Genomic DNA, 1153433 nt, shown 5'->3' on the forward strand with positions numbered 1-1153433 from the left:
ATGATGGTATATTATAACCACTAAAAAACTTCAAAAGCACAACGAGCACCTAAAGAAATTCTATTTCTCCCTAACTGCTCCATCCACCTAGCCATATAGCCAATTGGCACACCATCTATTACCATCCCATTTTCTTCATTGCCTCCATCCCCTTGGCCTGTTTCCAGAATCCTCTACCTTGACTTTTTTTTGCCAGACATTTAACATGAGGCCCTCAGAAAGAAACCAAGTTAAAGGGAGAACAAGATAAATCCTGCAATTTCATAACGGTGGTTGTTTTCTGCACTTAGCTAAAAAAATTATTTTTCTTTGTGCACCCACATCAGTGTTGTGTGCTTTAGCAGATAAGCTCCTTGGGAGCAGGGACCGTGTTTTCATTAATTAGGTACAGGGTTTTTCAAAGCTTTTCATCCCGGACCAAGGTCTCAAGGTCCCTATAGGTGCTCAATAAATATTAAACACCAGCGATTATTGTCTAATGGCATTTATTAAGAGTCCCTTTGCACACACTGCTGTTCAGAGAAAAGTTCAACAAAGTCCTGCCTGCTAGGAGTTTATGCTAAGAAATTAACAGCACTGACACAGCCTTGCACTAAACTGATAAAATTAATGAATCCTTTTACATTGTGTTCAAAGACACAAAGAATCTACATAGTGGTCTTAAATAAATGTTCACACTCTTTATTTTGGTTGGTTTTCATTCAAATTGGCTATCATTTATTGAATCCTGAGTCACCAGTCCTATGGCAACTTCAGAGAAATGTAGAGTATGCTCTTTACATAAAAGACCTCACAATTTATTCAAAGTTACTTAAATTTTAAGTTTTACAAATAAGGTAACTGCTTGCATAAACGCAACAGAGATGCATGAAGAAATGGTTTAAGTGGGGTTAGGACTGGAGTGGTCTTAGGTAAATGTTAAGCAGATTTCTACAATTATCCTTTATTAAAGTTACATAGATTATTTATTTATTTATTTATTTATTTATTTATTTTTAGTTTTTAAAATTTGTATAAATGTAAGGGGTAAAAAGTGCAGTTTTGTTACATGGATATATTGTGTACCGGTAAACTCTGGGCTTTTAGTGTAACCATCACTGAAATAATGTACATTGTACCCAAAATAACTTCTCATCTCTCACCCCCTCTCACCCTTCCACCCTTCTCAGTCTTACAGGTTTATCATCGCACACTCCATATCCACAAAGCTAAACATATTGCTTAAAAAATACAAATTATACTTCTTATAATCTGTAACTGAGGATGTCAATCATATACTCACCATCTCACCTCCACTAACTATCCACAACACCATTTTAAGCTGTAAAAATTAAATAAGGTAATTACTGATCATTTTCTTTCAAAGATAGAAAGTACAAATTCAAATGATCCAGAATAGCATTAGCTCCCAGGTGACTTTGGCACTTTTGGAATGGAAAAACCATCTACATGCTACCATAGCCTTTAAATAGGCAAAATGTCACTAATGATGATTCATGTGCAAAAAAAAAAAATTTCTTTAAGAAGATGATTCTACAGGTTTATATATATATGTGTGTGTATGTATATGGAAATTGAGGGCCCCTTACTTAGATGTTTTCCCAAGGTTTTAATGTGTTGATAGATTACTATACATTACCAAAAGCATTTATTCATCTTCATTCATCCATTCATTCACTCACTCACTCATTAAATTTTTCATTGAACACAGACTGTATGCCATTTAATGTCCTCTATACGATGTATAAATTATTGAACAAAACACACAATCTTTGCCTTCATGGAGCTTACACTCTAATTAGAAAAGGGAGATGGGGTGCTGGGAGCTAGGGCTGCAATTTTAGAGAAAGTGGTCAGAGAAGGCTTCCTTGACAAAGTGACACTGAAGCATTGATTTGAAGACAGTAAAAGATTAGGCACATGAACATTTGAGACAGCAACCTCCACGATGAAGCAAATGTGCATGATAGGGGAAGCTGCCTGGCACACGTAAAGAATTCACTGCAAGGAACCAGGGAGACCAGAGCATAGTGAGTAAACATCTAAGTAGCAGGAGTTAGTAGAGGAGGTTAGCAAAGGGAGTGGTGTGAGAAGGAGGGGAGGGCTATGGAAGGAAAGGCTAGGTACACACATCCTGTAGCCTGTGTAGGGCTTTCACTTTTACTCTGAGTGGAAAAGGAGCCTCTTGGAGGGCTTTGATTAGTGATAAGATAGATATATACTGACTTAGAGTTTAATACAATCACTCAGGCTATTGTGTCAAAAATAGACTTCAAAAAGACATAGGTAGAAATAGGGAGATGTGTTAGAGGCTACTGAAACTCTGTATATGATAGATGGTATTGACATGGACAAAGGAAAGAGGAGATGGTAAGAAGTATGGTTATAACTTTCTGTATCTATTCTGAAGGCAGAACTGATAGTATACACTGATGAGAGAGTTCAGGTCATCAAGGTTGATGCTAAAATTTTGGCCCAAGAAACTAGAAGAATCAATTGCCACTTACTGAAAGAGTAAAGATTGAGACCGAGGCTTTGGTGGAAAGGTCAAGGCCTCCATTTTAGATGTAATCAATTTGAAATGCCTAGTATATACCAAGAAGTTGCCGGGTAGGCAAGAGGAAAAATAAGTCTAGAGTTCAGAGAAGCGGTAACAGGCCAAAAATATGAACTTCGGTGCCAGTAGCACGCATATGATTTTTTTTTTTTTTTTTTTTTTTTTTTGAGACGGAGTCTCACTCTGTCGCCCAGGCTGGAGTGCAGTGACGCGATCTCGGCTCACTGCAAGCTCTGTCTCCTGGGTTCACGTCATTCTTCTGCCTCAGCCTCCTGCGTAGCTGGGACTACAGGCGCCCGCCATCACGCCTGGCTAATTTTTTGTATTTTTTAGTAGAGAGGAGGTTTCACCGTGTTAGCCAGGATGGTCTCGATCTCCTGACCTCATGATCCGCCCGCCTCGGCCTCCCAAAGTGCTAGGATTACAGGCATGAGCCACCACGCTCAGCCACGCATATGATTTTTAAAGCCATGAATCTTGATGGAATCACCAGAACAGTGAGTGTTTGACCAAAAACAAGTTCAACCTTAACAGGTATATACAGTTAGGTAAAAAATTACTTAGGCTTTCTGAGTCTTAATTTTCTCAACTGGTGGAAAAGAAGCTAGTCAAGATTATTTCTGCAAATTCTAGCATGTTATGGTTTGATCTATATTTTAATAATAGATAATTTACCGTTAAAATAATTTATATATAAAATTATTTTGTTTTGATGGCATGTTTGTCATTTGAGGAGAATTATACAATAATAAGCATTTTTATGTAAGCAAAAATATAGTTTTAGTCTAAAACAAAGAGAGATTATCATAACATTTCTGATGGAACACCAAAATTACAAAAGGCCTTTGTTGCATCCGGAAGGTTAGAAAAAATGGTTTATATAACTATAGCCTACATATCACCCTGAATTGCTAAGGTGTCTCTATGGAGTTTCGTCATTATTTGAATCATACAGTCCCTCTGTAGAGAGTCTTCTTAATTAAAAACCATTTTATTTAAGTAACTGGAGAGAGATCCTGGGAATAAAGGCAATAAAATTAAAATTCTTCTTTTATTACTTGTGTGTTTCTATAGGAAAGTAAATGTATGTATATCCAGCATTCTCTCATTAACATATGCAGATATTTTAGGCATGATAGCAGCCCATCTCTAAGATGGTAAAAGAAAATATTTGGCATCGACAACCTGCATTTTGGACACTTGCCTTTTTTGAGTCATTATGGATACAATTAATTATTTCCTAGACAAATCTTAGATTTCCTTGCTGGTAATCATTGTGTCTTATTTCTTTTTGTTTCGCTTTCTGAAACCAAGGCTGAAATGGCTTTTAAATGAGAAGTTGTGAAATTTCATGAGGAAAGGCTTACACATGTAATGTGAGCTCAGTAACAACCTGATTATCAGGCACAAATACTAGATCCTTTTCCATTTCCCAAGCTAAACATAGATAGAATTTTCTTTCAAACTGATACTGCTTTAGTAGGAACAGACTAAAGACAATGGTAAAATCAATAACATCCTTTGAAAAGTGGTAGTATATTGAATTAGTCCGTTCTGTGTTGCTGTAAAGGAATATCTAAGAAAAGAGACTTATTTTGGCTTATGGCTATACAGACTGTGCAAGGAGCATAGTGCCAGCATCTGCTTCTGGTGAGGGTTCAGGAAGCTTATAATCACAGCAAAGGCAAAGGGGAAGCAGGTGTGTCACATGGTGAGAGAGAGAAAGAGGGAGAAGGAGGTGCCAGTCTTTTTAACAATCAGAACTCATTATAGCAGAGAGGGTACCAAGCCACTCATGAAATCACCAAATCTGTTCTGGTGATTTCATCAAGACTCATGGTTTTAAATATCATATGCGTGCTACTGGCACCCAACTTTATATTTTTGGCCTGTTATCTCTTCCCTGAACTCTAGACTTGTTTTTCCTCTTGCCTACCAGGCAACTTCTTGATATATACTAGGCATGTCAAATTGATTACATCTAAAATGGAGACGATAACCTTTCCACCAAAGCCTTGGTCTTAGTCTTTCCTCTTTCAGTAAGTGGCAATTGATTTTTCTAGTTTCCTGGGCCAAAAAATTTAACATCATCCTTGATGATTTGAACTCTCTCATCAGTGAATACTATCAGCTCTACCTTCAGAATAGATTACAGAAAGTCATTCATGAAGAATCTGTCCCCATGACCCACACACATGCTTCTAGGCCCCGCCTCCAACACTGGAGATTACAGTTCAGTGTGAAATTTGGAGGAGACAAATATCCAGACTATACCATGTATGTTAGAATGAGCACAATATTTGGAGGAAAAAATGGGAGCTAAATTCTGAGTTGGTCTCTTACATTCTATGTACCTAAGCAAATTATTTAATCTTTGTCAGCATCACTCTCTCTATCTGAAACCTCAAAGGGCCATTGGTAAGTTTAGATAAAGCAATATATAAAAATGCTCCCTATAGAAGAGGTAATCGGTGTGTTACTTCCTCAATTTATAAAATATCTCATTCAAGTTTTAACTTTCTTAAGATCAGGATATCTTAAAATCTATATTAAAATCATTGATAACCCACCAATAAAATGTATACATTTTGATAAAATTGTTGTTGCTTATATTTATAAACTTAGACAAGAGTAGAAATTATCTACTTACCTTATTATCACTGTATCGTAGTATTTGAATAACAATACAAACATTCATTGAGTTTTACATGGATTTCTAAGTTTAGTTTAAATGAAAGTCATTATATATGCAGAAGAACAGAGGTAATGGTATATATGCATAATACTGAATGTATTTGACAGGACATAAAAAGAGAAGATACTCACAGGGAAGGAAAGTTACGTACTTCCTCATTGAGATATATGCAAAATGATTTCCTGATGTGCCAGGAAAATCAATTAGAACCTGTAGAAATCACCAAATATATTGAAGTACATCATAGAATTTTCAAAGTCCAGAGGGGTTATATGGACAGGTCATGATTTGTGAAAAATTATCACTCAACTGCTGAATGTCTACCTGCCAAACACTTTCCAACAGACTTTCAAGAGGGTCTGTTTACATACCATAGATATTTAATTTAATTAACTAACTAATTTGACACTAAGTCTTAAAAGTGTCCTGTAAGGACTAATGGTTGCCTGGAGGTCAAGGAATATGATTAAGAAATGCAAACTATCTTAGTGATACTTCACTTCTTTGCAGTGATTAAAAATTTAACTCTGAATATAAAGAGAACTCGGACAAAAAAATGTGTTGTGTCCTTCTGATAAAGTATAATTGCATTGATAAATGCCCACTATTTTTGTTGGCTAACTAAAAAAAAAATCAATATTTATTTTCTTCCCTACCCTCCAAAAATTTATCAAAAATAACATTCATAAATGATTTCTATAAGGAATTGTGAAAGTTTATCAGACGAGTTAGGGCATTCTTGTCATATTCAACTAAAACAGAGTCAAGAATGCAGGGGTAAAAAAGCATTCAAGGCACACAACATTGCTCTAAGAATATAATTTTCTGCAAACCTGGTTGCTGAAGCTGCCTGTTGTAACTTGAAACCAGTTTTACTTAATAGTTACTGAAACAACCTTCTGCAACTCTAAGACTAGTTTTACCCACCATCAGGCAGAGCTTTCCAGCTCCCCAGAACGTTACTTGTGCCAATGAATTTTCTGAAAAATCAATAAATAACATTTAATCCTTTTATAAAACCTCCAACCTCTATTTATTTATTTATTTTGAGACAGAGTCTTGCTCTGTGGCCCAGGCTGGAGTGCAATGGCGTGATCCTGGATCACTGCAACCTCCGCCTCCAGGGTTCCAGCTATTCTCGTGCCTTAGCCTCCCAAGTAGCTCTGATTACAGGCGCCCACCACCATGCCCAGCTAATTTTTTTTTTTTTTCCTGGTAGAGACGAGGTTTCACCACGTTGGTCAGGCTGGTCTCAAACTCCTGACCTCAGATGATCCACCCATCTCGGCCTCCCAAAGTGCTGGGATTACCACCACGCCTGGCCCCTCTTCATTCTTCAGACATACTAAAGACCACCCAGTCTGTGTGTATGCCCCAAATCACAATTCTTGTATCCCAAAAACTGTTAAACTTAGAGATTCATCTTTACATATTTTATTTGTATGATAAATGAGAGAGTGATCATAAAAATTTGGATTTAAGTAATATTTTTCTTCCTAAAATAGTCAGGTACTCCCAACGCCTATTATCATTGTATTCAATTTATAAACTATTTCTATGATGTAAGAATATATCATATTATTTTACAGGTGTGAAAGTAAACACAGAGAAGCTTCATAGCTTTATTCTTATATTGGCTCTCTGTTAGATAACAAATTGTCCCAAATGGGCCAGCTTAAAACAACAAACACTTATCATCTCACGGGACTTTCGACGGTCAGGAAACTGGGAGTGGCTTAACTACCTGATTCTGGTTCAGAGCTGCTGATGACATTGTAGCCAAGCTGTTGGCCCGGGCTGCAGTCTCTGAAGGCTTGACTGGGACTTGTACAGTTCACTTCCAAGCTCATGCAAAAGGCAACATGGCTGTTGGAAAGGGCGTCAGCTCCTCTCCATATTGGCCTCTCTGTAGACTTGCTTCCCCCAGGGCAAATGATGAGAGACAGAGAGAGAGAAACCAAAACAAAAGCTGAGGTAATGTCTTTTATAACCCCGGAAGGTACATACCATTGCTCTTTCCATGTTTTATGGGCCACACAGACCAAAGCTGGTAGAATGTGGGAGGGGCTTTAAACATAGGTCACTACCAAGAGGCAGGATCCCTTGGGACCATCTTGGAGAATGGTTACTATGGTTACTGCCCCACAACTGGGAGCACAACCAAAGCTAGTGCTGCCAATCCTACTCTAAGATTCAGGATGAAAAAGAAAACTGAGAAACTAAATGACTGCTTTTCTTCTGCATTCTCCATGAATAGGTAGCAATCATTCAAGATTTTATATGTCTTCTTAGGGTTTAGACCCCTTTATGAGATGTAAAAAACCTCTTCAGATTGCTGAGTCATCAAAGGAAAGACTGACCTAAGTTGCTTTGCATAAGAGAGTACTGTGAGTTTGGGACATGAAAGATAGCAGATGAAGTGAAAAGGAGAAGGTTCTCTAGGGAGAGAGAAGCTGATAGAAATAGTAGCATGCTGGCACCAAGGTGAGGGTATGATCATTGTCAGTTCTATGTGCCCCATAGGGAAGGATGATTAGTAGATTTTAGGCCTGTGAAGCTTACACGCCTTAGAGATGCTTAGGAAAAATGAAAAAGTAGACGTGGTGCACAGCAAGAGCCAAGATGTGCTGTGAAGATAAACCAGAAAAAGGACGTAGTTAGGATCAAATGACAAAAGTGAAGCAGGTTTGTCATAAGCTGATTTCACTGCCATGATCACAGCAATGCACACATATATGTATCCTTCCATTTAGATATTTTGAAGAGGGTCTTCTAGAAGGCTAAAAGGTTAGGAATTATCTGGCTTACTTGTTCTACCTTTCTTTTGTTTTGGTTGTAAAAATGTTTCTAATAACCAGATAACATCCAGTAGGTGTTTTCTGGAAAAACGATATGATAATTAAAATCACGTAGGTGTCTATGTACACACAAGTTAGAGGGAGGTTAAGTAATCTTTCCCACAACATGCTAAGCTGAAAGCATACTTACAGAGTGCTTTTAGGCTAGGAGTATGGAACAGAAGAAGGCAAAGAGGGGAGCACTAGTGTTTGCAAAGAGGATGCTAGATGAATTGGAGAAAGTCCATTTCTAGCTTGTGATGTTATTAGCTCCAAACCATATAACATATAATTTTTCTACAGAAAAATTTTGGTGGCCAGTTTTCTAATGTGAAAAGAAGCTGTCAGAATAATATGACTACCTAAAACTTGGAGTAAAAGATCCCAGTAGCACCAGCTACTGAAAATAGCAGTGTATTTATAGGAATCTTAATGGCATGGAGTTTCAAGTTAGAAGGCAATTCTGATTTCCAAGCCATTTTGGTTCCCTTGAGAACTACTCTCTGGCCCCTAAACCTCCTGGCATTATATTTTTGTCTCAATTTATTCAGAATCAATTTTCAAAGGATCCTTCTTCTATATCTCAAATTGTTTTAGTAGCTCACAATGAAAACAGAAGAACCTCTGTGCCTTAACTAATGAATAATAGCTATTAGGTTTGGCTAGAATATTTGAGTTTCATCAGTGGTACCAAATCATTCAGATTCTGAGTATCTAGATCAGAGAATCTTTGCCTGGTTTTAGCGGACTATTATGGGTTATTAAAAAGGTGCAGTGGGTCGATGCAGTGCCTGAAAGATGTGCATTCTCTCAGGTATTTTATATACCACCCACCCCTCCCCCATTGGAAATATCTTTCTATCAAGGGCTGAAAACCTTCCCACAAACAAGAGAGGTCCTCCTTATCTAGCAAGTCTCCATATGGATACACATTTCTAAAACCAATGGGATTAAAAAGATGAGCCTAGTCAAGGTGACCAACTATATGTGAAAGTGAGTTCTCTCTCTTAAAATTCCATTCAAAAGACAGAATAAATAAAAACCTATGAATAAACTTATGGTGAACATGGAAAATGAAAGAAGACTATCCCTAGACTGAACAGTGATTTCTGAAAGATATAAATAGACTATATTCAATGAACCCCAACAGAACAGAAGAACTTACACATGCAACTGAATGGAAGATTCTCCAACATAAATAAGGTGAGTCTTCTTAGCGGAAATTTATAATAAGAACTCAGTCAATGGAATGAAATTCAAAGAATGGGCCACAGGTTAGCAGGCTGGTGTATTAATTAGCTTTTGTTGTGACAACACCACACTCAATATCTTGTTGGCTTGCAACAAAGAACATTAATTTCCTACTCTTGTGTCTGAAAATCAGCTACAGAAGCTTCACTTCAAAAGTGATTTGGGTTCAGATCCTCTCCAAACATGTTTTTATCCCAGGACCCAGGTTAAAAAAGCATCTCCTACCTGGGGTGTTCTGTTTTCATGGTCAAAGGCTGGAGCACATACAGTGAGTATGTCTCCGCTGCCTGAGCTTGGAACTGGGATACAATATATTTGTCAAAGCAAGTCGCATAATCAAGCCCCAGATCAATGTGACAGGATGTATACTCCAATCCACAGACGATATGGGGAGAACAGTATAATTATTTGAATAACAAAATCTACCACAGTCCTTCTTTTTAGTCATAAATATCCACATAATTCAAAATATAAATTACATTCACCCTTTCTTCAATGAAGAAACCCTAAAGCTTTATTCCAATGTGGCATCTTGCTTGAAATCCAGGACCTCAGGATAATCCCTTTATCTGGTCTAGATATAGGTCCTCTTGATCCGGAGAACTCTGACCTAAAATGACAAGTTATCTGCTCTCAAAACATTCAGCATACAATGTGGGACCAGAAACAGGATAACTACAGCAAACACTTGTATCCAGAAAAGGTGAGTGTGGAAGACACAACAATTCTGAAATCCAGCTGGATGAACCGCAAGGCACCCTCCCTGAGATGGTAGAGAGCTCAGCTCATTAAACACAAGTTTTAATTCCTGGGAGTAACTCCATAATCCATCCTGTTCCATTGGCTCTTGACTCTACCTTAGAGAATTTCTTCCTGTTTCACTTTTTCTTTGGACACATCTGAAAAGGGCAATCAAAAATATTCCCTTTAGTGTGGCTGAGAAGCACTTTTACCATTTTCTGCCTGTCTAAATGTGGGTGCCTCCGGGTCATTTTACAACTCAGAGAACAGTACATTTTAGCCCAGCTTAGAAATGCACTTGTCAAAAATGTAGTGTTTTTTGTTTTTGTTTGATCTATTTTTATATATTTTATTCCATTAGCTCCATATGCCAATGTCTCCATCCACAATTTGTTGCAAGATATAACTCTTAGTTCTTAACTGTGAGCTTCTTGGACTTCAGTAGAAACATACACTTTCCCATTATGTCTATTATAAGGGTCATTCTGACCAGTTAAAAGGCTAATCTGGGGTCAGATTAATCAAACGGTGGATTTTAAAAAGGTGTCATGGTTGTACCCTTGTTAGGGCCTCAGTGCCTTTGCCTCGAGTTCCAGTCTTGAGCTCAATCTCACCAGGGTTTCCTCACTCAAAGCTGCTCTCCATTTTATCTTTGACTGTTTGTCAAGGAGACACAGATGCATCCTTCAATGCTGAAGTTGCCAGCATTTATGGATTATTTCTTTTTTCTTTCATTCCTGATTTATTATTTTGTTTTTCCTTGAACTAATATCTTTTTCTTATATAACCTTCTCAAACATAACCAATAACTATTAACTCAGCTACCAACATTCTTTCTACTGCATTAACCAAGGACATGAATTTATCAGATATCTTGACTACCTCCAAGACATTGCAGGACACAGTTTAGTCAACTGTTTTGCCCTTGCAATAGCATGGATTGTCTTTGTCCAGTTTTCTATAACAGTTTCTTGCAATTCACTGTCCTTCCCTAAAGGCAATAGTATATATTTTAGTTGATGTTTTTAAGAGTTGCTTTTGTTTTTATAACATTACTCTGTTTCTGGTACCAAATTCTGTACTAGTTAACTACTGCAGTAACAAACAGTCCTTAGATCTCAGTGGTTCATGATGTCAAACATTTATGTCATGCTTACAGATCTGCAGTGGCTGTGTTCTAGGTTTTGGGAGGGATTCAGGTCTATTATACATTTCTATTTTCCAGGATTCAGACTACAGAAGCCATAGTTACATGGAGCGTGTTCTGATGCTTGAATTCAGGAGTAAATGAGGATAAGCAAATGACACAGTACACTTAAAAGGCCTCTGTGTAAATGTGGCATATGATTCTGCAATGGCTAAGGTAAGACATGTGGCCAACCCCAGTATTAGTGGGGCAGGAAGTATAATCCTCCCACAGATAGAGGTAAAGCAGAAGTGAGTATGTGCTAAATAATAATGCAATTTGCCATATCTTGGCAGTAATTAATAACTGCTGTGGAAAAATTGTGTCAAGTATGCATTTTCATATCAGCAGGCACCAGTATTTGCCCTCAGGGTAAAACTACAAGTCAAGTTTACTTCTCACAAAATAATTAGGAATTCTGACATTGGAGACATCCAAACAGGGAGCTAGTGCTATAAAAGTAGGACAATGTCCTACATAAATTGTTTTTGCCAAAAGGGACAAGAAATTCCTATACCCAGAAGACAAGCTCCATGTGTAACACAAAATAGGATTCATTAATTTAAGTTAAGGGGGTCTTGCTCCTTATGAAGGCAGAAGATTTGTTTCATTTGGCAAAAAAAAAAAGTGTTTAAACTTTAAAAAAAAATCAAAGTAATGTAAACATGATACACTATCCAGTTCTCCATAGTAGTCAACACCTATATTGCTTTAAAACTCTATCAGCTTCAGATGTTTGCTTTACCTACATGGCTTCTAAAGGCAATGTATTACAATTTATCATGTTCCGGGAAGACAGCCCGCCTGGCCACAAATTCCCTTACCATGTCCTCCACTATGCCACAAGCCAAGGCCACATAATTGGAATCCTTATTAACTGCAAGGGAAACAATGGTTTTCTCCAAAGCTTAGGAAATACTCTCTAGCTACAAAAAATGGCCAAATTATAAAACCTCACTTGCAAAAAGGTTGAGAGAAAAAAAATTACGGAAATGATTCTTAGGAACAAACACACAACAATTAGTTGGTAAGAAAACAGAATAAACACAGAAACCTAAAATAAATAGAAACTAAACACAGTTTTAACTTTTAGATATGAGATAATGTAACAGGAAGGAAAATGAGAGAGAGAAAGAGAGTGAGAAAGAGAGTGAGGCAGGGAGGAAGACAAAGAGAAGAGAAGGAGAAAAAAGGATTGAAATATGAAAGCAGAGTGATCAAAGGAATTGGAAATCAAATTATGGAAATGATGGTTACAATAAAAGGATGATACAGCAGAATGTTTACAGACTATATACATTTAAATATGTAAATTAAACATAGTATACAGAAAGATCATGACAAATTATTCTTTCAGATTACCAAGTTATGAGTAAAGGAGACACGAATTCTGAGATTTAAAAAAGTGAGTTAGGGAGTACTTGTGTGGGACTGTTAATACCCCACTCAACAGGGAAGACAGTTGCAAATATTTGGCAAACTCTATAACCAAGGTGCCAGAAAATCATTATTAATACCAGGCCAATCAGAACAGTTGCCATCTTGTACACCATACTGATAAGTAGCTGATAATCAACATGGCTTTAGAAGAAATCTTAGAGTAGAAAACAGAAAGAACAAAGTGAGAAGTGTCTTCAAAGTGCTTGATAAATAACATTTTACTTTAGTTAACCAGGAAGGAATAAACTGGCTTCAGAATTCTAAACCATAAGATGCTTGCTCACAATAAATCAATGCTGTCAAAATTCTGATAAATAATAATCATAATGATCATTACTTCTCCTTTTAATTATATTCTTTACAATTATTTTATCTCTTAACTCTATACTCAGGAAATGCCTTTGGTAATGTCAGTGTTCAACTAGAAAGGAATTTTCCTCCCCTGTGACTAGGCTTCTAGCTTTCTAGATTCTTCCGTACCAATTCAAATCCTAACGCAGACTCACTTCACTACACTCTCTCAACTGTCTATATCCAAGCATCAAAGAATTAATTAGGGAAATATGAGAACTGTATTACAGTCAATCCTATGATTTTTATAAGAAAGCCCTCAGTGTTGCCTAATACTGAATTCTCTTTCTGTGTTACCCCTCAGGTAGATAGTGCTGGACTTCCTGCCTGGCTTTTGGTTTTGCTGTTGCATCTAAACATTGTCTTATATTACTCTATAGGCTGGCAGTCACATCCTTTTTCCCAAGCTTACCATGTCAAGCTTTCAGGATGTCACAATAGTTGAAGAATACTAAGTTGAAACTTGTGGCGGAGGGAAATTTGCTGTTTCTTTGAGATCAGAAGTTAAGACAGTTTCTCCCTAAGACACATTGTGACAAGTAATTCATAGTAAAGGATTAATTAACTCATGTTGAAAATAAATCATTAAATCAATTTTATCCCATCATAACCAGTAGAAAAGTTTTTTTTTTTTGGACTTCATATCTTTTTATTAGATTGGTGCAAAAGCAATTGCAGTGTTGCCATTACTTTTTTTTTTGTTGAGACGGAGTTTCGCTCTTGTTGCCCAGGCTGGAGTGCAGTGGTGCTATCTCGGTTCACTACAACCTCTGCCTCCTGGGTTCAAGCGATTCTCCTGCCTCAGCTTCTGGAGTAGCTGGAATTACAGGTGCCAGCCACCACGCCCGGCTAATTTTTTGTATTTTTAGTAGAGACAGGGTTTCACTATGTTGGCCAGGCTGATCTCGAACTTCTGACCTCAAGTGATCCACCCTCCTTGGCCTCCTAAAGTGCTGGGATTACAGGCGTGAGCCACTGAGCCTGGCACCATTACTTTTAATAGCAAAATTGGAAATTACTTTTGCACCAACCTAATACAATTTTGCTTTCAGAGTAGATGAGCTAACCATATGATTTAGTAGAAGGAAACTTCTCTTTCAAACAGGAAAGAACTAAATTTGAACACAGCTTTCTTAATGTATTAGTTGCATAACTTGGAAAGTGTGTTATACTTATGCCTAAGAATTTCAATTTCCTTCATATATACAATGAGAATAACTCCTAACTAGAAAACTTGTTGGATTGTTGGAAGACAGAGAATTATGAAAAATACCTGGTACTCAGAAAATTATGTATATATTTACTATCTTTATTATTGTTTTACTCTCAAAGGGGTCTAGATTTTCCATAAAATTAACAACGTTTAGAGGAAGATTTCTACAGAGGGGAACATTCTTCCTGTTTTGGCAGCCTGGTCCACAGGAAGATTTGTGAGCTGAGTGATGAGCCAATTTGTTGCCTGGATGAATTATATTCAAATAACCTCACCACATCTCTCCAGAGAACTGTTTATAAGGTTAGGAGCTCATCAAGCTCTTGCCCTGTGTAACAGAAGCTGATTGGATTTAAACGGTAACATGTTGAAGGAAAAACTAGGCTTCCAGAGACCTCACAAAGCTGATTGGAGTTCTGCCTTCCTTTGCCCTCTGCTTCTCTGTACTTTTGACAACTCAAGGTGATGGGGAAAGTTTCTGGGCAGCTAATCCTTTTGGGGTTATGATCAAGTCAAGGAAAGAGAGAAACTTCTTTGGTGGCAAGTTTCTCTCTTTTCCAGGAATTAGCATGCTCACTTTCCCCATAGAGCCATCTCAAATGTTTACAAAAAAAAAAATTTTTTTTTTTTTTTTTGAGGCAGGGTGTTGCTCTGTCTTCCAGGCTGGAGTGCAATGGTGAGATCATAGCTCACTATAGCCTTGGACTCCTGGGCTCAAGGAACCTTCCTGCCTCAGCCTCCTTAATATGCTGGGATTACAGATATAAGCCACCACACCTGCCCTCTATTTACAGAAATGTTACAGATGAGGATGAGGCCAAACTATCTCTTCTATGTAGTTTCTGCTAACTCTAACATTAAAATTTGGATCGGATGCCTATCAGAGTAGTTGCTTACTGTATTGGTAAATAAATGCTAATTAATAAAATACCACCCAGAAAAAAATGGGTGGCATATATCATGCTTATAAAATTACATAAATACTTTCTTCTTTGCTTCTTCATAAAATGGTGGGAAGCAATTGCTTCTGTTTTATCTTTTGGAAAAAAGATATATATTTCATATTGTGTATTTTTATCTGTCCCTTTGTGCAACCTCCATGTAAAGCATCTCTTCTTGGACTCAACTTTTCAGTGTGCCTTCTTCCTGTAAGTGATACAGGAGCAGCAAGGACTGCAGGAGCACACAACCTGCCCCACATGATCTGTCTCATGCAGCCTTGGGTTTCCAGAGGATTCATTTCTAATCTCATCTATTTTCTGTAAGCTCTTTAATCAGCCTTTAATCCTCTCTCCTTCCTTTGCCAGAGGTAATTAAATCGTATGTGTGAATGGGCAGTCTCCAGGAGGTCTGCAGGATGGGACCCTTGGGATGCCTGGGCTCCTGGGGTGGGGATGATCAGAGAGTCCAATACAAAAGCTGGTAAAGACTGGTTCACTCATACCAACAGGAGTGTAGAGTTACCATCATCTTTTCAAGAAGACAGAATTTCTCCCTCAAGGAAGAGGGTCTTTCTGACAGAGGATTTGATTCTGGGAAAGACACAGAAAGCAGGAAATGACTCCTGACTAGACTACAGACCTCTGAAATTATGCCGAGTGATAAAAGGGATACTGATGCTTTTGCAGCCAGACCGCTGTCATAGGCCTCGCCACAATCAGAGGTGTTAATGACACCAGCCTCTGCAAAAGGATGGGCAGGGCTTTGGTTCCTCTGTAAAGCCTTCCATGGAACAACCATCCACCCACTCTCTTATTCTTTAGACTTCTTGTATAACAGTTGTTCTTCCCCTAGCAATTAATCATGGGTTTCCTGATAGCATTTCTTAGTTTATTTTCCTGCAGTATTATTTAGTTATTGACATGTATCTGCAAATGTTTTAACCTCTCATTTCTCAGTAACAAGATCATAAAATTATTTATTTCCTTCTTCATACTGTTTTCTGAATCAATTATATGTAATTTTCAAGGACCTCTATAGGTGGAATGTTTCTCAACTAGAAAACCTCATGACTTGAAATATAGCATTGACAGGACATCAATTAGATTCCCCTGACAATTTACAAATCAGATGAACTTTGCTAAAGTAGGGTTATTATTATTATTTTTTACAAAGCACCTACCCTATGACTGTCTCAGGCAACAGGGATGTCCAAGAAAATGCTCCTGTTCACAAGGATTTGATTCTCTAGTAGAGCAGAACCATCCAATAGAACTTTCTGATGATGAAAATGTTCTATACTTTGCATTGTCCAATAAGATAGTCACTAGATACACGGGGTTATTGAGCACTTGAAATGTGGCCAGTGTGACTGAGAAACAGAAAGCCTCATTTTATTTAATTTTGATAAATGTGCATTTAAATATCCCTCGTGTATTGGCCCCTAAAGCCTATCATTAATTCTCCTCTAGCCTCCAAAAATAATAGTTGCAAAATGCAGTTTAATCTGCAAATAAAAATGAGGTAAGTCTCTACTCATTTTTTCCACTGATTGTTTACAGTACAACAGAAAAGCAAATCATGACAAGAATGAGGCCTGGACTCTGAGATTGTGGAGCTTGCGAGCAAAGGGGAGCCCTGACTAGAAACAGCTAATGAACCAGCACAGGAACTGCACAGAGTGAGAGAGCTGTGAAGACGAAAGAACATAGATTGAGTTGTTCAGTGATGTGGAGCGCCTGTCTAGAAAATAATTTATCCTTTGATAGTTCACTCTGGGGAATAGGCAAGAATGGATCTTACTTTGCAAAAAGAAGTGCTTTTTTATAATGGATCCCCATGTAGAAATGGATAAACTAGCTAGTAGCTTTTAACTAGATTGCAGATAAATGGCAATGATTATAGAAAGCCAAGCAAATTAGGCAGTAACTATGCCATCCCCACCGACTCCCCACAGACACCTTTGGAAATACATTACCATCTGAGACAGCTCTGCTCATTTATTTCCACCTTATTTGTATTCCTCTTCTTCCAGGATATGTCACACAGGATGCTTATATTTAAAAAGTGGGACAAGACAGTCTGGAGAACTTTTCAGCTCCTGCTGTTAACACACTAACACGAAACAGACACTCTGGTGGACTCCCTGTAAGTAGGCTGGGAGCAGCTGATGCTGAGGCTTGTCACAGCACTCAGAGAAGTTCCTGGGAGCCAGAATTGTTGAAGCTAAGTAAATTACTCTCCTGCTTAGGTGCTCCCCTTGCCTTACCTTTGTGCCTCTCTAGGGCTTGGGTTTTGCCCAGCTTGTGGCTGATGAACCAGAACCTAACTCTGTATGCTGAGCGATGGCAAAAATGAAGGCATTCATGGTGATGATGATTTAAATGGTAACCCCTGGAGACTTGGATTTGGAAGCAGCATAGTGAAACTGTCTATATTATTAAATGTGAAAAACACAAGTCAAACACAGCAATGAATTAAGTAGTACAAAAACCTACAGTTGTTTCCTGAATTAACGTGTAACGCTGAAGCTTCCCTAAGCACATCAAGAGAAGTACATTGCAGAAACTACTCGGGCTTCTGTTCTCAAAAGGCAGGCAGACTATTCCATGCTAAACCATCTAAATGTATTGTAACATAATTAGAGTTGTTCAGAGTTCTAGGGAACAGCCTGTCAATTCTTCCTGGATTTCCTTTTTAATTTGCCTCGGGAGCATAGAAGACACTTCAGAGCCTATTTAAATAGAGACAATCTTGCACAGGTAGAAATGTAAATATCCCCGCAAGGCTAAGTGATGATGCTAAAATAAGCTGTTGGAGATATTTGCCAACTGGTTTAAGCTACACATTTGAGGAAGCATGTCCTCTAGGGAGATCATTTTGAATCTTGCAATAGCCTAATAATTCTTCCCCATTCCTAAATATGGGGAATATATTTTAAAAACTGAGGATTTTGTTATTTTAAAATTTTTATAATTTTGGATCTTATGACTGAGCAATTCCAAGTATTTATTAAATGTGTGTGTGTGTGTGTGTGTGTGTGTGTGTATTCACCAAACAGCATGTCTAAGAATGTTTCAGCAGCACCATTTGGAAACAACCCGCATAACCTACCTGCAGTAGAATAGATAAATAAATTGTGGTATAAGGGAATACTATAAGGAATAGTGATATAAAGGAATACTATACAACAACAAAAAGAAACAATAATGACTACCAGCAAGATGGATAAGTACCACCAACATAATGTTGACAACGGAAGCAGATACAAAATAGTACATTGATACATATTCATGATTACACATATATTGCTCAAAACCAGGCAATTTTGAAGCTACAAGTGAAGATAGTAGTTAATAATAGATAAGGAAACAAGAAGCCGTTCAAGGTTCTGGGGTGCTGGAAGTATTTTCTCTCTTCATCCAGACATACATGGGGGTTTAGTCCAGAAAAATTAATTGGACTGTACACTTATGGCTTATATGCTATCCTGTTAGATATTGCACTCAGTGGAAATGTACTGAAACAAAATAAAATTGTTTCACATTTTAATTTTTACCTAAAGAAAAAAATTTAAAAAGCTAATTTTACATTCTCATTGTTTTACTAACAAACAATATAAAACAAGCTTATTTTGTATAATATTTTAATTCATTTTGTTAATATAAAACACAACATTGAACAAACTATAAAAAAGTTTAATGATTTTTCATAAATTATAAATTTGTATCCAAGTAACCAAAACCTAGATTCAAAAATAAAATAAATAAATATATTCCTAAATAAATATATAGACAACCATAAAGAAAAAATACCCTATTCTTATTTAAACATGGCTCTACTGATAACCTATGAATGAAGAGGTGCTTTTTTAAAATATTCATTGGTTCACAATATTTGGATAATTTACTTCTGTGTCTACATGAGAAGGTAGTCGAAATTAAAAAAAGAAACAAAATATAAATTTAGTTTTGCTCTTTGTAATTTGATACATGTCAATAACCAACTTAATAACATTTTAAACAATACATTTGATTTAAAAACTTTCAAGAGAAAAATTTGCTACCATGTTGACTCTCTGACTAGTTTTCTTTCCTTAGAGCTCTTTGTCGTATAACAAATCCCCCTGCCTCTGTCATCCACCAGATAGATGACTTAGCACATCACAAAGTCTTGGAATGCTTTGATTTCATGAAGCAAAATGATGCCTTCAGCCTCTTATTTTGGTCAATATTATAAGGCTTCTATCTCTCTTTTTATTCCCATTAATTCATTCATTCAATAATTTATTCTTAGTACAGTGATAACACAATTATATGACATTATAGTTTCTCCCAAAGAGTTTACATGAGTTAAAAGAAAAATACGCAAGTGACTTAAATATTAACTTACAAAAGAGTTCACAAGCAGTACATGAAGAGGTTATATAGAGAAGAGAGAAAAATCACAAGTTCCAAAGACAGGATGCCCAACTTTTTTACTTTAGCAACTAAAACACAGCTGAGGCAAAAAGAGCAAGATTTGCCACAAACTGAACTCTTCTTCAGTATTCTGTAGAGATATTTTACATAATTTGATAATGTTCACTTGTGTTTGGAACTAGTAATTATTTTAAAATAAGGTCCTTAACCCAAACAATGTATAAAGCCAAAGCAAAATAAAACACACAAGCAAAAACCAGTATTTTATGAAAATTAAAAATTAAGCCAATTTCAATTGTTTATTGCTTAACTGAGCCTGAATTGTATTTTCTTTGTATATTTTTGCACTGAACTTTATTCAGTTATTATGCATTTGGCTGCAGGAGAAATCAACTTTAACTATTTAAGAGAAAGAAAAGAAATTTTCTGGGAGAATCTAAATGGTTCAGAGAAACTTCCCAAGCCTAAGTAAGCACTGGTCTGGAAAATCAACAAAAATAAAGACAGCTACATGATCTTAGAAAGTAGGAAGTATAATCATAGACCTTTAGCAAGTACACACTGATCAGGACACTTCCACTGCCTTGATAGTACACAGCCACTAAAGTTGGGTATTCTGCCATTGAAGGACACTTGTGCCATCATTATGGTATACTGCTAGTAGCACAGCCATTAAGGTTTGCATCATTTGCTTAAAATTTAAAGTCCTAGATAAAAGTATCTTATCATCATCAAATAACCAACTCTTGGTTGCTGGAGTGAAAAGAGAGGCCAGCACTGCCTGCCACAAAGAAAAAAAAAAAAAATTCTTTACTAGGAAAGGCAAGTGAATGAATGATGAATGCCAAATAGAAAAAAAATTTACATCTGTTTAATGGCAAAATTATCCTGTCTACAACTGCTTGTCTCATTATTTTTCTCTGCTACAGGTCTGTATTCAACTTGACAGTAGAAACAGCAGCTTATTGCTATATCTCCCAGTGTCTATGAGAATGTTCGAGTTTGAACGTGTAATAGAAGCCTGATGAATAGTGGCTAAGTGGATGAATAAATTAAAACAACTAGTGAATCAGTTCAAATCAGAGCCAACCAGAATCAACACTTGTGTAATATTTTAAAACTCTCAGAATATTCTTATACTTGAATCTGGACCAAATCAGCATTTGGTTTGGCCTTAAAAATCAATTAAAAAAAGACTAATATCTCAATGCAATGATCAAAAAACATAAATGTAAAGTTTATAAAAGAAGAAATACAAATATATCGATATACATATGAAAATCTGTTAACATTGCTGGTTGCTTAGTTATTAAAATGCAAAATAAAGTAAATATAAGACACTATCAGAGTCCATGGAATCTAGTTCAAATCTGGGCACACAATGTTTATATAATAACCATTCCATATATTGAATATTCTCTTTATTGAATAAAAGAATGACAAAATTCCAATCTCAGCCATAAAAATGGCAGTGATTGAATAAATTATAAAAGGTAATATTTCAAGTATGTGGTGGGAGGGGAAATAGATACAACCTTTCTGGAAAACAATTTGGCAAAATGTAGTAAAAATCCTTAAGAAGTTAAAGTAATTCACCTGACTAGTTTATATATGAAATTGGTGCTTAAAAAACCCAAAGATGTGCATAGCTATTTACATACAAGAATATTCATTTCTCTGCTCTTGATAATAGTAATAAGTTGGAAGATAATTTAAATGTTGAAATGATGAAATTAATTAAATACACTCATGGGGTGGAATATTATGCAACCATTAAAACATGTTGTCAAATAATATTTTTCACAATATAATGATTAATGGAATAATATTTACAATATAACGTTCATCAGATACAATTCTGGATATAAAACAGTTTCTTATATAACATATACATAGATACATACTTAAAAATTACTAGAAAAAATATATCTAATGTTAAGTGGTGACAATTTATTAATAACGATATTAAAATCAGCTATTATTCCCCACTTTCTTATATTCTGTGTTCTATATTTTCAACAATGTGTACATATTACAAATTAATAATATATTTTACTTTATTCTGCTCTTTCTTTTAAATACCTTATCTCAATAAACTGACTCCATTGTTTTTTCTTTCACATTTTTCCCATCACACCCTTTGTTCCTGATGAACTGACATGTGTTTCTATTCTGTCCTTTATTTATTTTTTATATTTGTTTATTTATTTATTTTTGAGATGGGGTCTTACTCTGTCACCCAGGCTGGAGTGCAGTAGCATAATTTGGGCTCACTGCAACTTCCAACTCCCGAGCCCAAAGCGATCCTCCTACCTCAGCCTCTGAAATAGCTGAGACCACAGGCGCATGCCACCACACCCAGTTAATTTTTCTATTTTTGGTAGAGAGAGGGTTTCACTATGTTGCCTAGGCTGGTCTTGAACTCCTGAGCTAAAGCATTATGCCCACCTCGGCCTCCCAAAGTGCTGGGATTACAGGCGTGAGCCACTGCGCCTGGCTTATTCTGTCCTTTTAAAAAGGATTTAGGAGGTTCTAGTCTGACATTCTTTAAGACACAAAATAAGATTTCCTTGTCTCTATAACAGTTCTATTCCTGATCACCAGTTTCCATAACTGAGCTATGTCTTGCATCCTCAGCAACTGACTTCTCCAATAACAACTGTTTGTACCCTGTGGTCTCCATTTATCTGTCAACAGTTTCTGAGTTGCCATGCCTAGGACCTCACAAACACACTTCCGTAATGCTGATCATGCACCCACATCTGCTCAGAGTCAGCACACAAACTATCCAGAAAACATATTCCTCTTGCTGGAACAGCTGTTCCAACTCAGACTGTCTCTCAGCACATCTCCAACAGCAAATGCTAAAGAAAGCTCTAGATTCCCACTCTCCCAGGGGGCTCCATCTCACTACAATGGACAAAGCTCAAGATGAAGATTGCTTGAGATTTGAAAAAGCTCTAAAAAGCCACCATTTTTATTATTAAATTTGAACTTGGGTAAATAGAATTTCTTCTTTGAAGGCACTTAGAATTTTCTGTAGCAATGTGCTCCAGAGCCTTTTAAGAGGCAGCGTAACAACTAAGGACTCAGAATTCAGACTCCCTAGGTTTAAGTCACATCTTTGCCACTGGCTATTTGAATAATGTCTGGAGTAATTAACTTAATCATCCAGTGTTTCCACCTTACCATTTGTAACATGGGCATAATTAATACTTCATAAGATTGTTGCAAGGATAAAAGGTATTATTAAAAGTGCTTAGAAAAGTGCATACGTTGTAGTGAGTGCCACATAAGTTGTAGCTCTTCTACAGGTATAATTTCACAGCCCTGTTTTGTTACTACACTTCCAAAGCTTTAAATAATTACCTTCTGAGAAACGAAGGAGTAAAAGTGCTCTGAATTATATCAGGTATCAGAAAAGGACAGACTAGGAAGGTATCATTTGCAGAGGATCTAGAGCTCTTTGGCCAATATGGGTTGTAGACAGTCTTCAGAAAGACAAGAATAAAGGGAACTATTGTGGCTGTCCAAAATAGTAAATGAGGGTTTTTTCCTGTTTTATGATCTAATCCTAATTATAATAAAAAAGTCTCTTCAATACTCTTACCCCTCTAAGCCAGGCTGGGGGTGTTGAGGGAGTAGAGGGAAGCTATATCTCAAAATGGTGAAATCCCATCATATAAAATGGTAAATCATGTCTGTTTTCTTTCAGTTTAAGTATTGCTTCTCTAAACCATGAGGCAATTACTGAGACTCATTCGTAGCTCTCCTAACTTTTTATTTTTCCATTGCTTGTTCTGTAGACTATGAGCAACACACTTCTCAATTTCTGGCTTTCGTTAAATTTGTCATCCTTTCATTCAGTTTCTTTTACTCATCACCTGTCACAATATCACTAATGTTCAATGGTAATTTAAACAAATATCGAATAATTTCCTCTGCAAATTTCACCTGATAATATTAAATCAATAACAATTTTTTTCTCTTAGTTTCAGCCTACAGCACACTACTAGTTATGGCCTACTAGAGAGGAAAAAGGAAAATAAAGACTTTGATCTCTTAACAACTAAAACATCTAGTTATTCTAACATTTGTATAAATTATGTTAGCTTGCTTTTTTAAACTAAAAATACTATGTAATAGGGGAGAAATTCTTTGAATTTGTAAAGCAGTGGGGCTCACATACCAGTATTTGTAGGTCCTGAGCTCTATTAAAAATCAAACCATTCAGAAGGCAAGCTGGAAAAAAATGCTACTGTACCCCATATTTTCTGTTTCTTTTTGTAAAAAATTAAATTAGTCAGGAAATTAGAATGAATCTGCACATTCAGTCTCACAATCATCTCCAGTCATTCTTTCAAACAGTTCCTTTAAAGGAAAGCATTTTGTTGATTGATTGGTTGATTGAATTTATTACATTATTTTTACTTTAGACTCAGGGAGTACATGTGCTTGTACATTGTACATTGTTATATTACATCATGGCTTAGATTAGATTCCAATCACCCAAATACTGAACATTGTACCTAAGCTTGTATGTTACATGGGTATATTGCATTGCGGTGCAGATTGGATTCCCATCACCCAAATATTGAACATTGTACTCAATAGGCAATTTCTCAACCCTCCTACTTTTTGGAGTCCCCAGTGTCGATTATCTCCATCTTCATGTGTATAAGCACCAATTGTTTAGCTCCCACTTATGAGTGAAAACATGGGATAAGAAAAGCATTTTTTAAATATGAGAATTTGTGGTAGACAAAAGATGGCCTCATCTACTTTGTCAGCAGTCCCATAGAGAGAGACCAGACTTACTACTCTCCCTTTGAATCTGGGCTTCCTTGGTGACTTGCCCAACCAAAAAAAGGCAATTCCAAGCCCTCTGAAGTTAGGCCTAAAGAAGCCTTGCAGCTTCTGCCCAGGCCTATAGGAATACTCTCTCTTGACTTGTGAGCTACCATGCAAGAAGTCTAACCCTTAGCCACCATGCTAAAGAAACTGCATGGAAAGACACAACCGTTACACGCAGAGAGAGAGAAAGAGAGAGAAAGAAGAGAGAAAGAGAGAGGCATGCCTGTCCAGTAATCAGTTCCTCTGGCCTCCAGCCATGGTCAATCAACCTGAGGTCTCAGAGATGAGTCTGCAACACACACACTACACAAATTTCAAATTGGCAAGAAAAATAAATGGCTGTTGTTCTATCAACCCACTAAGCTTTGGAACTGCTTATTCTATACTAATGGATAACCAGAGCATAATTGATATGTGTGCAACCTGTTGGCCAAGAAACATGGGCACACTTGGGGCATAGAATGTACTCTAGTACCAATGACCTGAGGAGTATAAAGCACAGTAATTTTGCAGCCCAAAAGTGATGGGGACATTCCAGGTTAGGTCAAACACTCATTTATAAGGAAATTCTTTATTTGGAGCAGACTCCAAAGTAACAAGGGTTTGGATTGTATTTTGTCCAGCCTCATGCTAGATATATATTTCAAGAGATAATCTACAGTTATTCTACCAGAGGCTGGCGATGCAGCTCATAGCAATGCTAGTCTCTAAAGTGCTGCTAAAGGTTTAGTATCAACATTCTTCAACTACTCATTGAGTTATAGGATTTTCTTTTTTCTTTTTTCTTTTTTTTTTGAGACAGAGTCTCATTCTGTCATCCAGGCTGAAGTGCAGTTGCACAATCTTGGTTCACTGTAACCTCTGCCTTCCAGGTTCAAATGATTCTCCTGCCTCAGCCTCCCAAGTAGCTAGGATTACAGGCACCCACCACCACGTTCAGCTAATTTTTTTGTATTTTTAGTAGATACGGGGTTGGCCAGGCTGGTCTCATACTCCTGACCTCAAGTGATCTGCCCGCTCTGCCTCCCAAAGTGCTAGGATTACAGGTGTGAGCCACTGCACCTGGCGCTTTTTAAATAAGACTTTCTTTATATTTATTTTATTGTTTACAAAAAGCAAATATTCGAAACCTCAATGACTGATAAGACATATCAAATCTTTTTTTTCTATAATCTTTACTATGTAGTAAAAAGTTTTGTTTTATTCCTCCCTACACATTTTTTTAATTACCATATTGGCTTTTGCTTTGAATATATTTTTTCAACACTTTATTCACAGTTCTTGGCTGATGTAACAAAAATCCCAGCAGCTAGGAGTATGTACTTGCCAACAAATGATTTTAAAAATATTTTTCTTATAAAAGTTGCCAGTGATTTATTTTATTGGGAGTAAATCAATAATACTTCCTTTTCCCTCATTTAGAAATTTGATATTCAAGAATATGGGAAAATGCTAAGTGAAAGGGAAAAAAAAGTTGTTTTAATTACTGTCTGGAATATACTATATGATCTTATCTGAAATGCAGACATACATGGAAACACCCAGAGGAAATTTTTTCAACATCATCTTTTAACATTTTGGGTAGTAAGATTAATTACAACACTGAATTTTCTTTCAGCATACATATTAAAAGCAAAACTTTCAACAAATTAAATTTAACAGCTTATTTGAGCAAAGGAGTCACAAATTGGGCAGCCTTCAGAACTCTGTTTCAGAGGTTCAGAGAACTCCAGGTGACAAAGTGGGCTGGCAGTGATTTTATAGACAAAAAATGGAAGTGAGGTACAGAGAAAGCATGACTGGTTACAATTCAGTGATTGTCTTATTTGGAAGTGATCTGATCAGTTCCCAGTCTGTGATTGGCTGAAGCTCAGTTACTGTGATTGACTGACACCAAGCTATGTGTTACAAAATACATTTTTAGGGCCAGACACAGTGGCACACGCCCCTAATCCCAGCACTTTGGGAGGCCAAGGCGGGTGGATCACCTGAGGTCAGGAGTTTGAGACCTGCCTGGCCAACATGGTAAAATCCCATCTCTACTAAAAATACAAAAGTTAGCCAGGCGTGGTGGTGGGAACCTGTAATCCCAGCTACTAGGGAGGCTGAGGCACAATAATCACTTGAGCCCGGGAGGCAGAGGTTGCAGTGAGCTGAGTTCGTACCACCGCACTCCAGCCTGGGTGACAGAGTGAGACTCCACCCGCAACGCCCCCCCCAAAAAAAAAGAAAAAAGAAAAAAAAAGAATTTTCAGCCTGTTTACATACTAAGTTAGGTTGTAGTTCATTATTTAGGTACTGAGATATCCTTAGACCAAATTTAGTATAACACATATAATTTTTTAATTGCTACAACTTTTATTTCTTTCACAGTTTGAAAAAGACGCACTTTTCTTTCCATTTTATATGGCATGCATAAAACAATGAGTAATGTTCGTATAATGCCTTAGAGCAAGCTTCCCCACAGGTCCCAAGCGACCTCAGATGGCTCTAAATGTGGCCCAAAACGAATTTGTAAACTTTCTTAAAACATTATGAGACTGTTTGCAATTTTTTTTAAGCTCATCAGCTAATAGTTAGTGTTAATTTTTTTTTTTTTCAGAGTCGCCCTCTGTCACCCAGGCTGGAGTGGAGTGCAGTGGCGCAATCACAGCTCACTGCAACCTCCACCTCCTGGGTTCAAGCTATTCTCCTGCCTCATCCTCCAGAGTAGCTAAGACTACAGGTGCGCACCACCATGCCTGGCTAATTTTTGTATTTTTAGTAGAGACAGGATTTCACCATATTGGCCAGGCAGGTCTCGAATTCCTGACCTCGTGATCTGCCCACCTCGCCCTCCCAAAGTGCTGGGATTACAGGCATGAGCCACCACGCCCAGCCTAGTGTTAATGTATTTTATGTGTGGCCCAAGACAATTCTTTCAACATGGCCCAGGGAAGCCAAAAGATTGGACACCCCTGCCTTAGATTTTATAGAGCACTTTCACATAATTTTGCTCACTTAATCTTCACAAAAATCTTATGAGATAAAGTACTAGTGTCCCCATTCTTTGTTTTTTTAATTGACATAAAAATTGTATAGATTTATGGTATGCAACATAATTTTTGATATATGTGTTCATTGCAGAAAAACTAAATCAAGTTAATTAACATACCCATTCCCTCACAACTATCTTTGGATTTGTTTTTCTCTTACACTCACTTCAGCTCTCTGGCATAAATTTTAGATTAGCATTCCATCTTACAAAGAAAGGAAGCAGCACTCAGAAACACCCTCATAAAGTCCCACAGTTTGAAAGTGGCAGGCAACAAAAATGACTGCAGTCCTAAATCCAGAATCACAGTTGTAACTTTCCACTGCACTACCTCCCTCTCTGCAGCTCCAGTCTGTGTTCTCTGCAGCTGCCTTTCTTTCTCACTTTCAGGACATCTCAGGCTGTTCCCCTCTGAGGCAATAAGTTTTTCCAAACCAGTTGTACTTGACGTCATACGCTTTCAATGTTCACTTCTGGTTGCACTGCTGTCCTTCTGCAATGATCTGCACTCAGGCCCAAATTGGCAGTGGCCAAGTCTAGGTCTAGCTCTATCTCAAGTGGTTAAATCCGCAATACAGAAGACTGGCTCCGCTGCCTGAAAAGATTACTCATACTTCCGGAATTTGAGTTTTACCACATGTCAGATGAGAAGTATGGACATAGTCCCCATTATTTTTGTGAAAGCTTTATGGGCACTTTACCAGAAAACTCTAAATTATTGAGTAACACCTTGTTAATTCTATATTAAGGGAGCTATGGAAAAAAAAAGGACCTTAAGTATATATTATCTGATATTTTATTTAAGAGCAATAAGACATTTAAGTCAACTAGGGAGAAATAGCTACCTCAAATTCATGCTGTTTTGAATAAAACTATATCAATTTAACAAGATTTCACTGCACAAAGAAATACTATTATTACACTGCTGCACACATTAGGAGAGGTGCATGAAATCATAATGGTGCTGGCCAAATTTTCATCTCCGTGTTAATCAAGCGTTCTGTGGCAATTGCCATCATCATTTGATAAGTTTTTGGTGGTTGTTTCTTTTTCAAGTTAGGGCTCACTTAACTATATGTTTCCATTTTCTCTACAAGCTGCTAGCCCGATGACCCTTAAACCATCCAAACCAGATACACACTGAATACCACATCCCATAAGGCAGATTGCAAACATCTACTGAGATTTACAGCAATTACTGTGGGAAGCCCATGTCAATGAATTCTCCCACTGATGGGATACTCTGGAGCTCTGAAACCCTTGCTGATGATTCAGAGACAGCATGGTGGAATCTCCCAATCCTATGTGCTCCATGGCTTCAACTGTGAATGACTGCAGGTATTTGCCTCAGTCCAAAGCATTAAAGGCAGCCATTGATTTTGCTTGGCCAGAAGGGACAAGCAAGTATAAATCCTATGGTCTCAACAGTCCCAGTGGCTCAAGTCTGTCATCCCAGCACTTTGGGAGGATGAGGCTGGAGGACAGATTGAGGCCAGGGTGTCAAGACCAGCCTGGGCCACCTAGTGAGACCCCATCTATACAAAAAATAATTTAAAAAAAAATAGCCAGGCATCACGGGGCATGCCCTTAGTTCCAGCTACCCAGGAGGGTGAGCCCAGGAATTCAAGGCTGAGATGAGCTGTGACTCTGCCACTGCCCTCCAGCCTGGGCGACAGAGGGAGACCCTGCCTCTAAATAATAAATAAGTAAATAAATTCTACAGACTGGATTCATGGAAAGGTCCCTCTGGCCTGCCTTCTGGTGGAGATGTGGGCAGTCATAAACAGGGCTTGAAAGGTGGCTACAAGAGCAACCATAATGAGCAAAAGCCCTGGAATATTTACAGCCGAATAAGCCTTTTCCAGATGAGGATGAGCTGAGCAAACATACATTTAAAACTCTACATATCTACATGCATATCTCCTATACTATGAATCCATATGCCACAGAAGTTGGCAATATTTATATCCTTTTTTTCTGCGTTCAACCTACTGTGGTCTCGATTTGGTTGGTTTGGATGGCAATCATGCACATACAAGGGTCTGGGTTACTTTCACTATTTTATCCAAGAGCCGTAATATTTGTTTCTCCGTTTACTTTTGCTAGTAAAACTTCTCCAATTACTACAGGGATTTACTTTATTTTGTCCCACCTTTTGTTTCTTTCTTTATTCCCTCTATCCGGCCTGTTAGAATTGGCAGCTGCTTTGCCCATTCCCAGGAGAAAATCCTGCAAAACTAATGATGCTGGTAGGGGTTCCATTCATTGCAAGGAAATGTCAAACAAGGTACTTAAGAAGTGGAATTGGCTAGAGAATGGGGCTGTACATTATTATTTAGAGGGGAGGGAGAAGGTAGTTCTGTCACTTCTATGCATTTAAATGTCATTCTTGTCTGTTTCATGGAGTTTTATGTCAGGTTGACTATAACTGAGATTTGGCTAGTATGAGTTAATCCAGCTACTTCTGCTGCTAATTTTTTTTCTTGTTTCCAGAAGTATTGTGAAAATCTGAGTAGTCTGATTAAAAAATCAATCTGTTTTTATGCCTTACACACATGCACACACATACACATACACACACACCATGTAGCCTCTTATGCCACTAACCCTGTGATTTATATGGAAATCAAATTGCGGGTACTGTCTCACCAAGCTTACTCCACAGGTCTTTATCCAGAGGACATGTACTCTTCTCCCATATTATCTTACACACAATTAGCCTCTGACTTTTCTGTTTTCTCTTATTCCTCCTTGCTGTCTCCTTTTCTGTATAGAAAATCTCGACCACTATGCACACTGTCTCATTTTGCAGGTGAAGATAATGAATCCAGTTGGTACTCGTTATGAGCTGAATTTTGTCCTCCAAAAATGCATATGTTGAAGCCCTAAACACTACTCCCCCGTGTAACCCTGTTGGAAGATAGGGACTTTTGGAAGATAATTAAGGTTAAATGATGTCATATGGTTGGGGTCCTAATCTGATAGTACTGATGCCAGAAGAAGAGAAAGAGACACGAGATCTCTCTGTCTCTCCATGCATGCAGAGGAAAAGCCATATGAGAATACAGGGAGAAGGTGGGCATCTGCAAGCCAGGAAGAGCGGTCTCATCAGAAACCACTCCTTCTGGCCCCTTGACCATGGACCTTAAGCCTCCAGAACTATGACAAAATAAAAGTCTGGTGTTTATGGCCAGATGTTGTTGCTCACATCTGTAATCCCAGAGCTTTGGAAAACCAACGGAGGAGAATCATTTGAGATCAGGAGTTTGAGACCAACGCAACCAACATAGGGAAACCCTGCCTCAACAACAACAGCAAAAGTAATAATAATTCTGTTGTTTAGGCCCCTTAGTTTGTGGTATTCTGTTATGGTAGCCCAAGGAGACTAATATAGTGCTCAACTGAATGTGTGTTCTAAACTGTCTTCTCTCTTTCTGGAGATGAATATATTTCATATAGATTGTACTTTCTCATTATGCCCTTTCAGAATCATTTTCAAACGTTTTTGTATTTTTTAAACTTTATTTTCAAAACACTAGACTTAACAGAAAAATGGCAAAAATTAGACCCAGAATTCTCATATTTTCTTTATCCAGCCTCCCCTGATGTTAACATCAAACAAAACCATAGTAAAATTATGGAAACCAGAAAATTAACATTGATATTGATTAATAGCTTAAATAATCTGTAGGCTTTTTATTCTACTGTCACGAATTGTGCAAATAATATTCAGTTGGCAATCTTGTATCCAATGCAAGATCTCATATTGTATATAAATGTTAGGTGTCCTTTTTCTCCATTTTCTGACAGTTCCCTTCGTTATTTCTGTCTCAAGTACTTGACACGTTTGAAGAATACTGGTCAGCTATTTTGTACAGTGTTTGTCAATTTCAGTTTGTCTGATTCTCAGGATTAGGTGGAAGTTTTGCATTTTTGGCAAGAATCCCACAGAAGTGATGTGGTGCCACTCTCAGTGCATCACAATAGGGAACACATGGTGTTACACATCTTAGTATTGGTAACGTTAACTGCAATCACTTTGTTAACGTGATGGCTGGTAAGTATCTCCACTTTATGGGTTACTGTTTTCCCTGTGAAACAAATAAGTGCCTTGTGAGAAGACTCTTTACGATTACAAAAAAGTTTGTGTAAAAGTCTACTACTTTTAGCATCGATCAGCAAATCTGTTTGCAAGTATTATTAATGTAGTGTTTGCTTAGTGATAATTTTCCACTCCCATTATCCCTTCTACGTTAAAATTCTAATTGCAATTCTGTAAGAGTGAACTGTTTCTTCTTTCCATTTATTTATTTATATCAGTATAGTTGGTGGATATTTATTTTACCCTCTGGGTTATACTTTATTACATTCATTGTTTATTTTGATGCTCAAATTGTGACAGTAGCTCAAATCGCTACTGTTGGCGATTAAGAGCTCCTTCAGTGGGTGCCTGTGTTCATTGTTCATTCAGCATACTTCCTTTATGTGTTGCTATAAGATATTCCAGGATCACCTTGTATTTCTCCTGCCTCAGTCCTGTAACCAATCACTTCTCCAAGGAGCCTTACTTCCTTTTACTGAAGAATGGCATTTAGAAACCAAGATCTGGGCACTAAATGTGTTCATTGCTACTAGGGATGTCCTTGCTTTTGGTCCTCTCTTAAGGCAGAGAGAAGGAAATGTGAGCTTAGTTCCATACATGTAGATATAGCCTTATCCATTTTCTTATATGTAGCTTCTTTTTCTGACACTCAGAAATCTGAGTCTCAGTCCGTGACTACAGTAAAATATCATAAACTAGGTACTTTATAAACAACATATTTCCCAGTTCTAGAGACTGAAAAGTCCAAGGTCAAGGTGCTGGCAGATTTGGTGTCTGGTGAGGGCCCACTTTCTCATAGACGGCGCCTTTTCACTATGTCCTTACATGGTAGAAGAGACAAGGCAGCCCTCTGGGGCCTCTTGTATTAATATAAGGATACTAGTTCCATTTATGAGAGAGGGGCCAAATCACCTCCCATAAGGTCCCATCTCTTAATACCTTCTCCTTCAGGGTTGGAAGTTCAACATATGAATTTTGGGGGATACAGACATTTAGACCTTAGTGTCTGGCTGTCAATACTATACATTTACTTATTTTCTTAATCCTTATTAGGATTAAAATTATATATACATAATTTTATATAATTATATATAATTTTAATTACATATTATATATAATTTTAATTATGTATTTTATATAATTTAATTACATATTATATATAATTTTAATTATGTATTTTATATAATTTTAATTATATATTTTATATATAATTTTTAATATTATATATTTTATATATATAATTTTTAATATTATATATAAAAATTGTTTGAGAATTAATAGCCAAACCTTTATAAAAACCAAAATTGTTAACTAGAATGCCATATCAGTGTATAGCACTTTGTACTGTTGTTTTTACAAGATGTAATCAAAGCCATGGATTTCTAAAGTCATTTAGATCAGTTTTTTTTTTCACACTTCCTTCAGTGTGATTATTTTATCTGAGTTACTCAAGCATAGTGAGGTCAAGGTTATTTGTTAGAGTTTGAATTCAACTTAGAATTCCTGCAAGATACTGGTTGATTTTAATTATTCACTTATTTGGCAAGCACATAAAACTTTACCAAAGCTAAACACGAAGGTTTCTTTAAATAAGTGTTACCTCCTCCTCCTCCCTTCTACTTGGTTATGATTCCTCCATTCTTTCCCACTCGCTACTGTTAGGTAACCTATCACATTAGGTGCCGGTTTATCCTTCCCCCCATTTCCAAGTATCTATACAAATGAGCAGAAACTTGCATATTTTCTCAGATCACTTTCTTTCTTATATAAAGAGCAGTTGACTCTAGATGAACTTTTGTACCTAATTTGCAAGTATTTTGATGAGAAAAGAGTATACTCCCCCCACCCATGTAACTGACTATAGGTAATTAAGCTGGAGACTTATTACATGGACTTTGGGGCCAGAAGTACATCAGTTTGAACCTAGGCTCAATCAGGTATCAATTGTGTGATCTAGAGAAAAGTAATATTTCTAAATCTTAGGTTCTTTATCTATAAAAATGGAAATAATGTTAATATCTTTATCATATGTTTTCTTAAGGATTACATGAGCATTACATGGAAAGCCTTTAACATAGTACTTGACGTTTGGTTAAGTGGTCAAAAAATCTCGGAAGTACTAGTAATATTAAGTGTATTAGAACAGTAACTATGACTTTGTAATTAGCTAATTGACTATGGCTAATTCTTTTTCTGTCCTAATTTATCTCTTAAAATCATGAGGACAACTCAGTAACTTTTATTGCTCGTAGATAGTTTTCTCCCAGAGAATTAAAGATGAAACTGATAGTACTATTAATTTAAAAGAAAGGCCTAAACTCTGCCTTACTGAAATTGCAATTAACTGTGCATTATACGTACACCTTGTTTTATTGAACTTCTCTTTATTGTGTTTTGTTTTTTTGTTTTGTTTGGTTTTGTTTCATTTTACAAATTGAAGGTTGGTGGCAACCCTCCATCCGGCAAGTCTATTGCTGTCATTTTTCCAGCAGCACGTGCTCAGTTAATTTCTGTGTGTCACATTTTGGTAATTCCTGAAACATGTTAAATTTTACTATTATTATTATGTCTGTTATAGTGATCTGTGAAATGTGATCTTTGATATTACTATTGTAATTGTTTTGGGATGCTACAAACTATGCCCATATAAGACGGCTAACTTAATTAATAAATGTCATGTGTGTTCTGACTGCTCCGCTGACAGGCCATTTCCTTCTCTCTCCCTCTTTTCAGGCCTCTCCATTCCCTGAAACATGGCAATATTGAAATTAGGCCAATTAATAACTACACAATGACCTCTAAGTGTTCAAGTGAAAGGAAGATCCGCATATCTCTCACTTAAAATCAAAAGTTAGAAATGATTAAACTTAGTGAGGAAGGCATGTCAAAAGCCAAGATAGCCCAAAAGATAATCCTCTTGTACCAAACAATTAGCAATATTGTGAATGCAAAGAAATAGTTTTTGAAGAAAATTAACATTGCTATCCATTTAACACATAAGAAAAAGAAACCACCTTAATCACTGATATGGAGAAAGTTTTAGTGGTCTAGATCGAAGATCAAACCAGCCACAACTTTCCCTTAACCCAAATCCTAATCCGGAGCAAGGCTCTTTAACTCTCTTCATTTCCATGAAGGCTGAGAAAAGTAAGAAAGTTGCAGGAAAAAAAGTTTGAAGCTAGCAGAGGGTTCATAAACCTGCTTCACGAGGTTTAAGGGAAGAGGTCATTTCCATAATGCAAAGTGCAAGGTGAAGCAGCAAGTGCTGATGGAGAAACTGCAATAAGTTATCCAAAAGACTGAACTAAGATATTTGATAGGTGTCTGTTAGGTCTGCTTGGTCCAGAGCTGAGTTCAAGTCCTGAATCTCCTTGTTAATTTTCTGTCTCATTGATCTGTCTAATATTGGCAGTGAGGAGTTGAACAATGAGAACACACGGACACAAGGAGGGGAACATCACACACCGGGGCCTGTCAGGGGGTGGGGGGCTAGGGGAGGGATAGCATTAGGAGAAATACCTAATGTAGATGATGGGTTGATGGGTGCAGCAAACCACCATGGCATGTGTATACCTATGTAACAAACCTGCATATTCTGCACATGTATCCCAGAACTTAAAGTATAATAAAAAATAAATAAAAAGATATCTGATAAAGGTGGCTACACTAAATAACACTTTCAATGTTGTTGAAAGAGCCTTATTTTGGAAGATGCCATCTAAGATTTTCATAGCAAAAGAGACAAGATTAATGCCTAGTTTCAAAGCTTGAAAGGACAGGCTGACACTCTTGTTAGGGGCTAATGCAGCTGGTGACCTTAAGATGAAACCAGTGCTAATTTACCATTCTGGAAATCCGAAGGCCCTCAAGAATTATGCTAAATTTACCCTGACTGTGCTCTATAAATGGAATAACAAAGCTTGAATGACAGCACATCTGTTTACAGCATGGTTTGCTAAATATTTCAAGCCCACTGTTGAGATTTACTGCTGAGAAAAAAAGATCCCTTTCAAAATATTATTGCACATTAACAATGCACCTGGTCATCCAAGAGCTCTGCTGGAGATGTACAAATAGACGCAGCATATGGATCAAGGAGCAACTTTCAAGTCTTATTATTTGAGAAATATGTTTTGTAAGGCTATAGCTGCCATAAATAGTGAGTCCTCTGATGTAGTTTGGCAAAATCTTTGAAAAATCTTCTGGAAAGGATTCACCATTCTAGATGCCATTAAGAGCATTCATGATTCATGGGAGGAGGTCAAAATATCAACATTAACAGAGTTTGAAAGAAGTTGATTCCAAGACTCATGGATGAATTTGACTAATTCAAGACTTCAGTGGAGGAAGAAACTGCAGATGTGGTGGAACTAGCAAGAGAACTAGAATTAGAAGTGGAGCCTGAAGATGTGATCAAATTTCTGTAATCTCATGAAAAAATTCACAAAGGTGTAATTGTTTCTTATGAAAGAGCAAAGAAAGTGATTTGAGGTGGAATCTACTTCTGGTGAAGATGTTGTGAACATTGTTGAAATGACAACAAAGGATTTAGAGTGTTACATCAATTTAGTTGATAAAGCAGTGGTAGTGTTTGAGAGGATTGACTCTAATTTTGAAAGAAGTTCTATGGGTAAAATGCTATCAAACAACATCACAGGCTACAGAGAAATCTTTCATAAAAGAAAGGGTGAATTAACACATCAAACTTCATTGTTGTCTTATTTTAAGTGATTGCCATAGCCACCCTGAATTAGTCTGTTTTCATGCTGCTGATAAAGACATACCCAAGACTGAGTAATTTATACAGAAACAGAGGCTTAATGGACTCACAGTTCCACATGGCTGGGGAGGCCTCACAACATGGCGGAAGGCAAAAGCCATGTCTTACATGGTGGCAGTCAGGAAAGAATAATTTTGCCAAGCAAAAGCGGAAGCCTCTTATAAAACCATCAGATCTCATGAGACTTATTCACTACCAGGAGAACAGTATGGGGAAAACCACCCCAATGATTCAGTTATCTCCTACTGGGTCCCTCCCAAAACACATGGGAATTATGGGAGCTACAATTCAAGATGGTATTTGGGTGGGGACACAGCCAAACCATATCACACCCCAAATTTTAATTAATTGATTTCAGCAACCACTACCCTCATCAGTCAGTAGCCATCAACGTTGAGACAAGACCTTTACCAGCAAAAAGATTATGACTCACTGAAGGCTTGGATTTTTGTTAGCACTTTTTAGCAATAAGATATTTTTAAATTAACGTATGTACTTTTTTTTACATATAATGCTATTGCATACTAATTGACTACATTATAGTATAAACAAAACTTTTATATGGACTGGGAAATCAAACATTTAGTGTGACTTGCTTTATTGTGATATTGTGATTGTCTGTAAATGACCACTGATATCTCTGAGGTATGCTTGTATTTAAAAGTTCAAATATTCTGTTTGTACTAATCTTAATCTCTTTCACTTTTACTACAAGATTCATAGTCTCCTCTGCATCTACTTCATACATGATTTGTGACAGTGAATTTGTAAAAGACTACATCTTTATGGCTAATCTAACTTTTGTATCAGACAAGTTAATGGTAAAAAAAAATGTAGTTTGTTAATTGGTTGCAAGTATGCTGCTGGAGTAATTTTAATAGGTTCTAATATTTAATTATGAATTTAAAGTATGTGGATTTTGTTCAAACTAATCAGAATTGGTTTCACGAACCCTGTCCTGGCAAAAGTTCAATGTATAAACATTTATTAAATGCCTAATATGGGTAAGACTTATGTTAGATGCTGGAAGGAAAACAACGAGAAAGTGAAATCCCTTTATTCAAGGATCACAATCTAGTCAGTTCCCAGAAGTTATTTGAGTTGGTGGAAAGCCATGTGAAAACTGAGCTTCACAGCTGGAATCTTTGATCTAGCCAGGTCCTAAAAGCCAATGTCCTATCTGTGAAGCTATTGGAGGGTTTTGGGCAGATGAATTGGATGCCTGGTTTGTAGTTTAGAAGGATCTCTCTATGCTGAGAATAGGCTAGAAGGGCATGTGGGTGAAAGCAAGAAAATCAAGTGAAAAAAAAACAGGCAATGGATAATGGATTCTTGGATGAGAAAGGAAGCAATGAAGTGTTTCAGTGGTGGTTTTCTTGAAGTATTTTGATTGTAGAAACTACAGAAAATATGGTATGGGGTGTGGGAAAAAGAAAGGAGTTAAGGGTAAACCCAACATTTAGACCTCAGTTTTCCTAAAAATCAAGCTTGAATTATTTATTATCTCTTAAGGGTCCCAATATGAAGGTCATACTCTTCCTTATGAGAAAGCTTTACTCCATTTCCTAAGGTGAATAACAGAATTAATCTAAAATTAAAACATAGAGAAATGCATGATGTTTTAAAGGGATGGAAGCCCATCACCTGCACTGCTTTGGGCATAACCTTGCTAGGGAAATGGAGGAATTTGTAGTCTTACTCACTTGCATAGAATAGAGGCATCCAGAGCTACAGGGACATTTTCTGATCTTCCGCAATGGGAGAAAAAGCTGAGGCTCGTCCAGTCCTGTAAAGTCCAACACAAACCTGAGTCAGTGTGGTTCACCTCCACATGCTGTAATCTGACCCACGTCCTGTGTCTTCTGCGGGGTCAGAAATATGTTTTATCCTATACCACTTTAGGAATTTATTTTTTTGGACTACTTAGCTTGGGACTTATTGGCAGCTTAGGAGCACACTATGCTTGAAATTGCAGGGCCTTTGCTAGAAATTGAGCTTGGGTCCACTGTTGTTAAGGTTAGAGCATGTTCCTTAATTACAGAGCAGGACAGGACATTTTGCTGCCCAGATAATCCTCTAGGAGTTTAGAAAAATGAGATGTTTCTTTGCTATCAGACATATAATGTTCTGTCTTATTTCTGGATGTGAAGTTTTTCTGTACTTTTTCAATTTACGAAGGCCATGGTGGATTTATTTATTGTTAGGATTTGTCTATTTTTTTTTCTTCTGAAACATTGTGTTTTTCTTTTCCCTGTGATGTGTTAGGTTGCCTACATCTATCTAGTTTCTTAGAAATATATTAAGACTGACTTGAGGAAATAAATTTGTGTTGGGCAGACCCCTCCTGCTCTGCCATATGCATTTTAAATAACCCAGAGGAATTTTCTGTATTAATAAAAATGAATTATTAATAGTGTCTTATAATCTAATAGTTGAGGGCTGATTTCTTAAGTTTATTTTTAGAAAAAGGTTCCATTTAGAACTATAATGGGCACATTTAGATATACTAATCTTGGTTTCAAATCCTACTTTTGGGGAAAGCAGCTCCAGTTGCAAATCGCACTGCAAAAGCGAAGGAGGAAGCAATAGATTCAAAGGAGAAGTGGTCCAGGGATCTAATGAGACACTTGGGCTTTATTACCAGAAGCAGAGAGCAACCCTAACTCTTATTCTGGGGAGTTCTGGCAACACACACAGCTGTCGTAAACCCAATGAGCTTGTCAGGGTCTGGTGCCTCTTTACACATGGGCTCCATTTGTTCATTAAAGCTGGCAAGTAATGGGAGGTAAGCAGTGCTCCCATGAGGATTGGGGGCTGGATTCACTAGAGGCCGTGTCCACTACTGCTTCCCAGGCATGATTTAGCCAGCTCAATACAGTCGAATACAGTGGGGTCAGGCAAGAACACTGGAAAGAGCATGAGAGTTAGGATTTGGAAATATAAACTAAATGGTATGACAAGTGGCAAGCACATCAGGCTTCTGAGAATCAATTTTCTTATCTGGAAAAAACTAATAAGGGGATTTGAATAGGTAAATTTTGAAGCAGTTTGCGAATTTGAAATTTTTTAAAATATTATTTTCCTTCAGGAGGCCACCAATATTTTTAACGACTTTTTAGATTTTTTTCAACTTTTATTTTAGATACAAGGGGCACCTGTGCAGGTTTATTATATGGGTATCTTGCACCCAAGTAGTGAGCACAGTACCCAATAGGTAGTTTTTCCCTCCATGCCCCCATCCCTCATTCCCTTCAAGTAGTCCTCAGTGTCTATTTTTCCTATGTTTATGTCCACGTGTGCTCAAGTTTTAGCTTCCACTTGTAAGCAAAAACATGTGGTATTTGGTTTTCTGTTCCTGCATTAATTTGCTTAGGACGATGACCTCCAGCTCTGTCCATTTTACTGCAAAGGACATGATTTCATTCATTTTTCTGGATGCATAGTATTCCATGGTGTATATGTACCACATTTCCTTTAGCCAGTCCAGCACTGATGGCCATGTAGGTTGATTCCATGTCTTTGCTATTGTGAATAGCATGGCCATGAACATATAAATGCATGTACCTTTACGTTATACATTTTCCATATAATGATCTATTTTCCTTTGGGTATATATCCAGTAGTGGGGTTCCTGGGTCAAATGGTAGCTCTGTTTTAAGTTCTTTGAGACATCTCCAAACTGCTTTCCACAGTGGCTGTACTAATTTATACATTCCCATCAACAGTAGATAAATGTTCCCTTTTCTCCACAGCCTCACCAGCATCTGTTTTTTGGTGTGACATGGTATCTCACTGTGGCTTTGATTTGCATTTCTCTGATGATTGTGATGGTGAGCATTTTTTTCATATATTTGTTGGCTGCTTGTATGTCTTCTTTTGATAAGTAACTGTTCATGTCCTTTGCCCACTTCTTTATGGGGTTATTTGGTTTTTGCTTGTTGATTTGTTTAAGTTCCTTGTAGATTCTGGATATTAGACCTTTTTCAGATGCATAGTTTGAAAATATTTTCTCCAATTCTGTAGGTTGTTAAATGGCTTTTTTGATAGTAAAAAAACATGGTTATTCATAGACCAATGATAATACACACAACTATGGCCACGTTCTTCCTTCAGTGTCAAATGGGGAAGATACTGGAATGTGTTTGAATGTGTTCAGGACCAATATCAGTCCTCTAGCTACCTACCGCACTTGACCTAGGATGTGGTTAATGGCTGCCAGAGATCCAGCTCTCCTGTACTTACAGCAAAAGGTTGCTTAAATCTGATGGATTTATATTTGACCCAGGAGCAAATGCTTTTTAAATCTAGGCTCTAATAATTTAAAACAAGCTCTGAACTGAAAATTACTTGGGATAACACAAAAGTGCATAGCTAGAATATATCTGTGAATCTTCTTCTGGGAAGAAGACAATAATGAGAAAAAAAGTTTACCTCAAATCACATCATTTAAGAACAGAAATCCCAGATATAGGAGCCCTTTTGATCCTAAAAGATGTCTTTTGTAATTTTATTCCTGAGACTTTGTGGGGTTTGTAATAGTTTCATAATCATTTGGGACCCCTACCGTCAACTAATCTCAGTTATCACTGGGGTTCATCTATGGATACTAAGAAAGGCAAGGTGCTATGTATGTTATTGAACACCTAACCACACAGTAGGCATTGCCCTGGTTCTTCCACATAATTACTCCAGTGGTAACTATGTGCCAGGCACTGTGTGCTGTAATAATAACAGCAAACACACATGTGGTACTTTCTATGTGCAAGTGTAATAAGTCCTTTACATATTATATACATATACATATACATTTTAACCTTCGCAACAGCCCTGTAAGGAAGACACCATTATTATCACCATTTACAAATGAGAAAACTAAGACACAAAATAACTTTCCCAACGTCACACAACTAATGAGTGATTGTGCTAAGTTTTAAAACCAGTAGCTAGTACTGTAGTCCCTGCCTTTTACTATGCAAAGAGCACAAGCATTAGTTTCTTCAATCCTTATAGCATGTCATTTAGCAGGAATTATTGTTCTTGTTTTAATAGAAAGAAACAGAGAAAGAGAGGGGTTAAGTAATTTGGCTGAGGCTACGAATATAATCAGTGGTTTAGCAATGTCTGTAAGGTGCATGATTTTTTTTTTTTTACTATGGCATTAAAAAAAATCATATGTGTTTGCTTTTGAATTTGTTTTGGTCCCTGAAGCTTGATGGCTATAATTTGAGAGTATATGTTCCTACACAGAATTTCAAAGAGGGGGATAAATGAAAGTTATAAAGTTCTAAGCCTAAAAGACATGGCCAAAAACAGAAAAATCTGGCCAAAAACAAAAAAAGGTCATCATAACATTTAAGCTAATAGCCCAAAGCCAGGCACAGTGGCTCACACCTGTAAACCCAATGCATTGGGAGGCCAAGGCAGGAGGATCATTTGAGTCCAGGACTTTGATATCAGCCTGGACAACATAGTGAGACTCCATCTCTACAAAAAAATTTTAAAATTAGCCAGGAAGCTAAAATGGAAGAATAGCTTCAGCCCGGGTGTTACAGATTGCAACGAGCTATGATCTCACTACTGTACTCCAGCCTGGGCAACAGAGGGAGACCCTACCTCTAACATAAAAAATAAAATAACAGGTCATGTCCAAAAGTTAAAACTTTGAATATGAACTCAGCTCCATCACTTATGAGTATGGAATCTGTTCTGCATTCCTTCCACTATCTGAATTCCACAGATACTTGAGTACTGGGCAGGTTAGCAATTCTGGAATCCAGAATATGGAGACCCAATTACAGGAATCAGAGGATAACATGAGGATTTTGTCTGAAGTCCTTTTGAGAAGACCTGGCCTTTTGGGATCAGTAAAAAAGAAAGAGTAGATAAGAGTTAACGTCTGCTTGATGCTCAACTGAGTCACCTCAATTTCTCACTAGGGCTTCCTAAAACCATTCCTGACTTTGGGCACATTTGAATTGAGGGGGTAACAGTGAGTGACACTTGGTGTGAGAATTTCAGGGCCCAATTTTCAGAAGAGGGAGAGAGGACAGAACACTAGTTACATATCTGGTCCTGCCATAACAAAGAGGAAAAGTGGTGAGGTTGGTTTTTAAGTGGTGATTAGTTAACACTTATCTTTATGGGTCGTTTATCTGTTTACTAATACTTTTACTTTCCCAGATAGAAGACTGGGGCTGATGAAGAACTACCTGCCTTTCTCTCTGGAAACAGGTAATCACCAAAATTGGCATTGCCTTGTAAATTTCTTCTCATGTTAATTAGTCATACTGAGACCCACCAAACAGTTAGCTATTCATACATTGTCTCCCAGAGATGAATTTTTCTATCCCTATAACCAGATTAGGGAAGGTCTAGGTTAATAATAGAATATTGCATTACATATACACCATGGAATACTAAGCAGCCATAAAAAAGCATGAGTTCATGTCGTTTGCAGGGACAAAGATGAAGCTGGAAACCATCATAGTTTCTGGAAACTATCCAAGAAAAGAAAACCAAACACCTCATGTTCTCACTCATAAGAGGAAGGTGAACAATGAGAACACATGGACATAGGGAGGGGAACATCACACACTGGGGCCTGTCAGAGGGTGGGGGCTAGGGGAGGGACAACATTAGGAGAAATACCTAATGTAGGTGATGAGTTGATGGGTGCAGCAAACCACCACGGCACGTGTATACCTATGTAACAAAACTGCACGTGCTGCACATGTACCCCAGAACGTAAAGTATATTAATTAAAAAAAAAGAAAAAAAGACAAATAAAATTGGATTAAAGACAAAAAATAGGATACTGCATTAATCAAGGGCTCTGCTCATAGTAATATCACCATGATCATTTATTCTTTAGTTTAATTAGGATCTTCAACTTGCTGAGAGTTTCATGTAAACATTGGTGAAAGATAGGACAGCACCACCAGAAGAGAAAAAGCTAAATTATCTTATCATTATGAAATGTGAAAATATATCTCAATGACCAGCAAGTTAACAACTGTAGTTGAACAAATAAATCTGCATTTACACAAATTGGTAATGTTGAAAGGCAAATACAGAGAATGGGCTTGTTGCAACTCAAGGTGACTAACTTGCTTACCAATGTCAAGGCAGAAAATGATTCGTTTTCTCCTTTCCTAACTTCTCTAACCTGACTAAGGCCTGATTGTCAAATGTGATATGTCCAAGATGTGCCACAGCGAAGAAAAAAACTAATTTCACCACCCCGCCCCCCGACCCCCTGGAGCCCCCGTTGCCTTACTTCTACTCTTCTCTGAGGTTTGAGAGTTACCCATTCCAAACATTCAGCAGGAAACAGAAATGGTACACTGGCCATCTTGGGGCACTGAGGCACATCCAGACACAGAGGTACACCACGACCATCTCTCAACTTGCACAACATGACGATCAAAATGCTCAGAAATAAAGTCACTCAGGCTGCTCTAGAGTGTTTACTGGGAACAGAGACCCACTCGACATGAGAGCAACTTGAATGAACATAATAGAAGTCACAAAGTAATTAAATTCTTCCAGATCACATGTAAGTATAATGTGTTAATAAAAAAGTAACCGCACCTCCATTGTTTCTGCAGTTTCAGCTTAATTACATGGCAGTTAGAACTCTCTCTCTCCTTATTCATACTCAGCAAGGACTCCCTTTACCATCTGCTGATAGTTAATTAATATACATTAAACGCCCTGCTCTATTATTAAATGTAATTTAACAACTTCCTCTGTACTTTAAATTCAAGGCAACATGAATGGGAGACATAATGAAGGAAAACAGAGTCTACTCCCCTTATTAAAATATTATATACACATTTATCCACACATTACTTCATTTAATCCAATTCTGTTAAGATATTTTTCACCTCTTAAACATGGCACGACTATTGGAAGCTTCAAGAGTTCGCAGTTTACTGCGAGCCAAGAAAAAAATTTTCTTGCTTAGCAGAATAATCTGATTTGAAAATAGTCCCCTTTTTAACCCTTTTTCAAAAGCCTAGGAATTTGAAGAATCAGTAGGTGATTAGAAAGAAAACAGTGTGGGTTTTTTTCTTATTTAACATTTTCAATAAATGTTTAACACTAAAATGTTATAATGTATGGATGTCAGAGGTGAAAGAGAATAATAATAGGTTTAGAGAAAAGAGTTGTCCTTGTTACAGAAATTCAGATGATGTCAAAGTTTCCGGCTTAACTTTACTTAGCTTTCCAAACCAGAGTACTAACTCTGCAAGTTTCTGAATTTGTGAGTGCAAACACAGACTCAGATCAGCATTGTCATGCACCAGGTTATTTAGCTGGTTACCGCATGGCAAAAACAAGAACCCAAGCCAATGATCTAAGAACAGAGGAGATAGGAAAATGGTTCCCTGCCACAGGTGCAGACAGCAAGGAAGTAGAGCATTGTCTAAAGAGAAATTAAAAACAATTATAAAACCAATTAAAAGTCAGTCTGCTTTTTATTAGCACCAGGCAGTGGCAATTTCCATGATAAAATACTTCTTCCCAAGGGACAGACTGGGCCTCCAAAGTCCCCCTTACTTCCCATTGATATGGTACTGCCTAGAGCTCCTAACTCAACCATTCAATCCCAATTTACAACACCATGCCATCTAATTTCACCTCACTTTCTAAAAAATGATTTATTGTAGAAATGTTTCAAATAAGGTGTCTTCATGTAGGTAAAAATCTATTTTCAGTGTATCTGAGTTAACCCAAAAAATGCAGATACCAGATTCTGCTTTGAGGAATCCTGGCATGAGTCTACTCTCTGAAAATATAACTCTTAAAGAACTTCTATCTCTACTAAGTTGTTAAGAGGTAGGAAGGAAGAAGTGTCTCAGAAATCCACTGCTCTGAACTCTGCATTCCTAAAAATTCAAAAACTTTCTTTCACAGTAGCAACATAAAACATCCATTTTTGAACTTAATACATGCTGAAATATGAGTTCCGGGCATTTCTCCTGCATCCCATGCCTGCGCTCTCTAAAATCGGCAGACTTTGGTGTTTAAAAATGAAGTAGGCCAGGCACAGTGGCTCACACCTGTAATCCCAGTGCTTTGGGAGGCCAAGGTGAGGGGATCACTTGTGCCCAAGAGTTCCAGACCAGCCTGGGCAACATAGCATGACTCTGTTGCTACAAAAATTAAAATAGTCAGGCATGGTACACAAATAGTCCCAGATACTCAGGAGGCTGAGGCAGGAGGATCACTTGAACCTGGGAGGTGAAGGCTGTAGTGAGCTATGATTGCACCACTGTACCCTAGCTGGGGCAACAGAGTGAGAACCTGTCTCAAAAAACAAAAACAGACAAAAAATGAGGTCATGAGGGAATCTAAGAAAACACTGAAAACGTCTTCCAAAGTTTCCTATGTGAACTAGGCCTTTTCTATAAGGGACCTAAGTTTTCTCAGAAAGGGGAATTAACAAAACATAATGAAGAAGACCAGAGAATAATTTCTAGTCATGGAATTATAGAATGGGATTGCTGGATGAACCTAGATGTGCTTTCCTGTGGTTCCGTCATATCAAATGAGGAAATTGAGAATTATGGGTGATAAGTCTTTTTGTCTGTTGCCTTCTCCTTTATACTTTTCCTTCTTTTTTAAAAAATTTTACTTTAAATTCTGGGATACATGAGTGGAATATGCAGGTTTGTTACATAGGCATACACGTGCCATGGTGGTATACTTTTCCCTCTTTATGCAGCACGTAGGAGAGTGGGTGTAATCTTAGGAGCAATAGGAGTATGCAGAGTCAATGGAAAGTTCATTCTCATATTTAACAGTTGATACGCTGTGGATCTGAAGCAGGACTCAGGTCTTGCAACACCAGCACCCTCTCAGTGACAGTATGTTAGACTATTCCATTCCTGAGTTAAGTATTTGCTGTGTTCTCCTCTCTGCCCAAAACACCCCAATCAACCACCCTTACCCTACCCACTTCCACTTGCTGAGATGGCTTCAAACATGGGTATATATATATTCAGTGCTTAGTATGTGCTGGGCACTTTGCTAATTTAGGGGGATATAGTATTGAACATGATTTGTAATGTGGTAGGGAAGAAAGACATTAAACTAGAAATTACAATTCAAGTACAGTGCGTGATGTGACGTGGGTGTGAATTGCAGGTGCTCTGAGAACACGTAGCCCGTAAGACCTAGTTAGCTCTCAGGTCAAAGAATGTCTGGCCAAGAAAAAGATATTTAAGCTGAGCCCTAAAGGATCAGTAGAAGTTAGTCAAGATAAGAGAGTTCAGAAAAGAAGAAACACTTGCACGAAAGCCCTGCAGCCAAATTATGTGATCTGTTCAAAGAAGGACAAGGAAGAACAATTGGATGCTGCTGCTGGAATGCACAAAAGAGGGAGTGATGGCCTAGATGGGTTTGGTGACTGTGAGAATAAAAAGCATTCATCTGTGGAGGCAACAATGATATATGGGCATTGCTATCGTACAGTGGGTAATGCAGGGGAGAAAGAAAACCCTTGGGGTTGCCTGGGTCCTGGAAGTCTAGTTCTGTATGTCTTAGTCCCTGCCATTCTCCTTGACGCATGCAATGTTCCCTACAGTGCCTATGTTAAGGTTTGTTGTTTTCATGTTGAGCTCACAAGATGCTCAGGCTAGTATTCTTATTTATTTACTTATTTCTTTATTCATTTTTTGAGACAAAGTCTCACTCTGTCGCCCAGACTGGAGTGCAGTGGCACGATCTCTGCTCACTGCAACCTCTGCCTCCCTGGTTCAAGCGATTTTCCTGCCCCTGCCTCCCAAGTAACTGGGATTATAGGAGTCCTGCAACCACACCCAGCTAATTTTTGTATTTTTAGTAGAGACGGGGTTTCATCATGTTGGCCAGGCTGGTCTCGAACTCCTGACCTCAAGTGATCCACCGCATCGGCCTCTCAAAGTGCTGGGATTACAGGCATGAGCTACTGCACTCGGCATAGTATTCTTCTTTATACCCATAGTACCTTGCTCAGTGCCCTTCCTGTAAATAACTCTAAGGTAATGTTTATTAAAATGAAATTATTTTATCAGAATTCTTGTTCTATCAGGTGTTACAGAAAAAGTTAATTGGGATTAAATTATTCATTTAAAGTCACACGCCAAAACAGAAATATTCCTCATTTTCACCTCTGAGATTCTCTCCAAGGTTCAAACAGGATCTATCTTTCTACTTCAGGAAGGTTAAAGGTTCAACTTCATCCTCTCAGGGACTATCTTTCCAGAAACCCTCATCTCCCTTCTCCCCAGCAAAATCAAAATCCCTTTAGGATAAGTAATTTAAAAGTTATGAATGCCTGAAGTCTCAGTTGCCTCTGCAAAGATGGGAAGGAGAAAATGTTCTCCTCATCACTGTGGCTAAAGCAAACTGTCAATCATTGCTGACAAAAGAGCCAGGGAAAGCTATTGTTGAGATCAGCCTCTTCCTCCACTATTGCTGACTGCTTCATAGGAAATGATCAGTGAACTTTATGTCCTTTAGAGCCAACTCATTTTCAAAAGACATGCAAGTGCACAGCCAAGGTATCACTATCATTTCGGAGTTTGTGGTTTTTTTGTTTGTTTGCTTTTAATTCAATTATTTCTTAGAGAAAAAAAAAAGAAAGGGTCTGGAGAAATATAAAGGGAAAGAAACACCCAGTGGAAATATTTAACTGTAATTTCTGATACTAGATAACATCTCTGGGCTGCCTTCTTCTGTGCTTGATTTTACAAGTGTGAAATTGAATGCATTCACTCTGCCATCCTCAGAGGCCATCAGCAGTTTCACCCTGCTGGCTGCACAGTGTCATGTGTCCAGAACAGAAAGGAGAAGACACTGGTGTGGTCCACCCCACGATGCTCTCACTGTGATGACGCAATGGTTTTCTTTTTTCTTTTCTTTTCTTGTTTTTTTTTTTTTCCAGGCTTGGTATAGCTATTTTTTTTTTTTTTTTACCATTTGTTTTTCTACCTGCACATGTCTGACATCTAAAGAATAAAAACCCTGCTAACTTCTAAAGTTAACATTCTTTCATGTTTTAGTAGTATTTCTTATCCCTTTTACAGTAGCAATCAAACTTTTTTGAATACAACCCAGAGTAGGAAACACACTACATTCTAACCCTATAAATAAGCAATATGTTTTCTGTACTTACACATATATAACTCTGACAAATAGTTCACAAAACAATACTTTACCATATAGTGAGATACTTTCAATTTTCTTTTCTATTCCTTTTCCTTTTTTTGTTCTCTTTCTCTTTTGTCTTTGCTTCTTTCTTTCCATTCTTTTTTTGATTTTATTGTGTGGCAGGACCAACTAATAGGTAACACTTGTCAGTTTGAGAAATGCTGCCTTATGCCACATTAGCAAATATTATTCACAATGTAAATAATATTTACATTAGCAAATATTATTCCTGGATATCCATTTTATAGCTGAAACTGATTATCTATTCAATAAAGAAAATGAACCTTAGCCTCATTTTGGACTGTTTCCTAATGACTGATAGAATACAATTCTGTAGCCAAGAGACTAACACAGTTTTTTAGACCAGCCAAGAGTATGGGGCATAAAACAGGCAAAAGTGTTTATACAAAATGCTAGTTAGGTCACACTTGGACTAGTGTGTATAATTCTGGTTAAACTACTTCAAGAAAAAGATAATGAAACTGGAGTGATTCCTGGGAAGACAAAATGACTGGGTTGAAGTCAGCTTAGCTAACAGTCAAAGGAGAAGTGTGGGAAGAGAGGCTTCCCAGGAAAGACTTTGGTTCCCAACCCACCTGCCCTATGGTATCATCACATTTTGTCTCTGCATCCAACAGGGAGTCTGGGGTTCTTTTAATTGGACTTTTTAAGATTAATATCAAAGTGTTTATTTGGAAATCAGTGAGTTTTCTTTATTTTTGGATTGCAACAGCATGAAAACATCTATGTCCTCCACTAGGTCTTTCTTTGAGCCTCAAGAAATGGCTTCTCAATATTGTCTAGAGAATGGTGTCCTCAGCATGTTGTGATAGTGTCATGAGTGAAACTGCCTCACGGAGAGGTTCATTTCATACTTTATTAATTAAACACCTTTAGATATCTTGGGATGAAGGCAAAGACAGATCTATTCTTTAGACATGCAACTTTCCAGCCAAAAGCAATTTTAGAAATCCTGCAATCCTCCCTCATCATAACCCTTTCATCTTGTATGACTTGATCAAGGGTACAGAAGAAATTAGGTCAATATTAGTACACAAGTTTAATTTTCCTGATTCCTAAATCAGTTTGTTTTAAAATTTTTTAATGTTGTGTTCATTTCTTATTAAACTACTACATCTTATCCCTTAAATGTGATCAGAGAATTATTTAAGGGGAATACTACTTTAATTTAAGCTGTAGCTGGGGTGGGGGAAGCAAATCACTCCCCCTACCAAGTTTGTTTCCACTTCTTTGTCTTTTCCTATTTTTTAAATCCAATCTCTACAACTAAACACAAGCAAATGCAAGACCCTGAGTGTCAGCAAGTCCCCATGACCACTGTCATGCACAGGCCAGCTGGGGTAAAGGAGGAAAAGATTATATCTGAGATCTCTTTGTCACCTACCATCAGCAGAATAATTCTGGGCTTGAGCAAATATTTGTGCCAAGGTAATTGTCTGGAGAATTTATTAATTGCACTAGTTAATGAATAATGATCAGATCATACCCAGATGTTCTCTTCTTCCTTTTTTCCCCCACTGGTACACATAATATAGGAACAAATTTTCCATTTAATACTCCAATAGATTTGCCTTATCTTGTGTTTCACTGGGAATTTATTTAACCAAGACTTCACTGATATGAGCAGTTGTTTAAATTGAAAAATTGCAATGCTTTCCCCAACAACCTTGATACAAGTCTTATCTGTGTGTGAAAGTGACAAAAACATACCTTTTTGTTGAGACAGTGCTGGGATTAGCTAAGCGACATAAAGGTGTTATTTTATATCTAGGGCTAGAAATAAAGAGAAGTCTTTGTCCTTTCTTTGGGTTCACTTGGTTATCCTCACAAACCTGATGTGAGCCAATGACTCCGTCACCCCCTGGGGAACTGTCTCAGCAGCCTGAAGGGGGAGGTCATTGCATTTACGTAGAAAAAGGTGTGGATTCTTGAAATTTAGATTTACTAAGGGATGGGAGGATGGGATCTGGAGAATGTCTATCTAGCCTTCGTAAGTATTAATTATTTGTTGAATCAGCTAAATATTTTTATACGGACATCTCCAATGTACTAGTAGACTCTAATAGTCTAATAGACTCTTTCATGATGGCCATAGTTAAGCATCAAAATAATCAAGGTATATATTCAGAAGAGCTACTCCTGCTCAAATATACAGCCATTTTAAGCATTGAGATTATTATATGAAATAAATACACTTTAGACCCAAACATAGCACACAGAAGGATATTTGTTCTTAAGCATGAAACAATTGTTTGAGTTTAAGGAAATACCTGTGCATGACATGGTGCATTGAGCTTTCTTTTCATTTTCCTTTATAATTTTCTTTATTACATGTAAAGGTAGAAATGGTAGGGAACCATAGCATAGAAGGAAGGAAGAATGACTGTGTATGTGTGTGTGTATGTGTATGTGTATGTGTGTGTGTATGTGTGTGAGAGGAGAAAGAGTGAGAGATCAGAGAGAGTGAGTGATGGTATAACTAGATATTAAGGGTATAAATGGCCAGATTACTAGACCATAGGACGTCTAGAGTTAGATGAGAAATGCTCCTCAGAGAATCACAGCTGGTTTACAGGAATGACACTTGCTGATATACGCACCAGAAGCTTACCATTTCCAGATAAATCATTTCACAGCAATGATTCCCTAGGTGAGATAGTAGGAGCAGATTACTAGTATTAAATAAAAAAAAAGAACCAGGAAAAGATCATATGATATATTTTAGGGTCTTACACAGTCTCTCAGTTTTGTAAAGATACGAAATAAAAATAAGAAATAAAAAATGTTTCATCTCTCTGACTGAGGAAGAGATGGGACCAAACACAGTTTGCTGTATTCTCATGCACGGTTCCTGGGCTGGCAATAACAAATTCATCATTATGAGGCACTTTAAGATATCTTAAATCTGTATGCAACCACACACACACACACACACACACACACACACACACACACACACAGAGTATTGTTTTGTAGCACTCCTTTTCAGCAGGCAAATCATCCCCCAGTGGTTTGGCTCACTTATTTATTTCTACATACATAAATGAAATTTGCCTTTGCAAAACAGAATGTAGTCACTGGCCTTTACAGGGAGTGAGAAGCAACACTGCAGCCCTCACTTCCTAATCACGCACTCCTCAGCCAGTCCTCAGCCACAGACATTGGTAAAACATTAGCTGTCACGGAAAAATTTTTTAAAAGTCAGGAAAGAGAACAACACTAGCTAACAATACCCAGCCCCTTTTCATGAAGCTAAGGAATCCAAGAAGCTAAGGCTCCTTGTGGTGGCAGAATAAAATGCTTCTGAGCTTCTGAACTCTACCTTTGCTAAATTTTCTTCAATTTGCCTGCTAGGATTCAATGCATAGCCTGTCAGCATAACATTGTCTTTCTGATATCTGGAGACAAGTTTAAGCTCCTTTGAAGGGATCAGTATTGAAGAGGTAAGTCTTGACTCAGACTTACAGAATGATAGCAAGAATGTTCCACACATTTCCCCAGGGCTCAGGACTCAAGGAGATGCAGATATGACACTCTCAACTCTGGAGAAGCTCACAATCCTCATAACAGGGCTAACATTTCAGGGTGAAACAACCACATTAATCAAACATGTACTGTTTGTTCCACTTGTACTATCTTTAGTTCACGTAAGATTTTCTGTAGTTAATATGCTACCCATTTTGCAAATGGCTAAACTGAGGCTTAGAGAGGTTAATTTATTTTCTCAGGGTCACCTAGCTTGTGGATAATGGCAGAGTCAGAACTGGGTCACTGGTCTAATTGATGCTCAACCTTTGCCACAACTTCACCAAGACTCAAGGGTCAAGCTTGAGAGAGGAGAGCTCTTTTCATCCAAAATCACTTGGAAATAGCTTTCATCTGATACGCATGTCCTGACTCAATATGAGAAAGTCTGCTGAGTGTTATGGGGGTATAAAAAACCACCCATACAAACACAGTATTATGGAGGAGAGAAAAACAGACACAAGTACAAAGACATTGTAATGAGTACATAGTAAACACATACATGCAAACAGAGGGACAATAAAGAAACAGGAAAGAAATAGATTAACTCTGCTTTGGATGATTAAAGACACTCATGAAGAAGGTGGAAGTTAGTTATGCTCTCAGGGACAACTGCACAGATACAGGAAATGAAAACATTTCAGCTTAATGGAATAGTGAAGATAAGCTCTGAGTGAAAGTGTAGGGCAAGGTCTGGGAGGTTCATGATTTAGTAGGATTCAAGAGCACCTAGGTGTTAAAGTAGACTTCAAAACACAAGTTAGGAAATTTAAGCACATATAAAGAGGGTATGTGAAGTTTTGTAAAGATGAAAGTGTAATTGTTTTGCAAATTATGAAGGTTACTCTGGTCCCAGCATGCAGAAAGTAGAACTTAATGGACTTTAGGCTCTGGGGGAAGTATGTAGAGTCTAACAGAAATAATAATAATAATATCTGGAAAAAAATCTCTGGCTGAAACCACTGAAATTTGAAAAGAGAGTCTGAGAGTCTTACTAATGTGCCTGACCCTACGTACTAATAAATAGTGACCCCCAGACAGCACCAAGTCAATTAGCATTGCCTTCTGGGAACCCACTCCCTGCACTAAAAACAACTATACTTGTTTTCAGAGGAGTGAATTGAATGCATCTCCTCTAGAAAGTAAACAATAAACATTGTTTTCACCAATCAAGCTTTGGATAAGCTTTAAGGGCAGTGAATTTAAGGCCATGGACTTCCTGACAAGTATCTGGAGAGCAGTTAAGTGTGGAGCCTTATCTCTTACCTGCTAGCTAAGGTAAGCTTTGGGCTCATATCCTCTCACGAAAGTTCAGAATCTGGAAAAGACACATCTATGCATTTAAGCCCACTCTCTCTCTGAGATTGCCTAAATACACCTGGCAAAAAGGCCAATATTCTTTTGACAAAATAGCTTTCATTTGCTACAGTCAAGTATCAACAAACTGTACATTGCCTTCAAATCTTATAAGTACTATTATTTAGATCTGAAAATATTTAAAGCAGACAAACCTAAACACTGTATACCGTTATCTTTTTCAGTAATACTCCCAAGAACTCAGAAGTAGATTTACTGTGAAGTAAATGAGGTTTAAGTTTCAGCATCCCTGATTTCTGGGCTCCTTCTGAGACTCTAGGAAGGATTCTAGAAACTTGTGAAGTATGGTATGTGTTGGCTTTTTGAGTTGTAATTTGTTATTTTTTCTCATCTATATAAACATTCACATTTACAACTGATTTTTAATTCTGTTTTATAAAGCAGGTCTCCCCAAATTCTATAAGTAGCCTCTGCATAGCTTTCTACCTTGGGCCATATAACTTTATTATTCCTCAAGATAAATTGGTTGAAAAACCTATATAAAACCTAACTTACTAAATAAATTAACTCACTAAATATGATTATTGATTTTCAGTCACTTAAATATCAGGAGTTGTATACAGTCATTAAATTAGCTCTGCAATAGTTGTTTCGTAGCCACTCATGTTGTTAGTTGACAAAGGAGCCTATTGTCTATTAAGGTCAGTCCTTGTTCCTTACAAAAATCTATGTAATATGCATAAAAGAGAAGTCATTGGCTGGGCGTGGCAGCTCATGCCTGTAATCCCAGCACTTTGGGAGGCTGAGGCAGGTGGATCACGAGGTCAGGAGTTCGAGACCAGCCTGACCAACATGGTGAAACCTCGTCTCTACTAAAAATACAAAAATTAGCTGGGCGTGGTAGCATGCACCTCTAATCCCAGCTACTCAGGAGGCTGAGGCAGGAGAATTGCTTGAACATGGTAGGCGGAGGTTGCAGGGAGCCAAGATAGCACCATTGCACTCCAGCCTGGGTGACAGAGTGAGACTCCATCTCAAAACAAAAAAAAAAAAAAAAAGAGAAGTCTTCATCTTTCAGTTCTCTATGGCAAATGGCACATATGCATTTTATACAAGAATGATTTCAAGGTATTAAGGAATAAGTTAAAGTATAAAAGTGCAGAACAGATCTTCATTTTTTAAAATTTTATTTTTAATTTCTGTGGGTAAATAGTAGGTATATATATTTATGGGGTACCTGCAATACACAATAATCTCCATTTTGAAATGCTAAAAATTGAAATTGTCCAAAATAACTTCCTTTGTATTATCATGGCTTTCTGTGAACAATAATAACTCAGTAACTAGGGATTATCTTGAGCTCCAACAGTTTACCTGGCAACTAATCCATGTCCATAGAGTCAAAATAAGTGGAAAGGTCAAAAAACAGCTGTTAAAATAAATTTGGCCTTAGGATGTCTTCATACTTCGAGTCCTTATGTAACAAACTACAACCTAACTTAGTATTTAAAATAACTGAAAGCCTAATGTAAGAGTACACTTTTGTAATAAATATCTGAGTCAGCCAATTACAATAGCCATGATAATTAATCACAGGCACCAATTGATCAGACCATGTTCAAATGAGGCAAACACCAAGCTGTAACCCATCCAGCTGCTCCTGTATCTCATTTTTGTTTTCTGTCCATAAATATTGCTTGCCCACATTGTAGAGCAGAGCTCTCTGAATCTCTGTTGGTTCAATTCGTGAATCATTCTTTGCTCAATTACACCCTGTTAAATTCCATTTACTTAAAGTTTGTATTTTAACACAGTCATAACCTTGTATTCTTCTAGCTGATTTTTACCCATGGTGATAAGTAGTATCATTAATTGGGGTCAACAGCAACACAACTATATATGGAGCTTGTTTTCCTTGTGTAGAATATCCATCTTAGAATAAATAACATAATGATCAATATGAGAATTGGTAAATATGTCATATGGAATGTTTAGTGAGCTAATAGCTGCTAATTAGGGAAAATAAAGAATTGCTCTTTTTATTAAAAAATTTATAAATTCCACAATGGAGTCTGTCAAAGCAGATCATGTAGACACAGTTGATAAAGGTAAATAAATCGGCAAAGACAATGTCAGTCAACCATGAAGAGTGCTATTCGGACAGGTCTAAAGGCAGGAAATCAACCCCATTTATAAGTTTGTAAAATTTCCCTCCAATTATGCTGATCAACGAGTATCATCAGCACTTAGACAGAAAGGGGCTTTGGCTTTACAAAGTTCAGGGCAGTTGACCTGCTTTATGAAGCTAGAGGAAGCCAGCTCCTCAGTGCCCACTGGGGTCTGTACTTATATGTCTCTTCCATTCTAGATGTGTGGCCAACCAAGCTCATCAGCTTTTCCCACATATAATTATTAAACCTGAGGCTTTGTGCTTTTGAAATATATAATAGAATTTAAGTAGAATAAAAATCCTAAAGGAATGCTTAGTGCGTTGCAGTGTTGATATATTTGGTTTTATTTTTGTTACCTGCTAATCTTGTTAAACTTTTCTCTCTGTCTAGAGTGAGTCACCTGTTCACTGATGTGCTCCAAGGATAAAACTGATTTTAGAGCACCAGTAGTCAGCTGCTAATGAGTGGGAGGAGAAGTCCTCAAAGACCAGAAGGAAATTTTTACTTTAATAATATTCACTGCATTTTTTTCTAATTATAAAAGTAGGAACTTTTCCTTTGAAAACCAATATAATTTTTTTTACTGTAATTGTCCATATTCCTACTTTATGTTACTTGAGATTCTGAATCAATAGATCTGAGGTGGGACCAAGACATTTGTGATTTTGATAAATTCTCCAGGTGATTCTGAGGTACACCAATTTTGAGAACCGATTTTGAATTTTATATGCTTTCTGTTATATTAACAAATTTTAACAAAATATTTTATAAGTATATTATTAATTCATTAAAAACTCTTTGAAAGCATGATTTTCAATGGTCTCAGTTTCCCATCATAGGAATAGATCATAAAGCTTTTTATATTTTTTATTTATTATTATATATATTCATGTATTTTAATATGTAAGTTTATTTTAATTTTACTATTACAAACTATGTAGCACTAAACATTTCTCTATATAAATGTTTCTGCACGTCTGATAAATTTCTTAGATTTCTAAAAGTAATATTACCGAATCAAGAAAAAAATGCATTCTTTGTCTTTAAAGCATGTTGCTAAATTATTTTCTGGAAAAGTTTTAATAGTTTATACTAGCAGTTATAACATTGCTCTTCTGACCCCACTCCATGAGTTTTAAATGTTATAATTATTTTTGTGATTGCAAATTTGACAGCTGAATGCTGTTATCTCCTTGTATTCTCAATTTGCATGTATTTGAGTAAAAAGGTAACCTTTTTTTTTTTTCTGTTTACGGGCGCCTGATATTTTTTTCTTAGTGAACTGTCTGCTCATATTCTTTTTCAAGGCAGAGTTAAAGGTCTACATAACCACAGGTGGCCAAAAGATTTATTTTACTTTATTTCATTTATTTATTTATGTATTTGTTTATTTATAGTGACAGAGTCTTGCTCACTCTAAACCCAGGCTTGAGTGCAGTGGCAGGATCATAACTCAATACAGCCTCCAACTCCTGGAGTCAAGTGATCCTCCTGCCTCAACCTCCCAGAGTGCGAGACACAGGTGAGTATTTCAGATGCTGAATTTTGGGATTCAAAGTGCTCAACCTGTAAATGTGATTAAATGCAACTACCAACCTTAATCAGTGGCAGCAGCCACACAGCTGAATGAACATAGAAGGAAGCACACATCCATGTCAACTGGTTTCACTTCAAATTCACAGACATTGTTCTGCCCAGCCATTCCACTATATTTCTAATCCAACAATTCACCCCTTTCTTAGGACCAATTATAACTTCCCTCTTTCTACAAGCATTTAAAACATACTAATCAGTTCAGCTCATTAAGAGGTGGAGTATATTTCCCCACATTTTGACTTTGGATTTGCCACTGTGACTTGCTTTGCCAATAGAATGGAGCAAAAGTGACAATGTCAGTTCCAAGTTTAGTCCTCAAGTGAGGCTGGGCATGGTGGGTCATGTCTGTAATCCCAGCACTTTGGGAGACCAAGGTGGGAGGATCGCTTCAGCCCAGGAGTTTAAGACCAGTTTGGGCAACATGGTAAAATCCCATCTCTACAAAAATACAAAAAAAATTAGCCAGGCATAGTGGTGTGCACCTGTGGTCCCAGCTATTCAAGAGGCTGAGGTGGGAGGATTGCTTGAGCCTAGGAGGTGGAAATTTCTGTGAGCCGTGATTGAACAACTGCACTCCAGCCTGCGTGACAGAGTGAGACTGTCTCGAAAATAAAAAATGAAACAAAAAGGTCTCAAGTGGCTTTACGTTCCTTCACTGGCCTTCATGTGTTTTAGCCATTCCAGGAGCCTGGGCCTCAGAATGGGAGACATGTGGATTAGACCTGAGCCTAATCCCTGGAGACAAGCTGACCCAGCTGCTGGGCTTGAAAAAGAGCTGTACAGCTTCTCTAACCCAGCTTAGATGTGCTGACCCCTAATGCACCTGCAGGGTTACACAATGGTCACGGCTATGCGTCACTAAAATGGACTGGCATTTGCTGTCAGCCTTGTTGCATCCATAGCTTCCTGCTGCCTTATGATTAAGCTGTGTTACCTTAGGTCAGCCCCTCTATTGTACACATTAGATTCCAATTCAGAACCACTTAATGTTCCTAACAACTGTTGCCCCTCTCTCTCTTGAAATATCAAGTTTTCCTTCTCTCCTGAATCAATTCTATCATAAAAAAAAAATGAAATATCTAACTTCTTTTAAAATCCTTCCTGACTCATTACTTCTAGTAACAAACCAATTTATCTCTTTCTTTTTAAAGCAAATTTCTACATTTTCTCTGATTCTCTTCCAAATTTCTCTTGAACCAACTCTAATTAGGCTTTTATTTCTACCATTCCACCAAAACAGCCGTGCCAAGGCTAACAAAAACCTCCATGATGTGAAAAAAATAAAGGTCAATTTTCAATCATCAGCTTATGTAAATGACTAGGAGCTTTTGGGACAGCCGTTCACTCTTTGTTCGTTGAAACCATTTATTGACTTGGCTCTCAGGACATGAAGAGTAGGAGAACAGGCCACCCCAAAATATGCCACTTTGGACTATTGGTTATTTTGAGCTGAAGATAATTATCAAGCAGCAGACAAAAAACTGTTTACCAGGAATGATGGGAAGATTTTTTTTTCTTTTCTTTTTTTGAGACAGTTTTGCTCTTGTTGCCCAGGCTGGAGCGCAATGGCGTGATCTTGGCTCACTGCAACTTCTGCCTCCCGGCTTCCTGGGTTCAGCCTCCTGCCTCAGCCTCCAGAGTAGCTGGGATTACAGGCATTCACCACCACACCTGGCTAATTTTGTATTTTTAGTAGTGATGGGGTTTCTCCATATTGGTCAGGCTGGTCTCGAACTCCTAACGTCAGATGATCCACCCGCCTTGGCCTCCCAAAGTGTTGGGATTTCAGGCGTGCGCCACTGAGCCTGGCTGGAAGGATTCTTAATCAACAAAGACAACTCCAGAAGAAAGTACATAACATACCTTACCAACTAGCCTTCCTTTACCAATAGTTTCACCATATATTTGTCTTTCCACAATTTGCCACCTCTAGAAGCTCAAAGTCCTCTTCCTCTTACTTTTCACTTTGGCATAAAATTATTATTATTATTATTTTGCTAAGATGCCATATAAGATTAAATTCTAGTCCCTCCTTTGAATTACTCACCATAGAGTGCTTCCATATAGATGAGTGACGCCCATGTTAATAAAAATCTGTGTTTTCTTCTCTTGTTAATTTGTCTTTTGTCAGTCTAACTGTCAGGGTCCCAGCCAATGAACCTAAGATAGATAGAGAAAAATATTTTTTCCCTCCACTACAATTCTCATTCTTTTGGTTTTCCTCCAATCCTCACTGGTTCCTCCTCCCTATCTCATTTACTAGGCCCTTCTGTTCATCACAACCCCATAAACTGGGGATGCTCTAGTGCTCAGATTTTAGATTGCATCTCTCTTCATCTTTACCTTTGTATTAAGTGATCTCATTTGGTCTCTTGGCTTAAATACCATAAATATGTTATTGAACCCCAAATTATTTCTCCAGTCCAGGTATGTCATTCAAACATAGAATTTATATTTACAGCTTCCTAAGGGAACTTAGAATATGGAAAAAGCATCTCAGATTTATGGTTCGGATTCTCACGTATGCTACCTCACATACAGATTCCTCCTTGCCAATCATTATAAAAACAATTCTTCAAATAAGGATAAATATTAGAAAAGAAAGACTTTTATATTTTACTTTTTAAAAGTAATTACTCTATGGTAGACAGTTAAATGGAAAATAAAAATACTGAGAGTAAAGTAGAAGAGAAAATAAAATGTATCCTGTAAAAGCTAAAAATAGAAAAGTTGGCTGGGTGCAGTGGCTCACGCCTGTAATCCCAGCACTTTGGGAGGCCAAGGCGAGTGGATCACGAGGTCAGGAGTTCAAGACCAGCCTGGCCAAGATGGTGAAAACCCGTCTCTACTAAAAATACAAAAATTAGCTGGGCACAGCGCCTGTAATCCCAGCTACTTGGGAGGCTGAGGCAGGAGAATCACTTGAGCTCGGGCGGCAGAGGTTGCAGTGAGCCGAGATCATGCCACTGCACTGTAGCCTGGGCAAATGAGTGAGACTCCATCAAAAAAAAGAAAAAGAAAGAAAGAAAAGAAAAGTTAAAACTCCAAGAGAAGGTTAAAAGTTAAAAATAAAAAGATAAAAGAGATGAGATTTACAATAAAAGGTAAAGAGCAAGAAGCCAATGAGATAAAAGGTTAAACACATTAAAAAATAAAAAAGTTAGGATAAAAGGCTAAAACCTATGAGACAAAAATTTAAAAATGTAAAAGAAAAATGGATTAAAGATTAAAAATAGAATAAGGTACTTTAAACGTAAAGTTGAAAAATGTTAAACTGAATAAATAAAAAGCATTAGGAGAAAAATGTTTTTAAATAAAAATAAAAATGAAATGCCTGAATATTAGAGAAACAGATAGTCTTAAAAATATGGGAAAATCCTCCAGCAGTTGACTGGGAGCAAGAATTGCCTGTAGCACATTTCTTAGGTCTTTTTAAGTACCTGTGGCTTTCCTCTTCCTCCAGTGCAACTTGTCCTTTGAAGCAGAACTTTCCTTCCTGAGCGTCACATCTAGAAAGCCTTTCAGGGAAGTATCTTTTATCGAAGCTCTGGGTTCCATTTTTATATACTAACAGTGGGGCTGAGCTTCGGGTTGACATAAGCAACACCAATTTCAGCCTCTAGAATACTCTAGGAGAAAAGAAAAGAAAATATGTGATATAGAGACTCAATACCCATCACATACATTTATCTATTGAGTGTATTTGTAAAGCACTTTTTCATATATTATCTCCCTTTGACTTTTATTGGCAGAAATAGTTTGCACCTTCAAGAGGAAACAGGTTTTTAGAGCTTAGAAGCTTACAGAGCTGACAAGTGTGGAGTCAGATCATATACTATGAAGAAAGAGTGCTAAATATGAGCCTACTCCTTCTGAAGCTAAAGAAGAGAAAACCACATGTAAAAATTCATAAAATAAGAGGCAGAACTCAGAATGGAGAAGAGGAAGCCTTTTAGAATTTTTGCAATGAAGCTCATGAACTTAGCAGTGCTGGAGGACCTCTGTGAACTGCCTTAGCAAGAAGGAAATCTCTAGAAGGGCCTCTGTGCCATTTCAATATAACCCCTCTCCTGTTTTCTACTTGCCCTGCCATATGCAATCTATCCCCCGGCCATTTGTGCAGCCACCTAGTGACCTTGCCACTGCAGGTAAGAAATAAGAAATTTTGAGGACAGCTGCATTCCCTGGATTTTCATGGCCTTGGCATAAAATATTTAGTCCAGGTGCTTTCTGAGCTGTGAACTGGCGGGGAAGGTTTGCGGAGTGCTGTGAGCCACAAAATCACCTTTCTGCCCACAAAGGGTGGCCCCAGCCTCACAGGCCATGGTATTCTGTAAATACCAATGCCAGAAAAAGGAGGATCATTGCTTCCTGTGCTATCATTAGAGAATTCCCCCTTCTTCTAGGCTTTCCCAGACCTCGCTATAAAAAGAAGAGAACGGGCTTTCTGCTGATCTTTAAAAGATGCATTTTATAACCAAGGATTAACATAGATTTGGACGCCCCTTGGGTTTGAGAGAACATCATTCATTGACAAATCAAGGTGTTTGATGTTCACAAGGGTCTGGAAGGATAGGCGAGGACAATCATTGACTCTCCAGCCTCTGCATCCAGCAATTTTGGATCTCGTTAATATGCTGACTTGATTTTCATTGCTCTTGAGTTTTTGAAAGAGAGAAGCAAGAAGGCATGAAAAAGAAAAGTTAACAAGGGAAACAAAATAAAGATAGCAAGACATTATAGGTAATAAAGGAAGATTTATAAGGTATTTTTTATAAAGAGAGAGTCAAACTGTCTAAGAATAACAAGAAAGCCATGAATGTTATAGAGGAATCCAGAAAGGCTCTCCTTTAGCTTCTGTGTGGTGCATTCATGTTTATTCTCTGCTCTGACCTTCCGTTCCCTTTCTGTCTCTTTTATTTTTCTTTCTTTTTAAAAAGCTAACCTCATAGCTTCTTTCTAGCATCTTCACCCCCAGTAGCAACAGCACGACCATCTATCCATTCATTTTTCTTTTATTTAACAAATATGACTGTGTGACTGTTCTGTGCCAGGCACTATCTTAGGCACAGAGAATGCTAATGACAATAAATGCTTACATTGATATCTGCTGTTTGCAATAATCAAAGTTATAGAAAATGAGCCAAGAACCTTCCAAAAGAAATGCTGGCCCAGGCTTGCTTCACTAAGATAACATCTGAAGTCATCAATTGGCTGCAGAGTCACTACAGATGCCATCTTCCTTTCCTTTGCAGAAGAAAATAGTTCTCATTGATCAATTCTGTCAATTTCTTTTTTTTTTTAACTTTTAAGTTCAGGGGCACATATGCAGGAATGTTACTTAGGTAAACTTGTGTCATGGGGGCTTGTTGTACAGATTATTTCATCACCCAGGTATTAAGCCTAGTACCCATTAGTTATTTTTCCTGATCTTCTCCGTCCTCCCAGCCTTCATCCTTCAGTAGACCCCAGTGTGCGTAATTCCCCTCTATGCATCCATCATTTAGCTCCCACTTATAAGTGAGAATGTGCAATATTTGGTTTTCTGTTCCAATGTTAGTCTGCTAAAGATAGAGGCCTCCAGCTCCATCCATGTTCCTGCAAAGGACATGATCTCATTTTTGTTTATGGCTGTATAGTATTCAATGGTGAAGATGTCAAAAGCAATTGTAACAAAAGCAAACATTGACAAATGGGATCTAATTAAACTAAAGAACTTCTGCACAGGAAAAAAAAAGCTATCCATCAAGTAAACAGACAACCCACAGAATGGGAGAAAATTTTTGCAAACTATGCATCCAACAAAGGTCTAATATCCAGCATCTATAAGGAATTTTGACAATTTCTTATTTCCCTAAATTTTAGCTCTGTTGGCAGAAACATTATAACAGGTATCCTTCCTGTACCCAATGTCAAATTATAGATGACCTCTATATTTAAAGGAGAAAACAATATACTATATTTAAAGCAGAAGACAATAAATAGGAAGGAGTGACAATATCAGGCAGGTCAGAATAAAATAAAATAAATCAAATACACACATCAAATAAAATAATGTAACCAAAAATAATCTTTTGAAAAATCTTTACTTTTTAAATGAAACTCATTCTTCCAGTGAACCCCATTAAAGAAGCTTGGGATTAAGATCAGAAGGCATTATGTTATGAGGTTTTGACACCAGGAACTGTGTCATGGATGTCTGAGTCTGGACTAAGCTGCAGATGCTAACAAGAACCCAAAGGAGATGCTAACAAGGGAACTGAGGTGGGATCATCATGTCTCAGAAATCAGCAGAAACATCCTGGAATGCAGAGACCAGGAAAGATGAGAAATACCCCAGAAATGCCAGAGAAGACTGTGTGCGGGGCAGAAAACTAGTGGCTATTCTCCCCACAGCTTCCCCTGCACTCAGTTTTCATCCTGGGAAGAGATGTGGAGAGAAATCATCGTGATAGAAAATTTGAATTTCAAGTTACCTATCAGGAGATTTAGTTACTATCATTTGACAAGATTCTTTATTTTTCCTCGACAACAGGATGAGATGACATAAAATATAGAGGAAGTCACAATTTGAGGGAACATAAGAGTCATTGTGCTTCAAATGACTCTGTGGTACAGGCATGGATCTACTTGGGCTAAAACTAGAACTTTTTTAGGGAAGAGAGACACAAATATAGCTTGGGTGTCTGTTGAACTGTTGGCAGAATGCCAGAGGAGAAGACAGACCAATGAGTACTGTCAACTTTAGAATGAACCTGACCTTATTTGTTTAAAAGTGCTCAAAACCATGCCTTCTATGTGAGAACCTGGGCTCATACTGGTGAACACAAGTGTCTTAGTCCATCTATTGCTGTTATAAAAGGATACCGCAGACTGGGTAATTTATGATGAACAGGAATTTATTTGCTCACAGTTCTGGAGGCTGGGAAGTCCAAGATTGAAGGACTGGCATCTGGTAAGGGCCTTCTTGCTGTATCATCTCATGGTGGAAGACAGAAGGGGAAGAGGGCGTGAGAGAAGGAGAGGAAGGGGACTGAACCCATCCTTTTATCAGAAACCCACTCCCCCGATAATGACAATCCATTTAATGAGAACAGAGCCTTAATGACCTAATCACTTCTCATTAAGCCCTGCCTCCCAACTCTGTTGCATTGGGGATTAAGTTTCCAAAATATGAATTTTATGGCACATATTCAAACTTTAGCAATGTATAAAGAAAGCCAATGTTAAAAGGGCATAAGTATTTTTTTTCTAGGATAACTGAGAAAAAAGACTACTTGATCAAACACTTTCATATGTCACATATGCTTTTGTCACCTGAGACCAATTTCAGAAAGCACAAATAAAAGTAAAGAACTAATCAAGTAAATAAATTAGTTCTAATGAGTACAACACATTGTTTATACCATGTTTTGAAGCAAAGATAACTGACATATCACCTAGGAATTGAAAAAGGAAAGAAAAGGCCCATAATACTGTTTGTTTCTCACCAGTTTTATTATTTTTTTTTTAATGTAATGACATTGGAAACACAGTCTGGCCTAATCAGGAGATCTTTGCTGTTCTTTCATGATCTTCACTCAGGCATTGCAAAGACAGAATCTGAAGGTTCAATTGAAGGGAGGGCCTCAGCATGGAATATTTGTGTCTTCGTTGGATGCAAAATCTCCCCTAATTCCCAACATTGTTCAATAATAAATATTTAACAGGAAGCCAAGCAGAGATGGAAGGTATTCAACTCAGAAGAAGATGTAGCACACCAGGCCCATAGTTAAGCCAAATTACTACATTTTGCAATTGGAAGTAACAGAGTTATAAAGGAACTGATGGAAAAATTGAACCACCTTGTACAGAGCATTGACTCAGAAAAATATTAATCCATCTGCAGGCTTAAATTATTTTCATTTAAATATGTATAAAGTGCATTTTCATTTAAACAGGAATTTTTATTTAAACATGTATTAACACTTTATTTAAACATATCTCACATTTACACATAGGTAAACCTGTAAAACATTAAAGGGGGAAATTTGTAAGTCCAGGTAATAGGGATTAGACAAAGATGATCTTTAAAACAAGGGCTGTGGCTGTCATACCCTGACACAGGTAAAAGGCTCTGAAATGATTGTCTTGTCTGGTCTATTCTGTAAATCAGATGGAATAAACCCTTCATTAGGCACTAACGTGTTATTGGTGAGCCTTCTATTCTTTTTCAAAATCTTTCCCAATCCTGGTATTCTGATTTCCTCAATCTCACCACCATTGCTCATTCAAAAATTTGAAGAAGTTAAAGATATGGGATTTCACAGAGATTCCAGAGGCTCTAGTTATTATTAAGAAAAAGAGAAGCCGGGCGCAGAGGCTCATGCTTGTAATCCCAGCACTTTGGGAGACTGAGGCGGATCACTTGAGGTCAGGAGCTTGAGATCAGCCTGACCAACATGGTGAAACCCCCTCTCTACTAAAAATACAAAATTAGCCAGGTGTGGTGGCAGGCACCTGTAATCCCAGCTACTCGGGAGGCTGAGGCAAGAGAATTGCTTGAACCCGGGAGGCGGAGGTTGCAGTGAGCTGAGATCGTGCCACTGCACTCAAGCCTAGGCGACAGAGTGAGACTCCATCTCAAAAACAAAAACAAAAACAAAAACAAACAAAAAAAAAAGAGAGAGAGAAACATGCAAAAATAAAAAATAAATAAATAATTAAAGGAGGAATCTTCAGAAGTAGATTGCAAACCAATCTCTTTTAAATACATTAATGCAGCTTCTGTCTTTAAGGCAGTCCTGTCTTAAATCCCTTAAAGAGCAAGGATAGCCTTGTGTCTGTTTTGTATGTGGGATTCTGCCCATTGAATTCCCTGAAGCAAGGAAATAATAAATAAATACCAATTATGAACCCACTATGAAGATTTTAAATAATCCAAGCTATTCCTTTCCCTTCTAGCTTTCTTTCTTTCATCCTTTTGCCCTTGTTCTCTATACCTTCTCCATAAAAGGAGATTAAGTCTGACCCTTGGGGCCATTATTTTTTCTGAAGACAAAAGAAAAAGACAGCAGCATCCAGCCTCCTTCCCACCCTGTTTCCCACCTCCTTTCTGTTCATACCCCATGAGGGACCTAATTGTCCAACATGGGTCAGATATGAATATACTAAAGGAAGATTTATGGGAGGTTGCCTCTTTCCACTTAAAATTCTTCAGCTACACACATCTTCTGGCAGAGTCTTGTGAAATAGAAAAGCTTCAATTGATTTAAATTAGAATCCTTCTCTTTTCTTCCTGTAAAAAAGAGAAGAAACGTCACTGAATTCAAGTGACATTTTGCTAATAGTGATCATGTCATTCAGTGAATACTTAAACGTTTGTAGGCTACTGAAAGTATTCTTTTTAGTTTTAAACACTGATTCATTGAGTAGTATGTTTACACATTTTATATACATTAAAAGTTTTAATACATTTTGAAGCATCCAAATAATATAAAAGAAAATTAACATTTACAGTAATAACAAGGGTTCACATTTATTTAAAGAATACTACATGTCAGACACTTCTGAGTTTACCTAACTCATTTAATACTGCACACTACAATCCTATAAGACGAGTCATCTTATCCCCATTTAACACAGGAAGAACCTGAGACAGGTTAACTTACTCACACAAGGATCCATGAACTGGAAGTGACAAAATCAGCATTTGAACTCTGGCAAGCTGTCTCTGAAATCTGTGTTCTTAATGAAATGAGGAAAGGAAGAAATGAAGACATCTTTGAGAGAGAAAAGAAGAAATGTATGCAGCAGGTGGGGCAGTCATTGAAAGATTAAGAGACACACAAATGCCCACTGGAGAAGAGATGGCAGGAGATAAACATCATCCGGGACACAGGTGTGTCCCTCAAATCTCTTCCAGAGATGGAGAAGGGAGTAAAGTGGGTAGTTTCCTGTGGTGAAGATGAGCTTAGGCAGACAACAGCTGATTCAGGTTGAGAGTCGATCCATAGACAGCCTAGCAGAGCAGTCCAAGAGTAAATCCAAGGCTATGGATTTAGAAGATTCTAGAGAGAAAAAGAATGTGATGCCAGAGGATGTTCAAAATGCACCAATAAGTGAGAGAAAGGGCCTTTTCCATAGGGTACCTTAACAGGAGAGGTTGGGGAAAGGCGTTGTTAAGTGGAAGAGCCCATTTCAGCTGTGTTCACAACTGACCACGGTAAAGATGCAGCCTTAACTAGTCCCAGAGCACTCACAATAGGAAACTTCACTACCATCTATTCTCGACAGCATCCAGAGTCATCTTTGTAAAATGTAAATCAGGACATGTGACATCTCTGTTCCAACTCCTGAAAGAACAAAACTCAAACTTTCACCAGAGCCCATATGCCCTTCCACTCTGGCCCTCATTCACTGTGCTCCAACCACACTGGCCTCCCTGGTGCTCTGCCAGTCTACTAAGTGAACCATCTGCCTCAGGGCCTTCTCACCTTCTGTTCCACTTGCCTGGAATTCTATTTCCTGAAATACCAGCAACACTCACTCTCTTTCTTCTCTATGGTCTTTGTTCCAGAGGCTCCTTATATTGAGGCCTCTTTCGCAAGGCACTTTCTACCTCTATTGCCTGCTCTATATTGTTCAGAACCCATATCACCACCTGGAATATTATGTTTTTACGTAACTTCAACTTTTATTTTAGATTCAGGGGGTATATGTGCAGGTTTGTTACATGGGTATATCACTTGATATTGAGGTTTGGGGTATGATTGATCCTGTCACCACCAGGCAGTGAGCATAGTACCCAATATTTTTCAACTCTGGACCCTCCTCTCTCCCTCCTCCTTCTGGTAGTTCCCAGTGTCTATTGTTCCCATCTTATGTGGAAGAATACCCAATGTTTAGCTCCCACTAATAAGTGAAAACATGCAGTATTTGGTTTTTTGGTTTCTGCACTAATTTGCTTAGGATAATGGCCTCCAACTGCATCTATATTGCTGCAAAGGACATGATTTTGTTCTTTTTCATGACTGCATAGTATACCATCTGGAATATTATATATTTATTTATTTTCACTATCTCTTCCCACTGGAATGCAAGCTTCAGAGTGACAGACACTTTGTGCCTGTCATTGCTGTATGTCAAGCACTTAGCATAAAACCAGGCTTACAGTAGTCATTCCATAAGAGTTACTGAATCAGCAAATGCATTAGGCACTACTGAGACTTTTGAATAAAGGGAAATGGGATTAAAAGGTAGAAAAAAGCCTTATTATAATAGTCTTAAAAACCTGACTAACTGCCCTGAGGCTGAACTCAGCCCTCAGCTGTGTTATTTTTTACCTGCACAGCAATATTTCACCAATACAAATGAACATTTAAATATTGAGAGTTCACATAAAAATCCAGAAAATTGTTTTCAAAAAAACAGAAAAGATCTGGCAGCCACTGGACCCATATCCCCCTGTTTCAGCGATCATCTGTCCTTGAGCAGCAGCTGCCCTGCTAAGGCCAGGCCAACCTCCTCCACCTGGCACACACCCGCTATGCACTCCTCAACATCAAGGCTAAGTGTCTGTTGTCACTTATGATTGCTATTGCACTGTTGTGTAGATTAAGGCAGTAGAACATTTCTCTGTAGCCGTATCCCTATCAATGTCAGGAAAAGACTAACAGAACAACATGATTCAAGAAAAATGGGAGTGAGTAAATTTCTTTGTAGAAGTGAAGACATTTCTCTATGTTTAAAATGCCAATATTGGGCCTCCCATTTTATATATAAGACCTGTCTAGCCCTTGTAATCACTTGTGTATGCTCTACACAAACTGAGCAAGCCAAGAGAAAATGGTAAGCCAGGCTGGCAGGCTTCTTGTTGACTGGACTTCAGTAGTCTTAGGGTAAGAAACATTGACCGAATTCCTGTTTCTCCTTCTTTACTTTTGCATTCACTTCTTACTTGTTATTTTTTCCCTTCATTTTCTAGAAAAGTCTTCTTGAAAAGAACTCTGCATCTCAGTTGAACAGCAGGAAATCTGTAACTTAGTATTAAACACTATGTACTCTGAACATTGCTAAGTGTTATATATATATTAGCTTGCTCAATATTTTCAACACAGTTAAACAATAATAATTATTATGGTTCCATTTAATAGATAGAGAAATTGAGGCACAGATGGAAAAAAACTTATAAAAACCATCAGAGTTATGAAATGGCAGAGGCAGAATTGAAACCCAGGCCTCTCTGGCTCTAAAATCTGTTCTCATAACCATCTCACTGAAGCGCCTTCACTGTAACACTACAGCAGAGTCTCACCACCTCTACATTATTGACATTTGGACAGGAGGTGGGGAGGTGGATGAGTGGAGTAGAGACGTCCTATGCATTGTAGGATATTCAGCAGCTTCCTTAGCCTCTATCCACTACATGCCAGTAGCACCCTAACCCCACCCATTTTTGACAACAAAAAATTTCTCCAGATATAACTAAATGTTCCATCAAGGGCAACGTGGCCTTTGGTTGAGAACCACTGAACTAAGAGGAAATGAAGGCTTGTTTGTTCCTTCTTGGCCAATCAAAGTAGGATACTCGGAGGACCAAAAGGAAAGCAATATTTTGAACTTAAATTTTTTGTATATAAAGTTTTTTTAAAGAAATAAATCTAGGTACAGTATAAAAATGAGTTATACAGACAAAGAATGAACCTTGAGAAAAGCAGAAAAGACGGGAAGTAGTGATTGTCCTTCCATTCTCATCATGAATTTCCTCCTCTCCAGCAATCATGATGTAATTTAAAGCAAAGGCACTCACAGTACCGATTTTGGTTGATTTCAGTGTGAGGTATAGGCAAAGATGACTTGGAAAGTTAAAAGAAGCAAAAAAGCTAGAAATACTAAAGTAGCCTAACAATGTACTAGGCATCTCATTGGTTTTTTAAAACGTATGTACTAATTTTAAAACTGGTTGGTTTTATTTTTTGATAGAATTAAAGCAGACATTTAAAATTTTAACTGTATTGGCGGGGAGTGATGGCTCATGACTGTAGTCCCAGCACTTTGGGAGGCTGGGGTGGGGAGATTGCTTGAGCCCAGGAGTTTGAGACAACATTGGGCAACATAGTGAGAACTTGTCTCTATTTTTTAAAAAATCTGAATTGTTTGTAACACAAAGAAAGGATCAGTGCTTGAGGTGATGGATACCCCCTTTGCACTGATGTGATTATTGTGCATTGAATGCCTGTATCAAAATATCTCATGTGCCCCATAAATATATACATCTATTATGTACCTACAATAATTTAAAATTAAAACAAAGTAAAATAAAATGTTCACTTTACAAAATAAACATGTGTTTCTGACATCAAAACACTCACAAACAAAATAGTACCAGAGTGAAACGATGATCTATGCTGCCCAGCTGCACTTCCGTACTGTTCTCTACTCCCACTAAGAGTGAGTGCACCATGTTTTGGAAAGGTTTGGTTCAGTGATATCTCATGGCAATAAGTTGTTATTTTAGTATGTGCAATGATGGCTTCTGGATTTAATATTAGTTAGAAAATTTAGATTCAATAGTATATTTATATTTCATAAAATAAATGTTGGTTGAAACACCTAAAGGACATTTCTAGCTATAAAATGAGAATAAAACAGTAGAAAAGAGTGAGATATAGCTAATGCTCCTTTTCTGTATGCGTCTTTGAGTATTCCCTCCTTTTACTGAGGAAAGAATAATAGTACGTCTGTGGTTTAGCGAAATAATCTTTTTTTGAAAACTGTTTGACAGGTAGCCTGTGTGCACACAGTCCTAATGAGAGGGCACAGCAGCTTAGAGAAGACCTTTGCTTACAAGTAGGAGGGGCATTTCAAACTGGCTTCACCATAAAGGAAATTTATGAGAAACATTCTCAGGGGTCATGAAAAATCCAAGGCTGTTATTAATAACCGGGACTCAGGAAGACAGGAGAAGAGCAGCCTGAGGATCTTGACAGCAGGAGTTCAACACCTTCCCTGGAGTTGTACTGTTCACACAGTTCAGCCCTCTGTTCCCAGCTTTGAGAATCTTGTTGGCCCTTCCTAAGTCAGGTTCTAATACTTGGTGAAATCAGCTGTGTCCAAGAGGTCTGAATCCCTTGGTAGAAAGATAGCTATGGGGACTCATACAGTGCTGGGAGAGAGGGTAGTTCTCAGTGATTAAAGTGTAAGAGACAGTCCAATAGATATCTGGAAATATTATTTTGAGATAGAGGAAAACATAAATGCAATGTGGGGAGAAATAGGAATTCAAAAATCGCAAGAGTACAACATAGTGTTAAAGATTATAGTCTCTGAAACAAGTTTACCTGGGTTCAAATTCTAGCTCTGCCACGCATGAAGTGTGTGACTTTAAGCAAGTCACTTAATCTCTCTGTGCTCAGTTTCTCCATGTGAAAAAGGAAGCCAATAACAATACTTCACTTATATAGTTGCTGTGAGGAATAAATAAGTGAATATATTTAAAGTATTTAGATGGCATCTGATTCATAGCAACTGCTAGATAAGTCCTTGCTAGTATTAAAATGTTGAAGATGTGACCCAGATGTGGCTGGCTGCCTGCGGGGAGCCTTGGCTCTTGACACTGGCCCAACTGTAGGGCAAGGGTCTTACTAAGTTCAAATTTCGGATGTCCCTCCCAAGATTCCAAATTCCACAATGTATTAACAAGATAAATAAACAGATGGTAGGTAGATGATAGATAGATAGATAGATAGATAGATAGATAGATAGATAGATAGATAAGACAGATACATAAATAGATACATACACACATAGATGTTAAGCTTACCTAGGAAGGCAAAGAAAGGTTTACATATATAAAGGGCTACATACATACATATATAAAGGATTACATTTATATCAATTAAATGTAATAAAATCCTTACTAGGCACCTTTGATATTTCCTCAAACTCCTCTATTGCTCTGGGTTTCTCCTATTTTCCCATGCAGGCTTTGAAGACCCTTCTAATGTCTCTAGCAATTCAACCTGACTAAGTGTGCACTTTACTGAAGGGGTTTTAAAAAAGCTCAGCATTGAGGCAAACTGACACACCACTCCATGGGGCTGTCTAAGTCTCCATAGACAAATCAAACAGGCCTAGTATTGTGCTGGTGCAGAAAGAGGAAAAGGAGCAGGGAATGGGAAGAGGAGGGATTTTGTTGCTAAGAAAATCTAGACTTTTTTCCCAGATTATTTCATTTTATAGATATGTAAACCCTAAGTGAAGAAACCTAGTGGGGATATTTGGAGGACAACTGGGCTTAGAGTGAGAGTGGAAGAGAGGCAACAAGGGGTGTGACTGAGCTCTCAACCTTGGCTTCTCTGTTCTACTCAGTTCTTTTCAGCAGCCAAGCAGTTTCCTAAAGTTATTTGATCCCTTTCAATTCCAATCTTTTCATCTGTAAAATGAGGATAAAAATAACATATAACTCATAGCTTTATTTTGAGAATTAAGTAATGTAAAACATGTGCAGTGCTTAGAACAATGCTTGTACATCACAAGAACAAGCTATTATTTATAATGATGATGATTCATTATGATTATGGTTATGATTATGTTAGCTGGAATTAAAGTGTGTTTTCATAATGCAGAAGATGCTGGGGTCAAGGGGTAGAGCAGGATGGTGGGGAATCTGATAAAAAAGCCTGCTGAAATCTAAACTGGTTCACCAAATGAACATTTTTATTCCAAATTTACAGTTATGAAATTGTATACCTGTATACAGGTTTTTCTTTATTCAACAAAATGTAATAAAGTAATTTTTCAACCTAAGGGATGAGTAGATGAAAGAGAAGTAAAAGGAATATGTCATAATCCAATAAATGTGGTTTGAAGAATAGTCCCATCCCTCTACCCATTTATGCCCAGTGGCCTCAGGGTGTTGTGACTCCTGACCTCAAACTCTGCTCACAAAACCATTTGTGGACCCAGTGCAGGGTGAGTCATTGGTTCGAAACATATAATGCATCCCAAGTACAGCTATCAGTCTTGCAGTCATCACTATCATGACCCACTGCCTAGTTTGGTGCATAACGCATGTTGAGAGTCTTGGGAGTATTTATTTCCTAAAATATTAGATACCAGAGCCAGTATTTAATCCTCTAAACCTTTTAAAGCATGTATTATTATCCACATGCACTGACAATAAAACTGAAGTTCAGAGAGAGGTGTACTTTTCCAAGATCACACAACTGAGAGTAAAAACAGGGTTTAAACTCTGACCTTTCTTTCATCTTAATATTTTGCAACATTTGTTTGGAAGAAAACAAACAAAAGGAAAACCCTCCTACTGCTTCTCATTGCAGTAACAAGTGATTAGATTGACATTTCAATTCCTGCAAAGATCTCATACCCTCTACCTTTCAAATTTCCTTTCCTACTTGTTTCTTATACCTGTTATATCTCTGACCAAGTCAGAAACTCTTGCTGATTCACTGAAATTGCTACATGTTTTATTCTTGCTCTTGGCTCCACTGACTAGAATATCTCTTCCACCACCACACATCTCCTCTATTAAGCTTTTTCTGGCCTCCAAACTAGGAGAGAATTTGCCCCCTTCTTAATCACTATAGCGTATTCTTTGTGCCTATATTAAAGCATTTTTAATTTGCTAATTAAAAATTAACAATTGATGTGACTGCTGTATTATCCTTGAGAACTTAAGAGGAGGCAATCACATCTTAGACATCTCTATGATGGCTAAAATAAATAATTTCTGCAGCTTCTAATTGTCTTGAATGAAGGTATAGTAAAGAACTATTAACTGAGAGAATGAGCATAGGAGACCATTTCAGAGGTGGTCAGGTAGAAGAGTGAAATCTACTTTCAAGTACTCAGTCACTTATGGCATCACTTGGGTTCTAATACTTTTACACGGCCTGATAATGTCCTTCAGGTATGATATGTGATTTGAGCTAGCATGTAGGTGGGATATAGAAGTCTAGGAACCCAAGACTGGAAGCAAGAATGGCTCCTTTCACTAACCTAATAAACCGCTAGAAATTTTTGGCTTTTCATCATCAAAACTTTGGGTTCTGCTTTTCTAAAACAGAAAGGTGTTACAATAAGGGTTTCATTGACCTGAAAGTTGAGACTGACATCTGACCACTATGCGCTCCTCGTGTAGTGACCCACCAGCCAAAGAAGGAGTTTATGTATTGGCTGGGCAATTAATCTTGAGTATTAGGGGAAACAGGGGTACTATCACACAATGAGGCATAAAGGAGCATGACTGAGACCCAGGGGATTTTCCGGGGAACCTCTTAGTGCCTCCATATCTCAGAGTAAAAGTTAGTGAGCAACTATGATAACACAACACAAGCAAAAACATTAAAAGCACAGACTGCCAGAACTAGACCCATAACCATCTGGAGTGCTGGCTAAGAACAAAGGGAAAATGAAATGAACAGTGGACAAAGAAAGTTACCAATTGCAGTCACAGCCTCATAACCAGTTCCAAAAAAATGAGAACTAGAATGATTATGCACAATTTTATTCCTTTAATGTGTATTATTTATACATATCCAATATTTTTTCCATTCTCCAACTCACTTTCTATCTGATGTAAGTTGTGTTAATAGCAGTTAACTGCATAACTCAGTATTTAAATTGAAGGATAACAAGACAGTTGTGACCTCACTAGAAGAGTGAAAAATATCACACACTGGGGATAAAGCAGCATGAACAACTTAGTGTCTCCACTTTGTGAGAAGGTGAGGATGGTTTTGGTTTTAGTTAGAAGGCTGCATCTTATATTGTTCTGGTCTATATCAGAAGCTAAATAATATGGGTTAAAAGGGTGGTGTAGATGCTAAGTTGACAATAGAGTGGGCTGTAATAGACTGTTAGAATCCAGTCTTTCACTAGATCTTCCATGCAATGGCCATGTGAATATATTTCACAAACCTGCAACTACAAGGAAATGAGCAAGAGCCTCTGTTGTGTGCTCTGAAATCTGTTGCCAAATTTGCACTGAGACCATACTTCCTGTGAGCTGCTTCCAGCCAATTAAGGAGTGTGGTGGGAATATAAGGCAGACATCCTTCTGGGAGACCTGGGGTTCTTCCAAAGACTAAATCTGGCTTGAAGACTTTCTGACACCTTGGCAAATCATTAGATTGCAAGGTTATCTGTCCCATCTAGCTTTCTCTCCTTCTGATCCTAGCTTTGATCAGAAGAGGAACATGGTCTGACAGCTCTCTCAGCCTTCCCTAGAACCCTCTCTATTTTCCTCTTACAGTAATTTCCCCTAATAAAAACGATTTTTAACTCCAACATGGAGTCTACTTCTTAGAGGACCTGGACTAATACATCCCCATTCTAAGATCTCCTCTGTAATGCAGTGCGGAAGCTAGGAGGTACATTTTCAAGATACTTCTTTCCTGTATGGTTCTGGGTTAAAGTTTATTACAAAATTACTTGCATGGTGTCTAGAAGGCAGGATGAGGGAGAGGGCATTATATTTTTAAGCTATTGTGAGCAAAAATAGTGGCTTCATGGATATCGATGAGCTTTTTCTTTATTGCAGTAAATTGGGGAAATGATGGGATCCTTCCCAAAGACTTAAAATTCGCAGTGGTTTACCTGAATACTTTTGAAAATCAACCAATTTACTGTTTCAAGGATTGGAGAGGATGTTTACAAACACTTATCATATCTTTGCTTTACAAGAAAACAACTTCTTAATTGATCAAGAACCCAGATCATACAAGGTAGAGGGGAAAGTTGTTTTAAAAAGTAGGTTCATATACTTAAAGAACTGACCTCTATGTTATTTAGAAGAAAATATTTATGTTCACAAAATCAAATAAAGTTTAAAAATAAAGGGATAAAATTTGTAATCTGAATTGACCTTATTGTAGAATTTCAGTGAACATTATATATAAACAAGTTCTGATAAAACAATTTTATCTAGATTTATTTGTCTAGGGGCAGAAGTATAGGATCACCAGGCCCTCCAAATTACCCTCCATGTGTACACCTGCCTCCTTTTAATGACTTACCAAATAAGCATACATAGCTGTGCTTTAAGACAAGATTCTCTGTTTCCCACTTTGAGATAAATCTTATTCCAAAGAAAAATACAATACTATTCCATTACTAATTTCAGAAAAAGGCAGTATCTGAGAAAATAACAATAATTCTCGCTAGGCTGAAAATCTAAAGAAGCCAAAAGTCACCCTTGGAAACCTTCATTGCTAGTAAATGGATTGTATTTATGTTTCATGCTTCATCTTTTCCCCCTCAACTGAAACATTAAAAAATTTCACCAAACAACCTGGCCTATTTGTCTAACAGCACCCCAATGGTTATATATCATTCTTTGGACCTTGACCTCAGAAAAATCTTTTCTTTTTTTTTTTTTAACTTTTCCCTTCAAGGTTAGCAAGTAACACAAAGAATGGTTTAAAATAGGATCTAACAGGCATGGTGAGTCATATTATAGACAGTCCTGGGCATCTACTACTTTTAAAGAATAAAGTAAGAACTCAGAAGCCAAGGAAATTAGAAAATGCCACATTCTCACCCTCCAGTGCAGTAAACCAAAAGCATTATCCTTTCCCTGGGGGTGCTGCAGAGATTAGTGCCACCACCAAAAGCTGCAAGGTGCAAGAGTATGTGACTTCAGGCTCATTTAACTCACCTGCTTGCCTGGTTCAGGATCCATTCTGCTTAGAGAGTGAAGGTAGATTGTTGTAAATTTCATCAGGTGGTGGGGCCTATTGTGGCTATAGTTCTACAAGTGGGACCTACTGGCACAAATCAACACAGCTCCTGTTACTTGATACACAGATATTGGCTGAACACATGCTTTGTTTTCAGTCCACATCAACAAACATAATCCAAGGCAATTTGCTTTCAGGAAGCAGAGGCAGCAATTTATCTTTACTTTGTAAGCTCAGAGATTTGAGAGCTCCCCAGTTCACTGTCTGGAAAACGTTAAAAACTGGATATTGGGATGGGCATGGTGGCCCTTACCTGTAATCCCAACACTTTGGAAGACCAAGGTAGGAGGATCACTTGAGGCCAGAAAGTTTAAAAAGTAAAGGGATAAATAAAGTTTAAAAATAAAGGGATAAAATTTGTAATATGAGTTGACCTTATTACAAACTTTCAGAGGACATCACATATAGACAAGTTCTGATGAAACAATTTTACCTAGATTTATTTATCTGGAGGCAGCAGCACAAGATCTTCATCATGATGAAAGACCATGTTACCCAGACCAGCCTGGGTAACATAGCAAGACCCCATCTGTACAAAAATTAATTTTAAAATTAACTGGGCATGGTGGCACACACCTGTAGTCCCAGCTACTTGGGAGGCTGAGGTAGGAGGATTGCTTGGAGTTCTATGCTACAGTAAGCTATGATCACACCACTGCACTATAGCCTGGGTGACAGAGTGAAACCCCATCTCAAAACAAAACAAAACAAAAAAACAAAAACAAAAACAAACAAAAAACTGGATATCTCATAGGAGACCACATTAGTTCATTACATTAAGAACAATTATCCCAATTCATCCCGGTTATTTATTATTGTTACCGTATATTCCTATATAACACACATTCATGCCAGAAGATGAGACAGGAATTCCCAAAAGCCCAGGCCTGCTGCATTGCTGAAATTCTAGTGGCCCAGTGACAGGAGGTATGTTAAAACTCCCTTCTACAGTGGAAAACAAGTCTCTGCAGCTGTACCATCCATCTAACACACAGAGGGACACAATACAAAGCTGAGAAAATTCGATAAATCAGGAATTCACCAAAATCCAGCAGATACATTTGGATGCCTGTTAACTTATACTAATCAACAGGAAACTGAAGCCATCCAACAAAGTCAGGACCACCAAAGACCCAGCGGTTGTGAAAATTATGTTGTGGTTCATCCCATCTAATAAAGAACTCTATCCAAAGAAAGTGCTGACAGAGATCAAAGGGACCATGAAATCAGCGACAGAAAAGAAAACTTTGATTTTTAATTTAGACTTTAAGAGCAGCTACAAATGTGGGACTGTTACATCTGTGTTTTAGTTTAATCAATTTTTTTAATGATACCCCCTTTTCTCATTTTTATGTAATGCAGAGCATATTAATGAAGGCTCATATTTTGGTCTTTGTGGCTAAATATACCTGAAATTACACCACGTGGATAAACAGGCACATTGGAAATGTGAAGAGTTTATTTGAGCAGACAGTCATTCATGAATCAGGCAGCTACAGACGACAGGCATTTCAGGACTCCATCAAAAAGGGCACAAGGGGAAGGCTTTATAGGGTGAATACAGATGCAAGGCAAAGACACTATTGGATGGGTTAATGTGGAACAGTAGTCTTTTATAAATCATTCCAGTGGAAAGATCTTGATTGGAGGTTAGTTGGCAGTTTCCGGTTAAGTTTAAGTTTCTTTTACAGTTTACTCTGTGTTGGGTTTCAGTTTGTTTACATAGGAACCCAGGGAACTGAAGTGTCCTCAGTCTAATTGTTTCCCAATTCATTATTTTAACACATGATCCTTGAAAGGACGTAGTCCTTTCTGTAATGGAACTAAGCCATATAACCTCAATATAATCTCAGTTTGCCAACCCATCCCTGACAATTTCATTCTTCATCCTTTCTACCCTGCTAGAAAGTAGGCTAAACTCTACAGGCTGCCTGAACCCTCTTGCCTCTGATTAGGTTCAGCCAATCACGGGCAACCACAGGATATCCTAAGACAGATTTATGCCTCTGATCTTTTCCTGTCTGGCCAGCGATTGGCAGAAGCTGCATTTCTCAGCCCAGGGCCCACATTTCCTTCCCCCAGCATCCCTATTCTGCAGCCACAACTCTCCCCCAGTTTTCATAACCACTCCCATTACATCCTCCTTCAGGTTGGGAGATAACTACTTTATCAATGCCAACTATTTTAACAATTCCTGAGGGTTTCCATTAACCCTGCCAACATCTTTGCAAACAGTTTCTTCCTTAAATTATCTTCAATTATACCTTTTGAATGTGCCATTTATTTCCTGCTGTGATTTTGACTAGGACAAATTTCATCCTTTATCCATCCTGGAATTCTGTATTTCTTTTTAGTTCTTGCTTTCTCTTATCTCTAGGGTTTGCTCAGGCTTTTTCTCTTGCCTGGAAGATTCTCCTCCAAAGCATATCATTAAGTACACTGTATTATGTGTCTTCCCTATACTTAAGTTCTATATGCACAGTGAGTATATTTATCTTACCTGTCCTCATGTCCCCAACACCTCTCACATATTTTGGCATAAAATAGGCACTCAATCAATAGCTGGAATAAATGATGCCATGCTCCCAACTGCTCCATCCAGAAAATGTTACCTTACAACATTTTTTTTCATAAAAGGGTTTTGTACAGGGAAAGTGTTTACAGTTTATTTACATAATCTGTCCTGGTTTCATTTAGCATATTGTCAATTCAACTGAATGTCATCCTATTTGTTCCTGAGGTGAATGTTTCTCTGCTTCCAAGACCACCTGAAGTTTTCAGGACAAAAGGGAGATTGTGATGATGGATGGCAGACAGCTCAGAATCTGAAGAATCTGGATTCCCAAATGAGAGATTTCAAACGTCACAGATTGACTTCTGGTCTCAGCTCCCACATGTAAAGTGTTTGGGAGTTCATGCCTATTTTTATAACTATTAAAAACTGAATAGTTTTATAACTATTAAAAATGATCAAGCCCATTTTTATAACTATTAAAAACTGAAAAAAACTAAAAAGCAATGACTTTTCTTGGACCCATTAGAGAGCTGAGTTTGATGGAAAAAGTTACAGCCCCGAATCTGGAGAAACAGTCACATTAAGGTATTCACAGTAGTGATATGCTTACCTAGAGAAGAGGTTGCTGGAGCCCATTACTGGCAGGAACAATTAAAGTAAGAAATTCCTGAGGCCTGCAGTTTTAAGGGATCCCTCAGACTTTTGTGTTTTACCACATGGTGCAGATTTAAGAAAGATTATCTTGACATGTGAAGGCAAAGTAATCATTTTGAAATTCTGTACGCCCAAGGGTGCTCTCCACAACTACTCTCCAGGGATAAAGGCTTTCCTAAGCCCCTATTCTATGTGGGGAAAAGTACTGTTTTCACTGCAGGTGCTCCAGTTTTCCTGTAACACCTAAGGGGAAAATGAAGCTATAACAAAGGAGAAATATTCGTGAAGGTCACAGCCTGAAAACCCATGCCCATTGAAAAACTGAAATTAAATCATAAGATTATAGAACTCTTTCTCCCCCTTTCTTGCCACCACACCTATTCATGGTAAAAAACTCTCAGCAACCTGGAATAGAGGGGAACTTTCTCAACTCGATAAAGAACATCCACCAAAAAACCAAACAACTAGCATCATACTTAATGGTAAGGTACTGGATATCTCCCCAACTAAAATCAGTAGCAAAGGAATGATGTCCTCTCTTATCACTCCTATTCAACATAGTACTAGAAGGCTTGGTTACTTTCATCAAACAAGAAAAGGTACGTAGATTGACAAGGAAAAAATAAAACTGTCATTGTTCCAAGGTGACAGGATTATCTACTTTGAAAATTTCTAAGAATTGACAAGAATACTCCTGGAACTAATAAGTAAGTAAAGTAAGGTTGCAGGATACCATGTTAATATATTGAAGTGTATTGCTTTTCTATGTATCATCAATAAACAATTAGAATTTGAAATGAAAGAAAAATACAATTTATGAAGCACTCAAAAATTAGATACATAAGTACACATCTAACAAATTATGGAGATTTTGCATATAAAAATCTCCACAACTCTGATTATTTTATAAATCAGAGAGTATTTGAATAAATGGAGAGATATTTTGTGTTGATGCATTGGAAGATTCGATGTTACTAGGACATCAGTTCTTCCCAACTTTATCTAGAGATTTAACAAAATTCTAATCAAAATTCCTGGAAGATGTCTTGTAGATATTGACATAAACTGATTTTAAAGGTTATACGGAAAGACAAAATATCTAGAATAGCCAATTCAATACTAATAAAGAAAAACAAATTTGGAATACTCACACTATCCTGATTTCAATGCCTACTATAAAGTTATAGTAATCATCACAGCATGGTATTGATGAAAGAATAGACAAAAAGATCAATGGAACAGAATACAGACTCACAAAAAGGTAGTCAAGTAAAGTTGGATGATGTAGCAAAAGAAATTTGGTTGAGAAAGGGCAGTCTTTTCAAGAAACAGTGCTAGAACTATAGAATGCACATATGCCAAAGGGGAAAAAAGTTACAAAAATTAACTCAAAGTGGATCACAGACATTAATGAAATGTAAAATGCAGTACTATGTAACCTGTGGAAGAAAATATAGGAGAAAAATCTAGATGGCCATGGGGTTGATGATGAGTTTTTAGACACAACACCAAAAGCAAAATCCAAGAAAAAAGTAAGTTGGACTTTATTAAAATTAAGACTTTCTGCTGTGTAAAAAGACACTGCTAAAAGAACATAGGCACAGCCACAGCCTGGGAGAAAATGATTGCAAAATGTATATCTGACAAAAGACTTGTTTTCAAAATATACAAAAAACTCTTAAAACTCAACAATAAGAAAACAAACAATCCAATTTAAAAATGGGCAGAAATCCTGAGCAGACACATTACCAAAGAAGATACACAGATGGCAACTAAACATTTGAAAAGATGCTCATCTTCATTTTTTGTTAGAGAATTGCAAATTAAAGCAACAATGAGATGCCACTAACACCTATTAGAATGACAACAACAACAACAACAAAACAGAAAGTAAAATGAACAATACCCATTGCTGAGAAGGGTATGGAGTAATAGTAACTATCATCACATTCATTACTGGTGTAATGTAAAATTTTACAGTCACTTTGGAAGACAATTTGACAATTTTTTAAAAAGGTAAACATAATCTTACTATAAGATCCAGCAATCATGCTCCAAAATATTTGCCCAACTGATATAAACCCTTATGCCCACACTAAAACCTGCATGCAAATGTGTATAGCAGCTTTATTCATAATCACCAAACACGGGAAGCAACCAAAATGTGCTCCAATATATGAATAGATAACAAGATGTAATACATTTAAACAATTGAATGTTTTTCATCATTAAAAGGAAACAAGCTATCAAACCACAAGAAGACATGGATGCATCTTAAATGCATATTGTTAAGTGAATGAAGCCATTCTGAAAAGGCTGTATGTTGTATAATTCCAGTGAGATGAGATTCAGAAAAGAGCAAACCAATAAACAGAGACAATAATAATAATAATAAAAGACCAGTGGTTCCAGGAGTTTGGTGAAAGAAGAGAGAAGGTTGAGTAGGGGAAGCAAAGAGATTCTTTAGAGTAGTGGAACTATCCTGTATGATACTGTAATAGCTAATACATGACACTATGCATTTGGCAAAACTACAGAACTGTACAGCACTTAATGTATGCAAATAAAATAAGCATCGTTGAGGAGGACGGGAGAAGCCCAGGATAGAATACAGAATGTGACCCAAAAAACCAACTAACTGTATTACAAATGTATGAAACAACCTCGCTGTACAGGATGAGAAGAAACTGCTGACCTAAATAACCTGGAAATAAGTGAAATCTGTAAAACTAAAGGCAAAATTACCTATATACAAGAATTGTATTCTAGTTGATCAAATTGTCCCATATAAATACCGATTAATAATTCTTTTTTTTTTTTTGAAACAGAGTCTTGCTCTGTCACCAAGGCTGGAGCGTACAGTGGTGTGATCTAGGCTCACTGCAACCTCCGCCTCCTGGGTTCAAGTGATTTTCCTACCTCAGCCTCCTGAGTAGCTGGGATTACAGGCACCCTCCACCACACCTGGCTAATTTTTGTATTTTTAGTAGAGACAGGGTTTCTCCGTGTTGGCCAGGCTGGTCTCGAAATCCTGACCTCAGGTGATCCACCCGCCTCAGCCTCCCAAAGTGCTGGGATTACAGGCATGAGCCACTGTGCCCGGCCAAATACTAATGGCTAATGATTAATGATTCTAATGCTTCTACATGTATGCTATATTTGAACAATTAAATAAATGGATGATGAGCCAGGTTTCTTGCCATTTGATTTAGAAGTTACAGGTAAGTGAGGGAAGGAGACTAGAAGGATTCATGTGGTAATGGGTTAGAATTGGAAACAGCATGCACTCATGTTTAACTTAAATAAAGATACAGGTGGTTGCATGTAGCAATATGTGCAGACATGTATCCATATAGAGAAAATGTATGTCCACACACATCTATCCTCTTGCTCTGTCAGCTGAGGGGGCCTCAGAGGAAGAACACACCTGCAGCAAGATGTGCTTGTAGCACCCAGACATTGGTTCCTAATCCTTTTCTTCAATAAAAAGAGTGAGGTCAACCTTAACAAAGCACTGAATCTAGACCTAGGTTTGGAAATACACAAGATGAGCCTGGAGCATCTTGGAGTGCCCAGAAGTGAGGAATTGCAAAAAGAAAACAACAACAACAACAAAAAGAACAGTGAAAGGGGACAAGAAGTCAAAGTGGCACAGTAGCCAACAGAAAGTGCTTCCAATGGCCAAAGCTGGAACAATTTGAACAACAAAATAAAGTAGTATTGTATTATCACCCAAGGTATAAAATAAATAAATGTGAGTGCATACTGATATAAATGAATGATAGGATAAATAGATGAGGCAGAAGACTTTCAAATAATTCATATAGACACCCTGCCCTCAAAGAGGTGGGTTATAATTCCCTTTCCCTAATTGTGGGCTGTACATAGTGACTTCCTTCCAAAGAGTACAGTACGGAAAAAGGGGAGATAAGAGTAACTTTAAGGTGGAAAAAAGCTGACAAACCTTATTAGCTCAGCCAGTTGACCAAGGTTAGCATCAACAGTGATAAGTCATATTGTTTGTATGAACCCTTGGTAGGATGTGATGGCCATGGCACTTTAATCTCTGTAGTCTTCCTCTCAAGAACTCACACCCCACTCTAATCATGACAAAAGCATCAGGCAAATCCTATTTAAGGGTTGTTCCATAAATTACCTGTCCAATCTATCAAAACTATCAAGGTGCTAGAAAACAAGAGGTGTCTGAGGAACTCTTGCAGCCAAGAGGAACCTAAGGAGACATGATGACTAAATGGAATGTAGTATTCTGGATGAAATCCTGGCATAGAAAGGACTTAGGAAAAGACTAAAGAAATGTGAATAGGCTGGGCACAGTGGCTCATGCCTGTAATCCCAGCACTCTGGGAGGCCGATGCGGGTGGATCACCTGATGTCGGGAGTTCGAGACCAGCCTGACCAACATGGAGAAACCCCGTCTCAACTAAAAATACAAAATTAGCCGGGCGTGGTGGTGCATGCCTGTAATCCCAGCTACTCAGGAGGCTGAGGCAGGAAAATCGCTTGAACCCGGGAGGCGGAGGTTGCAGTGAGGCCAGATAGTGCCATTGCACTCCAGCCTGGGCAACAAGAGCAAAACTCTGTCTAAAAAAAAGAAAAAAAAACCATGAATAATGCACGGACTTCAGTTAGTTAATACAATATAAGCAAATGATTAATTTTATCAAAAAATGTCATAATAAATGGCACTTTCAAGTCTTTATTTATACTAATCTCCCAAGCTGAAATGCTATGACCTCCTCCTTCAGGATTTCTGAGGTGCATTCATTCTTCAAACTTAAGCTGGAAACCCACCTTTTTCACCAGTCGTAGCCCTACCACTCTAAACTCCAGTGATCTCTCATTCTGAGGACTCAGTGTTATAATAGATGTAACACCACTTAGTCACTACTTATATATTATAACTTTCCTCTCTGTTCTATTAGTGTCCATATCGTGGCTTCCTGAAATGGTCTCAAGGAAAGTGGCTATGTCTTTGTAAACTTACTTTTATATGGCAATCATTTTTTAATACAATTCAAGGTTGTGACAATTAAATTTTGTTGATTAATTCACAAAAACCATAAATAGTATGTCCCAAGATACCTTTTCAGGCTCAAGGGTATGTATGTCACTAGGTATCATTTTCCTGTGCATATGACCTATTGATTTTGAGATTTACAAGACTGGAAAAAAAATTAACTGATCTTTTCTTTCAAAGGACTCCAGAGAACTCTAATAACAATTATAACAGGTTAACGCTTCAGTCCCTTAACAAATCAAATTTTTCCGGAAGCTTCAGTCTTAACCCCTGATATTCTCCCACATTGACGATGTACTCCAAACAGAAGAAATAACTCAGTTTATTGGTGAGAGAGAGAGAAGATGAGTGAAGATTTCCATGCTCTTCTCTACCTCTGTGGATTCTGAAGTGAACTTCAGTCTGTCTAAACCACTTCCTCAATAAAGCCACCCCTAACCTTTTTTCTCCTTCACCTAGTAAAGCTTAGATACAACCCCTCACCATTCTTTGATAGTATTTTGAAGGTTGTATCACATTATTTTGAAGTGACTATTGTAATACATATTATGTTGATGTAATTATGTTTACCAACCTATTTCCTCAACTATATTGTGAGACTGTCAGTAACAAGAAATGTATATTCTTCATCTTTATAGCCCCTGTAACCCACACAGTAGTTTACATGTAATATGTCTTCAAATGAAGACTTTCTTATTGAGTAAATGAATTAATAATAATAAATGTAGCATGTCTAGAAAAGAATGTATTTAAGCATATATGAATCCCAGGGACCTAGAAATTCATAGAAAGTTGGCATTATTGATATAATTCCTACAACATTCCAGAAAATGCAACTTTTCCTAAGAAATGCTTTGTGGAAACACTCACTAACCTCAGTGAAGAAACTGTAGCTTTAAAGCACATGGTTTAGGCACGGTAAGCTGCAGATATGACCCTTCTTTGTTACTGTACATTGTATATTTCTTATTACTTTATACTTTATGTGAGTACTTTATATTCTATAATTGACCTGTACTGGCTATCATAAACCTGTCCTGTCCTCCACACAAATCTTGAAAGAAGCATCAATGTAAAGCAGAGATTACCTTTTTCAGTTCCAAGATCCCTTTGAAATTTCTCTATATTTTATAACAATTTGAACCAGCTGAGAAAGTGGCCCTATCTCCTATAAGCTTCCAACCCTACCAAATAAAACTTGTGTGCACTTTGATCAAGTGGTTGATGCCAGGACTAGACTGACACATAAGCAGATAATTGCATTCAAGGTGTGACTTAATATCACAGAAGGGTAAAGCTGGAAGTAATTTCCCATCACCCATTTGTCACACATTCAGAGAGCATGCCAGTTGTGTGCAGATGTGATGTTGGGCTCTGGGACCTGATAGCACAAGCCCAACAGTTCCACTGCATACAAGGAAGGACAGAGGTCCAAATGGGTAAATTGATTCTCCCCAGTCACCAAGCTAGTGATTGACAGAGGAAAGACTAGAAGCTGGGTCTGCAAGCTTTCTCATTCATTGTACTTTCTCAGTGAGAAGTGCCTGGCGAAGTTCTCTAAAAGGAAATGCCTACCCTTCCCAGAGAGGCCTCAGGACTGAAATTCAGCCATTCACTCCTTGGGTTAAGCTCTTCTCTCTCAAATTCTCCTATGAGAAGTAAGAAACTAAAATTAAAACTCGTAATTCCTTTGAATAAATTAATTCTTAAGTGTGGAAAAATAGTGCAACATAGAGATACTGAGCATACAACAGAGAAATAGATAATTAAAAGTCAGAATACAATGCAGGAAGGAAAGAAAATTAGACGAAGCACTGAGGCACAGATGCCAACTGTTTCATGGATTTGCCTCAGGTCAGCCCGACCTTTTTCACAATATAGTAATTAGCTTGCTAGAGTCTGAGCCCCTGGTTTCTCTGTGGGAAGATTTCCCTATGGTTTATTAAACTTCATTCTCCTGTCTATGAGTAGGTGGATTTAGTGAGAAATAACCTATGACATAAAGTTTGCTGATGATTAACAGAGTTACTTCAGGAGTGTAGACTCTGGAGCCCAAAGAACAAAATGTTACAAGTATTGATTGCAATGTTTTCCCTTGTTTTGGGTCAGAAACATCCACAGGAAGAAACGACATTTAAGAAAGTCATCTTTTTAAAATAATCAAGACCAGAAGTAATTATAGCAAAAGCACAAGCTTTCTGATAAGAGACAGCTAAAAAGTGGATTAGACTAGTGCCTGGATTTTTTGTTTTGTTTTGTTTTGTTTTTACCTATTAATTGATTAGGAAAACTAGGTAGACCCTAAGTGAAAGTAGAAAAGAACCATTCTGGACAAGCTGAAGGTATGTCTTAATAGAGCAGTGCTAATACAGGTGGTTAGGTATGTGAGTGCATGCCACTTAGAAAAGAATATGAAGGAGAAGGGACCAAGAAGGCAAATACATTGCCGCTGATAAAGAAGTGATTTTTCTCTCAACTTTACATGAATATCAGCCACTAAAAATCTAGGACCACAAATAATGAAAACCAACCCTGTTCTCTCTGTTTGTGGAAGGTCTCATGAGTACTGCAGTGTGCCCTGGTTGCTGCCAATGGCCCTCTGCTTGAAGCATTCAGCATTGGAATGTAGTGTCAGAAAAGGCAACTTCTGTGAAAGAATTATGACAAATTCATCCTCTGTGGGCCTTATCTGCCACATTTCACTTTGAGTCCCCGTTTCAGTGCTGGACAAAAGCCTCCTCAGAGTCCAGATACATTTGGAAGCTCAGTTTTGAAGGGGACAAGAAAGTGGATTGAATACTGTCTTAGTCTATTTTCTGTTGCTACAACTGAATATCGAAGACAGGGTAATGTATAAGGAAAAGAAATTTATTTATCACAGTTCTGGAGTCTGGGAAGTCCAAGGTAGTGGTGGGAGCATCTTGTAAGGACCTTCTTGCTGGTGGGGACAGTCTGCGGAGTCCCAAGTTGGCACAGGACATCACATAAAGAAGGGGCTGAATGTGCTAGCTTAGATCTTTCTTCCTTCTCTTATAAAACCACTAACGCCCCACCCTCATGACCTCATCTAATCCTGATTACATCTCAAATGTCCCACCTCTCAAATACCATAGTCAGATTTCCCACCCTCTTAATACTGTTATTACAATGGAAATCAGGTTACAATGTGAGATTTGGAGAGGACAAACATTCAAACCATAGCAGATACTCTTTGGTGCCAATTTATTTAGAAATGCAAACTTGTCTTCTAGGGAAGAATTTCTTGTCAAAGGGTAGAGAAGATTTATTCTTTGAATTGGAGCCTATGTATTTGCTGGGAGTTTTCATGAGAAGTATAACATTACACAACCCTAAATTACAAACAAACTGGAAGATGTTTGGTATTCTGCTGATGCTAAACCTATATATTTTTTCTTTTGCTTGTTTCTTTCTTTGGCTTTTAATTATGGGGGAATTTAACAAAAACATGTAGACAAAAGTACACATGGGTCTGTTCATGTACCCATCACTGAGATGCAGAATCATAATTGTTTGCCAACTTTGTTTCATCTCTTTTTTCCCACTTCTTTCTCTACTTCCAAGGGATTATTTTAAAGTAAACTTTAGACATAATATCATTTCATCATAATAAACTTGTCTTTGCATAACCTATATTTCTTTTTTCCTTTTTTCTCTTTCTTTCTCTTTCTTTCTTTCTTCTTTTTTTCTTTCTTTCTTTTCTTTTTCCTTTTTTTTTTTTTTTTGAGAGTGTCTCATTCTGTTGCTCAGGCTGGAGTGCAGTGGCATGATTATAGTTCAATGAAGCCTCGACCTCCCAGGCTCAAATGATTCTCCCACCTCAGCCTCCTGAGGAGCTGGGATTGCTGGCATGTGTCACTGCACCCAGCTATTTTTAGAATTTTTTTTGTAGAGACAGGTAGGTTGCCCAGGCTGGTCAAAATCCTGGTCACAAGCAATCCTCCCATCTCAGACTCTCAAAGTGCTGAGATTACAGGCATGAGTCATCACACCCAGCATAGCCTATATTTCTTAAGATATATCTAACTGGTATAGGGTAAGTTGGTTGGCTCTTCTGGGGATCAGGTGCTACATTCTTAGACAGAACACCCTCTTCTCTATGCCCAGAATTATTTCTTCTGTTGACAGTGATATGCCTAAGGGCTTACGACTTGGAAGTTCAGGAAGAAACAAGAAGAGAGATGGGATGACAACATAGGGCCTGTTTTCTGCCTGGCCCCTTAGACTGTAGAGTCTCTTTGGTTTGAGCAAGGGCAGACAGTGGATGGAACAATTTTCACGTTAGACTCACAATCAGTGTAGCACAGGCAATATTGCCTAGAGGTGTTATTTGGGGAAACATTGAAAACACTGATCAAAATAAATACAGTCAGTCCTCTGTATCCATGAGCTCTGCATTCATGGATTCAACCAGCCACAGATAAAAAACACTTGAGGGTAAAAAAACAAAAATAATAACAACACAACAATAAAAAATACAATTAAAAAACAATATAGTATAATGACTATTTACATAGCATTCACATTGTACTAGGTATTATAAAAAATCTAGAGATTATTTAAAGTAAAATGGAGGACATTCATAGGTTGTATGCAAATATTAGGCAATTTTATATCAGAAATTGAGCGTCCAAAGATTTTGGTTTCTGGGAGGGTTTCTGGAACAGATTCTCCACGGATCTGAGGGACGACTATACTGCTTTGGAACTGCTGTGTGACATTAAGCTTGGTTGAAAGTCACTTTTCTGACCTCTGCATGGAATTCAACAATACTCTGACACTCTGAGATTCATATAGTATCTGGAAATAACTTTATTGGTAGAGTCTTAAGAATTTATACAAAGGAAGCCGGGTGCAGTGGCTCATACCTGTAATCCCAGCACTTTGGGAGGCTGAGGCAGGCAGATCATGAGGTCAGGAGTTGGAGACCAGCCTGGCCAACATGGTGAAAACCCACCTCTACTAAAAATACAAAAATTATCTGAGTGTGGTAGTGTGTGCCTGTAATCCCAGCTACTCAGGGGGTGAGGCTGGAGAATCGTTTGAACCTGGGAGGCGGAGTTTGCAGTGAGCCAAGATTGAACCACTGCACTCTAGCCTTGGTGACAGAGTGAGACTCCAACTCAAAAAAAAAAAAAAAAAAAAAAAAAAATTTATACAATGGGCATTTTCAGCTCTGACAAAAGCATATCCAGGCAGTCATTTACAGATTATTTTATTTATTCAAAAAATGCATTATCTCCTACTGTGTGCCAGGTACGTTTTATGTTACCAGGGTCATAGCAGAGGTCAAGCTAAAAGGTTTTTTGGTTCCATTTTAGAAAAAAAAAAAAAAAGACAATATGCTTTAAATATATAATATGATGCCAGGTAGATAAATGCTATAAAACTGAGAGTAAACCAAATTAAAAAGAGAATAACTTCAGGCTGAGGATGGTCTTTAACACAAGGTGATCATGGAAGGCCTCTATGAGGAGGCTTTTTTTTTTTTTTTTTTTGACAGAGTCTTGCTCTGTCGCCCAGGCTGGAGTGCAGTGGGTGACCTCGGCTCACTGCAAACTCCTCCTCCTACGTTCAAGGGATTCTTCTCCCTCAGCCTCCCAAGTAGCTGGGACTACAGGCCCGTGACATTACACCTGGCTAATTTTTGTATTTTTTTTAGTAGAGACAGGGTTTCACCATGTTGGCCAGGCTGGTCTCGAACTCCTGACCTCATGATCCACCCGCCTCAGCCTCCCAAAGTGCTGGGATTACAGGCATGAGCCACCGTGCCCGGCCAAGGAGACAATTTCTAAAAAGAAACCTGAATGAAATGTGGGGGCAGGGCATACACAGGTGTGAGCAAAGAATATCAGGATTGAAGGAACAGCAAATACAAACTCCCTGAGATTTAGTTTGCTAAGCATGTCCAAGGCAAACGCAACTATTGCATAGTGATCAGCGGGTAGAACGGTAAGAGACAAGACCACAGAGGCAAGCAGGGTCCATCTTGTAGGACTCAGGGGGCCACAATAACAAATTTGTTTGTTTTCATGCTGTGCAGGGTCTCTAGGTGTATAATGACAAAGGTGCCATTCATTTTATAGTCCACACAGCTGGGCAATACATAATCTACATGGGCATGGGCTGTGGGCCTGAGACTAAAGGTTTGAACCATATCTGTTTAGATTTTAAAAAGAAGGCTCTGTTTTCTACGTAGTCAAGTGATTGCATAGCAATACAATGAAGGCAGAGAGGTGTTAGAAGAAGCCACTAGAAGATGGCAGGAGATGATAGGCCTAAGCCTAACCAGAAGATAGTGAAATGTGGTTGGATTGAAGCTACACTATCATGTGGAGCCAATAGGACATAGGACTTGCTGATGAATTAGACAGACATCAAGTGTGAGTGAAGAAAGAATTCTGTATGGGGTTCTGGGCAACTGGGCATGCAGTGGTGCCCTTTACTGAGGTGGAGAAGAGTAGGTTTGAGAGCAATGGAGACACCTTTAGTTGCTACCAAACCACCTGTCCTTCTTGCTTTCTTTCTTCTGCATCATCAATTTCTCTCTCTCTAATGATTATTCCTACAGGTAAACAAAGGTACAACAATATTGCCCCTGTCATATCTACCGCTGCCATGGCTTCTGTCTGGACCTCTCTGGCTCTGCAGAGTCTGGCCCCTGTAGGTTGCATTTCTCATGCCGAGGTTTCTGGTAGATCTGGAAAATAAGAGAAAATTGGGGGAGGTTGGAGGAAAAGAGCAATGAAAATATAAAATATTCCTTTCAGGCTCTTTGCCTTTGGTGGCATCTCTGGCAGAACCAAGACTGAGCCCTTTGGCAAGCAGACTCCATTTAGTTCAGGAAAAGCAGATGAGTCTCAAAAAGAGACTAAGATGGAGTCACCAGTAGAAAAGGAGGAAACAGCCAGTCTTGGTGGCTCACGCCTGTAATCCCAGCACTTTTGGAGGCTGAGGTGGGCGGATCACCTGAGGTCAGGAGTTCGAGACCAGCCTGGCCAACATGGTGAAACCCTGTCTCTACTAAAAATACAAAAATTAGCCAGGCGTGGTGGCACACGCCTGTAATCCCAGCTACTCAGGAGGCTGAGGCAGGAGAATCACTTGAACCTGGGAGGCGGAGTTTGCAGTGAGCCCAAATTGTGCCACTGTACCCCTGCCTGGGCAACAGAGCCAGACTGTGTCAAAAAAAAAAAAAAAGAAAGAAAGAAAAAGAAGAAAGAGAAAGAAAGAAAGAGGAAAGAAAGGAAGGAAGGAAGGAAAGGAGGGAGGAATCCCAGGAAAGTACATTGTTTCATAAACCAAGTGAGAAAAGCCTTTCAACAAGAGAGAATAATCAACTGTGCCAAATGCTGCTAAGTCAAGTTTGATAATGACTAAGAATTATCTACTATAATTCACAGTTAATCCCATGAAATGAGCAGCCTGGTTGGATTGGTACAGATGAAAGCCTGCAGGAAAGACTGGGCAGAATACAAGGAGAAGAAGCAGAAACAAATATTGGCAAATGTTAAGAAAACAGGGAAATGTGGCATAGCTTAAGAAGAATGTAGCATTTAAGACAGAGGTTTCCTAAAGACGGGAGATATATCAGAGTCTAACCATTAAAACAGAAATGTCTCCCAGCATTTAAAACCAAGGTAATTTAACCAGGTAATGGAAGAACTGAGACACCAGCTGAAGCAGATGAAGGAGCCCAGAGATTAGTACCTGCAGGCCACATCTTCCTTCCGGCTAAAGAGACAAAGAAAGAGATGTTATTAGAGCTCAAAGTTTGGGGTCATTTGCAGAAGCTGAAACTACAACAGTCATGTCTACTTGGGGCTGGAGCCCAGAAACTTCAGCTTCTACCAGAGATGGTCCACCATTCACGACTCTTCCTGCTGAGCTCAGCATCACCTTGGGTCACCTTAATGACCCAAGGCTCAGTGATTTCAACAATGTCTATACATAGGAATCATCTCAGGAGCCTTTAAAAAATGCCAGGCCGGGTGCGGTGGCTCATGCCTGTAATCCCAGCACTTTGGGAGGCCGAGGCGGGCAGATCACGAGGTCAGGAGTTGGAAACTAGCCTGGCCAACATGGTGAAACCCTGTCTCTACTAAAAATACAAAAAAAGTAGATGGACATGGTGGCGGGCAGATGTATCCTCAGTTACTTGGGACGCTGAGGCAGGAGAATCAGACTATACCCCAACTGATTAAATCAGAATATCTGACGTGAAGAAAAAAGCACTGGATTTTTTTTAAAGATTCCCCCAAAATTCTAATGTACAGCTAGGTTTGATAACCTCTGCTTGAAATTCTACATTGTAAAAGAGTACTGAATGCTTCCTTGTGCAAAACTGCCTCCAGTTCCTAAATCCAGACCGAAGATATGCATTACAGTAACAAATGGTAGAAACCTTTGAATTAATTTTCTTAATGAAATAGGCTGCCTGAAAGCTCCATCCCTTTAATGCTGTTTTGAGGTTATGAGAGCAAAAGATGAAAAGCCCAGACGCAATATTCTCTGAGTTTCTTCTCACAGTAAACAGAATAATTAAGTGGTGTGGTTACCCACATGGCACTGAGAGACACATCTTCCAGGATGCTGTAAGTCTTAACTGATAGTAGGAGAGAGAGGGAGCGTATGCTAGGTGCATAGGGTAAGAAATTAACACATCTGATCTCTTTTCAACCCCCTAAAATACCTTTCACAGAGCTCATGTTTGCCCTTCTCTAATTTGGAATATATCATGTGCCTTATAATTAGGGATTCTGTCTTTCTTGGTGCCTGAAACATTTGTCACTTTTAGGGAATTGCAATCTTAAGTCTGTGGATCAGAAATAAGCTCCTGGTCTTTTATTGAGAATCCTGCATTTCGAGTAAGTAATTTCCCGAAGCAGCTGGGATTTACTCAGTGTTCTTAGTTATAATTAAATGATAAATCTTCACATGGAAGGCATCCAACATCGAATATGTCAGTTCCATCGATGCGGAATAGAGCACAAGATACATTTACCTAGGAAAATGATTCCACTTTGGAAAACTCTATTCTCTTGTCAGAAGTCAGATGACAAGCAGTTGCCTATGAACAGTCAACAACAAAAGGCTCTTTAGTGGCTTATGATACATCTTTTACACCCTACATCTATGCAGTTTTCTGGAAATAATAAGTGGTTCCCTCCTTCCCTAACATTTCCTTATTGGCATCAACATCCCCCAGGTCTGAATAGGCTTGGCCCTCAGCATTGATTTAGGGATGGCTATCCCATAATGCTCAGCTGGAGTGCAGTGTGCTCCGATGCACACAGATCATTCTCCCTTTCATGACTGTCGCTTAAGCTCTTCACCAAACAAGCATTTTTTAAATACCTGTGATGGCCTGGGCTTGTACTAGGCAAGGCGGAAGGTACAACCTCCCATCTTGACATCTGTGATGCTTTTGGTTCACTTGTCCAGTCAGGCATTGAGAGTTCATTAAGATGGGGAAGGAGAGGAGTTAGAGTTGATGATTCCAATGGTCCTTTCCGAACTGAAAATTATATGGCTCCATGTATATGTGTGTGTGTGTGGGTGTGTGTGTATATTTATATTTAGTACTGTTTAATTCACTTTTGTGTCCCATGTGTCCTAGCAAAAGGCACTGTAGCTACTAAGATTCAATAAGTCTTGGCAGAAAATGCATTCAATGAATGAGATAATTATGATTATTGGAAATGCATAGCTTAAAATAAAAAATGGTAGCTGACATATTATTGCTTACTATGTACAGAACACCATTATAAATAATTTAATCCTCATAATAACTAAAAGTGGTAACGGTTATTGTTTTTATTTTTCAAATAATAAATTGAAGATACATAGAAATCAAGCAACCCACCCAAGCACACACAGCTGGGTGGGCAGAACTAGGGTGCATAGTTAGGCTTTCTAGTTTCATTGTTACACCCAAAAAAAAAAAAAAAAAAAAGCTACTGTCCAGACAGAGTTACCTAGAGTTTGAATTCTCCTAGGTTTTTCCGAATTAAGGGAACACAGGGGCCTGGAAAGAGCTTTATCTTTGGGATCCACCATGCCCAGATTCAACACTTAATAGCTGTGTGACCTTGGGCAAGTTCATGGATCTATCATGGAGCCTAAACTTTTGGATCAAAATTGTAGTTGGACCTATCTTGTAAGTGCACAAATAATTCTGGAGCCGGACTGCATCACTGAGCAAGATAGTTATCTTCTATGTTACTCAGTTTCCTTGTTTGTAAAGTATCGTACAGCATATAAAACTTAATTACCTCATAAGGTTGTAGATGAAAAATGTATCAACATAAATGAAATTCTTTGAATAATACCTGATGTACAATAAGTGCTACATCAGTGTTATTTATTACTTTGCTACAGATGCCACTATTTTTTTTATTAGGCTTTGCCAGAGAATAATTGTTTCTATTGCCACCTATGGTCAATTCTTCCACTCTGCAATACATTCCACCCTCTATTGCCTACTCTAGGGTCTTTTCCAAGATTTCCTTCTTCTTTTTCCTATATTAGTGTATTTTTCAGTTTTTGCACTGCTAATAAGACATACCCAAGACTGGGAAATTTACAAAAGAAAGACATTTATTGGACTTACAGTTCCACATGGCTAGAGAGGCCTATAGTCATGGCAGAAGATGAAAGGCACATCTCACATGGTGGCAGACAAGAGAGGACAGCTTGGGCAGGGAAACTCCCCGTTATAATACCATCAGATCTCCTGAGATTTATTTGCTATCACAAGAACAGCATGGGAAAGGCCTGCCACCACGATTCAACTACCTCGCACTGAGTGCCTCCCATAGCACATGGGGATTCAAGATGAAATTTGGGTGGGGACACAGCCAAACCATATCATACCACCCCTGACCCCTCCCAAATTTCATGTCTTCACATTTCAAAACCAGTCATGCCTTTCCAACAGTACCCCAAAGTCTTAACTCATTTCAGCATTAACTCAAAAGTCCACAGTTCAAAGTCTCATCTGAGACAAGGTAAGTATCCTCTGCTTATGAGCCTATAAAATCAAAAGCAAGTTAGTTACTTCCTAGATACAAAGAAAGTACAGGCATTGGGTAATACAGCCATTTCAAGTGGGAGAAATTGGCCACAACAAAGGGGCTACAAGCCCCATCCAAGCCTGAAATCCAGCAGGGCAGTCAAATCTCAAAGCTCCAAAATGATCTCCTTTGACTCCATGTCTCATATCCAGGTTATGCTGATGTAAGAGGTGGGCTCCCATGGCCTAAGGCAGCTCTTCCCCTGTGGCTTTGCAGGGTACAGCCTCCTTCCTTGCTGCTTTCACAGCCTGGTGTTGAGTGTCTGCAGCTTCTACAGGCACACGGTGCAAGCTTATGATGTGACTACATCATATAAAGAAAATTATACAATATTTGTCTTTTTATGACAGGTTTTTTTCCACATAGCATAATGATCTGAATATATATTTGTTATAGCATATGTCAGTATCATATATTTTGATGGTCTGTTATTAGGTGTGTAAATGTTTATAATTGTTATATTTTCTTGCTGTATTGAACATTTTATGAATATATAATGTTGTTTGTCTCTTGTAACTTTCCTTGATTAAGGCCTAATTTGTTTGATATTAACATACTCCTTTGGTTATTATTTGCATGGAATATCCTTTCCCATCCTTTTGAGAGGTGAAGCCAGCTGGACTTCCTGGGTCGAATGCGGACTTGGAGAACTTTTCTGTCTAGCTAAAGGATTGTAAACACACCAATCAGCGCTCTGTGTCTAGCTAAAAGTTTGTAAATGCACCAATCAACACTCTGTAAAAATGCACCAATCAGCACTCTGTGTCTAGCTAAAGGTTTGTAAATGCACCAGTCAGCACCCAGTAAAAGCGCACCAATCAGCACCCTGTGTCTAGCTAAAGGTTTGTAAATGCACCAATTAGTGCTCTGTGAAAGCAACCAATCTGCACTCTGTAAAATGGATCAATCAGCGCTCTGTAAAATGGACCAATCAGCAGGATGTGGGCGGAGCCAAATAAGAGAATAAAAGCTGGTCACCTGAGCCCACAGCGGCAACTCACTTGGGTCCCTTTCCACGCTGTGGAAGCTTTGTTCTTTCCCTGTAACTCTCACTGCGAGGGTCTGTAACTTCACTCCTGAAGTCAGCAAGACAACAAACCCACTGGGAGGAACAAACAACTCCAGACGCACCACCTTTAAGAGCTGTAACACTCACCACAAGGTCTGCAGCTTCATTCCTGAAGTCAGCGAGACCACGAACCCACCAGAAGGAAGAAACTCCGGACACATCTGAACATCCGAAGTAACAAACTCCAAACACATCATCTTGAAGAACTGTAACGCTCACTGCGAGGGTCCGCAGCTTCATTCTTAAAGTCAGCGAGACCAAGAACCCATCGGAAGGAACCAGTTCCGGACACACTTTCACTTTCAACCTATTAGTGTTTTTGGCTTTAAAGTGGATCACTTATAGACAGCATATAGTTGGACTGTGGGCCTTCCTTCCTCTCTCTCTCTCTTTCTTTCTCTCTCTCTCTCCTTCTTTCTCTCTCTCTCTCTTTTTCAGAAACATCTTGCTCTCCCACCCAGGCTGGAGGTGCAGTGATATGATTGATCAAGGCTTACTGCAGCCTCAATCTCCAAGGCTCAAGTGATCCTCCCACCTCAGCCTCCTGAGTGGCTGAGACTACAGGCACGTGCCTGGCTAATTTTTGTATTTTTTGTAAAGATGAGGTTTCACTGTGTCCACTGTGTCCAGGTTGGTGGTCCCAAAGGGAGTTCAAGTGATCTGCCCACCTTGGGGATCATGGTTTTGTAATATCCATTCTGTCAATTTTTGTCTTTTATTTGGAGAGTTTCATTTATATTTAAAGTAAATATCAATAAGGAGGAACTTCATTCTGTCATTTTGTTATTTATTTTCTATATGCCTTATATTATTTTGGTTCCTTATTTTCTGCATTACTGCCTTCTTTTGTATTAAGCTGACTTTTTTCAATGACTTCTCGTTTCTTTTGTGTATATTCTAAAACTATTTTCTTTGTGGTTACCATGGTGGTAACCATGTTTAAGGACACAGTTTAATAACTGATTTTTTCTTTCTTTTATTGTCCGTTTCAGCTACAGAATTTTGGAGGGATTCTGTTTGCTTTTCTATCTCTTTGTTAATATTTTCACTTTGTTCATGTATTGGGTTTTTTAAAATTTTCTCTGTGTCTTCCCTTAGTTCTTTGAGCATCTTTAAGACAGTTGTTTTAAAGTATTTAAAAAATCTGCCATCAGGTTTTTCTCAGAGATGGTTTCTGTTGTTTTATTTTTTCCTTGGAATGAAACATACTTTCTTGGTATTTTTTTCTAACTTTTATTTTAGGTACAGGGGACACATGTGAAAGTTGGTTACATGAGTATATTGTATGTCCCAGGGATTTGGTGTACAGACTATTTTTTCACCCAGGTAATAAGCATAGTATCTGAGGTAGTGTTTCAATCCTCACCCGCCTCCATCCTCCACCCTCAAGTAGGCTCTGGTGTCTATTGTTCCCTTCTTTGTGTCCATTTGTACTCAATGTTTAACTCCCACTCATAGATGAGAACATGCAGTATTTGGTTTTCTGTTCCTTCATTAATTCATTTAATGACTCTGGCTCCATCCATGTTGCTACAAAGGACATGATTTCATTTGTGTGTGTGTGTGTGTGTATAGTATTCTGTGGTGTATATGTGCCATATTTTCTTTATTCAATCCAGCATTAATGGGCACCTAGGTTGCTTCCATGCCTTTGCTATTGTGAATAGCACTGTGGTGAACATACACATGCATATGTCTCTATGGTGGAACAATTTCTACACTTTTGGGTGTATACCCAGTAATGGGATTGCTGGATTGAATGATAGTTCTGTTTTAAGTTATTTGAGAAGTCTCCACACTGCTTTCCGCAGTGGGTGAACTAATTTACGTTCCCACAAGCAGTGTATAAGCATTCTCTTTTCTCAGCAACCTCACCAGCATCTGTTATTTTCTGACTTTTTAATAATAGCCATTCTGACTGATGTGAGGTGATATCTCATTGTGGTTTTGATTTGCATTTCTCTAATAATTAGTGATGATGAGCATTTTTTCATAGGCTTGTAGGCCACGTGTATGTCTTTTTTAAGAAGTGTCAAAGTGTCTGTTCATGTCTTTTGCCCATTTTTTAATGGGGTTATTTGTTTTTTCATTTTTAAATTCAATTCCTTATGGAGTTTGAATATTAAACCTTTGTTTGATACATAGTTTGCAAATATTTTCTCCCATTCTGTAGGCTTTCTGTCTACTCTATTGATAATTTCTTTTGCTTTGCAAACATCTTTAGTTTAATTTGATCTCACTTGCCAATTTTTGTTTTTGCTGTAATTGCTTTTTTTTATGTTTTTTTGTACGCCTAGTAATTTTTTCTTGAAAACTAACCATTTGAATCTAGTCATGCTGTAACTCTGCAAATCAGATTCTCTTCCTTCCCAGGGTTTTCTGGGATTTTTTGTTTGTTTGTTTTAGTTTGTTTTGCCTTTTTCTTCTTGTTGTAGGCTGTCTCCATGCTGAGAATCATGCTAAGTGGTATACTTACGTCTTCCAAGGGGTTTTCTGAGCCTGCGCCTTTCGCTGGGCACTGTAGTGACTTTTTAATTTACTCTATATATGTTCTTGCTTTGGAATGTTGTAGTCTTTAATGTCTGGGTCCTAAAAGGAGAAAAAGAGAAAAATAAAGAGGGAATTTTTAAAAAGCATCAGCCCTTTAAACCTCCTATAAGTTGTTTTTGTTAGAGATCGGAGGAGCTTGCAACAATGAGGGGCAAAGTAACAATGGCTGGTCACATCTATGTCTACACTCTGGGATTAGAAGCAGCCATTGGCAATGGAAACATGGATCTCAAATATTTGGAGAACAAAGTTCTTACTTCCCACCACGGCTCCTGAAAGCTGTGTTCAATCTGCTCCATGAACGTGTACACAACTGCCTGCCACATGGCTGGAGGGTGGTGATGGGTGGCTGCTGATTAGCTGAGAACTGAAATTGACCACAGCTAACTGCAATTTACCATCCAAGTTTTTCCCTGGAAGTTGTAAACCTTCAATAAACTCCAGTTACAACAGATAGATTTTTCCAGGGCAATAGTTGTCTCTGTTTTTTTTTTTTCTGAAAGTCAGACTTTTTGATGTAAAATTTACTAACATAAAAATTTTACCCTTTTTATAATTCTATGAATTTTGACAAATACATAGTTGAGTGATGAATATCAATTCAAGGTATAAGAATAGACCTGTCATCAGGACTATTGTGTTTCCCCCTATGCTGTTTTAAATCAATCCCCTTGCAGACTCTTAGTTTCAGAAGACAACTAATTTTTTTCTGTCCCTTTAATTTTGCATTTTTCAGAATATTTTATACCTTAAAAAACACAGTATGTGACTTTTGTGTCTGACTTCTTCCAATTATAATAATGCATGTAAGATTGCTGAGTAATAATCTATTTTGATATTATATTACATAAATGTACTATACATTGCTTATCCATTCACAAGTTGATAGATAATCGGGTTATTTCCAGTTTGACAATTATGAATAACAATTGTTTAAACATTTATGTACAGGATTTTGTGTACACATAGGTTTTCATTTTTCTTGAGACTACGATTAGGATGCATAACGAATTAAGTATTTGATTAACTTTCTAGGAAACTGCCAAATAGTTTTACACAGTCCCTATTCCATTTTGCATACCCAAAAAGAACATGTGAGAGTTCCAGTTGCTCCATTCCCTTGTAGCATTTGAAATTGTCCAGTTTCTTTAAAGCCATTCTAAGAGAAAAGAAGTGGTATCACATTGTAGTTTAAATATCTATTTTCATAGTAATTAATAATGTTGGGTATCTTTCTTATGCTTATTTTTCTTTTGCATATCTTCTTTATTGAAATGTCTATTTTAATCATTTGTGCATTTATTATTGGGTTATTAGTTTATTATAAGATTTGAGTGTATAGTTTCATATTTGGGAAAACAGGCTTACAGTGGATAAGAATTTTGCAAAATATTTTCTCTAAGTCTATGACTTGTGGATTCATTTTTTATAACTTTTGAAAAGAAAAATAATTTATTCTGAGTCTAATTTATTGATTTTTTTCCTGTTATGATCCAAGCTGTTCCTATTTCATTGAAGATTCTTTTTCTAAACCAAGATAATAGAAATTTTCTCCTATGTTTTCTTCTAAAAATTTTGTAGTATTTTGGAACAGACCTCCAAGAATCATTACTTTGCATAAGGATGTTCAATCATTTCAGCACTAATGTTGCCATATGAAATTACATAACATTGGGAGTGATATCTCATGATACTTGGAGGTCTTTACCACACTCAAGATGTGAAGATTATACAGGGTTTAATGATTGGGAGATTTTCATAAAATTATGCCTCCCACTTTGCCAAACTCAGTGATAATATGGGTTTGGATCAATTTCTGGATCTAGTCTGTTTTATTAACCTATGTCTCTGTTTTTACCAATACCACATCAACTGAAACTTACCAGAAAGCCTTGATATCATGTAGTATATAAGTCCTCTAAATTTTTTCTTTAAAAAAAAAGTTATTTCAACTATTTTAGTTCCTTTGTTTTCCCGGAAACATTCTAGAATCAGTTTGTCACTGTATACAAAACATCTGGTGAGATTAAGTCTATAGATAAATCTAGGGAGAGTTGACATTATAATAGTATTGAATCTGCTAATCAATTAACGTAGTACATCTCTCCATTTATCTAGGCCTCATCTAACTCCTCTTAGCAATGTTTTATAGATTTGGCATACAAATCTTGCACATATTTTATTAGATTTACACCTTAGTTTTAGGGATATTATGGTATTTTATTGTTTTAATTTTTATTTTTTGGGTACAGATGGTTTTTGGTTACATGGATAATTTATTTAATGGTGATTTCTGAGATTCTGGTGCACCTGTCACCTGAGCAGTGTACACTATAACCAATATATAGTTTTCATTTCTCACCCCCATCTCAACATTTTCCCTGAGTCCCCAAAGTTTTTTATGTTGTTCTTATGCATTTGAGTTCTCATAGCTTAGCTCCTACTTATAAGTGAGAACGTACAATATTTGGTTTTCCATTCCTGAGTTACTTCACTTAGAATAATGGCCTCCAACTCCTTCCAAATTGCTGCAAAAGACATTATTTCATTATTTTCTATGGCCGAGTAGTATTTCATGGTGTACATATACCACATTTTCTTTATCCACTTGTTGGTTAATGGGCACTAAGGTTGGTTCCATATCTTTGCAATTGCAAATTGTGCTGCAATAACATGTGTGTTTATGTGTCTTGTACATATAATGACTTATTTTCCTTTGGGTAGACACACAGTAGTGGGATTGCTGGAACCAATGGTACTTCTATTTTAGTTTTTTAAGGAATCTCCATGCTGCTTTCCATAGTGGTTGTACTAGTTTACCTTACCACCAGCAGTGTAAAAGTGTTCCCTTTTCATCATATTCACACAAACATCTATTATTTTTTGACTTTTTAATTATGGCCATTCTTGCAGGAGTTAGGTGATACTTCATTGTGGTTTTAATTTGTATTTCTCTGATAATTAGTGATGTTGAGCATTTTTTCGTATGTTTCCTGGCTGTTTGTATATCTTCTTTTGAGAATGTCTATTCGTGTCCTTTGTCCACTTTTTGATGGGATTACTTTTTTCTTGCTGATTTGTTTGCATTCCTTATAGATTCTAGATATTTGTCAGATGCATAGTTTTACAAATATTTTCTCACACCCGGTAGGTTGTCTGTTTACTCTGCTGATTATTTCTTTTGCTATGCAGAAGCTTTTTAGTTTAATTAGGTCCCATTTATTTGTGTTTGTTGCATTTGCTTTTAAGGTCTTAGTCATGAATTCTTTGTGAAAGCCAATGTCACACACTTGGTGTGTGGGCAAGTTTACTGTCTCATATAGGGTTGGAATGGCAGGGATCTCTTGAAGCTTCTCTCATTCTCTCATAGCATAAACTTTATTTATTATTTTCCTCACTATTTTATTTACTGAGTTGATGATTCCAGCTTCAGTCCAATGGGGGAGCTACCAGTTGTAGCTAAGGCAGGTGGGTAGATGTAATACTCAGTGGTGAGCAGAGGTCCCAGCCTTGACGAAGGTAGATGGAGGCACTTTCAATTTGATGTGCTGAGGTTTTACCAGGGTGAAGAGTGGGAGCTTCCTCAGATCCCCTTCCAGGCCAGCAGGAAAGCTATTCACCTCACAGCCTCATGCCTCTCCCAGTGTTCCAGCTATTCAGATCAGACAGGCACCTCTTTTCATCTGTAGAAATGTTATGTTTCAAGTAGACAGGAATTGTGACTCTGCCTCTTGTGCAGGCCTGAATCTGGGGAGTGCTCCTCCTATGGGGCTGCAGTCACTCTGAATTATTCCAGGAAGGCTGTCCATAGGTGCACCCATGCTGCATTCCCATGGGACAAGTCCCAGCTGTGTTTGCAGTGGTATACCAGCGGGGACAAGGACCCCTTCTCCAAGGCCATTCACAATCACAGAGACTGTTGGGGTAGAGAAGCAGACTTTCCATACTGTGCTCAACACTGCAATTGTGCTCTGCCGTAGGAAACTTCCCACAAGCAGAAAGATCTGGGGCATCAGGCCTGCTGTTCAGATTCTTTTGTACGATGAGGTGTTCCCTTGATGTGGTGCTCTCCCCTTTCATATAAGAATGGGGCTTACTATGAACTGGACTGTAGTGATTGTGATTGCTCTTCTGGGTCTAGCCACCCAGTGGGGCTATATGATTCCAGGCTGAGAAATGTCTGCAAAAATCCAGTGATGTGACCTGTCTTCAGGTCTCCCGGAAGTGGATACCAGCAGATGCACTAATGGAGGTGGCAGGGAAGTGACATAGATTCTGTGAGATTCCTTGGGTGTAGATAGGCTTAGTGTGCTGGCTTTCTCGAATGCTATGCTATTAGTAAACTTGTCAGATGGACAGACCCAGGACCTCTGGTTAGCCAAGGTGTGCAACTAGTAGTGTTAGTTGAGATCCCACAGCTGTTTTCTCCTTCCTGGGTACAGTGTTATTCTGCCAAGAAGTGTTGTAATGGTCTGAGTTTCTTGACCTTTAGCCAGGAGATGGTGCTTGCAAGAGAGCACCAGCTGTGGTAGTAGCAGTGGGATTTGAACTTGCCCTGTGTTGTCCAGGGGGTGTACTCTACTTTCTCAAGTGGTGGACGGGGCCATAAGCTCCCAAAAGTTTATGACCATTTTGTTAAGAGTTTCTCTCCTGTATTATGGAATAGGCTGCAGCCTTCTACTTCTTTTGAAGGGTCTGTGAATTCTTTTAGTTTTCCTGGTAAGTTTCTGTCATGTTTCTTGGAAAACAAATTCATAGTGTGAATCTCTACCCGCTATTCTATCCTTCCAAGTGGGAAAGACACATTAACACTGCTTCTTATGTGCCATCTTGAAAAACAGTTGAAAAAATAAAAATAAAAAAAGATTAATGGTATTTTAAATGGTACTTTTTAAATTTCCAAATTTTTATTTGTAATATATAAAATGCAAATGATTATTATTGTGTGTTAACCTTGTATCCTACAACTTTGCAATACTCCAACTAGTTTAAGTTTTGGTGCATTATATGACTTTTTCTGTATCAACAATTATATTATTTGTAAACAGACAGGGGTGTTTTGTTTTGTTATTGAGACAAAACCTCGCTCTGTTGCCCAGGCTGGAGTGCAGTGGCACAATCTTGGCCCTCTGCCAACGTCTGCCACCCAGGTTCAAGTGATTCTCATGCCTCAGCCTCCTGAGTAGTTGGGACTATAGGTGCCTGCTACCATGCCTGGGTAATTTTTTTGTAGTTTTAGTAGAGATGGGGTTTTGCCGTGTTGGCCGGGCTGTTTTCAAACTCCTGACCTGAGGTGATCCACCTGCCTTGGCCTCCCAAAGTTCTGGGATTACAGGTGTGAGCCATCACGCCTGGCCAAATAGAAAGTTTTTTATTTCTTCATTTACAACCTCTTGTTGTACCTGGCCCTACAAAGCCAGTACTGTTTTTGTGTACCATTATCCCAGGATCCAGAGTCACCACTGCATGGTATCTTATTTCCCAGAGCCCAGGTTGCCACTGTGACCTGTTAGTTCCAGGTCTTGAACTGTAGCTGTGCCTTGCTCCCCAGGAGCAAAGCCTCCAAAGCACTCCTTCTTCCCCAGTGCCATGGCAATGCAACCCTGCTCCCAGTGGTCTGAATCACAATTACACCCCAGCCCTCAGGGTTGTAGTTGTTGGAATTTCCTTCAGAGAAACAGACACTAGCTTTATGAAAGAACTGCATCTAATCATGTCTTGGAAAGTTAACACACACCTTAGGTACTACAGTAGTTGTATAATCCAGAGCCCAGAAACTTGGCTCCACGGATGCTTTCAGAACCTGTTCCCTAGACCCCAGTTTTGCCGCGGCTGCTTGTGGGCTGACACCAAGAAAGATCTTCTTATCTAAAACTCCTACAATTGGGAAGACAAAAACAAGAAGATCCCTAAAGCCTTTTCTCCAGTAATAAGTGCAGCCACTGTCACTGCCACAAATTCCTGCAGCCTAGATCACTGAGGCACCACAGCCATTGTTGATGTTGATCAAAATGGAATAAACTATACAGAGACTACACATTGTCCTATATGGAACAAGGGTCAACACACCCTATCCAATCAGCATGCTTAGGCACATCTGCAGGTGAAAGTATTCCCCTACCAAAGGCACTCTGTAAAGTTCAGAAGAGATGACTGGACCCAGATGCACAGATATTAATGCAGGGACACAAGGAAAATGAAAAAGCAAAGAAATACGACACCAGCAAAGGAACACAAGCATTTTCCAATAACTGTCCACAAAGAAATACAAATTTATGAATTGTCTGAAAAGGAATTCAGAATAATGATCTGAAGGAAAGTCAGTCAGATGCAAGAGAATACAAACAGATAAGTTAACAAAATCAGGACAACAGTTTGCAATCTGAATGATAAATTCAACAAAGTGATATTATTTACATACACACAAAACCCACCAGAAATCTTAAAGCCAAAGAATTTAACCAATAAAGTAAAAAAATACAATAGAGACCATCAATCCCAGACTAGATCAAGCAGAAGAAAGAATTTGTCTCTTGAAGATAGGTATTTTGAAATGACTCAGTCAGAGGGAAAAAATGAAAAAGAGTGAAGACAGCCTATACAACTTATGGGACACCATTAAGCAAATAGTCACATTACGTGATTTCACACAGAAGAGAAATAGAAAGGGACAGAAAACTTACGTAATGAAATAATTGATAAAAACTTCCCAAGTTTTGGGAGATATTTGAACATTCATTTGTGATTTCACACAGTTGGAGAGACGAGAAAGGGACAGAAAACTTATTTAATGAAATAATTGTTAAAAACTTCTCAAGTCTTAGGAGAGATTTAAACATTCATAGCCACAAAACTTGAAGTCCCCAAACAGATACAACCCAAAGACATTTTCACCAAGGATGCTTGTAATCAGTTTCGAACATTAAAGAAAAGGAAAGAATTGCTAAAGCAGCAAGAGAAAACTCCCAGGGAAGTCTCATTAGATTATCAGCAGATTTCTCAGCAGGAACTTTGTAGGCCACTGGAGAATGATATTACATATTCAAAGTGCTGAAATTAAAAAAAAAAAAATCCACCAAGAATAGTACACCCAGCAAATTGTTCTTCAGATATAAAGAAAAAATAATGTCCCAGACAAGCAAAAGCTAAAGAAATTTATCTCCACTACATCTTCCCTACAAGAATGTGTAAGAGAGTTCTTCAAGCAGAAAAGAAAGGATGATAATTACTACCATGATTACATATAAAAGTATAAAACTCACTGGTAGAAGTAAATACATAGTCAAATTCACAATATGTCAATATGGTAATGGTGGTGTGTAAATCATACATATCTCTACTATGAAGGTTAAAAGTTAAAGCTGTCAAAAATTACTAAGGCCAAGGCCCAGTGCAGTGGCTCATGCCTGTAATCCCAGAACTTTAGGAGGCCAAGGCGGGTGGGTCACTTGAGGGTGGGAGTCAGACCAGCCTGGCCAACATGGTAAAACCCCATCTCTACTAAAAATATAAAAATTAGCTGGGCATGGTAGCACATGCCTGTAATCCCAGCTACTCAGGAGGCTGAGGCATGAGAATCATTTGGGCCTGGGAAGAGGAGGTTGCAGTGAGCTGAGATCACATCACTGCACTCCAGCTTGGGCAACAGAGTGAGACTTTGTCTCAAAAATAAAATACCTAAAAAATTAAAAAACAAAAATAATGAAAATCACTAAAGCCAAAATAAGTTAAGAAATACACAATATTAAAGAATGTAAATTGTCTCATCAAATACATAAATTTGAAGTGGGCAGTAAAAGTCTAGAGTTTTGCATGTGACAGAAGTTATCAGCTTAAAATAATTGATTATGAGACATTTTATGTGAGCCTCATGGTAACCACAAAGCAAAAACTATAGGAGATACATAAACAATGAAGTTGTAGGAATCAACACTTAACACTAGATAAAATTACCAAATTGCAAAGTAAACAAGAAAGCAAAAAAGAAACAAAAGAGCTACAAAACAATGAGAAAGCAATTGAAAATGGTAGGACTAAGTCCAGACCTATTAATAACAACCTTGAATGTAAATGGATTCAATTTTCCAATCAAAAGACAGAGTAGCTGAGTGGATTTACAAACAGGACCTAAGTATATGCTGCCAACAAGAGATTTAAGCTTACTGGCACATTTGCTGGAAGTAAAAGGAGAGAAAATATCCCATGCAAATGGTAACCACAAGAGAGCAGAAGTGGCTAATTTATATCTGATAATGTAGATTTCAAGCCAAAAACTTTCAGCAAAGACAAAGGAGGTAATTATTTAATGATAAAAAATCAATTAGACAATTTTAAATATATTAGCACCCAACATTGGAGCACCAAAATACACAAAGCAAACATTAGAGGGCATAAAGGAACAAATAGATAACAATAGAATAATACTAGGGGACTTCAATACCCCACTTTGAACAAAGAATAGATCAATAAAACAGAAAAATAATAAGGAAATATTGAACATGAATTGCATTTTTAACTAAATAGGCCAAACAGACATGTGTAATATTTTCATCCAATGGCAGCAGAGTACACATTTTTCTTTAATGGACAGGGAGCATTCTCCAGAATAGACCATATGTTAGGCCACAATAGAAGTCTTAACAAATTTAAGGAGACTGAAATCACATCTAGCATCATTTCAAACCACAGTGGCATGAAACTAGAAATATATAACAGAAGAAATAATGAAAATTTTACAAATATGTGGAAATTAGCAACATTCTTCTAAACAACCAATGGATCAAAGAAGAAATCAAAAAGGAAACTTACAAATATCTTGATACATCATGAGACACACAACAGCAGTAAATGCCTATATTAAAAATTAAAGAAATACCAAATCAATAGTCTGACATTACACTTCAAGGAAACAGAAAAAGAAGAACAAACTAAACCCAAAATCAGCAGAAAAAAGGTAAAAAAATAAAAGTCAGAACAGAAATAGAATAAAATGGAGAACAGAAAAGAAATCAATAACATTGAAAAAAACTAATGAAAATTGACAAACAGCTAGTCTAAGAAAAAAAAAGAGAAAGCTCAAATAAATAAAATAAAAAATAAAAGAATCATAAGGCAATATTTTGGACAAATACTTAGTAACAAATTGGATAACCTAGAGTGAATGGATAAATTCCTAGAAAAATTCAACACACCAAGATTGACTGAGGAAGAAATAGGAAACCTGAAAAGACAAATAACAAACAAAAAGATTGAAGAAGTATTCAAAAACTTACTGACAAAGAAAAGCTCAGGACAAGATGGTTTCACAGCTGAATTCCATCAAACATTCAAATAAGAATAATATCAATGCTTCTTAAGCTCTTCTAAATATACAGTTATAAGGAATACTTCCAGATGCATTTTATGAGGCCAGCATCACCTTCATACAGAAGACAGACAAGGATAATACAAGGAAAGCAAACTACAGGCCATTTTCTCTGAATATTGATGCAAAAATTCTCAAGAAAAGTTTACCAAACCAAATTTTAAAACACATCAAAAAGATTATATATCATGGCAAAAAGGATTGAACCCTGACATGAAAGCCAGGGTTAACGTATGCACATTAATCAATGTGACACATCACATTAACAAAATGAAAGATAAAAACAACATGATTATCTTAGTGGATGCAGAAAAAGCATTAGTCAAAATCTACTATCATTTTCATTACAAAAACTCTCAACAGTTTAGATATAGAAGAAAAGTTTTTCAACATAATAAAGACCATTTATGGAAAAACTCAGCATAATCAACAAGAAACATCTGAAAGTTTTTCCATTAAGATCCAGTACAAGACAAGGATGCCTCCTCTCATTGCTTCTATTCATCATAGTACTGGAAGTTCTATCAAGAGCAATCAGACAAGAAAAAAAAAAGACATTCAAATCAGAATGCAATGATTAAACCATCTCTATTTGCAAATGACATGATCCTCTATGTGAAAAATCCTAGGGATTTTGAAGAAAACCTGTTAGAATTAATAAATGAATTTAGTCAAGTTGCAGGACACAAAATCAACATGGAAAGATCAGCTGCACTTTTCCACACTAATAACAGCCTACTTGAAAAGGAAATTATTTCTTTTTGCCGTTTCCAAAGTTCTTTATTTCTTTTCTAGTTCAACAATTTTGTCTATGATGTTTTTCTTCTACCTGAAAATCTTCCTTATAAAACCTAAAGTATAATAATAATAATAATAATAATAATAATAAAAGAAAAAAAAATTAAAAAAAAAAATATTTCTTACAGTACACATCTCTTGGCAAGAAGTTGTCTCAGATTTTTTTCTGACAAAGTTTTTATTTACTCTCATTATGTAATGAGGTTTCTTTCTCTGGACATTCTTTTCTTTCTCAGCATCATCTGCTACTGCTGTGCCCCTCACTCCCTGAAATAAATAGCAAATTTAGTCTACTAAGAGAAAAGAAAATTAATTACAACTATATTTGACTCTTCACTTTTCTTCAAAAATGCCAGGCATATTCTCACCTCATGGCCTTTCCACTGGACATTCCCTCTGACTGAAACTCTTCCCCCAGCTATCTACACAGCATATTCCTTCAACTCCTTCAAATATTAACTCATATGTCATCTTTTCAAAACAATATCACACCCACCTCCAGAAAGCACTCTTTTTCCTTCTTGCACTGTTTAATATTCCCTCCTAAGATTTATCACCTTTTATCATAGTATATTATTTACTTATTTACTTATATTTACCTGTTTCCTTCCACTGAAATAGGAAATAATAACTTTTGTCTCTTTTTTTCACTGCTGCACTTAGAATAGTGTCTGGCAAACAGTAGACAATCACTAAATATTTATTGAATGAAATGCTAATTTGTGGTTGACTTCATGAATTAGATTAAGTAACATATGTAAAACACCTGACATTTAATGTGACCTCAGTAAACACTTTTTGTGTGTACAAGAAGCAGTGGTAGACACATATTATAAATATATTATAATAAACTGGTATATATTTTAAGTTTTAATTTCTCTATTATAAGTGGAAATAATAAGTAAGTATATATTTTTTAATTATATCCTCATATGAGGAGGTCCAGGTATTAAAAAACAATGCATATTTTAACATTGGTGTGGGGGGGTGTTTAAGTATGAATAGAGTTTTACTCTACAGACATAAAATCATGCTAATAGTAATTGTCTATGAACATGAAACTTGGATCTGAGGCGAGCCTATTTTCAGGGTAGGAGTGGAGATCAGTCTTCTAATTAAAACTGCAGAAAGGAATGGCCATGAATCCATGTGAACTGTAAATATATTTACCACCAATTTCCTACATTCCTATGAATGAAGTAAAAAGAGATTTCTGAATGTGTTCCTGATAATAATTGATAATTAGACTCTGCTCACTTAGACTAAGGTTTTTTTTTTTTTTCATGAGAATGAAAAGTATGTAAAGTATATAGTTATCTCGGATGATTCAGAGAAAAGAATAACATTCCATCAGAGTGACATAAACAGATAAAGAAAAAGTAGTTGTCTATGAAGGGGACCCTAGGGCACCAATGAGGTTTAGGATGATATAGAGACTTATTTTTCACTGAACACACTTTGTACCTGTTGATTTTTAAAATCATAGGCATTTATAGTATATAAACAGTAAATAAAAGGCAGTAATTTCATTTATGGATGTATTCATCTGAGTTCTTCAGATAAACAGAACAAAAAGTTTATGTATATAGAAAAACCTTTATTTTAAGGAATTGAGGGTGCAGAGTCCAAATCTGCATTGTGGACTAACAGGCTGGAAACCCAGAAGACCTGATGGTAAAGATGTACTCTGAAGACAGCATGATGGAAAATTCTCTGTTGCTCCGAAGGCCGATCTTTGGTCCAACTCAGACCTTCACTTGGTTGGATGAGGTCTACCCACATTATGAAGGGCAATCTGCTTCCTCAAATTTCACCAATCTAAATGTAAATTTCACCCAAAATTACTAGATTAAAAAAGCACAGATTAATCTCCAACATATTAAGCTGAAAGAAAGATGCCTTTCATAAGAGAGCACAGAAGGTATGATTTCACTTACATAAAGTTCCAGAACAGAAAAATCTAATCTATGGTGGAAAAAAATCAGATAAGTGGTTGCACCTGTTTAGGTATTGATAAGGAAGCAGCATGGAGAAACATTCCAGAGTAATGGAAATGTTCTATATCTGGAAAGGTATTTGGTTTCCAGAGTTGTATGCAGTTGTCACACCCATTGAATGGTACGCTAAAAATTGTGCATTTCATTATGTAAAAATTGTACCTGAAAAACTAAAAATAAATATTGAACACTAGCTAATGATATACATGCTTAAGTATTTATAGGTTGTTAACGTTTCAGCATGCATATCATTAACTAGAATTGAATATTTGTTTACTGTATACAACCTACTTTAAGATGCATTAATTCATTTAGGTGGATTTGTGGATAAACAGTGGGATAGATAGGTGAATAGTTATGTGAGAAAGTAAATATGGTAAAGTTAACTATGGAACCTATGTGGTGGGTATATGGGTATTCAGTGAACACGTTTGTATTTCTCTATGTTTGAAACTTTTTAAAATAAAATGTTAAGACAAAAAGAAAATGTAAATTAAAAAATTACTTTTACAAGTATCTCCCTGTATGCATTCAGCATAATTGGCCCTCTCTGGGTAAAATTAGAAATCCATTTTCCTATTTTACATTCAAATATATAATATCTACGAGGAAAAACTGCAATAAAATGTTCATGTACCTTTTTCAATTACATTTCTTGCTAGAGAGCAGATGCAAACTGCAGCAAAGACTACAGAACTACTTATGAAAAAATCCACATGATTATTGCCTTTAACAGGGCATGAAAGTGAGAATCTCAAAGAAGGGTTCAAAAGGCTCTAATCTCGCTGCCTAAAATGTATTCTTGTTGTTTTTGCAAACTATTAGAACTCTAGACCTACAGCCACGACATTTTATATTGAAATGTTGCTAACAAAACATCATTTGCATCACTAGAATTCTCCAGTTGAGAGCTCTGAGTTCTTCAGGTAAAAAGGGAATGATATCAGTCAACACTTTAGTCTGATTCCAGATTGCAAAATGAAGGATGGACTTGTATCACTTATTGGATTCCAATTTGCACAAACTGGTTAGTGATTAGGCAAAGTAAATCTTGGAAAAAAGAAATTTCTTCTGACTTACCAATGGCAATTTCAGGTATGAAATAAAACATTACCTATGTCACATAACTTACATTATGTCAATAACTCTGCACTAATGATGGTGAACTTCACTATAGGCACTCTATTATAATTTTAAAAAGGCTCAATTGGAAGTCTTCTGGATCCTCTTCCCATTTTTATTTCTCTTTTACCCCACTTCCAGTGTCCTTAGGGTAATATCCACACAGTAATCCATTCAGACAGAGTTTGATAATGTTGAAAAAGTAGTTTCCAGTAATAATGCATCAGTGCCCTTTCATTCACATAGCACTTTGCCATTTTAATATGCTTTGGAAATATCCACCTCACTAAGACTTGATAAGATGATGCTGCCTATAGCACTAGCTTTCAAACCGTTGTTCAAATGCAGCTGCATGAAAGTCACTTAGGTTGCTTATTTAAAAAGTAGGTTTATTGGACCTACCCCTTACCTACTCAAACAGAATTTTCTAAGAGGGCATCCAGAATCTTCTTTCTTTCTATCTATGTAGGTATCTAGATATCTGTATCTATCTATCTATCTATCTATCTATCTATCTATCTATCTAATCTGTCTATATATATGTATGTCTACTGATCTATCACTTTGTAAGTGATGCTTTCAATCAATAAAGCTTAAAAATTACATTTTTCTTACTAGTTCTGCCAATTCTTGGCATGAGAATCTTGTTGACAATTGTCACCTGAGGTTCAGCTGGTTGAGACAACCAACGATCCACAATATGTGAGGAACATTTGAACATTGGAACCGAAAGGAGACAAAAGCATTAATTCAAAATACATTAGTATCCATAATAGGATGGCTTCATTAGCATATGTGTATATAGAAAAGAGAAAAAGAGAGTGTAATTTGAGGTACAGTAATACCTACATGATTCTGGTTGTAAGGCCTAATTCTTTCTTCTTAGAAATTAGTAACAATACCTACCAAATGAGGCTAAGGCTATAACTTTGTTTGGCCAGGACCTTTAGTTTTTCTTTCTTTGTCATCCTGGGTCACTCTCTTTTTCTATCTCTGATTTTCAGTGAAACAGTGGCTTTATAATATCAGCTATGACAAACTAACACAGGAACAGAAAACCAAACACCAAGTGGGAGTTGAACAATGAAAACACATGGAAACAGGGAGGGAATATCACATACCAGGGCCTGTTGGGGGACAGGGGGCAAGGGGAGGGAGAGCATTAGGACAAATACCTAATGCATGCAGGGCTTAAAACTTAGATGACGGGTTGATAGGTGCAGCAAACCACTATGGCACATGTATACTACCTATGTAACAAACCTGTATGTTCTGCACATGTATCCCAGAACTTAAAGTAAAATTTTAAAAAAATCAGCTATGAGATTACAATGTTGAGAGACAACTCTCTATAAGTCTCTTTTATTCTGCATGCCTTGCAACAGAGGCACTAACTGCTTTTGTTCTGAGCTATATTTTCAAGAATATTTCTATAATAAACATCCTTGGAAGATAGAGATAATGTCTTCCTCCAGGCCAAAGAGCAGATTTTCTTAGTGTAAAAAATTCAGGTTTTCTGTGTGTTCCAGGTTTTATCTTCTGTGATGCAATCCATTACACGTACAGGTGTCACCTGGCCTTCTTCGCTTCACCCGGTGAGAATTGAGGATTAGGGTTCTAGTGCAAGAAAAGATTGGTTCTTTAGCTACTGCTAGTGCTGTGAGTAATTCACTGTCCTTTGTCTCTAACCCAGATGTCATGTGTCTTTGGCAGAATTCATGAATCTGTGGCAAGGTAATTGCTTACGTGCTTAAAAGTAGGATAAAATCTCAGATTTTTCAGTTTTTGACAGGCAATTGCATAACATTTTCAATTTATCTCTACTTTCTAAAAGTTCAGATGAAGCAATAAGCCCTTGGCAACTTTATTTTACAATTCTAATTATCTAGTTAGTAATATATAACATTCCAAGAAGCTCTTGCTCTTTCAAAGAAACAAACACTCTAGGCTAGGCATGGTGACTCGCACCTGTAATCCCAGCACATTGGGAGACCAAGGCAGGAGGATCACTTAAAGCTAGGAGCTCAAGATCAGCCTTGGTCAAAAAGTGAGAACCCCATCTCTACAAAAAAACAAAATAAAATAAATTAGCCAGTTGCAGTGACATGTACCTGCAGTTCCAGCTACTCAGAAGGCTGAGGCAGAGGATTCCTTGAGCCCAGGAGTTCAAAGTTGCCGTGAACTATGATCATGCCACTGCATGCCAGCCTGGGTGACAGAGCAAAACCCTGTCTCTACAAAAAAAGAAAGAAAAAAACATCTGAAAATCTCTTCTACAGGTAATTATAATCCCAAACATGGCATCTCTCCTTTAGCCAGGTCTACACTGTCATACATTATCTCTCCTGAAAGTTCTGATATGTGTTCTTCTGGAGGGAAAAGCTGGCATTTTATCTCTGTTAGGAATTCATTTTATCCCTATTGGCCTCTGCATGTGTAGCAACTTCCAGGTTGAAGCTAAACTGAAATATCTTCTTCCATTAATTTTATGAGTGACTTTCTGAATGTCTAAGAAGTTTGACCACAGCTGCCTATGCAACTAGAAAGGAAGTAGGAAGGTAGCAATTTCTTACCAGTTTCATTTCTAGGTTTATGTATAGACTTCCAAACACTTTTTTTTATTTTATTCTCTATTTTATGTAAACATATAGTCTCATCAACTTGAATAATTTTAAAGTTGAAAAAGATCTTAGAAGCCACCTATGTGCAACCTCCCACATTAAGCAGGCATGTGCTCTACTAACTATAAGCAGCCATTGTTTAGTAATCTACAGTGATGGGAGCTTATGGAATTCACACAACATTCTTATTGTGATTGAGTTAATTTAATAATTTAGCAGCACTTGCTTATACTAAGCATAAATCAGTTATCATAATCATCTCCAGTTGTTAGTCCTATGCCTGTCCTCAAGAGCCACCACTGAATTAATTTACTCCCTCTCAAGTATCATAAGCTATCAACCCCCAAACTAAACTTAACAAATCACAAAGATTTTTTAATGACATGGCTTCAAAATCTTTGGATATCTAGCAAAATCCATACTCAAATGCCCTTCATACGTGCTCAGCCCACAATAGCCTACTAGCAAAACTTAATACTGTATTAGCCTTTTCGTACAGATGTATGACATTGTTGATTTTTATTGTGTTCACAGTTAACTAGAAACATCAGATATTTTACACATGATTTTCTAACAGCCAGGTTCATCACATTTTAAATTCATGCAATTGATTTCTTTATCTACAAGCATTGTGCTAAGTTAGTTTGGTGGGTTTTAATCCATTTTTTCCATCCTCTTAAAATTCTTTTTGAATGTTATTGCTATAATCAAACTATTGATACCTTTTCCAAGTTTTCTCATTTAAAAATCTGAAACAAATGCCTTTTAAACCTTTACTCAAGTTATTGATTAAAACATCAGATAGAACAGAGCCAGAAATAAAAAAAGCCTTTGATCTTCAATTTTAAACTTCTTTCATGGTTGACATGATTTTAAACTCTGTATTTTTATGTGTGAATATTTTAAATGCTTCAAATTTACCTTATTTTTGTCAGCTAGGATTCATTTATTTATCTTATTCACAATGTTGCAATGACTTGAGATAATTTAATAAGTATCTTGCTGAAATTTGAGAAACTACTCGATTAAACATATTATAAAGTTTGTAAGTATTGGAGGGCGTGGTGGTTCATACCTGTAATCCCAGCACTTTGGGAGGCCAAGGTCAGAGTATCATTTGAGCTCATGAGTTCAAGACCAGGCTGGGCAACATGGTGAGACTCAGTCTCTACCAAAAAAGAAAAAAAAAAAAAAAAACCTATAAAAATTAGCCAGGTGTGATGGTGTGCACCTGTAGTCCCATTTACACAGGAGGCTGAGAAGGGAGGCTCCTTTGACCCCCAGTTCAAGGCAGCAGTGAGCTACGTTTATGCCATTGCACTCCAGGCTGGACAAAAACTTTGAAAACACTAAAAATATAGATAATGCCAGTTAACCCTATTATAAAGGTGGCTGTCTAAATTAGAAATGGTCCACATAGCCTGCATAATAACATACAGATGAACAAAGAAGTGCAAATAAAATTCACATAAAACACATAGCTTCAACATTATTACAAGTTAGAGAACACAAGCTTTAAATCACCTGTACATAGACAAATCAACATTAAATGTCAACAGAGATACCATTAGACTTCTCACTGTCACTTCAAGACATTGGATGTGGGGAACGGTGCTGAGTCTAAAGAGACTGCATGGAAAAGTGGAACAGAGAAAAAGAAATATATACACTGCAAACACAAAATCACCATGCAAAGAAAAATCCAACACTGAACACAGGTCAGAAACCTGATCGTTGAAAGTACAAGCTATAGTTAAAAGATTTGAAAATATATATGTCTGAGATGGCAGTCATGGGAAAACATCATATCTAGGGGGAGAAGAAGTAAGTAGGAAGGGGGAGACATCCTTTTAAGCTGTAGTAGTGAAGCCAAATCAGGAATTAAGAGGAAAAAAATAAGGTTCTTGAAAAAATAAAAGAAACAAGACACATAAATTCTTTTCCCTCACCATCACCACTAACATAAAAGTTATTCATTAAAAAAGTAACTTTATGAAACTAACAGAACAAAAAGTGGTTTTGAAACACAAACACAATTTATCAAAAGGATAGAATAAAATTAACCTATTTCTATATAATGATACTATATAAGAAAAACAGAAAATGATAAACAATGTATGTGATAAAAATCTCCCCCAAAAAACAATCTTAAAGTAGAAAAGAATTACAGCACAACACTCAAACTAAATAAAATATCCTACAAAAAATCATTTCAAGATCATGCTTATATAATTCAAAATTTAAAAACAAAAATAGATAAAACAGCAAAAAAGGAAATGAACTGACTGCAGTTACTAAAAGTTAAAGAAAAAGACATACATGAAAATTAAGGTGAAAGCCAATCAAGAATAGAGTTAAATGAAAACTGATAGGGAGAATTAAATAGGGACAGGTTAACAAAAGTAATGAAAAAAAAGAGGAGATAAAGGACAAAAAAAGAGTCAGAAAGAAAGGGATTAAAATGGTATACAGGCAAAGAAGATCTAACATAAGAGCAACTGGAGTCCCTGAAGAATATTATTAAACAATGTAACAAAGACTGTACATTTAATTGTAATCCAGAGTTCTACTTTTGGCCACAATGAATAAACAAGGCTCAAACTAGCAATCCTGCCTCAACAACACTGAAGAAAATGTAAACAAGAATTGTTTTCCAACATTGGAGATCAGGTAGTGAAGGACTGTGACCTGTGACCTATGAAGGAAAGAGAATACATGAGGTGAGCCTTATAATTATTCCCATTTGGGGTAGCAGAGTCCTGTGGGCTAAACTGAGTTGAGGAGGCAGAGCTTAGAGCTTGCCTAATTCCTTGGCTGACGACCAATTATGAAAACACACACAAGACCACTAAGTGTACGTAGCTTAAAAGCATTAGATGGAAATCCTAAGGGCAAAACTGAGATATCAACTTCTTCCTTTTGTGAGGGAGATAAATTTTCAGTTTGAGTCCATGCAAATTAACTACTGGAATAAAAAGCCAACACTCCCCCCAAAAAATAACAGCATTACTATATTATATTATCTACAATATTTACTTAACAATGAAAAATTATGAGACGTGAAAAAAATAAAAATAAAAAGTAAGTATGACCTATACAGAGGAGAAAGATCAGTCAATGAAAACATTCTGAACAAGAGCCACTGTGGGATATAGTAGATCAAAACTTCAAAGCTTATATTACAAATATATTCAAAGAATTAAATGATAAATATTCAAAGAATTAGAGGAAAAATGATAAAAGTGAGTCAGCAAATAAGGACCATCAGTAGATGAAATGCCATTATATAACTGAAAATCCTATAACATAAAGAAAGTAATAACTCGCTAGATAGGGAAGAACAGTTAATTGATAGACTACTTGATTTTGAGACATATTAAAGCAAGAGTAATAGAGTGAATTTTGGCCTAAGGAAAAAATATTTAGATTAGTGAAACAGAAAAGAGAGTCCAGAAATAGATCCACACATTTACGAGCAATTGATTTTTAACAAAGGCACCAAGGTAATTCCATGAGAGAAAGGATTAACTTTTCAGCCAGTAGTGCTTGAACAACTGGACATCCATCTGTAAAAATGTTCAATGAACTTCACATCATAGACAAAATTAATTCAAAATAATGTATAGATCTATTATAAAATTCAAACTATAAAAATTTTAGAAGATAACATAGGAGACAATCTTTCTGACCATGGGTTAGGTAAGCTCACATTCTCTAGACACAACCTACAAAACAAGAAGAATAAAATAAAAAATCGATAAAGTGAATTTTATCAAATTTTAAAATGCCTGCCTTTTGAAAGTTACTCCTAGGAAAATTGACAGGCTATCACAGATGAGGATAAAAATATTCACTATATATATATATCTGATAAAGAAGTTATTTTCAGAAAATATTATTTTAAAACTTTTATAGATTAATAATATTAAGACAAACAGGTTTTCCCAAAACTGGCAACAGAGTTAAACGGTAGCTTTGCCAAAGAAGCTATATGAAGTCAATAATCACATAAAAAGGTGTTCGACATCATTTATCATCAAGGAAATTCAAATGAAAATAACAATTAGCTACTACTACACAACTAGTACAATGGCTGAAGTAAAAAACACACAAACAAAAAAAATGAATATACAGTGTTGCAAGGAAGTAGAGCACACAAAACACTCATATGCTATTGTTGGTAATATAAAATGGTTCAAGAGCTTTGCAAAGCAGTTTGGCAGTTTCTCATAAAATTAAATGCACATGGCCGGGCGCAGTGGCTCACGCCTGTAATCCCAGCACTTTGGGAGGCCGAGGCGAGTGGATCACAAGGTCAGGAGATTGAGACCATCCTGGCTAACACGGTGAAACCCCGTCCCTACTAAAAACACAAAAAATTAGCCGGGAGTGGTGGCAGGCGCCTGTAGTCCCAGCTACTCGGGAGGCTGAGGCAGGAGAACGGCGTGAACCCGGGAGGCAGAGCTTGCAGTGAGCCGAGATCGCGCCACTGCACTCCAGGCTGGGAGACAGCGAGACTCCATCTCAAAAAAAAAAAAAAAATTAAATGCACATTTACCCCATGATCCAGCAATTCCTCTCTTATTTGTCCAAGAGAAACAAAAACATAGGTACACCAAAAAACTTGTTCACAAATGTTTACAGAAGGCTTGTTCCCAACAGCTAATATGTAAAACAACACGAGTATCTATCAATGGCTAAATTCTTAAATTTGTGGTATATACATAAAATGGAATACTACATGTCAGTAAAAAGGTATAAACTACGAACACATAAAAGAGTATGGATAAATTCCAAAATCATGCTGAGAAAGAGAAGCAAGATAAAACAGAAACTAGGCACAATACGTGAACCCTGTATGATATCACATACAATATGTTTATATTGTATGATTAATTTATATGAAATTCCAGAAAAGTCTAACCTGTAGTGATAGAAATCAAATCAGTGATTGCTTGGGGCTAGCGCATGGATGGTAAGATAGATGCTCGGGGAAAGGGATTAACTGAAATGGAGTGGAAGGTTATTTCCTTGAGGCATAAAAGTCCTATATCTTGATATGGTAGTGTTTACCTGGGTAACAAAACATATACATCTATCAAAAGTCATCAAACTCTCATTTTAAACAGTTGAATCTTAATGTATGTAAATTACTCCTAAATAGAATTGAGTTAGGAAAAAAAAAAAACTGTAATCAAAGAAAAGTTTCTTGAACTAAAAGACTTAACATCTACATACTAAAAGGTTCACTGGGTTCCTGGAATAATTGAGTTGGAATTTCCTGAATTTTGTGACATACCCTTGTAAAGCTATTATAATTTACAGACAAAGAAAAAAAATTCTCCAGTCTTGCTCACTGAAAGACCAAAGTAAGAAAATAACAATGGGATCAGATCTGTCAAAATCAACAAACAAGTCAATTTTGTAGCAGCATTTTTATTTTATTTTATTTATTTATTTTTTTTGAGATGGAGTTTCGTTCTTGTTGCCCAGGCTAGAGTGCAATGGCATAATCTCGGCTCACCACAACCTCCGCCTCCCAGGTTCAAGTGATTCTCCTGCCTCAGTCTCCCGAGTGGCTGAGATTACAGGTGTGCACCACCGCGCTAGGCTAATTTTGTATTTTTGGTAGAGATGGGGTTTCTCCATGTTAGTCAGCTGGTCTCAAACTCCCAACCTCAGGTGATTCGCCCACCTCGGCCTCCCAAACTGCTGGGATTACAGGTGTGAGCCACCATGCCCGGCCTGTAGCAGCATTTTTAAGGAACTCATGGAAAGAATGATCCAAAGATATTTTACTCAACTAAGCTTCTGTTCAAATGTTAATAAACTCACATAATGAGTTAATACCAGAAAGGACTCAGCCTGTTCACAATTGTCTTTCTAGAGGAAACTACGAGAGAATGATCTTTATCCAACCAAAAGATACTGTGAAATTTGGGGTGAAAGGACTGACAGTGAGCATTTAATATATGTAATTATAAATGTAAAATGAAAACAAGGATGATGAAAATGATGGAAAATATTGTATAGATATGATTTCACAAAGAATAAAGAATTCAACTTAAAAAATCAAAAAAGGAGTGAAAATTTAAAAATAAGTTAATTGATTGTTGGAGTGGAAATTAAGAGATAATCATTTAACGCTGACAAACCAACCATAGACACACATGACATGATGACATTTCAGTGAACAACATATCTCATATATAACAGTGGTCCTATAAGATTATATTACTGTATTTTTAAAGTATCTTTTCTATGTTTAGATTCACAAATACTTTCCATTGTGTTCAATCACCTACAGTATTCAGTACACTCACATGTTTTACAGGTTTTCGACCCAGGAGCAATAAGCTATACCGTATAGCCTAGGTGTGTAGCAGGCCACACCATGCAGGCTTGTGTGAGTCCACTCTATGATGTTCATGCAACAACTTAGTTGCCTGACAACACATTTATCAGACTGTATCCCCGTTATTAAACTATCCATGACTGTGACAAATGTAAGAAAAAGGGGAATTAAAGGTGCTGTAAAAGGTAAAAATAAAAAGATAATCACTAGAACAAATAAGACATAACATTTTCAATATACTAAAGGAAATTGTTTTAAAGTGCAAATAAATTTATATAACACTCATTTTAACTTCCCAGAAATAGCCAGTTAACTAGAATTATTTCTAGTATCTCCCTCTCTCTTCCAACCCTTTTTCTTTCTCTTTCTCTCATGCATTCTCTCTCTTTCTTCACGTGCATTATTACTATAAACTTGAATTGTTGAATTGTATTTTCATTTAATATTTTGTCATGAGCATTGTCCATGACATCAAATGTTCACTAAAACATGACTTTTAATAGATTCTTGTATATTCCATATAATGGATGAATTGATATATTTGTTCTAAAATCGTACTGGCTCATTGTGTTTTATAATCAAGAGTGTATTCATTTATTTATTCACTTAAAATGCCTTTATAAGATGCCACATGTTGTACATGATACATCTATGAGCAAGACAGAATTATCCTCTGCCCGTCTAGGAAGAAATTTAAACAAATAATAATGTGAACTGCACCTGGGAACAGGAGATTAAGACCATTCAATTATACTTCCTGAAGATCTCTATTTTAAAATCGTTTCTAAAAGTACCATTTCTCCTTGACATTTTTCTTTCTCCATAATTGGGAATACATGTACATTCACCTTTTATTCTACAAAATTTTAAGTTTATATAAAACATGTTGAACCTACTTTTTTCTTTAACTATCAGTAGCAGTGATGGTAATGGTATCTTAACTCTTAACATACAACATTAACTGTTCTTGTTTCCTCTTCTGTTCTCCCTCCATTATTAGTTTTGTTGTTATGAACTGGAACTTTGGATTCATATTTTATGAATAATCATGTATTATTCACCAAATATCATCTTTAAAGAAGTGTTTTAAACATTTGCCATATTTTATGAACATTGTAATGACTATTAATTCTATATGCATCTGCTATTGTTCATAACCTCAGTCATTTTATACCACAACTTGTTCATTTTTGAGTTTCTTTTGTCAACTGCTTTTTTGGTTGGCTGGAGTATTTTAAAATATTTTTTCTAGGAAAGCAGTATCTTTGTTGATATTTAAATATATTGTTTGTATAACATTTTAAAGGGCAATTACTGTAATTTAATCAAAAAAGAAGTCAGTATGTTTTGACAAAATGTATTCTTGAAAAATGAAATAATTATTAATAATCAGTTTAAATTCCTTTGATATGCAAATGTACATAATAGGTAAATCTACAGAGACAGAAATTAGATTATGCGCTGCTTGGGGCTGCAGGACTGAGCTGATGAGGGATGATGCCAAGGGATATGGTGTGGAGTTTCTTTGGGAAATAATGAAAATATTGCAAAATGCATTGTGGTGATGGCTGTACAAATCTATAAAAACACCAGAAGCCATTGAACTGTTCACTTTAAATGAGTGAATTGTATGGTTTGTGAATCATATCTCGATAAAGCTGTACAAAAGAATCAGCTTATTATTTTTACTGTTTAATAGTCAATTTGCTGAAATTTATCTTCCTGAAACCAGAGACATCATTTTGCTCATTTATCTCCAAGCTTTTGGCATCTCTTCTCTTCACCAGGGTTTCAGACTCAAAGTATAAACTAGATACAAATCACAGCATCAATACACATTTCACTCTGACTTGGCTTGATATAAAAATATAGATTTAAAAATCATTCCCAATATTTACTCTTATTTCTACTTTGCTTTTATCTGTGTCTCTGCTGTCTCATGTTATGCTCTCCTTACACTTTCAACTGATTAGCCAAATAAGCTGTAAGGAATGGATCTGACCTGGCCAACTAATTCATGTTTTTGTGTAAGGACCCATCCTGTGACCCTAGGAAATATCACATTCCACAAAACTCCATCACAATGGCCAAACCGTTATGCCAAATGCCAAAAGTTCTAACAGTGGAATTTAGGGCAACAGAAGAAATTGTAAAAGACATTTGGGAATGCAAAGAGATTTTCGAGGATCCTGAAATCAGGGCACAGGTGCAGCTGCCAGCCCTGCCTCCTGTTCATGCTGGCTCTTGAGTGTCCCTGGTTTGTAGTTCCACTTGTCTGCATTAAACTTTTGGGGACCATTAAGGCTGGTATTTCTCCAAGGAGCTCCTCTTCCCTAGCTTGGGTGGCTAAATGGCACCTTTATATTTAGTTTGGTTTTTATCCTCTCCTTCACGGTCCTCTCCCCTACAAATTATAGATGGAAGATGTTTAAGGCCAGTGTTATGAAGAAATTAATAAGTTCAAATACAGTATCTGAGGGGGATTGGTTCCAGAACCTCCTGCAGATATCCAAATCCAGGAATGCTCAAGTCCTGATATACAATAGTGCAGCATTTGCAATCTACACACATTCTCTTTATACTTTAAATCATTTCTAGATTAAATACCTAATAGAATGTAAATGAAACCACCCTCATAGGGTTAACAAGAACTAAATGCTGGGTTCTGGGTGGAACTACAGTAATAATTAGGCATTAATCAGGCTGTACTCTGGCCCACTTCCCTGTAACTGAAAGTCAGGTAGCACTAGATACCGACCATTTGCACCCCCATTGCTCCTGTAGATAGGATTTCGATGTTAGAATCCTAAGGCTTTTGTTTAAGAATTGATTTGCATCCTTGTTGTTCCTATAAATAGAAACATTGACATAAGAATCATACGGCATTTTGTTTAAGAACTGCTTAAGATGTTCTTTAGATCCTAAATTCCAGTGGAAAGGCTGATGCCAACCAATTTAAAGACTTCCACAGAGAAACCCAATCAGCAGGAGAGTGCAGTTTCCTCATCTCCCCATTCCATGACTTTACCTTGCACTCCTATCAATCAGTGATCCCCATACCTTGGGCTACTGCAAACTACTTAAAATCCCTAGACCCAAACTTTTTGGGGAGGTAGATTTGAGGTTTCCTCCCATCTCCTCGTTAGGCTGCTGTATAATGACCAAACTCTACCTCTGCTGCCATCTCCAGTGTCTCAATATATTGGCTTGCTGTGCATCATGCAAGCGAGCCTATTACATACATGCTATGTAAACAGTTGTTATACTGTATTGGTTTTTATTTTCATTTTTTATTGTATTGTTATTTTTTGTTGTTCTTTTTCTTGAATATTTTTGATCCATGGTTGGTTGAATCTGCAAATTTGAAATCCACAGATACAGAGGACCCACTGTAATTCCTTTTTTTTTTTGACGGGGTCTGGCTCTGTCACCCAGGCTGGAGTGCAGTGGTGCAATCTCAGATTACTGCAACCTCTGCCTACCTGGTTCAAGCAATTCTCCTGCCTCAACCTTTTGAGTAGCTGGGATTACAGGTGCTGACTACCATGCCCAGTTAATTTTTGTATTTTTAGTAGAGACAGGGTTTCACCATGTTGATCAGGCTGTCTGGAACTCCTGATCTCAAGTGATCTGCCCACTTTGGCCTCCCAAAGTGCTGGGATTACAAGCGTGAGCCACCGCAGCTGGCTTCCTTTTTCATTTATGTTACATTATTGAAACTTTTAATAAATTTTGGCATTTTTTTCTTCTCTTTGTCTAAAAGAATGATAAAAAGGATTAAAATTTCGTACAAGACATTTATGAAGCCTTAGGGGAAAAAATAAGAAAAATACAAATGGAAAAAGCATGCTTTTTGAGAAGGTTACCGGTATTCTTCTGGATACTTTTCTTAATAACTAGAAGAAGGAGGACAAAAAGCCATATGAAGATATTGTTACATTAAATCGGCACCACTTTCTAGTTTCTGGAAGTTTGTGGAAATGAAGTGAACATGGATGACACCTTACAGTGAGCATCAGCCAAGAAGGGAATTCTTGCCTCCTTGGGAGCTGAAAAAATGAAAGTGGACTCTGAGGCTTTGAAAGAGCCTTCCAATGCCCTGCCATTTACTACCACCCACTCTGTCCAGATCCAGTAATTATGGTAATTACTCTCATTGGTAATTATCAAATCATTCTTTGGGTGAAAATGGTACTATCATCCCTGGTAATCTGCTGCTGTTTAACCAAACTGCAAATGTAATCTTTAGCTAGCTTTGGTCTATCTTGGTACTCCTTTGCTTCAACATAGGCCCCATTCTTCCTCTAATGTCCTGTGGAAATGAATGCCTATCAGTTTTTCCTGGGTTTTGATGTTGTTTACTCTGGTTTTTCAATTTAAATAGTGCACCTTTTTGCTCCATTTATCTTTTGTTATTTTTCAGGTGGATCATTAGAAACTTCCCTAAGAGTTTTACTCCTAACTCAAACTGTAGAATCTAGAACTATATATCCTCTCCTAGTGCCCAATATTCTAATGGGGTCCTCTTGCAGCACTGCTGTGATCATATATTCTCATGTCATACTTACCATCTCAGGAAATGACTGCACTCCTGACTCACATCAAGCTCATAGTCCACCACGCGTCCCCTCTGGTCTTTCTCCCTCTCACTTGCATGTAACTCCTTCTGTCAATTGACAAAGTTGGGTTTGACTTTATAAGAAGAACCTTTTCTTTGTTTCCCTTGCCCTTTTGCAGCTTTCCAGGGAGGCACAAGTGTCAGCTGTCAAGGCAGTTTTTAATTATTGACTCATCAGGCTTGGCCTTCCCAGGGGAAAGGGAAACTGCTATTTCGCATTTGTGCTACTGAGGGCGATGACTAAGATATGATAAATAAATAACAGTGCATGATGTATATCTGATCCTCTGCAAGCCACAAGAGAACATTTCTGTCAAAGCAGCCATGCTTCTTTCTCCTTTTAACAAGGCATCGTCCTTTAGCAGCCACAGCTGCCGCTGTGGAACAATGAGCGTATGCTCAGAGCACCCATTTTTTTCTATGCTTAGAAAAAGAGGGTGGCAACCTTCATAAATCCTACATTGTAGGGCTTGTCTATTTCATCCTTCCTCTGCCCTGCTTTAAAGGAAGAAGAATGGAAATGAGATTTCCTCCCTGAAGACCTAGATGTATGACCTTGCTACATCATTGTAGGACTCTTAGCAATCCACTGTCTTTCCGTTCTTCAGTTTCCTTATCTACAAAATTGAGATATCACTTCACTCTGCCTATACTACATCATTACTCTGAGACCCTGTGGAAATAATATGTATAAAAATATAAAAAGAAGGGGGCCAGGGGCTGAAAACTTTCTATTGGGTACTATCTGGGTGATGGGATCAATAGAGGCCTGAACCTCCGCATCACACAGTATACCCTTGTAACAAACTTGCACATGTACCCACTGAATTTATAATAAAAATGGAAATTTAAACAATTAAAAATAAATATATATGTAATAATATACATTTTATTTGAATTATTGCTGTTTTCTTCTCTTTCCCTATTTCACTTTTTTTAAGCTCTGTGAAAGCTGAGGCTTTCTATTGCTCACTGCATGCCTGACACATGGTAAGCACTCATTCAATATTTGAGGAATAAATGCATTAGGCAATGAAGAAATGAGTTACGTATCTACCATGCAGCTGCTGTGGCTGCTATTGGGTCATAGGAAAGTACGTAAAATAGGCATAACCTCTGCCTTTGTGAGATTTATAATTTCACTGGAAACATAGAATGCTTCTAATAAAGACATCAACTTTCCCTTAAATTAGACAGGACTGGAAGAAACAGGGATGAAGAAAAAATATTAGGTCTAAAAATAAGTGAAAATTTGAAGGTGTCAACTTTATCTTTAGGATCCAGCTTTTTTCTTGTTGGTCTATATCTCCCTTCTGTTGACCTTCTTCTGCTCTACTCTCCTCATTCCGTTTGCCCCCTTACAGCCAATTCCAGTTTTCTCCTATTTGCAAACTCTTCTTATGAAAATATATAGGTGATTTTTATAACATTAATGCATCTCCCTTTGGGATTTTCTATGTAGATGATTATGTCATCTGAAAATTAAGAAATTTTTTTTCATTTTTAGTACATATGCCTTTTTTTTCTCCCTAGCTTGTCTTATTGCATTAGCTAAATAGCCAGTATAAAAGCTTTCTTCGATTCCTAGTTTTGCTAAGAGGTTTTCCTGCAATAGTGCTGGATTGTGCCAACTTTTATTCTTCATCTAATGAGATGCCCATATGATTTTTCTTTTCTGTTAATATGCCAAATTACATTGATTGTCTTTTTATTACTAAACCAAATTTGCTTTTCTAAAATATGTCCCACGACCTATAATATGACCTCATCTTTTATATATATATATGGCTAGATTTAACTTGCAATTTTTTAAATTTTGGCGACTATGTTCATGAGGGATATTTGTGTGCAGTGTATTTATTTTGGAAATATCTTTGTCCATCTTTGATATTAGTATTTTGATGATCTAATAAAACAACTTGGTGTTTTCTACTCTACTTTCTCAGTATTTATGTAAGATTGGTAGTTTAACATTCTTAGATATGCAGTAAAAGTCACCACTAAAGCAACCTGGACCTGGAATTTTCTTTATGGGAAGATTTTTGATAAATAATTGAATTATTTTAATGAACATATGAGTTTTTATATTTTGTTAATCTTTTTTCAGTTTTTGATAAGTTTTTAATTTCATGGAATTTAGTCATTTTGTCTGAGTTGCCAAATTTAGGGGCATATAATTGTTCATAACATTCCCTTAGTACATTTTAATATCTGTGCATCTATGCTGTCATGACAATAAAGGACAAAATTCTGTTATTTTCTCTATTATTTACTTATTATCTGTTTATTGTGACAGGGTCTCACCCTGTCACCTAAGGTGGGGGCAGTGGTGCAATCATGGCTCACTGCAGACTTAACCTCCTGGCTTCAGGCTATCCTCCCATCTCAGCCTCCCAAGCAGCTGGGACTACAGGTGTGCACCACCACGTCTGGCTAATATTTTATTTTTTGTAGAGATGAGGGTCTCACTACATTGCCCAGGATGGTCTTGAATGCCTGGCCTCACCCATCTTCCTGTCTCAGCCTCCCAATGTGCTTGAATTACAGGTATCATCCACTGTGCCGGAAGTTTTTTGTTTTTTATTTCATGGATATCTACTCCAATCTTTATTACTTCCTTATTTTTGATAACTTTGGTTTTACTTTGCTCTTCTTCTAACTTCGTCAAGTATACCTATGGATCTTTGATATTAGATATTTTCAGTTTTCAAATATAATAAACATTTAATGCTATAAAGTTTCCTGTAGATTTTATTCATTTTGATTTTTATCTTTTCATTATAATTTGGTAAAATTAATTTAAATATCCCTTGTAATTTATTCTTTGGTCTATTGAGGACTTACAGATATCTTATTGTTACTAATTTGTCATTTAATTTCATTGTGATCAGAAGATATAGTCTGCAAAATTTCGCTCTGTTAGCATATTGAAATATTCAAACATTTTTGCCATATTGAAACTTCTTTTATAACCTAGAACATGGTCTATTTTGGTAAGCATACTAAGTACACTCAAGTAGAACATGTATTCTGGTATAACGTTCTATAAATAATAATTAGTTAAAAGAAGTGCCTAGTGTTGTTCAGGGCACTTATGGCCTTACTGATTCTGTGTCCAGTTCTGTCAGTTACTGAGAGATGAATGTTAAAATTTCCAATGAAATACATGGATTTTTCTATTTCTTTTATCAGTTTAATCAATATTCCCAGAACTATTTTGAAACTCTGTTATTAGCCATATACGTATTTATGATTAGTATAGATTCCTGAAGGACTGAACATTTCATCATTATGAAGTGTCCTTTTTTTTAATCTCTTGTAAGTCTTTGTCTTAAGTCTATCTTATATTAAGATAGCCACTCCAGCTTTCTTATGGTTATTGCTAACATAGCATATATCTTCCATTCTTTATTTTAAACTCTCATTTTCTTCACATTTAAGTGTGTTGTGTGCTGTTGGTGGATTAGAATTGACATGATTCTTTTTCAACTCTAATAATATCGTCCTTTAATTACAATGTTTAGTCCATCTCCATGCAGTGTAATTACTGATAACAATTGAGATATAGCTACAAGTTTCTATTTGTTTTCTGTGTTTCCAATTTTTTTGTTCCCCATTCCTATTTCTTGCCCTTTTTTTTGTTAATTCAATATATTTTAGAATTCTACTTTAATTTATCTAATGACTTTTAATCTATCCTTTTTTCTATTGCTTTTAGTGAGCTTGATGTAGAGATTAAAATCCAAATCATTAACTTTTCAAACTACTTAGAGTTACAATTATCCAACTTCATATAAAAGAATCTTGCAGTTGTGCTTTGGTTCTTTTTAATGTAATTTTTCATGATTTACCTCAACTTACATTACAAACTCCCAAATAAAACTTATAAATTTTGCTTTAAGAAGCCATTTAAATTATATAAAGATAGTATAGAGAAATATGTCTTATAAAATTGTATATAAATTTTTATATAATCATACAGGAAGTAAGATAAAAATTAAGCTCATATTTATATGCATATTTATCATTGCCATATCCCTCATTTCTTTCTGAAGATTCAAATTTCCATCTAGAATTATTTCCCTCAGTCTAAATAATTGCTTTTACATTTCTTTTAGTACACATCAGTTTAGAAACAAGTCTTTTCATTTTTTATTTATCTAAAAATATCTATTTTTGGCCTTCATTCTTGACTTATACTTTCAAGATATAGAACTCAGAATTGGCAGGCCTGGGTTTTCCCCTTTCAACAGTTTATATATCATGTTTGCCTAGTTTCCAGGTTCCCTTGTTCTGATCAGAAGTCAATATTATTTATTTAATATAATGTGCCATTTTTTTTTTTTTTGCTTTCTAGATTTTTTCTTTTTCTTTTGTCCTCAGCAGTTTTACTATGATATACCTACGTGTGGTTCCTTTGTATTTATTCTGTGTGGAGCTATTTGTGCTTCTTAAATCTGTAAGATTATACCTTTCATTTATTTGTGGATTTTTCAGGCATTAGCTCTTCAAATGTGTTCTTTGCCTGTTCTCTTTCTTCTCTCCTTTTAGAATTATTACATTTTAAAGTTATTCCATTTTTTAAATTATATTTTTTGTAAGTCGTTTGGTATTGCCAAACATAATTCTGTCTTCAATTTTTTTTTATTTCTCTTCTTCACAATGAATATTATGTTAATCAGTTTTAAAGTTTTTTGGTTATTTCTTCCCTCACCTCTAGTCTTCTGTTGAAGCCATTCAATAAAATATTCTTTATTTTAAACATTTTAGTTTTCAGTTTTAAGATATTCATTTGACACTTGCTTATAATATTTATTTTTCTGTGGATATTTTATTATCTGTTCCTTCATTATAAGCATATATTTCTTTCATACTTTAATACAGTTAAAATAGCTGCTCTAAGACACTTGTATGCTAATTCCAGTACAAGGAGACCAACACCTCTAGGTAGTTTTCAATTAATTGTTTCTCCTCTTGACTACGGTTCAACTACGCTAGTTTCTTAATATGTCTAAATTTCTAAAAAATTTTTATTGATACATAATATTTGCACATATTTAATGAGTACATATGATATTTTGATACATGCATAAAATGTGTAGGAATCAAGTCAAGGTATTTAGGAATCCGTAACCTCAATGATTTATCATTTCTTTGTGTTTGGAACATTTCAATTCTTCTCTTCCAGCTGTTTTGAAATATAAACTATATTGTTGCTAACTCTACTGTGCTTTAGAACACTAGAACTTATTCCTTCTCTCTAACTGTATGTTTGTACCATTTACCCCCAGTAGGCACACATACACACACACACACACACACACACACACACATACCCTTCCCAGACTCTAATAACTATCATTCTATTCTCTATCTCCATGAGATAAACTTTTTTAGCTTGCACATATGAGTGAGAACATGCAATATTTGTCTTTCTGTGCCTGGCTTACTTTATTCAATGATCTCCAGTTCAATCCATGTTGCTGCAAATGATATTTCATTCTTTTTTATGGCCAGAGACTATTACTTTTTATTGCATACTTCACTTTGTTGAAAACACATTGTAGAGTCTGAATTCAGTTAATCTCCTCTGAACAGCAGTGGTTTATTCTAGCAGCGACTGAAATTACTGACTGATCACTTGGTTTTGGCATCTTGGTCTGTATTTGGGGCGGGGGAACCTATTTCAGCTTTGTCTTCCGTGTTAGCCATATGCTTAGTCCTAGGATGTAGTGATTACTTTTAAGGTATGATCTTCCTGGGCTTCCGTTAAGAAAACTAAAAACTAAAGTGTCCTTAACAAATCAAATCTTCTGACTTGATAGGATCCCAACATCAAATTCTGTCTCTCATGCAGAGGTCCTTAAGTGAAATCTCTTTTTAGACCTCCAGTTTGTTGCTTATTGGTGGGCGGTTTGGAGCCTCACACATATATTCACAGTTTGTGGGTCAAATACTTGAGGAGAATTTAGACACAAATTTGGGGACTCATCTCCTAATCAATTTATCTTTTCCAGAATCCTCACCCCTAATTTTCATTTGCTCTGACAGCTTTAAACTCAGTTTTCTCACTCCTCAAGATGACAGTCCTGAAGCTCTCAGCTTAGGTTCTAATTGTCCTGCACCAGCCCTACTGCAGAATGAGCAGGAACCTCAGGTTAGAAACAATGTGAACACAAAGATCACCTACTGTGTTTCTCTTTCTTTTTTTTTCTTTCTTTCTTTCTCTCTCTCTTTCTTTCTTTCATTTTTCTTTCCTCTTTCTTTCTTTCTCTCTTTCACTCTTTCTTTCTTTCTTTCCTTCTTCTTTTTTTTTTTTTTTTTTTTTTTTCTCGAAGACTTGCTCTGTCGTCCAGCCTGGGGTGCAGTGGAGCAATCTTGGCTCATTGCAACCTCCGCCTCACGGGTTCAAGCTATTCTCCTGCCTCAGCCTCCCAAGTAGCTAGGATTACAGATGTGTGCCACCACGTCCAGCGACTTTTTGTATTTTTAGTAGAGGGGGGTTTCACCATGTTGACCAGGCTGATGTTGAGTTCCTGACCTCGTTATCCACCCGCCTCAGCCTCCCAAAGTGCTGGGATTACAGGCGTGAGCCACCGCGCCCGGCCATGTTTCTCTTCTTTCAAGGGCTGAATCTTCTCAAATTCTGCTGGCTTTTGGTCATTCCTCAGTGTGATCAAATAATTGTATGTAACTGTGTAAGCACACGTGTGTGTGTGCGTGTGTGTGTGTAGATATATATATATGTGTGTGTATATATAGTTACATATAGTTTTTAATTGTTATAAACTGCTCCACACTTTCTGAAACTGGAATTGGGTGAGAGATTTTTGTTTGGTTGTTTTGTTTTGTTTTGTTTGAGTTCTCCCTCTACCTACCTGACCTATTCTATCCTATCACTAGGTTTTTCTTCATCTCTTCAAAAAACATTTCAGCTTTGTCATTATAACTAATCATTTGCAGCTATCTTTGCAAGTTTAAAACTGGACCTTTTCTGTGTCAATGAAGAGAAATAGGTTAAGACAATAAATTGAGTAAATATGAATCAAAAGTGTGATTGAATAGGACTTCGTATCTTTGTGTTCTCACAGACTGAGCATAACTCTAAAATAAACATGTTTATGAAGCATGAACAATTATATCCTCTGGTTTTAGGACTATAAAGGGATTTTTGCATCTATTAATTAAATATTATCGACACAAATATTAAAACACTCATGGGACAATAGACAATATCTTCCCTTGTGCATTTTTTTTCATATTTTTCTCCCTTCTGTAAATTAGTTTATCCAACGAAGTTTTGCTGAACATGTATATTTAGGTACTGGAGATTAAACATTTTTTTAAAAAATTTTGTCAGAGGTCAAAATGTAGCAGAAGAGAAAGATCTTTCTTTTTCTGGTTGTATTTTGCCTTATAACATCTATTTAATTTTTGTCTTGTCTGACAAGACAAGTGTTTCAGAATTGTTTGGGGGCTAGCTGGACTAATTTACAAATCGCCTATGCAATTCCTGTAGAGCGAAAGTACATGCTTCAGCCCAATTAAGTACTCTTAACACAAGATTTTTAAAACAAATAAGTAAAAGAAAAAAAAAAACACCACCTTGTTAGAGGCATTAGAATAAAGGAACAGTTGAAAGTCAAGATAATCATCCCCTAATTTTCTACTCTTGTACCAAGGGTAGAATAATCTCATGGTATGAACATTCTGCTCTTGTGAAGTATGTATCTTAGAGAAGATATGATGCTTGATAAAACTCCTGAATTTTACATGGTTCGGCCACGGGCAGATTTCGGTTTTCAGGGAAGCTTCTGTGTAGGGTGGAATTAATAATGCTCACACAAGCTCCAGTGAATAACGATGGCTTCACTGCTGTATATGCCCCTTAGAAGTCTCCACACACATGTATTCATCAAGTGCCTGTCTGTTAAAAAAGGGTCAGCTTATTCCTCCCCTCTAAGACACCTAAAAAACCAGACTCCCTGGTTTCTGTCCTCTGAAGTGGAGATTAATTTCACTAAGGATTAAATAAGTTTAATATATCAAATTTTTTTTTAGATTAATCTAGTTAGCTGGTAGAAATTTGTTTTCAGAACAATACATATGGATTGTTCTCTTCCTATTTATCTGGAGAAACCCCTTTTAAATACTGAAAATTATTATTAGAAGTCACTCATTTTTTATCTCTGGACACTAAGTTTATTCAAAGATTACTTCTCAAACCTCAAGGTGAAAAAATCAGCCCTTTAAATTTTTACTTGGTATTTCTTAGACATGATGTCATTTTTTCCCAGATCTTAATGAAGTTGTGAACTGCTTATAAAAATCTGGGGCTTTTATTGGGGTTCACCCCAAAGCCTCATCAAATTTTAACATCTAACAAATGCTCAATAAAAAGTCATTGTTTAATCCCAGAATAGAAAACTACTATCAAATATTATTGCCAACAAAATGATAAGCATTCACCAATAGCATTTTTCTCTATCTCTCCTTTTTTTTTCTTTTGGAGACAGAGTCACTCTGTTGCCCAGGCTGGAGTGCAATGGCACGATCTCAGCTCACTGCAACCTCCGCCTCCCACGTTCAAGCGATTCTCTTGCCTCAGCCTCCAGAGTAGCTGGGCTAACAGGTACACACCACCATGCCCGGCTAATTTTTGTATTTTTAGTACGGACAGGATTTCACCATGTTGGCCAGGCTGTCTCGAACTCCTTGCCTCAAGTTATCCCGCCACCTCGGCCTCTCAATGTGCTGGCATTACACGCCTGAGCCACTACGCCTGGCCTCTATATCTCTTTCTAAAAGGGCACAGCCCCTTGCTGGGAGTTTTTGTAAAGGTGAAGTGCTAGGTTCATGATGGAGATATGCTTCCTTCTTTAAGACAAATTTGAAAAAGAAACTTATCTGATTTTAGTAAAAGGATAAACCAACCAATTTGAGGTAGGAGGTGAAAGACTAATGATAACTCAATATGAATCCTAAAATTATATGTCGAGGAAGAAATAAGACATTTAAGGAGAAACGAGGCTACTGCACCTGGAAAGGGGCCCAGATGCTCCCTCTCAACTCGATCTTTGAACACTGACTCTGTGTATTTACTAAGCATCCCTTTAGAAGGGAAAACAAACAAGGCTGTCTTTTCTTGATTCTAGTTCGTCCATCAGGAGTGGACCTTCCTTGGGCTCTGGCTCACGACTGGGATTTCTATCCCAACAGAAGTCAACACCCCTCTAAACAGCATTTCATGTAATCTAGCTCATTAAGCATTCAAGGCAATCAGAAGGTTAAATTACACAGAACAAACACCAGTGACTTGTGTACATGTAGTAGGAGGAAGAGGTATCCCTGGAGGGCAGAGAGTGGCAGGGCTGATAATTTTGTGAATTGTATCGTTAACAAAATATATTTTATTCTATTTGATGCTGACTTTGGGAAGTTCCTGTGTGATGATTACATTTTTAAGCAGACAATTTTTTTATGGCTTTACCCAAGGCTAAAGGGAAATCTAATACAAAATTCAAAAAGACTTAGCTGAAATGCCCATTAAAATTTTAATTGTATCCTTTTAGGAGCTTTTAAGAGCTATAAATTCAAAGCTGCCCAAAACAGAAAAAGAGGTAACTTTAACTATTGTATAACTCAGAGTGGGAAACTTACAAACAAAAGTATGATGATTCTATATTTTTAATTTAAAAATTTTAGAAACTCTTATTTTCCTGGTTCTAATATTTAAAGAAAGTTTGTATATAGAGACAACCATCTTATTATTGACAACTGGAATTTTTTTCAAGTTAATGAAAGACAAGTTAATATCTTTTTTGATATCTTACAAACCTAGATGAGTGCTTTGCTCTAAGTTAATTAATTATGAAGTTTTAAATCTACATAATTACAGCTTTGTTGACATCAGTACCTTCTATTTTTCAGAACAGTGCAGAAAGGTGTATACTAAACAACATTTGGAAGAAGAAAAACTTGGTATCATTCTGAGAAAGTATTTTCTCTAACTCTGAGCATGCAGTTGACTCTATGGATAAACTGAAAGGAACAGGATTGATATTGGACAGCTTCCCTGCTTTTCTAGAATCAAATGCAAAACTATTATTTTAATTCAAATCAATTATCAAACTGTGCCACGTTATTCTTCTTATTTTTTAATCCAACATTTAAGGAGTACCTTCTGTGTGTAAGATCATTCTCTGGACATAAGGTATATTCAAAGATAACTAAGATAGTCTCTCTCTCTCTCTCTCTCTCTCAGAGAGCTTGTAATGTGTACAGGAAATAAATTACATTTGTTGACAAATACCTATAGCATCCCATGGAATAAAATGTGACACAGGCAAATTGCAAAACTCATGAAGTTCCTGGTAGAAAGACAAGTGTTAACATTAAGACTAAGAGTATAAGCTCTAGATTCAAAATGGCTGCGTTCAAATACTAACTCTGCCAACATGTTGTTTGACTTTGGGGAAACTATTTACCTTCTCTTGCTTTAATTTCTTTACCTGTAAAATTTGGGAAGAACCGTTTTACCTCAATGGACTGGTGTGAGGATTAAAGGAGATGGTAAATGTAAAACTCTTCATCTAGAGCCTGGCATGTTCTAAATCTTCAATAAATCATGTCTATTTTAATTTTTAAACACCTAAAATTGTCTCATTACTCACACTTCAGATCCATCTTCCATTAGTTAGAAAAATTAATAGGTGACTATAATGTATATTCATTCTAAATGTGTGAATAGAACAAGTAAAAATCTCTTCATGAATGGAATTTAGTGAGAGGGAGACGGAAAATAGATTAGATGGATCTCCAAGGTGGAAACAACACAGATAATTGCTCTAAGTATATTTAAAATGTTGAAGAAAACCAGCAAGAAGGTAAGTATGGCTGCAGCAGAATTGGTGATGAGAGGTAGTAAGAGATGAGATTTGAGAGGCAATGAATGAGGCTGATGGAATATGACTTTCTAGGCTCTTGAAAGGTCTTCAATTTTGCTTTGAATAGAATGGGAAGCCATTACAGGGTTTGCAGCCAAGAAGTGAGAAGATCAGACTTAGGTTACAACAGGGCCATTCTGGTTGCGTGTCAGAATCGATCCAGATTTGACAAAGATAGAAATACAAAGACAAATCATGACAAAATGGCGATCATTCAGGGAAGAGAAAATGATGGCTTGGCAGAGACTCTTAATATATTTTGTAGCAGAAGCAACAGGTTTTGCTAAAAGATTCCTTGTCAGAGTTCCCCAAGCAACTGAATGCATGCAGTTGCCACTAACTGAGATGGAGAAGACCGTGAGTGGAGCATGTTTAGGTGAGGGTCTCATACATTTGGTTTTGGGGCAGGTGTAAATTTGAAATGTCTGTTTCTGCATGGAGATTCTGGATATAAAAGAGTTGGGAGGTTTAAATATGTGGGTCTGGAATTCATAGAAGAGGGCCAATCTCAACATAGAAATTTGGGAGACATCAACATATAGATGCTATTTAAAGCCAGGTTACTGGATAAGATCACTAAACAATGAGTAGATACAAAAGATTATAGTTCCAAAAACTGAGTCATAGACCACCTAGAAGGAAAGGAGATGAGGAATAACCAGATAAGGAAACAGATAAGAAAAGAAGAGAGGGGGAAGCCCCAGAAGTCAAGCAAAGGATGTATTTCCAAGAGGAAGGAGTGATGAGTCATGTCAAATATCATATCAAGGAAGACAGCTAAATATCATATCAAGGAAGACTATCATATCAAGGAAGACAGTTAATAATTAATCATTAGATCTAGCAACATGGAGGACTTCCATAAATCTGATAAGAACAATTTCAGTTAAGTGTTACAGGCAAAAGCCCTATTGGAGTGGATCCAAGGGGAAATGGGAGGAGCCTAATTGAAGGCAGAGTATAAACTTCTTTCTACAGGTTTTCTTGTAAAGGAGAACAGAGAATTGATAGCTGAAAGGGATATTAAGAGAATGATAGCATGTTTGTATATACGAGTAGAAATAATGCATTAAAAAGAAAATTATTAATGATATACGGTGAGGGTAAACTACTTTAGTAATATACTGGGGTAGATGGGGTGAATTCTTTTTTTTTCTTTTCACTTTGGTTTTTTTTTTTTTTTTTTTTTTTTGGTGGAGTCTCACTCTGTCGTCCAGGCTGGAGCGCAGTGGTGCAATCTTGGCTCACTGCAACTTCTGCCTCCCGGCTTCAAGTGATTCTCCTACCTCAGTCTCCTGAGTAGCTGGGATTACAGGTGCCTGCCAATATGCCTGGCTAATTTTTGTATTTTTAATAGAAGGGGGCTTCACCATATTTGTCAGGCTGGTCTCAAACTCGTGACCTCAGGTGATCCACCAGCCTCGGCCTCCCAAAGTGCTGGGATTATAAGCATGAGCCACTGCGCCTGGCTGATGGAGTGAACTCTAATCCTAGGAGCACATAGGATGGTAAATGAGGTGGAAAGACATTGTGAAAGTTTTATTCTGATTATCTCTATTTTCTCAAAGAATTAGGAAATAAACCATAAACAAAGAGTGTTTAAAAAGAGGAGAAGTTTTGAAAGGTTTTCTAGGAGGGGGCTTCTTTTACCTAATCCTATAAGCAATGATAATGGGCTGTCTAGTATGCAGGGCCTATCTGTCAAGCAAGCTTGTGATCTGGATGTTTCAAGTTCACTTTTTCTCTTTTTGCTGAGATGGTTCAAAAAGTCAGTTTTGCCACTGTACCGTGTACTGAGAACTAAGATCATGTCTTTTTATCCCTGGTACAAATCTCAATGTCTAGCACACAATGGTCATTTATTCAATGTTTACAAAATTAGTAAATATTTTACAGCCATATTATATTGTTATATATTGCTGATTTTATAGGTATATAGGTGTTACAGGTAGTGTGTCATGTTAGTCCCTGAACCCCTCCCAGTACTAATTATCCAGCTATGTACAGAACACTCGGTCTTTCTCTTGAAATTAAAAAAGAAGTATGCTGCCTTTAAGGGAATATTTTAACAGTCCAGCCTCTGTGGATTTTCAGATTTAGAAATAGTCTTTTCGCCGATCTGTACCCTATGCCAGAGATTCCAACTGTCTCTAGTGCACTATCAGCATGAAGAATTCCGACACAGAAGAAAGACCATATTGTTTGAAGCCAGAGTGACTGTAATTAGAAATTACAGTCTTATTTGGTAAGTTATTTTACCAATCACATGGCCTGTGCCTACATACGAGGTTGCATATTAAATGAGATATTATGGACCAGATCAAAGTTAGTACATAGTGGGCATTCAATAAATTATAACTAAGTGACACAGTACTTGGATATATTTCTATTTTTTAATTATGTATTTATTTATTTATTTATTTTTGAGATGGAGTCTTGCTCTTGTCGCCCAGGCTGGAGTGCAATGGCATGATCTCGGCTCACTGAAACCTCTGCCTTGCGGGTTCAAGCGATTCTTCTGCCTCAGCCTCCTGAGTAGCTGGGATCACAGGCACCCACCACCTCGCCAGGACTAATTTTTTGCATTTTTCGTAGAGACGGAGTTTCACCATGTTGACCAGGTAGTCTCGAACTCCTGACCTCAGGTGATCCACCCACCTCGGCCTCCCAAAGTGCTGGGATTCCAGGCGTGAGCCACCGCACCCAGAAATATTTTTATTTTTAAGACAAGCTGTCACTGAAAATTATCCAGTTGGAGAGCACAAGTTATCTTTGACTATATTTTGATTAAGAAAAAGTCATATAAGTGGAAGCCCATTGTTATATAAATGTAAGACTCCTAGGTATCCAATGACCTAGGGGAAAATATTGTAATCAGACTTATTTTCATAGCCTGAAGAAGGCCAATCATATTCAACAGGTGACATTTGGACAAAGAGGCAAACTAAAGAACGTCAATGAGAGAATGGATCTTCCCCACTGAAAAACCACAGAGGCTTCTGTGAGTGTTTGGATCAGAAAGAACATCATCATTTCAGTGAACAAGACAACTTTACACTAGTTGGGCCAGTATTTTACTGATTGGCAAGAGTACAAGAAACAACAGTAGAGGAAGTCCTCTAGTGGAGACATGAAAGAGAATAGAATTATTCTATTCTTTTACCAAACACATTTGAGCAGACGAGCCTTCTTGGTTTCATGAACAATTCTGCCTAACTGTTCAGTGGAGACTCAAGTCAGTTTTAATTTGAAAATTGAGGCCAGGTGCAGTGGCTCACGCTTTTAATCCAAGCACTTTGGGAGGCCAAGGTGGTCGGATCACTTGAGGTTGGGAATTCAAGACCAGCCTGGTCAACATGGCAAAACCCCATCTCTACTAAAAATACAAAAACTAGCCAGGCGTGATGGCAGACACCTGTAATCCTAGCTACTCAGGAGGCTGAGGTAGGAGAAGCACTTGAACTCGGGAGGCGGAGGTTACAGTGAGCTGAGATTGCACCACTGCACTCCAGCCTGGGTGATAAAGTGAGACCCTGACTCCAAAAGAAAAAAAAAATTGAACAAAGAAGTAAACTTATTTGATATTAGCCAGTGAATTAGGTCATAACAATTACATGAATTCACTCATTATTAAGTGACATCTTCATAGAGTCGTGTCAACAGAGAAACAGAATGGCCCACTGTTTCTCTCTTGTCTGGTTTCTCTCTGTGTCAGATGTTTCTCTGAAGTTCTTTATCTCAGTCAGTCAACTAGGTCCAAGCTACTGAAACCAAGTTCTCTTTGATTTTCAGTTAACATTTCTACCCTGCTTGGTTTGCAGCACACTTCACAGATAGGAAAAATAAAAAAGCAACTGAATGCTTTTATTCCCTCCTTGGAGAAGTTGCCAGCATGGCTTGCCTTCCTAGAAAAGCCATAAGCTTTTAGTAGTAGGTACTATCTTATGCTTGATGTTTGCTTCTCCATAACAACCAGTGCAGTGAGCAGATGTATGACTGATGGGTTAGTGACTTGTGGAAATACTTTTCATAGTAGGTAGTGAACCCAGGAGCGAAGAAAACTCTCTGTCACAGATGAAATTTCCAATACCCCTGCAGTGCTAATCACGATTTTCTTGTTGCTTTACTTATTTGACATCGATTTCACATCAGCCTCCACCATGCACTACTCTACTGTTGATGTTTCATTGCTTTTACATTGTCTCTCTTTTGCCCACTACCAAAAATCTCTGGAGACGTTTTTTTTTTCTGTTGCTTTTTGGTGGAAAATGTCAAGTCTGTAAAAATTTAAAGTGTATGCAAAGACCAAAAAAAAGGCAGTTGGCAGAAAAACTTTACTTGACATCTTGACATGCCTTTTTCCTCCACCACTAACACCACCACTTTTGAGCCTTTTCATCTTGCTTTTGTTATTCTGCTCTATGACAGCAATTATATTTAGTACCATGGACTATCTCCATTCTTCAAAGCAAAGAAAATTTTAATTATGCTAAAGGCTAAGTATCATTTAATTACACTTTTTAAAGAATGCTGAAGGCACTAAGAATATATAACTGCCAGGTGAACTTAGTAAAGTAGCGAGATTAGGCAGCACAGTTCCAATTCAATGAGCAGCAGCCTGGATTTAAAGAATATAAATGAATAGAAGAGAAAATGTGATTAAAATGTCAGTCCTGCCAATGGTCAATTACCTTCCTCCAAAAATACACTAATAGACTTCCTCAAGCAGTTTATTGTGTCTCTTATCTGCACCATCACCTTTCTTTGTGGGCTGGTGAGGTCTCCAATATGGTTTCCCAAATAGTTTCTTACTACTGAAGCAGAGGTAAGCCTTCAAAAATTATATTATTATTATTTGACAACCAAGAGCTTGCATTTTCTGTTCTGGTTTATCTTCCTAAAAGGAATTGCCGCCTTAGGACTTTCAGTCATAGTATTCTCTGCCTCCAACTCACAAGAGACAAAACAAACAAACAAACAAAATGATATGGGTAATTGGGCAAACAGGATAGAAATGACTCAAAAGTATTGAAATTATAATTGGGTAAGGTAAAAAGTGGAGAGATTAAATCTAAGATCCAAAGAGCAGATGCTCATCACAACATCCCTCACTATGAAGAAGCTCCTCCGATATTAGGCTCCCCAGAATCACCCATCACCCACATCTACTCTGTTCCAGTTCACTCTCTCCAGGTTACTGTTTTTAAGACTTTGATTTTATTATCTATTCAGTTTGATCATTCAAATATATATATGTATAGTCTATGTAATATAAAATATATATTTATATAATAAATATAAGTATATATAACATATTTATACATTATAAAATATTAAATATATTATATATTTTATAATATATAAATAAAACATAATATATTTGTGTATAATATATTAATAAATGTATATTATATATTATATAAGTTATATATTAATATAATATATTATATTATATATTATATAAGTTATATATTGATATAATATATTATATTATATATTATATGTTATATATTGATATAATATATTATATTATATATTATATGTTATATATTGATATAATATATTATATTATATATTATATGTTATATATTGATATAATATATTATATTATATATTATATGTTATATATTGATATAATATATTATATTATATATTATATGTTATATATTGATATAATATATTATATTATATATTATATGTTATATATTGATATAATATATTATATTATATATTATATATGAATATATATTTATAATATGAATGAAAATATATAATATATATTTTATAGACATGTAAATATATATTATATGTTTATATATGTTTACTTAGTACCTCCTCTGAGCCTGTTATCATGTTACAGAAAAGGGATAGGGAAATAAAATAGCGTATGGTGCTTTTCCGTAAAGAACCACACAGTCTTTCACAAAAGCTTCCACCAAGTGCAATGGAGCATAGAAGAAAGACTAACCAACAATATCTGGGGACACCAGCAAAAGCATCACTGGTGCATAGAGCTCGAGCTTTGACATAAAAAGTAAGTGGTAGGGAAGACAACCCATTAGAGAGGACAGCAGGGACAAGAGCACAGTGGCTTAAAAGACAATGCTACATCCAAGGAAATGCATTTGTTGAAATGGCAGTCATGCAGGATGCATTGAGGGAAAACAGAGATTACAACAAATGAAGCTAAAAAATGTGGACTGGGCACAGACCATGATAAAAGATTACATCACTAATGGGAAGCTCCCAGAGAAGAATTTTTTGAAGAAAATAATGTGATCATTTATCCTTATGGGCAGTTAAAACTTGAGTCAAGGAAACCAACTAGAAAGTCATCAATATGTCCAAAAAGAGATAACATAGTCTGTGCAAAGGCAATAGCCATGGAGATGGAGAAGAGGAAAAAGATTGAAGATGTACTAGTAGTTAAAATTTACAGAATTGAGTTATACTGGAAGATAAGCAAGGAAACTGGAGAAGCTTCTTGTTTTCTGGCTCAGGCTTCTGGATGGCTTACAGTGCCCTTAATAAAACTGAGAATATAGGAGGAAAAGTAAGTTGAGCAAATAAGATACTGTTCAGATTTAAGCATGTTTGAGTTATTTGTGGAATCTCTCAGGCATCGATGCCTAGCAGGCACTTAAATATATATGCCTGTAATTCAGGAAAGAGTTCCAGGATGGAAACTTGAATGTCAGACTCCACAGCACACAGGTGCTAATGGAAGCTATGTCTTTATACGAGAAAGCTTTCAAAGTCCCTACCAACCAACCCGCTTCAACCTACAATTCTAGCATCATCTATAATTATTTTTCTAATCAATTTCTTCCCTACAGACACATATTCTTTTCACCAAATCAACACAAATGTCATGCATTTTTATCCTCATGCACTTGTTCATACTGTGACTCCCTCCTCTTCCTTCATTTTGACTCTCAACATGCTATTTTTCTTTAAAATAAATCTACGTTCCTTTCAGTTTGGGAACCCTTTCATGGCTAGGTCAATAACACCAATACTTATTGCTACTTCTTTTAAATCCCTATAGGATAACTGTCAATCTCGACCATGAACTACTTATCTTTTAGTATTAATTTATAATTTTATACTAATTTATGTTAACGTATAATTTTAGCTTACATGTTTATAATATTTGTGTAAGTAATTTACTGTTTTCAATTTTCTTGTATTTAAAGGTAATGAATTATACCTTACAAGATTGCATATAATATACTATGCCACATACAAAATAGGTATGTAACAAATATTTGCTGCCAGTTTTGTAATAGACATATTACGATACTTACAATATTGATAATGCTGACAAGGTCTCTTTAAAAAAAGTCAGGTTCAAATGAAATAATTTGTTAAAACCATATTATAATTATAAAGCATTTTATAAATTTAAGAAATATTACAATATCAAGTAAATGATAAGTTTATGAGAACGATCATACCCGCTATATACAATGAGTGATTATAAGAAATTTTAGGTCCAAAGGACTATAAATCATGCTGCTATAAAGACACACGCACACGTATGTTTATTGCGGCACTATTCACAATAGCAAAGACTTGGAACCAACCCAAATCTCCAACAATGATAGACTGGATTAAGAAAATGTGGCACATATACACCATGGAATACTATGCAGCCATAAAAAATGATGAGTTCATGTCCTTTGTAGGGACATGGATGAAATTGGAAATCATCATTCTCAGTAAACTATCACAAGGAGAAAAAACCAAACACCACATGTTCTCACTCATAGATGGGAATTGAACAATGAGAACACATGGACACAGGAAGGGGAACATCACACTCTGGAGACTGTTGTGGGGTGGTGGGAGGCGGGAGGGATAGCATTAGGAGATATACCTAATGCTAAATGGCGAGTTAATGGGTGCAGCACACCAGCATGGCACATGTATACATATGTAACTAACCTGCACATTGTGCACATGTACCCTAAAACTTAAAGTATAATAATAATAAATAAATAAATAAATAAATAAAAATAAAAATAAATTCAAAAAATAAAGAAATTTTAGGTCATCTGATGTAACATTACAGACCAGACCTTGGATAACACTGCTTCAGAGGCTTAGACGGTTGACCTTTAAGAGCAGGACCCCTATTTTAAGAAGTGACAGAAACATCTGTGTTATGAACTAAAAAAGCAAAAAGAAGAAAAACAATTTTAGAATTATAGTCATTCCAAAGAATGTCATGTCAATTCTTTTCTTCTTGTACTTCCTTAGAATTATGTTTTAAAAAATGATATCTGCTTGTAAACATTCTTTAGAAAGCAAAAATGACCATGGAAACCCACTTTGAAAAAGAAGAAGAAAGTTGGAAGCTTACACTACCTGAACTCTAAACTTAATTGCAAAATGTTAGTAATGAAGACAGTGGCACTATGACCAAAAAAAAGTAGACCAATGGAACTGAATAGACCATCCAAAACTATGCTCATACTCATAGGGTAAACTGTTTTGTGATTAAGATACCAAAACAATTTGTTATGAAGGATCAACAAATGGTGCTGCAAAGATTGGATACCATTTCTAAGAAATGAATTTTAATCTTTACCTCAGAGTTTATACAAAATTTAACTTAAAATTGATAATAGTCTTAAATGTAAAAACCAAAAATCTGAAAATTTTTAAAATTTTTTATTTCAATAGCTTTTGAGGTACAGGTGTTTTTTGTTACAGGGATGAACTGTGGAGTGGTGAATTCTGAGATTTGAGTGAACTCATATCCCAAGTAGTGTACATTGTACGTAATGTGTCGTTTTTTATCCTTGGCCTCCCTCTCACCCTCCTCCTTCTGAGGCTCTGAAGTCCATTATATCACTCCCTATGCCTTTGTGTACTCACAGCTTAGCCCCCACTTATAAGCAAGAACACATGGTTTTTGGTTTTCCACTCCTGCATTACCGCACTTAGAGTAATGGCCTGCAGCTCCACCTAAGTTGGTGCAAAGACATTCTTTCATCCCTTTTAATGGCTGAGTAGTATTCCATGATGTATATATAGCACAAAATTTCTAAAAGAAAATAGAGAAGAAAATCTTAATGACCTTGGGTTTGGCAACAAATTTTTAAATGGGACACAAAAAACATGAGCAATAAATGCAAAAATAAAAAATTCGGACTACATCAACATTTTTTTAAAATGTGTTCTTCTAAAGGCAATGCTATCAAATGACAAATCACAGACCTAAAGAAAATATCTGCCAAACATATGCTTGACAAAGGTCTTGACTCTAAAGCAGATAAAGAATACTTACAGTTCAGTATTTAGAAGACAAACAATTTTATCTAAAAACAAGCAAAACATTGAATAGATGCTTCACAAAGATATATGGATATCAAATAAGTCTAGGAAAAGATGTTCAATATCATTAGTCATTAAGAAAATACAAATTTTAATCACAATGAAATATTTCTTCACACCCACTAGAATGGCCAAAATTAAATAAAAATAACCTTACAAATTGCTGTTTAGAATGTCACTTGGACCTCACTTTCTTTGCAGATGAGAGTGTAAAATGGCACAGCCCGTTTGGAAAAAATGTTGTGCAGTTTCTTCAAAAATTAAGTGTAGATATAATATACAACCTAAACATCTCATTCTTATGTATTAACCCAAAAGAAATGAATAACTCTATGTCCAATGAAAGATTTGTACACACGTCTACAGAAGTTTTAGTTGTAATAGGAAAAGACTGAAAACCATCAGTATGTCCATCAGTATGTGAATGAATAAACAATTTATAACACACCCAGACAATGTAATACTATACAGCAATAAAAAGGAACAAAATATTGACTTGCACAACAACAAGAATTTATCTGAAAATGATTGGGCTGAGTAAGAGAAACCAGAGAACAAAGAGCTCATAGTGTATGTTTCCCTTTATGTAAGATTCTAGAAAAAGAAAACTAATCTATGGGGACAGAAAGCAGATCAGTTGTTGCCCCGGATCAGGGGAATGAGGGTAGGAGTAGGAAGAGAAAGAAAGGGATGACAAGAGGCATAAGAAAATTTTAGAGGTTTACAGATATGTCCATCATCTTGACTGCAATGTGTATACATATGTCAAAACTCATCACATTGTACACTTTAAGTACAGGCAATTTATCAAATGTCAGTTATACCTCAATAAAACTATAAAAATATACAAAAGACTAAATGTCCACTTGAAACATAAAACACAATGCCAATTGGTATACTTTCTTGAGAAAGGGAAAATCACCAGCTGAACTTCTATGTCCACCAAACCACCCACTTTGCTTCATATTTCTTTTATTGAGCCTCACAAAGTCTCACATTCATGAACCATATTGTGTCGGATCAATGGAGGAGGAGGAAACTCAATAATGTATCTAGAGACCAGTCAGTGCATGAATCCATCTCTTCAGCATCAAACACTGCTCAACACAAGATAGCCCTGTGTTTGGGTGAGGACTCTATGTCAGTAAAGCAGAAAGCTTTTCTGTCAGTATTAATGATGTTATTTCATTGACAAATTCCTTGTGCTTGGGACCAGGCTTTTACTGCCATATATTAGAAATCACCCTTCACCAGAGGACTTCTATGAGACACTTTTACCACCCTCTTTACAAAGTGAATCTTGAACTCTTTTCTGCCATTTGCAAATTCATTTTATGATATGTGTGTGTTTCTAGGTGCATCAATCGATTATAGGGATGTATCATATAGACCACAATAAGAGTTATGACTACAAATTACAAAGACAATCTGAGGTGTGTGAGTAATAAGCAATATCAGATGACTTCAGCTGAAAATAGAATATGCTATACATATACACCCAAGAATAAAGAAACTAAGTCTTCTGTGGGAGAAAAAGGAGCTTACTAAACGGGAGTGAGCACTGGCCTCTTGCCTTCACCAGACATTCTCAGCCTCATACACTAACAGCATCACTTGAAGCCTTAGCTGTGAGTCAGTCATGACCATGAGCGTTGGGTATGTATCAGGACATACTATCTACCAACAAGACACAGTGCCTGCAATTTCTCTTTCCACCATTAAAGTTGGTGTCAACTTTGAGAACTTGTATAGTCATTGAGTTGTTGAGTCCTAAGGTTTGATTTTTGGATTATCTAATTATATTTCACTGAACTCTGCTCTATACCTTAAATCAAGGGACTACATGGATAAATACTGACCAAAATTTTACAAGTTCATGAAAATAGAAATCTAAAAAACACATAGACCTTCATGAATTTATATGTAAAATGGGAGAATAACTACCAGCCTTCTTACTAATGCTGGTCACACACCTAGTTATTGTTTGATTCCAGGGCCAATTTCTGTTACTGCCCAAAATACTCTTGCTATCACACCAGAGACCATTTTGGATTTCCCTGGGCACTGGTCCACAATTTATGTTTTTTCCAAACATTTGAACATTGTGATTTGGCTGCTTGGTGACCCATCTTGGGGTCATCCCTTTCATTAATTGTTAGCCCTGACCATTCCTGCCTTATTTATCTTCCCTATCAGCTTGCCTTAAATGTTCCATAAATTTTTTACACCCAGTTGTCTACAGGCTATGACACTCTGGTCAATATTAGCTCCAAGTATCATATAGACCACTTTGATATTCAAATATTTTCCCTGACTTACTACAAATTCAAGGAGGACATCCAAAGTAAGGGTAAATATCAAGGACCAAGAGGTTGAATGCCAGACAGAGGTTTGAAAAAAAAGACTATAATTTTACTCAAATGTAAAATTAGAAAGAAATGATTTGGTCATTCTAGGAAGACAGTCACTAGGAAAAATAGTTTTTCTAGAATTGTAGAATAGAAATTTGCTCACTGACATAGGGAAAGAAGAAAAATTGTACATAGGAAGATTTTTAAAATACGAAAGGACAGAGTTAATCTATGGGAGCTGGTCCTACAGAAAGAGAAGAGGTTATAAACAGGTGCATAGGAGAAAACTGCAAAGATGAGGGATACAATTTTATGGGATGCTAGGATAGGCAAAGAGGGGGACAGGAAGACCTCTGATAAATTTTGAAATGTTGAAGAAAGTAGAAAAATTCAAATCAGAATTTTTTCATTTTAATCCTGCCCAGCATAATAGGTGTGGTTAGGACCTTCAGATGATATACGTAGGGGCAGGGAAGTGAGGATATTAATAATGTGGAGTAATGTAGAACGGCTGCTGTGTGGGAGACTTTCCTGCATCCCCCATAGATATAGAAATAGATAAATCAAAGGATTGCTGAGCAGCGGGGAAGTTCTGAGTTTACCCAGCTTGAAATGGCAGTGAGCCCAATTACCTTAGCTTTGTGACTTTCTTCAGCTCCTGCTAATAGTCCAGCAAGAAGAGCAGTGATAGGGCTTCACGGGGTTATCCAGGGTTAGGGATCTATAAAGTAGGCTTGGCAGAAGGTTGGGAGTGGCAGTGGCAGATTCTAGGATGCTGATGAGGTGTCACTGCCTTGTCTGAGCAGGAGTCCCAAACTTTGCAGGAAGGCAAGTGATCAAGACACAGTTGGTGGACTATAGAATGGGGAGAATTTCAGGGATTAGAGGCTGTGAAGACAGTAAAAGCATGTGGGCAAGAATTAGATATTAGAAGAAGGACCTGGTAAAAGGTAATATTTTTTTAAGAAAAAGAAAAAAAAGCATCACAGAGATTCCAAACGGAATGATAAAGAGGTCTTTCGGGCATCTTCACCATTATGTGGCTGAAAAGGAAGGAATGTAAAGGTGAAGATAATGGCAAAAACAAAACACAAAGCAAAATTGTAAGAAAAGTGCTGTATTCATTGAGGAAAACAGGAATGCCCTGGATGTAGAGATATATGTGGTGAACAAGGTCACTAAGGGATGCTAAAGCAAATGGCATGAACTTCAAAGCTAAACAAGTTATGGAGTGAAACACACTCTGGAAGTAGCTACAGTATGAGAGAGGTGTTTTTTTGTTGTTGTTTGTTTGTTTGTTTGACGGAGTCTAGCTCTGTCACCAGGCTGGAGTGCAGTGGCACAATTTTGGCTCACTGCAACCTCTGCCTTACGGGTTCAAGCAATTCTCCTGCCTCAGCCTCCTGAGTAGCTGGGATTACAGGCACATGCCGCCACACCCAGCTAATTTTTGTATTTTTAATAGAGACCGGGTTTCACCATGTTGGCCAGGCTGGTCTTGAGCTCCTGACCTCGTGATCCGCCCACCTCGGCCTCCCAAAGTGCTGGGATTACAGGCATGAGTCGCCACGTCCAGCCGAGAGAGGTTTTTAAAAAGTCTGATTTCATCAACTCATCTCAAGAGTTGTTAAGGAGAGGTAATATAGAAGCTTTATTGGTAAATAATTCAGGAAAAGTAATGTCACTGGGGAAATTCAGTTTTCAATTAAAGTGAGGAGAGGGAAACAGCATTAATAGAATATTTTCAAATCACAAGGAAATTTTCTTGCTTAAAATTTCCATATAAGACAATTAAAGCAGTAGCAGAAGAGAGAGAAAATGTGGGAAGCTCATAAAGCAGGAAAAGATTAACCTGAAAAAAAGTGGAAATGAAGAAGTCAGGAAAGAAAGGATTTGCTCCTAACATGGTAAGTGTTGACAATTGGCATCAAGGAAAGAAACCAACAGCACCTTAGAAAATGTATGCTAGAGACATTTAAGAATTAGATAGCTTAGCTCTACTCATCTTTGCTAAATTCCTACATTTTGGCACTACTATGTACAGATAAGAATTTAATATTAAAAAAGGTTAAAATCAGAGTGAGAAAGAAATTTAGAATTCAGTCAGTCCTTACAGTAAGAAAACTGAATCTAATGAAGTTAAATAACATCCTATCTTACTCGATTTGGGAATAGAATTTATGTCTTTTAACCGTACTGCCCCTAATTAACTGTCAATCAAAAGACTCATATTTTAGCCTAAGTTATATTATTGACTAGCGTTCTTCTCTTTATTCTTTATCACTTTGCTTATTTTTTTCTATTATTATTATTTTTTTTTGGTATAAGTCACACAAGAAGGCAGAGAGCTTGAATCTCCCTGTGTCTCCTGGTAGTAGGGTTGGCGGTAGGGTGGGTGGTAAGGTAAACTTAAGCTGGGACTGTGTGCTGGTAATATTGCATTAGACTTATTTCTTTTCTCAAGTAGAATAACAGGGTGAACCTTTGAATTTGAATTCAGGATACTCACATTTCCACTGGCAATTTTAATAAAAATGTTATTTTATTAAAATTGCAAACAGCTATGGAGTTTTCTTTGTAGCCTGTTTTTTTTTTTCATGCATTTCTCAAATTCTGTCCCTATGGAATTGTCTATAAAACATTAACAGACTTTGCTGCTGACAAAATATTTGAACTTGATCAAATCAGTCCCTCTTGGTGGGTCATAAGTCATTTGTATGTGAAATGAAGATATCATGCTACACTTATTCCTCAAGTCATGAAAGAAGATATGAGTTTGCTATGAAATTCATCTTTCCTAGTCTCTCTTTTTCCCACAAAACTTCAAAGGGTCAGGATTTCCCTAACCTCTATGGGTTCAGAAGTCTATTTAGTTCTGAAATGTGTGGCAGATGAAATCGAGATTGCAATTTATACCGAATAAAAGTTACTTATTCTCACAAAGTCCACTGTAAGCCTGAATGAATCTCAGGGTACCCTCTTCCATGTGAAACTTCAGCATTACAGGCTGCTCTGATCTCATAGTGTGTCCACATCAGCAGACTCTGTCAAGATCTTTAGGTGGACTAGAGTCAAGCACTGAAAATAAAATGCTTCACACACACACAAAAAAATGGCATGCAGTATTACTGCTCATGTTATGTAGGCTAAACAAATCCTATAGCCCTGCAGAATTTCAAGGGATGAGATAAGTGGAACCCTTCTATGTCCACTGATGCAAAAACTTGTTAATAATAAATAGATGAAATACTGCAGATGGAAACGTGGCATATAAATTCCATTTTTCCCACTTTAAGTGGAAAATCGTTACTGGCTATTAATAGCCAGTAATAGCCAGTAATAATTCAATTAGGCATTATTGTATTAACACAATATTACAATGTTTGCAATAACAGACAGTTACTCTTGTTTTGGCTTAAATTTTAACTAAGGAGAATCTGTTGCTTTTTAAATGGTTATAAACAAAGAATATTTAAGAGTCATGAACTTTAATTAGAGTATCCATGGATTTAATTCTCATTATATAATTTCAAATTCTGGGGGTTTTATTCTTTGTGGAGTTGAGTTTTTCTGTTGCTTTGTTTTTTTTTGTTTTTTTCTTTTATTCTGGTCTGGAAGCATATGTAGAGTCTAAAAGTCATTTATCCAATATGGAACTCTGTTGTATTAAATTATATATTATAAAACATTAAAATGTAATTCTTATCCAGCCTCTTGCTCCATGCTATATTTAAGAAAAGACTTCTAGCAGTGTTATTTCAAAAAGAGAATTAGGAAAAGACTGCAAAAATAAAATTCACATGCAAAAAGCTTGGATTTCTCATCCATCTATGTGACAAAATTACCCCAAATTTACTCAAAATTAGTAAGTCTGAGATAGTTGTTCGGGTCTATGCTTTAGGATGTTCCTGAAGATGCATCTTACTACTGATGTTTTCTGTTTTCTTTATTTGAACTTTATCTGTGGATAGAAGGAGATTTTCACTAGTAGCCTGCCAAGGCATCATGGGAATTTTTCCAGCATGGCTTCATGCTATGGCTAGCAGACAAAATAATCAATCTATACATTCTCTCTAGGCCCATTCACATTTTTCTCATATAGTATGTTCCCACAACAATTACTAAGTGAACAAGCAGAATTCATGATTTTGGACCTTTGGCCACAGTTAACTGGAGCAAATGCAGGGACCATGTGACCTCAAAGGAAGAGAGAGTATCTGCGTTAAAAATCCTCAGGGCTTACTGAGCTTTGACACAGATATACCCAGGAAACTAGCTGCACCTCCCTCTCTAAGGTCCATAGAATAGTGCTTTAACTTTAGAAAAATGTAATTTTTATGTGTTTGCTTTGCTTAAGGTATTTTCTATGGCTTTATATCCCTTTATAACCAAATATCCCTGATCGAGACCTTAGGAACATACCTGTATGATCATAATTACAATACAAAGTAACAGTTTTGAGCACTTACTATGTTTCAGACACTATTTTCAGTTCTCTCTCTCTCTCTTTTTATCTATATATATAGTGCTTGAAAGTATTTATATACATATATATGTATACATTTTTTCAGTTGTCACAATTGCTTAAGATATTATCCCCAATTTACAAATAAATAAACCAAGGCGCATAAAGGATAAATCACCTGCCAAAAATCACATAGCTAGTAAGTGGCACAGCAAGCATTCAAACCTATGAAGTCTAGCACTAGAGTGAGTGCTCTTGAAAGTGGACCATGGTAGGTATGAGGAATTTCAAAGCCAAAAACCCCCAGAGACGGAAGTCTGAGAAAGCATTGGGAATATGAGGGAGTATCAGGGATACCAGGGACTAGAGTACAGAGATCAGAATCTTGCACTAATTGCCTGAGAAGTTTGCTGAAATCCTTACTTAGAGCAATGTTGTGGAGAGGAATATGAAAGGTAAATATGGTGGAGGAGAAAGGGGTGCTTTTGCTTTTGCCTTTTGGCCCCTTAAGTGAGAGTTTATAAATTAAGACAACAGCTTATGTGCATTAATCATTTGCTGAGTGACTAGGTTCAGCAAGTTTCTATTTTCCCTGGGAGATAACAGATTTAGACGTTTTAAACTATAATTTTTTCCTACTGTTAATAAACTCTGAGTGCCATAGTGACTGGCAAAGATTAAATAATAAATAAATTGATGAGTTATTATAATTTTATAATCAGCTGTATCCAGCAATTGAATTAGTCTCTAGCACTTCATTACCAGAAATGGCACAGATTAAGCTTTCTGCTACCTGAACAGATTTCTATAAAGATACACCACAAGTCATGCTTCTAATTTCCTCCCCCTTGACAAGAGGCATTGGAGATATTGTGAAGTGTGGCTGATTTTTATCCACCGTGCTAAACAAGGCATCTTTTGTTATCTCCATCATACTCTGTTCCTTTGCGGGGAACACTTAGCGTGACTCACAGTACCTGCTGGTGTCTATTACCTTGGGCTATGTAAGAGGTAAAATAAAAATGACTGGATTTAAAGGGCCAAAGGTAATAAGGACGTAGAAAGAAAATCAACTGGAATAAATGGTTACACAAGGACATGGCAAATGTCTGGTAGCTACATGTTGAGGGTTGGCAGTGCTTCTGGGTCCCCATTTTTCATTAGGGTAAAACAAAATGTCCTACATTCTAGCCAGCAGGAAACAAATCAGCAGCCCTGCAGGGAGAAATGATTGCGATTGCTCTGGCACTTAGGTCTAGAAGTGATAGGTGGATGAGTCAAAATCATTGCAGGTTGTTGAGAGTACCTTACTATTAACAGGTGAACATAAAGTCTGGTATCCAGGTTGGGATAAAGGGGATAATGTTAAAGAATATGTCTGTACAAAATCTTCACAGATGAGGGCTACAAAGAAATAGGATTCATTTTTCCTTTTACCAGTGAAGTCAAAATGCTTTTTAAAAAAATTAGACACTGGAATTATGAACAAGCTACTTGTGCAACAATGTGTCACTTTCTTTGTATCTTAGAGGTCTAGCTCAAAGATCCATATAATTTGTACTCTAAATCTGGGAATTTTCTAAGTGCTGTGGCCCCTGTTGTGAAGCTTTAACTACTGCAGTAATGGTCCCTATTCATCAACTTGGCTTTTTTTTCTGGCAATTTTAGAGGATTGTCTGTCGATTTCACAGTTAGGGGAGCAGGTATATTATACCGAGCAATTTTATAATCTACAATTTTCTTATCTATTAGGTTCTTTTGTCGTCGACCTACGTGCAGTGAATTTAAGGATGACTTGGAAAGATAAAACTTGTATACAAATTTCTGGGATTGTTCTGGTAGTTCCGGGTGGGGTCTAGAAATCTAATTTTTGAGCAAATTTGACTCAAATCTAATTTTTGAGCAACTTTGACTCAGTTGATCCCTATGTAGCTGTTCCAAAGACCACACTTTGGGAAACGTTCCCCTAGAGTCACTAGGTTTGCAGGTCCCATTACTTAGGAATAACCTTGACCTGGGTTCTGCTTAATTACCAGTTTGGACTTAGGTTCAAAGAGCTGCAGAACAAAGGGTGGAGACAAAGCCCAGGAGAGTCCGCCACAGGCCCTTAATACATTCATCTCCATGCCTGGACTGGCTGTCCCTACACTGGGAAGCAAGGCTCATTTCCATGAGTAGAGAGAAAGTTAAGAACAAGTTTCTAGGAAAGTGAAGTTTCCTAACCTCTTAGATATGTCCATTCTAATGGTCAGAATATCACTCATTTCCTATGAGCTATTGAATATTATTAAGAAAGATAAGGTGATTAATATCCTGATTGGGATCTGCAGTCTCAAAAGAGTAGGTTTAATCTCTTTCTGTTACGGTTCAGAAATCCTAGAGTATCTTTGATTGATGCTATTCTTTAAGGCTGTTAGGCATACCAAAACAATTTGTATATTTTTGTTATTATTCCTATCAAGTCCCCTACAATCCCACTTTTAAGGAGCGCATGATATAAGTCCCAAGAAGAACCCTGTGATAGTTCAATCAATTGCCAAGCAACTGTATATAACGTGGCTGAATTTGCTTGCTACCAGCCATACTCTATTTGCGATCAAAATTTGCACCTTGGTGCACTTGAAAAAAATAGACATACTGCAAAAAATCAAATACAAAATTGGTCTTTTAAGTTTCTTGGTAAAATGGATGATGGGAACTATTACATTATGTGCAGCATTTCACTTAATGTATCTGTTTTCCAAAACGGTTTAATAAAATCCTCAATCTACTAAACAAAGCCCCCCCAGTATAGTATTTAGGGGAGCCAAACCATGTATGAAACTCACAACTACCCCAGTAAAGTGAGGAAGTTTCCTTTTAAAAATTGGGCCTTGTGTTTAGTTAAGCTTGCAAGTCATGACTGCTTCTGTGAATTAAGAGAGATTTTTCTCTCTTCATTAACCATTAGCTCCTATATGTTTCTTTCCTTTGGAATCTAAAATAAATCAAATCAGGAAATATTTTTAGCTTTTGAGTTGATTAACTGTTTTGCCAACATTTATAGCAGGTATTTTTTAGGACCTATGGGAGCAATTTCTTAAAATAAGTACTTACAAGTTGCCTGCTATTTGCCTAAAGTGATCCTTCACCTTAAAGCGTAGTGAGACGACTGAATGTCAGTGCTATTTCTTTGATGGCCAACAATGATCCTTTCTCTAAGGGCAGTAGCCTCACTCATTTTAGATGACATTCCACAGTAATAGATCATGTCTGACACTTAACCCTTTTAAAAGTCAGTAGAAATAGAGGCTCCTGTTGTGTTAATGTCTATAGGAGAATCAAATGTGCTCAGGGAGGCAATTGCTCCTTGTTAAGGAAAGTCTTAGTCTTCACGGAGCCTGGTTTTTAATGTTTTTCAAAAGTTCACTGGTCAGAGTGGATAAGCCTGTCAGTAAATTGCCCATATTAAAATTTAATTGTATTATTTTTGTAGAATTCTGGGCTACTTCATGCATTTGACTTTCTCTAACACCAAATGTAGAATATTAGAAACAAAAGTCAAAAAAGACAACAACAAAATCCTGAAATATGAAAGTATAATGGGTATTTAGAGATGAAGGCGTTTCATCTCTTCATTTTACAAATGAGGAAAATGGATTCCAGAGAGAAGTATCACTGCTCTCTAAATATACACTTTTTAATGACTCTGTTTTTCCTACCTTTACTTGGCCTTTCAACTCTTTTTTTCCACTTAAGCAGCCTCTATATACTCCAAAGCATTAATTCACAGACTGCAGGTCCATAGCAGTTTGTTCAGATAATACATATCTGTAGAAGAGTATCACGATTGTGTTAAATGATTGGTTGCATGTTCATCTCTCTAATGGTAGGCAGAAGCAGTCCCTTAATTATCTTTCTATTTTCAGTTCTAACTACAATTGGAAGATAGAAGTTATGAAACTCTGAGTGACTTGATCAATGACATATAAGTAGCCAAGAGAACCGCAGAATTTTTTTTCAACTCTCTCCAGCTAGCACTATTTAGACTTCACTCTGTTGACTCAGAAATGGTAGAAGAATTGGCATTGTCTCTTACTCTTCTCTTTTTGTCAAGATACATCTGGAAAAGGTACAAAGTGTTGAAAAGAGCAGACGCATTCTTTTTTTTTTTTTTTTAATGACACTGCATCTCATCTTTACGTAAAAGATAAAGGGCACTGGGATTTAAACAGCATAGGAGTAATGTGCTGGTCACTGTCTGCTTGAGAAATTACTCAGGTTATCTGAATCTCCTTTCCTAAAAGGGTTATTGTAAAACTTAAATGAGATTATATTTGTACAGCATGGGCAGACAGTAGGTGTTTTGTAAAGGTACTTCTCCCTTATCTTCTCCTATAATTTGACACTTTATAATTTCCAGTTTTTTAACACACATTATCTTATTTAGGTCTTATTACAGCCCTGTGAGATGGGCAAGAGAGGTATTATCCTTTAATTATAGACAAAGAAAATGACATGCTTAAGATATGGTTCTGAGAAAATAAAATCAGACATTTTGTGCTTCTATTAACACAGTACCCATCCAGTGGCAAGAATCGAAGCTAGCTATTTCCATGTCTAAAATATAGGATAAACAAAAGCTCCCTCTTCCATGGATACCAGAAATTCCCTTGCAAATTCCAAGAGAATCTAAGATGAACTGTGGAGGAGGTCTCAGAGGTAACCAGTGTCCAGCTGGACAAGGACTAGTTTGAGTCAGGCTATCGATGTGGAAGAATTATAATGAAATGCAACAGATTAACATAAATCAAACGGGGAGGTTATTATTACTAATTTGTAAGTGAAATATACAAGCAGATCTTTGTACATACCACGGAGACACCCCAGGTCACAAATGGCCAATATTTTCTCTGAGTAGGTCAATCCATTAATTTATAGTCCCAGTCTTAACCAATGGTCTCAAACACATGTGGATAGCTGATATCCCCAAGAAGTCCTATCATCCCTCATGTAACAGAGAAGGTGGAAGTCAGATTGCTGAGGTGCAATGTTACTGCGATTATTTTAAGCAAGGGTGGTGGTAGAGAGAATTTATATTCTTCTTTAAACAAGACGCAAAGCTAGTAAGTGACCACAGGTCTTTAATTGAACTGTTGTGGAAAAGGAACGTGAATAAATATGTGCTTAGCTAAAGCTGAGACAGGGCAGTGCCCACAGTTGCATGATCCAGTTGTTATGCCTTAATATGGTGCTCACGTAGAAGTGGTAGGCTCACATAGAGTGGATGTGGGTGAAGCCCTTTGTCCACAGCTGTCACTGTGTGCAGCCCCAGTTTTCAGACATTCTCATTTCACCTAGGTGTGATCAGTAAACACATGAAGGTGATTTTCAGTTTGACCAATAACAGTAGCACTCTGTCAGTGAAGCGAGGTATTTTATGATGTTTCTGACCTCCCATTATATCTGAGGATGTGCTAACTCTGACTTTACCTGGGCACTGCCAATAGGAAAAGCGGCCTGGTAGAATTTCTGTTCACCTTTAAAGACATACATATGGTTTCTCTTTTAATTTCTAGTTATCATTTCTCCTCCTTAACTTTATCATGCTTTGGACAACATCCTACGATTCTCCTTTCCAAGCCCTGAAATAAAATGCAATTGAAATTGAAGAATATATTTAGACCTAGAGTTGAAAAGACATGATAACATTCAAAAGGGTCCTGGAGCCCTAAAGTCTTCTCAAGTGTTAAGTTTCATAGGAGCCAGCTTTTAACCATTTTTCTTTCATTGTCATTCCTCCTACACCTGAACATTTTGGACATCTAGAATCAAGAAGGAAGGGTGGGTAGGACAGCATTAGACTATGGGGGTGCTTCTGGTCTTGGGAAGCAAGACATCCGATATTTAAAAATTGATCATGAAAATAAATCAATTTAGATGCACGAAAACCTCAGGTCATTTTTTAAAAAATAAACATAATAGTTTTAGATTTACAGAAAAATTATAAAGATAGGGCGGTGAGTTCCCATGTACCCCACACCCAGTTTTCCCTATTTTTAACACCTTACATTAGTAGGATATATTTGGCACAATTAATAAACTGATGTATATTATTAAAAAAAATTAATAGAAATGATACTAAATCAATAATTGATATTAATATAAATGAATATTCTCAAGTCTATACTTCATTCACATTTCCTCAGTTTTTTTCTAGTATCTTTTTTCTGTTCCAGTATTACTTCTAGGACAACACATTGCATATAGTAGTTGTGTCTCCTGAGGCTTCTTTTGGTTGGCACATACTTTTAGATTTGTTGTTGTTTTTGATTATCTTAACCACTTTGGGGAGCATTGGCCAGGTATTTTGTAGAATGTCTTTCAGCTGGAATTTGTCTCACATTTTTCTGATGGAGTTATGGGTTGGGAGAAGACCAAAGATGTACATTGACATTTCGATCATATCATATCAAGGGTAATACTATCAACATGACTTATTGTTATTGACTGCAGCCTCGATCACCTGACTGTGGTAGTATTTGTCATGTTTTCTATTGTAAAATAATTCTTTGTCATCCTTTCCATACAAAATCTTTGGAAGGAAGTCACTGCGTGCAGCCCATACTTAGAGAATAAGGAGTTTTACTCCTTTTCCTTGAGAGCAAAATATATGTATGGACTATGTGAAATTTTGTGTGAGAGATTTGTCCATTCTGCCCCATTAATTTATTTATTTGCTCATTTCTGTATAACTATGAAATTTCATGAATATTTATGAGATATTGGAATATGATACATGCTGTTATTTATTTTGTTGTCCTAATTTTTTCAGCTTTAGACATGTCTCATAGCTTAAAAGAAAGTTTTCCATAAACGTTATTTTAAAAATAGGTATTATATTTATATATATATATTTTTATTATACTTTAAATTCAGTCATAAAAGAATTATGAGTTCATGTCCTTTGTAGGAACATGGATGAAGCTGGAAACCATCATTCTCAGCAAACTATTGCAAGGACAAAAATAGGTATTTTATTTTATTTTATTTTATTTATTTATTTATTTTTAATTTATTTATTATTATTATACTTTAGGTTTTAGGGTACATGTGTGCAATGTGCAGGTTAGTTACATATGTATACATGTGCCATGCTGGTGCGCTGCACCCACTAACTCGTCATCTACCATTAGGTATATCTCCCAATGCTATCCCTCCCCCCTCCCCCTGCCCCACAACAGTCCCCAGAGTGTCATGTTCCCCTTCCTGTGTCCATGTGTTCTCATTGTTCAATTCCCACCTATGAGTGAGAATATGTGGTTTTTGGTTTTTTGTTCTTGTGATAGTTTACTGAGAATGGTGATTTCCAATTTCATCCATGTCCCTACAAAGGACATGAACTCATCATTTTTTATGGCTGCATAGTATTCCATGGTGTATATGTGCCACATTTTCTTAATCCAGTCTATCATTGTTGGAGATTTGGGTTGGTTCCAAGTCTTTCCTATTGTGAATAGTGCCGCAATAAACATACGTGTGCGTGTGTCTTTATAGCAGCATGATTTATAGTCCTTTGGGTATATACCCAGTAATGGGATGGCTGGGTCAAATAGAATTTCTAGTTCTAGATCCCTGAGGAATCGCCACACTGACTTCCACAAGGGTTGAACTAGTTTACAGTCCCACCAAAAGTGTAAAAGTGTTCCTATTTCTCCACATCCTCTCCGGCACCTGTTGTTTCCTGACTTTTTAATGATTGCCATTCTAACTGGTGTGAGATGGTATCTCATTGTGGTTTTGATTTGCATTTCTCTGATGGCCAGTGATGGTGAGCATTTTTTCATGAAACTACCATCAGAGTGAACAGGCAACCTACAAAATGGGAGAAAATTTTCACAACCTACTCATCTGACAAAGGGCTAATATCCAGAATCTACAATGAACTCAAACAAATTTACAACAAAAACACAAACAACCCCATCAAAAAGTGGGCAAAGGACATGAACAGACACTTCTCAAAAGAAGACATTTATGCAGCCAAAAATAGGTATTTTAAAAATAAATATTTATTGAACATGTACTATGCATAAAAATTATGCTAGGACAGAAGATATACAAATTGAATGAAGTATTGATATCACCATCAAGGAACTTGCAACTCTAGGAGACAGGGAATCTCAAATAAATAACCTTCATGCAAGCAAGATACAGGCAACCCCAAACCCAAATTCCAGATCCACAAATTAATAGCCTTGTGACACTGGGTAAGTCACTCCATCTTTCTCAGATTAAAAATATTCTGAAAAAAAATTACTTCATATAGTTATTTAGAAAATCAAATTAATATAATTTAAAGTGAAAAAAGGGTAGTAGATCACTGGTTAAGAATCTAGCCTTGGAACAGCTTTGGTTCACACCCTGCTTTTCCCAATACTAGGTCCATGACCAGCAGAGCTAATTTGGACTTGTTTACTAACCTCTCAGACCTTAGATTTCATTGCCTATGAAACAGGAAAATAGAAAAAGCAGAGGATGGGGCAGGCTTATGGGGTTATCAAGAGCTCTGATTTGTTTACTGCAAGTTTATTATTTATCTTAAAAGGCAGGTGATTATCCAGTGAGAATTTGTAACTGGATCTATAGGTAGAGGAAGCACAGGCCTATGTGTGATATTCCAAGTCACCATTAGAGGGAAGGCAAAGATCTGATGAGTAGGAGGGAACTCAACTATCTTTGTAAGGCTCTGTAGCAACTGCCAATGGTCTGGTGACTGCTTGAGCCCACCACAGAGCAGCTTCCGCTTGTTGCATGAAAACTTGCACTGAGACTCCAGAAATAAAAACACAGAAGCAGGAGACAGGTTGTAGGAAACTCTGTTCTTTGTCTGTTTTTATAATTTCAACTTTTATTTTACATTCAAGGGGTACATATGCAGGTATGTTACATGAGTGTACCACATGAGGCTGAGGTTTGGGATATGAAGGATCCCAGCACACAGAAAGTGAACATAGTATCCAATATCCCCTCCCTCTGCCCTCTAGTAGCCCTCAGTGTCTATTGCTCTCATCTTTATGTCCATGAGGACCTACTTCCACTTAAAAGTGAGAATACTGCTTATAAGCAGTATTTGGTTTTGTTTTTCCTGCTTTAATTTGCTTAGGATAACAGTCTTTCACTGCATCCGTGTTGCTGCAAAGAACATTAGTCCATTCTTTTTTTTATAGCTGCAGCTCCATGGTATACATGTACCACATTTTGTTTATCCAATCCATGTTTATAAGCACCGGGATTGATTCCATGTCTTTGCTATGATAAATAGTGCAGCAATAAACATACGAGTGAATGTGTCTTTTTGGTAGAATGATCTACTTTATTTCAGATACATACCCAGTAATGGGATTGCTGGGTTGAATGGTAGTTCTGTTTTAAGTTCTTTGAGAAGTCTCCACACTGCTTTCCACAATGACTGAACTAATTTAAATTCCCACCAACAGTGTATAAGTTTTCCCTTTTCTCCAAAGCCTAGCCAGCATCTGGTTTTTGTTTGTTTGTTTGTTTGTTTTTACTTAATAATAGTCATTTTGACTGATGTGAGATGGTGTGTCATTGTGGGTTTGATTTGCATGTCTCTGATGATTAGTGATGCTCAACATTTTTTCATATGTTTGTTGGCCACTGGCATGTCTACTTTTGAGAAACATCTGTTCATGTCATTTGCCCACTTTTTAATGGGGTTGCTTTTTCCTTGTTGAATTAAGTTTTTATGGATTCTAGATATTGGTCCTTTGCTGAATGCATAGTTTGCAAATATTTTCTTCCATTATAGCTCACTGCAGCCTACCTCCTGGGCTCAAGCAATCCTCCTGCCTCAGCCTCCAGAATAGTTGGGACCACATGTGCATGCCACCACACTTGGCCAACTTACTGTTGATTTAAATGTTGGTCTCTCCATTGGAATCTAAGCTTCTTCAGGGCAGGGTCCATATCATCATAGCCCTAGATCCTAGCATTGTGCAGATACTGAGTAAATATTCATTTAGAAAAGAATGATGAGGCTGGGCATGATGGCTTATGCCTGTAATCCCAGCACTTTGGGAGGCCAAGGCTGGAGGATTGTTTGAGCCCAGGAGTTTGAGACTAGCCTGGGCAATATAGTGAAACCCCAACTCTACAAAAACATTTAAAAATTAGCCACATGTGATGGCATGTACCTATAGTCACAGCTGTTCTGGAGCTGAGGCAGTGGGATCACTTGAGCCTAGGAGGTAGGCTGCAGTGAGCTACTATTACACCACTGCACTTCAACCTGGGCAACACAGTGAGACCCTGTCTTCCCTGCCCCAAAAAATGATGAATTCTGAAGATTTCATTATATAAATTATTAGGAAGCTTAGGTAGAGGATATAACAAAAGGAAACTGAACTTGGTAACCTCACTACAAACCCTCATTTCTGAGAGGTTGAGTGTGTGTCTGTGGCAATCGTGATATGAGGAATGACAAGACATGCAATTTCCTTTTTTATTGTTTTATAAGCCTGCTTTTTCTTTTAATTTCTCGTTTTCTCCCACAGGAATAAATGAAGTCCCAATGAGAAAAGCAAAGTCTATTTTTTTTCAGAGCTTGCTATGCCAAAGGAGTCAACAACCATCACTTGTGTTTAAGCAGCGACTCAAAGCAGACAAAGCAGTGGTGAAGCATCATGATGGGTGAGGGTAGGTAGGCTTCAGATGTGCCCTGATTGGAGGCTGTTAGCATGGGAGAGCTGTGGGTGGACTTATCAGAAACAGGGCATCCTATTTCATTGGTTAAGGGTGCATATTTGACTTTCTCTGGTTGGCCCTAGGTAGGAAGTAGAGACAAGAAGTAGGGAAACTGTCAGTTATTAATCAAGCCCTGGCCATCGTGGGTCAATTGTTACAGAAGTTACTGTGCAGCTTCCTGGATTGTTACTAGAGAGAGCAATCTGGCTTCCCGTAAATCTGACTTACAGCATGCTGGCTTGTTGGGCCATTCATTGGAGATAAGGAGGTTTCACTTCCTGATCAGGTTGCTTCAGGCCATTTTTTTACAGGACCTGGTCGTTACCCATTTCTACGTTCAGTCTCTCTCTCTTCTTGTCAACTTTTCATCTCCTTTTCTCCAAATCTTTTTCTCATTTTTTCTAAATCTTCTCTTTATATTTATGTATTTTCTCAGGGCCCAGTAAAAATTAGGGAAGGGGAATGTGAAATGTGGTGAAGATTCAACTTATAAGGCAACAGGTTTTGTTCATTCACATCAAGTTTTGAAAATCTCTCATCTTAAAGGGTGGAGAATTTGGGCAATTTAGTGATCCTAAATGTGCAATAAAGTTTGTTTTTATGAACAATTATTAAATGCCATGGTGTTATTTGGCTATGTTCAAACACAACATTGAATCATTTTCTGTACAAGTTTCCCAGAAAATAGAAAACTTAAAGTCTGCAAACATGATTCAGTATTTTCTGGATGTGAGATTGAACTGAGCACACTTCAGTTTCTCTTCTCTGGACCTGCCAACACATGGAACTATTTTGAGATGAGGCAGCAGAAAAAATTCATGTAGCCTCCAATATGTACTTATAAAATATTTTATCTTTTTCATTTTAGGGACTCGGAATGGAGCTTAAATGTGGCCATTTGGCCTAACAGTGTTTCCTATTTGAAGATGCATTCAGATCCAAAAATTAGACTTTAAAAAAAAAAAATGGGTGTTGGCGGTTGCGGTGGTTCACGCCTATGTAATCCCAGCACTGTGGTAGGTCGAAGTGGGCGGATCATTTGAGGCCAGAAGTTTGAGACCAGCCTGGTCAAAATGGTGAAATCCCATCTCTTCTAAAAATACAAAAATTAGCCAGGCATGATGTTGCATCCTGTAGTCCCAGCTACTTGGGGATACTGAGGCAGGAGAATCACTTAAACCCAGGAAGCAGAGGTTGCAGTGAGCCGATATCATGCCACTGCACTCCAGCCTGGGCAACAGAGACCTTGTTAAAAAAAAAAAAAAAAAAAAAAAAAAAAAAAAAAAAAAAGTGGGTGTTTTCTCTCTTTTTGGAAAATTGCCAACTGGAGCAGTAAACCAAAGTGAGCTAGTGAGCATCGAGAGAGAAAAACTTGTTTAGATTAAGAGGTAGAGCTAATTTTTTATAGTACCCCTGATCTTGTGTAAAGAAGATCTATAATCAAAGAAAATATTTTATATTTATTGTAGGTTTGCTAAATTTGTGGATCATACTTTATTATAATACATGAAATTTATTATTTTTGCACTTATTTTTATTTTCTTGAGACAAGGTCTTGCTCTTTCACTCAGGCTGGAATGCAGTGGTGCGATCACAGCTTACTGCAGCCTTGACCTCACAGGTTCAAGCGATCCTCTCACCACAGCCTCCCAAGTAGCTGGGACTACAGGTGTGACCCACCATGCCTGGCTAATTTTCTCATATATTTTGTAGAGATCTCATAGAGGTCTCACTATGTTGCCCAGGTTATCTTGAATTCCTGGGCTCAAGTGATCCTTGGCTTCCCAAAGTGCTGGGATTGTAGGCATGAGCCATCATACCCAGCCAAAATTTATTTTTAATGGCATTCTTCCTCTCTTCTGGAATTTTTTAAAGCCAATTAGGCATTGACACTGTTAGCTGTGAACACCTGCAGCATCTTCTCTGATCTGCTCTTTACCCAGCATAACACAGGATTTTTCCAAGGGAAGTGAGTATTGCCTTGGGTCTGTAAATCCAAGGAGGCGGGAGATAAGTTAGGCACCAGATCACAACAGTCTCCTACTGAACAAATGTACTTGAGAACAGCATTTTGGAAGGTGAACCAGCTGTGCAAGCTGAATCATTTTTCACAGCAATTTTACTAATGCTTCTCACCCCGAATTTTAAAAGCCTGATGAGTCACACTGAATGGCCAACTGCTTATATTATCAAGCAGAACAGAAAAGCATTTACATACATAGGCACAATACATTACTAGATCAACCAAATTAACTCCTACTTGTATAACCCTTCAAACTCCACACAGACAAAATAAATGGTCATTTAACCAGTAGGATCACTGGCAAATGTAACATTAAAATGTTGATTATTCTATTCCATCTCATTTTGTGCCTATGTTGTTCTTTCATGAAAGTAGTTAACCAACACCCATGAATCTGAAGGTGAGCAAAGGACTAAGTTAAGTTTCCTAATATGCTAAAATAATATCCGTATGAGATGAGACATCTTCCTGGCACAGTTTACAAAGAAAACATGCTTCCTTTAACTTAAAAGAGGAAGAGAGTGGACTAAATGCTCTATGGATGGTGCACTGAGTCTAGAAAATCTTCAGCCTTATGAGAACCAGGTTTGTATGAGGCAACTTAAAGTCCTTTATAAAGAAATAGCAATATTACTGTGTTTGAAAGGAGGAAGCAGCTTGTTCCTGCGGCCATTCCATACCATTAGGATCATCACTCATCAGTTATGGTACATGGTACTTTTTGTCTTCAGAACATTTGGTGCATTTTATCAAATTTTCCACACATCACTAGAAGGCACAGTGGCCTATAACATCCTGTTTGTCACACAGTACTTTTGAAAAGTGTCTAGGGATTCTATTTATTGGATCATCAATGATAGGAACAGAACATCTATATTTATCATCATCTCTAAAAGAACAGGGTCAGTTATTTGCCCAAGACTTGAAAGTATTTTTTATAATAATCTCCGATGAAAAGATGTGATCATTTTCCATATTCTACTTCCTATGGCCATGTAATACTTCATCACTGTGTCCTTTGCTCTGCACCCAAATCATGTTATGTGCTGTGTCGTCAAACACCTAGTATGGCGTCTGACCACCCATACTCCATGTTTCCAAATAACGATATCACAAAAACAGGACAATGGAAATGAAATGCTAGGTAATATTATTGCAGAATCTGATAATCTGAGAGTTAAAGGCATCTTGAGGAATCACACATTCTAATGATATACCCCTTATACCGATGCTTGAACATCTCCAGCAATAGGTAACTCACTACCCTAAGTAGCATGAGGAGATGTCAAGTTCTGAAGCTGTTCGGGAACTAGGATATGAACATGCATGAAAAGGTGAGAGACAAGTCTTGACCCTTTCAAGGCTGAGAAGTAAAACTGAAATTACCATATAAAATATGAACCTTTGTAGACCTATAGACTTAGCAAGTGGGTATACTAGGGAAACAAAATAGGCACAAGAATAGGAAGAGTCACAGAATTTTGGTTGGTTTTATATTCACTTGTGTTTGTGGTCTTCTATGGTTTGTTTATTTTATTTTGGCTTGGCTTGCATGTTGAAAAAAGCACCCCTTACTAAGAATTTACAAAAAATGCATTGGGGATTTAAATTTTTTATACCTGAATGGCTCAAGACCACCTATTTCCAAGCTAATAAAAAATATTGCTTGACGAATGACAATTCTGGGAAGCTTAGTATAAAATACAAAACCTCACAAACATCTCTAACGAAGCCACCTAAACAGCCTTGACAATCTCAACAACAAATCATTTCATAAACCAAAATTATAAAACACATAAGGAAATAATCTATTCTAAGTGAAAGAGAGCTATTAAAAATTGTTTTAAAGCTCTAAGATCTTTGTGTCTTTCTGGAGGAGGGAGCAGTATAAATTGTTTAATCTGAAAAGTCAAGCATACATGTTAAAAACTTAAGGGTTACTAAACCAACAGAAATAACAATATTTACTAAATTAGTATGGAGAGAATATATAACACTAAATCAGTGACAGTAAGTAAGAAAAAGAAGAAAACGCTAAAGGATAGAGAAAAGGGGAAACATGAAGCATCAAAAAGGAGGTTAAAAAAAAGCACAAATAAGATGGAAGACATAAATCCAAACATATTAAGAATCAGTATAGAAGATAACATTTCTGAGAAGATGAAGTGTTTTCTCTCTATTTTTACCACTATTTATAACTAAGAACTGGGGACGTTATATATAAAATAAATAAAAGAAAATTCTGAAAGATGGAGAGAAGAAGAAGATGTGCTGAAATCCTCAGCACATAAGGAACAACACAGTAGTGACTTCCCTGAGTCGTCTTTTTTTGCTGCATATATCCTTCACTTAGAAATGAGGTAGCTAGCAATCAAGAAACAGCAACAAGTGCGGAGAAAAAGAGCCCAAAAGAGCCTGCGCTGCCTTTAATCAAAGGACCAGGAAAGCAAGAACCTACAAAGACAGAAAACTTTCAAAAGATAATAACTCTACTCCAGTTGTAACCAGAACCAAGTTCAGCTACTCACCACTCAAAAGCCAAACATGAGAGGCAAGGGTTGATAGGAGGAAACTCAGGTTTAATACGAAAGTCAGCAGACCAAGAAGGTGGTGAGCTAGTGTTCTAAAGAACCATCTCAAATTTTAAAATTTATCATAGGGTTTTTAAAGGGAAACTTGGTATGGGAGACATGCAGGAGTAGTGCAGGATGCAGGGGCTGTATGACTTAGTTCTGTTGGCTATCTTGGATAATTACCCATCTGGAAGTCTGGTTGGCATTATCTTTTTTTTTTTTTTTTGAGACGGAGTCTCGCTCTGTCGCCCAGGCTGGAGTGCAGTGGCGCGATCTCGGCTCACTGCAAGCTCCGCCTCCCAGGTTCACGCCATTCTCCTGCCTCAACCTCCCGAGGAGCTGGGACTACAGGCGCCCGCCACCACGCCCGGCTAATTTTTTTTTTTTTTTGTATTTTTTAGTAGAGACGGGGTTTCACCGTGTTAGCTAGGATGGTCTCGATCTCCTGACCTTGTGATCTGCCCGCCTCGGCCTCTCAAAGTGCTGGGATTACAGGCGTGAGCCACCTCACCCGGCCTGGTTAGCATTATCTTTACTTCTACCCCACGGTGGTGAACTAATTGTGACTCTCCCTAAGCAAGTGGATTCAGCAGTCAGGGCTCCGTGCGTGATTTGTTTCAAGATTAGCCTCTAGAACTTCTTAAGCAAGAACATAATTAGATAAGCATGCATTGCCAAAGGGGAGTATCTAGAGAGGGAAGGAACAAAGGAGTGAAAGGGCAGGAAAGGAAGAAAAAGAAAGTAGGTGATTAAAATATATTTTTAAAACTGAGGTCCCCAGTTACACAGTCAAACATCACAGAAAACACTATAACCAAACTCCCATTCATATTAGCAAAGGTTGAGAGGGGAGCCTAGACTTCCACCCTCATGATGCTTTAGCAAGGTGTTCCAACACCCCTGTCAGTAATGCAAGAGATAGTCAAGTGGGAGCTGGGACTTTCAGCTCTGTGGACCAGTACCAAGACCTCCACCCATGAAGTATAGGAAGAGATTACGTGGAAAAACCTGGATTTCAATACTCACCCAAAACTAACAAGGAGCCCCAGTCCCTTTCTTTCCACTGGGGTGGCATCAAAGGAGGCCTACTGGAGAGTCAGGAGTTCCCCTATTGCCCACGAGGAGGCTCCTCTACCCACAAATGTCAATGGATGATGAGTGAGGACCCTGGACTACTACCTCCGCCTGGCAATAATGAGGCGGTGTCTTCCCTGCCCTGCCAAAGCAGTATTGGACAAAGCCAGCTGCAATAGAAGTTTAAAATAAGAAAAGGAGCCTTGTAACACAGTATGAAAATATCCAAGTTTAAATGGAAAATCACGAATCATACCGGAAAATCACGAATCATACCAAAAAATCACAAGAAACTCAGAGGAGAAAAAAAGGCAATTAATATATAACACCAAGATACCAAAAAATAGTAGAATTATCTAACAAGGATTTTAAAGCAGATATCATAAAAATGCTTCAATAAGCAATGAAAAAAATGCTGGAAACAATTGAAAAAAAATTGAGAGCCTCGGCAAAGAAATCAAAAGACTAAACAAAGTAATGGAAGATACATTTTTAAAAGAAGCGAAAGTTAAATTTTAGAACTGAAAATACAGTAACCAAAATAAAAATGACTGGGTTCAATAGGAGAATGGAGAGAACAGAGGGAAAAATCAGTGACCTGAAGACAGATCACTAGAAATTATCCAATCTGAGCCAGAGAGAGGAAATAAACTAAAAAAAGTAAATAAGCAAACAATCTGAAAGACATGTTGAACTATAACAAAAGAGTCTTCCTACGTTTGTTTTATATATAATGCCCAATGCGTCTAGTTGTACTTAGTGGGAGGCATCGGGAAAAGTATATCTACTCCATTTTCCTACCAGAGGAAGTTCTCTAGATTTCCTTGAGTCTTCTTATCTCCTGGAATAAAGTGTATATAACCGAGAGAAATTAACAGATACAGAGCAGCTTAGTATTCTTCCAAAGTCTGTTTACTAAATTTGAATTTCTTTTCTCCTATGTTTCTGATGCCTTACAAAGAGTAAATTGGAGGCCAGGCATGTGGCTCATGCCTGTAATCCCAGCACTTTGGGTGGCCAAGGCGGGCAGATCACCTGATGTCAGGAGTTTGAGACCAGCCTGGACAACTGTAGCCAACATGGCAAAACCCCGTCTATACTATAAATACAAAAATTAGCTCACCATGGTGGCAGGCGCCTGTAATCCCAGCTACTTGGGAGGCTGAGGCAGAAGAATCGCTCGAACCCGGGAGGCAGAGGTTGCAATGAGCCAAGATCATGCCACTGCACTCCAGCTTGGGTAACAGAGCAAGACTCTGTCTCAAACAACAACAAAAACAAGAGTAAATTGGAGAGTGTTCTAGGCAATGAAAGGCAAAAGAAAAAGTAGAATACATCATAAACTGACATCAAGATGTAGTGAATGGCCCCACAACATCCTAAAACTCCCTTCCAGAGACCATTTTTAGTTTGGCTTTCTTCAGCTTTTCAAGACGTTGCTTATATCTACCATCTGTTCAGGCAGAAGGGGGTCATACTTCCAGGACTTGGCAGTGTCAGTGGTCTCTGCTGGTGCACAAGCCTCTGGTCACTAGCTAACTACTCATTCCATTTGAATTCAGAAATCTTAAAACAATAACATTCTCTTGTTTACCCAGTCTTCAAAACACGGGGCACAAAGTAAGAAATTAAATGAAAAAGTGTGCTTTAATGAAGCAAGCACATACTAAGAACAGAATTCCAGAGTTCCAGTCCTAATTCTATTATGCCTCAACTTCTTATATGTAGAAGCTATTGTTTTTCCTTAAGAAATCATTTTTTTTTTCCTCCTGGGGAACATAAAAATCTTTGAGGTTGACAAAACCTTAGAGATTCAGTAGTGTAGCTCCTCAGCACAACCTAATATATCCCAATTTCTAGCTCCCAAACTCAATGAGTTACCACACTTCACTGCGGTTACACATAATATCTGCCTGTTTTAGGTCCCTGGAATTTAAACTAGAATAAATGCTAAGTAATCAGTTTATATGTGTGTATGTATATAGTATTTGTAAACATAATCTATATGCACTTTTTAAAAATGCAAGTATAAAATAGTTGTACAAGTGCTTTGATTTCTCAAAACCGCCATACATACCTGTGGAAATGGTAATGTTATGTAAGATGAAGCTGAGTAGTTACGGTTACAGTTTTTCACCTCAGTGTATACTCCTACCTCTGCTAAAGGCAGAGTTAACTAGGGATTGCTTCAGGAAAATGAGTCACAACATTTTCTTTTTTCAGAGGCTGCTGCTCACCTTTCCAGCAAAGAATAAGGCTAGACAAGAGGAAAAAGCATGGAAGGGATTTGTTTTTAAGTGATCCAAACTCCGACTGTCAGCCTCAAAGCAAAAATAATATGCAAGACATAAATAAAAACAAATGATGACTTATCAGGACATTATTAGAAAGGGCACTGACAATTTTAACTATACCACTTATAAATTTTTCCTCCTTCTTTCCAGAATCAAGGCATAATCTATGGCCAACCAAACATGTGTATCCAGCAAGAATTCAGATAGATTTTATGTTTCTGAGATTTTTGTAAAAATGTTTCTGCTTTGACCAGAAGTAATTTAAATAAACATAAATTCACTCCAGTGACACACTCCACTTTCTTAGCGTCTTAGTTGCCTCATGAGCCCATTTGACACCTCTCTCTCTCTCTTACTCTCTCTCTAGACTAACACACTTCACAGTATATTTTCACAGTATATTGTGTGGATTTAAAAGTTAAATATATGGCTCAGATTGCATGTTAAGTTAAATTTGAGAAATTTGGGGTGAAATAAAGCTACAGGTCCATCTTTCTTCTGAGCTTTTAACAAAATTTAAAAGCTGCATCTCCTCTTCCACCCCACCCCAACACATACACACTTGAGCAAGGAATACCTTCAGGTGTCAAGAATGATACTAGTGTTCCTTAAAACTTAACTGGGGAAACCAAAGCCCTAGGCACACAAGTCAAGCTTCAATATCTAGCCACATTCATGAAAACTTTGCGTGAAAATATATATATATTTCATTTCTCCTTTCATATTGGAAAAATGTTCCACAGGGTGTGAGTGTGATATTGTCTGCCACCTGTGGTGCACAGCTTGGTGCTCATAACTTTCAGAAGCAAGCACCACCTATCCATTTTTCTCTTTATCTGCCTCAAAGCTTGCATCCTACAACATCTAACCTAGCTTTTGCATAGCTTAGAGTAGATGTGAGAAATCTCATCCTCAATATTCTTCTCCTTATTTTTCTTTTTTTAAAAATATCATGTAGCTCTTCATAGTTATAGATAACAAAGTCATGCTCATTGTAGAAAATTCATCAAAACCTAATATGTAAATTAAAATCATCTAACTTGATATTGTATAAAATTATCATAAAGTTTATATTAAGTAATAAATGCTTAATAATAATCAAGAAAATCATGAAAGAGAAGAACATGAATAAAAGTGATCTAGGATCTGCATTAACAGATATCAGAATAACTAAAATTCCACTATGATATAATCAATGTGATAGTGCATAAGAATGGACATATAGATTATTGAAACCAAATAGAAAATTCCAAAATAGATCCAAGTAAAAGCAATAATTTAATATATAACAAGAAAATATTTGGATTCAGTGGGAAAAGATAATTTATTTAATAAAGGATGCACAGAAAATAGCTGTGCATTAAGAGAAAACTAAAATTATATCCCTTTATCACACCATACACAAAAATTAATTACAAATGGATTATACACTTAATTTTTTTATTGAAACAATTGAAACCCTTAACAGAAAATCTAGGAGATTGCATATTTAGAATCTAAGGAAAGGGAGAGAATTTTAACAAAAATAAGAAACCTATATAAAATTTACATATTTATATAATCAAATAAATATATAAATAAATATTTGAATACATAAATATGTAATTTTTATGTGCCAAAGTCTAAAATAAAAAAAAATAGGCAAATGATTGGCTTTGGAAAAATAATGTAGATGACAAACTATTATAAATGCTTATATTTGTAAAGACACAGGGATTCTTAAATGATACAGGAAAAATACAAACAACTCTATAAATAAACAAAAAAATAGCACAAACAATTCACTGAATAGAAAATTCTAGTGACAAAATTAATAGTAATTATGGAATTTATCTCAAAGTAACCATAAAGTATAACTTTATACCACTAAAATTAGCAAACATTTTTAAAAGCATTGTTTTTATTGTTGGCAGAGATATGCAATGGAAATGTAAATTGTTATCATCTTTGTAGAATATGGGAAAAAATCTGGCAAGAGTAATTAAAATCAAAAATACTTAAAATTAAAAATTAAAAACACGAAGTTTCTACTTTTAGTAGTATTTCCTACTGAAAAAATCTTCAGTGCATGTGAATATATGTACATAGATGATTACTGCAGAATTATTTATAATGCCAAAATAATGGAAATGAGTTTACTTCCACTAGGAATTACGAAGCTTGAAAAGGCATTTTTCTCACACCAACAATAAGAAAAATCTGGATAAACTAAATAAATCATAACTTCTCTTGAACTCATCAGGATAGTTTGACTAACCAAAGATGGGCAAGTCCCTTCCAGGAGAGATGAGACAAGTAGACTGACTTTTGTGGCAGAGCACAGGATGAGGATCACCATAGAAGCAGGTGAAAAGACATCAACTAAAATTGTAATAGATTACTGAAGACAGTGTCGTAGGATAACACAACAATATAGAACAAACAAAGGCCACGGACACAAGAGGTGACTGCATTCATTTGAAGGCTCTTTTCCACGGAATCTCATCAGGTGGTCAAAAGAAATATTCGTGTAAGGACAGGGGAGCAGAGGGATCCCACACACATATATCTACTTATTAGTGCAGATGGGCTGGAGGGGATGCAGTGCTCCTGTGGAAAAGGCTCAGAGCCTTACTGCCCTCAATCCCCTAGATATTATCTCGTTTGAAACTAAATCTTTAGGGTTCCTTAGAGGGGTAACAAATGCCGCCACCTTCAGGGCACATGCAAAGACCCATGATGGCTGGTGAGAAGATAAAAGGAAAAACAAAAGAAAGTAACACTTTGATGCTGGTGGAGAAGTCAAAAACAAAATCAAAAACAGTGTCTTAAACCCTATATCAATGCCATTCGAAGTTACTTACCACTAAGTGATGTACCAGCAAATCTCTCTATAGGAGATTTTTCTACAAATACAAAGAAGACCTTGGCTGCCATGGAGAGAAGAGACAGGAAGGCTGAGACAGCCTTACCCTCAATTCTCAGACACACAGGGCCTGACTCAGACTGAGGCTGGACCAAAGTCACCACCACCACCCTGACAAAGTACTGAATAAGAAGAACAATAGTTACTATGGGAAAGAGGAAAGAGCTTGGAGATCCACATTCTCTGTGTACATGTAGACAGGGACAAGTGGAACACAGCCACTAAGAAAAGCCCCCTGGGCCGGGTGCAGTGGCTCAGGGCTATAATCCCAGCACTCTGGGAAGCTGAAAAAGGCAGATTGCTTGAGGCCAGAAGTTTGAGACCAGCCTGGGCAACATGGGGGAAACCTTGTCTCTAGAAAAAATGCAAAATGAACCAGGCATGGTGGTGCACACTAGTGATCCCAGCTACTACTACTCGCGAGACTGATGTGGGAGAATTTCTTGAGCCCAGGAGGTGGAGGTTGCAGTGAGCCAAGATAGCACCATGCACTGAAGCCTGGTCAACGGAATGAGCCCTGCCTTAAAACAATAATAATAATAATAATAATAATAATAATAATAATAAACGAAAACCCCTCTGGTACCATAGCACCCTCCCTAAGCACAAGGCAACAGGTCTTTAACACTGGAGGATTGTTGTTGTTGTTTTGAGGGGTGGGTAACAGCTTTATTCAGCTGGTAACAGTTCATACAACATATAATTCACCAATTTAAAGTTCACCGTCCAATGACTGTAATCCATTCACAGAATTGGATTAACCATCATCACAATCAATTTTAGAATCTTTTTATCTACCCCCACAAAAAACCTGTATACCATTTAGATATTACCTCCAATCTTCTTACTTCTCTTTCCCTCTCCCACCCATCTCTTGACAATCATTAATTTATTTTCTGTCTCTACAGATTTGCACATACTGGACATTTCATATAAATAGAATTATACAGTATGTGGCCTTTTATGACTGATTTATTTCACTTAGCATATGGTTTTCGAGGTTTATACATAGTGCAGCATGTATAAATATTACATTACTATTTAGAGCCAAATAATATACACATTTTGCTTATTTATTCAATTGTTAGTGGACATGCGAGTTGTTTCCACTGTTAGGCTATTATGAATAAGATGCTATGAATATTCATGTAAAACCCTTTGTGTGGACACATATTTTCTTTTGTTGGGCGGTATATTAGGATTGAAATTGCTAGATCAAATGGTAACTTGATGATTAACTTTTTGAAGAACTACCACATGGTTTTCCAAAGTGGCTGCATTATTGTTATTCCCACCACCAGTGTACGAGCATTCAGATTTACCCACAACCTTGACAACACTTGGTTATCTGTATTTTTTATTACAGCCATCATAGTGGATGAGAAATGGCTATTCATTGTGTTTTTCATTTGCACTTCTCTAATGACTAATGATATTGACGTTTTTTCATACATTTATTGTCCAGTTGTATATCTTTAATGGGAAAATGTCTATATAGATACTATCCCCATTTTAAATTGGTCTGTCTTTTTATTATTAAGTTGTAAGAGTATTTTATATGTTATTTATACAAGACCCATGTTAGATATATAATTTGCATATGCCTTCTCCCATTCTATGAGTCATTTTTTCATTTTACTAATGGTATCCTCTGAGGCTCAGTTTTTATTGTGATGAAGACCAATGTATATATTTTTTTCTTTTGGTGATTGTGCTTTTGATATCATATCTATGAAACCAATGTCCAATGTCATGTTATATCCAAGATGATGTTTATGAACTATCCAATGTCATGAAGATTTTTTTGTATATTTTCTTCTGTATGTTACAGTTTTAGCTCTTAGATTTAGCTCTTTGATTCATTTGAGTTAATTCTTGTGTGTGGTGTGAGGAACAGCTCCAATCCCCCTTGCCCTTTTTTTAGCATTTGAATATCCAGCTTTCCCAGCTCCATTTTTTGAAAAGGTTTTCTCCACATTAACTTATTTACCATCATTTTTTAAAAAATCAATTGACCATAAATGGATAGGCTTATTTCTGATCTCTCAATTTTATTCCCTCAATCATAGTTTATAGTTTACTCATATACCAGTATCACACTGTCTAGAGCTAAATGATAGCACAGTCTAAAGCTACATGATAGCTTTCTAGTAAGTTATAAAATGCAGAAGTTTGAGTCCTGAAAATTTGTTTTTTGTTTTTTGATTTTCTTTTCAAAATTGTCTTGGCTATTCTGAGTCCTTTCATTTCCATACAGGTTTTAGGATCAACCTGTCAATTTCTACAAAGAAGCCACCTGGAATTCCTTTTTTTTTTTTTCGAGACAGTTTCTCTCTTGTTGCCCAGGCTGGGGTGCGATGATGCGATCTCTACTCACCGCAACCTCTGCCTCCCAGGTTCAAGAGATTTTCCTGCCTCAGCCTCCTGAGTAGCTGGGATTACAGGCATGTGCCAGCACACTTGGCTAATTTTGTATTTTTAGTAGAGACGGGGTTTCTCCATGTTGGTCAGGCTGGTCTCAAATTCCTGACCTCAGGTGATCCGGCCACCTCAGCCTCCCAAAGTGCTGGGATTACAGGCATGAGTCACCGCGCTAATTGCCATCTGGAATTCTAAAAGATACTGTGTTAAATCTCTAGATCACATTGGGGACTCTTGATGTCTTAACAATACTGTCTCCCCATCCGAGAGCATGTAATTTATTTAGTTATTTAGATATTGTTTCATTTCTTACAACAAGTTTTGTACTTCAAAGTACATGTTTTACACTAATTTTGTAAAATTTATTCCTGAGTATTTTTATTCTTTTTATGCTATTATAAATATAATTATTTCACTCATTTTATTTTCATTATGTTCATTGCATGTGTATAGATACAGAGCTGGATTTTGTATATTAGTCTTGTGTCTTGAAACATTTCTGAGCTCGTTTATTAGTTCTAAAAGATTTGTGGTGGATTCCTCAGAATATTCTATATACAAGACATGTTGTCTGTGAATAGAGATAGCTTTGTATTTCTTTCCAATCTGAATGTCTTTTATTGGTGTTTATTACGTGTTGCCCTGTGTAAAATCTCCATTACGATGTTAAACATACGTGATGAGAATAGACATCTTTGTCTTGTTTCTGATGTTAGGGGTAAAACATTTAGTCTTTTAACATTAACTATAAGGCTAGCTGTGAGTTTTTCACAGATGCCTTTTATCAGGTTAAGGAATAGTGTGTTGAGTGTTTTTATAATAAAAGGCCACTGAATTTTAGCAAATGCCTCTCTGAATTATTGAGATTAGAATGTGGGTTTTGTTTTTTATTCTGTTGCTATGGTATGTTACATTTATCAATTTTCAAATATTAAATCAACCTTGCATTTCTTGGATAAATCTCAGTCATGGTGTATAATTTTTATATGTTGCTTGATTCGATTTGCTGCTACCTTGTTGAGACTCTTTGCATCTATGTCCGTAAAAGGTATTGGTCTGTACTTTTCTTTCACATCTTGACCCGGTTTTAGTATCAGGGAATGGATTAAAAGTATCCTTCCTTTTCTATTTTTTGTTAACAGTTGGTGAAGAAATTCTGTTAATTCTTCTTTAAATGATTGATACAATTCTAGAAAATTTTTCAGCCATTTGATGGACTAAAGATAGTCATAACATACACAAACCCAAATTCAGAAGCTTAACTCGTGAGTATTTTTACAATGACATAGAGGTTTGCCTATTATCAGGTGTAAATATTATTGAACTGAATCTCTACTGTTCTCTACTGTTTAACCAAAACTACAAGCTGAAAAAAAAAAAACCCACAAAAATACAACCCGTTGTCAAGAGAAAAAGCAAACAAAAGAACCATATCCAGAGATACCCAGAGATTGCAACTATCAGACAGTGACTTCCAAAAAAACTATAAAAAATATGTAAAAGATAATTCTTTTTTTTTATTTTTTGAGACAGAGTCTTGCTCTGTCGCCCAGGCTGGAGGGCAGTGGCATGATCTTGGCTTACTGCAAGCTCCACCTCCTGGGTTCATGCATTCTCCTGCCTCAGCCTCCCGAGTAGCTGGGATGACAGGCGACCGCCATCACACCTGGCTAATTCTTTGTATTTTTAGTAGAGATGGGGTTTCACCATGTTAGCCAGGATGGTCTTGATCTCCTGACCTTGTGATCCGCCTGCCTCAGCCTCCCAAAGTGCTGGGATTACAGTGTGAGCCACTGCGCCCAGCCTAGGATAATTCTTAATAACATGAAACATACCTAAGTAAAGGGTGAATTTCAGATGAGAGAGGAAAATCGTAAGAAAGTGTAAGATGAAAATGCTATAAATCAAAAAGGAAAAGAATAGTGATAAAAGAGATAATGAATGCCATTGATGAACACAGTCAAGTGAATTATAATTGGATTTGAAAATGGGCCAATATAAATTTTCGAAACTAAAAGACAAAAAGAAAAATTATTTGAGTTTGAAAGTGAGGACAGAGTCTCTAAGAACAGTTAATTAATGACAAAAATTCTAATATCTATGTAATTGCAGACCTCAAAAGTAATGTTGAAGAAGTAATGTTTTAAAATACAAGAGCCAAGCATTTTTTTTTTTTAATTAATGATAGTTACTAAAACTCAGGCCCAAGAAGATAGGAAAACTCCAAACACATGAATAAATATTTAAAGAAGAAAACAAAACACGTAGAATTATTTTATTAAACTACTGAAACTTAAGTGTTTTTAAAAGCTAAATATTTTTTAAAAGATATAAAACATACAGAAGAAGAAAGGTAAGAATTGCAGTATACTTCTCACCAGAAACTGTGAAAACCAGGAAACATTGAATTGACACTCTTAAAGTATTACTTAAAAAAATTAACTCTCAATCAATAATTAAATATCCTGTAAAACATTTTTAAAAGGCTTTTTTACAAACATGTGATGAGAGAATGCATGACCAGAAGACATATGACATAAGAAATAATAGTTGAAGTACTTCAACCAGTAGAATATCATATCAGACAGAAATGTTGATCTACAAAAAACAGTTTTCCAAAAATGGCAATATCAGAGATAAATATATAATACTTAAATTGTTTTTAAAATTGTCTTAAATATTATGGATTTAAAAAGGTAATAATAATGCATGTTGGGAGTTATGATATACATAAAAATAAAATGTGTGATAATATCACATTCAATTTAAGAGGAAAATTGGAAGTATATTGTTGTAATGTTCTTGCACACCATGTGAAATATTATATTATTTGAAGGTAGGATGTGTGGAAAGTTAGAGGGTCTCCAAGATCACCTTCATGTTCAATAATTTTCTAGAACTCACAGAATTTACAAAAACAATTATATTCCCAGTTACAGTTTATTAGAGTAAAAGAATACTGATTCATAGCAACTAATGAAAGAGGCATACCAGGGACGGTCCAGGACTCAACAAGCATGAGATACCAGTTGTCTTTTCCTTATGTAGTTGTGCAGACAGTGCCTATTTCTCCCAGCAATGATGTGTGGCAACTGAAGGAGTTCAGTATTGCCAACTGAAGGAGTTCATCCAAACACTCAATGTCTAGTGTTTTTATTGGGGGTTGATTTCAGAGATATGGCTGATCAACCATACAGCTGACCTTAGTTTCCAGTTTCCCCAGAGGTTAAACTGATAACTGTCTGGCCCAAGGCCATAGATCACATGGGTAGAACAGGCTATCTAGAATGAACCAAGGACCTCATGTAAATAAAGACATTCTTATTAAGCAGGACATTCCAAGGATTTAGAGGTAACCTTCCAGAAGCCAGGGGGAAAGGGCAAAACCTTTATTTGGGCAAAATTAATCTTTTCTTCACACTGTAATAAATTGAAGAAGTATAATGCAAATGCTAGAACAGCACTAAAAATATTTTTGAAGGATTATTAATAAGGTAAGGGTAGAAAGTCAAATTATAAAATACACACAAGCCAAAATCAGACAAAAAAATTAAAATGGAAGAATGAACACTTGGAACAAATAGAGAACAACTAGCAAGATGGTAGATTTAAATCCAACCTCATCAATGATTGCTTTAAGTGTAAATGGTCTAAATTCCACAACAAAAAGACAGAGATTATCATATTAGTTAAGAAAAGAAGACCTAACTATATACTGTTCACAAGAAATCTGCTTTAAATAGAAAAACGTGTGTTAGTCTGCTTTCTGTTGCTTATAACAGAATACCTGAACCTGTATAATTTATAGAGAAAAACAATTTATTTCTCACAGTTGTGGAGGCTGAGCAGCTCAAGGTCAAGGGGCCACATCTGGTGAGAGCCTTCTTGCTGGTGAGGCCTCTCTGCAGAGTCCTGAGGCAGCACATGGCATTACATTGTGGGGGCCTAAGTGTGTTAGGACATTAGCTCAGGTCACTCTTCCTCTTATAAAGTAACTAGTTCCCTTCCCATAACAGCTCTTTAAACCATTAATCCATTAAGCCATAAATGTATTAATCCATTCATGAAGACAGAGCCCTCATGATTCAATCACATCCTAGAGGCCCCACTTCTCAATGCTGCCACACCGGGAATTAAATTTCACTAAGAGTTTTAGAAGGAACAAATACTCAAGCCATAGAAACATGGATAGGTTAAAATTTAATGGATGGCTATGTACACATATATGCTAGGCAAACACTACTCAAAAGCTAGAGAGTCTATATGAAATGCAGTCAAAGTAGACTTTAGAACAAGGAATGTTTACTGGGATAAGTGGGTTAATTCACTAGGAATATCTAAGAATATTCTTAATATTATAATGATCAAGGGTCGGTTGATAAATCGGGTCAATTCACCATGAATACCTAATAATTCTAAGTGTGTATTCATCAATATCAAGCTTTTCTAAATAGATGCAGCAAAGATAAATAGAACTGAAAGGGTAAATATAAAAATCCACAGATATATTTGGAAATTTTGGCATTCCTCTCTGGAGTCAATAGAACAAAAAAATCAGTTTAGTAAACAGAAGAGTTGAACAACATAATTAACAAGCTTGACCTAATGTACATGAATGAAAAACTCCACCAAACAATACAATTTATATTGCTTTCAAGCACCAATTGAACATTCATCAGAGACATCATAATTAATAGTGGAAAACTAAATATTGTTATCTCTAAGATCATGAAAAGATAAGGATATTCACATATACCAATCCTATTCAACCTCAGTGGATGGCCTAACCAGTGAAATGAGAAAAAATACATAAAAATTATGCAGTCCAAAAAAAAGAGAAATAAAACTGCTTCTATTCACAGAAGGCATAAATCTTTATATAGAAAATAGTTAAATACGCTTTCTTTTCTTTGAGACAGGGTCTTGCCCTGTTGCCTGAGCTGGAGTACAGTGGTACAATCATGGCTCACTGCTGCCTCAAACTCCTGGGCTCAAGCAATTCTTTGTCTCAGACTCCTGAGCAGCTGAGACTACAGGCATGCACCACCACATCTGGCTAATTGTTTTAGTTTTTTGTAAAGATGGGTTCTCACTATTTTGCCCAGGCTAAAAAACTATTAAAAAAAAAAAAAAAAAAAACTTCTACAACTAGTACATGAGTTTAGCAGGGCTCCTGGATATAAGATCACCACACAAAAATTATTTCTATTTTTATAAACTAATAATAAATGACAAAAAATAAATACTAATAAGAATTCTATCATAGCACCAAAAACACTAAATCTAAATCTTACAAAACATGGGCATAATTTGTGTTCTGAAAGCTACATAACTTTAATAAGACAAATCCCTAGGATAGCCAGTCAAAAGATTTAATCGGCTATGAGGGGAAAAAATGGTATCCAGCATGAGACTTCACTGAAGAAATATTGAAAGCTAGAAGACGGTAAAACAGACAGAAACATTGGTAGAAAAAGAAGTGTTTCATTCTCTCTATCATGCCAGATGAATTGGGGAAAAAATAAAATGAAGAAGATATAAAGCCCAAAATAACATAAATAATAAGTTGGATATAGTGGATACTAATTGAATTCTGTCATGAAAACAGAGAATATTCATAAAACCTTCACAAAATTGACCATATATTAGGCTATAAAGAAAACTGTGGTACAAGATTGAGAATAGAGGAAATACTAACTATATTATCTGAGTACATTGCAATAAAATTAGGTATTCCTAAGAAAGCCAGAAAACAGGAAACCCTATCACCTCTTCCTTTAAAAATTTTTGTGTTAAAGAGGAAAATAAAGAGGACATTTTAGAACATCCGAAAATAACATTACACATTAGATCATATAGGACATGACTCAAATAATTCTTTAAAAAAATCATGGTCTTAAATTTAAAATCACAAATATTAGTTGTCAAAATTGGGAGGGAAAAAATTGGTAGAATTAATAAATCAACCTAGGAGTCATTTTGGGGGTTGGGAGACAGATAAAACAATCTCAAAGACATTGTGTATAAAAAGCCAATTTCTGGAGGTTATGTATTATATGATTTCATTTATATAGCATTACACAAAATGTGGTATATACATTCAATAGAATATTATTCAGATATAAAAAGGAATAATGTTCTGATAAATGCTACAACATGGAGGAACCTTGAAAACATTATGCTAAGTGAAATAAACTAGCAAAAAAAGGGATACATATTGTATGTTTCCACTTCTGTGAGGACCTGGAATTGGAAAATTCATACAGACAGAGAAAGATCAGAGATTGCTATGGGCTGGGGGAACAAAAAAATGGGGCAGTCACTGCCTAATGAGTAGTTTCTGTTTGGGTGATAAAAAAGCTTTGGAAATTAATAGTGATGATGGAGACACAACATTGTGAATATAATTCATGCCACTGAATTGTACACTTAAAAACAGTTAAAACAGCAAAGTTTATGAGATCTATATTACAATGATCTTGTAGTATCAAAAACCATTGAATTGTACACCTTAAATAGATGAACTGTGTGGTAGGTAAATTACATCTTTATTACATCTTTATTACATCTTTATTACATCTTTATTGTATCTTTATTACATCTTTATTACAGCTTTATTAGCTGTCAAAAAATCAAAATGCTAAAATTTTATAGATGGGAACAGTTTAATGATATCCAAGGGATACTAATGGTGAGGGTGACTATAAAAAAAAGTAGAACAAGAGAGTCCTGTGCTAGAACAATTCTGTGTCTTGACTGTGATAATGATTTATGGAATAAAATTGTCCTGAGCAACACACACACACACACACACACACACACTAGTGCATATAAAACTATGAAAATCTGAATAATCTTTAGCCCAGCTACTATATTGAAATAATGTCAGTTTTCTGGTTTTCATACTTTACTACAGTTATTTTTTGTAATGTTACCATTGGAGAAAGCTGGGTGAAGAATACACAGGACTGCTATTTTTGCTATTTCCTGTGAGTCTGTAATTATTGAAGGTATTAGAAATGATAAGGTATTCTTTACTGAAAGCAGCAAAAAATAAAGAAATTAAAATATACAAAATACGCAGTGGTATAACAGAAATAAACATAGATTCAGAAAAATCTCAAATTTGAGAGTGGTTTTTCTCAATCTTAAGGAAGTGATTCTTTTGGAAGAGATTGGTCATTGGATCTGGGGTATAACTGACTCACCTTTCAAATCTTTGCATTTTCTCTCCACCAGAAGCTGGTAGCTTCATGTACAACACCATCACTTCTCATCTGCACTTTGCAATAGCCTTCCAGCTCATCTCTCTGATTCCATCTTATGTTTCCCAATCATTCTTCACACAATAGCCAGAGTAACTTTTTTAAAATGTCAATCCTATCAGGTCGCTGAAAGGGTCCCTTTCCTATATTAAAATATAAAAAGTAATTCTCTTCAGTTTTTTTCTATTATTCTGTAATTTTTTTCAAGTAATTTCTTTTTTAAATTTCATTTTGATGTAAGTTATGGGAGTCTATTTTTCTTCCAAACAGTTGACTATTTATACTAAATTTAGTTATTAAATAAGACTTTCTCAATGTATTTACCTGTGATGCTAGTTCTATTATACAATAAATCCAACATACCATTATCTATTTCTGAACTATTTACTGTGTTAAATTGGCCTGTCTGTTAATTTGTGGTTCGTTGTTACATTATTTTATTATTGTTTTACTTTTATTATCATTTATAGTGTATTGCAATACCTGATAATATAAATCCTCCTTTAAATATTTTAATATCTAAAATTTTTAATATTCATTTTTGAATATCTAACACAAATTTTTGCAGGACTCTCACCCATTTTATCTTTACAGAAGAATTATTTATTCATGCTTGAACATTCCAAAACAAGACCTTTTGAGATTTTCAATGTGTTTGCATTTAAACATATAAAATAAGTTGCCCTGATTAAAATATTCAATCATCTTACTGTGGAATTAAATGAGCCTACTGGATTAACTTCCGATCATTTCAATATCTACCCTGCTGATACTTCCAGTACAGTGGGTCTCAGTTTCTTGATGCTTTCTCCTCCAATGACCTTATCTTCCTCCCCACCTCAGTCATTTACTCTCATAGGCATAATCCCAGGTCTCATATACCAATAATTACATTTCTTCTATATCCTCAATTTCCAGCACTGCCTCCTAACTTTTCAGTTCACTGACTTTAGTACTCCGACTCCAGTGGTTCTTAGATCTTTAATTCTGTCATCTTTTCTCTTTCCTCCTACCATCTTTCATTGTCACTGTTTTCTTTACACAACTTGGATACTATGTTCCCATTATATTAATGATTATTCTCCTGTATAGATAAACTCAACTCAGTTGCTCCTCTGAATATTCTTTTTATTCACCTGGAAAACTTTAGCCCTAATAATTTCAATTCTCTTCCTCCTTATACCAGCACCAATGAAGCAGAATATGTTTGTAAGAAAATCATTATCTTCACTTTAAATTGATGGCCACCATCTTCCAAGGGCCCATAGTACCACATGGGAATCCTACTACATTTCCCCAGCCTATTCAATCTCCACATCTTCTAGTAACTATTTCATACACTCTTACAGTCTGCAATATATCTTCCCCATTCTTGCTTTCAACTGATAATTTTGCTTTCTTTTTCAGTAAGAAAATAGAAACAATTAAAAACAACTTTTGCATGCTCCTATCAGTATAACTTCCAACCCACCTGCATTTGTGCCCATAAAATCTACCTTCCATTCTGTTGCTAGAGTTAAATGGTTTATGTGACATTCTAAGACAAGGTTTTCTAACTATAAACTGAATTTCTTTCCTTTTGCCTACCCAAGGACATTTGGCCTAGCAATTATTCCCTCTTTATCCGGCATCATGAAATTTTTCATCTCAAGATTCATTCCAATCATCATGTGAACTTTTCTCCCATATTAAAAAAAATTTAGGTTGACATCTATATTCATTCATTTTCATGTTGCTGTAAGGACATACTTGTGACTGGGTAATTTTTAAAGAAAAAAGCTTTAATTGACTCTCAGTTCCATAGGACTGGGGAGGCCTCAAGAAACTTAGAATCATGGCTGAAGGGGAAGAAAACAAGGACTTCTTCATATGGTGGCAGCAAGAAGAAGTGCTGAGCAAAAGGGGAAAAGTCCCTTATAAAACCACCAGGTCTCCTGGACACTCACGCACTATCACAAGAACAGCATGGAGGTAACTGCCCTCATGATTCAATTACTTTCCACCAGGTACTTTCAATGACATGTGGGGATCATGGGAACTACAATTCAAGATGAGATTTGGGTGGGGAGACAGCCAAATCATATAAGCCTCAAATCCTCTTTCGCCAAACACCTCATTCATCTGGTCTTCCGCATGACAAATTTCTTAAAAGAGCTGTCCGTATGCATGATTGTCAATTTTCTTCTCATCTGTATTATTTGGAACTACTCAAATTATGCTTTAACCCCCGTACTCCACCAACACAAAATCTTACCAAAGTTACCAATGATCTCCATATTGTTAAATTTAATAATCAATTTTCATCTTACACAATCTATCACTGGCATGTGAATCAAGGATTACATCCTCCACTTTGATTCACTTTTTCAAGTTAGCTTCCTGGACAACACAGTTTTCTTTCCTTTCCTGTTTTCTCCTCATTTTTCTTCCAACTTCCTAATGTAGGGCTCTCTCAAGCTTCCATCCTTCATACCTATATTTCTATCTCCAAATCTTGGTAATCTGTTTCAGTTCTAAAGCTTTTTATAAGATTGTATCATATGAAATTGCTATTACTTTCAGTCCATAATCATCAAGTATTGTTAATTGTATGTTATCTGATCTATCTCTCGTCTACATGGTGCCAACTCGCAGCTCAGAAGCATCCTCTAAATCACAACCTATATGGTCAAATGGTAGATAACTCAACCTCAGCCACCTATAACTGAACTGCTCATTTCCACCAAACCCCTCATTCTGCAGCTTAGCCCAAGTAAATTCCTGGCAATTCCATCCTTTCCACTGCCCAAACCAAAAACCTACGAATTATCTCTGACTGGTCTCTTTCTCTTGCTCCCCATATCCAAGCTGCCAAAAGAGCCTATTGGTTCTAACTTCAAACTATGCCCAGAATCTGATCAACTTCTCACCTACTCCACGGCCGTCACCCTGGGGTAGGTCTCCAACATCTCTGTCTTGTGCAGTTCTCTCCTATATCTCCCTGCCTCCACCTTACCCTCTACAGTTTATTCTCAACACGTCAGCCAGGGTCATCTCTTTAGTAGATAAATTCGATTATTTCACTTCCTTTCTCCAACCCACTGATGGCTCCCTTTCTCACTCAGAATCAAAATCAAATTCAATGCATTGGCCTTGAGGACGTTCCTAATCCAGCTTCCTCTGACTTCATCTCACACTATTCCCCCTCCCTCATGAAGCTTCAGGCTCGCTCTCCCTTCTGCCTGGAGTATTCTTCCTCTGGTTAACCAAGTGGCAAACTCCAGCACCTACTTTAAATCCCTTCTCAAATGTCACCTTATCAGTGAGACCTATGTAAGCAACCAACCCTCCCCTCCAACTCCACCAAGGCACTGCCAATCTCTGCAATCTTGCTGAATTTTTTCATTATTTAACCCTACTAATTACCTTCTGGAACGCTGTACATCTTTCTTATACTTATGGTTCATTTCTTATTTACCTCTGCAAAAAGGAAAGCGCCAAGATTTTCTGCTTTATTGATTCTATTCTGAATACCTAGAATAGTATCTGGCATGTAGTAGGTAATATTAATGCAATAAATATATTTATTCTTTCATTTAAAATATTACCCAAATATTAGAAAAATCCATGCAGTCTTGCTTTCTGTATTGCTTGAACAGAACTACTTTTTATAGAAAATTGTTGCAGTTTTGTTTCTCCAATTGAAAGCACTCAGGATATTCTTATCTTAAACTACGGGCAATCCTAACATATCCATCACTTTTCATTCACTCTTCCTTGTTTTTTGCTTTAAACTTCACAATGGTAGTCCAAAATCTGAGCCACCAAGTGTGTTGACATCCAAATTTAAACTGAAATATCACCCTATTAACAGGCTTTAAAACCTCTATGACAATTCACAATATAAAGTTTCTTTAATAACTGCAGGTTCCCTAAACTCAGTTTTGACAGAGATAAAATTTCTTTAACTAATTTTTCCCCCTCTCCTTAAACTTTTTAGCTGACACACTAAGTTGATGCAAGTCATGTGATGCACTGGAATACGAATCTGCCACCCATCTTGCTACATCCCAATTCAATGAGCCAGCTGAATTCATTTTCAAAAGCCCTGCAGCTCCACAGAAATGCAGCTTTTTAAAGTCACATAAAAATAATAAAAGATTGCAGGTTGGAAGTTAACTTTCTAAAACACCGCAAGCAATAAAAGGCGCTCCTCAGCAGGAAGTGCTCCCTACGCATCCCGCGAAATAGCACACATCACTCTACAATGATATTCAGAATATGGTGTCCTTATCCTGGGCCTCTTCCAGGTTCTGTTTCTGCGGTAACCAAAAAATATTTATTGTAAAGTGATCTCATATAGTCAGCAATGACACACACAGATCTCAAGGCTGGCATAGAATGTACCATTCAAGTATGACCAGTAACTCTTTTTCTCTTCTACTTTGAGTACCAACATTCTCTCTAGACCCCCAAAATGAGAAATATGTAACTGACAGATATACTTTTGTATGTGTAATAGAAATAAATTGTAAATTCCAATTGCATATTAAGTGTGTATCTACTGGCTCTAGATTTTGATATCAAAGGTCAGCATCTCTTTGCAGAAAAAACAGTGTTTATAATTTTTTTTTTTTTTGATGTGACGGAAACTGTTTTGTGGCCATTTGGCTATGCTGTGGTACTCAGATATTTTGTCAAGCACTGCTGTTGATGTTGCAGTGAAGGTATTTTTTAGATGAGATTAACATTTAAATCAGTAGATGTGGAGTAAACAGATTACCCTCTAAATTGTGAGTGAGCCTTATCCAATTAGTTGAAGAAAAAAAATAGAGAATTCTGCCCACAGTCTGCCTTTGGACTTGAACTGCAATGTGAACTCTTCTCTGGGTCTCTAGCCTGCTGGACTACCCTGTCAATTTTGGATTTACCAGACTTGCCAGTGTCTATCATGACATGAGCCAGTCCTGAACCCAATCAATCTCTCTCTCTCTCTCTCTCTCTCTCTATCCCTCTCTTGGACATATATATCCTGTTGGTACTGTTTCTTTGGAGAACTCTGACTAATGCATGTGATATCACTAATAAAAAAAATTCAAATTAATGTGAAGAAAACTTAAATTGTACTGTTATTTTTTATTTCCTTCTTTTCTCAAAAGGAAGTAAATTTGGTACCAGTGAACTAGAAAGCTTAATTTATTTGGTTATTTTTAATAACCAATACTTCTAGGAAAGAAAATATTTCTTAATTTTAAACTTATGAAAGAACAGGATATGACACATTTCTTGTTATTATATTTCATAGATTTAAAAGGTTCCCTTTGCTAGTATAGATGATTAAGTATCCTTTTCAGAATGGCTATAGAGAGGACCACCCTTGGTTGACATTAGAAAATTGTTTTTTTAATCAAAATGTTTGAAATGTTAGGCTTAAGGTTTATTCTCAAAGAGTTTTTTTTAATAAGAGAAGTAACAAAAATAGTCTTATTTCAGAGTATGTTTAATCTGTTTGATCCTTAGGGATGAGGGAGAAGTGAATTATTTATTTGGTTTGGATGAATTTTATTTCTTACCATGGGGGAATAAAATTTGGCCATCTCCCGCTTTGGTTTCATTAAAACTATAAGAAAAATTACGCATAAAATGCTTCTAAATTTCTTTTTAAGCCACAGTTTAACATAAATCTACAAACCATCACTGTAGCATGGTGGTTGTGACTGTATCTGAGTTTGAATCCTAATTTTTCCATGTACTAGCCTTGGAATGCAGGGTGGGTTTTAATCTTTGGGCCTCTGTTTCCTGTCCATAAAGAGGGAAAATAATTGTACTTTTCCACATGTTATTGTGCTGCTTAAACGAATTTAATACGTATAAAATTCTTAGAATGTAAGAAACAATCCATTTGATGTACCAGTACTATTAGAGAGATTTTCATTTGTATTTCTGGTTGTAGATACAATGAAACTAGTTTAGATTAAGAGACACACCTGAGTTTATTTTAACAAATAGAAAGTGGCTACCACTTATCTGATTTCAAAAGTTTGTTATTACATTAATTTGAGCATTTTGACTAATTGAAATATGATCTCTGTGGATCCACCCAGTAGACCTCAGATTTTTTGTTATGATGGGAAGTAATCAGTTCTGCTAGATTGTCCATCTGAGAAATTTTCTGAAAAACATGTCCTTGGACTTTAGTCCCCTTTCCTGTCTTTCTTTTTTTTTATTATTTAGGTGGAGTTTTGCTCTTGTTGCCCAGTCTGGAGTGCAATGGCACGATCTCAGGTCACTGCAACCTCTGCCTCCTGGATTCAAGCGATTCTCCTGTCTCAGCCTCTCCAGTAGCTGGGACTACAGGTACATGCCACCATGCCTGGCTAACTTTTGTATTTTTAGTAGAGACAGGGTTTCATAATATTGGTCAGGCTGGTCTCGAACTCCTGACCTGAGGTGATCTGCCTGCCTTAGCCTCCCAAAGTGCTGGGATTACAGGCATGAACCACCATGCCTGGCCCTTTCCTTCCTTTTTAGCACCAACTTGTAAGTAAGTAATTTATCTCCTCTGCAAATTCATTTTGTAAAACTTTTCCACATAATCCTTGCCTATTTTTCTTTGTTCTTCCATCTTCCATTCCTTCTCCCTTGGCATATTTCTGATGGGTTTTATTCTTTCCTTGATTTTAGATTACATCTTTTTTTTTTTTAACTAATACTTTGGCATCATAATTTCCTCTTGTAGAATAATGGCCATTGACTGTTTTACTCTCATTTTGCTTTGGCTTCTCTTTAATTTTTCATTCTGTTGTGCTATTTTCTTGTTCTTTATTTAACCAATTAAAGAAGACAAAAGTAAAATCCACATTCAAATACTGTAATATGAATGCATAAAGCATAAAACATAAAACATCCATTAAACAATTTCCTCCTAAATAAACTAATTGAATCTCAGTATTTCAGTCTATATTTTCCCTACTGTCTCTTCAATGCATAAAATTAATAATGCATAAAACTTGTGTCCTTCCCCAACCACAAGGAAAAAATAAATCTTTACCTTCCCCCCCTCCCCAATTTCATTTTTAGGTAAGGTAGTTACCATATGGACATGTTAAAAATCACATCTAAAATTATATGCATGCAGATGTTCTGAAAATACTGTTTTTAGAGAAATATTTTTTTTCTGAAAATATGGAACATCAGACATGTTCCATCTTTATTTAATGGAACAGTCTAAACCTTGCTAAAATTATAACTTTCATGATTGATCACATCGTTGATCAAACCAAAGCTATTCTGGCATTAACATCTGTTAATCAGCCAGATGTTCTCTGTGGTCTCACTGACTGAAGAAAACTCTTTCCCTGCTGGTTAGGGACAAATAGAGAAGTGTTTGGGATTTGGTTTTGGTTTGGGGTTTTTTTGCAAGGAACTGTTCTCATTGCTGAAGAAAGAGAAGCAAAATAAATTATAAAAAGCAAAAACATATGATGAGTTTCTTTAGATTTGTGCAGTGGTCTATAGGAGTTGAACATATACAATCTGTGTCTTCTTTGGGTTAATAAATCTGAGCCATTTGTGACATCAATTCCAGTCTTATATTAAAAGAGCATATTTGGAGTTTCAGTGACACAACAAAATAAAAACTACTTGTAAACCACAGCTCTTCACATATTTTATAACTCAGTTTCTTATCAACTCTTGGCTTGTCCAAGTAAAATGTCAATATGTGAATTTACCTACCAGCAGTAATGGGAAATTCTCAGTGAGTGATTCATAACTAAAATATCTTTAGTGACATCCAGGCAGAATTATTTTTTTAAATGCTCCGACAAACTTAACCTTATACCCTTGATATAAAAGAGAAAAACTGTTGGGGAGAGAAAGGAAGGAAAGAAGGAAGGAAGGAAGGAAGATAATATTTGATTTACTTATTCATAAGAATGTCTCAAATCAACATCGGGCACCAAGTTATCTTTAGGAAGTATGAAGAAAATTTAATTTTTTTCAATCTTGCTTCAAATCACATTCCGTGCCTAATATTTACATATGTTATGCTTTAAATAAACCTAAAAGAGCATTAGAGTTATAAGCTAGAAAACATTTTAGCCTTAGAAGTCTAAAGGGAAAAAGATAATGGGCTATGTTAAAGATTGGCCTTGGGGTTGTGGAAAACTGAGGCGATATTTGCACGTTTTAGAGCCCTGACTTCTTGTAGCTGCAGTTAGCAGACCAGCCTCAAATCAACCTCCTCCCTCCTTTCCTTGCCCACTACTTGCATCTGAATCCCTGACCAGGTAAGCCTGCTACGGCAAGGGAAAAGGAGGACTGCGCATGCCTCCCTGAAGACACTGCTGTTAATATCACGACAGTCCTGCTTGATGCGATCACAATGCTCTTTTCCTTGCATTCTCTCATTTTCATCCTCACAACAAACCTGTAAGGTAAGCATTATAACACTGACTTCATAGCCAGGGGAACTAAGGCTCAGCGTAGCCAAGTGACCACCCCGGGAATACACATTTGGTGAGGGAGCTGTAATTCTAACCCAGGTCTTCAAATCTCAGGTTAGAGCAGTTCTTTCCCTATTCTCCAGAGTAAAGGAGGTGGTTCTCAGAAACAGTGGAAGGTCAGAAAGGATCAGGGCTGAAGAAGCTGGCATTTCTTCCTCTGTATCACAAACTCTCTTTTGGAATAACATAACATGGACTCACACCCCCACACTCTGTTATGCTCACAAATCCAAGATGCTGGGTGCCTAATCTGGGAGGAGGGGCAAGAGGGTGGATGTCTCCAAAGACAGTAGCCTGGCCATGTGATTATTGTTTGTCTCTTGTATCCATGGAGAATGGAGGAACAGTGAGGAATTTTTGCTCGCAAACAACCGTTGAAAAAAAAAAACAAAGAGCCAAAACAATTTATATTTGTGAGTGATCTTTGCCAGGTGAGACAATTACTGACCTTTTCTAAAGCCACTTGCAGTGTTGAACTGCATGCATCTGTGTTTCACCTTAGAAAATCACAATGAGAATTAGTAACAGATTTCTTCACAGTAGGAGGGCTAGAGAGACTTTGATTTTGGAGCAGGGACCCGGCAGGCTGTTACTAGTTCTGAGCTTCTTGTGCATTGTTCTAGTGACGCAATATTTCAGGGTTACAAAAAGCTGACTTTGAAGGTGAAGTACCCAGGGAGAAATTTGTTCCTTTCCCAGGTAAGTAAGTGTCCAGCTGCAGCCAAACCTGACTGGGCACATTTTTCCTTTATCTTTTCACAAGCTGACGTTAGACTCAGATGGTAATAAGGAAGAAAGGCACTCCATGAGATCATCTGACTCAAGTTTAATAGTTGTTTATTGTTGTTGTTGTTGTTTTGCCTTTTCTTTAAGTATCCTAATGTATGGTCCCTGGTAAGCTATGTAACCTTGTGATTATTAAGTGTCTTTGCCTGGAATATTAAGAGTTTTTGTTTAAATAACACCTATACTACTTATTAACCATATGTCTTTCATCTGTTAATGAGGATAATGATAACTCACTTTTAGGATGATAGTGAAGATTACAAGAGTAATATTTGTAAAGCACCTAGCACATTGTCTAGCACATAACAAGTGCTTAATAAATCATAACTCCACAGATAGCATAGGAATGTATGTATAACACAAAGAAATTGAATAAACCTCACATACTTAAAAAAGAAAGAAGAAAAAAAAATCCTCCTAAAAAAAGAATATCACAACTCTAATTCTTTCTGTAAAGTCCTCCTGAAAAACCGCAATCATGTTAGAAATAATAAATATAGCTATAATGTTACATTCCTAGTCCTATTTATTTCTCTTCAGTCTGATCAGCCCCCATCGCTGACCCTGATGTCAGCTCTCTTAATTGAACTTGTTAATACTATTGGCTTGAAGGAATAAGGTAGCAACCAATCAGGACATAGCAGGCAAAGGTCTCTTCACTCCTTCCTTACAATTTTAAGAACTTGAATGTCTTGTATACCCAATGGACAATTCAGAACAATGTGAGGTTGATTTCCCAAAGGATAGAATTTAATGGTATAATCATCGCACATACGGAATGCAGAGTCACATGAAAACGAGAGCAAAGCTAGAATGCATTCCTTGTTTGAAGTTAAAGTTGTAGTGAAACAGCACATAAAACACTGTCTGCAGCCAACTAATTCTTCAATCGCAAAGATGTTGATTTATCTTGCTTCTAGTGCATATATTTTTCAAGCGTATTTTTCTCCTCGAATTAAGAGAAAAAGGCCGGGAGCAGTGGCTCACGCCTGTAATCTCAGCACTTTGGAAAGCCGAGGCGGCTGATCACAATGTCAGTAGTTTGAGACCAGTCTGGCCAGTATAGTGAAACCCCATCTCTACTAAAAATACAAAAATTAGCTGGGCGTGGTGGCGGGCACCTGTAGTCCCAGCTACTCTGGAGGCTGAGGCAGGAGAATCGCTTGAACCTGGGAGGCAGAGGTTGCAGTGAGCCAAGAACACGCCACTGCACTCCAGCCTGAACAAGAGCAAAACTCTGACAAAAAACAAAAAGAATCAAAAAAAAAAAAAAAAAAAAAGAAACAAAACAGTTCTGCTACTCAAATAAACAAGACTGATTTTTTTTGTTTGAAAACTTACCATGGAGACTTAAAATTGGAAGTTTCAAGTACTTCCTGCTGGTCTTTGACACGGCATTCACTTCAGGCTGCAGATAAAAGGAATAAAACTTTTTTTCCTGTTTTATTTTCCCTCTCAATTTCAGTAAATTTTTTGCCATTAAATACTCCCTGCATCAAGAACAGAGTCTTATTGGCAATAATTCTGACTGTTTAGTGAATAAATACATAACATTCTATTTTTGCTTTCTAAATGGCTTATGCCCAGCTATGTTCTTTTTGTATGATCAGTAAGACTCAAGCAACAACTGGATGATCCAAACTGATACGTATATATATGAGATAGATATTTGTATTATATATAACTCTCTCATATATGACATGTATATATGTAACATACATATATGATATGCATACATATATGTGTATATGTGTATCTGGAAGGATAAAGTCCAAATTCTCTAAGGGTAAAGTCAATACTGTAAGGGTAAAGTCAAAATTCTCTAACACAGCCTTCAAGGTTCTATGGCAATTGTCTTCTCCATACTTTTGGTACTCCCAAACAATTAGCTTTTTACTCAAGCTATTCACTTTTATTTCTGTCACTTTATTTTTTCTATTTATAAGTTTATAATTATAAAGAATTATGATTTTTTTATCTGCTGTAAAAATTCTACTTATATTTCAAGCCCCAGAGTCATAGATGTCCTCTACAGTATGTTCTGTAATTCCAAGGTCAGAATTGATTCTTCTATCCATTGTACATGTAACACTCTGGCCATATGGTTAACCTTAGTTCTGAACATGCTTGTCTTCCCATTATTTTGAGAGATTCTTAAGCCAAGTAGCAATGTCTTTTTCCAGTGTTTATTTCTGGTTCTTTAGACCAGGCTTTATCCTTAAAAGAAGGACCCAATAAACATTCAGGAAATGATTGAGGAAATGAATGAATGTACAAAAGCAATGTCAAACATGTCTTCCATATGAAACATGTTGCTAGGCACTGATGTTTATGAAAATGGCTCATGGTATAATCTGTGCTTTCAAAACAGAGTCTAATGGTTTCTCTCTGTATATTCCAACTCATCAAAGATTTGTTGCTGTTTTTTGTACAGTTGTTCATTTATCTCAACTCTTTGAAGAGGTTGGAGTTCAAAGCTGCCTTTTACTTTTTTTCATATTTTATGATATATTTTAGGCTGTTCTTGAATTAAGATGCATAAAACCACTTACCCTAGAAAATGCATAAGAGATCAAAGTAAAATACCTCTGGAGAGTTCAGTTAAGAATTAGGAAAGGGTCGTCATTTTACCATATAATCGTTTCTATTATATCTTTCAAAGCCAAAAGAATCTTTCTTTGCTTTTCCAGACAATCATTGTCCACTCCTTCTTATAAACTCATATAGCATGGTGTATCACTCATTTGCTAATTAATCTCTGTCTCATATATATTCTGTATTACCACCTACTATTACTATGCATTCTTCTTTCATTTAATTTCAATATTACAGATACCTTATTTCCTCAGTAGAGTTTAAACTCTTTGAGTACAAAATCTCCTTCAGAAATTAGTGGTCTGCTTCATGTATTATTCAAATATTCAAATAATAATTCATTTTTGCTTTGTTTTAAACTTTAGAACATACAATGAAATATTCATGTTTGTTTTATTTGGGGGAGGGGTGTCATTTCTTTTGCTTAGTTTGGCTAATTTCGCTCTCTGTTATATGTTCGGCCTTTGCTGTTTTTTTTTTTTTTTTTTTTACTTTTGCAATAGTGATCAAGGCACTTAATTCCAGCAAGCTACACTTGATGTATTTTGATTGAACAGGAATTGTTTGGTGGGATGATACTAAGGGAAATCATCTTGTGATTCATATTATTTTGCTCAGGATTTGAATGATTAAGCATACATGGTTCTAGAATTGGTTCTGAGAAATAACAAGAAAGAAAAGATTCATGCTGCATTAATAATAATGGAGTTTAAATGTCAAGTCTGATTTTTAACTCACAATTTTTGCTACTCCGTGCCCTGGTGTAGTCTGCTATTATTTTACCCATTTTGCCGTTTGTCTTTACTATACATACTGGAAGGAAGAAAGTTGCTTCCTTCATGCCTGTCTATTTGTCTCAGGTTTTTAGATTTATATCTGATTTCAATGAAGAAGAACTGAAAGCAAATGAGGGGCTTCCATGGGATCCTTGAGGCTGTTTAATTATGAATAAATAAATGATGGTGAGAATCACGTTTAAATAGTGGCAGTAACCCTGTAGCAACCTGGGGTGGGAGAACATGTTAAGGAGAAGCGAAAGTAGTCTCTCTGCTTCTCACCATCAACCTTGACTGTAGCCTGCGTGGAATACCAAAATGACCCATAGCCTTTCCTTCTCCACTCACTTTGAATTTGGACTGGGCCAGGGGAGGAGGAAGTAGGCAGGTAATTAGGAGGAGCAGGTAGAATTAAAACTATCCATAAGAAAATTAGAACACAAATATTGTTAAGTATCTCTCTTTCTCTTCTCACCTGCCAAAAAAAAAAAAAAAAAAAAATCACAAGTGACTCCAGTTACATTTGGAATGAAAAGTTAAGGAAAGATTGGTAGTCAGTGTGTTTTTCTGAATTTTCTGCAAAGCAGCTCCATTCCAATGTCAACACTGCCATAATGCCTTGTCAAGCATCCACTAAAGAAACCATCTATCCAACTGTATCACCCTGCCTAAGACGTGGTGGGTGGACAGTTTTCTGCTGTGGAATGTCAGTATGCAACCTGCTTATCAAGCCCTCTGAAATCCCTAAGCCAGAAAGACTGCTACAGAATAGAACTCTTTATTTGAATGCTCAAAGCTCAGTACCTTTAAGGAGGTCCAAACTTCCTTCCCTGCAAACACCTGACAGATAGAAAACAGAGAAGGCTACTGATAGGGTTTCCCAAGGGTGAAAATCTTTGTTAATATTTGTTAGCAACATGAAACTGGGAATCCCCAGGCAGCATTTCTGTTCATTTAGCCTGCGAAATCCTCTCATTGTCCTTTAATGACACATATAATGAAGTTAATTCCCAGAGCCAGCACTAAACTAACACACGATGACAACTTCCTCAGCTGGACCTGGGGAGCTTGCAGTGTGAGGTTCAAGAGACGATGATCACCTGTCCCACTGTTTTCTAGCAGTGATGAACAATACAAACTTTTTGAAATCTGCCTTGAAGCCAATTTGCATTGGTCCGTCCCCTGCCGCTTGTTACCGATAGGTGGAGCTGCTGCAAAGCAGATCAATGTATATACACGAACAGCGCCTACAGGACTATGTTCAACAGATAGCCGCTGAGACATGCATGCATTCTGGCATATCCTGACAGCTATCAGAGAAACCAGCCTTAATTCTGTCACCAAAAATGGTATTTATTCACTACGTAGGGGACTCATCCACAAATTAAAAGAGTATATATTTGCCCAAGATCCAAATCTTGACCTTCACTTAAATAAACCTAGACTTTTCTTTAATCATTTTTGAGTTCTTTTCCTTAAATGAACTTAACTATAATTGACTTCATTAAAATATTTTAAAAATATTCTTTACACTACAATTTCCTCTGCAAGTCCTACTGTTAGAGCATTGTTGTGGTCTGTTTTAATATATGACAAATAAAACTTCATTTATTTTTCCTGCTTACCTGGCATAGTTCTTCTGGGCTTTGAGAACAACACTATTTAATGATGCCATGGACCCTAGGCAAGAACAGAAGTTCTGACTTCGGCAATCTGTCCAACAGAGAGAAGGAAAAAAATCAAAACCAGATCAAAGCACGTACACACACACGTACATACATAGACACATACATGTATATGAATGTATCTATCTTTCCTACAAAAATGTGCCCATGTGTTTTATTATATACCTTTTCATATCTTGACAGGAGAAATGTAGTCATTTTATTGAAATTGTGTGCATAAAGATAAAGCCAGCTTAAAAGAACAGCAAGGAGTTGAACATTACTCCAATTCATCTGAAATGAGTTGTTGATCAGCTAAAAAGAAGCTGTGAGGAAAGAAATGCTAAATAAAGCCAACTGCCCTGCCTTACCTATAGTTGTCTATTTCTCTTCTCCAATTATGGGGTTCATTAGCCAGTGAGTGATATTGGAGCTCAGCTTCCTGGAATTATGATTCCATGGGGAAAATAACATGGACCTGTACAAACTTCCAAGCCTGCAAGACGTCTCTGAATTGTCTCTGCCATACAAAAATGACCCAAAGCCTTCCAAAATTGGTCCTGAATAATTTTGCTTATAATTCTGGCAAGACATAATTTTCCAGTGACACCCAATGTAACTTTCCCTGAAATCATTCACTTCCTCAAGAAGCTACTAAACTATCTAAGTTTAGATAGATAAACTAAACTTAACTATCCAAAAGCCAGCCATATACTTTCTCCATAATTTAATGGGGTTAAGCAAATGTTAGCTTCACAAGCATGGAAGGCCTGGGCAGAACAATAGTAAGCAGAGTGCCAGGCAGATATCAAGAGCAATGGCCCACATGAAAGTTATTAGAACTCAGTTGGCCTCAACTCTAGTTTCATCACCAGTGGAGCTTGTTTATTCCTGCCAAGCTCAGCCTTTCTAAAAAAGAGCCATCTCCTCAGAAACCTAACATAGGAAAAGGCAGACTTCCTGAAACTAGATATTTTAAAATATTCATCATGGAACCTTGGTTAATGGAATACCTTAAGAATTCCCAGGAACCTACAATGCTTCCCAGCTTAGGTTTTGGATGCAGTGAACACTGAGCTGAGTTTGCCAACCCTGTTGCAAGGTTCCATGATTAATATTTTAAAATATCTAGTTTCAGGAAGTCTCCCTTTTCCTATGTTAGGTAAATAATGCATTTTCACATAAGAGAAATGTGATAGTATTGGGGAAACTGCTCCAATCCCATGACCTCCATCCCAATGGAAAATTATTGAACCATAAATTCAATATTGTGAAAATCAATTCTTAAACCTCCTACAGCTGAATGTTTATTCAGTACAGTCCTGTCTCCATGTTTGCTACTCTATGTTTCTCCAAATAATGTCTTTTAAACTAACTCCTAGTTTTCTTTTTTAAAAAAAATATGATTATCTTCCATTTCTAAAGACAAGGAATATTTGAAACCCAATTAAATTGTTTTTTTCTTGATAATGCAGACATTTTCTAAAAGTCACCTTTCAGTCAATGCAGGGTCTACCTTAGATAGCCATTGACAAATTCTATTTCTGATCTCTATTTCTCTCCCTTTGTTTCCCTACTCCTTATTCTCCACATTAGATTTAAAGGAAAATAAAACACAAAGATGCTTGGGCTCACTCCAAGATATTCTTGTTCACTTGCTGTGCAGGGAAGAGATTTTAGAATCAGAGATCCAGTAAAAGACTATAGTTTATTGAATTTTCTCTGAACAACACATTGTCAAAGCATCATTTCAGAAAACCTATGACACATTCATTGGTCTCATGAATTTTTATTAAGTTCTTAGTCAGTGGGGCAAATTAAATTTTAAGGTAGTGGTTATAAAGGCTATAATTCTTCAAATTGATTCATCTCAGTCACAGAAGAATATTCTTAATAGCACTCATCACCTTCTAAAAGTATCTAATTGTATCATGTTTATTTTCTCTCTCCTCCAACTGAATGAAATTTTACAAAGAACATTAGAATAGTACTTGATACATCACAGGGACTCAATAAGAAATTAGGATAAATAAATACATTAAACACTATCCCACAATTGTGGCATTACATATGGATGCCACATAGAAAGTTAATTAATCCTCATTCACTGGTGGTGGGAATGCAAAGTGGTACAGACAGTTTTGAAACTAGTTTACCAGTTTCCTATGAAATGAAACAAACACTGTATTACTCGGCAGTGAAACTCAGCTATCTCACTTCTGGGTATTTGGCCGGTGAATTGAAAACTTATGTTCACAAAAGAACCTGTACATAAACTTTATTCAGAATTACCCAAAACTGGAAACAACCAAGATATCTTCCAATAGGTAAACAGATAAGCAAACTCTGGTACATCCATGCAATGGAATATTACTCAGCAATAAAAAGGAATGAGCTATTAATGAAACATGAATTCATTTTTCTAACAAAGGAAATTTAGACCCAAAAAACTGTACATGGTGTGGTTCACTTAAGTAACAGTCTTGAGGAAGCAAAACCATGGAAGCAGAAAACAAATGAGCATTTGTTAGAGAGATTTGAGGAGGTTAGAAGCTGACCACATGGAAGCACATAGGGAATTTATAGGGTGATAGAACAATTCTGTATTTACTGCAGAGGCATATACATGACTCTAAAACCCATGGAACTATACGCCATAAAAACTGAAGGTCACTACATGCAAATTAAAACAAATGAATAAATAAAAACAGTAGGGCAATCCCAGATGGAATGCAGACTCTGATAAATGAAATAAACTATACTAGGATTAGGTGAGAAAACCTCACTGAAAGAAGTGGGACAAAAAATGAGCTGGCTTAAGTAACTTTGGTAAACAGTGTATTCACTGGAAAATACAGGACTTAAAGACAAGAAAAAAGATCTGTATGTAAGCACTACATTGTAGTGGGAATGTGTGTCTTTCAGGGGTATAGCCTAACAATTCTGAAATTACATGTGTTTAGAGTTTAACAAATAAGTAAATGAATTGTAAGTAATGGGGGAGCCAAGTTTCTCACTGTCAGCAAAAGAAGCTATAAGTAATCAAATGGAAGGTGGATTACAGTAAGAGATGTAGTATAAATTCATTTTATTTATTTATTTAGATAGAGATAGATAGATGTTTGTATACATGGGGTAGTATTCATACAGATATATTTCACAGTTCTGGGTGCTGAGAGAGCCTAAAAGCAGTGACAGCGCAATAGCAGCAAGTACCACTAACATTATATCTTGATTTCTAAATACAAGTTGAACTATCTCTTTTCACAGATGATATAATTCTGCATCTAGAAAATCCCATAGACTCCATCAAAAGGCTTCTAAAACTGATAAATGATTTCAGTAAAGTTCTGGGATAGAAAATCAATGTACAAAATTAGTAGCATTTCTGTACAACAATAACATCCAAGCTCAGAGCTGAATCAAAATGGCAATCCCATTTATAATAGCCACAAAAAGAATAAAATACCTAGGAATAGAGCTCACCAAGGAGATGAAAGATCTCTACAATAAGAATTACAAAACACTCTTGAAAGAATTCAGAGTTGACACAAACAAACAAACAAAAAATCCATGCTCATGGATAGGAAGAATCAGTATTGTTAAAATGGCCATACTGCCCAAAGCAATTTATAGATTCAATGTCATTACTGTTGAACTACCAAAGGCATTTTTTACATACCTACAAAAAACTATTCTAAAATTTATATGGAACCAAAAAAGAGCCTGAATTGCTAAAGCAATCCTAAGCAAAAAGAACAAACCCAGAGGCATCATACTACCCAAACTTCAAACTATCTTATAAGGCTACAGTAACCAAAACAGCATGGTACTGCTATAAAAACAGACACATAGACCAATAGAACAAAATAGAGAACCCAGAAATAAAGCCACATGCCTACAAATCATCTTATCTTCAATGAAGTCGATAATAACTAGCAATGAGGAAAGGATTCCCTATTCAATCAATGGTGCTGGGATAACTGGCTAGCCATATGCAGAAGATTGAAAGGTGGACCCCTTTCTTTCACCATATACAATAATGAACTCAAGATGGATTAGAGACTTAAATGAAAGACTTAAAGCAATAAGAATCCTAGAAGAAAACCTAGGAAATAATCATTCTGGATGTTAGCCTTGACAAAGAATATGACTGTGTAAGTCATCAAAAGCAATTGCAGGAAAAACAAAAATTGATGAGTGTGACCAATGAAAGAGCTTCTGCACAGCAAAAGAAACTATCATCAAAATAAACAGACAACCTATAGATGTGGGAAAATATTTACAAACTATGCATCCAACAAAGGTCTAATATCCAGAATCTAAAAGGACCTTAAACAAATAGCAAGCATAAAACAAATTACCCCATTAAAATGGGCAAAGGACATGAACAGGCACTTCTCAAAAGAAGACATATATGCAGACAACAAATTCATGAAAAATTGCTCATCATCGTGAAACATTAGAGAAACACAAATCAAAACCACCATGAGATAACTATCTTACACTAGTCAGAATGGCTACTATTAAAAAGTCAAAAAGCAACAAATGCTAGCAAATCTGTGTAGAAAAGGGGACACTTATATACTGTTAGTGGGAATGTAAATTAATCACTGTGGAAAGCTGTGCAGAGAATTCTCAAAGAACTTAAAGCAGAACTACATTTGATGCAGTAATCCCAATATTGGGTATCTATCCAAAGAAAATAAATCATTCTACCAAAAAGACACATGCACACATACATTCATGATAGCACTATACACAATAGCAAACATATGGAATTAACCAAGATGCCTATCAGGAGTAGACTAGATAAGAAAATGTGGTATATATACACCATAGAATATTATGCTCCATAAAAATGAATAAAATCCTGTCCTTTGCAACAACATGGATGGAGCTGAAGGCGGTTATCATTGGCCTCATTGTAGAACTAATGCAGAAACAGAAAGCCAAATATCACATGTTCTGACTTATAAGTGGGAGCTAAACATTGAATACGCATGAACACAAAGATGGGAAAAATAGACACTGGGGACTGCTTGAGGTGGGAGGGTGGGAAGGGAACATGGGTTGGAAGGCTACATATGGGGCACTGTGCTCAATACCTTGGTAGCGGGATTAATTTTACATCAAGCATCAGTGACACGCAATCGACTCATGTAACAAATGTGCACATGTATCCCCAAACCTAAAATAAAATTAGGAAGAAAAAACTGTGCCATTATGCTCCTCCCTTCCCTCATCCTTTAATAAACATCATCTGAACCTCTAAATGCCATTCTCCAATAATAGGAACCAAGGATCCTTGTAGAAATAGCTGACTCGGGCCGGGCGTGGCGGCTCACGCCTGTAATCCCAGCACTTTGGGAGGTGGAGGCGGGCGGATCACGAGGTCAGGAGATCGAGACCACGGTGAAACCCCGGCTCTACTAAAAATACAAAAAATTAGCCGGGCGCAGTGGCGGACGCCTGTAGTCCCAGCTACTCGGGAGGCTGAGGCAGGAGAATGGCGTGAACCCGGGAGGCGGAGCTTGCAGTGAGCCGTGATCGCGCCACTGCACTCCAGCCTGAGTGACAGAGCGAGATTCCGTCTGAAAAAAAAAAAAAAAAAAAAAAAAAAATAGCTGACTCTAGGGTAGGGTCCAGGAAAATATGAGATAATTCTGGAGCATCCTTAAGTGCCAGAAATTTTAAAAGTGCTTTAAAAAATGGGTGCATATCAAAAAGACATAAGAGCTCCCAAAGGACAATACTGGAACAAAATAAATAAAAGAAACATTGAATTACAACACTAATAATAAAATAAAGGTTCATGACATTGTGGTATAAATAAATAAATAGAAAAATTGGCAAATATTTTAATAGAAAAATCTTTAGGATTACAATGATAAACATAGGAAAAATGAAGGAAATTAAAAAACCATTATTAGACCATCACAGAAATAATTACTTCTTGCAAGATCCACAGATAGATGTTAAAATTAATGAGCAAAATGTTAAGGAGAAACTGAAAGTTCGAATAGCCTCAAAGTAATCTCTCCCACAACACTTATTAATTAATTGCCATCATGATTCTTAACATATGTCCACAAATTCTTTGGTACACCTTTCTGCAGGAAGCACACCTTAATTTCTCTTCTCTGTAGTGTAGGCTGGACTTAGTGATGAATTTCTAACGAATAAAATATGAAAAGGAAAAAATAATAACTTAGTAGAGAAACCTGGTAGACACTAATTTAACAAGTGTTTAATGTTGGCATCATCGATAATAAGCCATGATGACATCATGTACCTTCTAGTATGATGTATTAGTCTGTTTACACACTGCTATAAAGAACTTCCTGAGACCGGGTAATTTATAAAGGAAACAGGTTTAATTGAGTCACAGTTCCACATGGCTAGGGAAGCCTCGGGAAACTTACAATCATGGTGGAAGGTGGAGGAGAAATAAGCACCTTCTTCACATGGCAGCAGGAGAGGAAAGCAAGCCGAGGAATTGCCAGACACTTGTAAAACCATCAGATCTTGTAAGAACTTACTCACTATCACAAGAACAGCATTGAGGGAAACTGCCCACATGATCCAATTACCTCCACCTGGTCTCTCCCTTGACAGGTGGGGATTATGGAGAGATTATAGGGATTATAATTCAAGAGGACATTTGGGTGGGGACACGGAGCCTAACTATATCAGATGTTATGATGGGGGCATTTCATCTTTCCATTAGTTTCCCAAAAAATTCAGAACCTTCATCTAATCATGAGAAAACCTAAGGTAAATTCAAACTGAGGGACATTGTACAGAATATTTTCCCAGTGCTCCTCAAAGTGTCACAATCACACACACACATACACGTAAAAAACTGTCAGATATTGCAGGAGACTAAGGTGGCATGATGACTAAATGCAAAGTGGTATTCTGTATTTAATTCTGGAGCAGAAAAAGGTCATATTTGAAAAACTAAAGAAAACCAAATAAACTCTGTAGTGTAGTTGTACCGATGTTAATTTCTTAGTTCGGATAAATATACCATAGTGATATAAGATATTAACCTTAGGGGCAGCTGGATAAAAGATATACAGGAATTCCATATACTATCTTTGTAATACTTCTGTAAATCTAAAATCATTTCAAAATAAAAATTTTTAAAAGAAAAGCAAATAATACATGCCAAGTGAATAGTAAGAACCAAAACTGACCACGGATACTGCTGTGAAGCTGGACATTATCAAGGGACCAAGTTAGAAATTGAATGCTGAAGGGTGGTTGAGATTTGGAGACCTAGAAGGTAACAGAAAGGTGCAACATGAAGAGTTACTGCAACAGAAGTGCATGAAGTGGGTTAAGAGAGCAGTGAGTGAACCAGTCACTAAGTCAGGCTGGAAACTAAGTGAGGGGTAGAGTTAGGGCTCTTTCATGGCATTGCAATGTAGGAATTTGATTTAATTACTTGCAATATTTCTTTTTCTAAATGAAAATATCTTTACCCTTATTCCTAGATGAAAGGGTGAGTTCCTTACTACAATTCAGACTTTATCTTCTCAAATTGTGTGACTAACAAAGATACAGGATTTGTTTTGATTGAGTCCGAAGCTTTTGTTCCTCACTATCAATGACCATTACTGACCCAAATGGTTGGTAAAACATGTATTTAAGTCAGTGTCTTAGAGGGAAATTAGGTGGAGAAGTTTAAGTCAATGGGTTAGAAGAAATGATGTGAGCTTCCCTGGATCAGTATGTTTGTTTTGCAGTTGTGGTGGTTGTTTATAATTTTAGTCAAAGACTCAAGCAAGCACTCCAGAGCCAATGCCCTCCGTTATTGGTTATTTCTCCTCACAAGAAGGTACCTACCCAAAGGTCTCTCCTCTCTTGTCATCTTTGTGCATGGCTTCAGTGAAGCCATCTTTACTGAAAACATTCCTGGTTGTTTCTATATGATTTAACATTTATGCTAGTTAAGGAGACTGCTTGGAATGACTGTGGCATTGTGCATTTTCACATCCCCTTTTATTCCCATCTAGAAAGCTTCCTATGGCACTCAAGAGCTCTCTGTGGTGTTCTTTACTGTGCAACATCTTTTCCACATCGATGTTTTATGGGAGAAACGCAAAGCTAGTCCTCTAGGGGCCTAGCACGCTACTTAGTTGAAGTTACACTAACGATAGGAACTGCACATGAAGCATGGAAGCTAATTCTCTTCACTATCTTTATTTCATTGACAATCATTAAATTCTCCTGGCAAAGTGTTTCCAAGTATCAATCCCTCCATCCAAATGCAAACACACATTAAGCCTCCTCATTGCTGTCAGTCCTACACACACACACACACACACACAGATACACTTCACCTTCATTATTGGAGACTCAAGCCCAGAAACGATTGTCTGCTTTTGGAGAGGAAAATTATTTCTTTCCTGCAGGTAATGAAATGTGTAAAAATGTGCCCATGAAACCTCTATCTCCCAGGAATTCACAGCTGCTCAAGCCAGACTTTCTGCTGGTAACAAATTACTGAGTAGGGGGTCTGGGGGGTATTTTAAACAGCTTGAGGTGGGCCAAAAAGGTATTTTAATCACACTCCATGCTAACCTCTGGACAGTAGGTGGCAAAGTAATCCTGGAAATTATTTATTTTGTCCCCTAGTCCCAACAACAGGATCCAACGTGAGTAATTTTAATAAACCTACTTTTGTTCTTTAAATTAATTATGGACCAGTCCAGAGAGCACTAAAGATTAGCTCCTGCCTGACAAGAGTGTCTTATTGTAGATGTTGGCAGAAAAACATTTCCTGAAATATGGACCTAATTAAACTGAAAATATGGAATGTTAAAGTTCAGACCTTAGACTCATAGTGTGAGTTGATCCAGCAAAAAAAAAAAAAAAAAAAACTAAAAAGCCTTTTAATCCATGCAGAAATTAACATTGTGTAAGAATGTGAGTTTGGTACCAATGAGGGATTCCAGCCAGAAACCCAGAGACCAAGAGAAAGCCCAGGTAATTGTAACCAATAACTCTAACCATCTCCTCCCAGCTCCTGCCTGGAACCACAGCCCTGTCCCAGAGCTGCTCCATTCTTTATATAGAGTAGCATGAAGCCCCATTCAGACTTTTGCATTACTATGAAAATTCAAACAAAGGCTTGCTTATGGAAGTGGTTTTTGTCCTATGAATGCCTCGTATTTTGAAGGGAAAAGAATTATGTTTAATTCCAATTTTTTCTTGTTTTGCTGTGCTGGTCAATTTGCCTGCGGGAATTCTCTTAGATCTCACCATGCTCCCAAATCCTTTCCCCCTGGTGCACACATGCATGCATGTACACACACACACACACACACACACACATGAAAATCACTGGAACTGAGTCCCTAAGAAAACTGAGACACAAGACTCTTTTTTATGCACAGTGCCAAGCAGGAGCAAAAACTCCCTGTTCCTATTAATAAATTCTGTTTTATTTCAACAAGAAAGCCCTGCTCTTTCTCCATCTCTGCTTTGCACACACTCACATACATCTACGCACAGAAATATTCTTACTTTCAGCACATGATCAATAGGAGGGTACACTCCTTAGGAAACTTGTTGAGTGGGCTTCACGAATCTAGCAGGCAATAGAAACTCTGGCAAAGTTTTCCAGGAAGAATAAGCAGGGTAATCATCATGAAACCTGATTTTAGTCACCTGGAGAGAAAGTGAGTGAGCAATGGCCAGTATGGGTGGGACTCACACAGTCACTTCACCAGCTAGACCTGCCACAGGGTGTCCTGATGTGATAGCTTGACATTAGATAAATAGATAACCAGGATGAAAAAATCACTGGGGAACATAATTGCACCTGGCAGAGAGGGATAGTGCAACATTTCTGGATCCTCCAAACTCTTTTTGTAAGAAATCACTCTTTGCCATCAAAAAGCCTCATCGTTAAAGTCTGGTAATGTTAAGGGGTTTTATTATCTCTGAAGAAAAAAGAAACAGAACAGTCAAACAAAAAAATGTTTACTAGGAAAACAATACTGTGGGTTCTTTCACACTTCAGATGAAGAACTCAAAAATAAATTTACAAAGAAAATCTTGCTATTCCTGTTAATTAGGAACTCTGCAGATGAAAAAATCCCTTCTTTGACTTCAATTTCTGCTGTAAATTTGAGAAGCAGCTCAGCTGATGTTCTCGAAAGCTCCACCTGTTAAGGATATATCATGCCAAAGTTTTTTTTTATAAAATGAGCTTTTCCTTTTTTATGCATACAACTTTCAATTTCTCTTCTTCTATGCTTCAGCAAATACAAGCAATAAGCTGCATTCAAGCAGAATTTTTCACCTAGCTCATCCTAGACATCATGGCCAAGTCCAACCTGAATAATTTTGTATACTACTTAATGAAAATGTTTTCTTTGTTTAAAAGAAAAAGGTTTATCAAGCTTTGACATGTGATCATTCTATCTCAGCTCATTATAATTGCCCTTTAAATAATCAGTAATCATCCTCTTCTAACTTTTAGTTCTTTCTTGGGCTGTAGCTGAAGGATTCAAAAACGTCAGAGTAATGGGTACTCTTCCTCTCCAGGAAGCAATCAGTTTTAAAGCATTCTTTTTCATCCTTTCATCCTTCCCACTTTTTTTCCTTTACTTGGGTGACTTTCTCTTCACTACCACCCACATGTATAAAGAATGGTATTTGTCCTAAATAAAAAAATGATTTCCAGAATCTGATAGATATTACCTCTTTTTTTTTTCTTTTTGAGATGGAGTCTCACTCTGTCACCCAGGCTAGAGTGCAGTAGCGTGATCTCAGCTCAGTACAACCTCCACCTACTGGGTTCAAGTGAGTCTCCTTTCTCAGCCTCCCCTGTAGCTGGGATTATAATGCCCACCATCACGCCTGGCTAATTTTTGTATTTTTAGTAGGGACGGGGTTTCACCATGTTGGCCAGGCTGGTCTCAAACTCCTGACCTATAGTGATCTACCCATCTCGACCTCCCAAAGTGTTGGGATTACAGGTGATTACAGGCTGAAATAACATGCCCAGTGGACATTACCTCTTAAAACCAAGAGAAGAGATATGAACTGTACTTACACTCTGCAATACATCAATATGGTTTGGCTCTGTGTCCCTACCCAAATCTCATCTCAAATTGTAATCCCCATATGTGGAGGGAGTGACCTGGTGGGAGGCGACTGGAACATGTGGATGGTTCCCCCATGCTGTTCTCATGATAGTGAGTGTATTCTTATGAGTCTTATGATTTTATAAATATTTGGCATTTCCTCCTGCTCTTTCTCTTTCCTGCTGCCTTGTGAAGAAGGTACTTGCTCCTCCTTCGCTTTCTGCCATAATTGTAAGTTTCCTGAGGCCTCCCCAGCCACGCAAAACTGTGAATCAATTCAACCTCCTTCCTTTGTAAATTACCCATTTTCAAGTAGTATCTTTATAGCAGTGTGAGAATGAACTAATACATAAGTTAGTTTATTTTTCCTCATAATAAGCATGTGCCAGGCATCATTGATCTCCAGTGACTTAAGAAAACTGGGGTGCACAGAGTTTATATAACTTATGCACAACTGAGCTGAGAGATGGGATATCAATTCAAGCTTCTGTTACTGCCAAGCCTATCTTCCCTCTGCTACACTGTGTTACTTCCACAGGTCAAAAATGGGTGACAAAGAACTACCAAGTAAAATCTAGGAAAACAGAAACTGGGGATATTTTTGTTTGCTTTCTTTTTAAACGAAATATTAAATCATTAAAAATGGCATTCGCATTGTTTAAACTTCAGTATTAATATTGGTGTTATAAGTGTTTTGAATGAACACTAGTGGAAATCAGTTATTATGAAATAATTTTTAGAAAGCAATAAATGTGTCTTTTTAATTCCAAGAAAAATAGAAAGAATGTTACCCCTCTTTAAGCATCATCTGGATCTTTAATTTTAAAATGCCAACATAAGAAAAATGGCAGTGCTGAAAGCCAGAAATTTACCAAATGAAAATGAATCTGGCTATTCTGGCATATTACCTATGCTGAATAGAACTTCAAAAGCACACCATGAATGATGAAAAATCTTTTTCTGTTAGGAAAAGAAGCCCGTCATCTATTGGTAACAAGAGCAAGAAACATTTTTTGAAGTCTTAACTCTATCTTTGTGTATGGCATCTACAAATATACATAGATCAAAAGGCAAAGAATCATTTACCACCTACACGCATAAGTATAATCTCAGAATTTTACTTTTTAAAATTCAACTTATCTTAGCATCTTCCTCTTAAAATATAATCTCAGTATCTTACCCTTAAAAATCTAACTCATGCAACTCAATTATTTATAGTGTGAATTAAACTTGTGTCTACAAAGGAGGAAATTTAGAAATCTTTTGCAGTAATTAATACATAACATCTAACTAAATTCTCATTTATTTATTTTTTATTATAATATTTTTATTGGTAAGTATCAGGGTACTATTACAAAGACCAGCTGAATATTATACCAATGTTGTCAATAAGTTATATAAAAGGTAGAAAATATATAATTATATATTGCATATATATGGTTTCAAGGTATGTTATATACATGTTTGTGTTTATGTAGTGCTTCTTTGCCAGGAGTTGGCCAACTACCCTTAGGGCCAAATACTGCCCACTGCCTGTTTTTGTAAATAAAGTTTATTGGAACAAAGCCACATTCTTTTGTTTATGTATTATTTATGGCTGCTTTCATACACACACAATGGTGGAGTCAAATAATTGCAATGACACCTTCTGGCCTTCAAAGCCTAAAATATTTATTATCTGGCCCTTTACAGAAAATGCTTGCCAACGTCAGATCTGTATAAGACACAATACTATCAGTTTTTGTAGGACTGGGTTTCATTAAGGATCTTTCCTGGGTTTATTGCAGCAACAAATTCTGAAATTATTTCTGTAAATTAATGGGAGGATAACTTCATATAGTTGGATAAACTCTGCCATGATATTTCTGTTCAATATAACACAACTGAGAAATTAGTACATACTGATATATCTCTATATGGGTATATATATATATATAGATTAGACAGATAGGTAGATAATAGATGATAGAAAGACAGATAAATAGATAGATGATAGATAGATAGATAGATAGATAGATAGATAGATAGATAGATAGATAGATAGATAGATTAGAAATATGGTTTTGCTCTCTTTCGCAGGCCTGCGGGCAGTGGCATGATCATAGTCCACTGCAACCTCGAACTCCTGGGCTCAAGTGTTCTTCCCACCTCAGTCTCCCCAGTAGCTGGAACTTACAGGTGCCTAATATTACACCCAACTAATTTTTTTAGTTTTTATAAAAATGGGACTATGTTGTACAAGCTGGTCTCAAACATGCCTCAAGCAATTGTCCCACCTCAGCCTTCCAAAGTGCTAAGATTTCAGGGTTCAGCCCCTATGCTCAGCCCACATACCTGTATATAAGTCCTATATACCTCTTTCCAGCTCTGAGGGAAGTCATGATTATCTTTTATACAGGGAGACCTAAGACTCAGAATATTAGTTTCATCATCTGGACCACCAATATGCGAAGTAAATGGATGCTACCTTAACGATGTGCCAATAATTTGAACTGAAGATTCCTGTTAGAGCTTAGTCTAGAATACCTTGTCTGCAACTCATGTGAAAAAAAAAAACTCAAAATAATTACAATCTGCTACAAAGAGTGCTAATCATTATTCCTTCAGGATTTCTCTGGTTTATATTGCATCAATTTGCACAGAAAGAGAAGAAAAAATCTAGGTGGTGTTTATTTCTCTTCCCATCAATTTATCAGGAGCCAGAGAACACCTTTAGAGCATCAGAAACACTAGTCCAATCCTATAGAAAATTGCTTTAGACTGGGGGTTTTGTACACTCAATGACATTTGGAGTCTGCTTCTCTCTTGTACCTCTTTCTGTCATCAGCTCAACCTGGTTTTCTAGTTACTGATCTCAGGTGATCGTTTCTCGGTTCCAGCTCTGGTTTCTCTCTTATACAGCTTTTGTCATCTTCTCTATATTTCATTATCTCAGTGTTCAACTCTTTTTGTTTTTACTTCACTATAGGGGCTGAAAAAGATTAATTCTCTCTGCTTCTCCAGAAAGGCAGCTCACCACCAGCTCCTTCTGATCATAACCATTTTGCCATATCACATCAGACATAGTAAAATACTTTCGCTGAATTAAAATTTAACATTACATCCTTATTTTTCCTTAGGATCACTATAAGAAATGTCCTCATGAAGGAAGTTTTTGAATCTTCTTGAAAATTTCCTTTGAAGGAATCATTCATTATTAATCAGGAACCATAATAAAATAATTTCTGTTAGGTTGTGCTTGCAGAATTTAGTGCCAAAAACTGTTTGTCTCTTCAAAATAACTTATATGCATGCTTTTTTCAGATCATGAGTAAATAGAATCTTTCTTATTTATTTGATTGTTTTTGCTTTAATATCTGGGGACTCAAGACTAAATACACATTTAAGTGTAACTACTGCTAAGGCCAAATTTCTGAGAATTTTTACTCCCACTTTCTATGAAATCACAGATCTCTCTTTGGGACACAAAATAAATATGAAAACAACCAAATAATATCTATTTTATTGTGATATTTTGCTGGTATTTTTGTTCTTATGATTTATGGATAAATTGGACATAGTGTTGACATACCACAGGCTCTCAATAAATAATCACTATCTGTATAGATATATGATTACCACTCTTTACACATTTGGAAAAAGAGAGCCCATTTATGAAAATTTATGGAGAAAAAATCAAGTGCTTCAAGATTCACGTATTTTTACAGAGACTTACTGACATGGTATATTGCTATGTTAGTGTAGTAAAGACATAAAGAGAGAAAGTAGTCAGTCTACCTGTTAACAGTGATCGCTGCATAATGTAGGAATCTAGGTCTCGGGAAAGACAAAACACGCAATGAATAATACTTGCTTAAAGGAAATCACAATCTTTTTTTGTTGCTTAACACAACTCATTATTATTTCTCAAGGTTCTGGTAGTTGGCTGGGCCCACCTAGCTGGTTTTGCTTGGGGCCTCTCCCAACTTGTAGTGAGAAGGTTTTCCCTTTTGTGTGTGGTGCCTGGGCTGAGATGTCTGCAACAGTTGAGGATTATTGACTAGGTTTATCTCTTGCTCCCACTCTCTCTGTGCAGCCTTTCCATGTGAGCTACTTCACAGCATGGCAGTCTCAGAGTAGTTGAACTTTTCACATGGCAAATGGCTTTCTTTAAGCAAAAATTACAAGAACCTAAAAGCATTTTAAGAGATTTTTTTAAATGGTAGTAATAGTTAATGAGCACTTATTCCCATTTTAGTTACTATGAATATATCTTACTCCATTCTCATAATAACCCCACAAAATGGGTACCACTTTTCCTATTTTAATGATAAGGAAACCGAGACTCAGAATTGTTATGTGATTGTACAAGTCCGCCTCACTATAAAATGAGCAATCCAGGGTTTTTCCCTAAAACCCACATATTTTCTTCTATCAGAGCCACCTCTTATAAAACCATAAAATGTTGAACGGCAATACAATAGATAAATAAAATTCAATACATAATATAAGGGATGCTATAAATCCCATGTGATTAACAGCTAAATTAAAATGTAGACAATTACTCTAGGAATAGAGTAGAGGGAAAATTCCCTATGAACTGATATTTCTGAAGAGCCTTCTTAGAAGAGGGTAAGTGATCTAAGTGCTATAAAATTTTGTGCACAAAAACTGAAGATAATTTATCAAAGCATACATTTTAATATTTGTTTACCAGAAACTTTTGCTTACTTCAAAATTCTGTAACTGTATTTGCCCTACCTTTATATAGATATTAAAATCCCAGATCTGCGAAAGACAGAGTAGATACAATTTTCTTTAAGTGGCTTGGGTAATAACTCTTGGTCATCAAGATATTTTTGCTGATTTCCTTTTTACTGTATTAGATTATATGACCATTATGATATAATCCTAAAAGAGAGTATAATCAGCTGATTAAAGCCGGAAGAAGAGACTATTTCATTAGAAGAGGCAGTTGTCCTGTCCTTTATGGAGAGAATAATAATCATAATGCTAAATTGACTGAGTATTTTCTCTGCTGGTTGCAGACAGAGAGATGGGCCTTGTGCAACCCTAAAATACACTTCCAACTTTGTCTTATTCCTGCTGTATGTGTTATCACTGAGTTTAGAGCTCTATTCTTATGTTGCTTTTTACTGCAAATACATCCCTGGTGAGAGTTCCAATAAGGTAGAGGGCATGCAGTAGATTCATCTTTATGCTGGCAATTTAACCCAAATCCAGCAAGGTGGGCCCATGATAAGTTAGGCAGTAGAGCCCTGCAATAGGTTTGCAAGCTGGTATTTCATACAACCATCTATTGTTTCTAAAGCTAAAGCTAACATCCTTTGCCAGAGCCTAGAAGAATAAAGTTGCCTTGGTAAAATGTGCGTAAAAATGTTCAAACTTTTTTTCTTATTATGCTTTCTACCAGTAGGATTACAATTTTCTTAATATTTCTTTGGCACCAACCAGTCTTTTGGTTTGGTATATAAAGTTATTCAATGATTCTGGCAGGCACCTAGACTCTTAAGTTCCTGGGGGCAGGGATATAGTCACGACAGCAAAATCCTTCCAGGTTTCTAAGGTGGTGCTTGCCTACACTGTGGTTGCTTCATAAATAATACATTTTGAATGACTTCCTTCTGTACACGTCACTCTCTACTAATATCGAACTTGTGCATCTGGCTTCACACCCAGCCACTAATCTGTCCCTTGCTTATATGCTTTCCTCCATTATTCTTCACTCATCCTAGTCCTCCCTTCAAGGTTCAGCTCAGGTGTTTTCTTCTCCAGGAAACTTTCCTAAACTTCCCTTCCCTTCCATGCACACTTCTATCCTGTCACTGAAATAGTCTTTTGGAGGCATCTGTATATTATATCTGACTCCATGAGGTCATTGAAATTAAATATTATTTCTTTTTTATCTTTGAATCTCAGCCCCTTGCCCAGTGCTCGACTGGTAGTTTAAGCTCACTAGCATACGTTGAACTGATCTGAAGAGTGGGAATGGAGACAGAAAAATCATCAGGAAGATAAGGGGGTTGAACATTCCAGGAGCCACTAGTGTCTTTTGCATCCCTTAGGAAAGGCTCCTTGTATGGAAATTTTGTTCAAATTATCTTCATATTGCATCACAGAAGAATACTATTAATATGTTTTTTAACTCTCTAAAGTTCAAAATTGTTATAGAAAACACAACTGGAGGGTTCTAATAAATAATTGAATCTGTCTCACTCTCCTTATGAGTCATAAGGAAACAGATACAAGTCATACAATCAGAGGGGTCCCGTGGGCCTCAGGGCTGAAATGGGAGTTTCTTATTATCACCAGAAAAGCACCAAATCTGAGATTCCTGGTCCTATCTCAGAGGAGATCTTACAAAATCTGCTAGCTAACTCAGGTGGTGGTCACAGGTCCCACAGGAGACAGTGAACTTGCTCATATACTTAGCACATTGGTACAACAACCAGCATCTGAGAAAGCCATTGCACACAGATTCTGTATAACCAAGGAGCTCATACAGTGTCGTCAAAACTGAAAGCACCCAGAGCTGAAGCTAGGTGATGATAAACAATTAACTTCAAAGTTACAACCTCAAGGAAAAAAAACAAGAAATTTTAAAACTCAATTTCATACAAACTAATTAGAAAACATAGTCTACCCAAATGAAAAGGAACTGGAAAACCAATATTGGCAATATGAAAACACAGGGTTCTCTAACACCCCCCCAAAGATCACACAAACTCTCCAACAGTGGGTCCAAACCAAGATGAAATCTTTGAAATACCAGATAAATAATTTAAAAGTTTGATTATTAAATTATTCAAGGAGAAACAAAAGAAAGGTGAAAATCAACATAAAGATATTCTAAAAGCAATTCAGGATATGAATGAAAAAGTTTCTAAAGAGATAGTTATTTTAAAGAAAAACCAATCCAAACTTCTGGAAATGAAAGACACATTTAGAAAACTACAAAATGCAGTGCAAAGTTTTCACAATAAAGTAGACCAAGTGAAAGATAGAATTTCAGAGCTCAAAGTTTTATATTAACCTAATCAGAAATAAAATAAAGAAAAATAATTAAAAGAAATGAATAAATTATCCAAGAAATATAGGATTATGTAAAATAGCCAAGCCTAAGAATTATAGGCGTTCTTGAGGGAGAAGAAAAAACATGTTTGGAAAACCTATTTGAGGGAATAATTGGGGAAAACTTCACTGGCCTTGCTAGAGATTTAGACATCCAAATACAAGAAGTACAAAGAACTCCTGGAGACTCATTGCAGAAAGGACATCACCAAGACCTATGGTCATTAGACCAACTAAAGTCAACCTAAAGGAAAAAATTTCTAAAAGCAATGAGACAAAAACATCAAGTAACCTATAAATGAAAACCTATCAGACTAACAGTAGACTTCTCAGGAGAAAACTTCCAAACCAGAAGGATTTGGGGTCTTTTCTTTAGTCTCTTTAAACAGAATAATTGTCAGCCAGTAATTTTATATTCATAAAAACTAAGTTTCTATATATAAAATTTAGAAAGGAGAAATAAAATATTTCTCAGACAAGCAAATGCTGAGAGAACTTGTCAATGCTAGACTAGCTTTAAAAGAAATGCTAAAAAGAGTTCTAAATATTAAAACAGGCCAGGCGCAGTGGCTCACGCCTGTAATCCCAGCACTTTGGGAGGTAGAGGCGGGCAGATCATGAGGTCAGGAGGTCGAGACCATCCTGGCTAACACAGTGAAACCCCGCCTCTACTAAAAATACAAAAAATTAGCTGGGCGTGGTGGTGGGCGCCTGTAGTCCCAGCTACTCAGGAGGTTGAGGCAGAAGAATGGCGTGAACCCAGGAGGCGGAGCTTGCAGTGAGCCGAGATTGTGCCACTGCACTCCAGCCTGGGCAACAGAGCGAGACTCTGTCTCAAAAAAAAAAAAAAAAATTAAAACAAAAGGTTGATACACACCAGATTGGAAACTCCTGAAAGCATAAAATGCATAGGGCTTGTAAAACAATAGCACAATGAAGAAAATAAACTCACTAGGTAATAATCAACTGAATGATTGAAACAGTACCCCACATCTCAATATTATAGTTAAATGTAGATTGGTCTAACTTCTCTACTTAAAAGATACAAATTGGCAGCTTGAATTTAAAAAGTCACAAACCAAATATCTACTGTCTTCAGGAGACACACTTAACACATATTCTTATAGATTCAAAGTAAAGCAGTGGAAAAAGATATTTCCTGCAAATGGAAACCAAAAGCAAGCAGGACTAGCTGTTCTTACATCCTATGAAAAAGACTTTAAGTCAACAACAGTAAAATAGACAAAGAAGTTTGTTACATAATGATAAAAGGTTCAACACACACATAACAATCCTAAATATGTATGTACCTTATTTCAGAGCTCCTAGATTCATAAATCAATTAATAATAATAAGAAAAGAGATATATAGCAACACTCTAACTGAGAACACTAGACAGATCATCAAGGCAGACCATCAACACAGAAACATTGGATGAAAACTGTGCTTTACTAAAAGTGGATGTAACAGATACTTACAGAACATTCACCCCAAGAACTGAAGAATATACATTATTTTCATCAGCATATGAAACATTTGTCAATTTAGACCATATGACAGGCCACAAAACAAGTCTCAGAAATTGAAATTATGTCAAGTTTCTTCTCAGACCACAGTGGAATAAAACTAGAAACAAATTCCAAAAAGAGCCCTCAAAACTACACAAATACATGGAAACTAAAGAATCTGCTCCTGAATAATTTATGGGTTAACAATAAAATCAGGATGGAAATTTAAAACTTTTTCAAAATGAATGATAACAGTTACACAAGTTCTCACAACCTCTGGAATACAGAAAAAGTAGTGCTAACAGGAAAGTTTATAGTGCTAAATGCCTAAATCATAAAGTCTGAAAGTTCACAAATTGACTACCTAATGTTATACCTCAAAGAACTAGAGCAACAAGAACAGACCAAACCACAAACTAGCAGAAGAAAAGAAATAACAAAGATCAGAGCAGAACTAAATGCAACTGTAACAAAAAAGAAAAAAAAAAAAAAAGAAAAGAAAAAGTCAATGAAACAAAAAGCAAAAAGCTGGTTCTTTAAAAATATAAATAAATAAAATTGACATAGCACTACCTAGATTAACCAAGAAAAGAGAGAAGTTTCAAATAAACTGACTTAGAAAAATAATGGAGACATTATAGCTGATACCACAGAAATACAAAAGATCATTTAAGACTGCTAAGAACAACTCTATGTACACAAACTAGGAATTACAGAGGAAATGGATAAACTCCTGGAAACATATCACACCCTAGCTTGAATCAGGAAGAAATAGAAATCCTGAACAGAACAATAACAAGCAGTAAGATTGAATCGATAATAAGATAAATCTGCCAACAACAACAAAAAAGCCCAGAGATAGATGGATTCTACCAGATATTCAAAGGAGGATTGGTACCAATTCTACCGAAACTATTCCAAAAGATTATGAAGAAAAGACTCCTCCCTAATTCCTTCTACAAAGCCATTACACCCTGACACCAAAGTGAGGAAAGAACATAGACAAAAAAGAAAACTACAATTCAGTATCTTTGATTAATACAGATGAAAAATCCTCAACAAAATACTAGCAACTGGAATCCAACAGTACATCAAAAAATAATTTAGTGTGATCAACTGGATTTTACACCAGGGATGCAGGGATGGTTCAATGTAAGCAAGTCAATAAATGTAATTCATCACATAAACAGAATGAAAGACAAAAACCATATGATCGTCTCAATGGATGCAGAAAAGGCATTTGATAAAATCCAGGATCCCTTTGTGATAAAGTTACTCAACAAGCTAGGCGTAGAACAAACATACACAACTCAAAATAATACAAGCCATATATGAAAAACCCACAGCCAACCTTATAATGACAAGGGAAAAGTTCAAAACATTCCCCCCTAAGAATTTGAAAAAGACAAGGATGCCCACTTTCACTAGTCCAACATAGTACTGGAAGTCCTAGTCAGAGCAATTAGGAAAAAGAAGGAAATAAGAGGCATCCAAATTGGAAAAGAGGAAGACAAATGAACTCCTTTTGCTGATGATATCATCTTAAACCTAGGAAACGCTAAAGGCTCCTCCAAAAGACTTCTAGATCTGATAAATGAATTCAGTAAACTATCAGATTATAAAATCAATATATACAAATCAGTAGCACTGCTATAAACCAACAATAATCATGCTAAGAATCAAATCAAGAACTCAATCCCTTTTACAATAGCTACACTAAAAATTCTTAGGAATATACTTAATCAAGGAGGGGAAAGATCTCTACAAGGAGAACTACAAAACAGTGCTGAAATAAATCATAAGTGACACAAACAAATGGAAGTACATCCCACGTTCATGGATTGGAAGAATCAATATTGTGAAAACGGCCATACTGCCCAAAGCACTCTACAGATTCAGTGCAATTCCCTTCAAAATACCAACATCATTTTTCAGAGAATTAAAAAAAGGCTAAAATTCATATGGAACCAAAAATGAGCCAGAATTGCCAAAGCAATCCTAAGCAAAAAGAACAAATCTGGAGGCATCATATTACCTGACTTCAAATTATACTACTAGGATATAGTAACCAAAAGAGCATGGCGCTGGCATAAAAGTAGACACATATTCCAATGCAACAGAATAGAGAGCCCAGAAATAAACCCAAACACTTACAACCAATTGATCTTTGACAAAGCTTGCAAAAACATAAATTGGGGAAAAAAACGCCCTATTCAATAAACAGTGCTGGGAAAATTGGATAGTCACACACAGAACAATGAAACTGAATACCTATTTCTCACTATATACAAAAATTAACTCAAGATGTATTAAAGACTTAAATCTGAGACCTGAAAATGTAAAAAATACAGCAGAAACTCTTCTAGCATTGGCTTAGGCAAAAAAATTATCACTAAGACTCCAAAAGTAAAACAAAACTAAAAATAAATAAACGGAACCTAATTAAATTAAAAATCTCTGCAAAACAAAAGAAATAATCATCAGACTAATCAAACAACCTACAGAAGAAGAGAAAATATTTGCAAATTATGCATTTGACAAAAGACTAATATCCAGAATCTGCAAATAACTCAAACAAAATCAGCCAGAAAAAAAGACAAATAACCCCATTAAAAAGTGAGCAAAGGACATGAACATATATTTCTCAAAAGAAGATATACAAATGTCTAAGAAACATGAAAAAAATCTCCATATCTAATCATCAGGGAAATGCAAATTAATACCACAATGAGATACCACTTTACCCAGAATGACCATTATTAAAATGGCAAAAAAATAGATACTGGTGCGGATGTTACGAAAAATGAATGCATATACACTGTTGGTGGGAATGTAAATTAGTACAACCTCCATGAAAAACAATATGAGGATTTCTCAAAAACTAAAAGTAGATCTACCATTAGATCCAACAACCCCACTGCTGGGTATCTACCCAAAGAAAAATAAATCACTAGATCAAAAAGACACTTGCACACATGCACACATATGTTTATTGTAATGCAATTCACAATTGCAAAGATATGGAACCAACTTAAGTGTCTCTCTATCAGCCAATGAGTGGATAAAGAAAATATGGTGTATATACACTATGAAATACTGCTTGGACATTTAAAACTGAATTAATATCTTTCACAGCAACTTGGATGGAACCAGAGGCCATTATTCTATGTGAAGTAACTTGAGAATCAAAAACCAGATACTACATGTTCTCACTAATAAGCAGGAGCTAAGCTTATGGGGACACAAAGGCATACAGAGTGGTATAATGGACATTGCAGACTCAGAATGGGGGAGGACGGAAGGGGTGTGAGGGATGAAAAATTACCTATTGTGTACACTAGGTGATGAGTGCATTAAATCCTAGTCTTCACCACAATACACTTCATCCATATAACCAAAAACCACTGGTACCCCTAAAGCTATTGACATTCAATTGCTTAAAAAAATTCAAAAACGAAAATAAATTTTAAAAGAGGGAAGCAACAAATACAGGAAAGCTGAAAGATGGTAGGATACAAAACTGAAGGGTGTGTTGTCCTGGCCCAGGAGAAAAGAGAACAAGCCAAAAAGGTTAAGCGTAAGCAACAGAATCCAGGTTAATTTCCTAGTAGAACTGACAGTATTTGAGACTTGTTTGAGCATGCCAGACTTCAAATGGCCACAGGCTGAATGGGTAGTGAGGCTGACTGCCTTGCAGTGCTTTCCAAAGATACGCAGCACATCCAGGCCTGCTCCATGGCAGGTCAGAAATGAGGAAGCCCAAAATGCTGGCTGCTCCTGTAAACAATCCAAACACTGATCAGCAGATCACAAATTTATTTAAGGCCAGCAGGAAACAAAGTAGGCATGAAGACCCCACTAATGCTGTCTGATCAGCTCAGAAGGCAGGAAGGCAATGGGATGCAGTAGATAGTTCTCCAAAATGAGTGAACCGTTATTTGCATCTCATCGGGGAATAGGAGATGTTGCCAACATGAAAGGACAGGCAGGCATCTGTTTCACCATCATGCTGTGAAGCCCCTAGGAGCTTAGACCCAGCCTCACTGCTCTAATGATATTAGAATGAGATCTTCTGCAATGTGTGCCTTCTGCAAATGATGGTACGGATGTTTCCCGTTGAGCTTAAAGAAAAACAGTCAAAGAATTGCATCATCTTCCTTAGTTTCATTATCGGTAAATAGGATTCATGATCTTGGACTAAGGGGCTTTGGAGTTCTCCTGGTCAAATCCTGTTCATGAGCAAGATAGGTGGCTTGCTTGCCCTGAGCAATTGAGAGATGCTCCTGAACAGAGGAGAACAATGAATTGTGGTTCCCAACTGCATCGTGAATGTTTATCCTTTACAGTAAATCAACTTAACTCTCCATTACAATAGAGGGCAATAGTGCATTACTTGTCACCAACATGCTGCAATAATAAGGCTCTTTCAGACAGCCTCTCAAATACAGATAGTGATGTCTGTGAGGCAATAGAATGGCTGTTAAAATGATTATGAGCAGTAGCTTCCTAATAAGGCCAGATCCAGTATTTCAACAGGAAGGTCCCTGAATTTTCTTGCATGGCAAGAAATTTATTGAAAAGAGCATGATGAGAAGTCAATATTTAATTGGAAACTCTTTAAGAAATTGAGCCCCTATTAATTCAGTGAAATATAGCCTCCAAAATTTTTGAAGCTTACAGAAACTACAGATTGTCTGGTGGGCTCTGGAACCAGCAAGAATGCCTCAATTCAAAGCCTGTCTCTGCAGATTACCAGCAGTGGCATTGTAGGTGGGTTATTTAACCAACCACCTCTCAAATCTTCGTACGTGTAGTGGAAGCAATATTAGTGCTTTCTATATGGGATTGTAGGTTAAATGAAACAATGTCTGTAACATTCTTATAACAATGTCTGAACACAAGCATCTAATATATACCATTTGTTATTATCTTATGCCCAATAGTTTCAGTTTCTAACATTGAAAGGCCACAGCTTCATTTAATTTAGGGGACCCATGGGAATGTCTGCTCCTTATCTGTGCCCTTCCCCTCATGCCAACATAGATTTGAATTCTCAGAAAATATTCCAGGGGGATTGAATTTTGAGCTTCCCAAAGGAAGAAATAAAGAGACCAAAGTTAGCCTGTCCCCACCGGGGTTGGCATATGACAAAGATCTGAAGTGGCTCTGAGGCATCATGGAGAACAGTTGAAAATCACATTGTCAGCTCGAAATGCATCAAAGCTATTTGCTGGCCTAAACTACCCTAGGGAGAATTCCCATTCAGTTCAATCCACGCAAAATCATGCTTGTCCCTGGCAGGATGGGGACTAAGTTACCACCCCATATGGCACCAAGTTTGTGATAATCCCTCTATGAGAAAGTAATGACAGTAATAACCCCTCTTCACTCAAAAAAACTAATCAGTAAGGGACATCTGTCACCATTATCATCACTGAGACAAATTCTGATATTACTCTGTGCTGTGGAAAACCTGACAAAGCTCCTCACTCCATAGCTAATAAGGAGGATATCTTGCCTAAGCTGTAAACATTAAAGAAGTCCACCAATATTAACAAACACCCCTGCCCCGATCTCTGTTGGTGTGTTGCTAAACACAGAGAAAGAACTGATACATCCACTTAAAGTTATTTTTCTTGTGTTTAATTCCACTTCATTAGTCAGAATTTCTCCCGTACCTTAGTGTAATCTAGATTCAGTGACACTTATTTTTATTTGGATGGTTGATTAACATGTCCTTTCCACCAAAAAGGACTCTGCAACCTTCAAGAGGAAGTTCCAACTGCGAGAACTATGACCAGCCCAGACTTTCCTCATTCAGTGGTGACATTGAGCGCCTCCTGTCACACACATCCCATGAGTTTTAAATAATTTAGCTTCTTGGTGATCAGGGGTATACAGTGTTCCTGGGACTGTGGTTTGTAAAACATATACAGTTGCTTTCAGTTCTCTCATGGAATTAAGGCCATGTCAAAGTGCAGGCTATTTCTACACAGAAAGAAGCAGGTTAATGGCAGAAGGGGGCAGGTTACCAAACCCTTCAGAATTTGACAAAGATCAAAACAACATGAAGCCTTTTTTCTCATGATTTCTTAGCAGGTCTCAATATTCTGATTAGCTAGGAGGAAACAAAATTTCCATGCCTGATTACTCCAAAGAAATGAGCAACTCCAAGTCAACTAAAATGTCTTCAGTCAAGGCAAACAGACTTCACAATGTAAATGGTAAGTGCCAACCCCCTGCCTCTAGTTGGTAGAACTTGGTGACCATCACTACTTTGACACTCATACGGTTTTCCTCATATCCTTATCATTCTTGCAAGAAATGTTGGACCAATGGTAAATGGTTCTGAATCATAAACCAGCCATAAAATTTTCAAATTAGATCTTTCTGTTTGCCACTAAAGCCATTAACATGCACAAACCCAATTTCATAATGATCTGCCTGATATATCAATAATATATTATATATTACATATGTCCTAAATAAGTCTAAAGGTAAATGTTTTAAAGGCCTGAAAATAATAACTGAGACTTAGATGAATAGATAGTGTTGGTTGACCAGTAAGAGACCGAGTTCCATACTCTGTTCTGTCTGCTTGTTCTCAGCTGAGCACTTCCACCCATCCCTCAAATTACCTGTCCTCTGTAAGCCTGAATTTCTCATTTCTAAAATGAGAATAATATTTTCATCTCATAGAATTTCCATAATGATTAAATGAGCTGATCTGCAGATGACACTTATCCCAATGCCTACAACGCAATAAGCCCTTGGTGAGAATTATCCATGATGATGTTGATGATTACTACTTTACTTTGCATTTTATTAAGTTTTTCAATCTATGTAAAAACACTGGATTTTCTTTCCCATTTCACTTCTCTTTTTCCTCATCTCTAAAAGAAGAGGAGTGTTTGAGAGATGACACAATAGTGGCAAGAGCAACTTTCCATTGCCTCAAAAATGCTCCACTCGATAATTTAATGTTAAGTGAAAGAAACCAGGCTCACAAAGAAAAACATCACATGTTCTCACTTATTTGTGGGATCTAAAAATCAAAACAATTGAACTCATGGAGATAGAGAGTAGAACGATGGTTACCAGAGACTGGGAAGGATAGTGGGGGGCTGGCGTAAGGGAGGTAAGGATGGTTAATGAATACAAAACATAGTTAGAAAGAATTAATAAGATCTACCATTTGATAGCACAACAGGGTGACCATAGTCAATAATGACCTAATTGTACATTTTAAAATAGCTAAAAGCGTGTAATTCAATTGTTTGTAATGCAAAAGATAAATGCTTGCGGGATGGATGCCCAATTCTCTATGATGTGATTATTTCACATTACATACCTGTATTAGTCTGTTCTGATGATGCTAATAAAGACAAACCCAAGACTGGGTAATTTATAAAGGAAAGAGGCTTAATTGACTCACAGTTCAGCATAACTGGGGAGGCCTCAGGAAACTTGCAATCATGGCAGAAGGGGAAGAAAACACGTCCTTCTTCACATGGCAGCAAGGAGAAGTGAGTGCTCAGCGAAGGAGGAAGCCCCTTATAAAACCATCAGTTCTTGTGAGAACTCACTCACTATCATGAGAAGAGCATGGGAGAAATCACTCCCATGATTCGATTATCTCCACCTGAAAATAACTGAATCACGGTGGGCACCCCCATGACTCAATTATCTTCAGGTGGAAATAATCAAATGTGGGGGTGGGGGATGATTTCCCCCTTGGTCCTGCACTTGATACATGGGGATTATTACAATTCAAGGTGAGATTTGGGTGGGGACACAGAGCCAAACCATATCAATACCTGTTTCAAAACATCTCAGGAGCCACATAAATATACACACCTACCATATACCCACAAAAACTTTAAAATTAAAAAATGCTTAAAAAAAGCTCCACTCTAGGGGGAATGAATATCCAGTGCAAGAGATGAGAGTTCCCATAGCAGGTGAAAAAGAGAGAGATGAGGTGAGAACCTCACGGAAAGGAGTAGAAAAGGAGAAGGGCAGTCTCAACTGGGGGCAGAAGGAAGAGGAGTCAGGTGCACAGAGCTACCTTACTGTGAGCCTGTGGGAGCTGAACTTGTCACTGATTGAATGGAGACCCAAGGGAAATGATAAAAGATGACATTTACACCATTTCCTGGGCACAGAGTCTATTCCTAATTGGCTTCCAAGAAGAGCAGATTCTTTGGGCAATGAAACAATACAGTCCTTTCTGGATATTAAGGACAGAAAGGAAGAGTTACATAAGCTGTCTTAGCTGATTATCATCATCACTCTCTGAGCTAGTTAACATTATTATCCACCTTTAATAGATTAGACAGTGGTTGGTTCCTCACCTTTTTGAGGTCACACTCATTTCTGAGACTTGAATGAAAGGGCTGGTCTCTTCCTGAGAAAAGTTCTCATACATGTAAAATGTTGCATACAATTTCTGGGAGTTCGTCCGTTATATGAGGCCCATTCATAAAATTATTTTAGGATTAATGCAAAGAACCAACATTTCTCCCCAAAGTACAGAGTGAGCTCCCTTTGTACATGGACTGGGTCTTGCTTGTTCATTGTGCTGCCCCCACTGTCAGATAGATGTGTGAGAGGTGGTTTTTGGTAGAAACATAAAGAAGTAAACTAATATCTCCTCTGGCCATGTGTTTTACAAACATTATCTTAGCTGATCTTTTCAAGACCTTATAAAAAAGAGATTATGAGCTCCACTTTACAGATGAAGAAATAGATATAGAAGGGTTATGTGTCTTTTCCAAGGTCACAGGGGTTTTAAATTATAAACTCAGAATTTGAACCCCGGTCTATGTTCTCACTCCTTTAGTGTCTTAGTCAGTGTGGGTTTCCATAACAAAATGCCACAGACTGGGTGGCTAAAACTACAGGAATGTATTTCCCATAGTTCTAGAGACCAAAAATTCAAGATCAAAGTGCCGCCTGATTCAGTCCCTGGTGAGGGCTCTCTTCCTGGCTTGCAGAGAGCCACCTTCTTGCAGTGTCTTCACATGCTGCAGAGAGCTAACTCTGGTGTCTCTTTCTCTTTTTATAAGAACATCAGCCTTATTGGATCAGGACACTTCCCTAACGAACTCATTTAACCTTTATCACTCCCTCACAGGCCCTATCTCTACAAATACAGTCACACGGGGGTTGGGGCTTCAAAATGTGATTTTTGGGGTGACTCAAATCTTCAGACCATAACATGCACCATTCTGCATCTAGAGGAAGGTAATGAGATAGAAATAATTGGGTCTCTCGTTGCAGCATCATATCCAAGTTTGTACGTTTTTTATGTTGTTCAGCTGCTGAAAGGCATTTTCTCTGGGTAATTTTTGCAAGCTCAAATGGCTGATTTCCAATAGAAAGAAACCCCAGGCTAAGTTAGTGACATTTTCTGGAACTGCAAGAGTGATTTCCTGGCATTCTGTTAGCATGTGGCTTCTATAGAATGGATCTCCTCACATACCGCTAATCTTATGTCAATATCAATATCCCACAAGAGTTACAATATCTAGGTCTGATAGGACAAGTGAAGTCTTGCATTTCTATTTCCACTGGAAGGACTAGCTTTCACAGGCTGGTGGTTCAGAGTCTATGCTCATAGAACTTTAAAGTAACTTTTGATTGGAATAAGAGCAAGCTAAATCAGAGGCAGTAGGTGGAAGAAGCTGGATGCAGACCTATCATTTTATATTTACCCTTCCAACTTCATTCACCTAACTAGGTTTCAGTTGTCTAAGGAAAAGAAGATATTGTTTTCCTTTCCTCTTTTTACTTAATGTCCCCTGACATGTAATCTCAGGCATCATTAACATTCAAGAGTTTCCCTTCCTAAGCTCCACGGGCCACTTTTATCAGAACCATGGTGCCTCCTTCAGTGAATTCCCAGATGGTCATCAGCCCAACTCCTTTTCCCATGGTTGTTTTACTCTTAAGTGGTCAAGGGGACCCCCAAATAATCTCTATTTTGACCAACTTTTTAAAAACATAGAACATGTAAATGTACTTCTATCTTTATTATTTATTTTGCTCACATATTTTTATTATTTGTCTCCTGGGAGAGGTACAAATTAATGAAGTAGTTTAGGATTTACATGATTTTGAATTAATGAGGTATGAGGTGCTGCATCTAATGTAAGACAGCTTATTTCACCATAAGGTTTTGTTAATAATGTAATCATGAAAGTTAATATTTATTTTTGTCCTTATTATATGTCAATATTTTGCTAAGTACTTAAAACATGACTTATAACTTTAAATCTTTATAACAGCTGGATAAAGTAGATGGTATTGTTAGCTCCATTATGCAGATGAGGAAATCAAGGTTAAAAGAGCTTTCAGGACTTGCCTAGTGACAGAGAGCAAGAGGTGGTAAAATCAGGATTTGAACCTAGGTGGGTCCTAACTCCAGAGTCTATACTTGCAACCACCATGTTCAGGTGATACACTGATCTAACATCTTCCTTGTCATGCCTGTCTTCTTCCTTTTCTCTCTTTTTTTTTTTTTTTTTGAGACAGAGTCCCGCCCTGTCACCCAGGCTGGAGTGCAATGGCGCAATCTCGGCTCACTGCAATCTCTGCCTCTCAGGTTCAAGCGATTCTCCTGCCTCAGCCTCCTGAGTAGCTGGGATTACAGGTGCACACCACCATGCCTGGCTAATTTTTGTATTTTTAGTAGAGACAGGGTTTCACCATGTTGGTCAGCCTGGTCTCCAACTCCTGACCTCATGATCTGCCTGCCTCGGCCTCCCGAAATGCTGAGATTACAGGCGTGAGCCACCACGCCGGGCCTCTTCCATTTTTAAAAAATTATTTCTTTACATTGTAGAAGAGCTGGTGGTTTTGATTAAGGCATTCATTTATTGAATAGATATTTACTCTGGCTCATGAGTGTGTAAAAGCAATCTCAACTGGACGAGAAGTAAAAAGAAAGAAGAAAGTGGATACGTGAATAATTATTTTATAAATGTTCCCAGATTCTTTCTTTCTCCACATCTTATGTGTTTAAGTATAATTTCTGTATCCCACTTTCTCCTATAGAGGCTCTGTAGCTTTTCGTACTTAACAATCTCTATTTTAAACTATGCAGTGCTGTGTAAAATAGTGTATAAGATGTTTTAAAGACCACCTTGGGTAATTTTCCTGTAATGTTTGAATCTGAAATATTTTCCCCTAAACCCACAATTTCCCATACAGTCAAGCTGCTAAATTGCCTCTCTGAGAGGCAGAAATTACTGTTGATTTGATTTCCTTTGTTTTCTTAAGCAACTATAAAATATTACCGATTTCTTTTTAATCCTACCGCTTTTGCTACGTCTCCCTCCTCATTTCAAACATGCTAGACAATTTTCCACAATAAGTACTTGCAGAAATATTAACTTGTAAAGAATAAGAAGAAGTTATGTGCTCCGAAATTTAAATCTGAATTCTTACACTCTTTAAGAGTTTTCTAGCCAGGTTTAAGACAAGACAGCAATAACAAACAAAAATCAAAACAGCCAGGAGTCAGTAGCTTGTCTTTTTTTGTGTGCTTACGTGTCTATTACTTGTCAAGCATCTATTATAAGGTTTTCTTTAAAGTTTCTCTTAAGAACCAAAGGCTGATGTTTTTTGAAAACTTTTCTGTGTACTAATAAGTCAATATGAGTAAGGGCAGACCTTGTGTTATGAAAATTTGTCATAGAAGTGAACTCATTTGGGAAAAGATGGATTTGAACTCTTGCTTTCCATATGTCAGAGTTACTTAAAATTAGAAGTGAACAAGTAGTTAATGATCAGAGCTTCTTCCCCTGAACCTGGATCATGACACAATTAAGTCAAGGGGATATCAAACAGGGATAATTTCTCTCTTCCAGAACAAGTAAAGTATTATAAGGAATTATGCCACTTCTTTAAATAACTGAGTCCAATGATTGAAGAGCTTGAGTTTGATTATACCCTTATGACCAGAATTCCAGCTTTGTACCTACTGAAAATGCAACACCTGCTAATATTTTCTGCTTTGGTCGGAAGTCCTTCTCCGGGATTTTGTCTATTTTTCAATGTCTGTTCTGGTTTTTAAAATATTCCACTTATACATGCCCAGAGTTAGTTTATGATTTAGGCATATGTTGACATAGCTTTGTTTTGTTTGGGATACTTTAGGACCACAAAGCTAAAGCATTCATCCTAGTTTATGTGAGATATATATTATTGAATGAAGGCTGGTGCACTTTTGTGAATGAACAAAAAGGCTACTTTAGAAATTTCTGATATAAACACACATGCACATTCACATAGAGCTCACACACTCCCAACACAACCTAAACTTGAAATACAAACAAAATTCAGTGTCATAGAAAACTTTGGCCTTATTAATATTAAATGAGATTGAATTGCTTAAATTATAAAGGGCTAAAATATGCTTTTCAAATGAAGTGGTTTTTTTAATCTAAGATGTTTTCACTGGGTTTTACATACCTGAAAATATTTTCATATTGAGATAAATCAGAGTACTTGACTAAATAATGAATTGAATATTGTGGGCATGAAAGTTTATGAAGAATTTTAGACTTTAGATAATACCCAGGTGGATGGTTACAATTATGAAAAATAGCCAGGGAAATTCATCTGTCCTTACATTGTATAAAGCTTTCTTAATAATTCTGTGGGTATGTTTGAACAGAACCATGAATGACTTGTGGTTAATAGAGAATACTTTAGGTTAAAGCTCACATTCTAAGACAGCCACAGACCTCATGTTTAGCATTTCAGCATAATCTTTATGAGCACTGTAGAAACTTTCCACCCCATGAACTTCTGTCATTTCCATTATACAAATTCTAACCCTGACCCTTTCGTCCTTCCTATTGACCCAGATGTGTTAACTCCCAGCTGCTGAGCATGGGGAGAAAAGTCAAGAAAACTTGTTTTCTTTTCCCTTCCATTTATTTATTTATTTTGGAGACAGGGTCTCACTCTTTCACCCAGGGTGCAGTGCATTAATGCAATTATAGCTCACTACAGCCTCGATTTCCCAGGCTCAAGTAACCCTCTTTTCTCAGCCTCCAAGTAGCTAGGAGTAGAAGCACATACCACCAGACTGAGTTAATTTTTAAAATTTTTTTTGTAGAGATAAGGTTTCACTATGTTGCCTAGACTGGTCTCAAATTCCTGGGCTCAAGGGATCTTCCTGCCTTGGTCTCTCAAAGTTCTGGGATTACAGGTGTGAGCCGCCCCACTAGGCCTAGGACATTTGTTTTCTGTTGTCTCCTAAATTATGTACCCAAACTCAACTACACTGCCTAGAAAACTTTTATTTATCATTTTCTAACTCCTTTAATATCCCTTAGCAGATGACTCCAAATTTCTTTTGTAGCATTCACTGCTACCTCCAGATCTCTAACTTTCAAGGAGTGATTTTTATCTTCACCATGTAGAGAAATTCCAGTTCATCTAGCATTAATTCCTAATCTCATTTACCCTTCATCTGAAAACAAATGTTTCTCATCATCTTAGCATTCCCTTGTGTATTACCCTATTCTCTTTTCCTTTCTGTTTTGGAGGATGTGTATTATTGACACTACAGTCTTTTGCATCTCGCAAGAACGTGCTTCTTTTTCTTGCAGCTTTATTAAGGCATAGTTGACAAATAAAAAGTGGATATATTTATCATGTATGACATGGTGTTCTGATGTGTGTATATACACACACACACATACATTATATATATAGAGAGAGAGAGAGAGATGTTTAGCACAATCAAGCTAACATACGTATTGCTTCACATAGTTATCTTTGTGTGCGTACGTTTGGTAAGAACATGTAAGACCCACTCTCTTAGCAAATATCAAGTATATAATACAGTCTCATTAACTATAGTCACTATGCTGTACTTTAAATGAACATATTCATCCTGCCTAACTGAACCTTTTTACTCTTTGACCAACATCTCTCCATCATCCCCAGCTCTCAGTCTCTGGCAGACACTACTCTACTCTCTGCTTTCATGAGTTTGACTATATTAGATCGCACATTTTGTCTTTCTGTGCCTGGCTTATTTCACTTAGCATAATTCTTTCCAGGTTTATCCACGTTGCTGTAAACGACTTGATTTCCTTCTTTTTTAAAGGCTGAGTAATATTCCATTGTGTGTGTGTATGTGTGTGTGTGTGTGACATTTTCATTACTCATTTATTCATCAATGGGCATTTAGACTGAGCCCATGTCTTGGCTATTGTGAATAATGCTGCAATTAACATGGACATACGGATATCTCTTCAAGGTATTGATCTCATTTTCTTCACATATATACTCAGAAATGGGATTGCTGAATCATATGGTAGTTCTATTTTCATTTTTTGAGGAAACTACATAATGTTTTCCATAATGACTGTACTAATTTACATTCTCACTAACATTGTAGAAGGGCTTCCTTTTCTCAACATTCTTTCAACTCTTATCTTTTGTCTTTCTGATAATAGCCATTGTAACAGAAATGAAGTTATATCTCCTTGTGGTTCAATTTGCATTTTCCTGATGATTGGTGGTGCTGAATATCTTTTTGTCTTCCAATTGGCATTTGTATGTTTTCTTTGAAGAAATACGTATTCAGATCCTTTACCCATTTTTTCAATCAGAAATATATTCTCTTGCTATGGAGTTGTTTTGGTTCCCAATATATTTTGAATAAGAATCAATTATCAGATTATGGTTTGCAAATGTTTCCACCCATTCCATAGGTTGTCTCTTTACTCTTGTTTCTTTTGCTATGTAGAAGAATTTAGTGTGATGCAATCCCCTTTGTATGTTTTTGCTTTCATTGCCTGCGGTTTTGGGGTCATATCAAAAGAAATCATAGCCCAGACCAATGTCAAGAATATTTTTTTCTTTATTTTCTTCTAGTATTTTTTCAGCTTCAGGCCTTACTTTTAAGTCTGTAATACATTTTAAGTTTATTTTAGTATATAATATATGATAGGGATTCAGTTTCATTCTTCTGCATATGAATACCCAGTTTTTCCAACAGTTTTATTGAGGAGATTGCTTTTCCCCATTGTGTATTCTTGGCACCCTTATCAAAGATCAATTGATTATTAATGCATGGATTTATTTCTGGACTCTGTTATTCTTTTCCATTAGTCTGTACATCTACTTTTATGCTAGTACCATGTTGTCATGATTACTAGCTTTGGCGTATATTTTGAAAACAATTAGTGTGATAATTTATGCTTTATTATTTTTGCTCAAGATTGCGTTGGTTATTCAGAGTCTTTCATGGTTCTATACAAATGTTAGAATTGTTTTTTTTCTATTTTTGCAGAAAATGCCATTGGAACTTTTAGTAGGGATTATACTGAATCTATAAATTGCTTTGGGTAGTATGGACATTTTCACAATATTAATTATTCCAATCAATGAACCTGAGATATCTCTCCATTTATTTGCATCATATACAATTTCTTTTATAGGTGTGTTATAATTTTTAGTATATGGATCTTTCACTTCTTTGGTTAAACATATTCCTAAGAATTTTATTGTTTTGATGCTATTGTAAATAGCAGTGTTTGCTTAATTTGGGGGGTAGTTTTTTTGTTATTTTATAGAAATACGACAATCTTCTTATGTTAATTTTGTATACTGCAATTATACTGAATTCATTTATTAGTTCTAATGGCTTTTTGGTGGAGTCATTAGGGTTTTCTATATATAAGATCATGTCCTTTGCAAACAGAGACAATTTTACTCCTTCCTTTTCAGTTTGGTGCCTTCTATTTCTTTCTCTTGATTAATTGCTCTAGTTATGACTTCAGTACTATGTTGAATGAGTGGTGAGAGTGGCATCTTTGTCATGTTCCTAATCTTAGAGGAAAAGCCATTGACTATGATATTACCTGTGAGCTTGTCTTATATGGCCTTTATTATGTTAAGTTTCATACGGTCTCTATTTGACTGAATTTTGTCAAACATTTTTTCTGCATCTGTTGAGATGATTATATAATTTTTTTCTTCATTTTGTTCATATAATATATCACATTTATTGGTTTGTGTGTGTTGAACTATCCTTGCATCCCAGGAATAAATTCCACTTGAACATAATGTAATTTTAATGTGCTGTTAAATTTAGTTTGCTAGTATTTTCTCGACGGTTTTTTTTTATCAATGTACTTCAGGGATATTGGCTTGTAGTTTTTTTTTTCCTTACAGAGTCGTTGAATGGCTTTGGTATCAGAGTAATACTGGCTTAATAAAATGAATTTCAAAGTGTTCCCTGCCATTCAAGGATTGGTGTCAATTCTTCAAATGTTTGGTAGAACTCATCAGTGAAGCCATGAAGTCCCTGGCTTTTCGTTGATGAAAGACATCTTATTTAGTCTCCTTACCTGTTTTTGGTCTGTTCAGATTTTCTTTTTCTCTATGATTCAGTCATGGTAGGTTACGTATTTTTAGGAATTTATCCATTTTTTCTAGTTTATCCAATTTGTTGGTGTATAATTAAGGACTCACTTCTTAATATTTCTTCTTAATGTTTTTTCCTGGCTTTTCATTCGCTTTTTCCCTTCCGTTTTTTCACTTTGTTCAATTTTCACTTTAAGAAATAATAATTTTTAAAAAGCTAACAAAAATCATCCTAGTGTATAATAGCAAGAATTTAAATCAGGAATCTGCCCTCTTCCTGCGGGAAACATTAGAAATAAATAATGAGGTGGGTGTAGGTGCTTTCAAAAAGGCACAAACACTCCATTTAAAGTGGAACAAGAAAACAGAGAGCTGCTGGGCATGGGGCAGAGCTGTGAGGGCACTGGCCAGAGCAGCAGTGAGCAGTAGGCAAAACACTAAGGGATCTCAATGTGGGAGATCCCAGGAAGCACCGACAAAAATATATTTCCTGATGACAAAGGACAATCCTGAGGTACAAAAACCAAAATGGGAACTACTGAGAACAGAACTGAGATTATCCAGAAACCTCAGTGAACAGAGATGCCAAGAAAAGTGACAAGAGGGGATGGGGAGCACAGCTGATGTGAAAAAGTGATTTGTGAAATATCCATGAAATAAGCTTCATAGAAGTAGCCACCATGAGACCAGAACTGGTGGCAGAAACCCTCCTGGGCCAAGTTAATTTTGGAAAAAGGAGGAGGCCTGTTGAGAAGCCGTGTGGAGAAACACACAGAAGTGTCATACTTTCAGTGAATAGTCTATTTCTCTGGCAGCAGAAGATAGAATCCTTGAAGCTGTAAGTCCTTTTCCGTGCCCCATACATCCCCCATCCCACCTACCATGGAAAACTCCTGCAAATAGCTGGTCAGGAAAAATCTAATATATTTAACTTTGAATCATAAAAGAACAGTGGCACTGAGTCCACACAAAAGTACCATTAAAATGTGTACAAAAGCAATAAAACTTTCCAACAGGAGGAAAGAAGCAGAAAAATATTGCCAAGTTGTTGATGAAGATTTAGCCAAAGATCACACCATTAAAATGAGTTATGAAGCAATCACTGCAAGAAAGAAGACCACAAAGCAGAAAAATAACAGCTCAGAGGGAAAATGGTGGCACATTACAGAAATGTGAAACATGAGCTGACCAAACTCAGGAAAAGAGAAGGAAGGTGAAAGGATTGCAGAAATGAAGATTATTGGAAAGAGTACTAGGAGAATAGATGCTATGGCTACCAGTAACCACATGAAGAACAAAGTTGATAAAAGTGAGAAATACATAAGTAAAATATAAATAAAGGAAATATAAATAAAGGGCTAGAAAGATATAGAGAAAAGTGTAATCAGTAATCAATATATTCATACTTGGATTTCTTTTTTCTTTCTTTTTTGTTTTTTTGAACAGGGGTCTCACCATGTTGCCCAGGCTGGAGGGCAGTGATTATTCACAGGTGCCATCATAGAACACTACATCCTTGAACTCCTGGACTCAAGCAACCTTCATGCCTGAGCCTCCTGAGTAGCTGAGGCTACAGGTGTGCACCACCACACATGGCTCATATTTGGATTTCTTAAAAGCCCACAATAAAGACAAATATTTTAAAATATAATTCAAGAATTTTTTTCCTGAAAATAGAGAAGCTTTGAGCCTACATTTTGTCCCAGGGAAAGTTGACCAGAGCAGTCAACTTCATGATGCATTCTAGTAAAGTTGATGGATGTTAAATATAATGGAAGACTCTCCAGATATGGGATAAAAAAATTAAGTCACTTCTATGAAAACTAAATTCCATATGATCCAGCTAACATCAGACTCCATTCTCTACCACAATATCCAGTGCCAGAAGACAGTGAAGCAGCACCTAAGAAATACTATAGGTAAAAAGAATCTGAGTCAAGGATTTTCTATCTAGCCAAGCTATCCTTTAGGCATATAACATATAAAAATCCATTTATTAAAACTACAGAGAAATAGTTTAAAATGGAAAAATGCAGAGAAAACTTCTTCTCTACTTGAAGAAAGGGTTATCAGAATTCTGCCCAACTAAGAAATAACTGGGGAAAGTTTGGCAAAAAAAAAAAAAATGATGGTAAGCAATGGGTATATCTTGCTACACCTAAAATTTAAAAAAAAGTGGGGATAAGGTCACCAGAAGAATATGGAAATACAAGGTGGCTTGATGACATGGAAATAAAACAACTAACAAAATGAAGAGTGGGAGAAGACATGGGAGGCTACATGTAAAGTAAATATGCTTATTGATATGGTTTGACTGTGTCCCCACCCAAATCTCACCTTGAATTGCAATAATCCTCATGTGTCAAGGGCAGGGCCAGGTGAAGATAGTTGAATCATGGGGGTGATTTTCCCCATACTGTTTTTGTGGTAGCAAATAAGCCTCATGAGATTGTTTGATAAATGGGAGTTCCCCTGCACAAACCCTCTTGCCTGCCGCCATGTAAGACGTGACTTTGCTCCTCACTGGCCTTCAGCCATGATTGTGAGGCCTCCCTAGCCATGTGGAACTGTAAGTCAATTAAACCTCTTTCCTTTAAAAATTACCCAGTCTTGGATATGTCTTTATTAGCAGCATGAGAGCAGACTAATATACTTATGTCTCCTCTTAAGTAGCTAGAAGCTAAAAGAACAGTTAAAGCTGGCAAATCAAATCACATAGAAATATAAGCATATTTAAGAGTACAATGATAACCCCTAAGGAAAAATACCATTGAGTACATTTAAAAGGGAGGTATACTGGGTTGAGAGGGAAATGGATAAAGAATGTAAGAAGATATAAATTAATTTTTGAATGCTGATAGTGGGAAACTAATAGACACAAGTATGATTATAGTGGAAATCACCAGAAAATGTAAACTTTAAAAAATCAGGCATAAACAATTCTTCTAAAGTAAATGGTAAACATAGTGGATGGCATATATTCATATTTCCTTATATTTGCATAAAGAAATGCCAGGAAAGGTATACAAAAAATTGATATACATGTTTTCCTGTTGGAAGACAACAGACAAAAACCAGAGGAAATAGGGCTTGCCTTAAAGTATAACATTCCACTTTTATCTTTTTTTCCAAAATGAAAATATTACCCATAAAAATTTACTTTTATTGTTTAAAATTTTAAAAAACAAACTTTCAATTTTTATAACTAAAATAATTTCCATTCCAGTTACAAAAAATTTACCAGAAAACTGTCTTTTTATCTTGTATCTTCACATTACCATGCTACTTCTGTTCCACATACACTTAGACTTCTTAAAAGAGTAATAAATATTATTTTAATAAAAGCATCAGTAAATTACATCAGATTTCTCCACTTCTTCACCATCTTCTACTTATCACAGAAATATTTGCAATTGATTTCCCAAGGTCATCAGTGATCTCATGTGGAAAAAGCTATAAAAAGCATCATCATTAATATGTCCACTTATACTTAACAGCCATGTGTAATGCTGCAGCTAAAGAAAATATTGGTAAATTGACTAAATTTGGACAATATTAGGGAAGCTTAACACATTTTGTTCTGCATAACAGCATTTTGGTCAAAGACTGATCACATATACGATGATGGGTCCATAAAATTATAATGGACCTGAAAAATTCCTATCACTAAGTGACGTCATAACTGTCAAAGCACAACGCATTACCTTTCCTATGTTTAGATGTGTCTAGAAACACAAATGCTTACCATTGTGTTCCTGCTGCCTAGAGTGTTCATTTAGTACAGTAACATGTTGTACAGATTTGTAGCCTAGGAGCAATAGGCTAATCCATGTAGCCTGGGTGTGCAGTAGACCATACCATCTAGATTAGTAGAAGTACACTGTGTGATGTTCATACGACACATTTCTCAGAACATATCCCTGTTGTTAACTGATGCATGACTGTATTAAAGGAAGCCAGAAATGAATCTTTCTTAGTGAGTAGTGTTTGCCTCCTAATTTTTTTGTTTCTTATGTTTAAATTTTTGGTAGTTTGTTAAAGTAATGTTGAATTAAATGATTTTGATTTTTGAAATGGTATTTTAACAACAAAATTACTTTTTTATTCTAGTATTTTTAAAATGCTTATGTATGTAATTAGGTGTGTGTTTATCCAAGGCTTCATAAAGTATCCATGCTTCAATTCAAGTGTGGCAATTTACACATTGCAATTCAGCCACCCCAATTAAATACCGCATAGTGTCCACTCATGGAAGCTGCCTAAACCTCCATCCAAGGTTCTCTTCTTATGTCCTCACCATTCAAACATCCACCAGTTTTTAAAATGTTTATTGTTGAATCAAGTAAAGTTCATTGGCATGTACTAGCTTCCTTTGGTTAAAGCCAACTTCATTTCCCAAGCTGTGTAATAAAAAGAATCCAAAATTGTATTTTGTTTGAGGTGATAAGAGAGCACTAATTTTCATGACAGAATTGAAACATTGTGTGCTTCAAAAATAAAAAAGTACATACTATAACCTGTAAAATGGCCTTTGTTTTCCTTTCACTTCCAGATCTTACTTCATTATGTTAATTCCAGAGCACAGGCAAAAGAAAACTGACTTAAATTGAACAGTAATCTATAGTAAAATTGACTAATCCAGTTACACTTATTCCAGACTCTGTTAAATGCAAAAAGTAATATCTTAAATTGAAAATAACAAAAGAACAAAGTGTATTTCTAAATTGCTAATACATTGGGAAGCCAAGGTCTTCTTGGGTGAAGTGTGCATGTAGCACAAGGGATGTGTGTGCAAATGGAAATTTTGTAGCCTATTCTTATAACAACTTGTATGAAATGCTATCAGAATTCAGAAGAGTAATCTTTAACTCAGGCACATCAAAGAATCATTTTTATGTGGCAAAACCATCGACAAACAAAGAAGAGCAAGTAAATAGCAATTAAGAATTTCATTAGAAAAAGGCATGAGAAAGCACAAACATCCACTGTGCTGTGGTGAACTTCAGGTTTATGTTATCAGATACCACACATCCATATATTCCTGACTCTTACCCTACAGTAGCTTCTGGCATGACAGGTTGTATTCCTAGGTATTGTACCAAATATCAATGAGAAAAACATTCTCAAAAGTACTATCACCTATCTAAGGAGGAAAGAAATACAAATACAGACATATATATACACATTCACACACACATATCTGTTCATACATACATTTTTATGTATCTGCTTATATTGGTAAGGTTGCCTAGATCAGAATAAAGTAAAATGAAAAACATTTTAACCTAAAATTATTTGAATATATCTTGTTTTATAAATCAGATTTTTAAATCATGTACATATATAATTATAAAACAAAATTAACTTTTTAAAAATGTTCCTAGAAATAAAAAAATACAATTAAATAAATAGTGATAATTGTATAATTCAATTTTTAACATAATCCCCAGACACTAAATATTTCAAGGGACTTTAATACCTATTAACTCGGCTGCACATCCACAGCAGAATAGATCCTAAGGGGAGCAAAAAACTGTAAAACAAAAAACTGTAGCTGAGCTCAGTTATCATACCATTGTTGGTAATGTATTATTATCATTAGGCTCTTGTGTGTATAGTGTGAAACAAAGCAAATGAGGAATTGTATTGGTGTTATTTAGAACTAAGATTTGGGGCGTGGAATAAAAGAAATATTGATGTAAGATCTATGATGTTATGTAATATCTTTGTAGTCCTGATTTCTAATGGGAAGTGTCAGTATAAATTCATAATTCATTTTATTTTTTAAAAATGTATATCTTCTGGCTCTATCAGAAAGGCCTAATGACCGAGAAAGGCCTAATGACAATGCATGACCAAGTAGTAGAAAACTTCCCTAGTGCCCAGTTTAGTCCTGACATGCCAACATGAACAAAAAAAGAACCAGGGTTCCTTGAGAAAGTAGCTGTTACCAGTCTAGAAAATATGTCTTGGATGATTTCCAAAATAATCAAAGAGAGGGTATCTAGGAAAGTGGGTGGGGTCATAAGGAAACAAGATGAGCATTTCTATACCAGAACATAAGGAAACACTCAGAGATGACTACCCTGTGTCAAAAGAACCTGGGTGCTGGATGGGCTAGATGGCTCATGCCTGTAATCCTAGCACTTTGGGAGGCTGAGGCAGGTGGATCACTTGAGGTCAGGAGTTCAAGACCAGCCTGGTCAATATGGCAAAACCCCATCTCTAATAAAAATACAAAAATTAGCCAGGTGTGGTGGCATGCACCTGTAATCTCAGCTACTCTAGAGGCTGAGGCAGGAGAATCACTTGAATCCAGGAGGTGGAGGTTGCAGTGAGCTGAGATCATACCACTGCACTCCATCCTGGGGAACAGAGTGAGACTCTGTCTAAAAAAAAAAAAAGAAAAGGGCATGAGCATCAACTTGAACAGCTACTCAGTTACTCAGTTCAGATACTCAAAATAGGTTGAAAATGAGACAATGTGAGCACGAATGAGGATAAGAACTGTGTGCATTGAAAAATATTAAACTATTTAAGTCTAGGAGTTCATGATACACATATACAAAATCAGTCATCACCTTTGGAATATATTAAGACTAACTCATTATTTTGAAAACTCAAATATAAAAGAAAATAACCAAGCATTTAACCTCTAAGAACTGTACCTTGGAGCAACCAGATATTTGATGAAGGCAAGTTTCTCTTTACAGAAGTATTCACACTAATAATGGAAAAAAAGAATGATAGAATTAGGCTATTACCCTTCTGTAACCTCTAATGAATTAATGCATCTGCTCAGTGATTTTCAGTCACAGCTACTATCACAATGAGAAAATGGAAACTGGAAATTACATGCGTCCTGTTGGAAGAACATACCACTACCTACAAAGTCATCTGGCAAGAAAAAAATTAAACTTATATATGATAATTACCAATGTGCATGAAACACAGAAACCAACAAAACATGTTAAACAACATTATGGAGAGGAACTCCACTATACAGTCTGACAAATTCTACGGAAAAAAAAAGACTAGATTCTATAACAATAACTAAAAAATGCAAGAAAAAAGAGAATGGTAGGTAAATTTATAGGAGACATTTAAGAGACTTATTAATCAGCACAATTCCAGTTCATGGACCTTCTTTGGACCCCAATTCAATAAACAAAGAGTGAAAATAATATAGACTATGGGAAAAGTGAGTGATGTGTCAGATGCTGACTGTACCTCCTGAAAATTCCTTAGCCTATACCAGAGGTCAGAGGCAAACAGTTCTTGGGCCTGACAGGGTCTCCTGAGTCTTTCTGTCTGAGGGCATTTTCTGGCCCTAGGAACATAGTAGAAGACCCAGTGAGGTAGCTTTCAACCTCACTGCAACCTGTGAGGTGAAACAATCAGAGGATATTTCCATTTTCCTTGAACTTCTAGTATGTGTTCTATACAATGTTTCCAGTGATCTCCAGTGGAATTCAGTCCCACTTCTGCACAACAGAACCTCTCCCTTTGCACACCTCTTTGTTGACTTTCATTTCTCCACTGGCTCACTTTCTTCCACTCTTAAAGTGCTTCTTTGTATCACCTCCCAAAGTAAGGTATAATGACATTCAAACCTTCATTGTAGATAGGGTCTGCTTTTATGGGGATACAAGGGTAAAACGCTGTGAATTTTATAATAATGAACTTGCATTTTCTGGAGTGTGATCATGATGTTGATGTTATGTTTTAAAAGGGGGTCCTTGAGAAATGATTTCTAAAACATTTACAGATAAAATTTAAGATATCTGAAATTTATTTCAATGAAATTTATTACAGCATTGCTAAAAAAGTAGGTGGAGTTATAGAGGTGCAAAATTAGCACTAATTTGACAATTGGTGAAGTATGTGGTAGGTACATGGATGTTCATTATACTATTATCTTTACTTTTATGTATGTTAATATTGTCAGTAAGAAAAATGTTTTACAAAATGAAGTCCACAATGGTAGTACCTCTGGAAGGATGCCAAGATATTAGTAATACTGGTTGCTTCATACTAGGAGACCTAGAAGGTCAAAAGACATGGTGGAAGGAAAATTTGTACTGTACAATTTTTTAAAATCTTTTCAACTTTAACTAAGAGAAAGTGTTACATTTTTAAAAAATAGAAAAGAATTTATGTAATAATAATAATAATAAATTTACAGGGTTTGGAAGGGAACATGAAAACCAGTAGAACTGATCATGTCAGTTTCCTGCTTAGAATTCTTTAAATACAGCCTGTTGTTCTAAGGATAAAGATCAAAACCTTTAAAACATTCTAAAAGTCCCTTCAGGATCTGGTTCACATTCACCTCTCAAGTCTTGCTTCTTTATAACTTGGCTCAATATGCTCCAAACACAGTGTGTTTGTTGTGTTGTGTTGTCTATTATTTTGTTTTGTGGTCAAGCTCTTCCTTCTCAAAGCCTTTGCACAAGCAATTCCCTCTTCCTTAGGGAGTTAGAATTCCCATTCCTTAGGAAGGTATTTTCTAATCTCATACTAAGTCCTCATTTTATATACAATCACAGTACTCAATTTTAGTGATTATCATAACTGTGAATTCATTATTTTTATATAATAATATGCATAGCAGCTATAATCTTAGCCCACAAACACAGCTGTATGAGAAACATATCTTTCTACATGTGAGGCTGAGGCAGGAGGATTGCTTAAGCCCAGGAGTTTGAGACCAGCTTGGGCAATGTAATGAGATCCTGGCTCTAAAAAAATGGAAAAAAATAGTAGCCAGGAATAGTGGTGTGCACCTGTTCTCCCAGCTACTTAGGAGGCTAAGGTGGGAAAATTGCTTGAGCCCTGGAGTTTGAGGCTGCAGTGAGCTATGACTGAGCCAGTGTACTCCAACCTGGGCAACAGAACAAGATTCTATCTCTAAAAGAAAAAGAAAGAAAGAGAAAGAGAGAGAGAGAAAGAGAGAGAGAGAGAGAGAGAAACATAGCTTTATGTAATATCCCTTTGTCTCTTGCTAGAACTTTATCTTAGTAAGAATAGGTACTCTGTCTATGCTGTTCACTTTGGAAGTTCCAACATGTGATAGTTACTCACTCCATATTTATTAGATAGAAAATAATGGATGTATCACGGGATACTTAGGGTGTTGCTTCACCAGCCAGAAACCTCTGTGGCCAGCAATACCTCTGCTTGAGTTTTTTTCATGCCCACTGGGCTTGTTCTATCCACTCAGTCTGGCAGGCAGTGCTTGGTTGTCAGTACTGGCTCTGATCCCACACCTGCCAAGGGGGAGCCAAGTGTGGAGTGGTGAGGGGTGTGTGAATGAGCGAGCGTGGGGTCCAGCCACTGTGCACAGCCAGGCATGTGGGCTGCTGCAGTGGGGCAGGCAGCTCCATGCACTGCACAGACACCAGCTCCATCCAAGGCTGTGGCTGGATCAGATGTACCACAAGCAGCTTCCTCAGTGAGCACCTGCATCTGGACAAGGGGAATGCAGTGGCACCCGGAAGCATGAGACACCAGGAACCACAGAGCCCCAAAGAGGGTGTCACAGCCTTGGATCTGGAAGCCTCTAGGTCTGGGATCCCTGAAGGGCCTCAGCTCTTCTGTCCTTGTTGCCTGCAACATGATAACAGGATAGGGATGTGTTTTGACCCTGTTTGTGTTACAGCTCTTTCAGTCCCACCATTTGGTGGGTCCTGAGTTCTTGTCCCACATCCAGAAAGAATGAGGTATGTGGACAACTGGAGGATGAGCAAAGCAGAGAACAGCTTCATTGAGCAACAGAACAGCTCTCAGGAGACTCAAAGTGGGTAGCTCCTTTCCACAGGCAGGTCGTCCTGATGAGTGTCCAGCTCTCAGTGGAGAGGAGACATACAGTGGGTAGCTCTTTTCCACAGGCAGGTCATCTGGAAGAGTGTGCGAATCTGGCTGAGTCTATGGTTTTTATGGGCTCAGAAGTCAGGAAGTGTGTGCTGATTGGTCCATGGCCAGCCATGGGTGGGCCTGGAAAAAGCACCATAAGTTCTCATTCCACTTGGCGACTCAACCTAAAACTGGCAGCCCAGCCCCCAGGCTTCAGGCTCTCCCTGGCTTGAACTTGGGGCTTCACCAGGGACCCACCCCTTCCCACCTGTCTGCCTCTTGCCACCATCAACATGCCGTCCATGGCGTCTAGGTGTTCATGTTGAGGGAAGCCTACAGCTCTGTCTGGAGCCATGCTCAGCCCATGACCCCGCCTCCTTCCCTGAGCTCATCAGTGCCCAAAGTTTTGGAGGGGGCCAAAGCAGTGGTGCGGGCTGGTATGTCAGCATCACCCTAAGCATGCACATGGCTGGCTGGGTTGTGACAACACCAGGGCTTAGCTTCAACTTTGCTCCAAAATTGGATCAGACACCGGGAGCAGAGAGAGGCCAGCGAGTGGGAACAGGCACTTTCAAGCCTGTGGGTGGAGGGGGGCTTCCTAGGCCCCCAAGAATACAGGGATCTGGAACTGTGGCTGGGAGGCTGTAGCTGTGCCCAGCAGTGCGGGGCTCCTGCTCATCCAACTTGGTAGGGGGCGGGGTTCCCACCTGTTCCCGGCCCCTGCCAGCTCCTGGGAGTGTTCAGCCCCAGCTGTGCCTCCCCTGCTGTAGCTGGTGTCCTTGCAGCAGCTGCTGCAGATGGGCCACAGCTGTCACTGGATGGATGGATGGATGGATGGATGGATGGATGGATGGATGGATGGATGGACAGATGGATGGAACTATTGAATAATAAACAAGTAAATGAATGGATGAACAGAACCCTTCAAATTCTGATAATCGCTTTTGTTGCTCAGTGATTTGATTGAATGTAAACCAGATCTTTGTATTTGGTGTTTATAAACCAAATGAAAGCCTTAGTTTTACTGTATTCATAAGAAGAAAGGAAGAATACTCAAACTGAAGCAGATGACTCTAATTGAAGCCACCCATTTCCAAGTATCTTAATAAAAGTCACTGACACTCCTGCTGAACATCTCTTAATACAGTAGGCACTGTGGAAGAGATGCTATCTCCTCCATGACAATAGAGGAATGTTCAGGTTTCTTAATATGAGTGCCAGTAAGTAATAACATGTGTCTAAGTGGCTTATAAATATCAAGGATATTTAAAATCTAAGTTAGTCTGTACTTTAAATCAGGATAAAGTTAAAATAAATGTTGTAAAAAAACAAAAAATAAATGTTGAAGTCATTCTTGGACAAGAAAATTTGTCACAAAAGGCAAAATGCAGACTATGGAATATACAGAAGACGGCCATGCCAATTGTGGTTTTTCAGCAGACTTCATTCAGCAAATTAGTTCTTCTGGCTTGTTACATAACATGTCTTCAGGATCAGCTAGCCTCTGGAAACATTCCCTTCTCTGAGTCAAAGAGGAGATCTTCATTTAATTCCCCTCCTGCTTTCATGTTGTTAGTGCATTAATTCTGTACTCATTCAACACCGTATCATATTGCCAGGAACTTAGGCAATGCAGGTAGCTTATCTGAACTAACCTGGCTTTCAGAGGAAATATGTGTTCATACAAGGGAAAGATTGTAGGCACATAGATTTCCTCTGAAATCTTGTACCTGGAAGGAGGCAATTTTAGAACAAATAAAAATAGGTAGGTATAGGCTTCAGATCTGTATTTTTTGTGTGTGATCATAGACACCCACATTGCATATGTGCATCATTTCTTTTTTAAATTGTCATGCAAGATCAGGCCCATCTCACCAGGCAGGGTTAATTAAGAGAAGAAAAGTGACATGCTTCCCACCCTCATTATTCCACAATAAAGCATGCTGGGCATAGACAATTAAGTGGGTTGGCATTCCTGAGGAGGGTCTCCCTCTTCTATTGCCTTCTTTTTTTTTTTTTTTTTTTTTTTTTGAGACAGAGTCTCGCTCTGTTGCCCAGGCTGGAGTGCAGTGGCACAATCTCGGCTCACTGAAAGCTCCGCCTCCCAGGTTCACGCCATTCTCCTGCCTCAGCCTCCCGAGTAACTGGAACTACAGGCGCCCGCCACCACGCCCGGATGATTTTTTGTATTTTTAGTAGAGATGGGGTTTAACTGTGTTAGCCAGGATTGTCTTGATCTCCTGACCTCGTGATCCGCCCGCCTCTGCCTCCCAAATTGCTGGGATTACAGGCGTGAGCCACCGCGCCCGGCCTATTGCCTTCTTCTTTGCAGAGCAAGCAACATTATTACTGAGAAGACACACAAACATCTTGAACTCCAGGCAGAATAGATTTGGGTGCCAGCAGTTTGTAGGAATTGCTTGGAAACATATGCTGCCCAGAATCTTGGACTCCTGTGAAGTTGCAGTGCTCCTGAAAGGATTCCATGAACGTCATAGGAAGCTGACCTCGGATGCAGCCTCTCTGGCTTGGAAATTAACTGTCCATCCCTGCCTGCCCAAGCTAGACCCTTGTCCAGACCACCTGAAGGAAGCCTCCAGGGTTATTTCTAAATAATCTAGCTTCTTGTGTCACACGAGGCAACACTAATATACCTGTTCAAATTCACTCTAAATTACCAGGAACATCAAGCATATAAACTCAAAAGTGGGCCTGCCCACACTACCAGTTAAATGAAAAATGTAAGTTGATTGGAAAATATATAATCAGACTCTTCCCAGGCTTTTCCTACCCGTGGATTTAGTTAAAGAAATAGGTAACTGAAAATTCTCTAGTTTTTCTCAGGCTTATATAACTCAAGGCCATCTTTTCTCCATTTAAAAATATATAGCTGGGCACAGTGACTCACGCCTGTAATCCTGGTGCTTTGGGAGGCCAAGGAGGGAAGATCTCTTGAGGCAGTAAGTTCAAGACCAACCTGGGCAACATAACAAGACCCTGTCTCTGAAAAAAAATTAAATCAGCCAGTCATCGTAGCATGTGTCTGTAGTCCTACCTACTTGGGAGACCGAGGTAGGAGGATTGCTTCAGCCCAGGAGTTCGAGGCTACAGTGGGCTATGATCACAGCACTGTACTCTAGCCTGGATACAGGATGAGATCTTGTCTTTAAAAAATAGTTTTAAAACAATTTTTTAAATATGCATATTAGTCTGACCATGAAATAACCATCACTTCTATATGGAAAAAAAATGAGGCTTCTGCTCAAAAATAAAGGAAGATCTTCAAATAAAGCACACCAACGTAGAATAATAAAGAGAAACCTGTTACGTGCTGCTAGCAGGAGGATGTCAGAAAATAAGACTGTCCTACCTTCAGATAGTTAGAAGTATTATATGATAAAAATACAGACAGGTCAGGTGAAAGGTGGAGCGTGGAAAAAGGCATGCATTGTATGAAACAAGATAAATGTTTCACCATTAATTCAAAGTAGGAGGTATAATGACTTGCAGCTTAGGGTCAGCAAGGTAAATGGGTGCTTTACACTGGGAGCTTGTCACTCTTTCTCCTGTTGGTGTTGCAAAAGAGGCAGCTCTTGATCATGTAGGAGTTTCAGATAAAAATTTTATCCCTTTACAGAGGCAAAATTTTCACAAAAATTACAGAAGCATGAGCATTTTGATCATTGTCTGTGATACTATTTACACTGGAGGGAAAAGCCTTTTACCTTCCAGACAAAGTCTTTGTGAAAAGTTCTTGATGGTACAAGATACATGCTCATGAAAGCTATTTCTTTTAATATGGATTTAATATAATTTTTTTGCAGTACAGCAGGTGCAAATTGATTCCCATTTACCAGCTGTATTTTGTTTTAAAAAAGAAAAAACCTTTCTGATGAGACTGAATATGTTAATTCCCTTCTTAGCTAGTTGCAATGATTCACAGAACCATTCCTTCTCATTTTCTTATGGCACTAAAACATATACCTGACTCAGCTACCAAAATCAGTTGATTCATCAAGCTGAACTCCACTTTAAGAGCTATAAATGATGAAAGAAGTTGTCCATCATTTTACAATGTATCTTCAAAGTATCTAACTCCAGAACCTGTGTTTATGGTTTCACTAATGTTTTAATGTCTATAGTCATCCACTTTTACTTATTTATTCAAATAAGAATCTTATTCTTATTCATAAAATGTAGGCTTTTAAAAATTATATAACCTTCAAGTTACCAAATGTTCAATTCTTCAAGTTTCTGCTAAGATTAAACCATACTTGCTCGGGTTACAGGGTGTCAAATTATGTGTGGTTTAACTCCTTGCCTTTTGCTTAGTTGTTCAGGAAGCAACAGTGGTGTGAGATCAGTGTTTGAAAATTAAGAGTTGCACAGTGTCTGTTGTTAATTGAATTCTATTCACCTCCATTATACAATAGAGTCAGCATAGTTGTTACCATATTTTAGAGTCTTCAAAATTATACCACTCACATATACAAGATATATTTTCTGTGGCTATAACCTGTAACCAAAGCATTAACAGGAAGCTGTTAACTGAATTAAAGGCCCGGTCACTCCCACATCACTATGAATACTAGCTGGAGAATATCCCCACAATAGCCAAAAGGCACATCTTTTTAGCAGCGATGTCACCGTTCAGCTCAGTTCAAGTCTCCACCACATGTGGATCTTTTATCATCTTGACAAGTTTTTCACCAGCATTTGTGACTGTTCACCAGAGAGTCATGCACACTCGTGAATTACAGTATTTTGTCAGAGCTTTGCCCTCATGTCTTATTTAAGTCATAATAATGAGATCATGAAGGGAAATATGCCAAACATATCAGTTGGCACAAATGCAGAAATTCAGGGCTAAACGATGGTTTGGTTCAGTGTGGACATTTTTATACCTCTTGTTACGCTGAGGTCCTAACTCAAGGCATCACTCCAGTAAGGCGAAGCTTGTCTCTTTCCCCTGTGTCTAAAAGGTGTGGGAAGTCTAGATTTAGTTTAGGAGTCTAGATTTAGTTTTCTCTTTCTCTTGTGTGTGTGTATATATGTAAATTTCATATATATGGAAAGTTCTTGATGGTATAATATAGATGCTCATGAAAGCTATTTCTTTTAATATACTTACGTATAATGAATTTCAGATAGCCAAAGTCAGAAGACTTTTTGTTGAATTGTTTAATTTTGTAACTGAGCACCTTGGAATGTTTTGCATCATTTAATTACATGCTGGTAATTAAATGACTACACTCAGGGAGGAAAAAATGCCACCAAGCAGATGTCATATACTCAAGGAATGTCATATTTGCTTTACAGATAAAAACAACAGTATTCATTTAAAGTAGAAGATGTATGTTTAGCACTATCTTTCCCGTGCTTTTTTTCAAACACTACATTCTCTATGCACAACGTGCTTTCCTATTTCATTCATAAAAGCTTCTTTGAAGTTGTCAATAAATAATCACCTTTTTCCTTATGATGGCATGGTAACTGAAGATCTGAAATGAACAGGTATCTTTCACAGTCACCACCCAACCACCTTTCTGTCTCTTAGTTTGTGATTTGTAGTTCACACGTCTCAAAAATCGGAATCCTCTTACACAAATATTCATAATATAAAACCTTTGAATATAAAATGTTTGAATTATTTTTAATAGGTGGCTTTGCTGTGACTTGTTTCTCAGTACTTGAAATTCTGCCTTGTTTATATTTATTTTTGAGAGAGTGCCTTATTTGTGTCATGGTTATCATAACTCTTAGATGATAGCAACACTGCTTACCTTGCACTAAAATTTTTTTCTTTAATTGGTTAAATTTTAAAAAGTGATTTTCTATATTACAGCAATAGCAATGTTGATATGTAGGAATGGCTGGGCCAAGTTAAATGGTGCGATGCACAATTGTACTTAATCTTTGACAAAATACTTGAGCAATTACCAATCTAACTGCTTTAAGTTGTGAGGTGATAAACACATTCACTTAACACTTACAAAGGATCACACAAGTAGTTCATTGTTGAAATAAAAAGTTAAGTACATCATTATATTATAGAATTCTTTGGTATAAACCAAATTATATTTTACTTTAATGAGTATCCATTGATGCAGGCATATTTTTATATAAGTGATAAGTTATCTTAAGACTGTAGAAAAGGAATCCCCACTCCTTCTTAGAAATTTAGGGATAAAGTTGAAAAACATTCTGTCCTAACATGTTATCACAAAAGAGTTCACATATATTTTTGCCTAGCCATTATAATAAGTCCTTAAAAAGTAAATAGTTTAACTCTAATTGATGAGCTTTGGGCATCTTCAAAACCATTTTATATATACTTTATATGGTAGTGTCGAATACTAGGATTTTTGGATGACTCAGACAACAACAAAGAAAGGAAATCTCTGAATTAAAGGATTTGCCGATATGTTTTCATGTTCCAAAATATTCCAGGTAGAAGATGACCCTGTTGACCAGCCCTGTTTATGTAGAGGAAACATCCTAAAATGAAGAATGGAAATGTATTATGTTATGATAATGCATTAGATTTACTCCTCAAGGTCTTCCTCATCTTCAATTCTATGAATTCAAAACAACCACTGCCTACAGAATGAGGTCCAGAAATCAGAACTCTAACAGACACAGAACACACCACAATGTCACATTAGCAGGTAAGATTATTTAGCTATTCCTATTATTTCATTGTAATAATTAAGTATTCTTGTCTGTGAGTTTCATAGGGATTGGTATTACAAAGCAGCCGATTCTATTCAGTCAAACCAGCGAGAATAAATTCTTGCACACACCAAGCTAAAAGACAAGCATTTGATTAGCAGTGACAAAAATAATATACAGATTTTCCTTGTAGCCATGCCTTAAATTGAATGCCAGCTTCTTTCTGTCTAATTTAGTGAAATCATTATTGTCACATGTTACTTAGTAAGGAGTTAATAGAAATATTTATAAATAATATGGTTTTTACAAATCTAAAGCAGATTTTAGTTTCTGTGTCCTCAATTCATTTGTTCTAAAGTTGACTTAATATTCAGAAATTTCTCTATTACCATGTATTTCTTTATGATCATGATCATTATCAAAATTATCATCATCATATTTTTACAGATAATACAACCATCTCATGATCACACAGGAAAAGAGAGGACATGTCTGCAAAAGAGTAACTCCCTTTACAGCAATGGAATAAGGACACTTATCACTAAAAGAATGACCATTTAGCCAATGCCTAAGATAATTTACCCAATAAAACAGCTTCAAATTTTATTTTATTTTACTTTTGAGGAGCAATTAATTAATGTTATTTACATAAAAAGAAATAAAATACTATTTTACAAATGAGTTCTAGTCAAAGCTAAAATTATGCATCAGACATATTATTTATTATTTTGCATAGGGTGATCACTTCCACAGTCCAGGATTCTTTGTCAGCGAACTTTTGTGATATGATGTGTCCTGTGAATATTCATACTTTTTAAATACCTAAATAATTGGCTACATCAAAGCCTGAAGTACCCCTTTGCCCTATCAGGAAAGATGATAGTTGCTTCTTAGGCCTTGTTAGGAATATACCAGTTGTATTAAATATGTTAAAAAATCAGAAAGGTTTTGCCTCGATGTACTGAGCCGTGGGAAAACCATTTAGAAAAAGTGATCATTTAAAAGAAAAAATGTGTCTATTATTCAAATTCATAAATTCATAGGTTTTGGGAGCTAGAATCTAATAATTTTGTAATATTATTTGATATACAGTAATATCACTAATCTTTGAGAACCTGGAACATTGTACATATTATTAAAATACAAACTTGAATTATTTTCACTGGATAAGATGCAAGAAGCCATTGTAGAATCTGAAACCAGAAAGCAAAATTGTAATTGAGACCTGGAAAGATCTACCCCACAAAGAGTAGCACGGAGGAGAGCAGGGAGAGACTGTGAGAAAAATTATGAACTAATTTGGGAGCAAAATCATGCAAGCAAAACTAGTTGGGTCATCTATGAAAACAAGAATTCAAGAGACATCCATAAATAATTCTGCATCTTTTATTTAAAATCTAAAAGGAAATTTTTATTCAAAGTAAAAAATACGGAAATTTAAAGATGTGTAAAATTAAAACTTTTATATTGGATAATGATTAAGAATATGAGCTCTGAAGTCAAAGAAATACCTTACTATTATTTAAACCACTAGTGGGTTTTTAACTTTCAGTACTAAATTTAAATTTGTAGAAATTCAATTTAGTCCTTTTCATTTTATTTTTTGAGACAGGGCCTCTGTCGCCCAGGCTGGACTACAGTGGCATGATCACAGCTCACTGTAGCCTCAACCTCTTGGGCTCAGATGATCTTACCCCCTCAACCTTCCTCAGAAGGCCAGGACCACAGGCATGCACCACCATGCTCAGCTAATTTTTGCATTTTTTTGTCAAATGGGGTTTCGCCACATTGTCCAGGCTTGTCTCAAAATCCTGAGCTCAAGCAATTTGCCTACCTCAGCCTCCCAAAGCGCTGGGACTACAGGTGGGAGCCACCACCAAGCCTCTTTTCTTTATTGGTGTCTTCAATTTTTTTAGCAATATTTTGTAATTTTGAGTGCACAAATCTTTCACCTCCTTAGTTAACATATTCCTAGGTATTTTATTCCTTCTGAAGCTATTCTAAATTGTTTTATTAATTTCTCTTGTTACTTTCCATTTTTAGTGTATAGAAACCACTGATTTTTGTGTGTTGGTTTTTTATCTTGCAAATTTGCTGAATTTGTTTGTTAGTTCTAAAGGATTTTTGGGAGTCCTTAGAATTTTCCACGTATTAGATCACGTTATCTGTGAAAACTGATAATTTACTTCTTCCTTTCCAATTTGGCTACATTTTTAATTTTTCATGCCTCATTGCTTAGAAATTCTGATACTATGTTGAATTGAAGTAATGAAAATTAGCATCCTCGTCTTGTTTGTGATTTGGTAGGAAAAGCTTTCAGTTTTTCACCATTCATTGCATGTGATGTTAGCTGTAAGTGTTTCATTATAATGAGGTGGTTCCTTCTATTACTAGTTTGTTGAGTGTTTTTACCACAAAAGAATGTTAAATTTTGTCAAATGACTTTTCTGCATCAATTGAGATGATCACCTTTTGCCCCTTTATTCTATTAATCACATTTTGTATATGATGAACCATCCTTGAATAACGGGAATAAATTCCACTTGGTAAAGGTACATGATCTATTTAATATACCATTGAATTCAGGTTGCTAGTACTTTGTTGAGGATTCTTGCATCAATATTCTAAGGTATATTGGTCTGTAGTTTTCTTGTAGGAGCTTTGGCTTTGGTATCAGGTTAATGATGGGCTCAGGGACTGAGTTAGGAAGTATTTCCTCCTCTTTACTTTGTTTGGTGGTGTTGGAGAAGGGTTAGTCTTAATTCTCTAAATATTTCATAAAATGTACCAGTGAAGATACGTAGTCCTGGGCTTTTCTTTGTTGGGAAGTTTTAGATTTCTGAGTCAATCTTCTTACTAGTTACAGGTCTATTCAGATTTTCTATTTCTATGTAATTGAGTCACAGTAACTTGTGTTTCTAAGAATTTGTCCATTTCATCTAGGTTATTTAATTTGTTAGCATACAATTGTTCATAGTATTCTCTTGTAATTTTTTTTTAATTTCTGTAAAATCAGTAATAATGTTTTTACTTTTATTTCTGTTTTTAGTTGAGTCTTCCCTTTTTTTCCTTAGTCAATACAGCTAAAGGTTTTTCAATTTTGTTGATCTTTCGAAATAACCAGCTCTTGGTTTTACTGATATTTTCTTCATTGTTTGTCTATTGTTTATGTTGTTTGGCTATCATTAGCAGTGATACAACTATAAATTTCCCTTTCAGCAGTGTTTTTGCTTCATCTCTGAAGTTTTGGTACATTGTGTTTTTATTTATCTCAAGATATTTTCCAATTTTACTTGTGACTTTTTTCCCTTGATTTATTGTTTAGGAGTGAGTTGTTCAATTTCTACATATTCGTAATGTTTTAGTTTTACTTCCACTATTAATTTTTAATTTTATTCTATTGTAATTTAAAATGATGCTTTGTATGATTTCAATATTTTTACATTTACTAAACTTGTTTTGTGGCTTAGCATATCACTTTTCCAGGAGAATATTCCATGTTCACTTGAGAAAAATGTGTACTCTGCTGTTGCTGGGTGGAGTGTTCTGTATGTCTTTTACATCCAGTTGGTCTGTAGTGTTGTATAAGGCGTCTGTTTTTTTTTATTCATCTTCTATCTGGTTGTCCCTTTGTTACGGGACCTTTGGAGTGTCGCTTATCTGGCCAGAAAACTCTGTGGCCATTGGCACGTTTGCCCGAGTCTTGCTCAGGCCCGCTGGGCTCATTCCGCCCACTCAGCCTGGCAGGCTGTGCTCAATTCAGGCCACTGGCCTGAATCCCATGCCTGCCAAGGGAGACTGCGTGGAGTGGTGAGGGGTTTGTGAGTGAGCCTGGAGTCCGGGCACTGCGCAGTCAGACATGCCGGTTGCTACAGCGGGGTAGGAAGCTCTAGGTCGTACCCGGGCGTAGGCTCTCTATAAGGCTGCAGCTGGACCAGGCGCACTGCAAGCACTTCCACAGCTGGCACCGGGGAACACAGTGGCCCCCAGAAGCTTGGAGACGCCAGGAACTGCAGGGCCCCAAAGAGTGGGTCACAGCTCTGGCTCGGGGAGCTCCCAGGTCTGGGCCCCCTAAAAGGCCACAGCTCTTCTTTCCTTCCCTTCGCCTGCAACTTGGCGAGCAAGTAGCGTGTCTCAGCCCTGTTTGTGTTACAGCTTTTAGCCTTGCCATTCGTCCCGTCCTGAGTTCTAATCCTGTGACCAGGAAGAATGAGGTATGCAGATAAGTGGAGGATGAGCAAGATGAAGAGGAGCTTTATTGAGCAATATAACAGCTCAGAGGACACCAGCATTGGGTAGCTCCTTCCTGTAGCCAGGGTATGCCCACCAGTGTTCAACTCCTAGCAGGCAGGGTAGCTCCCCTCTTCAGGCAGGTCATCTCAACAAATGTTAGTTTCTCAGCAGAGAAGGTATCTCCTCTCTCTGCAAGGAGGCGCTACCGGCCGGGAGCAGTGGCTCACACCTGTAATCCCAGCAGTTTGGGAGGCCGAGATGGGTAGATCACAAGGTCAGGAGATCGAGACCACCCTGGTTAACACAGTGAAACCCCGTCTCTACTAAAAACACAAAAAATGAGCCGGGCATGGTGGCGTATGCCTGTAGTCCCAGGAGACTGCGACAGGAGAATGGCATGAACCCGGGAGGCGGAGCTTGCAGTGAGCCTAGATCATGCCACTGCACTCCAGCCTGGACCACTGAGCAAGATTCTGTCTAAAAAAAAAAAAAAAAAGGCACTACCTTCTTTGCTGAGAGCTGGAAACTATCGATTTTGCAAGTGGCATCTTAAAGTCTCTTACAATTATTCTAGAGCTGTTTCTTCCTTCAATTCTGTCAATGTGGCTTCATATATTTTGGAGCTCTGATGTTTGGTACATATATGTTTATAATTGCTATATATTCTTGGTGAGATCATCCTTTTATTAATATATAATGTCCTTTGTCTCTTATAACAGTATTAGACATAATGTCTATTTTGTCTACATTGGTATAACCACCTCTGCTCTCTTTTAGTTACTATTTGCATGAAATATCTTTTTCTATTTTAGCACTTTCAAGTTATATGAGCTCTTAGATCTAAAGCGAGTCTCTGTATACCACATGATGTTATATTCTATTTTTCTATCCATTCTGCCAACCTATGTCTTTTGGCTGAGAATTTTAATTCATTTACATTTACGGTAATTACTGACAGGGACTTATTTTTGCCATTGTGTTATTTATTTTTTGTATACCTTATAACTGTATTGTCCCAACTTTATTTCCAATGAGTTCTTTTTTAATTAGTAGTTTCTACTTCTCAACTGGCACTCGATTTTCTCTTTATTGAGTCAATTTACCATATTTTCATTCATACTTGTAAACATGATTACCTCACTTCTTTGATTAAGTTTGTAAACAACTTTAAATTCCAACCTCTGAGCTCAATTAGAGTAAGTTTCTATTGACTGTCTTTTTTCTGAGTATAGGTCACACATTCCTGTTTCTTTGCATGTTTCATAATTTTTGGCTAAGAATTTGATGTTTAAAATAACATATTTTAGCAACATCCCTGGGTTTTCTTTGACTGTTTTTTTTTTTTACTGTGTTTTGTTTTTAATATCTTGCCTTGAATTAAACTGTGAAATCTGTCCACCACAGGATGTTTCTGTTCAGTCTTTTTTTCAGTCTGGTTCCCTAGAGTTTGCCCTTATGTCTGCATAGCTATTAGTCAATGATCTGGGAAAAGATTATACTCAAATACCTTGAAGCCCCTAAGTCCTTCATCTGATACAAATAGAACTGATTGTGGTTTAGGTTGCACGTTCAAATTTGGTGTCAGTTTGCCTGTCTCCCTTGGGTTTTACTTTTTACTGGGTTCTTGCAAGTCTTTTTCTGCTCCTGTATGTAGATTCCTAGTCACCCAGTTATACGTAGAAAACTTATCTCAACACTTTTATGATTCTCACCATTCCACGATCTCCCATTAATTTCTGGCTGGTTGTCTGGTTGCCACAATGGTGACCTCAATCTCAGAATATCAAAGTTCCAGGAGTTTTCCTACTGAGTTTACCACAGGAAGCTGATAAAGCTACAAGACTTCACACCTGTCCCAAATTAACTTTGCCACTCTTGTGGCTTTGGTGCCAGAATTTTTGTTCAGAATTTTGTAGCTGGTAAAGCTACAAGTCTCACTAATCAAGCTGGGGAGGAGGAATAGAAGCATCTCTAGACAAAAAGTCCACAGGCTCCCACTGTGTTTGCCTCTAAGCTTCTCATTTTGTCTTCTTGCATTTCCTCACTTTTTCTCATTTTCAGAGCCTGCAATTCCTCTTTTTATCTAGTTTTATACTTTTGTTTAGGATTCATAGACATTCCATGCTTCCATAGGCAGAGGTTTGTCTTCTATATCAGTTGTTGAATACTCTGAAACACCTGCTAGATTTTACAGCCCACCAAAGTAAATTAGATAAAACAATATTTCTATGGACTAAATTCTGCTTTGTTTTTATTTCTGTTTTTAGGAAGTCTGTCATGCACCTTCTGATTCTATCTGTTTTGGGGCAACTCTGTCAACTACAAACACTTATGAAATAATTCCTGTCTACCAATTTTGTCCTGAATTATAGATACATGGGAAAGAATATGACATGCTATGTTATAGAATACCCTAATACAGAATATCCTGTAAACTTCCTGAAGGAAAAGATCCATTTAGTACTTTGTGTCTATTTAGCTTCTTGTTTCTTGTCCTTTTATTCATTATTTCAATTTTAAAATATTGTGCAAAGGCTTATTTAAATTTTATAAACAAATATTGCAATATCTGAAGTTCTCAGTAATGTCATTCTTCAGCTTGTTGATTCTGTTGATGCTTATTGTGGGTTAGTTGCTAGTATTTGTCATAGTTAATTATAAACTCATGTTTGTCTGGGTTTTATGTGTAAAATCCCAGAGTTCAAGCATTAGCACTCCAAAGAGGATATCGTTTTCCTACTGCTCTATATCCTGGGACACTGCACATCTAGCACGAGGTAATTTCAATTCTTGGATTTTTCTGTAACCAAGTAGGTAATATTTTGACCCCCGAATCTATATACAGGAAGGTTGCTTTCAAAATAGAAACTGTTTTTTAAAACCTAGATATCAGGATAAGAAAGACAAATCTTCTGATATTGTCCCTCTGTTGATAAGTGGACATTGCTGGTCCCCAATTTCAGTCATGTTGTATTACTTTATGGGTCCCCGGTTTCTATGCAGATCTGAAGTCCAATTCCTTTCCTTCTGAAGACCCAACATTTGCCTCAGGTCCCCAGAGTTAACAATCAAGTGCAAGTCTGTAGGTTTAAAACTTTGTTAAATTCCTCAGGACAACCAGTTTCAAAGTAAACTTATCATTCTGGTGTCCACATCTTTATTTTTGGCTTCAGCATTTTTCTCTCAATTTGAAGTTGCTGTGGTGTAAGTATTTTTCTCAAAAGTTCACAAGCATTGGAGATATAATTGCTGTGGTAATAATATTAAAAAGCTGTGGTCTATAAGAGATGATCAGGTTGTGAGGGCTCTGCCCTCATGAACAGATTAATGCCTTTATCTCAGGAGTGGGTTAGTGATGGCGGCAATGGGTTCCTGGTAAAAGCTAAATTAGGCCTCCATTTCCTCTTCCTCTTACATGCTCACTTGCCCTTCTGCCATGGGATGACACTTGCCAGATGATGGCTCCATGTTCTTGGCTTTTCAGCCTCCAGAACTGTGAGCCAAATAAACTTGTGTTCCTTATAAATTACCCAGTCTGTGGTGTTCTGTTATAGCAGCAGAAAACAGACTAAGACAGATGGGAACTTGACTATGCACTAAAAACAAGTTGGTAATATTTTATCTAGCATTTATATATATTTTTTCTTTATGTGCTATAAAATGAAGTGTTCATATTGAATTTAGTAATTTTTTAGAGTTCAGTTCTGGAGTTTTCTAAGTAAAAAATTATACATGTATAAATAACGTTTGTTCACTGGTCTCTCTGATAAGCATAATTTTTAAAATAGTGTTTTGTCATGGCTGAATCATCTAGAATATTGTCAAATAATTAGAGTGATCGCATTCTAGCTTATTCACAGTTTTAATGAGAACGACATGCATTTTGCTTTATAACTTTGGCTCTGGGTTTGGAATAGTTATCAATCATGAGTATGTACTACTTTTATAGCTTAGTAATTTTTAGTCACAAATAAATGCAAAATGTAGTGACTGTCTTCTTTTTAAATTGTCTTTTTTTTTGAGACAATGTCATCCAGGCTGGAGTGCAGTGGTGCAATCATCACTCCCTACAGCCTTGATCTCCCAGGCTCAAACAATCCTCCTACTTCAGCCTACCAACTATGTGCCACTACAGGCACATGCCATCATGCCTGGCTATATCTATATCTATATATATATTTAGTAGACACAGGGTGTTGCTATTTTGCCCATGCTAGTCTTGAACACCTGAGCTCAAGCAACCCTCCCACCTTGGTCTCTGCAACTGCTCTTTTAGCACTTATTGAGATTACTGCAAGGTTTCAGCTATTCAAAAGCTATAATGTTTCTGTTAAGTAACTGACACTTGTAATTACCTCTAGGGGAGAAGACCACTACACCATGGGTAGCATTCCCAGGATGACAACATGCTCCATGGTTTGGGGTCACCAAGTCAAATACAATTCATGTAGACACTGAGTGGAACAAGGCTTTACTCACATAGAGAAGAAACAGAGCAAGATTAGCTTCAGGGTGAGCATCAGTCACCCATGGCCTGCAGCTGATGCAGGGTGATCGTCTACATGTATGCCATCTCCTATTGCAGGCAAAGAATCCTGATCCCTCACTCTGGGATCTAAAATACAGAAAGCTGGAGTGTGTCTGAGGGCCATATAATGCACTTTTTTTTTCATACAGGGTCTTGTTCTATTGCTCACCATGGGGTGCAGTGATATGATCCTAGCTCACTGCACCCTCAGACTCCAGGGCTCAAGTGATCCTTCAGCTTCAGCCTCCCAAGTACCTGAAATTATAGGTGCATATCACCACGCCTGGCTAATGTTTTTAAAATTTTTTCTGTAGAAATAGAGTCTTCCTATTTTGCCCAGTATGATCTCAAACTCTTGGCCTCAAGCTATTCTCTTGCCTCGGCCTCCCAAAGTGCTGGGATTACAGGAATGAGCCACTGTCCTGGCCAAATGCACATCTTTAAGCAGAACAAAGAAACATACATCAAGTCTGTAACAAGGAAAGATACTCCCAAACAAAGCAGTATGCTCAGCACTGGTTGCAAGGGCTGGCTCTCTCTTTGTAAGGAAATGTTCCAAGTCCAAGTCTACTCTTGGGTAGCCATGTAGGGGTCAAAATACTGCACACACAAAACTGCCATTCCCAACAGTTTTCTAGTCTTAAACTCTTTTAATGAAATAAAAGGAGTTTTCTGAAAATTCCAACTTGGTCACAATATAGACATTTTATACATTGTTATGGATGTAATGTTTGTGTGTCTCCCATACCCAAATTCATATGTTGAAATTCCAGCCCCCAATGTGATAGTATTAGGGGGTGGGGTCTTTGGGAGGTAACTAGATAAAATGAGTTCATGAGGGTGGATCCCTTATAAGTGGAATAAGTGTCCTTATAAGAATCCTGAGACAATTTGCTTCTCTTTCTGCCATGTGAGGATGCAACAAGAAGGTGCCATGTATAAACGAGGAAATGGGCCCCCACCAGACCCTGAATCTGCTGGTGCCTTGACGTTGGATTTCCCAGCCTCCAGAACCGTGAGAAATGAATTGCTGTTGTTTATAAGTGATCCAGTCTGTGGTATTTTGTTAGAGTAACCTGAATGAAATAAGACACACACACACACACACACACACACATATATATACATACATATATACATATACATACACATATACAATGCATTTGTTTTCATTGAGAGCTTTGTGGTTATATTCATACAGGATTTATTTGGTATGTGTATTGTACATTTACATGTTTGAATTATGCTACTTTTACAACTGGAAATAATTTTTGGTTAAATTTCCATTGTGAAATTTTGAACCTAAAAAGAAATACATGCTCATTTTATCTAGTGGAATAATGTGAAGATGCACAAAATGAAGTTAGTCATCTCTTCCCACTCACAAACTTTTCCTACCTTGTTTCCACATTTTTCTATGCTTATAAAGATATAAAAATATTTTATATATTTAAATGTTTTGTGGTGGTTCTTTGTTTTTAATAAAATGTCATCACTCCACACTACTTAACTTTTTTGCATTAATAATATAACATGGATATTCCTTTAGGTCTATGTGTGAATTTATCACATGCTTTTTAATAGTTACATAATATTTCACCATATAAATGTACTGCAATTTATTCAAATTTTCCTTGAGCAGATGCATATTCATATGAGATTTACAAAGATTTTAGTTTAGTTTTGCTTTTGTTTGCCCCTACAAATAGTAAACAGCTTAGTATATGTAAATTATATACAACAATTTTCAGACTTCTAGAATAAATTTATCAATATGAGATTATAGTACAATATATACTGCCAAAAAAGTTTCCAAGAGAGTTATATTAATTAATACTCCAATCAATAAAATATGATAGTGACCATTTCTTTATATTATCACCATTTCTATATTATATCTAATTATGGATGAACAACATACATACATACAGTTAATTGGCATTTCCCAAACTATTAATGAAATTGATCACTTGTTTATTTTCCATTTTTTATGTGTTTATGTGTTTATTATTTTGTTTTTATTTTCCATTTCAATTTCTTTTTTGATAATTCTTTTTACTATAATTTATCAAATTATTTTACTTTTAGTTTACAGTATGTAGAAACATATCACTATTAGAAATGTTATCTGGCTTTGATCACATAGTTGCAAAAAATTCCCATTCTATCATTTGTTTTTTGCTGTTTTGATATCTCAATGTAATTTTTTAAAACAATAATTATTTTGTGGAAGTATAACTAATATAATGAATAGTAAAAACAATCATAATTTTACAGCTTGATGATTTATCATAAAATGAACATAACCATGAAGACATCACTCAAACAAGAAAAAAATAGGACAGCACCAGCAGCCACAAAATTCTCCTATTTACTTCCTTTATTCACTGTGCTCTCCCTCATTCCTAATGGTAGGCTCACTTTTAACCCCATGGGTTAGTTTTGCCCATTTTAAAATGTGATATATCTATTAATATTTTGAGCATATTATGATATTCATTGTTTTATACAATCAATGTTTGTTTTGGTAAATGTCATTTTTAAAAAATTTTCGTACATGGCTTTTCACATGGTATCATTCTCCTTCTGCCTGAAGATCTCCCCTTAAGTACTTCGATTAAGTTGGATCCTCTGATGATAGATTCCATCATATTTTGTTTATCTGAAATTGTTTACTTTGGCTTCATTTTGAAAGGTATTTTCATTACATGTGGAATTTTAATTGGCATTGCTTTCACTCTTTTGATGACAATGTTCCATTGCCATATAACTTCCATTATTTTGTTGAGATGTCAGTAGTCTATCATCATTAATTTATCATTCCTTTGTTTTTACTGCTTTCTTTTAATTTTTCTTTTGCAACTTATTTTATGAATTTTACTTGAGGTGCCTAGGTAAGTTATTATTTTGTATTCTGCTTCAGCTTTGTAGCAGTTCTTAAACCTTTGTCTTAATGAGTTCCATTGATTTTAGAAAAAAATCAGACATTATTTCTTCAAATATTGCACCGGCTCACTCTCTTTTCTTCTGATATTGAAATTCCAAATTTAGACCTTTCCAACATGTAATATATCTCTTGTGCTTCTTTCTCTCTTTCTTTTTGTTTATTCATTTCTCAGTGCTTCATTTCTGGATATTTCTTCTGGGCTATTACCAATATCACCAATTATCTGTTCATCTATATGTTATAATTTTAATCCATAATTTCAATTATTGTATTATTTAGTTGCAGAAAGTAGATCTAGGATTATTTTGATTTTCTAGTTAATTGCTGAAATATTTATATTTTTGTGTAATTTATTAAAATATTAATCATTTAAAAACATTATCTGTACTTGGCAAAGCATATCAATCTTTTATGTGTGAAAATTTGTTTGAACTGTTTTTACTATAGATTTAATTCACTATGTTTTACATTGATATGTGATTTCACCTGAAGATGCTGATGACAGTATTCCACTGTCTTTAGCCATCCACAGTGAAAGTTGTAAAATCTGTTGTCATCTGTTTCTTTCTAGGTTATATCCATTTTTTAAAAATAGCTGATAAATTTTAACAGGATTTAATCCTTGATTTTCTGTGACATCACTATGATGTGTAGCTGTGTGGATTTATTTATTTATTTATTTATTTAATAGTTTTTTTTAGATGGAGTCTTTCTCTGTCACCCAGGCTGGAGTGCAGTGGTGTGACCTCGGCTCACTGCAACCTCCACCTCCTAGGTTCAAGCAATCCTCCCACTTCAGTATCCCAAGTAGCTGAGATTACAAGCATGCACCACTATGCCCAGCTAATTTATAAATTTTTAGTAGAGATGAGGTTTCACCATGTTGGCCAGGCTGGTCAACTCCTGACCTTAAGTGATCTGCCTGCCTCGGCCTCCCAAAGTCCTGGGATAACTGTGCTCAGCGTGTATTTATTTGTATATATTGTACTTAATAATTGGAGTGTGCTTTTCAGTGAGTAGTTATTCCTGTCTGTAATCTTGAATTTTTTACTTCTATTTATTAAAAACCTACTTCACCATTCTCATGGTACTTTAACTCTTACTAAATGTTTATCGGAGTATCTCAATATAGTCTCAAAGTCTCTTAACTTCTTTTACAGGTTTGAAGCTGTACTAGCAATGTTTTTGTATTCTGACATTTCCCTGGGTTTTATTTTCAGTGTTATATTTCCTTAGTATTAACTAATTCTCTCTTCATTTTTGTCAGCCTTGAGCCTTGTGTTTTTTACTTTTCAGTGACCATATGATCCACTTCTAAGATTTCTACTTTTTAAAAATCCACCAATACTTGTTTTATTTCAGTTTGTTTGGTTTCGATTTTTAATTTACTTCTCATAATTATGCAATAAATGTTTCTTCTATTTATACTTAGAGCATCCCAAATAAATGTATTTTAAGGTCTATGATTTTTTTAATGAAGAGTGGATTGATATTCAAATGTTGATTTTATTTTTCTGCATTTTTAAGCATTATATTATATTCAAGTGTTTAGGATATTATTTAATATGGTCATCTGAAGATAGATAATTACTTTTCTGCCTCTCTCTCCCTACCATATCACCATATCATCTCTCTCCTTCTGTGATTACCATTCTTTAGATTGCCTCCCATCTAAACCCAGGGCCCCAAGTCTAAAAATAGGTCTTATAAAAGTCATTCACAACTTCTGAGCAGTAGTATTATTGTGAGAAATCATACTCCTTGAGCCAGTGTATGATTAGTTTCAGTTCCCAGTAAGGAAGTTGTGCCTTTGTAGTTCCTGCTTCCCTAAATAGCAGCCATAGATTGACTGCATTTCTTTCAGGCTGTCCTCTTGAGTTGAATCATTCCATCCCAATCTCTGCTTCAAGCTGTGCAACTGGCTGTGGTATCACATATGAGTTAGAGCTCTTAATTCCCTATTGCACTGCATTATTCAGACCCTCTACCCCAATGCCTCCTTCAAAAGCCAGATCCCAGAAAGTCCCTGGATTTATCCCAACTCACCATTTAGCAGTTCTGTTCTGTTGATGATCCATGCAGATATTTAGCTTGAAATTCAGCCAGGCTGTGTGTGTGTCGAGTTTCCTTTTTTATATGTTATCTGTTGTTCCTACATGTGTAAGTGGATAAAGATTAGTTAATGTATAAAATTACTAGGTCACCCTGGTCAGGAGTCATTTCTTTATTCAAAGAGTCTTAAAGAATACCTTCAAATATCTTACTTCTATTGTTTATCTCTCTCTCCTTCTCTCCCTCTCCTCTCTCTCTCTCTTTAGGTAGATGCACCAGTTCACATATACTCATATACATGCACACACAATACTATATGTATATAAACATATATGTATCTATAGCTCTATGGGAGAACTGGTGCATCTACCCAGAATGTGTGCATGTGTGTAATCTGCTTTCTCTTCTCAGTAGGGAAATATATTTTCAGTTGTTTGAGTGCAAGAGAATCTAAGGAACTTTACCATGACTTTCTGCTTGGATAGTTTCTTACTAAAGCACTAATAATGATCATGACCTTTTAGTGATCTCCACCATCTCTAGACCTAGATTGTTGGTCTCTAGGAAAGCAGGTACTTGAATTGGGATAAAGTCGTCCTTATACCTGAGAAGATAAGTGGAGTATTTGGTTGAATTAAATTGCAAATGGTACTCTCTTAAATTTTATTTTCAGTAAAATACTACTTAACATGTAAAGCAGATCTTTTCTCCTTCAGAATGCATGACAGTCATTTACTAATGAATGCTTTTAAATCTACTGGCTGAGCCTTAAGATATAACAAATTATAAATTCAATATTTTTGCTGTAAGATGGAGAAAAGGAAGCAGGTATAAGATTTGGGCCAGAAAAGTCAACGCTTTATTTAAAAATTAAAGAAGAGTCTGTTTGTTAAGCTAGCATCTTTTCTTTGCACATCTTCAATTGGAATCATGTAACAGCTACTTAAGTCCTGCTTTAAAGGACTGCTAAAGATGTCATCCTTATTTTAGTTACAGGGATTAATTTATAATATCTTATTCTGGAAGATAAGTCAACAGAAAAGAAGAAAAAAGGAAGGAAATGAAGACAAGCAGAAAATAAAAAATAAATAGAAAGACAACTTATATGCCTACTTCTTTTATTCCACCTTGCAGAGAAATCACATTTTTCTTTGCTTAGTGATTTCTAGATGTCATTTTTACAAGTGGCTTGTTATAAAGTCTGTTAGATTAATTCATAATAATATAGGCAACTTTGTGAATACATACTCCATTTGTAACATTTTGTTCAAGAGGCCAGATAGCTCTTTTTTCTTTTGGTTCTGGTACTCCAGACAGGCAATGTACTTTTTCCTGGGCTCCAACTTTGACATTCAGATATTCCCCAACTGCACCCATCCATTCCTAAGTCCTTAGTCTAAGGTAAGATGGATAGTTATCATGTAAAAATATATGGGCTGACCCTACTCATGTCTGCATTCTGGAAATTCTGCATCAAACTCACTTTCCCCTAACAATTTATTCTGCATGGATTTGCCAGTTACAGAGAAATCAAACATCCCTGGACCTCATATTAATGAGAGGATACAGATATTTGAATATGAGTTTGTTTCACTTGTCACATTTTTGACTTTTGATTCTGTTCCGGTCTGCAGGGCAATCATCTTCTCAGGCCTCCTTCAGCCTTGTTCTATTTGAAGAGCTGTTTGGCTTATCTGTGTGGTCTAGTGGAGGCCACATGGCAGTCATATGACTTTGAACCCTTCAAGAACTACAGATTCATTTTAGTTATCTTTGGCTGTCTCTTCATTCTCTCTATGCACCAAGAGGCATAGAGCTTACTAGAGTAGATAAAGAGAGGCAAATGAATGAATGATATTCAAAGGTGCAATGTGGAAAGAGTAAATAAAGACAAAACTAGGCTGTAAAAACTTGACACAAATACACACCCCATAAAGATATGGCAGCATCTCTATTTGACAATAAGAATTCTACTATTTTCTCTCAATATGGAAGGATATCAGGCTATTGCTGGGTTACCATAAAGACCTACAAGTGCTGGGATGTGTAATTGTCACATTTCTGATGCTAAATGCCAAGGTAAGGTAACTCAGGGGTTGCATGTCCTGCTGTCATCAGAGGCTACATCTTTTATGAGTTAACACATCTCATCTTTTCTCACCACAGTTTATTATTTTTAAAAGTACTAACACATTAATTTTACTGCCAAAGAATTGTGTTCCTTGTTATTATTTTTAAGTTCTTTCATTCGTCTGTGTCAGTAGCTGCAGCTGAACTCCAAGATGCCTGCTTCTAAGAAGAATTCCCAGTGTACAAAATGGTCAAGGCACACTTGCAGTGTCAGGAAAACCTTTTTAGTTAAAGTTGTATCTTGGTGCCCTGCTGCCCTTTTAAACAAATGTATTGGATTTTTGCACTTTATTGCTGCTTCATAGCCCAATCTCTAAAATAGACTTCTCTAATTTTGTGTGCGAGAGCGAGTTTACTTAACAAATGATCCCATATTGCCTTTAACAGGGAAGGTTGTTAACCTGGATTATTGTACACAGATAGAACATCACATGTGAAGCACTTGAAGCTCCCCAGCTTTTAACATCATTTTTCTCCTGTTTCCAGCAGGTTCATGAATCTTGAGCTGGGCTGTGAGCACATACAGTGGTGAATAAAATTCAGCATGCTCTCTGTAAGCCACATGCGCTTCTAAAATGTGCCACTTTTGAACAAGACCATCCTGGGAAAATGACTGGCATGGAGTATTCCCAATGGAAATATCACTTGTGGAATATCTTTTGAATTGCATTGCCAAGTTCACCAATTGAAGTTGCCAGCTGTTGTCCTTTTGTACAGTTAATCTTTTGTTTTCTTTTATTTATTATCATAATTATATGATTAATAGAGACAGGGGCTTTTATCAGAAACATCTGGAGGTCACAGAGCCAGAAATAAATTGTTAGTTGGGTCTTCAGAGATAGTCATCAGTTTCAAGGAAAGGAAAGCTACAGTGTTAGCATTCCAAATATGGAAAGATTGCCTCTGTTGCTCATGCCCAGGAGAGGAACTGTGTGCAACTTTAAAAGACCCCAGCAACATTAAGAAAGATTTTTACAGTACTCATAGCTAAAACTCCCCATTCAGTCCAGAAGGTTAGGTAAATTATGATGTACAAATGCATTGTGGAGTTATTTTCAATACTTCTTCCCCTAAGTCTTTTTTCAGTGTTCACATGTTCATCCTCTCTCCCTGTCAGGTATAGCTTTTATATTTTTTATTTTTTATTATACTTTAAGTACTGTGATACATGTGCAGAACATGCAGGTCTGTTACATAGGTATACACATGCCATGGTGGTGTGCTGCACCCATCAACCCATCATCTACGTTAGGTATTTCTCCTAATGCTATCCTTCCCTTAGCCCCCACCCCCTGACAGGCCCTGGTGTGTGATGTTCCCCTCCCTGTGTTCATGTGTTCTCTCCCACTTATTGTTCAACTCCCACATATGAGTGAGAACATGCAGTGTTTGGTTTTCTGTTCTTGTGTTAGTTTGCTGAAAATGATGATTTCCAGCTTAATCCATGTCCCTGCAAAGGACGTGAACTCATCTTTTTTATGGTTGCATAGTAATCCTTGGTGTATATGTGCCACATTTTCTTTATCCAGTCTATCATTGATGGGCATTTGGGTTGGTTCCAAGTCTTTGCTATTGTGAATTGTGCTGCAATAACCATACATGTTCATGTGTCTTTATAGTATAATGACTTATAATCCTTTGGGCATATACCCAGTAATGCGATTGCTGAGTCAAATGGTATTTCTGGTTCTAGATCCTTGAGGAATCACCACCCTGTCTTCCACAATGGTTGAACTAATTTTAACTCCCACCAACAGTGTAAAAGCATTCCTATTTCTCCACATCCTCTCCAGCATCTGTTGTTTCCTGACTTTTTAATGATTGCCATTCTAACTGTCATGTCATTGTGGTTTTGATTTGTATTTCTAATGACCAGTAAATCTGTTTTATTCCCAAAGGACTCAATTTCACTGACTTCTGACCTCTTGCTTTGATACATATTTTGAATGAAGGGCTTTCTGCTTCTAAAAGAATCTAGTCTATGATTTAGAGTAATCAAAAAGTTTCCCCATACTTTTTTAATGTTTTTATGTCTAAGGTATTTTTTGTCTTTTCTGAGTGTCTGTTTTATCTTCAGTAATCCAGACTCAAAATACAGGCATACCTCAAAGATATTGCAGGTTCAGTTCTAGATGACTGCAATAAAGCAAGTGACACTAACTTTTTTTTTGTTTCCCAGTACACATAAAGTTACGTTTATACTATATTGTAGTCTATTAAGTATAAAATAGCATTATGTCTAACATATCTTAATTTTAAATTTAAATTTAATTTTAAATTTTATTGCTAAAAATGTTAAGGATCATCCAAGCTGTCACTGAGTCATGATCGTTTTGCTGGTGGAGGGTCTTACCTCAGTGTTGATGGCAGCTGACTGATCAGGTGGTGGTGGCTGAAGGTTGGGGTGGCTGTGGCAATTTCTTAAAATAAGACAGAAATGAAGTCTTCCACATTGATCGACATGTTTTCATGAAAGATTTCTCCTTAGCTGTTTGATGGCATTTTTCTGACAGTAGAACTTCCCTCAGAATTGTCAGTCCCCTCAAACCCTGCTGGTGCTTTATCAACTAAGTTTATGGGATATTCTAAATCCTTTGTCATCATTTCAACAATGTTCACATCATCTTCAAGAAGACTAGAGTCCATCTCCAGAAACTACCTTCTTTGCTCTTACATAGGAAGCAACTCCTCATCAGTTCAAGTTTTATCACAAGATTGCAGCAATTCAGTCATGTCTTCAAGTTCTACTTCTAATTCTAGTTCTCTTGCTATTTTCACCACACTGCAGTGACCTCCTCCACAGAAATCTTGAACCCTTCAAAGTCACCCATGAGGGTTGGAATCAATTTCTTCCAAACTCCAGTTAATGTTGATATTTTAACCCCCTTACATGAATCATGAATATTCTTAATGATATCTAGAATGGTGAATCCTTTCCAGAGGGTTTTTAATTTTCTTTGCCTAGATCCAATAGAAGAATCATTGTATATGGCAGTCATAGTCTTAGAAAGTGTATTTCTTGAATGATAAGACTTAAAATTCAAAATTAGCCTTGATCTGTGGGCTGAAGATACTGTGTTAACAGGCATTAATCTCCTTGTACATCTCTATCAGAGCTCTTGGATGATCAGTTGTGTTGCCAGTTAGCAGTAATATTTTGAAAGGTATCTTCTATCTGAGCAGTAGGTCTCAACAGTGGGCTTAAAATATTTAGCAAACCATGCTGTATGGGGGGCCGAGGCAGGTGGATCACTTGAGGACAGGAGTTAGAGACCAGCCTAGCCAACATAGCAAAACCCCATCTCTACTAAAACTACAGAAAATTAGCTGGGTGTGGTGGTGCATGTGTGTAATCCCAGCTCCTCCAGAGGCTGAGGCATGAGAATCCCTTAAGCCAAGGAGGTGGAGCTTGCAGAGTCAAGATTGCACCTCTACACTCCAGCCTGGGTGACAGAGTAAGACTCTGTCTCAAAAAAAGAAATAAAAATAAACACACACACACACACAAAACATGCTGTAAACAGATGTGCTGCCACCTAGCTTTTGTTGTTCCATTTATAGAGCACAGGTAGAGAAAAATTAATGTAATTCTTAAGGGCCCTAAGATTTTTGGATGGTCAATGAACATTGGCTTCCACTTCAAGTCACCAGCTGCATTAGCCCCTAAAAAGAGAGTCAGCCTGTCCTTTGAAACTTTGAAGTCAAGTATGGACTTCTCCTCTCCAGCTATGAATGTCCTAGGTAGCATCTTCTTCTAATAGAAGGCTGTTTCACCTACATTGAAAACCTATTGTATAGCGTAGTCACCTTCATCAATGAGCCTTAGCTCATCTTCTGGATAACTTGCTGCACTTTCTACATCAGCACTTGTGGCTTCACCTTGCATTTTTATATCATGGAGATGGCTTCTTTCATTAAGCCTCATGAATCAACCTCTGCTGTCCTCCAACTTTTCTTCTGCAGCTTCCTCATCTCTCTCAGACTTCAGAGAGTTGAAGAGAGTTAGTGCTTTACTCTGGATTAGGCTTTAGCTTAAGAGAATGTCATGGTTTGTTTGATCTTCTATTTAGACTACTCAAACTTTCTCCATATCAGCAATAAGGCTGTTTTGCTTTCTTGTCACTTGTGTGTCAATTGGAGTAGAACTTTTAATTCCCTTCAATAATTTTTCCTTTGCATTGACAAGCTGGCTAACTGTTTGGCACAAGAAGCCTAGCTTTTGGCTTATCTTGGCTTCAACATGCAATCATCGCTATCTTAATTGTGTCTAACATTTGATTTGATTAATTTACCTATTTCAATGTTTTTGAGTCACAAGGAATCGGGAGGCCTAATGAGAAAGAGAGAAAAAGAGACAGAGAGAGAGAGAGAGAGAAAGGGCAGTGAGAGAAGGAGAGAGGCACAGGGGAATGGCTAGTCAGTGGAGCAGTCAGAAAACACACAGCATTGATAAATCAAGTTTGCTGTCTTATATGAGCATGGTTCATGGAGTCCCAAAACAATTACAACAACAGCAAAGATGACTGATCACAGATCACATTAACAGATATAATAATAATATAAAGATTGAATTATTGGGAGAATTGCTAAAAGGTGACACAGAGAAATGAAGTGAGCACATGTGCCTGGAAAAAAACGGCACTGATAGACTTTCTCAATGCAGCCTTGCTGTAAACCTTCAATTTGTAAAAAACACAGAATCTGCAAAGTGCCATAAAGTGAAGCCCCATGAAATGAGGTGTGCCTGTCCAATCCCTTCACCATCTCTCATAAGGATTTCTATCACCTTCAAACCTTAATGATGATTTGCAGCTGCAAGGAGGAAGGCCATATCTTAGCAGGCTTGGCTTTTCACCAATTACTTGGCTTTCCTCTGCCTTCCCCATCTCCTAGAACTAAAAATTCTTTCCCCTTAATCACAGAGAATATTTCTACATTCTTTAATGTCTCTTGAAGTTTTACACTCTTATATCATGTATGTTGGTAAAACAATGTGTTCCAGAATAACACAGAGCTCTTCCTAACGAATTATAATAAACCGCTTAAAAAATACTCATTATATGTGGAAGGGCTCATCTATCCATGCTCAATCTCTATGTCCCCTCCTCCAAGTTTGACTTAAACATTTTCTATTTTTTGGAACTTGCCGGGCTAGAGATGATCAAATGGCAATGGAAGTAGAAGCTTTCTACCTCTTTATCTTTATGGGTAGAGTGTTAGAAAATGGGTGTAGTCAATTCAAACTACAAATAATTGAGAAAAACACTTCATAAAGTCTATTCATTGAATCAATATTACCTGGTGCTATGGTTGAAATATTTGTCTCTCTCCAAAATTCATATGTTGAAACCTAATCACCAATGTGATGATATTAGGAGGCGAGGCCTTTTGGAGATGATTAGGTCATGGGGGCAGAATCATCATGAGTTGAGAATTTTGGGTATTCAAAATTATAACATGGTAGAGTTAAAATTGATGGCTTCTAAAATAGGAGTGATCTTAAAATCATCTAGTCAAACATTCTCATTTTATAGAAGAGGAAATAGGAGATCTTGACTTGGCCCAGGCTATCTAACCAGTCCCTGATAGTGTCAGGGCCTAGCCTCTGCCTGTCTTGAATCTCAGGAAAGTTCTATTACATCCTGTTGTTTCTTGGCCAGAGACAGTGATCCTGGGTAGCAACTATTCAACTTATTTCTCCAAATAGATATAAATGTTTCTCCATAATGGAATAAAGTACAATTCACACATGTTTAAAAACAGCCAGGATTAGATTAATATAGGGTATATTACTATCTGGAACGTAATAGTGATGTGCGATTAATACAGTGTGTATAATACTAAAGATCCAACTTCTGTCAACCCAGTATCTAAACAGTTCTGAGGAGGATGAGGTGGAAAGTCTATCTCTGGAAAACCTGATTGAATGGATGCTACCTCAGCCTTCATCTTGGGTTTAGAATTACACAAACTAGTGTATCATTCATAACATTCAGCCACTTACTAATGTGATCTTGGGCAAATCACCTTTAAACTCAATCTGACTTTCCTCACTTGCTAAATAGGAATAATAATGCCTACCTTGCAGGGTTTGGTTCTGCTTTAAAATAATAATCTGCATGAGAGACTCAATCCTTGAGCATGGTATACACTAAAATGTTATTAATTTCCCCCTTCACTCTCATTCGTCATTGCAATTTTACTTGAATTATTAACCTAAAATTAGCTTATCTATTACTTATATCCCATCTCAAAATAAAACTGATTTTATTTTTGCCCCCAGTGGGTCAGTAGAAAGACTTAAATAGTCTCTTGGACACATAGTAATTCTTTTTTCCTTTTTTGTTTTAAGAAAATCCTCATTTGTGACAGAAATGCCACATAGTCCTGAAGAATAAGGAAAGTCAGGCGATGAATGACTATTTTCCAGAAGACAGGTAAAGCATGTTTGGTAGATTAATTCTCAATTCACCTTCTGAGCAGAAAAGGACAAAACCCTCATTTACCAAGATTCTAAAGAGATTTCCAGGCAAGTCCCTAGCCAACCCCACATCAGTCTTTGTTTTGAAGCATCCATTCCCCAGAGCTTGGTTTTCTTGACTAGGTCCCAAACCTTTTATTGAGCCGCAAGGCGACCGGAGGAAACAATCGTCTTCTTGCACAGACATTCACGTGTCTGGTGGCACTCAGGAGAGGGCTGGCACATGTGCTTATCAGAGAATCAATCTTTTTTGCCTATTATCCTCCTTCTCCTCGGAAGAAAGTGAATTAGTGCAATTACCTCATCCAGAACAATTACCTCACCTTAAACTGTTTATTCTTCAGAGAAAGGCGTTTGGGAGCAGGTAGCCCTTTGGCGGGAGACATGGATTTTTGAAAAGTACTTGATATTGAACGTGGGCAGTGAGGAACTGCTAGGAAGGTTGCCTTTCAAACCAAGGCTCCCTTTTCTATGGGGGATTACCAAGCAAAAGGTGAGCTCTGCTGCCATTTTGAGGGCTCGATCCTGGCAGCGATAATGAGGTGGTCCAATTGGGGAGCCTGGGACTCCCCACCAACTTCTGGGTGTGCTCTGAAATTGAGTGACCTAGGACAAGCTCTCTAAAGTTACTCCTCCAGCAGAGGGAAGAGGCAACCGTGAGGTATTTTCAAAAGCAGTTAAATAAAAATTTGATAATCTATCTAAAACAAGCCACACTTTAAAAAAAAAAAAAAAAAAAGAGTCTTCTTTCCTTCTTCTTATAAAAGTCCAGCGCGTTTCAAAGTCCTTTTAATTGTCAGGCCCAGAGAGACATTAGAATGAGACCACAATCATGCCCTATTCCTTCCTTTAAACTATGTATTCATTTCTTAAAACTACATACTATTACTACAAATAGCTATAAATTAACCTAATAATACCACATCAAACAGTATAACCCACATACTATGACTTAACTATATATAACTAATCACTAATCGACATCATTTCAATAAACCAGTATAAATTCCTAACAAACAACGTTACATCAGTCCACTCCCCATCCCCCTTTTTTTGCCTTTAAGAATCCACTTATAACTACTACTAATCAAAATATATATTCAAAACAACTTAAATCTATACTCCTGAGTTACAATCCTCACACTCGGCCCAAATAAACTCTTATATTAATTTCGCCTCACCTTCTTCCTTAAGTCGACACTCCTTTCCCTGATACTTACCAGAAGGCAATTCCTTGGGCACAGATTAAAACAGACAAAAATAGGAGTCATTCGAAATGAGGGGGCTTCTGAAAAGTTTGGGGATTCCGGAGTGTTCAGGACAACAGAACAGGGAATTCGAAAAAAAAAAGAAAGCAAAAATAAAAATCGATCATACAAGCCTTAATGCACCCATGATTGTTATTCCCCACTTCTTTATTTATATGAATGCAGTTAGCACAGTTGCAGCAATGGAGTAACTCCATTATTATTTTTCCCCACTACGCATTTATTTTAAGTCTTTCTTTTTCTCAGGATGTTTTCCTGAGTGATGTCTGATCTAATGGGAAAAAGTGGAAGTAGGAGAAGCAGGACTTTGGAAGGGCTCAAAGTAGATGAACAAAACGGAGGTCTCCTGGAAGCAGGTGACTGAGTTAGGCAACCGAGATGCCCACATATCTGCGCGGCGTTTGCTCCAAGAGGCCAGCCGGCTCCGCTCAGCTCCCAGCGGCGTGGCCGCATCCCCGCCGCCCGACTCCCAGCCCTCTTCCTCTCTCCGCGAGCTGGGGCTGCAGGCGGGGCCCGAAGCGCCCCGGGGGCACGTGGAGCGGCCTCTGGCTCACCTGCGCCTCTCGGGCCCCAGCCCAGCGCGGCCGCTCCACCGCCCCGCCCTCCGCCCCGCCCCAGACCGGCTCATTGGCTGCCGCTCGGAGGGGAGGGGAAGGGGCGGCCGCGGGGGTCTCATTAGCGATGCGGACTCGCGCCTCCGCTCCGTAGTTCGGGGCCCGGCAGCGGCGCGAGGGCTGGGAACTGCGCGGCAGGGACTGCGGGTGACTCCGGCATCTGCGCTGGCGGCAGCGGTCGCCGCGCCGTGGGAAGCTATGGGGACGCGCCCTTTCTCGGGGTGCCCATTCAGCGGCGGCTCGGAGCTCCCTGCCCCGCTGATTTAGGAAGCGATCGTGGAGCAGAGTCACTCTCTGAGGACTCCCGAGACCCATTCGACTTGGGCCCCTCATCGCCGACCCTTTCCCGGGCTCCCGGAGCGTGAAGAAGAGCCGTCCTCCGGAACGCGGCGAGGAACATGGGGAGAGCGGCGGCCACCGGAGGCGGCGGCGGAGGGGCGCGCCGCTGGCTCCCGTGGCTGGGGCTGTGCTTCTGGGCGGCAGGGGCTGCGGCTGCCCGAGGTAAGCGCTGGGCAGAGCGGGCAGCTGGGGGCGAGGGCGCAGGGGCGCCAGCCTGAAGGAGCGGAACCCGCACCGATGGCGTTGGCTTCCCAAGTTGTGCCCTGCACCTCGGCGCTCCAAGCCCAACCGGGTGGGAGCCGAGTGGAGGACTCCGAGGGGACCACAGCCTTCCAACCCAAGTTTGCGATCTGCCGCAATCCTACAGGTGGCTGTGACCCAGGCCCCTACCGTTTTCCTTGACCCTCCTTGCCTGCTCTATTTTCGAAGCCCTCCCCAATTGCTGCAGACTGGAGTAGCCCGGTCTTCACTCCAATCTCGCTCTCCCCTCTCCTCTCCACTTCCTGTCAAGCCGAGCTTGGTCATGAGTTGGCGCCCATAGCGTTGTCGGAGAGTTCCTGGGGAGAGGGGCCAGGTGATGGGAGTGTCTGTAGGGTGGGCTTGAACAGAGAGGGTGTCCCTTCCTTTAGGGGAGGAACACCTATGCTGAAGTCCCTTCGCTCTGCGCCTAGCTTGGCACCCCTCGGGCGTCCTTAGCCCGAGGTCCCAGCCAGCCCTGGGCTTGGCTTGGCAGAGGCCGCGTGTGTGCGGGAGCTCGGGAGAGCGGCGTGCACCATCCCAGTTTAACCGCGCCTGCAGTGCCCAGCCGGGATGAGCACTTGGCCCGAGGCTGCTCACCAGGAGCCTCCTCTCCCTTCCGGGCGCTTGCTCTAGCTTGGAAGCGCGGGCCCCACCGAGCCGCAGGGAAACCTCTGCTTCTTTCAGACTTAGAAGCCTAGACCCCATTTTCTTGGATCCTCTGGACTCCAGCAGAGGGAAATTTCGCAACTGGTTTCAGCTCCACCTTGAGCGAGGACAGGCAGCATCAAGTTAAAGATAAATCCCAAGGACTTGTTTTGAAGATGATCAGAGGCAGTTTCAGACACAGCTGAAGTATCGGAGCTTTACCTTTGAAAAAAAATCGGAAGCTTTGCCTTCCCGCCCTTCTTTCCCTTTTTCCTTCTCTGTGTTCCATCCATTAGGCTTAGAATATGTGATACCGTTAAATGATTTGCCTTACACTTGCCTGGGGAGATGTGGAGCTGAGCTGACCACTTCACCTTCTGCTCTGTTCGGTCTCCTGAACATGCTCCGACCAGCCTGGAGAGTGAAAGGGTGGAAAGGGTTGAGGACGATCACAAAAGAACCAATGCTATCTCATTTTTATAAAAGCTTATGGTGTGTTAAAAGCAGTCCGGCTGCCTAGAAAGATTTTTTTTAAGAGGTTGATAGAGGCTTTCCATTGTATGATCCTATTCTGTGCCCATTTGCATTTCATTTCCTGAAAAGTTTTGTTTTTGTTTTTTTTGTTTTTGTTTTTTGTTTTTTAATGGAGCGGGCTTTTTAAGAATCAGGGGAGGTTTAAAAATGAGCCTCGGTGATTGTACACCCTGGGTTATGATGAACCACAGTTCTTTCTCGTGCTGGAAGAAGCACAAGCTTCAGCCATTTAATTTACTATGTACGGCAAATGCCTCATTGCAAAGTCAGCTCTCAGTTGTTTTTAATACACTCTTATGGGAAAAGTGGGTCTTTTCCAAATGTTGATCTAAATGTCTGAGTTTCCACTTACTATTCGTGTGGAATACCTCACAGTCACTAACTCCAGGTTCTCACCCTTGGAATTGGGTTGGTGACGTTGTCTTGAAGCCAGCTCGAAACAAGAGGTGGGGACATGCCAGCAGCCTCTTGGATGGAGTTTTGCTGGCTGCGAAACTAAGGCTAGCACCTCTTGTCTGCAAGCTGTTCTTTAAAGGTCTCCTGGAAAACATGCTGTACACTCTGCAGGCTTATTTACAACAAATGTCTTGCACAGATCATAGTAATATGCAAGACACATGGAGTGGAGCAGTAAATCTGACTGATATTTCCCATGTCATATTTTACATTCTGGGGCATGAAGCCCATTCCCCTTAGCAACTGTCAGAGAGTCCTCAAGAAATGAGCACTAGTCAGGCTGTGAAACCGCTGAAGCCACATGCACCTGGCTGTGCACAGTTGGGCATAATTGGAGTTTTCAGAATAGAGGGTGTGTTTCAGTGCTTATGAAGTTCTCCCATCCCAGAAAGGTGTCCATTCATTAAAACCAAGATAAGATGCACTGGTGTGGCATGCTTGCCTGACCACTAGTCTCACCATACTCTCTAGGATTAGCCCTAGGTTGTTCTTACCTATGCAATTAATAGTTTTTGTTCTTTAGGACTTTTCTTGTTGATTTGAAACAAGATACTTTACTTGCTCTAACCAACGGGGTATAGAATTATGCCATTTGCCTTGATGTTACGAGAATATTTAACAATTCAGTAGCGTTTTCTTTACCGTGTTTATCATTTATCTGTTTCCAAAATGATTGCACCGACTTTTTTTTTCTTTTCTTTCCCTCCATACTTATGTAGAAACCTCTGCAAATCAGAGGGAGATTTCAAATTGGTTTTGAATATACTCTAAGAGGAAGACCCTTGGGACAAGGAAATGTTGTAGAGCCCAGTAGTGGCCCAAGAAGCAATGTTCTGTTTCCCTCCTTTGTAAGCAAGACTTAGCTCTTCAGATGAACATCTCTGCCTGTCGGCATATTGTAAGGAAGGCACTCTGGTGCTATGATCACTGTATGTTTTTACACTTTCCAATTTAAAAGGAGGTTGTTTAAAAGTTATTCATGACCTGCCAAGTGCTAACTGAATCCACATCATGTTGTCATACTGATTTGTTTTTGTTCTTCAAGAAAAAAAGGGGGACTGCTGTTCATCTGCTTGTTATTTTTGCCTTACATACTGTACATAAGATACTGTAGTCATTAAAGGCAGAGAGGAAGATAATCTTAGACACGCTGAGCTTTCATACAATTTCTTGCTTTAAAACATTTCCTGGACAATGAAATGTTGATTGCAATAACTTGAATAATGCATTAATGGCAAGAGAAGTACACACTTATTACATAGGCATAATAATAGTCTTGTGATTTACACATACTTAAATCCATTTATCTGTCTAGCTCATACAGTTTAAAATCTATAGTCATTTCTTCCTTCATGAATGTTGTGAGGCCACCCTCTTCCTTCCCACTTTTCTTCTTCTGTTCCTTTTCCTCACAAATCTTTCTCTTCCTAGGACTATGAGAAAGAGTCTTTTTCCCCTATTTCCTGCCAGACTTATTTTTTCCTGATTCTTGGGTTGTGCTCTTATTTTGAGCAGCCCAGTGGCACCTTCTTAAGAGATCTTTTAAGCATCTCAGTTTTTAAGAAGAGATTAATTGTTCTGACCTGGCCCTATAATGATAGCACTTGTCACCCTTTGCATATTTTTTTTGCTCTCCAGATGACCTATCAGTGGGTCTGTGGTTCTTTAAGTAGTACCTCATAGGGGAGGGAAACATTTGGAGCTGTGGATCCTTTCTGAGCTCTCTCAGGACTGGATGACTGAATCCGTCAGGTAGCTCTACACTGTGCTGTCTTATTGGTTAGGAAATCACTTTTCTGTTTATTGTCTCAATGCTTCGTAAATTTGTTTCTATTGTCCTCTTCCTACCAAATGTAGTACCCAACTTAAAACACTGCCAGTGTTTATCAGGGAATTGGTTTATTGGGAGATAGTGCATGTTTGATATCCTTCCCTTCTGCTTTTTTTTTTTGTAATATCTAGGCTAGAGACTCAGACATGTATTAAAATTTAATCCCAAAGACAAGTGATTTATTCCATAGCATCCTCTTAAGGAAGCGGGTGGTGGTGGTGTGTGATGCCCTCATAATGGGAAGGCACATGTGTTCACAGTGAGCCCAGATGTGCCCTCCTTCTTGATTACACCTTTGCCATTAATGCTGATTGTCCCTTCATCCAGGCTGTTACTTGGCCAGCAACATCATTGTCTTCTCTTCCTTCCTCCTCCTTCTGATACCTTCATGAACTAACTGCTCAACAGAATAGATCAATGGAAACTTTCCCTATTTCTAGTTCATTCTTAGTCACATATTCTATGTAGAGACACTTATTTACTCCCTCCTTCTTTCTTTCTTTCCCTTTTCTTTTTTCCTTTCCTTTCCTTTTTCCTTTCTCTCTTTTCTTTTCTCTTTTCTTTTCTTTTTTGAGACAGGTTCTCACTCTGTCATCCAGGCTGGAGTGCAGTGGTACCATCATAGCTCACTGCAGTGGCGAACTCCTAGGCTCAAGTGATCCTCCCACCCCAGCCTCCTGAGTAGCTGGGACTGTAGGCATGCATCATCACACTCGGCTCAGTAATTTTTTGTGTGTGTTTGTTTGTTTGTAGAGATTAGCTGTACTATTTTGCCCAGGTTGGTCTTGAACTCCTGGGCTCAGGTGATCCTCCTGCCTTGGCCTCCCAAAGTGCTAGGATTACAGGTATGAACCACCACATCTGGCCTCACCCCTTTACTTTCTAAATGGCTACTGCTGGCATAAGACCATTATCATGTTGTTTGCACTCTTTTTGTATTGTACCTGTTCCTTAAAATAACACATTTCTGCAACTTTGTTTGAATATGAAATAATACTTACATGAAATAATAGTAATACTTATTAGTAATGCTTTCATACTTAGTTGAGTATGAAATAATACTCCTAATAATAGTACTTACTTCATGTGTGAGAGTCATAATTCTAAATGCTCTACAAACATTAACTGATGTAATCCTGAAGATAACTCTTTGAGGTGAGTACTGTGATTACCCCCATTTGTAAGATAGGAAAAGAGGGACATAGGATTGAAAGCTTGCCCAAGGCCATGGAGTTAGGACATAGTAGGGCCTAGATTTGTACCTACTCCATCTGACTCCAGGGCCCACAACAAAGACAATTTTCTAAACTATGCAGAAAAGAAAATGACCCTTGTATTTTGATGACAAAAGTACTCAAATGATATCTTTATTACTATCAAGAGGCATAGAGGAATTTAGAATACCTTAAATAAGTCTATAAATATGTTCAGATAGATCTAAAAGATTTGTGTTGTATGAAAATAACCACCCTCTCCCCATTCAGCTTACTATACTTTGGGATTGGATTCACACTTAAAATTCTGAGTGCCAGTTTCCAATATGATAGCTTGCTTTTGTTTTCAATTTTGAATTTCGACAGAAAATATGACTCTGATTGAATACGCCATCCATGGAACGGCAGATCCCATGAGACTATTTGTTGCATGTCTTGTATTTTTAGCCTTGTTTGCCAGGGAAATGTGGAGCATGAGATTTGAGAATAGATTGTTAACACCAGAGGCTGCTGTTTCTGCTGTTTTGGGTACTCCTGCTGCTGCTCTTGTGAGGCAGATGGCTAGATTCATTTATAGAAAATAGATATTCGTTCTATTTTGCATTTCCACTTTGAAAAGAACTTTTAATTGTTTATGCCACATTGCATCGTATGGCCTTATTGTGTGCATACACACGCTGTGCGTAGATAATTTTCAGAATTAGGTGGATGTTAATGTATTCATTTTGGATTGTGTTATCTGAAATCCACTGCTAATTCCTGTGCTTTTGGAATTTTCTCTTGAAAGTGAGTATGTTTTTGCTGTGTATTAAGTATTTTGTGCTCACCCTACCACCACTTCCCCTGCACCACTTCACTGAATTCAGTGATAGAAATATGGGGGTTGTGTTTATGGGGCTAAAGTAGAAACAATAACCAAGTAGTAACATTTCTCAGATGACATCAGGCCACTATAGAGCATAAAATATTTCTGAATATTGTTTCTATCAGGACAAGGATAAAATGAGGTCAGTATTCTTCTTATATGACCAGTCTCATTTTTTTTTTCAAACTTCAGAATAGCTTTTATTTTTTATTTTTAAATTTTAACACTTTTTAAAATTGATGCATCGTACATGTACTAGTTTTGGGGTACAAGTGATAATTTAATACATTAATATAATTTGTAAAGATCAAATCAGTGTACTTGGGTTATCTATCACCTTTTGATATTTATCTTTTCTTTATGCTAGAAACATTTGCATTATTCTCTTCCAGCTATTTTGGAATATGCAATAGATTATTATAAACTATAGTCACCCTACTGATCTATCAGACACTGGGTCTTATTCTATTAAGTGGTATATTGGTACCCATTTATCAACTTCTTTTCTTTTGATAGTTTATTTTATGAATGAGGACACTGAAAGAACTGAAAGTTGTCTTCCAAGAGAGGTCAATGTTGGCTTTATTTAATGCAAATATTGACTTTCTGCCCCCAAATTACTGGGTTCATAAGGTGCAAAAGAACCCTCATTCACAGAAAGATTGGTACAGGTACCCCCACCACTCCAGCCCACATTGTAAGGGTATTTTTCCACAGGTGGGAAAATATCACTGTAACCATGTGGTATTTGAATAAGAAACTTTACAGATGTTTTGTCGTTACATAAATTGAATGCCATGGTTTCCCAGTCGGGTAAGTCAGAGGGGAAATGACATCGCAGACATTTGGGAAGGTAAGTAACTGGTAGGCAGGGATAGGAAGGAGACGAAGCAAGAAGCCACAATGAAGAAACTGTCTGAAGTACTTCAAGGGACTCACCACCACTGGGATGACTATGCTTTGTGTGATACAATTCACGGACGTTGGCAACTTATTATTCTATTTATTTATTTATTTATTTTTGAGATGGAATCTCGCTCTGTTGCCAGGCTGGAGTGCAGTGGCAGGATCTTGGCTCACTGCAACCTCTGCCTCCTAGGTTCAAGCAGTTCTACTGCCTCAGCCTCCTGAGTAGCTGGGATTACAGGCATGTACCATTACACCTGGCTAATATTTGTATTTTTAGTAGAGACAGGGTTTCACCATGTTGGTCAGGCTGGTCTCAAACTCCTGACCTTGTGATCTGTCTGCCTCAGCCTCCCAAAGTGCTAGGATTACAGGCGTAAGCCACCGTGCCCGGCCCGCAACTTATTATTAAAGATAACGTATTTACTCAATAGTGGAGAAGATTTGCCTCTAAATAAATATGTGGTAGTTTAGGGTTGCTTAGAAGTCATTGGTGTCTTCTGTTAGCAACAGTACTTATTTAGTAGTTAACATCTTTATTTGAATTTAATGTAATAAACCTACCGGGAGAGAAAGGGAAGTCAAATGATCATGGGTTATGGAAGCTAAGCTGGTAATATTTGAAACTCACATATCAGTGCTTTTCAGATGTTAATGTGCATGTGAATTACTGCAGATCTTGTTAAAATGCACATTCTGATTTAATAAACGTGGGGAGGGGCCTGAGGTTCTGCATTTCTGACAAACTCCCAGATGACAACATCTATGGGCCATAGATGATAGTAATTCTTGTTTTCTATTTTCAATATTGTTTTCTCTTTTGCAAGCCAGTAAGAAGTGGAATTCCATGTAAGAATATTTTTAAAATACCAATTGAAGAATAAGAAAACACAAATGTCAATTTTAACTCAGACAAACAGCCACTTATAAAACAAATAGGCATTCTGAGGGCGCCGTCCTGATGCAGTGTAAAGCATTTATAAAGAAAGATGCTGCTCCAGTTTCACAATATTTTAAAAGTCTTGGATTTCCTTTTGAGCTAATTGGGGTCTTATATCTGCATCTAATTTATTTCTTGTCATAAAGAGGAAATTGACTCACCCAGAATTTTACCAGTTTGCCCAAAGTCAGATTTTTGTTAAATAAGAGGCTTTTCTAACTTTCTTTAGCACTCTTTCACTTTATTCTCTTGGCAGGAGCTACATACGCTTAAGAATGATCCGGAGTTCAGGATAATGAGGGGATGAGGCTATAGTTAAGCAAGAGATAGAATGAGAACAGTTGTTTTAACAAAAAAACAGAGCAGTGAGTCCATATGGGGTAGTAATGTTTCCCAAGTGGTTGGATCCTTGTCCCAACATGGTGTGGAGGTCGTGTCAGGCCACTCTGCCTTTGATGCAAGTTCTTTCTCATTCACTTTTACTTACCCAGTACCTGATAGGGCTTGTCCCATAGCACATGTTGAATAATGTGTGTTACTCAAACTTTATTAAGGCATAAATATTTAGAATAAAATTTCAAAAATCTACTCAATACTGTGATAAAACCCTCAGGAAACTTTATTCGCCAGAGGAAGAATAAAATAATTGTAAGAGGGTTTTACATTTGTTTTAGACAGATACTAAGGCCTACATTCCTAGATAGACTCTTCTAGAAAGATGATTAAGTGACATCTATCATGTGGTCCTATTATGCGTGGCTGTTTAATTCATGTGCATGCAACTTAACATTTTTAGGGGACTCACTTAATTTTGATTGCTTTGTATCTTTGCACCAACCCTGATATTGAACAGATGATGAAATTAAGGATGACTTTAGAGATTTTTTGACCAAAGCCAAACAAACCCAGATAGGTAGTGATAAACAGTGCTAGGACTAGAAGCGAAGCCTTCATGGTTTCAGGGCCTTTTCGATGATGTTACCATGTAATTCTATTTTATTAGCACATGGATTGATTATACTGAGGTGGGATGATACAGCACTTCACTCATATACCATTTGACAGAGATGTGGATGTATGAGCATCGGAGACAGAGAGAGAAATAAATGGATAAAAATTCATTTCACTACCTATTGTGCCTTCTTGGTCTGTAGAGTGGTATGTTTCTCATGGTTATAAACAGAAATGGCCCTGTCTGGGACAAAGGGCTGTCACAAATGTGTCAGGAATGATTGGAGGACAGTAACTTTATGAATTTATTGAAAATAACATGCTGTAGTATGGAGTAACTGATGTGTAGAATATTCTGAGGAACTTTTGAAAAATCAGGGGATTTAAAGTAGTTTATTAAAGTAAGTAAAATTACAAATTACAGTAGTTTTTCTCAGGTTTTGTTTTTAAAGATGTTATTACAGGCTGGTCACATTGGCTCATGCCTATAATCCCAGCACTGTGGGAGGCTGAGGTGGGAGGATGGCTTGAGGCCTGGAGTTTGAGACTAGCCTGGACAACATAGCCAGACTCTCTTCTCTACAAATTTTTTTTTTTAAAAGTTAGCTGGACGTGGTTGTTTGTGCCTGTAGTCCCAGCCACTCGGGAGGCTGAGGTCAGAGGACTGCATGAGCCCAGGAATTTGAGGTGACAGTGAGCCATAATCACTGCATTCCATTCCTGGAGACAGAGCAAGACCCTGTCCCTCCAAAAAAATTAATTAATTAAATAAATATACCATTAGAGACACCAATTTTTTCGAAGTACACTAGCTCCTCAATCTGCGTACTGTTCTAAATACCTTGTCTTTATTATTACTTTTGAGTGTATGTGCTTTATTTTTACTTTCTGTGTCCAGTTGTAAAGCTAAATTCTTCTGATTTGTGTTCGAAAGTAGTTTAGTGGCACAATACAATTGCACTTATAATAACAATTTCCATCAATATGTCATTAAGAAGTGCCTAGCCCGTTTTTTTAAGAAAGATGGAAAAAAAAATACAGAGCACAAAATACAGTTCTTTGCCAGAGTACTATAACTGTGTTGTAAGCCTTTTGAAACGAACTGGGAAAAGAAAGAATCTATCCTTCTTCTGAATAGACAACTCTTGTTTCTCCCTCAGTCTTGGGACCAGAAGCTGCAGTGATTACTAGCAGCTTGTATCAGGAGGTTTCCAAAGTTGTTTCTCTTAAAAACAGCAATCAGGATATTCACAGGTTTTGTCAGTGTGAGGTGTGTGGGAGGGATGTAAGGATTTGGGGGTTTGCTGTAAAGAAATAACAGGTTTGTTATTAATTTTATTTTTCACCTTAGAGCAAAAAATAAAAATATCCGTCTGTTGTTTTCTAAAGTTTAGCAGCTAACTTGCAATGCACATCAGTCTCCAGGATATCAATGTGAAAAGACAGCTCTAACCTACCACATTCTGCAGCGGAGAAGACCACTGTAGAGTCAATTATTAATAATTGTCAAGGTGATAAGGACTGTAATTCATGGATATCTGTGTGTATTATATATTAGTAGAATGTCATATATCATCATCATAGCAAACTTATATCATTAAAGTTATATGCCATTAATTTAAATGGCATTAGTAACACTTAAACTTGGGATGTAATCACAATTTTGACTCAAAAGTCAGCTGCTTAATTCTGCTAACCATCACTTCACTCTCCGTGGTGTCTCCCATCTAACCCCCTACGCTCGGTCTTTTCTTGTTTCCTTTCTCCTCTTCAAGTCAAAACTTCCTTTCCATTTAAGCAATGTGGGGGGCTGGAAAGTTCACAATTATGTGTACTTGAAACATCACTTTTTTCTCTAGTTCTTTTTATTTGTAGGAGAAGCAGTGACTAAATTGTCATTAAGGCTCCTTCCTGCTCTGACCTTCCGTGATGCCACCCTTTGTTTTCTGTACCGTTTATTCACATTATTTTTTATCATTTCAGGAAGCTTTTCTTGGCATTTTAAATATGCATCAAACCTTCAGTAAAGGGATAATACTCTGGAAATAGAAATTGCAGGACAAGTTAATGGGACTTCATAATGACGTTGGTAATCCTTGACTTAAGCATTTTCAAGAATATACCAACCATAAGAGAAATCTATTTTTTTGTTTTGATTTCTCTTAAATCAGTGGCTGTAGGTTAATGCATACATGTGTAACTAATGCAGAAGTGGGTTGGCAGGAGAAGACCTGGAGGAGTTAGGCACCCTCTGCCATAGCTCACCATTGCTCAGTTGGGTGTATGGGACCCCTCTTGCTAGATTGGCTTCTTTCTTTTTTTTAGTAGATACCAGATATATGAAATTTCATGTTAAACTTGCAGATCTGAAGTCTTATCAAATTGTTTTCACGAAGCACCATGACTCCAGCAAAACTCACAAGATATGGCACTTGGCCCTCCAGTTTGTCTCAAATCAATGACTTGGTCACATTTTGTTAAGAGATTTAAAGAATCAGGGAGCCAGTTGGTCCTCATTTTCAGTAATTATCTTTGCTTGAGCCGTGGGCATACAACACTTTTTCTAGATTTGTAGAATAGTGTTATGTCATGGCCCTTTATTGAACACTGATTTGATCACTGAGTTTCTGTTGCTCTCTGTTTCACATTTGCAAAGAAAAACAATCATAAAATTACATTGCTAAAAAGGGCCCTAAAATTTCCAGGCCAAAGTCCAAATTTGTACATGAGAAAACAAGGTGTCAAGGAGTGAAGTTGCTTGCTTGGCTTTTAGAGGTCATTTCAGTCCGTCCCTGCCCATGAATCCAGGTCTTCATTTTCTCAGTGTTGTCCTTGCCTCTTCCCTTTCAGGCTTATAATAACAAAAGTAATCAATAGAGGCACAAAGGAATTCAAAAGAATGATACCAGAAGACTGAAGACTAAAGACTATTGATCATTTTACCCTTCTGTTAAAGGATGTTTTCCTTTTATTTAAAATGTTTATATTTTTCTAAAATACCTTTGAAATTACAGAGATTTTTTTTTTCCTTTGGCTCACAGAATGCTGAGGTCATGATATGAGGGATGCAGTTTGGTGTAGCAGAAATAATATTGTAAAAAAGGTGTGCATTATAGATTTGTGTTTGGGTGAAAGTTAGGGTGTCTTAAGTCTTAATCTTAAGCTTTTGTTCCAGTTACTTAACATCTGGATCCTTAATAATAAATTTGTTCAGTATGAATCTACTAGGAGGTCCTAAATAACTTCTCTCTCTCTCTCTATATATATATATAAATACAAAAAAATTATACATATATACATAAATATATATATATAAAAAATATATATATTTTGAAGAAAGCTTTCCATGTTGGCAGTAATATGTCCATGATATCCTCAAAAAGCCATAAATCTACATCCAAAAAGAGTGACTGGATATACTTTTAAAAGCTTTGGTGGCCACGCGTGGTGGCTCATGCCTGTAATCCCAGCACTTTGGGAGGCCAAGGCAGATGGATCACCTGAGGTCAAGAATTTGAGACCAGAGTGGCCAACATGGCGAAACCCCGTCTCTACTGAAAATACAAAAATTAGCCAGGTGTGGTGACAGGTGCCTGTAATCCCAGCTACTCGGGAGGCTGAGGCAGGAGAATCGCTTGAACCCGGGAGGTGGAGGTTGCAGTGAACCGAGATTGCACCACTGCACTCCAGCCTGGGCAACGGAGTGAAACTCTGTCTCAAAATAATAATAATAATAATAATAAAATAAATAAATAAAAACTTTGGTTGCTTCTTCTCATGCAGTTCCGAGTTTCTTTTAAAGTGAATTCTGCATCTCTTGTGACCATAATAACGTGCAAAAAGCAATCCCTGTATAGAGCTTATGAAACTCTTGTGCCTCTATTATGATTATTCATGTTGAAGCCACCTTGCTGGAGAAGTGTTAGACACACAGGGTGTTGAAAACTCCTGATTCTTGGAGATTAGGTGTCAAAATATTCAAGGTTTGGCTATTTTTAGCAATTTATCAGTGAAGTGTCTTGCTGCTGGAAATAGTGGTCAGGCTTTGAATCTACAAATCCCTTGTCTTCACTGAAAGCCATTTTTTTTTTTTTCAAAATTGCAGAAAGGCAAACATCTGTAGTATTGTCACCTACGGTTAGGTGAGAACATCATAGGTGCTTTGAATGTGTGTGGGCATTTACTTTTTTTTTTTAAGTTATTTAAAAGTTTAAACGGTTTTATTGGAACACGTTAGATTAAAAGATGAGCACCAAATGTTTAATGTAACCCTTGTTTATAGAAACATCCATGTGTGTAATTGAAATTCTGAAGAGAAAGAGTTTAATTCTGAAGTTCTCAGTCAGCTGATGCCAAGGCCTTGATCTCAGAGCACTTAAGTCAGAATCTCAGTGGGAAGAACCCAGGGTTTTGTTTGTTGTTGTTTGCTTGTTTGTTTGTTTGTTTGTTTTAAGTTCCTCAGGTCGTTCCCAATTTGGGAACTTAAGACTGAGAGCCATGGATTTATTTATTTATTTCCAAATAATTTCAACTTATATTTTAGGTTCAGGGAGTACATGCGCAGGCTTGTTACCTGAGTATACTGCGTGATGCTGAGGTCTGAGAATGACTGATCCTGTCACCCAGATAGTGAGCATAGTACCCAATAGTTTGTTTTTCTTTTTTGAGATGGAGTCTCTCTCTGTTGCCTAGGCTGGAGTGCAGTGGCACGGTCTCGGCTCCCTGCAACCTCTGCCTCCCTGGTTCAAGCAAATCTCCTGCCTCAGCCTCCCAAGTAGCTGGGATTACAGGTGCACGCCACCACATCCGGCTAATTTTTTTCTATTTTTAGTAGAGACGGGGTTTCACCATGTTGGCCAGACTGGTCTTGAACTCCTGACCTCAGGCAATCCACCCGCCTCAGCCTCCCAAAGTGCAGGGATTACAGGCATGAGCCACCGCTCCTGGCCCCAGTAGTTGGTTTTTCATCCCTCCTTCCCGCACTCTAGTAGTCCCCAGTGTCTGTTGCCGCCATCTTTATGTCCATGTGCACCCAGTGTGTAGATCCCATTTATAAATGAGAACATGCAGTATTTGGTTTTCTGTTTCTGAATTAATTTCCTTAGGATAATGAGAGCCCTGGATTTAATGCGTGCATTGATTGTGTATAAACGTAGAAACTGTCCTTTCTTGAGAATTCAAGAAGATATTTGAAGATTCCTATCATGACAAATGCGTAAGATATGAAGATGACCGCCAATGGTTCACCTCTTCCTCCCTATTAGGCCTTATCTTTCCACCTTGCATCCTATACTCATCTGTTTTCATGTTGCTATAAGAACATACCTGAGACTGGGGAATTTATAAAGGAAAGATGTTTAATTGACTCACAGTTCAACATGGCTGGGTAGGCCCCAGGAAACTTACAATTATGGCAGAAGGGGAAGAAAACATGTCCTAATTCACATGGTGGCAGCAAGAAGTGCTGAGCAAAAGGGGGAAAGCCCTTTGTAAAACCATCAGATCTCATGAGAACTTTCATGAGAACCACCCCCATGATTCAATTATCTCCCACTGGATCCCTCCCACAACACGTGGGGATTATGGGAACTACAATTCAAGGTGAGATTTGAGTGGGGACACAGACAAACCGTATCACATCCTAAACCCTTTGCATGAGTGAAATTGAATGTTGGCACACAACGTTTCACCTTTTGGGAGCTAGACTTTTCTTGCTAGGGTAAAAGAATTGAGGTATTAATAAAAGGAATATGATTCTATGGAAAGATTATACAGTATGGAAGGAGCGTTTTAAGAACATGAGGTTAGAGATTGTGCCATGTTTCTCTTGTGGACAAGAACATAGGGGCCCATAAATGGAGATTCCTTGTTTTCCTTTAACCTTCATCTAATGTGTCTTAGATATTACATCTCAGGATGTAAATGATAAGAGGCCATATTTATGAAAGGACTAATATTTTTGTACTTATCTTAGTGTCTGAAGGATGTAGGCCTGGTAGTTCCTCATACGGTGTAGGGTGAGGTCCTAGTCACTATCTACTGTTAACCAAAGGAGGTGGGCAGGAACCCCTGGCCCACACACCTTTGCCATTGTAGGAAATATAGCATAGGCATTACTTCTAAAGCAAGCTTTCCTAATATTACTACCCTGTTCCTAACTACCAATGGTTCTTTTTTTTTTGAGACGGAGTCTCGCTGTCGCCCAGGCTGGAGTGCAGTGGCGCCATCTCGGCTCACTGCAGGCTCCGCCCCCCGGGGTTCACGCCATTCTCCTGCCTCAGCCTCCTGAGTAGCTGGGGTTACAGGCGCCAATGGTTCTTTATTTATGAAAAGCCCCTTGTAAAAAACCTGGTTCAAGTAAAACATTTTGTGATTTATTTAATTGTTGCATATGAATAAATATAGTTTTTAAAAAGTATCAGATGAAAATGTATATCTATGAACTTACCACTATACTTAGAAGTAAAGTTATCAACATCTTTCACTCCTTTATGTATTTCTCCTTTAACCCATTTTTCCGGTTCTTCTTAAAAGTAATCACTCTTAAATTTTGTGCTTATTCTGCTGTTTTAAAAAATAATTTAAACAAATATGTGTGTACTCCTAAACATAGGTTACTTTTGCTTCTCTTTGAGATATATTTAAATTTTATTGTGATCTACATATCCTTCAGCACTTTGTTTTTTTACCCAATATTATGTTTCATCTGTATTACTGCATTTACTATCCCTAGTTGATTCACTTCCCTGAAGTACAATATTCAGTTGTGTGGCTATACCATAATTTACTTATTCATTTTGTTGTCAGTAAAATTTGGGTGATTATCAGATTTTTTTCTGGTATGAAAAATGCTACTAGGAACATTTGTGTACGTGTCTAATGGTATACACTTTCAAGTGTTTTTTATGTATGTGAGAGTAGATTACTTGGACCTTGAAGATGAACATGCTATCTTTTCCAGATACTGCCAATTATTTTTCAGCAAGATATGAGTTCCCATCATTTTATATTTGTCAGCATTTGATATTTCCAGGCCTAGTGATTTCCACTCATTTACTGGATATAATATGATTATCTCTGTAGGGAGTTGATTTCCATCTCCTCAATTACTAATAAAGTTAAAAATCTTTTCATATGTTTTATTGCCATTTTTATTTCTTCTGTAAAGTACCTACTCATGACTTTTTCTCATTTTTTGTTGGTCATCATTGAATTATAGGAGTTTTGAGAGAGTGAGCAAGCTAGTCTGTGTGTGTGTGTGTGTGTGTGTGTGTGTGTATCTCCTTAATGTGTTATATGTGATTGGAACTTCTTCTCCCAGTTTGATGCTTCCTTTCTTCCCCACTTGTTTTAGGTATCTTCTGCTGAAGTGGAGTTATTTATGGTATGTTCTCAGGAGCTACAATTTTTAATTTCAATGTAATCAGTGTTTTTAATTATCTTATGTTTAGCTCTTTTGGGTCATGCTTAGGAAATTCTTCTTAAATTTCATTGATAACAGTCTTCCATACTTTCTTCTAAAGTCTTATATTTTGGCCTTTCATATTTATTCCTTTAATCCACCTGGAGTAGATTTTTTTTTCCCTCTGTAGAGTTTGTAGTAGGGATTTTATTTCCTTTTTTTTGAGACAGAGTCTTGCTCTGCTGCCCAGGCTGGAGTGCAGTGGCGCTATCTCAGTTCACTGCAACCTCCACCTCCTGGGTTCAAGCAATTCTCCTGCCTCAGCCTCCCGAGTAGCTGAGACTACAGGCGTGTGCCACCACGACTGGCTAATTTTTTGTATTTTTTTAGTAGAGGTGGGGTTCCACCATGTTAGCTAGGATGATTTCGATTTCCTGACCTTGTGATCCACCCGCCTCGGCCTCCCAAAATGCTGGGATTACAGGTGTGAGCCACCACGTGGCCTCATTTCATTCTTTCATGTGGATAGGCAATTGTTCCAGAAGTATATAGTGAGGAGCTTCTTCTTTCTCTAATGATCTGCAATGTCACCTTCATCATTTATGAAGGTTGCACATACACATGGGAATTTTTTAGTCTGGCATTAAATGTTCTTCAAAACAGTTCCTGCAAACGTTTTTGGTTTTATTTCCTACTGTTCCCTTCATGTACTCTCTACTGAACTAAACTCTGTGATGTGTCTCGAAACTGTCCCACAATTTTCCTTGTCTTAAGAGTTTAATGCTTTCATACACCTCTCGCATTCAGCCTTTTGCTATTGTCTTAGGTATATTTATTTCTCTTTTGCTCCCAATTATGTTGTAAGCTTTTGGAAGCAGGAAGGATATTTTGTTCATCTTTCGTAGCATTAAACAATGAATACAGTGTTTTTTACTTAATAGGTATTTGGTAAATCATTGAACTAAATTGGGGTTTGGAACTGAAGGTCTTAGAAATTACCTGACCACTCCCATTGTATTTGCCCATCCCTGATCACTGAGATTTATAGAGATTAAATGCAATGCCCAGTTTCACACATGTTTTTGCATCACTGTCTCTTTTTTTCTTGAGCTTATTCCAGAGTGTCTTTTAATATCCATTCCATGATCAAATGGCTGAACTATTCAAATGCTGTCCAGAAGGGTAAAGCAATATGAAGATGCTAGAAAACAGTTGAAGAGACACATATATGGTAGGTGCAAGACCATTACACTTATTGAATCCATTACTAAAAATGATGTTCACTTAACATCAAAACACTCAGCATTACCCAAGCACAATATACTGATTTGCACCTCTGCCTTTGTTCATGCCCCTTGTTCAGGAGAACTGCTTTCATGTGCTACTGTCCATAGATCTTCTCTATCCTTACAGATTAATTTCTTCCTGTTGAATGCTATGGTTCCATACTATGACATTCCTTCTGCACCATTCAGACCATATTTTAGTTCTTTTTTATGGTATCTCTCACTTTTGATTGTCACCCCTTAAGTCAAAGACAATTTTTTCATCTGTGTCTTCTCAACACCCAGCACAGGGCTATGTTTGGTAAAAATTAGGTATCCAAGATGTACTAAATGCAAAAATCAGAGAAGCAAAAATTTTTGAAACTTCAAATGAGCTTATAAATAAGCTCTATTATGTGCTTATTGTAAGAAGTTTGAAAATAGAGGAAAGTATTAAAGAGAACCGACATCTCTAAAAATCCCAAAATAACCACCTCAGGAGAGTTCTTAAGTTAGAAGCCACATCCCTCATGATACCCCTGTTGATCTGCAGGTCTCTGCTGGTTTCTCTTAGTTGCCACCATTTTGGAAGAGGAACATCCAGTCACTCAAGTGCTAAACTAACACTCTAGTGTTGCTCTTCTTATCATCTCAGAATGTTTGCTTCCTGGTAACTGGCGCTAAGTATCTTGTATGTTCTGTTACACATCTTCAATGCTTTAGATAATGTCAAAATATCACATAGTTGTTATTTTTAACAACTGGTCATCCCGAGTAGACACACCCATTCATCATAGTGACTCAAGGCCACCAGTAGCAAGCTCTTCATAAAAGTTATGGAGTAGTACTTTGTGTTAAAGGAGCTAATTAAGAGACACAAACCAACATCATTTTCTTTTTTAATCTCTCAGGATGAGGATGTTGTGTGGATAGATTACTACTCTGATATTTAGAACAGAGGTTTGTTTGTTTAAAAATTGTATTTATTTAATCTCCCAAAATAACTGTGAAGGCTGGTTTTTTACTCCTGGTATGCTACCATATACTAGATTTGTCTCAACATCAGATCTTGGCTAATATGAGCTCTTCTGACAACTGTAGACACAGAGAAATTGGGATGTGTTTAGTTAGTATATTTACCGTTCTTATGTGTGTTGAGACTATCTCAGTTGTGGTATAGCCTCCCCTGTAAGCAATGACATCATGACATATATTCAAATTATATTCTGCTTTTTTTGTCTTAGATAGAAATAAACAATTACATGGAATTTTCATAGGCAAATTAATTAAGATGAGAGCAATCAGTCTTTGCCTAGTCTCCTTCCCACCTTCTTCTTAAAGTGATTTATTAATAAACTGCATCTGAAGTAATTAAGAGGTAGAAAATAAAAATCTGAAGACCATATTTCAGAGCAGACTTCAATTTTATATGAAGGTCTCAATTTATTCATTCCTCCATCACCACCATCTTTCATAGCCAAAGTACTCATCTCTAAATGGAAGGTTTCTAAAATTCCTCATCTATAGAAGTGCCTTCCCCTATGTGTATACAAACATACATGGTGTTAATGTTTTGTAGCTAATGGTCCCCTATGCAGCACGTTGAATGTGTGTTTATATTTTTTCATAAAACACCTTGATGACAGGGACTCGTTATTTTCTAAATCTTTGTATACTTGTTTGGGACATTTTAGTCACTGAAGGAATAATAGATGAGTGGATGAATAGGTACCAACTACAATGAATATTTGTGGGTTAACTGAGCTCTGACTTCATACCTTTTTTTTATATACTTTAAATTCTGGGGTACCTGTGCAGAACGTGCAGGTTTTTTACACAGGTATACACGTGTCATGGTGGTTTGCTGCACCCGTTAACCCGTCATCTACATTAGGAATTTCTCCTAATGATATCCCTCCCATAGCCCCCAACGGCCCGACAGGGGACTTTTATGTGATAATATGAGTGTCTGCTATGGGCCATTCATTGTGCTAGATGCTTACCATAAAAATGTCTTCATTTGTATAATAACCTTATAAAATGAACATTATTATGTTCTTTACAAATAAAAAGAAATTAAAATTCAGATGTATACTTTCCTAAGTCCATGCTTCCAAGAAGTGGAGCAGGAAGAATTTGAACACAGGGCAGCCTAACTCCAACACATATATTCTTTCCTAGTATCATATCAAGGTGCTTCTAACTTCTTAATGAAGAGGATGGACATAGAATTGTCCAGGATTCTTTGGATATATTGGATATAATATGCCTTTTAGACCTAGCTGTAGTTTGTTTTCCAAAGTAGCTATTCCCAGCTACTCCTTAGCCACCAGATATGGTAGGGAGTTCCCTGAGCAAATACATATTGAAATCCATCTTTTTGGTTTTGTTTTTGGCTCTCTCGCTCTCTTTTCTTTTCTTTTTTTTTTTTTTTTTAGACCGAGTCTTACTCTGTTGCCAGGCTGGAGTACTGTGGCAAGATCTTGGCTCACTGCAACCTCCAATTCCCTGGTTCAAGCAATTCTCTTGCCTTAGCCTTCTGAGTAGCTGGGATTACAGGCACGTGCCACTGCGCCCAGCTAATTTTTTTATTTGTGGTAGAGACGGGGTTTCACCATGTTGGTCAGATGATCACAGTCTCCTGACCTTGTGATCCACCTGCCTCGGCCTCCCAAACTGTTGAGATTACAGGCGTCAGCCAATGCGCCCAGCCTAGCTATCTCTTATATTACCTGTTTATAGATCACAATTTTTCCTACTGTGTAACTGTCCTTGAGCACAGATTCTGTTTCCCCATTTGGTGCCTAACCGGCACAGAAATGATAGAGTCTGGCTCTCTGGGGTACTGGTCTGCTGGCAGGCACCCTTCTAGTGTTGTGCTGGCTGATGACTGGACCCTAACTCTCACGTTGCTTGCTGTTTCAGGGCCTGATGCTTTCTGTACATCCAGAGGACTAGGTTTAAAATTGCAATAGTAATACCTTTTCCATGGAGTCAGTGTTATGTATGACATGACCTTGCTTTGGGCAAAGATTATGCATGCATTGATATACAAACTAATAATAGTTGGTGGTATGAATTACACGCCAAATGGTCGCCTCAGGTGAAATTAGTAACCTGCATTTCTAACTGAGCTTTTATTGCCAGAGACTCACTAAGACTATTAACACCATTGGTCAGTATTACAGCAGTGGAATTAATACGTGTTTAACCCACCCATGCACCTTGCTAGCCAGATTGAAGATCCTATTTTATTAAGTTCTCAAAGGGAGAAAAGTGACATTGCAGAGAGGAAAATAAAAGTAGAAGTGATTAAGTAGCTTTCCTGAGTCATAACAAATTGTGAGCAATGGATCTAAATTTATTCATTTTCAATTCAATCCAAAACCATGTATGGAGTACATTTATTATATAAATATGTATCTTAATCCGTTCGTGGTACTATAACAAAATGCCTTAGACTTGGTAGTTTATACATAGTAGACATTTCTTGCTCATGGTTTTGGAGGCTGGCAAGTCCAAGATATCAATGTGCCTGAGATTTGATGTCTAGGAGGGCTGCTCTCTGCTTCCAAGATGACGCCTTCTTGCTGCATCGTCACATGGAGGAAGGGAGGAACAGTGTTCTCACATGGTAGAAGGGCAAAAAAAGGGACACACACCCATTTTATAAGGGCACCAATCCTGTTTCATCAGGGCAGAGCCCTCATGGCCTAATTACCTCCCAAAGGCTCCACCTCTTCATATGGTTGCATTGGGGATTAAATTTCAACATGATTTTTAGAGAGACACAAACATTCAAACCGTAGTAATTTGTTATTTTTAAAGGAGACAGTAGAGAGTAGTGGCAGAGCACACAGTGTGGGGGATCAGACTACTTGAGTTAGAATTCACTTTTTAGTACTTAGGAGCTGTGTGTCCTTAGGAAAAATAACTGAACCTTTCTGTGTTTCCGTCTCCTCATCTGTAAAATGGGGATAAATAATAGCACCTACCACATCAGGGTGTTGTGAGGATTAAGCAAATTAATATATGCAAAGTGTTTAAAATATTTATAATAGATAATATTTTATCTACATTTATTATTAATACTGCTGCTGCTGTATTTGAGACACTGTGCTGGAAACTGAGATCTAGAAATCAAAGCGACTATAGCTGCCATCAAAGATCTTTCAATTTAGCAAGGGAGATGCCAGAATAAACTCTATCAGGAAAAGTGGAAAATGCAGGGAGTGAAACATCTCAGAGTGCTGTGGCATCACAGCCAAGAGCCTCCCGAATCTTTCAAGTAGGAGTTTACCCAGAGGAAGTGATCACCGATCTGTGTGGTGAATTTTGAGTAGAAATCATGCAGAGAAATTTTGAGAGACAGGTGATTCAGAGCAGCACTAAGAAGACCAAAGCCCGTTATCTGGAGAAGTACTCTTCCCCCTGGCTGTTTAGGTCTGGGAATGTGCATTTAACAGAAAACAAAACCTTATATTCCATGGAAAAAGGAAAAAGATAAATGTCCTTGGGAGCAGTTAAGTGTTGGTTTGTTCTGTGGTGTTGAGTTCTAAAGTCCAGTCCTTTCGATAAGGTAATTCCTAACAGTGGGGTGGAGAAGGCAGAGAGAAGAAAAGCTAGTGCATTAAAGAAAAGGCTGTGGATTTCTGAAAGGAATGAGAATTCACACACCAAGGAAGAATCTTCAGAGAAGGGAGAGGAGGTGGTTGGCAGTGGCTGGCCAGTGGTTAGGATGGAAGGGGATTGGGGAGTGGACACAGATTTTACCCACATTGCAGTACTTCCCAGGGCAGAAGTGAATGCTGGCTGGACATGCGCTAGCATGATAGTTGTTTGGAAAATAGAATTGGTTCCATCAGAAGCAGACGCCATGCAGATTTGAGCTGAGGCTGATGCCTCGTGTTTTGTTTTCCAGCCGTGGACTCCAGGGTGCTATATATTATCACTCTAGATGCAGTAACTACTCCCCATCACGTTGGTGGTTCATTTTTACCTTTTCCAAGTGAACACTTTAGGCAGACTGATTTACTTTTTTCCTCCTCTCTGAAATACAGGAGTGCTCTTTAGCACTTTTACCCTTTGAAAATATAAAATCACTCAAGGGCTTTCATATTTTCAAAGGGCAGAAGCAACTTTAGCGAGAGAGAAGAGTGCAAAGAGCTGACTGATCTTTTTTTTTTTTTTTTTAAAGTGCTGTAATGAAAACATGTAGAAGACATATCCTGCAGGCCAGTGTATGCGGACGCTGGTAAAAAGATGGAGGAAGTGGGGAGGAGTAAGAGGGCAGGGAAGGGTACACATTTGGAAAGTGAAACTGTTCCGCTGTGGCTGGAATTTGATTTTTATTTTTTCCTTTTAAAGTCACTGGAGGAGAAATAGTCCTTATCATTTTTCCCCCCAGGTTCATGCTAGGATACAAATAAAAAAGTGTCTCTCAAGATTTTAATTGAGAAAATGACTGCCTCCTTCTTTGGCAATGATATGCCAAATCTCTAACCGCTGAGAATGAAATCACCGCACCATCAGGAACTTGCCAGTGTTATTCCTGAGTGAATTTTGCCTTCAGAGTGACAGGTATAGTTATGTCTTCTCGAAAATGCAGAGGGAACAGTTCACCTGTCAGGTGAGAAACAAATAACTTAGCCAGTAGCCAGCCCCATTATCTCAGCCTTGTACCACACCTGCCATACAGCAGACACCTCTGGAGCAGTCCATCATTCCAAAGCACCATATTTTACCCAGTGAGGTGCTTACTACAAGCAGCTATAGAAAAGATCTACTGACTCAGGCTTCACTGGCAATGCTCAATGGTGGCATTCCGAGGTGGATGGGCCATTTGCCTCGTCTGCAAAGTACATACGACAAAGTGTTATCTGCAGGAAGGGTTTTAGTTATGCTTATTATTATTATTGTTGTTTTTTGAGATGGAGTCTCACTCTATCACCCAGGCTGGAGTGCAGTGGGATGATCTCTGCTCATTGAAACCTCTGGGTTCAAGCAATTCTCCAGCCTCAGCCTCCCAAGTATCTGGAACTACAGTTGCATGCTGCCACGCCTGGCTAATTGTTTGTGTTTTAGTAGAGATGGGGTTTCACTGTGTTGCCCAGGCTGGTCTCAAACTCCTGAGCTCAGGGAATCCACCCACGTCTGCCTCGCAAAGTGCTAGCTATGCCTATTATTAAATATAAACTTGAACAGTGGCGTAGGGAGTGTGTAGCAGCTGTGACTCTTAAATCCCATTTGCCAAAAACGTCTTTTTTGGGTATCCCAGTGGTTGCAGCATTAATCTACAGGCTGAGGATTAGCTCCAGACCCTGGTTCCAAGAAGGCACTCAGGACACTGATGGCTGTTTCCAGAATGATCTGGGTTGGGATTTGCAGTATAGTCTGATAAAGAACACACTTTGCCATTTCAGTGACTCAGCGGTATCATAATTTCCCTCTCTCTCTATTTTTTTCTTAAGAAGCCTTCACTGCTACGGTCACACCAGAAAGAATATTCTGAGTGGTAGAGTTACATTCTACCCTGAGTTTACTGCAGAGAAGCAGTTAATTGTGAAACTATGTGAGTTTTTTGGCGCTGCTTCAGATGGACTTGCCCATCAAAGGGCTGCTTAAAATTCATGCACAGTAGCAACTGTGAAGGAATACCTCAGACTCATAAATAAGGCAAACCTATCTTAATTTATTGCCAGTACCTTCTATACCCATTGAGCTATTCAGAACCCTGCACAATTGATGTTTCTTTCCTCCAGTTATTTCAGTAAAAAATGAACTCTATTTTATGCCACACAAGCATACTAATAAACCAGGGTTTCGCTGCTTATAAAGGCACACTGTCACCTGTTAAAATATGTAACTGTCATAGAAAGATAAAAAAGGATCATTTAATAATGATGAACAATGTGCATGTGGCATAAATAGAATCCAAAAGGTAAACAGCAGTTTATTATGCTAGAGCCAGCCAGAGCTATTTCTCAATGGGAGACTCTCAGTGCTCATCTTTTGTGCTCTTCCTTTTAAGGGAACTACAACCTGGCTTCGAAATGATTTGTGTGTGGGGCGGGTGGGGGGGGGGCGTGTGTTTATTTCATGGAGGCTCATTACCGATTCAGGATATAGACCGTTGCCCTTATACTGAAAGCAAAAAATGGTTTTCAGGCATATGTTAACTCTGATGAGAACAATCTTAAGTGCACTATGTCACTGTTTTCTTGAGTTTTATAACAGGGACCATTCAGAGGTTTCGTTGTGTTAGTAAGTTTGAGAAGGAGATTGATTTTAATGAAGCTCCTCAGCTGCTTTTTCCACTGTTTGAAGCCAGATATATATCTCTAGCAAGAATACGTCTGATGCTACTAAATAAAGTCAGTGCTGGCAAAAAATAAAAGTGGGTTATTGTAGTTGTCTGGGTTTCTTGATCTCTTTTTATTGACCTGTGCAAATAATACCTCCGTGGTACAGCACTGGAAATTCTCCAGATTAAGAGGATGATTCTGGGCACTGGGACAATGTTAAATTTGTGTACATGCTCACTAAATTTTAACAGTCATATGGGGTTCCTTGCCTCTGGTGCAATGAGTAAGAGCTTATAATGAAACTTTTTTTATTAGTAGATACTTCAGTTATACTTTATTAAACTTTAGGGAATTAAAATGAAAACAGCTTCTCCAATAAGAGTTCCTTCTCCTCTAGAGTCATTTCTCCCTCTGTTTCCAGTTAGCATGTATTTACATTGACTAATGTCTTGGAAACTACAGTTATGGTCGGCTGAATAAATATTGACTGTTTCAAACATTGTGTGAATATTTGCCCAATAGGCAGCCCTGTTTTCTTAAATATTTGGCCTTTCATATTAGGTTCAATTTCAAATGATTTAAAAGCTTACTTAAGTATTGAACACAGCCAAACCAGCTTTAAAAAAACAAACAAACAAGCCTTTCCAGCACAGTTCAATGTAAGGCATTGTATTCAGTAGGAAACAGACTTTCACCCACACCTGAAGAGCAATGATTATACTGAAAGAATTTAGAAGGGCTTCAATGGAGAGCCAGAGGGAGCTAGTTTCTGGGATTGAGAATTACAATAACTTGGATCCCAGCTCCATTACAACCAAAATGTCCTGTTTCCAGGGAGGTTTCTTCTTTTGGAGACTTCATTTCTCAGCAAGATGCTTAAAATAATTAAAATAATTGTGTTGCTTGTTAAAGTGATTTATAGACAGATAAACAATCCCTTCCTAAGTTCAAGATGGAATCCTGTGATACTAAGTACTAGAGCAAGATTTGCCTACTTTCTCATATCCCATAGTACGATTAATCTTCAGTACCAGAAATCTATTTCTAAAAGCCTCTTGTTATTTTATCATTCCCCAAAAAACAACAGTAGTTCCTTATTGCCGTTAAGATAAGGTACAGACTTGGTAATGTGATTTATCCTCAGTCTACCATTCCAGTTTCATCTCTCACCACTGTTCACTCAGTACTTCATACTCCAACCACAAAACATATCATGAACTTTTCATAGCTCTGCACCTTCACATATTCTTTTCTAAGAGACAAAGTTGCTTCACCTCTCTATCAGGCTGACAAACTCCTATTTAACCCTCTAAGCCCATTTTAAAGGTGAAAACCACTGTAAATCCCTCTAATAGTTCCTCTGAATAGAATGAATCACTCCCCTCTGAGACCCGTTTCTTAAAATATGGCATTTAATTTATTAAATTACAATTAATAAATTGCTTATTTCTGTCCATTTGCGCTAAATTTTGAGAGACTGCGTTTTAGTCATCTGTGTGTAGCACATACTACTTAATAAATTGTTATTTTTCTTAATTAAAAGCAATTTTTTTTTAGAGACAGGGTCTTGCTCTGTTACCCAGACTGGAGTGCAGTCCAGCTCACTGCAGCCTTGAACTCCTGGGTTCATGTGAGCCTCACACCTCAGCCTGCTGAGTAGCTAGGACTACAGGCTCATGCCACTGCACCTGACTAAATAATTTTTGTTTCTAAGTCATAGTGGAATTTTTCCAGCCACCTAATAATGAAGCCACACATCTCTAGCTTTGTATCTGAACAATAAGACGTTAGTATTTAAAAGATGATTTGAATAGTAAGCCTTGATAATAGTAGAGTAGATGACAGAATACAAACTGAATAAATGACCTGACCTTAGGAATTAGAATTAGGTGGCTGATTTTTGCAATTTTTCAAATCCTCCTGGATGATCCTCAAGTGACAGCTGACTTGCCTTGTGGCAATAAAGCAAACTTCTAGCCTGTCACTTTCATTTGACAAGTGAGAGTAAATAATATTGTCTACCCCTCCTGTACTGGCTGCAAACTCCAATAGTACGAAATTGTCACAAGTTTATCAGAAAATAATGCACTCATGATTTTTTGCTGTAATTAATACCAGTATTTATTTAATAAATGTCTTAGAAAAGAAACCACTTTTATGTTTTGAGACTAAGCTGACAAATGGGTCATCCTTTGTTTGGTCTAGGCAAAAACATAATCAAATAAGGTTATGTGATTTATAAGATAAAGTAGCATTTTGGAGAGTGAAAGCATGGACTCATCTATATCTAGCTATCGCATATAAAGACTAAATTTCCAGCAAAAATTGTAGCTTATCAATTCATTAATCTATTTGCTCAGGCACTGCAGATGTTCTATGTGCAAATGAATAGAGTGGTTAAATTCTTCCACAAGCTTTCAAAGTGGGATTTGCAATACAGTCTCTTGGGGTGTAGGAGCAAAACGCCTTTTCATGTGAAATGTTTCAAGTATATAATAGGACATAGAGAACACTTCGTAATGATTATTCATGTGGCTGCACCAAGCTTTGGCCAACATCTTTTAATCTAGAAAATAGTTGACCGGGTGCAGTGGCTCATGCCTGTCATTCCAGCACTTTGGGAGGCCGATGTGGGTGGATCACCTGAGGCCAGGAGTTCGAGACCGACCTGACCAACAAGGTGAAACCCCATCTCTACTAAAAATACAAAAATTATAGCCAGGCGTGGTGACAGGTACCTGTAATCCCAGCTACTTGGGAGACTGAGACAGGAGAATTGCTTGAACCCCGGAGGCGGAGGTTGCAGTGTGCCGAGATCATGTCACTGCACTCCAGCCTGGGTGATGGAGCGAGACTCTGTCTCAAAAAAAAAAGTAAAAGGTGTTAAGCTTTTTTTATATATAAAGTACAAATTGCCTCTTGTGCCTACTCAGGCTATTGGCAGGGCCATCCTGTGGTACCTGAGATGTGTTAAGAGTAGAGTAGAGTTTGCACAGCACAGAAGGCTTGCAGAGGACAGCTGAGGGATCCTCTAGTCTTCACTGATCTGCATAAAATGGGCAGATGGTTCATAAATATTCCTGCAAACAAGTAGTACATCGAAAACAGTCATAATAACGCAAACCACAAATGAAACCAAAGAAAATGGAAGAGATGTGCTTCTCCAGGTCTCAGTGCATACTCTCTATCTTCTGTATTGTGAGGAAAAACAGTAACAGTCAAAGCAGGTTTAACAAGAAGTTAGGCAAATCACTTTAAAATGACCTTATTTAGACTACAGTTAACAATAAATTCTACTCTTAGGTTATATTAAGTCTGTGACCTTATCATAGTCTGATGCTATTACTTAATCATATTCTCTAAATATGGAGCTATAATGATTAGCAAGGCGTGTTATGCTAGGTCTTTTTTTTTCCCCATAAAGATTCTTTATCTTTAGAATAGGGATTGACAAGCTTTTTCTGTAAGAGAAGATAGATAGTAAAAATATTAAGCTTTTCAGCTCATAAGTTCTCTATTACCAGCATCTCAATTCTGCCTGGGAAAACAGCTATAGACAATCCATTAATGAATGAATGTCACTAGGTTCCAATAAAACTTTATTTATAAAAGCAGGAAGGAAGCAGGCTGGATTTGACCTACAGGCTATAGTTTGCTGACCCTTGCATTAGAGACACATATAGAAATGCTTATAAAAATAATATGATGGCTGGGCGCAGTGGCTCACGCCTGTAATCCCGGCACTTTGGGAGGCTGAGGCGGGCGGATCACGAGGTCAGGAGATGGAGACCATCCTGGGTAACATGGTGAAACCCCGTCTCTACTAAAAATACAAAAAAATTAGCCGGGCATGGTGGCGGGCGCCTGTAGTCCTAGCTGCTCGGGAGGCTGAGGCAGGAGAATGGTGTGAACCCAGGAGGCGGAGCTTGCAGTGAGCCGAGATCGCGCCACTGCACTCCTGCCTGGGCGACAGAGTGAGACTCGTCTCAATAATAATAACAATAATAATAATAATATGATACCTGGGATTAGCATCAAAATATGTTAGAAATGTTAGGGAGAGAGGATAGAGATATAAATGAGAAGAGATGGGCTATGTATTGATATTTGTTGAAGTAAGGTGATGGGTACATGACAGTATATTACATATTTCTGACTGTATATGTTTAACTTTTCAACAGTAAAAGTAAGCCTCCAGAACATTAGGGCAAACCTCTTAGTTTTTTCTTCAAAATCTTTAAAATCATCTTTCAGTTTAGTAAGTTGACCACCTTTCACTAAATTTGATAAATGCTTGGGAGCTTATTCGAGGTTTCTTTATAACAAAATATAATTATCCACATACCCCTGGAAGAAAAGTGTGTTTCTCTTTGCTTTGTAAAGGTGCCTGAAATAATATGTAGCCAACATTATAGCATTCAATTGAAATGTATTCCTTTGCTGACAAATACTGTTGGACCATATATAGTAAATACTGTTGAAGATTTGAAGGAACAAGTATTAGATCAAACTATTCATGGAAGGTTTGCCAAATGGTTAGGTAAAAGTGCAGATGTTCCAACATCTCAGAGCTTATGTGGTTTGTTAGATTATATTTCAGTTGTGAAGTACATAAAGATCTATTCCAGTAACTATTGTATGGGAAACCACCCCAAATTTAGTGGCATAAGGCATCCATTTTATTATGGTCTTGGATCCCATGGGTCAGGAATTCAGCAGAGTGCAATGGGGATGGCTTGTCTCCACTCCATGAACTCCGGGGCCTCAGTAGGGAAGAATTGAAGCCTGGAAGTGACCAGAATGGTTGGGGCTGGAATCAAATGGAAGTTTCTTCACTCATACATCTAATACCTTGGTGAAGGCTGGGCTCAGCTGGGATGGTTAACAGAGCACCTACACATGGCCTCTTTGTATAGTTTAGCTTCTCATGGCATGGCAGCTGGGAGGAAGCATCCCAAAATGGAGCCTCTGGAGAATGCCTATTCCAAGACAAGTAGACAGAAGACAGAATTTTAAGATGCAGTCTTGGAAGTCACTTCTGCCACACTATATAGATGGAAACTATCATGAGGCGACCAGATTGAAAGGTTGGAGACGTAGAACTCACCTCTAGTTGGAAATAATGTCAACATTTTTGGGACCATATATCACTGCCACAGGGACTGATTTTTTTTTTTTTTTTTTTATGAGCCGTTAAGGGAAAGTTAAACCAGAGAAGATATATACCCACTGTAAGCAATAAATAAATTTTGCAAGTGTAATCACTGATTAAGTAGTCATTTTGATGGGGGAAAAAGAATTTTTCCAGGGTAAATGACCATCTCACATGAAGTTTATTTATTTCTCCATCATATGTGATTGAGCTCTTTAAACATTAAAAACCTTAAACCACACAGGCACAAAGAATAGCATGTTGTATTGATATAGCTAATTTCATAAAAGAACAAGACTTTTAAATTAGTCTAGAATCTTGACAATATTTTGTGGTGAGTTGGGAAGTGACCATGAATATTTGTTGCTGTTGTTGTTGTTGTTTTGAGATGGAGTCTCACTCTGTCACCCAGGCTGGAGTGCAATGGTGCGATCTCGGCTCACTGCAACCTCCGCCTCCTGGATTCAAGCGATCCTCCTGACTCAGGCTCCCAAGTAGCTGGGATTACAGGTGCCCACTACCATGCCCAGCTAATTTTTCTATTTTCAGTAGAGACGGGGTTTCACCATGTTGGCCAGGCTGGTCTTGAACTCCTGACCTTGTGATCTGCCTGCCTTGGCCTCCCAAAGTGCTGGGATTACAGGCATGAGCCACTGCGCCCAGCCTGACCATGAATATTTTTTGAACCATATAGATGTTCTCTGGCTGTCCTAGGCAAAAGAACCTAAAGAACTGTGAAACATCAAAATGAATACGTATTTTTTTTTCAAAAAAGAAAATTGTTCCAGGTTTGCTGACCTTTTCTGTGGTGGCAAGTGAGTATCACTAGATTTCTAACTTGCAAAGATTTTGAAAAAATAAAAACAAAACTACATTTGATGTTTCTCATCATCATAAAAGTGAATGAAAACATAAATGATTCTAAAAATAAACTTATAGAATGTAGAGAATATTTAAAAGTTAGAGTTTGGAAGTGACTGCATAAATTTATGATTTTTTTGTGCCAAATACTCCTTGTTTCCTATAAATTCCCATATTCCCTTAGAAAACTTAGAAACATAATATTATAAACGTACTTTAATGTTTTCCAAATAACAAAATTTTCAGTGGTTTTCAACCTATTTGTTAAAAATATAAATTTCAGTATCTTCTGATTCTTTTTTAGAACAACTTAGTGACATCAGTGAAGACGAAAATTTATTAAATTAAACTAACAAAAAAACCCCTGAAAAACGTGGATGGAACTTAACAATGATTAAATTACTTAATAAGTGCACCCAGAAATGTAGTACTTTTGGTCTCGTAGATTCCTTACGATGCCTTTTTCCACTCTAAAAGCCATTACAACCTAGTACTATAGTGATAAACATAATTTAAAAACAGAGCCTTGAATTCCTTTATCACCAAGTAAACCAAAATAGTCAAAAGTACTAATGCATATTAAATCACGTTTGTCTGGCTAGGGTTATTAATAACTAATGTTTCTGTGGTCTCAAAACTTTTGTGCCCTTAATAACATCACACATTTAAAAAATATTTACTTCATATTTTCTCATTAATTAAATTTTCTGTTTGGGATATATTTTACAATATAATAATAATAGATTACTTATTTAGAACTTATTAGACTCTGGGCACTGTTCTAAATATATTGCTTATTAACTCTTCAAATGCTCATAACACCCCTATGAAAATGATACTGTTTATCTCTGCCTTAAGGATGAGGAATACAATCAGAGAAAGAAGTATCTTATGCAGGGTCCCTACATAGATAATAAGACATTACTGTATGTATTTTCTAAATAAATCTACATTTATTGAGGATCCAATAAAAATTATAACTGAACAAATTATTCAGTGACAAAAGTTTGGCTATCACTAACCTAGAGGATGAACCACAAATTCATGAAACAGTATGTGGGTGGGTAACCATAGTTTACAGTAATCTATTGTCTATTACAAAATAACTAGAAGAGAATATTTAAATGTTTCTGGCATAAAGAAAACACATATTTAAGGTAATGGATATCCCAGTTACACTAATTTGATCTTTACAAATTATATGAATGTAGTAAATTATCACGTGCACCCTGAAAATTGGTACATTTATTATGTACCAATAAAAATGACAAAACAAAACAAAAAATTATATCTGGACTATTCTCAGCCTAGCCCTAGTCCACAGTCATCCCATTTGCCAAGCGTGCTGTAGTCAGACCCCAGGTGGCCCTGAACACCCATCTTCCTTCCTGTCTCTATATCTGGGGTGTGCACCCTCCTCTTCTTATATTAGCCTTTCTAGTCTTACCTGTCTTGCTTACTCATTCTTTGAGATCCAGCTCAAATGCTCCCTTCTTCATGCTGCCCTCCTTGACTTACATCTGCAGAATTCACAGCTCCCACTGTCACCATTTCCACTTGCTTTATGATAGTGTCAATGTTTTCCTGTATTCGTTGATTCGTTTTTTCAAGTTTTCTCATTTATCTTTACCAGTAATATATAAACTTGCAAAGGCCATTAACCATATTGGGTTCAACTTATTAAAAAAAAAAAAAAACAAAAAAACAAAAAAAAAAAAACTCGTCTGTTTGGCACAATGCCAGACATAGTCTCTTCCAGTTTCTCCTACTGCTGTGCTGATATTCAGCCTCCCATCGCCGGTTTGGGTATGAGACGCTGTCGTCAGTACTTTAGTAGTCTATTTCATTTCATCTGAAGAATGACTCAGTGAGGCAGGTCCTTTAGGAGACTATGTTTACAGGGATTAAGCAGTGAGTCCAAGGTCACATAGATGGGTGTGGAGATTCAAACTCAGGTCAGTGACTCTGAAGGGCACGTCCATATCCATTCTGCTACATAAAATCCTGTGTTCAGTACAGCTTTGATGGCATCCCCCAGCCACTAAAGTATGAGAGATCTTTAATGGCACAGAGTAGGGTTTTACTGTTTGGAGTAGGATGAGAGAAGGTATTTATTCTACTACTTCCTTTTGAGTGTATCTCTTGTGGATAACAGAAGATAATTGAGAGAGAAGGACAAGAAATGAAACTGAGACAACCAGAGAGATGAACTTTTCTTTCCACCAGCCATGAAATTTAGCTCAGTGTCAATGCATAAGAAATTCTCCCAATTTTCCTCCTGTACTGTTCGTGTTTCATTTTTAAACAGTCACCTAGTGGATGCTTGAGTGTGGCCAGGTAAACTCATTATGTGGTAAGCAGTCGATTTCTTGGGCTTTCGATAGAAGATTGCATGTGGTTATAGCTGTTTGTAGAGTTTGGTGCGAGATATTGCTGCACCTACTACACTCATGTAGCTGATTTAATTCAACCAATGTCCATCTACTTTTCAGTGGAATCCTTCTCTCCCGATTGTCTCAGGAGACGAGCTTTATGAGAAACCATTTTCTGACTCTGATTATATTGAGTTAATTTTTAACCCTATTCACCCAGCTTCTGCCTTTTTCTTTTGAATAGTCTTGAAAAACAATAATGATAATACAATAGGCTTTCTTAATTAGTGATTATGACAAATTGATAGACTGTATGTGTCATTATCGTTATAGTCGTGTTTGGTGCAGTTTAGTATATTCTTCAAATTAAAACTAAAATCTTGTGTCCTGTCAGATCTTAAATGATAAGATCTAAGACACAGCGTCACTGCTCATTTATATTTTTATGAACCTTTTAGCTTTGTACAAGTGTCTAGCAGATACCTGCATCACGGCCATTTAAAATAGTGGCTCATAACATACAGTAAATTTATAGGCAGTCATTTTTTCCAGTTGCCAACTTATGTCACTGTACTTGTGGCTGCAATAAAAAAAAATCACTATTTATTTCTTTAACCTTTAACATTGAAATGTGCCCCTATGGTATATTATGGATATATTACTACATTACTGGGGTAGGTCTCCTGCCATTTCTCATCAGCAGAGCACATCTATTTGGGTGAGCTACATTTTAAAAATAAATACATGTCACAGTAATCATAAGTGATATTTTAAGAGAGATTAATGAATTCTGTCCTATGGCTATATTGCAGGAAAATAAGCATCCTTAACGGGAATGCAAAAATTTGATTTTGGAGATTTTGTCATTCAACAAATATATATGTATATACAAATTAAAATATACTTACATATAAATCTAAAAAAGTATACCTGTATAAATATAGGTATACCTATATGTATAGGTATACATATGTATACATACGTGTGTATGTATATGTGTACACATACACAGATATATGTGTGTGTATGTATACGTATACACATACACACATGTGTGTATGTGTATACGTATACACATACACACATGTGTGTATGTATATGTATACATACACACATACACACGTGTGTGTGTATATGCATACACATATACACACACATATGTGTGTGTATATGTATACACACACACATATGTGTGTGTATATGTATACACACATACACACATATGTGTGTGTATATGTATACACACATACACACACATATGTGTGTGTATACATATACGCATATACATATGTATACATACATGTATACCTATACATATAGGTATACCTATATTTATACAGGTACCTATAGTTAGGTCTACATATGTATACATATATGTGTACCTATATTTAGGTATACATATGTATACATATATGTATACAGGTATATATTTTTATATATGTGTACATATGTATATGTATAGTTATACAGGCATACATATATATTTATATTATACATGTATTATATATTATATTACATGTAACATATATTATGTATACCATATGTATACCTATATTTATTTATACAGGTATACATATATATTATACCTATATTTATACATGTATACATATATATTATACATATATTTATACATGTATACATATATATTATACATATATTTATACATGTATACATATATATTATACATATATGTATACATGTATACATTTATACATATATTTACATAGGCACTCTATCTATATAAGTGCCTATAATTTGCTGGCCATTGCTATAGGCAGGGGATAAGACAGACAAAGTTTTTCCCCTCATGGAGCTTCCATTTGAATAGATATGTTTGAAATAAATTGCAGCCCTGAGGTTAGCTTTTGAGAAGCCTTCATGTCACAGCTGTAGATAAGAATATCATGGCAAACACAGTATGGATGGGAGCTCTTTTTAGCTGCACGTGCTGTAGAGCCTTGGTTAGGTGTAACATATGGTCATTCTACCCACCACTAAAATAAAACTGGGAGAACACAGCATCTGTGGAATGGAATTAATGCTAGGCTGTTTTTGAAACTGTGGGATTTTCATGAAAAGAAAAAAAAAAAACATGAGGTTGAATTGCTGAGTGTTTATGGAACCCCAAACAAAACTGAAAAATGATGTTTAAAAAATAACTATTACTTGAAGTATATTTTCAGTTGACTAGCTGGAGAATGTAATGATTTCTTCCTTTTTTAAAAATTTTCTGTTTTAAATGACCATCCTTGGTTGGGTTCCCTGGGACGTGGGCTCTGAGGTGCAGACCAGCTTGCGGGAAGTTCACTGGTCACGCCCTGGGAATCAGCTCTGAGGGGAAGAGAAGACTCAGGGCTAGTAGAGGGAGAACTCCAAGGTCAATGTCCTTGCAGCAGAGGCCTCAGTGGATTCCACGGGCAGCTCTGGAACTACAGTGGCTCTTTAGAGTGTTCCAAACTCAGGCAGGTGCCTGGGACTTGAACACTGCTCTGCCCTGCTTTCATCCTCAATATCACCTAACATGGCCTGCTCCTGGGGAGAGGGTGGCTTAGAGTGAGCCAACCCTTTACAGCCCAGGACTGCTTTCTACACTGTGCACCAGCTGCCCCAGTGCTCCTTAGTGGACTCAGGGGTGCTGTAGGACTCAGTAGGAGCTACTAGCTCAAGACAGTTCGCCACTTCTACATAAGATTGCAGTTTTCCTTCCAAAACCAGGTTTTCAGTGGTCACTGTGATTAAAAAGCAAGTAACATGTGAAACTCAATGTAAAACAGAAAACGAGGGTGGTGATGTCCAGTCTTCCAGAGTTTGAAAAGTTACGTAGTGCCTAGTGGGACTTGAATACTTATTAAGCTGTTTGAGCTACTTATTAAACAGTATATTAGGTATCACTTTTAATTTAAGGAATGCCATGAGAGGCTCCAAAGACTGATATAGTTTGAGGAACTCTGGTCTAAGCAATTGCTCTAAGCAATTGTGGGTGAGGAGGGCTCATAAATGGGGAGGACAGCTGAAAGTTGTCAGCCACCAATACTCCCAGTAGGCAGGAGAATGAGTGCTTTTGTCCTAAAGATGGAATCTGGACTTAACCCACAGCATTCATTCATTTGGCTAAATATGGAGTATCTCAATAATCTTTTCAGATACAAGTTTTTGGAGTCCCAAGACACAACACCAAATAAAACAGCACTTCCTGAATTAATCAACTAGAGTCAATTAAAACAATTATGAGAGTTTGGCAATGCATGTATCTTATTGTTCTGTTGCTACACAACATGTTAACACACACATAAATAACTGTGAAGAAATAGATAGGTGTTTCAGGATGGTCAGTCAGCGTGATTTAAGTACTGAAGGTCCTTGCCCCAACTTTTCATTTTGAACTGCCACAGCGGATCTTATTAGGATGAAAAAGCTTACAGCAAGGCCTTTTTCAGACTTAAGGAATCAAAACTTCCCTCTGTGTGAGTCAATCTGAATTCTGCTGGGAAACACAGTGTTAAAGAGTTATCTTTATATTTAGAAAGCTCCCCAAAAGGTGGATTTCAGAAGTATTTTTCCCCAAGGAAATTAGGGAAAATTAATAGCTGAAACTCAGGAAAAAGATACTCATTTTAATTTCAGTGTTTTAGTCTCATATCATAACCACTCTAGGATGGTAATATTTGAAAATTCTTGCCACTTGACTGATGGGTGTTTTTTGGCTTGCATAAAATCAGTTGCTTTTCCAGTAAGCTTGGGTCAGAAAACTCTTACTAAGTGTCCACAAAGCCTGGAAAAGTTTGTTAACTATAAATTTAACATCCTCCTCCATACATTTTATTTATAACCCTGAGAGAAATACAGGCTTAACAACCCAAAGCATTTCATTTTCTCATAGGCTTCCCAGTATCATTTTTATGCCTTTTATGGAGTTTTTATATTAATGTCAATTTATCGTGGGTTTTTTTTTTTAAAACTTTCTCAGGAATGAGGATTCATTTGTCTACCTCAACTGACTGAGCATAATTATGGTTTGAATGGAGCTCATTTTAACCTTTAAGAATCTCAAATCTTGTCTTTGTAAAGTTCAAAAGAGCTTGCTGGTACCAGGTGGCATTTAGAGAGTAAAATCTTTTCTTAGTCATCAGAATATATAAGTTCCTCCTATTACGGTGTAAAAGCGAGTTTTTAAAGACACCACAGTGCAAAAGGGCTGCCAGGGTGAAAAGTCGAGAGTGAAATGGTTTCTTCAGATGATTTAGCAAATCTCTAGAGAAGGATTTGTCTTAAGAACTCATTGCTTAAGTTCAGCATAGCGGCACTCATGTTCTAAGAAACTAAACTGCCTCAAAAGGGAGAGAAAATGATTGTCTAGCCAGATTGTATTTGTAACCTGTTTATCCAGCAGATATTGGATGAAGTTCAGCACCTCTGGTGTGTGGCCTATGAGTGTGGTTGTGAGTGTGCACATGTTTCCAGCCTAGAAGACAACGGCCTGTGGATTGATGACAAGCGTTTATATCAGCCTGAAAAGAACCTCCAAATCTCATTGCTGTGTGATACGCCACGTTTTGTCCTTTGGTGGCAGACTTCGATAACAACATCAATTCATCATTTTATTTGTCTCCTAACACAGGTGGGCTGACCTGCAGCTTTATGATGTAAAAGTTTGTGTTTGTATTTGAAATATTGAAAATGTATTTGAATCATAGGCAACCACAACCCGAGAACATTTTTGTTGGCAAAATGATTTAATATATGCATAAAATATTTAAAAATTTTATCAATTCTAAAAATATATTTTTCTTTGGGAGGCCAAGGCAGATGGATCACTTGAGGTTGGGAGTTCGTGACCAGCCTGGCCAACATGGTGAAACCCCGTCTCTCCTAAAAATACAAAAAATTGGCCGGGCTTAGTGGTGGGTGCCTGTAATCCCAGCTACTCGGGAGGCTGAGGCAGGAGAATTGCTTGAACCTGGGAGGCGGAGGTTGTAGTGATCCAAGATCGTACCACTGCACTCTGGCCTGGGTGACAGAGCAAGACAACGTCTCAAAAAAACAAAACAAAACAATAACAACTCTCTCTCTCTCTATATATATATATTTATTTATTCTTTAAAACATAATGAAATAAGAAGACAAAGCTGCACTCTTCCCTTTTCACTTGCTCCCTCCTTTTGTGCTACCTATTTTGACCACATTTCATTCCCACCTATTTCCTATCTTTCCTACTACCCTTCCTCCCAAAGACCTTGGGTAGAAGAAATCTAATATTTTGAATCAAAATTTCATAACAGATGTCACCATCTGTTATAAATAAATTAATGTGTCCTAATGTCAGGCAAAGAGTGTTGAAAAAAATTCCATAAGTATAAATCAGTATCATTGTGACAAGTCAATGTGGCAAAATGTGTGTCTCATACAGAAGAACATGACCTGGTTTTCTTTTCTCTGGGGCAATATCATTGAAAACTTGTATTCATTTTCTTAGTTATTTTTGTTTTGTTTGTGCACATTTCAGCTCCATAAAGTTATGCTTATTTTAATTGTTTTCATTATTTGTGGAAGCCCGGTTGTATTTTGACAAGCATGGCTTGCCATCTGGCATACGTAGAATCTAATCTTGTCTTCACCATTTACTCTCTGTGTGACCTGGAGGAAATCGCTGTGGCAGTTTCTTCATCTGTAAAATGGGCATAGTCAAGTTTATCTCCTGGGGCTTGAAGTAACATATGTAAAGTGCCATTGATTTGCCTTTAACTGAAGTTTTGGTTGTGTGCCCTAACTTTTATACATCTATATTATAAGTAGTTTTTATTTATAATTACATTGTTTTTCTCATCACACCAAGACCTTTTGGAAACAGAATAGTTTAACATTTCTAAGGGATTAGGGACGTATGGCCAGATAAATGGGATATGTCCATGTACTGAGTCCATTGTTTGGAAGATGGGGTGGGTAGAGATAGAAGATTTCCTTGTGGTTTAATATGGGATCAATTTTTTTGTTAATGATTCATGGAAATTGAAGATACAACGTGTTTTTTTATTGGCAGGTTGTGAAGATTTCAGTGTACATCTATTTAATCACTCTTCTTAATAAATTTTTGAAATCCTCAGAATAAATTGTCAGTACAGAGGTTTATACTGATTTGTCCTGTAATAACATGATAACAGCAGTAAGCTTGCCCTCTGAGTGTTAAATTGAATATTGACATATAATAGATCAAAGCTTAGATATGTGGAAGTTGTTTTTTTTCTCCCCCCTAACATCAGAATTGCTTCTGGGCCAGCAAGAGTTGACTGGAAGTTAATTGGTTGAATTAGCACAGCTAATAAATAACCCATCAGAGTGTCAGACTCAGATTCGTAGACAACGGATGTCAAGGAGTCCCATGTGTCCCGTGCCAGCACTTTCCAACATAGGCTGAGCATTTGTCAGTGTACTTCAGGCACTTTTGAGCCATCAGCATGGCTGTACGTATTTTAAGATAGTTGCATGTAGCTACCGTAAGTTGATATCATTAAAGTTTTGATTTGTCCATCTCTTTTCACTTGTTTTGATTCCACATTCACTAAGCAATTTTCTGAGTTATGATATAATTTCCCATGTAGGTCTGTATACAAGAAGAAATCAGGGGAATTTTTGCATGATATAGTGTGGCAGACCAGGTCTCACTAGCCTCCATAGCAACTGTTTCAGTACTGACTGAGTGGTTAGGTGAAATATTAAAAGCCAGTGCCCTTATACAAAGGCTGTAATGTAACAAAAGCCCACAAAAAGTTTTGCCTAGGCCAATCTTGAACCTTAAGGCATGATTAAACAAGTTTATTGGGAGTCTGAAGGAACTCTCCAAACCTTTATGATTTAGCAGGAGACAAAATAAGGGTTATCACCCTAGCACCTGGACCCATTTGGATTAAGTAAACTTACTGAGGCTCCAGAAGAAGGTCTTCAGGACTCAGAACTTAGTTATAGATTAAAAGAAGTTAATCACTAATGTCTTTAGATGAATGCACACTTACACATAGACATATAGCTTAGAAGTTATATAAGCTCTGGAAAACTTTGTAATTTTGAGTTGGTCTAGCGATAATTTCCAGGCCTTCCCCCTGTAACCGGTTACAGAAATAAAAACTCTTTTCCTCTCCAGTTCATCTGCATCTCATTATTGGGACATGAGAAATAGCAGCCCAACCCCCAGTTTGATCTGGGAACAACTGTGCTTGGGACAGTTATCTATTGCTGTAAATTAATAAATTAGCATTGAAACTATTGCTGTGTCTGCTGGCAGGAATATATCCTTAGGGCAGTTTCTTAGAGGCTAGTACATGGATTGTGCATTTTTGGAGCATTTTCTCAATTGTGGAGAGTTTTTGATTACATTTCTTTGATAATTCTTTTTCTGTGTCCTCTCTGTTGCCTGCTTGGTGCTCCTATAATGCATATTGAATGTCCTGTACCTGCCTTCATTGTCATTTAGCTTTTCTTTTTTAATCTTCATCTCTTTATTCTTACCCCTGAGTGTTGGGTGACTTTTCTCAAGCTTTTACTTTACTGATTTGATTTTTTCCAAAATCCTGACTGCCGCTTATGGCCTTCATTGTTGTCTCTCATTACGTGAGCTGGGCTTTCTATTTTTCCTGCTCTTGACTGTTTCTTTTCATGACCTTCTACTCTCATGTCAGAGATTCAGTGTGCTATTGAGTTCTGCTAAAAGAATAAATTTAAAATAAGTACTTCCATCTCTTGTTGTCTTTCTTAGGAAGATGGTCAGTTTGCTTCTTCAAAATTTTGCTTATATATGGGGGAATACCTTTGCTTTTCAAAGAGTAGCAATTACAGTGGGTGCTTTCAGAGATGGTATTGAATGTTCTTCAAATCGTTCAGGCTTTAATGAAGGGAGGAGAGAAAATTTGAGAGTCAGCAGCTTGGGCAGGGGTGGCCAGAAGCAAACTCAGTACCCGAGGCTGCCAGACCTATTTGTTGCCTGTTTCTTTCTATAGTTAGTGTGCAGGGGTTAGTTAGCCTGACTAACTCCCCATTCCTTTCCTGGTCTGTGGCTTCTGATTTAACAGCCAGCCAGGACTGTGCTCCATCCTTCATCCCCGGTGAAAGCCAGCCTTCATCTAGCACTGAGTTCTGATGTCTGGTCCCTGCTCACAGTGCCCTCCAACTCCTGCCGTGCCTCCCAGATGCACTGGGAAAGTCACATGTGCTTCCAGCTGCCCCCTGGCCACACTCATCACCAGCCCTGACACTGTTACCTAATGGCCAGTAGCGAGCTGGGATCACTTCCACAACCTTCCCAGGTGCACGCTTTCTTCACATTTAAAATGTCTTCATTAGGGTGGTTTTCCTCAGTCTGACTCCATCTGCTTTGTATCTAGCAAAAAAAATCCTTGTTCTTTTTGTTGTGAAAAATATTAGCAGATTATTCCTTATTAAAAAAATAGTTGGTCATTTCAGTGGATATTTGAATCGGGGGATGGAAATAATTGTGTTTACAGCTGTACATTACCTACCGAACCAAATTTCATTTTTCTGTTGTTGTTAGGGATGTAAATTTATTTATCATTTATTATTTTTAAAATAAAAATTATATATATATGGTATACACATGTTTTGCTACAAGTATACATGGGGGAAAATTATTGCAGTCAAACAAATTAACATATTCATCTCCTCACATAGTAACTTTGTTTTTCTGGTGATGACAGCACCTGAAATCTACTCTCTTAGCAAATTTCCAGTACCCAGTACAACATTATTAACTATAGTCATCATGCTGTGCCTTAAATCTCTACACTTATTCATCCTATATTCATCTTACAAAGCTTGGTATCCTTTGATGAACATCTCCTCGTTTTCCCACCTCTCTGCCCCTGGCTATCAGATATCTTTAAAAAATAATCCACCATTAAATGTTAAGTTTTGTTTAGTATGGTGGGTGCCAGTTATCGTCACCAGTAGTGAGTGATTATCTACCCTAAGAAAGAGCCAGGATTTACAGCCTTGAAGAAATCCAATTTCTGTCCTGTCCCAGGCTCCCTGCTATGACCGCCAGCCTAGGAGGCTCTGTCGAACTCCAGCAGAAACTCTCATCCTACTGAGCTACTCAGAGGAGGCCACGGAGTATGCCGAATTCTAATGATGCTGGGTACACTCAATGCCTGTCTACTCAGTTGTTATGTAAATAGTGTCTGATGCTTACAGAGTTGAGTTAAGGCATCCTTCCTTCGGTGTTTCTGAAAGAAAAAGGTAAATAAACTCAAAAGGAATATTTGGTACTTCACTCAGTTGTCCACCTGTACCTTGGTGAGTTTGTATTTATAGTGCGGAGAGATGACATTGGGAATAAGAACCAGCTGTTTCTGAGATACAGTGATGAACTTGTACAATATCCAGACAACATAAAAATAATATAAATTCCATGTGGGTAGCAAATTGCTCCTAAGTGGACTGACCCTTTGCAATGAAGAGAAAACTTGTCAGCATTGTATTTTTGTTGTAGGTCACCATGGTGATTAATGAACACAGATCCCAAATGTAAAATGTGGTGAAATCATTTTCCATGGCTGGTTAATAACCAGGTCTATTACTCCCATAAACCTCAAGTCACGTTGGTGACTCTTCCCTTCTACCTTTAACCTGACTACCTCCACATATGTATAATGCTCTGAAGATGAACAGATAGGCAATGAACTCGCTTTGCTTCAGAAAGACATTGAGGTAGAGAAAGGCTCAGACTGCAGTTGCTGTTGGCTCTTCCGTTGGCAAAAGATCCCCAGCTTCCAATTAGCTAGAGCAAATTCGAACCAAAGTAGAAAATGGAATCTATAGACTTGGCCTTGTATAATCAAGAAAACTTCAGAATTCTGGCTACTCTTAATGGTGGAAATAGAACACACTCTCATCAATCATGCAGTTAAAGGTCCAAGCATATGAACATTATAAAGAACTACCTTTATTTTCTTTCTTTCTTTCTTTCTTTCTTTCTTTCTTTCTTTCTTTCTTTCTTTCTTTCTTTCTTTCTCTTTCTTTCTTTTTGAGACAGAGTCTCACTTTGTCACATAGGCTGGAATGCAATGGCATGATCTTGGCTCACTGAAACCTCCGCCTCCTAGGTTCAAACAATTCTCCTGCCTCAGCCTCCCAAATAGCTTGGAATACAGGTGCCCACCATCACACCTCGCTAATTTTTGTATTTTTAGTAGAGATGGGGTTTTACCATGTTGGTCTGGCTGGTCTTGAACTCCTGAACTCAAGTGATCTGCCTGCCTCGGCCTCCCAAATTGCTGGGATTACAAGCATGTCCTACCTTTTTTTTATTGAGGTGGATCTGTAATTTCTCCACTCACTCTGCAAAATACCTGTGATGAAGGGTCTTTTGGAGAAGACAGTAGTGAGATCCTGGTATTTAATCCTTTGATATTTAGTGAGAGAGTCCATTGTGTCTCACATTATGCATTAGATCCAGAGTTAAGTTTACAAATATTTATTTCTGCATTGGCATTGATTGTGAGATTCTGTGTGGGTATTGTTGTGCTTGTGCATTTGTGTGAGTGTTGTAGTTGTTATTGTTGGTGGGGTCGTTGATAATGAAAGGCAACACGTCCTCTCTTTGGTGATTCTCTTAACCCACTGTCAGCTGAAATAGAGTTCATATAGTCTTGGCAATATTTGAACACTCTGATACCTCTTAAAACAAATTATATCTTTAGATGTATTTACAGTCTAGCTTAATACTGCTGCCTCTTTTCATTTCTATTGCCACAAATTTTCTCTTGCCTGAAAGAGTGTATTTCAGTGGACTCCTCTATCACTGGTTACCTTCCCCATAGATTCATTCCATCCTCAGTTGCCAGATTAATCTTTCTAATGCTCAATTCTAATGATGTCTCTCCCATTCCCAAATTTTCTCAGTCTTTCCCATTGCCTAACAAAAATAGAATTCCAAAATGATATTTATTTCAAACATATGTGTGCCTGTCTCCCAACTCATTACATCTCTCAGCTTGATGCCTTTTCCCCGTCACTCTGGGCACAAAGCCTTCTTTTTCTGTTCCCGTTGCCGGAACTCACTCAGCTCTTCAGCACCTCACCAGGCCTTCGCTGTGCCTCAGATCTCGGTTCTGTGATCACATTTCTGTGTATCCGTCTCCCCGTGGGCAAACTCCTCTCTATAATGAAGCCCTTTTTTCAAATATTCTAACTCTTTGCCCTGATGAAAATTCACATCTTTTTACTGACAACGCTACATTTTCTCTTTGCCGTCTCCTGCCCTGGTTCAAGGAAAGAGAGACATTTTGATGGCTGTCTGCATACTAAGTCGACTATACGAGGGGCACCATTTATCAAAGAGCTACACCTATGTTACTGAGTGCAAGTGGTTTTTGCACCAAATGAGTAATTACAGCTCTTTCTCTTTTAATACCTTTTTTTTTTTTTTGCCAAACTCCTTTTTTTGAGATGGAGTCTCGCTCTGTCGCCCAGGCTGGAGTGCAGTGCAGTGGCGCTATCTTGGCTCACTGCAACCTCCGCCTCCTGGGTTCAAGTGATTCTCCTGCCTCAGCCTCTTGAGTAGCTGGGACTGCAGGCATGGACCACCACGCCCAGCCAACCCTCTTCTTTTTGAAAGGTTAACATTGCTATGCTACCTTCCCTGAAGAGCCTCTTATGGACTGTGTGACGGATTCCTGCAGAATGTTCCCCTATGAGCATGCCTTATAGCTAGGACAGCCCCATTGCACTGTTCTTGCATCTTCATTAGGATGGGAAATAAATCCTGCCATGCCTTTGATACTTCTAAGCAGATATTCTCTCCATTCCTAGCCTGCTTACTTCATTGGGTTTGGTGAATAGAGTTATGATGTAGCCTAAATCTAGATATCTTTTTTGCTTTTACATTTTCTGTGTATGGGTTACTTTTATATCACCTTTTGAATGTCCAGATTTAATGACCTATCCCTGCACATGTACTCGGTTATTCTTTTAGGCACTAAAATATTGTATTATTTTCCATCACTTAATAGCCAGCTAAGCCAGATTCAGCTGTAAAGAGCAGTTCTAAATCTCCAAAGGCTCAGAGCAATTTGCAGAAGCAGGAATTTGGTCTAACAAATTGTTTTTCTTATAATAAGTAACCTAGTCATAGTTTGTCTCTTTTTAATATGCCTCATGAAACAGCGGCCGCCCTCTGAATACTGCTGTCGATGCCACCATAGCATCGAAGGAGGACAGCATGTGCTGTCAGCTTGAGGGCTGCCAGCCCTTTTGAACAACTTCTTGTCCTCACTTTCCTTTCTTTGTACCTGTTTACTGCTAAAATTTGGTTGCAAATTATGTAAATTTAATATGGTAGCCTACATTCCTCTTGTAAGGAACAACAAGCCAAACTTATACTAAACAATCCCATGACCCTCCTGAATACCCTTTTGTAATTACTTCTATAATTGGATTATCAGAAATTATTGTCACATGTGAAGTCTCTTCAATAGGGCATAGGGAGTTGTCAGCAAGAGGGTAGGATTTTTATATTTTTGTCCCACATATATGACTTTGCATAAACAACTCTACGATACCAAAATTAATATAGAAGAGAGTTCATAAAACTTGATTCGGCACCATAATATCTGAGATGTAAATGCTTCCCGTGTTCTTTAAAATGTGTGATTTCTAAACTGAACTTATTTTGCTTAGCTAACAAGTTAATAAAAGACAAAAAAAAAAAAAAAAAAAGCAACCCAAAGCAACATATCCTTCTTTCCTTTCCTTCTTGTTATCCCATCCTGGAATAATAATATTCATCAGCTAACGGAAAGTCAGCTGCTTCAGATAGTACTAATGGAACTTGCTAAATATACTGATTAGGGCTTTTTACTTTTTAAAATTTGTAGTGAAGTACTTTATAAAGGATTCTCTCTTTTTTGGGGCAGCTCTTTTACTGAATGGAAGCATGCATATGTTTCTCTTAATAGACTTTCAGCCTTGACTAACACTTTCAATGTTTTATAACTCCCAGGTTGGCTAAAAGTAATAATACCAGTTGACATGTGATCGACACAAACATTATTTATTTGGTAATTTAATGATCTTGGGAAGCTATTTGGGGTAGTTTTCATTCTGGAGGTTGTCAGCGGTAGAGAAAAAGAAAGTTAAAGCAAAACTACATCATGTACAAAGGAGAACAATTTTTAATTTGAGAAAATTTGCTCATGTAATCTTTTTTTTAAATAGATCATTCTCTATCAGAATATTTCTGGTCACTTTTTCCCCAGCATACAAATACAAGGGTTGATTTCTAACTCTTCATGGTCAAGTCCGTGCCTGCAGCATCAATATTTAGCAGGCCACTTCCTCGAATTATATCTGTGATGGAAGGTGAAACATTAAAGAACCCTATTAGCAAGGCACGTCATGTCACATTACAAATTAGCAGAGGTCCTCAAATGTGGATCGGAATCACCTGCGGAGCTTTAAAAGTGCTCATACCCGGCCAGACATGGTGGCTCACACCTGTAATCCCAGCACTTTGGGAGACCAAGGTGGGCGGATCACGAGATCAAGAGATCGAGATCATCTTGGCCAACATGGTGAAACCCTGTCTCTACTAAAAATACAAAATTACAGAACCCTGTCTCTACTAAAAATACTAAAAAATACAAAAATTAGCTGGGCATGGTGGCACACACCTGTAGTCCCAGCTACTCGGGAGGCTGAGGCAGGAGAATCTCTTGAACCCAGAAGGTGGAGGTTGCAGTGAGCTGAGATGGTGCCACTACACTCCAACCTGGTGACAGAGTGAGACTCTGAATTAAAAAAAAATGCTCATACCCACGTCCTAACTTCAGAGATTCCTAAATTGTTTTAGAATGGGGCCCAGGCAACAGCATTTCTCTAAAGTTCCCCACATAATTCTAGCACAGCCAAGGTTGAGATCTATTTATATCTAGATTCATTCAATTACCTACAGTCTTCAAAATAAATCTTGAAAGTTTTAACAAGAGTAATTTCTCTAGGAAGTGTTTTTTGGAATGGATTCATTTTAAATTGCAGAAAGATTTAGTGAGAATATCAATAGAAAATCTTGGTCTTGGCCAGTTTTATGAATAAATAAAATAAGATAAAGACTGCATGAGACTATATTAAACTAGATTATGCTAGTGTATGCTTTTCTCTGAAAAAATCATAGAGTTTAAAAATTATGCATATTAAATAATTATGGACTCATAGGGGGCATAAGCAACTTTCATTAACTAATAGCAAGTGTTTATTTCTTTGAAACATACAGGTTAAAAAGCCATCTTTAAATTAAATGCTTAAAAAATTCACTACTTTTGGTGACAGAGATTTATTTGCACAAGAATGACAAAAATATTACCTTCTTTCACTACTCCTAGCACTGTCCATCTAAATCCCAGACTTAATGCAATGAGTTGGAGATATATTACCTCCTGACAATTTCACAGTTATCTTTATCTGTTATCACTGGCATATAAACCACATCTATTTTCTGATTTAGCAGTAGGAAAATCTGGGGAAATTAATTTAAAATATAATGTTTCTTTTCTTTTCTTTTCGACGGAGTCTCACTCTGTCGCCCAGGCTGCAGTACAGTGGCGCGATCTCAGCTCACTACAAGCTCCGCCTCCCAGGTTCACGCCATTCTCCTGCCTCAGCCTCCTGAATAGCTGGTACTACAGGCGCCCACCACCACACCCGGCTAATTTTTTTCTTGTATTTTTAGTGGAGACGGGGTTTCACCATGTTAGCCAGGATGATCTCGATCTCCTGACCTCGTGATCCGCCCGCCTTAGCTTCCCAAAGTGCTGGGATTATAGGTGTGAGCCACTGCACCTGGCCTATAATGTTTATTTTCTAGAAGCAAAATATTTCTCTCTCTGAGCTCTATACCATATAGTAAAGTTCTTTTAATCAATTTGCCTCTTTTGACGTGGGGTGTTTTTTTTTCCTATTTGATACTTTTATCACTGGTGATTTTAGAATAGACTCATTCTAGTTGGCTTTGAGATAGATACCAACACCTAAATGATACACTCACTAAATAGTAACACTCATGTTTTGGTGACTTTTTGAGTTTATGCTGTTATACAACACCGCAAATTGTATAATCATAAGACTTTCACCTCTGTGGCCTATCAACTCCAAATTGCAGCTAGGCAGATATGAAACTGCTTGACAGTGTGGTAGTGTCCTTGTTAGACTCATGGATGAGGAAAAGGCCTGCGTATTTTTCCAGCCTATTCTCTGCAGGACAAGGCTAACTTATCTTCCGGCAAACACCTTTCCCTGGGTCTGCCTAGAAGAATTATGCCATTCATGCTAGGACATTCTGTAGCATTTGGAAGATAACTGTTGTCCCGAATGTTTGGCTATAGTTTTGTTTAGAAGTAGTAATTGGTTTCAGATGAAGCTTTGCATAAGTTCAATTTCTAGTGTTCTATGAATATGTAAATAACGTTAAATTTTCTTCAAGAAGATGATAGATGAATCCAAGTAAGCTTCCTGGATAGCATTTAATTTGCTATCATATGAGATAAAGGGAAAAAATCAAGCTAATTGATCAATTATATTTATTCAGGGATCTAGAAAAAACAAGTTGTTTTTCTTAATCCAGAGCAAAGAATTGTAATCACTGCTGTATACAGGTTAAGCTTCTTATTGAAGAGGTCTTTCTGGGTGAGACCCAGTGAAGGGTGTTTTACCTGTCCCTTGGGGTAAGAAGTCAGCTTACCCCAAGAGATAGCCAGGGGAATCGACAGATTAATTCCCTTATGCATGAATCTGACAATGAGGCTATCAACATTATAAGCAGTTTTCTATCTAGCTACATTTTGGACTTTGCAGTCCACTGAGGTGAGAGTCCTGTGATTGTACAGTTAGCAAATTTTATATGACAGTATAATCTTAAAAAGTAACATAGAAACAGAAACATTAGAAACATAAGTCACAATTTAGTGAGTGTGTCATTTTTTAGGGAAAAATAAAAAAATAGTAACGATTTATGAGGCCCCAAAGTTTTATATAAAAATGAAAAAGCTGTTTGGCAGTTAGGAATGACTGTAGCCTTCTGTCAAATCAGTCTTGACAACTGTTAAAAGATGTTATTATCACAAATAGGGCTGCATTTCACTCTGTGTGTCAAATGCAATCAACATATATGACTTTAAGAAAGTGTGACCATTTTCCCAGAGTGACACCAACAAGATGGTGGAATAGGAATTTTTGTTTAACTTTACTCCCCTCACAGAAATCCAACTAGCAACTATCCACAGGCAAGAATACCATCCCAAATATTCAAGAACTTGGGAGTGAGTGCCACACCAGAGAAACTAGCCAACAGTGTCATGCTGTAGGAAACACCGCCCACAAGTCTTCTAGGCTTGAATTCCTAGCAAGTTTCCCCACATTTGCCAGGTGCTCCTAAGCCAATGATTATGGAGGGAGCATCTGGCCCTGCCTGACCCTAGCAGTGGAGAGGTAATCCAACTAAGTTCTGGTGCTCACATGAAATCTTCCCCAGATTGGGAGAGAAGCAACTGCATGTCAGTGATTACTCATGGACGTAATATCTGGTCCTGCCCAAGCCTAGCAGTGAAGAGATGATCCAACTCAGCCCTGATGCTCTCATTATGTCTTCCCCAAACCAGAAGGCAGTTGCAGGTCAGTGATTACCCATGGAAAGAGCATCTGGCCACCACCAAACCTTGGTGTTCTACTCTACCCTAGACCAGTAGGTAAGCCCAAGTCCACACATGTCTATAGGACATATCCTCTGGCCTTGTCCACTTTGTGTGGCTGAGCAACAACCACAAAAATCTCACCTAGCATGGGAGCCTGTCATACAGCCCTGCCCAACTAAGATTCCAAACAACAGAGCCAGGGAAGACAACTTGCAACTCTACCTAATCAGACATGGCTACAGAGCCCAACCAGCAGCCTCACCTGATGGCAAAGTTCAGCTAGTGGTTTCACTGATCACAGAGCACAGCCAGAAATACTATTTGATCTCAGAGCACAGGAAGCAACCCAGCCCAATTATAGAACCTGACACCAAGCAAAGGCTGCCAGCCGCCCATCCAGAATCTCAGGCTAGACTAAATGGTAAAGATCTATAACCACCAAAAAAAAACCTGCAAAGGCTGGAAAATGTGGCCTTCTCCTCAAATGCACAGGCAGGGACACAAAGATAATGAAAAATCAGGCAACATGACACCACCAAAAGAAACCAATAAAGCTTGTGTAATAGACCCAGAATAAATGGAGATCTATGAAATGACTGACAAAGAATTTAGAATAATCCTCTAAAAGAAGTTCAGGGAACTACAAGAAAATACAGATAGAGAATTAAGTGAAATTTAGAAAACAGTTTATAAACAAAATGAAAAGTTTGACAAAGAAATGGAAGAAACAAATAAAAAAATCAAATGGAAGTCATAGTGATAAAGGATATAATAACTGAACCCAAAATGTCAATAGAAAGCTTCAAAGAAGACTGGATATGGTGGCACATGCCTGAAGTCCCAGTACTTTGGGGGGCTGAGGCAGGCTAATCATTTGAGTCCAGGAGTTCAAGACCAGACTAAGCAATATGGAGAAAACCTGTCTCTATCAAAAAAAAAAAAAAAAATTGCAAAATTTAGTCAGGAATGATGATGTGTGCCTGTAGTCCCAGATATTCAGAGGCTGAGGTTGGAGGATTGCTTGAGCCCTGGAGGTTGAGGCTGTAGTGAGCTATGATTGTACCTTTGCAATCCAGCCTGGGTGACAGAGTGAGACCCTGTCTCAAAATAAATGAATAAATAAATAAATAAATAAATAAATAAATAAATATACTTTAAAGCAGACTTAAGCAGCAGAAAGAATCAGTGAGTTCAAATACAGGACATTTGAAATTATCCAATCAAAGCAGTAAAAATCAAAAACGTGAAAGAGTGAAGAAGGCCTATGAAAATTATAGAACACCAGTAAGTGGACTAACCTTTGCATAATACAAATTGCTGAAGGATGAGAGAGTGCAAAAGGCTTAGACAGCATATTTAAGAAAATAATGGCTGAAAAATTCCCAAATCTGGAAAAAGATAATCTCATCCAGGTACAGGATGCTCAGAGGTTGCCAATCAAATTCAACCCAAAGAGGAGTTTACTATACACATAATAATCAAATTATTAAAAATTAAGATGAAGAATACAGAAAGTAGCTAGAGAAAATAAGCATATCACATTCAAGGGAGCCCCAGTACATCTTTCAGCTTATTTCTCAACAGAAATCCCACAGGCCATGAGAGAGTGGAATGGTATACTCAAAATACTGGGGAAAAGAAAGACTATCAACCAAAAATACTTTACCTGGTAAAGCTGTTCTTCATAAATGAGGGACAAATAAAAACTTTCAAACAAATAAAAACAGACAAACAAAAGCTAAGGGAGTTTATCACCACTAGGCCTGCTTTACAGGAATTACTAAATGGTTTCTTTAAGCTGAAAGAAAAGCCTTTTAATAACAAAAGATATGTGAATGTAAACAACTCTTTGGTATAAGTAATGCCTGGTCATACTCTGAATTCTCTAATACTGTAAGGGTGGTGTATAAAACAATTGTATTCCTACTAGGAGGGTTAACACACACACAAAAAAAAACAATTGAAAACAACTATAGCTAGAATAAATTGTTGAGATAGAAATTACAAAAAAATATAAATTTGGACTTCAAAATCATAAAAGTTGTTGGGAGGATGAAAGTGTAGTTTTTATATGCAACTAAAGATAAGTTGTTATCAGCTTAAAGTAGCCTTTCATAAGGATGAGATATTTTATGTAAGCCTCATGACCACCACAAAAGTAGAAACCTATAGCAGTTTCACAAAATATAAGAAGAAAGGATTCAAAGCATATCACCACAGAAAACCATCAAACCACAAAGGAAGACAGCAGGAGAGGAAGAAAAAAAAGGGACCTAAAAAACGATCAGGAAACAAATTACAAAAAGACAGTAGCAGGTTCTTACCTATCAATAATTACCTTGAATATATGTGGTGTAAATTCTTCAATGAAATGATATAGAGTGGCTGAATGGATTAAAAAAGAAATAAGATCTAACCACATCCTACCTACAAGAGCCTCACCTTATCAGTAATGACACATGAACTGAAAGAGAAGGGGTGGAAAATGGTATTCCATGCAAATGGAAACTAAAAGGGAGCAATGATAACCAACTTACATTAGACAAAATATAATTTAAGTAAAAAACAATAAAAAGAGACAAAGAAGTTTATTACATGATGACAAAGGAGTTAATTCATCAAGCAGACATAAAAGTTGTAAATATATGTGCACTAAACATTGTAGCACTGAAATACATGTAGAAATTATTAAATGATCTGAAGGGACAGATAGATTGCAATACTGTAATAGCAGGGGAACCTGAACACCACACTTTAAACAACGGACAGATCATCTAGATGGAAAAGAAACACTGGAATTGAATTATAATTTAGATCAAATAGACCTAACAAATATGTACAGAACATTCCATCCAACAATGGTAAAATACACATTCTCCTCAAGTGCATATGGAGCATTCTCCAGATCACACATTAGTCCACAAAACAAATCTTAACAAATTTAAGAGAATAAAAATAATATGTGTGATAAGAGGTTGACATCCAAAATATATAATGAACTCAAACAATTCAATAGCAAGAAAACAACTCAAATTATATGTTGGCAAAGTACTTGAACAGTCATTTCTGAAAAGAAGACATATAAATGGCCAATAGGTACATGAACAAATGCTCAGCATTGCAAATCATTAGAAAAATTGAAACCACAATGAAAGAGCCAAGCATGGTGGTATCTGCCTGTAATTTCAGCCACTTGGAAGACTGAGACAGGAGGATCATTTGAGACCAGCCAGAGCAATATAGTGAGGCTCTGGCTCTGAAACAAAAAATGAAAAATAAAAATAAATTATATAATGGATATCACCTCATACCTGTTAGAATGTCTTTATCAAAATGATGAAAGGCAAGTGTTGGGAGAGGATATGGAGAAAAAGGAACTTCTGTATATTATTGGTGTGAATATAAATACTATGGAGGTTCCTCAAAAAACTAAAGATAGAAATATTGTATGACTCAGTAATTCCACTTCTGTATATATATTCAAAGGAATATATCAAACCTGATGTCGAAGGGATGTTCATTGCAGCATTATTCACAATCGCTGAGATATGGAAGCAACCTAAGTGTCCATCAGTGGATGAATGGCTAAAGAAAGATGGTGTATATACATAATAAAATACTCTTAGACCTTATAAAAGGAGAAAATCCTGTCACTTGTGACAACATGGATGAATCTAGAGGACATTATGCTAAGTGAAATAAGCTAGGAACAGAAAGACAAATACTGTATGATTGTACTTTGAACTCATAGAATTAGAGAGTAGAACAGTGGTTACCAGAGGCTGGGGTAAGGGTAAGGGGTTGGGGAGGGAGGGAATGAGAAGTTGTTAATCAAAAGTTACCAAGTTTCTAATAGACAGGAAGAGTAGGTTTTAATATCTATTGCACAACAAGGCATCTATAGTCAATAATAATGTATTCTATATTTCAAAGTAACTAAGAGAAATGTTTAAATATTAATTTTTAAAAAAGAAGTGTGGAGGCCAGGCACGGTGGTTCATGCCTGTAATCCCAACACTTTGGGAGGCCAAGGCAGGCGGATCACCTGAGGTCAGGAGTTGGAGACCAGCCTGACCAACATGGAAAAACCCCATATCTACTAAAAACACAAAATTAGCCAGGCGTGGTAGTGCATGCCTGTAATCCCAGCTACTCAGGAGGCTGAGGCAGGAGAATCGCTTGAACCTGGGAGGCAGAGTTTGCAGTGAGCTGAGATCCTGCCATTGCACTCCAGCCTGGGCGATAAGAGCAAGACTCCATCTCAAAAAAAAAAAAAAAAAAAGAAAAAAGAAAAAAAAAGAGGTGTGACTAGAAAGAGTGTCAGAAATTGGAAGGGTAACCAGAAATCAGCTACTTTTGGCTATCCTTGTGGGAGAGGGCTTTTAGAATTAAACCTCAGACCAGTGCCCAGTAAACCAAGTGGAAACTGAGTTTCTCAGAATTGCCTTGCTGGGAGCAAATTGTTTGATATAGAGTGGCTGAATGGGAAAAACAACAACAAAAACAACAACAAGATCTAACCACATGGTATCTACAAGAGACTCATATTACTAGTAAGGAAACAAACTGAAAGAGAAGGGATGGAGAAAGTTTTCCCATGCAAATGGGAACTGAAAGAGAGCCGGGATAATTAACTTACATCAGACAAAATAGAATTTAAGTAAAAAACAATAAAAAGAGACAATGAATTTGAAATCACTTATTTATTGTTGTATAAGTCAACCAGCAAACTATTCTAAGTACCATAAAGGATATGTCTCCATCAGGTTCACATGACATCCTTGGTGGTCTGACCATCACTTGCTTAGTAATTCAGCACATCCATGGGCCTCTGGAGCTGATGGTGGGAAAACGGGACTGATTTTGCAGTAGAAAAAAACTGAGCTGGAAAACTGAAGATTTCATTCTGGACTCAGCTTTCCCTGTATATAATGATTGGCTTTCAGACACTTCAGCAACTTCTTGGGGTTCTGTTTCTTTATGGTGTCATTGATTTGGGTGGTGGATTGTGTGCCTTTAAGGATATTCCACTTCTGATACTCCTTGATTCTAAATTCCATTTATTCTGTTCCATTCTTTCATTTCTCTCTTTTGTTGTTGAATTTCAAGTAACCAGTTATAGATGTAGCTCAGAGTGACACATTTTTTGTAAAGATAAGTTTCAGTTTGAAGTCTAACCAGGTGATTATTTTTTATATAAAACCAACTTATTCTTCATATACTGAAGACAAATGTGTACTTCTTTGGAATGATTGCTGTTAGTTATGAGAAGAGATTGTACAACCATGGAAAAAATATTCATTATCCATAAACATTCACCCGCTGATTTTCTTCTAGTTTTCTTCCCCCATTTTGGCAAGCTAATTGAAGTTAGGCTATTTCTAAATAAAGAGATCCACTAATTGCAAGTTGGCCAGTTTCTTGGGAGATTTTGGAAAGTCAAAATAGCTAGAAGGAATTCTAACAACTCTCAAGCCCCAAATCCCTTTGTGGTTGATACAGTTTGATTTTCCCATATTCTTTTCTTGATTTGTCTCATTTCTTCCCTTCACTAGTTTCCCATTTCTGAAGAAGGAAGTAAAGTGTCCGAATTGCATTCACGGCATTTAAAAAGAATTTGTTCTGCATCTCTAATTACCTTTATCTATTATGTGAGGATTTTACTCAGTTTGCCAAATTGCATTGCTACAAAGCCCATTAGGGATTTTTAAAACCAGGATTAGAGCACGCTGCATATTCAGAACTTCAGTTATTAATTCATTTCTAGCGGAAAAATTTTGTTCTAATTATTGTAGCATTGCGATGTTGGACATTGGTCAAAACTTTCAAAATTGGTAAAAAAAAGCAACTTGAATTTTCAGTTGACCTTTGAAAACCACAGGGCTTAGGAATACTGACCCACCAGTGGAGTCAAATATCTTCGTGTAATTTTGAATCCCGTGAAACTTAACTACTAATAGCCTACTGTTGATAGAAAGCCTTAACAATAACATAAATGATTTATACATATTTTGTATGTTATTTTGCTATATGCTGTATTCCCTCTTTTTTTTTTTTTTTTTTTTTTGAGACAGCGTCTCACTTCGTTGCCCAGGCTGGTGTGCAGTGACGCAATCTTGGCTCACTACAACCTCTGCCTCCTGGGTTCAAGCAAGCCTCCTGGGTTCAAGCAATTCTCCTGCCTCAGCTCCCTGAGTAGCTGGGATTACAGGCATGTGCCACCACATGCGGCTAATTTTTGATGATGGCCAGGGTGGTCTTGAACTCCTGACCTTAAGTGATCCACCCACCTCGGCCTTCCAAAGTGCTGGGATTACAGACGTGAGCCACCATGCCTGGCTGCTGTATTCTTACAATACAGTAACATAGAGAAAGAAAAATATTATTAAGAAAATCATAAGGAAAATAAAATATATTTACTATTCATTAAACAGAAGTGGACCATCATAAAAGTCTTCATCCTTGTTGTCTTCACTTTAACTAGGCTGAGGCAGATGAGGAAGATGAGGGTTTGCTCTCAGAGATAGCAAAGTGAAAGAGGTAGCGGAAGTAGAAGGGGAGGCAGGAGAGGCAGGCACATTTGATGTAGCTTTATGGGAATAAATTATAATTTATCTGAATTTTTGCTTTTTTATTTCCTCTGAAAATGTCTCCATAGGCTACTGATCTTCCTTCCACCATGTGGTTGTTTCAGTGCTTTTACCATGGAAGGGTTTATAGTGTAAAAGAAGTCGAAAGCAGTTCTGAATAATGGGAACCCTTCTTTCAGCTTGTCTAATGTCAATTTATTTTCTGGCACTACTTCTTTTATGTCTTCCTCATCATCTGGTGCTGATTTGGAAGCACTCATCTCCATCAAGTCATCTTCCATCAACTTCTCTGGTGTGGTATCTACTAGCTCTTGAATTTCTCCAAGGATCATATCTTGAAACCCTTTCCCCCAGCCTTTTTTGCCATGTCCACAATCTCTTTCATGATTTCCATGATTGGCTCTGTGGTAAATCCTGTAAAGTCATGTACAACATCTGGACATAATTTTGTCCAACAGGAATTTATTGTGTCAGGATTTGATGGCTTTCATAGCTTTTTCTGTAACAGTTATGACATCTTCAATAGTGTAATTTGTTCACACTTAAATGATGTCCTCTCAATTGGGGCTCTCCCAATAGTGTTGACAATTCTCTCCATAGGGTACCATGTGTAATGATCCTTAAATATCCTGATGGTTCCTGATCTAGAGACTGAATTAGAGACATTGTATTTGGAAGTACGTAGGCTACTTAGATACCTTTGTGTTGAGTACATGGGGTTCTGGGTGTTCAGGAGCATTGTCCAGTATTAAAAGAACTTTAAAAGATGTCTCTTACTGGCAGGGTACTTCCTGACTTCGGGGATAAAGTGTCAATGAAATAAATCCAAGAGGATTTTTGTTGTCCAGGCCTTCTTGTTGTGTAACCCAAAGACTGGCAGTTGATGTTTCCCTTTTCCTATCAAGGCTCAGGAGTTAGCAGCTTTAAAAATAAGGGCAGTCCAAATTTTAAACTCGACTGCCTTTGCACAAAACAGCACAGTTAGCCTATCCCTCCTGCCTTAAGTCCTGGTACTTTCTTCTCTTCTTTACTAATAAATGTCCTCGGTAGCACTTTCTCCTCCAGACTAGAGCATTTACATTTGCATTCAAAACCTGTTCAGGCAGATATCCTTTCTCAATAATTTTCTTAATGGCATCTAGATGCTTGTCTGCTGCCTCTTAGTTGGCAGAAGCTATTTCAGCTGTCATCTTGACATTTTTAAAGACAAATCACTTTCTAAAATTATCAAACCATCCTTTGCTGGCATTTAATTCTTTTTGCTCGAAGTATCATACAATGAATTTGCTTTGCTTTCTCTTGAATCTTGAATCTATAGGGATGCCTTTCTTATAACAATTCTGTACCCACATAAAAGCTGCATTTTCAACATGAAATAAAAAGGTGTTTCACAAAAACTGCAGTGTTGTTGCACCTATTGGTGTAGCTGCAGAGATGACCTCACAAATTTTCTTTTCTTCATTTTTTTTTTACAATTATCCTTACGCTGAATTCAGTTATTTTGAAATGGCTAGCAACCACAGCTGCAGACCTCAATCTACAGTATGTATTAAGCAGCTTAACTTTTTCTTGTAATGGCATGACTTTTCTCTGATTCTTGGGAACACTCAGCATCACTAGTGGTGCTTTGAAAGTGTATGTATCCTGTGGTGTTATTCGAAGTTTATGGCATTGTACTAAACACAATGAAAAATACGCAAGAACCATGGGAGGTCACTTTGTACTGTGATACCCAATTTACTGGAGAGATGAACTGCTCACACAAAGATGATTAGTTTCACATGGTATTTTAAGTGTATGCTTGCAACACTTGAGCTCACTACAATAGCAACAGGAGGTGGCTACAAAGTTATTACAGTAATACAGTGTGGACTACAGTTAAATTTATGCAGTTATGATTTAATACTGTACCTTTTAAGTTTGTTTACATTTCTCTCAACTGAAAATGGCTCCATGTGTTATCTGTGTTTGTGTGCATAAATTTTAATAAATGTTAACTTTTTACAATAGATTTTATGGTAGTAATTTCTAAAATGGATTAGTATCTCTATATACTTTGTGCATTAATGACACATCTTTTTCTTAATTTGTAAAATATTTCTTAATTTTTAAAATACATGGTTCATCTGCAAGTCTTTTTCAAATTGTTGCAAATCTTCAAACAAATTTTCCAACATATTTTTTGAAAAACATCTGCATATAAGTGGACTCACATAGCTCAGGCCTGTGTTGTTCAAGGGCCAACCATGTTTTATTTTATTTTTGCTTTTTTAAAAATGTTTCCCCAGCTTTGTTGAGATAATTGGCTAATAAAATAGTATATATTTCAGGAGCACAAAGTTATTTGCCATACATACACATTGTGAAGTGGTAACTATCCTACAATCAAGTCAATTAATACATCCATCACCTCGCATAGTCAGCTTTTTTTGTAGGTGTGGTGAGAACACTTAAGATCTACTCTTTTATACATTTTCAAGTACATAATATGGTATTATTAACTGTCATCCCCATGATGTACATTAGTTCTCCAGAACTTATTCATCTTATAGCTGAAAGTTTGCAGCCTTTCACCAGCATTCCCCATTTCCTCCACTCCTAAGCCTCTGACAATCACCATTCCTCTCTCTGTTTCTGAGTTTGACTCCTTTAGATTCTACATGTAAGTAGGATCATACAGAATTTGTGTTTCCCTGTCAGGCTTATTTTACTTAGCATAATTCCCTGCAGGTTCATCTATGTTGTCACAAATGGCAGGATTTCTTTCTTTTTTGTGGGTGAATAATATTTCATTGTAAATTTACACAATTGTTAATCCATTCATCAGTTGATGAACAGAGATTTTTCCATATATTGGCTATCATGAATGCTGCAATGATCATGGAAGTGCAGATACCACTTTGAGATATTCATTTTGTTTCCTTCAGATAAACAGAACAGGAATTGCTGGTTACATGGTAGCTTTATTTTTAGTTCTTTGAGGAGCTTCTATACTATTTTTCATAACGGCTCTACCAATTCACATTCCCACCAACAGTGTACAAGTTTCCCTTTTCTCTCCATCCTTTGACAACACTTGTTATCTTTTGTCCTTTTGATAGTAGCCATCCTAATAGGTGTGAGGCGTTATCTCATTGTGGTTTTGATTTACACTTCTCCCATGAGTAATTGTGTTAAGAATCTTTTTTTTGTTGTTGAGATGGAGTTTCGCTCTTGTTGCCTAGGCTGGAGTGCAGTGGCACGATCTCAGCTCACTGCAACCTCTGCCTCCCAGGTTCAAGCAATTCTCCTGCCTCAGCCTCCCGAGTAGTTGCGATTACAGGTGCCCATCCCCATGCCCAGCTAATATTTGTATTTTTAGTACAGACGGGGTCTCACCATGTTGGTCAGGCTGGTCTCGAACTCCTGACCTCAAATGGTCCACCTGCCTTGGCTTCCCAAAGTGCTGGGATTACAGGCGTGAGCCACCATGCCTGGCCATGTTAAGTACCTTTTCATGTATCTTTTGGCCATTCATGTATCTTCTTTGAATTTATTTTAAAATATATTGGTTGATTACATTCTGTGGCCAAAATAAATATATCACCCCTCTCCCTTATACACAACACCACTCATTGTACTGTGATACCCATATTTTTATCCTACATTCTAAGGGCAGTCAACGAATAATGTCATGCCAATTTGCAATATTTAAAGTCAGCCACATAATAATATTGATAGTAACAGATTTCTTAAAGTTGAAAATCCTAAATATAAAATCACTTCAGCTCAGAACATTTACACAAAACAAATTTTATAAGTCATGGGAGAAACAGATGTCTAGATGAAGCTCTTCAGTGGAAAACTTATGTTTGCCTTCATTGAGTACCACAGGGTTCACCTCAGCTAACGTGGTGAAGTGTGTTTATAAGCACTTCTATTTGGGCACTTTTTTCCTGACGCCTCCCTCAATCATAAGTGTTTTATATCTCTCACTTTCCTTTTCTGCTTAGAAAAAAATCCTCATAGCTAGTCACACAAAGAATTCTTGGTTATTGGATTAATTTTTAAAGACAACTGTTCTGAATTGTAGCCTGAAAAAGGCTTTCCTATTTTTTCAATAAATTACAGGCATCTACATATCAGAAAATATTTGAGTAGAAGGATGAAGAGGCCTCTGAAATGATGTCGTGACCAATTGCTTGGACCTTTATTTCCCATGATTTGAGTAACAGAGGATAGAAGTATTTAAATGATGGAATCACATCTATTGATTATATTGTTCCTGTTTGTAGGTTGGCTGAGGCTACATCAGGAAGCTAAGGAAACAATGGAAGCTAGAATTCACTTCAGCAGCTCTCTGGTCTTTACACTTAGGACACAGGCCCAGCCTTTTCTTTGCTACCTGTAATCTGAATCCCTTCCTAACTATGTTAGAGGACTTGTTGGTGAGGGTGTGTAGATAAAGTTCTAGTGTTTGCTGCCTTGGGATTTAATACATTATAAATGTGACAGGTGTGAATTGTGTTCCCTAACACTCAGATGTAAGATGTTATGATTTTTTTTTAATTTTGGCAAGCTTAATAAGGCTGCATATCTACAGTCAGCAGGATGTTAAAAATACTAAAACCCCAAACTCACTAATTTGACAGAGTTCCACGACTTCCATTAAGTGAGGCCACAAATTGGGAGGTTTCTTTGGTGTCTAGAACAGAGAACAGGATCTGGCCTTTAGTCAGTAGCATTCCTCTCTGTCTTCACAGTCAGTACTGGTGATCTTTCTGGTCAGTCTCAGGCTTCACATAGGGCTTCCTCTTGCAGGAGTCCTGTCTGCAGACTATGAGCTCTCCCTGCTCACCCACAGGGACTTCCTCTGCTGCTCTGAATATGCAAGTCCTGGGAGCAGCAGCTGAATGTATAGAACTCCGTCCCAATGATCTGGACTCTGCACACCAGTAAGATCCAGGACTCTGTTACTGACAGAAACACCCCCATAGTCCCCGGCTCTTTCCAAGTTTAAGAGAAGTCAACTTTTTCTCCTCAGTTTACCCACTCCAGTTTTCTCCCACTCTTAAGCATTCCCTATCCACTTCACCCCTAAACTTTGGCTCTGAGCCTCTTTGTGTGTTTTTATAAACAACTGTGTGTTAGTTCTACTTCAGAAAAGAGAAGGTCCATTTTTCTTGGATTCAGAGGCTTAGGTACTCTCTTGAATGTGTGTGTTGGAGATAGGGGATGGGCAAGGCTCCTTTGACACTTTAACAAAACACAATTTAATGTCTCAGTATATTGTACTGTCACCACCTGACTGTTTGTCAGAATAAAGATTGATTACTTAGGCTTTTAATATTTTTGATTGTTCTGTTTTTTTTTGATACTACAAGGAGGGGAGGAGGGCTGATAAAGTATGTGTATGTTGAGTAGGGCCCAAACATATGTGTTCAATAGCAGTAGGGTTGCACAATATCCTAAGAAAGTAAAGCACGGAAAATAGAGCAAAATTCCACATAATGTCAAGAGGAAAAGTGTTGGAAGGATATATACTTGGCAGTACTGAATTTAAGTATTGGCATTTGCCCTTTCAAAATGTGCTTATTAAGAGAAGTGGTACTTGAACATTAACAAAGTGATTAGGTTAGAAGAAATATGTGAAACAGAAGCATGCTTTTGAATAAAGGGTAATGTTATTTTTATGTATTGTTTATTCATTTTTTGTTTATTTCAAAATTGGTACACTTGCAGTACTGGAGCTTCAAAGACAATGTCTCCACTGTCAATGATTAACCACTTGTGCAAGGGAGCCAGATATGCCTGGTGCCAATAATACCACGGTGGGTTCAGTGCAGTAAGGATGGTATGAATGAAGAACTTCTAGAACACTAAGGAATATGTAAAATATACCCTTCTTCTGAGGAAGCAGAGTTGACATTTGAGCTTGAAGGACCAATTGGAATAAGGTTTCTGAAATATGTTATGATGGGTGGGAGTGTGGAATTGCAAGCAAAGCGAAGAGTGTGACCAAACTGGCAATGTTGGAAACTGATCATAGACTGTTTGAGGAATGGCAGGTCCCCTGATAAAAGCAGTGCCAGGAGAGAGTTGCTAAACCTTGAAAGAGCCTTGCAAGAGTATTCAAAGCATAAGGGCTTCATTTCACAGGCAGTGAGTGAGGAACTGTTGTCATCCTTAAGCTGGACAGTGATGTGTTCAGACTGCTGGGTCTATTCTTCCTCTGTTCTCTTCTTCCTTTCTTCCCTCTTGATGATTTCCATGCTTTGTGGAGGTTGTGTTAGAGTAAAAATAAAAAATACATAAAGTGTGGCACTATCATTCTTTGCTGGTGGAGATGCAAACTGGCACAGCTCTTCTGGAGGAAAAATTGGTGATACATAACAAGACCACCTTTTAACTCAGGATCTTACTTTCAGGAATTTATGCAAAAGATCTACCTGCAAGAATATGAAAAGACAAGCGGATAAGATTATTTACTGTAGTATTCTTGGTAATACCAAAATATTAGATATTTTGCTATTACCTAAATATTCACACCTAAGAGAATGGTTGAATAAATGATAGTGCAGCTACACAGTGGAGTACAATGCAACTGTAAAATAGAATGAGGAAAATTACTGTGAATTGATTGCTATTGAATAATTTCCAGGATATGCTGTAAAGTGGAAAGGCAAAGTGCAGAAGGGTTACTCTGGGATATTCCTTACTTAATAAAATAAAAAAGGATATATGAAAAATAAGCATGCACCTGCTAATTTGTACAAGAGAAATACTGGAAAGATAAATCAGAAACCAGTGAGATAAATTACCTATAGGAAGTGGATGAGGAAGGAGTAGAAAGAAGAGGACTGAGGTAGTAGAGATGAGGAAGAACAGCACTTCTCTTATACCTTAGTTTAACTTGGCCTTTAGGAAGTAGAGTAGACTGGGCATGGTGGTTCACGCCTGTAATCCCAGCACTTTGAGAAGCCAAGGTGGGCACATCACCTGAGATCAGGAGTTCGAGACCAGCCTGGCCAACATGGCAAAACCCCATCTCTACTAAAAATACAAAAATTAGCTGGTTTTGGTAGCACATGCCTGTAGTTCCAGCTACTCGGGAGGCTGAGGTAGGAGAATCACTTGAATCCGGGAGGTGGAGGTTGCAGTGAGCTGAGATTGTGCCACTGCACTCCAGCCTGGGCAACAGAGAGAGACTCCCTCTCAAAAAAAAAAAAAAAAAAAAAAAAGCAGAGTAATGTTTCATCTATTTAAAAATAAATAAAATTAACCAGGAAACCAAAAGAAATATGAGCAGGAATAAATGAACCTAACTGTATTATAAATGACTTCACCTGGAGGAAGAAGAAAAACTAACCTAAGTAACTTTGGAAAACAATATTCTGACTAGATATTATGAAACTAAAGCTTAGAAGAAGCATAAACAAATAGCAAATACTGTACTTCAGTTAGTAACTTTGTTTCCCACAGGGTGTGGATTAGTAATTGTGAAGTTACTTTTGATGTTCTGGGATTGAGGAAATAGTATTCTGTAGATAATGAGAGGTGGATTTCTTTGTATTGAAAAAATCAAGTTACAAATAAGGAGAGGGAGGAATATAGAATAAACCCTGTGGTGTTGGATTGGGATGAGAGTTATTAATATGAATGCATAGGTTTTAATGTATATATATAGATAGACACCGATAGGAATATAGATGTGTGTGTATGTTTATGTGTATACATCCACATATTTCCTAGCTCTGCCTATTGAGAGGGACTAGAAGCACTGAAGCTCCAGTAGCAACAAGCACACCTCACTCCTAGATCTTGGTTTCTAAATACAGTTTTTTAATGAAAGAAATTATCTCCTTCAAGAAATTACTGATTCCAGAGATGGAACAGGGAGAATGTAAGATGACCTTGAGATGTCTTGTGGTGCCAGAAAGTAAGAAAGTGTTCAAAAAGGATAAGGACATGTTGAAAGGATACAAGATTCAACCTGCAAGAGTTCCCAATGGTCAAAGATAGCACAGCTTGAGCAAATAAGTCAATAAATAACAATGGTATTCCGTTATAACCTATAGGGTAAATTAATATCCAGATGAGTCCTTATTGATACAAATGTTAAGAGCTTTAGACCAATTTCACAGAGGTTATCTGAGCAAAACCAATTCATGAATCAGGCAGCACTCAGAACCAGAAGAGGTTAAAGAGCTCCATCCAGTAACCTGAGTAGCAAGCTATTATAAGCTGAACGTGGAAGCAAGGTAGAGAAATCATCTGATTAGTTACAGCTAGGCATTTGCCTTACTTTGGCATGGTAGGCTGAGGTATTTCTGTTATTTAGCATGGCGTATTGAGTTGGCTGCCTCTGATTGGCTGAAATATGGCTGTTACAAAAACTATACTACCAAATTACGTTTTGGTTTGTTTGCATTCTTAGGTTAGGTTGCAGTTTGTTACATAGGAACGTTAAGTACAGAGGCAGCCTCAAACAAATGGCCTCCTTCTTATATAATTTACTGTAAATAAATACTTGAATAGAAGAATGGGGAGAGGGAACTCTTTTTTTGTTTTCACGGAATTTGATTTAAAAATGTAAAAAGAATGAAGGAAATGGAAAATCTCTTGGGTAAATAATACAGTAATTATTGAGCAGGTAGGATGTACAGGAACTCTTGATGCAATGTAAGTCTAAAATTATTTGACACAGACAGAGAGAGAGAACAAGAGAGAACAAATCTGGGAGATGAATTGTGAAATTTGGCAATGGCGAGGCCATGAGTTAGAGAGGTATAAAATTTTATGCCTGATTAAATGGGATTAGAGATGCTGGGGGAAGGAGGGAGGAAGAAGGGATAGAATTGGACTCTTGTTAATCCACTTTGGATAAATTCAACAGCTTACCCTTATATTTGAAATATTTATTTAGCATTGAGCAGCTCAGTGGTGCCAATGACTTTGAAGGAATGAGAGAAGCTCTGAATCTCCAAATGGAGATGGGCTGAGAGTCAAATCTGGAAAATCCTTTCATGGGATAAATTCAATCTCTCCACTACTTCCTTTTGTTATGATTCTGGATGTCTCCCTCGTTATAAAAGGAGAGGGCTAAACCAAATACAACTGAAAAATGATGCAACAAAATGACCTTATCACCAAATGAGAGCATCACAGGGCACTCCATGCTTTCTTTTCCTCAGATGCTGTGCTACACCAGGGCTTTTAGATGATTTTAGAAAGCTGTTTTAGAGAACCTTCTTTCTGTGACCAGATGTAATAAGGGTTGGGTTATGCACACAAGTGCACATGATAAACCAAAGAGAGTAGGGATTTTGACTGGATGCTATCTGAAGGCACGATAGAAAATGAGTTAAACTTCTTTTGAAAAAATCTTTTAATTTTTTGGAGAACACATTAAAACATTTGTGAAGATCTTGTATTGCAAAGTATTAAAGAGAAAAGAAAAACTTACGGTATAGGTAATAGACAGATTTGATATACATTTGGACTTTAAGGTATTAAATATTGCACAAGATAAGTATGCCAAGATACTTGTATGCACAAGATAAGTATCCTCTGTTAGATAATACAGTCTTAATAAAAGTGACCACTAATACTTTATATGTATACATTTTAATGTTTATAAAACCCTACAATGTAGTTAATATCCTTGCATTTTACAAATAAGGAATCAAACGTTTGGAGAAGCATTATCTGATAGAAACATGCAAGTCACAAATTTGAGTTATGTATATAAGTTAAGTTTTTTGCAGCCACAATAAAAAAGAGAAAAAGAAACAGGGGAAAGTAATTTTAAATATATATATTATTCAACTCAATTCATCCAATATAATATTATGTCAACATATAATCAATATCAAGCATTATTAATGAGGTATTTTTAATTTTTTTTACATACTAAGTCTTTGAAATCAGTGCCTATTTCTACATAGAGCACATCTCAATTTGGATGCTAAATTTTCACTGGAAATACTTATTTGATCTGCATTACAATTTTATAAAATGTTTAGTTGAAATAATAGGTTTACAGACCCAAAATATTCCAACATGCCTTAAAGTTTTTCCAATAATTAAAGGATCTACTTTTAAATTTAAATTTTAATTAATTAAAACAGAATAAAATTTATAATTCAGCTTCCCAGTCACAGTAGCCACATTTCAAGTGTTCAGTAGAATACATGGCTAATACATGGCTAATATTTAGTAGAATACATGGCTAAACAGTGTAAGTTTAGAGAATTAGAATTAATTACTCAAAGGCTCAGAGCTCATAAGTGCTGGAATCAACATTTAAATCTGAGTTAACACAACTCAGAATTGCATGATTTTAACTAACTTCTGGTATAAAAATTCTGTTGTGTAGCAGAAGTTGTGTAGTAATGAGAGTTTACTTAGCTGGATACATTCTCTCCTCTGCTTTTTGAGAATTGTACTGAAGTTAATGGGCTTGAATGCCTAAAATCAATTGTCCACTGTGAGGCAGCTTGTTTATGGGTTTTGAAGAGGAGGCAGGCCTTCTGAGAGCAGCAAGCAAGCACACTTCACAGGCAACAATGCTAATGTAGTTCTTAGTTAATCTTAGTCATTACTGCAACAAAATGAGGACATGTAAATGATCAGCTAAAGCCATTTTACTCAGGAGGCTTGTGCAGTTTACTCAGGTTCTCTAGTTGTATTTTATTAACAGTCTAAGTTGTTTGTCCTTGTCATGGTGCTTTTAATTTTGTTTTGTACATTTTGGAGCTCCTCCATGTTAAAAAAAAACAAATGCTATTAGACTGCATTTCTCAAAGGGACTCACATTGATCTCTCCATGAGATTTGACTTCTAAAACAAAGAAAGTCTTGACAGAATCCCTTGATTGACAGGAAAAATTGCCCTGGACTTGTTTTATTTTTCCTTAAGTGTCACAAGAGAATCATTTTCATATTTCACACATTTCACTAATAATAATATTCTAAACCCCACAAACACACTGGTTTGATTTCTCAATAATGGCCTCTCTGATACAGACATGGTTCTCAGGGAAGATATTTACTTGCTGTTGATTTGTATTGTAAAATGACAGCACATTTTACCCTACTTAGGAAAAAAACCTGTTAGGCAATATCTGTTGATGAAAGAAGAAAACCCGTTTCTTGACTTTGACCATTCTTTAGATGGCGGAATGTTGTTTTTGTATGGGGGGAGGAAAAGAGAAAAAAAATTGAATGACATGCCAGCAATTTTAGTTAATTTCATAATAACTTAATCTATGTCAGACAAAGTAAAATGAATCACAACCTAAAAGGAAATGACTTTTTAATGAAAATTGTTCAGGCGTGTCATTTATGCTGTAAGTGCACAAGCGTGTGTGTGAGCGCATGTGTGTGTTTTCCTATTCCAGACAGAAAAGCTGCTAAACAGAAAAAAAAAGAAGAGTGAATATTAAAAGACTGTAATAATTTTGTAAGCCAGTGTTATGTTTTTCTCTTTCGTTTTCTATATGAAATGTTGGATGCAAATTATATGGGATAAAATAATTGTTCTCTCTCTGAACTATAGTCGCAGTGTGACCTATTGGGTTTGCTCTATTTACTGTGTCTGCAGCATAATTATTAAGACTTAGCTGCTCTCCCAAATAGTTACAGATGTGGGAGAAAAATAAATTACTTTTGCATGCTAGCTCTGGAAGTCGTGCTGTTGTAATATAATGTAATCAGCTATGAACAAAAGGAAGCTATTATATTCATTTATATTAGTTTGAAAGCCTTAGAAATGTATTATATTATTTTAGGCTGGAGAATTGAAGCAGCGCCATTGATGATTTTTTTCCATGATCGTCCAGCTTTACTCTGAAGGTCATCCTCATGAAATTGCAATAATTTCAGCCTTATCATTTTAAGAAATAAGCAAATTATGATAGCTGTCATCAAATATTTGAAAACATACGAAAGAGGGGTTATATTTGTTCTGTGTGACTCCAGGTGAGAAGTAGGATGGATGGACGTAAGTGACAAGACAAATTTTAATTGAATATAAATGAAGAAATAACCACGGTCAGAACTATCTTAAAATAGCATGGAATTCTTTGAGAGTTGGCAAGTTCTCAGTGGCTTATGTCCCACCAGTAGGTCCCTTCCCTTTAAGTCCAGAGATTCTCTAAAATTAAATAGATGGGGTTCAAAAAACAGAGAGACCATCTAAAGTCCTTTATATTCCAACCCGGACACCCAGGAAATCACCCCTCTGGAGGAAGCCTGGGTTTTTAGCAAAATACCATAGAATTGTGTGTGAGCCACTTAGATACCAAGACTTTTGGGGGAAATTCCTTTCTTTTTTCTTCTCTTCCTTCTCTCTTTCTTTCTTTCTCTTTTTCTTTCTTTCTTTCTCTTTCTTTTCTTTCCCTCTTTCTTTTTTTCTTCCTCCCTCCCTGCCTGCCTCCCTCTCTTTCTTTCTTTCTCTTTTTTCTTTCTTTCTTCCTCCCTCCATCCCTCTCTCTTTCTTTCTCTCTTTTCTTTCTTTCTCTCTTTTTCTTTCTTTTTCTTTCTTCCTCCCTCCTTCCTCCCTCCCCCTCCCTCCCTCTCTCTTTCTTTCTTTTTTTCTCTCTCTCTCTCTGATGTTTTTTCTCCTTACCAATATATAAATGATACTTTTTCTGCTTACCACACAGAAATATGATTTGGATAATATGGCTTTCTGTGAGATAAATTAATCCATTTGCTAAACTTGATGTAAGTAAGCAACACTGGAATAGAAGGATAGCTAAGTGTTTTGTTCTTCACCTGAAATGTGAAAAGAATAAGAGGAACTTGTCTTAAACTATACAGAAGACTGAATAAATGATTTGAGGTAAATGAAAAAATGTAAAATTAAGAACATTGGAATGGGCGATGTGTGTGTGTGTGTGTGTGCGCGCGTGTGTGTGTCCTCTGATGAGATGGCTTCAATATGTTCTCACCTAATGGAATTTGCTTAAAAATATCCACTGAGGTTTTTTGTTTTTTTTTTTAACAGTTTCTCAGGATTATCAATTATATTTTTAGGTTAAAATATAATTTTATAAGCATAATTATAGTCATTTTTAAAGGGAGAGATGCTTTTAACTTGTTAGGACTTATAGCCAGTCCTAACATGTTAAAATTTTTCTATGGTTTTGCCTGAATACTATGAAGACTACTTATTTACAGAAAAAGAGAGTGAACAAGAGAGAGCAGTCTATAGTGTCTAAAAGTGATTATTTTGAGTGAACTTTATTTTTGTTTGAAAATCTTTAGTGAAATATTAGTAACTGTTGGTTACTAACCAGTTCATGTATTAGCTATTTCAGGAAGGAGATTACTTTAGATTTACATGGGGAATTAGAAAATAAAGGCCTTCTGTAATAAAATCATCACCATCATGAATTGTCTGCAAAATTTTACATTGAAGATGTTCATATGGAGTATCTCCTTAAGTTGGAATCCACTTCTTGGATGGCTAGACATTTTTCTATGCCTACATTTCCATTTCTGTTTGGAATAGTTCAGAATGGTTTAACTAAAAATTTGATCCATCATTGATAGATCAGATTCATGCTGTTTCATTGTTATTTTTCTTGTTGTATTTAGTTTGTCATTTGAGATTTCCATTTTGAGCTATTTGTCAAATCTCAAATTTCGCCAGTACAAATGTATTCACAATTGTGAAAATTACAATGATGGTCTATCCCACAGTATCCAATCTTTTGGCTTCGCTGGGCTACATTAGAAGAATTGTCTTGGGCCACACATGAAATACAATAACACTACCGATAGCTGATGAGCTAAAAAAGAAAAAAAAATCACAAAAAATCTCATGTTTTAAGAAAGTTTATGAATTTTTGTTGGGTTCTGTTCAAAGCTGTCCTGAGCTGCATGTGGTCCATGGGCCGCAGGTTGGACCAGCTTGGCCTATCCCATAAGATAACAGAATTCAAGAACAGAACTTACTTTGAGGTCAATAATGTCTTCGTAGTGACTCATTACTACTTTTTACTGATTACAGGTCATCTAGACAAGAGTCCTTATCTGCCTGATATTTTCTGATCTAGATTTTGCACTTTGTTGAGGGGCCTAGGTGAGGAGGCATTATTAGTCTAAGCAGCAGATATTCTTAAGTATTATACGACATGGTTCTGACAGCTGCTGTTTGACTGGTACTAGTTACTGATGGGACAGTGAGAAGACCTAAAAGTTTTTCTTTGGTTAAGTGAGGAGAGGCTCAAGAAAGAGTTAGCAGGGATGGATAGGGGAAAAGGGAAGCCTGAGTTAGTGGAAAATAATTTAAATTGCCTTAGATTTAATTGATAGAGTTTGCAATAGAAAGGAAAGGCAGGCAATGCATGGTCACTTGCAGTGAACCTGGTTTAATTAACCTTGCATTTCCACTAGTGCAGTCTTTTGGGTAGGTGAGGAGAAAATGCTGTGGGATAGAATTGACCTTGCCTTCCTACACATGCATATGGAAATGCCATGCAGGAACTTTACAATTAATATTGGTTCAATGTCAGAAGCACAACATTGATTGCAATGAAAAAGACTGTTGGGGGGAAACTTCTGAAATTTTCATTTGGAATGTGTGGAAGTGCAAGCCCTAATTATTGGCATATGTGGCGATATTGAGGGTATGCACTCAGACCTGCAATAATCGACTTCTCATTTGCTATAGAGGCAACTTTTTCATACCAGTTTGATTATGCTTTATATATTTCTTACTAAGAAGAAGGAAATTCTTGCTATATAACCAATAGAGATTCCTATTTTAAGCCTTTTCTGTGTCACAATGTATGTGTGTGTGTGTGTGTGTGTGTGTGTATCTGTAAATATAATCTTAGTGGTGGCAGCCTTTATTTTAACACATGATATTTGTGTACCATGGGTTTCTGTCAAGGAGGTATTCTGTCAGCAAGTAATTAACAAGGCCTCACATTGAGTAGGTATGACCAAATTCTCATTGGTTACTACAATGCTACAATCTCATCTGGGATTCCATTTTGTGCCTGGAATCCAAGGACACTCTTACCTTGAAACTATAGATATGAACAGGTTTCATGACCACAGTCCTGGGTTAACCACTACCCCAGGGAAGTCCAATTAACAAATTTATTCATTTGGGCCCTATTACACTTCTCCTGTCAACTCTAATTACTTATTTTTTAAATAAAAACTCTGGCCTTCACAATGGTCTCCAGTGCCGTTCAGTGAATGATAATCTGTTTGAATCTCTTCAGCTTTATTAGAATTTCACAGGTCTGCCATCTGGTAGTAGGAACCAAAGCTTGATCAATATTTATACATACAAAATGACACTTCCTGAGAAGAGATGGTTTCCATGCATGGTCCATGTTTATACTAGAATTACAAACACAGCCATGACTTGTGAATCAATAATGATTATTCCTTTATTAAGAAAACTGAGACTTTAAGCACCTGTAAGCCTTTTTGTTTCAACTGTTATTGACTATCTGTCAAAAATGCATTAATACATTTGCTTGCCATGGTAAATTTTGTAAAATGAAAAAAAAATTCTGATTATTCCATGCCATGGATGTTTTAGTCTTTAACAGGGAAGAATCATTATGCTATGAAACTTAGAGGACATGAAGCTTGTGTCAACTGGTAAAAGGAAGGAGAGAGCCAGGCTGGCTAGATAGGGGTGGTGATTTTAAGACCATTGCTTACCATTTGTCTTTTACCTGGTGCCTTCCAGAAAAACTGTTTTCCATAAAAACACTGGCTGAGGGTCTATCCCTAATCAGCTGGGCTCTCATTCTTCCTCATGAACAGTTCTGGGACCTTCAAACACTTGTGAAATTCCCCCACATTTTTTTGTTATCACCAAGCAATGATGATGCCTATTTCAACCTGTAGACTGGGAAACTGAAGTGTGACTCAGATTAATAACAGTGGTACCAAAAGTCGTATATTTGTAAAACAGAAGGCACTGCAGTGATTTCTAGCCCTACTTTCCCCCGTTGCAGGTGCAACACTGTGAGGTACAGGAGAGTTAAGCCCCGCATTAGTTGCCATAGTCACAGCATCATTTGCTCAGGGATAACGCCCAGAATCATTGTGTATCCTATGTCTCCCTCATGGCTCATGCAAGTTCTTCTCAGCATTTATGGGTCTTTGACTATGTTAACTGTGAAATATGTGTCTGGATGCCCTTGGTCAATATGAATATTAGTTAAGTGTAAGTCTCCTTTGAAACAAGCCAAGAACACTAAAAATAAATATTAATCCCAAAGGTTGTTTGTGGATAGTTGTTATTATTAGCTTTCAAACATTATTTGTTCTAGGCTGAAATACCAGAATTCCTATGAACCATTTCTCTCACATTTTTTTTCATTGCAAGTTACTGTTTATTACCTAATAATGTAGAGTCTTCTCAACCTTTAAAAGATGTAAGCCTCTCATAGGGAACTTATTTAAAATGCAGATTTCAAGGTTCTATCTCCCAGAAATTGCTATTCACTAGTTCTGGGGTAGGGCCCAAATAATTGCATGTTAAGCAAGAATTCCAGGCAATCCTGTTACAGATAATCAAAAGAATTGTGAGAATCTTCAACCTAGTATGCCAACTTTGAATTTTGATTAATTTTAAATTTAGTGATAGTTTTACTGATAAGTTATGAATTACAATATTGTTTTTAAATGAAATATACATAAGTGTTTCTGCAGTTTTGAAGCTATTCAAGATTCTTCATATCTTGACCTCTATTTTGATAATTTTATTTTTATATTTAGACACATTATTCAAATACCCTCGAAAGTTTCTAGTGTCTCTTTAAAAAGACTGCAATGCCATAGAAATTAATACCTAATTTTCTAATTTTGTTTATGTTTGAGTATATAATCCAGTGTGAAACTGATGTTCTGGTTGCTTTAATATCTTCTTTGCAAATCTCCTAATAAATGCATAAATGAAATACAAGGGATAGAGAGTAAACTCTGCATAAATTACCTGAAATTGTTAGGCTTTCAAGAATTTACAAGTAATTTAGGCTGGGAGCGGTGGCTCATGCCTGTAATCCCAGCACTTCGGGAGGCTGAGGCAGGCTGATCACTAGAGGTCAGGAGTTCAAGATCAACCTGGCCAACAAGGCGAAACCTCATCTCTGATAAAAATTCAAAAATCTGCTGGGTATGGTAACGCATCCCTGTAATCCCACCTACAGGGGTGACTGAAACAGGAGAATTGCTTGAACCCAGGAGGCTGAGGTTGCAGTGAGTTGAGATTGTGCCACTGCACTCCAGCCTGGGTGACTGAGATCCTGTCTCAAAAAAATAAATAAAAATAAAAAATAAAAATAAAAATAAAAAAAATTGCAAGTAACCTACAAAGCTCTATAAGGCAAAACACATTCTAGATAGTTTTTCTATCTTCTCCTGACCTTTCATCTGTGTGTCTCTTCATCTTCTTTTTAGGATACTAGTGCCGGTGGATCAGTGCTTCACTCTTATGATTTTATTTAACTTTAAATACCTCCTTAGAGGTCCTATCTCCAAATATGCTCATGTTGAGGGTTAGGGGTTCAATATATGAATATCTGGGGAACACAGTTGGGTCCATAATGATGGTAAATAGGTAAAAATAAGACATAATTAGTTTTCAGAGACACAATTTAGTGGGCAAGCAGGACTAGATACAGTGTCCACCCTAATTTGACAAATAATTGCATAAATCACAAAGCCTAGGAAAGCCTAGAGAATAAAGTCATCATAGGACTCAGTGCAGGAGGCCTCATGGAGGAGAGTGTACCTGAAACAGGTCTTGGAGCCGAATACAATTTCATAAAAGGAGAGGAGAGAAAGGGGGATTGGAGAAAGGACGCATGGCATAAGATTGCGTATTTGAGTGTCTACAAAACAAGCAGTGCAAGTGGGAATGTGTGCAGAGAAACGATGGGTTAAGAGGCTGAAAAGATTGTTTCAGAGAATATTTAGAAAGGCCTTGGACACTGTGCCAAAAAGTCTGGACCATGGAAGATGTTTTTTTACAGAGGAGCGATGTGATCTCTGGATTGCCCATTGTGAAGTAGTAGTCAAAAGTTCAGACTCAGATGCTGGACAGGCCTGGGTTTTGTACGATCTTGGTTGGGTAAGCAAATTAACCTCAGAAAACTTTTTTTTTTTTCTTATCTCTAAAATAGGGACAATAATAACCTCATCTTCTTAGGTCTTTTGTGAGGGCTAAATGAGATAATATATGTAAAGAGCTTGCTATGGAGCAAACACCCAGTATATGTCAGGGTGGAGATCATTTGTTTCATTTGGCAAATACTCAGAAAATACATATGCTGGGCATGGTGCATGAGCTATGGTTTGATGATGTTAAAATGAATTAAACTGTGCAGACTTTAAAATGCACGAAATCACATCCTTAGCAGCAACTTGCAAGGGAAGTAGTTTGATGAGTCGGATGGAGAAGGAATAGAGAAGGAAGACCCTAGAGACAAAGAGAACAGATCAAAGTTATTTTAAAAGTACAAGGAAGATAACCTTCTATCAGGACCTCCATGAGAATTACTGGGATGTGTTTTAACCTGTCGTATTTACAATCCTTGTATCAACGTTCCTGGACTCCATATTGGCATAATATATTTCCATCTGTTTCCTAGAATAACGGGGAAAAAAAAGAACACCTCCTACTGTTTTTTAAAAATTCCCTCATTCATTTGAAATCAGGGCTTTTATGCAAGTGCTGTACTCCATTCAATCAGTATTTCATCCTCGGAGGTAAAGTCATGTTTCCCAAACTAACATTGTTTTTCAATTAATTAAAATCAGCTAAGAACAATTAATTGAATGCTGTCACAAGCACCATAAATCATTGTGATGCCTCCTTGTCATCACCCAGCTTCTGAAAACACATCTTGTGGCAAGATCCGACATAGCTTACAATAATATCCAAAATGTCTAACCAGGATGACATAATTGTCAAATATGTAATTGTGCTTTTTACTGCCAGTAGCATTCACTACCATTTGAAAATGTCAGAAATTACTACTGTAGGCAAGTCAAACATTTAAATATATGTCCAGAATACATTCTCTGCCAAGATAAAACAGCATTGCTTCTCCTTGATGACTTTAAAGTTTAATGCTCTGTGTATCAGTAAGTGTCTTCTTGTATGTTCATACCACATTTCAAGTTGGAGAAGAATGCAAGGTAGTTTAGCTTCATCTGTCTATGTGACTAAGAGTTATTAGGTGTGGAAATTGGATACAAGGATCTTTTGAAGGCAGGAAGGATGGGCTTGTCACACAAGGTAATATTTTAAAATGAATTTTGACATATTCAATAGGCTTCATAACAACTGATTAGCATCTCAGAATATTTAGGAACCCCAGTGACACCAGCTGTCTTATAAGGGCCGTCAGATCATAGCACAGATGCACTGAAATCAAAGGAAGTGTTGAATTTATGTTGAATTTTCTCCTCTGTTTCAGAACTTCATGTTTCAATGTAGGATAGTATTCCGTAATATAAACTCTCACTAAATAATCACTGTTGTGTAACATTTATTTAATCTTTTGCTTTATAACCTAAATTGTCAAATTAATCTGTCCTTGCCAACTTCCTCCACTACCAGCGGAGAATTAGCTGCATTAGGATGCACTCACATGACCGTTCTGTATCAGATGGCGAGATAGTTCTGTCAGACAGCTGAGCAACCACATTGAAATAACGCAACAAGTTGTTTGAAAAGAACAATCAGTTCAAATTAATGAAATTTTTTACTTACAGGAAGTACAAGTCACCACTGGTGTAGATATTAGCCATATTTATTTTATTAGAGTTCACACACGATAGGTCATTAAGGTGAACTGTGCTTTTCTTAAAATACAAGGAGTGCAAGCTTACATAAATTGTAAATGTGATGCATCTATCTAAATATTTATCTTCAAGGAGATAGTTCATGGAAAATTTTCTTTAGTCATTTGGTGGAGTGTGTAATAATGTCCTTTAATATCATGATGCTTTGTTCCTCTGATACTGTATTTGATGGTCGAACTGTGCTACAGAAAGCATTTGAACATATTGTAGACTACTCATCAAGTTTTCTCTTCCATGAAATGGAATAGAACCATGTCCCACGTGAGAGAAAATGACTGTAATTATCCCATTCCATATGGAAGTTTGCGATTACTTGCAAAAAGAACAACCAACAACCTTTCAAGCCAGAGATAGGCAGACTCTTGATGGTCATCCACTGACATTTCTTCTAAATGGGATAATGCATGTGGGAGACCTGATTGATTACACTAGTTATCAAAGCAGTATTTCAGTTGTCTCTTTTTGTTGCTCCTGAGTAGTTAAAAGGATGGATCCAGAATAGGGCTGCCCAAGTGCAAATCCTGGCTCTGCCACGTGGGAGCTATGTGATGTTGGTAAGTTACAGCCCTTTAATACCATACCCCAGCTTCTTCATTTGTTACATGGACATAATAACAGTACAACCCTCATAGGATTATTTCAAAGATTGAATGAGTTTATTTACCTAATAAGCTTAGAGCAGTGTGTGACACATGGTAAGTGCTCCATAAAGGTAGCCCATTATTATTATTTTAACTTTTGTTAAGATGAATTGATGTGTTGAAGTTAAGTACTGTTAAATTTTTTTATGCTTCATTGAGCACAAGAAAGGTGTCAGGAGAATGGAAATGTTGTTCTAATTTTCTAAATTGATGGAACATTTGGATTCTGAAAATAATAGATTGTTACAATTTCTCTTTCAAAAAATTCTAGTCGAAATTACTAAACAGATGGCTTTTGAGCACTCAGAAAAAAATGCAGTGGTCACTAACCATCTTAATGTGTTAATTAAAAGCAAGTGATTTCAAACTGCCTAATCTTGTTTTTGGAAAGTGTTACTGGATTGTTGGTATAAGAGATGCTTTATCTGAGTATATGGGTTCTTTCCTTACGTATTTCAATCGAAACGAACATGAGTTTGATCAAGTGGAGTTACTGTTTCATGGGTAGAGCACCACAAAATTACTGTATTCTCAAGTATGGGGGGTCTTTCATACCCTATGAAAGTATAATTATTTTGCCTACTTCCATTCAATTTTTGTATCGTTGGTTTCTGCATGAAGACCTAGAAAACATACATATCATGTAAGAGACACACATTTTAGAGAGAAAGCTAATGTTGACAACAGCTCTATTTTAGAAAGAAAAGCAATTAGTAGGAATAGTGGTTGAAACAACTGAAGTAAAATTTAATAGGAATATATGTAAAAATCATCTAATTTATTTAAAAAATCTTATAATAGTGAAGTAGTCTTGGCATAACAGAAGTTTATTTAAAGACATTTTGAACCTTCAAACATAAATAACTTTGTTTTGGACAGTCAACTCTTGTTGGTTCTATGGGGTTGACTACAGCACTGTAATAAAGAGTTGCTGAAAATAAAACAGCTTCTAATACCCAATAGTGACATAGCTTCTAACCCTCAGGAGCTTGTAAAGTGGTGTAGGTGGCAAATCTATAGACAATGATAGTACAATATGGAAACACTACAGTGGGGTAAGCATGGAATTCTTGAGAATTCACAGAAGGGATATTAAACACCACGTAATGCTGTAAGGAAATGATCCACAAAAGAAGGTATAGTTAAGCTAAGAGAATTAGGAGTTTATCAGGTAGGTGAGAGTAAGGACAGCAGTATTCCAGGTTGATAAACTTTAGAAAGGCCTGGAGATTTCAGCACATACTAGGTTCTAGGATTATAAGTACTAGTGGTCTCAGTAAGAACAGAATGTTTTAGAGGCAACTGAGTTATAACTATAACAGCTTATATTCATATATATGCCTCATACTTTTAAAAATGATTCACATATATTAACTCATTCAATTGTATTATATCTGTTGGCTTTTCCTGCATTAAAAAAAATCCAACCCCATAACTTAGTAACTTAAGACAATCATTTACTATTGCTCTTGAGTCTAGGAATCTGTAGGGTGATTCTTCCCCTATGGGGCAGGCTTGGGTCATCTTGGCTGGATTTGCTCATTCATCTGCACTCAGCTGTTCATCTGGGATGGCCTCATTCACATGTTTGTTCGGCAATTGTTTTTCTTTTGGCTGGGGCAGTGGAGATGACTGGGACAGTGGAGATGACTGGGCCACGTGTCTCTGGTCATTGAGTGAAGAAGCCCAGCCTGGTTCACATGACAGCCAAGGGCTCTAAGATCAGCAAGAGGACACATCTTAGTTCTCAAGCGTATTCCAAGTCTCTGCTAACTCGTCTTTAGCCAGATCAAGTCACTTAGTTAACCCAGATTGAAATATGTGAGAAATGACTTCCATTTTAAGGGGAGCGAAAGCATGTGCGGCCAATTTTGTAGTTTATTGCAACTTAAAACATCTCAATGAGGCACGTGTTATGTTGTCAACCCCAGTTACCTCGGATGTACAGAGAGATTTGTGAACTTGTTCAAAGTCACATAGCCAGTAAGTGGCAGGACTGGCATTTTGCAACCAGGCAATGTGACTCTAGAGGCTGATTCTTACCCATTGTGCTCTGTGGGCTTTTTAGGGGAGAGGTCAAATAGATACAGACCATGAAGAACATCGTATGCTATTGTAAGAAATTGTGATTTTATCCTGAGGGCATTGGAGACCATTGAAAAATGATGATCAGAAGGCTGACATGATCAGCTTTATAGCTTAAAAAGATCAGTCGAGCTACGTGATGGAGAATGAATTATAGGGGGGCACGATTGGAAATAGGCTGACCAACCAACTAGGCAGTACATTAATTGAATAGTATATTGAAGGAAGCCTGATCTAAGGTAGTGGCAGTTGAATAGCTGTATTGTTTTATTTAAATTAAGGAAATATGTGAAAAAGCATTTGTATTAATGTGACAGTATTGACTGGGTGTGAGTTGCTTGGAAAAATTAAAATAGTGTGGATATATAAATAACACATTTAGGAAAGCACAATCACCTCATTACTTGTTAGTCAATAATGAATAATGAAGGGAGAAGATTTTAGTTGGTATAAATAAATGATTGGAGTTGACAATGGAGATGAGAAAGGGGCTTAATGAATATATTTGCTAATTGGTCCTGTAAAGATGCTAGTCCTCATTCTGTCTCTATGAGCTAAATGTATAGATGGTATTTATTCAGCGAACACAAAACTCCTTTGTGATTGTCCATCTGCCAAACTAACTTGCAAGGTGTGAACACACATTTTTACAGAAGACTGACTTAACGCAGCATCTTAGAAAAATCACATACATTGGCCTAACTATTCGGAAATGGAAGTGGGATTTTGTTATCTTACTTGACTTAGCAATTCCTGGCCTCTTGATTTTTGGGATGTTTCACGTGAGCCTGAATGAAAATGATTACAGATTTAATCGGGAGTATAATTATTTAGGCTAAATTTTTATTGAGACTGCATTTCTCTGTGATGAGTAATTAAAGTCACAGATAATTCAAAGACTGTGGAGTTCAGTTTTCTTCATTGCTTATATTACTTTGCATTTTCAGGAAATATGCTGTCCGATGGGTTAGCAATGTTAGGGACCACTAGAGGACATTTATTTAATCATCGAGAGCAACCATGACAGTAGCAAGCCAATATTTGAAAGAAGTGAAGTCATTTAAGCACAAAATAAATGTTCTGACTTTTAGAAGTAAGCTAACATCTCAACTTAAAATGAGCAAATGCTAGCATTTTGGAAGAAACGTAGACAGCATATATTTCAATTTCTCCATTTTATAGATAAAGATATTGAGGATCAAAACAGTTAAATGATTTTTCCAAGGTCCCATAGCTAATTAGCAGTGGAGTTTAGAAATAACTTTCTAGTTCCTGTCCAGTGCATCTTCCATCGACATTTTCTATTTCAATGTCCCATAAGTGTTGTGATTAATTTTTTCCAAATATTATATGTAATAAATAGATTGGTATACCTGTTCCTGCTAAAATAAAGAAGTCTGTCTGTTTGCTGATAGATAACACCTCTTCTCAAAGAGTTAAATTGGTTCTGTAAATGTTTGAAAGAAGGTACTTTGGGTCATCTGGTCACCAGCTAATAACTGGCTGACTTCACTGGCCACAATGGCTATTATGAAAATATCTTGATAAGTTTGTTATTGTCAAAGGTATAATTTTTAGCTGACCAGCCCCCAAATTTAATTATAACAGTTTATCAGGATGTGCTCAACTAAGGATGGTGAATCACATTAACTAAACTTGAAAGAGACTAACAGAAAGCGGAATGCCCATCAATTTTACAATGAGACATGTGACAATCAGTCGAAGTAGACATTCCTATTGAACTGTAGTGTACACTCTCTCTTGCCTCCATGGACCTGGGAAGCCAGATTGTTTGGCGAACTCAGAGTAAGACTAAGAGTAGGTATTGAGAATTGTCACTTATTTTATGTGACATAAATTATATGTGTATATAATTAACATTATATAATTGTATAATTATCATATTCCAGGCTAATATTGCCTTTTATGCCATTTTCACTGTAGGACTACCTTGTGCTTGGACAAGACAACTTAGTTGCCTTCTACTTAGACAAGACAACTTAGTTCTTGGTTGTGTCTTTTAGTCGGTATGAGGACAGGCACTGCCAACCCTTGTTCTAGTGACTATCTTTTCTTTAGTTCTGACTGTCCTTTCTTCTGATGGATAATTCACTCCCACCCCATGCGTTAATTCTTTTTCAAGTCTTATTGCATAAGAGATACTCTGTCTCTGAAAGGGGACTTTACATGTTTTTACTATTTAACTCTCAGCAGGCAACCTGATTGCCTTTATTTCCCAGTTCTTGGAAGATACTGTGTCACTTTCCTGTCATTTTCATGTGCTGCCTCCAACTCTCCCTAGGTTGGACTTCAAATTCTACATAAATGTAAAAAATATTATACTTTGTCAGGGATTTAGATGGACTGATATATAAGAGCAGTTGTCTTCCTGGTGCTCTGTTAAACTCCACAATACTAGTTCTCATTCACCCACCATTAACAATAATGAAGCTGACAGATCATGTCTATTGTAAGCAGCAAAAAAAAGTGAGCACATGCTAAATACATGAATTCCTAAGACACATACAATGAGGATCATCTTGGAAGTCAGACACAGCTGGGTTTGAAGCAGGCCTCACTTTTTGCTAACTATGTGACCTGAGGCAGATATCTTAGCATCTGATTCTGTTTTATTATCCATAACATTTTAATGATACATATTTTTTAGGGTTGTTTTAGGAATAAAAGCAGTTCTATCTATGTATTAACTGTTTATTGTCAATGTGACTACCACATAATAGGTCTTTAATAATCATGTCTTTTCTGCTGAGAACTATAGATAGATGACATTTAAAGATGGATAAAGTAACTTCCCATTGTATTACACTTTCTTTATTATCCTAAGCACAGCCAAAACAGCCTGAACACAACTAAGGCTGTGTTTCACTGAGCATATGGCATATGCTCAATAAGAATACAAATTTTGACCAGTGACCTTTGATAATGAAGCAAAAAATATGTGGTTTCTGGAATTAGCTGTAACCTATCCATTACGAGTGTCTTTAAGTGTATATCCTAAAAATACACAAAAATTAATACTAACTTAGGCGTTTCAAATAACAGAAAATCTGTCTGAATGCATAAAATCTTAGAGAAGGATCTCACCCATGTTCCACAAACAGTTATCACTTCTTCCCTCTGTCTTTAGAAAAAAGAAAGGATTCCTTGATTCCCCCGCAGTAGCATTCATTCCCATATGTTGTCTGTGTGAAGTGCATGGAGCTGACAAGGCATCTTTGAACTCAGCTGTGTAAGTATGGCAATGAAGTCTGGATTTTCCCCCTTTGTATGAGTTATAAAACTACATTCTAATTTCCTATTAAAATATACCCTTCAGGCAAACTTAATCTCATTTACAGAAACCTGAGCCTATCTTCCTTCTGCCCCCCACAGGCTCCACACTATTGGCTTGCTACAGTTTTCAGACCGCATTTTAAATGTATGCCTCTACTTGTTAGAAATAGACCACATTTTGCTTTTACTCTTGCATTAAGAACGGCCAAGATTCTTTAAGGGCTTCACAGAAGGCTGTCTGAATCCTTGATCTGATGTGCATTTGGGTAAAGGTCAGATTAATTTGTATTCCTTAATAAGATGGTCTCTTTCCTATGATATAATACGTTCTTGTCTCCCTGGATGTGTGTTTCAGTTAGAACTTCTCCTCCATCACTTACTTCCCATGAACTTCTGCCTTTCCCTCTTTTAAATTGGTGGTTAGCAAAGAGAATCACTAGACTGAGATAAATTGATTTCAGCTTACATATTGAGGAAGCCAGAAAGGAATAAGACTGTATTTTGGCCATTAGCTTCTGATGTGGTTGAAACTTTGAAAAGTAATCAAATACAATATGGTCTTCCAGAGTTGTCATGTTCTTTTTGGAACTATCAGCAGTATTCAGGGACCATAGGGAGGTAGAAATGGAGAGAAAACAAACCAAAACAAGCTTTTATTTGAGAATGTGAGCCTCTTTAAATTATCAGGCCCAGAGAGACATTTAAAATGTAATAGTCATATTTCATTCCCCCTTGAGCCAAAGAATCACCTCTTGAAGCCTTTTGCCATGTAGTCTCTAGACTAACCGACCCTAAGTAGCAGCAATGTGTTGACAAAAAGAGTCAAATTATGTAAAATATTTGAAGAGATTTATTCTAAGACAAATATGAGTGACCGGTGGCCCATGAAACAGCCCCAAGAGATCCTGAGAACATGTGCCCAAGGTGGTTGGGGTAGAGCTTGGTTTTACACACTTTAGGGTGACATAAGACATCAATCAGTATATGTAAGATGTATATTGGTTTGGTCCTGAAAGGCAGGACAATTCGAAGTGGGGGCGGGGGGAAGTTCCAGGTTATAGGTGGTTCAAAGATTTTTGGATGGGCATTTGGTTGAAAGAGTTAAGTTATTATCTAAAGACTCGGAATCAGTAGAAGGGAGTGTCTGGGTTAAGATATGGAGTTGTGGAGATCAAGGTTTTAATCATGCAGATGATGGCTTCAGGTTCTTCCAAGGAGCCTCCAGAGGCTTCCAAGCTCTTATCAGACATAAAAACATGCCACGCTCTTAGTTAATTTTCTCCTGGATCAAGGAAAAGACCTGGGAAAGGATGGGGATCTCTACAGAATGTGGATTTTCTCTGCAAGTAACAGGTTTGCATGGCCATTTCAAAACATGTCAAAGAAATATATTTTGGGCTAAAATACTTTCATTTCCTTCAGGGCCTGCTGTTATGTGATGCTGTACTAGTGTCAGGCTGGAATTTGGTGCCTTATTGCTACAAAGACTCTGTTTTGTCAGCCTTAAGATCTGTGTTTTATTATTAATGCTGGTCAGCTGTGCCTGGACATCCAAAGGGAGGAGGGTATAATGAGGCATGTCTGACAACCACTTCCAATCATGGCCTGAATTAGGTTTTCCTGTTAACTTTGGAATGCCCTTGGCTGAGGGGAAGGGTCCATTCAGTTGATTGGGGGGCTTGGAATTTTATTTTTGACCTACAAATATATAGCCAATGACTAACAAATGGTATTTCTGTAAACCAGTGAGAATTCTTGATGAACAAGTTTTGTAATCACTTTCTCTCCTGATTTGTCCTTTTTTTCTTCAAAAGCTTGGGTATCTCTTTTGTTCTTGGGAGCATTCCGTAAGGCAGCCTAGAAGTGTGTTCTTGTAGCAGTCCTCAACCTTGGCCCAAATAACCTCTCTATATTAATTTTGCATCAGCTTTATTGTTCTAGTTTGATAGGACTTTATAACCCTTGGACCACAATTTGCTTTTTGGTCACAGGTTATAATGATAGTAGGTTTTACACACACACATTTGTCAGCAAACAGACAAAAACTATCATACAGCCTGTTCTGTAAGCTCATTTAGGACCTGATTCTGTCCTTGATATTGTTTGGCTATGTCCCCACCAAAAATCTTATCTTGAATTGTAATCCCCATAATAGCCATGTATCAAGGGAGAGACCAGGTGGAGGTAATTGAATCATGGAGGCTGGTTTCCCCACTGCTGTTCTCATGGTAGTGAGTGAGTCTCACGAGATCTGATGGTTTTATAAATGGTAGTTCCTCCTGTGTTTATTCCTTCTGCTGCCTTGTGGAGGAGGTGTCTTGCTTCCGTTTCGCCTTCCACACTGATTGTAAGTTTCATGAGGCCTTCCCCAGCCATGTGGAACTGTGAGTCCATTAAACCTCTTTCCTTTCTAAATCACCCAGTCATGGGCATTTCTTTATAGCAGTGTGAGAATGGACTAATACAGTCCTCTTGAGTCCAACCAGCATTGGGCATGGCAGATAACTGGAGAAGATACAATGACATGCTGAAAACAGGACAAACAAACTATATAGGCAGATTAGGGGGCAGTCTTCCTTGAAGTTGGGGGTTCCTGGATCACTAGGGTTTCATGTTGCAAGCACTGCCTGTGAGGTATTATGAGGCCCCTGGCTTTCTTTCTCTGTCTCCATCACTTCTTACTTCACCTTCCCTTATGCTAATTAACAAACCATGTGGTGCAGATTTTAAGGTCTTTTGAGCTGTTAAGTGGATATCCTCATTCCTATTTTGTAGGCAGAAACTAAAACCCACAGTACCCATTTCATGGTTTGTTGTGAGAAATGCATTATGAATTTGTGTGTAAAATGCTCAGCCCAGTGACTTGAACATAGTAGATGGTCACTTTTATTATTGCGTACATAATCAAGAGTTGGTCATTGGAAGGAAAAGTGTTATGAGTGTTGTGAAAGAAGTCCACATTATCATTATGTAAGCAGATTATAGTGTTAAGAGGTAGTCTTATTGAAAGGGATATTTATTTCCTTGGTCATGGATTTCTCTTTTCAAAGGTGCACATATTTATTGCCTGCATCTCTCAGGCATTCTCAATTCCAAACATTTCATGGTTCTTATTCCTTCCTTCTATAAATAATTGAAAACAATGTTTTTTTCTCCCCCTTTTTTTTTTCTTTTTGGTTCCCTTTAGAAAGTAGTGTTTACTAGAGTATCTCCTAAGTTGACGAACACAAAACACTTGTAAGTCTTCATTTTACAAACTCACCTTTTTAGCTTCATTGGGATTAGCATGTGCTTTGAGTCCATCTCTTCTACCTATGGTCTCATGTTCCCTGTGTCAATCTGTCGTTTTCACGTAATACATTTTTTGCTTCCCCTAGGGGACTGAATGAAGCAGTGTGCTTTCAGCCCTGCTCTGACCCTGTCTTCTCAAGAGGATTTAATAATGATGTGAATAGAAGACATGTGTACATGAAATTTCCTCATTTGCAATGTATGTTGTGTCTGCCTCTTTAAAGAAAGTGAAGGTTAATATGTTGATTTCCTATTTATAGGTAACTTAATGCTTCTAATTTTTCCTAATCATGGCACAAGGTTTTGGCTCAGTACCTACAATTTCTTAAATGATCTTTCTAAATCATTAAAATGATTTGATGAGTTTACTACTCTCTGAAGAGGTTGGATTGACAGGTTTAAAGAGACAAATCATACAGTACTTTTTTGCCACGTAATATCTAGTTACAGCAGCAAGCCCTTCCGTTTACATGCTATATTTCTTGAGAATATATCTTACAGGCTTCTTTATTTTAGCGCAGGCATTTCTGCCTCTGCAATCCAGTCTTAGCAGTAGGACTAATATGACCTTCACATATATCAGAATGGAGTCAGGCAATATTTAGGCAAAAAGGTAAACTAGTACACCTACCAGAAAAGATAAATATTAATTTATTGTATCTCTGACATGAGAAAAAAAGCCTTTATGTTTTACTGTTTTTTTCCTATTTTTCTTTTTCTTTTTTTTTTTTTTTTTTTTTACATGAATGGAACTTGAAAAAGGCCTTTATTCAGCCATTGTGATACCTGGGACCATATAAAAGTAATCAGGATTAAGCTTTTGGAGAAAATGTGTTCTCTAAAAAGGAGTGGCTACCTAATTGGTGTCTTTATGTTTTAGATGTTTTTGTGGAGTCTAATTGACATAACCTTTACTCTGAGTCACTTGGCTTCTAAGGAAATGCAAAGTACCATTTTTAATGAGTTGCAAATTGCCTGGCTGCCCCACCCCCCTTTAGTCTGCACTTCACCATTTTAAGTAATTCTAGAAAATATAAACTATGAAAAATATACATTTCTTTCAAGTAGCTGCTATTTGCACCAAGCATTGTGATAGGCAATAGAAATATTGCTACTCCTAACTCCAAATACATATGTCACTTATAGTGTGTGGATTAATATTTTTACATACTTTAATCCAGTTTTCCTTAAAGCAACCATATGGGGCAGGCACTCTTCTTGTCTCCATTTTAGCGATAAAGTAAAGCGCAGAAAGTTAATTGCTCAAGGTGCTACTAAGCGGTGGAGCTGAATCTGCACCCAGACAGCATTACTCCATAATCTATGGAGTAATTAATCTATTATAATTAGTAGCAAAGTCATTGTCCTTGTTGGGCTTGCAGGTTGGTTATTCATTTTTGTTAGGAAAATCCCTGGTCAGTGCTCTTAAGAGCGTGTCCTGTGTAGATAGCTTCAGGACAAACATAAGAATGATGTTTGGGTATGATGGCTCATTCCTGTAATCCCAGCACTTTGGGAAGCCAAAGCAGGAAGATGGCTTGTGCCCAGGAGTTTGACACCAGCCTGGAAAACATAGTGAGACCCCATCTATACCAAAAAGTTAAAAATTAGCCAGGCATGGTGGCATCCCCCTATAAGTCCCAATACCTACTATAGAGGGGAGGCAGGAGTACCACTGGAGCCCAGGAAGTTGAGGCTGCAGTGAGCGATGATCACATCACCGTACTCCAGCCTAGGCAAGAGAGCAAGACCCTGTCTCCAAAAAAAAAAAAAAAAAAAAAGTGATGAGTCATTGATGAGTCATCCCATGATCTATTCATAATTTATTAAGTGGGCATTTATTGAGTACTTTCTATGTGCCAAGTATCATGCAAGACATTTGGAGACAAAAGGAGAAATAATAAAAATCCTTTCCCATTTTCTTTCCAGTTTGTTGTTCATTATGTCATTTCCATCTTTTGTGCTGTTTTTGGGTATTTAAAGTAGGTATTGTAGGTATTAAAAGCATTTCATAAATTATAAAATGTGGTGCAAATGTAGATTTTACATTTGTTATTGTTTTATTGAACAACTCTTATGTGCATTTCTCATAGGTAACTGCAGCCATTTGTTAATTCCATCTTAATGATTAAACTTGGTGTTTGCAGTTCCTGAATAAAAGCCATATAGTGAAGTAAAATCTCAAAACTAATATTTAGCATGAGATGACCACATTGCTAAATAAAAATGAATATTATATGATGAAGAGAAGCTGCAAATTTACTTGGATTTTTTGATCAAATTAGCAACTTGCTTGTTACAGAAAATGAATGCTAATTAGTTCTCTGTGCTGAAAAAGGCAGCCTGCACCTGTCCTAGGACAGGATTTTGTGAGGCAGGCTTATTTCTCTAAGGTCTATTCTTGGCCCCCTTTTTCTGGCATTGACATGGAAAAAGGCGTGAGGAGAGACTGGCAACATTGGTGTGTGCCAGGAATGGTGCTGAATGATATCACTCAGCACAACAGAATCTGGGATAGTCATATTTCTCAAAGTAGAAGCAACCTTGTAAAGACTGAAAGTCCCAAATAAAATGGGTTGCTCTCAGCCAACAAAAAAACTGAAATTGGAAATGGCCTCAAATGGGAGACCCTTGTAATCAGGGCTAAGCAGATAAGCAGAATTCAGAGGGAAATGACAAAGCATTCCATATCTATCAATAAAGAATTTGGGGCTTTGGGGTTAATGGTTAACCAGCTAACTTTTAAACGCTATTTTTAAAGCACATATATCAAGACACTAGGCATTAGGGATGAATAAAACATGCTAGCAATTATTTTTAAAAAGACTTAACTTGATAATGCTTAAGTGCTTCTAGGTTGAAAATCTCAAGACCACCAGTGAAAACTTAAGCTCATCAATGGTTTTGTAACAAAGGAAGATAGATCTCAGTGCATAGACAAGGCAGGCAGAAAAGTAAGATTGAAAAACCTAAGAATGACATGGCAGTGAGGTGGAGGTAAAAGGAGGGTTTGGCAGGAGGCTGTGTTAATGATCAGCTGTTGGCAGTGTGAGTCAAAGAGGGAAACTTGGAGTGCATTATTATACCTATAGTACTTAGCAGCAAAGGAAGTGATAGTTCTGCTGTACACTGACCTGAACACTCATGCAATGCGTTCTATTCTTGGTAACATGTTAAAAATATCAACTAGAACATGCTCAATGGAGAGTTGCCAGTTGCTTTAAGGAATTTGAAATCAAAAGACTTCAAGGAAGGCATGATAAACCCTCACACATCTGAGACTTGTTCTCAGGTGAAAGAAGGGGGAATGGAAAAGGATGGAACGTTTACTTAATGTCCCCTGTGCTAGGTACTAAAATACCACAATTAATGGTCACCAAAACATCATCCTATCATGGTACTCAGTATAAAGTTGGGAAAATGAGGATGATTGAGGCCGGGTATTATGCACAAGGTTACACAGCAAATACCAAGGTGTTACCATCATCCTAACTGGCATCTTTCGGTCCTCAAGTTCCATATTCTTTAAATTCTTTATTTTGTTCTGTCCTAAGAGATTAAAAATGGGACCAGTGAGTAGAAACTTCAGTGATCATTTAGACTCCATATAATGAATACTTTTCTACCAAATTCTCTTAATATAGAATAGCTTTTTGTATGGGGAAGGGAGTTTCTCATTGTGGAGTTATTCAGGCCTGAGCAGGCTGTCCCCTTGACTGGAATGTTCAGGGCCAGGTGCAGCAGATGTTGAAGTTCCCTCCAACCCTGGAAGTGTTACCCGATCCTGTGAATAAGCCTGTAGCGAGCACCATGGTGCAGTAGCCTCAGAAGCTGCACAGGGAAATTGAAAACAGGCAGAGAAGGGATAGGTCAAAGCACGTGGTTGGAAACCACGACACATTTTAGAAAGGATGGAAGGGGAAGGAAGGCCCAGCTGGCAGTAAAGAAGCTGAGAATTCACCAGAATCCCAAGAGCAGGTTTTCAAGTGAAAAAGAAATAATAGGCTGGGCACAGTGGCTCACGCCTGTCATCACAGCGCTTTGGGAGGCTGAGGTAGGAAAACTGCTTGAGGCCGGGAGTTAGAGACTAGCCTGGGCAGCATAGCAAGACCAGGTCTGTACCAAAATGAAAATAAAAGCCAAGCATGGAGGCACAAGCCTGTAGTGCCATATACTTGGGAAGCTGAGGCAGGAGCTCACTCACATGAGCCTAGGAGTCGGGGGCTGCAGTGAGCTGTGATTGTGCCATGCACTCCAACCTGGGTGACAGAGCAAGACTCTTTCTCTAAATAAAAAGTGAAGGTAAAAAAAAAAAGGCCCATATAAGGCATCAGCACCATGAGAAAACTGATACAAAGGAAAGTCCTGCAGGAATCACCACTGAGGGAGGCACTGCAGTGGTGCGTTCAGGGCCTCTAGATGTTGGCAAATACGTACGTGTATTGGATACAAAAAGAAAGAAGGGTCAATCCCTGAGGTAACGTCATATTTAATTTGTTTTAAGGTTTAGCGGTGGGGAGTTGTTATGAACATTGCCCCCACTGGATTGACCTGTTGGAGGGAAATTTGTCTGAATTAGTGGAAATGGTCAGATACATATTTCTACAAAATGCAAAGCACCGAGGGTACATTGCCTTAGTGCCTTGGCGGAAAGATGAACAGCAGGAATCTCCTGTTAAAATTAGATGCCCACTGAGTTCTGCAACATATAGCTGTAATGATATTTTCTAAGACATGTTTCCCAAAGGATATTTCAGTGATGAGCATACAGCTCACTCGCTTGCAACTATTAAATTATATCAGTTAATTTTTACATGGACTAAATGGCCTTTCCAAATGATTATAAAGATGCCATTGGCTCTGGAATGCATTTTCTGCATGCCTGCTTCCCACATTGCATGTTTGCTGATCCATCTCATGCCGATGACCCGTGCATACCACTGGTGTCAATTTACTCCGACATTTCAAGGTTTAAGAGAATTCTCAACTTATGGAAAATATCACATAGTCCATATTTGGCAGGAAGACCATTTCCCAGAGCCCAGATTTCTGTGAGTGCACGAGGTGCCTGAGTGGGCTCCTGTGCCAGGGGCATATTTGACCTCTCTCTTCTGCGTTTATTTTACAATGTCCCCTTTCAACAAGATACTTATCTGTTGTGGGGGGGGGGGGGAATCTGGAAAGTTGATCCCTAAATTGCTTAATTGACTGCAACTGCTCTTTCCGACCCTGGCACGGTCTGCAGTTGTAGAGCTGTGACTCCCTTCCAATCCAGGATGATGGATTGAAGGTGACAGCCTGAGTTAAAGTTCTAAGCTCCCAGCTGGTCAGTTGATTTCACAAGTACAATGTTGCAAGAGTCATTTATCAGAAGTGTGAACCTAGAGATTTGGATGTTTGAGGTGACAGCTGTTAGATACGCTACTTAGAGAAATAAGTCACAGAAGATTCGGGTAAGAGGATCTTTGATAGATGACAGTCAGTGGGTTCATTTGTTAATTTTTGGCCCGTATGATTGGGAAAATTGTGGTAAGGAAAGGTTTTCATGGACATTTCCACTATTTAAATGCTAGGATGTGTTTTTTTGTTTGTTTGTTTTGGCTGGACTAACACTGGCAAAGATCTGGGTGACCCCTCCACCTCCAAAACTCAGTTGATGCAACCCTTATATAATGTATATGTGTATTTGTTCCACAAAATAAAAAAAGCTTGAATAAAAGATACCGTAGAAATGCTTTTGACAAAGATTTACTTTACTTTTTTTTTTTTTTTTTTTTTTTTGCCTAATGCTGTATTAGAGATGTTTAATAATCCCTTCAAAAACTCATAGGTGGTATTGCTAAAATCTTTTTAATCACAGACTGTAAAGTCAGTGACAGTTTCTTTCCTCCATAGGAAGTAAAATCAAATCATTATTTCTGGTTCTATTGTATTTTTTTTGTTTTCTAATCTAAAGATTGGCTTTGAGAAGACTTTGGACATTCACTTCCTGGAAAGGACTTAGGTTCAGTTTTTCCTTTATGAACTAATAGTTCCCATCACGGCATAGACTAAAACTCTTTTTGTCTTCTCACTATAATAATTATCCAACTTGTGCTTCAATCATGTGTCTGTGGATCTCCCTTCTTATAAACTTTTGTTGGTATTGGGTCTCCTGAGGTAACATAGCAGTCTCTAAGGCAGAGAAGGCTTGAATTTGAGAGAAAATTTTAATACACCAGCTCAGACATCACATATAAACTTAATAAAGTTAGATTGGCCCAAGGTGTAAGCTTCTTCCAACGCAGTCAGTCTGCATCAGGAGCTGCATTTACTCTTGGAGGCCACAGGAGTATTGTTCCACGTATCACCGTTGAGGTGAACTGTTTCTTTCATGATGCGTTTTGGAAGTATTCTATTTTTGTTTCTTCCCCAGTCACACACATATATTCATTACTCTTGTGATGTGTCTTTTTCTCCTTCTCACATCTCTTTGCCCCAGTTCCCTGCTTTAAAACACATACTCCTGCATCAATCTCTACTCACAGTTGTATTTTCTGAGATACTGATGAGTGAGTTTGTAGAGTTCCTTCACTCATAAAGTCATGTTTTTCTCCAATTTAAAACAATGTTTTTAGCCACTGTGTCTCTTATATATCTAACTTCTTCTAATCATCACTGACACTCATAAAATAGATGTTATTTCTTCTCTCTTGTACAGGAAATTGTGCTCAGAGAGGTTAAATAACATGCTCAAAGTCAACCAAAATTTGATTTTGGAATTGTCCACTTCCCAAGTCCTATTTTTTACTGCCATGCTATCGTCTCCAGAGCTTCGGCTCTATTTTTGTCCTCTAGGAAGATTACATATTTCTGAATTAAGAAAAGATAGCTTTCAGCATATAAAACTAATGTAGGTAGAGAATATTCCCAATTTTCTGTTTTTTATTGGGTTGATATATATATATATATATATGGGGAAAAAAAGGATAGAAAAATTAGACATCAATCTTGAAAGCAACACATTAGATTGGGGTTCTAATGAGACTGGAGAATAGACAAGCACCAGAAAAATGCCGAGTGCTGTCAATTAGCTTGTGTTCCTAGCTAAAGTCTCACTCATCATTTTGTTTATGTATTTCCTCCTCTGACTCCTTTCCATGTATTAGGCCATGATCGGGTATGCTATAGAGCTAAACCAGTTTAAAAAAAATTAAGAAAAAACGATTTTAAAAAGTCTGTAACTGGGGCCTAGTGCAATTGCCCCAGGAGGCCCTCACCCTAATTAGAGTTTATGGCTTCACCCCCTTCCTTGCCCTTACCTCTATACATGAGGCTCTTATTGTACTGAACTAATTCTATTATTATTCATTGTTTCTCTGCTTGTCTCTGAACTTGGATCTTCTAGCACTTGAGCAAGTATGGGCAATGCTTTATTCAACTTGTAATAAAAATAATAGCTAACATTGAATGAACCCCCGATAAATCCCAGGCACCCTGCTGAGTGCTTCAGTGGCAATGCCTCATTTAATCCTCATAATGACCCTGTGAGGTGGGTGTGCTGATTGTTCACACTTAACAAAGGAGAAAACTAAATAATAATTGGAGAGGCAGTAACTTTTCTGATATTTCACAGCAGCTAAGTAATTTGTTCAAAGGCACAGAGATACTGAGTAGTAAAGCTGGATTCAAACTCTTAATTTCTCTGACTTCAGAGTCTAGGTCCTTAACCTTAGTACATATTATAGTTTCCTTGTCTAATGCAATATTTGTCACATATTAACTGCTCAATAAATGCCTCTTAGGTGGAAAAAAGACTGTATTTATTGAAACAGGCTTGTAATTGGAAGATAAAGGTTTGACTTACATTTATGCCTCTTTTAGCTCTCGTTACCTTTCGTTCATATCACCTTTCCAGACTCCATTTTCTTCATCTGTAAAATAAAGGGGAAAGGGTTCAACGAAGTCTAAGGTCTCTTTTAACCACTGGCTAATAAAACCAGAAGTGGTGGCTAGAAAAATAGTTCAAAATTGCTAGCTGATGCACTACAGTTATGGGGCAAATAGCTATTGCATTATTCCAGCTGATCTTCAGTTCAGCCGTCGTGGTATAATTCCATTTAGATCCAATCTAGATACGTTTTTGCAGGGCCTCTATCATTTTTCAGAATGTTTGAAAAACAAAATACATTTAGGCTTCTAACCTTGAGTTTGGAAATCTGAAATATACATAAGATGATATGAACAAGGCTGACTTTGATTACCATAGAGTGGCATAGCTGGGGGCTGCAATGAAAAAACCTATAAAATTTAACTCGAGATGAACCATGACAGTCCTCCTTAATGCACGGATGCTTTGGCTTTCGAGTGTATTCTTTCACTGTGTTATACAAAATGTGGATAAAGTGATAAGTGGGTTTAAAAATGATTGTATAAGTGAAGTGCACCATCTCACTGTAAAGTATTTGGCCCCAGGGAGACCACAAATGTGATGCAGCCTCATTTTCTTTCTTTTAAGTGCTTCCTGGGGCTGCTCAGGGTTGCTTTGGATGGGTTGGTTGGTTGGTTGTTTGCTAAGCTAAGATCATATTAAGTCTCGATTTGTTTTTTTTTGAGAAATTGTTATCCAAAGGGGAATTTTTGAGAAGCAGAAATAAAGGCAGAGAGATTAAGAGACAGGAAAAAGAGGAAGATGAGTGAGAGATGAGAGACTAATTCACAACCCTGTATAGATTATTCGAAACAGTTTAAAAGAACAGGAGAGTTATATTGGGGGGCCATTGGGCTTGCTTGAAGTCCAGTGGTTCAATAAAAATTAAAACACATGAGTTCATGAGTATGGTAGCCACCTTCTCTCGTAGTTATAGACCCCTGAGCACTGATGTCATTTCTCTCCTGGCCTCAGTGAAATTAATATTTGATACAGGTTTCTTTGCTCCCTGAATATGGTGGATTGCTCAAACCCTGCAGACAGCAGTAACCACGGAGCTTCAAGAGCACCCTCTGAAAACCAAAGGAGAAGGCCAGAGCTGTGTCTACTCATCTTAGCCTCCTTGCCTGTATCACTTGCCCTGCTTGTCCACTGGCTTAGTGGTTAGCCAATGAGAAAACAACTTCAGCCTGCGTCAGCAGTCAGTCTTGCTAATCTTTGAATATGGACCATCCTTGGAGGGGATGCTCTGACTCACACAGAAATCTTTTTAATGTTTCTTTTTCATCATGAACCAGTTCTCATGAAGAAGATTTGAAGGAGAATTGAACAGAATCACATCAAACCTCCTGATGGAGTAAAATAAGAATGGCCTTCGGGGTCAGCCTTGCATCCTGCCTCTATCACTACTGACTGTAGGACATCTGCCAAGTGCTTCTGCTTCTCTCTCTGCTGCATCTGAAGATGGGAAAACACATTTTCTTTGCCCAGATCTTGGGAGAGGTGGCAACAATACATATAAAGTATAGTTCCAGGCAGATAGCACATGTTCAATATTTGGTAGGCATCATTATGATTTTGATTTGCAGTTGTTTTCTCTTGCTGGAAGGTAGTAAACTCATCTTCTAATATAAGGATGCCTTACATTGAATCTTCATGTGTCAGAATCTTCTAATATAAGGATGCTTTACATTGACAGCTTCACATGTCAGAATGACTCAGCAAGGGCATTTTCTTGAGGGATACAACCATAAACTTTCTGATTCAGGCATAAACATGCTAAAATCAGGGTTAACATGATGCTAGGAGTATACATACCTAGCATGTTTTTAAAAATCATGTTTGATATAGGTTGAGCTTTCAATGTGTTCAGTCTGCAAATATTTTGGAGGCTTTTACTATTGTACTGTGATGTAGCAGAATGGGTTTATTAAAAGCTCACTTTCAAAGTTCTTGGTCTAATATTCTCAAATAGAAATATTCCAGGCTCCACTGAGGATAGTGGCAATAATAGCAGAGGCAGCAACAACAACAAGAAGCAAATATCTTTTCCTTATTCTGCAGTAATGTCTTGTGAATATTGTTGAAAATGAAAAGATTTCATGTGAACTCTTGTTGGATTTATACAGCTCTTTTGCTTTAGTTGCTACAGTTAAATATGTTGAGTTCTGATGGTCAGACCATGATAGTTTCAGGTGGTTTTTAAAGCATAAAACATAGGTAATTGAGCAATTTAATTGTATGCAACCGACTATCAATTATATAGGGGCAGACCAGACACACTTATGACAGAGCAAAGTTCTAGGCACTTCCTTTCTGGGCCAAGAAATTTGGTAATTGAGCCACAGCTGATTAGTGCTAAATGCGTGCTCGTCCCCACTCTTACATGAACTTCAATGGGCTTGGAAAGAGAAGATGGAGGCCTACTTTGAGGTATGGTAAACTGAGTGCTGGGGACAAAGAAGATAAAGTCTTGGTTTCCACTGCAGCTTTAACTGTGCAAACATAGCTGCCTCTAGGAGCTCTAAATATTGATTGCTCTTCTGAGTGGGGTGAACATACAGTTCTAATCAAGTACTTACATAATTTTGGGGAAGAACATGTCTCAGATCTCTGCCCTTATGAATAAGCTGCTCCAAAATCACAGGTGGATTTTGCACGTAGCTAAAGATGTTTAAGCTTTAGGCCAGGTGTGGTGGTTCATGCCTGCATTCCCAGCACTTTGGAAGGGTGAGGTGAGAGGACTGCCTGAGGCCAGCCTGAGCAACATAGCAAGACCCCCATCTCTACAAAAAAATTTTTAAAAAATTAGCTGGCTGTGTCCCAGCTACTCAGGAGGTTGAGGCAGGAGGATTGCTTGAGTCCAAGAGTTGGAGGCTGCAGTGAGCTCTGATCGTGCCACTGCATGCCACCCTGGTTGACAGAGTGAGACCCTGTCTCTAAAAAATAAAGGAAAAAAAAATTATATATAAGCTTTAGCCCTTTAAACTCCTTAATTAGATACGCCCCTTCCAAATCCTGATTTAATTTTGCATTTGTTATTTTGTAGTCTTTTCCTTAAGTGACCCCTTCAAATTGTACAATCTTTGGGTTTCTCGGAAGTTGAAGAATTAGTGTTTGTTTTTGAGAGGGAGTTTCGCTTCGGTGCCCAGGCTGGAGTGCAGTGGCGTGATCTTGGCTCACTGCAACCTCCACCTCCTGGGTTCAAGTGATTCTCCCACCTCAGCCTCCCGAGTAGCTAGGATTATAGGCACTTGCCCCCATGCCCGGCTAATTTTTGTATTTTTAGTAGAGACGGTGTTTCTCCATGTTGGCCAGGCTGGTCTCGAACTCCTGACCTCAGGTGATCCACTAGCCTCGGCCTCCCAAAGTGCTGGGATTACAGGCGTGAGCCACTGCACCAGGCCAGTGTTTGTTTTAATCATGATTTGAGGGTAAATCTGTTACTACAAGTTTAGAATACAGGGTACTTTACTACAGTATTTTAAGATGTTAAATTAATATTGTAGCTTGTATCAGTAAATTACCTATATTACTCAGTGTTCAAATTTTAGAAACTTTGGGAGAGCTTCAGATTCAGCTGTAAGTACTCTAAGTGAATAAACTATCAACATCAATAAAAATGACTCCAACAGAGCATTTTACTCTGTAGGAAATGTGGCAGAAAACCTCCTTCCACACAGAACCTTTTTGATAGTTTTTTAACTTTATATGCAGTGTATGCTCATTTTTATATAACTTTACAACCCAAGGGATTGAAACACAGTGAAGAAAGCAGATTAAAGAATAGATGAGAAACAGACCCACCTAGACAAGGAAAAACTAACTGCAGTGATCAGAGACAGCTGCGAAAAGGCAGAAGTAGCGTCAGTGAAAACATTCTGAGTAGGGACAAAATGATCAAAACTAAAACTGTCCCAAAAGATTTTACAGCAAGAAGGTAAGAAAATCACTAATTAGAACAACATTAATTAGCCCTTTATATCTTGGAGAGTAAAATAAGTGAGATGGAATTAAAGTCAATATACTTCCTTTTCTAAGTAGGACTTTTATCTGAGGCCATAGACTCTGGTGGTTAAGGGCATAAATTTTGGAGTTGGATTACTTAGAATTTTTTTTTTGTATAATTAACATACAATAAACTTTTTTTTTTTTTTTTTTTTTTTTTTGAGACAGAGTTTCGCTCTTGTCACCCAGGCTGGGGTGCAGTGGCACCATCTTGGCTCACTGTAACCTCCGTCTCCCAGGTTCAAGCAATTCTCCTGCCTCATCCTCCCAAGTAGCTGAGACTACAAGTACCTGCCACCATGCCCGGCTAATGTTTTGTATTTTTAGTAGAGACGGGGTTTCACCATGTTGGAAAGGATGGTCTCAAACTCCTCACCTCAGATGATCCACCTGCCTCAGCCTCCCAAAGTGCTGGGATTACAGGTGTGAGCCACCGTGCCCAGCCTAAACTGTACATTTTTAAAAGTGCCTGGTTTGATGAATTTTGACCGATATTGTCAGGTATGAAACCACCATAATTAAGATAATGAACATATGCCTCACCCCAGAAGTTTCCTCAAACCCCTGAGTTCCATCCTTCCCTAGTCTTTACTTCTTCCTGACAATCATTGATCTGCTTTGTATTGCTATAGATTAGTTTGCATTTTCTAGAAATTCATGTAAATAGAATAATAACATATGTGTTCTTCTTTTTGCCAAAATTTTTTCACTTTGTTTGAGGTTCTTCCATATTGTGTGTGTATCAGTAGTTTGTTGCTTTTTCTTGCTGAATAGTATTCTATTGTATGTGTATGCAACAATGTTTATCCATTCCCCATTGATGGGCACTGGGATTGTTTCCATCTTTCTGACTATTACAAATAAAACTATGATTCTTCATGTGCAAATCTTTGTGTGGCAATACTTTCAATCTCTTGGCTAAATAGCTAGAAATAGAACGGCTGGGTCATGTGCTAGATGCTTATTGACTGCCTGGCTTTAAATCTCTGTTCTATCTACTAGCTTATGACATTGTATTAGTCCTTTAACCTCTTAGATAATACCTAAAAGCACACATTTTTTAGAAGGATTAAATTATATGACTCATGTTAAGCACTTAGCACTCTGTCTAGCTTATAGTTAGGTTTTAAAATCTTAACTATGATTTTTTTTAAGTTTAACAGTTTGAAAACCTTAGAAAATTTTAGTGTTAAAATTTTTAAGCTTATATCTCAGGAAAATTTGTGCATTTGATAAATGATTATTTCAAGGCACTGCATGATAGTGGATCTAATAAATACTCTGTGTTTAAAAGATATATTTACTTGTAACATGAGATGTGAATAATAATTCGCTAATGAAATACATAGAATATTAAGCAGACAACCTTTGAAAGGATAGAATGAAATGAGAGATTTCAATTTTTTTTTTTTTTTTTTTTTTTTGAGACAGAGTGTCGCTCTGTCGCCCAGGCTGGAGTGCGGTGGCGCAATCTTGACTCACTGCAAGCTCCGCCTCCCGGGTTCACGCCATTCTCCTGCCTCAGCCTCCCGAGTAGCTGGGACTACAGGCGACCGCCACCACGCCTGGCTAATTTTTTTGTATTTTTAGTAGAGATGGGGTTTCACCATGTTAGCCAGGATGGTCTCGATCTCCTGACCTCATGATCCGCCCACCACGGCCTCCCAAGGTGCTGGGATTGCAGGTGTGAGCCACCGCGCCTGGCTGAGAGATTTCAATTCTAAAAGACTCTATTCACATATTAAAATGCACAGGATGTGTAATCAGTTTAATAAGAGTTAGTAAATGTCTATGTATATATGGAGAGTCAATGACAGAAGAGGTAATATAAAGAAAATGCAATTTTGAAGCTGCTGCTTTGGTTGGTGCATTGTAATCTCTAGATTGAAAGCTAGAACCACTTTCTTTATTAGCTGCGTTGCTTTGGGGACATCATTTAACCTCTCTGCCACTAAGACAATTGGCCTCTGGCTCAAAAGTTTTATGATTTTTGTGACAGATTACATGACGAGATGCTTCCTTAACCATTCTGGCACTCCCTACAACCGAAACATTGAGTGGAAATCATTGTTAATTATGCCCATGGAGAATTTTATGATTGCTGAAGGAGATGTGTGATTTTTTAAAAGTGCGTTGTGCAGAAGTCTTCAGCGTGTGACTGGATTCAATGCTGCTACTCTTTTGGTCTGAATACTGAACTAGCCAGGCATCACAGGAGACACAGCTGAGCTCCCAGGCCATCATGGGTGACAGAGGGTCAGAGCTGAGCTGCTCCCTCCGTCCAAGTCTGCTTGAAAGTAGCCTGCATAAGGATAGTATGCAGACATATACATTTTTTTCCTTTCAAATGTGGAATAATACTTAAAGAATCCTCCCTGGAAGAGATGATTTTTCAAACACAAAGCCCAGATAGACCGAAGGAAATAGTGTTTTTTTTTTTCTTTATTTTTAGTTTACTGTTTTGGATTTTCTTTTCTGCTCAGCACCATCTTATATGAAATTAACCGTAATGTTGCACTTAAATTGTCACCTGCTTTCAGTCTTTTCCACTAACAGCTGGATGCTGGATGAACGAACAGATGCCAGCGAGCAGTTGCTATCTTATAACCCCAAAATAATTTTGTCAGGACTATCATTTGTATTTTTCATATTTATTTATTTATACATATAGCTTCTTTTCCCTGAGTAATATTCAAAATGCTGACCCCATTATAGGAGAATAACGATTTAGAAATCTTGCAGTGGTTATAAATTCTGATATAATACATCACAGACTTCAACTACTGAAATATCTTAATTTTGTCTTTTTCAGATATACACTTGAGAAGACATGGACGTCTTCAATGTATTTGTGTCCCTCCCCCTCACTTCCTTCCCAATATCATTCCCTACTAGTATGCAAGACATTATTTTTTGATAAGAGTTTCCAAGATTGTTGCAAATATCTTTTCAATTAAAAATTGGTTATTTTCTTTGAGGATTCTTAGAGACAGAGGAAACTTACATCCAGTGTCTTATTTAGATCTTGCTTTTAAACAAAGTGGGGTTTTTTTTTTCCATTCTTATATAAAAAAGTAATGTTGGATCCCTAGTAACATTTTACTTACGCATTTGTGCTATTCAGTGGATCTGCCCGGGTGGTGCATATGTTGACTTCAGCTTGCAGTCATCAAGAAAGCAGTCAGCTTTTCCTACCGAGTTAAGAGCATATGCCCCGATTTGTGGGCAGTTCTTCTTAGCATTCTACTGTGGTATGAAGCACACGTTGAATTTTGGTCCTTTCAGTAAGTAGCTGGAATGTTTCCTCTCAAGCAAACTCAACTTCTCATTATCTATGTTAGAAAAACCATAAAAGCCTCTTTCTATGCAACTATAGATTGACTTTCGTTCTTTCTTTTTTCAAGAAAAAAAATCAGATAGCCAAGAAAGTCAATTGTTGGTTTAATTTCAACATTTCTAAAGTAGTAATCATATTTTTAGTTATTACCGTCAAAGTTATAAATTATGAAAGGTTTGTGTTTGGGACATTATTTCACTTCTGCATTATCCAAATTGATTGGCATACAGTAAAAATTTAATTTGCCTTTTGCCTTCTCATTGCTTTAAAATGTTTGCAGAATGCAAATGATTATATTAAAATTATTATACAGTATTCATAATCAGAGTCCTACTTCAAGGTTTGAAAAGGAAACTCAAAATGAAGCCTTGCAACTTTCATTCTTTGGTTGTCTTTAATGTCTGTGGTTTTTTTCAACCTAATTTCTGGAGAAGTAAGTGACCATTTAGGATGTAGAAATTGCACCAGAAATTCTTACAGCATAGGCTGTCCAATGCCAGTCTCTCTACAGGGAAATTTGTTGAGATCGTCAAATTTGCTATTCTTCAGGGTTTTTTTTTTTCTTTTATGTTGAACAACTAATAACAATTGAGAAGTGTGACTATGTGCTTAAAACTCAGTGATATTTTCAGCAATGTTCATTTAAGCCAATTTTGGTTTTTCTGGGGTGTGTGTAAAACAAGAGAAGCCAGAGAGTATGTTTGCCATAATGCTTGATTCATTTGATTCACTGAGATAGATTTGAGAACCAGCTCATCTGAGCCAAGGAGAAGTAGGTGTATACTTATACTGAGATTTTTCAGTGACCATGGAGATTTTCTGTTAGAGACCAGAGTACTGAATGCCCATTGCAGGACTGGCATCTGGCCAGTGGCACAGAGGAGGGTTTGTAGAGGGGAAGAGATTCTGCTCCCATCTCTGACTTCACTGCGCTTTTCTTCCTGGCTCACTTTTAGACACATTCCAGTTTGCTCACAGCTTTCACTCCTGCCGGTTTCCTTCTTCCTCGCCTTCTGGCTTCTGCCTCAGTCTATGTTTTCCATACACCAGCCCTGATTTGCCTTGTTAAATGCACCCTGACTGACTTCTGCCCTGAATTCCATTCCTCACTTTCATAGGATCAGGCCCTCGAAACCTACTGGATATTTAATTCCACTCTAGGTTCCTTTGATGTAAGCCTGTATGTACCTTGGGGCTGCTGTTTTCACTCATTTAGGGCATTGTAGTGAATATCACTTCATAGGAGATATCTGAATCTACTTTCTATAACATACTTTTATGCCTAAAATGGCTTTCTGATAACTTAGTTGGAAAAGAAAAGAAAGAGAACTTAGAGAACAGATCCATGTAATAGTTTGATGTAGTCCAAAGTATATTGGCATTGGGACCTAACTCTACCTTTGAATACAAAGTACAGTGCAAATACATAAAGGAATCTATCCATTCCTCCTTCCTTCCCTATTGAGAGCTAATTGAGTGGTTAATGGTATATAAGATCCAGGAATAAAAAGAAAACATTTATTTTCCCCATAGCAACCAATCCTACTTGTTAATAAAATGATGGAAAAGATAGAGAAATAAGCAAATAAGTCCTATGTGATGTGATTAATTTTAATACTTTGAGGTTGTGAACATGGTGGCATATCCAGTAAAATGTAAAATGTAGTGGGACTCATTTATTTCCTTTCCATCTATCTATTTATGCTCAAAGTGAAGTCTTTACAGAGAAAAGGATGTATGATTTAGGATTTGAAGGAAGACTAGTTCTCCAGGGCACCGAAAGTTGCAAGGGAATTTCAGGAATTAAAAATAGAATATACGGAGGCATGGAAACATGGATGTGTGTTGAGCATTTAGGAGACCTGAATTCCTTGTGTGCCGCTGCTGCACGGATAGTGTGTCGGAGTAGAAGAACATGTCTAGATTGGAAGACGGGGACTGTAACTGAATCCAGGTTCCAATGCTCACCTCTCAAAAGCAAGAACTCCAGAGACAGAGTTATTCGGAGGAAAAGCAGGTTTATTTGGGGAGCCAGCACACTGAGAAGATGGTGGACTATTGTTCTAAAGCACCATCTTGTGTCAGTATAATTTTAGGCTCTTTTTATGTTAAGGGCAGTAGGAAGAGGAAGGGGTTGAGATCAAAAAGTGACTGGGTGCCAGTGAGGGTCCCAGGAGCCTGGGAACTTTTGTCCTTGGTCAGGTCACAGTGCCTCTACAAATCTTTCACAAAACATTGTTGGTTTACACACGTCTCCTTTAATTCAGAGCTAGTTTTAAAAACTACATGATTGCTATTTTTGCATATTATCTCACTGCTCTAAAATTGTCCTAGTCTATGTTCAGGAATGGGTAAAGGCCCCTTAAACAAAAATGGAGTTAGTTATGTTCTTTTCCTGCTTCACTGTTACAGGACCAGACGATGGGAAGAGGATTTTCTCATGAACCCTTGTCTGCCCCCATTCCCATGAAAATACACAAAATCACTTGGTCACAATAGTCTAGAAAACTTCTCTCTCTGATAGCAGGAATACACGACTGTAAACAGACATATTCCTGGGAATGCCTTGATGCTGGACATCCAGTACGGACTCATGGAGGAACACTGTAAGCTGTTGAGGGCCAGATCCAGCAACATAGCACATGGCTGTGTGTAGACTAGAGTTATTACTCTATAGGTTTTTATTTGGGAACTAACTGCCTTACTTGGAATATGATTACTAGTTTGGTGTGCTTGAGGGTTCACAGGGAAGTTATAGAGTATGGATGAAAACCTTGGAGAAAGTATCTCTGGTTAAAGGGAAGGTTTGGAATCTTCCATTTGCAACTTACAGAAAAATCATCTCTCCCTTGTCTCTGGTACCCAGGTCCAGAATTCATTGTTCACTTCTTTGCAATTTATTTGGTCATTTGGGATATATGACTGGGAGAAGAAACTGAACATGTACCCACTGTGTGCAAAGCATGGTGAACAACAGGCACTCTTACTTGATGACCTTAAAGTTGAGATTTTCGTAATAGCCACAGAAACAAGGATATAAGGATTTGTTGGTTTATTTCCAGCCTTGAAGCTCAGGGGCCCAAACTTTCAAATCTAATGTTATATGGGTGAAACATATTTTGGTCAAAAATCTATTCTTCTGACATTCACTTACCTGAGAGTAAAATAAATTTTCAGAAATCTAATCTAAATTTTATCTTTCATACTTTAAAAGCAGTTAATTTTAAGGAATCTAAACTGAATTTAATCTTCCCTACTTTAAAAGTGGTTAATTTTAAGAACTAGGAACATACCCTGCCCTGTGACTATTGTAATAGCAGTTATCTATGATATTTACCTGCTTCAATAGCTGATGTTGACACAGCTAAATCACAAAGATATCATTCAATTTTGGTGAGATATAATACTCAGAGCAAAATCTCTGAACTCTTCTATTCATACTGGAATAATTCAGAATTTTTCCATTATAATCTAGAAATTTTTATAAATTCTCAAAACTAATTATATGCAATTTAGGACATTTGTCACTCATTTTTGATATCTATGGGGGAAAAAAGGCATGATCTTATTAAACAAAAATTCTTCTCGAGTTCCATGTAACATGGATTTTAATTCTTGGCTGACCTATCACTTGGATATCCTTTCACATTTACAGTAGTGATCAGAAAAGCCGAAACCAGAATGGGCGTATGAAGGAGCTTGTTTTTTTTTTCTTTCTGTTTTTTGTTTTTCGTTTTTCCAGTAGTGACAAACTTAAAGTTGATTGAACTGATCATTGGATATACTTGCAGTGATAGAATCTTCTCCCTCTTCTCTTTTGCCATTTTAAAATACTTTTTAGCCTGTCGTCTTGATATAACCTTTATGCAAGTACTTAGAAGAAAGTGGAGATGCTTAATAATCATGTAAATTAGGCAGAAAAGATACATCTTTGATAGGAGAAATAACTACTAGCAAAACATCTTATTAACAAGTGACCAGAGATGTGGCACATATTTTATGCAAATGGAATTAATAGTGAAACATGCAGCAACCAGCTAATTTTTTTAAAAATGAGATGATCATAGTTAATTCTGTTTCATAAGACACACTAAGGAAAAAGATATTGTATAGGTGGTTTATGCAATAACCATGCGGTTCTTTTTGCAACATTTTCATATTTGAGAAGAATAGGGCAAAATGTCAAATACTCAATTTCAGAGTAGTCTAAATGGCATGCTTCACAGTATCAATACCAATACTGTAGAATATAGGTCTTCTCTTTTTTTTTCCCCTTTGTTTAAGTTTCCTTGGTAACAATCTTATAACATCTGAAAAATATTTACCATGGATGCATTTAAGTAATTTCTCCCCCTGGTTATTTGCTATCTGAGCAAAGCCCTTTGTAGAATTCGTAGGGCCCAGTGTAGCTCACATGCAGGATCTTGTAAATAATATAAAACTCAGTGATCCAGGTCGATGAGTTTGGACCTTTCCCGTGACCCCAGAATCCCAGGTAGATCAGAATTTGCCTTGGGGACTGACAGAGAGAAGAATGCTTTCCTGCCTCCAGTGCTCATTCCTATTCATCCTATGGGATTTGATCCTCTACTGAGTGGTCACATAATATTATAGAATTGCTTGTCATGTTACCTTCTGATTTAAAAGATGCTGGGCATGGTCTTCTGTAATATGTGTGAGAAAACAGGATTCGTCAGGTAAGTTGTTGGGAATCCGCCATCGGCAGATAATGGGAGTACAGATAGAACCACCCACAGGTTTGGTCTGTCAAATCTTAGAAGTTGCTTATACATTTTGGGACAGATGTCTGCTAGGCCACGTCATCATTTACTAAGAAATACTCAAGACGTCTAGAGTGGTGTTTCTTAAATAACATTTGGTAAAGTGGTGTAAACCACACCAGACTAAAGGAAACCTGGGATATTTGATAAAAACCCAGATTCCTGGGCACAAACCTATCCTGGTCACAGATTCCTGGGTACACACCTACTACCTTACTAGCTCAGGGGAGACACTGTGTTCTATCACCTCCATTTAGATTCTATGCTAGTTAACAATTTGGCGAACATTCCCATCTCTACATATATCTAACATAGAGGGAGATCTTGTGCTATTTCAAAGAGTGCTACAGCCATTATGACATCGCATCTCTTAACTGCTAGAGTGCAGAGCATTTTAAACAAATACCTCTGCTACATTTTATACAAGCTATAGTCTTCTAAGCAGTGGTTTCTTAAGTTTAGTGTACATTAGAATCACGGGGAGGTCTTATTAGAGGACAAATTCTGGTCCTACTCCTAGAGTTTCTGATTCAGTAGTTCTGGGATGAGCCCTAAGGATCTGTGGTTCTGACAAGCTCCTAGGTGATACTGACGCTGCTGGTCTGGGGACTATACTTGGAGAATCAATGTTGTAGTGTATTAAGATACAAATTGTTTTTGGTGAGGATTCAAAAACTGTTTCTCCTCTGATCTGTTGAGCTCTCCTCTTTTTCTTTCCTGCCTCAGATTTGTATAATAGAATGAAAAGAATCATACTTTAAATTGTACCACCTGTGTATTTTTATGTCTTGTTCTTGCTGCTTGAGAAAAACGTTAGAGGTCATCATTCTATTTTAATCTTTGTTAACCTGATGGACAAATAAGAAATATCTTGTAAAACATCTGATTTCATTGATCACTGAATATTGAATACTTCCATTGTATGATACACAGTCCTCTTTTAATTTGGTTTATTGTTTATAGCTTATCTTTTTTATTGAGGTTTTAGTTTTTTTCTTGATGTTTTGTAAGAGGGCTTAATAGGTAAAATAAGTCATCCATTTATCTGGGAAATGTTTCCCCATTTGGCATTTTCTTTGTAACCCATTCAGCTTTTACATTTGCTACTTGAAGAAATCTAGCTTTAATGAAGAAACTGAAAATCTTTACTAAGTGATTCCCTTTCACTTTGTGGCTGCTACAGGCTTCTGTTCTTCCAGCCACAGGGCTTGTGGTATCCTCTCTTCTATGTTAGCCACCATTTGGTTTTCAGAGCCTCAGAAACAAAAGGATACTTTATGCAATTCTGCAGCCTTGCTGTTTTGAACATAAATGAATTTGTTTTAAAATTCTATTTAAGGACTGCTTTTATCATTCTTGCAGCTTAAAGTTATTAACCTATACAAGAATGTCTTGAAAGAGTCATCTGAAGGTTACATAAGACTACCTATCAAAATTGATGTGTCCTGTACTGATGAATGCTAGAGAATTTCAGAGAATACTATGACCAGTGTCACCTGGAGCAGCTGTTGCTTGTGGGAGGTAGTGGCTTGAAATGGTTCTGTTGAGATTTGAATGTACAGAAAGATAGGAAAAGACAATTCTGGGTTGGTTTCTGTTTTCTTGTAAGCAAGAGAGGCCTCTTGTAACACAAAGCATATAAAGAAAAATAAATGGCAATGCTGGAATGTGGGCCCACCTGCTCATCTGAAATTGATTTGCCGAGTAGTAAGATGCAACTGTACACATCAGACCCAGCTGACCTTCTGGGCTACTTTCCACACACAAAGGAATACAATGTCCTTAGTCCTGGATCAAATTTGGCAGTACAATTCCATGATCTCCATGATTCTGCTGGGAGAGAATTTTGCCCTCCTCTATATCTTTATTTCATGTTCACCTGCATTGGCTCAGGTGATCCTACTGTGTAACTACAGAAGACTGTAAATGATATCCTTAGATATGCTGAATGGCTGTGCAGGAGTATAAATGATATTTATGAGGAAGTTGGGAGTGCTTTAAATATTGTGAAAATGCTGACTTTGACACATCCAGGATAATGATGCAGAAACAGTAGGCTCTTTGTAAACTGTTTAATGGCAACAATTTTCTAAATCAAAGCAATCTACACTTCCCCATTTACAATTTCATCTCCAACTACTACAGTCTCGTAAAGAGGTTTACTACACTGAATCTTTTGCCTTTTTGAATGATTATCTTAGTACCCTGATGCTTCAGATCCTTTACATTTTATCTTTCAAAAGCATAGAAATGTTACATGGGGGATGAGGGGAACACCATTTTTGCCAAAACATAGTATTACTGATAGATACAAAATTTATTTAAGAAGCACACGTTTATAAAATCGTGAGATAACTTTCTTGTCATAATAGTGTTTAATACCCTAGATAAGTATTAATACTTAAGTGGGTTTGTGTGCTTGTATATAGAAAAAATATATTAGTAATCTAAACATGCATCTAGCCTATTGGTTAATGGGTTTGCTGTAGTAAATGCCAAAAGGATTATACAGTGCAACTCCATTACATTTAATGTTTCAAATGTGGCAAAGTTTAATCTATGTATTAACTTTTGTGTTTGCTAAATCATAGGCATTTACCTAAAAATACACTTTTCTCCATGTGTGAGCTGAAAAGAATGCTTGTAATCTAATTATATTTGATTGTAGCCAGTGCTGTTTACATTTTATAAAGCCTACATTTATTCCTGACCTGCTGTGTCTTGATTTAATGATTTTCTTCTAGAATTTTCCATGACCCGTTTTGCTTGCATTGGCAGAGAAAATAACACAAAATAGCAGAAATGTGGAAAAAAAAGTGCCTGCTAGAAAATACTTGAGCCTTTCCGAGGGAACCTGGAAAGAAAAAAGTGTCCTACTGTGTGGTTTGGTTTTGTCATATGGGGCATTTCTAGAAATAAAAATCCTGCTATACTCTGCTTCAAATACATTTGAATAACACATTTCTGTTAGTAAATTTTCTGATTCAATTTTCATTTTAATTTAAAAGAGGGATTTCTTTTATTCACTAAAGTGATTTTCGTCTTTGACAGCGTTGGGCATGGGAAGAAGAGTAAACGTAGCTATGTGCTCAGAAACACAATATGCCAACTTTATATTTCTGGGACTTTGCTATAAACCTTTATTTTAAATGTTCTGTGTGCTCACAAAAATTTAGAGGATATGAAACACATATTAGACTTTTTTTTTTTTTTTACCTCAAACACTGAATAAAAACTCATGCATGAAAGTGCCTAATAAAATGTAAAGTGCCCAAAGTAAGGAACAGAGATTTTATGATTCCAATACAGACCTGACAGAAAAAAAAAATTAAGGTAAAGCAGAGTCATGTCTTTGTAAAGAGCATCACCAACTGAAAGAAGATTTGCACACTCAATTACGGTGGCCTTTTGTGTCTGTGGATAGTCTATCCTGACACCTCAGGTCATGGAGTGTGTTTTCTTTGGAGGAATCTCAAGTCAGTTTTAACATGCTGAAATTCTTAAAAGAGAGAAAAGAATTCTCTGAGTTCAAAAATGCTTTGCTTTACCGATGATATGTTTCCAGTCTGTATATTCCCTGGGGTAAAAGGAAAATGAACTCTAGCTTTTGGGACAGCATAGGCAAGAACTGTGAGTGGAAGCCATGGTATCATGATTATTTAAACAGTAGGATTGGACCGAGGAAGTCTGTGGAAACAATCGATTTTCTTTGTGTAGGAATGCATGTCAGATTAGACTGTTTACGTGATAATGACTAGTATATATTTATGTAGAAAGTAATTAAAACTAAGATTCTAAAGGTTTTTTCCTTGAATATGTTTGAAGAGTCAATGTAAAAACATTGGTGATATATGGAACTTCAGAGTCTATTTTCATCTTTAGATATATGGGCTGTTTTCTTCCTTGTTTCAATACATGGTTGCACAGTCCATATGTGAACTATAATTGGAACAGGATTAAATGTCAAAAGAAAATGGAGGGGTAATATAGAAGAGAGGAATTTTCTTTGAATATTTTACTTTTTCAGAAACATAAAATCATGAAATTATATTTATGTATTGTTAATACATGTTATATTATTAAATATTGTATTACATCTCCATATAACCAAAATTTTTATGTTCAGCTATGTAATATTTGGTATAATCAAAAGTCAGAAAAATTGGTACCATGGCCTTGAGTATGCAATGGAATGAGTTGCTTATTTTGACTGTAGATAGTAGTGTGTCACTATTCCAAATATTAGTCTCATTGTTAGAATTATTACTGTGATCATTCTGATAAGGCAGTAAGTGTTCACTGCTCCTTAATATATACATCTTTTTTTTTTTCTAATGATTCTGTATTTCAGATGTTGGCATTCACGTAATGATTTTCCCTTTTTGTTTGGGTTTGTTTCTGAGAAGCCACATTGGACCTCTTCAGAGCAACACAATACATCAATGCAGACAGGACAGTTTATACATTAAAGCACAATGACCATTATTCTTTAGTATAGGTTAATTGAAGCTTGGCAAAAGTTGAACTAAAATATAAGGGAGGGGTGCTCACCACCATTGAAAAGATAGCAAAGAACAGCTTTATGTTTTGGAAAATGGCCTTTGCGTCTTGTAATGTGAATGTGGTCAACAGAACACGTTGATTGACCAGTTAGAATAATTGGTAGGTTTGGAGCAGAATTAGATTCTTTTTGGCAGTGTGCTGGAACAGACTCTGGCTCCACGAGCAGCAGCCGAGATGGCTCATGAGCCAATAATCTACCCAAGTGGTCAGTGGGCTTTGTAGGGTGTGTATTTAGTCATTCATGTTTAGAGGCTTTATAGCCCAACCAAACTTTCTTTGTCATATTTTGAGGATTTTGCTTACATGTGTGATGAACACATGGTATTCACCCTTCATCTTTTAGTCTATACTCAATCTGAAAAATGTGTGTCGTTATTTTCATTGCAGCCAGCATGGATTCTCTGGGATGAGATGAGAGTTCCTCTCAGAATATCAATGTAAAGATTTTGTTAAAATAGCCATAATTGCAAAACCATAATTGTCTCCCCCAGTATACATTGAACTGATTCTTGGTGATATGATTCCTTTAGGATTTGGTTGGAAGATATTTGAGTCTCATCATACCTTACTGCTCAAACTCCAACACTTCTCTCCTTGCTAAATTCACTTCTGTGAACCATAATCTAATCAGAGGCAGCAAAGAGAGAAAGAGGCCAGGTCTCAAGATCGGTGCTCTTTGTACTTCATGAGTGTATTCCTCATTTGTGATTTTTGTATGAGAATTTTAACTCTATTGAACTCTAGAATTCACTTGAAATATCACTTGAAATTTATGCTGCATAGCCCAAGAGGTCACCTGAAGAAAGACCAGAGAAGTTTACAAAAGATGAATGAAGATCTAACAGAAACACAGCTGAGAATAACCTGTGATTGGGAACTAAATGCAAAGGAGAAATATTCAGTTTTATTTCATATTTCTTTAATGGAAATTCTTCAAACTGCAGAAGTAATACCTCTTTGTTTTGTCAAGTGAAACAAGGCAATACAAAGATGTATAAAGGCAAAATTGGTTATCTGCCTTTTCTCCTGACCTTATCCACACCTCTCCATCTAATGCAGCTAACATTGGTAGCTTGGTATCCACTCTTCCACTTTTTCTATTGCCTATAAAAATGTATTAAAGTATATTTAAGTTCTCATGTCATTAGTGGTGTTGTTTTACCAAAAAAAATTATATATATATTGGTCTGTAATTTGCCTTTTCACTTAAATATATGTCATGGAATTAACAAGTTATGAATGCAAGACACAGAAGCAGAGGAGCAAGAGTAAAGGGGTATCTGGAATGTTCTTAGGCACAGTTGGGAAATTAACATTCAATAATTACAAAGTCTGTTGGGTAGTACAGGATAGGTGGATATTCTGAATATTAATGATTAGGTAGAAATTTACTTCTTTATTTCTTGTAATCAAATATGTAGAAATGCTATTTGGAGCTTTAGATTACCCTAGGAAAATCAATGTAGAATACACCAAGTTCTCCTCATCTAGTCAGGAGAAAAGGAACTTTAAGACTACAATGAAATATCATTTATTTGGTATTTCAAAGAATGACAATGAGAATGACAAACGTTAAAAATTCTAATTCTCAGAATGGAGTGGATACAGGAAAGAGGAATGATTTTTCCTACTATGATAAGTAAATTTGAAAACATGTTTTCATTATCTAATAAAGTTGAAGATGTATATATCCTGGACTTAATGCTTCCATACTAAGAATGTACCTTTGAACCAAGGTTCTCAAATAGTACTATCTCAGGACACCTTTAGAGTCTTAAAAATTATCAAGAACCCTAAAGATTTTTTCTTATGTAAGTTTTCATCTATTAATATTAGACATGAAATTTTAGTAAACTTTATTACATTTAGAAACAATAAAACCCATTATATGTTAACACAAACAGTATATTATCAAAAATAACTTTTTAAAAAATTTAGCAAATTTACATGACATTATTTAAAATTTTTGAAAATGTCTTTTCAAATGTTTGGCTTCATAGGAAGCTGATTCTCATATTTGGTTCTGCATTTACTGTGTGATATATTGTTTGGTTCCAGTATGTGAGGAAAATCTGGCCCCACAAGTATACTTGACAAAGGAAGGAGTTTTTTAACAGCCCTTTCAGATACTGATGGCATTCTTTTTGATGCTACACTAAAACTTCACAAGTGGTAGTTTTTTGAAGTTAAGTGACAATGTGGGAATCTGAAACCAAATTAAAGAATTTTTACACTTTGTTCTATTAGCCTGCATATCTTTACCCATAATTTTGTCACTTCAAACAATGATCAATTAGAAAATGTTGGTTCACTGAGTTATTTATATCTTCTGAATGTTGAGCCATTTCAGAATGTAATATCAAAACCATTTTCATTACTATTACCACTGATTTCATCAGAAAAGCCTTTGTATGTTAGAAAGCTATAAAGTTCAGAGTAGCAGTTAAGTTTTCCAAAATTCTAATTTTCAATCAAAAGCACAAATTTTGTCATTGGCAATGAATACTGTTAGTTTCTTAAAACAATTATAGTCTCATTATTTATTTTGGAGAAAATGTCTGCTTAAGTCTGAATAATTATAGCTTTTTCAGACATTCTTTCAAGTAACACATGGCACTTCATGAAATGAAAAGCCAGTTTAGTTTATAACTCAGTCACATGAGAGCTTTTTCTTAAGATTACCACTGTACTTCAATATGCTGCAGAATGGCTTTATGCATAATTTTTGTTATTAAAAGACATATACTCAAGGGTAGAGACCTAATAAAATTAGTGATTTTTAATGTCATCAAGGACTTGAAACTGGCACTTTTTCTGCTGCGAGTAAGTAGCAGTAAAGGATACAGTGATTAATAAAGATTGGTGCCACAGTTTCCATTGTGCTAACAGCACCAGCGGTTGTGTCCACATTGAATTGTCCACCATCTGTGCAATATCAGTGTAGTGAAAACAGCAAATAATATTCTTGTGTTATTATTAAATTAGTTTCTACTGCCTGGATCTCCCAAAAGAGTCTTGGGAACCCCCAGAGTTCTGGAAACCATGTTTTGAGAATAATTGCCTTCAAAGCTTGGACATGAGCAACAAATTATGTGTACAAGAATGTTTACAGTACAGTTCCATTTAACAGAAAAATATTTGGAAATAATTTAAGTGTTCATTAACTTAAGCATGGATAAACAAATTGTAGCATAGCCATTTAATGGGGTCCTATCTCAAAAACATAATGTTACCTGAAAAAAGAAGCGCAGGCGATTACAGCAATCTGACTCGCCTACTGAAGTGGGTCTCCCTTAGCATAGGTGTCTTTGTCTATTTCATTCATGTTGATGTGTTAAGTAAATAAGAGTGCCTAACATGTAGTAGGCATACAATAAGTATTTGTTTGATGTTTGAATAATTTTCATGAATAAAACTCAAAAGCATGTACTATTCAACGATATATCTAGAGAACACTACAGGAATCAATAATTCCCTCAACCCTCCCCACTTTTGATTTCAAAACCTCTAGCTTTAAAGTGGACTCCAAAAGTGATTTCATACTGGTGGTCCAAATGATTATTTTTAGCATAATAATTTAGAAACGGTTAAATTTCCTATCTTCCACCCTTTTTTTAAAGTCTCAATGGAAGTGATGTTTATAGTTTGTTTAATAAACCGGGGGAATGGGAAACGTTATGTTTAGAAAAATGTGTAAGAACATGCTGTCTTAATGTTTTTGAGTTTGTTTTGATTTCCAATCTGTGCACTCTCTTCTTTCATAGCCATCAAGTGCTTGCAGATTGTTGCAGTTTTTGTTGTTTTCAGCACAATCCCTTAAATTCATTAAGTAGATAATGTTTATATTTCATTTAATGGGAAAGGAAAGATTCCGAAAATATCTAAAAAGTTATTTCAAACAGACTGTGTCTTGAGACTGCGTGTCATTCTAGTGAGAATATTTCTTTCTGCTGACTTCAAACAGTTGAGTGTGTGTGTGAGAGAGAGGGTTGGTAATTAAACTTTATAAGCAGACAAGCTTAAAACAGTAGCATAAATATACTTAAGCCTGAGGCAGCTGAAAAGTAGCTGCAGGAATCCACGTGTGCAAATACTTTTAACAGAGGCCCCACTTGCACAGCCTCGAGACTCACTTTTTTTCCCCCAAAATGCCATTGAAAATCCTTTTCCTTTCTCCTACCCACATAATCCCCTACATGACTCATAGACCTTTAAAACTATTATATACCTTAAAAGTCAGAGGTGATCTTATCCAGGGATTTTTACATCCCTGACAGTAGTATTTAGAGCAACTGAACTCAGAATATAAAATATTTCTATACATTTAGATTGTATTTTATAAATTCAGGCTGGTAGAACAATGCAGTTTAAATAATTTGAAGTCTCAAGTATTATGGAAAGGCATACCATCACGGTTGTATCTTCCATGCCTCTGAATTGTATCCAGTGCCATCTTACCGATGGTGTTCTTGAAGAGTATAGACCCAAACAACTGTTCTTCTGTGCATAAAGACTGAGGATTATTGTCCCCTAGGAAGGAAGAAGTGTATAGCATTAAATATTTGCCACCTTAAAAAAGAAATGTTCTAATTTTACTCTCCCTAGCCTTAGGGATAGTCATTAGACCAACTGCCTACTATGAGAAAGTGTTTGCTTTAGTAGAATTGTAAATGATAAGAGTTTAATTTTATTTTTAAAATTATTGATAATAAATGCAAGGTAAAATATGAAGGTAATATTTTTCCCCTTTAATATTAACAAAGCATTAAAAGTTTGAAAATGACTAGTGCTGATATTGGCATGGATATAGAAGGTAGAAACATGCATACATTGGTTAACTGGTGGTACCAGTTTTCTTGGAGGGCAATTTATCAGTAAACAGCAAAATCTCTTGAAAGTGATTCACATATTTCAATTTTTAAAAAACATTCAAAGAGACAGAAGATAATCATGCAAGTACACATATAAGTATTTACATAAGGACACATTGAAGTGCTTTTTGGTATTTACAAAAATTAAATCAAGCTGATATTCCATTAAGAGATAAGAAAAATATATAAGTAAAGAGGGTATTAGATAACTAATCATTAACACAAAGGTATGGTTCTATATTTGTTGACACATAAGATGGTTATTATGTTAAATAATCAGGTTCAAATTATGATTAAAAATTACATATACATGTTCATCAAAACAAAACAGGAAAGACATACACATAAGTAATAGTTATGATCCTGTATGGAGGAATTTCCAATGATTTTTTGTTGGTTTGATTGGTCCTTATTCTCTTTACAAGATTTTCGTAACAATTATTTATTGCACGTGTGATTTTAAGAGTAAAGAAAAAGCTACCAACATAAATTATAAGTAAAATTCTGTTCTTTAGTGAAAAGAAGTTATTTCCCTTTTTATTGCACTATAATTGTATTGATTCAAATGTTGCTAAAAATAAATTATTCATTAATAAGGTCTTAGAAGACATTTTTGTTCTGTAAAGATTTTCTCAATGCTAGTATTTCTTTTTTGTTTGTTTGCTTTTGTTTTTGAGACAGTCTCACTCTGTCACCGAGGCTGGAGTACAGTGGCACAATCTCGGCTCATTGCAACCTCTGCCTCCTGGGTTCAAGTGATTCTCCTGCCTCAGCCTCCTGAGTAGCTGGGACTACAGGTGCATGCCACCACACCTGGCTAATTTTTGTATTTTTAGTAGAGACGGGGTTTCACCATGTTGGCCTGTCTCGTCTCAGACTCCTGATATCAAGTAATCCACCTGCCTCGTCCTCCCAAAGTGCTGGAATTATAGGCGTTAGCCACTAAGCCTGGCCAATGCTAGTATTTCTTAATAATGGCACCTGACCAATATGCTTTTGCTTTTTGTGGAGAAAAATAGTGGACACCTTATAACAAAATAAATGTAAAGTAGCCTTTACAAATATGGCCCTAAATGTAGAAGCCATTGAAGTAAAGTTTGATAAATTCAACTACATAAAAAACATGCTCATAACAAAAGCTACCCTAAGCAAATTCAAAAGACCAATGGAACTTAGGAAAATAATTTTTCAAATTCCTATTACAGCCAAAGGGCTAATATCTTTAAAATAAAGAACTTGTAGAAATCAATAGGGAAAAGACCAACAACTCAATACAGAAATAGCATAAGAATATGAGCCAAGCATTCACAGAGTCATGAATGGCTCCTAAACATAAATAACACTTACAATTGTAACAGTTAGTTTGAGAATTACAAAAGAAAACACTCTGAAATGCCAATTTGTCACCTGTCAAATTGGCAAAAGCCCAAACATTTCATAATACTGTTGTCGTGTCTGTGGATAAAATCAACTGTTGTCTTTGGGATTGTAACTTTATAGAATCTCCACGTACATAATATTGACAGTGATTATTTAAACTATGAACCCACATATCCTTTGATTTACAGCTCACATTTTTGAAATGCTAGATATATTGCATACTAGCATACTATGTATGGAAGAGGTAATTCATCACAGCATTGTTGGTAAAAAGCAAAGACTACAGGCATCTTAAAGTTCATCGATAGGGTTCCAGTTAAATGCAGAGCAGTATGCTATATATTATTCTTAAAAAGAAGAAGATACCCTCATGTGCATTAATATTGAAAAAAATCCAAAAAAGATAGTGGGAAAAAGAAAGTTCAGGACACTGGATAATGTGTGTGTATAAAAGGGTTCAGTTATCTCTACACATACACATGTGTATAAAATTTATAAAATGAGCATATAATTACATAAACATATGGTATTTACATAAGAGCAAAAAAATAATATTTGTTGCTTCCAGGGAAGAGTACTGACTGGCTAGAGACGTTGTGGAGAGGTTGACTTTTCACTCCATACTCTTTACAAAGCTTGGAGTTTGGATAGTTTAAGTAAATCACTTAGCTTGAAAATGAATTAAACATATACTTAAAATATAATATGAATAATATATTAATGTGACTGCCTACAGCAACTTGTTTTAGGTATGTTTAGTGATTTCGTGCAAGGGAGATTGTATCAAACACAGGAAAATTTACTGGAATCACAGAGTATTGCTATTTTTTTCTCCCGTCCCCAAGTGTTAATCTGGGGTTCCAGTACAAATAAGATGAAATAAGCAGGTAATGTCTCTGTATGCCATGTTTATTCTCTTTTCTTCCCCCTGCTCTTGCTTTGTTCTGTTGATATATTAAGCAAAGCAGAGACAAATATGGGTGACAGACTGTCATTGAGAAACCTCATGTGAGAATTTTTATGAGTTTATGACATCTTTGTTAATAAGCACTTAAAATTAACATCTTACAAGATGTTAACAGAGAAACGTTGTGAACTCCAGGGCAACTTGAGCTGTTTCATATGCATGTGTTTTCAAGGTAACTGAGCTTTTCCTTTTCGTTATGCATAATTTATTTTATTTTGCTTACTTTCTATAGTACCCACCATCATTGATCTGACCTCTTTCTTGTTGTTAATGTACCCTTACTAAGGTGAGGGAGAGGTTCTCTTAATACCAGAAAAGCAGGTTTTTACTTAAAACTCTAGAAAAGTGGCCTGGTTTTCTTAGTTTACTTATGATTTTGTCCAATATATCCTTTGCTGCATTAAAAAACTCAAAACCTAGTGGCCTCGAATAACTATGTAGCTCAGGATTTTCTGGGTCAGGATGTCAGGGAGGGCACAGCTGGATGGTTTGTTTTCCATACACAGCTGGGGCTGGAAGACCCACTTGTAAGATGTCATCTTCACTCACATGTGCAGCATCTTGATTCTCTGTGACCAGTCCCTCCACATGACATATTATCCTAAATGGTCTTTCCATGTGGCTTGGACTTCTCACAGCACAGTGCTATCAAGGTAGTCATGCTTCTTTTATGGCAGCTGATTTCCAAGAGCCAGTGTTTTATGAGACGGGAAAATGAGAACTGCCAGTCCCTTTAGGACTTGACTAGCGAATTGGCATGCAGTCCCTTCCTCCATATTCTATTGGTTAGTGCAGTTACAGAGTCTACTCAGATTCATTGTGGTAGAGCACAGACTTTACCTCTTAATAGGAAGAGTGCCAAAGAATTGATGACCAATTCAATTTTAATTTGCCCAAACTCCCCCTTTTTTTTGAACAACTTGAGCAAGATCCTAAAGACTGTATTGAGAAGTTTTTGAAAGTCATCAATCAGCTCAAACCTCAAAGTGAACCTTCCTTCCTTGTTATCAATTAACCTGTGCTTCTGTGCTAAGCCCAAAACTTAATTTTCTTTACTTTGTTAGGAAATTCCTGCCCAGGAGGGAACTCTCTGAATATCCAGTGCAGCCTCTGTTCTTCATTTTCCCCCTAGCAGCCTATTATAATCTAACCATCATTCCCCAAAGTTCTGCTTATCCTTTCTTCCATAAAAGCCTTTTGAAAGTAGCTTCCTTAGTCTTCCATCTTGGTGCACATCAAGCAGAGTGAAGTATCCTCCAAGAACATTGTTATGCAGTGCCACTATTAACATTGGGTCTTATTTCTAATTCTTTGGCCCTCTTACTGATGTGGTCTGAATGTATCCCCTGAAATTCATATGTTGAAAAACAATCGCCAATGTGGTAATCTTTACAGGCAGGGCTCTTAGGAAGTGATTAAGTCATAAGGATGGAGCCCTCATGAATGAGATTATAAAAGGTCATGTGTGACCTTATAAAAGGGCTGGATGGAACTAGCTAGGCCCCTTTTGCTCTTCCATCCCTTCCACCAAATGAGAAAGCAGAGTTTTCTCCTCTTCAGATTGGCTTACAAGGTGTTGCCTTGAAAGCAGAGATGGGGCCCTCACCAGACACTAAACCTGGGGAGTCTTGATCTTGGACTTCCCAGCCTTCAGACTGGAGTGCAGTGGCATGACCTTAGCTCACTGCAACCTCCACCTCTCTGATACAAACAATTCTCCTGCCTCAGACTCCCAAGTAGCTGGGTTTATAGGAGTGGGCTACCACGCCCGGTTATCTTTTCTTTATAAAGTACCCAGTCCCAGGTATTTTGTTATAGTGGCACAAATGGACTAAGACACTTATTCTATCAGTGTAGGAGAGCATGCTTTGCCTCGTTTGCCTGTTTCCCCCACACCAAGCTACTCCAGGAATGTGATTAGTGCTCCATATATTAGCTACGTAATGAATTGTGATAAAAATTCTCTTTAAACACTTATGAGCTTACTCACATCTTTTTCTACTCGCTTTACTACTACAGTACTCCCTCCATATCTTTTGGGGATACATTCTACCATCCCCATTGGATGCCTTTGGGCATCCAACTGTGGATAGTACTGAACCCTGTTGTCACCAGTTGGAACACATTTTTGTTCACGACTTCCACTGACAAATTTAATACCTTTTCTATCTTAACTGAGCACTTACCATGGTCTGTGGCCAATCATATTTCAGTTTGAGGCATGACAGCAAAAGTAGCATGAATTTCTTTTTCCTTGAAAATTTCATGGATGGAAGATGTATTCTTATATAGATCTTACTGTAGCAACATCAACAAAGTTTTTTTTTTTTTTTTCCCTCTCCTTATTCAACTGGGAACTTTAGCCCTTTCACTTAAAGGAAGAACTTAACAGCTTTTCTATGGCCAATCCAAATTGCCTGCATGACTATTTTTGCACTTTCAGGCCATTAAGAAGTAAAGTAAGGGTGACTTGAACGCAAGCTCTGTGATACTGCGACGGTTGGTCTGAGAACTGAGATGGTTCCTAAGTGACTAATGGTTGGGGAGCATCAACAGCATGGATCCACTGGACAAAGAGATGATTAGTGTCCTGGGTGGGACAGACTGGGATGGCATGAGATTTCACCATCTACCCAGAGTACCATACTTCTTTGAAATATAAATTTTTTTATTTCTAGAAGTTTTCATTTAACATTTTCAGACCAAGATTGACCAGGAGTAACTGAACTGTGGAAAAAGAAACCACAGATGAGGGGGGCTACTGTGTTTCTCTTTTGGCTGCCATCATCTCTTGTTCATCTACAGTCTCTTAATTGAGTTCCCTGTTAACCAGTTTTATCTCCCTCCTCTCTGCACTGCATCTGAAAGGATCATCCTAATGTAAAAATCTAATGATATGATTTCTCGGCTTAAATTCCTTTAATTCTGGTGGCTTTGTTACCACCAGAAAAAAGTCATATACCTGACAAGCCTCTGAATGACAGCTGCTGCTTTCCTCTGGCTTTATTCTGACCTGTTTCCTTTTCTCACTTGATGTCACAACAGTGGGGATTACATTTGTCCCCCTGACAAGCTTTGCTCATTAACCCCAGACTGCTGGGCATGATGAACATTGGGTTGCAACACTTTTCCCTTTGCTTTGCTTCTCTCTTGCCTCTACCACATCTTAGGTCTCAGATTGGATGATGGGGCCTCCCCTGACCCACCAAAGCAGGTTAATTCTAATTTTGTGCAGTCTCATTTTACCCTTTTATTTCCCCCAGGATAGATGTATTGAATATTACTGTGTTGGCTTTGCTTGTTTCTTAGTCTATATCTCCTCTTAGATTACAAGTTTGAGGGAGTAGAAACTTGAGTTATTTGAATGCTCTATTGCTAAAACCTAGAACGGTGCCTGGTAAATCCAACCCTCCAGCCCCCACCATGAAGAATCAGTTGTGGGAATAAGTAAAGCCAATTGTATATATGCTTTGGCTGATGGTATGATCCTCTGAGTCAAGAAATTTTCACTGAAATTTTCATTGAAAACATGCTTTTGCTGACTAGAAGCTATCTAGCTTCCTTCCTTCCATCCTTCCACCCTCCCTTCCTTCTTTCCTTTCTTGTTTCTTTGCTTATTACCTTCTTGGTAGTGAAAAAAAAGCAGGTAAGATTCCCATATGAGTGACTTCCACATCAATGGGAAGTTACTGCCATTTCCAACAACATCTTCCCATATTTATATCAAATTTGGAGCACTGGGAAAATTTTCTCCTGCCCCCAGATCTTTCCTTACTATCTAGATTTTTAGAACAAGTTCCCTGTTTCCAGAAATACCATTTGACCTAGCAATCCCATTACTGGGTATATACTCAAAGGAATGTAATTTATTCTGTTATAAAGATACATACATGCATATGTTCATTGCAGCACTGTTCACAATAGCAAAGACATGGAATCAACCCAAATGCCCATCAACGATAGACTGGATAAAGAAAATGTGATACATATACACCATGGGATACTATGCAGCCCTAAAAAGGAATGAGATCATGTCCTTTGCAAGGACATGGATGAGCTGGAAGCTATTATCCTCAGCAAACTAATGGAAACACAAAACCAAACACCGCAAGTTTTCATTTAAAAGTGGGAGCTGAACAATGAGAACACAGGGAGGGGAATAATGCATGCTGAGGCCTGTTTAGTGGTGAGGGTCAGGGGAAGCAGAACATTAGGAAAAAATAGCTAATGTGTGCTGGGCTTCACACCTAGGTGATGGGTTGATAGGTACAGCAAACCACCATGGCACATGTTTACCTATTTAACAAATCTACATATCCTGCACATGTACCCTGGAACTTAAAAAAATAGTTCCCCCTTCCTGTCTGCTGTATCATGTATTTAAATCATAGTCCAATATTCATCCCTCCTTCAAGGAGTGTTCTAGTCATTCTATTCCAACTCTTTCCTTATGAGACATTCTTGTATTTCTGAGATACACAATTATGTCCATTGACTGAAATTTATGTTTTCCTATTTATAAAATTATAGAAACTAGTACTGCATTTTTTGGTATTTGTGTGGAGCCAATATCATAGTAAGCTTTTATTGGCACTAGGTTTTTATATGAATGAGTTAAGAATTGGTATATTTAAAAATTATGATTCCCATGAATAGATAAGGTACAGATAGAAAATGGCCATAGGGACTATAAGCCTTGGGCCAGGCCTGGTGGCTCACACCTGTCGTCCCATCTATTCAGGAGGCTGAGGCAGGAGGATCACTTGAGCCCAGGAGTTCGACGCTGCAATCAGCTGTGATTGCACCACTGCACTCTGCCTGGATGGCCAAGCGAGACTCTGTCTTTAAAAAACAGACAAAAACAGATTATAACACTCTTCAAGAAAAAGGTAGTATATTTGTTTTTGAATGCAAATATTTTTGTTTTGCTGTGTGTTCTTGTTTTAACACTTAGCAAAGATCTGGCCAGTGTGACCGTGTGGCTTCTTTTCTTCCTCAAACATGGACTGTGAAGTCTCTCAAAACAAATTCTTCACCCATCTACCAGCTTCTATGTGATTGCCAAACCATGGGATGCAATGACTTCATCACCCCTTCAGAATACAAGTCTCTTTGAATGTATCTTTATTCGTGGACCATCACAATGTTATCAAAGTTTCTGTGTGAGGGGATTGTGGGTCTTGTGACAATCATGTATGTGAACACCAATGTTCTTTGACATGGGACATCCTGATTAATTGAATAACCCGATTACTAAAGTTTCCACTTATACCATACATGGATTACTTAGTTTTGCAAAATATAGTGAAATAAGGTTTCTCTTTTCTTTGAATACCTGTATTATGTCTTATATATTCTCTAGCCCCTCAGCAATGAGTATAGTAGTTTATTCAAACTATATTCTACATCACGTTCATTAAAAAGATGTATGTCTGAATCCCATTTTTATATGAGGATTCAAAATTTTAGGGTCTAAAATTATGAATATTGATTATCATTATACCATAAAAGCCTGGAAGAGGGGCTTGATTTGCCCTACCTCCAGATCTTTGCTTACTATCTAGATTTTTAGATAATGAAGACCTGAACTTTAATGCAGTGAGCCAAATTACTGGACCATTCTGACAATGGAAATAATTAGGCTCTCAGGTATGGATGCTTTTTAAATTCTTCATTTTGAATTATTCTCAGACTTACAAAACAGTTGCAAAAACAGAAGAGTTTCAGAGTTTTTTTTTTCCAAATTACTTGAAATTATTCTGGTTTGCAAACTCAAATAATAATGCACTAGAAAATTAGTTTCTTCTAGAGGGTTTTTTCATGTCCCTGTGCCATTTAACATTTCCTTTCCCTGTCCTTGAGAGCTCTGTCTGCAGCTCATTTATCAAGCTCTGATCAGATGCTGTGCATATGTCATCATGTCCCAACATCAGTGTTGTCTCTGATTTCCTTTTACATACAAATGTGAATCACCTTTCCAGAAGGTTGTAACATATTGAATTCCTATAATTCGTACTAGAAGCTTTCACTTTTTCAGGGAGGTCTTTCGTTAGAGAATCTCTCTATCCTAAATTTTGTCAAATCCTTCCTTCCTTTAAAGCAGCTTTTGCGAACTTCATTAAATCAGAGTTATGGAAGATGTGGGCTCTGGTCTTGGGCTTTGCTGAGCTGCTGATTGGCTTGATGCACAGCTCGACATATTCTCTGGAATGCTAAGTGTGTTCCAGAATTCTATAATCTGTCTTGTTTAGTGCATTGTCTATAGGTTACCAGTCATTACTTGGAAGGAAAATTGTCTTCTATGTTCTGTGTGTCCACATTTCAAATACAGCTGTGTTGTAAGTCAAGTATGTGCATCTTTGAATTCAATCTATTAATTTCTGCTGGGTGAGTACATATTTTAGGAGTCTGGGAAACTGTATGGGCATGGTGGCAGAGGCAAACTGTGGCTATATCCATATGAATGTATGTTCCAAGAACTGATGTGAAATTGGCAATATATTTTTTTTTAAACACACATTGCAGCTACTGACAATGTGTAGTTTAAAACTCCTACTGTGTTTTCTGCTTGGTTTCCCCAGATGGGAGAACTGTGATTGGAACACTATTGCAAAATTACTCTTGCTTTAGATAGCTTTATTTTTATTCAAGTTGCTTTTTAAAAGATTTTTTAAAATATATATACTCTCAAACATCAAAAGCACATTTGGGCTCATTTTTGAAGAAGGAAAATAAATTTAATGGATGCCAAAATGTCTGAAAACTAGCATGCTTGCCAGGATTGTGATAATGGTATGTGGATGATCAGGGAGTTTCAGGGTGGTTGCAAATATTAAACAAGGTTCAATCGTCTGCTAATGAAATGGGAAGAGCTTTGGACTGGGAGTTAGAGGACCTGGGTTCTGGTCTGGGCTCTGTTCCAGTCTACCTTATCTACTTTCTTCATGCAAATATTGTCACCTTTCTCTGCTCTGTCAACTGATTTGTAGAAAAAAAAAGGATGGACTGTATGATGTCTAAGAAGACTTAACTATGGAATCTCATGGCTGTCCTTGATTTTAAAGTGAACAGTAAGTAAAATAAATGGAGCAATGTGACCTTATGTTAAGACTGTGTAACCTCTATGAGACAACACACATTCAGGACAAAAGTCGCAAAAAAGTAGTCATTCGTCTAAGTGTCTTATCTCAGAGACCATCAGGAAGTCAACTCGGAATGCTTAGAAATCCCTCACTAATGGAGTGATTTCTTTTCAGTGGGGTATTGACTGTCATTGACACCAGTAGCAAAGCACTAATGGAAATGCACAGATGCATGAGGAGGTGATTAGCTTGCAGCCAACTGAGTCTGTGGAGGAGGCAATTTGGGTTCTCAGAATCATTTATGCAGCTTCTCTTTCATTCCTCAGAGATGAAATTTTCCAGTCTTGTCCACCATTTTCAATAGTGTGAAGCTTAGCAACAGCTTTAACTGGCCATCTGCTTCAGTTATTAAATTAGGCCTCGAATATAATTCTACCTAGAACAGCCCAAATGAGTAAAAGATGCTTCCAAAAATGCATATTGACCATATATCAATTATGTGCTATATTGCATTTTATTCAAAGGTACACATCTTTTCATTTTAAGTTCTGAATTTGGAATTATTTATCGGTGGCATCTTCCAATTAAAATTGGTAAACCTTTTGCAATTAGTGGCAAATAAAATCTTGATACATCTTACATTCAGTAATATCTTTGATTTGATGGGTTATAGTATTAATCTGTAGTATCAGACATGATCTAAGTTTCTTTTTAGGAAAATATTTATAATAGAGACAGAAAACCTCCATTAATATGGTTGGGATGTTGGATGTGGAGGAATTTTGCTAAAAATAACTCTTTCACAAGTTGCATTTCACAATTGAGTCAACTGTCTCATGCCACTCCTCTGCAGCCCTTGCCTGTTCACTTTTCTAGCTAGTAAAAAGTGTTTTATGGAATTAGAACTCTTTAAGTAAATGGATTTTCGTTTTTGCAAATGCACTTCCTTACAAGAAAATAGGTGTAAAGCACTTAGCCCAGAGCCTGACACAGAATAAATGGTAACCATAAAGTGCCTTCTGGGTAGAGCACTTTCTAGCTAAGTGCATAGGTTTTTGCATTTCCATATTTAGCTTTCTGTGAGGGTAGCTGTGTCTCGCCAGGGGCAATGAAGACCCGAACTTTAATGCAGTGAGCCAAATTACTGGAGCATTCTGACAATGGAAATAATTAGGCTCTAAGGTATAGATGATTTTTAAATTCTTCATTTTGAATTATTCTCAGACTTACAAAACAGTTGCAAAAACAGAATTCCTGTAAATCTGTCTCTTAGATTCCCCAAACTGACATTTTCAAGAACCACATGCAATTATCAACATCATGAAATTAACATGATGCAATACTCTTTTCTAATTCAGAGATTAGTACGCCTTTTCAGTAAAGGGCCAGAGAATAAATATTTTTGGCTTTGTTGGCTGTAAGTTCTTCATCTCATCTCTCATTTCTGTTGTTGTAGTAGCTATGAAAGATACTTAAAAGGACAGTAATGGCTGTGTTTCCAAAACCTTAATTATAAAAATAGGTGACCAGCCAGCCTTAGTTTACCAACCCATAAATCCACAAATCGTATTTCTAATTTTCCTACTAATATCCTTTCTCTGGTCCAGAGTGCAATCTCAGGTCATGTGTTGCAAGTTGTTGTCGTCATCTTAGTCTCCAATTTGTAACAGTTTCTTCATCTGTTTTTATATTTAATGACTTCAAAACTTGGGAAGCATATTAGCCTGTTATTTTTTAGGCTGTATTAGTCCATTTTCATGCTGCTGATAAAGACATACCCGAGACTGGGCAATTTAGAAAAGGAAGAGGTTTAATTGGACTTACAGTTCCATGTGTCTGGGGAAGCCTCAAAATCATGGCGGAAGGCAAGGGGGAGCAAGTCACATCTTACATGGATGGCAGCAGACAGAGAATGAAGAGGATGAAAAAGTGGAACCCCCTGATAAAACCATCAGATCTTGTGAGACTTATTCACTACCGTGAGAACAATATGGGGAAAACCACCCCCATGATTCAATTATCTCCCACTGGGTCCCTCCCATAACACATGGGAATTACGGGAGTACAATTCAAGATGAGATTTGGATGGGGACACAGCCGAATCATATTATAAGCCATATGTCCACTTGGGCATCTCTGGTATTTCTTCAGGGTTGTATTTAGATTGTGCATTTTCATTATGCATAGCACAGATATGATGTTGTGGCCTTCTCTGCATTGTATTAGGAGGCACAATCTTAATTTGTCCCATTATTGGTGATGCTAAACCAAGTCATTTGGTTAACATGTTATCTTCCAGGTTTCTCCTCTCTAAGCTTGTTTTTCCACTTGTAATTTATAAGTTACAATTTTCCCTTTGTAATTATCATATGGTTATGCTTTAAGAACACATCAAATATTGGTTCTCTATTCTTTTTCCCATTAATTTTAGCATCTAGTGAGGATTCTTTCCTTAAATAGTTAATACTGTGTTTTTTGCCAAATGGTGACATTTAAATTTTATTATTCTAGGCTGGGCATGGTGACTTATGGCTGTAGTCCCAGCACTTTGGGAGGCTGAGGCAGGAGGATCACTTGAGGTCAGGAGTTTGAGACCAGCCTGGCCAACATGGCAACACTCTGCCTCTAATAAAAAACACAAAAATTAGCCAGGCATCTCAGGCCCCCAAGTAGATAAGCTTGGGAGAATTGCTTGAACCCAGGAGGCAGAGGCTGCAGTGAGCTGAGGTCATACCACTGCACTTCAGCCTTGATGACAGAGCAAGACTTTGTCTCAAAAATGAAATAATTAGACAAATAAATTTTCATTATTCCTTCTATATTTGTCACTTGGTACTCTATGGTAAAGACATGCTTTCTCTTATACTTTATTTCTTTATATTAGCATGAGCTCATGGATTATTATACTTTTGGTTAAGTTTTCATTGCTGTCATGTATTTTGTTGGTCAAAATTATCCCATATTTGCCTGCTATGAGGCCCCTAGAATGAGCTGCTGTCTTCTTTTATGTCCCCATCATTTTCTAAAGCACTTTTCCTATTTTATGATACCACAAGCTATTCCAGGCTCATCTTGTGCTTTGCTTGCTCTGACCCTGGAATCAGGGTGTTTTACCAATGATTCCTGGTTTATTTTATTACAGAATAGTATTTGGAAACCATGGTTGGGGAGTAAGGCATGTTATTGTTATTGGAGTACCATTGGTTTCAGGCCTTCTCAGTGAACAGGACTAGAAAATGTATGTACATATACATGCACATACATACACATATATGCACACATTTGTATACATTTCCATACCTATCAGTATATATATATTAAAATCCACAAGTTTATCCCAGTACCTCTAATTTCAATTCGACATAACAAGAACCTACCCCTTCCCTATTTCTTTATTTCTAACTCTTTTCCATTGTGGAAGTTGGCTACCATTATAAATGATATGCTTGCTTATTTGTTAATCGAGGAATATAGAAAAGTAGTATTGAAATTTCTAACCCATACCCCTGTGAAAGAAAATCTAACTGTGTGAAGTTCTTTTCATCTTCATAGAGTCAATTTACTATTTCCAAGGTCATATAGATTATCTCAACACTTCAGTGTGGATCATGCTATGCATTTATAATGGAGTTAGTTTCATTTGTTTGTAGTGGTATGTCATCTTCTCATCTTTAATTATTATATAATGTGTGAAACATGATCATAGTTCTGAAGTCAGAAATACATGAGTAGTTATACTCAGAGAAATACCTCCTTCCCATCCTTTTGGCCTCAATCCGGATTGCTCATTCTTACCATTCCATTCCCAATTATCTCCTAGGTGTAGCCAATCTCATTAGTGTCTGGTATATCCCTCCTGTGTTTCATTTTGCACAACTGAGCAGATACATAGTTTTTTTAAATACAGTCTTCTATCTTCAGCAGTAGGAGAGAAGTTGGGTTAACTTTTGTACATTCTCGCAATGGAGGGCTATGTAGCTGTCACAGAGGATGAACATCTCTGCGAACTAATATAGCAATAATTCCAAGATGTACTGGTATCTGAAAAAAACCAATACATGAAGAACAGTTTTAAGAAAAGATTCCAACTGGAAGCCCCAACAACATGTATTGCCACACAGTTCTTTCCCTACCACTGTTTTTGTCCAAAATTCTTTCACTGGAGGATTATCTTCTTAGGCTTTCATGCCATCCCTTGCAAAAAAAAAAAAAAAAAAAAAAAAAAAAAAAACAACTGTGAAGGATAACACAGTTAACTGTCACTTGCAGGCAGAGGAGCTGTAAGCTAAAGATGGCAGGTATAATTTCTGTAGATACCAGGTACCAGGGGAAATGGGGAAGTGTATCACTGAATGGGAATAGAATCCTGGTATTAAATAGTTTTTCCTTCTATAGGCCAGCTAGGTTTAGATCTAGTGAATGCTTTGAGTGCATCTTATTAAGAAAAATAATGAGAGTTGAATGAAAAAATAAGGCAGAAGCCCTGACTTGAAAGGTTTCACCTGTGGTTTACATTAACTAGGCAATGAAAGAACTGCCCACATTTTGCAGGGAGGAAATAAACAGAAGAATAAATAAGACATAACAAGAATTAAATCTCTGGCCATAATAAGTCACTGAAACAAATTATTAGACATTTAACAGCCTATTCACTATCCCAAAAATATTATGGATTTGGGCAGAGTGGGAAAGAGAGGAAAGAAGAGGTGATCCCATATGGATTCCTGGGATGCTTGGCCAAAATGTAGGCATTCTTGGAATTAAACCCCATTTAAGTGAACTAATTGCATTTTTTTTTTTTCTAAACCAGGTATCTTGGAGTGTTTGAGGGCACATAGATTCCTATTTTTTCACTGTTTTTCCTTGTCCCTTACCCTTCCTTCAAGAGATGCTAAGGAGCTTCTTCCATGTGCCCCAGTATCCCATTTCTCTCTTGCCACATGGTCTTGTGCATGCACTTTACATGGACACCTGCTCGCCCTCCACTCCAAACATAAGCTACCTTATTTTGGCTAATTACACTCGGTCTTCAGGTCTCAGGTTAGATGTAACTTCTCAGGCAGTATTTTTCTTGACTCTCCAGAACTGGTGAGAGTTTTCTGTTTTGTATTTGTTTGGTCAGCTCATCTAGCAAACTGTCCTCCATTTGCTTACGTAATTGTCCACTTACCCTTCCTGTAAAGTCTTTGTGTGCAAAGGCTATATCTATCATGTATATCATTAGATTCACCTAGAGCAGTGTTCACCACCCACAACCTATTTGCTAAGTGAATGATTCATCAATGGTCCAACAATTTAGGATGCTGGATAATGTGCATTCTAGATCCTTCTTCCCCTGAGTAATTTAGAGTCTATGGATATAATTGGAGATGTATTGGAAAACAGTTTAAAAAATCAGGGTTATTGTGGCATGATTATCATCTAAGATATATTACATATTCTTTGTCGCATGGTAGACAGCCTGATCAGAAGCCTAATCACCTAATATTAATGGAAATTATTTTCTTAGCTCATGTCATAATAGAGATCATTCTTCTAGTGTAATCTTTTCTACAACTCCAAGTGGGATACGATTAATAATCTGAAATGTGTAACAATTTGACATGACTCTAGTGGATCTAATTTAGTTAACGGAAGTAACAACAGGCTGCAGATCTCTTAAAATCATACTAGCAATTTTTCACAGAAGAACTTCATAGAACCTCTCATATACTGCTGTTCATTGAATCTCTCAGGGGATATAGTAAAGAGCATTTCCAACTTGATCATGGGGTACTTTTCTGCTTCTCCCCACAACTTCTAGAGCATCATCTAGAACTAGTGCATATTGCTTTCTACCTACCCACCTACTTGCCTGATTATTGAAAGAGTGATATGTGAATTTTTACCTTCTCTTCCATTTTCCCATGCTTTCATGCCTTTCCACAGTTCCTATCTGCCATTAAACTTCTATTTTTTCAATTTATTATTTCCTGTCTACAGAAAGAAAGATTGACTTCAGATATGCTTTTTGTTTTTGTATTGAAAGGAACCCAGGTCTTCCTCAGATGAAAACATAAACATAAATCAATCATGTTGGGGACTAGTGTGTTGATGGCAGATGTGGGAATGTGCCCCTACAATTTTCCAGATGAGGAAGAGCATTTGTAATTATTGGGAACATAATAGAACTATTGAACATGCATATCTCAACTGTATAAACCCTCAAATACTTCACTTCTGTTTCTGTAATGGTATAATGTGGCAAATATAAAAATAGTAAAGTCAAAAATTAAAAATATGGCATTAGTTGGGGACATACATAAAACAGAGTAGGCAAGAGGAGTGAATTTATAATGACAGTTCTTTGGGTTGCTGGAGCCTTGGAGTTTGCTTCCACTGGCTCTGATTGGTCTCCTTAGCTTGTTCTACCAAATGAGTCAAACCAGTTAATCATCTTGTCATGTGGTGTGGGACAGAACAGAGAGGTTGGCCGCACATAAATCATTTACAAGGCCCTTTGCTCCTTGCTTTCTCTCTCCCTCATTTGTTTCTCTATACGTCTTCTCTATACGTCTCTCTATTTTTAATTTATTAGCAAGCAGGTTTCTTGTAAAGTATGCCCATGCCTACCTTTGTTTTTAATGAGAAGTGCTTTAATAATGTGGGAAACTCTCATGGTGAAGCAAAACAGGTCAAATTATGTCCACTAAGTGACATATTTCCAAATGCCTGGCAAAAGAAAGAGAACTTAAAACTGGTACAACTATAATAAGAGTATTATTGAGATTGAAAACATTATCTTGGTTAATTTGCTGTTTTTCTCAATTTTACTTTGAAAAATTTCAAACCTGTAAAGAGGCTGAAACAATAGAACAACAAACTGGTTTTAGAGCTCCTCATCCAGGTTCACCAATTACTGGCATTTTGCAGTATTTGCCACCCCCCGACACATGTGCACACATGTGTGCATGCACGCACACCCACATACACACACACACTGATCCTTCTAAATTAAGCCATTTTAAAGATAGTTTCAGATATCTTTACAGTTCATTCCTGAATACTTCAGCCTATATTCCCTGCTAAAAGCAAAGACATTCTATTATATAACCACCCTATCGTATCATATTCAGGAAATTTAATATAAATTAAAATTTTGCTATTACTTAAGAAATGTAAATTTAAGATAATATAGATAATTATAATTCAATTGTATATTATATTAAATATATAAAAATAATATGTATTATGTCTCTTATATATTTGTTATGATCTGAATGTTTTGTCTCTCTAAAATTCATATGTTCCAGCCCAAACCCACCATGGGATTTATTTGAAGGTGGTGCCATTGGGAGGTAATTAGGTCTGGATGAGGTCATGCGGGTGGTACCCTCATGATATTGGGTCCCTTAGAACAAGAGACAGTAGAGAGCTTCCTCTCTCTCCATGCTTACCCATGGAGGAAAGGCCATGTAAGGAAACAGTGAGAGGGTGTCTGTTTGCAAGCCAAAAACAGAGCCTTCACCAGCCCTGACCATCCTAGCACCCTAATCATGGACTTCCAGTCTCTGGAACCATGAGAAAACTAATTTCTGTTGTTTAAGCCCCCCATGCTATGGCATGTTGTTATGGCAGTCTGACCTAAGACTTTATCATATTAAATATGGCAGTCTGACAAGACTATATCATATTATATAACTATATGTATTATAGATAATATATCTTTATCTTCAAACACATTGTATCTAATGATATACAATTTTAAAGTGGAGAGAAACAGTGTTGGTGGTGAGTATACTGTAATAAAATCACCTATCTCTCAGGTAGTCTCTCTCCCTAGAGGATGAATTCTTTAAGATCAAGAATCACATGGAATCCAGGGCTCCTATACCATTTATCCTTGCATTCTCAGCATCTAGAGTTGAGCTATACTTTGAATTAATCTTATTGACATTAACAGATAGAATGATATTCCTTTAAATCAGATTTTAGGATGTTTTGGAGCAGAATTCAAGTATATACACATTTCAGAGATAGTGGTTTTATAATTAAGTGGAAAACACTAATAGGGAAGATTTATGAAGAAAGATTGGACAAGAGTTCTTATTTCCTGGAATGCTTCTTGCCTCTGTCAGAGAAGGCCTGAATCCATATTAAGTTTGTGAATCTCATGTGCCCACAGTTTTCACCTCTTGACTTGGCCCAGGAGTGCTGGGACTTAGTCTAGTTGGCCATGTCCATGCATAGATGTGTCCTGTGGAGCTCTTTTTTCTCTTCTGGTTTGTTTTCTTTGTGTACAACCTCTCTTGGAGTAGGCATGATGGTGGCTGTGGAATGATCTATAGATAACTCTTGTTTGTCTCTGTTTTTGTCTTTATTTCCCCTCAGAACAGGCTATAAAGAGCAGACCTATGTCTCCTGAGCTTTGCTTTGGTAGGGATTTCATTAGCTCCTTCCATGTCAGGCTTTCTCTATATATTCAATAACCAGATTGTCCGTGATGTAAGAAATGGAGAATTAAACCCACCCACTTATTTTCTGTGTTGCAATTTTCTCTTTTTGCTGTGCCTTTGTATCCTCTCTCCTTCCTGTATTTTTTCTTTCCCACCTTGGAAGTATTATATATGATCTTCCCTTTCTTTCTTTTCTTCATATTTCTTATAACTTGAGGCCAATTTGGTGATAGACTTTTTATGCAGACTTTCTAAGAAACTAATACTTTTGGGGTAGAGGCTTTCTCTAATTAAATTGTGTCTGTGGTCTTTCAAACTTGAACCTAGTGAAATATGACTCTGTGATCATCTACAGTGAAGAATAAATACCATGAGTTAACCATGGCTACTCATTTTGAAGGAGGGTTTTCAAATGGAAAATCAAGAAAAGCTTGGGTGCTCTGCCATGGCATATGGCAATGCTAAAATAAAAAAAAAATATAGTTTGTAGTAACAGATGGATTTGAACCACACTTGGATCTGTTGAATACTTTTTAATATTTAATTTACAATGAATCTTTAATATAACATTTAACTAAGTGTTCTGTCATATTCCTTTGAAATGTATAAAGCCTTGTCAATGTAATTGTGTCTAGGAGATTTCCTATGAATATTAAGTATTTAAAATTAAAACTGTTGTTGAGAAAATGGTAATTTTCCTGAGATTTTTATGGTTCACTTATATTTGTGCTGTTTAAATGTTGTATATATTTCTTAACAGTCTGTCAGCTTCTTCATTTCCTGTTAGCTATAGAAAAAAAAGGAACCAAATAATGAAAGTAACTTTTAGGCATGGAAATGAAATAAACATGAAAACTATGCTGAGGCCATTGAATTTATTCTGTTTGTTGGTATGGAGCCAAATGCCACAACAATGGTTGTAGCTTAATCATAGTTTCTATGCTACATGGAAATGGGCTGAATAAATGTAGTCACTAAGTTAAGTGGTAAAACAACGTAGTCAACCACATCTGAAGACACCCATGGATAATTTATATAGAATTACTTACAGTGTACTTGCGAAGACATTTCATACAAAAGTTATTTTTAATTTGTTTAAAAAAGTAGTTTAAAGCTGGGTATGGTGGCTTACACCTGTAATCTGAGCACTTTGTGGGGCTGAGGTGGGAGGATTGCTTGAAGCCAGGAGTTCAATACAGCAAGACCCTATGTCTACCAAAAAATAAAGCAAATTATTTACTGGGCATAGTAGTGTGTGCTTTAGTCGTAGCTACTTGGGAGGCTGAGGCAGGAGGATTATTTGAACCCAGGAGCTCAAGGTTGTAGTGAGCTATGATTGTGCCACTGCACCAAAAAAAAAAAAAAAAAAAAAAAAAAAGTTTTTCAGATAGCAAAGATGGAGAACATAGCATTTTAGATATGTTCTGATTTATGCTTCATACTTCATATGCTTCATTGGATTGCCACCTCTTAATCATGATTATAACATCTGGGTCCCATTAATATAGAAAAGAAAAATAACAGTGTTCCTACTTCCAGGCCAAGATGACTTATAACAGTGCCTTCTCTTGCCTTTGATGATATTCTGTATTTTGGTTTGTGTTGGGCTGAGATTATCATTTTAAAAAATATAGTGGGAAAGGGGATGTTAGAGACATGCAAAGCTCATAGAGAATTATGACTAGATATCAAACCTTTGTCTAGTAAACACCTACTGTAGAAGAGAAGGGAAGGACTTGGCTGAGGATCTATTTTTTTCCTGATTTGGTAAGAAGAACTTGTACCAAGTTATGGTTTGTTATGCATTTGTAGCTATCAAGACTTCAGAAGACTCACAGGAAAAAAAAATCCGGGTCATAACTCTCATAGTCTGTTTCTCTGGCTATTTCTTGTGCACCCTCATACAATTCTGGGACCTAGAGGTTTTCTTGTTTGTTGGTGTGCTTTTAGTTTTATTTGCCTTACTGCGTATTATGGTATTTCCACATAATGTCCCATTAGGTGTAGATGTTTAAAAACAGTTTTATAATCCTTCCTCTTAATTAGGACCTGTGGATATATTGTCCCTTTGAATAAAACCAAACAAGGATGAACAATGAACCGTTGTCTAATTGGGTGGGTTATGGGGGAATCATCATGACATGGCGGCATCTGCTCTTTGGGTCTTTGATCTTAGCCTCTAATCTGCGTCTAGCTACTCCTTGTACTTTTCCCCCTCACCCTGACTATTTGATAATGACATGGGAAGATGTATTATTTGATTTGGCTCATCTCTAGGTTTTGTTTTGGTTTGGTTTAGTTTTCGTTTTTTTTGAGATGGAGTCTTACTCTGTCACCTAGGCTGGAGTGCAGTGGTGTGATCTTGGCTCACTGCAACCTTCACCCACTGGGGTCAAGCGATCCTCCCACCTCAGCCTCCCAAGTAGCTGGGACCACAGACACGCACTGCCATACCTGGTTACGTTTTTGTATTTTTGGTAGAGACAGGGTTTTGCCATGTGCCCAGGTTGGTCTTGAACTGCTGAGTTCAAGCAATCCACCCACCTTGGCCTCCCAAAGTGCTGGGATTACAGGCATGAGCCACCATGCCCGGATCTAGTTTTTGACTCTAATGTTGGATCAACCTTGTATATTTTGGGGGGTTATGATACTTTTACAGAGAAGCAGCTGGGCTTATCCTACATAGCCATTATTTGATATTTGAACCTGAAGCTTCAGAAAGGAAATGAATAAACACTCAATTTCATAATAGGCCAAATGCTCTAATATTTTATTATATTATGTTTTTTTCTTTTCAAGAGACAGGGTCTTGCTCTGTCACCCAGGCTGGAATATAGTGGCACAGTCCTAGCTTATTGCAGCCTTGAACTTATGAGCTGAAGGAATTCTTTTACCTCAGCCTCCCAAGTAGCTGGGACTATAGGCAATTGTGACCACACCCAGCTAATTTAAAACACATTGTAGAGATGGAGTCTCACATTTTACCTAGGCTGGTGTCAAATTTCTGGCCTCAAGCAATCCTTCTGTCTTGGCCTCCCAAAGTGCTGGGATTACAAATGTGAGCCACTGTGCCCTGCCTTAATATTTTTATACACTCAATCCATTCATATTTCCTTTGAGCAAATGGTCTCTTTGCCCACTTCAATGAGCGCCAAACTCTGTTGAGTCTTGGAGCCAGTGGTTTGCTTTAGTTTGGGGGCCATGTAAATGGAATCTCAGTTCCCCCTCCATGGTCTGCCCGGTTCCCATGCATTGACTAACTTTGATATCCTTTCCTGAAGGGTATCCTTTTCACGTGTACTTCTTCTGTGGCTTCGTACGTAAAAATAAATAGCATCACTAATGCTCAGCCTATCTTGACGCTTTCTGAAGGGTAACAAATGGCAATGTTGCATTCCAGAATAGTTTTGCTTTTTTAAACAAATAAGAGTGCACAGTGAAATGGATTGTGAGTGATTTGTGCCCCACCGTTCAGTGACATTACTGCACCATATGGTGCTCAGTGAATGATTTCAAACATACTGGGAAATGTTACCTACTCCACAGTACAATAGGCATTTCTTTAAAAATACATGTAGCAATAAAGCATGGACTTATTTAGCCTTCTTTTCTCCTGTCAGGCATATTCTTTTAACAGAGCTTTTATTTTCTAGTTAATAAGCATCACATAATATGAGTCTACGTGCTTGTTCTCCTTGTGCTGGGACATGTGCTGGAGCTGGTGAAGGTTTAATTACTATCTCTGGTGCGATAAAGCCGACAATTCATGCAGCCAAGGGGCTCCCTGATAAGGAAGATGATGATGTTATTTTGAATTTACCCTGTCTTGAGAACGTATCAGCAATGCATTTAGGATTGCTTACATTGGAAGGGGATTGAGAGCTGAAAGAAGAGATTAGAGTCAACTATCTGCAGTTGTACACAATTTGAAAGTTTAAACCCCAGAGTTAACTCACAGTTCATGAGTCTAAATTCATATTCACTTTTTTGTTATTACAGAAAAATGGTGTTGATAGACACTTCACCACTGACACTCTCTTATCTCATTTGAGCACCAGGGTTCCGAAGATCAAACTGATCTTTCTTTCTCAGGCATGCTTTATTTTCCAAAATGGGCTGGGAATTATTTCATCTTCAGGGAAGGGAGAGCAAGGGAGTGAATAATGTAGATTTAAAAGGCTATTTTTTATATGAGGGATTTGGTTCAAAAAATAATATGAACTTTGCAGAGAGATCCTGTGGGTTTTCCTGGTGACATACTGGTAGTTCAATGGACATCCTAAATGTGTATTGATGATACTGCACTTCAGTTGGAGAAATTACCACTGTACCTTCACTTTGCTTTTATCATAAACTGTTCCTCTGCTGTTTAGTGCAAGATGTAATTCACTTAAATGATGACAGAAAGTGTGTGTTTTAAATAGAGTTTTTCTGGTGTTCCTAGCCAGGTGTCCAAAGATGATGATGTGATGTTAGTTTTAAAGTTCTACTGGTGAAACGAAGTTGGAGGAAAGAAATGTTAATGAGAATGAGTTTTCAAAGTGTAGTGAGCCATTTCCGTTGAGCAAGAAAAGTTACTATGAAAGTAGTCTCCTTAAGAGCTACAAGAAGGTAACAATGTACAGATTAAAGCATGTGCAAAGCTTTTGTTTATGAAGAATGGACTAAGTATGGTAGAGTTAGGTTGCTCACAGAAATGAGACGAGACCAAAAGGAGACTACTAGAAACTAGCTTCTTCCTCACATCCATGTTCACATCTCATGTCAGGCATCAGTGAGCTCCCAAATGCTTATTTGTTACTGTCTCAAAAGGACACACTAAACTCCCGTTTCATTTATCTTTAATCTTCCTCTGCCTTTTAAGAGATTGCAAATGTATAGCCAGGATCTTCACTGGTTCAGACCTTTTGTGAGGGAAGAAGAACTGGTGACAATTTGGGGTTATAGAATTTAAAAAAAATACATTTTATGGTTGTATAATGCATTGAGAATTAAATGCTGACAGTTTTGTCTGAGATTCTTTGGGGCTCTACTTTAATGAGGAGGTAAGACTAGTTTTAATTAGCAGATCAAATTTTCATATAAATGAACCTTCTAAGAAGAACGAGAAAATTAGTTTTATTATAAGGAGCTAAATGTTCTTTTTACAATCTTTTCTGTATTATTCATTTTCATAGTTGACTTTTAAAATCCTATATAATAGAAAAGTGGACTTCAGCTAAGGCTTATATCCAAATTATTAAAGCCTGTGATGAACAGTTGAAATTAGTGAGGTTGTTTTATAGGGAAAAATATTTTAAGTACAATCCAGAGTGGGAAAAAATATTTACGTGTAGGTTCATTCCATCTCTCTTGCGTTGCAAGGTGAAGAAAGAAAGCTTTATGAGTTTGCTGTCTGTGTAAGACTCTGCAGTGGAATCGCAAAGTAATTGAACTAAAAAATGTCTGTTAAAGGCACCAAGATAATTACCATGAGTCACTGAAGTATAGGTTCTTAATGTTCCACACCTTGATCTTTGCTACACTTATGGGTGCTGGGGAAGGAGAGAGAAGAAAAAGAATGTTCAACAAATTCCACACGGGGAAATCAGAGATGGTTAAGAAACCCTCCTCCCGCAGTTGAGCTTTTATCTAATGAAAAAGACAACATGCACACAAAAAAGGAATGTGAATTACAGTTCAGACCATGCTCAGTGATGGCAAACCAATGCTCATACAATAATAATAGAAACAAATAAGATTAATGGTGTTGGCTTCACAATCTATATTTAATTTTAACAATGGAATTTCATTTGTTACAAATCACCAACATTTGAGAGAAAGCAATAGAATAAATGAAAGTCATTGAGAATTTTCTTCTCTTATCCAAACTGTTAATTTAGCTGCATTTCATGGAGTCGGCAGTTCCTAAAGCTGTAAAGGAATTGCCTGGCAATTGAATTTGCCCCTTTAGTTCAAATGCATTTTTGAAACAAGGAATTATATTTTTAATCCCTTTCATGTTAGAGCCCAGGGCAGTGCTTGGAATCCCAAGTGCTGATGATTTTTAGATTTTCAATATAATATGATTTTCAATATGAAAATTCCAGATATTCTACCTCTTTATACTCTCCCACCTCCTGAATCTCAGAAGAAATTTGAGATGTTTCCAGATGTTGGTTTGGGCAAACTGTGGTCTGTATCTTATGGTGCTGAAAACATTCTTGTATTATGTGTTTTTTGATCACATACATACAAAATCTTACCACTTTCTATCTCAAGTAAAATTGGAGTTATCAAAACGAATTGAAATGTGCTGTAGTGGTGCTATCTAAAGAGTAAGTGGCATGCTGAGTATCATTTGCTTGGGGGAACCCTTTGATTTGGGGCAATCATTTGTTCCATGCATTTTCTTTTTGCACTAGTTAGCAACAGCAACAGGAGAAAAGAGGGGTATGTTTGAATTCTAAGTCCTTCCTGAAAGTCTTTTACCTAAAAGGAGAGATTATTGTACCTTCTGACCACAGGCCAGAGAGAATTTTTACAGAATGATGTATTTGGTGAAGAACGAGTGATCCTGTTTCTGAAAAGTCCCATGCGGTGAGACTAAACACCGGACCCAGGGGTGAGTGAGTAAACCATGTAAATGGGGGGTGCCTAGCTTGGTTGGAAAGAACACTGGGCTAAAAAACATAGATGATATGTATGTAGGGAAGCATGTATATTTAGAGCGAGAATGGAGGAACAGATGCCTTTTTGGAAGTTTATGCCATTGATAAAAAGAAAGTTGATGAAAATTTGTGGGAAGATGTCCTAAAAACCCATGATTCCTTTCATACTCCTTGGAAGTCACTCCCCAATTTGAGAACTTTAGTGATCCCTCCTGCCTAGATAATGGAATCTATTCAAAGCCTTCTGCACTTGGTCCTAACCTTCCTCTGCAACATGCAGTTGCTGTCCACAGCGATCTCTGAACTCTAGCCAGCAACCCTCTTCTCCACACCCTTGTTCATAGTGTTCATCAGCCAGGAATGATCACTGCTATGTCACCATCAGTCCACGATTTACCATCCTCTAAGGACCAGAAAAAGTCGTATCTTTTTCATAAAAGCATCCTTGAGCCCCTCATCTCATAGTGCACTCCTTCCTCTTTCCTGCTTTCCTTTGGTAAACTTGATTTGTTATTGATTGACTGCTTATTTCTCCTTGCATATTTAATTTATGTATGTGTCATCGTCTTCAGTTGGATATGAGGCTTTTTCACAAGAGCACACCAGGTGGTGTATCATTTTGTCTGCTTCTCAGGTCATCCTCTGCATAGTGCCTTCTTGCCTAGCAAATACTCTTTGCGTGCTATATGGATGGTGGCAGACCTCCATTACAAAACTATCTGGGGACACTCCAATCTGAGCTGGGACGCAGTGGTCCTTTCATCTGTGTAACAAGGTGAGGCTTTCTTTTAGGATCCTCTCCTGGCTCAGCTTTGGAGTGACTGTTGTCTTGTGCTGTGGAAGTGCAGGTGTCCTATCTGCATTTTAAATCTTGCAGGAACCTGTGAACCCAGCTCCTACTGAGCACAGCTCTCCTGGAAAGCACAGCAGGCAGCACCAGGGCATTGAGTGCTCGGTGTGTCTCTGCAGGGCCTGGGCTTGGGATTATTAAAGCGGAGTGTTTCTGTAATTGCAGCTCAGTGGGAAAGCTCCCCTTGCCACCTTCCAGCATGTTGACCTCAGCTTCCTGCTGAGCAGGCTGGGGATGTATCTGTAAACCAAGCTAGGACTGCAGGGACAGCTTGAGTTCCTTTGATTCATCTGCCCTTGTTCCCTAGTTTGTGTGTGTTTACATAGAAAGGCGACAATATATATCAGAGGCGCCCCAGGTGAGGCAAGGGGAAGACATTCATATCCATGGGTACTGCTGGATCCCTGTGACATCTTAGGTCGCTTTTCTGAAGGATTTAGGCAAAGGGTCATATCTGAACTTTTTAAAATGAATGCCTCATGCGAGTCATTTGATTTGCTTTATGCACAGTTAGTTTTCCTCTGGAGATAAGTCATCAGTCTGTGTTCTATGTCCTTTATTTCTGTTTTCCTCTTTTAGGAGGCTCATCCTTCATTCTCTCACCATATTGCAAGCATTGCAGTGTCACTCAGAACTTTTCCTGCTTTGTGCTGTCCTCCCCCTAACTCTTTGTATAATGTTTGGTTCCCAGTGATTAGGTGATTACAAATCACTCTGGCTGCTGCTATCTGGTCACTCACATGCTGTCACTCTATGCCCCCAAACCTTTACTGTTTTAAAAAACTCTTCTAAGAGGATAAGCATGCTGGCTTCCTGACTGCGATCCCCTATCTCCTGCCTTGTGGAAGCCCTTGTTAACAAATGTGATGTACATGATTTTGAATACCTCTCCTTTCTAATACAAAGTACCTTATAAGTGTTATCTTCTGCTAAAACAGAAAATTTTCTCTTATGATTCATTTTTCACTTAGTGTCAACCCCCTAGTTGTCTTGCAGTACTTCCCTGGAGTGTCTGATCTTCCACATGGGTCCTGGGCACAGCAAAAGGACTTGAAGAGCAAGTAATGCAAGACTTCTGTGACATCTATCAGGACACAAAGGGTGCTTCAAGGATTTTTGCAAGACTACAAGCCTTGGTTGATGTCAAGAGGCTCACCCCCTCCGGTTTGCCCCATATTTGAGACCCTGCCCTACCCTGTGGGCTTGCTACATTATGGTGTCTCCTGCCAGAGGTGTGAATCATCCAGCATTCATACTTTTGGCTGTACCTGCCTGATCCTGGCTTGGAATCTGTTTCCCTTCCCTTTTGGAAGCCATGTGGCCACGCAGACATGGTGCCTACACCATCAATCCATTAGTTTTAGAACTCATTTTACTATATTGGCCAGTGGAAGCTCTAAAGAGAGATGAAAAATTTGAGTGTTTCTGTTATACACCTGGATTGTGAAGGTCCTGTGGCCTAACAGGGTGCAGGATGGATGACGAATGGAACAGGTGTGGTCTAGAATGGGAATGGTGGGCTGGGGAACTCCTGTAGTGGCCTCAGTCAAATTGCCTTCTCACTGTGTTTCATCTGCACCTTACACTAAAAAGCAAAAGGCAGTGTCTCTGGTTTTGTCAGGTGCAGGAGTGGATGTGATTCAGCAGGTGTCCTTGATGATTGGGAAAACCCTAGAAAGGATAGAAGCAAATTATCTGGCGTTATATTTACAGCTACCTCCTGTGTTGAGAAGAATAGATAATTCTTTGGATTCCCTCCATTGCTGACTGGGGAAATAGGACTGCTAACATTAGAGTGGTGGTCTCTTGAGCTGAGGAATGAATAAAAGTCATCTCCTTCCACCTGCTCCTTTGACAGGAGATCACCAAAGTCTAGTAACTTATAGTCACACAGCTACCCAGTGAGGACCCCTGACTTTCTCTCCAGTCTTCTAGGACACTGTGCATGTTGCTTAGTTACATTTTAGCCCAATTCCCACCATCCTGATGAAACAGTCCGCCATCACCTTTCCCTTCCTGGTTTACTAAGTGCCACAGCAGCTGCTCCTGAGCCCCGCAAGTTGGAGATCTGAACATCATCTTCACTCTTCTCTTTCTACCCTAAGAGACCGAGTGACTGAGCCACATTGATTCTACCATATCTAGAGATGCTGTTGTCTGTTCCCTTTCTTCCATTATCTTACGTCTGTGCGATTCTTTTCTAGAACAACTGCAGGCTCATTCCCCACAGCTTTCTCCGACTTGCCTGGACCGTCCTGCACTAAATTCCACCGGTGCATCTCTGTGTTCCTATGGACCTATCCCTATCTTTAAGTCTCCCTCGACTCTCTGTGGCACTAGAATATCGACCTGAGAACCCAGGTTAGGAAAACCTGTGACTTAATGAGGGGAAAGCCAAAATTAAGGTTCATAGTTACACAAAGGTGTGTATGAGGAGAGACAAAGGATGTACTGAGACATCATAAAGTCTAGCTTTGCCTTTCCTAGTAGCCTAAACAATGTATGCTTTGATATATAAAGCTGCTAATGTTTTATACATTTACATTATATACTCATATACATTTTTATAGATCGTCTTAGGCAGCTTCTGCTTCCATAATGAAGTACTGTAGACTAGGTGGCTTAAACAACAGAAATTTATCTCCCACAGTTCTTCAGGCTGGGACACCCATGATAAAGGCCTTAGCAAGGTAGGTTTTATTCTGAGATCTCCTCTCTTGGCTTGTAGAAAACTCTTAACCTATAATTGGGGAGGAGGGTGGGGGGGGGCGGGGAGAGAGAGAGAGAGAGAGAGAGACAGGCAGAGACTGAGACAGAGAGGCAGAGACTGAGAGGGAGAGAGAGAGAGCGAGAGGGGGAGAGAGAGAGAGAGAGAGAGAGAGTGAGAGAGACCAAGACCTCTGGTCTCTTCATGTAAGGTCGCTGGTCCCACTATGAGGACCCCACTCTCTGCATTTAAACCTAATTATTTCCCAAATACCTTGTCTGCTATTACCATCATATTAGAGGTTAGAGCCTTAATATATGAACTTGGTGGGGGGGCATACAACATTCAGTACATAATGTGCACATGTAAACAGACATACATAAACATTATAATATGATGCACGTAAACTTTTCCTCATATTTGAAAGAATGATGTGCTCTCTAAGGCATAATGTTTTATTTAAGGAAATGCTGAAATCCTTTCCCAAGAGACTCCATTTAGAATATGATTTTTATTAATATTGATTATTCTTTTTATTATAATTTCATGCTGTTAGGATTCTGGCCTCTAGATTAGAAAGTCAAAAGCAAAGTTTATTTGAACCTGGTCTCTTCAAGCAGATAAAATTAGAATTTAGATGATAGAGGGTGATTCTGGATGTTATACAATTAGGAATAACATGCATTGACAATTAAAGCAATGTGTCAATCTGTATATATTGCACAGAAACTGATCACTATGTATGCATTGGAATCATCATTCTTAAACCTATAGCATTTTTTATGTCCACTTTAAGAGAAATGAAGAAGGCTTGAAGAAAAGGTAATTTATTTAACATCACACCTCCCAAGACCATGCTTGCCAACCTCTTGCTTAAGGCTCTAAGTATTACCTTCTAATCACTGAATAATGAGTAAAAGGATGGTATTGTGTTAAATTCTGTGGATGGCTACAAAGGAAACAGGGAGGGAGGGAGAGAGAGAAAGAGAGAGTGAGTGAGTGAATATGTATGTGTGTGTGTGTGTGTGTGTGTGTGTGTGTGAGAAAAATATTCTTCCAGGAAGAGTTATTGATCTGGTTAAATATATAAGGCAGTCAAATTGGTATGATAGCCAGCATTAAAAATCAGCTTCCTAAATGTTCCAAATGAATGGAAGAGAAAACGCCTAGGAATTTGAATGAGATCTGTGTAGGTCGGCTGGGATGATCGTGAAAGATTTTATGGAGAAAATAACACTTAAATGTTGCCTTTAGAGTCCAAATAATTTGTCTTGTTCTCTTTACCTCTACCTCTTCCAGGGCCCTGAATCGTAGGTGATTTATAACCATAGACTCTCACACTGGAGAGGAGTTGGGCCGGCCACACTGGCTGTGTTAACAGATCCCTTCCAGCTACTGCCTCACACAAGTCCCTTACTCAGTGATTCTACTTTCCAGAGAGCCTGACATAATCATCAGCTCTGCAGCAGAATCTTCCGCAGACTCAGCTGTGGGCCGTGATTATGTGTCTTAACTATTCTTATTTAGAGTGAGTCATTTAATTCAAGAGAAGATGATCTATATTCTTTTAAGTCTCATTAGTAGTCATTAGAATGCTTAATCCCATGCATGTTTTTTTTCCCCAGTCTGAAGCACTGCCATTAGTTTAGATAGCACTTATTAAATTTTTAGACTGCCAAGCCACTGTGCTAACATGAAATATTGAAGTTTTGCTCCTTTGATTCTAAGCATAATGTCTTTATCACAAAGCATATAGTCACCCTGTGTTTTGCACACCTGCGTAGCCTTGACTTAGCAGAGCCGCTGCCTCCTCTCCTTTTCATGATTTCTTGTCACAGATTTCTGTTGCTTTTGTTTTGTGCCAGCGATTTCATTTCATATTAAATCTTCATTAACTTAAAAAGTGAGTAGATGTAGTACAGAAACACTGCCAGGAGAACCTGTTTGAAAGTTGGATGTGATTTCAAAAGTGAGCATTGCAGCATTTTGAAAGAACACATTTGCCTTTTGGGATTTAAAAATAACTTTGTAATTATGGATTGTTTCAGCACAGATACATTTTTAAGTAACAAGTGCCTGAAAATCCTAACACAGTAGACCCAGCACAAAGCAGTCTGGAATAACCTTGAGGAGTTCACAGTTCTGCACAGACTAAGATAAAATCTGTCAAGGTGAATTGAAAGGCATCTAGACGGCTGGAGTTTGAGGTTCCCCTACAGAGGTTGATGACATTTTTTGATATGTAACACAGGTCAGACAACTGTATTTTTTATCCTGCTTTAGGTGTCTGTGATGTCCTTAGCCAAAGAAGAAAAGAACATTGGAGAGACTTTCAGAATTTCCTCAAGTCACTTCTTCCAAAACTGAACTTGTTCATGGTCTTTAACTTCCACATCTGTGAACAGAGATGTCCCTTATTTTTTTATTTTAAAACATTTAGCACTTTATTTTGCTGGTTTGGGATTTTAAAGATGTATTATTTATAAAAAGTACAGTTTTTCATTCACCTTAAAGTTTACTGGCTAAAGTACTTTATCTTTTGTGTTGTCTTGAGACGGGGCTTTAATATTTCATTGGTAATAAATTCCAAAAGATGAATAAGAATTGCAAATGAGGTTTTTGCTTTGTAGATTTATAGTGACTCTGTCTGGACTTGGCTCCTGCTGTCATATCTCAAGAAGGGCATTAACACTCGCCAGCTTACACATTGCTTGGATCCCAGAATGCTGGTGAGATTCTGCATGCCCCTGGACGGTGACCATGGCTTTGATGTTTCTGTGAAAGTGCATGTTTCACTTTTACATCCTTGGTCATAATTACTTCTCTAGTTTATGGATATTACCTACATTTTCTTAACACTGTCATCGTCTACTTTTCACTGCAAGTCCCAGGAATTCTGTGGCATAAGGCAGCACAGGCTCAATAAACTTCACATGTTGGATTAAACCTTGCTTAAAATACTCCCTAATGCAAAGTACAAGAAAAGGAAGTGCATTTAGTGATGGTTTGACAGCCCTTTACAGTTTAAAGAACAGTTTGATATCAATGATCACATTAAAGTAATTCAATAAGAGGGTAATTTACTATCACCCTGATTTTATAGACAAGGAAACTTCATCACAATGACATTAAATAGTTTGTCCAGCAGCTTACCATTGGTAAAACCTGAGCTCAGGGTTGAACTCATGCCTTTTTATTTCAGGGCCAGTGTTGATTTCATTACTCTGCCATTTCCTCCCATACCCATCACAGACAAATATCTAGTAAAAAAAAAAAATCCTCATCAAGAGGAAATCTCTATACATAATATAGTAATTAGATCATGCCCTTGAGAGGCCGTAGTGACCTGGAAGGAATGAAGATGACTAGGCAATGCGAAAAGTGTTATTAGAATTAGATAATTGTATACCCATTCCTTTGAGCCTATAGAGGAAAAACTGACTGCTGTTATCTTAGAGCTTTCCAGGTAAAACGATCTTTCAACAGGGGCCCGATGAATAAATACGCAGATAAAGAGCATCTAAGGTAGGCAAGAGAGCATAGGCAAACTCATAGTGGCCGAGTGAGTGTGAACTGTGGTTGACTACAGGAAGAAGTGGTAGCAAATGAAGCAGAACAGGTGGGCTTTACAATTAATTGCAGATCAAAGCTTAGTTTCCAGTGTATGACCTTGTTTTATGGTTGAAATGTCCTTAATTTTTAACACAAAGCTAAGTTCATGTGTGTCGTGGTGGTAAAACATCAATATTTAAGGCCTGGTGTGGAGACTCACACCTGTAATCCCAGGGATTTGGGAAGAGGAAGCAGGAGAATTGCTTCAGCCCCGGAATTTGAGACCAGCCTGGGTGACATAATGAAACCCTGTCTCTACTAAAAAAATAAAAATAAGAGGCCGGGCGCAGTGGCTCACGCCTGTCATCCCAGCACTTTGGGGGCCCAGGTGGGCGGATCACAAGGTCAGGAGATTGAGACCATCCTGGCTAACATGGTGAAACCCCATCTCTACTAAAAATACAAAAAAATTAGCCAGGCATGGTGGCAGGCACCTGTAGTCCCAGCTGCTTGGGAGGCTGAGGCAGGAGAATGGCGTGAACCTAGGAGGTGGAGCTTGCAGTAAGCCAAGATCGTGCCACTGCACTCCAGCCTGGGTGACAAAGCAAGACTCCGTTTCAAAAAAAAAAAAAAAAAAAACAACATTTAAAATAATATGGTCTTATAGGTGTATTTATAAAATTAACTCTGTTTCCCACAGTATTTAGAACAGGCTGTGCACCTAGGGTCTCAATGTGTATGTGATTTGACACATGGTATGTATTATAAATATGGGTGCACTGGCATGTATGCATTCTAACACATCTGGTCCAGTGTTACAGTATCTCTCCTCTCCTGCCCCCTTTAAATTGAAAGGGGTTTGTGTCTTTGAAGTCTTTGCTGACAGAGCCAACCTTGTAAAAGAACCTTCTGTTGTTAATGCTTGTTTATGCTGTGGAACCTCACTGTTCATTCCCCTAAACCCTTATGGCCTCCTAATGAAATGCAGAACCCTTAATCAAAGTTACACATGGTGGCAATTGCAGAAACCCAAAGTGGGACAAAGAAAAGAAAGAGCTGAGCCACTGACCCACATTTATAGCTTGTGCTGATTAATTAGCGGGTAAAAGTTTCAGTGTATTTCTTTCTCATTTTTTAACTTGACAAGCCTAGAGAAGATATTTGCTCTCCAAAAAAGGCGGTTGATCTACCTACCATAAGTGTATCTCTAGTCTTGTTTATGACCAAAGGTTTACACTTTTACATCTGTGAGTTGACAGAAGTCTGGCAGCAATGTGGGAGTGTCTAGGCACCCCAGAAGTTGTGGGACTAAGCTTTGGAATCTGCACAAAAGGGGAGTCAGTTACATGGGAGTGCTCTGGGAGAGACACTAAAGTTGAGGTGAGGGAACATCAGGTCTAGGTCCTTCCTACCGTGTGTTGAAATTATACCTACTTGTTATTTTGAGAATGCCAGTGTGAAGTCACAAGAGACCTTGGCAGGCTGCCGTGTAACCTCACTCTTTCCTTAGTGAAGTTTTCTTGGCTTTGCTAGTGCTATGAAATCATAGAAATTAGGGTGGTAAAGGTCTGTTTCATCTGATGATCTCACCCATCCCTTTACTCTCTGGCAGCATGGGGATTACTCCTTATGCTTGATTCTCTAGTGCTTTGTCCAGTCCACTTCTTAATGCTGTGAGTGATAACGTATTGACCTTCCCTAGGGCTGAATTTCTTTGGACCTGTTAAAGCTGCCATTCCGCATACAAACTCTGGTAGCGCCTGGTTAAGATTCTTCTGCTCTCTGAATCCTACATGCCACCAATCTTATAATGGGGATGGTTACTCTGTTAGACAAAGTCACACCTGTTGCTTTGTCTTCACATCCCTCTACCTACCTCTTTTTAACAAAGACAACAGTAGGCACTTTCTTCAGATTTATGCAGAAATTTAGTTAATAAAGAGATGGGTGATTGTCTTCTTTCTAGTTGAAATTGTTTTTCATGGTTCACAATAATTTCTGACATCTTAAACCATATCTAGCTAACAATATTCTATTTTGTTGTAGTAGATTGCTTCACTTTCACATCTAGATACGATTCCATACTATCTATAATTGATTTACCTTCTTAATGTACATCTCAGGTGTGTCCATAGCATGGAATAATTGTTGTTCATACTCAAAATTTAAAGGACACCATACTGCATTTGAAACGCCAACATTCGTGCTTAATTTAATCTTTTATTTTTTATTTTTACATCTTTCTCCCAAGTTTATCTCTTTTCAGTAAAAATTTCTAGGAGTAAGAAGTATTCATAAAGTCTCCTATCACTGATTTTTTCAAGCCACTTAAACCAAATCCTATCAGAGCATCATCTGCTCCAATTTAAAAATGAACTTTCCAACAAGGAATTATTAAAATTGTTAGCAAAGAGGGAAATATGGTATTTCTTTCTATAGACATGTACACACCCCACTCAATTTAAATAGGAAAATCACTCAGCCCTGAGAGCCTGCAAATCAATCGCTTGCCTTTCTAAAAGTACCTCATTGTTTTTTTAACTGGAAGATTCAGTGATTTCTTCTGTTAATTATTTTTTACTAAAGGGAGGCTCAGTGCTATGAAAGGGAAATCGACTAAAAGCCTGAGGAGGGAAAAAAAACATCTAGCTTGTAATTTTAGAAGAGCTGTTGCTGTATTGTTAACCAAACTCTGCCTGCACTGGGTGCACGGAATCTCTGACCTATGAAAAATTGTTTGGGTTCCCCCCATTTATCTTGTTTGAGCAGTAAAGAAAATATAATTGAAGAAATGGCATTGAAGAGCATCTTGAGTTATTTGTTATCAAAAGTGGCACGCGGGAGGCTTTCCACATTAAATTTAAACATAGGAAATGTCTAAATCTGTGACTGTGGGAAAGGGACAATTTGAGCTTACCTTTCCTTTGAAAGCTGTGGTAGAAAATGATATAGATAGGGCTTACTTTGCTTTTTTTATTTTTTATTTTTCACTCTGAATTTTTTCTGAAGGGGATAATGAGGGGGAGTTAAAGATTGGAAATGAGAAGTGACTTATGTTCATGAATAGTGGAATGTGATTTTTGCAGTTTGCAAATGATGGATGGTGAGAGGGAATTCCCCCCCTGCTATAGTGGCAGCATCAGCATCACCTAGGTGCTTGTTAGAAATGCAGATTCTCAGGCCGGGCGCAGTGGCTTACGCCTATAATCCCAGCACTTTGGGAGGCTGAGGCGGGCAGATCACAAGGTCAGGAGGTCGAGACCATCCTGGCTAACATGGTGAAACCCTGTCTCTACTAAAAAATACAACAAAAATTAGCCAGGCATGGTGCTGTGTGCCTGTAGTCCCAGCTACTCAGGAGGCTGAGGCAGGAGAATGGCGTGAACCCGGGAGGCAGAGTTTGTAGTGAGTGGAGATTGTGCCACTGCACTCCAGCCTGGGCGACAGAACGAGACTCCATCTCAGAAAAGAGAAACGCAGAATCTCAGGCCCTCTGCTTCCATCTGATGCACTCCCAAGTATGAGAACCCCTGGCTTAAGCAGTTTTCATAGATAAACTTCCCTCCTTTTTCTCCAAAGTGCTTTCTTCACTTGCTCAAAATGCTTCTCTTTTGCTAGTGCTGGAACCTTCTTTAATATTTAATAATTTCACTAAATAAGAGATAGCAGAGACATACAGAGTTGAGATTCAGAATGGAAATACTTCAGCTGACTACCTGTATTTGATGCTCAGCTAGGCCACTTGATGGCTGTGCAGTGTTGAACAAGTTCCTTAACACCTTTGACTTTCAGTTCATGTGTAGGTTTAGGAGGGTGTCATGATCTTCATATCATCCATCTCAGTAGGATTTAGGAGTACATGTGTTTAGAGAGACAGTGCCTGGGACCCAGTAAGTATGCAAGAAGAATTAGCTATTATTGTAATTATGATTAGCAATAAAAATGATTTGGGAAGAGTCTATGTATTCAGTATTATAGTGGTGTGTAAATGAATACTATCTGCTTCTTTTCTAAAAGGGAAAATTGATCGGCTAAGTAATTAAGAAGAAAAATAATACCAGATTTCCCAAAGAGCAGCACACTAAAGTGTTGGGAAAAGGCCAAGAATGGGATAAGAAATAGTACTGAAGAGGAATTTCCTTAAGACCTGCTCAGGAATCAGATTTTTATTAAGAAGGAAGTCTTGGCTGGGTGCGGTGGCTCACGCCTGTAATCCCAGCACTTTGGGAGGCTGAGGTGGGTGGATCACCTGAGGTCAGGAGTTCGAGACCAATGTGGTAAAACCCTGTCTCTACTAAAAATACAAAAATTAGCCAGGCATGGTGGCAGGCGCCTGTAATCCCAGCTACTTGGGAGGCTGAGGCTGGAGAATCGCTTGAACCCGGGAGGTGGAGGTTACAATGAGCCAAGATCGCACTGTTGCAACTCCAGCCTGGGTGATGAGCGAAACTCCATCTCAAAAAAAAAAAAGAACAAAAAAGGAAGTGTCTTAACCAATGGCCCCTTTTCCCTAAGTTGCCTAGCACTGAATCTTCAGTCCACCATACTTGGAGCATGTTCAACATGTAGTTATAAAGGCAGTGTGTTTCCTTATTTTTATAGATATAAAGGTTTAGATGAAAAAATTCTACCATCTTGCAACAGTAATCCAAATAAAAGGGTTGCATGGTCAAATAGATCACAGGCAAGTACATAGTATGGTTGTAGATTTTTGGAGGGCATATATTCATATTGGCATATTTTCAGCCAATTCAGTTTAATTCAAACATAACTTCTGTGTAAAATCTCCATGCACAGTGTTGTGGCTATAAAGGTGATGAAAGATAGTCTATGTTGCCAAGATTCTTACATGTCATTTTCCTAAATAGTTGTTATCTTTGGCTTATTTGTCTGATTATTGAATTAAGAGAGACTGATTTGTTCCAGAATGCACTGAATAAACTATCTTTTGAGGTGAAATTTTGGCATTGATAAGGGAGTTAACTTTTAGGGATGAAAAAATAGAGCTCTCATGTTGAAAGCCTAAGGTTTCCTAGTGAAGATAAGTAAGGCATTTTTTTCGATGTTCATTGACAGTGTTCATTGTCATTGTTTGTTTCTTTCACTAATTTCAGAATTGACAAGTGAACTTGGAATCATTTAGGGTTTGTGTGTATAGTTATTTCTTATCTGAATGGAAGCAAGATTCTTCACACTTTTTCCTGTGGTTTTTTTCACTGCATGTGTATCACAACCACTTGTGGAATTTTAAAACATTCAAAACCTTGGGGTCCATTTCTGGAAACTTGTGTTCTGCTCTGATGTCTAATGGACATCTAGGGTTGAGAAATCCTGCATTATTCTTGATTTCTGTTATTTGTGGCCCTCTAAAACTATAAGAAAAGAAACTAGGTCATTGCACTCACATTTTAATGTGTGTGCAAATCACCTGAGCCCCTTGTTAAAATCTGGGTAGGGCTTGGGGCTCTGCATTTCTTTGAAGTTCAAGGTAATGCAGATGCTGCTGCAGGCTTTTGGACCACACTTGGAGTAACAGAGAACTAGATTATCATTCGTCTTTTGTTTGGAAAACAATACCACAACATGACTGTAAGAATGAAAATTCTGATGCCCCCTGTTGAACCTAGATCTCCCCACATCTTTCCCCTGCCTCTTTTATAAAAAACAAGAAAGAACATTATGACTTGCTAAATAACTTGCCCTTTCATTCTTTGCATGATTAAATATATAATACCAAGGCTGAAAACTACTCTGCAGTGTAGAAAGGATTTTGCAACCATGGTTCACCTCCTTAATGGAATTCTGGAAGTTAATGTTCTGGCTGATTAAAAAAAAAAAAAAAGTCTCATGGGGCAATATGTACAAGCAATGGGAAGTTAAAGGGATTGAGAAAGAATACGTGCATGACTATCCAGATAGAGTTAACCTACATAGTCATAATCATCATTTCCTATTAACAGAATAGGCAACAGAATATATCCACCTGTTAATCCCACCTGTTAAGAGAATTGTCTTAGTCCATTCTTGCATTGCTATAAAGAAATACCTGAGACAGAGTAATTCATAAAGAAAAGAACTTTAATTCGCTCATGATTCTGCATGCTGTACAGGAAACCTGATGCTGGCATCAGTTCGGCTTCTGGGGAGGCCTCGGGAAACTTCCAATCATGGCAGAAGGCAAAGGGGGAACAGGCATGTCACATGGCCAGAGGAGAAGCAAGGAAGGGGGAGGTGCTACAGACTTTTAAATGACCAGATCTCACAAGACCTCACTCACTATCAGGAGGACAATACCAAGAGGGATGGTGAGAAAACCAGCCCCATAATCCAATCACCTCCCACCAGGCCCCACCTCCAGCATTGGGGATTACATTTGAATATGAGATTTGGATGAGATAAATATCCAAAGTATATCAAGAGTTAACTTAAAATAGGCTCTGGATATATAGTAGGTTATCAATAAATAATAGTTGTCATCCTGATTATTGTTATTAGTATTACATAAATGACGTCAATGCTCATTTTTTTTCTAAGATTTTTTTAAGGGTGTGTTCTCAGCATTGGTTACAATATCAGAAAAAAAAATATTCTGGAGAAAAATTCCAGGAGAGAAGCAAAGTCTTTAAGGAACAGAATTGAAAGAAAATATTGTAAAAACGTGTTTCCAAAAAAGTAAAATTGATCTTTGTGTTAAGTAAACACAACCAAAAGAAATACTTTTCTTATTTGTTGGTAACACTCTGGCATTTCATTAATCCTAGCTAAGTCTCTCTAAATTTACCAATGCATATATTTCATTTTCAAATATCTCATTAGTTTCTCTTTATGGATTAAATGTTCATGTTCACTAGTGAAAACCCAGTTCCAACTGACAGGTAATTTGGATATAATGGATTATAACTCTTCTTCATTGTCTTCTGAGCTTGTTAAAAGAATGTACCATGTATTCTCCCTATTGTTCTGAGTTAAAAAACAATAAAAACAGGAACAAAATCTAAATGCCACATGCAGAAAAGCAGTTGGTTTTTAGTGGGCAATGTCCAAGTACTTTAAGGCACACTGGGAGCTTTCTTGTTTTGTATGCCGCTGGGGCTTGTGTTGGGTTGAGCTTCTGTGCTTTCATCTGTGACTGCTAATCAGGAAGTACAGGAGGGAGTAAAATCTGGGAGTGATGCATAAAGGATGTTATATGCTGTAGGCATAGGAGGAACAGTCTTGACAAAAACGTTTGCAAAGAAACTAGACCTGGTTCTGCTGAGGCAACATATTTGTTCAACCTTAATGTTATGAAATACAAGGTTGTAAAGTGCAGAAAAAGCCACCCCGTGTACTTTCCCAAAAAAGATTCCTGGGATTCCTTCTTCTCTATCATCATTTCTCAGCTCTAGATTGAAATTCTTCAGTTAGTGCAGCAGAAGCCAAGCAAATTATTTTTTGGAGTTAGTCTTATCCCAGCATCACAAACATACATGCAAAATTTAAGTGTCTAATTAAGAAAAATGGGAAACAACATGGTATTCAATTAATGTATATTTTTATTTCTATAACTCCATTTTTATATTTCTTCTCTTCAGCATAGTAGTAGTCTATTCTGGGTCCATGCCCCCCAGTCTTCACAGCTGTATGAAGACATTTTGAGTTATACCAGTGGAAGAAATGCCCCATGTTGTGTGTGACCAACATGCTAAATAGGAAAAACTATTGGTCAAGCAAAGCTAAGTTTATTAGACTTACGTAGTAGGGGAGAATCCCAACTTGAGTTTTCATAGCCTCTCAAAAAGAGGAAAATAGGAAGCATATTTATAATTTAAAAAGCCTGGGGTGAGTGATTTGGGGGCAAGTCTCACAAAGTGAGGATGATTAGAACTGGCAGTTCTTGGCATAAAAACTTTGGTCTGGTGGGCAAAGTGAGATGAGTGGATGTGAATATTGGTGAGGAAGCCATTAGTCTTGCTGGTAAGTAACCTATTGTACTTGGTTTACAAACATTTTCTTTTTGCTTAGTCTTGTGTTCTTTAGCACAGGGACTGGAGACTATAGTGGACTCAATTCTCAATCTTGTTGGAGAAATGGTATGTGTCCTATTGTTGCTATAACAAATTACCACAAACTTAAGACTTAATAACACAGATTTCTTTTAGAGTTCTGTGGGTAAGAAGTCTGAAATGGATTTCACTACTCTAAATTCAAGTTGTCTGTAGGGCTGCATTTCTTTCCAAAGGTTCTCTAGGGGAGAATTTATTTCCTTGGATTTCTCAGCTTTTAGAGGTTGCCCATTTTCCTTGACTAGTAGATCTCTCCCTCCACTTTTGTTTTGGAGTCAGTATCTCTGTCACCCAGCCTGGAGTGCAGTGGCACCATCCTTAGCACACAGCAGCCTCAAATTCCTGGGCCCTAGGCAACTGACCCTCCCACCTCGGCCTCTCCAGTGGTTGGGACTATGGGAGTGTGCCATCACACTCAGCCAATTGTAAAATGTTTATCCTTTTGTAGAGACAAGATTGTATTGTGTTGTCCAGGGTGGTCTCAAACTCCTGGTCTCAAGTTAGCCTCCCACGTTGCCTTTCAAAAGTGCTGGGATTACTGGCCTAATCCACCATGCCTGGCCCCTCACTCTATCTTTAAAGCCAATAAAATTGTGTCTCTCTATTCATTCTTCGGAAAGTTACACCTCTGTCTTTCATGTTTAAGGAATCTTGTGATTATACTGGCACACCTAGTAATCTAAGATACTCTACCCATTACAAAGTCACATCTGCAAAGTCCCTTTTGCCATATAAAGTAATACTCACAGGTTCTAGGGATTAGGATAAAGACATCTTGGTGGGGGTAAAGGGGTGGAGGGTGGTGTCATTTGGCCTATCATATAGAAGATGGATTTCACAGAAATTGGAAGAACCTTGTTCATTGCAGCCTTTGGCCACTAGAATGGCTATCTCATGGTATAGATAATTCTTTGGTATTTATTACTTAGCATTTATTTATATTCATAAAAAGCAAGAATTGTAGCATTTCTTCTTGGAATAAGGTTGGATCTCAATGGGATCTATTTGATAACATTCATATATTTTGTTCTTTTTAAAAAATCTTTTCTGGGGTGATTTTAGGAAACCACTATTCTTTTCATCATATGCTAGTTAGTCCCATGAGGACCTGGGAAACCTACTTTAGATAATTATGCAAATGTAACTAAATATCTGAATACCTATTCCTACTTTTTGTCCTCTGGAATCTTAATGTCTCCCTTTTCACTTGTCACAATACTATTTCAAATTATCTTTGGTGAGAAATGACTTGTATTTGAGTTTTTATATCTCACTGTCATGTAGATCATTCTCAGTAATGCTTTATGTGAATTAGGAATCCACCCTGCTCTCAGGCACACTGCAGATAGTACTCACCAAAGTATAGAAGTCAGCAGGACAGTTGTCGCCTCATTTGAAAAGCACCAGTGACAAGCGTAGATTGGAGTGTCCTACTTTAGGTATTGAAAATGAAAAGCACCTGTGATTCAGGGGAAACTCTCTCCTCCCTTTTTCATTACCATAAGGTCTTCCAGCCATAGAAGATATGTGGCTCCTGTGTGAAGGCCTGTTTTAAGGAAAGGGAAATTGGAAGAACTCACTATAGATCTTAAAGATCATTTTAGTTTTACACTTTTGTGTGGCTGAAAGAAAAAAAGAAATAAATATATACCTGGTAAAGGACTTTTTTTGCTTTTGTCTTCTTTTTTCTCTTCTTCCCTTTCTTCTCCTTCTCCTTCATCCTTCTTCCTCTTTCTCCTTTTTCTCTCTCTCACTCGTTTTGGTTTATCTTTTTCCTTTTTTTCTCTTCTTGACCCTAGGAGTTTACATGATGTGTATTTCAGGCAAACCACTTACCCTTTCCTATGAAACCAATCATGTTTGTGTCTTAGGGGTAGTTCTTCAAAAGCAGAAGAAAACGATATGTACAAAGATGTTTGTCATATAATTCTTTATGTGATGAAAAATTAGAAATAACCTAAATGCTTATTAAGCAAATAATTTATGAAAGCGATGCAATGTCAATGAATATATACTGACATGGGAAGTTGCAGAACAGTAAAATTCTATTTGTGGTATATTTCTCATGTTTCTTGATCTGGAAACAAGTTACAATCTTGTGAAAATACAAAAGAGTTGTACACTAATGATTTACTCTTTTGTGTGTATATATTTCATTTTAAATAATATTCAAAAAACCATGTCCATATTTATAGTGAGAAGAATGTGGAAAGATATATTTTTAAAAATAATGCTAGGATTGGCATATTCTTGGGGCTTTTGCTTCCTACTTTACCTACATCTAGATAATTTGCAATTTATGATGAGCCTTTATTTTCATTTTGTAAAAAAAAAATTAGGAAGCCTGGTGAATTTATGGTATATAAAATAGACCTCAATAAAGCTGTTTAAAGCAAATATGAAAGCAAAAACTACAATGAGATACCACCAAAAAGGGAGGAACCTAATTCCAGCTTCAATGTCATCTCAATAACAGGAAGCTTAAGGAAAAAGGAGAAGAGTTTCTATGTAAATATGGAGAAGTATGCTTTCTCATTGCAAGAAATCTTGACATTATAATTTTCAGGTCGTGTTAGTAGTGAGAAAGGCACGAGGGACAATCTTTAGATAAAGGGTAATGGAAATAGTGTTTCATACCCTTTTTGTATCCCAGAAACAAGCAGAGTGCCCAGTGCTTGACACCTAATACCTTTGTTAGATAAAGAGATGGATGGAGCAATGGGAAGACCTCAGCTTCCCTCAGCTTTCTTTGGCTGTTTGTTTTTCCTGTAATGTGCTTTGCCTAGTTACTTTTGCAAAAATAAGAAGCATAGGGCTATCCTTCTGCATAAAACTAGCGGGAAATTATATGGATAATGTGTGTTAAGTGCTTTGGGAACTTCAGGTTGGAAGAAAGACCTTTTATTCAAGGCAGTAGTTTTTTCCAATGTTCACATCTTAAAGAACAAGGGCTGTTTCTATTTTTATTACTTTCTGCTAATATCTAGCACTATAACTTGACTATTTGGACAGTTTATAATGCTAGTTGATCATCAAAATGAAGATGAGATAAGTACTGCTTTTCCCTGAAGATGTGGCTATCAGAAAAGACTTAACCAAAAAAGCTACCTGGAAATCTAAAGGGTAAAAGAGAACACCATTTGAGCAACCTTTTCAATATCAAAAAGAAAAGAAAACAGGAGATAGTGGGGTGGAGTCAGTATTAAAATCAGCCTAACATTTGGATTTTCTTTTGTCTATATTGCTCAAGTTGTCTTTTTTTAGTTAAAGAAGAATTTATGTGGCACATATACATCATGGAATACTATGCAGCCAGAAAAAATGATGAGTTCATGTCCTTTGTAGGGACATGGATGAAATTGGAAATCATCATTCTCAGTAAACTATCGCAAGAACAAAAAACCAAACACCGCATATTCTCACTCATAGGTGGGAATTGAACAATGAGAACACATGGACACAGGAAGGGGAACATCACACTTCGGGGACTGTTGTGGGGTGAGGGGAGGGGGGAGGGATAGCATTGGGAGATATACCTAATGCTAGATGACGAGTTAGTGGGTGCAGCGCACCAGCATGGCACATGTATACATATGTAACTTACCTGCACATTGCGCACATGTACCATAAAACCTAAAGTATAATAATAATAATAATAAAGAATTTCTCTGAGCTTACTTTTAGATTTAGTAGTAGAGAGTAAATCATTTGACAGCTGGAGGGGTCATGAATAATCAACATACACCACCACTCCAAACTGCTCAGAACTCACTTCTCTGTGTTTAGTGCTGGCTGATTTCCATCCCGAATACATAGACAACAGCTAACACTAGATTTTCACAAGACAAGAAAGCACCTTTCATTCAGCACAAAAATCTGCAGGCACTTCCTCAGCCTCTGACTTTATTTTCCTCAGATGTCAGCAGGTCTCAATCTCCCATTCTCTACAGTCCTCACATGTCCTGTGTGGCCCATAGCTGCAGGATTCAAACTCGATTCTTCAGCACAGGATAGAGCTGGGGCACTGGCACACAGGAAATTTGACCTGACTGTCAGGAAAATACTTTTATCAGCAATGACTTTTCCTGATATGGTGACTTTATCTCTCTGGGATTAAGAAGAAAAAGCCCCAGAGCTTGAGCCATGGAAATACCAATTTGTAGAGCATTTAATATTAATAATTTAGTAAGTATTAGACTAACTAGCCCCTCAAGGCATAACCCTGAGGTATTTATCTCATATTGCTCAACCCCTCTTGTTTAACCTCTTCTCTATTTTAGCTCTGAAATCTACATGTAGGAATTTGATCATTGTGTCAGGGGTCCCCGTAACTACTCTCAGGGTTGATGAGTCACCAGGAGCACTCATAGGATTCAGCGTATGGTTGTATTCCGTGGCTAAGATGCATTACAGCGAAAGGTTATGCAGCAAAATCAGCAAAAGGAAAAGGCTCATGGGGCTGAGTCGGGGAAAGCAGGCACAAGCCATCAAGGGTCCTCTTCAGTAGAGTCACACCAGGCGCACCTCGTTCCCCAGCAGCAAGCTAAGACAACACATGCAGATGAGCCCAGGTAGGGAGGCTCCTTAGAGACTCAGAACCGAAGGTGGCTTTTCTTTTCTTTTCTTGTCTTTTTCCTGGGAAACAAAAATCTCCCTCGGTCTCCCAGGCTGGGATGCAGTGGTGTGATCTCAGCTCACTGCAACCTGTGTCTTCTGGGTTCAAGTGATTCTTTTGCCTCAGCCTCTCAAGTAGCTGGGATTACAGGCATGTGCCATCACACCCACCTAATTTTTGTGTTTTCAGTAGAGATGGGGTTTCACAATGTTGGCCAGGCTGGTCTTGAACTCCTGACCTCAAGTGATCAGCCCACCTCGGCCTCCCAAAGTGCTAGGATCACAGGTGTGAGCCACAACACCTGGCCCTGAGGTGTTTTTTTTTTTTTTTTTTGTATAAATTTATAGGATACATGTGAAGTTTTGTTATATGTGTATTATGTGTCTCTTCTGAGCCCAAGCGTTTTTTGTTTGTTTGGTTTGTTTTTTGTTTTTTTGTTATTATGAGATGGAGTCTAGCTCTGTCACCCAGGCTATGGCATGATCTTGGCTCACTGCAACCTCTGCCTTCCAGGTTCAAGCAATTCTCCTGCCTTAGCCTCCCAGGTAGCTGGGATTACAGGTGTGTGCCACCACACCTGGCTAATTTTTGTATTTTTAGTAGAGACAGGTTTCACCGTGTTGGCCAGGCTGGTCTTGAACTCCTGACCTCAGGTGATCTGCCGGCCTCGGTCTCCCAACGTGCTGGGATTACAGGTGTGAGCCACCACATCCAGCCCAAGCCCAAGGTTTTTACTGGAGGCTGATCCTGTAGATACCCTCTGCTGGGCACATACCAACATTTTAGGCTTTCATAAGGAAGCAGGGGTCTAACACAAGCAGTGGTGTTTGTACCAACAGTTCAGGCAGAGTGATCCACGCTTATGGGCAGGCCTGGAAATGGTGTAAACCTTCACAAAATACAAGTTCCCAGATGCCAGGCAAGAGCCAGTCTAGTCAACAGTCCTTTTAAGGAACAACAGTCTGGACTATGTTAACCTTTTTTTGCACAATTGTGTACCAATTTACAAACTTCTCAACTTATTTGCCAGAAGTGTAATTACACACATAGCAGATGCTTCTTGAAAACTCAAGTTGCACTTAACATCATGCATTGAGTAGGTGCTTTTCAGCTGGTCTTTGCCCTGTTCCCTCATCCCAGTGTACAGTTGTCTGCCAAGTTCTGTTTCATCTAGATTTAAAATATGTTCTGAGTCTGTCTCATTTGTTCTCTCCTCTTCCGCCTCCTGATTCAAGCCACTCTCGTTTGTAGTCTGGGTTGCTGCAATAGCATCCAAACTGGCTTCTCTATTCAACATTTGCCTTCCTAATTTAATCCACACTCCACCAAGAGCCTGAGACTTTTTCTTGATTTAAAAATTGGATAATGTTACTCCTTCACTTATAATTCTTCTGAGACTTCACCTTGCTCTTAAGATTGAAGCCCAGTGTCCAGAATATGATAATAGGTGATCCTGATGTGTCCAGCCCTGTCTAGAACCATTCTTCTTGTTACTTTGCATCTATGCTGGTCTTCTGTCATTTCTCCAAATTCACCAGGCTCTCTGAACCTTCAGGGTTTGAACAAACTAATTCATACATAGGAACACTGTTATCTCTTATTGTTAGTGAATGCCTATTAATTTTTTAGAGCTTATTTTAAAGGTAGAGAATCACATAATTTATCATCCAAACCAGGACACTATTTAGAGGAAAAGAGGATGTTATTTATAATTGTTCCATTTCAACAACTGTAACCTGGGAATTTCAGTCACACTACTAATAGGTCCTTCCCTTGCTGGGGCCTTTCTTGACCTCCTTCTTTTAAATTGAATCACTGTCTCTCTCTATATATAACAACCTATCATTTTCCATCATACTACTCATCTCATAATCACTAATTATGTCATAATTTATGTGATTATTTGTTTAACATCTTTTACCTCCACTAGGCTGTGAAGTTTCAGGAGTTCATGGGCTTTATAGCCAGCACCCTACAGAGCTAGTAGATACTTTATAAATAGCCCCTTAATTTGTAATTAGATACTAACAGTGCTTCTAAGCAGACATTTAAAAAAAAAGTGTCTCTTCTTTATTCCACTTGCTGTATTCTCCTTTCATCTCCCCCCACATTGAAGTTGTATTTGAGAGGCTCTTCCTTAAATTCCTGGGTTTATCTTTCAGGTGTCTTACTGAATACATAAGGAATTAATTTGGTTATCTTAGAAAAATGTAGTGGTGGACCGTTTAGTGGTGGGATGTTTTACCTCTGCAAAAAAGTCTCAGGCTTGTGGTTTTGTTAGTGATTTGGACACATTTTAAATAAAATGGGCATACTTCAAATTTCATTTCATTCTTTAAATTTTTAAACAGGAGTTTAAAACAGTTTAAGTAGTTTTCAATAAAACAGTGGCTGAGCATGGTAGCACACACCTGTAATCCTAACACTTTGGGAGGCTGAGATGGGCAGATTGCCTGAGCTCAGGAGTTCAAGACCAGCCTGGGTAACATGGTGAAACCCCATCTCTACTAAAATACAAAAAAATTAGCTGGGCATGGTGGCATGCACCTGTAGTCCCAGCTACTTGGGAGGCAGAGGCAAGAGAATTGCTTGAACTTGGGAGGCAGAGGTTGCAGTGGGCCGAGATCACACAACTGTACTCCAGCCTGGATGACAGAGTGAGACTCCATCTCCAAAAAAAAAGTCCTTTACATAACCATTAATTCATCTCTCCATTGGAGGAATTAATTTTGCTCTGACCTCCTGGAAGTGGTAAACACAAAATAGATTTCTAGGAGCAAACCAATAGACTGTTCATGCTATGCAGAACCTCTGCCATTTCCTAGTCCTTTGAGTGGTAATCCAGACATTGCTGCCTATTTTTTTCTTTTAAGGCCTAAATAAGTCATATAGGTCTACAAGTTGTAGGTAGAATTAAAACTTACCCCAACTGCTATCATTTTGCTATTTTGATATTATATTCTCTAGAGATAGAAAGCTTTTATTTTGTTCTGATTCAACTCAAAGTGAAGAGTTTGTCAACTTTCAAGCCACGTATTTTCTGCTATCTTTAGAAACTCGTTTATAAGCCAGTTTCTACATCTGGGCATCACAAATTTGCATGCATACATATGTCAAAAGTTAGTACACTTAACATCTGTGTCTCTTTAAAGGATAAGAAAAAAATTGAGAATTGGAATCAAGTTTGTTTTAATTACAGGATAAAGGCTTTTCATTGCTCTTAATTCAGTATAACAATTTAAATTTTAATTGTGAAAACTAGGTGTGGATGCAGTTGATTGCCCACCAAGAAGGTTCCTCTTTGCCAGCAGAGCTATCCTCAACTCTAAGGATGAAAGATGCAATACTCAATGTTTTCTGAAGCCCCTGTGGCCAAGGAATAATGGGCATTTGACACAATGGGACCTGAAGGGAAATGTGAGAATAGGGTCTGACTGTAATCAGCTTGGTGTCTTCTGGAAATGATTCCCTCATGATAAAAAACAGCTGTATGAGGAGAAACTACCACTTCTGCCTTTGTATAAGATTATTAAGGATATGATGCCTGGAGCAATAGCAGCCCCATTGTGATCATGAAAAGTCAACCCTGGTGATGGCTGAGTGGAAAGATGAAAAGAGCTGGGGCATTCATGACATTATTAGGTAGTTACACCAGCCTTGGAAGCATCTTATCCCCCAACACTTGTGCTTGGGAGATAATCCATGTCTTCGTAGTGTAAGCCACTTTTAGTTGAGATCCTTTTTTTTTTTAACAGAAAAAAATGCTGATATACTGAGAAAATTAATTTTAAAAATCCAAATGCATTTTAATAAATCTACCTTTAAGATGCCTATATTGTGAGTGTGTAGTTGTGTGCATATTCTGGTGATATGTTATTAATTCAGTATCTGAAATGGGAAGATAGATATTTTCCCATTGTGCTTAACCATCAAGCTCCTCATTATCCTGGATTACGCTAACAACAATTGAAGCAAAATTTTGTCAGGCAGGGACAATTTCTTCTTTGCTGGCCTTTTCTCTTCCTTCCTTATATGTCTAAAAACAGATGTAGACTTCATTTTTTTGGTTAATAAAACAAAACCCTGCACTCACCTCTCCTAGCTGTATTTTCCTTTGGTCATTAGGGTAAAAAATATACCAGCATGTTTTGTTGGTTTTTATCAGGTTACACCCAGAGGCATCATCTGATAGTTGATGAAATAAATCTTGATAGAATTTCATAGGCATTCCACTCCTGTCCTCATCTTCCACCACATTCAAAATTGACCAGTTATAATCCTTTGTCACCCCTCTCATTCAGCTCCACTGGTGGGGAACGGTAAGAGAAGTGGGATGAGAAAATTTGTAATTGCCACTTTTCTTGTTTTAGTTACTTGTTTTTGCATCTTACTGAGTTTTGTGCATGTGTACAGTGGAGGGGGCATGTATATAACTGATATATAATGCCTGTTTATTAGCACTGGATATGTCCCCAGGAAGCCGTCAGTCCTGCTGATTTCTTGGCACCAGTAATACAACATGCATTCATACTATTACTAAAATTACCGGAAATAAACATCAACATTATATAATTATAGAAATGACAGCCTAGAGTAACTATAGCCCTCTTACAAAAGAAGGTAAAATACTCATAATTAAAAAGGAAACAGTCCATTTAACCATGATAAAGATACTGCTATAAAAAACAAGGGTCCAGGTGCGGTGGCTCAAAATGAGGGGCCAGGTGCGATGGTTCACACCTGTAATCCCACCACTTTGGGAGACTGAGGCGGGAGGATCACCTGAGGTCAGGAGTTTGAGACCAGCTTGGCCAACATAATGAAATCCCGTCTCTACTAAAAATATAAAAATTAGCTGGGCATAGTGGCACATGCCTGTAATCTCAGCTACTCAGGAGAGTGAGGCATGAGAATCACTTGAACCTGGGTGGCAGAGGTTGCAATGAGCCGAGATCTGGCCACTGCACTCCAGTCTGGGCAACAGAGCGAGACTCCATCTCAAAAAGGGAAGGAAGCTGGGAGAGAAATACTTGACAGATGAACGAGACAGTTCTGAGATGAGGACAACTCATTTTTCCATGCCTATCTTTTATTTAAGACTTCATAATATCATCTGTTTCAAAGAAATTTTAAGAGGAAAGGGTACACTGCTTGTTTCAACCTTACTCCTCTCTTTCCCTAAACTGAAAGTTGGTGCAGCAGACACCAGGCTAGAATAAGAGATGTCTTACTAAATCCCTGTGCACCAGGTTCATATTCCAGAACAAATTAAAGAGAAAAGATCTCTAATGTGTAGGGGTTCTCTAGAAGACTGTCTTGGTTGAAGATATACGCAAAGACCTTTCGGAAGCCTTCAAAAGAAACTGGCAAAGTTGGCATTATCCTGTGAAAATACTGCCATCTTTCCTGCTTACTTTCATCTCCTGGACTGTGTTCTTAGTGAGATGTGAGAAATATTCATCTTAATTCTGTGTTGTAAATAATGGATTGGGCCTGGACAGCTTTTTCTCATGTACATACCTGCGAACACTCTGATCATTCTGTGCATGATTGTTTTTCTGCTCCATGTGGATCACTGAAAGGCCCTGTACTTCTCAGTGTTAGCAAACTGATATGAAAGGAGTTTGATCTTTTCACGCTACGTGGAGTGGCTTATAGAAGATGTAATCTTTATTTCATTTGTCTGTCATTATCCCCTCTCCACCTGTGTTAGTCCGTTTTTACACTGCTGATAAAGACATACCCAAGACTGGGTAATTTACAAAGAAAAAGAGGTTTAATGGACTCACAGTTCAACATGGCTGGGGAGGCCTCACAGTCATGACGGAAGGTGAAAGGCACGTCTTACATTGGCGGCAGGCAAGAGAGAATGAGAGCCAAACGAAAGGGGCTACCCTTATTTATAAAACCATCTTATCTCGTGAGACTTACTACCACCGGAACAGTATGTGGAAAACTGCACCTGTGATTGAATTATCTCACTCTGGGTTTCTCCCACAACACGTGGGAATTACGGGATCTACAATTCAAGAGGAGATTTGGGTGGGGACACGGCCAAATCATATCATCACCTACGTGAGAATTTGAAATGTTCACATAATCCATGTTCTCATGACACACTATGAGACTGGTTTTCTTGGGGTGTTCACCAACTCGATGACCAGCTTATCTGATAATGGCTTCTCATCCTGGCCTCCAAGTGTTGGAGGCATTAGGATTCTGCAGTAGGATGCTCAGTTTCTTGCTACTGCTTCCTCTTCTGACCATCCTTACTAACCTTAACACTTCTTACTTTTTAGCCCCAAAAGAATAGTGAGAGGTTGAGTACTGTGGCCCTTAAGGAATGGGGACAGTTTGATGTACCTCAGATCATCCTGTTCCTAATTTCCCTAAGGACTCTCTATATTTGTACCCACCTTGGATCTGGTGCTGCCCCACTCTTAGAAAGCCACACCTGTGTCAACATTCATTTTGCCTCATAGTCCTGTTCTTTCTCTCCAGTATCATGGTCAAATCCTGCTAGGTCATTACAAGATGGACACTATCAGGTTCTGGGAGTCAGGGAATACATGAGCTAACATTTACTAGCTTTTGCTGTTTCTACTCCATGTCACCTGTATTTACTAATCAGGCCAGGCCATCATATTATAGCGTGTAAATCACAGAAATGAAAGCATAGCTATTTGTAATGTTCTTACCTTTTGCTAAAGCTTGTTGGCCAGCAATGCTATGTCACTGTGTCACATTTATAAAAGCTGCATTCAGGGCATCTCCTTAGCAAAACTGCTGTGTGTTAACACCTTTGTGTTGCTACCTACTGTGGCAGTCTGGGCAGCTAAAGGAAGATGCTTCTGTATCCAGCCTAAAGCCTTAGAGTTGCAGTCGTCCTCACTATCCCCAAATCCATTGCGTTGCATCGACTGTGAGTAAGATACTGAGCTAGGCACTGAGGACAGAGTCTTCGGAAGTACCTCAAGTGGAAGAAAGTGCAAATATACATTGTGTGTTCCTTACCTAAAATGTTTGTGACCAGAAGTATTTTGGATTTCTTTGGATTTTGGAATTTTTGCAAAACACATAATAATTGAGCATCATAACATAAAAATCCAAGATCTGAAATACTCCAGTGACCATTTTCTTTGAGCATCATGTTGGCACTGAACAAGCTTCAGATTTGGGAGCATTTTGGACTTTTGGGTTTTTCGATTAGGGATGCTCAACCCATACCTCAATGCCATTCTTTCGCTCACAATAAGAAAATTCTGCTGCTAATGTAGAGAATGACCAAAACGGTCATTGTCATTGTCTTCTTCAACTGAATAATTAGATCAAGCTAAATTCAGATAGTCACTCCTGGAGGGGCAAAATCTGCTGTCTCCTGGACTGCATTCCCTCTGTCCATCTTCCCCTCTATTCCCTCCACTGACATTCTCTCCATTCCCCCCACCAAGTCATATCTCATGCCAGCTCTCCGGTTTGCTGTGTGAGATGACAGTGTGGGTGTTGACGCGTATTGCCTGCACTTGTTCTCCCAGCCTGAGGTCCCGCAGATGGTATTCCCTTCTCCAGCAGCTACTCCCTAACAGCCTGAGACAGCCTGTTATAGGACATGAAGTCGCTAGAGCCTCTCTTATATTGAAAACAAAGACAACCCTTCTGATAAATGGTAACTGTTGGTAGATCTATTAGGAAAGATAACAGTATGTGGAGATGGGCTGGAAGAGGAATTTGCCCAGCATGGTTAGAAATTTCAGAAGGAAGAAGTCTCTTAATGGTTTGGCAAGAGACCAAGAAAGCCATTGAAGGGTTGAGTCACACATGTGAGATACCATGTACCATCCTGAAACCCAGCAGCAGGGTTTGAGAAGGAAGAGAAGAAACAGATACTAGTTATAAAGAAAGCTGGGTTTTGTGGTGCTTGGACTTAGAAGGTTTGGGTTCAAATGCTGTCTATACTTTCCTGCTGAAAGTATGATCTTAGAACAGCAGAGTTGATGTCACCTAGGAGATTAATAGATTATTAGAAAGGGATATATTCAGGCCTCACCCTGAACTGTGCCAAAGTAGAATCTGCACTTCAACAAGATTTCCCATGTGACTTTTTTTTTCTTGAGATGGAGTCTCACTCTGTTACCCAGGCTGGAGTGCAGTGGTGCAATCTCGGCTCACTGCAACCTCTGCCTCCTGGATTCAAGAGATTCTCCTGCCTCAGCCTCCCGAGTAGCTGTGATTACAGGCACCTGCCACCACTCCTGGCTAATTTTTTTGTATTTTTAGTAGAGACAGGATTTCACCAAGTTGTCCAGGCTGGTCTTGAACTCCTGATCTCAGGTGATCCCCCCGCTTCGGCCTCCCAAAGTGCTGGGATTACAGGAGTGAGCCACCACGCCTGGGTCCCATGTGATTCTTATGCACATTCAAGTTGGAGAAGCATTGGTCTATACTAAGAATGGCTAAAGTGACTTTTTAAGTTAGACGCTATACTTCAATATTCTATTCTTAACTAAAAAATGAGTTTTAGAGCTACCTCACTATTAGTGCACATATTTAAAAAATATATTTGGATGTATTTATGAAACATAAAGCTTTTTAGAAACAATATGTGAGCAAAGAGCTGTTAAAGCCAAGAATTCAGAGACTTCCTGCAAGCAATCTCATTTTTCATACCAGCAGCATTCCATGCCCAAATAATGGTAGCTGCATGCACCCAGATAATGGGGAAAGGAGGAGCAACAGGAAACTCAATGTTGGGTGTGTGGGGAGGCTAGTGGTGGTGTGTATGATAGAAATCAGGTGGTGTGTAATAAGATCATATTGGCTCCCAAAGAAAATGAACCTTGTATCCTAATTAACATGTTGCATTTTTCTGAAATTCCATAGATTGAATAGATAACATCATAGAGTTACTTCTGGATTTAAGCTGAGCCTATGATGCACATATTACCTTGTGCCAGATTTGACCAAATGGCTTTAAATTGTATAGCAATGTGACCTGGCAATAGCAATATAGATTTAATAATAATTGGAAATGATTAATTTGCATATCCACATTTCCAATGATAAATGTGAAAGAAGTATGAGAAAAAATTCTCTCCGCCTTTTTTTAAAAATTTCTGTCAGAATTAGTGTTCATTTGGTAATGACGGTTCCCCTAATGTTAAACTGTTTCTCAGAGTTGACATTCTCTATTCACAACTTTTTTTTTTACGGGCTCTGAAATCACATTATCACAGTTGTTTCATTTTCTAATTTTCATCTTCATTTCTAGTTACAATTCTGACCAGCTTTTAGCACTTCTTTCTTGTAGGAAAATATTATTACATGTAACGATTTCCTTTTAGTGTGCTGCACTGCAGTATGTAAAAATAATATCTATGTGAATATAAATATAATTCACTGAATTTAGAATCCTGACATATGTAACTCAAAGATTTAGCTGTATTCTAGGTTTGCAGACTTAAATGGACTAAAGGGAAGGAAAATGCAAAAATTTAATATTTCTGAGTATGCTAAATTTGTTAATGTAGCATTAAGTTAATTATGGACTATGAATAATTAAATGTGTTTAATGAGATTCTTTGAAATTTCCTTCTATTTTATCATATTTCAGGCTTGATAGTAAAATAGTGCCTCAAACGGGATGGACTAGAGATAACAAACTTTGATCCTTCCGATTATAATTACTTTTTAAAAAGGCCTTTAAAAATAACTGAATTATCTTTAATAACATATGTTGAATGCCAAACCAAAAGATGACAATACTTGGTAAACTGTTAACTGTTTTCACTATTTGCATCCTGAGGTATTGACAAATTGCACATATTTTTAGAAATCATAAGTGATGTTACTTTGCAAGGAGCCTTTTTCCTGCAAGTTATTTTTTTATGAAAATGAACTTTTCTATGACTGACCATGTTTCTCAGTGATAGCAAATACTGCAACTTTTTTCAGCATGATTAAACTTAGCTACCTTAATTTTCCAAGATAGTACTTTAATCTCAGTCATATTGGGCTGGTCCTGAAAAATTGCTGTAGGGTTATTTGGACTAAAGAAGTTCAAAGAGTGAAAGATAGTACCAGCTTCAGCTTCAAAAAGTATATTTCCCAGAGAGAATCTGGGACTGAGTGATGTGTGGGAAGGCCAGGGAGGGAAAATAAACAGGAAGTTCTCCCTTTCCTTTTAAAGGCTTCCCCGGGGCTCTGATACAATTTTAGGACTTGAAGTGATGCTCTGGATTTAGGAAGCTGAAGTCTAAAGAATGCTAGTGTCTTGTTCAAGATCCTATAACTAGTTGGTGACAGAGTTAGGATTATAATCTCCTAGTTTAGCAGTTTTGTTTTCCAGTTTTATGTTCATTACACCACAAATTTGCACATACAGAAGAATTACATCATGTGTGTATGGTGCATGTATACATGGTATATATGGTGCATGTATATATGTGCATACATGCATATATATGTATACATATATGAACTATCATGTACAGACATGCCCTGCATAACGACATTTTAGTTAACAATGGACTGCATATATGATCATGGTCCTGCAAGATTGTAATACTGTATTTTTACTGTACCTTTTCTATATTTACATATGTTTATATACACAAATACTTACCATTGTGTTACAGCTGCTTAAGGTATTCAGTACAGGAACATGCTGTACAGGTTTGTAGCCTAGTGCAATAGGCTATACCATGCAGCCTAGGTGTGAAGTAGACAACAATATCTAAGTTTGTGTAAGTGTATTCTATGATGTTTGCACAATGATGAACTTGCCTAATGATGCATTTCTCAGAACATATCCCTGTTGTTAAGTGACACATGGCTGTATATACATATTAGTATAAGTAAAAAAAAAAAAAAAAAAAAAAAACTTGATAGTAATATTTTTGAGCATTAACTATTTTTGATTTTCTGGTCATATATTTTGCAAAAGCAGACAGACAGACACCACTACACTGGATATGATCACTTTCTCAGAAGAGTCCCGGAAGTTGCACTATAGAAATACAGGTTTTCATTTGTATGCATGTATATATGTATGTATGTATTTATTACCTTTTAAGTTCAGGGTAGAAGTTCAGGTTTGTTACATAGGTAAACTTGTGTCATGGGGGTTTGTTGTACAGATTATTTCATCACCCAGGTCTTAACCCTAGTACCCATTAGTTATTTTTTCTGATCCTCTCCCACCTCCCACCCTCCACCCTCTGAAAGGCTCCAGTGTGTGTTGGTCCCCTCTATGTGTCTATATATTCTCATCCTTTAGCTCCTGCTTATAATTGAGAACATGCAGTATTTGGTTTTCTGTTTCTGTGTTAGTTTGCTAAGGATAATGGCCTCCAACTCCATCTATTTCCCTGCAATGACATGATTGCTTTCTTTCTTTATGGCTGCATAGTATTCCATGGTGTATATGTACCACATTTTCTTTATCCAGTCTATCCACATTTTCTTCATCCAGAGCATTTAGGTTGATTTCACATCTTTGCTATTGTTAGTAGTGCTGCAATGAACATACACATGCATGTTTTAAAATGAAAGACTAAACTGCAATTATTCCTTAATCATTAGATCATTTAAAATTAGCTCTCTGTCAAAGGAATGTTTGTGGTCATTCATATCAATTTCAGATAGGTACTTTTATGAAAATATTATTAGTATTTGAATAAATGCAATAAGATCTATTTTAAACATGCTCATGTGTAATGATTTGTTTTCAATGTTTACTTTTAGTTTACTCAGCAGTTAAACATTAAGGAACTAGTTTATCATCTCCTTTTTTTATAATTATGCTCCTGAAAGTTCTTTTCTTTCTTTTTTATTTATTTTTTTCATTTAATATGATGATGTAGATATGACAATCTAGGAATAAACACCCAAATTTTAACAATGATAGTCTTAATGCACATCAGGCAAAATGCAAAGAACAGAATGTGTAAAGTCCATTGGAGGAACCTCCTTTCTGTGTGTATCATTTTGTCATATTATGTTAAATGAAAATAACATGGTGAGCCATACTTGGACAATTGGCCCGTATGAAACTGTTTTCTGCTGACGTGTCACTGCTTGTTTATTTATATGGCTGTCAGAGCGTGGCTAAAATGGGTTATTTTGTGTGTATGTGGGAACCGGAAGGGGTATTTCCTATATTAAAGAGTGTGGTTAATTGTTGAATGCTTTAATGCTACCACAATTTAAAACCCACATTCACCCATAAAACTTAAATCCCACAGTGTAACCATATGTGGGTACATAGAGATTAAAAAGAAAAAAACAAAACAAAACTACTACCTATCACAAATGTCCATGGACTTAAGTATTTTAATTTATAAACAGTAAAGCATATAGCTCTATGAATTTTGACAAATGCATAGAATTGTGTAATCACCATCACATTCAAGATACAGAGTAGTTATTTTATTTCTCCTAAATCTCCCTCCTGATTTGGAAAACACTCCGTTTCTAGCTACTGGCAACCAACTTGAAAACTCCTATAGTTTTGCATTTTCTAAAGTATCTTATAAATAAAATCACACAGTATATATCCTTTTAAGTCTAGCTTCTTTCACTTAATGCTTATATGTTTCATCCTTGTTGTATGAGTCAATAATTTGCTTTTATTTCTCAGTTGTATTCCATTGTCTGGATGTATAACTGAAAAATATTTGAGTTGGTTCCAGTTTTGGGCAATTGTGAATAATGCTGTTTTAAAAATTCTCACACGGGTTTCTCTGTGGACATACGTCTTCATTTTTCTTGGGTAAATATCTAGGAGTGTGGTAAGTATATGTGAACTTGTAACAAGAAATTTAGCAACTCTCTCCCAAAGAGGCTGTACCGTATTTCATTCTGAATTTTACATCAGCAGTGGATGAGAGCTCCAGTGCCTCTACAGCCTTGGTGTTGTCAGCTTTTGCTTTTGTTGTTGTTTGTTTGTTTTCATTTTATCCTTCTAATAGGTGGATACTGGTTTCTCATGGATTTAACTTAATTTTTTGTAATAACTCATGATGTTGAGAATTTTTAATATGCTTATTTGTCATCTACCTATTTTCTGTGGATATGTGTCTTTTTAAATATTTTGCTCATTTTTAAATTGGGACTTTTGCTTTCTTTTTGAGTTTTGGGAGTTCTTTATATATTCTGAGTATAAATTTTTTATTGAATATGTGATTTGGATACATTTTTTCCCAGTCTCTGGCTTGTCTTTTCATTCTCTTAGCCTTATGTTTTGCAGAGCAAAAGTTCTTAATTTTGGTTTACCAAGTTTTTCCCTATGATCATACCTTGATGTCACATCTAAACCCATCATCACCAAACTTAGTATGCAGATTTCCTCCTATTTTTAAAGAAATATTATAGTTTTACATTTTATATTTAAGTCTGCAGTCCATTTTGAGTCAGTTATGTGTAAATTATGATTTAAGAATCTTGGCTCTTTTTTTTTTTTTTTAAACATAGCATACCTAGTTGTAAAGCAACATTTGTTGAAAAACTGTCCTTTCTCTATTGATTTCCTTTGCATCACCCAGCCATGGCCTCCTCAAAATTGGGGAGAATTGACACTTGAACAGTAATGAATTTTCCAATCTACCACCATGGGAACTCTCCACTTTACGTCTTGGATATATGTTTAATTGGAGATTATTGAGAAAATCTAGTAACTCACATGAACAACTATTGTCTGGTACGTAGTAAGCATTCAATAAATACTTATTGGATAAAGTAGCAGCTTAACAAAGATACTATTAATTTTGCTTTTTCTCCCCATATACTGTCAGCTAGGGAAAACTTCAGCAGTAAAGGAATTTACACATTACCTTAAAAAAAAGAAAAAAATAAGTCTCTATGGGATTTGCCATAATGGTTACTGAGTTCAGTTGTCAAAATGAAGTTCTAGCAGTACCATGGAAGGGGTTTGTTTCTTCTTTGGATAGGGGGAAGTAACAAGTGGCTTTGTAAGGCAGGATACAGTTTGTTTTTAAAAAGGTCCTCTCCCTCCTCCTTCCTCATTTAAGTTTCTGTGAGATTTTTGGATCTTATTAAGAGTCTTGCTATTGTGGAATAGAAAGAATGCAAAGAACATCTCTTTCAGTGATTATAAAATTTTATTTTTCATCACAGCACTGTTTTTCAAAAGAAATCTTAGCCAGAAACACAGTCAGAACAGATAAAAGCAGAGCTACTCAGGTTGAAATGAGCTCTGCAGAGATATTTGAAAGCCTCATACCATTACTGCAGTGATGAGAAAACAGAGCCTCAAAGAGATTATGTAACTTGCTCAAGGTTGCACACGAAATGGATGTGGAAGCGTGGAGCCCCCATCTTCTGATTCTTAGGACAAAGCTCCAAATGACTGTCTTTTCACATTTTTTCTCAGGTTGTATTACGTTTCTATGGGAACTGTGTTTTATATTTCCTTTGCACGTTCTCATGAGAAATGTGCCTGGACTTTTTCTTAGCTTAAATATTTGATTTGAGGTGTGGACACCTTGCAGTCCCTTCTCTGTAGGAAGAAGCTCTCATTAATGCTAAGCCTCCCCTGTTGATATTTTATTTATGTTATTCCTGCATCCAGATGGAAAATATTGGTAGACCTGGGAGACAGAGATCACCGAAAACTAGATAGCAGGATAGTTTGAGAGGGGCACCTAGTTAGTACAGGACAGTGCTATTCTAGTGATTACCCATGGGTCCATGAGCACCATGGAGGTGCTTCTGAACTTAAAAGTTTGTTTTTATCTTGGTGTAAAATGCTTCCCGACATCTCAGAGAAGATGGAAAACCCTCCTGAGATTTGCAAATTAGGTTGTTTAAACATGTTGCAAGTAGAATTCCTTAAACATGTACATTAAACGTGAATAAACAAGAAAACTCCAAACAGAAATTGGATGAGTCCTGCCTAAGATGACAGTCACCATTCCTGATTTGAGAGTAGCAGCACTCTTTCCTAACCCTAAATATTTTTTATGGGACAGGGATTTTATGAAGGCCACTTACTCATGTATGCTGAATGCCCAGAAGAGCGCTGACACATAGTAGACACTTACTAAATTTTTCATAAATTGAATGAAAGATGAAATAAAATAGTTCTCATTTAGCTCTCAGCTTGAATATCAACTATTTAAAGATGTCCACCCTGGCCATCTTACCTGTAAACCACAACCTCATCATTCTTAATTCCTTTAACTAACTTTATTTTCTTTAAATCTTATAAATAGCACTGACATTGCATTACATGTATATTTATTCATTTTCTATCTTACCCCCTAGAATAGAATCTCCAGGAGAGCAAGGACCGTTTAATTTTTTTTATCAATGTATATCTGAAGTACCCAGAATGGTCGTTGCCATATTATATTTTTAAAAGTGTTCAATATGTGTTCCTTGAATGAGTAAAATGCTTCATATCTGCTTGGGACTATTCTACTCAAAATGAAAGACAAGATCTATGTCACCTCATGTCCTTGCCTGTCCCCGTGATACAGGGAAATCATTAAAGAGAGAGGAGTAGGTGTTTCAAAATGAACACAACATCTTTTTTTATTATTATTATTATTATTATACTTTAAGTTTTAGGGTACATGTGCACAATGTGCAGGTTAGTTACCTATGTATACATGTGCCATGCTGGTGTGCTGCACCCATTAACTCGCCATTTAGCATTAGGTATATCTCCTAATGCTATCTCTCTCCCCTTCCCCCACCCCACAACCATCCCCAGAGTGTGATGTTCCCCTTCCTGTGTCCATGTGTTCTCATTGTTCAATTCCCATCTATGAGTGAGAACATGCGGTGTTTAGTTTTTTGTCCTTGCGATAGTTTACTGAGAATGATGATTTCCAATTTTATCCATGTCCCTACAAAGGACATGAACTCATCATTTTTTATGGCTGCATAGTATTCCATGGTGTATATGTGCCACATTTTCTTAATCCAGTCTATCATTGTTGGACATTTGGGTTGGTTCCAAGTCTTTGCTATTGTGAATAGTGCCGCAATAAACATACGTGTGCATGTGTCTTTATAGCAGCATGATTTATAGTCCTTTGGGTATGTACCCAGTAATGGGATGGCTGGGTCAAATGGTATTTCTAGTTTTAGATCCCTGAGGAATCACCACACTGACTTCCACAATGGTTGAACTAGTTTACAGTCCCACCAACAGTGTAAAAGTGTTCCTATTTCTCCACATCCTCTCCAGCACCTGTTGTTTCCTGACTTTTTAATGATTGCCATTCTAACTGGTGTGAGATGGTATCTCATTGTGGTTTTGATTTGCATTTCTCTGATGGCCAGTGATGGTGAGCATTTTTTCATGTGTTTTTTGGCTGCATAAATGTCTTCTTTTGAGAAGTGTCGGTTCATGTCCTTTGCCCACTTTTTGATGGGGTTGTTTGTTTTTTTCTTGTAAATTTGTTGGAGTTCATTGTAGATTCCGGATATTAGCCCTTTGTCAGATGAGTAGGTTGCAAACATTTTCTCCCATTTTGTAGGTTGCCTGTTCACTCTGCTGGTAGTTTCTTTTGCTGTGCAGAAGCTCTTTAGTTTAATTAGATCCCATTTGTCAATTTTGGCTTTTGTTGCCATTGCTTTTGGTGTTTTAGACATGAAGTCCTTGCCCATGCCTATGCCCTGAATGGTAATGCCTAGGTTTTCTTCTAGGGTTTTTATGGTTTTAGGTCTAACGTTTAAGTCTTTAATCCATCTTGAATTAATTTTTGTATAAGGTGTAAGGAAGGGATCCAGTTTCAGCTTTCTACATATGGCTAGCCAGTTTTCCCAGCACCATTTATTAAATAGGGAGTCCTTTCCCCATTGCTTGTTTTTCTCAGGTTTGTCAAAGATCAGATAGTTGTAGATATGCGACATTATTTCTGAGGGCTCTGTTCTGTTCCATTGATCTCTATCTCTGTTTTGGTACCAGTACCATGCTGTTTTGGTTACTGTAGCCTTGTAGTATAGTTTGAAGTCAGGTAACGTGATGCCTCCAGCTTTGTTCTTTTGGCTTAGGATTGACTTGGCGATGCGGGCTCTTTTTTGGTTCCATATGAACTTTAAAGTAGTTTTTTCAATTCTGTGAAGAAAGTCATTGGTAGCTTGATGGGGATGGCATTGAATCTATAAATTACCTTGGGCACTATGGCCATTTTCACGATATTGATTCTTCCTACCCATGAGCATGGGATGTTCTTCCATTTGTTTGTATCCTCTTTTATTTCATTGAACGGTGGTTTATAGTTCTCCTTGAAGAGGTCCTTCACGTCCCTTGTAAGTTGGATTCCTAAGTATTTTATTCTCTTTGAAGCAATTGTGAATGGGAGTTCACTCATGATTTGGCTCTCTGTTTGTTATTGGGTTATAAGAATGCTTGTGATTTTTGTACATTGATTTTGTATCCTGATCAACAGAATATACATTTTTTTCAGCACCACACCACACCTATTCCAAAATTGACCACATAGTTGGAAGTAAAGCACTCCTCAGCAAATGTAAAAGAAAAGAAATTATAACAAACTGTCTCTCAGACCACAGTGCAATCAAACTAGAACTCAGAATTAAGAAACTCACGCAAAACAGCTCAACTACATGGAAACTGAACAACCTGCTCCTGAATGACTACTGGGTACATAACAAAATGAAGGCAGAAATACAGATGTTCTTTGAAACCAACAAGAACAAAGACACAATGTACCAGAATCTCTGGGACACATTCAAAGCAGTGTGTAGAGGAAAATTTGTAGCACTAAATGCCCACAAGAGAAAGCAGGAAAGATCCAAAATTGACACCCTAACATCACAATTAAAAGAACTAGAAAAGCAAAAGCAAACACATTCAAAAGCTAGCAGAAGGCAAGAAATAACTAAAATCAGAGCAGAACTGAAGGAAATAGAGACCAAAAAACCCTTCAAAAAATTAATGAATCCAGGAGCTGGTTTTTTGAAAGGATCAACAAAATTGATAGACTGCTAGCAAGACTAATAAAGAAAAAAAGAGAGAAGAATCAAATAGACGCAATAAAAAATGATAAAGGGGATATCACCACTGATCCCACAGAAGTACAAACTACCATCAGAGAATACTACAAACACCTCTACGCAAATAAACTAGAAAATCTAGAAGAAATGGATAAATTCCTCGACACATACACTCTCCTAAGACTAAACCAGGAAGAAGTTGAATCTCTGAATAGACCAATAACAGGCTCTGAAATTGTGGCAATAATCAATAGCTTACCAACCAAAAAGAGTCCAGGACCAGATGCATTCACAGCCGAATTCTACCAGAGGTACAAGGAGGAACTGGTACCATTCCTTCTGAAACTATTCCAATCCATAGAAAAAGAGGGAATCCTCCCTAACTCGTTTTATGAGGCCAGCATCATCCTGATACCAAGGCCGGGCAGAGACACAACCAAAAAACAGAATTTTAGACCAATATCCTTGATGAACATTGATGTAAAAATCCTCAATAAAATACTGGCAAACCGAATCCAGCAGCACATCAAAAAGCTTGTCCACTATGATCAAGTGGGCTTCATCCCTGGGATGCAAGGCTGGTTCAATATACTCAAATCAATAAATGTAATCCAGCATATAAACAGAACCAAAGACAAAAACCACATGATTATCTCAATAGATGCAGAAAAGGCCTTTGACAAAATTCAACAACCCTTCATGCTAAAAACTCTCAAGAAATTAGGTATTGATGGGACGTATCTCAAAATAATAAGAGCTATCTATGACAAACCCACAGCCAATATCATACTGAATGGGCAAAAACTGGAAGCATTCCCTTTGAAAACTGGCACAAGACAGGGATGCCCTCTCTCACCACTCCTGTTCAACATAGTTTTGGAAGTTCCGGCCAGGGCAATTAGGCAGGAGAAGGAAATAAAGGGTATTCAATTAGGAAAAGAGGAAGTTAAATTGTCCCTGTTTGCAGACGACATGATTGTATATCTAGAATACCCTATTGTCTCGGCCCAAAATCTCCTTAAGCTGATGAACCCAACATCTTTAACTGAAAAAAGTGTATGTGCTGTTGTTTGCCTGACTTTTTAAAAATCACTCTGTTGTTTTACTGGTGTGTAAACTGTCTTTGGTCAGTGTCTGGTGGTCTGTTTTACATCACCTTCAGTAGAAATGCTTCCGGTACATCTTCAATGCAGGATTGGCTGTTAGGTTCCCTGAGCTCCTGCCTTTTATTCTATTTTTAGAACCCTCCATTGGGCACCAGTTAGGATTATACTTAAATTGTCCTCACTGACAGTAATGGGGAGAAAATGTTCTTCTTAGATTGGTGGTATTGGCTCTTCTGATCTGATCTTGTGCTAAAAATATAAGCACTATTGCATTGAGCAGAAACAAATGATTTGACAGAGACTTCAGAGGTGTTCCCTTGGGCTAAGGATGCTCACTGTTTCTGATGCCTGGGCCCCTTGCTTTTTGTATGTAATGACAGAAAAAAAAAAAAAAAGCACTGAACCACAATCAGAAAGATCTGACTTCTATTCCTAAATACCACAGGTTCTTTATGACCTCAGGCAGAATTCTTAACCTCTCCCTCCCATGGTGTTATTATCTTTAATATGATAAAAGTGTCATCTTCCTTTTAGAAATGGAAATCTTAAAAAGGTGAATCAACACATGTAAATAAAGCACTATGAGGCCTTTAGGAAGGAAGTTCTTACCATGAGATAAGACATCAGTAGATTGGCCATTCTGCTACGTTCTGATGAGACTTTTCTACTCAGTAGACTGCTTGTTATCAGGTGTGGGAGATGGCTCCAGTGTTCTCCTATTTATTATGCATAAGAGTTAGATGTTTGTTCTAACTCCCAGGACTAGTAATCTAGAAACTGAAAGGAGCTCTGATTCCATGGAGGGGTGCAGGAAATTCTTTGGAGAGGAAGTCAGGTATGCCTGCAGGTCTACAGAGGGAGTGCTTCATAACACACGTGTGGGTCTCACTGGATTCTTTTTGAGCATATGAAATGACCTGGTTCTATTGAATTTCACTGTCAATGCAGTTTCTTGTTTACGTTGACAAGCTGCAAATGCACTATGTAGTGGATTAATGCTAGGAGCTGCATGCAAAGTTTGCCAGTAACTGGTTTGTTTACTTCAAGGAGCAACCATGAATTTCACTGTCTAGTCAATGCAAAACGAATCTACATTAGCTATGTTCCATGCTCCTGCATCTTAGATTTCCGAAGGCACCCCTCTCAGAACTCCTAATCAGGTGGGGGCGGGTGTGTGTGTGTGTGCGTGTGTGTGTTTGTTTTCTCTCTTCTTCACTGTTTTGGACAAATTGGAGATGGACATCTGGAGATTAGGGTTTTTACAGACTTTGGAAAAAAAAAAGTCATTCAGCTGTTTAACTCCCCTCTTAAACTCATTAAGAATATAGCCAGAAGCCTGACACCACCGTGGGCTTTTTTTTTTTTTTTTTTTTTTTTTTTAACTGTAGCATTCTGCATGTAAAAATAGCAGCTTTGGGTGTGCTGCTGACAGGCATTTATTAAAGGGGATGATGATGATGATGATGATTGCCCTCTGACTTTCTGCTACTATCTAAGTCACATGACAACATTTAAAAGTAGTAAATTTGATCTTGATGAAAGGATCTCTCTACCCAGGGAACTTGTCATAGTGTACAAAGCCCTGACTACTCACTCCAAATTCCTCGTGATTCATTTAACTTAATGACTATGATCTTCATAAATGCCATGTACAAGTACTGAGACTGGCTTAAGAAATCACAGAAAGTGGACGAAAAAGGAGCTACCATAATCCATCTCTTATGTGGGTAGCAGAAAGCGTTGTTAGTTTTTCTAGTAGGATAAGTCTTTAAGTTTTCTGTCCTATAAAATATTATAGAGTATGGATACTACATCAGTGGGTCTTAATCCTGGTCATATATTACAACCATCTTGAGGGCTTTTAAAAAAGACGTGTTCTAGGGCCATTAAAGCTGACCTCAGATTCTTGATTGGAATGGGACCCAAATCCTGATGTGTTTGTTTTGTTTATTTTTGTTTCTGAAGCTCTCTAGGTTGTTTGAAAGTGCTGGTAAGGTTGATAACCACCTGTTTTAGTATTCATTAATTCTATTAGTCTAATTTTTTCTCTGGCTCTATATACTGGAGCCAAGATAGGAACAAATAACATCTAAAATAGACCCAAGAACCTATGACCAAACTGTGATTTCAAAGTACCTCAAAGGCAGGAACAATGTCTTTATTTCTCCTTTGTGTGCTCTTGAATACTTATGCTGTACCTTAGTGCAGGATTTTAGTTGTCCTAAAGTTTAAAAATTATGGTGATTACTTTGCCATGTAGTTATAACACATTATCTTACCTCCATCCATCCTCAGACTGTAGCTTCCTTCTTCTAACTTTGCTATACTTTTCTTACAGCTGTTCTTGCCTTATTTAAAAAAAATAGTCTACCTGTTGTTAGTCCAATATAGATGTTCCAACTTTTTATTTACTAACCTAAAACTCTAGAATTAAACCCCAAAACTAGGATCTAGATAATGATCTTTTCTTTTAGTAAAAGGGATTTTTTTCAAAACCAAAAAATTACACAGGCCATAAGTTTAGAGGAATTTGAGGAAAATTTCTGAGGAAGTTAAGCTTCTTGAAAAATAGTTCATTGTATTATTTGTCACATTTACTACAGTCTGTGAAAAGTCTGACCTGGGCTGAGGTTTTAGAATTTACCTTTAAAGAAATTCTCTCATCAGTCACACTGGTTGTCTTATTCATTCCTAGCATTCCTTCAACTCTTGGAGGGTCAGTTTTCCAAATCATAGTAAACTTAATTTCTTTTTCAGTCCCAGTAGTGAACTTGGAATTATGCACTAGGCCCTGAACAAGAAGACTCATTATTTTTCTCTATTTCTTGTCATTTAATAATAAATATTTCCCAATGACTGCCACAATGCTTAAAGGAACTCAACTAGGAGTGTGCCAAATTATCCAGGGAACTTTAAGGTACCTGTGGGTAGACCTCACCTTAGGTCTAAATCAGAATTTTGTTCAAAGAAAGGCAGGTTGGGTGCCTACATAACTATATAAAAACAAAATCATGTAGGAATTCTGCAGAGAGTATTTTGTCTCTCCCAACGTTATTACAGAAATTATGATAGATTTTTCTTCTAATGTTTTATAGTTTGTTTCTAAGTCTGTAATTGATCAAGACGTAATTGTGTGTTGATGGACTGACAAACCTTAGGATTTGGCTTTATCGTGGTCTGGATACTCAAGTCACCCCACATGAATGGGTGATTCTGATATCATGTTAGCATTCAAAATTAAATTTCCAGACCCCCTTTGGCAATGCAATCCACCTGTTGTTTATTTTCACTTCTTTTATGGATTGAATAAGCAATAAATGTATGTCATATATTATTTAAAATCTATTCAGAGTTACAAAGGGAAAAGAAAGTCTCGATCTCACTTTGTAAACAAATGGCCATTTGGTTTTACCGTATCTCCTACACCAACCACTCTTTGGTTTCTTGAATGGTCTCCCCCCGATTTGCTTCCATCAAGGTAGCTCTATACTTCTCTTACACATTGACTATGGGATGCAGGAAGTGCCCTGTGACTTGCTAATGGGGAATTGTCCAGGCAGCTACTTTGAATTTCTAGTCACCAGCTGTTCCCACTACTTTCCTGACTTTTGTGTTCATTTTTGGTTATACCACTTTGAACACTAAGTATTTCCAAATATATAGCAGTATGAAGATAGACCATGACGTTTTCCCCTCTCTGCTCCCTATTCTCCTACTCTCAATCATGTATACTACATAAAATTTGTAATTATTTTATGGATCAGGAAAGTAAACTACAGCAGAGTAGGAAGATAACTGAGCCTTGTATCTGAAAGACCTGAGTTTGATTTGTGCTGGACATTTACCTTGCAAACTGTAAAGTGCTGAGCAAAGTTAAGTTTTGTTATTGCTGCTGTTGCTGTTAGTGTTAACACTTAATATGATGCAACATTCCAAGGTACCAAGAAGGGTCATAATTTGATTGTTTGTAACACAAGGGATAAATGTTTGAGGTGATGGACACCCCATTTACCTTGATGTGATTATTATGCATTGTATGCCTATATCAAAATATCTCATGTAGTCCATAAGTCTATACATCTATATACCCACAGAAATTAAAAATTTTAAAAAAGGTGAAGCATAATCGTAGGAAGACTGACTTGGTATAGGGATGGCACCTGCTGGCTACATTTTTTGATTGATTGTTAACTAGAAAAGGAGAACCAGATTTCAGGAATACAAAGGAATTGTAAAAAACACTCTAAAGAGACGTACAGAGCCCAGCAAAAGAAAGAAAGGTTCACGTTGTACTGCACTGATTTTTTTTTCTTTACAAACTTAAAAAAATGACTAATTGAGAACACATTTAAATCTGGCATTTGGTTTAATCAGTATTTCATAAACAAATTGATCTTTAAATGCCTGGACAATGTAAATATCAAAAAATGGTTAGTCGCTTACAAGAGATAAAGTTGAGAATGGCCCTAAAAATATCTAATTGGTTAAATGTGTAAAGAAAATACAGGTGGCCTTCCTGTTTTCACTTTTGTTGTGTTTTAACAAGTGTTTGACTTTGTGATGTTTCTTTTCTTATAATAAGAGTAGAATCAGGAGTAACTGTTGAGATTTTCCAACTGGCAGAGAAAAAAAATGTCGATGGCCTTGGTTCACTTATGATCATATTTCACGTACAATTTTGCATCAGTTGCAGACAAACTTAATCTGAAAGGAAGCCAGTAAGTGTATAACAATAATTTTATTTTTAGCACCCATGATTCAAGAGCAAACTCAATTGTCATTGAGATGATACTTGGCTATTTGAGGGTTCTTTATTTATTGTGGAGAAAGAAGGGAATTCTGTTTATTTTTTATTTTTATTTTTAATTGTTGTGGGTACATAGTAGATGTACATATTTATCAAGTACATGAGATGTTTTGATACAGGCATGCAATACATATTAATCACATCATGGAGAATGGAGTATCCATCCCCTGAAGCATTTATTATTTGTGTTACAAACAATCCAACTACAATCTTATTCTAAAAGATACAATTAAATTATTGACTGTAGTCACCCTGTTGTGCTATCAAATTCTAGGTCTTATTTATTCATTTTAACTATCGTTTTTATGCCTGTGAACCATGCCTACCTCTCTCCCACCCCATCCCCACCCCACTACCCTTCTCATCTTCTGGTAGCCATCCTTTTACTTTCTATCTCCATGAGTTTTGGGGGTTCCTTGAAATGATCCCTGTGGATGTGGGGTCTGCAATGATGAGTTTACCTCAAGAATTCATAGTCAAAGAAGGATGTGCAGACTTATTTTCCTCTCAGATTCACTGGGCAGTATGAGTTTGGGTACTTAGATTAAGCTTGGATATACATTTTAAATAGGATTGATGTGGCTAAGGAGTGGGCTGTACAGATGATTTATTTTCTCCAACAGAGCCATTTGAAAAAAGTTAGTGTGCAGAAAAGCAATATAACATGGAATGAATCAGCCAGTACAACACTCTTTTCTTATTTTGCTTGAAATAACAGGTCAAATATATAGTTGTTTTTTTTTTTAATGACACGAGTCTAGGTGTTACACCAATACATTTTCTCTTTTAAACATGCTAATCTCTTTTCATTTGCTTATTTATTATGACGTCTTCACCTTTTTGTTATTAAATTTCCCTCTTGAAATGGAAACTGTCTCTTCATTTTAAAAGTAATTGCCAAACAGCCACTCTGGGCATGTTATATTTCTTCTTCCATATTTCTAAGCAAATCAACAAAAGAATCATTATGCCAGATACACAGATGTAACAGTATTAAAGGCACAGTATTTGTGTCACATAGTAAATCAGCGGAGGGGAGATGATGGGACTTCTGACTCCAATTTCCAGATTTTAACTATGCTAATTTTCAACTCTGCTGAACAGTGCTTAGGTGAGCTAGTTTAAATCAGGTTGAGTCCATTCGTTTCTCATTGAATTCCATGACATTTCCTTTTTGCGGACCCTGAGCCCCCTGCAGAGTGAGTGAGCTTTGAAAATAGAGGTAGGGGATTGATTTTAAATATATATTTTTTTACTTTATTAAAAAAAATTCTGTCCGGTTCCTTTTTGTCTCTTACCACCCAGGGCTCAGGTCAGTAGTGTTCAGAAACAATCTCAGTTGTTTATTTTGGTAACCCCTGCCTCCCTGGGTTTGCTCACAGCAATCTCAGAGCCTCCAGGGAGCAGTTGTTATCAGAGACTCAACCTGTTCCCTTGTGGATCTAGAGAGTTGCGGCCAACATTTCATTTCATTTTAGTTCCATCTGCGAGTGCCAAAAGCTTGCTTCATACTTGACATGTAAAGGCATTTTGAGCATATTTTTGTTAATCCAAGTGCACATTAGTGATGATTTTATAGCCCCTGTTGCAACCCCTCTTTTCTGTGTAATATAGACCCCTGTTGCAGGCTGATGGAACCAGGAAGCATCTCTGATGAATTGGACTTTAGCACTTTGCTGTTTAGTCTTCAAACTGTGTGTCAGAATGGTATTCAAGATCTGGTCTCAGCTCCTGATTGTTACATAAAAACAAGAAAAGGTGAGAATTAATTGGAAGAACCTCATTAAGGAAAGTTCCACCCCATGGCCACTTCATATCTCATCAATAATATCATGTTCTGCACAAAACCAACATGATGGAATGTTCTCACCCATGGACGTTGGTGCATTCAACTCATTCCTCTGTTTCTCAGTAACTTAAAGGTGTGTCAAAAATTGTTTAGTACAAATTCTTAGGAGGTTTATTTTTGAGTCAGTAAACTGTTTTCAAGGTTGGAAGGAAGAAATGGTAGAGGTGGATATTTTAATGCTTAGGTATTTGTGGAAACAGCCTAAGAATTCATAGGATGGTCACTCAATTCTGCTGCTCACTGGGACCCTGAGAATTTGAACGAACTGTTAAGGTGCAATAGCAGAAACAACCAGAAATCTTCCAGAAACACTTATTAGCAGAGAAATTCACAGCTCTATGTGGTTCCCAAAATACAGCACCAAGTATTACAACAAACTGGCTCATTAACACCACTTTTAAATTACTCCACTCCTTAAGTTGTATGACTGCCTTCCAGTAAGTATGATGCCAATCATATGTGGGGAATCTTTTGAATCTTTGTGACCACCTAATTGACACAGGATTCTTTTGGTGCTGCTTCACCAGCCAGAAATCTCTGCGGCCAGTGATGCCTCTGCCCAGGCTTCACTCAGCTCCAGGCTCACCGTTGGGCTAGTTCTTCCACTTGGCAAAGCAGGCTGCACTCAGCTCACACTACCAGCCCAGATTCTGTGCCTGCTACAGTTCTGTGCTCAGTCCATGGCTGGTTCCAGCATGCTGTGACTGTCTTCCACCCTGGGTGCCAGCATCTGGATGAGGGGGACATGGTGTCACCAGAAAACATGAAGAGTCCAGCAATCATGGAGCCCCAAAGGGTGTTGTGGCTCTTGCTTGGGGAATCCCAAGGTCCGAGCCCCCAAGGGCTGTTACAGCTCTCTCTCCTTTCCACCACCCACAGCACAGTGGATTGGAGGGAGGTGTGTTACAGCTCGTTCATGTTATGGCTTGTTCCTGCCACCTGCAGTAGGGCAAACGGGGTGGGGTATGTGGTGCCCAGCAGCTTCCTTTCCTGTTGCTTGACAAGTGAGAAGGGAGGATCACAGTGTTACTGCTCCTTTTACACCCACCATTCAGCAGGCTCCAGGTTCTTGTCCTGTGTCGAAGAAGAATGAGGTTGCATGGACAACGGCGAGTAAGGAAGGCAGATAAGGGTTTATTGAATGACAGAACAGCTCTGGACACAATAGAAGACCCCAGCTGAGCAGCCCTCTGTGTGGGGGGGGTGGGAGAGAAAGAAGATAACCCCAGATGTGGCTGAGTCTGGGGGTTTTTATGGGCTCAGAATGGGGGAGTGCATGCTGATTTGTCCATGGGTGGGCCTGGAAAAAGCATTATTTGATTGAATAAAAGGCAATCAAAAATCAAAAAAGGGTTTTCAGCCCTTAAACTGTCTTTGGTTTGAAGGTGAGGTTTCACCAGGGACCTGTGCCTGCCTGCCTAGGAATTTGACTATCATAATGAAGAATCATTCGAGCAACTATTTTTTTGTTTCTTCTTTTTTACAATAAAAGAACATGAAATTGAAGAAGCTACAGAGCTTTTATTAATATACATATAATTTAAAGCATTCGTAAACCTGGAGTATAGTTCATACATACCCTCTTGATGAGAGATTTAAGAACAAGATCTGCCTGCCTAGGAAACTTCTCATTAGAATCAATGAACACAGCGTTTTCTCTTCCTATTTCTTTCCCCTCCACTGGTGCCTTCCTGGTGGTTCATAAAGGTGATTGCCAATGTGGTACTCTGAACTGTCTTTTGTGTGTCTTGAAGTAAGCTCTGAAAACGAAATTCAGGATAAAGTGCTTGTTACCTCTATTAATTGGAATACAATTAGTCTGAAGTCTGTGGAAGCCACAACTCAGGAGCAGACTAGCAGGTGCATCTGCAAAGACACCAGTTCCCTCTAGGGAGCAAGATGTGCCTCCTACCCTCCCCTTTGTCCCTTAATAACCTATAGTTTAAGATGTGAGTGACTGGAAAAATCATACTGATGCCTTATTAATTAAATGGTACTAATACCATGGGCTTTTTTTTTTTTTTTCCTAGAGAGACTGCCATTTCAGTGTGTTGGAATAAAGTATATATATTTCTCTCATGCCTTAGTACAGAAAGGGTAGGCCCAGGAGAGCTATAAAAAATCATTATTACCTAAAGTATCTGACAAGTCAAGTAGGATACAGGTCAGAAATGATGTGTGATGACTTTGTTCTGGCATTACCAGAGACTGACTTAAGTTATAGGTTGGTTGCTGCTATCATTCTTTGCAAGACTGACCCCAGGCTAAATGGTGAAGGTAGAAAATGTCCCCTTTTCATAGCTTCTATTGAATCCCTCTCCATTCCCTCCCTCCATTTAGGGACTCTTGCCACAGAGGACTACCTCTTCTGTGCCCATATCAAGGTTTGCTCTCAGGAGAGGTTATGACATTAACCTTTATCTAAACATGCCTCAGTGGTTTATTATCTCAAGAGCACAGTAGGAGTAAGTAAGGGATCTGTGCAATTTGGAAGCCAAACATGGCTTCTTGGTATCTCTGAAATGGCACGGGCTGAGGTACAGACTTTGTGCTAGGTAACTTGCCCCTACTTGGCAGCTGTACCTGGAGAGCCAGTGGTGCCATCTGCCTGAAGACCTCACCTAACGCCTGTATTGGGAAAGGGAGAAGAGAATTATTAGTATTGGGGAATAAACATGATTTATATAAACACAAATTAAAAGGCCACTATGTTATTAACAAACATATACCAGATTCTTACTGAAGATATTCAGGTGATAAGTACAGTTCTTGTTTTTAGAGACTTTTAAATTTTACTTTAATAATAGGAATTGTTGGTAATTCATCCAGTTTTGTATAAAAACTAGTTTTATAATGTAAACAATTTTTTATTGATTGCATTCTTTTATTATGAGCATGTATTTGTATAGTCATAAAATAGTTATATATCAGATATCTACACATATGTATATATCATATATTTATGTACATATATATGTACTCACACACATAGAAAAATACAACATTTATGAAAAAATAGGAATAGTAAACCCAAATAACCCCACCCTTCAGGTTTAGATTACTCTTGGCTAGTCTAAACTTTTCTTTACACCATCGTTTACCTTTTAAAAATAGTGAGAAATAAAACTTAAACTCAGCATATCTATCGACCTCTTCTACAGTGGGCTTTTCTGAATATATATTCACTGATGCTCTTCTGAAAGACTCAAGATAAAAGCCAAATTTGGGACAGAATAATATACCTTCTACTTTGTTCATGTCCATTAAGAGAAACTTTTTTCAACAATTGTTACATTTTGGCTTTTTAAACTCTGAAATGATGTTTTGTATGTGGTAAACCATGAACCGTGTACCCTCACGCTGGGATTGTTGCAGTGATTAGATGCCTAGAGAGCCCCATCTCACATTCTCCGAGTTGCCACCAGTTGTCACTGGTTGCAATATGGCCCCTTTCCTGCAAACTTAGGGCCTACAGTAATGGCCACAGTTGGACTGCTTATTAATGGGACTCTCTGGAAACACCAACACCGAAGAATGTGCTAATAAAAACATGTCATGCTTAGAAAGAGGTTGGAGAAGACTGGGTTTCATTGGGATACCATTTTCTCAGTTATTCTATGTTTTGCTGAGCCAAGTACATTTGAATCAATCCTGGCAGGAGAGAGAGTTTGACTGTTCTCTAAAGGGACAATATTCTTTCATTGTCAGTGAATGTCTGGAAACTTAGCTGTCATACCTAGTAGGAGACCACTCATTGGATTCAATCACTAATAAGCAGGAGAATTGCCTCTGCAATACAAAATGACAAAAGATGTCTTGTAATCGATGCTAAAATTCCATTTTTCTACAAATTTCAGTATCTATGCACACAGATAATTATTTTTTCATGTGACCAAAACCAATGCTGATTTTGTTTACATGAAAATTTGGACATGGTTTGGCATCACTTGAAATCATAGTAATGGAGAAAAGGACTATTATCGTTTATTGAATACCTACTATGTGCCAGGTAGTAGGGAAATAATTCCATTCAATTTACACAACAACAATGTGAGGTATGTGGTATTTTCTCCCTTTTGGAAAAAGGGGATGGAAAAATGTGAACACAATCTGTCCTCAAAGCCAGTGCTCCCCCTAATCTATGTGTAGTTACAGTAATTAAAGTGGCCACATGGGTAGATGTTTTATTGGAGGCTCTCAAATGCCTCACAGATGAAGAAACAAAGCCTCCACAAGTTTCAGTGACTTGCCTCATGTTATGCAGTTACTATGTGAAGAGCAGTTGCTGGAATCCAGGTTTTGTACTTGTCCTCCAGTACTGACCCCCACCAAGAGAAAATGACCCTTTTGCTTTTGAGAAGCAGCTGCAATGCAACTTAACCTGTGGTTTAGTGGTCAATTTTATGACATGTGCATGGAGAACAGTTCTTATAGTTCAGTTGGTGAGGAGAGAACAGAGAACATGGTTGTGTTGAGCAGGACTCCTCCTTGTGAATGAGACTTACACATCCACTACATTAGTCCCTGTCACCACACGTGCCCTTGAGCATCTTCACAGATGAGCTCAGGGGCCAGATTCTGCCCTACAGATGCTGTGTTCACTGCAGCTCCAGCATTGTTCATGACATCTTCCCTCTCTGAAATGTCCTCCTCCTTCCTGCCAAGTCAGCTGCTCCTACCTCAGGTTATAATAGATTGTCTCTTACACACATAAGCCCTGGTCTTTTCCCTGATGAAACTATTTTGAGGTTAGAAACCATATAGCTAATTTTATTTTTCTCAGTTGATTTGTAGACACTTGTGCATAGAAATTTCCTCAGATTTTCGGTGTTTGGGTGTAATAAACAGGAAAATGGCAAAAACTTGAACTAATACTATTTTGGCAAATACTGCTTGATTGTTGAATTTTTTATGGCAATTTTTAACAAGTGTCATGTTATGGAGATAAAGCAATTGGAAACTATCTCCTGAAGAATGGAAAAGTAGGGGCAGTATTATTTCTACAGAAGTATGAAGAATGACTGCCCTTAAATTGAAACTAAAAGGTTTGAAATGAAGCTGAAGTGACTTAAGAAATAATATGAGCAAAGAGTTTATAAACTGGAAGATGTTAATAAGGAGTACTTTTTTTTTTGAGACAAATTCTCACTCTTCCCCGCGGGCAGAAGTTCAGTGTTACAGTCATAGTTCACTGCAACTACAGGCATGTGCTACCAAGTCTGGCTAATTAAAAAAAAAGTTTTTGTAGAGATGGGGTCTTGCTATGTTGCCCCAGCTGGTCTGGGACTACTGGCTTCAAGCCATCCTCCCACCTTTGCTTCCCAAAGTGCTGGGATTATATACATGAGCCACTGCACCCAGCCAGGAGTACTTAATGCTGAGGGAGTTTGAGGGATTTTCTTCTGCTGAATTGTTGTATGGGTAATGAGACAATGTTTGGGAAAGAAAATTAGAAAGTCTATAGAAAGGCAAGAGATGATTCATATAATAGCTATGAGCCACATATATACTTTTAAATGTTTTAGTTATCACATTAATAAAAAGGAATGAGAGAAATTAATTTTAATGATATATTTAACATATATGCAAAATATCATTTCACCATGTAATCAATATTTTACATTCTCTCATTAGTAGTAGTCTTGGAAACCCAGTGTGTATTTTACACTTACAATAAATCTCAGTTTGGACTAGTCTCATTTCAAGTGCTCAGTCACCCATGTGTCTGGTGCCTACTGTACTGACAAGGCAGATCCAGGCTGTCAGTCTAGGAATGAGCTAAGAAGTGTGTGTTTCTTGTGTGAGCTACAGAATATTCTACAAAGCTTTAAAAAACAAGATTCCCTAGACCCCATTCCTAGAGGTTCTGGCTTGGTAAATCTGGGTGGGAGGCTTTCACATCTGTGTTTATGAAGCTCTTCAGGTGATCTGCAGGTGACTCTGAGATTCAGCTCCACACTCGTCTCTATAGTGTGGGCTTAAGACTCATGCCATTGCAACCTGGGAAGGAGCATCAGGAAATCTGGGGGCCTTCTCTTATTCTTACCTTCTCCAATTCAAGCTGCTCTGCTCTTCAGGAGGTAACTCAGTATGTAACGTATTTATAGAAATGAGGAATTGGCACTTTAGAAGTTGACACCTAGGTGGTGTGTTCTACAGGGCTGCTGACTTGTTTTCTCCATTTAAGCTGTGGTTGTGGGTTAGTGATGAGGATGTTTGTTAGAATATGGGTGATCATGTACTGGGTTGAAATTGTTCCCCTTCCTGTGTCCATGTGTTCTCATTGTTCAATTCCCACGTGGGGTGGGGGGAGGGGGGAGGGATAGCATTAGGAGATATACCGAATGTTAAATGACAAGTTAAAGGGTGCAGCACACCAACATGGCACATGTATACATATGTAACAAACCTGCACGTTGTGCACATGTACCCTAAAACTTAGAGTATAATAAAAATAAAAATAAAAATAAAAAAGAAATTGTTTCTCCTCTTCTCACAAAGGTGAATGTTAGGGAATTTATCTTTACCTTTGGTTTTCTGCCTCGCCAAAATGCACGTTACTTATAAAAGCTCAGCGTAGAAACCAAGTCAGTAAAAAGGCAGAGATCTGGGAAGTTTCCACTTCAGTCCCTGGCTAAAGACATTATTCTCTTAGCTATCCTTTCAGCTCCTTAGAGCTTCTGTTTATCCAGGCACAAAATGTGGTAAATGCTGATGTGTACACTCTCCGAGACCCCCCCGGTTAAAACACTGCTGTGCTGGGTATACTGTGTCACCTTAGGATTATGGTAAGCCCTGCAGCATGCCTGTGAGTTGAGTAAGTGTTTATAGAAATGTGAACAAAGCCGTACTTTAGAAGGTCAAATTGACTTGCTCAAGGACAATGCATTTCTCAAGGGCCCTGATTCTCCTCCCTCAGAACCAATTGTCTTTCTCCTATTCATGTCTCTGTCATCCTCTGGCACCTTTTCTGCCAGTTCTACCTTGCTCTGCCCTTCAGAGGGAATATTTTGGCAGGCTTTGAATTTGTGAGGGTTTGTTTTCTGGTTAAGTAACAATGACCTCTCTTCTTTTTAATTGGACATATCATAATTGTACATATTTATAGGATACATAGTTATGTTTTGATACATATAATATATAGTGATCAGACTGGAGTTTAACCATTTCAGGGTCAGAAGAAACCTAAAAACCATCTGGTTTAGGCACTAACATGATTTTTGAACATCCTTTTTAGTAGCCTGACATGTAACCCTCCATGTAACGCCATGAACGACAGAAATTTAACCAATACCTAAGGCAGCCCATTTCATGTTTAAACAGCTAATTTTCTCCTTTATTGTAACCAAAAGGCATATTCCTGTAAATTCTACCCTTTGAAACTACATAGGATACCTAGACATAAGAACTCTTCAAGTGTTTGACAATAAGAGGTGGATTCTTCCCACCATCATCAAAATATTCCACTGCCTTTTCTTCCTTAGGCTGAGTAATTGAGTTCTTTCAACTGTTCCTCATAAAACATGGTTCTAAGTAGCCTTACTGTCCTTTGAATGGAATTCATAGACTATTCCTTAAATATACTACTTTAAACATAATTTGATCAGTGCAGATTCATAACAAAATTAGAGAATTAGGGAAAATAAAGATGTAAAAAAACTTCTGTAAAAGTTTTCTCCTCTCTTATGAATAATCTTGGCATTTGTGATTTCAAAAATAATCATCATGACACCTTTTGTATTATGAAGATGAAACCAAGTCAGAGGAAAGTAGGTATCTTTGCTCTGCTAAACATACTATTCTAGTATCACACTGGGAGAGTTATTTTGAGGTTAACTTAATGTAATCAGTAAAACATCCTGCAGTTGTTTTATGGAGATATCCTTTTGTATTTCTTAAAGGCATCTATCTTTTATTTGTACAGTTACCATCCTTAAAACTATTAAAAAGGTGATATTTTTAACTTCAGAGTTTTGTTGCACCCACATGCCCCTTTTCAATGTTAGAAATTAAACAGCAGGGAGATTTAGGCTGAATGTTCCAGGACCATTATTGTTAGCTAGACCTCTGAGATGCATTCAGCTTTGCAGAGCTAACAGAGTATTTAATCTACATCATTGCTTGGACTCTAGGGTGGTCACCCAGTGGAAGGCATTCATTTAGCAAATTAAAAGCACAGTGAGTAAAAGCCAAGGTATTATTTAAGCACATTTATTGACTCCCATTCTGGTACTATTTACCGAATTTCTTGGTGATGGAAGATGATGAACGAGTTGATTTTTGCAATCACTTGGCTCTACTAAAGGTAAAATACATCTTCCTTGATTTATTCCCCTGAATTGACCAAACAGCTTTTAGTAGAAGTGGAGAATATTCAGCTCCAGCTCAATATAATATGTAGAATTCAGGGTTCCCCGCAACTACCCCTTTGAATTATTCTGTTAGGTCTGATAGGTGAAATTTCCTAATAAGGAGATGCTGACATGCTTGGTATTCAAGGCCAGCTTTCACCTCTGCTGACATAATTTCCTCCTTTCTCTTCTACTGAATGTTCACATGCACATAGGTGAATAGACACACATGTGCATGGACAATTGAGTGCTGGTCCTCACAAACCCACCTGGGGCTACCTTGGGTGGCGTCTTGCTAGATGGGAAAACAGAACAATGAGTCCCAGGATTTTCAGACTGCCGCTGTATGAAATTCTACTTACTGAATTGCTTTTATTATCAGTGAATTCCCCATGTGTTTTAGCAGGGTGGATGCCAAACATAGTCAGACAGCTTTGTCCATCATCAGGCCTGAGAGACAAAGGGATTGGCACTGTTCTTTGAAGAATGAGTAGGGATATTAGATATAGATGATGAAACATTGATAAAGTAGGAAGAAGTTGTTTATCACAGACTATTTCAGTTCGGATCTTTCCTGTTCTGTGATCCTGATAGGAGTCTCCTGTAATCCCTGTCCTTTCATATATTAATATACTGATCAGACTAGAATAATTTATCCTTGGTTCTCTTTAACAATTTTGTCCTCACTCAAAATCCTCAATGTGAAATCAGTATGATCAAAAGAAAGTTGACTCTGGAAAGCTCATTACAAATTACAAGCTTCTGGGATATATTTCTTTCCTGCTGATAAAACTGTAAGCCACTGTATCAGGGCAGTGCATGTAAAAACTCACTGATGCAGTAGGAATGGTGACTGTATCATAGAGGCCTGGTTTACAAATACTTTTCAATAACAAAGTCTTCTGGCTTGAAAGAAATATTTTGTGGAAGCTCAATATTTGATAAAGATAAAGGAAGTGCTGCCCAGACTGAAATGTAGATGGAAAGTTAGAGTCTCAATGTTAAGAGCAAGGTTAAGAACCTTGCTCAGGTAGCTTTTCCCACATTCATGGAAACAAATCTGACACCCAAGGGTATGTCAGGTCATGTTTTTAACTCTACTTCCTCTTTTTGAGACAAAGTCTCACTGTGTCACCCAGGCTGGACTGCATAGTGGCGCCATCTCAGCTCAAGGAGCCCTCTACCTCCAAGGGCTTAAGCAATCCTCCCACCTCAGTTTTCCAAGTAGCTGGGATTACAGGTACATGCCACCATGCCTGGCTAATTTTTTTTTTTTTTTTTTTTGAGACAGGGTTTCACCATGTTGCCCATACTGGTCTCAAACTCCTGGGCTCAAGCGATCCTCCTGCTTCAGCCTCCCAAAATGCTGGGATTATAGGTGTGAGCCACTGCCCCCCAGCTAACTCCACTTTCTTACAGAATAAATGGATTGTGCTCCTCCTTGGCTCTCTTCTGCCCCACTGAAGACACACTTTTCTCCTGTGCAGCATAAGAACCCTATGCTGATGTTTGGCGGCTATGATACACATGCACACCCTCACTTCCCCATAAACTTTTGTTAGATATCCATGTTTCACAATGGGTACCTGAGATTATGAAGCTGGTGTTGAACCCTTGACCAGCAAGGACTTACCCATTAGGGTTTTCTAACATCACTTAACTGAAGCCAAACCAAAAGAAAATAAGTCTGTGGTAGTGACAGCTCAGATATGAAAACACTACCAACCAACCATCCCTCACTGAAGACAGAGTGACTACCTTCCTGACCATTTTCACTATTTGTGAAAGGCTTTACTGACTTTAAATAAACAGAAGACAATCATTGAAAAATAAGTAGACAATTCACAAAGAAATCTAATATGTTAATTGATTCGTCATTGAGAAAATGGGAGAGGTGGCTAAGCTGGAGTAAATCCATCTCTTAAAAGCCTTTGTCCCAGTTTGCTGGTTAAATGGAAAATATGGTAGCTACATCCATAAAAGTGAGATCTGCTTGCTATTTTATGCTTCATTTACATTGTATAGAACACATCATGGTTAATTGTCAGCATGAAAATGGACTATTTTTCAAAAGCTGCAATAATCTTCATTTTATCCCTTTCTTCTTTGATAATGAAGAACTGAGGAATCCTGTGGGTTAGTCTCTTTAAGAGGTCAGGAAGTGTTGTGCTAGAGATTCTGAGCTATAGGTTTTTCACAGAGATAGCAATGAAATGAGATTATGAATTAATTAATTAGATTTTCTCCATGAAACCTGTTTTTTTTTTTTTCTTTTTCCTGTATGGGCATTTCAGTGAATAGTCAGACCACCACTAACTCTCTGTTTTCTCTATATTTGTGACTTACATGGGTTTGTTCAGCTCAAATTATTACTTACAGTGTCATTCTTAAGATTTTAGATACTGATGTCAGAGCATAAGTATACAAACTTGTTTTGTATTTTATTATATCATCATTAATTTCATTATTTAGCCATTAAGGATACAAATATTACTAGAGGAAATGAGTTATTTAAGCTTTCTCTACAAGATATAAAATAATTTTTATCAATTTTTTCCATTTTATCAATCTTATAACAGTGCAATTTGTGCATGATAAACTACATCAATTTAAAGAGTATTCTTTGAGGTTTCATTCAGCCACATTCAAGATAGAGAACATGTCCATCACCTCTAAAAGTTTCTTAGGATCCTTTGTGATTTCTTCCTACCCTAGTCCCCAGCCCATGACGACCACTGATCTTTTTTTTGTTACTATAGAGCCTAACATTTTGTTTTCATTTGCCCCAAAACCATTTTCTCGAATTTCAAGACTGTTTTTGCATTTGACAAACAACTATATTTCTTTCTGTATCCTTAGTAGTTCTACAGATTTTGACTAATGTGATATTGTGAAATATATATTTGGTCTTTGTCCCAGTGTTATGAAATACAACTGCTAATATCCTTGGAATCCCCAAGGTGATGCCTTTTGTGTGCTAACAAGTTGAGCTGGAGGGCTGGCAGCTCCTAAGTAGCTCCAGGATGGTGACTGGTCACTAAAAAGAACATGGCTTGACTAGAGGATTGGGACTTTCAGCCTCCTCAACCTCCAAGGAGGAGAGAGGAGCTCCTCCTTGGTTATGTTGATCACCAGTGGCCAGTGGTTTAATCAATCATGTTTACTTAAAGCTTCCATAAAACCCAAAATTATTGGGTTCAGAGAGCTTCCAGATAGCCAAACATCTGGATGTTTCTGGAGGCTGGCATATCCTGAGAGGGCATGAAAGCGCCACACCCTTTTCCCATGCATTGCCCTGTGCATCTGTTTATCTGTACCCTTTGTAATATCCTTTATAATAAACTGCTAAACATAAGTGTTTCCGTGAGTTCTGTGAGCTGCTCTAGCATATCAATTAAACCCAAGAAAGGGGTCACCAGAAACTCTACAGTTGATCAGAAGCACAAATGAAACAACCTGGGGATTGCAATTGGCATAGGAAGTGGAGGGCGGTCTTATGGGACTGAGTCATTGCCTTGGGGGATCTGATGCTATCTCCAGGTAGACAGTGTTGGAATTGAATTGAATTAGAGGACACCCAGCTGGTGTCCTCTGTAGGACTGATTGCTCACTTGGTGGGTGGGGGAAAAACCTCCACATATATATGGTCACAGAAGTATTCTGTGTTGTGTGAGAACAGAGGAAAAACATTTTTGCTACTGAGAACAGATAACCCCTATCAGCTCTGTTCTTCCTAGAGGTTTAAGATCTACCTCAAAGCCCAGAGTAAGAGTACAGAGTGACAGATGACGGAAGAAGCACCTTGGTGACAAATACTAAATCACACACACGCATGCATGCACAAACACATTACTTAAGTGCTGTCGTAGAATGTTGAACATTGTGATGGACACATGGCATGAAAAAGTTTGAGAAAATATATTATTGTTATTACCTCTGTGATCTTGGGCCAGTCATTTAACTTCCTCAGTTATCTGTATACATGAATATTAAATGATGGTAAATAAGTATTTGTTAACCAATTGTTATAAACTGTTAATAAGATAAACCAGGAATCTTTATTGACATCTGCTTCAGTTTCCATTTTCAAAAATGGGTAAATACTTGTTTAAATATTTCCCTGTGAAGGACCATAAGTGTAAAAAGGGTAGTTATCATAATGGTTAGTGAAGTTCATTTGAGGATGTCCATGACTCAGTTATTCATTCAGTTTATTACTCATCTGAACATCACCATCTGCACTGGTCATTTTGAAGAATGCATAATTTTACATGGAATTTATGCTTAATCTTGTATTATTTAATTTATGCTTATCATGTGCCTAGAATAAGAAATTAGGAATATAACAGATTATAACTTAAACATTTATTTCAAGATGATCTTTACCATTATTTTCAAGGCTCCTTAAGTAAACAAAAAAGAATGTTTCTAGGACTTCAAAAAATAATGCTAGAAAGAAAAATGCGGTTATACTCCATCTGGCTTTTCATTGAGGAAAGTATAAAAACTCTGCAAGTACAATAGGTTATTTATGGAGAAGAGCTTGAAAATAACACCCGAACACTTATTTTATTTAGAATTAAAACACAAATATTATATATACCAACATATATTTTATGAACAAAGTACAACCATTTTAAACATCAGATAATGAAATTAGTTTGGTATTTTTGATATCACAGTACATAGTTTTCAGTCTATATTTTGACAATGTGTGTTTGCTTTCCAAACCTAATACAGTGTAATATTTAAAAGTAATTTATGAATTGGGATTTAACTCAAATAATAGTAATAATAAATTATTCTTGAAATAAATTAAGCAGAATGAGCCATTTGTTAAATGGCAGAAAGTAAACAATTTTCTTCGTAAGTTACAGTTAATTTTAAATAGTGTATTAAAATGAATATGACATAATCCTTAAAAGCATACTGATTTTAATTTAAACTTCTTTATTAAGTCACAAAGGAATGATTAAGAGTATGGCCTCTGGAGTCAGTATACCTGGGTTGGAATTCTGGATCTATAATATACTAGCTGTGTGACCTTAGGCAAGTTATTTAATCTCAGTTTATTTATCTATACAATAGGGAAAGTAATGCCACTTACATCATAATATTATTGTGAGGATCAAACAACTTTAGCTGGGGAAAATATTTCAAATAGCATTTGGCACATAGAAAAACCTCTATTATTGTTGTTATTATTACCCCATCCTGAAATAGCTTTTTAATTCTCACAGTTTTAATGAGACATTATTATGACATAGTTTTATAAATCAGAAAATTATGGGAAGTACTCAGTTGGAAGATGTTTAATTTTCTTTCTCTTGTTTTACAAAGTGCCTCTTCCCAGGCTGGCTTGAGGTGCTGTCCAGGGTGCTGAAGAGCCCCACACCCACTTCACTCTTACCAATAAACTTTATCCACTTCACTCTTACCAGTAAGCTTTATAGTAAATATTTTAACTCCAACTAGAATCACCTGCGTTAGAACAACTTGGGGTTGGCTCATAATTCTCTGCAACTAATGTTTTATGCTTGGTAGTGGAAAAGCAAGAGGAAAATGTTTCAGGATGGAATGAGCTGGAAAAACGGGTCCCTCATCAGTTAAATAATAAACCATCTTATCTTACTTGCACAGATATAATATTTGTGTATTTTTCATCTTTGCATGAGAATAAAAGTTTCAGTTTCCCAACTCAATTCACCAAATAGTTGGCTGTCCTGCCTGAGTACTTTGATCTGCTATCACTTTCGAGGCCAAGGCAGCTTTGTCTGGTGCCAAGAACAATTAATTTCCTTGAAATTCTTATAAAGAGCATTTCATTCTGTTACACAGGTAAATAGCAATGTACAAACAAATACAAAATATATTTGCTGATTAACTGTGAAATTTGGGGAGGTGAGGGACCATGTCGTAAACATAATTATATCCTTAATAACTAAAAAAGTGTTGGCACTTAACTTTTTATGAATTTGAATTGAATACTTAACTGATTTCTGATGTTCGATGTGAAAGCTAACACATTTATTTTCATTGACTATCTTTGCTTGAAGACTTGGATGATGAATTTCTATTAGTTTGCCAAATTTGTCTAAAAAGAACAAGAATCAAATTGTAGTTGGATGACCTAATGAAATAGTGTGGTCTCAAGAGGAGATAGATCTACCTGGCACTTACAAATACCTTGGAATCTCTTCTTTCATCTCAAAATGTTTATATCCTTGGTCCATTTGGTCCATTTGTTAAGGATGTAATATTGAGTCTGAAATCATTTAAAATGTTCTTTTTCTGACTTTCTAAAATTTCCTTCTTGCTTTATGATAGCATATGAGAGGAAAAACTAACAGATTCACTAAAGAAAGAAATGGTAACTTACACAAGTTTACATGTATTAATTTCTATCAACTACCCCTACAAAAAAAATAATAAAAATTTACTCAATTCAGTTATGAAAAGACTCCTTTTAAAAATAGTTGCTTATTTTATTAGACTAGAATATGAACATAAATGAATAGAATATTCATGAATGCTAACTTTACATTTAATTCTTATATCTTTTTAATTGGTTTATAAACCATCAGTACTCAAAGGCCATAAGAATAAAGAAAATACTATTGGCCAGGCATGGTGGCACATGCCTGTAATCCCAGCTACTTGGGAGGCTGAGGCAGGAGAATTGCTTGAACCTGGGAGGCAGAGGTTGCAGTGAGCCGAGACTGCACCACTGCACTCCAGCCTGGCAGCAGAGAGAGACTCTGTCTCAAAAAAAAAAAAAAAAAAAGAAAAAAAAAAAGAAAATACTATATTCTCATTTATACCAGTGGAACTTTCTTAATTAAATTATGATCTTTATCAATTATCTTTCCTGACTCCTACTCTATTTTGAGACATAGGCTTGCAATGTATTCTATGATTCTCACCTTATTTATACAATAATTTATTTTAAAGCTAGCTTTTTTTAGATATTAAAAAGTCAGGATATGTAACATAATGATAAGCCTTGATATAAAGCACTAAAATCTATTGATTTAGGAAAGTATGAATTTTAAGCTTAATTGAAAAACCTGGTGAATTTATGAAGTCTTGGCTCAAAATTGACAGTAAATTAAATCTCAATTTCACGTGGATTTTATGTATTAGCTCATGTATAAAATTGAAATACGGAAATGAATTTGGTAACATTTTAATGAAAATGTAGCAAGTTCCACTAATGAGAGTCAATGATTCCATTTTAGATTTAAAAAATATCAATTGTTGTCTTAGAGTTCCTCCAAAGTGAGAATATTTTTTTTGGGGGGGTGGTATTGGAAATTAAAGGAAGTAATTTTAAATTTTTTTTGATTTTAAGTAATAACTATGTTAACAGAAATAATCTGTTTTTAAACTTCTCACCTGGAAATGTACAGTATTTGCTTTCAGACTTTTTACACACTATTGGCTTTTTTTGGTAAGAAATTTTTCCCCAGAATAAATTAAAGTTATCTTTTCTTCTTCCACTTCAATTTTGTCTCCTCTTTCATGAATAATTGTCATTCTCTTATTATAAATCAAGATACAAATCTTGTAACACTAATACAGTTCCACAATTTAATTAGAAGTGGTTTTCATATACCATTCATTAGGAGGCATATATTTTTCATGATATACCAAAATTTAGAAGCAAGTTGGGAGTGTGAAAACTTACATGATAGTTCTTTCCTAGATCAAATTGCATTAAAAGCAAACAAAAAGTGTACAGTTTATGTAATAAGCATAAAATATTTTCTCTGGTAAATGCTAGACCTAAAGCAATGATGTGGTCAGTTATTAATGAAAAGATATGAACCAGTCCTTGGTCTGCTATTCAAATTGTATGTCGTGTGTGTGTGTCTATGTGTGAGTTTTATTCTGGCCATATCTTCATCTGTGAACTTAATGAATCCTTCTACACTAACTGGTGCTGAACCTAAAAAAAAGTTAAAGATCTTAAACTTGGAAAGACTGTGGAGTATGGTTTTTTCTGAAGAGGGTTCACTGATAATTTGGAGGGTTTTTTAAATCTTTTTTTTACGTGGGGGTTTATCAAAATTATTATATCTATTTTATATATAATTACCAATATGGTAAATTCTTAATTTTGTTTTGAAGTATCTTAAACACTGTAAACAGATTAATCCAAGAATACTTGAATGATTAAATATGATTCATGACCTAATGTAGACATTAAAGATTGCATTTCACTTTTGTAGTAACAGAGGATAGGTTATAACTTTCCAACAGTAGCAAAATGTTCTCTGTCTTCACTCCTACATTTATTTCCTGCATTTCTGGAGAAAGCTGGCAAAAGAATTATGCTGGCTAAAATGTACTAACTTAGTAATACAGAAGTACTACCGTTTCTAAGAACTAGTAATTACAGGTAGAATGACATTGGAAGTTGTATTCAAATAGTACAGTAGAGTCATGTGTGATAACAATAATCCAATTGACTACATAATTATAATATTTCTAAGCATATGAAACAATGTAAGAATTCATTTAAAAAAATGTAAAGCTTTTTTGGAGATAAAATGAAAATAACTCATAAGGGCAAAAGAAGAAAACAAATTAATCAACTGATATATCTAAATTAGTTGTAGGTGGGGAGATGAACTGTAAAACTTGAATTTCAAGTGGTGGACACTATCTCCTCTGGGTTATGGAATCATTGACATGGAAGCTATAAATAGTGTTCAAATTTTCCTCTAAGGGTAGCTGTCAAAGGCAGTCAACCTCTTTGAATTCTGGTCATTTTCTGAGCTGCAGAATACTGAGAAATAACACCAAAATTACGTTGCAGGGTTACATTATGGACTTGAAATGATTATTTGGTTGGAAATAAGCATTTATCAAACTCTTAGAAAGTTTTAGCCATGAAGTATAGAAGATATGGATTTTATTAATATTTATATTAAAAGGGATTCTTAAATATTTGTACTGGCAATATTTATGAATATTTGGAGTATCAGAAAAATAGATTATTCTGTGACTTCAATTTCAAATTTGTAGTTTGAATAATTAAGTTATAACTGATTGTAAGTGGGAACTTAGTAAGCTTGTAAACATTAGAGCACATAATTTGTAAATTTTGCATTTCTTCACATTATAGTTTTAATGTATTTGATTCTAACAATATTTTGATTATACACTGGGGTCTATAAGTGAGACTGTTGAAGTCTTCAGAAATATTAAATATATAAAAGCTGTTTTAAATGTTTGAAGATGTTTAAATTTATAACAAAAACAAGCATTAATCACAGCATCCTTAAAATAATGTTTACTACACTTAGGATAGGATTCATTTATCTACTTAATTTAAGAAAGCTATATTTTGGGGCTTATAATTCCTTTAAAATTAGTATTATAGAAGCTAAACAAAAGCCCTGAGCTGAGTCCTTTTCTGCACTCAAAAACTGCTCTTGAGTATACCAAAAACTGTGTATTTAGCTGAGAAACTTTCTGGTATTTTCAAGAGTTGGCATTCAGTTGGGTCAGTTGATAGTGTCATGCATAAATTTTTAGTATTAGATTGTATATCTCCATATAAATACTAATCAAAAACTATTCTGTCACAATAGGAGAGATTAGGAATGTGGAGACTGGAAGACAAAAATTTTTTATAACCCACAAATGCTTAAGGGACTATATACCCTAAAATGATGACTACTGAGATTCATAACTCCTACAGTGTTTCAGTTAAGAAACAAAACAAATGACAGACATACATGCACACATATAAAAAGCCTAGAGACTTTTTTTCATGAAATATTTAGTACCAATTGCTATATGATTCTATATTTGGTGGGGGGAGTACCTAGAAACTTTTAAATATGTTTAATAGCAATACTTGAATCTTATTCAATTTATTACTGTCATTTACTACACAGGAACTTCATTTTTAGTCATTTTTTTTTTTCTTTGAGACAGTGTCTCACCATGTTTGTTGCCCAGGCTAGTCTCGAACCACTGGGCATAAGAAATTTCCTGCCTCAGCTTCATGAGCAGCTGGGATTACAAGTTTGTGCCACTGTGCCTGGCTCATACTTTGTTATTCTAAGGGACAAAGTATGCTCTCATGTTCTTTAGAATGGATATTGCATTTATCATGCTCATTATAAAAATTTAAACATATGCCATTGTCTATAGGTGTTTTCCTGAAAACCATCATATTATGTTTATATTATTAACTTCTTGATTTTTCAGTGTGTTACATTTCCTCTCCAGCGTGGAATGAGTAGATGGTACATCTGTAAGATAAAATTACAATGGAAAAAAAAAGTAATCCTTTTGATCCATGTAGAATGGTCAGCAAAGTTCTTTTCTGGCAGCAGATAAACAGGTCTTCCCCATATAATTGTTCAGCTGAAGGAAATATCTATGGATGGGTATCTGATGAATACCTATTAAATACTCTAAACCATTAAATATGCTAATATCCACCCCAGGATCAAGGCCAACCAACATTTATATACATGAATGATATTTTATTGGCTTCCTATAAAATCGATCTTTCTCCTCCATCCTCCAACACCCACCCACGGAGTCTTCTGAATTATGGTTTGGAGTGGTGCTATTAGCCGATATCTAAGAAGGCTATAGAAAAGAGATCTATAAAAACTTGTGGGGTCTTCTGTAAAGATGTTGTTATGATCTTTGTCATTGGATTACAGTGTCCCTTTTGTGAGTGCCTTTTCTGTGAGAAATGGTTTGCTGCTTTGTGAATTTAGTAACAGGAGCAATTGCATTTCTTCTGAGCAGTTGATTTTTTTTTTTTTTTTTTTGTCTTACTGATATTTGGCTGGTAAACTGATTGGATTTCTCTTGTGAGAAGTCAGAATATTGAATCTTATGGTAAATAATCTGGTATTACTGTTACATCTGGCTCAGTTTTAACTCTGTACTTTGTTTTTCAGTATTCTTATTTCCATTTTTTCCAAATTTATGTTATATTAGTATGTTTTAAATCTATTTGGAAGCCACCCTTTATCCATTTTGGAAAAGGCAAAAAAACAAACAAACAAAAAAAAACCACACAGATTAGTTGAGAAAGCCTCACAGAAGGCAAGATGATAGAGTAAGGAGACTGACTACAGACAGACGTGGCTTTGAGTTTTGCCTCCATTTAGTAATAATAGGATTTTGAATTATATATTTTGACCTTTCTGATTTTCACCTAACTCATTTGTATAATGGGAATAAGGTTAGCTACATTTTTAAATGAATGTGAAAATTTTAAAAAGATTAAGTGACGTTTGTAGAGTGTCTTCATGGTTCCTCAGTGGTGCACAGGATTAGGATAACTTTAAAATGTATCATTCCAACTCAGATGGTTTGGAGAGTTTAATGGGGCACTATTAATAATCATGCTGGGACAACCAGCTTAAAATCAGGTCTGTTCTAAGCAAAGATATGTGGGCATCTTGTATATAGAAAACTATGTCTTTATGCTCACATTCACTATCAAGGATCACCTTATTTGTGTGTGTGTATACATTTTTTTTCCTGCAGAGAATAACGTAAGACAAACTATCTTTAGTGGGAGATTTACATTGATTCTGGCCTTTGCATAAATTTGCTTTGATAAAGTTTGCAGCAGGAAGCAAGGCTCCAAGTATAAGGTTGGAGTTAGGTGAAAACTCCAGTGAATGATCAAGAACATGTAAAGCAGAGACCGAGAGCTAAAGAATTTAGGATATCAACTTATCCAAGAACAGGGAACATTTATCAGAGGCCCATTTAGCAAAATTAGGACCTGAGGTTGTAGTCCAATGTCAGAAAATTCTGAGGTCAGGTCTGGCTTAAGGGACTGCAAGGCTAAGCATATAAGTGGAGATAAAAGGACCCCTGTTCTGGGAGAGATGGACGCAGGGGCCAGGAATCTGGCCTGATGAATTAGACAGCTCTGGTTCATACATTGATTTTTTTTTCTAAGCTGAGTGTGACCTTGGGCAAATTATTTAAACTATCTCAGCCCCTAGTTCTAGATCTTGAAATGCGGATAATAATGCCTATGCCACGGATGCCTTATAGACTGAAAAGTACTTAAAATAGTGCCGGGTCCCCAGTAGGCTGTCAATAAATCATCGTCATCCTCATCATCATCATCATCATGTCTGTGTATGATGCCTGCATTGTGTAAGCTGATTCAGTGTGTGCCATTGTTAGGAAAAATAACATAAGAGTAACTTCTTAATTTTCAGGAAACCTAAATTTGGGATATTCTCCATTGACAGTTTCTCTGAGATCCATGTTTTCCCCTTTGGTGTTTGCTGCTACTTGTTGGCCAGTTGGGGGCAACAGATAACAAAACAAATGAACAAGCTGTATAAACATTTCATGCCATTCTTCCCAAATCAACCCATTACAAGTGGTAATTACTTGGGCAAGTTTAAAAACCAATGTCTGATTTAGAACACTGTGTTTGTGACATTGTGAATTCTTGTTTTAGCAGAAGTCTCTTGAAGCTATGGAAAAGCAACACCCTAATTCTTTAGGCTTCATTTTCTCCACCTGCAAAAGCCATGGGATAGACTAAGGTATATCTGAGTTCCCTGTCATTCCCAAGAAGGGTGTCATCTTCTAAATACGGAAAGTCGTTTTTCCATCTTCTAAATATGGAAAGTTGTTTTCCTAAATATGGAAAGTCATCTTCTAAATATGGAAAGTCGTTTTCCTTCTAAATATGAAAAGCGCAGTTCCTGTGCTATGTGTCTATACCTTTACTGAATTCCTGACTCCACCGATGTGTCAAAAATCTCTCAAGATGGTGTATTTCACTTTTAAAGGTAAACTGAAGGAGGTAGTGAAATTATTTTCAGTTGTAAGAAAGTACGTCCAATAGCACTATATAGAGATATAAAGGTCACAAAACAAGTATTTTCAGAATCAGTGCTTTTCCCTCCATAACCCACCTTCTAATCCTCAATGTTTTGTTTACCATGCTGTCCTCAAGTTCAACTCTATCACGCTGGTGACCTGTATTGCCAGACAGTAGCAATAGGCCTCTGGGGGCTCTACCTAACTCCATTCTTTATTGTGGAGAAATGTTTCTTCATAGGTAAGAAACTAAGCATGTCCATCTGGGCTTAACTGAGATCCTGAAAGCTCTCTGAGTGCATGTTGATGGTATAATTTTAAAGTCCCCGTTGTATCATGGGGGCACATCACAGGAACACAAATCACTGTTAGCGAGTGCATTCTTCCAAACTCAGCCCAGGTCTCTTGGAAAATTCAGCCACTTTTAGCTGCTTCTCATGAAGGCTGTTTTACGAGAGAAATTATTAAAACATGAATTTTAACCTTTTTTGTTCTCTGTTGTGATTTCTTTGAAACTTTGAGCTTAATATTCAGTCAGACAAATAGTCCAGTGTCTGCTTCTGTTGGCGTCTTCCTGATGAATATATTTGGTCCATTTGTTAAACTAGCACCATTTAGCAAGTTAAGTACCTAACTAGCAAGCTAAATTAAGTAACTAATTTAGAAGCAAACCCTTTGCATCTCACCTCCTCCCCAAAGCCTTCCTGGGCTACCCTTGCTCTTTATTTTAGACATGAATATTAATGTATATGGAAGTGCTATGCAAATGTGAGTGGCTGTTGCCAATTTTTATCTTCCCTAGACAACTCTGCCACATAAACATTTGTCACAAGTGAATCAGTATATGTTCATTGATTGATGAGTGCTATTTTTGTCTTCCTAATATTCTTGATTCATGTGTTTTCATACATACTGATCAGTGATTCATATATGGTGATCTTATCTCCATGAAAGACTATACATGTTCTGAGAGGAGGGTAGGGACCAGACTGTATCTACTCTTTTGAGAAAGATTTTGTAAGAGTCTGCATTTTATATGTTTTCTAAAACTTTGGCTACTGGAAGATTGCAGGTCTTTGGGGCAGGCAATCTTCTGTTGGTGTGTCTCCCCTCTTGGCCATGAACATTTGATTTTCTTATACCAGTAGACCTTGACCTAACATTTCATAAGGCTGGATCCAGGGATTATAGTTGCTCTTCACTACTGCAGTTTCAAATGTAGCCAGAAGGTAGAGAAACTCAGAACATACTCCTTGCCTATCCATGGTTTCTCTTTCCTAGCTTTCAATTACCTGCATTCAACTGCAGTCCAAAAATAGGTGAGTACAGCACAGTAAGATTTTGAGAGAGAAATAACTTTTATTACAGTATTGTTACAATTATTCTATTTTATTAGTTATTAATCTCTTACTGTGTCTAATTTATAAATCAAACTTTATTATAGGTATGTATGTATAGGAAAAAATGTAGTATAGATATGGTTTGCTATTATCCACAGTTTCAGGCATTCACGGAGGGCCTTGGAATGTACCCCCTATAGATAAGGGTGACTACTGTAATTTAGTCTCCTCCACTTCCTTTTCCTGGTGGTGCCTTGAATTGTGAACTTTTTAATATCCTAGAACAGAAGTAGGTCAAAATGTTAGTTAAGAAACTGAGTATGTTAGACATGAGTCATTGTCTTTCAAAGTGATTCCTAACAATTGACATCTCTTTGGTTTTGGTATAATGAAACTGAGGTATAAAATAGGTTGTCCATTTGGGCTATGATGTGTCATAGAGTAGGTTAATGAGAATATGCTGGCTGAAGAGTCTATACTAGATCTTACTTGGGAGGAACGAAGGAGAATCAGTGCCACGTGCAATAGAATCCATCGTCTGACCATTATTCGTCTAATAAGAAGTAGGACAACCAACAAGAAGCAGAAATTCTTTAAGGGGTCTGATGAAGCACCCTGTCTCGTGCCAATAGAATTCTGATTCCAGGACCTATTTGATTTGTAGAATAACAAAATAATTTTTTTAGCACTATCTATATTCCAAGTGCACCATAGCACATGTTGTCCTCAGAAAACCCTGTACATCCTGTATAGCCAATGTTTCCTTGCAAAACATAAAATTACTTTCATTTTATTTTTCTTCCTGTTTATTATAAATTGACATAAACATATTTGGCTATTCAAGGTTATTAGATTTTTTTAATTGGTGGTTTTTGTTCTGTTTTTTAATAGCAGGGACCTACAGTTGTTGAAGGTAGGTGAGAGTTACATGTGTCTTCCTTCATAACCTTGCTGCCATTCACAAGTATATTTTGGACCAAATCCTACTACACATAAAAATATTTATTAGAAAGAAAGTATGAAATTAGTTATACACCACACTAGGTAAACAGTGACATCCAGCATTCACTTATTTAAGGGTTCTTCCCCCAGCATGTATGAAAGATTGATTGTGACAAACACAACAGTTACTCTAGAGGCATGAGGTAGGAGTCTATACTAGATCTTACTTGGGAGGAATTACAGTAATGTAATTTATAATCAGCATTGGTAACCGGAATCTTCTGAAATAGTGGTTGGATTAGAGACTCTTTAAAAAACAAAGCTCAAGTCCCACCTCAAAAGTCCAGTCTTTGTATAACTTGTTGATAGAATAGTATGTTTAGTAGTTTGAATAATATTTCCAGCCAATCCAAGGAATTCAAGCACGACAAAAATCACCAATGAAAATCCATATGAAAAATCTGTTTTATGTTAATTAATAAAACCTCTGTTCCCGAGTAGAGATAAGACAGCTGAAGTGTTTGTTGTAGCTATTATAATGCTTAGATTATATGAGAGCAAACCCAATTCAGACAAGTCATTACCTTGGGTTGGTTGTAAATTAAAACTCTATTTCTTACACCATGTCTCTCTCTCTTTGTTTCTCTCTCTCGCTCTCTCTCTCTCTCTCTCACACAAACACACACACACACCACTGTGCTTAAGTATTTGACAGTAAATTACAGACATCAAAATACCATATTATAGGTGAGGACCATTAGGCTCAGGGAGCTTCCTTTGGGTTTACAACCAGTAATTGAGAGAGGAGAGGAATGACCTCATGGCTTTGGACATATTCACATATGATCTTTATACCATGTCAGGTATCCGGAGCTTATTCTATCTCAGGATGCTAAAACCCAAGTAACTGTATTTAATGTACTAAGAACACTACTGTGCTTTACCAAGAAGGATATTCTGAGAACTTCTGTAAAATGTGTACCTACTGTGTGTGCTGTCTTGGGGCATACAGAGACTTCTCTGCTAGTGAGTCAGTTTGCTCTCTGTGGAAATGAGGAAGGATCTAGGGGAAGGGCATGGAGATCATTCTGTGGGAGTTACAGACTCCCACAGAATGCTGAATCAGAGGGCAGCCACCATTCTTAGGCTGGAAAAAATTGTGAAACAGTGAAAGGAGATGGGAGTCTAAAGCACACAGCTGGACCTTGAACAGAAGAGGCATGTTATGGCGTCATCTTCTGCTGCTTGGTCTAAGTGATGGTGGGTTTAGTTCTTTGGTGATTTGCAAAAGAAAGCTTACAGATCTCAATGGGAATCTGCGGAATATTTAGTTCTATTTCAGAAGAAGGGCACTGCATCATTTCTATTTCAGATCGTTGCCTGCCAATGGTAATAGCTTCACACTGGAAAGAATTTTTTTTTTATTATGGTTACAAGTACAAGACTATTTTGCAAATGATCTTTCCCAACTTATTTTATTGAAGTCTGATTGCTGTCATAAAGTAAATACTTAGGATATAATATAGAATTATATTTGCATATACAGCTCTCCATGGAAGTGTGTCAAAAGGTTATATGTATTAGTTGATCATCTTTTGTAATGAGAATAGAATCAGAAATTGTATGCTATTTGTAAATCCTCTTAGAAGATATAAGAAAGGGTCACTTTCTTCACTGCTTTTAATATAGAAATTTATGATATTTATTTTAAGTGTTCTTTCTCACTCATTCTTTAAACACATACTTTTGTTGAAAACATAAATTATTTGACAGATTATAACACAAGAATTTGATTTGGTAGTCTTTTCTTATCTAATGTTCAAAGTATTTGGGGGAACCTTTTTTCACCCATCTCTGAATGTTCATCCTCCCTATAGAAGGTGACTGAATTGGCAGTCATTACTGAAAGAAACATCAAATTTCCCATTCTCTATTCTGCCCCACTGAAGTGTGGATGTGTTACAGTACTTGGTTTCATACTCTTTAAACATTCTGCTAGCTCTTCTTACTGAACCGAGTGATAAGCTCTTTGGGAGGACTTGGATAATTTCAGTTTGTAAGCACGTTCAATCTGAGATTACTCTAAACATTTAGAGAATGTTTGTCTCCTGGAAAGTAATCAGCCTATTGCAGATTTCTTTTCTTTCTTTTTTCAGCCTTTATGGAAGGGCCTGATTAATTTTCTTTTTCCCTTTCAAGTAACACATAGAATGAGTATGTGTGTGTGTGTAAGTGTGCATGCATATGCATGATTGCATATACCATGCATATAGAAACACACACTTTCTCTCTCTCTCTCTTCCCAAATTCATTCGTCTTCTGAAATCAAATTAGAAGAGGAAAAACTCATGCCTTAATTAATCCTAGCCTTGGGAAGATCAATGGCAACAGAAATGAGAGAATATGTGGACCCAGGATGGAAGTTTCTGGCCTGGTCCACTGCCCACCCTGAATTGAAAACTCTTTGACTCCTAGGTTTCTATTATTTCAACTACACTTATGCTTCCTCTGAAGACTATTAGAATTCCAAGACTCCATAGTAATACAAACCTCATAAGAATTATCCTTGTCAATAAAGGAGAAGAATAACAAATTTTATTTAGTAATTTTGATATTTTAAAAGGTGGAAGCCACAGGTAGTATCATTTTTGCATTTTAACCAATTGTAATTTGTTAATAAGCACCTTCTTCTGTTTACTTTCAAAGTGTCTCAGTTTAGATAATAAACTATAGCATCACCCTAGCTGTGGATCATGATGTTTCCCTCCTAGAGTCATATTTTTATTATTTAAATGTAGACGATCTTTCTTGACCAAGTGTTGTGTACATCAGACCTTATCCATTACTCTGTTGGTATCAGAGTGTAGCCCCCAACTTCCTGTCTCCCTGTCTCTCATGCCAGCCCCCAGTACCTCCTGGGTTCAGGGTTCAGTACCTGACTGGCCTCTCCCTCCACTCTGTCCACTCCTAGTCATTCAGTAAACACAATAATTCTTTTCAAGATTCTGAAAGACTTTGTGGCAAGCAACTACAAAGGAATTGAAAAGGAATTAACAAAATAAAAACTATGAATAAGTTTCAAAATGTGGTAGAAATCTTTAAACCTGTTACTTGACATTTTTAGTGAAATACGAACAATGCTAGATTTTCATTCTCACTAAAATAATACATTTAACATTTACTATGTCATAAGTGTGCTTCTGAGTTCCCTGTAAATGTTAATTTATTTAAATTATGTAACAGTCTTAAGGGGTTGGTACTATTATGTGCCATTTTAATTTTCACTTGACAAATGAAGAAACTAAAGCTCAGAGGTTAATTAATTTACCCACCAAAAACAAGTGTTAAAGGTGAGCTTTAAACTTGATAATCTGGCTCAGAAGTCTATGATCCTATCTATAATCCAGTAGTTTTAAGTGTGGTCCCTCCAGTATGGAAACATCAGCATCACCTGGGAATCTGTTGCATCAGAAACTCTTCAGGAGGAACCCATCAGCAAACTATAGGTGGTGCTCATTCATGTTTGATAAATGCACATCTTTCAATTCTTTTTGTGTTAAAAAAAGTGATTAATACATCTGTAGTATTTATTTATGAGTGATCAAAAGTTACTTTAGAAAATTTGGAAAAATATATAAAAGTTTAAAACTGAAAATTGAATTGGTGGCTATTATGATGATTATAATTTTATAATTTGCTTGTATTTGCTTAATGTATTGTGAAAACCTTTTTAGGCATTGATAATTTTTTCTTAAATTTTTTATTTCTATAGTTTTTTGGGGGAACAAGTAGTGTTTGGTTACCTGAGTAAGTTCTTCAGTGGTGATTTGTGAGATTTTGGTGCACCCATTACCTGAGCAGTATACACTGACCTCAATTTGTAGCCTTTTACTCCTCACCCCCTTCCCACTCTTTCCCCCCGAGTCCTCAAAGGCATTGACAATTTTAAAATATTATTGTAAATGATTCCCTGCATTTCTAACATGCAGATGTTTTATTTGTATGTGGGATTTATTGTTTTTTTTAATATTTTTGAGATTTTGTTTAATTGCAGCTTAACTCACATGCCATATTACATTGTCTCTATGCCCAAAAGAATCTGCAACTGGAGATCAGAAGAAAATTCACTTACATTTTCTTGTAATTACTTCATGCATTTGATCTTTACATTTAATTCTTTAACCTCCATAGAATTTGTTTTATTGTGATATAAGATGTGGATCTAATTTTTAAAAACTAAAAAAAAGTAATTACCCAAGTGTAATTAACTAATTCATTCCTTGTCATTCTTTAAAAAAGCCTAGCAAAATAACTGGGTATGGTTTAGTAAATATTTGTTAAATAAATGAGTTTCATTAGACATCTCCGAATCTCAGAAATTCCCTGTTGTTTTAATGAAGGTTTCAGTTACCTTACCCCCTTTTCTAATTTTGTAAATTCTGACGTGGAGCATCAGTTAATCGCCCTTGGGTCTGTAGATCTTTCACCTCATAGAGGAAATTCAGTTTATTCCCCATACCCACACCTTCTTGCCTAACACAGTGACTCTGATGGCCTGTTCTGTGAGGATTACTTCTTCTCTAACAGAATCTCAGTTGCATGTGAGCTTCACCTTGAGGGAAAATGGAAGCTAATATCCGTGTGGTATTCTACAGTTTGTGCTTTCACAAGCATGGATCTCATCTTCACAGGGATATCCAGAGGTATTGGAGCAGATATTAATTAATACCACTTAGCACAGTGACTCCCATCACCACCACCACCATCATCATTGCCATTATCCTTAGAGCTAAGAGTGAGCATTTTGGTGCGACAATTTTTAATGCCATATGGTTTTACATGTTCTCCCTGTAATAGCTTGTCTAATTTGTATAAAAACTCAAGTTTTCATGGTGGCACAGAAGTGGAGGAAGTTGGCTAAACTCACATAGCAAGGAAGGAGAAAACATCAGTATTTTGTAGATGTATAATCTAGTAAATGCTTATCACTAACTCTACTAAATATGTACAAAAATGCTTATTGAATTGATGTGATTTAACTTTATTTATAAGGCATATGGCATTCAGGGGGTTAATTTGTCCAAGGACAAATGGCTAGCTGTTTTGTAAGAGAGCTGCAGCTAAACTCAGAGGTTCTGATTATAAAATTTTTAGCAACTTCAAAAAGGAAGTGGCCTATGGGAGAATAGCCCAGAGAGTCCACATTTGAAACTAGGTTTCAGTCCTTCTACTGACATGTATTACCTTTTTGTCCTTCAATTCATTCAAATTTTCTAAGCCTGTTTCTGCAAGTATAAAATGGAGAGAATATTAATGTATTTCTAGGAGAAATTGTGAGGCTAAAGTAATATTTAAAGTGCCTAAAAATCTGCCTGGCAGACAATAGTGCCCCCGCATATCCCAATGAATCAACATATTCTATTAAAACAGTAGATGTTTTGGGTGAGCTAACTTGTGGATCTCATGTGGGTACTGACATAGCAAGGAAAAAAATTACTTCAGTGCATTTATTGTTCATCCTCTACTCTCATCGAGTGATAGAAATTTGTAGAAAATCTAGTTCCAAATGTTTCCTCCTATTCTTTGCTTCTGGAGTCTTCTGCTATAATTACAGTCCAAAACCAGTAACAGGAGAACTTCTGAAGGTATGGAAATCAAGCATTATTCTACCAGGAAATAATACTCCTCTGTATGAAAGTTTCCAAATTTGTTCCTAAAAAGTCATCTCATTTTTATATCTGTTTTCCAGTATTCTCCAAAACCTTCCATCCTACCACCACCTCCCTTTTGGTCTGTTGCAGAATTTTCTAGCTGCAGCAGCAACACATTTTGTCACCAATTTGAAATTAATCTTTTTAAATGAACTGGCTGAACTGGAGTTAAAAATATAAATACATTCTATTCACACTTCTGTCACCCTTACCCTATGCCTATCCCTGGAAGATTTCAGGCTAATGGTTGTTCCATGTCTTTTTGACCAGTGGGGTTTGGGGGCTCCAGTCTGCTAGTTATCATATTTTTAAGACTTTTAAAGAGTATTTTTAAGACAGACTTGAGGAAAGGAGTTAAATGAGGGGTTATTTCAAAATTGCTTTAAAGATGATGATGCTGATTGGGAGGCTGAAAAATAATTCCTTATTTTTTAGTAAATTTTTTTCCCTGCTTTAATTAATTTCCAGTATAAACATTACTTGAATCAAACTCTTTGGTCTTTAAGTTTGTGTTCTTTAGGTAAGTGCTATTTAAAAACCAGGCAGCATCAGCAGCACCTAGGAGTGATTAGATATTCAAATTCTTGGCCCCAATCTGCACCTCCCCAGTAGAGGTGGGGCTCAGGAATCAGTGACTTAAACCCTCATATTTCTTTTTATTTGTATAATTTAGAAAATACAAATGCAGTTTTGTTACATGGATTTATTGTGTAGTGTTGAAATCTGTGCTTTTACTATAACCATCCCAGAATAATGTTCATTGTACCCATGAAGTATTTTCTCATCTCTGACCCCTCTCCCACCCTTTCACCCTTCCAAATCTTAATATCTGTTATTCTATACTCTTATCTGTGTGTACACATTGTTTAGCTCCCACTTATAAGTGAGAACATGCAGTATTTGACTTTGTTTTTTAATTGTTTTAATTAAGATAATGGCCTCCAGTTCCATCCATGTTGCTGCAAAAGATAGGATTTTATTCTTTTTTATCACTGAGTAGTATTCCATGGTGTGTGAGGGCAAGAACCAAATCTGTTGTGCTTATTGTTTTGGCAGAGTAGATGTTCAATAAATACTTGTTTAATGAATGAACACCAAAGCAACATTTTATAAAATCCAGTCCTCTGTTGATGGACACTTAAACTGATGACATATCTTTGATATCAGGAAGAGTGTTGTGATAAACATACAAGTACAGGTAGCTCTTTGATATAATTTCTTAATGATTAGTTTGCAATAGGATGAAGACTCAAAAAGCTTTCTACTTTCTAGGTTGGTGCCTACTGAGTTGAACTGCTCACCATTCTTCTCCCTAACCCTGTGTTTCTCCTCCCTTCTTTTGCTCTCTCACCATGAGACCTTTCCTGTGAGACCTTTCCCGTGGCACCTTCCATGTCCTCTCTGTTACTGAGCTTCTGCTCATGGTCTCTGACTCAGTGAAGATGTCAGCTCATTCAGGAAGCATTTCTTGGGCCTCAGTCTTCCCCTCCACTCTACTGACCTATCCCACCCCCATGCATTTAGCATCTTTTATAGTGCTTTGGGGTTCATTCATTAAACAAATATTTATCGAGCATCTGCTGTTCAATACAATAAGCCAAAACAATAAGCACAACAGATTTGGTTCTTGCCGCCATGGAGCTTTTATTTTATATGCTTGGGAAATGGAATTTCGCTTATGTAACTTAACTCACACTCTATGTCATCCTGTTGTCATTATTCTTGCCCGTTTTATGTCTTCCACCATATCAAAAGCTCCATGAGATCATCGTACTCTTTCCTCCAGCCTCCCATCTCTGGCACCTGGCGTACTGTTTGCACATGGTAGTTGTGTAATATATTTTAGACCCACAGAAGCTCCTCTACATTGTAACTAAACTGACCTCTGACATTGATTACTATGTGCCGCCTTCTAGTCTTTGGCCTTTGGGCTTCCATGGTGATCTATTCAGCATGACCTACCCCTCTTTTACAGCTGTTCTAGGCATTACTGTCCTTCAAGAATCCATTCCCAGTTATCTTCTTTATCCACAAAGCCTTTTCAGATTATTTTGACACATGCTGATCTCTTTCCACACTCTAGTCTGAATATTGCTTTGTATTATTCTGGAACTATTCAGTGACACGTTTGTTAGGTTCATATTATACTAGGCATCATCCCTCTGCTGAGTTTAAGCTGCCTGAGGACAAAAAATGAAAATGGAACTTGTTTAGCACTTAGTAAGATATCTTGTCTATAAGTGCTGAATAAATCTGGATGAGGAAATGCACAGTAATGCACACACTAGTGACTCACTAAAACTCCACCTTTGATACTTTTAGAGACCATGGTTCACGTGTCCTGTCCGTTGCTCAGAGTGAGTTACTGGTCTTCTATCAATACGGAGAATAATTCTCAAAAAGATAGACCACTGTATGCTCACTGAGGTTTTCTATTCTGGGCACCCAGAACCTTTACTTTTTATCTATTCATAATATTGATATCTATTTATAATATCAAGATTGTGTTTTTCCTTAGAATTTTAGGAAACCGAAAATGCTTTTTGACTATGTCTAATGAATAAAATAATGCTTTTCTTGCATCTATGACATAGGTATTATTGCTGCCTGTATTCTTCAGAGAAAGCTATATATTATATATTGATTATAAAATATACTTCAAACAAATGAAGATAAACTTAAGTATTATTTCTGAAGGTAATCTGCATTTTCTCAGTAAAAAACTACAGATTGTCTCTGAATTACAGTGGTACACTTACAATTTTTTAACTTCACAATGGTGTGAAAATGATACGCCTTTCATAGAAACCATAATTTGAATACCCATACACCTATTCTGTTTTTCACTTGCAGTGCAGCATTCAAGAAATTAGATAAGATATTCAATACTTATAAAACAGGATTTTTGTTGGATGATTTTGTCCAATGATAGGCTAAAGTAAGTGCTCTGAGCACCTTTAAAGTAGGCTAGGTTAAGTTATGATATTTGGTAGGTTAGGTATAGTTTTCAACTTAACGATGTTTTTGATTTGGGATGAGTTTATTGGGGTATAACCCTATCATAAATTGAGGAGCATCTATAGTAATAATCTTTTTTTTTTTTTTTTTTTTGAGACAGAGTTTTGCTCTTGTTGCCCAGGCTGGAATGCAATGGTGCAATCTCAGTTCACTGCAACCTCTGCCTCCTGATTTCAAGCGATTCTCCTGCCTCAACCTCCCAAGTAGCTGGGATTACAGGCATGCACCACCATGCTCGGCTAATTTTGTATTTTTAGTAGAGATGGGGTTTCTCCATGTTGGTTAGGCTGGTCTTGAACTCCCAACCTCAGGTGATCTGCCTGCCTCAGCCTCCCAAAGTGCTGGAATTACAGGCATGAGCCACTGCACCTGGCCCTATAGTAATAACCGTTTATAAGAGTTGACCGGGTGGCAAGTGAACACTTCATCTAATTAGCACATCATTAGGCATGATTTTAAGCTCTTTATATATATTAAGACATTGAGTCTTTACAATGGTCCTAAGTGGTGGGCATTGTTATCCCAGTTTTATAAATGAGGAAACAGAGGTGCAGAGAAGTTAGATGACTTGCCCAAGGTCACAGAGCAGTAGGTGGTTGAGCTAAGATTCCAACCTTAGAAGAATTGCTCTACAGTTTTATTCCCTTTATACTCTTAAGCAATATGCTGTGTTTATCTCTTGTTCTTCTGTATTCCCGTCTGTATGTCCCAAAGGGTCTTGGTCCTGCCATGATGCTTTCCTCTGATTACTGCATACGGGGCATTTTTAGTTTGAACTTGTTGCTGAATGTTTCTAGCTTTATCATATTATGGTTATGTACTTTTAGTCTTTCTAGTGGTTGATTTCTCAAATTCATGTTGTTCTGCACAGTGTGATATTGGGAGAAGAAATTTCAAGTTCCTTTCAAGGGAAAGCCTTGAAAGGAGGGAGGCAAATTTAAAGTAGATCTTTCTTTTCTGAAGCCCCTAACACTTCCTCTGAAGTCCCTTTCTTCATTCTCATGCCTACGCAATAAGCAATAGTTTAGTACCTTTGTTTAATTAAAAGCTTGTATGTGTTACTTCTTCCTGTAGGGGAAACTTTGAATGAATAAGGCAGTACCATACATATCCACTTCACAATGCAGTGCTCAGTTCCTGGCACACAGTAACCACTTAATATATATTTGATGAATTAGTATATGAATCAATATTGTGAATCACAAGTGAACCATACGATTTATTAATTCTTTAGAATATCAGTGAGTTTGTACATATGTGTATGTGTGCAGAAAAGAAAATTCTAATATCTATTTATTTTTATTTTTATTTTTTTTTGAGACAGAGTCTCGCTCTGTCACCCAGGCTGGAGTGCAGTGGCACGATCTTGGCTCACTGCCACCTCCACCTCCCAGGTTCAAGCAATTCTCCTGCCTCAGCCTCCTGAGTAGCTGGGACTACAGGCACATGCCACCATGCCCAGCTAATTTTTTGTATTTTTAGTAGGGAAAGGGTTTCACCATGTTAGCCAGGATGGTCTCAGTCTCCTGACCTTGTCATCCACCCACCTCAGCCTCCCAAAGTGCTGGGATTACAGGCGTGAGCCACCGCACCCGGCCTAATATCTATTATTAACAAATTCTACCAAGCACCCGAGCATGCACGATAGTATCCTAGTTACAACCCAAAGTTAGGAAAAAAGACATGGTAGTAGCTTTTTTTTTGAATTCCTTATGATTTAAAGCACAAAAACAGTGTTGCTGATGAATTTGCACAAGACATGCTGAGAAAGAAGGACATTACATAGAAAAATAAGTGGGCACTACCTACTACTGTTCTGTGAGCCACAGGTATTTATTGTCCAAATGGATTTATGTGAAAGGTTTCTAATGGAAAGATAACAGACTTACGGCCTCTTCAGATAGAGGCATTAGTATTCTGATCCAAGAGCTTCAGGAGGCATTAGTTTACTTTGAATATTTTTATATCTTTTTACTACTGGGGCCTTCAGTATTGGAACAAATTGATGTCTAGAGTCCAAAAAAAGCTGTTTAGTGTGTGATAGTGGAAAATTAACTAATGCATTTGTCCTGCAGGCTTCTGGCTTTTACAGTTGTGCAAAATCAGTAGAATATCCACAGCCTCTTTTTTGAATGCCCAATATCTTCATTGGAAAGTAGGGAAATCTAATTACTGACCTCAAATGAATGGCATAAGGATTAATTTACATTTTCATATTTGAATTTCTGTTCCTGTCTCCAGTAGCATTTTCTAGGACTGAGAATAGTGAATGATCATCCCAGAATTCCAGAGTTATTTTTTTAGCCATGACCAGTGAGACCATCTGTGCACTATCTCCATCAAAATGGAGATTTAAGATTTATGAAGCAAAGGTGTTGTACTGTGAGGGTCTTGAAAAATGGGTGTGCTAAAAAGGAAATCCAAGGACATAGTTAACTTGGAAGTCTGTAGCATTGAGTCTGAAAGTTCAAATTTCTGGCAAGCCCTGGTCACGTCAATCTAAATGATTATTATTTGAGGCATGTAGTAGGGCTACATTGACCACAGAGTCTTAAAAGCAGTAAGAGATCAGCAAATCCAATAATAGAATAATTTTGTTTCTTTCACATTTAGTTTTAAATTTGTATCCTGGGAACAGGGTAAAGAGAAGAGAAAGTCCTCTGGCATTTTCTCAGTTAATTTCTTCTCTAATTGCTGTTTGGCCTAGTTCTTTTTTTGTCTGTGTTCACTCCTTGCAGGCCTCTTGGCTGCTTTTGCATCTCAAGGGGGTAGCATATTCAGGACTGTACTTTTAAACATGTGTTTCTAAAAGGCAGAGTAAGACATCTGCCACCCACCCACTCTCCTGCCTACCGGGATATTCCTCATCTTCCTTTAGCTGGAGTATAAAATTAACCTCCTGCCCACACTCAGTGAAAGGGGCTGGATTTATTTTTTCTAAGCTGCCTTTTTCTTTCCTTCCCCCTACCCCCTGCCATTTCTCCTAATGGTAGAAAAATATAGAATCAAAGATAGATGAAGGTATAAAAGAAAAATATTAATACAAGACTTGTTTACTTTTAATTGCATGGCAAATTCAGTTACCCATTATACTTTGATCTTGGAGTCCTGGTTTTGTGATCTAACATGTAATCTACCAACCTGACAGACTTTCCCTCTTTTGCCTCAGTGACTTCATGTTATATGGAACAGGAGTGGAATGGGAAAGATAACACTCTTGATGGTTGCAATAAGGGTTCTCAAACCTCTTTAGCTGGGGGAGGGGGAAGTTCCAGGTCTTAGAAAGCATGACACACAGGAACACACCAGAAGAGAACCATCCAGTAGAGGTATTTTTTTCACCTCATGCAGAGATGCAGGAGTTACTAGTGAAGGGAATCAGAATGAATATGCCATCTACAAAATGTCACTTTGATATAAAAGGGAATAGATGAAAAGGAAACACAGGAAGAGCTGCTCACCCCTTCCCACTTGCCTAAAAACAGGGCATAAATTTCCCTTTGTGAAGGTTTCCTCCTCCTCTTTCCTGTATCAGGAGGAGAACAACCCTCATCAGCAGAGACAAGAAAGTAGGTTCTGAGATGAGTCTGCATAAAGAAACATTATTAAAAAATTCTTATCTTCTATTAGTTTTCCCATATATATACCTTCCCACAGTTTACTTGTCCCTACAAGCCCACACTCTTTTTCCTTTGTTTAATTCCTTCCCACAATTTATTGCCCTTTGTTAAAATGGTATATTTCTTTGCTGTGTAGCCCCCATGCACATAAAAATTTAAAACACCAGTGAAATTTGTATGCCTTTCTCCTGTTAATCTGTCTTTTGTCAGTTTTATTAACAGACCTAATTCACAGAACCTAAGGGTAAAGGAAAAAATTTTCCAATCTACCATACACTGGTGAGGAATTGTCATATGGCAACTTCCCTTTCCTGACTCAAGCACAGTTCTTTAGAAGTCATTTAGAAGTCTGGGTCTCAAATGAAATTTACCCCTTGTTATGGATTTTATTCTTTTAATCAACACACATTTGTTGAGAACCTTCATAATAAGGCTTACTTCTTTTACTTATGTAGTTGACAATCTAGTAGATGGAAATTCTTAGGGTCTATAGAGACTTATAGGTTTACTCCAGTAAAAATTACTATACAAACAGAAGATATCGTGTCATCCATCAACCTGTCTGTCATCTGTCTTTCTATCTGCTTATAGAATGCCATATTTGGACATAAAGTGACCCAATTTTATAAAATACTAATAAATGTTTGACCTTCCTGATCATAAAGTTCTTCTATAAAATAAAGTTTTATAGCTAGGAATGGATACCCTTTTTTTTCTTTTTCTTTTTCTTTTTTTTTTTGAGATGGAGTCTCATTCTGTCACCCAGGGTGGGGTACAGTGGTGAAATATCGGCTCACTGCAGCCTCCACCTCTTCAGTCCATGCCTGAGGCATTCTCATGCCTCAGCCTCCCAAGTAGCTGGGATTACAGGCACACAACACCACGCCTGGCTAACTTTTGTATTTTTAGTAGAGACGGGGTTTCGCCATATTGGCCAGGTTGATCTCGAACTCCTGACCTCAGGTGATCCACCCACCTCCACCTCCCAAAGTGCTGGGATTACAGGCGTGAACCACCACATCTGGCCAAAGGTAGGAATGGATATTCTAATATCTTGTTATATTCATCTCTTTTCATGCTGCTAATAAAGACATACCTGAGACTGGGTAATCTATAAAAAAAAAAAAAAAACCAAAGAGCTTTAATGGACTCACTGTTCCATGTGGCTGGGGAGGCCTCACAATCATGGCAGAAGGCAAAAGGCACATCTTACATGGTGGTAGGCAAGAGAAAATGAGAACCAAGTGAAAGGCAACCATCAGATCTCATGAGACTTATTCACTACCACAAGAACAATATGGGGGAAACTGCCCCAGGATTCAATTATCTCCTGCTGGGCCCCTCCCACAACACATGAGAATTATGGGAGCTACAATTCAAGATGAGATTTGGGTGGGGACACAGGCAAACCATATCCCTTGTAAAAAGTGCAGGGTGACAGTTTTGAAACAAATATACAAAACAAACAGATGTATAGGGATTCCACTTCCTAGCAGTTAAGTTAGACCTACTTGGTCTGCCTAATTCAGATAATATTTAAGGAGGAGAATCCATTTATTAAAAGAGGTAAATGCATTTCTGATTCTCTGGAAAGAGTTTCATTAGAATATTACCTGGCATTATAATTTAATGGCATTTCTGATTCTTCCTCTAATATTTCCAATCTGGATTACTAAACCATTGTTCTCTTTTGGCTAGTGGTTGTCAAATTTGAATGTGTGTTAAAATCACCGGGTGGGCTTGTTAAAACACAGATTGCTGGCTCCTACCCCCAGAATTTCTGATAGGTTAGGAATGGAGCTAAGATTTTACATTTCTGGGTGATGCTGATGCTGCTGATTAAGGTAGCACACTTTGAGATCCACTGCTGAAGGTCACAAAAAGCCCCAGTTGTAAGTTTGGATACAATTAGCTCCTTTTTGTGGATGCCTGAGTGGTTTAGCATTCATTTGCAGATTTTCACTTCTACCTAACATTGGGCTTCATGACCTTAAAGCATTATGAGAACTGAGGGGTAGTGATCTCCCAGAAATATTTTATTTCAGTGTGACTTGTCAAAGCATCACTTTGCCTAAAAGTACAAACGTATTAGGTGAGTCAAGATCCACTTGACCATAATGGACAATTGGAGAAGTTATTGATGTAATTGACCTCATCTGTCGGCATATTTGTTAGGAGTCAAGAGTTGTTAAATCTAATAGTGCCTCACTGCATTACATGGGAATCTGGGCCTTAATGCTGCGTTCCTTAGTGAAGTTCTTTGGCTTGTTAGGAAAGGGCAATAGTAAACATGCGTTATACGATGGATATTGGACTGTTTTTGGAGGAGTTACAAGATCACACATACTAAACATGCATCTCCCTTTTAACTTAGAAGCTGTAATCTATATGATGCATGAAATGCCTCTACCTATGTTACTTGTGGTGCATTTTCTCGAGGTTTTGAGTTTTCATTCAAATTTATTGTATGTCCTTGAGCAAGTTTCTTATTGCCTCCAACTAGGCTTCATTTTCCTTCTCTGTTAAAGGGATAATAATACCTGCCATTAATTAGGGTTGATTTGAAAATGAAATCAGATAGCCTGTAAAATGACTGGTATATAATAGATACTTAATTCTTCCCTTTCTTTTTTTATGTCATTTGCTTAACATTAAAACAAAATAAAATTTAATTGACATTTCCTGATTTCAAACATAATTGGAAAGATTCTTTGGTGTCGTGATGTTTTGAAGTTGTTTTCAAGTGTCAGACTAGAGGCTCTCCTAGTTTAAAGATGTAAACTTTAAATTTTGATTCCTTACCCTGTATCATGCTTTCTGCTCCATCTCAACAGAATGACAAAGGCCAGGGTCTGACTGTCTACAACTACCACAAATTCTTATACCATTTATCATTTTTAAGGTAGCAAGTTTGAAGGTGCGTTATGGTTCTGATAGGTACTGATAACTTACCAAGTTCCATTGTGTTAAAACCAAGTGTTTACCTTGTCATGAATCATTCAAGCTGTTTGGAATATGTCCTTGTCTTTGACGTGGGTGCTACCTGGAGGCAGGAGTATGGAGAATGGTTCTAATTGGGTGAGTTGGGGAAGTATTTGAATTGTGCCCTAATGCCCCAAATCTATAAGAAAGGGATATGACTGAGGGAAGTTCTCCGCTGCTTTGTAAGTTTCCAAGACACTTATTTACTGAGTCCCTTGGAAACCCAATGGGAAGCATCTGCTTGAGGACACTAGCTCTTACTTACCCTCATGTTCCCAGTGGTTATCCCAATGTCCACACAGTAAGGGCTCAATGGTTATTTTTTAATGAAAGAGGTTATTAAAATAGCACAGTGGTCTTGGAATTTCTACACAATCCCAAATGATCCAAGAATCTCATGAAAGGCTGGCAAACAATTTTTTCAAAGACCTCTTCAAAGTTGCGGTAAAGCATGGAACATCCTATAGAGACTAAGGCCTTGTGGAGTTTATTAGTTGATCAGCTCTGTAGTGGACTGAGAGTCTATCCTTATGGTGATTACTGGAGAGCACCGCTGCCTGCTCTGCACCATAGTAACATGGTTGCTGAAGAATCCTCGCTCTTTTGGAACAGAATGTTAGAGCAGGACCTTAGACGTTGCCCAGGGCAAGCTCCTCATTGTACAGAGGAGGGAATTCACTTCCCTCATAGGCAGACTGTTTTCTAGCACAGAAATGCCTGCCAGTACCTTTCCCTACCTTGTGATGAACCCAATCATAAGTTCTCTAATTCAGTACAAATAATCATTAGGACAGGCTCTACAGAGGGGACTGTTAATGGTGGTTCTTGATCCTGACAGTTGCTTGTTGCTGAGGCTCACCATGATTGGTAGTTGCAATAGTGCTCCCATTTCTTGAGGCCACTAGCACTGACCTATTGGCCATGAGATTCCATCCCTTTTCCCTTCAACATAGAATCTTTAATTATTAGCATCTAAAGGAAAGCAAGAGAAAAGAAAGCCCTCACTCTTGCCACTAAGGAAAACCAAGAAGCTGATTTAAAATAATGAGACACTTCTAGTTGGATGAAAAGAGGTGTGCCAAGAGCAGAGCCCAGGGATACTGGAAGTGGTTGGTACACATTTAGGGCCAGAGAGGTGCTCCAAGTGGATATCAATGAAACAAAACCATGCAAGTAACCTTTTTAAGGCCATTGTGCCTTATGCAAGCCTCAGATTTTACTGGGTTTTCCTGTTGTTTCTTATTATTAAAATTTCTACACAATCCAAAATGATCCAAGAATCCCGTGAAAGGCTGGTAAACAATTTTCTTCAAAGACCTCTTGAAATTGGCAATAAAGCATGGAGCATCCTATAAAGACCAAGACATTGTGGGGTTTATGAGTTGATCAGCTCTGTAGTGGATGTAGTGGCATTTTAATTACCTAAGTATAAAGACAACTTTTCTCCTCCCTGTTTTTGGTGCCTCCTTTATTTCTCCCTTGACTTCCACTCCCATACATGTATGGGGAAGACATTTCAGAATGTCCATGAGCTGGTTGGTTATCTCTATTGAAGTCATTGATTGATGTATTAATAACTCGTTTTCTTTTTCCTGGCTCTTTTGTGGTATAAGGGGAAGAAGGGGATTACTGGACAGGCTAATTGATCTGACTGCATAAATAATTCTGGCTCCTTAAGGATTAACACCCTTTGTTTCCTTAGTGCAGGCAAAAGACTTTTGCATTTACTCATTTGGGGTGTCTTGGTCAGTTAGGTGAGGGTGGAGAATTTCAGGCAGCCATCCCAAACCTGTAACCGGAAATGATATTGTTGCCAATAACAAGGAAAAGCAGGCTAATAACATTTCAATTTTAAAAATTTTAGCCCCATTTTTCTTTCATGGTGAAATGTTATTGAAGTACAACTGCTTGTTGAACACACATTAATCCTGGAATTGGTGTTGAATCCAATCACACATAGCTGAATTTGCTGGGCTGACTGCACAAGCCTTTTGACATTTGAGGCCAAATGTTCAAATCACAAAGCTGAAGGTCATGGCATGTATTAGAAAGGGAAGAATTAAGAAGATTCATAGCCTCTGCAATTTCTAGCACAGTCTTTATAAACCTGTCACCATCACCAATGCATTATTCATCAGATTAGGTAAAGGAAATGTTTGTTTGTTTTTAAATCATACTTCATTACAGAGGATGGTGGAGTCAACTTGTATTGTCAAATGGGAAAGCATCTTATTTCAAACTTGTGCCCTTTCTGTTTCACTAATGAGCCTTGTGTTTTGATTTCTAACATATTGTTGCATGTATTTTTAGCTTGATTTTATGCCATCGGACAATCCTATAACTGAAAAACATTTGCATGAACATGGCTCATTAGGTATTTTTAGACCTGCTGTGGCCTTTAGACAAGTGTAACTAAACTGGAGGGGTCTAACCATGCCGGATTCAGCTCCACGATTCATCATCACTGAAAGTGACTAGAGCAACTAGTGAGTGTCAACCAGCCCACCTGAGCAAAAGAGCCAGTCTCTAAATGATTTGGAAGTTTGGAGTGAAGGGAAACAATAAGCTTACTTTTACATACACAAACTCCAAATGTACCAACTTGAATGATCACTTTCTATTTACTCCCAGAAAAATTAAAGGCCCTCTTAACTGGGCAGTGTGATGCCAAGTATTAGCTCTGCTGCTTGCTTGCTGAGAATGGCTGGTAGGGGGGCAGCATTCAGTGTTCAAAACATTCCTGAGGCTTGCTTTCCCTAGAAGAGGTTATAATCTCCCCAGGGAGGCTTTCTTGACAGCTTGAGAGACACCAGAGTGGAGCCAACTCAGGAATCCTCATGGAAATGTAGGTTAGAACAAACTGCACATCAGGAAATATTCCAGATGCTACAACATAAAATGTAAAGCCTGAACTTGTTAACTGGAAATTACACCAGGACCACAAAACCTCTGAAATACACATGGCTTCATCAAATTATTCGAAATCCCCTGGGTAAGGTAAAGTTTAAACCAAGGAAATGCAATAGCTACAGTGCTAAACCACAATGCCAATTAATTTTTATTCATTGATTTTTGAGAGCATGTTTTATTTATCACTCCTACATCTTTTACTCCTTTTGTTTAGAGCATGATGCAGAGTTCTTTAAAGATCTGCAAGCTGCTTGAAGCCTTTGCACACATGTTGGAGACAATTTTCCTTATCTATCTCTATCTGGCTGTTTTCGTTTTTTTTTTGTTTTGTTTTGTTTTTCCTTGCTGTGTTCTGGGCATATGCCCTTCAGGCTAATTTCAATCACCCTGCCCTTTACTTCACCACATTTAGAAAGATCATTTGTCCTCACTATCAGCAACAGTGAATTACTCTATTTATGTTTTTCTTTTATTTATTTATTTATTTATTATTATACTTTAGGTTTTAGGGTACATGTGCGCAATGTGCAGGTTAGTTACATATGTATACATGTGCCATGCTGGTGTGCTGCACCCACTAACTCGTCATCTAGCCCCCCTCCCCCCACCCCACCACAGTCCCCAGAGTGTGATGTTCCCCTTCCTGTGTCCATGTGTTCTCATTGTTCAATTCCCACCTATGAGTGAGAATATGCGGGGTTTGGTTTTTTGTTCTTGCGATAGTTTACTGAGAATGATGATTTCCGATTTCATTCATGTCCCTACAAAGAACATGAACTCATCATTTTTATGGCTGCATAGTATTCCATGGTGTATATGTGCCACATTTTCTTAATCCAGTCTATCATTGTTGGACATTTGGGTTGGTTCCAAGTCTTTGCTATTGTGAATAATGCCGCAATAAACATACATGTGCCTGTGTCTTTATAGCAGCATGATTTATAGTCCTTTGGGTATATACCCAGTAATGGGATGGCTGGGTCAAATGGTATTTCTAGTTCTAGATCCCTATTTATGTTTTTCTAACTTCCTCCATCCAGTGGTCTCTTTGGAAAGCAAAACAGGGCATGTGATTAGGGCGATTTTCCTTATTGAACAGAGCTTTACCTTTTTGTTTTTTCATGTTTGCATTTAGGCAAATGAAAATTTCATTGTTCTAGGGATTGTCGTACTTGACACTATGTTTTGAGTATAAAATCTCGTGGCTCTTTGGACATAAACTCCTAAAGGAAGGCTCCAGTATTGCTGATGCAGGATGTTAGCTACCTGGGTAGTTAGCAGAAAGTTACAGAGCTCATAGTCTTTCCCAGGAGCGGTGATGGGTGAGTTGGTTAGGGAATGGATTTGATGATGTTTATTTGTTGAAAAGTTCATATCCATTGTTTTTGTCGATGAGCTGGGGGCCTTTTTATGCTTGAGCTCCCTATCTGGCTTTATATCTTACGTGTCTACATTGCTTATGTTCGGAATCTCCTACTTCTATGCTATACTCATGTGAAAAAAGGAATACGCAGGTAGCACCTGGAAAGGGCCCATGATCAGAAGTAAAGTGGAGCTGTGTTTGGTGGTGGAGAGCCCATTCTTCACCTGGAGAGGGTGAAAAAAATCCAATATACAGGATCATTAATGGATCCCCTAACACATAATAATAGCAATTCCATTCCAGCTGGAGAAGATGTACATCTATCCCACCCTTTGAATATTGTTCATACATACCTTTTAGCACTGTAGGAGTGAACAATAACAGAAAATTGTTAAAAGCACATCTTGTGGGAATGCAGTTTATAAACACTGCTTCATTTGCACTCACAGCATCCCAGTGAGCCACTGCTGGGGACTCTGCTTCTCCAGGACAGGGCAGGTGACAGTAAGGAGAGGGCAGATAACAGTGCTTGAGAAATAACTTGCTTAAGATCATAACTGTGGATCTGTGATAAGAATTGAAATTAGACCTGGTTGCCCTATAGAAAAGACTGAAAATATGACCAACACTGAATAAACTATGATAACAAACTGCTTAGCAGGTGAGGCACAACCTTCAGATGTTTAGAACTGGAAGGGGTTTTAGAGGTTCTTCAATTCAGGCCTTTCCTAAATAGATGAGGAAACCGACACCCTGGAAAGTTTCATGGTATCTGTGAGCTTTTTGGTGTCCTTAAAACTTGCTCTAGTGCTTAGAAAAGATTATTTAAGGGTTACTTTCATTTTGAATATTAGTATTCAATTTATTAAAATTACAAATTCAAAAACCCAGTTTTCTCTTAAGCCCTTAAATTCAATTTACAAATCTAATTATTCTTTTACTAAATCTAGCAAATTTAGCAATCCCTTTTAAAGTGTTTTTTTAACAACCTAGTTAATTAAATTGCTCAAATATTTTAAACTGCACTTATAAATTTAATATATTCTATTTTCTCTTTAACTACTTAAATTGTCCAACAAATAGACTTACCCACGTGCTTAAATAACACTCATCAATCTCATAAATTAAATTTATAAATATGATAGATCTTAATTCTTCTGTATGTTACAATATTAAGAATTTAGAAAAATTCTCACTGCTACCAACTTGAAATTAGTTTTAAAGGTTATTATGCATCATTTTAAACTTGAATCATAGTGACGATATCTTAGACACTCTATGCTGAATTCTCTTTAAACAGCACTAATGGTATAATTAAAATACCAGTGATCATCAAAATATTCTTAACTCTAACAAACAATAATAATATTATGTGACTAATTTACTTCATTATTTCTGTACTTTATTCTTAATTTCCCTGGGATTAAATAACATTTTCACCTGATAGGAGAAAAAAGAAAGTCATATCAAGGAAAATGGGATCTCTTTCCCAGCGTGGGTGAGTTGTGGTCCCAAAGGAGTACGAGCAAACTACTTCATTCTTGCCAAAGTCACTGCCCCGTTGATGGGTGTAATCAAAGACTCCAGAATTTATAAGGGGGGTTGGTCTCATATCTCCATCCCCCGATTTAAGTTAAGACAGCAGCTGAGTTTCTTGATCTCTCCTTACAAAGGTGTAACTATCTCGGGCACATAGCTAAAAGTAGATTGTTTTTCATGGTGCTTTCTTAAGACATGGGACCTTCTCTGGAACACCACACTCTTATGTAATCCTTCCCATCCCTCTTTGGATTGGATAGAGGCTGAGTCTGTATTCTTGACAAGTGTTTCCTTTCTGGCAGGACTACAACGTGCATAGTTATTAAAAGCATTTCCAAGTGGATTTGTGTCTGTTGCAGTCTTGGATGGTTTCCTACAAGCTAAAATCATGTCCCATTCCTACCCTCAGAGCACACCCTCTCCTCTCTGCCGAGTGCTGTATCCCAGTATGTTCCTTTTACTAGTGTAGATATCAGACTTTTGAAAAATTAATTATGAGAGAGATAAGACAAACAGAAGCATTTATGCAAATTTGAAGTCTCTAAAGCTAATATGGAAATAGACAGTTTTAAACAGTCTGTTATTGACCACTTTTTCAAACTGGGTAGGGATTACGTTGTGAAAGGCAGTACCTGCCAAGGTTTTTCTGAAGCCAGGCTACCTGAGTTTGCCCCTTCCTGCTCCACTTCTTAGTGCTATGTGATCTTACAGAAGTCAATGATACCTGTTTCATCTGTAAAATGATAAGACTTGCTTTATAATACTATTGTTTGAATTAAATCCACTAGAATGGAAGCTTCATAAAGACAGTTTTGAACAAAGCAAGACGCTATCTCTACCAAAAAAAAAAAAAAAAAAAAGCTAGCCAGGTGTGGTGGCACACACCTGCCGTCCCAGCTACTTGAGAGGCTGAGGTATGGGGATCACTTGAACCCAAGAGTTGGAAGCTGCAGTGAGCTCTGATTGTGACACTGCACTGCAATCCAGCCTGGGCAACAGAGCAATAACCTGTCTCAGAAAAAAAAAAAAAAAAAAAAGACAACAATTTTGTCTGTTTGTTATTGCTACATTCATAGCATGTAGAGTAGTGCCTGGATATTATATATACTCTGAAACCATTTGCTTATTGAGCTAAATGTAAAGTGCTTAAAAAGTGGGCGGTAAAAAATGTGCAATAAAAGTTGGTTTTCTATTATGCTTTGGTGACAACCGGCCCATAGTAACTTGCAGATTTCTAATCTTATACAGGTACTTATGTATTAGAAAACAGTTGGCCAGGCTCAGTAGCTCACACCTGTAATCCTAGCACTTTGGGAGGCCGAGGTGAGTGGATCACCTGAGGTCAGGAGTTCGAGACCAGCCTGGCCAACATGGCGAAACTCCATCTCTACTAAAAGTACAAAAATTAGCCAGGTGTGGTGGTGGGTGCCTGTAATCCTAGCTACTCTGGAGGCTGAAACAGGAGAAAAGCTTGAACCCGGGAGGCGGAGGTTGCAGTGATCCAAAATTGCGCAACCACATTCTAGCCTGGGCGACAAGAGTGAGACTCCCTCTCAAAAAAAAAAGAAAACAGTCGACTAATGATTCTCCTGCCAATAGTTTCAAACCTGTGTACTTATTTGTGATATGTGGTATTATCATCACCTGGAGAAGAACCTTGAGAAAGCTGAATTACACCAACACTTGAGTGCCCAGGTTATTTGTAATTTTCTGGGATTGTAAGTCATCTTTGCTGACTGCTCAGCCTATCTGCAGCTTTCATTTTTCACTGGCTTTTCTTTTTTCTTTCCTTAAGCTTTCTTGTTCCTAATCTTGATTCTCTCTTAGCCTTTTTCCTCTGTTTCCTTTTTTTCTTCAACTTTTAAATGAGAGGCAATCTTTGAAGGTCAGTCCTAACCTGCTTATTTTTATATTTCATCTAGCCTTTCTGGCCCATTTTATTGACTCATGTAGCTTTAAGTAAACCTACTTTTATCCCTACCCCTGGCCATCTCCCAAGTCATAGGCTACTGTGTTCCCACACATAATAGCATAACATTTTTTTTACACATTTGAAATATGAGTGATTTTGAAATCCTCTTCTTCCCCCTCCAGAAACCTGATAACATTCAGAGCCTTCTCTGTTCTGCCTTTACAGTGATTTTCATGTCTGCCACTTCCTTCATGCAATCCCCATGAGTTCTGGCACTTATCCGTCACCACCTGGATAGTGATGGTTTTCTACTTGGTTTCCTGCCTTGGGTAGATATCTCCTCCAGTCTACCGTACATATCACTGCCAGGATTATATTCTTTATGACAAGGTCAAATAATATTTCTTGGCTGGGCGTGGTGGCTCATGCCTGTAATCCTAACACTTTGGGAGGCAGAGGTGGGCAGATTGCTTGAGTCCTGGGGTTCCAGACCAGCATGGGCAACATGGCAAAACACTGCCTATGCAAAAAGTACAAAAATTTAGCCAGTTGTGGTGGCATGCACCTGTAGTCTCAGCTACTTGGGAGGCTGAGGTGGGAAGACCACCTGTGCCTGGCATGTCAAGGCACAGTGAGCCAAGATTATGCCCCTGCACTCCAGCCTGGGCAACAGAGCAAGACCCAACCTCAAAAAAAAAATTGTATGCTCAGAAGCCACGTAAGTCGCAATCCTTTTATTTTCAGTTGTATACCTCCTTATATCCTTTTCGTGTGTCTTTGTTTCTTTATGTGAAACTCAATCTACTCATCATTCTCTTAATATTGTCTTCTTCCACTGTTATAAGCAGAATAATGGTCTCCCAGAGATATCCTAATCCCTGAAACCTGTGAATATGTTAGGTTAGATGGACTTGAAGATGCTACTCAGCTGACCTTAAAATAGGAAGAGGATCTGGATTTCTCAGGTGGGCCCAGTGTAATCCCAGGGGTCCGTAAAAGTGAAAGAGGAAAGCAGAGGAGAGGAGTTAGAGGGGGATGTTATCGTGTAAGACAATGCAGAGAACTCCATCCACCATTGCTCATTTTGAAGGTGGAGGAAGTGACCATGAGCCAAAGTGTGTGGGCGGCTTCTAGAAGCTGGAAAAGGCAAGGAAATAGGGTTATTTTCCTGCAGTATCCAAAAAGGAACACAGCCTGCTGACAACTGATTTTGCCCAGTGATGCCTGTATTTGACTTTTAACTTTCAGAACTATAAGATGGCGAATTTGTGTTGTAAGGCACCAAGCTTGTAGTAGATGATTTGTTATAGCAGCAGGATGAAACTGATACTCCTACCTTCATGCTTTTTCCTCATGCTGATCATAATGTTGGGAAAAATCTTCCTCTTCACAAGGAGTTACCAAAGTCTAATAAAGATGTCAAGGTCCAGTACTAATCTCACCTGCTCCAAGACTTCCCAGATTCTTACAGTCAGAATTCATCTCTCACTGTCTCTTGAACATAACTAAAACCTTATGTTCTGTATCAGCACTTTCTTTCTTATTAGATACCTGTGTATGCAGGTGTGTGCCTAACCTTGGATTTGAGTGTCCAGGAAGTAGGATTTATATATAATTTGTCTTTGCATCCTTCTATGTTATCTAATTCATAAAGCTTTACATTCAAGCCGTGCTTTTTTAATCAGATTGTAAAAATGCAACACATTGGAAATGGTACTGAGCTTTAGAGTCCTAAATGCCCACAAGATGGTGATATTTCCTTTAAAAAGTAATTTCTATTATCCCATGAGATTATTTCTCATGGATGCCATTCAAAAATGGAAATTCAATTTTTAGTTGAAAATGAGAAAAGTTTGGATTTCAACAATCCTGTATTTGCCATCATAATTTACAGTTTTTTTCATATTTTATGTAATGAGAATTTCGTTGATCATATAAAAAGAAAGGTTGGTATTCACATATATTGAAATAAAAACAATCTCTTTGCCTCATAGGACTTTTCTAGACAGCACAACTCCATGCTCCCAAGTGCAGTATAGGCCAATGGTGGATTGTGTTTCTTTGAGCATGGTTGTATCATGTAGCATATTTTGGGAATTTCTTTCTGCAAGAAGTGAGGAGAAAATGGGAAAACTGTACCACTTGCTGCAACTTAATTTTACTTTTTCTGGGAATAAAAATTATTAAAGTCTAGGATGCTCTCTCCTAGAGACTCTTTGACAAGGAGTGACATTCCAGGTCATGGAAATAACTATAAAATCAGTGGGTGAAAACATTTGTGATACCTTGTGAGGCTTTCTCAGACAAGCAGGTTTTGAGTGTGTAAGTTCAGAAATTCGTACTCCCTCACAGTTTTTTCTTAAGATGAATTCCTTAAAACATGCCCATAACTCAAGTGCCGGTTGTCTTTAAGCACTGGATGGATAGTTTGTAATTTCTAATGTCCTTTCCTGAGAACCCAACTGAAGTTACCTGTTCTTTTCTTAATGCTGAATTCATCATGGAACTGTGTTCTGGGAAGATGAGGAAGTGGGAAGTATGTGGACACACCAAATTAGCTGGTTTCAAAGTGGGAGTGGATTGACAGCTTGAAAGCACAAATTAAACTATGAAGGCAGGGTAGAAGATAATTTAGATTCAGCTGCAGTACGTGAGGTTTTTGGATTCATCCTCTTAGCTATGCAGCATTAATGTTCAAACTAATCCAGAACCTTTATATTTGAAATCTTCCGTGCCATAATGAAACTATGACAGGCAAAAAAAAAAAAAAAGAAAAAAAAATCAGACTTGTTTGAGTAACCTATCAATAACTGTCTCCAAATATTTAAAGAACTTTCAGATAGTGAAGGGAGAAGATGTGTTCTCATCCAGTGTCTATTTTAGGGCAAAACTAGGACCTTTGGGTAGATGTTGGGGTAGGGTGGAGGGAATAGAGCTCATTCAAGATTACCAAGCACTATCTTCCAACAAGAGCTGTGTAATCATGGAGTGTGTTTCTGATAATGAAAAGCTTTCACCAAATGGCCAGATGATCACTTTTTAGTGGGAGATTGTTTAAGAAGTAGTATTACATGACCAATGACCAATGTGATATTTTTTCCTACCAAATCTAAAATTCTGTGATCTTATCAAAAGGATATATAAACAATCCTTTTATGAATTCTTTAAGTTTCTCTCAAAGAAATTCAGAAATGTGTCAACTTTTTCCTTAAGGATAACACAAAGTTTAAAATTATTAAAGCAGATATTTACCTGCTTTTACCGTGAATTAGATAAATTTCTCAATGTCAAAACCAAGATGGCATTCAGAATGTAATAGTTGAAACTAACTTAGCCCGGTAATGTGTTGGTTGTATAGGGATTGCCCTATATTAGAGTAATGAATAACTATTGAGCTCATGTGCATGTGAAGACACAGACAAACAGGGATAGGCAAGTACTTTTGACCATTCCCAAGGACAGAGATCACTAGCTCTCTTTTACCACTTTATAGGGTTCTCTTTGTTTGCCTGCACTCTTTGAGAAAATCAAAATCATCCTTCACTTTGGGTAAAATCATGCATTGTTGTAAAAGTTCGATTTCAGTGCTGATTGTTCCTATAAAGGAGAAATTACTTGTCAAATGTGGACATTCAGTTCCCAGCTATCTATTGCATGAGTTGAAATGAGTTGTCAAATCTGAATATTCAGTCCCTAGCTATCTCAAATATAGAGAGCCGTGATTTCCCCAAGTTGGTAGTGTTATTGTCTGTGTCCTCTGTCTCCTTGAGTTATTACATTCACGTGTAAACATGCAGGACAGAATTCTCTATTTTTTAAAGTTATGTCACAACTAGGAGTGATTTCCAGCACTAACTACTTTATCACCTGGCCAACCGCAGCCAATTGCTCTGGGACATTTAAACTTGCAAAGTGATTGCAGTCACATTTTGCCATCCTTCCTGAATAGCAATACATTATGTCATTGAAGACACCTCTTGGCAAAGAAGGTGTGATTTCCATGGTACAACGCTGATGACTTTTTAATTAAGATTCTTGTCTTCAGCCTGCTGCCTTACCAGGTGAGTTAGAAGAAAACTGAGGGTGTGGGAATGCTTGGGAAACAGGAGAGCCCTTGCTAATTGGAGTTAGAAATAGGAGAAAAGTGGCCAGCAAAGCCTCTGCAGAGAGAAAATAAATATTCGTGCCATGTGGAGGTGGGAGTTGGAGAGGGTGGTAGCTGATATGAAATAATCTATTATTGCACCTTCCTCACTAACAGGGCTCTTGTGATATAACAGGAGGCATCAACCTATTCTCGTCAAAGAGAATGTAAGTTTTATGAACGGCATTCATTTATCAGACCTATATAGGTAAAAACTTCTCCTTATCAGGAGGAAGTATACTTATTAGTTAATACTTGAAGTCAAATACATAGATTTAAGCTTGGACAGCCCATTTATGTTCTATGAGTCTCATTTCCTTCATTTTAAAGTGGGGGTAATAATTTGCCTAATAGCATTGCCTTGCAAGTTAAAGTAAATGGAATAATGCATGAAAGCTCTTAGCCTAGTATTCTTCATATGGGGAGTAATCAGTAAATAGAAGTAAATAGTATCTTCAGAACCAAAGCTAAAGAGCCCATAGATTACCAAAAACATTGTCGTCATTTACTGGGACAGCCCATATCGAGTGTCTATGTTTGTGGGGAAAGGGACCCTATAGCCTTGATTTAATAACTTTCTTTGCTTTGGAATACTCACTTAATATACTGTCTGTGTTTTAATTTATTTACCTTTCCAGAGCACGATAATACCAACTGCTCAATTACTTTGCAGAGAAGTAAAAAAGGTAGAGATTATAAATCTATGTAATATTTCCATTTGACTAAAGAAGGGCATTTAAGGAAAACTACAATGCATTTCCCCAGAAAGACCTGAATGACGAATATGAGGTTTTCAGCTCAAAATCAGATCTCATGACTTCATTATTGGATTTACGCCTAACATAGATCATAATTTTTGTATCTTATGAGAGGAACAAATATCAAAATATGATACAGCTTTAGGTATATGTTAGAGGCTCTTTCTTGGTTGTACGGGAATGAAGGAAAGGACACTGGAACTTCTTGCCCTTCTTCAATGTATGCTACATAATTATTAAGCCACTCCTCACCTTTTGAGTACAATTGATGAAGGATGTTGTAAACATAGTGCTGGACAAATCACTGGTCTCAATACATACTTTTAAATTTTTATTTTGAGTGGCTTTCCAGCTGAATATTAAGTAGAATTATGAACAAACATTCAGCCAGGAGCTAAGAACACAAAGTAAATAAATACAACTAGTAATTGAGTAGACAAACATATATTTAAATAATTATAGTTCATTTAGGCAGGTACTAATGTAGATCTGTGTGAAATGGCTTGTAAGCACCTCAGGATGGTGTTGGGGACATTAGAGAAAGACTCCTCTTTAAATATGGTTTTGAGGCCATAACATAAAATCTTAGGTAATTTATTCATTAACATAACAAACATTTATTGCATCTCTTCTGCAGGTCATGACACCTTGTTGACCTAGGGGAATTGGCCATGGATCCTGATATTGAGATTACGGTCTAGCAGGAGAAGGAAGATGTACACATGTGTACTTAGTGTAAAGAATGAGCATAGGCCAGGTGTGCTGGCTCACGCCTGTAATCTCAGCACTTTGGGAGGCTGAGGTGGGATGATCACCTGAGTCTAAGAGATTGAGACTAGCTTGGGTAACATGGTGAAACCCTATCTCTACAAAAAAATGCAAAAAAAAAAAAAAAAAATTACCTAGGCATGGTGGTACATGCCTTTAGGCCCATACTTGGGAGGTTGAGGTGGGAGGATCACTTGAGCTCAGGAGGTTGAGGCAGCAGTGAGCTGAGATCACACCACTGCACTCCAGCCTGGGCAACAGAGCAAGACTTTCTCAAAATAAATAAATAAATAAATAAATAAATAAATAAATAAATAAAATAAAAAGAATGAGCAGAGTTGGTATGGCACTGACTTGTGAAGTACAGCTTAGCAGCATTGGGTGAGAACGCCACCTCCAAGGCCTTGCATTTGTATTGTGTGTTTGTCACTTAGGCATTGCATCAACTGTTTGGGGTTGAGTTCCCATTTTGTAACTATAAAAACTAACTCAAAGAGATTTAATTATTAGTCTTAACTTCACACAGCAAGTTATTAGAGATCTCAGCACTCAAACCTGACTTCTCAATTCTAGTACCACGGGGCCAGTTCCTCCATCAGTGCTGTCTGTTCAACCCCTCCCCTCAATACCAAGCTATTGCTTGAGAAGGAATATTCTGTGACCTTGTTCTGCAGCTGAAGGTGACAAACTGTTTAGCCACTAACAACCTTTTCATCTCACATTTATTTCAAGCCCCTAAGATCCAAGTAATAACTATACCAGGAGATTCCTTGAGCAAATGAATATTGCTATTGACTTATTTATGTCACAGAAGATTTGATTAAAATATTTCACAGGAATAGAGAATTGAGGAATTAGGCAGTGTGCATCCTCCTCTCAGCAAATAGAAGACACTGCATGAAGCTAGTAATACTTTAACAAAGCATTCAGTGAGGTTTTTTTTAATAATTAAAATGAATTATAACACCTTGTAAACCAATGTATAATATTGGAGAAAATAAATGAAAGATTTTTTTCTGTATCAAGTTCCCCAGTGGACCTTAAAGAAATTAATACCAAAAGAAAAAGAGCAAAAGCATCTAAATTTTGCTATAGCGTATTCTATTGCTTTACACCTTTCTCTTGTTAGCTTTTCCTTGTGTTTTTTCTTTGTTTTTCCTCCTTCATGGTTAAGAAAAATAATATTCTAAGATCTAGCAAAGCTATTGTGATGCAGTAGGCCACAACCATTTCTTCGTTTCCTTTAATGAATACACAAACACATACTGGTAAAGACATCTTTTGCCTGGTGGCTATTATAGAATGTGATGTTTGGTGGGTGTTTAAAGATCAAGTGAGTTATTAAAAGAGGAAGCTGCCATTACATTGAGATATATTGATGCCTCATTATGGTTTATTGCCAACCATGTAATGACTAAATAAATTAAAGAAAACAAAATAAGCAGACATCTCAGTGTTTTCTTTGTGAATCAGTATTAGACAGGTAAAACTGTTAAATTTTCTTAGTTCCTATTTTTAAGAAGTTAAGATGACAAGAACAAACTGAAAGGAACACAGACTACAAGTATATAATGTTTAAATGAAGTTGCTACTTATGTAGAAATGAAAGATCAAATCTATTGTAAGAAGGCAAAAGAATCTTGATTTGTATATTTAGAAAAGGAGATCTCATCAGAAGAACACTTATTATTCCCATTGGTAGGAAAACTGTCATGGTGAAGCAGAGTTGTGTAGGGGATGTGGACATAGGTGGGGAACCTCTACTCACAAGAGGAGAAGGTTTGGTGAGCATCAGTTTAGGAGAATAGCCCACAACAATGGTGTGGTGAGTGATTTCTGGAGACGTGAGTGGGTTGACAGGATGAGTAGAAACTTGATAAGTGGTCTTAACCTGAGATGAATATTGGAGTGGGAGGAAGGTACAAAAAAAAAAGCCTATTCAGAAAAACACTGAGAAAAATGTGATCTTGATGCTGAGTGCCCTGGTAAGCAACCAGGTGAAATATAACCTTGTGTTTTTAGGGGAAATCAAGACTGACAAGAATGATAGCACACTTATCGGAAGGGATATGGGAAATAGAGACCATTCTGGGGGCAAAAAAATAAAATAGGGCATGACATTTCTATCACCATAAAGCCCCAAGGAAAATTAAAGCGAGAAAATACTCTTTGTTCAGAAACCCTGAACGGAGAATCCTGTTGAAGCTCAAAAGAGGAAAAGTGAGTTACTTAAAGCCATAGAAGTATTTAGTTGCCAGGACGAATAGAGAATGCAAGCTTCTCACCTTGGACATTGCCATATGTTACTTGGCCTCACATGATGGGTAATGAGTAGAGAGTGGGAAAGAATGATAGATGGAAAATAAAGATCCCGGGATGAAAGCGTTTCATCCAAATGTTGGATTTGCCACAGGTGGTCAATGACACCAGGTGGGAGTAACAAAAACAAGTCACAGAGGCACACCAGAGTTGGTCTTATTGGGCTGTCTGAGCAGTAAACTAAGTAAAATAGAATGTGAAAATAATATTCAAGTTGCCAATTGTAGAGTGTAATGTTTCTTTAAATGTGATTACACTGAAAATAGATAACAAAACTTCCAAGAAGCAAATGAGCCAATGACCTCAATTACAAGGGAAGATGCCAACCTCAGTTGACAATGCAGGAGAAATGAGAGATGGTGTCGTATTTGGAAACAGGTCTAGGGAAGTCATCTGGGGATGTCCCAGAGGATGAGGAGGGGAGAATATCAACACTGAAGAAAAGAGCCAGTTAGAAAAGGCTATTGCAAATTAGCGAACTCAGATTTACTCTGGTAGATAAGTTCCATGAGGACAGGAATTTTTGCAAGCTTTATTCACTGCTATATCCACAGCTTTAAGAATAGTGGCTGGCACATGGTATGCATCCAATAAGTATTTGGTAGGTGGAACGGTGAGCAAATCCCTCACATACTTTTTTCTCATCCACTGCACATTAATTGACACCCATTATTAAAAGATACATTTTTAATATATTTTTTATGTTGAAAGAATTCACTTTACAAGCTCGAGTCCCCTGCAGCTCCAAGAATTATGTGAAGCACATCTAATCATTCACCTTGTTAAGTCAGTGTTCTCAAATGAGGGAACTGAATGGCAGAAGGTTGAAACAACCAGGATGATTATATTATTATATTCCATTTGTTTTGAGGCATTAAGTAAAAATCTAACATATGTGGACACAATATGTTAACAATATAACAGTGATATATTTGGCTATTTATGGGGTGTGTGTAGATGTGTGTGTCTTTGTGTTGCTGTAACAGAATATGTGAGACTGGATAATTTATTGACAGAAATGTGTTAATTTATTAACAGAAATTTATTGGCTCTGAGTTCAAGGGGTTGGCATCCGGTGAGGGCCTTCTTGCTATGTCCTCCCATGGCAGAAGGGCAAAGAAAGCAAGAGCGCAAGAGGAGGCTGAACTCATAAGGAACCCACTCCTGGAATAACAGCATTAATCTGTTCATGAGGACGGTGCCTTCATGACCCAAACACCTCCCATTAAGTTTACCTCCCAACACCACTGAATTGGAGATCAAGTTTCTAATACAGGACCTTTGGAGGACACATTCACACCATAGCAGTGTGCACATGCACTATAGGATGTTATATCCAGATGTACATCCATGCAATGTGTTCATTAGAGATATTACCAATTGTAATTTTCCCCTTTATATTCTACTCACACCTTTCCTAGTTGTTTACCACAGTTCTTAACCATGTCTATTTTCTGATCCTTCATATATGCAAAGACAAAATAATTGTTCCTTTTTGTTTGATACTGTTTTTATTTGTTTTTAATGATTTTCCAATTTATGTGTTACCTCAGCAGAACATCAGAAGACAATACTTTCTACCACCCAAAATAGAGATAGCGACTGTTGAGAGGTGGACTGTAGAAATATGAGAAAAAAACCATTCGAGATACGATGTATGTGATATACATATAATATTATATGTAAGTTATAATTGCTATCGTAGTTGAGTTTGTACACTTTCAATATTCCATAAACTTCTCTATTTTTACTGGCCTATCTTGCAATAAGGGCGAAGCTGTGGGGCTTTCTCTGCCTCAGCAAACTTGGAGGCCCCCTGTGGCGATTGGCACCATCACAGCCTGGCAGGATTGGGGATCCCTGAGTTCTGGATGGAGGAGGGTCCCCCTTGACCTGCTTAGAACTGTATGTGAGGAGGAAATAACCTCTCATTGCATGAGGCCATTGAGATTTCATTGCTTGTTGCAGTAGCTAAGATAATAAATTCCCTTGACTAATAAAACTTTCTATAAGGCTTTAGTGAACTGATCCACTTCACAGTGGTAGAAAGGATGCTCAGCAGAGGAGTGAATCATGCACATCCCCTTAGGTGGGGCATTGGTAATCTGAGTGTCAGTAGGTGGGCGAAGTCATTCATTATGTAAATCACTTAAATCCTGGGAGGGTACATTGTGAAAAGGAAATGGGGGTTGATTTCAGTGGTTCTCTCTGGATGGGTCTCAGAGGCTTTATCTGGGCCTTCAGTATTTAGGAGAATAGCAGTAAATACTCAGGGATAAGGGAAAGAGTGTCTCTGTTTTGTTTTACTTGCTTTTATTTTTCCTTGAACTTGAAGAAAGAAAAGTATTAAAGGAGTAGGAGGTGAATTTGGGAGTCCAGACTTGGTACTATCAGTATCAGTCAAATGGAGGGGACCCCAATGAGACAGAGGGATAAAGGCGGAAGGAGAGCCAAGTCTCTGCTGAATATCCATTTTTCTCCACATTCTGTCCTTTTTTGTTAGGCATGCCTACACAGTAGCCAAGTGGAGGCCCAGAAGGACCTAAAAACAGCCACCACGGCCACCCAGAGCCTTGCCACCTGCTTGCCTGTGCTGGCTTTGTCTGGGGACTTGAACTTTGGGCTTCTCTGTACTTGTGTACTTGATGTGTGTGAACTCCCACCTTCTACAGTCCTCAGGCTTATCTTGTGCCTGTAGTTTTTCCCAGGGATTTCCCAAAGGAACCCAACCATAGCTGTTTTTGCCAGTACTGGCTTCTCTCAATGGGCTTGTGGGAAGAGAAGGGGGTGGGAGGTATATGTCAACACCTTTTTCCAGAATTACCCATCCTGAAAACCGTCTGTCTGCTTTGCATTGTGTTTTAACAAAGGGGTGTGGACAAATTGGTTTGGATCCAAATTTTTTGTTTTGAGTTTAAAAACAATTGCAGCATAGATGCATCCTATCAAGACTTTACTTATGACTATAATGACCCATCCCTTTTACTGTTCTGTGCATCTGTGGGAAGTTTGCAACCCATGTTAAACTCAGAGTAGAATCATTTTTTTCTACTATGGAACATCTGTGAATCGCCAGCTGGCAGATGCTAGCACCATCATTTTCAACTAATGCTTACTGAGTGCCCACTAAGCTCTTGGTCTGAAATAAGCAGTGAAGTTACTAGATTGAAAGCCTTTTGAGGACAGTGTTTTTGTCATCAGTGACTCTATCATCTGGTATTATATTGCACACAAAAAGATCTCAATTAACAACATCTCTCGCTCTGGATTTAAGGCAGTTGTGCTATGTGCAAGCTGGAATAATTATCTTTGGCTTAGGATTGTTTACTGTCTTCTGCTGTTGGGTTAGGGCCATTATTTCTGCAGTTGCCTTTTAAGAAATGAGCCTTCAGATGACTCTACTGCAAACAAAAGTCTGGGAACTGAGCTAGGCAATGGGCCTTCACAAGTACCCTGGAATAGGCAAAATACCACTCCCAACACCCGAGTTCTAATCCTGGCTATGCTGTGAGGTCAACTAGACACTTCCCCTCTTTGAGTATTAGTCCATTCATCTAGCTATAAAGATGTATGAAAACGCTTACAAAGTTTTCTTCTGACTCTAATATTTGATGAATCTCTTTCACAGCATATTCCCAGGGAAGTTTTTTATGGTATTGTATATGACACGCCAATAAGGAGAAAGGAGATGTGTATCTTTTGTGATTTAGAACATGAACACTCTCTGGCCAACACTCTGAACCTTACCTCCAGGGTCAGAGCAGTAGCGTCTGCTGTTCTCACCACTGCCAATGACAAGCGTCTTCCCTTCATTTATTTCAGAGCCAAGTTTTCCTCCTTTATCTCGTACCCTGCCTTCTGAAAGGCTACTGTCCTAGATTAGTCTCCAGTGACATTTCAGACCTCTCCTGAAAATTAAGGCAGCTTACCATCTATGGCAGTTCAATCCTGTTTATTTTTCTTCTCAAAGCTCAGGCTGGAAAATAAATGAAGGATTTTGCATACATATTTTTTTCCGTTTCTTTCAAGCTTCACAGCCCAGGGCTTGGACGTTGTACTGTGATGCTTTGATCACCCATTCTAGCATTAATATTGATTTCCATTCTGCTTCCCCCAGCCTTCTTTGCTCCTAGACTTAGGTCCTTCTCTCTTTGCATCTTATTCCTTCTGTGATCATTATAGCAGGGCATTCATTTGAATGTTTAGCATCATCTGTCCATTACGTTTACCAGGCAGCCCCCTTGTAGGTCCTTCTGGTCTATCTGATGTGCTGTACTTGAAAAGATACTCCTTCTCATCTTCTTAGGTAATTTTCATTGTGCTTTAAAAGTCATTTGTCTGCTTTCTGTGAGTCATTTCATTTAATTTTGAAATTATTCCATGGCCGAATTTTAATGTGTTCAAGCCTTAGAATGTAGCCCTTTTCTCTTTGATTAGTTTAAGAATTTCCTTTTCATTTCTCATAATAACTTCTAGTTTGAATATTGCTTCAATAAGGCTGAGACTCATAGTATTTTATTTTTCTCTTTTGTCTTTTTTTTTTTTTTTTGGTCTTCCTTATTCATTACATGTCATTTGGATATTTACTGGCATAGTTTTAAAATCTGCATCACATCATTGAAAATCAACCTCTGGTTTCTTTTTTCACAGAATGATTTTTATGATGCTCACTATTTGAAGATGCAACTGCTGATTATGCTAATTTTTGTACAGAAAGAATTATTCTTGAATTGGTATGTGGGGAAAATTTGCATGAATCCATGCACAGGCTATTCTGACACCCAATCAAAGACAATCATGTGTGGCTACTAAGTAACATGGAAAGGAAAAAAGATTGTTTATAAAAATCAACTGAAAAGTAAAAATTCATCTAGAGTCTCGTGGCCCCTAAACTTAAGATCACATTTTTATTCTGTAATTTTTACCAAATAGCCACTAGTTAACACTCAGTGGTAATATTCAATATATAGTGCAACTTTGAAAAAATAGGTAGAATGTCTTGAATGCTTGCTGGTGATCACAACAAACAGAAGAAATGACCACTCTTATTGAGTTTCTATTTTTTTTTTTTTCTCAAAGCTACTGGTTAAATAGGAAGATAATCTTTGGGCATTATTATTGGGAAATAAAAGTAAATAGTCGGAATGGATTTTGAATCCCTTGCTAGGGAGCTGATATCACTAATGGAGATGAAGTGAAGGCCTTATATTAATCTATAATTTCATTTTAAGCAAAGAATTGTATGCAGATTCATAATTCATGCACTGACCAATTCTCTTCCTTCCCATTGTCATTAGATATTGACAGATCTTAATATTCAGAATCTCTATTCCAAAATTAGATAAAACTTCAAATTAATCAACACAGATGGGTTTACCTCTTCAAAAATTTTTTGAATTTTTATTTAGAGTATTCTACAATTTGAAAGAATACTATGTGAGCCCACATGAGAAAGTCAGCACAGTGGTTTTAAATATTGATCATTGACATTGTTCTTTCAGGTTGGTAACTAAGCAACCTTTAACTTGATGTCAAAAGTTCCATAGGCTAGATGCACACATGTGAAAAGCCTTTTTCCTTCAGCAGCTTATAGAAAAAAATGACTTTTCTTCATAAAAAAGTTGTGACATTGTACATTAATATCCTAGATGAAAACATATAAGCAAATTTAGCTTTACATATCTATTCTCACTAGGATTCTTACTTCAAAATGCTGTGCTTCCCCAGCCCTTGCTGGCTTGGTGCTAAAGTTATTTATTCCTATGAGAACAAAATTTCAAGCATAAGACCATGCTTTACTTAAAGAAATATAGCTGTCTCATAAGGAGAAATCAGCATTGAATCCTGATCTTTAATTTGGGTTTTATTCTAAATGCTTTTCAATATCAGTCTGAAACTGATGGTATTGAAATGTGTTAATAACATTAAACATTCTATGCTTTTTGATCAAGTGTGAGGTATCTGAGGAAGCAAAAAGTCAAGTACAACATTCTTTAACCTGCTTTTAATTAGATCATTAGGGATTTTAGGCCCTATTGGTTGAATTACACTGCAGCTCCTCATTCTTAGCTATTGAGTTTATTTAAATTACATTTCAAACTAGGCATTGTAAAAGAGGGTTTTAGAAAATTTTCTGAGTGAAATAAAGGGCAAGTCTTTGGAGAGCATGATGTGTTTTTGGAATGAGAGACTTAGAGAAATTTTGTCTTTGGAGCTCAGAAATATCAATGTAGTTTACAGAAACATCTTCAATACTGGATTGCAGCATTTTTCTTTTCTAACTGTTAAAAGTTTGTTCATACAGGCTTTGGAGAGCTTTATCCCTGCCATTTGGTGGTGTGGAAATACATAGAACAAGTGAGCCTACTATGTCTCAAGCCTGAGGCAGAAAGTTAGACAGAATTTCTAATAAATCGTTAGCCATTAGGAGTCTTTGATTCCTTATGAAGGCAATTTTCTTCTGGTAGAGAAGGAAAACAAAGGAATCAGAAATCAAGATTCCTGATCTCCATACCTGATTAACGAGACAAAAGTGTCAATCCCATGACTGTGGAGCCCTCTATTAACAAAATGTACTCTATATAAAAGTTTTTCAACTTAAAAATAGATTTGTCCCAGCAATCCCACTATTGTGTATATACCCAGAGGAAAATAGATTGTTTTACCAAAAGACATGTACACATGTATTCATCGCAGCACTGTTCACAATAGCAGCAGCATGGGATCAACCAAGATGCCCATCAACAGTAAACTGGATAAAGAAAATGTGGTGAGTATACACCATGGAATAGTACACAGCCATATAAAAGAATGACATCATGTTGTGTGCAACAACATGGATGTAGCTGGAGGCCATCATTTTAAGTGAACTAATATAGGAACAGAAAACAAAATACCATTTTTCCTCACTTATAAGTGAGAGCTAAATATTGAATACATATGAGAACAATAGACATGAGGGACTGCTTTGTCAGGGAAGGGAGAGAACATAGGTTGGAAGGCTACCTATCAGGTATCGTGTTCACTACCTTGGTGATGGTATCATTTGTACACCAGGCCTCAGTGACACACAATTTAACCATATAACAAGCCTGCACACAGAGCCCCTAAACCTAAAATGAAAATAGTAAAAGAAAAGTACTTTAAAATGTGGTAATCTAGCACTCTGTTCTCTGGAATGCACCACTAATGGACTTACTTCTACTGTGTGTTTCCAATGGCAATCCCTAACAGATCACTCTGAGTTATCAGTGAAGTGTCATAAATATATTCAAGATAATTTTAGTCTCCAGTATTTTACTGTGTTGTATTTCAGTAGCAAACTAGTAATTTAGATACATAATATTGAGCATATCACCTTTCTAGAACATAAATTCCCCTATATTTACTCTTAACAGTATATGATTCCATTGCCAAACACTGTACCTCTAATGAAAAGAGAAGCTAAAGTCATAAACAGTAATATATGTATTGCCACTTAATAGATAAGTGAAAAGTCTACTAACTTAAATTATAAACTAAACAAAACAACCATGATACAATCTGGTCTATCTTGAAGAAGGAAGGCTTTGTTTTATTGTAAGAGTTGTCAGTGAGACTAAGAATTCACACTGGATTTTGAGGATTGTCTTGGTGTTAATGTGACTTGATCCTTTTTCCTTGGTGGAGCTCCTGAGGAGTCCTTATGAGTTTTCCTGGCAGAAAGAGAAGATGATATGTTTTTTCATTGTTCATTCCTACTTGTTATTGCAAAACAAAACAATAATCATTATTGAACAACTTTTTTTAATTGCTATATGTGAGAATCTGTTCTATGTTTTTAGGATATATCTACAACAAGAATTTACAAAAGTTTATGTTCTTTTGAGGCTTACATTCTAGCAAGTATGGGATAGAAAAAACATAATAAGCAAATTACAGAGGTGATAAGTGCTATGAGACAAACAAATAGGGCAAGATAAAGGAGATCAGGAATGGTTACCGTTCATATGGAATAATAACTGCAGACCCTTGGTCTGACTACTACAATGATAAAGTTTCCCTTCACTGAGTTGAGGAAGAATTTGGTAGAGTTTGTTTGGATGGAGGTGGAGGATAAGAAGTTTGTTTTTGGATATGGATGGTTTAAGGTGACAATTAGATCTCCAAGTGGAGAAATGCCAAGTAGAGATGCAGAGGAGTGTCTAAACATCTGCAGTTTGTGAACTGAGAACCTGAGATGTTAACAGATTCCAGCAAAGTGTCTCTGTGGCAAAATCTTTTAGTTGATTCTGTGGATGATATAATCTTGGTTGAAGCCAATTGACTTTGTTTGCTTTCTAACACATAAAGCTGAGCACATATTTTATTGGACAAACATATCCTACCAGAAGAGGGGATTGACTTTTAACATTGAATAAAGTGCTGACTGCCCATCTGATGAGGCAGAGAATTTACAGAGCAGAAGGCAGAGTTGTAATGTCATCCCTGTTCTTATCAGAGCTAAGGCAGTGTGTATTAGTGCGATGTAAAATGACAAAGGCGGAGGTTGCGGTGAGCCATGATCATGCCACTGCACTCCAGCCTGGTGGCAGAGTAAGATCCTGTCTCAGAAAAGAAAGAAAAGAAAACAGAAAATGACCACAAAAAACTAAAATCAAAACAATCAAAACAAAAACCCTACCTTATAGAACAGACTTGTACCAGGTCTTCAGCCCCTACATGCTTAACTCAACATTTCCATTGACTTTCTGTATTTTGTAGTATTGAACTGTAGAATAAATTCTCTAAATGCTTCCCTAGCTGTTACATCTTTGTCAACCTTTGAGTTCAGATGTAAAGTAGAGATTACTCTTAAAAGGTGTAAAATTGAAAAAAGGTTAAAACAAAAGACATTGAAGACTAAATCCTATCATCTTGTTAATCAATGGTTTCCATTAAAAAGTTACCTTGTTAGTATCCACATGCATATTTAATAACTGGATTTTGCAATGTGGATTGAGCTTTATATTCTCTATTTTTATTTAACTTTATAATATGCTGGAGTTTTCACTGGGTGGGTTTTTTGTTTGTTTGTTTGTTTTGGTGTTTAATATCCCACTCTCCAACGCCCTCTGCTTTTCAAGATCACTAATAGCCTGATGATTTAGTTATCCAGACATTTATGTATGGTGGTGGGTATATATTAGAGAGTCAAAAAGATTCCCTGAAAAATTGAATGTGAAGTGTGAGAGAAATATATATATATAGATAGATGATAGTGTGTACCTGGATATGTAATTTATATTCCTTTTTGAACTTTATTGAAGTAGGGTCAAACTATATAAATTTCTTGTAGCTGGACTGAATAGTGAACATTTCTCAAGGTCTATAGATCAGAAGTAATCCTTGCTTTTAATACCCACATCATATCTCCCGTTATTAATTTACCATGATTTTCTAAATTGTTCCCTTATGGATGGATTTGTCCTTTTTCCTCCTGACTGTAGTGCTCATAAAGCATTTTATGCAGTATCTGACATAAAGTAAGCACACAAAAAAATGCTAGGTATTACTATTGATAAACTTGACTAAGTTGAAAAGCACTAGAGCCAAAATTTGGGCACATTTCTGTCTATCTCTGAAACCTACATGCTGACATTGTTCTAACTCTCCTCCTTCCTTTGCTCTGCCAGCTCCCTCTCTTCCTATTCCTCTTTTTCTAACTGTTTAAGTCACTTTGCCACACTTTCTAGTCACTTTGCCACAGTTGACGAACCACTGAAAATCCTCTTATATGGATCTGTGAATTGAAATCTATTGTCTAAATGAGGCCTGTTAATAATATTTCATTAATTTGACCAATATTTAGGTATTTACTTTGGTCTAGATTCACTAATAGGTTCTAGGAAACAGACACAGATGCTGACCTCATGAAACTTAGAGACTACAAATCAAATCAAATATTAAGAAATCTAAAAATGAATAATTTGCAAGGTAACTACAATTACTTATATCAGTGTGTCATTAAAGAGATTTTTTTTTTTTTTTTTTGAGACGAAATCTTGCTCTTGTCCCCCAGGCTGGAGAGTGATGGCGCGATCTCAGCTCACTGCAACTTCTGCCTCCTGGATTCAAGCGATTCTCCTGCCGCGGCCCCCCGAGTAGCTGGGATTACAGGCGCCTGCCACCACGCCCGGCTAATTTTTGTATTTTTAGTAGAGATGAGGTTTCACCATGTTGGCCAGGCTGGTCTAGAACTCCTGACTTCAGGTGCTCCACCTGCCTCAGCCTCCCAAAGTGCTGGGATTACAGGCGTGAGCCACTGCACCTGGCCCCATTTTTTTTTTTTTTTTAAAGAGGTGCTGTTGTTCATTCTCACATGAATTAGAGAGACTGTGGGCATTGAGAGTTTTGAATCTTGGTGGGCAGTCCTCCAAACCTCAGATTTATATGGTTACAGTACAGGGTGATACAGAATTTACTCTAAGCATTGCGAACAAATTAGGTTCTGAAAAACTCTTCCTTCCTAGTTCACAGTGACATCTGAAATGAACTAGTGCTGGCTACTGATGGTGACCAAATTTTATGAATTTGCATATCTAACTTGCCATAAATAGTTCAGAATAGTTTATCTTTTTACCTTTGCAGTCACCAGCAGGAGGTGTGTGTGAGAGAGATCAGTCATATTCTCTATATTTCATACATTGCTAGCAAGCGAGTCTTCCTGAAGCATACTATAGATTAGGTCATTCATTATGGTGGCTTTAGTTAAGGAAGTTTAGCTTGAAAGGTAGAAACTGATCTCAGGACATAGAACGTTTTAATGTGTTTGACCACTTCTACATAGCAGTATGGTTCTTTCTCCAAAACTGGACTCTCTACTAATGGAGCAACCCAAGAATTTGTATCTGTCAATTTATTATAACAGACAAGTGTCAAGGCACAAAGGAATTGAAGGGCTTTTTTCTACCCACCCCTAATCTCCATGGGGCCGAGAGGGTATTGATTTGAAAATACCATTTACAAGAGCAATGGTTGAATCAATATATTAACTCAGGATAAGTCTCAATAACAGATAAAAACGTTTTAATTTTTTTTTCTTTAGGCAGTCACTTAGGCTGCTTTTCGACATTAGAAGCTTAGAATGTGGTTAACACAGGGCTGCTGGAATGAAAATTCTAAGCAGGAAATTTGTGCTGCATCCAAATGTGAGGAGATGAGGGGCTTCTGAACTGGCAGATCAATTGGCTGCCTCTAGAGACCTATTTTCAACTGACAATATAATCATATCTGGATGATGACCCTTAAGGGAGGGCTGAGGTCCCTTATCTCTGCCTGTAGTGAATTAAGCGTATTTATATTCAATCACCAAGAAATCAATGCCAAGCTCCTTGTCCAAAGCCCGTTAAGGGGGAAAAAGTGAAGAAAAAATTTAAGAAGGGAAAACAGAAACAACAACAACAACCCCACATAACCTCTCTATTGTATTTTTGTCAGAACTTTTACTAAGCAGCCAAAGCCTAGTGTTGGCTGTACTCACTGTCTAGGTTTCCACTGGGGCCAGCTGGGCAGCTACTCAAGCCAGAATCTGTAGTTATTCTCATTTTCTCTTTTGCTCACCCCACACCAATCTATCAGCATGTCTTATTATCCTCTAATATATCTCTATTTCCTTTATTATCCCCATGCCTAACCAGTCTCCTCACTCCCACATGGCACCATTGAAGGCCATTATTTGCCTCATGTAAAAGTGATCTTCTTAGAAGGTAAATAGTGTCACACCACTCCTCTGCTAAGACCCTTCCATGGCTTCCCACTGACATGTTATGAAAATTGCAGATACCAGGAGGAAATACCAAGTAAAATAGGTATTTCACAGACTGAGACATAGCGTGACTTGGGCAAAGGATCCTGGTGCTCTTTAAGACTCTCTTTGACTTAATATCATGGATCTTATTCCAACAATAAAATCTAAAATGAATTGAATGCATACTATCTGCAGCCGCTATACCAAGCACTTCATATCTCTTGCTTGATGCTTATACTAACTCTTTGGAGATGGTATTTTTATCACCATCTTCAATGGAGGGGCTTAGAATGAATGACAAAGTCTAAACAACTTATTCAATATTGATGTAGCAAGCAGAGCCAAGATTCTAACCCAGGATGTCTAACTCCAGTTCTCAATATTTTAACAGCACTAATAAATATATTTGCCTTAAATAAATAGCTTTCTTTTAAAAATTGTTTTATTTTTACTAAGGCAGAGATGTATGGTAGCAACACTCTAAGTCACTAGCATAATACTTTATATAATTTCATTGGATCACTCTCCCCTACAGTAGGAGGAACCCAAGAGCTCAGGACAGGCAAACCCTTAGAAGCAGAACACAAAGAAAGCAGAACAGGCAAGAGAGTAGTTGGTGGCATAATTAAAGACCATGCCATCTACTTCAGTATTTGGCCTCAAGTTCATTCTGCTGCTGAAGATCATACCAATAATAATTGTATCCTACATCTGCAGGACTAAGCTAATATTTGTTTCTAGAATACTGTCAGTATAACATTTCTGAGAGATGGACAAGATGACTGGCATATATATCCCTTAAATGTATTCATATTTTCAGATTCCGGAATGTTAGGAAGAATCCTGGCTTACATCCTTAGTACGTGCTACATACGGGGTATCTCATTTAATCTCCATAACATTTTTAGATGGGTAATTATTATTCCATGATATGGTGGTGCAAACTGAAGCATAGGCAAGCTTTATGTAACTTTAAATCCCAGAGGCTTTATGAATATCCAGTGTATTAATATACCTTGCTGCTTCGTGGCACAACTCAGCAAAATACCCGCAGTACCCCAGTAGCACAAGCAGTGTGAGGCAGTGAAAATAACATAGGTTTTGAAGTCAGACTTTGCTTGTCAATCCTGGTTCCCCCTTTTGCTAGCAGTGAGACCCTGAGCAAAGTGTTAATTTTCCTGAGGTTTAGTTTCTTGATCTATAAAATGGAGATGATCGGAACCTAAGATCTGTCATAAGAATCGAATAAAATAACATATGTAAATCCATGGTAGACCTAGGGGAGATGATTGAAGAACGTTTCTTCCAGATAGTCCCCATTGTTTGCACTAGTGTCGCAGGTATGAGTGGAACAGGACCTCACAGGTTCTGGCCCCTCCTACAGATCACACCTTTGCTTTTCTGCAGCTTGAGGATCACATGGGGGACTAGCTGACTATTTCCTAATGCTTTAAATGTCACACTGCTTTTTTTTCTAGGCAGTAATTTACCTTTGACAGTGATGGATTATTATTCTGCTTTGATTCATATCAGGGTTCCCATATAAGGAGAGAGTGGCATATCAATGAGGAGTGCTGCTGTTTTAAATATGGGAAATATTTTCAGTAATTTCCTAATTAGCATGAGTAGATATAAAAGCCATTTTGGGGGGCTTTGTGAGGAAAGCACGTTCTAATTCCTGTTATGCATATGTATGGCTAAATTCCCTTTGCAATAGTAATTCATCCAACACATGCTGTCTAATGGGATCCATCCCCTAAACATATAATAAGGTGCCCAGAGTGATGGCATTAAGCTCAATGAAGTTCAATACTAATACCGATGCTGATGGAGAGGAGCCCAAGGAAGCGTTCAGTCTGAGCCTTTTCTTCTGAAAAATGTTAAAATGATCTTTGATCTTTTCTACTCCATAGGACACTTAGGAGGATTTGAACCTTTAAAAATTGAAACTTAGAGTCAAGTCATAATTTTTTAAATTATTATTAACTAGATTTTATTTTCATCCTTATGTCTGACTGGTTTGGTCCATGAGATCAAAGCCTGTGCTAGCCAGACTGTCTATGATTTGTCACGAGGGAACCAGGTAAGGAAATATGATTAAATAATATGTCTATCTTAACTAGGAAAAAATGCAAAGTGAGTACATGCTTCCCATGGATTAGGTATCATTATTGCCCACATGAAAAGTATCACGCATTTCTATTTTCATCTTATGGAAAAGTTATTTGGAGTGGCTACTCCGTATATTAGTATTTTTGAAATAGAAGAAGCCATTTCTTCTAATGCATCCTCTGAACCATTAAGGAAACCCAGGCTAGGAGATGAGAACTGGCTTTCCCAGGGTCATACAACTAACTGCATGTGAGGTGGGCTTCTCAGTTTTAAGGCTCCCAGGACAGGGCTCAGACTAGACAGTGACAGAATACCAGGCCATACTATCCAACCCCCCAGGTCACTAAGGCATAACTAAGATTTGCTAGATAATTTTTACTGAGCTCAAAGCCTAAGTAATTTTAGTCTAGTTACTCTACTTACGAGGCAAAAATCCTCAGTCTTTGGAACCTCACCGTGGCTGCTGATCTTGTAATGGGTGACAGCATTCCTGATGAATGCCTCATGAAATTGAGATGATATTGCATGATGGTTAATTCTTTGTGTCAATATGGCTAGGACACAGTGCCCAGCTATTTGGTCTGACATTATTCTAGGTGTTTCTGTGAAGGTGTGGTTTTGGGTGAGATTAACCTTTAAATCAGTGGACTCTGAGTAGAGATTACCCTTCATAATATGAATGGACCTTATCCAATCAGTTGGAACAAAAACTCACCTCCTTTGAGCAAGCAGGGATTCTGCCAGCTGACTTCCTCTGGACTCAGAGTGAAGCTCTTCCCTGGATCCCCAGCCTGCCTATCTTCCTTGCGATTTTAGACATATCTAGCCCTTCACAAGTACATGAGCCAATTCCTTAAAATCAATCTCTCTGTCTCTCTCTCTCTGTACACACACACACACACTCACACACACACACACACCCCACAGCCTGTTAGTTCTAGTTCTCTGGAGAACCCTACAGATTTTAGTACTAACGAGTGCAATGCTGCTATAACAAATACCTAAAAATGTGGAGCGGCTTTGGAACTGAGTGAGGGATATAGGCAGAAAGAGTTTTAAGACATGCTAGATAAAACCTGCATTGCCTTGAAGAGACCGTCGGTAGAAACGTGGACATAAAAGGAACTTCTGGTGACAACTCAGATGGAAATGAGGAACATCATAGTGGACATGGGAGGACAGGTGATCCTTGTTATTAAACGGCAAAGGATTTGATTGACTTGTTTTCTAGTGGTTTGTGGAAGGTACAATTTGTGAGTGATATCAACTTAGATATTTGTTTGAAAAGATGTCCAAGAAAAGTATTTCAAGTGTGGTCTGGTTTCTCCTTACTGCTTATAAGTAAAATATGAAAGGAGAGAGATAAATGAGGAATTGATAAGCAAAAATCAGAACATGAAGATTTGGAAAATTCTCACCCTATCTATATTGCAAAAAATTGAGAAAATGTGTACTGGAGAGCATACCAAAGGTGGTGCTGAGCAACTGTTTGCTAAAGAGATTGTGGGTGAAACCCATGGATACAATCAGCCATCTCAGCAGAGGACAGTAGAGATGCACTGTGCCAGCAGAAACACTGCTACCTGGGACTAAAGGTTACAGAGATGGGACAAAAATGAAGGAAGACTGGTAGATTTCATGGATTCTAAAGGATGGGACAATAGAGCTATCCAGCTGTGAACATGGGTTATCTTTCAAGGAAAGGACAGAATGACCCAGAAGGTGATTTGGAAATCAGCAGGGGTGCCACTGCCACCATGAGCCTGGAGGTCACAAGTTTGGAAGTGGAGACTGTCTCCTCCTGGGCTTTAGCAGTCCAGGTTGCCTCTGAGGGCCTTGGGGACTGGGCTGCTTTCCAGCGTCGCAAGGGTAATGCTTCTAACCCAAGGGGCTGGAAGGCAGGGTTGCCACCTGGTGGCCCTGAGGATACAGCATTAAACCAAGGAGGGTGATCCTTAACATTGAATTGTATTTTCTCTGCTGTGTTTCAGACTTGCTTTATATGATCATATTCTGCTTTCCTGTTTGGCTCTCATGAAATGAGAATGTCTGTCTTATGCATATCCTACTATTATATTTTGGAAGCAGATAACTTACCTGGTTTCACAGATTGGCGATGGGACAACGATTTTGCCTTAGGATGAATCACACTTCAGTTCTCAACCACACTTGATTTAGATGATATTTAGAGATTTGACATTTGGAGTTGATGATGGAATGGGTTTGGGTTACTAAGTTGGAGATGAATGGATTTTGCATGTGACAAGAACTTGAGTTTGGGGGCGGGCCGTATAAGGCAGAGTATTATGGGCTGAATTATCTCCCCCCAGTTTTTTTTTTTTTTTTTTTCGAGAGGGAATCTCACTCTGTCACCTAGGCTGGAGTGCAGTGGCGTGATCTCTGCTCACTGCAGCCTCTGCCTTCCAGGTTCAAGCAATTCTCTTGCTTCAGCCTCCCAAGTAGCTGGGACTACAAGTCCGTGCTGCCATGTCCCGGCTAATTTTTGTATTTTTGGTAGAGATGGGGTTTCACTATTTTAGCCAGGCTGGTCTTGAACTCCTGACCTCAGGTGATTCACCTGCCTCAGCCTCCCAAAGTGCTGGGATTACAAGTATGAGCCACTGTGCCTGGCCACCCAGAAAGTTCCAACACCCTAACACCTGGCCACCCCCAAATTCATATGTTGAAGTTCTAACACCCAGTGTCTCAGAATGTGATTATGTTTTCAGACAGGGCATTTAAGAAGGTGATTAAGTTAACATGAGTCCATCAGGGTGGTTTTCCTTAATCTCTCCTTAATCTAATCTGACTGATGTCCTTATATGAATAGAAATTTGGACACAGAAACACTAGGGATGTGCAGACATAGAGGAAAAGCCAAGTGAGGACACGCAGGAAAAATAAATTTGCCAATACCTTGATCTTGGACTTTCAGCCTCCGGAACTGTGAGAAACTAAGTATCTGTTGTTTAAGCCACCCAGTCTGTGGTATCATGTTATGTCAGCCCTAGCAAACTAATACACTTGGCAGTTTTCCAATGATATTATTCTGAAATGTTGACTTATTAAGGAGCCCGTTGTATTGGTGCTGTCTACTTCTACAAACATGTAGCTTTGGTTTATTGTAAACGTTTAAACATTATAGCCTAGGGTATTCCATGTACTTTGAAATAATGAGACATGATCTGAGACAAGCCCATCAAAGATTTATGTTCAGTTATAATAACATTCAACTTTGGTAGATTTTGTGTTATTTATTTTTTGGTCAAAGATGATTTTTTAGATTCTATACTTAGTAAATATAATCCACTAAAAAGAGAGAGATCACTATTCATATACAAATCTTGATTTTTATTTAAACATAACCCAGAGGAAAGGATACATTATGAAGATATTACGTTTGTTATAATATTTTATGAATAAAATTGTTGGTTGTTTTTTGTAACCAGGGATTTCCTTATTTAGCAATTCCCTTTCCTCTCTTTTGGTAGTCACCAAAAACAAAAGTACAGAAATGTCTTGTTTTGGTTTATTAACAATTTTAGAGTGGGGCACTATGGCTCATGCCTATAATCCCAGCACTTTGGGAGACTGAGGTGGGAGGATCGCTTGAGGCCAGGAATTCGAGACCAGTCTGGGCAACACAGCAAGACCCCATCTCTACAATTTTTTTTTAAATTATCCATCTCTACAAAAATGTTTTTTAAAAATTAGCCAGATGTAGTGGTGCGTGCTTGTAGTCTCAGCTACTTCAGAGGCTGATCACTTGAGCCCAGAAGTTCAAGCCTACAGCGAGCTGTGATTAAGCCACTGCACTCCAGCCTGGGTGACAGAGCAAGACCCTATCTCTTATAAAAAAAATTAAAAAAGAATTTCGGGCCTTTGTGGAAGAGAACTTTCAATATAGCTTTTATATGTCAAACCTGAAATAAAGACCTGAAGGATCTTTGATGGTAATATCTTCAAGCATACTATGTAATGCCTTAGATTGGTCTGTCAGGTGCAGTAGACATGGATTAAATGTTTCTGGTGTTTCAGAGGCTTCATCTTGAACATTATTATCTTACAGGTCTCTGGAAGAGCCAGTACTGTCAGAAGCTACTAGAGGGTTTTGATCTGTTTGTTATTTCATCAAATGGCTTCAGGTTGTCATCTGATTTGACCTATCAGGAATAGTTTTATAATTTTTATTTTTAATTTTTTACCAAAATTTTCTTTAACTATTTCAGCGCTTTTCTTTTTCTTCATTTTCCTCCACTCACCTGTGGAATTCCTTTTGATCATTCCTAGTTTGCTTTTTTTTTCTTCTTTTCTTCACTGTGTACTTAAAATAAATGAGTTGGTAAAAATTGGCTGCAATGTAAGCATGAATAGTCTTGGGTTATATGCCTATTGTTTACTACCCGAACTTCGCTGCTTTAATATTACTTATTAAGGGTTTACCATTGTTTTTTATTTGCTTGTTTATATTCAGATAATTGGGGCTGCTGAGTGAATTGTAAAAGTGGAATAGGTATCAAAAAAGGACATCTTTCCAGGAGGTATCTCTTCATGATCTTTGATGACTTTGTAAACATGAAATAAAAATGCTCTGTTTTATAGGATGTGTGATTATTTATTTGCCATGTATTTTTTTTAAATAAACATAAACTGAACTAGGGAGATATTGACAATTAATGTAATGATTTACATGATAGACTTGGCTTTAAACAATAGGCCCATGGGTGATAAATTAGATTATACTTGGCTTACACAAGAAATGCCATTATTAAAGAAATTCCAATGCTAGATTATTACATCACCATTTTCTTTCATATTAACTAATTTTTTAAACTTAAATTGTTATATGGCCATTTACATAAGATGAGAGACTCCAGCATTATTATCCTTGGTAGTAATGTAACATACTCAAAAATATACTCCAAGGAGTAGGCAACACTTTAGAGTGTGTGTGTGTGTGTGTGTGTGTGTGTGTAGAGATCCACAACTGGAAATACTTGTTACTGGTTTGCAGCATCTAGGAGGAGTGCTCTTTATGGATTGACAAAGTGGTACTTTATTATACATGTATCCTTTGGTTTGATTAATTTTCCTCCTAGTATGCCATGTCCTGCATCTTGTATTTTAAACTGCATTTTCTTATTTATTCTACTCTTAGACCTTTCGTTGCCAGAAACTGACCAGCTATCAAACACATATATTAAATATTATGCAATTAGCTTATGTGAGAATAGTTATTGAGTCCCTTCTTCCTTAGCTTTTCCTTTTGCCCATTTTCTTCTCATCACCTGTGTAACCACATAAAAGCAAAGAATATGATTTGACTCGCTTTTAAAAGGTGGCTTTGAATGGAGCAGTTCTCCGTAAGTGATAGTCTCAAATGTTTCACTTACTAATTTTATTTACCTTCCATTGTTTTCAGAGCATCACTTTTCTTTTTTTTTTTTTTTTTCCCTGGCTTTCCTAGGGTCCAAATGTGAGTCTATATTTCAGTGCCATTATTTCCTTAAGCAAAGAATGAGCTCCAAGTTTAGGTCAAATGCAACAGATAGCTATGTTATTACTCTATAGCTAATAATCACTAAGCTCTGAGGGAGAGCTTAGTGATTTCTTTCTCTTATCTTTCATCTGTTTTCTTTTTATTTTAACTGTGACATGATGTAAGTCAGAAGAATAATTTTGTCAGTGGGGTATGCTGCATCTGTCAGAGCATTTTGAGAAGGAAAATATATAAAGAGGGAAATATAAAGTTGCTACTTGCATTTTCATCCTTAATGAGGAAAAGCTAAAGTTGGCCATCAGTGATTGAGAACTTGGGTTCTCCAAAGCTGTTGTATGTATGACAAACATGTAAGGGCAAGAAGGATTTTTCCTCTTCCTCTAAAGTTTTTAGTCTGCTATTATTAACTGATGATAGACAGATTAACAGGATAAAAAAACATGTAAATTTATTAAAGTAAATAAGCACAGGAGCCACAAAATATGAGACTCAAAGAAGGGCCAGATGGTTGAGGCTTAAATGGCCTATTCATGGGGAGAAGGAAATGAAGAATGTAAGCAATTGTGAGGGGTAGTAAATGATTTTGGGGAGAAATAAATGGGCCCAAGGAGAAGATACTAGTCTGTAAATGGTTCTCTTAGAAAACTGGCCACAACGGGCAAGTTATGGGAAGGTAATGGGCGGAACTGCACTGCAAACAAAGATTGTCTTGTTATGCAAGCAAGGTCTCCTAGGTAATCTTTCATAGCTGAGCTCAAAAGAATAGATGAAAAGTCTGGGTGTGGTGAAGGCTTTGTCTCTTCTCTGTTTAATCTTGGTTATCCCATGAAATTCCTAGGGTGGGGGTCGTAAGACAATTGCATTTCTTTTGGAGGAAGTTTTCCTCAGTTGACAAGGAAACTTGCAGAGAGAGTGCTTTGGGAGGAGAGACAATGGTTAAAAAGTCCTTGATTTGAGGCAGCTTCTAAGACCTTCCAATTTTCTTTAATTTAATAGTTCTCAGCATGCCTAAGCACTTTACTTTGGGGTGGCATTCTCTGTACCCCAACAACAATTTAAATTTGTTCTTATTCATACTTTAATTTCACTAACAATTAAGAGTTGCTTCAGTAAAGTCTGTGACCAAAAAAAAAAAACACACACCAAAAAACAAAAACAAAAAAATTCAACAGTTTGCCTTGTAGTCAAGCATCTGTTCCTAGTCTTGAAAATAGGAAATGTGTTATCCATTTCACTGTGAGGAAGTATCTGGGTTGTGTGTGTTATGAAATGTTGTGTCAAAGTGGGTCTGGAAGCCAGTTGCTTTAAAATTTGATAGCATTTTCTTATGTTGTTAGTCATGTCTTTGCAATTAATAAATTTGCCTTTCTAGCTGGCAATTAATTTAAAGGTGGCTTTAGGTTGTTTCTATCTCAAAGCAAAACAAAAAAGCAAACAAAAAAATCCATGCTCCCAAATGGAATTTAATGAAAAAGAGTTGTTGGTGTTACAAACAAGAAATAGTAATATTGAATATTGAATATTTGGGACTTTTAAAATTAAACAGAATATTATTGTGTTTTTCTATATGAAGTTTGTTTTGTAGGATGCTTTAAAATGGGTTTCAATGGAGACTTTCTTTTCTTGCTTTAATACTCTATTCTCCATATTTCCATGAATAAGACCCTGCATTTCTAGGTTATACTAGAATATACCATGGGCAAAGTTACTAAAATTGATAAGTAAATTTTTTTAAGCAAAGGAAACATATATGAAAAGTCTAAAGTTAATTTGATTTTTAGTTATTTTGTTTTAAAATAACCAATATTTGGATACACTGGGAGAGGACTTAAGCAACTTTCCACCAGTAGATAGTTCTATTTAATACAGTAGATCCCAACTGAAAAGTCAAGCTCTCAAAGTGATCTTTCTTATCGTCTCCTTTTTATCTATTTTGAGTTTTTATTGTTTCACTTCAGCTGCTTCTTTCTCTCTTAAACTCTAAACAAATATACAAACTACCTTTTCTGTGAAATTATTAACACTTAGTATTATAAAGTTAAAATGATGCCATTTCTGATAATAAAGTATCTGATTAAGTATTTGGTGTCTCTTCAGAAATGCTCCTTAGACTTTAATCCAAAATGTTTCTAACGAACATGAAATAAGTTATTAAACACACTGTTCTCTAATAATATTTTACATTATAATGAAATTTTATTTACATATTAGGGTTATTTCCCTTGATAATAGAGGTATGATATAATAGCTTGTTCCTAGAACTTCTAGAAACTTTACTTCTGCTACAATATTTTTTGTTACTCCTCAAAAAATCCTATAAGAATGCCAAGTAGTATTATATTCATTTTACAGATAGAAAATCAATAATCTCTAGAAAGAATTGATTTCCTAAGAATTACAAATAGTGACCATGATGAAAAGCAGCATTCCCCATTCAACTACTTGCTATTCAAATCGTTCGTATACCCTGGCAGGATTCTAATTCTGAAAGCTGTGCCTTGCATAAGTTGAGTCAGTGTTTGGAATATTTATTCAGATACAATTGTCCAGAATAATTCTGACAGTTCCCATCTATAACATGAAAATATATTCGTTATATTTTTTGTGTGTGATTTTAGTTCTTTATCTTTCTAAGGGTATTTTAATTCTATTGTGTGAAAAGGGACTTTTATTTGCTCCGCTTTAATTATACTTTTGTTTTTTAACGATTTCATTCTAAGAGTCTGTAAAGGAGACCCTTTAGAACATGACTCTGGCATTTATTCTAGCCTATATTTTAGATTTCCTTCTCCACAGGGTGGCCTCTAAGGGCTTTGGATCTTGGGTAAAGGAATGGTACTCAGGGGATAGACAAATTCTCTCCCAGGGGACCGATCCAGTGAGGGTCAGGATTCTGCCCAGGGAAAGAAAAGTAGTGACTGAGTTGAGACTGGGAGCTTGACAGCTACAGTGTTGCCAAGCAATGGTTGGAAGTGTATTTTTAATCACGGGGCAAAGAGAGAGACCGAGGACTCGGTACTTGCCATGGGTGCTGTCATACTTCAGAACAGCAGCACAGGAATGAGATAAGGAAAATATGTCAAAATATCTTTTTCCTAGCAAAATTTTGGAGTGTAAGCATTTGTGTTTGGTGGGAAGAGGTCTTTTTATACCAAATAGAAAGAGAGCCTTGATTTAGAGCAGGGGTGTCCAATCTTTTGGCTTCCCTGGGCCACATTGGAAGAAGAAGGATTGTCTTGGGCCACACATAAAATACACTAGTGAAAGCTGATGAGCAACAACAACAACAACAACAAAAAAGCAAAAAAATCTCATAATGTGTTAAGAAAGTTTACAAATTTGTGTTGGGCCCCATTCAAAGCTGTCCCGAAGGTTGTGGGTTGTACAAGCTTGATGTAGAGATCAGCCTTAAAGCTAATTTCTGCCTGACTTATAGGAAGGTGAAGGTTTACCATATTTCCATTCTGGTGCCCCTGTCTGTGCTTCTCAGAGACTAGTTCTCAGTTTACCTGGGTTCAACAGGGATAAAGACAGTAGAAATCTAATTTCACAAGTGTGTGCAAAAATTTCATTGAAATACTGAGTAACAGCAGTAAAAACCCTATTTTTTGATCCTCCTATCAAAGAAGATATTTCTTATTAATAAAAGGTGTTAATATTTAACTACTACTAATAGAAGTTATCCTTTCAACAATTATTTAAGGTCAAGTACCAGTGTAAGTTCTAAAGATACAATTCTGAAAAAAGGGGCCAAAAATATGTATTCCCTTCTTTCAGGCAAATTTACGTGATGGCAAAAGGGGAAGATATTAACCCACCTCATCACAGTGGGGAATGTTTAATTGCAAACTGGAATTCGGTTTTAGAAGGCAATAATTGTGGTTCTTTGAGAACAATAACCAATAGGTCTGACTTAGACTGAGGGTTCAGTCTAAACTGCTTTGGGTAGTTTTCCCCAAGGTAATTCTTCAGCTGCAATCTAAAGGAGGAGTAGAAACTGAGCAGGTGAGGTTGGGGTAGAAGAGGTTGCACACAGAGATAGGTAAGTATCTGTGAGGTAGGGGATGGGGGAAGACTGGAAAGAGAGGAGCTAGAGTCATGCTGAATCGCTGAGGTCAATTTAAGGAATGTGGTCTTCATCTAAGGACTTTTGGAAGCCAGTAAAGGGTTTGTAAGCAGAAAAGATCTTTCTGGCTGTAGTACAGAGAACAGTTTGTTGTGGGTGTCAGAACTGATGGGACAGACCGTTGGAAAAGCTATCGCAGTGGCCAGGGAAAAGAGAATGCTAATTTACATTAAAGTGGAGCAAGATGGAAAGAGATGAATAACTCAAGAAATAGTTTGCTAGGCTAACGGTGGAACTCAGGGACGGGGCAGTAATGGAGGGTTAGGAGAGAAGGAAGGGAGTCACGCGTCACTCCTACTTATGTAATTTTTAAAAACAGTTCTATTAAGATACCGCTTACATGCCATAAGATTTCCCACTTTTAAGTGTACAACTCAATAAATTTTAGTATATTTTTAGAACTGTACTGCCATCACCAAAGTCTAATTTTAAAACATTTTCAACACCCTAGAAAGAAATCCTATGCTCATTTGCAGCCACTCCCCATTACCATCCCTAGCCCTACAAAGAAGCTATTCTACAGATTTGCCTTTTCTGGACATTTCATATAAATGGAATCATATGTGATTTTTTAAAAAAAATCTGGTTTCTTTCATGCAGCATAATGTTTGAGGCACACGTGTAGGGGAGAAAAAAGTCTTTTCCTCACCCGTCCTACATTCATGACTGAGGCCCCTATAACAAAGATAGATTAACAAAAGAAAAGCATACATATTTATTTAATATACCTTTTATATGACCCAGAAGCCCTCATAGGGAATGAAGACCCCAATAAATAGTCAAATTTGTGTATTTTTATGCTAGGTTTGATGAAGAAGTAGATTGTCATGGAGAAATAGAATTGGACAAAAGAGGATGATCTAATGGCCATGTACTAGGGGATACTTAGCAAGGTTATTTTGTTCAGGATTTTCTCTGGGTCTCTCCCTGTGTCTTCAGAGATTAGGATGTTCCTTTCTTCTGGGTATAGGGAAGGCACCTCTGGAATGAGGGTCTTATGACCCTCAGAAAGTCAGAAAATCTTTCCTAGGTTATTAGACCTGCTTCAGGGGACAAGACTGGGAGAAAGTAGGGGTGACCTTCCTACTGCTGTTTTCTCAAATGCCAGGGCAGCATGTCATGAACCCCATCACATTTATTCTGTGGCCCTCTCTCCAATTTGAAACCTGATGGTTCCTTTATTTGAGGGGTAGCACCAGAAGAGAAGCAGGGTTGGCAACAGCAAGGGAGAGAGGATGAGTTAGATTTTGGATATGTCAAGTGTGAGATGTCTTTTGGACAGCCAATGGAAATATCTAATTTTTACAGATGGTAATGGAAGCATGGAGCATGGATGAAAAAAAAAAAAAGACAGGGGAAACATTATGGCCTAGGACTGTGCCTTGTAGAACTCACAACATGTTAATGGTTGTATAAAGGATAAATTGGAAGGAAACCAAGAAAAGGGTGTCCATTGAGATAAGAGGAAAATCGGCTTGGCGCAGTGGCTCACACCTGTAATCCAAGATCTTTGGGAGGCTGAGGCAGGTGGATCACCTGAGGTCAGGAATTTGAGACCAGCCTGACCAACATGGAGAAACCCCGTCTCTACTAAAAATACAAAATTAGCCAGATGTAGTGGCACATGCCCGTAATCGCAGCTACCCGTGAGGCTGAGGCAGGAGAATCTCTTGAACCCAGGAGGCAGAGGTTGCAGTGGGATGAGACTGCACCATTGCACTCCAGCCTGGGCAGGAAGAGCAAAACTCCATCTCAAAATGAAAAAAAAAAGCAGGGGAGAATCAGGAGCAAAGTGAAGAGAATATTTCAAGGAAAAAGGAATTGTTAAAGGTCATATCTGTCAAATGATACCGACATGTCTACTAAGTCAGGGGCTGAAAGTTTCCATTGGTATTATTATCTTGGATGCCATTTTTGACCTGGGTGGGAGCTGTGCTGCTTGGAGTAGGTTGGTTGGAGCAGATTGGAGTATATTAAAGACTGGGTGACAAACCCAGTGAAAAGATGCAAAACCATCCTTCTGTGAAGAAGAGAGATATGTGCAATGTAAATCTAAATGATGTTTTTAAAAACATGGTAGCAATTTGACCATAGCTGAATATTGACTAGAAGGATCAATACAGGAAACATGCAAAGTTATATATAGGAAAGAGATGGAAAACATGATGGGTGAGCATTGTGGAGGAGTGGGATCAAAGGCATACTTGGAGGAACAGGAAACTGGATGCTCCTACAGTGTACTGGGAAGGAAAATGCAGGACTGGGTGGAGATATGGTAGATTTATGTTGGTTTTAGGAATTATCATTAGCCATATTGATACATTTGGATGGATATGGCTGGAGGCTGGCTGAATTTAGTCATCAGACATCAGCACAGAGCCATGGTGATTGTGTATAAAGGATCCACAAACCCGGATTTCTTGGCTCAAAACTCATAATCGCTAAAGGAAATGTGTGATTTACACCATAGTTGGCAACATTTTTATTTTTCAGAAATTACCCTGTGTATTTTTATTACTTTTATTCCTAGGTTCTTTTTTCCCTATTAGATCCTGCTCCTCAACACTTGCTTCCAAGCATTCAGCAATGCTTTGAAACTTTTCTTGCTTGAAAACAGAACCCAACCAGTTCAGTATAAAGCAGAATGTGAATAACACTGCAGTAAGCACCTGTACCATCTGAATCAGCACTTGGCTCCTTCACACCCCTTAACTTTAATCATGACAATTGATCTGCAAATCAAGTTGAGGGAAGAGCTTGGGGATTTGTTCAGATGAATAGCTTCAATAAATGAAATGTTTCTCTAGCTAAGAATAAACACTACACCACAGGGGCAATTATGATCAGGGCAAGATTCAATTTTATTTTTTACTATCCTCCTGCCAGTTTGCAAGTCCATGCATTAGCAAACATTTCAGACCTAAGGGCTGGTAGGCACCTACATTAAGTCGATAATTACACTTAAGAGAAAACTCAACTTTAGTCATCCTTTGTGGAAGATTGAGTATTAGCCTTGCTATCATTTAGTTCTCCCTCTTGGTTGTTTATCTCTTTGATTCATCATAACTTAACTGACCGAATGACAGAAATTTCTCCACCCAACAAACCACATGTGATTCAGTGACTGTACTGAGTGTACAAAGATCATTTGTTGGGGAAACTTTGTTCTCTGGAGTGAACACTTTTAAACAAATGTGATAAATAGATTTTAATTATGTCTGTGCTGGCATCATTTAGCCAGAGGAAACATTTTTTTGAGGAGCCATTTAATCTCCCTTTGAAAGTTTTGGGTTTAATGTAGAAAAGCCTTATGAGAAGAGTAGCTTAGAGGGAGGAATGGGGCCCAGGACAAGCTCCAGAAGCACTGCAAGCTGTCTATAAGCAGCATGGAACAGACCTGTCTTCATTCTCAAGCAGGGCATTAATAATATGGAACAGTTAATGCCTTCTATTGCTTCTCAGCTATTGCTCATTAGTTGGAGCATTGCATGATATTGAAAAACATCCGTGAATCATGCAGACACAAACGTTTCATTTTCTCATCCCCTACCCTTACAATGTTTTATTAATGCTTATACTGGAAATGCAAAATATCTGACACTCTAATTGGATTCTGTGCAAGTGAAACTATCAAATTCGGAATAGTAAACATCTTGCACCACTCAAACCCTAAACAGTATTGAACAACAACAAAAACAAATTGTCACCCTCACCTTTCATTTTAAATAATTGATTTCATATTTGAATGACATTAAGCCATGTATTCTGATAGTATTAATTAGTTTTCAAGGAAATACGTCTTTGCCTCTTGTCTTAGTCTATTTTCTGAGTAAGAAAATAAATTTATTTCTTATAGTTCTGGAGACTGGGAAGTCCAAGAGCATAGTGCTAGCATCTGGTGAGGGCCTTCCTATTGCATCATAACATGGTGGAGGGCATTATATGGCGAGAGGGAGAAAGCCAGAGAGAGCTTGCTTTTATAGCAAAGCCACTCCCGTGATAAGGAACCCACTGTCCTGATAGTGACACTAACCCATTCATGAGGGCAGAGAGATGTTTTTGACACATTAACTTTGGGGGCTACATTTAACCTGTAATGCCTTTTATTGACTCTATTAGGCTTATAAGATGTTCAGTACTTCTATTAAACCATTCATATTCCTATTCAACTGTATATTTATGTGACCCAATGAATTAAATATTTTATTCTCTGTGGAAGTAATCCTGACATCTTTCTTTTCTGAACTTCTCACAACACTGTCTGTAAACCATATTTACCCTACTCATCACATTATATTTTAATATAATATAACCCACTGAGGTTTTTGACCTTGCCTACTAGGCTGCAGGCATCTTGGGCTGGTTATTATCCTCATATTTAGCACAGAGCCTTGTATATCACGGCTGCCTGATAAATGATTGGTGATTGATTGAATGCATGTGTATGAACGAATGACTTAAAGCAAAAGATCAGGCTGAATTCATTGGATATTTTCCACATTTAGGGGCAAGGGAGAATGACAAGTATGACATTTTAAAATGTTTTCGTTAAAAGTAAAATCCAAAACCTTTCTAATAGGAGTTTGGAAATTGTTAAAATTCAAAGGAAATAGGCAGAAAGTAGCATTTAGAGTACCATGATTCTTGGTACTGCACCTCTGGGTGCTTTCCCATGAGCCCTGTGAGGTCAGGGGACATGTCTGACTTGTTTGCCAGTAGTTAGCACAGGACTTGTTACCTAGTAGTTGCTCAATAAATACCTCGTGTCTGACTGACCAAAGGCTATCTGCCCAGAGAGTCAGCCATGAAACTACGCTGGAAACATTGACACGGTTCAGAAAATGTGATTACTGAGGCATTCGAAATAACGCCATCTATCTAGAAAGGCTTAGTGTCAGAAAAAACTTTTCCTGAGAACTCTGTCACTTCCAGGTGCTGCCTGACCAAGGTTGAAAGCAAAAAGAGTCCCCACCAGTTGGCCTCCCACATGTTTGTCCCCTAGTTGTAGCTTTTGTGCTGATGGTGGCTTTCCTTTATGTTTCTGTGCTTGAAGGCAGAAGGCCAGGGGAAGAAAGCTTTCAAATTCAGATCACTATGGGCAGAGCCCCTGAGCGGAGCAGCGGGGCTCCGTGAGGAAGATAGCTACAAGCTCCTCTTGGAGGGAAATGCCTCTCAAGTCACCCACAGCCAAAGCTTAGCTGAAGATGTCTCAGCTTTTGAAATCTCCGTGCAAGGGCAGAAGGCAGATGTTATAAAACAAATATGTCAGAAAGCCTCCAAAGTTCTGAGTAGTTTGTATCTTTTAAAAAAAGAAGAAACAAAAATTTAAAATCATGACTGTTACCATTCCAAATTGATATAAAGGATTTGCATTCGGTTACCCCATTCTTACCATCATTAGAATGTACTTCATAAATATAAAATTCCCATGAGCCTTACAAAGTTCCTGCTCTGGTAGTTTGCCTCTGAGCAAATACTACTTTGTGCTTTATTTGATGTGTTAACAAATAAAACTTTGTGTGTTGAAGAAAGTGATCTGTGTTAATTGAATATATTTCCCCAATTTCGGCATTAACCAATGCCAAATGATTATTTGTGATAACTTACCCTCCGCTTAATATTTAAAGTTTGAGGATTTTTAAATTGTACATAAATAAAATATGAATTTATAAGACAAGAGACTACAAAACGGATGATGCATTATTTTCAGCTGGCAAGAGAGACTGCTACTACCAGTGTTTTACGAGCATATTAATCCTCATTGGTACATATAATGTGTTGGTCTCCCATAGCCAATTATAAACATGTTTTATGGGAAGTTATCCCTCAATTTCTGCAGAGTCTCACTAAGGTAAGCGTATTATGGCAGAGCTTACCAAAAGCACTCAGAGGACTGGATAAACAGTCCAAGGGTGGGTGAACTTAGAGATGAGGGATGCCTATAACGTTTATCCTTCTTATAAGCCAAAGCTCTTTTCCTGTAAAGAGTGGGTGCTATTCAGATCTAAGCAGAGTTGTCACACATGCGTGTGGCAGGATCAAATTTCAGGACTGCCATTACCATCCTGGTTGTCCCAGATGACCATGGGAGCTCCCTGGCCTTCAGTCCTGCCAATTCTTCCTAACTAAAATTGTTTGAAATAAAATATCTCAAATGGATTTTAGTGCTTTCTAAGGCTGTGTACTAAGGATTTTGCATGGATTCTCTTTGTTTTTTGTTTTTCGTTTTTTCTTTTTTGAGATGGAGTCTCGCTCTGTCACCCAGGCTGGAGTGAAGTGCTGCGATCTTGGCTCACTGCAACCTCTGCCTGCCAGGTTCAAGTGATTCCCCTGCCTCTGCCTCCTAAGTAGCTGGGACTACAGGTGCACACCACCATGCCCGGCTAATTTTTTTTTGTATTTTTAGCAGAGACGGGGTTTTACCATGTTGGCCAGGATGGTCTCGATCTCCTGACCTCACAATCTGCCCACCTTGGCCTCTTAAAATGCTGGGATTACAGGCGTGAGCCACCGCGCCCAGCCTATATGGACTCTCTTATTTCATCCTCACAGAAGGGATGATCCTGTTATTTTCATTTTTCTTAATAGACAAGGAAACTATGCTCAAGCTCATTGCTACTTAAAGTGTAGTCCATAGACCAGGAGCATGAATATCACTTTGGAATTTGTTAAAAATACAAAATCAGTTGCAGAAGTACAAAGTAGTTATCCCCAGAACAACTGATTCAAAACCTGAAATTTTACAAGATGCCTGGGTGACTTGTAGCCTTGCCTAAATTCTCTCAGCTAAGAACAGGGCAGAGCAGGGACTCGAAGTGTGTGGCTAGCACCAAAAATCTGACTTGGGACAGTGAGCTCCGGGAGATCACATAGTTGGTGTATTAGTCCGTTTTCATACTGCTGATAAAGAGATACCTGAGACTGGATAATTTATAAAGAAAAGGAGGTTTAATGGACTCACAGTTCCTCATAGCTGGGGAGGCCTCACAATCATGGTGGCAGGCAAGAGAGAATGAGAGCCACACCAAAGGGAAAACCCCCTATGAAGCCATCAGATCTCCTGAGACTTACTCACTAGCACAAGAGCAGTATGGGGGAAACCACCCCCATGATTCAATTATCTCCCACCAGGTCCCTCCCACAGCATGTGGGAATTATGGGAGCTACAATTCAAGATGAGATTTGGGTGGGGACACAGCCAAACCATATCAGTTGGCAAGTGTCAGGGAAAGGATATGACCCTGTGCTCAGGACTGTGAATATTTCACTCTGTTATATTCGCATTCTCTCACGAAGAAAAGGAGGGTAATTAGTAGTGTAAGTTTTTGTTAATTAAAATAGTTAAACACTATGCTGGTGGCTTCCTTAATAGAAAGGGAGTTAGAATTTTAATTCCCACTCCTGGTGTTGCTCCCTCTGAATCATCGTCGTTGAAGAGTGTGTATTAAATGAGCCTCCCTGTGTCTGATGCTGTCTTAGCATCTAAAGAAAGAGAATGGGACAGTCAAAAGAACATTAGATATAGCTACCTGCTCAACATGCTAGCTGAGTGCCCGGCACAGTGCTTATTAGCATTTAAAATATATGACTTAAACTTCCAGAAACAACCCTATAAAGCAGAAAGTATTATCACTCATGCTTTTAACCCTTGAAATGGTTGCCAGGTTTGGCTGACCTTAATTAGCTACAGGCCTGGAAGGGTGGGTGAGAGGCAAAAAGATTATGAAGATGTGAGCTATTCCATGCAGGAGAAAGTATGAGGACAATGCTTAGAAGGACAGAGTGCCACATACTCACGGGGGTTTGATGAGAGTGAAGCGAAAACCATTGATGACTTCTCACTTAATTATGGCACCAGCTGGATACCTGAGTCAAATCCCGGATCAGCCCTGACCTGCCATGTGACCTTGGGCAAGCTGTTTTGGTTCTCTGTTTTGATCTTTGTAATTTGAAAAAATGACAGCCTCGTAGCTATGTGAGGCTAATTAAAAGAGTTAATATCTCTGAGTGCTTAGTCATTGCCTCTCACGGGTGCTATGCAGTTGTTAGCTCTTAGTTTTCAATCCTCATTGGGAATACCCAGAAGTATTAGATACAGGCTTCTTAAAACCTTCAAGCTAATAACCTGCTTGTGAATGGTGGAAAGGTCCTGAGGTGGAATGTGAGGAATGCATTGTAAAAGAGCAAAGGAAGAGAAGATAAGGAAGGCCGTGGTTTTACCACCAGGCTTAATCACCTTATGGAGGTGCTTAGACTCCATTCAAAGCCTCTAGTTTGTTGGCTCGTTTGTTCTTTCTGGCAACTCTAATAGAGTCCCAGATTTTTGTATGCATCAGCATTATCTGGGGAACAGTGTAGAGTGCATCTTCCTGAGCCTTTTTCTAAAATGTTTGATGTGTGAAGTCTGGTGTAGAACTCAGGCAGCTGAATTCTGTTGAGTTCCGCATCTGCTAATGGTGGTTCTAGATGACTCCTCTTCTCTCATGGTGAAACAGAATCCACCCTCCCCTCTTACCATATAGCTCCCTGTGTCCATCTTCAAGTTTCCTCTGCAGATGAAGAGATAACTATGCCGAACACCCACGTGTAGCCCCCCAAAACAGCCATTGTTCTAGACAAGGTAAAGTATTCATGGAAACTTCGTATGACTTGAATCAAATTACTTGCAAACGCTAGAAGAGTATACTTGGATTGTTTGTAGCACAAAAGGTAAGTATGAGAGGTGATGTATACCCCATACCCTGATGTGATTATTATACATCACATGCCTGTATCAAAATCTCACATAATCAAGAAATACATATACCTACTCTGTACCCACAAAAATTAAAAATTAAAGAGAAATACTTGTAAATTATGATGACCTGTTTTCTAAATTTTGTACATTTTTATAATTTTTGGATAAATTTATTTTGGGATAAATGTGGCAAGGGTTAATGTAGTAATCCCCAAAATTATCCCAAAATAAATGATCCCCCAAATTATGGGATTACTTTGGAGATACGAAAAAGAAAATAGGTCTTAGTACAATTGAATGGCCACTCTGCTTGCCTGGCTTGACGAAACTAAATCAGTTCTTGAAAAAATAGCTTGAGGCTCATGCAGCTTTGGAAACTCCTGACAGTAGAAAGGCTAGCATTGAGCATCAGATGTGAGTGGAATTAATTTGAGGCCAGGTCTGTGGTAGGGGTGTAGATGATCAAGATAGGATTGGGAGGTTTGTGGCAAGAGTTAATGTAAATAATAAACTCAAAGATGTAGATACGAGGAGGGTGAGCAAAAGCAATTGCAGTGAGTGGGGAGATGCCTGAGATGGCAGGAAGCAGATGGAAAACATCGGCATTACTGCAAAATTACCAGTATGTTTGAGTTCCTCTAACTTTTCATTAGGGGCTGTCGAAATGGTTTTATTTTTAAACCGAAGTCTATTTCCCCGCTTTGAGATACAGTATGTCAGGAAAGTGAATTTGCACAGTGGTTGGCTCTGGAGCCGGACTGCCTTTGATCAGACTCCAGCTTTCCTGCTCCCTACTAGGTGAATTAAGCAGGTTGCTTAACCTCTCTGTGCTGTTTCCTAACAACCTTAGAGGGTTGTTGTGATAATGAAATAATACACCGAAATATTTCATATTGTACTTGACACTGAGAAATTCCTTGATGTGTGTTTAGCTACTGTCATTATTTTCAATTATTTTTCTTGTTTTTAAGCTTCAAGTGGTGGGAAAAAGCCCTGATTCAGATGACCTAGATGATATTTATTATTTGATGGAAAGTAGGTTATAAATTCTGTAGTTCAGTGAGGATATTAGAAACCCAGGTACTTTTGATCTTAATATTCTGTGATCCTCAATGTGCTGACTATACATACAAGCTGGCTTCACTCATGGAGGCAAGATAGCTGCGGTAGCTTCTGCCATCACACTCAGACACAACAGTGTTCAGAAGAGAAGAAGAAACACTTTTCTTCTTGGATACATCTTTTTAAGTCCCAAAGTCCCCCAATATACTGTCATTCACATTTCAATGGTCAAAATGGTTTCTTCTGCCTATTACTTGTATGGCAAATGGAATTATCCTGATTGGCATATGAAATTGCAGGGGCTTGATAAAGAATGTACTAGATAGAGCAGCTCCCTTTAAAAGGAGGAAGAAATTCAGCAACAGTAGTATTCACTAGAGGACCAGGTATAATCATTCAGTGTCAGAGACAAAGAATCTGAGGACTGAAGATTTAAACAGTTAGCCTGAGGTCACAGACTTAGGAAATGATTAGGCAGTGTTTGAACTGAAGTATTTCGGACTCTAAAGTCACTGTACCTTGCAACATGATTCATGGACTTTTTGCTTTGGGTTAGGACATATATCTAGGAGTCTGAGAGCACTGATTGAATAATTTTAGGGAATATAATAGAAGGAAGGATTCAGAACAGGACAGCTGTGTCCAGCATTCACCAGTGATTATGTAGACATCTAAGGACTGTGTGGAAAAGCCCTGTGAATCTCAAGTGGGACAGACGTGGCTCGGTGGGTCAAGACTTTTGGAAAAGGACTGAAGGGCTGTCAACCTCCAGGGGCAAATAATACAGGCCACGTTGCTTTAATGATTTATTTAATAATTTTCTGGCTTTTAAAAATTATGTTTGACAAACAAATCTACCTTCATCGAAGGTGTTTTCTTAGAGGTAAGTTCTTTTTGCAGGCTTCCATCAGGGCTTTTCTTATCAGTTCCTCTACACAGACCCACGCTATGGCTGAAATACTGTGGTTATTGGTGCCATTAGAGGCAGTTTATCTTTACCCTGTAAGAATCACTTCATGGCAAAGGTCCTAGAGGCAATGACAACACAGCCTGGTGGATAGAGAAATTTTCATGGGTCTTGGTGATTGATAAAAGGAGAGTAAACAGGTGAAGTCATGGAGATAGAGAGTAGAAGGATGGTTACCAAAGGCTGGGAAGAGTAGTGGAGTGATGGGGGAGGTGAGGGGGAGGTGGGGATGGTTAATGGGTACAAAAAATAGAATGTGCAAATAAGGCCTGGTATTTGATAGCACAATAGTAACTATATAGTTAATAATTTAATTGTACATTTTAAAATAACTGTAAGAGTATAATTGGATTGTTTGTACCCTAAGGATAAATGCTTGAGGGGATGGATACCCCATTTTCTATGATGTGATTATTACACAGTACATTCCTGGATCTAAACATCTCATGTTCCCTGTAAGTATACATACCTACTGTATACCATAAAAATTAAAAATTAATTTTTTAAAAAAATTAAGAGGAAAAAAAGCATACCAAGAAACCTTGCTTTCAGAGCTGAGTAGGTTGCAAGGGCTGTGGTTTAGTTGGGACCATGCTGGACCTGGAGTTGGAAGCCCTCTCACTGTCACTTATTGGTCCTATCATGACAGTCATGGCACTTAAATTTTCTTGTTCAGGAAAATGAATGTAATAACAACAATCCCAAGGCTGCTGCATGAAATGAAGGGGTGAATATATGTGGAAGTGTTTTGAAAGTCCAAAAGCTCCCACTAGGAACTTCTTGGCACTCTGATATTCTGTTACTTCACTGTTTGGATTTCAGTGCATTCTTCAGACAGTGACCTTGGGGAGTCTTTTGTTTGTTTTGTTTAAGTCTATGATTGTTTTCAGATACAGCTGGGAAGAAAAGTTAAAATTCTGACCTAGGTCTAGATTATTTTAATGTCTTAAATTATCCTCATCTGCTGAGGGCCTGACATTTTGTCTTTATCAGAGATCACTGGGAGTTTCCTAAGGAGAAAGACTGTATTTCTCTTCAGAGACTAGTGAGAGACAAAGGCAGGGATCACTTGCATCAAGCTACCACCTTTGAATCTTTTCTCATAATTGCTAAATGGGCAAGTCCAGAGTGAGCCCTCTAAAAAGACAAATTGTACATTTTTTGAAGCACTGCTGGGAGGTAGAAAGTGACCTCATGTCTCTTCTAGCTTTCTCTTTAAAAAGAAGATTACAGAGAGTGAAGTGGCAGGGTGGCAGAAAACAAATTTGGATAGATTGGCAGGTGGCACCAGGGCAGGGACTATGCCTTTGGGAATGCCAGCTAAGCACTAAGCCCCTTAATTACACACACTGGTGATAAGCTCGGCAGAGCTGAGAGGGAGAGCACTGGAAAATAAAGATGTAGAGCTTCGTTTGCAGTCTAGAAATGAACTGGAGGTATTTGGCAGAATTCTAGCAGCTTTAGAAAATGAAATGTAGCAGTGTGCATGCCTCAGGTTTGATTTAGTGAGCATTTTGTCAAAACTTAAATAGTTTGAATTTATTATTAATAGCTAAGGTCTAAGGTAAATGAAAAATTACTTATTTTCTTTGATTCTTGCTATGACTCTTCAAGGTTGATATTGGAAACTTCATCTTAATAGATAAGGAGGAGAGGGAGGCTTGAGGAGGCTAAGGAACTTTAATTGTGTGCCTAGGGGGCCAAATGTTCCCTTTCCCCAGTATTTTCTACTATGTCATAGAGTAAAGGTCTGTACTCAGAAATTGTGTAGACACGGAGAAATAGTATATGGTGGGGTACAGGGTCAGAGGGAGTATCAGAATCACAGGAATAGCACGAGTTATTCATTTCCTGTGCACCAATCAAATAAAATAGGTTTATTATTGTAGCAAAGTAGTAGAGGTAAGGGCAAGAGGTCAGGCTTCAGCTCTCCATGGGATGTAGGGGTACGTGCCAGGACCAAGAAGCAGCAAGGGAGGAAAGGGTACAAATTGCTAGAGCCCTGCAGTCAGGTAGAGAGCACAGGGTCAAATATAGATCCCTGTACAAATTTTTAGCTTATCTTGCTGGGAGAACAAGAATCTCCTCTCTTCTCCTCTCTCCTCTCCTCTCTCCTCCCCTCCCCTTCCCTCCCTTCTAATTCCTTCCCCTCCCCCTCCCCTCTCCTCTCCTCCCCTCCTCTCTTTTCTTCTTCTCTCCTTCTTTTCTTTCTGAGACCCTGGACCATACTACACGCTGAACTTCTTCCCCTGCATTGGATACTTTTCCCATCCTTTCTCACTGTGAGCATATAGGAAACAGAAGAAAACAGAAACAGTGGGGTCTTCCTATTCTCTTCTTACCACAACACAGAATACTTCTGTGACCTCAGATATTTGTGGGTTTTTCCCCACACCAAGCAATTTTCTGGCAGATTCTCCAGCAGACACTTGGTGTCCTGTAATTCAGATCCCACAGGTTGAAGGCTTAGTTCCACACAATTGTCTCCACTTCAGATGCCAACTGAAAGCCTGACTATATCCTGGGGTTCTCACAACCCCTCCTCAAGTTTGATTAATTTGCTAGGATGAATCACAGAGCTTAAGGAAACCCTTACTTAGGTTTGCTGGTTATTATAAAGGCTATTAGAAATGATACAGGTGAATGCCAGATGGCCATGATATGGGGGAGGGGGTGCAGAGCTTTCGTGCCCTCTTTGGGTACACCATCATTCAAGTACCTCCAGTGTCCAGCAACCTGGAGGCTACCAGAATCCAGTCCTTTGGGGTTTTAATGGAAACTTCATTACTAGGCATTTTTCATTACATCCTTGGCTAATGGTGATTCGCTCAACCTTCATCCCCTCTCTCCTCCCCCTTACCTTTAGTTCAGGAGGAGGAGCTGAAACTCACAACATTCTATTGAAGCCTTGGTCTTGGTCTTTCCAGTGACCAGCCCCCACCCTGGAGCTACCTAGGGGGTACCAGTTACCAGTCATCTTTTTTATATCAAAAAAAAAAAAAACAAAACACTTTGGAGATTCCCAGGATATTAGGAGTTGTTTGCCAGGAAAAGGGAACAAAGACCAAATATGTATTTCACAGTATCACACACATCATTGCCTATGCTGAAATAGATATTATCAGTTGTTGCATGTTTTTGTACCTGTGATCAGTTATCACCTGCTGCCTCTGACTTTTTTTTAGCAACAATAAGGCTTCATTGCTGAGGTTGTAATAAATAGCCTCTTACCACCTCTGCCTCATGAGGTGGCCCTGAGACCAAGAAATATTTGATTCCACCATATCCTCACCAGTTAGCTCAGGATGCACTGGGAAGCTCAGTACAAACAGGCTTGTTCAACATCTCAGCTTGGCCAGACAAGTTAGGCCTGCTGTCTATAAGTTCGAATCAATCCACTTGATTTTCTAAGGAGGAAGCTTTCCACATTTTTTTGTCCTGGGTAGTGTACACAAGTGAAGCAAAAGCTCCCTGCTGCCTTCACTTGCCAAAAAAATGGATGTTTTCAGAGATGACACATATAAATCAATGTCTGGTATTTATTTAATGTCACACCTAAATTATTAATTCACTCTTGACAGGAACAAATGTACAGTAAAATTTACTAATTTGGACTAATTGAGGGAAAGGCCAATTATGTAGCAAAGCCTCCATTAATTGGCCTCCAACTAAGAGGACCTCAATTAATCATTTTGTTGTTGTTGTTGGTCTTCCCTCAAGTATAAGAGATTTGCATCTCTTAGGAAAATCAAGCTTTCAGGGACTTTCCTCTTCAAAAGAGATTTCTAGATTATCTCTTAATATCTATATAAGAGCAGCTCTTCTATCGCTGATTCTTCCCATACTTAGCACCATGATGGGCTGTGAAATCCTGAGATGCCAAGAAAATACTGAAATAAGGCCTTGTGTAAATACAATGAACATGATTTCTGGCTAACCTGTGGTAGTTTAGGACCAGTGTATAAAATCATGTTAATAATTCTGTGTGCCCTCTGAAATAAGCATTTTATGTGATTTAGGTCTTAATTTTTATATCTGGTGCAGTGGTGTGTTTCTACAGTCCCAGCCACCTGGGAGGCTCAGGTGGGAGGATCGCTTGAGCCCAGGAATTCAAGGCCAGCCTGACCAATGTAGAGAGTTCCCACCTCTAAGATTAAAAAAAAAAAAAAAAAAGGTCTTAATTTTCACAATCCCCTTCTAGGAGGAAGTTGTATGTCTATTCCTATGTTAAATAGAAGAAAACAAAGGTTGAGAGGACTTAAGTAAATTGCTGAAGGCCTCACAATAATAAGTGGTAGGAAGGATCTAATCCAGGGTTATCCAATCTTTTGGCTTTTCTGGGCCACACTGAAAGAAGAACTGTCTTGGGCCACACAAAAAATAGATTAACAATAGTTGATAAGCTAGAAAAAAAGTCACAAAAAAAACCCTCAAAGTTTTAAGAAAGTTTATGAATTTGTGTTGGGCTACGTTCAAAGCCGTCCTGGGCTGCATGTAGCCACATGGCATAGGTTGGATGTGCTTGATCTAAACTCAAGCTGTCTGACTCTAAAACTGATACACTTAACCTTGACCAGGACCTTCTGAGTGCCTGGCTATTCGAAAGTGGAGATGGTCTTGACAGGCAATGGTTGCCTCCACATCAGATCTGGTCTAGCAGAAGATGGGTGATATGTTGGTAGGATTCAAAAATTGAAATGATGTTGAGATATTTAAATTGTATTCCACCTCTAAGATACTGAGATACTGTGGTTCTAACCAGAATACACCCCCCATCAAAACACCTCACTTCGTTAGACTATCAACTAATGGAGGTTATACTACAGTAAAACACATTAAAAGTATAAAGTATAAGTTCAAAAGTTTACTTTTCCCTTTCATATACTCATGCAAGTAAGGTTAAGGGTTATCTGAGCTGGATGCAGTGGCTCATGCCTGTAATCCCAGAACTTTGGTGGGCAGAGGCAAAAGGATTACTTGAGGTCAAGAGTTCAAGACCAGCCTGAGCAACATGGTGAGACCCCGTCTCTACAAGACATTATAAAATTAGCCAGGCACGTGCTTATATAGTCTTAGCTACTCAGGAGGCTGAGGCAGGAGGATCTCTTGAGTCTGGGAGTTCAAGTCTAATAATGAGCCATATATATATACGTGTATATATATATGTGTATATATATACGTGTATATATATATGTGTATATATATACGTATATATGTGTATATATGTATATATGTGTATATATGTGTATATGTGTATATATGTGTATATATGTATATATATGTGTATATATGTATATATATGTGTATATATGTATATATGTGTATATATGTATATATATGTGTGTATGTATATGTGTGTATATATATGTATATATATATCTGAATAGATTACTAAATGGAGATCCTTGGCTACCATGTAGAATGGAGGTGTCTGACATCCTTTGAAAACAGAGGTCTTTATCTAGCTTCAACAGTCTGCTCCTCCCCTGGTCTTGCATACATTTTAAATTTGCTTGGTGAACTTACCCGCTTTAGATAATACAGAGATGTATCATTCTAAGGTATTATAACATATAATTAGTAGCTATACATTAAGGAGGTTTTGCTATACAAATTTATAAATCTATTAAATTATGGAGATGAGGTTGTAGATGTGTTTGTGGAGTATAGGACCCCACAAGTGAGGTCTCACTATATTACCCAAACTGGCCTTGACCTCTGGACCTCAAGCAATCTGCCTACCTCAGCCTCCCAATGTGCTGGGATTACAGATGTGAGCCACCATGCCTGGCTTCACTCCTTTATTGTCATCTCTTCATCTTCTCTGTAGCTTCCCACCTGCCCTCTTTCGCCTTCCCTCCACACTCCCATGCACACCTTGCAGCACACTTGCTTTCTTTGGTTTTTCTAGTATTCCAGACAGGCTCCCACCTCTGGGACTTCGCACTTGCTATCTCCTGGGTTTGACATGTTCTTCCCAAAATAACCACGTGCATTGCTTCCTCATCTCCTTTGCCCTTTGCTTTCTTGGACCCTCTTTTTTTTTTTTTTTTTTTTTTTTTTTTTTCTGAGACAGAGTCTTGCTCTATCACCCAGGCTGGAGTGCAATGGTGCAGTCTCGGCTCACTGCAACCTCCACCCCCCAGGTTCAAGTGATTCTCCTGCCTCAGCATCCCAAGTAGCTGGGATTACAGGCACATGCCACCACGCCTGGCTGATTTTTTTGTATTTAGTAGAGGCAGGGTTTCACCATGTTAATCAGGCTGGTCTCAAACTCCTGACCTCAGTTGATCCACCTGCCTTGGCCTCCCAAGGTGCTGGGATTATAGGAGTGAGCCACCGTGCCCGGCCGGGCCCTTCCTAACCAAGCTATTCTAAGTTGCAATTCTCTGTCATCCAACATTCCTAGTTCTTCTCCCCTGCTTTATTTTTCCCTACAGCACTTACTTGTCATCTAACATACCATAGACTTGTTAAAAATGAGTTCCTTGTTCCTTCCAAGAATGTGTGCTACTTAAGGGGCAAGGATTTTGTCTCCTTTTTTTGCTGAATGTTCCAAACTCTGATCACAGAGTCTTGTACAGAGAGAGCACCAAAGATATTGTTGAATGGAAATGGTGTGTGTATAATGGTTGTTTACCCATTAAACAAGTTCTTTTAAAATCCATGAAGGGTTTGCTTTCTAAAACCAAATGATGCAGTAAACTGGCAATTTTGTTTACATCCCTTATTTGTTTAACATTTTTAAGCTATTGCAAACATACACTTCACCAATAGATTTTCTAGAATTCCAGCTAACTAGATTAGAATCAATTGGTGATCATTATACACACAAGCCATGTAAGAAAACCATTGGTGAAAAGGATGGAAAAGTCCTCCAAGTGAAAAAAAAGATTTAATGAAGTTGTTGAATGTGGCATTTCAAGGCAGAACCCTTCTACCTGGCGTGACCCTCAGCTGAGTCCATTTTGCATCTCTGCAGCCACGTGAATACTTGACATGCAGCATCCCTATGCAGGAAATCATAGTTGAGCAGTTCATCTGCAACACTGCCAACCCAGATTGCTAGTGTGCAACCTTCTTTCCCTCATTAACTTACTGCAAACCCTGTCAGCCTCCCATGCCATCACATCCCCATCTGCCAGACTCTTACACAACTAGGGAGTGAGCAAATGAGGGCTTTTGAGAGAAACCTTTAAAAGAACCATTATCAGGAAGGCCAAGTGATCTATCTCTGCATGGGAGAGCAGATGGAAGTTGCTGCAACCAACCAGGAAGAGTCAAAGCCCAACACATTTCTAGGCTGGCTTGTGTACAACATTCCAATCAAAGCCGATAATCTTGCAGTTGCTAGAAATTAGGTAATGATAGAAAATGGCCTTTTGGTCTTTATATCCTGACCCAAGAGGTGCTACTAACCAAGTATAGCTTTGAACATTGCTTTACGTTGTTTGAATTTAGCATTTCTCTGGCTTTTTGTGTCTGAAAATATTTTCTCTTTCCTTAGTGGCAATTCAAACATAAAGAGAAATCAACATTTTAAAATTCACATAAGCAGGAGTTAGTTTACAGTTGGAGATTTTGAGCACACTGCTTTTGTGTGATAATATTTGAAGTTTATTTCCACAAGTTATTGCACATTCATTTTTGCAGTTTTCACTGCAGAAAATTGCCAGAAGGAATGGATTTTGTCTTCTTCAGCTGGCAGAACAATTTTCCACCTGTCGCCCAAATATTTGATGAGAAGGAATATGTTGCCGGCTCTGAAAGTTTATACTGTGGATCCTTTGAAAGTGAAAGGGTCTAATGAAACTACTACCTGATAGCAGAGTCCAGCTTGCTAAAGTGTCTGTGAAGCTGTGGATGGATTTCCGGTGGTTAGGGCAATTTCTGAAAGACTAGCTTCAGTGACACAAACACACTCACATAGTTCTGAACCTGCAGCATGGCAAATGATGTTCTTCACCTTTATGTTGTAACTGTTTTCTTGTATTCAGCAAAACTTTTCTGGCCTTACCAAAGATCTGAATTAATTCCCTGAAATTATTGTTGTTCATCTTCTTGGTAAATGGAACCAAAAACAGCATTGGTGCATGGGTATAGATGAAATTGCCATTTGATTTCAGGTTCAAGTGATTTACCGTCTCCATTGAGTTTAATATTTCTCTCTAGTTTATTTACATATATAGACAGCATAGTAAATACAATCAACAAAATACAGATTTAGGGCTGGGTGTGGTGGCTCACACCTATAATCCCAGCACTTTGGGAGATCGAGGTAGGCGGATCACTTGAGGTCAGGAGTTCGAGACCAGCCTGGCCAACATGGTGAAACCTCGTCTCTACTAAAAATACAAAAATTAGAAGGATGTGGTGGTGCACACCTGTAATCCCAGCTACTTGGGAGGCTGAGGCAAGAGAATCAGTTGAACCTGGGAGGTGGAGGTTGCAGTGAGCCAAGATCGTGCCACTGCACTCCAGCCTGGGCAACAAAATGAGACTCTGTCTCAAAAAACAAACAAAAACAGATTTTAAAAGTCCAAATGTAAGGGTGGCAACCTTTTAAACTGTCAGAATAAATATAAAACTATTTTTTCCTTGTTTCTTTGACTGCTTTATGGATATAATAAGTAATAATAATATTGCTGCTATCAAAAGAATTTTTCTGAAGTGTAGACTTTACCATGCCATAATAAGACCCCTTCAGCTGACTCAGAGAAGGGGCTAAAATCCTTGGACTGGCATTTGTGTCCCTGGATAATGACACCCTGACTTAGTTTTTCTATCTTAGTTTTCCCTACGCCATCAACCGTTCAAGCCCGTCAAACTGAACTGTTGTCTCCTGCTGGTTCCTGTCTAATTACCTAATTCCCATGCTTTTTTTTTTTCATGTCATTTATCATCCTACTTATTTATCAAACTTAAATATTGCCTACCCATTGTGAACCAGCACAAATTCCACTTTCTTGAAAAAGCCTTTCATGATATATGCAGCAAGAAATAATGTCTTATTTTCCAGTCTTGGACCACTTCATAGACATTGTTTATGGAATTTTTCATGTTATATTTTTGATTCCCATCAGTTGCATGCAAATCTGGAATAAGACAGATTTGATCATGAAGAGCATTTTGTTGTGTTGTTGTTAATGTGGAAATAACAGCCTTGCTCCAAACTGAATTGCCTATTTTTCTCCTGAAAATCTGTTCTGGTTTGCACCAGACGTTTGTACTTCTCACAGCTCGTAAGTGTCACCTGGCTTGTCATTTGGTGGTGGTCCACCACTAGCACAGCCACGGCAGTATGTTGAGGGCTTCGACAATCTGCTAGAAGCCACTGTGTTGATCATAATCTTTCCTACATCATGCCATCAATAGATGGAAGCCAAACAGCCTTTGTACTGGATTTGCTCAAGACGTAGAATTAAAAAGCTGATAGTAAATTCTCCAACTTTCCTCCTAACACTTTCTCTACTATCTCTCCCAAATTCATCTACCCAGATCTCCCCCTTCAACCTCAGTCTCTGGGTTCCTTCTTCCTTCCTGTATCCAGCACAAGCCCTACAGATATCTTTATTTGCTTATTTTGTGCTTCCCAAGAAGAGTTTTGCCATTCTGGGTAATTGGCAGTGTCCAAGTTTATGAGGAATCCCAGGTTGAACATGCCACATCTTATTTTACTTCAGTGTCATTTTTACTTGAAAATTTAGAGCCTTTGTTTTTGTTAACTAGATATATCATAAAGCAATAATCTAAATTTGCCTGAACTTTAAGTTGAACTTATTTGAGGTCATGCTGTTCTCTTCACTGACATTCTTAAAAACCTGCATTCATTCATTCATTTCTGCTGTTACAATCATTTTGGTACAAGAGTTTTTAAAGCACTGATTGAAAACTTTGATATTGTCCAGCCTTTTGGTAGTTGAGAGTTTCTTCCCTCTCTTTCATCCTTTCCAAGATCCTCCCTTTAGGCCTCCTCTCCCCAAAGCCACATATACTGCCCCATTTTCAGACATGTGCCTCTCTTTCACTTTTCTAAGACATCTGGAATGTGTAGAGAGTACCTAGACTGTCATTCAATCATGTTCAAAGAATTTGGGAACCAGGCATATGGGTGGAAAAACTAGAAAGAGTAGGAACCAATTATCCTTGCTGGTGGGATGGCCTGAAACAAAGCAAATCTTAACACGAGGAACAACTGAAAATAGGCAATATTTTTGTCATGGTTTCCTTTTGCTCTTAAAGGGAGGAAAGTGAGACTGAGGATGGACCCATAATTAGTAGGGTATAGTTTACCTATTAGCATGTAGACCCGTGCTGTTCTGGAGCCAGAAAAGATTTAAAAGAGAGATCACTATCCTCTTGATGTTAGTGTGGAGTCCTTGATGCCATGAGCTTGCAGAGCAGTTGAGGTGAATGCCCAATTTTCAGAGTTTCATAAAGCATAATGCAAAGTATGAATTACTCACAATGCATTTCTTTGACTTGGCTGGAACTTTTTAAATTCAGCATGGTTATACTGGTAATGATGGATGTCTGAGTTTGTTCAGGCCTGCCATAACAAAGTACCATGGACTGGGTAGCTTACAAACAACAGAAATTTATTTCTTATAGTTCTGGAGCTTGGGAAGTCCAAGATCAAAGTGCTAGCAGTTTCAGTGTCTGGTGCAGGACCACTTCCTCATAGACAGCTGTCTTCTAACCGTAACATCACATAGTGGAAGGAACAAGGGATCTCACAGGTTCCCCTTTCATAAGGGCACTAATCTCATTCATGAAGGCAGAGCACGTCCCAGAGGCCCCCATCCCCTCTTATTATCACCTTTGGGGTTAAGATTTCAACATAAATTTTGGGGGGGCATAAACATTGTTGCAATGGATTAATCAGAGATGTGGAAAACTTTTTGCCTGAGAACTTTTTAAAATACTGAAAAAAAAAAGCACTTGTGTATGTTTAACCTTGACAACAATTATGTATTATCAAGTAGCACTGTTTTTCATATCCACTAATGTATTTTTAATGAGAAATAAGCATTATTGATAACATTAAAGTGGCTTTTCTTTCACATCTCTTTCCACTTTCTTTTCCTTCCCCATTTTCTTAAAAGCAGCTCCTCTCAGTCATTTAATATTCTTCCATTTTATTTTTGTATTTTAGCATACTTCTATGTACTTGTGAGTAATACATATTGCGTTGCTTTATGACTATGATTTATAAAAATTTATGAAAATAGAACCCTACAGAATATATCCTTCTGCAACATTTTTTTAATGCAACATAAATTGAATTTACGTATGTTGGTAGATAGATTGATGGTCCCTTCTTACTGCAGTATAGTATTCTATTCTGCGAATATGTCACCTTTGATTTACTAGATCTACTATTGGTAGACAGGTATATTGATTTTAATTTTTCTCTGGAAAACATGTAGAACATATTTATGCATGTTTTCTTTGGCTCATGTTCTGATGGAAATTTCTATAGGTCTCCAATTATTAAAAGCTTTAGGAAGAACGATTATTTAAATAATGCTGTTTGGCAGACAGAATCCTTTACAACCTGGACTCCCTAGGAAGACGTGGTCAAAGGAATTGGGTATCACTGATGTAGTAGTGTACCTCTCTGCCTCTGAACAGGGCTAAATTTAACTCGTCTTAAAAATTCTCTTTACTCTACCTTTAGAAAGACTACTAGAGTAGGAGTCCACAGATCCCTTTGGTTACATATTTGTGTCTCAGAACACAAGAGGTGGGGAATTTTTAACAACATTTGACCTAAAATCCTAGTTCTATAATTGAAGCCTCATTCCCTCTTGCTTTCTCCAGAAGTAATGAAGAACAGCTACAAGCTTGCTTCTACTCTTAAAATAACTTCTTCTAATCCCATATGCTGATTTAAAGTACTTTTTTTTTCCCCTTAGCCTGCATGAGTCTAGTCTCTTTAGCCTTTTTTCTGGGGTTTCCTCCCTTAGGTCATTTGTATAGTTCTAATCAATTCTTTTTCAGATTTATCTATATCTTGTTTAGTTTTTAGGGCTTAAAACTAAAATAATATGATCTTATAATGGTCTTTCTTGTATAGGGCTGACATGATTACCTCCCAGTTTTTATATATGACTTTCTGTACTTATGCATACATATGTTTATATCTATCCCTTTATTCAGGAAATGTATATTATGTCCCATCTGCTTAGCAGACCTCATACATTTATAACATACCCACATGCACATAAGCAGTACCGAGTGGCTGGTTTATATTTAGTATGTGGCCCACTAGTTTGGCCAGATATGCCTCTTGATATGTTGTACAAAGTCATATTGGCTATATAGGTATTTATTTAGTAGAATGATGAAAAGCGCAGGGTGGGGGATTATTTAAAGTATACCAAAAGGTATATAAAGAATGTTCATAGCAGAATTATTTCAAATAGCAAAACAAAGTAAACAACCTAAATATCCATTGACAGATTGAATAAGTAAATCACGATATTTTCACATAATAGAATACTATAATGAAAATGCAAAAACTCAAAATACATGCATTGACAAAGGTGAACTGTAAAAACAACATTGAGTTCAGAAAAGCAATCAGAAGAATATGAATGGCTAAGAAACATGGAAAAAAAAAGTTCAACATCCTTATCCTTCAGGGAAATCAAAACTGTACTGAGATACTACTTCACACCCACTAGGAGGGCTATAATCAAAAAGACAGATAATAATAAGTGTTTGCAAGGATGTGGAGAAAATGGAACCCTCATACATTGCTGGTGGAAACGTAGAATGGTACAGGCACTTTGGAAGAGACTTTGGCTCTTCTTCAAAGTTAACCATAGAGCTGCCATATGACCCCCCCCCACAATTTTACACCTAAGTTATACTCTACCCAAGAGAAATGAAACACATGTTCATGTAAAATCTCATTCATGAAGAGTCATAGCAGAATTATCCCTAATAGATAAAATGTCCCAAGTTCCTATCAACTGATGAATGAAAAAACAAAGAGTAGAATAGCCAGACACAGAATATTATTTGTCAATATAAAGAAATGAAGCATCGAGATATGCTACAGCATGGATAAACCTTGAAAATACTATGCTAAGTGAAAGAGGCCAGTCACAAACGGTCACATTTTATGGTTCCATTTATATGAAATACCCAAGGTAGGCAAATCCGTAGAGACAGAAAATAGATTGATAGTTGCCAAGGGCTGGAATAAGGAAGAGTGGGGAACAACTGTTAATGGGTTCAGGATTTCTTTTGGGGGTGATGAAAATGTTCTAAATTTAGATTGTGGTGGTAGTTGTACAGCTCTGTGACTATATTAGAACCATTGAATTGTACTTTTTAAATTGGTGAATTATTTGGTATGTGGGTTATATATCAGATGTTTTTATAAGATGCAATCAGAAGAATGTATGTATTCTGCTGCAGGTTTTATAAAGTTCAAAACCAATCAGTTAACAGTATGTTGTCTAGGGTAGTATGTATACCCATGTGATAAAACCATGAACATATAAGGGAGGGAGAGATCTGAAAAAGAAAGAAAAAAAACCCAACCCAAAGTGGTGGTCGTTACCATTAAGTTTCACATGAGGTTCATTATAGAACCATTGTGCTGGGAAAGTCCCATTTTCTTAGACTGAGTGATGGATTTATTGTCCTGCTTTGTTTCTAATATTTACAATTCATTTCTAATTTTAATAAATGCTTATTACTAAAAGTTTTGTTTGTATAAAATACTTCATAATGAAATTCCATACAGCCTTCTCTTTTGTTTTGAAGGAGATGGAGCAATTGACATTAGTGGAACAGTGTATGTTTATATTGTTCCTTTTTCACTCAAGAGACTACTAGGGATAGACAAAGGGTGACATTATGGAGAGATTGTTCATTGCTTTCTTAGCCTAGTACATTAATGAGTCTTTGGTTAATACAAATATGAAATGTTTTGGATTGGAAAAAAAGAGGGGATGCATTTTTTTTCAAAAAATATACTTTTTAAAAACTTTTTTGAAAGGGAGGAGGCAGAGGAGGAATAGATGAGCATGAGAGGTGAGAGAAAATAACAAAAAAGAAAATGAGTGGGCATATTACTTTTATGAAAATGAATATCTGATACTCATTGTAAATGATGTTTTCCTAACACTTAAATGGCTCCCAGTACTAAGGATGTTAAGTTAATCCTGCTATTCAACAAAGATTTTGTGTAATAAGTAAGTCAGGATATTTTGATTTTTATATTTTTAGGAAATCATGAAAAGGACCATGTTTTAAGAGTGGTTGATGTGTGACAGAGAAACAGTGTCTCAAATAACATAGAAAGATAATTGATTAACTAATGTAGAAGTGCATACATTAAACAAAAACAAAAACAAAACAGGAGTCCCCAAAATGCTGAGGCCTCTAGGCTTCTGCCTCGTTAAGCACTCTGTTGAGGTTACAAGCAGTTAGTTGATCCTAATGCTGTAATTTCCAGCCCCGTGATGGATTGTTTGGTGGGAATTTCAATTGAATCTTAAAATATCATACGACCCTGGGTTGGAAGATTATTCTTCCTTCCAAAGTGTTCCTAGTGACCTCTTTTATTTGTGTTTCTATTTTTAGATACCCACTTTTCAAAATTGTTAAAAGGTTACATGATATTTTAAGTAGCTGCTCTAAGGTTGTTACATGCTTAGCTAAATTGGTTCTCATCAGCATTAGCACCTTAATGAACACATTCTCTATAGCCCAGCCTTAATCAGAACGTTTTTATAAATTAGAGCAATGATCAGCTATCAGGCTTTATGTGCCTCCCTCAGATACTAAACTTAACATTCCTGGAGGAACAGCCCAAACCACATGGTTGTTTGTGCATCCAAAGTCTTAGATTTCATAACACCATGCTCCCCATCAACAAACATGACACACAACACCCACTGCCCATCCTACTATCTTCATAAAATATCTAGTGATTCTAAAACTAACATTTATATTTTTTTATTTTACTCTGGGAGTATTTGGGGGATAAATTCTGTTACAATGCTTTAGATAACTGGTATCATCCTTGGATGTCTAAAATCTGATTTGGGGAATCACTTTTCTAATCAGTTGTGCACCCACTTAGCAGTAATCTGATCTAAACTCAATTCTCCTAGTCTTTGATGAACTCTCATGTGAAGCCAAATCTAAATTCCCTCAAAGATAAATGTTTCATTTGCCCTTTTTCTGATCAGAGGAGCCCTCACAGAACTCCAAGGGTTTATGAAGATGATTACAATGAGCTTGTGATTTCAATCAATTGCTGAAATGTCTTGGGATATTTTTACCCTGTGAACTATTTTTGCAAAGACAGGAAGTTTCATCTAGAAGAAAAGAAATCATTTAAGGCAACTTTGGGTTTAAATGTCAGATTTTTTCACTGGAATCTCCATGCTGTATGGTAGAAAGAACTCTTAAGAGCTGTGTTTCTAGAACCCTAACCTCGATTGTACTATTAACGACTTCAGTGAACCTAGACAAATTACTAAGTATCTAAGAAGATACTCATCTTGTTTATAAAATGTGAAACTGGATGATCTCTACTGTCTCTTCTAAGCCTTAATATGTAATGATTCCAAAAGTAGATTTGGACCACTCTCTTCCTTTCTGCTTTTTCCATAATAAAGACATCCCTAATATTCATCTAAAGTTTTTTTCTTAAGCACTGTTTTCTTCAGCCCACAACATAATATGATTTGTACCCTTGCTCTGAAAACTTGCTTGAATAGCCTGATAACAGTATTTGCCAATCAATGATTATCTTTGATATCTAACAATATAATGAAGCCTATTACATGGATCTAGATGTATTTCTTTCTTCAACTGTTTTTGTGATTTAGGAACTATTTTTTTTTTTTTAAATAATTACAGTGGTGCCATTGTATTAGTTTTTTTTTTTTTTTTTTTTTTGAGACTGGGTCTTGTTCTGTCGCCTAGACTGAGTGCAGTGGTGCACTCATGGCTCACTGCAGCCTCAATATCCAGGACCAAAATGATCCTCCTAACTCAGCCTCCCAAGTGGCTAGAACTACAGGCACACACCACCACATCTAGCTAACTTTTTATTTTTTGTAGAGATTGGGGTCTTACTATGTTGCCCAGGCTGGTCTCGAATTCCTGGACATAAGCATTCTTCCCACTTCGACCTCCCAAAGTACTAGAATTACAGGCATGAGCCACCATGCCTAGCCTGTTGTATTAGTTAATCTGCAACATTAATTCACAATTTTAAAAAGCAACTATGCAAAGATACCCTGGTATAAGTAGATAATTTTCAAGAAATGACAGACCTGATTATTCCCTTGAAGGTCATGAGGATAAAATCTAGTTGAAGTTTCAGAGCAACCTAAAATTCATTTGTATCCTTTGAAATTAGGAATGTGCTCTTTTAACTAACTTTTTTGTTTTAATTGTGCAGAAAAGCAATGTGTTACTTCAAAGGTATTTAGTCATAGTAAAATCCAGTTTAGCTATTAAAAAAGAAAATCTTCTTTTCTCTCCCTGCCCTGGAGTGTTCATAAAGAGTCTACAAATATGGTCCTTTATTTTGTGTGTGTCCCAAATATAACTGGCATAATTATCTTCATATTTGGCTCATTAAGCATTACATTCTTCTGTGATTCACTGCAGTGTGACACTGGCCCAGCAGTGAAATCGTTCCCTGTGATACAAAGGGAAGAAGCACGATTCTGTTCTAGTAGTTTTACCTTTAAGTCTATGGTTACCAATTGAGAACATTGCTTTGATGTATAATTAATCTCACTGAAATCTGGTGTTTTCTACTTTCTCATAGAAAACTAGTAATCTGCATTTGCGACAGGACCAGACCTTCCACCAAACCCAGGGTCCACATTTATCTTGAAGGCTTGCATTGTTCCCTGCAGTCCTGGGAAGAGCAGCACACTCTCCAGAAAGCGGCTCCCTGAGTCCTTGGACACTGCAGCTGTAATAATAGTGGGAACTCACCTCATCCATCTCGCCTGTTCTGCACACAGTCACTGCCTCAAAAGCATTTAGTATCTTGAAAGCCAGGCAGATTCCTAGATCAGTGGCCTCTTCCACCTGAGTTGTTGTAGTTGTCACAATTGTTTTATCTGGGATTTGTGTGGGTTAGAGGTAGGGACTACATTCACAGGGTAAAATGGAAGACCGGTGAATTGTTTGCTTTTTTTCTTTTTGGTTTTTGCAATGCTAACATTGTAATCTCTCCAGAATTATTTCCAAGCACTTTAAATATTGAGAGATAAAGAGTTCATTGTTTTCTCTGTCTGAAGAAAATTTATTTTCTGCCATCTAAGAAATGAGATTAATTAACCAGGAGAGATACATGCTTATCTCATATATACTAGTTTCCTCTGAGTATTCAAATGCTTCCCCTCATTAAAAAAAAAAAAAATGGCATATAAATGCCCCGTGTGCTTCAGTAAGTATCATCCTTTGATATATCTGATCTTTGGGTACCCTCCGTGACTCCATCTACTGCAGGCACGCAGTCTTCTTCTTTGACCCTGTCTATAATGAATGCGTAAATGACTATTTATATCCATCATGGGTCAAAACTTTCTGTGCCTTTACTTCTGCTCTCATCATATTTTATAAGGGGGTTCTCTATGTAATGGAATGTCACTTAGAAAAAAGATTTTTTAAAAAATGACACGTATCGTTTGTATTCTGATAGATCAAATGGTAAAAATTGTAGGCAGGCTTTTTGGTTACTTTTTTTTTTTCTCTCTCCTTGTTCCAAATTGAGACTTTTATGATTTTCCCTAATCCCTTTACCTTCAAGTACTTCCAGATTGATTTCCTTGTCTGGCCAGTGCTGTATACAGCAGGTGATCCAGTAGGGATTGTTTTTATTTGAATTATTTGTATGTGATAATAATCATTGTATTCCAGAGCTCCTTCCTGAAAGATGGGCATCTGTTGCAGTCAGTTCAGACCACTATAACAAAAATTCTGTAGACTGGGTAGCTTAAACAAGAGAAACTCATTGCTCGAAGTTCTTGGGGCTAAGAAGTCCAAGACAAAGGTACTGGAAGATTCCGTGTCGGGTGAGAGCCAGCTTCCTTGTTAGCAGATGGCTGTTTCTTCTTTGTACTCGCAGATTAGGGAGAGCAGAATGAAAAGAAGCTCTCCTGTTTCTCCTGTTTTCTTTTCTTTTCTTTTTTTTTTTTCTTTTTGACTCTCACTCTGTCACCCAGGCTGGAGTGCAATGGCATGATCTTGACTCACTGCAACCTCTGCTTACTGGGTTCAAGCGATTCTCCTGCCTCAGCCTTCTGAGTATCTGGGACTACAGACACATACTACCACAACCAGCTAATTTTTATATTTTTAGTAGAGACGGGGTTTCACCATATTGGCCAGACTGGTCTCAAACTCCTGACCTCAGGTGATCTGCCCTCGATGTGCTGGGATTACAGGCATGAGCCACCACTCTTGGCCTCTCCTGTTTCTTCTAAGGGTACTAGTACTGTTCATATGGTCACTACTCTCATAACCTAATTAATTTATAAGGGCCCCACCTCCTAACAGCAGCGAATTGAGCATCAGATTTTCAACATTTTAATTTGGCAGTGGGAAGGAGGGGAGGATACAATATTTAATCATTAACAATGCCCAGTTAAGTTTATCATGAATTCCAGAAACAACTGGTTATTTTTATAGTTGATATCATATATCATCATTTGTCAATGGGAAAAAGTAATTTGTAGGTCTCAGTTTTCTTTTGTAGTTTTTTATTGCAGGAATTGTATAATATTATAGGGAGGAAATAGTAATGTAGCATATATCTAGAGCGTTTTTGATGAGCAACTCGTAATGCTGTTTGTCAGCTTTCTCTGACACTGTTGTGCCATTGTTTCCATCATACTGTCAACTTTAAACACTGTCTAAACACGGATTTTAATGTCTTTTAATGACATGATATTGTCTTCATATGTGGGTACTAAGTGTGCTTATTTCTAATTTGCAGTTATGATGTTAAATTCTAACATTAATGTGACATCCACTATAAACACCGTCACTGGTCTCCTGTTTGAGAAACCTTGTGTTGATGGTTCTAGATGTACTTAAAGATCAATTCAAAATGAGTTACGTTTACTGTGGTCTGCTTTGGGTTGATGGTTCTAGATTTACTTCAAGATCAATTCAAAATAACTATGTTTACTCATTTATGTAAAATAGTATCCAAAAAGTATTCAGGGCCATTTTTAAGTAAAGGTACTACAGAATAGGTCCTTCCTGGGATATAGAGTGTCTTTTCGCTAATATAATATTTGAAATGCTCAAAGATACTACATTTGACCAGGAAAGCCCTGTAGTCCAACTTGTTTTAATATATATTTGGGCTACAAAAAAAGATTGAGAGATAGGAGAAAATATATACATATATATAGTGTAATGATATCAACATCCATTTTTTTCTTTCCCTTTCTTTGCCTACTTACCTAACATGAAAATTTTGAAACTCTCTGAACTCCCACATATTTGCTCTAGATGTTACCTCTAAATGTTAGGGAATGTCTCATTCCTCTTAGGGCACACTGACCCATTTGATTGATGGTTTAATATCTTCCCCCAAAGTACCAAGTAATGTTGGTTTTTTCTTTTAATTTCAAAACCTGTACAGTAGTAATACAGGTCATTACCCATCTCCTGACCCAGACCCTGGGTACCAACAAAATTAAGTGCTTGCTAGAAGCCATGGATACCTGCAAGCTATCAACCTATTGATGATAAATAGCAAACTATAATGGCCTAGCAATATGCACATGATTGTCTGATTCCTATTCATTTGTACATGGAGGAAGGGTGCTGAGATAACTAAATAATTAAATCACATAATGCAATTAAACTTACTCTATTACAGTGCTCTTCTCCCCCCCATTCTTCTTGCTGACAGTATGCATACCAGGCTTCACCCCAGTACAATTAAGCTGATTAGGTAGTACTAAACAGCTCAAATACGTAATAGGCTTTTTGTTGTTGTTGCTGTTGCTTTTTTTTTTTTTTTTTTTAATTTTTTTTAAGCTCCGTAAGTCAAATGCCAAAATCTTGAGGTACAACAGCAGGTCTTCCAGTGATGTACATAAAGCTCTTTTCCAAACATACTATGTCAAAGGCAAGTAGCCTTAACCCTTCAAGAGCATCCAGGTCTCTAGAATTAGTTACCGGGTTGTAATGTTAGATATTGCTTTGTAAGGAAAAAAATATGTAAAATATTCAGGCATTTCCTGGAGTGCCGTTGAGTAGACTGGGCTCTTGCTCTAGCAGTTTCTCCCTCACAAACAAAAAGTAAGAATAATCTACAGGATGCAACTCTATCTCTGCTTCATCCTTCTCCATCCATCCCTTAATTTTTCCTTAATTAATAATAATATGCTAACAATATCCTATTATAGACTGCCTATTATATGCCATACAATATCCAAGTTTATTTGCATGTAGCTATTGAATGCACACAACAACCTTGTGGTTCAATATTCTCTTTCTACCTGGAAGAATATAGAAGCTTAGGTAGGTTAGATATCTTGCCTAAGATCACACAGCTAAATAGTAAGAAAGCCTGCATTTGAATCTAGCTCTGTCTTAACTTCAAAGCCCACATTTGTTTCCCTGTAGCAGGTTGCCTCTTGATAAAAAATATCAAGAGGAACAACATTTTGTGCTTCAAATACAACTTGGTATAAATCTGTTTCTGACCGTGTCTAGCATCTACTCCAAGGAGGATAAGGAAATTAAGCCCCCTCTGTGTAGAAGTTTCACATCCCAATCAGATAACTGTCAAATCAAATCAGGGCACAGCTTCTATTGCTGGACACTAGTACCATGTGGTGTATTGTCAATCTTGACTAAATACCACATCCGAGCAGGCTCAACTAAATCTCTGTGTTAGGAAAAATAACAAAGGAATTAAAGGATTTCATATAAGCATCAGAACTTCATTCTCATATCAATGTCTTAGGCGATTTCCAGAAGAAGGACTTTGTTGTAAAAAGAAGGTCATCTCATTAAGAAACTGAAAACAAATCCCATTTCTTTTCCTTTTCTTTATGAATCCTCCACATAAAGGATTAATTTCTATTTTTATTTTTTAAAGATGTGTGTTCTTCCCTGCACGAGACCTGCTTTTGTCTAGAGATACCCTTTCTGGTCAAAATTCTGTTGCATTTGGAATAGTGAAACTCATCTCTTGATTGCTGTAATCCAAAATTCTTTTAAAAATATGGTCATGAATGAATTAATGAATTGGAAGAAATAACATAAAAAGCGAGGTGTGGCTAGGCACGGTGGCTCCTGCCTGTAATCCCAGCACTTTGGGAGGCTGAGGTGGGCTGATCATGCAATCAGGAGTTTGAGACCAGCCTGGCCAATGTGGTGAAACCCCATGTCTAATAAAAATACAAAATTTAGCCAGGTGTGGTGGCATGCACCTGTAGTCCCAGCTACTTGGGAGACTGAGGCAGGAGAATCACTTGAACCGGGGAGGCGAAGGTTGCAGTGAACTGAGATTGCGCCACTGCACTCCAGCCTGGGCGACAGAGCGAGACTCTGTCTCAAAAAAAAAAAAAACAAAACAAACAAAAAAAACAAGGTGTTATTGGTATCATTTGAGACCTCGATGCTAAGACAATGAAATATATACATTCAAATTATGTTTTATTTCTTTTTAGATATTATAGAGCCACATTCTCCTTAAGACTGTGTAAAACATAAAACTTAAATGATAAAAATATGAATAAACAATTCAGAAGGTAAACAAAAATAGTGGAAAATATGGTTTAATATTTAATTTTGCTAGTAATCAGAAAGTGTATATTAAGCAATTAATATTATTTTTATCCATTAACTAACAAATATCTCAAAGATTATGTTCAAAGCTGGTGAGGATGAGGAAAACTGGTAAGCTTCTATAATGCTGGTGCCTGTGTCAATTTGAATACTCCTTTTGAAAATAAATTTAGGGCAGGATACAGTGGCTCATGCCTACAATTCTAACATTTTGGGAGGCCAAGGTGAGAGAATCACTTGGCACCAGGAGTTCAAGACCATCCTGGGCAACAGAGAGAAAACATGTCTCCATAAAAAGTGAAAATAATTAGCTGGGCATGGTGTCACACATCTGTAGTGCCAGGTACTAAGGAGGCTAGGATAGGAGGACCACTTGACCCTGGAATTCGAGGCTGCAAAAACTATGATGGCACTACTGCACTCCAGCCTGGAAAAGATCTTGTCTCAAAATAAGTAAATAAATAAATAAATAAAATAAATAATAAAATTTTAAAAAGATATCTGCTAATGCATCATTTGTACTCAGTACATTTAATTGCAAAGATGATGGTCACAGGATTTTTTCACAGCTTCATTTATTTTTATTTTTATTTTTTAAAAAATTTATTCAACAAACACTTGTTGAGTCTCAGAGCTATTTAACCATTGGTGATATAAATAATGAAGGGTCTCACATCCTTTGCTTTCATGGAACCTATAGTCTAGATATATGTGATATCCATGTATAGTTACATACATGAATAGTTGGGCATTGGTATACATGAATAGTTGCTTAGTTGTACAAAGTATTATGGAAGAGCAAAGAAGAGGAATGGAACCAACCTATGATTTGGTGGACTCTGGTAGCCTTACATAAGATGTGTCAACTAAGCTGAATCTAAAGGAGTAAAATCGGCTATAAGCAAAAGAGGGGTGACATTTGTATCATGGGGCAGAAGGAAAAGCATGCGTGTGAGCTCCAGGTGAAGAGCAATTAGATCCCTGAAAGAATTGAGTGGCAGTCCCTATAGCTTCTAGGTGGTGAAGTGATTAGGCACTGAAGCTAGCGGTAAATACAGGGACCACGTCATGAAAGGCCTGGTCAGTCATGATAAATATATACATATATATGTATGTATAAGAATTTTATTCAAAAGACTGACGAATTTTATCCAAAGGATTAAGAATTTCAAGACAGAATGACATGTTTGAATTTGCATTTTGGAAAGAGCATTCTGCTTTGCAGTGTGTAGGAGGGATTAAAGGAAGGCAGGCAGAAGAGAAAAAGGATCCATTGTAGTCATGTAGGGGAATGATGGCGGTGATTCACACAAGCATAGGAAGAGTGGAGCTGAAGAGCAATTGTTGAATTTGAAGGATATTTAGGAGAGGGAATCAATGGGGTTTAGTGATGAATTCAATATAGGGGCTTAATGGGAGAAAAGTAGGTGATACCCAAGTTCTAGCTTAGGGAACCTGGTAAATACTAGAGCTATTACAAGCTTTATGGGATGTAGGCCAAAAAAGTCTTGGGGCCAAGCAATAGGTCTGTTTGAGGCATAAAAGTTTGAGGGTTCTTTAGGACATTGAAGTAACTATATTTAGAGGCAATTTTATGTGTAGAATTGAAGCTTCAGAGGGACAACTGTACTAAAGATATAAATTTTGGTATAATATAGATATGTGGAGAATTATAGTATCAATATAATGCTAAAATTTGGATATAACTAAATGTTCAATAGTAAAGAAATAGATCAACACTGACACACCTGCAATCATTAGAATTAGTTTTATGAGGAGGTAATACCATGAAAAAATGAGATAACATATTACAAATATATGTGTGTTCTATGTATACAAAACCAAAATATTAAGTATACATCGGAAACAGATACTAGAATGAATCATATCAAATTATTAACAGTATTAGTCTTTGGGAATTTGGTGACAATGGGTAGGAATATTTTTAACATGTATTTGTATTTTTCTATAATTTAGTATAAACCATAATTTTCCATATAAAATATATCATAAAATGTTAACTATATTTTCCCTTTTACTATATTGAACTATAGAATGACTATAGAATGTTTACAAGTTATAAGATCACTATAAAAGATACTTTCCAAGATTTTAGGGGGTAAAATTTCTCAATAGATAATAACACAAAATTTAGTTGTCAATTTAATATTTCATGTTCCATCAAAACAAAATTGGCATGATGAAAAAATGCTGTTCTGGATGTCAGTGCAAAGAGGTTTTTCTCCTGTGCCTGTGACTTAGAACTCGTTGACAAGTTGTTTAGCCTCTGAGAGCCTGGATGACTTCTAAGATAGGAGAGTCAGTTTGGATTTTCTCCAAGGTGATCTTCCACCCTATTTTGCCTGTGTCCACATCACATACAAAAAAATCCGTCAAACCATGTTCCAGTCAAATCAGCCTATATTTACATTTTGAGATATGCAGCTAAATGGCCACAGTCTAGGATTTTATGTGACCTGACATCTAATAGGAGTGTATTTCTTTCAAAGAGAATTTAATGTTTGTTCCTTACAGTTTCATTTTCCCGCTTTTGTTTCTTCTTTTTGTCATAAAAAGATTGAAAATCCGTGCTGTATTAGTCTGCAGAACATAAAATATAAAGCTCTTCCTGAAAGGTAATTTTCGAAGAGTGAAAAATATGAGAATTGTGTTTGATTGTTTGGTTTTCTGTCATTCAATGTTGCATTAAAACAACCATTTTTCCATAACTATGAATGGCCTCACTCTTTAAAACTGTCAGTTACAAATGAAAAGCGATAACACTTTGAAAGCAAAACCTTTCCCAAATCCCACTAGGTTTTCAGATGAATTTGAAAATTAGTCAGTGGTACATATTCATACACAAATGTATCCATTGTTGGGGGAGGAATTAAACAATTTATAAACTCCATCTCCATATTCTCAGCAAGATATTCTTTTTTACATCTTAAAATGAATAATTGTTATAAATCTTATAATCTTATTCTTTTTCATTTTTTCCTAAATACATTTATATTTTGTTTTTCCCTGATACGTGGATTTTAATACACTAAAGTTAGAGACCATGAAGTGAAAGCTAGAATTACCATAGTTTAGGAAGCCTTTTATATTCTTTCACTAAAGCAGAGGAGTGTGTGTGTGTGTGTGTGTGTGTGTATGTTTCCTGGTTATGCGTTTATTCTAGAAACCTAAAAATAGAGAAAAAGCAAAAAACTTAATACAAACTTAAATTACTAACATTGCATGACCCAGAGAAAAATACCTGGACTAAATTTGACATCTTACTTCAAAGTCTCTTTGAATAAACTGTTATGGGAACAGGTGTCTCAGGTTAAATCACTGTATGTTTCCATTAGGGGACAAAGCTGTACCTGCCATCATAACTGGTGTAGAATCTCTGGCTTAGATCCAATTTGAGAGGCCAGTTTTGGAGATGACTTAAGTGAAAGCTAAAATGATGGTTACAAGTTAACAATCAAAGAAAAACAAAACTTTTCTTTGTGGCCCTCTTGGGAAATAAGTCACCTGTGTTAGTGTGGCTGAAAGAGTAACTGTCCTGTGTATTAGGACCAGCATGGGTTCTCTCGCATTCAAAGTAAGCACAGCTGAACTGGTCTGAGGGCCCATGCTGTAAACCAAGACAGCTTTCTTTCTATAATCTGGTGGTTACTCTGCGTCTGCATCTCTGAAAGTTCCTAGTTCAAGGCACGCAGAAAGGAGAGATGTTAGAATTGCTAAGGGACAAACTTTAAACAAATTAAATTTAACCGAGTTGAATTGAGCAAAGAATTGTTCACGAATCAAGCAATCCTTGAACCAAAATAGGTTTAGAGAGACTCCAGGCTGCCACGTGGTCAAAGAAGATTTATGGACAGAAAAGGAAAGTGACGTTTAGAAAACGGAAGTGAAGTTCAGAAACAGCCAGATCAGTTACAGCTCAGTGTTTATCTTATTTGAACACGATGTGAACCATAGGCTTTAGGCATAATTTAAAATATGTCAGGAGGCAGCTTTAGTCTAAACTTAATTTAACAGACCCACATAAGACCAATGATTTAATAAAATCTCAAACTCTTTAAAATGTGCATTCTAATGAAGATGATATTTAGCTCTACGTAACTTTTCGAATTCCTTTCCATGTACCCATGGCACGTAATATTTCAGCCATCCCATATTTCCTAAGATTTCTCTCTTACCTTTTAATCTCTGCGCATGGCATGCCCGCTGTTGGGCTACCTTCTCCAACTTGCCCAGTTGGTCAGCACATTTATCCAGACTGTGATGAGGGGTAATCTTCCCTGTCATGCCTGCCATAAACCCTCCCAGGGACAGTTAGGCTCTCTCCTCTGTACCCAATGACACTTTGCATATACTTCCAATTTACTGTAAGCATGCTTGTCATAGATTTGTTATTATTTAACTCTATTTTTAGTCTGTGAGCTCCTGGCAGAAAGTAACTATGTCTTAGTCATTTTTGAATCCCTAGTACCTAGAACATTGTCTAATCTTAGTAGGCATGCACATGCGTCTATTTAAAAAAAAATACATTGAATGTATTAAACTGATAAACTAGAGAATAATGAATGTTCTTTTGTAGAGTCTACTAAAATCTGAAGTTCTTTAAGGAACTAAGAATGGCTCTTTGATTTCTTTGAATGTGTCTTAAGCACTGTTTCCCATCTTTCATTCTGCAGGATTTAAGATCTGCTCAATAAAGTAATATCTCAGTCATATATAAGATTGGCACAGGTGAGGTGAATGATGCAAACGCAATAATATAAAACACTTCCATTTTTATTACAGGTTAGGAAGAAATAATAGTTTTCAAGTTAAAAATAAATAAACAAGAAACTTTTATTGGGGCCTAGGGAAAGAGTCTGTGTTTCATAAATTGCATTAAATATTTGGTATGTAAAATTCCGGCTGCTGTTCTGCATTAAATGGGCGAAATGCATCCCCTATCTAATTAAGTAACCATATGGAGACAAGTCACATTTACATAAATGAAGGCAGAAAGCCTGGCTCTATTGTATTCTCTTTTAGATTATGTAACTTGGTTTTCCTGCTATGGCTCTGACTTGTACATTGCCGTGGACCAATACACTCACAGAAAATGAATGGAAGTTAAAGAGCTAATTCTAAGGAGCCTTACTCTATTTACATATTGCAGTGAGAAGGACTCTGGAATATTATGAAATCTCCTATGTTTATTAACTACTTGCCTATTAAAGCCAATAGTTTTGGGACCTGGCCAAAAGGAAACCCATTGTGTATTAGCCTGCTTTGCAAGATAGCTATGTGCCTGGTGTACAGTGTAACCATTTCACTGAATGTTTATTGAATAAGTGCTTCACAGCATGTGTTCTGAATTTTTCACCTAACAGAATTTTACTAATGTAGCTACAGGGAGCAAATGATAAAGAAGTATTATAAGCAACGGTCCATATCACTAGGACTCTGAGATAAAAATGATAATAGCAATCAGAAAATCAAAATATAAATGTTAGGATAATAAGTTTGGGGATGAAAATCATAGGGATGATAATTGTAATTCTTTCATTTTTATGCTTTTCTTTGTCCACACAGTGATGATGCTGAAGGTTGTGGTCATGGTGCCACATGATGTGTATGTAACATTTAACCATTTACTCTATTTTTACACATATTTTAACATCACAAAACACCAACAGATTTTAGTCATCCATTTTTGTGAATGAGAAAAATGGAACAACATCAGGGTTAAGTTATTCACCCAAGGTCACAGAGTTAACACAGACCTTGTCAGGTTATTTGATTCTCATGTAAAGTTCTTTAGTTTTAGCAGATTTAGTCTTTGCTTTTTGGTGTGGTCCCTGTTTACACTTTGAAACAAATATCAGTATAGTGAAAAGAAAAGCATACGTTGGAGACAGAAAAGGAGAAAAAAAGTGATATGTATTTCAAAGTAATGTCCTCTCAAGAAAAGATTATACAAATAATTTAGAACATCTCAAAATCTCCTGATGCTCAAATTCACTTAAACAATAATCTGATGGATCAGGATTTTATGAATCCCAATTTTGGATGACTGTGGGCCCCGGTGTTCCCAATTGCATTACAAATACAACACATCAAATGATAAAATATTGGCAGTTTATTATGCTTAACCCTATTAGAATGGCAGTGCCTTTCGCCCAGTTGTTTTTCTTGCTAATGTTCACCACGTCCTTATATTTTAATTGGAATTTTAGTTGTTAAATATTCCTGCTTTAAAAGAAACATTTATTTCTAAATGAAACACAGAAAAATTCTTATTATTTTATTCTCAAACAATTATTCTTTGACTTCTTTATTTCTGACTTTGGTGAGGATGTCTAGTCAGTTAAATATAGTTGGTAGAACACTAGTTCTCTCAAAAATATTTATTTTCTCAGGGCCTTCTCTGGGAGGGGTTCCTAACACACCCATCCTGACCTGGAATCGCAGTCCAGCTGACAGGTTAACCAAATGATCTTTAAGGTAAATGTCATACTTATTGTAAATGAAGAAGTGACTCACAGATAATGTGTGTTTTTATACCATCTTTTGGTTTTATGAACTGCACACTATTACCCTGCGACAGGCATTCACTAAATTAGAGTATCAGACTTATAAGAATCCATTCATCTGAAACAAAATGGAATTCTGAGGTGGCTGGAGTCAGAGACCTGCATTCAAGTTCTGAGCCCACCACTTACTGTCAGTGCAGCCTTAGGCAAGGCAGATAATTAAAGCATCTCCTCAGATGCACAATGACACCCACCTCGGAGAGTTTCTGTGTCACTTAAATGACCGAATCCGTGTAGAAGGCTTATTACCACAATCTGTAGTCACTTGGTAAATGGCAGCTCTTATTTTGACTTTCTGCTAACGGAGTCTCCACGTTCCTTAGCCTACCAAGGCTCTTTCCTGAACAGCTGATGGCATTAGGATTTAATTAAGTGAAGCTTGGAGTGCTGGCTTTGTGTAAGAAGGAAGATGCCGCTGTATCAGTGAGGAACGTTTTCTGCCACAAATAACAGAAAATCTATCCGTAGCGTTAAATAAGTAGGGATTGTTTAAAAAAAAAAAAAAAGCTGTAATATATTATCTGGGGGTGGATGATCATGGTGTTAGTTAAAGCTCTCAGTGATGTCTGTGCTGGAACTTCTGGGTTCCTGTTGGACTTTTCCTCCCGAACTTCCCCAGGTAAGGCAGGAACAAACAGGAGAAAGGACAGTACCAACCACACCTATTCTTTCTTTCTTTCTTTTTTTTTTTTTTTTTTTTCTGAGACAGAGTCTCACTCTTTCACTCAGGCTGGAGTGCAATGGTGTGATCTCAGCTCACTGCAACCTCCGCCTTCCGAGTACAAGTGATTTTCCAGCCTCAGCCTCCTGAGTAGCTGGGATTACAGGCATGTGCCACCACACCTGGCTAATTTTTGTATTTTTAGTAGAGACGGGGTTTCACCATGTTGGCCAGGCTGGTCTCAAACTTCTGACCTCAGCTAATCTGCCCACCTCCGCCTCCCAAAGTGCTGGGATTACAGGCATGAGCCACCGTGCCTGGTCACACCTATTCTTTATATCAGGGAAATACAAGCTTTCACAGAAGCTTCTGTTTATGACTCATGTGCTAAACCAGTGTCACCTCACCATGCTGACCTGCAAGAAGGTCATCAGGGTCTGTGATTTTTCCAGCCTCTGCTGTGAATGTGGTGTGGAAGGAGGCAGATGGCTGGATCAGTCACCAGCCATTTGTCCTACCAGAATTTAAAACTTTTCTTTGAATTATAAAGTGGAGTTGTGGCATATGTGTTGAGATTATGAATAAATTTATCTTGAAGGAAAAAAAGCATTCATGCAGTCTTGCATAAAACTATTTATTAAAGTAAGTGACCTCTTCCCACTCTGTCCCAAAGAATAGAATCTGTCAGCAATTTACAAGCCCCTTAAAAGTTTCCACTTCAGTTCCTGTTCCTCTTTCTTCCCTATCCTTCCCTTTTACTGAAAGAATTGACAATTTTCTGAAGAATTCAGTTCAAAACTACCAGGCAGGGCTGAGCATGGTTGGCAAGTATGGGTTGGAGAGGGGGAGAGAGAGGTGAGTCATCGTCCTGTGGAATTTGAGGAAGGGGTGTCCTCCTGGAGAGGCAGCCTGCTGAGGGGGTTAAGCCCTTTTGCTGGAGGGCAGCCACCTACTGGGCAGGGCTTTGCTGCACCAGGAATGACAGCCTGACCCAGAGTGGAATTTGGAGTGTGGGAAGGCGGGGCAGGGTACAGGGATAGGCAGTAACCACTCCCAGCACTTCGCTATACAAAGCCAAAAAAAAAAAAAAGATTCTTACTTTCACCTACCTCATTTTTTAGACGGATGCAAATAAACAGTGATATATATACAAATATATACCTACAATCCCTCACCTTCCCACTGCCACTCTAGTAAATCATTTTCCTTCGTTTCTTATTTTCATGGATCCCAACAATTTTTGTATTTATGTAATAATAAAAATGTAATGTTACATTCCACCCTTTTTATCATCCTCTGAACGTTAACTGATTCTTTTTTCTTTATTTATTTTTGAAATAGGGTCTGTCTCTCTCTGTCACCCAGGCTGGAGTGCGAGTGGTGTGATCTTGACTCGCTGCAGCCTCTACCTCCTGAGCTCAAGCAAGCCTCCCACTTCAGCCTCCCAAGTAGCTGGGACTACATGCATGCACCCAGCTAACTTTTTTATTTTTAAATTTTTTTTATAGAGAAGAGGGTCTCACTGTGTTGTCCAAGCTGTTTTCAAACTCCTAGGCTCAAGTGATCCTCTCGCCTTTGCCTCCCAAAGTGCTGGGATTACAGGCATGAGTTGTGCCTGGCCTAAGATTGACTGATCCTTAAGGGGGATCCTCGGGTAGCTAGGACAGTTACCCTCAGGCTTGTCCATTCCACTCTGCTGCTCTGTCTTTCAGATGCAGGCTGAATGTGCTGCTTTATCTAAAGGATATTTATTAAAATGGGAGGAGGGGAACCTAATTGTTTTTAGATCTCTCTGTGTTTTGTGAGTTGAATGGTTAGAACTTGATCTATTACATGATCTAGTGCCTTTATTTATTTGGCATTTATTTATGCCAGATCGTAGACATATTCATGCATTGCTACTAGTAAAGCAAAAATGCATCATTCAGATTGCACGTCTGTACGTGTCTGTTCAGCTTACCACTATAAGTTTGGGTATGTATTGTTTATCAAGTGGCCCTTTTATGAATTGAACAATGAATTGGACAGAACGAAAGCCCCTAATAGGAGTGTAAGCAGTTGATGCTCATATAAAATCTTTTAATACTTTTGTCATTTCCTCTAACGTATGGATTTACAAAAGCCTGAGGGGACTTGGTATTTGTTGAAGATAGAAATTGGCATAAGCATTCAGTAACAAAACAAATTAATATGTGGTTTATTTTATGAAATCTATTTTAAATATAATTAAAATATCTTTAAAAAACCACGTCTGAGATTCTACCCCGAAACCCCTCTTACTCCCTGTGACATATACACATTTTATTTTCTGACTTTATTGTACTTTTGACATAAACTGTTTGCCCTTACTTTTTAGAATATTTGCTTTACAATTTTTTGATGCTGACAATTACTTAAACGTGAGTTAGCTTTTCCATTGCAAATACATTTCAAGGCTTATAGTCTCTTAAACTCTGTGTTATGTGAGGCTGTTTTTCCTCCCCTTAAGCTGATGTATTTAATGGGAAAAAAAATCTTATTTGGAAGAATCAAGTTACAGTTACATTTAATTTGTTCCAGTGGCAAACTATGCATGTGTGTTCCCAGTCATTAGGAACCATTTACTAACTCGGTGTCTTTTATTTTCTTCCTTATACAAAATACCTCTTGAAGTCTGAGCCTTTGTACCTCTTTTTACTTTTAAGAATTCCTCCTGTAGTTCCTCAACAGAACATTACTCTTTTTTTTTTTTTTAAGTGAGACAGAGTCTTACCCCGTCGCCCAGGCTGGAGGCTGGAGTGCAGTAGCATGACCTTGGCTCACTGCAACCTCTGCCTTCCAGGTTCAAGCAATTCTCCTGCCTCAGCCTCTCAAGTCGCTAAGATTACAGGCACGTGCCACCATGCCTGGATACTATTTTTATTTTTAGTAGAGACAGGGATTTGCCATGTTGGCCAGGCTGGTCTCAAATTCCCGACCTCAAGTGATCTGCCTGCCTAGGCCTCTCAAAGTGTTGGGATTACAGTCGTGAGCCACCGCGCCCAGTCAGAACAATGCTCCTGTTTTTAATGAATTAGGTTTACGATTGACAATGTTTCCTGATTTGGGTTGTTGACTTAAGCATGAATAGTAAGAGGCTCTGGTCACAACTGCATCAATGACATGGAGAAAGCAGGTGAGGTCACAAGATGCATCCCTTTCCCAGACTCTCTTCAGAGAGTTGGATCTGATGGGTGAGTGCATTAGTCAGGGTTCTCTAGAGGGACAGAACTAATAGGATAGATGTATATATAAAAGGGAGTTGCTTAGGAAGTATTGACTCACGATCACAAGGTGAGGTCCCACAATAGGCCGTCTGCAAGCTGAGAAGCAAGGAAGCCAGTTCAAGTCCCAAAATTTTAGAACTTGGAGTCCGATGTTCGAGGGCAGGAAGCATCCAGCATGGGAGAACAATGTAGGCCAGAAGTCTCAATCAGTCTTTCCACATTCTTCTACCTGCTTTTATTCTGGCCATGCTGGCAGCTGATTACATGGTACCCACCTGGATTGAGGGTGGGTCTGCCTTTCCCAGCCCACAGTCTCAAATGTTAATTTGACATTTGACAACACCCTCACAGACTCACCCAGGAACAATACTTTGAATCCTTCCATCCAATCAAGTTGACACTCCGTATTAACCATCACAGTGAGATTGTTCTTCCAGTGGTTCACTAGGTAGTTTTCCTCCACTTCATCCTAAAGACTGGTTGGTCTCAATGGGAACAACCATTTCTAGGGCAGTTAATCTTGCTATTGAAATATTTGCTTTCTTTGGTCTTACAGTAGAATGGCCTTTTGAGGGTACAAGATGCCACTCCTCCTTGTCCTCTCCACTGTGCTCAGCAATCACACCCTCCTGCCTTTCATTTTGTGGCAGTTTCCTGGGACTTAAGTCTTTGCTCACTGTGTGAAGAAACAGGGAAGTACAGTTTTCCCTCCTGTGCTTCCCTTTTTATATTGCTTCCTCCATTTCCTAAGGTTAGGGGAGAGTCCAGTTTATTCCTTTCATTTGATCAAATGTAATTATAACTACTGGCTATAAGCTCAGAGTTATTAGTGATTTGTGTTCATTCTCACCAGCGGAAGGTTGCTGGGGGCAGAGGGTGGGCCAGAGGCAAGCAAAATGTAATCATGTTTCCTTTGAAGGGGCAGTGAGCTGGTGAGTTATCCAAGATCCAAGACAGATTGCCAGACAATCTCCACCGTTTCATACGTAAAGAAAGCAGACCATTTGGAATCTTTTGACCATATTTTATGGCTGAGTATCCTCTGTCATCATCCCTGTTACTCACATACATGTGTGGGAGAGCAACATCTATTCTCACCATTTTTTCAAAGTTTTGAAGCAGCCTGGGGTTGTCATTAGCCGTTTGAGGTAACCGTTCACCAGAGCCTCTCACCTCACAGATGTTTATCTCAGTTGTTTCTGCAAAGATGCTCAGATTCAAAACAGAAATTTGAGGGGTGTCCTATTCATTCTTATGCTTCATCCAATAACGCTGAAGCCATGGCTAGCTGTGTTACCATATCCTCCTAGTTCAGCTTCTAGAAGATAATTCATCTACACCAGTTCTACAAGCATGCTTTATTAATAAAGTGAAGATTTCTCCAGCACAGAATCTTAGAGCTGGTGCGGGTTTGCCATTGTGTCCTGGTGTATGTGCTATCAATGTAGGCTGTGTTCTGACGTCTTTTTTGATTTCACAGGAACTGACAATGGCGAAGCCCTTCCCGAATCCATCCCATCAGCTCCTGGGACACTGCCTCATTTCATAGAGGAGCCAGATGATGCTTATATTATCAAGAGCAATCCTATTGCACTCAGGTGCAAAGCGAGGCCAGCCATGCAGATATTCTTCAAATGCAACGGCGAGTGGGTCCATCAGAACGAGCACGTCTCTGAAGAGAGTCTGGACAAGAGCTCAGGTAGGAGCATGCAGCAGTCAGAAGCAGCCGTGGTGACTCTTCAGGTTCTCCTGTGGTTATGTCTCTGGGAAAGACTGGAAATCACCCCCCATTGCCTTGTGTGAATGAGGCAATAAGATGCAATCCTTTTCTTCAAATGACCTTACAGCTGCCTTGGTAGTCCCTTCCAATATGATGCAGAGGCATTTTTTTCTTGATGTAGATAACTTTAAACACCAAATTTTGTATGAAAGTTAATATTATCACTGGAAATAAACCAGGGAATCACTGTTTTCGTTTGCAGAATTCTGAATATTTTTGAGGACAAATATTAAATCTTGCATCAAACCCCTGGTTAAGCAGCATGATTTGAGTTTCTTTAATCTTTCCTAGATTTTCTTCTTTGCACTTTATTCTCCGCATTTGGTGGTTTCTGAGTCCCTTTTTTTTTTTTTTTTTGACTATGGTGTAGTGGCAGATCCCAAATTAGATTACCATATCCTAGCAGGATCTCCAATATGAAAGAATTGTGGGACCATCTTTACATTATTAGTAAATTATTGGTGAATTTGGCTGATAAGTGGTGATGATGGAAATTATGATTATACTAACTAATGCATATTGACCACTCACTATATATCAGGCTTTAAGCATTTGACAGACATTATTTATCTTGCTCAGTTTTTTCAACAGTCCCCTGCAGTAGATAATGCTATTATTACCTTCTTATAGACAAGGAAACTAAGGCTCAAAGAGATTAAGTAAAGTGCTTGCCCTGGATGTCAAAGTGAGATAATTTGACTCAAAGCCTTCAAAATGTATACCCTTTTATATTTTCATGTTGACAGAAACAATCTATGCTTCTGAACTTTGCTTTCTCAGACAAGATCCAATCTGGTCACACGTTAGATTGTTGATTTTTTAGATGGTCAACTACTTGACTTGGTCAACTCACTAGATATCAGATTTTTGAATAAGTCAGAAAACATCAGTATAACTCTGAAGTTTCAAATCAGCCTAATTTATTAACTAAATAGCAACGATATTCTATATAACAAGGTAGGCCTTTCAGAGTATTCAGAGATAGGTAAGAAAATAGCCCATAGGGGTGAACTTTACACATAATGACAGAGATAAGACAAATATGCCCATAAATTCTGTGCAGATGAGGTTAGGATAAATATCTGAAAAGAAGAATCTGATTCTACAGAAGATTTGTTTCTTAAATCACATCTAACTAGGACTATCAGTAAAGGTATTGTAGACTTGATAGCGGTTGAAAGGGACATTGATGAATATGTAAGTCAGATGGGCATAATTGATCCTACACCATATGGAGGAGAGAGGAGTTTTAGTGGCCTGAAGGTCACAAACATTAGTCAATGAAGAAAGCCTAGTATACGTTCAGCAAAACGTTTGATTTTGTTGAAATATAAAATTTATGTACAAGAATAGCAGCCAGTGGCTAGAAAACTCAGTTTAGTCAATGGTATGAAAGGCCTCAAATAAGAGTGTGGAGTCCTTCACTTAGTTTTATGGGTATTTTGGTTCTGGTGATTGATCATATTGATGTACGGGTATGCAGTGACTGGAGCTCTGCTTTAAAAAATGAATCTGGAAGAAACGTTGGTAAGCAGAAACCAGAACAAGGGAGCTAACAGACATGGATAATTCAGGTGAGAGAAGGTAAGAACTGGTTCAAGAGTGGGGAGGCTACAGAAATAACAACCAGAATATAAGTAATTGCATTAACAAGGAGAAAAATGTGAGATCATAGTTTTGACAAGCTAAATTTGAAGTGCTTGTGGTATACAATGAAGAGATGTAGATTTGGAACTTGATAGAATTAGGAGGTAGAAGAGTAGATTTGAGAATCACTAGGAAAGAATGAAGCCATGTGGTGGAAGAGCTGTTAGAGAGGAAGGGTCAACTAGGTCTACTTGTAAAGGAAGTAGACCTAGAGATATACCTCTTCAGAAGACAGGGATAGGAGTATCAGCCTCCGGCAAAGAAGTAACCAGGGGAGCCGGGTGAGGTGGCTCACGCCTGTAATCCTAGCACTTTGGGAGGCCGAGGTGGGCAGATCACAAGGTCAGGGGTTTGAGACCAGCCTGGCCAATATGGTGAAACCCTGTCTCTAATAAAAATACAAAAATTAGCCACGGTTGGTGATGGGTGCCTGTAGTCCCAGCTACTCAGGAGGCTGAGGCAGAAGAATTGCTTGAACCCAGGAGGAGGAGGTTGCAGTGAGCCAAGATTATGCCACTGCACTCCAGCTGGGTGACAGAGCAAGACTCCGTCTAAAAAAAAAAGGAAAAGAGAAAAGAAGTTACCAGGGGATGCTGTGTTCCAAAGCAAAAGGAAAAAGTTATCTCAAAAAGATCTGTAGGTAAAACTCTATCAATAAAGAGAAGGGCCAAGGACTAAACATCTTATTTACATGCAAAGAAAGTGTGCTAATCATTACACAGTTCTGAACTACTGTAGGATTGCAGTATAAATTCAAAACTCCAAAAAGTAGAGAAACACCTAAAACTCTATAATAATTCCCTATTCATTTCAAATTGGAATTAGTAGGAGGAAGAAAAAAAAAAAAAAGTGCCCCTTTTAGAGATGTTCTTCAGACCAAAGCATGTGTAGAATCCTAGAATCTAAATGTAAGAACTGGGAGAGAGAGAGCTTAGTGATAATCTAACAGCCCTATTTTATACATTAAAAATGTTAAGATTCAAGAGATACAATGAGTTCATAGCATAGCTGTTTCAAGGACCCAGATCTCCTGATTTCTCCTTCAGATGAATTTCTTCAACACCATGAGCCACCTTTGCCTGTAGATTTCTATACTTTTCTCCCAAATCAAAATATTGACAAGTTTTCTTGCTGACATAAGGATGGATTGAAGTACATGGCTCATCATTTTGCATTATGAATCTATTTAGGGTTTCAGTCACCCGTGTGTATCATCCTATACATATATCATTTTAGAATTTCTTTATTCCTGACCATTTCTTCCATCTTCATAAAAGCCAATCCTTTAATCTGGGCATGTTTCTGGCACTGTTAGACAAAAGTTTATAGCAAGCAATGATAGACATTTCCAGGATTGTTGATACAGTTTTCATTTTGAAGAAAGGATTTGGCATTTCAATGGGGAAAGTAGAGAACAAATTGAATCTTGGTTTCAGGAACGTCTCTGATCTTGTGCTCCCAAGGCTGGGACCCAGGAGAGACCTAGATGGAGAGGCCTGGTGCTGGGAGAGATTGAGTCAGAGACAACAGCAGTCTCACTTACGTTGACATTAAAAATTCAAAGGAAGACACTGGAATTTGGGAGAGGGCAACCAAGGGAATGACATCTACCATATAAGCAAAAGGCTACAAAACAATGGCAGAATATGACAGGCTTGTGTCTTTTGCTCAATTAGTACAACTAAAAAGGACTCAAATACCAGTGGCTCACTGGGGCTGTATGTTTTATCATCAGATGTCTCTGTCCTAGATTTTGCCCAGCAATGAACTCAAAATAGCCGAATCCCATTGGGCAAACTCTTCCAAATGAAAGATAGAAAGAATATTGTAAAATGATCAGCCATTTCTTTTACCACTGCTAGAAAAATCTTATATCCCTTCTCATATAAAGACCTCTTGAAGTATTGCAAGCCAATTCAACAGTGCACCCTCTTCTAATTTCACTACATTCTGTTTTGTTATTTCTTCCCCCTTTTAATTCCCCTAGCATTGCTAGGCAACTCCATGTCATGTGGATAGCGTTTTTGATTACATTCTCTACCTCCGTGTAGAAATCTCCTCCTCTCTGCTTCCTTAAAAAAAGAAAAAGAAAGCCAATAAAAGACATATTTCAAAGAAACTGAGCAGATCAAAAAATTCATAAATGACCAAATCTGAGGATATTATATACCGATTTTTAAAAATATGCTGTTGAGAAAGGACTTAAATTTTAGCAGTTACCTTTTTGTAAAGAACTTTATAAGCACAACCTTTTCTTCCAAGTCATTTTGATTGAATCAATGTGAAAGAAATGTCTCTCCCTAAACAGTTTTCTTCTGTGTAGTTAGAAAATCACTATCCGCCACACACTGCAATTATGTTTCCTAAGCTCTGTATTAATAGTAGAATTGTGGAAACAAGAACAAGATGAGTGGAGATATTATACCCCAAAACAATACCTAAATGCAATCTAGCTTGGAAACAAAATGGCCTCAGGTATTGAAAAATAGATGCATTACCTCCCTTGGGTTCTCGAAGGCAGAGCTGGGAAACAGGATTTGACTACCTTTACAGACTTAATGGCTTTTGACTGGATTCGTAAAATAATTCCTGCCAGTCTAATAGGAGTGAATGACACTGAGAAGCCAAGAACGGTGGGACCACATTTGACCAGAGAGACTGAGAGAACTGTCCCTGTTTTTTTAAGTCCTGCCAAAAGTAACTCCTTATGTCTCTTTGGACAACATAATCTCCATTTCTGAAATTCTAGAGAAATTTGATAATTCTTTTTACTTACAGGCATTCTGTCTTCACAGAACTAATGGGAAATGCATAGGACCTGAGAGTGTTTGGAGTAGACACAGAATCTTTTGTGTTCCTAAATTGGAAGCAATAAGTCCTTTCAGTTGTTAAAGGCTGCAAACTGCCTTTGGTCTTTCTGGTAATTTGGCCCTGTCATCTAACAGTTCAAATAAGAAGAAAAAAGATTGTGTGTTTTCATGCAATTTAGCTTGGAAAACCCAGAGCTAGAGTTCTTTCCTGCAAAAAGTACAATTTATTTGACATGAGTTACTGTGTTTGCACAGACAAGGCTATACCTCTTAGTAATGTACACTTGCAGTTCTCTGCACTAGCCAAGGGATCCTCTTTCATTTGTTCTGCCTCATTTCATTTGGAAATATGGGAACTCGTCTTCCTTGTGTTGTTCTTCTGTTAACATCTGGAAGCTCAGAGTTGAGAAATAATCTCAACCCAGGAATCGTGCCCCTGTGAAAAGGATGGCGTATGCAGTAACGCAGAAATTGAGCTTTAATCTAACAGGCAGACACACGTATATCATACACACAATAGTAAACAACCACAAACCACACGTATCTTGGCAATCAAGATTATGTGGCCTGTGGGGAGCTGGAGTTATCAATAAGCTAAACCACTTCTTTATTGTTCGATAAAGATAGGAATTCTCTTAACAACACACCGTGGCTCTTATCTTATTCCACCTCAGAGATATCGAATTCTAATGAGTGAAATAATGTGTATTCCAATGTGTTATGGGAAAGTCTCAACTCCAGTAAACTAATATTTTTCTTTTTAAAGAATTTCATTTCAGGGACCTCATTGTGTGTGATTTCCTTTTTAAACAACTGGAGTCACTCTCTGGGGATAAAAGGTTAATGGATTGTGTCGAGAAAAGGGAGAAGAATAGAAATAAAAATGTATTAAATCTTAAAAGTTTATGTCTTAGAATGTTGCTATGCTGGTGATGGGGATTTGAATATAGTATCTTCCAGAAAACCATTAATTTGAAAGTATCTTCGATGATTCACAAATCACTAAAGTACATTTGGGAAGCATATATTTTAGGCCACATAACACAGAAATAATCTCTCAAGTGTTTTATTGACAGTTTGTGGGTTTCAAACTCACTTTTATGGAAGCCTCCTCCCTCCCCACCTTAGATTTCATCTTGTTCATCACTCTACTTCTCAGAGAAGACTGACATATTCTTAAAAGGTTTTCAGGAAAATGTTAGGAATTCCTACATAAACTGGTAGAGTAAGAAGGCCTTGTTTCTTATAGCTAATTTAACTTTTCCTACAAAAGGGAAATAAGAAGATTATTTACTCTCATGCATCCTTAGTAGTGATAGAAATCAGCTAATCACTTTATATAATTTAATAATGTCTGATATCGACCATACATCTGTCTCAAAGCCTAAATTCTTGACCAGTCTCTTCAGTTCACACATTAAGAAGTGTGTACATTGATTTAAAATACGAATTATAGGCCAGGCACGGTTGCTCATGCCTGTAATCCCAGCACTTTGGGAGGCCAAGGCAGGCGGATCACAAGGTCAAGAGATCAAGACCAGCCTGGCCAACATGGTGAAACCCTGTCTCTACTAAAAATACAAAAATTAGCTGGCTGTGGTGGTGCACACCTGTAGTCCCAGCTACTCGGGAGGCTGAGGCAGGATAATCACTTGAACCCAAAAGGTAGAGGTTGCAGTGAGCTGAGATCGCACCACTGCACTCCAGCCTGCCAACAGAGCAAGACTCCGTCTCAAAAAAAATACAAAAAAAAAACAACGAATAATTATAAAGATCTATAAAAAACAAAACACACACACACAGAGAGAGAGAGAGAGAGAGAGTGAGAGAGGAAGAAACCTGAGGCTAGCCTAATGGTTAAGAACATGGGTTTTGGTGTAGAGGAAGCAATGTTTGAAATCAGGCTCTCCATTTATATACTTTTTCAGGTGGATGTGGAATTGAGCTTCCTTGCTCCTTGGTTCCTCCATGTGTAAAATGGCAGTGATAATTGTATCCATCATCACCTAGCATCTAATACAAGTGACATGCTTAGCCCAGGGGCTAGTTTACAGCAAATGCTCAGTCAAGACTATCCCTCAAAATGATGAATATGAAATAGCTATTTTATTCTTCTTTTTGAATGAGACAAGTGTCTGGTGATTATGATTCAAAAAACAAATATATAATTGTAGAATTTTGCATTCTGAGAACATAACAGGGCTAATATTGACAGGTAAGTATTTGCCCTTTCTAGAGTAACATTGCCTTACTTGCATGTGATTCAATCATTCAGGTCGCATTGTGTGTCTATGTTACCCTCAGAGTCCATGGCAGTGTTACAGAAAAGGGCTCCTGATCCAGACCCCAAGAGAGGGTTCTTGGATCTTGCTCAAGAAAGAATTCAGGGAAAGTCCGCAGTGCAAAGTAAAAGCAAGTTTATTAAGAAAGTAAAGTGCTGAAAGTACAGCTACTCCATAGACAGAATAGGATAGGATGTTCCTGAAAGTAAGAGGAGGAACACATCCACTCTAGGTATAGTGCTTGTATATGTGGGGAGATGTGCTCTGCTACAAGGGTTTGTGATAAAGGATTAATTTTCTTAATTACTATATTTTGCAAGAATCGATATTATCTTTAAAGCAAAATTAGGAACGCCTTTGTCCAGGATATCTGGAGGCTCCCAAGTCTGGGTTTGTTTAGTAAACATTATTAATTTGTTCCCCTAACCATCAACATCTAGAGACTAGGAATGCATAACTTTGCGGGAACACAGCCCTGCAAGTTCCAGCCTCATTTTCCTAGCCCTCACTCAAAATGGAGTTGCTCTGGTTTGAACGCCTCTGATAGTAGCACTGTGGGTGATACAAGTGGTACAATATATGTCCTGACCTCAGGCCATAAGCTACTAGCAGGAGATGATTTCAGTGACTGCAGGAATGGAAAGTCAATTGATTGAAGCAACAGGATTGGAAATCATGACTGTGTTGCCCACCATGTTGTGAGTATGACACGGGAGTGAGTCATTCATGGGATGCGTTTTCGAAACAACCCTTTCATGTCCACTTCCGCCTCTTAACTTTCTCTTCTTGCTGTTGTCAGACAACACCATCAAGTTAATTTGCTTTCCTTTACCAGATACCTCTGAGCTGATTAATTCTAATCTCTTGTGTGGAAGAAACTGGAGAGCTTGGGTGTATTCTTTGTTTCTGTACTTAAGACTGAACTCACGGTGCTTCTGAGGAATACGTGGAGTGCTTATTATCCTGGGAAAACAAAAGACTGTTCATTAGGCATAGCGCACATGCACATTCAAAGGATAACTATTTTATTTTTGGTCAAGATACATTTTTATCTTGTTGCTAAGATGAAGTGATAAAAGACATTTAGCCCTAATTAATTATCTGCCAGTAAAATGAAACATTGTTCTGCCTTTTCATTTCTGTATTTAATTTACTATTTCAGTACTATGTTGGCCTAAAGACATCTAAGCTCTCTCAAGATATGGAGGTACAGTTCCATGACATTTCTTCCCTATCTGTCAGTTTTGAAACTTCAAATGTGTATGAGATACATGTGTCCATAAAAGAGTCCCCAGAGCTGTGGTCTAGAAGGCAGGCTGTATATTTAATAAGGACACAGCTTTCAAGTCATAGGTAGAATGGCACCCAGCCTCTTGTGTGATCTCGTAGCAGCTTGTGCTTCTGGTGTCATGGCTGTTGTCACATTGGGCATTGTTGGAGCATGTTAAAATGTCTCCCCTTCCAGGGCTGGGCAGGGTGGCTCACGCCTGTAATCCCAGCACTTTGGGAGGCCGAGGCCGGTGGATCACCTGAGATCAGAAGTTCAAGACCAGCCTGGTCAACAAGGTGAAACCCCGTCTCTACCAAATATACAAAAAGTAGCCAGGTGTGGTGGTGGGCACCTATAATCTCTTGTGAGGCCGAGGCAGGAGAATCGCTTGAACCTGGGAGGTAAAGGTTGCAGTGAGCTGAGATCGCGCTATTGCACTCCAGCCTGGGCGACAAGAGTGAAACTTCGTCTCAAAAAAAAAAAAAAAAAAAGTCTCCCCCTCCAACCCAGAAGCTTCTTGAGGGTAGGGATCTTGATGTTTTGCTTGTCAATGTATCCTCAGCACTTAACACAGTGACAGACACATACAGGGTGCTCAATAATTGTCTTTCCAGCAAAACATGTCGTAAAGCTTATGATATCTTTGATCTGTTGCTTATCGTAGGGGACCTGTGGCAAAATAATAATACTAAAAAATAGAAATAATAGTGACACGATGTTAAGATAAAAGACCAAAACGGCTGTGATGGTATTAATAAAAATAAAGGGCCATGCAAATACTATATAACTAATAATGATAATAACAATGTGTTATTCAAAATATGAGGGAGTATCTCATTGTTGAAGTATAGTTTTCGATGCTCTGATCTTGAAGCAGTAAGAGACAAGTGGAAAACATTCCCTTACATAAGTGGAAGACTCACTTTTTCCACCTGAAAGGGCTTTTGTCTGCTCAGGAGACATCAGAGTAAGAGAGGATACCTCAGCCAAATCCAGGCATCAGAGGGGCTGAGAAACCTTGGGAGTTCATGGTTCTTTCAAGAAAACTCTTGAATATAAGAGAATATTGCTTTTCAGGCCGGGCACAGTGGCTCATGCCTGTAATCCAAGCACTTTGGGAGGCTGAGGTGGGCGGGTCACTTGAGGCCTGGAGTTCCAGACCAGCCTGGCCAAAAAGGCAAAACCTCATCTCTACTAAAAACACAAAAATTAGGTGGGTGTGATGGCGCATTCCTGTAATCCCAGCTACTCGGGAGGCTGAGGCACAAGTATTGCTTGAACTGAAAGGTGGAGGTTGCAGTGAGCTGAGATCTCAGCACTGTACTCCAGCTTGGGCAATAGAACAAGACTCTGTCTCCAGGGGGGAAAAAAAAAGTCTATTGCTTTTCAAGAGAATTTGATTGCTTTGTTTCTCTCCTAGAGAACTGAGCAAGGCCCTGCATTACTCTTGAAGTTGTATTGGAATAATTCTTTGGGACTTTGTCTACAAAAAATGGAATATTCATTTTCTCAGCCCCAATCATGAAGCGCTATAATGTGAACAATAAGTTACAAAGAAAGTGAAACATTGAACTGAAAAGGTCCCGGAAAGCAGACACCAAGACTGGGACGAGATAAACCACTCTACCAAAACCTAGTTAGCTGGTCATTTACTGCTTCTGTATGGTTGGGGATGTGAGAAACATCTTAGAGGGGAGGGATTCTCACTTCCTTCTTGAATCCATTGGTTCCGATTGGTAAGCCGAGCATCCTACTACAGAGAACTTCCAAATGATTGAAGCAGTAAGGCTGAGTGGAGAGGCAAGCACTTGAGAACTGTGTCAAATTCCTCCCCAAGTGCCCATCACCAGGTGTGTTTGAGAACTGGCTGGAAAAAGTAACCACAGCAGGATGCTGCTGACGGCTTTTTCAGTGCAATAATGAGTGGTGGATAAAAAGCTCAGGGCCAGGTGTTGGTAGGCACCGAGCTGGGGTTGGCGTGGTACTGAATGTTAAATACTATTCCAGAATTATCTATTTTGTACAGAACAAGTTAGGATCTTAGACTATGACTGTCACCCTTTTATTTAAAGTTGACCAGAAATAAAGCATTTTATTTATTTTCCCTTCTCCATTTCTTCCCTCCTCTTACATTTCTCTTCCTTGCACAGTGAAGCATATACCTTCAATTAGTTTGAAAATCCTCTAACTTTTAGTCTCCCAACAGGATTAGACCTGCTAAGAGTAACTAGTGTTTTCTATCTGATAAATAAGGGGATTATAGCAATAACTGCTGTCAGCATTTTTCTTATTTAAACAAATAAAGCTGACAAATGATGAAGTTCTGTGCTGCTCCGTTATGTTTAGTACATGCAGAGCAATTATTCATCTGCTGCCAACATTAGTCTATCTACAACTAAACCATCCAATGGCCTAGAAAGCTTATTAGCATATCAGTACCATAGTCATATTTGTATATTCTCTAAGACTCTACTCCATAACAAAGGCTGATGGTTATAATTTGCACAATAATTTAAAGGGTTGGACTTTTCTATGCTTATTAGAGTTATGCCACTTATCAGGTACAATTCTACTCTTATTTATGACATGCCATTTTTTATTTGCCTGGAACTTCTGCTCCCCTGTAGCATTTTCTATGAACAAGTTGGCTGCCATCTCTGGAGATATTGAAGTAGATAGCCATTTCTGCAGGAACACTGTTAAATGAAATTCAGTGGAGGAAGAGATACAGAAGAGCAATTTTCTTAAAGCAGCATTCCTTGGATATTTCTCATTTGTGAATATATCATGTATATGTATGCATATATGTGTATACACTCATGTACTATTACATATGTGTATATGGGTATGTATGTATACATGTATACTGCCTATGTAAATGTGTATTTGTATGTATATCATTTGATCAGTGAGGATTTGAGAAAGAATGTATTTAAAAAATTGTTTGTCTTATTCAACAGTTATTTCTTGTTATGGTGGGGGAAAATATAATACAAAGAATTCATGATTTGCCAAGGCTTCTTTTAGAGGGGATGGTTTGATAAAACTGAAGACCTCATGTTAGAAGCAGGCCTAATCTAGAGAGATAATATACCTTTTGTGGGATGGTAATGTCACTTGTGGCCTTTTAAAGAAGCCTGCCACTCTGATGCCACTGGTTGGGAAAATACTGTGTTTGAGAGCAGTTGTTTTATATGCACTTTGCTCTGCTGATCACATGGGGAGCCTCTGCTGGTAACTGAGCCATCCTAACGTTGAAATCTTGACTTCAGCATTTTCCTCCCAACTGTGGTTAGCCTGAATGAGGGGTTGCAAAACCTACTGACAAGAATGGGGTAAGACGAGATATAATCTTCATAGTGGGGTGCCCTGGCCCCTTGTTTATGCTTTCCAAAGCACAATGTGCAGCTCTCTTTGTCTATGTGACCACGTTTTCTAGTTGGGGCCTTGCTAACCCTGTAGGGACTGCTCTGCCCAGTGCTGGCAAATTTTTAGAGAGATCAAACAACTTGCCTGTGAGTTTTCCTTTCATATGCAAACCAAGCGATCCAGAGGCCACACCCCTAACCACCATTTCTATGGAGCTCTTATACTCCAGATCACTGTTCCCCTACCCTAACCCCAGGACTAGGTACCAGACAACTCGGGTACCAACAACACCACAGAGCCCACTGACATTATGCAAGGCAGCCAGTCCCAGCATATTGTTTCTTCCCATGCAAACCACAATGGAAAGGCCCTTGGCCACATGTTCCCCTACCACTTCTGCCTCCTGAAAGACCCCCATGCTTCCCCATGTGGCTCTACGTGGCTTGCTGTGCCTCCTGTCTCTCAGGACCTGTGAGTGTCAACTTCTTCCTTCATAAAAGTCACTTCCATGTCTAAATCTCTTAAAATACTTTATTGAAAAAAAATCCTGGGTATTCTTAAAATACCATGGTGCCAAGATTAAATCATAGCAAGTTTTGTGTTTTGGATTTGGACATTCACTACTTTATAAACATGATAACCCTGAACCATTTTGAGATGGTGCTTGTCTTCATTTCCAAGCTGAAAAAAATAAATAGCTTAGATATTCTTATAAGATGAGGAAAGTGAAAAAAATGAAAGTGCTTCCCATTAGCTTGAACCTATTCCTTTTTTTAATTGATACATAATTTACATATTTTGGGGCACATGTGATATTTTGATACATTCATAAAATGGCTAATAATCAAATCAAGATAATAGGAATATCCATCACCTCAAAAACTTATGTTTATGCTGGGAATATTCAAATTCCTCTTTTCTAGCTATTTTGAAATATGCAGTAGATTATCGTTAACTATAGTCTCTCTACTGAACTGTCAAACACTGGATTTTAGTCCTTCTACTTAACTGTATTTTATTACCCATTCTTCAACTTGTCTTCTCTCCTCATCCCCCTTCTTGGCCTCTGGTAACCACCAGTCTACTCTCTATTTTCATGAGATCCACTTTTTCAGTTCCCACATGTGAGTAAGAATGTGGGATATTTGTCTCTGTACTTGGTTTATTGCACTTAACATATGACCTCGAGCTTCATTCATATTGCTACAAATGACAAGATTGTATTCCTTTATATGGTTGAATAATATTTCATGGTATATGCATATATATATTTTTTTCATCAATTTTCTTTTCAATTTTCTTCATCAATTCCTTTACTGATGGATACTTAGGTTGATTATTCATGGGGTTGCAGATATCTCTTTGATATATATATATATATATATATACCACATTTTCTTCATCAATTCCTTTACTGATGGATACTTAGGTTGATTCATGGGGTTGCAGATATCTCTGTGATATATTGATTTCCTTTTTAGAAGGATATATATGCCTAGTAGTGGGACTGTTGAATCATATGGAAGATATATTTTTAGTTTTTCAAGGAACCTTTATACTGTCTTCTATAATGACTGTATTAATTTACACCCCCAAAAATGGTGTATGAGTGTTCTCTGTCTCCACATTCTCTCTAGCACCTACCTTTTTTTGTCTTTTTGACACAAAACATTTTAACTGGGGTGAGATGTGGTTTTGATTTGCATTTCCCTGATGATTAGTGATGTTTGGCTATTTTAAAATATATTTTTTGGCCTTTTGATAAATGTCTTTTCAGGTCTTCATCTTTTGCCCATTTTTAAATCTTTTGTTCTGTTTTTTGCTATTGAGTGGTTTGAACTCCTCATATATTCTGGTTATTAATCCCTTGTCAGATAGATAGTTTGCAAATATTTTCTCATTTTCTGTGGGTTGTCTTTTAGTTGTTTATTTCGTTTGCAGTTCAGAAGCTTTTTAGCTTGATGTAATCCTATTTGTCTATTTTTACATTGGTTACCAGTGTTTTTAAGGATTTATTAAATAAATTTTTGCCTCAACCAGTGTCCTGGAGAGTTTCTTCAATGTTTTCTTTGAGTGATTTCATAGTTTCATATCTTAGATTTGTTTTTATTTTGATCTGACTTTTGTATGTGGTGAGAGATAAGGGTCTAATTTCATTTTTCTGTATATGGATATCCAGTTTTCCCAGAACCATTTATTGAGGATACTATCCTTTCCTCAGAGTTCTTGGTGCCATTCAGAGTTTTTTATGGGTCCATACAAATTTTAGGATTGCTTTTTCTATGTTTGAGAAAGATGTCATTGGTATTTTAATAGGGAGTGTCTTGAATCTGTACATTGCTTTGTGTAGTATTGACATTTTAATAATATTAATTCTTGCAATCCATGAACATGGAATGAATATCTTTACTTTTGTGTATGTCTTCTTCAATTTCTTTCACCAGAGTTCTATCATTTTCTTTGTAGAGATCTTCCATGTCTTTGGTTAAGTTCATTCCCAGGTATTTTTTGTGGGGGGTGGGGGGGTGGGGAGAGCTATTATAAATGAGATTGCTTTCTTGATTTCTTTTTCAGATTATTCACCACTAACATATTTAATTGCTACTGATATTTGTACATTGATTTTGTATTCTGCAACTATACAGAATTCGGTTGTCAGTTCCAATGTTTCTTGGTGGAATCTTTACATTTTTCTAAATATAAGATCAAGTCATCTACAAACAAGGCTAATTTGACTTTTTCCTCTCCAAATGGTTGCCTTTTATTTGTTTCTCTTGCCTGATTGCTCTGGCTAGGACTTCCAGTACTATGTTGAATGAAAATATAAAAGTGGACATCCTTGTTGTGTTTCAGATTAAGGGGAAAGGCTTTCAGTGTTTCTCTGTTCAGTAGGTTGTTAGCTGTAGGTTTGTCATATATGGCCTTTATTGTTTGAGGTATGTTCTTTCTATGTATAATTTTTTGAGGTTTTTATTATGAAGGGATGTTGAAATTTGTCAAATGCTTTTTCAGCATCTATTTAAATGATCACTTTTTCTTATTTTGGTTCTGTTAATATGATATGTCATGTTTATTGATTTGCATATGTTGAAGTGTCCTCACCTCTCTGAGATCAACCCTCCTTGATTATGGTGAATGATCCTTTAATGTGTTATTGAATTTGGTTTGCTAGTATTTCATTGAGGATCTGTGTTTATGAAGTATATTGACATGTAGTTTTGTTGTTGTTATTGTGTCTTTGTCTGGTTTTGGTATCAGGGTAATGCTGCCCTCAAGGAATGAGTTTGGAAGTATTCTGTCCTCTTCAATTTTTTTTTTGAATTTTTTGAGACTTGTTTTGTGGCCTACCCTATGGTCCATTCTGGAGAATATGTTACGTGCTGAAGAGATGAATGTGTCTTCTTGTAGCAGCTGGGTAAAATGCTTAAACACATTTCTTACCTTAAAGGTTATTGAATGCTTCTTGGTGAGACTCCACTTCTCGAAGTGTGGCTGTATTCTGCTTTAATAGGTCTCCCTGTTCTGCAATATAGGAGCTCTGGAATATTAAAGTCGCTTTACCTCCTCCTACCTGTATGCATTGATGGATGTTCTCTCTCCCGCCTTTTACTCTTTAAAGGAGCTCATCAACTATTTGCCCAGAGAGGAAAACATAAAGCAAGCCCTGTTCTCCAGAGCCTAGTGCCTCCATTTTACCTGCTCAACTTTACTTTCTAATATGCATGCTCCACTCCAGCTTGCTTTCTGTCCTAACAAACAAAAAAATTAATGGCATTAGAGGTACAAGTGGTTTTGGGTTACATGGATGAATTGTATAGTGGGGAAGTCTGGGCTTTTAATGTACCTGTTACCTAAATAGTGTACATTGTACCCTATAAGTAGTTTTATATCCCTCATCCTGTCCAATTCGCCCCACTTCTGAGAATCCAGTGTCCATTATACCATCCTGTATGCCCCTGCATACCCATGGCTTGGCTCTCAATTATATGTGAAAACATGCAGTATTTGGTTTCCCATTCCTGAGCTACTTCATTTAGGAAAATGGTCTCCAGTTCTATCCAAGTTACTGCAAAATACATGATTTCATTCTTTTTCTATGGCTGAGTGGTGCTCCATGATATAATACATTTTCTTTGTCCATTTATTTGTTGACAGGCCCTTAGCTTGATTCCCTATCTTTGCAATTATGAATTGTGGTACAATAAACATACAAATTCAAGTATCTTCTTGATATAATGACTTCGTTTTCTTTGGGTAGATACCCAGTAGTGGGATTACTGGATCAAGTGGTGGATCTACTTTTAGTCTTTTGAGAAATCTTCATGCTGTTTTCAACAGAGGTTTTACTGATTTACGCTTACAATAGTATATAAGTAATCCCTTTTCACCACATCCATGCCAACATCTATTATTTTTTGACTTTTTAATAATGGTCATTTTGATTGGGGTAAAGTGGTAGCTTATGGTGGTTTTAATTTGCATTTCCTTATAATTAGTAATGTTGAGCATTTTTTTCTATCTTTGTTGGATACTTACATATCTTCTTTTGAAAAAAATCTGTTTGTGTTGTTTGTCTACTTTTTAGTGGGATTATTTGTCTTTTCTTGCTGACTTGCTTGAGTCTCTTGTAGATTCTGGATATTATTTCTTTGTGAGATGTATAGTTTGCAAATATTTTCTCCTATTCTGTAGGTTGGCTATTTACTCTGTTATTTCTTTTGTTGTGGAAAAGCTTTTCAGTTTAAGTCTCACTTATTTTTGTTTTTATTGCATTTGCTTTTGGTTCTTAGTCATAAATTCTTTGCCTAGGCTAATGTCTAGAATAATTTTTCTAGGTTTTCTTCTAAAATTTTTACAGCTTATGGTCCTACATTCAAGTCTTTAATCCAATTTGAGTTAATTGTTGTATATGGTGAGAGGGATCCGTTTCATTCTTCTGCATTTGGTGGTCCAGTTTACCCAGCACCATTTATTGAATTAGGGTGTCCTTTCCTCAGTATATGTTTTTGTCTGCTTCTAAGAAACTTTTTAAAAACCTTCCTTTATTTCCACTTTCTGTGACATTCTTCCCTCTTGCCTTTGCCTGCCAACTCTGCCTTCTCCTGGCCTTTGTCCGTCCATTCATATTTCTTCTTTCATTAAGGTGTAAAGAAAGAAAAAACAAAGCAGCAGGAAAAACATCATCATCACCTGTAAGGCTTCTTTTCTCCTATTTGATTTAGGAGTTGGCTTTCGGGACTCATAGTCTCTGACAGGGAAAACACAGTGCTTTTGTACTTTCACAAACAGGGGAAACGTGAGTTACCAACTGTCATCAAGATGATTTTCTGTTATGTGGGTTCCTCCTACAAATTTAGAAAGTATACCTCAAACTGCACATGGTGACTTATGTGGTCATGACCATCTCTCATCACACACCATAAATAACACGTTATTGATTGGGTGGAAGGGAACGTTTCCCCAGCCTGACTAATCCTACACCTCCATTCTTGTTTTTTAAATCCTGAAACCAAGATATAATCATGATCTACCTCCTCCATGGAGAGTTCTGGACTCATTTTGATTATAGTGATGCTTCTATCCCCTGAATTTCTTTTGGACTTAAAGGAAAAAGCACAGTTAGGTACTTAATTTTAAAAAATAGTTCCATTTATTAACATTATTGCCACAATTAAGTGTAAGTACTAAAATAAAGGAACAGAACTGAAAGTAACAAAAAAAACCATTAAAAGGTTATGGTCTTAATAGCTGCATCTCAGTTCACTGCTGTGCCCTTAGCCACTCTTTCTATAAAAATCCCCCTTTCTTTACCTCCTCGTACCATTGCTATGGGGGCCTCCCTGGGTTCTCTTCTCAGGGCTTTAAGACTAACTTGGTTTATGTGTATTGCTATGATATATCAATGAAAAAATACAGAAAAGCAAAAAATGTTTTAAGTGATGGATATCCCAGTTACTGTGATTTGATCAGTACATATTGTATACATGTATCAAAATATCACATGTGGCTGGGCACAGTGGCTTACACCTATAATCCCAGCATTTGGGGACACCAAGGGGGGAGGATTACTTGAGGCCAGAAATTCCAGACCAGCCTGGTCAACATAGTGAGATCCCCATCGCTTAAAAAAAAAAAAAATACTTATTTCAACTTGTCTTCTCTTTGTGCTCATTCCTTCTTTTGGTCCCATTGGCTTTGTTTTCCTGAGCCTTTGAATGCCGATGCCTTGGTCCTTCCTCAGATTTTCAGCCTGGTCACACCATCTGCAAATGTTCACTGACTCCTCTTTCTTCTAAGCCAGACTATTACAATGACCCACCCCAGCTGCCAAACCCAGACGTAGGGGCACTTAGAACAACTTGGAACCGTGTTCCTGGCATTGATTTGTGGAGGCCTCTTTCGCTTGGAGAATCCCAGCAATTAACATTGTGTAAAATCTATGAGGAATATAGTACCAAAGAAAGACAAACAGCACTAAGTCAAGGTACTGGGAGCCGCAATTGGTTGATAATACTTTACACGTGTGCTTTCCAGCCTGCTCAGCTGTTGAAATTTAATTAGCTGTAATATATTATTGTCAAAGTAATTAAAACCTTGCCTTGATTAAAAACAGGATTGTTTAATTAAAAAGAAAAGAGTTGGCTAACCTTAACTTTCTGTTTGAGAAATATAACAGCCTCAGCTGATTTGTCTCTTATCTCTCCCACCATCAGGTTTGAAGGTCCGCGAAGTGTTCATCAACGTTACCAGGCAACAGGTGGAGGACTTCCATGGGCCCGAGGACTATTGGTGCCAGTGTGTGGCGTGGAGCCACCTGGGTACCTCCAAGAGCAGGAAGGCCTCTGTGCGCATAGCCTGTAAGTACATTCTGGGTGACCTTGTCTTGTAGTACCACAAATGAGAGTTAAATAGAACTGAAGAGAGGCTTTACAGATGTCAGATGCTTCTACAGAATGTAAATGAGAGGACTTAAATTTACTCTTCTAAAATGGTATTTTAAAATGTTTGATAATTTCTGGCCAGGCGTGGCACAGTGGCTCACGCCTGTAATCCCGCACTTTGGGAGGCCAAGGTGGGAGGATCACTTGAGATTAGGAGCTCGAGACGAGCCTGGCAAAACCCTGTCTCTACTAATAATACAAAAATTAGCCAGGCGTGGTGGTGTGTATCTGTCGTCCCAGCTACTTGAGAGGCTGAGGCAGGAGAATCGCTTGAACCCAGGAGATGGAGTTTGCAGGGAACTGAGATTGTGCCACTGCACTACCACCTGGGTGACAGAATGAGAGAGACTCCATCTCAAAAAATAAATAAATAAGTTTGATAATTTCCTCCAGAGTACATTCAGCAAATCAGTTTGGCTAGGAGATTCTGCCTAGATGATCAGAGTGCAGGTGTCTCAACAATGCCAGGGAAAACCTGTTCCTGAGAGAATGAAATTCATGCAAATGGATTCTGCTGTTCACCATCAATGACAAAGTTCAAGGTACACTTATGGGAAAAGTTGAGCAATGACTGTTTACTTTCCAGCAAATCTGCAAAAATACTACATTAAAGACATTAAGGGATTTTTATAACCTACTGTTCAATCTCTTCACTCTGAATCTTAAAACATGGAAATGGGTTTTAAAACTGCATTAGTTTGACCCAAGTAGGACTAAAAAAAAAAAAAAAAAAAAATACACACTTGGAAAAAAGTATGAAAGAAAGAAAATTGCTTTTCAGAAGGGTCCAAGATTTCTTTATCATATTTCAGCATCAATGTTTTTATAATTTTAAAAAAGTTTCATAAATACACAAACTTTTTTTCTCCTCCTTGAAAATGTCTTCAGCCCTCCCACTTCCATTATTCCACCTCCATGGATCCTGATAAAACCTCTTTTGTGTGCCTGGGACTGTAAAATCACCTCTAGAAAGAAATTGAGAGATAGGGGAAGAGATGGTTATTGTTGTTTTATTCAAATACCGCCTTTTGAGAGTGTCACGAAGAATACAGGATGAGAGAGATTTATTTGAGGACTCAAGTAATTCTTCATAGCAGATGTTGATGGTTTAGGGATTAAGAATAGGAGTGAATTGCTATTTGCAGAGACATTTATGTTTCCTGGGGAATGAAATCTTCCTCTTAAAATATGCATGTCACCTTCATTCTACTGGCGATTTGGGGAGGCCCTCTCCTGGGTATTGCCTGAGTTCTGATAGGCCAGGGAGAAGAGGTCACCTCACAAGCCAGGCTCTTGATGTGAGAGCCAAGGGAAATATTTTCCTATAGTTATTTAGTTAATTAATTTTAGCCAACAATTATTTTATGACTTTAAAGTAGCAGGCCAGCTGAGAGAGAGAATATGTTTGCATTTAATCTCCTCTTAAGTTCATGTCTGTGCTCCCAGCGTGGTCTCAATCAGGCCAGCCGGGGCATCTGACTTGAGTCAAGATAAAATAGGTAATTTCAAGGCTCTATCTGCAAAACAGCAGAGGGGATTTCAATATAGGCCCCCTCAATTTTTTTCTGCTCACCCTCACTTTTTCCTTTCCTGTTCTTCACTTCTCTGAGGCCCACATGACCTATACTCTGAACTACTGTAAATAGCTTCTCCCTGATCTCTGCACATGCCCGTCCTTCCCATCTCCATCCTTCCTGCTCACTTAATTCTTCATTGCGACTTGCCTGCTGGAAACTTCCAGGGGTTTTGTCCAGGGAAAAACCTTGTTTTTGCTTACAAAATGTTGCAAAGAATGGCTCAAATACACCTTTGTTAGTTTCCCATTGCCATTCGTGGTGTACAGTATTATCTGTCCTTCTAAACACTTTGCTCTTCTGCATGTCACCCTCGCATGTCTGACGTGTGCCTTCGCTCCTGCAGTTTCTACTTTCACACATGCGTCGCATGGGGAGGAACCCAGACTCCAGAGTCCTGTTGGTTTCCAACTTCAGTTCTACTACTTAGTTTTGTGATGGTAGAAAATTTATTTCATCTCTGTGTCTTAATGTTTTCATTGATAAAAGGGTGCCTAGTTCATAGAATTATTTTAATAGTTAAAGTTAAACTATATCTAAAACTGTGCCTGGCACATATGAGCATTTATCAATCATCAGCTATTATTTTATGATATATATGATTCTCCACCACCATCTTTCATTTGCAGCTGTGTTAATCCTTATTGAAACAAATTGAATTAAAATTTTAGTAACCTAGTAATTTTTCTATAGATTATGGATTCTATAAAAATTTATTCTGGGTCAGCCCTAGGTCCCCAACTCTCCCAGGTATGAGAGAATAAACAATGTGAAAAATAGAAAACACTTAGCCCGGGTGCGGTGGCTCACTCCTGTAATCCCAGCACTTTGGGAGGCCAAGGTGGGTGGATCACCTGAGGTCGGGAGTTCAAGACCAGCCTGATCAACATGGAGAAACCCCATCTCTACTAAAAAAAAAAAAAAAAAAATTAGCCAGGCATGGTGGCATATGCCTGTAATCCCAGCTACTCGGGAGGCTGAGGTATGAGAATCGCTTGAACCCAGGAGGCAGAGGTTGCAGTGAGCTGAGATCACGCTATTGTACTCCAGCCTGGGCAACAAGAGCAAAACTCCATCAAGAAAGAAAGAAAGAGAGAGAGACAGAGAAAGAACTTAAAATATATATAGACTTAAAATATATATATATACACATAGAGAGAGAGAGATGGGGTTTGCTATGTTGCCCAGGCTGCTTGAATTCCTGGCCTCAAGCAGTTTTTTCTCCTCAGCCTCCCAAAGTGCTGGGATTACAGGCATGAACCACTGAGCCTTGCCCCAGAGAACACTGTTCTATCACTTCCCACCTTTTTAGAATCATAAAATAGTTTTGTGGTAATAAGCTCCCAAGTTGTTTTAGAGATTTAAAAACTATTTTGTCACTCTTCTATATCTGTATCAAAGATGTGATAAAGATGTGATTTCTAAATAAAAATATGTCTGAATATTATTAAAGCCTATATTATCCAATGTACTTAATATAATCTCTAATATTTGCAACACATATTTAGTTTCTTCTCATGTAGCAAGTGAGAGGTTTTTTAATTTATTTAAAATTATTTATGCAAGTCAAGACATGATTTGTCATTAAATATTGCATTTGACTTGGGGACCAGTGTACATTAAAATGTAAATTGAAATTTAACTAGTGTAATGGCATCAAAAGTCAGGGGGGGTGGGGGAATTGCCTTTAGGACCTTGCTTAGAATTCTTTTGATTTGCTTGCAGGGAAAAGAAAAAATCCACTTTAGAAAAAAATGTCTTTCATGTTATATGGGGATGAGAGAGATTTCTGGCTGCTATTTGTAAGCACTTTCCTGCAAGTGACACACTGTGTGTGAGGATCGTCTTTATTCCCAATACATGAAAAGCTAAATTGGATATAATTCACTATGTTTCTTCTTTTAAAGATTGGTTTTTGAAATACTAGAGACATCTTAATGTGCTAAATGAGGATTTTGATAGATGAATGTAGCTTATGAATCTGATGACAATCATCTTGAGGGGGCTTTTCAAAATTAGTATCATTTTAATATTGTTCATTAAATTGTTGGAGTTCACCATCAGAGCTCCTTATGTTTCCTGCATTTCACCAATTATCCATCAAGAATTACCAATTTTAAAACTGCCATGGGCCGGGTGCAGTGGCTCACGCCTGTAATCCCAACAATTTGGAAGGCCAAGGCAGGCAGAATGCTCGAGCCTAGGAGTTCGAGACCAGCCTGGCCAACATGTCGAAACCCCATCTTTACAAAAAATTACAAAAATTAGGCAGGCACAGTGGCATGTGCCTGTGGTCCCAGCTACTTTGGAGGCTGAGGTGGGAGGATCGCTTGAGTCCGGGAAGTGGAGGTTGTAGTGAGCTGAGATCGTGCCATTGCACTCCAGCCTGAGCGAGACTGTCAAAAAAAAAAACAAAAAACAAAAAACAAAAAAAAAAAAACCCACACAAAACAAACAAAAAACTGAAAAAAAAACTGCATGGGCTTAACCTCTATGGCATCTGGGACAATTCAGCTGAGGGATCCATTGACACGTAGGGTCTTGACATGATCACCTTAGCCAATGTTTACAAAAACACCAGGAAGCTCATTGGAATTATACCACTTTGAGATCATTTGATTTTAAAGGGAAATAATGTAAATTAAAAAATTTATATAATGCATGTATTCACTGAAATGGATTTCCGTGGCGTATTAAGTTAAATAGGCAGAGTCCTAGCTTTCACCCCAGGCTTTCAGATTGAGACTGGAGAAAGGACCTAGAAAGGCATGTTTGTATTAAGTTGTATCCAGGTGATTCTATGATCACCTTTGAGCTGTCTTGCCCAGAAGCAGTGTTTCTCAAACTTTAACATGCATGCAATCAACCAGGATGCTATTAAAATGCTGGTGATTCAGTTAAAATGATTCAGTATGGCTGGTATGAGGCCTGCAATTTTATATTTCTTTTTTTTTTCTTTTTTTTTTTTTTGAGATGGAGTCTCACTCTGTCGCCCAGGATGGAGTGCAGCGGTGCGATCTGCGCTCACTGCAAGCTCCGCCTCCAGGGTTCATGCCATTCTCCTCCCTCAGCCTCCCACGTAGCTGGGACTACAGGCGCCCGCCACCACGCCCGGCTAATTTTTTGTATTTTTAGTAGAGACGGGGTTTCACCGTGTTAGCCAGGATGGTGTCGGTCTCCTGACCTCGTGATCCGCCTGCATCAGCCTCCCAAAGTGCTGGGATTACAGGCGTGAGCCACCGTGCCCGGCGCAATTTTATATTTCTGATGAACTCCCTGGATACCTACAGATGCTGCCAGTGGGTCTGTGGGCCATACTTTTAGTAACAAGACCCTAGAATATGTTTCTGAAGCACTATTTGGAAAATGTTGATTTAACCATTCACCCAAATTCCTCATTTAACAGCTGGGAAAGTGATGTTTCAAAAGGCAAAAGGTTAGGTGAGCTGGATATGTTGGTGCATGCCTGTAGTCATGGCTACTCAGGAGGCTGAGGCAGGAGGATCACTTGAGTCTAGGAGTTTTGGGGCTGTTGTGTGCTATGATCGCGCCTGTGAATAGCCACTGCACTCCACCCTGGGGCACATAGCAAGAACCCATCTCTTAGGAAAGAAAAAGAAAAGAAAAAAAAGTTAGGTGACCAAAGGTCACCCAGCTGATACCAACATGGAACCAGGTCCTGAATCTTTCAAACTCTCACCCTGAGTGCTGTTGGCACTAAGGTATGTTGATCCTTTTCTGTTACGTGGGAGTTTAAAAACTATAATAGAAAAAAGTTCATGTACCTTTGAGTGTTTCCTTGAAGAAAGCTGTAATAGCTTTCCTTTCTGATTCTGTTTAAGAGTAAATTGTATTCCTCCTCATGGTCCAGTTGTGTGTGTGTGTGTGTACACATGCATGCACACACACATTTTGTTTTAGGAGCCAAGGTGCCTGTTATCTTAAACTATTGTTTTTTTCCTTAATAATTCCACACTGTGTCAGGAAGATGTTGGCTGCTGTCCAATTGCCTGGGGCTGGAAATTGTGGAGGCCTAGTTTCAAAAGTTATTTTATAAAGGTAAAAATAAATAAATAAAGCCAACCTACATTTACCCCACAAAATTGGCAGAAGTCTATCTCTAGGGAACAACTCCCACGGGCCTCCTCTCGTTTGTCTGGTTCAATAGAGCCAGAGATAGACGGGCACGCCATGGCATCTGTTACTTCTGCTGCTGGACGGTTGTCAAATCTAGGAATATTCAATTATTTGTAGTTGTTTATTTTCATGTGTGAACATTTGGCTACCTAGCCCTTTATTTTCTTCCCTGTTTTTCTCCTTCTTCTTCATCTGCTTATAAAATGTTGGGCCTATACCACTAACCCTTGGCTGGGCAAACTTTTCTTAACACTTGGGCCTTTTCTCCCATATGACTGTTGGGATTGGAGAAGGAAGGGAATGTTTGCCTGTTTTAGTCAAGCCTGTTATAGCAAGTTAGCCACTTGAAAGAAAACACAGCAGAAAACCACTATTTTGTTTGTTTGTTTTTTAATGTATAAAATGTGATACATCCTGAATATAATTTAAATATGCTGCTGATTTAAGACACCCCTAAAATATCTATGCAATTGTGCCAAGAAGGAGTAAAGAAATTAAAAGAGAATTTCATTCAAAAGCTTTGAAACTCCCATAGTCAAAGAAGTATTATTTTCATTTGCTTTCTGAAGGGTAAAAATTTTTTGAAAATGATGGAAGAGAGACATCAAATGAAACCTCAATTATGGATCTTGGTTTCACGGCTTTGATAAATAATTTCTTACTAAAAACTGTTAATGGCCCTCTGTTACCCATAAATGTGAATATGTAAATAAATACATCTAGGCACATCTTCCTGGCTTACAGATGCAGCCTTCCTGTACATTTCCATTCTTATCTCCAATGATATCCCTGCAAGTGTTCTTTGTCCACTTGAGTGGCATGACCTAGATGCTTAGAGTCTAGGATGTGGGACTCTTTTTCCCCTCCTTGACTTGCTTATCTATTTTTTTTCATCCTTGGAACATATTCTGTGGCCCATCTCACACTCCTATCTCTCCCTAAATCCAAGGGCCATCTTGCATGCTGTTTCTTTCACAAAACCTAGTTTAGCAAATCCCCTATCACTTGTTGATCTCAGCATCCTCACATACCAACTAAGTCATTGAAAGGAATGCTCTGTGGCACCTCCAGCTTCAAAATTTCATAAATTCTAAGTGTCTGAGTTTTCAAAGCATCGATTTAGTACTTCTACCACACTACTTAAAATACCCCGAATGATAGTTATTTTGAAGGTATTTGTGGATTTATGTCCCTAGTTAGATTGTAAACTGCTTGAGGATTCAACCTGCATTACCCTTTTTCTTCACTCCTTAGCCTAGTACACAATCTTATATATTACCTTTGTTTTATAAATGTGTTTGGCTTGAAAAGCAACCCTACCAGTGTAGGATATGGCTCTAGGAAAAGACCTTTGTTAGCTGTAGGTCATGATTGCACCATGGATCTAACATGGCATCTGGCTTCTTAGTGAATTCATAGCTTACATTGACAGATAAGGGCCATCTTTGTCCTTTCTTGTTTGTGCACTCCTAACAGTACTACAGTGAAGCCATTCTAAAATGGGAATGGAAGTTAGGAAGCATGAGAATCACTAACTCTCTCTTGTTCAGTGTACAGCTCTGGAAGAGGCCTAAACTGCCAATAATACCTCCACTGCTCCCTTCCTATCTGTTCAGAATGTGGATGTATTCCCATGGCATAGAACATAATATTAAGACCAATGCTCAACACTTGGTATAAATCATACAAAAGCTTGAAACTCTCCTTCCTCTCCCGTGGAAAAAAGTGTCCAAAGTCAAGAGACAATATTATTTTACTCTGTAAATGCTCAGTCCTTTTCCATAGACTGAAATTAATATATAGGAATACTATTGTAGGGTTTGAAAGTCTGGACCTCTAAATAAAGTTGTGCATCTAGCCAAGTAATAGCATCTAGCCAGGTAAAAAAAAATGAGTGTTGAAATACAGCTCCTCTCACATTCCGGAGTATGCATTCACTAGCCAAGATGCACACTCTAGAAAATGATTTCATCCACCTGAAGGAAGAGGAGGCTAGTTTTCCTGGGCACATAGGTACTGTTTTCTTATCAGGCCTTGTGCCTGTGGGTGTCCAGTTTACACAAAGGCACCACATAGACTTTTTGCAGCAGTACTGTGTACATAATTTGCAGGACCCAGTGCAAAATGAAAATATGGAGCCCTTTGTTCAAACGTTATTAAGAGTTTTGAGTGATCAACAGCAAGTGCATTACATCAAGCATGGAACTCTGTGTGACTGCCTGGGTCACACACCCATGAAGTTGGCTCTGAGTGGCAGTAATGGTGATGGTTCAAGAAATCATTTCAAATATGCAGTCATTACATAAAAAGCAAATAATTGGCCTGGAAGAGGTAGGTATGAATTCAAACTGTCTGATGTAGAATTGGGACAGGATTATTCTGTTTTGATTGAACGCCAGAGGCATCATCACATGAGCTGACTTTTAAGGTGGCACATTTGGGGTTGAGCTAACAACTAGAAATGCCCATTGATGAGACAGTCTTCCTATGGCCACAGCTCCCTATAAACTGTACATAGATAGGCAAGCAATACATGTCTGGCAGTGATACTGGGGAAGGAATCCTGCATTCAATAAGTAGGTGAGGTATGGACTAACAGAGTTGTTTGTTTGTTTGTTTTGAGACAGAGTCTCACTCTGTCACCCAGGCTGGAGTGCAGTGGCACAATCGCGGCTCACTGCAAGCTCCACCTCCTGGGTTCATGCAATTCTCCTGCCTCAGCCTCCTCAGTAGCTGGGACTACAGGTGCCTGCCACCAGGCCCGGCTAACTTTTTTGTATTTTTAGTAGAGGCGGGGTTTCACTGTGTTAGCCAGGATGGTCTCGATCTCCTGACCTCGTGATCCTCCCACCTCGGCCTCCCAAAGTGCTGGGATTACAGGCGTGAGCCACCGCGCCTGGCGACTAACAGAGTTTTAAAACATTTGACATAATTTCAGACTTTCCGAAAAGTTGCAATATATACAAAGAATTCTCTTAAGCCCTTTACTGAGAATCTTCAAACGTTAACATTTTACTACATTAGCGTGATCTCTTTCTGTGTTTATCTATATGTTTATTTATATAGAGAAAATTAAATTTTTTTCAGAACTGTTTTAGATTAAGGTGCAGATATGATACCCCCTTGTTCGTAAATACTTTGTGGTATATGTTTTAAAATCAAGGACATTTTCTGACATAACTAGTATCATCAATAATTTGACAAAATACTATTATCTATTCTAGGGGCATTATCTTAGTTTATCAGTTATGCAATAATGTCCTTTAATAACAAATTCCTAGATCATGTGTTACATTCAGTTGTGAGGTCAGTTTAGCCTTCTTTAATCCGGATAAGTCCCTGATCTTCCTTTGTCTTTGATGATGTTGCATTTTTGGAGAGGGAAGGTCCATTGTTCTATTTACTGCCCCTCAATGTGAACATGGGAAAAGGAAGCAGCACCCCTGAGGGGGCTCCCACTCGTCAAATCTGAGACAACTTGAGCATCAAAATAAATGATAGCAAAGATTATAGCTCATGAAATACGAATCCATGAATCTACACTGATATTTTAAAAGATGAATGAATGAGTGAACATATAAGTAAATGGCACAAGGAAGAGCCCTTTCTTATTGTAAAGACATCTGTAAAATATGAATTGATTCACACAAGCATCAGCATGGAGGCTAAAACTAATGGGTGAAAGTTTCAGGAAGACTGGATATTTATATAATCTGGATGTATCACTTCACAAGATACTTATTAATTACAAAGGGGTAACTAGATAATAGCATTGCAAAGGAAAGTCCTGTAGTACACCACTTTGATCAAGTAATCAACGTTAATGTCACCAAAAATGGGTCAAATCAACAGCATGTGTCTCCTGATGTGATAGGCCCAGGAGACTACATCACTTCAATGATATCCTTAGAAAAATGTGACCTGGCGCAGTAGCTCATGCCTGTAATCCTAGCACTTTGGGAGGCTGAGGCGGATGGATCACTTGAGGTCAGGAGTTGGAGACCTGGCCAACATGGTGAAACCTCATTTCTACTAAACATACAAAAATTAGCTAGGTGTGGTGGTGCCTGCCTGTAATCCCAGCTACTCAGGAGGCTGAGATAGGAGAATCGCTTGATCCCGGGAGGCTCAGGTTGCAGTGAGCAGAAATCATGTCATTGCACTCCAGCCTGCGGGACAAGAGCAAAGCTCTGTCTCAAAAAAAAAGAAAGAAAAAAGAAAAATGTTTAATCTGTGTTTAACCATAGGAAGGCATTACACATGCCTGTGTCGAGGAACTTTTTAAGTAATGGCTTATTTAACTGTGTTTCTCAAAATGCTGTCTACATGTGGGATACCGCTTGGTGCTCCAGGAATATAAGAAGCCACCAGATAGACATGGCACATCTTTCTGAAGCATCAATTATATTCCCCTTTAGATCTGTGAAAATAAAACATGGATACAGTATGGAGTGAAATGCAAAAGCTTGCATAAATTTTGAAGATTTAATTTGAAACTTCAAAGTTACTTTGTGCCTGCAACATCTTTTTAGTTTCCATCCGTAGATGGCATGGGGCTAATCAATTTTTCTCCTTTTTCAGTAGAAGCATTTTAATAGACAGTGTGAGCAACACTGAACTGTAAGAGACTCTGGTTCTAGAAACAGAGAATGACTCGTATGTAATTGATATAAGTTGTGCTACTTTTGCTTAATTAACACATGCACAGTGAAGAAAACCAAGACGGGAACCACTAAGGCAGAAGCGTATTCCACCACATCTTACTGTGGATGGTGAAAAAGACAATTTCCCCAAATAGTATTCCTTCATACTACTTATTGCCAACAATTATTTTACCAAGAAGAATTTGCAGAAATACAGCTACCACCTTTGAAGGAAATCACAGCTTAATTCAGTCTGCCATTCTTATGGTGAAATTCACCTTAAAATTTCCTGGAAGATGGCCATTTCCATAAAAACCTCAGTAAAAGTTTATTGGGGAGAGGATATAGATTTTATTTCAATTCAACTCTCATTTTCTCCACTGAAGGAAACTTCCAACAGATAATACAAACAGCTGATAAGCAAAACAAACAAAAATATTACCTTAGTTAATCTTTGGGGATTCTTTGAGCCTAGGAATGTTCTCTTAGATTATTTCACATCCTTCCACCAGCTAAGTAAGGATGAGAAGATGCATTCCAGAAACTTGCCAAGTGGTAAAAGAATACTAACTAAGGTGTAACAGTATCAGGCATCCATGGGTAATTATCTAGCATGTTCTAGGCAGCACGATAACTAATAAAATATTGTCCATTTCTTTGAAGAGTTTATAATAAGGGAAATATAAACAAGTGTTTTCATGGAATCTGGTTTGTGGTAGGCACAATATATTTTAGGAGCCACCTAGAGTGACAATTTACTGATCCTTGAGGCCTAAGATACACTTCCTGAGTCAATGTCTGAGCTCTAAATTCTTAGGAAGAAGGAGGAGTAACAATTTAGAGTGTGCATTCCAAGTAAAGAAAGCGTTTGAGTCCATCCATCCAGGATGGAACATCATGTGACCTATGTGGGAAAGCAAGCAACACAGTACTTGTAGTGAATGAATCTCAAGATGGCAGAAGATGGGGCTACCAAAGAGAAGTGAACAGGCCAAATTATGGAGGGTGTTCAAATTCTCTAAGTGTTTAGATTTGTCCAGAATATAGTTTGGGGCCATTGAAATGTCATAGGCAAGGCAGTGATGCGATCATACTTTCCAAACTCTCAACCGTCCCATTCACTGCTGTCAGAGATTTAAGGAGAGCAAGAGTCAACTCAAGGAAGATTTGTACCAATCTTTGGGAGTGTTGATACAGCCTGAACTTCTGCAGGCATAGCATAGGTTGAAGAGGAAGGTACAAATGTGAGGATTCAGGAACGTAAAATTAGCTAGAGTTTATGGCTACTTAGATATGGAACTAAGGGGAAGTAAGAGAGGAGATTGGGGACTCCTCCAAGTTTTGGGCTCGCTAGGTTTCTGGCTCAAATGATTCCATTAAGTAGGTTATGAATAGAGTAAAATAAACCAGTTTGAAGAATGAGATACTGGTTTTAGTTTTTAATCATGTCATGTGTGAACTACCCGTGGAATATTCAATGGACTGCTTTCATCATGCTGCTGTATTTATGAGCCTGAACCTCAAGGATGTGAGAGCAGAATCAAAAATACAGAATTGAGAGTCACTGGTAAGTAGGTGGTAGTTAGGTGAGTAGACGTCTGTCGGGAAGATAGAAGGAGCAGGCTGTTATGAGAACTAGCTACATTTTTTTCTGTACTACACAATCTCTACCTTAGTCCTCAGCTCTCAAATTGCTGATGAGGAAAAAAACAACCAGCAGAACATGAGTGAAAATCTGTAAATGGTCAAGGGGTGAACACAGGAGAAGAATCCCATGAATAAAACTGAGAGAAAAAAAAAAAAAAGTAGAACAGGCACTAGGAGACCCATGAGGGAGAAGGGAAAGATTTGTAAAGGAAGAAATGGTCAGTGGTGTCAATGTGATCTGACAATTGGAGTAAGAAGTGAGAAGTTTTTTTACATTTGACGTGAAGGGCTCCATTGACTTGGACAAAACAATGTATGAGCCAGGGTGATAGGAGATTAGTGTGGATGTAGGAATCTATAAGAGAGGAGAAAGCAGAGATGATGTAGACAACTCCTTCCCAAAGTCTGACTAAAGAGAGAACAGTTGGAGCAATAACTAGAGTTAATGATTTGAGGAATAGATGGGAATTTAATATCAGCATGAAGATGAAATGGCTTGTATTTTTAAAAAATGTAGAGAGGGAATAGGAGTTACAGAGTGAGGAAGCAGAGGTCAGAAGAGCTGGGTTCAAGTTCTGGGACCAACTATTCGGTTTTGTGCACTTTCCAAGTGACTCCTGATACCGGCCACACATGAGAATCACATGGGGAACTTTTAAAAATTAAGATTCCTGGGTCTCACTCAGGACCTTTAGAATCCTTATCTCTGGAAGGAGGGCTTGATTTTACTGTCTTCTGGTTTTCCTTCTTCTCATTGACCACAGTTGAATTTTCTGTCTAGATTCCTTCTCTTCCCACCTGTAAATTTTGTAGTATTCTAGATCTCCATCTTGAGGCCTCTTCCCTCCATAATCCACAGTCTTCTCTTTCGGTGGAGTCTTTCGCTCCAGGGCTTTGTTCGCTGTCTATATTCTGATCATGCTCAGCCTTAACATGGCACCTTGTCTCCCAAATTCTTCATCTGCTGCCTACCTGACACATCCACTTGGATATCTAGTAGGTGTCTCAAACTGGCTATGTCCCAAAAAGTACTTTTTTGGTTTTCACTCCATCAATACTGCTGCAGTGTGCTGGTGGAGGAAGTGGGGATAGTTAATGGGTATAAAAATGTAATTAAAGAATGAATAAGATTTAGTATTCGATAGCATAACAATGTGAACTATGGTGAACACTACTTTATTGTATATTTTAAAATAACTAAAAGAATGGAATTGGAATGTTCTTAACACAAAGAAATAATAAATGCTTGAGGTGATGGGTATCCCAATAAGCTGATGGGATTATTACACATTGTAAGCATGTATCAAAACATCACATGTACTCCATAAACATATGTACCTCTTATGTACCCATAATAATTAAAAACAAAAAAATTAAAAGAAAAAAATCATTGCTGTAAATTTGTGTTTATTTCCCAGTGTTTCCTGTTTCAGTAAAGGGACCACAGGGGCTCCTGACAAGACCCATGGGTCATCCTGGACTTTTCTTTCCTTCAGTCACATCCTGTTCACCTAAAAGTCCAGCCACCTCTGCCTCCAAACTAGATCCTGAATTTGTCCTCTTCTCTCCACCTGATACAAACATTATTTATCTCCTATGATAATCTCTTTGCTGCTCTGCTTCTGCTCTTGCTGCCTTGAAATGCATTCTCTACACAGCAACAAGAATGATTACTCTTGAAGAAAAATGCAAACCAGATCATGCTATTCCTATGGTTGAACACCATGACTTCCCAAACTTTGAACTTTTGGCCCCATAGGCATGAACCCCCATGTCTCTCTTCCCTTCCCTGACTATACAGTGCTTCCAGTCACCAGTCATTGTAGCTCTTGCAGCCACAATGATTTCTTTTCTTTCTCAGATCCCCATGATAGCTCCTATTTCACTGCCATTGATCATTCACTTTTCCTGGAAAGCATCCTCCTGATGCAGTGGTTGCATCTTTCTTGTCAGTTCTTCATAGTTTCATCTGCATTCTGCTGGGTCATTTTATTTTTTTAAAAAATACGGATTTGGCTACCCAAAAGGTGAACAACTTTGAGCCAAAGTGGTTCCTTAGATCTTCCCGGTTCTGGCAAGATTGGCTTAAGGAAAGCAAAATGCAGCCTCCTTCTTTCCACTCAGTTGTTCTGTGGGGCCATGCTGGAGGCAGGAGGTGCTAGATATTTGGTGGCATATCCAATGTTTACATGCTCATGACACTGGCCACATCTTGTCCCGATTGACCTTCCTGGCCTCATGGAGATGTGGGATGAGGGAAGAACAAAAAACTAATAATGTGATTAAATTGTTTCTTCTTGCTGCTGGGTTGGCTTTTCTTTTTGACTCTTTCCTATCCCTTTGTTTTCCTTTCATCCCTCTCCAGGAGTGGTAGTGAATTACAATGAGGTGGTGAGTATTGAAAGCTTAAGGTTATTTTTAGGTCATTTCTTCTTAAACTTTTTGCTAGTTCACATCCCTCTAATTTCCTGTAGAAGACTCAGAGGTCACTCAGGAAAGTCAGGGATGATTCTCCACGTCCATGTGGTGTTCAAAACTTTGTCCCTTCAACCATGGGGTTCATTTTGCATTCGAGTGCCCAACTGGATGCTGAGCTGCAGATAAGCTTTGTTACTGCTTGTAGGAGATGTAGAAATTAAGCTGTCTCAGAAAAGGGATACTTGACAACAGGATGAACAGCACAGGCTGGGTGCAGTGGCTCATGCCTATAATCTCACCACTTTGGGAGGCTAAGGCAGGAAGATCACTTGAGGTCAGGAGTTGGAGACCAGCCTAGGCAACATAGTGAGACCCCTTCTCTACAAAAACATTGAAAAATTAGCCAGGCTTGATGGCATGTGCCTGTAGTTCCAGCTTCTTTGGAGGCCGAGACAGTAGTATTGCTTGAGCTCAGGAGTTTTAAGCTGTAGTTAGCTATGATCACACCACTGCGCTCCAACTTGGGTGACAGAGAGATACCCAATCTCTAAAGTGTGTGTGTGTGTGTGTGTGTGTGCGCGCGCCTGTGTGTGTGTAAATGTATATATATGACCAGCATAGTCTTTTCATATCCTGCTTGGGAACTGAGCAGCCTAAGTGCAGTCAGTGCTTCCAGGCTCTGATCTTTTTGTTTTTGTTTTCCATCAAAAACACTTTGATTTGGTGGCTATTTCTGCATTCACCTAGGACCCGATTTTCTCATTAGCACAGCAAGTAGAACAACAGCACTCTCAAATGTACAGAATGTGGAACTTGCAGATATTTTGTCCCTATAGCTTTTGGTGGAACATGATGTAAAGATACAAAATGTGAGTTATCAGCGTATTTTCCCTTGGTTTAATGCCTTAAAAACAAGGCAGCAGAGAATTTCTATATTTTCAGTTAATAGCTTTTCCTGTTGAAGATTGTTAATATCTCCTATTTAGGTTAAACTTCAGCTGTCCTTTATGTATTGACACAACCAAATCAATGCAGTCAATATGCAGAAATTGCCTTCTATGGAACTTGGAGACAAAGCAAACAGCAATCCTTCTTTCTACAGGCATGGTTTCCTTATGTGGGGTTCCTACCCATTATTTTCTTGCCAACGGAAATGGTGCTGAGTGGCTTCGTAGGCAGGGGTGATCATTCTGGTGCCACATGTGCCCACTGTTGTATCCTTGGGGCCAAGAATCTACCCCCAGGCAAGATAGACACATGAATTGACTCAGTATGATAGATTCACTTGAGAAGAATTTAAGTGATTATTGTCTTGTAGATTTTTGCTCTTCTGAGTATAACCTCATCCTGAAAGAGAATCTGCAGTTGGTAGTGACAACTGAAGGTAGAAGGCACAAAAAAAGAAGCAGGTGGCAGTGGCCCTGAGACACCAGCACCCATGAGTGAATACAATCGACGGAAAAGACCATTAGGGCAATAGCGAGAGGGGATTGGTTAGGAAGGGCAGAAGTGACATGGCCGTGTGTGCTAAGAAGATCATGAAATAACTCAGAGGAAAGAATTATACTGGGCCTGTTTTTTGTTTGTTTTGTTTTGTTTTGTTTGTTTTGTGTTATAGAGACAGAATCTCACTCCATCTTTCAGACTGGAGTGAAGTGGCATTATTATAGCTCACTGTGGCTTCCAACTCCTGGGCCCAAGCGATTCTCCTGCCTCAGCCTCCTAAGTAGCTGGGACTACAGGCATGCGCCACCAAGCCTATTTTGTTGTTGTTGTTGTTTTCCTGTTTGTTTGTTTTGTTTTGTTTTGTTTTGTTTTTGTTTGTTTTGTTTTTGAGAGATGAGGGTCTCACTGTGTTACCCAAGCTGGTATCAAACTCCTGGCCTGAAGAGATCCTCCCACTTTGGCCTCCCCAAATCCTGGAATTACAAGCAAGAGACACCATGCATGACCCTAACTGGATCTCTTTATCTCCTCGTTTGGCTGTGTTATAGCCTCTTTAAGACACAGTGGTATTGTGTTTCTTATTCTTCAAGCCTGGTCTGTCTTGGTTTCCAGTCAGTCCTAAACTCATCGTTAAGATTTTTATTTTCCTAATTTTCAATAAATTCTCAATTTCTTATTGGAATATGAATAATTTTTGTTTTTATAAATAAAAGAGGCTGAACACGATAGATCTTATTGTGTTGGGAGTAGCTCAATAGAGAATACGTTAAATTAGTTCTTAAAGCATTTTGGAAAACTACAACTGTCTCTACTCAGCATAATATGTCCCTACTGCAAGCACAACTATATCTATCCCCTTGGCAACCCCACTGTTACCTGACAAGCTACACTACTTGTGAACACAGGATAATGATACACAGTGCTAGTTATAAAATGCTTTACTGATAACAGCAATTTACCAGCAGAGGGATTACAGAGCACAAGGGATCTCACAAAGGCCCAAAGTTATTTTATGGTCCTAGAAACAGCCTTGAGGAGCGTCAGCATGACAGGACCTTTTGCATCAGCCAAACACCCTGCTGTCCCAGTAAGCAGAGAATGCTCAGTGCCTGGCATCAAGAGAAGAGAGTGCATGGAGAGTTGTAGGGTGATTCAGTGGCGTCCGTCCAAAGGTGGCCCTTCTTCGTTATTGCTGTAAGGTTTACTGAACAGGAGTTATGGTTGCAATATTCAGGAATTTCAGGAAGATGTATATATATAATATATTATTGCAACCATAATATGTGTGTATGTGTGTGTGTGTGTGTATATATATATGTACTATATATATATTCATTCCAGAAATGTGGCAATAAACAGAACCAATGAAAAGTTTTGTGCTATGTGCAGATTCCTATGACTAAAATACAATTAAAGAAGAATATTTTAGAATTTGTAATTCACTAAACTTTGAAGGATATGATCTTTGTTGCTTCCTTCTTTGATGGACATTGTAGCAGTAAAACTTGGTACAATAAAATGGATATAATATATAATGTTAAGGGGAATATATATATTATATTCACATATATATATACACATGTTCCAGATATATAGGAATCTACATGTGGCATTGTCCTTTAATGCCAGTTATCACTCAGGGAGACACAGCTGAAATAAGAAGTGGAAAATCTAACACAAAGACATGAAATGAAAGGTGGGAACAGCCTAATATCAATATGGGTCTGCCAGTCAAGAAATGTGCAGAATCAGCCGGGCATGGTGGCTCACACCTGTAATCCCAGCACTTTGGGAGGCCGAGGCAGATGGATCACTTGAGGTCAGGAGTTCGAGACCACCGTGGCCAACATGGAGAAACCCCCGTCTCTACTAAAAATACAAAAATTAGCCGGGCATGGTGGAATATGCCTGTAATCCCAGCTACTCCAGAGGCTGAGACAAGACAATCACATGAACCCGGGAAACAGAGGTTACAGTGAGCCGAGACTGCACCACTGCACTCCAGCCTAGGTGACAAAGTGAGACGCAAGAAAAGAAATGTGCATAATACATAGATCTAAGCAAGGTAGAGGGTTTAAGCCAGGCTTGCGGGAGGAGCGCAGATAATGTGCCAAATACAAAAGAGTATCACAATGAGGAAAAAATTGACCTAACAGAAAGCCTTTTTTGTGCCTTCCCTCGGGAACTGGAGTCAGTAACTGACTTCTTAGGTCATAACAACTCAGGGCTGGAGGAGTGAGGCAGAACCACATGGAAGCACCAGGCCTTGACTTCCGGTTTGCTGGCATGCGCCCATCCTGCATGTGAACCAGCCCTTTTATTACAATAAATACTCTGTATTTGGGTAAGTTACAATTTTCTTTTATGTCTGACAAATGAGGTTTGTTGTTCCTTCAGAGAAATATGGGTGGGAAAGATTCAAAGCCTATTTGAATACCAGTGAAGTTGGACAACTAATGGGACATCAGACCATCCTCCTGGAATCTTAACAAATGGCTTTGACTATGACTATTAAAAAAATGACTATGATTTTTCACTGGCTGATTTGGTTTGAATGAGTAAATTATTTTTATTTCATTGCATTAACTGCCAGAACATTGAATGAGCCGATAACTCCCTGGTGTTGCTGAGCTGCAAAGAACTGTTATTTGGAATTGAATTTTTATTGATTTTCTTGTGCTACAATGACTTTTCTAACATAGTAGCATGAAAGGAAAATGAGAAAAAGGCCAAATAGGGCATGGGGTGAGGAAAGGGAGGTTGCTGCTTCCCAAGGTCTAGCCCCAGATATACTACTTATTGGCAGGTACTGCTGACTCTGGATGATCCTGTTGCTGGTTATATGATTTACAGGTTAGCGAAGTACCTGGCTTTGTCACCTCTCCCTCCTCTTCACTTCTGCTGTCTTTGATTCCAGGCACTGTGGGCCTTGTTGGCATTCTGCTGTGGAACTAAACAGAGTGATGGGGTAGAGAAGGAACAGAACTAGACAGAGTGCTGCTCCAAATTGATCTGTGCTTATGATTGTTCATACCATTCAAACACACACACACACATACAATGTGTGTGTAAAGATGACACTGAATGAATGTGTTATTTTAGCATAATTGCAGTGCCTATTGCACATATCTGTTCATGGTTTTGCTTTTCCTAGTCATCTTAACTGCCAGAGACTTCGTTGCATATTAGTTCATAGTCATCATTCAGATGAGTTGAAGTGGGAAATTACATTTGCTCATTCATTCATTCATTCAACAAATATGTATTAAGTCACTATCTTCCAGCTGCCAGAAATATGGCAATAAATAGAACCAATGAAAAGTTTTGCCCTCATGTGCAGATTCCCATGACTAAAATAAGAGAAGGGTATTTCAGAATTTGCAATTCTGAAAAGTTTGAAGGATATGATCTTCCTTGCTTCCTTCTTTGATAGACATCGTAGGAGTGAAACTTGGTACAATAAAATGAAACAAGATGTACTTCTCTCCTGGCTTCTGATACAGTTTGGTCTAGTACAGAGATGCTTGACAACTCATAGAAGAAAGGGATCTTTTTTTGGACGTGATTTTTGGTGGCTATGAAAGTAATCCATATTCATTACAGAAATTTTGGAAAATGCAGAAACAGATAAAGGAGATAATTAATATACCAAATTTCATCCAGTGGAAAATCTTCAAAATGTTTAGTAATTTCTTTTTAGGGTTTTTCCTATAACTATAATAATATATATATATATATACTAATCCCACACCAGTTGCTATTTTCAGATGGTAAGGTTTTGTATTTTTAAACCACATTTAAAAATCTATCTTTATGCATATGTATGCAATTTGGTTCAGTTCCCTTATACAGAACAATGTGACAATGACTGCTTTTCTTCTTCCCATAGACCATGTGCACATGATTATGAGTGAGATCAGAGGGTGGAAATCTATTTATGCTCCACCCTCTCAATATACATGAATAGAAGACAAGTCTAATAAAAGAGTGTCCTCATGTGATATGAAAACTTAGGAAAGAGAGGTAGCTAGGCAAGCATTTTGCAGAGACTTGCAAGAAAAAAGTGAGAGAGCATATGTATATATGTTTAAAAGGAAAGGGATATGGTGGTTATGCTTTAAGCCAGTACAAGTCGGATTGAGACTATAAATGGCACCTGGTGTGTGTTTTTAGGCCTGTGAGATTCTCTGCCTCAGTTTAGATATTACTCTCTGAGAAACTTTTCTGCAATCACTAGATTTATGTGGGCCCCACTGTGCTACATTTACAGGGTAGTTCCCACTTCTCCATCTCATCACTCAGATGTATACCTCTTAATTGTTTGTTTAATGGCTAGTCACCCTGCTAGAACATATGCTCTGGGAAGGCCAGGGCAGTCTGTGGCATGTTCAGTCAGGTATCTCACTGCCTGGCACAGTGTCCAGCCCATGGTCAACAGCGGGAGTGAGTGAAGAAGGCTATTGCACTTCTACACAACTCATGAAGGCAAATTAAGGATTACCTACCAGCTGGGTGCAGTGGCTCATGACTGTAATCCCAGCACTTTGGGAGGCCAAGGCAGGTGGCTCACATGAGGTCAGGAGTTCAAGACCAGCATGGCCAATAAGGCAAAACCCCATCTCTACTAAAAATACAAAAATTTTAGCCGGACGTGGTGGCACACGCTTGTAATCCCAGCTACTCAGGAGGTTGAGGCAGGAGAATTGCTTGAATCTGGGAGGCAGAGGTTGCAGTGAGCTGAGATTGGGCCATTGTACTCCAGCCTGGGTGACAAGAGCTAGACTTCATCTCAAAAAAAAAAAAAAAAAAAAGGATTACCTGCCAAAACAGGTGTTTAATGCAGGTATACCTACTTTGGAAGTAGATGTATTTAATAATAATACAATTACTACATTCGGGAGAGAATGATTTTTATTACTAACGTGCATATGGTAGAGATCATGTACTCCACTCTATTTTATTTAGCACTTAATCTGAATATTTGCCTATAATCTTGAATATTTTGAGCTTATGATTTTTGATGGTTGCATAATGTTCTATTGTATGAATGCACCAAAAAATTAACCACCCCTATATTATTAGGTTATTAGCAAGTGTTCATCATTATAAATGATTATTTGAGCAATACCACTATGCATCCATTTTTCTGTGGAGCTCTCATCTTTTCTTTTTTTTTAGAAAACTTTAGAAGTAGAATTATTGAATCGTATGAATGAATTCTTTTTAATAATAACTGTACTGAGATATAATCCACATACCATGCAGCTTACCTATTTAAAGTGTACAATTTAGTAGTTTTTAGTATACTCACAGAGTTGCGTAACCATCACCAGGGTCAATTATAGAATATTTCTGTCACACCATAAAAAACCCACCAAAACTATTTCTCTTTGCTGTCCTTCCCCATACTCCTTGCTCAGCTGCAGCCCTAGGTAACCACTCATCTATTTTCTGTCTCTAGGGATTTACCTCTTCTGTATATTTCATATAAACAAATCATACAATATGTGGCCTTTTGTGAATGGCTTCTTTCACCTAGCATAGCATTTTTAAGATTCATCTATGTTGTAACATGCATCAATACTTCTTTCCTTTTTATCGCTAAACAGAATGCCATACTGTTCATCTATGAACTTTTGAAGTAACACATTACAGCTCGCTCTTCATGTATGCCCATTTTCACTTGTAGCAGTGTTTAATATTACTGTTTCTTATATGCTTGCTAACCTTGGGCATTATTACTTAAACAAAACTAAGCCTCTTGCAAGAGGAAGGAGATATATTGATGGTTTCAAAATTGACATTTCTTGAATAATTAGTGATTTGGTCCTTTTAGATATTTTTATTAGCTACTTGTATCTCTTCTTGTATAAATTTTGTTTCACGTCCCTTCGCCATTTTATTTGAGGGTATTGTTTTTATTTTGTTTCATAAGAGCTCTTTGTATATTAAGGCTATTAACCCTCTGCCCTTGATGTTGCTTATAATGTTTTAGATAAAAAAAAAAAATTTTAATTTTGACAAAACACTATCTACCAATCAATCCCTTAAGGGGTCTTTAATTTCAAGTCTGGAAAAGCCTTCCTCTTCCTAAGATCCAACGAATATTTTATTTTATTACTGCTGTAGTTTTATGTAAAAATATTTCTTACTAATATGAGATTTATTTTGGTATAAAGACATCAATCTAGTTTTATTTTTTTCTCCAAAAGGGCAATTAGTCATCTTAATATCTTTTCCTACTTAATTTATGTATCACTTTAATCATATCCTGCATTATTCTTTTTATTTAAGTGTCTCTGAAAAATGCACTGGTTTATAGTTAATTTGCCTGATTTATGACAAAGCTACCCCATTTTAATCATCAAGGCTTTAAAATAGGATCTAGTAATATACATGACCTCTATGAAGCAACCAGTGCTCTTAAACGGACTTTACATATACTAGCATTTAGTCTTCACAAAAATGTATGTGAATTATTATCGTCAAATCACTGATGAGGAAGCTGAGGCAGAGAGATCGAGGATACTTACTGAGTCAAGGTATGAGTAAGTGGTAGTCCCAAAATTCAAACAAAAACACAAGCTGCAGCCCCCACCTTCCTCACCGGTGACCACTCCTGCCTGGTGGGGTCCTGAGATCTATGATCCAGCAGTTTTAAGTTCATACCATTAGTTATGCATATTTATGATATATTATGCATCTTTCTTCCCTGATCCCTTAGATAGTTAAGTGAATATTTTTAGTTATATTATAAAAAGTATTTAGGTTTAAAACTTTTAAGTATTTTTATTGCCCATTGCCAGGTTTTTAAAACCGACAACTTCCAAATACTGAAATTATTGCATTGAGTTGTTTTTCATTGGTTAGTTTATTTTACAAGGTAATGTTTTCAGGAAGAGTATGTGGCTGCTTACAATCTCATGGTCCTATCATGTCTGACACTACATTGTTGTTAGGTTACTCATGAATACTAACTTGTTTGTTTTCAAATAAAAAATTAGCACCTATGCTTTTTACAAAAAAAAAAAAAAAGCAAAAAATAAAAAAGAATTTGATTAAGTATACTCTGATACATAAAAAACATAGGAAATAAATTCCATATTCTTGTTCCATTATTCTTTTTGCTTGTTTTCTGCAAAAATACTTGTAAATATATTTTTGCATTTTATTAATTTTGTTAAAATTAACAGTTTCAACTAAGATCTATCTAGGGTTGTTTCTTTTTAAAGCTAGTTTGCCTCATATCCAATGGGTCATTTTGCAAACTCAAGTCCTTTTTTAGCTTAGAGAACTATTATTATTATTATTAAATTGATTTTTGTTTCTTTTTTTCAGCTTGTTGTGTCCTTTTAAAATTCCTGTTATATGTAATGTTGTATTCCTCTTTCTCTACTTTGTCATTCATTTCGTCCTTCCTCTGACAATCTCATTGTCACTTTATCACTTTCCCCTTACCTCATTAACTCACCAGGTATTTATTAAGTACCTGCCCTGTATCAGATATTACAATAGGCACTGGGAATAGAGGAGTGAAAGTCTAGGACATAGAACCTGCTTTCATGGAACCAATGATAGAGCAAGGAAAACAGATGTAGAACAAATCACCATAAGCACACTAGTAGAAGACATTTCTTACTCTGCTACCAACACAGCAATCTTCCATGTCTATACCAACTGGTCTATCTATAAATTGAGCAGAAGGGTATGGAGCTCCTTTGCCAAGCCCAGGCTCCCTGCAATGTTCCTGCCGTTTCTCCTTTGCCTACTTAGTCTTTCAATTTCATTATATTAATATTTTCTGTTAAACCATTTGGTGTACTTGCTGTTTTTCTGATGCATCCTGACTGATGCTGCCTGTCTTCTGGTTCAGTTTTCTGCAGTATTCAATATGCTATTTACTGTCTCCATATTTATTTATGTATTTCTAAATCAGCAGTTAGTTTCTTTCCTCATAGTGGCGGTTTCTTGATCTCAGATGTTATCCTATTTATAACTCTCTACTCTAGATTCTCAGTTGCTATTTCCTTTTGACTTTAAAGAACTAAAATTAGAAATTATCTAAAAATATGCCTCTTGCTTCATGTCTTTTTAGAGGAAGAAATCTATTTTTGGTGCTATGGTTTGTTTCCTTCTCTTGTAGTATAATTCTTGTTATATGGCTAAGGATGTTTTCCCTACTATTAGAAATTGGATCAGTTCCTGTCTGTTTCTTTCAAGGCTTGGAGCTCATATAGGTGATTAAAGTGTTCAGATTGCCTATTCAGAAACAAATTAGACTGGGTGCCCTATGGTGAGTATCATAGCTATACCTCTGTGTCTAAAGAGTTTATTTCCATCATGTCTACTATATTTAGTAGCTAACTGGAATTTGTTGGTAAGTTTACCCTCCTTAGGATTCAAAGTTTGCCCTCCTTCGTAGTCAGTGTTCTGGCACCAGTATCAGGTACAAGCCAGAACTAGGACTCCATGATACTTGTGTTTCTCACTTGGTATAATTATGTCTGATCATTACAGCTCCCTAACAGGTCGGCGGCCTGTTACCACTGTTGGATCCAGATATATATAGTGCCCTAGTTGTTCCCTGTCCCCCAGTCATTGCCTTTAATCTTTGTTCTTTTTATGTACACCTTTGAGAGGGAAATGTGTGTCTTGCTAGGACTCTTCCAGTCATTTCAAATGTCATTTGGAAAGAGCAGCAGGTTGGATTGGCCTTTTCTTCTACCCAATCTTGCCTATGTGAGATCTATTAGAAGTTCCTTGAAGTTTCTAGTTTATGGGTAATACCCTTTCCTAGGTCCCACTGTCAATAGTTTATATATATATATATATATATATATACACACACACACACACACACATAAATATGTAAATTATACAAATGTGTGTAAATAGATATGTATGTATTTACTTACCTATTTTACTGAGAGACTAGAATGGGGAGAAAAAAATGACATTTCTCCAGTTGTCTTTTCACCTGATAACTTAGTTAATGTAGTAGTGTATAGATAGCCATAAACTAAGTATTTTTTTATATTTTGTATTTCTGTTGATCAAAGAAAGCACACAAAAGTAGAATGTAAATAGAAATTTGCACTATTGGTTTTCTATACTTTATCTGGCTGAATACAGATTAATTGGTGTCAAAATTGGGATGACTATTTAGCAGCAGTAACAAAACTTCCTTCAGAAAACAAAGCAATGAAGGAAAAGGAAAAAAAATAGCAAACAAACCAAACAAAAGCCGGACACAGTGGCTCATGCCTGTAATCCAAGCATTTTGGGAGGCCAAGGCAGGAGGATCGCAGGAGGAGTTGGAGACCAGACTGGGCAACAAAGCAAGAAGTGACACTCTGCCCATTTCCAGAAAATTTTTTTAAAATTAGCCATGTGTGATGTCACACACCTGTAGCCCTAGCTACTTGGGAAGCTGAGGTGGGAGGATAGCTTGAGCCTGGGAAGGTCAAGGTTACAGTGAGCTGTGTTCACACCATTGCACTCCAGCCTGGGCGATGGAGCAAGGCCTTATCTCCAAAACAAAACAAACAAACAAAAAAACAGCTCCTTCATCAGCAAACTGACATCTCATATGTTAAAGTCACTCTCATTCTATGATAGACTAATTTTGATATAGTTCTGATAAATAACCAAGTCATATGGAGGGAGGATTTTTGACCCAAAGATCCCTTGTGAGACAGCAGAGGAGAATTGTGTGGGAAACGTGAGATCTTTCATTCTGGGTTTATTCACAGAAACTTCACAGTTTTGTTGTCAGGTATGTGACCTTCATCGTACTTGGAGTCAGAAGTCCTGAATCAAACCGGCTGTGGCAATTTACGGTTCCCAGATAGAGGGAAGCTGGCTTTAAAACTCAGGGGACAGCAGAGAAATGAGAGAATGGATCTTGTCACCCACCTGCAGTTCAAGTTGTTTTAAGATCTTTTGCCTTATATATACTCATGAAGACCTCCGAATATGTAGCACTGCTACTAACAAAAGACGTTGGTTGCCTCTGGGAGGGAAAGCATTAAGAGTAAAATTCGGAGGAAAGTGAATACATGGCTTGCCGTGCTTGTTATTCATTGAGTGTTTTTGACTTGCTAAAAGCAAGTTTAATGTATTTATACAATTTATAAAGATGTAACTGATTCTGGAGCTCTCCTCTTTACAGAGAACATATTTCATGTTATTGTAAGCACTGAAGAAAATTAAATCAATAAATTCACAGCCTGTAATTTGAGCTACTCAATTTGAAGAAAAATGCATTGTCATGGAGGGAGGGCAAAATCTTTTACAATGAGGAAGACTTGTAAACAACCTGTCTTTACCCTACTATCCTGTGCTTTCAAGTGGCAGCAAGAATTACCCTCGTGCTGCAAGATTATCAAAGAGTTGTCATGACACCTCCAGAGAAGTAAAGGCCAACTCCCCACCTTTTTTTAATGAAGCGTGTGCTCAAGTGGAAAGCAATGCAAATGAAACTCTTCTGCACTGTCCATCTATGTCCTTTTCCCTGAGAAGGCTTTGCTGGTTAGCACTCAGCCTGGGTGTCAGGAAGCTTAGTGCATTTTTCCCCATCACTGGCACCGATGCTCTCTGTGACCACTGGCAAGCCAATTAACCTCTGCAAGTGTCATCCTTCCATGTGTAAAAGGTTAATAGTACAGCTTGTTTGCAAAGTGCCTGGAGCCTTCCATGAAGGGCACTACCCAAATACCCAGCATTGCTGTTTGACTGGAGGGCGTTATGTTTTATAATTATATGTTTGGCTGGATAGGTTATAGATTTTGTTGTGGTTGAATGTTGCCCCTTCTCCCTGGTTACAAATAAATAGACTAATAGGTAATCTCACTCTATTAGCATCTTCTAGAACCCCCTAGAGGGTTAAGGGAATGGAAGAGGTTATAGATTAATAATGCACTCTTCAGTTAATAGAAAAAAATCATGTGCATCTCAACTGCATAATAGCTGTGGATGGCAATTTATTAGTCCAAGTGTTTCATCAGATGCTCAGCAGATAATGCTAGCAAAGACTCATGAAACAATGCGACGTTCTGTGGTTTTTTCTTTTTCCTACTCTCCTAGTTATTTATTTCATCTTTCACGTCAATATTGGACATCAGAAACTGTTTTGTCCAGGTTATTTCACATGCATTTATGAATATTTGGAAAAACGATTCTCTTATTCTAGAATTCCTGGAACAAGTAACTTATTTGTGTGTGTGTGTGTCTAGGTTGTGACATTAAGCTCACTTTTTTTTGTACTTGGACCAAATTTGAATAACACTAGACTTGGAGCAAAGTGTCACCTATCTCATGCTTCTTTGCAGATTTACGGAAAAACTTTGAACAAGACCCACAAGGAAGGGAGGTTCCCATTGAAGGCATGATTGTGCTGCACTGCCGCCCGCCAGAGGGAGTCCCTGCTGCCGAGGTAAGACAGGATCCTGGGACCAGTCTCCTGGTTCCTGGGAGGAACCAGGCCTGTTCCCAAGAGGGAGAGCAGAGTCCTGTGTGGCTGGAAGGGAAGTAAAGGAGCCCATGTCTGGGATTCTTGTTGCCTGGGCTCAGTGCTAAAGATGATGAAGAAATTGTCTAGGAAATAAGCTAGAAAGGAACTTGTCTCTCATCTACTTCTGTGTTTTCACAAGGCCCTTGGTAGGCAGCCTGGGTAGGATTTGATCTGTCTTCTTGGTTCTGGGGACCTTGAGTCATGCAAATGTCATTCTTTCTGTCCTCAGTCAAGATCTTCTGATATGCATATTGGCTTACAGACCAAATCTGAGCTGTAACAGGCAAACACGCATGAAAAAGCCCATAGGAAAGGTCAAAAGACTTAGTCCCAGTGTCACTGGTGTTTGTTCATCCTTCACTTTTTTGTGGAACAAGTATTCATTTATTGAGTGTTTGTTACGTTTTCTGTACTGTGCAGGCATTAGGGATATAAAACACGATGAAGCCACAGTTCTCTGATCTGTTATCCTTCCTTCACAGCAAGGTGTCTAGAATGCAGAGTCACAATGTTTTTTGCTTCTTGAATGTTTTCTAGAACTTCTACCTTACTATTCGAATATAATTATCTCTGGTAATGCACTCTGGTCATAGGAAAGTCTTTCTAAATCTTTTATTCACAATGAAAAGATGACCAGTAATATAGCTATTACTGGAGGAAAAACACTAAGAAGTATAAGGCATGCTTAATATAATGAAAAGTTTATAAATTTAGGCCCGTGAAGCCCAAAAATTTGAGAGAGGTCTCAGTTAATTTAGAAAGTTTATTTTGCCAAGGTTGAGACGCGCGCCCATGACACAGCCTCGGGAGGTCCTGACAACATGTTCCCATTGTGATCAGAGCACAGTTTGGTTTTATACATTTTAGGGAGACGTGAGACATCAATCAATATATGTAAGACGAACATTGGTTCGGGTCCGGGAAAAGCTGGACAACTGGAAGCAAAGGTGGGATAACTCCCCTGGAAGCAGGGAGGGGGCTTCCAGGTCAGAGGTAGATAAGGGACAAATGGTTATATTCTTTTGAGTTTCTGATTAGCCTCTCCAAAGGATGCAATCAGATATGCATTTATCTCAGTGAGCAGAGGGGTGACTTTGAATTGAATGGGAGGCAGGTTGGCCCTAAGCAGTTCCCAGCTTGACTTTTCCCTTTAGCTTAGTGATTTCGGGGCCCCAAGGTTTATTTTCCTTTCACAGGCCTGAGTTCAGTAGCACATGGTCCAGGTTTGACTCTTCTATGGGAAGCTAGGAAACAGTGTTTGGAGCTATTGTTTATTCACGGAGAAGCAGATATACAAAGACAAAGAAAAAACCAGGAGCCTTTGCTTCATATTTTAGTAAAATTGGGATTTTATAATTGGAAGGACAAAAAAGGAGATAAAATAAAGGGGAATGAAAAAACACACATACTTGCATATTTAGAAAGCGTGCTGGGTGGACACTATTCAAAGCTCAAATGGCTCACAGAAATGAAGTAAACAGACTTGAAAATTAAAGTGAACACTCCATGCATGATGTAAAATGATTAGAAAGGAAAATGCTTATTTAAAAATTTTTTATTGAATGTAGAAGAAAAAAGATATTGATCTCCTTTTGCTGCCCTATTGTTTCCTACAAACATCACACCCTCCTTTCCTGAGCAGGGCGTTAAGTGTGAGGCAAGGGACTGTGTCCCTCTCATTTAGGACATCGCATGTGTTCCTAGGAGCCTAACAGAGGTATCAGCAGTTCTCTACATTCAGCGTCCATCTTTCAAAAAGTCCCAGTTTACAAATGTTTTATGCATAAAAATGTCTAGGCTCTGTAGTGCCAGCTGTGTGAGTGTCCCCTGGTACACCCATGTTTCCTTCTGGTTCTGTGCTGGGTCACTACCATTGACTTTGGCAGCAGCAGAGAGGGGTGCTAATGTTTTGATTAGTCATCAGCCTATAGGAACTTAGCATACTCTAATCTCTGTTAATCTACTTTTTTTTCAGATGGAAGATAACTTAGATATTTACTGGCATAACCTTTGCATTTTAGAATCAGGAAAACTGATGTTTGTATTAGTGACCGACCAAAGGTCTTGCAGCCATTTAAGGGCTCTGTTCAAAATCCTGCAAAGGTACTCCAAAGCACTCCAGGTAAAAGTCTATGTTCTTATAGTGCTTTACAAGATTCAACATAATCTGGCCTTGTGTGACCTTATATATTTTATTTGACTCTGCACTTGACTGCGCCACAGCCACCCTGGCCCCTTCAATCTCTCTCAGATGCACCAGCCATGCTCCTACCTCAGGGCCTTTGCATGTGCTGGCCTCTCTGCTGGAGGGCTCTTCCCCAGCTGTCACACTGCTTTGTCCCATCTTTCTTAAGGGCTTACTCAGATATCACTTGCTCAGTAAGGCCTGCTCTGTACACTCTGCAAATGTTGCAAATATTTGCTTCCCCCACTCCACCTTTTCCCTGCTTTATCCCAGCAATTTATCCTACTAGGTATATACTTTCTTTTTACCTGTTATCACAAGCATACTGTATTTACTTTGCTTATTTCTCTCTACCCCACTGAAACTTAAATTCAGTGAGGGAAATTTGTGCTTACACTTCTTCATTGCTGTATCCTCAAAACATGAAACAGTGCTGCTCAAGGCTATTTTCAGAAAGGTGAAAGATTTTTCACAAATGTTGGCAAGGATGTGGAGAAAAGGAAACCACTGCACACTGTTGGTGGGAATGGAAATTGGTATAGCCATTATGGAAAACAGTATGGACATTCCTCAGAATGTTAAAAGTAGAGCTACCACTTGATCCAGCAATTCTACTACTAGGTATATATCCAAAGCAAATGAAATCAATATGTAGAAGAGATACCTGCACCCCCATGTTCATTGCAGCACTGTTCACAATAACTCCATGGGTAAGATAGGGCATCAACCTAACTGTCCATCAATGGACAAATGAATTGAAAAAATGTGTTATGCATACACAATGGAATACTACTTAGCCTTTAAGAAGGAAATGTTGAACCAAGCAGGCAGTATGTCAAGTGCAATAAGCCAAGTACAGTAAGAAAAATACCACGGGATCTCACCTCTACGCAGAACCTAAAAAACCTGAAGTTGGCCAGGTGCAATGGCTCATGCCTGTAATTCCAGCACTTTGGGAGGCCAAGGCGGGTGGATAGCCTGAGGTCAGGAGTTTGAGACCAGCCTGCCTAACGTGATGAAACCCCATCTCTACTAAAAATAAAAAAATTAGCTGGGTGTGGTGGCACGCATCTGTAGTCCCAGCTACTTGGGAGGCTGAGGCAGGAGAATGGTTTGAACCCGGGAGGTGGAGGCTGCAGTGAGCCAGGATCATGCCACTGCACTCCAGCCTAGGTGAGTGAGCAAAACTCTGTCTCAAAAAAAAAAAAAAAAAAAAAAAAAAAAAAAAAAAAAAAAAAAAAAGCTGAAGTCACAGAACTAGAGTAGAATGGTGGTCACCATATGTTGGGGAGATGGGGAGAGGTTGGGGAGACATTGGCCAAAGGGTACAATATTTTGGTTAGAGAGGAATGTGTTTATTGGTCTGTGGTACAGTATGGTGACTATAGTTAATAACAATGTACTGTATTCTTTAAAAATGCTGAGTAGATTTTGTTTGCATCACAAAAAGAACAATAAGTTTGTGATGTAATACATACATTATTTAGCCTTATTTAGCCATTCGACAGTATACACATATTTCAAAACATGTTATACATGAAAAATATATACAGTTTGTTAGCTTAAAAAATAAATTTAAAAACCATGCTTCTCACATCCAGGTGTTCAATAAATACTTATTGAATATGAAAGGAAATTAGTCTGCTAATTATATTGATGAATATTTAAGGTTATCCCAGGGTTAGCCCTACACAAAATGTAAAATACATTAGACAACATTTTGGCTTTGTTTTGTTTTGTCTTTCTCTCATGATTGGGTACTAACAGGTGAAGAAAACATTCCTACCTGCTTTTTTTCCACATATGCAAATATAAATTTATTAACTCAATCACTAGTCCTGCAACTAAAGAAATAAAAAAATATATATTTTTTTATTATTATTATACTTTAAGTTTTAGGGTACATGTGCACAACGTGCAGGTTTGCTACATATGTATACATGTGCCATGTTGGTGTGCTGCACCCATTAACTCATCATTTAGCATTAGATATATCTCCTAATGCTATCCCTCCCCTCTCCCCCAACCCCACAACTGTCCCCGGTGTGTGATGTGCCCCTTCCTGTGTCCATGTGTTCTCATTGTTCAATTCCCACCTATGAGTGAGAACATGCGGTGTTTGGTTTTTTGTCCTTGCGATAGTTTGCTGAGAATGATGATTTCCAGCTTCATCCATGTCCCTACAAAGGACATGAACTCATCATTTTTTATGGCTGCATAGTATTCCATGGTGTATATGTGCCACATTTTCTTAATCCAGTCTATCATTGTTGGACATTTGGGTTGGTTCCAAGTCTTTGCTATTGTGAATAATGCCGCAATAAACATACGAGTGCATGTGTCTTTAGAGCAGCATGATTTATAATCCTTTGGGTATATACCCAGTAATGGGATGGCTGGGTCAAATGGTATTTCTAGTTCTAGATCCCTGAGGAATCACCACACCAACTTCCACAATGGTTGAACTAGTTTACAGTTCCACCAACAGTGTAAAAGTGTTCCTATTTCTCCACATCCTCTCCAGCACCTGTTGTTTCCTGACTTTTTAATGATTGCCATTCTAACTGGTGTGAGATGGTATCTCATTGTGGTTTTGATTTGCATTTCTCTGATGGCCAGTGATGATGAGCATTTTTTCATGTGTCTTTTGGCTGCATAAATGTCTTCTTTTGAGACGTGTCTGTTCATATCCTTCGCCCACTTTTTGATGGGGTTGTTTGTTTTTTTCTTGTAAATTTGTTTGAGTTCATTGTAGATTCTGGATATTAGCCCTTTGTCAGATGAGTAGCTTGCAAAAATTTTCTCCCATTCTGTAGGTTGCCTGTTCACTCTGATGGTAGTTTCTTTTGCTGTGCAGAAGCTCTTTAGTTTAATTAGATCCCATTTGTCAATTTTGGCTTTTGTTGCCATTGCTTTTGGTGTTTTAGACATGAAGTCCTTGCCCATGCCTACGTCCTGAATGATATTGCCTAGGTTTTCTTGTAGGGTTGTTATGGTTTTAGGTCTAACATGTAAGTCTTTAATCCATCTTGAATTAATTTTTGTATAAGGTGTAAGGAAGGGATCCAGTTTCAGCTTTTTACATATGGCTAGCCAGTTTTCCCAGCACTATTTATTAAATAGGGAATCCTTTCCCCATTGCTTGTTTTTGTCAGGTTTGTCAAAGATCAGATAGTTGTAGATATGCGGCATTATTTCTGAGGGCTCTGTTCTGTTCCATTGGTCTATATCTCTGTTTTGGTACCAGTACCATGCTGTTTTGGTTACTGTAGCCTTGTAGTATAGCTTGAAGTCAGGTAGTGTGATGCCTCCAGCTTTGTTCTTTTGGCTTAGGATTGACTTGGCAATGCGGGCTCTTTCTTGGATCCATGTGAACTTTAAAGTAGTTTTTTCCAATTCTGTGAAGAAAGTCATTCCAATTCTGTGAAGAAAGGCATTGAATCTATAAATTACCTTGGGCAGTATGGCCATTTTCACGATATTGATTTTTCCTACCGATGAGCGTGGAACGTTCTTCCATTTGTTTGTATCCTCTTTTATTTCATTGAGCAGTGGTTTGTAGTTCTCCATGAAGAGGTCCTTCACGTCCCTTATAAGTTGGATTCCTAGGTATTTTATTCTCTTTGAAGCAATTGTGAATGGGAGTTCACTCATGATTTGGCTCTCTGTTTGTCTGTTATTGGTGTATAAGAATGCTTGTGATTTTTGTGCATTGATTTTGTATCCTGAGACTTTGCTGAAGTTGCTTATCAGCTTAAGGAGATTTTGTGCTGAGACGATGTGGTTTTCTAAATATGCAATCATGTCATCTACAAACAGGGACAATTTGACTTCCTCTTTTCCTAATTGAATACCCTTTATTTCCTTCTCCTGCCTGATTGCCGTGGCCAGAAATTCCAACACTATGTTGAATATGAGTGGTGAGAGAGGGCATCCCTGTCTAGTGCCAGTTTTCAAAGGGAATGCTTCCAGTTTTTGTCCATTCAGTATGATATTGGCTGTGGGTTTGTCATAGATAGCTCTTATTATTTTCAGATATGTCCCATCAATACCTAATTTATTGAGAGTTTTTAGCATGAAGGGTTGTTGAATTTTGTCAAAGTCCTTTTCTGCGTCTGTTGAGATCATCATGTGGTTTTTGTCTTTGGTTCTGTTCATATGCTGGATTACATTTATTGATTTTCATATGTTGAACCAGCCTTGCATCCCAGGGATGAAGCCCACTTGATCATGGTGGATAAGCTTTTTTATGTGTTGCTGGGTTTGGTTTGCCCGTATTTTATTGAGGATTTTTGCATCAATGTTCATCAAGGATATTGGTCTAAAATTCTCTTTTTTTGTTGTGTCTCTGCCAGGCTTTGGTATCAGCATGATGCTGGCCTCATAAAATGAGTTAGGGAGGATTCCCTCTTTTTCTATTGATTGGAATAGTTTCAGAAGGAATGGTACCAGCTCCTCCTTGTACCTCTGGTAGAATTCGGCTGTGAATCCGTCTGGTCCTGGACTTCTTTTGGTTGGTAAGCTATTAATTGTTGCCTCAATTTCAGAGCCTGTTATTGGTCTATTCAGATTCAACTTCTTCCTGGTTTAGTCTTGGGAGAGTGTATGTGTCGAGGAATTTATCCATTTCTTCTAGATTTTCTAGTTTATTTGCATAGAGGTATTTATAGTATTCTCTGATGGTAGTTTGTATTTCTGTGGGATCGGTAGTGATATCCCCTTTGTCTTTTTTTATTGTGTCTATTTGATTCTTCTCTTTTTTCTTCTTTATTAGTCTTGCTAGCAGTCTATCAATTTTGTTGATCTTTTCAAAAAACCAGCTCCTGGATTCATTGATTTTTTTGAAGAGTTTTTTGTGTCTCTATTTCCTTCAGTTCTGCTCTGATCTTAGTTATTTCTTGCCTTCTGCTAGCTTTTGAATGTGTTTGCTTTTGCTTCTCTAGTTCTTTTAATTGTGATGTTAGGGTGTCAATTTTGGATCTTTCCTGCTTTCTCTTGTGGGCATTTAGTGCTATAAATTTCCCTCTACACACTGCTTTGAATCTGTCCCAGAGATTCTGGTGTGTTGTGTCTTTGTTCTCGGTTTCAAAGAACATCTTTATTTCTGCCTTCATTTCATTATGTACCCAGTAGTCATTCAGGAGCAGGTTGTTCAGTTTCCATGTAGTTGAGAGGTTTTGAGTGAGTTTCTTAATCCTGAGTTCTAGTTTGATTGCACTGTGATCTGAGAGACAGTTTGTTATAATTTCTGTTCTTTTACATTTGCTAAGGAGTGCTTTACTTCCAACTATGTGGTCAATTTTGGAATAGGTGTGATGTGGCGCTGAAAAGAATGTATATTCTGTTGATTTGGGGTGGAGAGTTCTGTAGTTGTCTATTAGGTCCGCTTGGTGCAGAGCTGAGTTCAATTCCTGGATATCCTTGTTAAGTTTCTGTCTCATTGATCTGTCTAATGTTGACAGTGGGGTGTTAAAATCTCCCATTATTATTGTGTGGGAATCTAATTCTCTTTGTAGGTCACTCAGGACTTGCTTTATGAATCTGGGTGCTCCTGTATTGGGTGCATATGTATTTAGTATAGTTAGCTCTTCTTGTTGAATTGATCCCTTTACCATTATGTAATGGCCTTCTTTGTCTCTTTTGATCTTTGTTGGTTTAAAGTCTGTTATATCAGAGACTAGGATTGCAACCCTTGACTTTTTTAGTTTTCCATTTGCTTGGGAGACCTTCCTCCATCCTTTTATTTTGAGCCTATGTGTGTCTCTGCATGTGAGATGGGTTTCCTGAATACAGCACACTGATGGGTCTTGACTCTTTATCCAGTTTGCCAGTCTGTGCCTTTTAATTGGAACATTTAACCCATTTGCATTTAAGGTTAGTATTGTTATGTGTGAATTTGATCCTGTCATTATGATGTTAGCTGGTTATTTTGCTCGTTGGTTGATGCAGTTTCTTCCTAGCCTTGATGGTCTTTACAATTTGGCATGTTTTTGCAGTGGCTGGTACTGGTTGTTCCCTTCCATGTTTAGTGCTTCCTTCAGGAGCTCTTTTAGGGCAGGTCTGGTGGTGACAAAATCTCTCAGCATTTGCTTGTCTGTAAAGTATTTTATTTCTCCTTCACTTATGAAGCTTAGTTTGGCTGGATATGAAATTCTGGGTTGAAAATTCTTTTCTTTAAGAATGTTGAATATTGGCCCTCACTCTCTTCTGGCTTGTAGAGTTTCTGCCAAGAAATCTGCTGTTAGTCTGATGGGCTTCCCTTTGTGGGTAACCCAACCTTTCTCTCTGGCTGCCCTTAACACTTTTTCCTTCATTTCAACTGTGGTGAATCTGACAATTGTGTGTCTTGGAGTTGCTCTTCTCAAGGAGTATCTTTGTGGCGTTCTCTGTATTTCCTGAATTTGAATGTTGGCCTGCCTTGCTAGATTGGGGAAGTTCTCCTGGATAATATCCTGCAGAGTGTTTCCAACTTGGTTCCATTCTCCCTGTCACTTTCAGGTACACCAATTAGACGTAGATTTGGTCTTTTCACATAGTCCCATAGTTCTTGGAGGCTTTGTTTGTTTCTTTTTATTCTTTTTTCTCTAAACTTCTCTTCACGCTTCATTTCATTCATTTCGTCTTCCATCGCTGATACCCTTTCTCCCAGTTGATCGCATCGGTTACTGAGGCTTGTGCATTCGTCACGTAGTTCTTGTGCCGTGGTTTTCAGCTCCATCAGATCTGTTAAGGACTTCTGTGCATTGGTTATTCTAGTTATCCATTCGTCTAATTTTTTTTTCAAAGTTTTTAACTTCTTTGCCATTGGTTCGAACTTCCTCCTTTAGCTCGGAGTAGTTTGATCTTCTGAAGCCTTCCTCTCTCAACTCATCAAAGTCATTCTCCATCCAGCTTTGTTCCGTTGCTGGTGAGGAGCTGCGTTCCTTTGGAGGAGGAGAGGCCCTCTGCTTTTTAGAGTTTCCGGTTTTTCTGTTCTGTTTTTTCCCTATCTTTGTGGTTTTATCTACCTTTGGTCTTTGATGATGGTGATGTACAGATGGGTTTTTGGTGTGGATGTCCTTTCTGTTTGTTAGTTTTCCTTCTAATAGTCAGGACCCTCAGCTGCAGGTCTGTTGGAGTTTACTGGAGGTCCACTCCAGACCCTGCTTGCCTGGGTATCAGCAGTGGTGGCTGCAGAACAGCGGATGTTGGTGAACTGCAAATGCTGCTGCCTGATCGTTCCTCTGGAAGTTTTGTCTCAGAGGAGTGCCTGGCCGTGTGAGGTGTCAGTCTGCCCCTAACCCCAGTTAGGCTACTCGGGGGTCAGGGACCAACTTGAGGCAGTCTGCCTGTTCTCAGATCTCAAGCTGCATGCTGGGAGAACCACTACTCTCTTCAAAGCTGTCAGACAGGGACATTTAAGTCTGCAGAGGTTATTGCTGTCTTTTGTTTGTCTGTGCCCTGCCCCCACAGGTGGGGCCTACAGAGGCAGGCAGGCCTCCTTGAGCTGTGGTGGGCTCTACCCATATATGCAAATATAAATTTGTTAACTCAATCACTAGTCCTACAACTAAAGAAATAAAAATATATTTTCACTTCAAGTTTGATTCACTTTTAATAGTAAAGAACACCTCAATACAATATTTAGACATTTGGCTGATTGTTAAACATTAACTAAAATGGAACTTTTCCTGAGAGAGTGTTGCCATGCTTTTAAATTAATAGACATTAGGTGAAACTATTTTGAATTTACATAAAAGTTGAAGTACTACAGAAAGTTCTCATGTAACTTCCCCCTCAGTTTCCTTTTTTTTTATTTTTTATTTTTTTTGAGACAGAGTCTCACTCTGCCGCCCAGGCTGGAGTGCAGTGGTGTGATCTCGGCTCACTGCAACCTCTGCCTCCCGGGTTCAAATGATTCTTCTGCCTCAGCCTCCTCAGTAGCTGAGATTAAAGGTACCCACCACCATGCCTGGCTAATTTTTGTATTTTTAGTAGAAATGGGGTTTCACCACATTGGCCAGGCTGGTCTCTAACTCCTGACCTCGTGATCCGCCCAGCTCATCCTCCCAAAGTGCTGGGATTACAGGCAGGAGCCACCCCAGCTGACCCAGTTTCCTTTTTTGTAATTACAATTTACATGAATGTGGTACATCCCGTACAATGACCGAACCAATATTGATACATTCTTATTAAGGAGAGTCTAGAGTTTTCATTAAGGTTCACTCTGTGCTGTTGTCTATGGCTTTCTTTAAATTTCATTTCATGTTGTTTCAAAAGACATGATTTCATTTTTTATAGCTGACTGGTATTTCATTGTATATGTATACATTTTCTTTATCTAAATTCATTGATGGACACTTAGATTTGTTTCATATGTTTGCTATTGTACATAGTAGTGCAATAAGTATGTGAGTACATTTATCTATTTAATTTATTTTTTGTCAGGTAGATACTCAGTAGTGAGATTGCAGGATCTAATGGTAATTCTGTTTTTAGTTCTTCAAGAAATATCCAAACTATTTTTCATAGAGGTTGTACTAATATACATTCCCACCAACAGTGTACATGTGCAGGTTTATTATATGGGTAAATTACATGTCACGAGAGTTTGGTGTACAGATTATTTCATCACTCAGGTGATAAACATAGTACCCCACAGGTAGCTTCTTGATCCTCTTCCTCCTCCCACCCTCTCCCCTCGAGTAGACCCCAGTGTCTATTGTTCCTTTCTTTGTGTCCATGTGTTCTCAGTGTTTAGCTCTGACTTACCGCCCCCACTGCTTGTTGAAGACATAAATTTAAAAAAGAAAGAACAAAAGAGAGAAGAATAAAGGATGTGCAGTCTGGTAAGACAGCAGCCAAAAGCAAAAATACATTTTGGTTCATAAATGCACACATGAGTGTGCATACCCAGCCACCCACACTGAAGCATCTTTTGAGAGAATGCAGGGGACTTATGAATTATAAGAACTCTGCGCCTGTTGAGGACTGAGATTGGTAGAGGATTCCTATGAGAGGACAGGCTGGCTTCTAGGAGGTGAGCAGCATGCCCATCTGTTCAGTTATTTAGAGGCTGAACTCTGGTGAATGCTTGGAAGCAGCTCTTTACACATCCCTCCCTGTTTCTTGCCCCAGCGCCCTACACTTGAAGGCAAATGAGCTCTGTAGACTGGCTCAGCCCCTTTCTTCATTTGCTTCTGAGGGTGCTTTTCAGCTGTAACCACAAGGAGGAGAGCAAGATATGAAAAACTTTCAGTGGCAGCACAGTCCAATGTCAGTGAAAAAAATATTTGGGAGAGCTGTGGAATGAGGGAACAAAATATAGATGTATCAGAAAGCACGTTTTCTTTTCTGGTATCTACCTTTCTGACACATTTCCAAATTGTAGTTACTCACTTCCTATATTAGTTTCCCAGGGCTGCTGTAATAAATTACCACCACTGAGGAGGCTTGAAACAGCAGAAGTTTATTTTCCAACAGTTCTGGAGTAGAAGTCTGAAATCCAACAGCATTAATTCCTTCTGGGGCTCTGAAAGAGAAACTGCTCCATGCTTCTCTCCTAGATGCTGGTAGTTATTGGCAATCTTTGGTGTCCCTTGGCTTGTATACTGATATGATTATGCTTTGTGTCGTCATCCAAATTTCATCTTGAATTGTAATCCCCCATAATCCCCATGTGTCAAGGCAGAGGCCAGGTGGAGATCATTGAATCATGTGGACAGTTTCCCCCATGCTGGTCTCATGATAGTGAGTGAGTTCTAACCATATTTAATGGTTTTATAAGGGGCTTTTTTCCTCTTTGATGGGCACATTTTGTAAAGGGCTTTATTCCTCTTTGATGGGCACTTCTCCTTCCTGCTGTCTTGTGAAGAGGTACCTTGCTTCCCCTTCTTCCCTCCCCAGCCATAAGGAACTATGAGTCAAATAAACTTCTTTCCTTTATAAATTAACCCTAACCCTAACCCTAACCCCTAACTCTAACCCTAACCCTAGCAGTATGAAAATGGATTGATACATAGATACATTACTCAGTCTCTGCCTCCATCAATTGCAGCTTCACATGGTGTTCTCCTCTCTGTGTCTCTGAATTTCTCTTTATAAGGAAACCAGCCATTAGATTATGGCTGACTGTAATCCTGCATGGCCTCATACTTTATATTCCACGTCACAAAACATCTGCAAAGACCCAATTACCAATAAGGTCAGGTTCCCAGGTTCCAAATCAATGTGAATGTTGGGGAACTGCTATTCAGACCAGTACACTTCCCATTCTACCTCTGGCATCATATCACTTTTTTATTTTAATAATCTATATGCTTTTAGGAATAAATTTCAGACCCAGACCAGCTGAAATTAAACAGAAACTAATTCCAAGGAGCAGCTGGGGCTTTAGGGTAGTTTAAAACAGAAATTCTCAGCTGAGAAGAGGTGAAAGCCTTGTTTTATAAATGTTGTATTATAGATGAATATGGAAAGTATTTCAGCTACATTAAGGGTTAAATAGGCTATTGATGCCTTAGCAAACATTTATTTTTAAAAATCTGATCTGTATAAATGTATGGGGTGCAAGTGTAATTTTGTTACATGCATAGGTTGCATAATGGTGAAGACAGGGCTTTTAGTGTATCCATCACCCAAATAACAAGTAATTTCTCATCATCCATCCCCTCCTCTTCCTGATTTCCATTGTCTATTATTCTACACTCTATGTTCCCCTCACCCTGCCTCATCTCCACTGTCTGTCGTTTCAAACTCTATGTGCATGTTTAGCTCCAACTTACATGTGAGAACACATGGTATTTTTCTTTCTTTGTCTGAGTCATTTCATTGACATAATGTCTCTGGTTCCATTCATGTTGTTTCAAAAGACATGATTTCATTTTTTATAGCTGACTGGTATTTCATTGTATATGTATACATTTTCTTTATCTAAATTCATTGATGGACACTTAGATTTGTTTCATATGTTTGCTATTGTACATAGTAGTGCAATAAGTATGTGAGTACATTTATCTATTTAATTTATTTTTTGTCAGGTAGATACTCAGTAGTGAGATTGCAGGATCTAATGGTAATTCTGTTTTTAGTTCTTCAAGGAATATCCAAACTATTTTTCATAGAGGTTGTACTAATATACATTCCCACCAACAGTGTATAAAAGTTGCCTTTTCTCCGCATCCTTGTCAACATCCAGTTTTTTTTTAAACTTTTTAAGAATAGCTATTATGACTGGTATAACACTGTGGTATCTCATAGTGGCTTTAATTTACATTTGTTGATGATTAGTGATGTTGAACATTTTTTCATGTTTCTTGGCCATTTCTATGTCTTCTTTTGAAACATGTATATTAATATCCTTTGCCCAACTCTTTAATGGGGTTAGGTATGTATAACATCATCTTAATGTGGGACAGTATCCTAGTCTCAAACACTTGCATTATTTTGGAATTTCTTTTCTCCATGATTTGGATGCTACCATTATTTGTACACCAATATCTATAGCTCTTTTACTTTCAGCAGTAGCTTACACAGTAAGTCATTGCTATCAACATCTGTGTTTTTGCTGAAAACAAGGCAGAATGAGAGAAGAAAGCTAAGAAATTCTAAAGATGGAGAAGGAAAGTGAAAATGTTCATACCTTTCCACAGTCGTGGTGTCCTTTAGGGTGGAGATGTCTACCAATGCCTCTTATGTGGTCAGGTCACTGAGCATGTATCATTCTGCCTATTAACTTCATAGTGATATGAGTATACTATAGGTAATGACTCTCCAGTATGGCAGTAATTGGGAACTGTGTTTAGAAATTGGTCAGTCATGTAATCATTACTGTGAAATGCTATCAGTCAAAGTCATCTTCCTTGTGCAGGCCATGTTCCAGCCTTTCCATGCCACCACTTGGTTCCCTTTCTGCCCACCTCCTGTGGGGCTCACGGGGTCACCACTGGAAAGGGATGTAGCTGGCGGGGCCCTCAGTATATCAGCTGGCTTTGTCTCTCAGTGGAATAGGTGGTTTCCTACTTGACACATTGAAAATCACCTTGGGGGGCATGTCCAAATTGTTATCACAAGACATATACAATAGACTTCTCTCTGAAAGACAGAACTTTCTTGGCAACTAACTCATTTATCTGACCAGAAAAGTGTTATGAATAATAAAAATAGAAAGAGCTACCATTTTTGAAATATTCTCGTGTACCAGGTACTATGGTAGGTGGCTTATCTTCTGTTATCTCAATTAATTTGAAAAAAAAAAAAAAAAAAAACAAAGTGCTATGAGATGCTGAAAAGCTATATGAGCTTTCATGTCTATCCTACAGCAACTTGTCTAAGCTCTCAGGTCACTAGGAAGCACCAAGAGCCAACTTTAAAGCTCGATCTGTCCTTTCTCTAATCATTTTTGGTTTTGTTTGTTTTTAATTGGACCAAGCCTTCTTGAAGGTTGGGAGCCACCAGGCCAATGATAGTCTATCTGCCCAATGTGCTGCCATCATCCCACCCTTAGAATTAAAGGTGTTTGGATTAAATTATCTTCTAGTGAATATCCTAATCTCAAATTTGCTATATATTCTGTGCCTGTTTATTTGAAATATGTAATCTGATAATAAAACTAAAAGCACTGAGAGTGTGGAAGTTTTGGAGGCCGAGGGGTCAGGGAACCTGGGACAGGACATCACTCTGTCCGTTGAAGGGCAAGGAGCCCAGGTTTGATGCTATCCAAGGAGATAGGATGCCTAGAGTTACATAGAGGAGGCCACGTAGAAGAAAAGGGGCATATAAAGAGAGAAGTGAGGGAACCGCGTGCAATCTCTACTGTCATTACAATTTTCTCTACGTTTAGCCATGGCCCTGACAGATCACATTGTCAAAACAGGCCCCAAATTTACTCTGACAAATGCATACTTGTGTCTATATCACAGTGTCATTTCACCCAGTATACATCAGTGGGGTATGGAAATGATAGAAACAGAACCAAAGATTGTCAGGGTTGCACAATGGGAAAAGTATGAACTTTGAAGCCAACAGACTATGGCTACTAACTTTGTAATGCAATTAATTAGCTACTCTGACCTTCAGTTTCCTTCTCTGGAAATGAGAAAAATGTTTTCTTGTAAGTTTGTTATGAGACAAAGAAGCAAAAAAAAAAAAAAAGTGCAAAACATTTAGCAGTTTTTAATACTAAATAAATGGTAAACATTATTTTGATTTCTGTTCTTCCTTCTTCCTTCATTTTTAAAGCTTTAAGAACTTTTGATTCTCCCAAAAAGATGTAAAGCCCCATTATGTTTGGGGAACCAGACTAAAACAGAAAAATTCTTGTAATGTCTAACATGTTTTTAGCCCTTTGAAGAAATAGTGAGCTGCTAAGACCAGCCCACTCCCACGAGCTCTACCTCTCCCAAACATTGCCCTCTCTTCTTGTCCTTCAAGGTCAGCAAAGACAAAGCCACTTATCAAAAAGCTTCTTGGCCCCCTCTCTTGTAATCTGTCACATAGAGGAATTAAATAATTATTGATGAAGGCTAGTGACCACCACCAATGTTTGTTTACCTTGCCACCATTGAAGTATCTTATGAATAATATTATTGTTATTAAAACACTTTATGAAAATGTTACGTGAACTGGAAGGTTCTCATTACACTTACTTAGACACTGGCTTAGATAACATATAATAGGTCACATGAATTTTTTACAAAATAGGTCACACACATTGTTTTACCAAATACCTGAAATGTGAATGAATGATAACTCAAATGTTTCTAAACTTCATGAGCCCATCCTAATAGCTGGATGTATTAGAACATATTTGTCACTGCAGTTATTTTTAGCCTTAACTTTGGGGGCAGTTCTAACTAAAGATAGCAACTTTAATGTTTGACCCTTGTTGTTTAGCTAAAACCAATTTGCTCTTTTCAAAACAATTCATTATCCCACACTGCACTTTTTTATACTCCCTAATTAAATGGAAAATCTATCTTTCATAAAAGTTAGAAATTATGTCCAATGAAAATCCGACATTTTAATGGTTTTCCACAGATCAAAATTGTAGAGTTCTCAATAAACCCTGATTTACTGATGTTAGCTGTAAAATGGTTATTGCTGTTAATAAAGCCTGTAAATCTTAACAGGTTATATTTGCCTTGGACAATAAAAGTTGCCATAAAGGCGTAGTGTCTAAGGCTAATTCTGCTCACATCAAGGTAAACAGCCTACTCAAAATAATTCAATGTCTTTGAGAATTCAGGCCTTAAAGCTAAGCAACAGACAGATTCTAGCCTTGAGGCATTGCATGCCAGGCACTATTCTTGTTTTTAATCTCACCAAGGAGTCAAGATAATGCTGGAATTAGAAAACTCGGGAAGGTCAAGGGCTTTTGTCTATGCAGTACAGATAAGGAGAAGGTTCTCTGCTTCTTGCTCAGCCCCAGATCAGCTTTGTCATTGGCTGATCACTAGGAGCAGAATGAAAGAATGTATTTTTTGTATGATAAAGTATGCTGAAGTCATATAAGTGTTAGGAACCAAATTTGGGGGTGACAGGGTGGGGTGGGCAATTAGGGAAAGGAGATCATTTTCCTTGTTTGACTTCCAGATGCCTATCTGAAAATGAAGGCTTTTGAGAAGAAGAAATGAAGGTCTTAGCAGCTCACTACTTCTTCAAATGGCTAAAAACATGTTAGACATTATAAGAATTTTCTGTTTTAATCTGGTTCCCCAAACATAATGGGGTTTTACATCTTTTTGGGAGAATCAAAGGTTCTTAAAGCTTTAAAAATGAAAGAAGGAACAATAGAAATCAAAATAATCTTTACGATTTATTTAGTATTAGAAACTGCTAAATGTTTTGCCTTTTTTTTTTTTTTTTTTTGCTTTTTTGTCTCATAGGAATCCTACAAAGCTTTTGTAAAAAAAGGTTTTGAGAAGGCCTATTAATCTTGGGACACATGGATATCTGTCATGTTTTCCAATGTTTGGGGAATTTCTTTTTAAGTTTCACTTACCTAAGATAGAAGCCCAACAAATGCCTTTTCTAATCATCTTTGCAGTTAGGTCCCTGCAGTCAGGTGGTCTCGTACAGATGGGATGGGGAGTGAATGCTGTGGGTTTGTGGAAACCCTCTGCAGAGGATGGTGGCAGAGGTACCCCACTCTTCAGGACAGGTGGAAGAACCAGCACCTCGCCCACGTCTCATGGTTGTGAGCTCTGTATTTTGCTTAAGACAGAATCTCACTCTGTCTCCCAAGCTGGAGTGCAGTGGCACGATCACAGTTCACTGCAACCTCTGCCTCCCAGGCTTAAGCAGTTTTCCTGCTTCAGCCGCCTGAGTAGTTAGGACCACTACCCGCCATCATGCCCAGCTAATTTTTATACTTTTTGTAGAGGTGAGGTTTTGTCATGTTGCTCAGGCTGGTATCAAACATTAGGGCTCAAGTGATCTGCCCACCCGGGCCTCCCCAAGTGCTGGGATTAGAGACCTGAGCTACCGCTCCTGGCCTCATGTTTTTTGCACTACAGGAGTCGTTGTTGAGTGTACCTTTCCCCATGGTGTGTTTCAACATTATTTCTGGCCAATTAGCAGCCTCACCTGGCTCTTTGGCCCACTTGGAGGTTCTGAGCACTACTAATACTCTTTAATAAATTTCTTTTTCACATAAATCAGCCAGAGCAGAGTTTGTTGTTTGCAGTGAAGAAACCTGGCCAGGCACGGTTGCTCACGCCTGTAATCCCAGCACTTTGGGTGGGTGGGTCACTGGAGGCCAGGAGTACAAGACCAGCCTGGGAAACATGGCAAAACCCCATCTGTACTAAAAATACAAATATTAGCCAGGCATGGTGGTGCATGCTTGTAATTCCAGCTACTTGAGTGGCTGAGGCATGAGAATACCTTGAACCTGGGAGGCAGAGGTTGCAGTGAGCCAAGATGGTGCCACTGCACTCCAGTCTGGGCAACAGAGCAAAACTGTCTCAAAAACAAATAAACAAACAAAAACCCTGCACATTTTAGTACCTATGCCATCTCTTATTACTTTCAGAATGTCTTTGACAAATATTTGAAAGTATCCATTGGAACAAAGCAAGTCACTGTGAGCTAAAGACTGTGTGTGGGGTGTTAATCTTTCTTTGTCTGTAGGATAAAGAGGGAGGACCCCAAAGTTCCTTTTATATCTCTTATTTCTAATTATTTCTGATGTATTAACAGTAGAATCTGCACACTGTCTTTGACTTGCCTGCTGTTTTAATAATTCTGCCCAGACTGGTGCCAGACAGTTTTCAAGCGAGAAGCTCTTTACCCTTCTCCCCTGTGAGGGTGTTCTTAATGAAAGGTTCATTTGTTTCAAATGTGCTCATTGGCATAAAACCCAGGAGAGAGTCTTATGACATTGGACTGTTTAATACAGGAATCACTAGACTATTGTGTTTAACCTCAATCAAACAGACTATGAAATGAGGATTTTATTTTAAAAGTAAGACTCTTAATAATTCACTAGAGAAATGTTAAGCGGGGTGCCCATGTTCTGAAGCAGTGGGCCTCAGGTATAAATAATTAATCTAATTTGGTGCAGCCAAAGCGGAAAGAATGTCTAATAGTCCAGATAAACTTTGCTTTGAGGAGACTGACAATGAGGACCTTTGCAGAAAGCCACATTAGATTAGAATGTATATTATAATGGAAAACTAATATACTCTAAAAAAAAAAAAAGTGAGTTTTACTAGTTAAACACTAGTAATTAAGGACCAGTAAATGACTTCTCTGAAAACATTTCCATAAAAAAATTTGCTATGGTAAAAGAGATAAGAAAATGAGGTTAATATAAGTTATTTTAAAAGTGCATGTCTACAGCCCAAATACCTTCATCATTAATACTGATCCTTAAATAAGTCCTATTAATGGACTGACTTTTGACACGTCTTTAGCTGGGAAGCTCTAGTTCCTTACTGAAGAAGAAAAGGAAAGAAGATATCTAAAGCTTCTAATTGGTGTTTATTTTCCTTTTCCCTCTTGTTCTGTATTTCTGGAAGGCCAGAAGCATGGGCATTAGAATTACACTTTTCAGCTGGGTGTGATGGCTCACACCTGTAATCTCAGTGCTTTGAAAGGCCAAAGCAAGAGAATCGCTTGAGGCCAGGAGTTCAAGACCAGCCTGGGCAACATAGTGAGCACCCTCCGCCCCCCACCCCCCGATCTCCACAAAACTGAAAAAATAAAATTAGCTGGCATGGTGGCACACACATGTAGTCCCAGCTACTCAGGAGGCTGAGGCAGGAGGATTGCTTGAGCCCAGGAGGTTGAGGCTGTAGTGAGGCATGACTAGTCCACTGCCCTCCAGCGTGGGGCCAGAGATAACATTACAAAGCTTTCCTAGGTGCTTGTCTTTGCCTTCTCTTTTCTTTGTGCCTGTCAGCTCTACATAATCAGCCCTCTTTCTTTCTAAGAATGACTCTGACAATGTTATTTCCAGACCTTTCTCTGTGTCCTCGTTATTTCTCCTTGCTTAGAACGTCCTTGCCCTCATCCATCTGTTTGTGGTTTATACAGCCTAGGAGGATCTTCTGTAACCCAGCCAGTCTCTGAGTTCTTCCCTGCCCATCCCAGGTAACACTGATCTCTCTTTTATTTTATTTTATTTAATTTTTGAGACAGAGTCTTGCTCTGTCACTCAGGCTGGAGTGCAGTGGCATGATCTTGGCTCTTTTCTATAAATCCTAATTTAACTGGCATGAACTGCTCAAGTAAGGTCAGCATTTTTTCCCTCCTAAAGGCTTTTATAGCATATTGCTTTTTAAAATTTTTCCCTTATATTTAATTTTTCATGCCTGTGTGTCATATTTTCTAATTCCCTTCAGGATAGGAAATGCACAGTATACTTTTCAGTATCCTCTCCCATCACCCTCAGTAGATAACATAAAGGCATCTAAAACTATAGTAGATATCTGGGGAGCATACGTGACTCAGAGGATGAATATTTGCACAACCACTGTGGGCTGCACATAGTAGTAAACTCTTAAAGTTGAATATCACTTTACAATTTACAAAGATTCTCATATACATGGACTCATCTGATCCTTAAAGCTACCATTTGTTGGTAGATAAATATACCAATATCCCTAATATTGCTATCCTTGATAGACTCATTTAATATATACATTCATTGAGAAACTGCTATCTAGCTAACATTAGTACATGTGTACTCAATGCCAGCCACTGTTCACCGAATCTTCCCAACTTTTTGAAGCACCTAGATGCCAGTTTTATAAATAACCAAACTGAGGCTCAGAGAGGTCAAGCGGCTTACTCAAGGGCATAGGTAGATACTGAGTGATCTGTGCCAATATTTGTATCAGACAGCCTGACTTCAGAGCCTGTTCTGTTAAACTTTACCTGATAAAGCTGCTTTATGTGTCAGATATTGTGTGCTGAGCACCAGCAGAGTCGGACAGCATGCCTGTCTTTAGTTCACCATCTGATTTCATTGCATACAAAGCTAAGCAGAAGGGAAGAGAATGGCATTTATGAATGTGTGTGTGTGCACAAGCACATACAAGCCTCCTGCTTTTCCTCCATTTTGCTGGGCATGTCTGTGATTCCAGGTCTGAGCTCTACTGCTCCCCAATTGCAGTTAACTCTCCCGATTTGATGGCATTGGACTCTGCACTACTTTCAGCTTCTAGAGATGGTTTGGCAGGGTTGCTTAGTGCTGGTGACGACTTTGAGCAGGCTTTGATGGGATGGGAGAAACACTGTTGACAAAACGTGTCTTTATTCTCCTCCATCTCCTCTCCAATTCCCCTTGCAGGAGATTACATCCGTTATCCTGTACCAACATAAAGTTTTTCAAAAATACAAAATTTGCACGTTGTGCTTAAGGTTTCTCTGATTGAGAGAAGCAGCAAATGGATCAGAGGGAAGGCGATTTGGAGGAAAGATCCGAAGGCCAGCAGTCAGTTGGTAGTAAGCATTTTTAAAGAAACCTCATATAAGAAAAGGAAATGTATGATTTCTAAATTAACATAATGAAGGCTTAGAGCTATTTCTCTGTCCTATGCCTTCTTATACAGTTTAGCGGCAATAAACAGTCTTTATATCTTGAATTATGCAGAAGTAAAAGCAGTCTGGGATGCCGCCACATAAGGAGCTGCAGATCTGTAATTCAGCAGTAATGTTCCATGGGCATGAATCAAGAACTCATCCCAATCCTGCTGAGGCAGCATGGATTTTAATGTTTCCATTAAGCGCACCACACACCACCCCGATTCACTTAGCAAATGTAGACTGCCTTTGTTTCTTAGGCTGAGCTTATTAAAACAGATAAACAACGGCCACAACCACCACAGCCACAGCTTCTGCTGGTGATCCTTTGCTGTGATCCCCACATCCTAATTGCTCTGTGTATCATCTGTTTAGGAAGAAATGCCGCCTTCTGTGATGCCTTTCCTTTTTAGCCAATTTTGGTGACTAGAAGGTGCACTTGCCCCCACCCTGGAGAGTTTTCTGTGTAACTGCTAGTAAAATAGAGCATGCCCATTTTTTCTTCACGGGTAGAGACCTGCAGAATAAGCACCTGCCTACAGGTACTTTTGAGATACACCCAGCTGATCTTACTGCAGTTGAGCTTCAGTTCTAGAATCTGTAACTGCTAAAAGAATCCTAGATGGCCTCTTTCATTGCATTGCACAGCTCTCAAGCCTCTCCACCCTTTAAAATCTTAAGGAGCTGTGATCTTCCCTCAGAGCTACCTTAGATTCAGCACAGTCAGTACACGGAGTGAATGAGTGACTTATTGAAACTCCCAGAGCTTTGATTTGTGCAAATTGCAGTGGCTTCCACGGCACAGATTACAGGCACACCGCCCCAGCTTAGCAGCTGCACCATTCTCATCGCATGTAACTCAGATTCACTTGGTTCTACCAGTTAAGCTTCCAAGAAAAACATCCAACATTCAGAACTGAACAGCTGAGAATCCCCTGCTGTGGTGAATTTTGATTTAAATATAACTGAGTCTCTCTTGGCTCTGGCTTAACTGATTTGGAACTGTTCTTTTAATTGTTGATTCAGTATTGGCTTCCAGATCTGGCTGTCAATCCTCTCAACAGATTCTCTCTATAGATGCATTTATTAATCATGTGCAATATTTCTCATCCTCAGTGGGCTGCCAGCACTGGCCCTTGTGAGTTACAAGTGATGGCTTAAACCTTAATTTCTGTGTGCAGGAAGTGTCAGGCTAACGATTCATATACTGGCTCAACAGCATCGTTTGGAGATCACCTTCTAGAGGCAGCTCTGGCATGCTGCTGCAGGGAAACAAAAAACAGATCTGCATAATACCACCAGAACTTGACAAGAGCAGTCACTCTAGTTCATCAGTCATCTGTGGGCTTAGGCGATCAGTTTAATCTTTTTTTTCAATGCTGTTATCTAGGTACCATTGGAAATGCCGTAGTTACAGTATTGGGATATTTTTAGAAGGATTATTAAATGATAATGCACATTGTACATTGGTCTGGGAAAGTCTGTCTTCTTAGAGCTTCCATTCTCAGTTTTAATTAACTCATTAGACTAATAGGCAATGTGAATTGGTGCTATAGATTGGTGATGGTAATGATAGATTTTTAAAAAGGAATAATAAAAGTTAAAGAGAGAAAAGACTGCAAAGTAGAGATGGGAGCTGACAAATACTAGATTTTATTTATATGGCATTTCACTGAATTGTGTGAACTGCCAAAATGACAGAATCCTCATTATTGATGATCATTGTTAGTTATCACACATTGAGGACCCACATGCCAGGCTTTCTCCTAGGTATTTAACTATGTGATTCTGTTATATTCTTTCAGCTGAGTTAGGTACTTTATTATTTTTCATTGTACAGATGTGGTCATTGAAGCTTAGGTTAAGTAACGTCCCCAAAGTTTGTCAGATGGTAAAAGTCTAGTTATCTTTGGTTTCAAAGCCTAAATCTTGCCACTACCTGACACTTTGTTAATTACTGCATGCCACGAAGTTGCTGAGTAAGGAAATAGATATTATAGCAGGGTTGTGTCTTTCCTGTCTATTGTATCACATTACTCCCTGCCCCTCCGCACCCCCATTGGTGCTGGGTCAACTTTATTGTACTTGAAATCAGAGCATCGTTCAAAGACAATTCATGGACAGCATCTTGCTTGGTCTGCTACAGCTTTAATCTCTTACTAAGATTTCAATGTATTTAATAAATGCTTTCTTTGCCTCGGAGGATACAGTAATAAATGAGACATGGTCTCTGTTCCTGACAAGCTCAAGCATCCAACAAATGAAATAAATATGTAAATAAGCATCTAAAATAGAGTGTGTTACTTACAATAATAATAATAACAGCAACAAAATAGAAGGGATGTGATAACTTCTGTTGGCCAGGGTGATCAACCAAGGCATTGCAGAATATAATTCCCATATAGGCTTTTGAAGTATGAATGAGCTCATTGTGGTGAGAGTTTGTACAGAACAGTCAAGAAGCAAGATCGGCATGGTCAAAAGCATGCAGGTATGAAATGGCATGATTGCCCAGGAAGTACAATTAGTTTCATTTTGAGAGCACCTAAGGCACAAGTGGGAGAATCACTGAAGCAGAGACTGTAGAAAATAGTCAGGTGTTGGATCACAAAGTGTCTTGTCTTCCATCCTGAAAAAAAACTGGACTTTTCACTCGTAGGTGGTAGGGAGCCACTGAGCGACTTGCTTCTCAAGCTTTATGTGTCTGTCTGTCTGTTTCAGTGTCCATATTGTTTGTTATTTCAAGGACCTGGTAATCCAGTTGCAACTGGGAAGCTGGTCGGAAGTTGCAAATAGGTGTGATTTGTCTTTACATCATTGTTGGAACTAACTTTTTACAAACTGTTAGTAAATGATTTCAGACTTGTATACAATCTTAAGAATCAGTAACTTTTACCAGACACCTCCTTTTAGAATTGCTCTGCCAGGTGCTGTGACCACTGTCCCTAGACTCCTTATCTTCAGCAAGTCCAGGTCTGTCTTTTCAAGCTCTCTTGTTCTTTCTACTGCACCTGTTGCATGGAGCTTATGAGAGGCAGTGTAGAGAATGTAGATGCTTTGTATTCCTGATGTAGAGCAGTGTGGCCCAGCCCCAGCCTTGCTTTGCAGCCTGTAAGCATTACTGCCTCAACTCAGCTCATTCGCTCAGCACAGCTCCTCTAATGGGTGTCCTTGCCCTTCCCTCATTCAGAATAAAAGTAGCAACTAAAGAGGGGGTCAAAGATCTTCATGTCATTAGATGTCCCTGCACCATCCCTTCACCTCTGTATTCAACATGGACTTCCAGAACGATTTGACAAAGTCTTTGAAGATTTCCTTTACCTCCTTTGTACTTGATCCACATTCTCCCTGAAACATGCTGAGATCCTTCCATTTACCAGTAACTTTGATCCCATTGGAGGCAGGTAGGAAACTCCGGCTTCTCGGGCTGTACCGAGTTGTTACGGTATTTCACTAAAGCTTGTGTTAAGGGCAGACAAAGGAGAGTGGAGTATTGTCATCATTGTCTCCATGAGGCAGGACCAGGATCTTTTCATCCGTAGAATGTAGATAGCCTGTCAAAGGTTCTTTGGTCCTGCAGTCGAAGGGGCTTTTGTGTTCTCTTGGATCACCTCTGCGACTCATCATGTGAAGTGAGTTTCTCCTCACATCAGACCCTTACCCCCACTGTTCCGATTACCCTTTGCATCTGCTTTTACCCTGTGTGCCTGTGTGCAGTTGGGCTTATTCAGTCAAGTCTCACTTATGCAATTATGGTTTACCTTATCTCCTGCATTTAAAGTGCTGGGACCATTTTAAGTGCTGAGACCATTATTTCTTTCATTTGCCTGCTTTAAAATCTGAAAGTTAGTTCTAATTTACTTATGTTCTTAGGCCTAATTATGCTCTTATTATTGGGCTTTCATCCCTGAGTTTCCTAGTTTCTGTTGTCTTCCTGGCTCCCAAAAGCAATTGTGGATTCCTAAGGCAATTAAGGGCAGCTGCTATCAAAGACAGTCTTTCCACATTCCAGTCACCAGTCATTCAACACTGAAGACTCACTAAGACTTGGAGAAGAGTAAGATAGAGGAAGGATTCTCAGCCTTAACACTGTTGGCATTTGGGGTTGGGTACTCCTTTATTCTGGGGAGCTTTCCTCTTCAGGGTACGATGTTGAGCAACATCCTTGGCCTCTACCCATTCGATGCTAGTAGACCCTCCATTCCCCCGCTGGCCACGTCCAGTTGTGACAACCAAAAATGTCAGCAGGCATTGCCAATGTTATTTCTGGCTGAGAATCCCTGAGACTCTGTCTTCCTCTCAGGGAGCTTAGAATCTCATTAAGATGCTCTCCACAGCACCTCATACATTGGCTGTCATATAGCAGGTACTTAATAATTTTTGTTTGAATTGAGTCCAGCATCAACAGATAGTTGTTAACGTGGGCCTGTGAGCCTGGGATCACAGTGTAGGGAGTGAGTATCATGCCTCATCTCTCTGTAACCATCCCGTAGCAGAGTACCTAGCATGTAATAGGCACTCGGAAAATATATGTTGAAGGAATGCCTAATTGACAAGACTAGGCAAAAAGCTCAAATGGAATGATTATGTTAGGTTTGCTGATTAGTCAAGAGTTACATGTATTGAGTCATTGTGAGCTAGAATTCAAGGGATGAGGTGGATCCATATAAGAAGAGATAAATAAAGAGGAAGTCAATGAGGGAAGCATGGTGAAGGCTTAAGTTGTAGAACCTGCACCGTGGTCATTGCCTATACTCTGCCATTGGCTTCTCATTAAAAAAAATGAAAATAAAAAGATTGCAGAGCTTTGAACTGGTAGGCCAAAATTCACACCGTAGATGAATACCATCAGGCCACTACCCTGCAAAGGAACTCACCTCAGAGTAGACAGCCTGTTGAAGCATATCAGATCCTAGAAGGTGCAGCATATTCCTGGAGTGTGTGCCTCAGCCTTCAGTAGGGTGGTTTCTTCAAAATTCAATATGAACACACTTACCCTTGGCTCCACTTAATGTGGCTAAAGAGGAAATGGGACATGTCAAAGACCAGAGACCTGTGTTCTAGACTCCCTCCTCCACTTCAGAGCAAGGAAAGCTTAAATCTGTTGTTTTCTTAACTGGAGATACTACTGTTCCTACTTGAAAGGCAACAGGCTTGCAAAATGCAGTTGTGTGAAGGCCCCTTAAAATCCTGAGAGGGGGCTGGACATGGTGGCTCATGCCTGTAATCCCAGCATTTTGGGAGGCCAAGGCGGGTAGATCATGAGGTCAAGAGATCGAGACCATCCTGGCCAACATGGTGAAACCCCATCTCTACTAAAATTACAAAAATTAGCTGGGCGTGATGGCGCACACCTTTAGTCCCAGCTACTCGGGAGGCTGAGGCAGGAGAATTGCTTGAACCTGGGAGGTGGAGGTTGCGGTGAGCCATGATCGCACCACTGCACTCTAGCCTGGCAACAGAGAGGGAGACTCTGTCTCAAAAAAAAAAAAAAAAAAAAAAAAAAAAAACTCCTGAGAGGGAGGCATTATTTATTATAAGCATATTGTTCAAGAGCATGGATCTTGACACTATGAGTCAGGTAGGGGAGGGGTGCAATCTAAGTTCCTCCTCTTATTAGCTGTGTTAGGCTAATTCTAAAACTTTTCTGAACATAAAGGTCTTCATGTGAAAAAACAGAATAAAATGCTTTTAAGGATGCTTTGGAGATTAATTTAAATAAGATAATGTCTTTTTAACATATACCTTGGTTCTTGGCACATTAAATGTTTGTTGTTAGTAGTATTAGATAATAAAATCTAATAAGACTTTTTTTATGTTATTGTTTATCCACAGCATTCCATTCACATGTGTGGAAAAATAGTTCTGCTTCTGTGTTTATTCTCACCTTGTAATATGTTGTTGAAGTGAGGTCATGTTGAAATTTTCGCTTATTCTTCTCTCTTCCTACAATAATTTGGTCAAACTTTATACCTATCCTACTTAGCCTGTAATAGCTCATCCTATTCCAGTCAGGGCTAATGCATTCTTTCTGAATGATCATGATCTCTGTCAGTTTCAGGGATGTAGCCACTGTTGGACTCATGTTTTCTCAGTGACAAAGCCATTTACTTTCACCGTAAAACAGTGAAGAATGTGAGCAACTTGATTTTGTCATTGCAAGTGCTCTGTACCAGTCAAGGTGGAACGTCTAGAATCAATATGACGAATGGATCCCAGCTCCTAGTGATAGAGTCAGCAAAAAGGATAAATTATCACTGCCTCTCTGTCTCTCGGATGGTGATTTCTTCTCCCTGTCCGATCTGATAGCCATCCTTGCGTTCTCCACCACGGCTATCAGACCATTCCCATGCCAAGCCTGGGGAGGACTTGGTCAATACATCCAGTGTGTCAAGCTTTGAGTCATTTTTATGTTTGTTTGTTCCCCTTATTACTTTCTTTGGCTGAGTAAAATCTCTATTACTTTGGGCTCAGGAACGGAGAATGTGCTATGAACACCCGTGGCGTACATTTTATTTTATTTTTATTATTTTTTGTGATGACTTCATTATTCCCTGTTGCCAAAGTTTTTGTCAAAATTGTTTTTCTCCCTTCCTCTCTTTTCAGCATCCTCTTTTCTGGCATCTCTGTTTATTTATTGCAGCCGCACAGAAGACGAGCTTGCCATTGCATGGCCTCTCTCCCTCGGGGCCGCGAGTGGCTCCCAGATTTCTGGGTTTCACGAGCCAGTAAAAAGTCCCCTCTTCTCCTTCCCTAAGAGAAGGGATTAGACAAGTGTTGATAACTTTTAATATTTTTTCAGGGAAGGATTTTAATATAGAATAACAGCCATTTTTTATAACCATTTTTTCATTTAGAAGCAGGCATTTAACAACATGCCATCTGATTTACACATTTTTAAATACATTTGATTTTATAAAAATTTCATGGCCGGGCGCAGTGGCTCACGCCTGTAATCCCAGCACTTTGGGAGGCCGAGGCGGGTGGATCACAAGGTCAGGAGATCGAGACCATCCTGGCTAACACGGTGAAACCCCATCTCTACTAAAAATACAAAAAATTAGCTGGACGTGGTGGCGGGTGCCTGTGGTCCCAGCTACTCTAGAGGCTGAGGCAGGAGAATGGCGTGAACCCGGGAGGCGGACCTTGCAGTGAGCTGAAATTGTGCCACTGCACTCCAGCCTGGGCGACACAGTGAGACTCCGCCTCAAAAAGAAAAAAAAAATTCATTAATCTTATTTTTCCTATTTCTCTACAAAGCTAAAAAAGTCATCACAGATCACGCATGTTGTGAATGAATGATGTATGGCATTGATTTTAAAGATTAGTCATCTTCACTCACATAACACTAATGGATTACAGATGAGAAGAGTGCTGTATGGCGTCTATAGTGGAAGCCACAATCTCTTTAGTTCTTTAATCAATACCTATGCAATCTTCTAATTTTTAAGAATACCTTTCTGCACAGTTAGTGTGTTTGCAGTGATAAACACTAGTGTTGCACAGGTGAAGATGACTGGTGTTTAAAAATTGATGTTGTTTATCCTTCATTCCCAACATGCATGACCTCTGATGATTATTTTATAATAGTCCATATTCGTCTTGCACATTCATGCACAAAAGGCCTGAGCTTTGCAATCAATAGAAAAGAATCCAAACCCTACTTCTGACAGTCGTTGACCGAGTGGTCTCAGACAAGTTCTGCCTTACAAGCTGATATCCTTATTTAAAGAAATTAAATAATAATGTCTATACCTCTGGCTTGTCCTAAGATTTAAATGATAGGTCTTTAAGAATGACTGGCATACTATTTGACACATCATTTTAAGGGATACAGACACCTTTTCATGTTCCTTTCCACTTAACTACAGTTTCATTTTTTAAGGGGAAACTTAACCGGGGCCGTCTTACAACCATCCACAGCATCTCCCTAAATTAACAAATTGCAGTGCTTCTTCCCTCTCCACAGTCAGCCAGCTTCAGTGAGTCACATTTCACATATATATGTGACTACATAAACCTCCTTGTTAATTCTTTAAAATAGGGCCTTTTCAATTACGGGAATGTTAATTATTATTAATCATCCCTTAATTATTGTAATCTACTTCATGCTTATTTTGAATGTGCATATGCGTGTTCATATGTGTGTATGAATCTGAGCCCAGCGGTCTATGAACTTCAGCGACCTGGTAGTCTTTCATCTGTTTTCTGATATCACCATTTCATTTTCAGCCCTGACAGGGCATTCCGTTGTGATGAGCTGTACAGCTGCTTTATTCACAAACATAAACTTCCTTTGATTTTTGAGTGTTCTGCAGAAGTTGGTACAGTATTATAAAATATCTTTAAAACTCTATCACTTGAAAAAAAATGTTAGAAATGTGCCTTATAGGTACTCTTTTATCAAATGTTTAACACAGGGTTTGGCACTTTAATGGGTTCCCCCTCGATGTTCTGGTGGATATCTACATAAACTCTGATGGTTTATTTACTACTGTAGATTTTAATGGAAATGTAAAATAATTTCTCTTCTGGGCAGTACTGATTTCATTGCAAACACATCAACAAAATGTGAAATTCACATAAAACGCAAAGTTGCAAGTATCACTAAAGCTGGGAGAGCCGTTGCTGCATATTTTAGATGGACTAGTGTATTTATGGTTTTTGTACACATACTGTAAAATGTAATGTGGCAGGATTGCTATATTGTAATAAAACAATGTGCTGCTTGCTGAAGCAAAAAAGGGGTTGGTGAATTATTGCAGTCATTGTACCTTGTTTCCCGTTACCGAAAATGGAGTATGATTATTAAGTGCGTGCAGTGTGCATTTTACACACTTAGTTATAGATCTTGGTTTTTATGTGTGCCTAGAATATCAATATTTGCTTTACTTTTAAGGAACATTAGTTACAAATACAATAAGTGTGCTTCATTTTTCATTGAAGACTTACTGGCTTCAGTTCTCAAGTCAGGTTGTGCAATATATGTCTCAATGATTACTGATCTAAAAACCCTGTTGAAAGTAAGAAAGACTGCTTTTGAAATAAGCAAACATTGTTGCTGCTGCTGCTGCTCTCTGAAACCCATGAAGCTGGAGTGAGAAGCAATAAATAAGAGTTTAATTAAATTGCTTGTTGGCAGATAGCAGGGCTGTCTTTCAGCTTTGGTTTAGAACCCGTGGGGTCTTTTTTCCCTCTTGATGTATGTGTAGCATTCTCATTAATGCTAATGGGAGCTGTATGCTGTAAAGGGGCAGCTGACCTCATGTTCCATTGTGTCTGCAAAATACCACATGGATTTCTCTCCCTGGGGCCACTCAGACTTTTTTTTTTTTTTTAGAAGGTGAGGAAAGGAAATCAGCATCTAAGGAAGTCTGAATATATAAACCCTATATATTATTCTTAGCGTATTTTACGAATGCTAAAGTCATAGTCAAAATATCCTGGAAACCCATAAAAATATCCATATGTATTTTGTATATGACTTAGTTTCATATTGTAATTATAACCAAAAGATTAAAATATAGCCTCCCTTTGGAATTTAACTCTCTGATTAGCTATATGCATATATGAGATTATAGTGCTGGGTAAACCATGGAAACCATGCTCCTAGGCTAGAAATAAATGAAAATGATTAATTAGATTCTGTAAGGTGTTGCGTTTATAGCAGGGCACACGTAGCCTTCAGCTCATTTAGGTTCAAATCTGTCTGCAAGATACGAATGCTTGAAAATGATTAAAGCAGAGCTAGCAAGGTACAATTTCCACTTGCTGTGTTGCTATTACTTTCCCTAGAGCACAGGCTGGGAATATGTATCATCCAGGCATCCGCGTGCTCTTGCAAAAGAGATATTTCATTATGTCTTTGTATGAGTTCAAACATTTTCTGGATAATACTATCAAACAAACCTACATATACATGTAGGGCCTAGTCTATATATGAAAACACCTTGCTGATACTTTTTTTTTCTCCCAGATATCTGGCTTGTTGGTACTGGAGATATAGTCACTTACTAAAAATTTGTAGACTGGCTCATGCTATTGTCAATGTGAGAAGTAGCTGCTGCCCTGAAGCAGAATAGTTTCTTTAACTAGCACTTTGGTGACTATTCAGTACTGATAACCTAGTAAATGCTAACTCTTTATTCATAGAAACTAATTCCACCAACACCCATCTACTAAGAAATGGTTAAAAAGGCAACAATTTCATTAATTTTGCTAAATTAAGCACAAATGTGAACAAAATGTATTCAGGGATTTTAAACTTAAAACAGGGAAAGTAAGAAAAAGCTTTTCATAGGTTCCATTACATTAGCCTTTTCTTGCCTAATTCTTCTTATCAGCTTGAGACACACCCTCTAGAGTAAAATCCAATGACCTTTAAAGTAGAGTTCCAAGTTTTGAGCAATAACGTTCAGACATAATCATCTGGCTTAATTAATCTCGTAATTTCTGACCTAATTTGATTCATCATCCTGCAGTGACAGAGGAGCAGGGGAGCTGCAGATTCTTAGCACACTCAGGGCATCTTTATTATATTAATTTGTCACCATTCCTCTCATAGCAGTCATGCAGCCTTTTGCCCTGGTAAATAATTTATAGTATGTTGGTCTTCTTCTGTCTGAGAATGCAGCCATCTTTACTTAGCAAAATCCAGTCTTTTTGTTTCCACAGAAAATGACCCTAGACTTTTAAATATTCATCATTATAAGAAATTCCATGAGCCATTCCCCAGTTGACAGTACTGTATTTAAAAAGAATAAAACTTGGCTGGGCGCAGTGGCTCACGTCTGTAATCCCAGCACTTTGGGAGGCTGAGGCAAAAGGTTCACTTGAGCCTGGGAGCCTGACACCAGCCTGGGCAACATAGTAGACCCCTGTCTCTCCAAAAAATAGAAAAATTAGCCAGGCTTCATGGCACACACCAAGTCCCAGCTACTTGGAAGGCTGAGGCAGGAGACTCTCTTGAGCCCAGGAGGTTGAAGCTGCATTGAGCTGTGGTTGTGCCACTACACTACCACCTGGGTGACAGAGCGAGACTGTGTCAAAAAAGAAGAAAATTCTTCTGTTGTATTTACTCATCTAATGGGTTTGGTTTTTTTTTGGTTGGGGGTGTGGTTGAGGGAGGAAGGCGTGCATTAGTCTGTATGTGATAGATAATACCATGTTTCATAGACCTAATCAATTGTAAAAATTACCATTATTTTATATAGCCCTTTAAGAAAGCCCTTTATTTATTTATTTACTTACTTACTTACTTACTTTTTTTTTTTGAGACTGAGTCTCACTCTGTTGCCCAGGCTGGAGCGCAGTGGCCTGATGTCAGCTTACTGCAACCTCCACCTCCCAGGTCCAACTGATTCTCGTGACTCAGCTTCCCAAGTAGCTGGGATTACAGGCACCTGCCACCACACCCGGCCAATTTTTGTATTTTTATTAGAGACAGAGTTTCACCATGTTGGCCAGGCTTGTCTTGAATTCCTTACCTCAGGTGATCCACCTGCCTCAGCCTCCCAAAGTGCTAGGATTACAGGCGTGAGCCACTGTGCCCAGCCCAGAGAGCCCTTTTTAATGTTAGGATGTCATCAACTACATCAAACACATCCTACTTTTAAAGATGTTCATATGCAATGTGTGCATAGATTTTTCAGAACCAGAGAAACAAGTACTGTTTTTACTCTTCTTCACTTACTTTTCTTCCTTTCCTTTTCTTAGTATTGAACCTTAAAACTTTGCAACTAGTCTGAAATGAATGTTTTCAGAAATGGATTAGGTATTAAATTACTAGGTACCACATAACCCAAGATAAGTTTTATAGGTTCAGAAAGAAGGCAGGTTTCTGAAGGGTATAAAGAAAAGCTTGTTAGCATAGACACTCTGAGCAGTTAGCTTAATGCTTATCATGGTATGAGACTTACTCTCAGTGATATACTAATTAGAGATTTCCAACAGTGTGGCCCCTTCTAGAAAATTTCTGTGTATCTCATAGAATTAGTGATTGTCAAATCTGGATAAAATTATAATAATTATATAGGCTTATCCAATCCCCTGATTATACAGATGAGCAAAATCAATCTCAAAATGAAAACAGTCAAATTCCTCTCTGGTGCTCTTTCCTCTGTGGGTATCTTTGATGCAGAGGAGGAGAGGGGCCCATGGAACAGTTTTATATGCAGAGTTTCTAATTCTTTGCCTTTCTGGTTTGCCATTATTCTCTCAAACTCCCAGTACTGTTTCAGTAGCAAGACTTTTTCTCCCCACCTAAATAATGGCAGCAACGTTTTGTGCTTTAAGTCCAAGAGTAGAAAGCTACTTAAACACAGACACTTTACTACATTTTAAATTGTTCATAATAGCCATCCTGACTGTTGTAAGATGATATCTCAATGTGGTTTTAATTTGTATTTCTCTGATGATTAGTGACGTTGAGCATTTTTTCATGTCTGTTGGCTGTTTATATTTCTTCTTTTGAGAAATGTCTGTTCGTATCCTTTGCCCAGTTTTTAATGGGGTGTTTTTTTTTTTCTTGTTGAGTTGCATCTTAAGTGAACAAATTCAGCAACAGAAAATCAAATACTGCATTTTCTCAATGTGGTCGCTTATAAGTAGGAGCTAAACATAAGGTATTCATGGACATAAAGATGGAAATAATAGACACTAGGACTCCAAAATGGGGGTAGGAGAGAGGAGGGAGTGTTGAAAAATAATCGATTTGGTGCAGTGTTCAATATTTGGGTAGTGGGTAGATTAAAAGCCCAATCCCCACCATTACACAATATACCCATGCAACAATCATGTACATGGATCCCCCAAATCTATAATTTAAAAAACATAGATGAATTCCTAAGTCATTCTGTAATTAGAGATATCTTTTAGTTTCACAAAAACAAATACAATTTCTAGAACCCATCTTTAGCTTCTGTATTATAATGTATTGTCTATTTATCACAATCTTAAATTATCCCGCCACCCCAGGTCATAAAAGTATTGAGATCATTATAAATGAGTTAATAGTATGAAGCCTAGACCCAAAGTTGTATTGTAACTTAGGGGTAACCCTAAGATTTTGTTTCCCCTGCTTTTGCATTTCCCCTTTATATTGAATTATTCATTTAGAATTCTTCCTTCCCTGGCAGTCTTTTTTATTTTACCTTAATAAAATAATTTCATTGATATTTACACATGGAAAAGACTTTGTCTGGCAAATCTTTTATTGTCTGGACTGAAATTGCTTAATCCAATGAAATAAGTTCAATAAATTGCTTCTTCCACAATAGATGAACTCTGACCTTTTTTATACTGAACTTCTTGTAAGAAATGTTATGATGGTAGTGGAATTTTGTTGGCAAAAGTTATATTTCAGCAACTTGGGCCATATACAAATACTCTTTTGTCCAATGATCTACAACTTTTTTCCCTGTTTTCAATTGCTTTTTTATGATTAGTGTATTATCAGGGATTATTAGCCACTCATTCGAATTCTAAGCAGCCCTGAACTCAGAAAATAAGTCTTAATTCATGGATAGCTAACTACTCCTCTAACGTTGCCTGAGTTGCCCAGACTGGCTATACCTGACATAGAGGAAAATGCAAAGCTAAGGCTGGTTGACACCTCAGAAGCAGTGGTGTCCTTTTCTCTCTCCGTGTGATTTCAAGTCAAGGGTATTGTGACAGTGAAGTGTGTTTGACCCTGTTTTGGCTCTCTCTAGGGACCACATTGCAAATTCTTGTCTTGGGTAAATTCCCTTGATTTTCTCAATAATTTTAGGGCCGTACATACCCTCCAATCAAATTTTCCTTGCTCATCTAGTGAGTCATAAGGCGGGAAAAAGTCTGCTTAAATCTCCCTGCATCTACTTTGGTTAACTGGTTGCAATGCTACCAAAGTTATTAATTCAGAGCCAGAATAATGTACTGGGGTGGTGGGGAATAGGCCAGAAGTTTGCAAACTTCATCCCTAATATAAGCCATGTTTCTCCCAAGGGCACAATTTTGGGGCCCCAAGGATTCAAGGTAGCACTTGGATGTCTCTGGGCACAGTGATCATCATTTGGGAATGAAAGTAGTTTCTCTAGACATTGAGACTAGGGTTTCTCCTTTGTGGAAACACAGAATGTTTGAGCTGAAAAGAGTCTTAAAAATCAGTTGGCCTGGGCTGGGCGCAGTGGCTCACGCCTGTAATCCTAGCACTTTGGGAGACCAAATCAGGCAGATTGCCTGAGCTCAGGAGTTCGAGACAAGCCTGGGCAACACGGTGAAACCCCATCTCTACCAAAATACAAATAATTAGCTGGACATAGTGGTGTGTGCCTTGCAGTCCCAGCTACTGGGGAGGCTGAGGCAGGAGAATAGCTTCAACCCAGGAGGCGGAGGTTTCAGTGAGCGGAGATCATGCCACTGCACTCCAGCCTGGGCAACAGAGTGAGACCCTGTCTCAAAAAAAAAAAAAAAAATCATTTGGCCTGACTGCTTTGTTTTATAGAAGGTATGAAATGAGACTCAGAGATGCCTGATGATTCACCCAGAGTCACACAGCTTGACATAGTTCTTCAGACTCCTGGTCAAATGTCCCTTCAACTGCACCATGCACTGCTGGGCAGCATCAGTTGTCCTTTGTTAGAAAGCTGTTGACCCAATTCTCTCAAATCAGTGGATGTCAAGCCTTATTTGTCTTTGTCAACACAGTCAACGTATGGACTTGGGAAATTAGAGTTTATTGAAGCAGAAAAGGGCCAAAGTTGCTCACTTCTCCAGCAAGTAGTCTGAACAGAGTAGATGAGTAAGGAACTTATTCTAATCTTACTGACAGCTCTTCTGCAATACATTTTGCTCCTGGAACTCAGTTTCTTCACCCGTAATATAAGGATATTGACCATAAGAATCCTTAGGTGGTCTGTTTTATAGGATTACAATATAGGGATTATTGAGAGTAGTTAGAGAGCTTTGGAATCTGCAGAGATTTGCTCTTGCCCTTTCTTCAAAGCCTGTTTTAACATTACCTTGACTTACTTGTCTTATTATTTAGTATGGTTTTATATTAGCCAGAACAATTAAGTGTTATGCATCATTTATCCAATACCCAAATAATCAGACAGGTAGGTTTCTCACTGGGGCACATTTAAGCATTTGCCCCCTGCATGCATCTGACATTGTCCACTGTCCAACAGGCTCATCACAAAGCCATGCTGTTCTTCCCCAGCTCAAGTGCAGAAATCTATTGCATTTCGACAGAGCAAGCCTTCTTGCACTTAAGACCAAGAAGAGGTGAAACCAGTGTCAAATCTGTAGCTCTGCTGTCACTGGATATGTATTCATTTTGAGCAGAAAAGTTTCCATTTCTTCTATTTGGAGTGAAATTTGGATATCTTTGCAACTCATGCTTACTTGTTGAGACATGAGTGAGGAAACTGCATTATTCAGAAAATGCATCCTTTAACCCAGCATTGATACCCTGCATAACCTGGAACTGCAAGTCTAGCTACTTTTGTTTTGTGTGTCCTGTGGGATGAAATGGAAATCTCTTATTTGTAATCACAATGATCACCATGGTTATGGAGGCTGAGGTTATGGAGGCCTGGGCACTTCTGGAGCTTGAGTGTCGTTTGACCTCAAGCCGACCTGAATGTCCTCTGATACAGGTCACCTCTTTTCCAAAGGAATAAAAGAACATTCAACCAGCTGGGGCCTCATCCCTGTGCTGTTGCTGCTGCATGCGGAGGTAAGAGGAGAAATTGGATTTTCCTCTGAAGAGCACATCCCTAAAGCCAGGGCTTACCTTTTTTTTCTCTGTCTTGTCCACTGCAGAACAGTGCACATGGTCAGTCCAATGGCACACTTCCACCTCCCATGTGCCCACACTTGCGGACATTGTGCTGTTCTCACATGTTACCACTTTACAGGCCAGAGGGGCTCAGACAAGGAGAGGAGTCTAGGCTGGCCCACAAGGGTGTGTGGTCTAACCTGTTCCAGTCACCCATCTCTTTTTCTCAGCTACTGACTGCAGTTTCTTTGGAGCCCCTTTCCTGGTCCAAAATTACTCTTCACCTCCCTTGTTTCTGCAAACAACCTGCCCACAGGTTGTCACCTCCTTTGGGCTTTAGCTTTAACAATCAGCTCCCTCCTACAGAAGAGAAGTCAGTTGTCCGGGACCAACTTGCAGCTCCAATAGTCTGTCCCAGGTAATTTCCTCCATGTCAGGTGCGTGGGGTCCCCTCTGTAAGGCTCTCTGCCTCCCCAGTAGCACCCCTGACAGTATATATTGCCACCTGCAATATTTCAGGGCTCCTTGACATCCTGTGCTCCCTTAGGATAGGACTTCTTGCGTAAAAGGTTGGTAACACAACTCTACAATGCTTAAGTAAATCAGCAGCATATCTCTACATGCTTGTTCACTTGCTGCCAGGTTACAATTTAAATACTCCCTTGGAGGTGTTCCCCTGTGTCTCGTCTTTTTCTCATTTACAGTGACCTTTTCTAAACCACAGCCAATAATTTTATAACCACATATACCTTCCAGTCTAATATTGAGCAATTTCTTTTAGCTTCTTTTTTTATGTGAGTTTTTTTTTTTTTTTATCCTTTTTTGTACAGGGCACAGTGGCTCACACCTGTAATCCTAACACTTCAGGAGGTTGAGACGGGAGGATCTCTCGAGACCAGGAGTTCAAGACCAACCTGGGCAACATAGTGAGACCTCACCTCTACAAAAAAAAAATTTTTTTTTAATTAGCAAGACATGGCAGCACATGCCTGTAATCCTAGCTACTTGGGAGGCTGAGGCAAGAGGATTGCTTGAGCCTGGGAGTTTGAGGTTACAGTGAGCTGTGATTGTACCATTGCACACCAGCTTAGATCGCAGATACAGCTTATAATATTCCTGGTCAGAATGACCAGGTCTGCAGTTTCCAGGACCTAATACAAACTTCTAGGATCATGGAGGCTGAAGGAGTGGGCCCAGGCAGGGATGTGGTATCACAGAGCCTGAGCCAGGAATAAGGTGAAAGTCACTTACCCAAGAATCATGATCTGTAGAGCTAAGAAAGGAATGTGAAAGATATAATCTTGACAAGAAGCCGAATCAAAGCCCAGTCATTAGTCCAAACCGATCAGCCATTAGAATTTACAGAGAACACAAGCTTTGTAAAACCAAACCAAATAAAAAATACTGGCATTTGATTTTAACTTTATCACTTATTAGCCTGTGTGATCTTTAGGTTTCACATCTTAGTCCAGATAATGTCTGTCTCTGTAGGGTGTTGTTAACATTTAAAATCAGGATTATTTGGAAAACGGTTTGTAAACTCCAAAGTGAGATGAAAACCTTAGGCATTTTGTTTGCATTGCACTCTTAAGCATTTTTCCAGAATCACACAGAATTTCCATTCAATCAAGGCAAGTAAGCACGGCACACGCATTTTCCCTGAGAACCAGGTGGCTTGCACATTTTTACTTCTGTGTTAAACTGTAAACTAAATAAGGCAATGAACAAAGGAGTAGCAAAGGTTGCAGAATAGAAACAGTATAGCAAAACACATCCCTACTAATGGGAGTGCTAAAATGAGAACGATTTGCATCCCAAGGTCCTCTGGTTCCAACTAGATAGCTCCTGTTAGAGCTTTGTGAATTCATTTCCTGGACTGACAGTGACCTAAATGGATCTATTTGATAGAATTAGGAGCATTTAGAAGAAGCATACTGAATTTCAGGGTACAAAGAGACAAGTTATTTAGTTTTGAAAGGTTACACATACTGATGCAGGGGGAAAAAACAGACGACGGGATGGCACATATTGATTTTCACGTGCTTTTTGTGCAATTATAAGGTAAATAAGGAAACAGTTCTTACAGTTGTTTTTCTCTCTCTGGATTTTTCTTTTCTTTTTTTTTTTTTTTCTTTCCTTTTTTTTTGAGACGGAGTTTCACTCTTGTTGCCTGGGCTGGAGTGCAATGGCGGGATCTTGGCTCACGGCAACTTCCGACTACAAGGTTCAAGCGATTCTCCTGCCTCAGCTCCTGAGTAGCTGAGATTACAGGCATGCACCACCATGCCCGGCTAATTTTTGTATTTTTAGCAGAGACGGGATTTCTCCATGTTGGTCAGGCTGGTCTTGAACTCCTGACCTCAGGTGATCCACCCGCCTTGGCCTCCCAAAGTGCTGGGATTACAGGCATGAGCCACTGTGCCCAGCTTGGATTTTTCTAAAAAGTTACACAAATTCGACACTGACTTCTTAGAAGAGTGCACTATTTTTTTTCTCTCTCTATCCTTCAGCACCGTAATATACATCGTGTTTTGGGGAGACTGTATCCCTTATTCTCTTCTTTCCTTGACTCTCCCTTTCCTCCTCCATGTCAGGTATCCCATTTTGAATATTTGCACCAAAGCACCTCCTTTGGAGTACAATGATACTCCTGTGTGTTGATACCTCTCTTGCTGTCACACAACATCACCCACTATATTCACAGATGACACAATCTTTTGACTTTGAAAGGAATGCACGTTTTGTCTTAACTCGTTAAGTGTTTGTCATCTGCTTTTCCTGTCACTTGTCCAAGGTCTACTTACCTATCCAGGAAACCAGCTCTGGCTTTGAAGGAGTTCAGCTCTTAATAAGAAGTTGAGCAGAAGTTATAATAACTCATTGCCTTGCCTGCTTGGAAAACATGATAATGCTCCTTCGTTGTAAGAAATCATTTTAACAACACTGACTGCTGGCAGTTCATTGATGAAGGCTATGTGAAACCTGCTATAAATAGCACATGCTGCATGTAGTAAAGGGTTCTTCTGTGTGGCATTTATTTATTTGCAATTTATACCTTGCCGGCTTTCACAAAAGGACTTGAGCAGGCTAACAATAAAAGACTCATATACAGTAAGGTTGTTATGTATGTAGAAACTAAAGATCAAAAATTGTATGGAAAGGAAAAGGGAAAAGAGTTATGTGTGTAGATTTTCCTTCCTCATCAAGGCAATAGGAGAAGATTATGTTTTCAGCCTTCCCTCTCTCAGACTCACTGAGATGTGCTTAAAAGGGGCATGCACTTCATCCCTCACGGAAACCAAGTAAGTAAAACTATGGTGGACGTAGGGGAGGAAACTATTTAGGAAGAAGGAAGCAGAAATCTTGGGAGATCTTATTTTTGGCTGAGAGGTGGTATAGAAGGAGGGCCATACAATGGCAAAACCTCAGAGTGATTATATTTTTGCTCATCATTAAGAGTTCTGATTATCTGCTGCCGAATTCTATATTGCACATGCTTGTGATTATGAAGGAGGTATTGATTTTCTTCTGCATTCATTTGTATAAATCAATTTCATAGAGCAATGAAAAAAAGCAAACGGGGTCGAATGATGGGTTTTGTACCTACCGGTAATAGTTTCTAGTAACTAAGCATCTGTCATAAAGGAGATGGTCAATGGCTGAAAATTAAACAACGAAAGGATATTTTCTTTTAACTTAGGTCAAGTTTTCTCAACCTCAGCATTTCAGGCCTGGTAATTCTTTGTCCCGAGGCTATCCTGTGAATTGTGGGTGTTTGGCAGCATCCCTGAGCTGTACCCACTGGGTGCCTGTAGAACTCCCTGATGCCCCTTTAGTTGTGCCAAACTGAAGTTTCTCCAGACATTGCCAAATGTTCCCCCAGCATGGAGACACCATTGCTCCCAGTATAATTACTGATTTAGGTAAAGAGTCTAAGAACTTGCCTGTATACAGACTGCCTCACAGAGCAGGAGACTCCACAGATCCCTCCTGGCTCTGTCTTCCCCAGTGAGGGATCCATCACTCACAAAAAGTGCTGGGGGATGGGGTAGGGGAAACTCCCTCATCAGGCCTCCAGAGGCATATCCTTCCTTTCTGTTCTCACAAGGTCGTTGTATATCCTGCCCATCCAAACATTTTGGAGAATCTGGATGCATTTCTGCTAACTAAGCAGATACAAGTAACCCCAGTAACATTCAAAATAATCCCAGCAATGTTGCTGTGTGTTTGCTCTGGCAGTGGGTAAGTCAAAAGGCAGTTTTACAGGCTGTTGCCTAGTGAGACCAGGCCTTCGAGTCTGCCTGAAGTCTGTTCCTGCAGACATTCTGACTACCCATCAAATAACTCTAATAAACCCTTTCTCATGTCTCACTTCCAATGAGGATGAAATGTTTGCAGCATAAAAAGCTGAATTTCCTTATGATCATGCCCAAGCACATAGTACAATTCATTGCTATTAGTTTTCCAAGTAGAGGTGCAATCACCAGTTTCCTAAAGTGGTTCCTAATTATTAGCACACATTGTTTCTGTGTAAAGCCCATAAACAGGTTTGTACTCTGAGGAATTTACCTTTTTTGTCTTATTTTTCTGCTTTTGTCTTTTTAAAAAAGTAATCATACTTTTCCTTTGTGATAGGGTCACAAAGAGACTCTAGCACAACTAGGATCAATTGTCATACTAATCAAAAATATTAATTTAGGTTTCATGTGGAAGCTAAGCTTCTCAGGTGCATAGGTTACATTCATTTATATGTAGTTTTATTTCACCTGCCATCTAAAATCTCCGAAGTACTTGTGGTGTAGCCCTTTTATCTTTATAATACACCTGTAAAATGGAGAGAAAGCCAGTGATAATGAGCCCATTTTAGGGATAGATGTGAAATACGGGATTAGAGTTCATGTTTTCATGAGGCCTTTCTAATGGGTATGAGGGTAGTCTTGAGTAGGAAAGTATCCATATAGTAAATTGGTGAAATGAACACATGGCCATCATATTAACTGCAGAATTAAACACAGGTCATCATATCTTAACAGGAGGATTCAGCCTGCTCTGTTTGCATTGCCATCTCTTGGTACTAATGGGAATTTTCCACATGTTTAAATCAAAAGGAAAAATAAAATGGGGTGCTCCATTTCCAAAGAGAGGACTTCTCCATTCTTGCATGATAATGAGGATGTTTTCAAGAGACACTCAGTCTCTGATATTATTCAACAGCTGTTTTTTGAAATGTGAGTTTTGCTGACCTTGCTCTTCAGTCCCCATGTGCCGGCCAACATACAACATGATAGACCAGGTCAGTCTATTATGTTTCTGATTCTGGACTAGCTGTCACCCTCAGCCCTGGGTATCTTAAGAAGGATGGCAAGGGAAAACTGAAAAAGCCTGTGGTGTGTTCTTTATGGAATCTTTTCTTCATACATTTTATTTCAAGAGCTGATTAGAGATTTTCATACTTTTTCCATCTTTAAGAAAAGGCAATTATTTGCTTTGTAAATTCACAATAGCGAAAGAAGACATGTCACCTATACTCCCTGTACATATTTTTTTGAGAACAAACACTTGTCTCATAGTGATGAAATCATTATGCATAGTAACTTAAATACTATGCTTTCAGAAGGAAGGTAATGGGAATCAACTAAAACTGGAGCAGTGTTTGGCAGGTGAAGACTCTTTTAAATACAGTAAGAATTTCCTGAATGAGAACTTAATGCCTACAAAAGTATCTGGCACAAATGAATATTCACTTTTCCTAAATGAAAGACAACTAGAAGAGTAGACTATATGATCTATATTTTTCAATTTTTATTATTACATTTTTTATGTGTAGTTGTTTGCCCTCTAACGAGGTAAGGATTAAGATTTAACATAATTTGGCAAGGCTTGGTGGCTCACACCTGTAATCCTAGTGCCTTAGGAGGCCAGGGAGGGAGGAATGCTTAAGGCCAGGAATTTGAGCCAGCCTAGGCAACATACTGAGACCTCATCTCTATAAAAAATAAAAATAAAAAATTAGAGGGTATGATGACACGCACCTACAGTCCTAGCTACTCAGGAAGCTGAGCTGAGCTGGGAGGATTGTTCAAGCCCAGATGTTGGAGGTGACAGTGAGCCGTGATCCTGTCACTGTACTCCAGCCTGGGTGATAAAGCAATACCCTGTCTCTTAAAAAAAAAAAAGTAACATAAATTATCCTGAGACTAGCCTCAGTCACAGTATGAAGAGTAGATGAAAAGAATTAAAATAAACTCTTTATTCATGTTGAAACTTAGTTAAGACTTTGGTAAAAGCAACTGAAGCCAAATAAGTTATACCTACATTGGCTCATTTAATTTTTCTAACATTTGTTAAGTCTTCTGTAGGCCAGATTCAGGAAAAGGTGCTACAGATACCATAGTTAAGTATATCTTCCCACACTGAATTGTGTACCCAAAGCAAACCTCAACAGTAAGGGAAAATGAATATTGTTTGGATATGACTGGATTCCATGTAGGAGAGAAATAAATAGAAATCCAAGAATGATGGTGAATGAGATCCCAGGACCATGTCCACTCAAAGGCCTGTGCAACAGCACAAGAGGGCAGGTAGCCCTTTGTGGAACCAAGGGGAGGGGAGACCAGGAAAGGACATCTCAAAAAGAAGGTGGAACTGACAGATTGCCTGATTTATTTGCTCATATTGAGTGGTTTACAGTTCTTTAGGATATTTGGTATAAAAATTGCCTTCACCAAAAATTAATTCAATTGTTAACTATAGGGAAAAAAAGTTGTCAAGATAGAATAGTAATCATAGCATATTGCTTTCATAATTTGAAAGCAAACAATGGCAAGTAGTCATAATATGGTGAATTTAATCAAACGTAATATATTTATTACATTGGCAGGATGATTATAGAAAATATGTTTCTGAGGGGTGCTGTAATATTAAATCTTAATCCTTAATATGGGAAACATAATTACTAATATCTGAAAGCCAATTAATAACTATAAACACATATTACCTTAATTTTAAAATATTGATATAAATTCTGGAAGATAAAACTCAAGAGTAGGGAGCAGTGGGAGAAAAGAACTACTTATTTTCATTAGAAGTCACATAAAATATTTTGACTTCCTTTTTCTTTTTTTAAGACAAGGTCTTGCTGTGTCATCCAGGCTGAAGAGCAGTGGTGTGATCTCAGCTCACTGCAACCTCTGCCTCTTGAGCTCAAGCAATCCTTCCACGTACAGGCATGCACCCCCATGCCTGGCTATTTTTTTTTTTTTAATTTTTTGTAATGATGAGTTCTCATTTATTGCCCAGTCTGGTCTTAAACTCCTGCCCTCAAGCGATCATCCTGCCTCAGCCCCCCCCAAAGTATTAGGATTACAGCTATGAGCCACTGTGCCTGGCCTATTTCACTTTTTAAATAATGTACAAGCACATGGTCCATTTCATTTATTTGAAAAATATTTAAGATGTGTCCTATTGGTCTTCATAAAATTTTAATTTTTTTTTAATGAAAGCAAAAAGAGTGATTTCTGCTAATTGTGAAACCCCAGTTTCTGCTTACACTTTAATTCCTACTTTGTATGTAACAACGTTAAACCCAAGCTAGGCCAAATATTTTCCTGCTCTCAAAGTTTCTTGGTTGCACAAAATGAAGGGTTCATTCATGCCCTATCCTTGAACTTTTCATATCCTGATCAGATTGTGATTCATCCACTCAGGGTTGTGGCATGAAAGTAAACAGCCCTTCAAGAAATCATGTACCCATAATAATGGAACTCAGAATAATGTAACCCCAAATAATGTAGCTTGTGGTCAAAACTACTTTTTGCTTTCTTGATATGGTGTTACGTGGACTGGGTATCTTACAGTCAGATTCTGGAGTTTGAAGGGATGATATAAAGCTGTCTGGAGTAACTCCTCATGAGCAAGAAGATTTGATGCTAAGAATCACAGACATCTCCCATTATTACAGTCCTGCCTTGAGAAAGGTAATCTAGCAGGATGACGCAGTGGAAGATTAAGGTAAAAATTACACTCTGATTTTAAATCACAATTATATTTTTCAAAATCTAAATTCCCTGAAAACACAGAGGTATTTTTCACAGTTGCAATTTTAAGTGTCATGTCTTTTGAATTCGGATCTATTTACAGTGTCTATGAAGTAGACTATGATTTTTAAAATATGGCTAAGTCCAGCTATACAAAGAAAAGAATGTTTTCTTTGAAATCAATTTTTTAGAAAATTTTTGTTAGTTTTCTTCAGTCATTTAAACATAACTCTCTGTGCTCTTCTTCCTCTTCCTCCTCCTCTCCTCTCTCTCTCTCTTTCTAATAGTTCTCTGAAATGTAACTTCGGCCCATTAGAGCACATCCCTTCTCTTGGTTTCTTTCTATTTATAAGACAGCTTTTTTAGAGATAAGAAATTCAATTAGATTTGGGCCCAATCACAGCCTAGAACTATAAGTTGTTTAATAGAGACATTCACAAAACATAGATTAGGGTTAAGAAATTTCCCAAAGGCACAAGGATCTCACATTTCTGGAAGCTCTGTATATATGAATATGACTAATGACCAGAATTTTTTCCTGTGTTGATATTCATCTCCTCATTTGATACAAAGGCAAAGTCTACTAAGCAGTATTTTACAGCTGCCAAAAGCTTCTAATCATTCAATCTCCTTTCAATTTTAGGGCAGCAGGATTGTGGCTGTATGATATATCTCACTGCCAAACAAGAAAAAAAAATAAGGCAAAAAAAAAAAACAGCATCTACAACATTTGAGAACTCATAGATCCACTGGGATGGGGTGTCTGTCAGATCTTTGCCAACTGTTTAAGTGGATGGCCTGCAAGGACATAATTATCTTTCTCTTGGTGAGAATACATATAGCCTTCATTTAGCCTTCATTAGACATTGAGTCATATTCTACAATTTGTAATATTTTATGACAGTCATCAAGTATGACTATGTTAGCCATCAGTCATAAATACAATATGTATTCTGTATCATCTCATGGATAGAAAGAAAAGGATAATCTGAGCCTCAAATTCTTAGGCTGTGTTCACAGCACCTGTGCAAAAATACTGCTATTTCAAAGTAGCTTGGGAAAATAGGAGTGTAGGACATCTTAATAGATTGACCTTGAAAATGATATATTGATTTCAAACTCCAGGTTCAAAGATCCCAATTGCAAGTGCTGTCTTAAGATTGTTATAATCCTAAATAAAAATGGCTGGCACAATTATAGCCCCTTATTTCTCCAGGTTCTTGCTTAGGTATGGATGGTGGTACCATCTCACTATTGAATACCCTGAAGATTCTCTCAAACGCTCCAAGACATTTGGTTATGAACAGGGAGCTAAAATCTCTCTTAAAGCGCATTGCCATTAGTCAGTTGATACTTATAGTGTGAGACTTGGAACCTCCCCCTGCCTCTCTGACCTGAGGAATAACTTTTTTTCCTGCGTGAGATTCTACACCTCCACCTAGAGTTTATCTTACACTCGCTGATCTATGAAAGCAGCAAATCTTAATCCAGTATTCGCACATTCATATGATCAGAATTAACTGGGGTGCTGCTGCCTGTCACCTCATTTTATAGCTGTGAAATTAGCCACATTATCTGTGGGACATGGGTGTTAAAGCAGTGGTTCAATCCCAGGCCTTGGGATCAAGAGCTTTTTCGTCTTTTACGGTACCTTTTTTCTTTGCCCATATTTTACTAACAGTATATCTGATATCATATTCTTGAGGTTTTCAGGACTCTGATTGCAAACAAATAGCAACAACATGATACAATTTTTTTTAGAGGTTTTTCTGTCCTCTCTCTTACCGAAGTCTGAACACTGAGACAAACCATAGTCGTATATCTAGGTTTACACTCAGGCTTTAAGTAGGGAGTTAATTTTTTCTCTGATAAACCGAGTTGCACTGGCCATGGGTGCTTTTCTGAAGCCTGTGAAATCCAAATCAGGGCAGCCTACCCATCAAATCAATCTGGAGATGGGGCAGATCAGCAGATTGCTTTCCTAGCTGGGTTCCTGGCTAATCTTAAGGCTTTTGCTAAATTTAATTAGCACATACTGCAAAGATTACTAGGAGGTATTGTTTTGTGGCCCGGTACAGATTTAATTTTGATGAGACTTTAAGCTCCTAGAAGACATTTTAATGATGTCCTAAGCACACAGTAAGATGCAATTTTGTGGTAATTACAAAATACATTTCCCCCTCTTTTTAGTTACAACATTGTTTTTCCCTTCTCCCCAACCCACCCCAGATAGAGTAAAGCAAACAGGTCTTTTGTTGAACAATGTTAATGCCCATGGAGCAGGCTTAGAAACAGGCTAGGAAGACATCCTTAACAAAAGGGACAGGCCAGCTTCTGGTCACCCTGCTGTTTCTTGTCTATAGGAGAAGTGAGAGTTACTCTCCCTGATTCATGGCTTTTCAACCTCGGTACTGTTGGCATTTTGGTCCAGAGAAGTCTTTGTTGTGGGGGGGCTGTCCTGTGCATGGTAGATGTTTAGTGGGATCCATGGCCTCCACCCAATAGGTACTACTTAGTCCTGCTTTCCAATTGTGACAGCCAAATATGTCTCCAGACATTGCCAGATGTTCCCTGGAGGAAAAAATCGCCCTTGGTTGAGAAGTACCACCCTAATTCTGTCCTCATCTCGCCTCTCCTCCTTTTTGCAGCCCATCTCTGTTTTAAAAGCTCTGCAATTGAGTTTTTTTTTTGGCGATCTTGGCTTACTGCAACCTCTGCCTCCTGGGTTCAAGCATTTCTCCTGTCTCAGCCTCCTGAGTAGCTGGGACTACAGGCGCATGCCACCACCCCCGGCTAATTTTTGTATTTTTAGTAGAGATGGGGTTTCACCATATTAGTATTTTTAGTAGAGACAGGGTTTATATTGTATTTTTAGCAGAGACAGGGTTTCACCATATTAGTCTGGCTGATCTCGAACTCCTGACCTTAAATAATCCACCCACCTGGGCCTCCCAAAGTGCTGGGATTACAGGCGTGAGCCACTGGCCTGGGCTGCAGTTGAGATTTAAGAATCAGATCAGTCCTTGCATGACTTCAGAGTCACTTAGTGGCTTCTAAATGTCTAAAAAATGTTTTAGGATGCTAATGGTTCAAGAAAGACAATGGAGTAGGCGATGAAATCTGGAGAGGTTGTTTTACCATTTTAATTAAGCTCTATCAACAAAACTGGAGGTATGATTAAAAAATAAATCCCTGCTCTTCGTCAGTCTCAGGGCCTGAGAGCTTCATTATCCTCCAAGCTGAGATGAAGCCCCCCATTTTCCCCATAATACTTACACCTACACAAAACAAGTAGAGAACAATAAAGCTGTTGGGGATATTGAGCCATCGGCTATGTTTCTCACCAGCTTAATTCTTCACTCCTGCCACAGTTTCACTATGCACATTTCACATTTGTCCTTCTAGAAAATTCTAAATCATCATGTATTGCGGACATTTGTAATTGCTAACAAATATTAATAGTCAAAAGTCCAGGCTCTACTGGGTTAAAATTAAGGCTTATATAGAGTTAGGGTTTTTGATCTCTTGATCCTTTTTCAGTAAGAGTGGGAAGGGAGGGTTGAGACAGAAGTGGGTAACAGAGAAATGGGTAACAGGAATCCCATAGGACAATTGTATACCTGTTGGTGGCCATGCTTTGAGCACTTAAAGAAAGCCCTCTTTTCTTATTAACACAGCTGATGTCACAAGTCTATCCACAGGGGACCAAGATGTTTGTCTTTGCTGTAGCTTAGTCGATTTCTGCTGATTCAACATTTTCCCTGTCCTCTTTTCCTCCAGTTATTTATAAGACCCTGAGAATTAAAGTTCATCATAGTCCCAGAATGAAAAGCTTCTCATGACCTTTAGTTCTGGATCCACAATCTAGCACCATTTTGATCAGTTTTAAAGATCTCTGGGCTGATTATATCAGACTGAAAATAACTGAGGGAACACTCAGAGTGCTCACTTTGTAACCATCATGCAGGTTGTCTGCAGCTCACAAGCCTGTCTTGCCTTCATTGATATAGAACACCTTGGATTATATTTTTAAAATGTATAATATTTTCTCCTTTCATGTGAAAGTTCTTTTCTGATCATCTTAAAGGGTTGTGGCTCATCACATTTTTGCCCAATTAGTAGAGAGACCACATGAAATCACTAAAAGAGTTAGATGTTTATGTCTAGGATTTTCATTGACATAGACACATATCAAAAAGTGAGACTTGGAGCACTCGGACAATGGTAGAATTCTGATATTGATTCTTTTATAATATAGCTGATATAATCATGTCTAGGGACTCTAAATAAAGGTCTTTGTCTTTATATACCACTGATCGGATTTGAGCAATCTAACAATCCAGACAATCGTAGTGACTTTTGGGCAGGGCAGTTGCAATGTCCCCTAGCTGTGCTTAATGCTTCCTACTTCTGGCACAGTGAGAGTTCACACACGCAGATTGCAACATGTCCATCTACCCACTTCATCTTTCTGCACCGGTCTGATGTAGCTGTCTTCATATGTGTCTCTTTCAGGTACCTTGGAAACCTCAGACAAGCTTCCCTGACCTAGATGCACAGGGGAATTACTTTCGAATGGGTGACAGAACCCTAATTTGGGCATTATTTACTGTTTTGGAGGAAGCTGAAGCAGCAGCCTGGTTGCTCTAATTAATTAATTATTGAATCCATTGGGCATGCATTGTGTTCTATTAGAAAGAAGCAGGCAAGCTGCCCAGCTTGCAATTTTAGCCTCTGGAAAATCTTTTAGCAAAATAATGCAATAAAGCTGAAGAAAAACTGCATACAAATAAGATTACTTGAACCCACTTGCAACATTTTTCTATCATATATATATGTGTGTGTGTGCTCTGTGTGTGTGTGTGTGTGTGTGTGTGTATATATATATATATATATATATATATATATATATATATATATATGAATTCTCTCTTGTTTCTAGTACTCCCACCCTTCTTCCCAGCATATGTAATCGAAGTGAAGTGTTTTTCCTGGGTGGAAAATTTGGAGCCTCACTTCCCTGCTGTAGCATTATGCAAAGGTCTTTGAACTAGGCTGATTCAGAGAATATAAAATGGCAGGGCAAAGGAATTATGCTATTATTTTGAGGGTATTGTTCTCTTTCCTGCCATTCTAGACACTTGCTGGTCAAGGTCCAGATGGATGAGACATGTATGTCAAAGAATGATAAAACCTAAACTTGCACCCTTTCTCTTGAGCTCCTGGTCCTTGATAGGAGTGAAATCTGTGTGTGTTCCTTTAGATTACACACACACACACACACACACGCACACACACGCACACACACTCCTTTACTCAAAAGATTATGCAAAGGATTCCCACATTAAACTAATATTTCTATCTGTTAAGTTCAGCAGAGACTGTCAACCCAGGAAGTGATGTAAATGATGCAAAAATAATCAACCAAAGAAATGGATTAGAATAATATCAATTAAGCAATGTTTTTATATATTGTAGCTCATTGGCATGCAATTTAGTAGATTTAACACTTTCTGAGCACTTATTGTGTTGTCATTTTGCTAGATTGGAGAAAGGCAGAGAAAAGATAATCTCTGCTTTCAGCTTGCAGATTACTAGGTGATAGGTGAGGTGGAATCAAAGGAGAAAAACACTACGCTTTTTTTCTACAACATTAAAACATTCTTCGTGAAAGTGGTGAGATGGCAGAAGTTTGTTTGACTCAAGAAAGATGTTTATGGAGTAGAGCACAGGGAGAACATTGAAGAACATTGGAAGGCAGTCAGGAGCTGATTAAAATCAGCTCATTTTTGCCTGTCCCTATTTCTTTCTGATTTCATCTTTAGTTTGGACATCATTACCAGTACACTGCCTCAACCCAGTCCTGAAATACCTAGGATTATGGAAACATGGGCTCATGTGTCATGTTTGATATTTGTCTGTAATGCTCTAGGAAATAAAAACAATTTAAATGACAGATGATTGATAATACTTAAAGCTTAATACTTCTTAATACCTCTCCCTGTGCTCCAGACATGGGTATATATAAATGTGTATCTGTAATAAAAAGATAGATTCCAATATTATAACAATGATTATCCCTAAACGATGGGATCATTGATGATTATTATTTGTCTTTATTTTGTGCCTTTTAATCATAAATATGTTTCCAGTGAAAAAGAGCAGTATTAATTTTAAAAGAATTTTAAAAGAATAACTGACTTAATATATTTAATGTGTATTTGCTCAGGTGAAAATGGGATGTCACTGTTGATATAGTGTATTTTTCTAGCCTAACAGACTCAATGATTACTTGCTTGTGGTTAGTATTCACCGAGCCTTACCACCTAAATGTAACACATTTGTTAACCAATAATTGTATTTCCTCAAACATAGATACAGCATTGAGTTCAAACACTTATTCCCAGTCCAAATAGGAGGATGATTCATTAGCAGATCTTAATGATGTTTCTGTCTGTTTGACTTCACCTGCATCTTATAAACAAAACAAAACAAATGTATTCTTTGAAAGAAACTGTTTATCAAAAGAAAATGTCTTGTGTCTGAGCCTTCCTAGTTAGCTGTAACTCTGAATGTAATCACATCTAGGCTCCATTGCTTTTACACATAGAGCAGAGCTATTCAGCTTGCTGCTGTAATCAAGAATAAGGACCACACAAACCAGCAGTGGAAAACAGTTTATTTCTTTAGGCCATGGTACATTTATCAAGATGCTTTGTTATTTTAAAAATCCTGATTTGGAGCTCCTGTGTATTTGTATGTGTGTGATGCTTATGTGGTTGTGTACAATTATGTGTCTTTAGGAACACCCAGGATTATACAAGAATTACATTTATTTCTTTTAATTTACTCAGTCTTTTTAATGCATAGTCTTCATGTTAGGGAATAGGAGCTATGCAAGGAGGAGTTTACTGGTTTATAGCATTAGTTTTCTATGAATATTGTGTAGATTCTAATCTCTGAAATGACTGCTATACAGACAAATGCTCTCTTAGCAGATTACACAAAAATACAATCACCAGTATTCTTATCTACGATGGTCCTTTGTAGGGCTTATCTAATGGCAATGTGCCAGCACTTCCTGGTTAATTATAAATGAAGACAAACTAGAAATAATTATAGGGAGTGGTTTTGGGCTTCTTTTATCTTTTAATCTAGATGCAAGAAATTTGCTTACATAAGCATGGTAGAAAGCAAGCCTGGGTGTTCCTCTACATGTTTACTTCCCAAGTTAGCAAGATAAAGTAGTATTCCAAAGACAACTCAGATAATTTGCTGTTCTCATTCCCATGAACTGTAGTCAAGGGATCTAGAGTTTCAGCAATAGTCAGGTCATTTATTTCTTACTAGAAAATAATTGAAGTCAACTGATGGCTATGCTGCACATCACTTAAAAGTGCACCACATATTCCTATAGGACAATCTGGAGTCCTCTGGGAATGGTGAATCATAATACAGCACCTGCAGGAAGGAAAACATGTGTGGGTGTTCCAAATAAAACCGGAAGTAAAAAGCCAAATACGCAGCTCATTTTTATAGAACATGATCTTGTATGTCCCATTATACTTATCTTTCAAGTACAAAATTACTATGTAATTATGTGGCCTGAATCTAGAAACAACCATTTACCTTGCAGTAGTGTTCATTTTATGATTGTTAACATCATTAAAAAGTGGGACAGAGATACCTGCTCCCACAATATCCTCACAGGCCTGAATGCTTAAAGAAATTAAAGCATTATCTCTGGCAGTACGTGGTGGCTCATGCCTGTAATCCCTGCACTTTGGGAGGCCAAAGTGGGCAGATCACCTGAAGTCAGGAGTTTGTGACCAGCCTGGCCAACATGATAAAAACACTGTCTCTACTAAAAATACAAAAATTAGCCGGGTATGGTTGCGGGCACCTGCAATCCCAGCTACTCAGGAGGCTGAGGCTGGAGAATGGCTTGAACTTGGGAAGCAGAGGTTGCAGTGAGGTCAGATCGCACCACTGAACTCCAGCCTGGTCAACAGAGTGAGAGTCTGTCTCAAAAAAAAAAAAAAAAAAGAGATCTCCAGCTCTTTCTAAAGAAGTCAATAGTGAGATAGTTTGCAAGGAACAAAATTTAAAGTGGCTACTCTTAGCAATGTACAAGTTGGGGTCTGATAATGCAGTCACATGTTTGATCAATGGCATTCATTACACCAGGGTATGATGTTGTGTCAAGGAAGTTCTTGGACAAGGTAAACACTGTAGAGCTAATAGATTATAATCTGAAATATCTAACACTGATTTAGCCATCCTTAAAAAGTACAAGCACCTATATAGGGCCTAGTAAGGCAATACAATGTCAAGAACAAAAATAATTAGAAGGAGATGGTACTTCACTTTTATTACATACTAAGATTTAGCTGATCTTTGAGATTATGTTCTTAGAAAAAGAAAAAATTAAAAGATTCCTGTCACATTTCCATGATCACATTTGTGACATTAGATTTCTAGAATCATTGAAGGAGAATATTTCTGGAATGGAAGAAATTTCTCAATATAGAGGAACTATTATATGGACTAGGCAAGGGAAGTTGCATACCTTCAACTCAGACCATGCAGACTGAGATTAAGAAAAGCCGGCAGGAGTGGCACTAAGAGATGACATTGGTTGGCATCTGGAGTCCTGCTCAGTTGTCCTGTCCTGATGGGCTTGATCCTGAGCCCTGAATAAAGCTTGGACTCTGGCCAGCACACTGGACTGTGAGATAGCCTGGCTGCAGCCAGCACTGGATGAAGAGTGTGTTTATGCTGAAGACCTTGAAGATTATCCAATGAGAATTTTACTTGACCTTCATGTAGAAGTCTGGACTCTAACAATTAATTTGAATGATTGCCTGTGATTGGGCTGAACTTACTGGCTCCTTTCCAATCAACACTATGAAGATGGAAACATAATAACCTGACAGTGGAGAAACCTGGAAAACACCACCTGAACCTAGTGACCAAGGTTAACATCACCAGTGGTATCATGTTAATTACATGAACTCCCTGATACAATAGGACATGATGGTATGAGACATTCTTCTACATATTTATAAACTTAGTCTAGTCATGGAGAAACATCAGACAAACCTAACTTTAGAGATTTTCTAGAAAGTACCTGACCAGTGCTCCTCAAGCCTGCCAAGGTTATGAAAAAACTAGGAAATACTTAGAAACAGACATAAAGCAGAAGAGCCTGGGGAAACCCAGTGACTGAATCTATCATAGTATTCTGGTCTCCATCCTGGAACAGAAAAAAGACATTGGTGTTACAAATGGTGAAATATGAATGAAGTCTGCAGTTTATTTAATAATCATGGGTCAGATGTTAATGTAATACGTTTACATCAGTGGAAACTGGATTGGTATATGAGGGTAGTGTATTGTCTTTGAAACCTTCAGGAAATCCAATTTTATTCCAAAATAAAAATGTGTATTGAAACTGCAAAATAAAAAACAAAACAAAACAAAACAACAGAAAAGCACCCCGCAACCACTTAACCTGTATCAGAAAAATAATTCCATAGCTCCAGGAATATAGAATGGAGAATGGGTGATGACCGAGGCTCTGGCCTGCTCCTTTGTTGACTTGTTGTGGGCCTTGTTGATGTCATCTTCCTCCTATTCTTATTTCTTCCTCTCTGAGGTCATACACTGTGGGTGTCAGGAGCCTCCCTTAGCCCTGAAGCAGTTTCTAATATGATAGACTGTACCAAGCAGGAGTATTTTACTCTTCCTTAATGATCACTACCGTGGATTACAAAGTGGGCAAACATTGCAGAAAGGAACTACTGTCTTTCTGTTTTTGTTTTTATTTTTGTTTTTTTGAGTCTCACTCTTGTCACCTAGGCTGGAGTACAATGGTGTGATCTCGGCTCAATGCAACCCTTGCCTCCTGAGTTCAAGCGATTCCCCGGCCTCAGCCTCCTGAGTAGCTGGGATTACAGGCGTGTGCCACCATGCCCAGCTAATTTTTTTTGTATTTTTAATAGAGACGGGGTTTTGCTATGTTTGCCAGGCTGGTCTCAAACTTCTGACCTCAGGTGATCTGCCCACCTCGGCCTCCCAAAGTGCTGGAATTATAGGCATGAGCCACGGTGCCCAGCTGAGAACTGCTGTCTTTTTGATACAGTCCTGGGCCAGCAGTTACAACAGAGAAGGCAAAGAGTGAGAATTTACATTACTGTTACTCAGGAGCATCTTTGCAAATCCTGATGGTTTTCAATGAGAATGAGATACCTTGTTAAGAAATAGGCATGTCTTATCTGTCCCATTAAGTGCTTTCAAAGTCTGGTAGTCTCCTTAGTCTGACAGATTTTTGGATCTGTGGTCATGTGACAGGCTCAGCTTATAGAATGTTCCTTATCTATCAGAGATGATGGGATATTCATGGGGTCTGTCCCCCATCGTATTGCATGACATAACTGAGTTGGTATTGTTTAAAGGAAACAGCCCTGAGTGGAAAATAAAGACAGGCAACATTTATTTTTCTGGTATCTGTGTATTATTAACTAGGCCACTCTGGGTGGGACAGGTTCCTTGAAAGCAGTATATATGAATACAGCAGAAATTCCCTGGGGCCAGTCCAGACTGAAAGGTTGTATGTAAATATAGGGAACTAAAGGAAAAGAAGAAAAAGTGTGGTTCAAGGGAACCAAGGTTAGAAGCTAAGAGTCAACATAAAAGATAAAAGGATGAAGGGAATGATGTAAGGAGTAAATGAATAAAAAGAGAGGTAAATACAGTTGAGAGAACACAGGTAGGAAAAAAGTGAGAGAGGCCGAGATCAGACAGTTTGGAAAATCGTAGATTCTGAACGTGTGGCCTGAGCCAGATTGTACTTTACAAAAGAGTATACGTAATTTATATTTTCAGCTTTAAAAAGAATAAGAAAATTCAGAAAACAGTTTAAGAAATAAAACCCTGCTGTGTGAATTCCTGCTCCTGCAACCTCTCTCTTCCCCCACTAGAGAGAACCTCCGCTTTGAAATGATTCCTTCACTTCTCTGTAGTACTTCTTTAACCTTTCACTATATATAATGTATCCCCATTTAGTTTTGTCTAGTTTTGAATTTTGTATAGGTGAAACTACACTCTTCTGTGTCTTGCTTATTTCATGAAATTTTGTATGTTTGAGATTTAAGTTAATGTGTACAAATTCTAGTTCATTCATGCTCACTGCTTTTACTGTTTTGCTGTGTGACTAGATCACAGCATATGAAGTCATTCTGCTACTTAAGAAACTTTGGTTTGTATCCAGGTTTCAGATATGTACAAATTGTGCTTATCTTTCCTTTCTTGTGCACCCATCCTGGTGCCAATGTATAGGTGATTCTCTAGGCTACACACTAAAGAATAAGCCAAATCTTAGAGTTCGGACATACCCTTCCTTGCCTTGCCGTGCCAAGTTGCTCTTATAGAAGTCGTTATATATGAGCACTCACCAGCTGTGACTGATCCTTATAGCCTTGCATACACAATAATGCATTTATTTTCAAACTTACGACTTTTTGACAGTGAGCCAGAAGGCAAAATGTTATTTTATGATGGTTAAACTTGAACTTAAAGAGTCAACTAGTTCAAGGAAGCTGGCTAAAATAAAAACATTAATTGCTTTTCAAAGTCATCTACTCATTTTAGCAATTTTTAAAATATTTCCATCCATGCGTCAATTGCTATGTCTTGATTTTGCAAACTGAGACATTACTTACCATATTACTCATAGAAAGTGAGGATTTACCTCCTCTCATTTCATACACATGTACTTCCCAGCCTCCCGTGTTCCCAACACAGTTATAGGGAACTTCTGTTAGGTCATTATATGATAATTTATATTAGCATGAGTATATAAAAGCTATTCATAGATGAGTAAAGCATAGCATAATTACTTTTATTACACAATATTTCGTTTTCCCCACAGAGTAATTATTATGGGTTTTTTTTTTCATTTTCTTAGTTTTCTGTGTGGTTATCACTCATTCCACCCCTAAAATTTTTGCCAGGTGTGAAAATCTTCTCTTTATATATTTAAACATATTAGATATTAAGTGTTGAGTGCATGTTATCATCTTGAAGAGATCTTGCCTCTGGCTTTCTCATCTGCTTTTATGTGGACTTCTCTCTGTCTCTGGGGAGCCTGTATTCTCTCGATCTCACATGACTCTGACCTGAACTACTTCTCCAACTTTTAAGATCCTCTTGTTGTCTTTGGTGGTCTTCATTTTCACTACAAGTGAGGATTTTTTTTTTTTTTTTTTTTTTTGAGACAGAGTTTCACTCTGTTGCCAGGCAGGCTGCAGTGCAGTGGCACAATCTTGGCTTACTGCAACCTCCACCTCCCGGTTTCAAGTGATTTTCCTGCCTCAGCCTCCCGCGTACCTGAGAATACAGGCACGTGCCACCACACCTGGCTAGTTTTTGTATTTTTAGTAAAGATGGGGTTTCACCATGTTGGCCCGGATAGTCTCGATCTCTTGACCTCATGATTCACCCACTTCAGCCTCCCAAAGTTCTGGGATTACAGGCGTGAGCCACTGCACATGGCTGAGAATATCTTTTTATTTGTCCACTTGGGATTCATTGACCTTCTTCAGTCTGAGGATTGGTGTCATTAATTATAGTAAATTTCAACTATTTTTCAATGATACTTTTCCAATATTTTATATATCCTGTGTGAAAACTCAGACTAGACATATATTTTGAGCCATGCTTCTCAAACCCTGGGCTACCAAAAAGTCATCTAAAGGGCTTCCTATAGCACAAATTTCTACAGCATGGTAGGTTCACGTTTGAGTCCTGAGAAAATGCTGATGCTGATGCTGTTTGTGGATCACCATACTGTGTTAGACCTTCTCATTCTGTTTTCACATGCCTACTAGCCAGTTGCTCCTGTGCACAATCTTTTGTTTCTTTCTCTCTCAGTGCTACTTTGCATGTAATTTCTTGATATTTATGTGTCAGTTCACAAACTCTCCAACTGTGTCAAATATTGTAGTTCTAAAGTGGAAGATAGGTTAAACTACTGAATGTACATTTGAGTTTTAAATTTCATTAATTTTCATTTCTGTAAGTTCTATTTCAGTCTTTCCCAGTCATTTTTAATAGACGAATTTTAATGTGTTATACCTTCATACATTTTTATTTAAATATTCTGAAACTTTCATACTCTGTACTTGTTATAATATCATCAGTCTTTGCAAATCTGATACTTTGTTGTCTCTGCACATTCTTATTCATAAGACTTATTTCCTCATGTACTTAGTTACATTTTTTTTTTTAATAATAAGCTCATGCTTAACTGAGATTCATCTGCTGGAATTCTTTGTGGCCTATGCTTAGAATGTGTTTTTCTGGAGAGAATTTGTAAATTGTTTCTGCCAGGTACTTATGGACACTTCTTATTTGATAACCACTTTAAATTTTCCCTGATATTTTTCCTAGTATATGAATTTCCTTTTCTTTTTAATTTTTCTTATTTTAATAGCTTTTGGGGTATAAGTGAGTTTTGGTTACATGGATAAATTCTCTAATGGTAAATTCTGAGATTTTAGTGCATCTATCAATGAATTCTGATTTCACTTTTTGGAAAATAGACTTTGGGTGAAGAACTCTTGAGAGAGACGTTTGGTTTTCCCTGCTCCACTTTCAACACCAAGAAAAGCTAAGTTTTCTGTGGACAGGGTTTTTTCTAGTTCATGCTCTGTGAGTTATTGCTCTTTGTTGATACCTGTTTGGAACAGGGCTCCCTGATCTGATCTTCCACTCTACCTGAGTTCAGGCTTTGTCGCCTGTCTATACGTGTGGCTCACTACCCTGGGGTTTGGAGCACGGAGCAGTGGAAAATGCCTGCTCTTAAGCTCACTCACCCAGATCACTCCTTGAGAAGACTGGCTTTAAAATTGTTTACTTTATCACCAGCCTGGCGATGCTTTTCAAAGTTGTTGTTTTTTTTCTTTTTTTCATGACATGCTTTATCTAACATTTTTAGTTATTCTGTACTAGTAAGATTTCTTTGCACATCTATTATATCATGTTTTCAGAACCAAAATTCTTAGCTTTTTCTTTCTTTCTTTTGGGAGGGATGGGGGGATTTTGACATACTTTCCATGACTTGAGTGGCTAACTTCAGTTAATATACTAGGTCAGAAATTAAAAATTAGTTGTGTGATTTCAAGTAACTTGTATCATTCTTCTGCCCCCGGTTTTCTCAGATCGAAAGCAAGGGGACTGAGCTAGATGGAGTCCCTTCTCTGAAGTCCTGTGATTTGAGGGTGGTAAAAATGATGCACAGATGTAAAAGTAGAAGACAGATGAAACTACAGAATGTACTAGGACATTGAACAGAAATAAGTGGCCTTGGACAATACACTTGCTTGTGAAATTCAGCCATTCAGTGTTTCTTTTCTCTAATATGAAAAATAGTAATAAAGTTATAGAATTTTCTTCCAACCTGCTTTGTGTAGGAAAATTTTAAAGGTTTTATTGGATTATAAATTGCTTTACATGCATACTAAACATGCTCAAGCTATCATTCTCTCTGTAATTAAGTTTTTCATAGTCATCTGGTTTTAGCCAATTACCATGTGGGTATTAGTCAAAAATATTGTCATCTTCTCTTACTGAAATAAAAGTCTCCTAGTTATGTAACAAGTATTTGCACACATTGTCTTCTCAACTCGTGACGCTAGGTGGATGCCCTTTGCTTTAGGGTATTTAATTGGTATCTAAGGAGTCATACATAGAGATAATGAATGGGCTTTATAACTAGCTCTCTAACTCCTTTTGTATTTCAGCTGCTCTATTAGGATGATATTGATCCTTTCTGCATTTATTCATAAGGAAAAGCCATCTGGTCATCATCTTAATAAATGTTTCATAATAAACCTAGTTAGATATCAGAGATTCCCAAAGATAGATTTCATTCCTTCAATAACTTTCCAATTTAATTCAGGAGACAGGACTTATGAAAAAGTAGTTCATAATATAAGATTGAAGACACTAAGTCCTAGATGTATGTATAGACAGTAAATGTTTTAGAAATTTTGAGGAGAATCATTATAAGAAGGGCAGCCCTTTCAGACAGTATGGTGTGGGCAAGAGAGGGAGAGATGTCCACAGCCAAATTATAATAAACAGCTACAATGCGTAGGGTTTTGTCTAGAATTGGCCAGTTGTGCTAGATGTAACTTTATAATTTAAGCAATGCAAAACTGGGCCAAATGTTAGTCACGTACTTATATAAAAACCTATCTGAATTTGCATGGGAATAATACTCAACTTGGGCACTATTAATTTTAAATCTTTCTTTGTTCAGCAGAAAGAACATGGTAGTTTTTAATTATGCTTATGTAATCCAAGCTTTAGCCTCCCTCCCTCAAGAGTCACCCTGTTCTTCTTTATTTGGGAGAGATAGGATCTGTCTCACATCCACTCCTGAGTCATCTGCCTCTCCACTGATAGGGAAGTACCAGGCATCTCTAGCACAAACCACTGCTTACTTGGCTCCTGGCCTCCTGAGATTTCCACAGTAACTTTAGTGCAAGGGTGTGTGTTCAACAAAACACACTTTATTTTATTGCCTCCAAGCAACTTCGGTGCAAAGGGTATGTGTTCAATAGGACACAATTTGTTTATTGCCTCCAACCTTTATTCCATCCGAGTATAACCAGACAATGCCATATGGTATATCAGGTTTTTCTGAGAAGTTGACAGTTAATGAAAAGAGAATTCTAGCATAGAAAGCAAACACTTGAATTCTGTAGATTAAATATTATTTTCCCCATCATCTAAGGGAAAAGCATTAAGAGTTAAACACTTCACAGTGTCTCTCCTATTGAACATACTATCTATCTTTCCTGTTCTTCTTCCTCCTTAATTCTCAAATCAGAGCATAGAGAGAGTCACTTCCATTGAACCTCCATAATGCAAACCTTAACCCTCTTTGGGGAGCTGCACCTGTCACCATAGGATGTGGATCTAATCTAGAATCTGTGTCTCTCCCTTTACTCTTTCAATCCCAGGGACATACATACCAATAGCAGGACATTTCTCAACGTGTAAAGTATCTACTCTAGGCCACACACAGGGAGCTTTAGCAGCACAGTTCAGGAAGAATTTGGTGCTATAATTTGTCAATTTTTATAAAAGCGTAAAGTTCACGTATGCCTTCTCAGTCTTTCTATCTTTCAGCAGATTTTTAATAATGTACACATAGACACATATTCCTCTCCAAAAACAAGTGTTAATTTTCAGATACAGAAGTCTGGAACCATATTTGGCACTTTACCATAATAAATTGACTGTTTGTTTGTTTGTTTGTTTTTATAGACGTGGTCTTGCTATGCTGCCCAGGTTGGAGTGCAGTGGAGTGTATATATATATATATATCTATGCCAGTTGCTTTTTCATGACCATTATCTCCAGAGTCCTGGCTAAAAGTTAGAAATTGCTAGAGATTTTGTTGTTACTATTGTTGTTTATTTGTTTGTTGCACCTTGGGCCAAATCATGTTCTTAGGTACACTGTATATTTACACTAATTTCCATTTGCAGAAATGGGGCAATATAAAGCTTTATGATCCTTATGGCCAAGAAATCTGAAGGGCTAATTTCCAGTTATAAATTACATTCTTGGGTATTGCCAGTATTTTGCCTGATAGAATATTGTGATCATTATTTATTTTTTATTTTTTTAGAGGTAAGGTCTGGCTCTGTCTCTCAGGCTGGAGTGCAGTGGCTGGATCATAGCTCACTGTAACCTCAGACTCCTGGGCTCAAAAGATCCTCCCACCTCAGCTTCCTGAGTAGCTGAAAGTACAAGCATGTGCCACCATGCCTGGATAATTTTTTAATTTTGTTTATAGAAACGAAATTTTGTTATATTGCCCAAGCTGGTCTCAAACTTATGGCCTCAAGTGATCCTCCTACACTGGACTCCCAAAGTGCTGGGACTGTAGGCATAAGTCACCATGCCTAGTTAATATTGTGATTATTTTCATAGCAATTTAATACTAGCAAATATGTATACATTTAATATCTAGAGAGGGGAACTTTTAGGTGAAAGAATTATTGGACTAACCATGCACACTATTATAACTTCCTAAGTAAGATTTAAATTTAAATGAAGCTTGGAAAAGACAAGTAGGAATAGAAAGGTTTTAAAGAATATGCTCTATAACGTATTACCGCCGAAGACATAGTGACTACATACATGTTATACAAGAAGGCATCATAATATTACCAGTAAACTAACAGATGTATTTTTATATCTAATCCCTAACAGAATTCATATTTTCCCAGGTTTTGTTCCTCTATGAGATTGAAACTCTTATCATGTGACCTCAATAGACTAATGATCTTGGAAAGGTAAAAATGTTACAAAATAGAGAAACATCTTCTTTTTGTCTGTGTAAGAAATTATTCGTCTACAATCTTTTAAAATCTTAAGTGGAAGTATATTGTGTCTGCAAATAGATATTTCATGAATGGTGTCTATTTATTATAGATATGTCAGCATGTACATCCAACGTTAAGAAAACCTCTTTAGTTGGGATTAAAATTATGGTATTGTTTTTCCTATATGTATTGCACCATCTTTGAAGCCAGGGGATATGTCTGCTAGTCTTTTCCATCCCATTTAAAACTGGACAAAGTACAAGACATATTGTAGGTGCTCTATGAATAGGCTGGTGGTCTGCAAGTACCCAGATGCTGTGTAATGATGTTACACATAATAAATGATAGATGTTGCATGATGATAAAAAATAAAGAATAGCTGATGTGATTAGGTGGAGAAAAGTTAGGAAGTGACCTTAAAGGGAAGAATTCATGAGTGATTTTTTTTTTTTTTTTTTGGAGACGGAGTCTCACTCTGTCGCCCAGGCTGAAGTGCAGTGGCACGACCTCGGCTCACCGCAAGCTCCACCTCCTGGGTTCAGGCAATTCTCCTGCCTCAGCCTCCCGAGTAGCTGGGACAACAGGCGACTGATACCACCCCCGGCTAATTTTGGTTTTGTATTTTTAGTAGAGACAGGGTTTCACCGTGTTAGCCAGGATGGTCTTCATCTCCTGACCTCATGATCCGCCCGCCTTGGCCTTCCAAAGCACTGGGATTACAAGCGTGAGCCACCGTGCCCGGCAGAGTGACATATATTTTAAATGTCTGATTGCATAGAAAAATGGAAGTCATCATGATAGCCCATGTGGCAGTGGAAGTTGAATACATCAACAATGAGAATAGGAAGTGGAGTGGCATTTCTGAGTGGCTGAGACAATGTTATGCAATGCATTTTTATCACACTTTGTTATAGTTTTTTTCCCCCTTCTTGAGCTGTAGGAACAGAAGAAGCTGATTTATGAGTTGAGAGTCAGTATGGAGTGTCAGATTTCTATATTGAGTTTGTATATTAAATCTAATGAAGGGAAAATATGCTTACCCAAACCAAATGACAGCCCCATGATTGAATGTCTCAAGATCCCTCTCTGGATTTGTTTAGACAATATAGCAGGTAAAGTGACCTCCTCTTCTCTTAGGTTTGAGATCAATTTTGTGAAATGAAGACTTATGTCTTTGATTATTACCATGAGAAAACAATATGATCATGGAAACAAACATGAACAAGGTAGAACTAGTAAACCAAGTGCTGTGTTGTAGATATGGTAGAGGTTTGTTTACATTCATCACCTGTTGTTACATTTTATGATGACTGCTGACTTCTCACAGCAATTCAGTTCTGTTCCTCTACTTATTGTTTAACTTGAATCTTTAAGGTTCATTTGTGCAAGCACACATACGTATGTGCGCATGCACACCAACACGCATGCATCTATGTGGAGGTATGAACTCATGCAGCATCTTGAAGGTGACGGTGATTTAAATGGGTCTTGTCTCCACAGCAAGTGCGTGTTCCATGAGAATGGCTTCTAATTGGTGCCTCTGTATTGCTGATGTTATTGCTGGAACAATGCAGAAAGTGTTATGAAAAGCATTAATAGTAATCACACTTTTGCAAAGTCAACCCCTGAAAAGCTTGATATACCCAAGCTATAAGGACCCCCCCTTCCCCAGGCCACCACTATCCATTCTTGGGAAGGAAAAGAATAGAGCAGCAGTCAGCTCCAAGGACAAGAACTGGTATGAATGAAGAAAACCATTTAAGGGATATGATTTAAGGAAGAGTTCACTTCCCAAAACTTCCATTCATTTCCACCTAGCCTACATTTTCCCATTTTTGCCTGAAATTTCACTATTGGAAAGTCATTTCTTACATTAAACCTTTTGTCCCAATTAAAATGCAAATATCCAGGGGCTATGTCATTTATGTACTCTCCTAATTATTTTCAGATCCTACCTCTGTAGGCAGAACATGATAGAAATGGAATGATTAAGGAGCATGGGGAGAACAGAGAAAGGGTGAAACATGAATCTAGAAGAAAAGGTTTTATCTATTATGGTTTTGCCTAGAGCTGGTCGTATAAAAGGAAGTAAACTGGATGAATGTGGTTTTCTCTTAGTAGCTTCTTCCACTCGCTGTTAGTTGCTTCGCAGCTTTTTTCTTCTTTAGTGTTCATGCATTTGAGGTCTGTGATCTGTAACCATGACTTCATGGTATTTAATGTTGCCACATGCAGATACTTTTAAGAACGACTCCATTAAAGATCATTTTCTCCTGGAGCATTCTGTGCTCTCTGGTGGTGTTTATCACCCAGCATTTAGTTTTGATCCCTGTAATGTATGCAGAACCAAAGGCACCCCTTCATCACTCAGATTCCGCTGGGAGTTAGCTTATGTTGGTAAACAAGGGAAACCGGAAAAAAGAGAACCAGAGAGGAGCAGAGTTGCACTTATATGTAATCCATCTAGATAAAATAATGCCATGGGACTCCTCCACTAGGGAGGAGGAGTGGGAATAGGTAGAGTCCCTCCCCTTGGGGTTGTTTACTGCTAAGTCTGGCTGACAACCACCTACTGCCCGATGCCCAACTCTACTGGGTTCTAATTGCTCTTATTTTATGAAACCAGCTTAGAGCAAGCTACTGTGCTCCCTCTCCCTGCAAATCTCCAGACTCCAGGAGATCGAGACCAGCCTGGGTAACATAGTGAAACCCCTTCTCTACAAAAAAAATTTATTTAAAAAACTAGCTGGGCATGGTGGTTTGTGCCTACAGTCCCAGCTACTTGGGAGGCTGAGGTGGGAAGATAGCTTGAACCCAGGGGTTGAAGCCTGCAGTGAGCTACGATCATGCTACTGTACTCTAGCCCAGGTGACACAGTGAGACCCTATCAGGTTAAAAAAAATTTAAAAAAAAAAGACTTATAAATTCCTCTGGCAATTATTTTAGATTAAATGCTACAAGAACAGTGCTATACACATAGAGTTGCCTCAAACAAGAAATGTCTATGAGATTCATTGATGCAGATGTAGAGAGGCATTTATTGGAAAGGGACTGGCATACTGGATGCATTGCCCATTTCTAATGGTTAAAATAATGAGAAGTCCTTTGCTGAGAAGAGAGAAAACAGCATGATATTGACTCCATGTCTTGGAGTAGGCAGGTTGGTTCTAATGTCCTCTTTGTTTCTGGTTTCCTTTTAGGTTGGTATTCTTGAGAGAGAGTTTGTGGGGCATGGCCCTGGTTTCAGGAGGGTTTGGTAGAAAGAAACCATGACAAAAGAGAAATCTACTACTTTAACACTGATATCTGCAATGATTCGCTTTTCTTCCTGGCCTTGTCCTGCTTTAGACTTAATGCCGGTTTCCTTAGCCGCCTTTTCTACGTTGATCCTTATGTCAGATTCTAGAACCAACCCCCTGCATTACTGGGAAAGCTGAAGAGCCCTGGGCCAGCCTGTTCATCATGCACAGCACACAGGACTTCCCGTCAGCTTGGAGAAAAGCTTCTATCTAGTTATCTTTCCTGTCTTATAGCATTTTACCACTTTTTGTAACCATCCTCAGTCACAGGTGAAGTATGTGTCATTTGATAAATAATCAAACTAAGAAACGTGTCTATTTAGTTAAAGATGTTCTCACTGCACAGGCTTCCTTTCTTGGATTCCTGATGGGCTCCATCAGTGAAACCTGGGACTGTCCTGAGCAAGAGGGTACATTCCACTTATTCCCTGATTCATGGTGCTTCTCCTCCTGCCACTCCACATGCTGGGGCTAAGGACCTAGCATCATTTTGCCAACATTATCTTCTCACAGGAAAAAATAGCAATGGGTTGCAAAATACATTTTCTGATGCCAGGACTAATTACTCTCATAAATGTGTATCCATTCCAGCATTTTCTCTATGAAATGCCTAGGAAGTAAACTCCTTTGTATCTCTTACATTTAGTAGAGTCCAAAAGGAACTAAACAAAAGCTTTCAAAAAAACAAAAACAAAAACAAAAGCAAACTGTGCATAGTGGTTTAGACTGATTTAAGTGAAATCTGGTTCTATGATAAGATGTGGTCTGGCAGTGCCATATGTAGTTAGACTCACAGCCTAGACCAGTATCGTAAAGCCAGACCCGTGCTTTATTGAAGTTGCAGTAGTTCGTAAAGCAGATGATGCCCTCAGGTGATACTGCATTACTGCCAAGGTTGACAGAGATTGCAAATGTGTGGATGAGAAGGTGAACAACTGTGTTTAGCTTTGATTTGTGCAAAAAACAAACAAAAAAAAATATGAGCTTTAAGAGATGAGCCTTGGTTTAAAGCAAAATAAACACTGTCAGGGAAAGGGAAAGGGTCACATAGTTCCAGGGTCATGATGGGGACAGAAAGATGCACAGCCTGGAGCAGGTAACACTAAGTCCTCCCTGCATAAATGTATTGTACCCCACTAACATTTTTCCATGAGCAAATCTGGGCTAAAAACGAATAGCTCACAGCTCTAAAATGGAAAGTTATATAAATGGTCACTCTGCGGTCACAAGTTTGTTAGAGAGGTGAGGTTTTTACCACTCAGTTCCTTTAAAGCAGGAGTCCCTAGTCCCTACCACGGACTAGTATCAGTAGGTGGCCAGTTAGGAACTGGGCCCCACAGCAGGAGGTAAGCAGCAGGCAAGGAAACATTACCACCTGAGCTCCGCCTCCTGTGAGATCAGCCTCAACACTAGATTCTCATAGGAACGAGAACTCTCTTGTGAACTGCATATGTGAGGGATCTAGGTAGCACGCTCCTGATGAGAATCTATCTAATGCCTGATGATCTGAGGTAGAACAGTTTCATCCTGAAACCATCCCCCACTTCCCCCACCCCAGGTCTGTGGAAAAATTTTCTTCCACAAAACTGGTCCATGGTGCCAAAAAGGTTGAGGACCACTGCTTTAGAGCATCATGAAGGGGGGTTACTTATTACCAGCCAGTGTGTACAGATACACCAATGAATGGATTGATCTGAGAAGCTACTGATGCACACCAGATGTACTGCTGAGAGCAGAGGACAAACAGTCAACACATTCCTATTCTTTAGGTGGCTAAAGAAAATGATTAGCTGATCTTTTTAGTCCTTCTTGGCTAGGTATCCTTTCTGTCCTTATTCCAATTCAGGGTACTCTAGAAAAAGATTCTAACAGCTCACATTTCTGCTGGTCTTAAACACTGAACAGAGTGACACCATTGATTGCAATAGCAACTGTGGGATTTGACAGTTTGAGCCTTCTGGCTTAAAGGTAGCATGTGATTGTTCATGTCCAGCTAAAATTCTGCAAGAAAATAAAGAAGGTGTTCTTTTTCGGTAACCATGTCTGAGAGTCTGTCTGGCATGCTCTGGTGCTGGTGGTGGCGGGAGGTGTGTGCAGTGGTGACATATGTATGTAGCATATGCAGCAATGATGTATGTAGTGGTTATGGTGTATACATGTGAATGTGGAAGAGAAAGAGATAAAGACAGAAAAAGAGAGAATGATTTATAAAATGAGAGAAAGATTTTGATGGTAATTATTCTCCACAAAATGCCCCCATATCTATGCTAGGTCCTGTGCACTTTGTAAAATGATTAAAGGAAGTATGGTATAGTTATTTATTTTGATGTTCCCTACTCCCAGTAGAAAGTTGCAGATGAGAGGTGGTTGATTTGAAAATATGAGGTAAAGAGCCTCCTACAAACTTTTGTTTTTTAAAAAGAGTGTGGTTTATAAACTGAAAAGAACAGGCTATTAGCAAATCAGTTGTGACCACCAGCCAGATGTTGAACTTTTGTATATTAAAAACTGGTTACAGTCCTGTCTTGCATCCAGAAAATCATTGATTGCCCTCTTCAAGGGGTGCTGACATTCCAGATGTGATACTTCTGATGTTTGTGTACTCCACTGACTGAACACAATCAAAAGTCAGATATATTTAAAGGGCAGAATAGTTTCATCTTAACTCAAGAACTGCAGTTATTTTGTAGTTTTACCTATAAAATTATCACCGCCAACCTAAAGCCCACAAAGAAGCACTGTTTTCATTGATGATGATTCTACAGATCCTGGGGTAAAATGTGCTTTATTCTCAAATCAGAAACAGTTTTGCCGCCATGTTGCTTGGATGTTTGTTTTAATTGGGTTGAGTCCAATTGCCTAAGTCAATGATTGGTTCTTGTTTGTTTGTTTGTTTGTTTGAGATGGAGCCTTTCTTGCTCTGTTGCCCAGGCTAGAATGCAGTGGTACAATCATGGTTCACTGCAACCTCTGGCTTCTGAGTTCAAGCAATTAGCTTGCCTCAGCCTCCCGAGTAGCTGGGATTACTTACAGCCACACGCCACCATGCCCAGATAATTTTTGTATTTTTAGTAGAGACGGGGTTTCACCAAGTTGGCCAGGCTGGTCTTGAACTCCTAACATCAGGGGATCCACCCGCCTCAACTTCCCAAAGTGCTGAGATTACAGGTGTGAGCCACCTCACCTGGCCCAATGATTGGTTCTTAAAAGTTTCCCACACTACCTCAACAATGACATGTATGAAAAGGCATTTGACCTTGAAGATCTGGACCCATTAATCAAGTTGCCAAAGCTAGAAACTTTTGAGTTATTTTTAGGATTCTTTCACTCATCTATTCTCTCAATTTATTTTATTTTATTTTTATTTATTTATTTAGAGATGGGTCTTCCTCTGTCATCCAGGCTGTTGTGCAGTGGTTTGATCATAACTCAAACTCCTGGGCTGAAGTGATCCTCCCACTGCAGCCTCCCAAATAGCTGGGACTACAGATGTGCACCACCATGCCCAGCTAATTTGTTAAGTTTTTATAGAGACAGGGTCTTGCTTTGTTGCCCCAGCTGGTCTTAAACTCCAGGCCTCAAGCCATCCTCCTGCCTTGGCCTCCCAAAGTACTGGGATTACAGATGTGAGCCACTGTGCCCAGCCTTTTCTCTCATTCTAAATTATCACTAGTTATCAATGCTATTTTATGCATTATGTCTTCTCCAACTTAACCACATTGTGCTATTCAAGCTTTCATCCTTTATCCCCCTTAAAGGAGTTACGACTTCCTTTCTGGCTTCTCAAACCCCCAGTGTCACCTGTCACTGTCTGCCTTGCTGTCAGAATGAGTTTTCTTAAGCAGAACTCCTTTGGTTCCTCCTTTTAATGACTCCTTAATGCCTTCACGGTTGAGTGTAAGCCCCTTGAGTGGCATGTAGGATCCAGTACAAGCTGCTGCTGTTCTGGTCTCAGTCTCTTTCAACTATTGATGTTACACCCAAATGAGACCATGGGTTTTGGAAATCTGCTATCAGATTATTTTAATTTATTGCTTTCTACTTTTACAAAAAGCTTTTCATCCTCCCATTTCATTCTCCAGTTTCATTTCATCTTCCAGTTTCATTTTCAACCTCCCAAAAGCCCATGAGGTAGGGGAGAGAAGGTGCCATTTTTTTTTGTTTTTTTTTTTGCATTTTGCATTTTTTTCATTTTGCAGAGGAAGAATAGAGTTTTGATCTCACAGGGACTGAATAGGTAAGTATTACACAGAAGTAACTCTCAATAATGTCGATGTAAATTATTGAATTTATGAATTATCTGTGAGGATATATAATGTATACATTTATGTTCTAGCATATTACTGCTTTTTACCCTATATTTGGTTAATTATGAAGTGTATATCCCTTTCATATGTACATTAATATGTTCATATATACATTTATTTTTCACAAAATAAAGAATCAAATATTTAATTCCAAACTTGGTTATACTTTTTTTTTTTTTGACAATTTTGATCATGGTTTTCCTTCTTGAATGGATTATTAGGGATATTTCCTTCTTGAATGGATTATTAGGGATTGACTCTCCAAGTGCCCTGAGATAAATCTATGACCACTTCCTCTTTCAAGCAATATTTTTGGTGGAATGAGGGTTGCATGGGAATTTAATTTTTTTTGTAAATGTATGCCTATGAAGAAATAAGTAATATGGAAAGGTGGATTTTTAAAGGCAAGTAAATTGCTAAATATTTTATCCATATAGGCATCACTAAAGTCAAATAACAATGACGGATCGGAGTGAGGAGAATTGTGGACTAATCCGTACACTGCATTGGAAAGAAGTGTCTTCCCTAGTGATATTAATAGAATATTGTAAACTCATTTTAGTACCAAAATTTAAATTAAAAACGGAGGGGGCTGTGGAATGGAGGCTGTTGAAAATCTCATTTTCAGCAAGTTTAAAAAAAAAAAAGTCACAAAGGCAATTTAGTTTATTTTTTAAACATTCCCTGTAGTGTTGTGAAGCCCAAACCACAGCTCTGAGCTAGTTCATAAAAACCAGAATGCAAAGAGGAGGAGGATAAACTGGATAGAAAGAAATGGAAAACCGTCCAATTTAATTGACCAGGCTGATTAAGATGAGAAACTTAAACACCCTCCCCAAATGAGAAAACGTTAGATGTGCAAAGTTACTTGTTTTTAGATTCCTCTTGGAATGTTTGTAACTCATGAAACTACCTGTGTTATTTAAAAAATAAACTGAAATGAAAACTCAATTTGGTTAGTGAAATTGCATGGTCAACTGAAGTACCTATGACATGTAAAGGCAATGTAATTTCATTTAAATTTCCGTCTGTGGATTTAGAGCCTAGAGTTTTGACACAGTGGTTCATTATCCATGATCCACACTGTGTAAGATTATGCAAAAATAAAATAGTTGTCTAAAATAACTAGGGGAAGATAGCTGGGAAGGTAAAATGTGGTATGAGACTTAGCCTGCTAGCCATCTAGAAATGGATTGGTTTCTAGTTAATACATTAGTTTATGGAACTAAAAAAACAAAAGCAATATAGGAGAGTTTGTTTACTTCTTAGAGACCCAGAGCTTTAGACTTTTTTTTTTTCAAACTTGGAACATGTATTTGTTTAATGAAAATAGCTTTTTTCCCCTGCTTATAAACATAATATAGGTTGCAGAAAATAGGATATTCTAAATTATGATAAAGTAGCAAACAACTTAGAAATCTCAGCAGCTTAACACAGGAAAGATTTATTTTTCTCTCATGCTATAGGGCCATCACAGTCAGCTAGGTGCTGCGTGTTTCATGACACTCTTACTATAGTTTCAAGGCTGATGGAGTAGCCATTTTCCAAAACATTGTTAGCTAGCTGTTGTGGCAGAGGGAGAAAGAGAAAAGTCTGGAGGATCTCAATACAGGAAACTGACGTCTTTGTCCTGGAACTAACAAGTTTCTTCTACTGACAACTAATGGGCCAGAACTAGACAGGTAATCCTGCCAAACTACAAAGGAGCCAGGAAATGCAATCTACCTGTAAAACAGAGAGCCAGAAATATTTGATGAATAGCTCATACAGAAAATTATAGCAATCTAAGAATCTATAAGAAGAAAATATCAATCACCAAAAATTTTTAAAAACATTTGTTGACCTGCCTTCCAGGTACTAATCTGTGTCTTTGAATGTAGACATAATAACAGAACAGTTTGTTGATCTGCTTTTTATGCTCAGGAATGTCCCATGGAGATATTTCCAATTCTATTATGATAGAAAGGCATATTTTTTGATGGTTGCATAGTATTTCATTGAGTAAATGTGCCATAATTGATTTAATCGAGTGAAGAACATTTGGTTTGTTCTAATTTCTTCACTACTATAAACAAAGTTGTGATTAAAGTTATTCTTAGCACATATCTCTGGATCTTTTACTCATGATTATTCTACTGGAGTCAGTGGAATTTTACATTAAATGACAGAAACATTTTCAGTTTTGATAAAAGTTGTTAAGATTGTCCTACACAAGGAATGTACTAATTTAGATTCATCAAAAGTGAATAGAAACTTCTGTTTCTATACTTTGGCAAACCTTAGATTCAATATTTGCCATGGCAACAAGTAATATCTCATTTTCATATTCATTATTGGTAAGGATGAATGACTTTTCATAGGTAAGTTCTTCATTTGTATTTTTCCTCCTTTACGTAATCTATTCAAGTACTTAGATCATCTTTCTGTTGGAATTTTATTTCCTATTGATTTTTGGGTGCTTTTTATATATTACAGACCAGGCAGTACATACTGGTTCAACATACTGACCATTATTGCTCTTATTGAATGCAGAATATATTTAATATCATCCTTTATGTTGGTATAACAACACTTTGTCATGCTGCAAACATTTTTTAAACTTTTTTTCCATATTTACCATTTTTGCTATATAGAACTTTTAAATTTTAATAGCAGTCTTTATGGCTTCTCGTTTTCATACCACGCAGTAAATCCTTCCTCATCCTAATATTACAAGAATGTTTACCCATGCTTTCTTATAGTACTTTTGTGGTTGCACTTATTATATTTTAATATTTTATGTGTCTGGAGTTTGTTTTGCAGTTGTGAATTAGAGATGCCACTTTATTTTTCAAGAGGACAGTTGACTCTGGAGAAGTTTTAGTGAATATTGAGAAAAGTTAACAGAGTAGGAAAATATAGTTTATTGTTATAATTATTTGCATTAAAAATAACAAAGATGAGTGGAATCCTTTAAACTGATTTTAATCAACATACTGTGGAAGGAGCTTCTTGTTGAAATGGAGCCTGGCACCTTACCCAGACTCACTTTTTATTCCAGTGATAATTTTCAGTACTTAAAATGTTTTTTTTTCTTGGTTTTCATGATTCATGAATTTCTGATTTGTCTGTTACCTTATGATCAGCATACTTCTGCATCTTCCTCTTCCCTTTCTTGATCTTAAAGTGCTTCTTTTCTTCAGGGTTGTGTCCTAACTCACGCCCCCTCCACTCCCACTTCTTTCCATTTTACACTTTTTGTATGATTTCAATCTGTCTATAGTTTCTGATAGAATGTATGCTGAAGGCTTGAATAAATATGTTCAAAAAGTAGTTGAGTAAGTCTGGAGCTCATGACTTATCTGTGTTGAAGATATTTATTTCATTGCCTTACGTGCATTTCAAACTTAACTATACGCATCACTGAATTAATTATTCACATCCTTAGCTTATTTTTCTATGGCCATGTTTAGTTTGATCTTTCTTGTTCTTTTTCTCTTTATTCATTTCACTCTATTGATTTTCAGGGTGCTCTTTGTGTATTAGGGACGAAGCCGATAATCAGTCAGTACCTAACAGTGCAGCATGCAATAATGACCTTTTTACCTGGTATTCCCTATATCACTTGTCTAAGTCGGAAATATGGGTGCCAAATTTTGATGCCCGTCTCCTTAAATCTAATAGCAAGTCGGTTGAAAATTTCTATCCATCCTATTTTACCCCCGATTCCTTTACACGATTCTTTACTGTATACACATTATAAACCTTCCATTCAAGCCACTGTAATTTCTCCCTGCCATTGTTACAGTGTCCCAATGACCTCTCTGTTGCCAGCTGTGCCTGCCCCTCCCCATCCCACGTGTTCTATACATTATATCAAAAGTGATCTTTTAAATGTAATATTATTATCACTAGCTTTTTAAATGTTTTCAGTGAATCTCTGTTTCTCAGATGATGTTTCAAATATTTTAATGTCAAACAGGTAAGGAAATCATCCGTCCCTTTCCTATTTATGCAGAAAAAAAAAATCCAAGTCCAGTTTGACATGTTGAGCTGAAAGTACCTTTGAGGTACACAAAAGTAGACACTGAGTAGCAAGTCTCTGAGTACCAGAGTCTGTAGCCCAAGAGGGTAAATAAACTGAAGACGTCAATCTGGGAATGTTCAGTGTATGACCATGAATGACATGAGTCTGGATATGATCATGTGGGGAGGTGTTTTACAGCGAGATGTGGAACAGGGCCTAAACCTGAGACTTGAAGAAATACAACACTGAATGTTTCAATAGAGAAGGAGTGGCCAGAGTGGGAGGAGGAAAGAATATATGGTATTATAAAAACAGGTGAAAGAACAAATTCAAGAATAGCCATCATTACCCTTGACAGTCAAATAAGAATACAGATCAATGTGCACTGAATGTAATAGCTTGAAAATCCTTAATGACCTTAGCAAGAGCCACTTCAGTGATTTGATAGAATGGATATGATGATAAGGGGTAAATATTTGGTAAATAATTCAACATACATTGGCCATGAAGGGAAAAGAGGGATTTTGTTTACCTATTTTTTAAAGATGGCAGAATTTTGATTCTACTATGAAGACACATGTACATGTATGTTTACTGCAGCACTATTGACAATAGCAAAGACATGGAACCAACCCAAATGCCCATCAGTGATAGACTGCATAAAGAAAATGTGGTGCATATATACCATGGAATGCCATGCAGCCATAAAAAGGAATGAGATCATGTCCTTTGCAGGGACGTGGATGGAGCTGGAAGACATTATCCTCAGCAAACTAACACAGAAACAGAAAACCAAACACTGCATGTTCTCACTTATAAGTGGGAGTTGAACAATGAGAACACATAGACACAGGGAGGGGATCAACACATACTGGGGCTTGTTGGGGGATGTGAGGGCAAGGGGAGGGAGAGCATTAGGACAAATACCTAATGCATGCGGGCCATAAAACCTTGATTACAGGTTGATAGGTGTAGCAAATCACCATGGCACATGTAGACCTATGTGACAAAGCTGCACATTCTGCACATGTGTCCTGGAACTTAAAGTAAAAAAATAAATAAATAAAAAGATGGCAGAATTTTGAATATGTTGGCATATTTAAGTTCTTTGATGTTCAGTTATTTTTAGGTGATAAAAACATAGTTAACGATGTCTAACTCACCAAGTGGTTCAAGATGAGAAATAACCTAGACTATTACCTGACACATCTAATACATATTGGGCCAACAATATGTATAAAATGTGAGTCTCCCTTCTGTCCCTTTTCTTCTCCTCCCTTTTTCCTTGCCCCACCTCCACTGAGTCGGCCATCCTTCGTAATAGTAAAACCATTGTGCTTAGTTACAATGGAAATGCGTTTTTGTCTGTCTTATTAATCTGTGATCTCTTGAGTGTCTCTCTTATATTTGTTTCCTTAATTGCTAGGCATATTCTAATATAAATGTATAATCTCAGCTCATTAAATGGAATTGCATTTTCAGCTCTACAATTTGGATACCAAATATGTTGACTCCTTTCCAAAATATGTTGACTTGACTTTGTTCTTTCCAGGTTGGCAATGGTTAACAAAGCCAACAGGTTACATTTATAATGGGAAGCCAAATAAAAACAAACAATATGAACAGAAGCATGTCTACCTTTGTATTGTAATAAAATAGCACTTCATTTCTGCATAAACAACTTTCGTTTGGAGCAGGTAATGACAAGTTTAGTCATAGCTTTATTCCTAATTAGTATTTCGGACAGAGCACAAGAGGCAATGTGAATTCCTGTCTAAAATTTAAAAGCACTATCTGAACCACTGATCTAGATAAATAATCCATACAAGACTTTAGAGTTTGAATTTGGTTGTTTTGCAGTTGTTTTATTATATTAAGCATGATTTTCAAAATGTTTTTCTTCCTTCATGGTGACTTTGTGTCTGTCAGCTGAGGGGAAACTTGGATAGAGTGTCTAGTAATCAAAGGAATGGAAGATGAATAAGTGTAGAGTCTTTCTGGGTTTTTTTTAGGACAATTAACTCAATGGCATCTACCTGGAATATAGATGCGCTTTGCTGTTTTAGTTTTGATAATGCTGTAAGCTGGTCTCCGATAATTACCTTCTATAATTGGAACAAATTTATAATTTATGCTAATTCATTCTTAGTCATCCAATATATGGAATCCGAGCTCATCCGTATGTGTCCCTGCATTTCCTTTGGAGATCATTACATTATTAGCCTTTTACTCACTGACAGAAATATTTTTATTCTTTGTAGATTTGATTTTTCCAGTGATACATGTACATGTATGTGTGATAAGTATCTGTGTATCATTAATTGTATGTAACTCAGGCATCAGCTTTTAACACCCATTTCTGTATGAACATTTGGAATCTTTAATGGTTTCGTAAGATGTTTTCTCAGCACTTGAAGATATATTACATGGTAACAGGAACAGGAAATGAAAACATAATTAATATTCTCGCATCACCACTTTAAAACATTATTTACATACCTCAGATAGTAGAGAGAGGGGGTAAATGTGAATACAGAAGCAGTTTTCAGTGCCTCTAAAAGCCAGCTCCTCATAATTTATCTTAGAGAGGTCTGCCCAGCCAAAAATAATCCTTTAAGATGAAAGGGCACATCACACTACGTTTTAGAGCACTCTGGATATCAAGCTTTGGCAGCATCTTCTAGGTGATGCTTCACTAGAGATTCAAAAGCATATTGTTTCCCTCTTTGCAGATGGGAAAAAGCAAAAGTAGAAGTAACAAAGAGCAAGATCTATCCCACTATGGAAAACACAGCTGAAAAGCAAATGGCAGCATGTAACCTCCCTTACAAGCTGTCTTTTGATTACATCTCTCTCCCCATTCTTAAATTTATGTTTCTTCTGTTTAATGTTCTTTTCCTCTGATCATCATTCTGCAAACTCTTTACATTAAAGTAAACATGTTTCATTCTTCGCTTATGACAGTGTAACAGTTTCAGTAAACAGCGGATGAGGATGTTCACTTTCCCAGAGACCATTTACTTGTCATAATGAATTAAAAAAAAAAATAGTATGAGACTGCACCTGACTTTCACAACTGAAGCGGGGAAAGTAAAGGACAACACTGTCTGACAAGAGACACACAATGTCGAACATAAAATTCTGTGATCAGTATTCAGGCTTCTGCAGAGGGACGGATGTCTGTCATTTCAATCAGCATCAGTGAGTGTGATTCTGTCTGTGATCATGAGGTTTTCCATCATTTGCTTGGTTCTGCTGCAATGGCTTCACAATTAAGCTGAATTTCTGCTTCCTTTTGTGATGCATAATCAGATAAGTGGAGCTAAATTGAAGAAACTGCAGTGTAGGTGGCTTTAAAATCAATCTGTAGAGACTGGAAAGAAAAGCAAGACAAAGGGGGAAACATGATAGTACTGTTATAAATAACTTGAAAGAAATATTATCAAGGAGAGAGGAGAGGACAGGTGACATCTAATTTGAAAGTGGTGAAGCAAGTAATGGCCTGAACTAACATTAGGCAAGAATATGCCCCATTGTGAGCAGATAAGCATCACTGTGTAATGGTTCAGTCCCATTTGAGACTTATTAGACAATGCCAAGTCAAATTAGGCAAATATTAAAGAACAGCCTTTCACATAGTCAGTAAGACGCCTAAGAAAATGGCTAATGCCTTGTGGTGGAAAAAATATATATTTGCGGGCTACTAATTCTAGTTCTACCATTTTCCAAGCGTATAGCCTTAGGCAAATCATATAATCGGTAAAATGGGAAGAAAAAGATTTTCTTTGCCTATCTTGGGGTTGCTGTGAGGATCAAATAAGATAGTGTATTGAATGACAATATGTTCACTTGTGAGTGTAAAGTCAGTGACCGACAGCACTGTGGTTTTCTTTGCCTTTTCCTCATGATCACAAGATGGCTGCCATATTGTTAGAATCACACTGGTATCCAATACAGTCACAAGAACAGGAATACCAGTCCCTTTTCTCGGAAAAGCAAATGCTTTCCTATAAGTTCTCCAGTTGACTTAGATCCAGTCAGTCTTCTTAAACATTTTAGGACATTAGGATGTATCGCCACAGCAGGACTTCATGGGTACATGCTGCACTCATTTCTACACAATGCCAAAAGCAAAATGAGACCCCAGATAATGTTCAGGGGGCTAGCTTGACTTGGCATGACCTATCCACAGACAGATACTGAGCTTGAGTAAGTTTTTGATGTCAAAATAATTCAGGTCACATTCTGAACATTTGACAGTAATGATATAACTAGAGTGTGTGCATTCAACTGAGAGCTGTCCTTTAAATCACTCACCTGGGAGACAATACCCTTATTCTAACAATGTTGCCATTCCCAAGAAAATTGTTTGTAATTCTTCCTTAGGAGTGATCATAAAAACCTAAAATACATTTTCAAAATTTTCTTTAATGGTGACAAGTTTCTGTATTTCAATGTAATTTTGCAAAGGGCCAATGGTCGTTCCAACCAAATCTAGCAAATGATAGGATAACTGAGCTTAGTGGATAAAAGCAAGACTTAAATTTGGAATCAAATTATGGCTATATATGTTTATGTGTATATATGTGTGTGAGTGTGTTTGTGTATGTGTGTGTATATATGGTTTAGGCGAGGTACTTAACATCTGTGTTTCTCTGTCTATAAAATGGGGCTGATAAAAATGGTATTTACCTCATAGAGATGCTTTAAGGATTAAATTAACTAACACATGTATAGTGCCTAAAAGAGTATTTGGCACATGGTAAGTGTTCATGAAATGCTAGATATCATTATTAGGCTGGGAAATAATCCATTTGATTAAAACTCACACTATAACCTAAAGTGAATGAGAAATGTATTGGTTAGACCAGAGTCCTGGCATGTGTGAGTCTAAAGGCTTCCTCGTGGTTCCAGGAATCCCATCTTCACCTCTGCCTGGTGCAGGCTGTCCCTGCCTCATGTCCTTGGGTGCCGTCTCAGTTCAGCTGCTTAGCAGCTGGAATGCAGACCTCATCCTTCTCCCTGTTTTCTCACAAAAGCACAATCAGTCTTGCTTTTTGTAAGGTGCTAACTTTACAAAAGCTTTGAGTTTATGTAGGGAGTGATCATGTTGTGAACTTCTGTGGCCTTCCAGCTTTTCCCTGGCTCTACCGCTTATACATCTCTAATAGACCTGTCTCTCTACCCTGTCCCACTAGATATGGTTGTCTTCCCAAGACATTTTTTATTATAGTGTGAAAAAAATATTTATTACTCTAATATAATTCATAAATCTTAAGTGAATATGTGAAATTCAGTATGAAAAATGTGTAACCATTATGAAATATTAGTGGCTCCCAGAATATATTGAAGAACAGCTCTCTCAGCAGTCTTACTCTTCTAGGTCATTTCTATGCTCAACTCTGGGAACTAAAGCAAAAAATAATGGACCCCTCCCTTACCTCTATCCGTAAAATACAGTTTGAAATGTTCTCCTATGTGTGCATGTATGTATATTGCACCAACCTCTAAATCTGCATGGACAGCAATTTGGGCTAGCACATTTATTCAGCAGGTGCCATTGAACATCCTTAGATGGGAGATACTTGAGATATTGTTCATGTTCTTAAGGAGCTTGCCGACAAGTAGAGCAGAAAGAAAATGATCACAGGCAATGAGATGAATTGAGATACTTTAAAAGTCATAAAGCTGAGGCTGCATCTATAATATGTATGAACAACTCCATTTGATACTGAGTCTACCAAATCCCAAGAGAGAGGGCTGGAAATGAAGTGTAGGAGCACATGGTCGATGATATCAATTAATGGGCCTGATTTGCATTTTCCGTGGGATATGAGGGTAGGTTTTTGGGTTGGTCCAGTCTAGAATTCAAAGGTCAAGGGGCTGGAGGTCCTGCATATGAGGAAAGCTGGATTTTAAAGCAGCTTTCTCTTCTTTCTAGACTAGTCTTTGGGTTTTGTTTTGTTTTTTTCCATTTCTAAAGGATTAATAACATCACTCTCCTTTTCATTCTTTTGTAGAACATTAAGAACAAGAACAGAAGCATGAAAATTCTCACATATTGTCTGGTGGAAATAAACATTTAGGTGTAAGGTTTATGTATATACATACTAGATGTCTTTAATAAATTATTAAAAAGATCAGAGTAAGTGACATATTATGACACATGCAGACATATTCATATGTTAAGCCAGGTCTCAGGTAAGATAATCTCCCACAATGCATCATTCTATTCCCCTTCCAGTGGAGGCTCCCTCTCCAATCCGATTACATCATGCTGCCTATTGGTGAGAAAACTAGAAGCTCATCAGTTGCATACCTTCTGTCCCCAGCTAACCAGAATGACTGATCAGGAACCTGCTGTCTGGCATGAAATCTAATTGTCTTTGATGTTCTGCTTTTCCAGATTTGTTTATAAACTGGAAAAAAAATCTACAAATTGCAGACCATCTGTACATAACACTATGCTAATGAAAGCTGGCGTTCTGAAAATCCATAAGCTCATTACCTCTAAGTAACTAGTTTCTTTGCATGTTCTGAACTGGGATTATCTATCTGAACCAAATAAGTAGAAACCAGATAAAGAATTGTTCATCCGAGGGGTGAATGCCTCCAACAACCTTCAGGAATGTTAGGCCTCTCTGTCAAAAAGATGACCTGTTAGCAGGAGGTCGTGTGCATAAGTGATACAAATGTCTGTTAGCCACAAGGTTGTCAATTTATTGATCCCATAATGCTAATTTGAAAATCTGTATTGCTTTTGTTAAGAGCTTAATTAGGGATTTACAGTGTAGGCAATTTATTGTTAAATAATTTCTGAACTCAGCATACATGCAAACCCTTATCATACCTGCAAAATATTGGATATAGGTTCAAAAGTTAGGTGCTTGCCAGTCATTTCCACGAGAAAGCCATGAGAGTGGGCAGTAACACATATGCACCATAACATTAATGGATGGTTGGGGAAAATGATTTAGTGAGAGGAAATTAAATCCAGTGTAGGGCATTGAGCTCCTCTTTGTGATAACATTCACCAGGGGTCGGAAGTCTGCTGTATTGCGGTTTTTGTGGACAAGGAGGGCAAATCTACACCTCGCTCATGAACATGTTTTTTTTTTTTGGTCCTCATAATATATTTTGTAATATATGGGCCATCATATGATAATCAAAAAATATTACATTGAAATAAACATCTCTGGCTTTTCATGAAAAATATAAGATCTGGCCACACTGTGCCTGTGTTCTCTCTTGGTAATGACAGTCTGACCCTAACTAGTGGCTACACATTTACACAGGTCTTGCGGTCTACATTTTGCCACGGTCATCACTTTCCTATAATTTCTGATGCTAAAGCTAAATACTCTGTAAATTAAAGACCACCATGGCACACGAAAAGCAAAAGAGATTATTAAGCAAAAATGAGTTCATTGTCACTTTTCATTGCACTATCATTTTTTAAAAATACCCATGCCTCTGTCTAAAAAGACAGAAAATGCCACATTTTTTAAGAAAAATGAGTGTGAGCTCATTCCTCTGTGGAAACGAAGAACAGTCCCTTGTCTTTAATATGCAAGCAGTGCACGCGGAGGTCTCGTACCCAGCACCACTTCACTAATTTATGTTACCTCCCTGGCCCCCAGGAACATTGGAGTTTGCAACTGCTGGTGGAGAGAATTTTTTTTCGTATTTTATTTATTAAACTGTTCTACATTAGGAGCACTTAGCTCATCAAAAATGTTTTAAAGTTTCTCTAAGTGACAAAAGCATAAATCCAAGCGCAATTTGTCACTTTTATAAGCCCAGAAAATACCAAACTGATTTCCTCATAAAGATCCTGCCATCAGTTAAATGGATAAACTATTAGGTTACGAATAAAAAAACAGTTCCACAGTTAAGTGTCTACTACTATGTTGATTGTTTATAGACATAATAGGATTGAAGGACTCCAGTCATAACACCATAAACATCAAGTATACCAGCATATATATATACGCTGATATGCTGGGGTCTGTATATATGTAAAAAGTTATTTGATGCTTGTCATTTCCATGAGAAAGCCATGAGAGTAGGTTTTTATAGGGTGTGTGAGTGTCTGTGTGTGTGTGTATGTGTGTGTGTGTATGTATATGTGTGTATATATGTGTGTATGTGTATATATGTGTGTGTTTGTGTGTGTGTGTGTATAGATAGATACACACACCTAGGACACCTTATTTACCTTATCAATAGTTTTCAAACTGTAATTTTGGAAGGCCTAGAAGCAGACCATAGTATATGTCCGTAGTGCCTATGAGTGATTGGGGGCAGATTGTACAGCAGGGCCAGCTCATGTGATAGCACAAGTTGTGCACCAAGCATCTCGAGCATGCATCATTTACATTGACAAGGGAGGATGTGAATCATCTCTTCTGGAGTTGTGCAGTGGACCTGGCATGACCAAGTTTATGCATCTTAGGGTCCCTCACATCTGCAGTTCAGATACCTCACTTCTGCATCAGTCATAATACCTTCCCTTTTTTAATCCTCTTTCATTCTGGGTTTCAGATAAGCTTTGAATTGAAGAAACACTCTGCAGCTAAATATAAATTTGAAAATCACTGAGCTACATGATAAGTAAAAGAGATTTTTTTAAGCTAAAGTAATTTGTTTTTAGATTATGAAAGATTTTACCTTGAATTTGCCATAATTAACTACCAGAAAAAAAGAATAATTACCCCAGTTAAGACTTCTATAAACACTGCATTCTCTTCCAATGTTTACGTTAAGCATACATATGTTTATTATTGTTTTTGTTTTATAAATTTATAACACTAACCATAATTTTATATATTTACTCTTTCATGTATTATGACCACCTTTTTATGTTCTTACTAGTTGATACCAGAGCTTTTAACGTCTATACAATACTAAATCAATTGTTGAGTCCCAATTTATTTTTTAAAAGCTTCATTATTTGTCATGTAGCTTTGGCATGCTTTTTCTCTTTCCTCCTTGCATCCTTTCTTTTCTCCTCTTCTTTTTTGTTCTTTTCTCTCTCTCTTTTTTCTCTTTATTTCTTTCTCTCTTTCTTCTATCACAAATAATTTATTGTTGTTAAACTCGCACCCTTAAAATTTTCTTTTGGTAAATTCCTAAGCCCATAATGACAAGTACAAATGATATAATTATCTTTAAGACTATCAAATAGAACCAGGCACTGTGATTCATGCCAGTAATCCCAGCACTTTAAGAGGCCGAGGTGGATTGCTTGAGCCCAGGAGTTCGAGACCAGCCTGAGCAACATAGTGAAAACCTGTGTCTACAAAAAATAAAAATAAAAATAACCCAGTGTGGTGACATACCTGTAGTCCCAGCTAGTCAGGAGGCTGAGGTGGGAGGATTGCTTGAGCCTGGAAGGTCAAGGCTATAGTGAGCTATGATCACACTACTGTGCTCCAGCAGTAGTCTTTTGAGACATTGTCTCAAAAAATAAAAAGGAAAAAAGACTAGCAAATGGGAGTTAAGCATTAGGAAGAAAAAGCAGGAAGGGGTGGGGCTTACTATTTTTGAAAGGGTTGTTAGGTAAGGCCTCTGTGAAGAAATAACGTTTGACCTGAGATTTAAATGCAAAGTGGGATTGAGCCATGGTACCACCTATGGGAAAGTTCTTCAGGGCAGAGGAATCAGTAGGTATGAAGGCTCTGAGGTTGGAACTTGCTTTGAACTTTAGAAAGTTCAAAGGGCAGAAAGGAGTACAGCACGGCTAAAGTGGAGTGAGCTTGAGGCTCTGAGGTGGCTAACTCACAGAGGGTGCTAAACACCCCATAAGGATTTTGTTAGCCTAGAGGTTTCATTCTAAGTAAGATTCAAAGCCACTGAATGATCTCTAGCTAGAAAGTGGCGTGGTCTCATCCCTTTGTAGAAAATCAACTGTAGAGGTCAGAATAGAAGCCACAGACAGAGCAGTTGGTGAAGAAACCAATGCCAAAGTCCCAGAAAGAAGATCATGGTGGGACAGTATCTTAGTTCATTTCTTGTTGCTCGTAACAAAATACCTGAAACTGGGTAATTTTCAAGGGAAAGAAATTTATTTCTTACAGTTCTGGAGGCTGAGAAATCCAAGGTCGAGGAGCTATGTCTGGTGAGAGCCTTCTTGCTGGTGGGGACTCTCTGCAGAGTCCAGAGGTGGCACAGGAAATGGCATCACATGGCAATGGGGCTGAGCAGGCAAATATTTGCGGTCAGATCTCTCATCTTGTTGTGAAGCCACGAGTTTCCCTTCTATGATGACCCATTAATTCATTAATCCATTCTTTCATTCATTCATGAGGGGAGAGTCCTTATGATCTAATCTCCTCTGTAAGACCCCACCTTTCAATCCTGCCACAATGGATGTTAAATGTCAACACAAATTTTGGAGGGGACAAATATTCAATCCATAGCATGGGTATCAAACAGTAGGTGAAATGTTCTCTGGTCTGCACTCTCAATAAAAAACAAACAAATCACTAAAATAAAAACTCCATGTGTTCTTGAGAGAGAGATTTTAATCTTGGCTATTTTGGTAGGAAACATATTGCTCTAACTTCTAACTTACTAATTTTAGACTTTATTCTTAGTGCTACATAATATTTATTCAATTGTTTAATTGTCATATGTTTTGTGGATTTTTTTTTTTATTTCATGTACTATGTACTTATCTTTATGCCAGATTTACTGGAATGGATTTTTATCATCAACTTAAATGAAAGTTTGAGCGTTCATATTATTTTTACTCATACCATTCATATTATTAACCTTATATCTATCAAATTTATGGCAAATATTTTCCTAGTTTGTTGGCCTCGTCCTTTGGTGCATGATTTTATTTTTCTTTAAATTTTCAATTTGAAGCCAAGTTTCTACTTGGCGGTTGTACCTTTAATTTTCCTCTGAGCCAAGATTCCTTTAGGACAGCTTTTCTTGATTTCCAGGTGCTAGGACTCCTTTAGTTTCAATCTTCAGGAGCACTGTCCACAGGGCTATCTACTTGCTATGCATAATTTATTTATGGGTCAGTGCCAGACTTTCTCTACTTCCTGACCAACTGTTTGAGAAGTATGAAAGAACAGGACAGCTGAGTGGGGAACATAGGAGAAGTGTTTGCTAGATGCTACAAATAGCAAGTGTAAGAAATTAATCAAAGCAGGCAATTTACCCCTGAATTTCTGACCTAGGAGGAGAGTGGAGGTGGAGCAAAAAAGTTCCCAGACCTGCTTTCAGCTGACCAATTTCTTCCTTGCAGTGATATAGGAGTGATGGGAATTTAAAAGACCTAATTCTATTGACTTTACAGTAAGTGTTACACCTTAACATCAACTGTAGAGGCAAGAATAGAAGCCACAGACAGACCAGTTAGTTAAGAAGCCACTGCAAAAATCCCAGAAAGAAGATCATGGCAGGGCGGGGTCTTAGTCCATTTCTTGTTGCTCATAACAAAATACCCAAGACTGGGTAATTTTCAAGGGAAAGTAATTTATTTATTATAGTCATTGTTTTGAGACAATGTGACTCTCAACTCTTATATTTTGGTGAGAATGTGGATTTACTTATATTTCTATTTTACTCATTCATTGTAAGATCCAGTGAAAGAAGAGATCATCTTGGTTTTGTTCACCTAGTTTTACCCAGCTCTCAGTACAATCTCTGATACTCAACAGATGTTTAGGTATTTGTCAAATGAACAAAGGGATGGCTCTGAAATACGCAATGGTAGTAGTGAATGGAAGACATTGTGTCACAGGCTGGTAGTCAGATGTATTATAAAATTGGTTCCATTGCCCTACTTTGTTAAACAGAGCAGCGCTTTTTGGCTCTGATCATTGTTAGTACCTACACTTCCAGGCTGGTGCCATCAGGAACCCCGGGATTTGGTAGTGAGATTTGCTTTTTTACTTCATTGTTTGGTACCACTCGGCTCTGACAGCTTTACTTTACATTTTACTGTAGTTCTCAGATCTCTTCCTTGTGCTAGTTGGTATCATTTTCTTTCAAATTAACCTCTTCTAAAGTAAGTTTTGGATGGTGATGATTTGGGGTATTTAAGCTCTCATTTATGCGGTGGTACTTGGGGTAAGTATGGAAGGATCCTAATACTTTTTCCCTTGGTAAATAAATCCCTTTTTACAAAGACAAACAAATCATTATTAAACCAAATAATTACAGAAGAGATGACACTTTTTTTTTTTTTTTTTTTGAAGTGGAGTCTTGCTCTGTTGCCCAGGCTGGAGTGCGGTGGCGCGATCTCAGCTCACCGCAACCTCTGCCTCCCTGGTTCAAGCGATTCTCCTGCCTCAGCCTCCTGAGTATCTGGGATTACAGGCGCCTGCCACCACGCCCGGCTAATTTTTGTAATTTTAGTAGAGACAGGGTTTCACCATGTTGGTCAGGCTGGCCTCCAACTCCTGACCTCGTGATCTGCCTGCCTCGGCCTCTCAAAGTGCTGGGATTACAGGTGTAAGCCACCGCGCCTGGCCCAGATGACACATTTTATTGGTGATAAATTAGAATTCTTTAGACTTAAGCAATGAAATGAAGTATCTTATTTTAAAACCAGCTTTCAATGAGCTGTGCTTGTGGTGAGCAGAGTATGATGAAATGCCCCTGATGTGTATGCTCCTGTGTGACTTCTCTTTGATGTCATCATGGCCATTGCTTTCTGTGATAAATTTCAGTTTTTATGTGTCCGTTAAATTACTGTGTTTCACCTATGCTGATAACTACAGCTGAATGGTTGTTGTCCAACAAGAGATGTGTCTAGTGCTACCAAGAGGCACTAGAGAGTAGAGATGTTGCTTAGACATGGAAGCAGAGAGTGAATAAGGAAATAACACAGATCAGAGGAAACTGGCATGTGATGAAATAGAGGTGCTCAGGGTGGTATATCTCCACTTGAAGTAAATTGAGGATCCAGGGAGCAGAGGGCTTCCATCTGCATCTTCCTTTTGTGTTCAAGGAAAGAGAAGTTTGGACCAAGGATAGGACCAAGATAAAACTGGGAAGAAGAAAATAGGTTCTTCAGCATCTAGGAGAAAACACATCCGAAATGGGAGTAGCCTGTGCTCAGAGGATGGGGAAGGTGGGCTTCTCCAGAAGAGGGGCTGGGCCTCAACTGTGTCAGCTACCTAACCCAAGGCCTAAATGTCTCTTGGATCACTGGAGGAGTAACGTAAATGATCGCCAAAGAAACTTATCTCAAAATCTACAGAACATTGAGCTTTAAATTTAATTTATCTGCTTATGATTGCACAAATCTGTATTACTTTAGCCTTGGTACAATCTAAAACTTTTATCAAAACTTGTTTAAATTTAGGCATCTTGACTTAAAACCTTGTCTAATAATATAATATCCTCTCAACACAAAATACAAGTTCTACATTTATATGTTAATTTTCTGAGCTCCACTTTGGACCAATTATTGAAATATCATCATCATCATGAATGTTGTAATGAAATGAAATGGCCTAATTGCAGTCACCTCTTTTCTCTCCTCCACTGCATTTTTAGAAAATGGGTCAAAGTCAATGTAGGATATTTGTGTTCTTTTCCTGCTCCCAGCTTATTAGCTTGAATATCCATTTCCTGAATATAACCAAATTTACCAAATAAAAGGGAGAGGATATAGACTAAAGAAACCAATCATTGCTGTTGCTCTATATTTTAGATACATCTCTCTCCCACACCCGAATCTGCTCACTTTTCAATTCCAGAAAAGAGTTCTGATTTTTTTAGTGACTTGTAAACATTCCTTTCTTCCTGTAGGTGGAATGGCTGAAAAATGAAGAGCCCATTGACTCTGAACAAGACGAGAACATTGACACCAGGGCTGACCATAACCTGATCATCAGGCAGGCACGGCTCTCGGACTCAGGAAATTACACCTGCATGGCAGCCAACATCGTGGCTAAGAGGAGAAGCCTGTCAGCCACTGTGGTGGTCTATGGTAAGACCATTCCAAAGGCCAGGAATGGATAGGGAGGGCAGAAAGAGGTAGAGGGATGTGTGTTTTATTAAAACTTTCAATGTCAAGAGCTGCAAAGACCTTGGGGTTCATTCACTGCAGTGTTCTATCCTGCCTCCCCCATCTGGCAGGCGAAAAACATCACTATTTCTATTAATGTGTTTGCTGTTCCTTCCAATATTGCACTTCCGTGTGATAGTCAGTGACATTTCCAATCTCTCTTTTAAAAATAATAAAAAGCTGTTTATTTTCTTCCATTATGTTTATATTTGAAAAGAATTGAGATGGGCAACTTCTGCTTCCCACGCCTCTCAAACCCAACACTCACCCCAGTTTTTCCTAGACCTGCTGTCACGTAGTCTCTCCCCTGGTATGTGAAATCCTCCAAAAACAAACAATACTATTTGCTGAATAACTCAGGTATTGTATAAAAGAAGTTTCCAGCTATTTAAGTAAAGGCATTCCCTTCCACAATAGAAGAGCCCTGGGATTTATTTTTGAAGCACTTAAAGTCATAGAAATTCAAACGCTGATATTTTCTTCATATACTCTGGATTTTCAAGTGCTTTAGAGATTTATTGGTGAGTTCTTTCTATTTCTTATAATTTCCTTGCAAGGCAAATTCTGTGTCCCTCCTATTTCAGATGAATAGGCTGAGGACTGGATGACATGACCCCCCCTACTGTTGTCTCATGATGGAGCAGCCAGTGGGGGCTGCACAGTCTCTCAGTCCCCGGATGCCTGACTCACAGCACCTGGCACAGTGGCTTGCACATAGTAGGCAATCAGTAAAAACCTCTCTCCTTTTTTTCTCCCCTCCCCATTTTTCTCTCTCAGTGAATGGAGGCTGGTCTTCCTGGACAGAGTGGTCAGCCTGCAATGTTCGCTGTGGTAGAGGATGGCAGAAACGTTCCCGGACCTGCACCAACCCAGCTCCTCTCAATGGTGGGGCCTTTTGTGAGGGAATGTCAGTGCAGAAAATAACCTGCACTTCTCTTTGTCCTGGTGAGATATATGCAGATTCCCTTTTCCCTTCCGATCCACCAACACTATTAAGCTGGTGTGAAGCAATCAATGTTACCTTCTTTTCCAAAGTTACCCTCTCCCAAGTTCTTAGAATGGAACCTTTATCCAAGGTGCTAATGTAGAGCTCATTGTCGTGGCAGCAACATGGGTGAAATACCAAGGTGCAATGTTTTGGGGCATATTTTTTAATACTCAGATGACACTGAACATTCATCGTCAATAAGCCAATTGCTATGAAGTCTTGTTATACTGCTAGCATTTGGTTGGGCTAAGCCATCCCCTTCTCTCCTTGGGTTCTCCCATCTTGTGGCCTTTATTCGTATAATAGTTAGCAGGGATTAGATAAGTTGTCTTAAAGCACAAAAGAATGGGTACCAAATGTTTGACTCTTTATCAATAGTTATCAGTCAAATAACTTTATCAGTTCTAGTTTTGTATTTATTTATAAGACAATTGATAGAGACTGTATACTGTCACAGCAGTCCATATTTTATATTTTGTCTATGCTTGTCTTTCTTTCTGTAAAAAGAGATACTTCATTTACCAAGTATGGCTTTCATAAATTCCTTTGTCTATTACTGGCTGTAACCCAATTTATACAATAAGAAATAGATGAGATGGAAGATGACTTTCTTTATGAAATGCATATCCTCCCACTGAGAAATAAATTGACCCTGGGTCTCACATGCACTATAGAACATTAACTCCAAGGACACTGGACTAGAGTCTCATGTCTTTGTAATAAAATTGCAAATTTAGTTGCAATCGAAGTTAAGGTGGGGCTCTTCCCAGCAGCATATTCTTGGAGTTTCATTTTGGACTTATGTTCAATAAGCATTTATTGAGTGCTTACTATGTGCCAGGTACTGTGCAGGATGCTTTTACATACATAATGCCATTTACTCCTGTGTTGTGAGTTTTACTATCCCCATTTGGCAGATGTGGTAGAGTGAGGCTAAGTAACTCGCCCAGGGTTGCTCAGCGGATATGTTGGCAGACCCAAGACAAGGACTCAGACATTTTTCTTCAAGTTCAGTATTTTTTTATATTACCCAATTCTTGACTAATTGCTTTAGATTTAAAATTGCAGTATCTTAAATAACCCACATAAGCATGGTTGAACTATTCCTAGGAGGTAAAAGGCAATTGTCTCAGACATCTGCCATGATCTCTAGGGTTGCTTTTTAGTGGAATTAAATTCAGTTTGTTCATTTCTACATACAGCAGCAGTCCATGACCCAAGAAATTCTATTTATATAAGTTCTGGTGTCTTGGGGTTTGACTGACCTGTTTTAGTTTAATACTATCAATATATTTGGGTTTAACTTTATATTGTTTAGGGGCTTCTAGGGCTTAAAGATAGTTCATTATACTCTGTTCTAAACTGTCAACCGCTAAGAAAGTGGCTGATTGTCAGTGGTTACTGCACACAGTTTGTCTGTCCACCTAAGATGCACTTGGGCATGAAAGACTGGGAAAGAATGGGTCATGACAAATTTTTAGCTGACCCAATGGTGCTGGAAATATGAATGCTTGCCTCAATTTGGTAATTGGTCTCATCCTGAAATAGCAAGAGTATTATACCACTGCTTTTGTAAGCCTGTCTCTTCAGGAAAGAAACCATGGAGAGAAGATAAGTGGATATGTTCTTTTGTTTCTGTTTGGTGGTTATTTCCTTAAAATCCAGCTCTAGAACAACAGCAGTCCTGGGGTGAATCTCCTGACAGCTACTTGATTCATTCTAACAATGGTTTCTTTTGTTTCCCTTTGAAGTGGATGGGAGCTGGGAAGTGTGGAGCGAATGGTCCGTCTGCAGTCCAGAGTGTGAACATTTGCGGATCCGGGAGTGCACAGCACCACCCCCGAGAAATGGGGGCAAATTCTGTGAAGGTCTAAGCCAGGAATCTGAAAACTGCACAGATGGTCTTTGCATCCTAGGTAACACCTTTGCTTTAACATCTTCAGTGTTTGTTCATAATACCATTTATGCCTCTCAAGAAAGTAAGCTACAGCCATTAATGTGGTTAAATAAGTTAGCAGAAAGCCAAGTTGCTAAGGGCAAAAATAAATTAGGTAAAAAGTGCAGAAAAGCAGACAAATGCATTTTTAATAGAGATGGTATAAATGCATATATTGTATCACTGTGCATTCTGTTGATGTGTATACTTATTAAATTGATAACATTTTAAGAGTAAGAAAAAATAGTTAAGAAAATACTTCAGACTTTTAGAAGCTACCATTTTTAATTTTGGTGAAATTCTGATACTGATCACTCTGTGGTTATATTTCCCCCCAGGAATTTTGCAAGCACAGTAAAGCGTTTAATACGTCTTTAGAGGCCATGGGTTCTGTGGCAAGGAACATGTCTTATTACTGTTATCTTGAAAATAGGCTGGGCGCGGTGGCTCACGCCTATAATCCCAGCACTTTGGGAGGCCAAGGCAGGCGGATCGCGAGCATCCTGGCTAACAAGGTGAAACCCTGTCTCTACTAAAAATACAAAAATTAGCCAGGCGTGGTGGTGGGTGCCTGTAGTCCCAGCTACTCAGGAGGCTGAGGCAGGAGAATGGCGTGAACCCAGGAGGCGGAGCTTGCATTGAGCCAAGATTGTGCCACTGCACTCCAACCTGGGCAACAGAGTGAGACTCCGTCTTAAAAAAAAAAAAAAAAAAAAAAAAGTTATGGGGAAAGGAGAGTGATACCTGAGGAAGTGGGTGGCTTTGTATCACAGTGGTCTGGCAGAGTAGCAAGTAGAATGTTTGTTTCAAAATTCCCAAGTCTTGGCTTTATTCCGGAGATTACATTATTACCATCACCAAGGGACTGTCTGCCTGGGTTAGAAGGCATGGGAGGGTCAACTAGAGTCAAAGAGAAGTAGGTTTTAATTTGGTGCTCTTCCTTATTTACTTTGTGTTCTTTGGGCAAATTGCTTAATCTCTTATCTTCTCTGACTATAATTACCAAATATGATACCCACTTTTTAGTATTGTCAAGGCTAAATGATAAAAGAACATATTTGAATGTTGTATGGCACAGAGTAGGTGCACACTTGATATGGATCTCTTCTCCACTCACCCACTCAGATGAGCCAAGGTGTATTGATTTTGCTTGGGTCTTTAAAAAAGAAGAGGTCAGGTGATCGAGACCATCCTGGCTAAAACGGTGAAACCCCATCTCTACTAAAAATACAAAAAAAATTAGCCGGGCGTAGTGGCAGGTGCCTGTAGTCCCAGCTACTCGGGAGGCTGAGGCAGGAGAATGGCATGAACCCGGGAGGCGGAGCTTGCAGTGAGCTGAGATAGCGCCACTGCACTCCAGCCTGGGCAACAGAGCGAGACTCCGCCTCAAAAACAAAAACAAACAAACAAACAAAAAAAAACCACACAAGACTGAGCACTTATTTCTCTAGAACTGGTCACCTTCTTGGAAATTTCTCTGGGAAATATCCAGCAAAAAAAAAAAAGATATCATAGCTTACAAGTTTGTGATCTTCTCAGGGAGATGCATCACATTTTCTTTGGGAAGATGACAGTATGGAGGAAATATCTAACTTGGGTTTATTCTTCTACCTCAGTATGACTGAATACCCTTGAAGGCAGGCACCTGCTACCTGTTGTATTTTCAGACTAATTCTGTATGGTTTATACATTGGTTAAAATGATTAGTACACTGAAATGAGCACTTCCTGATAGCCTATAGTGCCTTTATTTGCTAGTACAAGCACTGATTACCCTGCATGCATCAGATACAATGCAGGGAGCTGTAATGGAAGGAAGACCACCTACCCACCAGTTGTAGTTTGGGTATGCTCTCCAATAAATGCACACCAACCATTTGCTGCCTTCAGAAAGCCTTCCCCCTTCCTAAATGTAAGGAATCTCAACACAAGCTCAATAGAAGGATATTTAAAGAAATGTGCTTCTCACCTCTCTTGAATACCACCAGATTTTTCTAATACACACATTTGAGGTGTGACTGTTTTTATTTCCACTACAGGAAAATACAAGGAGAACACTTAGAAAACTACACATGGCCAGTGTCCATAGGACGAGTTCATTTAATAAGCCAATAAATTGCTTAAAGCAACTACCTGAACTACAACCATGAGCGGGTTCAAGGAAAGAACTAAGCTTTTTGAATTTTACAAGTACATATACATCTGGTCAATTTTATGAGTTAACCTGACTGAGCCATGGGATGTCCAGATATTTGGCCACGATTATAAATTAATACAGTTGGGCAGTGAATTTCATGACTTCTAAAGAACCATGACAATATAACTATTTGGCTACTTGTTGAAATTTTTATGGTCATAGTCATAACCTTCACTAACAACCACAGGTTGTACTTGCACTTGGGGAAAATCAATGGATATCAGGCTCCAATCTTAATTGACTAAGACTTAATCTGAGAATTACTGATTGGAGACAGATAATGGTTAGCTCTTAATGTAAGAAAGAATTGTTATCCAACACACAAATATTATTTTTTTGCATTTGCATTGTAATAGTTTGTCATTTACCAATTGAATAAGAGTTCTGTTTAAGGCTGAAAGGACTTATCAGCACTGAGAGTGTACTGGCAAGCCTCGATCCTCACTCTGAAATCTGAGATGCTGTATTAGTCAGGGTTCTCCACAGAAACAGAACCAATAGGATATGCACACACATAGAGAAAGAGTGCAATGGAGAGATATTTAAAGATATTTATTATGAAAATTGGCTCATGTGATTCTGAAGCCCAGCAAGTCCAAAATCTGCAAAGCCAATGTCCCAGTTCAGGCCCAAAAGTTGGTAGGCTGCTATGGAACCAGGAACATCTGATGGCCCAGTTGGAAGGCTGTTAGGCAGGAAGAGCCAGTGTTCTAGTTGGAAGGCTGTCAGGAAGGAGCATTCTCTCTTACTCAGGGGAGGGTCACTCTTTTGTTCTATTTAGGTCTTCAACTGATTGGATGAGGCCCACCTACATTATGGAGGGCCATCTGCTTTTTTTCAGTCTGTGAATTTAAATGTTAATCTCATCCAAAAACACCCTCACAGAACCATCTAGAATAATATATGACTTGATATCTGGGCACCCCATGGCCCAGTCAAGTTGGCACATAAAATTAACCATCACGGATGCATATGTACTTTTGTGAAATTCAAACAGCTCAATCCTTTCCTATAGTGGAAATAACATAGCTAGGAAGATAGGCTTGGAATGTGTAAAAAGATCTCTGTTAAATACCGCCATGAGTTGAAAATGCTACATAAGCCTTTTCTTTCTATTCAATCTATTAATTTCTTCCATTTCCTTTTTCACTTCAGCATGTTTTTTTCTAGCCTTCATTGTATGCATATTAGTGTATTTGTCAAATATTATCAGAGGCTTTTGATGGCTATAGTGATGAAGAGTTTTGAAAGAGAAAGGGTGAAGTCTATGAGATTATTGATGTAATTGAGATATATTTGAATATCATTGGGAAACGGGTGTGTTCATAAGACCCCAACACCAGGATGTGTTCTGTTCTTTTAGATAGAAAGTGGCTACCTTTATCAACAAAAATGAATAACACCAGACATGGTGACTCACACCTGTAATCCCAACACTTTGGGAGGCCAAGGCAGGAGGATCACTTGAGTCTAAGAGTTCAAGACCAGCCTGGGCAACATAGCGAGACCCTGTCCCTACAAAACATAAAAATTAAAAAAATATAAGCCAGACATGGTGGCTTATGCCTGTAGTCCCAGCTGCTCTGGAAGCTGAGGTGTGAGGATGAAGCTGCAGTGAGCCATGATCGTGCTATTGCAGCCCAGCTGAGGCAACAGAGTGAGATCCTGTCTCAAAGAATAAATAAATAAAGATAACACTTCACTATCTCTTCAGGAAGCAATGAACAGTAATCCAATTAAATGATGCCAGCATCACTCTGAGGTTCTCACTGGTACTCTGTCGGAGTGCTCTTGGTGAAAATAGCTGTGCTCTGAGGATAGAGCTCCAATGAAGGCTGGCTTTGATTAAAATAGCATTTGGCAACAGCTTTATGGAGCAGTAGCTTTGTTGAAGAATCTAGGTCATATTACAATTTGGGAATTTTCTTCATCCTGATTTTCTTCCTTGACACTCAACATGACCCTAAAGCAATTCCTCAATTTCCACCTTCTCGTGGAGGATTCAAAATGGCATTTCTTGGCTCTTAGATGACCTACATGTCTTTGATTTTATTTAGCCTTCAACAAAACATTTGGTTTTTCTTTGTTGTCTCTGAGGGTTGCATTTCTCCTAGAGATGAAGCTGCCAGCTCTGAATGATCACTTTAATATTTGGGTATTATTGTTGCTTTGTCAGTTGTGACTAGAACACAGAACCTTAATGTTACACTGTCACAGATGGCTGCACCTAGATGCTCTCAACAAGAAAACAAATACGGCTGGCACAGTGGCTTATGCCTGTTATCTAGCATTTGGGGGACCCAGGAGGGAGGATCACTTAAGGCTAGGAGTTCAAGACTATCCTGGGCAACGTAGCAAGACCCCAGTCTCTACAAAAGAAAAATGAAAAACTAGCCAAGTGTGGTGGTGCATGCCTGTAGTCCCAGCTATTTGGGAGGCTGAGGCAGAAGGATCACTTGAGCCCAGGAGATCGAGGCTGCAGTGAGCTATGATTGCTCCACTGCGCTCCATCCTGGGTGACAAAGGGAGACTCTGTCACTTAAAAATCAAAAAGTAAGTAAATGCCCCAAGACTGGTAAGCAGATTAGGAATTTTGGGGCAATAACAGTGAGTCCATGAATGTAAATTACAAGCATAAACATGCAGTGCCTTTATACTAGAGTATTGCTTTTCCAGAGGAAAAAGGTAATGATGTGGTATGACTGTCAAGAAACAAGAACTTGTTGATCCATGTTTTCTGAGCTTGAACACCAGAATCAGGTAGTTTCCTGACCATTGGTCTTTCTCCTTGCTGTACATAGCTGCGTTTGTGCTCTCAGATCACAGCCAGAGGGAAATAAGCTGCGCATGCCTCATTGACAGGAAGAGAAAGGTGAAAATAGCAGGATGTTTAATTTGATCCTGAGGAATAGGAGAAGCCAGCTCCCTCTCTCTTTACCCCAGCAGATATAAAACTAAGGGCATTGGCTTGAGAAGATTAAATGGGTATGCTTCAGAAGGGATTAGCACCTAGATGTGTAGTGAGACTAAAGCTAGAGAAATGCCACAGGGGCCTGAAAGACAGAGGAAGTCTCCAAGGCTTAGCTACCTGATAGCTAATCCGTTCCTCTTGTCAAGATATAACATAGGTCAGTTCAACATTGACAGTTCAAAAACTGAAATATCAGTAAAATGGTGGTTTGTTTTCACTTCTGATGGCTACAGTGATAAGAAAAGTTTGAGTTGATGGTTAGGAAACCCCATCAAGGATAAAGACGTCTACACAATAGCAGGTTCAAATAAACATCCCCAAGCTACATCTAATAATCTAACCACATTGTCTATTGAATGATCTACTTAAATGACCTAGAGGAAGCACCTGAAAAGGTGAACCTGTAATCACCAGAAAGGCATGTTTGCTTTGTTAAGCATTTTCTCTTGGACCATTCTAAACCTCATTGTTATCCATTACAGTAATTACCTGAGTTCCTTCCCTGTATTTCCTAGGGCACTGAATCAGAGAAATTTCATCCTGGAGATAGCTCTATGCATCTAAAACAACTTATTTCTGTACTAGTGGTTTTACGGAATACTTCTTTTGTTTGTGGGATTATAATGGATGAGTGTCCCTTTACCCAAACAAAACCCGTCAATTCCTTTCTTTGGTCAGAGTCAGAAATCATACTTGACTCAATCTAGACTTTTTGTTGGACAAGTTCATGTTTCAAAACCGGCTGAACCAGCCACACTACACAATTGCTTAATGATAGCATAGTTAAACTCTCTAAAGTCAAGAAATGAAAATGGCATTAGCAAGATAACATACCAGCACAATATATATTTATGTGGCCACGAAGCATCCTACTGCTTGCTAATTCTCCCAAGAACTTTTAATTTATAGGACATAGTAGGTGCTCCTTTTTACATAAAGACTTTTTCCTAGAAATACTCAATAGCTTGCCTTTCTGCACAACAATTGATTAATTCAGAATTTGCCTTCATGTATACTGCATAGCAAATGTGGATATAATATTGCAGACCCACAGGAGTCATAAGAATGTAGATTTGGGCACATATGGTGTCATTAGCAGCTTAGCAACCATCTCTCCCCCATGCCCCAAATAAATACTTTCCCATTATGGGACCCAATATGAAGACCAGTGAGGAACAAGCTTTAACAAGACAGAATGGAGTGGCTCAGGACTGAAGTTTCCATTGTGCTTAATTAAAAAGAAAATAAAGCAGAAATAGTGCAATATTCATGTGTCTTCGTGAAGGCTTTAAAAACCATTTTTTTACAAAGCTAAAACTATCATTTTTGTGCCTCTTGATGGGCACTTGCACTCAAGTGCCATATCCTGAGTGGATTGGACATAAACAAGATCAAGAATAAAATGCACGCAACAAATTACCATTAACGCTTCTCCCTTAGTTACCCACCCACTATTGACTTTTCTATTTTTATGCCTTGTTAATAAAAAGAAAAAGACATTTGATTGTTTTTTTGAGCATGATCTCCCTTCTCAATGAAGACTGGCCTTCATCCATTGGTTTATGATGGATGCGTATTTCATAAGCTATTAAAAATCTGTGGCCTTTCTTACCAACCAGGTCTGAAACACTTCAGATGCCTTTTGTCATCCAGGAAACTTTTTCTGTTGTCACCATCTTCTGTTTCCTCGTGGATCTGTGCCACAGGTACAGAGCTAAGACAGAGGAGCCTAGGTAAGAATTGCTTTCTCAGCTAACAGAAATGAAGGCAGTTATTCTGCTTGTTTCTCTTTAACTCTCCTTCTACCTACATTTTCCCATTACTACCCACTTTTTCCCTCCAAGATATTTCAATATGTATTTTCCACTATACTTGCATTCTTTTGGTGAAATTAGACAGGAAGTCCTATGTAGCACTTCAGAAACATAATCTCTGGAAATTTGTTTCTCTCAAGCATATCTTGTTAACTTTGTTCATTTTATGAGAGAAATCGAAATAAAACACTCCACTGTAAGTAAGGGCTCTAAAACTGAATTTGGGCAGCTGGAGAGCAGGATGCATGTACCTCCAAATCATATTACCAAGAGAGCGAGAAAAAAAACGAAAGCAAAACAAAGTAAAACATACACAAACCCAAGAAAACTAAACAAACACCTAAGAACGAGTCCCTGTGATGATGTAAACTGGAGACAAACCCATTAGGAAGCTTAAAAACATGTCTTAAATTATAATCTTAGAACCAGATTGTCGGTGAGAGTGCAAATCCATAACAAAGACAATTTTATAGATGATATCCCTGAGAAACACTGAACTGGGGACTGTTGGAAGGTACAGAAGTTGAGCTTCAGTGAGGCTGGCCTAAGTTGGGCTTGGATTGATCTGGCATTAAGAACACAGGCTAAATAGCCTTCAAAGCTCCTTTGTGACTGGGTTAAAACCAGCTGTTTTCTTTTTGAGGCACTCAAAATGGACAGACAGGAACCTAGAATTGGAAGAAATGAGTGAATTGAGCCTGTTGGATGTGAATATCCATCGTTTAAATGAAGGATAGGTTGAAGCCTCAGGGCTCTGCAGTGAGATAGTTTGAGTTTGAATTCTGATTGCAATACTATAAGCAGGAACACCTTGAACAAGTGTCTTAATTTCTCTAAGCTTAAATTTGCTTATCTATAAAACAAAAATTATAACAGTATCTATTACAAAGGGTTCTTTGTGAGAAGATAAACTAATCTGAGTGAAGAATTTTTCCTCCATAGTAAGCACTCCATTATACAAAATAGCAATAACTATTGTGTGTGTGTGTGTGTGTGTGTGTGTGTGTGTGTGTTTTGTTTTGTTTGAGACAGGGTCTCACTCTGTTGCCCAAGCTGGAGTTCAGTGGCACAGTCATAGCTTACTGCAGCCTCAAACTCCTGAGTTCAAGTGATCCTCCCACCTCAGGCTCCCAAAGTGCTAGGATTACAGGTGTAAACCACCATGCCCAGCACCATGCCCCACACACATGTGTGTGTTTTCTAATAAAGGAATTCTTGCGGCAGAGAAAAAATGTTTTCCATGTTCTGCAAGAGTATCAACAGTGAGATACTTTCTATGTTTCATTAACACGTTTCCTAATATATCCGGTTAAGATAGTGTCTAATGAAATAAAATGTACTTGCCATTAAACTCTATAGAAGACATTATTTATACATTCATTACATTCTTTATACAAACTATTTTTGAGCAGTAATTTGAGAAATACTGTCCGCTGTCAAAAAGAGTTTGGGAGAATCCTAACAGTTCACAAGGTATCTTAAACTTTGTCAGACAAAAGAATATCCTTTCCTAGAGCTTCTGATAAGTAGCTGAATGAACTACTCTCCATTTTCTATCCTTCCTCTGCTCAGCTGGTAGGATTTGGTCCAGAGAAGGTGACAGACCAGGGGATCTATAAGGTCCCAACAAGTTCTAAAATCTTATGATTCTAACCAACAGTTAAAAACAACTCAAAGTCATACACGGTTGTGCACACCTATATAGTCCCAGCTATTCTGGAGGCTGAGGCAGGGGGATCACTTGAGGCCTATAGTTCAAGGCTATAGAGCACCATGACTATGCTTGTAAATAGCCACTGCACTTCAACCTGGGCAACAGAGCAAGACTCCGTCTCTTAAAAATAAAATAAACCCTCAAGAGAAAGGCTCAGGAGAGGGAAGGAAGAACACCTGAACCACAGGTGAGAAAATCAGTCCTCGTCATATTGAGAGTAGGATATACAGGCTTCTCTCATTCATAAGAAATACATGTATTCTGAGAACCTGGCCAGAAAATATTTTTATATTATTTATTTATTTATTTATTTGAGATGGAGTCTTCCTCTGTCACCCAGGCTGGAGTGCAGTGGCACAATCTTGGCTTACTGCAACCTCTGCCTCCTGGGTTCAAGCGATTATCCTGTCTCAGCCTCCCGAGTAGCTGGGATTACAGGTGTGTGCCTCCATGCCTGGCTAATGTTTGTATTTTTAGTAGAGATAGGGTTTTGCCATGTTGGCCAAGCTGGTCTCAAACTCCTGACCTCAGGTGATCTGCCCACCTTGGCCTCCCAAAGTGCTGGGATTAGAGGTGGTAGAAAATATTTTTTATAAAGCAAATCCTAATTTGTCAACACAAATTCAAAAATTATTTCTCAATGGAGTCAGGAGAAATGAAATCCAACAACATATGCATTACTAGACTGTACAGCAATTTATAGGTTCCGGGATTACCGTTCTGTTGTGAACAGTTCTAGAACAATGATTTGTTGCATGCCTGATACTTCTCTTATTCCACATTCCCAGATTCCAAAATTAGCAATCTTGCCATATTTATCATCAATATTTAATTTAATTTTTTTTTTTTTTTTGCTGTCAGTAATGATTGATATCCAAGGTCCCTTCTAGTCAGAATGTTTCCAAAGTTTAGGCTTTCTGTCATATAAACAAAACTATCCTCATTTTATTAGTTCTGTAAATTACAAATTTTACATTTGCAGTGTAATTAATCAGGATTCAACAGCACAAAACCCTGGGTAAGAAATATTAGTCTGTACTAGAGAAAGATTTAATGTCTGAGATCATAGAGTGGTTTGGCTATAAAAGAAGTGGCAAGAACCCAATCAGGGCAGTGATTTAAAACTGAGTAATCTACTGTTGTGAAAAACTCAGTGGCCTCTGGGATGTGCTGAACAAAGCAAATTAATAGCGGTAAAGGAAACCTCTTTGTTTTGATTCCACCTATTCTCTTTAAATTACAAACTAAATACACGTCTCTTCAAGATCATTATGAAAGGTGATAAATATAATAAAGATGATACTGACATCATCAATAGATGTTATCATTAACTCTATTAATCCTGCCCTTCCCCATTCTCCAGAGTGTCAGTACTGTGAATAAGAAAAGACCTGGTCTTCTTACGTGTGTTTAGTACAGGACAGTGTTAGTGTTCAGTGGAATGGAAAATTGCCATGATCATTTAGAAAGATATCATAGGGAAGTAAAAAGAGCTCTAAACAAAGAGTCAGGAGTCCTAGGTCCCAGTTCAGATCTTTTGTTAACTAGTGAGTTACCTTGGGCAAATCTCATAATCTTGCGCCTTGTGTCTGTAACTGTAAAATGAGGAAACTGAGCAAGAAGATCTCTAAGTTTCATTTTAGCTTAAAAACTTGAGATAGATAGATACACACACTTATATATATACATACACACACAACATAAGCACATTAAAATAGATATACATATATATACATATAAAGTATGTATATTGCAGCTACGTATTTACCAGCTTCCAGATATATATGCATACACATATTAAACATATATATATACATATATAATATGAACATAATACCACTGACATGTCAGTGACTTCAGATTATGTGTTTTTTAATGAGTTTTGAAGAGTAGTTTATTCTCATTCACACCTAAAATCAGCCATTTGAGTGGTTGTTACATAAAGTGACTTGGGCATGTTTTAGATATGAAACAAATTGCCCTACCCCAACAAAACAAGTTGCTGGCCTCACTTAGGGACTGACTTATCAAATCCAGCCTCTTTAGCATTGTACTCCCAACTCCTCATCGAGCAGCCACAACATCCTATGAATTCATGTAGAACATAGGAAATTGATGAACCTTGACTTTGTAATATTTGTGATTGAAATTATGGACACTGGATAAGGCTTAGCAGCACTGATTCATTTGACAGGTATTTATTGAGTACCTACTATATTCTATTTATTGTTCTAGGTACTGGAAATAGGTAAACAAGACCGACGTAGACCCTATGTACAGGTAATTTGGTCTGTAATGTTAGATAAATGTTTGGTCTAGCATGAGGACTAATGAAGCTGAAAAACAATTTGGAAGTGAAGAGTCCTCAATTTGCAATTTCCCTTTAAGCATTTTTTAATGAGTCAAGACTGATAGCCTCATATCAGTTAAGTATTTTCTTAGTCATCATAACAAACACCTCTCAAATCTCAATCCCCACCATCTTCCCTCTCCAAACCTCCCTACCTCTCTCCTGAGCAATTTAAGGAACAACCCTTGACACAGCAGGAAGCCACTGTGACCCTATGGCAAGGCTGGCACTTACAAATAGGATTCCTTTTTTACAACTTTATTGAGGTATATTTGACAGTTAAAAATTGTATATATTTAAATTGCACAGCTTGATGATTTGATATATGTGCACTTGTGCAATAGTTGCCACATCAAGCTAATGAGCATATCCATCACCTCACATAGCTCCTTTTTTTTTTTTTTTTTTTTAGTGCGTGTGTGGTGAGAACATTTAAGTCCTGCCCTCTTAGCAGATTTCAAGTATACAGTACAATATTGTTAACAGTAGTCACATTATTTCACATTAGATTTCTAGGACTTCTTTATCTTGCCTAATTAAACTTTATACCCCTTGACCATTATCTTTCCATGTCCTCCATCCCAGCCTCAGCCCTCAGCAACCACCATTCTACTCTGTCTCTATGAGTTGGGTATTTTTAGATTCCTCATATAAGTGAGATCAAACAGTATTTCTCTTTCTGCATCTGGCTTGTTTTACTTAGTATATTCTCCAGGTTCATCTATGTTGTTGAAAGTGGCAGGATGTCCTTCTCTTTTAAGGTGAATAATATTTCATTGTTTGTATATACTACAGTTTCTTTATGCATTCATTTGTCAACAGGCATTTAGGTTGTTTTCATATCTTTGCTATTGTAAATCACGTGGCAATAAACATGGGAATGTGGATATCTCTTCAATATATTAATTTCATTTTGATATTTTAAAATGATTTTTAAATATTTGAATATCACTCTTGCCGCAAAGTCAGTGATTATCATGACATTAACCAACACATGATTATCTTAAGCTTGAATTATAGAATCTGGACTTTTTGTTCCATTTTGAATATATACAGTATATATTTCTATTGTGACTGGAAGGCAGGGGATCAAAGCAAAAGAATTCATAGGTTAGAAAAAGGACTTTATCATGCATCTTCCTTTGGAGCAGAGTTGGAAGCATTGCATTTTATCACGCTGAGGCTTATTACTGGTAAGAAAGTCTTACAGATATAGGCTTAAAAGTGTTTGCAGTGGCCCAAGACCATATTTTACTCTGCATAGTAATCACAAAAACTAACACACATGGAATCAGCAGGAATGGATAGACATCACAATGAAGTTGGTATCAATCTAGATGTTTCAATGATTGAGCTCAAAAATATGTAAATGCCACTTGTGAGCATGGTCATTAAGGATACTTATTTGACCAGGCCCCCCAGTTTGAAAGAAAAAAGAGGGAAGGCTACATCTCCTGAATGCACACTAATTATGCGCTTTGACTAAGGGCAATTGAGGAAGGTCATTGTCATCAGAAGTGACATCCTTGAGCCATCTGTTTTGGTACCCTTCTGACTTCACCTAATTAACATGATGGGATCTTGAACAATGCATAGTTAGTTAGGAGATGTCAATAGAACTGTTTTTCATTTACTAATGTGCATCTCAACTCACAGAAGTTGTTATTTATGTGGGTGTTTTTGCCACTCAGCCCTGGAATTCCACTAATTCTCAGATTTCTCTGGGGAAACCAGTGATTTCTCTAACTGACATCACCAATTTGAAAACTCCAGGAGGAATCTCTAAAAACTTCCTATTCTCTGTGCTTGTCCTCCATGAGTATGCTCAGATTGCATTTTGAAAGGGGTAATAGATCTTGTGATGTCTATACAGGCTGGGAAGCTGGGGGGAGTAGGGTTGAAGTGAGAAAGCAAGAACTGAACTAACCCAGTACTAAGTGGGATAAATATGGTCTCTGAAGGGTCATTGCTGACCAAGATCTTTAAACATGAACTGAAAAGAAAAATGCAATAAGGAAGCTAAAAAGAGTCAAATCTAGAGATGGGTTATATTTTAATCTCTTTTAATATTTCTGCATTTTTAATCACTGAAATAGTTTTAGGATGTATACAAGAGTTGGAGGTTGTTTTCCTGCATGTTCTATGACCTAAATGAACTTTGAACACTCAGAGGAGAACAGACTCCCCACTTGTCATTGTCTCCCTGACATATTCCGGCATAGTGTTGTTGCCAATGCAAAGCAGACTTCATGTTTGTCTAATTATCCTTCACTGCTAATACAAGGCCTATCTGCCAGGCCCTGGGAATTCCTGCAGCCTTGGATAGCATTCAGAGGGCATAACACCAGCTCTTAATTATTTCTAGTTATGAGGGGAGAGGGAAAGCATGAATACATGCAATACACTGATAATCAATAACCTCAATCTCTTTTCTACCAGTCAGCAAATAAGCAAATAGCTCTTAATTTCGTTCCCCCTATCTTTTTCTTGCTGTGACTCTGTGGTCGCAGTGTCACACAAATAAGCATTTAAATATGATTTACGTGTTAGGGACCCATAACTGACAGTGATTTTTAAAGTATAAAATATATCAAATGAACATTTGTGATGTTATTAATTTTTGGAAAAAAACCTACATTGTGTTTTAGTGACTATAAGTTAGACATACTGTTGAGAGAGGGAAGCAATCCCTGCAAATGGAGTAATCACCAGAGATTTCAGGAAATAATCAGAAATCCATCTGTGCCATGGAGTCAGGAGACTTTTCTGTAAGAACCTTGAAGAGGGAAGGGCTTCCCAAGGTGAGGCAACAGCCTGGACGAAAGCTTTGAGTTGACCATGGAGAGAGTTAATAGATTTATCAGACTAGTACATGGATTTGTACTGAGGTGCTCCAGAAACTAATTCATATCTGGCATGGTGGGACCAGTAATGCAAGACCATAAAGGTAGGCAGAGCAGTTGATCATGACTCAGAGGCAATGTGGAGTCATGTTAGATTCTTTCATGCTAATACTAGAGAATTATTGCAACAAATAAGGAAATAAGCCAGAGAATAGATACAAAAGGCAGACTATTCCACAGACTTCAGAATCAACTCCTAAGTCATTTAAGAGTACAAAGAATGTGAAGGGTAAGTTAAAATACAAAACAGTTAACACATATCTTTTTTGGGGGTAGAAAAGGTTTCAAAGCATATGATTTATGACAAACAAAATAATTAAAGTGGTCTTTGTAGGTAAAAATATGGGATATGACTAGTCTAGTGAAATGAAAGAATGGTAAACATTGACTGTAATGACGTATTTGAATTGCTGCTGGGAAGTGAGTTGCTGCCCCACTGGGTATTTAGTCTACATTTAAGCAACCCTACTAACTGAATCTTAAAAATGACATAGGCCCTGGTATCAAACATATCTATGCAGTATTCAAAACCAGTGGGAGCAGATTTCAAGTAATCATCAGCTACAGCTTTTGAGGAGCAGCCCTCTGTCTGCAGCCCTCACTCTATGGTTGGAGATGAACCCTTCTGTCCACATATGCCATCTTCCCCCAGGGCCTGCTCTCTGTAGTCCCAGGGATGTGGGCTGCATGCAGCTGACCACGTTTATTCTCTAGTAGAGGCTGGATGTGTAGGGATGATGTTATAAATAGCTGCTAAGAACAATGGATACCATGGAAATGGTTCAGGAGCATGGAATATAAAAAAGGAAGCAAGAAATTAAAGGTGAAAAAGAAATGAATCATCACCAAAAATAAAAGGTAGATTGTTCTCTTTCTCCATCATATAGATATATACCTCCCCCCTCATATACACAAGGGCAGACACAAAGCAATAGCTGCCTTACAGTACTAAGTGACAAAAGCAGATTGCAGAACAATACATAAAAGACAATTCCACATTTTTATAGGTAAAAATGATAAATCACTGGCAATTTTATGTAGTTTCATATCTATAAAATCCCAGGGGATAAAGACCTAGGCTTGTATGTATAACTTAACAGTGGTTATCCCTTGGTGCTGGAATTATGCTTTTTTCCCTTTGTGATTATCTATTATATATATAATATATAATATATATAATATATATATTTTATTTTGGATGCACAACTACCTAGTAACTGTGTAAGTATAAAAATGAAATAAATGAAAAAAGTGAAATAAAATGTGACAATTTAAAACACTTAAAAATGTTTGCATTTTTAACTTATAAATACACAAAAAGATTATAAGACTGAGTTATAATAATTTATCATCAATTTCCAACTTACTCAGAAGGTACCAATCAGTATATGTTAGACCCTGGGAAAACTGCTATGATTTTTTTCGTAAACTATAGTTCAGCTTCCACTGGGTCAAAATTGCAACATCTCTCACCTGCAAGATATAGAAGAGACGCTTCTGGGACCATTTATATAACATAGCTACCTCAAGGCATCTTAGGGAGGCAGAGACTAACTAAAATTGACCACACAGATCCCAGATATGTTGCCCGAAAGTGATCATGATCACAAAAACCCAAACCTAAAAACCCAAACCTCAAATAATCAAGATCTCTTGGAGTGGGGCCCAGGTATGAGTATTTGTTTAAAAAGCTCCCCAGATGATTCTAATATGCAGCCAACACCACTAAGCCAACACCACCACCAAGAACCGTGGTCCTAATGGATTAATTTACTAAGGGTCATTTTAACTTGGCCTTTGGAGAGAGGTAAAATTAAAGCAGAGAGAATGTAGTTGATCAAGGATGTTCCATGGCTGGGAGCCTTGTGAGAAAATGATTATGCAACCAGAATAAAAGATCATAGAGTGGGTACTTCTTGCAATGTCAGTGAAGTCAGTGGGTAGCCCTCTCTTGTGCTCATTGTAGAACAATCTCGATCAGATATTTCCTTTTGGGAAAATGCTCTATGTTAGCAGATTCCTGTCAAGGTACCATTGTTTCACAAAGCACAGCAGAATCCAATTTTGATGCTGATGCCAGGGGACTAAAACCCTCTTGGGCACCAGAGATTTCCAGCCATTTCCATAGGAGGATACACACTGATACACAAGACATGCTGGAACCTAGCATAACAAGTCCCACTGTAGAGAAGCAGCTGTTTGAATAATTTTTACTCTGTAGAATGTCTTTGGTTGCTGGTCTGCAGATTTACAGTGGGTGAAGGCAAGGGAGTCTGCATTCTAGCCCCTGCCCTAATTTTTAGCATATCAGGAAACTGAAGTTTTGATTTGCGTTGGTCTCATATTAGCAGAGGCTGGAACTAGATGCAAGTTTTAACTTGCATTGAAGAATCCCCAAAATTCACTAGAATTTCTGATTTGGAGTTGTGACGTCTCTCTAAGCAGCAGCACAAATAGGTTTGTTTTTTTTTTTTTTTTTTTACTCTGACAATGATCATGATAATCATAACAGGTTGAAATTGTGTCATTAGCTATCGATTGTTACATTTATTGATGACAAACATGTGCTAGCTCTATGCTGCATGGATTTCCAGTTATCATGCTTAATCGTCAGTAGCAACCTTTAATGGGAATTTGTATTCCCATTTTACTGTGAGAATACTGAGGACACACAGCATGTAGACAATTGAAGGTTTAAATCCAGTTCTGATCCTGGTCTACTAATGCCACAATGCCAATAAAAGTGGCTCCAAAGCTAGGTTAGAGGGGAAGTGCCGCACTCATGCCCTGTGTGCCCTTGTTGCCTGATTTCTCTGTCTCAAGTACATGGCCCTGGGCTTTTCAGTCACATTTGTTCATTCATTCTTTCAGAGCTATACCTGATAGAACTCTACTACTCCAATTTTTTCATAGCCTGGCTATATTAGATTTATTTTTCTGCAGCATAGTTATATATCTCACCTGTTTTTAATGGAGTTTCATTTTGCTACCCAGCATAATCTTCATTCCTGTGGTTTAGAAGGAAGAAAATACTGTTAAGCTCAGAGTTCTAAACAGATGTTCTACATGTCTCCTTGTGTAGTTGTAGCAATGTATCACTTTCAGACATCTCAGCCTTGGCCTGCCAGCCTCACCGTGCCCCATGCCAAATGCTTTCAGATACTGTGCAATAAGCAAAAACTGAGGTTAGCTTAAAACCACCAAAGTCATTTTATTCTGATTCTTGAATGCATTAGCATCTGGACTTCAGGAGGGACCACCTGCTCTCAGGAAAACTAGTACCGTCACATCTGTTCAGTAAAGGAAATGCAAGTGTTCTCTGTTTTAAGAAACCCGACTATGTAAAAATAATCTGACTATGATCATATCAACATTAACAAATTATTATCTTTTATAAGGATTTTTCTTTTTAAAGAAATATTTGCCAGAAATTACCCTTTACCTCTCACTTTGCCTTTCTATTTTAAAAAAATAGTAGCCCATTTTCAAGAGTGTGATTTATACACACCTTGTGAAAGTGACTTCCACAACAAATCAGATGGCAAAACACACTAGAGCTGCATTTATAGCACACTGCATTCATGTAATGCAAGAGCATTCCATAGAAACCATGTTAAATGCAGGAGTGAGTTAGGGTGAGAAAGACTCTATGGAGAACTCAAAATAGAGCTGTGTTGATCTGCCTGGGAAGGGTGATGGTGCAGTCAGTCAGATAATATTTAAGTTCTCAAATGTGTACTGTACCAGATGTGCTTCAGTTAAAAACATAATCCCAAATGACAGTTTCGCCTCACATGGCTCGCCTTCGGGCAGAGAAGGGGACTGCGTAGGGTCCCCCTACCGTTGTGTGAGTCCGTGAACGATTAGCAACAGCCTGGATCCCTGTAGTCAGACAATGACTCATCTAAACCCTAAGAAAGGAATAATGAGAAGGAGGAAGCACCATGCAGATCTTCTAGAATCTTGGCATAGCGTCTGAAGGGCAGTCACCTTGGGTTCGTGCATTGTGGTGGAGTTGTGTGAGCCTAAGATGGACGAGGGTAGGGGGAATGGGGAGAAGAGGGACTGTGGTATGACACAGAATAAGCCACAGAGGCCCAGTCTCAAAGTGACCTGTAAGATTAGATTATTTTAATGATGGGAGATGGGACAGGAGACAATGGATGGGGGACACTGGGGGCATTGAGAAAATTCCTCAGCTGAGCTCTGACTCCTGTGGCCATGCTGAATGCCTTTTCTTTTTCTTTTTCTTTTTTTTTTTTTTTTTTGAGACAGAGTCTCGCTGTCGACCGGGCTGGAGTGCAGTGGCGCGATCTCGGCTCACTGCAGGCTCCGCCCCCTGGGGTTCAAGCCATTCTCCTGCCTCAGCCTCCCATGTAGCTGGGACTACAGGCGCCTGCCACGTCGCCTGGCTAATTTTTTATATTTTTAGTAGAGACGGGGTTTCACCGTGTTAGCCAGGATGGTCTCGATCTCCTGACCTCGTGATCCACCCGCCTCGGCCTCCCAAAGTGCTGGGATTACAGGCGTGAGCCACCCTGCCCGGCCTAATGCCTTTTCTCTTAATCCACCTTATCTGATGCGTGCACTGCTAAATACTGTGATTATAAAATGACAACTTTTCCATTGAGAGAGATGGAACAGATTTTAGCAGATAATGGAGATGTGAAACAAAACAGAGTGGTTTGGTAAAAACAAAACTAATGTGTTCACCGTGCCACACCCATACCTGATAAGAATGGATAAACAGGCAGAGTTGGGGACTTTTTATCCAGTCTGTGATCACTGCAAACCAAGGCAGGATCCCTTTAAATATTTATTCACTGGTTCATTTTTCTGTCATCTAGAGTGAAACAGCATCCCTTACCTGAGCAGGCTTCTGGCTGTATATAATAGAGTGACAGGCTGAAAGCTCACTGCTTTCCTCATCCTGATAAGAATCTAGCAAATGCAACAGAGAGAAATGCTAGTGAACCCACAAGAAAATAAATTTTTAAATGATGAAGTAATCATCCTACAATTATTTATTTTTCAAAAAAGAAAATTTTTTTAAAAAATAGAATGAAAAAACTATGGACAATGCCATTCCTGTTGTCCGTAAAAATGGAGAAAATGTTTTATTTATAGAGGTAGATATAAAATGATACAGGAAATATATCCGCTCCATGTAAATTTATTAAATGCAACTTTCTTTTTCTCTTTCTTTCTTTTAGATAAAAAACCTCTTCATGAAATAAAACCCCAAAGTAAGTTATTGTTCCTCTTGTGAATATATTCTCATATTTGCTGCCTTGCTGTTGTATTTGTTTAGGAGCTGAGCAGAATTGAAGTTCCTATGAAAGATCCAGGGCTTTCGAGGCCTCTCCTCATGGAGTTCAGAGTCACATATCAGAGGTTTAAATCCAAAAGAAATATGCACACCCCTCTCCTCCCTCCCAGTAAAAATAAATCTCTCCTCTTGATTCTTTCTGCTTATAAGTCCATTTCTCTGCAAATGTCATCTAGGATTCTTATTTCTGAAGAGATTTATCACATTAAAATTAATAAATATTTGTCAGTACACACTTCCTTGAGAGCAGCCTTGGGCAAAAGCCTGACTACAAGTCTCTCCACCTAGCATCTTACCTCCCGTGGAATCCATGGCAGCTGGGCAGATTAGGATCCAGAACTCCATGGTGAAATAATTACGAGCTGAGGATTGGGGTGTTGGTACTGGCTTAGGCTCATTGTACCCAGGCTTGCTTATGGGAGAGTCCTTTGCATTGTCTTCATTTTATGCTTCCTGCAGAGCTGGAGAGAGGAGATGGCTGGAATGGCTAGCAGTATGGCATTTGACCTTATGCTCTTTAGTATCACCTGTAGGTCTTTTAAAATTCCCAATTTCCAGGCTGTATCAAGGCTATCAGAATTTAAGGTGGAGGGTTTTCAGGACCCAGGTATCTTTATTTTTCAAAGCTCCTCAGGTGACTCCAAGGTGCAGGTGGGGCTGAGAACCATGATCTTAGAAAAATGTTTCTCACAAGGTGGATCAGAATCCGCATGCATCAGAATCTCAGAGTGTGGCCAGAGCTTATTAAATTAAATATGCACCACCTCAGAACAGGACAAATACATTTGAATTCCTGGTTGAGGAGCTCCTAAGAATCTATGTGTTAATATGTTCCCCAAGTCATTCTCATACATCAGAAATACATAAAGGACACTAGGGAAACTTCAAGATACTGGGGCAACATAAATACAGCTCTCATTAGTAGGAGATTAGACAACTGCCTGGCTGGTTTGGTTTGTAAAGCTTGTGAAAGACGTCCCTGCCTAGCATCTCTCATTCTAGTATTAACTGAATGACTTTTGATCTTTTAAATCCTAGGGTATTAAAATTCAAAGAGCTTGGAAGAGTTAATAGCTATTATGAGCTAACTTCTTTGAGAGAATTAAGACCCTGTGAGGATAGACAGAAATAGGTAACTTGGGACAGGGGTCACAAGACACGAGGGAAAAATCCAGTGAAGCCATTCTGTTCCTATTTCCTTATGTTGCTTCAGGAAGGCTGGAGATACAAAGATATCATTACCTGCAAAGTCTAAGAATTTGGGAAAACAGCAAAAATAAACATTTAAACTTATGTCCCTGTTGTCTGCTGCCCATTAAAAAAAAATCATTTCTACTTAAGTATTGGTCCTCTGACATCATGCATGTTTGATTTTGAATTAATGGGAAGACTCGAATTTGGGGGCACCTGGCTGTGTATATGTGTGTTCATGTGTATGGGCATTGAGGGAGAGAGAAATAAACAGATCACTGAATATTTGGTCTGTGCTTGTGTCAGGACCCTCAGGATGACAGGTGGAGTAAGTGGACTCTTACCTTGCTCCCAGCCACATGGTGCATGCTGTCCACTGATTCTGTCATATAGCACAAAAAAGATCATAGGTATCCATGGGGTGGCCAATGTGAGAGTTACTTAGAAATGCATGTATGTGTTTTTAAAATTAATTTCACACTTAGTTTGTGAGTCCTGTCCTATTCTAATTTGGTTACATCTGTACTTCCAGCCATAAACCCCGCAGAAGCCATTTCCAGTCCTTAGGGACTTCAGAATTAGTTTTTGCTTGGGGTTCTCGCTCCTGAGCACCATGCTTAATTGCTGGATACTGCAACGGAATCGCTTAAACTGTTTTAATTTGTGATTTCTCTAAAAATAAGACCTTAGAGAATCAGTGTGATTGCAAATGTCTCCCAGAGGAATCCAATCGGGGTTCTATAAGCTGCATGGTTAGGAGTGCATTACAGAAATTCAGGCTGCAGTTGTTCACTGAAACAGGGGCTTAGTGTGAGACTACATGAATCATCACTGATGCAAAATCAAAGTCAATTATGAAGATAATTGAGAAACAACCTGTGCCTATATATAGCCATACACATGATCTTCCATAAGGCCTGGCGGATAGAAAACATCACTCAGAGCTCTGCACAGAGTGCTCCATGAGCAGGCGGGCAGAGGCACGAGCTTAGAGTTGTGGGGAGGTGTAAAAAGAAAGTGAAGTCTTAAGATATCTGTTGGCAAATCATAATGACAAACTGGGGAAAATATGTGCACTGCATAGCTCATGAAAGCACTTATTGTAAATGAGATAATTTAATCAATTACGTTTCCTAATGTACTAAACCGAATGTTTCATTTTCTGCTTCTGCACATCTTAAATTATCTTCAGGTGCTTTATGAGATTTAATCATAGTTAATAGAAACTTCATTACCATCAAATGTGCTTTCAATAAATGTTGTGTAACAATGTCAGGAGGTGCGATAAAATATAGTAGGTTCTGAATGGCAAACACGCACCCCCAGAGTCAAACTGAAAAATGGTTGCATTGAGACAATAAGACTCCTTGGAGGCTTGGAGAATACCTTTTTCTGAAAGGCTGTGAGCTTCTGAGTAGCAGCTGGTTTGGTAAGTTCACCTGAAGGGGTGAAAAGGATTTAGCTTTTCCCTGGAAAATAACTCAATACTATACAGTCTCTCTTCATCTCCTTTCCATGCAGTTTTGTACCTAACAGAGATGAGTGTTCAGCACAAACTCAGTTAATAGTTCTAGAGCCAGCTACCTCCAGGATATCTTCAGTTGAATATGTCCTAATAACCTTAATCTCAACTTCCTCAAAGTTGAAATTATCCTTCTCTGTCCCTGTCCTTAATCAAATCCTTTTCCCATCTTCTCTATTTCAGGGAACAGTATACCATCAACTCAGTGTGTAGGGCAGAAACTTGGAGAGCCTCCAAGAGCCCTATTATTTCCTTCATCTCCCTTTTCCTGCTCAATACCCAACAATTCATCACGATCTGACTATTCTGCCACCTACTAGATCTCAAGTTCATCAGCTGATCTCCGTCTCCACTCTGCTCAAACCCATCCCTTCCTTCCTTCAGCAACTTACTGAGTGCTGACCTTATGCTAGGAGGTGTTCTGGGTGGTGGAGAATCAACACTGAGCAAAACACATACAGCTTCTCCTTCTATCAAGCTCATGTGTTAGTGAGGAAGGACAGGAATAAACCAGATAATTCATAGTGCTGAATGGTAGTAAGTGTTATGAAGAGAAGCAGAGCAGGGTGGGGGGCTCTGACAGGGTTAGAGTGAGTGATGCTTTTTGATGTAAAGTGTCCAGGGGTTTCTATAATAAAGTTATGTAGCCGGACGTGGTGGCTCAGTCCTGTAATCCCAGCATTTGGGGAGGCCTAGACAGGTAGGTCACTTGAGGTGAGGAGTTCAAGACCAGCCTGGTCAACATGGTGAAACCTCACCTCTACTAAAAATACAAATATTAGCCAGGCTTGATGGTGTGCACCTGTAATCCCAGCTACTCAGGAGGCTGAGGCAAGAGAATCACTTGAACCCGGGAAGTGGAGGTTGCAGTGAGCCGAGATTGCACCACTGCACTCCAGCCTGGGCAACAGAGCAAGACTGTCTCAAAAATAAAACAAAATAAAATAAAATAAGTTATGTTTAAGAATAGATCTGAGGGGAGAAAAACAAGGAAACAAACATTCTGGGTAGCTTGGGGATGAGCAGTCAAGGCAAAGGGAACAGCAGGACACAAATGCTATGAGGTGGGAGTTTGGTTGGAGTCTCTGAGGGCCAAAAGGAGACCAGGATGTCTGCAACAGAATGAGAAGTGGAGAATAGTAATAGCTAAGGTCAGAGAAGCGAGGTGAGGGAAGAAAACTTTGTTTTGTTATAGTTTGAGTTTGTTATAGGCCACTGTAAGGACTTTGACTTTCACTCTGAGGAAGCTGGGAAACTATTCAGGGTTTTTATTCAGAGTGATACGACCTAATATATTCAAGGAAAAGCTCTTAACTGCTGTGTTGAGTGTAAACCTATAGGGAACCAGGGCAGAAGCAAGGAGATCTATCACAATGACCTATTATAACAATAATCTGTTACAATACCTAGGCTCTTAATCTAGCTCTAAGGTGATTGTGGCTTGAGCCAGCTATGTAGCAAGAGGAATTGTAAAAATGGGTCATATTCTGGATGTCTTTTGATGTCAGAGTCAAAAGGATTTTCTGATGTTTTGGGTGTAGAGTACAAGAGAAAGCAAAATGTTATGGATGATTCCAAAACTTTGGCTATGCAACTGGAAGAACGGAGTTGGCCATTACTGGTATGGGGAAAACTTGGCATAGCAAAACTGGAGGGAGAATCAGGAGGAGTTCAGTGTTATAAATGCTAAGTTTGAGATGCCTATTAAACATTTAAATGGAGAGGTTCAGTAGACAGTTGACGTTGGCCAGACAGTCTAGAAGTCAGATAAGTGCAGGCTGGTACCATAAATTTGGGGCTTGTCAGTGTCCGGATGATATTTAAAGCCCTTAGGTTGGATGAGATCACTAGATAATGGCGTGAATAGAGAAGAGAAAAGACCTGAGGACAGAACCTGATGGACATTAACATTTAGATGTAGAGGAGGTCAGAAGTCACTACAGAGAAGAAAGAAAAGTAACAGCCCAAGGAGTAAGAGAAAAACCAAATGAAAGGAAAATGGTGTCCCAGAAGAAAAGTCTAAAAATTCAGGCCATCTTCATTCCCACACCAGGATTTCTAGAGTTGCCTCTTTGTAGCCAGTCTTGCCCTGCATCAGTTTGTCTGATCTATCTAAAACAAATCCTGATCACATTACATTCCTGTTTAAGCCTCTTCAGTAGCTCAGCATTATTCTTAAAAGGAAGTCTAGAGCACTTAACACGTGTATGATCTGGTCCCAGCTTTCTGTTTTTTTTTTTTTTTTGAGACCAAGTCTTGCCCTGTCACCTGGGCTGAAGTGCAGTGGTGCGATCTTGGCTCACTGCAACCTCTGCCTCCCGGGTTCAAGCGATTCTCCTGCCTCAGCCTCCCAGGTAGCTGAGATTACAGGTGTCTGCCACCACGCCTGGCTAATTTTTGTATTTTTAATAAAGACGGGGTTTCACCACGTTGGCCAGGCCCGTCTTGAACTCCTGACCTCAGTTGATCTCGACCTCCCAAAGTGCTGGGATTACAGACATGAGCCACCGCGCTGGCCCCAGCTTTCTTTTCTTTATTACCGTTAAATATTTTCCTTCCTACCCTCTCACCATTGCTGTATTCCTCAGCAAAACAAAGCCCCTCAGTTTGAATGCCTGGTGCTCATGTTGGCCTATAGTTTCCCTTATGTGTTCTGTTACTTCTGACTAAGTCTCTTTCCCTCATCCTAACACTTAACCTGCTTAACTTATTCTTCCTTCAGTTTTCAACTTAGATTTCATGTCTGCAAGGCCTTCACCCTCCCACCCTAAGTGTGAGTTAGTTGCTCTTGTAAGTTGCCTCGGTATCAAACTATCCCGTTTTTGTTCTATATTTTCATTGCCTTTATTCTGGTCTGGATTCCCTATCTGATAGACATAGTCCCTGCCATCTGACATATAGTATAGAGTTTTATTCATCATTACACCTGTTGAATTTACCAGAGTCTAGCATGTAGATATTCAATTAATATTTGTTGTGCTGTGGTTTTCATTCTTCCTGCTAACTTCTCACTGGACCTTTTAGTGTTAAAGTAAAAGAAAATCGGCCATGCCTGTAATCCTAGCACTTTGGGAGGCCAAGGTGGGTGGATGACAAGGTCAGGAGTTCGAGACCAGCCTGGTCAATATGGTGAAACCCCGTCTCTACTAAAAATATAAAAATTAGCTAGGTGTGGTGGCAGGTGTCTGCTGTCCCAGCTACTCGGGAGGCTGAGGCAGAAGAATCGCTTGAACCCAGGAGGCAGAGGTTACATTGAGTCGACATTGCGCCACTGCACTCCAGCCTGGACGACAGAGCGAGACTCCATTTCAAAAAGAAAGAAAATCAAGATTTTGCTTCAATATAGTCAATTTTATTCATTCATGTAGAAGACATTTATTGTACAATTGTCCCATACAAATAATCTTGGCTCCTTGAAACAAGAAATGTATCTTCCCTATAATTTTAATACAAGGCAGAAAGAAGATAAGTGATTTGAGAAAAGTAAGTAAGGAAACTTCTTGTAATAATCATCTACTCTGTGCCAGACACTAGGTTAAAGCCCATAATGCACACGTCTTGAAATCATTTCCACCAAACAATGGCCTGAATGCATCCTTAAAGTCTGAAAAGTAAGTATGCTCTTCTCACTGAAGAAAATTCCATTCTGCACCTTTCCCCAAAATGCACTGGGTTCATTCAGAGTGAGATCATGTTGATCCGTATTCTTTATGATCTTCACCGGGTACAGAATTCCTCAGAGGATGTGGGGGCTGCACTGGCAACTTAGCATGCTCTTTTAGGCTATGGAGACTTGATTAGGATCTTGAATCCACAAAACTGTCTGTGTCTTTGGTCATACCTTTCAATTCTCAAAAGATTTCTAGGCTCTCCTAAGCTAACATTAGGCTACTGGCATTGATGCTGATGCTCTAACCACAGTCTCAAACTATTTTTTTCCTATTTTGTCCATTTTTCCTCATCTCCTGCTGATCATTTTCAATTACAGAAATATAGCACTTTCCGAAAATTGCCTGACTTGCTTCATCCTTCAGAATCATTCCTACTGTGAACCAATTCAACCCATATATATGTGCAACATTTGTATTTTTTTTACTATTTTCTATTTTTTATGATCTAATGTTTATTCCAGCATAAGTATATATCTTTTCTTACTACCATTTTCAATGATTTTGCTGACTCTGCCCTTAATGGACCTGATGGGATTTTGTTAATTAAATACCTCAGACATAAGCACAGACACAAGTAAGTGATAAACTACTAATAGTATGTTCTTTAGCACCAGAATAACTTGGGTGCTTGTTAAAAATGTGAATCTACAAGCTGAATCTCTCTACCTCTCAGTAACTAAAAATTTGTAGAGTTTATATCTTCAGTTTTCAGAATAAGACATGAAGTGAAGTAGTTTTTTCTAGGGCTGGAGTTCAAATTCTGCTCTTTTTGACTCTGTCTTCTGTTTCAATTTTGTCTCCCCATCTGATGGGCAAAAGCATAGTTCTTTTACAGTTCAAAAATGTCCCCCCAATTACATTCAATTTTCAAAGAAACATCAAATAAATGTTTAGGATAAATATGCCCCACATATCGCATGGGAAATACTTGTGCTAAAGCTACTCATTTTTTATCTGAAATTTAAAGTTAACTGTGTGTCAAACTTTTATTTGTTCAATCTGGCAAGCTTACTAAAAGGAGCTGTAAACATGTCTGAATGGGCACTATCAAAAATATTTTATAAAATAGACGACCTTTATTGCCAACCTTGGAAGGATGGTTAGAATTGAAGCAGATATTGGAGGAGAGAGCCTCTCAGTGAGGGTGAAAAGTCGGAGCCAAAAATAAAAGTCTGCAAAAGTGTATGGTCTACTTGAAAAAAATGAGTAGTCAGGTTTGACCAAAGAATGGGGTTCATGTAGATGAGAAGTGGGTAAACAGCATTGAACTGTAGCGTGAGCAGAGCGTGAAGTGTCTTGAGCAGTGAAAGAAGTCCACCCGGAGTGGATCCAGTCCATCCTGCAGTCATGAAAGGTGTCGGGGTGACTGTACTAGAACAGGGTTTGGGAAGTCATCCACAGGTAAAATGGTTCAAAGTAATCAAAGACTGGGGGTGTGAGTGGAGGGGACTGGTCCATGTGGATATCCACTGGGATGTCTCCTTTTGAAATTGAGATGGGAGAGGCACTAGACACAATCACTCAAATATTAGAATGGTTTGAGGAGGGAGTGAATGGAAACAGATTCAGAGATGACTCTCTGATCTCGAGCCATGTCCCTGGTGGTGTCATTACCAGAAAAGAGAATTCAAGAGAAGAAAATATTTGAAGAGGTAAGTATGAGTGATAATGATGAATCTGTAAATCGGATGACAAATGTGAGATGTGAGCACAAGATGCAGGTGGTTTTGCCCAGCGAGCAGGAAGGAAATATGGCATCAGATCTTCAGATAGAAGATGAGGCAGGAGATGTTAATCTGAGACTGTTCAGGATCAAGGAAATCGTTGGCACTGTCTGTATGTGAGTGATTATCCAATTAGATGAGAACAGAGAAAGGAAAAAGGGCCAAGAACTGAATTTTAAAGCCTGCCTATTTAGAACCAGGAGAATGAAGGGTAGTTACTAAACAATCAGTATAGAACAGGTCAAACTTCAAGAGAATCAAATTTAAGGGGCAGTTTTTTTCTAAGAGGAAGTTTGCTATTCTTGTCTATTGCTGCAGAGCAGTGGTAAAGAATAAGACGAAGAATGTTACAGTTGATGCAGTTGCAAACGACCTTCAAGAGAACAGTGGTTTAGGCAAATACAGACTTTACAGGGTATGGAAACAATCAAATGATGTAGCAGTAGTGGGTAGTTAAATAAGTGATCATGCAACCCGAGTATGGGCTAGGCAAATGAAAAAGGAATGAAGCCGGCCAGGCGCAGTGGCTCACGCCTGTAATCCCAGCACTTTGGGAGGCTGAGGCTGGCAGACCACCTGAGGTCGGGAGTTTGAGACCAGCCTGACCAACACGGAGAAGCCCAGTCTCGACTAAAAATACAAAATTAGCCGAGCGTGGTGGCGCATGCCTGTAATTCCAGCTACTTGGGAGGCTGAGGCAGGAGAATCACTTGAACCCAGGAGGTGGAAGTTGCGGTGTGCCAAGATTGTGCTATTGCACTCTACCCTGGGCAACAAGAGCAAAACTCTGTCTCAAAAAAACAAACAAACAAAAAAAGCATGAAGTAGGCATATTATGTTCTGATAAGTGATTGATAAGATAGTGTACATTTTCTTAAAGGAAAGTATAGTAAAGGAAATATAATATAGAGCCTTTAGTGTAGAGAAAGGAAAAGAAAAATAAATGGAGGACATTTACATATTTTTTTTTTCTGAAAGGGCACACAAGGTACTATCAACAGTTACTACTTTTGGAGAAGTGGTAGTTGGAAGACAAGCTTGCTTTTTGCATAGTATATGTACCTTTTTATACTTCCTAGAACATTTTCTAATCTTACATATGTATTACTTCTATTTGTTCCTTTTTATGTTAATAGTACAGTGTTAACTGATTGGGGAGATTATGGAACAAGTATTAAGAAATATTTAATGTGAAAAAATGCTTAAAGTTCTTGTAGACAAACAGCTAAGAAATCAGTAGATGTTAAAAAGGCAGCATGTTTGAGAAGTTTGTGAGAGAGTAAGTTGAGGGAAGGATTTGGGGAGAGGTGATTAGAGAGACTAGACTGTGTTTGTAGGCAGGGGGCAAGGCCCAGCTGTGGAGGAAAAATCTGAAGATGCAAGACCAAAAGAGAATAATGAATGAGGCCAGGTCTTCATGGGGCAGCTCTTCAGGGAACAGAAAAAAAAAAGAAAAAAGAAAAAGAAAAAGAAAATTGGATGAAGGAACAGAGGAATTTTGAGTTGCAGGGGAGTGAACTCACATAGGATGGTCTCCATGTTTTCAACAAGAAAGACGGCAGGTAAGGAGTAGGGGTCTTGAAGGAAAGGAACAAAGTTCAGAGCAGCTGTTGTAAGGAAAGCACAATTTGGCCATAGAATGTGAATATAATAATTATTGAGGTGCAAGGAAAGCCTGGGTGAGGTTGCATAGCATCAGTTTTTTGATGATGCCCGTGCTATAGTGACTTCCTCCAGCAGGGCAAGTTAACCCAGGTGCCAGTAATGGAGAGAGCAGAGAGGAGACGCAAGGAAGAGACACCTTGTCATAAGCAGCTTGGGAATGAAGACGGACATGTGTTCAAAGCCTGACTTTGCCATTTTCCAAGTTACTAACTTACTTGACACCGTGTCATCATCAGTAAAATAAGATATTAATATATAATACCTACCTCATAGATTTTATTTATGAGGATGAGAATGTGATCATCTGTGTAGTTCTTAGAGAAAGAGAAGTCAGCATAAGGTTAGTGCTCAGTTACTGAGTTACTGTGTTTCCTGAGAGGTAGTCACACAGTGTGATCAGGAAGACAGAGGTCAACAACTGGATGGAGAGTGACCAAAAGCATTGATTCTGGAGCCAGACTGCATGGGATTGAGTCCCAGTTCTGCTACTTACCAATCATGAGGCTTTGAGAAAGGCAAGTAATATTCTCTCACCTCAGTTTACACATCTCAATGAAGATATTTTTAGAAGGTTGTTGGAAGAATAAAATGAGTTAATAAATGTAAAGTCCTAGAACAGTGCCTTCTAAGTGCTTTTTAAGATATAGCTGCTATTGTCATTAATTACAACAGTGAAACAACTACAATAGCAAATTGAGATTTTCGAGGTTGGGAAATTGGAAAGTCAGAGATGTTACGAGATTCTAAAAATTGCAAATATAATTGAAATTGCTTAGCATGGTTGGCCATGGCTAACCATTTAAAAGCTATTTTCTGACGCATTAAATTAAAGGAAAAAAAGTTTGCTTCTTGATGACAGCACATATAAACAACTTTAACAATAACTTCTGTTTCATCATATTTCGGCATGCAATTAAATATTTTGGCAGGGCACTTTGTATCAACACTACCTCCTGTGCTGAGGGTGCTTCCCGGGGTGTCTGTTACCTGGCCTTCTATGGGATTCCATCTCCATGGCTGGCCGCCTCGTTTTCTGTTTGTCTTACCCTTCTCAGGATGTGCTGTATTTATCGTATGGATTCCTTAGTAATTCACTTCCTCTTACATATATACCAATTCAAGTATGTTTGTTTTTCTGAAATGGGAGCAATGGCATTCTGCAATATCCAGTGGGAGATAAAACAGAATATCATATGTTTGGAAAGGTACTCGCTAAGCTCCTATGTTAATTCTCAGTCACTTATCCAAATCCTGCAACATAGATTCTAATCTGGTATATAGTTAAGGTCGTAACATGAGCATTGAGTTAAATTTCCATTAGTAAGTGGCTGGCATTAATACATCTTTTAGAGGGGAGTTATGTAAAGAAAAGGAGGAAAATCAACTGAAAAGCCCTTCTATAGAGTCCTTTGGGCACATTGGTGACAATAAATGACTGGATACGATTATCATGCATAAAGCCATCCACCTTGTTAATACCCATTCCCTGAACTGTGAAGTTCAAAGGGTCTTTGAAAGGTCATTTAGTCCTTCTCCCCAGCTTTGGCCAAAAAACTAAAATAAAATAACTGGAGAGTACTGTAAAGTCGTGCTTTCTTTTAGAGACTTTCTGAAAGGAGATTTCACAATCTTCCCCAGAAATACAATTCAGGTTTTTAACAACCCTCATTGTAGAAAAGGTCATTGTAATATCTAACCAGAGTCCCAATTGCTATAATAAAAGGTCATGTCCTCTTTTGCAGTTCTTGTTAAAGATGGTGAAGAGTTGGTTACTAGCTTCATCATAAATGAATGGTCACTGAGCACCTACCCAGACAGTAGTCCTCTTCTCTCCTTATAACAACGTTTTATGTATTCAAGATCACCAGGAAGTCACTTTAAGGCTCCCTTTTCTTCAGGCCAAATGAACCCATAAACATTTCCTCTCCAGGGTCCTAGTTTCCAGCTCTCGATTAATCTTTTCAGCCTTCTCTGCAGATGCTCTGTGTCCCTTCCAGCCATGAGCACATTCCTCAGTAGTTTCTGACTAATTTGGAATACAAGAGATTTCACAGTCAGTGCTCTGCATTGTTTGTGGGGTTTGGGTTTGTTTTTTTTTTTTAATACCTGTAGATTGTAGACAGTAATTTTTTCTACCACCTGGTGAGTCCTCCCAAGCTTTGCCTGAAGCTTTTGTGACTCTGGGAGAGAGGAAAATAGGGATGAAGAAAACAGGAAAGACATTAGTACACATTGATATGTAAAGCTTCGTTTATGAAACAGAAAAGGGAAGGTATCCTGTGCCCACAAAAAGACAGAATAGTCTGCTCTGTCAGGGCTTTTGTTCAAAATCACTTTGAGCAAACAAACCAGCCACACTGTACTTGAGAGACCGGATAGGTATAAACATATGTGTAAATGTAAATGAAAAGAGAGTCCTGGCAGCAGGGGTTCTAAAATCAACCTAAGACTGTGGTTTCTTTGATATTTCTCTTCTCACAGTTGGAGGCCAGGCAGGCAATCAATAGCTGTTCATGATGATTGGCAAGTTTCCCTGGGAAGTTATAGAGATATTGTAGCTTTTGAAGAGTTTAAGGCAGTTAGGGAAAACAAAGCAACTCACTGGCGTTTGGAAAATTAACAATAAAAAACACAACCCAAAATGAGATCTGGGAAGTACAAGTGATACAAGTTGTTCAGAAGACCATAGGGCGGCAGCACTGGCTGGATTGGCCAGGACAGGATCACCTTCATGGGAAAGGAGGACCTTGCACTGGGTACCCTAACTGATGGGTAGATGCAGAGGGCTAGGGTCTAGATGCCTAGTGGAGTAGGGGTGGGGGGGGTATATATTACACTGACCACTACATACGGCCTTTTGTTAGCAAGTGTCCATCTAGCAGAGATATCAATTACAATTGCACTTGGGATGAATGACAATGCAATAAAGGGCTGAAAGGCTGAGCACAGGAATGGTCATGGGAAAAGTTGCCAGTCCCTCGGAAGTGACTGCACCTTGCGGTCCTGTTGCTGGAGCAATTCTCCCAGCAATGAGGGGCGGAGGCTTCCAAGGTTCTTTAGGGAGTTGAGTGTGTTCTTGTGTGCATGTGATGATTCTTCAGGGGCACCACTTAAGTGCACATGTGCTTACACACACACACACACACACACACACACACACACACACACACGACTTTCTCCCTTCTCTCATGAAGCCAGGGCAAAAAAATCTAGAACTACACCTTGGGGCCAGTACTGAACACATGAAAGAGAATCACTTCAACTTTTGTAAACACACAGAAATCTTTACAAAGAAAGCCACTGTGTACTCTTGGAAAGAAAGATCAGAAAACAGTGGGATGGAGGTGTGGGTGGGAAGAGGAAAAAGAAAGAGGTGAAGTACAACCAGGTAGATCAAAGAGAGAAGGGTAAAAAAGAAAAGAAAGAAGAAAGAAGCACAGTGACCCAACTGTAGAAGAATGTGAGCTGTGGGTAAAGTCTGGTTCTATCTCCTGAAGTGTAAAATGTGGCTTTGAAGACTTGTGTATACCTCTGTGGCTGCACTTGAAGTACCCAGATCTCATCACTACCTTGTCCTTACCACCTTTAGACCAGAAATGACTGAGAATATGGGCCACGTGTTAATTCATCCATGCATCCTCATTCCTGCCCCTCAATAAATGTTTGTTGAATTAGTGAAATTATTGTAAGCTGAATTTTATAATTCCCAGGACAAATTGTTCTGTAAAATAATTCCCATTTTGCTTATCTCTCTATAGGCATCCCTTTCCTCTGCCGCTTAGCTTGTAGATCAAGCCGTCCCAGTGTCAGGTTGAGCCTTAGGGAGCCAGTGCTCGCCATGCACTGGCTTTCTTTCCCTACCCTGTCCCTGAAGTTCCTCTACTCATTTTTAAAATTCTATAATTTAATATTTTATTCCTTTAAGTCAAATGGATTCTACAGATGTTCCTGGGAGAGGAAACACACTGAGCTGCATCAAACATTGATACTTTGGTCTGCAGGCATACATAGGGTTATTCCTAAAAGCAGGATCTATATCTGGAGGGAGAATGAGAATTCTGGTTACCTGGTAGGGAGGGAGTGGAAACATAAAAGACAAAATGGCAATCCAGGGGAACAAAGACAACTTGTTCCTGCTGTTTGGTTTTGTCTTAGGATGTTCACTGCCACTGAAATCAATTTCCAGCCCAGGCGTCTTGCCCGGGTCATCCTCCTGGCTTCTGGTCCTTCCTATTTTAGTACCTGGAAAACTGAGGATGTCTTTGTCTCTACTTTGTCAACTCAGCAACAAAGGAGCTGCATTCTGCACACTGCCAGGCTGTTTCTCTGTATTAGCTCATTTGCTGAGCAGGTGTGTTCTCCCCAGATACACCTTTTAAGGTGAGAGTGTCATCAGTCAGCAGTGCCCAAGGAACTGGAGGAAAGGGAGGGAAAATGCTAGTTGGTTTCAATCCAAAGTTCCCTCACTGCTTCCCATACGCTGGCATGATGTATCTGCTGTGTTCTGTGTCCTCTGTCTGCTCTGGGAATAATTATTCCCAAGGCACTTAATTGAGTAGAGGGAAGGTGGGAGCTTAAGAATGATAGCTGCCCTCCTTCTGTCACACATGACAGAAGCACACGTGGAAACTGAGGTTGACGTTTATCATCTCAGCCATGGTTATGAGTGGTTGGAGAAGTAGGCTCCATTCCTGTCTCTCTCACATTTGAATCATCATGAAGCTGGAATGGAAGTTTAAATCACACCCTGTTTCTCAGCGGCCACCATGCTGTTGTGGTTATTAAATGTATTTGATAAACCTCTGACCTTTCAGATGCTGTTTTTTGGTTTTTTTTGATGGTTGTGATCTCCCTTGAGAATTATTTTTATGTGTTTATTGCCCTATTACTGAACCAGTTCTGCTTGATTTCCTCGTTCACTCTTTAATTTGGTAGCACCTTATTTTACAGTCCACTAACTTTGTTGAAAATAAATTCACTTTCCTTGTGTGGTTAGTATTACTCATTTGATAACATAAGTACCATCTTAGGGTGCAGTGAATGCATAGTAAGTGCTGCACAATTACAAGGTAAATATACGATGGCTTTATTTTATCCTCTAAGCCCAACACAGGGGTGACAGAATAATTACTGTTGGACCCATTAAGTGTGCTTACCACATAATCTGTAGGAAGATTAACTATGTAGTTAGCACTTGCCATCTTCCATTTTCACACACCTTCTAAGATTACACCTCTTTGAGACTTATGTTATCTCAGATAAATCTCGTGTGCTGTATTGCAGGAGCCATCATGGATCTGCTACAGGAATAACCACATCCAACGCACCTCTAGAAAAAAGGGTGAAAAGCAGCTACAGCACATCTTGCGGGGTGGGGAGGCACCCACATTCTAAATTCAAACTAACTCTTTTATTTTTGCTTTGCCCATGCGTTCAATAGGATGGAGTAGGAGAGGTATGGGAGAAACAGCATGTGCCATCCTAGCGACCCGTCCTCTTCCACAATAAATTATTAGAGTCTAGCATTTAATTGGTGTCAGAAAACATCTACCATGGACATAACAGCACCTGGGACCAAGAACTTCATATCCCACAATAAAATTCTCTCATAATGACTGTATGCCCTAAACTGATGTTGTCAGTGTACTTTTAATCTGAATGATTTGTACCAAAGCTAAAATTCATATTTGTGAACTCTGGTCTTTCTCTCAACTCATAGACTTTATGTTATCTCCTTGCCCTAAACTGCTCTCTGCAAATGCATGTGCCCCAGGTTTCACATAAGCAGAGCAGATCACCCATATTTTATCACTGTGTGTGGGTCTGCCCTCGCTCTGGTAAAAGTGTAAAAAGCGTTTTGCAGGTAAACATGACATCCCAAACTAAGGAGCTGTCTGTTCTAACTAGAAAAAAACATTATTTTCTTTGCAAAACTGATTCTCTTCAAGAGTCTATTACATGCTAAGCTACCTTAATGCAGTTAAGATATTTGCCTAGCATTCTTTTGATTTATACAAGGCATTTTAGAAACACAATTATTGTGTGAAAGTGAGTACAACTTGTGTTCACTGTACATCTGTCATTTTCTCTGAGCAGTAGCTCCAAAAATCCAATAGCATTTCCTTTTGTATCCCCGAGTGATTCTTTGGCTTTGTGCCCATGCTGGTCACTTACGATTTCTCTTGTGTCTTTCAGGCATTGAGAATGCCAGCGACATTGCTTTGTACTCGGGCTTGGGTGCTGCCGTCGTGGCCGTTGCTGTCCTGGTCATTGGTGTCACCCTTTATAGACGGAGCCAGAGTGACTATGGCGTGGACGTCATTGACTCTTCTGCATTGACAGGTGGCTTCCAGACCTTCAACTTCAAAACAGTCCGTCAAGGTCAGCGGCGTAGGTCCCTCCACACCTCGTCCTCAGTGCCATAGACTACGCTCACACTGGACCCCAGCCTTCTCCTGGGCCCCGTGTGAAGGTAGCTCTTGGCACTGGGAGCCGCTACCAAATTGTCTTCACACATGAACAGACCAGGCTGGGTTAAGTGGTCTGCTTAGGTCCTTGTCTGCCACAAGGACAAGAGGATCTCGGTTTATTATCAGCAACATTTTCAATGAGGCATTTCCATTTTTGATATAGGGTCAGCGTAATGAGTTATTTTATTTCAAATTATCCTTCTTTTTAAAAAAGTCCTTTTGAGGATGTATATTTAATTTAGTTAACCAAAGTATTGATTATTCAAGACTGAGGACTAACACCTATATTACAACCTCCCAGGTATATTTATTACCCTATTTATGAAGTGGAGTAATTTTGTTATTTCTATTTTAAATAAGTAAACAGATTTTAGAGAATAGATGATGGGTCAGCTAGCCAGGGGAAAAAAATGAAATTCCAGCCTAAACGACTCTCAGCTGTTGCCAAGTCCAAGCAATCTTTAGTTGTGGGGGAAGGAAAATCTATCATGTCAAACTGTAGCAATACTCATTTTCAAAACAGAGTCATTTAATTCTGTTATAGGAACCAAATCTATTCCTTATTGCAAGGTGGGGATGAAACATACACGGCTTTCATTTTAGAAAAACATGAAACCGTCTGTTTTCAGAGGATGAAGTTTTCTACCTTGACCCTCGTCGTCAATATTGTCACCTTTATTTCTGTTTATTGTGCATCAGTGGTGCCTACAGCGCGGAACCAGAAGTCTCAGTGCAAGGCAGTGATTGAGTAGACAGGCTTCTGAAGTGGAAACACAGGCATGCTGGAAAAAATTGAGAGATGGCCAGAGAGATGAGTACCTTCCCTCTTGCCATTCACTTCTGGGCACCTCAGAGTTAGGCCTCAAAAGAGACACATCCCCTACATTTGGACATATAGTTTAGTATATGTAGTTAATTGGAAATAAATCCAAATATAGAACTGATTTTTTAAGTGGTGTTACTCAAGCTGGAGTGCAGTGGTGCAATCATAGCTCACAGAAGCCTCCCACCCATGGGCTTAAGTGATCCTCCCACCTCAGCAGCTGGGACTACAGGCACATGCCACCACACCAAGCTAAGTTTTTGTTTTATTTTTATTTTTTATAGAGACAGGGTCTCGAACTCCTGGCCTCAACGATCCTCCCACTTCAGCCTCTGAAAGTGCTGGGATTATAGGAATGAGCTACTGGGTCTGGTCAAGACTGATTTTTATACTACCTAAAAAACTAGAAACATATTTTCATCAAATAATAAAATGTCAGTATTTTAGACCATAACACTTGAAAATAGATGAGCTATATTAGTGTGAGAGACAGTTTTGTGCATAAGTCCATAGGCTTTGAAGTTAGATTTTAGTCTAAAACTGCTATCAATTAGTCTGTTATCCTCTTGAGTCTCAAGTTTTACAGCTATAAAATGGGGTTAGTAACATTCACCTCAAAGTGTTCTTCTGAGGATGAAATCACCTGGAATAACATGGGTAAGCCCTCGGCATATGGAAAGTGCTCACAAATGCAGCGAGGAGTTCTAGAAGCTGGTTGCTTCCTCTTACCCTAGTACAGGTTGCCAGCGTGTTCCGTGGAGCACCAGGCAGCAGGTGAGAGGGGTGGATCCCTGGCCTACACCTGTCTGGGGAGTGCTGACTTGCCTACACTTAAACACAACTTATGTGTATTGTGAATCTCTAAGACAATATTAGTCTTACCAAATTTATCTGACCATTTTTTTTAATTTTCATTTTTGGCCAAGAATATCACAGAACTAATGATACAAGAAAAATCCTTTGGTAAATGCCACTCTCCCTGCATTTATTATGGTGATCTGCCTCATGCTGATATCATGTGGTTTTCACCTCCACTGTCTTAGAGAGATCCGTTTTTGAGCAATACATCCAGTGCCCCGGCAAGGTGAACACTGAGCCTTTTAAATAGAATGCCATACACAGAACAGACCAGGGACTTGAAAAAGGATTTCCAAAGAGAAGATTGGGGTGACCAGCAGTGGGTGACTGTCGCTGGTCAGAATTCAGTCAAGCTGGCAGCCAATTTTCTCTGACCGTGGTTGCTATCATATGTACATATGTCCAGAATCAGGCAATTCCCGCTCAAGTGCTGTCTCACTCTAGGAAATATTTTTGCTTCCTTGTGTCACTTAGGCTAGGCAGATCTTCTAAGCATAGCCAAAAATTAAACTTCAGAGGCTAGGGCTTGAGATAAAAGAGCCAGGTGACTGAGGCATATGGCTTTTGAGGTCTCCGCGGAACCTCCTGTTCTAAAAACTCTTTTCTAATCTAAGATGGGTTTTGGTCCTGCTTCTTTCCTGGGAAGACCATAAACAGGAGCAAAGTGGTCACCTGAAGAACTCAGTGCAGACCTGCTAGAAAGCACAGCTGCCTGATGGTACCTGGGTCTTGATACAACGCACTCATGCATGGAAAAAAATAATAATCAAGGATCTTTTAGCTCTATAGCATTATTTATTTCATCCAATTTGTATATTTTCCTCTGTGATTCTGGATTCTTAGAGCATCACAACAAGAGATAGGAAAAGTCAGGGTGATAGATTTCCTACTGGTGTTGCTGCAGATTATGAAAATGGAAAAACAATAGAGGCTAATACAATATGGCCAAGAATTGCAACATTTTCAAAAAGATCATACTTTAAACATTTTTGTCAGGCCCCAAAGGAAAACTGTTTAATATGGTTTGGGTTTCAATTTGAGATGTCATATTGACGGACTGATATGGGTGTGAAGCTTGGGACTGAGGGTTATTTTGTTATTTACTAATAAATGAGATTACTTCATCACAAGAAAATATCACAGCATTTCTTTTTAATATTTGGCTTGGAAAAAATCGGCGAGCCCCAGCAGATGACAAAGCCCAATTTCTCATGTTTTTGCAAAGATATTATATATACTTTTTTCCCTTTGAGACAGAAAGGAAACCATTCTAAGCTGCTCCCTATGTAGAATCTAAGCTTCTCACTGTCTCTGGGTGGTGCATTCTTTCCCTCACAGAGTGACATATGAGTTACTAGAGCAAATTGGCTACTCAGATGTGGTGCGATTCATGAGGTGCCCTGACCCTTTGGCTCTGGGGACACATCATTTCCTCCCCAGCTCCAGAATCTGCACAGAATTCCGTATGAAATGCACTGGAACCAATGTAGCTTCTGTTATAAACAGCACTACCTAGTCACCACGCTGTGTCATCTCTTGCCATTTAAAATGAACAGATGTTATTTTTGCTCAAAACTCGACTGCAAAACATCTCTCCCCCCCCTTTTTTTTGTTATTTTAGCTTCTCTTTGCCAGTTGAAATAATCACATAAACAATAATACCTGAGTTCATTGCCAGAGAGAGTGCCAGAAATACTTGTTTTGAAAAGATAGCATGGAAAGATCTCTGGCAAGTGAAAGATTTGGGTCAGTGGCATTTAGAGAATGGACTGTGGAAGCCAGGGCTCTTGATTCAAAAGTTCTATTCACTAGCACCCAACCTAGCAGGGTGGTCCTGAAGAGCTAGCTTGGATTGGAACTGCTGGCACCTATGCAGGCTGTTGCGCAGTTTGTAGAGGCAGAAGTACAGGGGTAACTGAGATGCCTTTTAGTTTCTGAGTGACAGATCAATTTTCTTTTACCAGGTAACTCCCTGCTCCTGAATTCCGCCATGCAGCCAGATCTGACAGTGAGCCGGACATACAGCGGACCCATCTGTCTGCAGGACCCTCTGGACAAGGAGCTCATGACAGAGTCCTCACTCTTTAACCCTTTGTCGGACATCAAAGTCAAAGTCCAGAGCTCATTCATGGTTTCCCTGGGAGTGTCTGAGAGAGCTGAGTACCACGGCAAGAATCATTCCAGAACTTTTCCCCATGGAAACAACCACAGCTTTAGTACAATGCATCCCAGAAACAAAACGCCCTACATCCAAAATCTGTCATCACTCCCCACAAGGACAGAACTGAGGACAACTGGTGTCTTTGGCCATTTAGGGGGGCGCTTAGTAATGCCAAATACAGGTGAGTAGTAAGTGTGTGTTTGTGTATTTTCCATCATTTAAATGTTTCATTTTTACACAGTTACTTCCCATCAGATTCATTTTATGATGTTTACTGTCCCCTCATCAGACCTGCAAACACTGCGGCTCCACTAGTCCACTTGATTTACACAGCAAACCAGAACCAATGCTGAGATTAGATTTTGCAGTCTTCATCTCAGCATGGATTGAATGCTTCCTTTGATTCCCTGTTAGAGCTGATAACTATATTTGCCTGAAAGGTTTGGGTAGTCCCCAGGCTTTAAGCCCCTTTGGAGTATATTTCCTAGGCATGATAAGAAAGCACTGAAAAAATTCTCTGGCATGACAGACCAGGGCCCCATGTTTATACCTAAGCATGGTTTATGTACTAGTTTGATAATTTAGATAATTTAGTGAAACGACATCTCATCAGTAACTGACCTAATGAACACTCCATAGCCCTTGCTATAGTGTTACTTTCTGGTGAGCAATGATGAGGGTTCGTTGTGGAGTTACTCTTTTGAATACAAACTTCAGTTCCAGGGCTATGTCAGTATAACGAATTCTCACATATATTTTTCCTCCTTTTAGCTGGAAGAGAGGAGATTTTCATGATGTTTTGACATGATGCTTAAAGTATCCAGCCCAGATCACTTTTAAAATGATATCTTTTCTGTGGATTAGTTTTCAGAGTTGCTGCCTAAGACCTAAGTGGATGGTAGACAAGGTCAATTTCTACTCGGATTTCTAAGCAATGAGAATTAGGTAGTGCACTGAAGCAGGTAGTGATCTGTTGGCTGCTAAGAGGGAAGAGTATCTGTTGGATCTGTAAGTGTTTATCAAACAACAGGTCAGCACTGAGTCAGGGACATTATAGTCTAGACAGATGTCTCTCTAGGGTGGAGCTAACCAACCTCTCAAATCAAGCATTTCATCCCATAAATAAAATCTGTAATAGGACTAGTCTGATTCTAGCATTCTAGCTAACTGACCCCTCTAGTAGCTTAGACACAAAACTGAAATTCATTTCTAGTTGATTAATATTGTCTTATTCTCCCCTAGAGCAATTACTTCCTTAAAATCTTCATTGCAAAACATATTTTACTTCATCAAAATAGCCCTCAATGGCAGCCGTAATTGAAAGTTTTTTTTTTTAAATTTCTAATTCTCTAAATCTTCATTGGTCAGTGTTTTAGGACATGGTAAGGACCTTGGTTCAAATGTGTATGCGTGTCAATGTGTGGATGCCTATGCATGATTTAATTCTTCCAGTTGATAACTGGAAGATAATGAGTCAATCAGCCATATTTACCAATTAACTTTTCTGTAAGAATTCATAAACTAGACATGTGAGTCCTGAGGAAAGAAAAAGAATACAACCCTTGCCCTAAAGAACAGGATGTGTAAGAATTATATAAAATTTGGCAGGGTGTGGTGGCACATACTTGTAGTCCCAGCTACTCAGGAGGCTAAGGTGGGGAAATTGCTTGAGTCTAGGAATTCGAGACCAGTGAGCAACATAGCAAGTTGCTGTCTCTAAAAAAAAAAAAAAAAAAAAAAAAGGAAGCCATAAAAACAAAAATACAGAATCATATAAAGCCATGCATTAAGTTGTGCAATTATCTTATGTCTTTCTTGCTCATGCTTGGCACTTAGAAGGCTCTCAGTTATTAGTTGATAAACTGCCCATTACTCCTTCTCTCTCTTTGCATGCTCCTTTCTTAGTGTATATATGTGTGTGTGCGCATCTGTTTACACATATGTAGAGGGAGAGCCATGACCAACCCGTTCATTGGCTGTGTTTGTTGTTCATCAAAGAAAGCGAGATTAAATCATGATGAACCAGAGATTTATCTTCACCTCTGACTTGAGCAGCACTCACATTGAAAACTAAAAGTTCTGACAGCATTGTCAATGATTCCCAAACAGTTTCTCCCTGAAATGGGGCATTTTCAAAGCTCCTGACAAGGAGTGTTGGACAAGATTGAAGCTGTTCACTGGGAATGAGTTTGATGTAAAATAACTGTGGAGAAGTAAAACATATACTCTGTTATTTGCAGGAAATAAACGCAAAATATGCCCTAGGGAGCTAAAGTATAAAGAAAGCAAGGCACTGAAATTAGATTGCTCTAATGCCATCCATCCTAAATTGTTGTATGGTGCCTGGCAATGATTTCTCCAAAAGGTTAGGGTGGTCTCCACACTCTAGAAATTATTTATTATTCCAAATATAAAACAGGAAGCTCAGACTGGTGCTTCTGTGGTCATATCAAATAAAAGGCTGTCAGGGTAGCAGGTAGAGTATGGGGTATTATATTTTTCTTTAATCAGAGGTAACTGGCGAATAACATATTGAAATGAATTCTACTTTAGGGGATCACAGGCATAAAGCTGTCCCACAGTATCTCTCATTCTTCACTATCTGTAACTTGCCACTCCCCACGTGCCTTTGTGTATGACTATTTCAGACTCCACGTAGTATTTGCATGTTTGGGCAGGAGGAGCAGGGGAGGTATGTTTGAAAGATAACACCATTTCTGATTGAAGAGAGAAAAATCATTTAAAGCTCCAGTGATCCCATAGATTCAGGTTGAATTTAGGAGTATTCTGAATAATGTTTCAATCTAAACACACAGAATTAAGCCGACTTGAAAGGAATAAGGTGTGATTGGCGCAGACAGCTCTTTCTCAATTGTCCTCACACATCTTTCTTATGTTTTGCTATGAGAATTGGCCATCAGGCTATGATGATCTACAGAAGCTAACATGTCTCGGAGCCTGGCTTTTTTACTAAGAATTTTGAATCCTATTTCGTTTATATCTTCGTGATGTGTTTATTGGCTTCCTGCTCCATGAGTGGTATTGTGATAAGTGTAATTGACTTAATATTATTATTATTGCTTGATGATAGTTTCCTGTACTTCTAAGTCTGAAGAATACAGACTGCGTGTCTCTGTCATCATAACGACCTAGACAGCCTGAAAGAGCGGCAGCAGAGAGGGAGTTTTAGGTCAAACTAAGAGAAGACGGAATGTCGAGGGCATGTATTTAGGTTGACTTCCAAGCACACTGGATGTCCTGTGTATTGCAACTTGTGTTTAGCAGCAGGGAGGGTTATAATGGAGGCCCCTTCATTTGGCAACTACATTTAAGGAAGAATAGACAAGGGAGGGAAGAGTCGGACTGGAGGTCTCTAAGTGTGGCAATTATAGTTCTACTATTGACATTAAGGTTCAGAATATAAATGGACCTCCATAAGGCAAAGCTGTAGAAACGTGCCTTATTCTTAGTGCTGGTGAAAGATACTGATAACTAGCATATTACTGAATAATGCTTATAAATGTGAATCATAAATAACTTGTTTTGCAATGAAGTTTACATTTTTTGGTTTTGTAGCTGCTAACAGGCACATAGAAGGAGAACAGGAAAGCCTGCCATCTCTAGATTTAAATTATCATCAGCAACCTGAAAGTTTTCTGAGTGATTACCTTAGCTCTAATGAAAGGAAAAGAAGGTGAGAGCTGCCTTACTCAAAGAATAAGAGGTTGCCTTGAGATTTTATTTTGTAAGGATCGTAGTTTCTCTATTTCATTTCTTTTTATGAACAAGAAGCTACATTAAAGAGAATCCCTGCTGCCCTCCTTAGACTCTTCTTTCTTGGCCAAGGTGCAGTATTTTCTTCACAGCGTTTAAGAGGAAAGAGAGGACATTTAAGATGCAGTGAGATGTGGCTTCCTGTGCCTTCCCTTCCTGCATTGTATGATTTTATGGAAGTAAGGCTGCTAGTTTTTCCAATCTGACATTGACATGACTCTGGTTAAGTTACCTTTCACCTTAACACCCTTTCTAAGTTCTGTTTGCTAGGAAGGGTCATACTGGTTGTGCAATAATCTATAAGGCTCCTAAGCATATCAGATGCTTTCATTTTCTTGACAAAATGCAACACCCCATTGAGTACCACCTTCAACTTGCTTCCAAATGCACTATTGGTAAGACAGCTTCGTCCCGGGTTCTAGCACAGTATTAGATCACTCACTCACCCATCATTTCATGTAGGTTTTCAGGAAATAAACAGATAGTGATGAGATAGAGAAATACTTTTTTTTAAGTTTTGGAGCAGATTAAGTGCTGTATAGATAAACTCTTACATTCTCAGATATGTTTAATACTGCCTGGTCTTAGAACACTCAATCTTTTAAAAGAATTAATGCTGGGATGACTTAAAATAAAAAAAAAAAACCTAATTTGAGTACTCAGTTGAATAATATGCCCTTCCTTATGTCACTGTTATAAAACAATGTTTTTCCTGCTATAATCTTGAACCTTAAACTTTCCAAGGATTGAGATTTCATAAATTGCCATGAGAAAGTAGCTTGTTTTCCAGGTATCTGTAAGGTGCTCGAGTGATGAACTTCATGATAATTGGAAAAATCTGTGAATAACCTGTTGGCTTTTTCTGTTTTAGGGGTGAGCTTACTCATACCACACGGTGCCATCCCAGAGGAGAATTCTTGGGAGATTTATATGTCCATCAACCAAGGTGAACCCAGGTGAGAGACAGAGAATGGCATATTAAAGACAGTGGCTCACGCCTGTAATCCCAGTACTTTGGGAGGCTGAGGCGGGCAGATCACTTGAGGTCAGGAGTTCGAGACCAGCCTGGCCAACATGGCGAAAGCCTGTCTCTACTAAAAATACAAAAAAGTTAGCCAGGCATGGTGGTGCATGCCTGTAATCCCAGCTACTCAGGAGGCTGAGGCTGGAGAATCGCTTGAACCTGGAAGGCAGAGGATGCAGTGAGCCAAGATCGTGCCACTGCACTTCAGCCTGGGCAACAGTGAGACTCTGTCTCCAAAAAAAAAAAAAAAAAAAAAGACATTTTAAATATGGACTGGAACTTCTGTAGAAAATCTGAAACTATTAAGAGAATGAGACTTATAGGTGTATAGATGAGATCATGAACTCCTTGACTCTAGAAAGGAAAAAAACAGTTGCAAAACTACTGGCTGAAATGAAACCATACATGACTCCACAGTTTTATGGTCACCAGTCTCTACACAAGAGACACCAAATGGAAAACAGTGAATCGTTAGGTCAGAAGCAGTGCCACTCCATAAACACTGACTGTCTCAGAGTCTTCCTCTCCAAAGAAAATATCCCCAGAGGCACTCACTGGTGCTAAGCCTTAGGCAAATACATACAATGATTGATTCGTGATCCTTTTAAGGTAGGCAGGAGACCTACTCTATACTGCCTGAGAGACAATTTCTTAGGCAATTTTCAGCGATGTGAAAATACGACCTGAAACATCAACTGCTTTCAGGCCTGACAAATTTCAGCAGCATTAAATTCAATTACAGGAACAAATACAAATCTTGTCACATTCCCTTTTAATGAAAGTAGTTGGTTATTTTCTTAGTGCAAGTATAATATTTTTGGAAATGTTGTCTTCCTCCACACAAGATAAACCTGACTCCTCTTCAGAAAGCAATTTCTCTCATAAACTGGATATATACCTCTAGCATTTTTAGTCATAACATCTTGGTTATTTTAGAATAGATTCTTTTTGTTGTTGTTAGCAAAGAACACATGAAAGAAAAACACTGGGAGGAAAAACAGCCAGAGAAACAGATGGTTTAAACAGATTTTGATAGCTATTTCTATAAAAAGGATTTGTTGGTACTCAATGGTTTTAACTTTCTGCTGTACAGGGCTCGAGAGGCATGGAAGAAAGGGTTCTGCCATTTGGTTGTGAGGCTGGCTCTTAGGGGATTTGTGTGCAGGTTGTACTATGTTGGGATCTCATGTTATTTCCCCAGTTGTCTAAAGCTAGATTCTTTACTTGTATATCTGAAAAAGTGCTGGTGTCTAAATATCTCCACTTGGCAATTGGGGGGAAAAAGAGACTCAGAAAGTTTGAAGAGTTTACTCAAAATCTTAGGTTAGTCACTTAAGCAGACCTAAAAATGGAGTTCCCTGGATGGAGGTCACCCCTTTTCTACCCATTGGGTTGATTTACTTAAGAAACCATACCTGTTTGAATTTGTGTTTATGGCCCATTACACATATGCTTTAAAACATATCATGCTGCAAAAATCAAGTATGAGGTATAATCCAGTCCACTTTCCCTGAATCACAGCTTCCTACACACTCCTAGCTCTGCATCCCCCTCCCTTGGTTGTAATTGATCCAGTAAGCCTGTGTTGAGCTCATTCCTCTCAAATCCATCCCCAGCATCTTCCACCTCATTACATGAGAAGCAACTTAGGGCAATTTCACATTTTCCAAGGCACCTCATTTACAACTTACCTGCAATTTTAAAGTAAGAGAGAGGAATACCTAGAACTCACAAGAGCCCAAAGACCTCAAAAAACAGGTTGGCCTCCTGTGGTCACCCCTTGAATGCTTTGTAAGCTCCATGGTAACCAATTTGGTTTATCCTTCTGTGTCTACTGCTGTCTAGGAAGGTGGACAGAAACAGAAGAACCTTATCTAACACTTTAGATCTGTGAGGTATCAATTTTTCTCTCTACTAAACTGTGAAAAAAAAAAAAAATTACAGGAAGCCAAGCCGCACATTCCTTTTCAGGTAGCTGAAATCTTCCCAGATGTTATCTCTAAGGAAATGACCTGTTACTGGGCTAAAGGCCATTTACCTTCCTTGACAAGCCTCACTGCCTTTTGATAGCTCACGACTACTTAGAAAAACACTGAAAATAGCAAATACCTTTCTACTACTTCATTTTAAGCTGAGGTGAATTATTTCGTCTCCGCAAGGAGGCTCCTTGGGTCTGGTTCTTCAGCTTTTAATCTTGTAATTAATCAGGAAAAGGCCAGTGTGTCATCTTTTCTTTGTAATATCACTTGAAAACCCATTTTCATTTTGGGCTGTACGTCTGCCATCCTGAACTTGTGCTGAGAAGAAGGCCCGTTTTCCTCGAAGTTCATGGAGCTGGAACGCACTATTCAGTTCCTGTCATCTTTACCTCTGGAGCCACCACGGTTCCCTCTCTCTTAGTTCATCATGAGAACCAGATTTATGGACTCTCCATCACCTCCACACACACAGCACAGTAGGATCTTCCAAACCACATCTTTATGCTGTCTTGAAATTAAAGTCTGCTCCATTTTTCCTATTAAGTATATATTTCTGTTGCCCATGTCTGAGTTACAGCCCCAATATATCAGGGTAGTGATGTAATGGAAGTGGAACTTGTATGTTAAATCAGGGCCTTTAATCCATTCTAAGGATTGGCTTAAAGAGGGGTACAGGGGTGAGGATGGCTTCCTGGAGATGTCATTGAACTGAGTCTTAAAAGATGAATAGGAATTAGCCAGACAAAGAAAGGAGTAAGGTCTATAACTCAATGATTTCCATCCTTCACAATGCATTTTCCTGTAGTTTTCTATAGAGGTTTGAGGGGTAGAGGGGTCTAAACCCAGTGATTTTTTTTTTTTTCCTCCTTTAAAGTCACCCTGATGCCAGAACATTGCATTCAACAGTGTCCTTCCAACTGTAGCCCAGGCCTTGCCACAGGCAAAGAGTTGGTCTAATGCATTATCCCATTTATAACATAGAGAATATTTAGTGACATTGTAGGAACAGGTACTGGAGTGGCCTGACACAAAGGCCATGGCATGAAATTGGAGCTGTCAGAATTAGCCTGCTGGTGAGAAGCCCTGGGGCTCCTCCTGGATCAAGGGTATGTAAGCCACGCATACTAGATGTGGCCTCCTCCCCTCCACAGGGCTTTACTCCCTCTGCAGGGGAGGAAACCAGCAGTAATCACTCTCAAAAAAAAAAAAAAAAAAAAAAGCCTGTCTCCTTTCCCAAACTTTAATTTGAAAGATTTGGGGTATTTCTTTCTTTCTTTCTTGAGACAGAGTTTTGCTCTTGTTGCCTAGGCTGGAGTGCAATGGCGTGATCTCGGCTCACTACAACCTCCACCCTCTGGGTTCAAGCAATTCTCCTGCCTCAGCCTACCTAGTAGCTGGGATTATAGGCATGTGCCACAATGCCTGGCTAATTTTGTATTTTTAGTAGAGATGGGGTTTCTCCATGTTGGTCAGGCTGGTCTCGAACTCCCGACCTCAGGTGATCCGCCCACCTCGGCCTCCCCAAGTGCTGGGATTATAGGTGTGAGCCACCACGCCCAGCCGGGGTATTTCTTTTTTTTTACATTTTATTGGGAATGTTTTTGAGGGAGGGGAAATTTTATTCTACGCACTTTAGATCTTTTTTTTTTTTTTTTTTTTTTTGAGATGGAGTCTCGCTCTGTTGCTCAGGTTGGAGTGCAATGGCGCCATCTCGGCTCACTGCAACCTCTGCCTCCCAGGTTCAAGTGATTCTCTCTCTGCCTCAGCCTCCCGAGTAGCTGGGATTACAGGCGCCCGCCATCACACCTAGCTAATTTTTGTATTTTTAGTAGAGACAGGGCATATTGGCCAGGCTGGTCTCAAACTCCTGACCTCGGGTGACCCACCCACCTCGGCCTCCCAAAGTGCCGGGATTACAGGCATAAACCACCACGTGCCCAGCCTTTAGATCATTTTAATAAAATTAAGGCATTCAAACAGGATTAAAAAATCAACAATCTCATTTCAGAGGTTCTTTTCACTGACATTACAATAAGAGAATGATACAGATGTAGCAGGAAGTTCCCACTACTCCTCTCCTCTCCCAGCTCTCGTTTTGCACCCCGCCCCCAACCCCATGGTTGGAGAGGAGAGAACTGGACCAGAAAATTATTATATGGGGCTTTCTTCTGAAAAGCAATAAAATGAAACCAAAGGCAAACATTCATGTCTTTTTCCAATTACACTGTCATGTGGATACTCCTGACCAAATGCTTAGACTAAAATTGGAAATGTTGTAAGTCATCTTATTGAAGAATTTACAAAAGAACACATATTTTTAAATTTGGGCTCAGCCCAGATGGGACATTTCAACTGCTTCTGTTAGATGGTATGGTCTGCCAAGTAAGTACATTTTGGGGTAAGGATTGAGAAGGTAGAGATGGTGGTAATAGAAAACATTATCTTTTTTAGGGTGCTTAGATGGTACCATGGCTTTAATAGCAAGGCATGAAATAAGAGCAAATACAAGGCTAGAAAGGCAAAAAGAATCTAGCTCTGGAAAATAGAGAAGAAAGGATAGAATTTCATTCCCAGTAATGGGCTCACAAGCACTACAGTATAAGCCATTACTGTGGAGATTACTGCGGTTTTTCTTCCCCAGCAGCAAAAACCATACACACAAAAACAAAATCATACACACACCTCCTCATAGATCATGCGGACCTAAGCACTCAGAAATGTCCTTGGACTATTTTAGAGGACCTCATCTCCAAAAGAGTAAAAAGAAAACAGGTATATATCTTTTATCAATGAGATTAAAAGATGGGCCAGCTGGTTATTCTCTTAATAAGAATGGAGTTTTTATGATATGAATCTGTTTGTAGTGAACTATTCTTTATGTTATAGTAGACATTTGTGGCTATTCTAAACTGCTCATCTCAGTAAAATATGAAACTGTATATGCTTTTCCTGGCACCTTTGAGGGCCTTGATTTTTCAGAAGGTAACACACCCCCTCCTGCTGCCAAGCCCAGGAGTTTGAGACCAGCCTGGGCAACAATTGAGACCTTGTCTGTATAGAAAATAAAAATAAAATGAAAATTAGTAGGGCATGGTGGTGAAATGCCTGTAGTCACAGCTACTCAGGAGGCTGGGGTGGGAGGATGGCTTGAGCATGGGAGGTCAAGGCTGCCGTGAGCCCAGATTGCACCACTTCACTCCAGCCTGGGATACAGAGCGAGACCCTGTCTCAAACAACAATAAAAGAGAAAGGAGTCTTAAAAACCAAATTAGACTATTTTAATAACTAGATGTTACTGAACAGTTATATAAGAAAAATGAAATGTCTTCAAGGGACCCTGCTACTATGGATGGTTTCAACAAGCATAATTGTTAACAATTACTAGGAAAACCAAAACCATAGTTGATACATTTCATACCATAATAGTTTAAGCCCCATAAGCAAATCCAGTTCTTTAAATGAATGATCATATTGCAGTGTGGTATATACGGTGACCAGAGTGAAAGGATGAACCCTGTTTAAAGGCTCAGGGAAAGTTTCAGAGAAATAACAGTTGTCTTATAAACTAAAAGAGTAAAAGGGGTTTCTCTCCAAGGGAGTGGTGTGTTCAAAGGCACAGAGGTATAAATAGCATCACATATTTTGGAAGCTAAGCAAAGCAGAGTGAAATATGAAAGGAAGAGTGACAGGGAATGAGGCTGAAGAAATAAGGACTAGATCATGTAGCGATGTTTGCCACCCAGAGAATATCCAATTTATCTGGTGGGTAGGGGTGAATGAGGCTTAAGTTTTGGGAGACCTAGTCATGCTTATATTTTAGATAGATTCTGTTTCATCTCCACCAATATTGCCCAAGTTCAAATCTTCACTAGATAAGCACCCTCCTTGAGAGCACAGTGAAACTATGTTTTATTTTCCTTGGCACAATTATTAATAGTGTTTCTTTTCCTCCTCAAAAGCATCTCAATTTGGGCAATAATTTATAGTACTCTACTTTTGAGTGCTCTTGTCTCTAGTTTTTAATGTTTCTAAATCCATTCTCTAATCCCCACATTGCTGTCAGCAGGGAGTTTTGAGATAGACTTGGGGAGAAACTTGGCAAGATCTGCTCTGTGTGTGTGTCTATGTGTGTGTGTGTTTTAATGTGTGATGAAGGAATTGAAGATAATTCCCAGAATTCTGGCTCGGAAACTGATGATTAATTAGGAGAGAGAGATTTGCCGACTGAAGGTCACTTGAGAGTTTGTGATAATGGTTGCTCTGGGAGCAACTTTGGATTTCTTTCCAGGGAATAAACATAGCTCTTTGACTTACAAGAAAAAGGGTAGGAAAAAAAAAATGACTGAAGAATTAATAAAGAAGGAAAAAAGTATATTTATAACCAGAACAAAAAATGACTGTTGAATTGAAATCCCACATCAGTTTTTTGCCACAGCATGTGACCATAATCTCATTTAGCTAGTAAGATGTCATGATATTCAGCATAATTATGCCTACTTGCTTCATTCAAGGCAAAATTTTCTGCCTTTCTTTGTTTTCTTTGCCTTCTGAAGTAAGAATATGCTGGTCCTGGAACTCATTGAAGTGAACTGATAACATAAATAATTAGTCAGGAAAATAATCAGACCTCAACGTTGACATAGCATAAGAAATAAAAAATCTCAGCCGGGCTTGGTGGCTCACGCTTGTAATCCCAGCACTTTGGGAGGCTGAGGTGGGCAGATCACCTGAGGTCAGGAGTTCAAGACCAGCCTGACCAACATGGAAAAACCCAGTCTCTACTAAAAATGCAAAATTAGCCGGGTGTGGTGGTGCGTGCCTGTAATTCCAGCTACTAGGGAGGCTGAGGCAGGAGAATCGCTTGAACCCAGGAGGCAGAGATTGTAGTGAGCCAAGATCAAGCATTGCACTTCAGCCTGGGCAACAAGAGTGAAACTCTGTCTCAAAAAAAAAAAAAAAAAAAAAGAAAAGAAAGAAAGAAAATTCTCAGAAATGACATAGCATGGTAGAGCGGAGAGGACACAGGAATTCAGAAGTCTTGGGTTCCAAGCCCTCCTCAGTAACAGCCTGTGTGTGTAAACTTGAGCAAATCATTCTCTTTCTCTAGGCCTCAGTTTTATCATCTACCAATTTTATATATTAGTAACTTTGCTTTCAGATTTTGGTGAGTATGATAAAATGACTTGATAGCTGAGAAGTCTGGTGCAAACTGTGAAGTACTGTTTAAACGCTACATTTGGAAATCATCTTTTTATACCTGGTCTTACTTTTTTAATTACATAGATGACAGAAATTCTCTGAAGTGCATGGAATTTGCTTTAGCTCTGTCCCAGTGATGTAGAGTTCATCTCTTTTTGTTGCTAACACAGTCCTAGACTCAGAGGAAAGATTAATTCAATTATAGCAAACATATTAGTAGTTGGCTTTAAAACCAAGAGCCTCATGAAGGTACAGATAACTCCCTGCATCAATTCCTTTGAGTCTATCTCTGTTTCTCATAACACTCTGGCATGTGATTTATACTTTAAAGGATATCGTCTGAGTCTAAACAGTAGACTCTATGTGGGCTGGTGTTAAGATTAGGAAATCAGTGACCAGTCAAGCAGGGCAGGTCAGTCAAGCTTATGCCGCTTTAAACAACTTTTCTCCCTGTCCGTTTTGTCAGGCTTTTCTTGCTAGCGATGGATGAAAATGCATGAATCGTCCCTGTCATCATTTGGGTTCAATGGTCAATCATGGATTTGAATCTGATTTGTTGCTGTGAGACTTAGAAATCTGTCTTTTGTCTTAGAAGAATCCAGTTGATGGTATATACCTATTTCTTCCAAGAGATATGGCATTAATTAACTCTATACCAGGCATAGAGAGAATCACTGAGGAAAGATGCTTCCCAGGTAACAAAGGGGGCTTTTTCTGTTAGTGCAAGGGGGAGTAAATTGCTGCCATTTAGGAAATACATTAATTCTTTCAGGCTACCAGTGCCATGCAGTGTAACAAAAAGGGCAATTTATCAAATAGTATCTTAATGGCCTAGAAGGGTTAATGCACCTTTAGCTGAAGATTATACTCTGTTCCCCAGTGAAATCATGACGATTTCTTCACAGAGTCATTTAGGTTAGAATATAATGCCATTAACCCACCGCCGACCCCCACCCCCCCAAAAAAATGAGGAGAGGAAGAGATAGAAAAGGGGGAGAGGAACAAATTTTGTAAAAATCACATTGTCATTTTAAGACCTGCTCTTTTTGGAAAGAAGCATTTCTCCTTGCTGTTCCTCTCCACTTCACACCCCCTCAGTCCGCAAGTAAACACAAGTAAATAAAAATTGCTATCATCTTAATCAGAGTGCATTTGAAGACCATGGACACTCACAATGTGAAATGATTAGAGTGGCCCAGAGGAGTCTTTAATTAAAGATGCCATTGACAAGATAACAATGGTTTGTGAATGTTGTTAATAGATATGAATGGAAGGTGTACCTTAATTCAATAAGGGGAAAGTCACTGGTCCATGAGTTTGATTGCACATTGTAAAGGAGCACCACATACTGTAATTATTTTTATTTGTATGTGCCATCTCTTTTATTGCCCATGCTGGAAGTAGAAATAACCTGTCCTATTAAGATATTTAATATATATCATCCTTTCCCCTTCATTTTGTTATAGCCTAGTAAAAATACCCAAAGACACCAGCCCACATGGAGACAGCTCCCACGCTTTCTAAGACAATCCACATAGCCCTTTGAAAACCTGGACAATCAACCTTCTATTCCCCACAGTTATAATCTTTAAAATAAACCATTATGGAGTCCTCCAGGACTCCGTAATTTTATATACAAATATGGAACTTTGCTCTCCAAATTATGGTGGGGGTTCTGGAAACTGAAACAATGAAGATAGCCCAAAAGTGAACAGATACCTTGGTTGGATTGCGTGATGTCTGAGAGACAATAGTGGATCAGGAGACAGCCCCGGGGGATCTCAAGGCATGAAAAGCCTGGCAGAAGGCAGAAAGCTGGCTCCCTAGAGATGTCATGTCCTAGTTCTTAGAACCTGTGAATTTACAACCGTACAAAGGGGAATTTGCAGATGTAATTAAGATCAAAGACCTTGAGAAGGAGAGATTATCCTGGACTCTCCAAGTATATCTAATGTAAGGGTCCTTAGGAGAGGAAGGTAGGAATATCAGAGGGAGAGACAGATTTGAAGGTATCATGCTGCTGGCTTGAAGAAGGGGCCTTGAGCCAAGGAATGCAGGCAGCCTCCAGAAACTGGATTCTCCTAGAACCTTCAGAAGGAGCACAAGCCTCCTGACAGCCTTCATATTAGCTCAGTGAGAGTTCTGACCTAGAGAACTGTGGGATAATTTGTGTTTTAAACCAGTAAGTCTGTGCTGTGACAGTAATGGGAAGCTAATACAAGCCTCTATTTTGACCCCTCTGTGTACCGCAGGGCCCTGCTTTCCTTGGGCTTTGTTTAGTGTCTATGAGTCCAGTCTTAATTCCCATGCCAACATTTTAATTTAAACTCCAGGTTTGGAGAATATATCCCAGGGAACATATTCCTTCTTCCTTCCACTGCCTACCTATCCCAACCATGAGTAACAGAGTAGTAGACTGTGGTTCCAGCTCTGCAAAGTTGAGATGTGACTTTGGTTGGGTCACCGACCCCATGCCATGCATCTGAACAAAGAAGGTGTTGATTTCATAACTCCTGAGCCCCTCCCCAGCCTAAAATAAAAGGATTCTGTGAAATCGGTTTCAGATTACCTCCAGAGAAGGCTGTTTTCTCTATTCAAAATATAAGTGCATAAACAGCGTGGTGGATATAAAAAAAAAGCCCCAGAAGCATGATACATAGTCCCACTCTTCTCCCATCCTCCTCACTCTCATTCATTTTTAAGGCACTTTCAATGAGCCATCATCTCACTATCTCACTTCTTCTAAAAAGGCAAGCTAAATGCAAGCCCGACACTGCATGAAAGATGAGGCTTAAATTGTGTCTAGGAACTGGTGATTTACACATGATTTGTGATTCCTTTAGTATATTAATTGGTAAACACCCTATGAATGTGTGTGTAAACTAAAGCCGTTTAACATATGCAAACAGGGTAATCTCTCTGTGTGGTGTTGCTCAAATTTCAGCAAATTCAGATACTCATTCCAGTGTGTATATAATTTCCCTCCCACCCCAACCCCATATGCCATCTCTCTTTCTCTGATCCTATTTCAGATAATAGCGTGTGGGTGACCCAGATCTTTAAGCTCTTTAATAGTACATCCATATGCTTCTATCCTCAGTGAATGGAGCTTGTTGCTTGTAATAATCCACTGTTCTAACTGCTCCTTTTCCTGCCCCAGTGAATGGACTATAATGGCTTGATGAGCTATAACATTATTTCCAGTTACTGCTAATCAGCCCCCCAACCTGACATCCTTGCCTATTAATACACGTTACTTAGAGAAACGGGATGTAGGAACAGTCCCTGTGTAGTTGGATTTTCCATCATAGTAGCATCAGCCAGGGCCTTAATATTGAGCATTTAAACTTGACCATCAACTATATTCCACTTTAGAATGGACTGTCCTATATTTGATGGAGCACCAAGGCCCCAGTGCATGAGATGTTGCTTTGGACATTTTTTTTTTAAGAACTACACAACTTTTCTCAAATGTTAGTGCCAGCACCACCTTGCATGTAGAAAATGCAGGTTCCTGGGCCCTATCCCAGAAATACCAAATCAAAGTCTTCATTGGTGGCATCCAGGAGTATAATTTTAAACAAGCTTCCTAAGAAATTTTGAAAAACATCACAGTTTTAGAACCACTTGAAGATGAAAACAGGATTCTGCTATAATAAAGAGAAGATGTTGCTCAATGTCACTTTTGTCCTCCATTCTGCTCACTTCCTGTTCTCCCTCTCCAGGAGTCTGTTTTCTTAAATCACACATAGCGATTACCAGAAGTAGAAGACATAGCCAGTGTTGGGGTTGGCTGATGGGAAAAGCTGGCTTTAAAGTGTCCATCTGTCTAGGAGATTCGATGATGTCATTTCCCTGGGACTGATCTGAAATCTCTGGTCAGAGCAATTGAATGGGAGAGAGATCTGACTCCAAGAAAAAAAAAAAGAGAGAGAGAGACAAATAATAAACCTTAAAACCTTAGTTTTTATCCACAGCAATTTTAGTACCCCAGGTCAAAATCTGAGGATCTTAATGAAAAATGAATAATAATAGTTAAAACTGCATGTCTTGTGGGTGGAAAACTCTAGGAGGCTGGAGCTACCTTGCTTTCTGAACTTGAGTACAGCTTCCATCTATCAGCCTTGATGTCTTTTCCATTCAAATATGATTTAATTATATATCGACCCAGGGTCTGACATAGTAAAACTATCGTTAATCTCCTGCCTGGATTCCTGAGTGATACTCTGGGTAAAGGTGATCAAACCTACATTAATCTAGAATATAGACCATAAGGAGGAAAGGAGGGAACGGTAATTACCAAGCACAGCATGGAAGACAACAGCTACAGTAAAAAACCTCATATTGGAACTTGGAACTGGTCACTTTCCTTAAAGAAAGCAAAGTGTTACAAGTCTAGCAACAGGTCAAGGAGTATTAAGCACAGAGGTAAAATGTCCAGGATACACCTCCCATCCTGCCATGGTTATTAGCAATTGGTGCCTCGTAGCTGACCTTCAGCATGACCTGCGGTTGGCACTTGTGTGCAGATGGGTGCTGTAGGATGTTAGGTACTACATGGTGAGGTCTGGACCATCACCCTGTCACCACCAACTACAGCACCTTCATCATCCTGCACTGTGTGTTTCATACATTAATCAGTGGCCCCACTGATTTTTTAAAATTATTATTTTAATAGTTTCTGGGAAACAGGTAGTGTTTGGTTACATGAATATGAATAAGTTATTTAGTGGTGATTTCTGAGATTTTGGTGCACTCATCACCCAAGCGGTGTATACTGTACCCAGTCACTGACAGCACTAGACAGGTCATCAAGACAGAAAATCAACAAACAAACAATGGACTTATATTGTAGCCTAGAACGAAATGGACTTAACAGATATTTACAGAGCAGTCTACCTGCTGATTTCTTTGTAAGAATTCTGGAAAAATTCTCCCTGGGCCTTCTATTTTCATGCATTCATTTTTATTTTTATTTATTTATTTTTTTGAGACAGAGTCTCGCTCTGTTGCCCAGGCTGGAGTGCACTGGGGTGATCTCGGCTCACTGCAACATCTGCCTCCTGGGTTCAAGCAGTTCTCTCGCCTCAGCCTCCTGAGTAGCTGGGACTACAGGCATGCACCACTATGCCTGACTAATTTTTGTATTTTTTTTTTTTTCCAGTAGAGACGGGGTCTCACCATGTTGGCCAGGCTGGTCTTGAACTCCTGACCTCAAGTGATCCCCCTACCTCAGCCTCCCAAAGTGCTGGGATTACAGATGTGAGCCACCATGCCCAGCTGCATTCACTTTCAAAAAAAAAAACAAAAAAACTTTTTTTTAATCTTGACAAAATTTCAAACTCAAGGAAAAATTGCAAGAATAATATCAAGAATTCCTGTGTGTCCTACACTCAGATTCACAAATGTTAATATTTTACTAAATTTTCTGTATTTGTCTCTTTCCTCTCTCCTTCATATACGTATAAAAGTCAATACATATATATATGTGCATATGTGTATTTTTTAACCACTGTGAACAAGATGACCCTTTATCCCTAGATACTTCCATGTATATATCCCCCAAACAAGAAATTATCTTGTATAAACATAGCACAATTAACAAAATCAGGAAATTAACATTGACAAAATACTCTTAGTTCATTACACACCTTATTTATATTTCACTTGTTGTCTGAATAATGTCCTTGAGATCAAATTAAAGTCCAAGTCACTTCATTGCATGCTGTTGTCCTGTGCCTTTGGTCTACTTTCATCTGGAACCATTCCTGAGTCTTTGTATTTCATGACATTGACAGCTTTGAAGAGTGCAGGTGAGTTATTTTGCAGAATGTGCCTTCCTCTGAACTTGTCTAATGGTTCCTTATGAGGAGATTCAGGCTGTGGACTTTTAGCAGGAATGTCACAGAAGTGACGCTATGTTCTCTTCTCTGTGTCCTGTCGGGAGGTATATTCTGTGGATCCATGCCATTCCTGGGAACGTTAACTTGGTCATTCATGTTAGGTGGTGTCTGCTGTGAAGTACTATTTTACCCTTGGTAAATAGTTAAGTACCTTGTGGGAAGATACATTGGGAATGTATAAATAGTTATTTATTACTGTTTAAACTTTCACCCAATAGGTTAACATCCATTTATGATTCTCAACCAAGTATTAATGTAGCTGATTGCTAATTGATGGTTTACTATATTTATTAGTTGGTTTTCTCTTGTGTGGAAGAGTTTTCCCTTCTCATTGATTCATTCTTACATGGATTTTTATTTTGTGGATTCTTATAGCATGACTCAATGGGTTATAATTCTTTACTGCCATGGTTTACTCTGATGCTCAAAAGATTCCAGATTTGATCAGTGAGAATCTCTTCAAGCTGGCTTCTGTGTCCTTTACAAGTATTTTTGAGTGCTTACAGCGGGCATATATGAGGCACTGGGGATGCAATGATGAGCTAAGCAGGAAAAAAGTAATAATCCCTGAGGTAAGCATGGTGGCTTATGCCTGTAATCCCAGCACTTTGAGAGGCCAAGGTGGGTGGATCACCTGAGGTCAGGAGTTCGAGACCAACCTGACCAACATGACGAAGCTCTGACTCTACTAAAAATACAAAAATTAGCCGGGCATGGTAGTAAGTGCCTATAATCCCAGCTACTCGGGAGGCTGAAGCTGTAGAATCGCTTGAACCTAGGAGACGGAGGTCGCAGTGAGCCCAAGATGGTGCCACTGCACTTCAGCCTGGGCGACAAGAGCAAAACTCTGTCTCAAAAAAAAAAAAAAAAAAAAAAAAAATTCCCTGGCTTCAAGGAGCTTACATTCTAGTTTGTGGGACAGAAAAAATAACAATAAATAGGCAAATGGTATGGTACACTAGAGGGCATTAAGTGTTGAGGAGAAAAAGCCAAACAAAGATCCGCTTTTAGTATTGGGAATGTTGCAATTACCAAGGCCTGGTCAGAGAAAACCTCATTAGTAGATGTCAGTTAAGCAAGAACCTGACAGGCAAAAGCGGGGAAAATCATGTGGATGTCTAGGGGAAAACTCTTCCACACAGCACCCAGCACTCCAGAGGAGTACGAATTGTAGCAATTCCATGAGATGAGAACACACTGGCATTTTTAGTAGGAGGACTGAGGTGGCTGCATGGGGGACAGACTGTGAAAGGCAAGGATAAAAGCAAGGAGACCAGCATCATTTCCAAGGAGCCTTAAATGCCCACCATGCACATTCCTAAGGCATTGAGAATTTAAGTCAAAGTGTACATTGATGCAATGACAATGTATGACAATTGCATGAATTAGTCATCTCAGAAAGCAGAGTTCCCATAGAAATAACACCAGGCTCTTAAATTATTAAACTTCTTCTATCTATACACAGCATTTAAACTACAAATATATAAGCATGCATGTATATGTGCATATATATGTATAGATAGAGAACAATGAAAAACATTAAGTAGCAAAAGTTCTACGCAAAAAGGTTTTTCAGTCTACAGACCACACTAGGGTATATGATCCATCGAGGTGGTTCATATTTTTATCCTGAAATCACTGCTTTTATTAGTTCACAGTTGTTATTAGCTCACAGCAATTTTAGAAAAATGTGTTACCTTTTTTTTCCCAGCAGGGACATGTATACTGCCTTGTGGATTATGCAATGTGGGAAAGCTTAAATGCCATCTATGATTCCTTAAGAAGGCTCATTTTTTTTTGTCCACATCCAATTAAAGGCTTCTATCCCCAGCCCTCTGTCCTCAAATGTCCTGAATCTGTATCCATGATTACCCTTGGACTATATTGTAACCCCCTTCCCCAATCTTTCCCTGGGATGTCATAAGATCCAGCAATTTGGTCAGAAATCTCCGGTAACAGACAAGAAAACTACAATCTGGTCACAGAGATCAAGAGCCTGTGAGTGAGAAATTTTGGGTTATTTTCCTGCCATCACCTTGATTGACTCCTCTGTGACCTTATGCTGTTAACACCTGCCTCTATAGGTGTGCAAAGAGCTTTAATTAATATTTGTAAATCTCCCTGATTGTTACAGATAGAAGGTAGCAGAAAAGGGCAAATTGTTATTAATTGTGGGGAGAAAAAAATGGAGAGATTTTTGTGAAGTTCTGGTGAACTTCTGGTGAGGTTTTGTTCCTTCACCAGAGAGAGACCTACACTCATGGACGCTATTTTCACAGTAGGAGGATTAAATATAAATCTTGATTTACTTACTCTGCACTTAAGGAAATGCCTAATGCCTATTTAATGCAAAACTCCTATTCCATGCCCTGGCTCATATTCAGTATGCACTGCCTCTGACTCCTAAAGCTGTTTAAGTTACCACTGTGAAAGGAGTCTTGCTATTCACAACGAGTGTGAGAGTTCATCTAATTAGCTGATTTCAGTTCATTTGGCATTAAATAATTCCCCAAATTCCCATATGTTTGAACAATATGTTCAACAAGGAAGATGATTCTCTGAAAGCAGTTAAATAGTTCTTTTAGGAGAGCTTGTCATCGGTCACTCATAAGCATCCCTGCTATTCCTGTCCATGATGAATGCAGGCGGTAATTACATGAAAAGCACTTCACCCTCTCTGATGGCCGCTGGCAGGCACCCACATACAGGCTGCACATTTGAATTTTATGTTGTTTTTTTTTTTTCCAAACCTTGAGTATATTATTCTAGGCTTTCCACAGAGCATTTGATGATGCTAATACACTGCTTTCCAGTCCCACTCTCCTCGCCTCCCCTACTTAAAGGTAAATGAAGACATGATCATCTTAACCTGTGTTTTGCTCGTATAGGAAGGATTGTCCATTTTGGACTATGGTTACCTTTGTGGAAGACTGAACTTTTTAAAGGCATCTCCAGGGCTTCTTGGAGAGGGGAGGAGACAATGTGATAATGTTACATCTACTGTTTTAAACGCAGTAGACATAAGATACTCCTCAATTATATGCCTTGGCTTTATTGCAGCAGCAAGTTATAGATAATGAGCTCAAGTATAACCATTACTAACTTGAGAGAATAGGAGTTGTCAACATAAGCAATTCAGAAATGAATAGCACATTAGATGAACTCAGAGAAAAACTCTTTGTTTATAGAAGAAGATCATGGGAAAGATGGTATCTTTTAGCACTAAATTTTATCTTTATTTTGCCCAATGGGTTGCTTTTTTGGGCAAGCAATACAACCCAAGGATGATGTATTTAAATGTCCTTCCTAGGTAGTATAAATAAAAGCTTTAGTAATAATACCAATTCCAGCTCTCCCGTAGCATTGCTCTATATTCAATATTATTATTTTTCTTACAAGTGAAAATCCAGCAAACAAAGAATCAAATAGCTTGTTGAAGAACACATATGCCATTAGGGGAAAAATAAGCAGACATCTGGGTTGTTCTCACTGATTACTGTTCTGTAAACTACTCCTCCTTACTGTTTGGGGGCACAGATTAAAAACAAAAGCCAAAGACATGAAAGAGGGAGGCATTCAATGAGGTATTATTCCATTTTAGTTAACTTTCACTTTCTTTTATCTGTTCCATGACTCTGCATTCTCACTGTAAATAATTCACAATTCAAAAAAGCTGAACACCAGGTTTGGATTGAATGATTTTAAATTTAGATCTAAAATAGAAAAGAGTTGAAAGATATACATTTATGTATGATATTATGCACATTTGTAGCTGTCTACTGTGCTATTGCTATATAAGCTATGTATTTGTTCATTGGCAAAAAATAAATGTTTTCAAAGCCAGAATAGAGACACTCAGTCTGTATCTTCAAAATACTGTTTTGCTTCATAATAATTTGCTTTATCATTTACCAGCATTAAGAATATTTTAGATTGTGTTTTCATGAGAAAGGAATTTGATGGTAACGAGATGACCAGATCAGTCATTTCTATAAAGTTTTTGTTTGCTCATTGATAATGGCATCAACAAGAATAAGGATTCAATAGCTGGTGCATGACCCACCAGCCAGGTCTTTGCATTCTCCAATTTTGCCCTGTGTTTCCAAAGAAGCATTTGTCATTTTGTTGGTGGGTTTGTCAAAACCTAGATTTGAAATCTAGGCTTAAACTCCCTCCGTGTGTCTGAGAACTTCATGACAAATGCTTGTTCTCCAGACCAGTCCTTTGTAAAAGAAAATCCTGGAAAGGAATATTTATAAGCCTAAAGAAAACCCCAGTCTGTTAACCAAATTCTCATTCAAATATGGCCCCTCCTCTACATACTTCTCTCTTCTATCCTTTTTTCAACTGTGAAGCCTCCAGTCAGATGGCTCTGAGGTGCTCCTGAGTCCTGAAGTCACCTGTGGTCCTCCAGACATGATCGTCACCACTCCCTTTGCATTGACCATCCCACACTGTGCAGATGTCAGTTCTGAGCACTGGAATATCCATTTAAAGAAGAGGACACAGCAGGGCAAATGGGAGGTGAGACGCTTTACTTCCTTTTTTAAACAGTGGGATTTGGGTTCCACCTATGGGATATATTTAACCTTAACATCTAACACCACAAATCAGCATTTCTTTGTTGGCAAAGGGTTGGTGGCAAGTGTTTTATAATATCCTAAACATATTGGCTAGTTGTTTTTTTCCCCCCCATTATAACAGGAAAGAGAAGCAAGAGATAATCCAGATTTCTTGTTTGGTTTTAGAATACAGTTGTAATTACCCATATATTCATCTACACCTACATACCTGCTCATTGATCCCCTTCACTTCCCCCTTGGCCTTGTCTCTGTCTGAATGGACAGATTCTGTGGCCTCTGTGGAGTTACGGAGGAGGTTCAGGGCAGGCAGTCTGTGTTCAGAAAGAAAATAACTACATCTGTTTTTTTCCATCCTGGGGATTCTAAGGTATCTGTGTTTAATCAGCAACACATTTAGTGCTTAATATTTTTTTTTAGTGAATGAATGCATTGAGAATTATTATCAGTGTCTATTTCCTGTGTGTATGAGTGCATACAAAAGGGATACAGCAGGAGACAAGGAAAGAGAATGAGGATACATAATAAGACATTAACAACAGAGAAGACAGTCACAGCAAAGACAGATTGCAATTGAATTACTATTTTAAGTGAAAGCTCTGATTTTTCTGCCTGATAGCGCTTCCTTTATGTCCATCTGCAGTCAGCTTGCATGAAACTGGGAGAATTGTCTTTGTTGGAACACAAATGACCTGTTCCAGCCAGCCCTAGGGTCTTCCTCCCAGAAGGCACTTCAGGCCAAAGAAGTAAAAGGAAAATCATGTTTCTTTAGAAGAAGAAAATTCCCAGTTGCTATAATGGATTACCTTTACCCTGCCAACTAGTGTCTTGAAACTTTTCTTTGTTCTGGAATGCATTCTGCTATTTAGTGCGTTTTAGTGCGACCATGAGCAGATTTCCTGGGGCATGAAGTTCCATGGGTTTCCTAAAGGGCCATGTTTTAGTCCTCTTCCCATTATGTTTGGCTTTGCTTTGATTTTTGCCACTTTAATTTTTCTTCCCAGCACTTCCTCACAATCTCTTATACACAGATGGTGTTATATTTATGCTCTATCAAACCAGTCACATATACTAAAGTTCTTATCAGGGAGGGTGAAATATTCTAGTACATCTTATCCAATTCATTTATTTAGTGGTCCCTTGTAAATGATTTCAGTGGAATGAAAGAGGATAAAATGTTTGAGAGAAAATAAACATTACCTTAAGGATATTTAAAGAGTTGTCAGAAATAGGTGTTTGTAAAAAAAAAAAAAAAAAAGTTTGCTTATTGATAAGGTTTAAGATTTCTAAAACTCAGCATTGAACAAATTAGCCAGAAATAGAACTTTCGAAGTAATTTTTGTTATTTTAACCAATGAAGTAGAAATTCCAAACCACTGAACATAACCATTTCTTGAGTTTTTTTTTTTCTTTTGAAATGGAGTCTTGCTTTATTACCCAGGCTGGAGTGCAGTGGATCGATCTCGGCCTACTGCAACCTCCACCTCCCAGGTTCAAGTGATTCTCCTGCCTCAGACCTGACCTGCCCCCTGCCCCCACCCCAGGAGGTCTTGAACTCCTGACCTCAGGTGATCTGCCTGCCTCAGCCTCCCAAAGTGCTAGGATTACAGGCATTAGCCACCATGCCCAGCCCATTTCTTGAGTTCTTGATGTCAGCAGTTATTTTGATAGAAGAGGAAGTTAACATCAGGATAACTGGGCAATAGGACTATTCTGAAAAAAAATTTATATTTGTGTGTTTATTTATTTGTGTCCTGGCAATATAATGGTTAGATCACATCTTATTTCCAAGTGAGAGAATAAACATACCTTTCCCAACAGGAAGTGATGTCAGTGGAAGATGAATCCACATCCTGTTACTGCCTTTTGGACCCCTTTGCGTGTCATGTGCTCCTGGACAGCTTTGGGACCTATGCGCTCACTGGAGAGCCAATCACAGACTGTGCTGTGAAGCAACTGAAGGTGGCGGTTTTTGGCTGCATGTCCTGTAACTCCCTGGATTACAACTTGAGAGTTTATTGTGTGGACAATACCCCTTGTGCATTTCAGGTTAGCCTTTGTTTTAATAATTTTCTTTTGGTGTCATGAAAGTGTGGGTTTTCCAAAAGATCAGTATCAATTGAAAATTTTATTATTGAGGGTCTAGAAAATGAACCCACGCCACTGTAACTGCACAGTGGGTTCACCTTGCCTGCTGCCTAGACAGAGCCAATTTATCAAGACAGAGGAATTGCAATAAAGAGTTATTCACGCAGAGCCGGCTGTGCAGGATACTAGAGTTTTATTATTACTCAAATCAGTCTCCCCCAAGAATTTAAGGATCATTGTTTTGAAGGATAATTTGGTGGGTAGGGGCTAGTGAGATGGGAGTGCTGACTGGTTGCTTCGGAGATGAAGTCATAGGGAGTCTAAGCTGTCTTAGTGCACTGAATCAGTTCCTGGGTCGGGGCCACAAGATAGATGAGCCAGTTTATTCAACCGGGTGATGCCTACTGATCCATGTGCAGGGCCTGCAAAATATCTCAAGCACTGATTTTAGGATTTACAATAGCAATGTTATCCCCAGGAGCAATTTGGAGAGTGTCAGAATCTTGTAGCCTCCAGCTGCATGACTCCCAAACCATAATTTCTAATCTTGTGGCCAATTTGTTAGTCCTACAAAGGCAATCTAGTCTCCAGGCAGGAAGGGGATTTGTTTTGGGAAAGGGCTGTTATTGTCTTTGTTTCAAAGTTAAACTATAAGATAAGCTAAGTTCCTCCCAAAGTTAGTTTGGCCTATACACAGGAATGAACAAGGACAGCTTGGAGGTTAGGAGCAAGATGAAGTTGGTTAGGTCAGATCTCTTTCACTGTAATAATTTTCTGTTATAATTTTCCAATGGCAGTTTCACCACTGGTTTGACTGGGATACCTACCTTGAAGCAAGAGCCGTGTTACTGTGTGGTCAGCAATGTAAGAGGGGTTGGGGTACTTGGCATTCAAGAAGAGAGAAGGGCTAAACTAACGCATGTGCAGAACATTGTGTGCTAAATTATGCAACTGACCCGAAATGTAGACAGAATTCAGCAAACACAGACACAAACGGAGAAGAGTTTTTGGGAACTCTTTTACCAATTTCCATGGATGGATGCGATTTACGAATTTCCATGGATGGATGCGATTTAGGAACAAAACAGAAAGGAACACCACATCAAGAGAAAAAAAGTAGCATGAGTCACAGGAACAAAAAGAGTTATTTGATGTGCAGAGGGCAGTGAGAAAATTGCTTGAATCAACTGAAGGTTGTAGTTAGGGAACCACAATTATAAATCATACCTATCACAAGGTAGTCATTTTCTATCCTGGACATATAGTCTATTAATTATCAGGGCTACTAGGGCAGAGATGGTTCAAGGTTCCTTTCCATTTTGGGTACTTTTAATCATGTAAGATTCATTTTAATTTAGCTACTCAGGAAGACTGCAAGTTTATTAATAGCAGCAAGGATGATGCAGAACTGCCTGTGTAAGCTCTGCCCATATATAAATAGCATAGCTCTCCTGACACACCTCATTCCAGATCCCTGCTATTCCAGTTTTGGGTCATTAAGTCCATTATGCAGAGCATTTCCTCAGTAACTAGATTTTAAGACACTGAGCTGGAAAACTCATGTTTACCAGTAGAAAAAAATATCATGACCTCACTCCTGAACATAAGCCAGTAAAGGTGACCCAGAGCCAGCCTGTGTTCCTGAACCGCCCCTGAGTATCTCTTAAGTAGCACAGGTCATTGTGAAGGGCACACTTCATCTTTGGCTGCTCACAAAAGGGGCGGCTTTCAAAGGTGTGCCATTCTGTGGAATAAGAAACTTCAGTGTAAGTAGTTAAACCTCCTCCCACCATTGTCATTTAATACTCTTCCTCTGCAGTCCCCACCCCACAATAAGAGGATTGCTCCAAGAGAAAATATATAACAGATATTCAGGAAGCAAAAATAAAGAATAAATATCTTAAATAGAGGGTTCATCTTGGGGTCACTACTACTACTAACCAGTTGTAAAATGCACCATGACTCAAGTTGGGTGTTTAGTAACTCAGCCAGATTTTAAAGGCTGAGTAAACCGGAGTAACCATGGAGCATCATGGAAGATTTCCAGTCTCCTGGCTGATATAGATAACCCATTGCTGACTACTGTGACTGTGTGGAGCTGCTCACACAATTGTCTTGGAAGTCAGCCCTCATAACCAGTCTGGAGTTTTCTTTGAATAATAGTCTCCCAGCTGATGTATATAGCAGTGAGACAGACATGAGAAAGAGCTTGTTCTCTATTTTCATCTCTACCATGTTCTACCGTGGCTCCACTGTTCACAGATGAATACAAATTTTTGTGGACGTCATGAAAACCCCATAACCATAGCTTTTCAAACCACTATCCATTTTCTGATTGGTAATAGAATCTTTTTAGACAGTACTAGGGAGAATGTTATTCTCCCTCTAATTGAATCCAAGTGTATTTCATCATTGAGAGGTATTTCTTTATTTTTGTTTTTTTGAGATGGAGTCTCACTCTGTCCCCCAGGCTGGAGTGCAGTGGCGTGATCTCAGCTCACTGCAACCTCCACCTCCCGGGTTCATGCCATTTTCCTGCCTCAGCCTCCTGAGTAGCTGAGACTACAGGCACCTGCCACCATGCCTGGCTAATTTTTTTGTATTTTTAGTAGAGATGGGGTTTTATGATGTTAGCCAGAATGGTCTCGATCTGCCCGCCTCAGCCTCCCAAAGTGCTGGGATTACAGGCGTGAGCCACCACGCCCAGCAGAGAGGTATTTCTTAAATTAGTAAAACTCTTTAATTTTGCTTTAATGTTTTTTGGTAGAAATACCTTTGACCCCATTTGTCCTAATCTTTTTACCTCCAGTCATTCTTTCTTTCTCCTACAATGGCAAATAAAGCTGCGTTTGGTTGTACTTGTTATTGACAGGATGTATATGACAGGTGTCATGAGCAGAAAGGCCACGTATCCCCCTTGGGGTTTTGAGAGATCATCAACCTTGCTTGAATAACTTTTCTGGCCCACATATGGATTAAAATGAAACTTGGGGCTTTTCTGAACTGAGACTTCCTAGTACAGGAAACAGCCATGTACTTCTCCGTCTTAGTTTCTGGGTTTTGTTTCTGAAACTGTCTTGCTTTCTGGGTTTTTACTTTGCTAAGTGAATGTGTTCAGGGCCTTCTGCAGAGATTTATTTTCATCACCTGCATATCCCAAATCATTTCATAGTGTGATAGCTTCATATGTGATATTGCATTGGAGGAGGAAATTAGTTACTAACCCATTAAAACAGTTCTATTTTAGGAAAGCCTTAACAACAATTCCCTTTTTGAACCCCTAAAAGACCTCACAAATTAGTATTTAGCTCTCCCAACTTCTGTGGCGTAAGCTGAAAATAGAGTATACAGTAATAACATTTTCTGCAACCCTAAAAGAACCCTGACTTCTTAATCAAAATCAGTAAGCAGTTTTTCATGGAACATTTCTGCAGAAATTGCCCACCCTGGAATGTGCTTCAAATATCCTTATGATGATACGTTTGTTGTGATTAGGAAATCAATGTGAACATGGTTGTTACAGCTGCTATATTTATTGCAGTGCATCTTTCATATCTTAAAGAATGATAACAGATATGTGCCCAATTCTAACTGTGCTCTTAACCAAAAGGAAGCTGGGGTTAAGTGCGTGGTTGCATCTTTCATTTCATTCATGTCTCACTGGGAGATTGTATCCCATAAAACACTGAAATGCCTACTTTCTCCCTGGAAGAACTTGCAAGAAGGAACATGTAGAGACGCAACTCCACCTGTCCTCTCAGAACTGGGTGGGGACCAGGCAATACAATGGGCCCACCATAGAATATTCCTTGAGAGAATTTCAGTATCTAAATAGGGACATTCTCTATTTTTAGTCCTGTCTTCCTTTCCCTGTACCCCCTACAGGGCTACTCTATTTGAGTCTCATTTGCTCTGGGGGTAGCTTATCTGAGTAATACTAGCAATTTCCTTGACAAAAACAAAATACTTTGTGTACCTGGCTAAGACATAATTTAGTTTCAGATTTCTGAAGATCTGTTCTAATAAACACATCTAAAATCCTCTCTATGAAAAATTAAATCTGCTATGTTTTTAAAAAATAAAAGTATCTCCCTGTAGGTAGGTGAGAAAAGAATAAGAAGACAAGGAGTAAATGACTTCTTGTCCTTCTTGCTTTTGTGTTTTTGTAATAATTAGGGCTGCCATTTTATGCTTGTATGTTTGACATCGCCTCCTTTGATAAATTCAAACCAAAGGTTGAGAAATGGTGATATATCTTCGAAGCAGTAACGTTTTAAGACCTGGTTTTTTGGTTATTGTCTTTTATTACACACGAACACACACACGCACACACAGCCCAAACAAACCTTGACATAGGAAAGCAAGGAATTAAGCAGTTACCCTATCTTATCTAAGAAAATAGAAAAAAACAACTAGGGTTTTTTTTGCCATTGCTCCCAGCACTCCTATACAGTACTCTTGGTACTCATTACTTACTTGGCATTAAGGTGGATTTAGAATCTAATTTCAAAGGATTTCCTCTAGATGTAGTTCCTGTGTTTATCAATAATGCAATCTTGGGAAATATTGTTCACGTAAAGCATTTAAAGGAATACACCATAGCGACATAATTTGTGTGTATGTGTGTGTGTGTGTAAGTTCAAACAGTTTTGTCTCATAAATATGTAAATTTAGCCTGCCTCTTTCAGTATCCCTGAAGCACACCTGAATATTGCTGCCTGTCTGATTAAATCAATATAAAGAGCTCAGTGAGGCACAAAGCACAAGTTTTTCCTGGCCACAGCTTCTAGAACTGGATGACTTGCAACCCCAATGTAAAATGATGAAACAGAATGCTGAGAAAAACCACCATCCAGAGCCTTCAGGTGCATTTTATATACAAAAGCTGGACAGACCCTGTTTCCTAGTTCCAGTAACTCAGATTATCAGTTTAACAACGGAATGAGGTATTTAACAGGAGGTCCTTGTCACATAGAAGGCAGATTGGAAAAATCAAATTACTATCAAGCCTCACTTTGGGGATAATTCATCCATATGACTGATTTAGAACTAGCTAAGCAGAGTTGTCCAAACCTGGTTGGTCATCAGAAGCATCCACGAAACACTTAGGCATACTCAGGCCTAGCTCCCCAGAGTAATACAGTAGGCTCAGGGAACTCTGTGTTAAGTGCAATCCACTGTATTTGGAGAGTATTTTAAAGCTAGTACTCAGGAGTCTATTTATTTAACTTTGAAGCCAATTGTGCCTTTACAAATTTATAAATACAATTATTAGTTCATTACTAGGCTTTTTCATTTTAATAATTGTTTTGTTATAGAATAACTGTAATTGCTTAATATTTTGTACAAGATTACAAGACACTGTTAATTGTATATTGTTGGCTCAATATGCGCAAATTTAAGGAGTAAGTGAAAAGGCAAAAAATACATCATGTATTTAAATTTGAGGCCCTAGAGCAGAAATTTTAAAAAGGTACTCTTTTCTTCCATGATAATTATAAGCAGATATCTATTTTTAAAATTCTTAATATTATCCATTCTGAGTTTCAAGGACTGTGTAGACAGTATATATATAACTCTAGGGCAAATATAGATTGACTTATGTCATCTTATCTTATATATCTTATCTTATATATCCTGCACCAGTGAAAAATCATTTATGAGACAGAGTTAATCACAGTCTGATCTTCACATGACTCTTTCAAAAAAAAAAAAAAAAGTCAAGCATAGTAGTAAGAAAAGGCAAGGAAATCTAAGAGAAAAAACACTGGACCATGATCAAGTTGCCCTGGTCTAGTCTCAGTTCTCCCATTAGCAATGTGGTTTTAGGCAAATAACTTTCTTCAGGGGACTTCCATGTTTTCATGTATAAATAAGGCACTTGGTGCTCTAAATCTTAAGTTCCCTCCAATACAACGATTGTGTGTAGTTTCTAAATAACAAAATAGTCTAGCACTACATTAAGTAACACATGACCTTGAACAAGTCACTTCATTTCCTGGCGTCGACTACTTCATGTCCGTTAAGGAAAGTTAAATTTAAAGAAAAGGGTATACTTGAGAAAGCCTAGTTCAAATACACTTAGAAGAGTTGCTGTTATTCTATGGCTTTAACATGGTCTTAATAAGCACATTTCTTGTTTGTACTTGTTTCTAATCTTGCACCAGAATTGCAAAAAGAGGTTAATATTATCATATTAATTATTTTGCTTGGCTATAAATAAACCCAGGTAAGGAACTGAGGTCTAAAGAAAATAATTTGCCCAAGACCACACAGAAATGTGATTAGAATTTTATGCTGCTATCTTCAATTTACAAGATTGGTATTCTTTTGAGTATATGAAGACACCAAAAGAGTTTTAATGTACCTTAAAACCAGAGCAACATTACTCAAAAATAAAATACAAAGTCCTTAGCATAGCAAGCAAGAATTTATTTGGTTTCTGCCCCACATTTTCATCATCTCCAATCACACACTTTCCACCTCAACCTTCCATCCCAGCTCTGTCTAGCCACCATGCTTGTGAATGCCCTGCTCAGCATCTGGAATGTCCTCTCCTTCCTTTTTAAATGGCCAGCTCCTCCATTTATTTCAAAGTTTGGCTCAAATACTACCTCCCCTAGTAATGCCTAGACTCCTTTCCTGGTCTGTCCTCCCATCTGGGTCAGGGGCACCTTCTGTCTTTCTTAACCTTCTAGGCATACATGTATGGTAATAGATATTATATTAGAACAATGCCTAGTGTCCTGACCCTTTCACAATATTGTAAGTTTCTTGGTGGCGAGGTTGTTTCATTTCTGCACACCCAGTGCCCAGCTCCAACATAGCTCTGATGGAAATTTAGTAAATCTCAAAAGAAGGAACCAGTGACCAGAGACTGCCTAATGTCTCAGCCAAGTAGGCATTTAGAATTAATTTCCTATCTTCCCCATAGTGCGTCTTTTCTTCCATTCCTTGTAGCCTCCACCAGACATTGGCTACCATGTTATCATGTTCAACTCTGAAATCCACAAGGTTATGAATTACCTAGCACTGCACTGTCCAGTATGGTCATTGCTAATCACATGTGGATATTTAACTTTAATTAAAAATTCAGCTCCTTCATCCCTCTAGCCACATTTCAGGTGCTAATAGCCACTTTAGCTAGTGGGTACCATAATGGACCACACTATCATCACAGCTAGTTTACAACACTGACCCTTGGGCCCCAAGAGACACCCTTCCCACAAGCAACACCAAAGAGCCAGAGAAAATGCCACTGATTTAGTCCTGGAAAAAGATACTAGCAACCTGTTAACAGTTTATGTGTATGTGAAGGATAAAACTTGGGTGACTTTTTAGTCAAAAATGTTTTTGTTACTGTCATTCTACTTATGGACAAGAGATGGATAAGATAACCAGTAAAGGTGTTTTTACTCATTAATAATTGAAATGTAAGTTTGATTGTGTTTATAAACCTATTTGTTTTCTAACAGTCTTTTTTTTAAGAATCTGAGATTATAGGACATAAAGGATTTCAGGTTTTAATTTCTCCTAGCTCTGCAAGGAAATAATATGTCAATTAATGGTGATTTCAAAAATGGACTTAGGGAGATCTCTTATCTTCAGTAACACCAAAAGCCTCAACCCCGCACAATCATTTAGCACTTCACTGAATATGTATTTGTTTTGTTATTCCATTTGTTATATCAATATCATCTCTCCAATATGATTCTAACACCACAAATTTGGAACCAATGAAATGGTTTACTCAACAGAATATATGTGGATTGAGTTTGTATTAGATTGTATTACATAAAGATTTTTCAGTGAAAGCTACGGGAGTGTTTCCTCAGAAATTTGATTTCTGTTTTCCTGAGCTACAGCTACCTTGATACACAACTTATTTTTTCTTGGCCTTTTGATATAATAACTTTTACAAACATTACTACAAATAAACATGATACATGCACACTGGAACATTTATTTTAAGCCAAAAGAATAAATATCATATAATGCCTGCATTAGTGAAGAAAAATTGAACCAGAATGGAGGGGAGCTGTTTTCAGTTAATGTGAAATATGATGATGTGTCAGGTTGAGCATGAATGCATCCCTTGATTATGGTCAGAGAGTGAAATTCCTACAGTTGTGGAAACCCAGAAGTATTACGATTTGCTTGGGGGCAGGGGAGGTCTTTGAAGTTTAAACAAAGGCACAGTGTGGTTTAAAGCCTAAACAACACAAATAATAAAAAAAAAATTGTCCCTTTCTAACCAAACACTTGTCACTCAGCAGTTGTTAATCCTTAGTCTTGAACTTTATGGGCTATGGAGTTGTAAAGAAGTATGTTTCTCCTATGCTCTCTGTCCATTTGTGGAAGACACATGGTAGTGAGCATGCGTATCCCTAGATAGGAAACATATAAGTAGCAGGGTATTTCATTATTGATCTTCTTTTCTTTTTCTTCTCCTATAGGAAGTGGTTTCAGATGAAAGGCATCAAGGTGGACAGCTCCTGGAAGAACCAAAGTTGCTGCATTTCAAAGGGAATACCTTTAGTCTTCAGATCTCTGTCCTTGATATTCCCCCATTCCTCTGGAGAATTAAACCATTCACTGCCTGCCAGGTACTGGCCAAATGGGTTTCTAACAGAAACGGCTTTGCTTTAACCAGCAAGCATGTCACAGATCCTGGCAAGGGTCTGCTTGATTTTCCTCCTCCTTTAAAGGGTGGATTTCACCTCAAAACTGTCACAGAAATGTAACAGTTTGGGCTACACACATGGAGTGAAACATATTGTCATAAATTCACAGCATTCTAACGGATGGGAAGAAAGGTGCTTGCACATTAGGTGAGGTGGCATTTCTCTTCTCCTGTTGGAATCATTGCTCAATATAGGTTGAAGATGCCAATTTAACAACATAGAGCCAGGTTTGTGAGTTGGTTTGTTTTTATTAAAATCAGTTCATTATGAGACAGCATCTTAATCATATTCAGCAATGAATTAACTGAATGTCAGTGAGGAACTTCTTAAGGGTGATGATTTTGAGTTGTAGAGAGCTATGGCTAGCCAGGTGGAAACAAGAGATTTTTTTCTTTCATATATGAAGTGCACTTGCTGCCAGATGAATCAGGCAAGATGGGAAGAAGAAATTACAAATTGAAAAGCAAAGAAAGAGCATGCCTTTTTCTTTTTCAAGATGGAGTCTCTCTCTCTGTTGCCCAGGCTGGAGTGCAGTGGCGCAATCTTGGCTCACTGCAACCTCCACCTCCCGAGTTCAAGCGATTCTCCTGCCTCAGCCTCCTGAGCAGCTGGGATTACAGGTGCCCGTCACCATGCCCAACTAATTTTTGTATTTTTTAGTAGAGATGGGGTTTTGCCATGTTGGCCAGACTGGTTTTGAACTCCTGACCTCAGGTGATCTGCCCACCTCAGCCTCCCAAAGTGCTGGGATTACAGGTGTGAGCCACCGTGCCTGGCCAGAACATGCCTTTCTTAAGGGTCCTTTTATAAACATCTAAAGATACTTATTATTGTCCACATGTCTCCTATTAGAGATTTTAAAAAAAAAATTTCAGGGAGACTCAGAATCTCTTTGGATCCTATTTAGTTATTTCAAGTACATGCTTAGCCTTAAAAGATCTCTTAGAAACTTCTGATCCTGCCACTGAAGTCTACGAAAATTCCCAGTGATACATATTACAGTAAGCGGCTAGCTAGCCTACTATAGTTTCTAAAGCCAGTCATCTGTACTTCAAGTGCTTAAGGACAGGATATTTCCTTCACTCTGGAAAAGCTTCTGGCGGACTCACATTGACCTGGAATCACAGAATGCTTTCAGGCTTCTTTCTTTTACCCATCAGCATAATGTGTAGAGTCCTCTGGGTTTTGTAAACTTCCATCCTTGCAGCAATTTTTTTTTAACTATAGACAGGTATACCAGCTTAATGGGAACAAGCCTAGTCACAAATTAAAAACCTTGACTGCATCATGATGGTTAGAAAAATGTTGTACCATCAACCATCCAACTTCTAAAATTCAGGATTTTTAAACTGGATAAGGCTGCATTTTTCTATTGACTTTTCAGACTTACTTATTACCTGAGGAATTGCCCGTCTGTACAGTTTTTAGTGCATTCAAAGCAGCACAACCATCTCTCATTCCCCTGAACATTTTTTTTCAGGGGGCCAGGGGCACATTCACCACATTTTTTCCATAGAGAGAAGTTTTCTATGAATAAATATATTGTGTTGTTTATGACATTCAAATTGTAGGTCTCTTTGCTTTCCGGTAAGCTGTATTCAAAGTTTCTAGTCCAAATTGAACTTCAGAGTATTGTTAAAACAAGTCCTGAAGTCATGCAAATTCCTCTGTATTAATCTTTATAGGTTATAAGGGCCTCATTTCACTGGATCTGATGCAAGTGACTCAGTCCAAAGTGAACTATTAAGTTTAATGCTTGGAGATAAAAAATCAGATGAAAGAACCATTACCTTGCAGCATGACTTAAACAATAATTCCGACACTAGGGATACAAAAGAAAGCCCCAGGAAGAAGAGGCATAGGGGGCTAAGTGTTTACTGACCTCAGAGTGTGCAAGAGGACCAGCCAAAGCCAGAGGACATTGACTTTCAAGAAAACCCAGCAAGCTTTACTGCCGGGATGGGCTGGATTACATGGAAGTTGTGAACATGTATAAATATTTGCCTATTGTAATTGCGCATAATTTGAAAGAGTCTTGGAAGGTTGAGAAACAATTTAATTTTCTCTGCATCAGGAGGCTTGCCACTGAGTTTTCATTTCCACTTCATTTTTCTTACCCCAAATGGCTTTCCGCTCTATTCCTCCTTTCTTTTCATCACCCCTACCACCAATTTCCTTGCCCCTCTTTATCATTGAAATACCTCAGCTTGTGGGAATGCATATTGTGCTTGGCTTAATGACCATGCTGTGTTTGCTCTGGGCATTAGATGTAAGCACTTAGGGGAGGGTTTGTGTTCAGCCTACTTGAACCTCATGTAGAACATGTGCACTGACAAACTTGGCGTGGATAATGGAGAATGGCTTTTCATTAGGGCTTAGTGGTTAGGAACTAACAGGGCCTATTTCTTGTTATCCCAGAGAGCTATTGTGGAAAGAGAAAATCACACTATTCCTGACATCGTTTATAGATCTCTCCTTCAATTGGTGAATCTCCCTCTCTAACTTCAAATCAGGAATCTGGGAGCTGACATATTACAATTGGTTCCCAAACCCTCCTCTACTAGGAAACTTTCCTGTTTTCTTCTGGGAAGGCAGAATTTCCCAGAAAGGTACAAGCTAGGGAGGTACCCAGTACATACAATGTTTTCCCTATCAGACACCAGCAAACTGCATGAGAAATGTTTTTAGAATGGTGTGAGTTCAAGGTTGGGCCCTGAGATATGCGATGAGAGCCTGTATATCGAAGGATCAACTAGATCTTAAATCTTATTGGTTTAGGTTCTGGAGGATTACAATTTATGGATGTAATTGCTTATGAAGCCAGGTATATTGGGTGAGAAGTAGAAAAGGCTATGTCAGCTCTTCTGAGATCTCATTATGGTAGCAGCCACTGACATTGGTTCAAAGAAAACCTGAGGCCCACGATGCTAGTCTCCCCATGTAAACAATTCATTATTTCCCATTTTCTTGTCAGTTCCCAAGACTCTACCACATTAGGAATATGTGATTTTCCCCTCTGTAGAATTAGCAACCCTCCTCTGGGAGGTAAATAATTCTACTCTTTCAATAGGTTACTGGGACCTGAGAGCACCTAAATCAATTTATTTTATTCCTTGCTGGGACCTGAGAGCTCCTAAATCACTTTCCTTTATTCCTTGCTGGCTGTGGGGTAGGGGAGCTGTAATAAACATAATACAATAAATTATTTATTTTTAAAAGCCAACAAAACACAAAGTCAAGTTGTCACCTCCCTAGGGTAAAAGCAGCTGTCTTTCCAGCATGCTATGTATCTTGGAGAACCCAGTGTCTGTCTCCTGCTAAGATATGATTTACATTCTCTCCATCTGCCAAGAACCTAATTATAATAGGAGTCAAAATGAAAACATTTCTGGAATTCTTTAAACACCCATAACTTTGCTATACTTTCTCCTCCCATATTACTTTCCACATAATTCCTTTCAGCTCAACAAGCTCGCTGGTGTTGTTTCTGTTTTTTGAATAAATGAAAGTGAAGATGATTGCCCTAAAAACACACTAATCACAGTGCTTCTAATTCTATTATTTTTAAATGTTTTGTTGAATGCTATTGGCAGCTGCTACTCAAGTCAACAATAAAAAATATTCCCTTGATACTGTCTTAAAATCAGATTTTTAAAATGTTTGGATTGTGTTCAATGGAATGGAAAAGAGAAAAGAGGGTTTTTGTTTTATTGTTTTTTGGTGCTAATTCTCATGTCTTTCTGCAAGGAAAAATTATCTCTGCAGTAGGCATTACTCTTTTATATTTCTTCCAGTGTTTTTAGGAGAAAATACAGAGAATTTAGCAAATGATACCAAAGATACTCATTTTAAATGAGTGGTCAGTGCCTTTTTTTTTTTTTTTTTTTTTTTAGAAGGCAAGCATTACCAAAGATTCAAATCAAATTGCAGAAAATGTACATTTGCTTAAGAGCTGGATCTTGAGCATGATTCTTTGTCTAGCCCTGAAGTCCAAGTGCTTGCATTACACTATAATAACTCAAATTTCAATTTTAGGAAACAAAAATCTCCTACGTAGCTTAGCTGGGCAAAACCACCTTAGGCAAAAGTACCTGTGAACTCCAGAGTGCTATGTTATGGTTACTTTCATTGAAGTGCATAGTGCAAAGCAACTCTACAAAAATTCACTAGTTTGGAGAAGAGAGTTTATTTGAGGGCTAATAAAAATAAGAATGGAGAGAACAAGTATAGGGCAAGAAATGGTGGAAGCCCTTGGAGGTCAGGCAGGAGACAGAGTTTCACACAGCAGGCTGATCAAAGGACCACTGTGGTCCCCCAAGCAAAGGACTCATGTAATAAAAGAGTTCCTAGGTGGCCTGGTCACATCATTGCCTGCCCCAATCATTAGAGGTAAAAAAGAGACTATAATGCTATTCCCTGAATAGTCCCAATCAGCTGCTTTCTGCTTTGTTTTCCTGAGCTATTTGCCTCTCCCATTAAGCCCCAACCCCCTCATTTGCTCTATGTAGTAGAGCTTGAAGGCAGGAAGACTGGGAGTAGGTGACCAGAGTTAGCCATAATGGAAGCATAATGGAAACCAGAATATTAGAGGAGAAGAACAAAGGCAGAGAGATGATGGCAATGAGTTTCCAAAAGTTAAATTTGCCAGAGAAGTGAAGACAAAATAAGATTATTTGTAGTGCTTAGGGGTACAATGCCAGGAATTGAGGATAATGAGATAAATACCAGAGATGTTGTTTTTGGAGTCCTTCACAGAGAGATGGCAGTTGGGGCATGTGTGAGCAGATGGGATCTTGAATAGTACAGTAGGCAGAGAAAGAAGTGTAGGAGGCTGAGATGTGGAGGAAGGACTGCCCATGGTTTACAAAGTTGAACAAAGCTCAGGAGAATTAGGAAAAGAATCACATTAGATAACAAGGAGAAATGGCAGAACTTCTAAGTGCATATGATGATACAAGTGAAAAGTCATTTGGAGTATTTTAGAGAAAATGACTTCCTGTAGGCATTGCCAGGAGGCCCCACAAGTCAGAAATGCCCTCTGCTGCAGGATCTACCACAGGACGAAAAGAGATCATAAGTAAAATGTTTTTGTATTAGAAGAAAGTGGGAAAGCGATACCTTTAAACAGACATGTTGTCAGCTGATGGTACAAGAGAGTTGTCGTCCAGTGAAAAGCATCCTTGGTGATCATTAGCTTGGTGCCTCTTCCAGCATTTTCCCCAGACAATAGCCTCCCTCTGGAACTCAGTAATAGCCCCTTTCAGGGTTGCCCAACTCACATCTGTTTCTAAGATAATGTCTTCAAATCAAGAATTGTTTTAGTCGTCAAGAAAATAGAAGGCACTCAAGGCATTTCAACCGAGGGGAAATTTAATCAAGGGATTTATGTGATTACAAAACCTCTGTAGAGAGCCAAGGTCAGAGAAAGCTACTAGTAGTATTAGAAAACCAGTCAGGTCAGGAATTTCAGGAAAGTGCGCCAGCACTGAAGCAGTGGATTCTCTGGTGAATGTCCAGAAGCCCCTGCACACCTTTCCTGGGCTGTCAGTTGAAGCCTTTGGGTCTGCCTGCTGATGTTAGGGGGGCAGTGATGGCTTCTGCATTTCCTCTCCCTTCCAAATCTAGCATGAGTGCCTCTTGTGGGCAGAATGGGAATGTGAACTCCTGCCAGCAGGGGAGTCTATAAAATGTAGTTTTTAGGCTTCCAGCCCCTTTCACATGGGGAAGAACAGAGAATGGCAAAGATAGAGTTCCATACTAACAGCCCACTTCTTGCACAGGAATGAAGTCCGTGAAATGCCAGATAGTTTCTCACCTATAGACCTTCTCTACATCCTTCTTGAAATTCCACTTTTCTTTTGGTTCAGGATTAATAACAAACAAAACAACCCACAGTTGATTGCTAAGATGCATGGTAGAATATTTGATTTTGTTATTTCATACTCCCTTAAAGCTGGCTCTCCTCTCTTTAAGTTCACAACAATCTAAAGTCCATCCATCCCTCCTTCCTGAGTCCACCAGAAAGTATCCAAAATAAAAATCTGTGAGGCTTTCTATAGAGAAAATTAGGAAGCAAGGTATCCAAACAAGTGTGCACATAAGGGCTCGGGAATAACTAGGTAACTCATAGCTTCTCAAAGGGAACAGGTCATTTCAATCATGCTCTTTAGTCTCATGACACATGCTGGCTTCATCACCAGTCATAGTTCAGGGTTCCAAACTTCCAGACTTGATACATGTCTTACCACCTTTCAGTTCTAGTATTGCAGAAAATTTTATTTTTAGCAATAGGTAAAGGAGCAAACTAATAAGGTGAGAAATAGAAAAAAAAGTGAGCGTGAGGATTACTAGAGGCATATGTGGTCATTGCCAAGGGCCAAGCCACATTTGAGTAGAAAGGAGAGATACTTTTTAGTACATGAAAAAATTTTGGTGACTAACTTCTACTTCATATTAGTCACAGTCTGGTAGCAAGCACTGGCTAATACTAGGAAAAATGAGTAATCTATAGATTTTATAATTTCCCTCTTCATTTACTAAAAGGTATTTTTGCCTCTCAGTTGTCCATATGTCCCCTGAGAGTAGGGGACTGAATCTGTTATTGTTTCTTATTGTTTACCTAGTACAGTGTCTGGTCATTAGCAGGCACTTCATACATTATAGTTGAATGGACAAATTGAGCAAATGAAGAACTGACAAACTAGATCACTCTGGGGTGGTCCTGTATGTGTGTCTGTCTGTCTCTCTCCCCTCCTTCCTCCCTCTTTCTCTCCCTCACTGTGTGTATATGTGTGTGATTTTGCACTAGGTATTAACTTTTATGTTGGATACATTAGCAATATTGTATTCTCACAATTCTGCATGAGTTTGTGGTATGGAGTTAAGTTCTGGCCAATCAGTTCCTTAGCATAATTTTTATGTAAGTGAAAAGATAACATCCTACCCCAGACCGAAGTAGAAGCATGGCCCACAGGAGTCTTCCAAATGAAAATATTTTCTAAGTGGGGAATGAAAATGATAATTTTTGATGGTATTCTTTCTAATTGTGTGTCACCAAGTGAAATCTGAGCTCTTGCAGTGCGGTTTTGGAATTCAAATGTTATCAATTGGAATTGACATTAATTACATTTGTGCTGCTTGGCATTTGCTGGAACATTATTTTTACAACAATTCCACTAAAGCTGCCTAGGCAATTATCTCTGCTATGATTGTCCTCATCATTGTCGTCGTCATCATCATCCTCATCATCATCATCATCATCGCTATTAAGTCTCTCCTGTTCTAGTTCATCTCAGCCGGGCTCTGCACACCATCCCTTCTCTCCATCTCCCCTGCAGGAAGTCCCGTTCTCCCGCGTGTGGTGCAGTAACCGGCAGCCCCTGCACTGTGCCTTCTCCCTGGAGCGTTACACGCCCACCACCACCCAGCTGTCCTGCAAAATCTGCATTCGGCAGCTCAAAGGCCATGAACAGATCCTCCAAGTGCAGACATCAATCCTAGAGGTGAGTCCTTGATCTACAGGTCATTTGACCCCCTTTCTGAAGGATGGTAAGAATAATAAAGCTATACCTACCAGCTGTGCTATTCAGGTTCTGAAACAGCTTCAAAATGCACAAACTCTTCATCTTCATTACTGATGAGGGAAAATAAGCTTTGTCTCACGCCGAGGATTAAACTAAACTTCCCCCTGGGCAAGGAAACTCAACCCATCAGAGAGCTTAGACTGTGAAGGCACCTCTGGGGAAGGAACTGGTACCAGGCTTTTGATACACAAAATCACAAGAAGTCTTATGCCACAGCAGGCTTGGATTACCAGCTGAGATTCATTATAGACTGAAGCCAGATGGTACAGTTGAGACACATGACACAAAGAGGCACAAAGCCACCCTCAGACTGTTTTTCTGCTGGCTCTGACTAGTTTTCCAGAAGTCAGTTGCCCTATATGTGTTATTTTATCTCCAGGGATGGGACTCCCTGTCTTACTGTTTCTCATGCTCCCCGGGCTCAGAATTCTGTACATCCACATTTCCATTACTCCCTTCCAATACAATAATATAAGGAGGACAGGACAATACAATAATATAAGAAGGACCTCATTCTATAAGGTAAGGAAATAGAAGTGCAAAGAGAGAAAGGACTTTGTCCAGGTCAAATCAGTATTGGAAGGTAGAGTTAAAGTAGCAGTCAAGGGAGGATTCACTGGAGAACTTTTGCAAAAAGACATCTGATTTCCATCATGGCTCCAATTTGTCCTAAACCACCAAGTGACTTCATGGCTTTGAACATGAGCTTATAAAGTAGACAATAGCCATCCTTCCTGAATGGGATAGAGGGGGAGATTAGCAGAGGGATTGTGATGCTTTTGTTTGTCAGTTTCCATGTCATTACAGGCTAGTGTAGGAAAACGTTTTTTGTTTTTTCACTTATAAAATAAATATATACATATATACATATATGCATTTATTAATATATGAATATATATTTATAAATTTAGGCTTGGCAGAAGATTGAACACATTTATATACCTACAATTCAATTTCAAGGTTTTTTCCTGGAAAATTTATAGCTGTATAGCATTATTCCTTCTCTCTATTCTCATTTGAATTCATTGTTTATGCAAAATGAGCATTGCTAATTCCCCAAATAGTTTTTCTGAAGAGTGGATGGCTTTCCAAAGGATTGTGCCTTAAAATTGATAGCTGTCTTAACTGACATGTTTATGCAGTATTTGCATTCATTATTGCCAGTTAGCATTATGTGCTCAAGTAGTTTTGACGGAGAAGGTAGATCTGGAAACCTGGGGTAGGATATTTTTAGGGGCTCTTTCTTGAACAGTGTTGGTATATTTCACACGATACATTGCAAAGTAAAATAAAAATTGTAGGAAGGCTTTAAAAATAAAAACAAAAAATCCAAGAAGAGCTGGTATTCAGAAGGAAGCATGAAAAGGCATAACATAAAAGATTCCACTCATCCAAATTGCCCTAGATGTCCGTTAACAGACCAATAAGAGTTCAGGCTTAAAGGTTATTGTTTGTAAAAGCATCCAGATATTGGCGATCAACTTGTGCTATTACAGGACATTTATGTAAGAGGAATGTGATAGGTATTTTTGCTCCTTGCTTAATAAATTCTTAAAGTGCTTGAAAGGAAAATTAGCTAATAAACACAACTTTATTGTTTACTCCCCAATTTCTTTTCTAATGCTTCACAAGTTTACAGTCACTAAGAAATGCCTTGCAGAAGATAACATCATAATATCTCTTGATAATGAAAGGCAAGTATGAGAATAATATTTCAATATTTATTGTTAGGTTATAGTCATCCAATTTGAGGGCTGCTGCATTTTAGAGGCTTTATTAACCCTTTGATCCTTTCAATGATCACTTTATTAATTGCTTCAAGCATTGCTGCAGAATTTGGCCCAGGTTGTCATCCTCACTTTGTATAAACTGTATTTTTTAGACAAGTCTAATTTGTTCTCATTTTCTGTGTCAGAAGACGACTAATAACTTTTGTAAGCCGCTATATTTCAGGTATCATTTCATTTGCTTTTGTATTTGTCATACAACCATCAAAACTCTGTGGGTTAAGTATTAGTACTATCACAATTTTACATGCTATAAAAGTCTCAAAGGCATCAACTTTCTTGTCCAAGATCAAAGATCATGGAACTCATAAGGGAGTAGAGCCACAGTACCCAACTCAGAGACCTGACTTCAAGATCAAAGTCTGACTACTCCACTACACTACTTCTGGACCCCAGTCAAGGCCATCTAATGGATTAGCCTTAACTGTGGGCCTTCTTCACAGTATGGCTTCTCTTCAGGGACTCAGGTACTAGTGACAAACATCATAGCACCAGAAATTTTGTCTTCCAGTACCTGAAAGTATATGAAAACTGAGAAGTTCTTTCTTCAAAAGAAGAAAGGATGGGATGTAACCATTTGTGTGACGGACTAGAATTGTTCATTCTATAATAGAGATCCTACATGTAGCTCTGCCTACAAATGGATGTCTTGGTTGAATGATTGCTCAAACCCATTTAATCCTGGGATTGTCAGACTCACAGGAAAGACACACATCTGGTGATACATATAATGCATAAAAACTGTCCTCTTGGCTGGGTGCGGTGGCTCATGCCTGTAATCCCAGCACTTTGGGAGGCCAAGGTAGGCGGATCACAAGGTCAGGAGATCAAGACCATCCTGGCTAACACGTGAAACCCTGTCTCTACTAAAAATACAAAAAATTAGCCGGGAGTGGTGGCGGGTGCCTGTAGTCCCAGCTACTCGGGAGGCTGAAACAGGAGAATTGCTTGAACCCAGCAGGCAGAGGTTGCAGTGAGTTGAGATCACACCACTGCACTCCAGCCTTGGTGACAGAGACTCTCTCAAAAAGAAAAGAAAACTGTCCTCTTTTCCCTAAAATGACTTAATTTTTTAGTAAATAGTTCCAGCAAAAGTGAAGACGCAGAAAGTGCTGAGAAATTGGGATGACCTGGGGAGGTGCAGGATACATTCTAGACCCAGGTCTCTATCGGTGAGTTAGGAATAATAGATCAATTTTTAAAGCGCATCATACTTCATGTCCCCTAGGCAGAAAAAGACATTTAGGTGGTTTAATACATTAGTAAGATATATTTATATAATTAACATTTTATATAGGATCAAGATTTAAGATATATAAAAAACTTTAAATATTGATTTTTAAATATTAATAAGATATCTATCTTAAATACTGCTTTAAATGTTTAAGTCAATGCAATAATCATCCTCATTGAAGGCATTTGATCCTTCATGTTCAGCCTCATCCCTGACATACCCCTTCATGCCACTGATCTAAGTGATTTTTCAAATAAACCCAGTCTGTCATATTACCCTCACACTTAAAAGTTATTTTTGGGACCAAGATAATATATCTTTTTTACTCTTTAGAGTGGTCATTACTGTATCAGTCTTTGGAAGCAAGTTGTTACCCTTAAATTTAACCTTATTGAATTACCTAATGATTATTGCCAACTGATACTCTATAAAGCAACAGTATCAACAGTCTAAAATTGCAGACTGGAATAAAACAATTTTGCAAATATTGAAGAGAAAGGAAGAATTCCCAAGTAATTTATTTCATCATTCCTTATTAATGTAACATTATTAAAGAATCTTTTCTTCAATATAAACAACTTAAAGGAATCTTGCATGTTACAATTTTCTCTTCAAGCAGTTGTCTTATCTTTCTTCCAAAAGTGTTGGAAGTTGGGGGATAATTTGTCTGTTACAACAGACAGAATAGTTGGAATTTCTCATTGATTTACAACTCCCTTAACTTACCAGGTAGCAGCTGCTTATCTCAGATGTGCAGAGCATGAAAATCTACTGTTCCTCTGCATATTTAATTTAAACAATCAGAAAATGTGATGTATCTACAGGATTCTTATTACTTGGCCCAGATGTCTTTTAGAATGCATCATAAATGTTACATAAAGTGTCATCCTTATGCCTGGAAAATATTTAAATTTGAAAACTTTAAGACGGAAATGGGGACCCACTTATTAATGTGTAGTAAATTGAAAAATTACTTATTTTTAGACTCAATCTCATATAATACTTTATTCACCTTCAAATAAGACCACCTTGTGCAGCTTTCTCTGAAGATATCATGCATCAAGGTGGTTTTTCTTCTGCCCACACTAAAGAGAGAGCTCAGTCAACAATTTATAGGTGCCATGAGGGCTTTCAGAGGCCAATTCTGTCCCTTGGGATCCTTTACCATGGACACTTCCAGTGTTTTCAGTTTCATTGATAAGCCACATCTTTGGCATTGACAATGACAGCTACCATATTAACTTGTAGAGAATTAAAAAAAAATTCTGCTCCTAGTTTCTATCATAGTCTTAAGTCAGAAAATATGCAAGGATACTATTCCTACTTGATTTGCATTTTTAGAGACTAGAAGAAATTTTACAAACCACGATAAAAGTGATGTATCTTGTAACCTAGTTTAAACAGGAAGAAGCTGAGTAGGTTCATTTTATAACCATTCAATATATCAGAACAGAATTGTCCACTGTGCCTGGGATAACCACCTATCCACCTAATCTCTATTCAGTCAATGCCTACCTATCTTTCAGGCCAACTCAAATGCCTCCTCCATGAAGTCTTTCCTACTGTACTCAGAGAACATTTTCCTTAACCACCTAGCACTGTAGATTTCTTGGCACTTGTCTTGAAACAGGGTGCTATAGTGAAATAAGTACTGGTATAGTTGTTAGGATGTCAGAATTCTAGTTTCATCTCTGTCACAAACTACCTGGGTGAATTTTACCAGGTTTCATAACTTCTGTGGAGTCTATACAAATGCAAAATAACTGATTAGGAAGTTGGGTCTAAAATAGATAAGGTAGCATCCAAGGTCGCTGAACTAGAAAGTGTGGAGTTTTACTCCAAAGTGAGGTCTTTCTGCTTCTAAAAACCATGCTCTTTTCTGTTATACTATGATAACCTCAAATACTGGAATAGTTTTGATGAGTATTGTTTTATAATATTCCAGGAACATAACTAAAACCAGTAAGTACAATCTGTTTAATATAATAACATGTACTTTGAGGTTCCAAGAAGAGGGTGTGATATGCAGCATTTCTCACATGTGTGTGACCATGAAACTGCCATTTCTTGGAATCTCTTCTGAGATATCCTTTTGGAACTGATGGATTAACGCATTGTGTTTCCAAAAACAGAGCCCTCAAAATGCAACTGTGTTAAATAGTTACAGAAAGACAAAAATCATTATCAATCATTAATGAAATTTCTGTATCAACCAGTTTTCTCAACTAACAGATTTAAGAACTCTATTTTCAACCTACCAAGCCTGATAGTTTATACTTATGTGAGCCCAGCTGCTAGCTGAAAAAGGCCATCATGGTTGTGGTGCCCACATTAGGAAGACATTTAACAATTGGAAGAGGCATCAGGGCAGGATTTCAGGGAGGGAAGGAAGGGCATGTGTGCACTTGGAGGGCATAACAGGCAAGTTTCTAAGACAAAGGACAGCTTCTTGGAGTTTAAACATTCTAACTAGTCCCTTAACTCAATCCCAGATCTGATGCTTTACTTACCCCTTGGATTAGTCTTCTTTTGCTACAGAAAAAACTACCACTAATTTAGAAGCATAAAACAACACTTCTTTATTATGTCATAAGACTGAAACCAAAGTGTTGGCCAGGGCATGTTCTCATCTGGAGCTCAGAGTCCTTTTCTAAGTTTATACAGGTTGTTGACACCATTTGGTTCCTTATTGCTTTAGGACTAAGGTCCCCATTTTCTTGCTGGCTGTTGGCCAGAGGTCACTCTCAGCTCCCAGAAGCCACCCACAGGTCCCAGACACATGACCCCCTCTGTAGGAAGCTCATAGACTGGCTGTTTGCTTTCCTCTAGACCAGGAGAAAAGGTGCCTCCAGACAAGAGCTATCTCTTCTCATTTGAGGACCACCTGATTAGGTCAGGCCCATCCAGAAAAATCTCTTAATTGATTCAGTCAACTGATTAGGGACATTAATTACATCAGCAGAGTCCCTTTTGTCTTATAATCATGGAAGTGATTCAATTGGATATTTTTCAGTCCTTAAAATTCTGTTAGTCCACCTAAACTTATTAGCAACCACTGTAGCCTGGCACATTTCTGTGGGATTTAATGTTGGATATAAGGATTAATATTGAAATGACAAATTCTTATTGGACAGCTTTAAACCAGAAACAGGTAGGCAGGCAGGAGCCTTCCTGATTTATACCACTATACAGGCTGGTCTACATGTTACTCTGACTCAAGGCTGGCTCTGTTATACCAAAGCAATTTAATTCTGAAACAATTTTATTTAATTTTGAAATAAAGATACTTATTATAAAATCACACAACTTTAGGACTTGGGAAGAAAATAAAATTAAAGGTAATCAACATACAATCACACCCTCGTAGCTTTCCTACAAGGCATTTCCTAGGCAGCTCCTTTGATCAGCCCATTCACCATTAGTTATGACTATCAGAGGGTCATTCCTCACTCTGAACTGAAATCTGTCATTTGGTAGCTTCTTCCTGCTGATTCTAGAGCTATGCCTGAGAGCCAAAACAAACAGAAAAAGAGTCTAATTCTGCTCTCACCTGACAGTTTGTTGTTTTGTTTTGTTTTTTGTTTGAGGCGAAGTTTCACTCTTGTTGCCCAGGCTGGAGTGCAATGGTGGGATCTCAACTCACTGCAACTTCCACCTCCCAGGTTCAAGTGATTCTCCTGCCTCAGCCTCCCGAGTAGCTGCGATTACAGGCGCCTGCCACTACGCCCAGCTAATTCTTTGTATTTTTAGTAGAGATGGGGTTTCACCCTGTTGGCGAGGCTGGTCTTGAACTCCTGACCTCAGGTGATCCACCTGCCTCAGCCTCCCAAAGTGCTGGGATTATAAGCATGAGCCACTGTGCCCGGCCTCTGACAGCTCTTTTAATGCTGGAAGCTAGTGACTGTGACTCCCCTGAGCGGAAGAGGCTGTTGTAAATTTCCAGTACACAATTTATTAGGCTACTAGAGAAGTTCTTTACTATCTTAGAAGAAAGGGGAACTTATCAATGTATTTTATAGAGTCCATCACAACAGGCAAGCATTTTGTGCATGTGTGTTAACCCAGATTTTCTTAAAAGATAAAAGTGTTGGTCAGGACTGCTTTCAGATGGATCTGATCATGCGTTCCTTATTTTGTTTATAGAATGAACGAGAAACCATCACTTTCTTCACACAAGAGGACAGCACTTTCCCTGCACAGACTGGCCCCAAAGCCTTCAAAATTCCCTACTCCATCAGACAGCGGATATGTGCTACATTTGATACCCCCAATGCCAAAGGCAAGGACTGGCAGATGTTAGCACAGAAAAACAGCATCAACAGGTAATTGGGGACAGCTTCTGGAAGACGATGTTACTAAGAGAACTTAGAAACATAAAGTGGGCTAAGTGAAACCGTGACGTTTCTGAGCCCTAATATTTTTATGAGTTCCTCTGGCCATATTTCATGTGTGTTCCCACTAAGTAAGTGGGGAAGAGCAAGAAAATAACAGTAGGCCAAGCGTGGTGGCTCACGCCTGAAATCCCAGCACTTTGGGAGGCCGAGGTGGGCAAATGACTTGAGCCTAGAAGTTTGAGACTAGCCTGGGCAACATGGTGAGACCCTATCTCCACAAAAAATAATTAACTGGGTGTGGTAGTGCACGCCTGTAATCCCAGCTGCCTGGGAGGCTGACGTGAGAGGATCGCTTGAACTTGGGAGGTCAAGGCTGCAGTGAGCCAAGATTGCACCACTGCACTCGAGCATGGGCAACAGAGTAAGACCCTGCTGCAAAAACAAAACAATAACAACAACAACAAAAAAGACACCCTGTGTGACATTTCCTGCTACCCCATTCTGCCTTTTGCAACATTATAGAAAATCCCTACTTTGGTTCTGATACCATCTCTAGGTTTGCTAATTGGGTCACCCAAATGGGCAATTAGACTATGTTATCTTGGAGACTGTGAGTGAAGAGAGCACTTTCTTAAGCCAGTGATGCAGAAACAAACAAACAATCAGATAACCGTAAGCATTCTTTAACCCTTAATGAGGACATGCTCAAACTACAAAATCGATTGCCTGAATAGGAAAAAAAGAAGTTTGAAGATAACTTTTGGGTCTGAAGCCAGAGGATGTGAAATAAGCAAAAGCTTGCCTAGGCACTGTGAATGAACATGCTGCTAAAACTGACACTGCTCATTACTGCACTAACATTTGTAGTTGAGAGTAGAATAGAGGGATCCATAATGGGCTTTATTACTTTAGATGAGACAGGCAGGGGTGATGCTCTCCAGGGCAACACTGATGGCCAGGCAGGTTTGGGCTCAGCTTGAGGGATACACAGCATCCCTGCATTGAAAAATGACATCTCCTCTCCCTGTAAGCCCTGTGCATGCCCCCAAAATGAATACAAAAGAGAATATATTTTGCCAGAACCATTTTATTTCTCTTTCCTTTGGTACTATTTTTTTTTTCTTTCAGGCAAAGCCTTATTTTCTTACTGTTTGGCTTGCTCTGTCACTTTCATTTTTTGTTCTTTATTTTCACAGACATCCTACCTGACTCTTTCTTCTCTAAAAGGGAGGGTAGATGTCTGCCAAGAAGGGATAGAGTGCTGCTCTCTGTTTCAAAAGGGATCCAGAAGCCAAGAACGAAGGGCGCAACTAGAAATCAGTCAGGCTCAGAGAGGAAAGTCAAGATGGAGGCATTGCTGCAAGAGAAAACTGAATTTACAGAGACAGGCAAGCCCGAAAAGTGTAGACATATTTTTGAAAAGGCGTATATTGAAAATGAAAGAAACAAAAATGTATGAGTGTACAGGGGAAAAAAATTAGATTGAATATTTCGCAGCAACTCTGACAAAAGATGAGATGTCTTGTCTATAATAAGTGAACACCATGACTGTGTCAATTTCCCTTTCTGATCAACATGGATCCAAAAATGAAAAATGAACCCAGAAAACATAACACGGTTAGAAAAGAACAGTGAACAGGGACTCAGAAGATCTGCATGAGAGACTTGGTTCTGCTACCAATACCAGTCTGCCTAAATGAGTCACTTACTATCCCTGTGTTTCTTTTTCTAGAAATGCAATGGCATCTGAACTATATTAAGTCTAATTCATGCTGGCTATAAAAGTTTATGATTTTTTAAGTCACCATTTAGAAAAAACAATTGTCACAAAATACCTGTGTGCCCATAGATGCTGCCATTAATTTGCTGAATGGGCACGTACATGTTCCTACCTTATTACATTTTATTCTCCATTTATAGTACACATAAGAGAACTACAGGGAGTACTTCCAAAGTCATCAGTTTCTGACCTTGCACAGTAGGGAAAATGCATTTCAAACTGGGAGACTTAAGTTTAACAACCTTTTGTATCTGAGCACTAATGAGCAGTCAGTGGCTACCCTGGAGCCAACTGCCCCCTTCTGTGTCTGGAGCCATAAAACCTGAGTGCTCCTGTGGCTGTTGGTTTACTTGTTTTTGTTTTTCTCTAAGATCCCATCTCCAGGAAAATTTTTTTGACATAATTCATATAACCTATTTCATGGAAAATTTCTAACACAGAACCCAGAATATGTAGATTCTTAATAAATGCTAGTTTTTCCCCCTTGACATTTTCACAATCCATAGCAAACTAGAATAGCACGAATATATAGAATCTACTTCTATCCTTAAATCTTATATAGCCCGGCTCACACCTGTAATCCAAGCACTGTAGGAGGCCAAGGTGGAAGTGTCGCTTGAGGCCACAAGTTCAAAACCAGCCTGCACTTAGGGAGAACCCTGTATCTACAAAGAATTAACAAATTAGCTGGGCGCGGTGGCTCATGCCTGTAATCCCAGCACTTTGGGAGGCCAAGGCGGACGGATCACGAGGTCAGGAGTTTGAGACCAGCCTGACCAACATGGTGAAACCCTGTCTCTACTAAAAATACAAAAATTAGCTAGGCATGGTGGCAGGCGCCTGTAATCCCACCTACTCTGGAGGCTGAGGCAGGAGAATCGCTTGAAGGTTGCAGTGAGGAGGCGGAGGTTGCAGTGAGCTGAGATCGCACCACTGTACTCCAGCCTGGGCAACAGAGCAAGACTCTGTCTCAACAAATTAGCCAGGCATGGTGATGTATGCCTCTTGCCCCAGCTATTTGAAAGGCTGAGGCAGGAGGATTGCTTGAGCCCAGGAGTTTGAGGCTGCAGTGAGCTATGATTGCGCCACTGCACTCCAGCCTAGGTGACAGAGCAAGACCCTGATTCAAAACAATACTACTAAATAAATGAATAACCTTATACAGTTAACATATCAATTTCACTGAGTGTCATTCCCTACCTTTCTCTTTAATCTCTAGCTTTACTCTCAAAAAATAGTCAAATCATGGAGTGAAAATGATTTAAACTAAGAGCCAGCAAACTTATTTTTTCTGTAAAGGACCAGACAGGAAAGAGTTTAGGCCATATGGGATCTGTCTCAACTACTCGGCAACATTCAACTCTGATGCTGTAACAGGAAAGCAGCCAGAGAGAGTCTGTAAACAAATAGATATGACTGTGTGCCAGTATGCAATATTCACAAAAATAGACAACGACCCCTATTTGGCCTATAGTCTGCAGTTTTCTGACCCCTGATTTAAGTGAATTTGCCTTGATTTAGTAAAACTTCCATAGGATGTTATTGGCTCTATCTTAAAGTGAAGGAAGAAGGGAGGAAAAGAAAGAGGGAAGAAGATGAGTACAAGATACAGACCGAGCACCAGCTTCACAGGCAGACCACTAACTGTGGTTACCTGGTGACCATGGGCTCTAGGTATTTTCATTCTTGTGTTTGGGGATTTACTATGATCACACTAAACTAAGCTTTCTTGCTTCTGCAGGTTAGAAAACACATTCTAACCTTCAAATAATGGGTGTGAGGCTGCCATTTTCAAAATATCAGCCTTCATGTCCTGTTTTAAGTAGTACTGAGAAAGCTGACAATGTCGGTATGTCTGAATAAGGATGTTTTTATAATTTGAGAAAGTAAAATGAAATCTTTTAACAGGGCCTTCTCATTCAGTTCTGTCTTCAGGCTGGTGTGGTTACAGCAGAGCTGGCCACCAAAATACTTGGAGAAGAAGAATAGAAGAAAACTACTCACAGCCACCTTGCACTCTATTAGCTAATTATATTTTGCAGAAATTGTCAAGTTCCCTTTCTGTTTTTAGTACTGTCCCAAAGACAACAGGGATTTTTTGGATGTAATCTGTCACAACTTCCCATTGTAAAAGCCCCAAACCATTGTCTTTACTCTCTTATGATTCCAAATAATATAGTCTAGAACTAATAGTAAATGTTTTAATACACAGAAATCTAAAATTGTCTCTATGCCAACATTATTGAGTAAGAAAGCTATGCATGGCTGAGGATTTCATCAACCCTGGGATCACAAAAAGGTGATCACAGAGTACATAGTCATTCTATTCAGGCAGTTCACCTACCTTGATCTTGTGACTGCACTTTCGCCTGACTCTTCCCCTCCATTCAATTCCAAAAAGCATTTAAAAGCTAGTAAAACTACTGTCCTCAAATCATTAAGGAAAACTTTCAAAACAAGTGGAAGAAAACATTTGCTTTTACTTTATTGCCAGTGAAAATGTTTTCTTACCCTCCTTTTGGTAAATGCAAATGTCACTGATGATAATATGCCTTTTTGCCAATCAGGTTTCTACTTAGATTTGAATAGGAAGGAAAAGACAGGGAATGTAAAGTTAAAAGCTTAGCAGTCGATGAGAATGCGAGAAATGTCAGGGGTGTGTGCTGTACGGCTGGCAACACAGGTGGCCTTGCTGCTCGCCTAGCATATGGATCACGCTAAATAAGCTACACAGCCTAGCAAAGAATGTCATAGATAACAGTTGTAGTTATAGATTCTGTGAGCAAACTTTGACTATTACTCAGAGTTCATACTTGCTGCATTTCAAAGCTGAGATTGCACATCTATTCTGAAAATTCAGCTGTAATAACTCCATTTCAATGCTCTTGGCCACCTGTGATTGGTAGCTGGGTAGAACTGCAAAATAACGAATTGGTCATGTGGGGGTAGGTGATGGGGAGCAATGCAGAGGACTTAACAAATTAAATGTTGGAAACTAACTGCTTTACATAGAAGTGTTCCCCCATATCTAAACTTCCATAGTGCTTTGTATTTTTTATGATACTTTTTATTTTTTAATTACAATTAAACATACTAAGAGAGGACTATCTACTTGGGGGTTATTCAATAAATATTTCTCTAATGAACGATACGAACTCTTTCACAGGAGAGTGGCTTTTTTGTTGGCTTGTTTGTTTTGAGATGGAGTCTTTCTCTGTTGCCCACACTGGAGTGCAGTGGCACAATCTCGGCTTACTGCAACCTCCGCTTCCTGAGTTCAAGCGATTCTCCTGCCTCAGCCTCCAGAGTAGCTGGGATTACAAGCATGAAACACCATGCCTGGCTAACTTTTGTATTTTTGCAGTGATGGGGTTTCACCATGTGGGCCAGGCTGGTCTCGAACTCCTGGCCTCAAGTAATCCACCTGCCTCGACCTCCCAACGTGCTGAGATTACAGGCGTGTGCCACTATGCCTAGCCAGGAGAGTGCTCTTGACCCTAAAAACCTGCCTCTTAATAAATATCATTGATATGAACAAGCATCAAGGGATCTTGAAAGTGAGTCTTAAAACAGGCTACATGGCTGATATTTTGGAAGATTCCTGTCTTTTCCCTCAGATCTTAACAGTACCTGAAATTCTATCAGATCATTCTTCTGTGATGCCTCCTAATTTTCATATTCCAGAAACCCTTGTGAAAATACAGCCAGCTTGACCAAGTTGCTATGGGAACAGATTCATGAGATGGGAAGAGATCCATGAGATATGGGCAGATGAGTAGAGGGGAGGCCGCCACAATGGAAGAAAGGATTCCAAAATGGAAAGCAGCAGATAAATGATGTCTTATTAACAGTTTTTCCCAGTGCCCTCCTCAATAGTATATTTGTTTGAGCATGTATAAGCACTTGCCAGGGAAAACATATTTCTTATTGGTCTGCTAGTTAAAATGTTTCAAACACACTTCAGATTTGAGAGTTAATGGGTTATGGTGTAAAAACCGTATATGTGAAATTCCTCATATCTCATGGCTGACATGCTGTGCTATAATTTGTTTCCCATGAAATCTTTTAACAGGGCCTTTAATGAGAAACAGAATCTTCTCTCATTGAGGTGCTATCTTTTCATTTCCTCTGTCCATCCTATTAATTGGATGCAAAGGAACAGTGAGATGGCCAGAGGGCCGAGGAAAAGGATGGAGGAAGGCCCCAAGGCAGCTCAGCAATCTGTTTCTGAATAACTGTTGCGAAATCACTTGAGGTAGGAGAGTCCTAGAGTCAGGTTCCTTTAAAGTGAGGGAAGAAGGGAGGAAAAAAAAGAGGGAAGATGATGAGTACAAGATGCAGACAGAGCACTGGCTTCAAAGGCAGACCACTAAGTGTGGTCACTTGGTGACTATGGGCTCTAGGTATTTTCATTCTTGTGTTTGGGGATTTACTATGATCACACTAAACTAAGCTTTCTTGCTTCTGCAGGTTAGAAAACACATTCTAACCTTCAAATAATGGGTATGAGGCTGCCATTTCCAAAAAATCAGCCTTCATGTCCTGTTTTAAGTAGTACTGAGAAAGCTGACAATGTCGGTGTATCTGAATAAGGATGTTTTTATAATTTGAGAAAGTAAAATCCTAGGAATGATTTATCTAATTTATGAGAGAATATTTTAAGTGATTAACTATTTCCTTTTACTTACTTGTCAAGTTTTATTACCTGGTTCTAGAAACCAGATGACTCTTCTAAGAAGAATGATTGGATAGGGAGACAGTATTATACATAGGTGCTTGTAGTCAAAAATACAATGAAGCCCAAGTCAGGTTTTTTTTGGTTCTGGTCCAGTGTGGACTTATGCAGGGTCCAAAATTTAAAAAGCCCTTGCAGTGAAGCCAGAGAGACCCAACACAGCAAAGTGGTAGATGTTTGGGCTTCATTTTGTCAAAGCCAGTGATTCATGAAACTGCCCGCTAATATGAAACTGAACACAGACAGCTCTGGGACACGTTTAGCCATGAACAAGCTGTATATGGTTTGTAAGTGGCAGGTGCCTATCCTAAAGGCAATATGGAAAATAAGCTTTTTATGTTCCTCCAAGAGAACTAAAGTTATGCTCCCACTGTGAGCTCCAGGGGATGCTAACAAGGAGTGTCGCATTTCTTCTAGGCAGTGGGTGTGTGTGTGCTAGGCTTTGAAGGAATAGGTTTCCTTCCTATAAACTGTTTTCAGAAAAGACAGGCATGCAAAAACCCGTTTATAGCCTAAATAGTCCCCTTCACAAGTGCTGTTTCAAATAGTACTGAAAAAAGTTAACAATGTCAGTACATCTGAATAAGGATGTTTACATAATTTGAGACTGTAAAATCCTAGGAATGATTGTATCTCATTTATTAGTGCCCTTTAAGTGATTAACTATTTCTTTTCAATTATTTGTGAGGTTTTATCGTCTTTTCATTTCCCAAACTGAGAGACTGTCATAGGCTTATCCTGTCAGGAATGAAACTGGAGAATTGAAAACAAGGACTATAACCAACTTTGTTCTCATTTGGCAACAGACAGTCCCTCAAGGATCCAGGGCTCTCATACATTTCCAAAAAAAGAATTCTTGCTTTTTTCCAAGAACCAGATAATGAAATAGGTAAAAGGATAATGAAGAGGGAAATTTTATTGCCAAATTAATTGGCCTGAAATAATTAATGCACCACTTTTAGAACAAGGCAGACTGGAACTCAGCATGTTTTCAGGTGCCCATGTCCTTCCCTTTCGGGTTTTCCATGCCAGCTTCCTCTCACTGGAAGATACTGGGGGACAGCAGGAACTATATAGTGCTCATCTCTTGCTTAGTCTTTAAAAATGCAGCACTGGCTTACTTTATCCTGCAGGCTGCTTTGCTGTTTGTTGACTACACAGTGAAATTCAAGTTTGGGGATGAAAGCTTGATGAATGGGCCAAATGCTTATGGTGTGTTCAATTACTGCTCTTGAGGATAAATGGCTTTTCTCTTCTATTTTCATTTAAAGAAGCATATGGAGGGTTGGTTTTGGTCACATAAGAGGCCTTCATTAAATTAGACAATTAAAATGATAGCAGAGATATTAATATTTTTCCATTATGACTATGTTTCAATGCCCTATCTGGGGCTATATAGTAGGATTATACACTGTTTTTGTAATGATTTTTTCCAATTTATTATAGGCAGCTTAACTTTGTTTTTACTTTTTGTACTGACAAACTAGTCAAATTTTTTTTTTTTTTTTTAGACAGAGTCTCACCCTGTCACCCAGGCTGGAGTGCAATGGCACCATCTAGGCTCACTGCAACCTCCACCTCCTGGGTTCAAGCAGTTCTCCTGCCTCAGCCTCCCAAGTAGCTAGGATTACAGGCGCCTGCCACCACAGCCGACTAATTCTTTGTATTTTTAGTAGAGACGGGGTTTCACCATGTTGGCCAGGCTAGTCTTGAACTCCTGACCTCATGATCTGCCCTCCTCGGACTCCCAAAGTGCTGGCATTACAAGCGTAAGCCACCGCGCCTGGCCCAGAAGATCTTTTAAAAAATACTCTTTTTAGTAGCTAAATTAAAAACAGTGGCCAGGCATGGTAGCTCACGTCTATAGTCCCGGCACTTTAAGAGGCCAAGATGGGACAATCGCTTGATCTCAGGGAACTCAAGGTGAGCCCTGGCAACATAGTGAGACCCCATATCTACCAAAAATAATTTTTTTAAAAAAATTAGCCAGGCATGGTGATGCTCACCTGTGGTCCTAGCTACTTGAGCGGCTGAGATGGGAGGATCACTTGAGCCTGAGAGGTCAAAGCTGCAGTAAGCTATGATCGCACCACTGCATTCCAGCCTGGGTGACAGAGTGAGACCCTATCTTGGAGAGAAAAAAAAAAGAGTCATATGTAAGTAGCAACAATTTTTAAACAGTTAAACTTGCTGCCCTCGTGTCACAGGTACAAGTGTTCCCTTCTATTTGAAAGTGTTGGGCAAAAGCCCACATTCTGAAGGAAATTATTGCACGTACCTGGGTTGAAGTGACTTCTTTGCTAAGAATATGGGGCTGCAACTCAAATGCAATGCCCTAGTATATTTTAATATGAAATTCATTCTCACAAGCAGTCACGGGAAGAGCTTACAGCTTGCAAATAGGTAGACTGTCCTCCTGGTACCATGGTTCCCAGTAACTGAAATAAAAGCTTTGTTATCTGGAATTTTGAATGAAAGTGAGGCCATTACAGACTCAGAACGCTGAGCTGGGCCGACTCCAGCTGGAAGTGCAAGGTGCCCTTGGTAGCTCTTCAGTGTACCTCCCCAGGGCTAAGACAGAGCCTGAGCCCTGTGCCTTCCTTTCCATTCCTGTTATCTAATCTCTTTGTTAACTGATGGAGGATTTAGATGTGCTAGTCCCTAAAATATTTGCATTTGAATACTCAGGGATTTGGGAAGATCTGAAAGCTTTCACAGTCCTAAAGTAAGGGTGGTATCTCTAGCCACTTTTCCTTTTCATAAAATTAGCCCTGTGTTGCAATAATTTATAAAGACCTATAAGGCAGAATTCTATATGGTTCCTCAATTCTCTACCCCACCTTTATACCTTCAAAAAAGAAAACAGAAGGCTCAATAACTATTTTCAAAAATCCTCAAATCTAAAGTTTTATTATTTTAACAAGGTTATTAGTTTAAAGATGTATTCTGAAAATTAAGATTCTATATAAAAATTCGGTTTTTAACTCATATACACCATTGTAAGTTGGCCTATGTCTAGCAGGTGAAATTGGTAAGGTCAAGATTCAGAAGTTTCCAGTTCTGCCCTGGCTTCTACATAACACATGGGCTTTTAATTGAAGCCAAGGGATAGAGACAGAGAAGTCTCTGAAAGATAAAAATTAATCATGGTAATAAAACAAATCCCCTGGAACTCAGGTGTATAGAAAGCATTTAAGCTCAAGAAAACAAAATTAAATTTAATAAACCATTAGTACTCAATGAACTTACATAGATGAATGTATTTGGCTGTCTTCGCCTAAGCTTTAATCTGCTTGTCCCTGTATTTTATAGTTTATCTGTGCTCACTCAGAGTTCCAAAGGAAAGATAAAGTTATTGAGTCTATAGGGCTGGGGAAATGAATTGAAGACAAAATGATGCTAAAGTAAATTCCTAAAATTTAGAGATTAGATTGTTTAGGCCAGGCACAACAGCTGAGACTTGTAATCTCAGCACTTTGTGAGACAAAGGTGGCTGATTACTGGAGGCCAGGAGTTCGAGACCAGCCTGTGCAACATGGCGAAATCCTGTATCTACTAAAAGTACAAAAATTAGCTGGGCATGGTGGCACACGCCTGTAATCCCTGCTACTTGGGAGGCTGAAGCATAAGAATTGCTGAAACCTGGGAGGTGGAGGTTGCAGTCAGCCGAGATCATACCACTGCACTCCAGCCTGGGAGACAGAATGAGACTCTGTCTCAAAAATAAAATAATTGATAAAAAATAGAGAGTAGCTCATTTATGTCTGCATATTATATAACATCTTAATGACACTGCAAAAAATAAATCTTAGTTTTCAGAATTACCTCCATTGATCAGAATTTGAAAAGGCTATAACAGAAGGTTCCCTGGAGTCAATGCATAAAAAAAGTTAACAATCTGAAGCATCTAAGATGAGGGTAGTAAGCATTCACTTCCTTAAAAATTTGTCAAAGAAAAAAAAAAAGTTTCATTTTCAGGCATCTATCTGAATATTCAGGATTACTATTTTTGCTAATGTTCTGGTTCCATTTAAAAAAAAAAAATCAAACACACTCAGGAAATTGCTTAAAATCAACTATTGCTGTGAATTCTGTTTTGTAGTACTGTATTAGTAATGTTCCCTGAATGGTGTGTGCATTTACCTGCCGGTGCCCAAATGCACCAGCATTATGATGAAGAGAAATGGGTCACATAGATTAGGATCCAAATAATTTCACAAGGAGATGAGATGGATACATGGCATACCAATTTCATAAAATCATAATGTATTTGCACACATGTAAGCAGCAAAATAATTCAACTATCTTTGAGAAGTAGCCTATTGCATTGAGATTTTAGGTATATATATATTTTGAGATGAAGTCTTGCTCTGTCGCCCAGGTTAGAGTGCAGTGGCGCGATCTTGGCTCACTGTAATCTCTGCCTCATGTGTTCAAGCGATTCTTGTGCTTCAGCCTCCCAAGTAGCTGGGACTACAGGCACATGCCACCATGCCTAGCTAATTTTTATATTTTTAGTAGAGATGGGGGTTTCACCATGTTGGCCAGACTGGTCTCCAGACTCCTGACCTCAGGTGATCTGCCCACCTCGGCCTCCCAAAGTGCTGGGATTACAGGCGTAAGCCACCATGCCAAGCCCATATAGTATTCTATTGTAAACAGATAAATGTAGTTTAATAGTGTGAGAAACATGCTCACCCGTCCAAACCCAAAGAATAGACTCAGAGGCACAAAGAACAGAGAAAGTAAGACTTTTAATAGCGGTCTTGCAAGATCGGGTGTCTAGTAGGCAGGCATACCCAGGGCAGCTACGGCAGGTAATTTATCTCCTAGTACACAAGTCCCTCCTCCAGTTCCTCATTGGCCAAGTACTATGGGAACGATCTTCCTGGACGTCACCTAAGTTTTATTATCCCCCTTATAAGGTTATACCCTGTCATCTTCCCTGCTTAAGTTTTGATTTCCCAATAATGAAACTTTCTTCTCTGTTACTGGCTGACCCCTCCTCTACATTCTGTTCACTTACTGCAACCTTCTAGGTGCATGAGCTGTGTGGTTTGTTATATTTGTAGTACTTAGATTTATAATGCCTTGAAAATGGCATTTGAAGTGCCATTTAAATGTTTTCTCACAATAGGATGTCTGCTAACTGCAAAGCTGATTCTACTATTTTTAATAAGGCCAATACATTCTTCTATGTATATATTAAAATTAAGTGGAATTTGAGATTTATGTTGTGCTGAATGTGCTTGTGCAAATTCAAAGAATAAATTTAAAATTTGCTTTGGGGAGCACATTTCACTTGCTACAATATGTTCAGAGACCTGTGCCAAGAGAGTTATTTCTGCCTCTTTTGATCATTTAGCTTCATTTAGCCATGGGTGCCTATTCCACAAATCAGGACATTTGCCGAACTTTTCAGAACCATGTGACTGGCAGGAGTCATTCTCCGGCCCTTCTCTTCCTTGAGGCAGGTGTACTCACGAATATTTTTAATATTGTGTTGAGACAATGATTCATTAGAAGCCTCAAAACCTAGTTTTTATGCCCCTCTAAAGGTTCTGTTATTGCGTTTTTATGCCCTGGTGTTCCTGTCATGTCTTGAAATGTCAAAGATCCCCAAACATTTACCTAGGGTAAAGTTCTCAGAGTGCCTGAGGCAGGACATAGAGCTAGAGATTCAGCAACTTTGGCCATCTAGTTGCTTATTTCAAACACAGGAAGTTCAGCCTGATCTTCTTTCAAATCACTACTAGCTATGGAAACCTACTTTAGGTTATAAGACAGCAGAGGAGCGAGGTCAGCATGGTGGTCTGCAGGCCACATCTGGCCCACCACCTGCTAGTATACAGCCCATGAGCTAAGGATGGTTTTCGCATTTTTAAATGGTCTGAAAAAAAAATCAAAAGAGTAATATTGTGCCACACATGAAATCTGTGTGACAATCAAATATCAGTGTGCCACATAAAGTTTTATTGGGACACAGCCACGCTCATTCACTTAACATATTGTTTCTGTCTGTTTTTGCAATACCAAGGCAGAGTAGAGTAGCAGCAACACTGACCATATGTGGCCCCCAAAACCAAAAACATTGACTATCTGGTCATTTACAGAGAAAGTCTGTCAACCCCTGGTATAGAATAGAGTGTTAACTTTTAAGGTAGTAGGCTCACAAAGATTCTAGTCATTCCCATAGGGCAAAAGTTCATCGTTGATCAATAGCAAATACAAAATGTAACTATAAATCCTTAATAAGGAGAAAGTACTGCTGCTTTTCTGTTGTAGCTGTTGTTTTTGAAACAACAGTAGAGATCATAAAGAATCATTTACCCATGCTAGAAACAAAAGAATGTCCATGGTCATCATTCTCATGATGGACATAAAAGAAGACTGTCACACAGGTGACCCAGAGTCCACTCACGCCTCGTCTCTCCATTTGCCTCTCTCCCAGCTGTTCCTTCAGTTTGCCTTCTACCTGGGTTTTGGTGACAGTGTTTGTAGGAAGATATTGCAACTTTCCCTACAAACATCTCTACATGACAAGGAATAAGTGACAATATTCAAAACAAAGTTGTTCAGTTTTTTTGTTTGTTTGTCTTTTTTTGAGACAGGGTCTCACTCTGCTGCCCAGCCTGGAATGCAGTGGTACAATCATAGCTCACTGCAGCTTTGAACTCCTGGGCTTACATGATCCTCCTACTGGAACCTCCTGAGTAGCTGGGACTACAGGTGTGCACCACTGCACCCTGACTAATTTATTTTATTTTTGTGGAGACAGAAGTCTTGCCATGTTTTCCAGGCTGGTCTTGAACTCCTGGCCTCAAGTGATCCTCCCGCCTGGGCCACCACACTCAGCCAAAACAAATTTCTTAAATAAGAAGAACTAAGATCCCTTCAACTACTTAAGCAAGATTTGCTTTGCCATTTCTATTAGTATAGAAATGAATAAGCATTAAAGAAAAAAGAAAAGGAGGAAGGCGAGAAAAGACAAAAAGAAAAACTAGAGAGAATGTTTTTAAGCCAGCCTTTTCTATTTCACGATTAAAGATGTCTATTAGTGGAACATACTTGTAGTGCTATTTGGCAACCAACTGACTGTAAACAGGATCTTAAGACCTTTGAGTAAAACAGCACTTTATTCACTCAGAATTGCTCTGTGTGTGTGCGTGTGCGTGTGTGCATGCATCTGTGGCTCTTATAAATGGCAACGCATCCTTAAAAGCTTGTCTGTAGTCTGAATGCTCCACTCTACATCAGTCCTCTTTGTGACCATAAGCTGGGTGTGGTAAGGGAAAGTAATACCATCCTCAAAATAGGAAATACTTGGCTGGCTCTGGAAAATCTTTTCGACTCATCAGAATTTTACCAGAGATGACATTTCTATCCTTACTGTAAAAGTCCCTATGAAGAACAGTGACCTTTAATCTTTTGTGTTGTCTTTGTCTTCGTCATACAAAAGTTACTGTCCTAAAGCTTACCATGCTTTTACTGAAGACACCATGCCATCTTAAAAAGCGCTGTAGGAATCAATTACTTGGCTGAAGAATGTTGAATAAGCACCTATTGTAGTATTATCATAAGTGCTGTAGCAGATTCAGAAAATCAGTAGATATGATCCTTACCCTTCAGGTGTTTGTGGTCAAATTGAGAAGGCAGAACACACACACACACACACACACACACACACACACACACACACACAAAATAGATAAGCATTTTATTCACATGAAAGTTAAGTACAAGCATAAAAAGAGTTCAGAGAAGACATAAATCATTCTGGGAAAAGAGGAGATGAGAATTGAACCATCGGACACAGCCAAACACCATTGGGATTTTGAACCATTGAGACACACACAAAAAACTGAACCATTTTTTCCCGACACAACTCTACCCTTGTTTGTTCTTCCTCTTCCTTGCCCCTTGTAGTAGAGAGGTATCAATGAGCATAATTAAACTTGTCCATTTGTGGGTGCATATGATCTTGATGAACAGGATAAAGGGAGGACGTGGACCTTTCTAGTGAACTGAATGGATTAAATTAAAGCAAGAAGCAAAGTGTTACCTAAGTCAGGGTCAGTGGTTCAAAGAGCAAAATAAGACTGAGTGGGAGAAAAGACTATATATATATATATATATATATATATATATATGTATGAGATAGGGATATCCATATCTAGCTATGGATATTTATACTAATATCCATAGCTAGCTATGGATATTTATATTAATATCCATAGCTAGATCAAGGCCAGACCAAGGAAGTCATTGAAGACAACTAGAGTAGATATTTCATGACTGAGGAACTAGAATGCAGAGTATATTCGAGTTTGGAAAAACTAAAGATTTTGCTGTGATTTAGACCATAAAGTGACAGAGTATAAATTAGGTATAGGTAGTAAACATGGAGAGCAACGGAGAAGCTGATGAGTACGTTAAAAAGAAAAAAAAATATAAAAGGAAGACTCAAAAACAAATGATCTAGTGTGAGAGATTAGAAAGATGGTTATAAATACTGGGATACTTGTTCTAGTTAGAAGAAGGACCAGTTTGGAGGCACAGAGACACCAGTTTCTGATGCATTGCATTTGTGGAGCTAGAGGCATCTGTAATTGGAACAATCCCAAGGCCATTTAGAGATCTGTAATTAGCTCACATTAACTTAAAGATTGGAGGTATAGATTTACAATACTATCTATGTTGTTTGATAACTACTCCATTTAGTATATAAGCCCACTGAGGAAGGACAGAACAACAAGAAATCAAAGATAAAACCTTGAAAGCTCTTACGTTAGCCAAAGTAGAGAGGGGTCAAATATTTTGAAAAGATAGGAATGAGTGAAAGTATGAGATAAACTAATGAAATAGAGCATGTCAAGGGGATGGTCAAGAAGAAAATACACACACACACACACACACACACACACACACACACAAAGAGTTCAAGGAAAGTGAGGACCCAAAAGACTTGAGGCCAAACATGGTGTCTCATACTTGTAATCCCAACATTTTGGGAGGCTGAGGCAAGAGGATCACTTAAGCCCAGGAGGTCAAGGCTGCAGTGAGCTATGATTGTGCCATTGCACTCCAGCCTGGGTGACAGAGCAAGACCCTGTCTCTAAAACAAACAAGAGAGACAAAACAAGACTCGGGAGATAAGGTTATTGGTAACATTCCACAGCACAGTTTCAATTGAGTGCTGGGATACAAATTAGACTGCCCCAGACCTGCCTTACTATAGCTTTTTATCCCTACTATATCTATTAAAATTCATTTTTAATTATCTTATGGTGATCAGTGTTTATTCCTTTATTTTCATGTTTTGATCTTTTTGTTTAACTCTCTCCATCTAGGAATTTATCTTATTTCGCTACACAAAGTAGCCCATCTGCTGTCATTTTGAACCTGTGGGAAGCTCGTCATCAGCATGATGGTGATCTTGACTCCCTGGCCTGTGCCCTGGAAGAGATTGGGAGGACACACATGAAACTCTCAAACATTTCAGAATCCCAGCTTGATGAAGCCGACTTCAACTACAGCAGGCAAAATGGACTCTAGTCCACTTCCTCCCATGAGACAGAGTGATGGCCAGCTTGGGGACATTTGCTTTAAATGGGGAAGAGGCCGCTTTCTGCCCAGTGGCGTTGGGGGAATTCAGCCTTCATTTATAATCAGTGAGATTCCCCTGCTGAAGAAACTAAATTTTATATAGGTAAAACATGTTAATAGGGAAAAGTACAAGCTCTCCTACATATAAGAGGGCTCTACTATCTCCTTGGAATCCACATTTGGGTTAACTCCTCAGATTTGGAGTGGCAAGGATAAAAGTGAGGGCAGAAGTAGCTGTGGGAAAAGATGAGCTATGATAATGCTGGGAAGGCAGAGATTGATTAAGTGCATGCTTTGAAATAGGTTTTTAATGATCTGCCCCAAAGGGCCAGCTGATTCTGGTACTAGATTGTCAGAGTTTTCTACCAACTGGCATCTGTGATGTCAGAAATCATTGTAAAACTGGTTTTAGACGTGAAACAGGGTTGCCAACCCATTTGTATGACTTCAACGTCAAGGAGGGCATTTAGAATTTAGAATCTGAGCACATCACACCAGCACCAACTCCCTGTCTCTTCTAGCCACTTAATGGAGACACAATGGAGAGGTAAGACAGACCACAAACTAGTTCTTATAGTGTACTCCACCTTTTACTTTTTTCCTGAGACAAATCTACCCTTATTCTTTCTTCCTCTTCCTTATCCCTTGCAGTAGAGAGGTATCAAGGAGCATAATTAAACTTGTCAATATGGAAAGTTGTTTTTTCTAACACAACAAAGTGGGACCATCTCTATTCCCATCTAAGCCACTCAAATTGCTGAGTGCTATTAGAACACAGCTTATTACATGGATATGGGGACAGGAGAGATTAAAGCAGGTTCAAAAACACATGAACTGCAGATGTCATAGGCCTCAAATCAGCTATAATTCTAGGAGGCATGTGTTGATCTAGTTCTCTAACATTGTTGTTATAAGAAAATGAGTTTTACTGGATTTTTCAATCCAGATTCTTGAAATTGTCTAACATGTGGGTACTATGTCATCACAAAATCTCTCAGTAAGGCTATATGTGATCCTCATTTTGCCTCTTGGGAAATTAGCAGATAGTCTTTGCTCTAAATGATATCTGAGTAAATAGACTTGAGGCATCCTCTACCACAGTGTCCCTGAAACCACATGCATCATTCAGGGAGCCTTCACGCTGTGACTATTCCGCCTCCCTGAATATGCTTTCTCTATAGAACCATTAACATATGGCTATTTTGCTCTATGATTTTTTTTTACATTAGGAGGCAGTGATATTGTGGAAGATTGAAATCCACAGATAATTCATGACCCTCATCTTATCACTTTACTCCATCTTTTTATCCTATTAAATCATTTTTGACAAGATGTCCTGGTAGACTAAAGGTGAACAGATTTGCTCTTGCTCATCTTCTGGTGGATATTTTAACTTGCTGTTCACAATCAGGACAACCAAAGTCAAGGACCCAGATGAACCACAGGGCAGCTAGTCAGCTACTTAGAGGTTGGTTACATTCGAATAAAAAGTAGTCAGGGAATGGAGGAGGTGGGGAGTTGGGGAGTACTTGGCATTTGGGATGTGATCCATTTTTTTAAACAATGTTTTGGTAGATCCCTTGTAAAATAATAATAATAATAATGTTGTGAATCTCCATGCCAAGTGAAAAAGGCCTAAAGATGAGTTGAATTTATGATACCATGGGTAAGGCATGGAAGAACTCTTGAATGTGTTGGCCATTTTCTCTAACTAATGTGTGGTACATATGGTCCCCTATATTAGATAGAAGGCTTTGCTACATGTAATTCAAAAGCATCTCGCTTTTCTCAGGAACCAAAGGCTTATGATGTAGAACAAAGAAATCATCTTAAAACTGTCAAGCATATTTTCACAATACCATCTCAAGATCAAGAAAACACCCTTTTGCTAGTGTGCTTATTTATTTCTTCTAGGAAACAATAGATAAACAGCATGAAAATGTAAATCATCTGGCATCACTGATAGAATTTCTGAAAGAGAAAGAGAGAGAAGTAGATGGTCAACCAGTCACAAGGTGGTTGGCATGGGGTGGTGTGCAGAGGAAATCTGCATTCACTATTGAGTAAAAACTTGTAGAAAGCACATTATAGAGCTTATGTTGGAATCCATCTTGGAGGATTTTTGTTTTTTTTTGTTTTAAACTGTCCTTAGCATTTTCCCTCTTCCCTTCTAATTGGCATTATAATTGTTTCATCTACTCTGTGACTCTACATAGGTCTTTTTTTAGATGTTTGATACATTTTAAGTATTTTTAAATAGATGAAAATTCTAAATGATTTTCCTTCAAATCTATCTAGATTATTTTAAGATGAGACGAGATTATTGTCAATCCCTGAATGTCTGGAGTTACCTCCCATGGATTTTTTTTTCCTTTGGCCTGGGTTTTATAAACAACTTGAACATCATATCATATAGGATTACAAAGGAGGAAGTTAACATAATTCACCTCAGACTTCAGCCTAAGATTCAATCAAATTCATCCTTCAGCCCATTTTGTTTCTTCTTTATGTTTCTCTTTTACTTATTTCTGCTAGGATCCTACATAGGATTTCTATAGAAATGTATGAAATTCTGTGGTCACTGCATGTCAGGATTGTATAGTATGTTACAATACAATTTCAAAGAGAACCCACATTTGTGAGATTTACAGACCAAGGTGTGGGGGAGGAGGTAGAATTGCAGATCAGATAAAAAGTGAGCTTACACTTGAACTTAGTTATTCACTGTGACCTAAATTTAGTCCTATTGTAATATGTGCCTGTCACAACACAAATACCCCTCTTGAAAGAGATTTACTCATCTATCCAAGCACTTAATTTGGAAATTTTATTGTCCTATTGCAAAATGAAACAAAATTAAAAGTGGACTCGAGTACTTGGTAAGTTACTTAAAATTTTTACGAAAATATCCCACTCAATGCCAAATCTTTCAGTCCTCAAAGGCATTTAAGTCTAATAGTCATGTTTTAAATATGGCTTTAAATTATGCCACCAAAATGGTGCACTTCACAGATTCACCAGACTGTAGCATCATAAAGTTAATTTACAGTTTTTACAACATTGCTTGTACATTCTTACTGGTTTACATTAAAATCCTTTAGGCCAAAAGGAAGCTTGCTCTATGGATTTAAATACAAACTTCATTTACCAGTGCAGGAAGTCTCATAAAACTCAGATGTACTCCCACAAAAATTTTATTGGCCTTTTTGTAAGAGATGAAAAAGAATTGACACAGTTCTCTTTAAAGAGAAGAACCTTTTTATTATTATTCTTATCTCCAACTGCAGGTGGTGTCTTTTGCCGAGGTCTCTATATTTTTCTTTCAGTTGTCTTTGGGAGGGGATATTAAGTCAAATCACTAAAACAGGGTTCTCTTTGGATTAAAAGTTCTGGATTTATTGCAACTATTTTCCTTGAGAAACATTCTCAGCATCAGGATTGATAAACAAATGTAGATGATTAAAATAGGATAATTGGTTTTAGATAGTATCTTCTACTTGCCAAACTTCTGGCAAATTTACCTGTGAATTTCAAAATGTTATAAAATCTCTTGATATGCTTTTGTTTTTCCTTTTAGCCATTTTCTCTTCAATTTCTTAGTCCCTCTGCCCTCTGTAAATGTGTTGAGTGATATAGCTATCAGATGTATTGAAGGCAAAGTTCTCGCAGAGGTCTCTGTTCCAGCTCTGTAAAGGTCACAGGAATCGTGAAGGAGCTGAGAAATCTTCCTCTCTGGCCCACTGTCTGTGGCCCATTGTCATTGTTTCCTCATGAAACATTGCAGAGTTTGAATCCTCAGTAACTCTCATTGACTGGATTAGAGGTGATGGCCACAGCAAATGGGAGAGCAAAATGTTGGCCTACAGAGAATGACACAATTTTATTCGCCTTTGGTGTTAGTTGCCATAGCGCTGTATTTGAAAATCGATGCTTTAGCCAAAAGCTGAATGACCACCGTTTCCGTAGTTTCCACTGTTTTGTCTGCATAGAATTTTCCTGAACTACAAGCAAAAATGTATTTTGTCCAATGTCACAAAAGTGAAAATGTTACTAATCTTAGACGTGTTGCATATTTTGTGTTTTTACGTTCCAAATTCTTTCAAAAGCTGCCGTTACAAAGCTGTTTGGCTGTATTGACAGCATGTGGTGTTTTTGCAAAAGCAATTCTAGGAGAGCCAGTGTCTACCATGAACTCCTCACATCCCCACTCCAGGGTCATTCACGACATCGAAATGGCAACTTGTACACTGTAATTCTTCGAAAAGTAACAGGGGATGGAAATCAGACCTGGCCGTTAGTCACTAGTGTGTAGTACCGTGATCTGAAGTAGGAAATTTAACTCACATAGAATAATTGTGGTTTTTGAAGCAGCTACTCATTGCTTTTTCCTTTTGCTGTGAAGATCATGGATTGGGAATGTCCTCGTGAGGTGGACCTAAGGCAGTACCATTTAAACTTCATGTCCTAGCACCCGCCCTCCATCTGACCCAAAGATAAAAAAGGCATTAAGCTTCATGGTTACGCCTAAGCTTAAAAATTCCCTTCCCCACTACTAATATTGAGTTCAGCAGGGCTCCATCTTATTTATTTTTCAAAAAAGTTATAGCTTTGAATTATGGACTTACTAAATTTGGTAAGGTAGTTCTTTGCATGAATGGGAGTGCGTGTCAAAATACTTTCACAAAAGGCATGATTACAATGAAAATGCCCTTTTGCCTCCAGTTTTGCTAACCCTAAAAAGTATTTCACTAATTTCAAGCACTGTTTACACTCGAATCCCAAAATTGGCCAAATTATATAATTCTCTTAAATTTTCATATCTGTAGGTGGAGATTTAACTATGGTTCTGGTGAATCATAGAAGGGAGAGACAATATTTGAGGGGATTTTGTCAGCAGAATATCATGCCTTATGACCCCATTACTGAAACACAGACATTACAATCAGAAATAGACCTAATAATTCCAATATGCCTCCATTAGCTAGTTCCAATGATGCTGAGAGACAGAGCACCCTTTGCCAGGTATCAGGAATATAAGCCTCAGCAGAGGGTAACTGAAAACTTTCAATCAGAAACACTCTCCAAGGCTTATGGCTAGATTATGTAGGTCACTACCATTCAACATTTTTCTATACAAAAGTGGAAAAGCACTCAGAATCTGGGAATTTTCTGGTTGGAAGAACAATGTTCTCCTTTTCCAAATTGGAATAAAGACTCAGAATTACCCATTCTTCATAATCATGTCTGATTGGTACATGCACTCCAGGAAGTCTCAACCTAGAAACATTTCCACCCTAAGCATTTAAAGGAAAACTGGCTCATTCTTCTGACCCAAACTCAAAAAATATGAGTACTTGCGTACCTCCATTTCTGCATGGAAGATTTTAAAACAGATTTCACTTTTTTTTCTGTTTATTTTGGGAAGGTGCGTGGGGGTGTTCTTTCAAGTGATTCATATCTCAAACCCATACCACTCTCAACTTTTATTTGATGTGTTCAAAGCCAAAAAATAAAATAAAATAAAATAAAGCAGGGCTGAACACTTAATTTGACATGAAGCTGAAGGACTGAGCAAGCCAGAGGAGAGAGGCTGAATGAAGCATAGCCTTGGCTTCATACCACACTTTTTGTGCCTTGTATTATCAATGTAAATTCTGAATGTTGTACAGTAAATACTTGGATGGACTTCTTAGAAAAGGCTGCACTGGCTTCTTTTTCAGCACATGTACATATCTATAAATATATATACATATATATTTGGTAATGCCAAACAGCTGTGTTATATTGTATTGAACAAAATGGACGGTTTGGATGTTTTATGTCGAGTTTGCAAAAAAAAAAGAAAAAACTGGATGGTTACAGACTTTTCAAGATAAATGTACAGACGTAAATTACTGCATATCAGTTATTTATGAATAAAGATTCTTTTATTGACATTTTAGGATACTACATGAGTGGCACTTTGAAATCTCGATGAGGATGAGATTTGTATACCTCCTGCCATGTCCTAGCAGGAGATAGAATGCTCTCCGAAAGGACAATTTCCAAATACATGTTAACATATGGAACCAAATTTCTTGCTCAAGCCTTGAGAGTGAGGCAGTGTTGTGAGGCTACTGGAAGCAAGAAGATTGTCTTCTAACATTCCCATCCCAGCCAGTACCATACACACACACACACACACACACACACACACACACACACACACACACACACACTTCCTTAGGATATAGTTTTATACAATCCAAGGTCATCATAGCCATACCATAACTGGAGTACTGGAATACCAATCACCTTATTCCTCAAAATGCTTGGGCTATTTTTCCAGACTGTATAGAACATTTTCTGCCCTTCCGTGGGAAAATGTTAATAGTTACATTGTTGTACATTCCAAAGACATGTGGCTGATTAAACCTGCTTTAAGTGGTTTTAAAATGCTGACAGCGCCCCCAAATTTACTCATAACTACTTAGAGAACAGGCCAGAGCCAGTTGAACTAGAATGTTCCACCCAAAGATGGCTTCTGGTCTATTTAAACTAGTCGGTTATAAATTTTTAAAAAGGCCAAAAGTTTATTTAAACCAGTTTTTTAAAAAATACCATTTCCATATAAAAACATTTCTTTTTTCATATTATTAAGTTTTAAAAGCTATGAAGTAAAATTAAATATTCTCTACACTACGTTTTTGAAAACCTTTATGTTTATGATGGCCAGGCGCCATGGTGCATGCCTGTAATCCCAGCACTTTGGGAGGCCAAGGCAGGCAGATTACTTGAGGTCAGGAGTTCAAGACCAACCTGGCCAACATGGTGAAGCCTCGTCTCTACTAAAAAAAACAGTACAAAAATTAGCTGGCCGTGGTGGCACATGCCTGTAATCCCAGCTACTTGGGAGGCGGAAGCAGGAGAATTGCCTGATCCAGGAGGCAGAGGTTGCAGTGAGGCTAGATCACGCCACTGCACTGCAGCCTGGGTGACAGAGTGAGACTCCGTCTCAGAAAAGAAAACACTTATGTATATGATAGATCTGAAGGAGGGGAGTGTATGCAGCACTTCCTAAGCCCTGTTGACCATGTAATTCTTTTCCTTATGGGACTATAGGGACAGATAAGAATATCCACAAAGAGGCTGTGTGTGGTTCCAACAGTTCTTTCTGACCATTTTAAATTAGGCAGAGCTTTAATGCTAATTAAAATATACTTAATCTACAGGCCTAATGAAAATTAGTTGAAATTAACTTAAACGAGGTAAATCAGTTATAGTTATGCAAAACCAGACCCAAAATCTCAGAATTATTTGAATAGTTAGAGCAAATAAATCCAATTTGAGTTCCTCAAAATAGATTTTAACTAGAAGAATCATGGGACCAGCATAAAGATCTGGATGTAACTAGTTCATCTGGATGAAACTAGTTCATCTGGATGAAAATGTAACAGATTGGCTTGAACCTGTAATAAACTATTCCAAAAAAAATTGAATCTTCATTTAAAAGCTGCCTTATTGAGTTAGGAACTAATTCTGAATGGATTAAGTTAGTTTGGATGAATTAATGCTTTTTTAATATAGTGAACATTTGTTAGAATTTGATTTTATTCTGACAGGGGTTAACTCATTCACTCAAAAAATAGTTATTTAGCATTTTCTCCATGACAGCAGAGTCTGGGTTCAAGTCCTGACTCAATCATTTCACACTTGATGTCAGGCAAGGTACTTAACATTTCTGCTTCATTTATAATAATATAGGGATAAGAAGAGAATTGTATATTCTCCCCAAAGTCTAAAGATTACATGAAAGTGTTCATGTAAAGCCCTTAGCACACTCCATGGTCCTTAGTAAACAGTCAGTGAGGGCTTACTTTCATCTTATTTTAGAGAGGCGGTATGCATAGTAGTTAGCAGAATGAGTTTGGGAGCAGATAGGCTTGGATGGGTATCCTGAGTCTGTCCCACTTTGGATTTGTGACCTTGGCCAAGAGACTGTCTCTAAAAGATGACAATCATATCCAGTTCACTGGGCATAAAGTAAGTGTTCAAGAACTGTTTTAACCATAAACACATCTACAACTGTTTCTGGCTAGTTGTGCTTCTGAACAGAGACATCCTGGAGCATTTGTTATACACACATAGTGAGGTTACAGCAGGACCAATAATGTACTCAATGTTAGCATCTTTCTGATACCTAAAATTTATTTAAGAAAAAAAAACATGTCCTACTGACACTGAATTAAGTGAAATGCAACTTATTTTCTAATATAAAGGTTAATGCTTCATAAAGTGAGTTAAAAATACTCTAGTAAGGTCCCATATTTTCATACCACATAGGATGATTTTAGGAAAGAACTTAGAGTTGATGATGAGACAAATGCATGTTTAAGGCATATCTAAGACAAATCACATTTTGTCTAAATGCATAAAGTGCTCCACCAATGAGAGGATTATTTTAGGAAAGAACTTAGAGTTGATGATGAGGCAAATGCATGTTTAAGGCATATCTAAGACAAATCACATTTTGTCTAAATGTTAGTGTTCCTGCATAAAGTAAGTGCGCCACCAATGAGATGATCCATTCTCTGGTTTTCAGATGACACCAGGGCCTTAAAACCATGAGTTTTTGCACACATTAAATGTTAAAGAGTTATGCAAGCACTATCAACTGCTATGTGCTAGACCTCTCTGCTACAATCAGACATTCACAATTAAAACATTAACCCAGCCTTCAAGAAGCTCACTATCTCCAACTCAAGAGTTTATTACACCATCCAACAAAAAGTGTTAGGAAAAAGGGAAGCACCACTGTTAAGATAAAACAAAGGAGGAACACTGAAACCAGATTGTGTTGTGTGAGGGAAGGTTCCATGGAGAAGCTGCCATTGAGCTAAGACCTAAAGGTGGTCTATTAATAAAGTGACTTCTAGAATAATAGTGTATAACAAACCCTAGAATTTGTGGCTTCAAATAACACCCATATATTATTCACATAAATGTATGGTGCAGCTGGGAGGTCCTCATGATCTAAACCTGGCACGGTTGACCTCAGCTGGATTCAGGCATGTAACTGCAATTAATTAAAAGATTGAGCTGGGCTAGCTCTTCCAGATTAGGCTCCTTTTACATTTGGGGCCTTGGTTAGGACAACAGGACGGACTACACTCTGCTCCTTGTGCCTCATGGTCCAATAGGCTAGGCTGGACGTGTTCTCGTGGTAAAGGCAGAAAAAGAGATGTGTGGAGTCTCTTGTGAAGCCTACACTTGGAATATCGTCATTTTTTTTGCGATATTCTAATGGCTAACACAACCCACAAGACCTGCCTGTTCAAGGGATAAGGAAATAGAATCCACCTCTAGATGAGAATTGCTGGAAAATCACATTGTAAAGGGTGTGGATACATGAAGGGATGGAGAACTGGGACCATGGTTTCAATTTCTCTGTCAGAGATGAGTAAGAATTTGTCAGACAAAAAATAAAAGAGGAAGAACATTCAAACAGAAAGATTAGCACTGGCAATTAATAAGGATCTTATTTAAGAGAGGCGGCCGGACTATTTTCATGCCTCTAGTCCTTACAACCATGAGTCTTCTACAGTAGCACTCCCCAAACTTCTCTTCTGTGTTATTAGGTTCTGATCCCATGATTAGCCATGTTTAGAAAAGGATGAGTTAATTTCATTTACAGAGGTTTCTTTATTGTGAGATCTCTCAAAGGCTTTAACACAATAATGGTAGTTATTTTCAGTGCAGTCAATATTCTAGACACTTTATATGAATTCACTCATTTTAATCCCCTAGCAATCACATGAAGGCAGTACAATTATTGCTCATATTTTGTAAAGGGAGAAACTGAGGAAAAGAGAAGTTAATGTGCATTTTTAATCACTCCACTGCAGCTACTGTTTGTAGCATTTTCCAAGTATTTATCATCGCCTAACTCTTACTTAATGAGCTGTAGTAGCATCTCAGAGTTCACATTTTGGTGTATATTTTTTCTAAAGATATATGAGATAAAGTGTGTGCTCCATGCTAAATTAATTTAGTCCAGATTTCCTTACATTTCTGTTTTCTCATCTATCTACCCATTAAACATATAAGCCCATTGCAACCTTTTTAACATTATAATTCTTGCCTGTGAATGCTTGATTTAACCATGTTTCTCTATAGTTCATTAGAAATACATCCTTAAAACTGTAAGAATTAGTTATATTTTTGCTAAACCTTATAAAGACTACTTTAAAAAGTTGGAGGCATGTTTATAAGCAATTAAGTAACTTGTGTCAAGTCACTGCAATTTTGCTGTAAGCTCAGAGCAAAATTCAATGTGTCATTTCTTCAAAAGGAATGTTAGGTGTCCAGCCATCCATAAGATGCTGTGCAGCTAAGTGGGAAAAGCCTGAAATAGGAAGAGAAGACATGTGTTCTAATCTCAGCTCTCATGACTGCCAGTGGAGTCACAGACAATTCATTTCATTTTTTGAATCTCGGTTTTCACCTCTGTAAAATCAGCATTATGAATATCCTGCCACACTTCCCAAATTTGGCTACAGCAGGGGTCAAATGAAATACTGTATATAAGGGGGAAAAAAGCTTTGTAGTCTAATAAGTGCTATGCAGGTACGTGTTTTAACAGAATGGGAATTGTACATTGAGTGTCAAAGAGTAAACAAAAGACTAGAAATTAATTATTTTAGAGCAATTTGTTAGAAATACACATAAAAAATGTTAAATGACCATGACTTGTGCCTTCATCTCCAATCCCTAGGCTGAATAATTTAGCTAGAATAGCCAGAGAAATAAGTAATCTCTTCTCCTAGTATCATATCTTTAAAAATCCAAAGACTGAAAAAGATCATCAATATGTATGTATGGTTAGCCATGTCCTAAGTGAAAAATTATACAAAATCCTAAAGTCAACTACATATTTGTTTTTATCATTGAAAGAGATAAAAGTTAACACTTCTTATTCTAGGCTTTTATGGGCCCAAACTATCATTTCTTTTTACTGTCCTTTAAAATCTAGGCAAACAAGAAAACACAATTCACATTTAATTGTGCCTTCTATTGTCTCGCTGCTTTACAGTGAGCTTATTTTTTAAAATAACATTTACTGAGTGTAATTATAGAGGAAGCACTGTAGTACACAATGGAAATTCAGTAGTAAACAAAAAATAAATATCCCATTCTCACAGAGATGTCACTCTTGTGGGGAAAGACAGGGTAAAGGCTAAATAAGTGAAATACAGAGTAAGTTAGATGCAGAAAAGAGGAATAGGGTATCTGGGGTTGTGATTTGGTTCGTGTTTTATTGTTGCTGTTTTTAGAAACAGGGTCTCACTCTGTTGCCCAGGCTGGAGTGCAGTGGCACCATCATAGCTCACTGCAGCATCCAACTCTCCAACTCCTGACCTCAAGCAATCCTCCTGCCTCAGCCTCCTGAGTAGCTAGCACTACAGACACATGCCACCACACCCAACTTAATTTTTTAAAATTTTTTGTAGAGAGAGAGTCTTGCTATGTTGCTAGGCTGGTCTCAAACTTCTGGCCTCAAGCCATCTTCCTGCCTTGACCTCCCAAACAGTTGGGAATACAGGCATGAGATTCTGCACCTGGCCATTGGTTTGTATTTTTAAATAGGGTTGTCAGGCAAGGCCTCATTGAGAAGGTGACTTTTGACTAAATACATGAAGGAGATGAGAGAGTGAATCAGGAAGACCCTTGGAAGGAGAGGATTCAAAGTCAAGGAACCAGCAGCTGTAGAGGTTTTGAGGTGGAAGTGTGGTGCACCTATTCAAGGAGCAGCAAGGAGGTCAGTGTGAGCGAGAGAATAGTAGGAGGTGAGTTCAGAGAAGTGAAGGGGTAGATCATAGATGCCTTACCAGGCTCTAGCTTATACACCGTATGAAATGGGGAGCTATCGGAGAAATTTGAGCTGTGTCAGAAGGATCACACTGGCAACTAGAGAATATGTCGGGGAAGAAGGAGGCAAGCAGGGAGATTACTACTGTAGTAATTCACAGGAGATGACTGTGAGTTAGTGCAGGGCAATTGTAGTAAAGGTGATCAGAGGTGTTTGAATCATAGATATATTCTCAAGGCAGAGCTGGCAGAATTTGCTGATGTAACAGATTCATGTTGTGAAAGGAAGAAATCCATGATGACTCCAAGATTTTGGTCTAAGCAACCAAAAACATGGAGATGCCACTACCTGGGATGGAGTTTTATGGAGATAGCTTTTGAGGAAAGTGGAGACCAGGAGCTCTATTTTGTGTGTTTGAGGTTCACAGCACCTATGAGACATCCAAGTGAACATTTGGATTATACATCTGGGCTTATCAGTTTGAGGCTCAAGGGAGAGGAATATACTTGGTAGTTGCCAAAATACAGACAACTCTCATGTCTCCTTAAAATATATACAAGCGAGCTGTACCCTGACCACCTTGGACACATGTTGTCTAGACATCCTGAGGCTGTATCATAGGTGCCTTCTTAACCTCGGCAAAATAAACTCTCTAAATTGATTGAGACCTGTCTCACTTACTTGTGAGTTCACAAGTGCTTTGAAAAGAAACCAACTCCGATGTCTAAAAGAATTTTGTAGTGACAATACACTGATACAAGTCTTTATATTATTAAGAGAAAAATGTTTTCAAAGAGTTCAAAACATCACACACACAGAAATACAAAAAAGATATGACAAGAGTTTTATTTACTTCATTCACTAATGAAGAAGTTGATAAGACGTTACAAATCAGTTCAAAGAAGAATTTGAAGAATGATACACATGTGCATATACATGTATTTAAAATCACGAGACTCCACCAAGCCTTGAGGCACTCAAAAATTAAGGCCTTCAGGAGATGAGAAGAAATCTGTAGAGACTGGGAAAGAGTAGCGTGTGAGGTAAAAGGGAAATCAGGAGGGTGATGTCTGAACAAGGGAAGAATGTGCAAACAACAAATGGGCATGGGGTGGGCATGGTGGCTCATGACTGTAATCCCAGAACTTTAGGAGGCTGAGATGAGTGGATCACCTGAGGTCAGGAGGTCGAGACCAGCTTGGCCAACATGGCAAAACCCCGTCTTTATTAAAATACAAAAATTGGCTGGGCACGGTGGCTCATGCCTGTAATCCCAGCACTTTGGGAGGCTGAGACGGGTGGATCATGAGGTCAGGAGATTGAGACTATTCTGGCTAACACTGTGAAACCCCGTCTCTACTAAAAATACAAAAAATTAGCCGGGCGTGGTGGCGGGTGCCTGTAGTCCAGCTACTCAGGAGGCTGAGGCAGTAGAATGGCATGAACCCGGGAGGCGGAGCTTGTGGTGAGCCGAGATCGTGCCACTGTACTCCAGCCTGGACGACAGAGCGAGGCTCTATCTCAAAAAAAAAAAAAAATTAGCTGGGTGTAGTGCACACCTGTAATCTCAACTACTCAAAAGGCTTGAGGCAGGAAAATCGTTTGAACCCAGGAGGTAGAGGAGGTTGCAGTGAGCCAAGAATGCACCACTCCAGCCTGGGTGACAGAGAGAGACTCTGTCTAAAAAAAAAAAAAAAAAAGAAGTAGGCATAATCAGCTGTCTCAGATGCTGCTGATAGGTCAAGTATGATGAGGATTAATAAGTGACTCTTGGATTTAGCAATGTGGACATTCTTTATGATCATGGCAAGACCAGTTTAGATGGAGTATGGTGTCGGAAAGCCTATTTTAAAGTAGATTCATGCAAAAAAAAAATGAGAAGAGAAAAAAGGAGCCAGCACATATAATCCATCCTTTTGAGGAGCTTTTCTGTAATGAGAAGAGAGATCTTTTCTGTTTCTTTTGTAAAGGAAGTCAAAGTGAGAGGCTTGAAACTGTGATTGTGGAGGGGCGTATTCATTATAAACAAGGCCTGTAAGGGAGAGTTTTCAATCTCAGCCCCATTGACATCTGCGGCTGGAAAATTCTTTGTTGTAAGGGACTGTTCTGTGCTTTATAGGATATTTAGCAGCTTCCCTATCCTGTACTCACTAAATGCCAGTAGCACCTACCAGCTATGACAATCAAAAACATCTCCAAACATTCCCATATGTTCTCTTGGAAGCAAAATTGCCTGTAGTTGAGAACCACTGGTCTATAACAATGATGGTAAGTAGCTGAGACGTGGTAAAAGATAAAGTCATTAGAGAATCAAAATTCAAGTGATTGAAAGAATGGGGAGGTAGAAAAATCATCTATATGTTTATTAAAATCTTCAAAAATTAGAACAGAAGCATGCTGAAGAGAATGACACTGAGCCAGAGCTAATTCTTCTGTGAACAAGGGGAATTGACTTAGGCATCAGATGATCACAACCAGGAGAGATAGTGGGTGGCATTACCTCAAAATAGGAGCATCAAAAATGGAAAATATTAGGGAGAGAAGAGGGAAAGTGATCTGGAAATGGCGATGAGAAGGAGAAAGAACTACCCCACCTCCAAGGGTAGAGAAAATATAGGAGCGAAAATAGCAACCACCTAAAAGGGCCACAGTAGTTTTAAGGAAGAGCTGGGTTTCAGTAAGAGCAAAAAAAGAAGGAAACAAATTTATGAGGATATAAAGCATTTTGCTGATGACTGAAGGTACTGGAAAAGGACTTCAAAATTTGGGAAGACTGGGAGATGGGTCAGATGTACAGACCCTTGCAAGGAGTATAGTACAACAGATAAGGATGTCCTGGAAAAAAGGAAATCCTTTTGAGATTTACCTTGGCAGAGATAAAGAACACTATAACAGTAGGCACTAAAATGGAATAAATTAATGAATGGATTGAATAAAAGTTCATTTGGTTTATGCACTTATTTATAAATTTCAACATTTACTTGGTTTATGTCTATAAATTTTCTTTAAAGCATGGTGATGTAGGTAATAATGTGCTTATTTAACAATATAAAATAGAGAAATGAAGGGCATAGGCAAAGATTACAAAACTGGCTAGTGGCAGGGTTTAAATTAGGTCTACTTATGGGGTGCTACTTTTCTTAAAAATACATTGCCTTGATGTTTCTTCAGCCATAAGGTATGTAGTTCAGAAAGTCTTCCTAATTCAAAAGCAGAATTTAGGGCTACTAAAGGATAGACAACCAAGGTATACAATGAAAGAGTTCTACATGCCATAGCTTTTTGGCGCTATGCAAGTCTAAGCTGTGCAACTCTCCTGGGAACCATCAGAAGACACTACAGTTGGTTGAGACACATTAGTGTCCTCTCCAGACTTCCTTCCTGATGCAATCAGCATAAATGAATACATTAAAAAGAGTGTAAACCAAAAATAAAATGACCCGACCATTTCATTGGATCCCTCCTCTCAGCCAAAGGCATTCCAGAGTTAACCTGAGAATCTAGTTCAGGCAGTGGCGGAAGACGGGGTCAGACACGCCTCATTATACCCTCCAGCATTAACATCAACACAAAAACTTTTAGTCAGGACCTCCTGAAGCTGTGTCACCAGCACGTTCTTAAAGTTGGCAAAATAAATTGAGACCTGTCTCAGATACTTGGGTTCACAACACTTTGCAAAGAAACCTACTCTTAACGTCTAAAATAATTTTGTAGTGAATACATTGATATAAATCTTTATATTAAAAGAAATGTTTTCAAATGGTTAAAAACATGGCACACATGCAAATATAAAAAGAGACAAAAATTTTCTTTACCTCATTCACTATTTATGAAGAAGTTGATGTTAAAAATCAGTTCAAAGAAGAATTTGAACAGATAAACATGTGCATACACACTATATACATACATGTATATGTAAATGAGAATTCTGAAGTGAATTTGGTAATACAGGCAAAACTGTTTAAGATCTTATATTGTATAGAGTAGTAATAGATACAAAATTGTCTATAGGGAATATCAATCTACATGTGAATACCTCATAGGGCAATAAAAATCGGGTTATCTTTCCTACCAGAGTGGAAATTAATTGTATCTGAACAAAATTCCTTTGCATTTCTATGGACAAGAGACATCTGCATGACTTCAGTTTTCCATCATTTAACTTCTACCCCTGCAGAACTAATAATGTAACCAAGTCAACAGAGGTCAAAGAAGTATACCCCCATGGAACTAGATAATCCTAAAAGGTCAGCTAGGCGCACCCAATACTCCACTTTTTTTGTGCATGTTCAAGTCTTCAGCAACTTTTTCTTGACAATGCTGTGTGTCTTGGAAATTTTCTGGGAGCCTTTTATTTGTGTATTGTCTCTCAACAACTTTCCAAGTAACTTCTATGGGTTTTTTTTTTCCCCCTTCTTTTACCCCAAGAATTGGCAGGCCTTTTTTTTGTGTGTGTAAACCAAAAGTATCTGAGACAGGTCCCAATCAGTTTAGAAAGTGTATTTTGCTAAGGTTAAGGACTTGCCCATGACACAGCCTCAGGAGGTCGTGATGACATGTACCCAAAATGGCTGGTGTACAGCTCGACTTTATTAATTTTAGGGAGACATAATACATCAACAAATACATGTAAGACATACATTGGTTCAGTTAAGAAAGTCAGGACAACTCAGAGCAGGGCTACTAGGTTATAGGTAGATTTAAAGGTCTTCTGATTGGCAATTGGGTGAAAGAGTTATCATCAATAGAAAAGAATGTCTGGGTTAAGATAACGGGTTGTGGAGACCAAAGTTTTATCATGCAGATGATGCCTCCAGGTAGCAGGCTTTAGAGAGAGTAGATTGTAAATGTTTCTTATCAGACTTAGAGAGTCTGTTTTATCACTAGTTTCAAAAGAGAAGGGAGTATAATGAGGCATGTCCAGCTCCCCCTTCCGATCATAGCCTGAACTAATTTTTCAGGTTAACTTTGGAATGCCTTTGCTGAGAGGATGGGTCCATTCAGATGGTTGAAGGGCTTATCATTTTATTTTTGGTTTACATTTGCTACCAACATCAGTAATTTGACATCTGTAACTACTAAGGGAAGATAGAAGTCATGTGGCCTCTCTTACTCTCCATCCTTGTCTCTAAATCTAAGCAATTGCCAATCCTGAACTTGTTTGAGAATTGTTTTTCATAGTCATTGTAATGTGGTTAGCCTGTAGGAGGTATAAAAGAAGTCTGTTTCAATGCGTGAGGCTTCATTAATCACTGACATGTACCAATTGCCCTATTTTTCTCTTTCCTATATATTTTTTTCTTTTCAATATAATTAGACTCAGGGGGACTTGACATTTGTCTTCAAATATTTGAAAGTCTGTCACATGAAAGACAAATTAGACCTGTTCTGTCTTGTCCCAAGTAGTAGAACTACGACCAATTCTGCAGAAACTACAAGAGTCTTATATTTCTTGTATAGTGAGCATAATTTTTACAGAGCTGTCCAAAACTAGGATGAGCTTTTAAGGAATCTTAAAAGCTTCTCATAGTTATGATCCATGGCATTCATTGAAATGCAAATAGTTCCAAGCTCTCTTTGTTGACATTCTTTCCAGTTTTTGATAAATCCTTTCTTCCCAAACCCTCATCAGTTTTCCTCTTTTCCTTCAAGATGAGATCTTGGTCCCTCCCACTTAATAGATTTTCATTCCCTAGCCCAAGATTGAGCAAACTGTTTTGGAAGGCCAGATAGTAAACATATTAGGTGCCTTACAGACCACAAGGTCTCTGTTGAAACTTTAAACTCTACTATTATAACAAAAAAGTAGTCATAGAGCATATGTAAATAAGTAAGTGTGGCTGTGTTGCAGGAAAACTTTATGGACATTGAAATTTGATTTTCTTATAATGTTATGGATTTATAATATCACTCTTCTTTTGGGTTTTTTCAATCATTTAAAAATGTAAGGAGGGAGGGCAAGATGGCTGACTAGACACAGCCTGGGGGGACAGCTCCCAGGGAGGGACCAAGATGACTTGCATGCTCCTAACAGATCTTTGGAAGTAAAGCACTAAGAGGGGATGGAAGGAAGACACAGAAGCTGGGCTGAAGGGAGAGAAAGCTGGGTACACTGCACAAGGCTATCATGAACCAGGACTCATTCTTGGGTCCCTGCGGCTCAGGGGGAACAGGTGAGTTGAACTGGCAAGTAGCAACTCACTCTTGCCACAGACCTCTGAAACCCCAGCAGGAGGAGACCCCTTGACCACCAGGGACACTTCAGTTGGCAGGCAGAGCTGCTTAAAGAAGTGGTAGGGGCAGCAAGCCAACTAAGGTGGAGCCCAGATGGTTTACTGCAAGATTGTCTGTAGTGGAGCATGGCCTGGAATGGAATGGTTATCCCCCTAGGCTCGACTTGCTTCCATGGGAGACTTTAACCCTAGGGAAACTGTCAGACCTGAACTCTGCAGGACAGTCTTGCCCATCAGAAGGGACTGCTCCAATCTGAGCACCCCTTGGTCTGCTGGCATATTCCAGGGCTCCAGCCTGTCCACACCTGCTAGCATGGCAGAATTGGGGGCCCTGCACCAGAGCTTCTGCGCTGGTGAACCATGTCTGACTGGCAGAGAGTTCCAGTAGGGTGTCCCCTATGGCCACCAACCAGCCCACATGCTCCCTTCCCAAACTGCAGCTACCCTAGGGCCCATGGCTACTCCCCACATCACTTTGCTGGCATGTGTCTGCACTGGCAGGTTTTGCTTTCCTTGCCCCACCAGTGGGTGGGAGTGCAGTCCACACCTCTTCTCCCCACCAACTGCCACTGCAGATAAAGCCTAGGTAGGCACAGAGCCAGCCAGACCTACTCCTGCCATTGACCCACCCTTGTGCTAACACTGTGCAGAGAACAGCAGATCCTCCCATTTTCTGAGTGACCACACCTGCTTGCAGGGCACAGAGAATGCTCCCAAATCTGCACCCACAGAACCCTGCCCCCAAACCAACTCCACCTTCAGCCTGACCATGCACATAGTCACCAGCAGGGCCCCCCATACCCTCTAGCTGTGTTCCCTCTGCCACCATGGTGAATGCCTGCAAGGAGGCAGGCACCCTGGCACCTGTTAGCACTCTGCTGTAGCTGCTGCAACTTGGCCTCCCAACACAGTGGATTTCTAACCTCAAGGAGCCAGACAACAAAGTCAGGGACCAAAACAAGTTCCCCAGAGTTAGAAGCACACAGTCCAGGAGTTTGGAGCTGAGTGTTTCCCCCTAAAATCTTCCAAAAACAAAGCCAAGTCAGCTGAATCTACTTTATACTACAATCAAACCCACAAGATCATCAAATAAGATAAAAGAAACAACAACAACAAAAACAACAACAAACAAACAGAAAACAAAAATCCAAAGATCAGAAACCTCAAAGATTGAAGGTAGAAAAGCACACAAAGATCAGAAAGAATCAATGCAAGAACTCTGGCAACTCAAAAAGCCAGAGTGCCTTCTTTCCTCCAAACAACCACAGCACCTCTCTAGCAAGGGTTCTGAACCAGGCTGTGAAAGCTGAAGTAACAGAAATAGCAATCAGAATATGGATAGGAATGAAGATAATCAAAACCCAATCCAAGGAAGATAGAAATCGAGACAAAACATTGCAGGAGGAGACAGACAAAATAGCCAGTATGGAAAAGAATGTAACCAACCTGATAGAGCTAAAAAAACACACTATAATGATTTCATATTGCAATCGCAAGTATTAATAATAGAATAGACCAAGCAGAGGAAAGAATCTCAGAGCATGAAGAATAGCTTTCTGAAATAAAACAGTCAGACAAGAATAGAGCAAGAAGAATGAAAAGGAACGAAAAAAACTGACGAGAAATATGGTATTATGTAAAGAGATGAAATCTACGACTCATTGGTGTCCCTAAAAGAGACGAGGAGAAGTAAGAAACTTGGAAAACATATAGAACTTCCCCAACCTAGCTAGAGAGGCCAACATTCAAATTCAGGAAATGCAGAGAACCCCAGTAAGATACTTCACAAGAAGTCCTCTTCAAGAAACGCAATCATCAGGTTCTCCCAGGTTGGGGAAAAAAAAAAAAGTTAAAGGCAGCTAAAGAGAAAGGTCAGGTCACCTGCAAAGGGAAGCCCATCAGACTAACAGCAGATCTCTCGGGAGAAACCCTATGAGACAGAAGAGATTGGGGGACAATATTCAACATTATTAAAGAAAAGAAATTGCAACCCAGAATTTTATATCCAGCCAAAGTAAGCTTTGTAAGCGAAGACAGAAATAAGATACTTTTCAAAGAGACAAAAGCTGAGGAAATTTGTTACTACCAGACATGCCTACAAAAGCTCCTAAAGGAACCACTAAATATGGAAAGGAAAGACCACTACCAGCCACTACAAAAACAGACCTAAGTACATAGACCAGTGACACTGTAAAGCAACCACATAAACAAATCTACAAAATGACCAGCTAACATCATGATGACAGGATCAAACCTACACATGTCAATAGTAATCTTGAGTATAAATGGGCTAAATGCCCCAATTAAAAGACACAGAGTGGTTAGCTGGATGAAGAACCAAGATCTGCCTAGGAGCAGCAGCTCATGCCTGTAATCCCAACACTTTGGGAGGCTGAGGCAAGTGGACTGCTTGAGACCAGGAGTTCAAGACTAGCCTGGGCAACATAGTGAAAGCCCATCCCTACTAAAAATACAAAAACTAGCCAGATGTGGTGGTTCACACCTGTAGTCCCAGGTGCTTGGGAGGCTTAGTTGGGAGAATCACCTGAGTTCAGGAGGTCGAGTTTGCAGTGAGCTGAGATCATGCCACTGTACTCCAGCCTGGGCAACTAGAGTGAGACCTTATCTTGAAGAATAAAAAAAGGAGAAGAAGAAAAAAGAAAAGAAAAAAAGAACCCATTAATACGTTGTCTTCAAGGGACCCATCTCACACATAATGACACTCAAAGGCTCAAAATAAAGGGATGGAAAAAACCTACCAAGCAAATGGAAAACAGAAAAAAAGCAGGGGTTGCAATCCTCGTTTCAGACAAAACAGACTTTAAACGAAGATCAAAAAGGACAAAGGCATTTACATTATGGTAAAGGGTTCAATTCAACAAAAAGAAATAACTATCCTAAATATACATGTACCAAACACAGGAGCACCCAGGTTCATAAAGCAAGTTCTTAGAGCCCTTCCAAGAGACTTAGACTCCCGCACAATAGTAGTGGGAGACTTTAGCACCTCACTGACAATGTTAGATCATGAAGACAGAAAATTAAAGATATTCAGCACTGGATCAAATGGAGCTGACTGACATCTACGAAACTCTCCACAAACAACAGCGTATACATTCTTCTCATCACCACATGGCACATACTCTAAAATCCATCACATAATAAGAAGTAAAACATTTCTTGGCAAATGCAAAAGAACTGAAATCATAACAATCTCTCAGACCATAGTACAATCAAATTAGAAATCATGACTAAAAAATTCACTCAAAACCATGCAATTACATGGAGATTGAATAACCTGCTCCCAAAAGACTTTTGGGTAAATAATGAAAGTAAGGCAGAAATCAAGAAGTTCTTAGAAACTAATGAGAACAAAGATACAACATACCAGAATATCTGGGACACAGCTATGGCAGTGTTAAGAGGGAAATTTATAGCACCAAATGTCCACATCACAAAGTTAGAAAGATCTCAAGTTAACAACCTAACATCACAACTAAATAACTAGGGAACCAGGAGCAAACAATCCAAAAGCTAGCAGAAGACAATAAATAACAAAAACAGAGCTGAAACTGAAGGAGACTGAGACACACAAAAAAATTCAAAACATCAACAAATCCAGGAGCTGCTTTTTGAAAAAATTAATCAAATAGATAGACTGCTAGACTAATAAAGAGGAAAAGAGAGAAGATTCAACTAAACACAATCAGAAACGACAAACGAGATATTACCACTGACCCCACAGAAATACAAATAACCATCAGAGAATATTATGAACAATTCTGTGCACATAAACTAGAAAATGTAGAAGAAATTGATAAATTCCTGGACACATATGCCCTTCCAAAACTCAACCAGAAAGAAACTGAATCCCTGAACAGACCAGTAACAAGCTCTGAAATTGAGTCAGTAATAAATAGCTTACCAACCAAAAAAGCCCAGGACCAGATGGATTCACAGATGAGTTCTACCAGATGTACAAAGAGTTGGTACCATTCCCGCTGAAACTATTCCAAAAAATTGAGGAGGAGGGACTCCTCCCTAACTCATCCTATGAGGCCAGCATCATCCTGATATCAAAACCTGGCAGAGACACTAGAAAACTTCAGGCCAACATCCTTAACGAACATTAATGCAAAAATCCTCAAGAAAATGCTAGCAAGCCAAATTCAGCAGCACATCAAAAATCTTATCTACCATGATCAAGTAGGCTTTATCCCCAGGATGCAAGGCTGGTTCAACACACCCTAATCAAAAAATGTGATTCATCACATAAACAGAACTAAAGACAAATACCACATAATTATCTCAATAGATGCAGAAAGGGCTTTCAATAAAATTCAACATCCCTTCACATTAAAAACTCTCAATAAAACAGGTATTGAAAGAACATACCTCAAAATAAAAGAGCCATCTATGGCAAACCCACAACCAACATCATACTGAACGGGCAAAAGTTAGAAGCATTCACCTTGAAAATTGGCAAAAGACAAGATTGCCCTCTCTCACCACTCTTATTCATCATAGAATTGGAAGCCCTGGCTAGGGCTATCAGGCAAGAGAAATAAGTAAAAGCCATCCAAATAAGAAGAGAGGAAGTCAATCTATCCCTGTTTGCTGATGACATAATCATTTATCTAGAAAACTTCATAGTCTCAGCCCAAAAGCTCCTTAAGCTGATAAACAACTTCAGCAAAGTCTCAGGATGTAACATCAATGTACAAAAATCACTAACATTCCTATAAAACAGTCAAGCCAAGAGCCAAATCAGCAATGCAATCCCATTCACAATTGCCACACACACACACACACACCCCTAGGAATACAGCTAACCAAGAACGTGAAAGATCTGTACAAAAGGAACTACAAAACACTGCTCAAAGAACTCAGAGATGACACAAATGGAAAAACATTTCATGCTCATGGATGGGCAGAATCAATGTCATTAAAATGGCCATGCTGCCCAAAGCAATTTATAAATTCAATGTTATTCCTATTAAAATACAATTGAGAGGCCCGACAAGGTGGTTCATGCCTGTAATCTCAGCACCTTAGGAGGCCAAGGAGGGTGGATCACCTGAGGTCAGGAGTTTGAGACTGGCCTGGCCAACATGGTGAAACCTCATCTCTACTAAAAAATACAAAAACTAGCCAGGCATGGTGACAGGCACCTGTAATCCCAGCTACTCAGGAGTCTAAGGCAGGAGAATCACTTGAACCTGGGAGGCAGAGGCTGCAGTGAGCAGAAATTGCACCACTGTGCTCCAGCCTGGGTGACAGAGCAAGATTCCATCTCAAAAAACAAAAACTAATACAATTGAGAGTCTCCACAGAACTAGAAAAAAACTATTTTTAAATTCATATACAACCAAAAAAGAGCCCAAATAGCCAAGGCAATCCTAAGCGAAAAGTAAAACGCTGGAGGCATTATGCTATCTGACTTCAAAGTATAATACAGTGCTACAGTAACCAAAACAGCACGGTGTTAGTACAAAAACAGAAAAACAGACCAATGGAACAGAGTAGAGAACTCAGAAGTAAGGCCACACAACTACAACTATCTGATTTTTGACAAACCTGACAGAAACAAGCAATGGGTGACATGGTTAATATTGAGTGTCAAACTGATTGGATTGAAGGAAGTAAAATATTGTTCATGGGTGTGTCTGTGAGGGTGTTGCCAAAGGAGATTAACATTTGAGTCAGTAGACTGAGAGAGGTGGACCCACCCTCAATCTGGATGAGCACCATCTAATCAGCTGCCAGTGTGGCTAGGATAAAAGCAAGCAGAGAAACGTGGAAAGACTAGATTGACAGTCTTCCGGCCTTTATCTTTCTCCCATGCTGGATGCTTCCTGTCATTGAACATCAGACTCCAAATTCTTCAGCTTTTGGATTCTTGGAACTTACACCAGTGGTTTTCTAGGGGCTCTCGGGCCTTTGGCCACAGACTGAAGGCTGCACTGTTGGCTTTCTTAATTTTGAAGTTTTGGGAATCGGACTGGCTTCCTTGCTCCTCAATTTGCAGATGGCCTATTGTGGGACTTCACCTTGTGATCCTGTGAGTCGATACTCCTTAATAAGCTTCCTTTCATATATACATTTATCTTATTAGTCCTGTCCCTCTAGAGAACCCTGACTAATACAAATGGGGGAAGGATTCCCTATTCAATAACTGGTGCTGAAATAACTAGTGAGCCACATGCAGAAGATTGAAACTGAATCCCTTCCCTCCACCATATAAAAAAATTAACTCAAGATGTTTTAAAGGCTTAAATGGAAAATCCAAAACTATAGAAACCCTGGAAGATAACCTAGGCAATACCATTGTGGACATAGGAACGAGCAAAGATTTCATGATGAAGACACAAAAAGCAAATGCATCAAAAGCAAATATTGACAACTGGGATCTAATTAAACTAAAAAGCTTCCGCATAGCAAAAGAAACTATCAACAGAGTGAACAGACAACCTACAGTATGGGAGAAAATTTCTGCAAACTACACATCCAACAAAGGTCTAATATCCAGCATCTATAAGGAACTTAAATTTACAAGAAAAAAGAATCCCATTAAAGAGTGGGCAAGGACATGAACAGGCACTTTTCAAAAGAAGAAGCACATGTGGCCAGCAAGCATATTTTAAGAAAAGCTTGAATAATGATGATGGGGGGCAGGGCCAAGATGGCTGACTAGAAGCTGTGGCAACAGGAGACTCCCATTGAACAGAACCAAAACAGCATGCGAATCCCCTACCAGCAACCGAGGTATCCAGGTTCTATCATCAGGACTAACTAGGTGGCTGGCCTGACCCATGGAGAGGAAGGAGGAGCAGTGTGGTGCAGCGGCCTGCCTGAGAGCCTCACAGGGCAGGGGAACCCCTACCCCCAGCCAAGGGAGGTGGTGAGTGAGCATGCTACCCAGCCTGGGAAACTGCTTTTTCCAAGGAACTGTGCAACCCATGGATCAGAAGATCCTACTCGTGAGCTCTTGCCACTGGGGCCTAGGGTCCCAGCCATGGAGCCACACAGATTCTCAACAGCCACTCAGCTAGATTCTGCCTAAGCCTGTGAAGTTCCAGCGGGGGCAGGGGAGGCACAGGGGCAGGCGGCATCACCACAGCTTCAGTTGTCTGCTGTCTAAGCTGTCTGAGCTCCTTGGGGGAGGGGTGGCATCCAGCACTGAGGCTGCTAGCTGCCTAACACACTAAACTCCAAGGGTCGGGGAAGGGCAGCAGCTATCTCTACAGCTCCAGGCAAAGGTCTAATGTCCAGTATCTATTGAAAAAAAAAAAACAACTTAAATTTACAAGAAAAAACAACCCCATTATAAAGTGGGCAAGGTCATGAACAGACACTTTTACCCTGCTGGAGCCAGAGAGGCTGCACTGCTTGGTCCCAAGAGGTATTCCCCACAGCCCGACACACAGGTTGCGGCAGCCTTCAGCCAGAGTGCCTCTTCAGGCCTGACCCTGACCCATCCCTCCTCACTGGGCAGGGCCTCACTGCAGGAACTCCAACAACTCCAGCCAAGGGCTCAGGGACAGAACTCTGATCTCCCTGGGCCTGAGCCCCTGGGGGAAGGGTGGCCATAGTCTTCACAGACTAGTAGACTTAGTCTTTCCTCCTGCTAATTCTGAGGAATCTGAGCAGCCCAGACAAGTTGGATTCCCCCCAGTGAGGCACACCCCCTCCACCAAGGGACAGCCAAAGTTCTTCGTTAAATGGGTACTATGTCCCATGCCACCTAACTGGGTAACACCCTCCAACAGGGGTCGTCAGACACCCTATACAGGACATTCCTACTGGCATCAGGTCTGTGCCCCTCAAGGTCAGAGATCCCAGAGGAAAGAGCAGGCACCCATCTTTGCTGTTCTCCAACCTCCTGGAGTGACATCTCCAGGCACAAGAGTGAACCAGAAGAATAGTGCCGGAAGTGAACCCCCAACAAACTGCAGCAGCACTGCAGAAAAGGGACCTAACCGTTGAAAGGAAAACAAACAGAAAGCAACAACAACAGCATCAACAAAAAAGTCCCCATAAAAACCTTAGCCAAGGGTCAGCAGCCTCAAAGATCGAAACCAGACGAAGACGAGAAAGAATCAACGAAAAAAGGCTGAAAACCCAAAAGGCCAGAGTGCCACTTCTCCAAATGATTGCAACACCTCTCCAGCAAGGGCGCAGAACTGGATGGAGGATGAGATGGACGAACTGACAGAAGTAGGCTTCAGAAAGTGGGTAATAACAAACTCTGCTGAGGTAAAGGAGCATGTTCTAACTCAATGCAAAGAAGCTAAGAACCTTGATAAAAGGTTACAGGGGCTGCTAACTAGAATAACCAATTTAGAAAGGAACATAAATGACCTGATGGAGCTGAAAAACACAGCTTGAGAACTTCGTGAAGCATACTCAAGTATCAATAGCTGAATTGGTCAAACAGAAGAAAGAATATCAAAGATTGAAGACCATCTTGCTGAAATAAGGCAGGCAGACAAGATTAGAGAAAAAAGAATGAAAAGGAATGAATGAAACCTCTGAGAAATATGGGCCTATGTAAGAAGACCAAACCTATGATTGATTGGAGTACCTGAAAGAGACAGGGAGAATGGAACCAGGTTGGAAAACGCACTTCAGAATATTATCCAGGAGAATTTCTCCAACCTAGCAAGACAGGCCAACATTCAAATTCAGGAAATACAAGAGACCACCACTAAGATACTCCATGAGAAGATCAACCCCAAGACACATAATCATCAGATTCTCCAAGGTCAAAATGAAGGAAAAATGTTAAGGGCAGCCAAAGAGAAAGGCAGGTCACCTACAAAGGGAAGCCCATCAGACTAACAGCAGACCCCTCAGCAGAAACCCTACAAGCCAGAAGAGATTGGTGGCCAATATTCAACATTATTAAAGAATTTTCAGCCGGGTGCAGTGGCTCACACCTGTAATCCCAGCACTTTGGGAGGCCTAGGTGGGCAGATCAGGAGGTCAGGAGATTGAGACCATCCTGGCTAACATGGTGAAACCCCGTCTCTACTAAAAATACAAAAAAATTAGCCGGACTTGGTAGCAGGCACCTGTAGTCCCAGCTACTTGGGAGGCTGAGGCAGGAGAACGGCATGAACTCAGGAGGTGGAGGTTGCAGTGAGCCCTGATAGCACCACTGCACTCTAGCCTGGGTGACAGAGCGAGACTCCATCTCAAAAAAAAGAGAATTTTCAACCCAGAATTTCATATCCAGCCAAATTAAGTTTCATAAACAAAGGAGAAATAAAATCTTTTTTTCAGACAAGCAAACAGTTATGGATTTTGTCACCACCAGGCCTGCCTTGCAAGAGCTCCTAAAGGAAGCCCTAAATATGGAAAGGAAAAACTGGTACCAGCCGTTGCAAAAACCCACTGAAATATAAAGACCAATGACACCATGAAGAAACTGTATCAACTAGTGTGCAAAATAACCAGCTAGCATCATAATGACAGGATCAAATTCACACAGAACAATATTAACCTTAAATGTAAATGGGCTAAATGCCCCAATTAAAAGACACAGACTGGCAAATTGGATACAGTCAAGACCCATCAGTGTGCTGTATTCCAGAAACCCTTCTCATGTGCAAAAAGACACATAGACTCAAAATAAAGGGATGAAGGAAAATTTACCAACCAAAGGGAAAACAAAAAATAAAACAGGGGTTGCTATCCTAGTCTCTGACAAAACAGACTTTAAACCAACAAAGATAAAAAAAGACAAAGAAGAGCATTACACAATGGTTAAGGGATCAATCCGACAAGAGGAGCTAACTATCCCAAATCTATATGCACCCAATACAGGAGTCCCTAGATTCATAAAACAAGTTCGTAGAGACCTGCAAAGAGACTTAGACTCCTACACAATAATAGTGAGAGACTTTAACACCCCACTGTCAATATTAGACAGATCAACGAGACAGAAAATGAACAAGGATATTCAGGACTTGAACTCAGGTCTGGATCAAGTGGACCTAACAGATACCCACAGAACTCTCAAATAAACAGAATATACATTCTTCTCAGTGCCACATGGTACTTATTCTAAAATCAACCACATAATTGGAAGTAAAACACTCCTCAGTCTCTCAGACCACAGTGCAATCCAATTAGAACTCAGGATTAAGACATTCAAAACTACACAACTATATAAACATAAATTGAATAATCTGCTCCTGAAAGACTCCTGGGTAAGTAAGGAAATTAAGGCAGAAATCAAGAAGTTATTTGAAACCAATGAGAACAAAGAGACAACGTATCAGAATGTATGAGACACAGCTAAAGCAGTGTTTAAACAGAAATTTATAGCACTAAATGCTCACATCAGAAAGCTAGAAAGATCTAAAATCAACACTCTAATATCACAGTTAAAAGAACTAGAGAAACAAGAGCAAACAAATCCAAAAGCTAGCAGAAAACAACAAATAACTAAGATCAGACAGGAACTGAAGGAGACAGAGACACACAAAAAAACCCTTCATAAAGTCAATGAATTCAGGAGCTATTTTTTTCAAAAAAAAAAAAATTAACAAAATAGATAGACTGCTAGCTAGACTAATAAAGAAAAGAAAGAAGTCAAACAGACACAATAAAAATAATAAAGGGGATAGCACCACTGACCTCACAGAAATATAAACTACCATCAGAGAATACTATCAACACCTCTAAGCAAATAAACTAAAAACTTTAGAAGAAATGGATAATTTCATGGACACATACACCATCCCAAGGCTTACCCAGGAAGAAGTCGAATCCCTGAATAGACCAATAACAAGTTCTGAAATTGAGGCAGTAATAGCCTACCAACCAAAAAAATGTCTGCAACAGACAGATTCACAGCCCAATTCTACCCGAGGTACTAAAGGAGCTGGTACCATTATTTCTGAAACTATTCCAAACAATTGAAAAGGAGGGACTCCTCCCTAATTCATTTTTTGAAGCTGGCATCATCCTGATACCAAAACCTGGCAAAGACACAACAAAAAAAAGAGAATTTCAGGCCAATATCCTTGATGCATATTGAATCAAAAATCTTCAATAAAATCTGGCAAACCAAATCCAGCAGCATATCAAAAAGCTTATTCACCATGATCAAGTCAGCTTCTTTCCTGGGATGCAAGGCTGTTTCAAAATATGCAAATTGATAAACATAATCCATCACATAAACAGAATCAATGACAAAAACTATGTGATTATCTCAATAGATGCAGGAAAAGCCTTCAATAAAATTCAACATCCCTTCCTGTTCAAAACTCTCAATAAACTAGGTATTGATGGAACATATCTCAAAATAATAAGAGCTATTTATGAGAAACCGATAGCCAATATCGTACTGAATGGGCAAAAGCCGGAAGCATTACTTTTGAAAACCAGCACAAGACAAGAATGCTCTTTTTCACCACACCTCTTCAACATAGTATTGGAAGTTCTGGCCAGGGCAATCAGGCAAGAGAAAGACATAAAGGGAATTTGAATAGGAAAAGAGGATGTCAAATTGTCTCTGCATACGACAAGATTCTGTATTTAGAAAATGCCATTGTTTCAGCCCCCAAGCCCCTTAAGCTGATAAGCAACTTCAGCAAAGTCTTAGGATACAACATATATGTGCAAAAATCACAAGCATTTCTATATACCAAGAATAGACAAGCAGAGAGCCAAATCATAAGTGAACTCCCATTAACAATTGCTACAATGAGAATAAAATTCTCAGGAATACAACTTATAAGAGATGTGAAGGACCTCTTCACGGAGAACTACAAACCACTGCTCAAGGAAACAAGAGAGGACCCAAACAAATGGAAAAATATTTCATTCTCATGGATAGGAAGAATCGATATCATGAAAATGGCCATACTGCCCCCAAAGTAATTTATAGATTTAATGCTATTCCCATCAAGCTACCATTGGCTTTCTTCACAGAATTAGAAAAAACTACTTTAAATTTCATATGGAACCAAAGGACAGCCCATATAGCCAAGATAAGCCTAAGCAAAAAGAACAAAGCTGGAGGCATCACGCTACCTGACTTCAAACTATACTACAAGGCTACAGTAACCAAAACAGCATGGTACTGGTACCAAAACAGATGTATAGACCAATGGAACAGAACAGAGGCCTCAGAAATAACATCACACATCTACAACCATCTGATCTTTGACAAACCTGACAAAAACAAGCAATGGGGAAAGGATTCCCTGTTTAATAAATGGTGTTGCGAAAACTGGCTAGCCATATGCAGAAAACTGAAAATGGACCACTACCTTATACCTTATACAAAAATTAACTCAAGATTGATTAAATACTTAAATGTAAAACCCAAAATCATAAAAACCCTGGAATAAAACCTAGGCAATACTATTCAAGACATAGGCATGAGCAAAAATTTCATGACGAAAATGCCAAAAGCAATTGCGCCAAAAGCCAAAATTTACAAACGGGATCTAATTAAACTAAAAAGCTTCCTGCACAGCAAAAGAAACTAGCATCAGAGTGAACAGGCAAGCTACAAAATGGGAGAATATTTTTGCAATCTACGCATCTGACAAAGGTCTAATATTCAGAATCTACAAGGAACTTAAATTTACAAGAAAAAGCAAACAACCCCATCAAAAAGTAGGCAAAGGATATGAACAGACACTTCTCAAAAGAAGACATTTGTGTGGCCAAAAAACATATGAAAAAAATCTCAACACTACTGATCATTAGAAAAATTCAAATCAAAACCACAATGAGATACTATCTCGCACCAGTCAGAATGTTGATTATTAAAAAGTCAGGAAACAACGATGCTGGTGAGGCTGTGGAGAAATAGGGACACTTTTACACTGTTGGTAGGAATGTAAATTAGTTTAACCATTGTGGAAGACAGTGTTGTGATTCCTCAAGGGTCTAGGACCAGTAATACCATTTGACCTAGCAATCCCATTACTGGATATATACCCAAAGGGATATAAATAATTCTATTATAAAGATACATGCACATGTATGTTTATTGCAACACTATTTACAATAGCAAAGACATGGAACCAACCCAAATGCCTATCAATAATGGACTGGATAAAGAAAATGTGGTACATATACACCATGGAATACTATGCAGCCATTAAAAGGAATGAGATCATGTCCTTTGCAGGGACATGGATGAAGCTGGAAGCCATCATCCTCAGCAAACACAGGAACAGAAAACCAAACACCAAATGTTCTTACTCATAAGTAGGAGTTGAACAATGAGAACACATGGACACAGGGAGGGGAACCACACACACTAGGGCCTGATGGGGGGTAGGGGAGGGAAAGCATTAGGACAAATAGCTAATGCATGGAGGGCTGAAAATCTAATGCATGGGGGGCTGAAAACCTAGACGACTAGTTGATAGGTGCAGCAAACCACTATGGTATGCATATACCTATGTAACAAATGTTCACATTCTGCACATGTATCCCGGAACTTAAAGTAAAATAAAATTTAAAAAATAAAAAAAAGTTCAACATCACTGATCATTAGAGAAATGTAAATCAAAACTACAATGAGATATCATCTCACATCAGTCAGAATGGCTATTACTAAAATGTCAACAAAGAACAGATGCTGGTGAGGTTGTGAAGAAAAAGGAATGCTGATACACTGTTGTAGGAGTGTAAATTAGTTTCCATTGTGGAAGATAGTGTGGCAGTTCCTCAAAGATCTAAAGACAGAAATACCACTCAACCTAGCAATCCCATTACTGAGCATATACCCAAAGGAATATAAATCATTGTTATAAAGACACATACATGTGTATGTTCACTACAGCACTATTCGTGATCGCAAAGACATGGAATCAACCTAAATGCCCATCAATAGTAGATTGGATAAAGAAAATGTAATACATATCCTCCATGGAATACTATGCAGCCATTAAAAAGAACTAGATCATGTCCTTTGTAGGAACATAGATAGAGCTGGAGACTATTATTCTTAGGAAATTAGCACAGAAACAGGAAACTAAATACTGTGTCTTCTCACTTATAAGTGGGAGCTACATGATGAGAACACATGGACACATAGAGGGGAACAACAGACACTGGGTCCTATTTGAGGGTGGAAGGTGACAGGAGGGAGAGGATCAGGAAAAATAGCTATCAGGTACTAAACTTAGTACCTGGGTGATGAAACAACCTGTACAACAAACCCCCATGACACGTTTACCTATATAATAAGCCTGCACATGGACTCCTGAGCTTAAAAGTTAAATAAAAAACAGCAACAGCAAGAAACATTGGAAGGACCTCAGCAGAGCCAGATATGTGGCTCTTTGCTTCCTTTATTCCCCTCCTCAGGCTGTCCACTCAGACAAACCACAACCAAACAGGGCTGCAGGCACCAATGCCTGGTTGCAGAACCAGATGCATATGTGAAGAAGTCATGCTGCCCATTCCAGCCCAATGGACAGCATGGGGAGCAGAGACAAAATTCCCTACTGTGTCATGTCTGAATTCCTGACCAACAGAATCATGAAAAATAATTAAAAAGTTTTCAAGCCACTAAAAAAATGTAAAAATTATTCTTAGCTCATGAGTCATACCTAAACAGGTAGCTGGCTAGATCTGGCATGAGAGCCACAGTTTTCCCAGCTCTGCCCTAGCCACTCATTATAGACCCTAAGGAGGAACAACTTGTCCAAACTATACTGTAAGGTTTGTTGGCTGGGCATGGTGGCTCACACCTGCAGTCCCAGCACTTTGGGAGGCCGAGGTGGGCAGATAACTTGAGGCCAGGAGATGAGACCAGCCTGGCCAACATGGTGAAAACCCATCTCTACTAAAAAATACAAAAAAATTAGTTGGGCATGGTGGTTTGCACCTGTAATCCCAACTACTTGGGAGGTTGAGGCAGGAGAATCGCTTGAACCCTGTAGTCAGAGGTTTCAGTGAGCCGAGATCGTGCCACTGCACTCCAGTCTGGGTGACAGAATGAGAGTCTGTCTCAAAAAATAAATTAATTAAATTACACTAAATTAAAAAAAAACTATACTGTAAGATTGTTGACATCTCAAAAGAGACTCTGCAGGCTGAGAATCTGCTGTGATTTCAGGGGAAAAGTGCTCAATCAGATGTCTTTAAATTTTAATGCTTTTATGTAAGTGGGCTATTTTTAAAAATACGCCTGTAATCCCAGCACTTTGGGAGGCCGAGGCGGGTGGATCACGAGGTCAGGAGATCAAGACCATCCTGGCTAACACGGCGAAAGCCTGGCTCTACTAAAAAATATATATATATATATATATATATATATATATACACAAAAAATCAGCCGGGCTTGGTGGCGGGCGTCTGTAGTCCCAGCTACTCTGGAGGCTGAAGCAGGAGAATGGCATGAACCCGGGAGGCAGAGCCTGCAGTGAGCCGAGACGGCGCCACTGCACTCCAGCCTGGGTGACAGAGCGAGACTCCGTCTCATAAATAAATAAATAAATAAATAAATAAAAAAGACCTTCAGTGGAAGATATGATAAGTGTATATTGCCTATGTTTTGAACACAGTACCTGGAGTAAACGTTAGTTAAAAATTAAGCAAGAAGAACTATTTTTGTTAACCAAAGTCTTCCTGAGACCGGTCACACCTCTGGATTGGTAGCAGTTCCACAGTAGTCAGAGTTTCTCTGGGAAAAACTACTCTGCAGCCTGCCTCTCCATAAAGTTTGACTGCTCAGATACCACATTATTGCCTTGTAAAACCAGAGCATCCCCTTCTACTATTATTCATTTCAGGCTTAACGTGTAACAGATTATAATAAAGACTCTCTTTATAAGATATGTTTAAAGATTATTTCCCAGTCCATTTGGTAGCACTTATGTTAATACCATCAAAGCAGGTCCCCAAAAGGTAGTAACAAAAAATTTCAATGGCACTTACAAGATTTCTTCAAAGGGAGGTTCTGGAGACAGCTTTTCATTTTGGAGGAACTGGTAAAAGTGGAAGTTCTAAGGTACTTATTTCTGCTTTTACCTATTGGTTTCAATATGTGAGGCTTTATCCATCACTGACATGCACCAATTCCCTTCTTCTTCTTCTTTTTTCTGTTTTCAATATAATTAGACTCAGAGGGACTTGATATTTGTCTTCAAATATTTGAAAGTCTGTCACATGGAAGAGGGATTAGACTTTTTCTGCCTGGTCCCAAGTGGTAGAACTAAGACCAATTCTGCAGAAACCACAGGGAAACATTTTTTTCCCCCTTATAGTGAACATATTTTTCACAGAGCTGTCCAAAACTGGGATGACTCTCTTAGAATTTCAAGTCACTTAAGGTATTCAGGCAGAACCCAGATTACAATTTGAAGGGAAATTTCCAAAGAGAATTCAAACATTCTACAATAGTTAAACTACCAGTTACAAGATTCTGTGAGTCTTGAATTGTTGGCCATTATGTAACATCATAATGATAGCAGCTCCATTATTTGACTATTTACGATTTTCAAATACTGCACTAAAGTCTATATACTTAATTAATCCACACAACACCAATAAGGTCTATATAATTAGTACACAAATTTCATAAATAATGATATCAAGGGCTAAGAAATTAAGAGACTCGCCCTAAATTACGTAACTAGTAAATGAAAGATTCTAGGTTTGAATTCAGACCTACCTGACACCAGGGTCCAGACTCTTAAAACTATGCTGCTTCTTTGTAATGGTGTTATGTAATGAGCTTTAAGGACCCCATTTGTGTTCCATGATAGCTTTTAATCTAAGATAGGCAAAAGTCAAGGACAAAGAATATATGCATAGAACCCCTTAAGCTGAAAAATGAATGCATCAACGTGTCATGTACATGACAAAAACGTGCTGAGTGAAAAAAGTGGCAGAATAATAAGTGCAATTTGACACTATTTACATAGAACTGTAACACTAGAAAGAAAATAAATTATATGGGGCTACATACATGTACATTAAGAAATAAACATGGGGCTAGGCGCAGTGGCTCACGCCTGTAATCCTAGCACTTTGGGAGGCCAAGGCGGCCAGATTGTCTAAGCTCAGGAGTTTGAGATCAGCCTGGGCAACATGGTGAAACCCTGTCCCTTCTAAAAAATACAAAAAAAAAAAAAATTAGCTGCACATGGCAGCGCACACCTGTAGTCCCAGATACTCAGGAGTCTGAGGCAGGAGAATGGCTTGAACCCGGGAGGCGGAGGCGGCAGTGAGCCGAGATCGTGCCACTGAACTCCAGCCTGGGCAACAGAGTGAGACTCTGTCTCCAAAAAAAAAAAAAAAAAAGAGAAAAAGAAATAAACATGGATGGATATAAAACATACCAAATGAAGTTATAGTAATTACCTCTGAGGAATGAGGGAAAGGAATGTAATTGAAGTAAGTTAAAAGAGGCTTTAGCTATCCATCTGTGATATTTGGGCTCCTTAAAAACGAAAGAGAGAGAGATCTGATCAAAGTGACTAAAATAAGATTTTTCTAAAAGATATGGAAATATATTTTTGATCTTATATACTTTGATACTTGAAGTATTTTATATATATGACAAAATTAAGGCAGAAAATCTCATGTCGTTATGTGGCAGACTAAATATACATTAACCTGTATCTCTCCCATTGCCAATGTCAACAAAAATGACAGAAAAAAATAAACAGTCCATGAACCACATAGATATCCAGAACAGGAAAGGATCCAAGTGTAGTGAAGAGAAACTGATCTGAGTGGAGGAGCAGCAGCTGAAGTAGCATACCTGAGAACACTGAACACCAGACCTACAGGGCAGGGGTCTGCAAGGGAATTAAAAATGGTCAGCCATCAAAGGCCAAAGTTATGAAGTCATGTATTCATTAGTTCAACAAATATTTATTGAGCACCTAATAGGTGCTAAGCACTGTTCTAAAAGTGGGACTATTCAGTGAACACACAGTGAAAGTGGGGAGCAGAGTCAGTCGGTGAGCTCCTAGGACTGGCTGAAAGTCTTTAAGAGTTGCAGGGAGACTCCCAGGCACGTTCTGCATCACACTGGGTGGCTGCTTTATGTCCTCCACACCTAGGTTACTTACTTAAATTGTCTGCTTCCGTTTGGTTTGATTACCTGATTAATTAATAATTTAAAAAAGAAAAACCCTGTGGTGATTTTAATACAGAGAGAAATAGACCCACAGCATTGTTTCCAAACCGTGTCTCCTTTCCATGATAGCAGCAGAACTAGAGAAAGAATAGAGATACAGTTACAGAAGAGTGTGTCCCATACTTAGAGCAGGGAGAGTGATGGATACTGAATAGTGAGACTGCTGTACAACCCCTCCACCCCCACTCCAGGCTTATCTCTGGCAGTGCTACCTGTCAGGTTTCTATCCCCCTCCCAGAAAATTGCTACATTCTTATGTGAGGAAATGGACAAGCCCCAAAGAAAACAAGTTTGGATATTGACATTTGGAGATCCTTAAACCAGACAGGCAGAGTCAACCTTATTACCCAACCGTGAAGTTCACCAGTTGACAAGCCCCAACCATTCAGAGAGTTTTTCTATTTTCTTTTTTGATAGATAAAAACCGTATTTTTTTTTCCTAAACCTAGTTATTTGAATACTCAGGTATTAGGAGAAGAGCCCAAAGAGACAAGCTGTCTATATTTGAGAACATATTTGTAGCTGAAATCTTTTTTGAAACAAATACTGGTAATTCATCTGTTTGATGAAATTCCTTGCATATTTTAATGGCCAACATGTAAAGTTTATTGTTATAAGACTTTTATAGGTCCTTTTCACAAGCTGCAATCACACTTGGTTAACAACAATTTCTTCAGTTTCAATTAAAAAAAAATCATTATGGGCTTATTACAAAAGAAGGACAATTTTTCTTGCTAGAATAAATTAATGAAATTATCAACATGATTGTGCTTTTACATTAAATTTTTTTTTTGCCTTCATCCCCCCCGCCCCCCATCCCCGACTCTCTGCTGCCCCTTCCTGGCCTCTAGTAACCACAATTCTTCTACGTCATGAGACGCACTTTTGCAGCTCCTACAAGTGAATGAGAGCAGGTACTACTTGTCTTCACAGAGCGTTTGAATAGGGCTTTTTGTTTGTTGGTTGTTGTTAACTTGGTGCCTCATTTTTAAGTATGAAAGGAAAGTCAATGGTGACCAGACATTTGATAAAAGCTTCTAATGTAGAAGGAGGATACCAAAATTGAAAAAGAGAATACAAAAAAACTGAGGAAAAAGATACAAGAGGATGAAGAAAGTTAAGACTAAAATTAAAATGCAAAAACAAGCAAATAAAAGCATCTATAATTAATAGCCTTAGAAAGATACTGTAAGAAATACACCCCTAAAACAAGAAAAGGATTCCATATAAAAGTGTCAGAGAACAAAAATGTGCTCTAAGAAACTAAAAATATTACATAAAAATTTAAGGTAATTCCACAGATATTTTATACAACCAACTTAATGGTTGATAAAAACTCCCAAAAAGTAGAACAAAAGATACAAAAATTGGTGAGGAAATATAAGAAAATTAAGGAATCAAGCTTGGAAATACATATTCCCAGATAGAACAGTTAAAGTGAAGGGTGTGAGGGGTAGAAGAAATTGCCAAAAAAATTGTTTTTAATCTACAATGTCAGGGATGACATAAATTAAAGATATCACTTCTGAAATCCTGAATAAAAAATATTAAAGGTCTGCAATTAAACCTATACTTTGAAATTTCAGAATTTCAAACTCCTAAAATGGAAGTTACTATATGTTTTCAGAGAAAGGACATCACTGAAGTTCTCTATTCCAAGGAAAATAATTTAGAACCTGGAATTCTATACCTGGCCAAGCTATCACTAAGTTGGGAGGATAGAATAAAAACATTTTCAGACAGGAAATGTCTCAAAATTTTCTTTTCGTAGGAAACTCCTGGAAGATATGCTTATGAAAACGAAAGAGAAAACCAGAAATGGAAAAACAGAATACTAAAAATAAGGATCCAAAACAAATGAGAAGCAAAAGGGATTTCCAGGATTTTAGAGAAAGATAGTTTCAGGATGTCTGGTACACTTCAAACTTAGAAAGCAATGAATCAGAATTGAAGCCAGAAGTCTCTGAGTTCCAGAAACTGTACTTCTGCCAAGAAAATAAAACAGATATAATACCCAATGTATTTGAATATATTCAGGGGGCATCATCAAAACTATTAGTGAATCTGGAGACATATTTGTTATTAATATAGAGATAACTAAGCAAAATTAAAACTAGGTAATAAGAGACCTCAGGACTTACTACTGTACTGGAAATAAGATGTGATTGTGTTATACATGGCTCAGCTGTGAATGATTGTTTCAAAATCCTAGTTGTCACACACATCTGTGTGAAGACCCCACCAAACAGGCTTTCTGTGAGTAATAAAGCTTTTTAATCACCTGGGTACAGGCAGATTGAGTCTGAAAAAGGAGTCAGCAAAGGGAGTTAGGGGTGAGGCAGCTTTATAGAATTTGGGTAGGTAGTGGAAAATTTCAGTTAAAGGGAGTTGTTTTCTTGTGGGCAGGGACAGGGGTCACAAGGTGCTCGGTGGGAAGCTCTGGATACTTATTGTCCAGGAGAAGGAATGTCACAAGGTAATGTCATCAGTTAAGGCAGGAACCGGCCATTTTCACTTCTTTTGTGGTTCTTCAGTTGCCTCAGGCCACCTGGATGTATACGTGCAGGCTTGGACTCAAAGGCCTGACGCTAGTAATATAAACACATAATATTGATCTAAGAAAAAATGTGATATAACTATATTGAAAGAAAAGAATAACTATATGAAAAAATAGTGTATTATGAGTGAATGAGGTTGTGTTATGCACGCATGCATTTGTTTATGTGTGGGTAGTTGGGCGGGTGTATTGTTAAATATTCAAAAGAACTGAAGTCTTATCCTCTCTAGTAGGCATTCAATGGAAAATATGTAAAGCTAAAAATTTTCAAGGAAAAGTATAAAAACAGTATCTACAAATACAGAAGTAAAAATAAAAGAATAGCTAAAAAAGTTGAAAGGCGTTTCCTCAGGGGAAGAAGAATTGGGAGTGAATAGGATGGAGAAGGAAATTGCTATTTTTCAGTATAAGTTTGGAAGTACCATTTGACTTTTTAAAATTTATATTTGTACTTTACTGCAATAAAGAAAGGAAGAAAAAAAAGAAAAGGAGCAAATCTACATGTAGACAATGAGATATATTCATAAAAAGAAAAAGATTTATCTGGCAAGGGCAATTCATAGAACCGGAAAGAATAAGTGCCTAATTGAAGTGGAATGCCCCCACCACCTATTTGTTCATTTAAACTGGAGAATGGAAAAAAGAAACTTCACCAATCATAAATGTTAATACATTTAACAATTCCAACTGAGTGAAGCAAAAGCCAGCATGAGGCCAAAGGTTAAGTGCATGATAATCTTTGCTTTGAGGTTTTACATGGTACTCCCACCAAGTTCAATGCCGAGTATGCTGTTACAGATGCAATTAAAATTATAATTCTCCTTAACCTACCCGGTGGGCTTAGGGATTGTTAGATGTATTAAGCCTGATTGAAAAAAACTATGAATACATGCCTTTTTCTGACACATGGAAGATACAATTCCAAGTCAGATCAATGATGTGACATTCAGGCTGTGGGAGCCGAGACAGGTCAGAGCTGGAATAGCAGTAAGAAAGATAAATTGCCCCAAATCACAAGAAGCTGTAAAGCAGAAACACAAACAACCAAGCCTCTCATCATATATCAAACATTTCTCTGTTCTGAATCTTTAAAGAAAAATGTGTTTCAAACGCCAGAAGGTGAATGTTCAGGATAGCCTGATTAAGAGACAGAAGCTATGCAAAGAATTAGATAATTCAACAAAATCACCTATGTTCTTTGCACTGTGCTAGGTTCTGTATGAAACACAGACAGAATATAAGATATGGTTTCTGATTTCAAGGAGCATGCAATCTAGTTTTAGAGACATAATTAGCATAGAGGAAACTTAAAGGATTTGGACACTCTTATAATGAATAACGGATATCCAAAATTAAAGGAAAACTTGAGGCAGTAGGTTCATCTGAGACCAGGAGGGTTTGAGAGCACCCTGGGCAACATAGCAAGATCCTATGTCTCTAAAAATAAAAAAAAATTTGGTGAGACACGGTGGCACATGCCTGAAGTCCCAGTGACTTGGGAGGCTGAGGTGGGAAGATCACTTATGCCCAGGTGTTTGAGGTTGCAGTGAGCCATGATCATGCCACTGCACTCCAGCCTGGGCAACAGAGCAAGACCCCATCTTCAAAAAAAGAAAGCACAAACTTGTAAGACACCAAGCTAGAGCAAAGGAATTAGGAATACAAGGATTTATTCAGAAAGTGGCCTTTAGTGAGGCCCTGAGGAATGGTAGGAATTTGGGCAGGTTACTGGAAGAGCTGTGAACTATTTGTACTTTAGACTCTTGAGTTGAAAGCAATCACATTGTACTTGAGCTAGGAAGTGGGAAAGTCAAGGAAGTGGGCAGAATTGAGTATGTCATATTTCTTATCAATTTACTATAGATTCCGGGTGTATTTCCTTTCTTTGATTTTTTTTTTTTTTCATGGGAGGCAGTGTCCATATTAATTACCTAATACCCACCAGCTGTCACATAGTAAAAATATCTGTCAGTATTTTCTTACTTGTACATTTATTTTATTGTAAAAGTGAGTTTAAAAAAAAAATCAAAGTAATCTGCCCAGTACAATTATTGCTCTTTGTAAATACACTCTTGAATACACTGTTGAATGGCTCATCTAGTAAAAAATTTAGGGTCCAAAAAAGAAGAACACATTTGAAAGTGATTGATCATTACTTTTAAACAAAATAGGGGGAAACCAACCATGAGCTGGGAATTTCTATTCTTCAAGGCCTGGGTATTTTCATTAGCCTGCACTGCCACTTCCTCCATGGCCTTTTGGAAACTATTCTTTAGAAGCCAGATCTTCAAGACAGTGGTAGGTGCCAAAGGGCCATTATGGAATTCCCCAACTTCCTACTGCTCACCTTTGGGGATAGCTGGAAGAAATCATGGATATCCATAGAAGTAAATCATGGGTAGTTTTTACCTCAAGTTAATCAAAGAACATGAATAAAGAAAGAAGGATTCATCCTTCCCTTAGCCCATTTCAGTCCACGTGTTCTTTGATCTATATGCTGCTGTTTAAACCATCTATCTTAGTTAAAAACAGGTTCCCACTAAAAAAAGACATTAATTTCCACTAATCTGATGCTAGTCTATAATGTGGACTCACATTTCTGCCCACTGTCATGCCCACTTTTATAAGATATTTGCAAAGATTAGTCAAGTGACAATTAGTCAAGTGACAAATAGAATGGATTCATGTAGCTCTCCTATTGGCTAGAAAGAATTAGCACTGAAGAGAGGTATCCACATTCTCTCTTCCTTAATCAACTGGATAAACATATCTTGGATATATGGAGCACTTGCCTAGAATTTGTTGTTGTTCTTTTATTTTGACTTCCTCAAACTGTCTTTCGGGGGTGGACTTTTTCCTGTATCCTTGCCCAGGCAAAATTAGTAATCTAGTCTACACATAACCCTTCAAGGACTATATAGGTTTACTGACCAGTTTAAGGTATATCCAGGGACATTAAATATTAGTAAGATTCAGGTTAGAACTCCTACTACGAAAGGGAGATTGCAGACAAGCAGTTTCTTTAAATGTGAACCTCCTATTCCTGGAATTCTTATGATTAGATGATTATTGTTTTAATTATTAAATTTTGAGGTACCAAGATGATGATGAGACAGCATGGGAACAAGGTGTTTCTATAGATGTTAGCAGTGTCTGATCCATAGTAGGCAAAATTCAGCAATACAAACTATCTGAGCAAGATGACCATCAGAGGAAGACAGCATTAAGCCAAGGAAGATAATTTACTGACAAAATTCCCAAACAGGAAGGATAAAGTAAACAGATCCCCATTTCTACCTTAGTGAAAGCTTAACAGGACTAGACCAGAGCAGGGTAAAGTCAATGTAAATGAAGAAGTATTAGAACTAATACAGACCTACCTCATTTTACTGCACTTCTCACTTTATTGAATGTCACAGATAATTCTTTTTTTTTTTTTTTTTTACAAATTGAAGGTTTGTGGCAACCCTGTGTTGAGCAAGTCTGTTGGTGCCATTTTTTTCCAACAGCATGTGCTCACTTCATATCTCTGTGTCCCATTTTGGTAATTTTCACAATATTTCAAATCTTTTCATTATTGTTATGTCTGTTATAGTGATCTGTGATCTTTGATTTTACTATTATTGTTTGGGGCATCATGAACCATGCTAACATAAGATGGTGAGCTTATTTGATAAAGGTGTGTGTTCTGAATTTTCCACTAATCAGTCATTTCCTCACCTCTGTCCCTCTCCTTGGGACTCCGTATTCCTTGAAATACAACAATATTGAAATCAGGCCAATTAATAATCATATAGTGGCATCTAAGTTTCAAGTGACAGGAAGAGTTGCACATCTCTCACTTTAAATCAAAAGCTGGAAATGATTAAGCTCACTGAGGAAGCCATGTTGAAAGCCGAGAGAGATCTCTTTTGCCAGACAGTTAGCCAAGCTGTGAATGCAAAAGAAAAGCTCTTAAAGGAGATTAAAAGTACTACTCCAGTCAACCCACAAAAGATAAGAAAGCAAAAGTCTTTATTGCTGATATGGAGAAAGTCTTAGTGATCTGCATAGGAGATAAAACTAGCCACAGCATTCCCTTGAGCCAAAGCCCAACCTGAAAGCAAAGCCCTAACTCTCTTAATTCTGTGAAGGCTGAGAGGTGAGCAAGCACAGAATAAAAGTTTAAAGCTAGAAGAGGTTGATTCAGGAGGTTTAACAAGAGAAGCCATCTTCATAACATAGAAAAAATGCAAGGTGAAGCAGCAAGTGCTGATGTAGAAGCTGCAGCAAGTTATCCAGAAAATTAGCAAAGATCATAAATGGAAGGGGCTACACTAACAACAGATTTTCAATGCAGATCAAAAAGCCTTCTGTTGGAAGAAGATGTCATCTATAACTTTCAGACTAGACAGAAGTCAATGTCTGGTTTCAAAGTTTCACAGGACAGGCTGATGCACTTGTTTGTACCTTATAAATGGAACAACAATGCCTCAATGACAGCATATCTGTTTATAGCATAGTTAACTGAATATTTAAAGTCCACTGTTGAGAACTACTGTTCAGAAAAAACAGATTCCTTTCAAAATATTACTACTCATTGACAATGCACCTAGTCACCCAAGAGCTCTGATAGTTTTTATGCCAGCTAACAAAACATCCATTCTGCAGCCCATGGATCAAGGAGTAATTTTGACTTTCAAGTCCTCTTATTTAAAAAATATTTTTTTGGTAGTGCTATAGCTGCCAGATAGTGATTCCTCTGGTGGATCTGGCCAAAGTAAATTGAAGACATCTGGAAAGGATTCACCATTCTAGATGCCACAAAGAATATCTGTGATTCTTGGGAGGAGCTCAAAATATCAAGAGTAACAGGGGTTTGGAAGAAATTGATTCTAATCCTGGTGGTGACTCAGAGGGCTTCAAGACTTCAGTGGAAGAAGTAGCTGCAGATGTGGTAGAAATAGCAAAGGAACTAGAACTACAAGTGAAGCCTGAAGATGTGACTGAATCACTGCAATCTCATGATAAAATCTGAATAGCTGAAGAGATGCTTTTTATGGATGAGCAAAGACAGTGGTTTCTTAAGCTGGAATCTATTCCTGTGAACATTGTTAAAAAGACAACAAATGATTTAGAATATTGCATAAACTTATTTGATAAAGTGGCTGCAGAGCTTTAAAGGACTGACTCCAATTTTTAATGAAGTTCTACTCTGGGTAAAATGCTATCAAATAGCTTCATATGCTACAAAGATGTCTTTCATGAAAAGACAACTCAATTAATGTGGCAAACTTCACTGTTATCTTATTTTAAGAAATTTCCACCCAGGTGTGGTGGCTTATGCCTGTAATCCCAGCACTTTGGGAGGTTGAGGCGGGTGGATCATGAGGTCAGGTGGTCAGGTGTTCGAGACCAGCCTGGACAATATGGTGAAACCCCGTCTCTACTAAAAATACAAAAATTAGCTGAGCATGGTGGCGCTTGCCTGTAATCCCAGCTACATGGGAGGCTGAGACAGGAGAATCACTTGAACCCAGGAGGTGGAGGTTTCAGTGACCCGAGATCGCACCATTGCACTCCAGCCTGGGCAACAAAGCGAGATTCCGTCTGGAAAAAAAAAAAAAAAGAAAGAAAAGAAATTTCCACAGCCACCACAACCTTCAATGTCCACAACTCTGCTCAGCCAGCAGCCATCAACATTGTGGCAAGACCTTCCACCAGCAAAAAGGCTGTGACTCACTGAAGGACCAGATAATCATTAACATTTTTAAAAAATGTATTTTTAAATTATGATATATGTGACTTTTAAAAACACAATGCTATTGCTCACTGAATAGACTACTGTATAGTATAAACATAATTTTTCTATGTATCAGGAAACAAAAATATTTGTGTGACTTGCTTTATTGTGTTATTTGTTTTTTAGTGGTGCTTTGGAGCCAAATCTGAAATATCTCCAAGGTATACCTGAAAATGAATTCAGCAAAGTTGCAGGATTAGAGCTAATAAATGCATTCGGTAAAATTGTAGGATACAAAACCAACATACAAAACCCAGGAGCATTTCTATACTCTAACAATTAACTCTCTGAAATAGAAATTTTTAAAAAATCTCATTTACGCTTGCTACAGAAAAAAATAGGGGTACAAAAAATAGAATGAATAAGACCTACTATTTGATAGCCCAACAGGATAACTACAGTTGATAATAACTTAATTGTACATTTTAAAATAACTAAAAGAGTATAATTGGATTGTTTGTAACACAAAGGATAAATGCCTGAGAGGACGGATAGCTCATTTTCCATGTGATTATTACTCATTGCATGCCTGTATCAAAACATTTCATTTACCCATAAATATGTTCACCTACTACCCATAAAAACAAAAAATTAAAAAGAAAGTTTCAAAAGAAGTAGGAATAAATTTAATCAAGGAGGTGAAAGGTCTGTACACTGAAAACTATAAAACGTTGATAAAGGAAATTGAAGAAAATATAAATACATGGAAAGATATTCTGCATTCATTGATTGGAAAAATATTATTACATGTCTGTACTATAGTATAAGATTCTGTACTATACCATACTCAAAAGAACTACAGATTCAATGTAAATTCCAATCAAAATTCCAATGGTATTTTCCCAGAAATAGAAAAAAAATCCTAAAATTTGTTTGGAAATACAAAGGCCCCAAATAGCCAAATCAATCTTGAGCAAAAGGAACAAAAGTAGAGGCATCACATTACCTGATTTCAGAATATACTACAAAGCTATAGTAATCAAAACAAATGGGTACTGGCATAAGACAGACACATAGATCAATGAGCAGAATAAATATCCCAGAAATAAATCCACACTGTAGTTAACTCATTTGGACAAAGATGCCAAAAATACAAAATGGGCAAAGGATAGTCTCTTCAATAAATTGTTAGCAAAACTGGATATCCTCCTGCAGAAAAATGAAATTGGTCTCTTATTTTACCCTATATACAAAAATCAAGTCAATATAAATTAGGCATATGTTAAGAACTGATACTGTAACACCACTAGAAGAAAACATACAGAAAGATCCTCATAATATTGGTCTGGGCAATGATATTTTTATATGACCCCAAAACCAAGGGCAAAAAAAATAAAAACAAATGGGATCATATGAAACTAAAAAGCTTCTGAACAATAATAAAAATAATCAGAGTGAAAATAGAAACTATGGATTGGGAGAAAATGTTTGCAAACCATATATCTGACGAAAGACTAATATGCAGACTATATAAGAATCTCAAACAACTCAAGATCAAGAAAACAACCTGATTAAAAAGTGGGCAAAGAACATGAACAGACATTTCTATGAATGGCCAATAAGTATTTAAAAAACATGCCCAACATCACTAATCACGAGAGAAATGCAAATTAAAACCAGAATGAGATATCATTTTATGTCTATTAGGATGGCTATTATGAAAGAAAAAAAAAAAAACGAGATAAAAAGTGTTGGTGCACGTGTGGAAAGAAGATAACACTGGTATACTGTTGGTGGGAATGTAAATTAGTACAATTATGGAAAACAGTATGGAGGTTTTTCAAAAAGTTACCATATGATCATAATTTACCATATGATCCAGCAATACTATTACTGGGTATACATCCAAATGAAATGAAAGCACCATGTGGAAGTCGTAACTGTACTTCTACATTCATTGCAGCATTATTCAGAATAACCAAGATAAACAATCAGCCTAAGTGTCCATCAAATTGATGAATGGATAAACAAAATGTGGTATAAACACAAAATAGCATACTCCAGCCTTAAAAAGAAGGAAATTCTTTTATTTGTGACACTGATTAACATAGAGGACATTATGTTAAGTGAAATAAGCCAGGCACAAAAAGACAAATACTACATGATTTCACTTATATGTGGAATCTAAAAACAAGGATTTCATAGAAGCAGAGAGTAGAATGGTAGTTAATGGAGTCTAAGGAAAGGGAGAGATGGGGAGATATTAGTCAAAGGATACAAAATTTAATTTAGACAGGGGGAATAAGTTTAGGAGATTTATTGTATCCCATGGTGACTATAATTAATAACAATGCATTGTATTCTTGAAAATTGCTAAGAGTAGATTTTAAGAGTTTTCACCACAAAAACAAAAGGTTAGGTATGTGGGGCAGTGTATATATTAATTAGCTTGACTTATCTATTCCACAAATATATATTAAAACATTGGCTGGGTGCGGTGGCTTATGCCTGTAATCCCAGCACTTCAGGAGGCCGAGGTGGGTGGATCACTTGATGTCAGGAGTTCAAGACCAGCCTGGCCAACATGGTGAAACCCCGTCTCTACTAAAAAAAAAACAAAAATTAACTGGGCGTGGTGGCACATGCCTGTAATCCCACATACTCGGGAGGCTGAGGCAGGAGAATCACTTGAACACGGGAGTTGGAGGTTGCTGTGACCCGATTGTACCACTGCCCTCCAGCCTAGGCAACAGAGAGAGACTCCGTATCAAAAAAAAAAAAAAAAATATATATATATATATATATATATACACACACACACACACACACAGTTTTGTCAATTAAAGAATAGAAAATAGTATTGAGATTCTAGAGTGTGGGTTTGGAGGTAGATGGTCACCTGAGCACACCTAAATTGTGTTTTTTTAGGTTTTGTAGAGCAAATCTAATGAGAAGTCCCATGAAGATTACAGGAAGGAATGAACAAAGTAGGGAATCAAGACTAAACTCAGAAAGTTCAGTGGAGATTTTTAGGCCTAAACAGCATTTTTAGTGGGGAGGTTGCTCATGGAAATGGGTAGGGGTAACTAGAATTATTTGTTACAAGACCCTGGGTTTTGGAATTGGAAAAATTCTGGAATTTGGCATTGGATCTGAGTTCTATTCCATCCCACTTATTAAGATGTTTGACCTTGAGCACGTTACTTAACATGTCTAAAATTCATAATTCTCTTCTGTAATTTGGGCAAAATAAAAGTACACACCTCCTTGAAAGTTTGTTTTGTTTAAAGACTAAATAAGCAAATGTATAAAAGGTGCCTAACACAATTACTGGAATATAATAATTGTTCAATAAATGTTAGCTGTTGTTATACTTGTTATTAGTGGGCCTAGAATATACCCAGGAATTACACCACAGATGTCTTTGTGCCTCTTAGTGGCTTCCTAAGTAAAATTCAAAGAGATTTTTATATCTAGGATGTACAGGCAGAGCTTCCTAACAATTATATTTCTAATAATGTAGAAGAAAGTATCATTTTGGGGTAAAGGAAGGGTTAACACTGGGAACAAATACTAAGACTTTTATTGTATGCAAACTTAATTGTTCCAAGCACATTTTGTGGCTAAAAGACAAAGAGCCTGGATTCTTATCACACCCATGAACCCTATCATCCACATAATCTTGTGAAATCTACTTATTGTCTGGGTACCTCAATGTCTGCATCAGCACAACGTGAGTATCAAAAATTCTACACTGCCTATGGGCTGTTTGAAGGATTTAACATCAACAACGTCTCTCTAAATGACCAGAGAACAGCAAGTACTATGATGGTTACACAAAAAATATTAACCTTTATGTAACATCTACTATATATTAGACAGTGTTAAAACATTTATTAATAGATACATCACTGGTATGATGATCATCACTGATGTAACAATGATGAATGTTCTTTCCCTTTTAGAAAACTAAAAGAGGATTTAAGAAGGGCCCCAATAATTAAAATATAGTTTTTTTTTTTTGTTTTTTGTTTTTGAGACAGTCTCACTCTGTCACCAGGCTGGAATGCAGTGGCGCAATCTCGGCTCACTGCAACCTCTGCCTCCTGAGTTCAAGCAATTCTCCTGTCTCAGTCTCCCGAGTAACTGGGACTACAGACGTGCGCCACCACACCCAGCTAATTTTTGTATTTTTAGTAGACACGGGGTTTTACCATATTGGCCAGGATGGTCTCAATCTCCTGACCTCGTGATCCGCTCGCCTCAGCCTCCCAAAGTGCTGGGAATACAGGCATGAGCTACAGTGCCTGGTCTAGAATATAGTTTTAAAAGCATGAACTCTGAAGCCAGCCTACATGGATTAACAACTTTGCACTATCACTTACTAGCTCTGGAGCCTTGGATTAGTTCCTTAACCTCACTAGGCCTTGAATTTATCATATTTTAAATGAAGATAGTAATAATCTAAGGCTTTCTGGGGTTCAGTTAATACATGTAAACATGCTTAAAACAGTTTCTGACACAGTTATGGGCCAGGAAATTATCGTAATAATGACTATATGACATCACCACCTTCCAAAGATAATTTAATGGGAAAATTGGCACAGTTACCACTTTAAAGGTATAGAAGAAGATAGACATAGTAATTAGATTACATATATATGAACAGCCTGGTGCCTGTCATATTAGTCAATGTTAGTGTTGCTAATATTATTATTACTATTACTGTTATCACTGAGGTAGAGCTAGAAATTGAAGTCATTATGAATCACTTCCAGCAGAAGATAATTGACAACAATGACATAAAGCACCAAAGGAGTCAATGTTTTAAGTGTACATCCTGCAGTTTTGTCCTAGATGTTGTATTTACTTAACAAATATTTACAGACTCAATCAATAAATAAGTGAATAAATGAATTTCCACATGACCCATCTTTCTGGATAAGCCTATGGAATTTGCAGCAGATGCTATTTTTTTTCATTTCTTTCTTTTCTTTTTAGAGACAGGATCTCATCCTATCACCCAGGCTGGAGTGCTGTGGTGCAATTATGGCTCACTGCAGCGTCAAACACCTACGCTTAAGTGATTCTCCTGCCTTGGCCTTCCAAGTAGCTAGGATTACAGGCTTGCATGACCACACCCAGCTAATTATTTTATTTTTTACTTTTTGTAGAGACAAGGATCTCACTATGTTAACCAGGCTGCTCTCGAATTCCTGGGTTTAAGCAATCCTCCCACTTTGGCCTCCCAAAGCACTGTGGTTACAGATGTGAGCTACTGCACATGGCCTGCAAATACTATTTCTATCAAACTTAGAAGTCAGCCCTCTCAACAGCCTGCCTGGCATCTTTACACTCTACCAAATATAAAGACAGAAAACCTAGATACTTTTCTTACTCCATCAGTGATTTCAGTTCCTGTCTACATTAGCTCTCCTCACACTATTTTATTTTAAATTTCCTAAACAATGTTTGGTATCCTAGTTCTCTATTGTAACACACATTTAACTGCTTAGTTCCGTATTACATTGGGACATTTAGAGGATAGGCTTTTCTATTAAGAAGCAATTGTTATTATTAAAGTATTTGGTGAGGGACTTACATATTACCATCAATTTGCCTAGAAAGGGACGGATAGAAGGAGTCCAAACACAATGAAGAATTTGGTAATGCTTTTATAAAATGTTATTTTATATGTAATTTAACATTTTAAAATAGCAAAATTTAGTCTAAATAAGGGTGTTAATACTAACAACCTATCACACCTTGATCTAGTTCTTTAATGGAAAGTAATCATTGTACCATATTTAGCAAACAAAGAGCCGTATCCATTGGGTACCAATGAGAATATTTACAATGGGCCTGAGAAGTCTTTTCAATACAATGTCTTGGGTAGCCACCTCTACTAACTAGAATTTAGTCTTTGGATAAAAACTATTTAATATTTCTGGCCAAAGAAAAAAATAAAACTGGTTTAAAAAATATATTTGATTGGCCGGGCATGGTGGCTCACGCCTGTAATCCCAGCACTTTGGGAAGCCAAGGTGGGCGGATCACAAGGTCAGGAGATCGAGACCATCCTGGCTAACATGGCGAAACGTCGTCTCTACTAAAGATACAAAAAATTAGCCAGGCGTGGTGGCAGGTGCCTGTAGTCCCAGCTACTCGGGAGGCTGAGGCAAGAGAATGGTGTGAACCCGGGAGGCGGAGCTTGCAGTGAGCTGAGATCACGCCACTGCACTCCAGCCTGGGTGACAAAGAGAGACTCTGTCTCAAAAAAAAAAAAATATATATATATATATATATATGTATATATATTTGACTTACATACACAGCCATGTAACATATACAAGTAAGTTAATTCCTCTTTATTAAAAGAAATGTCTACTCCAGGTGAGACCCCATGGCCCCAGGGTCCAGGTCGATCCAGTAGACTTCAGTGCCAGATTGGTCAATTATGAATGCAGACTCCAGGACTACCCCTGCAGACCAAGGTTTCAGACAGCTCCCACAGCACCAGGCCTGCCTCCAGGCCCACCCCTGAGCCAAATCAGCTGATACAGCCCGAGGCTTCAGGTCAGCATTTATGCACTAAACCTTCAGCCTGGGCCCCATGGACCCAGGCTCCAAGCCTGCTCCAGAGCCAGACTAGCCTCAAGTTCCAGGCAGGTTCTCATGGTGCTATGCTCCAGCAGGTCCAGGACCCAGGCCCACCCCTGCAGACTCAGGATCTAGGCCCACCTCAGTGCCAGACTAGCCCCCACAGACACACTCCAGAGTCTTACCCAATGACCTGGTTGCCAGGCCCATCCCAGCACCTGGCTGGCCCTCATGGACCCACCCCAGCAGATCCATGCTTCAGACCTGCCCCAGTGGACCCAGGCTGAAGGCCCAAGCCTGCAAACCCAGGCACCAGACGTGCCCACCTGTTGACTGAGGCTTCATGTTAAGCTACACAAGGACACCAGCAGCAAGTCTACCTGTGGAACATGATATATGGCCTTCTTAGAATGTCTGAAAAGGCTGACTGATGAAGGGCTTTTCCTGCCACAGCCAGTCTGTAAAAACTGAAATAAATGCCTATGTTTTCAAATATGCAAACATTAATGCATAGGCACAGGATCACAAATAATTAGGGAAGCAAGACACCATCAAAAGAACAAAATAAAGCACAAGTAGCTGAACCTAAAGAAAGAGAGATTTATGAACTCACTGACAAAGAATTAAAAATAATTGTCTTAAAGAAGCTCAATGAGCTATAAGAAAAACAGACAACTAATTGATATCAGGAAAATAATATATCAGCAAAAGAAGAAGTTTAACAAAAAGATAAAAACTATAAAAAAGAGCTGAATGAATATTCTGGAACTGAAGAACACAATTACTAAACCAAAAAATCCCCTGGAGAGCTTTAACAGAAGATTCAGTCAAGCAGAAGTCTCAATGGTCTCAAAGACAGGTCATTTGAAATTGCCCCACCAGATGAACAAAAAGAAAAAAGAGGCTGAGTGTAGTGGCTCACATCTCCAATCTCATCACTTTGGAAGGTCAACGCAGGAGGATCACTTGATGTCAGGACTTCAAGACCAGCTGGGATAAAAAAGAGAAACCCTGTCTCTACTAAAAGCTAAGGTGGGAGGATTGCTTGAGCCCAGGAGTTTGAGGCTACAGTAAGCTACCTAGGATCATGCCATTGTACTGCAGCCTGGGTGACAGATCAAGACCTTGTCCCTTAAAAAAAAAATAAGAAGGAAAAAAGTGAAGAAAGTCTACAGAAATTATGAGACACCATTAAGTGAACTAATTTATGTAATATGGAAATTCCAGAAGGAGCAGAGAAAGGGCAAAAAAGCTTATTCAAAGAAATGATGAGAGAAAATTTCCCAAATCTGGAGAGGGACATAAATATCCAGATCCATGAATCTCAAAGAACCCCAAATAGAATAAATATAAAGAGATCTTGGCTGATGCACACTGTAATTCAATTCTCAAAAATCAAAGAGAAAGAGAGACTATTGAAACCATCAAGAGAAAAGCAACTCATTATGTACAAGGAAATCTCTATTACTACTAGCAGGTTTCTCAGCAGAAACTTTGCAGTCCAGGAGATGGGATGATACGCTTAAAGTGCTGAAAAAAAAAAAAAATAATATGCCTGGAAAGACTGTCCTTCAGAAATGAAGGAAAGATAAGGGCTTTCACAGACAAAATCTGTGGGAGTTCATAACCATTACATGGATAACAAGACCTGCATTATAAGAAATGCTAAAGGACATTCTTGAAGCTGAAATATAAGGACACTACTTAATAACATGAAAACATATAAAAGTATAAAACTCACTGGTAAAGGTAAGTATCTAGTGAAATTCAGAATACTATAATATTATAATGGTGGTGTGTAAATCATGTACATCTTTTTTTAAGTTTTTAAAAATTTTAAGTTCCAGGATACACATGCAGAACGTGCAGGTTTGTTACATAGGCATATATGTGCCATTGTGGTTTGCTGAATCTAACAACCCATTATCTAGGTTTTAAGCCCCATATGCATTAGGTATTTGTCCTAGTGCTCTCCCTTCCCCTTGCCCCCTATCCCCCAAAAGGGCTCAGTGTGTATTGTTCCCTTCTGTGTCCACATGTTCTCATTGTTCAATTCCCATTTATGAGTGAGAACAATCACGTATATCTTTAGTATGAAGGTTAAAAGGCAAAACTATCAAAAATATTAGTGACTATAATAATCATTAAAGAACACACAATATTAAAAGATATAAACTATGACATCAAAAATATAAAATATGGAGGTATATGGAGTAAAACTGTGGAGTTTTTTAATGAAATCAAAGTTAATTTGCTATAAGTTTAAAGTGGTTTGTTATACTATAGGATATGTTATGTGACCCTCACATTAACCAAAAAAAAAAAAAAAAAAGAAACCTATAGTAGATACACAAAAAATAAAGACACAGGAATCAGAGTATGCCTGACATGGTTTGGCTCCGTGTCCCCACTCAATCTCATATTGAATTGTAATACCCAGTGTTGGAGGAGGAACCTGGTGGGAGGTGATTGGATCATGGGGATAGATTTCCCCCTTGCTGTTCCCATGATACTGAGTGAGTTCTCACAAGATCTGGTAGTTTGAAAGTGTGTAGTACTTACCCCTTTGCTCGCTCTCTCTTCTGCTGGCCATGTGAAGACGTGCCTGCTTCCCCTTCTGCCATTATTGTAATTTTCCTGAGGCCTCCCCAGAAGCAGAAGCCTGTACAACCCACAGAACTATGAGCTGATTAAACCTCTTTTCTTTATAAATTACCTAATCTCAGGTATGTCTTTATAGTAGTGTGAGAACAGACTAATTATCATATCACAAAGACAGCAAGAATGAAAAATGGAACAAAGGAAATAATTTATTCAAAAAATTATCATACCACAAAGAAAGACAGCAAGAATGGAAAAATGGAACAAAGGAACTACAGAACAGTCAGAAAACAGCAAATGGAATAATTTCGTTATTTAAAATAACCAAAATGCAATCAACAAAATGGTAGTAGTAATTCTTTGGTTATCAGTAATTACTTTAAATGTAAATGGATTAAATTATACAATCAAAACACAGAGTGGCTAAAAAAAATCCCCCTATCTATTGCCTATAAGTGACTCACTTTAAGGATGTTATAGGCTGAAAGTAAAGGGATGAAAAAGATATTCCATGCTAATGGTAACCAAAAGAGACCACAGGTCTCTTATATTCTTATATTGGATAAAAAGAGACTTTAAAACTGTAAAAGAGATAAAGAAGGTCATTATCTAATGATAAAGGGGCAAATTCATTGAGAAGATATAACAATTGTAAATATATATACACCAACATCAGGCCATCTGAATATATAAGACAAATATTAATACATTTGAAAGACTGACTGCAATATATTAATAACAGGTAGCATCACTACAAAACTTCCAACAATGGAAATATAATCTAGAAAGAAAATTAATAAGGAAATTTTGAATTTGAACTACATTATGGACAAAATGGCCTAATCAACATATAAAAAACATTCCATCCAACAGCAGAAAAATACACTATTTTTTCAAGCACACATAGGATATTCTCTATGATAGATCATATCATGTCTTAACAAATTTAAGAAGACTAGATTCATTCAAGTATATATTCTGATCAAAATGGTATGAGACTAAAAATCAGTAACAGGAGAAAAACTGGAAAATTCACAAATATATGGAAATTAAAGAGCATGCTTCCAAATACACAAGTCAAAAAAAACATTAAAAGGAAAATTAAAAAATATTTTGAGATGAATGAAAATGGAAATACATCATACCAAAGCATATAGAATGCAGCAAAAGCAGTTCTAAGAGGAAAGTTTATAGCAACAAATGCCTACGTCAAAAAAGAAGAAAAAATCTCAAATAAATAACATAACATTACACCCAAAGGATCCTGAAAAAGAACAAGCTCAGCCCAATGTTAGTAGAGGGAAGGAAATAATAAAGATCGGAGAAGATACACATAAAATAGAGACTAGAAAAATAGAAAATTTCAATGAAATTAGTTTCAGTGCACTAAACTTCAATGAAACTAGTTATATTTCTGAAAAGATAAACAAAATTGACAACACTTTAACCTAAGAAAAGAAAAAAAGAGATACGACTCATATAAATCAAATAAGAAATGAAAGAGGAAACATTGCAAATAATAGTGTGAAAACATAACAGATCATAAGAAACTACTATGAACAGTCATATGCCAACAAATTGAATAACCTAGAAGAAATAAATTGCTAGAAACATATAATCTACCAAGACTCAATCCTGAAAAAATAGAAAATCTGAACAGACCAGCAATAAGTAAGCAAACTGACTCAGTAATACAAAGACTACCATCAAAAAAAGAAAGCCCAGGATCTTATGTCTTCACTGCTGAATTCTATAAACATTTAAAGAATTAATGCCAATTTTCCTCAAACTCTTCCAAAATATTGAAAAGGAAGGAATCCTTCTAAACTCATTTTACAAAGCCAGCATTACCCTGACATCAAAGTAAGACAAGAATATAATTAGAAAATTTTAAGCCAATATTCTGATGTACACGGATGTAAAAATCCTCAACAAAATACTAGCAAACCAAATTCAACATTTAAAGGATCAGTACCCACAGGCAAGTGGGATAATCATTAAAAGGATTATTCACCATAAGCAAGTGGGATTTATTTAGGAGATGCAAGGATTATTTAGCCTATGCAAATCAATAAATGTTATACTGCAGTAACAGAATGAAGAAAAAAAATGATAATTTCAACAGACACAGAAAAAGCATTTGACAACATTTAATGTCCTTTTATGATTTAAAAAAACTCAACAACTTAAGTATTAAAGGATGTACCTCTACACAATAAAGACCATATATGACAAACCCACAGCTAACATCATATTCCATGGTGAAAAGCTAAAAGATTTTCTGCTAAGATCAGGTACAAGACAAAAATACTCATTTTTGCCACTTACATGTACCATAGTACTGGAAGTCCTTGCCACAACAATTAGGTAAGAGAAATAAGTAAAAGATATCTAGTCAAAAAGCAAGAAGTTAAACTGTCTCTGTTTGCAGATGACATAACTTTACACAGTATGGAAAACCCTAGAGACTCTACCAAAAAAACTATTTAAACAAATAAATTCAGTAAAGTTGCTGATTCAAAATCAACATACAAAAATCAGTAGCATTTCTATATAGTAATAATAAACTCTCTGAAAAAGAAATCATGAAAACAATTTTATTTACAATATCTACCCAAAAAATACTTAGGAATGCATTTAACCAAGGATATGAAACATCTGTACACTGAAAACTAAAAAATATTGATTAAAAAATAGAAGAAAACACAAATACAAGGAAACATACCCTGTGCTCATGAATTGGAAGAATTAATATTATTAAAATGTCTATACTACCCACAACTATACACAGATTCGTTGTGGTCTCTATTAAAATTCCAATGACATTGTTCACAGAAATAGGAAAAATGATTCAAAATGTAGTACGGAATCACAAAAGACCTGAAATAGCTAAAGCAATCTTGAACAACAGAACAAAGATACAGTTGAACCCATAGAGATATAGAGTAAAATGATGATTACTAGAATCTAGGCAGGGTAGTAAGAGGTGGGTGGAGGGGTGCAGGGATGGTTAAAGTGTACAAAACTATAGTTAGATGAAATGAATAAGATTTGGTCAGTAAGACTCTAGTCACAAAAGGGTGACTAGAGTCAATGATAATTTATTGTACATTTTAAAATAACTAAAAGAGTATAATTGAATCTATTGTAACACAAAAAAAGGATAAATGCTTGAGGTGATGGACACCCCATTTACCCTGATGTGATTGTTATACATTGTATGCCTGTATCAAAATACCTCATGTAGTCCATAAATACCTACTATATACCCATAAAAATTAAAAATTTTTTTTAAAAAGTAGAGGCATCACATGACCTGGTTTCAGAATACACTATAAAGTTATAGTAATCAAAAGATTGGTACTGGCATAAAGATAGACACAGACGAATGGAATGGAACAGCGACATCAGAAATAAATACATACATTTAGAGTCAATTGATTTTTTTACAAAGATGCTGACAACACACAATTGGGACAGGACAACCTCTTTAATAAATGGTGTTGAGACAATGATATCTACACCCAGAAGAATGAAATTGTACCCTTTTCTCACACCACATACGAAATCAATTCAAAATGGATTAAAGGCTTACTAAGACCTGCCACTGTAACATCGCTAGAAGAAAACAAGAGGAAAAGCTACATGACAAAGGTCTAGGGAATGACTTTTTTGGGGGGAATATGACTCCAAAATCATAGGCAACAAAAGGAAAAACTGACAAATGAGCTTATCTTATTGTTAAGATTCTGCACAGCAAAGGAAACAACTGATTTCACTCAGAATCCATACAGTGAGAGAAAAGATTTGCAGACTATACATCTGAAAAGTGATTAATATCCAAAACATATAAGGAACTCAACTTAATAGCAATAAAACAAAAAACCTGATTTTAAAACTGGGCAAAGGGCTTGAACAGACATTTCTCAAAAGAAGATATACAAATGGCCAAAAGGTAAATGAAAAAAATGCTCAATACAACTAATCATCAGGAAAATACAAATTAAAACCACAACAAGATGTCACCTCATATCTGTTAGAATGGCTATTATCAAAAAGATGAAAGATAGCAAGTGTTAATGAGGATGTGGAGAGGAGGGAACACCTGCACACCATTGGTGTGAATGTGAATTAGTACAGCTGTTACGGAAAACAGTACTGAGTTTTCTCAAGAAGCTAAAAATAGAACTACTTTATAATCCAGCAATCCTATTACTGAGTATACATCCAAGTGCAATGAAAGGATTATTGTAGAGATATCTGCACTCCGATGTTCACTGCAAGATTATTCACAATATCTAAGACTGGAATATCTAAGTGCCTATCAACAGATGAATGGAAAAAGAAAGTGTGGTATGTATTATATATACAATAAAATACCAATCAGCCTTAAAAAATGAGAGAAATCTTGGTGTTTGTGACACTATGGCTGAACCTGCAGGATGTTAAGTGAAATAAGCCAGGAACAGAAAGAAATATGCACAGTCTCACTTAGGATGTGGAATCTAAAAAAGTCAAACTCACAGAAGCAGACAGTAGAATGGTGGTACCAGGAGCTGGGGGAGGAGGTTGGAGAGAGATCTGGCTTAGGGAGATGTTGGTCAAAAGATAAAACATTTCAATTAGGCAGAAAGAATATGTTCAATGACCCATTGTACACCAATGTGGACATAGTTAGTACAATGTATTGTATACTTGAAAATGCTAACAGAGTAGACTTAAGTGTTTTCAACACAAAAGAATGGTAAATATGCGGGATTATGCATATGTTAATTAACCTGATTTAACCGTTCCACGATGTATACTTATTTCAATGTATCAAGTTGTACACCATAAATATACACAATTATTATTTGTCAATTAAAAATAAATTAATAAAGGAAAAATAAGTGCTAAGGAACTTTTAATTATAGTTGTTTCTGTGGAGGTGAACTGAGTATTCAAACATGATAGGGTATTTTATTTTTTAGTATATACTTTTTCTTATGATTTGGTATGTTTAACATGAATGATGTCCTACATTATTTTTCCATCTTAAAAGATAATTAAAAGAATTTGATGAGTACATAAAAGTAACCTAAAGAGTTTAATGAATAAATAGTACAGTAATCATTTTATTCCTAATTACAGTCTTACATTTTTACTTCTAAGCAACCATTCATGCTTCTGGTTTATGCTCAAAAAGAACAAAAAATCCTATGAACAGTGCCTCTAAGATGAAATATCATCTCTTCCAAATCAGTACACCTAAAAGTGAGGCAAAGCCTCCTATAAATCATAAAGTGCTGTGCCAATGTATGGCATTGCTTTTATTCAATAAGGGGCACTAAAATCATTGAGCTCACATGATTCTCAGAATAATGGTGCAAAGTAGGTAGAGTAGATGATTCAATTTTCAGGATTTCAAGTCAACTGGGCTTCAAAATTCAAACACAGTCTCTTAGCAATGACACCCTGCACAGCTCTTTAGAGTCTAAATTGTCTAAGCCTGTAGGTGGTGTTTTAAACTGTAGCAAGCTACCCAGATCCTCTTTATATCTTTACTGTTCTATAAGAAATTACAGCTTCTCAATAAATAAGAAAACTGCCAATACCAGAAAGTAAAGTGCCTAAGATTTTTTTTTAAAAGAATGCACTATATGTAAAACTGATAATGGAAAGAGAAATACTACTGACCTCTTGTAACAGAATCATTTGATTTTGAATCACATTGATTTTAGAGTTTTTTTGGATACCTTTCCAATAAAAAAAAAATGTTATTCTTCTGTTATACATGGTTGATGTTGCCTAAAATCTGATTTCCTAAGTAGGATGTTATCCAGATTATTATTTACTTTCATTTCAGATACATGGAATACACATGCAGATTTGTTACATGGGAATATTGTGTGATGCTGAGGTTTGAGGTATGAATCCCATCATCCAGGTAGTGAGCATAGGACCCAATAGGTAGTTTTTCAACCCAATTCTCCCTCCCTCCCATCCCCCCAATAGTCTATGCTGCTTACTGTTCCCTTGTTTATGTCCACATGTGCTAAGTGTTTAGCTCCCACCTATAAGTGAGAACATGCAGAATTTGTTTTTTTTTCCCTGTGTTAATTTCCTTAGGATTATGGCCTCCAGCTCCATTCGTGTTGCTGCAAAGGATACAATTTCATTATTTTTTACGGCTGCATAGTATCCAATGGTATATACATACCACATTTTCTTTATCCAATCTACCATTGATAGACACCTGGGTTGATTCCATGTTTTTGCTATTGTGAATAGCACAACGATGAAAATATGAGTGCATGTGTCTTTTTGATGGAATGATTTATTTTCCTTTGGCTGTATACCCAGTAATGGGACTGCTGGATCAAATGATAGTTTTATTTCAAGTTCTTTGAAAAATTTCCAGCCTGCTTTCCACAGTGGCTGGCTGAACTAATTTACATTCCTACCAACAGTGTATAAACGTGTCCTATTTTCTGCAGCCTGGCCAGCATCTGTTGTTTTTTGACTTTTTAATAATAGCCATTCTGAGTGGTGTGAGGTGATATCTCACTGTGGTTTTGATTTGCATTTATCTGCTGATTCATAATGCTGAGCATTTTTTCATGTTCGTTGGCTGCATGTATGTCTTCTTTTTTAAGAAGTGTCTGTTCGTGTCCTTTGCCTATGTTTTAATGGGGTTGTTTTTTGCTTGTTGATTTGTTACTTATAGATTCTGGATATTAGGATTTTGTCAGGTGCATAGTTTGCAAATATCTTCTCTCACATATAAGTTAATATCTTCTCTCACATATAAGTTGTCTGTTTACTCTGTTGATGGTTTCCCTTGCTGTGCAAAAGCTCTTTATTTAGCTCTTACTTGTTTATATTTGTTTTGTTGCTTTTGAGGTCTTAGCCAAAAATCATTTGCCAAAGTTAATGTTGAGAAGAGTATTTCCTAGGTTGTCTTCTGAGAATTTTTATAGTTTGAGGTCTTACATTTAAATCTTTGACCCATGTTGGGTTAATTTAAAGGTAGGGGTCCAGATTCAATCTTTTGTATATGGCTAGCCAGTAATCCCAGAATCATTTATTGAATAGAGAGTCCTTTGCCCATTGCTTTTGTCAGCCTTGTTGAGGATCAGGTGGTTGGAGATGTGAGGCTTTATTTCTGAGTTTTCTATACTGTTCAGTTTGCCTATGTGTCTTTTTTTGTGCCATTACCATACTGTTTGGTTTATTGTTGTTTTGTAGTATGATTTGAAGTCTGGTAGTGTGATGCCTCCAGCTTTGTTCTTTTTGCTTAGGATTGCTTTGGTGATTTGGGCTCTTTTGGATTCCATATGAATTTTTGAAAAGTATTTTCCTATTTTGTAAAGAATGATGTTGGTATTTTAATGGGAATAGTGTTGAATCTGCAAATTGCTTTGGGAAGTATGGCTATTCCATTGATATTGATTCTTCCTAGCCATGAATGTGGAATGTTTTTCCACTTATTAATGCCATCTCTGATTTACTTCAGCAGTGTTTTATAGTTCTTTCTGTAGATATATTTTACCTCCTTGGTTTGTTGTAGTCTTAGGTATTTTATTTTTTTGAGGCTATTGTAAATAGAATTGTGTTCTTGATTTGACTCTCACAGCCTGGATATTATTGGTGTATGGAAATGCTCCTGAGCTTTGTATTGATTTTGCATCAATGTATAAACCTTACTAAAATTGTTTATCAGTTCTAAGTAACCTTTCGGTGGAGCTGCTAGAGTTTTCTAAGTATAGAATTATATTATCAATGAAGAGAGATCATTTGGCTTTTTTTATTTGGATGCCTCTTCTTTCTTTCTCTTGCCTGATTGCTCTGGCTAAAACTTCCAGTATTATGTTGAATAGGAGTAGTCAGAGTGGATATCTTTGTCTTATTCCAGTTCTCAAGTGGAACTGTTCCAGCTTTTGCCTATTCAGTATGATGTTGGGTGGGGGTTTGTCATAGATGGCTCTTATTATTTTGAGGTATAATCCTTTGATACCTAGTTTGTTGAGGGTTTTTATTATGAAGGAATATTGTATTTTATCCAAAGCTTTTTCTCTATTGAGAATATCATGTAGTTTTTTATTTCAATTATGTTTACATGGTGAATCACATTTATTGTTTTGTGTATGTTGAACCAGCCTTGCATCCCAGAAATAAAGCCTACTTTATTGTAATTTATTAACTTTTTGATGTACTGCTGGATTCAGTTTGTTAATATTTCATTGAAGATTTTTGCATCTATGTTTATGAGGGAGAGTGGCCTGATGTCTTCCTTTGTTGTGTCTCTGCAGATTTTGGTATCAGGCTGATGCTTGCTTCATAGAATGAGTTGTGGGGAGGTTCTCCTCACTGATTTTTTTTTTTAATAATTTCAGTAGGACTAGTATCAATTCTTCTTTGTATGTCTGGTAAAATTTAGTGGTGAATCTATATGGTTCAGGGCTTATTTTGATTGGTTGTTTCTTTATTATTTATTCAATTTCAGAAATTTATATTGGTCTAGTCAGGGTTTCAATCTCTTCCTGATTTAATCTTGGGAGACTGTATGCATGCAGAATTTATCCATTTCCTCTAGATTTTCTAATTTATTTGCATAGAGTTGTTCCACACTAGTCTGAGAATCTTTTGTATTTTTGTGGGATCAGTGGTAATATTGCCTTTGTCATTTCTGATTGTGCTTATTTGGATCTTCTTTTCCTTTTTCTTTGTTAATCTTGCTACCAGTCTATCAGTCTTACTTGCTTTTTCACAAAACAAACTCTTGGTTTTCTTGATCTTTTGTATGAATTTTTGCATCTCAATTTCATTACATTCTTCTCTAATTTCAGTTATTGTTTTTCCTTGATAGCTTTGGGATTTTTTTTTTTTTTTAGTTCCTTTAAGGTAAAAAATTAGATTGCTAATTTGAGATCTTTCTAATTTCTTGATGTAGGTGTTTAGGGATATAAACTCTCCTTTTAACACTGCTTTGGCTGCATCTGAGAGATTTTTGGTAAACTGTGTTCCTATTTTCACTGCTTTCAATTTTTTTTTTGGTTTCTGACTTAATTTCAATGTTCGCCCAGAAGTTATTCAGGAGTAAATTGTTTAATTTCTATGTATTTGTATAGTTGAGATCTTCTTGATGACAATGTCTATTTTTATTGCACTGTGGTCTGAGTATGTGCTTGGTACGGCTTCACTTTTTAGAAAATTTCTTGAGATTTACTTTATGACTAAGAATGTGGTCAATCTTATATTGTATGTGCAGAGGAAAAGAACATATATTCTTTGCTTTTGGGGTTGAGCATTCTACAGATGTTTATTAAGTCCAATTTGTCGAGTACTGAGTTTAAGTCCAGAGTTTCTTTGCTAGTTTTCTGCCTTGATGATTTAACACTATCAGTGAAGTGTTGAAGTCTCCCACCATTATTGTATGATTAAGTCTTTTCATAGGTTAAGTTGTACGAATCTGGGTGCTCCCACTTTGGGTGCACATATATTTAGAATAGTTAAGGCTTCTTGTTTGGTTGTACCCTTTATTATTACCCTTCATTGTCCTTCTTAATTTTATTGATTTAAAGTATATTTTGTGGCCTCTAGATCTGCACTGTTTAATTCAGTAGCCACTACCTTCATATGGCAATTTAGCTCTAGAAATGTAACTGATCCAGAATGTGGAATAGGGGGATCATGGCGGATGGGAGGCAGGACTAGATTGCAGCTCCAGACAGAGCAACATGTGGACGTTTACATTGTGAATTTTATCTCCAGATCAACTGCAAGAACAAACCAGCAATCCTGAGAAGGAAGGAAGGAAGCGGGCTGCTCCTGCAGCACCCAGGAGACACCTCAAATACTGTGAATGCCCAAACTGGGGAACTGGGAAACGGAGACCCTCCTCTCCCAAATATGCACCCCCACTGGACAAGATGAAGGTCTGTGTGCGGGAGAAGTTTCCAACTTTACATGAAGCTGAGTCAAATTAGAGAGCCGAGCGAAATCCAGGGGTGGAGAAGTAGCAAAAAGGTCCTAGGACCTCGCTGGGTCCCCAGCAGCCCATTCCTGCCTGGCACCACAGGGATCTATCGGGAGAGTGGCCAGAGGAGCAGGGGGTAAAACTCCACAGGAAGAAGGCATTCTCTAGCTGAACTTTGTAACAATTTGAACGGTGTGAGAAGCCTCCTATACAGAACTCTGGAAAGTGTGTGAATTGGGCATCCAGAATTCACAGGCAGGGGAAGAACTAAAGCCCTTTCCTTTTGCAGCTGGGAGGCAGATAGCCTCAGGCAAATTTTCAAGCCCATCTCACCCTCCACCTGGCAGGCTCAGGGCTGTTAGCAAGGCTGGGAGTGGGCATGGTGAGAGTGAGACTGGCCCTTCAGTTTGCATGGGAGCTGGGTGAGGCTTTCTCTCTTTCCTGACAACCTGCCACGACTTCACAGAGGCAGCCATAATACTCCTAGGTACACAATTCCAGTGAACTGGGAATCCCACCCCAACCCCCACAACAGCCACAGCAAGACCCGCCCAAGGAGAGTCTGACCTCAGACATGCCTAACCCTGCTCCCACTTGATAGTCCTTCCCTATCCACCCTGGTAGCAGAAGACAAAGGGCATATAATCTTGGGAGTTCTATGGCCCCACCCACCACTGGTCCATCTCCACACTGATGCTTTCTGGAAAATGCCACCTCCTGGCAGGAGGCCAACTAGCACAACAACAGAGCATTAAACCACCAAAGCTAAAGACCCTCATGGAGTCCATTGCACCCTCTGCCACCTCCACTAGAACAGGTGCTGGTATCCACAGCTGAGAGACCCATAGACAGTTTACATCATAGGATTCTGTGGAGACAACACCAGTACCAGCCCAGAGTTGGGTAGACTTGTTGGGGGGCTAGACCCAGAAGAGAGACAACAATCATGGCAGTTCAGCTCACAGGCAGTCACATCCATAGGAAAAGGGGGTGTGTACTACATTAAGGAAATGCCTCATTGGACAAAAGAATCTGAATAACATCCTTCAGTGCTAGACTTTCCCTCTGACAGAGCCTACCCAAATGAGAAGGAACCAGAAAACCAACCCTGGTAATATGACAAAACAAGTCTCTTTGACACCCCCAAATTCACCAGCAATGGATCAAAACCAAGAAGAAATCCCTGATTTACCTGAAAAAGAATTCAGGAGGTTAGTTATTAAGCTAATAACTTCAAAGAGGTACCAGAGAAAGGAAAAGCCCAATGCAAGGAAATCCAAAAAAATGATACACAAAGTGAATGGAGAAATACTCATGGAAATAGATAGCTTAAATAAAAAACAATAAAAATTTCAGGAAACTTTGGACACACTTTTAGAATTGCAAAATGCTCTGGAAAGTCTCAGCAATGGAATTAAACAAGTAGAAGAAAGAAATTCAGAGCTTGAAGACAAGGTCTTTGAATTAACACAATCCAACAAAGACAAAGAAAAAAGAATAAGAAAATATGAACAAAGGCTCCAATAAGTCTGGGATTATGTTAAATCACCAAAACTAAGAATAATTGGTGTTCCTGAAGAAGAGAATTGTAAAAGCCTGGAAAACATATTTGGGGAAATAATTGAGGAAAACTTCCCTGGCCCTGCAAGAGACCTAAACATCCAAATACAAGAAGCACAACGTACACCTGGGAAATTCATTGCAAAAAGATACTTGCCTAGGCACATTTTCATCAGGTTATCCAAAGTTAAGATGAAGGAAAGAATCTTAAGTGCTGTGAGACAGAAGCGCAGGTAACCTATGAAGGAAAACCTATTAGATTAACAGCAGATTTCTCAGCAGAAACCCTACAAGCTAGAAGGGATTGGGGACCTATCTTCAGCCTCCTCAAACAAAACAATTATCAGCCAAGAATTTTGTATCCAATGAAACTAAGCATAATATATGAAGGAAAGATACAGTCGTTTTCAGACAAACAAACGCTGAAAGAATTCACCATTACCAAACCACCTCTACAAGAACTGCTAAAAGAAGCTCTAAATCTGGAAACAAATCCTGGAAACACATCAAAACAGAACCTCTTTAAAGCATAAATCACCAGGGCTTATAAAATAAAAATACAAGTTAAAAAGCAGAAACACAAAACCAAAGTACATGGGCAACAAAGAGCACGATGACAGCAATGGTACCTCATATTTCAATACTAACATTGAATACAAATGGCCTAAATGCTCCACTTAAAAAATACAGAACCTCACAATGGATAAGAACTCACCAGCCATCTATCTGCTGCCTACAGGAGACCCAACTAACACATAAAGACTCACATAAAGTTAAAGTCAAGGGGTGGAAAAAGGCATTTCATGCAAATGGACACCAAAAGTGAGCAGGGGTAGCTATTTTCATATCAGACAAAAGAAAAACTTTAAAGCAACAGTGGTTAAAAGAGACAAAGAGGGACAGTATGTAATGGTGAAAGGCCTCGTCCAACAGGAAAACCTCACAATCCTAAACATATATGCACCTAACTCTGGAGCTCCCAAATTTATAAAACAATTACTAATAGACCTAAAAAATGAGATAGACAGCAACACCATAATAGTGGGGGACTTCAATACTCTACTGACAGCACCAGACAGGTCATCAAGACAGAAAGTCAACAAACAAACAATGGATTTAAACTATACCTTGGAACAAATGGATTTAACAGATATATACAGAGCATTTCATCCAACAACCAAAGAATACACTTTCTATTCAACAGTGCATGGAACTTTCTCCAAGAGAGACCATATGATATGCCATAAAATGAGCCTCAATAAATTTAAGAAAATTGAAATTATATCAAGCACTCTCTTAGAGCACAGTGGAATATAACTGGAAGTCAACTCCAAAAGGAACCTTCAAAACCATGCAAATACATGGAAATTAAATAACCTGCTCCTAAATGAGCATTGGGTCAAAAATGAAATCAAGATGGAAATTTAAAAATTCTTCTAACTGAATGACAATAATGACACAACCTATCAAACCCTCTGGGATACAGCAAAGGCAGTGCTAAGATGAAAGTTCATAGCCCTGAATGCCTACATCAAAAAGTCTGAAAAAGCACAGACAATCTAAGACAACCTCAGGGAACTAGAGAAACAAAAACAAACCATACCCAAACCCAGCAGAAGAAAGGAAATAATGAAGATCAGAGCAAAACTAAATGAAATCGAAACAAAAAAATATAAAAGATAAAAAGCTGGTTCTTTGAAAAGAAAAATAATATACCATTAGCAAGACTATACAAGAAAAGAAGAGAGAAAATCCAAATAACCTCAGTAAGAAATGAAACAGGAGACATTACAACCGACACCACTGAAATACAAAAAAATCATTCAAGGCTACTATGAACACCTTTACGCACATAAACTAGAAAACCTAAAAGAGATGGATAAATTCCTGGAAAAATACAACCCTCCTAGCTTAAATCAGGGAGAATTAGATACCCTGAACAGACCAATAACAAGCAATGAGATTGAAATGGTAATTAGAAAATTACCAATAAAAAAAGTCCAGGGCCACACGGATTCACAGCAGAATTCTACCAGACATTCAAAGAAGAATTGGTACCAATTCTTTTGACACTATTCCACAAGATAGAGAAAGAAGAAACCCTCCCTAATTCATTCTATGAAGCCAGCATCACCCTAATACCTAAACCAGGAAAGGACATAACCAAAAAAGAAAACTACAGACTGATATCCTTGATGAAGATTGATGCTAAATTCCTTAAAAAAATACTAGCTAACTGAGTCCAAAAACATCAAAAAGATAATCCACCATGATCAAGGGTTTCACACCAGGGATGCAGGGATGGTTTAACATATGCAAGTCAATAAATGTGATACACCACATAAATAGAATTAAAAACAAAAATCACATGATCATCTCAACAGATGCAGACAAAACCCTTGACAAAATCCAGCATTCCTTTATGATTACAACTCTCAGCAAAATCGGCATACAAGTGGCATACCTTAATGTAATAAAAGCCATCTATGGCAAACCCACAGCCAACTGAATGGGGAAAAGATAAAAGCATTCCCTCTGAGAACTGTAACAAGACAAGGATGCCCACTCTCACCACTCCACTTCAACATAGTACTAGAAGTCCTAGCCTGAGCAATCAGACAAGAGAAAAAAATAAACGGCATCCAAATCAGTTAAGAGGAAGTTAAACTGTCACTGTTTGCTGATGATATGATTGTTTACCTTGAAAACCCTAAGGACTCCTCCAGAAAGCTCCTAGAACTGATAAAAGAATTCAGCAAAGTTTCCAGATACAACATTAACGTGCACAAATCAGTAGCTCTTCTATACACCAACAGTGACCAAGAAGAGAATGAAATCAAGAACTCAACCTCTTTTATAATACCTGCCAAAAAACAAACAAACAAAAACTTAGGAATATACCTAACAAAGGAGTCAAAAGATCTCTACAAGGAAAACTACAAAATACTGTTGAAAGAAATCAGAGATGAAACAAACAAATGGAAACACATCCCATGCTCATGGAATGGCAGAATGAATATTGTGAAAATGACTATACTGCCAAAAACTATCTACAAATTCAATGCAATTCCTATCAGAATACCACCATCATTCTTCACAGAATTAGAAAAAACAATTTTATAATTCATATGGAACTAAAAAAGAGCCCACATAGCCAAAGCAAGACTAAGCAAAAGGAACAAAACTAGAGGCATCACACTACCTGATTTCAAACTATACTATAAGGCCATAGTCACCAAAACAGCATGATACTGGTATAAAAATAGGCACATCAACCAAAGGAACAGAACAGAAAACCCAGAAATAAACCCAAATACTTACACCCAATTGATCTTCAACAAAGCAAACAAAAACATAAAGAACACATTTTTCAGCAAATGGTGCTGGGATAATTGGCTAGCCACATGTAGGAGAATAAAATGATCCTCATCTCTCACCTTATATAAAAATCAACTCAAGATGGATTAAGAACTTAAACCTAAGTTCATTTTGGGTCTTTCTTAAAATGGTTATTTCACCTTTCAGCTCCTGAATCATTTTACTGGTCTCCGTGGCTTCCTTAGATTGAATTTCAACTTCCTTTTCAAAATCTATGAGCTTCCTTGCCATCAGGATTCTTAATTTCATGTCTGTCATTTTGGACTGGTTAAGAACTATTGCTGATGAGCTGTTGGGCTCATTTGGAGGTAAAGGAGTCATCTTGCACTGATTCTTTCTCATCTGGGAAGGTTGGTGTAAATTGAGTATACTCATTTAACTTCATTTCTGGAAGTTTTCAGAGGGCTAAGGCTCTGTACAGGTTTTGTTGTTGAATCCTTCCCTTGGTTTTAGAGGGGAGAATAGCAAAGCATTTTTTGGTGTTGCAGTTTGGACCGCAATTCAGTAGATGGCGCTTGAGAAAAATGGGCGGCAGATAGCTCTCAGCCGCCTGGCTGCTTTGCTTATCCTCACGCTTGCAGCTGTGTTCTGTAGTGCATCTAGTCAGGGATCTTCCAGATTATTAATATTGGCATCAAATGATGTTAAATGAGAAATACAATGAGTTGAATTCATTGGTTATCTTCCACTTAAAGTTTTATATTTGAGGACAATTCAGCCTATCAATCTGTCCTTTGTGAAAATGAAATTCATAATTTTCCCTAGGGTAGGAGTCTCAACAGTAAATTCTATCAGGGGTCTTCTTCTCTATTCTGCCATGAACTTGATTTAAAATAAACACCAAAGACTCCTTGAAAGACTTAGTAGTATGTAGCCCAAGAAGTATCTGCATAAGGAGTAGGAGCAGATCACACAACTGGCCTTTGAGAAGATGGATGGGACATTATCAATAGCAACAATAATATCTAGCAGTTATTAAATATTCCTATGTGGGGCTACCAGGTGCCTAATTCCAGGCAGCACCTTTTACATCACTTTAGTTGCCAATAAAGCTTTTCTGGATAATTCAGCAGGGGCACTGCTACTCTTTTCCAGGCAGTTTGTTCAACACTGCACATGCATCATTTCATGCATAGTATTGAAAGCAATACTGAGGTATGAATAACAAATGGTAAGCATTTACTGGATAATTATGTTCTGGAAATTGTGATGTAAATGTATTAATTAACAGTTCTATAAATGTTGGATGATTAATATTTCTTCTCTCATTTTACAAATGAGAAACTGGGTTTTAGAGTATCTAAATGACTTATTCAATAGCTATTGAGTGATGAGGCCAAGATACAGGGATATGTATTGATTGCCCAAGATGGTAGCTACCCAACCTTGAGCCTGTTATCAAAATTCTTCCTTGCATCAGTTAGCTGTCAGACATGTCTTCAAGTTAGCATTCACTGGCTATGCTTGAGTTTCTAAAAGATGGCCTTCACACAGGCTGCTGAACACAGCCACATAGGTTGTCTACTGCATGGATTAGGCAGTGTATGATGCTCCAAAGCCATGCAGTTTACTACTACGTGCACAATTCCCCTAAGCAGGCCCAGTCTTTTAGGAAGTATGGCTTCTGGAAGAGCATTCTCAGGAAGTATCTGGTTTCTAAGAGTCCATGTCCTTTCTTCGTACATATCACAGACATGTAGTTTACACATTCTTTAAACATCTCAGGCAGTTGGTAAAACAATATTAGTTGTCAGAACCATAGGACTGTAACCTATGCATGCTAACAATGAACATACAACAACAACAACAAAAAAAACAGATGCCCTTTGTAAAAACTAAATGCAAGTGAATAACACATAGTTCCACTGGCATTAAGTACATGACACTTCTTTTATCATGATTATAGGCCTAAAGCCCATAAACAATAAATCCTGAATGTGTTCACGATAAGGTCCCAAGTGGGTCTTACTCCTACAGCCTTTCAGCATTCCTCCACTGATTTAAAACAAAAGACAATCAAGGGTGGGTCTTAGAATAATTATTTTATGTGCTGAGAGAGACTTTCGGTTGACCACTCAACTGATTCTGTTGTTCCTGTTTCTATTGTGTTTGGGTGTTGTTTCACCATCCTCCATGACTTGGAATTAAATTCTGATTAGTCTAAGTTAATCATAGTGTCCCATTTCCTTGCCAGCAACTGGTTAAAAGGTGGGTATCTGGCCCAGTTCTAGACAGTAGGATATGAGAAGAGACCTGCTGGAGACCTTCTGGGAGAGGGTTCCTTATTCCTAAGGAGAGATATAAGGGAAAGAAGAATCTCTTTTGTTCTTTCCACTAGTCTGGATTCCTGGAACTATAGCATATCTTGCAAGCTACAGAAACTTCGCTTTTCCTGTCTTGAGGCTTTTAGAAAACTTTGAATTTAGCTTTTATTTTTATCAAAATATATGCGCATACTTGAAAAGAATCAAGTGATCTAACAAGACTTATTCTAATGATAAACAACTCTTTGACTCACCCATTCCCATTCTATTTATTCAGCAGAGGGAGCTGTTTTGAACTCTTAGTTTTCTTCTGTTTACCTCCATGTTTCTAAATATAACAACATTGCTATTTCTTAAATTTTAAGTTTTAGATATTTTTAAACTTTCTTTGATGAAAGATGATTTAACTCTTACAACTTCCACATAACTTCTACTAACAGCTCTATCCTCCTAAAATATTCATTCATTAAATATTCCGTTTTTACAGCTGAGCCAAGTGGGGCAGATCACATTGTCTTCTTTTATCACTTTTGGTCTTCCTTAGAGTTAATAGCTGCCTCAATAGTTTCCTTTGCATAGTTTTGTTTTTAAAATGTATGCCACCAATTTATTTCTAAGTTCTTTAACAACACTGGAAAACTGCTCTCAATATGGTCAAGCTCACCATCTATCAGCTCCATTTTTTCTATGTAGTGTCTCAATGCTGGCAAAGGAAATGATAGCCTATATAATGAAATTCAGAGAAATGTTAATGTATCTCCTCTTCCTCTTCTTTAAACATCTATGCTATTCTCTATATTGATATTTTGTATTTTTCTTTCTTTACTTTTTTCTTTTAGAGACAGGGTCTCATTGTCACCCGGCTGGAGTACAGTGGTGCAATCAAAGCTCACTGCAGCCTTGAATTCCTGGGCTCAAGGAGAGTTGAAATAGGCCAAGAAAGGCTTGATTTTGGCCTGCTGAGTAAGATTTCATGCAGCATCCTGTCTTTCTCCTTCTGCTATTTCCAGCCTTGAGCTCCTGGGCTCCTCCTGTCTCAGCCTACCAAGTAGCTAGGACTACAGGCATGTACCACTACGTCTGCTAATTTTAATTCTGCTTTTTGTGGAGATGGGGTCTTGCTATGTTGCCCAGGCTGGTCTTGGATTTCTGGGCTCAAGAGATCCTCTCATCTTGACCTCCCAAAGTGCTAGGATTACAGGTGTGGGCCACCATTGCCAGCCTTGGATTTTTACTTTCGACACGTCATTTCCTCGTATTAGTCATGAGGTTCTACTGATGATCGTCTTTGAAAATGTGTGCACACGTAACAGGAAGAACATGTTGAGTCATCTACCTGGTCGCTGTGTGGGTCTCACATATCTCTTCTTCTGTGGCTGAGGGAGGGAGTGGTGAAGAAAAGAGAATGGGCAAGCAGTAACAGTGATGAAGCCAGCTCTTGTTTTACAGATTCACTCTGCACAGCCCAACCAGAGTGTTCTCTATACACTTTTTGAAGCACCAAGCAAAGGAGAGCGCGTTAGTCAGATTTGAGACAGGTAACATTCATGGCCTTTCATCCCTTGGAATGCACAATAAATGGGTCTTGCCTTAAAGGCCACCACTATCAGTCTAGTTTGTGTTTCAAGACTTCCCCCCATCACAGGTGAATAGCAATGATCACACACACACACACACACACACACATATTCTTCCATGAACATGCAAACATATCTCTATACACAGAGATGCATCTAAAGGAGAGTTGAAATAGGCCAAGAGGGGCTTGATTTTTGCCTGCTGAGTAATGCAGCATCCTGTCTTTCTCCTTCTGCTATTTCCAGTAGTGAGTAGAATAAAAAAGCTGAGAGAAACTAATATTAAAACCACTGTGCTTTCCTGGCATTCAACTGTGCACCTCCAGACATACAAACCAAAGTCTGCATGGCAAGCGATGCATAGAATAGACAACGAGATTTCCCTTTGTCTCAGTTTTTGGTTAAATGTTTAACAAATTTAACCAATGCCGTATCTCCATGGTCAATATTGACATGATCATTAGACTAAGGTTTAACATCCCAAGGCTATTGTTTACAATGTTTCTCCTTGTTTGGCTTGGATCTTAACATATTATTTAGTGAATACACAGATAAATTAATCTCAGGGCTAGCTAGTTCCAGACTCACTTGCTCTCTTTTATTTGCTTTTCCTCGAATCCCTCTCCCCATCTGGTTATGCTTCCAACAGAGTATAGCTCAAAGATCTGCAAGAATGTGCATTTAAGAAAACAAACTTTTTTTTAACTCCCACTACTAAGAATAACCACATTCCACAATTTTCCTGGGAGCAAGAAGCCAGTGGGTAAGAATATAAAAGCTGACCACAACTGGGATTCAGAGAAGTACAGATATTTATGAGGAATTGAATAGACCCTGATAGAAACCAGATTGCAGGGGAGGAACGATATGGCTTTGATGAAAAACATCACCAGAAGGAAGGAAGGAGCTGGCTTAATAATAGTGGCTAAGTCAGAGGGAAGAGTATTTCTAAGTAAGCTGAGGCTGTGTTTAAATGCATCCTAACTTAGCTCCCTGAGAGTGACTCAGCTCCTTTGGGAGGAGAGGTGTATTAAACATTCAATAACTGTGTTTTTGGGGGTGGTGGCAAATACCAGTGCTGGAAGATACCCTACTGTTATATCCAGCTCCCCATGCCCTCAGTTAAAAAATCATCATCCCAGAGAAGAGAGAGGCAGGAATTTCTTTGCAAGCCAGAGAGATATGAACGTCAGACATCTGGAAAGAAAAGCTGAGAATTCTAAACAGTAAAGAGGTGAGCACAGAAGTCTGTGACTTGTGTGTGTGTGTTTGGGGGTGGAGCGGAGGTGAGAGGGTTGGAAGTTTAAAAAAGGGTTGGCAGTACTCTTTTTGAACAGATTTAAATTCCATCAACTGAGGTAAGCATTAATACCTAGTGGGCTGGCAGGGAAGCACAGGGGTAGTCCAGAGCCCAAAGTAAATGTAAAACAAATTCCATCTCCTGTTTACAACTATCTTGGGAGTACCTGGAGTAAGACAATAAGCTCCTGCCATTCAGCAAGAGGAAGTTATTAATACCGCAAATATAGGGTCTGACCTATAAGCATTCAACTTAGTATCCATAAGTGGATAAGGTTAGGGAGCATTAAGGGGTTTTGTATATTTATATGTACATTTATATATACATGTGTTTATATATACACATATATACTGCATATATGTCACTTATAACTACATAAATTTATATGAGCCTCATCGATAACAAAAGCTAACGTTTGCTCTGAAACTAAAATGCATAGAAATTTGAGAAATGGTAATTACTATATGCACATAAATATCAAATATATTTTTTCTTTTATGAATCTTGTCCAAGAGGGAACTAAATTCATGTATTTCTTGAATGGAAAATAGTAGTAATACTTTTTCTCTGGAGGCTTTCATATCATATGGTTTTCATAGTTAATACTAAATAACAATGTTGAGATGAAGAATAGTGAATTGCCTGCCCCAGGGGACATGGCTTTAGGCTTCTCTGTCAAATAGCTCTCGCCATATGGTGTTAGCAAAATTGTGTTATTTCCATTTCAATGAAGAGGGTACAAAAACTGATAAGCACGCTAAAAGCCTAAATTGCTGTAGATTCATTAGCTTTAATCATATTTGGGCCACAAATATGAACTCCATGTTTCCCTTCCCAGCCATAGCCTTGGAGATCTGAGGGCTGCTAATTGCTCCCACTGGACGGCTTTCTGGCTACTCTGCCACCGAGCACCCCTCAGAGCCAGGAGTCCGTTGCCTGCCGCATCTGCCTGGTCTCCCTTTGTAATTGGGTGCATCTTGAGAAAAGCTGGGAAGCTTGGGTGACAGCTTCCCCCTTCCCTTTTGATGAGATAACCAGCTCATTAAATCTAAACGTGAAGGGCATTTTATTATGAAGAGTCAGACCCAAAGATTTACTTGCCCATTTTTCACCTGCTTCCCCATCCTGCTTATTCCTTTGTATTCGCTAATGGCCTTTCTCTGAGTTATATAATCCTGTCACGGGTATAAAAATATCACTCCAAGGCTGCTCATTTGGCCTAAATCATTCAGCCGTTAGCAGTGGCAGGGTGAGTGTCTGAACCACACTGGAGGCAGGTGGACAGCTGTCCCACTCTCTCTTTGTTGTCACAGGGCTAAGAAATGCAGAGATTTTAACAAGATCATAAAGTAGAGTGACATGGACTGGTATGATAGGTGGTTTTCATTAGCATTCAGAATGCCTAGGATAATAAATTAGAGCAATTGAGCAGAAATGGGCAATTTGATTATTCAACATTTTTCAATACCAGCCCAAGCAGCTGGACCCAGAGCTGTTCTGCTGACTTCTCCCCATGCAGTCAGGCCGGTGGGGCACAGGTGAATGCACAGCTATCCTTTTCTCCTACCCAGACTCCAGACTGAGAGCTTTGGACATTGTCTTACGTGCTTGGTGAGTGTGAATTGATGATCAGGAAGAGGAAGTCTTCATATATCTTTGTAGTGGAGGCGGCAGGATTTGACTGGCTGACTTTCTTTTATGGCAACAGGCCTATGCTTATTGAGAATCCTGGTGCAAAACAACATGAGGGGAGGCCCTACACACACAGCAATTTACATTCCTGGCAGAAGGGTGATTAGCCAACTTGCTTTTCCTGTGGAAACTCTAATATAGTGTGAGACTAGCCTTGAATTTATTCATGCTAGCTAAGGGGTTGCGGGCCAAATTTCTAAGCACTGTTATCAAAACATATATATATCTCAAACTATATATATATATATACACACACACACATAAATATGTATAATAAACCTTTTGTGTAAATTGATTAGATGAGGACACATCATAAACAATCATAGAATTTTGTATATGATACAGGATCATTCGAACCACTATAAAATCCTCACTGTTCTTTTGTGCTTCCTGTTTTTATTGATATTCCATTAAAATAACTTTAAACTTTTTGTTAATAGGCTGAATGTAAAGTTCATCAGAACTGATAAATGTACAATGGCTTCCTTAGATATTTTCACAGGTATCTTTGAGGAAGTTTAAAGCATGTTCAGAGCTACATCATGGCTTTATGAGTGCCTGAGCCTCAAGGTTGTGTTTTGACAACCTGTTTTCTTCATATCATAGTATCTTACAAACACCATGTGTTTCTACTGCTTTTGAACAGAAAGCCTTTTGCTTTTCTTGACTTGTCTTCTCATTAATGCTAGACACTTGGCCTCACTTCCTAGTGTCATGGTGGGGCCTTATACTTTTAATTTGAACAGTAGAGCAAAGTGTTCAGTGCTAAAATGGATTATAATGCCACATGTTTAAAAATTTACCAATTGGGCCACAGCAACTCTACATATTGATGTATAATGGAGGACTATTAATCATCTTTCAATGCTTTTGGGGGTGTGGTATCAGTATATATATATGTGTGTTTAACATGTACATACACATATATGCATATACATGCAAATAAATTTTGCTTTTGAAATAGCTTAAAGTTTACCCACCCATCCAATAATTATGCCAATACATTTCAAACTACTTTTCACAGATGTTTTAATAGTAATATTATAAACATTAGCATTATTAGTGTAAGACAGACTTTGTCTTAGTCCATTTGTGTTGTTATAAAGGAATACTTGAAGCTGGTATTCCTTTATAAAGGAAAGAGGTTATTTGGCTCACAGTTCTGCAGGCTGTACAAGAAACAAGGCCCATCCTCTGCTTCTGGTGAGGACCTCTGGCAGAAGGTGAAGGAGAGCTGGCATGGGCAGACCACATAGCAAGAGAGAAATCAAGAGAGAGAGGGAACAGCCACTAGGCTCTTTTTTGAACAACTACCTCTCATAAAAATTAATAGAGTAAGGATCAGGCACCGTGGCTCATGTCTGTAATCTCAGCACTTTGGGAGGCCAAGGCGGGTGGACTGGTTTAGTTCAGGAGTTCAAGACTAGCCTGGACAACATGGCAAAACCCTGTCTCTACTAAAAATGCAAAAATTTTTCCTTTTTTTTGCTTAAGCCCAGGAGATCAAGGTTGCAGTCATCTGAGATCATGCCACTGCACTCCAGCCTGGGTGACAAAGTAAGACCCTGTCTCAAAAAAAAAAAAAAAAAGAAAGAACTAATAGAGTAAGAACTCACTCATTACCTAGAGGAGGGCACCATGACATTCATGAGGCATCTGTCTCCATGACTCAAACGCCTCCTACTAGGCTCCATTATAACATAGAGGTTCAAATTTCAACATGAGATCTGGCAAGATAAAATATACAAGCTTCAGCAGCATCCTATATTAAACAAATAATTGTATTATATTCCCCCCCGCCTTGTTTCTTTTAGCAAATTCTGCGTCCTTTTAGTTCTTCAGCCAATAGCTTAATAGTTTCTCAGAAGGTGTGGACTGGAGCAGAATGAAAGCCAAGTGACCCAGGAAGAACCTTGGGAATACAGCTCTGCAGTGGCGGCTCTGAGAGTCCTGCCTGAAGCTGCAACACAGGGGGAAGCTTATGGGGCAGTGGCATGGAGCCTTAATTTTGGAATATTAAAGAGACATGCTCTGAAGTCAAGAGTTCATTTCAAATCCTGATTTAAGTACTTACAGAGGTGTGACATTTGATGACGAAGTTGACTTCTGAGCAGTGTTTGTCTCATGTACAAAGTAGGGATAATAATTTAGTCATGTATGGGATTTCTGTGTGGCTTAATTATGTGTGAACTATTTAAGGTAGCTCAGGATGCAGAATTTAGTCCTCTCCTCTACTAATATGTACTCCCCTGGTGGTCTCATGTGATCTCAGGACTTCAAATACCATCTGTATACTGATGACCCCCAATTTATACATCGAGCTAAATTTCTCCCCTGAACTCCAGACTTGCATATCAAACTGTGTACTAGAAATCTCCTCTGTGGTGTCTAACATGCATTTAATAACATAACGCAAACTGAGTTATTTATCTCCACCCCCTCATCAACCTTCTCTTGTAGCTGTTCTCCTAGGCGAACCTACCTTCCTCATTCCTCAGGCCAGAATCTCTGGAGACATCCTTGACTCCTCTTTTTCTCTCAAGCTCCAAATCCAAGTCATTTGTAATCCTTTGGGGTCTAACTTCAAAAGAATTCCAGAATCCTGTCACTTCTCACTATCTCCTCTGCTAAAAATCAGCTTGACATAGTTGACATTTATAGAATACGTCATCAAACAACAGAAGAGTACACATGCTTTTCAATTGCTCCTGGAACATTTACCAAGATAGGCGATAGACAGAGACATAAAACATATCCCAACCCCTGTTATCTCTTTTCTGGTGTGATAGATAGCTGCCATTTGCCCCTCCTTAGCCACTCACTGCCCACCATACATTTTATCTTGTGTCCTGGAGGCAAACTGGTGTGAGCTAACTCAGGGGTCAAAAAAAATTCTGTAGAGGGCTAGATAGTAAATATTTAAGGCTTTTCTGATCAAATGGTCTCCATTGTAGCAATTCAATTCCACCGTTATGATGTAAAAGCAGCTGTAGATAAGAAAATTAAGAGCAAGAGTGTATTCCAATAAAGCTCCCTCTACTGAATCAGGCAGTAGGTCACATACCTACAGTTAGATGACATCAAGGATTTCCCTTGCATTCTATTGGGATTCCACTGGTTTGGTCAATATGGTATATTAGCAAGATATGAAAGGAGGAGAGAAGAGAATGTTCGTGTGTTTATTCCACAGGCACCTGCAGGGTTCCTGCAGCTGTTACTGAAACACCAGGGATTTGATGTAGGTCCTGCTGCTCTCTGCACAGAAATCCAATCACTGAGACAATGAGTATTGCCAGGAAAGAAGGCTTTAATCAGGTGCTGCACCTGAGGAAATGGGAGATCAGTCTAAATCCATCTCCCTGACTGACTACAGTTAGGGGTTAATATAACGGGGAATAAATGTAACTTGCAGGAAAACAGGAAGTAGGGAGGGGTAGTGAAGAGGAGTTGGTCAACAGGAAGCAGGTGGTTGGTTAGGCAGACACAGTGGGCGAGGGGTCTGAGATCTCATTGTCCAGACACAAGAGATCTGATAAGTTTCAATTCCTTTCCTTAATACTATCTGGGAGCCTTGATGGTTGGTTTCCTGAGAAAGGAACTCAAATAAGACAAGTGTAACTTCAAGTTGCAAGATTTCGAGGGCTAATTTCTATCTTTATTTAAAAGAGACCATACACATCAGTTCTCTGGGACAACTGGGCAGGTGTCACAGCCTGGTTGTACCACACCTCAACCAAAGGTCTCAGTTCTCATCAGGGGGCCCTCTCCACCCAACACTCTCTGTCACTGATTCCTTCTTGCTCATTCATTCAGGCCTAAATGTGGTTATAGTACCTGCTCTGTTCCACTGGTTTCCTGACATCCTGGCCACAGCTTTATAGTGTAATAGCCCCTTTACTAAACTGTTCTTTAGATTACCCAGTGCAGTGTACCAGTGCTGCTTCTGGGATGCTAATACACGTACAGTAGTCCTAAACCTAATCTCCCTCTCTCACCCAGTCTCTGTGTGTGTGTATTTACTGATATATCATAGTTGTACAAATTTTGGAGGTAATGTGATATTTTAAAGTATACAGTGTATAATGATCAAATCCAGGTAACTGGGTTACCCATCCCTCAAACATTTATCTTTCTCTAATTTTTATTTTTCGAGACACTCTCGCTTTATTGCCCTGGCTGGAGTGCAGTGATGCTGTCTCAGCTCACTGCAACCTCTGCCTTCTGGGTTCAAGCAATTCTCCTGCCTCATCCTCCCGAGTAGCTGGGACTATAGGCACACACCACCACATCCAGCTAATTTTTGCATATTTAGTAGCAACAGGGTTTCACTATATTGGGCAGGCTGGTCCTGAACTCCTGACCTCAAGTGATCTGCCCACCTCAGCCTCCCAAAATGCTGGGGTTATAGGTGTGAACCACCATGCCCAGCCTGTGTTGGCACGACTCTATCTTTAACAGATAGAATGACCCTGCTAAAACCAGTAACTTCAGGTCATGTCCTTCATCTGCTCTATACTTCAGTGGCCCCTCAGTTTCCCTCAAAGCAAATGGCAAAGTTCTGACATGGCCTGGAAGTGAGGCAAGAGAATAGAGTCTAGAGGCAGAGAACTTAAGGACAATTCATATTGATTGCCTAAAGCTGAATCAAAGGAAAACACCAAGGTCTGGGGTTAGGGAATCTGAGGCCAATTTGTGATAATTTCCTAAAATTAAATCAAAGGGAAAACACCTGGGTCTGGGGGCAGGGACCTTAAAGCCAATTAACACAAACTTCCTGAAGCTAAACCAAAAGGAAAAACCCCATCTCCCCACACCGAGAAACAAAGGATCCAAGGCTACTCTCCCTACCACCCTCCTGCTTCCACCACGTCTCAAATGGAAGGAAGGGTGCCTTGGATTGGCCTCGGGCCAAGCACGGGCCATCCCTTTATCCGCAAATGGCACCAATTCACCTCAACTTTAATTAGCCACAGAGCAAATCCTTCATCCCGGTAAGGGGGTAGCCTATAGGGACCTCAAAAGGAGTACTTAAAAGCCAGAAAACATTGTAACCGGGCCTTTGAGCCACTTGCTGGGGCCCACTGTCGCCCTGCAGAGTGCTTTCTTGCTTTAATAAATCCCTGCTTTCTCTGCTTCCTTGCTGTGTTTCATTCCTGTGTTGTTTGTGCATTTTCTTTAATTCTTCATTCAAAACGCCAAGGACCTGGAGAGCTCACGCTCAGGGCCTTCTTTCCAGTAACAGGAGGGCTCTGCACTTTCTGCCCCCCACAGCCCAGTGTATCTGCATTTCTTGATTCTCGATTCTCCCCTCATGCCATCCCTCAGTCATGGGAGTGCCTCAGGCTTGTTCCTGCCTCGGGGGCCTGGCACTGGCTGTTCTTCCTGCTGGACAGGGTCTTTCAATAATCACAGGGCTTCCTCACACCACTTTGCTTCTTCCCTCAACTTGGCCCAAAACTCAATGAGTCTTCCTCTGACTGCCCCATTTAACATTTTTTATTTTTTAATTTATTTCCATAGGTTTTGGGGAGCAGGTAGTATTTGGTTACATAGGTTCTTTAGTGGTGATTTGTGAGATTTTGGTGTACCCACTACCCCAGCAGTATACACTGCACTCAATTTGTAGTATTTTATCCCTCACCCCCTTCCCAACCTTCCCCCGACCCCCGAGTCCCCAAAGTCCATTGTATCATCCTTATGCTTTTGCAGCCTCATAGTTTAGCTCCCACTTATGAGTGAGAACATACAATGTTTGGTTTTCCATTCCTGAGTTACTTCACTTAGAACAATCTCCAATCCCATCTACCCAGAGGAAAAGAATTATAGGAAAAGGATACTTGCACACTCATGTTTACGGCAGCACAATTCACAATCACAAAAATGTGGACCTAGCCCAAATGCCCGTCAATCAATGAGTGGATAAAGAGACTATGGTATATATGTATGTGATGGAATACTACTTGGCCATAAAAATGAATGAATTAACGGCATTTGCAGCAACCCATTTAACATTTTATGTCCTCACTCCTCTTTCATTTCTAAGCCTACTTTCTTAGCTTAGTTTGTTTGATATAATGCTTACCATATTCTAACAGGCTATATAATTTACTTCCTGCTTTTTGTCTCTTTCCCTACTACACGTTACGCTTCACTAGGGCAGGGATTTTCATCTCATTTGTACATTGATGAACTTTTAGTATCCGATCCCTGTGACAGCATAGGCACCCAGTACATGCTTACTGAATGAATACTGGTTATTTATGAAAAGTGCTAGACTTTGAATTGGGAAACCTGGTCTGAAATTAAGGTTCTGCTTCATGTTTTCCATCATTCCTTTCTTCCCTCCAATGTGGTTCCCTTTCTTCCTCCAATAGCCCTTGAAGTAAGTGATTTTATAATTGCACAGGGAAATTAATAGAAATCTACATTTTTTAAAAAAGTTATTTTCACCTTTTCAAACTCTCAAACTGATGTCAATATTCAGTATTCCTTTCCAACGATTGTTCGTATGCAAATACAATCTTATAAACATAACAAGGGTACTCTTTGTATTTTACTTGTGGCTTATTTTTTCCACAATGAAAATGGCTTTTCTCCCTGATTACACATACACGTTTATTGTAAAACAACTGAATGGTGAATAACATAAGAAAAAGAAAATAAGCAATATTAAAATCTTACCACCTGAAATACCACCATTAGCATTTTGATTATCTGTATTTGCTTCCCATTAGGCATCTGTATTTGTATATATGTCTATTTTTTTAAAAAACAGAAAAAGGACTATAAAATAAATTCTATTTATGATAGGTCATTGGATCTATTTAAAAAATACGTATGAATACAGCTTTTCTAAACAGGATATTAACCTGGCATATGACATTTTATTGATAATTTTCTCTAGTTTGCTTTATTTTTAGGTTGAGATTCCAATATTTGTATTTACCTAAAGGAAGCAGTTTGTGTAATCTCTTTCAAACTTGAATATCATCTATAGACCATTTTAAAGTAAAAATAAAATTATTCTAAATCCTGAGCACTGATTGTAGTTATTTTGTTGAAATATTACTTAATGTATATTAACATGTAACTCAACATTTTTTTTGTTTATAGCTCTTATGTAAACTCAAAGCAAGTTTGTAAATTAAATATAAAAGCAACACTGCAAAAATCAAGAAGATTCAAATTAATATCATTAACATAATATAATGCATGATGCTATTTTGATAAAACTAAATTTATAATGTTTAGTTTAATGATTAAATGAAATAGCCTCAACTTTGGTCCTATATTTAATCTCTCTCAGTATTTTTGCTTAATAATACAGAAAATGTGAATTTGTAATTGTGTTTTACCAATTAAAATTAATACCTTTAAGGCATTGTCAGCTAGTTCAAGTTAGTCAAACCACATGCTTAATCAAAACTTACACCAATCAATTCATGTTTACAAATTTTAACGAAGTTTCATTCTATAAAATTGTCTCATTCAATTAAAGATACTAGTAATCTTAGCATTGTGGCATTATTAAGGTCTACTTTCAAATGGTCAGTTTTTACCAGGATTATGAATAGAAATAATTGGCATTTCATTTTTACCACTACCTTACTGCCACTTCACCAGCATGCACAGAGATGGGCATCTTTGCAGGATATCGCCTGGCAATCTGCCAAAGGCCCTGGCAACTCTGGTGCAGCTTTAGTTGTATGATATTGCAGGACGTGGGATGGCTCCACTTCTTACTCCTTTCCCCTATTTAAAGCAAAGTAAAACACGGGTTTGTCAGGTGTCCTGTGACATTATTTGGTTATGACTCAGAAGGAATCTGCTCATAAACATAAACTTGGACTTTCAAGTTACATAATTATGACATGGTTACATTTCATTATAAGTTGGCCACAGTGCTGATGAAGGTGCTTATCTTTTACATGTAGATTACTGCTGTAACTAAGCACATTATCTAACTTTGCTGGAGACCTCACTGGGTTGAGGGAATGGGAGTTCTGTGTCCCAGATGGGAAAACACAGACATGATGGGTTTTAGAATCTAGATAGTCTTGAGCTTAAATGGTAGTTTCACAACTTGATAAGCTATGCAAACTTGTGCAGTTTACTTAACCTTTCTGAACCTCATTTTTCTTATTTGTAAAATGATTATTATCCTCATGGCTCTCATGCGAAGATCAACATTGCAGAGTTGTGGGGAGGACTTAAGGAGTTAATCCATGCCAAGTGTCTGGACAGGTCCAAGTGTTACCTTTCAGTTCCAATATAAATAGTACAGCTAGTGGAGCCTCTAGCCCCAGGGAAAAAGCCTCAATAGCATCAACAGTTTGTTTACTGAGTTCCTAAATCACTCCACAGAGTGGGTGATTATAGACTTAATCACCAGCTAGATATTAAGACCTAATTTTACAACCACAACATTGCATAACTTTTCAGCAAGCAAGGGGATAATCTTTTTGCATATGAACACTCCCTGATCTAATAGAAGCATTTTTCTTTTTTAAGGTTAAGACCCAAACTCAGTCCAGAGACAGCAGGCCAGTTTAATATGCATTCAAATTACATGCAACACTCTTAAGGAGTAGTGTTCAAGGCAGAGGAGGATATGAGGTAATTAAGAAACTTTTGTGGATGATTAAATGTTCAAACATGCTGTGGACAGCTTTCCATATCTGATGACAGTAAAAAAAGAACTAGGGCTGATTGTCATGGCTTCTATTTAAAGAGCAGCTTTTATTTCATTCATAGATATTTATCCAGACCTATTTTTTTCTTCTAAGCACTTCTCTTGAAGAGTAGACGGTAACACACTGGAGAAAATCATGCATAGATACATGGACACAAGGCAATATGAGACATGCTGTATTCCTGACATCTGCTAAATGCTGCGGAGGGGTTGAGAGTTCCATCGATGGATTTAAAATAAGCCTTTGCAGATCAAGCAGGCTTTTTTTTTGCTTTTTTAATTTTTTCACCTGTACACTTTTGGAAGCATCGTGGACTTAGTACATTCTCAGTTCACTTGCATTTTCTGTAGAGTCAAAAGTTAGATAATTACCTCAAGGTGGAGTCCAAGCTGATTCCCAGGATGGTTTACATTTGAAGGAGCAGTGATAAGTTCAAGAGCGCATAGTACCCTGGACCTAAGGCTAAGCTAGGAAAGGATCCACTCTCTTTTCAGCGTGACAATGGAAAGTTTGCTTTTGTCTTCGAATGCACGCTTCCTGAGTCAGTGCAGGAGATGAACTGGTTAAAAAAAAGTGTTTACTTGGTGGTTTAAAAAAAAAAAGTAGAGGAAGAATGAGGAGCTGAATATAAATTGCCAGGGGAGGCTGCAAAGAAAGAACTGACGCTAACTGTGTTATCCATGTAGTAGCGGAGGCCTCTAAGCTTGGCACCAGCTGACAGCAGCGTGCTGTAAGTAAGGATTAGATCCAGTGCCAGAGCAAAGAAATATTCCTTTCTCTCCCCACTGGCGCCCCGGACACCTACCGTCATTATTTCCATTATCTCTTCTTCCGTGAGGCCACCTGGCCACCGCCAAGCTTTTCTCAGCTGACACTGTTGATTGTGTTTATTCAAAGTCCTCCGCGTGTATCGCTCTCCATCCACGTTCCCCCTACTGGGCTGTGTAGGTCTGTGGAGCTTTATAACTTTCCTTTCAACAGCTGGCAGCTACAAATTAACTTTTTGACTTCATTAGACTAATAGGCTGAATCATCCCTAATTTGGAGCACCTGAAGCGCTCCCCGCCACCTCCCTCTCCCGTCTAACCGCCTTTTCTCATCCATCAGGAGCTGAGTAGCAGGGAAGCAGCATATGGAGAGTCAGGCAGTCTTGGTCAGAGCCCTGAAGTTTGTTTTTCCATCCCTGCCGAATCACTGAACGGCTCAGACCGTTCCAATCAACACATCCTATCTCTGTGGTCAAGGCTGCTGTGAATGCAAGATGCCACTGCAGTTGCAAGCGCGAAAATGACCAGGGAAACCAGTCATTCCTCTGCCTTTGGGGCATGTACCTTCCCTCAATAGGCAATTTCTTTTCTTATTTTTTTAAACATCTTTTTTATGTATTTCAATTTTTTAAAAATTTCAGCAGCTTTAGGGGTGCAAGTGGTTACATGGATGAATTGTACAGTGGTGAAGTCTAGGATTTTAGTGTACTCATCACCCAAGTAGTGTACATTGTACCCAATAGGTAAATTTTCATCCCTCATCTCTCTTCCATCCTCCCCCTTCTGAGTCTCCAATGTCTATTATACCACTTCATATGCCTTTGTGTGCGCATAGCTTAGCTCCCACTTGTATGTGTGAACTAAGTATCTGGTTTTTTATTTTCCTGAGTTACTTCATTTAGAATAATGGCGTCCAGGTCCATCCAAGTTGCTGCAAAAGACATTATCTCATTCTTTTATATGGCTGAGTAGTACCCCATGATATGTATAACACATTTTCCTTATCCACTCATCAGTTGACGGGCAATTAGGTTGACTCCATATCTTTCTTTACAGTTGTGAATTGTGCTGCGATAAACACATGTGTGCAGGTGTCTTTTTGATAGAGTAACTTATTTTTCTTCGGGTAGAGGCCCAGTACTGGGATTGCTGGATCAAATGGTAGATTTAGTTCTTTGAGAAATCTCCACCCTGTTTTCTATAGAGGCTGTACTCGTCTACATTCCCACCAGCAGTGTCTATGCATCCCCTTTGCACCACATCCACGCCAACATCTATTGTTTTTTGACTTTTTAGTAATGGCCATTCCGGCTGGGGCAAGGCGGTATCATTTTGTGGTTTTAATTTGCCTTTCCCTGATGATTAGAGATGTGGAGCATTTTTTCATATGTTTGTTGGTCATTTGTATGTTTTCTTTTGAGAAATATCTATGCATATCCTTTGCCCACTTTTTAATGGGCTTGTTTTATTTCTTGCTAATTCGTTTGAGTTCCTTGTAGATTCTGGATATTAGTACTTCGTCAGATGCATAATTTGCAAATATTTTCTCCCATTCTGTCGGTTGTCTCAATAGGCAATTTCCAGCCTAGAAAGTCTAATTCAGGGTTGCCTGTGGCGCTGCAAGCTTTGATTTCCTCCAGTATTCCCAGGAGGTTAGACTAAGTGGGACAGCATTCTCTTTCACCCCTCCTCATTTTCCCGGGAACCAGATGGTTGAAAACTCACTTCGCTCACACAATCAGTAAGAAATGAAAAAAAAAAAAATAAGTTTTATTTTCCGCCTCAGAATCCCACCTGCATCTACTGATAGGGGCTTCTGGCCCACTCTCTTCCAGCTGGATTTCCTTCAAGCCCCCAAAATAGTTCAACACAGTCTGTAAAGTTGAACAAAGATCTTCCTACTATCCTGTCAGGCTCAAGTACCAATTTTCTTCCCTGAGAGTTTTCCCTAGAGGGCACTGAAGGAAAACCAGCACAAACACAACTCTTAAAATCTCTTGCAGATCCATGATGCTCTGCTCCCTGCAGTTTCAGCTGCTAAAGCTCTTTTCATCATATGGCTCTCCTGGAACCTCCCCTCTGTAAAAGCTTGGCCTGGAGAATGAGGCTGGGGAGACGAGAAAGGCAGATAAACAAGATTTGCTGTAACAAGAAAAGCCAAAACATCCATGACTTAAATCTTATAAGGGGAGTTACACTTTATAAAAGCAATTCAGATGCACTTTGTACATGGAACAGAGTGGAAATAGTTTCCTAGAGATAAAATTGGAGCACAGGAAGTAAACATCCATGCCAGAACCTTAAATTGGATGTTGCTTGATTTTATTCCCCCTAGGTTTTGTTTTCTATAAGCTCTTATTTTACGGTTTATAGTTTAGTCAACCATATGCCCTAATTTTTCTAGAACAACCCTTGTTTATACCTGTTGTCATGACATAATTTTAAATAGAGTCTTCTTCCACTTGCAGAAATACTCCAATTAGGATAATACATTTTATAAGGTCAATCTATTTGCTATTAACTCTCAAATCATCATTTGTCCCATCTCCCAACCTAAAGATGATAGGCAGATTGGATCAGTTGCTTTTTGAGAATTTACATTAATATTATAAGAGGAAAATTTCATTTTAAGTCTCATTTCCTCTCTATAACCTTTTTCCCTTCACTTGGGGCAAAAAGTGATTGAGAGGCAGTGTGTTGGAAAGAGTGTGAAATTTGAAGTGCTACAGGCTTGGGTTTTAATCCATCGTGATGACATTGACTCTAACCTTGGTCGATTAAGCTCTTCCTTTTCCTCATTGCCTTCATTTGGAAAATGAAGCTAATTATAATTATCCTAAAAGGCAGTTGAAAGAATTATATAAAGATAATGTAGGTATGGAACCTACCACAGTGGCTAGAAGTGGCAGCTAGAACAGTCAGCGAGAGCTCTAGCAGTAGATACAGCCACCATAGTGGTAATAATCACAGGCAGGTCAACCTCAATAGTAGCAGAGAAAAAGGCATGAAATTTGGGTCAGAGATCTCTGGTTAAGCTATTGCTCTGCAGCAAAATACACAGGACAAGCAAGCCAATTCCCTCCCCTTTCATTTAGGCTGTGCCAAAATTGCCATTACAATTGACCCTTGAACAACATGGGTTTGAACTGCATGAGTCCACTTATTCAGATTGTTTTCAACTGAATGTTGATCAAAAATACAATATTCACCGGATGGGAAACCCAAGTATGTGGAGGGCTGGGCAGGGCCAAGCAGGGCTGAGCAGGGCCAACTTTGGGACTTGAGTATGTGTGGATTTTGGCATACACATGGAGTCTTGGAACCAATCTTCCAGGTATACTAAGAGATGACTGTAATGTCTTTTAATGGCAAAATAAAATAATACTTATGAAGAACTCAGTAAAGTTTATATGGCCTTAAAGTATCATTTTCTGGATGTTTATCAATGCTCTTTTGGAGTATTCCTGCACGCTGTGAGATCATGTTTGATACTGCAGTCTAAGAGCTGGGAGATACACTCAACTCAGAAATGATGGCCCTGGTCTTGAAAACCCAAGGTCTGCAAGCAGTGAACTGGAAACTGAAGTTAATGAGTGGAGACTTATAGAAGCAAACTGGTTGTCAATGGAAGAAAGAACTCTAACAATCCAAGGTGTTGAAGGTATACTGTCCACTCTGTGTGGCTGACATGATTAATTGCTTACCCAGGAGCCACCTTCTCGCATTTTCTGGTAACAGACCCCTGATTTTTAGGTAGAAAGAGACCCTCCATATCAGTGGAAGCTGGCCCTGCATCCAGGCCCAGGCAATGATTCAATACTTGGTTCAAGCCAAACATGGTGATCCCATTTTCCTGTGCCAGTGATCATCTTAGCTGTGGGGTCCTGCTCCCATTCTGGCCATAAGACATAAATCCAGGTGTGGAAGATGGAGTGGGGGGTGAGGGACATAACTTGGAGATTTAAAAGATGCACTCTGTCTTTCCTTTCATTCCTACTTGCTCCCATTCCTACTTCCTTGACTTCATTGTGGAAGAAGTTTGGCAGCCATATTACCATCAAGAGACCAACAAGCATGAGGATGAGCAGCCAAAATGGTGAAAACGGACCCAGTGACGTTTCTGCACAACTGATCAGCCCAGGAGCATCTGCCACTGGTCCACTTAAGGGAGATAATACAAGTACATGTGTCATTTGTTCCACTCTTAGACATACAGTCTGTGACTTACAGCAAGAAGCATTCTTAACTGACATATCCTCATAAGCTAGAATTAGATCAATAAATTTCAAAGAGTGCTTAATAGTCTCTTTTTTCTTCTGCATTCCCTTTCAATTGTCTTTGACAATGAGCACTTTGATGGAATATCATGCTTGGATCATGCAAAGAAGAAAATTCATCAGCTGCGGAGAGGACACTCTCATATTAACAAAAACATATCCCTACTTATTTGTGAAGATAAGTGTAGAAATTAGGTGTAGCAAAAGATGTTGTTCTCTGAAGGTAAGTGTAGAAATTAGGTGTCGCAAAAGATGTTGTTCTCTAAAATGAATGGGATTTTTAGATTCTCAATCAGTGGCTGCATAAAATCCTGCTGTGATGAAACCATGAAATGCAACTCCGTCAATTGGTCTGAACATTTTGAATTTGTAATTTTGGAGTCGGCTGGCATCCTTCATGTCTCCAGTCCACATAATATGCACATAAAACCGAGAGTTAAAAATAATAAAAATAAGATCTGAAAATCCACACTGGGCTTTCCTGTCGGTTGTGGTTCCATTTTTATGGCAGGATTAATATTTGACACATACCAGCTTATTAAAAAAAAGTAACCTTGGAACACAGTGTCAGGTGGAGATATTTTGTTAAGATGTGCTTGAAATTATGCAGCCATAAAGAGCATTCCCACTAATTATCTTGGCACTCACGTTAGGCTGACCGGTTTGTCACCAAGTTAGGGGTGGCAGAATAGAGAGCTTCCTTCATTCTGTCTCATGCATTGCTTTACTCCATTTTTCTCTCAAACTCATTACTTCATGCTCAAATTTATGCAAAAGAGTGTAATGAGGTAGCCAAAGGTTATGGGGGGAGGGGCAAAGGGCTTTCGGATGATGAGAACATTGGTAACTAGGGAGGCCAGCCTCAGGCTGTCTGAAATTGAAATTTGGGGCTAAATTAATAACTCAACCTGAGCACAAGCAATTTCACAGTAAGACTACTCAAGGGTTGAAACTATGTAGTTTTACATAAAAGAATCTCTAGATATGACAGGAAAAACAAAGTTCAAGTCTGTTCCATTGCAAAGTATCACCTTCTGGGCAAGGCAAATAGAAAGAGGTTGTGGTGCACCCATTATTCAAACTTTCCATAGAATATGCTTTCAGATTTTGATCTATAGAATGTGTGCTTCTGTATATAGTCTTAGGGATCAATAGTGATCTTGCACATAATTATATGTGCAAACAAACAGACACCTATTCTACAGTTATCCCCGTCATGACCCGTCCAGAGTCAGTGTCAGCTAGTGTCTTGGAAAAGCTCAGGAGCAGAGCAAGATGCTGACTGGGACCATGCCTGTGATTTTCCTTTATTTCTTTGCATTTCAGGGCCAGGAACATTGAGATAATTTCCCAAAGTCTACTTAAAAACACAGTGGACTATTTATTTATATTTTCAGAGTGGGCATCTTTAAGGGAACACTCCCAGAGGGGAAAAAATGTCAAAGAACAACAGCAAATAAGTAAAAACAGATACCTGGGAGACAATATAGATTGGTCTCTGAAGACACTAGCCTACAGCTATTCTGTAGACTGAAAGGCTATCACAGTCCTTGGCATTAGAGATAGATGAGAATGAAAATAGAAAATACAATCCTATCTTTCTCCTAAACCATGTTTGCCCTTCAGTATGCTGTACTTGATTATGTTTCAAATTAGTTATAACCTCTTGATAAGATCAACAGAAGGACACAAAATTGATTAGGAGGATTATAAGGTTGGCATAAGATGGCCAACTAAAATTCTTTGACCTATATAGTATGGGAAGCCATGGTTAAAACACAATTGATCAGAGGCTACACTGGGGATGGAAGTAATGATCTAGCAACATTTGCAATTTAAAATACTCAAACATTGGACAAATCAAAGGATTTCTTTGTACAAATGGAAGAAGACAGGATTTAAGTGATCTTTTGAATGTCAGACAGAAGCTGAACTAGAGCTCTGGTCTTGTGATACACACTGCAGGGGTTTTTCACTACCCAGCAGTGCTCTCATGAACTGTGAGATGAGATAGATGAAAGAAATGATCTCGAAGCTCTGGTCCAGCTATCTGTTGTCGACTGTGCCATATCATTATCTGTGAGGGGACATTAATAAGAGCCAACTTTGTCTACTGATAATGCAGAGGTTGTTAGGTGGTCTATGTTCTTTTTAAGCAACAGTTGTTCCATGACTTCCTTTCTTCTAAGAATTTATTCACATCAGTCCAGAAGTAGCCACAAAAAGTGGAAGACCTCTTCCTCTCCCCTAGCACAACCAGGAAGAATAAAGATGTTTTATAAAAAAAGAGTCTGTTCTGTTTAAGATGAAAAATAAAGTAGCTTTTAGTTACAGGTTCCTTTTTTCCCACTTCTCCAATAAGTCAGCCAGAAGTGTAAGGGCAGGCATGCCGAGCTTTATTAGCCAAAACTGTCTACAATTTGCCCCCAATTTCCACTCCCAACCTAATTTCTGAAAATTTCCACCACTCAAACCCTAAGTCAAACTGAACTGGATTTTTCTTTTACAAATGCCCATTTTCTTTTGCTTCAACCTCTAACAGCATTTCCTTTCTCTACATTTTTTAAATTTAATTTAATTTTATTATCATTATACTTTAAGTTTTAGGGTGCATGTGCACAATGTGCAGGTTAGTTACATATGTATACATGTGCCATGCTAGTGTGCTGCACCCATTAACTCATCATTTAGCATTAGGTACATCTCCTAAAGCTATCCCTCCCCCCTCCTCCCACCCCACAACAGTCCCCAGAGTGTGATGTTCCCCTTCCTGTGTCCATGTGTTCTCATTGTTCAATTCCCACCTATGAGTGAGAATATGCAGTGTTTGGTTTTTTGTTCTTGCGATAGTTTACTGAGAATGATGATTTCCAATTTCATCCATGTCCCTACAAAGGACATGATCTCATCATTTTTTATGGCTGCATAGTATTCCATGGTGTATATGTGCCACATTTTCTTAATCCAGTCTATCACTGTTGGACATTTGGGTTGGTTCCAAGTCTTTGCTATTGTGAATAGTGCTGCAATAAACATACGTGTGCATGTGTCTTTATAGCAGCATGATTTATAGTCCTTTGGGTATATACCCAGTAATGGGATGGCTGGGTCAAATGGTATTTCTAGTTCTAGATCCCTGAGGAATCGCCACACTGACTTCCACAACGGTTGAACTAGTTTACAGTCCCACCAACAGTGTAAAAGTGTTCCTATTTCTCCATAACCTCTCCAGCACCTGTTTTTTCCTGACTTTTTAATGATTGCCATTCTAACTGGTGTGAGATGGTATCTCATTGTGCTTTTGATTTGCATTTCTTTGATGGCCAGTGATGATGAGCATTTTTTCATGTGTTTTTTGGCTGCATAAATGTCTTCTTTTGGGAAGTGTCTGTTCATATCCTTCACCCACTTTTTGATGGGGTTGTTTGTTTTTTTCTTGTAAATTTGAGTTCATTGTAGATTCTGGATATTAGCCCTTTGTCAGATGAGTAGGTTGCAAACATTTTCTCCCATTTTGTAGGTTGCCTGTTCACTCTGATGGTAGTTTCTTTTGCTGTGCAGAAGCTCTTTAGTTTAATTAGATCCCATTTGTCAATTTTGGCTTTTGTTGCCATTGCTTTTGGTGTTTTAGACATGAAGTCCTTGCCCATGCCTATGTCCTGAATGGTAATGCCTAGGTTTTCTTCTAGGGTTTTTATGGTTTTAGGTCTAACGTTTAAGTCTTTAATCCATCTTGAATTAATTTTTGTATAAGGTGTAAGGAAGGGATCCAGTTTCAGCTTTCTACATATGGCTAGCCAGTTTTCCCAGCACCATTTATTAAATAGGGAATCCTTTCCCCATTGCTTATTTTTCTCAGGTTTGTCAAAGATCAGATAGTTGCAGATATGTGTCGTTATTTCTGAGGGCTCTGTTCTGTTCCATTGATCTATATCTCTGTTTTGGTACCAGTACCATGCTGTTTTGGTTACTGTAGCCTTGTAGTATAGTTTGAAGTCAGGTAGCATGATGCCTCCAGCTTTGATCTTTTGGCTTAGGATTGACTTGGCGATGCGGGCTCTTTTTTGGTTCCATATGAACTTTAAAGTAGTTTTTTCCAATCTCTCTACATTTTTTAAACCATAAGGAAATTATCTGGCCTCCAGTTTCTCAGAGAAAGAGAACCACAGGTGCAACCTCAACTTACCACTTCTAAATCACAAAACCCTATACATAGACCCATTTTCTCTTGCTTCTGATTTTTAAAATCTAAGGTCATGTTGTCCAGAGACTATCCTTTTTGCATTTCATGAAATATCATTCCTTGGCTATTTGCTCTTTCAATTGTATCTTAACCTTATCTTCCATATTACTGCTGTCAGGATTAGAACATGTTCAAATTTCACTCATTATTAAAGCCCATTAGTAGTAGACTGGATAAAGAAAATGTGGCACATATACACCATGGAACACTACACAGCCATAAAAAAGAATAAGATTATTCCTTTGCAGCAACATGGATAGAGCTGGAGGCCAATTTCCTAAGCATACTAACTCAGGAATAGAAAACCAAATACTAATGAATACTAGGCTTAGTACCTGAGTGACAAAATAATTTGTACACCAAACCCCCATGACACACAGTTTACCTGTAAAACAAAGCTTCCCATCTGCCCCAGAACCTAGAATAAAAGTTATGATAAAAAATACACTTTCTCAATCTCATTCTCCTGATAAGTATGACCTTCTTCTTAAATATAGTTAATATAGTACTTTTACAGTAAGTAGATAATTATGAACTAGTTATCTAATGTTTTTCTTTCCTCTTAATAAAAGTGTTATGGAGTAGGTGCTGAGGTTGTTTAACTCACTACTGAATATCTAGTGCCTACCACAGTTTCTGACACATAGTAGGAAGGTGGTCAATACATTTTTGATCACTGATTAATATGTAAATGAATGAATGAATAAATAAATATATGAATAACGTTCTTTCTTTGGATCTTTGCTTATATTGTTCCTTCCTTGTAATCAGAATCCTCTTTCCTGCCTTATCTTTTTTAATACAAATCTTACATATCAACTATTGATATTAAAATAAAATGTACTAGGTTGTCCACCTTCTCCCACACCAGAAGAATTCCCTGATGTCTTCAAGGAAAAATAGTTACTCCTTCCTCAGAACCCTTGTTATTAGAATCTTTTGGTAACTTACACTCTAGTAATTTGTGTGCATGACTTCTCTGCAGTGAAATACTGAGTGCTCATTCCAGTACAGGGACATCATTGTGTCCTCCACAAGAACATGGCATTGCACAGAAAAAAAATGCTCAATAAGTTTTGAGCTAATTGATTAATTCATTTGTTCATTCATTCAAGAATACCCACCAAGCACCTACCAAGGCCAGGGCTAGAAATAAAATGGTATGTAAGGCATAGTCTCTGTCTTCACAGGGCTTTTCATAGGTGATACAGAAAAAGTAACAGGCAATTATGTTAGTGTGGTAAATATTATGGTAAACATAACTGCAGAACAAGGAGCACCTAGGATAGTCCTGTGTCTATAGGAGGCTTCTCAGAAGAAGGCATACTTGAGTTCTGAAAGATGGGTAGAAATCAGCCTAGGCTAAAGAAGAAGAAATAAAGCATATAAAAAGCTCCAAAGGTGTGTCAGAGTGAAGCCATCCCAGAAAGTTAACAAGAATTCTAGCCAGAAATCATTATAACTAAGCACTAATTTGGCTGCACTTTGACCCACTTCCTTGTAACTGGAAGTCATGTAACACTAGATACAGAGCATATGCATCTTTATGGTTTCTATAGATAGGATCTCTGACATTAGAATCATAAGGTTTTTGTTTAATAAATGCTTAAGCAGATCCTGGATCCTGAATTCGAGTGAAGCAGGTGACACCAACCAGTTTGACCCTCCCCACCCCCAAAGGAACCAAATCAGCATGAGAATGCAGGTTCTTCATCTCCCTGTCCCATGACTTTACCCTGAACTCTTTGACCAATCAACAATCTCCACACTTCAGCCCACTCCAAAATCCTTAAAAACCCTAGTCCCAAATGCCTTGGGAACACGGATTTGATATTTCCTCTCATCTCCTCATTTGGCAGACCTCCAGTTAAATCTCTTTCTCTGATGCAACCTGGTATCTTAGCATGTTGACTTGCCACATGCATCGGGAACAAACCTATTATGGTTAAAAAAACATGGCAAACTCAGGGAACAGAAAGGGTCAGGTATGGTGGGGACTAAATGGACACGTGGAGGAGGAGCCAGAGCTAGATTCTCAAAAGCATTCTAGCTTTATTCAAAAGGAAAGAGGAATCACTAAAGCAGAGAATTATATGACTGTGGGTTGGTGGCATAGAAAGTTCTTCACAGGAAAAATGACAACACAAAAAATAGCCAAAACCAAAAAAAAAAAACAGGGACTTCCTTGGGAGAATATGAAAGTTAAACCCTCTCATCTTGGATTTCTCACTCTAGGTATATATTTTCTAGGATTTTACATTCACCCTGATAGTAATGTGTATTGTGTATTATGTCCTTTGGTCATTTTTTTTCTGTAAGACTTTAATAGTCTTCTCAGGTTGTTTAAAATTAATGAGGCAAATGTCCTCAATCAAGAAGCAATTTAAGAACATGCTGCTAATTTCAATGAGTTCTGTAAATGAACTAATTTAATACCAGTTGACCTTTTTATTTGGGGAGAATGATTTGTAGCTATATTTTCTTGATTTGTGCCTATAAGCCTTGGCAGTTCAAATGGGCATTTTGAGCCCAAGGGTAAACATTAATCATGGTACAAGGATGGTGTTCTTGTAAGGGGGGCATAGAACATTCCCCTCAGTAAATAAGTGGAGTGTATTTTTTTAACAGGAATGTCTTGACCATGTTTATTAAAACTGAAAGCCATAGAATAAACAACACTGATATAGTTTGGATGTTTGTCCCCTCCAAATTTCATGTTGAAATGTGATCCCCAGAGTTGGAAGTGTCGCCTAGTAGAAGGTGTTTGGGTCATGAGTGTGGATCCCTCACGAATGGGTTGGTGTCCTACCCACTGTAACGTTGAGTGAGTTCTCATTCTCACTTTATTAGTTACTGCGAGACCTGCGTGTTGAAAAGAGCCTGGAATCTCTCTGGCTCTTTCTCTTGCTATGCGACATGCTATATGATATGTTCCAATTTCACCTTCTGCCATGAGTGGAAGCTTCCTGAGGCCTCACCAGAACCCAAGAAGGTATTGGTGTCCTGCTTCTCATACAGCCTGCAGAACTGTGAGGCAAATAAACCTCTTTTCTTTATAAACTACCCAGTCTCAGGTATTCCTTTACAGCAATACAAAACGAATGAACACAAATACTATTCTTTTTTTTTTTTTTTTTTTTTTTTTGACACAGAGGCTCACATTGTTGCCCAGGCTGGAGTGCAGTGGCGCGATCTTGGCTCACTGCAAGCTCCACCTCCCAGATTCACGCCATTCTCCTGCCTCAGCCTCCCAAGTATCTGGGACTACAGGTGCCTGCCACCACACTGGCAAATTTTTTGTATTTTTAGTAGACACGGGGTTTCACCATGTTAGCCAGGATGGTCTTGACCTTCTGACCTCGTGGTCCACCTGCCTCAGCCTCCCAAAGTCCTGGGATTACAGGCATGAGCCACTGTGCCTGGCCCACAAATGCTATTCTTTGGTGATATAGACCAAGTAGGTGCATGCTAATTAATATTATGAAATTTTGCTATCCTATTCTTTTTTATTTTTCAAACCTCTTTAGAGGTGAGATTGTACCAATTGATTTTAAAATTTATTTATTACCAAAAAGGAAAGTCTCACTTCCTGAGTAAAACTGATGCATGCTTAATGATATTTTAATGATCTTGCCATTTCTCCTGCCTTTTACCACTTCATCCAGTGAAGAATCAATATTTTGGTAGCATTTTCTTGAACATCAAGCTGTCAATAGGAATGTATCTTTTACTGATAGGAGCAAAACTCCTAGAAAGGGTTTTGCTTTAAACCAGCAAATCCACAGGTTTACAAACAATGAGAACATTTAACAATGCTGTCATATCAATAAAAGGATAAAATATGATTTCTGCCACTGAAGCAGTTTCCATTTAATAGGAAATTATTGTTCTAAGTATGGTTTAGCATTGTTCAATCAAGGCTGAATCAGCATCTTTCAAGAGCCTGGTAAACTCAATCTTCTCTGAAAACAGAGGGGAAGGAGAATGGAACTGATAAAATCAGAGTAGGGTAGAATTTCTTTTAGGAGAAGTGAAAAGCACTAACCATAATGGAAATGATTAATAAAATGACTACATATGACTACATTAAAATTAAGAACTCCTACTAATAAAAAAGACTTCATAAGCAGAACAAAAAGACAAGATACTGAATAGGAAAAGGTATTTGCCACATACATGACTTCCAAGAGACTTATATCAAGAATAATAACAAAACTCATACAATCCTGTAGAAACGTGGCCAAGAGACTTGAATTAGCATTTTAGGAAAGAGGGAATCCAACGTTAATGAATATTTGAAAATGAGCTCAAATCCCTTTATAATCAAGGAAATGCAAATTGTGTACCATTATACACCCACCAGATATGCAAAAACTAACAAATCAGACAATGCCTTCCTGGGTTCCCTGAACCAAGAAAAACAGGAACTCTTCTACACTGCTGGTAGGACTAAAAACTGTCAAAACCCAGTTGAGAAACACTTTGTCATTAACTAGAAAAGTTGAAGATACATGTACATTCAGTGACTCAGTATTTCCACTCTAAATTGACAAAGTTATGCACATACATTCACTTTAAAGAAAGTTTCTACTTTAAAGAATGTAAAAGAGAGTTTTCTTGTTGTTATGTTTTGAATGAAAAAGACACTCTGGAACAGCTGGAGCAGCTGCAGGGTAATAGAGAATTAGGGAATGAGTAAAGGGAACCTTTTCTAGAAAGAGAAAGAGAAAGAAGAAAATGAGTTACTTCTTGAAGAAACTGAAAAATGTTTGGATTTTGAAGCTCTGCAAGCCAGATAATTCCGTTTATTTTTTATGAGTTACTAACTGGGATAAAGAAGCTTGTTTCTGAAATTATTACATTACTTTTAATGGAAAAAAATCACAATTATTTTTGCACCAATCTAATAGATGCTGTGGCCTGATAAACCAACAATATCCAAAATGTGGGAAAGAATAGATGAAGCCACACTCATTCATCTTGGATTTTAATGAAAGAAAAATAACACAGCATTATTTAGTATTTACTATGTTCTATGCATGGTATAAAACACTTGACATGTAAAAATCTCATGTAATCACCACATAAGATAACCCCAAATATCACACTAAAACTAAACTCTATAAAAGATTATCCCTATTTTACAAAAACTGACACTTAGAAAAAGTAAAGCCTATGATTACAGAATTTATAGATGATACAGCTAGAATTCAAATGTAGGCCCCTGGTTTCCAAGTAAAACAGACAGGTCTATGCAGCCTCTCTTCTTTTGAGCTATAGGAGAAAAGCATATGTTAAAGAGAAACTTAGCCACAACCCCTTAAAACCTGGCCCCCTTTCCCTCCCCAAAAAGCAAAAAGATTCCTGTTTGTTGCTTGCCAAAGTAATAGTTCTTAGACATTACCAGCCCTACTCCTCCTCTAAGGCACTATTTTTGCCTGTAGAGAATAAGGAAAATAACAGAGCAAATGGTTCAGTCCTACCACCCGTTTCTCTGATTCCTGCTTTCATTCCCTCACCTTCTGTGCTTCTCCAGGTAGAGCAGAAACACAGGAAAAATTCATCATTGTCAAGCTGAGTAGCTTATCTTCGGAAAGTGGGAATATTTACTGAGGTGGAAAAGACAGGTCCATGAAGAGTTTCCTGAGCTTAAAGATAGGTATATATAAAGACATACATGTACAAATACATATAATCTTCTTCACTTATGCCTGTGTGTCTGTGACTTTTGGGTTGTTTTCTACCAGGTCTGTTGGCTTCTTCTAGGTCCTGCATGCACTTGACATGTTGTGTGGTCACAGCAAAGCTTTGATTTGGCCATTGTATTCTCTAGAGTTAATAACATCTAAAGAAGAAAAAGCAAAGGGAAGACAGAAGAGTATAAGAATAAAAAGTATAAGGTGTGTTTTATTCTGGGATCTCAACATCCTTTGCTTGGGGGCTGAGATTGATCTTTCTTTGAAAGGTTATTTCACAAAGAAGATAAGAAATGACATATTGGTGTCTTTATTATTTTTATACCCATTTTTTCATCATGTTATCCAATTTTTACTTAGGTTTACAGGGTTCAAGTAATTCTTATACCTCCAAATGCTATCCTTGTTATCCTTTCACTGACGTTTTCTAGCCACAAAATTAATTTCTATGTGTCTCATTGATCTCCATTATTAAGTAGAAAGAGTAATATTCATTTATCTATTTTCAAAGGAAGTTGTTCTGATTATCAATGTTGTAAGAGAATTACATCAATAAACGAATATGCTGAACTCCTTAGAAAAAGCATATACAGGTGGTCTCTACTTTCCATAGCTGTAAGTTTGGCTAATGTGCTCATCCAAAAATGCTTACAACACACTTGTAGCTAGTATTTTTTGCAACATTCTGAATATTCATCACTGTTTCTTAAGGTGGGGAAGTGAACACTTGGCTGTGGAAGGCCATCTGCTGTCGGTGGAGGGTAACTACGTGTTTATATGGAAGTTTAGGAAATGTGTTTCCCCTTCATTCTGCTATCCAGTGTCTTGTTTCAAAACACTCACTAGACACATCCAGACAGGCTACATGGCAACCCTTCTTTAGCTCTGCAGACTTGGGGTGGTTATGGTACATTTTTGGTGGTGCTGTTATTATGTCACAGTATAATTTTATGGTATAATTTTATAGGATTTATGCTTCAGAATATGTTTGAAGTATCATTTGACTGTGGATATGTCTGATAAGTTGAGATTTTATAACATATTTCTACAATATGGTATGAAGTTCTGGCTAGGAAGACTCTACTAAGTTGTTCCAGATCCCTACCGAATCCTCTCGCTCAGCTCTTCTCTTCTGCTTCAGTTCATACCAAGCAGAAATAGCATGACCCCCGAGATTAATACAAAGTCCTCCTTCACCACATTCTTGCCCATGGAACCCTGCCACTCTCATGTTCATGTCACTTGAGACATAGGCCCATCTTGACGACTCTTTTTGGCCTTAAGGGAAAAAGGAAGGACCATGGACTCAAAAAACAAAAAAGTATCTAATTCTAGTGATGAAAACATGCAATTAAAGACCTAAATGCAGTAATGTAGAAGGTAAATTACAAGTGACAATATAATGACTATTTTACAGAATTTAATATGTTCAATTCAGCAGGCGTAGAACAGATAAAAGTCTTCCTTTATCCTTGGTGAAAAGTTTTCAAAATGAAAACTCCAGAAATGATAACTGTAGAAGTTATACTCAATTGTTTAAAGTGGGAATGAATGGACTCATTCAGTGGTTCTCCATCTCATCTTTGTTCATAAACTCAGAAAGATTCACTCAGGGTAGATTTTTATAAAGAAGTAATTATAAATCCAAAAGGACTCACTCAGGGTAAATTTTTATAAAGAAGTGACTTGTTACTTAAATGCACTTGAAATTAACGTTGTTCTCTTTGACAATTGCTTTCTTTCTCACAGTATAATGGATGATGTTGTCAATGATTCACTCAGTTTTGGGAAATAACTTGTGTCACCTAACCTGTCCTTTTCAGTGCTTTCAGGCTGGAACATACATGAATAATGAAGATGCCTACTGAGAAGACACTGAATATGTAGGCATCTCCCTTTGGTTCTTTGTCCTTCCACTGAGAGAGTTTTGAAAATTGTGGCTGGATCAATTTCCTGCAAATAATTTCAGATGTAGGACAGACAAAATTAGTGGGGATTGAGGGTTGCTTGTTCCCTTTTAAAATGATCTCATTAAGCCTCTTAATGCCTCAGATTTACCTATGAAGCGGCAGATAAAATGGGAAGCAAAAAAATGATAAAATATTTTTTTAAAAAATCATGGCTACTCTCTAATGGCTTGTGCTTCTAGAAGTAAAGCATTTTGCTATGAAAATGGATGGGAGGCTTTCTGCCTTGCTGGGATGTTAGGAAGTGTAATTCATTAGTGGTTTGAAAAGTGCTTTGAGCTAATGGAATAAAAGGCACTGGAGAAATTTGAACTAATATTATTAAAAATGAAAAATTGCAACAGAGAAACTTATTTCTCCTAGAACACAGACATCAATTTTGAGTTTAATGTTGCCTAAACAGCCAGTTTGAGAAGGAAAAATGCCAGTCACTCACGTGGACATTTTGTCTACACGTTCTCAAATTACCAAATTTGACTGATATTGTTTCCCCACTGAATTTTATAAATTTAGTTCTTCTCTGAGAACTTAGATTCTTGTTCATATTTGGGGTATGACAGATTTAAATCTATACTATGTAGTATAAATTCCTCAATTACACTATCTTGTGTGTTTCCTCTGTCACTCTATCGTGACCTGCCAGGTCACATGTGTTCTTCTCAACCTCTCCTCATACAACCCTTGAAACTCATATTTGAAATCAATGAATTTCCTCATCATCTTCAGAGGCTGTTGTATTCATTATATTGCCACAGTAATTAAGATGGGATGTTCCGAAGTAAAGGTAATGAATAGAAAGCATTTGCACAGGTTTCTGAGAATACGAGGTAGATTATTGCTTTGTTCACACTTAGTTTTCCCACAATAATGTTGGACTGGGAATTAATGAACAAAATTAGAGCTTTTTGATATGGTAAACCTTTGAAACTATTCATTATTCTGTTAACAGAACCTTGCTAATTTTCTTCTAAATTAATGTTCTCCTGTTGCGATGTAGATTATGTTTTATAATGCAACTCAGTTGGCTTTCTCTTTCCTTTCTTTGTTTGCTGATTTCAGTTTCTTTGTTCATCATGTCATTCAGGTGAGTAATAAACTAGAATGTCTTTCAATAATCTTTTAGGGAAGAAACTATAATTTAACTTAATGATAACTGTTCATCATTGCATCTTCCTTTTAATGCTTCATCCAAATGCAAAGACACAAAAAATTAGTATATAAAATTAATTAATATATATTTTTAAATAGACTTACTAGGGCAGTTTTGAAATAGTAAAGAAGGTCCTCTTTTTTTCCTTTGAAAATTATACTTCATGTCCTCTGTCAAGGCTCTTAACGCAACTCGTATTTTGTCATTACTTTGTAATGTAATGTAAAATGACAACAGCAACCAGAGAAAGTGAGCATTAGAGACTCCAGACATATTTTATGTCGATGTTCCTGACCTAATTACCAAACAACTGTACATAGGAAATGTTCTCCTATGTACAAGGAAACAAAGGTTAAGTATTTGCCTTTCAATAAGATTTAAACCTGGATGAGCTATGCTGAGCCTTAATGCAAAAGCAGAATTGGCCCATGCTAATTCACAAATACAAGTGTTAACAACACTATTTCTTGACTATTTTATTTTTTGCTCAGCTGTGAAGAGAGAATCTTTTTCTCATTGAAGATCAAAACTGGAGTGAACTCAGGAAATGAATGATGACATAAGCCATCCTCTTTTTTTGCAGGTGGAAAGGGATGCTTTGGAGTTGGAGATTATGCATGGGCCATTTTCTTTCCTTTATTGTTTCTTGTCTCATTTGGTCTTCTTTTCTCTTTCCTTTCCTCTCTACTTTCCTTCCTTCCATCTTTTTTCTTGGGTGGAGAAAAATAAAACACAACAAAATTATCTGCATGGGAATCCATATCAATTCAGGAGGTGAAAACTGCCAAGTTCAAACCTTAAGAAATCTTTGGCAGAATTCCCCCTGCAAGGTTTTCAAACAGCTAAATTTGTGTGTGTGTGTGTGTGTGTATCCATTTTAGACAGCTTTAGTGTCTCAGGATAGCCTATGCCTAATCCAATTGGAGTTGGGTCTAATAGAAAGGTTCACAGAAGATTAAGTTTAATGCACTGTAATAGGTAACTGAGCTTTTGCCAGTATGAATTTTATAAATGTGACTCTCAGTAAGGACCCAGAAAATTCGGTTTACAACATCTTGAAGTGTTTCCTTATGGCCTTTTGCATCTTTTCTTTCATGTGGCAATCTCCAAAGAGACCATATGAATGTTGGAAATACCAAGTGAAGAGTCAGAGAACGTAGCGAGAGAAAGAGACTTTGAAGCCTGGTATTTTGAAACTGTTGTTTCAAGAGGCCGATGGTGAGATTAAATTGAATTGATTTATACAAAAATTGGATATGGAGCGCCAAGTAAAATGTCAAATGCAAAGGAAGAATTACAAAATCTGTAAGAGCAATAATTATACAAAAGAATAATAATGGTTTTCACAGCAAGGAGCTAAGTGTGTCTGACTTTAGCTTATTTACCTCTGTGGCAGGGCAGAAATTAAGGGCCAATGAAGGAAGTGTATCACCCTATGTTATATCTGAAAGCCTAAAAAACCTGGTGCTACCAGAACTTTGCTGAGCAAAGAAGTCAACATAAATAATGATAACGTAACCTGAATGCATTTAGAGTTTTACACTTTTCATAGCATTTTCACTTTTACATTTTAAATTAATATTCTCAATTATTTTGAAACATGGGTAATGTAGATCTCCCATTTCTTTCTTTTCTCTGTTTTTTTTTTCTTTCTTTTTTTTCTTTTTTCTTTTTTGAGACGACATCAAGCTGGAGTGCAATGGTGCAGTCTCGGCTCACTGCAACCTCCGCCTCCCGGGTTCAAGCGTTTCTCCTGCCTCAGTCTCCCAAGTAGCTGGGGCTACAGGCATGTGCCACCATGTCCAGCTAATTTTTTGTATTTTTAGCAGAGACATGGTTTCACTACGTTAGCTAGGATGGTCTCAAACTCCTGACCTCGTGATCTGCCCGCTTCGGCCTCCCAAAGTGCTGGGATTACAGGCGTGAGTCACTGTGCCCAGCCAGGTCTCCCATTTCCACAGATGAAAATATTAATGTAGAGAAGAGTCACAGAAATAAGTGTAATTTTTTTCCCCACTTGACTAATACGAATGTGTAACTGTGTAACTCAGCCTGCATTCACTTTCTGTTCAGGAATTTGAACTTTATACCTCAGGCAATGGGGAAACACAGATGTCTGAATAGAGAAATATCAGGATCAGAACTGTGTTAGGCAGGGGATACCCAGAATGGTTTGAAGGAGTTGGGCGTGATCCCTGGGAGGAAGAAGAGACTGCACTACAAAGGGGTACTGGTTGAAAAATAAAGGGTGAGGCCAGGCACAGTGGCTCAAGCCTGTAGTACCAGAGCTTTGGGAGGCTAAGACAGGAGGATCCCTGGAGGCCAGGAGTTCAAGACCACCCTGGGCAACATAGCGAGACCGCATATCTACAAAGAAATTAAAAAATTAGCTTGGCATGGTTGTGTGTACTTGTAGTCCTAGATACTCAGGATGTTTGGTTGAGCTCAGGAGTTTGAGACCACAGTGAGCTATGATTGAGCCACTGCACTCCAGCCTGGGCCACAGGCTGAGACTTTATCTCAAAAAAACAAAACAAAACAAAAACAGATGCTTTTGAAAAGACACTGAATGAGAACTCTCCAATGTGCTAGAGATGAGAAGATAGGAACAACATCTGGGAGAAGGAGGGACACAGATTGGAAATGTGGGCAGAGCTCATTCTAGGTTGCCGAAAAAGCCATGGGCATTGTGTTGTTGTTTGTTGCTTGAGAGAGTCTTACTCTGTCACCCAGGCTGGAGTGCAGTGGCGCAATCTCAGCTAACTGCAACCTCCACCTACAGGGTTCAGGCGATTCTCCTGCCTCAGCCTCCCGAGTAGCTGCGATTGCAAGCATCCGCCACTGCGCCTGGCTAATTTTTGTGTTTTTTTTTCAGTAGAGACGAGGTTTCACTATGTTGGTCGGGCTGGTCTCAAACTCCTGACTTCAAGTGATCCACCTGCCTCGGCCTCCCAAAGTGCTGGGTTTACAGGCGTGAGCCACCATGCCCAGCCACCATTTGTACTGTGAGTACCCACATTTTCAAACTCAGAAGTTAACTCTTATATTCATTATGTCCTTGATGGAATTTGAACTCTAATCCTCCAGAAACAAATCTTTGAGATGGAATAAATAATAAATGCTAGTTTCACTAATTTGAAAGCTGTGATCACTTGAATAGAATCTATTAGTTAGAAATTCTAAACCATCTGTAGAAAATAATTATTCCTTGGGCAGACCAGACATTGTCCTGAAAATCGCAAGGAAATTAATTGTTTTCATGTATTCTGAAACTACTTGAACAACAGGCACTAGCATATGATTAATGTTAAAAATATAAAGGTCTCATTAATATTACAAATAGAGCATTTCACAGCCTTCTGTTGAAAATAGTTTAATTATATAACACATTATATATGTGCTCAAAATAATGTTAACATTTCTATATTCTGGATATTTTACTTTTGCCTAATTATTCTAAATTAATGTGAGATTACTGACCAGGCAAATCTATATATCAAATCCATATTTTTATTTTCCCTAACTCAGGATTCATGTGTTTAAACAATAGTAAATAAATGGAAAGAACTTCAGACTAGTTCCAGAAAGTTTTGAAATACTCCTAGTTTTATAGACATTTTAGTTTTAGAATTTGATCATTTTTAATTTTAAAAATTTTAATTGACACATAATTATATATGTTTATGGAATACAGTGTGATATTTCCACACATGTATACAATGTGCAATGATCAAATCAGGGTAATTAGCATAGCCATCACCTCAAACATTAATCATTTCTTTGTGTTGGGAACATTCAACTCCACTCCACAAGTTATTTGAAAATATGCAATAAATTATTGTTAATTATAATCACCTTACAGAGCTACAGAGCAATAGAACTTATTTCTCCTATCTAGCCATAATTTTGTATTCATTAACCAAGCTCTTAGTATACATTATTCTACTCTCTGGTTCTGTGAGATCAACTTTTGTAGCTCCCCATGTGAGTGAGAACGTGCACTACTTGTCTTTCTTTGCCTGGCTTGTTTCACTTAACATAATGTCCTCCAAGCTCATCCATGTCACCACAAATGACAGGATTTCATTCATTTTAATTGCTGAATAATATTCTATTGTTTATATATACCACATTTTCTTTATCCATTCATCTGTTGATAGGCATTTAGGTTGAATCTGTATCTTGGCTATTATGAACTGTGCTGCAATAAGCATGGGAACACAGATATATCCTTGGCTTACTGATTCTCTTTCCTTTGGGTAAATATCCAGCAATAGGATTGCTGGGTCATATGGTAGCTCTCTTTTTAGGTTTTTTTTTTTTTTTTTTTGGAACTTCCATATTATTTTCCCTATTGGCTGTACTAATTTACATTCCTACCAGGAGTATGTGAGAGTTCCCTTTTATCCTCTTCCTCGTCAGCATTTATTATTTTTTTGTCATTTTGATAACAGCCATTCTAACTGGAATAAGATGATATCTCATTGGGGTTTTCATTTGCATTTCCCTGATGGTTGGTGAGGTTGAGAATTTTTTCATATACCGATCGGCCATTTGTATTTTTTTCTTTTTGAGCAATAGATATTCAACTCATTTGCCCATGTTTTGTTTGTTTGTTTGTTTGAGATGGAGTCTTGCTCTGTTGCTCAGGCTGGAGTGCAGTGGTGGGATCTCAGCTCACTGCAAGGTCCACCTCCCGGGTTCACGCCATTCTCCTGCCTCAGCCTCCTGAGTAGCTGGGACTACAGGCGCCCACCACCACACCTGGCTAATTTTGTTTTTGTATTTTTAGTAGAGTCGTGGTTTCACCATGTTAGCCAGGATGGTCTCGATCACCTGAGCTCGTGATCCACTCGCTTTGGCCTCCCAAAGTGCTGGGATTACAGGCATGAGCCACCGCACCTGGCCGCCCATGTTTTTAATTGGATGATGATGATAATGATGATGATGATGATGATGATGATGATTTTGCTGTTTAGTTATTTGAATTCCTTGCATATTCGGGATACTAATCCCCTGTTGCATACATCATTTGCAAATATTTTCTCCTATTATGCCAATTGTCTCTTCACTCTGTTGATTCCTTTTGGTGTGCAGAAGCTTTTTGGTATGATATAATCCTATTTGTCTGTTTTTGCTTTTGTTACCTGTGCTTTTGATGTCTTTTTCATAATATCTTTTCCCAGACCAATGTCCTAAAGTGTTTTTGCTATATTTTCCTCTACTAGTGTCATAGTTTCAGGTCTTATATTTAAGACTTTAATTCATTTTGAATTTATTTTTGTGTATGGTGAGAGGTAGGGGTTTAGTTTCATTCTTCTGCATATGGATATCCAGTTTTCCCAGCACCATTTATTGAAGAGACCGAGACATGTTTTCTATTATGGGAGGATATGGAAAGAAAGTAAACCAAGCTGTTGATCTTTAATGTTGTTTAATTCATTTCACCATGCCTATTTCTACTCTCCAAATACAATGTAGTTCCCATAGAACACTAAGGCCTTGTCGATTTGACTTACCATGGTGGGGCCTGAGCAGGTGTGGGCTGTTTAAGGTCAGCAGAAAATCAGACTGAGCCCACTCCATTAATGAATGGCTTCCTCCTCGTTCCCATTTGCATGCATGTGAAATTATGTTAAAACGAACATCAAAAGCTGTCAGACTGAGGTTATATGGAAAAAGAAGCCCAGCTTTATGCTTGGCAATATTGCCAAGGTATAAGGGCTAATTTTATACATATGTTATAGAAAAGAGTTTGAAAGGCAGCTCTTTCTTCCTGTGATCCCCAAGACGGTGGACCTAATTCACTATGCCCATCATGTAAATATTCTTAATGCAACCATCTATATTTCTGCTAGAGTTGTGTTAAATAACATGACACAGTAAGTTTCTGTTATGTCAATTTGGTTGCAGGAGGGGTAGGTAATACTATCTCAAAAAAAAATGTTGACCTGATTCTTAATGTGTATAGCCAGCTTTTTGACTGTTATTCTTACAATGTAGAAACACACAAACATCTGCTTGCTAAGACATTGGAGAATAGTTTTATTTTCTTATACATATATTTATCTCAGGCTTTATTCTTGGCTGCCTCTTTTGGGCTTATCCTGAAAAGATGTTGCATATATAGTCATCTGGGTGTTCACATCAATGTCTGTCATTGCTTGGGGAGTTTAAAATGGAAAAATCTATTTCCTCTGGCAGAGCTTTTTGCCTTATTTTAATTATTCTTCAGAATTTTTATGAAACCATGTTGTGTTGTCAGAAATGGCCTCCATGTTGAACTTTGCCTTGTCAAAATAATTTTATCATTCATAAATATTTCAGTGAAAACCAAAGACTGCTTATAAATGATTTATTCTGTAGAGTTCACTGACCTTTCCTGTGAAGGCTTTTATTAAAATTAGAGTATCTCATCCTAAATCTGACCATTAATTTTTAATAATGTTGCAGATTGAAACCTAGGTGTCTCTAAAACATGAAAAATTAAATTAGTAGTTATAATGATACATTGAAATTAAGAAGGATCATCACAGTTCAAAGAAGCTCATTCTCAAGCTTAGCACTACACTAAAGTGTATTTTGGTTTCTAAATTAAATAAGGCAAGCTTTGTACCTAGAAGTATTCTATATGATATAGAGAGGACCAGAAGCAATGAGTAAAGAAAGTTGAACAGGCTGGAAATTAACATGGATGGGTTATTTATGTCATTTATTTAATCTTACCATTTCTTTTCTATGATGAAATATGGCACTATTATTTTATATGGGCAGACAAAAATAATGCTCACTTAAGTAACCAATTTCTAAGTCATTTGAATGTTGAAGCTTATGATATTAGATAGATTTAGTGCTGAATATGGGACTAAATTTGATTTTAAGAAGTAGCCAGTTTCTTTGCTTTTTTCATTGTTAAACAAGCAGTTTTTTTATTACTCTTTCTATACTTTCCAAATTCTCTACAAGAGCACATATTGCTTTTCTGAAAAAAAGTTAAAAATAAAAGAAAGCAAAAGAAAAGACAGAAAACAATTCCACTAGCCATAGATACCATTTTCAAACTTATTTCTTTTTAGTATTTTCTATACTTACTTTTTACAGTTTATTCAAGGCAACAAATATTTGTAGAACATTGCTGTGCGCTAGGCACTGAGAATGGCATAGAATAGTAAGACAGAGGCTCTCTTCTGCAGAAACTTACAATATAGTTAGGAAGACAAGTCATCCATTTTCTTGTAGAACAAAAAAAGAATGCAGTAAGTTCTGAATGGGTGGTAGAGACAGAACCTTCATAAAAACAGTTTGAAGAAAATGAAGAAGCTTGGCTGTGGTGATTAGGAGGCGCTTGGTGGAGGCAATAAGCTTGAGTTGGTTTTGAAGTGTTCACGTTTGGGGTTTTTCCCCCAGTGGCCTCCATAGGTTGAACAATCTAGAATAATCTACAGACTGTGTACTCAATATGTCACAGAGTTCTCAAATCTTCTGTGTATATCATTGGGGCTTAACAAATTGACCTCCTTTAGAGCAGATGTTCTCAGTGCCCCATTTATACCTTTGTCATCACAATTTCCATGCAAGCTGGCTGACTTTGAACACCAAGCACCACAGCTCTTTGCCTGAGGGTATTTTCTGGCCACCCAAGTCTGTTCTGCCTACCTGTGGCATCAGCCACAAATGCTGGGGAGCTGATGCTCTACTTGGAAGAGTCTTCAAGACATAACTGATGGGAGTTAGTGGATAAACACCTCAATTCCATCTATTCAGCATATTCCAGGGGTATAACCTACACTGTCTTTCAGAATTCCTGATGGGATTGAGGGCTAGTTTACAACTGTGGTCACAGACTTCTAAAGCTTATTGCCAAAAATTCTAAAGATGTAGTACTATGGCATTCAACCTCATCCCTCTCTGTTAAATAAGCTTTCAGGGATTGGAGGCACGTTAGAAGTCATCTAATCCAATTACCTTCTAGCAGATTCTGTCTGACTTTGCCTACATCCTGGTGGCCCACCCTGGAGAAGGTTCCATGCTTGGAAGGTTTCCTGCAGCTCTTTGCCTGTGGGTCTTCTCTGGCTGCGGAAGCTGCCTGGTCCACATGGTACAGGCCTAAGTGCCCAAGGAACAAATGGCAAGGAATAAGGAATGAGTGCTACTGAACAAATACTATAGCTGGAAATTCTGAGTAGTGATCATCTCAGAGGAGCTCCTGCAGGGTTTGTCTTTAGTGTTTCAGAATTAATGCATTGATCAGCACCCTTTTTTCTTTTCTTGATTTCACTTCCCCACCCACTCTTCACCGGGCTTCCTGAAGCCATTGCCCTAATAAACAACCTGCACTCAAACACTTGATCAGGGTGTGTTTACTCTGGGGGAACTCAAACTGGGACACTTCTCATTACAGAGGAGAAGAAACTGAGACTGGAAGAGTGGAAGTCATTTGCTGGTAGTTCTGTGCAATTCTGTTATGTGGAAGAGATTATAGTACACATGCAGTTTGTATCATGCTTTTGCCATTTAAATATTTTTCAAAATACTTGAATTTAAATAAATATTTAAAAATAGTAATCCATCATGTAAAAGAACCATGATTTGCTTAACCAGTACCTAATGGTGGACATTTAGGCTGATTCATTTAGTGAAAGAATCATAGAAACCCATTGAGGGTGTTTTGTCACAGAAGCTCCTGATTCTACCTGAACTGAAGATATTCTTCAGTTGCATTTATATTTGTCAAAGTCCACATTCCCCTGCATCTATTTATGAATACCAGATGGGCTTTTTTTGAATGATAGCACAGTAAAATAATGGCAACCCATTAAGGTCATTAAAGGAAGACTGCATGGAATTTATGATCGGTGGGCTGCCATTTATGCAACCAAGGAGGATCCATAAAATACAAGATAATCTGACATTGATTTGATTTCTGATCTGAGCGAATGCCTAGGAACCCCTACATCTGTGGACATATGATGTTTTCCAAGCTCTTTTCCAATACTGTCCATTTTTGTCCCATTGATTATCATTTCCACTGCATCATTCAGGGATAAAATTAATTGCTAACTGCAAGGTTTCCTGAGTGCAGTCAGTTAATGCATAAGCCTGTTTACTGCATGCCAGATGGTTCCACAGTTACTTAAGAAGGGACAAATATCGATAAAACAGTGTCTTCTGTACAAAACTGTGCCACCAAACAATTCTATATAATAGATGTCTGAAGTGAGGGGACTTAGAGAAAAAAAAATCTTGCAAGTAGTTACAGATTATTTCTTTGAAAAACAATTAGGACTGCAAATGCCTTATTCTTTAACCTTAAGCTCTGCATGACAAAAGGATAATTTTCTTAGATCCCTTTAAAATAAGTCTTACTTTCACATTGCCATTTAACAGGATAGACAATGAGGAGTAAAATGGAGGATGCCCAAAAGTTTGCAAAGTGAGGGTGGCAAATGGACCCCTGGAGGTATTTCTATCCCCAGCCCTAGCAATGTTCGGTTGAGGGCACTGGAAAGGTGCACCCTCTTCTGAGACCGCCTCTCCTGGAATCAATAACTACTGAAGGTGATCTTCCATGTTTGGAGTGGCTGTCTGCACCTTTCATCCTATGTAGTGACAGAGGGACACTGGCTTGGCAGTGCTGTCAGAGTGACAAATACATCTAGACTTTTGCCACATGTGCTACCAGGGGCTGGCATGTTTTTCCAAAGTCTGTCACCCAAACAGCGTGCTTCTGCTATTCAAGGTGGACTCACCATTGCAGAATCATTTTGAGAAACTGGTTATTGATTTTTCATCTTTCGGGCAAAAGGAGGTGGAGTGAAGTTGCTCTTCCTGCCAGTGGCTGCATATAAGACTGTCTGTGAATTAGCCCCGAGCTCTATTAAAATCAGCAAATACCATCTTGAAATTGTGAGGTTGCTCCTTTAGATGAAAGCCCTGGAAACTCAAGCAAAAATGCAAGTATGTAAGCATGTTGCCCGGGAGGGAGAACACATGCAACTCTTATAAACCATTAATGTGTGCATGCAAATTAGATTATTACAATCACTTTAGCATTGTAGCAAGATGTTTTGGGAATAGAGAGGAAGGGAAGCAGAACATCAAGAGTTATTGAGGGCTCTGGGTAACAGTGGGCAGGAGGAAGGCACTGTTCATCTGGGGGAAGAGACACTGATCAGGGATGGGATGGAGCAGGAACAGAGGGTCCCTAAGGGCACATTTCCTTCATAATACTGCCCTTACAAGAACTAGTTTTGGTGTTTTTCTCTGTATCACCAACAGGGCTCTGTTCATGTTTTGAAAATTATAAATGTGTCTATGAATATTGATGAAAGGTGATGAAACAGGTATAAAAGGTTACAGCGTCCCTGGAGAGATTTAGAGAGCCATTCCTTGATCATATTAGGAAATAGAATGCTCATTAACATTACCACTTTGGAATTACCTTGTAGACAAAACATTAGCATTTAGTTAAAATCTAAGTTATATTTCTGCATTTATAATTTGAGTAATTCTTTCAACTTGGGTAATAAAAGAAAAATTGTCATATTTCAGTCACTAAAGAAATGCTCATAGGTGTGGCTTCTAACACCTTAATGTTCTTAATAATTCTAGTGAACTTGGCACTAGAGATTCATGTATTTCTAGGATGGATTATAGAGCATTTGTCTCATCAGTGTAAGTCTAACTTTTTTTTTTTTTTCAGGTGGAGTCTCCCTCTGTCACCCAGGCTGGAGTGCAGGAGCAGGATCTCAGCTCACTGCAACCTCCACCTCCCGGGTCCAAACAGTTCTCCTGCCTCAGCCTCCCGAGTAGCTGGGACTACAGGCACATGCCACCACGCCTGGCTAATTTTTGTATTATTAGTAGAGATAGGGTTTCCCCATATTGGCCCAGGCTGGTCTCGAACTCCTGACCTTGTGATCCACCCACCTCAGCCTCCCAAAGTGCTGGGATTACACTCATGAGCTACCGCGCCCAGCCAAGTCTAACACTTTAAGAACGTTGAGTTCAGTGTTGCACAGGGCTTGTCAGTTATGACATTTGAAAACCTAGTGCAATATAAACAGAATGAAATTATTCTAGAATATTCTATTCTATATTATTTCCTCTTTTTCCTCCCTTACTTCCTTCCTCCTTTCCTTTCTTCCTTCCTTCTTTTCTTCTGTCTGTCCATCCTTCCTTTTCTTCGCGTGTTTCTTTGTGTCCTACCTTTCTCCCTTCCTTCCAATGACAAGTTGTAACTTGTCATTACACACTAAGCTTTCCTATCAGGTAAACAATTTCATGCTTCCTGTTTCTCATGTATATAGCTTCCTTTTGAAGGAAGGTGACAGGCAGAGGATTTGCATGGTGATCCGAAATGGCTACTTAGAAGAACTGGCCATTGTTTTGATTTTAGTCACAAATATAATTGTATCTATCTTTACATTTTTCTGATACTATATGTAAAAAATCATATTTTAGAAAAAGAAATCACTGAGAAAATCAATCTGTTGGGCCCATAGACTTGAAAATAAGCCTCAACTCTCTGGACAAGAAGTGACATTTTCAACATTTGAGAAATGAGAATTGAACTAAGTAAACAGTGTATATTGCTTTGTGTTTTATATTGCTTTTCAGGATTCCTGAAAATCAACAAATTATGTCTGTTGTGGCTAATGGTTGTGAAGGAGGATAATTGGTACAAGTTAGAAGTGGTACCCTGGGCCCCCTTTTTAAACCTTTCTCTGTTATATTACAGAAGGTGATTATTTAGAAGTGGAAGTTTCTGCAATCAATCACTCCCCAAGAGAACTGCCAGAGTTTTAGTTTCATATGACCTCACTAATTTAAGTGTGAGAAAAAATATAGTGCAATATGACAATAATTTGAAAAACACCAGATCAGTAGGTTTCAAAACCTCTGAGAGCTCCAGTTCCATTTTTTTAACCCAGCAAATAGTAGCTGCTCCAGGGTCTAGAGAAATACATTCTTAATTGGTCTTCAGCATCATACTTATTCCAGGTAAATAAATGCCAAAGGTGTGTTAGTTGATAATGTTGAAGGTCATTAACTCTGACAATTGCACCGTGTCCTCAAAATTATGTTTATCTTGATTGGCTGTATATATATAAAGGTAGCCAAGCAGATAGAGAACAGGTCTGGTCTTGAGATTAAATAGTGAAAAACATTTCAGCCTGTAATATGTAAAAATCTAGGGAATATCTATGCTTACAGAGTCCAGTCTTTGCATTTTATGGGTTTTAAAATTTATTTGCAGTTTTAATAGCATTCACATTTATAGCACAAGTATTTTGATTTCCACACTAATAGTGAAAATGCAAAATATGGTTTCTGAAGGTTTTCAGTATTCTAGTTAGTATTTTTCCAGATAGAGGAAAAACAAGTTTAGTGATATTGAAAAGCTCAAGCCAGGTAACAGAGAGTGGCAATGAGTAGAAGTCACTATTCTAACAATTAGTTGTTCTTTCTGGGAAACATAGGCAAGGAAAGGGAAATTTTTTTTCTTAAGCTATATTGTTTTTTAAAAAATTCTACCACTAGAAGAAGAAGCTTAGTCTTATGCCATTTTTAGTGTCCTTGAGGTCAGGGATTCAATTATGATGCTTAATATGCCAAATCTTAAATATATTTACTAATGATAGAAATTGGGGGAGGACAAAAAAGGAAAGAACTAATACTGAATATGCTTCCTGGCACTTGAAAAAAAGTGATTATTATAGCATTATCTTAGAATTGTTATTAGTATGTGATATGGTTTGGCTGTGTCCCCACACAAAATCTCATCTTGAACTGTAATCCCCATAATCTCCATGTGTCAAGGGAGACACCAGATGGAGATAATTGAATCATGGGGCAGTTCCCCCATGCTGTTCTCATGATAGTGAGTTCTCAGCAGATCTGATGGTTTTATAGGCGTTTGGTAATTCCTCCTGTTCCATCTTGTGAAGAAGTTTCCTTGCTTCCCCTTCACCTTCTGCCATGATTGTTTTCTGAGGCCTCCCCAGCTATGCTGAACTGTGAGTCAATTAAATCTCTTTCTTTTATAAAATTACCCAGCCTTGGGCAGTTCTTTATAGCAGTGTGAGGATAGACTAATACAGTATCTGACAGATAAGAAGAAACTAAGGCTTAGACAGGCTCATGTAGCCTATGTGTGGCAGAGCTAAGATGTGAAGCCAGTCATCATTACACTGTAGTGAGTGAGCATCTGATCACCCAGCACCCCTGTAGTAAGACCCATTTCAGTATCTCCATTGCTACTGTAATTGAGTATGGAGTGAAAAGTAAGGATATGTTCTATAGCAAATATGAGGAGGATAGGAAGAGACCTAGGGGATAAACATTCCTTGACATCCTATGAAACCACCAAAGCTACAGTGCATCTGTTCAGGATTCTACAAGACAGACAAAAAGATAATTAAATAATTGAAGGGAAGAGGTGCTTAGACCAATCTTTTGAGGCAACAGATTGCTATTGGGTAAGTTGTGGGCATAAGGTAAGGCTTCAAACCCAGTATGGTTCTACTATTATTCTTTTAGTCCTTTATATAGTGTAGATATTTTTCTTCTCCAAATGGCATGTTGAAATGTGATTCCCAATGTTGGAGGTGGGGCCTGGTGGGAGCTGTTAGGGTCATGGGAGTGGATCCCTCAGGATGGCTTGGTGCCCTCCGCATGGTAGTAAGTTTTTGCTTTATTGGTTCATGTGAGAGATGGTTGTTTAAAAGATGCTGGCATTTCTTTAGCTCCCTCTCTCACCATGTGACTGCCTGCTCCTTGTTTGCCTTCCACCATGAGTAAAAGCTTCCTGAGGCCTCACCAGAAACTGAGAAGATGCGGGTGCCATGCTTGTGGTACAGTCTGCAGAACTATAAGCCAAAATAAACCTCTTCTTTATAAATTACCCAGTGTCAGGTATTCCTTTATAGCAACATAAATCAGACTAATACAGTCCTTTAGTTTGATAAAGCTTTGGGGCCAGAGAGGAATTAAAAATATCCCTGCAGTATATTAAATCTGTTCAGAAGAAAGCAAAGAACTAGAATAGAGTTGAGGCACCAAATATTTTTAGTAGCAGAAGAGCTACGGAGGAAGTGGAAACAAAAGGACTTCGAAGACAAATTAACTTCCCATTTGTCCTTGGTAAAATGGGCTACCAGATTATTTTAGAGAGCAAAACAAGTGTTTGAATAGTCTGCCTTTCCCAGTTGATTTAATATGTGTTATGGACATACTTTTCCAGATCTCTGGTTTGACAGGAATGAATACATATAAAAATATCAACTTATTATTATGTTAAAATTCTTTGAGCATGAGAAATTATGACCAAAACTGACAAAATTATGAGGTCCATCAATGTCTTGTAGGCTGAAACGCAAAAACTAGGTAAAAGGTCCAAATATTACTGATAGGTGACAGAATCTTTCTCTTCAGCTACAGAAAAATAAGTAGAGAAGGGAGGAAAAGAGATAGTGCTGTTATCATGTTACAGATCGTGTCTGACATAGAGAACACAGTCCTGCAACATACACATTTAGCACCTGGATTAGAGGCAAGATTCGTATATTCTGCAAAATGGCTTAGTTCAGTCATTCAGTGAATCAACACATTCCCTTAAGACATAGAACAGTTGGCAGATGAAGCAAGCTCTTTTCTGCTGTCTTTGCCTGTAGCTAAGGGAGATTACTCCTGGTAATCTTTTCAACAATGTGAGTATAACAAATTGCATCTCTTTTTTTGCTGTATTCTGAAGGTGAGAGAAGATACTCAACTTGAGGTCCATCTTCCTTCCTCGCTCAACCTGCAAACGCTTTCTGTGTAGTTTTCAGATCAGGGCACTTATGGAAAGTCCTGGGCATTGTAAAAAAATGTGCTGGACAAAGAAATTGGGCCTCTTAGAAAAGATCAGCGGCGACAAGCAAACAAATTAGCAGACAAAATATAAATTTAGATTCCTTCAGATAGGCAAAGCAATCTGTTTAGAATTTCTTTTATATCACCTTTCTCTTTAAGTGTGTGTACATTGTGTATTTTAATTGAATGTTACATGAAAGAAATAACTCCTACCTTACCCCCTGCTGCTGAGGTGTACAGTTAATTTTAAATGACATACCACTTTCTCAAAATCACAGCTAGCTTTTGGCCCTAAAATGCTACAACAGACAGTAAGAAAAGTAGAACTGGGTGAGGAAGAAGACAGGAGGTAGGAATATTTTAATCTGTCAGCAGGAAGTTTTTGAAGATGTCTGGAGTTAAATGTAAGAGATGAAAAGTGTTATGAACAAGACACAGACACAATAAAGGTAGGAATAAGCATTTGCAACAGGAGGCATCTCCAAAAAGAAGGGGGTGTAAATTCAAAAGTGCTAAAATGCCTTCCCAGCTGAAAAGATGTCTACTGGCTTTTGCCAGAAATTACAATGTTAGCTATTCCAGCTCGGTGAGGTGGTTCCTTTCACTCTGCTAGATCACAGGATTTTGGAGTTGAAAGAAATTAAAGGAAATCTGTATGAAGGTTTTGAATGGTTTTGACTATTCCTTGACACCTGAGAAAGAGGCATGCTTATGAGTGATGGTGGCTTCTTATGGCAGCAATTGAAGTGTGTGTGTGTGTGCATGTGTGTGTGTGTGTGCATGTATGTACACATTTGGAAGAGAATATAGAAGGCCTTAAAGGGGCATTTCAAAATGCCTGTGATTTGGAGACATGAGAATTGAAAATATTCCCCAGGTACTGAATGGTGATTTTTGTCATCAACCCCTTAAGATATAGTGATTAGTAGTTTTCAAATCTATCATGCATCAGTCACAAGGAGGGTTTGCTTAAACACCAGTTGCTGCCCTCCATTCCTAGAGTTTCTGATTCAGTAGGTTTCAGGTGGAGTTTGAAGATTTACATTTCTATTAAGTTCACAGAGGAGGCTGATTCTGCAGGGCTGAGAACTACTGATGTAGTTCAGTTGGATCCAATTGCACCTTATTTATTTTCTCTCCACATTTTACAGATGAGGAAACTGAAGTCTCAACATAGTAAGGGGCTCCATGTGTTTTGACTCCAATTCCAGGCTTCTTGATGCCAATCAAAGTGGTATTTAGAAAGGAGACCTTTCTCAAGAGTGGCCCAGCAGGTGTGTCAATCATTCATCGCTAACCAGCACGTGGGTCAGATGTACTCCAGCCCAGAGACATTGCCACCCCGGAATTTGATAAATGTCTTTTATATTGACGTTTTTCACCACAAATAGCTCTCTTTGGCATGCTGAGAAGTTTGTTATATTAGCCAGTGTTTTCTCCATTTTAATCACGTAAAATGAAGGGTTTTTTTTTTCTTTAAAAACAGTATTTGTGCATGTTGAAAATATAGTAGCAGTGTAAGGGGGAAAGTAATAACCTTTAATTTTACCACCTAGAAATAATCACGGTGAATATTTTAAAGGTTTTGAGGTGAAGTTTTTGTTTAATAGCGTTGTATAGGGTTTTAATTTTTTCCCCTCAGTACTCTTTAAAAAGCAGGTATCAATTCATAGATTCATGTGACTATATAATTCATATACCATACAATTCACCCATCTAACGTGTACAATTCAGTGGCTTCTCATGTACTCACAGAGTTGTGGAAGCATTGCCACAACCAATTAAAACACTTTCGTTAACCAAAAGAAGCCATGTACTGTCAGGTTCACAACTACACCAAATGTCACGTAGAGGTCTGAAAGGAGTGGGTAGATGAGCAGGAAGAACACTAGGGGGGCCGTAAGCAAGTGAAAGATGATTTTATTCAGCAGCAGCTCTCATCAACAGCTTTCTTACACTAGCTCTCTACACTGCTCGCCTTTATCTTGGTGCCTGCTCCGGCTCTGCGGCTCCTGCCGCACCCACTCCTGCAGCTGTATGGCCGGCTCTCCCTTAGCTTCAGGGTCAGCAGCTTAACTCTTTCTCTCTTTGGGCACGAGCCAGCCGAGCTGTGTCCTGGCTCCCCTCTGTCCATCTGCAAAGACGGACAGCTCTGACTCTCTCTGTCTTTCTCTGGGTGCCCGTGCCTACAGTGTCAGGCATTAGCCAGCACACTCAGGCATATGATTTCATATACATGAAACATCCAGAATAGGCAAATCCACAGAGACAGAAAGTAGTACATTAGCAATTTCCCAGGGCTGGAGGAATGTTTGGCAGGTGTGGAGGGGAGTGACTGCTAAGGCTATGTGTGAGGGCAATTATACCTTTTACAGACAATAGTGGCATAGAGCCAAGGGATGGCCTTCCCATGTTATGGCTACATGGCTGTGTTAACAAGTGGAGTTACACGGCTGCGCTCTGAACTTGCTGAGTCGCGCAAGATGTAAACATCCTACCTCAGCCTATCCTTGACCGAAGCACAGCCATCCATGTTCCTTACACATACCCTTAGCAGTCACTCTCCTCCACACCTCCCAAACATTCCTCCAGCCCTGGGAAGCTGCTAAGGCACTACTTTCCGTCTCTAGGGATTTGCCTATTATGGATGTTTCGTGTAAATAGAATGATATGGCTGAGTGCGGCGGCTAATGCCTGTAATCACAGAATTTTGGGAGGCCGAGGTGGGGGGAATCACCTGAGGTCAGGTGTTTGAGACCAGCCTGGCCAACATGGCGAAACTTCATCTCTACCAAAAAAAAAAAAAAAAATTAGCCGGGCATGGTGGTGGGCACCTATAATCCCAGCTACTCGGAAGGCTGAGGCAAATCAGTTGAACCCAGGAGGCAGAGGTTGCAGTGAGCCGAGATCACGCCACTGCACTCCAGCCTGGGTGACAGAGTGAGATGCTGTCTCAAAAAATATAAATAAATAAATAGAATCGTACAATACATGTTCTTTTGTGGCTGGCTTCTTTTACTTAGCATAATTCTCAAGGTTCATCCATGTTTTAGCACGTATCAGTACTTCATTACCTTTTTTTGAGACGGAGTCTCACTCTATTGCCCAGGCTGGAGTGCAGTGGTGTGATCTTGGCTCACTGCAACCTCCACTTCCCTGGTTCAAGCAATTCTGCCATCTCAGCCTCTGGAGTAACTGGGATTACAGGCACACACCACTAGGCCTGGTTAATTTTTGTATTTTTAGTTTCACCATGTTGGAGAGGTTGGTTTCAAACTCTTGGTCTCAAGTGATCTGCCATCCTCGGCCTCCCAAAGTGCTGGGATTACAGGTGTGAGTCACTGCGCCTGGCCAATACTTCATTACTTTTTGCTGAAAAATACTCTGATGTGTGGATATACCACATATTATTTATCCATTCATCCATCGGCTTTTATTTCTTGACTATTATGAATGATATTGCTTTAAATATTTGTGTACAAGTTTTTGTGAGAATGTGTTTTCTGTTATCTGGAGTATATACCTAAGAGTGGAATTCTTACAGCAAATAGCTACTTTGTTTCACTTTTTGAGGAGCTGCCAGACTATTTTCTAAAGCAGCTGCACCATTTTACATTCCAAGCAGCAAAATATGAGGGTTCTAATCTCTCCACATCCTTGTGAACACTTGTTATTATCTGACTTTTGATAATAGTCATCTTAGTAGGTGTGAAGTGGTATCTCACTGTGATTTTGATTTGCATTTCCCAAGTGGCTAATAATGTTGAGTATCATTTCATGTGCTTTTTGATGATTTATTTATCATCTGTGGAGAAATGTCCATTCAGATCCTTTGCCCCTTTTCAAATTAGTTTACTTATCCTTTTATGACTGAGTTGTAGAAGTTCTTTATCTATTCTGAATACAATTCCCTTATCAGATACATAATTTGAAAACATTTTCTCCCATTCTGTGGGTTTTCATTTTCTTACTAGTTGTCTTCACTTCCTTTGAAGCACATGTTTTTTTTTTTTCTGATGATGTCCTTTTTATCTTTTCTTGGTCACTTATGTTTTTGGTGTCACATCTAAGACAGCTTTGCCTAACCCAAGATCATTCCTATGTTTTCTCCTGAAAATTTCAACTTTAGCTCTTACGTGTTTTAGGTCTGTTATCCATTTTGAGTTAATTTCTGTGCATTATATAAGGAAAGGGCCCAGCTTTATTCTCTTGCATGTGGATATCCAGTTGTCCTAGAACATTTATCAAAGAAGACTCTTCTTTGCCCATTGACTTGTCTTGGCATCTTGCATATAATTTTGTGTCATATTTTTGCATAAAATTTTAGGAACATGTCTCTATGGTCTTAGATATAGTTCCCTATTTTAAATAAGTTAAAATCCCTTGGTAGTTGTATTTTCCTACCTGCTCTCAAGAATTATTTTAGAAAAACTGCCCTCCCCACCACTTGCACTGAAATAGAAGCCCTGTACAAATCATGTGACCTCATATTTCTCCATCACAACTGACTGGACTAAGGAGTGGGGGTTTTAGGGAGGACTCCACCTTACACACTTAAAACCACTGGAAAGACAGAAGCAGGAAAAGGCAGATGTTAGCTTTATTACTGATAAAGAATTGGAAAATATGACTCTAGAACTTTGGCCAAAGCAGCTTTCTAGCATTTTTCTCTCACTCCTGCCCTAAGTCAAGACCTTGTAAAAGCCAACCTGAGTGAAACTTTGATTTTGTAAAGCACAGATCTGGGGTAAAGAGAGAAGCCAAAAGAACAGTAATCTGGTGCTTGTAGTACCACTTGAGAAATATAGACAAATGAATGTCACCTCTATGGGGAAAAATAATAAGAGGGGAAGAGGCAAGGACTACTAGTCCAGTGTAGTCATTCTCTAACTTTAGCATGCATCAGAATCAACAGGAGAGATTGCTCTGAAAATTTATTTTTATAACTTTTTATTTTGAAAGGATTTTAAATTTATAGAAAAGTTGCAAAAATAGTTCCCATATACTCTCCATTCAGCTTTTCCTAAGCAGAGTACAGTTACCAACAATAGAAAACTAACATTGATGCAATATATTAGTCAGCTCAGGCTGCCATAACAAAATATCATAGAGTGGATGGTTAAACAACAGAAATTTATTTCTCACAATTTAGGAGTCTGAGCAGTCCAAGATCAAGGTGCTGGCAGATTCAGTTCCTGGTGACGTTTCCCTTCCTGTCTTGGGGTTGCTGCTGTATTACTGTGTCCTTACATGGCAGAGAGAGAGAGACTGCTTTGAATTCTGGCTCATCCTTTGAGGGTATCAATCCTATCAGAGACCCCACTCTTATGACCTCATTTAACCTAATAACTTCCTAAAAGCCTATCTCTCAATACAGTCATACTGAGAATTAGGGCTTCATTCAACATATACATTTGTGGTGACAAATTCAGTCCATAGCATTCTGCTCCAGCTCCCTGCAAATTCATGTCCTTCTCATATATATAATACTTTCATTCCATCCTAACAGCCCCCAGAGTCTTAACTAATTCCAGCATCAATTCTAATGTCTAAAGTCCAAAATTTCATTAAATCAGATACGAATGAGACTAGAGGCAAAATTCTTCTCCAGCTGTGAATCTGTGAAACTAGACAAGTTATGTTCTAAAATATGGTGATAAGCAGGCATAGAAAAAACATTCACATTCTAAAAGGGAGAAATAGGAAAAAAAAGACATAACGGACCCCAAGCAAATCCAAAACTTAGTAAGGCATATCCCATTAGATCTTAAAGCTGAAGAAACAGTCATCTTTGGCTTAATGCCCTGCCCTCTGGGCCCACTTGGGATGGCAGCATCTCCTCCAGAAATCTTGGCTGGAGTCATTCTAACAGGTTCAAATTTGGCAATGTGTATTTCCCTAAAAAAAAAAAATCTATTTCACCTAGGTTTTGAAATGTCTTTCCATAGCTGTCTGCAATGTATCTTATTTTATTTTTAATTTCTGTGGTTGTCTCTCCATTTTATTTCTTATTTTACATATTATGATTTCTCCCCCTTTTCTCTTTCAAGGTAGGCTAGTGGCTTGTCTATTATTTTTTTAAAAAATAGATTTGATTTGTTGATTAGGTCTGTGGTTTCATTCTTTTTTTAAATTTTATTATTATTATACTTGAAGTTTTAGGGTACATGTGCACAATGTGCAGGTTGGTTACATATGTATACATGTGCCATGCTGGTGTGCCGCACCCATTAACTCATCATTTAGCATTAGGTATATCTCCTAATGCTATCCCTCCCCCCGCCCCCCACCCCACAACAGTCCCCAGAGTGTGAGGTTCCCCTTCCTGTGTCCATGTGTTCTCCTTGTTCAATTCCCACCTGAGTGAGAACATGTGGGGTTTGGTTTTTTGTCCTTGCGATAGTTTACTGAGAATGATGATTTCCAATTTCATCCATGTCCCTACAAAGGACGTGAACTCATCATTTTTTATGGCTGCATAGTATTCCATGATGTATATGTGCCACATTTTCTTAATCCAGTCTATCATTGTTGGACATTTGGGTTGGTTCCAAGTCTTTGCTATTGTGAATAGTGCTGCAATAAACATACATGTGCATGTGTCTTTATAGCGGCATGATTTATAGTCCTTTGGGTATATACCCAGTAATGGGATGGCTGGGTCAAATGGTATTTCTAGTTCTAGATCCCTGAGGAATCGCCACACTGACTTCCACAATGGTTGAACTAGTTTACAGTCCCACCAACAGTGTAAAAGTGTTCCTATTTCTCCACATCCTCTCCAGCACCTGTTGTTTCCTGACTTTTTAATGATTGTCATTCTAACTGGGGTGAGATGGTATCTCATTGTGGTTTTGATTTGCATTTCTCTGATAGATGGTATCTCACTGTGGTTTTGATTTGCATTTCTCTGATGGCCAGTGATGATGAGCATTTTTTCATGTGTCTTTTGGCTGCATAAATGTCTTCTTTTGAGAAGTGTCTGTTCATATCCTTCGCCCACTTTTTGATGGGGTTGTTTGTTTTTTTCTTGTAAATTTGTTTGAGTTCATTGTAGATTCTGGATATTAGCCCTTTGTCAGATGAGTAGGTTGCAAACATTTTCTCCCATTTTGTAGGTTGCCTGTTCACTCTGATGGTAGTTTCTTTTGCTGTGCAGAAACTCTTTAGTTTAATTAGATCCCATTTGTCAATTTTGGCTTTTGTTGCCATTGCTTTTGGTGTTTTAGACATGAAGTCCTTGCCCATGCCTGTGTCCTGAATGGTAATGCCTAGGTTTTCTTCTAGGGTTTTTATGGTTTTAGGTCTAATGTTTAAGTCTTTAACCCATCTTGAATTAATTTTTGTATAAGGTGTAAGGAAGGGATCCAGTTTCAGCTTTCTACATATGGCTAGCCAGTTTTCCCAGCACCATTTATTAAATAGGGAATCCTTTCCCCATTGCTTATTTTTCTCAGGTTTGTCAAAGATCAGATAGTTGTAGATATGCAGCATTATTACTGAGGGCTCTGTTCTGTTCCATTGGTCTATATCTCTGTTTTGGTACCAGTACCATGCTGTTTTGGTTACCGTAGCCTTGTAGTATAGTTTGAAGTCAGGTAGTGTGATGCCTCCAGCTTTGTTCTTTTGGCTTAGGATTGACTTGGCGATGCGGGCTCTTTTTTGGTTCTATATGAACTTTAAAGTAGTTTTTTCCAATTCTGTGAAGAAAGTCATTGGTAGCTTGATGGGGATGGCATTGAATCTATAAATTACCTTGGGCAGTATGGCCATTTTCATGATATTGATTCTTCCTACCCATGAGCATGGAATGTTCTTCCATTTGTTTGTATCCTCTTTTATTTCATTGAACAGTGGTTTGTAGTTCTCCTTGAAGAGGTCCTTCACATCCCTTGTAAGTTGGATTCCTAGGTATTTTATTCTCTTTGAAGCAATTGTGAATGGGAGTTCACTCATGATTTGGCTCTCTGTTTGTCTGTTATTGGTGTATAAGAATGCTTGTGATTTTTGTACATTGATTTTGTATCCTGAGACTTTGCTGAAGTTGCTTATCGGCTTAAGGAGATTTGGGGTTTTCTAGATATATAATCATGTTATCTGCAAACAGGGACAATTTGACTTCCTCTTTTCCTAATTGAATGCCCTTTATTTCCTTCTCCTGCCTAATTGCCCTGGCCAGAACTTCCAACACTTTGTTGAATAGGAGTGGTGAGAGAGGGCATCCCTGTCTTGTGCCAGTTTTCAAAGGGAATGCTTCCAGTTTTTGCCCATTCAGTATGATATTGGCTGTGGGTTTGTCATAGATAGCTCTTATTATTTTGAGATACGTCCCATCAATACCTAATTTATTGAGAGTTTTTAGCATGAAGCGTTGTTGAATTTTGTCAAAGGCCTTTTCTGCATCTATTCAGATAATCATGTGGTTTTTGTCTTTGGTTCTGTTTATATGCTGGATTACATTTATTGATTTACGTATATTGAACCAGCCTGGCATCCCAGGGATGAAGCCCACTTGATCATGGTGGATAAGCTTTTTGATGTGCTGCTGGATTTGGTTTGCCAGTATTTTATTGAGGATTTCTGCATCAATGTTCATCAAGGATATTGGTCTAAAATTCTCTTTTTTGGTTGTGTCTCTGCCCGGCCTTGGTATCAGGATGATGCTGGCCTCATAAAATGAGTTAGGGAGGATTCCCTCTTTTTCTATTGATTGGAATAGTTTCAGAAGGAATGGTACCAGTTCCTCCTTGTACCTCTGGTAGAATTCGGCTGTGAATCCATCTGGTCCTGGACTCTTTTTTGTTGGTAAGCTATTGATTATTGCCACAATTTCAGCTCCTGTTATTGGTCTATTCAGAGATTCAACCTCTTCCTGGTTTAGTCTTGGGAGAGTGTATGTGTCGAGGAATTTATCCATTTCTTCTAGATTTTTATTTGCATAGAGTTGTTTGTAGTATTCTCTGATGGTAGTTTGTATTTCTGGGGGATCGGTGGTGATATCCTCTTTATCATTTTTTATTGCGTCTATTTGATTCTTCTGTCTTTTTTTCTTTATTAGTCTTGCTAGTGGTCTATCAGTTTTGTTGATCCTTTCAAAAAACCAGCTCCTGGATTCATTAATTTTTTGAAGGGCTTTTTGTGTCTGTATTTCCTTCAGTTCTGCTCTGATTTTAGTTATTTCTTCTCTTCTGCTAGCTTTTGAATGTGTTTGCTCTTGCTTTTCTAGTTCTTTTAATTGTGATGTTAGGGTATCAATTTTGGATCTTTCCTCCTTTCTCTTATGGGCATTTAGTGTTATAAATTTCCCTCTACACACTGCTTTGAATGTGTCCCAGAGATTCTGGAATGTTGTGTCTTTATTCTCGCTGGTTTCAAAGAACATCTTTATTTCTGCCTTCATTTTGTTATGTACCCAGTAGTCATTCAGGAGCAGATTGTTCAGTTTCCATGTAGTTGAGCAGTTTTGAGTGAGTTTCTTAATCCTCAGTTCTAGTTTGATTGCATTGTGGTCTGAGAGACAGTGTGTTATTATTTCTGTTCTTTTACATTTGCTGAGGAGAGCTTTACTTCCAAGTATGTGGTCAATTTTGGAATAGGTGTGGTGTGGTGCTGAAAGAAATGTATATTCTGTTGATTTGGAGTGGAGAGTTCTGTAGATGTCTATTAGGTCCGCTTGGTGCAGAGCTGAGTTCAATTCCTGGGTATCTTTGTTAACTTTCTGCCTTGTTGATCTGTCTGATGTTGACAGTGGGGTGTTAAAGTCTCCCATTATTATTGTGTGGGAGTCTAAGTCTCTTTGTAGGTCACTCAGGACTTGCTTTATGAATCTGGGTGCTCCTGTATTGGGTGCATATATATTTAGGATAGTTAGCTCTTCTTGTTGATTTGAACCCTTTACCATTATGTAATGGCCTTCTTTGTCTCTTTTGATCTTTGTTGGTTTAAAGTCTGTTTTATCAGAGACTAGGATTGCAACCCCTGCCTTTTTTTGTTTTCCATGCTTGGTAGAGCTTCCTCCATCCTTTTATTTGGAGCCCATGTGTGTCTCTGCACGTGAGATAGGTTTCCTGAATACAGCACACTGATGGGTCTTGACTCTTTATCCAATTTGCCAGTCTGTGTCTTTTAATTGGAGCATTTAGTCCATTTACATTTAAAGTTAATATTGTTATGTGTGAATTCGATCCTGTCATTATGATGTTAGCTGGTTATTTTGCTCGTTAGTTGATGCAGTTTCTTCCTAGTTTCAATGGTCTTTACATTTTGGCATGATTTTGCAGCGGCTAGTACCGGTTCTTCCTTTCCATGTTTAGTGCTTCCTTCAGGAGCTCTTTTAGGGCAGGCCTGGTGGTACCTCATTGATTTATACCTTTATTTCTTCCTTGGTTCTTTCTTTTGTTTTATTGTATTTTTTTTTATTTTTTCATCTGGTACTTAACTAATTTATTTTCATTCACTTCACTATAGCATTTGATAGAAATGTTCAGTGCTATAAAGTTAACTCTGATCATGGCTTTAAATGTGTTTCATAGATTTTTAGTATGTTGTTATATCAGTCTGTTCTCACATTGCTAATAAAGACATACCTGAGACTGGGTAATTTATAAAAGAAAGAGATTTAGTGGACTCACAGTTCCACAGGCTGGGGAGGCCTCACAATCATGGCAGAAGGCAAAGGAAAAGCAAAAGCACATTGTACATGGCTATAGGGAAGAAGAAAGAGCATGTGCAGGGGAACTCCCCTTTGTAAGACCATCAGATCTCGTGAGACTTACTCACTATCACAAGAACAGCACAGGAAAGACCTACCCTCATGGTTCAATTACCTCCTACTGGGTCCCTCCCACGACATGTGGGATTTTTTTCTTTTTCTTTTTTTTTTTTGAGACAAAGTCTCCCTCTGTCACCCAGGCTGGAGTGCAGTGGCACGACCTCAGCTCACTGTAGCCTCTGTCTCTGAGGTTCAAGCGATTCTCCTGCCTTAGCCTCCCGAGTAGCTGGACTACAGGCGCGTGCCACCATGCCTGGCTAATTTTTTTTGTATTTTTAGTAGAGATGGGGTTTCATCCTGTTAACCAGAATGGTCGCAATCTCCTGACCTCGTGATCTGCCTGCCTTGGCCTCCCAAAGTGTTGGGATTACAGGCGTGAGCCACTGCGCTCAGTGACATGGGATTTATGGGAGCTACAATTCAAGATTTGGGTGAGGACACTGCCAAACCATATTAGTAGTGTTTTCATTTTATATTATTAAAATTTTGTAATTTTAGTTTGAAGAATTATTTAATAGAAGTGTTTAAAATTTCTAGATTTAAGAGCTGTCATGTTGTTAGTAATCTCTAACTTTGTCATGCTGTAATCAGAGAGTGGTGTTTGAAATATTTGTACTGTAGGAAACAATGATTTTAAAAAATCTAATATGTGATTAATTCTTATAAATGTTCCATGAACACTTCATAAGGTGCATTCTCTATTATCAGGTGTAGAAATTGACATAGACCTGTAAGATATACCTTGCTGGTTATGTTGCTTATGTCTTATACTTTTTGTTCATTTGATTTGACTTGTACTGTGAATGGTATATTTGAGTCTACTATTTTTAGTGGGTTTCCACCTATTTCTCCTTGTATCTACTATATTTCTTGCTTAATGAAAATAGTTGCTGTGTTATTTGGTGCAAAATTATTCACAAATTTTAGATGTTTGTAAATTGTCAATTTAGTATTAAAAAATGCCCTTGTCATTTGTTTTGGCTTGAATTCTATTTTGACATCAGGACTATTTTCCTCATTTCTTTTTCTTTCCATTTGCCTTTATAGCTTTGTCTACCACTTATTTTTCAGCTTAATTTTTTTAGGTTTGGTTCTTGTATCAAAAATATAGTTGGGATTTATTTTATGGGCCAAATTGGGATGCTTTTAAAGTTAATATGTAGGTTAAGCCTGTTCACTTTTATTGACCTAATATGTTTGATTTTAGATTTTGTAGTCATATATATTTATTTTATTTCCAGTATTTTTTCCTCCACAATATTTGTGTCCTTTGCCTTTATTTTTCTAAAAAAATATACTTAGTAATGTTTGCATTTTTGTCCTAGTCATATTTTAATGCACTTAGCCTATTGTTTTACTATTTAATATTGTCTTATCTGGTTTATCAGTTTTTATTGATATCTTTTAAGTCCTACCTATTGCCTAAATATCAATCAATTATTTTCTATTATTTCTATTATGGAGGTGAGAGTTTTTATTTTTATGGGAGTGGGGTGGAGGTGGGTAGCGTTACTGACATCTAGTGAATAAAGGCTGGGAATACTGCTAAACATCTTATGATTTATAAACAGCTCCAAAAACAAAACAGAATTATCCTCCTAAAATGTCAATAGGCCCAAAGTTGAGAAACTGTAACATGTATTCTATTTTGTAAAGAGCTTACCATCAGACCTTTTGCTGAAGTTTTCTTAGTCATCTTCTGGTTGAGTAAACTTCATCCTTTGTAGACTACATTCATGCAGAATTCCTCAAGTTCTTCTATGTCATCAATTGTTTCATGTCGTACTTGTTTGAGAATATTTAATTCCATTTTGACTATTGTTTTACAGTTTTCTTCTGTTTTGTGGTCAGTTTTTATGAGGAGAAAGGGGAATTTCCTTTAGTATGTGTATTGACATTTCTTGTCTGACTTTTCATAATACCTCTGTATGAATCTGTTAGTTTTAATTTTAATTAATTTGTTGTGGTATTGGGTGTTTTACAAGAGTCCTAGCTTAATAATTCCTCTTCTATCAGATATTTTGACAGATTTTGTATGTTTTGTGGTAAAAGAGGGATTATGAAGTGTCTGTGTGTTTACCTTTTGAGTTACAGAACTCAGTTTTTCTTCTTTGCTTTTTTCTAATATCAAAGGATACTTGTTTCTTCTTTTTCTCACCTATAATTTATAAGTTTGAAGACTGAACCTTCAAATTGCACATACTTTTAAGTCCTTCACCCTGTAGTCTGTGCTCTGATCTACCTGGATAATTTCTTAGTAATTTTGGACTGAAAGTAGACAGTCTCTCTCATAGTATATTTAGTTCGAACCAGGTCTCCTTCTCTGGCTTTTGTTTTCTGTCTTCCCTGAAGTCTTTCTTAGTTTTTCTTTGCATGCCCAAAACCCCGCTGTGTAGCAGGGGTGGAGTGGGAGTCAGAAATAGTGTACTGAGATTTGGCCATTTTTCATTTTTTAGGTACAGTTGTTTTGAAGTTTGGGCATTCGCTTAAAGTTATACTGAGGGCATCACTTGTGGAGACTTTTCTTTTTAGTATTCCATATTGTTTTCTGCAGGGAATATTAGGAGATAGAAAGGTACGTATCCCCACCATCCTCAGGAACCTGGAAGTTCTAGAGGGTTTGTCCAAACAGGCTGAAATACTGGTTATTAAAACACTCCTAGAGTTTCTGAGTCAGCAGGTCTGGGTTGGGCCTGAGGAATTTGCACTTCTAACAAGGTCTCAGGTGATATTTGATTCTGCTGTTCTTGGAACCACACATTGAAAAACCACTTGTTTGGTACAAAAGCAGCCACTTGGAAAAGTAAAACAAGAGGAAAGGATTATTTCCCATTTCACAGGGGTGTGCACCTGACCTAAGGAGGATAGGTGATGCTTAAGCCTATTGCCTCCTTCTGAACTGGCTTCAGAAAAAAATATGTCTAATGAAATTATCTTAGAAACTTAAACTATGACATTGTGGTAAGAAGAGATGAAGCCATGGCTATAAAAAAGAATGAGTTCACATCCTTTACAGGGCCATGGATGAAGCTGGAAGCCATCATTCTCAGCTAACTGACACAGGAACAGAAAACCAAACACCACATGTTCTCACTCATATGTGGGAGTTGAACAATGAGAACACATGGACACAGGGAGGTGAACATCACATACTGGGGCCTGTCGGTGGGTAGGGGGTAAGGGGAGGGAGAGCATTAGAACAAATACCCAATGTATGCAGGACTTAAAACCTAGATGACAGGTTGATAGGTGCAGCAAACCACCATGGCACATGTATACCTATGTAACAAACCTGCACATTCAGTACATGCATCCCAGAACTTAAAGTAAAATAAAAATAAATAAATAAATGAAAAATAAATAGAAGAAATGAAGCCAAGATAGTAACTAGAGGTGGAGTCATGGCTGTAAGGTCATGAGTGTGATAAGGTGCTATCACAGCTCAAAGTTGGAGAAACCAGACATAGAGACAAAGAAGAGAAGTAGAAACTGAGACAAGTACATATTTCAAAAGAGTGATGAAGGCCATGAAGAAAATAAAAGGGGGTTACATAATTAAATGAGTGGTAAAGATATAGGGTTGGGCAGTAAGGCAGACAGCATGAAATTTACATACATAAAAAAGTCTTCTCTGAGGAGGTAATATCTGTGCTGAGTACTAAATGATGAGCTGCAGTGAACTATGCAAAAATCAAGGGAAGAGATTTCCAGAGGGAATACCAAGTGTAGATGCCCCGAAGGAGGATGTAAATAATAAGAATGTAGCTTTGAACCACATCTTCATAGCTCTAGACACTGAAACACCTCTTTCCCACCAGTTCTTGCTTGAAAAATATGGGAGCAGGACACCTAATGCATTGATCTGGTTCATGTGCTCATCATTACACCAATGGTGGCCAGGAGGTATGGTCTATAAACTGAAGGAGAGGGAAGAGTCATGGAAACAGCCACTAGGGATGTGATGGGAGCCAGATAGCCACCCATATGTGTTCCTTATGATTTTGCAACCGTTGTGCTAAAATTGCACAGCTTTTCATCCTCCCAATGTACAAGATATGGAAAAAGTAGAATAGTCATATTAAGAACTCCAATGTAGAAAAAGGGAGTGTGGAAAGCAACATCTAGTACCATATCCTGTGGTTTAGTCTGTTTGTGCTGCTATTACAGAATACCTGAGACTGGATAATTTATAAAAACAGAAATTTACTTTCTCACAGTTTCAGAGGCTGGAGAGTCCAAGATGTAAGCCTGGCAGGTTCAACTGTCTGATGAGGGCTGCATACTCTGGAGGGAAAGAACCCTGTATCCTCACATGGTAGAAGGGTTGTGCTGCAAGAAGCCTCTTCTATAAGAGCCTTAATCCCATTCACAAAGGAGAAGCCCTCATGAAAGGCCTAATCACTTCTTAAAGGCCATCATTATTGGTACCCATCATATTGGCAACGCCTGAATTTTAGAGGGGATACATTCAAATCACAGCATCCTGCTTTCTAGGAAAAGCACAGAATCCTTGATGAGGTAACCTGGCCACCCCAAAATTTGTTCTTTTGAATAATTTCTTTTGTCCATTATCTGTTATGGCTAATAAAGGATACTGAAAGGGCTTTTGTATTAGGGACCATTCCCCTTTATTTTTGGCACAATTGTGGAAACCCAGGGTTTGCTGGAAAAAAGGTGAAAATTATGGACCTCAGAATGTGGTCCTGACTGAGCCAGTGAAAAACAGAAAAACGGAGAGAAGACATCAGCTATGATTAATTTACCTCTGTCATGGGGCCCAGTCCTATGAAAGCAAACCTTGGATTCATCTAAGCAAGAACTATGCTGCTAATAGTCTGGAATATCATATCAGTTGAAATCTGTGATTCAATAAACAAGAGAATAGAATAATTTCTTAAATATTCATAACTTAGCCATTCTGGATTTACTACTCATGAACATTTTTCTCTTTTCAGTCTGGATATAGATTACACCTGGTGAAATTTTTTAAAACAACTTTGTAAAGGAAACTTTTTTTCCTGACCAAGTTTAATTGATTTTTCACTTATAATTCTAGGGGAAAATATCATCAATTTAGGATTCTATGAAAAGGAAGAGAGAAAATAATCTACAAAATTTGGTTATGGTAAGGATGAATAAAGATCTATTTCTGGATAAGTTTTATAAATCATATATAATGTGAAGCTGACACATATATGTAAAGTTAATCCAGGAATCCACACTAATAAATAAGTAGATATCAGTAGCATGCCTCAGACACCTAAAAATCCATGTAGCTCTTTTATTTAGATAGCGTTCAGTAATTCTGACACTTCTTAAGAACTCCTATTTATCTTTCTATAGTCCAGTGATTTTTAAAATTTTTAGACATATTTTATAATAAAATGCTATATGAACTCCATATATAAAAGTATATTTTATTAGTTTATTTCACATTTAAAATATTACATAAATTCAAATTCATAACATAAAGCTAATCAGTAAGCAGTCAAGTTAATATATTGGTCATCTTCAATGTGATGTTCCTATAACACATTTGAATGTACACATTTTATTTTGAATTCAGGTTTTAAAATAGTTTGAAATAAAGTAAAAGATGAAGTTAGAATAGTTCATGGAACCTGTAAAACACCTTTGAGGAATAAATATAATTTGAAAGCCCTGTCTATTTCAGTTAGTAATTTTCTGTGAAGCAGAAGTTGTACTGGTTTAGTTTCTTTGTCATATAAAAAATTGTCTTCCTATAGTTTCTTTAAGTGTATAGTGTTTTAGAGCTGTTAACTCACTTGTAAATATTATCCTGGTTAGGTAAATGACTCTAGAAGCCATCAATGGTTGTTTCTAATAGATGCCCAGTAAACAATAGTCATAGATTCTATCATATTTCCCTTTGAGACATGCTTCTTGGAAATTTGCCAGCATGGAGATTACTGTTTTCAACAGTCCGTCTCTGTAATCCTGCTTAATATTAACTTAGAAGAGAGTATATTTAACAACTTTTGTGAACAAACCCACTTATCCATGTTTATATGAAAAACTGGAACTCTGGGTGGTAGGTGTGTGTAAGGAAATATTTGAACAACCATTGATAGAATGAAAAAGCAAAACATTAATAGTCTTCTGATCTCAAAAGACTTGGAGACTCCTTGGGCGAGCATATTAGACAACTAAATAGTTGCAACATTTTTACTCTGATTTTTTTCTGAAAAGGGCTGATTGCAAAATGACTAATACAATGCGATGAAATATACATGATTTAAGAATGGCTTAAGTATTAGAACACCTTGGTTAGAGTCCAAATTAGCTCTTGACCTTCATAAACCATTTAATTTCTATGGGCACCCTTCATTTGCATAATCAGATTGTTTAACAATCTGTGGGGCTCGATGGGAATCACATGAGAATTCTTTAAAGATGCTGATTCCTGGGCTCCATCCTACACCAAGCATCTAAATTTCTAAAGCCAAAGCCAGAATTTGGTACTTAATACATCTTTTCCTAGGTAAATCTGGTGTACAGACCAGGTAGGGAATCATCATTCAAGATAGAATCTAGTTGGTCTCTAAAGCCCTCTTCATTAAGTCTCTTCTAATCTTTTAGCTCAGTGTTTCTCGGACTTTAGGGCACATCAGAATCACCAGGAGGACGTGTTAAATACAGCTGTTGGGCCACAGCCTCACAATTTGCATATCTAACAAGTTTCCAGATGATGTTGATCCTACTGATTCTTTAAGAATCACCATTCTAGTCCTTAGCTAACACAGATCTGTTCCATGAGGTACAAGTGGGCATAGACACATTCTACTTAGAAACACAGAGGTCTTCAGCTTGCAAGTAACCTTTTGGGATCATCTTCTAAACACTTAATTTTACAGCAGAAGTAATCTGAGACCTGGAGAGTTGAAATAATTGACAAGGTCATGGTTAAACACTGTGAAGATTTTAGAATCACAGTCCCCTGACCCCCAGTTCTGAATCCTTTCCAATGCTTAGGAGAAGGGAAAGGAAGAATTGCTGCTCCCTAAATAATCTTATTAGTAAATGATTATTAATAAATAATTGTTTGTTTGTTTGTTTTTTGAGATGGAGTCTTGCTCTGTCACCCAGGCTGGAGTGCAGTGGCACAAATTTGGGTCATTGCAACCTCTGCCTCCTGGATTCAAGAGATTCTCCTGCCTCAGCCCCCTGAGTAGCTGGGACTACAAGCATATGCCACCACGCCCAGCTAATTATTGTATTTTTGTAGAGATGGGGTTTTGCCATGTTGGCCAGGCTGGTCTCAAATTTCTAACCTCAAGTGATCCACATGCCTCCCAATGTGCTAGGATTATAGACCTGAGCCACCATGCCCGGCAGGTAGCTGCCATTTAATGAGTGCTTATAGGTATCAGAGACTGCTTTAGATACTTCATCACAGTTGAAGCTAAAACTTATTGAGGTCTTGTTAAGTGCTCAGCACTGCCCTAAGTGGCTGTACATATATTAATCCATTTAACCTTCCCAACAATTTTGAGGTAAGTAATATTAACATCCCTATCTCAGAGAAGAAGAGCTAAAGCAGGGGAGGTCAAATAACTTGCCCAAAGCCAGAGATTCAAACTCAGGAACTCCACCAATATGTTCGGTTGTCTCCCTTTCTTTTAATCCTCACAACAATCACAAGATCATTATTATTATCTCTTCTTTTACAGATCAGAGGACAAGGTCAGAGAGTGTACAAATTTCTTCTAATGACTTGCTTTCTAATAAAGTAGTGAAGATAGTGGTTGGATCCAGGGTTGACTAACTTCAAAATCCTGGCTTTTTCTACTTGGCCAGCTCCTTAATCTATTCACATCCCCATCAAGTTAGAATCAGGTAGGTTATGACAATCTGTCAAGCTGGACTTGTCTGCTTATCTTTGAGCATAAGAGCTAACATCTCACCTTTCCATTTTCCAGTAGCAATTACACTAGAAAATGGTATGAACAGAGCATTGTGGATGAGTAATTTTCTTCCTCCTGTTCATTATCTTTACCTATTAAAGCTTTCTCAGAATATCTGTCCTCCTGTCCAGCTTCTTTGGGCCACGTGTCTGACATAGCTCAAGGGTAAGGTCATATTGACTTGATGGCTTTGTTTTGCTTCAGAGGTTCTTCTTCTTTCCTAACTAAAATTGGGCCTGCATTATTTACCAACAGTAACAGGCTTGCTATTTATTAAATGGCTACTATATTCTTGGAACTGTGCTAAGCATTACTGAGATAGAAAATACTAACACCTTACCCATATTGTCTTTACAGTCTTGTTTTCTGGTTGGGAAACAGAAATTAACTTGCAAAACACAGTGAGATAATCTATTAAAAAGGGTCAGGTGTCCAGTATAGAAAATAAGAGCCAAAGAATTTGAGAACTGAGAGATGATATAGTTGAAATTATCTGAAAAGGCTGTGTGGAGGCATCTGAAATTGATGAAATAGCTAAAATAGATGGTGTCAGTAGTTATAAGCTTTGGAAGAAAAAGAATCCATAGAGGGGAAAGGGAAGAAAGGTCGTTGAGGAAGGAAAAATGTGACCACAATGGAGATTGGTAGACTAAGGCAAACGCTTCCATATCACATGGTTTAGGCATGAAGTAGGCTTTGTTGGGAAACTTACATGAGCAAAAATATCAACAAAATACGATGCATGGCTGTATGGAAGATGCACCTAACAGCAATTAATGTAGGCAAATCTTGAGAATGATCCTATGGTCTAGGAAGAATGCCTGATTAGAGTTCTGAGCTAAGGAAACTGGGAATGGCCAACTTGGAGAATCATTCCTTATCTATGAGGAACAGCTGAACCCCAGCCCACCTTGTGGAATGTAGGCCATACAAGGGATTGAGGTCGTTTGTTTTGGGTTAAATGAAGTTTGTCAGGTGAAGGTTTCTAGGGGTGTGGTACTAAGTGAAAATGCTGTGTAAACTGCATGCTTTTTACAAAGGGTAGTGCCTCTCCTATCCAACCTGTGGTCACTGATCCACTCTGTATGGAAGTCCCCTCAATAAATTTTATTTCCTTCACTGGCTTCAGGTCTCTTTGGCTTTTCAAATATGTTGCCACCCCTATTGAAGTCAATAGGGATCTGGCATGGCAATGGCCCCATATCTTATTGCCATTCTGCAGAGAGGTATGATTGATGTATTTACGATAACTGCCAAGAAGGGTTTCACAAGCGAGAGACAAACAGTCTGAACTTGGGGAGACGCTCATTGTTGGGAGACAATTTTTTATGTGTCTCTTGCATTTCTGCACATCTTACAAAGTGACGTATTGACTGGCCTTTGTTCAAACTATCTTTTTAAGGATGTTTATGTAGCAAACACCTTAGAAAATATAGTGTCTCAGGCCACGCGCGGTGGCTCATGCCTGTAATCTCAGCACTTTGGGAGGCCAAGGTGGGTGGATCTCAAGGTCAGGAGATCGAGACCATCCTGGCTAACACAGTGAAACCCTGTCTCTACTGAAAATACAAAAAATTAGCCGGGCGTGGTGGCAGGCACCTGTAGTCTCAGTTACTCAGGAGGCTGAGACAGGAAAACGGCATGAACTTGGGAGGCGGAGCTTGCAGTGAGCTCAGATTGTGCCACTGCACTCCAACCTGGGCGACAGAGCAAAGACTCTGTCTCAAGAAAAAAAAAAAAAAAATAGTGTCTCCCGGCCAGGTGCGGTGACTCACACCTGTAATCCCAGCACTTTGGGAAGCCAAGGTGGGCAAATCACGAGGTCAGGAGTTCAAGACCAGCTTGGCCAACATGGTGAAACCCTGTCTCTACTAGAAATACAACAAATTAGCTGGGCATAGCGGTGGGCACCTGTAATCCCAGCTACTTGGAGGGCTGAGGCAGAATTGCTTGAACCTGGGAGGCGGAGGTTGCAGTGAGCTGAGACCATGCCACTGCACTCCAGCCTGGGTGACAGAGTGAGACTCCATCTCATAAAAAAAAAAAAAAGAAAATAAAAGAAAAGAAAAAATAATATAGTGTCTCCCCCTGGAGCAAAAGGCAGTTTTCATCAAAGCCTTGGAAGGTAAAGAGTGTTTCCTTCCACAGCAAAGGGTAAATACACTTATTACCATTATAAAAGATTGGGTTCCCAAAGCGCCAGGTATCTCTCCTGGAAGATAATCCATTGCACAAGAAGATATCATCTGTTTCTTTTCATATTACCAGGTAGCAATTAAGACTGCTAAGGCTATTAAGGGAACTAGAACACATATTGTTACTCTGAACCCTGACTAGGGCTATTGCTGTAACACGCTGCCCTTTGTCCCTAATTTAGTGGTCCCATGCCTTCTGCCAGCATCCATGAAAATGCAGCAAGCAACCTTGCTAGCTTATAAGTAAAGCAAAATTTCAGACTTTTCACAGTTAGAGAGATGTGCATCTACACAATCATGAACGCAGTGAAATTCACAGCCACTATGGTCAGAATCCAGGCAAATTGTCAGAACGTTGGCTGATTACTTGGGAGAGAAAGGGCAGTCCATGTTATGTGTGTGAAGGAACAAAGATGGCAGCTGGGTCATCTTATCGCTCATCCCTTCCTGCAGTCTTATGCAAACCTTAGATCCATTTGAAGATGACAATAAAAGATCTCAGAGTATTTGGCTGTAGGATTTGGCAGCTATAAGGCAGTTTAGTCTCATTGGGTAGATTTCCTTGAGAGAGATAAAATCCCATGGAAAACCAGAGATAATGCGCTGGGTATGCAGAATGAGTTTCAGTGCTGATGAAGTGACCCACTGGAGAATGATAAACTGTCTCAAATAAATTTATATATAAATGCCTGTGATCAGCTCAATTGTCCTAGAAAACTCTCTTATTCCTTATCTTGGAAGAAGGCAAGAATTTATGAGGTTTTACCATGACAATAGAGAGCAAATGCTCAGGATTAAAGTGAACTCCTTCAAAACAAGGTGCTACCGAACAAAAGAATAGACACCATCGATCAACAGAACAGAATCAGGAGACCAGAAATAAAGTCTTACATTTATGGTCAGTTGATATTCAACACAGATACCAAGACAATTCACTGAAGGAAAGAATAGCCCTTTCAACAGGTCCTGGGACAACTGGTACCCACCTGCAAAAAAATGGAGTTGGGCCCTTTCCTTACACATTAAGAAAAATTAACTCAAAATGGTTTATCGATTGAAATGTAAGAGCTATAATTTTGAAACTCTTACAAAGAAATCATAGTAGTAAATCTTTGTGACTTTGGGTTTGGCATGCTATATAATGATATCAAAATCAAAAGCAGAAAAAAAGATGAATTGGATTTCATCAAAATTAAAATCTTTTGTGCTTCAAAGGAGACCATCAAGAAAGTGAAAAGATAACCCACATAAAGGGATAAAATATCCGCAAATCATATATCAGGTAAAGGAATTGCATCTAGAATACATAAATAATAATAAAAGACCAATACTCTAATTAAAAATTGGGCAAAGTATATAGATAGACATATCTCCAAAGAAGATATGTAAGCACACTAATAGGCACATGAAATGATGCTCAATATTAATACTCGAAAATCCAAATCAAAACCACAATGAGACACCACTTCATAACCTCTAGGACTGCTGTAACAAAAATAACAGATAATAATAAGATTGACGAGGACATGGAGAAATTAGAACTTTCATACATTGGTGCTAGGAATGTAAAATCATGCAGCATATTTGGCAAACAGTTTGGGAGCTCCTATAAAAGCAAAGCACTAAGTTATAATATGACATAGCAATTTCACACCTAGCTATAAGCCTGTCTTAGTTTGTTCATGCTGCTATAATGAAATGCGACAGGCTGAGTAATTTATAAAGAATATAAATTTATTTCTTACAGTTCTGGAATCTGGAAAGTCCAAGATTAAGGCACCAGCATTTTGGTGTCTGGTGAGGGCTGTTCTCTCTGCTTCCAAGATGGTACTTTGTTGCCGTGTCCTTACACAGCCAGAAGGGGCAAGTGGGACGGAATGTATTCTCACATGGTGGAAGAAACAGAAGAGCAAAAAGGACCGAATGCTGTGTCCTCACCTAGTGGAAGGGACAAAAGGGCAAAAAGGGGCTGGATGCTGCGTGAAGCCTCTTGGCCTTAGTCCCACTTATAAAGGTTCCATTTCTATTATTTAATTAAGTCCTAAAGGCCTCACTGTTTAATACTATCACATTGGCAATTAAGTTTCAACATATGAATTTTATGGAACATTCAGATTATAGCAATACCCAAGAGAACTGAAAACACATGTCCACACAAAAACATATACATGAATGTTTATAGCAGCATGATTCATAATAGCTAAAAACTAGGAACAACCAAAATGTCCACCATTTGATGAATGGGTAAACAAAATATGGTATTCATATAACGGAACATTTGGCCATAAAAAGGAATGAAGTACTTTAATGTGATATAACATAGATGAATCTTGCCAGGGGATGGCGGGGAGTGAAGAATTGGGAGTTACTGATAACAAGTACATGGTTTCTCTTTGGGGTGATGGAAATGTTCTGGAATTTGATAGTAGTGATGAATGTACAACATTGTGAACACACTAAAAACCACTGAGTCGTACACTTTGAAATGGCAGATTTTATGTTGTGTGAATTATAGCTTGACAATAAAAATTACAAAAAATACATGGATAAACCTTGAAATCATTATGCTAAGTGAAAGAAACCAGACTCAAAATGCCATATATAGTGTACATCTGTTTATATGAAATGTCCAGCATAGGCAAATCCATACAGACAGAAAGTAGGTGAGTAATTACCAGGGGCTGGGTATTGGTGAGGGGTGTGGATGAATGGGTACTGACTGATAATGTGTATGAAGATTCGTTGGAGGGGTGAAAAAATGTTTTAAAATTGATTGTGGTGGTGATGGCTGCACAACTCTGAATATATGAAAAAGGATTGAATTGCAGAGTTTAAAAGATCAATTATATTGCATGTTAATTATATCTCAATAAAACTGTTACAGAAGGACAATTATATCTATGTGAGAAGTAGACAGTTATGTGGTACTCATAGATAATAACATTATTTAATAAATCTGTATATCTTATCTACAAAAAAAAGATGCTAATGTGAAAGTCAAGTTCAAGGTCACCCAAACATGACAATCCTGTGTGTTCTGGCTAGAAAGTAATGTGGGGGACCCCAAATGTACAATTTCCTGCTGAGTCAAAGGGTTCCCACAGCTAAAATCAGCTTTGGATGGATGAAGACACACTGGAATTTCATTTGGTTGAGCGATAAACAGCCACCATATTGCTTAAAAATTGAAACCAAACATCCTTGCTGTTGGTGCCACTGGATCCCTCTCTCCCCCTTTTTTCCAACCTCAGCTTCTTTAAGGAAAAGATGATTTGCAGTAGGGCTGAGGTCTCCCTGTCCCCAAGGAGTACCAAATGTTGTATACTCACCAGTCTGAGAATGCTGGGGAACTTCCGGACGGGGAAGGACTTAAACTTGTATGGTTCCATTGAATACAAGCATGCAAGTCACGACCTTACCAAATCCTGTGGAGGGAGAGGGGACCTGAATTCAACTTGTAGGTTTTGAGCAAGGTTGGTGGGAAAGAAAAACTAACATGACCTTGTTGGTAAAGCCTTTTGGGCCAATTCAATGTAATGCTGTTATTGTTTCTACACCTGAATGTGTGGGAGGAATTGATAGCTTATGTGCTTTTACTTCTCTGTCCTATAAATGCCAGAGGGGATTATTCCAATCAGGAAGAGTTACATGTATAGAGAGGTACTGGTGCCTTTGGGGTCCCTTAACTCTAAAGTCCACTTGAACTATAAGTCTCTATGACTCATGATTTTGCCAATTGGAGCCTCTGGCAAAGGCAGCCAGCCTCAGTCTGGGGGTGCATCGTGGGAGTTTGGACTCATTGACTACCTTTAGAAAAGCAGATATGAGCTTGCTATTGGGCTCTTGTAGAAACTGAACCCTTAACTTATGGAGATTTTTATATTCTATAGACTGATATTTCTATTTGGGGTGAATCAATTTACACTCACTGAGTGACAAGGTAAGAGGGGTGCAAGATTTTCTTTTCCATTGAAAATGTTATATTCGAGAATGTAGAGGTATCAGCCCCAGCAGTTTTACATGGAAAAGTGACAGTTGTTTCATTTGGAGGAAACTTCACCTTTCCCTACTCCACTGCCTATAGGAAAACCACTGGCTCAATAGGGCCCTCAATTCACAGAGGTTCTCCTAAATGCTTGAGCCTGGTTAGCTGATGATTTAGTGATGCTGAAACCTGATGATGTGTACCATCTCGACTGAGTGGGCAGAATAAAAGGTTGTGATTACAGCTCCAGCCAATATCCACCTTCATGAACTTTGTCATATTCTTATTGACTTTTGAGCTATTTCCAGTGACTCAGTCTGCTCCTTGGAAAACCAGAGACTGGCAGATTAAAGATACTCTTTGGAGAATAGTAAAATAGTGTTTGGAATTGCTGATTGAACCGTCTGTGTCACTGAGGCACATGTTCATAGGAAGGGCTTGTTCTGTGATGAGACCGACTGTAATGAAGCTGTTAGTGGAACATGCACTACAGAGACTGGCACATGGCTGCCTGGGTCCATCATCAGACTGGACACGGCCAGACATCAACTATCATAGACTGGGCACAAAGGACTCTATGTTGCTGATGCCAGTGCAGCCAGTTGACACTGGCTACACCATTATGGCCTTAGAAACAAATCATGTTTTCAGCTTTCCAGATCATTTTCAGACTTAAAATGTGATTCAGAGGTTTACTTTTTACTACAACAACCACTCAACAACAGGCTGAGAGTCAACATATTTGATGAGCCTTCATGTTCCTTATCATCTGCAGGCATCTGGTATCATTGAGCTTGGAATGGCCTCTTCAAAAACCAACTCAAGATTGCTGACTCTCTCTAACCTGCTCCATACCCTAGTAAGTCAGTTTGGTCATTGAATGCAGCTCTACCCAGAGAGGATCATCTTCTCTCACCTGCTTCCTGGGTAGTGATCAGGATGAAAGGAGTAGGGTTTTGAAACCTTGGGATTCCTCCCCCACCATTCTTGGATATGATGTTATTTCCTTTTCCCTGAAGACAACCCCACACCAACGCAGCTGACATGCCCTCTGAATGATATTTCAGCCAAAAGGGGACATAGGAGAGTCAAACTTAGTTCTAGTTCAGGCCCTTGAGTTCTGTTGTTTGATTGACAGAGTCCAAGATCATAAAAATAATGTCTTGGTTGGATATACTGCTTGCAGTCCTCCTGTGGAGGCCCATGTGGTACAAAGTTGGAAGCCACAATGGATCTCTAAATGGTTTATACAAATTCTTTTTTCCCTTTTGCACTGGGCTCTCCTAGATAAAAATTCTGAGGGTGTTTAAGAGACAGGCCACATTTTGTGCAATGGGATAAAAACAACCATCTCAGCAGCTGGGGAGGCAATACTTTAGGACCTGGGAGCTGTGGCAAGGGGATGGTGGTTTTTCCAAAAATAGGGTGACTTGTATCTTGAAGGTAATTGTCAGAGACCTTCAAGTGCTTAAAGAAAAGGCAATAGTATATCCTGTAGCCCTCAGATGGCTGCAAGATCACTCCAAATAAGGCCATCCTTGGATATTCGTAGGAACTTCCTGGAGAGATAACTGACTCATTATTTATGCTCATCCCATAGACAGTTACACATATGACAGACAGGTGTCCACACAGTATCATTTAATATAAAAGTTGGTAAAAATTTTGACCCTGACATTGATACCAACTTTGCCCTAGAAGGCAATCTGTTTAACCCCAGTTCACTGGAAAGGGTTGTTGTGGATGAAAATATTGCCCTAGATATCCCCTTATTGGAAAAGGCACAGAGTCTGTGTAAATGCTAATATATCCTGTTTTACCTGGATTAATGTCTCAAGTGAAGTGGGAAAGTCAGCACAGAAATTTAGAGAAAGACACTTGACTTTCTGAAGTAGATCCTCATGGCATATGCAGTTTGTTCAGCTGGATCAGGGAACCAGGAATGGATGGTCAGGTTACTACTGCAGGTTGGCTGCCTCCTGGGGTGTGGAGTCCTATTGGTGGTAGCCTTTATTAAATACTTCATGAGACTAATTGAATGGATTTGGTCCTAGCCTCTGCTGGTCAGATTAATCAGAGTAAGCATTGGATTGGCATACTCATGGGAAAACTTGCCAGAAACAGAATGACATAGAGATGAGTGGTGGGGGCCAATTGCCCACGGTATCTTGCATCTCTGCACAACTTGTGAAGCAAGAAATTGCCTCCCTTTTTGTTCTAGATTTGCATAGCAAATATCCTTAGAGGGTAGACATAGTGTTTCCCTTCACAGCAAAGGGCAGATATACCTACAGTCTGGAAAGGTAGAGATACTATCTTCCTCTGGAGCAAAGGGCAGGCATGCTTTCTGACCATTACAAAAGATTCCAGTTCCACAAGTTCAGGGTTCCTTTCTTGGAATGGAACCTACTGCATGTGATGGTTTGATATGACCCTCTCTGTGTTGCTAGATTGGGGAATCAGCATAAATGCTAATACTCTGACACACGCTGTTGCTGTGAGTAGTGTGTTCTGCATGTGATGGTTTGATATGGTCCTCTGTGTGTTGCTAGAGTAGGGAATCAGTGTAAATGCTGATACTCTGACACGTGCTGTTGCTGTGAGTAATGTAGTTTTTGTGTGTTTGACATAGGAGTCTTGTGCTTTTTATCAGCATCCATGAAACTGTGGCAGGCTCACTTGTTAGCTTGCAAGCAGAGAAAAATTTCACAGCTCTTGATATTGTTCAGGGAAGTTACATGCCTATACTAGAAATAACACTGCTCGTACTAAAGACCATGTAAGCTGCTGAGACCTTATCTCTTTCTGGGTTTGGAGGAAAAGGAGCTTTTGGGGCAATGTACAGTAAATCCATTAGGAAAACAGGAAGTCCACTGTCTGTATCAGGCTGGCACTAACAGACCAACATTAGGTGACAATAGGGAGCTTGTGAAGATCCTCATGTCAGAAAAAGTATGAAGAAAGCAGTTTGTCAGGTACATTAATTTGATACTGTCTCATAAAATGGACTATGAATCAATGAAATTAATTTAAATCAGCTAACATATTGAACAGCTACTAGGTACAAATCCACTGTACTGGGTTCTTCAGGTGATACAGAGATGAATAAAATGAGAAATGGAACAACTGATAATTTGGTGGGAAAAAATTGTATAAAATCATGATGCTTGTTTGAATAAAGTAAGTGAAATAAATTGTATAAATGCAATATTAAGGGGCGAAAATAATTAGGGATTGGAAATCCTGGAGGAAGGGGAAGGAAGGTAGGAGAATTTGCTTTGTTTTACCACGGCTTTAGATAAATGAGTTCCATATTCTAGTTAGTCTGCAAGTTTCTAATGGATATTTAGTGACTGGACCACTCCTTAAAGAAGACCAGAGCAAGGACCTGAGAAAACATTAATTACAGGATCTATTCGACATCTCCAAGGCTTTGTGCCACTGACCTAGATTTACCCACCTTAGGTTTTAGAGTTGGGATCACTCATCTTTCACTGAGGAAAATATTATTGGAGACGAGGAGAGAGCAGAAGATGGTGGATTTAAGGAAAAGAGGAGATATATAGAGAAAACCATTTTTGGTCGGGTGTAGTGGCTCACGCCTATAATCCCAGCACTTTGGGAGGCTGAGGCAGGTGGATCATGAGGTCAGGAGTTCGAGACTAGCCTAGCCAACATGAAACCTAGTCTCTACTAAAAATACAGGAATTAGCTGGGCATGGCAGCATGCACCTGTAATCCCAACTACTTAGGAGGCTGAGGCAGGAGAATTCCTTGAACCCGGGAGGCGGAGGTTGCAGTGAGTCAAGATCATGCCACTGCACTCCAGCCTGGGCAACAGAGAAAGACTCCGTCTCAAAAAAAGAAAAGAAAAGCATTCTTTATTTTCTTATGTTGGATCTTCTGTGCTTAAAATTAAGAAAGACCCAAACATTAGATTTCTGCTTACATCTCTGTGGTTGCTTATAGCAACACAAAGGTATCTCAGAATAATTCTTTCACTAGCATATGCCATGATGGCTTTCTCCTCAAGCACTTGTACACATGGGATGTGCAAAGTAAGCCAGTGATAAAGTAACTTTTTTAAAGTTTATATTTTTGAATAAAACACTTGATGAGGGACCTTTATCTGCTGGCAATGTTTAAACTCACAATTTACAGTTTTATTCTAGCAATAAACTCCTTTGGGACCACTTATAGGGTGATTGTAAGGATTAACCAGAGTCATTATATGTGAAGACAACTTGGTTAACAATAAAATGGTAGACAAATTTAAAAATTTATTTACTTATGCACCCTAAGTCTTGCTCCAGAAAGAAGTGAAGACCTATTTATACTTCTATTAGTAGCTGGTCATTGCCTTTTGGGTAGGAGCGAAACAACTCAAAATACTATCTTTAAACATTTGTTCTGACTGTACTTTCTCTTCCCAGAGTTTCCACACCAGAAAACTCCTGCCTTTGGAGTGCAGGTAGGCCTTTAGAAAGACAAGAAATATATACAAACTATATATATATATAAACTACATATTGCTACTTTTTTCATAATACATTTCTGCCTCTGTAGCTAGAAAAAATGAAAATTACCTTCACAACTAACCATCGTTGAAATTATTGTATATTCTATGAGTCTTTTTTGTAAAGATCATACACATCTTTTGAGAGCCTTTTTTTTCTATTTTTACATAACAATTTATTAAGAACATTTTCTCATGCTCATAAAATTCCTCAGAATTATACTTTTAAAATTAGAAATTACTGCATGGTGGTTCCATTTGGAGAGAGCATATTTGATTTACTTTTTGTTATTTGTTTAGGTAGTTTAAAATTTTTCGCTTAATGAATTAAACATATACCTACCACATGGTATGGCCATTCTACTGCTTAGATATTTACCAAAAACAAAGTAGTTTAAAATTTTTCGCTTAATGAATTTAACATATACCTACCACATGGTATGGCCATTCTACTGCTTAGATATTCACCAAAAACAAAGGAAACATCTTCCCATACAAAATCTTTTATATTAATATTCATAGAAGATTTATTTATAATACCCCAAGTTGCAAATGACCCAAATGTCTATCAGCAGGTGAACAAATAAAACGTACTATATCCTTACAATGCAATATTACTCAGCAATAAAAAGGAACAAACTACAGATACAGACTTCATAGATGCTCTCAAAATCACAGACTGAAAGAATCCACACACAAAATAACATGTGCTACATGATTTCATTGACATATAATTCTATAGAATACAAAATACAGTGGCAGTGGTTACCTATGCACAAGGGTGGAAGGAAGGGTGGATTCCAAAGGGCCAAGAGACAACTTTTGAAAGTAATGGAAATGTTCAGTATCTTGATTTTTCTAATGGTTTCATGGGTAGAAACATAAATTAAAATTCATTTAGTTTGGAATGAAATAATGTGTTGATATGTGATGATTAACTGAATTCATAAATCTATTTTTACAGCACTCGGCTTTGTTGAATATATTTTTGGAGACAATATTCCTGGAGAAAATGGTATGAACTTGGTAGGGCTTTGGGCACATATAAAGCTGGCCTTCAGTAGATTTTAATATTTAGAAAACCAATAGCAATATAAGTGTATAGTTGTTTTCTGGAAATTGGGAAGCTATTTGTATTTGTGTATCATTTTATGCCTAGATGAGTTAAAGTCACTTTGTAATCTTCATAATTTCTTTCAGGATAAATTAGTAGGCAGAGCAGAACCAATTCATTCCTAATTGGACAGCATTTGGCTCTAAGAATTAGTGTTAGCGAATCAAAGACAAAAGAAATGATTCACGTGCAGGACTATCTGTTATTCAACACTGGTCTAGACATACCAAATAGAATCTTCTTCAAGTTATCTAGGTTGTTATTGAACTCAAACTGTTCAACCTCATGGAACTTGAACACATTCCCATAGCCCAGGAAGCTGGTCATGGAGATCAAGACAGGAATTTCATTTGCAATCGGTCATATAATGAGTCTGAGAATCAGAATCTGAGCTAACAGCCAGCAGATGCCCACAGTCCATGAAATCCTACCTGGCCATCCCTATTGCTGACCTCACTAACCTTTAAACACTCATACCTTGGGGTTCTTCAGCAGCCATCTGAGTTTTGTTCCTGTAGAAGATACTTATTGCAAATAGCTGTCTGCATAATTTAGTGGAAGAAGCTTAGGTGTTGGGGTGATCAGACCCAACACCATGTCGTGAAGGTGATGAAGTCTGGCAGAGTCAAAGAAATGAGAAAAAGACAGTTTGAGAGAGAAAGTGGGTCCCGGGGGCCATCGCCAAGTATGGAGTCTGCAAAGGGCCCAGGCTCTGGAAGTCCAGACTATTTATTGGTGATCAAACAAAGAAACAGGTGGTGAGAGTGTGGGGTTGAAAAGGAGTGTTGCATTAAGCACATGATGTACAGTTGTGACAGTTTAGCATATGCTCTGCTACTTGAGATAATGGAGAGCAGATTCTTTTAACTCAAGATACCGTCGATCCTGGGAGAACAAGGAACAAGCAGCCAGCAAGTCTAGACAGATTCCAGAGCCATGAGCCCTGGATTCTATCCATGCCACGAGGGCTTTTATGACTGGGGCTTAGATTATGGTGCTTCAGGGTAGCCTTCCACGTTTTAGCACAGAGCTTGGTGTTCCAAAGGCCACAAGGGGTTTTAGATCCTGGACCCTGGACGTGTTCCAAGACTCTTTTACATTATGACAGACATGCAAGCCCTACCTCAGCTTCTCCCAACACTCAGCTTTTCTCCCAACATTAGGTATTGGAGTTGGTTTCAAATATGTGTCTTTGTACAAGTCATTTCTCTAAGGCTGATTTGGGTGGTAACATTTATCTTGAAAGGTAATGAGAGGTGAAGCCAGCTGGACTTTCTGGGTTGAGTGGGGACCTGGAGAACTTTTCTGTCTAGCTAGAGGATTGTAAACGCACCAATCAACACTCTGTGTCTAGCTAAAGGATTGTAAATGCACCAATCAGCATTTTGCTCTGTAAAATGGACGAATCAGTACTCTGTAAAATGGACCAATCAGCAGGACATGGGCAGGGACAAATAAGGGAATAAAAGCTGGCCACCCCAGCCAGCAGCAACAACCCACTTGGGTCTCCCTCCATTCTGTGGAAGCTTTGTTCTTTTGCTCTTCACAATAAATCTTGCTGCTGCTCACTCTGGGTCTGTGCCAACTTTAAGAACTGTAACACTCACTGCTAAGGTCCATGGCTTCATTCTTGAAGTCAGCAAGACCAAGAACCCACTGGAAGGAACCAATTCTGGACACATCTTGGTGACCACGAAGGGTCTATTGCCAAGCGGTGAGTACCATCAGACCCCTTTCCCTTGCTGTTCTGTCCTATTTCTCCTTAGAATTCGGGGGCTAAATACGAGGCACCTTTCAGCCAGTTAAAAGCAACTAGCGTGGCCACCAGACTGAAGACACAGGTGTCAGGCTTTCTGGGAAAGGGCTCTCTAACAATCCCCAACTCTTCAGAGCTGGGAGTGTTGGTTTGCCTCGAACCAGCTTCTGCTTTTCCTGTACTTCTGGACTGAGCTGAGGGTTGACAGAGAGGGAAGCCATTCAGCTCTGGGGTCCTGACAAAAAGTTGGTTGATCCTGTAACCATGAGCGGAACTCTCAATATCACATCACCCAAGCGAGACTCACCCATCTATCCTATCTATCCTGACCCTTGCCTCCTGGGTCCTAATGCCTGTCAGATAAACTTCCTCCCGCCTCTCTTCTCCAAGGCTAGTCCTGCTTCTAAAAACCACTCCCTGTCTCTGGTGCTTTTCTAGTTTCTCCTATAAGAATTATTTCTAGTATAAATTTCGGGACTCTCTTCCTTTCTTCAGGCACCCAGCCTCACCAATCAGAAAGACAAAATTTTTGCCCAAAGCCCCATCGGGGGGGCACTATTTGGAATTTTAGGATCCTTCCTCAGACTAGCAGGCCTAACAAAGGCTATTCCCAAAGCTAGGATATGGGAAGCCTTAGAAATTATATCCTTCCTATTTATATGATGAGAGCTGAGGACAAAGGCGTCACTCTTCCAACCATGGAGATCCCTTCCCTCCCTCAGGTTATGGCCCTCCAGTCCATTTTTGAGGCACATCATCTTTATAGGACAAGGGTAAAGTCCCAATACCAACAAGAGAAAACACTTAGGACTGTAACAGGTTTTCAAGAATGCGTTGGTAAGGGCCACTAAATCCCATTTTTCTTGTTCCTCTTTGTGGTCTAAGAGGAAAGGCAAGAGTGTAGGTTTTTGAGAATGCATTGGTAAGGGCCACTAAATCCAACCTTCCTCAGTCCTCTTTGTAGTCTAGGAGAAAAACTAGTGTTTCTGCTGCTGTGTTGGTGAGTGCAACTATTCTGATCAGCAGGGTCCAGGGACTGTTGCAGGTAATTGGGCAAGAGGGGGATCTACTGCTGTGTCAGTGAGCACAACTATTCCAATCAGCAGCATCCAGGGACCATTGCGGGTTCTTGGGCAGCAGGGGTTGGGGGGTGGAAAAAAACCAAAACCACGAGTGGTTTTTTCTTTCAGATAGGAAACACTCAGGCATCAACAGGCTCACCCGTGGTGGCTCATTTTTTTTTCTGCACTATGGCCTGGCCCCAATATTCTCTCTCTGATGGGGAGAAATGGCCACTTGAGGGAAGTATAAATTACAATACTATCCTGCAGCTTGATCTTTTCTGTAAGAGGGAAAGCAAATGGAGTGAAGTACCGTATGTCCAAGCTTTCCTCTCACTGAAGGAGAATCCACAACTATGCAAAGCATGCAATTTACATCCCACAAGAAGACCTCTCAGCTTACCCTCATATCCAAGCCTTCCTATAGCTCTCCATCCTACTAATGATAAGCCTCATCTAATCTCCCCCACCCAGAAGGAAACAAGCAAGTAAATCCCCAAGGGACCACAAAAACCCCTGGGCTATCAGTTATGTCCCCTTCAAGCTGTCGGGGGAGGGGAATTTGGCCCAACCTTGGTACATGTCCCCTTCTCCCTCTCTGACTTAAAGCAGATCAAAGTAGACCAGGGGAAGTTTTCAGATGATCCTGATAAGTATATAGATGTCCTAAAGGGTCTAGGGCAAACCTTTGACCTCACTTGGAGAGATGTTATGTTATTGTTAGATCAAACCCTGGCCTTTAATGAAAAGAATGCGGCTTTAGCTGCAGCCTGAGAGTTTGGAGATACCTGGTATCTTAGTCAAGTAAATGATAGAATGACAGCCAAAGAAAGAGAAAAATTCCCTATCGGTCAGCAAGCCATCCCCAGTATGGATACCCACTGGGACCTCGACTCAGATCATGGGGACTGGAGTCAAAAACATCTGTTGACCTGTGTTCTAGGAGGACTAAGGAGAATTAGGAAAAAGCCCATGAATTATACAATGATGTCTACCATAACTCAGGGAAAGGAAGAAAATCCTTCTGCCTTCCTTGAGTGGCTACAGGAGGCCTTAAGAAAATATACTCTCCTGTCACCCAACTCACTCAATGGTCAATTGATCCTAAAATATAAGTTTATTACCCAATCAGCCACAAATATCAGGAGAAAGCTCCAAAAGCAAGCCCTGGGCCCTGAAAAAAATGTGGAGGTGTTATTAAACCTTGCAACCTTGGCGTTCTACAATAGGGACCAAGAGGAACAGGCCATAAAGGAAAAGCAAGATCAGAGAAAAGTTACAGCCTTAGTCATGGCCCTCAGACAAACAAACCTTGGTGGTTCAGACAGGACAGAAAATGGAGCAGGCCAATCACCCAGTAGGGCTTATCAATATGGTTTGCAAGGACACTTTAAAAAAGATTGTCCAATGAGAAACAAGCTGCCCCCTCACCCATGTCCACTATGCCGAGGCAATCACTGGAAGGTGCACTGCCCCAGAGGACAAAGGTTCTCTGGACCAGAAGCCCCCAACAGATGATCCAACAGGGTGCCCATGGCAAGTGCCAGCTCATGTCATCACCCTCACTGAGACCCAGGTATGTTTAACCATTGAGGGCCAGGAAATTGACTTCCTCCTGGACACTGGCATGGCTTTCTCAGTGTTAATCTCCTGTCCCGGAGAGCTGTCCTCACCATTACCATCTGAGGAATCCTAAGGACAGCTTGTAACCAGGTATTTCTCCCACCTCCTCAGTTGTAATTGGGAGACTTTGCTCTTTTCCCATGCCTTTCTTGTTATACCTGAAAGTCCCACACCCTTATTAGGGAGGGACATATTAGACAAAGCTGGAGCCATTATCTACATGAATATGGGGAACAAGTTACCCATTTTTTGTCCCCTGCTTGAGGAGGTAATCAACCCTGAAGTCTGGACATTGGAAGGACACTTCAGAAAGGCAAAAATGCCTGCCCAGTCCAAATCAGGCTAAAAGACCCCACCACTTTTCCTTATCAAAGGCAATATCCCTTAAGGCCTCAAGCTCATAAAGGATGACAGGATATTATTAGACATTTAAAAGCTCAAGGCTTAGTAAGAAAATGCAGCAGTCTCTGCAACATCTGAATTCTAGGAGTACAAAAACCGAATGGTCAGTGGAGACTAGTGCAAGATCTTAGACCCATCAAAGGGGCAGTAATTCCTTTATATCCAGTTGTACCAAACCCCTATACCCTGCTCTCTCAAATACCAGAGAAAGCAGAATGGTTCATGGCTCTGGACCTCAAGGATGCCTTCTTCTATATCTCCCTGCATTCTGATTCCCAGTTTCTTTTTGCCTTTGAGGATCCCACAAACCACACATCCCAAATTACATGGATAGTCTTGCCCCAAGGGTTTAGGGATAGCCCTCATCTGTTTGGTCAGGCACTGGCCCAAGGTCTAGGCCACTTCTCAAATCCAGGCACTCTAGTCCTTCAGTATGTGGATGATTTAATTTTGGCTACCAGTTCAGAAGCCTCATGCCAGCAGGCTACTCTAGATCTCTTGAACTTTCTAGCAAATCAAGGGTATAAGGCATCTAAATTGAAGGCCCAACTCTGCCTTAGACAAGTCAAATATCTAGGCCTAATCTTAGCCAGAGGAACTAGGGCCCTCAGTAAGAAATGAATAGAGCCTATACTCGCTCATCCTTACCCTAAGACATTAAAACAGTTGCGGGGGTTCCTTGGAATCACTGGCTTTTGCCAACTATGGATCCCTGGATACAGCAAAATAGCCAGGCCCCTCTATACTCTAATCAAGGAGACCCAGAGGGCAAATACTCATCTAGTAGAATGGGAACCAGAGGTAGAAACAGCCTTCAAAACCTTAAAGCAGGCCCTACTACAAGCTCCAGCCTTAAGCCTTCACACAGGATAAAACTTCTCTTTTTACATCACAGAGAGAGCAATAATAGCTCTTGGAGTCCTTACTCAGACTCGTGGGACAACCCCATAACCAGTGGCATACCTAAGTAAGAAAATTGATGTAGTAGCAAAAGGTTGGCCTCACTGTTTACAGGTAGTTGAGGCAATGGCCATCTTAGTATCAGAGGCTATCAAAATAATACAAGGAAAGGATCTCACTGTCTGGACTACACATGATGTAAATGGCACAGTAGGTGCCAAAGGAAGTTTATGACTATCAGACAACTGCCTGCTTAGATACCAGGAACTACTCCTTGAGGAACCGGTGCTTCAAATACACACATGTGCAGCCCTCAACACTGCCACTTTTCTCCCAGAAGATGAGGAACCAATTGAGCAAGACTGCCAACGAATTATAGTCCAGATTTATGCCGCCTGAGAGGATCACTTAGAAGTCCCCTTAGCTAATCCTGACCTTAACCTATATACAGATGGAAGTTCATTTGGGAAGAATGTGATATGAGGGGCAGGTTATGCCATAGTTAGTGATGTAACTGTACTTAAAAGTAAGCCTCTTTCCCCAGGAACCTGTGCCCAGTTAGCAGAACTAGTGGCACTTACCCGAGCCTTAGAACTGGGAAAGGGAAAAAGAATAAATGTGTATACAGATAACAAGTATGCTTATCTAATCCTTCATGCCCATGCTGCAATATGGAAAGAAAGGGAGTTCCTAATCTTTGGGGGAAACCCCCATTAAATACCACAAGGAAATAATGGAGTTATTGCACACAGTGCAAAAACCCAAGGAGACGGCAGTCTTATACTGCCAAAGCCATCAAAAAGCAGCTGGCAGAGGCAGGGAAAGACCAGAAGAGAAAGGAAAAGAGAAAGAGAAAGTCAAAGAGAGAAGGAAAGAGAGCAAGGAAGAGTCAGAGAGACAAAGTGGTAGTCAAAGAGAGAAAGGATGAGACAAAGGGAGTCAGAGAGAAAGAGAGACAGAAAGTCAAAGAGAGAAGGAAAGAGAGAGAGGGGAAAGACAGAAAGTCAAAGAGAGAAAGAAAGAAAGAGAGGAAGAGTCAGAGAGACTAAAAGGGAGTCAAAGAGAGAGAGAGAGAAAGAGACAGAAAGTCAGAGAGAGAGAGAGAAGTAGTAAAGAAAAAACAGTGTACCCTATTCCTTTAAAAGCCAGGGTAAATTTAAAACCTATAATAGATAATTGAAGGTCTTCTCCATAATCTTATAACACTCCAATACCACCTTGTTCTCAGTGTAGACAAGGGCATAGCCTGAAAGCAATGAGGCCACTGACAACCCATAGCCTTCCTATCAAAAATCCTTAACCCAGCAGGTTTCCTTATAGGGGATCTAAATCTTAATTAATTACCATACAAAAGTCCGACCAGACCTAGGAGAAATTCCCTTCAGAACAGGATGATAGATGGTTCCTCTCGATTAAGGGAAAAAGACACAAATGGGTATTAAAATTGCCTAATAATTGGTCTGCTCAAACGTGCAAGCTGTTTGCACTCAGCCAAACCTTAAAGTACTTACAGAATCAGGAAGGAGCCATCTATACCAATTCTAAATTAATATGGACTGAATCAGGTCTTATTAATAGCAAAGAATAATTAAAATCCCAAACTTACAAGGTTTTCAACAAAAGTAAAGCTTGCTAAAAGTTAACAGTGTAACATGCATTATCCTAACTTCTAATCTTGTGGAAATCAGACCCTAGCAGTGCCCCTCAAAGCTCAAGTCCATCAGCGCAGGGCCATACAACTAATACCCCTACTTATAGGGTTAGGAATGGCCACTGCTACAGGAACCAGAATAGCAGGTTTATCTACTTCATTATCCTACTACCACACACTCTCAAAGGATTTCTCAGACAGTCTGCAAGAAATAACAAAATCTGTCCTTACTCTACAATCCCAAATAGACTCTTTGGCAGCAGTGACTCTCCAAAATCAGTGGGGCCTAGACCTCCTCACTGCTGAGAAAGGAGGACTCTTCACCTTCTTAGGGGAAGAGAGTTGTTTTTACACTAACCAGTCAGGGATAGTATGAGACACTGCTTGGCATTTACAGGAAAAGGCTTCTGAAATCAGACAATACCTTTCAAACTCTTATACTGACCTCTGGAGTTGGGTGACATGGCTTCTCCCCTTTCTAGGTCCTGTGACAGCCATCTTGCTGCTACTCATCTTTGGGCCCTGTATTTTTAACCTCCATGTTAAATTTGTTTCCTCCAGGATTGAGGCCATCATGCTATAGATGGTCTTACAAATGGAACCCCCAAATGAGCTCAACTAACAACTTCTACCAAGGACCCCTGGACCAACCCACTGACCCTTTGTCTGGCCTAGAAACTTCCCCTAGGTAGTTCCACTACCACAGCAGGGCCACTTCTTCACCCCTATCCATCAGGAAGAGCTAGAGTGGTCATCGCCCAATTCCCAACAGCAGTTGTGGGGGTCCTGTTAGAGGGAGGATTGAGAGGTGAAGCTAGCTGGACTTCCTGGGTGAAGTGGGGACCTGGAGAACTTTTCTGTCTAGCTAGAAGATTGTAAACACACCAATCAGTGCTCTGTGTCTAGCTAAAGGATTGTAAATGTACCAATCAGCACTCTGTAAAAATGCACCAATAAGCACTCTGTGTCTAGCTAAAAGATTGTAAATGCACCAATCAGCATTTTACTCTGTAAAATGGACCAATCAGCACTCTGTAAAATGGACCAAACAGCGCTCTGTAAAATGGACCAATCAGCAGGACATGGGCAGGGACAAATAAGGAAATAAAAGCTGGCCACCACAGCCAGCAGCAGTAACCTGCTCAGGTCCCTTTCCATGCTTTGGAAGCTTTGTTCTTTTGCTCTTCACAATAAATCTTGCTGCTCCTCACTCTGGTCCGTGCCACCTTTAAGAGCTGTAACACTCACTGTGAAGGTCTGTGGCTTCATTCTTGAAGTCAGCAAGACCAATAACCCACTGGAAGGAGCCAACTCTGGACACAGTAATTATGAGGATTAAATGAGATGATATACGTAAAAATTTTCCACAATGCTTGGTACAATGTTAGGTAAATATTATCTCCCTTCCTGATTGAAAAATCAAGTGAACATGTATAAGTCTTGTGTTCTAAAATAGAGTGTTACTGTATCTTATACTTATCCAATCTCTAGTTTGAAGGAAAATCTGACATCTATGCAAATGTTTTGTAAAATGTAGAGTGTTATCTGTGTCTAAAACACTGTTGTTATCTTTCCTTTTGCACCCTGGAACACCTGGATCGAAGTTATCTCCTCAGAAACAAACAGAAAGTCTGTAGTGGTTGATCAATAAAGAGTAAAGACAGGAAGTTCTCAAAGGCTTAATGCCAGAATGCCAAACTACTATATTTTATAAAAGGAAAAGTCAGCCAGTGGCTATAAAAAGGAAAAATCAGCAAGTGGACGGTGGTTCATGCCTATAATACCAGCCCTTCGGGAGGCCGGGGCAGGCAGATCACAAGGTATGGAGTTTGAGACCAGCCTGGCCAACATGGTGCAACCTATCTCTACTAAAAATACAAAAATTAGCCAGGCGTAGTGGCTCATGCCTGTAGTCCCAGCTACTCGGGGGGCTGAGGCAGGAGAATTGCTTGAACCTGGGAGGCAGAGGTTGCTGTGAGCCGAGATCGCACCACTGCACTCCAGCCTGAGTGACAGGGTGAGACTGTCTCAAATAAATAAATAAATAAATAATAAAAACAGAAAAAAATAAAAGCTCTGGGCTAACTATGTCCACTGGATAATTACGGTGTTTGCTAGTGCCTGTTGTTGGCAGTGGTTTGGAGTCATTGTGAAAAAAACCTGGAATGGAGCCAGGCAATTTTATTTAAGGAAGGAAGTTTGTTGGATGAAATTTATTCACAAAAGCAGTAATGGCCACGGTTTCTAACAAAAGGGAGACTTGAAGAAAACCAGGCTCGCAAAAAAAGTATTTTCTTACCCTTGATAACGAGGTCTATGTGGATAGCGACTGAATTGGAAACAGCTGACCTGCTGTTAACAAAATGCTCACATAGACTGCAAAGCTGGGAAGAAACACAGATAGACGTGCTTCCTAAGGGGCAATGAACATGCCAACACGCTCTCTTCAAACCTTATGACAGCTTGGGAAACCTCTGATGTTACTTTGTATTTTTGGGAAATGGGAAGCCAAAGAAAAAGAAAGAAAAGAAAAGAAAAATCCTGGGAAACCATCCAAGTTTTAAAAACATCTTCTCTCTTCATGGCCCTCCTGCTGTGATTTCAACTCTCTGCAAAGAAGGACAATCAATAGTTATTTTTAGATATTTAACACACCATGAGATTGGTAATTAACCAAGGCAATGCTTCTGAGAATAGTTTGTTTCTATAGAATATGATGGTAACATTTGCGTGAAGGCGCTTCCCTCCTCTAAGAAAATGTTTGTTAGATCATTGCAGACTTTAATCCCAGCCAGCCAAATACAGAGTTTGTGACTGTCTTGCTGTAAATTGCGTCCCTACCTTGTGTCCAGCCCAATGTGTCAGAATGAAACAGAAAGGACCAGAAAACCTGAGCAAATGGACTGGCTAAGAGCAGGTGTTAGGCAGCACCAAATCATTGCTCTTTTGAAAATATTCTCTTGTGGAATAATAAAAGATGAATTAGAGCATAAAAGAATGAGAAATACATAGGCAAAAATGAGATAATAGTTGGTAAGCTATGCTGATAAAAGGTGAAAGAAAAATAAGATAATGTTATGGGCCATTACATGTAAAAACAGAACACAAAAGAGGGAGCTCTCCAGCAAGTAAATCATTCCCATTTTATTCTAAACAAGCGTATAGGAATAGCAAAGATGATTATCTCATGTTTAATAAGCAGCGAGCTGATTTTTTGTTTCCAGTTTCTTTGAAGATGCAATCTTTTAAAATAGTTGTTTTCCTTTTTTTCCTCTGAGAGTGGGAGGTAGATTCTCCACATTCTCTGCCGAAGCTACCCTGTTTTCTTGTAATTGCAAGATCTGCTTCAGAGGCACTAAATCCATGGGAGAGGGATGCCAGGACATTAGCACATTGTGAACATCTGACCCCTGATTGGGGGAAATGATGAAAAATTAATGGGTACAGATGTGCCCATCCTGCGGTGGACAGATGTTCACTTTACACACCATTTATAATTCCCTGGTGTGTTTGACTATAGGATGATGAACACAACAGCTAAATGATACAAGGAGCAGCAAAAGTCCTAGAAAAAATAAAAGTTTATGCTTGAGCAGGGCAACATTGTTCTCCATCAACCAGTACTGGGATAACTGACAGCCCTCTGTTTGGGATGGGGCAGATGTCACACTCAAACTGACTGGGAATATCCTAACTCATGTGCTGGTCTCCTCAGAAAATGAGTCACTTTTAAATGTTTAGGCAGAGTCTAGGGCAGGTGAAGGTTATTTGTTTAATTTGGTGACCACTGGCTACCATCTATGGACATTTGTCAGATGAGTGTTGTGGTCAGAGTAGGCTGTCCTTCTGCAGACTATCATACTTCCTGGATTTTTTTCAAAATGTGTAGATACCATGTAATACCCATTCCAACAAACATGTAAACAATTATGTTTTTTCTTGAATAACCTTACAGATTAATTTACAATTTCCAAGCAGAAAAAATCTTCTGTGACAACATTTGTACCCGATTTGTTTAAACCCAACCCCATAAAGTTTTTCAAATAAGGTATAACACTGAAGATCTTTGTCATTCAATAAGTATTTGGTGAATATTTACTACATGCCAAGGAACATATTGAGGAGAATATCATAACACATACTATGCAACATCTAATATATAATGCATAAAATAATATATACAATATAATTTATGTTATTATCTGAACCTGTATTTGGTACATTTCATATGTCGCTACTTAAATTCTGTATAGAGGGTGTTTGTACATTGCCCAGGTGTTCAGTCCTTAGTTATATGGCAGAATCTGTGCAGCTATGTATGAAGTGTGCTGAAAGGGACATTTGGACAATAATTGCAATAATATTTCAGGAAAAAAAGGAGATTAATATGGTCTAAAACAAACAAGAATGGCTTTGTGGAAGAGAAATTATAGAGAGAGAGGACAAGAGAGAGGATAAGTAAAATGATAAACCAATTTTAAGGAATCACTTCCCCAACTCAAACTTAACTCTGTCAGTGTCATATCAAAAGAGGCACACAGATTAAATGAAGCATGGGGAATAACTATTAGAGGCAGTCTTGGACATGATTGTATCCTTACATGAGGTAGTCATTTGAATTCATCTCTAGGTTGCTGAGCCATGAACCAAGAGTTTAAATCAAGAACTCTATGTCTTTAGTCTGTCCAAATAGGGCTCTTTCATAGAGCAAGAATATTTGAGATGTCCCAGAAGAGTTCACTTTGGAAAAACCAAAGTATAAAAATAGCATCTATGTTTAAAGCTTAAATTAAAAAAATAAACATATCTATCTGAAGAAAAGAAGGCTTGCTGATGATATAAGTTTTTTAGATTCCCTACTAAAACTGGAAAAAGAGGATAGATGCTTAAATCAAATAACGCAGGAAGTTGGATCAAAGTAGATGTGTCATTACAGTAGATTAGAACCCTAGAGTGTTCTAAAAAAACAATATTTGAAATCCACTTCCTTTAAAATAGGACAGGTATTCCTCTAACTGGAATAGTTTATGAACCATGGTGTCTAAAGATGGAGAAAATGAATGAATGAATGAATGACTGTTTGGAGCTTTCTTGAAGAAATGGAATCCTAGGAGACTAAGGAACAAAAGCATTCAGTAAAGCCCACAGTATAGTTATTTCTTACAACATTTCTCAGATCACATAATCTAAAATTTTCTCTCCCTTTATTCCTCTTGCTGATGTATCATCCTCATGTACTTCTTTCACTGCTGTTATAGATAATTGGTAGATTTGTTTTTTTTTTTTTTTTCACTAGTATAGTGCTTATTCCCCAATAAAAAGGCAAGATTCTGAGTGCAGGGGTCTGGCTATTACCTCCCCAACATATAATGCCTTCTTTTGTACATAGTAGATGTTCACTAAATACTTATGGAAAACAGCACCACACATGTCTTTGCTAAAGTGATGAGGGAAATGAAGTAAGATAGAATGAGAATATAGGATTCTCTCTTTACTTCAGAAAAGTCTTATTGGAATTACTTCAAATTTCTGCTGCCTTTTGCAATGACATGGAGGGCAGAGTGGCAGCCAATATTCCTCTGAATGAAAACTCAGATGCCATGTAGGCTACCTCCTTCTAGGTTTTCTGATGATTGTTAGGTAACTCCTGGTCTGATCGTTTTTGCTTGAGGAGTAGACCACCTTTCCTGAAATTATTATTATTTTTCTCTTCTATTATGCTTGTCCAATGTAGCACTTATACTTTAATGCTTTATGGATAAAATGGTCTCTGTCAGTCTGCACTTCTCATGCCTGGAGAAAGTTTTACTGCTTCATAAACTCCTGTAATGCCCCAGTGTTTAAAAAACATCTATCACTCCATCTGTGGGTCTTTATGGGTTCTGTGTACATTATTATTATTATTATTGTTATTTTTTGCAATGCAAGGTTGGTTCCTGAAGCAAAAAGAGACAGAGATACATGGATTTTTGTATGCTAATAAATGTCAAGAATCCAGCTCAATTTATGCTGAGGTGGTATTAAATAGCTAAAGCAAATTGTAGAATATTTCACAGGCAATAGCTTTAAGCACTAGGAAGGAACTGTAATATAAGATTTCCTCTTTATCAGTGATTACAGAAATATAACTATTTTATTCACTGGTTTGGGATGGAGAATCTTTATAGATGTTGTGTCTTGATTTTTTCCCTCCTGACAGATGCTCAGAGGCCCCATGCCTGATGAGTCAGTGAACAGGGGACATTGAACATGACCCACTTCTGCCACCCATTCCACACCAAACAACTCTGTGTGACCTACAAAATCTTAAAGGCATCTTTTCAAGATGTAAGCTGAAGGAAGATATGTAGGATTTCAGGTATGAAATTTATCTCTCTAATCTGTTTTAGGACTGTGTTAGCCACAAGCTGAAGATTTCTGTCAAGGATGTTTATGCAAGCATGTGTGTGTGTGTGTGTGTGTATGTGATTATGCACATAGGAACATGTGTGCACTGGGGATGTCTGTATGTGTGCAGGTGACCCCGAATGGCCGGCAAAAAGGTGTCTTATCCATAGTGTTGGAGGTCCCAAGTTGCTACTTCTCTCTGAGAAGCTGCTGAGTCACTGCCTGCAATGGCTGTGAGTGTGGGCAGCAGTTCAGTCTCCTATCATCCCAGGCATCTGCAGGGAGAATAAGAAAAGTATCACCTGTCCTCTGGCCAGGAAGGTGGGAATAGCTTGATTACCTTTTGGTGGTACTCATACCAAATAAGCATGTAACTGCCACTTCACTCCCTATTTCTCTACTATGGTACACGGAAACCTTATTTTCAGAGCTTTCAGTGAGTAAATGAGCATCTGTTTCTGCACTGCTGAACAATTTGTCGTGTTTTGTTCAGAAAGTATTTACTAAGTAGTTTATTTATGCTCTGTACTTTGATAACAGCTACAATGAATAAACATATAACAATAGTAACAAAAAAATGGGAGTGGGTGCAGGGATACTTGGGTAATTTTAGCCAAATAATGCAAACAAATAACACAGAAAGCTGGCACATGGGAACCCAGCAGCTCCTCCAAGATTGTTCCCTTGAAATTAGATCCATCTCACAAACTTTGCATCTCTACAGCTTGCTAGTGTGTGTTGAGCAAATGCATAAGGTGCACCCCTCCAGGTGCAGGATCAAAAACCAAAGCATAAAACACAAACACAAGCCACAAAAGAGTTTATTTCTGACCCCAAATGATGTGATTTTTAAAAGGGAAAGAGAAGTAATGGTCTGTTAGTATTGATAAAAAGTGAGTGTAGTGGGAGGAAAGTAGAAAAAATGTTATCTTATGTACTTTCCAGGGTTATTGCATCAAGAAAGAGCATACGTGTACATGGACTTTGTAAAGTGGATTACGCTTTGCAAGGTAGCCATTATGTGTTAGGTGTGAGGAGTGCAGACAAATGACAGATAGGAAGTTGACTCAGGTGTAAGTGATGCTTGCAGAAAGAGTGCTAAAGAGGAACATCTCCTGGTCGGGAGCATGTACAGTGCCTGCTTGGCCTTGATGTTCTCTGGCCCATGCTCTTTCTACTTGCAAAGCACCAAGCACCGACCAGCACAAAACTGGGACCCAATGAAAGCGGACTTTTTTGACTGTTTTTCATATCATTAGCATTGAAATTCAAATCGTGACCTTGTAATCTCTGAAAAGCAGTATCAGATCCCCAGCTGAGGTCACTCCAGGATGTGACACAACAAACAACTTTAGAATAAAGGCATTGATTTACAAGCCTATAGGTGCAATCCAGCCATGAGTGATGCTGAAAACAAAAAGCATATATTGCAGTCTTTATACCAAACTATTTGGGTGTGGGGAGAGCCTTTCTGCACCTGTGTTAGTGAGCTCCATTCTGGTTGCTATGTGTCAAGGAAGATATGACACAGCTGGAGTGTCAGTCCTTGCCTGAGGACCAGCTGTCAGAAGGATCAAAAATCTGCTGTCTTGAGCATGAGTCAATAATTGCTGAGACTGCCATCCTGTCACAATAGGGTCTGATTAATCTGCTGCCTGGGTAAATCTTCCCAGGAATGGCTCATCCCTCTAATCCTGTGGAGAGAGTCCAGTCTCCATGCCTGCATTTCTCTCCTGGTTTCTGGTCTGTACACTAGCTCCTTTGACGGGTGGGAGCCTAGTCCAGTTCTAAGACTTGAGTCCTCTCCCTCTCTGCAGAGGATAGACACAGCTAACAGTGCCTTCAGCTCAACTGGGGGCCCAGCTTCATTCAAAAATTTCTCTATTAAATAAGATGTTCTTGTTCTGGATTATGTTTTTTTCCCCCTTAGATTTACAATGAGTAAGCACTGAAAAATGTGTTGTTGAAAAGCTAGTAGAGAATGTTCTGCTTCTTCAAATGTGGAGGTTTGAATTTTTATTTTCTGAATAACTGTTCTCCCAAAGACTTCGCTAAAATAGTTATGATTAAGAATTCCGATCTCACAGCAGAGGCAGAAAATTGGTATCTGGGGGAGATCACTTTCTTTTGGGAGAGGCTTATTAATGTAAGCTGAAGTTTGAGGAGGAAAATGGACACAACTCCACTTCTCTTTTTGGTCCATTGAACTGGATAGGGAGCTCTATGATTGAGTGACGAGTACTCTTAATTGTGAAACTCTTTATGAGAAAAATTTATGGGTCTCTATTCTTGAGCAAAGCCCTTTGGCAGGCAACAAAATATGACATAGCATTAGCAAGAAAGCTGCTCTCTCTGCTTCTGCACAGAACCCAGCTGTGCTTTGGTTCCCTGAGAAATGGCAGCTTTGGGATGGACCAGATGAGACTGCACCCCTGTCTCAGGCATTGCAGTCTCCTGATGGTCACTCTGAGCAGTGGGGCAGGGGAGACATCATGGGATATAACAAGTGGGGCCAATGTAGAAGAGGATGTATGTCATGTGGTGTTTGCAGCCAAATGATTGGTCTTTGGGCACATGTGAGGTACCACTTAGGAAACCACTGGGAAAACTGAAGAGGGTATATATCAAGCTATTTTGATGCTACTGGGCCAAGAGAACTTAACTTGCACCTAAAGCCACAATTCTACTACCTATTTGATGAAGACAGATTGTTGTTGTTTGGTGAATCCTACTGCTCATTAGATAGGCATTTAGATCATCAGCACCAATTTTCATCTACCTTAAGCCTGCTTTGGGCATTAGTTGGGTTGAGTCTGCTGATAAGCAGGCTAATTCTTGGAACCATAGGCCAAACGTTGTTCCATTTCTGGGTGCAAAGCCTATAGATTCATGATATGGAATACATTTGGTAAGAGAATCTGAAATGATTGAGAGATTATAGGTTCAAGGGCTACCATGTGAAGGGAGATAAATGGTGAAGAGTCTTAAGTATATAAAGACAAAGCAAAAGGTGATATAATAACACATCTATGAAAAAGCAAAGTGCATAATTAGATGTGTTTATGAAAGCATAGGCTAAAAGAATTATGAAGCTTCATTGAAAAGTTAAAACAAAGGCATGTAACAGAAAATAGTATGCACTTCGTTAGTATCTCAACATAGAAAGTAATACATAACTTGTTAACTTGTCATAGAGCCTTCAGCCATTTTTTTTTTTTGGAGTGTTGAAAATATATTTTAAAGTGGGGTGCGGTGGCTCATGCCTATAATCCCAGCACTTTGGGAGGCCAAGGCAGGCAGATCACGAGGTCAGGAGATAGAGACCATCCTGGCTAACATAGTGAAACCCCATCTCTACTAAAAATACAAAAAATTAGCCAGGCCTGGTGGCGGGCACCTGTAGTCTCAGCTACTCAGGAGGCTGAGGCAGTAGAATGGTGTGAACCTGGGAGGTGGAGCTGGCAGCAAGCCGAGATCACACCACCGTACTCCAGTCTGGGTGACAGAGTGAGACTCTGTCTCAAAAAAAAAAAAAGAAAAGAAAAAGAAAAAGAAAACAGAAGATATATTTTAAATGTTTCGAGGTAAGGAGTTAGTGCAGAGGGTTATGATCTGGGGATTTATCCACAACTTCCGAGTTGATGCCAGGGACAACAACCATTTTCCTTCCACATAGTGTCTGGTGCCATTGCCTTAGAAACATCTTGGTTGCATAAACCATAGAAAGAATCAGAGTTAATGTTTACAATTGTTTTAGTTTTTTTTTTAGCACCATTTTAATAATTCATGAACTCGATCATACTCTTTCAAATAGCAAAAGAATTAACTTTTATATGAGTCTTGCAACAAACTAAAGCCCTATGGTTAGGCAAAAACATATTGGCTACATTAATTCAACTGGCTAATTCCTCAAATATGATTCTACATTTCCCAGAAATAAACATGTTTAGTATATTAAAAAATGTTGAACTTCAATCTAACAAACATTTATTGATCTCTTAATATCTTCCGGGCCTATGCTAGTACTAAAATTTAGAGCTAAATAGGATGAGACCCTGCTTATAGTATTTGAACTGACAGAAAATATTCAGAGCTATCTTTATTTCCTCATTGAGTTTTTAAATTTTCTTTCAAGAGATCTAGAAATATGAAGTTGACATTACAGATTCTAGAGACAAATTTATTAAATGCCCCGCCTCCAACTTTGATCTACTCTTTGAGAAATGTTTTCACCATTATCTTAGGAGGACTTCCTAGCCATAGGACCTGAATTGTTATGGATGCTGCTTAAAGTGTATCATTTGAGCTTCCTGTCTCCAGTAGGCCAGGGTAGGGGGAGTTTGAGATGCAGGGAAGGGAAGAGAATAAGAGAAGTAGTTTCTTTTCAAAACAGAAAAAAGGAAGGAAGGACAGAGGGAAGGAGGGAGGGAAGGAGACAGGAAAACGGCAAACAAGCTAGATATTCTGTACACTGTACATATTCTGGGTGTTGGCAAATCATATTTAAAGAGCATAACCTTCAGACCTCTCTATGTTTTTAAGCAAAAGTCAATTTATATGATAACTCTAAAATTGAGTATCTGTCTATATTAAAAAAGTAATGTCATGACCAAGAAATACCAAAAATATTGATACAGTTAAATTAGTGTCTAAAATGTTATGAATGCATTTCCTAGTTTAAAATATGCTAGCAGGAAGTATGTATTTACACCTCAGAATAGCATACAAAAAAGAAATTTCTGCCAAATTTTTGGTAAAAAACTAGTAAACATGCCAAATCTGCTTGATTTCCAGGATGTCTCAGGACAATGTATATTAGAATTTAATAAAATTGAAAGAGATTTTTAAACATAGATATTCTAGTGTTTAAAATAGAAAATATTGTTATTAACAATATTTAATAGAAACAAAATAGAATTAAATGGAAAAAATTGTTATTAACACAAGAGGAGAATGGTGAAATTGGCAAGTAGTCATAGTTAGGACAGTTGATTCCATTCCTAAGAGCTTTGAACTAGCTCCAATATGCAAATTTTTAAGACAATAGCTAAAAGTTCTTATTGTTTCCCATGGCTCTAGTAACTTGGCCAATACAGAAAGAAGCTGAATTTCTGTAGTTAAAATTATACCTATCCTTTGAAAGGAAATGGGATAGCGCTAGAGAGTATTTTCCAGAAGACTGAATGGAGAGGAATTTATATTGTTATTTCAATGAGTAATTCCTATAGCCTCTACCAGCTCCAAACTTCTAAGTGGTAATATGTGATACTAACCTATGTTAGCACTGAAGAAATTCACTTCCCTAGCATAAATAGCTGCTTAGTGAAAGAACTCCTTAGCACCAGTTCAATGCCTTTTGCACTTCACTTTGTTACCTCCCACTCCCAATTGGGGCACACAAGACTTACTTATACATAATTACTTCTTGAGAATTAGCTTAAAATTCAATTATAGCTGGCTGCAAAAGTCATTTGGTTGCCAAGTATGTCTTAGTAAAAGGAAGTTTTGATATATCACACATATATCCCATTTTATTTGTTTCACAGGGAAGAATGGAGATAGACTCTTTACAGATCAAGAGATTGAAAGTGTCCTGTTGTAATGTAAAGTTAGAATCTCTCTTATTCCTTCTTCCATGGCCACTTTAGAGGAAAAGTTATGACAGCTCAGGCAGATGTGTGAATGCATAGGCTTTTGATTTAGATAAACCTTCCTATGTTGCAACTCCAAACTTAGTGAATCTGACCAATTTGCTTAAGTTACCAAGGTCTCAGCTTGGATATCTCTAAAACGAGGTTCATAGTACCAGTCTTACAGAAATGTTGTGAAGATGAAATAGCATATGTGAAACACTGAAATCAATGAAGTATTGAGTAGACATTCAATAAATGATAGCTCTCATATCTTTTTTCTAATATGAAACATTAATATGATTAATTAATAATGTTGGTTGCCTGGAGCTTTTTTTTTTTTTTAATTAATGAGCTCCTTTAGTTTTACGCAAAGTTTATCTTAGGGAGACACCAGTTTTCATATGAATGTTCCTGTACACAACTTTTTTTTTGTTTGTTTTGAGATGGAGCATCTCGCTCTGTCACCAGGCTGGAGTGCAGTGGCATGATCTTGGCTTACTGCAACCTCTGCCTCCCAAGTGATTCTGCTACATCAGCCTCCCGAGTAGCTGGGATTACAGGCATGCACCACCACACCCAGCTAATTTTTTGTGTGTTTTTAGTAGAGATGGGGTTCCACCATGTTGGCCAGGATAGTCTCAATCTCTTGACCTTGTGATCTGCCTGCCTCGGCCTCCCAAAGTGCTGGAATTACAGGCATGAGCCACCACACCTGGCCCTCAACTCTTTTTATTACAAGGTAGTTTAGGAAAAGAATTGGGATTCATGAGACCCAGAGGATGCTTTCATAAGCTTTGTCACTAAATACAGTGAGGGTGCAATCATGTCTCCCTCAGCAGGGGCCCAGGACTCAGGCCAGAAGCCACCCAGAGAGTGTCAGTGCTGGCATATTTTGCTGAAGGGGTTCAATCGATATTAATCCTTGAATATTACTTATAGAGTTAATGAGGAAGAAAATGTGATTAATCCAGACAAAAAAGAAAAAAAAAAACATTTCTCAACTGAGGGAAAAATTCCTTTGAGCATAAACAGATTGCACTATTTATACATGAAATATTTTTTGCATCTATAAACTTACCATGCTCAAGTATTCTAATTAATCGTGGTGGTTGCCAGGGAAACTAAACTAACTCAATTATAGGTCTGCGGGAAGGTACAGTGTATTTATGACTGTGAATCAGGTAGTTTTCTGTGCAAAAACTAAAACTGAACAGATGCTTGAAGGTTTTAAATGTTCTACAGAACACACTGTTATCTAGATAGTTTTCCTTAAATAATCTCTTGATTTTCTTTCTTCATAACAACTTGGTTTGGGAACATGGGCAGTGAATGTGATAGATTAGAAGAGACAATGAGGAACATGATCAGCAAAAAACCACAGGAAATGACTGAATTAGGAGCCTATGAGTTGCATTGAAAGAGAGCCATAATTCTATACCATTTGTGTTTCACTACCTTATCTAAAATGCAAGATCTAAATAATACTGAGGAGAGAGGCCATTTCTCTCACTGTCCCATCTCCAAGGAGAAGGAAGAAGTAAAAGCTGAAAAACAACAGACTGATCAGCACCACTAGCCAGGCCTGTAGCTTAAAGATTAACCCCCACTCTAACTACCTGTGCTATCTATAGATCACAGACAATGGTATGGAGAAATACTTGCATTGCTTACCCCCACCGCCAACGTATGCGGACATAGTCACGTACCCCATGCTTGCTCAATCTATCAGGACCCTGTCACGTGGAACCCTCAGGGTTGTAAGCCTTTAAAAGGGCCAGGAACTCTTTCTTTGGGGAGCTCAGTTCTTGAGACGCAAGTCTGCTGATGACCCTGGCCAAATAAAGCCTCTTCCTTCTTTAACCTGTGTCTAAGGGGTTTTGTCTATGGCTTGTCCTGCTACATTTCTTGGTTCCCTGACTGGGAAGTGAGGTGGTTGATGGATGGTGGAGGCAGCCCCTTAGGCAGCTTAGGTTGCCCTGCAAAGCATCCCTGTGGAGGACTCTGGCTAGCTTGAGTGACATGGATCCTAAGAGCGCTCCCAGGTAGGTACTTGCCCCAGTGGAACGCCTCATCAGAGCAGTGCACGGCAGACTCCTGCAGAGGATCAACTCAGTGACTGAACATCCAGAAGGAACCTGTGCTTGGAGTCTGGACATCTGGAATATGGTAGGACCGGTCCTGGGAACTTGCCCACTCCATTTGAGTGGAAGCATGGCCTGATCACGCACGGTGTGCCCTTATTGGCACTTTGGTCTCAGTTTTGATTTGATTTTGATTTGGCTTGGCTTGTTTGAAGAAACGAGAATGAAAATGAGTGAATACTTGTGATTGACAAGAATCTTATCTTGCAGTGTGAGTGTTGTTCTTTCTTTTCTTGTCTTGGGAAGGAGATGGGTAAAATGCAGAGTAAGCTCACTCCATTAGAAACTATTTTAAAGAATTTCAAAAAAGGTTTTAATGGAGACTATGGAGTTACTATGACACCAGGGAAACTTAGAACTTTGTGTGAAATAGACTAGCCGGCATTAGGAGTGAGTTGGCCATCAGAAGGAAGCCTAGACAGGTCCCTTGTTTCAAAGGTATAGCACAAGGTAACTGGTAAGCCAGGATACCCAGACCAGTTTCCATACATAGACACTTGGTTACAGCTGGTTTTAGACTCCTCACCGTGGTTAAGAGGACAGGCAGCAGCAGTACTAGTGGCAAAGGGACAGATAGCCAAGGAAGAATCACACTCCACCTGCTGAGGGGAGTCAGCTCCTAAAGTCCTGTCTGACCCAACATCAGAGGATTAATGGCAAGAAACAGCACCAGTGCCCCCCACCCCACCCTTTCACCAAGAATGGAGCCCTCCCACTCCTGAGCCCACTGCGCCAGAGCTTCCACAAGGCCTACATGCCCCTAGGCCACTCAGAGTAGAAAAGAAAGGATGTGAGACCTTGGGATAAACTCCTCCCTTGGCAGCTCATTTGAGGTCTAAAACTGGGATACAAATGCCCCTGAGAGAGCAATGGTATACTGGGGTATACGAGGATGGGCATATGGTGGAAGGGCATGCCTTTGTGTACCAACCCTTCACCTCTGCCGATCTTCTCAATTGGAAAAACAGTACCCCATTCTATACCAAAAAGCCTCAAGCTATAATTGATTTTCTCTAAACCATTATCCAGACCCACAACCCTACTTGAGCTGATTGCCACCAGTTGCTCATATACCTCTTTAACACGGATGAAAGGTGAAGGGTGCTCCAAGCAGCAACTAAGTGGCTAGAGGAACATGTTCCAGCTGATTACCAAAATCCCCAAGAGTATGTGATCCAATTACCAGGAACAGACCCCCAGTGGGTCCCAAATGAAAGACAGGGTAGGCAAAGGCTAAACTGGTAAAGGGAAGCCCTCCTGGAAGGGTTAAAGAAGGGAGTTCAGAAGGTCACAAGTGTTAAAAAGTCTCTGAGGTTATTCAACAAATAGAAGAGAGTCCAGCACAATTTTACGAGAGACTAAGTGAGGCCTATGATATGTATACCCCCTTTGATCCTAAAAGACCTGAAAAATCAGTGCATGATTAACATGGCTTTAGCATGTGCACATGTTTGATGACTTTGCATCATCAAAGTGCAGAAGACATTAGAAGAAAACTACAGAAACAGACTGGGTTTGCAGGCATGAATACTTCACAGTTATTGGAGATAGCCAACCAGGTGTTTGTGAATAGAGATGCGGTAAGCTGCAGAGAGAACCACAGAGAGAGCGAATGCCAAGCCCAGCAAAACACCAACCTGCTAGCTGCAGCTATTAGAGGGGTCCCCAGAAAGGTGTGAGAGAAAGGGGGCACCAGGAAAAATACCCAGTCTGGTCATCCATGCTTGCAGTGTAACCAGTGTGCTTACCGTAAGGAAATAGGACATTGGAAGAACAAGTGCCCCCAGTTGAAAGGGAAACAAGGTGACTCTGAGCAGCAGGCCTTGGACAAGGATGAAGGGGCTTTGTTCAATCTGGCAGATGGGTTACTGGACTGAGGGGGATGCGCTAATGTGCCCCCAAAGAGCCCATGGCCAGGATGACAGTCGGGGGCAAGGACATTGAGTTTCTTGTCAATACTGGTAACCACTCCAGTCACCCCCTTATCCAAAAAGACTATTGATATAATCAGAGCCACAGGGGTTTCAGCAAAGCAAGCTTTCTGTTTGCCCTGAACCTGCACTGTGGGGAGCATGAGGTAATTCACCAGTTCCTGTACATGTCTGACTGCCCCTTTCTTTTACTGGGAAGGGACCTACTTACCAAGCTGAGAACCACTATCTCTTTTACAAAGCATGGCTCTTTACAGCTAAAGTTACCTGGAACAGGAGTCATCATGGCCCTTATGGTTCCTCGGGAAGAAGAATGGAGACTCTTCTTAACCAAGCCAGGCCAAGAGATAGGACCAGCCTGGCTAAGTGGTGGCCAAAGGTGTGGGCAGAAGACAACCCTCCAGGGTTGGCAATCAACCAAGCCCCTGTACTCATAGAAGTGAAGCCTGGGGCCCAGCTGGTCAGGCAAAAACAGTACCTGGTCCCCAGAGAAGCTCTTGAGGGCATCCATGTCCATCTCAAGCACCTGAGGGCCTTTGGAATTATAGTCCCTTGTCAGTCTCCATGGAACACTCCCTTCCTACCTGTTCCCAAGCTGGGGACCAAGGACTGTAGGCTGGTACAGGATTTGCCCATGGTCAATGAAGCTACAGTGATTTTGCATTCAATGGTACCTAACCCGTACACATTGTTGGGGTTACTGCCAGCTGAGGACAGCTGGTTCACCTGCTTGGACCTAAAAGACACTTTCTTTAGCATCAGACTAGCCCCTGAGAGCCAAAATCTGTTTGCCTTTCAGTGGGAGGATCTGGGGTCAGGTGTGACCACTCAGTACACTTGGACCCGGCTCCCCCAATGGTTCAAGAACTCCCCCACCATCTTTGGAGAGGCACTGGCTCGAGACTTACAGAAGTTTCCTGTCAGATACCTAGGCTGTGTGCTGCTCCAGTACATCAATGACCTCCTGCTGGGACACCCCACAGCAGTCGGGTGTGCCAAGGGAATGGATACCCTGCTCCAGCACCTGGAGGACTGTGGGTATAAGGTGTCCAAGAAGAAAGCTCAGATCTGCAGATAGCAGGTATGTTACCTGGGATTTGCTATCTGATCAGGGAAAGCGCAGCCTGGGATCAGAAAGAAAGCAAGTCATCTGTGACCTGCCAGAGCCTAAGACCAGAAGGCAGGTGAGAGAATTCTTAGGAGCTGTAGTGTTCTGCAGGTTGTGGATCCCAAACCTTGTAGTATTGGCTAAGTCCCTATATGGAGTCACAAAGTGGGGAGATAAGGAACATTTTGAATGGGGGTCCCAACAGCAACGAGATTTTCATGAGTTAAAAGGAAAACTCGTATCGGCCCCAGCCCTGGGGCTACCTGACCTGACAAAACCTTTTACACTATATGTGTCAGAGAGAGAAAAAATGGCAGTTGCAGTTTTGACCCAGACTGAGGGGCCCTGGCTGAGGCCAGTGGCCTACCTCTCTAAACAACTAGATGGGGTTTCTAAGGGTTGGCCCCCATGTTTGAGGACCTTGGCAGCAACAGCCCTGCTAGCAAGAGAAGTGGATAAGCTCTTTGGCAAAACCTAAACATAAAGGCCCCCCATGCTGTGGTGACTCTAATAAATACCAAAGGACACCATTGGCTAATGAATGCTAGAATAACTAGATACCAAAGTTTGCTCTGTGAGAATCCCCGCATAACCATTGAAGTTTGCAACACCCTGAACCCCACCACCTTGCTCCTGGTATCAGAGAACCCAGTTGAACATAACTGTGTAGAGGTGTTGGACTCAGTTTATTCTAGCAGGCCTAACCTTCGAGATCATCCTTGGACATCAGTAGACTGGGAGCTGTATGTGGACGGAAGCAGCTTCATCAACCCTCAAGGAGAGAGGTGTGTGGGATATACAGCGGTAACCCTGGACGTTGTCATTGACCCAGGGCACTTCAGCCCAGAAGGCCGAACTCATTGCTTTAATTTGGGCCTTAGAGCTAAGTGAAGGTAAGACTGTAAGCATTTATACTGACTCTCGGTATGCCTTTTTAACTCTCCAAGTGTATGGGGCATTATACAAGGAAAAAGTCCTGTTAAACTCTGGGGAAAGAAACATAAAGTATCAGCAAGAGATCTTGCGATTCTTGGAGGCATTGTGGAAGCCCCAAAATGTGGCAGTCATGCACTGAAGAGGACACCAGCAAGCTTCCACCTCAATTGCCTTGGGGAACTCCTGAGCTGACTCAAAGGCTCAAAAAGCAGCATCCAACCCATACGAGGTGTCAGTCACAGCCCCCCTGCTCCCTCAGGCACCTGACCTTGTGCCTACTTATTCTAAAGAAGAGAAGGACTTTCTCCAGACAGAGGGAGGACAGGTGATAGAAGAGGGATGGATCTGATTACCAGATGGAATTGCCATGCCACAGCTGCTAGGGGCCACAGTCGTACTGGCTGTGCATGAGACCATCCACTTAGGCCAAGAGTCACTTGAAAAGTTGTTAGGCTGGTACTTCTACATCTCACATCTCTCAGCCCTTGCCAAAACAGTGGCGCAGCAGTGTGTCACCTACTGGCAGCACAATGCTAGGCAAGGTCCAAATGTCCTGCCCGGCATACAATCTTATGGAGCAGCCCCCTTTGAAGATCTCCAAGTAGAATTCACCGAGATGCCCAAATGTGGAGGTAACAAGTATTTGCTAGTTCTAGTGTGTGCCTACTCTGGGTGGGTGGAAGTCTATCCAACACAGACCGAGAAAGCTCATGAAGTAACCTGTGTGCTTCTCTGAGACCTCATTCCTAGGTTTGGACTGCCGTTATGAATCAGCTAAGACAACGGGCTGGGATTTGTGGCTGACTTGGTACAGAAGACAGCAAAGGTATTGGGGATCACATGGAAACTACATACCACCTACTGACTACAAAGTTCCTGAAAGGTGGAGTGGATGAATCAGACTATCAAAAATAGTTGAAGGAAAATGTGTCAAGAAACAGGATTAAAGTGGGTACAAGCTGTCCCTATGGTATTGCTTAACATTAGACGTACCTCTTCTAAAATAACAGGATATTCCCCTTATGAAATATTATATCATAGGCCCCCTCCCATACTAAGGGGACTCCCAGGCACTCCTTGAGAGCTAGGTGAAATTGAGTTACAGTGACAGCTACAGGCTTTAGGGAAAATTACACAAACAATTTCAGCCTGGGTAAATGAGAGGTACCCCATCAGCTTATTCTCCCCAGTTCACCCTTTCTCCCCAGGTGATCAGGTGTGTATCAAGGATTGGAATGTATTCCCCTTGTGGCCATGGTGGAAAGGACCCCAGACCATCGTCTTGACCACTCCCACAGCTGTAAAGGTAGAGGGAATCCCGGCCTGGATCCACCATAGATGGGTAAAACCTGCAGCACTTGAGACCTGGGAGGTGAGACCAAGCCCAGGCAACCTCTGCAAAGTGACCTTAAGAAAGATGACAAGCACTGTTCCAGTCACACCTGAAAGATGACTGGTCCCTGCACAGCCAAAGCATGAGGAAACTCATCATGGGTCTCATTTTCCTTAAATTTTGGACTTGTACAGTAAGGACTTCAACTGACCTTCCTCAGACTGAGGACTGTTCTCAGTGTATACATAAAGTTACTGAGGTAGGGCAAAAGGTTAAAACAGTCTTTCTGTTTTATAGTTATTATGAATACATGGGAACTCTAAAAGGAACTTGTTTATATAATGACACCAAGTATAAGGTATGCAGTCCAGAAGATGGACAACCTAGTGTTTGTTATAACCCATCTGAACCCCCCATGGCCACAGTATTTGAAATAAGGTTGAAGACTGGGAACTGGGAAAAAGCCAATATGAGTAAAGTAATAAATAGAAGAGAAGGAAAAGGAGTCCCCAAACAAATTATCTTAAAATTTGATGCCTCTGCAGCAATCAACAGTGACCCATATGGAAATAGAATAAGACGTGGCTCTTTAGATTGGAAAGGAGCTATATAGTAGAAAATAAGTTTGTTTGTCATGAATTAGGACTGTGTAGTGTTAACTGGTCCTGTGTAATTTAAGCCACCTGAAAAGAAGATGAGAAAGACCCTGTCCACCTTCAAAAAGGAAAGAGTAACTCTTCCTGCACTAGTGGTCACTCTAATCCATTAGAACTTCTAATTACCAATCCCCTTGATCCCCGTTGGAAAACAGGAGAGTATATAACTCTAGGAATCAATGGAACTGGACTGAATCCCTGAGTAAATATTTCAGTCCAAGCGGAGGTCCCGAGGCACTCTCCTAAAACAGTGTTTCAGACCTTTTGTGATGAGCTGAAATCTGCCATCACCAGAGCTTCCAAAAAGAAAAAAGAGATGAAGAACTTGTTTCTCCAGTTAGCAGAAAATGTAGCTCATTCCCTCAATATTACCTCCTGTTATGTATGTGGGGGAACCACTGTAGAAGACTAATGGCCTTGGGAAGCCCGAGAATTGGTGCCTACTGATCCAGTTCCTGACATAATTCCAGTCCAGAAGGCCCAAACTAGCAACTTCTGGTTCTTTAAAACCTCGATTATTGGACAATACTGCATAGCTAGAGAGGGAACAGACTTCACCATCCCTGTAGGAAGGCTCAATTGCCTAGGACAAAAGTTGTATAAGAGCAGGACAGGGACAGTCACCTGGTGGAGTCTTAACCACACTAGAAATAATCCATTCAGTAAATTTCCCAAGTTACAGACTGTTTGGGCCCATCCAGAATCTCATCAAGACTGGACGGCTCCCACTGGACTATACTGGATATGTGGGCATAGAGCCTACACCAAATTACCTGACCAATGGGCAGGTAGCTGTGTCACTGGCACCATTGAGCCATCCTTTTTCTTGTTGCCTGTGAAAACAGGTGAGCTCCTAGGTTTCCCTGTCTATGCCTCCTGAGAAAAGAGAAGCATAGCTATAGGAGATTGGAAAGATTATGAGTGGCCCTCCAAAAGGATCATACAGTACTATAGGCCTGCCACATGGGCACAAGACAGCTCAGGGGATACCAAATCCCCATCTACATGCTCAACTGGATCATACGGTTAAGGCCATCTTAGAAATAATCACTAGTGAAACTGGCAGAGCTTTGACTCTTTTGGCCTGGCAGGAAATCCAAATGAGAAATGCCATCTATCAGAAGAGGTTGGCCTTAGACCATTTGCTAGCAGCTGAAGGAAGAGTCTGTGAAAAATTCAACTTGACCAATTGCTGTCTGCAAATAGATGATCAAGGACAAGTAGTGAAAAATATAGAGACATGACAAAGCTGGCACACGTGCCCATAAGGTTTGGCATAGGTTTGATCCTGGATCCCTGTTTGGAAAATGGTTTCCAGCTCTAGGAGGATTTAAAACTCTTATACTAGGAATAATAATAGTGTTAAGAACCTGCATGTTACTCCCTTGTATATTACCCGTATTTCTCCAGTTACTAAAGGGTTTTTTTACTACCTTGTTTCCTCAAAAGACCTCAGCACAAGTGTATTACATGAATCACTATTGATCTGTCTCACAGGAAGATCTAGATAGTGAGGATGAGAGTGAGAACACCCACTAGTGAGTGAGGTTCTCAAAGGGGGGAATGAGGAGCAAGGCCATTTCTTACTGTCCCCTGTCTCCAAAGAGATGGAGGAAGTAAAAGCTGAAAAACAACAGACTGATTGGTGCCACTGGCCAGGCCTGTAAGTTAAAGATTAACCCCCACCCTAACCACTTGTGCTATATATACATCACAGACAATGGTATGGAGAAATATTTGCATTGCTTACCCCCACCGCTAACATATGTGGACATAGTCACATACCCCATGCTTGCTCAATCTATCATGACCCTGTCACATGGACCCCTTAGGGTTGTAAGCCTTTAAAAGGGCCAGGAACTCTTTCTTCAGGGAGCTCAGTTCTTGAGACACAAGTCTGCCAACGCTCCTAGCTGAATACAGCCTCTTCCTTCTTTAACCCAGTGTCTGAGTGGTTTTGTCTGTGGCTCGTCCTGCTACAATACAATAAGTAAGATGGAAGCAGCTTTAAGGGAAAAAAATTAAAAACATAGAACTAGTGAGTTTAGCTAAAGTAACTGTTAGAGGAAATTGTGGAAAATTGATGACATTTGGCTAAAGGATGCAGGAATGTCCACACCTGCATCTATAACAACTCTTCTTCTCATAAACATCTCATTCACTGCAAAGAACTACTAGCAAATGAGATCAATGAAACTCAAGGGAGAAAGTGTGATCAGGTTTGAGAAAGTTTCTAACATGGCATTTTCATTAGTAAAGCACTTGTAATTATTATTGTTAAAAACTACAAGTTATGTAATTGTTTTCAGGAACAATATAATCTTATTTACCATATAAACAAAATTGACTGCTTTTCTGAAGCCCGGACCTACCATCCGCCCATCCATTAATCCACCCTTTTATTCAATTAAAAATTATTTATTGATTTCCTTCTTTGTGCTTGGTCCTGTGCTAGATCTTTGGTATACAATAATGAATAGAATTTCTAAACAGTGAATTTATAATATTACCAGGGAAGCAAATCATAAACTGATAATTATAGAAATAAATGTTTAATAAATTAGAGCTTTGGGAGTAGGTCTTAGAATGACTTAATGGGAGCTCAAAGCTTAGTCTCTTCTGTCTCCATAAAGAATCCATCCTCTGGATGAATTACCACTTCTATCATTAATTTCATTATGTATAGTAATGTTCTTGCTTTAAAGTCTACTTTTTATACTACTGATCTGTTCCTGTTATCTTTCTGTGAGTGCTACAATCTGTATGTATTTTTAAATGAGTAATTTAAGGGGTATCTCTTATAAGTAGCATATAACTGAATATATTCTAAAATCAGTCTGGTAATCTAGTTTTTAATTGGAATATTTATTCTATTCAAATTTAATGTGATTACTTATGTATTTGGTTTTAATCATACCATCTTGATATTTGTTTTCTTTTTATTTCACTTATTGTATTCCCTTTCTTCTCCTTCTCACCTTTTTTTGAATCAATTAGTATTTTTCTAATCCTTATTCAAATTTCCCACTCTATTAGTTTGCAAATTGTACATTTTTTATTTTTCATTTGTTATTCTAGAGATAATAAGATGAATCCACGGCTTGTTAAAGTCTGGTATAAATGGAAATGTTCACCACTTTCCAGACCATCCAAAGACCTAAGAACACAATTCCCTTTACTCTTCTTACCTTTTGTGTTATTTTGTATTTCACTTATATTCTGACTCAAAAAACTGATTTCATGGAATCAGTATTTCTGATTTTGTATGTGTATAAGAACATTATTTATTGACTGAACCACTCTGACCTGACTCAGTGGGTGAATCCGCTGAAGTTCAGTGCTCAGAAGTGTTCCTGAGAGCACTGACTCAAACATTCCTTCCTCATGACTTCTTCTTTTTCTGTGTTATAAACCATTCACTCATTCATTCATTTAGGATTCAGTAGGTATATGTGCAGATTTGTTACATGATATATTGTGTTGTGCTGAAGTTTGGGGTATAGATGGTCCTGTCACCCAGGTAGTAAGCAAAGTACCCAATAGGTAGTTTTTCAGTCCATGCCCCCCTCCCTCTCTTCTCTCTCTAGCAGTCCTCAGTGTCTCTTGTTCTCATCTTTACATCCATGTGTATTCAATATTTACCTTCCACTTATAAGTGAGAACTTGCAGTATTTGGCTTTCTGTTCCTGCATTAATTCGCTTAGAATAATGGCCTTCATCTGCATCCATGTTGCTGCAAAGGACATTATTTTGTTCTTTTTTTATGGCTGTGTAGTATGCCATGGTACCACATTTTCTTTATCCAGTCCACCACTGATGGGCACCTATGTTGAGTCCATGTCTTTGCTGTTGTGAACAGTATCGTGGGGACCATGTGAGTGCATGTGTCTTTATGGTGGAATAATCCATTTTCTTTTGAATATATACCCAGAAACAAGATTGCTGGGTTGAATGATAGTTCTAAGTTTTTTGAGAAATCTACAAACTGATTTCCACAGTGGCTGAACTAATTTACATTCCAACCAACAGTGTATAACGACTCCCTTTTTTTTTCCACAGCCTCTCCAGTGTCTGTTATTTTTTGACTTTTAAATAAAAGCCATTCTGACTGGTATGAGATAGTATCTCATTACAGTTTTGATTTGCATTTATCTGATGATTAGTGATGTTGAGCATTTCTTCACTTTTGTACATCTTTATCTGTTCATATTCTTTGGGCATTTTTAATTGAATTATTTATTTTTCGCTCATTGATTTAAGTTCATCGTAGATTCTGGATATTAGACTTTTGTTGGATAGATAGTTTGTAAATATTTTGTCCCATTCTATTGGTTACCTGTTTTACTCTTTTGATAATTTCTTATGCTGTGCAGAAGCTCTTTAGTTTGATTAGGTACCACTTGTCAATTTTTGTTTTTGTTGCAATTGCTTGTGGGGACTTAGCCATAAATTCTTTGCTAAAGACAATGCTGAGAAGGATATTTCTTAGGTTTTCTTCTAGCATTTTTATAGTTTGAGGTCTTACATTTAAATATTTAATCTATCTTGAGTTAATTCTTATATATGGTAAAATGTAGGGGTCCAGTTTCCTTCTTCTATATATGACTAGCCAGCTATCCCAGTACCATTTATGGAAATAATCCTTTCCCCAGTGCTTATTTTTGTTGAATTTATGGAAGATCAGATAGTTGCAGGTATGCAGTCTTATTTCTGGGTTCTTCTCTATTCTGTTCCATTGGTCTTTGTCCATCTTTGTAGTAATGCCATGCTGTTTTGGTTATTGTAGCCTTGTAGTATAATTTGAAGTTGGGTAATATGATTCCTCTGGCTTTGTTCTCTTTGCTTAGGATTGCTTTGGCTATTTGGGCTCTCATTTGGTTCCATATGAATTTTAGAATAGTGTTTTCCACTTCTGCAAAAATTGATGTTGATATTTTGATAGGGATAGCATTGAATGTGTAAATTGCTTTGGGCAGTATGGCCATTTAATAATACTGATTCTTCTAATCCATGAGTGTGGAGTATTTTTCCATTTATTTGTGTCATTGCTGACTTCATTTAGCAATGTTTTATAGTTTTCCTTGTAGAGAGCTTTCACCTCTTTGGTTAGATGTATTCCTAGATATTTCCATTTTTGGTGATCATAAATGGGATTGTGTTGTGTGTGTGTGTATGTATGGTGTGTGTGTGTGTTTTGAGAAAGGGTCTCACTCTGCTACCCAGGCTGGAGTGCAGTGGTGTGATCATAGCTCATTGCAGCCTTCAACTCCTGGGCTCAATGGATCCTCCTGCCTCAGCCTCTTAAGTAGCTGGGAATACAGGTGCATGCCACCACACCTTGCTAATTATTATTATTATTATTTAGACATGGAGCCTTGCTATATTGCCTAAGCTGGTCTTGAACTCCTGGCCTCAAGTGATCCTCCTCTTTTGGCCTCCTAAAGTGCTGGGAATACAGGCATGAGCCATTGTGACTGGTTGGGATTATGTTCTTGATTTGACACTTAGCAAAAACATTATTGGTATATAGAAGTACTACTGATTTCTGTACATTTATTTTGTATGCTGAAACTTTACTAAAGTCATTCCTATATATTGATTCTCATATTTTCTCTTCCAGTTTCTCTTCATTTTTCCTGATTTTCCATGTTTCCATCTGGGAGCATTTTCCTCCAGCCTAAATTACTTACTTTCATAGTTCTTTTAGTATAAATCTACAGGTAAAAAACATCCCCTGGTTTGGGTTTTGGTTGTTTGAAAACGCTCTTTTATTTTGTATCCATGAGGGATATTTTTACTGGGTATAGAATTCTATGTTGGCAGTTATTCTGCCACCCCCATTGTTTTTAATACTACTTTTCATTGCCTTCTGTTTTCCATTTTATTGTCTTTTTTTTTCCTTTTGCTGCTATGAGTTTTTTATTTTTTTATTTTTTACTTTTAGAGATGAGCTCTTGCTATGTTGCCCAGGCTGGACTCTACTCTTGGCTTCTAGCCTCAAGTGATCCTTTCCTATCTCAGCCTCCTCAGTAGCTGGGACTGGCTCATGCCACCATGCCTAGCTGAGATTTTTTTCTTTTGTCTTTGGTCCCTAAACTTTCTATTATGATAGAGCTAAATGTGGCTTTCCTTGTAATTGATCTGCTTGGTAATATAGAGAGCTTTGTGCTTTATTGGTCTGATTTTTTTTAAATATCAGTCTCATAAATATCTTGGTCAATATACTACTTTTCTCCCTCCTTTTCTCTCCAATTACCTATATATCATGCTTTTCACAGTATTCTATCTCTCTTACATCCTTGCTTTTTTCTCTGGTGCTTCTCTTGTTCTAGCTTGAGTTTACTCATTGTTTCTCCTGTTATGTACAATCTATTTTAAATCCATCTATTAAGTTGTAAATTTTTTATTTTTTTCAGATCTAGAACTTTCATTTGACTTCTTATAGATTCCAGTTTCTGATGAAATTTTCCATCTTGTCTGTTAATAACTTGAACATATTATAAATAGTTATTTTATATTCTGCACTTCCTAACTATAATATCTGGATAATTGAATAATTTGTATTGGGTATTTTCTGACCTTGTTTGCAGTCATTTGATACCTTCTTCTAGCATATCTAATAATTTTTGACTGAATGCCAGACATCATTATAAAGAAGCATATAAATATTTTTAGGATCTGTCTCAGATTGCCATTCTCAAGAGAAGATTTACTTTTGTTTGGGGACAGGCAATTAGAGTTTAGGTCTGAGTTGTTTCTAGTTTGGATTTTAGAATTCTGTGACACTAGATCTAGTTTTGGTTGTCTTATTCCTAAAATATAGTCCTTCTTGGTCTAAACTAGTAGTCTGAAATATTCGCCAAGCACCCTCCAACTTGTGGGTCCTGAAGTATATTTTTGTTACTCCATCCCCATGAGACTGCTAAAAGTTCTGCTAAGTTTCCTAACCTCTTATCCACTGATTTCCCCTTGGGTTCTCTTTTGTCCTGGATACTTGACAAATGCCTTGAGGGGAAAAACACTCATCTCAATAGTCTTCTCACTGGTGTCTCAAAACTTCAAGTCCTGGCTGCTGAAGGAACATCACAAAGCCTTCAAACACAAGTTTTAAAAATTGTCCAGCTTTTCTAGTTTTTGTCAAATGGAGAGTTGGTTTGTAACCAACTCTTCCATTAACAGAAGGAAAAAATCCATCATTATTTTACTTTCATTTTTCTAAATTTCCATATTTATTTAAGCTTCACTGACAGGTTAGAATCATGTGCATTTTTATCCTACCTTTTATTTTCCACTTTGTGTTATTTCCTTTAAGAGGAGTCAGAATTTCTATGGTGCTTTGTTTGTTTCATCAGGATTTATCATTCATTAATCTATTGGAAAAAATGTTTTTCAGACTTTATTCAGCTCCTTCGTAGGCAGCTTTTTGATAATCACCATAGTGAAATATTTCCTTGAACTGAATAATAATGTTGATTCTAGCTTTTACATGGATATCTCTTATGAAAAGTCATTTGATAGCTATTTCTGTTTCTCTTCACTCTAAGGTGCCTTTTGCCTGGACTACTCTAGCTATACTTTTGTTCCCACCCAAGCATATCATAGCAGAGGATGGAAGGCCATTTTTGACAAATACCTAAATTTATCTACTGGCAGGACAGTTTTCCATAGTGCAGCTGAAACAACTGAAAAACAAATAAATTGTCCAATAGGAAAAATAAAAAATGAATTTTAGCCATTTCTGTCGTGTTTACCTCCCTAGATCCTCCAGAGAGTTTCTCTGGTGACTTGAAAGGAGATGAAATGAATCCTAGATATTGCTGGTATTCTGTGAGACAAGAAAGTGGTTATGAGATACTCCTTATTCTAAGAATAGCATTCAGGAAAGAGACTGTATTCTGTGTGGTTTGACCAACCCAGCTTGACAGCACATTACATAGTGACTTTGACAGCACCAAGGACTGGAAAATGGAATTGCAAGTATCAGGCATCAAGTTATGTTTTAACATTTAGTTATAAAGGCCATGTCATGCCCTCAGAGATGCAGCAGGAGTATTAGGCCTGACATTTTGAATTTCAAATGCAAATTGGAAAGTCCGATCCAAACTAGGAAAGGACAATTCGTGTAGATTGACTAAGTTCAGTATTCAGAAATGTCTCATGGGTTAGGCCAATCAAATCTCCCACAGGCTCTTGTTTTACTATAGGGTAAACTATCACCCACAAAAATGAAGAAAAATTTCAATTAATTCATCTGAGCAATATCTGAAGAGTGCTACTTGAATATCTTATTTGCCGGAGGTTACTGATAAGATCTATCCACATGACACAAGCAAATTATGCTACACTAATACAGTTTGCTTCACAATGAAATTATTTCACAGATGTTTTCTTTTCCTTGCTTAAATTAATGGTATTCAAAACCTTCCAGTAATGCTATCCATCTTAAATAGATTTATTTTTTTCAAAGCCCCTAACCTGTTATCACTATGTTTCACAGTAGTTAAGTAATTTGCCCAAAATCACATTTTGAGGAAGTAACAAAGTTGAGACCAGTGCTTGGTTGTCTGGTTTCCATTTTATTGCTTTTGCCCCTACTTAAGTACACTGTACAATTGCACACCATGTACAAAATAGTTATAATGAGAAATGGAGAAAATACATAGTTTAGTTGAAACATGAGTCCATTCTTTTCTGTTTAATAAGACAAGTGTGTGGATAGGAAGTAAGGATTGGCCAATAGAAGCATGGCTTTACTAGTAGACCAAAGCCCCTAGAAACTTGTTATGTCCTTAGTGATCTCTCTAAGACTCCAATTTGATAAAGTTCCTTTTCCCTTTAAAACCCGTTAACGGCTCTTCATTGCCTAGGATAAAGTCCAACTTCTGTTGCACAGCTCACAACTGCTTGCCCACCTCTTTTCTCTTTTTATGGTTCATTGAATGTTTCATCTCTTCTTTATCACTGGATCTGCAACTTTGCTGTCCCCCTCTACCTATAAAACTCTCCTTCCTTCTTGCTCTTTGCCCAAATTCCTTCTCATTCATATGGATTCAGCTGTTGCTACTCCCTCTAAGAAGTGGTTTGTTTGAGAAACCAAGGTGGGAGGATCACTTGAGTCCAGGAATTAGAAACCACCCTGGGCAACATAGCAAGGTACTATATATACACACACACACACACACACACACACACACACACATACATATACACATATATATACACATATACGTATACATATATATACATATATACATACACATATACGTATACATATATATGTACGTATACATATGTATACATATATACATACATATATATGTAGATTGTGTGTGTGTGTGTGTGTCACAGATCTAAATTAGATTCATCTCCTGTGTTTTCAGGTACCCAGTACTTGTCTTATCATAGGCATCATGATAGGCATTGTAGTTGTCTATTTGTTGATTTTAATTACCCATTATTCTGTATGGACTATGTGTGTAGAATCCCTATCTCATTCATTTTATTCTGCATTTAGCACCCTACTTTGCATATAGGAGCACTCTATGTATCTAAAGAATGAAGGAATAAGAACATTCTAATACTTTGAGAAAGGCTTTCAATGGGCAAAGATCTTCACAGGGACAAATGCCACTTTGATTTATGATTTATTAGGTACCAGCTATTTTCTATATATTATCTCTCACTCAGTGCTATTTTTATGGAAAAACTTAAAAAACAAGCTCTTGTGATGGATTGGCTTAGCATTCACCAATATTAGTGCTCCTCCCTGAAGGTATATATTCTCTCTTGTTGAAGTCAGATACGGTCATGGGGCTCCCTTTACCAATGAAATGAAAGCAGAAATGACAAGTGTGACTTCCACATAGTAGATCCATAAATTAGCTCACGGTGGTTTGCCATGTAACTGATGATTGATGGATTTCAAGAAGGCCTTTTGTTGGCCTCAGACACTGTCAAACAGAGCCCCAACTAATGTGGGCTGGGCGTGTAGCATGAGAGATAAATAGAAGTTTTTGTGACTTTAAAACATTGAGATTTTCTTGTGTGTGTTACCACAGCATACTCTAGTTCTGACTTACAGAGATCCATGCAACATAGTTTAAGGTAAGGGGAGTGTCATGAAAATACTCAACAAGGAATCTTAGGCACAACCTAGATTAGAACAAGGAAGAGTTAGGCTTCCCTAGAACAGGAAGCTAAACAATCAGAAGCCAGGGCTATTTTATTAATACCCTAGGAGCTGCATAGCCTCTCACATCTCTGCGTCTCTCTGCTTACTCATGACTTTTTCTTTCTCCCTCAATAAATGTTGTATACTGAGTCATCATACATATGGCCCAGTGGTATGATCCCAGCCTTGGTTTGATCTTCCAGCTCAGAACCTTACCAACTATCACCTCTCTCTGAGTCTCTTGATTTACATTATTGAGAGAAATAGTAATAATTCTAGTGCCTCTTTTGAACTAGGTCACAAACTACACGTCACAGGCTAGTCAGTGTTGGTTACTGGTTTACAGTTTGCCAAATCAGTTGTGCCTCTGTGCGAGTGTGCTGAGAAGGGTGGTAGTAGTTTAGTAACAAGCCATGTGGTATAAAACGTAGCTGTTTGGGACAGCGAAGACTATGTGATAGGATCCAGTGTCTTAAAAAGGCTTATAGACAGAACACGTATCTTAAAATGTGTTAATTTGTCACATTGGTTTTATGAAAGAAGTATTATTAGTAGTATTATATCATCATCATTATTACCAAATTAAATTTATGAAACCAAAATTGGCAAAATAACTTGGCTGAAATTACATGCTAATAAGTGTAAGATAGAGTGAATTTAAAATTTAAGCCTTGGTATGTTTAGCCGACTCCATATTTCATGCTCTGCAATACACTAAGTCATCTCAGAGATTTGAACTGTCCCCATCAGCAAAGAAAGTAGGAGTAACTTCATAGTGAAAATAAAATAAAAATTATTTGAAGATGTCACAGATAAGCTGTTTATTGTGAAGGGGAGTAGTTTCTCCATCCCCATGTTTACTACAGCACTCTTCACAGTAGCTAAGATACAGATGCAGCTTTAGTGTCCAACAGCAAATGAATGCATAAGGAAAATGTGGTATATATAAATAATAGAATACTATTCAGCCATGAAAAAGAATAAAATCTTGTCATTCATGGCAACATGTATGGAACTGGAAGACATTATGTTAAGTGAAATAATCCAGGAACAGAAAGTTAACCACCATATGTTCTCAGTTATATGTGGAAGCAAGCTAAAAAGAAAAAAAAAGTTGATCTCAGAAGTAAAAAGTAGGACACAGAATGCTAGAGGCTGGGAAGGGTAGGGTGAAGGGAGAGACAGAGATTTGTTAAAAGCTACAGAATTACAGCTAGATAGGAGGAAAATGTTCTAGTGTTGTAGAGTAGCAGTCCTCAACATTTTTGGCACCAGGGGCTGGTTAGGGAAAGACAATTTTTCCACAGCAGGGAAGGGGCTATGGTTTTGTGATGAAACTGTTCCATCTCAGATCATCAAGCAATAGTTAGATTCTCATAAGACGTGTACAACCTAGATCCCTCACATGCACAGTTCACAACAGGGTTCGTGTTCCTGTGAGAATCTAATGCCCCCTGTGATCTTAAAGGAGGAAGAACTCAGATGATAATGCTCACTTGTCCCCTGCTCACCTGCTGTGCAGCCTGGTTCCTAAAAGGCCACTACTGGTGTGTGGCCCAGGGGCTGGGGACCCCTGTTATATAGCACTATAGGATGACTATAGTTAAAAATAATGTATGATATGTAGTTTCAAGTAGCTGGAAGATGGAGGATTGTGAATGTTTCCAACACAAATACATAAATGTATGAGATGATGGATATGTCAATTTCCCTGATCTGATCACTATACATTGTACATATTTAAACATCATTATGCACCCCATGAATAGGTACAATTATTATTTGTCAATTTAAAAATTAAAGAAGAGAAGTGGGATGGTTGGTGCATTCTGAAAGGGAAGAAGGGCTTGAGTCCCAAAAACATTTCCTTCCAATCTATTTTTTCCAAATTTTTTTGTGAACAAAATTTTAAATGTACAGAATTTTAGATTATAAGCCATATATTCAGCACCTAGATTCTAAAATTTATATTTTGCTATATTTGCTTTAATATCTACATATTCATCTATCGATCCATCTTATTTTTGATGCATTTATAAGTGAGTTGTAGGTATTGCTGTGTTTTCAGCATGTCCTTTCCTTTCAGTGTGAACTACAGTTTCATATTTGTTTTATTTAGAAAAAATATGTATAAAGTGAAATGCACAAACTTAAGCATCCTGTTTGATAAGCTTTCACTAATGCACAAACCTCCATAGCCCAGCCCCTTCACAAGAACATCACCATCACACAGAAAATTTCCACCTTCTCTTTCCCAGGCTGTCCTCACTCTCAACATCCCCTCCAGCCAACTGCTGTTCTGATTTTCCCTCCAGAAACTGACTTCACCAGTTCTAGAACTTCATACAAATGGATCACACGGTATGTATTCTGATCTGCAGGCTTTTTACACTTTTGTGTTTTTGAAATGCAGCCATGTTGGTGTTTGTATCAATGGTTTATTTTTACTGAGCAAGCTTATAAGCACTAAATAAGATAAATGCCTTCCTTTTATGCTTCTTCTATGTATCAGTGGTGCAATCTTGAAAAATAACTAGCTTGAATGTGTAGGTATTTTATGTGGAGTATGGGGAGAACATGATGTGGAGTGGGTATCTGGTCTACGTGCAGAGTTGTCACATTCCACTATATCAATATACCACAGTTTATCCATTCTTCTATTCATAGACAACTGGGCTTTCCCATTGTCGGTTACTATAAATTAACCTCTTATCAACATTCTTCTTCAAGTGTTTTTGTGAATATATGTTTTCATTTTTCTTGAGTAAATACCTAGGAGTGAAATGATTGAGTCATTGGGTGGGTGGATGTTTAGTTTTATAAGAAATTGCCAGACCTTTTCCCAAAGTAATTGTGTTGCCATTTCAAACTCTCACCAATGATATATAAAAGTTGTTTCTTTCTGCATCTTTACTAACATTTGATGTTTTCAGTTTCTTTAATTTTAGCTTTTTTGGTGGGTGTGTAGTGCTGTCTCATTGTGGTTCCAATCTGCATTTCTCTGATGACTAACGATGATGAGGATTTTGTTCATGTGCTTCTTGGCCACTTGCACAGCGTCCTTTGTCAAGTATTTATTCAAATATTTTGCCCATTTTTAAATATGTGGTTTATGTTTTGGTTATTGAATTGTAGGAGTTCTTTATGTGTCCTGGATATTGAATATTTGTCAGATATATGTTTTGTGACTATCTTCTCCAAGTCTGTGGGGGTACTTATTCATTTTCTAAATTATGTCCATCAGTAAAAGATTTTACATTTTAATAAACTCTTATTTGTTATTTTTTTCTTTTATGGTCATTGCTTTCTGTGTTCTAAGAAACCTTTGATTTCTTCAAGTTGTAAAGATATTCACCTATATTTTCTTCAAGAAGCTTTACAGTTTTAGCTTTTATGTTTAGGTCTGGGATCTATCTCAAATTGGTTATAGTGGATGGTGTGAATAGTGAGTCACTTTTTTCCATATGACTATCCAATTTTTGCAGCATCGTTTGTTGAAAAGGCTTTCCTTTATCTGTTAGATTGCTTTGGCTCCTCTGTGAAAAATCAAATAGTCCTTCATAGATGGGTCTGTTGCTGGGCTGTGTTCTCTTCCACTGATTTATCTGTTGATTCTTAAGCCACTGTTATACCATCTTGACTACTGTAGTTTCATAATAAGTCTTCAAGCCAAGTGGTTTGAGTCCTCTGTTTTTGTTTTGTTAGTCAAGATTGATTGAGATATTATAAATCCCGTTTCATCCTTTGTAGGCCGAATATTTGCCCCCAAAGATATCCACATCCTAGTCTCTGGAGCTGGTAAATTTTATCTTATTTAGAAAAAGGGTCTTTGTGATTAAATTTGGGATTTTGAGATGGGACAATGATTCCAGAGTCCCCAGGTGGGCTCTAATTCCATCACTTACTCTAATTCGATCACTTACTCTTTTTTTTTTTTTTTTGAGACGGAGTCTCGTCCTGTCAACCAGGCTGGAGTGCAGTGGGGCAATCTTGGTTCACTGCAAGCTCTGCCTCCTGGGTTCATGCCATTCTCCTGCCTCAGTCTCCCAAGTAGCTGGGACTACAGGTGTGTTCCACCACGCCTGGCTAATTTATTATATTTTTTAGTAGAGACGGGGTTTCACCATGTTAGCCAGGATGGGCTCAATCTCTTGAACTCGTGATCCACCCTCCTAGGCCTCCCAAAGTGCTGGGATTACAGGCGTGAGGCACTGTAGCCTGCCACATATTTTTATAAGAAGGAAGTAGGGGGGATTTGACATACAGAGAAGAAGGCCATGTGAAGACACTGGCAGAGATAGGAGTGATGTGGTCACAAACCAAGGAATACTAGCATTTGTCAAAAGCTAGAAAGGCAAAGAACAGATTATTCCCTGCCTATTAAAGAGAGTATAGCCCTGTCAAACCTTAGTTTCAGCCCAGTACTACTAATTTTGGACCTCTGTCCTTTGGACTTTGACAGAAGAAATTTCTGTTGTTTTAAGTCATCTAGATTATAAATTTTTTAATTAATAGCCACAGAAAACTAATACACATCTCCCTTCCCTCTCTTAATTATGTGATACATTGACAAGTAGCATGTAAAGTACTACTTATATAGACAGACTTCAGTAAAATAAGTTCTTATTAGAAGACATTGTTTATAGTGGAATACATGCAAACTTTGATGTCAGACCAGTAGTTTTCAATTATGCCTAGGCATTAATCTCCTAGGCAACAATGAACAAATCTTTGTGCCTGGTGCCCATCTTTAAAGACTATATAGTTTAGTAGGGTCTGGCATAAACATTTTCTTTAAAGCACTCAAGGCCTTTGCTCCTCAAAGTATGTCCTGTGACCACCAGCAGCACTAGCATCACTGGTGACTTTGTTAGAAATGCAGAATTTGGGGCCCTACCCTAGAGCATAAATCTGCATTTCACCAAGATTCTCAGTGAAATGTGTATGCAGGAAATATTAACAAACACTGATATGGGTGACTCCAATGAGCAGTAAGGGTTGAGAAGCACTAATTTAGATAAGTAGTTTCATTTTCTATCTCTTCCACTTATCAAGAGGATGCTCCTGACCAATAACTTGTTTAAATCTTAGAATTTTAATCTGTGGTATAGAAAGAACAATACCTACTTTGCAGAGTTGTTATAAGGGCCAGATATGATAATTAATGGAGTGGGACCCTGGCATAGATACCTATTTCCATAAGCAAATGCATGTCGATATGGGCACACAAGCAGTGACGTCCAAATTAATAGCTCCCCAAACTAACTTGCCCTAGGGTTCTCTTATGTTATTACACAATTCTGTAGAGAATGCAAAGAAAATAATCTGGTACAGTCTAGAGACCGTAGATGGAGCAGAGTTGAGGTAGGTTAGAGGAGGCTGAATTAAGACATAGACCACCATAAGCCTGAATCTGAGTTGCATGCAGAGGAAGAAAATAAAGTTTTGAGTCAGTCTTGAGGCTAAAGAGAATGGAGAAAAGCACATTTCTTTGCTATTTACAGTTTAGATTTACTGAGCTGGAAAAGGACAATAAGGTAGGGCCATTGATTCAGAGATGCCAAGAATTCATAGAAAGAATAAAAGGTACCAAATGATTTGGCCATAGGAGTTACTGGAAATCAGCAAACATTGATTGGACGAATAGTAACTATCACCCTGAGCACAAGTTCTTTGCTAATAAACTATGGTAGAGAGGAAATAAGATGCAAAAAGAGAGGGCCAAAGGTAGTATGTTTGAGTTTGTGAGAGAAATGGAAGGAAACAAATAGATCACAAATTCCAAAAACTCAAAGTTTAAAGAAGAGAAAGATACGTTGCTCAGCAGCAAAATTCAGAAGGAAAACAAAACTACCTGTATTAGTCATGGTTTTCTAGAGGGACAGAACTAATAGGATAGATGTATATATAAAGGGCAGTGTATTAAGGAGTTTTTACTCACACGATCACAAGGTCCCACAATAAGCTGTCTGCAAGCTGAGGAGCAAGGAAGCCAGTCTGAGTCCCAAAGCTGAAGAATTTGAAGTCCAATATTTGAGGGCAGGAAGCATCCAGCATGGGAGAACGATGTAGGCTGGGAGGCTAAGCCAGTCTAATGTTTCCAAGTTCTTCTGCCTGCTTTTACTCTGGCCATGCTGGCAGCTGATTTGATCATGCCCTCCCAGATTAAGGGTGAGTCTGCCTTCTCCAGTCCACTGACTCAAATGTTAATCTCCTTTGGCAACACCCTCACAGACACAACCAAGAATAATACTTTGCATCCTTCAATCCAATCTAGTTGACACTCAGTATTAACCTTCACACTACCCTCTCAGCATTTCCACAGGAAATGAATGCTCAACAGGGCACACAAGCAACACCACCACATTCAGGACTCTCCAAAGAGAATCACTATAAAATTCTCTGGAATTATGACCCAACCCTGTATCATGCCATCACCCTCTAGGCCTGCCGAACTCACATTTGAGCCTTCAGAATGGAGCCAAAGTCCTTCCAATAACTAGTACCTCTTACCTAACCTCCTTGTTGAGTCATCAATTACACATTCTTTATAGATGTGTGTTTTTCTTTTTTACTTTTTTAAAAGCTTTTTAAAAATAAAGGCTCAATGAAGGCAGGGGAAGCCTCTTTCACAAATAGAAAGCCCCATTTCTAGAAGACAGAAAGTTAACACCATTTACATTATACCCTAAACATTATGAATAATGTTCTTGGTTTATTTTCTACTCCAGCTTCTTAAGTGTATCATCATAGTGGTATAGTTACAATGTCCTGAATGCTGCAGGCACCTTCTCAAAAGTGCCACCTGATAAATGCATTCTTTCTACCAGATGTGCCTTTTTCTCATCAGCAGTTATGGATGCTATTTTTAGTCTGGGCTGAGTTTTATCTTTCTACTGCACGGCTGTTGCTTCAGTTCCTTTCATTATACTTTGCTTCCATTTGTTTAAAAAAATAAGACTTATTTCAAAAAATTTCCAAGGATCCCTTTAGCAAATCCCAGTGCTATTTCTTCTAGTCACCTAAATAGAACAGGCCAAAGAATGTAGCCTTTAGACATTCTCTTAAAGGTTAGTGTTTGATTTTGAGAAAACAATATGAATTGTAATGATTTAAAGTTAAAAAAACCAAACCTTCTAAGTATTAAATATTTTTATTTTATAAAGAAAGGAATAAGTGATACATAAGCAATGTGAAAATACTTAGTTTTTAGTATAAACAAAATTTACATTCTACAACAAATGTATGCTAATTTTTAAATAATGCTTTTGTTTTGTCCCATCCAAGTAAGAAATTCTAAATAAAAAAGAATAAATGCAAATATACATTTTTTTTTCCTTTTCCTCTCCAAACTCACCCTCCAACCTTTCCTACCCTATTTGTACTTGAGCTCTGGCTGTTAGGGACTCTACTGGGAGACTTTCTTGTCTTCCAACTTGCAGCTGGGCTTTGCTAAGGGGAAGAATTTGCAGGACAGATAGGGGCAAGAGGAGGCTGAGGTCTGGCTCCTTCCCTACTGGACCAGGCTCTTTCCCTGCTTCCCTACTGGTCACCTTTGATTGACTGCATGTTTCTACTGAAGGCTACAACTTCTGTTGGGCAGCTTGACTTTATAGTGACTCTTTTCACATTCTGGCATCTGATACCTTCCCTTGATCCTTTAGGTATAAGAATAACAATTCCCACTGTGCCTGGCCCTGGGTATTGCACCACCCTAACTGGCACCCTTCAATCCTACACATATTTATAAAAAGCCCCTATTTCAAACTTATCTAAGTTTCCCCATTTGATTTTTTTCCATTTATTTCCTGCTTGAGGCCCTGATTGATTCAGAAGCATTTAGCTTTATTCATTCATTAGTTCATTTACTCATTCATTCAGTTCTGTGTTGATTCATTTATTCAGAAAATGTTGAATATCTACTATGTGCTATATGCTATTCTGGGCCTTAGGAATACAACACTGAAAAAATAAGAAATCTCTCCCCTTATGGAACTTAGGTTTAGTTAAGGAAGACAGATAACACAAAACAAGTAGTTACACTATAGTATGTTAGAAAAAGGAAAGTGCTATGGAGGTAGAAGAAAGAGGGAAATAGGGATAGGAAGCATGAGTGAAGGAAGGGGCAGAATATGGCTAGGGAAGGTCCCACTGAGAAAGGGACATTTGGATAACAATCCATAGGAGATGAGAAAAAAAGCAGCTCTCTAGAAGGAAGCATTACAGGCTGAGGAAATAGCAACTGCAAAGGCCTGAAGGCAGGGAAGTGCCTGGATGTTTGAGAGCAATATGGTTAAAATGAAATGAGGGGAGGTGAGTTCTGGGTAATGAGTTCAGAGAGCTGATGGGATGCAGGATGTATAGGGCAGATAGGCCATTATATGGGCTTTGATTTCTACCCTAAGTAGGTCAGGGAGCCATTGGAAGGTACCCAGCAGATGAGTAACATGAGGAAACTTCTGTTTTGGCAGAATTACCCTGGATGTTTTATTAAGAACAGAATGTAAAAAAGTGGAACTATCTCAGGGAGAATTATTAGTAGGCCACTGCAATAACCAAGGGAAGGGAAATGGTGACTTAGAGCAGGAAGGTGGCAGAGGGGATGAGACATGGCCAGCTTTTGGATACACCTTGAAAAAAATCACTTGATAGATGTACTGAGGGATTGGATGTAGTATGTGAATGATTACCTTATTGAATAACTCCAGGGCTTATAGATTGAGGAAATGGAAAGATAAAGTGGCCACTAATTGAGACAGGAAGGACTTTTTTAGAAGGAGAAGGTTTGGGATAAAGGACTGGATTTTAGGTTTGAACATAATAAGTTTGAGATGTCTTTTAGACATTCCAGTATAGATATCACAAAAAATATTTATGTGTGGAGTTTAGAGGAAAGCTCTGGGTAAAAAATGTAAACATGGTAGCTATTAGCTTTTATATTGTTGTTACGAGCATAAGGCTGCATGAGTTTATCAAGGGAGGGAAGCCTCAACAGAGCAGAGGACTGATCCTAGGGTACTCCAACAATAAGCCATCATGATGATGAGGTGAGTGTTGGTAGAGAAGACCAAGAAAGAGTGTCCACTGAGGTCGAAGGATATCCAGGACAGTATTAAATCCTAGAAGTTAAGTGAATACAGTGCTTCACAAAAGAGAGGGTGATTAACTATAATAAATGATCCTGAACAAGACGAGGATTTAGAATTGTCTGGTGGATTGCCAGGCATGGTGGCTCACACCTGTAATCCCAGCACTTTGGGAGGCTGAGGCAGGCAGATCAAGAGGTCAGGAGATCAAGACCATCCTGGCTAATATGGTGAAACCCCGTCTCTACTAAAAATACAAAAAATTAGCTGGGTGTAGTGGCACACGCCTGTAATCCCAGCTACTTGGGAGGCTGAGGCAGGAGAATCACTTGAACCCTGGAGGCAGAGGTTGCAGTGAGCCGAGATTGCACCACTGCACTCCAGCCTGGACAACAGAGCGAGACTCCATCTCAAAAAAAAAAAAATTGTCAGATGGATTTAGTAACATGGTGGTCACTGGTGACCTTCCAAAGAATAGTTTCTATGGAATGAAGATGGTAAAAGCCATAATGGAGTAGGTTCAAAAAGGAACGTGAAGGGATGAATCAAGGAAATAATATAGACTACTCTTTTGAAGGTCTTTGCTTAAAAGAAGATTGGACAATAAAATGTTGTTGAGAGGAAAACACAGCATTATGTTTGTGTGTAAATGGGTGATATCTAATAGAAAGGCAAAACAGTATTATGCATGGGAATGAACTGGGAATTTCTGGAGCAGTGTCCTTGAGGAAAGAGGGGCTGGAATAAATTTTTACTTTGTAGGAAGTGGCCTTTGCCAGGAACATGCATGTTATAAAGAGTAACAGGCATAAGTGCAGGCAGGTAAGTAGATGAGGAAGTGGGAGTATGTGGAAGTTCTATTCTGAATGCTTGTATGTTCTCATTAAAGTAAAAAGCAAAAATGCCAGTTGGAAGTGAGAATGGAGAGGAGGTGTTGGAGACTTGAGAAAAGAAAAAAAGAAGTGAAATAGTAGTCTAAAAGAGTGTGAAATGAAGATATGCCCAAAGTAAATATAGTAAGATTTCTGGGAATCATTAAGAGTTAAACTTCAAATGGTTGAAGTTAGTGATCTTGAGTTTGAAGTGATGCCAGTAAGCATTGCTGTGTGTTTTCCTCAGCCGTCAACAACTGCATGAAAGTAAACATGGAATGAGAAAGGAACTGCGTTTAACCAGGCAGTGGTTTAGCCAAGTGTCATAGGTTATCTTCCCTATGAAATAGACTTAGAAGCAGACATTTCACGCAGGTGGTTTTGCAGGGAGTATACTTGTGAAAACTATTTCTAAGGGAGTAAGGGTAGCAGATTTGCAGAGAAGGAGGGAGTAGAACTGACTTCTGATATTGCCTTCAGAGATTGTCAGGACTCTGAAACTGGAATGACCCTTGAAAGATGGCCTCAATTAAGGAAAGGGGGCAGAGTGCCTTTGTATCCCAATTTTAACCAGTCATGAGATGTGGGCTGCCCCTAGGGATGGAGGGCAACTTTGAATAGGGTAGTTCCCTCTGGCTGAGGACAATGCTGGGAAGGAGTCAGCTTTGAGTCATCAGCAGGCAGCACTTCTGGTAACCGGGAAAATAATTGCTTCAGTACTAGAAAGAGAATCTGGGAGGCATACCACAGCATTCATTATAGCCCACCCCTTGTGCAACTGAAACCCACTCACTTCATATGATAAATTCTCACTATCTGAGGACAGCTACCCCAGGGTTTCAGATGGTCTATTTTCCTGGGGAAACCTATAAGAGGGAGATTGGTAGGGTGAACTACAGTGTCTGTTGCTAAAATTTAGCTGGTCTTGGGGCCACAACTGATACATTATTCCGTACTACCCATTATAGACTATGAGTGCTATCCTTTAGTGCTATCCTTGACTAGCACTTCTGTTAGTCTAGACAGCTAACTTGGGAGGTATTCAAACCCTAATCCACTGGGAGTCTGAACCTCTGGTCGCCATGCCCCTCATGAGCCATGACTACTCCATTTGTTGACATAGTATGAAAAGTTATCAAGAGAATAATAAAACAGACCCTAAGGTGATCCCCAATGATTCCTACCTTCTGATGTTTGTGCCCTTGTGACATCTCCTCCCCCAAAATGTGTGTGGCACCTATGATATACTTTTTTATTTGGGAGACAGATTCTCGCTCTGTCACCCAGGCTGGAGTGCAGTAGTGCAATGTTGGCTCACTGCAACCTCTGCATACTGAGTTCAAGGGATTCTCATGCCTCAGCCTCCCGAGTAGCTGGGATTACAGACATCTGCCACCATATCCAGCTAATTTTTGTGTTTTTAGTAGAGACGGGGTTTCACCATGTTGGTCAAGCTGGTCTCAAACTCCTGGCCTCAAGTGATCTGCCACCTTGGCCTCCCAAAATGCTGGGATTACAGGCATGAGCCATTGCACCCAGCCATATGAGGTACTTTTCATTAGTAGGTTATGGCAAAGGTAATGGGATGTCACTCCCATGATTACATTGTGGTATATAAGGCTCTGTGTTGCTGGTATACTTCTACTGCTCTTCTGCTAGCCTTGATAATCCAAACTTCTATATTGTGAGCCATCTATGGACACGTGCCAGGGAGCTATGTGGATGGCATGTAGTAGCTGAGTGAAGCCTTTGGCTGATAAGCAAAAACAATCTGAAGCCCTCAGTCCCACATTTACAAGAAAATAAATTCTGCCAACAACTTTAGTGAGCTTCAAAGCTGATTCTTCTTTAGTCAAGAGGAGAACACTGGCCTTTAGTAGAAAGGAGTGGACCAGATCTATAGCTCTAGAATGTTCAAGAAATGTAGTCACTCAAATTTTGACATAGTATGAAAATGTTCAAGAAATCTAGTCACTCAAAATTTTCAAATATCTACATGTTCCCATCTCAAGGCCCAGAGTCACATTACTTCTCAGAGTCCTAGTCTTGGTGTAGTAGACTTTACAGGTTTTAGAATTCAACTGTATATGGCACTCTACTACCAAGTAAGTCCTGGGCCTCACCTTCGGATTTGTCTGTTCTCCAGCTGCAGAAGATGAAAGACTCTGCATGTTGCCAAGGAAGCTTTCACTGTTCACCTTAAGTTGGAGATTAACTACTGTTGGCCTTTCATTATCTTTCTACAATGCTTTAATAACCCCCGGCAACAGCCATCCAATTCTATATAGGTCTATATAATTAGTATTTCCTAAATCTCTCAAATGCTTGAGACATAGTACCTGCCAGTGTACTTTTACCATAGATATCCCATCTCAGCTTGCCACCAATGGTAGTTTTAATAATCACAGCACTGCAGCATTCTAGGAGTTGTCATAACTCCACCTCCCACCAGTGATGTTGTCCTTTTTGCCAGCTTGGAGAGAGATGATCCCTTTCCAAAACTGGACTTTAGAATCTGCTCTCTAGCACCACTCTTCATGCTAACTGTTTAAGTCTCATTCCCTGTCGAACAGACTTGGAGGTGGAGATTTGTATGCAGGTGTTTTATAGGGCAGCAGTTGGGGCAAGAGACCTGCATGGGAGTAAAGAGAGTAGGATTAGGCACAGGGAGAGGCTGAAATGCCACATGGCTGTGACAGAACACAGTTCTTAGCTGATATTGGGAGAACAGAGCTGAGATGGCCCTTCAGAAATGTCATTAATGGAGGCAAAAAAGTGCTGGGCTTTGTACACCAACATCAACCAGTCATTGGATGTAAGCTTCCCCTGGAGGAGAGGGGTAGGCTTGGGCAAGTTAGCTCTCTTTTGTGGAGGGAAATGCCTGGGGATGACACTCAGTTGTGGGCCAGGAACAGCCAACAGACTTAGCATCATACAATGAATGCCTCTGTCCGGAAGTGGGGATCTTGGTGGTGCAGGGCAGTGAAAAGGTGGTGCTGGAGAGAATGAGGCAGCTATGAGAGAGCATGAGATTTAGATAGGTGAGAAGGAAAAAGAGAATGCGACGATAAGGAGGGTCATGAATTGTAGATTCAAACGATTTCAATAGATTGTTGGAGTCAGCGAACCCAAGGTAGTAAGCTGGAAAAGTAAAATATGGTATTTGGAGAGTGGGATAATTATATTTGAGATTTTGCAAAACTTCGTTCTCGGGTCCTTACTTATGACCATTTATTCTAAAGATTGAATCACTCAAACAAGAAGTCTCAACATATATCAAATTACTTGCCAAATGAAAGCTTTTCTGCATATGCCAGTGTATAATTCTATTAGAATTGTATACATTGAAACACACCCACATCTACAATAACGAGAGTGTGAAGGCTACAATCATTTTTGTTCCAGGGCTGGTGACAAATTACATTGAAAAGTTTGGTGATAACTAGTTCAGCAGTTTTCAAATTATATCAGTGGAAATAAATGGTGTTTTGCGTCAGAAGCAGCTGTCACCATTTTTTTCCAAATCTAGTTAAAAACTGGATATTAAAACACAAGTAATCAAATATTCCACTTTGTCTACCTATTCTTCAAAAGCCAATTTTCTTACCTCTGGCCTCTGAAATTCTTTTTATCACAATTGAAATGCAGGGGTTCCTTGACAAGGACAGTTTTGAAAAGGAAATTGAAGTTTGTAAACTTCAAATGCCAAGTAAGTTTGCAGGCTTTAAAACTCCAACTAGCATATCCTTCACCAGGAACTTCAATTTTTCACTCATTACTAGAAGAAACTTTCTATCCTTCACTAAATTTTGAAGGCTGCCAGAATAATTTAGGATGAAATGGCTACTTGCCCAGAGATAGAAGGCAATGATGTGAACTTTAATCAAAATTAGAGACTGAAAAGAATATTTGAAATATTCCTTCCCTAGAGGTAGATGTTTCCGACATTCCAATAAACTTTTATTTTTAAAAAAGTCTGCCTCTACTTCTGCAGCTTTGCAGTCATGCACTGCATAATGGTGTTTCGGCGAAGGATGGATTGCATATAGGATGGTGGTCCCATAAGATTATAATAGCATATTTGTACTGTACCTTTTCTATGTTTAGATAGGTTTAGATACACAGATATTTACCATTTGCTCATTTGCCTACAGCATTCAGTACAGTAACATGCTGTAAAGGTTTATAGCCTGAGATCAATAGGCTATACTATAAAGTAAGTGTGTAAGTAGGCTCTAACATCTTGGTTTGTGTAAGTGCACTCTATGATGTTGCATGACAAAAACTGCCTAACGATGCATTTTGAAGAACATATCCCTGTCATTAAGTGACATGACTGTACTTGTGCAAGCACATTTGTATTTAATTGAATATAATCAGTTAAAGTCCAACTTCTTTACTTTTTTCAGAGCTTTGTGAGTGCTTTCCCTTAATACTCATGGCTGATCTTTTTATGTGTGTTGAACAAGTATTGTGTACTTCATGGACAGAGATTCACGTGGCATGACCAAGAAGGGCTGTCAATCTTACCAATGTATGTTGAGTACTAAGTGGTAAAAGAGAATTTTAAAAGATCAGTGCAAGTAGCCAATCAGATCACTTTTGAGAGGCCTTCAAGATAGTTTTGCACTTGTCCCTCAGCATATACAATAGAATGTTCAAAGGATATTCAGTTTTTTGAGTGGAATCAGATTAAACCAACATGCAAAATATATTTTTTTATGAAAAAGATTGAGTGACACACTAGACATAAAAAGAAACTATACATTGATTTTGTTGTCAATTAAGAAAGACAAACTTGTATACAGTTAGGGAGCACTAAAATCTATCAAGAATATTTTCTTTATTATATTTAATTTTAATTTTTAGAGGCAGGATTTGGCTCTGTTGCACAGGCTGGAGTGCAGTGTTTAGATGATAGCTCACTGCAGCCTTGAACTCCTGGCCTGAAGTGGTCCTCCTGCCTCAGCCTCCTAAAGTGCTGGGATTATAGGCATGAACCACTTCTCCTGGCCTATAAAGAATATTTTCTACAGTTCCCCAGATGAGGCTGGAATTGAGGGAAGAGTACACATGTGCTTCTATTGTATTGTTCTAGTTATTTCAAAAATATCAAAAGGAAATATATTACATAATAGTAGTATTTAACAAAGGTTTGTGATGGCTAGATGGATACTCATTATAATATTCCTGTTTCTGTATGTTTGCGATGTTTTTTGTTTATCTGAAAGTACTTTATTTTACTTTCTTTTTTTTAATTAAAAAAATTGTGGGTACATAGTAGGTGTATTTATAGGGTACATGAGATGTTTTGATACAAGCTTGCAATGTGAAATAGGCACATCATGGAGAATGGGGTATCCATCCCTTCAAGCATTTACCCTTTGAGTTACAAACAATCCATTTACACTCTTTACATTATTTTAAAGCATACAATTAAGTTATTGGCCATAGTCACTCTCTTGTGCTATCAAATAGTAGGTCTTATTCATTATTTCTAACTATTTCATACCTATTAACCATCCCCACCTCCCCACTATCCAGCTCTCCAATACCCTTCTCAGCGTTTGGTAACTATCCTTCTACTCTCTATGTCCATGAGTTCAATTGCTTTGACTTTTAGATCCTACAAATGAGTGAGAACATATGATGTCTGTCTTTCTATGTCTGGCTTATTTCACTTAACATGATGATCTTCAGTTCCATTTATGTTGTTGCAAATGACTGGATCTCATTTATTTATGGCTGACTACTACTCCATATACGTACCACATTTTTCTTATCCATTCATCTGTTAATGGACACATAGGTTGCTTCCAAATCTTAGCTATTGTAAACGGTGCTGCAACAAACACAGGAGTGCAGATATCTCTCCAATATACTGATTTCCTTATCCTACACAGATGACCCTTCTTTCAGGTTATATACTCAGCAATGGGATTGCTAGATCACATGGTAGCTAAACTTTTAGTTTTTTGAGGGAATTTCAAACTGTTCTCTGTAGTGGTTGTACTAATTTACATTCCTACCAACAGTGTGCAAGAGTTCCCTTTTCTCTACATCCTTGCCACCATTTGGTATTCCCTGTTTTTTGGATAAAAGTCATTTTAACTGGGGTGAGATGGTACCTTATTGTAATTTTGATTTGCATTTCTCTGATGATCAGTGATGTTGAGCACCTTTCATATGCCTGTTTGCCATTTGTTTGTCTTCTTATGAGAAATGTCTATGCAAATCTCTTGCCCATTTTTTGATCAGATTGTTAGATTATTTCCTATAGAGTTGTTTGTTTGAGCTCCTTATATGTTCTGGTTATTAATCCCTTGTCAGATGGGCAGTTTGCAAATATTTTATCTCATCTCTGGATTGTCTTTTCACTGTGTTCATTGTATCCTTTGCTGTGCAGAAGCTTTTTAACTTGATGTGATCCCATTTGTCCATGTTTGTTTTGGTTGCCTCTACTTGTGGGGTATTGCCCAAGAAATCTTTGCCCAGACCAATATCCTGGAAATTTTTCCCACTGTTTTCTTGTAGTAGTTTCATAGTTTGAGGTATTAGATTTAAGTCTTTAATCCATTTTAATTTGATTTTTGTATATGGTGAGAGATAGGGGTCTAGTTTCATTCTTCTACATATGGATATCCAGTTTTCCAAGCACCATTTATTGAAGGGACTGTCTTTTCCCCTGCATATGTTCTTGGCACCTTTGTCAAAAATGAGTTCACTGTAGGTGTGTGGGTTTGTTCCTTTATTCTATTCCACTGGTCTCTGTGTCTGTTTTTATGCCAGTACCATGCTGTTTGGGTTACTATATCCCTGTAGTATAATTTGAAGTCAGGTAACGTGATTCCTCCAGTATTGTTCTTTTTGCTTAGAATAGATTTGACTATTTTGAGTCTTTTGAGGTTTCATACATGGAACCAAAAAAACATTAGTATTGTTTTTTCTATCTCTGTAAAGAATGTCACTGATATTTTGATAGGGATTGCATTAAATCTGTAGATTGCTTTGGGTAGTATAAGGCATTTAAAAAATATTGATTCTTCCAATCCATGAACATGGAATATTTTTCCACTTTTAGTGTCTTCTTCAATTTATTTATTTATTTATTTTTATCATACTTTAAGTTGTAGGGTACATGTACACAACATGCAGGTTTGTTACATATGTATACATGTGCCATGTTGGTGTGCTGCACCCACTAACTTCTCATTTACATTAAGTATATCTGCTAATGCTATCCCTCCCCTCTCCCTTCACCCCACGACAGGCCCTGGTGTATGATGTTCCCCACCCTGTGTCCAAGTGTTCTCATCATTCAATTCCCACCTATGAGTGAGAACATGTGATGTTTGGCTTTCTGTCCTTGCGACAGTTTGCTCAGAATGATGATTTCCAGCTTCATCCATGTCCGTACAAACGACATGAACTCATTCTTTTTTTATGGCTGCATAGTATTCCATGGTGTATATGTGCCACATTTTCTTAATCCAGTCTATCACTGATGGGCATTTGGGTTTGTTCCAAGTCTTTGCTATTGTGAATAGTGCCGCAATAAACATACGAGTGCATGTGTCTTTATAGCAGCATGACTTATAAACCTTTGGGTATATATCTAGTAATGGGATGGCTGGGTCAAATGGTATTTCTAGCTCTAGATCCCTGAGGAATCGCCACACTGTCTTCCACAATGGTTGAACTAGTTTACAGTCCCACTAACTGTAAAAGTGTTCCTATTACTCCACATCTTCTCTAGTACCTGTTGTTTCCTCACTTTTTAATGATTGCCATTCTAACTGGTGTAAGCTGGTATCTCATTGTGGTTTTGATTTGCATTTCTCTGATAGCCAGTGATGATAAGCATTTTTTCATGTGTCTGTTGGCTGCATAAATGTCTTCTTTTGAAAAGCGTCTGTTCGTATCCTTCACCCACTTTTTGATGGGGTTGTTTTTTTCTTGTAAGTTTGTTTGAGTTCTTTATAGATTCCGGATATTAGCCCTTTGTCAGATGAGTAGATTGCAAAAATTTTCTCCCATTCTGTAGGTTGCCTGTTCACTCTGATGGTAGTTTCTTTTGCTGTGCAGAAGCTCCTTAGTTTAATTAGATCCCATTTGTCAATTTTGGCTTTTGTTTCCATTGCTTTTTGTGTTTTAGACATGAAGTCCTTGCCCATGCCTATGTCCTGAATGGTATTGCCTAGGTTTTCTTTTAGGGTTTTTATAGTTTTAGGTCTAACATTTAAGTCTTTAATCCATCTTGAATTAATTTTTGTATAAGGTGTAAGGAAGGGATCCAGTTTCATATTTCTACATATGGCTAGCCAGTTCTCCCAGCACCATTTATTAAATAGGAAATCCTTTCCCCATTTCTTGCTTTTGTCAGGTTTGTCAAAGATCAGATGGTTGTAGATGTGTAGCATTATTTCTGAGGGCTCTGTTCTATTCCATTGGTCTATATCTCTGTTTTGGTACCAGTACCATGCTGTTTTGGTTACTGTAGCCTTGTAGTATAGTTTGAAGTCAGCTAGCATGATGCCTCCAGCTTTGTTCTTTTGGCTTAGGATCATCTTGGCGATGCAGACTCTTTTTTGGTTCCATATGAACTTTAAAGTAGTTTTTTTCCAATTCTGTGAAGAAAGTCATTGGTAGCTTGATGGGGATGGCATTGAATCTATAAATTACCTTGGGCAGTATGGGCATTTTCATGATATTGATTTTTCCTATCCACTAGCATGGAATGTTCTTCCATTCATTTGTATCCTCTTTTATTTCATTGAGCAGTGATTTGTAGTTCTCCTTGAAGAGGTCCTTCACATCCCTCGTAAGTGGTATTCCTAAGTATTTTATTCTCTTTGTAGCAATTGTGAAGGGGAGTTCACTCATGATTTGGCTTTCTGTTTGTCTGTTATTGGTGTATAACAATGCTTGTGATTTTTGCACATTGATTTTGTATCCTGAGACTTTGCTGAAGTTGATTATCAGCTTAAGGAGATTTTGGGCTGAGACAATGGGGTTTTCTAAACATACAATCATGTCATCTGCAAACAGGGAAAATTTGACTTCCTCTTTTCCTAATTGAATACCCTTTATTTCTTTCTTCTGCCTGATTGCCCTGGCCAGAACTTCTAACACTATGTTGAATAGGAGTGGTGAGAGAGGGCATTCCTGTCTTGTGCCAGTTTACAAAAGGAATGCTTCCAGTTTTTGCCCATTCAGTATGATATTGGCTGTGGGTTTGTCCCAAACAGCTCTTATTATTTTGAGATACATCCCATCAATACCTAGTTTATTGAGAGTTTTTAGCATGAAGGGCTATTGAATTTTGTCGAAGGCCTTTTCTGCATCTATTGAGATAATCATGTGGTTTTTGTCTTTGATTCTGTTTATATGATGGATTACATTTATTGATTTGTGTATGTTGAACCAGCCTTGCATCCCAGGGATGAAGTCAACCTGATCATGGTGGATAAACTTTTTGATGTGCTGCTGGATTCGGTTTGCCAGTATTTTATTGAGGGTTTTTGCATTGATGTTCATCAGGGGTATTGGTCTAAAATTCTCTTTTTTTGTTGTGTCTCCGCCAGGCTTTGGTATCAGGATGATGCTGGCCTCATAAAATGAGTTAGGGAGGATTCCCTCTTTTTCTATGGATTGGAATAGTTTCAGAAGGAATGGTACCAACTCCTCTTTGTACCTCTGGTAGAATTCGGCTGTGAATCTGTCTGGTCCTGGACTTTTTTTTGGTTGGTAGGCTATTAATTATTGCCTCAATTTCATAGCCTGTTATTGGTCTATTCAGGGATTGAACTTCTTCCTCGTTTAGTCTTGGGAGGGTGTATGTGTCCAGGAATTTATCCATTTCTTCTAGATTTTCTAGTTTATTTGCATAGAGGGGTTTATAGTATTCTCTGATGGTAGTTTGTATTTCTGTGGGATCGGTGGTGATATCCCCTATATCATTTTTTATTGCATCTATTTGATTCTTCTCTCTTTTCTTCTTTATTAGTCTTGCTAGCGGTCTATCAATTTTGTTGATCTTTTCAAAAAACCAGCTCCTGGATTCATTGATTTTTTGGAAGGGGTTTTTGTGTCTCTATCTCCTTTAGTTCTGCTCTAATCTTAGTTATTTCTTATCTTCTGCTAGGTTTTGAATGTGTTTGCTGTTGCTTCTCTAGTTCTTTTAGTTGTGATGTTAGGGTGCCAATTTTAGATCTTTCCTGCTTTCCCTTGTGGGCATTTAGTGCTATAAATTTCCCTCTACACACTGCTTTAAATGTGTCCCAGATATTCTGGTATGTTGTGTCTTTGTTCTCATTAGTTTTAAAGAACATCTTTATTTCTGCTTTCATTTTGTTATGTACCCAGTAGTCATTCAGGAGCAGGTTGTTGAGTTTCCATGTAGTTGAGGGGTTTTGAGTGAGTTTCTTAATCTTGAGTTCTAGTTTCATTGCACTGTGGTCTGAGAGACAGTTTGTTATAATTTCTGTTCTTTTACATTTGCTGAGGAGTGCTTTACTTCCAACTATGTGGTCAGCTTTGGAATAAGTGCAATGTGGTGCTGAGAAGAATGTATATTCTGTTGATTTGTGGTGGAGAGTTCTGTAGATATCTATTAGGTCTGCTTGGTGCAGAGCTGAGTTCAATTCCTGGGTATCCTTGTTAACTTTCTGTCTCATTGATCTGTCTAATGTTGACAGTGGGGTGTTAAAGTCTCCCGTTATTATTGTGTGGGAGTCTAAGTCTCTTTGTAGGTCACTCAGGACTTGCTTTATGAATCTGGGTGCTCCTGTATTGGGTGCGTATATATTTAGGATACTTAGCTCTTCTTGTTGAATTGATCCCTTTACCATTATGTAATGGCCTTCTTTGTCTCTTTTGATCTTTGTTGGTTTAAAGTCTGTTTTATCAGAGACTAGGATTGCAACCCCTGCCTTTTTTTGTTTTCCATTTGCTTGGTAGAGCTTCCTCCATCCTTTTATTTTGAGCCCATGTGTGTCTCTGCACGTGAGATGGGTTTCCTGAATATAGCACACTGATGGGTCTTGACTCTTTATCCAATTTGCCAGTCTGTGTCTTTTAACTGGAGCATTTAGTCCATTTACATTTAAAGTTAATATTGTTATATGTGAATTTGATCCTGTCATTATGGTGTTAGCTGGTTATTTTGCTTGTTAGTTGATGCAGTTTCTTGCTAGCACCGATGGTCTTTACAATTTGGCATGTTTTTGCAGTGGCTGGTACTGTTTGTTCCTTTCCATGTTTAGTGCTTCCTTCAGGAGCTCTTGTAAGGCAGGCCTGGTGGTGGCAAAATCTCTCAACATTTGTTTGTTTGTAAAGGATTTTATTTCTCCTTCACTTATGAAGCTTAGTTTGGCTGGATATGAAATTCTGGGTTGAGAATTATTTTCTTTAAGAATGTTGAATATTGGCCCCCACTCTCTTCTGGCTTGTAGATTTTCTGCAGAGACATCCGCTTTGTCTGATGTGCTGCCCTTTGTGGGTAACCCAACCTTTCTCTCTGGCTGCCCTTAACATTTATTCCTTCATTTCAACTTTGGTGAATCTGACAATTATGTGTCTTGGAGTTGCTCTCTCGAGGAGTATCTTTGTGGCATTCTCTGTAATTCCTGAATTTGAATGTTGGCCTGCCTTGCTAGGTTGGAGAAGTTCTCCTGGATAACATCCTGAAGAGTGTTTTCCAACTTAGTTCCATTCTCCCTGTCACTTTCAGGTACACCAATCAGATGTAGATTTGGTCTTTTCATATAGTCCCATATTTCTTGGAGGCTTTGTTCTTTTCTTTTTACTCTTTTTTCTCTAAACTTCTCTTCTCACTTCATTTCATTCATTTGATCTTCAATCACTGATACCCTTTCTTCCACTTGATTGAATCTGCTACTGATGCTTGTGTATGCATCACATTGTTCTCGTGCCATGGTGTTCAGCTCCATCAGGTAATTTAAGGTCTTCTCTATGCTGTTTATTCTAGTTAGCCATTAATCTAATCTTTTTTTCATGGTTTTTAGCTTCTTTGTGATGGGTTCGAACATCCTCCTTTAGCTTGGAGAAGTTTATTGTTACCCATTGTCTAAAACCTTCTTCTCTCAACTCATCAAAGTCATTCTCTGTCCAGTTTTGTTCCATTGCTGGTGAGGAGCTGCATTCCTTTGGAGAAGAAGAAGCTCTCGGATTTCTAAAATTTTCAGCTTTTCTACTCTGGTTTTTCCCCATCTTTGTGGTTTTATCTACCTTTGGTCTTTGATGATGGTGATGTACAGATGGGGTTTTGGTGTGGGTGTCCTTTTTGAGTGTTAGTTTTCCTTCTAACAGTCAGGACCCTCAGCTGCAGGTCTGTTGGAGTTTGCTGGAGGTTGACTCCAGATGCTGTTTGTCTGGGTATCAGCAGCGTAGGCTGCAGAACAACAAATGTTGCTGCCTGATCCTTCCTCTGGAAGCTTCATCTCAGAGGGGTACCCGGCCATATGAGGTGTCAGTCAGCCCCTACTGGGAGATGTCTCCCAGTTAGGCTACTTGTGGTTCAGGGACCCACTTGAGGAGGCAGTCTGTCCGTTCTCAGATCTCAAACTCTGTGCTGGGAGAACCACTACTCTCTTCAAAGCTGTCCGACAGGGACTTTTAAGTATGCAGAAGTTTCTGCTGCCTTTTGTTCAGCTATGCCCTGCCCCAAGAGGTGGAGTCTATAGAGGTAGGCAGGCAGGCCTCCTTGAGCTGTGGTGGGTTCCACCGAGTTCGAGTTTCCCAGATGCTTTGCTTACCTACTCAAGCCTCTCCAATGTTGGACACCCCTCCCCCAGCCTCGCTGCCACCTTGCAGCTTGATCTCAGACTGCTATGCTAGCAGTGAGTGAGGCTCCATGGGGGTGGGACCCTCTGAGCCAGGAGCGGGATATAATCTCCTGGTGTGCCATTGGGTAAGATCATTGGAATTCATAGTATTAGGGTGGGAGTGTCCCAATTTTCCAGGTATCATCTGTCATGGCTTCCCTTGGCTAGGAAAGGGAATTCCCCGAGCCCTCGCACTTCCCAGGTGAGGCAATGCCCCGCCCTGCTTTGGCTCACGCTCTGTGGGCTGCACCCACTGTCCGACAAGCCCCAGTGACATGAACCTGGTACCTCAGTTGGAAATGCAGAAATCACCCATCTTCTGTGTTGCTCACACTGGGAGCTGTAGACTGGAGCTGTTCCTGTTTGGCCATTGTGGAACCTCCCTTCAATTTCTTTCACTACTGTTTTCCAGTTTTCATTATAGAGATCTTTCACTTTGGTTAAGTTAATTCTTAGATATTTAATTTTAGATTTGCTATAGTAAATTGGATTACTTTTTTATTTTATTTTTTTACATTGTTCATTGTTGGCATATAGAAATGCTACTGATTTTTGTATGTTGATTTTGTATACTGCAACTTTACTGAATTTGCTTATCAGTTTTAATAGTTTTCTTGTGGTGTCACTAGGTTTATCCAAATATAAGGTCATATTATCTGAAAACAAGGATAATTTGACCTCTTTCCAATTTGGATCCCTTTTATATCTTTCTCTTGTCTGATTGCTCTAGCTAGGACTTTCAGTACTATGTTGAATAACAGTGATGACTGAGTATCCTTATCATATTTCAGATCTTAAAGGAAAGGCTTTCAGTTTTTCCCCATTCAGTATGACACTAGCTATGGGTCTGTCATATTTGGCTTTTATTATGTTGAGGTATGTTCTTTCTATCCCTGGTTTTTGGAAAGTTTTTATTATGAAGGGGTATGAAATTTATCAAATGCTTTTTCAGCCTCGATAAAAACAATCATACGGTTTGTATCCTTCATTCTGTTGATATGATGTATCTGATCAATTTGCTTACATCAAACCATCCTTGCGTCCCAGGGGTAAATCCCACTGGGTCGTGATGAATGATCTTTCTAATGTATTGTTGAATTTGGTTTGCTAGTATTTTATTGAGGATTTTTGCATCAATATTAATCAGAGACATTGGCCTGTAGTTTTCTTTTTTTGATGTGTTATTGGTTTTGATGTCAGGATAATAATGGCCTTGTAGAATGAGTTTGGAAGTACTCTCTCCTCCTCTATTTTTTGAAATAGTTTGAGTAGGATTGATATTGATTCTTCTTTAAATATTCAGTAGAATTCAGCAGTGAAGCCATCAGGTCCCAGGCTTTTCTTTACTGGGAGACTTTTTATTACAGCTTTGATCTTGTTATTTGTTATTGATCTGTTCAGGTTTTGGATTTCTTTCAGGTTCAGTCATAGTAGGTTGTATGTATCTAGGAATTTGTCCATTTCTTCTAGATTTTCCAGTTTATTGGCATATAGTCTCTCAGAGTAGCCACTCGTGCTTTTTTGAATTTCTGCAATATCATTTTTAATATCTCCTTTTTCATTTTTGCATTTCTGCAATATCATTTTTAATATCTCCTTTTTCATTTCTGATTTTATTTGAATCTTCTGTTTTTTCTTAACCTGGCTAAAGGTTGTCAATTTTGTTTAACTTTTCAAAAACCAACTTTTTGTTTCATTGATTTTTCATATTGTTTTTTCATTTCAATTTCACTCATTTTTGCTCTGTTCTTTATGATTTGTTTTCTTCTACTAATTTGGGGTTTGGTTTGCTCTTGACTTTCCACTTTAAGATGCATCCTTAGATTGTTCATTTGAATTACTTCCCTCTGGGCACTTCTTCTGCTGTATCCCATAGGTTTGGGTATATTTTTTCCAATATAATTTGTTTCAAAAAATTTTCCAGTTTCTTTCTTAATTTCTTCATTGGCCCACTGGTCATTCAGGAACATATTGTTTAATTTATATGTGCTTGTATAGTTTCCAAAATTTCTCTTGTTATTAATTTCTAGTTTTATCCCATTGTGGTCAGAGAAGATGCTTAATATTATTTTAATTTTTTTGAATGTTTTAAGACTTTTTTTGTGACTTAACATAAGGTATGTACTTGAGAATGAGCCATGTGCTGAGGAAAAGAAGGTGTATTCCACAGCTCTTGGATGAGATGTTCTGTAAATATCTATTAGATCATTTGGTCAATAGTGTAGATAAGTCTGATGTTTCTTTATTGATCTTCTGTCAGGAAGATCTGTCCAATGCTGAAAGCGGGGTGTTAAAGTCACCAACTATGATTGTACTGGGGCCTATATCTTTCTTTAGCTCTAATAATATTTTCTTTATATATCTGGGTGCTGCAGTGTTGGGTACATACATATTTAAAATTGTTATATCCTCTTACTGAATTAATCTCTTTATCATTATAGAGTGACCTTTTTGTTTCTTCTTATAGTTTTTGTCTTGAAATCTATTTTGTCTGACATAAGTATAGTATTCTTGCTCTTGTTTGGTTTCCATTGGCGTGGAATATCTTTTTCCATCGCTTTATTTCAAGTCTATGTGTTCTTTATAGGTAAAGTGTAATTCTTGTAGGCAACACACAAATGCGTCTTGTTTTTTTCATCCATACATCCAGTCTATGAATTTTGAGTGAATAGTTTAGTGCATTTACATTCAATGTTGTTATTGATAAGTAAGGACTTATTTCTGTCATTTTGTCATTTGTTTTCTGGTTATTTTGTGTCCTTCTCGTCCTTCTTTGTTTCTGTCTTTCTCTAGTGAAGATGGTTTTCTCTGGTGATATGATTTAGTTTCCTGCTTTTTATTTTTTGTGTATTGATTGTATGTTTTTTGGTTTGAGGTTACTGTGAGGCTTGGAAATACTACATTAAAACCCATCATTTTAACCTGGTCACAACCTAACACTATTTTCATAAACAAACAAACAAGCAAAAAGAAAACCAATAAAAACTCATCATAACTTTATCTCCCACTTTTTAATTTTTTGTTGTTTTAATTTGTATCTTATTGTACTATGTCATGAATAATTGTAGGTATTTTTGATTGGTTCATTATTTAGTCTTTTTTCTTAGTGTAAGAGTAGTTTACACACTACAGTTATGGTATCATAATAATAATTTGTGTTTTACTGTGTACTTACTGTTACCAGTGCATTTTCTACCTTCAGGTAATTATTGCTCATTAATGTCCTTTTCTTTCTGATTGAAGCACTCTGTTTAGTATTTCTTGTAGGATGGGTGTAGTATTGATGAAATCCCTCAGCTTTGTTTGTCTGGGAAAAATCTTTATTTCTCTTTCATGTCTGATGGATGTTTTTGTCAGATATACTATTCTAGTGTAAAAGTTTTTTTTTGTTGTTGTTGTTGTTGTTTTCAGCACTTTAAATATGTCATGCCATTCTCTCCTGGCCTACAAGGATTCCACTGAAAAGTCTGTTGCCAGATGTATTGGAACCTCATTGAATGTTATTTGTTTATTTTGCTGCTTTCATGATACTTTCTTTATTCTTGACTTTGGGAGTTTGATTATTCAATTTCATGAGGTAGTCTTCTTTCAGTTAAATCTGCTTGGTGTTCTATAACCTTCTTGTACTTGGATATTAATATCTTTCTCTAGATTTGTGAAGTTCTTTGTTATTATCCCTTTGAATAAACTTTCTACCCTATCTCCTTCTCTATCTCCTCTTTAAGGCCATTAAGTCTTAGATTTGCCCTTTTGAGGCTATTTTCTAGATCCTGTGGCATGCTTCATTGTTTTTTACTCTTTTTTCTTTTGTCTCCTCTGACTATTTCAAATAGCATGTCTTCAAACTCACTAATTCTTTCTTCTGTTTGATCCATTCTGCTATTAAAGGGCTCTGATACATTCTTCAGTATGTGTGTTGCATTGTTTTAAAATTATACCTTAAGTTCTGGGATACGTGTGCAGAACATGCAGGTTTGTTACATAGGTATACACATGCCATGGTGGTTTGTTGCACCCATCAACACACCATCTACATTAGATATTTCTCCTAATGCTATCCCTCCCCTAGCCTCCCACCCACTGACAGGCCCCGTTATGTGATGTTCCCCTCCCTGTATCCTATGTTATCATTGTTCAACTCCCACTTATGAGTGAAAACATGCAGTGTTTGGTTTTCTGTTTTTGTGTTAGTTTGCTGAGAGTGATGATTTCCAGCTTCATCCATGTCCCTGCAAAGGACATGAACTCATCTTTTTTATGGTTGCACAGTATTCCATGGTGTGTATGTGCTACACTTTCTTTATCCAGTCTATCATTGATGGGCATTTGGGTTTGTTTTAACACTTTGCTATTGTGAACAGTGCTGCAATAAACATATGTGTGCATGTGTCTGTATAATAGAATGATTTATAATCTTTTTGGTATATGCCCAGTAATAGGATTGCTGGGTCAAATGGTATTTCTGGTTCTAGATCCTTGAGGAATTGCAGCACTGTCTTCCACAATGGTTGAACTAATTTACATTTTCACCAACAGTATAAAAGCCTTCCTACTTCTCCACATCCTCTCCAGCATCTGTTGTTTCCTGACTTTTTAATGATCGCCATTCTAACCAGCATGGGATGGTATCTCACTGTGGTTTTGATTTGCATTTCTCTAATGACCAGTGATGATGAGCTTTTTTTCATATGCTTTTTGGCTGCATAAATATCTTTTTTTGAGAAGTGTCTGTTCATATCCTTCACTCACTTTTTGATGTTTTTTTTCTTGTAAATTTGTTTAAGTACCTTGTAGATTCTGGATATTAGCCCTTTGTCAGATGAGCAGGTCACAAAATTTTTCTCCCATTCTGTAGGTCGCCTGTTCACTCGGATGATAGTTTATTTTGCTGTGCAAAAGCTCTTTAGCTTAATTAGATACCATTTGTCAATTTTAACTTTTGTTGCCATTGCTTTTGGTGTTTTAGTAATGAAGTCTTTGCCTGTGCCTGTGTACTGAATGGTATTGCCTATGTTTTCTTCTAGGATTTTCATGGTTTCAGGCCTTATGTTTAAGTCTGTAATCCATCTTGAGCTAAGCCCAGCTGAATTCTACCAGAGGTATAAAAAGGAGCTGGTATCATTTCTTCAGAAACTATTCCAAATAATAGAAATAGAGGGATTCCTCTTTACTCATTTTTATGAGGCCAGCATCATCCTGATACCAAAACCTGGCAGAGACACTACAAAAAAAGAAAATTTCAGGCCAATATCCCTGATGAACATTGATGTGAAAATCCTCAATAAAATACTGGCAAACAGAATCCAGCAGCATATCAAAAAGCTTATCCACCACAATCAAGTTGGCTTCATCCCTGGGATGCAAGGCTGGTTCAACATACGCAAATCAATAAACGTAATCCATGACATAAACAGAACCAATGATCAAAACCACATGATTATCTCAATAGAAGCAGAAAAGGCCTTTGATAAAATTCAACACTACTTTATGCTAAAAACTCTCAATGAACTAGGTATTGATGGAATGCATCTGAAAATAATAAGAGCTGTTTATGACAAACCCACAGCCAATATCACAATGAATGGGCAAAACCTGGACGCATTCCCTTTGAAAACTGGCACAAGGCAAGGATGCCCTCTCTCACCACTCCTATTCAACGTAGTATTGGACATTCTGGACAGGGCAATCAGGCAAGAGAAAAAAATAAAGCATATTCAAATAGGAAGAGAGGAAGTCAAATTGTCTCTGTTTGCAGATGACATGATTGTATATTTAGAAAACCCCACTGTCTCAGCCCAAATCTCCTTAAGCTGATAATCAACTTCAGGAAAGTCTCAGGATACAAAATCAATGTGCAAAAATCATAAGCATTCCTATACACCAATAATAGACAAAAAGAGAGCCAAAACATTAGTGAATCCCCTTTCACAATTGCTACAAAGAGAATAAAATACTTAGGAATACAACTTACAAGGGATGTGAAGGACCTCTTCAAGGAGAATGACTAACCACTGCTCAAGGAAATAAGAGAGGACACAAACAAATGGAAAAACATTCTATGCTCATGGACAGGAAGAATCAATATTGTGAAAATGGCCATTCTGCCCAAAGTAATTTACAGATTCAATGCTATCTCCATCAAACTACCACTGACTTTCTTCACAGAATTAGAAAAAAACTATGTTAAATTTCATATGGAACCAAAAAGGAGCCCATATAGCTAAGATAAGCCTAAGCAAAAAGAACAAAGCTGGAGGCATCATGCTACCTGACTTGAAACTATACTACAAGGCTACAGTAACCAAAACAGCATAGTACCAAAACCAGATCAATGGAACCAAACAGAGGCCCCAGAAATAACGCCACACATCTACAACCATCTGATCTTTGACAAACCTGTCTAAAACAAGCAATGGGGAAAGGATTCCCTATTTAATAAATGGCATTGGGATAACTAGCTTGCCAATGTGTACTGCATTTTTAAGCTCCAGAATTTCTGCCTTTCAATTATTTCAATATCTTTGTTAAATTTAGCTGATAGAATTCTGAATTTTTTCTCTGTATTATCTTGAATTTCTTTGAGTTTCCTTAACACAGCTATTTTGAATTATCGACAGTTCACATGTCTCTTTTTCTCCAGATTTGGTCCCTTGTGCCTTATTTAGTTCATTTGTTTAGATCATGTTTTCCTGGATGGTGTTGATGCTAGCAGATGTTCTTTAGTGTCTGGACATTGAAGAGCTAGGTATTAATTGTAGTCTTCACTGTCTGGGCTTATTTGTAGCCATTCTTCTTGGAAAGGCTTTCCAGAAATTTGAAAAAACTTGGGTGTTGTGATCTAAGCTGTATCTGCTTTAGTGGGCACTCCAAGCCCAGTAAAACTGGGGTTCTTAAAAATTTATAGAGGTACCACCGTGATGGTTTTGGACAAGATCTCGGAGAATTCTCTGGGTTGCCAGGCAGAGACAATTTTTCTTTCCCTTACTTTCTGCCAAACATACCGAATCTCTCCGTCTCTGTTCTGAGCCACCTAAGCCTGGGGGTGAAGTGACATGAATTAAACCTGTGGTCACCATGACTATGCCTGTGCTGGGTCAGGCATGAAGCCAGCACAGCACTGGGTCTTGCCCAAGGTCTGCTGTAGCCACTCCCTGGCTACTGCCTATGTTCACTCAAGGCCCTGGGACTATACAATCAGCAGGTGGCAAAGCCAGCCAGGCCATCCTCCTTCATGATGGCAAGTACCCCCAGGCCCTGGTGGGTCCACAAGTGTCATCCAGGTATCAGGGACTAGAGTTAAAAATCTTAGACATCTACCTGGTGTTCTAAAACCACAAGTTGCAGTTCTTTGCACTCTTCCCTCCTCTTTCCAAAGGCAGAGAAGCCTCGCACTGTAGCCACCACCACCCTAGCCAACAATGATACTGCCAAACTACCACTGATGTTCCCTTAAGCCCCAAGGCCTCTTAAGTCAGCTTGCCATGAATGCTACCTAGCCTGGGACTCACTTTTCAGGGCAATGGGCTCCCCACTGGCCCACAGTAGGTCCAGAAATACCTCTAGGAGTCACGTCTTAGAACTTGGGACCCCAAGAGCCCACTTGGTACTCTACCCACCATGGCCATGCTGGTACCTAAGGTGCAAGCCAAAGTCTCCTTTACTTTTCTTTCTGCTTTTCTCAGGCAGAGGAAGTTTTGCCCTGTAGCTACCGTAGCTGGTAATGTGCTGAGTCTCAACCTGAAACCAGCAAGCCTCAGAGGCTTGCCCAAGTCCCTCAGTGTAGTACCTGGGTATCGCTGCTTGTTGTGTTATTCAGGGCCCAAGGGCTGTTCAGTTCACAAGTGATGAATGCTGCCAGTACTGAGTTCTTTCTTTCAAGACGGCAGGTTCTTTTCTGACCCGAGGTGTGTCTAGAAATGTCATCTGGAGACTGGGCATGGTGGCTCACGCCTGTAATCCCAGCATTTTGGGAGGCTGAGGTGGGTGGATCATGAGGTCAAGAGATTGAGAACATCCTGGCCAACATGGTGAAAACCCATCTCTACTAAAAATACAAAAATTAGCTAAGTGTGGTGGCATGCACCTGTAGTCCCAGCTACTCAGGAGGCTGAGGCAGGAGAATCGTTTGAACCCAGGAGGCGAAGGTTGCAGTGAGCTGAAGTCATGCCACTGCACTCCAGCCTGGTGACAGAGCGAGACTCCGTCTCAAAAAAAAAAAAAAAAAATGTCGTCTGGAAACTAGGGCCAGAAAAAGGTGCCTCATGACGGTGATTGGTGCTCTGTTGTGGTGTGACTGAACTGGTATTCTAGATCCAAGACAAAGTCCTCCCCACTCTTCCCTCTTCTTTCCTCCAGCAGATGGAAGGGGTCTCTTTTGGAGCTGTGAGCTGTGCAGCCTGGGGTTAGGGGAGGAGTGATGCCAGCACTCTTTTGGCTGCCCCAGTTAGTGTCGCAATATGTCACATGCCCTCCAACCCACTGTCTCTGGACCTAGTTTAGCATGAGGGCTCACATAAGAGTTGCTGTATTTATGGCCTAGACTGCCTTTCAACTTTATTTGTAGACATAGAGGGCTGTAGCTCTTGGTGGCGAGGTTTGCAGGCACTCAAGTTTGGACCTCTGGGATCAGCACTTCCCCTCTGGCTAGGGCTGGTTTCCAAGCTCTCTCTTTGGGTGGGTGTCAGCTGAGTTTGGTCCAGTTTTCCTTTCTGCTCTAACAGGACAGCACTGAGTTCAGTGTCTCACAATTGCTGTGATCTCCCTCCCTCTGTGCCCAGAGATGCTCTCTGTACCAGATTGCTACTGCTGTGGGTCGGGGAGGGTGGCACTGGTGATTTAAGGTGGCTGGTTTTTTCTGTCTCTTCAGTACTTCTTTCAGTGATATGAAGTTAAAACCAGGAACTCACCTGATTTTTGGTTCTTATGAAGGTGGTTTTTGTTTTTTCGGTGTAGATACTTATTAACTTGGTGTCCTTGCAGAGTGGGGGGCAATCAGTGGAGCTTTTATTTCATATAGTTCAACCTAATAGTGTAGCTGTCTGAAATATTTCTTCCCGGCTACTATTCTTGGAACACATTTATCCTTGTACCCAATCTTTTGGTTAGTGTGGTCCAAAAAAGGGAAATACATTTACATGGTTATATGTTATATTACTATTCCAGAAACACAGTTTCTTTAGTGTCATGTTTATTTTTGTAACCAGTAAGGTACAGTGCATCTTTTTATTATTATTATTATTATAATACTTTAAGTTTTAGGGCACATGTGCACAACGTGCAGTTTTGTTACATGTGTATACATGCGCCATGTTGGTGTGCTGCACCCAGTAACTTGTCATTTAGCATTAGGTATATCTCCTAATGCTATCCCTCCCCCTCGTCCCCCCACCCCACAACAGTCCCTGGTGTGTGATGTTCCCCTTCCAGTGTCCATGTGTTCTCATTGTTCAATTCCCACCTATGAGTGAGAACATGAGGTGTTTGGTTTTTTGTCCTTGGGATAGTTTGCTGAGAATGATGGTTTCCAGCTTCATCCATGTCCCTACAAAGGACATGAACTCACTCATTTTTTATGGCTGCATAGTATTCCATGGTATATATGTGCCACATTTTCTTAATCCAGTCTATCATTGTTGGACATTTGGGTTGGTTCCAAGTCTTTGCTATTGTGAATAGTGCTGCAATAAACATACTTGTGCATGTGTCTTTATAGCAGCATGATTTATAGTCCTTTGGGTATATACCCAGTAATGGGATGGCTGGGTCAAATGGTATTTCTAGTTCTTGATCCCTGAGGAATCGCCACACCGACTTCCACAATGGTTGAGCTAGTTTACGGTCCCACCAACAGTGTAAAAGTGTTCCTATTTCTCCACATCTCTCCAGCACCCGTTGTTTCCTGACTTTTTAATGATCGCCATTCTAACTGGTGTGAGATGGTATCTCATTGTGGTTTTGATTTGCATTTCTCTGATGGCCAGTGATGATGAGCATTTTTTTCATGTGTTTTTTGGCTGCATAAATGTCTTCTTTTGAGAAGTGTCTGTTCATACCCTTCACCCACTTTTTGATGGAGTTGTTTGTTTTTTTTTTCTTGTAAATTTGTTTGAGTTCATTGTAGATTCTGGATATTAGCCATTTGTCAGATGAGTAGGTTGCAAAAATTTTCTCCCATTCTGTAGGTTGCCTGTTCACTCTGATGGTGGTTTCTTTTGCTGTGCAGAAGCTCTTTAGTTTAATTAGATCCCATTTGTCAATTTTGGCTTTTGTTGCCATTGCTTTTATTACTCTAAATAGAAAATCTTATTACCTATGTTACTCTGTTCCTTAATATCAATGTGAAATACTAAGGGTAGTTCTAATGTGTTTTCTAGGGGAAACTTAAGCATTTTTAGGCTAGGCTATTCTAAAAAAAAAAAAATCAGATGGAAAGAAAAGCACTTGAAGTGTCGTGAGAGGCTGAATAATAACCCTCTAAAAAGGTCCAGGTTCTAATCTTCAGACATGGCACTTTACATGGCAATGGGGACTTTGCAGATGTGATTAAGTTAAGGACCTTACTGGGGTTTTAATTTGCATTTCTCAAGTTTTCTTTGGGTATATGCCCAGTAATAGAATTGCTGGGTTGATAGTTCTTATTTAAATTCTTTGAAAAATCTCCAGACTGCTTTCCACAATGGCCGAACTAACTTGCATTCCCACCAGCAGTGTATAAGTGTTCCCTTTTCTCCACAACCTTGTCAGCATCTGTTATTTTTTGACTTTTTAATAAATAACAATCTATGTGCATACACACGTGTATATGCTATTCTTGATTGTACATTTGCCTGTTATATACATTGTAAATATATTTACTCATTCAAATAAACAAATAAATAAATAAAAGCCATTCTGACTAGTGTGAGATGGTATCTCATTGTGGTTTTGATTAGTGTTTTCCTAATGATGAGTGATAGTGTTTTTTTCATATACTGTTTGCTCACACATATGTCTTCTATTGAGAAGTGTCTGTTCATGTCCTTTGCCCATTTTTTAGTGGGCAAGCCCACTCATATTTGAATACACTCATATTTCACATTGGATTTCAGCAAAATGTTGGAAGACTGCTATTGAGAAGTTCCTCTCTATAGCATCATAGATATGGGATTACATCCAAGAATTTCACAGTCCCTGAAAATGTATCATGATTGTTCCAAATTGGTCATAGTAGCTTTATTCCCTGTATCACAGATTATTCTAGGATAAGTATGTGGTCAGATCAGACAATGGCACATATTGGGTATTATGCCGTTTTTCTCACCATTAAAAAAATAATAAACGCACACAAAGAGAAAGTTACCATCCTGATTTGGTCATGGGTGTGTGAAGTAATAATAGGGTAGCTGTCTTGCATCCATGAGTGACCAAGCCACAGCATGAAAGGCAAAAAGTTGAGGATAATATAGAGAATAATAGCACAAATTTGGGTTCTATAAGAACCCAAGTTCTTATAGAACAAGTTTGTGTGGCTATAAGAAAATACCATAGATGAGGTTGCCTAATTAATTTATTATTATTTATTTTCTCAAAGTTCTGGAGGCTGGGAGTCCAAGATCAGGATGTCGTCATGCCATGTTCTGGCAAGGATGCTTTTCCTGGTTTGTAGCCCTCTATTAATAACTGTGTCTACCAGGAGAAGAGACATAGAGCTCTAGTCTCTTTCTCTTCTCAAAAAGACATTAATCCCAACATGGAGACCCTACCTTTATGATCTCATTAGACCTAATTACCTGTCAAAGATCACAATCCCAAATACCATCACATTCAGGGTTAGAGTTTCAACATATAAATTTTTTGGGGAAACATTCAGTCCATTACAACTCTTCAAGACACTTTTAGTTAAGCATTTTCTTACAGTCAGCCAAAAGAGTCCTAACATTTCTACCACAGTTCCTTCAATATTCTTCACATAAATCGTGTGCAAAACTTTTCACAGCCTTGGTTAATTTACATTTGTTTTTTATAAGTCATCTAAAACTCTTTTAAGAGTGAGGGCATGAACAGATGGCCTTGATCCAAGTCCAAACTGACAACACAGAGAGAGTGAGATTATGTCATTGTTCATTTTAGTTTTTATAGTTCTATTCAGATTATGTTGTTATGGTTTTTTTCAGTTCAATTTTTTTAGCCCTTATTTGACTGAAAATAAATTCACCATTGATTCTCTAGCATTTGCTAAGATACAACTTATCAGTCCTACAATTACCCAGTTGACTACTAGGACCGAAAAGTAGACTATTACCCTGTTGATCTTAGACCTGTTTAATCTTTTTTAGATTTATCATTTTCTCTCTTACAATCAAATACACTTGAATTTTGATACAAATTTTTCCAAATATGCAATTTTCCTGTCAGCCACAGATGATCCACAGATGTAATGAATGGGAACTTTTTAAATAAAGTCACTGTAGAAGACAGAGCTTTGTGTTACTCCCTGAAAATTCTTTCTTCAAGATCATAATGGTCTAATCATTCAATTGGTTACAAATTCAAATAACTGAACAAGAATCTCCATTAGACTGATTACCTTTAAAGCAGAGATCAGAACTTATTTATTTTTGCCAGGTGTTGGGAATAAGGAGCATCTGATTTTTGGTGAGGACCAACAGAATATTTAATACATTGGTCCTCACCCCTAATGCCTTTGTCCTCAACCCTGCCTGCCTGTTACCATGCTCAGTAAAGTCTTTATAAAATACTAGTGCCTCACTCCAGTCTAACTGAATCAGAACTTTAATTATTAGGCCCAGACACTGATATTTTTAAAGAGCTCTTCAGGTAATTCTATTGTATTGCTGTATTTTCAAACCACTTATTTATTGAATAAATATTGCATGAACCTGACTCAAACTTCTTTTATCATGCCCATAAGATATCCATACACTAGATGTACCTTTTGTCATTTCCCTCCATCATATGCTGTTTTTACTTATAATACATGTAAATGTCTGCCTTTTCTGTTACATGGTAAGTTACTTTGGAATACAAACCATGGTTTGTTTCCTGTAACAAACAGTATAGTATCTTCTTTGTAGTAGCTATTCAATACAGGCTTAATTGGAGCAAAAGAAGGATATTTATGAGCAAGGATTAGAAGTGATTTGCCTGTTCTTGGAAGAGATCACATGGATGCTGTACTTTTAAACTTTAGCTTTTAGTAATAATACACTATTTTTGGAATTTGTTTCCTTGCTGTTTTTTTTCGGACAGCACCCCTTTCTTTGCTTGTTTGCTTGTTTTTCTAGCTTTCTGCTAATTGAATGAGTGAGAACAGAGATTAGAGAGATTAGTCAATGTTTGGCAGAGAGATTTTTGAAGATAGAGAACTTCACCATGTGTCTGCCATATGTATGTCTGGTGTTTATACAGTGTGTATTTTGTCTAAGAATAAAGATTATACAACTTATGTGAATCCTTTTTTTCCATGGCAATTGAGAACATCCGTGTACTTGAAGGGGTAAGAAAGACAAGAAATGGTGTAGGAATGTATCAGAATACAACAATGACTTAGAGTAGAATAAATCTAGAATGATTTTTTTTCAGCAGTTGAATCGTACATGGTTAGCGACCTGCTTGGTTTCTGTGTTTTGTTATTACTGACCAAAGCATCTTCTGATTATGATGCTTAGATGCTCTCAAATAGATAACGTGACCACAAAATGTGAAGTAAAGAAAACTCTAGGTCAGGTATGGTGTCTCATGCCTGAAATCTCAGCACTTTGGGAGGTGAAGGTGGGAGGATGGCTTGGAGCCAGGAGTTTGAGGCCAGCCTGGGCAACATAGCAAGACCCCATCTATACAAAAATTAAAATAAAAAAATTATTTGGGTGTAGTGGCACCTGCCTGTAGTCACAGCTACTTGGGAGGCTGAGACAGGAGGATTGCTTAATCCCAGGAGTTCAAGGCTGCAGTGAGCTATGATCATGCCACTGCACTTCAGCCTGGACTACAGAAGAAGACCCTGTCTCTAAAAAGAAAAATAAAAACTTCCATATTGCAAGACAATGGAGAAGTTTTCTCATATTACAACCAAATAAGTTATCTACTTAAAAGACTTATGACTTACTTTGGCACTCATTTTAAAATGTGATGTCATCAAGTTTGATTTCCTAAACTTATAGACCAAGAGATTTTTATTTTACCATAAAAGCCCAGAATAATAATGTTGGAAGATACTTTTTTAACCTCTGATTCCTATTATCCTCATTAATATGAAGAAATTCAACCAGATGAGGTGACTTGTCCAAAGTCATATATCTGCTTAAAAGCAGAGTCCGAATTAACTCTGGATTTTTAGATTTTCTTTTCATCTACATTGTCTGGTATGCTTGCAGAAAGAGAACAGACTTTAAAGAAACACATAAGGCTGAGAGCTGAGGCTCATGCCTGTAATCCCAGCACTTTGGGAGGCTGAGGCAGACAGATCACCTGAGGTCAGGAGTTTGAGACCAGCCTGACCAACATGGAGAAACCCTGTCTCTACTAAAAATAAAAAATTAGCCAGGCTTGGTGATGCATGCCTGTAATCCCAGCTAATTGGGAGGCTGAGGCAGGAGAATTGCTTGAATCTAGGAGGCAGAGGTTTCAGTGAGCCAAGATTGTACCACTGCACTCCAGCCTGGGGAACAAGAGTGAAAATCCATCTCAAAAACAAAACAAAACAAAACAAAAAAAAACACATAATACTCTGTTAATTTATGAAATCCTCTTATGATGTCATATTAAAAATTTCTCTTTTCTGACTTTACCCAGATTTGACACTTAATTGACTTGTGAGATTGCTGAATATATCCTTCTCCTCAGCACCAAAATGGATATTATACAAATGAAGTCCCTCAGGGCTTTGCTTTTTCTATTGCTAGGCTTTCTATGTACATCAATACTGCAATTCTAGTGGTTTCTTGAACAGCATGTTTTAAGATCATAAGTTAAAAGGAAAATCATCACAGTCTTTTTTCATAACTTTCACTGGGCATAATAAACAGTCAAGCAAATTTTTAAAAAATCACTATCAAGATGATTTATGAGCTTTAACCAATCATGGTAAGAAAAATTTTAATTATTCAGTATAAAACATAGGTGTTGGATGAAATTTTCATGCTTATTCCAAATGATATATGTAAAAGAGTAAAAGATCTGATTTGAGTGGAGACTATTATCCTGGGAGGCAGCATGTTGCACTGGAGAGACCAAGAAATTTGAAGTTAGATTGAACTTTGAGAATCAAACCCCAATACGGCCGCTCCAATTATATGCCACTGTGGTACTTGCTTGACTTTTCTATACCTCACTTTCTTCATCTGTAAATTGAGGAAAATAGTACCAGAATTCTTTTGAATGTTAAAGGAATATATGAAAAGGTACTATGAATATAGAAATCACTTAATAAATGTTTCCTGAATGTATAGAGTCATATTGACCATAACCAATTCCCAGGAAAACAGCTAACATCAAGTTCTGATAAGATTCTTTGTAGGTTCTCTGAATGCCTTACTGTGTTCAGTAGGCCCAGGATTAATTTTCTCAACAAAATAATATCTCGTAAAATTAGACAAATTTTCTACTTTCAACTTACACATTTCTCATAAATAATAGCTTTTCTTTAGCTGCAAAGAATAACATTTTAACTCCACAAGAGCCACTGAAATAATTACATGTAAATCTTCTAAAATGGTTGTGACTATTGACTCCTTCTGGGGACAAAATAAGAAAAAGGCCGTTAGTAATTCACGGCCAAAATGAGGATTAACTGAAAGAAAGTATGCATCAATTGGCTTTAATATCTGGGGCACATGGTATATGGACAATGAATAATGTGATATTACTACCATTGTAAATAGTTCATAAACTATGGTCATGTCATGGCAGAGATCTTAGATTGCCATGCTTGCTTTAAGTCAAGGTCAGTTCCCTGTGTGTTCCACCTACTTGATGTGTTCTGCTGTTAGCATCTTGGCAGATGGAAATTGAGGAAATGCTAGTTCTGTAGAGTTTACAGATAGGATTCTTGCCAGGACAAGCTTCTGTGACTGAAAAGGAGCAGGAGAATGATTAGTAAGTGCTCTCCAAGACCCAGTTCCCTCTCCATAAAACTAGGCTGATTCCAAATGTATTCTTTCTGTATAAGAAAATAGAAAATAAAATGTCTTAAGAATTAATGACATTTTCACAGTGACGCCTGACTCAATCATATGCTAACTAAGTATGATAGAGTTACTTGAAGACTGACTGAGGCAGAATGCCTACATTTCCTAAATTATTGGCTTAGTATGTAAGAGAATATCCACTGGTCTCAGGGCCTATTTATGCTGCATAAGGAAGTCAAAACTCTGGGAAAGTCAAGCCATAAACAAAAATTTCAGTTACTGTACACAGTAGATGAAACCCTCAGCTCCCCTGTCTGCTCTCAGTTTTTTGGCTATGATGAATAAAATAAATGAATATTATTAAATCAGCCACATGCCCAAAATTTATGTTTCTAGTCAAGAACAAGTGATAAGAACCAGGATTACTCTCATGCCTTAAACAACAAAAAAAGAATGAAAATATATGAAACAACAATTTCCCACTGGAAAAGTTTCTAGGCAAAAGTACTAGAGGGAAAATCCAGATAGTTCCTGGGAGAATTCCTGAATTGCAAAGACAGAGCTGCAAGTCTGGCACAACCAAAGAAACTAGAGTCCAAAGAACAGAGTACTGGGCAGAAGAAAATTACAAAGAAACAAAATCCCAGAGAGCTGAAGAGGATTCCTAAGTATTTAGTATAGTACTAATTAGTATAGTACTAATAAAAACAGGTTTTACAGTTAACTACTCAAGTCTGGGGAAAGACCTACATAAAATGATTAGAAATAACAGTTCCTGGCACTCACAAGGAGCTAGAAGTAGTGCCTGTTGCCTGTTTCAACAGCCAGATTGGAAAACCTCATAATTCACAAGGCATTAAGAATACACAAAAGGGTCTACATTCAGTGCAGGAGCATGATTAGCCATATGTTGTTGATACAGTTTGGCTGTGTCCCCAACCAAATCTCATCTTGAATAGTAGCCCCCATAATCCCCATGTGTCATGGGAGGGACCCAGTGGGAGGTAATTGAATCATAGGGGTCAGTTTTTCCTGGGCTGTTCTTGTGATAGTGACTAAATCTCATGAGATCTGATAGTTTTATAAATGGCAGTTCCCCTGCACATGCTCTCTTGCCTGCCACCATGTAAGACATGCCTTTGCTCCTCTTTCACCATCTGCCATGACTATGAAGCCTCCCCAGCCATGTGGAACTGTGAGTCTATTAAACCTCTTTTTCTTTATAAATTGCCCAGTCTCAGGTACATCTTCAGAGCAGTATGAAAATGGACTAACAGAGTTGAACATTGCTCTCATCTAGTCTTATCAGTTTTAAAATCAACAAAGAAAGAATCACACTGATTCCAAGTAAAGTGAATGCATTTTAGAGTAAAGTGTAAGAAGATTTGTAGGAATACAAATATATTTAGGACATTAAATATGAAATACCTGGATTGCAATAAGAAATTGCCAGGCCTGGAGGGAAGCGCTCCAGTCTGCAGCTCCCAATGAGATCAATGCAGAAGGTGGGTGATTTCTGCATTTCCAACTGAGGTACCCAGCTCATCTCATTGGGACTGATTAGACAGTGGGTGCAGCCCACGAGGGTGAACAGAAGCAGGGTGGGGTGTCACCTCACCCAGGAAGCACAAGGGGTTGAAGAATTCCCTCCCCTAGCCAAGGGAAACCGGGAGGGACTGTGCCATGAGGAACAGTGCATTCTAGCTCAGATACTATGCTTTTCCCACAGTCTCCGCAACCCGCAGACCAGGAGATCCCCTCTGGTGCCTATGCCAGCAGGACCCTGGGTTTCAAGCACAAAACTGGGCAGCCATTTGGGCAGACACTGAGCTAGCTGCAGGAGTTTCTTTTCATAGCCCAGTGGCACCTGGAACATCAGTGAGACGGTGCCATTCATTTCCCTGGAAAGGGGCTGAAGCCAGGGAGTCATATGGTCTAGCTCAGTGGATACCACCCCAATGGAGTCCAGCAAGCTAAGATCCACTGGCTTGAAACTCTTGCTGCCGGCACAGCAGTCTGAAATTGACCTGGAATGCTCCAGCTTGGTGTGGGGAGGGGTGTCCACCATTACTGAGGCTTGAGTAGGTGTTTTCCCCTCACAGCATAAACAAAGCCACCGGGAAGTTCAAACTGGGCAGAGCCCACCACAGCTTGGCAAAGTGGCATAGCTAGACTGCATCTCTAGATTCCTCCTCTCTGCGCAGAGCATCTCTGAAAGAAAAGCTGCAGCCCCAGTCAGGGGCTTATAGATAAAACTCCCATCTCCATGGGACAGAGCACCTGGGTGAAGGTGTGGCTGTGGGCACAGCTTCAGCAGACTTAAATGTTCCTGCCTGCCAGTTCTTAAGAGAGTAGCAGATCTCCCAGCACAGTGCTCGAGCTCTGCTAAGGGACAGACTACCTCTTCAAGTGGGTCGCTGACCCCAGTGCCTCCTGACTGGGAGACATCTCACAGCAGGGGTCAGTAGACACCTCACACAGGAGAGCTCCAGCTGGCAACTGGCAGGTGCCCCTCTGGGACAAAGCTTCCAGAGGAAAGAATAGGCAGCAATCTTTGTTGTTCTGTAGCCTCCACTGGTGATACCCAGGCAAACAGGGTCTGGAGTGGACCTCCACCAAACTCCAGCAGACCTGCAGCAGAGGGGCCTGACTGTTAGAAGGAAAATGAACAAACAGAAAGGAATAGTACCAACATCAACCCAAAAGATGTCCACACCAAAACCCCAGCTGAAGGTCACCAACATCAAAGACCAAAGGTAGATAAATCCATGAAGATGGGAAGAAAGCAGCACAAACAGGATGAAAATTGCAAAAACCAGAATGTCTCTTCTCCTCCAAAGGACCACAACTCCTCATCAGCAAGGGAACAAAACTGCATGGAGAATGAGTTTGACAAATTGACAGAAGTAGGCTTCAGAAGGTAGATAATAATAAACTCCTCCAAACTAAAGGAGCATGTTCTAACCCAATGCAAGGAAGCTAAGAACCTTGAAAAAAGGTTGGACGAATTGCTAACTAGAATAACCAGTTTAGGGAAGAACATAAATGAACTGATGGAGCTGAGAAACAGCATGAGAACTTTGTGAAGCATACACACATATCAATAGTTGAATTGATCAAGTGGAAGAAAGGATATCAGAGATTGAAGATCAACTTAATGAAATAAAGCATGAAGACAAGATTAGAGAAAAAAAAAAAAAGAAAAGGAAGAACAAAGCCTCCAAGAAATATGGAACTTGTGAAAAGACCAAACCTACATTTGACTGGTATAACTGAAAGTGATGGGGAGAATGGAGCCAAGTTGGAAAACACTCTTCAGGATATTATCCAGGAGAACTTCTCCAACCTGGCAAAGCAGGCCAACATTCAAATTCCGGAAATACAGAGAACACCACAAAGATAATCCTTGAGAAGAGCAAACCCAAGACACATAATCTTCAGATTCACCAAGGTTGAAATGAAGGAAAAAAATGTTAAGGGCAGCCAGACAGAAAGGTCAGGTTACCTACAAAGGGAAGTCCAACAGACTAACAGTGGATCTCTCTGCAGAAACCCTACAAGCCAGAAGAGAGTGGGGGCCAATATTCAACATTCTTAAAGAGAAGAATTTTCAACCCAGAATTTCATATCCAGCCAAACTAAGCTTCATAAATGAACGAGAAATAAAATCCTTTACAGACAAGCAAATGCTGAGAGATTTTGTCACCACCAGGCCTGCCTTACAAGAGCTCCTGAAGGAAGCACTAAACACGGAAAGGAACAACCAGTACCAGCCACTGCAAAAACATACCAAATTGCAAAGACCATTGACACTATGAAAAAACTGCATCAACTAATGGGCAAAATGAGCTAGCATCATAATGACAGGATCAAATTCACACATAACAGTATTAACCTTAAATGTAAATGGGCTAAATGCCCCAATTAAAAGACACAGACTGGCAAATTGGATAAAGAGTCAAGACCCATTGGCGTGCTGTATTCAGGAGACCCATCTCATGTGCAAAGACACATATAGGCTCAAAATAAAGGGATGAAGGAATATTTACCAAGCAAATGGAAAGCAAAAAAAAGCAGAGGTGGGAATCCTAGTCTCTGATAAAACAGACTTTAAACCAACAAAGATCAAAAGAGACAAAGAAGGGCATTACATAATGGTAAAGGGATCAAGGCAACAAGAAGAGCTAACTATCCTAAATATATATGCACCCAATACAGGACCACCCAGATTCATAAAGCAAGTTCTTAGAGACCTACAAAGAGACTTAGACTCCCACACAGTAATAGTGGGAGACTTTAACACCCTGCTGTCAATATTAGCTAGATCAAGACAGAAAATTAACAAGTATATTCGAGACTTAAACCTGGCTCTGGACTAAGTGGACCTAATAGACATCTAGAGAACTCTCCACCCAAAATCAACAGAATATACGTTCTTTTCAGCATCACATCACACTTATTCTAAAATTGACCATATAGTTGGAAGTAACACACTCCTCAGCAAATGCAAAAGAACAGAAATCATAATAAACAGTCTCTCAGACCACAGTGCAATCATATTAAAACTTAGGATTAAGAAACTCACTCAAAACCACACAACTACATGGAAACTGAACAACCTGCTCCTGAGTGACTACTGGGTAAATAATGAAATTAAGGTAGGAATAAATAAGTTATTTGAAACCAATGAGAACAAAGACACAACATATCAGAATCTCTGGGACACAGCTAAAGTAGTGTTTAGAGGTAAATTTATAGCACTAAATGCCCACAAGAGAAAGGCAGGAAAGATCTAAAATTGACATCTTAACATCACAATTGAAGGAACTAGAGAAGTAAGAGCAAATAAATTAAAAAACTAGCAGAAGACAAGAAATAACTAAGACCAGAGCAGAACTGAAGGAGATAGAGACACAAAAAATGCTTCAAAAAATCAATGAATCCAGGAGCTGGTTTTTTGAAAAGAACAAAAAAACAGACCGCTAGTAGACAAATAAAGAAAAAAAGAGAGAAGAATCAAATAGATGCAATACAAAGTGGTAAAGGGGATATCACCACTGATCCCACAAAATTACAAACTACCATCAGAGAATACTATAAACACCTCAATGCAAATAACTAGAAAATCTAGAAGAAATGGATTATTTCCTGGACAAATACGCCCTCCCAATTCTAATCCAGGAAGATGAATAGACCGAATCCTTGAATAGAACGATAACAAGTTTTGAAATCAAGGCTGTACTTAAGAGGCTATCAACCAAAAAAAGTCAAGGACCATAGGAATTCACAGTTGAATTCTACCAGAGGTACAAAAAGGAGCTGGTAGCATTCCTTCTGAAATGATTTCAAGCAATAGAAAAAGAGAGACTCCTCCCTAACCCATTTTATGAGGCCAGGATCATCCTGATACCAAAACCTGGCAGAGACACTACAAAAAAAGAAAATTTCAGGACAATATCCATGATGAACATTGATGTGAAAATCCTCAGTAAAATATGGGCAAACCGAATCCATCAGCACATCAAAAAGCTTATCCACCACAATCAAGTTGGCTTCATCCCTGGGATGCAAGGCTGGTACAACATACACAAATCAATAAACATAATCCATCACATAAAAAGAACCGGTGACAAAAAACACATGATTATCTCAATAGATGCAGAAAAGGCCTTTGATAAAATTCAACAGCCCTTCATGCTAAAAACTCCCAGTAAACTAGGTATTGATGGAATGTATCTCAAAATAATAAGAGCTGTTTATGACAAACCCAAGCCAATATCATACTGAATGGGCAAAAACTGGAAGCATTCCTTTTGTAAACTGGCACAAGACAAGGATGCCCTCTCTTACCACTCCTATTCAACATAGTTTTGGAAGTTCTGGCCAGGGCAATCAGGCAAGATAAAAAAATAAAGGGTATTCAAATAGGAAGAGAGGAAGTCAAATTGTCCCTGTTTGCAGATGACATGATTTTATATTTAGAAATCCCCATCGTCTCAGCCCAAAATCTTCCTAAGCTGATAATCAACTTCAGGAAAGTCTCAGGATACAAAATCAATGTGCAAAAATCACTAGCATTCCTATACACCAATAACAGACAAACAGAGAGCCAAATCATGAGAGAACCCCCATTCACAATTACTACAAAGAGAATAAAATACTTAGGAATACAACTTACAAGGGATGTGAAGGACCTCTTCAAGGATAACTACAAACCACTGCCCAAGAAAATAAAAGAGGACATAAACAAATGGAAAAAGATTCCATGCTCATGGATAAGAAGAATCAATATCATGAAAATGGCAATACTGCGCAAAGTAATTTATAGACTCAATGCTATCCCCATCAAGCAACCATTGACTTTCTTCACAGAATAAGAAAAAACTACTTTAAATTTCATGTGGAACCAAAAAGAAGCCCACATAGCCAAGACAATCCTAAGCCAAAAAAAAAAAAAAAAGACAAACAGGATCTAATTAAACTAAAGAGCTTCTGCACGTAAAAAAAAAAAAAAAAAAAACTATCATCAGAGTGAGCAGGCAACCTGAAGAATGGGAGAAAATTTTTGCAATCTATCCATCTGACAAAGGGCTAATATCCAGAATCTCCAAGACACTTAAACAAATTTACAAGAAAAAAACAAACAGCCCCACCAAAAAGTGGGTGAAGGATATGAACAGACACTTCTCCAAAGAAGACATTTATGCAGCCAACAAACATATGAAAAAAAGCTCATCATCACTGGCCGTTAGAGAATTGCAAATCAGAACCACAGTGAGATATCATCTCACACCAGTTAGAATGGCAATCATTAAAAAGTCAGGAAACAACAGATGCTGGAGAGGATTTGGAGAAATAGGAATGCTTTTACACTGTTGGGAGAGTGTAAATTAGTTCAACCATTGTGGAAGACAGTGTGGCGATTCCCCAAGGATCTAGAACCAGAACTGCCATTTGACCCAGCAATCCCATTACTGGGTATATACCCAAAGATTTATAAATCATTCTGCTATAAAGACACATGCACACATATGTTTATTGCACCACTGCTCACAATAGCAAAGACTTGGAACCAACCCAAACGCCCATCAATGAGAGACTGGATAAAGAAAATGTGGCACATACACACCATGGAATACTATGCAGCCATAAAAAGGAGGAGTTTATGTCCTTTGCAAGGATATGGATTAAGCTGGAAACCACCATTCTCAGCAAACTAACACAAAAACAGAAAACCAAACACCACATGTTCTCACTCATAAGTGGGAATTGAACAATGAGAACTCAAGGACACAGGGTCGGGAACCTCACACACTGGGGCCTGTTGGGGGTTGGGGAGCTGGGGTAGGGATAGCATTAGGAGAAATATCTAATGAAGATGATGGGCTGATGTGTGCAGCAAACCACCATGGCATGTGTATACCTATGTAACAAAACTACACATTCTCCACATGAATCTCAGAACTTAAAATATAATAAATTTTTTTTTAATTGCCAGGCTTGAAAAGAAGCAGAAAAGTATAAACCATATTGAGAGAAAAAACAATCAAAACCAACCCAGAACACACACAAGTGTTAGACTTAGCAGAAAATAATATTAAAACAGTTATGATAACTGTATTTCATATGTACAAAAAGTTAAGTAGAGTTATGGAAGCCACAGTAAACACCCATATCAAAATTCTAGATTGAAAATATTAATATATGAAATGAAAAATAGACAAAATGGGATTCATGGCTGATTTGGCACTGGAGAAGAAAATATTAGTAAATGTAAAACACAGAAATAGAAATTATCAAAATTGAAACATGAAGGGAAAAGAGAATAATAATTTAAAAAAAAACCTCACAGAGAATTAGTTAGGTGAAGACAACTTCAAGTAGCCTAATATAACTATAATAATAATCTCCCAAAGAGAGAACAAGTGGGTGAATAGGCAAGCAAAAGAAATAAAAAATAATAATCAAAGTGTTTAAATTTTTATGAATATTATAGACCCACAAATCCAAGAAACACAATGAATGTCAAGCACAAGAAATACAAATAAAACCACACCAGACAGATCATATTCAAGTAACACAAAACCAATGACAAAAAGAAAATTGGCAGGGTGTGGTGGCTCACGCCTGTAATCCCAGCACTTTGGGAGGCCAAGGTGAGTGAATCACTTGCGGTCCGGAGTTTGAGACCAGCCTGGCCAAAATGGTGAAACCATGTCTCTACTAAAGAAAAAATAAAAATTAGCCAGGCATGGTGGTGCGAGGCTGTAATCCCAGCTACTCAGGAAGCTGAGGCACGAGAATTGCTTGAACCTGGGAGGCGGAGGTTGCAGTGGGCCAAGATTGCACCACTGCACTCCAGCATGGGTGATGGAGTGAGACTCCATCTCAAAGAAAATAAAAAGAGAAAATTTAAAAAGGATTCAGTGGGGGAAAAAAGATGTTATATACAGAGTAACAAACATAAACGTTATTGCAAATTTCTTATTGGAAAAAGTGTAAGTGAGATGATAGTGAAGCAATGTTCTTTACAGAAAGAAACTCTTCAACCTCGAATTCTATGCCCAGAATAATTTACTTTTCTTTCAAAAACAATGGGAAAAAATATTTTTTTAGACATATGGCAGCTGAAAGAAGTTATCGCAAGCAGACTACTACTGTGAAATATTTTTTTGAAAGTGGAATTTATAGGGTTTCTACATTGTTACTGTATTACTCTTCTTTCAAGCGATATTAAATATTTTACCTATAGTATAAGAACCGCAAAACTGCATATTCCCATTTCTCCCTTTTGACTTTTGCAATATTATATGTGTATGTGTATATATATATAAAACAGTAGTCATAAGAAAAATGATAGGCAACAGAAATATGAAATTTACACAGAGGAATGAAGACTGGTGGAAATGCTAAGTATGTGAATTAATATAAAATATTTTATTATTATTTAAATACCTTAAAAGATAATTTTAAACCATTTAAACAAAATAACAATATAAAGTGTAGTTTATAATTTATGTAGAATTAAGATCTATTGCTACAATATTGCAAAAGTCAAGAGAGTAGAAATGAAAGTATGCAGCTGTGAGGTTCTTATACCATAGGTAAAATGTTGTAATATCACTTGTAGGAGGAACATAACACATTAACAATGTAGAAACCCTATAAATTCCACTAAAATAATAAATATGATATAGATAGCTTCTAAGCCAACAATAGAGATGAAATAAAAATTTAAAATCCAATTAATCTAAAAGTAGACAGACAAAAGAAGAAAGAGGGAACAAAAAACAGATGAGATAAATAGAAAACAAACAGCAAGATATCAGATTTAACTCACCTATATAATTAATCACATTAAATATAAATGGTCTACATCACATTAAATATAAATGGTCTAAATACCCCAATTAAAAGGCAAAGATTGTTAGGATGGATGTGAAAAAAACAAAAACAAAAAACGCAAGACCCAATTATTTTCTGTCTAGAAGAAATGCAATTTAAATATAAAAATATAGATAGCATAAAAATAAAGGATAGAGAAATATATACTATCCTAACACCAATAAAAGTGGAGTGGCCATATTAATATCAAGCAAAGCAGATATCAGAGCCCAGAATATTGCCAGGAATAAAGAATTTATTTCATAATGGTGAAAGAGTCAATTCATTAAGATGACATAATATTCCTAAATGTTTATAAATCTAGAAGCTGAGCTACAAAACAAGTGAAGCAAAAACTGATACAACTACAAGGAGAAACAAAAAAAAATCACAGTTATAGTGGGAGATTTTAGTACCCCTTACTTGATAATTTATGAAACAAGTAGACAAATAATTAACTAAAAATGCATATTTGGACAGACCCATATGTAACTTTATCTAATTAATATTTATAGAACACTTCACTCAGAAGAACACTTATATTTTCCAGTAGATAGGAAACATTTATCCAGATAGGTCATTGTCTAGGCTATAAAACAAAACTCTATCTAACAAAACAAATCTAACAAATTTAAAATAACTGAGGCCATGCAAAGTATGCTCTCTAACCAAAATGAAATTAAAATTACAAATCAATCACAGAAGCAATGTCTACACTCTAAAAATAATTTGAAACTGCAAAGGATTTAGAGTTGCCAAGACAGCATTGAGAAAGAAAAACAAAGACAGAAGACTAACACTGCCTGATTTTAAGTGTTATTCTAAAGCCACAGTAATCAAAACAAAGTGGAATTGGTGTAAAAATAGACAATAGACACATACATCAACAAAACAGAATATAGAGTTGAGAAACAGACCCACACATATATGGATAACTAATTTTCAATAAAGGTACAAACATAATTTAGTAAAGAAAAGGAAGTCTCTTCTACACTTAATGTTGAAAGAGCTGGATATCCACGTGTAAAAAAAAAGTAAAATATTTTAAAAAGTAAAAAAAAAAAGAATGCCTCTGTATATTGCACACCATATACAAAAAAATAACTAGAAATGGATCCTAGGCTGGGTGTGGTGGCTCACACCTGTAATCCCAACACTTTGGGAGTCTAAGGCGGGCAGATCACCTGAGGTCAGGGAGTTCGAGACTAGGCAGGCCAATATGGTGAAATCCCGTCTCTACTAAAAATAGAAAAATTAGCTGGGCATGGTGGCAGGCACCTGTAATCCCAGCTACTCAGGAGGCTGAGGCAACAGAATCGCTTGAACCTGGGAGGTGGAGGTTGCAGTTAGCCAAGATTGCACATTGCCTTCCAGCCTGGGAGACAGAGCAAGACTCCGTCTCAAAAAAAAAAAAAAAAAAGATCCTAAATTAAGATGTAAGACCTAAAACTATAAAATTTCTAGAGGAAAGCATAGAAGAGAACTTTTGTGACCTTGGGTTAGCAACTTTTTTTTTTTTTTTAGCTATGACACCAAAAGCATGATACATAAAATAAAGGTTTACATATAAGATTTTATCAAAATTAAATACTTTACTCAGCGAAAGACATTGTTAACAGAATGGAAAGCCAAACCACACACTGGGAAAAAATGTCTGATGAATACTTGAAAATCATATATTTCATGGACTTGCATTCACAATAGAGAAAGAACTGTTAATACTTTACAATAAGCAAAAGCTCAATAAGCTCAATTACAAGATAGGCAAAAGATATGAACAGATCCATACCTACAGATAATATAGAGCTAGCAAATAAGCACATGAAATGCCATTAGTCTTTTGAGAAGTGCAAATTAACAACACAATGAGATAGCACTAGATATCTATTAGAATGACTAAAATTATAGACTGATCATATTAAATGTTAATAATGACATGGAAGAAATAGAACTCATACACTGCTGGTGGAAATGTAAAACAGTGTAACCACTTTGGAAAATTTAAGAATTTTCTTGAAAAAGTGAAGCATATACCTACATTACAATCAGCCATTCCTTGATTTTTTCCCTAAAAAAATGAGAGTTATATGTTTATAGCAGCTTTATTTGTAAAGACAAAAACTAGAAACAACCCAATGTCCAACATGTGAATAACATGTGAATATATTGTGAGGTCTACATACAATGGAATACTACTCAACAATAGAAAGAAATGAATTACAGATACACACAACAACATAGATGGATCTTAAAATAATTATACTGAGTGAAAGAAGCTGGGAAAAAGAGTATATGCAGTATGAATCTATATAAAATTCTAAAAAATGAAAACAAATCTATTATGATAGAAAGGAGACCAGCATTTCTCTCGGGGACGGCAAGACGGGGGGCACTGGGAAGGTGCATTTACCAAAGGAAATGAACGTATTTGAGCCTTAGGGTGTCAGCCTTAATTCTGCCTTCTAATTTAGTGTAAACATCCATTGTCAAGATTCACTTTCATGGCATTTATTGATCTATTCGGTCAATAGATCTCTGCTTCAATTCAGGAATAATATCTGTGAACGTGTATGTTCTGTCTACTCTGTGTATGCATGTGGATGTAAAGAGGTGTATGATTCTCTTTAGACATTGTTGGTAATTGGAAATGATTTTTTTTCAGCAGCAAATGCTGAGCTAGAATCTGATTGGGAATTAGTTCATGCCTCACCCGCATAACTAAATCTCAAGGGCTGGGATTATCATGCTTAGTTTAGCGGCTAGTTTCATTACAGTTTATTATACGTGACTGGATGTCTTGGTGGGGGCTGGAGGGCCTTGCTAAGGCATTCAGGAGATATAGCTGGATGGGCTTATGTGTGAAAAAAGGGAAGGCACTTTTTTTTTTCCATTGTGTTAAAGCTGTGGTAATTAAACATGACAGAGCTAATCTGTTGCTGGGATCGTTATAGCCATTGGTTATTACTGCACATTCAAGGATGACAGCCTCACTTCAGACTGTCTTCTTCCCAAATGAGTCAGCATTTATCCATCTTGCCAAGTCAACTCACTGTCTGTTGGGGTGTGGGGCTGGTATTTTGTAAGGAAATAAGAACTAGAATTTTGAAGTCTTTAGTGAAAGCAAAGACCCAACACTAATGGTCTAAATTCCTTGAAAGCAAGAGCTGTATTGTTTTCATTTTTGTAACATAGACCAGTAACTGCTTCATAGTAAGTGCTGGATCAAGATTTTTAGTAGTTCACTGAAGCATGATTTCAAAAAGAAAGCCAAAGCAAAATTCAGCATTGTTAAGAATTGTGTTTCGTGAATTTGTTTAAACACTGTCCACTTCAATTCCCACCTCCCTGCTATTTGGGTCTACAAGGCTGTTGAATTTACAATGGTAAGCTTGTTCTTGGTAGCTATAGTTACTTATACATATTTATTTGTATTATATGTTACTTATATACATATTTTTACATATTTGTATATTTAAAACATGTTTTATTTATATAAATATAGACTTACATATTAATTCATATGTAGTAATTTATATTGGATTTAAAAAGCAATAAAGAAAGCAGTACAAATCAAAGAAAAAGTCTGTCCTGGAAGGATCACTTGTGGTGGGAATTAATTTCTGACTTATTAGTAGGCCTGGAATATTATGCAACAATTCCTAACTAGCTGAATTAGTTTTATGTCTTTAAGACCATACCATTGGGTCTCTAGACTTTGGCTCTGTAAATTTTGTACAATATACAAATAAAACTGAACCCACCCTCATTTTCTTAACCATTTGGCTTAGGTACTACATATATTATCTATTATTTTTCTCAGAGATTTGTCTTTATTTTTATACCATTGTTTCATATCATTTTTGTATCATGATTAATGCCATTTTTATAATAATGCTTATAAGGAAAGTTGTTTTACCTTAACATGCATCTTCTTATGTTGCTATATTCTTGACTCATTATTATCAGTTATAATTATACATGTGCTACATTATTAAATTACATATAGTGTTATATGGGGTCTGTATGATCATAATATTTTGTTTTTTTTAAATGTTAGTAAATTATTAAGTTCCTAGTGATCCTTTAAATAAAATCGTGTTAGAATACAGAGGACCATATATGTACATGTGCATATAACAGATAAATGAATATATTCAATATTTACTTTGAAAAAAATTAACCTGTGAGAATAAATGATTTGAGAATTGCTATGACATTTTGAATATGGAATTCCATAGACATAGAATACCTTGTAGAGAATAAGATACCTTACAAAACAATAACTTATTTGTCTGAGACATCACAGACAGAGAAGGCAAAATTATTTTAAAATTTTTATTTATTTTAGAGACAGGGTCTCATTCTGTAAGCCAGGCTGGAGTGCAGTGGCATGATCATATCTCCTCACAGCCTCAAACTCCTGGGCTCAAGGAATCCTCCCATCTTAGCCTCCCAAGTAGCTGGGACTACAGGCATACACCACCATGCCCAGCTAATTTTGAATTTTTTTTTGTAGAGATGAAGTCTTATTATATTGCTCAGACTGGTCTTGAACTCCTGGCCCTAAGTGATTCTCCCATCTTAGCCTCCTTGAATAGCTGGGATTACTGGCATGAGCCATAGTGCCCAGCTTTATTTTTGGTTCTGTGCTTAGTAGTAGCTAATAGCTTTGAATATGTAAGTTTGCATTGAAGTGAAGGACATACACCAAACATTTTTGTACAAATATTTTCACCTGGAAGCAACCTAAATAATCTCTTAAAATAATGTGCCAAAGCCTTCTAATTTCTCTCTGAATTAATCCATCAATCAATACATTTATCAAACACCAACTATATGGAAACCACTATGCTAGACAGAAATCAAAACACAAAGACATAATGGGCACATCATCTGTATTTACAGAGCTTATAGTTTATTTGAGAAAACATATTTATAAAACACACTATTTTTGTTTTGTACTACCCTGTAGAAGGTATGGTGGTAGGTGTTATGATGGCTATAAAAAAGATCAAAACACAGACCTCAACAAGAGACGTATTGTTTAGTAGGAGAAATAAAACAAGCATATAAACACATTGAATGATGAAGGAGAGTATGAAGTATATTATAAAAGAAAGCTAAATAAAGTGTTATGGAAATTGAAAAGCAAAGAGAGCATATGTCATGTCAGGGGTTTCATTGAGCAGGTAGCCTTTTGAATAAAAATTGACAGACATAAAATACCAATTGCCTTCTAGTCGCCTTCAATATTTCTAAGATTCCAAAGAGAGTATGACATCCTTCCTATCTATTGCTCTTAGCAGTTATAATTCCAGATGGCTCAGGAAAGAAGTCATGATAGAACGGGATGTGTGTGTGTATCTGTGTATAAAGAAATGTGTGCCTTATAGGATGTCTATAGATGACATTTACTTTTGCAATCTCTTCCATGCTCATGACTTTAAATGACCACCTATATGTCAATGACCACCTCATCCATTTCTTTAGCCCAGTGGCTCCTCTAAGCTACTAGTCTCACAAACCAGCTGCCTACTTAATATATTTCTTTGGATATTTTAAAGGCATCTCAAATTCAATATGTCTACAATAGAACTCTTGATCTCTCCCTCTCCCCAATCCTGGTGCTGGTAGTCATTAGTGTGTTTCTAGATATCTTCTTTTTGGTAAGATTGTGCTTCTCTTTACCCTTGAAGTTTGTCACATGACTTGCTTTGGCCAATACAATACGAGCAGAAATGACATTAATTACTTCCAAGTATAAGCCTTTAAAAGCTTCTGTGAATTTTGTCATGTTCTCTTCATGTACCCTGCCCCAAACAAATCAACATTTCAGATGGTCCAAAAACCATAAGCCTAGTTCCTAAGTGAATATGCCATCGAGCAGAGCCCCTGTCTTGCCTGAAATCAACATATAGTGTGAATGAGAAGTGAACCAAAGCTTTATTAAAATATATTTCACATGCCATAAAATTAATTCAGTAGTTTTTAGTAATCAGGGTTATGCAACTATCACCACAATCTAATTTTAGAACATTTTAAATACTGACCCCCTCCCTGCAAAGAAACTATACACATCAGCACTCATTCCCTTATTGTCTTTCCCCCAACCTCAGCTCTAGCTCTAGGAACCACTACTATACTTTCTGTCTCTGAACCTCTATTGTTTACATCAGCAGTAATTGGGGGATGCTTGCTTTTTAAGCATAGCTCAGTCTATCCTCACTGATACATTGATCCTCTTTCAATGGTCTCTATCTTAATGAATGGCATTCACCATCACAATAACAGAAACCAGAAGTTATTCTTGATACTATTCTGTAGCTCATTCTCCACATCTAGTTATTCTACCACTCCTAGGAATTTTACTTCCTGGATATTTCCTTAATTTGTCTATTTCTCTCCATCTCCATTGCTACCACTATTGTTCAAGATACTACCATTCCTTTCTTGCACTTCTGTTAGTGTTTCCAAGTTCCTGACAGATAGTAATTTTCATGATTTGAGAATGAGAAATCAGAATTCCTGAGAATTCTTTAGAAATCCTGAAATCATAAGCTATTCTGTACAACAGTTTATTTATGTGTTTTTTTAGGGAGAGGTGGTAATAATACTTTGTAACAATATTTACATATATTTAATAATAATGAGTACCCATAATAATAAATAGTGCATTATTTTTCTGTGATAGGAATATACTGTTTCAGAGGTATCCTATAAAGGTATAATAATAAATGGTTACTTTATTATTATCATGAATCAAATATTGTGACAAGAGTCTGTATTTTAATAGCATGTACAAGTAATTTCTGCCTGATAAAGGCATTTGGGAGCAGAAAAAAATTAAACAAGGGAAACATCAACAGAAAGTAAACATCAAATAAAAATAATTATAAAATGGAAAAATGAAACCATAAGCATTTAATAGTTGAGTTATTCTTAATTTTAAAAAGACACACAATACTAATTGTCCTTTCTTATAACTGTCTTGACCTTTCTTTCATGTCAAATATTGTACGTGTAAAAAAATTTCTTGTTCATTTGTGGCCAAATTTTTAAGAATTCATCCAGAAGCATTTCAAATTTGTCATTAAGGTACATATTTCTTCATATATGCTTATTTTCCTTTTTATAAATGAAAGTATTCTGTCTACTTGTCCTGATTTTGGTTTTGCCATGAAATCCATATTGTTTTTGGTAATTCAGATTTCAAATCAGTTTCTCATTTTGTGTTGTTGTTCCTCAAAAACATCTTCCTCTCTTTGCATTTCCTTGGTTAAAGTGTTTACATTGAACTATAGCTCATGGCAAATATTCAAACACTAGGAAACAGCGTTTGAATAATTTGTTGGAAGGTATTTAAATAACATGACTTCAGATCTCCTACAAATCTCAGTAACACTACTCAGAATCATGTGTCAAAATTGCCCGTTGCCCAAATCCTTAACATGTAAAAGGTATCTGCAAACCTCTCTGCCCTATTATTTCACTATTCTTCCTCTCACCCTCTGCATGTGACTTGAGCTATGCAGGTCCCCTTAAATTCCATGCTCTTTCTCCCACAGAGCCTTTGCATGTACTATTTCCTGCATCTGAAAATCTTCCTCACAACTCATCCTTCTGATCACAGCTCAAATGACATTTCTTTCATTGTTTTACTGACTTCAAGTCTATGTCAGGTTTAAGTGTTCTCTCAAGCTGCCTTCTTTCCTCCAAAACACTTAGCACAATCATAATTATATAATTTGAGGTGGGTTATCTGATTAATGTCTGTCTCTGTGTTTTATAACTTCCACAAAAACAGAACTCTCTCTTTTTCCTCACCAATGTAGCCCTGATGTCTTACAGAATGAAGGCATCATTATCTGAAGGGTGGGTGGGAGGGACATTGTGAAACTGTAGGTTTGGACTAGAGGGGTTTGGAGACAAAAGTGACTCCATCTTGGATGCTAATCTGCCATGTTGACTTCTGATTAGCTCCAGTCCTGATTTCTCCTTTATTTCCTGTCTTTAGTGTAACAACATGTCAACCTTGATGTTACCACACACATTACAGGCTATGACACATGTATTAATAGCAGTCTTGCCTATTCTGGAGAGTTGCCTTTCATTGTCTTCCTGGAGCACATATACTTTTTCCATATGGTACATAAGCCGTGGGTCTGGCGGTAATGAGTGCAGAGCCCTATCTGTCTTGCAGCTGCCCAAGACCATGCTTCTGTAAGTTCCCCAGTAAAACATCCATTACCAACAAACTGGACATGGCTGCCTTGTTCTTTGGTTTTCAAACTCATTCAGCATTTGGGGATCATTTTGTATATTGAGTCCTTTCACAGAGCAAGGAGGGCAGGAATCTAGTTAGGATTTGTTAAGTCTGAGATGCCTCGGATCAATCCAAATGAAAATATTGAGTAAGCAACAGAGTAAGTATGAAGTTCAGGAAACAGAATGGGGCTGGTGATATTAATTTGGGAGTTACTAGTGTAAAGATTGTATGTATAGCCATGTTACAGGATGTTGTACCCAGAAGAATGACTAACATTAAAAAGGGAAAAGGTACAAGGACAGAGAGCTGAACATCTTAATAATAGGGAGAAGAGAAGAATACCAGCAAAGAGGATTGAGTAGTAACCAAAGCAGTGAGACAAAAGCCTGAGAAGTGACTGGAGGTCTTGACAACACAATGGTCTAATTTTGAATGTATGTGATTCCTTTCATCTTAGCCAGCTGACAAAGAAACAGTCTCGCATCAAGTGCACAGGCTACTTCTTGATTTCTGCTGATAGAAACCTCAGTGATGAAAGAGGAGCAGTATCACTTGAGTCCATGAAGTTCCCACTTGACTCCTAACAATGGACTTGGGGATATCTGCAGCTGAGCTCTCACCCTGGTTGCTTCCCTTTTGAGTTCTATGGATCAAGGAATTGAAGCTAGCCAAGATGTTTTACTTAATATGAAATAAAATATGCATTTCTATTAATATTATAAAATGATTTTCCAGAGAATTACTGAACATATACCTTTTACCCTGTGTTGATTGGAAAATACCACTTTTATAAATTAGATTACCTTTTTGTTTGGGGAATGAAGAAAGCCATGATTAAGATATTGGGTCCTGAACGTAAACTTCTTTCATTACTGGCTGGTGACATCACACAACAGTGGGACGGGCTTAAATTCTCATTCTAGCTAACTTCTCTTAAACTGCTTTGTGTGATCATCATCTGTGTTAATGTACTTTTCTATAAATTTCAGGTATTATTTTTTCAGATGTTTCTTGTATAGACAAAGTGTATAATCTGTCTGATTTTATCTTAAAGTGAGAATGAGGTATAGGAACTAACTTTCTTTTGGTTAAAGATAAATTTTGAGCTTATTAAAGAGGCATAATGTTAGCTGATAGCTGTTAAAAGAGGGCCAAAGGTTGTTTAACACATTGGCCCTGTTGGACCAACAAACCAACAACTTCCCTACAACTCTGAGGGACCTGGTGGTAAGCTAGCTTCAAATGCTGACCCTGACACTTGCATTTGAATTACCTAAGGCAAGTCAGTTAATATCTCTGAGGCTTGGTCATCATTTATGAAATACAATAGCATCTCCTTTGTCAATTTACTTGAGGGTTATTGGAGATATTATATGTGAAATCACCTAGCACAAAGCGGGTACTCAACAAAGTTGAACACGTGTGGGGTGAGGTCAGTCTGGTTATGCTTGTGAGAAAGAAGAAATAGTAAAGTGAACCAGCTCAAAATTAGAAGACCTACAAATGAAAGAGAGGGACAGAACAAGTGAAGGGAGAATTTGTGATTTCATGGGCAGTCACTTCCTGGAGGGTGGTAGAGCATGTAGCATTCAGGTAGTTAGCAGGGGAGAAAAACTGGATGGGGGCTGGGCATGCAGGGGTGCCAGCCCAAAGAAAACATTTATTTTATTTATTTATTTTTTTTTTGAGACAGAGTCTAACTCTGTCACCCAGGCTGGAGTGCAGTGACATGATCTCAGCTCACTGCAACATCTACATCCCAAGTTCAAGTGATTCTCATGCCTCAGCCTCTGGAGTAGCTGGAATTACAGGCACGCATCACCATGCCAGGCTAATTTTTGTATTTTTAGTAGAGACGGGGTTTCACCATGTTGGCTGGGCTGATCTCAAACTCCTGACCTCAGTGATCTGCCCGCCTCGACCTCCCAAAGTTTTCGGACTACAGGCATGAGCCACTATACCCGGCCTCAAAGAAAACATTTCTAATTGACAATAAGAAATAAGAGTAATGACAACTAACAGATATTTAGAAAGCCTGCCTCCATTTTATAATTATCCCATTTTGTATATGTTATTGTCCTCATTTTACTGATGACAAAAGTCAAAGTGTTTAACTGACTTAATCAAGGACACACGGGGAAAAAACCAGCAGGGTTAGTTGCAGCATCTAGGAAGGGCTTTCAGTTTTTGTCTTTCGGAACTGATTTTTTTTAAAAGAGAAGAGCATTAAAAGGAGAAGAATACAAAGCTGAGGCTTGACAGCTGAATAAGCACAGTAGTTTAGGAATATATAAACATTTCTTGTAGAACAGTCATTGAAAATATGTTAAGATCACAAGGCCATCTTTAGCTGGCAGCCAAACAACAGTAAAAGTCATTTAGAAAAAGGATACAGTAACCATCAAGGACTGTATCATAATTAACACTTAGTTGCCTCTGCCTGAAGAATAGAGCAGTGAGAAGAAAATGTGTCTTAGTCACAATCAAATGAAATGTTTTGGACCTAGAGCCAAACCAAAAACATCCTGTGATTAAATTATTTTCAGGTCCCTAAAATTAACTTGCTCATTTTTATTTTTTTTCCTATATCCTAAGACATCTACAAAATGAGGGCTTGGGATCAAATAATCTCTATGCTCTTTTCCAGTTCTTAAATTTCAGGATTCTATTCAATGTTTTAGTTAAGGAGGGTGTGAAGGGAATTGAACCTTTAGTGGAAAATTTCTGTTTCATCAGAAAGACAAAGTTATGTGTCCTTGACTTAGTATTTCTCCATATGAAATTATTTTTTCTCTTTATAGTTCATGCTTAACACATCAGCAAGAAAAGATTTCAAAAAATTCATTTCAGGCCAGATGGATATGGAAGGATCATAAGCACAGAAACTATAACAAGCACTCTCAGAATCCTAATCCTAGATTGGAAAGATTCTTAAGCAAACTAAAAAATTAAGAACCAATGAGAGTTCCTGTATAACCAAAATCACCAAAATTTGCCACCTTGAATGGTCTGTTTAATTGGGTTATTCTAATAGTCGGTTTGGTGTGAGAAGCAGTTGATTGTGTTACAGAATTAATCGATACACTGACTAAATCAAATCTATAAATGTAAGTAAATTAGGGGCACATTTTGAATGGAGGCTTAAAGTCATCTACTTATTTTAATGGCAATATACACTATTATTAGATAAAAAAGTCAAGGACAAGTTCATTCTGTGAAATGCTAGGACTTGGGTCTTCTCAAATTCATGCCACACTGGCAAGATATCTCATCCTTTAGAAAATACAATATAACCCTATCAATTTCTCAATTTCAAGTTACAGGAAATTGAGAAAGAAATAAAATATGTTCATAGGATTCTAATTACTAAAGCAAGAGTGAAGTGTTTTGTTGATTATATCATCAATTAATTAAGAATTATTAGTAATAAGAAAACAGGTATTTTTAAAATTCTGTCACCACTGAAAACAGATTTGTTACATGCTGGTTCAATGGTACAAAATAATCTTAATGTGACAAGTTTTATAATCTAATGCCAGTGCATTGTTTTGTATAAATTATTTAAGTTATCTGGGACTCGATTTCTTCATCTGTAACAGAAGTGTAGACTGAATTAATCATTCTCAGACAATGAGGACACATAATAATTATAAATATCTTTGAGCACTGTATTAGTCTCTTCTCACATTGCTATAAAGAAATATTTGAGCTGGTCAGGCTGGCAAGATGGCCGAATAGGAACAGCTCCGGTCTGCAGCTCCCAGCAAGATCCATACAGAAAGTGGGAGATTTCTGCATCTCCAACTGAAGTACCCAGTTCATCTCAATGGGAATGGTTGGACAGTGGATGAAGCCCATGGAGGGCGACCCGAAGCAGGGTGAGGTATCGTTTCAACTGGGAAGTGAAAGAGGTCAGAGGATTTCTCTCCCCTAGTCAAGGGAAGCCGTGAGAGACTGTTATCGGGAGGAACAGTGCACTCTAGCCCAGATACTATGCTTTTCCCATGGTCTTTGCAACTGGCAGACCAGGAGATTCCCACCAGTGCCTATGCCACAAGGACCCTGGGTTTCAAGCTCAAAACTGGAGCCGTTTTTTTTTTTTTTTTTCATACCCCAGTGGCACCTGGAATACCAGTGAGTCAGAACCATTCACTTCCCTGGAAAGGGGGCTGAAGCCAGGGAGCCAAGTGGTCTGGCTTGGCTGGTCCCACCCCCATGGAGCTCAGCAAGCTAAGATCCACTGGTTTGAAATTCTCACTGGAAGCACAGCAGTCTGAGGTAGACATGGACGCTTGAGCTTGGTGGGGGGAGGGTTGTCTGCCATTGCTGAGTAGGCGGTTTTACCCTCACAGTGTAAACAAAGCCGCGGGGAAGTTCAAACTGGGCAGAACCCACTGCAGCTCAGCAAGGCCACTGCAGCCAGACTGCCTCTCTAGATTCCTCCTCTCTGGGCAGGGCATCTCTGAAAAAAAAAAAAAGGCAGTAGCCCCAGTCAGGGACTTATAGATAAAAATCCCCATATCCCTGGAACAGAGCACCTGGGGCAAGGGGTGGCTGTGGGTGCAGCTTCAGCAGACTTAAATGTCCCTGCCTGCCAGCTCTGAAGAGAGCAGTGGATCTCCCAGCACAGTGTTTGAGCTCTGATAAGGGACAGTCTGCCTCCTCAAGTTGGTCCCTGACCTCCAGGTATCCTGATGAGGAAACACCTCATACAGGAGAGATCTGGCTGGCATCTGGAGGATGCCCCTCTGGGACAAAGCTTCCAGAGGAAAGAACCGGCAGCAATCTTTGCTGTTCTCCAGCCTCTGCTGGTGATAGCCAGGCAAACAGAGTCTGGAATGGACCTCCAGCAAACTCCAGCAGACCTGCAGCAGAGGGGCCTGACTGATAGAAGGAAAACTAACAAACAGAAAGGAATAGTATCAAAATCAACAAAAAGGGTGTCCACTGAGAGACCCCATCCAAAGGTCACCAAAATCAAAGACCAAAGGTAGATGAATCCAAGAAGATGGGGAAAAAACCAGTGCAAAAAGGCTGAAAATTGCAAAAACCAGAATGCCTCTTGTCCTCGAAAGGATTACAACTCCTTGCCAGCAAAGGAACAAAACTGGATGGAGAATGAGTTTGAAGAATTGACAGAAGTAGGCTTCAGAAGGTGGGTAATAACAAACTCCTCTGAGCTACAGGAGCATGTTCTAACCCAATGCAAGGAAGCTAAGAACCTTGAAAAAAGGTTAGACAAATTGCTAACTAGAATAGCCAGTTTAGAGAAGAACATAAATGACCTGATGGAGCTGAAAAACACAGAATGAGAATTTCGTGAAGCATACACAATTATCAAGAGCTGAATCAATCAAGCCTAACAAAGGATATCAAAGATTGAAGATCAACTCAATGAAATAAAGTGAGAAGACAAGATTTTAGAAAAAAAAGTGAATAAAAACAAAGAAAGCCTCCAAGAAATATGGGACTATGTGAAAAGACCAAATCTACGTTTGATTGGTGTACCTGAAAGTGACTGGGAGAATGGAACCAAGTTGAAAAACACTCTTCAGGATATTATCCAGGAGAACTTCCCCAACCTAGCAAAGCAGGCCAACATTCAAATTCAAGAAATACAGAGAACACCACAAAGATACTCCTTGAGAAGAGCAAACCCAAGACACGTAATCATCAGATTCACCAAGGCTGAAATGAAGGAAAAAAATATTAAGGGCAGCCAGACAGAAAGGTCAGGTTACCTACAAAGGGAAGCCCATCAGACTAACAGTGGATGTCTCTGCAGAAACTCTACAAGCCAGAAGAGAGTGGGGGCCAATATTCAACATTCTTAAAGAGAAGAATTTTCAACCCAGAATTTCATATCCAGCCAAACTAAGCTTCATAAGTGAAAGAGAAATCCTTTACAGACAAGCAAATGCTGAGAGATTTTGTCACCACCAGGCCTGCCTTACAAGAGCTCCTGAAGGAAGCACTAGACATGGAAAGGAACAACCGGTACCAGCCACTGCAAAAACATACCAAATTGCAAAGACCATTGACACTATGAAAAAACTGCATCAACTAATGGGCAAAATAATGAGCTAGCATCATAATGACAGGATCAAATTTACACATAACAGTATTAAACTTAAATGTAAATGGGCTAAATGCCCCAATTAAAAGACACAGACTGGCAAACTGGATAAAGAGTCAAGACCCATTGGTGTGCTGTATTCAGGAGACCCATCTCATGTGCAAAGATGCACATAGGCTCAAAATAAAGGGATGGGGGGAGATTTACCAAGCAAATGGAAAGCAAAAAAAAAAAAAAAAAAAAAAAAGCAGGGGTTACAATTCTAGTCTCTAATAAAACAGATTTTAAAACAACAAAGATCAAAAGAGACAAAGAAGGGCATTACATAATGGTAAAGGAATCAAGGCAACAAGAAGAGCTAACTATCTTAAATATACATGCACCCAATACAGGAGCACCCAGATTCATAAAGCAAGTTCTTAGAGATCTACAAGGAGACTTAGATTCCCACATAATAATAGTGTCAGTCCGCTGTCAATATTAGACAGATCAATGAGACAGAAAATTAACAAGGATATCCAGAACTTGAACTCAGCTTTGGACCAAGCAGAACTAACAGATATCTAGAGAACTCTCCACCCCAAATCAACAGAACATACACTCTTCTCAGCACTACATCACACTGATTCTAAAATTGACCACATAATTGGAAGTAAAACAGTCCTCAGCAAATGCAAAAGAATGGAAATCATAACAGTCTTTCAGACCACAGTGCAATCAAATTAAAACTTAGGATTAAGAAACTCACTCAAAGTCACATAACTAAATGGAAACTGAACGACCTGCTCCTGAATGACTACCGGGTAAATAACAAAATTAAGGCAGAAATGAATAAGTTATTTGAAACCAATGAGAACAAAGACACAAAGTACCAGAATCTCTGGGACACATTTACAGCAGTGTGTAGAGACAAATGTATAGCATTAAATGCCCACAAGAGAAAGCAGGAAAGATCTAAAATCAACAACCTAACATCACAATTAAAAGAACTAGAGAAGCAAGAGCAAACAAATTCAAAAGCTAGCAAAAGACAAGAAATAACTAAGACCAGAGCAGAATTGAAGGAGATAGAGACATAAAAAACCCTTAAAAATCAATGAATCCAGGAGCTGGTTTTTTGAAAAGGTCAACAAAATAGATAGACTGCTAGCCAGACTAATAAAGAAGAAAAGAGAAGAATCAAATAGATGCAATAAAAAATGATAAAGGGGATATCACCACTGATCCCACAGAAACACAAACTACCATCAGAGAATACTATAAACACCTCTACACAAATAAACTAGAAAATCTAGAAGAAATTGATAAATTCCTGGACACATACACCCTTCCAAGCCTAAACATGGAAGAAATCAAATCCCTGAATAGACCAATAACACATACTGAAATTGAGGCAGTAATTAATAGCCTACCAACCAAAAAAAGTCCAGGACCAGACAGATTAACAGCCAAATTCTACCAGTTACAAAGGGGAGCTGTTAGCACTCCTTCTGAAACTATTCCCAACAACAGATAATGAGGGAATACTCTGTAACTCATTTTATGAGGCCAGCATCATCCTGATACCAAAACCTGGCAGAGACACTACAGAAAAAGAAAATTTCAGGCCAATATCACTGATGACCATAAATACAAAAATCCTCAATAAAATACTGACAAAACAAATCCAGCAGCACATTAAGAAGTTTATTCACTACGATCAAGTCGACTTCACACCAGGGATGCAAGGCTGGTTCAACATAATGCAAATCAATAAACGTAATCCATCACATCAGCAGAACCAATGACAAAAGCCACATGATTATCTCAACAGATGCAGAAAAGGCCTTTGACAAAATTCTTCACCGCTTCGTGCTAAAAACTCCAAATAAACTAGGTATAGATGGAACGTATCTCAAAATAATAAGAGCTATTTAGGACAAAGCCACAGCCAATATCATACTGAACGGGCAAAAACTGGAAGCATTCCTTTTGAAAACCGGCACAAGACAAGGATACCCTCTCTCACTGGTCCTATTCAACATAGTATTGGAAGTTCTGGCCAGGACACTCAGGCAGGAGAAAGAAATAAAGGGTATTCAATTAGGAAAAGGGTAAGTCAAATTGTCTCTGTTTGCAGATGACATTATGGTATATTTAGAAAACCCCATTGTCTCAGCCCAAAATCTCCTTAAGCTGATAAGCAACTAGAGTGCCTCAGGATACAAAATCAATGTGCAAAAATCACAAGCATTCCTATACACAAGTAATAGACAAACAGAGAGCCAAATCATGAGTGAACTCCCCTTCACAATTGCTACAAAGAGAATAAAATACCTAGGAATACAACTTACACAACTTACAAGGGATGTGAAGGACCTCTTCAAGGAGAACTACAAACCTCTATCATAGGAAGTAAGAGAGGACACAAACAAATGGAAAAACATTCCATGCTCATGGATAGGAAGAATCAGTATCATGAAAAGGGCTATACTGCCCAAAGTAATTTGTAGATTCAATGCTATCCCCATCAAGCTACCATTGACTTTCTTCACAGAATTGGAAAAGACTACTTTAAATTTCATGTGGAACCATAAAAGAGCCTGCATAGCCAATCCTAAGCAAAAAGAACAAAGCCTGAAGCATCATACTACCTAACTTCAAACTATACTACAAGGCTAAAGTAACCAAAACAGCATGGTACTGGTACCAAAATAGATATATAGACCAATGGAACAGAACAGAAGCCTCAGAAATAACACTACACATCTACAATCATCTGATCTTTGACAAAAACAAGCTATGGGGAAAGGATTCCCTATTTAATAAATGGTGTTGGGAAAACTGGCTAGCCATATGCAGAAAGCTGAAACTGGATCCCTTCCTTACCCCTTATATAAAAATTAACTCAAGATGGATTAAAGACTTAAATGTAAGACCTAAAACCATAAAAACCCTAGAAGCAAACCTAGGCAATAGCATTCAGGACATAGGCATGGGCATAGTCTTCATGACTAAAACACCAAAAGCAATGGCAACAAAAGCCAAAATAGAAAAATGGGATCTAGTTAAACTAAAGAGCTTCTGCACAGCAAAAAAATAAAAATAAAAATAATAAATAAATAAATAAATATTATCATCAGAGTGAACAGGCAACCTGCAGAATGGGAGAAAAATTTTGAAATCTATTCATCGGACAAAGGGCTAATATTCAGGATCTACAAAGACCTTAAACAAATCTATAAGAGAAGAAAAAACAACTTCATCCAAAAGTGGGTGAAGGATATGAACAGACACTGCTCAAAAAAGACATTTATGCAGACAACAAACATGAAGAAAAGCTCATCATCACTGGTCATTAGAAAAATGCAAATCAAAATCACAATCAAATACCATCTCACATCAGTTAGAATGGCAATCATTAAAAAGTCAAGAAACAAAGATGATGGAGAGGATGTGGAGAAATAGGAATGCTTTTACACTGTTGGTGGGAGTGTAAATTAGTTCAACCATTGTGGAAGACAGTGTGGTGATTCCTCAAGGATCTAGAACTAGAACTACCATTTGACCCAGCCATCCCATTACTGGGTACATACCCAAAGAATTATAAATCATTCTACTGTAAAGATACATGCACACATATATTTATTGCAGCACTGCTCACAATAGCAAAGACTTGGAACCAACCCAAATGCCCATTAATGATAGACTGGATATAGGAAATGTGGCACATATACACTATGGAATACTATGCAGCCATAAAAAGGATGAGTTCATGTCCTTTTCAGGGACATGGATGAAGGTGGAAACCATCATTCTCAACAAACTAACACAAGAACAGAAAAGCAAACAGTGCATGTTCTCACTCGTAAGTGGGATTTGAACTATGAGAACACATGGACACAGGGAGGGTAACGTCACACACGGGGGCCTGGCATGGGCATGGGGGGCTAAGGGAGGGATAGCATTAAGAGAAATCCCTAATGTAAATGACGGACGATTGGTTGATGGGTGCAGCAAACCACCATGGCATGTGTATACCTATGTAACAAACCTGCATGCTCTGCACATATACCCCAGAACTTAAAGTATAATAATAATACAAAAATAAATATTTGATAGTGGGTAATTTATAAAGAAAAGACATTTAAACAGCTTATCATTTTTCAGGCTGTACAGAGGGATGCTGGCATCTGCTTGGCAACTGGTGGGGCCTCAAGAGACTTACAATCATGGTACAAGGCAAACGGGGGGCCAATACTTCACATGGCCAGAGCAGAAGGAAGAGAGTGAGTGGGGGATGAGATAAACACTTCAAAATGAGAAGATCTCATAAGAACTCACTCACTATCACAAGAACAACACCAAGGGGATGTTGCTAAACTATTCATGAAGGTTCCACCTCCATGATTCAATCACCTCCCATCAGACCCCACCTCTAACACTGGGGATTATAATTCCACATGAGATTTGGGGAGTGACACAGATCCAAATCATATCAAACATTATGGGTTGAAAATTATTCTAAGTGCTTTCACATGTATAAATTTATCAAGTCTTTAAAACAACTATATAAGGTAGTCACTAATATTATCATTCCTAGTTTTACAGATTATAAAACTGAGGCACAGAGAGTTTATCTGGTACCAGACTCCATGGTCATAATCATGATGCAGTATTGCATATTTTTCAAATAACATGTGCTTCTATATTCTCCTCCATCACTTGAGAACATTACCTCTGGTGGGCAGAATAATGACTACTGTGGACACCTTGATTTTAGCCTCATGAGACTTGCTGCAGACTTCTGACCTATAGAGCTGTACAATAATAGGTTTGTGTTAAGTCACTAAATCTACAATAATTTTTTATAGCGGCAATAGGAAATAGAAATCCACTACTACGGTGAGTATCTCTTAATGATTGGTCTGTTTCTCAGGTTTGCTGGGATGAAAGAAAGTTCCAAAATCCATGATTAGAAAAGCTCTGAGGTCCTTTTAGCTCTGAGATCATATACACATATATGATGTATATTTTGTAGCCACATGTGATAAATTCCCATCTTAACAGGTAGCCTTTGGGATGAGGCTTCATGAAAGGCTCTGACAAAAACAAGAGCAACACATTCCAATTATATCTGTGAGATAATACCAGGAACTTACAGTCAAATTAAGTGAAATTGATATACAGGGTCAATATTTTTATATAGTCATATATATTCTACAAAATTATTTAAAACATTAATAAAGGTATCAGCATAAACAAACAGGTTAATGAGATTTCTTCATGAGAAAAAAGAAGCTGCATCGATTTATATTTATTTATGAATTAAAAGATCTCTAGACTGGAGTCAGATCCTATTAGATGATAGTCTTAATTCAAAATGTGAATATATTTGAGAACACCTTGCAAGTTGTTTTTTTTTTTTTTCTAATACTAACGGTCTTGCTCCAAGAAGGGTTAGTGCTTTAATAGTCCTTCTTCTGTGTTTAGGATTTGTGTGTGCAAGTGTCTTTACTAACCTTAGACAATTGATTGGAACCAAAACAGACATGCATGGTATCAAAGGTGAGATGAGACAGACAAAGATGAGATAATTGAGCCAGTTTCAATCTATAACATCACTAAGCAAAGTCTAAATCATGATATAATAAGGAGATTAATCTAGAAAAAAGCAGAGGATTATGTTAAATTCACAGAAGGAAAAAATCTTTGTGCATAATTCTTTGTATAATCATTTGATGAGCTTCTTGAATATTTCAAAATAACAGAAAATTTTGAGCCATTCTTACAGCAATATTTAGCTGACATAACTGATTTTGATGTTGTCTTATATTTAGGTTGCATATGAAGGGAGTTTTCTCACTTACCTTCAGGGATATCAGGAGCAGGTTCAGAAATGAACAAATTGGCAAACACTTAGAGAGGTACTTGCTCAGGATTGCATAAATTACAGTGTTTTATAATGCCTTACACAACACTGAAATCATGCAGAGAGTATCATGGCAAGAAGCTAAATCCCAGTGGAACTTAAAAAATGTATTTTTAACATCTTAGAATTTCCAGCCCATGTGGAAAAGTGGATTCCATTTCCTAAAAAGAATATAATAACTGTGTGACTATTAGAACAGAGTTGCTTGTGTAGCTCAGCTGGTTTTTCCTGAAACTTATTACTGTACAAATCGAAAATGACTGTATGCATTTTACAAAAACATTGTGTTGTCTCGAAGTAGCATCTTCTGTCAGAGGTGTGGGGTTAGGAAGTTCACTTCAGGGGGTTAACAGTTGTTTATAAAGCATGAATTTATAAAGTGTATATTGCATAATTGCAAACGGGCAAAAGAGTGATCCCAAAAAACGGAAGTGAATATGGTTTTTCAAAGATCTGTTTAGACAAGCAAGACAGAAATATAAAAGCAGGATGGAGAAAAATGAAGCACACAAAGAAGTATATAATAATGTAACTTGGGCTACGGCCTTGAGTGCTGAGGAAAGTGAAGGTGGGGCAGATCAATGGAAGCTCAGTTAGTGAGAAAAGGCTGCTGAAGAGCAGGTCTGGAGTGGTCAGGCTGTGGCATTCACAGGAGAGGAAGAAGCGCCTTCCAGGCAGATGAGAATGAAAATACTACTGGACATGTATTGTGTCAAAAATAGTCCTAGGTGCGAACAAAATATCACTGAGTAAAACAGACAAAATCTCCTTCCCTCATAGTTTACATTCTGTAAAAACAAGTAAAATGAATAGTTTTTTGTTGTTGTTGTTTTTGTCTTTTTTTGTTTTTTACAGACAGGGTCTTACACTGTTGCCCAAGCTAGAGTATAGTGGCACAATCATAGTTCACTTGGCTTCAAACACCTGGGCTCAAGTGTTTTTCCTGCCCCAGCCTCCTGAGAAGCTAGGATATAGACGTGCATCACCACGCCCAGCTAATTAAAAAAAATTGTAGATCTAGGGTCTTGCTAGGTTGCCCAGGCTGGTCTCGATGTCCTGGTCTTAAGTGATTTTCCTGCCTTGGCCTCCCAAATTGTTGGTATTATGGGCATGAGCCACTGCATCTGACCAAAATGAAGTTTTTTAGATGATGATAAGTGCTATGGAGAAAATAAAGCAGAAAAGATGATTTGGGACCATTGGGTGGGGGAGCAACTTTAAATAAACTAATTAGGGTAGGGCTCACTCAGAATATGACATTGGCGTGAGATCACATGGAGACGTAAGAACAGAGTGTTCAGGCAGAATGATCAGGCCCTGCGGCAAAATCATGCCTGATGTTTAAACAAGAATGGGCAGGAAAATGAGCTGAAGCAAGATGAGTAAAAGGGAGAATTGCGGAGATGAGGCCAGAAAATGACAAAAGCCAGATAGTGTGAGATCACCTGGGTCATTTTAAGGACTTAGATGTTTACTCTGCATGACAGAGGGAGGCACTGCAGAGATAAAACAGAGGAGTAACATGAACTGGTTTATGTTTAATAGGATCACTCTGAATGACGTGCTGAGAATAGACAGTAAGGGGTGAAAGTGGAAGGAGGAACACAGGTGGCAAATGAGAAAGCTGCTGCAATAACCCATGAGATAGAAGCTGGTGGCTTTGATCTCAGTGGTAGTTGTTGTGGAGCTTCTGAAAAGTGGTCAATGAATCTATTATTTTGCAGGTAGAACTAACAGATTTTGCTGATAGATTAAAAACGTGGGAGAGAAGAGGGAGAGAAAGAAACAGAGATAATAAAGGAGAGAAGGAGAGAGAACATGAATGGAAATGAATTCCAAGCAACTGGAAAGATGGAGTTGACACGACCTGAAATGAGGAAGACTGCAGGAAGAGCAAGTTTGCAGTAAACATAAAATGCTTAGTTAGGGGCATGTTAAGTTGATGATGCCTGTAGACATTCAAGTGGAGATGTGATTGGATGCAAGTCTACAACTGAGGAAAGTTACATGAGGGAGATATAAATTTGCCAGTTATATGTACACATTGTATTTAAAGCTTTGGAATTGCATAAAGTCACCAAGGATTTAGTATAGATAAAATAAAGGTTCAAGTAACCAACTCTAGGACACTCCAATGCTTTGGGGTTAAAGAGATTAGGGGAAAATGGCACATGCGATAGAAAGCGAGCAGCTAATTAGAGGCAGGAGAAAAGCCAGGAGGATTCAGTGCTCTGGAAGCCCAATGAAAAAACTACTTCAAGGAAAAAAAGACATTATGTCCAATGTTACTGAAAGGTTAAGTTGAGACTTGAGAATGTTTCATTATATTTAGTTATGTTGAGCTTATTGGTAGCTGAAAGACTTGGCAAGTTCTGATTACATAAATGTAGTCGTCATCTTCCTATGCCATATCTGCCTGGGGGTAAAATATGGTTCTGTTAATAATTTCAATAATAAAAGTTTCAGGCTTCTGGTGGTTTAAAAATCTGATGACCAATGTTTTGGTACACTCACCTTCAGAAGGGGGAGATTAATATTTTTCCTTTTGAGTGGGAGCTGGCCTTCATAACTTTCTCCTGTCACGTGACCAAAGTGAAAGCATGTGATGTCCAATGCGACATAAAAAAAATTGTAGCTTTCTCCTGGACTTGACTGCAATCTCATGAGAAAGACATCAGAACCACCTAGATAAGCCACTCCCAAATTTATGACCCACAGAAACAGGGAATAAATCTTTATTGTTTTGAGACACCCAGTTTTGGGATAACTTGTTATTGTGGAAATAGATAACTAATACAGATTTGGGTGCCTGGAAGTGGGGTGCTGTCATAGCACATTTCTGAAAATGTGGATTATCTTTGAGACTAACTAATGTGCAGGAGCTAGAAAGAATTTGAGGAGAGTGAAAGCTAATGTACCCTGACCAGCCTAGTAGTCGAAGTCAGGACTCTCGAGAAGACTGTCAACAAGGCTCCAAGGAAAGTGAGAAATTTCTTCTTGGAAACTGGAGGAAAGGGGTCCTTGTTATATGGTGGCAGACACATTAGCAATATTGACACCTGCAATAATATGGAAAATATAAAATGTATCTAATAAACTAAATGGACTAGCTAAGGAAATTTCTACACAGAATGCTGATTTTGCCGCTTAATTTCTTCTTTCTGCTTATAGTAAAATTTGAGAGGGGAGAGATGTTATAGAAAGTCCACTAAGTAAAAAGAAGCCAATGTCTCTGGTTTTAAAAATTCTCAGCCTCTAAAGGAGGTGAAAGATGTTAAAATTAGGAAACAGCTTCAGGGAAAATATCAAATCAAGGACTCCACCAGGTCTAACAATGATGATAAAGGTGCAGCCATAAAATCTCTTATTAAGACATCAGAAAGATCAATGGAAATTTCTCAGAATGTCATTTTGTCAGGGAAAAAAGGCCTTTAAAAGATTTGAATGTGTCAGAACTCCCCTCAATCAAACATTATGGGTTCTAAGAAGCTTAAAGATACTGTCCTTCAGCAAAAGTCTTAGATAGAGAAGGTCTTATCCTGATTTGTAGATGTAGCTTTCTCTAATGAATTGGAGCCTAATAATATACACCAGAGACCCACATGTTTTTTAAAAGAATTTTATCAGCAGAAACACTGCCAGCTTGAACAGAAGGGGATAGAAACAGCACTAAATAAAAAGAGTCCTTTGGACTCCCCCAAATTCTACTGACAGGAAGTAGGCTCAGAAAACTACTCAACTACAAACACATGATACCTTCCGTGAAAAAGAAAGGAAGACTCAGAAAGCAGAAAGGAGTGGAACCAAGAGCCAGAGATAATTATTCCCTGTCCTTTTGTATTCCACTCAAGAAACAACTCATCCCAGATTTGATGTCAGAATTGGTATAAACCAGTGACTCCTGTTTATTTTCCATGTTCACTTATTTGAACAGGAGTGCCTACAGCAGTTATCTTGTGCCTATCCCACCACTGAAAATAGGATATGGGGAGGGAGCAAGAACATTTCTCTTTAGATCACTGGTCTTCAGATCGAGAGAAAATACATCTGAGAAGCTTTGTTCACACCTCAATCTCATTTATGTAACCACATCTGGGATTTCAAGCTAGTAGTGTATTGAGATTCTTGTGGGGGGTGGTATGACTATATTTTGCATGTGGGAGAAATATAAATAAGATGTAGTCAGAATATCAATAGTGAATTTTCAATATGTCTATGGCTTTCTTTGCTACTGCTCTCTTTAGGAAGTACAGCTTAATACTCCTCCCTTAAATGTGAACTGAATTTTGTGACTCATTTCTAATAAATAGAGTATAGTGGAAGTGACAGGGTGTGACTTCAGAGACGAGAACATAAAAGGCATTGTAGCTTCCTCTTTTTTGTCACTTGGATCATTTGCCTGGGGAAAGCCAACTGCTGTATCATAGGAGTGCTCAAGCAGCTCTATGGAGAGGCATAGGATGTAGTGATGACTGAGGCCTCCAGCCAAACACCACTGAGTCTGGAAGCAGATCATCCCACTCTAGTCAAGGCTTCAGATGGCTGAAGCCTCAACTGACACTTTATTGCCACTTCATGAGAAACACTGAGCCAGAAATCACTAAAATTCATGATCTGCAGAAACGACGGGATAATAAATGTTTGCTGTTTTATGTTACAAAGTTTTAGGGCAAATTATTGTGCAGCAAGACATAATCAATACAAGGTTCCTCACCCTCCATAAGAACCATTGGAACCCTAGCCCCTAAATTTTCCTTTCTGGTTTAAGAGATTAATGGGAGGGGTTTGTGCCTGTGTGGGAGGGGACTGAGGCAGAATCCAGGGCTCATGAATGACATTCTCCCTCATCCCTCATGCTTCCATCTGGCCTTCCTCTTGTGGTCATGGGAGGCTTCATTCTCTGCCATCATCTGCCACTGGCATAGCAATATTCTTTTATCTTGTGTGAATATTTATCCCGCTGAGCTGGAGAAAGGCTCCTTCTCCTCCAGAATGTGCTGCATTCTGTTATTAAAGTCACAGACGAGAACTCTTTTTTTTTTTTTTTTTACATATTTATTTTCCAGCCAGGCCTCTAAGATTGACACCTTTTTATTTGCCTGCTTTAGGTTTAAGCTCCTTCTTTCCTAGGAAGCTGACATACTTAGTTCCCCAAAGGCAAGGCTAGGTGGAGGGCAATCTGAGAGACAACACACCCTGAAGCCCTTAGCATCCTCTCTGCCCTCTGCCTGCCAGCCACTGTTCATATCAGGGGCCTGCATATCCCCTCCTTCCACGTAATCCATCTTATCTCCAAGCTTAATGCCTGTATAGTTAAAACCGGGATGGTAAAGATCGTTTTTTAAAGTTTAAGAACTTAAGACATAGATGTTATTTGATTGGTATGATCTAAAATATCTTACTACATAATTTCTTCATAGGGTAAAGTTTAGCATTGTCATAAAGTTACTTATAATGATATCTAATGTTGTTTCTCAATATAAAATGTCCTCAAGGGACCAATGGGAAAATAGTCACTTAGAGTTTCGTGGATATCTCTGTGATATAACACCAAACAATATGATCAAAATGACAACCCTTTAATTCTCCTGGGAAAAATGAACAAAAGTGACTTCTTACACAACTGTTGCCAAATTTTGGGACATTTGACTTTGCCATCATTACTGCCAAGGGTTATGCTATGGGTCAAAATTCAGCCACAATCATCTATAGGGGCTGCCCAGGAGTCTGTGAGCTGGCTTGGCATGAGAAGCCTACTCACATGGATGGTCTACACTGTATAAACTTTCTAAGGCAGGATCTAGTTTTACCAGTTAATTGTGAGACACAGTAAGGTAAGAGAATGCTAGAGAAAGGCATAGATTCAGAAACAGAGTCAAAAGAACAGTGGATTATGCAGAAGAACCCTTGGCACCTGTAGAGTAGAAGCAGAGCAAGGAGTAGAGTTAAGGGAAAGATGGACAGTGAGAGCTCTGTGGGGAGATGGGCTTCACCCTGTCTGCAAGTGTCAATTCTCTATGAGGCTTTATGGCACTATGGATGAGACTGATTTCCCCTTTTTCTTACTTCTCACATGGCTTTACATTTAAAATTCTATCATTAGAAATAATCCGGGCATTTGGTTATTTTAGATGATGCAAATTGAGCACCAATCAGCTCTTTCTTAGAGCCATCCATTAGCCTCATTATGTCCAGTTTGTCTTCCATGTGCCTCCCCAGGTCCTCATAAAAATGACCCCTGGCTGGCCAGTTCTCTACTTCTATATCCAAATAGTAACAGTGGATGCCGTTTATTGAGTGGGGCACTGTTTCTACCATATGTCATTCCCAAGCCTTACATTGGCCCAATAGTTTCCTTACTGATTCAACACGTATTTATTTTAGGATTTAGGATCCCTAGTTTTAAAATGAGGAAACTGAAGCTCAAAAAGACCTTGGACTGGACCAAGGTCACAGAGTTAATAAATGCCAGAGCTGGGATTCAAACTAAGAACTATCTGGCTCCAGTGATCCATCATTAAACCAATACTTTCCAAACCTGGTTCCAGATGAGAGTTGATTCATTCAACTAGTAGATATTGAACAACAAATAGCAGTCACTGATCTAGGCACTAAGGATTCAGCAGTGAAGAAAACAGATAAAAATCTCTGTCTTCTTGGAGCCTATAACCTAGAAGGCGGAGACAACAAATAAAATCGTTAGTTGAAGGCCCTAAAAACAAAGATTTCTAGGTGTTAGTCCCAAAGATGATGCTTTTGCAGGTCAGGGGGTTGGGCTATGAAATCTATATTTTTAACAAGAATTCCAGGTGACATTTTGATAGTTAGTCTTGGTTTGACTCCCCTGCTCTTAAGAAAGCTGATACCTGAAAATGTTTAAATTCATTGTGGGTATGCCATTTCAGTCCTAGTATACTTGAATGCTCCTTACATAGTGTTTTTTAAAAATTAAATTTCAAGAGAAATGGTAAGATTCTCTTAAAATTACAGATTAGCCCTGGGTAGTGCAATGCATACTGATCATTTATAGGGATCCTGCACAAGCACACATTTCTAAACATCAGATTAGTATTGGAGAGAGACTTAAAAGAGCCTTATACACTTACTAGAAAGGAAAGCACTAATTTTAAAGGAATAATCACAAGGTTTTCATAAAGGGATCTCTACTGCCTTGTTATTACTTTGAAATTTTGACTTTATAGGCACAGTACATAAGAAGAAATAATGAGGTTTGGAGGCCTGATCTTGGAAACACTAAATTTTTAGGTAGGGCATGGGGTGAGAGAAGACGGGCTTGAATCTAGCGATGAGGGTGGAAGGCAAGGAGTGGGGACAAGGGAGGTAAGAAGGACAAGTCGGAACATCTGTGAAAGGCCATTGGGTGCTGATACATGCTTTGACTTACTATGGGAAGTGATATGAAGTTATTTCATTCCAAACTGGGAAGGAGGAATCAGGCAATTAGAGCACATGGCTGCTCTGGGAAGAGGAATAGCAACTATCAAGTTAATTCATTTGCTCAAGGAATAAAGGACCCTGGTGAGTCACTGGTTCTAAGAAGGGTTTGCTTTGTTGTAAACAGGTAATTTCAAGGTCCAGGGCTGAAGACATGAGCCTTTGGGAGTAACCCTACTCCTCCTCTGATATTGTTCCCTGCATTTCCTGGGTCTCCAGCCTTCTCTGATATTAGGTTGGTAAAAAAGCAATTGTGGTTTTTGCCATTGTAGAAGGTGTCATAGAAATGTGCTTGGCCTGTTCTAAGTGTGACCTGTCTTTGAAGTGCAACAGTGGGATGCTCAAATCGGGCCAGTGCCGTAGAAAAAATATTCTCAAACCCTGATACTAAAAGACAGACTGCATTTCCCATTGTTTTTCTCTCCTTCGGCCAGGACTTAGAGTATATGTTGAATAATAACTATGCAAGAAATTACCAGCATGAGTCAGCCTTATTACAGATGAACAGTTCATCGCTAATGTATTTAACTCAAGTTCTTCTTGTTCTAATGAATTAACTGCACTTAAATGGCCTGCAGCTGAGAACTTGTTTGGGGAAAATGGCTTGGCTGCAAATCCCATCTGTAATCACCCCTCTAAAATAGTTAATACTTGTTCAATATTTAAATCAGGGATACTTTCCAATTCCATTATCAGAACATCTTAAAGGAATGTAAACAACTTGTGATTTTTTTTAACATGGCAATACACAATGCATGCAGATGACCATTAGGGATTAGTAAAAATAAATGTAAAAGGCCTCTGTGATTGGGATCTCTTTTCCCCTTTAGACTGCAACTGCAGTATTTCTGTGCAGCCTAATTACTTTGCCTGAGAAAATTCCAGCTGATTACTCTATCTACAAGGCACAAAATCACATTGTAGATCAGCTCTAAATCTTGTGAAGTCAAACAACTGTTATTTGATTTATCCACAGTTTGGAGAAAAGAGATGCACATGTCTAAAGTGATCTTTGGAGTTAATATCAGAAGTGTCAGAAGATCATCTAATGTGCAGTTCATCATGTAGTGATTTGAACAGCATTTGGGAGCCTCATGTCACTTCATTGAAGGAACACCTATAAATAAACACTGCTTAAAGTGTTTTGCCTATGAGCTAACAATGTCAGTGATGTCTACAGAGAGCTAAAGCCACTTTAAGAATCCACAGCAACTTCTTTTGGTCAGTGAACACAGATTACAGTTCTTTCTTGTCATATCCTATTTTTAAGAGGGCCCAGCCAGGCTACACTGACCTTGAGCGCAAAAAGGCTCACTTTCGATGATTCTGGGGTTTTAATAAGATGCAGAAACATAGATGCTATTCAAACTTGGCCAAGATCTTAACACGACATTGTACCAGTTTTAACTTCAGTTAAAAAAAAAAAAAAAAAAGGAGTCTGAAGATTGGATGGAGTCCAGAGAGGAAAACAAGAGTGATAAGTAAAGGGTAGGAAAAGTAATTGTTCCTAGAAAAATATAAAAGGATTGGGACTTTTTATTCTGAGGAAGGTGGGAGCTGGAAAGTTCTTTAAAAATCATCTTCTTTTCCATGACAAAGTACTATAAAGCTAGATTGAAAAGTTGTATATAGAGGTAGTGCATTATATATACATATATATACAATCTAATATATAAAATTAGATAATATATAGTACATGTTAATATATAGATATTAACATATTTATGTATATATATATTTTAGAGAGCACCAGGAAGATGTATTTTCTGGTTTGAAGTTTTTCATACGCAGAAAAAAGTCACTGAGGGTGATAATGATTCCCATTTCTCCTTATTGTTCTTTAAAAATCACTGGTTTCAGAATCAGGACTGACAATCACTGGGTTATCTCCACAATTAACTTTTGGTCTTATTTCAGTCTTGGTGCAATTTCCCCTAGACATTTACTCCTGTCTCCTACCAGAGGCTTACTGACTGTGATAATTTTTTTTTCTAATCCTGTCTGGGGAAGTATATATATTTTTTCTTCAGATTTTTCATCTACTTAACATATTAGGTGTAAAATACTTGATGTAGCTGTATGAAGCATGTTGCTGTGAAATTCTGCATATCTACCCTTGTTCAGTCAAACCATACATTTGGGAACACCATCCTCCTTCATTTTACCTACCACAAACTAGCAAAAGAAGTATCTTTAACTTGCTGGTCCACTGAATTTCCTTTCTGACTTCTCTTGCCATGGAGACAGATACACAGGCCGTAAAAGTATTAGTGATTAATTCTGCGTACGCTACATAATTGAATTCTCACCTAAGTAAAGGTCTTTTAACAACACCATTATGTAATGTAATTAGTCAAATAGCTTTTATAAACTGGGAAGGGAAGAGATTAATTTCTCTTTGAATGAAAGATGTGTCAAGATCATTATGAATAAAGGTCATCTATCTATCTATCTATCTGCCTGTCTGGGCAGATATATATATTTGTTGAATTAATGAACTGTTTTGAAAATAGTGTTTTTGAAACACAAATTACCCTCAAATCACATATACTGGTAAAAGTTCATTTTGGCTATTACGCTGATTTCTGCCTTTTCTCAGAGGGTCACCAGAGTGTTTTGAGTTCAATAAAGACATTTGTTTTTCATTTTGAATGGGTAATCAACTCCACCTTCCCTCTTCCCATAACCATGAGGCAAAATAGTCAAGGATCTTTGCCTACCAATGAAAAATCACTCAATAGCAGTAGCTTAAGTATGATTCCATAAATAATAAATCAAAGCCTCCCACTATATCTTTTGTACCCTATTGAATCATTGCACACTTTAAACTCTTCTGTGGTGTGTTTAACAAATCTTTAATCATGTCCCAAAGTATTACTCATAATTTAGTCTGAAACACTTAACGGTTTCATAAAGTTTTGCATTCTGACTCCAAAGAGAACTCTGAGAACGAAACTGAAATGTAAAATGCGTTTTCTGTAAGTGGAAGTGATATGTATTCATAAATTACTAAAAGTTTTTATACTTCTTTCCATTTAATAGTTAAGGCTTTCTTCCCTCCTCATGGCCATTAATTTTTGTGATAGCCAACAGAGACTTAGCCCCTTCCTGCTCACTTATAATGAAGTCTATAGATAAGAAAGAAGAAAATAGAAGATACTTGTATATGGACCTATCTGGTGTCCTCGAGTGTTTGAGTGTTCCCGTTAATAACCTTGTAGGGGTAGAATTCAGACTATTAAGAACATGGCACTGCCATTACTGGCTGGCTATGCAAGCTCTCCCATAGTAGTTGGAAAGACAACTATTCTAGGAAGTAGGGTAAATATCACTAGCCATCAAGAAATCATGTGTGTCTATTAAAGCAGCTGCTCAGTTGATTCTCTCTTCTCTTTCCTTTATCTCTGTTTCCCTTGTTCCCAACTTCTATTCCATTCTCAGTCTTAGCAATTCAGCAAACTTCACATCTTCTTTTACCTCTCTCCTAGCCCAGCATCCTTTCCTGAGGTGTTGATTGTCAGCAGATCCAGCCCCTCAGACTGGACGCACCTGTTCCTTTTGTTTCTGCTCCATGCAGACAAGTTGACTAAAGAGAAGTAGGAGTGATGAGAATTATGACTGAGATCCGTCTCATTGTTCTATATCCATCTACTGCACAGCTTGCTTCTCATGCTGTAATCTACATTCTTAATTTAGAAACCATCTCATATTTGTCTCTGTGAATAAAATTGAAGGCAAAAATTTTTTTTGAAAACATTTTAAAAAGAATGATAAACAAGATTTCTGAAAACACTTTAGTCTTTAACATCAGGTGGTATATTTAATGTAGTCTATTAGTGCTCCTTTGCTACATAAAAATTTACATTATTATCTCACAGTTTCCATGGGTCAGGAGTCGGGGTGTGGCTCAGTTGGGTCCTCTGCTCAGGATCTCACAAGTCTGCAATCAAGGTGTCAGCCAGGGATGGGGTCTTATTGTGGTCTGGGGTGCTCTTCCAAGCTCATGTGGTTGTAGGAGTGGAGCTCTCAGCTCCTATGCCACCCCATAGGAGTTCTGAAGATTTCCAAATCTCTTGGAAATTTTCAACATGGCTGTTGGTTTCTTAAGGCCAGCAGGATAGTATTTCTCTGACTTTCTTCCATCTCTGACCTTGATACCCTTTTAGTGGCTCACCAGACAAGGTCAAGCTTACCCAGAATAATCTCCTTATTGATTAACTTAAAGTTAACTGATTAGGGGCCTTGATTATATCCACAAAATCCCTCATCTATGTCATGAAATATAACATAATCATTGGAATATGTCTTTTTTGTATATCCTATTGGTAAGAAGCAAGTTACCGATACTATCCACATTCAAGGGATGGGTAATTCTACAAGGGTGTGGACAACGGGGTCATTTGAGAATTCTGCCAACCACAGGGAGGAATCAAGAGGTTCAATAATTTTCCTATTTTTTTCCCAGCCATCCTTGTAACAACTGCCCCTTCCCAAAGCACACATAACATTATTTCTACCCTCCACATCATCAAGAATAACTTCAATGTCCATTTCCACAAAGACTTCAACATATTATCTTCACATTTCTTTTATTTATCCAACTCTAAAGACTTCCCTTGAATATCACTCAAGCTGCACCCTTTCCTTGTCTTAATCCTCATCATCAACTGTATCAAATCAGAAATGTTAAATGCAAATATCCCACTTTCTAACCTCAAACTCTCATCCATCATGTTCTTCATGTCCTCACTCCAACCACACAGTCAGTACAGACTAAATACAGGGAGTCAAGGGACCCATGACTTCTCCATTGTCTTCCAGATTCTCAGCCACCTCTTGGCTCTCTCACTTCCCTAACCAGCCTAGACCACCTTGTTCATTACTTCAGTCACTCTCTCATCAACATTCTCAGTTACCTTGAGAACCCCAGAATTTCCACTGTACCTCTAAGGCTGCATAGCATTGGTGGAGAAATCAACTAAATGTATCCCTTAGAGTCATTACAAACTCATTGTTGGCAAGCTTCTTGATTACCTGAAAGTTTTAAGTTCTATTTGTTCTCTCTCCTACTCCCCTCATGGATGCCGTATCTTTGGCATTCTATTCAAATCTCCTACCCAACTCCCATATCCTTTAATTTAAGCAAACATCCTCTTTTGAGGATGACCGCCACGTCCTCTAAGGTCATTAATTATCCTCTTTATCTTCAATACAGTCAATCTTCCTTCCCTTCTTAATCTTTACCTTCTTCCTATGAATATTTTATCTGCTAAATAAGAATGCAACACCTCATGACCCATCCTGATCTATTACCATAGCTCTCCTTCAAACCCTCATTAGCACTCACTGAGTTTGAGGAAATTAACTCCTCACCGGTCTCCAGTATTTGCCGCTGCCAGAACACTGCATATAAACTGAAAATATCACTGTGTTGCCACCTAAAGATCTGTAATAATTCTCCTTTGCTTATAAAACAAAAAGTACATGATAGCATATAGGACCCTCCAAATACATCTTTTCTAATACTCTACCTGTCCTATACTCTCACTTTATATGCTAATGTTAGTGAACCTCACCCTCCAGCTTTAATTCTGTGGGAGTTTGCAGTATTTGTGCAAAATATTTATGGCTCATACTTGTGAAAGGAAAATACTTCCCTAATTCATTAAGTTAGCTTGGCTATATGACTTTAGCCAATAAAATGTGGGTGAAAGTGTCTATTGACATGTCAAAGAATTAAGTGTCACTGAATCATTTAACCATTTTGTTTCTCCCCCTTGTTGTGAGGCTGGGTGTCCCAAATTAGAGGCTACTCTTTCAGTTTGGGTCCCAAAATAAAGAGGATGTGGAGCACAGCTGCAGCCAACAAACAAACAACATTGATGTGAGAAATACACTTTTGTTGTTGTAAGCCATTAAAGATTGAGGGTTATTGTAGTACGGTCTAGCAAAATCTAATACAAAAATTGATGCTTCCATGAGAAAACCTAAAATATGTGGCTTTGGATTCTGGGTCATGTGTGGGTGTTGCCTAACTGAGGAAATGTGTTTTGTCACTATACTCCCAGACTCCATTCTGTAAAATGGTCACCCATAATAACTCAGAAGTCTGAAGTAATGTATCTCATGAATGTGTGGCTTTAGAAAAATAAAGAGGGAAAAAGACTACTGGTAACATGGGTGTTATTGGCTACATTTGTCAAAGTACCATAGAAAAAAGATGAGCACAGAAAAGAACCAGCTGATTTACACAGAATTAAAAGGAATATAGAAAATCCAGAAATTATGTTATGTGCAGAGTTTGAAGATACATTTGACAGTCATTTTCAACTAGAGAGATACAAATTTAGGTTGGTGAATGCCAAGGACCAATCAAAATTCAGCCTGATGATATGGTCTGAATGAAGGGTGTGGCAAACAATGTTCCTGCTACAATTTCTGAATTGATTTTAAGAATGCAGTTAATCTAGGGCCCCAAGGCTTTTAAAAAAGGAAACAGGTATAGAATGCCGTTGAGTCTTTAAGAAGGGCACATTCTCCAGTGCCATCTTCTGATGTAGCCAATGATGATAAAATAAAGAGAATGGGCCTCCCAAAGAGTGGAGCCAAAGGTCACAGAGGATGATGAACTGGAGAGCAGCTCCTAGGCTGTAGAACTCAGGCCCCATCAAGAAACCTTAGTTCTCCAGCATACGGACCTATTGTAACATCTGCCCCATGAATTTTTTGAATGCTATTGACAGTGGCTGATGAACGTCTCCTGTTTTCCCCTTTCCAAATGGGAGAGCATAATCTTCCTGTTCCACTATTACATACGGGATATATGAGGAAATACAATTTATCTTTTTAGTTCACAGGTCACTAGATTGAGAAGAGCCACGTCCAGATTCGATACAAAAATTACCAAGAGATCCTAGATTTTGAGCCTGGATGAGACTTCTGGGAGAGGGGGCAGACTTAGCACGCACAATGGAGAGATATGAATATTTGTGACCTAGATACCTGTACTTTATTTGTTTGAAATATTTGCTATTACTGCTTATAGGATGCCTATACTTCCTTGCCTCATTGAAATCAGGCTTGGAGATATGATTGTTTTTGGCGAACAAGATATGAGAGGAAATGAATTCCTGAGCAGCTTTAGGGAGCCACTGTGTCATTTGGCTATTTTCTCTTTACCTCTCCCTTGAGGCAAGTATGTCTTAGGTGGGGACTGCTTTTTCAGCCTGGGGCTCACAATGAAGAAGATTGGAAGGAGATGCAGCCAAATGCGATAGACATTAATGTAAGCAAAACAAACAAACAGAAAACAGATCTATGTTGAGATTCTGGAATTTGCTCCAGGGTAATCTAGCGAAAGCTGATTTATACACCCTCTTTGTGTCTTTGCTTTGATGCTTTGTTTGTCTGCAACTGCATTCCTATTATTGTTTGTCTATTTCACACATATTGTCTAAGACTTAACTCATTTAGAGAGTTTTCTTTGAACTCCTAGACAAGGATAAAAGCCTCTCAAGGCTCCCAGGGCACCTATGTATGCTTTTCCATTGAAACCTACCATATGATTTTAAAACAATTAGTTATGGAAAGTCAGAAAATGTGGTCTTAATCTTTATAGTACTACTTCAAAATGGCACAGTGTCTATGATGGCTTTGTGATGTGTCAACCTGTCTAGGCTGAACTGCATTTTCCAGAATTTTCTTTCTTGTATATTTCCTGTTAGGGTGGGCAACAAGGAGATCATTGGAAAGTCTGGAAGGTGGAAGGGAGGCAGCTGCCATTTTGTGGCTCATAAATGTGGCTCAACTGCTGACTCACCTCTAGCATGAAGCAGAGCTGGGCCTGCAATTGTTCTGCCTTCCTCTGGTGCTCCTTCAATTTCTTTGTTTCTTAGGTCAGGTGTGTGGCGGGAGGGCAGTGGTGGGGAGAATATTTAGTACTGCCATGAAGGGTCTCAGCTTCTGTGAGATACCATCATTACCAAAGTCAGAGATCACAAAAACAGATAAGGTTTCATTTGTTCTTAAGGAGTTCTGTTGCCAAAATATCAGGTGTTTGGTTTAAGTCTCATTGCTCGCTGCACAGAAAGCCAGTCATTGAGACAGCAAGTATTGCCAGAGAAGAAGGCTTTTTTGGCTACTACAGCCAAGGAGATGCAAGGTCATTCTCAAATCTATCTCCTCAACTGGCTAAATTTAGGGGTTAATATAGCAGGGAAAAACTGTAACTACATATGGGCGAACGGTAATTAGGGAGGGCTATGGAAGAGGAGTTGGTCAGCAGCAGGCATCAGGTGGTCAGTTACGCAATCATGCCAGGTGAGAGGTCTGGGGTATCATTACTGTCTGGGAGACCTGATAGTTGGTTTCTTGACAAAGGAGCTCAGATAAGCCAAATTTAAGTTGCTCAAGTTTTAAGACTGGAAAGGTCAATTTCTATATTTGTTCAAAAGAGACTATAAACATCAGTTCCATGGGACAGTTGGGCTGGTTTCAGTTCTAACCTGCTTGTGATCTTCCTTTCCTGAATGTCTGTCCTATGAATCCCAAGCTCCTGAATCAGACTCAGAGACAAGGTTCCTATAGAGATTTGATTTAAAAGGCTTCCCAAATTATTTTGTAAGCCAATTCCATGAAACAAATACATACATATGGTGTGTGTATACATGTTTATAAATACGCACACATACATATACTGGCCTGGGGTGGTTTGGAAAGTATGTAACACTCAAAATCAAAAAACTGAAAAGAAAAGGAAAGAGTGAAACAACATGAATCTGTAGTTGTAAAGCTGTGTGAGAGGAAGCCCAAATAGGGCTCTGTTAAATGGGTTAAAGATGTTGGCCTTTCTTTTAAGGCCAATAGGAAGGCACCAAAGTGTTTGAAGCAGGAGGTCAATATAATCATAGTTGTTTTTAGAAAACATGACTCTGCTGCAAAATGGAGAATTGATTGAGTACTAAGCACACATTACACAGGTAGAAGAGTTAGGCGGCTCTGGGGTCATCCAGTCAAGGGATAAGAGTAGTTTAAGCCAAGTTATTGATAGTGGAGATAGAGAGTGTTAGATATTTAAGAGATAATTAGTAGGTATAGTTGGTAGGATTCAGTGATGGTTTACATATAAAGGATAGAGGAAAACAAATTCTCAAGGAAGGCTTTTGGCTTTTAAGTTATGTAACAGGATGAATGGTAGTGTCATTAACTGAGATGACTAAGTATGAGTGAATAATAAAAATGTACAGACCATGATGTGTTTGTGTTGCAAATGCATTCAAGTGAAGTAACAAATAAGTAGCTATGTTCTAGGCACTGTATCAGTCAGGTTTCAACTAGAGAAGCAGAACCAGTAGGAGATATACCTACATAATACATGTTATTCCATCTGTCTGTAATGTCCCGTTGCCCACTCCACATGACTTAATTAACGTCTATTCCTTTTTCAAAAATCAGGCCAGGCTGGGCATGATGACTAATGCCTGTAATCTCAGCACTTTGGGAGGCTGAGGTGAGAGGATCACTTGAGCCCAGGAATTCAAGATCAGTCTGGGTAACACAGCAAAACCCCATCTCTACAAAATAATTTTAAAATTAGCCTGGTGTGGTGGCCTGTACCTGTGGTCCCAGCTACTTGGGAGGCTGAGGCAGGAAGATCACCTGAGTCTGGGAGTTTGAGGCTGCAGTGAGCCATGAATGTACAACTGTACTCCAGCCTAGGCCACAGAACAAGACCCTGTCTAAAACAATAACAAAAACAGAAACAAATAAATCAGGTCAGTTATTAGTTTTGATTATTAAGCAACATATCAAGCTTTTTAAAAAGTTAGAAATTTACATTATTGCCCCACCCAAGGTAGGATGGCATTACAAAATTATTCTTTATGACATTTTCTATGAATTTCCTTAAAGAGTTAATTCCCTTCCTGGATTTCAGTTCAGATTTGCTCATAACTCTCCTAAAATGTAGCCATTGTTTATTATGGCACTGTCAGGTAGGAACATTTTGTGGAAGAGATTATTAGGGAATTGAGCTCAAAGATAAAACCACATAAACAATAATATGCATAATACTTTAACACGAACAAAGTGATTGATTATTAATGTTTTCTTATACTTCTGTAAGCTACTTGAGGGCAAGAACTTTATTTTGTTGTTCATTTTAGTGTTCTGAAAATAACTAGTATCTTATTTTGCACATGGTAGATGTTCAATAAATGTTTGGTATATTCCATTTGTTTCTGTTATAGCATGTATTAAAATCTGTTTTTACCTTTATTTTCTTATTTGCTTTCGTGTTTATTTGTGGCCACCCATGAATAGAAGGCAAGTTCCATGAAGAAGTAAGCTTGTCTGCTTTGTTTACTGCTATATCATTAGTTCTTTGGACAGTGTCTGGCATTTAACAGATATTTGTTAAATGAATAAATAACATGTATAAAAATGTGTGGGCTGTAATATATGCTACATAAATTTAAAAATACATTTTGGAATATGTACAAGTTCAAAGTGAGGAAAAACTGTTAATTTCTTTTCAAATCATCTTTGTAGGGCCCAAGGGAAAACTTCTTCTTTGCCCTCTGAAGGTTTGCTGAAAAATCAACTCACAAAAGGCAGATTAATAGGAGAAAAGGCACACACATTTATTTAATGTGTATACCCAGGAGCCTTCAGAACAAAGACCAAAAGATACAGAGGAAATTGTCCATTTTTATGCTTAGGTTTAATAAAGCATGGGCAAAGTGTGGAAATATGATTGGACAAAAAGGTCTTGCTCCAGACAAAATGAGAGTTCTTCCCTTCCCACAACTCCCTATGACAAAGGGGTAAGAACTAATGCAAATAGGCTGAGTAGGGAAATCCACCAGGGCCTGACTGCCTAGATTCTTCTTGGCCAGCACTCTGAGCACTTATTCCTTCCTTCTGGATGTGAGGCAGGACCTTCTCTGTAAAGGTGGTCTTATGACCTGTAGTCAAACAAGGAAGGTTGGATCATTTCTTAATGGACAGAAAGGCGGAGGGAATGTTAGTGTAATATTTTTATGCTTTATGGCTGGCTTTGGAGGGAAGGGGTTCTGGTTTCTATGATCCACAAAGAGGGATTCTAGTTTCCATGGCTAGCCTCATGGGAGAATGACTGAGAGACAGGAGGATAGGAGAAGGTCAGGGAGAAACTTTTGCTTCTGAGGCCTTTATTTTAGGGTATTATCTTCTGAGCCATAACAGTTTCTCTTCCAATTAATAATAATTTTTTAAAAAAATCCATGCAAGAGGAGTATAGGACTTGAGAAACCATCATGAGAAAATTCTATAGGCAAGACTATTTCTCTCTGGCTTAAAAAAATAAATATAATGCAGCATAAATAAACATGTCATATTGAATGACACAAAGCATTACCCAAAGCACAGGGGGTGTCTTAGAAGGTAAGTTTAGTCATATTGTAATATGATTACATCGTTTTGAAGTTTCATTACTTTTTCATCTGAATGAATATAAAACCTAGAATATTAATACAATGAAGACTGGCAGTTGATGACCCTACAGAGACTGCTCTGAGTTGCTGATAAAACATAGATTGTGGTACCTCCAATCTCAGAGTCATTTGCAGGTGTCTTGTCTGTAATCAGAATTTGCAAGTAATGGTGTATGAGCTCTTCTCTGGCCATTGTTATTCAAAACCATCGCCTGCCATTGTCTACAATCTTAAATGGTCTGTCTCATCAATCAAACCACCCCTTTCTATGGTCACAGTACTCGAGGATCAACAAAGCATATGAAATCAGCACTTTACGTGCTCCTTGAGAGGGCGCTGCTTCAGGCAAGATGAGAGTCCCTCCTTTCCCACAACTCCCCATGACAATTTATAGCCCATTTTGCATTTGACTTCTACAGATACCTTCCTTCAGATATAATGAGGTCCCCTAGGGTTGAAAGGTGAAAAGGGATTTTGAGGAATGCCATTTTCTTTTCTGATGCCTTGCTGTCTGAGTGTCATGTGGAAGATTTAATACCAACTCTATTCCTCCGATGCATATGACAACATAATATCCTCTAATTTCATCTGTTATGTCTTTGTACAAGCAGGAAAAATATTCTTTACAGCAGGACTACAAAATTACACACATTACAATTGAATATTCAGGTATTAAAATAGGTTTTCCTGCTTGTTAGGCAAAAGAAGAAACTGAAAGTTGTTTTCATTTTTATTTGGTACTTTATATACTGTGGGGCTGAAAGAGCTGGATTGGATAATTTTACAAGTGCTTAAAAATACATGGCTCATGGATATTTGATAGGAATATGGTGATGCAAAAGTTCTTGCAAGTAAACAATGGATGACTCCAATCTAAATCATTTTTTAGTGACATTAAGGGGAAAGATAAAGGGTAATTGAATTGCCTTTAAAAAAAAAAATCAGCATCTGTTTTGCTTTTTACCACTCTCAGCCAACCAAAGTTGACCACAGTTGTGATCAATCCATGTAGTATTCACTGAAGTGAATTTTTTAAGTACATGAAACTACCTGGCTTCATGTCTGTCCAAATTTGACCATTTGTATTGCAAAAATAGGAGCTGCATTATTTGCAGAATGCCGTACACTCCATGTCCACTAGTAAATAAAAGCTCAGTGCAACTGAAAGTGGCTTTCCATCATTAAAAAATAAAACCATATATTCAGCATCTACTTGACCTTCCACTGGGGTATGACTTATTTACTTTATACCACCTGCTTATAAAGAATTCTTCATTCTCAGTAACCGATAATGGCACAGCCCATCTGATAGATGGCAAGTGAACATATAAGCAAATATGTACTTTTTGTTTTTCTCAAATATGATGCTGCATGTTCATGAGACGTGTCCCTCCTTCCTGTGGGAAAAATCTGTGATAACCCATTCTTGCCCACTTTTCCTTGTGGAAAAAAAGGCAGGTGACAGCACTCATATCTAGATGCTCGAAGCAGAATTTTATCCCACCAAAACTGGCTTTCCTAGATGGGAATGGAGCTTACCGTCTTGATCTCACAAAAGGCCCTGAATCAACAAACACAGTTAGGGTAGTGCCCCAACACACCTTTTTCCTTTCATCACCAAGGTGCCTGATATTATTCATCTTATTATACAAAGAGATGATTAAATTGTATCTTTGAATAAAGAATGCATTCCACAACGTGCATGCACACACACATGCATACACACACAATGTGAATAATAATTTAAGGATAGCTGCTTTCTCACTGACTTTGTCACTGGGTTCACTATCAACCTTACAACTACACAGAAACACGCAATATACTTGAGGGGAAATGTAGTTCTGTTTATTTGTATTTTCTTGGTCCCAGCAGAGCTTGTGAGTAATAGCATAGGCAGCACTCTACATATATTTCTCTTGGCTTAATATGAGGCATAAGAATAGACTAAGTGACAGAAAGAAATATAAAATGTAACAAATGTTACAAGTTATGAAAACCTTGGTTTTGAGTCTGATGGAGGAGAGTACCAATTAATACTCTCAGAGAAATAGAGGACAATGACTTCACCCATTCTTAGTCCTTTCCCTTATATTTCTTGGCCATAACTAAAAAGTGATTAAATAGAACAAATTAACAGCTTTCACACTCCAAATCAACAATGCATTATGTTATGTGGTGCACAGTAAATCACTGGAAAATTAATAGGTCTTCTTGTATTCACCATCACCAAACTATATCTACGTCATTATGTAAAACCCTTCCATGTTTTCCCTTGGCCTCAAGTCTAAAAGTGTTACCAGAAAAGCGTCCTATCCAGACCCCAAGAGAGAGGGTTCTTGGATCTCACTCAATAATTCGGAGGCCATAGGATGACTCCTTAATGAAAGCAAGTTTATTAAGAAACTAAAGGAATAAAGAATAGCCACTCCATAGGCAGAGCAGCAGCATGGGCTGCTCCAGCTGAGTATATTTATAGTTATTTTTTGATTATAAGCTAAACAAGGGGTGGATTATTCATCAGTTTTCTGGGAAGGGGGTGGGCAATTCCTAGAACTGAGGGTCCCTCCCCTTTTTCAACCATATAAGGTAACTTCCTGACTTTGCTATGGCATTTGTAAACTGTCATGGCTCTGGGGAGAGTGTCTTTTAGCATGCTAATGCATTATAATTAGCATATAATGAGCAGTGAGGATGACCAGATGTTACTTTCATGGCCATCTTAGTTTTGGTGGGTTTTGGTGGGCTTATTTACCACATCCTGCTTTATCAGCAGAGTCATTGTGACCTGTATCTTGTGCCAACCTCCTGTCTTGTCCTATGAGTAGGAATGCCTAACCTCCTGGGAATGCAGCCCAGTAGGTCCCAGCTTTATTTACCCAGCCCCTACTCAAGATGGAGTCACTCTGGTTAGAATGCCTCTGACAAGAGTACATCTTTTGTATTGTGTACAAGGCCTTTCTAATTCATGTTCCTACCTGAATCTGCCTCTCTACTGCTGCTGTTTGAAATAAGTACAAAGAATGAGGTTCAGGCCTCAAGTGTTAATGTGTCCTGCTATGACCAGGCCCAGACGAAACAGTAAGGGAAACTCAGCATGTCAACCTAAGTATGCTAAGTATGTCCTCGGTGAATTCTCTTCTTCCAGCATCCCACTTTAGATATTTTTCCTATCACTGGGTTCACTTGCTCTATAGCAAAGTCCTCACTTTTAGCTGTCAATTTGCTACAATGACAAAGGAATAAAAGAATCATACGTTTTTACAGCCAGAGAAATTAGAGACTATCAGGGGCCTCATTTTCGGATGAAGTTATTGAAGTTGAGCCAATGACAGTACTAACAGTCAAGATTAGAAAACTATGTCTCCTGACTCCGTGAACACAGTGGCATCTGTTAACATGCAGTCACATATGACCCAGTGTGACAGCAGGGCTGAATGTCTACTAATTTAAATGTATCGTGAGGATTTAGTATTTTGTTCTATTCCAGACCATAGGTGTGTCTGAGCACATCTGTATTAGTCTTCACAATATTAAAACATCTCAATTTCTTCTAATAAAGCTTTGAACTGCCCTTCGCCTGTGTCATTTATTCAATCAACATACAAGAAAGCCCACTGAAAAGTGTACTAGGTACTGAAAATAAATAAGTACATTGTACACTTCATACTCTGAGATATATCAGAAGAAACAAAGATAAAAAATGTTAAGAGGTAGGAAATTAAAAGAATCCATATATGACAGAATCTATTTTATTTTTTTAATAAAAAATATGTGGTCTCATGTTGAGAATGAGGGTGATGGGACATAGTTGGAAGTTTAGAAAAATAGAAGAATCTATTTTTTTAATAGAAAATATGTGGTCTTAAATTGAGAATGAGGGTGATGGGGTATAGCTGGAAGTTTAAAAAAAAGAAGAATCTGTTTTGAAGATGAGAAAGAACATCTTAGGCATTAGGGGTGACTTAAAGATGACCCAGCAGAGCAAAGATTCTGCTCTGCTCTCAACTCTGGAAGAGAACAAGAGGAAAAGAACATTGTCCTTGCAAAGTTCCCTTGATAATGTAAGTCCAAATATGTTGCCAAAGTCCAATATACACTCATGTGACTAAGGAATTGTTTTTAGACCTTGAGAGAGTACATGAAATGTTTAGTCATCAGTTAGCGATTTAGTTCAGAAGATGGGAGAGGAAATAAAATTTAGGGGTTAATTATGAAGTAGAAGAAAAGGGATTCGAGGATCTGTAAATCAACATGAGCTTCAAGGGAAGATTCAGTAGAAATTAAGAAAAGATTATGATAGGTAATTGTGGTCTAAGGGAGGTGGATTTTAGAAGTTCAAGATGATGACAAATTATGGCTCTGAGAATGGTTTATTGAGGTAGAGAATGGTGAAATACATTTAAGAAGAATTTTTAAAACTATACAATAGGGTACTGAATAGGCCACAAATGTGACTTGGACATGCATTTAGAGCATTAAGAACACAAACAGTGACCTGGAAGTTGGTGAATGTCAGCTAGAAGGATAAGAAGAAAGTACATCTATTACTTATTTATATATCAGGTACTATGCTAATAAATGGAATATAATAAATGAGAGCTTACATTGCAGTCATAAACAAGTGAATTTTCAAATATCATATTTTAAGATAGTGACAATTACTATAAAACTTAAGCACGGTAATAAAGAATGACTGAATGGGGGTCCCACTGGAAAAGGAACATCTCCTTAAGGAGGTGACATTTGAGCTTAGGCATGAGAAGAAGCTGGCCATGCTGAGATCTGGGGAAAACATTCTACGCAGAGGTAAAACATGTACAAAATGTCCAAGACAGGAAAAGTTTGATGTATTTAAGAAAGAAGACAGCCAGAATGGCTAAAATGTAACGAATAATGTCAGAAAAAAAGTGAGGGTCAGATCTCTGGGGCATTATTGTTCATGAGACGGAATTTAAATGTCATTCTAGGTACAATTGGAAGCCATTAGTAGCTTCCAGTGGACGCAATTAACTTCAAAGTGGCAAGGATTATTAAACAAAAGTGAAAAGTCATAGTCTCAAAATGACAGAGGAGAGCTAACAGAATATTGTGCCTTCTGCTTGTTCCATGATATTGAGGGAAAATGGAAAGAGGTGGGGAGACACAGGAGAATTAAGAGTCCATTATATTCCCTTGCAACCTTCTTTGATATAGAGAGTGTTGAGCCATCAGTTAGGTATCATGGCAGTTACTTAGGACAATGAGCCAAACTAAAAGTCACAATGAAGTCTAATTCATTTACTGCAAAAGTAGAAACAAGAGCCACCAGCTTCCCAATGTTCCCTTTTTCCCACAGAACAGCACCAGGCAAGAGGTAGGTTGATGCAGCACAGATAAGGAAAATCATCTCACCATAGAGAATCCCCAAACAAAAGGTTTCTGCCGTTTTATGGACCCATGGGTTTGGGGAAGAGAAAGATAGAAAGTCTTGGCATGGTGAATGCTGAGTCAAAGTGAAGAAAAGTGCCTTAGCCCAAGGTCACCTAGAAAGATCCCTCCAAATGGAGGCCCCTGGACTAGGAATGCAGATATTGCACATGAGCATGTCTGGGTAGGGGAAGGGGGTGGTTGTGTGTGGGGGCAGGGGACGGTGTACTTGACTATAAATCTCTCCAGAAAACTCTAACCCACTGACTGTGCAACAAGTCTGGACTAGGGAGGGCAGCTTCTCTCCATGAGGCTGACAGACAAAGCCTGGTTGGGTCTGAAAAATCACAGATTTTGGCCTGGAGCAGGAATCCTTAACGATAAACCTATTATTCAGTTAAGATGGGAAAGTAGGAGAAATATTCTAAGAAAAACCTGAGACAGGAGAGCATTAAGAAAGGAAGGAAACATCTAATAATATGTTGGTATTGAGACTGCCTTTGCAAACATTATGATAGAAGGAGAAATCTGGCATAATTGACTCCACTTTTTTTCCAACCTCACAGGCTAAGCATCTTTGCTCATCCCAAGCCGACTATGGGAAGAATTTAGCTTATAGTTTAATTCTAAAACAAAGACAGTAACAACCCTGCTGTTATTTGGATCTGTGTTCCCACACAAATCTCATGTTGAATCATAACCCCCAATGCTAGAGGAGGGGCCTGGAAAGTGACTAGATTATGGGGGCAGAGTTTTCGTGAATGGCGTAGTACCATCTCCCCTTGGTACTGTATAATGAGTAAGTTCTCATGAGATGTGGTTGTTTAAAAGTGCATAGCAACTCTGTCCTCTCTCTCTTCCTCCTGCCCCAGCCATGTGACATATTGGCTCCCACTTTGCCTTCTGCTTTGATTGTAAGTTCTCAGAGGCCTCCCCAGAAGCCAAGCAGATGCTGCCATGCTTCCAGTACAGCCTGTGGAACCATGAGCCAACTAAACGTGTTTTCTTTGTATAAATTACCCAGTCTAGGGAATTCTTTATAGGAGTGCGAGAATGGACTAATACAGGTTCCTTCCTGAACTAACCTCCTTCTTGCTCAAAGACTGAAACTGTCTTTGTAGAATTAAAAAAAAAAAAAAAGTCACAAGGTTAAAATTGTAATGGGGCCTAAATTCTGCTAAGTTGTAGACATAGTTAAAATCTATCCAACCATTTTCTCTTCTGCTAGGATGCAGGCATAAACTCTAACCAGTCATTGTTTTATAACTTGCTTTATTAAAACCACTTACTAATCATGAGTCATGTAGCCAATGACCACACAATTTAAAACTTCCCCAACTGCCCCTAAGAATAACATTGCTATTGTAAAACCTAAGGCTGGTAATCGAGATGGTTTTCAGAGCTTGCATTCTGTATGAACCAACTGGTGCCACCTGGAATGGTAAACCCCCTACCTAGAAACTGACTCAGTGCAAGAAGACAGCTCTAACACCCTAACTATTTCATCCCCAACCCAACCAATGACCATTCTCCATTGCCTAGTCCTCTGCCCACCGAACTGTCCTTGAAAAACCTCAGCCTCCAAATTCTTGGAGATGCTAATTTGAGTAATAAATTCCCACCCTTCCACTTGGCTAGATCTGCATTTCATAAACTCTTTCTTTACGGCAATACCACTGTCTCAGTGAATTGGCATTCTGTGCAGTGGGTAAGAAGAACTTGTCAGGTGATTACAGTCTGATGGCATCTCTGAGATGTTCCTTTCTTGGGAAGAAATAAGAGTTATTTGCATTAAACTGGTTTACTAGAAATGGGATTTGAACTTTCTGTGACAACCCCAATACATTTCTCATTTTTGAGAAAGGGTCTCCTTCATCTTTGATTCTCTGGCATTAGCATAGTTTATAAAAATGCTCAATTCACAATAAATGAAATCAATGAATGAATCAATGACTCTTGGCCTCTGTAAAACTGCTCTACAGACAAGTCTTTAAAGTGATATTATCAGGGTCACAAACTCAAATGCCTTCTAAAGCCAAGCAAGTAAGGTAAATGTGTCACTCAGCCAAGTGTAAGACATGAAGATAAGAAGAGTAGTGAACAGTAATATCCATGATCTGCCTGAAAGTATTCAAGTCCAGTGAAAATAACAACAAAAACAATATTGTACAAACAAAAGTAGTTGTACTGATCTTTTCTATCTGGAGGGTGTCTCTGCAGAACTTATTACCCTAAGGTTAATTTCTAAGAATAGCAGAAAATAAGGACTTACTAACAACCCAAAGTACACCAACTTTTCCCTCTATTCAACAATTTCTTATTCATTCAATAAAAATATTTTTTTTGAGCATCTACTGTAGGTCAAGTACTATTCTAAATGCTGGAGAGACTACCATATACAAAACAGACAGAAATTTCTGCCCTCACAGTAGTTACATTCTAAAGATACAAGACACACAATTAACAAAATAAATAACATAGTACACTAGGTGCTGATAAGAAGGATGGTGAAAAATAAAACACAGAAGGATTGAGAGGGAATGTGAGGGAAGTAATGTAGGAGAGTTTTTCATCTTAAATATAGTGGTCAAAGACCACATGGAGAAGACGCCTCTGGAAAAAAAAAGCCCAGAAGTGAGGAAAAGCTATGAGACTGTTCCAGAAAAGGTGTGCCAGTGGAGGGAATGGACAGTGTACAGTGTTTGAAGGCAGGACAGTGTGTGTCATGTTTGAGCAGTAGGATGAAGTCCAGTGTAATCAAAGCTGACTGTGGAGTAGAGAAGCAAAAGAGCAAGTTAGAGAGCTAGGAGGAGACCAGGCCTTGTGTGGTTTTGTGGGTTGTTGGCAGTACTTTGGCTTTTGGCTCAAGAGAGATGGGAAGCTATGGAGGGTTTTGAGTAGAGGTGATGAGATCTGACCTATGTTTTAGACAGGATTATGCTGGCATGGGATAGCAAATTGGTGGGGACAAGAGTAGTGGCAGACAAACTAATAAGAAAGCTATTAAAATAATCCAAGGAAGAGATGACTAGTTTGGATTGCGGTGGCAATAATAAGAACTCTAGTCATATTGGAGCATATTTTGAGGGTAGAGCTGAGAGGATTTGTTAATAGACTCAATGTGTAGCATAAGAAAAGAAGAGGACTCAAGGACAGAGCTAAACTTTTTAAGATATTTTTGCTGGGCACGGTGGCTCACGCCTGTAATCCCAGAACTTTGGGAGAACGAGGTGGGCAGATCACAAAGTCAGGAGATCAAGACCATCCTGGCTAACATGGTGAAACCCTGTCTCTACTAAAAATACAAAAAAATAGCTGGGCGTGGTGGCAGGCACCTGTAGTCCCAGCTACTCAGGAGGCTGAGGCAGGAGAATGGCGTGAACCTGGGAGGCGGAGCTTGCAGTGAGCTGAGATCACGCCACTGCACTCCAGCCTGGGTGACACAGCAAGACTCCATCTCAAAAAAAAAAAAAAAAGATTTTTTGAGCATTTTTTTTTTTTTTTTTTTTTTTTTTTTTTTAGTTTTGGGCCTTGAATGTTTATTTATTTAAGGTTCAAGTGATTTTAAAACCAGTCATATTTGAAAAGTTTAAGGATTCCCAAAAGCAGAAGAAATTCTAGATGTAACAGGGCATATTTGGGGCTTATCAAGGGCTGAACTCTGAAGATTTAATAGCTAATTTATTTGCAATCACTGCAGCTGAATCAGATAGAATGTAAAATACTTTTTACACTGCTAGCTTCAACCACCTGTTTTTTGAAAATCTAAATGTACTACTACAACTGTGGAAGAGAGAAAGTAAAAGTTTTGTTGAGAAGTGGAAAGATTTCTTTTCAGCTAGAATTTGTGCTACAAATCTCCTGGAACTAGGTTTTTGGTGTAGAAATATGAGTGATGCTTGAGCTTCTTTTTTTTTTTTTTTTTTGCCTTGAGAATTTTTATTTTATTTTATTTTATTTTATTTTATTTTTTATTTTTATTTTATTTTTATTATTATTATTATTATTATTATTATTATTATTATTATTATTATTATACTTTAGGCTCTATGGTACATGTGTGCAACGTGCAGGTAAGTTACATATGTATACATGTGCCAGAGCATTTTTTTTTTTTTGGCTTTAACCAAGATAAGGATGATCTAGGTGGAGGAAGTTGGGAAGCAAGACAAGATGTTCAGTATGTACATTTTTAACTTTGAGCATACATATGGCCTTCTATAACAGGACGCACCTGTAGTGAGATAGCCAGTTCTATGGAACTTCAGCTAGCATGCAGTAGCCAATGCCAAGTGACAATATTAGTTCTTGTGTCATATGTCATTATATCTCAAAGATCCATCTACCCATCAATGGTATAACTTAAAGTTTATTCCAACCGCTTCTTTCTGGCTGACTTAAAAGGTTAATTGTTGTCAAACAAATCTGATGTTTATACCTTGATATTTTTTAAGATGTAGTTCTTACTAAGAACTTGTAAAGTTCTTACTTTTTTCATAAATGTAAGTATCTTAGTCTCTTTTGTGTTGCTACAATAGAATACTTGAGGCCAGGAAATTTATAAAGAAAATAGACTTACTTAGCTAATGGTTCTGCAGGCTGAAAGTTCAAAAGCACAGCTTTGACTTCTGGTGAGAGCTTACACTGTGTGTCACAACATGATGGACAAGGTCAAAGGGGGAAGTGTGAGAAGAGAGAACACTCAGGGGGCATCCTGGCTTTATAACAAACCACTTTTTTTTTTTGAGACAGAGTTTCGCTCTGTTGCCCAGGCTGGAGCAGTGGTGCAATCTCAGCTCACTTTGCCCTCTGCCTCTGGGTTCAAGCGATTCTCTTACCTCAGCCTCCCAAGCAGCTGTGATTACAGGCACATGCCACCATATCCAGCTAATTTTTGTATTTTTAGTAGCGATTGGGTTTCACCATGCTGGCCAGGCTGGTCTCGAACTCCTAACCTCAGATGATCTACCTGCCTCGGCCTCACAAAGTGCTGGAATTACAGGTGTGAGTCACCGCACCTGGCCCACAACCCACTCTTCAGGGAACTAAATCCATTGTCTCAAGAACCAATCCCATCTTGCCAGAGTGTGAATGCACTACTGCTAGAACAGCTGTAAGCCATTCATGAGGGATTCATTCCCTACTCCAACCCAGATACTTCCTGTTAGCCTCCACCTCCCAATACCACTACATTGGGGACAAAATTTCAACACTAGTTTTGGTCACACTATATCCAAACATAGCAGTAAGTGTATTCTCTATGTTAATGTGTACTGAGCACAGAAGAGAATACTTGTCACCTTTTGTCCCTTACCTCTATCTCGCCCCAACCCCCCAAGAGATGAACAACTGTATAAAATGTCATATGCTACATTCGAGGACATAGGTGATGTTGCTATTTGTAGGCACAGAAATGCCATCTTCAAGGTTAATGATAAAGAATTGTGTTTTATCCTTTTCAGAATATTATAATACTTATCACTGGATACAAGATAGTGTGCTAAGATGAAAATAATTCTGGATGAGAAATCAAGAGATCTAAATTAAGGTGCTGACTGTCTCACACCATGCAAATTATTTTTCATCTTGAGCCAAATATTCAAAATGAAGGAATAGGGAACTAGATAGCTTCTAAGATACTCCAGCCTCAATAGTAAAAGAATAGGTTAGAGTTTGACTACACCTAAATGTAACTTATCCATTTCAACAAGAGACTCACAGAACCAAAACCCCATGTGTGTTAGACAAAGCATTGGTTTTGGTGCCAACTTAGGAAACATTTTAGAAGACAGGTAGACTTGTTTGCCTTCTTCAAATTAAAACACAGAGGTTTCCACTTAGTCCTGTTACTGCCACTGGCTCTACTCCTGCTTCTCTTGGTGAAGATCAACCTATTTCAGAGTCCTAGCAGCAGCCAGCCATTTACCAGGAGGTGCCTCTGCCTACTCTCATCCCTGGAGAAACTGTCTCAGAAATGTTTCTTGGTCAACATTCGTGCCCATGTTGTCTATATGGACCAATCTGCTTTCTTTCCTTCTTCTCCTAAAAAATTCAAATCAAACAAAACAAAACCCTGCTGTCAGGAAGGAATCTGGCAAGTTAATTCACCACTAAGTGTCACTATGCTTACCAAAAAAAGACTAGGGAGAGATTCCTATCTCCTAACTGTGTTAGGGAATCAATCACTCCCATTGCCAAGAAGAGGTCTGGGCTGGGGCACACCTGGATGGCAAATGAGATAGTAATAGTTTTGGATATTAGGAGATAGTGCTAGGGGGCATCAAATATAAGAGCAATAATGCCTTATATCATACTTTGCTTCACAATATTGATTATGCATATTCCTTCATTTAAGAGCTTCCAAAACTGTGCTAAAGAGAAGGACAGGCAGATAGTACCCCATTTTACAGATGAAAAAACCGAAGTTAAGACGTTCAACTTATCCCAGGTACTCAAATTGGTTAGGGTGTGTGAAGCAATCTGGTCTAACAAGCTCCTAAATCCAAATAGCTTAACAAATAAAAATTTCACACTCATGCAGAGTCCAATGTACATATGTTTGCAACTGAGCGAGGCATTCCATTAGGACATTCAGGGATCCAGCATCCTGCCATCTTGTGACTGCCTTCTCCTGTAGGTAATCTCCACAATGCCTTCTTCATTCAGTCAGTATACAGGGAGAAATACAGCTATTTTTATGGGCCAGACATGGCAATGGCAAACGTCACTTCCACCCACATTTCACTGGCCAGCCCTCAGTAGCATGGCCACACTGAACAGCAAAGGAGGTTGGCAAATGCAGTCTAGCTTGTGCCCAAGAGGAAAATGAGACTAGTTTTGTCAAGCATATAACCATCTCTGCCACAATCAGTAACAGATCACAGGACATGCCCCTAGTTCATGTTCTTTACGTCAGACTACTTTACTTTTGCTAGTAGTCACTCCTAGTCCCAATTTTAGATTTTTTTGTTCAATTTCTCAGCAGAGGAAACACATCTAGAAGAGAGGGCATATTCATAAATTCCATTTATTTCACCATCCACCAGGTCATCCTATAAGTCACAGTTTCTCTCAAGAGGATTTAAGAAACAGATAACAGAGAAGCAAAATGAGTTTTGACCATATCTGAGAATTTGAATGCTGACAGGGACACTTCAATGCCACAAGTTTGTCATTACTCTATTAAGTTTTGTGATAATGATTTAACACAAATTCCAGCAAGGTATTTTGCCCAGACCTGTGATTTGTAGACAGGAGGTCTACAGGTGAACGGAACAAAACCCCCCTCTTGCCATTTCAACCCCTTCTGGGGGGTTCGGTAAACCCTTCCTGCTAGGGATGTTCAGGGAACCCACAAATGCTGTCCCAGAACACCTGCTTACCACGTTTCTCCCTTTTCCTGGGCTTCCACGCTCCCTGATGGTCTCCAAAACTGCAGTGCTTCCTCCCCAGACTTTCTCATCTGGTTTCCAGTATCAGGTCTCATGCAGGTGTGTGTAATTTTACCCAAGGCTCCTAAACAGAACTTTCCTAATTTGTGACTTGGCCAACTTCGTGTTTCCCTTCTCTGGCTTTTAAAGAGCTCTTGGGTTCAAAGGATGAATGTAGAATATGCAGATGAGAAGTAGAATTTTAAGCCAGAGGGGAGATATTCACATATATATTACACGTAATTTTTAGGAGGAAACATCTTGTCCTTACCAGGCTAGGGCCGTTTTAATTTTCACTAGCCTTGGGCACCTGGGCAAGTGATTATCTGCAGAGTCAGATCCAAGGTTTAAGGATCCTGGCCTTTTCTTTTCTGCCACAGAGCCCTCAGTCTTGCTCTGGCATTTATTCCCTGTTATAAAGGTTAAAGGGGAGAGAACATTTCCCTCTGTCACCCCAAGCAAAGCAAAGGGAATCTCTGTCTGCTCTTGGGACTCCACTTTTTATGGCTCTGTCAGGCTGTTTTGGTTTTGACAGATTTAAATGGCAATATTATTACTTCTTATTATTACTAGAAACAACACTGTCAAATGCTTTTTGTTATTTTTCTCATAAGTTCTAGGAATTAGTTTTCTTGTTGCTGCAGCCACTGATGTTAAAATAACATTTACTGTGAAGCTTTCATCAAATTTTCAGAACGCCTCTATTATATTGAACCGGTTGCTGCTAGATTGTCATGAAGAGGTTGGAGAAAAAAAAAAGTATCAGTACTTCCAAGTGGGGTGCCACTTTCCCATAACTCTCTCAGCAAAAAATAGCCTTCCCACCAGCCTTCTGGGCACTGAGGGTTAAATAATCAATACGTTTTTAACCTGAAACTTAAAGTGAAAATTTATTTCTTGCCCATTGTCCTTTTCTAATGGGCTAGAGACAAATTTGTGAAGTAGGCAAAATTTGTCTTTGGACTTCTTCCTAAAGCCACTTCCTCAGCCATGTTATGGGCCAACAGTTGTCTTTGAGTTGTTCATACTTCTCCCCACAACCCATTTCTCAATTCCCTAAAACTCTGCCTGTCCTCTCCCTAAAGTGCCCATTTCCATTTATTTAAAGGCAGTTTTTGAGCCTCCACTATGTGTTAGACGTGTTACTTTGTAGTAGAAATATAAAGATAATCAAGTATCATCCCTACCTGTGAAGACCTGAAAGTCTAGCAAGAGGAAGGGCAGACTCCAGAACAATTATATGAAAGGTTCAAGAGCAGACATTAAGGTGCCGTGAAAGCACAGAGGCCAGGACAACTAACTCTCCCTGTGAGCCGGGAGTAGGCATTCCAGAGAAGAAACAGCTGAGCCGGGCATTTAACGATGAATAGGAAAAGCAGGCTGGGCGCAGTGGCTCACACCTGCAATCCCAACACTTTGGGAGGCTGAGGCAGGATAATCACTTGAGCCCAGGGGTTCGAGACCAGCTTGGGAAGCATAGTGAACCCCCCGCATCTCTCGAAAGACTTAGCTGGGTATGGTGGTGCATAGCTGTAGTCCCAACTACTCCAGAAGCTGAGATGAGAGGATTATTTGAGCCCAGGAGGTCGATGCTGCAGTGAGCTGTGATTGCACTGTTGCACTCCAGCCTGGGTGATAGAGAGAGACACTGTCTCAAAAAATGATAATAATAAAAAAGCAGAAAAAAAATGCATGAAGAGGGAAGAGCATGTGTAGGAGTATCTATTAGAATAAAGTACCCAGGAGAGAAACTTAAAACTCTGTCTTCTAACAAATCTCACCTAACAAATTACATTTTATGTAATACAGACCAGTGGTTCTTAATACTATTTTATAGCCCAGATACACATGAGAGATAGATATGTTATAGCTGTTAACAGTAGCTCTGTGATCTGCATCAGATCAGAGTGTATCTGCTTCTCTGCAGGAGGAAGCATCGTGGGGTATAGTTTAGAAAAATCCTCAGGAGTGACTTTGGTGACCGTGGTTAAGAATCACAGGCGCAGACACTCCCAAAAGGGTGATCATTATGTTTTACCTTTCCCTGCTAAATTTATAATCAAAAAAATATCTGAGAGCGGTGGCTGACACCTGTAATCCCAGCAGTTTGGGAGGCCAAGTCAGGAGGATGACTTGAGCCCAGGAGGTTGAGGCCCAGTGAGCCATGATCACACCATTGTACTCCAGCCTGGGTGACAGAAGGAGACTTATCTCAAAAAACAAAAAGAAAAACAAAAAGCCCTAGTGTGATAAAAATAGAAATAAAAATTTCAAAACAATAAAAGAAGTCTCCTCAAGGATAAGTAGCCTTCTCATATGGTTTAAAATATATCCTCTTAAAAATAAACAATGTCTCTATTAGCAGTTCCTATGCAGAATTTGTTTTTTAAAGATTTACCTCCAAAATTCATTCTTTGGGAGAGCACCCTTAAAGGATTGTAGCATGAACAATTGGTATTAGAAATCTTTTAAGGTAAGTTATTATATTTCTAATAAAGTAATGGATACAGCAGAAACAACATTCTAGAGGATTTAGCTTGATATCATTCTCAACTGAAATGAGGATTTTCTCTCATTTGCTTCAACTCTGAATAAAAAAAAATGCACCCTCCCTGGAGATGCATTACTATATGGAGGAGTTGGGGCAGGGGGAATAGTCTGAGATGAATAGATAAAGATGTTCCAAAATACGAAGGTCTCTGGAACAGTTGTTTTTTATGTTGTGTCATGGCAAGATGAGTATAGGGGCTACACAGTGATCAGGCAGTAAATTTAGAGCCAATAAAAAGGAGACACTTCACAGGGCATGTAGTTTGCTTCTGGGAATCTCTGACATGGAAGGTCAAGGAATTAAATACTAGAGTTGGATTTATGCTAGGGCTGACTGTTTTTATGGCCAATACAACATTTATTGGTATGCTAAGATAAAGTTAATCAAGTCTTGAGCTTCATGGTGGGGAAGCTAAGATTACCTCTCAAGAGTTAGGAAGAGATCTTCCCCCAAACACTGCAAAATATACACTCGCCTGATCATTTAGGGTTCTCTTCTCTCTGGAGGTTATTAGAAGTTCAGGTAATATTTAATGAAAATGTGGGCTCCTAAGAAAAAAGGAAAAGCTTTCTGAAGTTGTCACATTTGGGGGGGTGCATTGTTCAGGCATTTTTCATTTTTAAATAATGTTTCACAAGACAGAACATGTCTTAATTTTATGCCTAATTCTTTGTGTAATCAAAAGCAATATTTCAACTCAACCACTCTGACTTCTTTATCTTTAACATTGGGGTATTGTACATTTTAGGGATGGATGGATGGTTAGATTAAGCCAAGATTTATAATCTGTTGTTCTTAAAGTGTATACTTCTGTCTAGTTTTCAATTATGAATGATCATTTTTAGAGAGGAGAGTTAGCGTAATGTCAGGTTGACAATCTGCAATAACCTTTGGTCAGTGGTTGGGGAAAGACATTGAATTTATAGTTTGGATTTTTGCAAAGAGATAAAACAAAGTATTATCACATGATAATTACCAGTTATTTTTAGGTCAACATTTCAGAGTTTGGTGAAATGAACATTTAGAGACGGTGGTGAATGTTGAAGAGCTATAGTGTAACCACAAATGAGCAGCGTAATGTCATGGAAAATGTCACAAGGGTTCAAATCCTGGCCCTGCCACTCAATCTGTATGTGACCTTGGCCAGTCATTCAACCTGTCTTAATCTCAGTGTCTTCCTCTACAATTGGTAGGGATACAAAGCAGGGATATTAAAAGTTATCTTGCAATGTTGAGTTAAAGATTAGATTTGGCCAGGCACAGTGACTCACATCTGCAATCCCAGCAATTTGGGAGGCTGTGGCAGGAGGATCGCTTGAAGCCAGAGGTGTCAGACCAGCCTAGGCAACCAAGCGAGATTGTCTCTACAAAAAATAAAATAAAAAATTGGCCAGGTGCAGTGGTGTGCATCTGCAGTTACAGCTACTCAGAAGGCTGAGGTGGGAGGATTGCTTGAGCCCAAGAATTTGAGAGAGGCTGCAGTGAGCTATGATCATGCCCTTCTACTACATCCCAGGCAACAGAGTGTGACCCTGTCTCTGGTTCTCATTTGGGGCAAATTTGTCTCCCGGGGCCATGTGACAATGTCTAGAGACATTTTGGCTGTCACTGCCTGGGAAAGAAGTGTTACAAGCATCTAATAGGTAGAAGCCAGGGATGACACTAGACATCTGATACTACACAGGACAGGCTCCCACCCGCAACCCCAACAAAGAATTATCTGGATTCAGATGTCAACAGTGTTGTTTGAGAAACTCTGAACTTAATTTATACAAAGTGATTAGAATCATGCCTACCAGAAATAAGAATAATAACTGTTATGGGTGGAATTGTGTCCACCAAAATTCACAGATTGAAGCCCTAGTCCCTAGAATTTTACAATGCAACAGTGTTTGGAAATGAGGTCTTTAAAGGGGTAATTAAGTTAAAAGGGGGCCGTTAGCATCAACCCTAATCCAATATGACTGGTATCCTAATAAGAGGAGATTAGGACACAGAGACACCAGGGGTGCTTATGCACAGAGCCTATCTGAGGACACAGCAAGCCATGAAGACAGGCTTCAGAAAAAAACAAACCTGTTGACACCTTGATCCTGAACTTCTTGCCTCCAGAACTGTAGGAGGTAAATTTCTCTTGTTTCAGCCACCCAGCCTGTGTTTTTCCTAATGGCAGCCCTAATAAACTAATAGAGTCACTGCTATTATTATCATTATTATTAAAAAGAAAGCATTTGGTCACGAAAAACATTATTACAAAACTCAGAACAAAATATTAACTCTTTATTGATATTCTATTAGATTGGTGCAAAAGTAATTGTGGTTTTTAACACAGCCAAAAGCCCTGTTAGTAAAAGAGTTAAGTAGAGGTGGTAAAAGCAAATTTTTTAATAAAGGCAATGCTTAGCCACAGATGTGGCAAAGTTCAGCATTAGTAGGGATCAACGTAGTAAGAATTTATCTAAGCAGAATTTACACAGGTAATGCACTCTGAATGTTTATTTATATTACTTAAGCCCAAAATGACCAGAATCTGACATTGTGAACATCTAGGTGGCTGCTAAAGTCAGATTCCTGAGTGAGATCTGTACAGGGCACAAAGCCAGCAAAAGAATATTCTGATTAAAAGCTAATTTTCTGGTCCTAAGCACCGGGGGAAACGCCAATCCCAAAGCACCTCGCTGGGCATCTGTTGGGTGGAAGGGCTCTTTGTGTCTTGCTCTATGATGCCCCAGAAAAAATAGATTTCTTCATGCTCTTAACCTCTAGCGCACACCTGCATCTGAAAAATTAACGTCTTATTCCTCTGATAATGAGAAGCAGCATGAAAAGACAAACCAGGGTGCAGTGACTCACGCCTGTAATCCCAGCAGTTTGGTTGGCCAAGGTGGGCGGATCACCTGAGGTCAGGAGTTCAAGACCAGCCTGGCCAACATGGTGAAACCCTGTCTCTACTAAAAATACGAAAATTAGCCAGGTGTGGTGGTATGTGCCTGTAATCCTAGTTACTCAGGAGGCTGAGGCTGAAGAATTTCTTGAACCCAGTGGGTGGAGGGTGCAGTAAGCTGAGATCATGCTGCTGCACTCCAGCCTGGGCAACAGAGCAAGAGTCTGTCTCAACAAAAAAAAAAAAAAAAAAAAAAAAAAAAGAAAGAAAGAAAGAAAAGAAAAAAACCAAGGCAAACAACCTTTCTCCAGAAACCTAAAGAAGAGCTCGCCTGACCAATGCTCCTTAAACATTTCCCCAAGCCTTCCTTTGACTTGTTCTTTCCAAGAAGAAGTTTATCTCAGACATCAGGTATAAGGGGGGGAGAATGTCACTGACAGTTAGTGAACATTAGGTGATGTTTTTATGAGGATGAGCCATTGCTGCTGTCACCATGTGCTTGTACTCAATTAGAAGAAAATGGTAATTATGTTAATCCGCAGCTCAAGAGGAGAACATAAAACTTGTGCAGGTCTCACTCCCATTTTACTAGAGACAATGAGCAGCGAACATTAAGGGCAATACCAAGGGTAGCCACGTGGCAATTTAAGATAATTTTAAAAGGTATTCCCTTTGGTAGGCACATGGGATGTTCAATACCCTTATTGAAAGCTGGCTGTTTGAAAACTGAACAAGGTAGCACTTTGTTCTAGCAGGCAGAGCTCAGCACAGCAGGCTGGTTAAATTTCAGCCTTATACGTTCCCTTCTCCAGATGTCCTTGTACAGTGAATCAGAAGGTTGGATTATTTTGTATCCATGGTGCTTGGAGCTCTAACATCCTCAGTTCATAAGTGGAGAAACTGAGGTCTAGAGAAATCAGGTGATGTACCAACCACAAGCAACCAGTTAGTCTTGCAAGAGGCCTCAGGATGCAAGTGTTATGACTTCCAAGACATGGCTCTTTGCATTCTACTGTGTGTAGAGCACTCATCTTGGAGGATTTTCCCTCTCAGGAGACAGTCAAGATACAGGAGACCACTAAAATTATGTGCCTATTCTAGAACATGCATCATCCTTTGTTATCATTTCCTAGTTATATCTGCCTGTGTTTTGGATGCCTCCCTTCCCGACACCCCCGACCAGTCTCTGTCTAGTATATTGATGAAGATTGGATAACAGTCAAGAAATGTTTTTGATATGTAATAAATCCATGGTATAGATTACTATTTAGGTTTTACTTAAGAAGCCTAAAATGTTCACTTTTGGTCTTGGCCAAATCCATCAAATCTCAAATTTTCTCTTAATTAGAGAAAATGAATAAATTAAACAGATGGAGTAATAAAGTCTAATGAGAGTTTGAACAGGGAGGGAGGAAGAAAGGCACTAAATTTGATAAGAATGTAGCAGAGTTGAAACTATGAAAATAGAGAAATAGATGAAATAAGAGTAAAGAAAAAGTAAAGATTTGAGACCACATAAATCCTGGTCCAAGATAGAGATTGTTTGCTTGTTATTTATGACCCTGGACAAGTTACTTGGCTTCTCTGTTTTTTTCACCTTTAAAAGGGAAACTTTCTGAGTTGTTCTAAACATTGACGAAAATATACAAAAGTTACCTAGCATCTTTTGTACAAATGAGTAGTGAGGTGGATTGCAAATATGGCCCTTCTTTGTATCACATCCTTTGCAAGGCACTTTGCAGCCTGTCCCACCAAACCCTGGCAGTAATTCCCCACCTGGTGAATTGAGCTTTTTCTCACCTTCCAGTTGGTGAATTGAGGCTTTTTACTTGCTTTGGGTTTTTACTTGCTTTGGGCTAATAGACATTACACCAATTTCCAGTCAAGGTTACTTCTTGCTTTCCTGAACTCTTCTGACCACATGTGACTATATTTGGGCTATGATGCTGGAAGATGAGAGAAATGAAGACCAGTCTCACCATCACTCCATCCGATAGCCAGACAGCTCCTACTAGCTGACTTGCCTTGCTGCCATACATTTTACTGCATTGGGTGCCTGGCCAAGGCCAGAAGAACTACAAGAGAAAACCAACCTAAACTATCCATCCACAGAAATATGAACTAAATAAATGAATGTTGTCTTAATCACTAAGTTCTGGGATCATCAGTTATGTAGCAATAATGAACTGATTTAAGTAGTATTTATGTTACAGTGTTTAAACTCTCAAGTATCTTACCTTAAGTTTAAACAACCCTAGGTTTCATAATTTCCTGAAATCCAAAAGAGATATCTGCAGATTTTTTTCTTTTTTTACTCAAGGACAGAAGCATCCTTACTCAAACTTTTTAATTTGGTTCTGAAAGCATTGGTTTTGTCCAAAATGTCAGAAAGTACCTTCAATAAACTACTACAGCAAAGAGTAGATACAAATCATAACAAAAAAGACTGGAAGTCCAGGTTGTATCTTGGAAAAAAAAATCTCTCTTAAAAAGACTTTAGAAAGGATTTAAAGGAGTAGTGGAATTACTGTAGAATGATTTGGTGATAGTCTATAGATTTTAGTTATTAATAACATACTCATTTTCTTCTCTCACACACAAACACACAAACACACAAGCACACACACACACAGAGTCATGCTTTCTCCTTGCAACAACTTTTTCAAGGGCAGTCATTAGACAACTGTACTCTTTGCCCCTTTTCTCCAGGAAACAGCATCAGCCTCAGGCCACTCATTGTCCCCAAAATGTTTTCCGTTTAGTCCTAGTGTCAGAAACAACCTCATTTATCTACCTTGACACTGACCTCTTGATCTTCAGATGAATTCTGACCAAGTACACCTTGGTCTTCCACTCAGATTGAGGCTCCGTGAGGATGTTTTGCCATGGTCTCCACACCAGATGTCTGCCTAATGGGCAAACTGGGTTTGGTTTGCAGACAGAGATAGAGACTCCTGAAAGCAATTCGCCTTGGCTCTCCCTGGGAAATAAGGGTCCAGACATCACAGAGGATAAGAAAATCAGGTCACATGTGATGGGAACTTGAACAGAGGCAACAGCAGCTTTTTATATCTGTGTTTATAGATTTTTTTTTTCCTGCAGAAATAGCTTTCAAGAGCAGCAGGCGTAAGGAAGTTTGGCAAAAGAAAGGTTTTTTCTTTTCAGCAAATTGCTCCTGGATATATCTTTGGCTGGATTTTGGACCAAAGTCAGTTTTACCTTCAGGTTTTGATAAAGAAATTGAGTTATGAAAGAAAAGGTGTTATGGTTTATAATCTCAAATGCAAATGCAAGTAATCACACAACAGGGATGAAGGAGAACATTTTTCCCCCAATTATTTTACATAGTTATGAAGATTTCACTAAAAAGTAAATTATATTTACTTTGAGGGAGGAAAATATAAACAGAGAATTACACCATTTAAGATAATGAACAGACCTTAAGACCCTAGCATTTTATAGATTAAGAAACTGAGGTTCTAATAATTGAAGCTGCACAGCAAATACACAGCAGAAAAGCAGACAAATTTAGAGATCCGGAGTTGGCCAAAGTTCATTATGCAAATTGGAACACAGTGACTTACTTTGTCAACTGTTTCTTAGAGAAATTGGCAAACACCTTTTCTAAGTTGTAGCAATAGCATCTAAATTTTCTCCCCTTGGTGCTGGCAGACCATGCCTGACCAGCAGAGACCTCCGGCTGGGCGGTCCCCATGGCAATGCACCAGCTTGCCTGCTCCCTCCCCACACTACACCTTCCACCCAGGACCAAGGCAACCAGGTACATTGTTTTGCTGGCATGTGTGTGTGAGGGTAGGTTTTGACTTCCTTGCCCCACCAATGTGTGTGTGTGTGTGTGTGTGTGTGTGTGTGAACCCTGCCTTACCAGCACTGGAGGGAGTATAGTGTGCACCCCCACCCCCATAGGACCACCATTACAGTTGGAGTCTTGGCAGGCACAGAGCCAGCCAGTCTCACCCCTGCCAGCACCATGACCTTGAGCCAACACTGCCAAGGGATGAAACTTGGCACAGAGAACAGTGGACCCTGCCCGCCTTCAGCAATGATGCCTGCCTGTGGCACACAAGAGTGCACAGAGACCTATGTCCAGCAGTGCCCCACCCTTGTGCCAATAGCACTGCCAACACGACTCTGTGCACAGTTGCCACCAAGGGCCCCCCAGGCTATCCTGAGCCAGCTGCCTCTGCCACTGTAGTGAACTCCTGCACTGAGGCAGGCATCTTGGCACCTACTAGCACCCTGCCACAGCTGAAGAGGATACACCCCACCAGGCTGCCACATTTGCTGCTGCTGTCATGCATGAAAAAGGATGGATTATGCTGCTATTGCACCATCAAACACTTTGGCTGACACCACCCATTGGAGGGTAGTAATCAGCAGTCTAGGAGCACATCAGCACCCCAAGCAGAGTGAATTCCTGACCTCAAGGAGCCAGAGAACAAAGTTGTTGCCCAATACAAGACCCCCAGAGTTATAGCACACAGTCCAGGAATTGGGAGCTGAGGAGTGACCCCATAAAATTTTCCAGAAATAAACCCAGTCAGCTGAATCCACTTTATACCACAACCAGACACTCAAGGTCATCATAAAGGATAGAAGAAAAAAACAAAACATCCAAAGGTCAGCAACTTCAAAGATCAAAGAAACATCAACCCACAAAGGTGAAAAAGAACCAACACATGAACCCTGATAACTCAGAAAGCCAGGGTACCTTCTTTCCTCCAAACAATCACACCACCTCTCTACAAGGGTTCTGAACTGGCTGAAATGACAGAAATAGAATTCAGAATAAAGATAGAAAGAGAGATCATCGAGATGTAGGAGTATATTGAAACCCAGTCCAAGGAAGCTAAAAATAACAATAGAACAATACAGGAGATGAAATATAAAATAGCCAGTATAGAAAAGAGTATAACTGACCTGATAGAGCTGAAAAACACACTACAAGAATTTCATAATGCAATCACAAGTATTAATAGCAGAATAGACCAGCTGGAGGAAAGAACCTCAGAGCCTGAAGACTGGCTTTCTGAAATAAGTCAGCCAGACAAGAATAGAGAAAAAGGAATAAAAAGAAGCAAACAAAACCTCTGAGAAATATGGGATTATGTAAAGAGACAAAATCTACAACTCATTGGTGTCCCTGAAAGAGATGGAGAGTGTAGGCAACTTAGAAAATGTATTTCAGGATATCATCCATAAGAACTTTCCCAACTCACATAGGGAGGCAAACATTCAAGTTCAGGAAATGCAGAGAACCCCATTAAGATAATTCACAAGAAGATCATCCCCAAGACACATAATCATTTGATTACCCAAGGTTGAAATAAAAGAAAAAAATGTTAAAAGCATCTAGAGAGAAAGTTTAGGTCACCTACAAAGGGAAGCCTATAAGACAAATAGAGGACCCCTTAGCAGAAATTCTACAAGCCAGAAGATATTGGGGGACACAGCTAAGGCTGTGTTTAGAGGAAAATTCACAGTACTGAATGCCCACATAAAAATGTTAGAAAGATCTCAAGTTAACAACCCACCATTACAACTAAAAGAACTGGAGAACCAAGAGAAAACCAACCCCAAAGCTAGCAGAAGAGAAGGAAAAACCCAAATCAGAGTTGAACTGAAGGAGATTGAGACAGGAAAAATCATTCAAAAGTCAACGAATCCAGGATTTGTTTTTTAGAAAAAATGAATAAAATACATAGACAAGTAGCTAGACTAATAAAGAAGAGAAGATCCAAATAAACACAATTAAAAACAACAAAAGGGATATTACCACTGACCCCACAGAAATACAAATAACCATCAGGGAATATTATGAACATCCGTATGTTCTAGGCACATAGCCTAGAAAATCTGGAATAAACAGATAAAATCCTGGACACATACACCCTCCCAAGACCAAGCCAGGATGAAGTTGAATCCCTAAATAGGCCAACAATGAGCTCCAAAATTGAATCAGTTATAAATAGCCTACCAACCAAAAAAAGCCCAGGACCTAATGAGTTCACAGCCAAATTCTACCAGATGTACGAAGAAGATCTGGTACCATTACTACTGAAACTACTCCAAAAAATTGGCCTCATTCTATGAGGCCAGCATCATCCTGATACCAAAACCTGGCAGAGACACAACAAAGAAAGAAAACTTCAGGCAAATATCCTTGATAAACATCAATGCAAAAATCCCTAACAAAATCATGGCAAACCAATTCCAGCAGTACATCAAAAAGCTTATCCACCATGATCAAGTAGGCTTTATCCCTAGACTGCCAGGCTGGTTTAACATATGCAAATCAATAAATGTTATTCATCACAGAAACAGAACTAAAGTCAAAAACCATATGATTATCTCAATAGATGCCAAAAAGGCTTTCAATAAAATTCAACACCCTTCATGTTAAAAACTCCCATTAAACTAGGTATTGAAGGAAAATACCTTAAAATAATAAGAGCTATCTATAACAAATCTGCAGCCAACATCATATTGAATGGGCAAAAGCTGGAAGCACTCCAATTGAAAACTGGCACAAGATAAGGATGTCCTATTTCACCACCCCTCTTCAACATAGTACTGGAAGTCCTGGCCAGAGCAATCAGGTAAGAAAAATCAATAAAAGGCATCCAAATAGGAAGAGAGGAAGTCAAACTACCCCTGGGTGCAGATGACATGATTCTATATCTAGAAAACTCCAGTCTCAACCCAAAAACTTCATAAGTGGATAAAGAACTTCAGTAAGGTATCAAGATACAAAATCAATGTACAAAAATCACCAGCATTCCTATACTCCAAAAACAGTCAAGCCTACAGCCAAATCAACAATGCAGCCCCATTAACAATTGCCACAAAAAGAATAAAATACCTAGGTATATGCTAACCAGAGAGGTGAAAAGATGTCTACAAGAAGAACTGCAAAACACTGCTCAAAGAAGTCAGAGATGACACACACAAATGCAAAAACATTCCATGATCATGGATAGTTAGAATTAATATCGTAAAAATGACCTTACTGCCCAAAGCAGTTGATAGATTCAGTGCTACTCCTATTAAACTACCAATGACATTCTTCACAGATCTAGAAAAAAACTATTTAAAAATACACATGGAACCAAAAAAGATCCAGAATAGCCAAGGCAATCCTAAGTAAAACAAACAAAGCAGGAGGCCTCATGCTATCCGACTTCAAACTATACTACAGTGCTACATTAACCAAAACATCATAATACTGGTACATAAACAGACACACAGACAAATGTAACAGAGTAGAGAGCCCAGAAGTAAGGCTGCACACCTACAACTATCTGAACTTTGACAAAGTTGACAAAACAAGCAATGACAAAAGAAGTCTCTCTTCAATAGATGGTACTGGGATAACTGGCTAGCCATATGCAGAAGATTGAAACTGGACCCCTTCCTTACACCATATACAAAAATTAAGTCAACATGGATTAAAGACTTAAATGTACAACCCAAACCTATAGAGCCCTGGAAGACAAATGAGGCAATACAATTCTGGATATAGGAATAAGCAAAGATTTCATGAAGATGCCAAAAGCAATTGTGAAAAAAAGGAAAAATTGACAAATGGGATCTAACTAAAGAGCTTCTGCACAGCAAAGGAAACTCAACAGAGTGAACAGACAACCTACAGAATGGGAGAAAATATTTGCAAACTATACATCTGACAAAAGTCTAATGTCCAGCATCTATAAGTGACTTCAAGAAATTTACAAGATAAAAAACAACCCCATTAAAAATGGGCAAAGTACATGAACAGACACTTTTCAAAAGAAGACACACATGCGGCCAATAGGCATACAAAAAAGAAAGATCTACATCCCTGATCATTAAAGAAATACAAATTAAAATCACAGTGCGATACCATCTCATACCAGTCAGAATGGCTGTTATTAAGAAGTCAGGAAATAGCAAATGCCAATGAGGTTGAAGAGAAAAAGGAACACTTATACACTGTTGGTAGGAGTGTACATTTGTTCAACCATTGTGGAAAGCAGTGTGGCAATTCCTCAAAGACTTAAAACAGAAATATTGTCAGACCCAGAAATCCCATTACTAGATATATACCCAAAGGAATATAAATCATTCTGTTCCAAAGACACATGCATTTGTGTGTTCATTGCAGCACTATTCACAATAGCAAAGACATAGAATAAACCTAAATGCCCGTCAATAGTAGACTGAATAAAGAAAATGTGATACATATATGCCATGGAACACTATGCAGCTAAAAAAAGAACAAGATCATGTCCTTTGCAGGAACATGGATGGAATTGGAGGCCATCATCCTTAGCAAACTAACACAAGAACAGAAAAACAAATTCTGCATGTTCTTACTTATGAGTGGTTGTTAAATGATGAGAACACATGGACACATAAAGAGGACAAACAAAATTGGGGCCTATTGGAGCGGGGAGGGTGAGAGGAGGGAGATTAGTAAAAATAACTCATGGATGCAAGACTTAATACCTAGATGATGAAATAATCTGTGCAACAAACACCCATGAGAAGTTTACCCATATAACATACCGATGCATGTACTTCTGAGCCTAAAATTAAACCTAAAGATAAATTAATAAATAAAAATTTTCCCCTCACCAGCTTTTCCTTTCTATCAACAATGACCAAATATTCCTTTAGCTATCAATAACTAATTCTAAATTAACTATAATCTGTTTACTGCAGAAACAAATACTCTGCCCCATAAAGTCAATTTTACACATAATTATGTGGTGTTTCTCACTAGTCCTTCCCCTCACAAAGCTGAAATTCTTGAATTAGTAGTAAGAATAACTCATATAGGACTCATCTTCTAATATTATCACAAAAAGTTATACAATACTATACACTGTAGTTTTCTTCCAGATCCACAGAATGGTTGCAAGTGTCAGGGCCAAGGGAAAATTTCCCCTTTGCTCTCTGAAGTTTCACTGAAAAATCAATTCACATAAGGTAGATCAATGGGATAAAAGGCATACATAATTATTCGCATGCACACCAGAGCTTTCAGAATGAGGAAATAAAGATACAGGGGAAATTGTCCATTTTTATGCTTAGGTTCAACAAAGTATGGTCAGCCACATAGAAATATGATTGGACCAAATGGGTATGACCTAATCCTAATAGGCTGAGTGGGGGCTCCCAGCAAGATTGTTCTTAGCCTCTCTGGGCAGCATTATTTCCTACAGAGTTTGAAGCAGGACTCTCCCTGGAATGGGGGTTCTTATGATCTACAGTCAAACAAGGTAGGTAAGATCATTTCTTTATGGCCAGTTTTTACACAGAAAGACAAGGAATGAAAGGAAGTTCAAATAATAGCCTTAGCTTTTATAACTAGCATTGGGGGAAATACATTCTGACTTCTATGTCCCATCTTGGGTAAGAAAGGATTCTAATTTCTATGGCTAGCCTCTGGGTAGAAAGGGACTGAGAGACAGGAGGGAAGGAGGTCAGAGAGAAACTTTTGCTTCTGAGGCTGCTTTGGAGGCTTCATTTTGGGTATTGTTTCCTGAGTTCCAACACAGGATTGGGATTTGTACTGATCCACCTGGTGTTTTACAAGGCCCTGTGTAATCTAGCCTTTGCCTGTATCATGTATGTCATACCTTTCCATGGTACTCCAGCAACTCTGGCCTTATTTCAATTCCCAGAGTCCATCAAGCTCAAAACTCAGGACCTTCCAGCTTGCTACAGTATTCCTGCAACCTACAAGATTCTTCCCCACCCACACTGGTGGGCTGGCTTCTTGTCATTCCTCATGCGTCAGCTCACATGTCTGCTCTTTAGAGTGGCTTTCTCAAACAGCCCTATCTAAATCTTCCTCCTTGCCCAATATTCTCTACTATAGCAACCTGTTATTTTACTTTTTAGTCCTTAAAACAGTGGCTCTACATCTAGAGTGATTTTGCCTCCTCCAATATATTCGGCAATATTTGGATACATTTTTGGTGGTCCCAGCAGTGGGGAAGGAAGGGCTGACAGTCTTTTGAAGTGAAAATAGAAAAAAGCCATACAGAAAATGTATATTCCAAATTTAGCAGGAGAGAGCAACTTATGAGACATTAGTGAAGTATTTTTTCTCATTCAAATCAAGAGACTTTCCTCAGGATTTCATACATAATTTGTTCTGGTCAAAGAAGTAAACAAAATGCTATGCATATCTAATCCATGTCATTAAATTTTCTTGAGTATGTACCCCAATAAATGCATAAATATTTATTTACAACTTATATACATATAATACTGGCATTAAATTACATAATAAGGAACAACATTTACTTAGACTTGAGTTCATTATGGAGCACAATCAAATGACATTCATTGATGCTGAATATAAAACCACATTCCAAAAGACCTCCTTGATAATTTTTTTTAAATTCTGGTAACTTCATGTAAGTCTCACTCCATTGCCTTTTATTCCCTTATAAAATTTACCAAGAGAATATGCTAGAAAGGCAGATTGTCATCCCTATCAAGTTGTTTTTGTTCCCTTATACTTGCATTATTATCTTCAATCAGTGGTGTTTTTATTCAGGAAGCTAGATGTACATCTTTGAGGATCAGTTTAGTTAAATCTGGACAATAAAATTGATCCACTTAACTGAGCAAGTATAAAATGCACATTATAGCAGCACCCTAAAAGCAAACAAGGATGCCACTGTTAATCTATCTGTGTGGCAAAACTAGTGTTTTTTCTTCTAGGCACCTCACATAGTACCATCATAGTACCATGTATGACATGTGATCCCCTGAAAGTAAGAAAAAGAGGAGAATGTGCTAATGGGATTCCACCCATAATTTTGTTCCTTTCCCTGAATAAAAAAAATTAAGAGAAGTTTTAATATTTTTTCCTATGCTCCAGAGGATTCTCTTCCATAACCCAGGAGGTACATGCTCCTGGATTATGGAAGATAATCCAGTAATGGAAGATAAGATCTAGGTCTCATTGCTTGTAGCGTAGAAAGCCAATCATGGAGACAACAAGTATTGCCAGGGAAGAAGGCTCTTTTGGGTGCTACAGCTGAGGAGATAGGAGATCAGTCTCAAATCCATCTTCTCAACTGGTTAGATTTAGAGATTTATATAGCAGGAAAGAAATGTAATTACATGTGGGAAAACAGGAACTAAGGAGTGGAGCTGGTCAACAATAAGCAGGTGGTTGATTAGGCAACCTTGATGGGTGAGGGTTCTGCTTCTCTTTGTCCAGATATGGTGATGTGGAAAGTTTCAGTTCCTTGATACTATCTGGGAGGACTGATGGTCAGATTTCTGAGAAAGGAACTCAGATAAGGCAAATGAAAATTTATTAAGTTTTATGACTAGGGAGGTCAGCTTTTATGTTTATTCAAAGAAACCAAAAACAACAGTTATATGTTTTACTTTTTAGTACTTAAAACAGTGGTTCTACATCTAGAGTGGTTTTGCTTTCAGGTTTAACAGTCTTAGAGCAGATGGGCCAGTGAGGCTGGCACTATTTTGGATGTACCAGAGCAGGACCAGGAATGTGAAGAGAACTGAGACTTAGTCAAAAGATGAGATTATTTGTGGGTGGCAAAATCACATTTTTCTTTTTCACATAGTACCTTGAGTTTCTGACCTTTTATTTGTTGTTGTTGTTGTTGTTGTTGTTAAAGGTCTCACACAAAATCTGGCCCAATCATATTACAGTCAAGAGGGATTTGTAATCTTGAATGCACCACTAGCCACATGTATCTTAAAGGAAACACATGATCTTATAAGCAACTTGTCCTAGGGTCATCATGGAATAAGGAAGATTAGGCAGATAGGGCCACTTCACCGTTGCCCATTGCTACCCTCAAATAAACCTAGTGCAAAATGTGCAATGTGACAGGCCAACACTGATGAGATTGGAAGGGATGGGATACCCATTTCTGACTCTTACTAATTCAAGGCCCTTGAGGGCATTATGCACTTTGTTAAATATATCAGCATGTTGTGTACCCTAATACTGTTTTCCCCGTTTTTAATAAATACTTTATTTTTGCTCTTTGCTCAAGCCTCAAAATAAAGAGCTCCTTTATAGATTTCCTTTATATATTCTAAGCCAGAATTTCTTTGACTTAGAAGACTAACCTTGCCATATGTAGGCCCTGTAATAATCGCAACAGAAGCAACTGACCTTTAGTACCAGAACAGAACTCCATGGAACCAGTTATGCCACCCTGGTGCTGGACTTATAAACAGCAGTTGTTCATCACCTATGTGTTTCATGATTTGATGGGAAATTATGAGTCCAGTTGGTAACACCTGTGCTATGTACAAAAGACTTAGAGTCTTAATCAATAACACATTCACAGATGTTCTGAAATTCAGTACTCAGTAGGTGATTCCTATTATCCTCCACAAATAGAAATTGTCATACACAAAATTATTAAAATATATAAAAGATACAATTCAGTAAACTACCACCTGGAAGAATCAGAATGTGTGTGGCAGGGGAAGGGAACAGGGAAAGTATAAGATAGAAATTCTTAAATATAATGAAATAACAGCAATTTCTGTCTTAACCTCTTCAGCTCTGGTTGCTAAGTTACCATGACATACCACTGTGTGTGCTTTTCAGTTTTTGGTCCTGGACTTGACAGTTTGATTAATTCTCTGGAGTGCAAAATATGCACATTGAATACTTAAAAATTACACATGCATGCACACACACACACACACACCCCCACTCACCCAGCACCCCATTATTACTTCTGATTTATAAAATCTGTTTTACAATTAAATTGACATATGTAGATGGAAACCTAAAGTGACGCTTCATTTTGGGAAGAGAAAATCCTCCACTAGGTGATATTTCTTGAAAGTTTCTTTATAACACAATTCACTTTTTCCTAAGAGTAGGCACTTCTCCCTCTTAATGTGTTCATTTAACCCTTGACTTCATGTCTAAGAAATATGAAAAAATAAGGCAAGTGTTATTTAATAGTTGTCATTGCTTTTCCTTCTTATGTATGTCTGTGTGATTGTGTTCAAAGGTGTCCATAAATATTACTGCAAGCTGGTGACTAGTGGGCTGTGTGTTGTCAGTTGGATCTATAAGGGAATATGTCAGTGTCGGCGAGCTAGACCAGCCAGGCTCAAAATCCCAGGGCCCTGCATTGAAGATAATGTAAAAAAAAATTAAGTATACCAAAAATGCTTTTGCTTTATTCTTCAGCATTGCAGTGCAGTGGCTCAGTTTTCAAAAGACATTGTGTATTCCTCTCCCAGTCTGTATATGAACTTCCCTGTTTTTACAGTTTTGAAACAAGAGTGACAACTTTAAATTCTTATCACTAAAACCAAATGAGTTTTTATAACACTGATAAGAAAAGATTCAAAGCAACGGGCATACCATGTGTGGGTAAATACAGGCAAGTCTGTTTCAAATGCTGAACTGAAGCTACCTTTATTACCACAGCTGCACTGTTATCCAAAGTCTGGCAGCTGACTTCCAGAAAGCAGCAAAACAAGTTAGAAGTTAGAATCTATGGCTAATCAGGTAACAAGGAGACATCTGGCCAGTTTAGTCTTCGTTTGACTTTGTTATTTCATTTCTACCTAAGTAGGATATGGTTGCCCTTCTGATGACTAATCTGAGTATGTGATGGAGTCTTTACCCCAATTGTTAACAGATAAGGAGGGGTTGGTAAAATCCTAAATTGTTTTCTAAGACTATAAACTTACCTGCATATAATTTTTTTTTGAGACAGGGTCTCACTCTGTTGCCCAGGCTGGAGTACAGTGATACAACCTCAGCTCAGTGCAACCTCCACCTCCCAGGCTCAAGCAATCCTCCCACCTCAGCCTCCAGAATAGCTGGAACTCCAGGCACATACCATGACAATCCACTAATTTTTTGTAGTTTTAGTAGAGACAAGGTTTTTCCATGTTGCCCAGGCTGATCTCAAACTTCTAGACTCAAGCAGTCCACCCACCTCAGCCTCCCAAAGTGCTGGGATTACAGGCATGAGCCACCACGCTTGGCCACCTGCATCTATTCTTTCTCTTCATTCTTCCTACTACAATAGCTAAAGGTTCCTTCCAGTTATCACAACCCAATTCCTTCTTTGTGTTCTGAATCCCATTCTTTATCAACTTGTTACCAAAATGCCAAGGGTTTGGTCTAGATTCCGTTGCTCACCATGCAGAAAGCCGATCACTGAAACAATGAGTATTCCCAGGGAAGAAGAATTTTTATTTGGGTGACATAAGCCAGAAAGATGGAAGCCAAATCTCAAATCCCTCTCTCTAATTGACTAAAATTAGTGGTTTATATAGCAGGGAAGGAACGTAGCTTCCAGCTGGGGGTAGGGATACAACATAGAAATTAGGAAGGGCTTAAAAAGTGATCATGACAAATGAGGGGTCTGGCAGCTCACTGTCTGGATGGAGTGATCTAGTGAGTTTCAGGTCCTTGCCTAAGGGTTGGTTTCCTGAGGAAGGAACTCAGCAGTAAGTTTCAAGTTTGAAGAGCAGAGAGGGTCAATTTCTATGTTTATTTTACAAAAAACAAACAAACAAAAACCTGTAAACTTCAGTTCTATGGGACAATTGGTCTGGTTTCAAACTTCTCAGGAATATCACGTTTACAGATAACCTCTCTTGGGATTGCAGCATTAGTCTCTTTTACCTATCCTACATCACTATGATTAGTAGATAAGCATGCTCCAGAATCTCCCAACTTTAAAAAAAGTCTTCCTTAATCTCTTCCCTTCCTTTCTTCTCTTGTCTTTCATATAACTCAGAGCACTAGTTTTCCTTTTACCTCATTGTCCTCTCTTTTTTAGTCTCCCTTGCAGGGTTCTTCTCTTCCACCCAATTTCTAAATGTTGGAATTGTCAAGGGCTTTCTTTACCATCTCTTCTTAGATAATATATTTTACTCATATGTCTTTAAACTTCACATATATGCTATGACTGCAAAAGTTTTATCTCTAGGAGTTCAGCTGTCTAGAAAAATTCCAGGCACATATATTCAACTACATGTTTGACTCAAAGACTCACTAAAAACATCACTGAAATGGGAGAGTTTCCTTGACCCCTTCCAGGGACTTGCAACAGGGGTGTGGCTTGTTTACTCAAACCCCTTTTGGGAGGGGGAGCATGCAGGTGAGTGGGTGCAGAAGCTGAGTGAGTGCCTTCTGGTGCCAGAAGGAACAAACCCCATACCAGCTCACATCAGTGTCTAGGGGTTTCCTGCAGCCTCTGGAGCCCTAGAGTCTGTGTTACAAACAATGCTCTTTTAGCATTTGCCATCCATGGATGCCTAAGTGTTAACCAGCACAGTTGAGAGTCAGTGTGACAGCCTCCTTGGGTTCTCTCACCCAGTGCATCCCAAATTCTTGTCCAGTGTCCAAGAGGAATGAGGCCATATGGACTTCAAGGATAGTGAATGCAGAGATTTTTTTGAGTGGTAGAAGTGGCTCTCAGTGTGATGGGGAGCTAGAAAGGGGATGGAGTGGGAAGATATTCTTCCCCTGGAGTTCAGCTGTCCCTGGCCAAATTCCTCTCTGACCTTTCCTGGCTGAACTCCTCTCTGACTGTAGTCTCCAATATCCAGATGCCTCTTCTCCTCTTGACATTCAGACACTTCTCTTTTCTTCTCTGCCATGCCACTCTGCTCTTCTGCCAGTAGAGCTTGGGATTTTTATGGGTACAGGGTGGGGTGCAGGCTGGGCCAGTGTGGTTTTGGAAAAGGCAACATTTGGGAGGGAAAACAGGAATGCATGTTCTCATTTAGGGCCGTGGGTCCTGGCCTGAGGGTGGAGTCATTGCCAGAGACCCCACCCTCTTCTACCCAGTATTTCCCTGCCTCCTATCCATATCATCATGTCCAAACACAAACTCTTGATTTCTGTTTCTCCTAAAAAACTGTTCTTCTCTAGCTGGGTATATGCCTGTAGTTCTAGCTACTCAAGAAGCTGAGGGAGGGGAATCACTTCAGTCCAAGAATTTGAGGCTGCAGTGTGCTATGTTAGTGCCTGTGAATAGCCACTGCACTCCAGCCTGGGAGACATAGTGAAACCTCACCTCATGAAGCAAACAAACAAAAATGTTGCTCTCTCAATCTTCCACATTTTAGTACAAGATATTGTCACTCACTCAGTTGCTCAATCAAGAATGCTAAAGGTACCCCTGATTGCTTCTTGTACTGTATATCCTACATCCAAACCAGTGAAAGCCCTATCAATCCTACCTGTGAAATACATTTCAAATGTGTCCAGTTTTGGTGTGGGTATTGTAACAACCTAAATGGCCTTCCTGCTTCCACTGTTTCTCCATTCCCCATTGCAGAATCACATATTTGAAATATATTATTCCCTATTTAAAATGTCCTGTTATTCCTTATTTAAAATTCTGCAATGGCTTTACACCATATTTAGAATTTATTCCATTTTCCTTACCTGCAAAATCTGCATGTTTTGTTCTACGCCTATCTCTCCAAGCCTCATGCTCAGACTCCCTTCCAACTGTCCTCCAATTGCTCTCCTGATTCCTATCTCAGAGCCTTTCCACTTGCAATTCTGCCTAGGACACCAACTATCATCCTCACACCATGTTATAAAACTGGCTTCTTCTCAATTAAAACAGAAGAGTCTGTATCTGCCTTATTTAGATTAATCCCCTCTGTATTTCCTACCAAAGTTCACAGTTTATTCCTCATAATGAGTAATGCAACTTTTATGAGTATTTATTTGTTTACTTGTTTACTAGCTTTCTTCTCATTAAACTATATGTTTTATGAGCACAAAAACTATGCATTACTCATCGTCATATCTCCAGTGCCTAACACAGAGCGTAGTAAAATATCTGCTGGCCAAATGAATGTATGATTGTTGTTAGCATACCGGAGTCCTAAGCTCGTAGTGATCACTGCATGACAGCCAATGAGTTGACAGACTTATTGTGTTGTGGCAGGAAAAGTGACTTTATTTCAGAGAGCCAGTAAACTGGGAAGAAGGTGGACTGCCATTCTAAAGAACCATCTTAAAGGCATGAATCTCAAACTTCTTTTTATTTTGGGGAAGAGGGAACAAAAAGGGGGTAGAGGTCAGGAGGTAACTGGTGACCACAGACCTCTGGCCATCAGCAAGAGTCTGACTGGGTGGCAGAATCTCTTTATCCTTGGTCAGGTTACAATGCTTCTATAAATCTTTAACATAACATTGTTATTTGTGAATACACCCTCCTAATCTCTTTGGGGATTTGTTTTAGGAAGGGACTGTTATCATCCTTGCTTTAAGTGAAACTAGAAACTAAATTCCTTCCAGAGTTAGCATGGCCTATGTGTAGGAAACAGTAAAGGCAGTTAGCTTTTGAGGTTAGCAGCAAGATGGAGTCCACCATGTTACATTTCTCTCACTGTTATTTTGCAAACAGACATGGGAAATACTAGGGAGGTAAAAACGATATGAAATGACATAAATCACCTAGAAGAAAAAAAGGCTTTAGTTAAACAATGAGACCCTCTTTGAGTTCCTGAGGGTTGTTGAGGCAACACTCAATTATCACTTATGATTGTGAATATGGGCCCACTTCCCTGTGAGGGAAAAGCCATATTACTAGCACAAAGATAATCTGTGCAAATATATGCATTTACTTGACCAGACTTGGACCACTATGTGTGGCAAAGTTATAATTGTCTAATTTGCCTCCCACCCAATCTTATCTTATTATTGAGAAAATACAGCAAAGTATGCAAATTTTCAGAAGTACAAAATAATGGTCTAGGTTCTTGACTCTAGGATGTGCCACATTTAATAAAGAATTTCCATGTACCATAGCTCAGATGAAGTACTGAGGCAGAATGACAAGGCCACATGGAGAAAAGTTGATATGGTGTTGAATCCATCAAATCCTTGTATATACAAGATCAGAGAGAGAGGTCTTAAATTTTCAAAGGGAAGAAAACTAACTTCTACTGAGCAGTTAGTTTAACACTTCTCTTTCCCCTCTTTTGACATGATTCTATCAAACACTTTTAAATATGAAACATAATTGACAGCTATAATGGGAAGAGGGTAGTGGTTTTCAAGTTAGGTCACAAGTTTTTAAAGGGAAAGGGCTGAAGTTTGCAGGAGAGTTGCACTTGGGGAGTCATATTTTTCACTTATTGTTTGTGATAAGGGAGAACTACAGGCTGCTTCAAATTGTACGGAATAAACTCTGCTCCTAATAGGAAGGTAACCAAGAAGCAGAAAAGGCCAGCCATTCTACATAAAAGGCTAGAATGCACTGGAAATTGGGTTTGAGTGTGTGTACCACGAACCCAAAATATCTGAGACAGGTCTCAGTCAATTTAGAACGTTTATTTTTCTAAGGTTAAGGACACACCTGTGACAGCTTCCGGAGGTCCTGATAACATGTGCCCAAGGTGCTTGGGGTGCAGTTTGCTTGTATGTATTTTAGGGAGATATGAGACATCAATCAATATGCGTAAGATGTACACATATTCTGTAAGATGTTCGTTCAGAAAGGCAGAATAACTCAAAGGTGGGGGCCGGCTGCCAGGTCATAGGTAGATAAGAGACAAAAGGATGCATTCTTTTGAGTTCTTGGTCCGTCTTTCACTGAATACACAATTTAGTTTGTCTCAGTGAATCTGCATTTTTACATAAACAATCAGGCAGATAAAGCAATCAGATATGCATTTGTCTCAGGTGAGCAGAGGCATGTCTTTCTGTCTTGCACCTGTGAAGATAAACTATCCATTTACATTGCCAGGGTGAAATTCAACAGAACTGCTTTAGGGTAAAGGTCTTGAAGCCTACAAGAAACATCTCTGTGGACAAATTATCAGGGAGATATGTTGCTTTTTTAATCTTTGTATCTATCTTATTTAGGAACAAAATGGGAGGCAGGTTTGCCTGACATAGTTCCCAGCTTGACTTTCCCCTTGGCTTAGTGGGTTTGGGGTCCTGAGATTTCTTTTCCTTTCACAGTACCTTATTTAGCACTCCTTCTAGTGATCTATTGTAAAAGGAGGAGTCTGGAAGCAATCAATAAGGAGAATCAACCAGAATCTACTTCCTCATTTAGGTGAAGGGATTTGGCTTTCCTAAAGAAGGAAGGAAACAATGCAGGAAGGAAGGAAATGAAAAACAGATGGAGTCCATAGACATATTCTGGAATATACATGAGAACTAAAGCAGCAGAAGATTAAAGTATTTCTAAATATGATCTATAACTGGATACATAAGTAAATTTCATACAGTATGTGGTTTATACTCTCAAGAAAATTCATAAAAACAGACCTCTGAAGGAAATCAAAATATTTTACCCCCAAAGATAAGTATTTGACATATTTTTAAATGGCTGCCACAGAGCCAACAGAGAAGTGACATTGCAAAGCTGTCTTTTGTAGGGGAAATTTGCATTTGTAGAGAATCTCCATTAGTGTAGTCAGGCTTTCTCTATGTTTCCTGGATCTAGGAGAGGTTGAGAGTCTGATATTTTTAAAAGTCTAAGAAACATTTATCATCTATTATCTTTAAAGGAGGCTTCCTCTATGTAGGAAGGCCACCTTTGCTAGCCATGTCCCTTTCTTTCTCCCTCCCATAATTTGTCTAGCCACTAACACCTGCTTCTGGTTATGCCCTGAGTCCTCATTCTTTCTATAATCTCAAGATAGTATATAGGCTTCTGTAATTTATTCTTGAGTTGGGTCTTCATTCTGAAGGCCCCGGTGTATACAAATTAAATAAATTTGTGCCAGGCACGGTGGCTAACGCTTCTAATCCCAGCACTTTGGGAGGCCGAGACAGGCCGATCATGAGGTCAGGAAATTGAGACCATCCTGGCTAACACAGTGAAACCCCATCTCTATTAAAAATACAAAAAATTAGCTGGGCGTGGTGGCAGGCACCTGTAGTCCCAGCTACTCGGGAGGCTGAGGCAGGAGAATGGTGTGAACTTGGGGGGTGGATCTTGCAGTGAGCCTAGATCACACCACCACACTCCAGCCTGGGTGACAGAGCAAGACTCCATCTCAAAAAATAAATACATAAATAAATAAATTTGTATGCCCTTTTCTCCTATTAATCAATCATGTCAGTAATTTTTCAGCAAACTTTTAGGAAGCCAAAAGCCTGTCTGGCCCCCACACTTGAAAATAAGAGATGAGAATTGATTTTAAAAAAATTAACAGAAAACTGAAATTTAAAAGATGCTCGGTGAAAGGCAGAAATAAAAGAAGAACTAAAAGAGATAAAGCATGACTGCACCCTAAGTAAAAACACAATAGGATAATTAAATTAATATTAATTGCAATAAAGAGCAGAATCAGCACTGGGTTACATTAAACTGTGGATGACATACTGAAGATACTCTTCCAGCATGTGGAGAGAACAGAAATAGTAAGAGAGTGCACACATGGAAGACAGAGATTGGAGATCAAAGATGAAGATAGCTGATGTTCAATAAGAGATAACAGAATATATGTAAGAGAAGAAATAAAATAAAGGCATAATCAAAGTCAATTTTCTCAAGTTCAAAAGAGGCATAAAACTGAAAATCAATATAGTTAAGGAAACCAACAAAATTTTACCCCAAAATATACTTCTTTGACTTCCTTCAAAGTGGCTGTTCAAAGGGCCTGAAAAAAACAAGAATAACCCTGCAAAGCTGTCTTGTGCAGAAGATTTGCATCTGTAGAGGAAATAAAGTGGAATCAACAGCAGATGCAAACAGGCTTTCTCTGAGTCTTCCCTTTGTCTGAATCTAGGAAAGATGAATGGAGAGTCTGACACCTTTGAAGGTCTGACAGAGAAACATTTACCACAGGCTACCGTCTGTTTCTTCTGAGGGCACTACTTGTGAGGTTTTGTCTACCCAACACAGAAGGCTTTGCTCCAAGCCTTTTCTCGTCTTCTCTGCCTCGTATAACCTGTCTTGCCACCTTAACCTCTTTTGCCAAGCTCTAAGTCCCCATTCTTTCTGTATCTCAACATGGTATAAAAACATCAACCAGGCCTGGCGCGGTGGCTCACGCCTGTAATCCCATCACTTTGGGAGGCCAAGGTGGGCAGATCACAAGGTCAGGAGCTCAAGACCAGCCTGGCCAACGTGGTGAAACTCCGTCTCTACTAAAAATACAAAAATTAGCCGGGCACAGGGGCGTGTGCCTGTAATCCTAAGTACTCGGGAGTCTGAGACAGAAGAATCACTTGAACCTGGGAGGCAGAGGTTGCAGTGAGCTGAGATCACGCCACTGCACTCCAGCCTGGGTGACAGAGCAAGACTCTCTGGAAAAAAAAAAAAAAAAAATCAACCATCTGGCAATTTCTTTGAGTTTTTCATGTTTGCATGACTCTTGTGCCTGTATGCATGTTAATAAAATCTGAATGCCTTTTCTTTCCTATTAATCCATTATGAGTTTGTTTTATAGACTCAAATCAATCCTTTCGGGGAAAAATGTAATATCCTCTACAATAGCTACCAAGCAAAATTAACAAAATGGGATGCACAGGTAAACGTATCCTTGTAAAAGCTATTGAACTTAAAAAGATCAAGGCAATCAGCACCTCCCACCCCCACTCCCAGTTTTTTCTCTCCCAGACAAGCTCACCTGCTGTTATCACCAGATTCTCCCATTTTTCTCATTTGCATTTTTTTTTTTAATCTATCCACATGGTCTTTAACCCCTGGTGAGCCATCTGGATCCTGGTTTGCATTAGGTATTGAGGGGGACTCAGGAGGAGGAAGGGGATAAGAGGTAGACAGGAAGAGGAAAGATGCAAAGTAGGAGAAACAGAGGGGAAGACCTAACTTGGAAAGACTTCCTGGAATTTGAAAGCCCCTCCCCTCAGGGAAGGGCTTTCCCTTTTCTTGGTTTCCCTCTCCTTCTTGGTTTGCAAACCAATCAGCGAGGGTGCAGAGCCAATGAGGTCCTTTACTTGATGATGTCACGCACAGAGTGCTTGAGTGCTTTCTGTTCTCTGCTGGAGGATGGGAGACAACTGCCTCAGGAAGCATAGAAGACTCTGCACCTGCCTGGTGACTCAAGCCTGTAATCCCAGCGCTTTTGGAGGCAGAGGAGGATGGATTACCTGAGGTCAGGAGTTTGAGACCAGCCTGACTAACATGGTGAAACCCCACCTCTACTAAAAATACAAAAAAATTAACCGGGCATGGTGGTAGGCGCCTGTAATCCCAGCTACTCAGGAGGCTGAGGCAGGGGAGTCGCTTGATCCTGGGAGGCAGAGGTTGCAGTGAGCCAAGATCATGCCATTGCACTACAGCCTGTGCAACAAGAGTGAAACTCTGTCAAAAAAAAAAAAAAAAAAAGAAGAAGAAGAAGAAGATTCTGCACCAAGGGGTGTGTTTACCTTCTGAGCCAGGAAGCCAGAGAGGCTGAAACGCTTTAGTCACACAGCGAATTTGAGGACCTAGGTGCCCTACTGAGTGCCCTGAACCTTAAAGAGTAGAAAGGTAACTGAAAATTTTTGATTGTCAATTAAGCAGAAATAAATGTAGGAAAGATGATTTTATGGTGGAAACAAATCAGAATTCTGATAAAACAAAGCTGGGAGTGCTGGTGATAACACAGACGGCATTGATCCTCCCATCTTGCAGGCATGGTGACAGCTTCAAGGACAGATACTGTGCTCCCCACGATGCAAACCAGTATTGGGATGGCCCACCAGGGGCTACAGATCAATTCCTTAGCCCCAGTTTCTGCAATGAGCTGGGCAGCAGAAACTGAAAGGCGCTTTGAATTAGTGAATTCTTTGATAGAGGTCTCTTGGTAGTAGTGAAGCAGCTACGTTGTCTGGGGTATACACCCTGGGGTTAGTAATCTTGCGCCAGGAAAATATAGGACACGGACGCACATGAGTTTAGGAGCAGAGGTTTAACATGCAGAAGAGAAGAGAAAGAGAAACATTTCTCTCTATAGAGAGAGAGGGGTCTCCCAGAAGAAAAGACTGGCTGGCAGTGGATGCACGTGATTATATAGTCCAGCTTGAGGAGGTGGTGTCTGATTTACGTAGTGCTCACAGATTGGTTTAATCAGGTGTGACGTTTACATAGCGCTGGGAAGGCTGGTCGCCCCACCTTAATCTAATTATGCAAATAATTCTCCTTGGATGGTGCCATATTGTCTGCTCCTTGCTGTACACATGGCTGGCAGAGAAGGGAAGATGGATACGCCATCTCCAACATATCTAGTCCCTAGTTCCTGCCTTCATTCAGCTGTGCAAGCTCCCAGCTTGCTTATCTGTCTGCAGCTTGACTTTACAGGCTCCTCTTTGTTAGAAAATGATTTGGGGCTGCTTTTCATTAAACAGAAAAACATTACTGAGGACGCCCATACCCTTACTATCTGCCTAAGTGATTTCTTAACTCCTGTAGCAGTAGGTACCATTAAGCTAGGAAATATAGAGGCAGAGAAAGAGCTGAATCATAGATGGAAAAAAAGGTCTTGGAAGTCATAAAACTATTATTCCTCTAGATAATTTTAGACTTGCTATAAAGGCCCCAAACCTCATTCCTGACTCAAGTGAACCTGATGTCTGGAACACAACTAAAGGAATAGATTCCTGTACTTTCTAGTGTCTCCCAGTCCAGCCAAACTGCCTCTATTTTGCCAAAAATAAACCAAAAATCAAAAAACAAAAAAAAACTGTCTTGAGGCTGTGGGCGAAAGTGCTGATTTGGCTTCCAAAACACTGGAAGTATAAAAGTGGCTATAAAAGGAACAAGAGAATGGCAACATCTGCTGGAGTCGCCAAAATTGGGAAGAAGGTATGGTGAGACATTCAAACTGGCAGAGTGAAGAATGCAGGAACTGGAACAGTCAAGGACTGGAGGTGAGTTGCAGCCATCTCATAGCTCAGTGTCTTTGGAAAGGATGAAAACACCAAGGAGAGAGAGTGAGAAGAGCCTAGGAAATAAACCAACAAACCCTCGTACAAAGAGGAAGACTCTCTCCTAGTTTTGTATCTAAGCCTCCTAAGCCCAATTTATCTCGTCTTAAAAAAATATATATATATGACAATCCCTCCATCAAATAGAACTCCTGGGTGAAGCAAAACTATAATACTTTCCTTTCTCAGGCAGCAGTCAAATATAATGGTGGTGGAAATAATAGCTCTAGACTTATAGCATGAGAGGCAGCTAGTAAAAAGGAGAAGAAAAAAAGATTGAGGCCTGTGCCACATTTTCTTTATCCAGTCTATTATTGATGGACATTTGGGTTGGTTCCAAGTCTTTGCTATCGTGAATAGTGCCGCAATAAACATACATGTGCATGTGTCTTTATAGTAGAATAATTTATAATCCTTTGGGTATACATCCAGTAATGGTATTGCTAGGTCAAGTGGTATTTCTAGTTCTAGATCCTTGAGGAATCACCACACTGTCTTTCACAATGGTTGAACTAATTTACACTCCCACAAACAGTGTAAAAGTGTTCCTATTTCTCCACATCCTGTCCAGCATCTGTTGTTTCCTGACTTTTTAATGATCACCATTCTAACTGGTGTGAGATGGCATCATTCTCAGCAAACTATCACAAGAACAGAAAACCAAACACCGCATATGCTCATTCATATGTGGCAGCTGAACAATGTGAACACATGGACACAGGGAGGGGAACATCACACACTGGGGCCTGTCGGCGGAGTGCAGGTCTAGGGGAGGGATAACATTAGGAGAAATACCTAATGTAGATGACGGGTTGATGGGTGCAGCAAACCACCAAGGCATGTGTATACCTATGTAACAAAACTGCATGTTCTGCACATGTACCCCAGAACTTAAAAGTATAATTAAAAAAAGAAAAAATAATAAAAGAATATGTCTCACATTGTCCCATACTAAAAAAAAAAAAAAAAAAAATGAGACCAAAGTGGAATTCCATTGGTGATTTAAGGAGACGGATGCAGTCATAGACCACTAGAAAAAATATGAAAGGAAAACTTGAAAAGAAAATATGAAAGGAAAAATCTTGTTGCCAAAAGCAATAAGATTTCAGATATGCACTCCAAGAGAAAGGAAAGAGAGGGAAATCCAGTTTCTCAAGCAGGGGAGGAGTTGGTTGGAAATGAAAGAAGAAGCAAAACAGAACTTCACTTCTCTCACACGATTCTGAAACATTCTAGAACTGTACTATCCAATATGTAACCCATATGTAGTAATATAAATAATAAATTAAATTAAACTAATTAATAGTAGCCACATTTCAAGTATTCAGTAGCCACATGTGGTTGATTGCTACTATAACTACTGTATTGGACAGTGCAGATAAAAGACTTTCCTGCCATCATAGAAAAGTCTTTTGGACAAATCTGTTCTAAAGCAAATTAGACCTCTCTCTAGACAAGAGAAATTAAAATTCTGCATTCATGCAGGCATGGGGGGAAAAAGTAAGTACAAAGGAGCAATGATTACTCTGAAAGCCTGAGAATCAGATGATAATCAGTTACAGTTCACCTGAAAGTAAGATGAATAACTGTCATAAGAACATGATCAGACAGTACATTGCTTAAATATATTTATTTTCCTGTAAAGAAAGATATTTAAATATGTCGTCTTGTGTAATTTAGAGATAAATGAAATCAAAGAACTCAAATATGGGAAAATTGTGGTATAAAAGCTGAAGTAAACCATGAAACTAGTTAAATATACAAGTAAAACTACAGACTTATAAATATAAATGAAATACAATTGAAATATCAAGAATGATTCCTAACAAAGAAGATGCATAATGTGTACAATATTAGTATCTATATTCTGATCTACAGTCTCAGATCAGAAAAAAAAAATGTGTGTAGGGAATTGGTGCTGAGGACGCAGAGAGAGTAAAAGCATGCTTTTTTCCTAATTTGGTGTAGGTGGAAAGCATTATATTATTTCCTTTGATAGACTTGATGTATTGAGAAAGTTCGTGATTTTAAATATTTGCAAATGCGTCCCATTAATACACTATGTATATATTTTAATTTATTATGGGAAATAGAAAAAAAACAAGTAAAGGACATTTATAAAACACTATAGTAAAAGAAACAGAAGAAAGCATAAAAACCAAAAGCATAAAAGATATTTATGACATGTCACAATTTAGACGGCATAGGCTCATATTAATTAAAACTATCAAAACAGAATTTATATAGCCTTTACAAGAAACACAACTGTAAATGAATTTCAATAAAAAGGTAAAAAATGGAACAAAGATATATCAGGCAATACAAAAGAACACTGGAGCTATCACATGCATCAAAATAGAAATCAATTCCAGAAAGCAATAAATTGACATAAATGGCAATTTTATTTTGATAGAAAAATCCACAATGATGATATAACAGTTATGAACCTTCATACACCAAGTAACATAGAATGTAAATATAGCTGAAAGTTTTTAAACATGTAGGGAAAACTTGACAGAACAATAGTAGTGGGGAGTTTTTAAGACATCTTTTATTGTTTGACAGATCATTTAGGGGAAAAGAGTAAATGAAAGTAATGACTAATTATTCAGCTGCAAGTATCTCTTGAGTACTTGTGCCAGGCTCTAATGACACAATAGTGAGAAGGACGAATATAGTACGTGTACTGTACAGTGTAATATATATGGAAAACCTTATTCATAAAGATACATGTATATTAAGGATGTGTATAAAGGATTTACCTACATATATTTATAATCTCTGGACAATATATTGCCTGTTAAGCATTCACGGAAAATTACTTAAAATGAAAAGAGATGAGGAAAACAAGAAACTTTCAGTTATTATAACAGTAAGATTCTCTCACCATCCTGTTTTAAAAATGTAGATTGATTACAAAAAATTAAAGTGACAAAACATTATTGATCTGGAAAAACTTCAATATTTCTAAATAACTAAAATAAAATATGATAATTGCAATCTCATATAATTTAGGAATTAAGAATAATGAGAACTCTGTATTCAGTATGACCACTTATAGCATATGGTCAAATCTATGCTGAGAGGAAAATCCATATTCTAAAATGCTTATTAAAAATAAATGAACCAATCATTTTATTCTAAATTCTCAAAAGAGATAAAAAAAAATAACAGAGAATTTACAGTTAAAAGTATAAAACAGTGAATTAGAAAAAAAAGTATAATAGTGATACGTAATAGCACAAAATATATAAATAAATAGGAGTAATTTGTAAAAGTACAAAAACTACATAAAGAAATACATATGTATATACATAGATGCCTATGTAAAAATCTTCTTACATATATATCAAGGAATAGGTTCTTATATATTACTTAGAAATAAATTGAACAAGTCATATACATTATCTATATGAATAAAACTTCAGAAAAACCCCATAAGCCATGATGTATATAAATGGAGATATATATCATATTTCTGGAAGAGAAAATTCAGCATTGGAGAGATAATCATTTCTTACTACAATATTCTGTACCTAAAATAAATGAAAAATATAGAAGTAGAAATTCAGAGAGCAAAAAATAGAAATAAATAAATGAATGAAAAATGTCAACAGGATTTTTTTGGGGGATGTTTTGGGACTATCGGTAGGGCTATTTAAAAATGTATCTAAGAACAAATAGATAAGAACAGTGAACTAAAATGCCGTTTTAATTTTATTGTGATTATAGATGTCTGTGCATTTGTCTGTGCACTTAGAGCTGAACAAGTTGAGTTCATTACTCATCACATCATGGGTGATTGTACACAATGGAGATTGACAGGGCACCTTGGTAAGAGGATATTATAAAGGACAGATGATCAAATTTGGGCTTTGGTTGGGTAATTTGGGCTTCAGTTGCGTGATTTGGAGGATAGTCTAAGAAAAGAGAGGCTTATGCTGGATTTAGTGCTGTTAGAAACTGGGGACAATTCTATAATTGGGTGTCTTAATAAATCTTAGCTAAAGAGATATGGGCTAGAGTGATACAAAACTAAGACTGGTCTAGACAACGATAACATTCACTCATATTTGCTAGAAGAGGGAGGTGTTTGGTATTTTGTGGTGTGCTAAATGGCAGTGACTATGCTTAGATAATATTTTGCAGTGGTTTTATTTTGTCTCACTTTATCATGGCCTCACAATGACTTTGTCTAAAGTTGATGGTCTTTGAGATTATTTATGTCCAAGAAGAAAACAACATAGCCTAGCTTCTAGTTCCAGGCCTACTTCTGTCCACTCTGTGGCCTTGTAATTGTCAGATCGGTTCGGGCATTTCAAAGCCTGCTTTTTCTCTTTCTTGCAATCATATTTAAACTTAACTCTGCCATATCATTTTTCTATTTTTAAACTTTTAATTCTATTCATTTTTTTTCTTTTCTTTCCAAGACAGGGTCTCACTCTGTTGCCCAGGCTGGAGTATACTGGCACAGTCACAGCTCACTGCAGCCTCAACCTCCTGAGCTCGAGTGATCCTCTTGCCTCAGCCTCCAGAGTAGCTGGGACTATGGGGTCACACCACCACACCTAGCTAATTTTTTTTTTTTTTTTTTTTTGTAGAGGTGAGGGTCTCACTATATTGCCTAGGCTGGTCTTGAACTCCTGGTCTCAAGCAAACTGCCTGTCCCAGCCTCCCAAAGTGCTGGGATTACAAGTGTAAGCCACCAGTGCCCAGACTTTATAAACTCTTAAAATTCTTATTTCTCTTTTTTTCTGACTTCTTCTTGAAATTATATAATTTGTCTCTGTTCTTTCAGTGCTGACCCTTAAAATGTTTAACAGTCTTGGCCGGGCGCGGTGGCTCATGCCTGTAATCCCAGCACTTTGGGAGGCCAAGGTGGGTGGATCACCTGAGGTCAGGAGTTTGAGACCAGTCTGGCCAACATGGTGAAACCTTGTCTCTACTAAAAATACAAAAAAACTAACCAGACATGGTGGCGGGTACCTGTAATCTCAGCTGCTCAGGAGGCTGAGGCAGGATAATCGCTTGAACCTGGGATGCAGAGGTTGCACTGAGCTGAGATTGTGCCACTGCACTCCAGCCTGGTCAACAGAGCAAGACTCCATCTCAAAAAGAAAAAAGATGTTTAACAGTCTTTAGGTAAAAATCTAAAGTTAGCCACAATCTCTATTCCTACGGTTGATATTTTGGGATATTTTAACTCCGATTTGCTCTCATTTTCCATATTATTTCTTCTACTATTTTAGTTTTTTCTCGCTTTGAGACACAACAAACTAGGTCATTAGTAATTTTGTGAATAGCCAATCTCATTTAAATTCTATCAACATATTTCCAATTCTTTATTCACACTCATTTTTTGTATCACCTTGCTTTCTTCTGGTTCCATTTTATTTCCTATTTAATGAAATAGATCCTTTTAGAAGTTGTTTTACTTGGGGTTTGTAAGTGTGTGAATATCTTGTTTGTCAGAAAATACTTTTTATTTTGCTCTCCACTGCTGTATGATAACCTATCGTGGTACAGAATTTCTATTGAAAGCAATTTTATTATTTTTTTCCAGCAGTTTGGAGATAGTATTGTACTGTCTTTGAGAATCTATTGGTGCTGATGTGAATCTGCTATACAGAAAAAGTCATGCCATTACTTTTTAGTTGCTTTTAAGATTTTCCTCATCTTTGATAATTTCTCATCTCTTTTTATGAGTCTTCTAACTTTTGTAATCCTTGATGGGTTTTATAATATGGTAGCAAACCTAGGTAACCCTCAAAATTGTGGATTTGTTTGTTCAACAAATATTTATTGAAAGATTGTTACTTGCCAGGCAGTATTTGTATGATTTTGGTTGCACAGAACCACCGGATAACACTAACAAATGCTCTATGTGTAAAATATTACATAGAAAACAGGTTATTAAAAGAGACTTTTCCTGCTATCTATGTATTTGGCCTTAAAATGCTAAGAACAGTAGTTGCCAGATAATCTATGTAGGCTATACTAAGACTATGAAAGACTGATTTCATGACTCCTAGCTTACCAACGATCCCCAGGTTTCATAAAACAAGGCAAAAAATTTATCATGAAGTTCAAGATTGGCAAAGAATATGTTCTTAGAGAGTTGCTTATGTTCTTCATGTGAGAGGAAGGATGGGTCAAGAAAAGATCTCAAAGCAATTGACATGTCCACTGGAATTTGGGGTATTCAGTGAATAATGGCTCACACCTATAAAAGTTTAAAAGTAGACTACAAGCCAGTATAGACTCCTATTGTGCAGTGAAAGAAGGAAGCTCCAATAGCAGAAAGCTGAACTTTCACTGACAGGGGAAAGGATATTTGGTATCTGTTGGACAGATGGGGAACCCACAGAAGGAAACCATACTTTAGTCTTCAAGTACAATTTTCTTCCTTTCTTCTTTTTTTCAATTTTTAATTTTTGTGGGAACATAGAAGTGTATATATTTATGGGGTACATGGGATACTTTACAGGCATGCAATGCATAATAATCACATCATGGTAAATGAGGTATCCATGCTCTCAAGCATTTATCTTTTGTGTTACAAATGATCTAATGAAACTCTTTTAGTTATTTTAAAATGTACAATTAAATTATTATTGACTATAGTCACCCTGTTGCGCTATCAACTACTAGGTCTTATTCATTCTTTGTAACTACTTTTTGTACCAACAGAGTACAGGGGAGTTTTAGAGCAGTGACACTATTTTGTCTGATACTATAATGATGGGTACATGTCATTATACATTTGTCAGAACACATAGAACGTAGAAACACTAAGGGTGAGGTAAACTGTGGACTTAGGTAAATAATGAAGTGTCAGTATTGGTTCATCAGTTATAGCAAATGTACCACACTGGTGGAGGATAATTGATGGTGGAGAAAGCTGAGTGGCAGAGGGGGAATATGTTGGAACTCTCTCCACTTTGTGCTCAATTTTGCTGTGGCCCTAAAAGTCTGTAAATTAAAAAAAAAAAAAAGCACACACAGATAAGATTAACAGAGTAGACATTGCAGAAGAAACAATTAGGAGGCTCGAAAACACAAGCTAGAAACAATTAGGGAGATTGAAAATATAATATTTCAATGTAATATCTATAATGGAAAATAGGGAGAAAAAGACTGAAAATACAAAAAGACTTCAGTGAACTGGTGATCAACATCATCAGCCAACTTGATCTACTTGGTATTTATAGAATACTCCACCAAACAACTCAAAATATGTGTTATTTTCAAGTACGTATAAAACATTTACCCAAATAGACCATATTAATGCCCATAAAGTAAGTATCAACAAATTGAAAAGAATTCAAGGAATATCTTGTATTCAAGGAGTATCTTGTATAACCATGATGGAATTAAACTAAAAATAAATAACAGAAGATATCTGAATTTGGAAGCTGAATAACACAGTTCTAAATACCCTAGAGACCAGAGAAGACATTGAAGTGGAAATCAAAAAGTATTTCGAACTAAATGAAAATGAAAAGACATCATATCAAATTTTATGGAATGCATCTAAAGGAGTATTTAGAGGGAAATTTATAGAACTAAACATCTATATTAGTGTAGAAGAAAGGTCTCAAATCAGCAACCTTAGCTTCCACTTAAAGAAACTAGAAAGCAAAGCGCAAATGAAACCCAAAGTAAGGAGGAGAAAGGAAATAATAAATATCAGGGCAAAGATGAAGAAATAAAAAAAACAGACAATACAGAAAATCAAAGAAACTAAAATCTGATTCTTCGAGAAAATAAAATTTATAAACCGTTAGTCAGATGGATTAGGAAATAAAAATACACGAATTACAGAAACCTAAAATGAAAAAAGTGACATTGCTATAGTTGTTACTTACAGATATTTAAAAAGATAATAAAGGGATTATTATGAGCAACTTTATAGCCAATGCAATGCCTTAAATGCAATGGGCAAATTGATTGAAAGACATCAACTACCGAAGCTCACTCAAGAAGAGATAGATAACCTGAATAACCTTCTATCTACTAAAAACATGAATTTGTCTTAAATGCTTTCCAAAAAAAACAAAGGATAAAACAAATCTACAGGCCCAGGGAAGTTCACAAGAGAATATTATTCAGTCATAAAAAGAAATGAAATACAATACATGTTACAACATAATCACAAAAATATTATGCTATGTGAAAGAAGCCAGATGAAAAAGGTCACATATTAATGGCTACCATATAAAAGATCACATAGAGTTATATAAAATATCCAGAAGAGGTAAATCCTTAGAGACAGAAAACATACTGGTGGTTGCCAGGGCTTGGGGGGAGGTGGGATAGGAAGGGGAGCAACTGATTATTTGATACAGGGTTTTCTTTTGGAGTGATGAAAATCTTTTGGAACTAGATAGAGGTGGTGGTTATACACACCATAAATACAGTAAATGCCACCAAATTGTTCACCTTAAAATGGTTAATTTTATATGATATGAATTCCACCCAAAAATAAGAAGCAGGCAGGGAGACTTACAATATCTAAAAATATTAAAAATTGGTATTATTTATAATAACATCAAAATATGAAGTAAGAATAAATCTAACAAAACAGGCACCAGGTGTAAACCCTGAAAACTATAAGCATTGCTGAGAAAAATTAAAGAATTAAAGAGAAAGATAAAGCATGTGCCATGGACTGGAATTTTCAATAATTTCAAAATGTCAACGTTTGCCAAATTGGTCTATAGATTCAATACAATACCAATTGAAATTACAGCAGGCTTTTTAAAGGGGGTAGGAATTGAAAAGCTGATTCTAAAATTCAGATGGTAAAACAAAGTACCTAGAACAGCCAAAATGATTAAAGAAAAAGAAAAACTTAGGTGACTTACACTACTTGACTTCATGAGTTTTAAATGTAGTCAGTGTGATATTAACTTCAGGATTGGCAGATTGACCCACTGAACAAAATAGAGAACTCAGAAATAAACTAACACGTATTTGGTCAGTTGAATTTTTGACAAAGTTGTAAAGGCAATTCAGTGGAGTAAGGATAGCCTTTTCCACAAATAGTGCTGGAATAATTGGATGTATCTATGCAAAAAGGGCAACTTTAATCAATACTTCACATTATGTAAAAAAATTAACTTTATGTGGACTATAGACCTAAATGTAAAACCTGAGTCTATGCAACTGCTAGAAGAACACATTAAAGTATATTTTTGTGACCCTGGGTTAGGCAGAGATTTCTTAAATATAACACCAAAAGGAGAATCTGAAAGGAAAAAAAATGGATAAATTGGACACCACAAAAGTTAAGAACTTTTGTTCTTTAAATGACAATAATAATAAAAAGACAAGTTACAGATGGGGAAAATATTTGTAAATCATATATATAGTAAACAGCTTGAATCCAGAAAATGTAAATAACTCTCAAACCTCAATAATTAAAAAACCAAACCAATAAAAAATGAGAAAAATATTTGAATGGATACTTTTCAAGGAATATTTAAAGATGGCAAATAGACAAATGAAAAGATATTCAGCATTGTTCATCATAAGGAGAACACAAATGTAAGCCACATTAGATCCCACTACACAAGTATTAGAATGTCAAAAATTAATAAGTTTCATGATATCAAGTGTTAGTAAGGATGTGAAGCCATTAGAACTCTCATACACTGTTGCTGGGAATGCAACAGTTTACAGTTTGGCATATATATACATATACGTATATGTATATATACTTATATATACATATACTATATATATACACATATGTATATATGTATATATATATATGCTATCTTTCACAGCCATTCCACTACTAGGTATTGATTCAGGAGAAATAAAACATATGTGCATCCAAACTCCTGTACATGAATGTTCAGCTTATTTGTAATAACCCAAAATTGGGTTTGCAATAACCCAAAATTGTCTACTACAAATAGGCAAACATGAATATCCATCAACAATGAATTTATAAACAAATTGTGCATATCCATACAATGTATAAATGTATACACACATACACAAACATATCCATAACAACAGAAAAAATACTCATGGCAATTGTAGTTCTCCGTAACTGATCACATGGTCAGAGCTTGCATTTGTAACTACCCTCTTTCACCACTCATTCTGTGTTCCCTTTGCCCTCAGAAATCACCTCAACTGGTTGTGATTCTTAACCTGATGGGTGACTCAGACCTTCGTTCTTGGAGGATCTGGGCCTCCAAGTAGTACTACCTAAATTGAATTGTAGTTTTGCTATTGACTTTAATCATAGGGCATGATAATACTAAGAGGTACCCTAAGGGATCTCCTATGTTATAGCCGTATTCTTCCTTACCTCCATTTATTTGCCTATTGATTCAGATTCATAAGGGAGTCCAAGTATCTGAGTGTCAGTCTTAACTTCTAGTTTAATTGAATCATTGTTGTGTGTTTTGGCAGAAGCATTCCTCTTCTTGGAACTACCATCTCTAGGCCAGCAGAGCATAAATTCATGGGGAGAAAAAGCAAAAATTTAACTGGTGGGTCAATAGGGTAACAGTGAGTGATGTCGCTTCCATTTCTATCTCTTAATTCTTGAACCCATGAATCCTGACTATGGGAGAAACAATATCAAATACTGAATGCTGATTCAGAGCATACACAGTCCCCTGGAGAACCTTGCCTGAGTCCTATAAGGTGTTGCCACCTAGCTGGTACTACAACTGAGTCTTCAAAAGGTTATTTCATCATTCTATCAAGCCATAGCTGCTTCAGAGTGATGGATAACTATGGTAAGACCATTGAGTTCTATGAGCATGAGCTCGTTGCTGCATTTTATTTGTTGCGAAGTTTGTTCTTTGGTCAGAAGCAATCCTGTGTGGAGTACCATAATGGTGAATAAGGCATTTTTTAAGTCCACAGATGGTAGTTTCGGCAGAAGTATTGCATGCCAGGGAGGCAGTTCCATTTCTAGAGTGTTTATTCCAGGAGGAACAAAACACTCTCCTTTCCATGATGGAAGCTCTCCAATGTAATCAACCTGCCACCATGTAGCTGTCTGGTCACCCTAGGGAACAGAACAGTGACATGTCGGGGATTCCTTAGGGTGCTGGCTCATTAAGCACCCAGCAATGGCTATAGCCGGTTCAGCTTTGGTAAGTGAAAGTCCATGTTACTGGGCCCATGTGTAACCTCCATCCCTGCCATGATGGCCACTTTGTTCATGAGCTCATTGGACAACAACAGGGGTAGCTGGAGAAATAAACTAACTGATATCCACAAAACATGTCCTCTGCTGAGGTCATCATTTCATGAGCATTCACGTGAAACACAAATATCTTCACTTTTTTTTGCTTGTTCAAAGAAGTCTGTCTATATACTTCTTCCACAAATTTCATTGCCGTCAGTTTTCCAGTTATGTACCTTCCAAGTTCTATCATGGTCACATCCAGCCAAACCATTGACCACAGCCCATAAATCAGTATATAATTTCATGTCTGGCCATTCCTCTTTCCAAGTAAAGTGCACAACCAGATGAACTGCTTGAAGTTCTGCCCACTGAGAAGATTTCCTGTCACTACTGTCCTTCAGGTATGTCCCATAAATAGGCTTTAGTGCTGCAGCTCTCCATTGCAGCTGGTGCCTGAATATCATGCTGAACCATCTGTAAACCAGGCCTGAGTCTCTTCTTCCTCTGTGAACTGGCTGTAGGGAATTCCCTGTGAAACCATAGGTACAGGCTGGGAGAAAGAAGGTAGTATAGCAGGAGTGTCAACCATAAGGGTTTAGACATATTGCTTTCAGGGCCAGCTTGAGGCTGATTTCACACATAAAACTTCCATTTGATAAGGGAGTACCACTGTGAATGCCCAAACTTCATGGCTTGATAGATCAGATAATGCCCAGTTCATGCTGGGCAGCTCAGGTTGCAACTTGGTGGCCCATGTTAAACATTTAGTCTCTAAGACCCAGGTGTAGAATAAAGCTGTTTCTCAAATAAAGAGTAGTTATCTACAGAGGATAGCAGGGCTTCACTTAAAATTCTAAGGGATTGCACTGTGATTCACTTATAAGAGGCTGTAAAAGCCTCCAAACAACAGTTCTTGCAATTGACACCACAAACCCATTGACACTGATGGATCATATGATTAAAGTGGCTGGCAGCTTGCATGGCAGCATGAACCTGTCACAGAACCTTCTGTTGTTTTAGGCTCCACTCAAAACTATCAGATTTTCAAGTTACTCTGTAAATGGGTTGGAGCAGCATGCTCAAATGAAAAATACATTGCCTCCAAAATCCAACAGGCCCACTAGGCAGTGCATGTTTCTTTTGGCTATAGGAGGGGAAAGATGTGACAACGTGTTCACCTTTGAAAGGATATATCAATATGACCCACACCACTGGACCCTCAAACAATTCACTGAGTTAGAAGCCCTGAATTCTTGTCAGATTTATTTTCTACCTTCTGACATGCAGATATTTTACCAATAAATTTAGGGTAGTTGTTACTTCTTGCTAACTATGCCCAATCAGCAAAATGTAAAGAACCAGTATGATGTCTTGTAGAAGGGAAAGCTGGTCAAGTTACCTATGACTAAATTATGACATAGAGCTGGAGAGTTGATCCACCCCTGTGATAGGGCAGTAAAGGTGTACTTTTGGCCTTTCCGGTTGAAACCAAATTCCTTCCGGCGTTCTCTACTAACAAGTAAAGAGAAAAATGCATTTGCCAGACCAATAGCTGCATACCAAGTGCCAGGGGATGTGGTAAATTGCTCAAGCAAAGAAACCAATTCTGGTACAGGAGCTGCAATTGGGGTCACCACCTGGTTAAGCTTAAAATAATTCACTATCATTCTCCAAGATCCATATATCTTCTACACAGGCCAAATAGGTGACTTGAATGGGGATGGGATGGGGGTCACCATCCCTACATTCTTAAACTTCTTAATGGTGATGCTAACTTTCTGTGGTATTGCTTCTGTTTTATTTTCTTCCCAGGTAGAGGAAATTCTAGAGGCTTCCACCTGGCCTTTCTAAACTTAACAGCTTTCACATATAGGTCAAGGGAGTCAATGTGACAATTCTGACAACTTCTGAGTATCTCTATCCAATTATGCCTTCCACATCTGAGGAAATAGTCACATCATGGGTCCAGGGGCCCACTGGGCCCACTGCAAGATAGACCCGTAGTAAAATTACATTGACTTCCTTATGCCCCTACTCTGACTGATAGAACAGTGATGTTTTAGGTTTCGTTGAATTAGTGTCACTTTAGAGCCAGAGTTTTGTAGTCCCTTAAAGGCTTGATTATTTCCTTTTTTCCTAATGCACAGTTACCCTGGTCAAAGGTCATATGTCTTTCTGGCAAAGGCTAAGAGAAAGATCAACAGTATAAATGTTGGCATTGTACTAGGGGCCTTTCTCAAAGAGACCTGTCCCTCATTCACTTAAGGGTTCTGGATCTGCAAAGTAGCTCAAGTCTGGGAATTAATTGTGGGGCTATGATTGCCTGTTTTTATGGCTCAAGTAAGACTTTTGTTCACTTAACCTATGACCCTTCTGCTTAGGCAGATCAAGTAAGAATTTAATAGGCTCCCCATCTATTTCACTTCTGGACATACCTTGATCAACTCGCCAACTCCATAGGTCTCTGTGTGGGACACTGTTCTGATAACTGCTTCCATTCTGCTGTCCATTATGGTAACAACATCCACTTTACCTTTTGCAGTTGAGTCCAGTCACTTGGTCCCTGCAATTTCAAAATTCAGTCTCCTCCATTGCATTTAGGCTTCCCAATTCAATGAC

At 38.2% G+C, this 1153433-nt stretch overlaps 1 protein-coding gene and 1 long non-coding RNA gene across 8 annotated transcripts; one reads left to right on the forward strand and one right to left on the reverse strand.

Moving 5' to 3' along the window:
* Nucleotides 1–276421: 276421 nt before the first annotated feature.
* UNC5D (unc-5 netrin receptor D) lies at nt 276422–830656 on the forward strand. 7 transcript variants are annotated; one of them, XM_054499220.2, is made up of 17 exons: nt 276422–276834; nt 584105–584323; nt 602496–602639; nt 629919–630022; nt 717886–718066; nt 718922–719089; nt 720884–721048; nt 740230–740262; nt 756314–756499; nt 760234–760611; nt 765076–765160; nt 782665–782833; nt 784711–784938; nt 793434–793583; nt 800999–801163; nt 808409–808587; nt 824465–830656. In XM_054499220.2, exons 1-17 carry the CDS (start codon nt 276732–276734, stop codon nt 824667–824669), a joined length of 2862 nt encoding a protein of 953 aa, XP_054355195.1. In that variant the 5' UTR covers nt 276422–276731; the 3' UTR covers nt 824670–830656. The 7 variants fall into 7 exon arrangements, with proteins under 7 accessions (XP_054355195.1, XP_063524693.1, XP_054355196.1 ...); XM_054499221.2 differs by having other exon boundaries at nt 276441–276834; nt 756314–756460; XM_054499224.2 differs by lacking the exon at nt 276422–276834 and adding an exon at nt 579250–579337.
* Nucleotides 706467–744616, reverse strand: LOC129042903 (uncharacterized). Its single transcript, XR_008504232.2, has 5 exons — nt 740642–744616; nt 739884–739957; nt 737978–738024; nt 714184–714465; nt 706467–707479 (listed from the first exon to the last, which is right to left on the reverse strand). It is a non-coding gene; the product is annotated as an uncharacterized LOC129042903 (long non-coding RNA).
* Nucleotides 830657–1153433: the final 322777 nt, after the last annotated feature.

This window comes from Pongo pygmaeus, chromosome 7 (genome assembly GCF_028885625.2).
Source record: "Pongo pygmaeus isolate AG05252 chromosome 7, NHGRI_mPonPyg2-v2.0_pri, whole genome shotgun sequence".
Taxonomy (NCBI): Eukaryota; Metazoa; Chordata; class Mammalia; order Primates; family Hominidae; genus Pongo; species Pongo pygmaeus.

What these genes read in the sequence shown, in the direction of transcription:
- UNC5D (XM_054499220.2), top strand. Translation starts at nt 276,732, where the DNA reads ATGGGGAGAGCGGCGGCCACCGGAGGCGGCGGCGGAGGGGCGCGCCGC. An exon ending in AGGGAGTCCCTGCTGCCGAG is followed by an intron (nt 630,023 to 717,885) that starts GTAAGACAGGAT and finishes TTCTTCCTGTAG; the next exon opens with GTGGAATGGCTGAAAAATGA. An exon ending in AACCATTCACTGCCTGCCAG is followed by an intron (nt 793,584 to 800,998) that starts GTACTGGCCAAA and finishes TCTCCCCTGCAG; the next exon opens with GAAGTCCCGTTCTCCCGCGT.